The sequence below is a fragment of the Balaenoptera ricei genome, chromosome 10 (assembly GCF_028023285.1).
Source record: "Balaenoptera ricei isolate mBalRic1 chromosome 10, mBalRic1.hap2, whole genome shotgun sequence".
Taxonomy (NCBI): Eukaryota; Metazoa; Chordata; class Mammalia; order Artiodactyla; family Balaenopteridae; genus Balaenoptera; species Balaenoptera ricei.
In genome coordinates, this window is record NC_082648.1 from 1570011 (window position 1) to 2704939 (window position 1134929).

General features: G+C 43.0%; 9 protein-coding genes, 3 long non-coding RNA genes, 1 other non-coding gene and 3 pseudogenes across 66 annotated transcripts; 7 read left to right on the forward strand and 9 right to left on the reverse strand.

Moving 5' to 3' along the window:
- Positions 1 to 23900: 23900 nt before the first annotated feature.
- WNT5B (Wnt family member 5B) lies at positions 23901 to 116587 on the reverse strand. 2 transcript variants are annotated; one of them, XM_059935028.1, is made up of 5 exons: positions 116467 to 116587; positions 39143 to 39295; positions 37839 to 38086; positions 33088 to 33380; positions 23901 to 28324 (listed from the first exon to the last, which is right to left on the reverse strand). In XM_059935028.1, the coding sequence occupies exons 2-5, from the start codon at positions 39226 to 39228 to the stop codon at positions 27866 to 27868; spliced, it is 1086 nt and encodes a 361-aa protein (XP_059791011.1). In that variant the 5' UTR covers positions 39229 to 39295; positions 116467 to 116587; the 3' UTR covers positions 23901 to 27865. The 2 variants fall into 2 exon arrangements, with proteins under 2 accessions (XP_059791011.1, XP_059791012.1); XM_059935029.1 differs by lacking the exon at positions 116467 to 116587 and adding an exon at positions 42125 to 42168.
- Positions 53730 to 53856, forward strand: LOC132373824 (U6 spliceosomal RNA; annotated as a pseudogene).
- Positions 66641 to 75446, forward strand: FBXL14 (F-box and leucine rich repeat protein 14). 8 transcript variants are annotated; one of them, XR_009505262.1, is made up of 4 exons: positions 67760 to 69162; positions 72538 to 73055; positions 73664 to 74060; positions 74182 to 74254. XR_009505262.1 is itself a non-coding variant. In XM_059935025.1 (3 exons), the coding sequence occupies exons 2-3, from the start codon at positions 68228 to 68230 to the stop codon at positions 74624 to 74626; spliced, it is 1380 nt and encodes a 459-aa protein (XP_059791008.1). In that variant the 5' UTR covers positions 66641 to 66867; positions 68155 to 68227; the 3' UTR covers positions 74627 to 75446. The 8 variants fall into 8 exon arrangements, 6 of the variants coding, with proteins under 6 accessions (XP_059791008.1, XP_059791005.1, XP_059791010.1 ...); XM_059935025.1 differs by lacking the exons at positions 72538 to 73055; positions 73664 to 74060 and adding an exon at positions 66641 to 66867 and having other exon boundaries at positions 68155 to 69162; positions 74182 to 75446; XR_009505263.1 differs by having other exon boundaries at positions 67760 to 69115; positions 72538 to 74060.
- Positions 116588 to 134007: 17420 nt separating the features above from the next.
- Positions 134008 to 557812, reverse strand: ERC1 (ELKS/RAB6-interacting/CAST family member 1). Of its 10 annotated transcripts, none has more exons than XR_009505264.1 (20): positions 557552 to 557812; positions 521074 to 521898; positions 469081 to 469497; positions 457227 to 457301; positions 451571 to 451726; positions 450242 to 450334; positions 447061 to 447228; positions 433765 to 433932; positions 410422 to 410559; positions 409015 to 409155; positions 407937 to 408077; positions 401988 to 402181; positions 386409 to 386544; positions 367303 to 367434; positions 327420 to 327580; positions 226410 to 226554; positions 197386 to 197484; positions 169960 to 170148; positions 141345 to 141925; positions 134008 to 134031 (listed from the first exon to the last, which is right to left on the reverse strand). XR_009505264.1 is itself a non-coding variant. In XM_059935032.1 (19 exons), exons 2-19 carry the CDS (start codon positions 521740 to 521742, stop codon positions 141788 to 141790), a joined length of 3360 nt encoding a protein of 1119 aa, XP_059791015.1. In that variant the 5' UTR covers positions 521743 to 521898; positions 557708 to 557812; the 3' UTR covers positions 138352 to 141787. The 10 variants fall into 10 exon arrangements, 8 of the variants coding, with proteins under 8 accessions (XP_059791015.1, XP_059791016.1, XP_059791014.1 ...); XR_009505265.1 differs by lacking the exon at positions 134008 to 134031 and adding an exon at positions 136004 to 136021; XM_059935032.1 differs by lacking the exon at positions 134008 to 134031 and having other exon boundaries at positions 138352 to 141925; positions 557708 to 557812.
- Positions 254496 to 258274, reverse strand: LOC132372776 (small ribosomal subunit protein uS13-like; annotated as a pseudogene).
- On the forward strand, positions 430473 to 431252 carry LOC132372777 (5-hydroxytryptamine receptor 1D-like; annotated as a pseudogene).
- A 448-nt stretch (positions 557813 to 558260) lies between the features above and the next one.
- Positions 558261 to 634611, forward strand: RAD52 (RAD52 homolog, DNA repair protein). 14 transcript variants are annotated; one of them, XM_059935042.1, is made up of 14 exons: positions 602380 to 602427; positions 613876 to 614106; positions 614410 to 614534; positions 614905 to 615003; positions 616099 to 616200; positions 616587 to 616680; positions 616863 to 616990; positions 618547 to 618665; positions 619526 to 619601; positions 631055 to 631278; positions 631418 to 631563; positions 632951 to 633022; positions 633322 to 633585; positions 634038 to 634611. In XM_059935042.1, the coding sequence occupies exons 4-14, from the start codon at positions 614923 to 614925 to the stop codon at positions 634097 to 634099; spliced, it is 1368 nt and encodes a 455-aa protein (XP_059791025.1). In that variant the 5' UTR covers positions 602380 to 602427; positions 613876 to 614106; positions 614410 to 614534; positions 614905 to 614922; the 3' UTR covers positions 634100 to 634611. The 14 variants fall into 14 exon arrangements, with proteins under 14 accessions (XP_059791031.1, XP_059791024.1, XP_059791029.1 ...); XM_059935044.1 differs by having other exon boundaries at positions 602386 to 602427; positions 613925 to 614106; XM_059935041.1 differs by lacking the exons at positions 602380 to 602427; positions 613876 to 614106 and adding an exon at positions 558262 to 558451.
- An 876-nt stretch (positions 634612 to 635487) lies between these two features.
- WNK1 (WNK lysine deficient protein kinase 1) lies at positions 635488 to 770405 on the reverse strand. Of its 16 annotated transcripts, none has more exons than XM_059935058.1 (29): positions 769378 to 770405; positions 709121 to 709293; positions 702726 to 702946; positions 700241 to 700398; positions 683658 to 683746; positions 681760 to 681979; positions 679723 to 680041; positions 678745 to 678932; positions 673024 to 674265; positions 670712 to 670795; positions 663878 to 664027; positions 662100 to 662540; positions 661078 to 661356; positions 659960 to 660057; positions 659689 to 659851; positions 659160 to 659276; positions 658659 to 658832; positions 658401 to 658458; positions 658139 to 658261; positions 656203 to 657620; positions 654977 to 655060; positions 653287 to 653370; positions 652672 to 652732; positions 649366 to 649439; positions 647515 to 648161; positions 646734 to 646933; positions 645144 to 645338; positions 638814 to 639001; positions 635488 to 638393 (listed from the first exon to the last, which is right to left on the reverse strand). In XM_059935058.1, the coding sequence occupies exons 1-29, from the start codon at positions 770146 to 770148 to the stop codon at positions 638076 to 638078; spliced, it is 8337 nt and encodes a 2778-aa protein (XP_059791041.1). In that variant the 5' UTR covers positions 770149 to 770405; the 3' UTR covers positions 635488 to 638075. The 16 variants fall into 16 exon arrangements, with proteins under 16 accessions (XP_059791041.1, XP_059791040.1, XP_059791039.1 ...); XM_059935057.1 differs by having other exon boundaries at positions 663878 to 664024; positions 679708 to 680041; XM_059935056.1 differs by having other exon boundaries at positions 658139 to 658258; positions 679708 to 680041.
- A 790-nt stretch (positions 770406 to 771195) lies between these two features.
- LOC132372892 (uncharacterized) lies at positions 771196 to 775081 on the forward strand. The gene is made up of 2 exons (XR_009505273.1): positions 771196 to 772001; positions 774910 to 775081. It is a non-coding gene; the product is annotated as an uncharacterized LOC132372892 (long non-coding RNA).
- A 15161-nt stretch (positions 775082 to 790242) lies between these two features.
- LOC132372891 (uncharacterized) lies at positions 790243 to 794419 on the reverse strand. Its single transcript, XR_009505272.1, has 3 exons — positions 794303 to 794419; positions 791626 to 791794; positions 790243 to 790796 (listed from the first exon to the last, which is right to left on the reverse strand). It is a non-coding gene; the product is annotated as an uncharacterized LOC132372891 (long non-coding RNA).
- A 3208-nt stretch (positions 794420 to 797627) lies between these two features.
- On the reverse strand, positions 797628 to 901115 carry LOC132372890 (uncharacterized). 3 transcript variants are annotated; one of them, XR_009505269.1, is made up of 5 exons: positions 900807 to 901115; positions 900119 to 900196; positions 895710 to 895761; positions 845677 to 845815; positions 797628 to 802624 (listed from the first exon to the last, which is right to left on the reverse strand). It is a non-coding gene; the product is annotated as an uncharacterized LOC132372890 (long non-coding RNA). The 3 variants fall into 3 exon arrangements; XR_009505270.1 differs by lacking the exon at positions 797628 to 802624 and adding an exon at positions 813567 to 813817; XR_009505271.1 differs by lacking the exon at positions 797628 to 802624 and adding an exon at positions 829362 to 829469.
- On the forward strand, positions 835555 to 904570 carry NINJ2 (ninjurin 2). Of its 2 annotated transcripts, none has more exons than XM_059935074.1 (3): positions 835555 to 835635; positions 903639 to 903870; positions 904404 to 904570. In XM_059935074.1, exons 1-3 carry the CDS (start codon positions 835603 to 835605, stop codon positions 904568 to 904570), a joined length of 432 nt encoding a protein of 143 aa, XP_059791057.1. In that variant the 5' UTR covers positions 835555 to 835602. The 2 variants fall into 2 exon arrangements, with proteins under 2 accessions (XP_059791057.1, XP_059791058.1); XM_059935075.1 differs by lacking the exon at positions 835555 to 835635 and adding an exon at positions 902324 to 902449.
- TRNAD-AUC (transfer RNA aspartic acid (anticodon AUC)) lies at positions 883374 to 883445 on the reverse strand. The gene has a single exon. It is a non-coding gene; the product is annotated as a tRNA-Asp (tRNA).
- Positions 904571 to 906531: 1961 nt separating the features above from the next.
- Positions 906532 to 1000665, reverse strand: B4GALNT3 (beta-1,4-N-acetyl-galactosaminyltransferase 3). Of its 3 annotated transcripts, none has more exons than XM_059935073.1 (20): positions 1000310 to 1000665; positions 929477 to 929580; positions 928455 to 928532; positions 921687 to 921782; positions 921195 to 921285; positions 920724 to 920824; positions 920204 to 920271; positions 919100 to 919178; positions 918915 to 918981; positions 917232 to 917375; positions 916319 to 916428; positions 915542 to 915642; positions 915257 to 915318; positions 913891 to 914692; positions 912624 to 912943; positions 911751 to 911904; positions 911461 to 911533; positions 910945 to 911098; positions 910269 to 910395; positions 906532 to 908594 (listed from the first exon to the last, which is right to left on the reverse strand). In XM_059935073.1, the coding sequence occupies exons 1-20, from the start codon at positions 1000476 to 1000478 to the stop codon at positions 908486 to 908488; spliced, it is 3009 nt and encodes a 1002-aa protein (XP_059791056.1). In that variant the 5' UTR covers positions 1000479 to 1000665; the 3' UTR covers positions 906532 to 908485. The 3 variants fall into 3 exon arrangements, 2 of the variants coding, with proteins under 2 accessions (XP_059791056.1, XP_059791055.1); XM_059935072.1 differs by having other exon boundaries at positions 913891 to 914695; XR_009505267.1 differs by lacking the exon at positions 906532 to 908594 and adding an exon at positions 910549 to 910714 and having other exon boundaries at positions 910309 to 910395; positions 913891 to 914695.
- A 15152-nt stretch (positions 1000666 to 1015817) lies between these two features.
- On the reverse strand, positions 1015818 to 1042296 carry CCDC77 (coiled-coil domain containing 77). Of its 2 annotated transcripts, XM_059934408.1 has the most exons (12): positions 1042251 to 1042296; positions 1039042 to 1039094; positions 1037187 to 1037430; positions 1034008 to 1034150; positions 1026974 to 1027070; positions 1025997 to 1026069; positions 1024066 to 1024157; positions 1022981 to 1023129; positions 1019218 to 1019434; positions 1017850 to 1017975; positions 1017599 to 1017751; positions 1015818 to 1016718 (listed from the first exon to the last, which is right to left on the reverse strand). In XM_059934408.1, the coding sequence occupies exons 2-12, from the start codon at positions 1039077 to 1039079 to the stop codon at positions 1016572 to 1016574; spliced, it is 1479 nt and encodes a 492-aa protein (XP_059790391.1). In that variant the 5' UTR covers positions 1039080 to 1039094; positions 1042251 to 1042296; the 3' UTR covers positions 1015818 to 1016571. The 2 variants fall into 2 exon arrangements, with proteins under 2 accessions (XP_059790391.1, XP_059790392.1); XM_059934409.1 differs by lacking the exon at positions 1034008 to 1034150 and having other exon boundaries at positions 1026974 to 1027078.
- A 6212-nt stretch (positions 1042297 to 1048508) lies between these two features.
- Positions 1048509 to 1126438, forward strand: KDM5A (lysine demethylase 5A). Of its 3 annotated transcripts, XM_059935077.1 has the most exons (28): positions 1048509 to 1048998; positions 1051482 to 1051559; positions 1052664 to 1052786; positions 1060232 to 1060402; positions 1062368 to 1062502; positions 1068481 to 1068586; positions 1069751 to 1069842; positions 1070451 to 1070609; positions 1072041 to 1072160; positions 1072864 to 1073022; positions 1077916 to 1078097; positions 1079550 to 1079712; positions 1080810 to 1080929; positions 1083868 to 1084062; positions 1091043 to 1091224; positions 1091609 to 1091733; positions 1092181 to 1092331; positions 1093641 to 1093755; positions 1095675 to 1096030; positions 1099642 to 1099780; positions 1102412 to 1102591; positions 1104146 to 1104307; positions 1105968 to 1106519; positions 1106905 to 1107048; positions 1113783 to 1113942; positions 1114822 to 1115042; positions 1116964 to 1117374; positions 1125144 to 1126438. In XM_059935077.1, exons 1-28 carry the CDS (start codon positions 1048834 to 1048836, stop codon positions 1125348 to 1125350), a joined length of 5073 nt encoding a protein of 1690 aa, XP_059791060.1. In that variant the 5' UTR covers positions 1048509 to 1048833; the 3' UTR covers positions 1125351 to 1126438. The 3 variants fall into 3 exon arrangements, with proteins under 3 accessions (XP_059791060.1, XP_059791062.1, XP_059791061.1); XM_059935079.1 differs by lacking the exon at positions 1102412 to 1102591; XM_059935078.1 differs by lacking the exon at positions 1062368 to 1062502.
- The last annotated feature ends 8491 nt before the right edge of the window (positions 1126439 to 1134929 follow it).

The window sequence follows — 1134929 nt, forward strand, 5'->3', positions numbered from 1 at the left end:
TACATTTTTTTTTGAATGGACAGAAAGGAAACACACAACGTTATGAATGTGCTTGACAGTGGGGAGAGGTAAGAAATAGGCCTGGGAACTAAGAAAACTTCACCTTTATCAGTAATATTTCATTTCTTCTATGTGAGAAAAGCTAAAGCAAAAGACAAAAATGTTTAACATTTATTAATCCTGGGTGATGTGTATGTGGGTGTGGATTAGCGTCTTTTCGGAACATCTTTTGTAGTTTATAAAAATAGGCTTTATTGAAGTATACTTTACATACAATAAGATGCACGAATTTTTTGTGTACAAAAGGATTCCCCCCATCAAGTTAATTAACATATCAATACCTCATATATTTACCTTTTTTTTCTTTTTTTTTGGTGAGAACATTTATCTTCTACTCTCTTAGAATATTTCAATTATTCAATCCGCTGTTACCAACTATAGTCACCATGTTTTACATAAGATCCTCAAACTGATTCATCTTATACCTGAAAGTTTGTACCTTTTTACCAATCTCTCCCTACCCCCTACCCCCAGCCCCTGGCAACCACTTTTCTATGGCCTGTATTATGTTGAAGTACATTCCCCCATACCAAGTTTTTTGAAAGTTTTTATCATAAAAGGATCTGAATTTTGCCAGTTGCCTCTTCTGCACCCATTGAGATGATCAGATGATTTTTATCCTTCATTTTGTTAATGTGGTCTATCACATTGGTTAAATTTGTGAATGCTGAACCGTCCTTGCATTCTTGGAATAAATCCCACTTGATCATGGAATATGATCCTTTTAAATGTACCTCTGAATTTGATAGTATTTTGTTGAGGGTTTTTTGCAGCTATGTTCATCAGGGATATTGGCCTATAATTTTCTTTTCTTGGAGTGTCCTTGTCTTATTTGGTATCAGGTGATGCTGGCTTCTTGAAATGAGTTTGGAAGTGTTCCCTCTTCTATTTTTTGGTAGAGTTTAAGCATTGGTATTAATTCTTCTTTAAATGTTTGGTGGAATTAACCAGTGAAACCATCTGGTTTGTTGGGAGGTTTTTGATTACTGATTCAATCTCCTTACTAAAAATTGATCTGTTCGGATTTTTCTATTTCTTCATGATTCATTCTTGGTAGATTGTTATGTTTCTAGGAGTATATCCATTTCTTCTAGGTTGTCCAATAGATTGGTGTATAATTGTTCATAGCAGTTTCATGATCTTCTTTTATTTATAATTTAATTTGAGTCCACTCTCTTTTTTCTCTTGGAAAGTCTAGCTAAAAGTTTGTCTATTTTGTTTATCTTTTCAAAAAAATAGCTCTTAGTTTCTTTGATCTTTTCTATTGTCTTTTAATCTCTATTTCATTGATTTTTTTCACTCTGACCTTTGTGATTTTCTTCCTTCAACTAAATTTGGGCTTAGTTTGTTCTTCTTTTTCTAGTTCCTTTACATATAAAGTTAGGTGATTCATATGAATTCTTTCTTTTTTCTTAATGTAGGTGTTTATTGCTATAAACTTCCCTCTTAGAACTGCTTTTGCTGCATTGCGTAAGTTTTGGTATGTTTTGTTTCCATTTTCATTTGTCTCCAGGTATTTTTAAACTTCTCTTTTGATTTCTTCTTTGACCCATTGGTTGCTCATTAACATGTTGTTTACTATCCACTGAAAGCTTTGGACTTACTATTGCCATTTTGTTAATTGTTTTCTGGCTCTTTTGTAATTCCTTTGTTCCTCTCTTGTCTCCTCCTTTGTGATTTGATGATTTTCTATGGTGGTGTGCTTTGATTTGTTTCTCTTTATCTTTTTTGTTTTGTGGTTACCATGTGACTTACATAAAACTTTTATAAAAATAGTCTGTTTTCAGGACTTCCCTGGTGGCGCACTGGTTAAGAATCTGCTTGCCAATGCAGGGGACACGGGTTCAATCCCTGCTCTGGGAAGATCCCACATGCTGAGGAGCAACAAAGCCTGTGGGCCACAACTACTGAAGCCACGTGCCTAGAGCCTGTGCTCTGCAACAAGGGAAGCCACCACAATGAGAAGCCCACACACCACAACGAAGAGTAGCCCCCGCTAGCCGCAACTAGAGAAAGCCCACGCACAGCAACAAAGACCCAACGCAGCCAAAAATAAAAATATAATAAAATAAAAAAAAAATCTTGTGCTCAGCCTGAAGTTACCATCCTCCACTTCCATCCTCTTAGTTCCTACAGAAAGACTCAAAGGTATTGTTAAGTATATTCCTTGAGTGGGTGATGGTAGAGGAACCAGGACCTGCTCCCCCCCCACCCCGCCCCCCCCCGGCCTGGCTGCACTATTGTTTCTTGACTGCTCCTCATTTGTTTCCGCATTCCTTCCCTTCCCTGATTAGCTACTGTCAATTCTGCCCTTTGGAACTCAGGGAAGGTCAAGGAGGCTGAATGAAGCCTATTTCCTAGGAACAAGAAACAGGGGTCACAGAAAGGATTTGTACCCGAGAGGTCCCCATAGGGTCCTGCTCCATTTCAGTTTAATTAATACAGGCATGCCTTTAGAGTCATCGACATTAAGTACATTATTTTTATTGTAGGTTTACTAGGAATCAAACTACATCTTATTATTCCTGTTACAAAGTTTGTCAACAAGAAAAATAACTTGGTAGATGACACTTTTAGATAAATAAAATAGAACTAAATGAGATAAGAGCTTTTAGATAAACTCTTTAGGAATAATTACGTTTGGGAATGTCTATCTAAAACAGTCTCTTCAGGGACTTCCCTGGTGGCGCAGTGGTTGGGAGTCTGCCTGCCCATGCAGGGGACACGGGTTCGAGCCCTGGTCCGGGAAGATCCCACATGCTGCGGAGCAACTAAGCCCGTGCACCACAACTACTGAGCCTGCGCTCTAGAGCCCATGAGCCACAACTACTGAGCCTGCATGCCACAACTACTGAGCCCGCATGCCTAGAACCCATGCTCCACAGCAAGAGAAGCCACTGCAATGAGAAGCCAGCACACTGCAACGAAGAGTAGCCCCCGCTCGCCGCAACTAGAGAAAGCCTGTGTACAGCAACCCAATGCAGCCAAAAATAAATAAAATAAATAAATTAAAAAAAAAAAAAAGAGAAATGGGGGACACAAGCCCCACAAGGTCCTTCTCGGTTTCAAGGGTAATTTGATAAGAATTCTCTCACCAACATATGGGAATGAACCCAGAGCCCTGGGCCTTGCAATTCGGTAAAGTGACAATTTGCAGAAATAAGTTCCAAGAACTGGCATTTACTTATAAACACTGGGGAAAAAAAAAAAGGATATCGATTCCCAAACACTGTCCTCAGAGATTCCGATTCATTAACCCTGTTAGGCCTCAGAAATCAGATTTTGTTTGTTTGTTAGTTTGTTTGTTTAAATTTATTTATTTATTTTTGGCTGCGTTGGGTCTTCGTTGCTGCACATGGGCTTTCTCTGGTTGTGGTGAGCGGGGGCTACTCTTCGTAGCGGTGCGTGGGCTTCTCATTGCGGTGACTTCTCTTGTTGCAGAGCACGGGCTGTAGGCGCGCGGGCTTCAGTCGTTGTGGCACGCGGGCTCAGTAGTTGTGGCTCGCAGGCTCTAGAGTGCAGGCTCAGTTGTGGCACATGGGCTCAGTAGTTGTGGCTCGCAGGCTCAGTAGTTGTGGCACACAAGCTTAGTTGCTCCGTGGCATGTGGGATCTTCCTGGACCAGGGTTTGAACCCGTGTCCCCTGCATTGGCAGGCAGATTCCCAACCACTGTGCCACCAAGGAAGTCCCAGATTTAAAAAAAAAATTTTGGGGGGGGCCTCACCTCATGGCATGCGGGATCTTAATTCCCTGACCAGGGATCGATCCTGGGTCCCCTACAGTGGGAGTGTGGAGCCCTAACCACTTGACTGCTGGGGGAGTCCCAGAAATCAGTTTTTTACCAGCTGCGTTCTAGCGACTCTGATACCATGGGCTCCATGCAGGCTCAGCTTCCTGGCCGTCCCTCCTGCACACTGGCACAGGGCCCTGTACTCAAAAGGACACACACGTGGTTTAGTGTTCTCTTGTCCCTGTCCTGAAATTCTGAACAAGAGGCCCTGGGCTTCCATCTGATGCTGGGTCTTGCAAATTACATAGCTGGTGCTTTCTGTCCCCATGGACCACATTTTGAAAAACGCAGCAGTGGGGGTTAGATCTTAGCCTTCAATCTTCCACTCCTGAATATATTCAGGCATTTATCTATAGATCTATTGGACTTTAGGTGTGATGGACAGCCGGCAACCGAATAAAATCACTTTGCACAATTTCTACTTGACACTCTAGGATCAGGGATTCCCCGAGTGTTTGTTTCCAAAGGGAGAGCTCAGGGAGAGGTGCAGCCATTGCTAGAGGGGTTGTGGCCGGGATTGGGAATTACTTGTGCAAGGAAGGGATAAAGAAAAAAAGTAGAGGCCTCAAAAATAATACCTGGGGAAAATATCGCTCTCAGGCATTTGGGGGAAGTCCAATTCGGCCCAACAAAGGTAAATAGATAACCCTGAAATTCAACTCTCCTTTTTTTTCTTTTGGCCGCCCCACACGGCATGCGAGATCTTAGTTCCCCAACCAGGGATCGAACCCGTGCCCCCTGCAGTGGAAGTGCAGAGTCTTAGCTGCTGGACCACCAGGGAAGTCCCTGAAATTCAACTCTCTAAAGAAAACTTTGGTCACTGAAAGCTGGACAAAGTTAAAGACCTTTGGAACAAATTCTAATCTAATCTAATTCGAGGAACCCGTTTAGCAGTTGACATCGGCGGCTGGAGGTGTGGGCTTAAGGAAAATGTTAGATTGTCACAGTATTTTGTGGGAGGACCGGAAGAGAGGAGCTTTAGGACAGCTAATCAAAAGTTCACGCTTCCCCATCCGACCTTTATCACTGGTGGAGCGTCAGCAATGCTCATTCCACGGAGTGAGAAACCAGAACCGTGGCAATGAGTCAGTTCCATCCCAGACTGAAACATAGAATCAGTATACATTTTAGTTAAGTCTAAAAACCAAATTGCTTTTTCCACTTTAAATGCTGTAATTGAACATACTTATCTCCACAGTCAAGTCAGATTGCCCAGGCTTAAGAGTCTGGCTGGCCGTCAAGGGAGAAGCTGTGTTAGCTTTATCCGGAAGAGTCAGCTGGTTATTCAGCATTTCTTGCGGCTGTTCCTTCTCATTCAACTCAAGTGGCTTCAGGAAGGTATCAGTCATCATGATTTTTACCATCATTATCATCAGTGACACGTCTATGTAATAATTATAGTAACAATAGCTAATATATATATAGAATATTTACCATGTGCTGAGCATTTTCTGAGTTATGTATATACTCATGTAATCCTCAGCACAACCTCATGACATAGTACTATTGCTATCTCCATTTTACAGATGAAGAAATTGAGGCACAGAGAGTTTCGGTGACTTGTTTAAGGTCACACAGCTATTAAATAGCAGAGCCAGGATTCAGACACAGGGGCTATGACTATATTACCCAAGCACTTAACCAGCAGACTATGTAGCAAAGGGCACTATGCAGGGAGCTTAATGAAGCAAGGAAAACAGAGTTGCTCTTAACATTTTTGGCGTTATAGACTCCTTTGAGAATCTATAACCCGCAGAAAACTAAATATATACACACATATTTACAAATTGCCAGAGGACTGTCCCTGCTCCTCCAAGACCTCACATTGAACTTTATGACTCAATCCCAGGTTAAGAAAGCCTGCTCCAGGCACTAGTTGCTTAAAAGTGTAAAATGGTTACCACTACCAAAAGACAAAAGGATTGTTTAAAAGCTAATGGCTCTGTGAAGGGTAGACTCAGAGCAATAGTCAAACTGTAAACCTTACACTCGCACCACATCACCAAGTCCAAGAAGTGGCTAATTTTTTTTTTTTTTTTAATATTTGCCATTTAAGTTTTTTTTGGCTGTGTTGGGTCTCTGTTGCTGCATGTGGGCTTCCTCTAGCTGTGGCGAGCGGGGGCTACTCTTCATTGCAGTGTGCGGGCTTCTTATTGCAGTGGCTTCTCTTATTGCGGAGCACGGGCTCTAGGCGCATGGGCTTCAGTAGTTGTGGCACGTGGGCTCAGTAGTTGCGGCTCGAGGGCTCTAGAGCACAGGCTCAGTAGTTGTGGCACATGGGCTTAGTTGCTCCTCGGCATGTGGGAACTTCCCGGACCAGGGATCGAACCTGTGTCCCCTGCATTGGCAGGCGGAATCTTAACCACTGCACCACCAGGGAAGTCCTAGAACTGGCTAATTTTAAATAACAAACTTTAAAGCTTTTCATCAACTGCCAAAGTATTTCAAGATGGAAGAGCAAATCACTGTAATTTTCAGCATAGAACATGGTGCTTGGCCTGAGCTGAGTCCTTAGTAAATGTGGATAGGGAGAAGGAAAGCAGACAAAGAAGACACAGTGATCTTGATACTTGTTAATGGTGAATGCAATATGATCTAAAAAACATCATCCAACTTCTCTTATTTTTTTTTCTTTTTCTTTTCCTTCATTCCACTTCTTTTTAATGGCATTCACTCGTTCATTCACTTATTCAACTAGATTTGTTGAGTATTTCCTATGGAACAACAATGCTAGGGCATCAAGTGTGTGAATTTAAAAGTTACTGTGGGGAGTTCCCTGGCGGTCCAGTGGTTAGGACTTGGTGCTCTCACTGCCGAGGGCCCGGGTTTGATACCTGGTCGAGGAACTAAGATCCCACAGTCCACCTGGCACGGCCAAAAAAATTAAAATAAAATAAAATAAAATAAAATAAAATAAAAAGTTACTGTGGAACAAACACACCAAAAACGTGAAATAGGAGGAATGCCACTTGTCGTGTAATAAACAAAACCAGCTAATAGAGAAGCACATAAGGGAGTATAAGGAGGTTAAAGCAAAATCTATAAGGATGTTGCAGGTTTGGTGAGGAAAAGGCAGGTAGTATTTGCTTTACTTCCCTGATGACTCCTCCTCCCCACGCCCACATCATGGTCACTCATTCTCAGATCAAGTTATTCGAGTTCTTTTCCAACAAACTTCTTATCTTCCTAGTCCTACTGTTTTTCAGTTCACTCTTCAATTAAATAAGCAATGTGGCATCTCTAACTGGCTGGTGTTCCTTTAAATTTAGCCAATTAAGAAAAAAGCTATAATCTAATCCACAACAATTTGGGAAAGGGAAACTCACACACAGGACATGGACGAAAATAACCTGAGAACACGCCAGGGTAATGTTGAAAGCAAGTGCAAACCCAGCTGGGTTACCACCGTTCCAACTGGATATATGACCCAGGAGGGACCAGTGATTAAACTGGCCCTCTAGAATATCTGGAGATGGAAAGTCCAGAGCAATGATTTTAGAAGATCTTGCTAACAACAGAAGCAGACAACAGGAAATCCCCCTAGATCTGTGCTGATGCTAAGGATAGCTGTTTGTACTCTGTAGAGCTTTGGCTCTCTCTGTTATACTCTACTTTCCCTGTTTTAAAAACCATTCTCCAAACCATGCGGACACGTGCTTTTCAAGCCTGGGTGCAATCACAGGAGAACTCTGAAATATACAATAAAAAAATATACAGTGAAAAAATGTTTATATAGTGAATGCATAAATCTAGATACACATTCACTCTATACTGTATATTATATTGATGATGGCTATATATAAAAAGGTGGAACTAAAGTACCTCACAAACTAGCATGCAAGATATGGTGGTGTGTACAGACTTAAAGGAAGCTAAGGTGCTTGTATGTTTCAGGAGGAGGGGAGGGTTGCTGAGTGACAGGCTGATGAACAGACGGTCCATAAACAGCATGTCTAAGAGCTCATGATGCCACTCCATTGGGAAGCAAATTAGCTCCAGAGAATGCTGTCGTATGCCTACATGGGCATCTTCTCTTGGCCCCAATTTGGTTAATAACTAAACTATGCTTTGGTCATTTCAGCAGCTCTGAGCCTTTATCAGACCTCACCCCTACTAAGGGGCACCTTCTTCTTGGGCTCCTGCAATAAGTTGCTAATTGGTCTCCCTGCCACCAATCTCACCACAATCCAAACCATTCTATAAACTGCTGCCCCGATTACCTTCCAAACGAATTAAAAAGAAATGAAGTACTAATACATGCTACAGCATGGATGCACCTTGAAAACATTACACTGAGTGAAAGAAGCCGGTCATAAAAGGCCGCATATGCTGTAATTCCATGTATATGAAATGTCCAGAATAGGTGAGTCCATAGAGACAGAAAGTATTATAGATTAGTGGATGCCAGGGTCTGGGGTAAGAGAACGGAGAGTGACTGCCAGCCGGTATCAGATTCCTTTTTGGAGTGATGAACAAGTTCTATAATTAGCTGGTGAAGATGGTTGCACAAACTTGTGAACAGACTAAGAACCACTGAACTGTACACCTTAAAATGGTGAATTCTGTGGCATGTACATTATATCTCAATGAAAAACAGCAACAACAAAAAGCCCTGTGATATCTCTTACCATGTCAAAGCAGGAAGGGGTCTTAAATATCATATGATCCAACGTGATCATTTTAAAGAGAAGGAAATTAGGAAATTGAGGTCCAGAGGACGGAAGTGACTTGCAAAAAGTGACAGAGCTAAACCACTGCCGGGTGAGCTTGGGGAGGGAGGGAAAGGACCTCTGCTGCCAGTATGGTGCCTTTTCTTTTTTTCTCAATTCTTTAACATGTATGAAAATTTTTAATCGTGTACAAAAATAGAGCAAATGGTATAAGCTCCCTGTATCCATATCCAGCTTTAATAATTACCAGTATACAACCAACTTTATTTCATCTATGCCCTCACCCACTTCCTCCCCGCCCAGATTATCTTGAAGTATATCTCAGACATCATATTATTCATACATAAATACTGTAGTACATGCATGTTTTTATGTATTTTACCTATATGATCTACAAATATCGTACATTAACGCATATATGTGGAATCTAGAAAAATGGTACAGATGAACCTATTTGTAGGGCCGGAATAGAGATATAGAGGTAGAAAACGGACATGTGGACACAGGGCGGGGGGAAGGGGAGGGTGGGATGAATTGGGAGATTGGGATTGACGTAAATACACTACCATGTGTAAAATAGATAGCTAGGGGAACCTGCGGTATAGCACAGGGAGCTCAGCTCAGTGCTCTGTGATGACCTAGATGGGTGGGATGGGGGAGGAGGGAGGGAGGTCCAAGAGGGAGAAGATATAGTTATACATATAGCTGATTCACTTCATTGTACAGCAGAAACTAACACAACATTGTAAAGCAATTATACTCCAATAAAAATTAAAAAAAAAAAAAAAACAGGACTGGAAGTGACCAAACAATGCACCGGTGGAGGAATGGATATATAAATGCGTGTGTGCATACGTTGCAAAACTACGTATCATTAAAAAGGATAAACTGCATCCATGCAGAACAGTGTGCACAGATCTCAAAAACACAGGGGACTAACACCGAGTTGCAAAACAACATGAAGTGTAAAATGGCATTGATTTGAATTAAAAAGAAAAACGTACCGGCTTGTAGAATGGAGAAAGGGAATAGGGCTGAGAGCCCTGGTTAAAGGGATTTTTAGCGACATTCACAATGTTTTATTTCCTTAGAGGAAAAAAAGATGATGCACATGTAGCAAGAGTATAACCATTATAAATCTAGGGTTGTGAGACTAGCAGTGGTGGTTATGTTGTTTGTGTTTTATATGTTCTTATCTGTGCTTAAATTATTAAAATATCTTATAAATTTCTGAAGATTTTACACCTATATATATTTTAAGAAGAATTATGGAGCCTGAAGAGCAATCTAAAATTTTGGCCAGATATCATCTGTATTGTGTAAATAATCCCGCTAAGACGTGGGTTTTATTGGGGCTGCACACCAGCTCCACGGAAGGACACCCACCACATTTGCTCTGCATTCCCCCATCTCTAGATTCTGACAAATTGATGCACGTATTCAGCTTTTCTGTCCTCACGAATTTAACTCCAGCATGGAATTCAGGGTAAGTTAGAAAGGAACATTCTGTTTGAAGTAACGTCAAAGATAATGTCATGAGTTAAGGAGAAATGTTTCTCTTGCATGCATTTTTGATATTTACCATATTAACAGTGTCATAGTAGGGGTGGCTTCTGTTTGAGAGATGCAGCTTTGTGGGTGAGGGCACAGCCAGATACCAAGTGGACCTTTCACCAGGCGCCACGTGTAGTGGCCATCGTGGACTCATGACTCAGAACACTGTACCCCAGTGGAGTACATCAGGTAACACACCAACTTCATACGGAAAGAAAAAAATACAACACAGTCAAAGTGAGAAAACTAAATGAGTAGTCTTTTCAAGTGAGATGTAAATTATGTCATCTCTTCAGGGAAACGTGGCAGGGGAGGGATAAATTAGGGGTTTGGGATTAACATACACACACTACTATATATAAAATAGGTAAACAGCAACTGTATAGCACAGGGAACTCTACTCAGTATTCGGTAATAACCTATATGGGAAAGGAATCTGAAAAAGAATGGATATATGTATATGTATAACTGAATCACTTTGCTGTACACCTGAAACGAACACAACATTGTAAATCAACTATACTCGAATATAAAATAAAAATTAAATTTAACAAATAAAAAATAAATTATGTCATCTCTTCAATTAATGGAAGTCCAAACCTTTAGTGATTTTTAAATTTTATGCTCCGAATATATATGGTGAATCAATGAATAAATCTTTGGGGTTTCCTCCATTGACTAATTTTTTGTTTTGTTTTGGCCGCACTTGCAGGATCTTAGTTCCCCGACCAGGATTGAACCCGTGCCCCCTGCAATGGAAGCACAGAGTCTGAACACTGGACCGCCAGGGAATTTCCTCCATTGACTAGTTTTGTAAGACGTGTACTGCTGATGTGAGGAGGGAGGGTGAAAACAGGAGAGTGAATGGGGGAGAGGGCGCCAGCCTGCTGGGCCGTGCAGACAGCTGCCCGCAGTGACACGAGGGCAGACCCTCAGAGCCGAAAGCCAGTGAAGAGAAGGTGATGGCACGGCACCTCCAAGGTGAAGACCCCTCTGCCTCCAAGCAAGGTCCTGTCGAGGGGCCGGCACCCCTTCTGTCTTGTTTAACTCTCGCTCCCGGGAGCTGGTTCTCCTCTGCCCTCAGATTCTCCGTCCTCAGAAAGGGATGTGATGTTAGCACCTGCCTGTCTATGTTCTTCCAGAAAGAGGGTCAGATTGGAGTGTGGAAGAGGCCAAATGTCCCTTCCAGCCTGAGTTTTGGAGATAATGTGAGACTGTAGAATGAGCCCTGCTTTTTCTGACACCAGAAAAAACAAGCTGCGTTGAGGGGTTCTTTGGTCTGGGAAAGGGCAGTATCCCAAGAAAAACTTGGGATGTTCCTGACAAATTATTAGAGATCATTTGATACAAAAAACAAAAACTAAAACAAAAACATGTCGAGGATTGAAATTGTTAGTGTTGTCTACTTTTCCCAGCTTCTGTATGGTAGCCAAATAAACTGCAACTGAAGGAACAGGTCTTTGAGGCCGAGGGTCAGCCAGATTAGAACTAGTTTAACTGTTTCCCAAGCGGTATCAGGTGTTTCCATTTCTCCCTGCTCTGAGTCCAATGGCAGTGACGTTTCCACGTCATCAGGCCCGTGCTGATCCCATGGCACCAAGTGGGAGGCTCAGGGTCCAGAGGACAGGCCTCAGCGGGCACCCCCAGGGGCCCTCTCATTGGTGGAGGCAGTGTGGGGTGACAAGCCACAGCCACCTGGGCTCCCATTCAGACGGTTATTTCAAAAGCGAAAACAGAGCAAAATGGTCTGATGAACCCTGAGGCCATCTGGGTTGGGCCATCGCTGCAGAAAGTTACAAAACCAGGGTTGGGCTGGCGGCGTCAGGAGACCGACCATGGTATCTCTTCCAGACGCCAGACTCCCTCTGCCCCAGTTCTGCTCCGTGTCCAAAGATCAGGACTCGCCCTAAAGCCCGAAGCAGCAGATAGGCTTGCGCACATAGACTATGACACCGTCTTTGGAAAGAAAGCCAGCTGGGCACTGGTGGAAAGGTCACAGAGCAGTGGGACGCCAGCCACCTGCCCCGGAGCAAGGGCAGCTTTGCGGGGATGCACGTGGGGGGAAGGGCTTTCAGCTGCAGCTCCGCTCTCTGGGCCCAGAAAACAGGTGGGCTGTTGGGATGTTTCCACCCCGGGGGAGGGAGTCTGCGGAAGACTCACTGCCTTTGTCACTTGAGTGTTGTTTGCTGTTTTTAGTTTGGTTTTGTTGTTTTGTTTATTTTACATGTATATGTTATGTTACATATGTGTCAGAGTAACATACATTTGTGTGTCTATATATATATGCGTGTATATATATATATATGTATTTGTATATGAATGTCAAAGTTGTATTTCACACTCTTGTCAGGAAATTTGTAGGCAAAAAATATAAGCTGGTTTGGTTAAAGATCGTGAGGCAGTTCAAGACTGGTAAAGCCCTGCACCTTTGAAAGTCCATCAGCTGGATGAGCAACTTTTTAAAAAATTGTGCTCAAATAAGATAACATTTACCGTTTTAACCATTTTTTAAGTGCACAGCTCAGTGGCATTAAGAACATTCACACTGTTGTGCAACCGTCACCACCATCCGCCTCCAGAATTTTTTCATCTTCAACTGAAACTCTGTCCGCATTAAACACCAGCTTCCCCTCCCCCTCCCCCAGCCCCGGGCACCCACCACCCTACTTCCTGTCTCTGTGACTCTCTTTTGGGGACCTTGTAGAAGTGGAATCACACAGCATCTGTCCTGCTGTGACTGACTTCTTTCCCTCAGCACAATAGTTTCAAGGTTCCTCCATGTTTGTTAGATTTTACAGTTTGTTTTCTATCGATTGGACGGTTTGCTTTTGTTTTCTTGCTGAGAACTCTGACGCTGAGAACAGGACAACCATCTGAATGTTTGCCTGGCCAAGGGGCTTCTCTCTCACCACCCTAAAATATACTGACCTTTGCCACAGTGGACATTTTTCAGTGTTTTTTCCTGCCCATCCACTACATAACTGGCGTGTTAATAGCTGCTCACGGGAATTCCCTGGCGGTCCAGGGGTTAGGACACTGTGCTTCCACTGAAGGGGTCATGGGTTTGATCTCTGGTCAGGGAACTAAGATCCCACACGCCACACGGTGCGGACAAAATACAAAAGAAAAAAAATTTTTTAATTAAAAAAAACAAAAAAACCCAGCTGCTCACCACTCTCAGTACAGCCCGCAGTGCAAGGGTGAGGTTGGAGGGCGTGCAGCCCCTGCCTGCTTGGGCAAAGTCTCCGAGAACCCACAGAAGTCCTTTCTTTCTCCAGGAACGTGAGGCCTCTCGATCTAGAGGGCAGGCCTGTGCTCACCTTCCTCTCCAAGTAAAACAGGCTCTTAAAACATGCTTTTTGGGCTTCTCTGGTGGCGCAGTGGTTGAGAGTCTGCCTGCTAATGCAGAGGACGTGGGTTCGAGCCCTGGTCTGGGAGGATCCCAAATGCCACGGAGCAACTAGGCCCGTGAGCCACAACTACTGAGCCTGTGCGTCTGGAACCTGTGCTCCGCAACAAGAGAGGCTGAGATAGTGAGAGGCCTGCGTACCGCAATAAAGAGCGGCCCCTGCTCGCCACAACTGGAGAAAGCCCTCGCGCAGAAACAAAGACCCAACACAGCCAAAAATAAAATAAATAATAAAAAGGCAGCATAGTGTTTAAACAAAAAAACATGCTTTTTGTTTGCTTGTTCTTTACTTTTATTATTATTTTTAAAATAAATTTATTTATTTATTTATTTTTGGCTGCATTGGGTCTTCATTGCTGCACGTGGGCTTTCTCTAGTTGTGGCGAGCGGGGGCTACTCTTCATTGTGGTGCGCAGACTTTTCATTGCAGTGGCTTCTCTTGTTGCGGAGCAGGGGCTCTAGGAGCGCGGGCTCAGTAGCTGTGGCATGCAGGCTCAGTAGTTGTGGCTCACAGGCTCTAGGTGCGCAGGCTTCAGTAGTTGTGACACGTGGGCTCAGTAGTCGTAGCTCGCGGGCTCTAGAGCGCAGGCTCAGTAGTTGTGGCATGCGGGTTCAGTAGTTGTGGCTTGTGGGCTCTAGAGCACAGGCTCAGTAGTTGTGGCGCACGGGCCTAGTTGCGCCACGGCATGTGGGATCTTCCCGGACCAGGGCTCGAACCCGCGTCCCTGCATTGGCAGGCGGATTCTTAACCACTGCACCACCAGGGAAGTCCTGCTTGCTCTTTATAATTATTATTTTTAAGCAGTATGTTCAAATGGTTAAATATATACACAGTAAGAACGTGCAGTGAAAATTCATCTCCCACACTGACCCCGCTTCCTGGTCCCCTCCCCAGCTGCCCAGAGACGGTTCACGGGTAGCAAGCACATGGGTGCTTTTTTACACAAAAGTTTTCATCTCATGCTCGCTGATCTGGATAGTGCTTTTTGAAAAAATACAGAGAAGTCAGAGTGTAATATGAAAAGTTCCCACCACCCATAGCTGATAAAAACTAATCTTTGCTGTTTCTTTTTTTCCCTTACATAAAAGAAGTAAAATGTTACAGATAAAGTTGAAACATTCTATGACGTTCACAGACAATCCTATTCCCTTCCTTCTCTCCCCAGAGCTGAGCACTGTCACTAATTTGTTATTCCTTTCAGTAATTTTGTATATTTTCACATGCATACATACATATGTCTGTGAACAACACATAGTATTGAAACGGAGCAGGACCCTGTGGTCCTTGTCCCCCATGTCCTGAGCCTGCCTTCTGTCTGTGGAAAAACTTTAGCCAAAGAATAAGTTCAATTGGAGATGTGAGAAAATGCAGAAACAAAGGAAAACAGTCAAAGGAGACCAAATAATAATAGTTTAGTCATTAAGCAGAGTCAAGGACATTTAGTTCCTCCTCAAGGGCTATAGATGATATTCTGAGCCATATCCTGTGAGCTGTCTTATAGATACTGAAACCTCCACCAGGTGGAAGAAGTTAACTACATGATGACTAGACTCTAGCCATGACATAAGCTGCCACAATTCCAAGAACTGGCCTCAAAGAAATGGAAACAAACCAACCCTGGAACTGAAGATTAATTGTACCTAAAACAATCAAGATGGTGCTGGTCAGACCACCGAGGACCAACTTCAAGATGACTATCAGAGAACTTCCCTGGTGGCGCAGTGGTTAAGAATCCACCTGCCAATGCAGGGGACACGGGTTCGAGCCCTGTTCCGGTAAGATCCCACATGCCGCGGAGCAACTAAGCCCGTGTGCCACAACTACTGAGCCTGCGCTCTACAGCCCACGAGCTACAACTACTGAGCCCATGTGCTGCAACTACTGAAGCCCGTGTGCCTAGACCCCGTGCTCCACAACAAGAGAAACCACCACAACGAGAAGCCTGTGCACCACAATGAAGAGTAGCCCCCGCTCGCCGCAACTAGAGAAAGCCCGTGCGCAGCAACGAAGACCCAACGCAGCCAAATATAAATAAAAATTAAAATTAAAAAATTTATTTGAAAAAATAAAGAAATAACGTCTCTATGAGGTGATGGATTTTTTTTTCTGGCTTGCGGGATCTTTGTTTCATGACCAGGGATTGAACTCAGGCCCCAGCAGTGAGAGCGTGGAGTCCTAACCACTGTATCTCCAGGGAAGCCCTTGGGTGATGGATTTAACTAAACTCATCGTGGTCATCGTCTCACAATATGTGTAAGTCAGGTCATCATGCTGTTGCCCTAAAACTTAGCGCTGTGTGTCAATTATATTTCAAAAAAAAAACTGAAAGAAAAAAATAAAGCACTTCTCTACATGCAAAGCAAAAAAAAAAACAACCCAAAATGAAAACCTCAGTGTTCTGATTTCCAAACAATTTCCCTCCCCCTCTTTTTTGTTTCTTTTATAAATTTATTTATTTATTTATTTTTGGCTGTGTTGGGTCTTCGTTGCTGCGCACCGGCTTTCTCTAGTTGCAGCGAGCGGGGGCTACTCTTCATTGCGATGGCTTCTCTTGTTGCAGAGCACAGGCTCTAGGTGCACGGGCTTCAGTAGTTGTGGCACACGGGCTCAGTAGTTGTGGCTCACGGGCTCTAGAGTGCAGGCTCAGTAGTTACAACGTCTGGGCTTAGTTGCTCCGCGGCATGTGGGATCTTCCTGGACCAGGGCTCGAACCCGTGTCTCCTGCATTGGCAGGCGGATTCCTAACCACCGTGCCACCAGGGAAGTCCGGAGTGAAGTTTTTTCTTAACATTTCTGACCTGGATGATTTCTGAAGGTGTGGGCTGTGACGTTAGCAGAGGACACAGTTACCCAATATTCTTCAGCTCAGGGAGAAGGGCAGCTGGTACGTGAGCAGGACATGCCACTGCCACGTGCACAGGGTGTGTTCCTCTGGGCAGATTCCGACCAGGTCGGACCTGTGTGCTCATGTTCTGAGCAAACACTGGGACACAGCCGGCTTTGTAGGGGTGACACCCCACCCACCTCCCTCTCCCGAGAGAGCTGTAACTGCCCAGCCGGGAGTCACCAGAACAGAATGTCCCCGTCTTATGAATGGGCATTGTTCTCAGAAAGAGAGCTCGTAAGTCAATTGTTCAGAATCGGGAGGCATTTCCCCAGATAAACAAGGGTATGTGTAAGCTTTACTATTCAGGACAGGCCCAAAGAACTGCTTGCGCCCTGAAATCAAGGCCGGGCCGATGGTAGCTGAATCCCTGCCCGGAGTAGACACGTGCTGCTCAGAAAATGCCTTCCAACTTGTACCCTCTGTGACTGGGGAGCAGGGGTCTCCCCAGTTCTTGGCCCTCGATGTGGCTGCCATGGCCTGGGGTGCAGGCCGGCGAGGAGAAAGAGCTGCACCCTGCGGAGGGCGGAGTAAAGCCCTGGCTCCTTGTCCACATCTTCTGGAGGCCCAGGTAGGGCCTGCTTCCCTTCTGCTTCTGGTCAAGGTTTCTCTGTCCTTTTGAAGTTCCCTAAGGTCTGGAAACAATGGTAAACAGACTTTGAAAATGGTTTCCTTGGGCTTCCCTGGTGGCGCAGTGGTTGCGAATCTGCCTGCCAATGCAGGGGACACGGGTTCGAGCCCTGGTCTGGGAGGATCCCACATGCCGCGGAGCAACTAGACTCGTGAGCCACAACTACTGAGCCTGCGCGTCTGGAGCCGGTGCTCCGCAACAAGAGAGGCCGTGACAGTGAGAGGCCCGCGCACCGCGTTGAAGAGTGGCCCCCACTCGCCGAACTAGAGAAAGCCCTCGCACAGAAACGAAGACCCAACTCAGCCAAAAATAAATAAATTAAATAAATAAATTAAAAAAAAAAAAAAAAAAAAGGCTTCCTTTGGAGGAGCACAGTGGTCATCTCAGGAAAGACCAAGGTTGACCTAGGGAAGAACAGTGCATTTCTAGGTGTACAAAAGGCCAAACAAATCCGGGTTAGATTCATTGCATTTGTGGTTGGCTTTGATCAAGGGATGATTCCGAAGATCTTATGTGTCATAATCACGTGCTTTTAAAAAAATCATGTTTCCTTTGATCTTTCTTGCCTTGATACAAGTTCGATGTACCAATATCTCAATCTCTAAAAAGACTTTACATTTTACAAAAGGCTTTCACATCCTTTATCTTATTTGAGGGAAAGATGTTATTATCCGTTTTATTGCTAAGGAAACTGCCTGAGATCACTTAGCTGGGAAGCCGGGCCCTTTGCACCAATTCCAAGCCCTTGCTGATGTTAATTCCGGAAGGGAGACAGGACCCACAGTCCTGTAGCTGAAACGAGTCTCCAGGGAATATCTGGTTTTCTCCGTGTCTCCAGACTCTTCCAAATTACCCCAAACATCTAAATATCCCTTCTTTTCTTAAACTTCTCTAGGGAGTGAAATCTATAACTCTCGCTTACCTGTCCTGGTGACAAATAGCCTCTCTCTGATTAGAAAGATATCCTTTATTTCCACCTTGGTTCTTTTTGTTACCAAAAAATCTGTTTGGCCGAGAGAGCGTTGTTTTTTTATTTTTTCTACTTTGTTGGGAACATACAGTACGGGGCTCAGAAAACAAGCCTGGGATTACTGGGTCTGTCCACAGCAGACCTGAAATGACAGCTAACGCAAGAGTGTGATCGGGTACATGGTCCAAAGCACTTGCCCAACTTCTGTTGCAGCCGAGCATTACCAAGCCCCCGAGGGGCAGGTGGCACTGGATCAGCCAAGGCCTGGCAGCCTGGTGCTGCGTCCGGGGCTCTTGCACAAGCCGACAGCAGAGCCAGACCGGAATTCTGGTCTCTGACTCTGGGATTAAGGAGCAAGTGTTTATGCCCGTCACAAAGTCGTCTGACTTGATAGCTTAACAAAGTTCTTATCTGGATGAGCTCTCAATTCGTGCCCAAGTCCAAATTCAGGACTCTGGAGGCAGAAGCAGAGGTGACCCTGGGGACTCTCCTTAGAGAGAACACAAAGCCCCCGTTGGCTTCTGCCGGCGGGTCCCAGGACAGGGGCTGGCGGAGGTGCGCAGTGGCCGGCTCTGCCCTGAGCTGACCTGCGTGGCGACCGGCAGCAGCAAAGGCTCCTCTTGGGCTGTTGTCCACGTGGTCTGGGACGGTCTGAGCACAGGGCCGCTCCGGTGCATGCTGTGTCCTGCGCGTCTCTCCAAAGCCAGAGGAGACAGACCAAGACACAGCCAAGCTCAGGGCTCAGGTCTGCCTCCAACAGACGCTCTCCTCATCTGGTCAGACAATGTGGTCCATGGACCACAGCAGAGATTAGAAACACGTCCAGGAAGTTATGTCCACACATCTTACTATGGAGGAGAGTTTGGGGACAGACTCTACTGATGTTAGACTTTTGGGGAGACGCTAATTCAGGACGGCCCACAGTCCCCTAGTCCAGGGTCTGTCTCAAGGATGTAGACACTGACCTCTAGCAGCCTGATGCCCTGCGCATGCTACCTCTAAACCCAGCTCCTCTGCAAACAGCCGTCTCACTTGTGTGCAAGGCTTGCTTGGTCAGACCTAATAACCTGTCAGCAAGTCTCAAACTAGCCGCAGAGCAGAATCACCCAAGGCATCTTTTGAAAACACAGATTCCCAGACCCGACCCCAGATTCACTCAATCAGCGTCTCCAGGTCTGGGTCCTGGAAGTCTGAATTCTTACTTTTTATTTCATTATATTATTTTTTCGGCTGCACCGCGCGGCATGCGGGATCCTAGTTCCCTGAGCAGGGATCGAACCCGCGCCCCCTGCAGTGGAAGCGTGGAGTCCTAACCACTGGACCGCCAGGGAAGTCCCATGAATTGTTTTTTTTTTTTTTAAATATTTATTTATTTATTTGGTTGCGCTGGGTCTTAGCTGCGGCAGGCGGGCTCTTTAGTTGTGGCATGCATGCGGGATCGTAGTTCCCTGAGCAGGGATGGAACCCGGGCCCTCTGCATTGGGAGCACAGAGTCTTAACCACTGGACCACCAGGGAAGTCCCATGAATTCTTAAGTCTCCCCAGATTTTAACAGCCAGGTGGAGGGCAAGCTCGGGCCCTGCAATTATCCAAGCTCCACTCAGCGTCCAGTTCGAGCTTCCTCTCCCGGGACCCATGGACAGCATCTTGCTTGCTCCTGGGCTCCCTTCTCTCCAAGCAGATCGAGGATGGGGGCCCAGAAGTGCAGGCGAGGCTCTGAGTCTGCAGCAGGAGCTGCCCTTCCTGCTCTTGCCCCCGCGGTGGACACGGCCTGGGAAGCGCTCGCACTTGGACACCCCCCACCCCAGCCCCATGCCGCGGCCCCTCAGTCCAGCGCAGCAGGCGATTCCCAAGGCGTCCTGGTCCTACTCGGCCGCCAGCACATCTGAGCCCAAGAGTGGACTGAGCAGAGGGGGGAGGGCTCTCCGGGGCTGAAAATATGCACGTAATTCGGAAGTATTTTAGGGCGTCTCCTTCTCTGTGGTAGAAGGTACTTATCTGCGATGCAGAGGCGGGTCCTGGCGTGGAGGCTGAGAGCCGGAGGAGCAGCTTAGAAGAGGGGTTTCCAGAGCTCAGCTCACGGCCTGGTCTGCTGACGTCACGCATTCTCAGGGCCCTTCTGAATTTTGAAGAGCACCATTATTCCAAACCTCAGACTCATCAGACCCGGGAAAGGCAATGGGGTTTGTGTAAATCCAGGGAAGTGCCCAGTGGAGACCGTCTGTCCTCCATCTCTGCTGGGGGCCTCGGGCCCCTCCTGAGGGCCGCATGTCCCCACCTCCCTGGGTAGGTGCGCTCTGGCCCTGGGGCTGAAGTCCAAGCCCATGTTTGACTTGAGGATCCAGGGGATGTGTGACCTCGTCCCCCCCCCACCCCGTCCCCCTCCAGACGATTCCACTCTTGTCCTCTGCGCTCAGATCTACAACCTTCCCACGGTCGTCCCTGCGGCTCAGGCCTCTCCCACCAAGAGGCCATCTTATCGCTCCTGCCAGGGGCCTCCTCCAAGGGCCGCTGTCTCGCCTCGTCTGACGGCTGAAGTGCTTCTGCTGTGTTAGTTACATCACCAGAACAAATTAAAAATTTCAGAGAATCAAAAACAAAAAACCCAAAAACGAAACAACAACTGTCTTGTGTAAAATGAACCCACTGTGAGGCAGCTCTGTAATTCACACGTAAGGCGAGTGACCTAGTCAGTTCCGCTGTCCTGGGCACACAGCAAGCGCCAAGCTAGCACCCACCATCCGTCTTTGCTTCAACATGTCTTTCAACACCCTCTCTTCCCTTTGTGCAGATTCTCCGTGTCCTCAGCTCTGCACACCTTGCCCTCTTCCCTTAGATTTAGGATGGCCAAGTTCCCTCGGCCATGTGCCTCTATCAGAAGAAATTTCCCTACTCACCCTTCTCATTCAAAATTCATGGTAACGGGACCTCCCTGGTGGCCCAGTGGGTAAGACTCTGTGCTCCCAATGCAGGGGGTCCGGGTTCGATCTCTGGTCGGGGAACTAGATCCCGCATGCATGCTGCAACTAAGAGTCCGCCCACTGAAACTGTGAGCCCTCGTGCCACAACTAAGACCCGGCGCGGCCAAAATAAAAATAAATAAATAAAATATGCATATATATTAAAAAATTCATGGTGGCAAGATGGGGAGGATTACTGTACACACCTGAGGCTCAGAAGGAAACGGGCACCTCTTACTTCAGGTGACTACATCCTGTGATCACCCAGAAATCCACTGAGGAACCAGAAGGGCCTCTGGAGTTGTTTGGCATCAATTAGCAGCTGTGTGAGTCAGAGGATGTTACCTGACCTCTCTGAGTTATAGTCTTCCCATCTGTAACATGTGGATAATAACACAGACCTTGCAGAGGTACTGAGAGAATTATACATAATATATGCAAAGCAGCTGGTACAGTCAGCCAGCCCTCTGAATGGTAGCTATAGTTACTCCCCACCTCTGTAACGATGACCTTCAAGCAAGCAGAGTATTCGGCTGCCTGGAAACTACTTAGGGGCAGGGGATCAGCCATGGCTGACACATGCCACTTCCCAGCCCGAGCTCCGCTGCTGTCACGGATGTCTCGGTGGCCCATCCCAGCTGGACTAGGCACTCCCCTCATCTTCCTTGCACACTCAATCTTTAAAAAATTAGTAAAATATGGGAATTCCCTGGTGGTCCAGTGGTTAGGACTCTGAGTTCTCACTGCCGAGGGCCCGGCTTCGATCCCTGGTTGGGGAACCAAGATCCCACAGGCCATGTGGCGTGGCCAAAAAAAACATTAGTAAAATTACACTGACCTAATTCTTCCCAAATTCGTCCAAACGAAACATCTGAAACTCAGCCGTGCTGCTGTCCAGGGTCTGTTTCTGGCATCAACCCGCAAAGACCCCACGCCCAGCTTTTGAGCTAAGGTGCGAGCCACAGACGCTGGGCTGGAGCTGGGGAAACAGCGACACTGTGTGGCCAGGAGGAAGGTGAGCCCAGCGCAGAGTGGGAGAGGAGAGGCCCCGACAGTCAGGAAAAAGAAAGAGGAGGGAACACAGCACCTTACACGTGCGAGTGGACCCACTTCCTACTCAATGCTCCTCCCGTCCCCAGCCTAAGACTAGAAGGCAGGGCAGTGCACGCTCTCAGATCAGAAGGGACAAAAGCAGGCTGCCCGCAAGGCATTTGTAAAGTTTCCAGTGCTTGCTGCCTTTGCTCCCGGGAGCCGTGGCAGATTTACAGAAACATCGGGCCATCTTTGTCCCTCTCAGATATTTCTTTTTTGGTGAGGACTCGGACCTTGCAGAACTGAGGAAAGTGTGAAGGAAGCAGTTGGTGCTGTAGAGTTATTACTGTCAAAGGGAAGTATCTTTATTTTTTGTTCTTTGTTTCTTTTTCTTTAAAAATATTTTTTGTCTTCTTTTTCAAAGGGAAGTATCTTTAGAATTGTTTTTTTTGGGGGGGGGCGGGTTTTGGCCACAAGGCATGCAGGATCTGATCCCCAACCAGGGCTCGAACCCTTGTCCCCTACATTGGCAGGCAGATTCTTAACCGCTGTGCCACCAGGGAAGCCCTCAGATCAATTTCTGTCACTTGGAACTTTGAGAGAACAAACTACACTGTTTCCTCATCTGTTGAGTGAGAATCATCATTCCTCCAGCAATTATGTATGGAACCGTCTCTCTGCAAGGCACTATTTGAGATTCCGGGAGACAGAGCTGGGAACAAAAGAGATTTTTTAAAAGTCCTTCCTTTATGAAACTTCCCTTCTACTAAAAAGGTCTCTGGAAAACCAGTAAATCTAAGGGAGACGACAACGTCAAATCAGAGACTAGCCAAGGGGCTGGTTGACCCAACAGACAGAGCACAGCCCCCGGTCCTGGAAAGCATGCTAGAGGGCCAGGCCCCTTGAAACAATCACATCCCTTTTGGCTTTAAAATAAAATTGGTTTAAAGGATGCAGCTTTCTTTTTTATATATTTTTTAAAAGTATTTATTTATTTAGGCTGCACCGGGTCTTCATTGCAGCACACGGGATCTTTCTTTTAGTTGCAACACACGGGCTTATTAGTTGCAGCATGCGGGCTCTTAGTTGCGGCATGTGGGATCTAGTTCCCTGACCAGGGATCGAACCTGGGCCCCGTGCTTTGAGAGAGCAGAGTGTTATCCACTGTTCCACCAGGGAAGTCCCTAAAGCGTACAGCTTTCTATAGTGTCTTTTCTTTTACATCTTAGAGCAGCTGCTGCGGCCCCTTCTGATGGTTTGCTGACAGGGCCCACACTCGGGCCAGCTCTGTCTGTACTGCGGTTTCCTACCTGCTTTGGGCGTGGAAGCTTTAAGGCTATTTCCAGTTATCCTGGGGAGCAGTAGAAATACACCTAAGTGACAAGTTAAATTTGCAGATCATTTAAAAACGTAATTTCAGCCACCTCTTCTCCCACTCCGTTATTTATGAAAACTACTCAGGAAGCCCAAGTTAACTGATTTGGTTCTATCTTCTGTTGCCGCCTCGGGCAGAGCCGCAAATGGACAGAGCCGCAAATGGACAGAGCAAAGAGCAAAGGGCAGGCGGCAGGGGAGAAAGCAGAGTGTGGACAATCTACGTGAAAATCAACCGTGTGAAGGCTCTTCCACACACCGAACATCTGACCCTCATACCTGGGCCAAACCTTCTTACTTAGGGGCAAATTACCTGGCATTCTATGTAAAATCAGGAATTAAAGCACCTTTCCTTATTGTTTGGGTATAACTACAGTGCAGATTCTTACATAACAAAGGACTCACAATAATACTTAGCAACCACGGCTAGGGGGGCCCTTCTCAGCCCCCCAGCCTTCTTCCAGAGACGTGAAGCTTGTCCTCCCAACCAGAGGGCAGGGGTTTCCAATAAAGACAGACAATCCATGTTCTGCAGCGTCTCAGCCAGAAGTGGTGACAGTTACTTTTATTTATTTTTTTTACATATTCCATGTCTCCAGTGCCTCTCTAAGTCCCCTCCAAATTTAATGAAAGCGTTCATTCCTGTGTACTTGGTGGGCATGGGCGTGTACAAGCGCACACATACCCCTTGCACGTGCACGCACACACTGAGGTCCCAAAATACATGTGACCAGGGTCAGTGGGGTCTGGCAATGCGTCAGGGCCTGTTTTAAGATGGAAATGAGGACTTTTCCCACCTTCTTGGGACAGTGCGGCTCTCCTCCCAAGAAATGGGCTTCTTTCTTGATCAATCACTGGAGCTGTAAGATCACTGTCTCGTGGAGCAATTTCAACCACAGATGTCTTGCTATGGGCCCAGAGCTCCAGGGATAACAAAGCTTAAATAAAATAATATATATATATATATTTTTTGGCCGCGCAGCATGTGAGATCCTAGTTCCCCGACCAGGGATTGAACCCACGCCCGCTGCAGTGGAAGTGCAGAGTCCTAACCACTGGACCACCAGGGAAGTCCCTAAAATAATAATGATTTAAGGCAGGAAGCAGGGCAGAATTTCAGAGGAAATAACCAACTTGGGGATTTAATACAAGTAGCAAGTTTTGTTTCTCAGCTCAAAGGATGGAGCGTGGATGACAACGAAATGCATTCTCCAAACTAGGACTTCGAATTCAGTTCCTGAGACTCTGGTCACAAAGGTTCGTGAGTGGAGGCCTGGCCTCATCTTGACCCCAGCTGTGGCTGTCCTCCCACCCTCCCATCTACTTTAGGTGGAGGCAGTCAGGCATGCCTTTCTCCGAATTTCATCTTGAAGACAAGGTGAATGCCTGCAGACAGAGCTAATAACACCTTATTATATTCATAGTGGATCTGTAGGCTTCCCCCCAGTCCCGGGTGGAACATCCCAGGGCAGATCGGTTCTGCTCTGTGCCAGCATCTTTCCCCTCTCATCAAAAAGGCTCTCTGGGGAATTCCCTGGTGGTCCAGTGGTTAGGACTCGGTGCTTTCACTGCCAGGACCCAGGTTCAAGCCCTGGTCAGGGAACTAAGATCCCACAAGCTGCGTGGCACAGCCAAAAAAAGAAAAAAAAGAAAGGCTCCCCGGGATGGCTGCTTGGTCCAGGCATTTCATTAATTCAATTAGGCTACATGTTAATACATTTCAGGTGCCAGGGAATTCTGCACAGTGTTGCCAAGAGCACCAGGTTGGGAATTAGGGCCCAGCTGCCTGTCTCCCTGTGGGTCCTGGGCTAGCTCTCAATGACTGTAGGTCCAGTAGAGTCTCTGGACCACCAGCGCAGGGTTCCCTCAGGTCCTTGATGAGGGTGTGGACAGTGGTCCTAGCTCCACCCCAGACCAAGTGAATAAAAATTTCTGGTGTTGCAGGTCTAGGACTCTGCATTTTCACAGCACACTGAGGTTTAGGACCTGCTCATGATTTGGAGGTCCTTATCTGGACACACAGGAGCTGGGGGTCTGACTGCCACACTCTCTGCTCAAACAGTCTACGGTTCTGAGCAGAAGCTTTTTTTTTTTTTTTTTTGCTTCGCCGCACAAGCTTGTGGGATCTTAGTTCCCCGACCAGAGATCGAACCCTGGCCCCTGGCAGTGGAAGTTCGGGGTCCTAACCACTGGACCGCTGGGGAAGTGCCCAGAAGCTCAGTTTTCTAGGGCGGTCTCCATATTCTCCACCCACTTCCCACCGCCTCACCGGCCGCGTCACAGGCAGCTGCCAATTCTCCAGGATCCCACAAGCGTGTGACAATAACTCTAACTTCATCCCAACCCATTTTGAACATTAAATAATCCCGAGACCTGGTTGTCAGCAGCTGCAACAATCACATGGGTGTCTGAACATACAACCTTCTCCCCAGTTGGAAGGAAAACATTGACTATTCGCCCATTCCCTTGCCAGGACTCTGCAGGAATAAGCTCAGCATGACAGGGGTGACCCGTCTCCCTTTGTGAACATGGGGCCACTTTTTGGGATTGTGGGCAAGTCACTCCCAACTAACTTTCTGAAGTGTCTGAGGATGAACTGGGTCTCAACTCTTAAACACTTTGAGCACCTGATACAAGGTAACTCTCGGGGTCTGTGGACCAGTGATGTAGGCAAGGGCAATGAAGCCAGACAGTGTTTCAAAACCCTGACCGTCACGGTTGATTTGGGTGACTGGTTGGTTTATTTGGTTAAATGCCAGCGATTGAAGCCAAGGACGTGCTTTTGATCTTTTGTGGGCCAGTTGGTTTAAACACTTTCTCTCATGGACCATTCCTCTTGAAAATGTTGACCAATCTGGGTAACCGTGCGAGGAACAGTTACAGGGAACATAGCCCTACGTCGGACGTTCCTCGGTGTCAGGTCAGGAGGTTCTTCTTTAGGTACTAAAGACACAGCAGGATATGGGACCATGGATACCCTCAGGCAGAATCTCTTTTACACTGTTCTGCAGCATCATTTGCTCATTATAACCAAGTTAATTCCGTAATCCCATCACTTCCCCAGAAACAAATTTTTCTAACATAAAACTGGTGTCTTTTGTGGCTTCTGGCTCGCTGGACAGCCTGTCTCAGTGTCTCTCCCAGAAACTCCCGCCTTTTCTAGGGTGCCTGAGCTCTGCCTTATTCTCTCCTGTCCCAGATACTCCAAAACTGAAGCTCTGGCCCCCAAACCGGACATGGCAACACGGAGAAGCCAGCAGAGGGCATCCCCAACGCCTGTGGTCACCAAGAGCCCAGGAGGACTGGTGGGAGGTAAAATGGGGAAGACGGGGAGGAGGAGGTAAATGTGAGGTTTAACCCTAACTCTCTGAATTCTGTTCAGGGCAGTGATATTAACGGCCATCATTTAACTCTGTGCTGCCCTTGGGGAGAAGGCGTGCACGCACGCGTCACCTTATGAATTCTCACGATGTCCCCCTGTCCCTGTAACACCAGACTAGGGCTCTGAAACGTCTCCATTCTCTTGCCCTCTTCCGTGCGTGCACCGTGTAGCAGGGTTCCAAGGATCAGATCGAAAATAAAAGGACCCATGAAACATAACCGTGTGTCCAAGTAAGGAAAGAGAAAGTTCAGTGGAGGGTGTTTAATGTCAGAGGGAAACTACATCTGGGGCACAGGAGAAGAGCCCGCAACAGGCCGGCCGAGCAGGGCCGCGCCTGCCCCAGCTTCCCGCAGCGGGGCGGGCCGGCAGCAGCCTCAGAGCGTCCGCTCCCTGCGCCGGAGCACAGGAGCACGGTGCCATCCGCCCTCGCCAGTCACCACCTGGCTTTCTGCAGCTCGGGCACAGAGAGGCCATGTCCTTCCTGACACGTCAGGTCAAACGACCCCTCCCTCCTGGTGCAGGAGCCAGCGAATCGCGGAGGAAAAGCAGTTCTCGCTGGAAAGGCAGGACCCGGAGTCTGGGGAAGGGCTGTCCCCCTGTGGTCCCCAGAGACGGCGTGGGGCCGGTCCTCTTTCCTGTAACTGTGGATTCTGCAAGTACGCACACGGACGAAAGTGCAAGGAGGCACTGGGCCTCTCATGGAACCGGCCGGTGTCCTGGACGAGACCCAGAAGATGCCAGGCGTGAGGCTGGGTTCCCGCCACTCCACGGGGCCGCCCGGCCCAGAGGCCAGGGTCGCAGGGCAGTCGCCCACCCAGCAAAGACTCCAGACATCATCAAGTTCCCCCTCCAAGCACCACCTCTGTCCTCAAGGCCGCGGTGGGAAGACAGGGAACAGTCCCAAGTCCCTACCTCTTGAGAGGCCCCACCAGAGGCGGGGACAGAGCCCACTGGGAGCAGAGAACCAGCAAAATCCAATCCTCCAAGATTTCCAGCGTCTCTTAAATAGGCTTTTCCTTTCCGTTTTCTTCCTTCAGTTATTTACCATCCATCCTTTTCTTTATACAAATATAAAATAGATTTATATAGATTTATATCCTATAGACTCCGTGCGGCAGCGCGGAGGAGCACCGGCGAGCGGCCCTGGCTACTTGCAGACGAACTGGTCCACGACCTGCGTGCACTTCTTGCAGCGGACGAAGCAGCACCAGTGGAACTTGCAGTGGCAGCGCTCGGTCTGCACGCTCTTGAACTGGTCGTAGCCGCGGCCGCAGCACATGAGCGCGCAGCCGTCCAGGCCCTCGGACGTCTTGTTGCACAGGCGGCCCTGTGTGCCCAACGAGCCCGTGCTCTGGTCGCGCAGGCAGTAGTCCGGGCTGGGGTCCACGTAGACCAGGTCCTCGGGGGTGGGCTGCTCGAAGCGCCTGTTGACCAGCTCCAGCTTGCCCCGCCGGCTGATGCGCATGGCAGCCGCGCTGTCGTACTTCTCCTTCAGCTGGTCCCCCACCTTGCGGAACTCCGCCAGCTGCAGCCAGCAGGTCTTGAGGCTGCAGGACCCCGAGACGCCGTGGCATTTGCAGGCCACGTCTGCCGTCTTATACACAGCCTGCGGGGAGAGGGGGAGGAGAGAGAAGGAGATGAGAAGGAGCATCCCTGACGGAAGACGCCCGGAGGCCGGCGAGGGCGAGCGCAAGCGCAGGAGAGGGCGGGCGCGGTGCGAGGGCGGAGGGGCGGTTTTCCAACCGTGTCCAAAGGTCTTTCCAGGTTGAAAGTGGATAAAAGGAACAGCACATAGAAAACTTCTGGGGAGGTGACGGCCATGTCTGAGTCACTAGCAGGATGGCACACTTGCCCTTTTTGTTACCCATTTATTATCACTTGAAATTTGTCACGAGAAATGCGTCATCGTTACCAGCAGGAAAAAAAAAAAAAAAGGCTATTTCTATCTTGATCAAAGTCTCAAACAAATAAAAACCAGCAACATGAGTCTAGATTTTACACGATACGGAACCCAGTCCAGACAAAAGAATCGGCCGTACCGGGAGCCTGTAACAGAGACCGCTGGCACGGCCCTGGCTAGCCGAAAGCTACCCCCAATCCTGTCAAGTCCCCTAAGAATTAAACGGTCCCTTCTTCTGTGTTAACAGTTGGTCACTAGCTCCGCAGAGCCGTCGGAGCCTCACCATAAACCACAGCACATTTGTGACAAGACACCCCCTGGGAGTGGCTGTGAGGCAGGGGAGGGGCAGGCCCTCTGCGATGGGAGAGCAGACCAGTGGGTCCCTCTTAGGGCGGATGTCTTGGAAAACAAATCCACCCAGAAGTCACTGAACCACAAAAATGGGAGGGGACCTGAACGTGGGCTACCCCAAATCCAAATGGAAAAGCAACAGCAGACCAGAAAGCTGCTTACAAAGTGCCTTTCAGCGAAAGCATACGGATGCATTGTGTCAACTAGCCCTGGCAGCCGGCCCAGAAGTGCAGATGGCAGGATAAAGATGCAGGTCCGCCGCCCAACATTTTCTTCTGCCACAGCTATTGTCACCGACGCAGGCAGGACTCATTTGTCAAGGGTTTCTCTCGGCTTTCTTTTCAAGAGTCCCCAGATTGTGTCTTTATTCAGCACTGCGGCCGGGACCACTGCAGGTGCAAGAGGGAGCTTCAGCTGCATCAGCTCACATTACTCCTGTCCAAACTCTTCCTGATTTTTTTCTGGTACAGAACTATTCCCACTATTTTAGGGTGGAGAAACTGTCGCTCTACATGAGGCTCGATAAACTGTGCAAGGGCCACCCAGGAAGGATTGCTCACCAAACTTGGGGCTTAAAAAAGGATTAGGGTGGAGAAGTCAGGCAGCCCCCTCCCCAAGGTTAAAGGCACCAGCACTTGGCTGGCAGCTCCAGGCCGAAGGCAGAAAGGAACTGACACCCCATTCCGACAGGGACTTCAAAGACGGGGCCCGCAATCTTCCTCTGGCGCAAATCCCCCGGGTCTGAGCTGGAGCCTGACATTCCTTGGAAATGGTCCTCGGTTTAGAGAGGGATGTCAGGCAGCTGGCGCTGTTAGAAGAAGAGGAAACATTAAGGGCCTAAAACTGTGTACCCGACACTGAGTGACTGGGGGTGAGGGGCGGATAAGCATCTCCAACGGGGAGCAAACACTTCAGGAGATTTGGGAGGGACAGGAATTTTAGTAAAACAAATCCGGAAGGGAGAGCGTCACTGACCCTCACTATTTAGACGTCCATTCTACCTTCTTCTAGGAAGAAAGACACCATAGAGACGGTACTGTTTGTATTTTAAATATTTTACTGTTGCTAATATATAGACGCTCCTCTTGCAAGAGAAGGAGGTTGGTAATTTTGGCCCTTGCTGCGAACCGAGAAAGCAAGAGAATGTTTTAAAATTTTTCTTAGGTCTACATCTCGCCCCCTGGCAGAGCCCCCTGGCCCCTCTTCCGCATCTAACGGTGTGACAGAGCTTGGTCACTGGCAGGAATGTCACAAGGACGAGGCAGCTTTCATCTGGAAAATGCTCAGAGGCCCTTGAGTGACAAGGCAGTATCAACCCACCGCCCCTGGCTGCAGTATTGTAAAACAAGGTCATTAGAGGCTCTCAAAGGCCAAGAGAAATTTCTTGCAAAGTATGCCCAAGATTTACTCTGTGGTCAAGATGTCAGATCCTAGATATCCTACCCTTTAAAAAGATCTGGTTGTAAAATACCGGTCCAGGGGCATTTTCAATCCCGGCCACCGCTTAGTCCTTCCTGAGGAAGGTTCTGTGTAGGTGTGAGGAGGTGGGAGGTGATTGATGGCGAGGCCTGCTCCTTGGAGGGGGGATAAGACGTAGAGAGGGACAGAGATTCCCCACCTGGAGCAGATGGAGGCCGGGGAGAGATAAAGGGCTGTGCAGAGGTGAGGAGACTGCAGGGAGGAGACAGAGGAAGCCGGGGAGCGGGTAGGACAGGCTGATGGAAGGCGCAGCCGAGATAAGGGCTGGAAAAAGCAAACAAACAATTAAGGGTGAAGAAATGAGGAGCCAGCAGAAGTGGGGCCCGGATGAGGATGAGCGCCTGGTCACCTCCGCATCTGCCCCGGGGCCCCAAGCACGGCTCCGAGCAGAGACAGGGAAGCCTTCCTGAATTTGACCTCTTGCTAGGAGGCCACGGGGAATTTTCCCTGCACTGTCACGTGCACACCGCCCCCGCCCCCAACCAAGAGCACAGCAGAGGTCCCAGGGCACCCCGGTCCTCAGGAGCTGGAGGAAGGAAAGTCTAACACCTCAGCCAAGTCCGCAAGGCTCCACTGCGCCTCAGATGCAGAGACGGCCGGCCACGGGGGATGGGAAAGATTGTGGGAGTACGTGGTATTTGAAGTGGGATCTCGAAAAATGGGTAGAATTTGGGCGTTCAGGAGATAAAGTGAAGACCTTAACCTTTTTCTTAAAAATCAGTCTTTCACGGTTAGACTCCCAAAGACTGGCAAACAGGAAGTCGTGGGAGACTGAGGCAGCTCCACAGATGCCCTCAGAGCAGAAGAGTTCTGGTCTCACCACCCGGATTTATAGCACAATAGCCACGGATCAGAGCGACGGCCCGAACTCCTGACACGCCACAGCTGAACACCCATATCTGGCTAAACAAAACTAGCCTCTGGACGTGGACTCCGCAAGGAAGGTGCTGGGCAATGACCAGTTCTAATTCTGACTTGATGTCACGCTAGTGATGGCGCTAGGTTTACACACGGGTACCATGTTCTACCAGCACCACAGGATGCTAAGTCATAGAAAAGGCATTTCCAATCCCCTTTGTTTGATATGTGCTCCTACGAAACGAGTTAATTTTTTTAAAAATTAATATATTAACACTTTTTAGAAGTATATCCATATCCTGTTACTGAATCACCAATGAACCAACATTAAATTTCTGAATTTATTTCTCCTCCAGAAACTGCTGCTCCTGTTTTTTCGTTAGATCATCTTTGGCTTCACTAAGTACCTTGCTGGGCCCTGAGCCCGGGCTTGACACAGACCTGAGTGTGGACAGCTCTCCCAGAGAGAGGTCTGTGTAGTCTCCTGAGAGGTCCATGGCCCCGGCCCTTCGCCAGGAGGGCCTCCTGCCACCCAGCACTCGGGCCTCAGACCTCTCTCCAGGGAGATGTGGACGCACATCCACAATGGACGCCTGAAGAGTGGAAGACAGAGCTGGCTGAGCGAGGCCTCCAGTCGGTAGCAGAGGCAGACCCCGTCGGGGCAGACCCTGCTCAGGAGAGAGGAGCAGGCCGTGTGCTGAGACATGGGGGCTTCCTGAGCAGGTGCTGGCAGATGACGCCTGAGCTCTCCAGCACCCGTGCAGGAAGCCCAGAGCCCTGGCCCAGGTGTGCTCTGCACAAACAATAAACCCAGTTCTCCCCAAACCTACATTTTAGTCTCCACTGAAATTGAGGCTCAGAAGACCCTCGCCTCTTACATGAGATTGATGAGACTGGGCCTTCAAAGGATGGTTGCCTTCCACACTTCCACTTAGGTTAAAGCACCCAAGTGTGTTTGCCATCAGTACTGAAGTGTGCTTTTGGACTGGGTCTCGGGATATGCATGATGGCAGCCCTGAAAAGTCAGCTCTGCTTTACGTGAGCCTCTAACAAACCATAAACCCTAGACGAGGTCTGATGGCCGAAACTTCCAATCATCCTAGCTGTTCAAATGACACAGGAGGGGCAGCGAAGACAAGAGGTGTCTGGGATTCTGATGATGAGACTGCACCTAAGTCCTACAGGCACGGATGTCCTGTGGAGAAACAGATAAGCCTAAAAGAGTGACAACTGCGTGTGTCTCATGGGAAATGGAGCCTTTGGAAATCAAGGATGAGCTCCACAGTGTGGGGATCTAGGTCAGCATCCTAAGAATCTCTGTGGTCAGACTTACCCCCCTTCCTGGACCAGCTGCCATCACGCAGCAGAGCCCAGGAACAGCCGATGGTCTAGGTGTGTGCGTGGGCGGGGCCCTCTGTCCATGTGTGTGCGTGGGCGGGGCCCTCTGTCCAGGTGTGTGTGTGGGCGGGGCCCTCTGTCCAGGTGTGTGTGTGGGTGGGGCCCTCTGTCCGGGTATGTGTGGGGGGTGGGGCCCTCTGTCCAGGTGTGTGTGTGTGGGGGGCCCCCTGTCTAGGTGTGTGTGGGGCGGGGCCGCCTGTCCAGGTGTTTGTGGGGCAGGGCCCCCTGTCCAGGTGTGTGTGTGGGGCAGGGCCCTCTGACCAGGTGTGTGTGTGGGCGGGGCCCCCTGTCCAGCTGTGTGTGTGGGCGGGGCCCCCTGTCCAGCTGTGTGTGTGTGTGGGCGGGGCCCGCCGTCCAGGTGCGCGTGGGGCGGGGTCGCTTACCCTCCGGCCGGCCTCGTTGTTCTGCAAGTTCATGAGCACGCGGCCCTGCTCCTCCGAGCCCTTGGCGAAGTTCTTCTCGCGCTCGCGGGCGTCCACGAACTCCTTGGCGAAGCGGTAGCCGTAGTCGACGTTGTCGCCGCAGCCGCCCCACAGCCAGTCCCGGGGCAGGTCCTTGGGCCGCGCGGCCCGGCTGCAGCCGCACGTGGAAAGCTCCCCCTCGCGGCAGGCGCGGCTGATGGCGTTGACCACCCCGGCCGCGCTCACGGCGTAGGTGAAGGCCGTCTCCCGGCTGCCTGCGGGTGGACGGGAGCCGGGTGAGGCCCCTGCCCCCTGCCGCCCCGCCAGCCCGCACGCCGGGAGGGGGCACCTCTCCCTGCCGAGGCCCCCGGGGTTAGAAAGCGCCCTGGACCAGGAACCGAAGTTGACTCGTCTGCCCGTGAGTCCCTTCAGCCCCGGCCTGCACCTCGTCCCTTCCGGAGAGGTTTCCCCGGCTGTGCCTTCCTAGGAGGCTGGCCTGAGCGGACGGGAGGGGGGCCTGGAGGCATTGGTGGACCAGGTGGGACGGCCGGAACGAGACCGGGCACGAATCATGGGACCCACAGTGCAGCTCTATCCTGGCAAACACCGCTCCCTCACAGGTCTGTTTCTCACCCTCCACGAGTCACACATCTGTCTTTTTACGCCTGCATTATCTAGCTGGACAGCGGCCGAGACCAGGAGTAGAAATGAACTAGGATGACAACATCCAGAACCGTCTGAGCCGTTTCCCTCTGTCCCCCGAGGTCCACACTGCCGCCCAACCCGATGGTACTGGGGCACCACCTCCACGGACACTCAGCACGGTCTTTCTAAATATCCAGATCATTTCCTGTAAAAAATCCAAACCGTGTACTTTATTGCTATAGTGAACCGCTTAAGAACCCATATGATGGATGTTCTACTTCAATAAAAACGTTGATAAAAAATAACACCCAGCCACCAGGGACATGCAAATCAAAATCACGAGACATCACTTCACACCCACGAGGATGGCTATAATCAAAAAGGCAACTAATGACAAGTTGATGAGGATATGGAAAAACCGGAACCCTCATGTGTTGCTGGTGGGAATGTTTTAAGGCACAGCTGCTTTGGAAAACAGTCTGGCAGCTCCTCAAAAGGTTAAATGTAGAACTACCATATGACCCAGGAATTCCACTCCTAAGAATATATCCAAGATAAATGAAAACATATGTCCACAGAAAAACTAGTACGTGAATGTTCGTTGCAGCATTATTCATAATACCCCAAAAGTGGAAACAACTCATATTGTCCATCAGCGAATGAATGGGTGAACAAAAGGTGGCATTATCCACGCAATGGAATGTTATTCAGCCATAAAAAGTAATGAAGTGCTGCGGACAGGATACAACATGGTTGAACCTTGAGTTATTATGGTAAGTGAGCCACTTGGCATTTTGTATCTGTATTGAACAGACACAAAAGGCCATGTATTGTATGATCCCATTTATATGAAATGTCCACAATATGAAAATTCATAGAGACAGAAAGATTAGTGCTGTCTAGGGTCTGGGGAAGAGGGAGAAGAGGTGGAGAGTGACCACTTGTGGGTACGCAGTGTCTTTATAGGGCTGTGAAAATGTCCTGAGATTAGAGGGTGGTGATGGTTGCACAATCTGGTGAATGCACACTGAACTGTACACTTCAAAATGCTGAATTGTACCATACGTGAATTACATTCAGTAAAGCTGTTATGAGAAATGAAAAATAATACTCGTATGGACTCAGGTATGGAGGGAGGGGAGGCGTTCTTAGCAGGGAACTGAGATTCGGTCCTGATCTCAGCGATTAAACCAGGCAGGATCTTCTGCTCCGCACGCCACCCCCTCTTCTGAGCCTCCAAGGTCAGGGGTAGCCATCCCACGATCCTGTCTTGGCAGGTGGTGAGGAAGGCAGTGTGCAGTCACTGCACCTGGCCCTACTTCTGGATGGTCTAGGCACAACACAGTGAAGTTTGCAACCAGGACAGACAGGGCAAGTCAGTTTTTCTCCAGTAACCAGGGGTCAGCTTCTGGTCAGGTGTGGAGCAGGAGAGGCCCCAGGAGAAACCAGGTGATGTGGGAAGCCACGCTCATGATTCAGCCCTCGGGACTGATGTTCGGGCCAGTGTGAACCACAGCCAGAGACAGGATCTATGGGTCTAGGGTGTTAGACTATGCGAGCTCCCAGGACGGTAAGATGGCCAAGGGGTCTTAGGGAGGAGGGCCTGGGCACCCCTTTGAAGGAGTCATGCCTGAGAAGTCTCCCTAAAACAGTTCCGCAACCCCCAACCTGGCATCCAGGGACAGGGAGGAGAGCCTGAAGCTGGGCCCGGATCTACACTCCATCCGCGGTGAGCATTGCTTTTACAACATGCCTTGGAGAATCGGGTTGGGTTCCCAAGGCCACCCACTCCATCTTTTTAAAATGACTCTAATCACCAGAATGTTCTTTCTTAGAGTAAGCTGAAAGATGCCTCCCTATAACTTCCCTCTTCTGGAGCTAATCCCTCTTCCATTTGACAGCCCTTCAGGATTTGAAAACAACGAATATGCCTTTTATGTTTTCTCTTTTCCAAGCTACATATGTCTGATTTCTTCCACCACCGTTCTTTAGCAAACACGCTTTGCAGAGCTGAGTCACCCCTCTCAGAATTGCCTTTTAAAATGACGTTCCTGCAGCTGAGCGTAATCCTGCAGACGTCAGGGCTCTGAGGGTCCAGTCCACCAGGTAGTTGGATCCCGGTCTGTCCCGGTGAATCCCCTCAGGATCTCCCGTGGTCACTCTGTCTCCTTTGGTTGGGGGCATCATTCGGGCCCTGAGTGCAGGCAGCTCTGCCTTCCTGGGGCAGCACGTGGGCCTCAGGGAAGCCTAAGGACAGACCTCGTGCTGCTCTCAGCAGCAGAGAACTGGGGGCGTCTCTATATGTGAAACAATACAGAGAGGACAAAGGCTGATAAACCAGCAGCCAGGGAGCTCCTGAGAGGTCGTGCATCTTCCCGGGACACAGAGACAGCAGGACAATAGCTACCCGTAGGAGCCTCCCACCTCCCTGGCCTCCCTGGCCTCCCTGGCCTCCAGGCGAGGGGCCTGGTGCCCTCCAGGCCGCTCTGCTGCCCTCTGGTGGTGGACTCTTGCAGTGGCTCAAAGGAAGGCGTCTCAGAAGCCACCGGCCAGACACAGGGAGAGGACTCGCCGCCAGAATGCCTGGGCCCAGCGGGAGGCGGGAGGACAGCTTCCCAGGCAGCATAAGCCTGCAGGGAAGCTGCAAAAGGGGACGGTGAGAATAAGGCAAACAGAGGGGTTCCATCTGTAACAGAATAGGGCAGAGACTGGTAGCGTCTGCTTTCACTGGTCACTCCACCACGCAGACCTGCACCCCACGGAGTTTCTATTCCAGACACGCCTTCTTCCCTAAAGCAAAGCCGCGCTTTTGGGCCTTCACGCAACAAAATTACATGAAAAGGATCTGGCCAACGTCAGGCATTCACTAGGTCCCAAAGAAATATTAGTTCCCTGACAGTGATTAGGGGATGCCTCTCTCTGCACCCGGGCCATCCTAGTTCCCTCACCTGAAACCCAGCAGGCAGGGAGAGTGGCTAACCAAGACCCTCACCAGGAAGAAGGGATGGACACTAAGCGCATTTGAGAAGAACTGATCAACTATGAATGAATCCCATTTGACCCCCAGGCCTATTGTTTTGGGAAAGTTGCCCAGCAGGACTGTTGCAGGAACTCATGAGCATTCCTTTCAAGGACCTTGAGTTGATGCTGAAGGAAGAAGAGAAAGCAAGGTTCAAAGTGTAATTTCCCTGGACCTCACTTCTCAATGTGGGGCAGGGAGGGAGGGGAAAGGGGTCAGGAGAGGGCGGGGCCTTCGCAAAAGAGGCGCAGAATCCCTAACTCCCCTGGTCCCGGCCTGCTAGAAACCGCAGCCTCAGGGAACTCCAGAATGTTGCCTTTGGGGGGAAGCTGTTGGGGGAGAATGTGAGCCGGGACGTGGTGCTCTAACACCTTCCTTTTATGGCCCTGGGGATAAGAACCAGTAGAATAGGGCCGGATTTCTCGATTTCTTGCCAGGGAGGGGAGGACTGCATTTCAAAAGGACCTAAAACAATTAGACCCCAGATCACACCTCCATCTAAGCAATAGGGTAGCCAAAGAATCCTCGGCCAGGGGTGGGAGAGGGGACAGGACAGGAATCCAGGCAGGGGTGGCCCTCTCATCTTCCTCCTTCAGTCTGCCCCTCCCCGCCCTCACTTTCACACACATCCCCTTTCAAATGAAAAAGCCGGGACTGGATCTAGGTCGGGTTAATGACAGCCATCACCAATTTGGCCCAAAGTTTCTCTCTCTCTCAGTGTCCAAGTGGAAGAGGCGAAACTCTCCGGACACTCAGGGCTGCAATTTTCAGCTCTCTGCCCACAGCTCTAGAGGAGGCCCTGGAGCTGAGACAGGGGTCAGTCTGGGTGGGTGGGCTTCCCGATCCGCTCGAACTCAGCTTAGACCCCCGCCCCCTGCCCAGAGGGAGCGCCTCTAGGCTGCCTGCTCGGGGCCGAGCGGAAAGCAGAGGGCCAGCTGACCCCGGGGCTGGGCGCCAGCACGCCACCCGAGACCACCCCCTTGCACGCCGGTCCCCGTGGAGGCCTGGCTCCCAGGCCGGGAAGCACAGCTGCTCCAGCCCCACCCCCCCCCCCCCACCCCCCGCTCACCTATCTGCATGACTCTCCCGAAGACGGAGGCATCGTCCACGGTGCTGCAGTTCCAGCGCCGCTGCCGGAACTGGTGCTGGCATTCCCTGATGCCCGTCCTGGCCCCCTCGCCTATGTAGGCCATGTGCTCCTGGTACAGCTGGCACAGCTTCCGCTGGCCGGCGGAGAGCCCGGGGAGCTGGCTGCACACGGGCTGCGCCCCGATGATGAACATCTCAGGCCTCTGCACCGGGTTCAGAGCCAAAGACCTGCAGCAAGGGGGCCGGGAGTGAGCGCGGCCCAGGGGCAGCGGCAGGCCTCGCACCTGACCCCCTCCCAGGGGGGTTTTCCGCGGGCAGGCCCTGAGCCGGGGGCTTGGGAAGGAAAGTCACCCAAAACCGAGTTCCTGCCTTCAAAGGGAAACTGAGGCACGAACGCAGGCGACGCGTGAGAGGTCGAATGCCCGAGACCACCTTGGGCATCTGGATCCACAGTGACCAGACAGGGAGGAGCGCTCAGAGCTGGGAGAAGGGTTCGGGGGGGATGGCCGGAGTGGTCTGCAGGGTGGGCGTGCTGTGCGTGTGGCCGCTTCTCTGCAGGAGGAGCGGTGAGGCCACTGCGGCCCAAGGGCAGGATGTGTGCGGAAAGCAGTCCGTTCCTTTCAAGAGAATTCCCCTTAGGCCCTTAAAATCGAAACCAGTTTACATACATGGCCATATATTCTAGAAGTCTGCACTTCCTTCTCCGCCACACGGCCCCTGCCCTTGCCCTGTAGGGCTCTCCTGCTCATCTAGCAGATATAATAAGGTGCTAAGTCACAGCAGAAGGCCGTGGTTTTGCCATCTGAGCAAAACTGAGAGCAGAGCACAGGCCATGCCAAACAGGGGGCGGGGGGCATGCCTGCCATCCCCCTGTCCACCCGGCGGTGACAGTAATCTTAACAACACAAAAGGAAGCCACCCACGCTCCTGCAAATCCCTCATCTGGCCTTCAGACTTAGAAACTGGGAATCCTACTCTCCTTGCCCTCGCCAGCAGGAAAAAAAAAAAAAAATCAATATTCGTATTGATCCGATAGCAACAAAAGAGCTATTTCTAACAACCCATGGAGATGGAGGAGGTCCAGGGAAAGGGGATTTGGACAGGATCAGAGAAAAAGCCAAATGAACTAATCCTTCCTCCTCAGGGAACCTTTACATAGCTCTGGGGGCTTGAGAGAGAAAGAGCAGTCCCCGTTCTCCTGGGGTTGCTGAAAAGGGAATGGCCCCTTCTCCCCTCTTCTATGGCCCAGGGGGCCAGGCTGGGAGGGCTTCAGCCCGCACTCACCACCAGGAGCTGGCCGCGGCCCGAAGCGGGGCCCAGCAGGCGAACAGCGCAGCAGCAGCAGCGAGCAGGGCAGGCGGGCTGGGCATGGTCCGCCTGCGCCCCCCCAGGGCCCGGGGAAGACCCCGGGGACCGATGGCTTCCGAGACGGGCTCCCTGGAGAGAAGAGACCAAAGGGGGCAGTCAGTGTGCGACGCAGACCAGGGGGACCAGGAGGGCCTGCTTCCCGGGGAAGGTCCATCTCTCCCCAGCCTCCCGTCCCACCCTCCCCTTCTCACCCTGGGGGTCGCTCCAGCCTGGGGAGCCCTGCTCGGGACCCGCTGCTTAAGGAAACAGGGGACTGAGAGACCAGGAAAGGGAGGAAAGCAAGGCATTTGCAGAGCGGGGCCGCTCCGGGCGGCATTTAGGGAGATGCTTTGGCTGCTGCTACGCACACCTGCCCCCCTTCCAGAACGTCCAAAGAGACAGGACCATCCCGCCGGCTCCTCCCCGGGATGCATCCGTTGCGTGGAGCTAAAAACACCTGGCGAGTTGATTGCCGACAGCCAAACAGGAGCCTCCGCTCTCCATCCGCACCCTTCTCCCGCTGAACGCGTTTTCCAAATCCCAGCCCGAGCCCGCCAGGACAGACAGTAGGCGAACGGAGGGACTTTTCACTTTCTCGAGCCAGCTCCTCTGGGAAATGTAAAAGCCGCCCCCAGGCTGTGCCGGCGGTGTCCCCTCGGTGGCCCATGCCTCCTCTGTGCCCTCCAGGAGGGATGGGTTTGCCACCCTCGCATCAGACTGCCTGTTCCCAGAGAACAGCTCTCCCAGAGCCCCTGGAGACAGACGGACCCTGGAGCAAGCCTCTGGCAACGCAATCCCACCTCCTCTCCTCCCTGAGCCCCCATCCAGGGCGTGACCACACCCCCAGGGCCCCTCAGCACCCCACCTCAACGAAACACCCGCTCCCACGCTCCGAGACCACCCCCATCTCACCGAGCAGCACAGGGCCTCCTGGCTCTCCGGGAGGGGCTCTGGGTCATCAGCCTGGGAGATATCTCTGTCCCGGGGCCACCAGGAGAGGAAGGTGGCCGAGCAGGGCCCGGGGGAGCTGGGGCACAGCTGTCCCCACCCCCTCCGGGCTTTTCTTCGGGAGGTCTCCGTCGGGGCGGGGGCACCCGCGGGCAGGTGTGTCGGGCTGGTGGGGGGCAGATCAAAGCCCCTTTGTCATGCAGAGCCAGCTCGGAAATGATCTGGCCTGGCGGCCGCCGGCACCTCCCCACACCCTGCTTTCCTAACAGACCTCGCCTCCTCTGAAGAGGCCCTCCCCCCCATAAATCCTCCCCGTCCCCCAGGGCAGGAGCTCTGTGAATGCACCGACAGGGCCCAGAGATGGAGCAGAGATAGGGCTGGCACCAGAAGCTAATGGCTTTATGGAGGGGAGGGGACCAGGGCCAGAGTGGGAGGACAGGAGAGAAGCTTCAAAGCGCTTCCTTGTGCAAACACCCTCCACCCCACCACCGGCCCTTCTCGGGGACTGGAGGGCCGGGGCCACTCCCTGTGGTCCCCTCCCTCCCCACACCCGCGCCCCGCCGGTCCATCCCCACCACTGCGGAGCTGATTCCTCTCTCCCAACAGGTGCCCCTTCTCATCCCCAGGCCCCTCTCTCTCATTTCTGTCCCACCCTCTCATCGGGCTCCTGTGAAGCCTCTCCTGCAAGTCCCAGGTTGACCGGAGGCCACGCTGGGCCCGTTTCCGAGGACAGGAGTCAGAGCGGCTCTGACCGCCCAGCTCCAGCACAGGCGCTAAGGCCGAACTTCCCCAAGCCGCTAATCCCGCCCTCGTAAACATCCAAGGCGGGAATCACTCGGGCAGCTGTTGCTACCGCCCTGTGCTTTCCAGCAAACCCTAGGCTCATTAAAAAATATATGTTTTAAAAACTTGGAAAAGGAAAACAAAAGACCCTAGCACGTGTGGTGGCTTCCTTCTCTGCTTTCCAGATGTCTGGCACCTGAAATTGAACACTTGTCCCCAAAACACACACACAGCAGCCCTCAGGACCCGTTCTCTCCCACGGACAGACGTGACCCGCCCCCCCCCCCCCAGCGACTGGCCTCATTGGCATGGGCAGAATGGAAACGTCTTGCCCCACCCGGCTGGGGAGGAAGGAGGCTGTGAGGCCCACGGTTTGGCCGAACGAGCCAGCGGACAGGGCAGGATTAAGCAGGGGGGGTCCAGGGTCTCTCTCTGCGGGGCCAGGGGAGGATGCCACATTCTCAGTCAGGACCCCTCCTGAGGGCCAGAACGAGCTGGTCAGACATCTACTCTGCCCTCCGGCCGCATTATTTCATTCATTCAAAATAGTCGTTCGCCAAATGTGTCTTGGGGGCCTGGTATGTGCCAGAGACACAGCCATGAACAAATAAGTACGTAATATGTCAGGTCCAGTGAACCTCGAGGAAAAATCAAGGGGGGACAAGGATCCAGAATGAGGGTGATGGTTTACCCTGTTTTGGGTCCTTGGGGGGAGCATCCCCCAAACCACTGAGTGGCCAGGTGGGGTGCAGCCCTGCTGTACTCGGGCCCCTCTGCGCACGTCCAGGGTCCTTACTGAGACCACTTTACTGTCACAGCCAAAGGGGTGCATATTTGAATTGGGACTTTTCCAGCCACAAGTTTTCATTCCCTAAGAGGCCGTGTCCACCCCGAGCAGCCGACCGGGAGAGGGGCTTGGGGGCTGAGGCCGACGCAGCAGCCCCGCCCTCGAAGGGGCGTCTCCTTGCTGTCCACACACCAGAGCAGTGACGCCACAGAAAACCCCACCCGCGGGACAAGCGCCCGCCAAGATCACTGGCTGTTCACAAAACCACCCCTGGCTGCTCAGGACTGGCCTCCCCCAGAGCCTGAGGACTCAAGCAGCTTAGGTGTCCCCTAGGAAGTGATGTCACCTCCCACACCTGCCCCCTGGCCCCAGATGGGCCCCCTCCCCACCTGGAAACCTACCCAGAAAGAACAGCCTGCAGGGACCCTTTTCCAGGTTGCCACTGGCTACTTCTTACTCTGCGACCCAGCGAAGAGCTGCTGCCTTGTAATTCAAAGGTCATTTGCAATTTTGTTAACAGTCCTGGCACAGCAGGTAGACAAGCTCGGTCCCTGTGTGAACTCCCTCCGGCTGCTTGTCCAAGTGCTGCCCTTGGTCCCAGGAGCTCTGCGGGGGGTGGGGGGAGGGGTGGGGGGAAGGGAGGGGGTACCAGAGCTTCAGGCCTGTGCCTTCCCTCCCCTCCCCGCTATCCAACCCCCACCCCCCGCCACAACCCGGCCACTCCATTTCCACCTCTGTAGAGAAAGGCTCCTCATGGACCTCAGGACACCCGACGACACCTCCTGAGATGCAGGTGCCTTCATCCCCCTTCCCCTCTTTCCAGGAAGTGCTCTCTGCTGTCTAACCCACGGGGCTCCAACACCAGCTTTCCTGCAGCACTGACTGTGCATCATAATGTTTCCCCGGTTGAAAATTCACAGTGGCTCCCAGCCCTTGCGCCCCCGAAACTTCCCAACCTGGCCTCATTCTGCCCCCCAGCTCTTTGCCTGAAGTTCCCGCCACGGGGTCCCTATTCCAGTCTCCTCCTGCTCTGAGAACAAGCCCTGCTTCCCCGCCCAAGACCTCATCCTGATCCTCTGCCTCTCCGGCAATCAAACCTCAAACGACTTGCAAGTCCACCACCAAGGTTCACTTCCTCCGTAAAGCTGCCTTTGATTAATCCAATGCCAGGAGGCTCTTTCCCCTGACCTGGCGTTTCCTTAGCCCCTGGAGGATGGTGTCCAGCCTGCACCGCCAAGCCTGCACACGCTGCCTTGGAACTGTGTGTGTTCCTACTTCTCCGGTAGGTCCAGCGTTTGCTGAAGGTCGGATGCGCCCCCCTCCTTCTCCTGGGTGCCCCATCCTGCCTGCTGTACGTACACCTGTCAATAAACAGCTCCTGATTGATGACCAGTGACAATACCTAATACTAGTGAGCATTTATTAAACACCTTCTACATGCACTGAGCCAAATGTTTTACACCCATTTTCCTCATTTAACTGTCACTAAAATTCTACGGTACAGGCTATTTTTATCCTCAGTTTGAGCAGGGAAACCACAGGGAACTAAGGCATGGAGGGGCCCGGTAACTCGGTCCTACAGCGATTGAATGGGAGACCCTGGCTTGGAATCGAGACATTTCCCCTCTTCCCCAAATACATCACGTACCATCCCTGGCGCAAAGGCCTTCTCTGCTCTGCTTCCCTGCTTTTCACCACTGCCCTCTTACCAAGAGGAAGGCTGTCCGAGGACAACATCCTGATTTGTAGGAAATAGCCCCAAAAGCAATGTTTATAAAAAACAGGCTGATTACAAAGTGACTAGTATAAACACACACACACACACACACACACACACACACTCACACACACAGCCTTGTGGGTGAAAAAAAGCAGACTTTCCCCCAAACAGAATGATACATGGATTGAGAACAGGTCAGGCTGTTTAAAGCTGGAGAAATTAAAATAGAAAAATAGGATTTTTTTTAAACTTTTATTTGAAGGATAGTTGATGTATAAGAAATAGAATGATGGTTTTAAAGAGCTGGTGTTTATGTTGAGATGGGCGATCCCAACCAGGCTGAGAGATGAGGGTCGGGAGACAGACCCTGTGAGGTGTGAGAGGCGCAGAGGCGAGGAGCAGTGTGGTTATGGGAAGAAATGCAAGGTTCGGGGAGAATGTGGAAAGAAGTTTCAGATAGCTTGTAACAGGGACTGACCAAGGGACTGCGTCTTCGGGAGGAGAAGACCCTACACCGATGGTGGAAAACTGCATTGCCTTTCAACGAATACGGCTGCCATAGAGCTCTTTCTATTTTATGTATTTATTTTTAATTAATTAATTTTTTTTGGCCACCCCACACGGCGTGTGGGATCTTAGTTCCCTGACCAGGGATCAAACCTGTGCGCCCTGCAGTGGAAGCGTGGAGTTTTAACCACTGGACCGCCAGGGAAGTCCCAAAGGAGCTCTTTTTAAAACTCAAAATCGACCAGAGACTTCTCTGCTTTTTTAAGAAAGGCTCCCCGTCTTCTAAAGGATGAAGTCGGAGCTCCTCAACACATACGCGAGGCCTTTCAAGAGGCGCCCCCCGGCCGGGCCTCCCACCCTCCCCTGGTTTCCACTCTGCTGGAGGAACCCCCGGCTGTCTGAGGCCTGCCTCCGCCCGTCCTCACGGTTTCTCCCTTTGCACTTGGCTGACCTCAGGACCAGCTTCTCCTCTCTCTGTGCAGGGCAGGCTCCTCTGGCCTTGAGGTCCCATCTTCAGCTGACCGCCCGCTCCAGAGAAGGCCCCTCCGTCCTCCTCATCTCCAGCTTCCTGTGAGCGTCTGCAGCAGCACTGAACGTAATGCGCAAGAAGCTGGCGTGCTAATCTGTTTATTCGTGGTTTTGTGTCTTTGCTCTGGAAACGATCTTGTTCACCATCTCCTCCCTGTCATTAGGACAGAACCCAACTGAAAGGAAAGAAAAGCCTTCCTTTGCTCTCAAGGAAACAGGAGGCGGGACACTAAGGCCCCCACGCGTGGCAGCCCACCGACCAGCGAGAAGCTGCTTCGGTTTCTTATCCTCTTATTTGGGAACCACTGTCGGCTGCAGATGGAGATTTCAGAGACGCCAGCCGCGTCTCTACCTTCTCCTCAGAGACTCGAGCACCATCCGGCGTCAGGAAATGTGTAAGGTGCTGCTCCCCCAAGGCGCCGTGGTCCAGCAGGGATGACAAACCTACTGGAAAGGCAGGACGGATCAGCCCAAGGACGACCACGTCAGGATGTAGAGTTGGAGAGGGACAGAGCAAGAAGGACGGCATACAGCAATGCGCTTTGGTCAAAAAGAAAACTTCAAGTTGCTTTTGGAAGGGTCCGAGAGATATTGCGATAAAGAAGGTGTGCGGGACTTCCCTGGTGGCGCAGCGGTTAAGAATCTGCCTGCCAATGCAGGGGACACGGGTTCGAGCCCTGGTCCGGGAAGATCCCACATGCCGTGGAGCAAGTAAGCCCGTGCGTCACAACTACTGAGCCTGAGCTCTAGAGCCCATGGGCCACAACTGCTGAGCCCGCATGCCACAACTACTGAAGCCCATGCGCCTAGAGCCTGTGCTCCGCAACAAGAGAAGCCACCGCAATGAGAAGCCCACACACCGCAACGAAGAGTAGCCCCCGCTCGCCGCAACTAGAGAAAGCCTGCGCGCAGCAACGAAGACCCAACGCAGCCAAAAATAAATAAATAAATAAACAAATAAATAAAAAGGAGTGCGATAATTTCCAATGTACTCAGAACAATTCTTGTTTGTTAAAGTTACGAGTCCCTCTGAAATCTGATATTGAATCCCCACTGAGCATGTAACATCCGTGGTCCAGGGAAACTCCCATGATCACATGCTTCTAGTTTCTTAGAGGGGTCAGTCACCTTTTGACCACGAAATGATGGTTGAGTAAGTCTTCTTAGAGAGCCAAGAAGTACAGACATGAAGATACTGATTGGCTACACCTCTTCCTCGCAATCCTGCCTGTTCTCTGTCCTCCAATTCTCCTCCTGGATCCAGGCCTGAAATCTTGGTGTCCTTCTTGACCCCTCCCTCACCCATACCCTCCGTGTCAAAGCAATTGTCAAGGCCTCTTGACTGTGACTCCCTAATACTTTAAAAATGTGTTCCTGACTCTCCATTGCTACTGCCATACTCTGAGCTACTACAAGAGCCTGCTAACTGCCCTTTTCCCTCCAACAAATTGTGTCTCATACCCCATCTCATCTACTGAATGATTGAATGAATTCCTTCCTCACGCAGTCCTCCAACTTCCAAGGTAAGAGCCGGCTACAAGTTTCTCGAAATATGGTCCCCAACTAACAGCATGAGCATCCCTTGAAACCCGATTAAGTACAGAGATTCTCAAGCTCCACCCAGACCTACTGAACCTGAAACTCTGAGGGTGGTGCCTAGCAATCCGTTTTTGTTTGTTTGTTTGTTTGTTTGTTTTTTGCAATCCGTTTTAACAAGCCATCTGGTGGTTCTGATGCCCAAGAAAATGTGAGAGCCACTGTCATAGAACCATCCATAGTAATACGCAGCGAATTAAAGCATGAAGTCTTTCAAATAACATATATATGTATGTATGGATGGATGGACAGATGGATGGATGGATGGATTTTAATGGCAAATTTCTACATGAAATGCCTGGAACCAGTGGCTCCTCCCCTGGGGGCTAAAGACATCTGGAGACCACAGAACCACAGAACATGCAGACCAAGCACTGTCTCCAGAATGAGTAAATATGTCCACGTACTTCCACTCTGACAGTCTACGTATATGTACATCCTTGTAATTAATAAAATACTAATTCACTTAAAAGTGCTACTGATGACTGTGGTGATGCTAGTATATTACAATTCAAGGAATATATTAAAACCATTGGATTATACACTTTAAATGGGTGAATTATATGGTATGTGAGTTATATCTCAATAAAGCTGTGACATTTTTAAAGCATGTTCCTGAAGACACAGCAGTTCCACTCTCCTGGAGGAATCTGCCACGTGCACACCAGAATATGTGTCAAGACTAGAACAGCCTCAAACTGGAAATAACACGCATGTCCGTTATAGTTTATTACAAGGTACTGAGTAGAGTTCCCTGTGCTATACAGTAAATCCTTGTTGTTTATCTATTTTATATACGGTGGTATGCATCTGTTAATCCCATACTCCCAACTTATCCCTCCCCACCACCTTTCCCCTTTGGTAACCAGAAGTTTATCTTCTAAGTCTGTGCATCTGTTTCTGTTTTGTAAATAAGTTCATTGGTACTATTTTCTAGATTCCACATGTAAATGATGTCATATAACATCTGTCTTTCTCAACACAGATATTTTTAAATGGGAAAATACCTAATGATTTGAGGGAATCTTTACATACTATCTCAGTGGAAAATATAACTATTTTGTCTCCTGGGGCACATAACTTTTTTTTTCTTGCTTAAAAAAGGGTCCTCACACTTAAAAAGAAACCTCTGCCTTCAGTGAACGTTGGAAAATTTAGGTACAGAGACAGCTGGCTGGAGGGCAGGTGGAGCTGGCAGGGAGGGAAGGGCTCAGGGGGTTCAATGCAAACCATGTGGGCTGGTTACACAAGCGCAAGGCCTGGCCCAGCCATGCAAGAAACAGCAGCTACCTCGACCACTCGCTCCAGGAAAGAGGACCTGGCAAAGCCTCCTCTGTCTCTTTTTTTTTTCGGGGGGGGGGGGGTCAAAAATTGCTGTTTAGTCCTGTAGCTAGCTGTTTCTCTGGCATGCATTTCTCTCCATAGACACTTTTCTCTTTAAAATATTTTCTTAAGGAGAGACCAGAGATTAATGCAATGATGAACCCAGACTTTATCAGAAAGTTCCATAACCTCCTGCAGAATCCCCTGGTGACTGTTCTCCTTCTCAGTTAAGGCAGCCTCAGCAAGTTCCCCAAGGGTCCCTCTCTGTCCCTGGGTCTCTCTCTAGTTCTTCCTTCTAAGTTTTGCCCAATGAACCCTCTCAGCCTTAAGGCATATAGCATTCCTTTGTGTGATATTTCTCAACAGTTGGTGGAGATGAAAATAAGTAAGTTTTGGGTTTTTTTGGAGGGGGAATCCCAGCCCCACCATCTTACTCTTTGCAGCCCCTTGGGAAGCCTTATCTCGCAAACACTGTGTCGTTTCTCCTGTGTCTCTAGCTTGCAGGACAAATCACATCTTGGGGGTGAGGTGAAGGGTAGAGAGTGGGTGGGTAGGAGTGGTGAGGTTTTAATTGTGGCCTTTCAGAGAAATGTAAAACTGCCCTTTCGCTGAAATGAGTTTGTCCTTCACAGTGTTAAATTTGCCACAGCGACAAACTTCCCACTGTTTGGAAAGGAGACAGCAAACCCGCCCCAACTGTGGTGCAGGGTGTCAGCACACAGAGCCGGATCCTGAGACCACCCCGCTAAAGACTAATTCTTTTTTTTTTTCTCTTTTTTTTTCTGGTTGCGTTGGGTCTTCGTTGCTGCGCCAGCTTTCTCTGGTTGCGGCGAGCGGGGGCTACTCTTCGTTGCGGTGCGAAGGCTTCTCATCACGGTGGCTTCTCTTGTTGTGGAGCATAGGCTCTAGGCATGCGGGCTTCAGTAGTTGCAGCACGTGGGCTCAGTAGTTGAGGCTCGTGGGCTCTAGAGCGCAGGCTCAGTAGTTGTGGGGCACGGGCTTAGTTGCTCCGCAGCATATGGGATCTTCCCGGACCAGGGCTCGAACCCGTGTCCCCTGCATTGGCAGGCGGATTCTTAACCACTGCGCCACCAGGGAAGCCATAAAGACTAATTCTTGATGTTTCAGAGAACCATGATTCCCCAGGTCCCAGGGCCTCAGGAAGTGTAAACGTGTCCTCTGTATCTGCTGCGATGCGACCCAAGGAGCAGGCGGTGCAAGTCCCCAGACTCCGGTCCCTGCAAGGTTCCCAGAGGGGCCGATCCCTGCTGACTCCCCCTCACCTAACTAAGATCCCGCATGCTCTGCGGAGCGGCCAAAAAAAAAGTTAAAATGACTTGAAGTTAAGCATTCTGGTCTTCTGTGGCAGTGGCCACATTTCAAAGGCTCAGTACCCTCCTGGGTCTTGTGGCTGTTTTTTTTTGTTTTTTGTTTTTTTTTTTGCCACATCGCACAGCATGCGAGATCTTAGTTCCCCAACCAGGGATCGAACCTGCGCCCCCTGCAGTAGAAGCGTGGAGTCCTAACCACTGGACCGCCAGGGAATTCCGTGGGTCTTGTGGCTTTTGTTGGGGACAGCTCAGGTCACGGTACGTTTCCATCATCACAGGGACTTTACGGACCGAGCTGGTCTAGAGTGGCAGCCAAGCAAGAAAAACAAATCATCACCACCATCATCAAAACCACAAGCTCCATCTGAAATCTGTGAGTTAGTTATGTTTTGTGTAGTAAGGGCTGTAACAGAGGTAACACGCAAGATACTACAGGCACATGGGTAGTAAAAGCAGCCAACCTAACCCACGGCCCAGGGTCACCCACCTACCAGCCAGGGAGATAAACTTTCTATTCCAGTAACTTCTCATCCTTACAGTTAATCACTAGGAAAAGCAGATGCAGTAATGACATGGGGAGTAATTTCCCATCATCAGAACCAAATGACTAGCTATTTCGTATTTGCTACTCAGTATAGGAAAAAGGTCAGACCCAGCGAAAATGCCAGAGAGTAATTCAAAGGAAATTCTTTCTGTGACTCCAAATCAATAAATTTTATCGAGCATCTACTACGTCTTGGTCAAAGATGAGTGAAATTGTTCTTATCTTTCAGGGGCGGGGCAACGGACCAGATTACAATACTGAGCAGTCACAGTGGAGGTACCAAATGGCTGTTCAGCTGTTATCCTAGTAACTGTATCCGATTATTAATCCTAAGAAAGACAGATTAACTCCTAAGGAGGGGATGCTTCATGATGGAGGCGGTGGTTTATTTTTTTTAATTCTTTAAATAATTAATTAATTAATTTTTGGCTGTGTTGGGTCTTCGTTGTTGTGAGCGGGCTTTTCTTTAGTTGTGGTGAGCGGGGGCTACTCTTCCTTGTGGTGCGCGGGCTTCTCACTGCAGTGGCTTCTCTTGTTGCGGAGCACGGGCTCTAGGCATGCGGGCTTCAGTAGTTGTGGCATGCGGGCTCAGTAGCTGTGGCGCATGGGCTTAGTTGCTCCACGGCGTGTGGGATCTTCCCAGACCAGGGCTCGAACCTGTGTGCCCTGCGTTGGCAGGCGGATTCTCAACCACTGTGCCACCAGGGAAGCTCTGATGGAGGTGGTGTTTGAACTTGTCCCTCAAAGGATGGGCAGGATTCCCACGGGTGGACATGGGAGGGGGAGGCCTTCCCACTGGACAAAGGTCAGAAACACGTAACGCATTTTGAGAATGACAAGAACATCATATAACAATTTCACGTCCAAAATTCAACTGTAGAAAACACAGAATGAGAAAGAGAGAGAGAGAGAGAAAACCAAAATTCAAAGAAAAACAAAAGTCATCAATTCCTGGCAAGGCGGGCTCCCTCATCCTGGGACCACCTGATTGAAGACCCCAGGACACCCCCCCCACTCCAGGAGTCTGGGCCTCTGTCTGCAATCTGCAGGACGCCCAAGACACTCCAGCAGGAGGGAGGCAACATCAGATCTGCACTCAGGAAGGCCGGCGACGTTTGCTGTTCGTGGAGTGACAGCCCAGAGCTTGGGGCCCAGCTGGGAGGGCCGACCCCGCAGGAGCACAGTGAGGGCAGAAGGAGAAGCTTGTCAGCCGCGTGGGCAGGTCTGTGTTACACAGCCGGGAGGGTGACAAATGTCAGGAGTGGGGACCAGCCACCAGCACAGGCCCTCAGACCGCTTGCCTTCGGTCACGGCTGAACTGAAATTAAGAATACTGATGGGAGAGGACTTCCCTGGCGGTCCAGTGGCTAAGACTCTGCACTCCCAATGCAGGGGGCTGGGGTTTGATCCCTGGTCAGGGACCTAGATCCCGCATGATGCAACTGAAAAAAAAAAAAAAAAAAGATCCTGTGTGCTGCAGCTAAGACCCAGTGCAGCCAAATAAATAAATAAAAATTTAAAAAAATACGGATGGGACCATTTCTGCGTGTGGCTTTGGGGAGAGCTCACGATTTTCATGCACCTCTCCAAGGCTACATTGGGTGGTTGGGGAAGGTTTGATCTCCACTGGATCCGGCCAGCTTGCAAACAGTCCTCGACCCGAGAGAGGCACCACAACCGAAAACACAAACGGCCTGAAGTGTGTATACACCTACGAGGAGTCAGCAGAGACGCATTTATTAAAATCAACGAAAATGATAGTTAATCGTAGAAATAAGTATTAATAACTTCTGCAACCCTGGGTACCTATGCATTTATTTGCTGAGATGTTACTTCACCCCATAGACATCTTCCCACTTGGGACCCTCACAGCTATTCGTGGCAGAGCTCACGGGCTGGTCACACGGCTCGATCACATTTTCCAGTGCTCAGATGTCCTAAAATGGTCATAGGACTGAGCTCTTCCTCGTGGAATGTCAGAAGAAATGATGGCGGCAACTCCCGTGTCTGGCCCGTGAAAACCCCCCACAAGCTGTACCCCATGCTCCCTGCTTCTTTCAGCTTCATGTGCACAAGCACGGCGGATTTAAGGAGGACTAAAGCCAGAGTCACAGACGGAAGAAGCCCAGGTCCTGGAGTTGCTGCCTGGAGAACTGCTGGCCAATAAGGAACATGCATTTTGGTTTTCACAGGGTCTAGAAATGAACTTCTACAATTTTAGAGCCGATTTACAGCTGGCACTTGTTCATGACAGGATCTAGTATGAGCTTGACTAACACCAGCTCTCACAGCCTATCCTACTTTGTATTAGACTCATGTATAGACTTTTAAACATCCCCTTTCAGACTGTAAACACCTCTGTGTATTTGGAGTTGCTCAAATGGTTGCTAAGTAAGTCTACTGAAGAGACGGCAACTGTGGTCAGGGGGCACTCCTCATTAAAAATACAGAGGGGGGAGGGATAAAGTGGGAGATTGGCACTGACATACACACACTGCTATATATGAGACAGGTAACTAATGGGAACCTACTGTCCAACACAGGGAACTCTACTCAACACTCTGTGATGACCTATGTGGGAAAAGAATCTAAAAAAGAGTGGATACATGTATACGTATAACAGATCCACTTTGCTGTACACCTGAAACTAACACAACATTGTAAATCAACTCTAACAAAAATTTTTTAAAAATACAGAGAGGCATCTAGACACACAGTCGTATAAGGACAGAGAGCGGACGGGAAAACAGGCCTGAATTCCTGTTTTTTGAGGCCTATGACATTTTGTCTGTCTGGAAAGACAGTAAAGCACAACATCCTAGAGACATTAAAAAAGAAAAGAAAGCATAATCCTATATTAAGCTATTCACCTACAGCAAGACCTAAGCAACAGCACATTGTGTTTTACTAACGCAGTTCTAGCCCTTCATACTTGGGACTGCAGACACACCTGCTCTACATCCCTGATTCCTCACAGAGATGACGAAGGGCTGAACCACATAAGCCCTAAAGTCCTTTCCAGCCCTCACAGCCCTGGCATCTACTGACCAGTCCACCAATCCAGTTAAATTGGCTTATTAAGTCTATTAGGCAATTTATTATGCTTTCAAAATAAATTGTCTAAAAAATTTCCAACCTTTCATGAAGGTAAAGCCTAATAAAACACTGAAGTAATTTTTAGTTCTGAATAACAAAAGTTAATTAAGATGATTGGATAGTGTCATTTAAAAAAAAAATCTCATCTTGTGATAGGTAAAAAATATTATCTCATTTTGGGCTTTCCTGGTGGCACAGTGGTTAAGAATCCGCCTGCCAATGCAGGGGACACAGTTTCGAGCCCTGGTCCGGGAAGATCCCACATGCCGCGGAGCAACTAAGCCCGTGCGTCACAACTACTGAGCCTGCGCTCTAGAGCCTGCGAGCCACAACTACTGAGCCCGTGAGCCACAACTACTGAGCCCGTGTGCCACAACTACTGAAGCCCACGCGCCTAGAGCCCGTGCTCCACAACAAGAGAAGTCACAGCGATGAGAAGCCCACGCACAGCAACGGAGAGTAGCTCCCGCTCGCCGCAACTAGAGAAAGCCCGCGCGCAGCAATGAAGACCCAACACAGCCAAAACTAAATAAATAAATAACTTTATTTATTTAAAAAAATACAATCTCATTTTAAACTGCATTTCTTTGATTATTCACAAGGGCAGACGCGTTTAGATGATTCTTAGGCATTTGTATTTCCTCTTTCATATGTCATTTAGTTTTAAGATGAGAACACTTCAGCAGGACCACATCTTTCAGCCAGCGGCCAACTGAGGGAGGCCAGAGGATCCTGCCCAGAACTGTCACCAGCTCTCGGGACAGAAGTGTGGGACTCCTTGCCTTGGTTCAGCTCTGTATCTCTGACCGCACACCTGACTTTCATTATGTGTTAAATGCAATGGAAGCACAGCATTGGTGGCGAGCAGGGGTCCGTATTTATTCTCTTTCTGTGACAGCCACATCCAATGAAAGAAAAGAACAGGGTTACAAATTCCACCCAGGATTTGGAAAGCCAGCTGGACTGCTGGAGCTTCTTTCTACTTCTCCATGAATAAACATTCTACAGAGGAGCCCTGAACAAACAGTGCCTCTAATCACGTGTGAAGCAGATTGGGCCCCCAAACTCCACTAGCCAGGCGACGCTGGCTTTGCCTGGCGAACTCTAGCGCAAAAACGTGTTTTTGCCAAAGAAAGCCTGTGATTCTGTAACTGGATATGGGCTGAAGTCACTCAGAGGGCGGAAGTGTTGAATCAGGGGGCATTTTTTGGCTCTGCTGCTTTCCCAAAGCTAACCATGCTCTGTGGCCACAGCCCTATCCCAACATCACTCGCTGGGTTCCACCAGCAAAATAAAACAACACTGTGGGTTTCAAAAGCAGTTAGAAATTTCGTTTACAAAAACGATTGAAGTGCCCACCGCCGCCGCAGCAGCAGATCTACTAAAATTGGAAAGACACAGAGAAGATCTATATCCTCTGTACGTACCTTCGATACTAGCATGGCCTCAGCAAGGGTGATGCAAGTTTGTGACAAGGTCCCTATTTTATATGTCGGTTACACCTCAGTAACAAAACAGATTTAAAAAACTGCCAGAGGGCTTCCCTGGTGGCGCAGTGGTTAAGAATCCGCCTGCCAATGCAGGGGACACAGGTTCCAGCCCTGGCCCGGGCAGATCCCACATGCTGCGGAGCAACTAAGCCCATGCACCACAACTACTGAAGCCCGCGCGCTGTGCTCCGCAATAAGAGAAGCCACTGCAGTGAGAAGCCCGCGCACCGCAACGAAGACCCAACACAGCCAAAAATAAAAATAAATAAAATAAATTTAAAAAAAAAATACTGCCAGAGAGGAAAATTCTAATGAGGACCCGCATTAGATGGGTCTAATGCCCAATAGCCAGTGCCCCCAAGTTCAAGTCAAGGACACGTTAGCAGGCGCAAGAACAAGGCAGGAGCGTTCTTGCTCTTCTGCAAAGGGCCTCACCCTTGCGGATGCCACCATGTGGGGTGTCAGGGACTGGCAGGCCAGCTGGGTCTGGCGCTCTGACGTGTGTCACGGCTTTCCTGTGGTGCCCTTGTCCTCCTGGTGGCACAGAGCGGCTGCATCCCCTGCCCCGCAGAAAGGCCTGTGTTTTTCACCCATAGGAACGCGAACACGAATCCCGATGACAATTTCCAGCTTACAATGGCCGGACCCGTAGGAAAATCTCAGTGATAAAAGGTACTCGTGTTTGTGTCAAGAGAAACCGCACACCCAACCTGAAAAGCCAGTAACAACAACCAAAATGACAATGGAAAACTGCACAGCAGAACCCAGCAAGTATAATGTGACCCAACAGGGCTCCAAAGGGAACAGCATGGAGAGGGGTACAGCAACGATAAAACGACTGTATTTTTCCAACATTAAGGAAACATCCTCAAAGACGGAGGCAGTCCCAGAAAGGTCTGTGCGTTCTCTGTCCCAGCTCCTGGCCCATCCCAGGATACTCCCCATGACACAGAGTCTCTGATCTAGGCTTTAAAAAACAGCTTCCTTTTCCCTCTCTCTCCCACTCTACTCCCCACCTGCAACACAGATTAACCAAAGAAAAGTGATCAGACTGAAAGAATATTTATCGAGTGCCAACTGCATACACGGTACCAGGGGCTGCAGGATGTGGGTGAGCAGAATGGCAAACTCCCTGCCCTACTTCAGCGCGCGTAGCCAGGCCAGAAAGGTCCAGGGAGGGTGTGGCAGTCACTGGGCAAGGGCAGCCGCAGGGCTGCGGGTTAGGGTTAAGGCACAGTGCCCGGCCCTTTTCAATTCCAGGGAGCAGCTGCCGCAGAACCTCTACCCGTTTGATTGGCCCGTTGAATAAACAGAACTTGTGATCATTTGTACACATAGAAGTAAACCTCCCTTGACCTGTTAAGCCCCCTCTGACTTAAACAAACAAACAGCTTAAAAAAAAAAAAAAGGAAACAAAATATACATCGAGTAAAATACACAAATCTTAAATACACAGCTTGATGAATTTTGACATTTGTCTACACCCATGAAACCACCACCCAGATCCAGGTGCATCTAACCATGAAGCAAACCAAACTGGTATGCTGCAGAAAAATGCAGAATAGAATCTGGTGGATCTCTGATACGCCTTTTTAAAGTTGTTTTATTGCTGTTCTTGATTTTATTTTGATGTTTAGAGATAGTTTACTCTTTTTTTTGGGAGGGGAGCGAGTGGGGGAGGTCCACTCAAGCAGGAGCTAGGAAACATTCTCCTAACAGGCACTAGGTGACACTCACCCAGGATGGAATATTCTGCTTGTTTAATCTTTCAGGATCCCTAACATCTAAGAAATGTTTAAGAAAACATTCAGGCTCCAACCTAATGCTGCCATATATTTGCATCCTTCCTGTTTAGAAAGGGGTGTGAAGCAGCTCAACTTTCATATGGAATCTGGGTGCTTTCTCACGCATAACACCGCAGACTTAATCCCTCCAACTTTTATTTTTTAATTTTTTTGCGAGCCATTGCTTTTCCTGGGAGAATAGCAAATGATAGACAATGTTATTTTCAGGTCTTCAACTCTCCCTTTTCCAGCTCTATCTTAGAATTTAAATGAACAGAATAAAAAAAAAAATTTTTTTTTAAGGAAAAACAAAACAGAGAATTCCCTGGCGGTCCAGTGCTTAGGACTTGGCGCTCTCACTGCCGGGGGCCAAGGTTTGATCCCTGGTCGCAGAACTAAGTTCCCACAAGACCAAGTCATACATCGTGGCCGGAAAAAAAAAAAAAAAGCAAAGCAAAACAAAACAAACACCTCCCACCCTCAGTGTGGCACACGATCCACCCATCAGAATGGAACAACCGGCTCTCTCCCAGAGCCAAGGATAATTTAAGATGATCTAATTTAAACCATGGGATTCTTTGTTGTTTTTTTTCAAATTGAAGTATAGTTGATTTACAATATTGCGTTAGTTTCAGGTGTACAGTATAGTGACTGAGTGTTTTTGCAGATTATACTCTATTATACATTATTACAAGATAATGGGTATAATTCCCTGTGCTGTACAATATATCCTTGCTGCTTCCCTAGTTTATATTGGGTTAGCCAAAAAGTTCGTTCGGGTTTTTCCATAAGATGTTACAGAAAAACCCAAATTCTTTGGCTAATCAATATACAGTAGTTTGTTAATCTCATACCTCTAACTTGTTCCCTCCCCTCTTCAACCATGAGATTCTTTATGGTGGTTAAGGATTAACAAATGCTCAAATCTTAAGCACTTCCTATCTTATACTATATAACACAGAAAAATATTAGCATATTAATTCACACAGTAGCCGCGGCTTTCCGTCGGTGTATGACCCCTTACAGGGTGTTTGTAGTAAATGCTACGTTTATATGGAACATTATGATGGTCGGGTAGTAGCCTAAGGAAGCAGATGCGCCGTTTCTAACGGGAAGCGTAACACAGGCTGCTGCTGAGGTCACAGGGCAGCTCGCTCACTTCCACTCTGCCTGCTAAGGCAGCTTCTTAGCTTACATATGGTTTTTCAAAGTATGTCAAACTTTTAACATTTATATATAAAATTGGGAGAATGGAGAACCAGGTAAAAAGGGGATCCCAAAGGTGGGGATTCCCGTTTCCCCACAGCGCTTTTTCTTTTAGGATATTTTATAATTTATTTCTTATTTATTTATTTATCCGCCCTCCGCCCAGCACCTTTAACAGCCGCTCCCACCGTCACTCTGTTTGGAGTGGCTGCTTTTCCTCGCCTGCTGCGGTTTATCAATTAGCATCCCCCTCACTTAGTGCCACAAGTGAGCCCACGTCTGTGGACTTCTGCCCACGTCTGATTATCCTTCCAGATGCACAGAGCTTTAGTGAAACATCACGTACAAAGGCAAGCCTGCGTGCGGGGTTCCCAGAAGCTGTGCGGGCCCAGGAAAGACCCCATGACTTTGACAAGGTCACTTCTCATTCTCCGCCTTGTTTTCTCCACATGTAAAACCCAGTGCTGTCCTCACACGTCCTCACGGCGCCCTTGAAGCTTCAAAGGGAAGCATCGTCCAATCTCTAGGTTTCCCTCTTGTGCCCAAATGCTGACGGCTTAGTCCCCGCAACCAACTAAATCAAGGAATTCTTGATGGTCCACAGCAGGCACGGACAACTTGAAAGACGTACCTGAACTTTTTGGCTTTAAACAGTATGTGAAGTTTAAAAATAAACAGCAAACAACAGACAAAGAACGTCACGGAGTTCAGGGCTGAGACGAATTTTTCCAGCTTTAGGGACAGTGTGGACAGAGCTTCCGTGCTGTTTTCATGCCCTGACACAGGGGGGGAAGCCATGCCTGGAGTTAGTGGTCTCTTTGGGAACGACTGGCAATCAGGAAAGCTGCGGATCCCATGATGTAAAGATGCGATTTTTATCTCCAACCATCTTTTCTGGGGTGTGAAGGGTTAACACCAGCAAGGCGAGATTGTGCTTTTGTACCCCTTGAGCTTCTGGCTTTTTTTAAACCTTTAACCCTATCCTCTTGGCAGAAAAGGGCTGTGAACTCGGCACCAGGGCCGACCCTTAGTCCTCCTCTGGGTCTGACATGATGTAAGAAATGTCAATGCTCTGGTTCATCCAAATAGGGCTTTCCAGCAAAGCCTGGCTCAGTGCCAGCACCCTTCCAGAAGGGAATAACCTTCAAACTCCGGCCCCGCAAGGCTGCAGACAGCGGAGTCCCAGGCCCGATATGGAGTTACAAATCAGTTCTGAGTTGATGGATCTTAATCCCCTCCCTGCCTTTGAAATATTTATCAAGATATGACAGACCTACCAGGATCCTGACAAAAATGACCTTTCCCGGCAGAGAGAACATAGCCTCAGGCCGGGGAGAAGCAGTCAAGCCAGCCGTCCACCCAGGTGGTGAGAGTTTGGAATTTACTCAGCCCTTGTGAGTCCCACGGCCTGTGCCTACTTCCCTTGGAAAAGAGAACTGAAACTGGTTAAAAATAGTTCTTCTCCGACCCCACCAGCCCTCTGCACTGACGCTCCGGAGAGAGCCCGGGGTGCAGTACCCATGCCCACAAACAAGAAACAGCGCTCGATAAAGATGGATACGCGCTCTGTTTCTGTAAATAAGTTCATTTATATCATTTGTTTAGATTCCACATATAAGTGATATCATACAATATTTGTCTTTCTCTTTCTGACTTACTTCACTTAATATGATAACCTCTAGGTCCATCCATGTTGCTGCGGAAATAGACTCACAGACACAGAAAACAAACATAGGGTTACCAGAGGGGATGGGGGGGAGGATAAATTAGGAGCTTGGGATGAACAGATACACACTACTATGTATAAAATAGATAAACGACAGAGACCTGCTCTATAGCACAGGGAGCTATATTCAGTGTCTTGTAATAACCTATCATGGAAAAGAATCTGAAAAAGAATAGATACATATGGTGTACATATATGTGTATGTATATACATAGGTATGTGTGTGTATGTATATATAGCTGAATCACTTTGCTGTACACCTGAAACTATACTGTAAATCAACTATACCTCAATTAAAAATAAAAGGTTGAAAAAATTGATGAGTAGGAGCCCCTCCTCTCTCCAGATGTTCTGCCTTTCCCACCTCCCCCTTCTCTGCAGGAGTAAACTAATCCTTACTCCCGGAACACTTTGCCCTCTCCCGATCGTGCCCCTCTCTCCTTGCCCTTGGCCACACTTCTCTTTTCCCAGCACTGCCTCCTTGCAGCCCCCCCAAGCTCCCCGAGGGTCTGCTCACCCAGAGGTCACCTGCACCTAGAGGGAGGGGCTGCTCCGCGGATAAAGGGCTAATAGGGAAGTAACCACTAGAGGGTGACACAATTACACACAAGCGGCTTCCTGGGGCCTGAGCGAGGCCAGAGCCGGCCCGCGTCCCGCTGGAGGCCCGGAGATGGAGCCGGGCGTCAGCACGTCACCCCGGGGAGCACACTCACAGCGGTGCCCGCAGGTTCCGCCCTCGCAGTCTCTGTGTCTCACACACACACACACACACACACACACACACACAGATCCACTGTGGCCGTCTACCAACCAGGGCCTTAGGTGTTGCACACGAAAGCCACCCCTCGTCATGGCCCATAACCGTTCATGGTGGGGTCAGCATCTCAGTCACCGGCAGCTGCTGCTTTCATGGACCCTCCTTGTTTGGTGTCGCACAGAAACTGCACCCTAGCCAGGTGGGCTGACAAACTTACATGCATCCTCAGGGCAGCGGAGCAGTGATTTAGAAAGTGGCTCTAGGTCTAGACCATGGCGTTGAAATCCTGGTTCTGTGGGCCGGATTGTCTTGAACACACTTACCTCTGTGCCGTGGTTTCCCCACCAGGAAACAGAGGTAGTAATGGAACCTACTTCACAGTCATGTAGGTGGACCTATGGGAGGAACAGCTGAGTCATACTCGTAAAGACCTTCAAAGAATGTCTAACACACAATAAATGCGCGATAAATATCAGGTGTTCTGGGGACTTCCCTGGTGGTCCAGTGGCTAAGGCTCCGCGTTTCCACTGCAAGGGGCCTGGGTTTGATCCCTGGCTGCGGAGCTAAGATTCTGCATGCTGTGTGGGGCAGTCAAAAAAAAAAAAAAAAAAAATACTAGCTATTTTCACGACCGCCAGAGGCCATACTAGGGGGTTCCGTGCATTATCCCGCTCAATCCTCACAAAGCTCCCAAGAAAATCACTAGTCCTATTTTACGGACGAGAAAACCAAGTCTCCAAGTGATGAAATAGCTCGTCCAAAGTCACAGAGCTGATATGTGATAAAGTCAAGGTTTTGACCCAGAATCTGTCTGACTAAAAACCCATGTTCTATCAGTACATCACGGGGAAAACTTCGGACTTCACACCAGAGACTCAAAGGCAAAAGATGGTAGGGGGGGAACATAATTATTTTAAATATTATTTGTATTTTACTAAAAAAGGAGAGACTTCAAGAAGTATAATTTCACAAAGTTTTAAATCAGGAGAAGGAAAACCGGGGGGTGGGAGGTTCTGGCAGCACCTGGGAAACCCGTTGGACGTGCAAATTCTCAGCACCCCCCCCCCACCCAGACCTCTGACTCAGAGACCTTCGAAGTCACTCTGATACACATGCAAGTCGGAGAAGGCCAAGAAAGCATGAGAGTTGGTGATGAAAACCTAGGTCGGACGAAAAAGGATGGATGTGTGTCTGGCAGAGTCTGGGACTGTATCTTGGTTTTCTGAATGGAGCACGACTCTTCCCGGCTCAGGGAGGAGAGAAGGAGGGGCACAGAGACAGGGGCGACCCCCACGTGAGGGACCGTCTCACCACGCTCTTGCGAGTTTGCCGTTTCCGCTCCTTTAACCTGCGCATTTCTTAAAAACAGGAAATAGCATTTTTAAAATGTTTAACTGTCAGTAAGGATGTATCTGTACAATTTGGGGGCACATCCATGTGGGGCTTTTTTGGATGGTTCATTTATAAAAGAAAAAACCAGAACAGTGTTTATTAGCTCCCTCCTAAGGGCCAGGTTCCCCATGAGGGCCCTCCCTTTCCCCTGCGTGGTTTTTCTCAATGAGTTCTCACCACAGTTCTGTGACAAGGGGTGACTTTTCATTTTACAGATGAGGAAACTGAAGCTCAAAGCACTGAAGCCACGCTGCCGGAGGGCACGCAGCCATAATGGAAGAGCCGGGACTCCAGCGCACAACTTGGGCTGCAAGTCTGGGGGACACTTAACTCCTCAGGACACTGCCTGGGGAACAGCCCTGTGTCAAGGGGCCTCGAGTCACGGGCACCTAGGGGAGCCCCCCTCGGACCTGGGCCGTCCCAGGGGTCAGTCAATGTCTCAGTGGTCCCCTCTCACCGCCCCCCCCCCCCAGGGTGTGAGGCACCAAGCTCTATTGTCGGGCAAAATGAGGAGAAAGACAGCTGATTTAAAATAATTTTTTCCCAAGTCAGTCTCTGTTCTAAAAACAGTAGCAAAGTCCAGACCATGAACTAAGAATTTCTGACTTCAGGTGCCAAATTCCAGTTCCGGATAGACAACAGTTAAAATAAAGTTTCTTACTTTTGAAAGAGAATAAAGAGAAAAAGCTAAGAATTCTTTGAAAAGGTGACTCTTTTTTGGGGGTCACGTCGCACGGCTTGTGGGATCTTGGTTACCCAACCAGGGATTGAACCCGGGCGCTCAGCAGTGAAAGTGCCGAGTCCTAACCACTGGGCCGCCAGGGAGTTCCCTGAAAAGGAAATTTTCAATATTCTTCAATACTGAAGAATCAGAACAATGTATGACAATGTATGTTCGCTATTATGGCGTTATTTTTTCCTAAACTAGTAAAGTAAAGCCAGCCTGTTCTCTAAATAAATTTCCACCCTATGTAATGACTTGCCTCTCATCAACACTATTCAAATTCGAGGCTTCTCTGTAGTGGTCCTCTAAACTGAGAACATTTTATTTATAACCGTCACTCCATTGGCACTTACCCCACTGATAATACGGAAACTATTTTGTAGCACGTTGCCGGGTCCTGAGTCCTAAGAAGCAGACATACCCTCTGCATCTTTGTCTACTCCAGGGCACAGAGCCGTGCACACGAGCTCTAGGAACATTTCCTGAACCATCACATGATTGAAAACCCACCTTCCCAAGTGTTCAGTGCTTGGAAATGGCTACATTTACAAGATGGCTTGTTTTATTTTAGGGTTGTCATAGCTACCTGCTTGGTAACAAGTACCTAAGGTGTTTGTTAATATTAACAACTAATAACTGATACTTGGGGTTATTCGATCAAAGTATTTCTAATCCTTTCGTCGGGCGCCTGAAAATATGAAGATATATGTTAGGCTTCCCTGGTGGCGCAGTGGTTAAGAATCTGCCTGCCAATGCAGGGGACACATATTCAAGCCCCGGTCTGGGAAGATCCCACATGCTGTGGAGCAACTAAGCCTGTGCACCACAACTACTGAGCCTGCGCTCTAGAGCCTGCGAGCCACAACTAGTGAAGCCCGGGCACCTAGAGCCGGTGCTCCGCAACAAGAGAAGCCACCGCACCACAACGATGAGTAGCCCCCGCTTGCCGCAACTAGAGAAAGCCTGTGCACAGCAACGAAGCCCGAACGCAGCCAAAATAAATAAATAAATAAATTTTAAAAAATAAAATAATAAAATAAATTAATTAAAAAAAAAGAAAATATATGGTACAGTTAACACTCAAAAGTTGCAAACAACAAATTTCAAATGCAGTCGCATTTCCAGTGTAAAAGGAGGGCGTGTCCATTCATCCGAGGGCGATTATTAATAGCACCCCGTCTCTTTCGCATGAGTTTTTCCAGTTTGTACATGAAAGGGCCCCATCATCCTCAGGAGAGGGCTCCAGCTACCCAGACCTCAAGCCCTTATTTTTATTGGGGTGGATAAAGCCCTTGTTTACAGGATACAATGAACTAATAATTTGGGAGAGAGTAAACAAATATTTCGGGGTGTTCTAGGAATTTGTTGACGTGAGGACAATTTTCACCTATTTTTCCTATTTATTTACATCTTCATTTCACAATGTTGGTTCTGTTTAAATCTTTTCATTTTTAATTGTGGTAAAATATATATAACGTAAAACTTACCATCTTAACCATTTTTAAGGTGTACAATTCAATAGTCTTAAGTACATTCACATTGTGCAACAAATTTCCAGAACTTGTTCATCTTGCAAAACTGAAACTCTGTGCCCCGAAACAGCTCCCCTCCCTCAGCCTCTGGCAGCCACCCTTCTACTTTCTGTTTCTGTGATTTTGACTATTCTACATACCTCTTATAAGCGAAATAATACAGTATTTGTCTTTTTGTGACTGGCTTACTTCACTCAGCATGATGTCTTCAAGCCCCCTCCATGCTGTGGTGTGTGACAGGATTTCCTTCCTTTTTTAAGGCTGAATAATATTCCATCGTATGGATAGACCGTCTTGTGTTTATCCATGATCTGTGAGGGACACTTGGGTTGCTCCTACCTTTTGGCTGTTGCAGATAATGCTATGAACTTGGGTGTACAAATGGTGCGTCTAGACTCTGCTTTTATTTATTTTTGGTATATGCCCAGAAGTGGAATTGCTGGATCATAAGGTAGTTCTATTTTTAAGTTTTTGAGGAGCCTCCATACTGTTTCCCACAGCAGCCGTACCATTTCACATTCCCACCAACAGCACACCAGGGTTCCAATATCTCTACCTCCTCACCAACACTTGTTTTCTGTTTTATTCATTGCAGCCATCCTAACGGGTATGAGATAATATCTTATTGTGGTTTTGATTAGCATTTCCCTAATGCTTAATGATGTTGAGCATCTTTTCACCTGCTTGTTGGCCACCTATACGTCTTCTTTGGAGAACTGTCTGTTCAAGTCCTTTGCACATTATTCAATGAGGTTGTTCTGTTGTTGTTCCTAGTTAAATCTTCTCCTTGCAGTCAGTGAATCAAGTCCTCACTATGTCTTACCTTTTCTCTAATCAAGAGGTGCCCCAGGATACTCTCCTGCTAAGAATTACTTAGGAATAGAGAGAATGTTGCCTTGAAGTGGGGAAGTAGTTGGAAAGGCACGATCTTGTAAACCGCAGATATCCATTGTTACTGGTGGTCCAGAAAAGTTTTGACATGTATGAAGTCTTTCGTAAAGAGATTATATAATTGTCATCGTTCTCATTCACTTCAGTTCAACCACATTTACAGAGTGCCTACCTGCGAGGCATCCATTGTGCCATGGATACATTAGAGTTAACATAAAACACACACAACATGTTTTAACTCCTTTGAGCCAACGCCCACCAGCTAGACTCTGGGTCACTGTTTCTGGACACCTACATTCTTTTTTTTTTTTTTAATAAATTTATTTTATTTTATTTATTTTTATTTTTGGCTGCGTTGGGTCTTCGTTGCTGCGCACGGGCTTTCACTAGTTGTGGCGAGCGGGGGCTACTCTTCGTTGCGGTGTGCGGGTTTCTCATTGCGGTGGCTTCTCTTGTTGCGGAGCACAGGCTCTAGGCATGCAGGCTTCACTAGTTGTGGCACGTGGGCTCAGTAGTTGTGGCTCACGGGCTCTAGAGCACAGGCTCAGTAGTTGCGGCACACGGGCTTAGTTGCTCTGCGGCAGGTGGGATATTCCTGGACCAGGGCTCGAACCCGTGTCCCCTGCATTGGCAGGCGGATTCTTAACCACTGCGCCACCAGGGAAGCCCTGGACACATATATTCTTGAATGAGGAGTTTAAAAGCTACGGATCTCTTCTGATCTTTCCTGCCCCTCTGTGTGAGGAAGCATACATCTTTTTTTTTTTTTTTTTAATATTTATTTATTTGGTCGTGCCAGGTCTTAGTTGTGGCTCGTGGGCCCCTTAGTTGAGACATGCGGGCTCCCTAGTTGTGGCATGAGAGCTCTTAGTTGCGACATGCATGTGGGATCTAGTTCCCTGACCAGGGATTGAACCCAGGCCCACGGCACGAGGAGCATGGAGTCCCAACCACTGCGCCACCAGGGAAGTCCCAGGAAGCTTACATCCTTAAGTAAGCCTGACCTTTGGGTTGGGCCTCACAATTTTCCCAGGTCCTACCCAGATGAAAAACACACCCCATCTGAAAAACCAGTGTCTTTAAAATTCTTGGTAAAGTTTTAGAGACTCTGTACACAGGGCTATCACCTCTGCTTCTAAACAGAATTTCAGAGCTCATTCAGAAAAAAACTTCACCTTGGTTGCAAGCTGTTGAATCATATACAAAAGTCTCAACCTGGGCTCAAAATATGAGTAGCTGTCCACGGGACCCTCTACATTGATATACATCTTCTCCAGACCACCAGTCTCTGGTCCATAATTCCCTCCACCTATTTTTGTGTCCTAAATCACAGCCTAAACTGAAACCCCCAAGAAGCCAGTGCACGTGAAACTATCCCTACTCTCCGGGTTGCATTAGGAACAATGCGAAATGTCGGGCTGAGACAGGACTCAGAGAGGCTCATGGTTTCCCAGAGGGTAACTGTTGAGAAGATCCCTGGAGATTATCCAGTCAATCTGCCCTAGTGAAACACAAGGACACTGAGCCTCGGAAAGGGGAGACACTTCCTCCATGCCCCAGACTCAGCAGAGGGTTCACCTGATGCCACTCTTGTTTCCCCACTAATGTGCATTTTCTAAGATACTTCTTGATGTTTATTCTCCTGTTTATTGAACGTGAACACAATCATATTGCTGAAAATCCTTGTCATATATGTTTGAACGCCTTACATAAAAGGTCCTGAATCAATACCATTCTAGAGTTAAACTCAAGAAAAAACTTCGCGAGAGCTAGGAGCAGGTGGTCCACTTCTCGAGAAAGTGCTTCCGGGCACCTCTGAACTACTTGTCAGACTTGAGAGCAGCAGCGGGTCTGGAGGAGGGACACGGCTAAGCTCCTTCTCTTCAGGTCAGCCCCCCCGCCCCCCACTGGTGGTCTAGCACTTTGTTTTGTGATAAGGAGGATTAAGGTGTTGTGGATTAAGACCTTGATATCAACACAAACACATCTACATCCACAGAACAACAGAAAAAGTCACTTCATGTAGCGTGAAAGGTAAAAGTTTGGGCAGCAGTGACGGAGACCAGTGTATGCCTAGATACAGCCCAGGAGAAGAGTGCCAACCCAGGTGCAGCCCAGAATTGAGACTCTCACTGCACAGCACGTTTGGAATCCTCTAGATGACCAACACAATCCTACATGATTCCAGGAGGGTTATAAAAATCTCTGGGCCTTGCACCACGTGCATCGTGGGTGAAGGATTTTGCTTCTGCATTTCCTGATTTAGGAACAGGGGAGGTGGATGGCAGTCTACAAAGGTATTATGCCTATTACCTATCTGTATGTACTCGGCCCGCTACTGGTCTCCTGGGCAAAAGAGAAGTAAGTGGCCAAAAGGGAACCTCATATACTGAATACGGAACCCAGTCAAAACCTTGTTCAGGTTCTCAAAGAATCAATGAAACCATTCTCCTTTTTTGATAGCTGAACCAGATTGTCTTGCATCTTGTGTGGATTCACAAATTCCTTAAAAACACAGAGGGTCATTTTTCTGGTTCCAAAATTCTTGGTTTGAAGGTAGTTAAAATGAAACTCTTTTGCAGCCCTATCCTCTGAGTGGGCATTTAAGACCCAGGAGCCACGCTCTAGACGGGAGCATTCCATGGTTCCAGAGAACACAGTTTGTAAACGAACAGACATTTGCTGGAGCACCTTAAACCAAGCCCAATCGTCACTCTGTTTTGTCTAAAGATAAAATTGTATCGGCACATACGAACACACTGACTGTCGGCACAACTGGGCCCTTCATCGTCTAACAGGCTGACAAGAAAGAAAGCGGCGGCGGTAAGGGTTGAGGGGAGGCTGCTCCCTCCGGGCGCGAGGCAGGCGGAGGCGACGCGGCGCAGCCCAGGGCTGCCGGCCGAGTGCGGAAGCGGAGGAAGTTGTGAAGCAGAAGGAGCCGAGGGAGCGCACTGGCGGCGGTGTCTGGAAACACCCGGAACATGCTAGAAGGAAGTGGTAATGGCTAGATCCAGAGTGCGCACTGGGGGAGGCCGTGCTCGGCTAAGGGACGCGCGGGTAGTCCTGAGTTTCTCCCCAGTTTAGGGCACAAGACTGGAGAGAAAAGAACCGTGGGAAGCCGCCCACTGGGGAGGACCGAGGAGGTGTCCGCACAGACGCGCGGCGGGGCCCCGGGGACGGAGGCAGGGAGGAGAGCGGGGCGGTCAGCGAGCAGCGGTCCGGGGAGGAGGGTCTTGCGGGAGGATAAAGGGAGCGGGCGGGAGGCTGGGCCGGGAGCGCGCGGGGAGGCCTCGGAGCCGGCGGCGCGGAGCCTAGACGCGGGCCGGGCGTGGCCGGCGGCTCCTTGCGGGCGGTGGAGGCGGCGGAAGCGGCGGCGGCGGGCCCAGCTGGCGCCCCGACGGCGCGCACAGGGTTAACCCGCGGCGGGCCGGCGCTCGGTTTCCAGGACAACGCCGGCAGTTCCGGCGCGCAGGCTCGTACCATCGCGCGCGCGCGGGGGAGCGCGGGGGGCGGGGGCGCGGAGGCGCGGAGAGCAGCGGGTCCGGCCCGGACGCCCCCGGCGCGGCCGCCGCTCGCCCCGGCTCGGCTCCGCGCGCGCGCTCCGTGCCGGCCGGCGCTGCCCCGCGCGCGGACGCGGGGGCCGAGCGCGCGCCGGCCCGAGGTCCCCCCGCCGGGGCGGCCGAGTGCGGGCGGCCCGCTGGCAGCTTTGAAAAGCGGGCGAGGACAAAGGCGGCCGCAGCCTCCCGGCGCCCAGCCCGAGCGCGCAGCCCGGCCCGCGCGGCGCCGGAGGATGCGGCCGGGGGCGCGGCGGCGGCGGCGGCGGGGCGCGCGGGGCGGCGCGGGCCGGGCGCGGCAGGGCTGAGCCCAGCAAGGGCCGGGCTGCGGGGGCACCCGCCCGGGATGTGAGCGCCGAGCGCGCCGGGCGGGGAGGGCGGGCAGGGCGGCAGGAAGGACGCGCGGACGGGAGGAGGAGCGGCGCCGAGCCGGAAGGCGGGAGGCGCGTCCGTTGGGCCCGCGGCGCGGCCGGCCAGCCGCCTCGTCGCTCGGGCGGGAGCGGGGCCCGCGCCTCCTCCCGGGCGCCGCGGGGAGGAAGATGGAGACGCACATCTCGTGCCTGTTCCCCGAGCTGCTGGCCATGATCTTCGGCTACCTGGACGTGCGCGACAAGGGGCGCGCGGCGCAGGTGTGCACGGCCTGGCGGGACGCCGCCTACCACAAGTCGGTGTGGCGGGGGGTGGAGGCCAAGCTGCACCTGCGCCGGGCCAACCCGTCGCTGTTCCCCAGCCTGCAGGCCCGGGGCATCCGCCGGGTGCAGATCCTGAGCCTGCGCCGCAGCCTCAGCTACGTGATCCAGGGCATGGCCAACATCGAGAGCCTCAACCTCAGCGGCTGCTACAACCTCACCGACAACGGACTGGGCCACGCGTTCGTGCAGGAGATCGGCTCGCTGCGCGCCCTCAACCTGAGCCTCTGCAAGCAGATCACCGACAGCAGCCTGGGCCGCATAGCCCAGTACCTCAAGGGCCTGGAGGTGCTGGAGCTGGGCGGCTGCAGCAACATCACCAACACCGGCCTCCTGCTCATCGCCTGGGGCCTGCAGCGCCTCAAGAGCCTTAATCTCCGCAGCTGCCGCCACCTCTCGGACGTGGGCATCGGGCACCTGGCCGGCATGACGCGCAGCGCGGCCGAGGGCTGCCTGGGCCTGGAGCAGCTCACGCTGCAGGACTGCCAGAAGCTCACGGATCTGTCTCTGAAGCACATCTCCCGGGGGCTGACGGGCCTGAGGCTCCTCAACCTCAGCTTCTGCGGAGGCATCTCGGACGCAGGCCTCCTGCACCTGTCGCACATGGGCAGCCTGCGCAGCCTTAACCTGCGCTCCTGCGACAACATCAGTGACACGGGCATCATGCATCTGGCCATGGGCAGCCTGCGCCTCTCGGGGCTGGATGTGTCCTTCTGTGACAAGGTGGGGGACCAGAGCCTGGCTTACATAGCGCAGGGGCTGGACGGCCTCAAGTCCCTTTCCCTCTGCTCCTGCCACATCAGCGACGACGGCATCAACCGCATGGTGCGGCAGATGCACGGGCTGCGCACACTCAACATCGGGCAGTGTGTACGCATCACGGACAAGGGCCTGGAGCTGATCGCCGAGCACCTGAGCCAGCTCACCGGCATCGACCTGTACGGCTGCACCCGCATCACCAAGCGCGGCCTGGAGCGCATCACGCAGCTGCCCTGCCTCAAGGTACTCAACCTGGGCCTCTGGCAGATGACGGACAGTGAGAAGGTCAGGTGAGGGCGGCAGCACCAACTCCCCCGGCCCCGCCCTGTTCGTCCTCCTGCCACCACCGCGGCCCCCGCGCTCACTCGACACGCACACGTAGACCCAGAGCATTGCCGCGGACGCGGTGGGGGCCATGACGCGGAGCCCCAGGCTCGTCCTCCCCTACCCCCCGTCGTTGCGTCCGGGGTCCCTCCGCCACCCACACCCACACCCACACCCTCTCCTTTTCCCCGAGGATGCGGAGATGGACTCGCCACCCACCAGCCACTCCTCCCAGCAGGGGTTTGGAGGACGGATTGAGCTACTGTATCCCCGCCGCGCTGCATTTGGAAACGGGGGGGGGGGTGGGGAGTGACCAGTCCTTTCAGCCCTGGGGAGTTGGGGAAAATGTCTGCCTTCACTTAAGCTTTCATTTGAATACTGTGATCTGGTTTTTATTTCGAAACGTATAAAAGCAAACCCAACTACAACGGCCTTTTCACCCTTCTTCCACTTCGTAACTAATCGCAGTCTCTCATCAGTCCTTTGACAGGACTCTGCTACTCACGCTCATTTCATTTGTATTCTTTCTTTTTTTATTTTTTGAAGAAAGTTGACATCATGGTCTCTTTTTTTCTGCTGAGTATAGTCTATATATTATATATATATAAATTATATATATATATGTGTGTGTGTGTGTATATATATATATACATATATATGTGTGTGTGTGTGTGTGTGTGTGTGTGTGTGTGTATGTCTGGCTACCTCGTTTTAGTTTACTTTTTTCTCTGAAGCCCTGGAATTCTACAAGAGAGATATTTTGAGACTGAAACATTTTTGTGCCTGGACTGGAAAGATGCCCATCGGGTTTGTACATCTTTTTTGTTTTGGCTTCTTCCCAAACCCCATCCACCCCGTGTATCCCACTTCACATTCTGGCTCTGCTTTCCTTTTTCTCCTTGTCCATAGGGACTTGAGGGCCCAGCCGTGATCCTAAATCTTGACTTAATTTATAGCACAAATGTGTGGGAGACATGAGAGTTGGACTTTTGTTTTTTGTTTTTTTTGTCTGTTTGTTTGAGATGCAGATTGTGTCTTGAAAATGATGATTATATATGCAGATTCTGCCCTGCCCTCACCCTCTTGCAAGTTTCCCCACGAAAAGGTCACACAGTGAGGGTTCCTGTTGGGAGCAGAGGAGCCGAGTTGGCTTCCAGAGCCCCCGGGGCTGTAATGTGAAGGGGAGGAGACTGAAATTCATGTCTTATCTCTGTTCTGGTAATAAAACGGGAGTTTGTGGGTTTTTAAAAATTCTGTTTCTAAATGGAGGAGTAGATGCCTTTCTTTATTTTGATGGGGGTTGGGACTTGTGGCTTTAAAAAAAAAATCACTTTTGTGTAGGATGTACATTTTTGTTGGATTTTTTTTTGGTTTGTTTATTTTTTTTTAGAATCCTCCACAGCAACATGCGAGACCATGGAGTTAAAGAAACCCAGAGACCTTTATCAGTTAATTGTACTGTTTGTGAATTTGTATAAATAATAACAAAGATCCTCTTAAAACGTTTATATTCTTACAGTAAAAGGTTAAACTGATATTTATATAATAAAAGAGGAAATATGAAGTATGTTTTTGAAAAAAAAAAAAAAACCAAAAACAAAAGCCTTGTATCTGTGCATTATTTTTAAGGCAGTGTGTGTTTGGGTCCAGGCCACAGTAGGAGGTGCTGTTTTGCGTCTCTGAAGTAAAAGTATAAGATGCAGAGTTCCGTGCAACCTGTGTGGTGTGAGCTCATGGTGAAAAATTTACCCTGTATAAGGTTCACCACTGACACCTACATGTTTTGTTGCTAGAAATGTGATTGGAATGGAGATTTATATAATTTCTGGTTCTGAACTGTCAACAACATGGAAATTTAAAGAAACTGAACAAAATGAAACTTCTTCTTAAACCAGATTTGTAAAGAGTCACAGTTTCACCAGGGTGGCCAGTTTTTCTCCACATGGACATGAGATCTAGGGGTGATGTTCAAGAAATGCGTCCTGAGATGTGGAAGTGGGAAGAAAGATGGGTTACTTGACCCTGAGGGGGTGTGGGGAGGCTGCGAAGGGGCGGGGAGGGCGCTAGGGCCATTGTTGGGAAAGTTAAGGGCGCTCAGTCATGCGGACTGGGGCTCAATGTGAGCAGTGCGGCGGCAGGGCGGGGGCGTGGGCCCCTCCTTAGCATTCCCCGCCAGCCCCGCCAGCGCCGCCGGGTTGGAGCACTTTCCTGGGGGCGGGGAGGCCGGCCTGGAGTTCTTGCACATTTGCATTTTAAGAAGGCGGCCACTCGAACCCTGGTGAGGGTTCTTAGACTGAATTGGGGCTGAATACCAACAATTCCAGCAAAGAGCTCCCTTTGGTAGACAATAACTAAATCATCTGACACCCTGTGGTTGGGCTGTGGAAACGGAAGTGTATAAATGCTCCAGCAGTGGGGTTTTTCATATTCCTGTTTCGCAGAGGTCTGTCTGACTTGTTTCTGAGGTTTTTTTTTTAAAAAAATACTGATCCCAGGAAGAGCCGAGAAGAATAGCACAAAACTTTCCTGGATCGACACCTCTTTCCAGGAAGAGAGCTAGAACCAGGTTTCTCTTGGGTAAGACTGTTTTGTAAAGTTTCCAAGCTTGCTGTACGGGCCTGTCACAAAAGCTGCATTGTTCCTTCTTGGAGAGCCATCACAAGTGGGTCTAATGGAGCCTGACACTAGATCCATCTTCCTTTTCTTTGGGGAAGGTGTGGATCTCTTTCTTCCCTCTTACGTTACAGTGCTTACTGCCTGGAAGAAAAAAAGAAATGTGTGAACCCCAGTAAGAAGGGACTCTGAATCAGGGTCAGCTTTCTGATTTAGCATTTGCCTCTACAGCGCGTGAAGCTTCCACAAGCTGTGAGTTCTTAGGCTATTTTTCTTCTTCCAAGAGACCGTGTGGCTGTGCAGATTCGGTCAGTAAGAATCTGGGCAGCTCCTAAGTCTTAGGCTCTGTGCTCACCTCCTTCATTTAATACGAAAAGTAATCCTACCAACTATTACTGGAAGGTTTTCTGTTTCTCTGCTTTGTCTTGGTTTTTACTTGAAAGGTTAAATATACGCTTGACTCAAGGCTGGTAAATTACTGTTTGGAAGTTAAGATCACGGGCCTGGTGTCCTCATCCTGAACTGGGCCTAGTTTAGAATGTATCTGGAGTGTCTCGGGAAAGATGAATAAACCTCCTTGCATCAGTCAGAGGTGACTGCTTATCCTTCAACCTTGTTTGACAGAAAGAAAGGAATCAGGGTTGAGAACCAATGGTGTGCTCTGCCTGGTACTTGAAAATTTATCCTAGTCCTCAAAGCAACCTGCTGAAAGGTACCCTCTTTTCCAGATAAGAATACTGCTCGCCTAAAGTCAGCCAGCCACTAAGTCCAGCCCCCTTCCACTCCAGGAGAAGGATCAGCTACTGATCGCACCTTGGTTTCCAGGAAGGCGACCTCCCAGAAGCGAGTGGTGGCTGTCTGAACCCAGGATGGACAAGCTCAGGCCAAGGGCACCACTTGGAAGGGAGTAAAAGTGGATTTGGCCTCACCATACCTACAGGAATGGAAGGAAATGCTTTTAAAGAATAGAAGCACTAAGAACATGAGTGGATATGTAATATGTGGGTGGTGCACAAGTTAAGAGGCACTTCAGGGCAATTTTTAGAGTAACAGAAAAAACCTGGCTCAGGTATTTGCCAAAACTTCAGAACTGAAAAAACAAAATAGGAACTTAGTGTAAACTTTATCATCTAGAAGCAATAAACCTCAGTAGGAACTGTGTTGGTGGCAGTCAGGAAAGGGTTCCACGTACTTGTCCAAGACTCATGGGGCAAAAGCCACGAAACATCTGCTGAAAAGATGATGTGTAAGTGAACGGCGGGGTTCAGTGTCTGCAGCCCCCTCAGGACCATGACAGGCCTCTAGCTAAGAGCGCTGGGTGTCGCCGAATAATTCTCCCTGCCATAGACGCCTTCCTGCCCAATTCCTCCGTCCTAAGGCGGGGAGGGCCCACTTGATTTATCCCACCTCTGGCAGCAGTGACAAGGATGCTTGCCTAACTTACGGTACATCCTTAAACAGTTAAGAAAATTCAAACTGATCATATTCTTTCATGATTCAAGTCAACAGCAAAGATCTGAAAAAGCCAATGTTCCTTTTATGGCAGTTTCTTTTTAAAGGCAAGAGCCTTCCCTTAAACAGAAACATACGATATGTAAATTGAAGCATGGCTTATCCCCCAAATCCAGGTGCTTTCCCGCAGTGGTTATTAGACAGATGCTGATCTTGCAATATAAGTAAAACCCTTCCCTTCCGACTTAGAGAATCTGAACTCAAGTTTTCAAAGGGGAGAGGGGAGTGGCCCCCAGGGACCACCGTGTTTCCAAAGGATAAGACCCTCTTATTAAGAGATCAGATTTGTAAAACAAAACCAAGACCTCATGCAGCTTCTGACAACCGTTCCTCTGCTTCCAGGGCTCTGCTGCGGCCAGGGGGCCCGTGAGTCAACCCGTGGTCGCCCCCTCTGCTGCCCTTCCCCCCCTGCATCAGACGTCACCCCCTTTTAAAAGTTAATTCTGTCCCTTTAATAGAGGGCAAGACCTAAATTGTGTGCCACCGTGACCCCTGAGGAGTCAGGGGCGAGGCTTTTGGTGAAATCATGTGGGTCCTGGGCAGAGCGCAGGATTAGAAATCGGAAAGCTGCATCGAATCCCGAGCCAGTGCCCAGGCCACACCTCCGCCTCGTCTTGTCAAGGTGCTTGCTCAAACGGTACGGAGCCAGTTAAGTTTTTTGAAAAGTGAATGTTGGCAGACAGAGGAGACCTCGTATTTGGATCAGTGCCAACTATTAAGAATTTAGAACGTCTCCAAGGTGAGTGCACAGCTGGAAAAAGAGTGAACACTCAGGTCTCGGACAGAAAAGGGGTATTTCCAGACATCTGTACCTTTAAATGTCCACAACTGATCAGTTTCAGCCTTTTCCTCTTTTGCAGGGGTGGCTCTGACACGGGCTGGTGGAGCTGCCTGTCCCACCTGGAGCGCTGGGTACCATGGACAAAGCCGCTCCTCCCGTTTAGGGCAAGAGGAAGTCGGCACGAGAGCAGGAGTAACGGCACGAGACGGGGTACGCTGACATCCCCCCCAAACAAAACAATCCAAGTGGAATTCCTCCATCTCCTGTTTGTTCACCCAGGAAAGTGCACATATTTTCTTCAAAGAAGACTTAAGTTTTTTATTGTCTCATCACTCTTGCACTTCGTGGAAAGGACGGATGCCCCCTGTCCTGTGCGTGCGCTTTCATCTGTGAGAGTGGACGGCGTCCCGGTCACACGGGCGGGGTGTGGCTGCAGCCCGCGGACGCACGGAGTCTCGACCGTGTTTGGCTTCCCTGTCTCCGGATTTGTGTTTCCCCAAAGCTGGTGGATTCCGGACATTTAATTTTATAAACGGGGTAAGAGGCTTGGCGAGGGTGAAAGACTGTGCCCGGGTGACCGCCGCAGACTTTACCCATCACCGGGGAGGCCGGTCCCCAGCAGGAGGGAGCCGGGGGTCCTTCCCTGAGCTGCTGTCAAGCAACACCCGACCCCCTGCTTCTGAAGAGAGCTGAGCTAGAGCACATTATTTTCATCTGGAGTAAACACCCCGAATGCTGAAAGTTATTATTATTATTTAATAAGCATCACTTATGCAAACTCAGACGTGTACGTTACTTATGCAAACTCCTTTTTCAAGGAGCCGGAAAGCTAGTGCGAGGAGCTGGTAAACGGGCTTAGGGTACCGGGTGGCCCGAGCACGAGTGAGGGTCCAGTCGGTCCCCTGTCGTCCTCAAGCACCTGGGCCAGCTCTCCAGCACTGCTCTGTCACGGACAGTGACGGACGATGCAAACTCCCGCATGCTGAGAAGTCACAACTCCACACGCCCGGGGCCGCCTTTCACAAAGGAGAACTGAGCTGTGGGAGCACGAGGTGTTTTCTCATCACTCAAGGATAAAACGCCCTGACTTTACAGATGTTTTACCTACAAATCCCTCCCGTCCCGAAAGAGTAAAAGGGTCTAGTCTAGTGTGTTCACATCAGCACCGCTTCTGTTCCCTGCTCTCCGGGGGATGTAACCCGCCCTCCAGAGGCTCAGGCCCGCTCATGGCACCAGCGGTGACCCCCTGCCAGACCAGGGCCTGAGCGACAGGAACGGCACAGACACAGCGGGGAAAGAGGCCAGTCCAGATTCATTTCTTATAAATAGTGTGGAATTACTCCACATGGTTTGGAAAGCATTGTTTTCCTCAACTAAAAAGATGATGCAAATATTTACTACAAATGTTTGTTTGTAAGAGTGTTTCTCCTTAGGAAAGGTTTACCCCAAACTGGCATTTTTATGCACACGCTTGTGTACGTTTGTGTAGGAATAGCTACCGGCTTCCATTTTGCTTTTTGAGAAGTGGTCTCTAAATAGAGAGGAGCCCCCAAAACTCGTCCTCATATTCCTTAGAATCTTCAGTAAAATCACCGAGGCCAAAACTGGACAGATGGGTGAAATAAGGGAGGAACTGGAACAGTTAAACCTCTCAAATTCTTAGCCTTCTTAGATGGAAGATACACTAACCAGGGCCTTCCATTTTTACCTCAGTGTTTTAAACCTTAGCTTCCCAGCTTCAAAGCCCACTGCTATGAACTACCAAAAAGAAAAAGAAAAAAGGCCAGTAGGTGTGCCTTGAGCAAACTATATGAAAATACAGCATTAAAGTGACAACTCTGAGCTCTTCTAGTTCATTTCGAACGCACAAAATTTAGCGTCTTTCGGGGATCTACGGGACGGCCGGGTTCTGTGGCCTGAACGTTGTGGACCTCCCAGCGCAGCTTCCTGACATAGCGGGCAGAGAAGCTCTTCGGGTTTTCTGAGCCTGGACTGGATAGACGACTGGCCTTCCCAGCCTCCCTGACGTCCAGACGCCTGGCCATTGTGCTCGGAGTCAAAGGGCGACAGGACAGTGACCCATAGCAAGACAGCTGGCCTGTCTTTTCCCCACACGCCAGGGTCTAGTGCTCAACGGAATCACAGGAGGACCCGCGGAAATTCACTCCAGTAGAGCAGGGCACAGGGTTTCGCAGTGACAGCCTCTCCCCTGCTGGCGTCGGAAGCTAAGCTGCGTCTCTGTAAGTTAGGAGACAGGTCGCGCGGCACCTCGTGAAAGGCAGGGGTGGAAAGTCAGTCTTGCCTCTTGCTGCGTTGTTCCTCGACCTGCCCATCCCCCGCAAACCCTCTCCCACCTTCTCCCACCCATTCACCCTCCCCGCGGGGATGCAGCCCTGCGTCGTGGCCACACCAGTGTCAGAGCCGGGCGTCTGGCCTCGTGCTTTCCTTTACCCCAAGTGCACTAAGACGATTTTAGGATCCGCTGTGGGGCAGAAAAGTAAAGTACGGTTCATGCAAAACTCCACGTATTTGTTTTCCACGTGGAAAGGCGGACTGTCTTTATCCACGGCGCCTGCTAGCCCCGAGACCCGTCAGCAGGTGGCAGCATTGCCTATGAGCTGGATGCCCTCCGGCAGGTGCCCCCCCCCCCCCCCCCCCGTCGCCTCCCCACAAAGACCTTCCCGGTGTGAGTGAGAGCTGGCGAGACAATCTCAGGTCGCCAAGAAGATGAAATGGAATTTTGAAGTGTTGGTGGAGTCAGGGACCCCGGTGCTGGGCACTCGGTTTGGGAACAGGTATCAGATGTGCCCTCGGGACGGTTCCCTGATGTAGCTGGCGGGAATCAAACGTCAACTCCTAACTTTTCTTTAAGACCATCTCATACAGATCCTGTTAGATTGCCATATTCGGGGAGTTTGGGAGAACAACTTGGGAAAAAGTTTACACTCATACATGGAAACATCCATTTTAACAGGAGGAGCAAAAGTGCTGGCTTTTTTTTATTACACACACACACACAAACAAAAATATTAAAAAATTTTTAGGAGTATCAATTTTTAGTTTTTTATTATCAACATGAGTATCTTCTAAAGGAGCCCATGAAAGTGAGAATGATTAAGAGCCCTGATAAAGCAGTGAGGTTGCTCACATACCTAAATTCCTCCCCTGGGAAACAGACATTAGGAACAGGAAGCAGAAATTAAAACAAGGAGAAAGAACTTCAGAGCCAACTTGGCCAGACACCGTAAAATGCCACAACGAGGGGCAGGCTGGGGTCTCCGGCCCTCTTGGCCCCGATTGTCCGTCCTCGGGGAATGAAAGCAAGGATCTGAAGGGCAGTTGGTGCAGATGTGGACTAAAAGTGTGGAAAGTGGAGGTGGCCGTGTCCCATGGCTGCTCCTGCCACGCCGTGCCATCCCAATGAGGCTCGGCCACCAGCACGGTGACACAAAGGTCATTTTTGGTTAGAAAATGGGAGAAGAGAAAGGAGAAGCTTCTGGAACTCAGGGCCCAGGCACGAAGCAGATCGCCGCTCCTGCCAGCAACCAAGAAGGACGTAGGAAACCAGAAAACCTCCCGGCAGCTTCGTGGACTCCCAGGCTGAAATACACTGTTGTCAGTGACACACGGAACAAATACCGATTCAGGGAAACAACCCGGATAAAGAAAACAGGTGGCAGAGGAGAGAAAAGAGGACACGGATCGCTCACGTCAAGCGGAGGGGACCAGGGCAATAAATGGAGACCAGGTGAGGCGAGTGCAGGGGAGGCCAACGGCCAGCAGGCCCAGCCTGGTCCCCAGGAGGAGCTGGGAGGGGTGCTTGGGGCCACCATCTCCGGGAGCAGCGTTCCTGGGCTGCTCGTGTCTTCAGGAGGATGGTCCTTCTTCCTCTGGTTGTGTGAATCGGACACGAGACAATAATTCCGACTACTAGGTCCCCGGGCTGGCCTGAGGAGCTGGCAGTAGGGTGTCGGGCCCCCCGGTAAGGCGACGGGTCCCACTCCCAGAGCCGTCACCGTCAGGACAGAGGTTCTGTGCTACCCATTCTCCCCATCCTGCAGAGAAAACCACCCAGAAGGACAGCGTCCCAGGGCTGTCGTGTGACACCTCCCGTGTCGTGAGGCTCCCCTGGCCTGGACTCTGTCCCTCGATCCCCAGGAGTCGGGCCTCTGCGCTCTGTCCTGGCCAGCCCTCGAGTCACCCCAAGGAGACAGCTGCTGTTTTAGGTAACGTGCCCAGCCCCAGCCCCAGAGGCCCCGGCACAGTGAGCAAAGCCAGGCCAGCACCGCACGTGCATGCACCCCTCATCTTCCTCTGTCCGCTCCGTCCTCCCCACAAAAATCCAGGGGCCACGTGGCCATCACTGGCCCTCTGGAGTGGTCCGGCCGGGCCACCCGGTCCCCGAGTCAATGGAGACCACAACGGGGGTGCAGGCTGGCCTGCGGTGGGAGCCAGGCACGCGGTGGGCACGACCTGGAGCAGACAGGCCCCTCCGCGCAGGCCCCAAGCCCCTGGCCCGGCCTGACGCCCGGAGGGAAAGCCCCACGAGCACCCCGTGCCCAGAGGTCCCCGCGCCCTCGGCCGCTCCTGCCTCTGCACCTGCCGTGAACTCGCGGGGTCGCCGAGGCCCTGTGGGCAAGTGGCCGCCGACACCTTCCCGCCTTCCCAGAGCCCAGACAGGCCGGCTGGTGCTAATCCACCCGCCGCGCAGCTCAGCAGCTCCGCTCCCCTAAGCCCCTGATAACGGTTTTACTAAAATCCTCTTTTGATGGAAAAAAATCCCAGCTGGACATTTCAGGCCGCGCACAATGTACATGCCTGCGGGTCCCTTTCCCACCTCACAAAGGCCTCTAATCAAGTGGAAAATGTGCTGGAGGCCAGAGGTTGGGTCTGCAATTATTTTTTAAGGGATTACGGAGAAGAATAGGGGCAACGAGGCCCTCCCCCGCTTTGTTTTCCATTTGGTCCTGCTCGAGATGCCTGGGGCTGGGGGAAGCCACCCAGATCTCCGCGCACCAGGCCTCACCTCTCCCTGCCCCGTGCAAGGATGGCATCTTTGAACACCATCGCTTCAGGAAGATTGAGAGAGTCTGGAAGCAACGCGCAGGCCCTATTCTGACCCCGTTTAAGCCCCTATTTATAAAACCACTATGGAACGGGCTCCTGTGTGTGGGGAGAGCCCTCATTCATTAACCTCTGACCCCGCTCTGTATGCAGAGGGGAGGGTCCATACGCTGCTGGGGCTGGGAGCATTCACTGGGGCTTCCCAGGCTTTGGAGGGCAAGAGGTCGTGTTCCCAATGTCGCCAGATCCCCTCCTCCTTATTTATATACATTGACCCTTCCCCTCACACTGAGCAAATATCCAGGAAACACCTAAGGCAAAACATGGATAAAAATACAAGACACCAACCATTTTTATCAGCCTATTTGGAATCTTCGTTTTAAAATGCACACTACAGAAGGGAGTGTGTCTTCCCTGTACATTGGGAAGGACCTTTTCTGATGTCATTCGTACAGGAACGTTCATTAAAGATCAACTGATAAAAGGTGAACATCTCAGGTTGGCCCTCTGTTCTCATCCTTCTACACCAGCTGGTTAGTGATGTATGCAGATCCCCAGTAAAAAGGACATGGTCACAAATTCCTAAACTCATTCTGGGATGATCAAGGATTAGGCTGTTTGGCTCTGAAAGTTAGAGGTCAGCGTATATTTCAAAATAAATACCAGGCTGAGTGATAATTTTCAGGTCCTTTCTTCAAAGTCCCTAAAATAAAAGCAACTAACTACCAAAAGCAAAACAATACCTCTGGCCTGTTTTCATCAGTATTTATGGCTTACTGACATGTTTTGCCTCATTGATTTTGCAGTTCTCCCTCAGAAGGACCCTAAACAATCAAGAAGTAGATGGAGAGAAACACAATTATTACATTTAATATCTTACACAAAACACGATGCAGATATCATACTAGTATTTTATGTTGGCCTTCATCGTTCCTTTGGTGGGTATTACAGGAGGAGAGGACCACATAGTTCCCCTAAAGAAAGCAAGTCAGGGTGAACCCTGTGGGGTCCTCTCCCCAAATCGTGACAAACACGTTTGCTGAATCACTTCTGCTGGTTTTCAAAGCGTGACAGCTTTCTCCAGGAATGAGTAATCGTCACCCTGCTGTAGAAAAAGATGAGCTTCTCTGGAAAGGTGAAGTGATACATTTAAGGGCATTGCAGGAGACAGTGGACCATCTCTAAAGTAGAGCCTGAGGGGGCCTGGCTCCTGAAATAAGGGCAACTCATGAGATAAGCCTGCCTTACAGGGGAGGGGTCCCAAAGCCTCCTCTCCCAATATACTTCCTGAGTCACCACTCAGAATGCTGGCTTACCTCTGTCCTGGGCTTACCACCATCATTTTGGTACTCATCATTATTCTTATACTTCTCCATCCTTTTAACATACTCTGTTGAACAGACTATCAGCTGTTTTCAGAGCCACTCTTCTTACCAAAACCAGTTTGGGGGAGAGTAAAATAGTAATTTGGAAACAATAATCTGATAAAATAGGGACAGCAACGCATCTCAGATTTCTCAGGGCAGATGAAACTTTTCGTACTTTGGAATGTAAACCTCTTTCAGACTCTCATCAGATCACAAAGATTTCTAAAAATCACCTTAAGACCAACTCTCTTAATTTTCCATTCAAAATACAAGATGAACATACTTAGAATTAAGAAGTACAAAATACGGGCTTTCAAATTAACTACCAGAAAGTTTTGTTCAAGGTCTAAAGAGAGAAGGAAATTATCTCTTGAGGTTGAAATGTTATCAGTCCAGGAATGAATAGTCTTCATCCTGCTTTAGGAGAAGATGAACTTCTTCTCCTAAAGGTGAAGTGATACATTCAAGGGCATCACAGGAGACAATGGACCATCTCTATTCCGAAGAAGATATGAAACACTGCTTCTCCCGATCACACTGGGTGCGGAACTACAGGAGAAACGGAGCCTCATTTCTCCACAGTATTTTCTTCAGCTCTTCCTCTCCTGCTCTTGATGAACCAGGTGACATCTCACTCCTGCCCCAACTGTCTCCGTGGGAATTGCTTCATATTTCTGAAATTCTCCTGTTCACTCGTTTTCCATCGTTACGGGCGCACTCATATTCTGACTCACCTAATTCTCTAAACCACCATCTCCATGCCTAACAATCTCAATTCAGCATCCGCAGGCCCTGCGGGGACCACCGCATTCCTGACTCTGAGGACCTCGGCTTCCCTGCCCTGCCCTACAAGCCCATCCCCAGCACCTCCCAACAGCCACGGAGCTTCCCAGAAACATCCAGACTGTGGTGGCCAGAGAGTGATGGCTGCCATTCCTGTAGTTGACTGGCAATCTCTACACCGAAGCTTTTAAATATTATTATTACTAAAATATGCCTGCCTATTTAAGGCTGTTCTTAAAAGTGATACATAAATCTTTATTTCAAAAATCTGTGGACTTCCCTGGTGGTCCAGTGGTTAAGACTCCACACTTCCAATGCAAGGGGCCCAGATTTGATCCCTGGTCGGGGAGCTAGATCACGCATGCCCCAACGAAGATCCCGCACACCGCAACTGAGACCCAGTGCAGCCAAATGAATAAATAAATATTTTTTAAAAAAAGACCCAAAAATCTGTATTAAAAAAAATCATCCAGAATAGAAAAATCTGGATGGCAAAGCTGCCGTTTGATCTTCATCTGATGCCACTTCCCTCCCCTGAGGGGCCCCGTGACAGTGGACCGTATCCTTTTGGACCCAACTCCAGCTTTCAGAGTTGACAACAGTGGTGAGGTGACAAATGCCCCCAATTTGGGGCTGATGAGCTTATTCTTGATCTGTATAAGATCTTGAAATTAACCATCTGTCGGCACGGGTTAGGCCCCCAGAGGGTCCACGGTAATCGGGCAACTGAGGCTACTTCCCCCTGGGTCTCCAGCTTCAGAACCTCTTCCAGGTCCTCCCTGGGATGATGATGAGTTTATCTACGTGGTGCTGACAGTCACCCGGCAGGGCTGATAGCGCTTGAGCCCGGCTTTATCAGTTATGGAGCTAAAACTGCTTTAAGAGCCTATAAAAACGCTGACAAGTATTCCTTCTGACCAACCCATATGACGGTGGGTTCACATCACAAGAGCCTGCCGGTTTATTGGGATTAATTCCTAACTAATAGTTAAAATGCTCGAGTTTATGAATGACTTTTTAAAAATACAAATTAGTGTGGGCTCAAGGCTGTCTGTCGCTCGGTAAATGTTTCTTTGGCAGTGATCGTGGCAGAGGCCCTGCTTGGGCCTCCTTGCAGACCCCCTTCTCGGTGCCCAGAGGAGTGTCTCCTGTGTGTTTCAGGGGGAAACACAGTGTGTGGGAGGGGTCCTGCTTCCCAGAGCGCTCGGTGCAGGAGGCCAGGCCGTGGCCCAGGAGGCGGAGCTGAGGTTCACGCCATCCAAGGCCAAGTTCCCTCCAGCCCAGGCCCCTGGCTCGGGTCAGCCAGGCCGGCCTGGACTTTGTCAGTGACGCACAAGCTAAAGAGCCTCGAGGGAGGCCAGGCCGGCCCAGGTCCCTGATGTCCAGGATGGTTTGAGTTGTCCCTGCAAACCCTCCGGTCACTCTGTTCTATTAGAGAAAGGGTTTGTGAGAAGGAAAGGAGTGATTTAAGGGTTCCTCCTGCCCTTCGAAGCCAGTGAAATGTAGACAGAAACCCCGCTGGGCTGTGCGGTGGGGGGGGGGGGGCACACCTCTGCGGGCATCTCCGGGTAGACGCGAGCCCAGGGCGCAGGCCCCCGGGTCAGGGGCTCCCCTACGGCCGGGACCCCGTTGCCCCAAGATCCCACAGAGGGAGAAGGTTGGGGGCTCGAGCCCAGCCTGCACGCTGGGCTCGGTGAGCCCCAGGACGCAAGACGCCGCCCTGAGGGCGGCACCTGCCCTCACCCTCCCTCCACGAGTGTGAAAACCCAGCACACGCTCCGCTCACCGTGGCTCCCGGGAGGCTGCCAGGCACCTCCGTGGGCTCCCAGGACCGTCAGCTCCGATGCAGACACAGCTGGACAGAAGCCAACAGCAGCTCCGAGGGCAAGGACCCCGGTGCTGGGGGTGGAGAGGGTCCACCGGATCCCAGAGCATCCTGCGTGAGCTTCACATGTGGGCTTCTGGGGCGAGCGGGAGCTGGGAGACCAACAAGGAGGGGGACGTGGTCCCAGGGCCCCTGTCAGTGTTTATTTAAAGTGCCTTTAACCCCAGTCCTGCACAAAGACCTGTGCTCATGGCTGGAATACTCAGGGCCAGAGACAGGTAGGTAGGTAGGTAGGTACCTACTAGGTAGATAGTCTGTCTAGCCTGACTTTCTTTTTGTTCAGCTTTTAATCAGCATCTCCTGAGAAACTGAACTACTTTTATCTCAAAGTGGAAGAAACGAACCCCAGTGAGCAAAGGAGGATAAAGCCGTGGAGGATCTTCATTTTTATTTTAATAGAAGTTTTTTTTCTCCCTCAGAGTTTTGCTTATCTGTCCATATACGTCCATAGGAAATATTATTCTTAGAGTCCAGAGTCTGTTCACATTTGTTTGTATAGATTTTTAAGGGCAAATGAAAGACAAGCAGAGTATGCTTTGACTCTAAGTGTTGTACTTAGATGGTGTGTTTAGATCTTCCTCATCTAGCTCAGGAGCAATTTGTCTATCATGACTGACCTAAAAGTACTTTTGAAACACACTATCGAGTTCATCAAAGACGGCTTGTAAAAGAAGGCCCCTAACTTTTCCAACAAACTCCTACCAACCTCTCGATGACCCTGACGATGCTTGAATTGTACTGAAGTGCTCAGCGGAACACCTGGGGCTGCGACCAGCCAGGTCCCTAGGGAAGGCAAGCTCCTGCTTGCTGCCCACACCCGACCGTTAAAGCAGGCACAAGGCAGGTCTGCAAAACTTCGTGGGGTTTATTATCACCGAGGCCCCAGATTTGGAACCCTCAGGGGAAGGGTCTGGAGATCGCCCCGGCCAAGCCGGCCGCGTGGCCCTCATCAGCTCCTGGGTGCGTGCGCTGGCCCCGCTCCGCCACCAGCCTGCACGCACCCCGCCTCTGGGTCACACGCCGCTTCTCCAGGTGTGGTTCCTGGATGACCTTTACACGGGAGTCACCCGGGTGCTTGCCAACAATGCATTTTTCAGGGGGAAGGGTTCACAACCTCTCCATCCCCAGAGATGTCTTCTAAAAATGGATACCGATCACACTGCCATCCTGCTTAAACACCTCCACCAGCTTCCTGTCGGTAAAGAATAAAGTCCCAGCTCCTCACTAAGGTCCTGAAAGCCGCCGGGGCCCCAGTCACACCTCAAGGCTAACCCCCCACCAGCCGTCATCCTCCTCAACTCCAGTGCATGCTATGCCCCAGGCCTAGAATGTTCTTCTCCTCCGTCTAATTGGAGAGCGCTTCTCACCCTCCAAGGCCGGGCTCACGTGAACTTTGTGAAGACCCCCGTTCCTGTGTCCCCACGTTGTCTGAGGCTCCAGTATCAGCACTTCTGACACTGCATCGTGTGTCTTCTTTGCATTTCTCCCTCGCCCTAGAAGGCTCTCCCAGTCCTGGGCAGCCGGATGGCATTCAACTAATAAGTATGAGAGTCTGTATCCAGTGTCTACCCGGTGCCGGCTCTGTACCCGGGGCTGAGGGTACAGCAATGAACCAAGCTTCGTTCCAGACCCACAGCGCTTACAGTCTTTGTGGGAAGAGAAACAATTAGTAATTACCAGAATATGCGATGAATGTCTTGACTGGAAAGGTACCTGGTCCAGCTGGGGGCGAGGAAGCCACATCGAGAGGCTCTGACCTGGTCCAGGGGTCGCCTCCCCGACCACGCCAGGCCCTACTTTGCACCCCTGGCACTGCTGCTTGCACACTGGGAGGTTCTGAACAAAATGTATTAACTGAAGTGTCAATAAGCCACAGTACTCAGTCCCAGGCCGCTGGACCCACAGGCTCCACTATTAGCCATCTCTACTCATGTATCCACGGACAGCTCGACCCAATGCTCAGAAAACCAAGAATCTTCCCTCCCAAACCTACTCTACCCACCCGAATAATCTGCAGCCTCCATAAAAGGCAGCCCCGGGTTAACCAAACAATAAGCCTGGAGTGCTGTGTGATTCCTCTCTCTCGTATTGGACCCTGTGCTGGACCAGAGCATCCCGGCCCGTCAACCTGCTTCACCCTCTTCTCCGTGCCCACCACCACGGCCCAAAGTCAATCCTCATCACTTGTAACTCTGACCCAACTTCCAAGAGTGACTTTTCTAATGTACGAACCTGGTTCTGTCACTTCCTCGGTCACAGTTCTCCAGCGGCTCCTTCTTGCCTTAAGGTTAAAACCTGAACTCTGCCACACACTGCCCGAGGCACTGGGGGATCTGGCCCACACCCTCTCTCTCCACGGCTGCTGCCAGCACCTGTGCCAGCCCGCAGCTCTGAGCCCCTGCCGTCCTGTTCTTCCGACACGCGCATCCTCTCACGCCCGGCCTGTGTGCCCTGTGACCTCCTCGGGGGACGGGGCAGGACCCCTGGTCCCGGTGGTCCAGTGCAAGGGACTTTTTGAGGCACCAGACGGGCTGAGACCTGAGGGCAGTGGAGGTGCCTGGTGCATCTTACTGGTAACTGAAAAAACCAAAAGTATAGTTTTGGCTTTTTTTTTTGAAGATAAAATAATGTTCACCAATGTGAACTTTTAATATTATAAAGATATTATCCCCCACCAAGTGAATGTATTAATTCAATGCAATCCCAATGAAATTCCCAGCTTTTGTTTCACAGGTAGGGATTCATGGAACTTTAGAAATCAACTTGGCTGTAATGAGTAAAGATGCACATTTCATGAAACTTAAATTTTTACTTCTAGGAGTATGTTCCAAGGAAAAGTCTTCTCCTTATGCACAAAAAGACATGTACAAGAATGACCACTGTCCCATGCTTCTAAAAACACCAATAAACACATAAGTTGCTTTTAATTATTTCTGATTGCTGAACTGTTTCTTCATAGTAGAAGAACTGGTCTGAATGAAGTTGATTCTTTAGAATTTAATGATAAATCCTTTGTGGCCTAATTTGATGGCCAATTATTTTAAGTAATCTTTTTTACTCAAAATGATATGCATTCTGTGTGGAACAGCATTTTTTGATCAGACGAAAATGTTCCTACGTTAAAAGGGGCACATCGTTTGCATTAAAATATTCCCTGCATCTGATTGCAAAGGGGCAGGAGGAAACATTTGGGGATGAAGCAAAGTTCTGTATCTTGATCGTGGTGGTGACTCCATGGGGGTATAAATCTGTCAAAACTCACCATATTGTGTACTTCAAATGAGTGTAATCTGTTGTACATAAATTATATCTCAGTAAGGTTGTTACAAAAAATGTTCCCTCCATCAAAACTAACCTTTGCATGAACTGTCATACTCTCCCCTAAAATGCTCTATCCTGCTGACCTGCCTGCCTTTCCAGACTCCCCCAGGCAAAAAGCTTGGGTGTCTTCTCTTGTGCCCTCAGTTTTGGTCACTCCTCCCCATCCTTGCTGATGAATCTCTGAAGTCCCCTGGGTGGAAGAATTTGCAGTTATGGAACTTACGACTTGATAGAAATACTAGGCTTCGGTGGCGAGGTCTCGAATGACCGATGCACAGAACTGCCTTTGTTTTGGTAACCGCTGCACTCAGGAAAGCACTCGGGATACAGCAGGCGTTCAACAGATACCCGGGGAACAAGCGGAGGAGAGATACACACTCCGCACACAGGCTCAGGTGACTCTTACTTGAGGAAGACAAATGGGACAGGGACAATCTTGCACTAACCTTGCTAGTGAGAAACCTACTAAAAACCCAGGTTTTTAAAAAGTCACCCTGATAACTGCTGTGTTCCTGTCCCAAGGTAACCATTTCAAAGTCAAGGAAACAACATACATGATTAGAAGATTTCAAGAATCTTTTTAAAGCATGATTTCGGTTTATGCCGTTGATGAGCTCCGTTGCTTAAGCTTTGCTAATTGAACAAGTCATCTCCTGGAGAGACGACAGGCGATCACCAAGAGTGGAATAACCTCGGCTCTGCGAGCACGTCCCGCGGGTGCAGAGCCCGGGGTGGGAGCCCTCTCCCGCGCGCTCAGGGCACAGAAGCCCGCCTTCTAATTCCAGATCCTGCATTTCTGGGCAGAGCCCTCCTTGCCCGTCCTGGTGGGGATGAGTGCTGCCTGGGAAAGCCCCCACTCCAGCCCCTGGGGCGTGTGTCCCATCCAGGTTGAGTTCCCCAGCGGCCTCCGTCCGGCAGCCCCGGGGAACCGGCTTGGTAGCCCTCCGGGATCTGATGGCAAGGATTCCGTCTAGTAATTTGTCTGGTTTTACAGGTGAAAACATGAGGCAGGTGCAGGCCAGTCAAGCTGAGCTGTGGACTAAGTGAGCAAAGCAGAACAGAACCCAAGTTTCTTCACCATTTTGCCCATTTTGGTCCAGGCACACGCTAAATATTCAATACATCTTTGATGATATGATCGTGGGGACCAAACGGTATTAACTCTCCTCGGCCGCTCTTGCTTTTTATCCCCTTGGAGATCTCCCAAGTGGCCATGGTAACGGTGGCCAAAGGACAGACCACCAGTGCCGACACGTAGCCCTGCTCCTCTTACCCGGGTCTGCTGAGTCTGGGGTCAGAGGCTACTAAAAGACAAGGACAAGTTAAGTCTGCCGTTATGGTCAATAGTCCTCATGCCGTGTGGCATTTGTTTGTCAATGGCAGTCAGTCATTGCTGTGACCGGCCACCTTCCCTTCCTTGTCTCACTCTCCCTGATCTCACAAATAATCTACCCAAACAACCACCACCTTTCTCCACCTTAGAAAGGAAAGAAAAAAGAAAAGGAGGAAAAAAAATAAGGCAAGACAAAGAGACAGGCTGGATTTAGGCTACCCCATTCCTTTGACTTATATACAGTCTCCATTAATACAACACTGATTATGTTCACTTGCATAGAGTTGAAGAGGCACCCATCTTTTCCTTTTAGTTCTGTAAATTTCAATGTATTCTTTACACCCCACCCTTATGAAAATGTTTTTAAGATGATTATTATTACATTATTAAGGATAATTATTCTGGGTTATTCTTTTTTTTTTTTTGCCGCACCGCGCGGCTTGCAGGATCTCAGTTCCCCGACCAGGGATTGAACCCGTGCCCCCTGCACCGGAAGTGCAGAGTCTTAACCACTGGACTGCCAGGGAATTCCCAATTCTCGGTTATTCTTAATGTCTCAGGACTATACTCTGTGTTGCCCAAAGTGACCTCAAGGAAGCACACTTTCATTATAGACATGTGTATGTATATGTGTGGATATATGTATACGTGTGTCTACATATATATGTAAATCTATACATAAGATGATGATATATGTAATAATGATATATGTTTCTGAGAAAGCAAACTATGATTACACAGTGATAGCTGGACACACAAGGAATTCACAACTTCCCAAGGAAAGCACACCTGGATGACCTGCCTAGCAATTCCCCCCAGGATATAGAAATGTCTCCGTATTTCATTCCCCTGGTCCTTCCCTGAAACAGTTTCAATCACTTGACAAATCACTATCATTCATTAGTAATGTTTCTGAGTGTCCCTATGTGAAAGAATTCAGCCACACGTTTCACACAGATGCAATTTCTCTCCCTGTGGAGTTTTCCTGTTAATGGAAACAATGTAGAATATATACGTCTTCCATTTACATCTTCTGTTTGTGTTTGTTGTTGCTTCTGGTTTTGTCTTTCTCTCTCTCTGGTCCCGAGGAATAATTTCCTGGTTTTATAAACCAAGGTGCTCACTTCCATGAGTGAGGGGATGCTTTGTGAAAGAATACAGATTTAAAGAGGACTGGGGTAAGCGACGGAAGAGAGCCGAGGAGAGGTGAACTAAGCGGGCTGCCCTCCCTCCCGGCATGGAGAACACCCCTGGTGGGGGCCCCCTCCTGCAGGGACCAAGGAGAATCGCTGGGGACAAAAGGAGGGAAAACTGATAACTAGCAAGCTGTGCCCCACCATCACAGTTCTCACTGCCTCTTCTCAAATTACCTGGTCAATTCGATTCATCGAATTCTCCTGGTCCACATTTCATAGCCACAGGGCCTGGATTCCACAGGACACAGCTGAGGAAGCCCAGAGAGGCTCAACGTTCACTAACGTTCTCTTCCAAAGCTCTCTACCAGCTGTTAGTCCAGCTCTGACAGCCAGGGGGTTGGAGAACTTTGTCTCTTTTGATTGTTCTAGAAACTGCTGCCTACACCCAGTCTAAGGACACTGATAAGAATCCCCTTCCTGCTGCCCAGTGGGCCTTCTGGTTTGGACTCTGGTGTAAGGGTCCCAGGGCATGAGCTTCCCTACATGTGAACCTGGCAGGCTTAGACCTGTGGTGTAGGGAGCCTGCCTAAAAACGTGAGAGTAGCATCCAGGGGTGTGGACAATTTGAGGGCAGACCTCGTATTGAATCACAAAGATTTAGAGGCAGTGATTATCTAGTCCCGTGGCTTTAAACTTATTATTATTTTTTTTAAGAAATAGAAGTCTGCTTTTCTACCGATATCATATGTTGAAGCAAAAGAAATAAAGACATGCGTGTAGTTGATATCTGGGGAGGGGAATGGACCTCCAGACTGGCCCCTAATTAAGAACTGTCTCAAAAACATCTTGTCTAGCCCACTCAACCCATTTTACAGATGAGGAAATGGGTACACAGGGGGATCAGGTCAATTTCCAGGTCACAGAGCTAGGGACCAGTCCAAGTTCCCTGATGCTTAATCTCTCCTCTTTCCACTATAACACCCTGTCTTTGAGAATCTATTCTGAACCTACGGAATTACATGTGGCAATATTAAGCCACAAAAATTACTAACTCAATGCTTTCATTAGAGACTCCCTCCTGTTCATTTCCTCAGAATAAGTTTTTAGTTCTTTGTACCACATTAACTCCAATCAGTAATTTTGAATTCCTCTTGGCAGAGGTAATATAGGTCAGATTCCATTAAACACGTATCACTACAGTAAAAAAAAAAAAACTTCAAACCCAGCTCGCGGTCTACAGACTCCAGTCAAATTTAATCAGCGAGAGTTTAGTACTAAACTATAAAAGAATTTGAATAGTGTTTTGAATTTTACTGTAAAGAGATCTGCCTATAGTATATCCGTTGGCCTCGTGTTGGAAGATTTGATCATTCAGACAGCAGTGGGCTTCCAAGTCCTCCACCATCAAAGTGGCTGCATGTTACAGAATCCGACACTAGGACATCCTGGCCAGGACCCCTGAGGAATTTACCCCCCTCCACTTAGCTCCCCAGGTAGTCAGACATGATATGCAATTTGCTGCCCTGGCTCAGAGAGAACAACCGCCAGCCTTCCCCAAGCCCCCCCCATGGTCCCCCACGGCCCCTGCCGCACCCTCTGGGATGGGCTCTGTAGTCCCAGCTTCGTCAGTAAGGATCTGGGTTATTTACAAGACCGGAGGGCTTGTTAAAGCAATAATGTCCAAGGCAGTTTAAAAGAAGGGAAGATGAGTGAGAATTGGAAAGAAATGTATTTGCATATTTGAAAACTAGGGGCAGGGCAGAGGGAGGCTGAGGCGGGTATGGGATGGGGGGCTGGCAGCTCTGCGAAAGCGCCTGGGAGCGGGGGTCCCTCGGACTCAGCCCTGTACCCTTGGGGGTCGTCGGGTGGGCTGATGCTGCAGGGTCAAGAAGGATTGGTCATGGAAGGAACAGCAACGAGAGGGGGGCCGCAGGAACGAGGAACTTGTCTACACGGAGTATAAATTCAAGGCCGAGATCCAAGTCAAACATCGTATTGGAAAGAAGAAAAATAACAGAAACGTTTCAGATGACAAAGCTGAAACTCTGAGACGAGGCTCCTTAGACCTGCCTGTCGTGCCTGACGGCTAGAATCAGAACCCTGTCATCTCCAGACACCGAGTCCCGGACACTCGAGGCCCCGCGGCAGAGGGGTCCCGTCCGGCACGCAGGGGATCCGGGAAGGGGACGAGGTGTACGGGGCCAGCGCGCCCCCTACTCGGGTTTCTCAACCATTAGCTTGTACTTGGAACCTGGTATTAGAACAGTTCATGCTGGGACGCTCTCTGAACTCTTGCCCTGTCTGGCACTTCTTGCCATGCAAAGGGAGGAGAATTTTAACAGCACTGAAAAAACAAGGGAGAGAGGATGAAAGACTTGTAAAAGCTTTTGTAGCGTTGAGTCATGCACGCACAAGCCTGTAAGTGGTAAGCGGACTACATGTTCTACAACACGTCTGACCTCACGGGGCGGCCAGGCTAAGTTAGGGCTGAGAACCAAGCTGAAGTTCTAAAAAGTTTTAAATACCTCTGAACTACATGTACGCAGGGGCTACAGCTTTCTGAGGGGGGCTGAGCTCTGGGAGCACGTAAAGTCTGAAGCACAGAGGACAAGAGCACTGGGGTTGAAAACTCAGTTACATCGGCGGCTTCCCTGGTAGTGCAGTGGTTAGGAATCCGCCTGCCAATGCAGGGGACACGGGTTCGAGCCCTGGTCCGGGAAGATCCCACATGCCACAGAGCAATGAAGCCCACGTACCACAACAACTGAGCCTGCACTCTAGAGCCCGCGAGCCACAACTACTGAAACCCACGCGCCTAGAGCCCGTGCTCCACAACAAGAGAAGCCACTTCAATGAAGAAGCCCACGCACCACAGCAAAGAGTAGTCCCAGCTCGCTGCAACTAGAGAAAGCCCACACGCAGCAATAAAGACCCAACACGGCCAAAAAAAAAACAAAAAAGAAAAAGAAAAAAAAAGAAAAAGAAAACTCAGTCACATCAACTGTTCGCTACATGACCCTGAGCAAGTGAGCTACCTTCTGGTCCTCAGTTTCCTCATCTGTAAAATGGGAATATTAAGACCTACTTCATAGGGTTATGGTTGGAATCAATGAAACGAGGTGATGTATGCACAGCATCTACCACAGTGCCTGGTACCCACCAGATGCTTCGTCCATTCAACTGGTATCAACTGAGCATCTCACTATGTGCTGGACACTGGAAAGAAGAGTCGGGAGAGATGGACTGGTACCTGTTGCCTTGGAGCTTTCAGGATGGCCACTGGTCTAGGCACCAAATAGCACTTTCTGTGAACTGTCTTGACTGAGGTGTGCCGGGGGTACCAAGTAGGTAACGGAGACAAGGGACATGCAGACTCTGTTCCTCAGCTGCTTAAATCTGATTGAAAACGTGACAGAACCACATCACTGATGTGGCTCTGCCACCAATCACGGCCCTTGGGGAAGTCACTGTGGCTCAGCTTCTGTGTGAGTAGGACAAAGAGGCTGGAAAGGATTTGGGGCTCACAAGCCTGGCTGTGCATCAGAATCTCCCGGAGCAGCTTTTAACACTCCAGGTTCCAGGGCCCCTCCCCAGACCTGCCGGATCAGAATCCCTAAGGGTAGGGGCTCAGGGATCTGCCATGATTCTTAAAACGTCCCAAGGAATCAAATGCAGATATCTTGGTCTTGGTCCATCTGTAAGACACTTCTTAACAGTAAGGTTCTGCGATAAATTGCTGTAACGCAAGCTGAAGCTAAGGGTGCCACAGAAAAGGCCTAGGAAAGTGTCATGAGGGTTAGGAGAAGGGGAGGTGGTAGCGTCATGGAAGTGGAGCTGAGCAGGGCCTTGGGGAGGTGGCTGGAACCCGAACTTGAGGTCTAGAAGGGAAACAGAAGCCAAACGTCTGGCCGGAGGACAAAGCCCTTGAATGGGAATAATCGCATGGAGGTTGGAGAGGTAGGTTGAGACCAATTTCACACACTCACTCATTCATTCATTCATTCATTCATTCACTGTGTGACTTTATTTGGAAATAGCGTCTTTATAGAGGTAATCAAGTTAAAATGAGGTCATTAGGGTGGGCCCTAATCCAGTATGACTGAAGTTCTTATAAAAAGGGGAAATTTGGAGACAGACAGACATGCACGGGGGGTTGGGGGAGAAGATGATGTGAAGACACAGGGAGAATGCCAGGTGAAGGTGGGGGGATGGGAGCGTGAGTCTACAAGCCAAGGACCCAAAGATTGCTGCAAACCACCAGGAGCTGGGCCAGAGGGCTAGAGCAGATCCCCCCCTCACGGCCTCGGGAGGAGCCAATCCTGCAGACGCCTTGATCTCAGACTTCCAGCCTCCAGACTGTGAGACAATAGGTTTCTGTCATTTTAAGCCCCCCAGCTTGTGGTTGGTGCTTTGTTGCTGCAGCCCCTGGAAAGTGATACGCGATGGAACAGCAAAGGGAACAGGGGCCAAAGAACCGTCAGAGGCTGTACAGTACAGCCCTGACTGCTCCTTTTTGCTAATTGTGCACCCAGGGGTGCCTGGGACCCCTCACTGAGTATAACCAGCGTCTGCAAGTATTTGCTGAGTAATTAAGGAGATGTCGGGGGAAAAGGGGGCATAAAGAGGGGTGCTCGGGGAGCGTGATGGGACGCAGAGGAAACGTACACTCAATCCCAGACCCGCGAAGTTCTCCAGGAGAAGCTGACGCAGGAGGGGACTTGGGGGAGAAGTCTGGGCAGAGATGAAGCTTCAGGAATCGCCCATCTAGAGAGAATAGACCAGATGCACTTAGGAAAATATATAGGAGAAGAAAAGAGTGTAATTTAGGGTCTCAGAAAAGAACAGAGGAAGTGGAGAGGGAAAGGAGATGGACAAGCGGTGGCCCAAGTTCAAGAAGGATGCAGCTGTGGGACCCTGGACGGGGACGTGGGCTTGACACATGTCAAGTCATTTCCTGTCCAGGTAACTATAGGTCTGTTTTCCTTCCTTCTTTCCTTCCTTCCTTCCTTCCTTCTTTCCTTCCTTCCTTCCCTCCCTCCCTTCCTTCCCTTCTTCCTTCCTTCCTCCCTCCCTTCCTTCCTTTTTTTAAACATAAATCCATGGCAAGTCTTGAATGGTTTTAAATGAAGTGGCTTTTTTTTTTTTTAATTTATTTTTGGCTATGTTGGGTCTTCGTTGCTGCGTACAGGCTTTCTCTAGTTGCGGCGAGCGGGGGCTACTCTTCGTTGCGGTGCGTGGGCTTCTTATCGCGGCGGCTTCTCTTGTTGCGGAGCATGGGCTCTAGGCGTGCAGGCTTCAGTAGTTGTGGCACACGGGCTCAGTAGTTGTGGTTTTCGGGCTCTAGAGCGCAGGCTCGGTAGTTGTGGCGCACGGGCTTAGTTGCTCCGCGGCATGTGGGATCTTCCCGGACCAGGGCTCGAACCCGTGTCCCCTGCATTGGCAGGCAGATTCTTAACCACTGCGCCACCAGGGAAGCCCAAATGAAGTGGCTTTTGAATTTCTTAAATTCACAAAAAGGTTCTGCAGGGGGGGAAAAGTGTTATTGCTAATCCTGAGTGTTTCAACAGCAACCTTAACCTGAAAAGCTCAAAGAGCATAGGATCAGGCAAATAATCGAGTAGCAAAGATTACCTCCCTCATGTCACAGATAAGAATGTTCAGGAAGTACAGATCTGTAGCTCAGTTTTACCCAGAAAATCAGGTTCAGGTGAAGAGCTGGGTTCTGACTCCTGGGCAAATATTCAAATCAAAGCACCAGCCGGTTTATTCATTCATTCGACCCGTTACTGAACAGTTGGCACCTGCCCTAGAGGCACAGAGATGAATCAAATCATCCAGGCACTTCAGACAGGCACACTGTCAGGTAGTTTTAAAAAAATGTTAAAGACCTTAACTAGAGAAACTTTAAAAAACAATAATGTTCCATTGATGACTGACTGGGTAAACAATATATGGACTTATGCATGAACCTGGAGGATCTTGTGCTGAATGAAACAAGCCAGGCACAAAAGGACAAACACGATGAGCCACTTATCTGAGGTGCTGAGAATTGGCAAATTCAGAGAGACAGCAAGTAGGATGGTGGTTACCATGGGCTGGGGGAAGAGATGGGGACTGAGCTAACGGGGGCTGAGTCTCAGTTTGGGAAGATGAACACATTCTGGAGATGGATGGTGGTGACGGTTGCACAGCAATGGGATTGTCCTCAAAGTCACAGAACTGAACACTCAGAAACAGTTACAACGGTAAATTTTACGGTATGTACATTTTACCACAATTAAAAAAACCCACAGTAATGTTTGTGAACCTATCAGGTAACTGAACAAATTGAAGCTCTTTTTCCCGGAGCCGCTATCTGAACACAAAGCCTTTCAGCTCAGTGAATTGCTAAGTTGTTATGCTTCCAGATTCTACGCTGAAAGGAAAGTATTCCACTTTCTCTCGCCCAATTTGAGAGCTAGCAGTGCCCCATGGATCAAAAGCCACATGGAGGCCTTTGTGCCTGTGAGTCATGTGTGACAAGTTCTTACCCTGCACAGTTAGGCAGCCGATGATGCTGACACAGAGTCCCACCGCCAGGGAGAACGGCGGCTCCCTCCGCCCTGCTGCCACAGAGGGGAAACTGCTCCAGGGCCCATGCAGAAAGAGGCCAATTCCCACCCCGACCAGGGAAGCTGTCCTTTCATTTAAACTGCGTGTCACCACCGACAGTAACGATCAACATTGGTCTAACAACTGGCATTTGAAGCTTCCTTTTAATACACAGAGAAGGTGTAACTGACCTTACTCAAGTAAAGAGACCAGGTCTAAGCTGCTATTCCAGGACACGCTACATATTTTACAGCTTTTATCACAATCAATTAGCATTTGCATGGTTAAAAGTAACTTTAGGCTTTTACTTTATTACATGTTCGCTTCCAGAAATGTTAGAAAATAAGAATAAGAAAGGGGAAGAGATAGCACTTAAAACTGTCACCTAGAAACTAACGCAACTTTGTAAATCAACTATACTTCACTTAAAACAAACAAAAAGACCCTTTATCAGCTAGAGAGAACCACAACTAACACTCTGCCACAGCACTTTTAGCTGGAGCTTGCCCTCTATTCCATTTTCTGAAGTTCAACCCCTTGTATGGAATTTACCACCCTCCCAGTTACAAATGGCAAGTGTGATCCAGAAGGAAGGCGGGGGTGACTTTCGCAGCATCTCACAGTCTGGACGAAGGGGAGTCAGAGTCAGAATTCAATTCTCCTTTGGCCGTCCACGCCTCCTGCCACTCCAGTAACCATGTGGACAGTTAAAGCCACTGCCAACCACAGCCAGAGCTGCTGGCTGAAAACACAACCTCCTCTGAGATGGTTTCCGTTATTTGGATGTTTGAGAGCCGTCCAGAGCCTGGCCTGGGCGCTGAGTGAACATCTGCGTGAGAGACCGGCCAGAGAGCCACCCGGCAGCTGGGGGCCATATGGGCAAGGAGCCTCCCAGCCAGCAAGGCTTCCCTGCACCCCCTCCTCCCTGTACCCCTCCTCCCCCTGCACCTCCCTGCTCCTCTTCCCTCCTCCTCTCTGCTCCTCCCTCCTCCTCCCTGCTCCCCCTCCTCCTCCCTCCTCCTCCTCCCTCCTCCACCTCCCTCCTCCTCTCTGCTCCTCCCTCCTCCTCCTTGCTCCCCTCCTCCTCCCTGCTCCCCCTCCTCCTCCCTGCTCTCCCTCCTCCTCCCTGCTCCTCTCTGCTCTCCCTCCTCCTCCCTGCTCCCCCCCTCCTCCCTCCTCCTCCCTGCTCCTCTCTGCTCTCCCTCCTCCTCCCTGCTCCCCCTCCCCCTCCTCCTCCTCCCTGCTCTCCCTCCTCCTCCCTGCTCCTCTCTGCTCTCCCTCCTCCTCCCTGCTCCCCCTCCTCCTCTCTGCTCTCCCTCCTCCTCCCTGCTCCCCCTCCTCCTCCCTCTTCCTCCCTGCTCTCCCTCCTCCTCCCTCCTCCTCCCTGCTCTCCCTCCTCCTCCCTCCTCCTCCCTGCTCTCCCTCCTCCTCCCTGCTCCTCTCTGCTCTCCCTCCTCCTCCCTGCTCCCCCTCCTCCTCCCCCTCGTCCTCCCTGCTCCTCTCTGCTCTCCCTCCTCCTCCCTGCTCCCCCTCCTCCTCCCCCTCCTCCTCCCTGCTCCTCCCTGCTCTCCCTCCTCCTCCCTCCTCCTCCCTGCTCTCCCTCCTCCTCCCTGCTCCTCTCTGCTCTCCCTCCTCCTCCCTGCTCCCCCTCCTCCTCTCTGCTCTCCCTCCTCCCCCTCCTCCTCCCTGCTCCCCCTCCTCCTCCCTCCTCCTCCCTGCTCTCCCTCCCCCTCCCTGCTCCTCCCTGCTCCCCCTTCTCCCCCCTGCACCCACTCCGTGGATGGAGAGTAGTGCCTGGGCCTTCACAGTCCTTCACAAAGCACAAAGTCCTAGGAAGCCACCATGCATCAAAGTCGACACTCCAGAACGTTCTGTCACAGTTTAACAGCTCTGAAATCAAATGCAAATTTCAATGCTGTCAGCCAAACACATTTCAGTGACAGAACTGTCATTGCCGCTGAATGAGAGAAACTGGTCACAGTTGTTCATACTGTTGTCACTTCAGCTGAGCAATGTCCACTGTTGGTATCACACACACTGAGTTTAAATGCAATTTAAAATGTCTTCAAAAAGATGACGCCAGGATTCAGCATTGAAACACAAAGTTCTTACAAACACTGCAAAGCAGGGGGGCTGTTGTAAATTCACTGTTTCATGGGACTGTCTGAAAGGCCCTGTATCATAGGCAATTGGCACTGTTTTTCTCTCTTTGCCACAAAGAAGCACAGCATAAAAACGAAGGAGTCCAAGAACCCTTGGTTCATGTCAAGCTTAGCATCTCAGTAATTTTCTCGCGGAGCCCCCGGGCCTCCAGAAATAGCTGATCATTCCACTGAGTGAGTAGTTAAGTCCAAACAATGCAATAAGCGTTTATGTTCCAACAACTTAGAGCCATTTGAGAAGATGAAACACATAATTTGAGAGAAAACTATTTTCATCTCATTCTTAAACAACCTCACAATAACCCCTCAAGGTGAGCTCTCAACTTCCTTCAGAGATGAAGAAGTTGAAGGTCAGAGAAGTTCAATGCCTTTCCCAAGGCATCAGAGCTAATAAATGCTTCTGCCTTGTAATATGTGTCTTTCGGTTTTTTTGTTTCTCCTTTGAGGCAAGGACTGTCTTAGCCGTGTCTGCTTCAGCAGAACCTAGCACAGCATCTTGCCACAAAATAAAATAAATAGTTCTTGAATTAAATAATCTCTTCCAAAGAACTCCTCCGGTTACAGCATCTTTGGCATTTTGAGTAGCTAACTCTGCACTTGCCACGTTGAAGAGGATGATGAGAAAAAGATGAAGGGAAGAAAAGAAATGAAGGGAAGAAAGCACGGTTGGTTGCAGAGCCCGGACAGAGGTGGCCGAGAGTCACCAAGTGGAGACCCTCATGGGTCTGTGAAATCGTTTCACTCGGCACTTCTCCTCACGTGCCCTCCCCACATCCTGAGCCTGAGCGCGGGATGTATGGTTACCATGGCGCTGGTAGAAACTGTCCCCGGGAGGAAGCCTGGGCGGATTGGTGGATGTGACACAAGAGGTGCCCACAGGCCCCTGTGGCTCTGAAATGACAGCACGTGGAGAAGCGGGGGCCAGAGAGCTCCTGAGACCTCAGGACCCATCCACTGGGAGCCACGTGCGGACAGAAAGCTCAGTAAACAGGACTGAACGGAAACAATCTGGGAGCCACCATTGAGCCCGAGTGAGCAGTCCCCACACCCCTTCTCCCAGACCCTGGGTCTCCCCCTGCTCCTCCCGATGGGGCAGTCAGGGCAACAAGGTGGCAAAACGAAAGCAGCCTGGCAGTGCCTGCTGTGACCTGGGCCTCTGCGGACACGAGTGTCCTCACATGTCACCCCCTCGGCAAGTGGCAGGGCACACAGCGGTCACGAAGGCAGGTGCTGGCCTGAGGCCGGACAGCCTGGTCTCCAACCCAGAGCCTCCGAGTCAGGACTGTCCCCCTCACCTCTAATCCTCAAAGCCTTCTCACCCCATAAAGAGGGGCATGCGGCAGAGTGGATCGATTGTCCTAGAATACGAAGCATCAACCTATTCCCACCTGCTCTCGGCAAGTGATTCCCATGAACGACAGGGCTGCCAGTGGACGGAAAGAACTGCCTGGCATGGAGAGCTGCCTGACCCCCAGTGACGGTCATGCCACTAAAGTACGACAAACACTTCTCAGGATATTTAATATCCAATTAGAATTTCATGTTATCTCTAATCAGCTCCAATTATCTTAAGAGGCATCATGAACACACAACTCCATGAATTTCAATTCACATTTATATAAAAGGCATAAACCGGGTAGTATTTTGGGAGAAGGGAGAGAACAGTTGTCACAACACACAATGATACATGTTGCCTTTCCAAAAAGTCTACTTTTATTTTCAGAGGGCTTTCATTCACCTCTAAACTTCTAAAATTGTGCAAGACACAAAGGGCGTGAAGCTCAGGTGACTGTGGTGTTTGAACATCCCTAAGACCCCCGAGCTCCAATGGCAGGCGCCTCACTTGGCCAGCGTTCCCCTTCCACAAGCCAACTGTCAATGGGGCTTTGGTGCAAAAGCCATCTGCCCCAAAGGAAAGTCCCCAGGCTTCTGAGATCCTGCAACCCTCAGGATACCAGGTAGTGACAATTACAGGATTTCCTACTTATTATCTAAGAAAACAACATTAAGTACTCCAAATAATATGAAGATTTCTATTTTGTCAATCTGTCATGGCTGGACTGGATCTTCTAAAGATGCTCAGGTTACTTTCTCTATCGATAACTAATGCAGGATGTCTCAGAGATCTGTATTAACTACTCAACATATTTCTTCTTCAGTGACACAATGCACCCAAAAGTAAGGAAACCACAAAACAGGAGAAAGGATTTGCAAATCATATATCTGATAAGCTACCATATACTAATAACACAACTCAATAATTAAAAGACAAAAAATCTAATTCTGGGGGGCTTCCCTGGAGGCGCAGTGGTTGAGAATCTGCCTGCTAGTGCAGGGGACACGGGTTCGAGCCCTGGTCTGGGAAGATCCCACATGCCGCGGGGCAACTAGGCCCGTGAGCCACAATTGCTGAGCCTGCGCGTCTGGAGCCTGTGTTCCGCAACAAGAGAGGCCGCGATAGTGAGAGGCCCGCACACCGCGATGAAGAGTGGCCCCCGCTTGCCACAACTAGAGAAAGCCCTCGCACAGAAACGAAGACCCAACACAGCCAAAAATAAATAAATAAATAAATTTTTAAAAAAAAATCTAATTTTTTAAATGGGCAAAGGATCTGAATAGACATTTCTCCAAAAAAGATATACAAGTAGCCAATAAGCATGAAAAGATGCTCAACATCACTAGACATCAGGGAAATGCAGATCAAAACCACAGTGAAATACTTCATACCCGTCTTAAGTCTGTCATAACCAAATACCATAGACTGGGGGCTTAAACAACAGAAACATATTTTCTCACAGTTCTGAAGGCTGGAAGTCCAAGATCAACGTGCAAACACAGCTGAGTTCTGGTGAAGGCTCTCCTCCTAGTTTGCAGATGGCCGCCTTCCCACTGTGTCCTCACATGGCAGAGGGAGGAGAAGCAAGCTCTGGTGTCTCTTGCTCTTATCAGGGCACTAATCCTCATCATGACGGCCCCACCCTCATGACCTCATCTAACCCCAGCTGACTCCGAAAGGCCCCACCTCCTAATATCACCACACTGGGAGGTAGGACTGCAACATGGCAATTCTGGGGGAAATAATTCAGCCCACGGCCTTACCTATTAGGATGGCTATAATAAAAAGACAGATAATAACAAGTATTGACAAGATGTGGAGAAATCAGAACCCTCATACACTGCTGGTGGCATTTTACAATGGTACAGCCACTTTGAAAAACAGTCTGCCACCTCCTCAAAGGGTTAAACATAGAGTTACCAAATGACCCAAATTCTAAATTTCACTCCTTGGTATCTGCCCCAAAGAAACGAAAACTTATTTCCACACAAATACTCGTGCACAAATGTTGACAGCGACGTTATTCATAATAGCCAAAAAGTAGAAACAACCTTAATATCCATCAACTGATGAAAGAATAAATAAAAGGTGGCCTATCCATAGGCCACAAAAGAAATGAAGTACTACAACATGGATTAACCTTGAAAACATTATGTTAAGTGAAAGAAGCTAGTACAAAACACTGCATATTGCATGATCCCATTTTAATGAAAAGTCCAGAATAGGCAAATCTATAGTGATAGAAAGTGGATCAGTGTTTGCCTAGGGCTGGTAGGGGAGTTGGGGGAAAATGAAGTGACTGCTAACGGGTGTGGGATTTCTTCTGGGGGATGAAAATGTTCTAAAATTGATTGTGATGATGGTTGCTCAACACGGTGAACATACTAAAGACCACTGAATTATACACTTAAAATGAGTGAATTGTATGGTATATGAATTATATCTCAATATCTTTAAAAAGTAAGTAGTAGTTAACACCCCTGGAGTCCAGCTGAGATATGCCTTAGGAGTAAGGACCTTGCCCTTGAGTAAGACCTCTTCTAAACACAGTCTAATAAAATCTCAAACCAAGCCCTAACAAGATCTACAGGAAAGACAGAGTTAGAGTTTGAGCCCTGCCAAGTTAAAGTCTGGGCTGCTGACAGATCTGTACTAAAGAGTACCTAAGTACCTAAAGAGTACTTAGAAGAGTACCTAAAATGGTAAATAAGCATGTAAGTATAAAAGACTCTTTTCTTTCTTCAAATAATTTACTTAAAGGACAACTGACTTTGTAAAGCAAAAGTTCGAATTCCATAAGGAGGGGTTTATAACATATGTAAAAGTAAAAGATATGACAATACACGAAGGGTTAGGAGCAGGTAAGTAGAATTATGCTGTTGTAAGTTTATCATACCTGCAAAGTATGCTCTGTGAAGAGGTACTCTAAATAGACCTGATTATTTAAGGATGCTAGAGCAACACACACGCCCCTTGCAAAAAAAAGCAGGGAGGGGATGAATGGAAAACAAATATCAACGTGGCAGACTTTAACCAAACTATAACAAAAATTGCATTAAATGATCCAAAGTTAACATCCTCAGTGGTAGGAATGCCGACATCATGTGCCCCAGAGAAGATGCACTGAGGGGACAGAGCGTCCCTTCTGTAGTATTCCTGCCAAAAATGCACAACCAGACCTGCTCGTGAGGAAACACCAGGCAACCCAAACTGAGGGAGGGACAGTCTGCACGTGTACACATCCAAGCGTCAAGGTCAAGGAAGACAACAGAAACACCAGGCAGTGTCACTGACTGGAGGAGACTGACGCGACATGACAACTAAATTTAATGTGAGACTCAGGACTGTATTGGACTGGGGGCCAGAAAAAGACATTAGGGAAAAGCTGGTGAAATTGGAAGAAGATCTGTGAAATACTTAATAATACTGTAGCAATGTTAATTTCCTGTTGTTGGTACCTGTGCTATGGTTATGGGAAAATGTTAACATTAGGGGAAACGAAACTATTTTTTGCAACATTTCTGTAAAAAAGCTCTAATAATTTCAAAACAGAAAGTTGAAAGATGGTACTAAATGTAAATAGACTAAACAGGACAATTAAAAGACAGAGACTATCATATTAACCAAAATCTAGAATAACCTAAACGTCCATCCAAAGTGAATTCAATGGTATATACACAGCAATTAAAAGGAATGAACTACTAATACCTCAACAACATGGAAAAATCTCACAGATACTATGCTGAGCAAAAGAAGCCAGACAGCAAAGAGCTGAAACAAAAACCCTGAGAATTCTGGTATAATTCTGCTTATGTGAAATTCTAGAACAGGCAAGACTAATCTAGAACGACATCAATCAGATCAGTGGTTGCCTGAGTTGCAGTGGGTGTTGGCATGGAGAGACTGTAAGGGGACCAGGGGACTTTCCAGGGGAATGGAAGTATCTTGATTCGGGAGGCATGGGTTTGTCCAAATTTATTGAACTGTACACTTAACAATGGATGAACTATACTGTATGCAAATTATACTTCAATAAAGTTGATCAAAAAGAAAAAGTAAGGGAAATCCCTGGTGGTCCAGTGGTTAAGACTCCAAGCTTCCACTGCAGAGGGCATGGGTTTGATCCCTGGTCGGGCAACTAAGATCCTGCATGCTGCGTGGTTTGGCCAATAAATAAATAAATAAAAAGAAAAAAGGGGGCTTCCCTGGTGGCGCAGTGGTTGAGAATCTGCCTGCCAATGCAGGGGACACGGGCTCGAGCCCTGGTCTGGGAAGATCCCACGTGCCGCGGAGCAACTAGGCCCGTGAGCCACAATTACTGAGCCTGCACGTCTGGAGCCTGTGCTCCGCAACAAGAGAGGCCGCGATAGTGAGAGGCCCGCGCACCGCGATGAAGAGTGGCCCCTACTTGCCGCAACTAGAGAAAGCCCTCGCACAGAAACGAAGACCCAGCACAGCCATAAATAAATAAATAAATAAATTAATTAATTAATTAATTTAAAAAAAAAAAGAAAAAGTTGCACACACACCCCCTCCCCCATTCAGCTGCGGCAATACAGGGCAGCACGTGAAGAAACCGAGGGCAGAATGCATGAAGCTTATGAGTTTTGAGGCCGCCAAGATTTCCCCCAGCCTCCAGATGCAAACAGCGTGTGGAAGGAAGCTCAGCACGTTTCTTCAGAAGCAGGTCTCCCAGGTTGCACCCATAAAAGCTAGATGTCACTTAAGGCTCTTCCTTAACGACGATTAGCAGTGCACCTCAACAATCTCACTCGAAAGAAAACAGTTCAAAGCTGTCTGGCAAAGTCGAGACCAGGATTCTCCTGATTTAGTTACAGTATAATAAACTGTATCTGAAAATGCAAAGTCGCTGAGGTCAGATTACTGTGGAATTGACAGGTTTTGTGTAGTTTATTAATGCCACGCCTAAATGTGAAAATAACACCAAGGTGACCCCTTCTCTCCAGACATAACCCAGCCTCGGATGATGTAGGCAGAGCTAGTCACTGGCTTTTGCGCAAGAGTGGCTTGCGAGGTTGTTTAGAAGCATAATTAGAGTGAACACCTGCTGGGCACGGCTTTCTATGGGCAAGGCCCTGCTAAGTGCTTTCCATGTGTTTCCTTTAATCCTCTCAACGGCCTCTAACAGACGAGGAAACAGAGGGCAAGAGGGTTTGGGTGGCTGTTCAAGAGCACCTCTGTGTGTGGTCACACTGCTGGTGATTTTGTGTTGTTTTGTTTTTGTTTTTGTTTTTGCCTGCATGGCTTGCATCGGGATCTTAGTTTTCCGACCAGGGAATCGAACCCGAACCCTCAGCAGTGAAAGCACCGAGTCCTAACCACTGGACCGCCAGGGAATTCTCACTGCTGGTGAGTTTCGGGGCCGGGACCAGGCTCCTACTGAGCTGCAGAAGTTGATTTTTTAAGCACTGCACATAGAGATTAGACTTCCTCTTTCATGATAAACACATTTGTGTTCATGTTGATGATATTTTTTCTGACATACTTTCCAATGCCAAGGCAGTGAAACAGGAAAATATAAAATGGAAAAAACAAAAAGCCCGGCACTCTAGTTATAGGATGTAACTTCCTTTTGATCCTTTGGGATAAGATTTTGCCTCACCAGACAAGCTTCCACAAAGTTTTCAAAGACTCTCTCCTAGAAACAGAGAAATGAGAGGACAGGTGCCACGTAGGAATCACTGTTGAGTCACCAGGGGCTGTGTCTCGTCAGTGGATTTAGAAAGTCTCTGGGTCACCTACCCACTCTGCCCATCCTGCAGGGATGAACGGTGCCTCCCAGTGGCTATACACCACTTTCACACACATCTTCTCACTTAATTCTACAGCTTGGTGAGGTAGGCATTGGGGGGGGTACATTGTGAACCCCAACAAACAAATTACAAATGAGGACAGGGAGGCTTGTCCAAGGTCCCTGGGAACACAGGGGCAGTGACCCTGGACTTCTGATTCACAGGTGACCACAGGGGGCCGACCGTCCTCAAGCATCTGGGTCCAAGGTCTGTGGGACATCTGGTCTTTGCCTAGAATTTCCCACCTCAGTTCTAACTCTTAGTCAATAGATGGTCAGCATGGAGGTGACACTCTGAATACTCTATTTGGCAAACAACAGAAGCACATTTCCTAGGGAACACCGAGGCAGGCACCAGGAAATGACAACAGGTCATCTTAGTAAACAGTGATCAATGACATTGACTTATGTCACCAAATCTAAGATTCCATTTATCTTAAAATGCACCATTATTCCATCCCACTAAGAGAGAAAAGTACTCCCAATTAAACACATTGATTTTAAGATGAATCTTACAACAAGGTCCTACTGGATAGTGCAGAGAACTATTCAATATCCTAAGATAAACCCAAATGGAAAAGAATATTTTTATTTTCTTAATTTTTTTCTTATTTTTTAAAAATTATTTTATTTTATTTATTTTTTGGCTGCGTTGGGTCTTTGTTGCTGTGCGCGGGCCTTCTCTAGTTGCGGTGAGCAGGGGCTACTCTTCGTTGCGGTGCGCAGGCTTCTCACTGCGGTGGCTTCTCTTGCTGCGGAGCACGGTCTCTAGGCACACAGGCTTCAGTAGTTGTGGCATGCGGGCTCAGTAGTTGTGCCTCACAGGCTCTAAAGCGCAGGCTCAGTAGTTGTGGCGCACGGGCTTAGTTGCTCCGCGGCATGTGGGATCTTCCCCGACCAGGGCTCGAACCCGTTGTCCCCTGCCTTGGCAGGTGGATTCTCAACCACTGCGCCACCAGGGAAGCCCCAAGAATGTGTGTGTATATATATATCTGAATCACTTTACTGTACAGCAGTAATTAACACAACATTGTAAATCAACTATACTTCAATAAAATAAACGTTAAAAGATTATTAAGCTAGCTTTATGTTAAATTTCAAATGAATCCCTTAAGATGCACCCTGATCTCAGATATGTTAAAATGCGTCTTAGCATAGAGAACAGACTTGTGGTTGCCAAGGGGGAGGGGGTGGGGAAGGGATGGATTTCGAGTTTGGGATTAGAAGATGCAAACTATTATATATAGAATGGATAAACAACAAGGTCCTACTGTAGAGCACAGGAAGCTATATTCAATATCCTGTGATAAACCATAACGGAAAAGAATATGAAAAAGAATATATATATATATATATATATATATATATATATATATATATATACACCCATATGTATAACTGAGTCACTTTGCTGTACAGCAGAAATTAACACGACTTTGTAAATCAACTATACAGCAATAAAATAAATTTTTACAATGTGTCTTAGTATGGATGAAATACGGTAATCCATGACCAGCTTTCTCCAACCGGGGTGATAACCTTCTGAGGCGTCACTAGCTCATTAGTTTATCAATACTACCGAGTAGTCACGATGCTGAGTGCTGGGACTACTCCTGCGACCCACTCAGGTTGGGTCCTTCAAGGAAAATTCCAAGAGCCTGGAGCCGTGAGCCCACAACAGCTCCTTGTGAGAGCAGCTGTCATAGAGGTGAACTTTCAGATTTCCTTTGTCTCCTCACCGTCAAAACCAGCCAAGTTACAAACACTCAGTTCTTCTGGACCAAACTCTGAGCAGGCACTGAGCATCTGGGTGACGGCTCCTTGACGCCTTCAATTTGTTCAGCAGAGAGTTAAGGAAGAGGGCTGACACTGACCACGTGCAGAAATTGCCCTAATTCACACAAACCATCCCAGTGGATCCTCAGGATAAACCTGTGAGCTGGCCGCTATTACCCTGTTTAAAAGATGAAGAACAGGGAGCTCAGAAAAGCTCAGCAACCAGGGCGAGGTCCATCAGGTGCGAATGGCTGAGTGGGGATTCAAACCCACGTCCATCCACTTGCCCCCAAAGGCCATGCGCTTTCCACTACACGGGGGACAGAAAGCAGGGAGGGCAAAGGCCTTTACAAGCCTGAAAATCACAGCCGTGCTAACCTGAAGCCTGGAAGGCTTACGCTGTCTAAACAAGTGCACAGCAGACAACAACCCTTCTGCTGCAGAACGCCCCACTCTCAGGGGACCCGCCGGTCACCCCCCTGAGGTGGTTCCCTGCACAGCCCCAGCTGCCCGTAGGGCCTCCCCTAAGATCTGCTGAGAACACGGCGTAACCAGCCACGTGCCTGGTAGGGAGGATGAGACGTGAACACAAATGATCACGATGTACGACAAAGTGTGAAAAGGGCCACACGGATGACCTCTGAACTGCAGCGGCCCTGCAAGCCAGCTCCCAGCCAGAGAGGTCATTTCTGACAGGGGCGGGCAGGGGGCTGGCATCTGAGGTGCACCTTGAAGAACAGGCGGGTTCCCACAGGAAGAGGGGAGGGGGAGGGTGCCTGGCTCGAGCAGACATCGGGGAGCAGGACTCCGGCTTGGCTGCAACACAGAGAAGCAGAGGAGAGAAGCCTGGGAAGGTCGGTAGGGTGCGGACTGAAGGCTACCGAACACCAGTCAAGATATTCTATCAATTCAGTAGGGTCACGAGGAGTCACTCAAGAATGCTGAGCGGGGGACAGACCCAGGGCGGCAGGGTTACCGTCCGGGAGCAGGTGAGCGATGTCCCTGGGGAGTGGACCAGGGACCAGCCGCTGGTGGGAGAGTTGGGGCCGTAATCCACATCCCTCCCATAAGGGCTCACGCCCGGGCAAGAGCCCCCAAACAGGATGCAAAATGGGTAATAATTGCAAAGGATTTAAGGGAAACGGAAATAAGGAAAGATTCTCAGGAAAGGAATAGACACACCTTAGAACAGTGGTTCTCAACCAGGGGCAGTTTTGCCCCCAGGGGATAACGGGCAACGTCTGGAGACATTTTTGGTTGTCACCACACCGGAGGGCAGGTACTGCCGGCATCTAGTGGGTAGGGGTCAGGGGTGCTGCTGAACACCCCACAATGGGCGGAACAGCCCCCACTACACAGAATCATGGGGTCCAAAATGATCAACAGCGTCAAGGCTTAGAAACATGGTTTGGGGACCCTAAGGAGAGGAAAGTGGCACCCATGTTCCACTCAGCAGGCAGCTCATGAGCCCAAAGGCAGAGGAACCACGGGGCCTTCTCTGCAGAGACACAGCTACTCACCGGGACCGGTGCACACCTCTCCCCACGCCTTTCCTCTACATTCCTGGGCACGTGCTACGGCCAGGCCCGACAGGCACCGCGGGTGAGGACAGGAGCAGCCCCTGCCCTCAAAGCATCACCTTCCAGAAGGGGGACAAGCACATAAGAAGCACACACGTGTCTGAAAATGCGTACGTGCTTGCACATGTCTGTGTGGTACAGACTGAAAAGGGATGCCTTTTTCCTGCACGAGCCGGGAGGCCAGCAGAGCACTCGGAGCAAAACAGTGACACGATCTGACCTGTCTGAGCAGGACGGCTGCGGCTGCAGCAGGGAGACCAGTTGGGAGGCTGCTGGTGGTGGACTGAGCCAGGAGGAGGGGGTGGAGGGGGTGAGGAGAGGCCGGGGATCTGGGGATCTTCTGGGAAATTAGACATGTCAAGATCCACTGCTGGACTGGATGTGGGCCGTGAGAGAAGGAGAGAAACCAAGAAGGATCCAGGGCTTACGGCGCGAGCGACTTGGAGGGGGAGGTGGAGCAGGCAGTGCGAAGAGCAGGTCTAAGGGGAAAGGTCAGAAGGTCAGGCTGGGATGCCCCTCAGACCTTCTAGAGAAGGTGCTGCTTGAACAATCGAGATACCAGTCTGAAGGTCAAGGGAGAGGGGCCAGCAGCAGATGACGGTGTGAGATTAGCAAGAGGGAGGACGGTACTTACAGCCATCGCAGTGTGTAGAGAAGAGAAGAGGTCCGGGGAGAGGAGGAAAACCCAGAGAGCCTCAGCCAGTGAGGGAGGAGGGAGCCTGGGAGAGTGAGGCATCTGGGGGCCAAGCCAAGACCGAGAATCAAGGACGGGGCGATGGTGCAGCCGCCCGAGGCAAACAGAGACCCTTCTTATCAGGTCTTCTCAAATTATGTTCAGTGGGGCTTTACTGGACCCTGGCTGGGCAACCTGGGACCAAAGACGTGCGTGCTAGTAACTTCTAGATGGTGCCAGTCGTCTGGAATGACAGCCTAGCGAGGTAGATGGCTGTGTGCAATGCACTCATGGAACTCCGAACCCAGTTCCTTCCCCACCTCTCCATCTGGTCACACATGGGTGGAAAATGTCCGGCTAGCAATGGCACAGGGAGGAATGTTCCAGGTCCCCCTGGGAGCAGCCGAGCACCCAGCCTGGGCAGAGGTCAGGTCAGCGCATCCTCTCTCGGATCTTCTGCTGGCCTGGACCGCCCCTGTGGCTTCCTGTTCTTCTGTGTTTCCACTGTCTGCTGCATCCCCAAACCACCCGCAATGTGTGTGCATGGTCACAGATGGGGCTTAAGCACAGGGTACGGGAGAATAAAAGACTCAAGAGGTTTTGGAATTCTGCACACTTGCCGTTTGTACGTAGAAGGAGTTCCTAGAACAAAAGCTGCTGAGGTTCAGGGACTGTATCTTATATCCCCAGCGCCTGGGACTTGCCTGGACCAATATTTGTTATATGAATAATTCAATCCACAGAAAAATCAGTAAGGATGCCATTCTTTTTAGGCAAAATAGGCCTTTTTCTGGCAAAGAACATGCTATACGATTACAAAGCTCACTGCCCTAAGTTCAACAATCACAGCTATTTTGGGAGCACCTTTAAGCTCAGGCACCATGAGCACTGTTTCAGCCCCGAGGACGCAGTGGAGAGCAGGACAGACACAGGGTGGCAGACGTTTAACAAGAACTAACAAGAAAGAGAGTTCGCGACGGTGATGGGTGCTCTAGAGCAAAGAGCCAGGAATAGAGAGTGTGTGTGTGTGGGGGGGCAATTCTGCCGCTGGGGCCTGAGGGTAGCGGTCCATCCAGCAGAGAGGACCGCCCGCAGAATCACGTGCGCCACGTGGACGGGAGGGCGGGACTGGCCACAGGGAGCTTGGCAGACCACGGTGTGCGGTCTGGGTTATGTTTAACTGCAGCGGAGCTAAGGAGGGTGTTTTCTGGGAAGCGTGCAAACTCCCTGTTAATCCAGTAAGTCCCCTACATACGAACGAGTTTCGTTCCAAGAACACGTTCCTAAGTCCAATTTGTTCGTAAGTCCAACAGAGTTAGCCTAGGTACCCAACGAACACAATCGGCTATATAGTGCTGTACTGTGATAGGTTTATAATACTTCTCACACAAATAATACATAAAAAACAAACAGAAAGTAAAGAAAACATTTTAAATCTTACAGTACAGTACCTTGAAAATTACAGCAGTACGGTGCAACAGCTGGCACACGGGGGCTGGCACCGAGTGAACAGGCAGGAAGAGTTACTGACTGGAGGAGGGAGAGGAGGTGGGAGACGGTAGAGCTGAAGGACCGTCAGCAATAGGAGACGGAGGGCAAGCTGCAACTTCACTCACGCCTGACACTGATGGCACAGGTTCTGGGCTTGAAATAAAGACACTGTACCACTGTGCTCTATACAGTACTGTACAGTAAAGTACACAAAAGCACAACCACTTGTAGGGGATGCACGCACGTGACAACGTACTCCAGACACGTGAACTAACTTACGTGATTGGACATGCGAACGCACGTCCGCATCTTTGACAGTTTGCAACTTGAAGGTGCATATGTAGGGGACTTACTGTATCCGGAAAGATACACAAAATCTGCAGGAAAGCCCATGTGTGATGGCCCCGAACCTGACACTCTGAGAGGTGGGACTCTCGGAGCAGCTGGAGACTAGGTTGGGGCAGGGCTGGGGACGGCAGTCTCTGGGCTTTGACAAGTTAAAGGACTTGACCCAACCCCCTAGGTGAGGCCTGACCTCCCCACCGCTGGCTGCCACCACCGCCCTCCCCTCCAGCCCACCGCTGTTTGGCCCTGCCGGCTCCTGGGCGTACCTGAGGGCGAGGCCCTTCACAGGTGCTCTGCGGCTGGTCTCAAGGGTGGACGGACCTGGCCTGGGGAAAAGGAAGACGCCCTCGGGGGATCTCCCCCTGTGTATTTAAAGCGTACTTCAGATTTGATTTTGCAGAGGTTACCTTTTTAAGCACAAGAAAAGACAACATGTCAAGATCTTGAGTGGTTTCCAAACGCAGGGACTCTCCCGGCATCTGCTTAGTTAAAGGGACAGACTCGTGTGAGGCGGGGCTCTGCTCGACCCCCAACCCCACAGGCCCCATCAGCATCCTGAGAGCGCCCACTTTTCCTTCCCTTTGTAACAGCCAACGCTGAACACCTATGCCCTCCTGTCAGTGGCCGCTCCACAAACCGGGACCCTCCATCCCAAGGACGTCACGCCGGATGGGATGCGGCTGACGCCCACGAGAGTCACTCCCTTCCAGGGCTGGCGGGCACCCGCCGACACGGGCAGCTCTGCTCACAGGGGCGGGGCGGGTTCCAGGCGCCTCCCTCACAGCTCGCAGCCAGCGACGCCCAGCCCTGCACAGCCTAGTGCCCCGCACACCCAGGTCCTCACCGCCAACTGCCTCTCGGCAACCACAGGAGAGGAACAGACAGTTACTGTTTCCACTCACAAGTGAGGAAACCGAGGTACAGAGAAGCCGGGTTACGTGGCTGGCTTCTGAGGGCCGGGCCACAGCCGCAGTGCCACCGAGGCCCAGCCTCTAGCGTCTTGGCTTCCCGCAGCCTGCGGACTCGGGGCATAAGCCACAGGGCCACCCAGGACCCTCGCCCCGTCCGCCAGCTCCTGCCCCCCAGCGGGACAGGACATTTCTAGCCCTACACTTAAATACAAAATCTCTTTAAAGGTTTAATTACTTTGATTGCAGGTCTTGTACGCCAAACAAGAGCTGTATGAAGTATTTAGTAATTCATTACTCAGAGTTTCCCAGGAGAAACTTCCCAACGAGCATGGGTGAGGTATATAATCTTAGAGACGATTCCACAAAGGGAATCAACTTCCTTCAACCTCCCTCAGCGACAGGAACGCCAGCATCTCTGGGTATCTGCTGGGAAGAGGAAGGGGGGGCCCAGCAGGAACAGAGCCCAGGGCTGCTCTGAGGCTTCTCCCCCAAAGTCCCCTCCAAAAGGAGGACAGGGTGAGACTCGGCAGCGAACAGGGTCACCCCGAGCCCGTGTCAGAAAAGCTTTGTTCTCATTTCTTTGGCTCTCCCAGCAGGGCTCAGAGCAGATCTACTGGACATTCCAGGTAACTCGGATGTGACCTTCGGGGGCTAAAGTTTGTAAACCAAGAACTTCTCAAACTGAAGCCAAGACCTCGGGAAATCCACCCCTGACCCTTTATCAGTTAGTGAGACAGGAGTGACCCTGGAGGGGTTAGCATTTCTGGGGCTCAGGGACCCTGGGTGCCCCCCCAGGAACTCAGGCCCTGGCCCCTAAGTCACCAGCAGCTGGAGACAGGGCCTCGAGCCATCCTTGGGAGGCCGACTAACCACAGGGGCCCCTCCGGGCCGGAGCCCAAAGCCGGGAGCACAACCTGAGCCTCCAGCTGGCCCACAAGCCCTGCCTGCAGGCCTGCAGGGGGTGAAACAGTAACTCTGCGAAAGCAGCCCCACTGCCCCTCCGTCGCTGCCCCTCCGTCGGAACGGACGCCTTCGACTGGCTGCCTCCCCACCCCCAGGCCTGGTCCACAGCAGAGGGATTTCCAAAACGGAACCAGCTAGAGCTGTTTGAAACAACAGACTGTTAGAACTGGAAGGGCCTCCAGGGCAATCTAATCCCACGCCCCACATGACGGGAGAGACAGCTGAGCCCCCCAGAGGAGATGCTACCATGTACCCCTCCCCCCAGTACACCTCCCCTCGAAACCTCACACAAGAGCAGGACATACAGGCGGGCTGGGTCCTCCTGGGCTTTGGAGGGTCGGGGTGCAAAAAGAAACACCCCTGTGTCTGAGAAAACACCCCTGTGTCTTTAGGGCCTGCACTTGCTCCCAAGGGGGCCCCGGGGCCCTGGGCTGGGCTGGCGACAGTTACAGTCAGCATGAGGGTCTCGGTGGCAAGGCTTGAGCTCCCTCCCTGAAACTTCTGTGCCTGCTCTTTGGAGGGCTCAGGGGAGAGCTTCCCCCAGCACCAAGCAGCTTCCAAAAAGAGTTGGGAAGAAAGCCCCGTGGGCAGAAGCCGGGAGGAGAGACGCCAGCTTTAGAAAGTGTGGAGGAGAACTCAGGCTGCACAGCTGGGAAAGACCCAGCTGCAACCACAGGGGCAAGGAAGTCTGGAAACGCTGCCCAGCGGCCAGGAGGGCGAGACCAAGAGCCAGTGGGTCAAACTGGGATGAGGGGGTGGAGGCTTAAATCTACCCAGGTAAACAGAGCCGACTGGGGGGCTGGGAGGAGCGGGCTGTCACTGCCAAGGCTGGCCAGGCTGGACCAAACTGCAGGTCCGCTTTCCCAGCTCTGCCAACTCGCTGCCTGGGGGAGTGGACGGTCGCCCCTCAGAGATGGGGAGAAGGTGACTTTTTTTTTTTAACATCTTCATTGGAGTAGAATTGCTTCACAATGGTGTGTTAGTTTCTGCTGTATCACAAAGTGAATCAGCTATACATATACATATATCCCCATATCCCCTCCCTCTTGCGTCTCCCTCCCACCCTCCCTATCCCAACCCCTCTAGGTGGACACAAAGCACCGAGCTGATCTCCCTGTGCCATGCGGCTGCTTCCCACTAGCTAGCTATTTTACGTTTGGTAGTGTATATATGTCCATGCCGCTCTCTCACTTCGTCCCAGCTAAGCTGGGAGAAGGTGACTTTTACCATGAAAGGTGCTTCAGACGAAAAATGATAGGGCCTTTCATCTTCATCACAGTGTCCGTTCCCAACCCCTCTGCTGGATTTCTCTGGACTGCTGGAAGCAGTTTGAAGACACTTAATAGAAACCAGCCAGGGATGCCCCTGGGGTGAGGATGGGGAGCCCCCATGTCCTCTCCTCACTCGGGAGACTTGAAGGGGCTACAAAAACAGCACCAACCAACCAACCACTGAAAACTCTGAGGCCCATGTTCAGGTGTGGGGATGGAGCATGGGTGGCGTCCGAGGACGTGTTCGGAAGATGAAGGGGATGAATGACAGGCAGGTTGGAAAGGAGCTTGGGAGCACAGACCAGAGCAGCGAACAGGAAAGCTTTGTGGGCTTACTGGAGCTTACTTCGGAGGCGGCGAGGACTAGCACTTCATGTAAAGCCCTCCTCCCCTGCTAGACATGCCGGCCGTGGCCGTCCAGGACCCGCAGAACCATCCCAGGAGTGAAAATTAGAACAGCCTCGGCTGGGCTCCTGTCCTTCTTGAAGAAGAGCCAACAAAAAATCTTCCAGCTGCCGCTAGAGCAAGACCAGGGTGAAATACGCAGGTGAAGAACAATCCCAGATTTTTTCTTTTCACAGCATATGGCTCCCAGCAATCTGGCTTAAGCTTTGGGCATAGAAAATTTTTGTTCAGAAAACAGTTGTTTCAAGCCAACGAGACACCCTTGGAGACATTAGCACGACCGAAGGACATGAAGAGGGCTGCTTTCAGGCACCCTGGGCAGACGCCTGCTCACACATTCATACCGGGACACACGAGAAGTCGGGGCCTGGGAAAGCGGGGCTGGCTCCTGCTCCCTGGCAGGCAGACCCCAGCGGGCCCCACGCCCGAGGGCTGCTCTTCTTTAGGAAAGGAAGGCGGGCTGCCCTTCGGTCCTTATCCACATGTCACCTCGGTAGGTCCTTTGCTCCACGAACCTCCTTCCCTGCGCCTGCTACACCTGCGCCTTTTGGGGCGGAGACCTGGCCCCAGTCTGCCTCTGGCCTTGGGATCCAGACTGGACCTCCCCCCAAAAAGCCCAGCCACACCCCTCCTCCCGCAAGCGAGCAGAGGGCTCTGAGCACTGCCCTTCCTTCCCAGGAGACGCACCTCCTTCCTCCTGCTATTTATAACCACAGATCTTCTGTGTGAAGAGAGAACAGATGCTATTTTGAAACAGAGGAAACCACCACTCAGCCTTCCACGTTCCACAGGTCGGCGGGTCTGCCGGGGGACGCGCGTGTGATCCTGGCGGGCGTGTGGGCACAAGCTCGGGGCCGGGCCTCACTCACCCACGCCTGAGATTGGAGCCTTGCCTTTGATAAGTAAACTGCACATCTGAATCAGCAGCAGGAGGGCCGGGGTCCGGGAAAGGGTTCTCGGCTTTCCCAGGGTGTGCTCACTGCTCCCCGGCCCTTATGTTGCCTTAGGGCCCGCCTCAGGAGGGGTCACCCTAAGCTTCCAGCCCTGTGCCTGCCTGGGTGCTGGTGTTTGGCCAGGAGCGTGACTCTGCCCCACTGGAGTTTTCTGCACCCATGCAGATGGCATGGCATCACAGCTCTGGCAAGTGGGCACTTCCTTGGCCGCTAGACTGGTAACACGATCCTGGCCTTTCTCCTCCAGGTACCAGGCTGAAACTCTGCCCAGGGTGGTAGCAACTGAAAGCTGTTGCCAAGCAGCCAGGTGGCAAAAGCAGTGAAGAAGGCCCGGGGGAAAGTGCAGAGCAAGCTCCCCAGAAAAGCTGGGTCACCACTCAGCTCCCCTCTCTGTAGAACAGAAGCAGTCCCGCTCCGAGCAAGTGGAATGGTCTCTCACGAGGACTTGCAGGATGAGAACATCTAGGAACCGGGGCTCTAACTAGAGTGCGTGGCCAAATATCCCCCCAGGCTCCACGAGGAGGTGGAGAATGGCCACCCCGCACCTCTCCCGGCTGGGGTGGAAGAGGCAGGGCGAGCGGAGGCGCAATTAAAGAAAACAGAAAGCTAGGAAGACCAGCCGGAGACCTGCTCGGGCTTAGGCAGGAATCCAGGCACCAAACTAGCACTGCTCGCGGGGGTTAAAAGAATCCAGATGCAGCTCTCGCCACAGTCTGGCGGGCGCGGGGCGCAGACCCCACCGCGGACCCCAGCTGGGCCCGAGCGAGCCGGGAAAAGCGCGCGGGAAGCTCGGGGGCTGGCGGCGCGCGGACGGGCCGGGGCCGAGCCTGCGCGCCCGGGGGCGGCTCCCCGCGGCTCCGCGGTCGCCGCCCGGGGACCGAAAGCGGCGACACCCGCCCGCCGGGAGGGCGGGGACCCTAGCTACCTGCCGGCTGGGGGCGGCCCGGGCTCGGCGAGAGCCCGCGGCCCCAGCTTTGTTCGGCGGCGGGGACCCCTTCCCTTGCGCGCCCCCCGCGCCGCCGGGCCCCGGCCCCGCAGACCCGTCCCGGGCCAGGCTCGCGGTCCCCGGGCGCGGGGGGTGGAGGGGAGGCCCCTCCCGGACCGCACCTCCCCGCTCCCGATCCGGTCGCCCCGACCGGCCCGCGGGCGCGGGGAAGTCGGGCGGCGGGGCGCGGGCTTCGTTTTCCCGGCCGCCGCCAGGCTTACCTGCGCGTCCGCGGCTTGTCAGGCCCGCGGGCTCCGGCTCGCTCTCCGCCCGGCCCGGCCCTTCTAGCGCCCGCGGGGCCGGGGCGGCCGGGGGCGCCGACTCTCCGCGCTGCGCTCTGGTCCCGCCGAGTGTCCGCCCGGCCCCGGGGGTCGGCCGGTCGCCCCCGCGGAGCCCGCGCTCCTTGCCCCGAGGGCTCCCGCGCGGCGCCCGGTCCGAGCCGATGGGCGGAGGCGGGGCGCGGGCAGCGGCCGAGCGGAGGAGGCCGGGCCCTGCGCGGGGCTCGGGCCGCCGGCTGCGCGCTCCTCTCCGCCGCGGCCGGGAACTTGGGCCCGAGTTGGCTGCGGCGGTGGCGGCCGCGGCTCTGAGTGCAGGGCCGGCGCCGGCCGGCGGGTCCCGGGCCCCGCGCTCCGCCCCGCGCCTCCTCCCCGCCCCCGCCCCGCCGCGCCGCGCCAACCCGCCCCCGGGGCTCCTCGCGGGCGGCACCCGGCCTCGCACCTGCCTCCGCTCCCCGCGCGCCCGCTCCTCCGCGGGCCCCGACCCCCGGGCGCGCGTGGGGTGCCCCCCCGGACCCTCCGCACACCCACCGGCCCCTTCGCCGGAACTCGACCCGGTCCTCCGGGAGCTCCTGGGGCCTCACGCGCCAGCAGCCCCCGGGGCGTCCAGCGCTCCTGCGGGGAGCCCCCAGCTCAGGAACTGCGGGGCTGGAGGCTCTGGGACTCACGTAGTAGCTTTTCTACTCACATCAAACACTCACACGCGCTTTCCTCCTTGAATCTCCCCAAGGAGAGGAGTGATCTGTTATTTCTGCCTCACAAACCCGAGCCATTCCCTCTGGTCCTGGACCCCTTCCGACAGCACCCAGCAGAGCCATCCCTGGGACAAGGAAAGCTGACGCGGCGCGGGTACACCAAGAAGAGTGCTTCCACATGGGAAACGCGCGCTCCCATCGCTTCTGGGACAGCGTCCGGCCTGAATTAGTCCATAGTCACTGACGGGATTTGGTGCCTGAAAAGTCACTAGAGCCTCGGCTGGGACCGATGTCCCAAGTCTGGGTAGTGCACCCTGGGTGAGCTGCCCCGGAGGGAGTAGCCAAGGTCCCACGGAGGCAGAGCCCCAGCTCCAGCCCCCGACCCTATTCCAGACCCCAGTAACAGGGCAGCAACCAATGGGGCCAGCATGGTTTGAGGCCGGCCCTCCAACTGCTTTTTTTTTTTTAAGTTCTGAACCCCCCTTCTCTTCCCTGAGTGAGTTGGAGGTCGCTCTGCTAAAGAAATTGCCTTTGAATGCAGTACAGTGAGAAGAAAAAAAAAAAAACAATAGCAGTAATCGAAGGCTTGGCCTTTTTTAATTAGTAACTGAACAGGGTGACAACCTTCCCCTTTCAGTGGGGGAAGGGACCGCGGCGGGCGGTGGTCAGGGAACGAGGGACCAGGAACCCACCGTACTGGGCTGGCAATAAGGAGCTATTGTCCTCTGGGTTTATAATAAGGAAAGTAAGAGCAGTTTTAGCAAATACCAGACTAATTAGAGGGAAAGTCTTCCTTGGAATTGTGCCGTCTTGGCCGGAGGTGCCTGACGACTCTTCTCACCTCGCAGTGAACGGGGTTTATGAGACCAGGTCCAGCAACCTGAAATGAATGACCTATAATTGCCATGCCCCCCCCCGCCCCCTTCACAGAGGGGAACTAGTTCAAGGCTTTATCTTTGGGGACAGATGAGACACAGAGGGTAGCTGGCCTCATGCAGGATGAAAGCTTTGAATCCACCTTGTCAGATTACAAATAGGCTCAGTTCCTCTCCTCCTGAGAAGAAAGCATTGGCTCTGGGGTTAGGGTCTTTGTAGGAGGTCAAGGGAAGACCTCATGCAGGAGGCCCTGATCATTCCAGAATGCAAACTGGGAGAATTTGGGGATTCACTTCACACTCACATTTCTTGAGCCCTAAACACACAGAGATGGCTGACAGCAGTTCCCAGCCGCAGGAAGTTTAAAGTCTAAAGGAAGGAGCACAAGAACGGGCCACTTTGCTTGCCCCCCCCAGCTGACCACCCAGGGGGAGCGCAAGTGACAGATGACAGCAAACCCAGCTGAGTGTCCCTGGAGTGGTCCTGAACCTCCCACCTCCATCTCGGTCCAAGATGAGTCAACAGTTGTGGTCCAGCGAGGGGGGCTGCAGCGTCCCCCAGGAAAGGAGCGTGTGGCTGAGTAGCTGGGAAAGCATTCACACGAGGAACCCCGAGTCCTGGGCTGGATTCCCAAGGGAAGTGGTGAGCGCCCCACTGCCTGAGTCAGCCCGGAGATGAGAGCCGATGGGACTGTGGACAGATCTTGCCCATGTTTTGTCTGTGATTGCTGGGTGGGGTCTCTTGCCTTCTCCCCCAGATAAAACATACCCTGACTTGGCATTTGTGGTTTCAACAGAGAAAGAGAAAGCAAGTATTTGGACACATGGAAATTAGTAAAGACTCCGGCTCTTTATTGGAGACCCTATTCCCCCGTCCTGGTCATGCCCTCACAGGCCACCAGCCACATTGGGAGGCCCCTTCCAAGCCAGAACAGCTAACGAAACCCCATCAGAAAGAGACAGGAGGAGCCAGCCTCCTCCGTTTCCTTAGCTCTCGGTGGCTCTCCTGTCGGGGTACTAGGTCTAGGGCTGACCTCTGCCCCTTGGGCTGTGCACGCTGAGGGCAACCGTTCCCTTTCCATCCCAGCACCGGGAGGAAGCGCTTCGGGGAGCACAGCTGCTCCAGATGGAGGAGGAGAAAAGCGCCCTGATGTGGGAAAGTCCTCCCCCACCCCAGTCTGCTTCTCTAGCCCTTTCTAAGGGTTTATAGGGATGCACAGAAAATTTCTTGGGGGCACCAGCCTGATGAGCCTTTGAAGCGAGAAGACAGAGAGGCAAAACTAGTAACCGCTCTCCCAACAGCTACTTCATAGGCACATTGCCTGTGCCATTCGGTGTTCATTCTGTGCTTCTTATCTGGATGCCTTTCTGAGAACGAGGGCTGAAAAAAATGGTAGATTCGGACCCAAATGTCCAGATACCATCCATAGATTCCCCCAGGTGCTCACGGTAGCTGAGACATTCTGGGACGTGTGGGTCAGGGGGGTTCTAAGCGCTGAAGGCAGCAGGTAAGAAGAAAACTCTGCTGTCATGAGCTCGAATCTGGCTCTGCAGTTGACTTCTTGGGAAAAAGTTCACCCCAAGAGGCCAGCAGCCCAAGGAATCTGTATAAAGGCAGAAGGAGGCTAAAGTATTGGCAGTTTCAACCACTGATACGTGCAGTTACGTTTTATCTTGCTTGAGATCCATCAAATGAGGACAGCGCTGCTCACCGCACTTGGAGGGGGTCTCCTGTAACCAATTCTCCCCAAAGAGAGGCCAAGTGCCCTCCAGGGCGAGATCTAACGAGGGTGCTGAGCGGGGGCTCCACGTCAGCCCCCCCGGGGAAGTCCGGACTCACTGCCTGTGTGATCTTGGGCAAGACGCCACTGCTGTCTCTCAGCCCCCGTTTCCTCATCTGCAAGGGAGTAAGACGGCAGCCTGCCTGGGGGAACCTGAGGACTAAGTCAGGCAATGCAGGTGAGGAAACCGAGAACCACGTCTTGTATGTGGTACACACTCAATAAAAACTAGTAACAGTATTACTACTCCAAAGTAGACAGGGCCTGAGTTCGTTCCCATTTGGACAATCTGCTGTGGCTCTCAGCCCTTGAACTCCTGGATCTTCATCCCCATTTTTCTCCTACGAGAAGACATACAGGGTCCTAAATTGTTCCTTGAATGAATTACTGCTTCACAAATATGTAGAATGAGGCAGCTGAAGGTGTCACTAAAAACTGGCAAAATCCGGAGACCCCAGCCTCCGTCAGCATCACCTGCCAAGGCCCCAGGAATAAACTGCTCCAGAGTATGGCCCACAGGGAGGCCCTGTTTGGAGTCGCCAGGGACACGAAATGCTACATCCCTTTTGAGATGCCAGCGTCCCCACGTCCCTCCTGTTTCCCCTTCTCAGCTTTGACTGAAATCCTTTCGGGTGTTCTGTACAGACGGATGTTAGGAGGGCACAGGGACACGGTGCCCGTGTCAGGAGGTCTGCCCTCACGGTGGGGCTGGGGGCCGCAGAGGGGCACACAGCCGGGTCAGGTGCCCCGCTGTAGATCCCGGTGCCCTCAGGACGGGGTGGACCCCGCGCGGGTCACCTCCTCTCTTGGGGCCGAAGTGTCCTCGCAGTAACCTCACAAAGCCAAGATTGGGTCAAAGGGAAAGGGAAGCGGCTGGAGGTGTGGGTGGGAGACGAGACTCTGACCCCACGTCCATCTCGTTCTGAGGGTCAGTGGGGCGGTCAAGTGTTGCTGGCAGGAAACAGCGACCCGGGGCGGGGTTAGAGGTCAGCGTGGCTGGAGACGCAGCTCCAGCAAACTGAACTGGTAACTATGAAGCCAGCCGGCCAGGGTCAAGGTGGGGGGGGTGGAGCCTCAGCACGGTGAACCGGGAGGAGAGCCGGGCCGGCAGGGGCCGTGGGGTCAAGTGATGTGCTCTTCACAATACGGGCCCCTGGACACGCTGGCAATCAGAAGAAAAGCGAGGCGGGTGAGAAATTCCTGGTGTTGGAGGAGGGGGCCGGGAGCTCCGAGGGGTGGTTAGCGGTCCTCGCCCTGAGGCGCCTCCCTCCCTCCTCTCCAGGGGATGTTGAGTCTTGTGACCAGAGGGTGTCTCACCATCCTCGGGCTCCGAAATTGCTGCTTGGGAGGCCTCCTAGGGCCCTGGTGGGTTGGATTGCGGGCTTATCAGAATCTCCCAGGAAAGACTGTTACAAACACAGACTCCCAGGCTTGCACCTCAGGCCTTCTGAGCAGGTGTGTCTGTGGTCTGTGCTTTTAAGGCCCCACAGGTGATTCTGGTCCTCAGCTCAGCCTGAGACTCGGCCACAGGGTCCCATAGGTCCACACCCAGCAAGCCTGAGAGGAGAGGAGAGGAGAGGAGTGGCGCCCTGGCTCCCAGAGGCCCAGGCGGACGGCAGGGCGGAGGGGAGCCCACCTGGTTCCCCAGCCCGACTCCAGCCCACCTTGGCCTTGGCGATGCGTCAGCCGAGACTGGGCTCCAGGTCCGCCGTCACCATGGTGTTTGAGAGTTAACTTTCGCTAAATGGTACTAATGAGGATGATAAAGGAAGTCCACAGGTAATCCAAACATCTCACGGTAAGTAATGGTTTGTCCCCCGACCTATAATTATCATCAAAAGCATTTATAAACTTCTGAATTCCACCTTCTGAGCTTGGAAGCTTTGCTGGCAGTTTCCTGGCTGGAGCTTTTGTTTGGCTTGAGAAAAAACGGTTGTACCACAAGAGGTGAACAGTGACACGTGGGAATGTACCATCGTAATGGACAAGAGTTACATTGGACACTGTGAAATTTTAAGCACTTAGCCCAACACCCTCCCCTGTCCTCTGATCTTTTTCACTCTGTCTACAAGCCTCTGGGTCCTAACACATAACTAAGTTCAGCACCTGCACTAACCCTGGATGTCCTTAAACAGGCTGATCAATGAAAACAACTCACAGAAAACAGCAATCAGCTTCAACGCTAATTAGACTCTGAGGATTCTGCCTTCCTAGAAGCCCTTCTTGAGACTTCACGCTCTGGCCATGAAGACAGTGAGAGAGAAAGATGATGAGCAAAGAGACTGAAATTATACTCAGTGTTTCCTTTCACGTTTCAAACATGGGCCTTAAACAACTTCGATTCTAAGAGAAGAAACATATAAATGCCATTGGCTTTGAGAGACTTGGTGGTGGGCTGGAGGGCTGACCCCTGTTTCCCAAACCTGAGTGGGTGGGAGGGAAACTGATAAGGAGAGGACAGCGTGGGGGTGACTGCCCAGGAGGGGAAAGTGCTGGCTGGTGACCTCACCCGCTCCTTTATCAAACTCCTGACCGCCCCCCTCCCCCCAGCCCTGCTTCATTTCCTTTTTGCCTTTCTTGTAGTCTGGTAACCACACCTGTATCCCGTTGGCTGATTTCATTCGTCGGCTGCCATCTGGGGTGCATTTTAAGTAGGAATTTCTGGAAACAGAAGAGCTACCAGACCCACAGCAGATTCTCCAGTGGTGGAATTTCAGGCACCGCGGCATCTGGATGGGGGAGACGCTTCAGGGCCCCGGGGGTAGGCGGGACGCTGGGAGCCTTCCCAGCACCTTTAGATCTCAACACCCAGGCGGCCGTCTACCTCCAGTTCGCTCCCCAAGGCGCCGTCAGGGCTCCCCCCGGGCCCAGCTGGTGGCAGGCAGCCAGGAGCTGCTCGCTCAGCTTTTCAGTCTAAATGTCCACCTGGGTTTGCAGTGAGTGACAGGGACAGGGTCTCCGGAAGCTGACAGAGAAGGCCCAGGTCATCGAAACCCAGGCCTGGCAATCCAGGGTCCCCAGGAATTTCACTCGCTGGGATGGGTTTTGAGTGTGTGTTTCAAGGATGCCTTCATTCTAACAGTTAAAGGTTCAGACCCGACCCGGTCACTATCAATATTTTAAAAGCCTCTCCCTTTGCACTTAGAGAACCCTGCGCATGGCCGCTGTGACCGCGACCCGGACAGACAGAGGACACTCTTGCTCCAGCTATGGAGCACGTACGATTTGACTTAGGGCCAAGCCCTGGCCCGAGAGCCTTTGATGTGGGGAGACAGAGATGAATCAGGCGGGCTGGCGGTTGGGCCGGAGAGAGGGAGGAAGGGGAGTCTCTCTGGGGAGGAGCTGGGGAGGAGCTGCCGGAGGAGGGCAGGGAGGGCCGGAGCTGGGGGCCCAGGCAGGGGCGGCCCGAGAGCGGCAGGAGTGGGTGGCCGGCGGGCGTGCTGGGAGGGCCTTGGGTCAGCCGCTCAGCAGCCAACGCCACGGGCTGGAGGGTCCCCACCAGCCGAATGGAGTCCTCACTGCTTGAAACACAAGAGTGAACTCTCAGCCTTGTCCCCTGGGGGCCGAGGGAAGAGAGTCACCCCCAGTGAGGGAGGGGTGACAAGGAGGCCCCTCACTGCCCAGGACTGGGCTCCAGATTCCCCGCGACCGAGAGGTGGTCCTGAGACCGACGGTGCCGGGATAGTGCATCCTGTCCTGTTCCGCACGGGGCGGCCCCATCGCCCCAGCCCAGCCCCACGCCGAGGCCCAGCTTTAACCGCAGAGCCCAGTCTGACTTTCTTTCCGTCTCAGTGGGCTCGGGAGGGGCTCGCGGGCTGGTAGCAAGAAGCTCAGCTACGGACAAGCTGTGGGGCAGCCCCAGGGCACCACGCCTCTGCTTATCGCCCAGGGCAGCCGACAGGAGGAAGGAACCACCTGGGCCGTGTTCCTAACCAAGGGAGATGTTGACCTGCTCGCAGACCCGGCCCGGCCAGCCCTCCTCGCCCTCCAGTAGCCCCCTGGGTGTCCCTCCACCTTCCTCGGGGCCCTGGTGCGGTGGTCGGGTGGGGCTGCCGGTTCTGGGGTCAGGGAGGGAACACCCTCTCCAGCACGAGAACCACTGTTTGGGAAGCGCAGACCCTGGAGCTCTTGGGAAAACCTTGCGGATTAGGATAGTTTCCATGGCAACGAGTGAGTGTGCTCTGTCAGTTACACCGTGTCACAGGGATAACTGTTAGCTTTTATGGATTTTCCACTAGTATGTGGTGCCAGGAAGTGTGTGGAGGGACACCTGGTCGGTCCAGAGACTATACTGTAACAGCGTCAGGACAGCACTGACCAGTCCTAACGGAGCGCGAACCACGAGCTGAGGAATGTGACCCTCCCAACAGCACTCTGAGGACAGCACCCTTGTCATCCCATCTTGCAGGTGAGAACGCTGAGACCCAGCGAGGCCAGGGGGACCCAGGTCAGGCCTCACCTGTCCCCAGGTGTACAAGAGCCAATTTGGAGACAGAGGCTTCTCCAAACTCCGCCCCAAACACCCCAGGTCTCCATCCCACGCCCACCATCACTCAGGGGCGGGAGTCACGCTGGCCCAGTTCTATAAATAGCGGTGGGAGGGGGGGCGGGCTGGGCTGGAGACCGTGGGAGAAATGCAGAAGATAAAGTGCTTTTCTGCGTAATCTGTTCAAGCTCACAAGGAGGCAGGAAACCAATTTCCCCCAAACTAAGAAAAAGGGCAGTTCTCTGGCCCCTGGGGCCGGACACATGATGCTTTTAATAAAACAATTCTGGGGCGGTACGTGGAGCTCTGGGGAACGACCCCGACCCGACAAGCCGCTCAGGCCGGGTCAGGCCCTGAACAGCGGGCGGCTGCTGCTTCCTGTGTGCTGGGTCCCCTCCTGCCCCCACCAGCCAGAGGCTGCAAAGAAAGCAAAGACCCACTGATCCCAGGGAGGGAGGCTCCCCCTGGTGGCCCCGTGGACCCCCTTGCTGGTGGCCCCTGGGGTTTCGACAGGAGGAGGGAAGGAAGCAGAGGTTTGAACAAGTCCAGAGTCTGCCATAGGAGAGGCCGGTCCCCTCCTGGGCGTGAACCCAGGAATTGAGAAGATGCATTGGGACCCTGAGTTCACGAGAGCAGAGGGGTGGAAACAGCTCAGACATCCACTGACTGATGGATGGATAAACACAATGCGTAGAAACACACAGTGGAACATTATTCAGTCTTAAAAAGGAAAGAAAATTTGACTCAAGCTACAGCATGGATGAAACTTGAAGTCATTGTGCTCAGCGACATAAGCCAGGCACAAAAGGACAAATATTGTGTGACTCCACTTATATGAGGGCACCGAGAAGAGTCAAATACATAGAGACAGAAAGTAGAATAGTGCTTACCAGGGGCTGTGGGAGGGGCGGCAGGAGTCTTTACTGTTTAATGGGGACAGAGCTTCAGTTGGGGAAGATGAAGAAGTTCTGGAGACGGATGATTGCACAACAGTGTGAAGGTACTTAACACTATTGAACTGGACACTTAAAAATGGTTAAAATGGTAAATCTCATGTTTTTTATATTTTACCATAATAAGAAAAAAAAAAACAAGAAAAGAAAAAGAGGAAATGTGTCCATCCATTCTTGTGGGGAAAAACACACCTTTTTCCAGAGTCCTAAAAAATTTCCCAAATCACCCAATTTGTGTTGAAATTTCCTGGGCTTGTCTCAGCCTAGAATGGAATCTAGGGGGAATATTGTCTTAAAATCCACTCAGTTTGGAAGAATAAATTGGGAGGAATTACTGTACCTGATGTGAAAACTTACAATATAGTTGGAGTAATCAAGGCAGCATGGCTTAATGGAAGGACAGACAGACCAGTGGAACAGGGTACAGAGCCTGGGAACAGACCCACACAAACGCCCCCCAATGCTGTTGACAAAGTTGCAAAAGCAGTTCAATGGGGGAACAGTTGTCCCCAGCAGTTGTCTTTTCTTTCTTTTTTTTTCTCCAACATCTTTATTGGAGTATAATTGCTCTACAATGGTGCGTTAGCTTCTGCTGTATCACAAAGTGAATCAGCCATACGTATACACATATCCCCATATCCCCTCCGTCTTGCGTCTCCCTCCCACCCTCCCCATCCCACCCCTCTAGGCGGTCACAGAGCACCGAGCCGATCTCCCTGCGCTGTGCGGCAGCTTCCCACCAGCCATCCATTCTACATGTGGTAGTGGGACGAACAGTCTTTTCAGCAAGGGGTGCTGGCGCCACGGGGCACCCATAGGTTGAAATGTGAGCCTCAACGTCATACAAAAATCAGTGTGCTCGTCACCAGCCACTAGGAACACGCCAGTGAAATCCACGGTGAGGTGTCCCCCCAGACCCACGAGAACAGCTAAAGTGCACAGAGCGACAATACCAAACACTGGTGAGGCTGTGGGAAGCTGGCTCTCTCAGAAGTTGCCAGTGGGAATGCAAAACGGTGCAGCCACTCTGGAAAAGAGTCTGGCAGTTTCTTTAAAAACTAAACATACGCGCACCGTACAATCCAGCATATGCACACCTGGGCATTTATCCCAGAGAAATGAAAACGTGCGCTCCCACAGAACCTGTACCTGGAAGTTCACAGCAGCTCTATTTGTAACAGCCCAGACTTGGAAACGGCCCACATGTCCTTCAACAGGTCAGTGTGTGAACAAAACGTGGCCCGTCCATACCGCTCGGCGACCAAAGGGAACCGACACTGATCTGTGCAACAATCTGGGTGGATCTCAAAGACATTCTGCTGAGAAAAGCCGTTCTCAAAAGTTACAGACCGTGTGATTCCATTTATGTGACAGTCTTGAAACGATGAGGTGGGAGCAGGAGGGTGACCTTTGTGGGCAAGGAACTATTCCGTGTCTTGACCGACTACACACAAGATGAAATTGCAGGAGCATGCACGCGCACACGCACACGCATGTACGCGCACACGCACACGCATGTACGCGCACACGCACACGCACGTACACAGCCCGAGTAAACCGCTGACACCTGAGTAAGGAAGGTCTGTAGGCTGTACCGTCAGTTTCCCGGTTTTGATCTGCTATGTGAGACGTGACCATTGGCACGAACTGGATGAAGGGTGTGAGGACCTTTCTGTACTATTTTTCTAACTTCCTGTGACTCCATAATCATTATTTGTAAAAAGACTAGGAAAAAACATCCACTCACCTCAAGGGACAAGGGAGAAAGGGAAGTGCGTGCAGTGGGGCGTTGATGCCAGCCGGGCTCTGTCCCTGGATCGTCTGGTCCAGCCGCCCCTGTGGCCCCATGAAGTCTGTCTTGTCCCATTTTAGGGACAAGGACACCAGGGCCCAAAGTGGAGGAACTGTGCTTCAGACCAAGTTTGTGTGCCGTCTCTGGGGAGCGGAAGCATCGTCGGGCAGCCTTGGAGACGGAAGAGGACCAAGGAAGTGGCGGGTTTGCCACAGTGGCCGTCACCCCGGAAACAAGCTCCATCTCGGACTGAGCAGTTCATCCCCTTGGGTTCCTGTTCGATGTCATCGTGTGAGCCGGCCAGTGTCCCTGCCTCCTGAAGTCTCGTGTCCTCTAAACGCCCCCTTTGCCACCACGCTCTCCAGCCATCAGCCCAGGGGGCCCTGACTGAAGGCTGATCTCGGCCTGGTGCTCGGCTGTCCCCTCAAGGAATGTCCCTGTTTCTTCCCGCTGCTCCAAGTGCCCTCTTGCTGAAAGAGCTGGTGGTCCCACACGGACGCCCACAGTCCTTTCCCAGCTCTCAGCTCCTCTAGGCTCCATCCTCTTCCCCGACCTGCCTCCCCAGCACCCAGGGTGTCCCCGTGCTTCACCCTCAAGAATGCGCGTCTCCCTGGCACAGGGCGGGTGGTCTGGGTGGGCTCGTCCGACGAGTGATTGGGAACTTGCCACGGTGGCCTCGTGCTGACAGTAACCGCGTGTCTATAGGTTGGTCTTACCTTTGCCACCCGATGGCAGGTCCCTCAGCTGCCCAGTTCCTGCTCTCCCAGCCCCGAGCCCAGGACGCAGCTTTAAAGCAGCCACGAACCACAAGCCCCCCTCGCCCCCTTGCTGGACGCGCACCTTCGCCCCTGGGTTCAGGCCTGACCTCCCGCGCCCCTGACACAGCACCCGCTGCATGCAGTGTAGACGCACAGCTCCGTCACTGGTAACACCCACTCCTGCACCCACACTGCAGGTGGCGCTCGGGCACCACCCCTACACAGCAAGCCCTATCAACCCCTGAACCCGGCCCCGGTCCAGAATTGTGACAAGAGGAAAATTCCGGCATGCCCTGGTCGGGGGTCGGCAGACCACACCTCAGGGGCCAAATCCAGCCCACTGCCTGTTTTTGCATGACCTGCAAGCTAAGAACGGCTTCTACATTTTTAAGTGGTTGGAAAAATTTTTTTTAAAGAATACTATTACATGACACGTGAAAATTAGATGCAATTTGAATTTCAGCGTCTACAAATAGAGTTTCATCAGAAGACACACTTTTATCCACAGCCAAGCAGAGACTGTATGGATGGCAAAGCCTACCATCAAGACTTCCTACAAAATGAAAGCACGGGGCCCTCGTTTATAAAAGTGGTTAAGGGGCTTCCCTGGTGGCACAGTGGTTAAGAATCCGCCTGCCAATGCAGGGGACACAGGTTCGAGCCCTGGTCCGGGATGATCCCATATGCCACGGAGCAACTAAGCCCGTGCACCACAACTACTGAGCCTGCACTCTAGAGCCTGCGAGCCACAACTACTGAGCCCGTGTACTGTAACTACTGAAGCCCATGTGCCTAGAGCCCATGCTCCACAACAAGAGAAGCCCCCGCAATGAGAAGCCCGCGCACCGCAACGAAGAGTAGCTCCTGCTCGCCGCAACTAGAGAAAGCCCGCCCACAGCAACGAAGACCCAACGCAGCCAAAAATAAATAAATAAAATAAATAAACTTATAAAAAAAAAAAGTGGTTAAGAATCCCACGATGGTCATAGTAGAGCAGAGGACGAGTGTGGTGGCCCCTCTAAACCCAGGGTCCTGAGTGATACCTGTGAAGCTGGCCTGTCTGTCTCACTACAGAGGAACATTGCCAACATCTGCTCTGGGGGGTCAAACGTCAACTGCTTTTTTTTAATTTTTATTTTTTAATTAATGTTAATCTTCCAGCAAAACATTTAGAGGCGGTTATTAAAGTGTTTCTGGACACACTTTGAACAGAAATTATTCAATACGAGGACACAACATGGGTTCACTAAAAATAAATCATCCCAGATTAGACTCATTTTCCTTTTTGGTGGGATATCTGTTGGGGGTGGGAGGTACCATGCATGCGTGGGTGCCCCAGCCCTTCCGCTCAGGCAGTCACCCCACACTCACCCCAAAGTATCAGGGACAGTCTGTGACATTCCTTCTCTTCATGCAGGAAGTCAAAATTTTAAAGTGTAGTTTTGAGTTTTCTCATTTCTCAGATATCTTGATAGCTCCTTTGAAAGTCTGCTCCATAAGCCTTGTAGTTGGGTTGAGAAGTTCTGTTTGAAAGCTACTTCCAAGTTATTTGGGGTTTTTCTCAAGCCGTTTCAGAGGCCGTGCGTGAAGTTGAGTATGTGTTGGTGTTTTTGTCGGACACAGCAATTAAATTTGGTACAAACGTAGGTAGCAGCTATAGTTTCTGGCTCCGCAGTGGGGGAGTGGGTGAACCCCCATCTCATCCCCAAGGTTCACATCTACACTTCACAGTCGCTGGCAATTTGAGAATCCCAGTGAGCGCTATAGTTCGGAAGCATCAACCGTCTTCTGCTGTCTCCGCCGGACAGACGCTGGATTTATTTATTAAACAAAATGTGAGATGCCGCCTCCATGGGTGGCATCAGTGGGGTGCCCGTGCCTGGTCGGAGTAAACAGCATTGACCTTTGCTGCTTCTGGTAGCGCAGACCGATTCTTGCTGAAGTAGGAAGGGCTGGCGATGGATCCAGGTTCAGCCTGTGCCTGGCCTCCAGTCAACCAGCTCTCAGGCGGACCTCGGGGAAGACACGCCCCGAGCTGGGGCCACGGCGGGAAAGAGCTGTAGCTGCCGTGGGATTCAGGCGGGGCTGGGGCCCCAGCGCAGGGGGCTCGAGTGCGGTGCTGGAGGGGGCCCAGCCTGCAGGGTGGGGATCTGGGCCTGCCCCCGAGTGGCCGTGGGACCGCGACCGCCGTGCTTAGTGTTTCCAGACCTCCTTCTGTTTAAAATGAAGAGACCGGACAGGATTGTTTTTAAGATCCTTTCCAGCTCTCATCACCCACAAGTCTACAAGGAAGAACTTCCTAACATAAAAATCTGTTCAGAGGTAGAACTGGTGGCCTCAGAGGGTGCGAGGGGCTGTGTGTAGTCCAGGTCATCCTGTAATAAGGGGGAGTTTGGGCAACCCCTTAATAGAAAGCAGCTTCTCTCTACTTCCGATATAAAGTGAATTCCTCACAGGGTTGCTGCTCTAAACCAAACAAATCTAATAAAAGGTAGTTTACTCAACCTCCTTATGCCCTGTTCCCTGTTTGGGAAGCATGCAGGTGTCCTTTTAGGGCAGACCAGAGGGAGGCAAAAGAATGACCGGACAGCCTGGGGCTGCAGGGAGGGTACGTCTGGGATGGGCCAGCAAGGAGCTGCCAGGACACTGCCAATGTTTCAGGGACACTGGCCCTGAACCGGGGTCGGGGCTGAGCAAGGGAGAGGGGAGGCCCCCGGGGAGGCTGGTACCGGGGAGCCGAGGAGCAGTGCCCGGGCAGTGGACAGGCCGTGGTGCCGGGCGGACCGGCTCAGGCTTCATCCTGGGCTAAGAGGAACCTTGAGAGATTCTAGGCAAGGGAGCAACAGTGACCAAAGCAGTGCCCAAGACTGCAGGGATTTGGTGTGGAGCAGCCTTTAAAATTAAAAAAATTTCTGTGTGCGTGATAAAAAAACATATAACATAACATTTATGAGTTTAACTATTGGTAAGTACACAATGCAGTGACACTGAATTCACAATGTTGAATCATCATCACCACAATCTACACTCAAAAGTTTCATGTCATCCCCAACAAAAACTCCATTCTACATTGTTTGCATTTATTTTTTAATTATTTTTTTTATTGTGATAAAATTTACATAACATAAATATTACCATTTTAACCGTTTTTTAGTGCATAATTCAGTGGCATTAAGTACATTCACATTGTTGTGTGACCATCACCACGGTTCACATCCAGAACTTTTTCATCTTCCCAAACTGAGACTGTCCCCGGTCAGCGCTAACTTCCCATCCCCCTCCTCCCGCCGCTGACAACCACGCTCCTACTTTCTGTTCCTGTGAATTTGCCTATTCTAGGGACCTCCGTAAGAGGAATCACACAATATTTGTCCTTTTGGGTCTGGCTTAATCACTTAGCATAATGTCTTCAAGTTTCCTCCATGTTGTATCCTGTGTCAGGATTTGTTTTTTTTTTTTTTTTTTTGAGGCTGAATAACATTCCATCTTATGGATACTTTGTTTCATCTGTTCATCCACCGATGGACACTTGGATTGCTTCTACCTTTTGGCTTTTGTGAATATGCTGCCATGAATGTGCGTGTACAGGCATCTCTTTAAGACCCTCAGTTCTCTGGGGTATAGACCCAGAAGTGGAGCTGCCAGGTCATCTGGTAGTTAGTTCAGTTTAATTTTGGAGGGAATCGCCGTATCACTTGCCGGTAGCCTTTGAAAGAGCCCCACAAGCTATATACCCAGAGAAGAGGCAGAAGAGCCTGGAAGGCAGGAGAGGTGGAGCCAGGCCGGGGGCCGGGCAGCCTGGGGGTCTACCCAGCGGGCCACAGCCGGGCTGCGTGAGCCCGTGCATGCGGCCTCCCGCTCTGAGCTCTGTTTCCTTCCCATCCATTCGTGGAGTGCGTTTTTATTGAGCACCTAGGATGCTCCGGACGCTCTTGTATGCAGAGGGTACACTGATGAGAGAGCAGATGTGAGCCGCATCCGTCTGAAACGCAGACGGGACCCCGGTCCGTCGCGCGGGCAGGGCTGGCTTGGCGTCCAGCTCATCGCAGGCACTTAATTAGCAGCCCCTTCCTGCCCTCCGCTTGCAGCCGGGCGACCGAGGGCACTGCATGTGCTCTACAAGTAACTCCCTTCTCAGTCTCGTTTCTTAAACCCACGGGGGCCACCCGGCAGGACGACCACCATCCCCGGGGCGCTTTGGTGGTGGGGGGAGCTGGTGGGCCGGGGGGCCGCCCCGGGGACGCGAGTCACCCCCGGCCACGGTGACTGACGCAAACCTGGACGCAGACCTCACAGGGGCCCCCGGAAGAGCTGGTGAGACACAGACGTGAACCGCGGCGTCGGGCCAGGAAAGTACCCAGCAAGCTGCCAGGCTGCCAACAGCTGGGGTTCTGAGTCCGGGAGGCTGAGGAGGGAGCGTGAGGGCGCGCGGAGGGGAGAATCCCGGCACGCAGGCCGCCCCGCGCTCCTGCCCGGCCGCGGCCTCCCCCTCTGACGCCTTCTGGATCAGCTCAGGAGCCTCGCCCCAGACACGGTCCAGGTTGGCAACAGCTACACGTTGGGCTGTTTGGCTTTTAATAAAGTTTATGATTTAAATCTTGCGCTCTTAACACCTTCTTTGCAAGCCTCCGAGGGGAACAAAAATGTGGAAGTTGTTAACTCATTTCCTTCATGGCAGGGAGACCCTCTGGGCCAAAGCCTGAGGGTTCGTGTGCGTGTGGACACGCAGTTCGGTTGTGTGGCTGTCCGTACACACCCGCACACACGTCCACATGCACACGCTCGGGGGAGGGGAGGAACCTTCAGAGAGACTGGCTGCCACCGCAGTCCCTGGCAACTTCCCCGCACATCAAACGAGCCTTCGGCACGAAGACCCTCCTCTGAAGAAGCAACACCTGCCTTAGGCTCTGGGTCTCTGCTCCCCGCGGTCGGCGACGCAGGAAGGAGCCTCGTCAGACTGCTCGGAAGCTGCTGGAAAGAAAGGAAAGTCCCAAGGCCCCAGAGGACCCGATCCCAGGGGAGCCGACGGTGAGGCCACGGCAAGACCCTCAGCAGGGTCCCGGGCTCCGGGCTCAGTCCCAGCCGCCCCCCTCCCAGCCGGGAGGCAGGATTGTGACCCGGCGGGGGGCAGACAGGGTCCCCCCAGGCTGGCTCTGACGTCCGGCCCTCCGGGGAGGTCTCCTCCTGCCAGCCACCCGGCCAGTGCACTGCCAGCGACACGGGCCGGAACCGGGCCGGCTGTGGGACGGTCCCGGAGTCAAGGCTCGTGGGAGGCCGACGAGCGCACAGCAGTCCCAGTGTGAGCGCAATATGCGCCACTGCAAGCAGAGGCCCCAGGGAAGGAGCAGCCGCACGCCTGCCCTCGGGGGCCTTCCAGCCGCAGGCCTGGGCGGGGGGGCGGGGGTCAGCTGTCCCCCCGCCCCCCGAGCTGGGCTTGGATGGGGACACTGCACCGCCTGCAGGCTCCGGCCCACGTCGGGGGCTGCGGGCTGGACCCCACGGCGTGACGTCCTGGCTCAAGGACCCGGCATCAGGCTCCAGTCTCGCAGGTCCCTTTTGCCACTGTGACTAACAGGCTGGGCGGACAAAGTCCGCATTCAGGACCCATCCCCGTGGGAGGACAGCACGGCCACGGCTGATGAGGCAGGCGCGTTGGCATCTGGGTTTTTCCCTCTACAGCGGAAGCAACATGACTGTTGGCATCTGACGCCCCTGGGGGAGGGCACTGCAGCCAGGATGGGGGGCCTGGAACAGGGCAGGTGAAGAGGCCCGAGACCCCCCGCAGGAGACTTCCCACTCCAGGTCCCGTGTCCCCCATCTGTGGGAGTGGGCATCCTTATTTCTATTTTAAAAAAGAGGAAACTGAAGGTGAGAGAAGCCAGGTGGACTCTCCAGGGCCACACACCCGACCCGCACTACAGACCGGACGGGGACCCCCGTCTTCCGACTCCTGGCCCACTGGCCTTCCCGCTCATGGCCAAGGGCCCCACGGGCCAAGCCCTACTTTGCCCTGGTTGCCCGCCCGTCCAGCAGGGTGGGGGTCCTGCTCCCCGTACCTCCACAGGCCCCGCAGAGGCCAAGCGTGGGGAGGGGCCGGGCAGCCTGGAGACTCGGTCCGTCGATGGCCCCCCGGACAGGAAGGCTGAGTGGCTTCTCGAGTTTTCTTTTCCCCTAAAGCATCAGGTGGCTCATCCTGACGTCCACACTATGGTGACAACCCAAGGAGAGCCTGACCGAGCCCTCCAGCCGCCCTCCTCCTCGAGCTGGCCGGGCGTGGAGGCCCTGCCGTCGTGCTCGGAGGCCGCCCGCTGCCCACCCAAGCTCCGGGCAGGGATGCCGCAGCTTCCCGCCAAAGCCCGACGGGAATCCTGAGAAATAAATTCACGGGTGGATGCTGTCCTCGCCCTCCCGGGACCGCGGAGCACGTCCCTCCAGGCACAGGCAGCCTGGGGACGCCCAGGACGGGCAGCGGGTGCCAGGCGCCGCGTGGATGGCGGCGGGAAGGCGGGGCGTCCCGCTGGGCCCAGGCCCCTGGGGGAGCCCCCGCCCGGTTCCTGCTGGTGAGAGCGTGGCTCCCCTCTACCCTCTGAACCCCACTGTCCTCGATGCCCCAAACCCTCCGGCCAGGGGAGGGGTCCCCACACCCTCAGCCCCTCCCTGGCTCTGAGCCCTGGACTGGCCACGGGCCACGGGCCAGAGAACAGGGAGGGAGGCTGGGGACACCGACGGGGGTCAACCCCCAGGCCCCTCACTCCCTGCTGTGTAACCGGGACCGGCCCCAGCCTCCTCCCAGCGCGTCCCACAGCCTCGGGCTGGCGGACCGCTCCCTCCCAGCCCGGACACCCAGCTGCCTTTCCCTGGTCAGCTCCCCGCGGTGGCTGCAGGGGGCACTTGGGTGCGTGTGCCACGCTCTCTAGCAGGCCTTCCTCTCAGGGCATCGCAGGCCTCCGGGCACTGACCTTGGGCCCCGCCGAGCCCTCCGGCCGAGCGAGTGACCTTGCCCTGGGGACACCAGACCACTCGCCCATGTCCCTTCCTGCCTCCCCCTCATCCTTGAACCCCTCTGCTGGCAAAACTGTCTTCTAAGGTCAAACGTGAGGCCTGTGAAGAGCACGGCCTGCCCTCCTCTGCCCACCTGCTCTCCCCAACCCGCCCCCGTGGACCCCGTGCGCCCAGAGAGGTGGCCACTGAGGGGGGTGGAGAGCACAGCTCTGGAGACAGAGCCCCACCGTGGACGAGGGCACGGCCCTGGGAAAGCTGTGTGGCCGCCCTGGGCTCATCTGTGAAATGGGGCAAGAGGACCTACCGCACGCGACGGCCACGAAGGCGCCACGAGACAAACACGTGATGTGCCGAGTCCTGAACTGGCGCCCAGGCCACGGTCCCGATGCTGGAGCCGCTGAGTGTGGGTGAGGGAGCCGGGGGTCTTGGGGGAGGCCCGTGTGGGATCCTCGGCAAGCACTGCTGCAGGGTGTGGATGTTTCATAAGACACGCACGGTAGACGCAGTGTGAGCAGCTGGGTGCCCAACGCCCGGCTTGGACAGACTCGCAGCCAGTCTCCACGTGTCCACGTCTTGCTCGTCACTGCCTCCGCGGCACACGGGCTGGGTGATCTTACAGCAAGTCGCGGACGTGAAGAAAGCAAGTCTATGCTTCACACTCTTAAAGCAGCTTTCAAACAGGTGAAACATGATCATCCATTATCCCCGTTACGGCTTGTGACCTAGAGAAGGCTGGGAGACGAGGTCGAGGGCGGCCGAGGCTCCGGGCTGCGAGTCCAGGGTCCCCCCGGACACCTGGGAAAGTGTGTGGATCTCAAGCCAGCGTCCTCAGAATGGTCCCTCACCCCAGGGTCTAACCAGCTCCTGTCTTTGGGCCAGCCCGAGATGCTCCAAATAATCGCAATCTTCTCCGGATCCAGAGAAAAAACCAAGTTAATGGACGGAATTCTCCACTGAAACTTCTCCTCTCACGTATTTTCCTTAAACCTCGGGGTCTCTGCATCCCTTTGTCTGCAGCTGAGCTGGTGACCACGGGGTGCATCAACAAGCAGTGAGACAGGATGAATGGAAAACACTGGGACAGCGACCACCGCCACCTGACGGCTGGCTGTGGACACATCTGCTCGTGCTGGTGATTTCGTGCGGCAAAATCCACGTCCTGCCAGCGAAACGGTTCCCGCTTTACAAGGGAAGGACGGGCAGCAGCGGGTCTTCAGCCCTGGGAGCAGCGCTGCGTCCCAGGCTGGAGCGGGTGAGGCCGGGCAGAGCCGGGCGTGGCAGGGCTACGGGGTGGTGGCACTCGGCCCCCAGTGCCAACGCCCGGGTAGGGGGGCAGCAGGACCTGCACGAGAGCAGGCCAGCCCCGCCGTGGGGGACACACAGAAACAAGCGAAGCAGAAAACCAACTCTCACCAGAGTGCCCACAATAATTTCTCCCTGAGCATCAGGCCCAAGACAAATGCCAAAGCTGGAGATTTTCTGAGCAGATGCTCTCGGCAGCCTGGTACTCCTGGTACCTGCCTTCTGTCGGCTGACGCAGCTCACACCTCTGAGTCTACACACGGGCGCACGCCCCAGGGGAGCTCCAGCACCCCCTGAACCAGACCCTCTGAAGCCGCGCCCGCCCTGTGGGCACTTGTTCTAAGCTCTGGAACCGTCAGAGCTGAAACGGGGACAGGGGCTTGGGCCTTGGTGTGCGGACTGTGAAACACAATGAGGGGCTTGCCAAGCTGGAGTCCAGGTGGGCACCCAGAGGGGTGCCCCCTTCTCCACGTCAGGGCCAGGGTGCTGTCCGCTCTTCCCCCCTCCCCTGACCCGGGCACCCCTGCATCCCTGGTACCCCGAGTGGGGCTGACCTCATGGGGACCGCGGGCCTCTCCTGCTGTGCAAGCATCTGAGGACACATTCCACTTGGATGAGCAGACTGCATGAGGCTCAAAGAAAGACACAGCACATGATTTTTAAATAACTTTATAATTTCCTGATGGATTTAGTTTGTGAATAAAAAAGAAAAAAAATGAACAAAGTGTTTACAATAATTATCAAGGCAAATTCGACTCTAACTCAGTTTCTCCGTAACGTCACGGTCGCGTCGGCCGCACGGCGGGGCAGGCGCACAGCTGAAGGCAGTGGTGCGTGCGCCCACAGACCCCACCCCTCGGCCGCTACTGTTGCCAGAAGGAACTCAAGCTACGGGGGGGCAGCGCCCGGCGCCCTGGGGCCTCATCACAGGGCAGCTCTCCCTCTGGAGCAGGGGGAGCCGTCCCAGGAGGCCCGAGTCCACCCGCTGCACACCCGCTGGGCTCGAAGGCCCCGGGCCGCCCCCGGGGGTCCACCGTGCCGAGGTGGAGGACAATACTGCTGTGGGAGGGTGGGGGGCTGCCCCAGCCCGGGGGGGGCTCGCTGGCTTCGGCAGGGGCCGCCTCCCTTCCTGGCCAGGCCACCGCTAGGGCCCAGACGGACGGCCTGGGCCTGGGAGACCTGGGGTCTAAAAAGCTTTCAGGGAAAGGATCCAGGGACCGAAGCCAGAGGAACTGGGCTCTGAGGAGGACTCACCCACCCAGATCGTAGGCTCCAGGCTGGCCGGGGCTCGGCCCGTCTTGGACGGGCCACGGGATGATATAGCACCAAGAGGGCAGGAAGAGGTCCAGCGCCAGGCCCAGGTGAGCACACAGCATCCGGCACACGGGGCTGCGGCCAGTGTGGGCTCACAGACCTGGAAACCTCCCGCAGAGGTCCTGAAGATGGACGGGCAAACCGGGGCCCAGGAGCCTGTTCCCCTAACTCAGCGGCTGCCTCCTTCCCTGGGTGGTCGCCTGCCTGGACCACGGCCACCGTGTTTCCCCAGCGGCCGGCTCAGCTGCCACCTCAGCCAACTCGGGGAGACGGAAGGAGCCTGGCTGTCCCAGAGCTTGAATTCCTTTATTAACGTGATATTGGTGGGAGTTTTTGAAACACAGCTCTTTAATTTTTCAGTTCTACAACTACTTTGTAATATCTTAATAATCTCAACAATGGACACAATGTAACCGCCCCAATTCTCTGAACCACACAGACAACACCGACAAGCAGAGAAACAAAAGGGGAGGTGGGTGTGGGACAAAAACCCACTCCCCCAAATCAATCCCTAAAACCATCTCTCCCCCAAGAGTCAGGAGGAGAAATACCTACAATAGGGTCACAGCACTCGCCAAACACATTGGAAGAAACCAGGAGACACTTGGTTACAGTTTTGACACTAAAAAGTTTGGAAAGTTTTGCTTAAAAAGAGTAAGACAGCCATTTTGTTCAGAAGGATTCCCCTGGATGTTTTCTTCTTGCCCAAATGGTCCCTTAGTTCACGTGGGGGAAACACCAGATTCCTCTGAAGACACTTGACGGTGCGTCCCTGCCAAGAAGCCGGGGCCGGCAGTGCGCGGGGGCCCAGGTCTGCTCGGTCCAGCTGCCCCCCCCCCCTCCCCGCGCCCGGTCCCCCGCACCCTCCCCTCTCCTCCTGCAGCCCTGGGCCCCCAGCGGTGGGAGATGAAGCTGCGGGGGCGGGACGCAGGGCCCGTGGGGACTCGGGAAAAACCACTCGAGGGCCACATCTGCATGGCCACGCCCTCCTCTCCTGCTCTTGCCTCAAAGGCCCCGAGGCCACCCGTGGGCCTGTGCTTACACAGTGGGCTCCACAGGAGGGCGCGCGGGTGGGAACAGCAGGACTCCAGCAGCGAATCCCAACGCCGATCCTGACCATCAGCCATCGGCCAAAACTTGGAGACGACTTCCTCTTCTCCCCTCCCTCTGAGGAGCGGGTGAGCCAGTGGCTCCTGCGGAAAACCCAACAGACCCTTATGGACACAAAGGGCCGAGCCCCGTTGCCGCCATCCACACTGGAGGTGCCTCGGGTCCCGTCTGCTTCACTAGTATTTCTAAAGCCCAAGTGTCAGGAAGAGAGGAGCCTTCAGATGGTAAGGTACACGGTCAAGGTTAGAGCCGAGATGGATTTGGGGATTCCCATTCACATTTCTTCACATGTTAAAGCCCACTTAAAATCTTTTCCATTTCAAACGGTATCCAAGTCCTTGCAAATCTCAATCCAGATGCTGCATCAAGAGCTCAGTGAGTGCCTGGGATGGAGGTACATGGGAAGAGGAGACGGTCGCATCGTCCTTCTTCCGTCCTGAGCCCCAGGGCGGATGCCACCCACCCCCCTCTTGCTTCCCCCTTCATGATGACTTTGATCTGGGTACAGAGCTTCAGGTGCTAAGGGGAACAAGACTTGCCAATGGGATGGAGGAGTTTGGTGAACATCACAGGTAACCCGCAGTGAGTTTTCAAGGTTACAGATCTTCGGTAGCAGCTCCATGAACTTGTGAAACCACGAATATCAGAAGAGGTCACGGAACGACAGATCTCGTGTGGTGGGAATTGCGCATTTAGCAAATGTTGGCTCAAGGAATGACCTAAACTTAGTAAGACACTCTAAATGCTAGAAACTATGTTAACTTTGCCTGTGGTATAAAGGCAGGTCCTTGTTCACTCTTAAACTTTAGCCAGAGCCGACTTTCATCCAGGACCATACAGCCCCTAGAACCATTTGAGATGCTAGGATGACCACCCAAGACGCACCGAGGAGAGTCCCGCTGTGGTTCAGAGACAGACAGATGGCGTCTGCCCGGAAACTGTTCTTCTCAGAAGCACTTGCCCAGAGGAATCCCATAAGGCTCTGGAGGGGAAGCACAGGAAGGAGAGCAGGCAGGAGGGCAGGTGGCAGGGATGGCATCTGACGGGTAACGTGGAGTCAGCAGGACCCGGGAGAGCAGCTGGAGGAGAGCCGGCCGGGCCCGCCGCTGCTCTGCACGGGCCCTCTGCTCCCGCTCCCTGTCTGCTGAGGCCCCGGGGAGGGTGTCGCTCTACCGCAGCTCTTGCACTGTGGTGGACAGCGTGAGATTCCGAGACTCCAGCCCTAAAATACTGGGGGCTTCCTACATGATTTATGGGCCGTGCCATAAATAAACGGGATTGAGGTAACTGACCACAAACGGCCACCACTTACTGTCTAACCTCCGCTGCACCCCCTCTCCGGCCAGCCTGGCTGTCAGAAAGCATCCCAGTAAGAAATTTATGAGCAGAGTCCATTTAAACCTTCGACAAGGAGCACTGCACAGCTTCTCACAGGGAGAGCTTGTTTTACGGCAGGGAGTCAGGGCAGCTGGAGAGGCGACCATGTAGGTTAATGGCACAGTCACAGGCTGCTGGCGGGAAGATACAGGACTGACGGCTGTGAGGACCTAACAGGCAGCATCGGAGAACTTGGGGGGAGAAAGGAGAGAACGCAAGACAGACCCATCTAGCCCAGCAACTCTTATCAGGATGTGAGTGTCTGGTGGGTGTCTGGCCAGAGAGGTGGTCAAAGGGCTACAGAGCTGGGTGAAGTGGTCTACTTCTCGGTGCCTGATACTTAAGACTGCCATTGTCTACGCTCGGGGAAGATGTCAATACCTTCCACAGGATTTGCAACTTTGGGGTCAATTTTCTGATTTGCAACATGGACCTGGCCGAGTTCGACAAGGTGCACCTGGACGTGTAGAGAAAACACCATCCACCGTTGCGCAGCCCATTACACAGTCCACTCTCTCAGGGGACAAAACCCCGAATCCCGAGTCACCAGATGGGATCCTGCAGGCGAGTAAGTGACTCAGCCCTCTGCCCCCCACGACCCATAAATTCCATTATAACGAGAAATGCTGATTTGTGGAAGCTTTTTCTGGAAAAGATACCTTCTATTAAGATGGGGGAGGGGAAGGGTATGCCTTGTACTGTTCTGACTTGACCAGGTGGGTCTCACAGAATCCTCGACTGCCCTCCCTCCCTGCAGAGAGGCTTTCTTCCAGGATGGGTGCCCGACAGCGACTTGCACACAGTAGGCACTTCATAACGATTATCCGAATGAAAGAAAGGGGGAAGGAACGCGTGTGGGATGAGAAACACTCATCCGAAGCAGAAGCTCTGGACCAGGAGGAAAGCTGAAGGGGGGAGGCTGGGCCGCTGAGCGGGGAGCACGGGCGCTGGGGCGAGGCAGAAGCACGCTTTGGGGCCTAGACTGCTGACGAGGGAGGGGTTTGGGAGAAGCCGGCCTGACCCTGAGGACCGGTCGCCTTCCACAGAAGCAGAGCTGCAGGGGTGACCACACTGCCCTCTTCTCTGTCAGTGACAGATGTGATCTGACACACCAAGCCAAAGGTCCTCAACGAGAGGGACTCGCGCCAGAGGCTAGGAGAAGCGCAGGGACCAGTGAGGCCCAGAGGCCAGGATCTCCGAGCCCCGGCGCAGCCCGCCCGCAGTCCCGCACAGGCGGCCCTCGTGGAGAGCAACCAGGACGGTGGGAAAGAGAAGAGTCGGTCGGCTCTCTGTCCCTGCTCTCTCTCCCCACCGTCTCTTTTTTTAACACTCTTTTTGAGATTGTTTTTTGTCTTTTTTACCCTTTTACGAGAAAGCACCTGTTGTGACATTAGAACACGCGGCATCCTGGTCTGCAGGGAAGGCATCTCTCAGTGAGCTGAGCTCTGCAGGGTCCAGACTTAGTCCTCACGCCACGGACAGAAGGGAGGAGGGCTCTCCCCCGTGTCCCTCTGTCAGGGCACAGCCGCCCGCGTCCACGGTGTCACTGCTGATGGCTGGATGGCAGCTCTCCACGGAGGCTCGGCCACTCACCCACCCTGGACAGCAGGACAATTAGCGCAGAGACAACAGCAGAAGATAGGAAGACAGACGCAGAAACGGTGCTGGAGCCACACTCGCGGGACTAACCAAGACAGGGCAGAGTCTGGAGTGTGTGTTTGCTGCCAAGAGCCGTCTGAGCGCCCCCTCCTCGTACTTCTTCCTTCTCGGCTCCTGGGCTCATCAAGCGGGCTACTGGGCTGGCCGCTCCCCACGGAGACGGTCACGATGACTCTTCCAGGGCGCTGACCACCTGCTCCAGGATGTCGGGGCAGTGGTCTGCTATCTGCTGCAGGATGGCGTTGGCAAACTCCTGTAGCTCTGAGCTGTCCCGCTCACCCTTCTCTAACTCGTTCTGAAGCTGCAAGGAGAGACGGATTCAGATAAAATAAAACAACCCTATTGGCACTGAGTTGAGAATTATTGTTCACCAATAAAGAGATGACATTTGCAACAACGGGGATGAAACTGGAGGGCATTGCGCTCAGTGAAATAAGCCAGACAGACAAAGATACATACTGCGTGGTGTCACTTATATGTGGCACATGGGGAAAAAAATGTCAAATCAAATTCAGAGAAACAGAGAGTAGAACAGCAGTTGCCAGGGGCTGGGGGTGTGAGAAGTGGCAGCGGGCGGTGAAAGGGCACACACTTTCAGTTATGAGGTGAATGAGGTCTGAGGCCTAAGGTACAACACAACGGCTAGAGCGCATAACACTGTGCTGCAGACTTGAAATCCGCCGAGAGAGCAGGACTTAAGTGTCCTCGTACAGAAACGAAGGAAATCGTGAGATGACGTATGTGTCAGTAACGCGACCGAAAGGATGGAGAATCCCTTCACGATGTCTGTGTACATCACACCATCAGGGTGTATACCTTGAATATATTACCGTCTTGTCAATTTTAGCTCAATAAAGCTAAAAAAGAAAAGAGAAGTGACAAAAAAGAGGCAGTTTCTATGTGAAGTCTTCCTGTGTCAAAATTAACCATCAGGAAAGTGTAAAAGTAAATATCAAATGTCTCTCCCTGAAAACGAATGTTAGTGACTGGTCCCAGGCCCCGAGAGGGGGACTTGCAGAGCCGGGCTCGCACCCCAGGGCTCGCACTCCGGGAGTATCCTCCCACCGGGCGACACCATCACTCACAGGCCCAGGAGAGGGAGGGGCACACGCGTGACCAGGCAGGATCTTCATCTTGCACCCTGGTCCCTGCCTGAGGGAGGCTTCCCCCACAGGCCACGTGCCACTCCCTTGCTGACTGAGCCAAAGAGAGACACGCCAGTCCTCTGTTTGTTGACAAGTATATTCCCTATTGTCTTAAACACTCTCTCTGACATTCCTTGAGGCACCGAACCAGCATGTACTGAGGGCCTACTACGTGCTAGGTGCTGAAAGATGAACGGATCTGCAGGTGCACAGATGATTATGACCCAGCAGGGAAAGGGCCGTGACCGAGGCCTGAACACGCTTCGGGGGAGACAGGAGGATGCCCGCTTCACCCTGGAGGGGTCCGAGATGTTCCCGAACAGGAGTGTGTCCAGGAGGTCAGAGACAGAAGAGGCGGTCAAGCAACAGCAAGTGCAGACGCGCAGAGCCACCTTGGGGCTTGGTGCAGACCTAGGGAGAGTGAGCCTTCCCTGTGGCTGAAGCATCAGGCAGGAGGCTGGGTGCAGAACGACAGAGGTGAAGCTGAAGGGACAGACTGGGGCCAGACAGCATACACAGAGCTATGGGGTTCAGATTTCATCTGGTTAAAACAACAAGGACGACAACAACAGCAGCAAGTTCGAGACCTTTAAAACAGCACAGGGACACGATCAGCTTCATTTTCTCAGAAGACACTAGGAAGATAAAGCACGTCAGCCTGAGTGGAAGGAGGGACATGTCGAGGGAGGTTACTGTCACGAGCCCGGGGAGAGTGAAGCAGGACTAAACGTAAGGTGGGCCCAGGAATGTGGGGGGCCCAGGTGGGTGGGAGATTTTCCAAAAGCAGGATTGGCAGGAGGCAGGGTTACGTGAGAGAGAACAGAGAGTCAGACAACTGAGACTGAAAATACAGGAGGCAGAGCAGTTTTAGGAGAGGAAGTAAATTAAAAATTGAGTTTAGGGGCTTCCCTGGTGGCGCTGGTTCGAGCCCTGGTCCGGGAAGATCCCACATGCTGCGGAGCAACTAAGCCCGCGAGCCACAACCACTGAAGCCCATGAGCCACAGTTACTGAAGCCCACGCACCTAGAGCCCGCGCTCTGCAACAAAAGAAGCCACCGCAATGAGAAGCCCGCGCACCGCAACAAAGAGTGGCCCCCGCTCGCCGCAACTAGAGAAAGCCCACACGCAGCAACGAAGACCCAACACAGCCAAAACTAAAATATATATTAAAAAAATTTTAGTTTAAAGTGTAGTTAAAAACGTAGGCTCTGGAGTTAGGCTGCCTGGGACGCAATGCCAGCTCTGCCAATTATTAGTCTGTATGACCTGGACCCCTCGGAGCCTCAGTTTCCTCATCTGTAAAAAGAGGCAATAATATTTATAGGGTTGTTTTAATGACTTAATGAGATATTCATATAAAGTACAGTACAATGCCAGACACACAGAAAATGCTTGGGAAATGTTAGACGTTGTTGTCATTATTGTTACTCTTGTTTTTATTAAACAGATAAGATTACCCAGAAAAGAGCATGTAGATTAAAATGCAAAAAGAACCCAAGTTTCAATTACACTGTTGACAGAATCTAGATGCTCTGAGCCAAGAATGACTATGCTGCTTTTTCAAACATCAATATAGCAAAGAGCTGGGAACAGATTTGGCAATCTTCTTTCTGCTAAATGTTGCTAAAAGACCAGGACGTGCAAGGGCCAGATTCAGACCACACGAAGTCTTGATGTACCTCAAGCTCTGGCTGCATCATATGAATAAGAGTCTCTGAAACGGGGAAATCAGAGAGGCAAGGGGCCTTGTGAACACGGCTGCACAGGCTGGAAACCAGAAATACTGCTCGGTGAAAATGCTGCAGCTCTCAGGTCTCTTCAACCAGCTGACGTAAGTGAGGAGGTTATGAGGTTGTACTGCTTCAGTTTCTTACCTTAATCCTTCCCAGGAATTCTCTGGACAACTTTGGTTTATATTCTGAGCCAGGAATCTTCACAAGTCATGTAGTTATTGCCCATGAAATATTTTTTATTCTAATTTGGGTTCTGTTAAGTTGATAATCATGAAGTTACTAATGAATATATTTTAGTTTGACAACATTTTTTCAAGGGTTTTATTTTTCTGATTTAAAAAGTATTACACATGCATTGTAGAAAATTTAGAAAAAAAAGGCACCCCCCCCAAAATCACCTATAATATTAGCATCAGGAGATAACCACTTCTATATATAGTCATATATTCCTTAAGACTTTGTTTTATTGTACATACATGGAATTTTAGAAACAAAATGGCAATGATATTATATAGATTATTTATAAGCTGATTTTGTTTTCACCTAAAAATATACTCTAAATACATTTCCAAACCAAATCCCAAAGGCTCTTTTTGAACCTTGGTAACTGATTCTAAAATTTATCCTGAAGTGTAAATATATAAAAAGAGCCAAGAAAACATTTTAAAGGAAGAAAAATGATGTAGGACTTGCCCTACCAGATTATAAAAGAGTATAAAAGAACACTAATTAGAAGAGCATTGTATTGATAAAATTAGATCAGTGGGATTTAGAATATGATCAAGATGCATTTGAAATCAATGAATTGTATTAAGAAAACTGGGCCCAGTTGTGGCTAGATTCCTACTCATGTCATATGTAAACATAAATTTAAAACTGGCTAAAGATCTAAATTTAAAAATTATACTGGGACTTCCCTGGTGGCACAGTGGTTAAGAATCCACCTGCCAATGCAGGGGACACGGTCCAGGTTCGAGCCCTAGTCCAGGAAGATCCCACATGCCGCGGAGCAGCTAAGCCTGTGCGCCACAACTACTGAGCCTGTGCTCTAGAGCCCGCGAGCCACAACTACTGAGCCCACACGCCTAGAGCCCGCGCTCTGCAACGAGAAGCCACCGCAACGAGAAGCCCGCGCACCACAACGAGAAGCCCGTGCACCACAACGAAGAGTAGCCCCCGCTCACCACAACCAGAGAAGAGCCTGCGCGCAGCAACGAAGACCCAGCGCAGCCAAAAATAAATAAATAAATAAAATAAATTTATATAAAAAATAGAAATGTAAAAACATTCACTCAAAAAGTACTGACTGATTCGCCCATGAAAAGGAAGGCAGTTCTGACACATGCTACAACATGAACCGTGAACACGTTATCTGGACTGAGAGAAGCCAGTCACAGAAGACCACACTGTACGATTCTACTTTTATGAAATGTCCAGACAAGGCAAATCCAGAGTTAGAAAGTGGATCAGTGGTTGCCCAGGGCTAGGGTGGGATGGGGTGATCAGAGGGAATGATGAAAATGTTAGAAAGCTGATTGTGGTAATGGTCGCACAATTCTGAGAACATATAAACCTATTACATTGTACGTTGTAAACGGGTGGATTGTATGATGTGTGAATTGTATCTCAATAAAACTGTAGAAGCATACTGAGTCCTGCATGCAAAGCGCTGTAAAGGCCACAGAGAGGAATGAATGAGTGCTATGGCCTTCAGCTTGGGTAGAAAGGGGGGTTGGCAGTAGATGTTAGAGGACAGAAAAGAGGGTCAGTCCAAACAGACAAACAGTAAGAGCTGACCAGGCGCGGAGGAGGAGGAGATGCGCTTGGCTGGTCCTCGAGGTTTGTGTCTCTGCAGAAGCAACGCCAGGTCTCCCCAGGCCGGCCAGGCGTAGGCACTGCCCCGAGGACCCCCCAGGCCACTCCACGCTCTCAGTGAAGCGAGCACCTCTTTACCAGAACAGCGGAGACAAACTGGCGTAAGTTAAGAGAACGATGGCAGGTACGGCTAAGACGCAGGGTTAGAGGAAATAAACAGGCGACCTGGAGGAGCGGAGACTGAGAGTGGGAATGTGATTATGACCCACAAACATCAGGGGTGAAGCAGAAGTGGGAAGGGTGACAGCACTGGAGGAGGACGCAGAGCCAGAAGTGATGGAAGAAGACCAGGGGAAAAAAGCAGAGGTCGACAATAAGGCTACGCTTTTTCCAACATCTAATGAATAGTCTGCCTGGGAAAAGGTGTTTAAACACAGAGAGGGTCAGAAGAATCAAAAGTTTAGAGAAGGCAGTGTTCCTTCATTGGTGGGATCTGCTCGCCATCCCGCAGGCCTTCCTCTGTCTCCAGGGGTTACGGCTGGTTTGCACTGTATCTGGAAGCAGCATTAAATGTGGGCACGGCTGAGCAGGGAGAGACTTCACTGGCACTTGATCCATTATATGCTAAAATTTCCTGTCTTGAAAAGAACTCTCAAAGATCAACCTTTCTTGTGAAACTGGAATTACTTTTTATAGCTACTTTTATTTTATTTTTATTTTTATTTATTTATTTATTTTGGGCTGTGCTGGGTCTTCGGTTCGTGTGAGGGCTTTCTCTAGTTGCGGCAAGCGGGGGCCACTCTTCATCGCGGTGCGCGGGCCTTTCACTATCGCGGCCCCTCCCGTTGCGGGGCACAGGCTTCAGACGCGCAGGCTCAGTAGTTGTGGCTCACGGGCCCAGCTGCTCCGTGGCATGTGGGATCTTCCCAGACCAGGGCTCGAACCCGTGTCCCCTGCATTAGCAGGCAGACTCTCAACCACTGTGCCACCAGGGAAGCCCTGGAATTACTTTTTAAACGAGGATTTTTGTTTTGACTTTGAAATGCAAAGCTTTAGTCATCCTGAAGTCCAAGGAGCACAGAATGTGTCGGGAACATGTGGTTAAAACTTCGGACCACTTCGGAAAGAAAGGCAATGTGAAGAAACCAAACGAGCAGCTTTAGACAGCTGTATTATACAGCACAGGTGGGAAAACAAATCTTGAGATGGATTAGTACCTCGTGATTTTAAAATATTTCATTAGCATGCGCAGCGCGTGTAAAAAAGGAAGTTTCTGCATGGTTTCAGATGTGGCAGGTCCCATGGATGAACTGGGAAAGGTATATTCCAGCTTCTGAAACTTATCAGATCTCACTCAAGATATTCCTGTCCCCACCCCTGCTCCCACCCCTCAGGTCTGCCTATCCATCCCTCACCACCTCCCCAAAGAAAGGGCCCCTTAGACTTCACACCAGGAAAGAATTTCCCAAAACATACACACATGTGATATTTGGGATTTAATGAAAATGCTTATTACATCTTAGCCACAGTGAAGTATATCCTTCTCTGTCCCTCTTCCCTTCCTTGTTAAAGCTACAAATCCAAATTTGGTGGATATAAATATGACTGAATAATCCAACAAGATCTTCCATATCCTACCGTCTTCTTGTTTACTTTCTTAAAAACACTGTAATTATACGTAGCATGTAGGGTTACACAATCTCCCTGCTAGATATAGAGATGCAATTTTCCCTGTATGTATTGAAAGCTTTGCATCTAAAGACAAACAACAACAACCCTAAAAACATCTCCAAGTAAATTAATTTCCACTAAACTGCAAAACAAACTTGTTCCCACGAATCCCGCAAGCTCCTTCTGTAACGTAAGCTTTAAATCCCGTACCTCAGCCTCTTCGTTTCCTCCATATATAGAATATCTAACACAAAACCTTCCTCAAGTGTCTTGGGCCTCTTTCTACTTAACCGTAAGTGAACTAAGATGCCCTGGAGGAAGGGACTCTTGTAGTAGGAGGTGTACAGGTATGTGCCTCCAATAGAGAAAACAGAATACAGGCTCTGCTAAAAGAAACAGGGGCTTGGAAATGTGGGTCAGGATGACCGGGAGGGCAGCGTCCTGCACGTGGGCCTGCTGCTGTCAGTGGCAAAGGGCACAGCCCAGGACGGCTCAGGACAGCTCACGGTGCCAGCAGCCACGAGCCTGAGGACTCGTTACTACGGTAACGCAGGCCTGACACAGCCTACCTCAAAACGACCCCACGACACTGCTGTTCCTCCTCCTTCTCCAGGCTACCTTGACCACCTCCCACGTCTCTGTGCCGTCAACTAACTCTGTTTCCAACCTCTTCCCCTCCCCGGTCTTCGACCACAGTCTCAGAGGGCACTCTCACCCCAAACTTTCTGAGTCTGCATCTCACAGGCTAGACCAATTTTCCTTTCCTTCACCATCAAACATCTAAAAGATCAGTCTACATTTGCTATCTCTGTTTCTCATTTCCCTCCTTAACATCTAAGAATTTAGTTTTTGCCATTTCACCAAAATTGCTCTCTCCAAAGTTTGCTAAACTAAGACTTCCACGCTGAAAACCACACGACATTATTTGGAGAAGTAACACAGCTCTTAAGTGTAGGGATACGACATGATGACAGGTTGGAAGACTCAATATTGTAAAAGTGTTAGTTCTGCCCAAACTACCTATAGATTCAGCGTAATTCAAATCACAGCCGCGGCAGGTGTGTGTGTGTGTGTGTAACTGACACGCTGACTCAGAGTGTGAGAGGAAATGCAGAGCCCAGAATAGCCCGAGCAATCTTGGAGAACGATCATGGAGAAATCTTGCTACCACACAGAGCTCTCGTTATTAACACAGCTTGCGACTGGCACAAGAACAGACACAGAGACCAAAGGGACAGAACAGAGAATCCAGAGAACGAGCCCAATCCTGGGAGTAACCCGAATGCCCATCAACAACTGGATGATAAACTGTGGATATTCACGCAACGGAGTGTCAGCGGTGAGAATGGATGAACCACGCCCACGCACAACGTGGTGCTGAACAGCAGATGCCAGACAGCAGAGTTCACACCGGGTGATTCTGGGCAGATAAAGCTTAGCAACAGGCAAAGCCAGCCTGTGGTGCTGAAGGCAGGCTGCTCCGGGAGGGGCCAGTTGTGACTGGAAAGCGGCTCTGCCTCTCGTGCCCGGTGCTCGTTCCACGAGCGTGTAAATTCACAGACCTGTACACATGACTCATGTGGTATTCTGCGTGGGTGTCATACCTCAAAACCTAAGACTCCAAACCAAACCGAACCTCAAGGATCCCCTAACAGCACAACCTGTCGCTCGCCGGCCTTCGTCCAACACAAGCCCCCCTGGACACCTGGCCCTGGGGACACCTGCTCTGGACTCTCCCTCCTGGCTGCCTGGCTCTCCTCCACCTGTCCGTTAGCCCATCTGTGTGGTTCTTCCCTGTCCTGCGGCTGCTCCTCCCTGTTCTGCTTCCTGCGCGACACGCAGGGGTTCCCTGAGGCCTAAGGAGACCGTCCTCTGCTGCCCTCGGGTCACCCTGTCTATCCTCGCTCCATGAAGTTCAACAGTCACAGCAACTAACCTACTGGACGCGGATCCCGGCCGGTTCTGCTCTACGTGCTTTAGTGAACCAGCACATTTAATCTACTTTCTTTGCCAACTTAATTATTTCTTTTCAGGTGGGTTTTGTAAGACTTTTTTACTTAGCAGAGAACTGCACACATATACAAAACAGTATAATAACCCTCATATGACCTACATTTAACCATTTTCAAGGTATGTATGAGTATAACTGTAGCTCCCTTCTTTCTCTTGAGCTTCAGACTAACATTCGAATGCCTGATAAACACTTTTTTGTGAATGTTTCACTTATACATCAAATCATAGTGTTTATACTGTTTAATAAACTGTTCTTTTCACTTAATAATGACTAAAAATAGTTTTTCATGTGATTAAGTATGCTTCTAAAACCCAATTTTTAAATGGGCTGCATTGTAATCCTTTTAATGGATGTATTATAATTTAACTAATTCCATTATTAGAAATGTAGTTTGTTTTCAGTTTTTCACTACTATAAATATTAATGTGTTGAAATTTTCTGTACAGAAATCTTTGCATGTCTATGACTGTTTTCTTAGAATTCCTGGGTCAAAGGGTATACATCTTTTTAAAGTTTTTGACCTGTTACCAAACTGTTCAGAACAGTTGTACTAATTTTCAGTCAACAAATAAGGGTGACCATTTCCCAGCCTCCCGGTCCACTGGGGTCACACACACACCCCAACCTTGCCAATATGACAGAGGTGCTTTCGTTTGCAGTTCTTTGTAGTTCTTTTCATTTGTGGTGAAGCCAAAAATAGAGGCGAAACATTTAAAAATATATTTATTGGCCATTTCGTCTTCTGTGAAATTCCTGTTAGCGCCCTTTCCAGGCCATGTTTCTTTCGGTTTAGTTTCTTCCTTGCTGATCTCCTGGTCACAACCCTAACACAGGCTCTCGTATCTTAGCATCTGTTGCTTATTGCAATAGCTTCACAGTCATTTCAACCTTGGTTTGTAGGAGTAATCTTTCTAAAACAGGTTGGATTAGGTCCACTCCTCTTCCAAGATCTTAAGCGATTTCCTACCTACAACAGAGTCCAGTTTCCTTGGCATGGCATCCACCCTCCGGCCCCATCCTGCTTTCCCAGTTTCATCTCCCGGTACGTCCGTGCCACCCTCTGTCTTTGCTTTCACTCTGATGTGGTTCCCTCACCCTGGGGTGTGGACAGTCTTACCTCCTACACCTCCCTCTTCCCCATCTAACTTATCCTTCCTGGTGGAGATCACTCGCCCCCTTTGTCTGTGGAGACATCCCTTTTCAGAGGTGAACACTGCTGAAGTATTCATTTTGTCTCCTGTTTCAAGAGTTCGCTACATGTTCCATTCCCCAACTCTTCAGCAAGCTCCTCAATGAATTCTTTTTTACATACCAAGTCTGCCTAGCAAAACAACCTGCACATAGCAGACAATTGAAAAACAACTGGAGAATGAACTAAAGGAAAAGATGCTAATCCTGGGGGAAAACACCCATAACTTTCCCAAGAGCTTTTTAAGATAAATCTGAAGCATCTCCAAATCAAGACTGTCTGGTGGTGCAGGCCTTGTAGCAGGACACATCAACTATCCATGGTAACACCCACATTGCTAAAGTTCTCAAAGGACAGAATATGGCGCAAGCACAGGATACCAAGGTGGCCTCTGGCAGGAACTTTCTGGCTTTGTCTGCTGAATGTTATGATAATGTATTCTGTTCTTAGTAGCTATTCCAGCCCTCAGAGTAGTAATATGATTTCTAGAGGGACTCCAGCCAAGAATCACAAATGCAACAGCAACCCAATCTGGATGCTCAAAGCAACACACATGGGAAGGGTGTGTGGCAGAAAGGCAGGGGGTGTGGGGGGGGCGTGTCAGCCTCCACCGCTGCCCAGGGAAGAAGGCATTTCAGAGAGGATACCTCACAACCTCACACTCCACAAAAACACGTCATGAAAGGCTGACTGTGAGAGAGACCACTGCAGCTCCCTTCCTGCTTTCCACGTCAGGACAGCTGTCAGACAGCAGAGCTGACAGTGGAAGGATGATCAGGACACAGCCGGGCGGGACAGAGGGGCAGAGGCACAGCGGAGGGACGGGCTGGCAGACCTGAAACTGCCCAGAACATCCACCGCCAGCACAGGCCAGGGTTTCAGGGCAGCGGTGGCCTCTCTCCACAGCCGAGTCAAGGCCAAGGTAGAGTGAACAGAAACCCATGAAAAAGGGAAGGCTTAAAAGAGAGAAAAAGCCTTATTTCAAGGCACATAGTTCTCTATTCACAGACACAGGATGAGGTGAAAGAGGAGGATGGAGGGATGGGTTTAAAGGAGGGATGGTTACAAGAAACCTGACTGAACAGATTCAGTCGTGCTTGGCAGTGACTCAGATTAATTCGTTTCTGCAGCTGGTTTGGTGGTGGGTGGGAAATTATACAACAGATGCTCAGTTTGGTTTAATCAGACAAGAATCTGAACTTGAAGTTTCTGACAGCTAGGTCCCAGGATGCAGAGGCCATGAGGTCTGAGCTGTAAATGGACATGACGACTGGAGCCTTCCAGAGGTGACGGTCAAGCCGAAGTCGTCCTCTATCCTGGCCAGATCTGGGCTACAGTCCCCAGCCCCAATTAGCAGGCTGCTTAACTACATTTACCCAGGAGATATGAAGACATGAAATAACCCGAGTTTGGATTTTCGAACAACTAGAATAAATTGCAATGTATTTTGTCATAATTATCTGCTGAATAAAACATAAAACTTACATGGTCAGAGGGACCTGACAGCATGGTGGATATTTCATGCCCAGGTAGTAAATATTTCATTTACTTTTCTACAGGAATTGGGTCACTTTTTTGCTCTGTAGAATCCCTCTAGCATTTAGTAACAGGGAAAATCAAAGTTGCCCTTGAAGAATCTGTCCTACGATTACTCCCCACAGATTACGATAAACTCCAAGGCCCTCCCTTCTTGTATTTCAAGTCCGAGCTTGCAGCTTGAATCTCCCAGTTTCCTTCCCAAGGTCTCCCCCAACCCCAGCTGCTTACTGTTGAGAGCCTGAAGCAGCTGCTGCCCTGCCCCGGACTCTGCAAGATGACCGGATGCGGTGGTGACCGTGAAGTTGCCGCTGGGCCTTCCCCTCCCCCTTCCCTGCCTTGCAATGAACCCCTCTGCCCGGCAGTGTCTGGATTTGTCTTCCTAAAGAAGGAAAGACTGTTGTTGCTTAGGCCAGAAGTAAACAAGGTGTCATTGCTCCTCCAGGACGAATCTGGAACAAAACGATGCAATAAAAACGAGAGTCCATTCCACCAAGGGGATCCACAGTCAGTTCCACTGATGACAACAGGCCACTGCACGGCGATTTCCTCAAGATTCACTTGGTGAAATAAAGGAACTTCCTCCTCTCCTTCCCTCACCTCACAACAGGTAGCAAGGTAGGAGGAAAGCCCTGGCACTAAGGCCTCCTGAAGCATGAAAATCATAAATGATTTCCCAGTAATGCCAAGAGCACGTTAAGCCTGGCACGTAGGGGGTGCTCCCTAAACAGCTACTGAATGAATGCTTGCCATGTGCCTTAGGGCAGCTAGATTTTTCAATGGTTAAAAACTAAACAAAGGTAAAAACAAACCAAGAGCTTCTCTGCTTCCCGGCTACGGCACTGAAAATCCTGCAGTGTGGTACCGGCAAGCCCCTAGCCCCGAAGGAAATAAGGCAGAGAGGGTTTTTCGTGACTCTGTATTAGTCCAAAGCACACAATTTAGTTTCTACACTAACCCCCTCCCCTACAAAATATCAAACAGTGGAACTACCAGACCTAAAAGCAGGCCGATTCCAAAACTGAGAATCAAAAGCCTGGAAGGGAGCTAACAGAACCCGCAGTTCAATTCTCTAACCTTAAAGTGAGGCGAGCAAGGCCTAAAGAGGTGACGGGCCTGCTGCAGTTTAGGCTGATGGAGCGTGCACCCCAGGAAACCTGGGGCTCGTCCTTCACGCCCTGCCAGCAAGCGGTCAGGGACCAAACTGCTGTCTCCAGATGCACAAGTGCTCCGGAGAGAAAAAGAGGATATCTCTCCTGCCTCAGAGGCGAGTTTTACAAAAAAGCTGGGCTTGCTGGCTAAACACCGGACCTCTTAGAGTCGGCCTGTCACTGCGGCTTGTCATCTTTTCAAGGTTAGCGTCAGTCACGGTTTTCTGAGAGTCAACAACCTGGAGTCAAGTGACCCAGGTGAACTGGGGTCAACGGATCTAGGGACCAAAACACAGGTTGCTAACACCTGGATACAGCAGGAGCTGGAACCAGGCACAGACAGTGTTGCAACAGTCCAGGTTTAGACAGTTATCTGTACATAAACCAGCACAAACTTTTGCTTGCCGATAATTCTGTTTTGTACTTGCAGATGTCACTAACATACTAACGTCTTAATTTCTAACCTACTTAGGTCTCCACACTTCTAAAATGCTGGATGCGTTCCTGCCTGAAGTATTCTTCCCTGGCTGAGATAATCTGAGTTCTTCTTTGTGATATTCAACCTCCCAGGTTACTCTCTTTCCAGAAAGGTTCTGTCTTGATATAGGTGTTATACCTTCTCTGAACTAGTTAGGGAAGGGAGTGAACAGAGGAGGAGACAGAAGACATGGCTACAAAAGATAAAAGTGGGAAGAGACCACCCCCCCAAACCCAGTAGGAGGTTTCACATTGGGCTGATTGGCCTCCTATACATTAAATTTCAAGAATCAAGAGAATGGTGGGGGGGGGGGGGGAAGAGAATGGGGAATCCTCTCTTGTGTAAAAACCTTCCAGAACACCAAAGGAATCTGATGTATCATCCCGTCCAAACAACAAGCCAGTTGTGACTACAGTTGATAACACGGTATTGTGTAACTGAAATTTGCTAAGTAGAACCTTAAAAAAGGTAAGTAATGTGAGATGATAAATGTGTTAATCAACTTAATGAGGGGAATCCTTTCACAATGTATACGTATAGCAATCATCACATTGTCCACTTTGAATATCTTACAATTTTATCTGTCAGTCGTATCCCAATAAAGCTGAAAAGAGCAAGCCAGGTACCCACGTGGGTGGGGCGTTTAGATGCAGTGCGTCCTGAGGCAGAGACGGACCGCTTCCCAGTCCAGACTTGCTGGGACAGCACTGGAGGCTGGAGAAAGTACGGAGGTTTAAATGGGGAAGCAGAATTCCTGCCAGGCAGAATTTTAATTGGTAACACCTCACACCACCTCTTACAAACCTGTTAACTGACGTGAGTAGAGACATTCACTTTAAGAGCCTGTAGTTATCCCCACGGGGAAGAATGTCCCTCTCTGTCAAAGGGACCATCAGAGCAGCAGCAGGGTTCTGAGAATCTTGGACACGGCCAGGCCAGGCCAGCCAGGCCAGCGTGTTTGGTTTGGCTTTCAGAAACGGAACGTGTCAAAGGGAGAGGATTAAAAACAGAAAACAAACCACCCAAACAACTAAGAAATCTAATGCTGAGGCCATCAGGACGATAAGAACAAGGCTTTGCTGCAGCTGAGATTTAAGAGCTAAACCAGCACACAGCTAATCCACGCCTATGAATCACTGCGGCTGAGCAGGACCAGAGAGGGAAGCGGCCTCCACTGCAGTGGCACGTGCTCAGTGCACGTTCCACGTCCAGCATGGGGCACCCGATTCTAGGGCCAGCGTGACGGGGAGAGACTGGCAAGGCTCCCTCAGGGAACCATGGATCCTGTTGGATTTTTGCTTTTTTTTTAGTGCCAACCTGACATTCCCTGGGTGGCGTCTCCCAATGCCCTGGTGAGATGACAAAATGACCTTTTACAAGCCCCTGGCCCAGCAATTCAGAAGGGCCATGGAAGGGGTGCCACTACCGCCTAAGGCTCCGGGGCCGTGTGGGCTGTTCTGAGTGACCCCCGGGTACACACGACCATCGTCTGGAGGACCATGCACGGTGATGGGGTGGGCACAACGCGAGGATAGGCACCTGTGCTGACGTGGAGAAGGCTGGCGGGGCGGGGCCTGGACGGTTACTCATTTTGGGTGCTAAAGGGAAGAGGATGTGATGTGATTTGAAAGCTCTTGGGGAAAGCTGGATTTGAAAGAAAACTATTCCCGTGGCCCTCTAAAGCGCAGGACTTCTGCAGTCGTGTTTCCTTAGGTGAAGAAGGGTGAGAGGAGAGACCCAGGAACCTTCCAGGCCCGTCTGGCTCAGCACACGGGGAGCACGGTCCCCTGGAGAGCGGGGGCGAAGCCACGGTGCCGCAGGGCCCGAGCGGCCTCGCACAGCGTGGTTTCCACGCGGCAGGAACGGCCGCGGTGAGACGGGCAGGGCACAGCACTCCTGGGAAGCTTCTCCAAGCCCCTGCGGGGGGGGGGGGGTCCCCGAGCTTCGCGAAGCAGCAGCTGGAGAGGGAGGCGGGCTCAACCTTCAGCGGCGGCGCAGTGAGCCAGGATGCTCTGCGCGGGCGAGAGGAGACGGCGGTGGCGGGGTGGGCGCGCACCGCCCCCGGCACACGGCCCGGCGGCCCCTGCGTGCGGCTCTCCGGCCACCCCGCGGCCCGTGTCACCAGACAGGGCAGAGCTTAGGAGCCGACCGCGCGGGGAGCAGGCCGGGGCTGGCAAAGCCGCAGCCCCGAGGGAGGCTAAAGAGATCTCCGGACGGGCATTTTAATGACCTGCAATTCGCTCTTCTCCCCGAAGAAAGCCCCAGTACTTGGTCGGCACACGGGGCCTGGGACAGACAGGCGTCCATCCCTCCACCCACGCGGCCTGAGCCCCACGGCGACGCCCGGCAGCCGTGCAACGCGACCACCGAGAACACGCCTGTCTCGGGGGCGTCCTCTGACAGGCGGAGGGGGTTTTCCCCCCCGGGGACTACAGGGGGATGGGGTGGGGACAGGTCTGGGACGGAGAGGAACGTCCAGGCCCCATCTGGCCACTCGGCTTCATCTTCCCAGGCAAGTCCCGTCGTGCCCGCCTCAGCTCCCTCACATGCAAAGAGCCAGGGGCAGGGGGGTGAGGCTGAGGAAATGCAGCTGCTCCTGACGGAACAACACGGGACCCCGCTGAGCTCCCGAGGCCGGAGGGTTGGAAGGGTCTCCTCTCCCGGCTCCTTGTCTGGCTCTCATCACAGGCCGCTCCAGAAAACTCGATACCCTGTCTTTTCGGTGACTCCCTGCCTTCCCACGAGGTGCATCCTGACGCCCATCTGTGCTAAACTTAATCTTATGAATAAATATCTGTGGACTCAAATTTAGGCTAAACGCTTGCAGAGGGCTGGCGTGGACTTCAGCTGTGCGACAGGCCGACATCAGCGAGCCCTAAGGACGATGCTGCTTTATCACCAGGCCTGGGTCACAGTGGAGACTAAGCCGGTTTTTAACGTGGCCGCGTGTCCCCTTCTGAACTCTCCTCTCCCCAGTCACTCACGGTTCCTGTCATCCTAGTGTTCAGGATGCCTGACGTTCCTCTAGTGTTGGGCAGGCTAACGGGAGAGACACCATGCTGCCCTTCCTAGGAACGCCTGCATTTAAAAAGGTACTACCTCAGAGAGATGCTTGATTCAAAGGGATAAACTGAACCAGTGACCGTCAGGGCAGGGGCTCCATCAAACACCCCATCCCCCTACTTTTAAGCTGCCACCATAGCCTGCTTTTCTGTTAAGCTGGCAGTAAGATCTTAGCATTTAAGTTTGGCTGAGGGTTTCTATTAGAAAAAGCTTTCTTTCTTTTTTTTTAGTTTGATAACATTAAAACCACTATTTACCTTTAAAAAGAACCCCATGAAAAATCCTGTCCCTCAAAACCTGGTTTTTAGGGCGACTTGAGTATACCTTCAATTTACGGCAAGATCTGTTCTCTTCAGTGTTAAAATTACAGGCTCCCTTTCACCAGGAGCACACGCTAGGTGGGGGCATGTTCTCTTGTGCCGAAGTGGTCTTTAAAAAGAGGTAGACAAAGCAGTAAGATAGCATTTATACGGTGCAGAAGAATGCCACTATCTTATCTCCAGAAAATTCCTGATTTCATTCATTCACTAAGCAAGTATGTGCTTCATACTTTATGCCTTTGTGTCTATTACACGGCTTTTAAAGAAAGGTCCAGTTTCTAAGTTGTGTCACAGGGCACTCCGGACTGACATCACCAGCAGGCCCTGCAGCCCCACCTCCCCCCACCCGAGGGAGGATTCTGTAATTAGTGGATGTGAGCAAGAGTCTCCAGCACCCCCTGCCTCTCAATAGGCGGGCCCCGTGATTTATGTGGAAGGCCGTTTCCAGAGTTTGCTTGGAAGTTGGTTGTTTGAAACGCTGGAACAATTACTTAAGTGGTAGTTAGGGCACCAGGAGGCCCCATGGGCTACTGGCCATAATGTTATGGGCTGAGTCACGTCCCCTCCCCCAACTCACATGTTGAAGTTCTAACCCCCAAACCTTAGAATGTGACTGTATTTGGAGAAGTGATTTAAAGTGGTTAAGTTCAGATAAGGCTGTTAGGGTGGGTCCCACTCCAATCTTACTGGTGTCCTTGTGAAAAAGAGGAAACTTGGACACATACAGAGACACCGGGGATGTACCTGCATGGAAGAAGGACCACGTGAGGACACAGCAAGAAGGCGGCTGTCTGCAAGCCAAGGAGAGAGGCCTCAGGAGAAATCAACCCTGCTGACACCTTGATCTTGGACTTCTACCTTCTACCTTCTGTTGTTTAAGTTACCCAGTCTGTGGTACTTTGTTATGGCGGCCTTACAAACTAATACAGTATTGTTGGTGAGCAGTGTCACCTAACCATCACAAAACCTAACCATCACTCGTAACATTTTATATATTGGAAGATGCCTTCTGAGTCCCAACTCCTGCATCAGAAACACATCTTCACTTGCCCCAGTGGCAAGTGAGTGTGGCCTGGTCCCATCTTTCCCACTTAGCACTGGAAGGGGTTCAGGGAGAAAAACCTCACTGCTCCAGCGGCCCTGATGTTCTTACAAGGGGCGCAGGAGAGTTGCTTAGAGGTTCAGCGAGTAATAGGGACAACAGCCAGAACAGCAGCGAGTGCGGACTGGGTCACTGGGAAGAGGGGACACCTGGAGGGAGGCTGTGGCAGTATTTCCCCCCTTTCCTGGGGGAAGCAGCGCTTTAGGTCAGGGGGCACAGGGGGTCCAGTGGGGAAAAGCAGCACTGTCTGTAAACTGGGAGAAGGGTGTGGTCCAACACCTTCTCCTTTTTTGAAGCTCACACAGGTCTCCCCTAAGAATTCTGCTGCACATACATGCGGCCAGCGTGACGATGGAGCTTGGCGTTGTGCAGGTGCACTGGGGCAGACGTGTGGCTGAGGCCATGCTGGACGCTGCCCACTAGACGTTTAAGTGACTTCTGTTTCCAGACTGTCCCACCAAACCTTTGGTAAACAATTAAATAGTGGTTTGAGGAAAGCTAAGGACAATTTATTTCAAAGCTCTGACGAGATGGGAAAATTGCCGTTTGCAAGGTTTCTCCGCTCCCCGGGCCAGTTTCTGGACGTTCGCAAGGATAAGTTTCCTTGCATTATCTCTGGAAGTCAATGTGCTGGACTGCAGTAGTTGTCAAGACTCATGAAAACTCCAAGATGGTAACTAACTGCTCCTGCAGGAGCTCCAGGGAATCACAAGTGCTGACCTCCTCCTTCCGTGGGAATACTCTCAACACAAAGGAAAAACGCAGGGCAGCTAACAAATATTAAGATCTCTATAAATACAGAGCTTCATAATTAAAAAATGTTCCATATTCCTATTTCAGAGCTCTAAAGGGTCTAGTGCAAGATCAAGCTTATGGAAACAAAATTAAAGGTTCCTGCCCTCTTTGCTGCGAAGCTGAGGGCACAGGAGACCTGAATTCAGAGTAGGTGTTTCACGTTCATTTTTATTTAGTCCCGGCCAGCTGGGGGCAGGCCCTGGTGATGAGGGTCAGGATGGGGAGGGAGAGACTGTGGACAAGAGAGAAACAGCAGAATCCCCTTCTCTGAGATAAGTTAAGGGAGGAGATGGTCTGGAGGGATCTTTTGTATCAAAAAAGTTCTGGTCTAGCTGAGTCTCTTAATACAGTATTCTCTCTCTCCACAAACAAGATGATGTAGCACGTTTAGCACAAAGCCTTTAAGTTTGCTCCTATTTAGGTGTATCCTTTCACGTGTCCACCATTCAGCTGCCCTCAGGTCGGGAGTGATTTGCAAAGAAGGATTAGCATCTGTGTCATTTCAACTGTGTGAGAGAGTTCCTCACCTCCTCTATATTCAAATCCTGACTTCCTCTTCCTCCCCGCAACCTCATTTTAGGGGATTTTACCAGAAGTCAGGCAGCAGGCTCAGGGTCTCAGGGCCCAAGCCAGCAGCTGACCAGGCCCTGTCCTCTCTCGTGGGGTCTCCCAGCGCTTCTACCTCTTTTTTTTCTTCTTTTTAGAACAATCTCTTCTCTGCCAGATTTTCAATATCCAGCTGGCAAGATACTCTGCTCTTTGCATGAAAAGGTTAATGGAAGCTGTCAGAAGGAGGGGAGAGTGCCAGACTGTGAGAGCAGAGGGGAGAGAAAGAGTGAGGCTGCCCCACAGGGTTTTCTCATAAACGTCAGACAGACAGACAGACAGACAGACACACACACTCCATTCCCGAGCCCAGTCAGGCACAGACACCCGTCTGTCTTCAGGGCCTGCAGTTCTTGTTGCTGGATCGCTGGTCGCCTCTCTCAGCCTCTCATGCTCCGCTGCTCTTAGTCTTTTTGGACAAGAGTTCAATGTCGGAGCCGAGGAAACAAGTTCAAACATCGCAAAGAGAAGAAAACCAGATCAGAAACATGCAGGCTGGGAACCAGGAAAGAGTTTGCTGCCCATAAATAACCCATTCTTCTCTTTTCTCTCTCTCTTGTTTTCTCTCCCCGTTGCCCCCCAAAGCTCCCGTGTCCCACTTGGGGGCTACGACGATCTGCGCAGACGCATTCACGAGAGAAGAGTGTCATGCCGTGACTGATGACCCACGACCTCCCAGAGTGAGGGCCCAGTGCCACCCCGGCATCGACAACCCCAGACTCACCGCCCTGAAGAGAGAGGGTACAAGCCAAGCAGCCACTGATCAAAATCGAGAAAACAAATGGAAGAAGGACTCCGAGGAGACGATGAGGTCCGAGCCAAGTTGTGCAACAATACTTCCCTGAAGGTCAAAACCGGACTGGGTGCTGGGAAAGGGGCTGGAGTCCACAGCCGTGACCCACGGAGCGAGCTGGCTAGTGAGGGCTCATTCCAGCGTAGTCGGCCGTCAGGGGGCTGGCATTCGTGGTGGAAAAAGGACGTGTGCTCCAGGGAGAAATTCCACTTTCAGCTTTTCAGCAGAATCTGCCTATCAGCTGAACTGCTTCAAAAAGTTCGAGAGGAGACTGGAAATGGGGTGTGACTTTTCTGTTTTTGTTTTGAATTAAACTATCACTGACATACAGCAAGATGCACAGATCTCTGTACATCAGAGTGTACAATTTGATGAATTCTGATCACTATATACGCCCACATGACCGTCTCACCAACCGAAACACAGAACATTTCCATTGTCCCAGAAAGATTCCTGGGACCCCTTTCAGTCAATTCCCACAGACGTCCAGTGTTCTAGTTTCTGTCACCACAGATGAGTTCTTCCTGTTCTGGAAATGCCATACAAAGGGAATCAGACATTAATCAGATATTCTTTTGCATCTGGCTTCTTTTGCTTAACAGTGTTTTTGAGATTCATTCATAAAGTTGCTTGTACCAGTAGTTCGTTCTTGTTTGTTGCTGAGTAGTACGCCATTATATGATATATGATAATTTAAAAAAGATCTCTTCTGTTAACGAACATTTGGGTTGTTTCCAGTTTGGTGCTTTTACAAATAAAGCTGCTCTGAACAATTTTGTACACGTGTTTTCATTTTTCTTGAGTAAATAAGGAAGAGTGGGATTGTTGGGTTATAGGACAGGTGTGTATCTAACTTAATAAGAAACTGCCTAACAGCTTCTCAAAGCCTTGGACCATTTTAACTCCTCACCACTGCGCGCAGAGTTCCAGCTGCTCCACATCCTCGTGGACGTTTGGTGAATTTTAGCCGTTTTCTTGGAATTGCACTGCTGTCTCACTGTGGCTTTCGTTTATGTGAGCACTGTTTTCATGTGCTTGGTTTGTGTATTTTCTCTTGTGAACTGTCTGGTTCAAGTCTTCTGCCCATTTTAAAATTATGTTGTTTTGTCTTTTTGTTTCTGATTTTAAAAATATCTTCTCAATAGAAGTCCTTTGTTCAATATATACATTGTGAATATTTCCTCCCAGTCTTCTGATGAACAAAAGTTTAAAGTTTTGATAAAGTATAATTCTTCATTTTTTCCTCTCATGTTTAGTGTTTTATGTCTCTGTGCTTGCTGAATTAGGGGAAGTTTCAGCAACATATGTGCCATTTGGTTAATACCTAGAACTAAGACATAACGTTCATTTATCCCACTACAGGTGACGTTACCTTCAGTCATTTGGGTTTAGATGGTGTCTGCCAAGTTTTTCCAACGTAAATCAACTAAAAGGATTTTGTGCTAATTAACTGAAATAATTTTTTGTGTGCGTGTGTGAAGAGACACTTTTAGACTATGCAAATATCCTGTTCCTCAACCAACTTTCACCCACTGGTTTTCACGTCCATTGATGATTCCAGTTCAAATCAGTTATTACTCTGATGGTTGCCAAGTGGTGATTCTCTAACTCCACCACTCTTTCTCCATATGTTAGCAGGCATTCTACTACAGGGCACGGCCCCTGCCCCACCATGTATTTGCTTACTGATTTCTCTACACTAGTATAGACTCATAGATTCCTGTTCTACTCAGTGGGCTGTAATCTGTTACTGTTATTAATTTTGCTGCTCAAATTCCTGAAGATTTTGCTATTGGGAGCCCCCCATGTCCTTCTTCTTTTTTTAAAAATAAATTTATTTATTTATTTATTTGGCTGTGTTGGGTCTCTGTTGCTGTGCGTGGGCTTTCTCTAATTGCGGTGAGCGGGGGTTAATCTTTGTTGCGGTGCGGGAGCTTCTCATTGCGGTGGCTTCTCTTGTTGTGGAGCACGGGCTCTAGGCACGCGGGCTTCAGTAGTTGTGGCACGCAGGCTCAGTAGTTGTGGTGCATGGGCTTAGTTGCTCCGTGGCATGTGGGATCTTCCTGGACCAGCACTCGAACCCTTGTCCTCTGCATTGGCAGGCGGATTCTTAACCACTGCGTCACCAGGAAAGTCCCCCCCATGTCCTTCTGACATACCCCCACCACTCTTGGAACACTCCGTTACTTTCTGGTATAAGATGCTCTGGATTTATGTTGTACTCTGCCACACACAGTCCTAGGCTGAGCCATGTCTCCAAGGAGCCCTGGTTCCTTTTGGTGAAAAAAGGCATCTATAAACCAAGAGCTGGGAGCTAGGTGAGCTCCTTGTTACTGGTGTGTCACTGCTTCTAGGTGCTTCAGCAGATAAAACTAGGAAATACACACATGTATACATGTAGATGAGCACACAAATGTACACACAGAGAAAGCTAAATCTATTATCTGTCAAAAACCCTGAGTCCATATGGACCACCTCCAACAGCAGCTGAACACCACTGGACTTGCCTTCACCCTTCTGTATTTGTTACTTCCTCTTCCTGGAGTAACAAGCCTGCTCCCATGAGCTTCAATTTACTTACTCATTTGTTCAGTCTCCTTGTATGTGGCCAGTCTCCCAACCATCTGCACCATCATCTTGGTCCTTGCCTCCAAATGCCACCATGCCAGCTGAATCCTCAACCCTGGCCCTGCCAAAAATGCTGGCCATGTGGGCCGAATCCTTGATCCCAGCCTGCCAAACACACCAGAATCTTTGGTCCCACCAAATATACAGGCCAGTGTCAGTGCCAGATTTATGGAAACACTAACAAGGTTTCCTGCCCAGGAGCTGGCAAGAGGGCCTGGCAAAGAAAAGAAGACACCTTCTGTAGAAGGTGTTTGGTGTGGGAAACGTGGACCTGGAATTTCAATTATGAGTTGTGGTTCTGGAAGATAACAGACAGTGGTCAAATATGGGGCTGTCCTAGGATCAACAGAGAAGATGTTTAAATCTAAAACTGAACCTAATAAAACCTTTTCCTTCATTCTAGCCACTTTGTACCACTACAGCATTCTACTTTGACACGACCTCAATCTACTTTTTCAAAGAAAGTTTCTCTAGGGCTCCAGAGCCATACTTAAAATGGTATAAGACTTACATTTATCTGAAAAATTTCAGCAACATCTTTTCTTCCAATAGCAAGTGACCAGAAGGCTCAGGTTCAGTAAACACTAATGAACAGAAAGACAGCCTGAGCAGTATGATGTCATTTATTTCAAATTTATATCACACTGAACAATACTGCACATTGTTCGTGTAAACAAATATGTATATTAAAAAGGTAAAAACGTGGACTGTAAAAATGCAAACCAGTTTAGGACAGTGGCTGCCACTGCATATGAAAAAAGAAAAATGCTACTGGGTACAAAGAAGACTTTAACTATATTTAGCATTAACAGGTAAGAGCAGCCTGCACTGGGAGAGGACAAGAGTGTGAAGGGGGAGCCCTGTGGTGTAGGCATGAGGGAACTACTGAAATCCAGGAAAAATCAGCACTCAAGAATTTGCACTAAATGTACAATTCACCACTGGAAAATTTAAAGCCTGTGGAGCGATGAAGGTAACTCAAACCCAGCTCAGTTACTGACTTACTTGACTCAGTTCCCAAATGCTAATGGTCTGACAGAAGAAGAGGAATTGCCTATTTCCAGACATAAATGTTATTAATCTCAGTTTCTACTCTTCTTTTACATATAACATTTACCACTTAATAAAAAATAATGAGACACAAAAAAAGCAAATGAACTTAAAGATATATCGATAGAAATTATGACCAAACAGATAGTAGGAATCTCCAAACATAACATGAAAAAAATCCCCCAAAGAAACAAACAAAAGCCCCCAGACATCGAAGAGATGTGGAATGATATCAGATGGTCTAACAAATACATAATTGTAGATATAGAAAGGGAAGAGAGAAAGGGACGAAAGACATATCTGAAGAGATAAGGGCCAAGAATCTTCCAAAATTAATGAAAGACAACAAAACATAAGCCCAAGGGACACAGAGATCTCAAAAAGGATTTTAGCCCAGACAGGAAATATAACGTAAAATACAAATAGGCACATTATTTTCAAATGGTTGAAAACAAAAGTTAAAAAAAAAATCTTGAAAGCAGTCAGAGAAAAAAGAAACATGAGAGGGTGGGGGGAGCACACATAAATACAGCTGACTTTTCAATAGAAACTATGGAAGCCAGAAGAAAATGGAACAGCATCTTTAAAATATTAAAAAAACAGGAAGTCAACCTAGAATTCTATACCCAGAGAAGAATATCTTTCAAAAACAAGGTATTAGCTTGCAGGGGCTGCCATAAGAAAATACCACAGACTGGGTGGCTTAACAACAGAAATTTATTTCTCACGGTTCTGGAGGGTAGATGTCCAAGAGCAAGGTGTTGGCAGGGTTGGTTTTTTATAAGGCCTCTCCTTATCTTACAGACGGTTGTGTTCTTGCTGTGTCCTCACGTTTTTTTTTTTTTCTCTGTGAGCACACAGCCCTGGTGTCTCTGTATGTCCCAATCTCCTCGTTTTACAGGGACACCAATCAGATTGGATTAAGGCCCACCTATCAGCCTCTTCTTAACTTAATTACCTTTAAAGGTTCTATCTCCAAATATAGCCACATTCTTGGAGTCAGGGATTCAATATATAAATTTTGCAGGGGACACAATTCAGCCCATAACACCCTGCCTTCTGTACCCCCCAAACTCATGTTCTTCCCACACACAAAACACATTCACCCCCATCCCAACAGCCCAAAAGTCTTAACCCACTGCAGCATCAACTTTAAATCTCAAATCTCATGTAAATATCATCTAAATCAAGTGTGGGTGAGACTTAAAAAACATGATTCATCCTGAGGCAAAATTTAAATGTGGACCTGCTGAAACCAGACAAGTTATCTGCTCTAAAATACAATGGTGGGACAGGCATAGGCTAGACATTCCCATTCCAAAAGGGAGACCCTGGAAAGAAGAGAAAGGGATCATGGGTCCCAAACAAGTCCAAAATCTAGCAGGTCAAATTCCATTAGATTTTTAAAAAAATATTTATTGATTGATTTGGCTGCGTCGGGTCTTCGTTATGGCAGGCGGGATCTTTTGCTGCAGCGCTCGTTGTGGCTCGCGGGCTTCTCTCTACTTGTGGCGTGCAGGTTTTCTCTTCTCTAGTTGTGGCGCGTGGGCTCCAGAGAGCGTGGGCTCTGTAGTTTGCGGCACGTGGGCTCTCTCGTTGAGGCGCGCGAGCTCAGTAGTTGTGGCGCGCGGGCTTAGTTGCCCTGCAGCATGTGGGATCTTAGCTCCCCGACCAGGGATCGAACCCACGTCCCCTTCATTGGAAGGCGTATTCTTTACCACTGGACCACCAGGGAAGTCCCTCATCAGATTTTAAGGCTTGAGAATAAGGCTCTTTGGCTGGATGCTGTCCTCCAGGCCCACTAGGGTGGCAGCTCCAGCCCTCTGGCCCTGGGTGGCAGCCTGACCTATTGAAATCAAGGAGGAAGAGACAGCCTTGCCCCCTAGACCTGTGTCCTCTAGGCTGGTGAATACATGTTGTCAACAAGAAACTCACTGTAGATATAAAGACATCGACAGCTTAAAGGCAAATACATGAAAAAAGGTTTATCGTGCACTCACAATTCTAAAGAAAGCTGGAATGGTTACATTAATGTTAGACAAAACAGACTTCAGAGCATGGAGTATTACCAGCTTTGAAAAGAGATATTACATCATGATGAAAGAGTCAAGTCATCAAGAAGATATAACAGTCCTTAATGTGCATGCACTCAATAACAGAGCTTCAAGATACATAAAGCAAAAACCGATAAGGTAAGAAAAATAAACAAACCCATAAATTTAGTTGGTAAGATAGCCAGCCTCTAAGAGGGCAAATGAAACAAAACAATTCTGGGAAATCTTTAGATGTAAAGTAATATTTCTGTAGGCCAGCCAGTTGCAGATAATAGGGTCATAACTCAGGATGGAGTCTGAGTGGCTCTCCTGACATCAATAGCCAGATTATCCAAAGCTACTGGATGGCACTGAGGAAACTGTCTTGGGTCACCAAATAAACAATCAGCAAGGTATATACTAAGCATTCTTTACATGTACAGTACTGTGCCAGGCACTTTAGAAATATAAGACATGGTTCTGGCAGTGAAGAAACTCAACTAGTTAGGGAATAAGAATCATAACTATGAAATGCAAAGTAATAAACTATGCAGAACTCACTAGAATTCACTCACTCATCTGAGTTAGTAAGCAAGTACCAAGTACCCGACGTGGTGCGAATTTTAAGATGAAAATGATATGGTTCATGTCCTCAGCTGACAGAAAGCCTAGACTAACAGGAAGACAGATATGAAAACTAGTAAGTACGAGTGTCACAGGTCCTACAGAAGCCCTAAGGAGGGAGCGGCACATTGGGCCTGGGGTTTCAGGAAAGAACTCATAAAAGAAATGATGTCTGAGCTGAGTTTAAAAACTCAGATTCCTATTTAGGTATTCCCTAGGGAGACAAGGCAGGAAAGGGCAGAGCAGGCAGAGGGACCATTATGAGCAAAAGGACACAAATGTGAAAACTGTGAGTCAATTAACAGTTTAGAAGACTGTCAGTTGTTGTATGCTTCAGGGATAGGGTGAGAAGAGATGTGCATTTAAGAATTAGGCCAAATGAAAGGAGGCCTTGTGTGCTTTGATAAGAAGTATGGACTGTATCCTGCCTGCCTTTCTCCTTCACTTTCTCTCATTCCTTCAACAAACCTTTACTGAGCAGATACTATGTGCTAGGCATTATTCTTCGTACAGAGAACAGTGTTGAAAAAGACAGACAAGGCTCTTGTCCTGTCCTCATGGGGGTGTGTGACCGAGGGGAGCATGGTGGCAGTGAAATTCATGGGACATACAGAGTTGAGTAACACAAATGTCAGGTGCAGAAGGCTCTATATCCCCAAAGAAAACACACACACAAAATAAACCAACATGCATATTTAGCGGTGATCTCTATCTAATGTTTCTTGGGCTTCAAAAACTAAAGTCAAACCTTGCTCACAATAGGCAAGTCATTTTGTATTATCACAGGTCATCTTTCTCAACAGCCTGCACCACTCCCTTAAAATCTTACTTGGAGAGAGGTGGCAGAAAATGGGTTGGTTTCTCTACCAAACTCTAGCTGCTCTGGAGAAGCTGACGGAAGGTGTGGTTAGTTGCTGTGCCCCTTTACAGATGACCCTAGTCACCTGCTCCCCAGGTTTTCCAGGGATGCTGCTGAAGATACAGTTTCATATGCCGCGTGCAACAACTTCAGTAACTCAAGCAGGTTCTCAGCCAAAGGGAAACGTGACAATATTAACATGATTCATGTATGTGAGCAAACTGCTTGGACGATAATATGTGGGACGGCATGCCTTCTATTGAATTCCTGGTTTTTCACTCAAAACTTTCTGAAAAACTCTTAGCTTGAGATTTTCTACCTTGGCCTCACCCTGAAGGTATTTTTTTTCCCCTTAGAAAGACTGATTACTTCCATTCAGGCATATTTGGAAAACAGGACTGAGCCAAAATACTTTTTTTCACTTCAAAGACAAGTTGTTTCACAAAGAAATAATTTAATGCCAGTTAAACTTTGATACATCACTGTTCATGCTTTAAGATGCCCTGTCTCTCTGCAAAATTTTGAAGTGGAGTTTCTAAAATTAACTGGCCGTGTGCTCTGTTTCCAGCGGGCTTCCAGTGGCATGTTAACTTCATGGTTATTAATATCAAAAGGAGCTACTGGAAATTCGATTTAATTCTGTCCTTTAAATTTCTCCCTCTTTTGAAAAGAAAGAAATTAAAATTTCCAAGGCAACATGCTAAATTTGAGAGGTCAGCCTTACCTTTTCCATCACACAAATCAGGTGGGTGACTGACAGGCCGTTAAATGGGTCTGTTTTTAGGCAATGTCCACACCCGGAAGTCAGTCCCGCCCTGACCCCAGCGTGCAATTCTCGACCCGCAGCTGTCACTGTTCCCTGCAACCTCACACCACAGGAGGTGTCCTATTCGACACAGCCTCCGTTCACGCATTATGGGTGAACAAATAGGAGGCATTCAGCTGGAAGACAGTGCACAGCTTCGACACTCTGGTGCAGAGCTTTAGCAGATTGATGGCACAATCACATCTACAAGGGGCTGGGACACCATCAACCCCACTCTGTAGCTGGGAACAAAAGCAGCTTAGGATTAATGTTCTAAAGCTGCTCGATTTCTTTTTTTTCTATTTTTATTTCTCAGTGTTTATTCAATTTTTCTTTCTTTTACTTTCCATGTCTTCCCTCATCCTGTTTTCTCCTTGTTTCTTTTATTCGTGGTTTTTGTCTCCTTTTAGCCTTCTCATTTTCTCTATTGAACTAAAAAAACCACGACATGGAAAAAAGGGAACCAATGGATTTTACAGGCAACAGTAAACAGAAAGTGGAGCAGAGGAGGGTAACCTAAACTCATTCATCTAATGGTCCTTTTATTGAAAAACTTAGTAGGTTGTGACCCACAGTTCCCTAGAGACAGCTGACTTGTCAAGGATCCTCATCCAAATATCCCCAACTCAGACTTCCTTTCCGTGGTCACAGTCATGAGTGGCCATCAGTTCTGTGAAATAACAGATTCCCCTTAACCCTCTCCCTTCCGAACCAGCCCTTTCTGATTCTTTGGCAAGTTACACTGAGGGAAGAATAAAGTGGGGCTCACTTCAAATGGTAGCTCCTAATATCTACTGAAGAACCAGCCACTGTTAAGAATCTTGACTCTGAACCCCGAATTCTCCAAGGCAGCTTCTATTGCACCAACCTAAAGAGCAGCTGAATGTTGTGAGGGAGTCGCCAGAGCTCAGGTGAGAGACTTACCTGTTCCTGGGTCATCTTCTGCAGTTCATTCTCCCATGCTGCCTGGTCATCGTCCAAGTTATAGGAAGCTGGTGGCGTGAGTCCTTGAAGGATCAGGGGGTCTCGGTCATGGCAGAGGGCTGTCAGGTGTCCAATGTACAACTTTAGTTTGCTTCTGTTTTGGTCAAGTTCTAAGAGGGGCTGGATGATCTGAGGTGAAAAAAAATGAGGAAAGTCAAGGTCAATCTGAAACAAGAAGTTCCAGTCTTTCTATGCCTCCCAAGGCAAAGAAACGGAGCAAGACTAGAGCTCCTGTAATCACTACCACAATCCTCGGGACTGTAAAGAGAAGCAGGTCCATACACCTGCACGTGTACAATGTCACACCCACCCACTGCTCTGGGGGCCGTGTGGGGACCGCTGCATGTACATCAACGCGAGATGCAGTTCTGACTTTGGGCTGGAGATCAAGCACAGGGTGAGCTTGTTTCTGCAGAGGTGACATTCCTGATACAGAAAGACTCCAGTAACTTCACAATTGCTCACCCCATCTATTTACAAGGAGGTTACAAAAAACTGCTAGTGATTGACTTTGTTATACAGCAGAAACTAACACACCATTGTAAAGCAATTATACTCCAATAAAGATGTTAAAAAAAAAAAAACCAAGACCTGCTAGTGAAAGGTGCTCATCTGAAAGCCTGATGCCACATGCTGCGTGTGTCCCTTCACCTCCCGCAATGGAAGGAAGGCTCTGCCTCTGGAGAAAGTGCGTGCTTTTCTCAGCCACGAGATGTGGTGAGTGAACTCATGACTAGATCTGCCTCCTGGCTGGAGCTCCCTCGTTCACTGGGCCGAGGCCATCGACCCTCCTTTTAATGGGTGACAGATAAATCCTTACACAACGCCAGACCCCTGAGCCTGAGCCCGGGCCCAGTGTGACGCTGGGTCTCTTCTCGTGAGTAGCTGTCCTGCACTAACTCTGTTTTGCGTTCCCTTTACCCTGGATGAATAACTATCACCTCGGATCCCTCTGAAAGCACATCAAAGGACAGATGACTTCACCGGGCAGCTCTTGGGCCCGATGACACTCTGGCCAGGCACTCGGTACTGGCGAGCCTGAGGGGCTGAGGCGGAGCTGGGCCGGCTCTCCAACGCTGAAACGCTGGCACAGCATCTGCCTGACACACAGCGGCTGGGGGAGCCGCCAACCCGCCAGATGCTGGCAGGCCCCAAACGTTCCCAGGGCTCACAGGCAGGGTCCGCACCTGCTGTGTGTCACCGGGCTGGCACTTTTCACCAACAGGACGCCTCTGACCCACCTAATGAACAAGGAGCTCACTAATCTTCAAGTCAACAGAAACAAGGCCTGGTATTACTTTCAACAGTGACGCTGATTTCTTCCTGGCCCCCTCAGCGGACTCCCCTGCTGCTTGCCTTTATTTCCTTTTAAGAGTTTCTAAAATAAAGTTTTATGCTTTTTATTGCAAAATCAATGCATATTTTACTCTGAAAAGTATGGGGGAAAATATAAAAGAAATAATAAATAGCCTATAGGTATTCCATCAAGAATACCACTTGCAACATTTTGCTGATTTTCTTCCAAGTCTTTTTATAAACTTACATAAATCAACTTTTAACAGTATCATACTTCACGTTTCGCTTAATACCCTGTTTATCCATTTAGTGTTATATTGTGAGTACTATTCACATTACGTATTCCTGGAAAACATGATTTTTAATGGTTGCTTTATAAATATATCGCATTTCCTCTGTTTCTAATACTATTTCCATAAAACAGTTAAGAGAGGGAAGAGCCAGGGTTTAGTGTCTAAAACAATCTTTAACTTACTAGAGAGATCAGAGTTCAGAGTTTAGGCCTATGTGGTATAATACAATATAGAAACTGGAGCCTGTCTAGACAAACCAGAGAAAGTGAATAAATTCAGCATTATTATTGTTTTTAAAACACACACGCACACACACACACTTCTCTAAGGATAAAGGTTACACATTCAGGGGCTGGGGTGGAAGGCTCTGGGCTCTGTAAGGGACCCCTAATCAGCAGGCTCGTGGCGCGAGTCCTGTGATACCCGTGGTATCAACACTGGCAACCACAGAAGGACCAGAGTGTTTTGCGGAGGATTTGGAGAGCGCGGAAGTCGGATAGCTTTCCACAAACAACACTAATCTCTCAAAAACGACTTTTATTCCTGGCCACAAATGCACATTCAGTGTAGAAGATTTAGAAAGAGTTCCAAAGCAGAATCCTTGACGGCAAGTTCAAGGCACCTCTCCTTTAAACGCATGTTCACCTTGCACATCAATATCCCAACTGTCTAGTCATGGCTCTCCTACCACACCCCTCGTGCCTCCGAGCACTGCAGCCCTATTTCATTTCCCATGTTTTTAGCTTGGCCTCCTCTAGCTTCTTTCACGGACACATTGATTTAAAAAAATCACTTTGGGGATTTTCACTGGATTTGTGCAACTTACTCCCATTCTTTGTGTGTGTGTCTGTGTATAGTTGCCATCACATCTGGGCTGCAAGGCTGAAAGAGCTGGTATCTTAGGTAATTACTGTTTGAGTTGGAAAACTGACATAAAAAAGCACGAGCACTGAGGAAGAAGACAATGTGATAAATGGTGGTAGTGGAGAGGTCAAATTTTTCACAGTAAAATGGAATCTGGAAAGATACTAGCTCACTGCTGTATGACTGGGAATGAAAAAGTGGACTTTTTAGGTCCCTGTTCTTAATCAGAGATGAATCTCAAACTGACTTAAAATGTATTTCATGCTGAGGTGCTGACAGATTACAAAATATGTAGTGTTTTGCACTCTGAAATTTTTCAAAGTCCAATTGAAAAGTTAAAAAATGATGGAATTTGAAAAATTTTTCAAGGATAAAAATTCATTCCATGCAATGACCAAGATGCCCTTTCTTCTCATGTCAAAAGGAGTCGCTTTTTTAAAACAAAACAAAAAAACTATAGAGCTTACTCGGTGAAAGTGTATGAAACTGCCCAACCAGCAGAGTTCTCAAATCTATCCATCAAGAAAAAAAAAAAAAAAAAAAAAGTCACCATGGTCTCTCTGGAACACATTTAACCATGTCAGTCACGTGGGAAATGTCCTTATCTCTTCCTTCTCCCCATTTAACTTGGGCAGGCCACTCAGAAAAGAAACTGCATTTCCCACAAGGTAGAACTGCCACTGCCTAATCTCAAGAGGGAAGAGGGACACTTGCCAAGTAGGAAGAAGCTGCCTTACAGGATCCAGAGGTTATGTCTTTTGTCCACATACAACCTCAGTACATTGGCAAGAAGTCCTACCAAAAGCTGTCAGTAATGCGGTCAGACCACATTAGTTCTACAGCTATGCAGAATTAGAATTATCTATCTTTTTTTTGGCATAAAGAAGTTAAAAAATGAACTTGTCAAGATAACCTCTGCTTTTATCAAATATAATGCCAAAATGTCAATATCCCCCCAATCCTACATTTACCGAGCTGTTAAGGAAAATAATTTAAATTATAAAAGGGAATGAGAGCTTTCTGGTTGACGTACTGAAAGCTTTGTTTCTTCTTGCAAGGATTTATTTATGTATCAGGCCCTCAAATGGGCTTCAGAGGCCAGCATTTGATGACACGTGGTGATGGAAGACAGTGACCTCCGGAAGGTGTTTATTTTAACCTCCCTTCCACTGGAGCAGGTTAGATGGCTAGAGATCTTTTGGAAGACAGACCAGCTGCTCCTCTATTGTTCGATCCCGATTGCAACTGAAAATTCTACAGCATCCCGTTTCTGCAACCCATTTATCTAAGACATGGGAACACATGTTCTTGGACCAGGATGGGATGTTCAGTGAAAGGCCCCTCCAGTCAATTCCATGGCCTGCCCCCTTCTCCCCACTCCACTGTTTCTGTACCAGATCTTTAACCTAAGTATAGGTGGGTTGGTTACGGCACATTCTGGGAGCTCATTCTGAGAGGAAAGGTATACCTTGTACTGAATATCACTTGGGACTTAAGGCATTTGCCCTTGCAGTACTAATATTTTATTGTTTGGAAGATGCCACTGTTTTTTCAAGCTAACATTTATTGATCGTTTACTGTGTTCCTGGCAAATTATTTTTATATTTACTATGGTTCCTCTGTCACTCCAAAATCCTCTTACTCTTCTTTCTGTCTGCAGAAGTCCTCGGAGGCAGGTTCAGCTGTCCCTGGCTTACTGCGTCAATGTCAGTAGCAGTTCTGACTTCTCACTGGGTCACCATTACACCACTGTCCCCCAGTGTAGGTTCACCAAAGAAGTCCCGGAACAACTAACATATTAACTTCCCAGAAACATTATTCTTTTAATGACATTCTTGTCCAGAGGCCCCAGCAGATAGCTAAACTCTGAAAAGTAAAAAAGGAAGCAAGGGAATAAAATTCAATGGTCTAGCCTCAAAGTCTTTTCTCTCAAGAACTGACTTTACCTTCTTGGTCACAGTGTACGTCAGGATCAGGAAGATGAAGGACGGTACTAGGTCTCTTCACAAAGTTTTGGACCTTTGTGTTACTTTCTCACTTAAATGCAGCTACTTTGTGCAAGAATGTGGTTCTTTGAACAAATATAGTAAACTGTCATGATATTTTTGCTACATTAACTAGATATACTGCATATCAAATCACACACAGTGACACTAAAAAAATTATGCAATTCACTTAACAAACATTCAGTGAATGCCTTTGTGCCACGCCATAGCCAGCCAGCTTTTGCTGGCAGGAGTATTAAGAATGAGATGTGGTCCTGTTCTGCATTAAAAAAAAATCATGAAATAATGGAACTAATGTGTTGAGTGTATATAAGAATTAAAATGCGTATATTCAGGATTTCTCTTTGCTTTAACTTTAGTTTTGAAGTTTACTTTAGGCAGAGCCTTAAATTGCTAAATCAACCTCTTTACCTTGATTTGAGGCTTAGTTTGACTTAGTCTTCACATATAAGGTTATAAAATTCAACAACCTGTTTATTCTTAGTGGTCTCTGAGATCCCACCTTTTAATTTAGCCTTCCCATTTGGAGCACAAACAGAAGGATACTCAGTGGACCCCCTACATGTTTTTGGTGTTATGGTCCTTACTCATTTGTAATCCTAGCAAGCTGAAAACAAACGTGCCTTCGAGAATAGCCCTCTATCTTATACTTCTCCTGCGAGAGAGACACCGGATAAACATATGCCTCTCAGGTCACACCCTCATAATAACTGATATAAAGCCAGGCTACAGAAGGGTTCATGAGATACACCTGTATGACCTTCATCAAAAAACAAACCTTATTGTTAACAATGGGAATCTGGAAAGTTTCAGCAGCTTTAGCCTGAGTTTGTGCTTAGTGAGGGGGCTACAGTCTTTGAAAAAAAAATCTCTTTTAGGGGGAAGTCAATTTCTAAAGTTTCATGAAAAGTTAAAAAGATAACCTAAAGCTAAAGGCAAGAAAGTTCAGAGCTCCAAATCCTGACCCCCCACTTCATAACCATTTTTCATGTGTGTCTATTTGACTCCTCAAACAAACTTTATAGAATGGGACTGTCTTACTTTATCTTCCAAAACAAAAAGTCACGACAAATACAAAACCCAGAATGACATTTCTTATGCTATAAATATTTACTAAGTACTTAGAATATTAGTTCTGTACTAAGCAGGGTCCCTTCCTCAGCATCTCTTACAGATAATCTACTATTGCCACTTGTTTAGTTAATGGAATAACTAACCAGGCAATCACTTAGGCTCAATTAACTTTCTCATTCCCCTCACCTATATCCTGGGGACAAAGGTCTTCTCGTTGACCAAATGTGGGTCAGGCTCCCCTGACCTCTCTTCTCAACTGGGCCCTGACTTTTGCGCGTTCATGTTCATCTCTGTATTGTCCAATTCCCCCAGGAATTCTAAGTTGGTTTGTATCTGACGACGTCCCTCATCGCCCACTATTCCCGGGGCGATGTCTGATTACTCTGCCTGCCTTAGGCAAGAGTCCAGTTAGGTTGGTTTAGCCAGAATCTCCCCCTATCCCTGATGTTTCCTCCTTAGGAAGTGTCCATCCACTGACCCCCACCTGCTCCTTGGCTGTAAATTCCCACTTTTCCTTGTTGTATTCAGAGTTGGGCACTGTCTCTCTCTCCCTCACTGCAAAACCCCACTGCATTGGCCCCTAAACCCATCATGATGATCCTGAATGAAGTCTGCCTCACTGTTCTTTAACAAGTGAGTAAGTACCACTAGGAGTTCACATCCAGGGCCACTAGTGAAACCGAGTCCCCCTAAAACTGACCTCCTCTGTCGACAGTTTGTGATTAACCTCTCTAGGGGAAACTTTATCCCGTTTCTCATCCTGAACCTGTTCCCCTAAGAGTGAGGAGCACCAAGGAAAAGGGGGTACTGAAACCATGTGCAAGCCCCTGTGTCCATGTCCTTCGAAGTAAAAGCCTTTTGCTTTAGTCTCTCAGCCCTCTCCTGAGTCTCAGGAGGCTGACTCCAGAGTGAATGACCAGGAAATGTGAAGACGTAGAAGCGAAGAAGAGCTCTGGGTCAGGAACCTGGTAACAATTCAGACTGCACACCAGCCACACAGCAGAGCCACCAAACTCCCTGTTCCCTGGAAGATACGGATAAAGGCCTGACACCCGTTCCTAAGCTGTTTTTAGAGGAAGCAGACCCCCACAGATGAAAACTACTGACCATCAGAGAATGTAGACCCCAGGCTGGTTGAAAGCGGAAGACTGGTGATGCTCGAAACTTCACCTTGTTGCCAACCAATCTGAGAACTGCGCACGAGCTGATCATGCATCCTGCGACCCTCTCCCTCACACACACTGCCTTTAAAACCCCTTCCCTGAAAGCCATCGGGGAGTGTGGGTTTTCAGCACGAGCTGCCCGTTCTCCCTGCCTGGCCCTGCAATAAACGCTGCACTTTCCTTCACCACAACCCGGTGTCAGTAGACTGGCTTTGCTGCGTGTGGGTGAGCAGATCCAAGTTTGGTGTGGTGACACTAGGTGACTGAGATCAATAAACATTAATCAGAAATCTTACCACATATAGAAATGCTGGGTCCTAAAAGTAAAAACTCTCTCCAAAGGTTTCAGATTTAAAGAGCTTTATGGTTTGTTAAAGTTAAATGTGTCTTTGAAAACGGCAAAAGGTTTGAAACATGAAAAAAACAGTGGGAATCATTTTAAAAAATAAAATGTGATCATCTCCTCTTAGTTTTACAACTCAGAAATCTGTTGTCAATTTTCCTTTAAGCATGCATTACCACTCCAGCAAAACAAAACATCCCCTATTTCTTGACCCAGATATGGAGACAAATATTCTGTACTCAAAGTTGTAAGGAGATAGGAAACAGAGTTTAGAATAAAATGAATCTTGAAATCTGAACTACAGAGCTGCTAACTGCATTTTACCTATTTGCTCCTTATTCAGTTAAAACCTATCCTATTGTATTCGGTGCAAGGAATCCTACTCAAATAGAGAGCAGAGTGTGTGGGCCCCGCCAGTGAGGGAAGAAGCCTCCTGCTGAGCCCACCTCTTCATGGCCATGAGAGCAGCTTAAGGCTGGAGGTATTGCAAGGACTTGCTTCAGTATCTGGAAACTTGTAAAATAGAGGAAAATAAGGTCATTCACCAACAAGAAGGCAGACAAGTGAGTACAGACGAAGACAGTGCACATCAATGGGCGTTAAGTGGAGAAAATGCTGCATGAGGCACCGAAGCCATCACGCGCTGACTAGTGGAGGGGACAGGAGGGGACGCATAGTGTGCACCCTGGGGGGTGGGCAGATGAGGCACAGGGAGGTGACTATCAGCGCGACTAGACTCAGAGATGCCAGGGGCGCGTGTCCCGCAGCTCTTCTTCCCCGCTCTTTCAATAGAGATGGGAAAGCACCTTTGGTTTAGTTCTTGGCTTGAGGCTTGCCTTTCCACAATAAATCATTTACTGTACTTTAGTAAACAATGTAGTGGGTTAAATATTTGTGTGTGTATGTGTGTATATATTTTACAGGACTTCCCCACAGTACAGTGAAGTTCCAGGGCTATACACTAATGACTTACAAATTATGGGGAAAAAAGTCTGGGCATGGGAAAGAAAATAAGGCAAAAGAGGGAGAAGAGAGGTTCACACTTTTTGAACAGGCCAGGCAACTGAAGGCCGATGCTGAATTTCAAAGGAAAAACCAGGTAGGCAGTTGGCCACAGGCGAAAACGGTGGCCTCCACCCTCCCGTGCCCGTGCACACACCCTCATGCTGCGGCTGACGACATCTGCTCCGCCTGGTCCTCTGAGCTCTGGCGCCTGAAGGGCTCCTGCTGTGCTAGTGCTGCAGTCAAGCACTTCTCAGCATTATTACACCTTCACAAGACAGAGGGATGGATGTGAAAAGCAGTAACACGCTTGTTGCCTCCTGTGTGGAACACAGTAATGACCTTATCAGGACAGTTCACTTTCTTCTCTCTCTAGCCACTGGGAGTAGAAGGAAGGCCAACCCGAGCTGTGCCGGGTGCACAAAAGGAACCTCCTGACCTGGCTAGGGTCTCGATAAGTAACCAAGGATGCGAGTCTAGATTACAGGGAGCCCACCCAATCGCTCCGCCTTGGCCTTGCGGGCCACAGGAAGACAGAGGAGCAAAGAGCCAAGTACGCTTATCTGGTGACTAGGAGATTTGATAGCTTATCTGTACAAGGGCTCCCAAGCGGAGGCCAGTCTCTGGAGGAGACTCCCCTGTGATTGGCAGTTATTTCAAGGCTGGGTTAAAAGCAGGTGTGTGTGCGTGTACACACAGAGAAGCTGGAGGAGCAGACACGGACAACTGGCCATTAGTCACAGCATGACTGCAGCTCCAGCATCACATCCCACAGCACAGACTGCAGACATGCAGCGTCTCCAGCTGAAAGCTTGCGACGGCTGCAGCTCTAGCATCACATCCCACAGCACAGACTGCAGACACGCAGCGTCTCCAGCTGAAAGCTTGCGACGGCTGCAGCTCCAGAGAGTCACTGTGTGTCCACAGGCTTTGGCTTCCCATCACACAGCGCTTCACAGGAAGCTGGCTTCACAGGAACCTGGCCTTGGGGGTACAGGTGGGAGGGAGGGGTTCCCTATCACCTGGAAGGCAGGGGAAGATAGACATGTACCTGTAGCTGTGTGTACACATCAGAGACGGGTATCTGTGCTACTAGAGAAAGACAGGCTACACACAGGAATTGAATCTCTTAATGCTGAAGTCAGAAACAGCCAGGACATGACCTGTGACAGGCTGAAACACCTGTGAGTCGGTGTGTATAAGGAGGCACATGTATACACCTGCAGTGGCGAGAGGAGGCCGGCAGGATGGGAAGAAAGATCTGTGCAAAATGGCCCTTAGCCCGGAATTCAGCTTTAGGATAGCTTAGCACTCTGCTTAACTGGGAGGATGGAAATGCTTCAGAATATCATAAAAGAGCCCTTCAAGAACAGAAACCAGTACCAGGGCAGGCGGCACCAAGGGCATCTCCTTCACTCTCTCCGGGCTGAACTAGTGCTGGGTTCTGGGGGCTGGCCTGGTGCGCCCCACCTCCACCCGCTGCTCTGCTTGTGCCCAGGGCCCCCCTTCTCCATCTCTCCTCCTGACCCACCCACATGAAGAATCTTCATTTCCACTCCACACACACACACACACCAGAACTGTCATATATCTGAGAATCTAAGAGGGATCTTGGCTGCTCTGACAGAGCTGTCCTTGCTGGATTTATGTCTGCCACAGTCAATCAGGAAATCATATTGCAAAAGCAAATTCCTTCTGAAAATTTTATACACCATGAACAAAACCCATGGATTAACGATTTCCAGACATCACCCCTTCCACCTTGGGAGTAATCCAGGCTTTGGGTGGAAGAAAAAGATTTGGGAAAAACAAAAATTAGGAAGACTGTTTTTCTCTACCCATTTTCTTTATTTGGGAATAAAACCTCCACACAATCACTGAATTAATCTCTCCTCCCCCTACTTCTGAAAGTTAAAATTCATTAGCGTGACACAAACTCTGATAGACATCACCATTTCAATGTTTCTAGTTGCTGAGGTTTAAGCAAAGCTTTATTACTGGAGGATATAACAGTGATTATGACAAAAGAGGTTCAGCTCAGAAATACCAGAAGTCCTACAAATTGTGGCTGATATTATATAAGGTAACAGCCAGGGTAATTCAAGATTAAATAATCTGGGGCACTCCAGGCCCTTCTCCGGAAGAAGGGCCCCTGTGCCCTGATTCCCCGGATCCCCCTGATCCAACACAGGGCTCAGTAAGTGCTGACTGAAGATCAATTCTGAAGTGTAGGGTCAGAGCAGGGCGGTCCCACTGGGATGCGAGATATGGAATGGTGAGAAAGAGCAAACCCGCACATTCCAATTGAGCCGAGAGACCCTGAGGGAAAAACTGCAGAGTACGGCAAGTAAAAAAATGGGGTGCGGGCAGTCCAAGGGGAAAGTTCCAAGGAACCAGAAATGGGGGTACATCTAGACTGAAGCATGTGAGGCTACCTGATGTAACAAAGAATAAGCAGCTTCTGGTAGAGTTGTAAAGTGACCTGATAGCGGGGGAAAAAAGTTAAGTTTGTGCAGAATCTTCGTATTGGTTTTACCTACCAGGCTCTAGCCCCACCTTTTAGTACTCATAAAAAACCTATCATGCACATGGACCCACATCCAAATTTTGTAGCAATTTTAGTGAGGGAATACAAAGGATAGAGACCATGTTTCTGATAGAATCAGAGGACCTAACACTTTATGGGTGTTTAGAAAACAGAAAACAACGGACAAGTGAAACAGAAACTCCCAACTCTAGAAAGCAAGCAAAGAAGAAAAGGGAGAGGAGAACGCAGAAACACCTTTCTTCACCATGTTAATCTGTCCATGTTATTAGTGCTTTCCCTGGTTTCCTTCCAGGGAGTATACTTTTGGTGTTGTGGACTTGAACAGCAACGAACAGGAGGAAAAGCTCTCTCTGTGCTTTAAGCAAACTGCCCAAATGTATGCATCACACAATTTTGGGGGATTCTTCATACTCAGTTGCCTTGCGGGCTCTAGCAGCTATTACCTTCTTATATATGAGATGCTACTGCTGACAAGAAACAGAAACATGGGGAGCAAAGTCTCTGCCATCTTATTGATCTAAGCAGTAAAAGCTCATGACACTTGGTCTGATACATTTCTGTCATTTGTCTAGCAAGCCGTCCACATATCATTTCCCAGATGTGCCATTTCAAAGAACAGTGCAGAGTCATCCTACAGTGGGCACGTGTGTTTCAGGCTATCCTGTGAGTCCAGTGCTGCACGTTCTGTGCACCTGGAGGTTTTCAGCTTTCCCTGACTCCATTACCATGCCTGTCTCAATGATCATACATTTCTGTGCACGAGAATAAAGCAACAGGCTCACGTGTTAAGACACACGCGTACGTTCATGTGCGCGCGCGCACACACACATGGAATGTGGTCTGACTGGGAGGGTGCGCGCACACACACACGGAATGTGGTCTGACTGGGAGGGCGCGCGCACACACACACGGAATGTGGTCTGACTGGGAGGGCGCGCACACACACACACGGAATGTGGTCTGACTGGGAGGGCGCGCGCACACACACACGGAATGTGGTCTGACTGGGAGGGCGCGCACACACACGGAATGTGGTCTGACTGGGAGGGCGCGCGCACACACACACGGAATGTGGTCTGACTGGGAGGGCGCGTACACACACACGGAATGTGGTCTGACTGGGAGGGCGCGCACACACACACGGAATGGTCTGACTGGGAGGGCGCGTACACACACACGGAATGTGGTCTGACTGGGAGGGCGCGCGCACACACACACGGAATGTGGTCTGACTGGGAGGGCGCGCACACACACACACGGAATGTGGTCTGACTGGGAGGGCGCGCACACACACGGAATGTGGTCTGACTGGGAGGGCGCGCGCACACACACACGGAATGTGGTCTGACTGGGAGGGCGCGCGCACACACACACGGAATGTGGTCTGACTGGGAGGGCGCGCGCACACACACACGGAATGTGGTCTGACTGGGAGGGCGCGCACACACACGGAATGTGGTCTGACTGGGAGGGCGCGCACACACACACGGAATGTGGTCTGACTGGGAGGGCGCGCGCACACACACACGGAATGTGGTCTGACTGGGAGGGCGCGCGCGCACACACGGAATGTGGTCTGACTGGGAGGGCGCACGCACACACTCACGGAATGTGGTCTGACTGGGAGGGCGCGCACACACACACGGAATGTGGTCTGACTGGGAGGGCGCGCGCACACACACACGGAATGTGGTCTGACTGGGAGGGCGCGCGCACACACACACGGAATGTGGTCTGACTGGGAGAGCGCGCACACACACACGGAATGTGGTCTGACTGGGAGGGCGCGCGCACACACACGGAATGTGGTCTGACTGGGAGGGCGCGTGCACACACACACGGAATGTGGTCTGACTGGGAGGGCGCGCACACACACACGGAATGTGGTCTGACTGGGAGGGCGCGCGCACACACACGGAATGTGGTCTGACTGGGAGGGCGCGTGCGCACACACACGGAATGTGGTCTGACTGGGAGGGCGCGTGCACACACACACGGAATGTGGTCTGACTGGGAGGGCGCGCGCGCACACACGGAATGGTCTGACTGGGAGGGCGCGCGCACACACACACACACACACACGGAATGGTCTGACTGGGAGGGCGCGCGCACACACACACGGAATGTGGTCTGACTGGGAGGGCGCGCGCGCACACACGGAATGGTCTGACTGGGAGGGCGCGCGCACACACACACACACACACGGAATGGTCTGACTGGGAGGGCGCGCGCGCACAGACACGGAATGTGGTCTGACTGGGAGGGCGCGCGCACACACACACGGAATGTGGTCTGACTGGGAGGGCGCGCGCACACACACGGAATGTGGTCTGACTGGGAGGGCGCGCGCGCACAGACACGGAATGTGGTCTGACTGGGAGGGCGCGCGCACACACACACGGAATGGTCTGACTGGGAGGGCCCAGGCTCCTCTGAACTGGAACTCCTGCATCGTAGCATCTCTTGCATCAACGACGACTTGTATGTTCCAGGGAAGCATGGTTGTTTTCCCAGCTGCTTCTCTTACCTATGATTAGGTTAGTTGCTTCCCTCATGGAAAATTTTTAATTAGCCATGGAATTCACTGAGGTGGTCCTCAGCATCTCATGATCTTAACTAGGAATTTTATCTACTTGAACACTTCTCTGGCAAGAGCAGCTGTGGCATCTCACACCTTACAGCACCACATGTTAAGCAGACACAGGGGTGTCACTCTTTAGTGCCAGGGAAGGCAATGTGACTGGCTGTGGCCAGGGCAACGGCCACGGCCATTAACACGACCATTCAAACACCGCAGCCATATGCATGCAGGCCCTTGGCTGGTGATTATGTTAATTACTGGGCATCTAGTTTCAGAAACTGTGGTGAAAAAAGGCTTTTTTACCCAGAGGCTACCCTTGCCAGAGACAGATTTGTATCACTCATGTTGTGTGCTACAATATCTTTGCACTGCGTTGATGACTCTGTGAAACACTGCAAAGCCACAAAGCAGTTAACAGCATGGGCTCTGGAGACAGACTGGCTTACCTCTGGGGCCTGCAACCTTCTAGCTATGAGACCTGGGACAAATTACTCTGAGGATAGTATACTTTATGAGACTGTAATAATCCACGTGTCCATCACATGGTAAGCTTCTTCAATAATTATTCACCATTATTATTTCCAAGAACCTGTTTTACCATCTGTAAAATGGGAATGACAATTCTCATCCGTGTGAGGATTTGAGCACATGTAAAATGCAAGGTACTCTTGATAACTCCAGCTGACATTCTGACCCTGAGGACACCTTAACCCTATCATTTGCACTGAGCCCCACCAATGACCAGATGGCTACAAAATGGCCCATGAAGAGATGAGAAGCACAAAGAAGAACTGGAAAAGCGACATAATAGACCAGAGGTCGGTAAATAAATGACAGTCCATGGACCAAATCCAGCATCACTGCCTGCTTTTGTACAGTCCATCACTAAGAATGGTTTTTCAAATGGTTGGAAAAAAAATCAAAAGGGTACTTGGTGACATGTGGAGATTATCTGAAAATCAAATTTCAGAGCCCATGAATAAAGTTACATTAATCATAGTCATATTAACCTTCACTCATTTACATATTGTCTGAGGCTGCTTTCCCACTGCAAGAGCAGAGGTGAATAGTTTTGACAAAGAGTAAAGTTCACAAAGTATAAAACATTTACTATCTGGACCTTTATAAAAAGGTTTGCCAATCTCTACAGTAGACCTATTCCAGATAACAGGGTAACTATAATATTAGGGAGGAAATGCTTATAATTTTCTTACAGATTACTTAAGAAATAAATAATAATTACTGTTCAAAAATTCAATTCACAATGAATAGTACTTGTATTAATAGTAATATCAACACAAAACAAAACATTGGCTAAATAGAAAACTGGATTTGGCAATGGGCATAAAAAGAAAATTCACAGTTGCAGAAAGTTCTAATTAGTAAAATTTGACCTGGACAAAATTCCTGATTGATAAATAAAGTCATTATAAAGTTTAAATATGGAAAAGAATTGATACTAAAATGATTCAGTAAAATAAGAATATGGAAAAAGATGGACATTTTCAACCGCATGCATGGAAAACTGATAAAGAAACTGCATTAACTTAGTTTCAGCTCCAGCAAATATTCAGTGAAAATCCCTTGACATTGGTATAACCTGATTGATTTAGATGTTTGTGAACAGATTAAATGTTTCTATTGAGTCAAACATTCTCAAGGTTAAACAAGGATAAAACACTAAGTTCTGAGCACAGAGAAGGTTATTTTAGCGATCATCGAGGTCATCGACACCTGCCTCCTTGCCCCACTTTCTAAACGAAAAATTCAATGCCCGGGGAGGTGACCCGGGCCGTGAATGTGCCTGGACCGAAGTCACTCGGCGTCCAAGCGCCACAGCCACCGTGGAACACGTGGGCTTGTGCAGGGCTGTTTATGTGAACAGCGCCTGTAGGCAAGTTACCTTTCTGAACCACAGTGGGGCTTTCGGGCTGTGTTCTCTGTCTGGGACGTTTCTGAGAACTAAGCTTCCCGGTGATGAGCACACGGGCGATCCTCCATCCCTTCCACCGCTGGGCGATCCTCCATCCCTTCCACCGCCGCGGCATCCAGGCCGCATGGCCTCCTCCAGGACAGAGCCAGAAGCTCTGACATCCCTCCTGGCCACCCTCCACAGGTCGCCACGGCACACAAAGGTCATCGTGATCCACCCGCGCTGGCGGCACCAGCCATGTGGCTTGTCACCCTGCCCCAACACCTGTGGAGGTTGGCACTAAGTCCACACGTGCTTTGACATGCCTCCCCTCAAAAAGTAAAGCCTAAGACGCTCTGGCCCATTCAGCGCAGATGGTCTCAGTGCCTTGCGCTGAAGGAACAGAACACAGTAGAGGTGGTGGTGTGTGACTTCCGATAATGGGTCATAAAAGTCACTGTGGCTTCCTCCTTGCTCCCTTCTCTTGAATCACTCATTTTGGGTCCGGATGGTGAGGAACTGAAGGTTCCTGCCGGTATGAGCTGTGGGTGAGCATCCTGGAACGGATGCTCCGTCCCCACCAAGCTCTGGACAACTACAGACCCAGCTGACATCCTGACTGCAACCCCAGAGACACTCATGCAAGAGCTACCCAGCCAAGCTGCTTCCGAATTCATGACCTGCAGAAACCACTGACCTAACAGGGGTGTATTGCTTTCAATGCTGCCAAGTTTTGGGGTAATGCGTTATGCAGCAATAGAGAATTAATTCACACCCTAAGCAGTAACCACAGGAAGCTACTGAGAGTTCAACAGATTTACAGTGTATCTGCTTGGCAATCGCCTGCTGCTCCTTCAAGATGCGGCACAAGTGTCACCTCCTCTGTGAGCCCTTGAGTCTCTGGTGCAGACCTGGGTTTTCCTACGGCACCTCGTATAATTTTTTCTGTTGGAGAAAATCTGTCCTTTAGTATTTGTTTTTATAGTCTTGAAACATGTATTTCAACCCATGTACCTAGTGCAGTGTAGGTACATAGGAGACTCCCAATAAATATTTTTGAGTTAATTTTCTCATTTCAGTCAGTTTTAAACCAAACAATAAAAACTTCAAACCGCACTTACGGACTTATTCTGTATGACCTCAGGACCCAGGTGTCAGTAATAGACTGTGGAGAATGTGCATTTTAGTTTGTAAAAATATGAAGTCAGGGATAAACACTCTGGTTCAATTCTGGAGGATGTAACAGTGTGAATACTAGATTTCAAATAGTGACCCACCAACAAAATGACTATGAGAATTTAAACATTTAAGATTTTTTCATTTAATACCCAAAATACCAAAAGAAAAATCTGAGTATCTTATTTTATATTCACATGAAAAGGAACCCAGACAGTGTAACAGCTTTTGGGGTTTGCCAAACCCCTCCTCATGCAGAAAGTGTGTGGTTCTAGTCTTGAAGAAGAGAGAGAGGTATATGTTCAGTGTTGACTATCTTTCAATGAAAAGAAATGAAGTCTTGCTAACAAGTGGTTTGCCTTAAAACCTGAATTTTCACCGCAAAGAACTAGCCATCTGTTTTGAATATTTTAAAGACTAAGCCTCTATTTGTGCTCAGCTTTGATCTCCTAGGATAATAGGAAGACAGTGATACAGTCCAGCTACACCTCAATCAAGTGTGCTCACTTAATTTATCCCAGAAATGCTGACTGACAGATCCAGCTGGAAACTTTAGTCTCGTCATCCCAGGATCAGGAAGAAGGAGGCAGACACATCAAGGGAGAATAGCTTTTTTGTTTTGGTTGATGATGCATTTTTGTGTCCAAGAAAATATTCCTTTAACCCAAAACAGATAGTAACCCTAAAGACAGAGAGAATGTAGAGAAAATAACAAATTAGGGAGAAGCTGAGGACAAGTTAATGAAAGAAATACTGTAGAACCCTATTGTAACAAGACTGTTGTTAAATAGTTCAGATAAAATGTGAGTCAAATCATATCCTCCAAAACATAACTCTATAAAATAAAAATGTGATATAATACGCAAGTGTTAGGCCTATCTTCCAAAACTGGTATTAAAAGGGGTCCCACCACATGTTACCTGAGAGGTGGCTGATAAACCTGACCATGTATTCTAGAAGGTGGACTGGGAAACCAGCAGTCCACGTCATAACCATGTCAGACCACAGGGTAACCCGTTAGGGTACAGAGCAAATTAAAAGATTACAATATCTACTACAAATGCATAAAACTTTAAATAAAATACATGCAACTTTTCTTTAGGGTAAAAGCTCACCAGTTTTTTATTTCAAAAACTATTTATTGAGCTCCGTAGGGTCCCCCCATTTTCAGAGGACTGTGAAAAACAATTAGGACGTGAAGAATTTTATTTTGCATGAAGTACAAGGATATTTTTATTGTCCAGGAAGAACGTCTGAGTCACGAGTGATACCACAAACAGGAGGAAGACGGCACTTCCTTATTAGTCAAATGCTGGTAATTGTTAAGGTAAGAACCCATGCATCTGAGAGCTTATGTTCCAGAGATGTTTAAAACACTGCAATTTTCAGTCTAAGAAATACATCAAGTGAGTCACAGGACAATTTCACCTTAAATCATTCAGCAGAAACTACAAAAATGTAGGATGTACCTGTGGAACACTGTAAACTCTGTCTTAAAAATACATTGAGAGAAAGGTCTCTCCCCCAGATTACTCACAACTCACTCACGTGGCCTAAGAAGAGGTCCCTGCCTCACTGAGCTCATGTGATCACCAAGCCTGTCAAGAATCACTTACAGCCACCGCGCAGGGGTGGTGCTCCTGCTTCTTTCCACGGCCTGAAAATAACCCTCAGGTCAGAAAACTTCAGAAGAAAGTGTCACCTGCCGCCAAGGGTGGCAGGGTGCTTCTTAAAGGTGATTAGGTCTGACAACGTCTGTGGCTGACCTCCCGCACAGATACCTGGGAGAGGTGTCTACACTGTTGCTCAGGCAGTACTGGTGACATCATTGACGATTCAGTAAAGAAGACATTTCTTTTGCTGCAGGAAAAATTAATTACTAGGATTGTGGGTTACTTGTGCAATGGGAGGAATGTTACTATATTAGGAGAGAGGAGAAATCTATAAAGTGAAGAGGAGCACCAAAGGATCTTGTGAATATTTGAGGATTTTTACCACAATCACTATCAATGTCACACAGTCCTTTACTGAGCACTTCCTGTGTGCCAGGCAGAGGGCTAAGTGCACTGAACACATTATTACATGTAATCCTTCCAAGAACCTTCACTATAGGTTTTATTACTGCCATTTAACAAATGAGGAACCTGATGCTTAGAGAACAGGTTGAGTGACTTGTGGGAAATTACACAGCTACCGAGCTGGACTCAAATCAGATCTGGAGCCAAAGCATGCTATTACCACCAAACTAAACTGCCATAAAGTAATATAACTGCCGTACAGGGGACACAGCAGAAAACATGCTTTGTCAGTTTCACAGGTAGGACGTGATAGGAGAAAATAAAAGAGACAGGATAAATAAAATCAGAAACTAAAGAGGAGACATTACAACTGATACCAGACAAATACAAAGAATCATGAGGCTACTACGAACAGCTATATGCCAATCCCAACAATTTGGACAGCCTAGAAGGACTGGATTAATTCCTAGAAACACACAACGTACCAAGACTGAATCATGAAGAAATAGAAAATTTGAACAGACCAATAACAAGTAAGGGAACCGAATCAGTAATTAAAAACCTCCCAAGAAAGAAAAGCTGAGGACCAGCTGGTTTCATTAGTGAATTCTACCAAACATTTAAAGAATTAACACCAATCTTTTAAAAAACTCTTCCAAAAAAATATAAGAGGAGAGAACTCTTCCAAATTCATTTTACAATGCCAGCATTACCTGATACCAAAACCAGAAAAAGATGCCACAAGAAAAGAAAATTACATGCCAATATCTCTGATGAACATAGATGGAAAAATTCTCAACAAAATATTAGCAAACCAAATTCAACAGTACATTAAAAGGATCATATACCATGATCAAGTGGGGTTTATTCCAGGGATGCAAGGATGGTTCAACACCTGCAAATCAATCAATGTGACATACCACATTAACAAAATGAAGGACAAAAATCACATAATCATCTCAATAGGTGCAGAAAAAGCATCTGACAAAATTTAACATCCACTTATTAAAAAAAAAAATCTCAACAAAGCAGAAACAGAGGGAACATTCCTCAACATAGAAAAGGCCATATAATGACAAGTCCACAGCTAACATAATACTCAATGGTGAAAAGCTGAGAGCTTTTCCTCTAAGATCAGGAGCAAGACAAAAGATGCCCACTCTCACCACTCTTATTCAACATGGTATTGGGAGTCCTAGCCAGAGCAGTTAGACAAGAAAAAGAAATAAAAGGCATCCAAATAGAAATGGAAGAAGTAAAACTATCACTGTTTGCAGATGACATGATATTATATGCAGAAAACCATAAAGACTCTGTCAAAAAACTGTTAGAACTTATAAAAGAATTCAGTAATATTGCAGGATACAAAATTAATACACAAAATCAGTTGCATTTCTATACACTAATAACACACTATCAAAAAGAGAAAGTAAGAAAACAATCTCATTTACAATTGTATCAGGAAGAATAAAATACCTAGGAATAAATGTAACCAAGGAGGTAAAAGACCTGTTCCTTGAAAACTGTAAGACACTGACAAAAGAAATTGAAGAAGACACAAATAAATGGATAGTTTGTGCTCATGGATTTAAGGAATTAATACTGTTAAAATGTTCATACTACCCAAAGCAATATACAGATTCAGTGCAATCCCTATCAAAATTCCAAAGGCATTTTTCACAGAAATAAAACAAAGAATCCTAAAATTTGTATGAAACCATAAAAGACCCCCAAATAGCCAAAGAAATCTTGAGAAAGAAGAACAAAGCTGGACGCATTATGCGCCCTGATTTCAAATATATTTCAAAGCTATAGTAATTAAAACAGTATGGTACTGGCATAAAAGGAGACATATAGATCAATGGAACAGAATAGAGAGCCCAGAAATAAACCCATGGATATACTGGTCAATTAATTTATGACAAAGGAGCCAAGAATATACAATGGGGAAAGGACAGTCTCTTCAATAAATGGTACTGGAAAACTGGACAGTTACATGCAAAAGAATAAAACTGGACCAAAATCTTACACCATACACAAAAATTAACTCAAAAAGGATGAAAGCCTTGACTGTGAGACCTGAAACCATAAAACTCCTCTAAGAAAACATAGGTGGTAAGCTCCTTGACATAGATCTTGGGGATGAATTTTTGAATCTGACACCAAAAGCACAAGCAACAAAAGCAAAAATAAACTAGTGGGACTACATCAAACTAAAAAGCTTCTTCACAGCAAAGGAAACCATCAACAAAATGAAGACAACCTAGTGAATGGGAGAAAATATTTGCAAATCATATATCTGATAAGGGGCTAATATCCAAAATTTATAAAGAAGTCATACAACTCAATAGCAAAAAATTCAACTAAAAGTGGGCAGAAGATCTAAATAGACGTTTTTCTAAAAAGACATACAGATGGCCAACAGGTACGTGAAAAGGCACTCAACATAACTAATCATCAGGGAAACGCAAATCAAAACCACAATGAAATATCACCTCACACTTGTTGGTTACTACCAAAAAGACAAGTGATAAGTGTTGGTGAGGATGTGGAGAAAAGGGAACCCTTATGCACTGTTGGTGGGAACGTAAACTGATGCAGCCACTATGGAAAACAGCATGGAGATTCCTCAAAAAATTCAAAATAGAACTACCATATGATCCTGCAATTCCACTTCTGAGTATATATCCAAAGGAAATAAAATCACTATCTTGAAAAGATATCTGCACGCCTGTGTTCCTTGCAGTGTTATTTATAACAGCGAAGACACACAGACAACCTAACTGTCCACTGATGGATACAGAAAAATGTGGTGTATATACAGTTACCCTTGAACCATGCAGGGGTTAGGGGCACTGACCCTCTGAAGAGTCAAAAATCTGTGTGTAACTTGTAGTTGGCCTTTTGTTCTGTGGTGCCTCTGTATCCATTGTTCCATAACTGCAGATTCAACCAACTCTTGATTGTGTAGTACTATACTATTTACTATTGCAAAAAAAAAAATCTATGTATAAGTGGACCTGTGCAGTTCAAACCTGTGTTGTTCAAGGGCCAACTGTACACACACACACACACAGTAGTATTATTCAGCCAATAAAAAAGAAGAAAATCCTACCATTTGTGACAACATGGATGGACCTTGAGGGTATTATGCTTAGTGAAATAAGTCAGACAAAGAAAAAGACAAATACTGTACAATCTCACTTACATGAGGAACCTAGAAAAACCAAACTCATAGATACAGGGAACAGATTTGGCAGTTGCCTGTGGTGGGGTTTGGGGGTGGGTAAAACGGTTGAGGGAGTCAAAAGGTGTAAACTTCCAGTTATATGATAAATATGCCCTGGGGATATAAGGCATGGTGTCTATTGTATATTTGAAAGTTATTAAACGAGTAGACCTTAAAGTTCTCATCACAAGAAAAAAAACTGTAATTATGTGAGGTGATAGATGTTAACTAAACTTACTGTGGTGATCATTTGGCAATATATACATCTACCAAATCATTATGTTGTGCACCTTGGATTAATACAATGCTATTTGTCACTTATATCTCAAGAAAATGGGGGGGGAGGGGGTTGCTATGTAGAGAATGAGCTTTGGTTTAAATTAACGTCAGGAGAATAGTCAAAATGTAGGCAAAGATCATTAAAGTCAGGTGCTTATAAAGCTCCCATTCTTCCATTACCTTTCTACTGAAACCATTCTACACTGTGTGTGCAACCAGATTATTATTTTCTCCTATGATTTAACTTAGAGTACCTCCTCATTGTAGTATTATAAGGTTCTTTTTCTTTTTCTTCCTTCAGTGTTAAATATCACAAGGCTAGGGCCAATGCACAGTTAACCTGGGAGGTTACTAACTTCCTAAAGTAAATACCTTTTTATCCATAGCATCTCATCCTCTATGACAGGGGTCCCCAACCCCCAGGCCACGGACGGCTACTGGTTATGGCCTGTTAGGAATCGCACTGCACAGCAGGAGGGGAGCGGCGGGCAAGCGAGCGAAGCTTCATCTGTATTTACAGCCGCTCCCCATCGCTCGCATTACCGCCTGAGCTCCGCCTCGGGTCAGATCAGTGGCGGCCATTAGATTCTCATAGGAGAGCGAACCCTACTGTGAACTGCGCATGCGAGGGATCTAGGTCGCATGCTCCTTATGAGAATCTAATGCCTGATGACCTGAGGTGGAGCTGAAGTGGTGATGTTAGTACTGGGGAGCGGCTGCAAATCCAGATTATCATTAGCAGAGAGGTCTGACTGCACAGAGACCATAATAAATCAATTGCTTGCAGACTCATATCAAAACCCTATCAGTGAAAAAAAAAAAAAAAAACCCTATCAGTGAGTGGCAAGTGAAAACAAGCTCCCACTGATTCTGCATTATGGTGAGTTGTATAATTATTTCATTATATACCACAATGTAATAATAACAGAAATAACAATAAAGTAGCAATAAATAATAGAAATAATAATAAAGTGCACAATTAATGTAATGTGCTTGAATCATCCCGAAACCATCCCCCCACCCCCCAAACCCCTGGTCCGGGGAAAAACTGTCTTCCACGAAACCATGGGGTGCCATGGGGACCGCTGCTCTACGAGATGTCTAAAATAACAGCATAAAAAAGAAACATATACTTTTATATATAAAGGAAATGATGTTATCTGGCAATTCGCTCTCCAGAAAACACTAGAAAGTCAATATTCAATAAGTATTAATTGAATGCCTGTTATTGCCAGACAAGACAGAGTGACTTTTCGTGTTAGTTTACACTGCTCCTTGTTGACTTAAGACTAATAAAGTAGATTTGAAGACAAAGAATATTCCTGGAAAATAAAGAGGGATATTTCATAATGACAAGGAGGTCAGTTTATCAAGAGTATACAACAATCAAAAATGGGTGTGCAAATAATAACAGAGCTTCAAAATACATGAAGCAAAAATTGAGAATTCAAAGGACAAATAGAATAATTCCAATTATACCTGGAGATTTTAATACTCCTCTCTCAGCATTTAATAGACTGCCCCCCACCCCCCCGGCAATTTTTAGTAAAGTCATAGAAGATATGAATAACCCTGTCAGCCACCTAGACCTATCAATATTTATAGAACACCATATGCAATAATTAAAGAATATCATTCTTTTCAAGAGCACATGGTAAGTTCACCAAGATGATCATTTACTGGGCCATAAAGCATAAGTCTGAGAAATGATTACATCTAGTAAGGCTCATACTTTGCTGGTACACATGGTGTTTTTAAAAATTTTTACACACAAAACATTATTTATGTTCTTAAGTTTGATAAGGCAAATCATCAACTTCAAAAGCTTGAAATTTTGTTAAGAAAATCTGTTCTCTGGAGAATTAGCAAGTAAAGTGGATAGCAAGTCAAGACTTGGGCAATGTTTTAGGGATCACTCATGCATTTCTTTAGGTAAAACCTTTATAATATAATTATATTCACAGCATATTTTAGAAAATTTGAAATACTCTACCATAGAAACTCAAGCTGTGGCCAGCTAATTGCAACTGCACTTTGTTAAACCAATGACTGTTAATATTTTAGTGCAGTAAGATCAATAGTGCAATAATTTTAAAAAAAATCGGTAGCATTTGAACACTTGTTAGGAGTTAGATTCTATTGTGGGAGAAGAGAAAGGAGAACGGAGACTCAGGAACAAGGTCATGTGAAGGTGGCTCATTTCTCAGTCTCCTGGTGAGGTTACCTATGGGCCGTGTTTCCTACGACACCAACGGGGCTGGGCTTCCTGCTAAGGCCTGCACAGAAGCTCCTGTGTTCTGCCAGAACAGACAAGGCAGCTTCACTTTGGGGGAGGAGCCTGCTGAACTACATTCAACTCCCGCGTGGCCCCCACAGGCTCCACGATGACCAACTCCACCCACCCCCCGTAGGGTGTAGTGTAGATAAAGAGAATTCGCACACAGACTTTCTCAGCTTCAGCTTTGTCTGGCGTGCAGGGTTCAAAGAGCTTTTTTTTAAAATTGGAGTATAATTGCTTTACAACGTTGCGTTAGTTTCTGCTGCACAACGAAGTGAATCAGCTATAGGTATACATATATCCCCTCCCCCTTGGACCTCCCTCCCACGCCCCCCATCCCACCCGTCTAGGTCACCACTGAGCACCAAGCTGAGCTCCCCGTGCTATACAGCAGGTGCCCACTAGCTATCTGTTTTACACACGGTAGTGTATTTACGTCAATCCTAATCTCCCAATTCAACCCACACCCCCTTCCCCACCCACTGTGTCCACACGCCCGTCCTCTACTTCTGTGCAGACGGACCTAGAGTCTGTCATACAGAGTGAAGTAAGTCAGAAAGAGAAAAACAAATACTGTATATTAATGCACGCATGTGGAGTCTAGAAAAACGGTGCGGATGAACCTCTTTGCAGGGCAGGAATAGAGACTCAAAGAGCTTTGTGGTTGGCATCACGCATTTCAGCTTCTTTCACAGCCTCAGGATAAAGCCACGTGGAAAGTTTCCCGTCTTCACGGTGCCCGCCTCTTTCCACAACTTACCTCGTTGTTCTCCTCGGCTGTGTTTGCAGCGAGAGGTCTACATGACCCTCATCATTTTAAGGAGGGTAACACCAAGACCCAGACTTTTCAGGAAGAACCAGCTCCAGCAGAGCGAGATCGCCAAAGGGCACGGGCAGTGAGTCCAGGGGTGCAAGGCCACCAATACGTGTGAACTTACTCATCATAATTATTATTTTTTCTAAGGAAAGGATTTCCTCAGTCAAACCTCCAGGGCATCGGATCAAAGAGAGATACTGACACAGCTGGACTATATTTTCTAGCCAGTTGGCCTGGAGAGGAGAATCTAGACAGTGTCCTGGCAACAGTTTAACACAGCAGCAATCCATAAAAGAGGGAAAAAGAACTCTGTAGACCGACTTCTTAAAAAGTCTTCTTTTGCTTCTTTATTCCTCTTTATTTATAAGGACAGTTTGGGGTAATACCCAGGCTCTAGGGGTTGCCCAGGGTAGGCACTTGGGAAGAATGACTGACCCCGAGGATGCAGAACGTTCTTCTATAAACAGAAACTCAAGGTTTTAGTCCACAGCACAGGTTTTTTTTTGTTTTTTTAAGACTATATACTTTAACTTATCATAAACAGTATATCCCAAACCTACTGGCAGAGTATCTGATCAATCTTCTATTTCCGGTTTGATGTAAGTCACTATAAACCTTACCAGGACACTGTAAAGTCATGCTAGACAGGGTAGTTTATAAATAAAATAACAACAGGAGAAATTTATCAATAGGTACATGCCCTGGAAGTTCTCCCAAAAATGCATGAAAGAAATTATAAAAGTGACTATTAACACACAACAAGAAAAAAAGCCCCAAACCCCAAAGCCCACTATGTCAGAAGCATAGCAATACACACAGGAATCAGGTGAAATGAGAAGGCAGAGAGCACACCAAGGATTTAGTGAATTACAGAGAAACAAGACGTGAGATGATCGTGTGAAAAAAAGTGACGGCAAACAAACAGAACGCATGTCTGTAGTTAAGGAGAGCCGTTTCTCACCGTGCTGAACAAATGGCTGCCCTAGGAGCACGTGGACGGCTATGCCCATATGCCCTCCTCCTCGTCCTACGGGACGGCAGAGACCCCAGAGCAGCGTGGGAACGAAAAGAGCTGGTTAGTATTCAAAACAGAGACACAAGCACACTGTAGCAGCAGCAAACGGTCTCTAATCTCCTGACCCTTCTTACATCAGGCTCTGACTCGTAATTAGCTTGTCACTGTACTTCCAGCCTTCCGACCTCTCCGAGACGCTCTCTCTAGCCACTGCTGGATCTGGGCAACATTATCAAGTGGGAGGCTTTTCTTTATTTTTTGCCTTTTCCTCAACCTTTCCCCATTCCTGTTTGCCTCCCACTACTGCGAGGTACCCAATTCCTTGCGTGTATCAGCGAAACCTGTTTCAAGGAAAGGATCTAATACTCATCTTATATACACTGGCATAAACTTAATTCCAGGTATCAAGAAGCAGGCAGAACAAGCAAAATGATGTCTTGGCAGGGACAGACTGCTGACATCAAGGCAGACAGTTCTCCATTCTGCCTGTGTCAAAGATTGTACTGTTTTCCCTCTAAAATATAAGGCCTGCCTCAACTGGCTAAGAAAATGTCATCAAACCATGACTGTACCTTCTGAATCTTAGAAAAAAATTGCATTTTCCATATTATTGCTGCTTTCACCTGCAATATTTCTTCTTCTTCTCCTAAGACAAAGCTATGCTATCATTTGGAGGAGATGCTCAGTGGGGGAGCTTTCCTTGACTCTTTAGTCATATGGATGTAATTACTTAACTATTATTTTTCTCCCTCAGCTGTATATTTTAAGATTGAGTGTGATGGAGATGTTGAAATCTGACTTTTGGCAATGGGATATGAGGTAATCTGTTCACTACTCTCCCCCATCCATCATATTCAAGATCTTGGGAGAGTTTCCTTCTTCCAAAAAAACTGGCATTGAATATGGTTCCCCTTCAGGCTGACTCATCACTGCCTCTTTTGCACTGATGAGAAGTTGAAGGCAACAATTTAAGAATGACATAGATGGAGGGATCCACCAAGGAAATGGGAGCGAAGAAACTAAGCTTCAATCTTCACACCTACTAGGTGATGAGCAGAGATTTTAAAATTTGCAATTAAATAATATTCAATAGTTACCGTTACACTGCACTGTGCGTGCCTCACTGAGCTTACAGGGAAAGTTTTGTTTTTCTACTGAGGCACTGTCTCTTAAATAAGAAAAGCAGGACAGTTACAAATTAGTGAGTATCTCTGAGAAGACTGAATTTTTTTCTCATCTCAAGGATTCTTCAGTGTCCTCAAATCTGCTGAGTATCTCCTCTTAAAATATTCAGAATCAGGTACCACCTTCCTCTACAGAAACTGACTGTGTTAAAAAAAAAAAAAAGAGTTTTCAGAAACTGATTATTTTTATTTTTCTAACTTGTACCCCAGAATCTGTAATGTGCTAGTACAAAAGACATCAAAATAAAAGCATACTGGTTTTCACAAGACAATCAAAAGCAGTCTTACCTGGTCTGGGGAGGGTTTATGATTGGTTTGACTGGAATGGGAGGATCTGAAGTGGTCATCCTCATAATTGTCGGCCATGAGCTTCATTCGATTTTGTGTCTAAGAGGAAATGATGCATAAGGTTAAATTTAGGTAAAATTTCTGTGACACACTGCAAAGTACCAAGGCCTCAAGAATGTCCTAAGAAAGGATAAAACAAATCCTGCCTGAAATAAAATAAATTAAACATAGGATTTCTGAGGATATTGGGGGAAGAAAGTTTAGACACTGCTATGGACTGAACTGGGTCCCCTCAAAATTCATGATGAGGCCCTAACCCCCAAGGCGACTGTGTCTGCAGACAGCCTTTAGGAGATAAGTTAGGGTTCAGTGGGGTCATAAGGTGGGGCCCTAATCTGATGGGACTGTGGCCCTGTAAGAAGAGGAAGGGGGAGATGAGTCCCCCTGCCGCATGGGGACACAGTGAGGAGGAGGCCTCCGTGAGCCAGGAAGAGGGCTCTCACAGGAACCAAGGCAGCTGGCACCTTGATCTTGGACTTCCCAGCCTCCAGAATGGTGAGAAAATAAATTTGCTGTTTAAGTCACTCAGTCTATGGTATTTTGTTATGGCAGCCCAAGCAGGCTAAGACAAGCACCTAAATTTCCACAGGAATTTTGGAGGGAGGAGTAATCTCCCTAAATTAAGCACTTTATTGCAGTGCTTGTTTTTATTTTTTAAAATAAAAACTGGATTATACTACATATAGGATAGAACTCTGCTAACTCTATTTTTTCACTTCGTGATATCAATATATAGGACCCATCTTTCCAGGTTACCATAAAATTACTCACCCTTTTTAACAACTATTCCATTTGAGGGAGATGTTATATAACATACAGACCATAAATATTGGGGGAAAAGTTATCATTATCTGTAAATGAAATGATTATATACCTAGAAAATCCAAGAGAATCAATTGAAAAACGATTACAATTGACAATAAAGTTCAGCAAGGTGATCAGACAGAAGCTATATATTAAAATTCAATAGCTTTTCTTTACGCCACCAATAAACAATTCAGGTTTTGGAAATGAGTTGAAGATTCTGAAATCCTTCTCTTCAACCCTAGACCAGAAGAGGATTATTATCCCACTGCCTCTTCTCCATGTTCACCAAAATGGAGGACTGGATTGGTAATTCTGTGTGCTTGGTTAATTTAAAACCCAGGTGAATGTAATATATATATATATATATATATATATATATATATATATATATATACATACATATACACATATAAAACATTTTAGAGAATTCCCTTTGCAGAGCAAGCAATTCAGAAAATGCACGGTACAAACACTATGCATAAAATCAAACAGCAATATTGTTAAAACCTGAAGTTTTAAAAGCATTAAAAATACATTTGATAATATTATATGATTCAAAAATGTTCACTGTAGATAATCTAAAACACAAAAAGAAAAAAAAAGAAAAATTACCTGTAAATCCCTCTAACCAGTGATAATCATTGTTAATATTTAGGTGCACCTGTTCAGCCTCTTCCCTATGAACATAAAAAGTAGCATGCTTTTCTGATTTATTCTCTATTTCTGCTACGATATGGTATTTTTAAAATTGCTATATCTTATGGTATATTTTGATATCTGGTAGGACATGTTGTCCTTCTCCACCAATTCTGCTTTATCAAAATCTGATTGGGTATCTTTGACACATTTTGTTTTCTAGATGAATCTAAAACATTTTGTCTAGTTCCATAAAAAAGTTTAGAGAGATTTTTCTTCGGTATTTTTTCACATAATGATGCCTGAGCAAGTATAGGGCCAAAGTGCTTGGACCTGAATTCTAGTTCTGCCTCTTACCAGCTAGCTCAGCTGGGGCAAGCTACTCAAATGCTCGGAGCCTCAACTTCCTCACCTTTAAAATGAGAATAACAATACCTTCTCCCCATAAGACTGTTGTTAGGATTAACCGAGTTAATACAAGCTCTTAGAAAGGTGCGTGGCATACAATCAACACCCAATAAATTTCAGCTATCACCATCGTTATGAACATTTCTTTTCATGTCATTAAGTATTATTCTAAAACCTAATTTTAACTGGCTGCATAGTATTCAGTTGAATAGATGTTTAACGAGTCCCATATTGCTGGGCATTTGGGCTCTTTACATTTTCACCTAGTAATATATGCACATTTCTAAGCCAGTTCCTCCCTCCAGGATATAATGAGAGCAGAGAAAATATTTATCAAGAAATTGTCTGTGATATCAAATTTCTCTTTTCTGAGATGACGTACAGGGACCTTGAAAATATGTAGGGCACTGTTTCTTATGTCAAGCTGTACTTATGACAAATGGAGAGTCGTCTGCAAGGCAGCTCTGGGGAAGCAGGAGAGAGAGAGCAAAGGGCAAAGGGGTGCACCAGAAAGTGACAACATGCTGCACCTCATTCACTTTCACGTGGGTAAGAAACATTTCCCCGTGGACTTTAATAGGACCCTGCAGCAAAAGTACCCTTGGATACTTATTATCTTAGAACATGACACGCAGTCTTTAATGCCTGATACCTAGTGTGAGTTTAAAAACTTAGAGAAGAACTAATAAAGCACATGCAAATCCACTTTCAAGGCAGGATATATCTCAAGTATTTCTCAGGAATGAGAATGAAAGCCTCGCACAAGAACTGATCACAGGAGACAGATAAGACCACAGGTTACTTATTTGATCCATGTAAACGAATGAAGAAATAGTCCTAAGAACTGCTTCATTTCTGAAAGACATGAGGCTTATCAAAGTTTAGCTAGTGTTCCCAGGTCAAATACTCATTAATTTGGTGTGAAGTCTGTTTCCTGCACAGTCAGAAGTTGAGCACTAAGTATCTGACAGCTCACAGAGCAGTAGATATTATACAGATCATATAAACGACCCTCTGCTCAAGAATCTCTTGTTCTACGCTCTTCTTAAGATTAAGACCAGCAAGCATGAAAGGTACTTTATATCCAAGTATTTTCCCTCTCGAACCGTGCCATGTGCATGTGCAGAGAGCCGAAGTCCCATGGTCCCATGACATGAAGAATAAAGTTGTTCGAAGGAAGGAAGGAGAAAAAAAAAAAGGACAGGAAGAAACTTGCTGAGATAAACTTTTTAAGCTGTAAACGCATATCTGTGTATATAGGTATACATACCCTCCCAGAGGAAAAATTCATCGTTTATTCTGTTAATCTTTTCTTTTAGGACTAAGATGTCAATGCTCAAAAAAAGTGGTACAGAAACTATATATTTCACAGAAAAATACTTAGTTAGGCTAAGAAACAGTATATGTTGGTTATTCAAACCCAGGTATTAAAAGAAAAGGTTTGAATTCTGATCAGTTACCTGGTTGTTCACTAATCTTTCCTTTTCGGTTTCTGATAACACTATTAACCTACCTAAATGAGTTTTAGAAATAATACTACTTAGAAATATTCTGAGATATTTTAGAAAACATATCATAAATAAGTCTTAACCTAACTAGCATTATTTCCAATTATAGTTATCTTTAAGAAAGCATTAAAATTATTTCTGCCTACATTTGTTAAACCTTGGGAATCATTTTATTATAGTGAATTTTAATTAAACTTTAATTTGCTATTTTGGTATTTGATATACAAAATGAGAAAAGCATAATCTTCATCGTTTTCAGGTGGGTTGGACTCTGTTGATTATAAACTTAGCAAAATTTCAACAAATTACCTATGAGCTTTATTTTAAACTTCATTTCATGAAAAAGTATAAGCTAGTCATTAATTATTCTTGAGTTGTTCATTTTATACACACTTGACTGACGATTATCCTTCTAGCTGGGAAAGCTCCTTTTCCACTGGTTGGACAGCTCTGGGGGACTCCCGTGAAGCAGTGTGGTGGGCAGGGGATGGCAACTAGATTAGAGGAGACAACTGTGCTGGATTTAGCCCCACAGCAGTCACGGTCAGACGACCTTCACATCCTATTTATTTTCTCAGCTGGAGTGCAAGGTCTAATAGAAAAGTGTGTTTCCTACTGATTTTGTTTTGCTTTTTAAAGAAATCAGTTAGATAGTTTAATTTTGGTCCTGATTAGGACCAAAATGTGGAAGGAATAACCATCCTGTGTATTCTGTGTAGCAGACTTTCTGTGTCCTTCTGACACGACATTACTCTTGCGTTCTGGCAAACATGCGCTAAGCTCGTCTTGTACATTTCTTGCCCCAGATCTGGAATCAGCTGGTTTACCAAAGAGCTCATTCATTCAGTGGGACAGGAGCGGCTGCTGGGTGCTCAGTGCTGCTGGATTACTGCTTTCTGGTTGTTTCACAGTTGAGAGCTAGGAAAAACTTCCTTTCTTTTTAAGAGGGAGAAAATTATAAATTAACAGTGACATTTTCAATTTAGATTTAAGATTCTAGATCTGCATCTTAAAGAATAAGTTTTTACTTAACTGCTTTGATTTTATACTTTATAGATCTCTTTTCCTCTTATGCTGAAAAACCTTGGTTCCTAACAATAATGACATAACTACTCTTTATTTGCTTTATCCATCAATTTAATTCTTTGAAAATACCAATACCAATGTAATCACTATCAATATGCCTTCAGGATGAACTTTAAAATCTCTTTGCATTATTTTTTCTTCTCATTGGAGTATATCTTACTGAGAATGTACATAGAAAAATCTGTAATATATAAGGTTAGTTGAAATAATTCTCTGCTGTATGTGGCTATGCAACAATTTAATAAATAACTAGATTCATTTGTTTCAGTTTGTTTACAAAATTCAGGAATTGCTTTCCCCTCTTTCTGATGTAATTTTATTTTTGATTATGTAAAACATCCATATGATTCTAGAGTCAAAACTATATAACTAGGTACTTTCAGAGAAGACTTGCTTTCAATCCTGCCTTCTCTATCCTATTCCCTTCCTCTTTTCATAGGAAATTTTTGGGGTAAATTTTAAATTTACCTTTAAATGGTTCTTTATGTAACTGTAAGCAACCATACACTCTCACAAACATTTATGAATTTACCCACTTTTCTCACATAAGAAGTAGAATATTAAATACACTATTCTGCCTCTTGCTTTTTCATTTAACAACATATTCAAGTAGTCACTTCATAACAATAGAGATGTTTCCCACTCCCTTCTACAGCTGCACAGTACTCTACTCTGTTGGATGTATTGTAATTGATTCAACCAGTATCCCACTGTTGGGTATCTGAGTTATTTCTAATCTACTGCTACTACAAATACTGTAGCAAACACTATCATAGCACACACGGAATTACCTTGTATATGTGTTATTTTGTAATTTTGAAAACGCATCTTTGGGACAGATTCCTAGAAGTGAAGCCTCTGGGTCAAAAAGTGAAAACATAGGTAAGTAATTTTATTACATGTTGCCAAATTCCCTCCACAGGACGTGTACATTTTGCGCTCCCACCAGTAGGGTTTTAAGAGTGTGTGACATGCGCAGCCCTGTCAACTGAATATGCTGTTAAACCCTTCCTTGATTTTGGCCAAACAGCACCTCAGTTTGCCTTTATCTTAATATGAGTGAGGTTGGGCATGTATTCATGTTTAGAGACTATCTACATTTCTTCCCTATGATCTTCCGTTCCTATCTTTTGACTATTCCCCCCACCCCCCATTAAACTGTTATTTTCTTCTCCATTTTTAGGAATGCTCTTTTTTGGGATATTAGCTCTTGGTGATGTAAGCTGCAATTTCTCTTCTGAAGTCTGACATCTGTCTTAGTTCAGAGCCCACGCTCTCAACTACGACACTGTCCTGTATCCACTGTTCTTCCTTCTGATACTTATACTTCCTCTCTTTAGTTATTTTAAAATCTTCAAGAAAATATTGCCCGTCTAGGCTCTTAAGTCTTCAGAGAAGTAATCTCCTCTGTTACATCCTCCTCGTTGTGGACTGACTGTGAGCTCATCCTAAGGGTCACTTGTTTTTTTCCATGGGAATATTGTGAAGTCTGGGCTGTTGAAGGATCCCAGCAGTGATACTGTAATTGCTTCTGCTAGGCTCTAATGGGGCATACATTTTTATTCTAATATTTCAGGTAGGAGCTTCCCACACCCAGTGGCAGTATCAATTTGTACTCTAAATCTGCTGGAGATACAGGCTTCAGAATTCTGACATCTTATAAGGGACCTGGGGTTCCTTCCCAAGGTCACAGCAGAGAAAAGCTTTTCTCATCTACCGGTGGTAAAGGTTTGACTCAATTAGTCTTACTTCCTTTCCCTTGAATGGCACTCGTCTGACTGTCCCACCTCGCGGCAGAAGTTCAGTTCCAGGTCCCCAGTTCATGTCATCCTAAAGTTCCGTCTTCTTTCCCTGTGCGGGCGCTAAAACCCAGCCCCAGCCCTAACTGGTCACGACTGGTCATAGTGCCCAGGGCTGCTGCTGCTTTAGTTCACACCCCTCTTTGCTTCTGACACCTGAAGATTTTTTCTGTCAATGAGCTCAATCATGCATCACAAATTCTGAGAGGGGGTTAAAGCTTATCCAGTATCTTTAGGTTTGGAACAAAAGGATTTCAGTGTTATCTGGAACCTCTGTCAGATTCTAATAATCTGTCTACATGTCTTTTCTTCCCATGGATTGTGAGTCTGTGAGGGCTGGACAAAGAGTCATTCACCCGTGTATCAACCTAGTAACTAGTAAAATTGCCAGTGTATATATATATATATATATATATATATATATATATATATATATATTCCTTAACATATGTTTGTCAAATTCAAGAATCTGTTTTCCGTGGTTGTTACATTTGGGATTATATTTTATTATTGTTCCAGCAATGAGCTTCATATTTTGAAAGCTTTTTCTATGAAATTACCTTTATTAAATAATGCTCTTTTCCATTTGTATTAATTAAAAATAGATATACTTACCAAACACAATTTCTCAGAACTATGAAAAATCCAGCATTCACAATGAGTTACCTCAGCCAAAAGAAAAGAAAATAGACATTTTAACTAACTAGCAGAGTTTTGTCTCAAATAAAAACATAACTGCTGTTACTTATAATAGGTTCAAAAAGAACCCCACCATCCAGGCACTCTGGTTTATAAGCACTTATAAGGTTCTTTTCTTTGATTCCTCATATACAAATTGATTTATGTGTGAAAAGGAGAACTTCTGACTATAGATATTCAGGTATTTATTTTGTTACTCAGTGGATTTTTTTTTCTTAAGGTTTCATGTAATCTCTTATCTAAAGGATATACTTGGATACATCACCATTTATGGCATTAAGCTCATAGGATATCTGTTCTTTCTACATATTCTGTATTTCCTAGCAAAACTCTACTTTTTTTTTTCCCCTCTTGGTAGAAAGCAAAGAAAACAAACACACAGCAAACTTTCTGATTTTTTTTTTTAAAGGAGCCTAGGTTTTTAATTCTAATTATAATCATTCCTTAGTTCTTAAAAAGGTTTGTGTGGGATTCCTTGCTTCCCTAACTCAGAGACACACATATTCCTTCCTTCTCAGCCTCCAGAAAGTATTTATTAATCTTAATGCTTAGTCCTGATTATTATGTACGTCTAACACTTTCCTATATGCCATGCAGAATGTAACTTTGAACTCTGAAGGACGGAAGCTTATTCTCTCTCTCTTTCAACAAATATTAACATGAGAATAAAGACATATTCAGTGTTTTAAAACTAAGAAATACTTTATAAGAATTTCTACTCTATTTCTAAATTTTGAGAGCTGTCCTGTTTCTGGCAGGCCCGTGGTGTGTATCTGCAGTATACTGGGGTGAAAAATCAGAGGCAGATCCACAAAGTTATAGGAATGAAATACCCTGTAGGTCAACTTGTTTATACTGACCCAAACCAAAGTCTGAAATGAGACTGTTTAAAACAAAGTGCGATTGAAACTTTCTTCCTGATCACTGCCTCAACTTTCCAGCACATACTTCTCATCTTTGCAATAAACCTAAAGTAACCCTTTAGGTTTACTTTTTTACTTGCAATAAACCCAGTTTTAATGTTATAAGGATCATTTCTTCCAGTTGTATCTGTTCTCAAAGAAACAGAAGCCCTACACTCTGCAAAATAACCAGAATGTTTAGGGGGAATATTAGCCGGATCCAGTGAGACTCACGATCATATCTAAGAAAAGAACAAAATGTAGGTAGATGTTTTCTGTTATTCTAGAAACCAGTGAACAAAGGTCAGGATCCGAGAGCATTTACCACAGTTTTATTTACGGATTACGTGATCTGGGTGGCTAAGTATACAGTTAAAATTTTACAGATACACAGGCCACGAAAAAGAGAAGTGACACTAAATTCCTTCACATGTAACAGAAAAGACAGACCTCCCCCCCATTAAAAAAAAATCTTAGATTGTGTTAAACACAAATTAAAAAAAATCATTTTCTCAAGGATGGTGGCACAAACTATAGGTATCAATTACAATGCATTCCAACCCAACAATTTAGTGCTGCAAAGCAGGAAAGTTTAGCATTCTCGCTTCAAACAGGACACCCTTTCCTTAGTAAATACACAGAAATTAACTTTAAGTTATTTGATGCTTTTTATATTAAAAAAAGTAAAAACATTTTCCCCTGTTTGAGGAATAGCTGAGCAGGCAATGGGGTAATCTTCAAGAATTTGAAGCACTTTTAAGCACACACACACAGGAAAAAGATGCCTTTTAGATAAGAAGGATCAAAATTCTTGAAGTAAGAAGTTTTGAGGGAATTTTATGCTTTCTTTTTACAAAATCATGGTCCATGTGTGGAAAAGGAATGAATGGAATTGACTCAAAATAAAGTTAACTATAAATTGTACACTCATGAGCACGTACACTGAAGTATCTTTAAACAAACCCAGGGATGTGAGGGCATTTGGGTTCTTACTGGAAACCATCCATACGGAGAGCAACTGACAGAAGGCCAGACTCTGCAATACCACCTGTTCTTCCTGTTCTGTGAGACTTCATTATAAAAGGATTTCTCTGTACATATGTGCTTTCACAAACCTTCATACGTGGCTACGCTGGTAAAATCAGCAAATAACGACCAATGCATTCTAGGTGTCTTCTCTAGTCTCCAAAGTTACTTCTTTTTTTGTGAAATTGAGCTAAGCGGCTTTCAGTCTTTTGTGTAAAGGAAAAAAACCCCTGACATTTATTAGAATCAGGCCTTTCTAAAACAAAACAAAAAAAAAGATTAAATTTTAAAAAGTATCTTAAACGATCTCATATTTAAGGTTGTGGAAATACTTCACTGATCATTTCAATAAACTCAAGTATTTGAAAAACTCTGATTTCTAGAAATAAACAAGAAGTACCAGGCATAGATAGGTTCTAATAAGGAATGAATACCCATTAAGGATCATTTAAAAGGCATCAGTGGCTGAATAAATTAGTGAAACTAGACAGCAAAACTTGTCTGCTACTAGAGGTATCATTTTCGAAAACACATCAATAAGTGACTGGGGCTGGCGGGTAGGGTAGTGATGAAAATTGTGATTTCAAAAAAACAGGGTTATCTGAATACTGGCACTAAAGTTCAACCTCTACTCAGGTCACTTAGATATCTAAACCTAAAACATAACTATTGCCTTACTAAAGAGAAAAGGTAGTTTGGCCTAAGTCTTCCTTCAAAAATAAAGGTTAGGTTTAACTTCTGCTTCTAGAAGATGGAGCAGACATACTTTTCCCCATACCTCTGATGAGTACAAAAGTAAAACTAAAAACTATCTGTAAGCTATACATACAAATGTAAAACTACAGCCACACCAACATAAAAAAGGTGGAGAGAAGACAGACTGGTTAAGGACACTGGGACCCAAAGAATGTCACAGGTGGTAAGTTCCCTGGATTTTCTTCTTGCCTCATATATCAGACCTGGAGCTGGAAACCAGCGACCTGGAAGCACCAACAGTCACAGACAACAAAAGCCTGGGCTCTCTAGCCCAGGAGGCCTAGAGGGGAAAGGGGCAGCCTAGCAAGATAAAAACATTTTAGACAATAATCAATCTACTCTACACCCCACGATCAATCCCTAAAAGAGAAGAGCTGCATTAGAAGCCCATGCATTGTTTAAACCCAGTCTCCAATGCGTTTCAATACAGATACAAGAGATACAGAGCCATTCACGTATTACTTTATGTTGGATGACCTTGCATACTATTCAGAAGTAACATCAAGGACAAATTCACCTTGTTTTACACTGCTTGCCATTTAAAAGAATATTAAAACACTGGCGAATACAAAGGTCAAGGTTACAACATGTTTCAGAGGAGCAAGTGAACAGTTATTTTAAATTAAAATACACCACACTGTCAATCAGTAGGTGTTTGAAGAAAAAAAAAAAAAAAAAGGTCACAGGAAAAACTGCCACCCGTGGCAGCAAAGCTAAATGGTGAGCTGGGGTCTGTACCCCACAGCCTCTCCTCCCCCTGGGCAGGTGTCAGAGGAAGCCAAGGAGGGGGCAGTAACCAAGCCCCCCCAGTGGCAGCGGGGACAGGCTGGGCGGAGCGGTGAGTCCCACCCTGGGAAGTGTCAGAGGAGGCCCAGTGCTGCACAGCAGGAAGGAGGCCACCCCGCAGTGCTTATGGAGGGGGTCCTACACATCCCGGCAGGGATTAGTCAGGGGAGGCCTAGCAGGGGTACAATTCATACCTCTGCCCGGAGTGACGGGGAGGCCACTCCCTGGGTGTCAACAGAGGCAGAGGGGAGCCTGGATTTGCCTCCACCGGGCAGTAATGAGGCCCCACCACCCTCTCCTCTCTGGAGTGCACCAACGAAAACCAGCTGGCAGAGACGGTTTAAATAAGATCCAGAGTCACAGGGCGTGACCCAGACCCCAAATGTCCAGGCACCGATAAAAAATCACTCATACTGAGAACCAGGAAGATCTCCAACTGAATGAAAAAAAGACAACTATGGTTAAAGGCACAGGGGAAGCGAAAACCTTCTTCCTGACAACAGACGCAGGTATTTGGGCAGCAGCTGATTAGCTACCGCAGCTGGACTGTGAGGGGCCAGAAGCAGCCAGAAGCTGCCCCGGAGGCCTGCCCACAGAGTACCCTCGTCCCCAGCAAGCCTTGGTTCACCTCCTCCCAACCCTGGGACAACTTGGGGAGTCAGGCAGTGGGGGGCTGCTGTGTCTGCAGTAGACCTAACTCTTAGCAGCCGCTTCTGGGAAAGTTCTAGGTCAGGAGAGCCTATCCAGTCCAGGTCTCTGTAGCCATCTGACCACAAGTTAGTCTGCAACTGGGTTCATCTAATCACCCAAAACTACAGCTTTATTTTGGTGGTAAGGACACCCCAGCCCCGAGAATCAACAGCACCCCTGCACTTCCTAGGCATGTGCAGGTAGGTCCTTTTGACTAGCCTCCCTGTTTTTAGGTTAAGAAAAACTCCTTCTTTCTCACACATGTAGCTCCTTCCATTTAGATAAATAATAATAGTAAATATTAATTTTATCAACTCATAAGTTATCAATATATTTTTACTTTCATTGATTTGAAAATTACTTTATTAATTTTGAAACTTATTGATTTATTAATCAATATTAATGGACAGCTGGTGTTTATAATATAATTGATTTTTAAAAATTCTTAGTTTATGTCACTGAGGATTATACTGTCCTAGAAATACACAGAAATTTACTGGCTAAGGATCAGTTCTAATTATATCAAGATGTTAAGTGCAATTTATTACCCAACTATATGAAAGACTAGTTCATGAAATAACTGTGGCACTTAAAGTGAATAGGTTAACCTAACCAAGAGTTAAAAAAAGAAAAGGTACTAGATATTTTTGCTAAGGGATCAAATGCAGAAAGATTTAAAACTTTAGGTTCTTTAAGGAAAATAGAGAAAATAACCTGAAATCGATAGCATTTAGACTGAATTGTTTTCGGTAAGGAATTTTTTTACCCTACATTTATTTTACCTCTTCAAAATACGGCTGTAGCATTTTTACCTCCCATCCTCCTTGTTTCCAGGAACATATCTTTAATTTAAAATGTCAAAACAGCAAAAAGCCTGTGGGGTACATAATATCACAATTACCTGTGATACACTGTGCCATAAATGCTTAAAGCATTCTCAACACATGCAAATCATGGAAAAAAGATCTTAAAAGCCCTGAAACCTTATAAAAAACTTCCAGCAGTTCTTATCCAATAAAGCTGATTCTGAACTTTTAACAATCGGGTGGTGTACAGAGGGCATCTGTTTGCTGAGTTATATTACGTAAGGATTAAAAGAATGGCATGTGTTAATATTTTCACGCAAGGGTCAGAAAACAGTAAAAAGTAAACATAACGCCTATATTCTCTCTTGAGTAAGCAAATACATTTTTTATGGCTTTAACTGGTACTTCTATTTTGATGACTCCAGAAATCAGTATTTCTAGCTCTCACCTCTATCTTCAGTCTAACTGCCTTCTTGATTATTTCCACCTAGGTGTATACACAGATACCTCATCACATTCCAAATATGGCCTTTCCTCTGGACCATTGGTCCCAACTAGCAAAGCCACCTCCACTTACGTGCCTCAGACATTCCACGCTGGCCAGCGGTGTGTGGGTGGGAGTGATCTCAGGGCCCAAGTGCGGAAGCAGCAGCACCCAACCCGCCAGCTCTCCCTTCCTCTGCTGCAGTGACTAAGGAGGCCTCACGCTGAGAGATTAGCTACAAAAACTGAAGCAGGCCTGGATCACAGAACTGCTGCACGCAGAGACCCGCAGTGGACCCCACATGACTGAGATGCATTAAACCACAGTGATGAGCCTAGACTAGGCACTACCCCCCATCTCAACTGCCCTCTATCTTAAAATTTTTAATTAATTTTTCCTCTTTTTTTTTATTGTGGTAAAACATATATAAAATCTGCTGTTTTAACCGCCTTAGGTATACAGTTCAGCGGTATTAAATACATTTTCACTGTTGTGCAGCCATCACCACCATCCATCCCCACAACCCCTCATCCCGTAAAACTGAAACTCTATACCCTTCAGACGATAACTCCCTATTCTCCCCTGCCCCACCCCTGGCAGCTACCATTCCACTGTCTTTACGACTTCCATTACTCTAAGTACCTCGCATATGTGGACTCATACAGTATTTGATTTTTTGTGATTGGCTATTTTCACTGAGCATAACATCCTCAAGTTTCATCCATGTTGTAGCATTTTGCAGATTTTTAAAGTCTGAATAATGTTGCCTTGTATGTACAGACCACATTTTGCTTATCCGTATTCCTTGACTGATGGACACTATGGTTGCTTCCACATCTTAGCTATTGTGAATAATGCTGTTCTGAATATAAGTGTACAAATATCTTGTCAAGATCCTGCCTTCAATTCCTTGGATAAATACCCAGAAGTGGAACTGCTGGATCATATGGTAATTCCATTTTAAATTTTTTGAGGAACTGCCATACTGTTTTCCACAGCAACCATACCATCTTACATTCTAATACTGCACAAGGATTCCAGTTTCTCTGCATCTTAGCTAACACTTGTTTTCTGTTTTGATAATAGCCATCCTAATGGGTGTGACATGGTATCTCATTATAGTTTGATTTGCATTTCCCTAAGATTAGTGATGTTGAGCATATTTTCACATTCTTATTGGCCATTTGTATGTCTTTGGAGAAATGTCTATGCAAGTCCTTTGCCTATTTTTGAATTGGGTTGTTTTTTTTGTTTGTTTGTTAGGTTTTAAAAGTTCTCTATATATTCTGCATATTAATCCCTTATCAGACATATGATTTGCAAATATTTTCTCCCATCTGCTGGTTTCCTTTTTATTCTGTTGTGTCTTTTTGATACACAAAATTTTAAAATTTTCAGAAGTCCAATTTGCCTATTTCTTTTGTGACCTGTGCCTTTAGTATCACATCCAAGAAATCACTGCCAAATCCAATGTCATGATGTTTTTATACTGCTTTCTTCTAAAAATTTTATTGTTTTAGGTCTCATGCTCTGGTCCTTGACTCAATTGGATTTAATTTTTGTATATGGTGTTAGGTAAGGGTCCAAATTCATTCTTTAGCATGTGGATATCCAGTTTTCCCAGCACCATTTGTTGAATTGACTGTCCTTTTCCCATTGAATGGTACTGGCACCCTTGTCAAAAATCATCTGACCACGTTAAGGGTTTATTTCTGGGCTCTCTATTCTATTCCACTGGTCTATACATCTGTCTTTATGCTAATAGCACATTGTTTTGATGCTTTTAGATTTGTAGTGAGTTTTGAAATCAGGAACTGTGAGTTCTCCAGTTTTGTTCTTTTTCAAGATTGTTCTGGCTTATTCAGGCTCCCCTGAGATTGATTCCACATAGATATTAGGATGGGTTTTCTATTTCTGAAAAAAAGCATCTCTGGAATTTATATGTGACTGCATGAATCTATAGATTGCTTTGGGTAGTAGTGATATTTTAACAATTTTAAGTCTTCCAAAACCATGAACCAGGAATATGTTTCCATTAATTTATGTCTTCTTTAAATTCTTTCAGCAATGTTTTGTATTTTTCATTGTACAAGTCTATCACCTCTTTGGTTAAGTTAATTCCTCAGTATTTTAATCTTTTTAATGCTATTGTGTGTGAAATTGTTTTTGTAATTTCTTTCTCAGGTTGTTCATTGTTAGTGTATAAAAATGCAAACAAATTTTTAGATGTTGACTTTAAAAAAAAATTTTTTTGAAGATTACTATTATTCTATTTTATTTGTTTATTTATTGGCTGCATTGGGTCTCAGCTGTGGCATGTGGGATCTTCCATTGCGGCACACAGGCTCTTCGTTGCAGTGGGCAGGCTTCTCTCTAATTGTGGCATGCGGGCTCATCAGTTGCGGCACGCAGGCTCTCTAGTTGTGGCACGTAGGCTCCAGGGCGTGCGGGCTCAGTAGTTGCAGCACGTGGGCTCCAAAGTGTGTGGGCTCTGTTGTTGTGGTGTGCAGGCTTCAGAGTGCGTGGTTTCTGTAGTTGTGGCACGCAGGCTCTCTAGTTGTGGCATGCGAGCTCAGTAGCTGCAGTGTGCGGGCTTACTTGCCCCATTGCATGTGGGATCTTAGTTCCCCAACCAGGGATTGAACCAGCGTCCCCTGCATTGCAAGACAGATTCTTAACCACTGGACCACCAGGGAAGTCCTGTATGTTGACTCTTTGCATCCTACTTTGCTGAATTCATTTACTAGTTCTAACAGCTTTTTTTTCTGTGAGAAATCCTTACGGTTTTCTACATATAAGCTCATACCACCTGCAAACAGAGATAATTCTACTTCTTCCTGTCCAAATTGGAGTTCTTTTATTTATTTATTTATTTTTCCCTAACTGCTCTGGATAGAACTCCCAGTACTATGTTGAAAAGAAGTGGTGAGGGACTTCCCTGGCAGTCCAGTGGTTGAGACTTTGCCTTCCAATGCAGAGGGTGTGGTTTCAATCCCTGGTTGGGGAGCTAAGACCCCACATGCCTTGCAGTGAAAAAACCAAAGCTTGAAGCAGAAGCAATATTGTAACAAATTCAATAAAGACTTTAAAAATGGTCCACATTAAAAAAAAAAGTCTTAAAAAGAAAAAAGGCCAAGAAGTGGTGAAAGCAGGTATTCTTGCCTTGTTCCTGATCTCAGAGGAAAAGGTTTCATTTCAGTCTTTCACTATTGAGAATGATGTTTGCTGTGGGATTTTCATATATGGATTTTATTATGTGGAGGTAGTTGAGTCTTTTTATCATAAAAGGGTGTTGAATTTTGTCAAATCAACTGAGATGATAGTGTGATTTTTTTCCCCTTTATTCTGCAGATGTGGTTTATTACATTGAATAATTTTTGTATGTTGAACCAGCCTTGCACTCTGGGAACAAATCCCTCTTAGTCATAATATATGATATTTTAATATGCTGTTGAACTCTGTATGCTAGTATTTTGCTGAGGATTTCTGCAACAATGTTCATAAAAGATACTGGTTTGTAGTTTTGATTTTTTGTAGTCTCTTTGCCTGGCTTTGTTTTCAGGGTAATGCTGGCCTCACAGAATGAATTAGGAAGTATTCCTTTGCCTTCAACTTTTGGGAAACATCTGAGGAGGATAGGTATTAGTTCTTCTTTAAATGTTCTTCTTTAAAGAATTCAGGAATGAAGTCATCAGGTCTAGGGCTTTTCTTTGTCTAGAGAGTTTTGATTACTGATTCAATCTTCTTACTAGGTCTAACTCAGATTTTCTATTTCTTCATGATTTAGTCTTGGTAGTTTTTTTGCTTCTAGGAATTTGTTTCATCTAGGTTATCCCGTTTTTTGGCTTACAATTGTTCACAGAACTCTCTTATAATCCTTTCTATTTGTGGAGAATCAGTAGTAACGTCCCCATTTTCATTTCTGATTTTAGTAATTGAGATTTCCTTTTTTTCCCTTAGTCCATATAGCTAAAAGTTTATCAATTTTGTTGACTTTTTCAAAGCAAAAGTTTCATTGGTTTTACTGATTTTTCTCTACTGTTTTTCTATTCTCTATTTTATTGATCTCTGCTTAAACCTTTATTATTTCCTTTCTTCTGCTGGCTTTGGGTTAGTTTGCTTTCCTTCTTCTACTTCCATAAATTATAAAGTTATATTGTTGATTTGAGATCTTTCTTGTTTTTTAATGTAAGCATTTGCAGCTACAAATTTCCCACAGCACTGCTTTCACTATGTCCCAGAAGTTTTGGTAAGTTGTATTTTCATTTTCATTCACCGCTAAGTATTTTCTAATTTCCCTAGTGATTTCTTCTTTGATCTGTTGGTTGTTTAAATGTGTATTGTTCAATTTCCACAACTTTGTAAATTTTTAGGTTTCACTTTCATTACTAATTTCTAACTTCAGCCTGTTGTGGTCAGAGAAGATACTTTGTATGATATCTATCTTTTAAAATCTATTGTGGTCTAACATATGGTCCATCCTGGAAAACACCCCACGTGCATGTGAGAAGACTGTGTACAGGCATACCTTGGAGATACTGAGCGTCAGTTCCAGACCCATGCGATAAAGCAAATATTGCAATAAGTGAGTCACGTGAATTTTTTTCTTTCCCAGTGCATAAAAAGTTATGTTTACACTATACTGTAGCCTATTAAATGTGTAATAAAAAATTACAGACTTTAATTAAAAAACATTGCTAAAAACTGCAAACTATCATCTGAGCCTTCAGTGAGTTGTAGTAGTAAAATCAAAGATCACTGATCGCAGATCACTGTAACAAATATGATAATAATGGGAAAATCTGAAATATTGTGAGAATTACCAAAATGTGACATACAGACACAAAGTGAGCAAATGGTGTCAGAAAAGTGTCACCTACAGACTTGCTTGATGCAAGGTTGTCACAAACCTTCAATTTGTAAAAAAAAAAAAAAAAAAAAACAACCAAAAAACCTCCAACAACAACAACAAAACATAGTATCTGTGAAGCACAATGAAATGAAGTGCAATAAAATGAGGTATGCCTGTCTGCTGTTACTGCTGGGTAGAGTGTTTTGTATATGTCTGTAATGTCTAATTGTTTTACTGTGTTGTTTAAATCTGTTATTTCCTTACTTATGTTCTGTCTGGTTGTTCTACCCATTACTGTGAATGGGGTACTGAAGTCTCCAACTATTACTGTAGAACTGTCTACTTGTTCCTTCAATTATGTCAGGTTTTGCTTCATATATTTTGATGGTCTGTCCATTGGTGTGTCAATGTTTATATCTGTTTCACTGTCCTGTTGTATTGAACCTTTCATTAATATATAACATCCTTCTTTGTCTTTTGTAAACTTTTTCAATTTAAAGTCTGTTTTCTTATATTAGTAGAGCCACTTATGCTCTCTTAGGGTCACCATTTGCATGGAGTATCTTTTTCCATCCTTTCATTTTTAAACTTTTTTGTGTCTTTGGACATCAAGTGGGCCTCCTGATGACAGCATGTAGTTGGTTTATCTGTTTTTATCCAACCAGTCAATCTCTGTCTTTTGATTGGAGAGTTTAACCAATTTACATTTAAAGTAATTACTCATAAGGAGGGGCCTACTTCTGTCATTGTGCTATTTATTTTCTACATGCCCTATAGTTTTTTGTCCCTCACTTCTTTTTTTTTTTTTATGGTATTACTTTTTTTAAAAATTTTTATTTATTTATTTATTTATTTATGGCTGTGTTGGGTCTTCGTTTCTGTGCGAGGGCTTTCTCTAGTTGCGGCAAGTGGGGGCCACTCTTCATCACGGTGCGCAGGCCTCTCACTATCGCGGTCTCTCTTGTTGCGGAGCACAGGCTCCAGACGCGCAGGCTCAGCAATTGTGGCTCACAGGCCTAGTCGCTCCGCGGCATGTGGGATCTTCCCAGACCAGGGCTCGAACCCATGTCCTCTGCATTGGCAGGCAGATTCTCAACCACTGCGCCACCAGGGAAGCCCCCTCACTTCTTGCATTACTGTCTTCTCTTGTATTTAGTTGATTTTTTTTTGGTAGCAAAATGTTTAAATTCCTTTCTTACTTCCTTTTGTGTATATTCTATATCTATTTTCTTTGTGGCTACCGTGGGGATTATACCTAACATCCTAAAGTTATAACTGTCTAATCTGAATTTACACCAGCTTAACTTCAATAACATATAAAAACTCCGCTCCTTTACAGCTCTGTCCCCACCCTTTCTAGCTGTTGATGTCACAAAACTACATGTTTATACAATGTGTAACCCAAAACATAAAAGTAATTCTTTTTAATGCACCAGTCTCCTAAGTTATGTAGAAAACAAGATGTGGAGTTACATACCAAAGTTACAGTAATATGAGCTTCTACACATAATTTTTTTCCCTTAAATCTATTAGTTTCTTAAATGATGCATAAAACAAACTACAGTTACAAACCATTGTTACAATACTAGCTTTTATAATTGCCCATGTATTTACCTTTACTGAGATCTTTATTTCTCCATGCAGCTACATGCTACTGTCTAGTGTCCTTTCATTTCACCCTGCAGGACTCCTGTGAGCATTTCTTGCAGGGCAGATCTAGTGGTCATGATCTCCCGCAGCTTTTGTTTAACTCAGACTGTCTTAATTTCTCCCTCATTTTTCAAGGATAGTTTTACTGGATATAGGGTTCTTGGTTTTTTTCTTTTAGCTCTTTGAATATATCAGCCTCCCCAAAAAAGTCTTCTGGCCTCCAAAGATTCCGAATGAGAAATCTGCTGAAAATCCTATTGAGGATCCCTTGTATGTGATGATTCTCTCTTCATCTTTTGAAAGTTTGATTATAATATGTCTCACTTTGAATTCATCTTACTTAGGGTTTGTTGAGATTCATGCATGTTTGTTTATATTTATGTCTTTCAGCAAATTTGGGAAGTTTTCACCATTATTTCTTCAGATATTCTCCCTGCCCCTTTCCCTCTCTCTTCTTCTGGGATTCCCGTGATGCGTATGTTGGTCCACTTAATGCTGTCCCATAGGTCCCTAGGCTCTGTTCACTTTTCTTAAATCATTTTTCTTTCTGTTCCTCAGCCTTGATAATTTCCATTATCCTATCCTCAAGTGCACTGATTCTTTCTTCTGCCTGCTCAAATTTGCCTCAGAATCCCTCTAAGTGAATATTTCATTTCAGTTAATGCACTTTTCAGCTCCAGAATTTCTTTTTACTTTCTTTTTAGGTTTTCTGTCTCTTTATTGATATTTCCATTTATTCACACATCATCTTCTTGACATCCTCATTCCAAAAGGGAGAAGTTGGAAGGAGTAAAGGGGTTGTCAGTTCCAAGCAAGTTTGAAATCCAGCAGAACACATTCCATTAGGCTTCAAGGCCTGTGAACAAGGCCTCTGTGACTCAAGGCTGTGCCCTCTGGCCATGTGGTGGCTTCACTGGCCTCTGCCTCCAGGCACCCAGCAGCTCCGCTGACACAAAATCTTAAATTTAAAGTCTTGATTTTAAGGTAAAACTAATCAATACTATCAGAATTCAGGCAAGCAGTCACTTGCAGGACTGAGCAGGGTATAGAGCCTGAAAGGGAGCATGAGGGCTTGCTTTTGGGGTGCTGGTAATGATCTGCTTCTTGGATGTGTATGCTGGTTATATGAGAGCGTTTCCTTGTGAACATTCATTGACATGTACGCTTAGATGTGTACTTTTCTATGTGTATATTTCAAGAAAAAAGATTTTTTAAAAAAGGTTGTATAACAAGAAGATTTCAGCAATAGAGGAAATTATCTGTGGACAGAGAGAGTTATTTCCTTTAATTTAGCTCATGTTTTGTCATTTTCTACAATTAAAACATTATGGTAATGAAAAGAAGATGTTAAGTTATGGCTGTTCCTACCAGCTGACATAAAAGTGAGAGACCTATTTTAGTCTCAGAGTATTAAAAGATATAATTTAGCTATTTTAATATTATACAGTAAGAGAAATAGTTATTTCAGTGCATGGTCATAAGAACAGTTGTAAGACAGTGGCTAGTAATATCATTACCATTCAGGAAGATAATCCAGGATTAGGAAATACTGCTATAAACAGTGAATGTCTAAATACAGTTAAAGATGGCAATCAGCTGAATTAGAATCAGCCTTGAAAACTGCTTTCCTGTAGCATATAGCTCTGCCTGGTTATTTTTTCTAAACAATAAGGCGGATAGGGAGGCAACTGTGAGGAAAACTGTTGCAGACGTAACTTGATCTTACGAGTCTTCCATTTAGCAGAGACTGGGACAGAGCTGACTAGAGGGATAGCACACAGTGCGTCCTTTCTCTGGATCCAGGCCAGTGACTGAGAGCCGATGAAGAAGTCAACCAGGTTCTTACAGGTGTTTAATGTGAGTCTTAATATACAGCTAGGTATTGGTTTCAGGCCTGCAAGGTGGATACATTTGCGAAGAGCACATATATATTTAAACATAGTTCAATCTCTTTGGATATTTCTGATGAACTGGCTCATTAAAGTGCTAGGGAGGCCTGAAAGGTGCATGTTCAAACCTATTTTCAGAGACCCCCTAATTTTAGAGTTGACTACTATTAGGCTGCAATTTCATACAAGTCCAGGAAAAACACCATACCCAATTCAGAATGCCATATTGAGGAGCATGACTGGCAATACCACAAACTTTATTTTAAGCATTCTCTACCTTGAAAAACAGCTACCACAAATCCCGTTTTAGTACTAAAGCTCATCAATTTATTTAGTTAATTAAATTCTTACACTGTATAAAATCTTTGCAATACAGGGGGAAAAGCTCTTGAACCTCAGGTATAATAGATGCTCATTCTTTGGCAGTCACTATTTTCTAGGAGCTTTTAATAGCTTTTCAATCTCTATTTGCTCTTCTTAAGAATGCAAATTTACTGATTCTTAAAAAATTCTGCTGCTCAAAAGATATCTTAATAAATGGTGTGTAGTATTTTGGGGCCAGATTTCCATATATCTGCCCATGTACATATATATGATAGTAACAGTCTTTTCACACCAGAATCATTTGTGATGGTAATTTAGGATTATGACCACACAGGTTTTCAAACTTGGCTGCTTAAAAAATGGGTCTGTCTGATTTCAGATGCTCTCTGAGTTCTCAATCAGAACTCTCTAACTCTCATTAATTCAGTCAACAATTTCTAAGATGACTGTTGAAAATGAGAAGGTATCTGTTGACGTAAGATGGGGAATAGATTTTGGCCTGTCAAGATTCTGACTTTTTAAACTGAGCGCAGTCCATTATGGTAATTTATTTTCACTGTAATTTAGAAAAGAGCTTATTAAAGTACTATTTATCACCAGAGAGAATTACTGCGTCATTAATAATACAGCTAAAGGCTACTGAAATCTCTAAGCAAAAGCCCACAATGATGGCAACACATTTCAGTGTAGTGACCGGCAGTGTTGGCGATGGAGTGACATGATTTGTTCTGAAGCCCAGCTCCATTGCTTACTAGCTATGTGACTTTGGGCAAATTACTCACTGTCTCCCTCTTAGCATCTCCTCTGTACAATAAGGATAACTGTACTTCACAGGGTTGTTGTGAAGAGTATATGAGTTAATTCATGTGAAGCACTCAAAACAAGAGTTAGCTCAATAAATTTTAGATATTCTTATCTGTGAATAATGTTTTCAAGAAAGCCAGATAGTACGGGTGATTTAATTTGGTCATGTACATTGTCCATGGGAAGGGCATTCTGTGACAGGTAATGTCATAGTTTAATATCACTCCTCTCGTCCTTGAATACAAATATCATTTAATTCCATATTCACTTTTAGTAAGTATCCACATTAGTTCAAAAGGGACCAAAAGAGGCAGTAGGAATAGATCCTGTGGAGTACATTGGTCTGGACTGATTCCTGCCAAGAGAAGTTTAGTGGGGGAAAGGGGAACCACCCTAAACCAGCCTTCCTTTTATTCATGTTTAATGAGATCCTCAGACCAAGGTCAAGGAGCACAGGAAACAGTTATAAATCATGCCACCTGACAGGAGAAGGAATAGGAGGGGCACGTGCACTGGGGCAGGAAATCTAGGTTGATTTATTTGCATTGAGACAATTCAAGAGGGATCAGGAGACTCAGAAGGTTTATAAATTCCCTGTGACATCATAAAAGGCAGCAGTCTGACAATAGGAAGGGCAAGCTAGATCTGATGCTAGAAAAGAAGGGAAGAGTCTTATCAAATTTTTGTGAAGAATTTTTCTACATCTGGAATTGATGACAAAAAAGATGGAAGAGATGGAAGAAAGGAGGCTGGGAGGATTCCAGATTTCCCCACATCTCCCAACCTCTGGACTGCACTTAACTCCAAGCAAGCAGAACTCATCAAAATATGATCTATTTCTTTGTAGGATACAAAAAAGGTTTCAAGGGGATAGTGAGTAACCAGGATTTTTTTTTTTAACTTTAAAATGCAATACTTACTACTTTCATAAAATAAGGAAATTTCTATAGACAGCTTTAAGCAATCCTTACATATGTGTTTTCTTATGCTTTACAATTCCTTCTTTTAAAACTGTTCCCAATGTCAGCAATTACCAGGTAATATAGCTACAGGTAAATATATTGACTTGTCAAAAATTGGAAAATACAGAACTTTAGACCTCAAAATTCATTTTATCTATCTATCTAATATTATAGATGAGGAAGATAAGACCAGAGAGGTAAGTTAGGAAGCTTGTGACCTGATTCATTAAAAAAACCGAAAGAATAAATTAGTGGCCAACACTTAGATATCAAGAGATTTGTAAGTGAAGGGGGTCAGAAAGTACAAACTTCCACTTATAAGATTAAGTCCTGGGAATATGATGTACAGCATGGTGACAAGAGTGAACAATACTGTGTTGTACATTTGAAGGTTACTGAGAGTCAAGATCTTAAACGTTTTCATCACAAGAAAAAAAAAATGTAACTGCGTGGTGATGGAGGTAAACTAAACTTACTGTGGTGATCGTTTCACAACATACACACATATCAACATCATTGTGTTGCACACCTAAAACCAATATAATGCTGTATGTCAATTACACCTCAATTTAAAAAGAGAGATTTATATATATGGATTCTCTGTGTTGGCGGGGGTTTGGATGACTGGATAACGCAGGGCTCTCGTCTTGCACGGTCACAACGAGCTGGAATTAAAAGCGGCAGCCTCTCTGGACAAAGCACATGGCCCCCAGTTCATCATGGTCTCTCCTCTCGTCTTACATGCGTCCCTCCCCTCTTGAGTTATGGCATCTGCCTGGCCCACACAGCCGTCGGGCTCGGGGCTATAAGGCATCTGAATAGTACTCTGTAGGTTGTGAAGTGCTGTGTATTAGTTGATGGGGCTATTACTGCTCCAGATGATACACTTAGTTGATCAACAGAGTTGGAGCTGGAGCTGAGGTCTGGAGCTGGAGCAACAGTTACCGGTGGGGATTCCTACATTTGAAGAGGACACTGTGGCTCAGAGTAAATAAGCAACAACTCGTAGGACAGCAAGTGAACAGTGCTGCTGCTTCTTTCCTCCTCCCTCTCGCATTTCAGCTTCTGCCCAAAGGAGGACGAATGTGTGAACGCAGAAAAGCAAAGAATGGCTTTGCTAATGTAAGGAAAAAAACCAATTCCATGGCTAGGAAATTCCAGACTACAAAGATGAGTCTTGAAGTGAAGATTAAAGCAGAGGTTAAGCTGAGGAAGTGGAAGGCAATTCCAGAGGTGAGGGCAGTGAACGGAAAAAGCTTTGCATCCAGTTCCTTTCAAATAGATCTGGATACCATCGGCAGGAAACATGTAGCTGATGCTAATGTCTGTAGTGGTTCAGAGGAAGAAGTATGTATACTGAATACTTAATATGTGAGACTCTAGAACTGAAGGGAGGTAGGATAATTAAAACGAGACGAGCACGTTTATCTGACCAAGTCAATACGGGCTGTCGAGCCACGAAATAAGGATTGAACTGTAATCATCTACTCTGTCAACTTCTGGATATCGGATATTCTAACCAGCAGAAGGTTTTCACTCTCTATGATCACCACGTACCAGTCACCTTCAGGGGATAACGTCACACAGATGGCGGAGAGGCTGGCTCGTGGACACGGCAAGTACAGGATGGAGCAGGCAGGCCAGCACGACACACAGGGAAGGGGTCCTCCGGCGGCGCCAGACGCCCGTGTGCCCTCTGAGAGATGCCTGCTGCGTCCCAGCACCTGGCATCGCGGGGACGTGCTGAGTGGATGTGCGGACGCTGCCCTCACCACCGAGAAGGCAGGCGCTTGGCGAAGCGGCCAGACGCCTCTGGCTCTGCCCCCCACGAGCAGCCTCTGCAGCACTCCCGCTACCGCAACACTTGCTGTTTATTTTTTCCTTTGTTCACTGACAACTCAGGAGCTCTCTGTAGCTTTACCCTATTGCTGTTCTCTTCTCATAGAACGTAAAATCGCTTTGTTGTTCTCTCTCCAATGTTAGATGTCACTTTTAAACTAGTTTTAATACTATGATGAATGGGTTTTCCCAGCTGTTCCAGAACTGGTGGCCCGGGCCCAACGCCGGGGACAAAGGAGAGCTCAGCAGGTCACGTTCTAGAGAGCCCACAAAGGGGGTGGGGGGGCAGAAAAGGCACCACCGTCCACCAGGCCAGCCCCTCACAGCACATGCCTTCTCTGGGTTGAGACTGGCGTGCGGTGACGCTGAGTCTGGCAGAAGGAGTCTTGACGTCACGGGGAGCAGACAGTCATGCACAAGGGGGGCCCCTGTGCTCAGTGAGAGAGGCTTAAAGAGAATTCAGCCCTAAATCCTAGAGTCCTCAATCTTGAAGACGGGGTGTGAGTAGAAGAAAAGGAAACAGGCTTCTCCTTCCTTTGTTTGGTACCTACTCAGGCATCGGACTTGTTGGTTTGCCTTGTGCTTATCTGAGGAGGAGAAGGGACACCCAGAGACAGAGGGCAGGATGGACAGAGGAGCACGTGGCAGCCGACACGCTCCCTCCCACTCTTCAGCCCAGCAAGGAGCAGCCAGGTCCGCGTCTTCCGGGCACTGCTCACCCCTCGGGGGTCAACGTTGGCCAGAGAAGCAGCGTCAAAGGGCTGCAATGGCATCAGAGGACCACAACGCCAAAGGAAGAGGGAGAAAGGCATGAAGAGGACAGAACCTGTCCCTTCCTGCTGCAGGCCCCTCTTGGGGGCGGAGGCAGGCAAGAGAAGATGAAGCGAGTTCTGCTCTGCTGCCTCACCTGCCTTCTGAGGTCAGAGAGTAAAGTGGCCTTTTCTAGAGCTGCACGTACACGTGGAGTCACACAGCACGTTCTCCTCTACGTCTGAGCAGTGTCTCGCCACAGGAGGACACCACTGTTTGCTTGTTCACGCACTGCTCGCAGCAGCCAGCCTTCCAGGCCGCCTGCACTGGTCCCCCCACGTTGTAGGCGGCTGGTGTACGTGGTCAACAGGACAAGGGGAAGTGATGGCGTGTCCCTTCCGAGACAGGTTATAAGGACATTGTGGCTTCCATCGTGGCTGCTCTCTTCCCCTCCCCTGGATCATGTGCTTTGGGGAAGCCAGCCCCATGTCCTAAGTAACCTCATGGAGAAGCCTAAAAGGTGCAGAGCCCCGGGCCATGTGAGTGACCCTGGAAGTGAGCCCTGTAGCCCCAGCCAAGCGTCAGGTAACTGCAGGCCTGGCCAAGAGCCTGACTGCAAACTCATGGGGACCCTGAGTGAGAACGACCAGCTTGGGCCGGTGTCCTGGGCCTGCTCAGCGGCTGTCAGAACCCTTAGTTCTACCCGATGAAGCAACAAGTCAGGGGAAAAGTATCATGCAGGTACCCCGTGTGTCACGGGCAGCTCCCTGGAGACTAACCAACTGGTAACAGGAGAGCGGGCAGAACTTAGTGAAAGACAATTACTGAAAGCAAGATTCACTTAATTCAGATATTTTTTCATACTGGACCTACTGAAAATACTTGGGGCAACAGTGAAGTCCCCCCTTTTCCATTAAGAACTTAGGGATTAGGGAAATTAAGTGGTCTTGTGAGGTTAAAGAAGTAAAATACACAAAACACAACAGAAAACTAAGGAAGTCTGTGAAAATGCTTGTCTGAAGAGGACAGGATCCCCCCACTGCCGCCAGGACCACCCGGGGGTCACGCAAGGAAGGAGAGGGGGGACCGCTGGGAAAAGACTGCAGGGACAGAATGGCGGTGTTTGGTCTGGGACAGTGAAACAGAAGACCAGAGATCCAGTGAGCAGGCTCGGCCAGGTGAGCAGGTGACAGCGTGTCTGTCTGACATCAGCTCACTTCCCCAGTGACAGACACGTTTCCGCAGAACATGCACCAGGAGACCTCAGCTCACGGCGCAGCTCTGCACGGACACACTACTCGTCTCAAGGTCTTGGTCCTCTCTGAAGACACTGACTGATCCTCACTAACTGCTCCCTAGTGGAACAGGAGATAGCATCCACTTCCTAGCTGGGAGGATGAAGCACAGACCAGCGCAGCCCACCCGAGTGTTCTGCGCCCACTGCACAAGCACAGATGCATCGTTTACGACCCCTCCAGCCTCCTCAGTCAGCTGAGCTGGCCTTATCCATTTATAATTCTCCTACTGAACATAACGGAAACTGATAATTTGTTCAGAAAATACGAAATAAGGACCAATTAGAATTAGTTACAGCTCTTAAAATCAGACAGATTGAGCAATGTGAGCCGGGGTGACAAACTGCTGATAAATTTTTTTGCTCAGTTTTCTTCTGTAATATGAAAGAAGTCTATCTCTCTCTCGCTCTCTCTTTTTTTTTTTTTTTTGTCAAGCTAGGTGACCTGAAAATGTTTATGTGGCAGAATTCCCACAAATGATGGATAAAGTGGTTGAACTTGCAATAAAGGGAGGCCCCCAGAGCACCTTTGTTTTGCTTTCCCTTGGGTCACTGGCACCCAGGAGAGGGTGAAAGTTCACAGTGAATTCCATCTCTTAAAGGGATGAACGTCTAGGGGTCCCAGAGCTTAAGTGGGTAAAAGTTTTCTTTCACTTGCAAGTGAGCACTGGGTTATTTTTGCTGGACATCTATCTATCTTGCAGTAGGGAACATCTTCTGGTGTTTTCTCAGCAAAGTCAGCCACATAAATAAAGTCTATTTATAAGCAGTTTTATTAGTCTTTAAAATAGAGAAAATATCTTTATTGTGTAAATAGTGATTCTTGTTTATCTGAACATTTAATATGATGCTAGGACTTCCCTGGTGGCGCAGTGGTTAAGAATCCGCCTGCCAATGCAGGGGACACGGGTTCAAGCCCTGGTCCGGGAGGATCCCACATGCCGTGGAGCAACTAAGTTCGTGCGCCACGACTACTGAGCCCTCATGCCTAGAGCTGGTGCTCCACAACAAGAGAAGCCACCGCACCGCAACGAAGAGTAGCCCCCGCTCGCCGCAACTAGAGAAAGCCCGCGCACAGCAACAAAGACCCAACACAGCCAAAAATAAATAAATGAAAAATGATGCTATCAATTGATGACTGATCCTCTAAAGCAGAAAAAAAGAAATTCCTTCACTTGAAAACGCTTTCCTACTCTGATTACTTCAGGCAGAAGGGCAAATGTGGGCAGCCCAAATGTACAGAAACGTGGCGGAGGATGCAGGGGATGACCCGGAAGGCAGGAGGCAGACACTCGTGTAGAACAGGAATGGCAGCAACAGCATTAGAGACGAAGAGGACTCAGACTCTGAAATTCAGCTTTCTCCTTGTCTTCAAAGGGGAAAAAGATTTGCCCCAGTTTTAAAATTGTGGTAAAGTATACACAACATAAAATTTACCATTTTAACCACTTTTAAGTGTGCAGTTCTGTCCATTAAGTATATTTACATTGTTGTGCAACCATCATCAATGAGGAAATTTCTAGCTTTTATTTTCACAGATGAAAGGTCTCATGTAAGTATTAAGCATTAAATTTGGGGAAGGTTTTGGGTGGAAAAGAAAAGGGCAAAACTTTGCTCTTACCATCAGAGCTTACCCAGCCTTGAATAACAGGAAATCACTTAAATGAAAATATCCTTAGTGCCTTCTGTAGCGGGAATCTGACTGGACGTAAGGAATAAGACTTTTCACCCGCTGGTGGTATGTGCACACCACCACCATCTCCACACCACTGCTGCCTGCCCTTACATGCGGCCTCTGTCCCAGAGGCACCACTGAGGACCCCAACAGCCCTTGCAGATACCCCACAGCGCTTGCCAAGGACCACGCAGTTGTCGGTGCTGTGGACGACCCCCGTGGCCTGACCCCGAGAGACATGCAAAAAAAACCAAAAAAAACCTTTTTCATTTCAAATGGGCAGAATTTCACTAATTTCATCCAGCCATTGCAAAAGTTAAAAATGGTCTCCTAAGACGTGTGACACCTTCTAAACCAGTCCTCTTACCAAGAATGCTCTGCGCTTCCTAGACAAAGCAGAGATTTGAAGGCTGAAGTCCCTGCTGGTGAAGATCAATTAGGTAAAGATCAGACATCTGGCCCGAGATGGGAGAGCTGAGCGCGTGAGCTGGCACGGACGCGGGCGGCCCCCCCCCAGCCCCACTGGTCATACCTGCTGCTTGAGCTGCTGCACGAGCCGGTCCTTCTCCCGCTTGAGGGCAGCCACTTCTTCCTGGGTCTTCTTCTTTGAGGATGAAAGCTCCAGAAGAGCTATATTGGCATCTTTTTCACTGATGGCGGCCAGAAGGGCTTCCTGCCTGCAAAAGAAAGAAAACATCCAGATTTCCATCTAGTCCTCACAGCAATCCGCAAGGTACTATTACCATTACCCCCATTTTATGGGTGATGAAACTAAGGCTTAGAGAGTGTATGCGGCTGCCCAAGTTCACACTTGAAGCAAATGGTCCGGGCAGGAATCCCATTCAGGGCTTCTTGACTCTAAATGTCTTTATCAGGTCGTTATACTGACATCTTAATAAAGAGTTCCCAGATCTAGTTGTAGTTAAACTTGGAAAGTAAATGAAGTTAATGACTTTTTTTTAAAGTAAGAATTATCCTGTCATCTATACATTTTACCCATTTGACTCATTCTTTTGATAAGTATTCTGTGGCTTCCAGGCAAACGAGGCACCACTAAAACTGAAAACATTTTTATGTACAGAATGTATAACAAACTGTAAACATTAGTAAATAGGATTCAGGAAATCAGCCAGCTGTTCCCGGGGCACTCTGAACATCTATGAATCTTTTTATCTCATCAATGCAAATAAGTTTCCAGTCAAGGCTTTACTTGGCAATGATCTGCACATTTTGAAACAACAATTTAAACTTCACTGATTCCTTGTGGTTTACCTAACAACTATTTTTGGGTTCATATCCAGAAGGAAAAGAAGGTGAGATTTTAGGGGAGGGGCGTTGAACTGAGAAATTTACAAAATAATCAGAATGAAGTTGGTGAACAATTAGTCTCACAGTCCAAATGCATTCCTCTATAGCTCATCTTTTATGTAATAAGTCATCTGGAAGAAGACAGATTTGATTTACAGGAACTATAAAAGTGGCCTGAGCTTTTGACCTGAGGAAATGCTGGATCTGAGAATGCACTGCCCAAGTTTAACCTTGCTTCTGTCTCTTGTTAAGATAATTACGCTTCAACAGCAGTCATATGGAAGAGTTTTAGTTTAGCCACAAACTGGAAGACTATCTTTTGCACATTCTGACAAGGATATTCTGTACTCAGATGGGTAGGTCTGGGGAACTCTGAACAAGCAGTGCTAACAAATGGAAGACGTAGATCAGTTTACATCATGGAAATGAAGATTTGTTTAACCAGTCTTTGCTGTTGGAAGGGAAGATTCATTGACCTCAGTATAACTTTCCACTGTCCTCACTCTATATGAGTCCAAGAAATGGCAGATGGCTTATCCCATGAAGTCAACACCAAAGGGATAACGACAGTCTAAATATATCCACTGACCACTTGAAAAAAATATGTTAAGTGGTGAAATGAGCTTAAAGGTGAAGGAGTTCAAGATGGTCTCACTCTGCGGTTTCCTGTTAATTGCTGTCATCTGTTCCCTTTTGGGGAGCCCAGAGACTGACAAGCTGGAATGAGAAATGTGCCTTCTCAATAAGGGGGCTGCATTTCTGTGCATCAATAGTCAGAATAACACATTTAGCAGCAGGCAAATAACAGAAGACGAATGAAAGATAAATTACTCTGTCCAGTTAGACCAAGTCATGAGAACTTCTGCCGAATGCAAGATAAAAGGTGATAGGATCTGAGTTCCATTCTGTACTTAAGGAAAGAAGCATCATAATATGAAATGGTAAAAATTATCCTATACTGTTGAAACATCTTGACTGAATTCCAAATTCTTTTATAAATGATATACTTGGCCAGCTAGTGTGGTACAGTTAATCTCTGGGGTAAAATGTCACATTCCCCAAATGCAATATGATATAACAGGTGCCAATTCATATTCTAAATTTTAAAATAAAGGATGTGGCACTGGAGTCTGAGCCATTGGAATGGTGCCTTTTTTAATAAGATATATATTTTGAAGTCTTTTTTTCTTTTTCTATACAATTCAAATAGAAATTTTATTATGTCATTGATGCTATTTACTTTTTATTGAGCACTGATAATACACTATGAACTGCACAGAATCAAATTTTCTCTCCCATACCCAAGGCTCTCACCCTCTAAAAATTCCCTAGCAGATTAACATACCACTGTCCTTTCCATTTTAAAACTATACTCTTGATATTGACTTCTACATGTGTATGTGCCTAAAAAGGGCAATTCACAGTCAAGAGAATGAAATGGTTTGATTACATATTGCACATATGATCATGTAAACTCTGGGTAATGTTAGTATCTTTCGTGGGTTTATTAGCTTTCAGGTTTTTCTCTTGTTTTTGGAAGGGGACAGAGATTGTACTGTTTTGCCTATAATTTTGGTAAATTTGCAATGGACACCATGGGAAGAACAACTTCTTGAACACAATTTGGAGGACAGGAACAAAACTAAAGCTAATAAATAGTAACAGCCATCTAATTTTTTGGGAATAAGAAAAACTCTTGTTCCCTCAATACATGTGATAGTAAAGACCATATTTGCAGTTGAGCTTATGTGGTTAAGTTTTACAAAGAACATTCAAGTGTCCAAACTAAAAAATTTTAAGAATACCCTGCTTTTCAGAGGGAATGGAATTTAGAGTGAAAAAAAAGCAAATAGCAAAAAGGATTTTATTTTAGTAGCCACCTATTCTTAATATAACTGCTTCTTTGAAAAAAAGGTATTTTCTGATAACAAAGTAATGTTCATTCATTGGCGAAAAACGGAAAGATACAGAAAACTGTGAAGAAGGAAATAAAAATACCTGAAATAAGTCCTTTCTAATCAGAGTCAACTACTTGAGAGCTGAAAGTCAGCTATTCTAACGCTAATATGGCTATTTCAAAGAAAATGAACCTTGCTGGGGATTAATAATCAACTTCAAAAGCTTTATTAATCCAAGGCTCTCCACAGAAAAGGAACACTTGCTGGTGGAACACTTCCTGACTTCATTTCCCATGAGCCCATAGGGAGTAACACAAGCACATGAAACACAAAAGGGAACATACATAGGCCACAAGCCCAGAGAAAAGAAGAACTAAAATGCTCTTCCTGCCAAATCACTCTCCTTGTTCTGTTAGTGGCTTTTCCTCAGTTAAAAATAAAAAAAAATTGAAAATGTGGACACAGAACCTTTCAAAGTGATTAGTAATTCCCTACTGCACGACTAACAGGCCCCCTGACTTGCATAATGAGTAGGTAGTAACAGAAATCCAACTTTAAGTCATTAGTCTAGTCACGCCATCCCTGGTGCTTTAAACTACCAGAACAGTTGAACCTGCCCTTTGACCTGCGAATTCTAATAGAATCAAGATGTCTCTAAAAGTTCTGCTGTGGCATTTGAGCTTCAAGAAATGGTAAGACCACCTTCTCTGTCCCCCTTCCCCTTCCAGCAAACTTCAGAAACAGGAGGCAAATACCCAAGGCAAGTGGAACACAAAATCCTGCTGGTAACTCCTGAATCCTTAAGGACAACACACGAGCCCTCTCTTACTAGTAAACGACGGTGGTTAGCAATTTAAGAGTGAGTCCTAGGTAAGCGTGTGTTTAACAGAAATGCAGGACAGAAAAGGAGTATGAATGAAGGGATATTACAACAGTTTATTTTTCCCTCTTCCTCCAACTGGGTATTCCAAACGGAATGATTAAATAATCGTGCTTCATAAATTTTATAATCCAGAAAACATGAGGAAAGAGAGCAGATGAAGGCAACAATGAGATCAGTAGCTTTGGACGTATTACTGTCCAGGACATGTAGGCACAGTTTACTCCAATTTTAAGATGAATCTGAAATCCAGATTCTCTTACTGATGCCTCCTTTACTTGTAATTTAACCGGTTAACTATCCGGAGTGAAATCTCTTTCACCCCTTCATTTCCCTTGGCGAGGAGGTCCTCCAGCCTCCCTCACGGAGGCCTCAGAGAGTGTGGCAGATACGCCACCTTACGAAAGCTCAGTGGGCGAGCCTGGCTGAAATACCTGAACTTCCAAATCTGGTCCCTGAACATCTCCTTATGTCCTCTCTAGGTAGCCTTTACTTAGATACTCAGCATTATCTTTAATATAAAATGTCTACACTAAGTCAGGTTTTCCATCCATCATAACGAATCTCCCATTCAATGTTAACTGAATCACCACACTTCTAGGCCCACAGCCTGAGAACACTGAAAAAACTTGATTTCCTCTTTGTTCCCCAGAACCAATATGCAAGTTTTGTTGATTCTTCCTTTCTAATAGTTTTTAATGAACCCACCACTTTGTACCTGCATGTTCACTATCATGGTCCCCACCATCCTCTTACCACGGGCCTGCATGATTCTTAAAACGCCTTCTCTGACCTCACTGCTGTTCTAACTGTCCTGCTTCCAGCGTCACTTCCATCAGGTTTCTTAATGTATTAAACACTTGGGCCTCATATCTGACCAGCTACAATTTTCTACCTACTTCTTCCTCACTGTCTTCCAAGGACTGTGTGTCACTGAGACACGACTTGTCTTCACTTAGTCTTATGCTACACGCTCTACCTGAAAGGCCTGAGCTTTCGCCTCACCGGCTGCTAACTTCTCTCTGTTCAGCATTTCCTTCCAGCACTTTCACAGTTTAGATTAATAGGCATCTGCTCTGTGAATGTCCTTCAATTCCTCTACATGGGTCTGCTTCCCCAACTATACTATGCTTATGGCTATGTCTTTAAAGTTTTCTTTTTATGTTGAGTTTATTGGTCTTTCAGTTTGTTGGCTTGCTAATTTTAAAATTTTTTTTCTTTTTAATTGTGGTAAAATACACATAAAATTTACCATCTTAACCGTTTTTTAACCAAGACCAGGGACAGGAGTCTGTCACCCGAAGCGGGGGCGCGGTGGGTGCGCCCCCAGGACGGGGAAAGCGAGCGGTGCCAGGCCTCTGCCGCCCGCTGCCTTGCTGCAAAGTGCTCCCTGGGCTCCCAGTGACCAGGGTACAGCCCAGGTCCCATCTGCTTAGCACCATCCATTCTCCCTGAGTCAAAAACCTGACCACAAGGGCCACATTGGCCAGTGGCACAAGGTTCCAAATGCTGTTTTCCCAAGCTGGCTGATCAGAGGCTGCAGCTAGGATTCCCTGCCAGGGGTCTGTGGGTCCCCAGGGCCCTGAAACAGATTTTCCAGGGTTTAAACATTTGTAAAAAATGTTTGTTTCCATTTTGATTACTCTAAAAAAGGACCCCCTTACCAGTCACAATGACAGAACTATTTTGTGACAACTAGAAATGAAAAGGTTTTCACAGATAAAAAAGAAAATAAACATAACACTTACCACCTTCGCCGTGTTTAAGGGTGTACAGTGCAGCAGTGTTAAGGACATTCATACTGCTGTGCAACCATTTCCAGAACTCTCTGTCTTGCACAACTTAAACTAAGTATTAAACAATCCCCATCCTCCTTCCCAAAGCCCCTGGCAAACCACCCTTTACTTGTCTCTATGAACCAGGCTACTCTAGAGCCTCACGTAAAGGCAGCCACACAGTATTTGTCCTTTTGTGACTGGCTTACGTCACTTAACGTAAAGTCCTCAAGGTTCATCCCTGGGGCAGCACGTGTCAGAATCTCCCTCTTTTTCAAAGCTGAGTAATATGCCACTGTACGCAGCCATCACACTTTGTCCATTCATCAGTCGATGGACATCTGGGTTGCTTCCACCTTTTGGCTATTGTGACTGCTCCTATCTTTAATTTTTAAAATGTATTATTTTCCTTCTAGAGTCTTGGTTCACGACTGTGAACACCAAAAGCTTGCACATATTGTTAATTTTCTATATTGCATGTGCCTAAACCATTTACACTTTTTTCTCTTCTTTTCTTTTGGCTGCAGTTACTCTATACTCTGATATTATCTGCCAGTCTTCCTTTTTTTTTTTTTTTGCCTAAAGTCTTTGCTCAGAAACAGCTGGAATACAAGCTCCACGAAGGCAGGGTGTCTGTCTATTGTGCTCACTATGTGTCCCAAGCGCCAAGAACGGCTCCTGGCACCAGCAGGCACTTCATACACGCACCCTGAACCAGCAGCTCCTCCAGTTCTGACTCCATTCCCATCTGCTGTAGTGGTTCCCAACTGCTCCAGTGTTTTCACTTATTCTGAAGCTGGGCTTCACTGTATTTTTAAGGCTTTTTTTTTTTTCAGTCCAGTAGCACGGAAAGCAACTGAGCAGAAGGTCGGAGTAGGGGATATCAACATTGGAAAACATGAAAAAAAACCAAGACTAGAAAGAGACCACTAGCTCTGGCCAATTCACGTTTCACTAAAAGAAGAGTTTTGCTTTTCCCTAACTAGACAGAGGACAATTGGAGAAGTAGGTTCAATTCTGGAGGCCATTACTTAAGAGGCAATTAAAAGTAGAGGGATCCAAAGGAAGGTGACAGGATGGGGTTATACAAGGGCATATTAATCCAAAAAGATTTACCCACAGAGCATGACTGATACTAGAATAGCAGAAACAGGAAAGGCAGAAATAGGATTTTAATCTGTGTCTCTCTAGAAAGCACATATGACACTAAAGGGAGGACAGTCACAAAGATACAGATTTCAGTTTATAAAGTGATCATCTAACGTATTATCTCCTGTTAATAAGTAGGACTGGGGAAGCCTAGAAAATGACAGGGCTTCTGCTGACTAGGTGTGTCAAGAGGTTATCAGAGGTATTGTATAAATGATTTTGCTTTGAGTGGTAAGTCTATCCTTTCTAACTGTAAGATTTCAGCACAACGAATGAGATGAAACAAAAATGCTAAGTGCCAATAAATCGTATGGGCCATACGTGCTGAAGTAAGTGATACAGCAGACAAAGAAAATCACCTGGGGCCGAGGACATGGGAAGTCAGTGGGCCTTATTTTGACAGAGATAATAAGAAAGACAGAGAAAGTGATATGTATAAAAGCACAGGTCGTGTGAGGACACACGGCATGACTGGATTAGAGGGTTTCTATCGGGAAAGGACAGAGCGAGGGGGATGCTGAGAAGGTAGCTTTGAATCGGAGCACGGATGGTCTGGAATGGCAGGAAGGAGGAAACACAGACTGTGACACCCTTGAGGGTTCTAACCTGAACCCGGCAGACAGAGGGTACTCAAAATGCTGAATAAGGAATGATTTGATTTTGAATATAATATAGAAGCATCAAAAGTTCCAGAAAAGTAAAGCAAGGTCTTAGAAAGACTGACTTACAGGCAAAGAGGAGAGATGAAATGATCCTGGAAGCAGAAGGGTCAGGAGGCTCCTGCTAGAGATGTATCATGAGCAGAATTCTTACATTACAAAAAAAGTTGTTAAAGAACTAAGAATAGAATGCTGCTGTCTGACTCCGGATTCCAGAGTCACAGGAGGACTGTGATAAATCGCTATACTATTCAGAGAATATGAAACACACCATCAGTATTGGATATATGTTTTGATGCTGGAAAGAAACTTTCAAACGTCATCAAACATAGACTATCCGAGGGCATTTGATCCAGCAGCATGAGCTGGGGTCCTGCCTCATGTGACCTTCTCACAGCAAGGGGCCAGCCCTCTGCACACGATCCTGCTGCCTGTTTCGTGTCTCCACCTCCTGAAACAGGGGAAAGAGACACACTGGCAAGAGAATGGGTAGAGAAGTTATCCTGGTATGGATGAACTTTTATATTTCAGAAGTCCTTGAAAAGAATCAAAATTAACATAAAGGCAGAAATTGCTGGTAGTTACAGCTCAGTAAAGGAGGCTGATTGAACAAAATTTTGTGCAGAAAAGCTGTATTCAGTTTTTCTCCTCACTTTTTCTGAAAAATGAGCATTTTGATATATCCAACCCACCACAGGCTATGACAAGTTTGGAAAATGGAGTTTTACTGTGATATTGATACTTCTGCTATAAAGCTTCTGCCTGCTTCTCAGACGGGCAAAAACTTGATGACTGTATTCCATGTGTTAGGGAAAAAAAAAAACAAGAGCCTATATCTTTTCCATTTGTTTAAATATAAAAATTGTAATCTACTCCACAGAGAGGTAGAAAGCAGATCAGTGGCTGCCCGGGACCGGGGGCGGGGCTGCAGAATAACTAGAAAGGGCCACGAGAGCTTTTGGAAGTGGATTATAGCTCGACTGTGGTGGCAATTACAAGTGTATACAGTTGTCCAAGCTCACCTTACTGTGCACATGGGCACCATAAATACGGCATAAACTACATTCCATGCTTAAATCGGCTTGCCCCAAAGTAAATGTCCTCAATTCCAGCTCCCTTGGGACTACTGAAAGTTTAATATTACCAGTATATAAAGATGATTCTTCTTATCCTATGTTTCCTTAAAATATAGCAAACTTCCAGTTGCTTCCCTCATAAAATATACCTGTACTTATACTTCAAATGAAAGATAAGTTCTTCAAAGAATTCATTTTAGGAAGTTATATAAAAACATTTATTCAATAATGCTGCCAAATTTATCTTTAAAACTGACTTCAAAATCTATTACATTATTTAAGTATTTGGAATTATGACAAACATCCTTTTTATTAAACTGAATTTAAGTTCTGACATCAAGTCTGGGCATTGAAGTTAGACAACCAATCAAGATGGTATGTTTTTAGGACCACAGTGAGGTATAAGAATATATTTATTTTCAGGGGCACCTCGTTAACCAGCTCTGGAAGCAACTGCCAAGAAAAGGATTACAAACATATTTTTTAGCAATGACAGCACCAAGGGAATAAGTGTAAAACCGTCTAGGTGACTATTTTGAGACCAGTCGGATCCTCAGTTCCTACATTCGTATTTTAAAAAAAATCCTTACCACTTCATAGACAAACCTTATCTTCATGATAGATCAGGACAACACAATCTCCTCTAAACAATATTGTATCTAGAGATCCCCTTCTGCTGAGTATGACTTCCAGACTCTTGTTTTTGATACTCTAAGTTCCTTTCCTTTTGAATTATACTTAATCAAAGTAGCTTGTTCCTTGTGTAGCTAAGTGTGCCCTCCCCTCCCCACTCCTGCTTCTGGGGTGCCATGCGTCAGTGAGCCACCGTGGATGACGTGAATGGGGGTTAGGGTTATTAAATGTTTTAAATCCACTTAGCATTTTGTATACAAGAGGGAAAATCTATGAAAAGTCTACAAATAGTAAAATGACAATATAACTGGAATCTAAAACTTAGAAGAGAAATTGAGATAGGAATTAACCGCAGAATAATTCTTTAAAAAAAAAAAAAAGGGCTTCCCTGGTGGTGCAGTGGTTAAGAATCCGCCTGCCAATGCAGGGGACACGGGTTCGAGCCCTGGTCTGGGAAGATCCCACATGCTGCGGAGCAACTAAGCCCGTGTGCCACAACTACTGAGCCTGCACTCTAAAGCCTGCAAGCCACAACTACAGAACCCACGTGCCACAACTACTGAAGCCCGCACGCCTAGAGCCTGTGCTCCGCAACAAGAGAAGCCACCACAATGAGAAGCCCGTGCACCGCAACAAAGAGTAGTCCCCGCTCACCACAACTAGAGAGAGCCCGCCTGCAGCAACAAAGATCCAATGCAGCCAAAAATAAGTAAATAAATTAATTAAAAAAAAAAAAAGAAGCTAGAAGAGAAAGGCATACCTTCTTAAGATAATGTCTGTTCATTTAATATGTCATTTTACTTACTGATTAGAATAAGAGCCACCAAAAATTTAGAGGATCCAAATTCAGTTGGAAAATACTGGCACACAGTACCTTTCTTTAAAAGAAATCTAGAACTATAAAATTAGTCAACTATCAAATTGTATGTAAAATGTATCTCTACATTCTCCGTGTTAGAGGATTCGATTGATGATGTATCTTTTGTGATATCCAAAGATGTGGAGACCAACAGTCCCTTCAACATGTTAAGCAGGAATTACAATTTATGGTGAAACATTACACCAGGAAGGAAAACAGTATCATTCAGATGAGTGTCTCAGGCTTTGTTCTCTATACAATCACAGCTCACTAGTGATTTGTCTCTATCTCTGGTTCAGTGTAGAAGTGATTACTGAATTCTACCTAATGTCCACCTGTTTCCACAGAGAACTCATAAAAAGGAAGAACGTGTTTTATTTGATCTAAAATGATTTATTGTTCATACCACAATTACTGATGCTCATCTTAAAAGGAAAAAAGCCTCCACTGACTTACTTTCCCCTAAAGCTGCTATGCCTTCTCTTTCCCCTTTCTGGTCAAAAATTTTGGGACTCCAATACAGTATTGGATTCCTGATTTCAAGATGGCAGAACAAAGACCTAGCAGCTCCCATTTCCTCTGGAAAATCACCCCCAAACACCAGAACAGCAAAAACCAGAAACAAACCCTATCTTTGAAGATACAAGATTTATGTTATGCTGAAGTGTAATATATAAAGAGAAAATGGACATGGAAATTCTTAGCACAAGAAAGTCAATCCAAAGTGCCTACAGAGGGAAGGACTTATGAGAGGGAAGTAGATTTACCTGCAGAACCAAGAAGACCTCAAGAATGCTTAAGTCCACCACTGTGGAAAGGTGTGTAACTCAAAGAAGTATATCAGACTTGCTTTACAAGCAGTGGTTCTCAAACATAACAGAAATTATTACAAATGGAAGGCTGTTCTCTACTCCTGACCTACCGAATCTGAATTTCAGGGTACAGCCAAGCCACCTATACTTTTAAGAAGCTTTGCAGGTACTTTTGGAACCCACTACTTTACAGAAACAATTGATCAATTGATTGATTTTTTTTTAATAAATTTATTTATTTATTTATTGATTTTTGGCTGCGTTGGGTCTTTGTTGCTGCACGTGGGCTTTCTCTAGTTGCGGCCAGCGGGGGCTACTCTTTGTTGCGGTGCACGGGCTTCTCATTGCGGTGGCTTCTCCTGTTCCTGAGCATGGGCTCTAGGCGCACAGGCTCTAGAGTGCAGGCTCAGTAGTTGTGGCGCATGCGCTTAGTTGCTCTGCGGCATGTGGGATCTTCCCAGACCAGGGCTCGAACCCGTGTCCCCCTGCATTGGCAGGTGGATTCTTAACCACTGCGCCCCCCAGGAAATCCGAAACAACTGATTTAAAAGACCAACAGTAAGGTGTGAGGTTTCCCTGATTCCCCACATCCTTGCCAAGACTGGGTTTTTAATATTTGTATTTACTTTTCCAAATTCACTAAGTACATACAAAATCTTCCAATTCCACTGTAAAAATGATCAGCTTTTCAAACTCTTAAATTCTGACGACACTGCAGATACTCATAAGACTGACCATCACTGAACTTAGAGATATCATGCAGAGATGACTCCTGTGGTGTGGTTCTACCCAACAGATTGTCTGAAAGGCGAGCATTTCATGGTGTATTTATAGGCAAATTTCCTCCTATCTTCATGGCAAGGGCCATCACAAGATAGACAGGTGAATGTAGGATCTTCTGCTTTCTAAATTCTGCCTTTAAAAATAGCTGGCAAGCCAAGGGAGTTTTTGTTGGGGATTTACTCAAATCCTACCAAAATCCCTAGTGAATTATGTCTTAAACCCAATGATTTGTGTTGGAAATCCGGGGGGGTAAAAACCGCTTAGCATGAGCCTCAAGAGATGAAGTTAAGTAGTGGGTTCACAGTAACATCTGGGGATGATGTGTACAGAAAGATTTATATGGCCTTTTCTTTCATTTTGTCTTTAGTATTTCATAATAGTATGTCCTTTATGCCTCATGTTTGATAGTATAATATGAACAGAACACTTCAGAATATGAACTTCCCTTATAAAGATACAGTCCCTTCAAAATAATGGTCTGCTGGTTATTGTTATATTCACACTTTGGGCTGTATCATTTACTGTGTCTTCTTTTCTTAGTAAGTTTCTGTTTCCAAAGGAAAATAAAGTCTTCTTACATTGTTTCTCAGAACACCAGAATCCCTCCATTTATTTAGATGTCTGTTTTAAGAATCATTGAATGCTTTAAGCAATTAATCTCTGCACTTTGTCACTGTCCCACTGTTTACTTAACCTTTTCCAGTTGTAGATAGATAACATGTCCATACCAGCTGTCCACATGGTGCTACCATGGGGGCTGTCTGCCTTGCCTTTAGCTTGCACTGCATTCCGAGTCTGTTTGCTATGACATCTGCTAGAAGAATGCCAGTGTATCATGGCACTCACTCTCCACCTTCTAGCACAATCAAGAGCTCAGTGTGCCTTGATTTCACAAAATAGACAACATTATACGGAACATCTAATGTCTGGATTTGTGGTACACTGCCTGACATAAAAAGTAGGAACAGTTCCAATGAGTAAATATCCCAGATATTCTTCAAGCTGTCTATGAAGCCTCTGAGAGCTGTAGGGATACATATGCGTGACTGCTGGGGTGCTGGGAGGGGCCTGAAGATGCTGGGCTGCTGAGACGCTGAAGGTCACCAAGGTACTTGCTGGACAAAACAGCTGAAGGCAAACTCTGCAATGTATTAATGATTCAACAATTCCATCATTCACCTCCTATCAGTTTGTTGGCAAAAACTGTAAGAACAACTCCTCTCCTACGCAGGTTTCCAACGAAACATCTGGTGGGGAAATTCTATAGGAATACACAAGTGACTATGCTTGCATTCGGTAGATGAATTGTTACTATTGTCGGCTGGGATCCCGTGTTCTCTGCATCCTCCCTTAGGTTCCAGCTGCTTGTCAAGTGACAGACATAAATTAGAAAGCAGGGCCTCTACACCTGTTTTTCCATTTTACATATAAGGGGCACATGGTGATGGTAGGCATACAAGGAGGGGAGATGTAGAATCTTCTGATAAAAGTGGTTTTTTTTAAATTTTGAAGTTTTTCTGCATTAGCAATTGTATTATTTTTAATAGGGAAAATATGTTCAAAAATAGTAAAGCAATAACCATCGCTTTACTTCTCAAAGATATAGGAAAAGGACAATTGAAAATATTTCAAAATAAGTTTTAGAATTTACTGTATGTAAACTAAAAATGTTTTTAAACTTTAGAATTTTTGTTTATTTTAACAAGAGTAGTAAAGATTTTAAAACTATGGAAAATGATAACTATTACTGTTTGTATTTTGTTATGGCCTCTGGATCTCTTCCTCCTCAACTGAGTATTTTCTCTCTTACAGCACCTCTGTTTGCCTTATGTTATAGCAAGGTATACACTTTTCCCACTTCTGAAAGCTGATCAATGACATGAAATTTACCATGTCCACTTCAACTCAGCCAATCTTTGAACCAGCTGTAGTGAGTGCCTAACTGGTACCTTCCTCGCAGGGGTAATCTCATTTTACTAGTCACTCTGTGACTAGTTAGCTCAGCTGATCAGAGCAAGAGTAATAAAGACAAGATACGTTCTCTTATTTCCGGTCTGTTCCACAGCCATAATTTTTACCTCTAGCACACATTTCTCAAAAGTGTACTCCACAGAAGTAAGGCAAGAGATATTAACAAATGTCCCGTAAAAAAAGATTTCCATAGTCAAATAAATAGGAGAAACACCGGACCTAACAGGACACTGGCGCAGACCTTATAAGAGCTTTTTATGATGTAAGTTACATATCTTTAATAGAAGGCCATGTTTTAAAGCAGGGTTCCCCCAATTACTGCCCACAGGCCAAGTCTGTCCACCACTTGTTTATGCACAGTCCATGAGCAAAGAATGGCTTTTACATTTTTATATGGTTGAAAATTTAAGGAAAAGAATATTTTTGTGATATAATATAAAATAATATTTTGTGAAAATGATGTGAAATTCAAGTTTCAGTGTCTATAAATAAAATTTTAATGGAACGCAAACATACTCATTTGTTTATGTATTTTCTATGGCTGCTTCAGCATTACAACAGGAAATTTGGGTGGTTTGACAGAGACCAAATGGCTCTTAAAATCCAATATATTTAGAAAAGGTTTGCCAATCCTATTACAGACCATTTCCAAACTTACTTGAATGGAACCCTACCTCTTTCCTTCCTTCCATGTCTCAAGTAACACCTTGAGACGTAGTATTCCAAGAAAACAGTTTGGAAAGTGGTGATTTAAGGATAAGCCGATGGTTCCCCAAGAGAATAAATAAAGAGTCTTAATGAACTGGGTAAAAGTTTACCATGATCAACACTGCCATGATTAGTACACAGCTAGATGCTTTGCTAAGCACTTTACGTGGATTAAGTAATAAATCCTTACAACTACCCTATGAACTTGAGAGAGGAGACATCTAGTAGGCAGTTGTACTGATGGGCCTGAGTTAAAGATGGGTGTGGAAATGGTCAGCAGAGAAGGTAGCTGAAATAATACACAGGTCCACCAAGATCAGGAGGGGCACATAGCACTGGTGGAAGAAAAGCCTGTAAAGAACTGAGGGCAAAAGTCTTAGTTAGAAAACAAGGTGTGAGTGAGTGGTATCTTGGAAGCCAAAGAAAGTTTCAAGAAATAAGAAGTGATCAAACACTTTAAAGTGCTTATGGACAAGTCAAGACAAAGAATGCAAAATCTCCTTTGGATTTAGCTTTTAGAATGTTACTGGTTAGTCTGGAAAGCAGCTTCAGTGCTGGGAGCAGAAGCCACACTGAAGAGGGTTGAGGAGTAAACAGCAGGAAGGAAGTGGAAAGAGACCATAAATTAGTCTCTCAGGATCACAGAGAGCAAAACTAGAATCACAGACTCTTAGAACAGCAAAAGACCTTACAGACCATCAAATCCATCCACGAAAATCATTGCTTGATTTTGTTCCATTACATTCCTGTCAAGTAACCCTCCAGCTTACGCTTAGACACATTTAAAGACATGGAATTCTAGCTATCCCAAAGCGGCCTACACTAGCTTTGATAACCCCGCTCTTAGAAATTACTTTATAAAATCAATCCTGAAAGTTTCTCTTCTAAATTCCTTAATTCTATCCCTTTAGGCCACATTAAAGAAATTGAATCACTCTTCCACATAACTGTCTTTTTAATATTTAGAAATGCTATTCTTTCTCCTTAGTGCTAAACAATTTTTTGCCAAAAGTTTGTCCAAGGTGCCGTGGCCTAATTTAGCTCCTCCTTAAGCCCAAGTACACTGAATACAAGTCTTACAGAGCCAGGTGATCTGTATGAACTGGCATTTAATGGGCTAATTGGCTGATGAATTTCTAAGATAAGCAAATATGTCTAGATATTTTATTTAAAGCAATCTGTAAGTTGAATCATGTGTAAAGTCTACTCCTTAAATCTCAGTTAAGCAAAGAGCTGATAAATGTTGGACCTCTTGCCTCGATTATCTTGGAGAACAAAGTAAGACTTATAACCGGAGAAAACCATTCGAAAAGATATATGCGCCCCCCCCTCTTTGTTCATGGCAGCACTATTTACAATAGCCAAGACATGGAAGCAACCAAAATGTCCCTCAACAGATAAATACAGAAGATGTGCTGTATATATATATATATATATATACACACACACACACACACACACACACACACAATGTGTATATGTATATGTATATATACATACATACATACATGCGCACACACACACACAAACACACACAATGGAATATTACTCAGTCATAAAAAAGAATGAAACAGGGCTTCCCTGGTGGCGCAGTGGTTGAGAATCTGCCTGCCAATGCAGGGGACACGGGTTCGAGCCCTGGTCTGGGAAGATCCCACATACCGCAGAGCAACTAGGCCTCTGAGCCACAATTGCTGAGCCTGCGCGTCTGGAGCCTGTGCTCCACAACAGGAGAGGCCGCGATAGTGAGAGGCCCGCGCACCGCGATGAAGAGTGGCCCCCGCTTGCCACAACTGGAGAAAGCCCTTGCACAGAAACGAAGACCCAACACACCCAAAAGTAAATAAATAAATTTATAAAAAAAAAAAAAAAAAAAAAAAAAAAAAAAAAAGAATGAAACAATGCCATCTGCAGCAACATGGATGGACCTAGAGATTATCATACTAAGTGAAATAAGTCAGAAAAAGGCAAATACCATATGATATCACTTATATGTGGAATCTAAAAAAAATGATACAAATGAACTTACTTACAAAGCAGAAACAGACTCACAGACTTCGAAAACAAACTCATGGTTACCAAAGGGGAAAGGCTGGGGGGAGGGATAACTTAGGAGTTTGGGATTAATATATACACACTACTATATATAAAATAGATAATCAACAAGGACCTACTGTACAGGGAACTCTACTCAATATTCTGTAATAACCTATATTACCTATATTCCTGTTATTACCTATATTCTGTAATAACCTAATATTGGGAAAAGAATCTGAAAAAGAATATATATATACATATGTAGGTATAACTGAATCACTTTGCTGTACACCTGAAACTAACACAACATTGTAAATCAACTATACTCCAATATAAAATAAAAATTAAATTAGAAAAAGAAATTAGTATAAAGAGTACAAATAAAATGTGGATTTTCAATGGCTCTTTCATGATCAGACTGATATTAGGAAACTTCACAGGGATTAAAATACAACATTACTGGGGAATGTTCCTGCTTGAGCCATATGAGGCAAAATGAAATGACCTCCTGTGAATTGTATCAAAGCTGACAAAGGGCCTTATTATCTTTTACTGATTGGCTAAGAGTTCAGATATCTTCTCTATGTTAGTTTCTACAGCAATCTCGGCAGAGCAGGAATCCTTAATGTACCATACCTCTGCAACTACCCTAGGAAGTTAAGAAAATTAAAAGACTTTTGCAAAGAAAAAACAACAACATAACATTATATCTTAGTTTAGGAAGTTCATTATTTGATTTGCCCAAATACACCTCTGGGTGAGATGACTCATTGCTTCTCACACCCTAGAACTTTATCACAATGAGAACTAAGAGATCGGGTTGAGTACACATGCTTAGATGGCATACGAGACAACATTTTAAAAAGAAAAAAGATATTTCAAACAAAGTAGTCCTGTTCTAGAGTAAATACGCATTGTCTTACACAGGAGATCATGAATTTGTACATACTTTGAAAGAAACCAAAAGAGAGAGAGCAACAGGTAAAAGTAAAACTCCCCAGATAATCTCTACTATGTGTTTTATTTTAATTTTCACAAATTTCTGTGACTACTCTGTGCATGTCCCATCATGCTTGAGGGTAACTGCTTTAAGAGCCTAAGACCGAAGGTGCAGGGAATGAGAGATTATTTGAGGATCTACTGACAGATCTCAATTTGATGTTTTCTTGATTAAGACTATGAATTCGAAGAACATTCTAGCCACAGAAATTCACGATTCTATGTAAAAGATAATTATACAGATTCACAAACTACACATGATAACATTCAAACCATTTGCAGTTTGGCTCCCAACCAATTTTCCCAGCCCGATGCTTAACTATTTGGAAAATTCTTATGTTCCCCAAATATATGCTTCCCTTTCTTAGTGCCTTTTAAATTCTTTTCACTTAAAATGCAATCTTCTAATCCTTCTTGCCTCTGCTGGTTCAGGTCAGTTCAGTACACATTTATTAAATGTCTTCTATGTAACGAGGTCACTCTAAGCATTGAGCCAAGATAAGAACTCAATCCTAAGGTGTTATCCTGAGAAACCGTCTAGGTGAGTGGAGTGGGGAGGCGTGATGCAGTCTTGGGTGGATGGAGTCCGGTGAGCCCTAAGAGCCCCGGGAAGCAAGGAGATGGGTGAAGCTTTAGGCCTTCTGAAGCTCCAGGGAGAGCAGGGGATTTCCATATATTGTGTTGGATGGAAAGGAGGCCGAATGGATCTTTGGAGGCCGAATGGATCTGCCTTTTGAGGCAGTATATACTAAGTAGTGATTTATTTATCAACTGTTTAACCATATGAGAAAAGGAACTGGTTGTTTTCTTCTAGAAAGTTATTTGTAAATGATACTTGTAAAACTGGAAAATAAACCTCTTCCAATTTGACTGGTTAATCACATACACCTATAAATTATTTCCCCCTGCATTTCATTAATAATGTCTCTGCATTAAAATAAGAGAATCTTAAATTCTTTAAGCACATAAATCTTTATATTCTGGGTACTTTTGCTGAGAAGCACGTACCATTATTTTATTTTTAAAAAAATGTTTAAAAATTTCAAATATCAAGAGACTGAGAAGTCCAGTCACAGACTGGGAGAAAATATTTGCAAAAGACACATCTGATAAAGGATTGTTACCCAAAATATGCAAACAGTTCTTAAGACTCAACAATGAGAACCTGATTAAAAAATGGGCGGAACTCCCGGGCACGTCACCAAAGACGACGCACCCATGAAAGATGCTCCATATCATCAGGGAAATGCAAACTGAAATGATGGGACACCACCACACACCTATTAAAATGGCCAAAATCTGAACACTAACAACACCAATGCTGGTGAGGATACGGAGAAACAGGGACTCTCGTTCACTGCGGTGGAAACGCAAAAACATACAGCCACTTTGGAAGACAGTTTGGCAGTTTCGTACTCACAAAACTAACCCTACTCTGACCACATGATCCAGCAAGCACACTGCTTTGTATTCACCCAAGTGAACTAAAAACTATCTCACAAAGAAGCCTGGACAGGGATGTTTACAGCAGCCTTATTCATAATGGCCAAAACTTAGAAAATCCTTCAGTGGGTGAGTGGATAAACTGTGGCACATCCAGACAATAAAATATTATTTGGTGCTAAAAAGAAATGAGCTATAAAGCCATGAAAAGACATGAAAGGAACTTAAATTCATATTACTAAGTGAAAGAGGCCATTTGACAAGGCTACATCTATACAATTCCAACTATATGACATTTTGGAAAAGGCAAAATTATGGAGACTGTGAAAAGATTAGTGGTTGCCAGGGGTTGGGGGGAGGGAGGGATAAGGAGATAACAAGGAGAGCACAGAGGACTCCTGGGGCAGTGAAAATACTCTGTATGATACTACAGTGGTGAGTACATGTCACCGTACATCTGTCAAAACCCACAGAACATGCAAAACTATGAGCGAACCCTAATGTAAACTATGGACTTTGGGTGACAGTGACGCACCAATGTAGGGTCAATGATTATGATAAATGTGCCCACAGTTGTCACTGGGGGAGACTGTGCGTGTACAGGGATGGGAGGAATGGGAACTCTCTGTCCTTCTGCCCAATTTTGCTGTGAACCTAAAAAATAAAGTTTATTAATTAAAAAAAAAAAAAGTCCAACAACTAAAGCCAGAGATAGTTAAAAGTCTCTGTTGAGAGGATGAAAAGATAAGGTACAGACTGGGAGAAAATATTTGCAAACCACATAGCTGACGAAAGACTACTATTCAGAATAAAGAACTCTCAAAATTCAACAGTAAAAAAAAAAAAAAAACTCATTATAAAATGGGAAGAAGGCTGAAAAGCATATAGAGGGCAAATAAGCACATGAAGAAGATATTCAATATCATTCTCCTTTAGGGAAATGCAAATTAAAACCACAGTGAGAGGGCTTCCCTGGTGGCGCAGCGGTTAAGAATCCGCCTGCCAGGGCAGGGCACACGGCTTCGAGCACTGGTCCGGGAAGATACCACATGCCCCGGAGCAACTAAGCCCGGGCGCCGCAACTACTGACCCTGCGCTCTAGAGCCCGCCAGTCACAACTACTGAAGCCTGTGTGCCTAGAGCCTGTGCTCCGCAACAAGAGAAGCCACGACAATGAGAAGCCCACACACCGCAACCAAGAGTAGCCCCCGCGCACCGCAACTAGAGACAGCCCGTGCACAGCTACGAAGACCCAACACAGCCAAATATAAAAACAAATAAATAAATTTATATATAAAAAAAAAAACACAATGAGATATCACTATACAATTATCAAACTTGCTAAAATAAGAATAGAGACAACGGCAAATGCTGGTGAAGATGGAGAAAAACAGGATCATTTGTACAGTGCTGCTGAGAACATAACATGGCACTGCCAGTCTGGAAAACTGTTTGGCAATTTCCTAAAATATTAAACGTGCAACTACTGTATGATCCAGCAACTGTATACCTGGGCATTTATTCCAGAAAAGTAAAAACTTGAGTTCACACAAAAATCTGTACACAAATGCTTATAGCAGGTTTACTCACGATGGCCAAAACTGGAAACAACCCAGGAAAATTAAACAAACTGTATTACATCCACACTATGCAGTATCACTCGGTAATAAAAAGGAAGGAACTGCTGTAGACACAACAATCTCGATGAATCTCCAGGTAATTACACAGAGTGAAAAAAAATCTGAGAAGATTACATACGGTATGGTTCCATTTAGATAACATTCTTGAAATGACAGAATTATGGAAATGGAAAACAGATCAGCGTCTGCCAAGAGATGAGGAGGGGGCGGGGATGAGAGGGAAGTAGGTGTGGTTATAAAAGGGAATCTCCATGGTGTATCTTGACGACATTAGCATCTGTGGTTGTGATACTGTGCACAAAATCACATCGTGGTTTTGCAAGACGTTACCATTGGGGAAACTGCCTTAAGAGTACAGGGGATCTCTCTGTATTATTTCTTACAAATACATGGGAATCTACAATAATCTCAAAATAAACAGTTTAACGAAAACAACAAGACTAGTTCATTCAGGTTAAAATGAAAAAATATCATGCTGTCCGTATCTGGCTCAGTATTTGGCTACCCATATAAATCCTAAGTGCAATTCTAACAGATTCTCTTTATTAGAGCTGGGGAATCAAATGAAGCTCAAAAAGCTAGGTAGAACTGTAAGCTTATTGCAACACTGGCAATCATAAATTTAGGTACAAAAGAGGATGACTGATTGTGGCTTAGTAGTCCAGTGAAGAATTTTCCAAACAAAAGTTTCTTGAAAAGCCTATGAGCGACAATCTAAAATATTCAAGTCAGTTCTACTTTATAGAAGTAAATTCAAGAGAAAATATTAGTGACAACTACATCTCAGAGCTATTTTTTAGGTTTGTAAGCAACAAATCAAAGACTGGGTAGACTGAAACAGCACACAAAAAGCCTGAGGACACATTCCGAGAAGGATGCTGAACTTAACCAGTTCTGGACTGTACATCCCTATGAAACAGGAAGAGATCTCTTGGACATGACATGAGCTGCGGCTGGCTCTGCCCTATCTCACTTCACGGATTTATGGCACTTCCCCAGTCAAATACCCATCCCAGAAACCATGTGTGGCTTACACGACTGTCATTCCTACTATGGTATGGCATAAATAAATCACGGGGTTGGGTCAGTACAGCCAGCCTGGAAAGTGACTCAAGGAGTCAGCAGTACCGTCCCTAGGGCTGTGTGCTTTATCACAGTAAGCCTCGGAACAAGATACGACTTCCGGACTCAAGAAGCAGCCTTTAAATCAGGACACCTGGGCAGCCCTGGAATCACTTAAAAAATACAATAGGTCTCAGTCCACCGCAGTTCCTCCGTGCTGACCTGCACTCGCCCCAGGCCAGTTGCTTTTAACACTATTCAAAATGAATCCTTTCTGAGTGAATTATTATGGTGACAGAACTACAGAACAAACCTAAATGCATCCCCATCCTCTGATCTCCTTTCCTTTGCCCTCCGTTTTTCCCTGACTTTATTTACCCATTCAAGAAAATAATATTCCCCAAGTCAAATTTCCCTCTTGAGCCTTTTCCCAGACTTTAAAACTCATAAACCAAGAAGGCTACCTTTCGGTGCTTAAAATAAAAAAGCATGGGACCGTGAGCTTGGTTTCCCCCTACATAAGGCAATAAGGAGCACGAGCTGGAGTAATGCTGGGGACGGACCTGCCAGGGCGTCGCTGGGCTTGGAGACCTGCACTGCCATCAGCGCGACCTGTGCAGACAGTATAGATACTTCAAACCAGGACTGGCAATAGGGCCAACCTTTCGTCCAGGAGAACAGGAAATATAACCAGCTGTAAAGGTTATGTGTTGGTTGAAAAGGGCTTTTGACGTTAAGCTCTAAGTATAATCACCAAGCTATCTTTTATGTTCTCAACTGTTTGAATAAAATGCTTAACGCCACTAAGACAAACAAAAACCACATTCCTAGTTATCAGAAAGAACTACTTTTAAGCCAAGATGCCAAACAGTTTTTAGCTAGACAAAAAAACTACTAATCCTAGATAGCTAGTGGGAAGCAACCGCATAGCACAGGGAGATCAGCTCGGTGCTTTGTGATCACCTAGAGGGGTGGGATAGGGAGGGCGGGAGGGAGGGAGATGCAAGAGGGAAGAGATATGGGAACATATGTATATGTATAACTGATTCACTTTGTTATAAAGCAGAAACTAACACACCATTGTAAAGCAATTATACTCCAGTAAAGATGTTAAAAAAAAAACAACTACTAATCCGAATCAATCTCACTTCACAGATTTACTGAAGCCTCCAAGCCAAAGGCCAGTCACATACTAATATTAACTTATGCTTCCCCTTGTAGAAACCCTGTATCATGACCAGAGAGCTGACTCCAATGCCCCGATCCTTTGGGGGTACACTGAGACAAATTTACTTTAATTCAGTAAAGACCTACTTGATGGTATATATTTGGGAACGACAGGTACAGAACAGTGAGAGACAGGCCGAGTGAAAACATGGAGTCTGGCTCATGAGCCCCGCCACACCGTCCCCTGTCACGGAGATGAATGGACTGTACACATGCCTCAGGTGTTCAAACCCTTAGCGTGAAACTGGAGGCCCAGGGGAACCACAACGATTAAATCGCAAACGTATCAAGGCTCAAGGCTTTCCAGTGTATCAAAAAGAGAGAAAAGAAATGACATTTTGATGGCAATGTGATTGTTCATATCTCAAGGGACAAGGTCTTCCTAAGTCCTGATAGGAAGTCTTGTCACATTATATTGTAAGATATTATACATTTTTTTCCCTTAAGCTGATTCTTCATCATTGACCACACAGTCCAACAAGTTTCCTAAAAAGAACTCAGTAATGGAAGTTCTTTAATTAATGAATACTAAAACTTCTGGAAGCAAGAGACACAGACATTTCCTTCTTAATGACCTCTGGCTGTGTCTTGCTAAAGAAGACATCCAAACCTGGAAGAGGCAGTGGCAGGTCATCTGCCCGGGTCATGGAGTGGTTCCTCACTAGGAAGGGCCACACGCCTTTGCAGCCCGCCAGGCAGCGTAAAACACACTGCAAAATGAATCACACTCTAGAGAATCAACTAATTGGAGAGATACATGAGAAACTGGCATTTAAAAAAATAACATTCACTTCTAGATAAGCCTTGAATTCTTAACCTGGAAGCAAAAAGGATGATTTTTGTGGCGTATGTGAAAATTGATACCAATCACAAAATTCATTTAGTAGTTTGTAGGAAATAATGTCTTAAGGACCATCAAAATGTCAGTAGATAGGTTTAAGTTGTATATAATTTCTCTACATAGCAATTACTACATTATCTCAACTTCCCTCTTCAAAGCAATTAATTTTTATTTGGGTGCATTTTAAACTGACTAGTAAGTTAAGCACACTTTGAAAAAGGAAAAAGTTCCTGGCATTAAAATGTATCTTAAAAAAAAATGTATCTTAGTATTTTGATGACATATTTCAAGAAGATACATTTGAAAACTTCAAACAGTAAGTCTTCACAAAGATGAATAACTGTTTGTCTCACTTCTATTACTATTTAAACACTGGGCTACAAAATACCATCGTCAATCGATCCTAGCCCCAAGTCTAACCACCCCCCAAAAACAAAAAAACCTCAAGATTAAATAAACACGTCACCACACAGTTTCCCGGACACTACAGTAACTAGGTATAGTACAGTTAACCAATCCAGGACCCATGTGGACACCAAACCCAGAGATGCTCAAGTCCCGCACCTAAAATGGTGCACTGCAATCGGCCCCCGCATCTCCCGGCTCCACATCTCAGGATTCAACCAACAACACCTGAGCTGCTTCCACCCTCTGGCTACTGTGAACTGTGCTGCTGTGAACATATGTGTACAAGTATCTGTTTGAGTGTTTGTTTTCAATTCTTTGGGGCATATACCTAGGAGTGGAACTGCTGTGCCACTTGTATTTGTAAATACAGCTGTACTGGAGCACAGCTGCATTTATTTATTCACATGCTGGCCACGGTTGCTTTCACACCTCAATGGAGAGTGAGCAGTTGTGAAAGAGACCGTGTGTCCTACGAAGCCTAACACGTGTTCTATCTGGACCTTTACAGGAAAAAGTCTAATGGCTCTTGTTGCAGTGCATTAGAGTAAGATGCAGAAGGGGTGGAGAAGCAGCTGAGTTTGCCTTATAAAGTTAGGAGGCCTCTGTGTGTGTGTGTATTCTGAAGGGGGCAACGGGAAGGGGATCATTAGGTCCTAACAATACTACCTTGGAAAAAATCATTCATATTCTGTTTTGACTTTGAGGTGAGGGTCATCATGCTAACCCACTACATTAAAGCATTTGCTGTGTGCTTTTCAAAGGAGGCTTCAGAGCGAGACTGAGCTTTACATTTTATGACTACAGGTTAACTACAGTTCCTCATTTTCTCGACACTGTATTCTCCCTTGGCTATCTATCTATCTATCTATCTATCTATCTATCTATCTATCTATTTATTTATGGTTGTGTTGGGTCTTCGTTTCTGTGCGAGGGCTTTCTCTAGTTGCGGCAAGTGGGGGCCACTCTTCATCGCGGTGCACGGGCCTCTCATTATCACGGCCTCTCTTGTTGTGGAGCACAGGCTCCAGATGCGCAGGCTCAGTAATTGTGGCTCACGGGCCTAGTTGCTCTGCGGCATGTGGGATCTTCCCAGACCAGGGCTCGAACCCGTGTCCCCTGCATTGGCAGGCAGATTCTCAACCACTGCGCCACCAGGGAAGCCCAGGAGACAAGTAATTTCTTGAATCTCATTTTCCTGTCCATAAAATGGTAATACAAATGCCTAAATTTCCCAGAGTAGCTGTTAAGATTTTGACAGTTTAAAATACGACACCTCTATTATAGCTGTGACTCTGGCACGAGGAAGGCACTTAACGAATTTTAGTTTTCCTAGAGAGCTCAGGTTGCGACAACAGAAGTAGAAAGAAGAAACCCACTTATACTCTTGGTCTTATATTTCTCTCCAATTATATCTTTTAACCTTTAGTCAATAGTCAAATGGATATGAGTTGGTTTTTTAAAAAAATTTATTTGTTATTTTTATTTATTTATTTTTGGCTGTGTTTGGTCTTCATTGCAGTGCGTGGGCTTCTCATTGCAGTGGCTTCTCTCGTTGTGGAGCACGGGCTGTAGGCGTGTGGGCTTCAGTAGTTGTGGCACGTGGGCTCAGTAGTTGTGGCTCATGGGCTCTAGAGCACAGGCTCAGTAGTTGTGGCACACGGGCTTAGTTGCTCCGTGGCATGGTGGGATCTTCCCAGACCAGGGATTGAACCCGTGTCCCCTGCATTGGCAGGCGGATTCTCAACCACTGTGCCATCAGGGAAGCCCTGGATATGAGTTTTATATCCCAAGATTAGTGTGCCTAAGGGCTGTTAGTTTTGTTACAACATGATGATGAAAATGTACCAGAAGGAGTTTTCAATATAAACTTCCATGTGGTTCCCGAGTCTTTTCTTTCCTCCTCTTGAGAAATCAGTCTCTTCTGGACTCAATGCAAAGAGAATATCACATTTAAAGTGCATTAAAAATATCTTTTCCTCCACTGAGATTTTGACAGAATCTACTGAATTCCGAGAGCAAAGGTCATGACTAGCAAAGAAAAACAAGCACCACAAAACCGATCAAGTTATCTTAAAAAAAAAAAAAAGGCTCCTCCCCAAAAGGGGACAATCCTCCTCCTCTTCAGGCCCATAAAACGATTTTAACATAGTTAGATGTCTTATTTATAGATAAAGATGAAAATGTTTTAACACACGAAGTCCGTAATTTAAAAGAGAGGCCTCTCACCGCAGCTCATTTCAGCACATCAGCACGTAGCTCGGAAGCACTAGGACAGGGAGGCCCAGCACTAAACGGGAACCAGGGCCGTGCGGAAGGAAAGGAAAGCAGCTGAGACCCAAGACAGAAGGGAGAGAGCCAAGAAGATTCATGACACACATGGTCAGAGGGGTAGAAAGGGTAGTTAAGTGATTGAGGGATGAGTTAGTAACAGCTACATAACTTCCTTTAAAAATGGCTCCATATCAATACCAACGTAACTAAACCCCAAAGTGACAACACACAGTCTTCTTCAAGGAAGAATAGACACATAGTTTTTATAGTAGATATAGTTTTCCTGATGTAGCTTACAGAAACCTTTTAAATTAAAAGTAGCATGGGGTCTTCCCTGGTGGCGCAGTGGTTAAGAATCTGCCTGCCAATGCAGGGGACACGGGTTTGAGCCTTGGTCCAGGAAGATCCCACATGCCGCGAAGCAACTAAGCCCGCGTGCCACAACTACCGGAGCCCACGTGCCACAACTACTGAAGCCTGGGCGCCTAGAGCCCGTGCTCCACAACAAGAGAAGCCACTGCAATGAGAAGCCCACGCACTGCAACGAAGAGTAGCCCCCGCTTGCCGCAACTAGAGAAAGCCTGCGTGCAGCAATGAAGACCCAACGCAGCCATAAATAAATAAGTTAGTAAGTAAGTAAGTAGGTAGGTAAATAATAAAAAAATAAAAGTAGCATGGTGACTGAATGGAATGTTTTCATGCCAAAATAATGAGAAGCAGAGTTCCCAAACTGTAAATTACAAAGATTAATACCAAAACTGCTGCCATTTGAATGTGCCATGAAATATTTTAAAATCAATGATACAGGTTAACTAGTTGCAACAAATGGTACTCTCCTTGGTGTGATGGAGTCTATAACGGAAAAAAACAGTCCTTTGCTTCGGAAGCTTGTCTGCACAGGGCTCTGCTGGTCTCATGGTGCCGACACAAGAAATCCCAGAAGAGCTGCAACATCTGCTTTAAGCCCAGGAACTCCCACACCTGTCTGTACACACAGGGATGTTTCTGAATAAACACTTCAAAGCTGCCGAGTGCCAGGACTGGTCTGTTCAGGGGCTGTCAGGAGTTGTGGACAGCATGAGAGACCGGCAAAAAGATCACCTAGGTATTTATCTCATTACTCTTCGAGTGTGCTTAATTCTTAAATTTAGAGAGTATTCCTGTCTGGACTCATCCAACGGATTCCTTACTGGCCTTCTGCTCTGGTCCCTCCCCATTCCAATCCATCCTTAATAGAACCAGCACTATTTTCCTGAAATATGGATCGGATTGTGTCACTTCCCTGTTGCCTGTGTCTACAGAATAAACATTTAAATTAGTGGCACAGCATACAAGGCTCTTCCAGCATCTTCCTTCAGAATTTGCCTCAAATGTTCTTTGCTCCAGCAATACTAAATTTCTGATAGTTCCTCAAATACACCTTAGTATTTCATACCTCTATGACTTCATTTTCTACTTTATTTGGTCTATTAGTACTTTCAAAGCTCTCTTCTCTTATTCCTCCTAAGAGACAGCTAGGGGGTCTGTGACGCCTGCCTTAACCATCCCAGGTAGGCTTGGTTCCCTCCCTTGCTTCAAGCTCCCACTGAACCCGGCTCATATGTCTTTTATATCTAGCAACACAATATATTATGATTTCCTGCCTTTCATACACGAATTCCCAAGACAGACCAGTAACTGGTACAAACTGTTTATCTCTCTATGAAATACAAGAAGGAATTCTGATAAATATTTTTCCAAAGTTCAAACAAAGATTTGAATATCCACTCAGTGATTCAGAAAGAAACCTGTCCACAGAATTACCTTAAGTATGCCAGGCTGATCTTGGAGCCTCAAATTAATCCTGACACACGCTACAACATGGATGAAACCTGAGTTCATCACGCTATGTGATAAAAGCCAGTCAAAAAAAGACATACTGTATGATTCCACTTAGAAGACTTATCTAAATTAGTCAAATTCATAGAAACAGAAAGTAGAATGGTGGTGACCAGGGGCTGGGGCAAGGGGGAAAGGACGAGCTCTTTAATGCAAGATGCAATGTTCCAGAGATTGGTTTTACAACAGTGTGAATATACGTAACACTATGGAACTGCATTTAAAAATGATTAGGATGGTAAATTTTATGTTATGTGTTTTCTTTAACTGTATAAACTATTAACAGACAATGCCCACAAATTTATTTCTTCTTGGGCACACCTGCAGTACGGCCATGGTGGCCCGTGGTCTTGGTGTGCTGGCCTGGACACCAAGTCCCCAGAAGTGGCACAGCCTCTGTGGGTCCAATTCTTCTCCGGTCGCTCCAGGTCTTCCCGGAGCTTGTTGTCCAGACCCTTGCCAGGACCTGGCTGTGTTTTCCATCCTCAGGTCCTCTGTCTGTCTAGAACCAGACTGGGGTCCTGTACTGGTGTGGATTCTGCATGATGGTGACCACACGTTGCACCTCATCCTCAGTGGGCTGTCCTGGTCAGGTCCACGTCTGCTTTCCTCAACACCACAAGGGGGGATCTTCGCCCCACACCCTTAATTGCAGCGATGGCAAAGGCAATCTTCCATCGCCCACCGATGTGGGTGCTGAGTGCTTGCGAATGTGGTGGACCTTCTCAGGGATCGCGAGGGAAATGGTGGCGGCCTCAGCGGTGGCATGCAAGCCTCCAGTGAAAGAGCTATGTTTTTTTTATTTCAATAAAAAATTTGAATTAGGGACTACCCTGGTGGTCCAGTGGTTAAGAATCCACCTTCCAATGCAGGGGACGCGGGTTTGATCCCTGGTCGGGGAACTAAGATCCCACGTGCTGCGGGGCAACTAAGTCCGCATTCTGCAGCCACAGAGCTCACATGCTCTGGAGCCCAAGTGCCACAACTACTGAGCCCACGCACTCTGGAGCCTGCGTACCACAACTAGAGAAGCCCGCACGCCACAACAAAAGATCCTGCATGCTGCAACAAAGATCCCGCGTGCCACAACTAAGACCCGACGCAGCCAAATAAATAATTAATTTTTAAAATTTGAATTAAAGAAAGGTAACTGCAAGTTAAAAAATATAACTACAACGCCTAGGAAAGGTTATTCTAGAGCAATGCCTAAACACATGGTAGACACACAACAGTTTTCATGACTGAATATGTTAAGTAACTAAATTTCTCTAGTAGATGATATGTATTTCTGGGATATAGTTTATATCTCTGGGAATCCTCATTTAATCCCCCAATTCTGTCACGAATTTCCTATAGTATAGAATGAATGGAATTTCATGGGAAAATATAAATGTTAATATCCAATGTTTTAAATCAGTATTTATTTGTTTCTCTGGAAGAACAGTAAAAACAGAGGTGGAATGAAGTGGCAATATACCGCTTAGAGTTAAAATAACAGGAACTGGAAAACACTTTATCTTTAACAAAAGGAGACCAGAAAAATAGCTTGTGGTGTATCATTCAGTGGAATATTATGATATTTAAAATAATGATATACATCATTAACTGATTTAGAAAGATTTTCATATTTATTGCTAGGTGGTAAAAATATATGGAGATACAAACAGAATGAAGAATAGTCATACAACAAATAATTAGTTAGCTCTAGGGTAGGATTACAAGTGATTTTAATTTCCCTCTCTAAATGTTTATGAAATATCTGGATTTAAACATATTAGCATGTACTCTTTTATAACAAGAAAAAAATAAAACCGTTCCACTCTGATTCAACTCCAGTGTTTCCTTGTTGATTTTCTGTCTAGAAGACTCATCCACTGTTTAAAGTGGGGTGCTGAAGTACCTGCTTTTACGCTGTATTCTCTACTGCTGCCTTCAGATCTGTTTGTTATTTGCTTAACATTTTCAGGTGTTCCAATGTTGGGAACATATAAAATTACGACTATTCTGTCTTCTTGATGAACTGACCCCTTAATCATTACATAATGATCTTTTTGTCTCTAGTTACTGTTTTTGGCTTAAAGTCCATTTTGTCTAGCGTAACTACACCTGCTCTCGTTTTGTTTCTACTTTCAGGGAATATCTTTTCTCCATTCTTTCACTTTGAGCCTATGTGTTTCTTTAAAGCCAAAGTGAGTCTCTCGTAGGCAGCATATGGTTATTTTATCCATACAGCTAATCTATGTGTTTTGATTAGAGAATTCAACCCGTTTACATTTAGAGCAATTATTGTAGGTAAGCACTTCCTAATATGCCATCTTATTCATAGTTTTCTGGCTGTTTTCTAGTTCCCTTGTTTCTTTCTTCCTCTCTTACTGCCTTCCTTTGTGAAATGGTGATTTTCCACAGTGCTATGCTTTGATTCCCTTCTCTTTATCTTCTGTGAATCTACTGTAGGTTTCTGCTTTGCCGTTACCATGAGGCTGAAATAAAACATTTTATAGCTCTAATAGTCTATTTGAAGGTAGTAACAACTTAGATCATACATAAAAACTCTACCCCTTTACCCACTCCCTTTTATGGTTTTTGATGTCACATTTTATCTAATACTGTGTATTAATTAACAAATTACAGCAGTTACAGTTATTTTTAATACTCTTATCCTTTAACTCCAAAATTTTAAAACTCTTGTTTTATACCAGAGTTAAAACGCCACCATTTTACAGTATTAGAATATTCTGAATTTGATTATATACTTCCCTTTACCAGTGTGTTGTATATTTTCATGTCTTCAAGTCACTAATTAGTGACCTTTCACTTCAGCTTGAAAAACTCCTTTCAGCATTTCTGATAAGGCAGGTCCAGTGATGATGAGCTCCCTCAGCTTTTGTTTGTCTGGGAAACTCTTTATCTCTCCTTCCTTTCTCAAGGACAGCTTTGCCAGGTAAAGTATTCTTGGTTGGCAGTTTTTTTCTTTCAGCGGCTTGAATGTATCATCCCACTCTCCCCTGGGGGTAAGGTTTCTGCTGATAAAGCAACTGACAGCCTTATAGGGATTCCCTTGTAAGTTATTTAAGCTTTTTTCCCTCCTGCTTTTAAGATGCTCTGCTTGTCTTTGGTTTTTGACAACTTTATTACAAAGTTTCTTGGAGAGATTTCTTGTTTCTTTATCAGTTTTATGGAAACAGAATCAACATAGAACACTGTATAAGTTTAAGGTACATGACATAATGACATATAGAGAAACGATTACCACAATAAGTCTAGTTAACATCCATCACCTCACATAGTACCAAACATTTTTTTCCCTCGTGATGAGAACTTTTAGGGTTTACTCTCTTAGCAGCTTTCAACTATACCACAGATCAGTGTTAACTGCAGACTCCATGTTGTACATTACACCCGTGGTGCTTATTAATCTTATAACAGGAAGTTTGTACATCTTGACCACTCTCACCCAATTCCCCCACTGCCCACCTCCAGTAACCATATATCTAACCTCTTTTTTTTTTCATTTTTTGCAGATTCCACACGTTAAGTAAGATCTTTCAATATTTGTCTTTCTTTGACTTACTTTACTTAGCATAACGTCCTCTAAGTCTATCCCATGTATTGCAAATGACAAGATTTCCTTCCTTTTTCATGGTTGAATAATATTCCTGTGTGAGACATTTTCTTTAACCATTCATCTGTTGATGGACACTTAGGTTGTTTCCATGTCTTGGTTATTGTAAATAATGCCGCAATGAACATGGGGATGCAGCAGATATCTTTTCGAGATAGTGATTTTATTTTCTTACAATATATACCCAGAAGCAGGGTTGCTGGATCATATGATAGTTCTATTTTTAATTTTTTGAGGAAACTCTGTCTTCCATGGTGGTTGTACCAATTTACATTCCCACCAACAGTACACAAGGGTTCCTTTTTCTCCACATCCTCACCAACAACTGTTATTCCTCTTTTTTTTTTTTTTATGATAGTCATTCTAACAGGTGGGAGGTGATATCTCATTGCGGTTTTCATTTGCATTTCCCTGATGATTAGTCATGCTGAACACCTTCCCACATACCTGTTGGCCATGTGAGTATCTTCTTTGGAAAAATGACTATTCAGGTACTTTGTCCATTTTTAATTGGATTATTTAGGTTTTTTTGGTATTGAGTTGTATGAGTTCATATATACTGGTATCAACCCCTTATCAGACATGACTTGCAAATATTTTCTCCCATTTGGTAGACTGCCTTTTCATTTTCTTGATGGTTACCTTTGCTGTGCAGAAGTTTTTCAGTTTGATGTAGCCCCACATGTTGGTTTTTGCTTTTGTGGCCTTTACTTTTGGTATCAAATCCAAAAAATCATTGACAAGACCAATATCAAGAGCTTAACCCCTATGTTTTCTTCTAGGAGCTTTATGGTTTCAGGTTTTATGTTCAAGTCTTTAATTTATTTTGAGTTGATTTTTGATTTTTTGTGTATGGTGTAAGACAGGGGTCCAGTTTCATTCTTGTGCATGTAGTGGTCCAGTTTTCCCAACATGATTTATTGAGAGACTTTCCTTTTCCCACTGAGTATTCTTGGCTCTTTTTATCATAAACTAATTGACCATATACGTATGGGTTTCTTTCAAGGCTTTCAATTCTGTTCCATTGGTCTCTGTGTCTGTTTTTATGCCAGCACCATGGTCTTTTGATCACTATAGGTTTATATATAGTTTGAAATCAGGAGGTGTGATGCCTCCAGCTTTGTTCTTCTTTCTCAGGATTGCTTTGGCTACTTGAGGTCTTTTGTGGTTCCATACAAATTTTACAGTTGTTTTTTCTACTTCCGTAAGAAATGCCATTGGAATCTTAGGAGAGATAAGGTGTCTACAGATAGCTTTGGATAGTATAGACATTTAACATAATGTCCATATGTTAATTAATATTGAATATTAATTCTTCTAATCCATAAACACAGGATATCTTTCCGTTTATTTGTGTCTTCTTCAATTTCTTTCACCAAAGTCTTAGAGTTTTCCATATACAGATCTTTTACCTCCTCGGTTAAATTTATTTTTAGTATTTTATTGTTTTGATATTATTATAAATAGGATCATTTTCTTTAACTCTTTTTCAGATAATTTGTTGTCAGTGTATAGAAATGCAACTGATTTTTGTATGTTGATTCTGTCCTGCAACTTCACTGACTTTGTAAATTAGATCTAAGTTTTTTGGTCATATCTTTAGGATTTTCTATATATAAAATCATGTTATATACAAATAGAGACAATTTTACTTCTTCCTTTTCACCTCTGATGCCTTTTATTTCTATTCCTTGTTTAATTGTGCTGGCAAGGAATATCAGTACTATGCTTGATAGGAAGGAGAGGATTTCTTTAAGTTGTTTTGTTTGGTGACTTATGAGGTTCATGTACTTCAATATCCAAATCTCTCCCCAGATTTGGCAAGTTCTCAGTTATTATTTCTTTAACTAAGCTTTCTGCCCCCTTCTCACTCTCTTCTCCTTTTGGAACCCCAATAATTCACAAATTGGTCTCCTGATGGTATCCCACAGATCATGTGGGTGTTCCTCACTCTTGTGTTATTGTTGTTCTCCTCTGACTGGGTAATTTCAAAGTTCCTGTCTTCATTCTCACTGATTCTTTACTCTGTTTGACCAAGTCTGCTGTTGATGCAGCAGACTTTTCATTACACTCAATGAAATGAATGAAATTCACTGATCCTCAAATGGATCAACCTGGCCTCTCTTAGCCTGTCTAAGTCTGCATCTCAACCTTTCTCCCTTCATGATGCAAGAGACACAGTAACTTCCAGGAAGCCAAGAGCCCACACACAAGGAATCCTTCAGTTAGAGAAGGGGAAAGAGAGGAATTTGTTTGGTTCTTTTTCATGATTTCTTATCTCATTAAACTTCTCATTTTGTCCCTATATTATTTTCCTGATTTCACTAAATTGTCTTTCTGTTTTCTTGCAGTTCACTGAGTTTCCTTGAAACAGATATTTTGAATTCTTTACTGAGTAAATCATGGATCTCCACATCTTTAGGCTCAGTACGGAAGGTTACTGTGATCCTTCAGTGGTTTCATGCTTCCTTGATTTTCTAATTTTTATTTATTTATTTATGGCTGTGTTGGGTCTTCGTTTCTGTGCGAGGGCTTCCTCTAGTTGCGGCAAGCGGGGGCCACTCTTCACCGCGGTGCGCGGGCCTCTCACTATTGTGGCCTCTCTTGTTGCGGAGCACAGGCTCCGGACGCACAGGCTCAGTAATTGTGGCTCACGGGCCCAGCCGCTCCGCAGCATGTGGGATCTTCCCAGACCAGGGCTTGAACCCGTGTCCCCTGCATCGGCAGGCAGATTCTCAACCACTGCGCCACCAGGGAAGCCCGCTTCCTTGATTTTCGATGTTCCTTTGAGTTTTGATTGCTGCCTTCACTTTTGAAGGTGCAGCCACCACCAGGCTTTACTAACTGCCTGCTTCAGTGCATCCAAACTCACTTTTTTTTACTCCAATGGAGTGCTAGATCCTCTGTAAACCTGGACTTCCACAAAGGCTCTCTTCTCTGTGGGTGACCGTTTAAGTCAGTGTTCTCCAGGGGCTCCCAGACCTTGGTCAAGAGGACCTGGAGCTGGTTCATGAGTCACTTCAGGGTCTACAGCAGGGAATGAGGTCTGTCTGCCTATTACATACACAATGCATGGGTGGGCGATATTCCTTCCAGATCTCTTTGTGTATGATGACAGATCCTACAGCTCCCATAAAGACACTTTTATTCCTAGATGGATGCTGAATATTTGGGGGGGGGGGGTGTAGGTGGGACAAAAACAGGAAACGTCTTATGCCTCCACAATGCTGATATCACTTCTCTTTCCACTTTGAAAAATAAAAATTTATTGCTCCCCCACAAAGAACTGTGGACAAGATTAGAGAGATACCAGAAATTGCTTCCCGCAGTCTATATATGGTTCACACAAGTGTTTCATCTGCATGGCATTTTGTTTTCAAGTGAACATGAATGCTTTGACACTGTCCCACTTTAATCATTTATATTATTTTCCATTTCAATAATTTACATTATCTGCTTAGCCTTTGAATACATCTGAATTTGCTACTACAGGCTTTTAAGATTGAAAAACTGGACCAAGCAACCGTGGCAGAATCTTCTCACTTATGTAAATTGAACAGTGCACTCCTCACATTCAGGTGGCTGCTTTAAAACTTAGAGTTATCTCAAATTCAAAAGCATGACAGTTTGGTGGGAGAGGACTACTTCCAGCACAGCATACTGCTAAGCCTGGAAGTCCCTCTGGTTCCATCCATCCTGGCTATGCTGAATAAATGTCTGAGCACTTGAGTGTAAACTAGAAATCTTGCAACCTAAGTAAGGGTCACCACTGTGGCCAGTGCTGAAATCTGGGCCACCCAGGGCACATCACCAGAGCAGAATAAAAATATCCATAGAACTATGCAGGATCAATTATTCAAGCCAAAACGAAATGAGCAATCCTTGACTCCTCCATTTCCTTCATCCCCAATATCCAATCCATCAGAATGCCAAAGGCTCAACTTACAAAATAGATTATAGATCTATAAACTTTAAAAACATGAATTACACCATGCCACCACCCTGGTCAAAACTCTCTGACGGTTTCCCACTCTATTTAGAATAAAATTCAAACTCCTTTAAGACCTTAAATGACCTGGGTCTTGCCTACATCTTTGGGCACATTTCCTATGAATCCCCTCATTTATTATACTCAATGGTTTTGTTTCTATTTTTCTAACAGACCAAGTTCAATCCTGCATCAGGGCCTCTGTATTTGCACCAATTTATGCCTGGAATGCTCTTACTCCAGACAGTCACATGGCTAACTTCTTTACAACATTAAGGAGATAAAGTTCAAGGAAGACCTAAAAGAAGCATTCTTAAACCTCCTAATCTAAAATTTTCCCCAACCCCAACATACTATAAAATCCCTCCAGCAGTCAATTTCTATGAAAGATCTCTTATATTTTCTTCCCATTACTTAATCCTTGTCTGAAACTATCTTATTTGTTTACTTATTCTATGTCTAAAATACACTAAAATGTATCCTCCACCTCCATAAAGGCAGGGCTCTTATCTGTCTTGATCACTTGTGTATCTCTTGATATTAGAGTACTTTCTAGCACATAATGCTATTTAATCAATGTCTGGTGAATGAATGAATTAACTGATCTTCAATAACTGTATCATTTGTCAGTAGCAATATGAACTTCCCATTATCCCTTTCAGCTTGGTGTCTGAAAGCTCCTCCAATCCAATGGAGACTCCATTAAAATGATACTGAAGAAAGATAAACAGGAAATAACTTCTGTTATGGGTTTATTTCCTATTTGTATTTCTTTAGTATCAATATCAGATGGGAGCATTCAAAGAATTTCTAAAAGAAATAAAAAGAAGCAAGTGCACTGCCAGATGAACAGGAGTGGAGGAGTATCCTGCAGCCCAGGGAAATGCAGTAGGAGGCTAACGGTGAGATGGGAGCAAGTCCTCCCTGAAAGTCTCCAAAGAAATTCAGGACTCAAACCAGCCTGTGGGCGGGACAGAAAGGAGGAGCCAAAAATAAGGGAATTCATTCAAACTCTAACTACTGAATCACTGCAACAGCTGCCCCTCCTCACTTTCCTATCTTCTTATACAGGACATGCGGCTTATTATTTTCCCCAGCTATAACAAGCAAGCAAGCAAGCAAAGAAATATGACTGGGTCCTCTATGATACTAAATAAACTACTTAGGGAGATGTAAAGCTCTCATGTCAGAATTGGTGCCCCCGAGTAAATTCTTCATTCTAGATTGGGGGGACCCTCCAACCTGGATCTATGCCCATCCATCCTAATGAGATGTCGACAGTTAACAAGTTCTGTTCGTGTAAATAAAACTACTTGCCAGCTGCCTCATTCAGAGGAGAGGCCTAGCAGGAAAGTAAACCTATAAACACCACTAAAGGAATCTCAATCCAGCCACCTACTGCAATCAACTCAGTTCTTAAATATGAATGGACCATTAAGGATCATCAGACGTATGTGGAAAACCTCCAAAATGAAAGAGAAAATAAATAATAACTGAGGTAGAAGGAAATACAACTCAGGAAACAGACGCAAGTTCTTAAAAAGGTCTAATTACTATTCTCAGAGAAATTCAAGAAGATATTAAAGCTACAAAACAAGATCTAGGCGGTCATGAAAAAAGAACATTCAGATTATAAGACAGTTAAAAGACTCATTACCAAAATAAAAAAAAATTCAAAAGGACTGAGAGAAAGTCAAGAAAATACCCCCAAAACTGAAGAAATAAAACCCAAAGAGTTAAAAATGTAAGAAAAATTGAGGATTCATCTAGGAAGGCCCCAAATCCAACTACTAGAGGTTTTAAAAGGTGAGACCAGTTAAAAATGAAGGAAAGGAAATGGCCAAAGAACTAATATAAGAACTTTTCTGAGCTTAAGCAAAGATATGGATATACCCCCAGGTGCAGGAGTCTTCAAAGACTTATGGTCAAAGTGTTTTAGTAAGTTCATACTTTGAGGCACAAAATACACAGCAATGGTAAATAAAATAAAGAGCAATCTAGAAAGCCATACCTGGGCTCAAAACAATTTAAACAAACGTGTGGACCAGAAACGGAGAAACACAAAGTGATATGCAGGGCTGAAACCACGCCTGCCAGGAATCTAGATTAGCAAGAAGGCAGAGGTGACGAGGAATCTGACTTCTACTGGATGTTGGGGACTAAAAGCACTTTATAGGACATACAGGCTCGTTACTTAAAACCAGGAGCCAAAATTCCCTATGTCTCACCCATCCCAATTGTCAACTGCTCTCTAGAATGAGGACACAGAAAATCAAGAAGACAGCCTCAGAACACAGATAGAACCAAAATATTTACCAGCTCTGTGACTTGATCTTTGTGAAAGCTTCAATATTACCCTGGGTCAGAAACCACTATTACAGTGGACATGTTTGTGGTACCACTATTAATTTTTAAGTGCCCCAAGCTAAATAATCTATGTCTCCATCAACACTGAATCAATTATTAGATAGTTGCTAGATAAATAATATGTTACACAATATAATACTAGATAGCATGAGATTGAAAGAACTATTAACTACATGTAACAACTTTAATAAAAAAACATAAAGTGAAAGAACCCAGACACAAAAGAGTATTTACTTTGTAATTCCATCTACAGATAATAAGAAACAGGTAAATTAATATATGCTTTCAGAAGTCACAAAGTGGGTTTCTCAAAGTAGGTGTCACTAATGGGAGGGGAGCACAAAGACGGCTTCTGGAGCACTGGTAATACTCTGTGTATTGAACTTGGGCCAGATTACAAAGGTTTTTCAATTTGTCAAAATGTAGTGAACTGAACAGACAGTACATACATTCTTCTGTAAGTGTGGTATACTTCAATAAAGAGTTTCACAAATAAGTTATTGAAATTAAAAAAAACTAAACAAGTGAGAGACATCATTGGACACAGCTGAAGATGAAATCCAGTGAACTAGAAGACAGTAACAGGAATTCACTTGGAACACAGAACAGGGAGATAAAAGATTAAAATAGACAAGAGAAATTAAGAGACATGGAAGAAAGGTTAAGAGACTCTAGGAGTTGCAAACGAAAAGAACTCTAGAGAGAATAGGGAAAGGATAATATTTGAATACATAATTGTTGCTAATTTTCTAAAATAGAAGAAAAAGTTGAGTCTTCTTCTTGAAAGCATTGATGTATGTCTTTTATAAAATGAGTGAAAATAAAAGTTCAACTGTCAGAATTTAGGAGCTGAAGGCCAGAAGTGGAAGGAAGGGTAGAGGTTCTGATAACCTTATTCTGCATAGTGCTAGTCAAAAGAGAGCCTGTGAGAAGTTGATGGAACAGAAATTAGAGTTTTAAGTGTATGATTTACAGTCAGAAAGGAAACAAATAATAAAGCTTATTACTAAAATAATGCTAATACTAGTATGAAAATCAGGAGAGTGAGGGAAGGCAGGCAGTAGTTTAAGTGAGCTAAATCTAAACCTTCTGTAGAGCCAGGACTCAACAGAAATAACAGTATGAGCTTGAAGTCCAGAGTGACAAAAAATCTTCAAAAAGAATAAATACTTCACTCTAGAAGGTGGAACTGGGGGCAGGAAAGGTAGTACTGAGGCTTTTCTTTATAAGTCCGTCTACGTTATTTGGTATTTCACACGGTCCTGCAGTATGTTAATTATATATCTCCCAAAAGAAAATAATGGAAAACGTTTGTCCTATGAAAAGTGAAGTTGCTGTTCTTGGTCACATACCAGAGGCTTCTGGTTCTCAGTCATAAAGCAAGGGTATTACTTGAAACCCAAGCACTGGGTCCACTGTTGCTGGTTCTAGGAGTTAACTAACCCCATCTCAGCTCTTATAATCTGCTTCCATTGGGAACTGTTAAACTATTCTCCAGAATCTCCTTAAGGAGAAACCAAGCATACTAGAAAACTGAGATCAGAAGTCTTGGGAGGTTTTAGCTTAAATCATCTTTGATCCTCCCTTTCCTTCAAACTCCACGCATCCTTGTCATGATGGATCTGTTCCTTCTGTTCTTTCTACCTCCAGTTTTCCTCATCCTCCACCTCTAACATAACACTAATTCATTATTTCTTGCCTGACTTACTTTAACACACCCTCTTTTAGTTTGTTTGTTTATTTCTTTATTTACGGCTGCGTTGGGTCTTCGTTGCGGTGCGTGGGCTTCTCATTGTGGTGGCTTCTCTTTTTGGGAGCATGGGGTCTAGGTGCGTGGGCTTCAGTAGTTGTGGCACATGGGCTTCAGTAGTTGTGGTATGTGGGCTCAGTAGTTGTGGCTCACGGGCTCTAAAGCGCAGGTTCAGTAGTTGTGGCGCAAGGGCTTAGTTGCTCCGCGGCATGTGGGATCTTCCCGGACCAGGGTTGGAACCCGTGTCCCCTGCGTTGGCAGGCAGATTCTTAACCACTGCGCCACCAGGGAAGTCCCCTCTTTTAGTGTCTTAATTATCCATACACTTTCCCCATTCTTCAACTAGGTAAGATTTAGAAGAGCAGCATTAGCTGACAAAAGGAAAAGAAGGTGTTAGATCTGTTCTTTTCCATTTATTAGTATAACTGGTAAAATTACTCACTTTATTATGGCCTCGGTCTTCTCAACTATATAATGAGTACACTGAAGGCAGCTCTCTCACAGGGTGCTGTGAGGGTTCCATAAATTTACTCAACACAATACGTACTTGCAAAATGTGAAACGATATAACAATTTATTATTACTGTATTTATTACATCTTTTTACTTACCAAATAGGATTTCATTTACAAGAGAGCTATCATTAAATATTTGTGATGGGGACTTCCCTGGTGGCCTGCCAATGCAGGGGACACGGGTTCGAGCCCTGGTCCAGGAAGATCCCACATGCCGCAGAGCAACTAAGCCTGTGCGCTGCCAACTACTGAGCCTGTGCTCTAGAGCCCGAGAACCGTAACTACTGAGCCCGTGTGTCACAACTACTGAAGCCTGTGCGCCTAGAGCCCGTGCACCGCAACGAAGAGTAGCCCTCGCTCGCCGCAACTAGAGAAAGCCCACGTGCAGCAACGAAGGCCCAACGCAGCCAAAAATAAACAAATCAATTAATTAAAAAAAATTTGTGATGTATGGCTCATTTGGTTTAGGCTTCTATAAAATTATTTTTGAGATATTTAATGAGTCCATACTGAAAAACTGAGAAAAAAATAAGACTTTTTTTCCTAAGATTAAAAAAACCCATAACTTTTAAACAGATATTCATTCATTTATGAAATGAACTATTTAGGAGTTCCTAGAATGAAAAACACAAGAAACCCTCCCTTCCTCCTTAAGATCAGAGACCATGTCTTATTTCATATTTATACTGCCAGGATGTAGAACAGCTCCTAACACTGACTCAAGATGCTAATAACTTAATAGAAAAGAAAACATGCACACAGATCACTTCAATCCATGGTAGGAAATGGTAGGAAACAAGAGAGGCTTGTGTCAAACTCAGAGAAAGTGGTGACTACTTCCTGCTGTGGTAGGTATCAACCTGACAGAAAACGGGGTGGGAGGAGAGAAAAGAACAACAGCGGGGGAAGTGAGGGAGGAAAGGAAGATACAGAAAGAATGAAGTGGTACTAAGGGCCAGGGAGTGTGAACAAAAGGGAGGAGACAGATCAGAACCTTGAACAACATGCCAAGGAGCCTGAATTTTATCCTGAAAGCAAAGTCTTTGGAAAAGTTTAAGGGGATATAACATGACCATGTATGTGTTTTAAAAAGTATTCATTTAGAAGTAACAGAGAAAAAAGGACTAGCAGAAAAAGTAAAACTAGTTAAACGATCAATTAATTAAGATGCTCTTGAAAATGTAAAAGTGATAAAATATGAGAAACACTGTTATGGGAAGAAATAGAACAACATGGAGATATAATTCAGAGGTTGGATCTCTAGGATACATGACTGAAAAAGCTGCGGGGGGAAAGGAGAAAGTAAGTAGTTAGGAATTATTTACTAGTGTCTGCCTGGAACAGCTGAGTGAATGGATTACATTTACTGATGCCGAAGATACGGAAGAAGAGCGTTTTTGTGAAGTAAATGGTGGGCATAACTTCAGACATGTTAAGATTGTTTGTGGAGTGTTTAAGAGGTCACTTACGGTTGGCAGCTGACTCTGAGGTCCAAAGCTTGGATGTGAGATATGGAATAGAGCATCAATGTACCTGTGTCTATTTGTACTTGGAAGTCATCAGCACTTATAGATGATAGCTGCAGCCAATCAGGCAGCTAAAATTACTTGGAGGGGGTGGGCGGGATAGAGGTAGAGGAAGTACAGAAAGAGAAGCGAGCTGACAATGGGGACTGCTGTTCGCGGGGAGCAGCAACCATCATGGAAGAAAAAGGGGCCCTCTGAGGAATGGCCAAAGAGATGGCAGGGAAACCACGTTCAGTAATTAAAAGAACCAAAGACCAATTTTCCAGCAACGTAAAGAAGTTTCAATAGAAGAATCTATTTGGGGCCTGGCTATCATTTAATGCTTTATACTCATTAGGGTAAAAAGCCTCTAAATGTTACTCTAAGTAAATAAAATGCCTGTGTAAATATATATTTATTCTGCTAAAAGAAATTTATAAGAAGTTCATTGTTAGAACATAAAGATATGAGAAATCCCTCTGAAGGGACGGGTCCACAAAGACCTATGAAAATCATTCTTGTTACTTTAACAGGAACGTGTTATACTTTCCTCCAGACTAACTGGCCCTTAAAACATAAAGGGCTTATAAATTCAAATTAATGTAGGGATTGGTAAACTGAGGACACAAGATTTAAAAGTAAAGCCAGGCCATAAAGATATGAAATAATTTTAAATTGTGTGGATTTTCAATATTAGATATAAAAGGTGAAAAAAACAAAACCTCCCAGCACTCGTAGACCACTATACATGAGTTAACATGCTAGGTGCTATACATTTACCATCAACTGAAACACTTTAGTTCTACTAAAATGTAGGTCATCTTATAATAGCACATCCACAGACCTTTGAAATTATTATTTTTTAAATAGCACAGTAAAAGATTACCTAAGATTGACCCTTTAGTAATGTGATTGTGCCACACTCTTCATTTTGGAGAAAGACATGTAGAAACAGGAAGTTCTACCTTCTGTTGGCCGTCTCTAACCTTTCCAAGATTGAGAAATAATGAATTTTAAATAACTGAAGAAATCACCCTATGAACTATTTATAAACAGGAAACAACAATAAAAAATACTTAGTTTTTAATCTAAAGCATTTGGCCTTATAAGCAGTTCCTATTAAAATTAAAGGGAGAGCTTTTCCTTTATGTCTAAAGAATCACCTTTCAAACACAAAGAATGATGGCACCTAATCTGTCCAAGTTCTTGCATATAACCTTTCTGGCTTTGATAAAGAATGTTTAACCAAGTTCAATTTGGAAAGAGTACTGTCATGTAGGATCAAAACTGAGTTTGCATTCTTTTGAGAAACAGACTAACTGCTTTTCTGCATCACAGGCACGATACTAATGAAGAGCTTCAGCTGCAGGATTATCCAAGACTGGCTAGAACTCAGCACCTGATGGGCAGGGAATTTAGATGGAATAATGGGACGTAATGCAGTTAGTTATTCAGTCTAATTTGTGAGGTCAAGGACTGTCTGGCCAGACTCTGGCTTACCCCTTTTCAATTAATGGGCTTTGAGAAGAAAGTCTTGCTTCTAACCTTGTTGCACTTTGCAATAGGCTGCAAATCAGTATCGTGAGGATTCTTCTACCTTACCTTCACAAAGTAAGGATTCAGGTATAAACTTGTAAAAGATTTAGAAAAGAAATCAAAAAGCATTTTTAGGACTACTGACCGACACATTCACGTTGGCTCATTTTCTCCAAAAGAATGAGAAGTTTTCAGATCATGAATATCAAAGAAGAAGATGGATGGTTTCATATTACAAGCAGGTCCCTAAAACCAATAGGGTTTATCTGACTTCCATATGAGTTTGTATATTATGAAATCAAAGCAAATGTCAAATTGAAGTAACTGTATACAGTGATAACAATTAATGACCAAATAAAGAAAAAAGACACAATCAAAGAAGCAAGCAGGCGTGGGCAAGTGGAGAGGAATGACCCATGATCCGTACCTTGTGTCACGAAAGAGATAAAAGATAAGCTACCCTCTTGAAAGAGGAAATGCTGGTCTGTAATCCTTAGATTAATCTTTAATGTCTACATATTTTTACTTATCGTTTTATTTTCCTCAAGAAAGAGGGATGAGTGATTAGTGTGGTCAATTATAAGAACTGCAATCCTTAAAAATCTAATCTGAAAAGCAAATGGAATCAAAAAAAAGTTTATGTGTGTGTGTGTGTGTGTGTGTGTGTGTGTGTGTATTACTCCCTTTACTTAACTGTCTTCTCCAACTTCTGTCCTTCTGGTGTTAAATTTACAAAATTTTATGAAATGTGCCCTCATTTACATACTTAACGATAAAATCAGTTGCCTTGGCTTCTGAGGGTTGTTTTACTACAGCAGAGAAAATGCTATTATATAGACTAAGAAACAAAGCCAAACTCAACGGTTACTGGACAAGATCAGCAAATCTGACTAAACCTGTGGATACATAATCACTCAGCACTTTTCAACCTCTAATCTAGTTAAAAACAGCACACTATGGGTCCTTTGAATTTATTAAGGGAAGCTAAACAAGAAAGGCCCTGAGAGTTTAGTGATGCACATTAATATACAAACTGCTTTTACTTGTAAAATTTTCTTCTTTAACATGTGGTTTTCTGTTTTTCCTTATCATGCCTCCTAAAATGCTGGACCACTACTGAAGATTAAAGACAAAGGGAAACCTTGATGGAGATAATAAAATAATTATCTTAAACTTCCCAAAGTGAGGTGCGGAATTCGGACCGGGCGACCACCAGTGCGGACTGTGCGCACCAGTCGGGAGCTAGCCCGCCAGCTGGCCAGGTCAAATGATACATCAGAACCGGAAGCAAGAGAGCACTCGGCAGAGGGCGGAGTCACCATGGCCACTGGGAGGACGTGGAATTCACATCTCTGCACAACTAGGGCACCTACCAGGCCCCGGTGGGGGACCACGGACACTTAAGGGGACGAGAGGAACCCCCAGCGACCGGGTAGGACGTGGGGCGTGGGGGGAGTGAAGGGGAAGGGGAGGTGGAGGCCGGACGGAACCAGCGCCCCTGAGGGGAAGGGATCCCACGCCCGAAGGGGGAAACTGGGGAACCACTGGGAGGGGAGAGGACCAAAAGGGGGCGTGGGAAGATTTCCCCTACCCACTTGGGCCCCCGGGAGCCTGCTGAGATCCCGGAGTTGATCCTCTGCCCACCAGGCCCCCTCTGGCCGTGGGTCCTGAGGGAGTGGGAGGGAGGGAAGGGGGAGTAAAAGTAAAGGCCGGACCTCCGGGACCGGCACCCCTGAGGGGCGGCTGGGGGATGGGAGGAGTTCCTACAGCCAGCGGGACCCAGCCACAGTTAGGGGTCCAGCGGCGACTGGGGAGACCCTGGGGGAGACGGTGGGGGAGGGGCGCGAAGGAACGGACAGGAACGGGGCCAGCGCTTTCCCTGTCCACTCAGGCACCAGGGAGCCTGTTGGGCTGCTGGCCTAATCCTCTGCCCTCGGAGCCTCCCTCCTGCCACGCAGAGCCCAAGCCCCGCCCCTGCACCCCCAGTCAGGGCCCCACCCACACACGCTCACTCAGGGCCCTACCTCCAAACTCCGGAACCCCACACTCCAGAGACCCTCCTTTCCATGTGCTGCCGCTCCCCTTGTGCGCAGGTCCTAAGCAGAGGCCCCGCCCCATGCTGAACAATGCCCTGCCCCCACACATGTCACGCCCCCACCCCCACCCGCCTCAGTCCCACCCCACCCTAAACCCCACCCATGCCTAAGTTCCACCGCCCCACCTGAACTCCGCCCCAGAACCAATGTTTTTTGTTTTTTCTTTTTTCCTCTTTTAGATTGGGGTTCTATTTTACCTTGTAGATTCATTTATATTTTTATTTTTCCTAATAAATCTTTTATTTTTCTAATTTTATTTTATTCTTTATACTTCGTTATTATTATCTCCTTTTGGCTTGTTCCCCCCGCCCCCCCCCCTTTCACTTTTTTCTGTTGTGGTTCTATTTTCTAATTTTATTTTGTTTTTTATTCTTTGATATTGCACTGGTTTTCTTCTTTCTCTCTTTTTTTTTTTTTGCCGTGCCATGCAGCTTGCAGGATCTTGGTTCCCAGGTCGGAGGTCTGGCCTGAGCTCCTGTGGTGGGAGCTCTGAGTCCAAACCACTGGACTAACAGAGAACCTCAGACCCCAGGGAATATCAATCAGAGTGAGGCCTCCCTGAGGTCGTAATCTCAGCACCAAGACCTGGCTCTATCCAACTGCCTACAAACTCCAGTGCTGGATGTCTCAGACCAAACACCCCCAACCAGTAAGACAGGAATACAGCCCCACCCATGAAGAAAAAAAAAAAAAAAAGAAATGAGAAAAAATTTTTTACAGACAAAGGACCAAGGTAAAAACCCACAAGGCCAAATAAATGAAGACAAAATAGGCAACCTACCTGAAAAAGAATTCAGAGTAATGATAGTAAAGATGATCCAAAATCTTGGAAACAGAATGTAGAAAATACAAGAAACATTTATCAAGGATCTAGAGGAACTAAAGAGCAAACAAAGAGTGACAAACAACACAATAACTGAAATTAAAAATACTCTAGAAGGAATCAATAGCAGAATAACTGAGGCAGAAGAACAGATAAGTGAGCTGGAAGATAAAATGGTGGAAATAACTGCCAGGGAGCAGAATAAAGAAAAAAGAATGAAAAGAATTGAGGACAGTATCAGAGACCTCTGGGACACCATTAAACGCACCAACATTCAAATTACAGGGATCCCAGAAGAAGAAGAGAAAGACAAAGGGTCTGAGAAAATATCTGAAGAGATTATAGTTGAAAACTTCCCTAACATGGGAAAGGAAATAGTCAATCAAGTCCAGGAAGCACAGAGAGTCCCATACAGGATAAACCCAAAGAGAAACAGGCTGAGACATATATTAATCAAACTATCAAAAATTAAATACAAAGAAAACATTTTAAAAGCAGCAAGGGAAAAGCAACAAATAACATACAAGGAAATCCCCATAAGGTTAACAGCTGATCTTTCAGCAGAAACTCTGCAAGCCAGAAGGGAATGGCAGGACAAATTTAAAGTGATGAAAGGGAAAAACCTACAACCAAGATTACTCTACCCAGCAAGGATCTCATTCAGATTCGACGGAGAAATTAAAACCTTTACAGACAAGCAAAAGTTAAGAGAATTCAGCACCACAAAACCAGCTTTACAACAAATGCTCAAGGAACTTCTCTAGGCAGGAAACACAAGAGAAGGAAAAGACCTACAAAAAAACCCCAAACAATTAAGAAAATGGTAATAGGAGCATACATATCGATAATTACCTTAAATGTAAATGGATTAAATGCTCCCACCAAAAGACACAGACTGGCTGAATGGATACAAAAACAACACCCGTATATATGCTGTCTACAAGAGATCCACTTCAGACCTAGGGACACATACAGACTGAAAGTGAGGGGATGGAAAAAGACATTCCATGCAAATGGAAATCAAGAGAAAGCTGGAGTGGCAATTCTCGTATCAGAAAAAACAGATTTTAAAATAAAGTCTATAACAAGAGACAAAGAAGGACACTACATAATGATCAAGGGATCAATCCAAGAAGGAGATATAACAATTGTAAATATTTATGCACCTAACATAGGAGCACCTCAATACATAAGGCAAATGCTAACAGCCATAAAAGGGGAAATTGACAGTAACACAATAATAGTAGGGGACTTTAACACCCCACTCTCACTAATGGACAGATCATCCAAAATGAAAATAAATAAGGAAACACAAGCTTTAAATGACACATTAAACAAGATGGACTTAATTGATATTTATAGGACATTCCATCCAAAAAAAACAGAATACACTTTCTTCTAAAGTGCTCATGAACATTCTCCAGGATAGACCATAACTTGGGTCACAAATCAAGCCTTGGTAAATTTAAGAAAATTGAAAGCGTATCAGGTATCTTTTCTAACCACAACGCTATGAGACTAGATATCAATTACAGGAAAAAAATCTGTAAAAAATACAAACACATGGAGGCTAAACAATATACTACTTAATAACCTGAAGAAATCAAAGAGGAAATCAAAAAATACCTAGAAACAAATGACAATGAAAACACGACCACCCAAAACCTATGGCATGCAGCAAAAGCAGTTCTAAGAGGGAAGTTTTTAGCAATACAATCCTACCTCAAGAAACAAAAAAAATCTCAAATAAACAACCTAACCTTACACCTAAAGCAATTAGAGAATGAAGAATAAACAAACCCCAAAGTTAGCAGAAGGAAAGAAATCATAAGGATCAGATCAGAAATAAATGAAAAAGAAATGAAGGAAACGATAGCAAAGATCAATAAAACTAAAAGCTGGTTCTTTGAGAAGATAAACAAAATTGATTAACCATTAGCCAGACTCATCAAGAAAAAAAGGGAGAAGACTCAAATCAACAGAACTAGAAATGAAAAAGGAGAAGTAACAACTGACGCTACAGAAATACAAAGGATCATGAGAGATTACTACAAGCAGCTATATGCCAATAAAATGGACAACCTAGAAGAAATAGACAAAATCTTAGAAGAGTACAACCTTCTGAGACTGAACCAGGAAGAAATAGAAAATATTAACAGACCAATCACCAGCACTGAAATTGAAACTGTGATTAAAAATCTTCCAACAAACAAAAGCCCAGGACCAGATGGCTTCACAGGCAAATTCTATCAAACACTACAGAAGAGCTAACACCTATCCTTCTCAAACTCTTCCAAAATATAGTAGAGGGAGGAACACTCCCAAACTCATACTATGAAGCCACCATCACCCTGATACTAAAACCAGACAAAGATGTCACAAAAAAAGAAAACTACAGGCCAATATCACTGATGAACATAGACGCAAAAATCGTCAACAAAATATTAGCAAACAGAATCCAAGAGCACATTAAAAGGATCATACACCATGATCAAGTGGGGTTCATCCCAGGAATGCAAGGATTCTTCAAAATATGCAAATCAATCAATGTGATACACCATATTAGCAAACTGAAGGATAAAAACCATATGATAATCTCAAAAGATGCAGAAAAAGCTTTCAACAAAATTCAACACCCATTTACGATAAAAACTCTCCAGAAAGTAGGCACAGAGGGAACCTACCTCAACATAATAGAGGCCATATATGACAAACACACAGCCAACATCGTTCTCAATGGTGAAAAAGTGAAACCATTTCCTCTAAGATCAGGAACAAGACAAGGTTACACACTCTCACTGCTATTATTCAACATACTTTTGGAAGTTCTAGCCACAGCAATCAGAGAAAAAAAAGAAATAAAAGGAATCCAAATTGGAAAAGAAGAAGTAAAACTGTCACTGTTTGCAGATGACATGATACTATACATAGAGAAACCTAAAGATGCTACCAGAAGACTACTAGAGCTAATCAATGAATTTGGTTAAGTAGCAGGATACAAAATTAATGCACAGAAATCTCTTGTATTCCTATACACTAATGATGAAAAATCTGAAAGAGAAGTTAAGGAAACACTCCCATTTACCACTGTAACAAAAAGAATAAAATACCTAGGAATAAACCTACCTAAGGAGACAAAAGACCTGTATGCAGAAAACTATAAGACACTGATGAAAGAAATTAAAGATGATACCAACAGATGGAGAGATATACCATGTTCTTGGATTGGAAGAATCAACATTGTGAATATGACTATACTACCCAAAGCAATCTACAGAGTGAATGCAATCCCTATCAAACTACCAATGGCATTTTTCACAGAACTAAAACAAAAAAATTTCACAATTCGTATGGAAACACAAAAGACCCCGAATAACCAAAGCAATCTTCAGAAAGAAAAATGGAGTTGGAGGAATCAGGCTCCCTGGCTTCAGACTATAATACAAAACTACAGTAATCAAGAGAGTATGGTACTGGCACAAAAACAGAAATATCGATCAATGAACAGGATAGAAAGCCCAGAGATAAATCCATGCACATATGGTCACCTTATCTTTGATAAAGGAGGCCAGAATATATAATGGAGAAAAGACAGCCTCTACAATAAGTGGTGCTGGGAAAACTGGACAGCTATATGTAAAAGAATGAGATTAGAACACTTCCTAACACCATACACAAAAATAAACTCAAAATGGATTAAAGACCTAAATGTAAGGCCAGACACTATTAAACTCTTAGAGGAAAACATAGGCAGAACACTCTATGACATAAATCACCGCAAGACCCCTTCTAACCCACCTCCTAGAGAAATGGAAATAAAAACAAAAATAAACAAATGGGACCTAAAGAAACTTAGAAGCTTTTGCACAGCAAAGGAGACCATAAACAAGACGAAAAGACAACCCTCTGAATGGGAGAAAATATTTGCAAACGAAGCAACTGACAAAGAATTAATCTTCAAAATATACAAGCAGCTCATGCAGCTCAATATCAAAAAAACAAACAACCCAATCCAAAAATGGGCAGAAGACCTAAACAGACATTTCTCCAAAGAAGATATACAGATTGCCAACAAACATGTGAAAGGCTGCTCAACATCACTAATCATTAGAGAAATGCAATTCAAAACTACAGTGAGGTATCATCTCACACCAGTCAGAATGACCATTATCAAAAAATCTACAAACAATAAATGCTGGAGAGGATGTGGAGAAAAGGGAACCTTCTTGCACTGTTGGTGGGAATGTAAATTGATACAGCCGCTATGGAGAACAGTATGGAGGTTCCTTAAAAAACTAAAAATAGAACTACCATATGACCCAGCAATCCCACTACTGGGCACATACCCTGAGAAAGCTATCATTCAAAAAGAGTCATGTACCACAGTGTTCATTGGAACTCTATTTACAATAGCCAGGACATGGAAACAATCTAAGTGTCCATCAACAGATGAATGGATAAAGAAGATGTGGCACATATATACAATGGAATATTATTCAGCCATAAAAAGAAATGAAATTGAATTATTTGTAGTGAGGTGGATGGACCTAGAGTCGGTCATACAGAGTGAAGTCAGTCAGAAAGAGAAAAACACATACCGTACGCTAACACATATATATATAGAATCAAAAAAATTGAATGGTTCTGATGACCCTAGGGGCAGGACAGGAATAAAGACACAGACGTAGAGAAAGGACTTGAGGACACAGGGAGGGGGAAGGGTAAGCTGGGACTAAGTGAGAGAGTAGCATTAACATATACACACTACCAAATATAAAATAGATAGCTAGTGGGAAGCAGCTGCATAGCACATGGAGATCAGCTCGGTGCTTTGTGACCATCTAGAGGGGAGGGGTAGGGAGGGTGGGAGGGAGGGAGATGTAAGAAGAGGGGATATGGGGATATACGTATGCATATGACTGATTCACCTTGTTGTGCAGCGCAAACTAGCACAACATTGTGAAGCAATTACACTCCAATAAAGATGTTAAAAAAATTTTTTTAAATAAAAAAAAGTAAAAGAATTGACACTATATATAAAAAAAAAACTTCCCTAAGTTCATATCCTGCCTAAAGCCAAGAAAGGAAAGAGAAGGAGCCTCTCTATGAATATCAAAAAGACAAGTGTTTCATCACATAATAAGTAGGAAATGACCTATCAAATATTTCCTGAAATCAGAGGACCAATTTTAAGCCATTGATACACCTTTTGATTACTATGATCACAACCATGACTGATAACAATGTTGATTGAATTCTCACAACAACCCAAAGAGGCGCTATAATTATTTTCATTTCAGAGATGGGAGAGACACAGATAAATTAACTTATTTGAATTCACGCAGCTAAAAAATGGCTGAGATTCTAACTCTAATTTTGACCTATATGATTAAATAGCAACATTACCAACAAGAATGTGATTACTGAAAACATTTTAATTTGACAAGCCTGTAAATCTAAGAATCAATTTATAATAAAAAATTCTATTAATGGAAAAATGTTAAATGTCTCCATAGTGATGTAATTAGCCAAACCCAGAATGCAGGGCTAAGAACTTGGGTTTTTTTCAACAAACTGAAAGGGGTAAAAGAGATGGAAGGGAACTTAAAATAGACTTAAGAGACATATAAAGCAGCTTCAACATAGACATTGGTTTGGATGCTGAGTTCCACAAGCTACAAAAAATCAAAAGTACAAACCATTTAGAAACAGCCTAGTAAATGTTTACACTAACTTCGATGAAAATAAAGAATTACTGTTAAGTTTTTTCAGCTGTGATAATCGTACTGTTGCCATGTTTTAAACAGAACTCTCATCTTCTAGAAATATATACTGAATGACTTAGGATAAAATAATATGTCTACAATTTGCTTCAAAATAAAACAGAATGGGGGAAGTAAGAATACAGATAAAATAAAATTAGTCATAAGTTGATCACTGTTAAAGAAGAATGACAAACACCAAAGTTCACTGTTTTACTTGTTCTACTTTTAAATATGTTTAAAATTTTCCATAAAAAAACCCACCCCATATCTTGAACACTGGAATCACACAAAATGTTATTACTTGAATTATAGACCGAGTATCAGAAACTGAAAAACTATCTTATTGCATTTGATTGACTTATTAAAAAAGAAAAATCACAAGACACAAAGCAACGAGTTGCCAAAGTAACGGAAGAGGCGCACAGCTCTTCTCGCCTAGTACACGGTGACATTCTAACTCATCCTGTAAAGGTTTGCTGTTCACAAGTAAAGATTTTTCGTTACAGGAGTGTGTATGAAAGGAACATTGAGCAATGCAGAGGGTATCATACATTACAAAAATAATAAATTTTTTTGCTGCACATAATTGATTATTTTTAAATTTTAGAGACTTTCAAAGCCCAGCAATATTCCATGTTTAGTAAGCATTCATTAATTAAACAACGTTTGCCTGTTCACACTGAGCTGCCACTGTGTGGGGCAGAGTGTGTGCGTGCAGTGCCGCTGCCTGCAGGGGTGCAGTATGTGAGGTGGGGAGGGGTGCACAGATGGAAGAGGGAGCAAATGCTTCACTGTTGTGAGACCTGGAGAACAATGGTCAGCGGAAGCATAATCTCCATTTAGAATAATGAGAGATTCACCAGCATCTGAAACTGAAAACAACACTGGAAGGTTTACTTTAAGTACTGACATTGTTTTCAATTGAGTTTGAGATGGTTCGAAAACATTCCCAGAAATCAAATAAACAGGTGTAGCTAATAATTCTGGGATGTGTAATTTGGCATACTATATGCAGTATCAGATAGTTTTAAAATATATATTATCTCCCTCATCCTCACCCTGGGTAAAATGTGGCCACAGTTAGTTCTCTGCACATAATTCATTCTCATTCTCTCTCTCTCTCTCTCTCTCTCACACACACACACACACACACACAGTCCTTCCAATGTTTCCTCTTTGCCTGGATTACAGTGACTGGGCCTATAACCTCTGACTTGCTATGTTGAGAGTAACACGCTGTATATTATTCTTTGGTCTCCATGAGTGACAGGTACCCTGGCAAGTCCACCTGTTAATCTTCTTGCGATGCATTCTAGGAAGAAGTAAAAATCTTGGCAGGCTCCAGAGTGAGGCAAGTGCACTGTCTGGGTTCCCCTCCCACTCGGCCAGGAGGGCGGACTTTCAGGTTCATTATCACCTCATCAGTATGCCTGTCAGCTGCCAAGGGTGAGAGAAGGCTGAGCCTCTTAAGGAGTCCTGGACTTCCTGACTTCTCTAAAGTAAAAGCAAATCCATAACAGACAGATATGTTTTAAACCTACTGCACCCATTTATCCACTTTAATTTATTGGATCGATTAGCTCAGAGTAGGAAATGCCTAACACTGGATTTGCCATTACATGGGCACCATTCGAATACCCTATTATCAGGACTAAGGGTGGGAAAGTGGACATGTGAGTCTGGGGGAGACAGGAGAACTGACTCACCTCTGATATGACCCTAACAACGTGGGCTCAAGTCTGACTGAGACGCAGAGCTTAGAAGGTAACACAGCAGAACTGAAATCCTGGTAAAGAGAGTGAAGCACAGTGGGAGGGAGAAACAGCTAACAATGGTCTCAAGAAGTACTTTCGTGTTGCACATTTAAAAGAAGAAACATGTGGGGTTTTTCGTTTTTTTGTTTTGTTTTTTAAAGCAGACAAAAACAAAAAGCAATCATTCCTTCTAAGCAAAATATTTTCCCAACGTCTTTTCTATTTTGGAATGTGGGTTTAAGTCTTTAATTTTTCTCTGGGTAAAACGTGGCCACACAATTTCTCTACAACTGATGTACTATTCTTTCTGCCCACACTCAGACTTTAAAATTAGAATTATTCAGGTTTCAGACACTACATACTTATGCCCAACTTTATTGTCAAAAGTATATAGAATATTCACATTCCTCACAAAACAAATACTGTATACCAACTCGGACCCTCTTTTTAAAGATATAAGATTACTTTACAAATGTAATTTTTCCTATTGTGATGTTGAAGAAGCCTAGCAATAAAAAGAGAGATGGAAGAAAAAGAAGGTTTCTCAATTCCTAGACTAGAATTCTCTTTATTAATCCACTGTTGAGGCACAGGAACTCTTACTAATTTTTAATCAGCAAGAGTAAGGAAAATCACACGTGGAAAAGAAAGTCAGAGGTAATTGAATTCATCCAACAAAACCTAAAATGGACAAATGGAGGTTGGCAAACTGGAAAACCAAGTTGGAAATGAAAGTTTAGAAAATACAAACAGGCTCAAAATGGGGAAATGACTACTGAGGCAAGTTACAGCAATTTTCAATAAAGATAAAAGTTCAGAATTGGAGAACTGTATCAGTTGAGAAAAGGTGGACCTAAAAGAAACTGCTGAGAACTGTGGAATTATCATCACTGAAGATGTTCATATGCTGGAATCCAACACCCGCCTTTCTGGAATGGGGTCAGTGTATGAATGCTTAATTCACAGCAATTTCTATAAGCCCCAGATCTTATCAAGATAGAAAAAAAAGATGAACCAATAGTTTTTTTTTTCTCATTGAAAACTGTACACATGCGAATAAATGAATATGGATGTTTCTTGGAATAGTCGAAAGAATCCAGTGGCAATCAAAGTGGGATCTGGCACCAGTTCTGTCACTAAGTTGGCTTCTGACTGTGCATGAATCACTTGGCCATTCCGAATGCCAGTTCCCTTACATGTAAAGTAAGAGAACGGAAAGGAAGGAAGGAGACCAAAGTGCATCGGGAGCTGGTCCACACCGAGCTCTCTTCTCATGGCAAGATGCTGACAGCATCCCTGTGGGTAGCGACTGCTCTGCTCATTCTCCTAAGTGATGGAAGTTGGCTCACAGAGGCTAACTTGCCCAAGGTCACACCTACAGAGTAGGCAGCAGAGACAGGGTTTGTGTCCAGCCCTGTTTGACTCTGAAGTCTGTAATGTAAAAAAAACTGTACTGCCTCTCAGGAGTCTCAAAAGGTACCAGTGACCTAAATTCTCTATGTTTTACTCTTGAGAGACTCGCCACCCCTTCTGCCATTTCCTGACTGAAGTCGCTTCTTCGGGCTCCCGTACCCACTCCCGACAGGCTCTTGTTGCCCGGTCCCCATCCTCATCTACTGCCCACATAGTGACCAGAGGGTATTCCTAAGAGATACAAACTTGTTATTTTTATATCCTTACAATAAAGGCTCGAAATACAGGAAAAATGCCCAAAGCTTGGGAAACACACACTGATGTCTTCACAGTGTGCTCCCAACTTTCTGCCTGCTGCTGCCCGAACACAGCCATGCCTTTAGCGCTGCAGACTGACCGGGATCACTCTTCCTTTCATCCGCACAGAAGACTTCCCCGGCCTTCAAGTACAGTCTGTCTCCACGGAGCAGCTCCCTCCATCCACGCAGCTCCAGTGCTGACCAGCCCAGAATGAGTCTCCTCCTCCTCCTCCTCCTTCCCTCTGTGGCGAAAATCTTAATCTTTAAACCATAACTCATTTGTCATCATCTCCTCTGTGATCTCCTCCTCATCAAATTCCCTGTGAGCTGGTTCTTCCTTTGAGCTTCCATACCTTTACCAGATACCATCTTACATTCGTTTTGAGCCTGTGTTCTCTATTGTGAACTCCCGGGGTTTTATTTACCTTTGTATTATTGCCCCCCCTCTTATCACCTATCAGTATCTGGCCAATAATAATGACCAGACTTAATAATTTAAGCTTGTTAAACGAATTAATAAATCTGAAGAGGGGAATGCCTTCCTCAAAAGTAAACATCACTGCTTCCTAACGGACACTGCAGTGGCCCCATTTCCAGCAAACCAACAAACCACAAGAGGTCAAAAATCATTGTGTTTAGGATGTTTGCGTGTATGGTGCAAGGGTAAGGTGCAGGAGAGGAGGAGAGAAGAGAGGGTAGGAGAAGGAGCTAGGAAGACAGCTTAGACTAGATTGCGCAGAGCTCTGTAAGAAGTTAGGTTTATCCTCTAGGAGATGGGTGCTACTGAAAGAATTTTAAGTTGGGAAACGATACCGCCATATTTACCGTGTGAAAAGCTGTTTAGCAGCGAGTGAAGTCGGAATTCAAAGGTGAAAACAGGCTGAAGACAGAGGACTCAGGAGGCAGTCTGGTTCCAGAGCTCCCCTTCTTCAACACAACCTCTCAGTAGTAAAGGGAGGGAAGCCTGCCCAGAGTGAGTGCGGATGGCAGACGGGCAAGCTCAGGCCGAAGGGGGCACCAACACTCAAGCAGTGCAAACAGTTCGCGTCCATAATTACTTACTATCTACTATATATGATAATAATTAATGTGTGCTAGGTATTGCGATGGAGAGAGATAAATGAGAAACGATTCACAGTCAAGTGGGGAACACAGATTTACAAATAACTAAAATACAGAATTACGGTTCAAAACAAAAAAAAAGGTCATTACCAGAGATAAATAAGAAGTATGAGAAAAGGGTACCAGAGAGTCAAAGGGAGGAAACAGTTTCGAGGGAAAAAAAAAAAGGAGGGGGTTAACTAGTAGGGTACAAAATATTATAGAGCATCCACATACAATGAGGACAGAAAAGATAACAGTTGGCTTCTTAACTTTTGTTAAGTAAATAAATTCTGAAATTTCATATTGAAAAAGGTGGTGTCTCCAATTAGGTATTTGCCCCCAGGAGTAGATTAGAAATTCCCATAGTTCTAAACACTGCATAAGACTAATTCAATGTCAAATACTTTAACAGTGTGGGATCTAAGTCCCTTACTGTATCAAGTGGGTAGATATCAATTCAAGTATATAGTCCTATATTTATTCAATCTCCTATTATAAACTTGCAAGCATATGACTGACTACTCCTCAAAGCATTAAAACACAGAAAATGATCTGATCACTGGTTCTAAAAGAACTGGTATGGAAAGAAGTAATTCCTTATTTCTAGGAGCGATTATGTATTTATTTAATTTTATTAGCATGAAAGGCGAGAAATGCTCCACACTATGTAGTTGGGTACAATGAATTCAATAAACTTACGGAAGCAGGAAACACTAAAGGAAGACAAACACTTATTATATAAGCACCCAAGTGTTATTTATAAAGATTTCTAAACCAACTGCCTGCTTTCCCAGTATAGTACCTAAAACCACGGGTAAAAGATACTCCATCTGAAGTGCCCATAGAGAATCTTCATCAGGAGTAGAACAAACTTTAAAAGTCTCAAGTTTCTAGGAATGAAGCCAGTTTGCCTTTAAATTACACTCAGAAGTAAAAGAGATAATTCCAAGCAGAAGCTACATTTTCTATGCTGATAATTCAATGTATAAATTGATGACTTAAAAACATCATTGACCATCAGACTCCACGGTGTATGAGCAGCAGGCAACTGCTACTGTCACAAGAGGTACTTGTGTCTCATGAGAATATGCAGCAAAAAAAATTTAATCCTGAGATAAAGTTACAAATATGTGTAGCAAAGTGAAGGTCAATTGATTTGTAATAGGTGCTGGAGGGAAAAGACTGAGAAAATAGGAGTAAATCCAGCTTGTTAACAGCAGGAGTAAAAGGCAATCAAGTGCAGACAATGCCCCTTACTCGTGGTAGTGATGCTCTATAAAGTGGCTGTGAACACTGAATTCACAAGTCCTGATCCGCTGCTCCTAAGGGAAATACAGGATGAGGTTCCTGCGAGCTTCTGGGTACAACGTTTACAGCAACCAGTCAACACCTAACCATGTTTTATGTGTGTTTTTGTTAAAGACACCATATTTAACACATACTGTTGACTCGTTAACACTGGACTCCAGGCCAAGAACACGACTTACTGCTCACGCCTGAATGGAGCTTCACCAGCACACGTGTTTCCTCCGTAAGGCACGTCAGAGGTACGCCAGGCAGCCCTTTGTGCAAAGAAGGGAAACAAGTGGCCTCCACAGACCGTGAAGAGGACCCTGTGTGGAGTGTGAGAGCCAGACGAGAAGGCACACAGCACGTGGCTCAGCCCCAGCGGGATGTGCACGGAGGTGAGTCACAAAGCCCAGCCACTCTGCCCACGTCCACGAGTGGCTGTGAGAGTGTCTGAGTGCTGCGTCTAGAGTTACAAATAAGTGTTAGCAACAGGTGAATTGGCATATACGGAACCCACAAATAACGAGGGGTGACTTTACTTCTTTCTCAAATGTATTAAAAGAAAACAAACCTATATTTTCCACCCCATTAATCAATCCTGCTTCCTATTAGAGTGACTCTGAACTGACAAGGGCCACCTCTCTTTGCATCAGTTTTGCTGCCAGTTTAGAAAAGACACAATGTAGCTGCATATCAAGAAACTAAGTTAAATCCAGGACAAAATCCTGAGGGATTCCCTATGCTTCAATCACAACATTGTAACTTCTTGAATAAGAACATGTAAGGAAAATTCTGGATGAACTCAGTAAAGACTGAGTTTATGAATGGATCTGAACAACAAACTGGAATTCTTAATTCTGTGTCTCCTCAGATTACACTTTATATGATAAGGATTCCCTTTTCCAAATTCTAAGGTTAATCTCATTCCTAGTGGATTCCTGGCATGGAAAGGTTCAGAAAGGTACAGGTCTGATTCCATTTGACATCAGTATTCTTCCACCAACTGTGAGAGCTTAATTTTATATATGAACACTCTACCACTGATTTCATGTAGACAACTTTGTGTCTAAGAGAAATAAAAATGTGCTCCATAGTCATGGGAGTGGAAGAATTTACTAAGTAGAGATAATGGGCAAGTCGCAGCTTAATAAATCCCTACATTTTAAAAAGAGGTGCTGAGAATTCACTTTTCCATTACAAAGGCCTGTGAGTGAACACAGCTGCAGGAAGCAGCCTGAGAAATATAGGGCAGATTTTGTTTTTTTAATGACCATTCTAGGGCTTCCCTGGTGGCGCAGTGGTTAAGAATCCGCCTGCCAATGCAGGGGACACAGGTTCGAGCCCTGGTCTGGGAAGATCCCATACGCTGCGGAGCAACTAAGCCCGTGCCCCACAGCTACTGAGCCTGCGCTCTACAGCCCGCGAGCCACAACTACAGAGCCTGCGAGCCACAACTACTGAAGCCCGTGCTCCACAATAAGAGAAACCACCTCAATGAGAAACCCGCACAAAGAGTAGCCCCCGCTCGCCGCAACTAGAGAAAGACTGTGTGCAGCAACGAAGACCCAACGCAGCCAAAAATAAATAAATTTATAAAGAAAAAAAATTACCATTCTAAGAATGGTGATGGATATTGTCTAATTCGTTCTACGATAATAGAATAACCTTCCTCCTCCCTCTCTCCATTCTTTCAAAAAACACTCACAGGCCATGTAATGTACTAGAAGATACAAGATGAAAACAATCTGGCCTCAATAAATAGTGAACCTATTGGAAGAGACTATAAGGAAAGAGGTAAATAAAATCTAGTGTGGTCTTTCTGTAAGGTATCCAAACAAGTTTTGATCTACAGTTGAATGGATAAATAAGCTAAGGTACAGTCATAGCCTGGACTACTACACAGCAACAAGAATACATGAACCACAACCACGTGTACGGGCGGCAGAAAGCAGGAGAGGGATCATGGAGAGCTACACACACCATACTAAGGAAAATAAGTTTTCTTCTGGAGGATGTAAAGGGAGGAGATAGTGACGCTGAAAAATTTTAAGGAGAAGATTCAGCAGATCTGAATTTTATACCCATCATTACGTCAGGCAATGTGAAGCATGCATTACAATGAGACAAGAAGACCACTTAGGAGGCAATTAAGGAAATCTAAGCAAAAATCACCATGAAGGTACAAATTATGGTACAGAGAAGACAAGAGAAATCAAGTATTTAGAAACAAAATGTTTGTGAGCAGGAGAGTCAAAGAGGAGTCCCAGAATCATTCTAGAAGGAGCATGTGGCATTTTTGTTCTATGCAATATTTCTTGTAATAATAAGACTCTTTAAGGGTTAGCTAAGCTTTGCGGCCACAGAAAAAAACTGTAAAATGGAAATTGCAAAAGTTACCCCCCCAAATATTTTTGAATGTTGTATACATTGGATAGTTATTCTATATTATATAGGTGGAACAGAATACAAACTGCAGACCTGATGCGTAATTGTGTATGTTGTAGTCCGCACGTAGGAACTGTCATGTTTATAGATAAGGTAGCCCATGTGGAAGCTGACCTTCTGAGGAAAATATGTGAAAACCTTGAGGTTTTGTAACATCTTCAAAGAGTCAGAAATGGTGGACACCAGAACTCTTGATAAACAAAGTAAAGAACACAGTAGTATCCGTTATTTTAGTGCTGTTCTAACTGCACTAACTGAAATAAGTGAAATAGTATAAAATATCAAAATGTTCTACATGTAGATAGGGAAGTATTATTAAGTGAAACTTCCTTCAGTAACACAGAATGCAGTATGTGTGTGTATACATATTACATGTTTAGATATTTTAGTGAATTTAAGCAGAGGTCATCCAAAGACTTATAGGCAAAGAAGTAGATAGTAATATTAACATAAGAATGAATTACAGCATTTGAGTATGCTTCTGAATATGAATTCTTGTAACATTTCAGAAGAAAGTCTGGACAGTAATTAGATTAATATCCTATGAAGTCAATTTAAATCACCTAAAATCACTTTCTGTTCTCTTAAGTAGTAAATATAAAAAGAAGGACTTTCATAGCTACACCTTTATTTGTGCCAGTGAATAATTTATCTTTTATAATTGCTGACCATCTGAAGTGGCAAAGAGATTGGAGTGGGTAATCTAAAGCACTCCCAAGCAAACTGATGTAGAGGAAAAAGGATAAAAGTCATATGCAAGATGCAAAATTTTGGGAAGAGAATAAAAGAAAAAAGAAACAAAACAAAACAAAAAGAATTGCACTTAGGATCTCTTTGGTTCTTTGGAGTTGGAGACCAATACTCAAGGCAGCTTGGATGTTTGTAGAAACCACTGGTTTCTAGAAAGTTTTATAGAAACTTGCCAAGAGTCTTTTCTAATTTGATATTCTTGACAAGGAAAGTTTTATGAAGTCCTTGAGGTACAAATGACTTGGGAGGGAAAACTAATGGAGTAAATTTGGAAGAAACACAAGACATTTTAATACATTGTAGTGATAACATGTACTTGTTATTTTCAAAAGCTGATATTCTTCCGCTATGCGTATATACACAACACTAATTCAAAATTTATTTCTTTGCAGGAATTACCCAGAAGCTATCACTGGCTAAATTATAGTGGCTTGTAAGTAGATCCAGTTTACACACACACACAAACACACACACACACACATCAATACAAGACTACAACATACATGCCTGATAACATATGAGCCTGGCTTAAGGGTTGCTCATGTCAGCTTCTGAATAAATGTTTTACTCACTGTAACAGCTCTATTCTCTCTGCGTGTGTGTGTATATATATAAAACTAATAAATATATATTAGTTTCCCACTCGTATTCATTTTTCCATTGTCTGGTAACATAAAAGAAGTCACCGTCACAAAGATCAAGCCTGGGTAATGGTCTCCTTCTGAGTAAGATAAATGGTTCAATTCTGCCTCTATATTCACATTTAAATAGAGTGCAATAGACAACAGACATTCTCTGATTAAGCTTTATCCCTCTAAATACTACCTCTCAGGATTTCATATTACAGAAATATCTTTGGCTGAAAGAATGGAAGGAATCCAAAAGAACTTACTCTCTGCTCAAATGCAGCATGAGCTGGCTACTGTGTTATCCACTTTCCCACAGTTTCTCATTGAATTACGCAACTCTGCAAGACAAGCATCTACTAGTTTCATTTACATATGTGAGAAAACAGAGATTCAGAGTAAATTAAATGTTTATGCTGAAGGTCACACAGTGCACATTTAAATTTAGTTCTAATTTGAAAGCTCATGCTTTTACTACTATGTTAAAGAAATATTTAAAATATTACATAGGTAAAACATTCACATGGTTAAAAATTTTTTAAATGATTGAAAATTATATATTTATGCGTGTGTGCTTGTCTGACCTTTGTCCGTCATTTCCCTCCCACTGACCCAGATGATAACACATAAGCATGTGTGTGCCTGCATACGCATATGCTTTTGCCTCCCCCTTGAAAACACTTTGCACACTGCTTTCCGTCCTGCTTTTTCATTCAACAATATTAGCTAGAATTACAGATGCATATGCTGTCTTACCCTACAATTCCACTGCTGGGGTTTTATGCTACAGAAAAAATACTCGCACAACGGTTGAAATACCTTTTATACAAGTTATTCTTATATTTATGAAAATTCTGTCTTATTACGAATGTGTTAATATTTTGCAGCAGTGTGTGTAAAATGGCTAAGTGTCAGGAGTAACTTAAATGGCCATCGGTGGAGGACTAAGTAAGTACAGTACTGTGGAATACCATACTGCTGAAGGAGGACGAGAGGGAGTAACGGAAGGCATCCCAAATACAGAAATGGGTCAGCAAAAACTTAAAAGCCAGATAATACACAGTACACGCAGAAGTCTGTGGTAGAGCCTTTTGTTAAGAGGAGTTTAGCAATGGGAATCAAAATAAAATTTGCTTCACGTTTTGACTCAGTAATCCCATTAATGAATCTCTCCCAGAGAATATGCTTAAATATGTGACAAGATGCAAGTATAACAAAGTTCTTTGCAGTACTGTTTGTAATACTGCAAAACTGGAAAAAAAATCTGTATGACCTTGAGCAGAAAAATGATAGAAAAAACATTGGGACATCTATACAAGGGAACACCAAGCAGTTGTTAAACAGAATATGCAGATCTTTATGTTGACATTAATAAGTACACACAACACTTTTCAGTTAAAATACTAACTGCAGAACAATGTGTCTAACATTTTGTTTACATATGTAAAGTCAGAAAGACAGTATGTCAAAGAAAATGAGAGGCCTCCTCCCACCATAAACACACAAGAGTCGCACAAGTGTTCTCTATGCTTTCCCAGTCCTACCAGAGCTTTAGCCACTCTGAAAATTAAACCTTATTACAGGTTAAGTAAAGAAATCCAGGATTTAAACATGCCAGGTACATCTCTGTGATGGCCACAAGCGTGAAACAGAAGTCAAATTATGTAAACTTCTAACGATAAACTCAACTCACGATGCTTCGGCAATGATACCAAAAGGTAATATAGAAGAACTTAAATGGAAAGGCAAAGTCTGAAGTGATACCTCATCACAATGAAGTTCTGCCATCAACCCAGGCGACACTTTTAGCAACACAGGTTTATGGGACTGACCAGCAATGTGTGCATGGACACCAGACAGTGCCCTGTATCCAGAGGGCTTAGCACATCAACAGCAAAAAGCAATGTGAGGAACGGAAACTCAATGAGTCATGTGATTACAACAATCACCTGTTTTGGGGCTTTCAAATCAGTTACCAAAGCCAAGATGGGGCAAGGATTAAGAATTTTCCTATTTGCTATGTGAGCAAAGCAGAAAGCTAATCAACAGAGGCAAGTGCTAGCCTTAAACCACACGTGCAAAAACATACCACGTATAACATCAACAGTAAGGATGAATTAAACATCAAAACTGATTCTTAAATTATACTCTCGGGCTTCCCTGGTGGCGCAGTGGTTGAGAATCTGCCTGCCAATTCAGGGGACATGGGGTCGAGCCCTGGTCTGGGAAGATCCCACATGCCGCGGAGCAACTAGGCCCGTGAGCCACAACTACTGAGCCTGCATGTCTGGAGCTTGTGCTCCGCAACAAGAGAGGCCGCGACAGTGAGAGGCCCGCGCACCGCGATGAACAGTGGCCCCACTCGCCACAACTAGAGAAAGCCCTCGCACAGAAACGAACACCCAACACAGCCAAAAATAAGTAAATAAATAAATTAATTAAATTATACTCTCAGCATACCTGGGTAATAAAACTGACATTGACTTGACACGAAGGAATGAAAAATGAAGAAATGATCACTGTGGACTATAAGGTAGCAGAAATAACAAGAGCTATCATCAAGCAAGCGTCAGTAAGGTCAAAAGTCAGGAGCATGGAAGAAATATGGGCTGAAAGTTCTCTTCTTTGGGAACTCTTCCCTCTTTTTGTTGGGTATGACATATTCTAACACTTAATTACTCCCACAGAGGAAATGCTTTTCTAGAAACTCTTTTCACAATTACAAAGAGCTGAGAATCACACAGTAAATTTTTGGTAGTTAACCTGGGCGAGACTGTTGCTTGGAGCTGCTACCTCCAAACACTAAGCTTCCCAGCAAACAGGGCTGCTGTGGCCCGTGAACTCATCTCTGTGGAGGGCCCCACCGAGAGCCCCGCGTGTTCTACAGCTTGTGCCAACACCCCTTTCAACTCTCCAAAGGCTCACTTGCAACTCTGCATAAATTGCCAGTGTCTCTTGGCTCCAGAGACAGCTTCACCTGCAGGGCTTCATTTTTCTGTTTGACACCTACTGTTGATTTTCCTGCATACTACAAAAGAGCCCTCTTCAGTGTTTCTCACACAATGACACAATCACTCCTCTGTAACTCAGAAGAGGATTAATGATTGGGTTTTATTTGATTGTAGTTTTGATTAATCCTGACTTTGTTCAATTTGTGACCTTTGCTGGAATCCCAAGGGCTGGGAATTAGAAAATGCACACTGCACCACTGTACTCGGAGCAGTCTGAGCTTGCCAATTTACTTCATGCCTCATTAGCCACAAAAGCTATGAAATTGTAGTCCAAAACAGCTTCACATTTTTTCAGGGTATGGGTACAAAATTCTGTATGAGCTTTTCTTTCTGATTTAAATATAGTAAGCCAATAATTAAGTCTATCCTGGTTAAGCTCATAGGGTCCTAATTGCAATTGGCAGTTACCTCAGTAAATTATCAAACCCAGGCAAGTCATATCATGATGTAGCTGTCCTGACTTCCTGAGGCTTGGAATTATTAATACTTTTTGTGAAAGGGTGGGAAAGAAATCCAACTTTTTGGATTGCAAACAATTACAATATTCTTTAATAAGTTTGTCTTTGGCATTAAACCGAATTTATATGACTAAATTTATCCTAGTTTGTGTTAAATCTTAAAGATATCACACTGTGGAAAAGTTGCTGTAGCTTTTCATTATTTACTATTTGAGAATCAGCTATTTATAATGTTTTTATAAATAATTTATAATACACAACATTCTACATAAAAGTGTTACCTTTTGGAGCTCCCAGAATCAACAAATTATTTATAAGAAACTGTAGAAGATGCCCCTTTCTGTGATAATTCTGCTATGGATTAACTAAAAAAGAAGCTCATTAAAGAATGGAGAAATTATACATATAAATGTACACTGCTTCACCAATTTTTGATGCAGGAGAGGTCCAAAGCTCACCATGTGATACAATGCCTTAAATTCTGCATTGTACAAAAAGGACCCCTCAAGTTCCAGCTTTGTTAAAGTAGGGCTACTACTTAAAGACATTTGAAACTAATTTCAGTTTAAAACACTTTTAGATTAAAGAAATTTCCCCCCATAGTCAATGATTACCTCACTTTTACCTAATTCAAAAATGATTTTTAAACAATGATTTTTACTTTTATCTTCTTTCCAAAACATTCAGCTTTAGTTTCACAGAAATATTTTTTTTCTTACAAGTATGTCATTGGTTCCATATAAGATAAAAACACATAATTACAATATCCTGAATAACTGGAATAAACAAGTGTGGAAAAAACCATAACTAACTTTCAGTAATCACTCAACACGTTAGCTGAGATGTGTGGGGTATATTTCAGGATCTGGATTGTGAATGGGACAGTACAAGTAAAATGTTTAAAATCAAACTCAATTTGTGTGAAAGAATGGACCAACTCACAAGTAGGGTGGATGATTCAAGCCTAAAAATCAATGTGATTTAACAGAGAGTGGTCTTTTTTTTTAGGAGTAAGGGAAGAATCAACCAAAGTTAATATATTAAATTATATATTTAAGTATATTAAAATATATTTTAAAAACAACTGCTTTTCTTCTCTGAGAAGCAAATGCATTTTAGAATCACCCTCAATGGGTTAAGATATCACAAGCAAACATACTACCCTCTTTTACTTGTTTCTGTCTATCACCCTTCATGCTTAAGACCAGAGGTCAAGCTAAAGGTACTGAAGGGGCATTCAGCAGTACTAAATTCAGAACAAAAACTCTAATGGTGTATGCAACCACACCCCTGTCACAGATAAACAGCCCCACTTATTCCCACTTATTTCCTTGTATGAGTAAATCATACAAATAGTAGCCACAAGCAGGAGAAAATGCACTGTTAAGAGAAGAAATTATGCTATCCAACCCCCAAACTGAGACGCAAAAGACAAAATGATGTTCTTGGGGGAAAGGGGGGTTATACTGTTTTCAAACAATGCAATTATGTAACCCTGGATAGCATAAACAAGAATTGGTTTAGTTTTCCATACTACAAATTCAATCATAGAAAGCCAATGGAAAAGTTTTTATATTACTCAAACTTAATTAAATTCCATTCCATTCAGCTGTTGAAAACACTTATTTTTGGCTATATAACGTATCTCCACAGGAAGAAAGAAAAGCATGACTAGTTCAAGAGAAACAGCCAGAAAGATAATTGATAACTCTATGTAATAAAGCAACTGCTCTTTTTTTTGAGCAAAAAAATAGAATAGTGCTTATAAAGTTCCACTCCAGGAAATTTCTAGTCTAAAATAAGTTGTACAAGTTAAGTCCTGGTATCCCAGAACCTATACAGAAAAAAAATTCTGACTGTGATGCTTGCAGGCAATAAAGCAACAATGGATCTAGGTTAGAAGTGACAATAAAAATTGCATTGATAAATTACTTTCCTAGACATATGTAGAAACACCAAAGGCACATCTCTCTCTCTTGTTCTCTAAGTTCATAAGGCCTTTCGTATCTCACTACCAGAAAAAAATTCCTTACACTTGATCACCCCAGTTCTACTATTTTAGGTTTTTGCAATTGATTCTATTAACCAACAGCCACCGCCACATTAGATTTTTAATGACACTTATCAACCTACTCCACATTATGTAACTGAAGCAGTAACCTGAAGAATCTGGTTCACTACAAATGAAACCAAAGACTCTGCACTGTGTTTCTTAAAGAACAAAGTCTCAATGGGAAAATGGAAAAGGAAATAAGAAGAAGACATTCAAAAACAGTATATCCATGTCAGTCAATACATTATATTAAATCATAATTTAAAAGTTCTACATGAAAGATGGAGAAGATTAAAATTCAAGCAAATTACCTCAGGATTTATGTATAAAATCCATGACATGGGCTCAAAGGCCCTGCATGATGTAAATCTTGTCCTTTTCACGCGTTCTGAATACCTAACCCCATTTTCTACACTTGACCACATTAGCTCTCCTTCAGATCCTTGAACACCCTAAGCCCTTCCCATCACTGGACCTCTCTTTATGCTAATTCCTCTGCCTGGAATGTTCTGCTCTTCCTCCAGTTCCTTACTGGCTTCTCAATCAGATGGCACTGCTACTCATTCCTCAGGTCTTTTTTCTATCTAAATCTTTAAATACTTCCAATATTTTTTTTCAGCTTATTGAGACATTATTGATGTATAACATACACAAGTTTAAGGTGTACCACATGATGATTTGATACACAGTGATGCACAGCTTGCTTCTTTTAATGGTATCTCATAATTCATGTTGGCTTTCTTCACTCCTTTTTATTCCTTTTGCTCCTCTGACTGGATGATTTCAAGTGACCTGTGTTCTAGTTAACTAATTCTTTCTTCTGCTTGGTCAGGTCTGCTATTGAAGCTCTCTAGTAAATTCTTCAGTTCAATCAATATATTTTTCAACTCTAGGATTTCTGTTTGGTTTTCTTCAATGGTTTCTCTTTCTTTATTGAACTTCTCATTTGTTCATGCATTGTTTTCTTAATTTCATTTAGTTGTCCAGCTGTTTTTTTAAATTGAAGTATAATTGATTTACAATGCTGTGTTAGTTTCAGGTGTACAGCAAAGTAATTTAGATATATATATTCTTTATATATATAATTCATATATATATACATTCTCTGTGTGTGTGAATATATATATTCTTTTTCAGATTCTTTTCTCTTATAGGTTATTACAAAATATTGAGTATAGTTCCCTGTGCTATACAGTAGGTCCCTGTTGGTTATCTATATTACATATAATAAAATTTATATATTTGTTAATCCCAAACTCCTAATTTATCCCTCCTCCTCTTTCCCCTTTGGTAAACATAAGTTTGTTTTCTATGTCTGTGGGTCTATTTCTGTTTTGTATGCAAGTTCGGTTGTATCTTTTTTTTTTTTTTTTAAGATTCCACATATAAGCGATATCATATGATATTTTATCTTTTTCTGTCTGGCTTACTTCACTTAGTATGATAATCTCTAGGTCCATCCATGTTGCTGCAAATGGCATTATTTCATTCTTTTTTATGGCTGAGTAATATTCCATTGTATATATATACCACATCTTCTTTATCCATTCATCTATCAATGGACATTTAGGTTGCTTCCATGTCTTGGCTATTGTAAACAGTGCTGCAATGAACATTGGGGTGCATGTATCTTTTCAAATTATGGGCTTTTCTGTAGTTCACTGAATTTTTTAAAGAGGATTATTATTCTAAATTCTTTCCCAGACAATTCATAGATCTCCACTTCTTTAGGGTCGATCATCGGAGTTGAATTAGTTTTCTTTGGTGGAATCATGCTTCCTTGATTATTCATGATCCTTTTGGCCTTGCTTTGGTGCTGTGCATTCGAGAAAGTAGGCACTTCTTCCAGTTTTTACAAACTGGCTTTGGCAAGCAAAGCCCTTCATTGGTCAGCCCATCCAGAGATTCTGGGTAGGCCGTCTGGTGGTATCTGCAGGCAGACTGGCTAATGGAGTCCCTGAACAAACAGATCAGGTACCTGGGTCAGTGGAGATGAGCCTGGTGCTTGAGTCTGTGCTGATGGGCTGAGACCTGCATCTGCATGGGAAGATGTGGATCCTGGGTCCACTGGGGTGGACCTGGTATTTGGGTCTGCAGGTATTTGCATCTGCAGGAGCCAGCCCAGTGCTGGGAAGGGCCAAGAGCCTGGTTTTACAGGGGCCAACCTGAAAGCTGTGGCCACAGGAGCTGGCTGTAGATTAGGTCTATAGGGGCCAGTCTGGGAGTCTGGATCTGTGCGAATCGGCCTCGAAGATGGGGCAGCTGTGGTAGCAGGGGGTCCGTCTTGGCCCTGGAATGAGCTGGGAACCTGTGTATGCAGGAGCTGGTCTGGAGTCTAGACCCACAGAGTCCAGCCCAGCACTGGAGTAGCTGGGGGTCTGGAGCCATAGGAGCTGGCCTGGTGCTGGGGTGGGTCAAAAGCATGGGTCTGTGGTAGTTGGCCTGGCACTAGGTCTAGGTAGGACCTGGGTATGCAGGTGCCCACCTGGAACCTAGGTTCAAGGGGGATGATTCTAAGCCTGGGGCCACAGGAACCACCCAAGGCTTCAGGAGCAACCTGGTGCTAGGATGTGCTGGGGGCCCAGGTTCACTGGAGCCAGAAGGCACTGGGACCTGGGTTTGCAGGAACACACAGGGAGCCACTCAAGGCTGCAGGAGTTGGCCTGGTGCCAGGGTGGACCAACTCTGGGGGGTCCATGGTAAAGTTGGTCACTTTCCTTTCCCCACGGTGTGGGTGTCTGCACTATGCTGTCTGGGCTTGGGGGAAAGGTAATGGGAATAGTGTACATCTATCTTTCCTACCCTCCGCAATGTACCTTTATTTCTGTGCTTCATGCAGGGCTGGAATCCCTCACACGAATCCTTGGCCTGATGAAGGCATTTTTGTACAGGGACAGCTGTGCCGACGGGTGTTTCTGGCAGGGGCAAGAGTGCTAGGAGCCCTATGCCCCCATTGTGCTGACATCACCCTCGTTCCTCAGGTCTGAAATGCCACCTCCTACGGAGGATCATTGCACATTAGCTCAGACCCCTTACTGTAAATTTTAATTTACTACTATACTTTTTGTTAATTAGACATTATAATCATAACTAAATTATTATTTGCTTAACATGTCATCTTATCACTAGACTATTAGATAAAGGGACTGAATACATCTTCTTCAAAATCACATTAATGTCCAGTACGGTTCCTGAAACACAGGTACTATTACAGACACTTATTAAAAGACAGAGAAAAGAAACAAAGAATAGGAAGGAAGAAGAGAGAGGGAGGAAGAGTAGAGGATGAGAGAGGGAGGAAGAGTAGAGGATGAGAGAAGTGGGAGCCAACTGAAACACTTACTTGGAAAACTTTTCCTACGTTGAGTATGTTTATAAAAAATAAGCCAAGATATTACACCACTTTTTGTAATGAAAAAGATGGGTTGTATATATATTAACATAGCATAATTTAATAACCTGGACCAAGCATTATATACTACTCTATCAGCTACAAGTTCACAGAAATCATCAACTAGAATTAAATGTAGAGACAGACTGATGGAAACATGCTATTAGAATAACTACTGGTCAACCAAGGTAAGTCTCATGCTTCTAACTCTACTGCCGTTTGATAAAAGCAAACACTAATACATTTAACACTGTACGAATGGAACAGGGAAGAGAAGCCAGTGGTCCCTTTTTCTTGGAATGTAGTTGTGTCTGTTTTAGGGCTCCTGGAAATTCTAGGTTGCCCTAGCGAGCGCAGTTAAGTAAGACAGGCAGGATTCAGATCCCGGTATGTCTATCCTTAAAGTTCATATCAGAAAAGACAGCTAACTGCTGCAAGTTATGAAACACGAACTTGATTACAGGCCTCCTGTACCCCTGAGAAATGTTCCCACTCTTAGGGTAACATTCCTCATTCTCCACATTTCTATGCCTCTGTTCCCAGTCTCACTCCCTTGAGAGTTATCTGATTGGCAAGTTTTGAAGAAAGAGATAAACACGCTCATTTTAGCCCTTCTGCTCTCCTGTCTTCAGATTCGTCTGTCTATGCAGAATGTACACCCTGTTCTGCTCTCTGCATGTAGTAAAATGCCTGCAGTTATCTAGCTGTGCTCTAATTCACGAGTGAAATAGTAGGAAGGCTACTTGGCTGCAAATATAAAGTCGTGTACTCTAATCAGCTTTATCAGTATAAAGATAATAATACTTTTATCTCCCTTTTTCTGATTCCTCTGTTTATCCAGAAAATCTTTGGCAAGGGATACAAAACATACCTGCCCAGGAGTAAAAATCCAGAAGAAAATTCATCCTTTTTACTATATATAGTAGCACTTTTAGAGGTTGAAACTGTTGTTTCTTTCCAATCCCCAAATGTTCTAACCTCTGATTATTAATTAAGATTCTAGTAATAAGTAATACAGCAGTAATTAACAGCCAAGGACTGTTTTAAGTGTTTCACATGTAGTAACTTATTTATTCCCCTCAACACCATGTATTATTATTAATCCCCATTTGATAGATGAGGAAACTGAGTAACTGAGAGGTTAAATAATCTTGCGTGTGGTCACACAGATAGGAAATGGTGATGGCTATTTTAAAACCAAATTGGGGGCTTCCCTGGTGGTGCAGTGGTTGAGAATCCGCCTGACAATGCAGGGGACACAGGTTCGAGCCCTGGTCTGGGAAGATCCCACATGCCGCGGAGCAGCTGGGCCCGTGAGCCACAACTACTGAGCCTGTGTGTCTGGAGCCTGTGCTCCGCAACAAGAGAGGCCACGATAGTGAGAGGCCCGCGCACCGCGATGAAGAGTGGCCCCCCGCTTGCCGCAACTAGAGAAAGCCCTCGCACAGAAACGAAGACCCAACACAGCCAAAAAAAACTAAATAAATAAATAAATTTAAAATTAAAAAAAAAAACCAAATTGGGCCCCAGAGTCTATGCCCTTAACTAGTCCTCCTCAGTTTAGTGGGTCTTGAGGGTCTTTACTTTGTTTCAAAAACAAAGTAAACAAGAATAAAAAGGAACAGAAAATATCAGTGCACAGCAAGTAGAAGTCCTGTTTTGTTTGGTACTTGTTTCAGTTATTTGCATGTGTTTGTGTGTATATGAGTGAAAGAGAGACAGGAGAAAGGAGGGGAGGGGGAGAAAGAACAGGAGAGAGAGGAGATGTAAAAAGCTCTTCCTCCTGGGGTCAGAGTCTCTGTTCTTAATTAAGATGCCCGCTGTCTCCCCACAGGCCGGTGAAGAGTCCTGGGTCCTCTGGTAACAGCCTGGGACACACTTTACTCTCTTCCCCTAGAGTCTGGCATAGCAGCCATTTCTCCTGAACTAGGGTGCCATCGAGTCTTATTAGCTAATATCATTCCACAATACTACCACAGTTCCCACCCTGCCCCAGGGAACTCAAAGGGGCACTGAAGAATATTTTCAATTTGGGGCAGAAACAGTGACATCTGTTAGACAACATATGAATCACTAGCTTGAGGTGGTTTCAACACTTGCATCACACACAGATACATGTGTCAAGACAGTCTCCGTCTGTGAACCTGAGTTCCGATGTTTGCTGTAACGAAGAGCCCAGCACAGGAATGCACAGAAATCAAGGTAGAACAAGAAATGAAGGTGGCAGTGGCCAATCTGATCCCAAGATCTGAAAACTGTGCAGTGTCCAATAAGCACACACTCCATTAGTAAGTTACTGTGGTGATCAGAGAACAAAACTAAAATATTTTTGTCTTTCAATTTATATATTATTTTTGAAGTGATAAGCAAATCGTTAGGACATAAATATTTAAACTGTACAAGTATAATTATTATTAAGAACTGTTAGGTATTTATTTGGCCTGGAGGCCATGAAAAATTGACTGACTGCACTGAAACCAAGAAAATTTTGGGGACCTCTGCCCTATGATAAATAAAAACTTCCCTTAAGAAGCTGTAAGACAAAGTCTAGCATTCAAGTTGGAAGAAATTTCAAGTACTCCTTCATTTTGTGCATGTGGAACAACATAAATGGCTTTTGTTTTTCATTAAAGAGTCCTCATTTACTATAACTGAATATGAGCTCTCAGGTCTTTCTCTGCTTCTAATCTGCTGCAACACTCGGGATCCAACAGAAAAGTGCCTATGGAATCATCACTATTATTCATGCAAAAAACTTACTGCTAAAAAAGAATAAAAGTATCAACTGTAAAAATATGACAATTCAGCAGCCATTCACCTCTCATCTTATTCCTGTTCCTGGCAGAGCTAGGACTCTGTCCTACCTGACAAGCAATTCTATTTTAAATAATGAAATAAGGTCTTCCGTATGCATGATGAGTGTTCACACAAACATGAGCTTTGGGATTTAACTCCTGATGTTTTGAACCATGTTGTCAGTATCCAAATGGGATTTACAGTGGAGCAAAGCCACCACTGTTCACACTGCATTACAGCTACACTAGAACACAACAAGATACCACAATATTTTCATCTGGAACTTTTTATTAGCCTACAGTTCAGTTCAGTTTGAGCCCATGAAATGCGCAGTGCTTTCTAAGTTGAAAGCCTCTATTTACAGTACTTCTTTAAGTAGCTGAGATGGAGGAGGAATACCACACGGGATATGATCCCTCTGACATAAAGAGCAAGTAAAAATGTTCAATTTTAAATAAAAACTCTTGGGTAGCATAAAGGAATCATCAACTTAACAGTGATTGGTGACTAAAAGACTGCTCTGGTCTTAGTTTAAAGTAAAAAACAAAATACAGCTCTTGAGTCTTCTTATGCTTTAAATGTGAAAACAAAGATGGGATAGGGAAGCACCCAAAGCTAAAAAGTGGTAGGATGAGAAGAAGCTGCTATGGCAAAGAAATGCCTTCACACTAACGACACCCCAGGGTGAACTGAAGGGACGAGTCAATTCATTCAAAATTCAATGTGCAATTTCTACTCAATGCGAAGCTCTAAATAACTACCAACACCCTACCTAACATGGCTCTAGAGCCTGCAGACTTATTAAAGCATCTGTTCAAAACTGCAGAGCAGAGGTATGGAGGTGGGGGTAGGGTGGGGTCTCATTTTATGCACCACTTATTAAACTGAACTATTCCTTCTTTCTTTACTGGCCCAAAATTAAGTGACATGATTAACTATCTTCAGGGAAAAAAACAAATTTAGTTTATCTTCATTTTCAATTCAAAGACACTGACAACAGCTGACATTTGCTAAAATAGCCCTCATCTTAGTGACAAAAGAAGTGGGATACGAATGAGCACTGGGGGGTAATGGATGGGCTCTGGGGCCCATCAGCACTTCCCAGAATGGTGACTGGGAAGAAGAAAGGATCTGCCCACTGTCCCCAAATGAACCTTCCTGAAAAGAACTATGCTAAAGTATTTCTATTGTTTGCATGTGATGGATACATCATCATTTGTATGTGTTGTGCAATTATCTGGATACTTTCTAACAGATGGAGTAACAATAAAATGAGAGGAAAACACTCTCTTAATTAGCACAGGCCCAAGATATGCACATCTGTCCTGGTGAAGAAACCCTCTGATGAGGCCCTCTTCCACATCTGGAACCACTGACAGCTTTGAGCCTTATTACACTTCATCACAGTAGGGCTTCATCCCCAGAAAGAAGGGCTGGAGGATCCACTTAATAACACAACAACTTAACCCTCGTGTCTCAGAATTTTCATACTGAGGGGTTTAGTCACATTAAGCCCGCCTATAAAATAAAAATAAAACAAATAAAAAATCAGAGTGAGAAATAATAAGAAATGTCCTCAAGCACAATTTTACATGGAGAAATGGAAAAACACAAGCACGTGTGACTGTCTTATCTCTCCAGGAAATTAGTAGCCAAAAAGCTTCACTCCTCCAGTTTCTACTTCAATACTAATAGGTTCTGCAATTACCACATGGAACAAGCCCCCTGAATACCACCTGGTCTACTTCCCAGCTGTAAATTCCACTCCCATGCTTGTCATGGCTCATTTAGATAGCACAGTGAGTTTCCTCTGTGAGGCTGCTCCCAGAGCTCAGAGTTGAAGATATAATGAGATACGAAGGTGTTTATCGTGAAGTAGAATGGAACTCTGAGCCAAAGCAACAGGAGATGGATATCATGAGCAGGCTGAGAACAGAAAGGTTTTTTTCTTTAAAGTATATTGGAAAAATAAACTATTCCATAAGACACAAAGTTTGGGTGAAGATGAAAATTTTTAAGCAGAAGTAACTCTCCACCTTACAGAACTTAAGAGAACAAAATAACATTTCAGAAACAAAGTAGGGCCAGCACATCTTTCATCATTGCTTCTTGCTACCTTTCCACATAAAATTTTGGTTCAACAGAGTTGTAATTTACCCCATCCCACAAGAAATGGCAAAAATTTTGCAACAGATGTTCTGTCTAAAAAGTAGCAATCAAAATCCTTGTTATGGATTTTGAAGACTTCAAGAAGGAAAAGTATGCATATAAAAATAAAGGCCAAAAAAATAAATTAAGAGAAGGAAAAAAACCTAAATTCTGAAAACCAATTTGGTTTAAATTGAAACTTACGCTTCTGATAAACATTATGAACTAAGCCAACATATAAGGACCCTTCCCTCTTGCTCCAAACTCATGAAAACACTGCATAAAACAGAAAATAACAATGAGGTATCAAGCATGAGCTAAAATAAACTGGAAGTGCCAATAATGAAGATAGAACTCAAAGTCAAAGCACTGATGAGAAATAAAGTAGAAATGGCTCGTAAGGGGTAAAACACTGGGCTATAGGCCTTAATAACTAAGGGCTAGGGAAGAGGTTCCTGGATTCAGGCTCTGCAGGAGACAGAAATAACCTATGCATTACAGCTAAAGAAAGTCACAAAGGTTGGCTCCATCTGTAAAACAAGGACCAGAAAAACGCTGCCTACCAGCCCAGTGGGGCAGTGAAGAGTCCAGAGCTTTGGGTGTGAAAAGAATCACCCATGAGAAATCATTAGTAAACGAGATAAACAAAATTCCAAGCACAGAAACTCACATAAAAACTGGTCCAGAAACAGTGAAACTCACTGTTTCAGACAAACTCAAAGCTGATCTGAAAGGAATAAGACTCCCAAGGTAAGTAGCCCCACAGAAGATGAGCTCATAGTCAAAGATTACAAACCATATAAGAAAACAAATCCTCATGAGGAAAGTTAAGAGTTACAAGAGACTTCACATTGTAAAAACTAGAAATAACTGAACTGTGTTAAAGGGCATTTAAATAGATGTGAGAAGCTCTCCTAACAGAATGCCATGTATCAGACTCTCCAGATTAATCAGTATCCTTTCTCCCTTCCAATAAATTCACTGATGTCCATATTGACATAGGGCATCTAGAAGGCAACTGCAGAAGACTGTATCGGGCTGCCTTCCAACTTTGTTCATGGATCCACCCATTCTTCAGCATGACTCAAAGATAAACACCCTCTTTCCAGACCTCAGAGGTAGGTACTAATAGAGTAAGATAAAAAAGGTGCACTTTTCCCTTTCCAGTGACTTGGCATGTGACTCAGTCTGGCCAAACGGATGATGAAGGTTAGTTAGTCTGCTGTGGAAGGAGGCTGTGAAGGACTTCTGGGCAAGTTTTTCTTACATGTAAGAAAGAGACCTAGGAATACCTGGAAATGATGTCATCATCCTGATTCCAGCCTGAGGGTAAAATCAACATACCATCTAATGCCAGGATACCTGGTCAATTGATAATTTTAAACATTTCTACTGTAGCTGTATTTATGCCTCTTTTGCTTACCTTTTATAGACTATTTTTTCTCACTACAATGTATTCAATAAAAATATTGTGAAATCAACACTGAATATGCCCCCCTAATTTTATGAAATTAAACCACCACACCCTGGATAAAACATGAATGAAAGGGAAAAGCTCAGGAAACCAAAAGACCTAAAATACGCAAGGAGAAATTTCTAAATATCAAAATTTGGATATAGCTAATGGGAGGCTTAGAGGAAAATCTATAGCCTTCCATAATAACTGACAATATTCAAGTAATTTGGAAAAAAATAAACATGGTAAATGTAAGGAAAATAGAAGGAAATGATAATAGACCAGAAACTAGTAGAGTAAAAACAAACACAGAGTTGAACAAAATCCCAATCTAGCTCCTGAAAAAAAAGTATAAAGCACACAAACTTCTAGTAACACTAAATAAGAAAAAAAAAATACAAAAGTCACAAAGCATATGAATTAAACAGGGCATATATACAGTATAGATTTAAAAAGCACCACCAATCAGAAATAATAGCATTGGCCCATTAGATCCACCGAGAAATAAACTTTTACTGTGTTAAGTCACAGAAAGTTTTCAGCAGGTTGTGCTACTCTAACAAAGCTAATAAGGGGTAACAGGATATATATAGAACAGCAGTATTTTTTTAAAGATAGCTTTTTACATACCAGGAATAAAAATGTAGAGAATTTAATTGAAAAAATATATCATTCATGATAGCAGCAAATGAGGTATCTAGAAATAAATCTAATGTAGATGTGTGAGAATTTTGCTGAGAAAATGCACAAAATACTAATGAAGGTCATAAAAGAAAACTTAAATAAATGGATAAATAGGCTATGTAAGTGGATGACAAGACTTACTGTTATAATAAATATCTAATTTTGCCTAAATTAGTGTATTAATAAATGCAAATTCTTATCAAAGTCCCAAAAGGGTTTGTTTTTTTTTTTTAAGAACCTAGTCAGTATCATTATAAAATTTCTATGAAAGAGTGAAGTTCCAGGTGACGCTGACTGAAGCACACTGAGGAAACTTCTGTCCTGCCGTACACCAGAACTTAAAAGTAGAACAGTATATAAAACAGTAATGATCTAGCACGGCCATAACAGGTGAATGGAAAACTGTACAGAGCCCAGGAACAGACTCAGGCGCATATGGGCACTTATCATATTATATAGGGGATATTACAACTGGCTTTCCATAGAGAAAAACTAGAATAAAAAACTTTCCTCACACAATACATTTCAGGTATCTCAAGGATTTACATGTGGAAACAAAACTTTAACACACATAAAAACATTCTATAAAAAATATAACACACCTTCCAGGATGTTTTATCTAATGATGCACCCCTCTCATATGGCCGTTTATGTTTATCTTCACCCACAGAAATCGTGTGTGCATAAGTCTATGAGCTCTGTGATGTGAGGAAAAATACATCATCTCAGTGAATATCTTCTCCACAGTGCTTAGCACAGTTTTGGAGCACACAGTCTAGAAACAAGGTGTAAATGGTGTAAAAATGCTCTAAAAAACAAAACAAAGAGCCAAGTGATGGGGGCACCAGTGTTGACTGGGAAGATTTAAGCTGGTTTCTTTACAGGCAATGTGATTTGGTGTCAGCCTTGAGAAAAGGGTGGAACCATAAAAGACAGAATATGGAGAAAGCATTTAAGACAGAAGAATGGTTTTAGCAAAAGCATTAAGGAGGGAGAATGTAAGTTTGAACAGATTTGGGATAATGGAGATAAGAACCAGAGAGGAAAATAAAGCCAGAAATGCACCAAGGGACAAAATTATGGAGAGTTGACTGAAATATGGAGCTTTTGAAGGTTTGTAAACGTAAGTGCAACATAATTAGATTTATGTTCCCAGTGAAAGTAAGAAACTTCTTATTTCCATTGAGCAACTGGTTAGAAAAAAAATGTTTTGAATATACGCCTCTATATCAGAAAGGTCATGACTACTTTTATCCAGTTCATATTCAACTCAGTGATGTGGACTACACTGCCCAAAGATTAAGAAAAGAAAAGAAAAGCAAATGAAAACAGTAATATAAGACTTTATTATATTTCATGTGATGGGAGAGAGAACCATGATATGAAATGAGTATTTCTAATATCTGCCTTTCACAAAAGAAAAAAGAGACAGTGAAGAGGTCTTGATTCTTTTTTTAAAAAGTTAATGAATAATATCCATACGCATGTCTGAATCAATCACACTTCCCCCCCTTCCAATGTATAGCCTTTATTTTATCTAACTCTAAGAGTAATACACCCTCATTATGGAAAATTAGAAAATGCAACAAGTATGAGAAAGAAAAAAAACACCCATATTTCCACCATTTAAAGATAAGTACTTTTAACATTTTGGTGATTATTCTTCCCAGCTTTTATTTTTTTGTTAAAAAATGCATCTACATATACACACAGAAGAATCAGTTTTATGCTTTTTTTTTCTCACTTAACATTGTATCATAAATGTTTCCCCAATTTGTCAGATATTCTTTGAATGAATCGATCACACTTTTATGAGAAAACTACCCTATTTTTACCGTCTCTTTTTATAATGTTAACCCTCAACTCCAGATTTTGAGCATTGGATAAAGGCAATTAGACACATTCTCAAATTATGAATACTTTATAAATGAGCTAAGAAAATGTAAGCAAAAAGAAAATATAAACAAGCAAGACAGTATGATAAAAACAAGAAATGATGAAAGAAAACGAAGATATGCAGCGTAGATGTGGCTGAAGATAAAGGAACACCAATTGGATGACTATATGTCTGGGGTACTGTGAGCTTGAGAGACAACACCAACGTGAGGCCACAGCCCAAGAGGGCAGATGTATTCTGATAGGTTCACTCCCGATGTGTACGTTGCCCCCCTGTGAAACTAAGCTTAATTTCAAGATCAAACTGTTTGCTATCTCTGCTAGGTAGTAACCACCCTGCTCTAAAAAGCAACAGTATTTCTAACAGAAAATGCATGGCCACAAATACTAAAAAGAAATAACTTAATTCTGGGTGGAAAATTATACCAATGTCCATGGATGCTGTAAGAATGTCATTATGTGGAAGAAAAGGCAACGAAGAAAAAGAATAAATCCAGTCATAATTTCTTTCACATGCATAGCAAAGACATCCTCTGCTAAAAGGAGGGGTTCATCTGTTTCCCCCCGACAGTGACTCCTATATAAAACTGATGAGTGCATCACAGATATTTCCCTTAGCAAATATTCCTAAACAAACAGGCATCCTAACCAAATAGGTTCCTAGAATATTAAACCACAGAGAAAAGAAGAACTCTGGATCTGAACAATGTTCAATCTGTCTTGAAGATCTAACTTGTAGAAATGACAAACAACATAAAGGCTGTTTAAAACCATCAGTAATTTGGTTATACATCCTCTTAGAACACTTAATGTGAAAATAATTCAGTACAATTCAAAGAATATTTCCTGAGTGCCAATGTGTTGGGTCCTGTGCTTGTTTTTTAGGATTCAAGAGAGGAACACTTCTGAATGTCAGGAGTCTGGAGGAAGACGATAAAGCTTGCAAATAAATGACTGTAACACGATGGGGTAAATCCTATAGAAACAGACATAATAGAGATTTAACTGTCATCTGCAAAGTTACATACAAAAATCCTTTACACATAAATATCTTTCACCTTTATCATTCAATTCTTTTCATTTTCTTAATGGTGTCTTTTGAAGAAAAGCCTTTAATTTTGATGAAGTACAACTTACCAATTTTTTCTTTTATGGTTAGTATATTATGTGTACTAAAATAATCTTTGCTTATTCCAAAGTTTCCAAGTTTCTTCCAGGAGTTTATGGTTTTTCCTTTTATGTTTAGGTCTATGATCCACTTTGAACTAATTTCTGCATATAGTATGAGGTCCCTACCTCACTTTACCCTACAGACATCCAGTTGTAGCTGCATCATTTATTGAAAACACAAGTGTTTCCCCATTAAATTACACTGGTGCCTGTGACTGTGTATCTATGAGTCTATTCGGTACCCTTCATTCTGTTCCATTATTCTACATGTCAGTGTTCATGCCCTAACCATACTTTTAATTACTGTCGTTGTATACCAAGACTACACAACTGGTAGTGAAAGTCTTCTGACTCTCTTTTTCTTTCTTTCTTCTTTTAAATTTATTTTTTATACAGCAGGTTCTTATTAGTTATCTATTTTATGCATATTAGTGTATATATGTCAATCCCAATCTCCCAATTCATCCCCCCCTACACTTTCCCCTCATGGTGTCCATACGTTTGTTCTTTACATCTGTATCTCTATTTCTGCCTTACAAACCAGTTCATCTGTACCATTTTTCTATATTCCACATATATGCGTTAATATACAATATTTGTTTTTCCCTTTCTGACTTACTTCACTCAGCATGACAGTCTCTAGGTCCATCCACGTCTCTACAAATGACCCAATTTTGTTCCTTTTTATGGCTAATATTCCATTGCATATAGGTACCACATCTTCTTTATCCATTCGTCTGTTGATGGGCATTTAGGTTGCTTCCTTGACGTGGCTTTGTAAATAGTGCTGCAATGAACATTGGGGTGCATGTGTCTTTTTGAACTATGGTTTTCTCTGGGTATATGCCCAGGAGTGGGATTTCTGGGTCATATGGTACTTATATTTTCAGTGTTTTAAGGAACCTCCATACAGTTGTCCATAGTGGATGTATAGATTTACATTCCCACCAACAGTGCAAGAGGGTTCCCTTTTCTCCACACCCTCTTCAGCATTTGTTGTTTGTAGATTTTGTGATCATGCCCATTCCAACTGTTGAGCCCATTCTAATTAGTGATGTTGAGCAGCTTTTCATGTGCCTCTTGGCCATATGTATGTCTTCTTTGGAGAGATGTCTATTTAGGTCTTCTGCCCATTTGTTGATTAGGCTGTTTGTTTTTTTAATATTGAGCTTCATGAGCTGTTTATATATTTTGAAGATTAATCCTTTGTCTGTTGATTCGTTTGTAAATATTTTCTCCCATTCTGAGGGTTGTCTTTTCATCTTATACAGGTTTCCTTCACTGTGCAAAAGCTTTTAAGTTTAATTAGATCCCATTTGTTTATTTTTGTTTTTATTTCCATTACTCTAGGAGGTGGGTCAAACAAGATCTTGCTGTGATTTATGTCAAAGAGTGTTCTTCCTATGTTTTCCTCAAAGAGTTTTATAGTGTCCGGTTTTACATGTAGGTCTTTAATCCATTTTGAGTTTATTTTTTTGTGTGGTATTAGGGAATGTTCTAATTTCATTCTTTTACATGTAGCTGTCCAGTTTTCCCAGCACCACTTATTATTATTATTTTAAAATTTTACTTATTTTTGGCTGCATTGGGTCTTTGTTGCTGTGTGCGGGCTTTCTCTAGTTGTGGTGAGCAGGGGCTACTCTTTGTTGCGGTGCGCGGGCTTCTCATTGCGGTGGCCTCTCCTGTTGTGGAGCCTGGGCTCTAGGTGCACAGGCTTCTGTAGTTGTGGCATGTGGGCTCAGTAGTTGTGGCTCGTGGGCTCTAGAGCACAGGCTCAGTAGTTGTGGCACCCAGGCTTAGTTGCTCTGTGGCATGTGGGATCTTCCCGGACCAGGGCTCGAACCCATGTCCCCTGCATTGGCAGGCGGATTCTCAACCACTATGCCACCAGGGAAGTTCCCCAAGCACCACTTATTTTTTTTTTTTTTAACATTATACCAGAACATATAAGATTTTTAGAAATTTCATGTAATGTCTGAAACATTTATATTAACATATTTCCATACATATTTCCATACAAATACAAGATTTTTAGAAATTTCATATAATGTCTGAAACATTTATATTAACATATTTCCATACATATTTCCATACAAATACAAATATAAGATTTTTAGAAATTTCATGTAATGTCTGAAACATTTGTATTAACATATTTCCATACAAATAACCCAATGAAAGTTTAGTATTAGTTGTTTTGTTTGTTTGCTTATACTGCAAGTTCTTATTAGGTATCAATTTTATACACATCAGTGTATACATGTCAATCCCAATCGCCCAGTTCAGCACACCACCATCCCCACCCCACCTCAGTTTTCCCCCCTTGTTGTCCATATGTCCATTCTCTACATCTGTGTCTCAACTTCTGCCCTGCAAACCGGCTCATCTGTACCATTTTTCTAGGTTCCACATACATGCATTAATATACGATATTTGTTCTTCTCTTTCTGACTTACTTCACTCTGTATGACAGTCTCTAGATCCATCCACTTCTCAACAAATGACTCAATTTCGTTCCTTTCTATGGCTGAGTAATATTCCATTGTATGTATGTACCACAACTTCTTTATCCATTCGTCTGTTGATGGCCATTTAGGTTGCTTCCATGACCTGGCTATTGTAAATAGTGCTGCAATGAACATTCAGGTGCATGTGTCTTTTTGAATTACGGTTTTCTCTGGGTATATGCCCAGTAGTGGGATTGCTGGGTCATATGGTAATTCTATTTTTAGTTTTTTAAGGAACCTCCATATTGTTCTCCATAGTGGCTGTATCAATTTACATTCCCACCAACAGTGCAAGAGGGTTCCCTTTACTCCACACCCTCTCCAGCATTTACTGTTTGTAGCTTTTTTGATGATGGCCACTCTGAGTGGTGTGAGGTGATACCTCATTGTAGTTCCGATTTGCATTTCTCTAATAATTAGTGATGTTGAGCATCTTTTCATGTGCTTCGTGGCCGCCTGTATGTCTTCTTTGGAGAAATGTCTATTTAGGTCTTCTGCCCATTTTTGGATTGGGGTGTTTGTTTCTTTAATATTGAGCTGAATGAGCTGTTTATATATTTTGGAGATTAATCCTTTGTCCGTTGATTCGTTTGCAAATATTTTCTCCCATTCTGAGGGTTGTCTTTTCGTCTTGTTTATGGTTTCCTTTGCTGTGAAAAAGCTTTGAAGTTTCATTAGGTCCCATTTGTTTATTTTTGTTTTTATTTCCATTACTCTAGGAGGTGGATCAAAAAAGATCTTGCTGTCATTTATGTCAAAGAGTGTTCTTCCTATGTTTTCCTCTAAGAGTTTTATAGTGTCCATCCTTATATTTAGGTCTCTAATCCATTTTGAGTTTATTTTTGTGTATGGTGTTAGGGAGTATTCTAATTTCATTCTTTTACATGTAGCTGTCCACTTTTCCCAGCACCACTTATTGAAGAGACTGTCTTTTCTCCATTGTATATCTTTGCCTCCTTTGTCATAGATTAGTTGACCATAGGTGCGTGGGTTAATCTCTGGGCTTTCTATCTTGTTCCATTGATCTATGTTTCTGTTTTTGTGCCAGTACCATATTGTCTTGATTACTGTAGCTTTGTAGTATAGTCTGAAGTCAGGGAGTCTGATTCCTCCAGCTCCACTTTTTTGCCTCAAGACTGCTTTGGCTATTCGGGGTCTTTTGTGTCTCCATACAAATTTTAAGATGATTTGTTCTAGCTCCGTAAAAAATGCCATTGGTAATTTGATAGGGATTGCATTGAATCTGTAGATTGCTTTGGGTAGTATACTCATTTTCACAATGTTGATTCTTCCAATCCAAGAACATGGTATATCTCTCCATCTGTTGGTATCATCTTTAATTTCTTTCATCAGTGTCTTATAGTTTTCTGCATACAGGTCTTTTGTCTCCCTAGGTAGGTTTATTCCTAGGTATTTTATTCTTTTTGCTGCAATGGTAAATGGGAGTGTTTCCATAATTTCTCTTTCAGATTTTTCATCATTAGTGTATAGGAATGCAAGAGATTTCTGTGCATTAATTTTGTATCCTGCAACTTTACCATATTCATTAATTAGCTCTAGCAGTTTTCTGGTGGCAGTTTTAGGATTCTCTATGTATAGTATCATGTCATCCGCAAACAGTGACAGTTTTACTTTTTCTTTTCCAATTTGTATTCCTTTTATTTCTTTTTCTTCTCTGATTGCTGTGGCTAGGACTTCCAGAACTATGTTGAATAATAGTGGTGAGAGTGGACATCCTTGTCTCGTTCCTGATCTTAGAGGAAATGCTTTCAGTTTTTCACCATTGAGAATGATGTTTGCTGTGGGTTTGTCATATATGGCCTTTATTATGTTGAGGTAGGTTCCCTCTATGCCCACTTTCTGGAGAGTTTTTATCAGAAATGGGTGTTGAATTTTGTCAAAAGCTTTTTCTGCATCTATTGAGATGATCATATGGTTTTTATTCTTCAATTTGTCAATATGGTGTATCACACTGATTGATTTGCATATATTGAAGAATCCTTGCATCTCTGGGATAAATCCCACTTGATCGTGGTGTATGATCCTTTTAATGTGTTGTTGGATTCTGTTTGCTAGTATTTTGTTGAGGATTTTTGCATCTATATTCATCAGTGATATTGGTCTGTCATTTTCTTTTTTTGTAGTGTCTTTGTCTGGTTTTGGTATCAGGGTGATGGTGGCCTCATAGAATGAGTTTGGGAGTGTTCCTTCCTCTGCAATTTTTTGGAAGAGTTTGAGAAGGATAGGTGTTAGCTCTTCTCTAAATGTTTGATAGAATTCACCTCTGAAGCCATCTGGTCCTGGACTTTTGTTTGTTGGAAGATTTTTAATCACAGTTTCAATTTCATTACTTGTGATTGGTCTGTTCATATTTTCTATTTCTTCCTGGTTCAGTCTTGGAAGGTTATACCTTTCTAAAAATTTGTCCATTTCTTCCAGGTTGTCCATTTTATTGGCATAAAGTTGCTTGTAGTAGTCTCTTAGGATGCTTTGTATTTCTGCGGTGTCTGTTGTAACTTCTCCTTTTTCATTTCTGATTTTATTGATTTGAGTCCTCTCCCTCTTTTTCTTGATGAGTCTGGCTAATGGCTTATCAATTTTGTTTATCTTCTCAAAGAACCAACTTTTAGTTTTATTGATCTTTGCTATTGTTTTCTTTGTTTCTATTTCATTTATTTCTGCTCTGATCTTTATGATTTCTTTCCTTCTGCTAACTTTGGGTTTTGTTTGTTCTTCTTTCTCTAGTTTCTTTAGGTGTAAGGTTAGATTGTTTACTTGAGATTTTTCTTGTTTCTTTAGGTAGGCTTGTATAGCTATAAACTTCCCTCTTAGAATCGCTTTTGCTGCATCCCATAGGTTTTGGGTCGTCGTGTTTTCATTGTCATTTGTCTCTAGGTATTTTTTGATTTCCTCTTTGATTTCTTCAGTGATCTCTTGGTTATTTAGTAACGTATTGTTTAGCCTCCATGTGTTTGTCTTTTTTACGTTTTTTTCCCTGTAATTCATTTCTAATCTCATAGCGTTGTGGTCAGAAAAGATGCTTGATATGATTTCAATTTTCTTAAATTTACTGAGGCTTGATCTGTGACCCAAGATGTGATCTATCCTGGAGAATGTTCCGTGCGCACTTGAGAAGAACATGTAATCTGCTGTTTTTGGATGGAATGTCCTATAAATATCAATTAAATCTATCTGGTCTATTGTGTCATTTAAAGCTTCTGTTTCCTTATTTATTTTCATTTTGGATGATCTGTCCATTGGTGTAAGTGAGGTGTTAAAGTCCCCCACTATGATTGTGTTACTGTCAATTTCCTCTTTTATAGCTGTTAGCAGTCGCCTTATGTATTGAGGTGCTCCTATGTTGGGTGCATATATATTTATAATTGTTATATCTTCTTCTTGGATTGATCCCTTGATCATTATGTAGTGTCCTTCCTCGTCTCTTGTAACATTCTTTATTTTAAAGTCTATTTTATCTGATATGAGTATAGCTACTCCAGCTTTCTTTTGATTTCCATTTGCATGGAATATCTTTTTCCTTCCCCTCACTTTCAGTCTGTATGTGTCCCTAGGTCTGAAGTGGGTCTCTTGTAGACAGCATATATATGGGTCTTGCTTCTGTATCCATTCAGTGAGCCTGGGTCTTTTGGTTGGATCATTTAATCCATTCACATTTAAGGTAATTATCGATATGTATGTTCCAATTACCATTTTCTTAATTGTTTTGGGTTTGTTTTTGTAGGTCCTTTTCTTCTCTTGTGTTTCCCACTTAGAGAAGTTCCTTTAGCATTTGTTGTAGAGCTGGTTTGGTGGTGCTGAATTCTCTTAGCTTTTGCTTGTCTGTAAAGCTTTTTATTTCTCCATCGAATCTGAATGAGATCCTTGCCGGGTTGAGTAATCTTGGTTGTAGGTTTTTCCCTTTCATCACTTTAAACATGTCATGCCACTCCCTACTGGCTTGTAGAGTTTCTGCTGAGAAATCAGCTGATAACATTATGGGAGTTCCGTTGTATGTTATTTGTCGTTTTTCCCTTGTTGGTTTCAATTTTTCTTTGTCTTTAATTTTTGTCAATTTGATTACTATGTGTCTTGGCATGTTTCTCCTTGGGTTTATCCTGCCTGGGACTCTCTGCATTTCCTGGACTTGGGTGGCTATTTCCTTTCCCATGTTAGGGAAGTTTTCGACTATAATCTCTTCAAATATTTTCTCTGGTCCTTTCTCTCTCTCTTCTCCGTCTGGTACCCCTATAATGTGAATGTTGGTGCGTTTAATGTTGTCCCACAGGCTGTCTTCATTTCTTTTCATTCTTTTTTCTTTATTCTGTTCCATGGCAGTGAATTCCACCATTCTGTCTTCCAGGTCACTTATCCGTTCTTCTGCCTCAGTTATTCTGCTATTGATTCCTTCTAGTGTAGTCTTCATTTCAGTTATTGTATTGCTCGTCTCTGTTTGTTTGTTCTTTAATTCTTCTAGGTGTTTGTTCTTTAATTCTTCTAGGTCTTTGTTAAACATTTCTTGCATCTTCTCGATCCTTGCCTCCATTCCTTTTCCGAGGTCCTGGATCATCTTCACTATCATTAGTCTGAATTCTTTTTCAGAAAGGTTGCCTATCTCCACTTCATTTAGTTGCTTTTCCTGGGGTTTTATCTTGTCCCTTCATCTGGTATATAGCCCTCTGCCTTTTCATTTTGTCTATCTTTCTGTAAATGTGTGGTTTTTGTTCCACAGGCTGCAGAACTGTAGTTCTTCTTGCTTCTGCTGTCTGCCCTCTGGTAGATGAGGCTAAGAGGCTTGTGCAAGCTTCCTGATGGGAGGGACTGCTGGTGGGTAGAGCTGGCTGTTGCTCTGGTGGGCAGAGCTCAGTAAAACTTGAATCCGCTTGTTGGCTGATAGGTGGGACTGGGTTCCCTCCCTGTTGGTCGTTTGGCCTGAGGCAACCCAACACTGGAGCCTACCCGGCTCTTTGGTGGGGCTAATGGCAGACTCTGGGAGGGTTCATGCCAAGGAGTAGTTCCCAAAACTTCTGCTGCCAGTGTCCTTGTTCCTGGGGCGAGCTACAGCCCCCCCTGCCTCTGCAGGAGATCCTCCAACACTAGCAGGTAGGTATGGTTCAGTCTCCTATGGGGTCACTGCTCCCTCCCCTGGGTCCTGATGCACACACTACTTTGTGTGTGCCCTCCAAGAGTGGAGTCTCTGCTTCCCCTAGTCCTGTCAAAGTCCTACAGTCAAATCCTGCTAGCTTTCAAAGTCTGATTCTCTAGGAATTCCTCCTCCCGTTGCCAGACCCCCAGGTTGGGAAGCCTGACGTGGCGCTCAGAACCTTCACTCCAGTGGGTGGACTTCTGTGGTATAAGTGTTCTCCAGTTTGTGAGTCACGCACCCAGCAGTTATGGGATTTGATTTTATTGTGATTATGCCCCTCCTACTGTCTCATTGCGGCTTCTCCTTTGTCTTTGGATTTGGGGTCTCTTTTATGGTGAGTTCCAGTGTCTTCCTGTCAATGACTGTTCAGCAGTTAGCTGTGATTCCGGTGCTCTCGCAAGAGGGAGTGAGAGCATGTCCTTCTACCCCGCCATCTTGCTCTCCTCTGCTCTTTTTCAAAATGGTCTAACTCTGCTAGGTCCACTGAAATTCAATGTAAATTTAAAATTCCAAGTATAAGTTTCTACAGAAAGCTCCCTGTGATTTTGGCTGGAATTGTGTTGCAATAATAACTGAATTTGGGGGAAATGGCCAGCTTAAAGTTTGAATAATCAAATCATGAACTAGATATATCCCTATTTTTGTTTAGATATTTTTTATTTTCTCTCAGTAGTATGGTTTTCTGTGTAGAGATCTTGTACAATTTTTGTTAAACTTATTCTGAAGTACTTTATGCATTTTGATGTCACTGTAAATAATATTTTCTAAAATTTCAGTTTCCATTTGCTTGTTGTTAACATATAGAACTACAACTGATTTTTATGTGTTGCCCTACTTAGACAATCATACTGTCTGTGAGTAAAGGCAATGCTACTACTTCCTTATCATTTTATTATCTCTTGACATACTGCGTAACTAGGACCTCCAAATATAATAATGAACAAGGGATTGAAGTGGATGTCTTTGTGTCCTTTGCAATCTCATGGGAAAAGTGTTCACCTTTCATCATTTGGTATGACCTTACCTGTAAACTTTTCATAGGGGCTCTTTTTTGAGCTGAAGAAATTGCCTTCTCTTCCTAGTCAGCTAAGAGTTATTATCATAACTGATAATATGGATGATAATAATATGAATGGATGTTAATAATTGATAATATGAATGGATGTTAAAAACATTTTCTGAATATCTGAGATAATTATATGATTTTTTCTTTATTGTTAATGTAGCTGAAATTAGCTAATTCATTTATGAATAGTGAACAACCCTTGCATTCCAGAAATAAGCCTAACTTGGTTATGACATATTAGTTTCTTATTTACATTAGATTCAATTTGCTAAGACTTTTTGTGGGAATTTTATGTCAATGTTCATAAGGGAGTTTCTCTTTATATAATGTGTTTTTCAGGTTTAACTGTGAGTAATTCTAGTCTCATAAGATGAATTAGGAAGTATTTCCTTCTTTTCTATTTTCTGAAAGAGTTTCAGTAAGGTTGATATTATTTCATATTTAGATGTTTAGTAGAATTCACCAGTAAACTAACCTGTGCTTGGAGTTTTCCTTGTGGAAATATTTTTTATTACAAATTCAATTCCTTTAATAGATACAGGCCTGGTCAACTTTCTATTCCTTTTTTATCCAGTTTTGATACACCATATTTTTCAAGGAATTTGTCTATTATATCTTAATTATTGAATTTATTGGCATAAAGTTGTTCAAAATATTCTCTTTTTAAATGCTATTAGAAGGACTTCCCTGGTGGTCCAGTGGGTAAGAATCTGCGCTCCCAATGCAGGGGCCCGGGTCCAATCCCTGGTTGGGGAACCAGATCCCGCAGGCATGCCGCAACTAAGAGTCCCCATGCCACAACTAAGAAGCCCGCATGCTGCAACTAAGATCCGGCACAGCCTAAATAAATATTTTTTAAAATGATTCTACTTAAAAAAAAATAAATAAATGCCATTAGAACCTCAAGTGATATCCACTCTTGCCCTCTTTCATTACAAAAATTTGGTAATTTATGAGTCTTCATGTTTCCCTTGATCAGTCTTAAAAGGGGCCTACCAATTCCATTGCTTCTTTGAAGAACCCACGGTTGACTGTAAATTTTCTGTGTTGTCAGTTTTCTATTTCCTTGATTTCTGCTCTTATCCGTATTATTTCCTTCATTCTATTTACTTTCATTTACTTTACTCTTTTTTAAACATTTTCTTAGTGTGGAAACAGGTCACTGAATTAAACTTTCTTATTTTGTAATATAGGCATTTAAAGGTATAAATTTCACTCTAAGCACTACTTGAGCTGCATGACACAAAATTTCACATTTGTGTTTTCATTTTCATTCAGTTCAAAATGACTTCTCGTATTCTTTATGACTTCTTCTTTGAGCCATGGTATTTAGAATTGTATTATTTAATTTCCGAACATTGGGGGATTTTTCCAAAAATCTTATTATTACCTTCTAATTTAATCCCACTGTGGTCAGAGAACAATTCTGACATATTTTAGTCTTCTGAAACTTATTAAGATTTGTTTTTATGGCCCAGCATATGGTCCTCATTGGTGAACATTCCATACATATTTGAAAAACATATATATTCTTCAGTTGTTGGGTGTACTACTCTATAAATATTAAATAGATCAAGTTGACAGTCTTCAGAGCTTCTAAATTTCTACTGCTTGTTTTTGGTTCACTTATTCTATCACTTTCTGAGAAATCAGGGTTATAAGCTCCAGCAATGACTGATGAGTATGGATCTGTCTGGTTTTCCCTTTAGTTCTGTCAGTTGGCTCTTCATGAATTTTGAAGCTCTGTACTAGGTGCATGCATATGAAGGATTGTTATGTCTTTCTGGTTAATTATCTGCTTCAGCATTATGACATGTACTTCTTTATCTCCAGGAATACTCTCTGGAAGTCTCTTTTACCTGATACTAATATAGCCATACCAGATTTCTTATAATGACTATTTACAAGGACTATCTTTGTACATTCTTTAAATTTCAACCTACTTGTGTTTATTACACTGTATGTCTTGTAGACAGCAGTTTCTTTTTTAATCAATTCTAATAATCTCTGTCCGTTAACTAGAGTGTTTAGTCCATTTGATTTTGACCTAACTACTGATATGCTGAATTTATATCTATCATCCATTTACCCCTCTCTGCTTCACTCCTCTCTCGTTCCTTTGCTGTCCTTTTTCTTCTGGGTAAATGAAGTAATTTTTAGTGTATTTTATTTCCTCTATTGGATTTTGAGCTTTTTGTTTTTGGTTTTGCTTTTGGTAGTTGCTCTACAGCTAACAATATGCACCTTTAACTTATCAAAGTCTACCTAGATTAGAAATTATAAAACTTTGGGACTTCCCTGGTGGTCCAGTGGTTAAGAATCCACCTTCCAATGCAGGGGATATGGGTTCAATCCCATATCTTAGGTCAGGGAACTAAGATCCCACATGCCACAGGGCAACTAAGCCTGTGCACTCTAGAGCCCACGTACCACAACTAGAGAGCCTGCACACTGCAACGAAGATCCCGCATGCCGCAACTAAGACCAAATGCAGCCAAATAAATAAATAAATAAATATTTTTTTAAAAAAAGAAAATGACTTAAAAAAAAATTCAAAACTGATAGTTTGTATTTTCTACTTCACAAAGTTAACAACCTGACAACCATGTTTCTACCCCCCCAATCTTTTGTGCTATTGTTGTCATATCTTTCAATTTTACACCTATTATAAACTCCACCATACAATGATATTATTTTTGCTTTAGAGTCAGTTGTCTATACATATCAGCTTATTTACCACGTGTGTTCTTTATTCCTTCCTGTAGATTCATGCTTCCATCTGGTTTCATTTCCTTTCAGCTGGAAGAACATCCTTTAGCATTTCTTACAGAATGTGCTTTTCTAGAAATGAATTTTTTTTTAATGGAAGTATAGTTGATGTACAATATTATATTAGTTACAGGTGTACAATATAGTGATTCACAATTTTTAAAGGTTATACTCCATTTATAGTTATTATAAAATATTGGCTATAATCCTGTGCTATACAATATATCTCCATAGCTTATTGTATTTTTCTTTCTTTTAATTTTTTAATTTTTTTAAAATTAATTTTTTAATTGGGGTATAGTTGATTTACAATGTTGTGTTAGTTTCTGCTATACAGCAAAGCGAATCAGCCATCACGTAGACATATCTCCACTTACAGATGAATTCTTTTCATATTTATTTATCTGAAAAATGTCTATATTTAACCCTAGTTTTTGGAGTTTGTTTGTTTGTTTTTTGGTCCTAGAATTCTAGGCTGACAATTTTTCTTTCAGTACTTTAAAAGAAGTTCCATTTTATTCTGATCTCCGATGTTTTGGATAAGAACTCAGCTATCATAGTTTCCCTTTACATACTGTGTTTCTTTCTTCCGTTGCTGCGTCTGTTTTTCTCTTTATATTTTGTTTCTAGCAATTAAATTATAATGTTTATAGGTGTGGTTTTCTTTGTATTTATCCAGCTTGGTTTCACTAAGTTTCTAGGATCTGTAAATATACATGCTTTTTAAAAAGACTATTTTTTAGAGCACTTTTAGGTTAACAAAAAAACTGAGAGGGATGCACAGAGATTTCCCATACACTTTCTTAAATCAATGTATTTTAAATCAAAGAAATATTTCAGCCATTATTTTTACAGACTTTTTTCTACCCCCTTCTCACTCTTTTACCCTTCTGGAATTCCAGTTACATGTAATATTAGCCCATTTGATAATGTCCAACATGTCATGGAGGCTCTATTCATTTTGTAAAAACCCTTTTTCTCACAGTTGTTCACACTGGATAATTTCTATTGATCTGTTTTAAAATTTATGGACTCTTTCTTTTGAAAGCTCTAATCTGTCATTAAGACCATCCACTGAATTTTTTCATTTAAATTTCAGTTTTCAAATTTCCATTTTTAAAATGTTTTCCTTTCTCAGCTGAGATTTCCTATCTGTTCTATCATCAACATTACATTTTCTTTAAGACTTTGAAGCACAACTTATAGGAGTGACTTTAAAAATCACTGTTAAATCCAATATCTAGGACTTCTCTGAGTTGCTTTCTACTGCATGTTTTTGTTCACTATGGGTTACATGTTACTGTTCTTTGAATGTCTGGTGATATTTTTTAATTGAATACAGAATACTGTAGATGATACACTACAAAGACTCTGGATTCTGTTATTTTCTTCTGAAAAGCAATGATTTTTGTTCTAGTAGATAATTCAGTTAATAGCTGATCTCCTTGACCTTGTATAGGCTTGGATTTATCCTTTGTTGGGCTGATCTGTTGAAAGCTCAGGGTATTTCCCAGACCTCTCTATCTTGATGGGACTCATCCTCCAAATTCTACTGTCCCTGTAGACTGTCTTGGGGCTTTCAGTTTTGTTACACTACATCTATAGTTAGCTTTATTGTAGGTCATGATCCCTACTCCTAAAAACCAGACTTTCTGTTATCTCAGCAAGATGCCTGAAGTTTTAACAAGACTTTTGCCACTGACTGGGTTGGAACTGAAACTTCCCCAGCACTGCTGCTCTAACTCTAGCATCACAATTCCACTTCCATCCCCAGAGCAGCTTATCTCTGGTAGGCCTTGGGTAGTCTGATCCAGTGAACATGAGGCTTAGTCCTCAGCCAAGGAATTATGGACATCTGACCCCCAACTTCTGCTCAGTATACTGTTTATACATAAATTACTTCTCTGATTTACTCAGAGCATTTGCAACTATAGAATCAAGGATGTCATAAGGTCACCTAGTCAAAGAATCATATGATTTTTAAAATGACAGGAATCTCAGAGATGTAAGAAACCCTTTCGTTTCAGAATGAGAAAACTGACAACCTGAAAAGTTAAGTGCAAACTTAACAATTTTCAGTTGTGCGTATCATGCTTTGCAAATATTCAGCTTGACCAATTTCAAAGTGTTTTTATCACGTTATCTCATTTAATCCTCACAACAACCTCATGAGGTGGGTCTAAGTACTATAACCCCGGTTTATAACTAGCTCAAAATATAAACACATTCTTTGCTACAAAGAGCATCTTATAATACTCTTTTACTCAGAATCTTCAACCAGGAAAAGCTTATGATTAAATAAATGGATTACTATTTCTACATACAAAGCTTGAGGGAAGTTTTATCCATTTACAGAATGAGTAAATACCTTTATGGTACTCTGAGGGACACAGAGAATGAAGATCCTGAAAGGAAAAGATTTTTTTTTTTTAAATCCCAAACTAAAAAAACCTCTCATAATGGTATATTATGTAAAAAATTTTCTTAAAATGAGTATTGCAGTTAGCTTAAGGCATTAGGTTATCTACCTGGAATAGTTGTCCCTTTAACTGTTTCAACTGTATTAAACAGAGGGACTAGGGTTCATCCTACACCTCCAGTAGAGAAAAAAATAAAAAGATAAGTAAGAAGTAGGACAATAATCCCACTCCTTTCCCCTTTAGGAAAAAGAGGATGACCTATATTCTTAATTTCATCCCTGCACAAGCGAGGACATTCTTGCACACAAACCATATACTGATGGGGGAAAGACAGAAATATAAAAACTGGAAAAGAGAGGGACTTTGGGGCCTTTATCTGAAAAGTTCCGCTCTTTACTTAGAGATTACCACAGCCATTTAGGACATTTTAAATGAAAAAAATGATTAGGAAGCATGATTTCTTCAGGAAAGTGGTTTTTTCTGTTTGGAATTTACATCTGACCTTAAATGGCTAAAAGGTGGATGGATTTAGGATTAAGGGAGGAGAACGGCAAGGGATATTAGGGTTGTTTGTAAATGATTCTAATTCAGGTCACAAGAAAATAAAACGATTTGAGAAAAACATTTGAAATACTCGTGCCTCATCTTGTGAGAAGCTGAGCATCATGGTCACCATTTAGGAGCAGGGACAGGTAAGGAACTCAAATACTGTACTGTAAATACTGTAATTACTGTACTTAATTAACTCATCTCCATCACTGTCCTGTGACAACTCAGAGCCCCACCTAAACTCTTAGTTCTGATGAGAAAAGATGTGTGACAGTTGATACCACACATTCTGTGAAGTAGGAAGCATGAGAGAGCTGGATGTGAGGGTAGAAAAAGAGGGGACAGAATTAAAGAGTTAACCAAGGCTAGTATGGAAGTCCCCAAGTCAAGAGTTAGAAACTTTTCTTTATAATTTTAATTAGGACCAGTCCCACTAGTGTTATTTATTGCTATACTATACAGCATACTTTGTTTTCTTTTTCAACTCAAGTGTAGGAAATTTTCGTAAGAATTTATGTGATTTCCCACAAAATATTTAAAGCTCAGTATTTCAGGCCACTGTGAAAAATGCTTCCAACTCCACTAAAAGTCCTTTGTCATATGTCCAATGACTCAAATAAAGGCATTCGGTGGAAGTATACATAAGTTTGGTTTGCAAAAAGTATACATGTTCTAATTCTTATGTATCTTAAAAGGCATTTCAATTTGTTGCTCGTATATAATTTGCACAACTATTATCAATTTTGTGGTAATTTGGAAGACTGTCATAGATCTCCAAGTGGGATTTTATTTTTTAATGTCAGCAACTCTACAATAAATTTTAAAATGAAATTCTACAGAATATTAGGAGATAAAATAATTTAAAATACTGTCTCATTTTAATTATTCAAAGTATAACAGATGGATCACCTAACTATACTAACCCCAAATAGCCTGAACTTTTCCCAGTAACCATTTTCTACAGCTTCCTTAATTCCAAGCATACTGCATTTTTCTCTCAAATTAAAAGGCAAGTATTTTTTAAATGCCAGAATTCAGATCATATTACTGAACTCTTCTTAGGTACATATGAAAATTTATTTTATGTGGGTGGGAAGTTAGATTTTTCGGTAGCCAGAAGTCATCTCACGAGTATATAATGTGGCCCACAGTGCTTTGGACTTCTCTAGCAACTTTATTAATGGGATGCTATTTATCACACAGCTCTAGATTCTCAAAGAAACAAAAGAGCAATTCCACCACCACCTTCCGAAACAAACCAATTCTCAGTATAGTCAAATGCGTAGTTTGATAAAAGTTTACTCAAAATGAAACGTGAGTCTTTTGAGCTGTATTCATAATGCTAACATAGGGTGAGACTGCAGTAGGACTCTGAATGCAGGACAGTGGAGAATGAATCAGCTCATCTAGAAATCTTGATAGTGAAGCTTGTGACCTGAACTGATACTCAGAATTTATTATGGTTGTTATTTTATTATTTTCCTCCCTCTCCCGTTCATCCTTTCTTTCTTAGTCAAAGAGGTTAACATAAAAGTGAAGTAAAAAAACAGTGATTAACAAAACCACAGCATAAGAAGAAGAACCAATATGAGATCTGCCAATGAAAATGCCCCTTTTCCCCAGGGCTAGCCAACCAACTCCAGTGCTTCTCCTGAGACACCGGCAGGGTACCAGGTGAACAGTTCCACATCCTCCCAAACTCACGGCCGTCTGTCTGTAACAGACACTCAAAAATTACAATCATAAATACTAGGGATAGAAGAGAACTATCAGGGCATTCCTTTTGGTTTGACTAGTTCAGGATTATCCCAGAAAACTAGACTATTCTGGTGCTTTGCTGAAGGACTGTCTCTACAAATAGGCCAACTATCCTTTCTTCAGGGAAGACTTTTCTTATTCCAGATTCAGAGTCACACATGTGCATGTTTCAGGCTCTTGTGTACATTGCATTCCCTTCATATTTCTTCTACATTTCAAGTTCTCTGGTTATAGTAAACAAGTCCTTTTAACTTGTTCAGTTATTATTAATAAAACAATGAAAACATTTAAAATACGGTGGGTCCTGCCATAACTACAGAAGGAAGAATCTTTTTGTCACTGCCAACAGCCACAGATAGGATATTACCTTTCTTCTTTTAAATTTTGCTTAAATACTTTTCTGTTTTCCTGCAAATCGTTGCCAGTAAATACATGCAGCAAGCTAACAGTACCCACTACTAAGGGCTTCCTATGCCAGGCACTGCTCTCAATCCCATATATTAACAATTTCTTATTCTACTGTCATGAAAATGCTATGAAGCAGGGACAGTCATTATTGCCATTTAACAAATAAGGAGACTGAAGCACAAGAAGGCTAAATAACTTGCTGAAGTCACAGAGCTAATAAGTGGCAGAGTTAGAATCCAGATTCAGGCTCTTTCATTCCAGGAAGTATGCTCTCACTATTTGCCGTAAGTAATTAGATGCAGATATCATGCAGAACTACTTGGGGGGAGTGAACTCCTTGCAAACTGACAATGAACGAAGCAAATTCTGAGCAAAGTTGTAGAACTGAGACACTCCCAACCCAGGACAGATGATTAGCAGAAACTGTTCAACATATGGAGAGGAGTCCAGAACATAGCAGAAGAAAGTCTATTCCCTTGGTCAGCTATGCAGTGAAAAGGAATCAAAAGTTTACTGTATCAGAACCCGCAATATGTCATTCATAGTGCTTTGTGTATAATTATTAGGTTAATTGTACAGCTTTTGATTGAGGTTTTATGAATTATTACTTAATATTTGTATGCCAAACTTTAAAAAATTAAACTATAGTTGATTTACAATATTATGTTAGTTTCTGGTGTACAGCATAGTGATTCAATATTTTTATACATTATACTCTGTTTAAAAGTTTTACAAAATAATGGCTATATTTCCCTGTGCTGTACAATAAATTGCTGTAGCTAATCTCCAAAACATACAAACAGCTCATACAGCTCAATATCAAAAAACAAACCACCCAATCAAAAAATGGGCAGAAGATCTAAATAGACATTTCTCCAAAGAAGACATATAGATGGCCAAAAGGCACATGAAAAGATGCTCAACATTGCTAATTATTAGAGAAATGCAAATCAAAACAACAATGAGATATCACCTCACATCAGTAAGAATAGCCATCATCAAAAAAATCTACAAACAATAAATGCTGGAGAGGGCATGGAGAAAAGAGAACCTTCTTACACTGATGGTGGGAATGTAAATTGGTGCACCCACTATGGAGAATAGTATGGAGGTTCCTTAAGAAACTAAAAACAGAGTTACCATATGATGCAGCAATCCCACTCCTGGGCATATATCCAGAGAAAAACATAATTCAAAAAGACACATGCACCCCAGTGTTCATTGCAGCTCTATTACAATAGTCAAGACATGGAAGTAACCTAAATGTCCATCAATAGATGAATGGATAAAGAAGATGTGTTTTATATATTTATACATATATATGTATACACACACACACACACACACACACACACACACACACACACACAATGGAATATTATTCAGCCATAAAAAGGAATGAAATAATGCCATTTGCAGCAACATGCATGGACCTAGAGATTATCATACTAAGTGAAGTAATCCAGATAGAGAAAGACAAATATCATGATATCGCTTATATGTGGAACCTAAAAAAAAAAAGATACAAATGAACTTATATACAAAACAGAAATAGACCCACAGACATAGAAAATAAACTTATGGTTACCAAAGGAGAAAAGAGCGTGGAGGAGGGATACATTAGGAGTTTGGGATTAGCCACCACTCTCAACAGCATGTTTGGATAGACGATTAGGCCTGAAGTGCTTAATTTGTTACAGGAAAGGTATTAAACAACCATTTTATTAAGATATGAAAATGAGAGACAACAACAAGGAGAAATTTAAGTGCAAATTAAAGCAAAGACTACTTTAAAAACTTTAAGTCAGTAAATCTGCATGACAAAAAACTTGTAGAAAATCTAAGAACAGCATGATGCTGTAGCAGTATCTCCTGAGCAAATGAGGAAGGTGATTTAAGAGACAGGTCACCTGTCAGAGCCAGGTTTTAACACCTTATTTCTAGAACTTTTATTTAATGTTTATTCATCAAATTTCTATACCACTTATAAATTCTCTGAATACTTTAATTACTCATCCCATGCCTTAGTGTGTGAGTGTTTGATCTTACCAAAAACAGTTTTGCAAATCACAGTATTTTTCTGAAATGTAATCTCTAACCTGGGCTGGCAAGGGAAGTCCATAAGAAAGTTTAGTACTGTGGTTCCAAAAAATAATAACAGTAATAAAACAAAAAAATCACACGCAATTCCCTTTTAATGGTTTAAAGTCAAGCATTCTTTAAAAAATTCTTTCATATCTTTTCAAAGTTCTAATAATAAAGGAAAATTCCTTTACAAATCCACCACTGTTATGCTATAGACACTTGAACTGAGCGGGAAAGATGTGACAAGTCAAGTCAAGATACCGGTCCACAGAGAAAACGAAACAATGCTCCTATACTGTTGCTTCAGCAGGGCCTGTGTGTGCTTAGGAGTATCACATCGATACCTTGTATTCCCGAATATTATCCCCATCCTTCCTCTATGTTCTCATCATCAGGGATAAAACCTTGTCTTAAACTGCTTCTACTAACCTGCTCGTAAGAAGCAAACTTTCTCATCATGATACTCGGAGCCCTAAATTCTCCCCGCTCTCCCTGCGTATCAACCTATTTCTGGCTCCAGTATCTGTCACTTCCGAGAGCACATCACCTGTAATTCTTTTCTAAAAGATCGGGCTCTCTTAACCTCCCACTGTGTCCTAATAATCCATAAGCACAGGGGACACCCCGACATTTGTTTCCTCAACTCCTGGGCTGCCGTCATGATATCAAAACAATCATGCCCCATGAAAATTCATGCTGAGGTGTCATGGCAAGATCCTCTGCTACTTTGTAATTCTCATATTCAACATTTGTTGATAGTTCAAAGCAGCGGAAAAGAAGAGGGGATGTTAGCTTCAAGCACTGGCTGGGCTCAGAAAGACTGTTTACTTTAGGTCAGAGAGAGTGCGTATTTATTGCAGAGAAGAAGGAACTAACAGAAAGTGAGCAAAGATTATGTGAAAGAAAATTAATGTAGACAGATTGCAGAGGAAGGAACCAGAGCTTAAATCTGTGATAGAAATAAGAAGTGAGCTTGGTGAAGGAGAGACAGTATCTCCTCTGAGTCAGAAGAGAAGACGACAAAAACACAGGGAGGTGATGAAGGTAACTGAGGGGTCCCAGCATAGACTTGGTTTCAGTAAAATGAGAGCAGGACAATTACATAGGGGTGGGGATTGGAGTGACGGAGAAAGTACTAAGGGACTTAAAAAAGAGACATACTTGTTCTGAAGAGAAGGAAACCAGAACTTTTCAAAGTCACAGAGGAGAAAAAGAAGCAGCTGTATTATGCACAGCAGATATATACAGCCTTCACAACAGACTATCTCAAGGAAGCTGCAAGATGCCTGGAAAGTAGGAAAATGATGTAAAGAAAGGTTCTGCTAAAAGTGACAATTTTGTAAAAACTGACTGGAGAGTGTGGCAAATGTTAATGGTTAAATATGGGGGATGGGTATAAGGAGGTTCACTATGCTATTCTCTACTTTTGTGTACCTTTGGAAATGTTTATAATAAAAAATGTTTTTAAAAATTGCCTAGCCATCGTATGACCTCAGGAGCAATGGTTATCTTCCTCAGAAAGCTCAACAACTTGCCAGAACTTTCCAGAAGGTTTTAGGAATTTCAGAGAAACAATTGCATACGGATACATACACTCTAGAGGACTGCAAAATTCAATGACAGGGAGGCAAAAAAAGTTTCTATTTGACGAGGATTTGTCCCAAATTTGTTCTAAGGAGTGAGAAACACAAGTGAGCATTAAAATTAGGCTAAGTGGGTCAGGCGTGACAAACAGGGCCAGAAGATGAAAGCGATGAGGACAAGTATTTCAACTAAGCATATGCCTGAAGAACAATATTATAAAACTTACTTCATCTCCAGAACTTCCTCTAAGTGTTTCCTTCTCTCGGCCCGAAGGTTGGTCAAATGAGTTTCCTTCTCTGCCAGTGACTGCTGAGTGCAGGACAGCTTCGCCTTCATGGACTCCAGCTCCTGTTTTACCTTCTCCATGGCCATCAGTAACTCCTCCACCTACGATCAATACAGAAAAGACAGAAACTGAGCATCTGGGTCAGGTATAGTCAGAGGAGCTGGGCAGTGGGCAACGTCTGGGTCCACAAAATTGAAGACACACCCATCAAAAATTCTGTACTCTCGCAGGATCAGACATAAATGGCAGTTAAAGAAATACATCTCTCATCTTCCCTCCACTATAATTCTTCTCAGTTTAGGTCCAAAAAACCCTCATTTTCTTTTTGATAAATGTAAGGGCATCAGAAGTAACAGTGTGCCAGAAACAATCCCTTCTAAGGAATTTATTTGGAAACAGTCCAGAAACTTCCATGGAAATAACAATATAATGCAGATAAAAATATAAGGAACAAAATCATAATAAATATTTCTAGAAGGATTTTAGGAAATAAAAGCCATAAACCTGACTAATACCAGATGCAGAATAAACATAAATGAGTCATTTTTATTCGTTCAAACTAAGATTCTTCTGTTTATACCATTACAAGAATTTCTTGTTAAAGAAACAGCTAGAATTCAATCGGATAATTTCCTGCTCTAAAGCTAGGTAGGTAGAGATTTTTTGAGGAAGGCAGAAAGAAAAGAAAAAAAATATATGACCAGATAGAGAAGAGACAGAATGCTTTTAAAAGACCTGTAAAGGGCTTCCCTGGTGGCGCAGTGGTTAAGAATCTGCCTGCCAATGCAGGGGACACAGGTTCGAGCCCTGGTCCAGGAAGATCCCACATGCCGTGGAGCAACTAAGCCCGTGCACCACAACTACTGAGCCTGTGCTCTAGAGCCTGCGAGCCACAACTACTGAGCCCATGTGCCACAACTACTGAAGCCCGCGTGCCTAGAGCCCATGCTCTACAACAAGAAAAGCCACTGCAATGAGAAGCCCGCGCACCGCAATGAAGAGTAGCCCTTGCTCGCCGCAACTAGAGAAAGCCCACGTGTAGCAATGGAGACCCAACGCAGCCAAAAATATACATAAATAAATAAATAAGTTTATTTTAAAATAACTAAATAAAATAAAAGACCTGTAAAAACATGAGAGAAAGAAGACAGAATGCTAAAACACAAGAAACTAAGAGAGCAAGTTCTGTACTTCATCAGTTATTTCCACTTACTCTGGGTGGTTCCAAAATCAGATTTAAATAAACATGTTCATCTTAATTCAGAGGCAAAAATATGCTGCCAAAATATCTGTTATTACCTAAAAACAACCTCAACCAGATAATCAAACAGCCAAGTATACCAATCACAAGAGTTTACAGTCAGTTTGCTACTTGACAAGAAATAATCTTGGTTATAATCCTTTCCAGAGGTAGAAGTGAGTGTAGGTAGATGGATTAGTGTTAAAAACAGTTACATTTAGTTTTTTGGCACTTGAATTATTTTACTTTGGGTATCTTCTCAGAAGTGATCAAGTTAATGCTCTCAGCTAAGCAGCACCCTGACAGTCCCAGTTGCTGTGAGACTTCTTATTATGCAGATCTCTTTCGATATGTATTCACATATCAGCAAGCTTTACAAGAACATATAACTGCCTGCCTTTTTGAAAACTGTCAATAAGGATGATTCTACATTATCAGTTTAATTCATATAAAATCTTAGCAAAAACTAGATTAAATTATGCCCCAAGGCATAAGGCACTCTTATAACACAAAATCAGCCATCAACAGCATCATTCATAGAAGGTCTAATAAATAGTGAGATGTGTCCATCTTTTATGAACTTAAGCGAATCTCACAAAATCTCCCGCCCATCCTGTCCTTCACTGCTCCAGGCAAGCAATGGTAACAGTTTCTTATATAACTTGAAGAGATATCTTATACATACACAAGCAAGCATGTATAAACTATTCCTCCTTCTCCTATACAAAGGTAAGCCCACTCTATACACATACTCTTTTGCATCTAAAATTTTTAGTAAACTTTTATTGAAATACAACATAAATACAGAAAAATACACAAAACTTATAAATGTACAACCTGAAGAATTCTAAGTGAACAAACCTATACAAAGAGCACACAGACCAATAACCAGAACATTACCATCACCCCAACCCCCCCATATCCCTTTTCTAGATTAAGAGTAACCATTATTCTAACACTCTAGATTAGTTTTGTCTATTCGTTTTAACTTTATACAAATGGAATTACATAGTATATAATTTTAAGCACAGATTTTGTTTTTCCCACTGGTGTTACATCTGCGAGATTCATCTACATTGCTGGGTAAAACTGTAGTTCTGTAATTCTCATAACTGTATGATATTCCACTGTGAGAAAATAGCAAAATTTACTGAAGGCACTTTTGATAAACAGAAGTTTTAAATTTTAATGGCGTTTACTAAATTTTTCCTTTATACATGTTTACGTTCAGAGCTTTTTGTATAATGAACATGACAATTTTGTTAACCTCAAGGCCATGAGGATATTATTCTTTCTTCTAAATCCTTTATTGGACTATACATTCACATTTAAATATACAACATATATGCAATTGATTTTTTAATATGGTATGATGGTCAGACTCATTTTTATCAACATGGATATCCAACAGACTGAGCAATGCAAACAGCAGAAGGACTTCACAGTCATGGGAGGAAGGTACTTTGGCCTACTTGGCAAAAGATCAGAAATTACTTAAAGACAACTTATAGGAAAAATAATTTAACAATGTTTTATATTGCACATAACCACCTTTAAATTTCATAAAATGATCAATCTGAAATATCATATGCACTGATAAAAGGTATATGTATATATTCCAGAGCTAAGAGCAAAACACACACTTATACACTCACGACCCAGTAGCTTTTGTTAAGTGCAATTATCCAACTGTATCCTCTTACTCTCCTGTGATAGGTTATCACTATTCTTAATTTGTGTACTTATTTCCTTGCATTTCTTTATTTTTACCTCTGATGCATATATTCCAAAATAAATCACTACTCAGTTTTATCAGTTTATGAACACTGAAAAAATGGTATCTACTGACCTTCTTATTTCATCCAAAATTATGTTTATTCATGCAGATAAAAAAAGGGCCCACCATAGGAGTATAACCCGGATCTAAGAGCAAAACGCACACCTACGGACTCACGACTCCAGAGTTAAAAGCAATGACAGTCAACAGCACTAAGGACCACAGCTCTAAGATTACAGTTTCTCACTAAACTGAATGGGCTCCTTGGAAAAATTACTGATTCCAGATTAGGAGGCAGAAATATACAAAAGATGGACTTTGCACATGTAGTGCCAAAAAAACAAGAGAAAATAAGGATCATGACACAGAAACTCTGATAAAACCAGAAAAAACACAGCCGAAGAAAGAAAAAAAGAAAGCTTAGAAGAATACCCCTTATGACTATAGATGCAAAAAATACTATAAAATCAAAGCCAGCAAGATATAAAAATTGAGATTTATCCCAAGAATGCAAGGTTGGTTTAACATATAAAATAAATGTAATAAATCATATTAATAAAATACACGACAAAAACCACATGATCATTTCAAAAGATGTAGAAAAAAGCATTTGACAATTTCCAAAACCGCTTCATGATAAAAATATTCAAGAAACTAGGAATAGAGGAGAACTTCCTCAAGCCAATAAATGGCAGCTATGAAAAACTTTTAATGATGAAAGACTGCATGCTTTCCCTCTAAGACCAAGAACAAGACCAGGATGTCTGTTCTCACCACTTCTGTTTAATATTGTACTAGAGATGATAGCCGGTAAAAAGTAAGCTGCAAAAAATTTAAAGGCATCCATATTGGAAAGGAAGACATACAGTTTTCTCTAGCTGAAAATGATATAATCTTATAAAGAGAATAATCCTAAGGAATCCAGTTTAAAAAGTAAACAAATAGGGGTTTCACTGGTGGTGCAGTGGTTGAGAATCCGCCTGCCAATGCAGGGGACACGGGTTCGAGCCCTGGTCCGGGAAGATCCCACATGCTGCGGAGCAACTAAGCCTGTGCACCACAACTACTGAGCCTGCACTCTAGAGCCCGTGAGCCACAACTACTGAGCCTGTGTGCTGCAATTACTGAAGCCTGCATGCCTAGAGCCCATGCTCCACAAGAAAAGCCACCGCAATGAGAAGCCCGCACACCGCAACAAAGAGTAGCCCCCACTCGCTGCAACTACAGAAAGCCCACGCACAGCAACAAAGACCCAAAAATAAATAAATTAAAATAAATTTTTTAAAAAGTAAACAAATAGGTATACAAAGGTTACAGGATACAAGATCAATATACAAAAATCAACTGTATATCGATACATAGACAATGAACATTCCAAAAATGAAAGTAAGAAAACAATTCCATTTAATATAGCATAAAAAAGAAGGAAATACCTAGGTATAAATTTAGCCAAAAAAAGCAAGATTTCTGTTGAAAACTATAAAAGATTGTTAAAAGAAATTAAAGATTTAAATAAACGGAAAGACAACACGTTCATGGATTGAAAGACGTAATATTAAGATGGCAATACTCTCCAAACTGATCTACAGGTTCAACAAAATCCCTATAAAAGCTCTCTCTTTTTTTCCCAGAAAGTGACAGTTTCCCAGAAACTGATCCTAAAACTCATATGGAAATGAAAGACAGCTAAAATAAGTAATCTGGGTTGGGTGGGGGGAGAGGACTCATACTTCTTGACTTCAAAACTTACTACAGAGTTTCAGGATGGTACTGGCATAAGGATGGACAAAGAGACCAATGGAAAAGAATTGAGAATCCAGAGATAAACCCTAACGTTTATGGTAAACTGATTTTTGAGAAGAGTGTCAAGGCAATTCAATGAGGGAAGAATATTCTTTTGATTGAAAGGTGCTTGGACAACTGCCGCATTGCTTTCCATTTTAAAGTTCCCATGCCTTTAACTTCTTAGCAAAAATGAGTCACTTGTCTTATAGAATGACCCACATTTTGGATTCAGCTTTTTTTTTGTTTTTTTTTTTAATGATACTATTTATGGTGTTCCTCTGATCCTCATGTTTCTTGTAAACTGAAAGTAATAGGTAAAGGCTTCATGAGATTTGGGTTTGTTTTGTCTTTCTGACAACAGTACTCCATAGGCAAGGTGTGTACATCACACTATATCACATTAATGACTGTCTGTCTCACTTTTAGCAATAACACTGATCAGTGTCTCAGTACCATTTATTGAAAAATCTATTCTATCTTCACCTTTGACATCCATCCAGTATCCCCGTAAGCATGGATATGTTTCTATGCTTTCTATTATGATCCACTGGTTTGCCTATTCCTACACCAAAACCACATTATTTTAATTATTATAGCTTTATAAGGTTTGACATCTAAGAGAAATGGTGTTCTCTTTTCAAGAATATCTTAGCTATTTTTGAATTTCTGCAAAAAATATTTCCTGAGTCTAGCATAGTCCAGGCACTGTTCTACAACAGTTCATGTAAGAAATATATATTTAGGACTTTAATATCTTTCAGAAAAGATTTATAATTTTCCCCATAATGATCTTGAACATTCTAATAATATTTATTCCTTGGAACTTTATACTTTTTTAAATGCTATATTAAATAGTATCTTTTTAAAAAAAATGTAATTTTCATTTTGGTGCAGGCTATAGAAATGCAACTTATACTGTATCTAGTGTCTACTTAAGTACTCTTTATGGACTTTTAATGTAGACAACCATTCATATCTTAACGATAGTTTTCTCTCTTACCTTCCAATCCTTATAGTATTTATTTCTTTTACTTGCCTTACTGCAGAGCCCAGAAAGTCTACAAAGATGTTGACAGCATGCACTCTGTCTCATTCCTGATCATAAATAGAATACTTTAAAAGTTTTATCCATAAGTTAAGTAGCATAATTTTTAATAGCTGTCCTTTGACAGGTTAAGGAAATTCCCGTCTACTACTAGCTAGTTAAGAATTTTTTTAAATTATAAATTAATGTAAAGTTTCTGCATTTCTTGAGATGATTATATGACTTTTCTCCTATCATATTTTAATGTGGTAGACTACAGTAATTAGTCTTCTAATGAAACCAATATTAAAATCCTGGAATAAACCTAACTTCTTCAAGCATATCTTTCTTTTTCACATACACTCATTTTGGATTGGCAATATTTTGTTTAGGAATTTTTGTATTTATGTTCGTGCTTGAGACAGGCCTAAACTTTTTACTTTCCCGTATTAACTTTGTCAAGTTTTGATATGAAGTTATGCTGGCCTTATAAAATATGTCCCTCTTTTTTATTTTTCTGGAATTGTTTCTATAAGACTGAAATGATTTGTTCCTTGTAAGTTTATTAAAAATCACCAATATAACTCTCTGGGCTTGAAATTTGTGGGAAAAAATTTTATTACCAACTCTTTTTTTTTTCAGGTTTTCTTTTTCATATTTAGCTAGCTTTGCTAAGTTTCCTTTTCCTTGGCATTTGCTCATTTAGGCTAAATCTTCAAATGTACTGGCAAAGATATCCTTGTATCTTTTCAATGCTGGCAGGACTTGTGGTTAGGAGCCCTTTATCATTCCAAGGTCGCTTGCTCACTGTGCCTTCTTTCTTTTTCTCTTTTAGTCTCACCAAAGGCCAGTCAATTTTCTTAGTGTTTTCAAAGGACCAATTCTGGGTGTTATGGATCCTTTTTATAAAAAGGGGAGAGGTTTGTCTCTTAGTCTCTCTACCTTGGGCTGCCATGGACATTTTCTTTTGTCCTGCCAAGATACAAAAACCAACGTTCAAGTTCAACAGCTTACCAAGTACTTATCTTTGAATTCCCTCTCTATTCATCCCCTGGCCTGAGAATTTTCTACATTCTTGACAACTTATGAATGCATATTTTATCAGCCATCTTCAATTGTTTCTGTGGAAGTTATTTTCCCAGCATCTAGTCTGCCATGGTTACAGATATGTTTTATCTTTCATTCCAAACTTGAACTTACAGAATTTTGCCTGTTAGTAAAACATAATTTTCTTAAAGATTGCTTAATTTTCCCATCCATTTGAGTGCCAGATCAAGGTATCAAGGTATTTCTACCTCAGATCATACATACATCCAAATAAGCTTTAAAGCACTTTAGCATTTAAGGCAAGAATGGTGCCATAAACCAGGATTTCCAACTAATCACCTGATTTGTGCTCTGGTTCCAAGCCAGGGAAACAGCTTCAAAGCCAGATGGAAATTCTTCACTTTCTGTTGCTTTCCCACAGTCCCAGAGAACACATTCAGCTGTCCCCACTCGGACACCCACCCCGCTCTGTGCCCACCACACAGCAGTCGTTGTGTAGTTTTGGGTACAGACACTGAGAAATGAAGGTAGTGAAAGCCGAGTAGAAGAAAAGATACATACCACACCGAACAATGAAGAAATTCTCCACAATTTTAAAATGTGCTCCAGGTCACAGTATGATTTTCAAAAGCACACGCTATAAGACATTTAAAAAAAAACAGAGCTGGGATTCAAGTATGTAACCTAACTGCCTCCACTAAAATATTAAGGAGAAAGTTCAGGGCTGACAGTGTGCAGTGCCAGCAGGACCAGATGGTTTGCTTAAATCACAAGCTAATAAACTTTTACTCAGAATAAGAAGGGAACAAATCATGGCTTTACCACAGACCCATTTTCCCTAAGAGAGCAAAGCAACTGGGCGCTTCAGGTAGGTGCTGGCAGAGCCCGCACCTTCAAGTTTCCCGCCTTCTTCTGTTCCACAACGAAGAGCAAAATACTTTTTGTAGTTTCCAAGATGCTTATGGAAAATCTTGTTACAGTTTCTTGGGAAGATAAGAGGCATACGTCTCCAAAGGAAAAAAAAATGATTAGAAGAAAAAAGGAGGGGTACAAAAAGATTATCTAGAGGTTAAGCATTCATTGTGTAAGTCAGATTTTCATATGATAAGTCCCCTAGTTTTCCTGATTTCAATGAAATTCTAGATTAAGACCCACTCTGTTACACAAGCCGCCCCCCAAAAAAAGTTATCTAGCTCTTGAGTTGAAAAGCATGTTTGAAGTATTGATGAGAACTTACATACATACCTACATACATACATTCCCCTACCTTCTCCTAACAAACTGCTTTAGGTACCTCACAACCACTACTAATGAGAATTTGAATTCACAGAATTCCCAAGAGATTTATGCTAGTATTTATACTAGAAATCTTCTCTTTATCCCCATATGTTCTCTTTGCCAAAGCATGGTAATTCTTTGACCAGATATATACCAATAGTGCAGTATTTTATGAATATGGAATACCTATAGCTATTACAATAATAATAATAGCAACTTACATTATTTGAATACTTTGAATGCGCTAAGCCTTTTACATATGTTGTCTCATCATCCTCACAAGGATCCTATGAGGTGGCATTATTGTTAGCATCAGTTTTACAGAAGAGGAAGCAGGTTCAGAGAGTTTAAGTGCCTTACCCCAGGTCACACAGCCGGAGGAGGCAGAGCTAGGGTTCCAACCAGGCGGTGGGACTCCACTGCTGGTCACAGTTAATGCAGCTTTGCTACAATGTATCAGTGTTCAAAAAGTCCTAAAACAGCCTCCCACAACTGTATCTAACGAATCCCTCTGGGGAGTGTGCCTATGCCCACTTTTGCATCTTTCTATCCCTCCTTTCTTTCCCTTCTTTCTCATCCGCTCCCCTCCCCCCCCAGGTACTTAACTCCCTCCATGTGCCAGGCACTGTGTGTTATACCACCAGGGCTTAACAGAAATACACGTGCTTCCCTAGTGCTCCATGTAGAGATACAGTCATTAACTATTAATATTTGTGAATGTATAATCATAGATCATGAATAGTTTTATGTAAGGAAGAACAGGATGCCATGAGAATAAGTAACATGAGGCTTTGATCTATGTTTTGGGGGCCTAGAGAAAGTTTCCCCAAGAAAGTCAAGGAGCAGATGGGGAGGAAAAGAGCATTCCAGCTCCAGAGCCCAGCAAGTTTAGAAACTCTGAAGTGGGAATGCATATACCTACAAGAGAAGATGAAAAAGATGAAAGTATCACAAGCCCTGAGAGCAAGGGGAAGAAGAATGCACACGTGGCAGGAAAGGAGGAAGCGGGCAGATGCAGGGCTGTGCAGGCCATACGAGGGGTTTTTGGCTTTTCTCCCCAGAGCAACAGAGGTACCAAAGGATGTGACCAAACAGAGGAGCGAGATGATTTAGAATGTTAAAATCAGAATGACTAAAATAATGGGCCAAGGAATCTAAGCTGAACAGAGAGGGATGCAAAGCCAGGGCCAGTGGATTGGTATAAAGCAAAAAGAGACAAAGAAACTCAAGAAAGATAGTTGCAGTGGAAACCTGAAAGCTGAAATGACAGGAAAGTGTGATCTGAGAGGACGACGCTATAATGAGTGGGCTGGAGGTGGAGTGGGTCAGCAAGGTCTAGGATGCCAGATATGGAATGAAGAAAGGCGGCGACCTCTCGGGCCAGGAAGCAGAGAGGACAGACAAGTGCGTTATCCACACAGATGCTGAAGCCGCTGAGGCAGCAAAAGTCTGCAGCGAAAAGCTTCATACTACAGCTGAACAGCATGAGCCCTGAGGAAGCAGAGGCTCTTACATGGGTGTGATGGACCAGTGGTCTGAAGGGTAACAGGAAGCAAGATGGAATTAACATTTACTGACCACCAGGAAGGGCTGTGGGGAGTTTCCAGGGGAGAGGCCAGATTACACTTCGGGCAAAGAAGGTGAACGTGGTCCAAGAAGTAAAGTAAGAATGTATGTGCCAGGGCCAGGCACAGAGCAGATACTCAATGAATATTTGTTGAATGGGTGAATAAATGGAGATAGATGAAGCTGTGAATTCTGGTGACCTGGCAGGAAATGTAAAAGGGATGAGAAGAGTGGAAGAGCTGGGTTAGAGCGAGAAAGCACTGAACAATACGGGGACGAAGGTGCAGAGCACAGATACTCGGGGGCTTTCGGGGGTGGGGGGCAACGTATGCTAAAATGCAGGATGAGAGGCACAGCAAAATTAACTCCAATAGGATCTCTGAAGAGAGTGGGCACTTCAAAATCAATCAGATGCCCCTAAAATAAGAATTTAAATATTTTGGGTTTTTTAGTCCCCATTTGAATGCATATGACTTATATGATAGTGTTGATTATAACTCTCTATTCTGTTTATTGAAAATAAGATATAAGTGATTCTTGAGGTAACCTAATGGTAACAGATACCACTGAATTCAGCAGAATGTTAGACTTAGGGACTGTCAGGCACTACTACTATCTTTTATTCCGGACTTTATAAAGAAGAACCCAAATATGAGTAGAAGTCACAGATAACAATACTGAAGAAAAAAACCACAGAAACCACAGTTCAACTTTGGGAGTCACTAGATTTCCTGACTTCTTATATATAGTTGGATTTCTCCAATATTCGACAGTGCCAAATAAAATGACACTTTTAATAATTAATGTGCTCCATGGGTGAAGAATGTACAAAGTGTTTTTACCGTCCCTCAAAATATGCTTCACATCCCTTAGGACACTTAATAATGCTTAACAATGCATGTGGCTCACAAGTACCCACACAGTTAAGGCTGACATGCAGGGGAGCTAAATTCACACTGACTGGCTGTATTCCTTCACTGGTAGCTGCCTTTAAGTTTCCAGTAACATTATGCTGTGGTAACAAATCTTCAACTGAAGATCAATTTTAAAAGAGTGGAAACACAACAATGTGAAAGAAATGCTTCTTTTTCAAGCCATCTCAATTTTCCTTTTTTTTTTAAACCAACACGGAGGGCTTGGGTAGACAAACCCTATAATAAGCACTCATCACTCCAAAGTGGAGCTTGAAAAATCAGACATCAATAAAATGTGGGTGCACATTTTCAAAGCAAAGCAAATGTCCCCCTACTGGTAGGACTCTCATCATCTGAGTGACTGAGGGTGGAAAGAGGCTTTGGAAGGGTTTATCTCACTGCCAATTCTCCTTAGGTGATTTCTTGGTAACACAGCATCAAAACTAAAAGGTAAAAATCTGAATTAAGCACTGAAAACTATTTTTTCCAGAGACTGTTACTTGATTAATGTCTGCTATAATTTGCTTATCTTAGCAACAAACAGGTTGTACCAGAATCAAGTAAAATATAAAATTAATAATTTCCTAGGTCCACATAAACTCCACGGCTCCTATTCTATGCCTATAAGAAAGAAGGACAGAAATAATCTAAATAACATCACATTTTCTTTCTCCAGCGAAGAAGATGGGACAACTATCATTTTGCACTCTTCTGCATCTGGGTAACTCAGGAAAAGAAATACAAAAAGAGGAGGAATGACAAGACTTTCCCTTGAACTTCGAGCTCTGGTAAGTTCTCTCCTGAAAAAAAACTTTTTCTGCATTGCTGGGAAGTCAAGGTAACAGGATACAGTACATGATAGGAGGGCTGTATAAGTTGCCTAGGTTTTGGAAAGAAATTTCCTTAGTTAAAATTATGTATTTGGTTATTTCACATGGAGAAAACCTTAATTCACCTTTATTACAGAAAACAGCAGTCCTCTCACTAGCATGAAGCCACCAACAGGGAACAGAGCATTTAGGGCTCAAGCCCTTCCTCTAAGGTCAACTGAACAATTTGAATAAAACAGCTTCAGACGGTTTCCTTAATTTTTCAATAATGAAACCAAAAACTTACTGGCATTTTAACTGGAAATGTTAATCCTCATTTGCATTGCTTAAAAAAAAAAATCAAATAGCTACCTAGAAGTAAAAAAGTGACATTTCATTAATTAGAGATACATTTTGTGGGGAAAACATATTTCCATATAACCCCTGAAAAATGGTTACAAAGAAAATATTGACCAATGACAGTTATTTGACCTTATCAAAAGTATATTATTAGCCAAAGGAGTAAAGTAAAAGTGTGGGATTTAATATCTGGCAACCCAAGGATACCAAGAGGGAACTCATAAGTATCTCACACGCACACACACACACAAGATTATTCTGGTCTGGCCATAATAAATGAGGCTCAACATTTGTGTACTGCCTTTAGAGGCTACCAAAACACTTGTGGGGGAATAAGTTACTCCACACAGGTGAGAGTACAGAGCCCTAGACAGACTATGAAACTCGCCCTACATCACAGTTAATAAACAAAAGAAACCGAACCCATGTCACTTGATGCTGGCTCAAAGCCCTTCACACCCACCCTCGCTGCCTCTTTGTTAATTCACTAAAGAGGGTGGAGGTCAGAGGAAGGGACACAGGAGCACCGACGCAGAGCTCGGGCCACGCCACACACGGGAACTATCTGCTGTGTAGGATAAGTGCCACTGTGCAGATTTCTCTAGGAAAATATGTTTCACTGAAAACATCCAGGAAGGCACAGCCAAGGAGAACATAAACTGCATATAAAGATCAGCAGGAAGCCATCTGGCTCCCACGATTTCACCTTCAGCCGTATCCTGGATGACTGCCTCTATCATCAATAACTTGGTTTCTCAAACTGCACAGCAGGAGGTAACAGAATAAGGGCCAGACACCCCAAGAACCATTACAAGCAAACTAAACATCATCTGTTACAGATCTGCCACAAAGATTCCAAAAGCACTTCCCAGTGTGGCAGTGGTTACACAGTTTAGACACAAGTATAAAAACACGCCTACTTTGAAAACCAGCATCTACAGACTCCGGCACTCAACTGTGTGGTTCATTTTGGGGTGTGCCAAGGTTTTATTTCTTCTCCACTGCAGTTAATTTTTTCATCTGATTTTAACTTTTGAAAACACAGATGTGGTCCTTTTGTTGAATAAAAAGAAAAAAATCAACCTGAAATTCAGAGACACAGATATTTCCTGAAGTTCCAGGATAACATAATCATGTACTATTTTTTCAAAACTTTTCAAAAGTAAGAAACTAACCAAAAAGACAACCAGAAGTGTACTATTTTAAGAACTACTTTACGAACTACTGATGAATACAGGGGTTTTATTTTGTTTTGTTTTGCTTTTTTGTCATAACCATTGCATGTGGTTACTTCCTGAAGGCTTCAGTTTTCCTTCAGACTTTCTTTAGCTGTTGTCTAGTGACCCCATCTGGCAAAATTATAGAGGAAGTTATATTGGCCCAAGCTTCTGGCAAGTCAAACGTTTTTTATTTTATGTAAGAAGGAAATAAGAAAATAGAAGTTCAGCGTGAAAGAATTTTAAGGATTTTTAGCTTCATCCTTCTATAATACATAAGAGGAAAACCATGTAATTAAGAAAAGGTCATGCCATTCTAACTGAAGGAATTCATGTTGCTGCCTTTTTCCTTGTTATTCTTGAAGATGCTTGTTTAGTATTCTGATCTTCTATTAAAGGTTGTATTAAAACTCTGAGATTTCTGCTTGCTTGTTTAATACAAAGATGAAGTAATTAATTCAAAAGTGTATCCAGCGTAACTGGATGAATAAGATTTTGAATAGTACAAAGTTGTTTAAATTTTTAAGTACAGAGTTACTAAAAGTAGAGAAATGTCAGTTTAAACCATGAAAATCGGCCTTGAGATGATAGGCTTTAGCTGTCTCTCATTCTTACTATCAACATTCAGAGCTTGATTTTACTAAACGGGGTAAAAATTACAAGCAGAAACTGAAGGAGTGCTTTTAAAACACCGAGAGTTTCATTTTAATTCACCATCTGACTTATTCCGCACTTGTGAAGGTGGCTACAACATTCACACAGTTTCAACTCTTCTTTTGAACATTCGCTGTCTGAGACAGTTTTCAGACATGCTGTTATTTGAACATATTTGGGTAACTTCCGTTAATAAGTGGATTGAAATGCAGAATAATATTGGGTCGCCGTTACCGCAGACTGTATCTTCCTTTAACTTGAAGCCCATTTCATACATCTCTCTAAGATCAAAAGGAGGAGAAGTCTAAACATGGAGATTTCTGCTATGGCCGGGTACAGCCATTTAACTTCTTCTTTCAACAAGCCAGAGATGGCAGAACTCTCTTTGAAGTGGCAGCCCTGTTGGCCTTTGAAGTCCCTTGTCAATTGCAGAAAGGCTCTGGTGGGGTTTGTTTTGTAGCCAGCTGTCACCGTGAAGGCAGACATGACGTATTTCCAGCAGTCTCACTTCAGGGTCTGTCAAGTGACTGATTTCATAACCAGTCACCATAACAAAGGAGATTCAAACTCACTGACATGAGAGCAAGAGTCCACAGTGAAACTTACTAGGTTCCTCTTGACAGAGCCTGATTTAAATACTCAAGTGATTACACAATGGCAAAGAGATGACGGCTGTGAAGTTAACTGTCACATCTCCTCGGATCCTTGAATATTAAAAATGTACTTTCCATATGTTTATCAATAAAATGTTTCATAACAACAGTATCTTCAATCTTTGCACTGATGAAAAATGATGTCTTCTGCAGAAATCAGTAAACTGCTTTAAAAGCACAGTTTACATTGCTAACTTACAACTAGACTTTCTTATATAAGACAATGATTCTCTATAGTTATGAGACACATGTTTGCATTTGTAATGCTTTTAGACTGCTCAGCTACTCAAGTCAAAAATCCCCACCACTCCTCACACAGAAATCAGTTTAAGACTTAAAAGGATAAGTAAAGACAAACAATTTAACATGTGTTAAGAAACTTCTATAAGCTATAAATATAGCCCATGATAGCACTATATAAAAGGAAACAATCTTAATAATATTACAAATCTATTTTTAAGGTGGGGAGAGATGATACCAATCTTGAAAAATCAAATGTTAAATTTACCAATGATGATCAGAAGTGTTAATCCCACTGGAAGGAAAACAGGGTAGGAACAAAAAGATTTTCATACTAATCTGACCATAGTTTATATCTGTTATGTAGAATGTTTTGAGCTTTCACATGTTTTTATGAACATGGCTTGCTGCTATCAGAGCAGAAGACTAGATGTACACAAGACGTTTAGCTCCCAGGGGCTCTCAGGCCAACCTCAGTGTGGCTAGTGTTGCACGTTCGTCCCAGGAAACACAAGTCCTCTATTTCCCACTGAAGAACAGGTCACAGGAATCCCAAGGATGATTCCTAGATTTTACTTTTCCATTCTGGCTACCATGCTTTAAACTCAAGCAACAAAGAAAAGGTAAATTACGCTCAAATAACGATATCTATCCTAAGCCTTTAAATCTACAATTCTGAAATCTTTTGAGTTTTTCTGATCAGATGACAAAGCGCTTCATTAAGTCCCATGGAAAGGAACTGCAGCAAAGAATAAAAACATGTACTAATTTAAAAAAATGTTTGGTAATGTCTGTAAAAATCATAAACTTATCATGAAACTTTAAATTGTTTAGTAAATAAAGTGATGCTGCTGTTATTAGGGGTATAGACACTCAGGTGGTCAGAATTAAATTTCATTCACTGACTCATGCACTCAAAAAATACTCACTGATTGCCACTATGTACCAGACGTGATGGTAGGTATCAAAGATACAACAGTAAACAAGACATAGCCTGGCCCTCACGGAGCTTTCATTCTACTAGAGAAGACAGAGAGTCTCTTCGGTGACAGTAAATAAATCATAACAACACAGTAAAACAAACAGTGAAGGATGCTGCTGCAGAACATGGGGGAGACACACAACTCAGACCTGGAAGGTCAGAGAGGGCTGTATGGAAGGAGAAGCGGGATTTATGCAGACAAGAGAAAAGGGCAAAGATGAAGACACTGCTTCATATAGAGGGAAAAGCAGTTTCATAAATGCAAACCAGTCTTCACCCTTCTGAAAAAGGACCCAGTGAGCACTGGTGCTCTTTTTCTATCCAAGAAATATTAAATACATCCAAGATTTTATTATTGAAATGATTAAACAAGACTACTGAGAAAGCATTATCGTGGTGACTGGCAGTTAACAGGTAATCAGTAAAGGCAGTACCTCAAGCAGTAGTTGTATTAAGAGAAAGATGCTATGTACGCTTCCTGTGTGTCACATTTTCTGGTAATAAGCCAGTCACATATTTATGGAGTCATCAAAAGCTTACTTTGCAGAAATATACAGAGTAAACAGGTACTTTCTCACTTTATGTGCATTTGAGGTTAACTGGAAGAGGCTTGTATGTTGTGAATGGCAAACACAAAGCTAAAGTGAAGAAAGAAAAGCCAGCCATACCTCATCTCCTGACTTTATACTCTGAGCTCAGAGCACTCTTCTGAGCTAAAACTGTATATCCAACTGCCTGCTTGACATCATGAGAAACAGAACACAGGCACCTCCAATTTAATATGTACAAAGCTGAACCCCTACCTTAAACTCCTCCTCCTCCAGCTTCCGCAGAGTCGAATGAACACCACCACCCTCCACTTACACCCTCACGGCAGAAAAGGTGGGCGTCGGCCCCGCCACATCCTCCTCCCTAACCTGCCACACGCAGACCATCAGCAGATCCTGCTCATCCCACCTCCAAGCAGCCAACACCCTCCCACGCCCCTGCATCATGCAGTATCTTCCTGACAGGTACGGCCCTCCTACCCTTGCTCTCTCTCTATTTATTCTTCAGATAACTGCCAGAATCATCTCTCAAAACCTAAAATGGATTTTCATCACTCTTCTGTTTAAAACGATTTAAACCGCAATCTGGTTTCTTCCTACCTCTCCAGTTTCATGTCAGACCATCTGTGCTCACTTGTTTATTTACCCACTCGCCTGCCTACCCGCTCAGCCACCAGCTCGCTTCTCCTCACTCCTCTCCACTAACTGGTTTTCCTTTGGTTCTCTGACTGCGCCTCGCTCTTCCATCAGGGTGTCCACACACCGTGGTTCCCTCGGAGGTAAACCTCTGGCCATTCTTAATCTCACTAAGTCCTGTACACTTTTCCATGTCTCAGTTTAAGCATCAATGCCTTTGTGATGCCTTCCCTGACCATTCACTCTAAATAAGGTCCTCTTGTTATACTCTTTCATAAAACACTATACAGGACTATTATTTGTTTGTGTCACAACGTTAAAGAATATGTTTAAATCTGTGATCACCAGATCTCCCTAACGTATAAATGCCATTAGGAGAAGGGACCATTTTGTCTGGCTCACAAAAATAGTCACAGCTTCTAGAACATAGCAGCCTCTCAATAAAATTAATTAAATGAACAATGGAATAAATGAAATAGGTGATATCTCTGAGGCCATTAAACTCTTAACAGTGTTGGGGTGGCACATACTCCTGGTGGACAGACATCTCCTTCTCACTTGCATAACTATTCTACTCCTTTTTCTGACACTAACTCCAATGCTCATGCTATAAATTTAAGTGTCTAGTTATATGAATATGGGAAAACACACATGATTATGACATCTCATATTTCCCCATTATTTCTTAAAGGAAAAATTACTTTTGACAAACATGTAGACCACGGACGTTTTCCCAAAAACAAAAGTGAAAAAAGGACCAAGGACAAGCAAAAAAGTGCATGTACTTGTATATTTCATTTCTACAACTCTGACAGGCTCAGGAGAAAAAAACTAAGTAGTAGCTGCTAAGTACTTGTGTGTCTATGTATTTATCCATTCATCTAACACATCAGAGAATCCAGCTGTCTGACAGACTGACCACTGGACAGATTAATTAAATAAATATAAAAACTCAGTCCTGCTGGGGCTCTAGCCACAGTTGAGGTATTCAACTGGAACATGTGGCTGGGCTGTCATCTTACTCACATCTTATAAGACATACCCAGTGTCTCCAGGTTCTACTGGATAGTGCTCCTATAGAGACTTCGAGGCTTCAGTAACCATCAAGCACTTGTAATGAAAAATGTATATCCACAGAATTTATGTCAAAAGTGAAAAAGTAACCTCTGTTTAGAATTCAAATCCTTTTAATAGGGAATGGGATTTGGATACCACATGTGAGCACCAAGAGTGTACACTGCTACTGAAAAAAAATCTGTTTTCTAGGTACTTTCAGTACACAGGAAGTGCATGTGTGTACATCTATGTGTTTAAGGGGAAAGAAGTCATGAAACTTCAAACAGATATTTCCAATTGTAATTTAAGGTTATGAGGATCAAACACAAATTTTTTAAATCCTAAATATTTTGTTTCTTCTTATTTCTAGGAATAAGATATAAGCATAATGTTCTAAAATCCATATTTTGCTTTAAATAGTGCTAAAAAAGTATTCTTTTCTTTCCCTTTCTCCTTCCTAAAGGAACCCAAAGAATACATGACTTTGTAAAACTGAAAAATATTTAGCATTAGGATAGGATTTCACAGTACACATTTCTAGTCCTTTACTAAAGCTACCCAAACTATCTTCATGAGGAAAACCTAAAAGTAAACTGGAAAATAATGCACAGACTACGATCCTGCACTGACCTAAGACACACTCTCAGAGAATGAACAACCCAATGACCAAAACCATGCCCACCTGAGCAACCTGTTAGCTGGCTGTGGCATCCTCAGTTGATGCAGATACTACAAATTCCAGGCCAGGCAAGGGGAGAGGACAAGGATTTCCTCAATTCACAGGAATTAAAACTTCATATATACGTAACTGGGAACTTTTAACAATAAGCATGTCATCACTGGTACTGAATCAACCAGGTAGGGTCTATAGATAGTAAGTTTCTCTGGGGCCTAGCCAGGTTGGACCAGTCCTCCCCTTGGAGCTATCGAGGGCAGTGGTGGTAACAAGAGAAGTATCAGTAGCAGCTAATGTTGACTGACTACTTCTCTCTTTACACATACAACAACCTCTCTTCATGTGGCAGATACACCACATTATGCCAGCACCTTTATAGCACCATATACGAGTACCAAGTTTCTTTGACAGCTCAAGAACTGACACAGGAATAACTCGCCCAAGATCACAATTTGTAAGTGATGGAACCATAATTCCAACCAAGGCTTCTAACTCGAGAACCCACTTTTCTAGCCACCAGGTACTACAGTTTCCCTAAAGTTCTGGAGTGGCCTTCTGAACTAGAGAGTCACAGTATAAAATCTCTGCACCTAACATATCACTTCTGCCTTTCTTGGACTTGATTCTCCTAACACTGATGATGCCTAATTTCAGCTTTGTAGGATAAGAGTATTTTCTCAGATGAGACGAAAAAGCCTGAGGGAGAAACTGGTTTGAGGGTAAGAAATAAAGAGTTCTGAATTTGGATGGTTTCAGGTTGAGATTTCAATGAAATACTGGAGTAAAGATACAAAGTAGATATGAAGTAGACTTAGTTTGGATCTCAGAAGAGAGAACTGGGCTGAAAGTACAAACCTGACGTGGTAGCAATTCTACTACTACTACTAATACAGCTAACATTCTTCAGCACAATTTCTTAGTTCTTATCCTTGAACAAGTTTTTTGCTAGGGCATTCTCATCTCAGAAAATGGAACCACCACCTCTCAGGCGTCCTGTCAGAAATTGGAGGATCATTTTTGTTTCCTTTTCACCCTTACCCATACATGCAATTCATCAAATCTTTTTAGCTCTGTTTCCATTCTAAACCCGTTCACTTTTCTCCACCTCCGCTTCCAGTATATGAGGTGCTCAGCCTAATCTGCCCGCCCTCCTGTAGACCAGGAGTCTTCTACAATGACTGTGTTTGTATACCTCTTAAAGAGTTTATATAACTAGGATCTTAACTTGATATATGATTTTTTTGCATCGTAAGTTAAAGAGTTGGTATCACATCATAAGTTAAAGAGCTGATAGGCATCGAGGGAATTTACCTCAACATAATAAAGGCCATATATGACAAACCCACAGCCAACGTCGTACTCCATGGTGAAAACCTGAAACCATTTCCGCTAAGATCAGGAACAAGACAAGGTTGCCCACTCTCACCACTATTGCTCACATAGTTTTGGAAGTTTTAGCCACAGCAGTCAGAGAAGAAAAAGAAAAGGAATCCAAATCAGAAAAGAAGAAGTAAAACTGTCACTGTGTGCAGATGACATGATACTATACATAGAGAATCCTAAAGATACTACCAGAAAACTACTAGAGTTACTCAATGAATTTGGTAAAGTAGCAGGATACAAAATTAATGCACAGAAATCTGTTGCATTCCTATACACTAATGATAAAAAATCTGAAAGAGAAATTATGGAAACACTCCCATTTACCATTGCAACAAAAAGAATAAAATACCTAGGAATAAACCTACCTAAGGAGACAAAAGACCTGTATGCAGAAAACTATAAGACACTGATGAAAGAAATTAAAGGTGATACAAACAGATGGAGAGATATACCATGTTCTTGGATTGGAAGAATCAACATTGTGAAAATGACTATACTACCCAAAGCAATCTACAGATTCAGTGCAATCCCTACCAATGGCATTTTTCACAGAACTAGAACAAAAAATTTTTACAATTTGTGTGGAAACACAAAAGACCCCGAATAGCCAAAGCAATCTTGAGAAAGGTAAACGGAGCTGGAGGAATGAGGCTCCCTGACTTCAGACTATGCTACAAAGCTACAGTAATCAAGACAGTATGGTACTGGCACAAAAACAGAAATGTAGTTCAATGGAACAGGATAGAAAGCCCAGAGATAAACCCATGCACATATGGTCACCTTATCTTTGATGAAGGAGGCCAGAATACACAGTGGAGAAAAGACAGCCTCTTCAATAAGTAGTGCTGGGAAAACTGGACAGCTCTATGTAATACAATGAAATGAGAACACTCCCTAACACCATACACAAAAATAAACTCAACATGGATTAAAGACCTAAATGTAAGGCCAGGCACTATAAAACTCTTAGAGGAAAACATAGGAAGAATACTCTGTGACATAAATCACAGCAAGATCCTTTTTGACCCACCTCCTAGAGAAATGGAAATAAAAACAAAAATAAACAAATGGGACCTAATGAAACTTAGAAGCTTTTGCACAGCAAAGGAGACCATAAACAAGACGAAAAGACAACCCTCTGAATGGGAGAAAATATTTGCAAACGAAGCAACTGACAAAGGATTAACCTCCAAAATATACAAGCAGCTCATGCAGCTCAATATCAAAAATACAAACAACCCAATCCAAAAATGGGCAGAAGACCTAAATAGATATTTCTCCAAAGAAGATATACAGATTGCTAACAAACACGTGAAAGGATGCTCAACATCACTAATCATTAGAGAAATGCAAATTGGAACTACAATGAAGTATCACCTCACACCACTCAGAGTGGCCATCATCAAAAAATCTACAAACAGTAAATGCTGGAGAGGGTGTGGAGAAAAGGGAACCCTTTTGCACTGTTGGTGGGAATGGAAATTGATACAGCCACTACGGAGAACAGTATGGAGGTTCCTTAAAAAACTAAAAACAGAACTACCATATGACCCAGCAATCCCACTACTGGGCATATACCCTGAGAAAACCATAATTCAAAAAGAGTCTTATACCACAATGTGTTAAAGTGTTGCAAAGAATGTAATTTCTTAGGTATTTAAAAAATTGTTTTCAAAAAAAAAAGCACCACTTCTTTTTAAAACAGAAAGTATCTGATGAAATATAAATACCATGGTGACTTGATATCCATTACTATCTATTTAAAAACTATAAGGACAAACTGTGCTTTAATGATTAAAATTTTTATTTTTTACATTTGCTCTTTGACCTTGGGTTTCAATTCCACTTCTCCCTAAAATTTTATACTAATGAAATTTATTTTATGCTAGATTTTTTTGTATGGATCCTCTCTCATACTTTTCTGCAATAAAACTATGTATATAAATTTAAATTTGATATTCACAAAGTTTCCTGTGGTCATAACTCTGTTAAAAAATTCTTTTGGATTATCATTACTAGTAACATATGATCAATTAAAACCAATATAAATATTAGATATTTTGAGAGAATAACTATAAAACATGAAGAGTACAAAATTTTATTAACAATTTATCTTTAAGCATACTTATCTCAATGAGATTAATGGAACTTTTACTCTTATTAGGTGAGATATCTCCTGATGAATATTACTTACTGAGAGCAAAACTCAGGGTTCAGTATCAATTCTATGATATGTTTCATTTTCACAGGCATAAGCACTAACAAACTTTTATGAAAACAAATAGGAAGAGGAGTTTTGTTATGGTACTGTAACTTGACTTTTGGCACTCCTTCAGAATTATATGCCCCAAATCACAGAGTAGCCTATCATCAAAAATCACGGATAATTATCTATCAGCCAGCATCTCAATCAGGTGTCCTTTGATTCTGTTGAAAACAAAGAATTGTAAACAATCTGACTTTCCTCATCCAGTTTCTCAGTACAAACCTTTAGAATTATCCCTTTGTTGTTGTTCGAGAGGTTTTCTCCCCTCCCCGGAGGAACACAGAAGAGTAAGACCTAGGAGAGGAGTGCCCACCGCAGAGTGAGGGATGCACAACTGCGAAGGGGGAAATGAAACAAGAGAATCTGCATGTGTCAGGTGCCTTCTTAGGCAGAGCGATTTGAGGGAAAAGTATGCTTAGAAGCAGAGGAGCTGGGCCCACGGATCCCTGGGGAAAAGGCTGGTGCGGTTCCAGGTGCGTGGGTGACTCAGCTTGAAGATCTCTGGCCTAGGCTACTCTAGTTACCCAGCGGACCTTCTTGCTTCCACTCAGCTCCGCTGAATCCGTCTTCCAACCCACAGCCACAATGATCTTTTCAAGACACAAATCAGAGGATGTCACGCCCGACTTAAACGTCCACAGGGGCATCCAACATGCTTAGAAAAACACGGACTGCTTGCCTCCACGGACCTCTGCGTACCCTGCAGTGCCCCTGCCCCAGTCGTGCTGGTTGTCCTCACGCAGGTCAGCTTGCCCCCACCTAGTGCTGCCAGGTACTCCCCACCTGTCACAGGCAGGCTTCTCACCCTTCAGGCACTTTCTCAGAGGACCCTCTCTGTGCACTGAGTCAAAAATAGGTTCTACCCTCTCCAACCTCCATCCAGTTATCGTCTATCCCAGAAACCCTGTTCTTACCCTTTACAGCACTTAGTGATAACCTGTAATTAAGTGTCGTTTTTCAGGCTGGTGTCTGTGTCCCCCTGTGGACTGCAAGCTCTCTTACGGGAGACACCACTGCTGCTTTGCTCATCAAGGTGTGTTACTCAGGCTACCACAGCACCATCGGATATTCAATAAAGATCTGCCGAACGAATGAATGAGCCAGAAATCTCATAAATACTGTTCCCTGCTTAAAATGCTTCAACAGTTCTCCACTGCCTTGAATACAAAGTCAAAATTCCAGAGTCTAAGACTAAACAAGATTTGGCACATCTGACTGTGTGCACTTCTTCCCCGTGCCCCCTTCCCTCCCACAGATCTTTTTTTTTTCTTTTTAAACATCTTTACTGGAGTATAATTGCTTCACAATGGTGTGTTAGTTTCTGTTGTATAAAAAAGTGAATCAGCTATATATGTACATATATCCCCATATCCCCTCCCTCTTAAGTCCCCCTCCTACCCTCCCTATCCCACCCCTCTTGGTGGTCACAAAGCACTGAGCAGATCTCCCTGTGCTATGTGGCTGCTTCCCACTAGCTATCTATATTACATTTGGTAGTGTGTATATGTCCATGGCACTCTCTCACTTCGTCCCACCTTACCCTTCCCCCTCCCCATGTCCTCAGGTCCATTCTCTATGTCTGCGTCTTTATTCCTGTCCTGCCCCTAGGTTCTTCAGAATCATTTTTTTTTGATTCCATATATATGTGTTAGCATACGGTAGTTGTTCTTCTCTTTCTAACTTACTTCACTCTGTATGACAGTCTCTAGGTCCATCCACCTCACAACAAATAACTCAATTTCATTTATTATATGGCTGAGTAATATTCCATTGTATGTATATATGTGCCACATCTTCTTTATCCATTCATCTGTCGATGGACATTTAGGTTGCTTCCACGTCCTGGCTATTGTAAACAGAGCTGCAATGAACACTGTGGTACAAGACTCTTTTTAAATTATGGTTTTCTCAGGGTATATGCCCAGTAGCAGGATTGCTGGGTTGTATGGTAGTTCTATTTTTAGTTTTTTAAGGAACCTCCATACTGTTCTCCATAGTGGCTGTATCAATTTACATTCCCACCAATAGTGCAAAAGGGTTGCCTTTTCTCCACACCCTCTCCAGCATTTACTGTTGGTAGATTTTTTGATGATGGCCACTCTGAGTGGTGTGAGGTGATACCTCATTGTAGTTCCGATTTGCATTTCTCTAATGATTAGTGATGTTGAGCATCCTTTCACGTGTTTGTTGGCAATCTGTATATCTTCTTTGGAGAAATATCTATTTAGGTCTTCTGCCCGTTTTTGGATTGGGTTGTTTGTATTTTTGATATTGAGCTGCATGAGCTGCTTGTATATTTTGGAGATTAATTCTTTGTCAGTTGCTTCGTTTGCAAATATTTTCTCCCATTCAGAGGGTTGTCTTTTCGTCTTGTTTATGGTCTCCTTTGCTGTGCAAAAGCTTTTAAGTTTCATTAGGTCCCATTTGTTTATTTTTGTTTTTATTTCCATTTCTCTAGGAGGTGGGTCAAAAAGGATCTTGCTGTGATTTATGTCACAGAGTGTTCTGCCTATGCTTTCCTCTAAGAGTTTTATAGTGCCTGGCCTTACATTTAGGTCTTTAATCCATGTTGAGTTTATTTTTGTGTATGGTGTTAGGGAGTGTTCTCATTTCATTCTTTTACATAGAGCTGTCCAGTTTTCCCAGCACTACTTATTGAAGAGGCTGTCTTTTCTCCACTGTATATTCTGGCCTCCTTCATCAAAGATAAGGTGACCATACGTGCATGGGTTTATCTCTGGGCTTTCTATCCTGTTCCATTGAACTACATTTCTGTTTTTGTGCCAGTACCATACTGTCTTGATTACTGTAGCTTTGTAGCATAGTCTGAAGTCAGGGAGCCTCATTCCTCCAGCTCCGTTTACCTTTCTCAAGATTGCTTTGGCTATTCGGGGTCTTTTGTGTTTCCACACAAATTGTAAAAATTTTTTGTTCTAGTTCTGTGAAAAATGCCATTGGTAGGGATTGCACTGAATCTGTAGATTGCTTTGGGTAGTATAGTCATTTTCACAATGTTGATTCTTCCAATCCAAGAACATGGTATATCTCTCCATCTGTTTGTATCACCTTTAATTTCTTTCATCAGTGTCTTATAGTTTTCTGCATACAGGTCTTTTGTCTCCTTAGGTAGGTTTATTCCTAGGTATTTTATTCTTTTTGTTGCAATGGTAAATGGGAGTGTTTCCATAATTTCTCTTTCAGATTTTTTATCATTAGTGTATAGGAATGCAACAGATTTCTGTGCATTAATTTTGTATCCTGCTACTTTACCAAATTCATTGAGTAACTCTAGTAGTTTTCTGGTAGTATCTTTAGGATTCTCTATGTATAGTATCATGTCATCTGCACACAGTGACAGTTTTACTTCTTCTTTTCTGATTTGGATTCCTTTTCTTTTTCTTCTCTGACTGCTGTGGCTAAAACTTCCAAAACTATGTGAGCAATAGTGGTGAGAGTGGGCAACCTTGTCTTGTTCCTGATCTTAGCGGAAATGGTTTCAGGTTTTCACCATGGAGTACGACGTTGGCTGTGGGTTTGTCATATATGGCCTTTATTATGTTGAGGTAAATTCCCTCGATGCCTACTTTCTGGAGGGTTTTTATCATAAATCGGTGTTGAATTTTGTCAAAAGCTTTTTCTGCATCTGAGATGACCATATGGTTTTTCTCCTTCAATTTGTTAATATGGTGTATCACATTGATTGATTTGTGTATATGCAAGAATCCTTGCATTCCTGGGATAAATCCCACTTGATCATGGTGTATAATCCTTTTAATATGCTGTTGGAGTCTGTTTGTATTTTCTTGAGGATTTTTGCATTTATGTTCATCAGTGATAATGGCCTGTAGTTTTCTTTTTTTGTGACATCTTTGTCTGGTTTTGGTATCAGGGTGGTGGTGGCCTCGTAGAATGAGTTGGGGAGTGTTCCTCCCTCTGCTATATTTTGGAAGTGTTTGAGAAGGATAGGTGTTAGCTCTTCTCTAAATATGTTTGATAGAATTCGCCTGTGAAGCCATCTGGTCCTGGACTTCTGTTTGTTAGAAGATTATTAATAACAGTTTCAATTTCAGTGCTTGTGATTGGTCTGTTCATATTTTCTATTTCTTCCTGGTTCAGTCTGGGAAGGTGTGTTTTTCTAAGATTTTGTCCATTTCTTCCAGGTTGTCCATTTTGTTGGCATATAGTTGCTTGTAGTAATCTGTCATGATCCTTTGTATTTCTGCAATGTCAGTTGCTACTTCTCCTTTTTCATTTCTAATTCCATTGATTTGAGTCTTCTCTCTTTTTTTCTTGATGCGTCTGGCTTATGGTTTATCAATTTTGTTTATCTTCTCAAAGAACCAGCTTTTAGTTTTACTGATCTTTGCTACTGTTTCCTTCATTTCTTAGCCTCCATGTGTTTCTACTTTTTACAGTTTTTTTCTTGTAATTGATATCTAGTCTCATAGTGTTGTGCTCAGAAAAGATAGTTGATACGACTTCAATTTTCTTAAATTTACCAAGGCTTGATTTGTGACTCAAGACATGATGTATCCTGGAGAATGTTCTGTGAGCACTTGAGAAGAAAGTGTATTCTGTTGCTTTTGGATGGAATGTCCTGTAAATATCAATTAAGTCCATCTTGTTTAATGTATCATTTAAAGCTTGTGTTTCCTTATTTATTTTCATTTTGGATGATCTGTCCATTGGTGAAAGTGGGGTGTTAAAGTCCCCTACTATGATCATGTTGCTGTTGATTTCCCCTTTTATGGCTGTTAGCATTTGCCTTATGTATTGAGGTGTTCCTATGTTGGCTGCATAAATATTTACAATTGTTATATCTTCTTCTTGGATTGATCCCTTGATCATTACGTAGTGTCCTTCTTTGCCCCTTGTAATAGTCTTTATTTTAAAGTCTATTTTGTCTGATATGAGAATTGCTACTCCAGCTTTCTCTTGATTTCCATTTGCATGGAATGTCTTTTTCCATCCCCTCACTTTCAGTCTGTATGTGTCTCTAGATCTGAAGTGGGGCTCTTGTAGACAGCATATATATGGGTTTTGTATTTGTATCCATTCAGCCAGTCTATGTCTTTTGGTGGGAGCATTTAATCCATTTACATTTAAGGTAGTTATCGATATGTATGTTTCTATTACCATTTTAATTGTTTTGGGTTTGTTTTTGTAGGTCTTTTCCTTCTCTTGTGTTTCCTGACTAGAGAAGTTCCTTGAGCATTTGTTGTAAAGCTGGTTTTGTGGTGTTGAATTCTCTTAACTTTTGCTTGTCTGTAAAGGTTTTAATTTCTCTGTCGAATCTGAATGAGATCCTTGCTGGGTAGAGTAATCTTGGTTGTAGGTTTTTCCCTTTGATCACTTTAAATATGTCCTGCAACTCCCTTCTGGCTTGCAGAGTTTCTGCTGAAAGATCAGCTGTTAATCTTAGGGGGATTCCCTTGTATGGTATTTGTTGCTTTTCCCTTGTTGTTTTTAGTATTTTTTCTTTGTATTTTGTTTTTGATAGTTTGATTAATATGTGTCTTAGCATGTTTCTCCCTGGATTTATCCTGCCTGGGACTCACTGTGCTGCCTGGACTTGACTATTTCTTTTCCCATGTTAGGTACTTTTCAACTATAATCTCTTCAAATATTTTCTCAGTCCCTTTCTTTTTCTCTTCTTCTGGGACCCTTATAATTTGAATGTTGGTGCATTTAATGTTGTCCCAGAGGTCTCTGAGACTGTCCTTAATTCTTTTCATTCTTTTTTCTTTATTCTGCTCTGCAGTAGTTATTTCTACTATTTTATCTTCCAGGTCACTTATCCATTTTTCTGCCTCAGTTATTCTGCTCTTGATTCCTTCCAGAAAATTTTACATTTCATTTATTGTATTGTTCATCATTGTTTGTTTGCCCTTTAGTTCTTCTAGGTACTTGTTAAACATTTCTTGTATTTTCTCCATTCTATTTCCAAGATTTTGGATCATCTTTACTATCATTATTCTGCATTCTTTTTCAGGTAGACTGCCTATTTCCTCTTCATTTCTTATGGGTTCTTACCTTGCTCCTTCATCTGCTGAGTATTTCTCTGTCTTCTCATTTTGCTTAACTTACTGTGTTTGGGGTCTCCTTTTCACAGGCTGAAGGTTCATAGTTCCCGTTGTTTTTGGTGCCTGCCCCCAGTGGGTAAGGTTGATTCAGTGGGTTGTGGAGGCTTCCCGGTGGAGGGGACTGGTGCCTGTGTTCTGGTGGATGAGGCTGGATCTTGTCTTTCTGGTGGGCAGGACCGCATCCAGTGGTGTGTTTTGGGGTGTCTGTGACCTTATTATGATTTTAGGTAGCCTCTCTGTTAATGGGTGGGGTTGTGTTCCTATCTTGCTAGTTGTTTGGCATAGGGTGTCCAGCACTGTAGCTTGCTGGTCATTGAGTGGAGCTGGGCCTTAGCGTTGAGGTGGAGATCTCTGGGAGAGATTTTGCCATTTGATATTACGTGGGGCCGGGAGGTCTCTGGTGGACCAATGTCCTGAACTCGGCTCTCCCACCGCAGAGGCTCAGGCCTGACTCCCGGCCGGAGCTCAAAGACCCTGTCAGCCACACAGCTCAGAAGAAAAGACTCCCACTGATCTTGACGTTCATGTGGAACCTAAGCCGTAACTACTAACCGCTACCTAAAATTCCCCGATGCTTCCAACTTCTACCTATGCTGGTCCATTCACGGGTAGTACGTCGAACATCCTTCACCTCTTTGCCTAACTCTTTCTAAGACTGAGCTCGTGCATAAGCCACCTCCTCCAGGAAGCCTTCTACGGACCCCTCCAAACTGGATTACATAGAAAGCAGGTTGATGTAGAGAGAGATACACACTCCACAGGCAGAACGTTGTCTGTCTCAGAAGGTGAGAGCAGCCCTACCTGTTCTACTCTTAAAGCTCTCTATGCAGATCCCTGCCAATGGAAGTTATCAAACTGAACCATAATTATAGGTTCATTCTCCAGGCTTTCCCAATAAACGTGAACTTCTTGAGGCAGAGGCTGTATCTATTACCTTTTTATTTTCAATCCTTAGTGTGGCATCTGGAAAAATACATGGCATTCAATAAACGTCTATGGAAAAGGTAGTGTAAGTAAAGGTATTTTATTTTCTGAGCATTACTGCCACTTAATTAAAAACTGAGGAAAATATCATTTGCTATAAATATTCAGATCAGTACAGGATTCTGTTTATAAGACCAAATAATAAATTGTCCATTTTGGGAACAGCTGAAAGTAGAAGGCAATGGGAAGGCCTGGGGAGTCCAATTACAGTCCTGTCACCATACACCATCTTCTCTAGGCTGCCCAGCTACCAGTGCTGCTTCGCCGTGGTAACTGTTCCATTTGAACAAGTATTTACTCAGGTATCATGGTGATAACTGCTGTGTAATTGGCTGGGTAGATTTGCAGCTAATAGGGGATTTAATAAACCTTTAAGAACAAAAACAGATAGGACACTCGGCAGCAGCCACTGAGCAGGCCCCGCTGTCCTGCGTCCAGCACCACCTCCTCTGCAGCCACCTCGACACAGCAGGTGTGGCTGAGATTCAGTCAGAAGTGAGGAAGACAGAAATGTGGAGAAAAACCCACCACCTGCAAAAGAAACAGCGGAACAGGAGAAGCAAGCAGGCGAGGCGCAGTGAGGCGTGTGCTCCCAGTATGCACCAGACTTCCCACAAAAAGATGAATCAAGCTTAAATGACTGTGCTGCCCACTTTCACATCAAAGAACCAAAAACTACTGACAAGGAAGCATGCCTGCCTCTCCCGTCTGCCTGCCTGGCTGACAGGGAAGGGAGAGGCCTTGCAAGTTGAAGGAAGCACCTGGGTGGGATGACAGAGAAACCTGGAGTGAAGGCCATGCTGGTCCAGGGTGTCCTGCAGGTTGTAAAATGAACTTTAATCAAGTGTCACTTTTTGTTCAAATGATTTTAATTAGATTGCACAATTTTTAATATGCAAAGAAAAAGTTTTAAAACCTGAATTAAAAAAGAATAAGAAAAGATGTAATCCTTAAAAATGCTCATTCATCTATAACTATCTAGCAAATCATTGGTAAAACGTTATGATCTTCTAGGTCAAGAATTTACACTTAACATACACGCCAGATAATGGCAAAATGGCAATTTGAAAAAAATGAGTATCACTATTAAAAATAAGCTTTGAAATGAGAACTCGTGCAAATGTTAGTCATATTGACAGGATATATCTTTTCCATTGCTCAAAACATTAAAAAATATACTTTAGGGACAGATATAAATCCACCTTATTAAGTGACAAGAAAAAGTCTTATTACTTTAGAGGCGTTTTTGAAACATTTAGCTAGCAATTTGCAAATGGCTCCTTCAAAAAATAAATTTACTCTCAAAGAATACCAGTGAAGATATTTAAAACATTCTTTTCAAGTGCTAAAAAACAAAACAAAAACAAAAACACAATCATGTCAAAAATGTTAAGTTCACAGTAACACTGCTGAACAAAAGACACTGCTCCCAGCCCCTTGGCAATTCTGCGACCTATTTAAGGGAACAATCTTTACTCTATGTTCATATAGACGCTTAAATTGAACACAACACAAAACCTGTCAAAAGTTGAGCAGAGAGAAGTTTCCAAAGAAGAAAACCCATATGGAAAGGAACAAAGCAAAGGTAAAAGGAGCCCTTGAGCGCTTCCCTGGTGGCACAGTGGTTAAGAATCCACCTGCCAATGCAGGGGACACGGGTTTGAGCCCTGGTCCGGGAAGATCCCACATGCTGTGGAGCAACTAAGCCCGTGCACCACAACTACTGAGCTTGCACTCTAGAGCCCACGAGCCACAACTACTGAGCCCATGTGCCGCAACTACTAAAGCCTGTGCACCTAGAGCCCATGCTTTGCAACGAGAAGCCACCGCAATGAGAAGCCCGTGTACCACAACGAAGAGTAATCCCCGCTCGCCGCAACTAGAGAAAGCCTGCGCACAGCAACGAAGACCCAACAGAGCCAAAAATAAAAATAAATAAAATAAATAAATTTATTTAAAAAAAAAAAAAAAGCCCTTGAGTTTTCCCCCACAGAATTATTCACTTTATTCTCTCCATTTGCCAACACAGGTTAGAGGAGGTCTTCCTTCACTAGATCATTGGACAACTTCTTTAAATTTGGGGCATGGGCTCAGTGTAGAGCAGCACATATTAGGAATAAAGACATGTAAGGGGATCCTGTAAGAATACAAGAAAGGCATCAAGAGTCATTTTCCTTTGAGAGTTTTTCTCTGCTCAAACTTTAAAAGGTTCTGTATTTTATTTTAATAACAGAAATGGTTCCCAAACAACTTTACGTTGCTCCTTGAGAAATTCAGAGATGCAGCTACCCTTCTTCCATCAGAGGAAGGCATTTCTTCTCAGAGGCTAAATTTAGGCAAGAGACATAAATTTTGGACCTGAGCAAGATAATAAGTATAATGTCCCTAGCCATTAGGGACATTAAAAGCCATTTAAGATATTTCAAACAAATATTTGTAGATTACTTTGGTGCATACAATTAATACATATAAGCAAAATTAACAGTAGGGTTAGAAGACAGAAAAAGATACAATAAAAGAACAGAAGATGGAAGCTGGAGAGGACAGTGAATGACAGGTACACAGCCTCAGAAGTACAAACATAAAAGCAGTTTCTTCATACCTTAAACCACTTAAAGCCCAAATGACTGGTCTCATGCAATATTTCACTCAACAGCTTCAGACAGGCAGTGAGTAGCAGAATGGACGAAAAAAGATAAACAGGAAAGAGAGAAAGAAAAAGGCATGCAATTAAAAGCAAATTATTTACAGCCACTTCAAAAGATTTTTTTTTCAGTTTCTTACAAAAAGCTCAATACAACCTAGCAATCACACTCCCAGACATTTACCTAAATGAGTTGAAAACTGATGCCCATACAGAAACCTGCACATGAATGTTTACAGCAGCTTTATTGACAACTGCCAAAAACTGGAAGCAACCAAGGTGTTATTCAATAGGTAATGGAATAAACAAACAATGGTACATCCATTCAGTGGAATATTTTCAGAGATAAAACAAGATAAACTCTCAGGCCACAAAAAGACATGAGATTACCTTAAACGCAGAGGCTAAAGGAAAGAAGCCAGTCTGAAAAGGTTACAGGAAAAAGATCAGGGATTGGGGAGATGGGGGAGGGATGAAAAGGAGGAGCATGGGGAATTTTCAGGGACTGAAACTATTTTGTATGATACTGTAATGGTAGATACATGCCATCATACATTTGGCAAAACCCATAATATGTGTAACATGAGAGTGATCCAAACTGTAAACTATGGACTAGTTAATAATGTGTCAATACTGGCCCATCAATTTAACAACTGTATCACACCAATGCAAGACGTTAACAACAAGGGAAATTGAGGTCTAGGAAGGCGTATATGGGAACTCTCTGTACTTTCTGCTCAACTTTTCTGTGAACTAAAAAACTGATCTAAAAATAGCTTATTAAGATAGACTCATGCTGAAAAGGCAGAGGGCTATATACCAGATGAAGGAACAAGATAAAACTCCAGAAAAACAACTAAATGAAGTGGAGATAGGCAACCTTCCAGAAAAAGAATTCAGAATAATGATAGTGAAGATGATCCAGGGCCTCGGAAAAAGAATGGAGGCAAATATCGAGAAGATGCAAAAAATGTTTAACAAAGACCTAGAAGAATTAAAGAACAAACAAACAGAGATGACCAATACAATAACTGAAATGAAAACTACACTAGAAGGAATCAATAACAGAATAACTGAGGCAGAAGAACGGATAAATGACCTGGAAGACAGAATGGTGGAATTCACTGCTGCGGAACAGACTAAAAAATAAAGAATGAAAAGAAATGAAGACAGCCTAAGAGACCTCTGGGACATTAAACGCACCAATATTCGCATTATAGGGGTCCCAGAAGGAGAAGAGAGAGAGGAAGGACTAGAGAAACTATCTGAAGAGATTATAGTCGAAAACTTCCCTAACATGGGAAAGGAAATAGCCACCCAAGTCCAGGAAGCGCAGTGAGTCCCATACAGGATAAACCCAAGGAGAAACACGCCGAGACACATAGTAATCAAAGTGGCAAAAATTAAAGACAAAGAAAATTATTGAAAGCAGCAAGGGAAAAATGACAAATAACATACAAGGGAACTCCCATAAGGTTAACAGCTGATTTCTCAGCAGAAACTCTACAAGCCAGAAAGGAGTGGCATGATATACTTAAGGTGATGAAAGGGAAGAAACTACAACCAAGATTACTCTACCCAGCAAGGATCTCATTCAGATTTGATGGAGAAATAAAAAGCTTTACAGACAAGCAAAAGCTAAGAGAATGCAGCACCACCAAACCAGCTCTACAACAAATGCTAAAGGAACTTCTCTAAGTGGGAAACACAAGAGAAGAAAAGGACCTACAAAAACAAACCTATAACAATTAAGAAAATGGTCACAGGAACATACATATCGATAATTACCTTAAACTTGAATGGATTAAATGCTCCAACCAAAAGACACAGGCTCGCTGAATGGATACAAAAAGAAGACCTGTATATATGCTGTCTACAAGAGACCCACTTCAGACCTAGGGACACATACAGACTGAAAGTGAGGGGATGGAAAAAGATATTCCATGCAAATGGAAATCAAAAGAAAGATGGAGTAGCTATACTCATATCAGATAAAATAGACTTGAAAATAAAGAATGTTACAAGAGACAAGGAAGAACACTACATAATGATCAAGGGATCAATCCAAGAAGATATAACAATTATAAATATATACGCACCCAACATAGGAGCACCTCAATACGTAAGGCAACTGCTAACAGCTATAAAAGAAGAAATCGACAGTAACACAATAATAGTGGGGGACTTTAACACCTCACTTACACCAATGGACAGATCATCCAAAATGAAAATAAATAAGGAAACAGAAGCTTTAAATGACACAATAGAACAGACAGATTTAATTGATATTTATTGGACATTCCATCCAAAAACAGCAGATTACACGTTCTTCTCAAGTGCGTATGGAACATTCTCCAGGATAGATCACATCTTGGGCCACAAATCAAGCCTCAGTAAATTTAAGAAAATTGAAATCATATCAAGCATCTTTTCTGACCACAATGCTATGAGATTAGAAATGAATTACAGGGGAAAAAACGTTAAAAACACAAACACATGGAGGTTAAACAATACGTTACTAAATAACCAAGAGATCGCTGAAGAAATCAAAGAGGAAATCAAAAAATACCTAGAGACAAATGCCAATGAAAATACGACGATCCAAAACCTATGGGATGCAGCAAAAGCAGTTCTAAGAGGGAAGTTTATAGCTATACAAGCCTACCTCAAGAAACAAGAAAAATCTCAAGTAAACAATCTAACCTTACACCTAAAGGAACTAGAGAAAGAAGAACAAACGAAACCCAAAGTTAGCAGAAGGAAAGAAATCATAAAGATCAGAGCAGAAATAAATGAAATAGAAACAAAGAAAACAATAGCAAAGATCAATAAAACTAAAAGCTGGTTCTTTGAGAAGATAAACAAAATTGATAAGCCATTAGCCAGACTCATCAAGAAAAAGAGGGAGAGGACTCAAATCAATAAAATTAGAAATGAAAAAGGAGAAGTTACAACAGATACCACAGAAATACAAAGCATCCTAAGAGACTACTACAAGCAACTCTATGCCAATAAAATGGACAACCTGGAAGAAATGGACAAATTCTTAGAAAGGTATAAACTTCCAAGACTGAACCAGGAAGAAACAGAAAATAAGAACAGACCAATCGCAAGTAATGAAATTGAAACTGTGATTAAAAATCTTCCAACAAACATAAGTCCAGGACCAGATGGCTTCACAGGTGAATTCTATCAAACATTAGAGAAGAGCTAACACCCATCCTTCTCAAACTCTTCCAAAAAACTGCAGAGGAAGGAACACTCCCAAACTCATTCTATGAGGCCATCATCACCCTGATACCAAAACCAGACAAAGACACTACAAAAAAAGAAAATGACAGACCAATATCACTGATGAATATAGATGCAAAAATCCTCAACAAAATACTAGCAAACAGAATCCAACAACACATTAAAAGGATCATACACCACGATCAAGTGGGATTTATCCCAGGGATGCAAGGATTCTTCAATATATGCAAATCAATCAATGTGATACACCATATTAACAAATTGAAGGAGAAAAACCATATGACCATCTCAACAGGTGCAGAAAAAGCTTTTGACAAAATTCAACACCCATTTATGATAAAAACTCTCCAGAAAGTGGGCATAGAGGGAACCTACCTCAACATAATAAAGGTCATATATGACAAACCCACAGCAAACATCATTCTCAATGGTGAAAAACTGAAAGCATTTCCTCTAAGATCAGGAACGAGACAAGGATGTCCACTCTCGCCACTATTATTCAACATAGTTTTGGAAGTCCTAGCCATGGCAATCAGAGAAGAAAAAGAAATAAAAGGAATACAAATTGGAAAAGAAGAAGTAAAACTGTCACTGTTTGCAGATGACATGATACTATACATAGAGAATCCTAAAAATGCCACCAGAAAACTACTAGAGCTAATCAATGAATTTGGTAAAGTTGCAGGATACAAAATTAACGCACAGAAATCTCTTGCATTCCTATACACTAATGATGAAAAATCTGAAAGAGAAATTATGGAAACACTCTCATTTACCATTGCAACAAAAAGAATAAAATACCTAGAAATAAACCTACCTAGGGAGACAAAAGACCTGTATGCAGAAAACTATAAGACACTGATGAAAGAAATTAAAGGTGATACAAACAGATGGAGAGATATACCATGTTCTTGGATTGGAAGAATCAACATTGTGAAAATGACTATACGACCCAAAGCAATCTACAGATTCAGTGCAATCCCTATCAAATTCCCAATGGCATGTTTTACAGAACTAGAACAAATCATCTTAAAATTTGTATGGAGACACAAAAGAACCCGAATAGCCAAAGCAGTCTTGAGGGAAAAAAACGGAGCTGGAGGAATCAGACTCCCTGACTTCAGACCATACTACAAAGCTACAGTAATCAAGACAATATGGTACTGGCACAAAAACAGAAACATAGATCAATGGAACAAGATAGAAAGCCCAGAGATTAACCCATGCACCTATGGTCAACTAATCTATGACAAAGGAGGCAAAGATATACAATGGAGAAAAGACAGTCTCTTCAATAAGTGGTGCTGGGAAAACTGGACAGCTACATGTAAAAGAATGAAATCAGAACACTCCCTAACACCATACACAAAAATAAACTCAAAATGGATTTGAGACCTAAATGTAAGACTGGACACTATAAAACTCTTAGAGGAAAACATAGGAAGAACACTCTTTGACATAAATGACAGCAAGATCTTTTTTGATCCACCTCCTAGAGTAATGGAAATAAAAACAAAAATAAACAAATGGGACCTAATGAAACTTAGAAGCTTTTGCACAGCAAAGGAAACCATAAACAAGACGAAAAGACAACCCTCAGAATGGGAGAAAATATTTGCAAATGAATCAACGGACAAAGGATTAATCTCCAAAATATACAAGCAGCTCATGCAGCTCAATATTCAAGAAACAAACAACCCAATCCAAAAATGGGCAGAAGACCTAAATAGACATTTCTCCAAAGAAGTCATACAGATGGCCAAGAAGCACATGAAAAGATGCTCAACATCACTAATTATTAGAGAAATGCAAATCAAAACTACAATGAGGTATCACCTCACACCAGTTAGAATGGGCATCATCAGAAAATCTACAAACAACAAATGCTGGAGAGGGTGTGGAGAAAAGGGAACCCTCTTGCACTGTTGGTGGGAATGTAAATTGATACAGCCACTATGGAGAACAGTATGGAGGCTCCTTAAAAAACTAAAAATAGAATTACCATATGATGCAGCAATCCCACTACTGGGCATATACCCAGAGAAAACCATAGTTCAAAAAGACACATGCACCCCAATGTTCAATGCAGCACTATTTACAATAACCAGGTCATGGAAGCAACCTAAATGCCCATTGACAGATGAATCGATAAAGAAGTTGTGGTACATATATACAATGGAATATTACTCAGCCATAAAAAGGAACGAAATTGAGTCATTTGTTGAGACGTGGACAGATCTAGAGACTGTCATACAGAGTGAAGTAAGTCAGAAAGAGGAAAAAAAATATCGTATATTAACGCATGTATGTGGAATTTAGAAAAATGGTACAGATGAACCGGTTTGCAGGGCAGAAGTTGAGACACAGATGTAGAGAACAGACGTGTGGACACCAAGGGGGGAAAACTGCGGTGGGGTGGGGATGGTGGTGTGCTGAACTGGGCGATTGGGAATGACACGTATACACTGATGTGTATAAAATTGATGACTAATAAGAATCTGCAGTATAAACAAACAAACAAACAAAACAACTAATACTAAACTTTCTTTGGGTTATTTGTATGGAAACACGTTAATATAAATGTTTCAGACATTACATGAAATTCCTAAAAATCTTATATGTTCTGGTATAATGTTATTAGTCATAATTCCAGTTACTACTTTAAAATGTATATCTCAGAAATAACTAAACTTCCTTGTCAATTGCATTATTATGAACTTTCATTAAATCTTTAACCGTGGTCATTTTTAAGTCTTTTGTCATTTACAGACAGTTCTGGGTGTACTCTGATGCTTTTGCAAAAATGTTCCTATAAAAGGGTTTCATCTCCAAGGAATTCATGGAAAAGACCCTGACAAGCACAGGTTTCCGGTAACTGACTATACTGCTGAACTGAATGAATAAGCATTTTCAGAACTCTAATGGAAAACTGATGAACTCATAAAAGTGCTAACAAAAGATCAAGATGGAAAAAAAAATTAATTACATGGGACTGAGTGAACTGATGAGGATGATTATAATTTTTGTGACTTTGTTTGAATAAAAACAAAAAAAAATCCCACAAGGACTCAGAGGCAAAAAATATACAAATCAATTTTCTCTGCAAAGTAAAGGATCTGTTACAGTGGAGGATTACTGGACTGAATGTCAATATTATGACACAGTATCAGTGTGTTTTGTGTTTGGTAATTGCAATCATTGTTGCTTTCGCTGTGGTCATCCATTTAACAATGCTTGGTGTCAGTCTATCTCTTGTAAAAATAAAATACAGTGTGTGTGTGTGGAAAAAAAAAAAGAAAGTACAAGAAAAAAATAAATAAATAAAATAAAAATAAAAATAGTCATTAATATCAATCAATCAGCCCCAGAAAGCAAATTATAACCAGTTCACACTATAGCTTAAAAAAGAACATGTAACAGCAGTCTATATACCATGACATGATTTATTATTAATTGCCAAAATGTCTACATGATGTCTGATATGTAAGACTTGTCACTAAACAATGATCCCAAAGCAGAAAAAAAATCTTTACAGAAAGACAAAATGGGGAACATTTTGAAAACAGAGGGAAGAATGTAAGGAAGGTAGAATCAAGATACAAAAAGATCCCTCCTCAGCCTGGAACAATGGCTGACACTACCCCTTCTCTGAGGCTCTCCACCCCCCGAGCTCTGTTTAACTGTACGTTAATAAATGTTCAAATAGAAAGTGGACCGAGGCACTTATCTAAGAATAGGGCACTGAAAGAAACTCAATCTGGAAAGATCAAATTTTCCTTCAGCTTTGCTAATAAATGTCAGTTTGCCTTTCTACACTTGACACTAAAGAAAGCAGATCCTTGTATCTAAGTCATGAGGGGACTGCCTGGTGGTACACACCATGACGCGTCTGCTTTGAAAGGCACCCTTCTTCCTTGCTATGGAGCTACCCTAGCTCACAAGAGCTCTGGCGGTCTGATCAAAGGGCTCCCCAAAAGATGCATGTCACCCTCTCACTGAACACTTTTTACCTGTTTGGCACTTATATTTCTCCAACAAAGAGATGGAAACAACACTGGAAAAATGATACTCTCATAATGGGAACTGAGATTAGAGCCTTCACTTGTTAAAACTATTTCTTCCCATTCAGACCTCCCACCTTTAGTTATTCTTCCTAATAAAAAGTTTAAAGCAAGGGTAGAGAATCTAAAAAGACATATAAAAACATAGAAAACAAATAGAAACAGCAGAATTCTTTAACAAGTCACCTCCGGGTTGAGATGCTGATCTGGGACTCCCAGGTGTCATGACATCTATGTCCTTCATACCTGTTACCAACCTCAACTTGTTATAACTTTAACGGCTCTTGTGAACAAGACACGCTATAAAATAAATAAATCTTTTGCTATTTAAATCAACATCTTTGACTCAGAAGTGTTTGTGTTTTCCCATTTAATTTAAAAGCAGGGTTGTGCTCAGTCTGGTGACAGACAGGCAAGTTAAATTTCATCTCATCAGATGTGTCTGCATATACAACATCAATATGTACAAGTCAGCCCCAAATATGGAAGGCACAGACGACTGCATTAACATGAATCAATTCTTAATACGGCTATGTTTTAATTCTTATTTAACTCTAAATACTTACACTCGGTGAAGTGCTTTGAAACCCTGCAAACATACATTATGTACTGTTCACCTAAGCCATACTGGCTGGGCTTCACCCTCCTTTAACCAGCAGCACTGCCGTAACTGTAAAAAATCGCAGACCTGTTTTTCAGCACTGGTCCTGGCTGACTCCTCCTGTGCCAGCACCATCTCTCGCTCTGCAGTTATCTGTACACTTTCTCTTAGTGCTTCTTCCAGCTCTTCAATCCTGTCATCCTTCTTACGGAGACTGTCCTGGAAAACGACGGAAGACCAGGTGAAGGAGACTAATTAACTCAAGGAGAGCCCATTTATCAAGAAAGGGCTATGTGCTTATAAAATGTTCTTCCCTTCAGAAGTACATCTAGGCCAAAAAGATATGGACACAAAGGAAAGAATAAAACAGGGGAAGAAAGACGTAAAGAGGTTGAAGAAGTATATTATTAAGAGCAAAGGGTCAAGTTAGTTAAGCAAGAGAAACCTGTGATGGACTTTCTCCATAACACACAGAAGAAAATTGTTTGTGTTAGGCAGATAGGCAGCAGGGGCTTGATTATTTAAAAATGCAAAGCTGTTTTTGAATTACTCTCTAAACTGGGCTTAAAGCCAGCTTTGATGAAGCCTAAGTCACAAGGCTCAATAGCTAAACATTCTCTCCCTGCAAAGTTAAGCCTAGATGAAAAAGTTAAGTAAACATCATGATCAGTCAGATTATATGCTACATACAGACAATTGTTGGCAAATTCATTTTTTAAAAAAGAAATGCAAAAGGAGATTTTTCCTAATGAATTCAAGAGAGTAAAGTTTTCTCTCAGTCTCATATAAGAAAACTAAAAATAACTGGTGGTAAGTAACTGGTCTGGTTAAGGATGAGTAATTTGGTTAGACAACCAAAACCCACTAGGCCTAATATTCTACACAAGTCTAAGAAGTAACTTTTGGGGAGGTAAATATGGATTTCTACCAGAAAGACAAACAAAATCCTACAGGACTTTAAAATCATGTAAGATAGACGATCTTAAAATAAGAAGAATAAATGAAACAGTTTTCAAGTAGTATGAAGAACTGGATTCATCAGATTATTCTAAGCATTTCTTCTTTAAATTCTTACAGAACCAGAAGACTAAGAATAAAGTGCTGCCTTTTATTAATAGATGAAACAAAGAACAAGATTTGTCCATTCATTCTCCAACTTTCTGAACACTCATACCAGCAAAAGATACCAAAGGATTTTGTCTTTTATCTATGCAACTCTTATTTGATCTTATTGTAGTTCAGTTTTCATAAGTACAAAGTACAAGAAAGTCCTTTTATGACAACTCTGTCTTCAGAAATCTAGAACTGAAATCTCTCAAAGGTAAGTCAGATTTTTCTCCCAACTTTGATGGAATGGCATCTATTATTTAACATCCTTCCTAATAAAAAGTTGTTATATCTTTTGCTCTCTCCCATTTTTCTCAATTAAAAAAAAGAGATTTAGGAAAAAGAATATTCACATTTTGATGATGTATGTTCATTTTTTTTTTTTTGTAAGTTTTCATTCTTCTCGGAGATAATGTTATAAAATACTCTGAGTTAGTCCCTAAGTAAGGTTCTGTTTTATGCAGGGCAGTTTAGCTACATCAAAAAATGCTCTTTGTTGAAATCTAAATGCTTCCAGTTTGCTTGCCATTAACAGCGGAGTACAATAAGGGTTTCTACAACGAGGCCAAGCAGAGAGAGACAAGGGATGACTCCCGTGAAAACAAAGTCCAACATAGTTTCTCTTGATTCAAAGAAAATGAAATGTAACAGAAAGATTAAGTGGAAAGGAATGGATGCAATGATCGGCGCAGTCCTGTCAAATTCTCTAATGAATAACTACATCTGTGGTAACACGGGATTCTGAATTACAGATTCCTGTAAGCAAATAGAAACACAAATGTTTCCCGTTATCAATTAGCTGTGAATACCTCAGTATTATGTTTATGTCCAGCCTACTGCATCCTTCACCCTTAAACTGTCTTCTGGAGATCTCCTGAGAGGCTTCTGGTATCCTAACCTAAAATGAGGCTGAAAAAGTTATTCCAAATAACTTCCCAGGAACCCAATTTCAAGCAAACAGGTTTACTTGCTCTTCTGCACGGGCCAAAAAACAGCTTTGAGGCTTTATCAGTAAAACTTTTTTTTAGAGCGAGAATAATTAGTAATTTGTCATACGGCAGATGATCAGTGCAGGTTTTCATACTGAAAGTTTCCCTGAAACCAGTGTTAAAACCAGAGTCTACCAGATGAGCTATGTGTGCAAGGTCATTTATTTAAAAGTTTTCTGGACCTAATGGCAAAGCCTGGTTCAAAATCTTTCTCCATGACAAAAACAAAAAACAGAAGCCAAGTGAAACCACAAATAAAAAGAAAAGGAGAAGACTGTTGAATAATTTTTATGAGATACTGTAAGTCATGTTACATCTCAGTATAAAACTAAGTATGGGACCATCTGCTCTAAGGAAATCATATTAAACCAGGGCAGTAACGAGAAAAATGAAGATAGCAAATCAAATACCCCCCACCATCTTTAACAAAGTCCAACTACTGAAACCATATAGTGAATAAAATTTGGCTCCAGTTTTGTTTTTGGAATCTTAACAGATATCTGCTAAGGCAAACCAAGGAAGTTTCCTTTGTACTGAACAAAACCTTGAATCTGTTTCATTTAATAAAATATTGAGCCAATGCCAGAAATAAATAGAACCTTTTAGTTCTACAAATATTGGAGCCCTAACCACACTGCTAGGTCATATTTATAATTATTCTTTCTTGTCCTCACTGTTTCTTCAAGATTAAATACATTTTTCTGCACTTAGATTATAATATGGGTACTTTTTTGTAACGTTTAGAATACTAGAGAAAAGAAAAGATCTTAAAAAGTTTAGAAAGGCCAAAAATGATCACCCACAAAGAATAAAAAAATGGAAGGCAGTGGAATTTTTAATGGCAACACAGAAAACTAGAAGACAATTGAGGCGATGACCTTTAAAACTCCAAGGGAAAGATGACTTCTGATATAGAATTCTACATCCAAACTATCAATCTAATGTGAGGGTGGAATGCAAAGTCTGAAAAACTTTACCCCACATCACAGACTCTCAGAGAGCTACCAGGTCTGTGCTCTGTCTCAAATGCATGGTGAAGGGAACTGTGGAGGTGACAACAAGCCTGGAGAATAAGTACAGTTTGAAGTAGAGGACAGAAACTCCAGGAAAGCTGTTTCCAAGAAAAAAGTGCATGTAGAGATTACCTGAGGTTAATTAATAAGGGATGATGTATTTTACAACAGTAACAATATTGGGAGGAATGTCATGGTTGGAGAAAGGAATCTGGGAATAAACTGGTGATATGTATACAAATAACTAATAAAACAAACAAACCAATTACCACCACCAGGAAAAACTACAAGTCCAATAAAGGAAATGAAGTCGTAATACACTACGTGCCTTGGTCACAATAATGCAAAACTTGATATAACTATATTGGAAAGACAGAGAGGGAAGAGTATGGGGTGACTTGTGTAAAAAAGCCAATTCCTCATCACTCAGGATAAGAAGTCAGTACATAACTAATGTCCAAATGAGAAAAATAATCAAATAATGATAAAAAAGTGGAAGTAAACAGCAGAAGAAACAACCCAAAGAGGTGAAAGAGGTCGTCTCCGAGGGGCAGGAATCAAGGTTAGACAAGAACGAGGCAGATGAGCCGTGCAGTACTGCCTTGCTTTGTATACGATATAAATATATATTGTTCTGAAAAAAATCAAAATGAAATTAAAAATGTTAAAAGAATAGCGCACACTGCCAAGTAAATTAATAAGATTATAGAGAACTTTTGGAAATAGTTATAAATGTGGTGACTATTTCAGATACTGATACCTAAACATATTAACTATTTATCATGGAAAGAGAAGAACTGACTGGACAAATGTGTCACAAGTCAGTGCTAACAGCAAAAAGGAATAAAAGTTTAAAAAAAAAACATGTATGAATTTTAAGCCACTGTACTCTTCAGTTTTCTCTTCAAAAGTCCTGTGAAGACACAGAGAACAGACTTGTGGTTGCCAAGGGGGTGGGGGGGACGGGAGACGGAGGGATGGGGAGTCTGGGATGAGCAGATGCAAACTATTATACAGAGAATGGATAAACAATAAGCTCCTACTGTACAGCACAGGGAACTATATTCAATGTCCTCTGATAAACCATAATGGAAAAGAATATGAGGGCTTCCCTGGTGGCACAGTGGTTGAGAATCTGCCTCCTAATGCAGGGGACACGGGTTCGAGCCCTGGTCTGGGAAGATCCCACATGCCACGGAGCAACTGGGCCCGTGAGCCACAACTACTGAGCCTGCGCGTCTGGAGCCTGTGCTCCGCAACAAGAGAGGCCGTGACAGTGAGAGGCCCGTGCACCGCGATGAAGAGTGGCCCCTGCTCGCCGCAACTAGAGAGAGCCCTCGCACAGAAACAAAGACCCAACTCAGCCAAAAATAAATTAATTAATTAATTAATAATAAAAAAAAAAGAATATGAAAAAGAATGTACATGTATAACTGAGTCACCGTTGTACAGCAGAAATTGACACAACATTGTAAATCAACTTGACTTGAATAAAATAAAATTTTTAAAAAGTCCTGTGAATTTCTTCATGCCAATAATTTGCATGAGTGGGTCAAAATGATGATGATAAATTCCTTTCCAGTCTTTAGGTAACTGTGGGATACTCCAAATAATAACATTTTTTAAAGGAATGATAATGTTGCCATAAGTTCTGCTATTACCCAAAGATTCCGAAGATATCTAAAGCTTAAACATCTCAACAGCCGAGGTCTGAGGCACCAAGCCAAGAGCTTTCAAAACTGTCCCCCGTCCCCTTTTCTGTGCAAATGGTTTCATACACACACACACACACACACACACACACACACACACACACACAAACACACACACACACATATATACATACACATACCTACAAAAATAGTAGTGAGTAGATTTCGGTAATAGAGTTTGACACAGAATTCTGGTGATAAAACTGCTCATCTATACTATACTTAACAGTGTGTTTTGGTTTGAAGAGAAACATCTCTCATCTGTTCACTGCCCTAACTTTGAGCAGAAGTGACAGTGACCACCAGCTTCTCTGAATATGTGTGATGCAATAAAATGTCACTTGGTAAAGTGGTGGACCTCAGAAACCGTGAAACACAACAGACTCGGTACACTCCTGCTCTCAGGCCCAGGCTCGAGGAAGTAGGGGTTGTGCTGAGCCCCCGCCAAGTACTCCTTGGTGGCTCTGAGAGTGACTGTACCAGGCACAGCCTAAGGCCCTGAATGTGCTTTACAGTCTTAACTAGACTTTCTCTTTCAAAAAGTCCACATTCACCCATCTTCAACATAAATCATGAGGCAGCCACGCCGCTCAAGTCTGTAATCCTGGAGGAATCTACACAGAACCTCCGAGATCCCTAACCCCTTCTATCCCTGGGATGATCCACAGGCTTGAAGGCTCTGAGGCATCCAGAAAGCAGAAAGATGACTCACTGGGACTAAATGTAGACAGAGATTAAAGTTAAGTTCGAGAACTTCATTCCTGTTGTTTATACGCATTACTGATTTGCAGCTAGCCTGGAATAAAGTCATAGCTTCTCATTTGTCTTGTCCAATGCAACACAGCCACTAGCCACATGTAGCTAATGAGCACTTACAATGTGTCCAAACTAAGATGTGCTATAAATTCTAAAGACTTACTACCTCCCCAAAAAAAGGAATGTAAAATATTTCATTAATAATCTTCACATTGGGCTTCCCTGGTGGTGCAGTGGTTGAGAGTCTGCCTGCCAATGCAGCGGACACGGGTTCGAGCCCTGGTCTGGGAAGATCCCACATGCTGCGGAGCAACTGGGCCCGTGAGCCACAACTGCTGAGCCTGCGCGTCTGGAGCCTGTGCTCCAAAAATAAATAAATAAGTAAATTAAAAAAAAAAAAAAAAATCTTCACATTGATTATATGTTGAAACGGTAATATTTTGGATATACTGGATTAAGTACATTATTAAAATTAAAGTCATCTGTTTCCTTTTAGTTTTTTTTAATGATGCTATTAGAAAATGCAAAATTATACGTGTGCTCACATTGTATTTCCACTGGACACCACTCAAGTTTTCACATATGAAATGTATCTATAAAAGGCTATACAACACACCATGTTTTACATAAATTCATAACTCTTCTCTTGGTTCATAGCCTGTTAGCACATAAATATGAGGTACTAGGTGAGAATCCTTACGGAAAACACTGTCAAAAGCTCTAATAAGTGATTGAAAATTACTGCAGTGATAACATGAGTAAAAGAAATTCAAATAGCACTTACTGTGCTATCAACAGAGAAAACCAAACTGTGAATTGAAAGGAAAAAGAAAAATTCAGGCATGTGGCAGATCACTTTAGTACCTAGGATATAAAGTGCCTACGTTAGCTATTTATTATATCAATATAACAAGTTACCTCAATACTTAGCAGCTTAAAAGAACAGTGAACATTTTTTGTCTCACACAGTTTCTGTGGGTCAGAAACTCAAGAGCAGCTTAACCTAACAGTCTGGTTCCAGGTTCTCTCACTGGGGGACAGCTGAGATGTCTGCCACGATTCAGTCCTCTGCTTCCTCTTACATGGTTGGCAAGTTGGTGATGACCACTGGCAAGGGGCCTCTGCTCCTCTCCACACGGCACCTGGCATTCCTCAGAGCAGGTGACCCTGGAGAGCAAGGCAGGGCGTTCATGTCTCTTGTGACCCGGCTTCAGAAGTCACATATCATCGCATCTGACACTTCCTACTGCGCACAAAGGCTAACCCTGCCACAAGACGACACAAGGCCACAAATACCAAGAGGTAAGGATGCTCTGGGGCCACCTTGGAAGATGGTTTTCATGGTACCCGAGGATATAGCTCCAGTACAAGAAAACTGGATTATCAACGAAGCAAGGAAGAATGAAAACAGTGATTAACAAAACTGCTTCTGAGAGAAAAATAACTGTTAGGATAACAGAGCCTTTACTACAAAGACACAGCTTTTGTTATGAGATTATATTAAAGTGGAACCCAAATGATACTAGATTAAAACGAAATCCAAACATACCTAAAATGTAAAAGGCAGACATTCAGAAGACATCACAAAATTGGGTTATGGGTCAGCACATCGTTGGATATGAGATCAGCAAAATATGCATTCTGTCAGGAATTATTTAGAAGAAAGTCTGTAACTGGACTGAGTTCTAATGAGAGATGCTTTCTTGTGATTATGGTAAACATTAGAGTAACCCAACCTAATTCAATGACAGTTCAGTCTTAAGAATACACAACAATATGCCAGTCAATCAAAGTTTAACTGAAAAAAATTACTGGGTCAATGTTTAGAGAGCTATACAATAGAGGTTTATTAATACGTTTAGCCTCCACATTTTTGGGGAATCAAGCCAGTTTTTTAAGAAAATATGAGAATGAAATATTCAGAGTCTTGCTGGCTCCCACTGAGTAAAGCCCTCTATAAACTCCTGATCCCTCATGAATTTTGATGATAATTAAGTCTACTCTTTACGCCAACTCTACTTATTAGCTGGGGTCCAATGAGACCACTTCATTCACAGAGGAAAGGGTTCAACGCAGGTGGTTTTTGTGACTAGTTTTGGGGGGATGGTAGAGGGAGAATGAGAGGAAAGGGGAAGCTACCAAAGAATTCCTCATATCTTTAAACAAGAAGCCTCCTATACTCAAACAAGATTAGGGCAAAAGCTGTGACAGCTGTAACTTCACTCAGGCAACTGAAGAAGAAGACTGGACCGGACCCTTTAGCAAATCCCATAATCCCACTCCCCTAAAACACTCCTCTGAACTTTACTTCTTGACATCAGCTCTGTCAACATCAGCTATAAACCAGCTGTAAGACTCTACTCCCCACTGCCTTGCCTTCAGATCAAACATTCAATAAGAAAAGCAAAGGCAAAAGGAAAAAAGGAACAACAGCAATTAAAAATTAATTTTTTGTTCTCTTCAAATAGCTCCCTCAAAATTAAAGAAAAAAAAAAGGCTCACTATACAGTAACATAAAAAGAAATCACTTGATACAGACAGATCTCATTAAGCTTTTCTCAGCAGCAGAAGGAAGGTCACTGCAGATTTCATGAATATCTGAGGGAACAGCCCCCCACGTCCACTCATCCCCCTGCCCTGGCCCTGCCAGTGGAGGTCATTCCCTCAGCTTAACATTAAGAGCCACTTCCTCTGGGGTAAACACCACTTACCAGAGAGTTTAACATGCTCTGAAAGATATTAATGTTAACTGCTATCCATTATCCTTACTGTGAAGAGACCATGCTTCCTTCTTCATCACCTTCAACCCCACCGCTATACCTCCTCCCCATCCCTCAAACATAAATACACATGCGGAAGATTTCATTAAAATCATTCAACAGGTCAGAATTCAATTACCAACTGCTCAGATGCTTAGTGGGGAGGAAGAGTTGAAGCCAGATGCATTGATGAAGTCAATTTTAAGAAAAGAAAGCTAGCCTAACACAGAGACAGAATTTGGTTACACACCAACCACTTTTTGGTTTAAGGAAATGCTTTGGGTTCAAATGTAAAGATATTTTCTCCCCCTGTTCTCTTTAAAGTCCCTCAAACATCTCTCACAGTTCAAATTGTTAAAAATCAAAGTCAAAACAAAAGCAGATGCATTTCATTAAGGAAATGGAAACATATATATATATAAAATGATGCTTTATATAAATAACTTTTATGGAGCATCGAGTACAAATATCCCACATAGACTGGCCAGGTTCTCATCTTGAAAATTCTGGTAGCTGGTAACAGAAAGAAGCTCAGGCAAGGACATGGGGTTTACCAAATCGTAGGACACGTCTCCTCTGATCAGTAATGCTTATTAAAAAGAACAAGCACAAATTTTCAAAGTCTTCCCCCAAAACCCCAAAGACAGTCTTTTACTTAATATAATAAACAATTGATGTGGTCCATAAGAGGCTGTCTCTTGCCTTTTGAGGTCTTGGCAAAGGTGCTATATATACACCTGTTTCTGCTCTCTCTTAAAAATAAAAGGAATCCCTTTGGAGATTCTACTTTCCAAATGCAAAGGAGGAGTTTCCACAATAACACAAAGGAAAGGATTAAACCATATGTTTCACTGAAGTGAGACCCTAGTACTTGTGAGAAATTTCATGACAAATGTAACTTTAACCACTTACTGTTTTATGGGGAGCATTCCTGAAATAAGGCTCAAATGATGTGATCAAAAGTCTCCATAGAAGAGGGCTAAACTTAACTGCAGGTAATAGCTTAGTAGGCTACACAATCGTACTATCAATAAACATTCTTTCAGTAAATTTCATTGGCTATCAAATGGAACTGAATTTTGTCCAGAGGAAAACATGTCTATTGAGGACATTTCAAACATGGCAGAATTTCTTAAAGTCATTTTAAGACTTGTTTTGCTTTTTTCCTAAATGGTAAGAAGTGGCACAGTTTGAGCCAAAAGCTTTAAAAATTTGCACATGTGCCAACAATATGAGTAGGTGCTTTACCTGCAGGAAAACACAATTTTCAAGTTAATTTCAGCAACTATCCACAGGGTTGTAAAAACAGATGCTGATTTGTATGTACTCTTTTCCTATATAATCCCTAACTCCATTTAATATTTGTTGAGAACCCCATAAAAACCCACTTATGCTCATATGCTAGACAGAAAAAGCCCTAAGAAAAAAACTAATCCAAAGGGAAGAAAGGATATAGAATTAAATCTTTAAATAGGTCAAGAAGGTCTGTTAAGAAGAAATCAAAATTTATTTTTACAAAAACAAGAAGAACATTAATACATCAGAGGTATCTTGCATGTGACACATCACATACTATTTCTGGAAGGATGTCAGATAATCAATTTTTTAAAAGGTTATCTTAAACCATTATCCCCATGGTCAATGGGAAAAGCAAGGATAAGTGGTCTTCATTTCAGAAAGAAAGAAAAAAAAAATCTCTTACCAAAATGGAAGAAAAAAAATTTTTGTAGGTAGAGCAAATAAAATACAACTGTAAAGAAAAACACAAATGTTTCACTGATTCTGCATCTAAGAGGAGAATATGCCTAAATACATGTAAAGCTGCTTTCCCCACATCTATTTCTATTGTTTTCACTTTCTTTGAACTTTATTCTTAATAGTCATTGGTCTCAGGAGAGCTGGCTCACAATGTTCTTTCAGCAGTCCCATTAATCTCCCTGACAGTCCTCTCTCTCAAGGTTAAATTCAGATACTTATCTTTGTCATAAATAAAAACAAAGCACCAAACCACTACTGATATGAGCCACCACCCCCAGTTCAGTCTGCTTTGCCGTATTAGAACCTGCAGTTCTGTCAAAAGACAAAGTGTCACTGCTGAAAGAATAAAAATATAAAAGGTAAACATCCTGAACCAAGGGAAGATGGCATTTCCTTTGTTAAAATATGTGAGGCCCTTAGAGGGTAACCCGTGAAATTTTACAGAATATTAGGGTGCTAAATATAATATCATTATACAAAATTTTTTAAATTTGTAACTAAATTTTTAATTTTTATTACTTATAACAATAATTGTAGCTGTAATTAATGAACAGCTGCCTCTGTAAAAGATTAAGAAAGGCTAGAAAGAAATTTTAAAAATAGCCCTTAACCTAAGGGAGATATAAATTAGTCGGGGGGTGGGGGCGGAGAAAAATGATTAAATCACACAGGAACAATTCTAAAACAATGTATTGAAAGATATAAAACAATAAAATATAGTTAAACGTACAGGCTGAGGAACAACAGATAAGAACAGGGTAGAGTTCATCAACAAAAGTTAATTTTAAGCCAGAATCTTCAGGCAGTAAAACTGGACATCCACAGGAAGAAGACTGCATAAGTAGAAGAGCATAAATTAGAAAACCAATAAACTATATTTAAGGAACACCAACACTATCAGGTTGTATAGAATAGAGTAGCTATGCTAGTGAGTATCTCACCTAAAAATGAGGCTAGAAATACTTAAAAGATTTGGTTGACACGAAGCTCCCAAGGGCAGGCTAAGATGCTTGTGAATGAGAGGTCTTGACATCTATTGATGCAACTGAAATCAATAAACAATTTTATAGAGAACCAACAATGGGCAAAGTACCAAGACAGGGTTCCCAAACTCAAATATACGGGGAAACAACACACAAACTAACAGCATATAATACAAGGTAAGAAAATAAGCCTTGAAATCAAAGCAGAAACAAGCTGTAATGGAACTGCAACACAGAGTGCGATTAATTCCCACTGCAAGGATTTAGGCAGGCTTTACAAGGGAGGGAACATTTGATCTGAACCTTAAAAGATGGGTAGGCTTTCATTACAAAGCTTTTCTAATCCCAAAATGACCATCAGTCAAATCAGCTAAGATTATGCTTCCATATAATGCTTATTTGGGAGGCTCTTGTTGCTGGGATTTACCTAACTCCAGCTCTCCACACAGCGATTACTTATGAATTCCACCACAGCACATCTTTTCACATATCCAGCACAAAAAAATGTTTTAATAAGCGTATCTAATGTTCACAGGGGGAAAAAAATTCTTATTTATCTCTATATCCTCACAGCACTCAGCAGAATGACAATTCCACAACGGGCACTCAATAAATGTTTACTGAGGATAACCACAGATTATTCTGAAATCTGATGTAGCCAATTGCAGTGAAACATGGCTTACAGAAAATGTGAATGAAACAACTCAGATCTATATGTAACTAATACAGAGCTAAGTTCTTGAGTAGTGGAAACAGAAAGCCTGGCAAAATTCAATGCAGACTGTCAACAGAAGAGGCGCTATAATCGAAAAACATTATAGTAGGAAAAACATGATAGTAGGAAAGGCCTGTCACCAATCTGTGCCTCATTGCTTTTATCATTCATGTCCTTTATTTGTGAATATCAACTGGAATTGTAAAATAGTTTAAATGTTAGTATGCAAGGACCATGGCAGAAACTCTTTAGATACCCATTGTATAACCACGTCTTAGAATAGTCACACATATACCTAAGATATTCCAAAGATCTTGCGAGGGGCAGTGAATTTTGGTGAGCGTGTGACAGAAATACTGGCCAAGGCAAGTATCTGGATTGATGTGGGACCATCTACTATGCCCAAGGTCAACAGGTCAGAATGTAAGGCACCCCTTTTCCCAGAGCAGGGGGGATCGCTGGGTACTTTCTCTCTTGACCATCCTGGATACACTGGATCAGACCACACACGATGCTGTCCTCTTTCTCAGCCTCTCAGCAGCATTAACAATCCTCTCCTGCCTTCAGTGATGCTATACTCTCCTTTTCAACTGGCCTTTTCAACTCTCCTGCTTCAACTGGCCTCTTCATTTTAGTTTCCTTTTGAGCACCACCCTCTCCTAGTCTGTCCCAGCTCTAAATGGTGAGGATCCTAAGGGTTCAGCTCTAACTCCATTTTCTTCTGTCAATATTTTATCTCTAGACGGTATCTGATTCATATGGATTAAAATATGATTTTTAAGCTCAAGTCTCCAAAATTAATTTAACTACACCAGACTTCTCTAAACTTCAAATCTGCACTTCCAACTGCTGGCTTGACATCTCCATTAGGATATCTCTCAGATACAGTCACATGTTGAAAATGGACTTGTTCTCTTTCCCTGGAAACCTGTTGACCTCACCCTCAGGGTTCGCCCATCTCATCACTGGGCATCGCCACACACCCAGTTCCACGTGCCAGGAAACCTAGGAGCCATCCCCCTTCCTTCCTCTCCTTTAGTGCCCACATTTCAACCCACAAGAAATTCTTGCCTGTTCTACCTAAATGTAACAAATCTCAAATCCACCCTCTCTTTTCTCTTCTGAGCCTCCAAAAACCTCTATCATCACCTCTCATCTTCATTATTACTACAGGGCCTCCTACTATGACCTGAGCTCCTTTGGAGGAGGGACGTTGTTCATCATCACTATTTACACAAAGCAGGTGTGCAACACATATTTACTGACATACACTTTCTTCATAACCACTCTTATCCCATTCTAATCCGTTGTCCAAATACTGCAAAAAAACCAGTACTCTCAAAATGCAAATCAAATCCTGTCCATCTTTACTTAAGGTGTTTTGCTACTTATAAAATTTAAACTTCATACATGGCCTACAAGGTCCGGCATGACTAACACACATGGGTGCCTGTGTTCTACCTCACTCACCACACTCTGGTCCTCGAACAACCTAAGGTAAGGTTTTTCTTACCTTAGGGATTCCCTCCACTTTAAACCCTGTTTCCTCTGCTTTGCTTTTTAAGGCCTCATCTTCATGTCATACCCTCAGAAGGGACATCTCTGATGGCTCTACCTAAATTTGCTGCCCACCATCTTTCCCTCCCCCACTATCTTTCACATGCCCGGTTTATTTCCTTACAGCACTTACCATGGTTTCTACTTACTTGTTCACTTAGTTTTATCACTATATTCTCCTCCATGAGACAATATGCTCCAGAGGGCAGGGAACATGTCTTTTCGTAACTGCATGACCAAAGTTTAGCAACAGAGTTCTACACTTAGAGAGCATTCAATAAATTTATATTGAATAAATGCAAGACATCAAGTATGGCTAAAGAAAATGAGCAAAATTAAACCTGATATCTTGGAGGGATAGAGACTTGTCAAGACATATCAACTCTAATAATAACAGCCTATTATCGATATCATCATGGCTTTGAGATTTGGGTCAAATCTTTGGAATAGTCAACTTGCTAAACTGAATTCTAAGTTAAATGGTGGCTTTAGGATGTCAAACAATATGGAGAACACAATAATATCTGCACTGCAAATTTAGAGATGGTATATGAAAAAAGCCCAAGATATCTATCCTTTATCATTACGTTTGGTGGTAAGATGTTTCTGAAATTCATAACCCACTTGCTTAAAGGAGATGGGAAAGTGAAGTGGGTGATTTAAAAGTGCTGAGGAAATATAGAGTCAATGACTATTTTTAATAAAATTTTAATTCTGAACTATTTACAGACATACAGAAAAGTTGCAAAAGTAGTACAGCGTTCCCATACACCCCTCACCTAGCCTCCTGTAAAGAGCTTACATAACCACAGCACAATGATCAAAGCTAGGACATTCACATTGGCACAATACTATTTACCAAACTACAGATCTTATTCTAATTTCATCAGTTTTCCCCTACTGTCCTTTATCTGTTCCAGGATTTAACCCAGGATCCCACATTTCATTTAGTTGACATTTCTTCTAAGTGTCCTCCAATCCATCTAGAACAGTGCTCAGTCTGTCTTTCCCTGTCTTTCAAATTCTTGACATTTTTAAATATACTGCTCAGTTATTTTGTAAAAAGTCCCAGAATTTGGATTTGCCTGGTATTTTCTCACGATGGGAATGAGGTTATGCATTTTGCAGACACACATCAGCATCTCTATACCTCCCTGTCTGCATATAAATTGAACACCATGAGTTCTTACTAGTATTTGATTCCAGTCTAGCACCCCAGGTGCTTTTTCACTATTCTTTCTTGAATAATGAAAAAATTCAGCCTTCATTATCTACAATATATTTCTTTATTATTACAACATTTATGTACAGTTCTTCTGTCTTTAGCTTCACAGTATTCAAGAAAATGGCTTTCAAAGCTCCTTAGGTCTGTTCCCTTCTTCCCCACCCCTTTGAGGGCAGTTATGTTACTCATTTATAAAACTGGTTCATCTGTTAGGGTTTGTACTCCTTCTGGGGTTCCCCCAACCCCACACCTTGACTGGTTTTATTTATCTAGTTTTTGAGAAGGGTAAAGAGAAGTGTCACTTTCTCCTCAAACCTACCAGCCCCATCCCCTTCCCCCTTCTTTCTACTAATCCCCTCCCAACCACTCCCTTAGATAACTGGTCTCTTTCGTTTCCAGATTATTGTTCCTGTTTTCTTTGGCAAAAAGATCAGATATATATGTGTGTTCTCTCATAATGAGCAGCATACTACAGACAGTCTTTTGTGTACCCCTCACCCCCCGCCCCAGCTTGACAAGATGTCCTGGAAATCACTCCGCATCAGTTCGTTAGAGATCTCCCTCATTCCTTTTTGGAGCTGCCAGTCTCCAATGTGGACGCACCACAGTGGATTCAAGCACTCCCCTATCTATAAGCAATGAGGTTGTCTGCAATACTTTGCAATTAGTACAATACTGCAAATGACCTTGCGTACATGACCTGTGAACAACACGGGCTTAATCTGAGTATAATTATAGTCAGCCCTCCGCATAGCAGGTTCCTCTGTATCCATGGCTTCAAACCACAGACCGTGTGGTACTGCAGTATTTACTACGGAAAACTGTCCGTGTATAAGTGGGTCCTCGAGTTCAAAACTGTGTTGTTCAAGGGTCAGCTGTATATGTATCTTAATACTGTTGGAGATGTGTCTTCAGATACATCTAGACATTGGAGAGCTGGGGCAGTAAGTACCTGCATATGTATATGAGAACTACAACCTACATAAAAAAATCGCTCTGGGGACTTTACAAATTATTAAGAGCACAAAAGGGCTTCTAAAACCAAAAAGTTTGAGACTAGTTAATGTAGATCATAGTAATAACTGTTCAAAACACAAAAGTACAAACAGGATGCAGTCGAGTGCCTTCACAACTAAGGCCATGCTAAACAGCAGCAGTGTTTAGAGCCTGTGAGATCCCGTGATTCCCTCTATTCTCAGGTAGCATTTTCATTTCATATGTAAGGAATCTGTTTAATCTCTTCAGGACACTTTTAATGTGTTGAGCCAAGAACAAAGTAACAACTTATCTCGAAACTCACTTTATGCCAAAAAGAAATACTTTTATTTCCACCTGAAGTATTTTAAAAAATGGAAAATTAGAACAAAATGAAGATACTTTTTCAGAACACTTTCAAAATAAAACATGGAATTTTGAATTAAAGAAAAAACACACAGAAGAGCAAGGACAACGAATGTGCAAATGCTACGCACAACTGTCAAGGATAAGCCTCACACATGATGTTGAACAAAAGAAGCCACAAAAGAATAAATATGATCACTCTATTTACGTAAAGCAAAAATATGCAAAATGAATCCATACTTATTAAAAATATATACACAGGTTGTAAAGAAAAGCAAAGAACAATAAAAGTCACAATAATGAAGGAAGGGAAGAAATGATGATTGGGAAGGAATATATAAATGATTTCTGGGATGCCAGCAGTATTCCAATTCCTTGAGACAATCACTTTACATGTATTATTCACACTGTGCATGTGAGTGTGTGTGTGTGCTTTATGTACTTTTTAAAATGTATAGTATTCTCCAGAATAAAGAAAGTTAAATGAAAAAGTAATAACCACTGCTTTGTGACCAACTGTAACCAGAAAGAGTGAGGTCACCAATGAACTTAACACCATAACTGGCAGTCACTGAATAACAAAAGGCAAAAACGAACCTTTTCGTTTAAACCAAGCTTTACTCTTCACAAACAAAAGAAAATACACTGTGTGTTTATTAACATGATAAGCATAATTAATCTTTGGAAGCCAAGGTGGCATCTGATAAAGATTAAATATTCATTACTCATCAAAGTTCAAAACATTAGTTATAAAGCATTTGTTTTTAACATGATAAAAAATATTTTTTAATCCTCGAATTACTATTATGCCCATACTGGAAATACTACAATAATTCCTTTCCTTCACTTCACCTATTTCATGAAAACATCAGTAATGGACCCATATGTATATTCAGAAATTTAAAACAAAAACAAATTCAGATAATGAGAACTTTTAAAAATACAAATCCTCAAACAATTGCTTTTCTACTCCCCTACTCCCCCACGGATTCTACCATTAGCCATTTCTCCAAGAATCCCTAGTGCCTTTCAGTGGAGACTCATATTTAGAGATCACAGTAGGGTCCTAGGGATACTCACCACCACTGAGTTGTCATTTGCAATGACACAGTTAAGAAACAAGTAGCAGAGCTAGTGAGTAAAAGAGCTGAGATCAGATCCAAAGCATCCCGCTTGTAGTCCAGTGCTCTTTTCACATATTTGAATGAATTGCATCCATGTGTATCTTGCATATGGCCGTCAGCTATCATTTTTCATAACCTGAATATCTGTCAATTACTGAGACACCTTGGAAAAGTCACTCATCCACTCTAAATTCGTTTTATCTACATGTAATATATAAACAAATAATCTGATTCACTTATCTGTTGGGTTATATAAAGAGGAAACAAGAGATGACCTATGAAAGCACTTTTGGTGTTACTGTAACACCTGACAGAAGATTAAAAGGGCACGCTTCGGTTTACAAAGACAGACTGGTAGCAGAAACCATTATCTGGCGGGGGTGGGGGGAATGAGACAGATGAAACGGGTAAGGCGCTGCCATAAAGAAGGGCTTGTCTTATAAAACAAATAAATATTCTCTATAATTAAAAACAATGCGATCCTAGTCCAGAAAGCAGGTTGAACTGAAATCCTAGAAACAGCCTAATGATTAAACAATTTCATAAACCATAAAGATGTCAATTCAAACTTATGAGCAGTGAAATAATTTTCTATAAATACTCTAGTGAAATTGTTAGCAATGAAGAAAAAAATAAGACCCTCACAGCACAAACTACCCTAAAATTATTTAAATTAAAAAGTAAAGGTTAAAAATGAAAGCCCAAAACAACTTAAAAATATTTATAGGTAAATATTTATATGTTCTCAAAATGGGGATAAACTAAGCAAAAAATCCACAGGGAAAAAGCCACCATGGAAGACAGAGGTAGATTTAATTACATTAATAAACAAATGAAAATATAAGACATGAAAAAATACTCTGCCTCACTGGTAATCAGAGAAATATAAATTAAAACAAAAATTAAATATTTTCCACCCATCAGACTGGCACTAAAAAATAAAAACGGAGGAAGAAAATTTATAGTATCAACCGTTATTGGCAAGGGTGAGGGAAAACTGGTATGCTGCTTTTTTCAAAAGTTGGTATATTTGAGGAAATTTATACTGTTTCTATAAGGAGTATGTATTTTATAAGCAAAGTTATATAAAAGAGGAATGAAAAAGGGAATTAAAAAGTCGGATTTTCAGGTCAGAAATGAATTTGTTATAAAGCCTAAAAATGGTTTCTACATAACAGATAACTCCTCCAAATCTCTCCAGTAAAGATTTCTGTGGCTATGCAATGTGGCATAAACACTATCATACCAATTAGAAACTATAATGAGAGAAAAACAACCTGGCAGTGGCTAGCAGTCTTGGCAGGAGTTTTAGAGATTTCCACCACGTCTATGGCATTCTCTAAACTTAAACTTTCATTCAGACAGGCGAGAGATCCAGGGAGTCTCAGTTAAAATCACAGCTGAGCCACTAAGGAAGCTGTGTGCATGTAGGTAAGTAATTCAATTTCTCTGAGACCATTTCCTCATCTGTAAAATGTGCAAAACCCATCTGCTCCTCTGGACTAGTGAAGGTTAGAAAAAGTGAATGACCAGGCCCTGGTTTCGAGCACTGGGCACACAGCCGGCACTTACATGGTCACTGCTACTCTTGTTACTGAGTCTGGTTTAACTTAGTCTTGTGAATAATTAGGTCCAAACATCGATTATGTCTCCAGTGAAGTAAAAAAGTATGTTTTAATACATCCTGTATGACTGAAATACACTCTCTAAACTGAACTTTTTTAAAAGTAAGGAAAGAAAGAGGGAGGGGGGAAAAGGTAAGAAAGGTGGGGGGAAAAAGGAAAGGAAGATGGAACAAAGAAGGAAGCCAGGCACAAACCAAGACTGGCAATGCACTTTAATGAAGGAAAATGGCCAAGCGTTACGCTGACCACCTGAAGCTCAACAGACCCCACTCATCACACGGACACTGAACTTACCAAGGAGGCGGGATCCCCTTGAGGAGACGGACTTTCTCCTTTGCTGAGGTTTCCTCACAAAGCTGTGGAATAAAACTTGCCTTTTCTATTTAAAGCCATCCCTTTCCTGCTAAACAGTTGGTCTGAGAGGAAGGCAGCGGGCAGGGTTAGAAAGAGAGGAGGAGGAGGATGGAGAGTGAGCCACGTGCAAGCGGGGAGGGAACCTGCTCGCCCAGGGCCCGGGCCCCCTGCCCACCTGCAGCTGCTGGGAGCTGTCGCTGAGGGTGTCCTCCCTGCGCCGGGCCTCCTCCAGCATCTGCGCGCTTTTCTTCTTCTCCACCTGCTCCTTGTGCTTCAGGTTTGCTACCTTCTTATTCTGGTCTTTCACTTGCCTGTGGATGAGGGGAGAAAAATCAAGCTCTTCATATATACGCACAGGAAAGAATGTTTATTCACCGACTTACACCACTGACCTCCAAAGACACCTGAGAACCAGCAAGAGTTCCTGCTGCAAAAAAATCCCCCCAACATTGCCAAGCTCTTTCCCATCAATGGCAGCAAGCTGTTAACCAGGATGTTTCGGGAGCACGTATTTAACTTTATGAAGCACAATGAAATCATAAAACAAAAAAAAGGCATGGGATAGTGTGAAATGGCAGAAAAAGGAAATAAAATTCAGAGATTTTTGTTGGAAATATGAAAACAGGCTCTTGACATCAATGCTATGAAACTGTACAATGGCTATTTAAGAAAGGTTTGTAATACAACTCTAATTTTACTGTTATTAAATATTTGAAACTTTCAAAAAGCTATATATAACATATATGTATATAAAACAGTCACATAAAGATCCAGGGCCCCAGCTTAAGCAACAGATCATCCTATCTACTTCTGAAGCTCCCTATCCAACTCCACTGCCTCCACACTAAGATAAGAAAGCTAGACCAAATGCTAGGTCACAGGTAAAGAAGACTAATTTCACCAGACTGGAATCATGATTACCAATCAAAAAATATGTTTAAGGCACTGCTCAGGAGAACATGGGCTCTGGAATGCAAGAGGATCTACATTTGTCTATGCTTTGACAGTCTGTGAAGGTCTTTACATTCTCCTTACTCATTAGGTAGACAAGTATTTGTTTAAACACCTCTCTCATGTACCAAGCATGAGAAATATCAATCCACGAATAAAAATAGTTCCTGCTCTCAAACACCTCCCAGGCGTCCAAGCACATACAGGGTATGCTAAGTGCTATAAGAAAGTGCCCAGAAAAGGGGTCAGGGGTGGTCGTGATGATCGGGAAAAACTTCCTGGAAAATGATCTACCTCTGAACTTTCCTAAGGGATTAGTCCAAAGGTTACTAGGTGAGAGAACAGCAGGACTAAAGCCCTGATAAAAGGAGAACGTGTCCCGTTGGGAGAAGCCACATACACTATGACTGCAGCTTAAAGCTGGAGCAGAACAAAGGAAAAGGAAGCCAAAGGTAAATGAAAGCCACATAATTATATCATGCTGAGCAAGGAAGTTGCAGTTTATTCTAAATGTGTAAGACTTTATGTAGGGAGATGATATAATCAGATTTCCAAACTTTTGGAAACAAATCGAAGGGGATTCATGGAAACAAATCAAAGGGAGGATGCAACAATTAGAAAAGAATTCATTCAACTCGGCCTGAGAGTTGCATCAATAAACTGAACTAATAATGAGACCATATAAGCCACCATGGTCTATATTTAATTAACATCCTTTAAATCAGGTAATGACAGCCTGTGGTGAGGTCTCCTCTCAACACATTCTATAAAAGTTGCTTTGTCTGCAAACTACATCATCATGGTTTGTCAGATAAAATACAGGACATCCGGTCAAATTCATATTTCAGATAAACGACAAATAATGTTTTAGTATAAGTATGTCCCAATATTTATGACATATTAATACAAAAAATTATTCAGTACATATCTGAAATTCAATTTTAACTGGGCATCTCATATTTTTTTTTGCTAAATCTGACAACCCTACAGAAACTCAAATCTTGACTGATTGTAAAGTTAGTCTTTCCTCCCTTCTCTATTGAATTTGCCATCTTTAGCTCATCTACAGAATACTAGGTAGTTATCTACAACTGCTATCTAGAAAAGCAACATTTACCACTTCTCAAGGCATAATGGCATGAAATTCAATACTCTTCAGTGGAAGAGTTAGGTGGATCAGCACAAGTCTGTGTTCACACGCTTATTTCTACCAATGAATCATCCAAAACAGTAACACTATTTTATTTTAGGAGAAGTTAGTTAACAGAGGTGTGGCTACACTGTGCTTATGTGGCCTACTACAAAAAACTCCAGGCAATTTTATTGCTTGAAAGGAAAATAAATTAGGAAATATACTCTTGAACAATAAAGGTATTTAAGAACGCCAAAAGAATGACAAATGGAAGCAAAAAATGCAATTAACAACAGATCATTCTCTCAGATGATAAACTCTTGCCCATACGTGGAACTCCTTGTAAATAGATCCCACAGGGTCAGAAATGCTCTTGGCCTATAGAGCCCTGAACACTTTGGCTAAAAAGTAAGGAAATAACTAAGCCCTCACAATTCTACTAGACTTCTTTTTGTGAATGACATCTTATGAGGTTTTAGTTGCTGACTAGCATCAGTCAATAATGAAAAAAATTTTCTAAAATGTGCAGAGAAATGGTTGTATGACCTAGTTTGATTTTAGAAATCAATGTAGAACTCTTTCAACACACTAGATGAAACAGACTATAGCAACAGGAATGTACTTGAGCAAGTCATAAAGTATTGAAATTTTATTACATAACAATACAGGGACTCTCGTCTTAACACAGTTAGTAGGAAGCATCCCACAGATTCCAAACATTTGTCATGAAGACAGGTCTGCAAAGGCCACTGCTAAATAAAACATGGGTAATAATAATATTGCGCTTAATCTGTTTAGATCTAAGAGTGAAAGAGATGACATTTATAGGCCTCACTTCCTGAATGTCTTGCCTTTAGCCAAAGGTGCTGCTATATAATAAAAAGCAAAGATGAATTATGGACTGAATCATGTCTTTTCATCTAAACATGGAATTCGTTCTTTGTATTCATTCTCTGGGGCTAACGTCACTGAACAGGAACTAAAGAGATGTGTGTTTAAGTATACAGAGCGTGAATCTTTAGTCATCGTCACTCTAAATAAAATCTCTGCTCTGTACTGAATGGAAAGGCGGACAGAGGAGGGCAGGGGAGGAAGAGCAGAAACAAATCCATTCAAAATGGAAAAGCTCAGTGGAGACACGAAAATACAACACTACAGGTAATTGTCACTATTAACACAAAACAGGCTAAAACAAACACTGAATGATTAAGTACCCTGCCCAAAGTCATACAATGAAGTCGTCTAAACATCCAATCCAATCTCAAACCATCAATAAATTATATTCTCTTGATGATTTATTCAACTACTCTTGGCAAAACCGTAATTAAAATGGTGAAATGCTTCTATATTAAAAAAAAAAAAAGTGCACTAAATTCCAATCTGGAATGACAAGAGGGTTTTTTATATATTACAGCCAAAATGATCCTTGCCACTGGAAAAACAAAACTTGTTATATTTTTTATTACTTGAAAAATAAACTTATTTAGAAATAAGTATAGTTTAATGGCATTTACTGTTAACTAAAAATGAATCAGCTAAGAATATTATAATTAACCTAACTTGTAACTCAGAGAATTATGTCTACACCAATGACTTCCGTGGACAAATTCTTCTGGAGCCTTTCATAAGGTTTTGTTTAGAGACATTTAGATCAAAATCTGTCATGCAAAAATCAAAATACACAACAAGTGATAAAACTTCCCAATAAAACTATGAGAGCACTTGAAGCTTAAGTTAGAGAGGAAAGTCCTCCAAATACAAGGCAAAAACCTTCATGATATTTTTCTCCTAAAGCTGAATTGTGGTCGGACTTGGAATTACTTAAGTGGCACCCTAACTGTTTTACTACAATGTGGAGAAAATATTTAGAGTAGAAAATTGGAAAATCACTTTTTAAAATGCAGTATTTGTGGTTGCTACTTTTATTGCAAATACTGTAAGATTTCTTCCATAATGAATATGGTTTATTCAAAGTAGAGTTCCATAAAAATGTTTAAAAAACAAAACAAAACTGAGTCTTTGGTAGTAACAAGTCAGGTGACCAATAATGGAGATGAAAAAGGAATTTTTTAAAAGAACATGAGAAACATCAAGAATTAAGAAACATGTAAAAGAAGAAAAGCAAAACAGGCCAAAAACTGTCAACAAGGTGGTAAGAGAGCTAGCAGAAAACAATGTCACATAAACTATTAAAAAGCAGAGCTCCAAAAAGAAGAGAGAGAGTCAAAAATCTAACACCCCAGAAAGGCCGGTAGGCCCAAGACAGACAAGTCCACTAAATTTGGCAAAGAGTACCACTGAAGCAATTATAGCACAGCACTGAGAGAAGATTCCAAATTATATTGCTTTGGAAAATAAATGGGAAGTGTGAACGTGGAGGCATCAAGCATAAATGATTCTTTCAGAAACTGTGCAAATAAATAGAAAAGAAAAAGTAAAAGATACTGTAGTGAACTGAAACCAACGAAAAGACACTGGAAGGATTGCTTCCATGTCTTTTTAAGGATGGGGAAAACCAGGATATGTTTTATGTTTGGGAGAGTCAGTGGGAAGAAAGAGAAGAGAAACAGGGAAATAAGGAGGAGGAGGATTCAATTTTTGGAACAAGGTTTTGAAAACTGGTCAGAGGGAAGGAATGAACAGGAAGTTTAGCCTCGGAACAGAGCTGGGGCATTAGTCCCACTGACAAATGTAAGGTAAGGATGAGCGAAGAGAGTCATTCTGAGACTGCTGATACGTAGAGAGAAGGAAGAGGATGGTTAAGAACCCCTTCATGAATTAGATTCGTATAAGTAATTATGAAACAAAGATTTATTTTTTTAACATACTCACACCCCAAACAAACTGCTTATTTTTAAAGAGTCAAAGGTAAGAAGACTTTTTCAGAAATATTGTTAAGCACTGAGAAGAAATATCAGGGAGAGAGATTTGGGAAAGAGAACCTTTTTCCCAAAAAAAAGCCTCAACTTCATCTTTCTACCTATAATAGAAGTTTCAGCACCTGAAAAATAGAGTCTGAAAATGTCATTACAGAAGGGACACGGCTTCTTTTATCATCTTCTACACATAACATACACAGCTTTGCACTTTCTATTAATACTGACAGGAGTCAAGAGCACAGTGTAGTGTTTTAAAGACCCTGAAACGTATGGCACCGTACTATGGTATCCTGGACCAAACAGGACTCCATGAAAAAAGCAAAAAGGAGTAATCATAACAGCTCCATTTACTGACTGCTCACCCGGTGCCAGACGCTGTTCCAAGTGCTATCTGCATTAACTCATTCAAAGTTTACGACAACCCTTCAGATATTAGAGAACTACTCCAATTTTACAGATGGGAAAATTACAGATGAGAAATCTACCTAAGAACACCTGAGCAATCTGGGACTCTAATTCCTAGGCTAGAGTGCGTATCATATGAAAAGCCCTGAGGCTGAAATGAGAATATCCGGCTTCAAATCTAAGTACCACCACTAACTAGTTGGTTCACCCTAGATGTAGAAATCATGTTCCCTAATGTTATTAGAATAACAATCTGTCCTGTGTAACACACATGCTGACAAGTACTTTTATAAACAGTAAGCACATATGATGTCATTATTATTAGAAAACAGCTGCTAGGTAAAACGCATGTGGTATTAACAATATTTTCTGAACCCTATCAGAAATTCTCACACCTTAATTTACATTGCCATGGCTCATATGCAAAATAAATAACTTTTAAAATGCAGGTTTCTGACTGTTTTCTGCCAGCTTCCCTTACTAATTTACTTACTAATGAAGATAGATGAGTTACTTAATGGACCCTGTACTTGTGTTACTCGCCTAAAAAATGGAAATTCACAAACCTCTCTACATACTTGCTGGGAAGATCAACTGAAATAAAACCTGTAAAGCTTCTCCCATAGAGCCTCTGACACATGAACAGCAGGACTGGTGGTTGTTTTTGTCACCACCAGTTCTACCATTCAGCAGAGTCACAAAACAAACCCCAAACTGAAAGAGTATGTGTAGGTTTGTGTACGTGAAATAATTCAAAGGTTCTTAAAAAAATCCACAGACTGTGGCAATTTTCCCTCCCTCCTTCATGCTGCACTTTACCTACTAATATAACAGCCAGAATGTCTCTGGATGAAAATATAATAAAATTAAAGCAATATTTTTCACCTCCTCATTCCTCTAGTGGCTTCCTTTCATCTTCGTTTCTCTCTCAGTCCAGACCTGGTCAGTCTGATTCTCGCTTTCTGACCACTCTCACTATCTTTTGAAGCACAGAACCGTGAATCCACTCTTCCGATAAATCTAAGATTCATGACATTTTCTGCACTCATAACTGAATTTCTAGACATCGCTTTACTGGGATAAGTTCCATCATTTCAGTTGCTTATAGGAATTCAAGACAACGTTAGTATACAATGTTCTGTTACATATCTTTGTTTTAGGACAAGCATACTGACCTTGAGGTGAGACTGAAGGAAACAGCAAATCCAGGAAGAAAGTGTGAAAGAGAAAGTTAGAAAAAGTTAGTGAGGGCGATATTCAGAAATAATATTATTCACAGACACAGACAAAATATAAAGCACAGGATTAGAGAAGGGAAAGGAGTCACACAGATTCTGCACTGGCAACAAAAATTAGTAATTTCAGATTTTCAACTAGTGTATTTTCATATTAGATTACACCACTGTACCTTAATGTAAGTTTCTAAAGGAACAAATTTTGTCTAAAATTTACCATTTCCTAGGGCAGGAAAAAAATTAGTTTCTTAAACACAAAGGAAAAGAAAAGAAGGCTAGCTGCTCCCCTTCTCGTTTAAGTAGCTAACTGTGATCCTACAACGTCAGCCAGCTTAGTTCTATACACACCCATCTTAGAACTGACAACGCCTTTACCCACCCCAGTCCATTTCTTAGACCCAAGTTATCCAGGAGCAAAAGCAGAAAAACACTGACAGCTTCAGTTATTCTGTAGAATACAGAACTCTAATTCATTTGGAAAATTCTGAAATAATTTTCTCAAATGTGAAAATAATGTTTTCCTAATTACACCCATTATTTCTCATTCCAAATCTATCAAATCCACCCCCAAAGGTGCAATTTAAAAGCAATAATGAAGAATATATGGCTCTATAAACATCAATTCATTTCCAATACTGCTCAGCAGAAAGAGATGCAAAGTAGCCATGTTTCATATTCCTACCCTAGCACGAAGCCCCTGAGGTTCATTATTGCTTTTCATAACAACAGGCAGTTTTCCCTTTTTAAAAATTAATCAATTTCATTGAAAGAGTATCAATATTATCCTCCAAATACTTAAGACTTCTAACAGCCAGTGCCATCCAGCTTACCTTCAGGATCTAAATTTTACTTTAAGAATCTAAAACAAGAAGTTTACTTCTTGAATGCAAGCACCATTTCAACTTGCACTTCAATGTTTTCTAATATTTCAGTACTAAAACTAGAGTTTTTAAAAACTCATTGTCAGAATAATGAAAGACAAGGATAACAAGATTTATGATCGCCATTATATAAGATAAATAGATGAAAAACAGAGAAACAAAATGACAAACAAAAACTCCTCACAACCACACAGCGAATACGTGGTGGATCCGACAGAGGAATGTAGGTCTGCTGACACACCTCCTGGACATACTTTATATGTCCTATGATGCTTACAGATTCCTGACGGGATCTACAAAAATCCATGGATCTTTGGCATTTGGAAAACAGTGTAGAATGCAGACAATGTTCAAAGTCAAAGAGAGGCCAATCATTTATCTAAATGACTGTTCCCAATGATCTTTTTTATTTTTGTTGGTTATGACACATTACGTTAGAATAATTTTAGATCAATGATGACACTCACTGAAATCTCATATAGATGCAAAGCTTTATATGAGACACGAGAAAATCCCTGAAAAAAGAAAAATTAAGCTTATTCCTGTCGAGAGTGAGCAACCTTAAGGATCTTTTCAACTATTTTACAGTTCAGGAGTCATATTTCACTTTGGCATCAAACTTTAGCTCTTGGGAAATAAATTTAGGAGAAAAAAAATCTACATATAGAATAACTATATATAATTCTAATGTTTCCAGTGTAAAGTAAAAACTTGAGGTAACCATCAAAATTTCTATCAAGACTGTAATAAATTATAAGGTGCTGTGCCCACAAGAAACTTTAGGAAGATGGCCTAATAGAACTGACTATGTAAAGCAGTGTGATTTATTCTTCTTTTAAATGAAATCAGTGAAATTCATATAGGAGGAAGAAGGAAAAAACAAGCGCCCCCCCCCCCCCAGAAAGCAAGCTGAAGCCAGCAGGATCTGATAAAGAACCAGTCGCCTTCCGTTACAACACTTGCAGCATCTCGTTTTCCCTTTTTCTTTTCATTTTTTTAAACGCAACCCATTCTCCCTCAAGAAAGCACACACAATCACCACACTCATTTCTCCTCTATTCCAACTACATCAAGACCACATTCACCAACACTGTCCTTCATGGATCAAAGATACATGACTATAAATTTAGTAAGGAAATGCTTTAAGGAACCATTTTCCTCATGAATTGTATACTAGTTTACGCCAAATCTATATACAGCTTAATATTAATTTCCCTATGGGAGATTTCTGAAGACATTAAGCTGAATGATCAATTCGGGATTTCTTTACGAAAAAATATTTACAAATATGAAGATTAAATATGTAGGTTTATATTCTCAGGTTATACTGTGCCATAGATGCCTGAATATACTGTGATACCAATATAAAATCACAAATATAAAACCCACTTTCCAAATGAAAATGTCAAAAAAAATTTTAGGTCAACCTAAGCAAATAAACTTTCAGGATGCAGTTAAAACAGTCAAATATCTAATTATAATAGTAAACATATTCATCTGGTTACACACATTTAAAATGGAATACATGAGAAGATAACGTTAATTTGGAAATACTTCCTTCCACCCCCAGTCACTAAAATAATTTTATTCACTCTCTTTGCGCACATCTTCAATATCAATTCACCAAAGGAAGAAGATGCGCCATTACTTTATGTATCACCAAGAAATAAAAAAATATATACCAATTAAATCACACCATTATTTATTCACGTATCCCAGTTTCAGTGATGTTAAAATGTAAAAATACAAGTTAGAATTGGTATTTCACTGTGACAGAAGAGGAGAGAGATTATCTATACTTTTGTTTAAACTGCAGATAGAAAAGTAATCCTACTGAATTATATTAAATAAGAATATTTAATGCATATGCATTTACTTATATTTTTACAGAAAGAAAAGTATATGTGCAATGGTAAACATATTACAAACATATAGAAGAAACAAATATAAAAATATATTCAATATAACAAACAAAGGTATAAGGGACTATTAAATCTCCATCTGTTTGATGAACGGTCTGAATGTGCGGGGGATGGAAAGATAAAAGTGAAGAAATGTGGGATGATTAGACAGTAAAATGAGAAAGGAGCTGTGTCTCTATGTTTTAATGTATGTATTTATTGGGCCCACAACAATGTACAGTCCTGGGACAGAATGTGATAGTGATAGATACTATAACAAAAGCACAAAAAAAAAAAAAAAAAAAAAGGAAAGAGAAATTACTACCTAAGAGAGGTCACTAAAGTGTTTTTTTCCCCAAAAAAAGATAACAATTAAAAGGGGTCAAATTCCCACAAATGAATAAGGGGAAATAAAATTTTAGTCAAAGAGAAAATACTCAGAAAAAGCAGATAACAAAAAAGTATTCATCTAAAGCCCAGTTTTAAGGAAAACAAAGAGTTAAATCTACTAATATCAGACCAAAAGTTGGAAATATCCTGTAAACTCTAAGTTTGCCAACACATTTTGAAAGATTTATAAAAAATAAAAATAACTCCATTTTCATTACATAAAATTTCAGGTACTAGTAAGCTTTAAAAGCAAATAAAAAAACTTAAAAGGTCATATCCTCGAGCCATGAGGATTTAAGCCTAGCAACTATCTTCCCTAAATTCTCCAAATACCACCAGAGAAGTACTTTCATCTTACACATGCACGCGTGCAAATAACACCACAGACTAAATCTCACTCCCGGCATGATGGGAAAACGACCCCATTCTTTGTGTTCAAGCTCAGTTCATTATGTTGATCTTGAACTACAGAAGTATAGATTCCTCTCACTTACCAAAATGAGGTTAACAGTTACTGCTTTAGCAACTTAGACAGTTAATTCAGGGGCTAACTACCTTGAGCCTGAATTCTGAGCAAACTGGGAACACCCTTGCTTTAAAAAAAAAAATCTAGCAGCTCCAAATCTTATGAATACATCATATACCAGTTTTTTAATACAGCCAGTTGTTTATAAACCAGAATGTAGTTCCCTTGGAAACATTATAAACACAGGTTATCTTTCCCTGCTAGTCCACAAAATTTAAGTTTAATCATGATGTAAAAGCCTAGAACTAATAGTTCTAGATGAGGTCTGGAAAAGACAGTTAGCAAAGAAAATGAAAGCAACCATCACAAAGCAGGAAAACTAAGTTTCCTCCTAATAAAAACCTAATATAGATCTACTTATGAGACTGGCCCCAAAATGTGCTTATGTACCTATACATATATGTGTGTGTGTGTGTGTGTGTAAATAACAACACTGATTCCTGGTTCTCTTGCCTTTGTCAGAATAGTACCAGTAGCAGCACACTATCCTGGCTTTCCCTCTCCATTTTACATCTCCATCTACGCTACAGTTCTAGGACCTAAAATTAGGAGCCTAGGATCCAAAACAACCTGCTAGCCTTCTATCCAAACAACCTCTCAAGCCATTATCATTTAATACTGGTCACAAAAATTAGAAGACCAGACTTAAGAGTCTGAAGTTCAACAAGAAGCCCCTTTTCTATAATAATTCTGTATCCTGGGGCACACATTGAGTATGTTAAGTATTACTTCCCAGGACAGCTCAACCAGACCGCAAATGGAAACCTCCTCACTGAAATTTCTAGGTACCGGCAAGCTGTGGAAGAACGCCTCTGCCAGCATCGCCTACAGAGGAAAAGTCCGCTCCTTGCTGGAGCTTTCGTCTTCTGAGGCTAGATGATAAACTCCTGGAAGGCAGAGATTTTGTTTGCTTTGTTCCCTTGTTGTGTCCCCAGAGCCCAGAACAGTGACCAGCAAATAAGAGCCTTCATAAGTAGAAAAATTAATTCATTAATTAATGAAGAAGGAAAGGGTATATTTTGTGGCAAAGAGGAGAGTGAGTTATGGAGAGAAAAACTAAACTCACAGATTGGCTATTATTCTCAAGAGCTTGATAACTACAAATCTTACTAACAGTAGTGTTTTTAGAGATGCATATTTAAAGGGAGAGTAACCAGGTAAAAGGAATAAGGAATAAAGAGAACTTTAGGGTTTTCACAGATTAAACATGTCTAAGAAAACATGTCCTTTCTTCTCATCTTTTAATCCCTCTTATAAATTTCAAAACACAACCCCAAATGAAATCTACATCCATTAAAATTCCGGTTTTTATATTCCCACAAATCAGGAAATATAGTAAATCCAAATTTCTTATAAATTAAGTTACACAATAATATTCTATTATTCTTTACATCACTGAAAATTCCTAACTTTCATAAACCAAAGGCAATCCTTGATACCTAAATTATGTGAAAAATCAGAAGATGGGTGTCATTCTCCAAACATAAAAGTTTCTAAGTGGGATGCTGAATGTAATTTAAATAAACCTCACATTAGAGTAAATTGAGGATTTCCAGTGCAAACACCAAACTCTGCAGATTCATTAGTGCTTCTGTATCAGAAAAAAAAATGTCATAAAGCAAATACAGAAGCAAAATTATGCACGGGGGATAATGCTCCCAGTATACTGCCATGGCATGGGTATTTAGCTAAAGGGACATGAGTGAAAGAGCAGACAACAAGCAATTCTTTCAGGAGTCTGAAAAGATACTACTATCAGAATTTCATCAGCCTACATTACTAAACATTTTAAACATTATGCCAAAGAAAAGGCTATTTATTCATCATGCATCTAAACAGAAACTATAATATGCTCACTTTAGAAGAGAAATATTCCAATTTACATTTTGGGTTCCTCATGCTAATCTAAATCAATCTACTTATATAACACGTCAATCTTTAGGTTTGTTTTTACTATTATTTTCTCCCTTAAAATCATCTGTGGAGACTATCCAGAACCACCAGGCGATGACTTTCTTGAAGTGACAACCTGGGTAGGCTACAGCACCCAGTTAACTTAATCCAACACTAATCTAGATGTTGCTATGAAGGTATTTTGTGGACATAAGTAAAGCCTATAATCCATTAAAGTAAAGGAGATTACTATCCCAGATAATCGAAGTAGGCATATCTCAATTCTTTGGAAGGCCCTAAAAGCAGGTTTCCCAAGGAAAGAAAAGAAATTTTGCCTGCGGACCACAGTTCTGGCCCATGCCCATGGGAGTTCTATCCTGCAGGGGATCTCCTCCTGACAGCTTTCCCATACACATTTCAGACTTGCTTAGCCAGCTGCTGACAATCATGCAAGACAATTCCTTGTAATAAAACTGATATATATATATCATATATATATAAATATATGTATGTATCTCTCCTACTGGTTCTGCCTCTCTGGTTGAACTCCAACTGATACACACCATAGTACGGAATATAAATTTAGAAATAGTACTTCTTAGATTTAATTGGAAAAAATATTTTGTATTTGCAGATGTATGGGTAGGCCTACATAATCCTCGTTTTAAAATTGCAGTAGCTCAAGACATAGGTACAACACTAAATCATCTGACAGGAACTACTATTGTTCTGTAAGAGCAGTGTAAGGGACTATTTGTTTTTCTCAAGACCACAAAGAATAAGTCTGGGAATTCTTCATGATTTAATCTAAACCTATTAATATTGGAGACTCTTACATAAGTACTAGGAAATTTTAAAAGAATAATAAGAATTTTCTTTAGCCCAATGATAACATTCTGCTGTCATTTTTGCACTTAGAAGGTTGCTGAACACCCAGTAAAAATGCATGCTACTTCCTGAATTAGGGTGTGGCACTACCGCTGCATCGCCTGAGAGGCTACTACTTAAAGGGCACTCCAGCAAAAGAACCACCACATAAAAGATGGGCTAGAAACCAAGAATAAGACAATTATATCCAACAATATCAGAATCTTACCAGAGAGGACACATACTTTATCCACAAGCAATGGACCTAAGAGGTACTGTTCAACTGGATATATAACCGGCTGGTCTTTAATTCTGATCAAGCAAAACCCCCAGCAAGCCCCAGCAGCAGCAAGAGTGGCAGCAGCAACTCCCCTAGTACAGAACTGTAGCCTTACGTAACACTCACTTTCCCAGGAAGTCCCAAACAAACCCCCCCGACGGTGCAGGGACAGAAACGTGGCGTGGAAGGTACAAAGTGCGGGAGGCTGGCTTCCTGAGAAACAGCATGGCCAAGAGGGATATGAACACAGACAGACACAGAGACCAAAACCCCAATGGAATAGGACCAGGATAAGACAGGCCAAAAGAAGGGTGAAGAAACTCAGATGATAAATGTCAGGGAGCCAGACACCCACACCCAGGAAATAGTGGAACAGCAACATAAGAAGCAAACGGTTAGTAAGAAACACAGCAGCCACGCACACGCAGCTCAGTACTAAAACTCTGCGAAGAAAAGGCATAAAACAATCCCAGTCATCTTTTATTCCCATCTTAAACTATGCTGCTCAGTAACAAATTACAAAGCCAGTAGCAATTGAGTTTTTAAAACTGTCTTTTCTTGGTAGCCATGAAACTGTGCGACGAATCTTAAAATAAGATTACAATGTTACATGACCAGAGGACAAAACTCTATAGTACTTTTTCAAATTTATAAGTAATATTCTGTGGAAAGAACAGATCATTTATAACTCTTTCCCAAAATGAGAGAAATATAGTGGCTAATAAAAGCTATCTGGTGTGCTTTGGATATCAAATATAGATTTAATTCTATTTCTTACTCTCGTTCAAATCACGTCCATCTCCCAAAATCAGTATTGGGTCCAAAAATGAATTGAAACATTTTTCAAGCAAGGTATCTGGAATAGCAAGCAATAATTTCAATGCAGAGTTCTAATACAAAAAAATCAAACTGAAAAATAAAACTTTATCAAGAAATTTCTTTTCTGAAATACTGAAATACATTTAGTGGGAAGTCACTAATCCATCAGAAGTATCGTATTTTAAAATCTATGAAATTAAGATTTGAATAAAAGTCTGATTTCAAAAAAAAAATTAAAAATAAATTAAATCTATGAAGTACTGCTGTTGATTTCAGGGTGACACAAAAGCAAAGAAAGGCATGTACTTATGTTAAGTATGTAAGGAGAGAGTGTGCGTGTGTGTGCATGTGCATGTGTGCTGGGGGAAAAGATGCAGTGCAAACAGGGAAGACGTACAAAAAACATACATAATCTAATCTTGAGACTCTGATAATCTGTTAATTTTGACTTAAAGAACTTTATCCACCCATCTTATCCAGAACCAGACCAGAAAACATGAATAGAGTTAATATCAAAATAAGAGGAAACAAATGAGTAGGTGATCAGCTCATTTATTCACACTTTCAACTTAGTGAAGAAGAATTGTGAGGGTTGGACTTTATCCTTTTAGTTTTTTGAAAATCAAAATTCTATGGGTACAGAACAAGAGGAAAAAATTACTTCTAGGGGAAAATATCAAGTCTACCAATATCCTAAAAATTTTAAACTTAGTAAACAACTTATGAAAGTAGTCTACTACTTCCCAACATTCAAGAGCATGAAAATAAAATACTTCTATGAATCAGGCTCAAAGGAGTCACACGGATTAATGCCTTCATTCTGTCACTGCCAGTCTCTCTGTTCAGAATACAGTGATTAATGCAGTTCTACTGGAAGAACTATTTCTATGCACTTGTGAATTTATGTTAAATACATGGTGTAAAGGAAGAGGCCAAGAGGCATACGCTTTATCTTTAGTACAAAATACCCTAACAAGAAAAAAAGGCAAAGAAAATTCCAAGAGAGCTATCTGGCTGGTTCTGTTTAAACAAAGTTCATTTTGAAGAAGTCAAAGTCAGAGCTCAATAAAAAATCACATCCAAATCTCCTAAATTGTCCTCAAAATGTCCCTCCTTCTAAATTTGACCTATGTACCAATGTAATAGCTTGCTTCTCCACAATACAGAGTCTAAAAATTCACAGCCCAAAAGAGCAACGGCTCAACATAAAAGGTCTAAACCAATTAAAAATGTTAACTCCTTGAACTTGAGGTTCATTTGTTCCTTAAACAGATAAATAAATAATGAGAGAGCAAGTGGCTATCTGCACTCTCTTGATTAGCCAGTAGAAAACTTTAACTTCTTAATCAATGAATACTTTCTCTTTCCAATCAATGATGCTGAAGTCCACAGCTTCCCAATCTATTCCCACTCTGTGTTGCCGTTCAGAGACTGCAACAGTGAAGTTACACTGACTTAGAATAAAAAGTAGGTAATAAAGTAAATTCAGAGAGGCAGATATATTGGAAAAATATGTCCCAAAAAGTACATAGTTTTAAAACCATCCTTCAACCTCTCTAACATAGAGAGTGCCTCTTCAGCTTCCCTTTCCTTACCTTTCCAACTCAGCAATCTTCTTATCTTTGTCATTCTTCTCATTTTCCACCTCCTTCAAGATTTCCAAGAGGCGGTCAACTTCTGCCTGGGCCTTGCTAGAGTCATCTTTGTACCTGGCAATCTCTCTCTCCAATTGCTGTATTCGATCACTCATCTCTGGACTGGCTCTGGCTTCCAATGCTGCCTCGTGTGCCTACAAAGAAAATGTCCAAATTCTATCAGATATACATACAGTGGCAGTGGGCAAACCATGTCCCCAAAAGCCACCTATACTCCAATTTCAACAGGGTATTATCAAACATCTAATAGCTAGTCTTCAATTTATAAGGTTCTTCTCTGCTTAAATATTACATAGACAAAATATCACTACACAGTTACATTTTTTTTTTATAACTGGAAGTTTGTACCTTTTGACCACCTCCACCCATTATACAAACACACAAACACACACACACACACACACACACACACACACACACACACACACAGCCCTCCATTTCTGACAACTACCAATCTGGTCTCTGTATCTATGAGTTCAGTTTTTGGTTGGTTTTTGGTTTTTACATTCCACATATAAGTGAGATCATACAGTATTTGTCTTTCTCTGTCTGACTTATTTCACTGCCCTGCTTTTAAAATGTAATAATGCTAGGGAAGCACTTATCTACTAGAATGGGATAAAATCTGAAATATGATATTTAACAATTATTCTGGGTCTTAACATTTTATTACTAGACTCTTATCTCAATCTTACATTAGGAAATATGCTCTCATTTATTTTAAGACATTTTTTTAAAGTCAAAGGTTTTTTTCTTTTCAATAAGGCAATTTCCAATATAAATTAAGTTTAGAAACAGACATGATAAAATAGTCAAATTCATTCAACATATAGCAGAACTGGAAAAGCTGTATAAGACAGGTATATTGTTAATTAAGATCTCTGTGATCTACTTACAAATTCCTGGGCATAGGTTAACTTATTGAGTCCATAAACAGTTATGTGTTAATGAATAAAACTAAAACTGATTCCAAAATATAATTAATAAATTGTTTTTATTGTATTATTATTTTAGATTTTATTCTAAGCAGCAAAATTCATACAAATACCTTCATAAAACAAGAATGAGTAGGCCTGTTCCATACGGGAAACTACTGGAACTTCAGTTCCAACATGTAAAAAACTCAGAAGTCATCACTACTATTCTTACAAGAAAAAGTTGAAAAACAGAAAATCAACGACTTTTCTAGGACCTATCAGAGAACTGAGGTCACAGGAAAAATTACCCCTCCAACATCAAGAGACACTGGCAAACCCACAGAGCTGAAGCTGAGATCTGCTCACCTGGAGCAGAAGCTGTGAGCAGAAACACTTAAGTGGTAATTTTAAGGAACTGCTGCGGGCTGAGTGTGGACATACAAGCAAAAGAGTGAGGAAAGTCCCAGGGCCGGCGGTTTTAGGGGGGCCCATACTTTCATGGGCTTTAATCCAGGAACCACACCAGGGTCTCACAGTGAAGAGCCAACAAAAATCCCCTTGTGGTTCTGGCTGCAGGAGGGGAAGAGTAACAATTGTGAAATATGCCCAAAGTGTACTCTATCCAAAGACAGACCCTCAGGAGTAAAAATTTTAACAGAGCTTTATCCTACCTGGGGAAAGGGCATTTCTCCCACTCTAGCCCCTGCTAGTAAAAAATAAGACTCATATATTTGACACAGATGTTGGAATTATCAGACAGGGAATTTAAAGTAACTATGATAAATAGCTAAAGGCACAGGACTTCCCTGGTGGTCCAGCGGTTAAGAATCCGCCTTCCAGTGCGGGGGACACGGGTTTGATCCCTGGTCAGAGAACTAAGACCCCACACGCCGCAGGGCAACTAAGCCCGCGCGCCACCACTACTGAGCCTCCATGCCTCAACTAGAGAGGCTGCATCCCACAAACGACAGAGCCCATGCGCTCTGGAGCCTGTGCGCCACAACTAGAGAGCCCGCGCATCACAATGAAGATCCCGCGTGCCACAACTAAGACCCAATGCAGACAAAAAAAAAATAAGTAAAATAAATAAATATTTTTAAAAAATAGTTAAAGGCGCTAAGGGGAAAAGGAGACAACACCCAAGAATAGAGGGGCAATGTAAGCAGAAAAATGGACACTCCAAGGAAGAATGAGAAGGAAATGCCACATATTAAAAACATGTAAGATCTTGCTTATAATGTGGAATCTGAAAAAGGTGAACTCATAAAAGCAGAGGGTAGAAGGGTGGTTGCCAGGGGCTGGGGGTGGGGGAAATGGGAAGATGTTGGTTAAAGTGTACAAACTTTCAGTTATAAGATGATTAAGTCCTGGGGATCTAACGTATAGGATATTGACTCTAGTTAACAATGTTGTGTTGCATACTTGAAATTTGCTAAGAGAATACATCTTAAAAAGTGTTCTCAACAACCTAAGTGTCCATCAGTGGATGAATGGATAAGAAAATGTGGTATGTACGTATGTATGTATGTATACACACACAGGAATATTACTCAGCCATAGAAAAGGGGGAAAGTCTTTTCATTTGCCACAATATGGATGGACCTTGAGAACATGCTAAGTGAGATAAGTCAGACAGAGTAGATAAATATCATTATGATTGTACTTATATATGGAATCTAAAACAAAAACAAAAAGACCAAGCTCATAGATAGAAAAGACCGGTAGCCTGCCAGAAGTGGGGAGTCAGAGGTGGGCGACATGGTTGAAGGTGACCAGAAGGTACACATTTCCAGTTACAAAACAGTAAGTCCTGGGGATGTGATGTACAGCATGGTGACTATAAATATGTGCTGCATATGTCAAAGTTGCTAAGAGAATAAATCTTAAAAGTTCTCATCACAAGAAAAAAAATTTATAACTATGTATATTGATGGATGTTCAATAGATTTACTGTGGTGATGATTTTGCAATAGATACAAATATTGAGTTGTTATGTTGTACACCAGAAACTAATAAAATGTTATATGTCAATTATACTACAATTTTTAAAAAGTGTTCTCACCACACACACGAAAAAAGGTAACTAAGGTTGATGAATGTGTTAATTAGCTTGACTGTGGTAACCATTTCACAATGCATACATAGATTAAAGCATCATGTTGTACACCTTAAATATATACAATTTTTGGCATTGAAAAAGCTGAGGAAAAAGAAAAGAATGAAAATGTATATTGCAAACTCTAGAGCAACCTATATTTAGGTTGGAGGAGGGCGTTGTGGGAGCAGTGTAATAGGAAAACATCACTAATTAATTAAAATGAAAAGTTACAGTTGTCCAAAATGAGAGAAGGGAAAATACGAAAAGTAAAATGGCAATTAGCAGAAAAACAAGTAATAAATCAGAGTAGGGGGAAGCCACCAAGTCCTCTACCCAAAGATAACTTTATTTTTTCTCACGAACCTAAACACAAAGTTTAAGAGATCATAAAAATGACCAGCTATAGAAGTATCATAACAAGGAGATTAAAAATAAATGAAGAGAAAATGTGGGATTGTCATAAATAGGCGAGTTTGGAATATTAGTGAATAACATTTATTACTCTTGACAGTTACTGCTCAGTTTCATAATCCTAAATACATCTAACAGTCTTACCTTCAATATTCCAGTATTAAATAGAAAATTACCACCACTTATTTAGTGAGGGGGAAAAACGTCCATTACCAAATCTGAATTAGTTAATCTCAAAAAAAGTATTTTCCTACTTATTCAAAAGTAACTTTAAGCTACTGGATTTTCTTCCTTTCCTTAGCTTAAGAATATGATTTCATTTCTGGCATACCCTAAATAACGATTCATCACGAGGTGTTCATGCTGAACACACCCAATATATGTCAAAAGAACACCACCAAGCCTCAAGACTAGGCTGGGCGCCCTTCTCATCAGGAATCACAGGAACTGGACCCAGTTAATCAGAGTTGGTGACTCAGAGATAATAAGTATGAAAGTGCTTTGAAAACCACAAACTGCCATATAAATATTAGAGAGGTGTAAATCAATGAAATGGATAGTAAATACCTGTACCAAATTCTAATATTCACCGGTATGGGTGACTACCACTGTTAAATTATCTCTTTCCAGGAAGCCTAATGCTAATAGAAGAAAAATATCAGATAATTGAGATTTTTACATTGTGGTCTTACATTTCATCTATAAAGGAGCTGCATATTTTAATCTTACTCTGAATTGCCAATTTTCTAAGAGTTTGGGGACTCTCAGGAGTAGAGTAAAATAGGATAAGAATGCCAAGAGAATTAATCAAGGTATAAATGGTATTTTGAATTTTAGGAGATTATTACTCCACTGGTAAGTTATTCCATATGGACACTATAGAGTTTTCTACTATGCTGTTAGTTAAAGCAAAGCAAGAACAGTAATCAAGACAGTATGGGACTGGCACAAAAACAGAAATACAGATCAATGGAACAGGATAAAAAGCCCAGAGATAAACCCACTCACATATGGTCACCTTATTCTTGATAAAGGAGGCAAGAATATACAATGGAGAAAAGACAGCTTCTTCAATAAATGGTGCTGGGAAAACTGGACAGCTACATGTAAAAGAATGAAAGCAGAACACTCCCTAACACCGTACACAAAAATAGACTCAAAATGGGTTAAAGACCTAAATGTAAGGCCAGACACTATAAAACTCTTAGAGGAAAACAGAGGCAGAACACTCTATGACATAAATCACAGCAAGATCCTTTTTGACCCACCTCCTAGAGAAATGAAAATAAAAACAAAAATAAACAAATGGGACCTAGAAACTTAGAAGCTTTTGCACAGCAAAGGACACCATAAACAAGACGAAAAGACAACCCTCAGAATGGCAGAAAATATTTGCAAATGAAGCAATTGACAAAGGATTAATCTCCAAAATATACAAGCAGCTCATGCAGTTCAATATCAAAAAAACAAACAACCCAATCCAAAAATGGGCAGAAGACCTAAATAGACATTTCTCCAAAGAAGATATACAGATTGCCAACAAACACATGAAAGGATGCTCAACATCAATAATCATTAGAGAAATGCAAATCCAAACTACAATGAGGTATCACCTCACACCAATCAGATGGCCATCATCAAAAAATCTACAAACAATAAATGCTAGAGAGGGTGTGAAGAAAAGGGAACCCTCTTGCACTGTTGGTGGGAATGTAAACTGATACAACCACTATGGAGAACAGTATGGAGGTTCCTTAAGAAACTATAAATAGAACTACCATACAACCCAGCAATCCCACTACTGGGCATATACCCTGAGAAAACCATAATTCAAAAAGAGTCATGTACCACAATGTTCATTACAGCTCTATTTACAATAGCCAGGACATGGAAGCAACCTAAGTGTCCATCAACAGATGAATGGATAAAGAAGATGTTGCACATATATACAATAGAATATTACTCAGCCATAAAAAGAAACGAAATTGAGTTATTTGTAGTGAGGTGGATGGACCTAGAGTCTGTCACACACAGTGAAGTAAGTCAGAAAGAGAAAAACAAATACCGTATGCTAACACATATATGTGGAATCTAAAAAAAAAAAAAAAAGTTATGAAGAACCTAGGGGCAGGACGGGAATAAAGACGCAGACGTAGAGAACGGACTTGAGGACATGGGGAGGGGGAAGGGTAAGCTGGGACGAAGGGAAAGAGTGGCGTGGACATATATACACTACCAAACGTAAAATAGATAGCTAGTGGGAAGCAGCCACATAGCACAGGGAGATCAGCTCGGTGCTTTGTGACCACCTAGAGGGGTGGGATAGGGAGGGTGGGAGGGAGACACAAGAGGGAGGAGATATGGGGATATATGTGTATGTATAGCTGATTCACTTTGTTATAAAGCAGAAACTTAAAAAAAATAAATAAAGCAAAGCAAGAAATTGGAAAAGTTTTCTTTAACCTTTTTCAACTGCGAGTCCATCTTCAGACACTCTTCCTTCTTCTGCTCCAAAGCAATTTCTAGTGTCTTAAGCCGTGAGTCCTTTTTCAGTCCTGCGGAAGCCAGGGAAGAAGCATGCTCTTTCAGATCCAAGAGTGAAGCCTAAAAGAAGCAACATACATCTAGAATAAATACTACTTATTAACAAAATGGAGATTTAAATTCTTAAATTTATTTTCCTGGTGGTTTGTAGTTTCTTTCCATTAGCATATACTGACATATTTCCATTTCAAGAACATGAAATACAGAACAACAACATTAGCTCTGGCTTTCAAGTTCTAACTAAAACAGAATGAATTCCCAAGAAATAGCAACTGAATAGTGATTTAAAGAGCTCTACCAATACATATCCATTCCCACAAAATAAATGGAAGTAGATCAAGCTTTGTGAATGTAAGCAGTCAACCTTAGTAGCTACACTGACTTTTTTCTTCTCTTCTAATTTTGGAAGAAACATTCTATTAGAAACTTAAATTCCCATAAATTTTCCTAAAGATATTAGAAAGAAAACCCTGAGAATGTCCCTAAAGCTCATTATTATATGATCACAAGGCATTAGGCATTTCTGCTATTTAGGTGACATCGACAAGATTCTTCAAAAGTAAAATCAAAGTATATTAAGTCACCTAATTGGTCAACAATCATTTAAGATTTCTCTGCCAATGTTGAGGTGATTGTTAAGAGCTGATGTAAATAAACTGTCCTCCTTGTGCATATTCCGTTCGTCTATCAGCTTTCTCACCATTAGCACAATATTTCTCCAAATGTAACTGGAGAAATACTGTTATTTTAGGATCTGTAAAACGTCATTAACAAGTAAGAAGCCAATTCATAACAGTTGGAAGAGGTAAGACTTAGGAAATAAATGATTCAATCTACTATATCTCTGCAAAGCTTCCTGAAATAATCCCTGCTACAAGAAGATTCTTTAAATCTTCCAACAGACCCTTTTTTTATATGCATTATGTAAACACCAACAACATATACACACAATGCACTGGCTAAGCAAATCAAATAATTCCATTTTGGTGATCTTGACCTCTTTCTCTGAGAGGTCGCCTTGCAATAGGCTGACTTTTTCTTTCAGGTCTTTAAGATCTTTTTTGTAGTTATCAATTTCCTCCTGCTTTTCTCGCTCATCGCGGTCCCGCTGGTCCTTTAAGCGTTCGATTGTCCGCTCCTGATAAGAGAGCACATCAATACATGAGAAAATTCCTTTCATGCTTCTATCATATGACTGCAATTCAGCTTCTAGCTGATAAAATTTCACACTTCCATCCTCCATTCAAAAGACAGTGATAGGTCGTTAATAATTTACCTTTTAAAGAATTCAACCTTCCAACCTATCTTGCCCTAACATACATCTGGTTTTGTTCTTTTGATTCCCCTAGGTTTCTTTTCCTATAACCTTAATTAGTATTAGATGTCCCTAGAGTATTCTTTTGGAATAATCTCATTTATTCAAATCCCAAGCAACAAAAAACTTATACATATACCCTAAGGACAATAAGTAGCAAATTATTTCTTTTCTATATATAATTCACATGTTGCCTACAAAGCAATGGAAACAACTCACAACTCACACAGCAAACAGGAGGAGGTTGGAGAGATTATGATTTGTTGAGCTTAAAGCATAAAGAAGGATAAAGAAAAGAGAAACCATTAAAACTTCTGTCAACAGATACTCAGGAAGTTTGAAAGTTGAAGCAATTTAATATATTTATGGGTATCATTTCTGAATATATTCGGGGATCAAGCCTTGATCCCTGGGCAGGAAGCCTGAAACATTCTGAGTCCAAGAGGCTTAAGGAACAGTAACCCTATCCCTTAAAGAAAAAATAAGAAGAAGAAGAAGAAGAATCCAATTAAAATGCCCCACCAAGAGTCCTTAAACCTCCTCCAAGACATTAACACTTGTCATGTTGGGCCACTTCTTTATTTAGTCAACCATTCCTGAAAAAACTAGGTTTGCTCATGAAGGCAAAATGAAATGGCAAGGCCACGACTAGAAAAACAGCAAGTACACTGTATTAATAACTAAAACCCACGAATATATTAGATCCCGATGCGGCACAGTAAAAGAGAACTAATGTTGCCTCCCGATGGTCAGTGTCTGACATTCCCACATCACCGAATTCTAGCTGACCATACACATAAAAAGAAGATAGTAAACAGGGGGCACATGGCTGATTCTTCAGAAACATCAGCCACTGCCCTCCAGGACGGAATCCATCCTGCCTAGCAACAGGTGCTTAAATTGGCAACAACAAAACGAATCTTCTTTCCCTTACACTGGGTACGTCAGCAACAGTACAGGCAGCTCTTTTCCCTTTTGCCAAAGCGACTTCTTCTGTCTCCTCTATCAAGTCTCATCACTAAAGTGACTTTCAGATTAATGAGAAAGCAGAAGAAATGTGTCTGTGAGGAGTCTGGGCCAGTCACCCACCTTCTCGGCAAGGGCCTCCTCCAAAGTAGTCAAGGCGGTGTCAGTGTTGGTGGTGTCAGCCTGCAAGGATTTGACTCGCTCCTTCAAGCTGCTCATCTGCTTTTCCTTATCTCTAAGTTGCTCTTGGAGATTTTCAATCTGAGTTGTGCACACACATTTAAGGGGGGGGGGGGGAAAAAGGAAATTAAGAGAAATACAAACAATCACAATAAAAATCATTTTAAGTTGGAAACAGGTAGATCAGGGTTGTCAGTGTGTGCTCTGTAGAAGTAATTTAACCCTAAGGGTCTTAGAACTTCATGCAAAGCTTTAAACTGAGAACTTATAGCCCGAAGAGAGAAAAGACATACACATGGGTATGGTCATACATGCAGAGTCATAAATCTCTATAAAGAAATAAGGAAAGTAGCTAGGGAGAAAAGACCCAACATATAGGGATGGGGATAAAGGGAAGACCTACAGAGAGGAACGCCATGAGAAACTGGATTACTTCCAAAGCAACAGTGTAAATGCCCAGAGAGATTCCTTTAAAAAGTGCTGAGGGAGGACAGCAAATTGAACAGCTGGATGCTAAGAAAAACAAATCAGCTGTAAAAAAAGGAAAAACTGTTCTTAAATGCTAGTGTTCAAGTTAGGTTTTTATATCATCTTTTATTTCAACAGCAAGCATTTTCAATGAAATTTTTTATTACAGTTATTCATTCCTTCATATACACTAGTATGCATTCATTTACTCAAAAAACTATTGGTGAAGTCTCTATTATATGCCAGGCACAAGTGACACAAAGAAAAATGAACAGACCCATTTTCATTATAAGATGGGAAGGGGACTTTATGTAGCCGAATCCAAGCTATGGATGGGCTTCCGTGCCATCCTAACGAGCACACATTTTACTCTAGACAGATGGGAACTATTAGGGACTTTTAAGCAAAGAAACAGTCCGGTCAGTTCTGTATTTCAGACTGATAATTCTGATAGCTGTGGAGAAGATATTCAATATCTAAGGGGAGTTACGTAGAGACATGAAAACAGCTAGGAGATCGTATCAATTCAGGTAAGAGAGTTTGGAAACTAAATGAGCTAAGAGAGATGGAAAACAGGGGATGGATTTGTGAAATAGTGTGGAAACAGCATATTATCACTAGGGAGACTCCCGTACACACAATGAAAAATAGTAAGCAAAAATATGGAGGAACTGTAGAGAGATATTCTTAATAAGCAAAAGGAAAATAAGTAAGACAACTATTCTAAAACTCACAAACTTCATTCTTTCATTCAGCTACGTGCCAGGCAGTTTTCTAGGTGTTGAGGATATAGAATTAATCCAAACAGACAAAAATCCCTACCCTCAAAGAGCTTAATCCTAATACAGTAGACAAGGAATGAATGAATGAAATGAACATAGTATGTAGGATGGTGATAAGTCCTACAGAGAAAAATGAAGCAGGAGAATATAATATCATCATCTACTCTTGAACTAGCTGGTTTATTTCACATGGCTTTCAAAAAGCAACATAAATGTTATCTGCTTTGGGACGACTTTCTTGCTCTTACCCCCATGACAATAAGATGACCACAGTCTGTATGCCATCACACATGAACAAAGTATTGATCTACATACATACATATACATATCCCCCATTCTTTTCTCTATCTATACATTTATCTCCATTCTTCCATCTATCTATACATTATAACACGAATCTCCAACCATATTGTTATTACTCATTCTATACACATCTCCACAAATAGACTGGATCTTACTCCTCTACCCCAGCTTTGTATCTTCATATCTGGCACACATCAGGTCTATAATAAATACTGGTTCATTAGTCAGTAAATAATACATAAGCTTGGACTTTTATAAACTGTATTTAGGCATACACATAAACTTCTGCCAAGAAAAGAACTACAAAAGAACCTAAATCCAACCTTCAAATAATTCTTGCATCAATCAATTTAATATAAGCTCTTTAAGGGTCTGCTTCATTCCAAGCAGACCCTTCCAAGGGGAAGAAAAAAAGGTCCCTCTCTACAGTCCCTGAGAATTCCACAGCAGAACAAATAAGCTAAGCAAAAAGATTCAGCGAACTCAGAATAGGGAACCATGAGTACTGTTAGGCTTGGATTTTCACTCTTTAACAAAGGAAGAATCCTACAGGTGAATCATTGAAACTGGCTCCAGTCTTTTCCATGCCAATAAAGTCCAAAGCATACTGTGAGAGAAAAGACTATCACATATGAAAAGCATTAGTTTCCTTTAGTTTAATCAGACACTCCTATTGGAATCTCATATGGATCAATACTCGGGTAAATTCACAACCACTAAAGAGATTTTGCCACTTAAGAATCTAGTGCTCCACAACCTACAGGAGGCAATGCCCTGGTGTTTACATATTTAACCAGCTGTGTGGGTCATCCTAGTTGCTGACATATAAACCTTACACACACACAAAAGATATGATCATTCTGTTGATTAGACTTTTTTACCAAGAAAGAGCAGTACCACCACCTTTTTTTAAAAATAAAACTTCATAGAACCAACCAAGTTTTACATACAAGGAAACAGAGATTTGTTTTATGAGCCCACCTAATATACAAACAGCCCTTACATGCATAATAAGGATTATACCCTTCTTTCTCCTCCATCATCAGCATCTAAGAAATAATTAAGACGTTAACTGTTAACAATTCCACTTGTATAATTTGTATGTAGTCCAACTATTAAAGGGATCCATTATTCTTTGCCAGCAAAAACAAAAATAAACAAACAAACCAACAAACAAAAAGACTTTTCCTGATATACTCAGGTGCAGAAGCTGCTAAACCAGGTAAAATCCCCATTAACAAGTTCTCCCTTAGCTACTTTCTTATCCAATTAGCCAGCTGTCTAAACTGTTGAGTTGGAGCGGAGGAAGAGGATGGCTATTCCTGGAGAGCAGAAATAGCCATTCCACGGTGAAGAAAGGGCAGCGCTCACTAGAGCTGTCTCCTTTGGGCAAGCTGCTATTGGCAAGGAAGACTTGCAGTAGATGCAGATATGTGCAAACCAGCTGCAAGAGCATTAACCCAAAAGAGGCTCTGTGTGGTGTGTGGGAGGATGGGTGTGTACAAAGCACTTTCCGTTTACCCAGCATCATGATGGACAGCAGCTGAATCCTACTGAAAACTCCTTTTATATATCCTCACTTTGGTTGTGACTCAAAATCGTGATTTTGTGATCAAGGCTCTCTGGGTTCAGACATTGCTAACCAAGGGGTGTATGAATGCTATCATATTAATCTTGCCATTATTCTCTTCTTTTAACTAATCCAATATAGAGGCTCTGAAAACTGTTCACCCTAATAGTCCCATATCACACCATTTCAGTATTTACTATGCAATTTCTATAAAATATATAGTGGAAATCCCATTCTATACCAAGTTCAATTATCCACAGGATCTAAAATATACTATTTACAAAAGCTTTGACTATAACAGCTAAGAGAAAAACTGGATCAGTTATGCACATACTCGACTATTAATGGTAAAGATGACTGTTTCAGAATCATGCTAAGTGGAAAAATACTCCTTTAAATATGCTCAGAATATCTACCCAAGAAAAAAACTTTCCATTTTGTAGAAACAGAAACCACAGAATCCCTAAAATGGCAATATGATAAAAACAACAAAAAATTACTCGTGATGGGGGTGGTGGAGGCGGCGGCAGTGGTGACAAGAGGGACCACTAACACAGAGAGTGCGGTATGTGTCAGGCACTGTTTTCAGAAATCTATGTATAACAACTATTGAAGCTCCACCACAAGACTATAATTATTAGGCAATCTAGCTCCAGAATTCTACTCTTAATCACTGTGCTATAAATAATATGTTCTATGATGGGGGGGGGGGGAAGAAGAATCACACAAAGATGTCTCAAGCATCTTTCCATAAATGATTCCTTGTTATTAAGTAGTGTTTATCAGTGAACACAATGTTATTACCACGGTCACATATGAAAATATTCTCCCCTACAGAAGCAAAGAAGGAAGGGTGGAGGTACCAAACCACTGCCAATGCAGAAGAGCATCTTCCATGTACTTCCGTGTATAGTCAAACATAACACACTAAAGCTGGTGGGCAGAACCAAAGGTACTCGATATCAGGATCAATATCATGATAGTATTAAGACAGTCTGTTTAGCCTTTCAAGGGGTAGAAGGAGGCTAGTTTATTTACACACACAGACTAAGGAGCACTTAACAATAGCTAAAAAAGCTTTTCTTCTTTTACTTTAATAACTTATACTTAATAATATTGAAAATTAATAAAAAATTGTTGCAGAAAATAATGTATTTTATAATTCTATGGGCTCTTCGTACTTTATGCATAACCGATCTGTATTAAGAAGAAATCATTAAGCAGCTATTAACATGTATTCAATTTCTGCATGAGTAAAACTGTGTAGAGATCGAAGGAATTGGTGTTTATTCTATATTATCTGTGTCCCTGGTGATAAATAGGGAGGGGAAGGGTCAATCAGGTTTATACATACAGCCTAAAATCATAGAGAAGAACTAAGAGTGGAGAATTCAAGAAGGAAACACTTCTTAAATAACTATTTAGAGAAGGAAGGCATTTTCCTTAAAATGACCTCTCTAATTAGAGTGTAACTCTGTTAACTGGGCTAGAAAGAAAATAGAAATAATTATTATATGATATAGAGCCTTTCTTCTCCTCGTACAATTTTTATTTTACAAAGAGAGAAAAACCGATGAAAGAGGAGGAAGACTAATGCAGAATGCATGCTGCACGTGAATCCATCAAATCTGCACACCAGCTCCACACTGGCACAGATTGCTTAACATCTTTTGTTTTGGTTTTTATCAGCATTGCCAGTTGTCAGAAACTATCATGGTTCAACGTGGGTGATTTATTCCTAGTCAAGTGGAACTGATTGCTCTGCTGCTGCAGCCCTAATCACTGAGCAAACGTAGAAGGGACTTCCTACAGGATGTGGTTCTAAGGACAAGAAATCCCAGAATACTCCTTGCAGTCACCTAGCTACCTGGAACATCATTTAAAGGAAAGAATTTTTTTGATGATGCCTCCACACTTGTTCCAAGCAGCCATCAGCGTCAAATGTATTGTGGAAAGCAAGTTACTCAGAAAGGCTCTGACCTTTACCTTCTTGGTTAATAATACCTCTCAGTATCAGTGGTAAAAGTACAGTCTGGATGAACCGGTCATAATCAGCTGGCAAAAGAGATCTACAGTAATCAATGGAATCTAAAAAGGAAAAATTCACTAAGTCCCCTGATCTAGGCAATTGTTTGTCTACCATCCTGCAGGCCTGTGAAATGTACTAACAAGGCACAACTATACTTTACCAAAATGATCAGGGTTTGCCCAGACTGTACTGGCCTCTAAATTTTACTTGTCCAGTTATGTGTTTCCAACGATTAGAGGATACAAGAGCAACAAAGTCATGTGGAACTCTAAGCAGTGTTTTAAACACAGTTTAGGTTGTTAAGACTCCCATATCTATATTCTCAATTACTGTTTAGGGTCTTTAATAAGCCCAGCAAAGATTCTGGCTGACAACCAATTATTTCTTTGGTTGAGTTTCCCTCCCAATTGTGCTATTCTCTCATCATATAAGTAATGGACGGATTACGGTGATGAATAAATAGCTAGCTATGACCCACTGGGCAAGTTACTTGTTCTTTCTAATTACCTACCTACAAGACAAAGACCACTAATATTCCTTTCAATTCTAAAATACAACTGTATTCTTATGATGGGAAAGACGAGAACATTTAAAAAATAATAAACTGCAGCAGAGTACTACTGTATTTTATCTTAAAAACTGTTCAAATTGAACTATACAGGAAGTATAGGTATGACCTTTAGGAAAATACAGAGTCCATTGCTCCGGTTAGATTTTATTAATTGCTGGGAGGGAAAGTAAGTTCCTTGATAGACTTGCTCATGGTACAGATAATGGAACTAGGGACCTCTTGAATTAAAATAACTGGATAATATGAAGCAAAAGCTGGTGAGACCAAAGGTCACACTGCTAGTCAAGATCTGCTTGGTAGACAATTAAGGAAATGGCTCAAATACTTCTTTTTATATCTGGCAGGCATATATAAAAACTTGACGGATATTCATATGCTAAAATTGCTCAAAAAAAAAAAAAGAGGACCCATAAATCCATGGTGGCTATCCTTGTGAAGCAGCGGCAATGATGAGACTGTACCTAGGACCTCAATTCACACCTATACGAATGGCATCCCTTGAAGCTGTACGATAACAATAGATAGAACACTCATAGATCTAATAGTTCACTACATTTTAGTGATGAAAGAACTCAGTATTTTTAAGTAACTAATTAAAGCAGACACACTAGGCTTAGTTTCTGCCCATCCCCCCACAAAGAACCACTATTCTTTGTATTACTTATTACCAATAACAAAGTCGGGAAAAATCAAGTACATAACAATAGAAGCCTAGCTAAATTAAATATGCTCTATCAACCATTACAGTTCATATACTTGATGATTAATTAAGGATATGCAAACTTCTTTATTATATAATATTACATGAAAAAGAAAAGTTATAAAAATGTACAATATTATCCCAATTTGAAGGAAAAGTTTATTTTTACATAGAATTTTCCTTGTTATACCTTTTCTACATTTTTCAAATATTCAGAATGGACATACATCATTTCAATGATAATGACAAAAGCAATAATTTTCTAACTCTTATCTGAGAAATCTTAGGATTTACAAGAAATATGATTAGGATCATGATAAGAGAGATTCTCCTAACATATGCACTTACCAACATAGGAAATCTCTAGGGGTTTCTGTGGGACATGTGAGCATTTCTATTTAACCCACACCTTCCACAGGTTCATACTGTGGGACCAAACCAAGCTGTCAGAGACTTGGGGGGTTTTCCGCAATGCCAAAGGAAGACTGAGAGATAACAAATGAATCCAGAGAAACCAAGACTTTCAAAACCTATTTGAAATATAAGTTCCCAAGGAAACAGCAGTAGGATGCTTCACATATTTTAAGTCTAAATTCAAGTTCATCTCACTCAATTTTTATTTTAGCCAGGCCTACTTTTATGGCCTGAAGTAAGCTAACTTGTACTAAAAGTCAATCCTAGTGTGACAAGGCTGGGTTTCCCAAGAAGCAGACCTTGAGACAGATTTTACTGTTCAAGAAATTAGAGGGTGCTCTTGGGATCAATACCAGTGGAAAGGAAGTTGGGGGGGGGGGGGAGCATGATGGTGCAGAGGGAGAAATTAGGCTGCCATGAAGTCCCAAAGGATTCAGACAACCCCATGGGGAGCTCTGAATCTGCGATGACCTTTCAGAGTTGCCCCAAGTCAGGGCAATGGATTCAAGCCCTTGTACCCTACAAGGATCAATCATTGGATACCAATGGGAAGGGATGTGGCCTTGTACAAGGTAGGTCTCTTTAGCCAACGCAATCTCCATAGGGGATACTTAAAGCACCTGGGGGAATACACCCTTCAACCCTCAGGGGGGTCTGGGTCACTCATCACAGCATCCATTATACCCAGCAGCTATGTATGCTCTTTCTAGTTAAATAATATTTAACATGAAATTGTAATTGCCCTCAATTTATGCTGTATTTGAACCATATACATAATTTTATGGCTTTGTAAAACCTAGAGACCCTTGTATCCCCACTTGATTGTTTCACCAATGGTGGGCATTTTGAAGCAGGAGTTCAGGGATGGCCTTTAAGGTGTGTCTGACATCCCAGTCCACACAAATGAGCCATGAGCATTTTTACATGAAGAGCACCCACAGCTTTCATCAGATTGTCAAAAGGGTAGGAGAAAAGTTAAAAATCATTAATTAGTGGCATGCTTTTCAAATACCCACAATATTTTCTAAAACGAATAGCCACTTCACTTAAAATTGCTTGCTTAGCTGTTTTACAAAGATACTGTGTTACCAAATTTGCTGTGTAAGAGTTTGGCCTGGTTGGGATGCAGGGAGAACAGATCCAAACAACAGTTCCTCACCTATATGCAACGGAAGCCCAAGAATCTTATTAAATTTAGTAAATTCTCCTTGGTCAACTTGAATGATTTTTCTAATCTGAAAAACCCCTGTAGGAAAAAAAAAGTGTTAGGAGAAAAAAGTAAGGAGGTCTGGCAATTACAGGAAGATAAAACAGATAAAGGACAAAATACATGTCTGATGCTGGAAGCTATTTTCTGGTGAGGGTGTACATATCGGTATGGCAGAGAGAAGGAAGAGCACAAAAAGCTACTTCATCAAAGTTTGATTTAATAATTTCTTCAGGAGGTTAATTATTTCAACTTCTCAACTAGAGTTGACAGGCACCTAGGCGTCTATCCAAACAGGCATTCCCACAGGTGAGAATGCAATGCAAGTTAATTCATGCCAAATTATAAGCAGTTTTAAGCAGAAGAAAATATTAACTGTGCTTCAAAACTTTGATCAAGCATTTTTTTTCCAAATCCTTTGCCTCTTTCTAGATACTTATCTATGTAATATTTATACTCTGACAAGTTCCTGCTACAAGGTCTCCTGAGAGACTACTAAGAACAACCTTTGTCCCAAAAGGAATCTGACCCTTCCATATTGACTTGTTAATTACCATTTTTCAAGTTTAAAATATGTTTTCAGTCAAAACAGAAGTCAGGGCACTCCAAACTAGAGCTTGCAAGACTCTGAGACTATTAATATGGCATACGATCAATAGAAAATGGACACATTACATAAATCCTCAAATTATTCACGAAGCTACTTAAAAGTCCAAAGAAATGATGTTTTAATAAGAGTCAAAATTAATTCTGTGTTGTACAAAGCATTACACTATAAGCCTTTGAATGCTTCTTGTTTATATTATACCCTAGCACTTGAAAATAAAGCATTTATCCAAAGACTATGTTCTCTCAGGTCCATTCCTATTGCCTCCATGATAATGGTGGTAGAACAAGTTTCTACCTCTCTCCAGATGAAAAATACAAGGCTCTTTAAAAACACATCCACTCTTATCCTAGGAATGCAAGATTGATTCACCATACAAAAATCAATCAATATAATGTACCATATTAATAAAGAACAGAAACCACATGATCATCCCAATAACTACAGAAAAAGCATTTGACAAAATCCAACACCTCTTCATGATAAAAAACACTCAATAAACTAGGAATAGAAGGGAACTTCCTCAACTGGATAAAAGGCATCTGTAAAAAACCCAGTTAACATCATACTTAAGGTGAAAAATGAAAACCTTTCCCCTAAGATAAAGAAAAAGACAAGGATGTCCACTCTCACCACCTCTATTCATCATTATACTGGACAATTAGGGAAGGGCAATTAGGGAAGAAAAAGAAATAAAAGGCAGCCACATTGGAAAGAAAAGGTACAGCTACCTCTATTTGCAGATGGCTTTATCTTATACGTAGAAAATACTAAAGAATCCACTAAAACACCATTAAAGATAATAAACCAATTTAGCCAAGTTTCAAAACCCAAGACCAATAAACAAAAATCACTTGTATGTCTTTACACTAAAAATAAATAATCTAAAAATGAAGTAAAGAAAATTCCACTGGGGCTTCCCTGGTGGCACAGTGGTTGAGAATCTGCCTGCCAATGCAGGGGACACGGGTTCGAGCCCTGGTCTGGGAAGATCCCACATGCCGTGGAGCGACTAAGCCCGTGAGCCACAATTACTGAGCCTGCGCGTCTGGAGCCTGTGCTCTGCAACAAGAGAGGCCATGATAGTGAGAGGCCCGCGCACCGCAATGAAGAGTGGCCCCCACTCGCCGCAACTAGAGAAAGCCCTCACACAGGAACGAAGACCCAACACAGCAATAAATAAATAAATAAATAAATAAATAAATAAATAAATAAAAATTAAAAATAAAAAAAAGAAAATTCCATTTACAGTAGCATCAAATAAAATAAAATATTTAGGAATAAATTTAAAGAAGTGCAAGGCTTGCAAACTGAAAACTACAAAACATCAATGAAAGAAACTAAAAACAACCTAAATAAGTTAAAAGACATCCTGTGTTGATCAACTGAAAGACCTAATGTTGGGGGGAGGGGGTTACTTCTTTTTTTGGACTCCCAAAAGCCAAAACGATCTTGAAAAGGAACAAAGGTAGAGGATTCACAGTGTCCAATATCAAAACCTACTACAAAGCTACTGGAGATGCAGGCAAGGTGAAATAAAGAGAAGTTACAGAAGCATAGAAGGGAAAGATGATAACGTCTGCGTCAGCAAATTAAACTCCAAGCTACATTACCATTTATAATCAACCAAGCAAGAAGCTGTACAATTTTAACACAGATTCTGAATGCAGCTCAGATTCAAATGCTCAATTACGTTTTCCAGGTCAGTGATTTATTATAAAGATAAGAAATTTACTGTAACACAAAACTACTTTAAACCATAGGGGAGAGCCCTGGAAAGGAGAGGCCGGTGCCAATCCCATTGTACTGCATGCTTGGCCATCTGCTATTGTCTCATTTCATTCTCTGAGCACAGGGCTATCCCCGTGCATACAAATACATATACTACCTAGAAAGCTGGAAGCCTATGGGCAGGCAGTGGTGGCCCAGACAGAGCCAAAATTGGTCCAGAGTATGTGATTCACAATCCAGCCATTATCAAAGCTGCTACTATTTTCAGAAAACAAGGATTTTTAATGCATATTTAATATGCCAAAGTAATGCCAAAGTAATACACTGTTTCCTGGTATTCTCCTTAAATATTAAAATAGTTAAATATTACTTAAATTTACAATTATAAGTAATATTTGTGAGAAAAATGATAGAGAATGCAGATGCCAAGAACAAGGAAAGGATGAAAGCAGAGTTACCATCTGCTCTTCCTTATGGAATAAGTGTCTAAATCAAGAAGCAAACTAGGGACCTCCCTGGTGGCATAGTGGTTAAGAATCCGACTGCCAATGCAGAGGACACGGGTTCAAGCCCCAGGAAGATCCCACGTGCCACGGAGCAAATAAGCCCGTGCACCACAACTACTGAGCCCCCATGCCACAACTACTGAAGTCTGCGAGCCTAGAGCCCATGCTCCGCAACGAGAGAAGCCACCGCAATGAGAAGCCCGCGCATCGCAACGAAGAGTAGCCCCCGCTCGCTGCAACTAGAGAAAGCCTGCACGTAGCAATGAAGACCCAACGCAGCCAAAAATAAATAAATTTTTTAAAAAAAAAGAAGAAGCAAAGTAGGTTAAGTGTTGCATAGAATTAAGACATGTCTCCAGGGACTTCCCTCGTGGTCCAGTGGTAAAGAATCTGCCTTACAATGCAGGGGATGCTGGTTCGATCCCTGGTCAGGGAACTAAGATCCCACATGCCGCAGGGATAACTAAGCCCATGCGCCACAACTGCTGAGCCCGTGTGCCACAAACTATAGAGCCCATGCGCCCTGGAGCCTGCACACCACAGCTAGAGAAGAGAAAACCTGCCGCCACAACTACAGAGAAGCCCACGCGCTGCAACGAAAGACCCTGCGTGCCTCAATGAAGATCCCGCACGCTGCACCTAAGATTTGATGCAGCCAAAAGTAAATTTAATTAATTAATTAAAAAGTAAAAAGACATGTCTCCAGGAAAATCTCAAGATCCACCTGTAAGGTTATACTTCAATATACCACCGCAGGTAAATTTCTAAAGTTTCTGATGGAAAATCTTCAGGGCCAGGGGAAAGAAAAACTGAATTCTATTTATCAGTTTCCTAGATAAACTAATAGGACAATAAAGATGAGTATATTCTCTGAAAACCTTCTCATTATGTAAGAAATGGGAATAATTTTTCCAGAGACCAGGTAATATGAGAGATCATAATAAGAAAGAAAAGGTATTGAGAGACAGAGCTCTACCAGAAATTTTTAGGAATCCGTATTACAAATGTATGAAGTACAGAGGTGAAATTCCAGGGCGTGACCCTCTGGAAAGGACACTATTCCCCTTTTTCATTCACATCACTCTCTCAGCTTGGGATGTCTTACCCCTTCCCCATCTGCCTAGCAAACTTTCACACACCTTTCAAGACTCGACTGCTAAGACTTCTCTTAGACTCCTTTCACACAAGGTCGAATCTGGAATGCCTTGCTTTGTGCCCACTGTACACCATTTGTATGGTAACTTCTTTAACTGCTACAACTCTGAGACTCTGAGAGCAGAAACCATCCTGTCTGTGTACTTAGCACAGTGCCAGGTGCACAGCAGAAGGCAATGTTGACTGCATGAATGAGACAGCTGAGGACGCCTGGGAAGACTGGGATGCCCACAAGAACATAAAGTGACTGTGCAACTATAAATGCACTCAGTAAGGGGGGAAAGGAGAGAAGACAAGAAGATTCCAGTGTATAGAAATAGACACACCGCTTAGAAAGCTAGGCCAACGTGTACATCATCATGTGGCTCACATCACTCTAAGAAGGAATTATACAGAATGATAATGAGTCCAATGGACTCAGATTTTCAAGACAGATTTCTTCTGGATGAAGAACAGAGGAGAAAATGGATTTACAAAGGAACTGTACTGTATAGCACAGGGAACTCTGCTCAATATTCGGTAAAACTGAAATGGGAAAAGAACTTGAAAAAGAATAGTTACATATATATATGTATAATTGAATCATTTTGCTGTACACCTGAAACTAACACAACATTGTAAATCAACTATACTCCAATATAAAATAAAAATTTTAAAAAAATAAAAAATAAATTAGACCTGCAAACAAACTGGAATTACCAAAAAATAAAAATAAAAAATCCTACAGACAACAAAAGGAGGTCTTAGAATTGTTTGGATAAACATATCAACCTGATAGAGTTTTCCTACAATATACCACAAAAGTCTTTCCTGAGCCTATGCAACATTTTATCACCTACATGGATGTATAAAGAATATAATCATGGGCATCTCTGCTGGCGCAGTGGTTAAGAATCCGCCTGCTAATGCAGGGGACACGGGTTTGAGCCCTGGTCTGGGAAGATCCCACATGCTGCGGAGCAACTAAGCCTGTGCGCCACAACTACTGAGCCTGCGCTCTAGAGCCCGCGAGCCACGACTACTGAGCCTGCGCTCTAGAGCCCGCGAGCCACAACTACTGGGCCCGCGTGCTGCAACTACTGAAGCCCGCACACCACAACTACTGAAGCCTGTGCGCCTAGAGCCCGTGCTCCACAACAAGAGAAGCCACCGCAACGAGAAGCCTGTGCACAGCAACAAAGAGTAGCCCCCGCTCGCCACAACTAGAGAAAGCCCACGTGCAGCAACAAAGACCCAACACAGCCAAAAATAAATAAATAAATAACTTTTTTTAAAAAAAGAATATATTCATAAGGGTTGAAGGCATAAAACTGAAGGAGATAAACAGACTAAATAAATCAAGTTTCAAAAGATTCTCAAAGATTAGAGTCATTGGCTGAATTTAGCAAAGTAAAATGTAATAAGAACAAACAATATTAACACCTAATAATATATGCACGGTATATAACACTTCATGGGTTCCAAGGTGCTTTTATACACATTACATCATTTAACAACCCCCCCAAAGTAACTATTATACCCTGTCTACAGATGAGGAAACTGAGGGTTAGTGAGTTTTCCCAATACCACATTTCAGAGAGGGCCAAGAACAGATCATCTTCTAATCATCTCTCTTGTAACTAGATCCAAAATTCCAAAGAGTACAAGTATGGAGGAAAAATGAGTGTAGAAAAACAACTGCCATCAGAAAAATTAATCAGGGCAAGTAAGAATAATGGGAGGAACAGCAATATTTCACCGAGGAAAATAAGATTTGGGGGCTGTCAAATATAGGCTCCCAATATCTAAAAAATCATCCTGCTGAAGGAGGATTACACTTGTTCAATACTGCCCAAGTTAATCTTAACCAGCAAATACGATAAGTAGCCAAATTCTGGTTCAAGGAAAGAGGGTCAAAACTGTCCAAGCCATTCATTCATCTTAATTGGACATATCCGACCATAAGCTGAATAAATCCATTTGCCAGATTTTGTAGGAAATTTTAATCAAACGAACAGCTGGGCTTTATCAAATGAGACTCTACATCTGCATCAGACATTGTTTCAAAATATACAAATAAACTTCTAGAGAAAGGTGGTTCTAATTTCACAATTATAAAATTAGGAATAAATTTAAAGTAAAACATAGGAAAAATTCTTTCTCAATGAAGATAGATATGTAGGTACAGAGAAGGTTTTTTCTAGGCATTTTTATTATTCATATTCAAACAAAAGGAAACATATAAAGTATATAATAAGCACCCATGTACCAGCAAATTAAACAGAAGTAAATCTGCCTCCAGGTATTTTAAATATATTTTTAATACAAATATGTATCTATATGTTATGAAGTATGTTAAATTACACACAAACGCATTACCCATCGTAAGAATGAGAATTACCTAAACTACTTAAGGTACTCATATATTCTTCCTTATCCCAACCCTCTTCCCTTCCCTACCTCCAGAAGAAATAACTTTGCTGAATTTTTATCCTAAATATTCCCTTGCCCTAAAACGAAAAGAATAATATATTCCACTGTGTGACTATACCACAACTTACTAACTCAATCATCCTGTCAATAAACATTTGCAAAGTATTTCCTCAGTTCTGTTTTGGTTTTTTCCTTAATCCAAACAAGGTTACTATGAGCATTCTTACATACATCCTGGAGTTCATCTACAGTATATGTATCTGGCAGGGTACCCTTATGTTTAGTAAGTGCTTTCCAAAATAGTTGTACCTATTTAAAAACCCAACAGCACTGTGTGAGAAATTCAGTTGCCATATTTACCAACACCTGATACTGTCAGACTTCTTAATTTTTGCGAACACAGCTTACAATGCTAAGTATAAAATGGTTTCTTAATCTGGTCTTATTTTACATTCCACTGATTACAGTGAGGGTACATAACTTTTCGTATTTATTTGCCATGTATATTTCCTCTTATATAAATTTTATTAACACATGCACAGGTTGTACAAAAACATGCATCCTGACCCAAGATACGGGTGCATGCATAAACACCAAAGCAAGCGTTTATTTCTGGGAGAGAATGGAGGGGAATACTCTCAAGAAAAGATATGCCAAAGAACTTTGACTCTGTTTGAAATTTTACTTCCCAAGTTGAGTAATTACCATTACTTATTATGTTATTCTCTATGCTTTTTGAATCTCACAAATAATTAAATTATAAAATGTAAAAAGATAATATAAATGCATGGTCAGCAAGCAAGCACCCAGCGGACTTCCCTGGCTGTCCAGTGGTTAAGGCTATACTTTCCAATGCAGGAGGTACAGGTTCAATCCCTGGTCAGGGAGCTAAAGTCCCACATGCCTTGCAGCCAAAAAACCAAAACATCAAACAGAAGCAATACTGTAACAAATTTAATAAAGACTTTAAAAATGGTCCACATCCCAAAAAAAAAAAAAAAAATCTTAAATAAAAAGGTACACTTTAAAAAAAACCAAACAAGCAAGTAGCCAGGACCACTCCTGAAAAAGTGTTCAAAGGAGTTCTTGGGGAACCAAGAATTAAATGAAATGTAAACCTTGGAAACAGGTAAGCCATGGTGCTACAAACAGTGGTAAACATTAAATTCACTTAAACACAGAAATAAAGGCTAAACAATATGAATCACGATTACAGAAAAGACTTTTTCCCCTTCAAAAAGCAACACAATGTAAGTATGAGAAGTACTGTGGACTCAGCAAAAGACAACAAAGCTTACCAACAAAAATCAGGAAGGGCAATTATAAACAAACTAAGTATTTTTCATAAAAAGCAGTCAAAGAAACAGAGGCAGATAAATGGAACAGACCAGAAACAGGCCCAGATTTAAACAACAATTTATCTTTGGCCTTTCAAATCAGGAGGAAAAAGGTAGATTATTTAATAAATATTATAATGATGACTGGCCACATATAAGAAGAAAAAGCTGAAATCATTAAAGCCAATATATAAATTTTATAAAACAATTTTTAGGTATAAAGAAAAAAGAAACTTTAAATGTACCAGAAGAAAGCATGCGTGAATTACTTAATAACCTTGGTGGGCATAAGGACTTTCTGAGCATGACCGAAAATTGAGAGGACACAGAGGAAAGGACAACTAAATTTGACACATAAATTCTAAAACAAATACCATAAAGGAAGTAAAAAAGAAAATGACAAACAAGAAAATATATTTGTAAAACATGAGGAAAGAGGCCAATCCACATACTAGGGAACCCCTATAAATCAATAAGGGAAAAAAATAAACCATCTAATAGAAAAATGTAGAAACGACATGAATATGTAGCTTCAAAACGAAGAAAACCCTATGAAAAAATGCTCAACATGCACTCAAATTTAAATAAATATTAAGCAAGAAAGTAGATATTTTTGGAACTTCCCTGGTGGCGCAGTGATTAAGAATCCACCTGCCAATGCAGGGGACACGGGTTCGAGCCCTGTTCCGGGAAGATCCCACATGCCACGGAGCAACTAAACCTGTGTGCCACAACAACTTAGCCTGTGCTCTAGAGCCCGCAAGCCACAACTACTGAGCCTGAGCGCCTAGAGCCTGTGCTCCGCAACAAGAGAAGCCACTGCAATGAGAAGCCTGTGCACCGCAACGAAGAGCAGCCCCTGCTCGCTGCAACTAGAGAAAACCCACGCACAGCAACAAAGACCCAACACAGCCATAAATAAATAAATAAATAAATGGGGGTGCGGAGAGAGAGGAAGGAAGGAAGGAAGGAAGAAAGGGAGGGAGGGAAGGAGGGAGGAAGGAAGGAAGGAAGAAAGAAGGTATTTTTAAATTATCTACCAGGTCAGTGGAAATTTTTAAAGGTTTGGCAACAAATGTCTGATGAAGCTGTGCAGAAACTCATCTTAATATATAAAAGCACAAGCTTTTTAGAGAACTGGGCATCCATCAATTTTTTTAGATGCATATAATATCAATTCATGAATGAGGTATGTTTATGTCAATAATTGTTATGCTACTGTAACAAATATATAAACAAGAAAAAAACCCTATAAATATCTACTTATACAGGTATAGGACATCAGTTAATTATGGTGCAAGTAAGACACCGAAAACCAAGCAGACATTAAAAACAATGAGCTAAAGCTACGTATAAAAAGACACAAAAATACGTTTATTTTTAAACGAATAAAAATGTATGATCCCACTTGTCGTTTTTTAAAAAAGGTGTGTAACATACGTATGCCTATATATGCATAGATATTTTATAGAAGAGTATACAAATAATTATTAACAAGTTACATCTCTAAGGAGCTGCACTGAGAGGGTCAAAGGATGAGAAAAGATAAGTTCATTTCATATGTTTTTGTACTTCTTGAATTTTTTTTTACCTTGAACATATATTACTTTCATAATTTAAAACTAGCTAATTTTTTAATCCACATTGTCATTTCTTAGTGTCTTTTCTTTAATTGAGGTGTAATTGACATGTAACATTGTGTAGTTACAGGTATACAACATAATGATTCAGTATTTGTATATACCACAAAATATCACCACAATTAAGTCTAGTTAACATCTGTTACCATATATAGTTATGAAATTTCTTTTCCTGTGATGAGAACTTCTAAGATCTACTCTCTTAGCAACTTTCAAACATGCAGCACAGTACTGTTAACTATAGTCACCATGCCATACGTAACATCACCAGGACTTATTCATTTTATAACTGCAAGTTTGCACCCTTTGACCCCCTTCTTAGTGCATTTAAAATCTAGATTTTAAAACAGTTGAGTACATTTACTCAATATTTCAAATATTTCAAAACAAATATATTTCAAATATACTAGTGATTCTACATTATGCATAAAAATTAGACAAAAAAAGTTTCAGAGGCTAAACTTTTACAATGATTGTACAACTCTCTCCCCCAAAGTATACTTCAGAATTATTTTTCCTATTAAAAAAATAATTGTGGGCACACTAGAAGTTAGTAGCAAAGTTACAGCAACAATCTACAGTGGGAATAACCCAGGGATTTACAGCAAGCCAAAACATTAATACACACTGACCAAGAAAAACAAGAATACTCAAGTGTATAACACGTTTTGCAAAGCTAATGTGTTTCAAAGTTCCCAATTAAAAAGCAATATAGGGACTTCCCTGGTGGTCCACTGGTTAAGAATCCACCTTCCAGTGCAGGGGACATGGGTTCGATCCCTGGTCGGGGGAATAAGATCCCACATGCCACGGGGCAACTAAGCCCACTCGCCTCAACTAGAGAGCCCGTGTGCTGCAAACTACAGAGCCCATGCGCACTGGAGCCCATGCGCCACAACTAGAGAGAGAAAACCCACATGCCACAACTAGAGAGAAGCCCGCACGCCGCAACGAAAAGCTTGTGCGCCGCAACGAAAGATCCCATATGCTGCAACTAAGACCTGACGCAGTCAAAAACAAACGAACAAACAAAAAGCAATATAGGGGAAGTTTCTACAAGCTAAACATAGTCTAACCATATATCCAGCCATCATGCTCCTAGGTATTTACCCAAATGAGTTAAAAACTTGTGCCCACACAAAAACCTGTATGGGAATGTTTATAGCAGCTTTATTCATAATTGATAAAAACTGGAAGCAACCAAGATGTCCTTCTGCAGGTAATTACATAAACAAACTATAGTACATCAGACAGCAGAATATTATTCAGCGATAAGAAGTGAGTTATCAAGCCATGAAATGAAATGGAGGAATTTTAAATGCATATAGTAAGTAAAAGAAACAAGTCCTGGAAAGGGTGCATACTGTATGATTCCAAATACATGACATTCTGGAAAAGGCAAAACTATAAACAGTAAAAACATCCATGGTAGCGAGCTGGGAGAGAGATGAATAGGTAGAACACGGAGAGCTTTAGGGCAGTGAAGATACTCTGTATGACGCTGTAATGGTGGATTCATGTCATTATACATTCGGCAAAACCCACAGAACTGTACAAGACAAAGAGTGAAACCTACTGTAAGCTACAGACTTTAGTTAATAATAATGTACCAATATCGGTTCATCAATTTTAACAAATGTACCACACCAATGCAAGATGTTAATAACGGGAAACTGTGGGCAGGGAGTAAATGGGAAAATGCCCTAAAAATAAAGCCTGTTAATTTAACAACAACAACAAGAAAGCAATGGGGGTATCTCAAAGGCATAGGGAAGGGAAGAGCCCAGTGGAAGGTGCTCGGCTGGGGGTTGTAGTTAAGGTGGGACAAAACCAGGTGACAAGCAAGGAGGAAGGGGGAAGGGCCGCACCACAGCACACAGAGCACTCGTGTGGCCAGGGAGGGGCTGCTGACCCCGTGCTCCTCTTGGGGAACTCACAGCGAGCCATTTGTTTGTGTTCTCCGCACTCACGCGTTCTTCAAGTCTTGGTAACTGGAACATTTCTCTCTCCCGGCTCAGAAATGATCAGTGGAAAAGGAACCAAAACAAGTACCTCATTATGTGTCAAGATTAACCTGGGAAAACTGTGGGCTGTTGACTGAACTGCTTCTCTTAATCGGCTGGTGCTCTAGCTTTAAAAGTTCCCAGGAGACAACCTGAAATCCAGAATCTTCTCAAAATAGAAAAGAGTGGGGGAAATTCTGAATACATCACCAAACAGTAAGAGCCTCAAGCCTTTGGAAAGAGCCCAAAGGCCAAAAGCAAGACCTGTAGAGCTCTGTCCACACTGGTGGGTAACCTGATGATTATCTAACAAATTCAGCATGTGTCTACCAGAGTTCCAGAAGAGTGAGAAACCTTGGGATTCGTCTGAGTTAGAACAATCTTTGATTACAGCTGAGTCACCTCCGTGTTCTTAATACAAGTAAGACCTGGGGTCTTTTCACTGTGTCTATTCATGTGATAAATGTCGTCCTCCAGTGTGAAATGGAAGGACGCCCTTGTTCTGTGGGGAAGACAACTGTGGAAGAAGGAGCTATGAGTACGGAGAGAGCCACCCAGAATGCCCCCTCCAAACCCGTCAGCAGAAGGCCTCTTCCTGGGGGCCTCTAACAGATCCTGAATGCTGCAGAAACCCCAGAGGCTTGGGATCTGGGACCTTCCAGGAACTCAAGATCTCTCTTGCTGAGGTCCTTTCCATCATCACATGGACCAAAGTCCTCACCAAAGCCTTTGTGCTTCTCACCGTCTTCCTTACCAGGAAGCTCCACACGCCAGCCAACTATCTCACTGGCTCCCTGGACAAGACCAATCTCTTGGCTTTCATCTTGGTCATAGCCATCTGCATCACATATACCATCACCCACACCTGAAACTTTGGCCAAATCCTATGTGACATCTGGCTGTCTTCTGGAATCACGTGCTCTGTGCATCTCTGCATCACTGCTGTGGACATGTACTGGCCATCACCAACATCCTGTAGTACAATATACGCCAGATATGCGGCCTCCACAGTCACCATTGTCTGGGCCATTTCATCTCCATCCTGCCGCTCTTCTCCCAGATCTCCTACATGATCTACTCCACAGATGGTGCCTTCTACATCCTGTCCGTGTGGCTCATCACCTTTCACACAGCCTCCTGAAGCCACCATATCACCACAGCCCAGCTCATCAGAGGTCACTCTACTCCCTCAACCCCCAGTCTCGCACTCAGCCAGCTCCCCTCTGTCAACCACCTGAAAATCAAGCTTGCTCATAGAATCCTGGAGCAAGAGGATGTTTGCACCTCAAGAAAGGAAAGCCATAATAAAAATAACTATAGCTCTCTTGAGAACCTTTAACTGCCTCTAAACTTACTGTGTTTTTTAGTTTATTTTATATGGATCCAAAAATTAAAGCTATTTCTATTTTATCAGCAAACAATGGTCCAGGAAACACATCACGAACGTTGAGTCTAATGATGTTAGTACAGCAACTTCTACAACAAAATAAGTAGGCAGAACATAAAGGCTCTAAGCACTGAAAATGACAGGTATAGAGGCATTATCTTAAAAGAAGCAGTAATAATCTAAACCAGTTTTGAAAGTACCTGTGCTACCTATTTGATAACTGTTTTAAGACAAATCAAAGTCTATAACATGACAAATTAGTGAGGCAGCTAGTGTACTAAAAAGAGCACAATTACCGGCCCTCTAGAGCCTACTCCCCTGGCCCTCCACGGCGAAAGGCAAAGAGACTAGACAAAGCATAATACATGTCATATTTGTATGATGTCCTGTAGTGTCAAAAAGCTTGAACACATACTACTGTCTAATCCTCCCAACAGGAAAGTTGTTGTCATGGGAAAAGCTGCATTTTGGAATAAGACCAACCTTGTGACAAAACCTGAAGGTACCACTTTTTCAGCTAAACAAATTTGTACAAATTTGAACCTCCCTTATTATGTAATATGTCTGGGACTTTGTTGGTTTGGGGCTTGTTTTTGTTTTGGGGGCAGGAAAGGGGAGCATGGGAGAATGGATACCAAGGTATAAAAGTGTTTTATTAGTGAGTACTGAAATAACTTAATGGATTGGGACTAACATTTTTCTATTTCCTTTAAGAAATGGGAGAAGATAGTTCAGAGTATATTTTGTGAAAATTTTGTTTTAGCTGTATCTCTAAGCATGTATACTATACACTGGTACAGATTAATGTAACATATATTTCTTATTATGTGTCATGGCCTAAAAATTTAGCCACTGATTATAACAGAGCAATCAAGATCTAAAATCCACTACCAAAAAGTTGCAAGGATTAAACAAGATTACAGATATAAAGTGGCTAACGTAAGTGCTGCCACTCTATTTTTACAACCTATGATTATTCCAGGATAATGAGGTGTTATTTCTAACTTCAAACCCCTGTTTACAGTTATTAAAAACTTTTTTAAATGTTTATCTAGTTAAAAATAAGACGTGCATTAGTTTGAAACAACCTTTGGGTTTTAACCAATGTACTTGTGACTTGGCAAAATCCACCAACATTACAAATGCATATCCTTTCACCCAGCAATTCTACTTTAAGTACTTCACCTAGAAATATACTTCACATATGAATAAACTAAATATGCACATTTTTAAAATGCAGCATCATTTTACATAACAGCAGAAACTTTAAGCAGACTGTCCATCAGTGGAAACCTTGTAATAAACCATAGCACATCCACACAGGTGCTATTGGTAACAATGAAGAAGCCCCGGAAGAAGTTTCAAAATATATTAATGGGAAAAAAGGAAAGGGAAATAAAGGAATGGTAACATTTGTGTTTAGAGAAACATTTTTGCTTTATATGGATTATGCATAAAATGTTTATGGAAGAACACAAAAAGAGGTAAACAGAAAAAAAGAGAATACGTATTTGCCTGTGTATATGTAAACTGTGCCTGGAAGCGTATACAAGAAACAGGTAAGGGGAAGTGAGCAGTTGGGGGTAAGGTGAGAAGAACATATGTATAAAAATGTAAAACAAAGTAGCATCCACTAACAAGATACTACAGTCACCTATCTAGAGTGATCAAATTTTTATGTTTACTCATTGAAAGCAAATGAAAACCAAATTAACAGAGGACAAATATTGAACATGGTCCTCTGTACACAGAAGAAAAGCTGAATTTGAGGTTTAGTGAAGAGAGTTTTATTCCTGGGCTATTGTTAGAGGTTAAAAATAAATTGGGACAATGTCAAATATTTCTGATCTATCCCCTCAGCGGAGAAGAACAATAAATACCAGTGTCTACTATAACTATTATCTCAAAGGTACCCTTTAATTTAGCTAAAAGGGGGAGGGGAAGACAATTATTAGTACTTTCCTTGTTTATTACAGTGTTAGCCTCTTTCCAGTTATGATTAAGGTAAAATAGGAAAGAAAGTCTTCCTTTCCTTGACATATGTAGATTAGATGTCATTATAGTAGCATGTGTTTCTATTCAAAATTGCAGTCTTGCAAGAATCCTGGCCCACGTACTACACTAATTCATGGCCCTACAGTTGCCATACAAGACAGAAGATTAGGAGAGGTAGAAGAATGCCAATGCAAATACTCTGGCAATTTACAAGGCACTTTTCAGAGACAGTAGCATAGAAAATACTACTGAAGATACCAAACAGTGTTTACTTCGAAAGTTTAAAAACTGAATATACAGAACAGTTTTCACAATCTACCTCCTGCGGCAATGGTTGCAATTACGACCTGCAAAAATATAAACAGAGGAATGAGAGAGAAACTCTAATAGCACTTAGGTACAACTCAGTGGTAGGAATGAGGACGTGGGTCTGATGCGGGGCCCTGGGCTCAGAACACCTGCACCTCACCTTCTTCTGAAGGACATTAACTTTCCGCTCCTTCACGTCCAGCATGTCCTTGAGGTCATGGATCTCCCCAGCTTGTGTCCCCTTCTCCTCAGCCATGTCCTGGATTTGTTTTGTCTTCTTATTCAGCATGGTTTCCTTCTCTTCCAAACGCAACCGCAGAGCATCCACCTAAGAATATAACATTTTTACAAATGATTAATTGAAAAGAAAGGAACGTAATTCCTTCCAAATAGATGTGTACAGTTGCCTAAATGATACTTTTAGAGTAAACTTTCATTAGAATCAAATAAAATACCACTCTAAATACAACTGTGACTATTTAGAAATGAAACCCTAAAATTTTGTGAGCACTTCCATAATAAAATAAAATTTACATCCGTTAAATTACGGTGTAATCAAAATAAACAGTTCTGAATAAAGGGGACAAAATTGGAGAATTTATATAAAGGGGTTGAGCTTTGCTACCTCTGTAAAAGTGGTATAATCTATTATGTTTCTCAAATTTAGAATCATTTGGAGGATTTAAACAGAATGCCAGGCCAAGCCACCAGTTTCTAATTTGGCAGGGTTGGGGCTCAAGAATCAGTATTTCTAACAAGTTCCCAAGTGATGCTACACTGCTTTAGAAAATCTAAAATTAGAAAGAAAACCGTAAGCATCACCAAACATGACACTTGCTGTATCAGAGAATACAATCTAGCTGCAGCTGACAATCCCATAATGCACTTAGAGATCTGTAAGGCAAAGCAAGGTCTACTTTCAGATCTCAAGACTAGTCAGCTAAAGCTTGGTATCCAGGTACCTTTATCACCAAAGTTTAATACCATCCATTAGATATAACTTTAAAATAATTAGAAATCTAATATAAGTACTTATGTTTTCTTCCAGTTTTGAGATATAACTGACATACGGCACTGTGTAAGTTTAAAGTGTACAGCATAATTATTTGACTTCCATGCGTCATGAAGTGATTATCACAGTAAGCTTTATGAACATCCATTGTCTCATACAGATACAAAATTAAAGAAATAGAAAACAACCTTTTCCTCATGACGAGAACTCTTAGGATTTTCTCCCTTAATGACTTTCACATACAACACACAGCCGTGCTGATTATCTTTATCCTGTTGTGCACCGCACCCCTAGTACTTATTTACCTGATATCTGGACGTTTGTACCTTTTGACTGTCTTCATCCAATCTCCCCTCCCCTGATTCCTCACCTCTGGTAACCACATATCTGGTCTCTTGTTCTGTTTGTTTTTCAAGTATAACTGACCTACAGCCCTATGTTACTTCCTGAAACACAACAGTGTAAGTTGATTTTATTATACATTTCAAAAAGTCTATTACAATACGTCACCACACAATAATATTCCATAGTTACTGACTGTATTCCCCACACTGTACATTTCATCCCCTTGACTCATTTATTTATTTATTTAATAAATTTATTTATTTATTTATTTATTTTTGGCTGTGTTGGGTCTTCGTTTCTGTGCAAGGGCTTTCTCCAGTTGCGGCGAGCAGGGCCCACTCTTCATCACGGTGCGCGGGTCTCTCACTGCCGTGGCCTCTCCCGTTGTGGAGCACAGGCTCCAGACGCGCAGGCTCAGTAGTTGTGGCTCACGGGCCTAGCCGCTCCGCGGCATGTGGGATCTTGCCGGACCGGGGCACGAACCCGTGTCCCCTGCATTGGCAGGCGGATTCCTAACCACTGCGCCACTGGGGAAGCCCCTCATTTATTTTTGTAACTGAAAGTTTGTCCCTCTTAATCTCCCTCACCTATTTCTTTCCTCTCCCCATCCTCCTCTCCTCTGGCAACTACCTGTTTGTTCTCTATATCTATAATTCTGTTTCAGTTTTGCTATGTTTGTTCATTCGCTTTTTAAGATCCCACATATATGTGAAATCACACAGTATTTGGCTTTCTCTGTCTGGCTTATTTCACTTAGCATAATGTCCTCAAGGCCCATCCATGTTGTCACAAACAGTAGGATTTCCTTCTTTCTCATGGCTGAATAATAAAATACACATACACAGACAACATCTTCTTTATCCATTCATCCACTGATGGACACTTAGGTTGCTTCCATATCTTGGTTCATTAATGCTGTAATGAACATAGGGGTGTATGTATCTCTTATAATTAGTGTTTTTGTTTTCTTCAGATAAATACCCCAGAGTGAATTGCTGGATCATACAGCAGTTCTACTTTTAATTTTTTGAGGAATCTCCGTACTGTTTTCCATAGTGGCTGCACCAACTTACATTCCTACCAACAGTGCACAAGGATTCCCTTTTCTCCACAGACCACAGACTCACCAGCACTTGTTATTTGCTGTCTTTTGGATAATAGCCACTCTGACAGGTGTGAGGTGATATCTCATTGTAGTTTTGATTTGCATTTCCCTGATGATTAGTGATGTTGAGCATCTTTTCATGTGCCTGGTGGCCATCTGTATGTCTTCTTTGGAAAAATGTCTACTCAGATCCTCTGCCCATTTTTTAATCAAGTTTTTTTTTTTTTTGATGTTGAATTGTATGAGTTCTTTGTATATTTTGGACCCCTTATTGAATATATTATCTGCAAATATCTTCTCCAATTCAGTAGGTGGTCTTTTTGTTTTGTTAAGAGTTTCCTTTGCTGTGCAAAAACTATGTAGTTTGATGTGGTCCCACTTGTTTAGTTTTGCCTGTTTTCCTTGCCTGAGGAGACATATCCAAAAAAAATTACTAAGACCGATATTGAAGAGGGTACTGCCTATGTTTTCTTCTAGTTTTATGGTTTCAGGTCTCACATTTAAGTCTTTAATCCATTTTGGTTTTTTGGTTATTTTCTTAAATTAATTTATTTATTTTCGACTGCGTTGGGTCTTCGTTGGTGCACGCGGGCTTTCTCTAGTTGTGGCGAGCGGGGGCTACTCTTTGTTGTGGTGCGCGGGCTTCTCATTGTGGCAGCTTCTCTTGTTGTGGAGCACGTGCTCTAGGCACACGGGCTTCAGCAGTTGTGGTACATGGGCTCTAGAGTGCAGGCTCAGTAGTTGTGGCGCACGGGCTTAGTTGCTCTGTGGCATGTGGGATCTTCCTGGACCAGCGCTCAAACCTGTGTCCCCTGCATTGGCAGGAGGATTCTTAACCACTGTGCCACTAAGAAAGTCCTCTTAATCCATTTTGAACTTGTTTTTGTGCATGGTGTGAGAGAGCAGTCCAGTTTCATTATTTTTCATGTAGCTGCCCAGTTTTCCCAACACCGTTTGTTGAAGAAGCTGTCTTTTCCCCACTGTATATTCTTGGCCCTTTGTCGTAGATTAATTGCCCATATAAATGTGGATGCGTTTTTGGGCTATTATGTGCCATTGATCCATGTATCCATTTTTGTGCCAGTACCACACTGTTTTGATTACTGTAGCTTTATAATATAGTTTGAAATCAGGGAGCATGATACCTCCAGCTTTGTTCTTCTCTCTCAAGACTGTTTTGGCTATTTAGGGTCTTTTGTGTTTCCATACAAACTTTAGAATTATTCTAGTTCTATTAAGAATGCCATTGGCATTCTGTACTTATTTTAAAATCTATTCACAGCAAATTTCATTAAACATACTCACACACCAAATTCTTTTGTTTTTTTTGCTTTCCCACTAAGGATTTATAATTTAGCAAATAGTTACACATTTGATTACAGAAAAACAGGGAGGTGGGTTTCTTTCTGTTCAACAAAAATATAACATGAGTCATACATGCAAGCCACTTCTGAAATTTTTAATTTTCTAGCAGCCACGTTAAAAAGTGATAAAGGAACAGGTAAAATTAATTTTAATAATATATTTTATTTAATCTAATATATATACACATTATTGTCATTTCAAACCGGTAGTCTATATGAAAAAACTATTAACAAACTATTTTACATTTCTGTTTTGTACTAAGTCTTCAAAGCCCAATGCATATTGTAACTGACACTTATGTCACATCTCAATTTGGACTTGCCATGTTTCAAGTGCTCAACAGCCACATGTGGCTGGTGGCTACACACTGACAGTGCACATCTAAGATAACAAGTATGTTTCTACAAAACATCTTTAATCTTAAACTTGTCCTATATTATTTTTCCTGTCTGAATGTAGAATAACCCACAAATTAAAAATAGGTTGGACTTCCCTGGTGGCGCAGTGGTTAAGAATCCGCCTGCCAATGCAGGGGACACGGGTTCGAGCCCTGGTCCAGGAAATTCCCACATGCCGCGGAGCAACTAAGCCCGTGCGCCACAACTACTGAGCCTGCGTTCTAGAGCCCGCAAGCCACAGCTACTGAGCCCGTGTGCCACAACTACTGAAGCCTGTGTGCCTAGAGCCCGTGCTCCGCAACGAGAAGCCACTGCAATAAGAAGCCTGCGCACCGCAACAAAGTAGCCCCCACTCACCACAAATAGAGAAAGCCCACGTGCAGCAACGAAGACCCAACGCAGCCCCAAAATTAATTAATTAATTAATTAATTTTTTAAAAAAATAGGTAATATGGGTAATGACTCACAGAGAGAATACCAAAACATCAGGAAATATTATTATTACCTTATATCATAACTATATTATTACATCAATAACATATCGAAACTATATTATATCAAAACAATAAGGTATCTGAGAACCAGTACTGTATGTTTAGTGGCACTTACTGCTCAATAAGTATTGTGGAAAATTTCCTAGGAGACCAGTCTCATTTGAGACTGATATAGATAAGCCATCATGTACTTACAAATTATGTTGGACCATGCTGGAGAGGAAAAACATGTAAATAAACAACATTTCACTCTGCTAAACTGTATTTCTCTCAACCACTTCAATGCCACCAGTCTCACCGAGCCAGAAATTGGGGAAGCCGTCTTTTCAGGTCCCATTTATAATTCGTCAGCACAAGTTCCACTGCCCCCTCAATAAACACTCTTGCACCTGTAATTTTCCTCTATTCTACTTTAATTAATGATACAGGGTAATAAACCTTACTACATTCTGGAAAGGTCCACCTAAGAACTTTCAAACTCTGAAAATCTTATTTCTGAAACATGGTTCTTTCCTTTCTTCTATGCCTACTAAATCTACTCTTTGTCCATAGTATAACCTCTGATCTATCATCCCTAACTTTTTGTTATTCACCTCCATTCTGGTTTTATTTGTTTTTCTCCCAGCCTGAGCAATCATGTCGAATACAGCCTCACATCATCTTTTTTTTTTCCAGTCATGTTTATTTTTACAAACCTTTACTTCTGCATTAAACAGTTTTCTCCATTCTACCCTCAGACTTCTGAACCTTCCTGCACACGGTCATGTACATGCTTGCCAAGCACATACACAGTATATCAAAAGTCCTCAGAATTCTATTCTCAGGCATCGTATTTTCTTCCCTTGTATTTTCCCTGTGGAAAATTTCAATTTCCCATGGTAACTGGCAAAACTGGTACTTTGAGAAGAAAGCAGACCCAAGATCTCAAAGCTAAAAATAAGTGATAGAGCACGGATTTAAGATTAAATGGTCTGTCTTCAGATCCTAAGCTCTTAACCACTAATTCTGTAAGATTTCATATATGTAAAATTCTAGAAAATGCAAACTAATCACAGTAACAGAAAGCAGACCAAGGGTTGCCTGGATATGAGGGAGGAAGTGGGGAGGAGAGAAGAATATCAGGGAGAGGCAGAAGAAAGGGGTTCCAAAGAGGTACAAGAAAACTTTGGGGACAGGTGTTCTTTATCTTGACCGTGCCATTGGTTTCAGAGGTGTATGTGCCGAAACTTACCAAACTGTACATTTTGAATATATGCAGTTTATTTGATGTCAATAAATTTGATTTGTTTAAGTAAGCAAAATTAGAAAGCATGGCATTAGAACAGGAATAAACCAACAGACGTTTGCCACAGAAATGCAAGCCCAGACACACACACTCACACCATTTAGTGACCCATACACATATAAACAGAGGTGACACTGTAATCAGTGAGGAAAGCACAGAGTATCTGATAAACTGTTTTTAGACAACTGGCTACCCATACTGGGGGAGGGGGGAAGAACCCTGACTCATATCATACACAAAAATGAATTCTAGATGAATTAAAGCTTTATATATAGAAAGCAAATCTTTAAAACTTCTAGAAAGAAAGATACTTTTTAAGTATCTTTTAAGACAGGGCAGCATGGAAGGATTTTTTTTTTTTAAAGACCCAGAAAGGATACATCGTAAAGAAGAAATACTGGTAAAGCCAACTACGTTAAAATTCAAAACTCCTACACGTCATTTACCATCTTAAAATGTTTTAGTATTTTACCTATATTTTAAGTGCCTGAAATAGTTCTTAGTAAAAATACTACTAAGGAAAATAGAGGCATATTTATACTAGCTTTTTTTTTTTTTAATTTATTTCATTTTATTTATTTTTATTTTTGGCTGTGTTGGGTCTTCACTGCTGTGCACGGGCTTTCTCTAGTTACGGCGAGCAGGGGCTACTCTTCATCGCAGTGTGTGGGCTTTTCATTGTAGTGGCTTCTCTTGTTGCAGAGCATGGGCTCCAGGCGCACGGGATTCAGCAGTTTTGACACGCAGGCTCAGTAGCTGTGGCTCGTGAGCTCTAGAGCGCAGGCTCAGTAGTTGTGGCACACAGACTTTGTTGCTCCACGGCATGTGGGATCTTCCTGGACCAGGGATCGAACCCGTGTCCCCTGTATTGGCAGGCGGATTCTTAACCACTGCGCCACCAGGGAAGTCCCTACACTAGCTTTTTAAAATGTTGATATTTTGTGAACTGGTCAAAATAAATATGATGCAATACTGAACTTCAATTTTCAAAATGTATGACCATTCACAATCACTCCAAAAGAATTAAATACCTAGGTATAAATCTAACAAAACATGTATAGGCTCTGTATGCTGAAAATTACAAACGGCTAATGAAAGCAACTGAAGAAGATCTAAATGAGTTCTTCCCATGAATAGTATATGAAATGGAAACTTGACATGTGTAAAGATAGCCAATCTACTTAAATTTTTCCTCAAAGATGAGGAAAAAGAAAAGATTACTCAGCAGTGACCAAAAAAAAAAAAAGTGTTTTACTGACAAACAGTAGAACTACAATAAGCCAAGCCCAGCGAATCCAAAAGATGTTACATTACAAATTTCCAGTTTTGGTGCCTGAATTCAGCATTGGAGAGCTCAGAGCAAGAATTAAAATCCAATGCAGAACAAAGATGGAATACATGATCACCACTGAGTTCTCCAATGGTCCTTTCTAAAGCGCAAGGTGACAAAATTCCTTAAGTTACCCCCAGTTTTCCTTCATCTCCCTATTAAAATCAGAAACACTCCACTATGCAAAGAAGGAAAAAAGGTCCAGAAGGGAAATGTCAGAACAGACTGAATATTTATTCAACAGGGAGAAAAGAACTGCCACCACAGAGCGAAGATTCTTGTGAATAGGAAATTCAACGACCAGGCTGTCGAGATGCCAGAAGAACTCACTGACCCTTATCCACCTGGCGTTTGTTGAGGCTCAGCTCCTGCCGGCCTACATGGCTACTAGTCCCATCTGACAGCATCAGATGTGGCTCCTATTAGTGAACCCATTACAGGGCATCCATCAGTCAGGGTGAGTCAAGAGGGAGCTCCTTGAACCCTCTGACCCGCTGCACAGTTAAAGAGGTCAAAGTCTTAGAAAGTACCCATGCCAGAAATCTAAAAATACATAAATCTCATGCCAAGTCATTTCTACCTAATTCCTACATTCTCATTTGTATTCTGTATACTATATATTCCACCTCTAATATGTATTCTATATATTCCAATAACCACAAGCAAAAGAACACAGCAACTCACCTTAAAAACATTTTACCCAATACCCCTGAAATACACTATTAAATTCTTATTGCAGAAGTCAAAAGCCCAGACATTTAAACCTGTAGATAAGCCTGAACTGCCTTGTCTCTCAGTTCTTCTCAGCATTAATTTCAGAAAAATGAAAGGCTTTCCATCTGTGGGTCAGGAATCAGAATACAGCAGGAAAACGTCCCTCATCACTTCTAAGTGTTTCTCATTCTGATGGGACCAATGTCTCAGGATAATAACTGTGAGGCCTCATATTGCTGCTTCTTTACCAAAAGTACCCAGATGCCCCCGCTGCACTTTTACGTTAGATCCCTGACTCTGCTAAGTGACCTGGAAATGGGCCTGCACTAACCACTCATAAATACCCGCATGCTGGTATGAGGGAATGTCAGGTATGAGACCCACAAGAATTGGTGACTGAAAAAGGTAACGAATGAAAACTCCTGTTATAAACATACAAACCTTTGGTGTTACTGCAGTGGGAAATGCAGGTTTTGATATTAAAAATATTTCATATCACAAATATTAGCCACAGACACTACCCAAGCCCACAGCCTAATTACTAAGTGATCTTTTCAATTCAAATCACCTGTGTACACTTTTTCTTGACCTGCTTTTTCATGCAATGCAGAATTTAAATGGGCTGGTCTGGAGAGCTGAGATAAAAATAACCCCAAAAACCACTTTGCTACTACTAGATTAATTGCTCTGAATTCTACATTGATCTTTTGGTTTGGTGTGAACTAAATTCAGAGTACAATTTTGCGTGAGGTCCGTATTTTGCAAACCACAAAAAACATATTCAGGAAAACCCCTCAGAGACTAGCAGGACACACAGTCATCACCCTAACACCATTCTTGGCAGGAGGAATAAGACCTTTTTTATTCACATCAACTGAGCTGGAGGAACAGCATCTAACCAGCTTGCCAAGCATCAAGGTCTGTGGCAAACAGGTTATGCCAACTTCAACAAAATCAGAAGGTTTTTCCTCCACAAGACTTTCTCTACCAAAGGACATGAACAGAAAAATGGCTACCTTGCTGTTTTGGCCTTTTACTTCTTATCACAAAAGTATTAATTATCTCAACCCATCTTAACCTTCTTTTGTTTTACATCAGTAAACAGATCTACCTAAGAGCACATTAGCACTAGTAACTTCATGCCAGTAACAATGGCATGTTTCCTATAACTCCTCTTTTGCAATTATATGACTCACTGCCTTTCTAACTCTCTGACCACACCTTTTCAGTTTTCTTCACTGGATCCTCCGTCATTTCCCCCTCTTTACATCTCACTCGATACAACCTTCCTCTGGAGAAATCAATTCATCCCTAAGGCTTTAGCCACTACCCCCATAATGACAGCTTCCGAATATTTATTCCTAGCCTATTCTTAGCCCCAACCAGTTCTAAAAACCTGAGATTCTAACAAAAGTTTCTGCTTTCACTGAATATTTAGTTTAGAATGAGCGCTTTTTTTTTAATCTTTTCTTTTAAAGGACCTTTAAAGATCACCTAATGTGGTCAAACATAAATGTAAGTTAAATCTGAGTACCGTCTACTATATTATTTTCTGCATTTTTCCTGTACTTCATAAATTTTTTTTTTAATTTATGTATTTATTTATTTGGCTGTGTTGGGTCTTCGTTGCTGCGTGTGGGCTTTTTTTAGTTGCGGCGAGCAGGGGCTACTCTTAGTTGCGGTGCGCGGGCTTCTCATTGCGGTGGATTCTCCTGTTGCGGAGTACAGGCTCTAGGCGTGCGGGCTTCAGTGGTTGTGGCACACGGGCTCAGTAGCTGTGGCTCACAGGCTCTAGAGCACAGGCTCAGTAGCTGTGGCGCACGGGCTTAGTTGCTCTGTGGCATGTGGGATCTTCCTGGACCAGGGCTCGAACCCGTGTCCCCTGCTTTGGCAGGCGGATTCTTAACCACTGCGCCACCAGGGAAGTCCCCATAAATTTTTGAAAAATTAAATAATCTAAACTACTCCTAATTTTAAAGCTGAGGAAATCAAAGCCGAAACTAAGTGACTTGCCCAAGATCACTAAGTATAATTTCCTATCACCACATCTCCCACTGTTCCCATCTGGAAAGGAGGAGGACTGAAGGGCGTTGGGTCATGAGACTGAGAGTGTACACAAGCAGACCTTTTTAAAAGGCTACTTCAACTGCACTGAGGTCTGTCTGACATCCCAACAAAAGGTTGAAGAGCTCAGAGAAACTTGCAAAAGGTCACAGGCAGAGATGTGTCATTCAACAGTGCACAGTTTATCTGTACAAAGGTGGGGAGGGGGCTACAAAGTTATCATCGAAAAAAACCTGTGGCGATATTTTAAACCCACTGATATTTAATATTCACCTCCAAATTCAGATAAGAACTTCATAATTTAAAAAAATCTATTCTAGCCACATTAAACATCTATTCTAACCTTAGGAAGTTGGTATTATTATTCTTCTCAGTGACAGATGAGAAAATGGAGGATTACAGAAGTAAAACAACTCATCCAAGGTCACATAACTAATAAATGTAGAAGGCTATTTCAAGCCTAGGTCTGACTCCAAAGCCCATGCTTTGACCACAGTGCTACTAAATCCAGACCACCTCTGTGAAGGTCAACCAATTAAAGGAGATGTTCATAAAACTGGAGCAATTCCATAGATACTATATACTGTACACTGCCCAACACAAAAGGACCTCATTCCATGGACCCTGAACAGGAAAAAAAACAGGTCTTTTCCCACATCCCGTTTTTCCTTCAAGAATTTTAAAATTAAAAAAAAAAAACAAAAAACTCCTGAATCCATGTTCTTTTTCATATGTGCTTAATTTTGTGATTTGAGAGCTGCATGAAAGTCTAGGGTAGCTTCAGAGAGGAGGATGAGATCGATAAAGAGCAATTATAGGGAACCTCCCTGGTGGCGCAGTGGTTAAGAATCCTCCTGCCAACGCAGGGGACACAGGATAGAGCCCTGGTCTGGGAAGATCCCACATGCCGTGGAGCAACTAAGCCCGTGTGCCACAACTACTGAGCCTGCGCTCTAGAGCCTGCGAGCCACAACTAATGAGCCCGCGTACCACAACTACTGAAGCCTGCAAGCCTAGAGCCTGTGCTCTGCAACAAGAGAAGCCACCTCAATGAGAAGCCTGTGCACCACAACAAAGAGTAGCCCTCGCTCGCCGCAACTAGAGAAAGCCCGCGCACAGCAACGAAGACCTAATGCAGCCAAAAATAAATAAATAAATTTATTTTTTTAAAAAAGAGCAATTATAGGAACAGAAAGATAGCAATTATAGAAATAGGTGAGAACTTTCAAAGAGCTGGTTCAAACTGTCTTTTATGGGATCCAACAGGAGAAAGCTGCTTTGGAAAAAGTGAGCCTTGTCAAGTGTCACCAGAGTAATTTAAGAAAAAATAGCAAATCCTGATAAACAGGCATATAACATTCATATAATCACCCCAAATTCAAAAGGAAGTTAGCTTTTCTACTGTTATCTTTTAGAATGAGACCCTTATATTTGAGCAGTTGTCCTAATAACTTACAGGGGTAATTGCTGAAACTCAGTTAGTCCTAAAAACAAATATAAAAACCATCCAAGAATGACCACAAATACAGTCTTTGTTCTCTATGGTACAAGAAACCAATCACAAGCCCATCTGTGTGAGACCTAGCTAATAAGAACACTATTTCAGAGGGGGGTACAAAGAGAAGGATGGATTGCCAAGGGGAAGAAGTCATCTATTAGACTGTGACAAGCTTTTAAGTGTTTGCATTATCATTAACCAACTGCCTGGTTCCCTGGTTCCCACACCTGCCACCTCCATCCAAAACTATCACAGCAGCACTTGGCAACAGGCTCAGCTCCAAAACACTGGCGCCCTCTTCTGACCCTTTTGTAGTACTGCATTCATACCAGGCATTGATGTGAAAATGTCTAATAAAGCCACAAATTAATAAATTTGCAGGTAACATTTTTCAGATAATTCTATATTTGCAATTCCCTGAATAAACCTTAATTTAGCTTGATAAAAATGTTAAATAGCAGACCTTCTACATAAAATTTATGCCAATGAAAAGAAAAGCAACAATGTTCTCTTACCGTTTTAACAGTTTACATATATTAGCTGATAGTATTACAAGAATTAGAATGATGCCAATAACTGACAGACAAAGACCTTACTATGGGCCAGGCACTAGGAGTGAATAAATTAGTTTAATGCTAACAACCTAATGAGGCAGGACTCCTCTTCATCTTACAGATGTAAAACGAGGCACAATGAACTTAAGTAATGTGCCCAGGACCCTGGACCTGGTAGCAAGTGGTAAAACTGAAGTTCACACTCAGTAACTGTGACTCCAGAGCCAGAGCCTTATTTACCCCAAAATATCCTTCTGAGGTATCATGATAAAATGAAACGTGATCAAAATAGAAAAAGTATAAGTTGTAAGGAAAATTATAAATACATCATCCATATCTCTCATTTTCAACAAAATCCCAAACTGTAAAAAAATAAAATACTACATGAAACATTTTGGTCATTTTCCCATTCCTCCTCGCTTGAAGATTCTGAACTTCTGGGTCTAAGATGTTTTTATGCATTCTTTTTACTACCCATTCCTTTTTTCATTACACTATGCCTTTATTTATTATCTTGTTATTTAAAAGAAAAGAAAAAATTAATCCATACTATACGTTTCATTTTTCTTCTATACAGCAGAACTGCTTACCTATTCCTACCTAAATTCTCTATTTCATTGAGATCTTTAGAAAATATTTTCCTTAAGACAGTAAATCCAAATAGCATCATCAATTCCTTCTCATTGCAAATATGATAGATTCTCATCTGCCTGGAATTATTTAGTGTGTTCCTACCTCTAATCAAGGCTGGCAGACTACATAATCTTCTAATATTTCTAAAAATGCTAACTTTATTTTCAAACAGGACATGAAGGCATGTGTCTAATCATCTGCAGTTCAAAACAAGATTTATCTCAAACATTTCTAGATTCCACAGTTTGCCTACTTAAAGCTATTCATAATACCAAAAATTAAGGACACTTAATAACCCAACACAGGCTGACCAAGCTCACTCCCATTCATGACTGAAAGATTTACCACGGGTGAAAACAAATGCCTTTACAACTATCGTTTCATTTCATAACATTAGTTTAAAGTCTACTTAGAAGCACAGACTTAGTCAAAGTCTGAAGTATCAAAAACATATATTAACTGCACCGGTTTAATTTGTTAGATACAAGAATAGAAACAAGATGGTTATAGTTTAGTACTATAACTGACCACATGGCTAAAGAATCCATCATAACATTATTCATAGCTCCCGTATCTCAACACAACAAGAAGTGCACAGGTAATACACAAGAAAAGGTGCCAAGGAATGGACTCCGTGCAAATCCCACAACTCCTTTTACCTCGGTCTGCAGGATGGCGGCCCTCTGCTCCTTAGCAGTCAAGGACTCCTTCAGCACTTCAATGTGCTGCTTGCTGTCTGAGAACTGGTTGGTGAGTGTTTCTAGCTTTGTCTGTAGGGCTAGTAGTTCTGTGTCCTTTCTGGACAGCTCCTGCTTCACCTGACCAATCTAGAGAAGAAGAAAAAGCAGTGTAAGGAAAAAAGAAATAAAAGCACCACCTCTGATCTGGATCTTTGACAGATCCACGTCAAGATATACAGCATTAACTTTATGACAGGACACAATTCATCTTTTTGCACCATCTAATCTTAGCTGACCAACCCCCCCCCCAAAAAAACAAAGCTTATTCAACTAATAGCAAAATTTCCAGTTTTCATTTATTGTCTCCCCTAAACTTTTGAAATCCATTAGAAAAGGAATGGAAGAAGAAAAATTCCAATTCACTTAGATGACTATGAGACAGCAGTAAGCATCTGAACACGACTAAAGCAGTTTTCATCTTATTAAGTCATAAGACACTTCAAATCATACAGCAGGATTAGTGTAGATGGAATACAGAAAGAAAAAAGAAACTTCCTACTATTGCTATTTAAACTCAAAAGCTGCACATTTATTTTTTCATTGTTTTTTTTTCATTCTCAAATGAAAGTGTACATAAAGTCCTTCTTAAAAAGCCACTTTACTGTTATAAGGCATTATAAACATGTGCTTTCTAAAAATTATATAATTTTGAGGAGTTAGGGGTACTGACCTAAAAAATAGATTTCAACTACGAAGTTATATTACCTACAACATGTCATATCAACTAAATGGATAAAAGTATATAACCTAAATAAAGAACGCATAAAATCTCATTCTGTAAGAATCTACATGTGTAATCAAATTTGAATTACTCTGACAGAGTAATCCATAAATCAGCAGGTGCCACTCACTCCCCCATAAATTTTTCTCATCTTAACTTAGAAAACATTTAACATCAAACATCTCCTTTACATTTCTACTGTGTTTCTAAGAATTTTTACTCTTTTATTCTAAATGTAAGCCAAATTAACAGAAATCATATCTGTTTTTACATTGTATCTACTGCCTAAGCAAGGTAGCTATGCACTAAAATATAGACTCTTGGAAGTATAAATTTGACAAGAAGTCAGTAATCTCAGTATCTCTGATGAAACAAAAAATACTTTTTAAAAAGTTGAATGTATCTAAAGTATTTTGACTGTAATAATCTTAGGCATAAGGGACAAAGTTTTTGAGAACAATTTCCCATGAGAAAGTAGGAAATAAATTTTACTGTAATTAAAATTACTTTTAAGGAGCACTAAAACTAAACTTATAATTTACTGTTCTGTTTCATCAGGAAGACAAGCATTTTTCTCATATGCATGAAATCTCTACTTACAAATATAATATTCATTCATTCAACAAACATTTCTGTGTGCTCACTGTATGCAAAATACTCGCAGCTGCTAAGGACATCAGTGGAAGATAGCTGTAAACAGCAGCTACTTCCATCCTGTAACACAGATACGTACCCAGGAGCTGCCACATACTGTAATGGTGTAGCATCTCTCATGACATCCCTTTACCAACATCCCACCCCTAACAAACAGAATGCACTAAAAACGCACTTGTGGTATGAATGAATAGTCAGGAGAAACGTTCAAAATGTTCTCACCTCATCAGCTAAAGAACTATGGCTTAAAGATTACTCAAATTTCCAGCTACCTCTAGACCATGTGATCAAAAATAAATATAAAATCTCAGTTTCCTCATCATCTGCATTACTAAATAATCCTCAAATAATGCTATACTGACCATAAAGACTGAGAAAAAGAAGAAAATATCCTAAATAGAAGAGTTTAGAAGCACAAATTTTCCTTAAAAGTTAGGAGCATAAGGCTTTTGCAGTCAATCCCATGTGAGAACGAACGAGTGTGTCTTCTTGGGTAACTACCTCTCTAAGCCTTGGTTTCCTAATCAGTAAGATGGAGAAAGCAAACCAGTGCCACTGTATTGCGTACAGATTAAACCAAAAAAATGTATAGAATGCTTAGCCTGTTGTTTGACACAAAAAGAAATTAATAATACTAGCTGAGGAAAAAAAAGTTATAGATCAACTTCTCCTCTAGACAATACATGGTTACAACAAACCAAAATGACCCTTTTAGACAAAATATCTCACTTTTCTATCTATAGTATAAAGTGGTCCATAAATAGCAAACACACTAAATTAGCACAGGTGATTTTTTTTTTTTCCTTTAATGCTGCATTCCAGTCTTATCCTACCGTAATTTTCAGAAGCAGTTTTTTTCCTGACACTTGTGAGACAAATGCGTGCACAGCCTAGTATAGGGCAGTGGAGTGCAGAGCTTACCAGCACAGGTTCTGGAACCAAATGGCTTGTGTAAAAATCAAACTCTGCCTCTTACTAACTGTGCTTCCTGAGCACCACTGTGTTACCTCAGCTTCCTTATCCATAAATTGGGTTGAGAATATACCTACCTTAGTAGGTTATAAAATGTTTATAATAAGTACTCAAGTGTTAGCTATTTTATTATAATCATTTTATCACAGTTTGAAATGGAATTTCAAGTTCTCTAGACAGATGATTGAGCTACTGAATAGATTTAGAGACTTTAAGTTTCATGCTACTTCTAACTGACTAGATAACTAAATAAGCTAATCACTTCTATACATCTGTTCCAGAGAAAGTAAAATTTGTTGCAAAATCACCTATCGGGGACTTAAAGATGATGTCTACATATGAAGGTAAAGCACTCCACTCAGGAAATCAGATTCAAATAAACCCTGGGTGATGGACCTAGAACATCTGCACATTCTTTGTACCTAAGAAGAGAAAGAGACCATTCACATAAATCAACAAGTTTCTGGTTAACAGGAAAGGAGTCGAGAAAAAGCAGCTTTGAAGCACCATCCACACAGTGACAAAGCAACAGTAAAAAACCAGGGACAGGGCTTCCAGAGCACATGAGGGCTCGCTGCACACAGGGTGGCACGTGGGTCAAACCGGCGAACAGGAGTCAGTTAAAGAGCAGAGCAGGCTGGTTAGTGCTAGTCCCGGGCAAAGCTGCCGACCACAGAGTGAAAGTGTGAGCACCCAGAGCCAGAGCAGCAGGGTCCCACTGTGGGATCACTGCACGCAAAGGGTAAATCTTACGGCAAAGACCTCGGCCTGAAGACCAGCCGCTCTCTTTTTCAGCTCCTCCCCTTGAGCCTCTTTCGAATTTAGCTCCTCCTTCAGTTGCTCTACCTGTCACGACATTGTTATTCTTTTTCACTCATGTGTCAACTTAGGTCTTCTTATTATCTGCTTTTGAGCCAGAGCAGTAACTGGAAATAACAATAACTCATATAACACAATCAAATCTGTTCCCCTAATTTCCTCTTCAAAGGACCCTAGATGGGCTCACTATTTTCACAGGGTAATGGACTGAAATGTGCTAATCAGCAAATGGGAAGCAGAGATGATATTTTATTTTGTTCTCAAGTTAGAATGATAAATCAAAACTAACAGAAAGTTGGATATGTGAATTTTTAAGTTCTAAAAGTTACATGAAATTGGCCATAGTCATTGATAACAGCTTCTTAAAATAACAGAGGAATATTCTACTGACTTATATGCAGGTATGGGTATCACAGAAAAAAACCAGAAACTGTATCATTAAAGGAACAGTTTTCACTTCTGAGAAATTAGGGAACTAACACAATTGGGATATGGGGGACAGGGGGAGGGGGAGGAACACTTATTTTCTAGCTAATATTTTATAATTGAAATTATGATCTTTAAAACACCACAGACCTGATAAACTGATAACTGTAATAAACTAAATCCTCCAATTTGCCTAAAATAGTCTATAGGATCAAAATAAATGCCTTTGGCTCTAAAGAAGGAATACTGTGACTGAGGTTATAATACAGACTGATATGTCTCAGCGATGCCTATCGACTGTACATACACCCCAAGTGCACGTGGGAAACAATAAACCTGATACACATGGGTCTTCTCCAAGGGAGAGCGCAAAGGGCTTTCCTTTAGGGAACTGCGTTTGAAGGGAAAACACAATTTTATTTAAGCCATTTCAGGAAAAAAAAAGGGGAGGTGGATTCAGTCTCTTAGGCTGAATTTGACTTCTAAATTTGTTCACAAGACATAGAGAACGTGATGTTTCACATAGTGAGAAAAACTCATCTGGATGTAATCTTACTAATCGCCTCAGAAGTGCTGGTAGACATGAAATGTTAAACTGTGATAATACGCACTTAGCCTCATACAAGTAATTTTCTTTTAAGTGAAATTTGAAATAACTATACAACATCAGTAATTCTGACTTTAATTCTGGGAAAGTTCTATCTGAAAGAATTACGGTACAAGTATTCTTCCCTGAAGCCTGATAAAACAGCGTGAAGTCCATCATCACTAAAGAAGTAGGAACATGCATCAATTTTTCAAACCCCATTTAAAAATTACGGTATCACACACCATTACCTTGTTTTTCATAAATTTAGAATGGCTCCGATAGACCTCCATTTGCTTCATTTCTTCCTCTCGTTCTTCAGTACTCAAAGCCCCGTTCGATTTCAGCATCTGAATCTCCTCTTCCAAGTCTCGGAGCCCACGCTCCATAGAGGAAATTTTTGAATCCTGAGGACAAAGGAAGATTTAGACATTAAAGTATTCGCAAAAAGTCAGAGAGGTTGCACAAGCCTGTCTTTACAGAGGTGAAATTTAATAAAGATAAACAAATATGTAGAAATATTGCAACTGGTGCCTTGCTTCTAAAATATATCCTTCATGGCCATATGGTGGAGAGGAGGAGGACTGAGATCTATAGTATGATTTTTCCTCTATCCTTTCCTCTGCACCCTTTTGATTAAAGTTGAGAGTATTAACTAAAGAAGTAGAAGCAATAGAAAACTAGTTAAAGTTTCTAAGTACTTTACGGTCAACAAACTTCTAGTGAAAACATCTGTAATATTAACAGTAAAACCTTTTCTAGCTATAATATTTTATCGTTTTACTTGACCCCTAAAAGGCTTATTTCTGCCCCCAAAGGAGTGGGGAAAAGAGTAAGAAGGTTTCAAAGATTTACACAATAATGCGTATAACCGTATCTACAATAATAAAGATCTGATAACCTCCCACTGCAGAAAAACAAAGGAATGAATAATTACGTTAACAGTTACACTTTATCACACAGTGGTCCCGCCTTTTCCACAGTTTTACTTTCCGTGGTTCTGCTTTCTGTGGTTTCAGTTACCTGAGGTCAACTGCAGTCAGAAAATATCAAATGGAAAATTCCAGAAAAAAACAATTCAGAGGTTTTAAACTGTGCACCGCTGTTCCAATCAACATGATGAGCTCTCACACCATCCCATTCTGTCCCACCGGAACGTGAACCATCCCTTTGTCCAGTGTACCCGCGCCCGTTAGGCACTCACGGCAGCCATCTCGGTTATCAGATGGACAGTCCTGGCATCACGGTGCTTGTGTTCAAGTGACCATTTTTATGCGACAGTATTTTATTTAATACCGTCCCCAAAGCACAAGAGTAGTATGCTGGCAATTCAGATTTGACAAAGAGAAGCCGTAAGGTGTTTCTTTTAAGTGAAGAGGTGGAAGTTCTCGCTAAGAGAAAAAATCATATGCTGAGGTTGCTAAGATCTACAGTCAGAACGAATCTTCCAGCAGTGAAATTGGGATGAAGGAAAAAGAAATTCGTGCTAGTTTTGCTGCTGCACCTCAAACTGCAAAAGTTACGGCTACAGTGCATGACAAGTGCTTAGTTTAGATGAAGAAGGCATTAGATTTGTGCAGTAAGATACTGAGAGAGAGAGAGAGAAAATGAGACCTATTCACATAACTTCCATTACAGCATACTGTTATAACTGTTCTATTTTACTATTAATTACTGTTGTTAATCCCTTACACACTGTGCCTAATTTATAAAATTAATCATAGGTATGTATAGGAAAAAACACAGTATATATAGGGTTTGGTACCATCTGTGGTTTCAGGCATCCACTGAGGGTCGTGGAACCTATCCCCTGCAGATAAGGGGAGGCTACTTACTGCATTAGTAATCTTACTTATTCGCTATACTTCACCATGCATTTCAAATATCTCATAATGATTTCTAAAAAGAAACGTCACTGTCCTTGTAAATCAGCATCACCACGAATATCACCTCCTAGTACAACATCCGTCTATACTCATTTTCTTGGTTTTGTCTGTCACAGTATCTAGTTTATCCTCAGATTACTTTAGATGTCATCAATTACAGAAAAACTCCTACAAAGAATAGATACTTTTACATCTATAGTTGCATATGCTTATTCACCTAAGAACTAAAGACCTTAAAGAGCATACATTCAGTATAGCTTTATTTTATTTGGAATTTTAGAGAAACCATTCCTTTAAGAAGAAATTTTGAGACTGACTTCCTCTTTTCACTTTACCTCAAGCCTGTCTTGACTGACTTTCCTTGTTATCTGAGAGTTAAAGGATTTATCATGAGACAATTACAGCTAGCTATTTTTAGGTTGGGGGAGAGGCGAGGGCTGTACTCCTCTGACTTGCATTGCATTACCTTTAAAAATAACACAACAAAAATTTTCTTTTACAAATCTATTCAAATGAAACTTACATTTGGTTCAAAATTAAACATATTAAATTAACAAAATCAGAGACATTCTAAACCTAAACCAGGATTTTGATTTACTCGTTTAAAACTATCCCGGCCCATGAAGAATAAATAAATAAACGGCTTCAAATGCACTATCTGAAAATCCCCACACAGACAGAGAGGCAGCTCTTGACCAAATCAGACACTCACTATCAAATCATGCACCATAAAATCTGCACCTAAAAAGGGACCATAACTGCAGCTCTGAAAGCCATGAGGCAGAAAAAGAACCTGCCAGACTACTTTCTGGGATGAGGTCAGAAAATTAACTCCTGGTATGTTGGACTAGTTGTAGCACCGACCAGTACTCAGGCTGGGTTTATTTGAGGACAGCCCTTTCCAAGGAGGTTTCTTACTCCTAGAATGTATAATAACTAAATAAATAAATTCTTTATCATCTTACTACTCTACACTTCCCCAGCCCTGGGTCTCCCATCATTAATCAACCAACCCCACTGAGTCCACTGAAATCCTCTTTTCCTTGTTAAATTTCCCAAATGCTCAACTTTTTTTCAAAAGTTGTCTCCCTGCTCTAAGTAAACCCAGGCTTTCTCAAAGGATATAATTTCCCCGAACGCTCTCCAGTGAAGTTCACTAATCCACCAGCACCACAGAGTGGCAGGGAGAAGTGTGGGCAGCCTCCAGGTTCCTCCATGCTGCTCCCATTTAAAGCTCACACTCCTCTCCACTCTCCCTCCGCACGGCTGCCATCTAGGGGCTTCCCCATCACTCCCGCCCGCTGAAGACTGACAATAGATCTCTCCTTCAAATGCCACTCTTGCCATAATCCTAGGATTTCAATGTCCGAATTCCTTGACATCCGTAATGCCAACGCCCTCATCCTCCGGTCCATTTTAGCTATCCAGTTTACAAGACCACATCACCCAGGCCTCTCCTCCCAGGCCTGACACACCATCACTCACATTAACTGCTGCTCTTGCATCTCACAGAGTCCTCCACCTCCCTAACGTCTACATTTTCTCCCAACCTGTCCATCCATTCTGAATTCTCTTCCTTCCTATCCAGGCTACATTCCTGGACTCATCACCCCAACTACTCCTTCACCTCCACCCTCAATTCACTTGCATCCCAGTAATTCTGCCGTATCTACCCAGCAAAACTCCAACCCTAGAGCAGTCCAGTAATTCCTCCCTGCTCCTCCACTGCTAAAGGGAAAAGAAGAAGTTAGAGAAGGGAGAAGGAAGCAGAGGGAAGAAAGTGGGAGAAAGGAGGAGGGAGAGGAGGAGGAGAGAGAAAAGAATATTACGTCACCTTGAAGACAGCTGGGCTCTTTTATTGTCCACCATCACCTCCTTTCCCATTTCCCCCAAAGACCAGTCCAGGTCTTCATGATCCTCTCAAGCTCATGCCACACTCTCAGCATCGCAGCTATTTCATCTGCAATTTCAACATAACATCCATCTGACCCCACTGGGCCACCAGAATCTCAGTCTCTTGCTTCTTAGCAGAATGGCTGGAGGTTAACACAACTTGAAATAGATCTATTGCCAGTTAAAACCAGTACACTTCCCTGTGCCATCAAAAGGCAAGCAAAATAATTCTGTGAACACAGGTACACTCATGTGTTTTTAGGTTCCAACAGGGATCAGGAAATAACATGTACAAATAAACTTGTGGGAAATGTGAATATGTAATTAAACCTTTCTAGAGGCTGTTTACAAGATTATGTTCAAGACTATGAATTGTCTAACTATAAAGAACCCAGAATCCACTAGTTTGGTATTTGTTTGGTAAACCCTTTCCCCAGGGAGAATAAAGATGTATACAACAATAAAAACAAAGTTTTAAGAGGAAATCTTCTAAATTAAGAGAACCATTCTGATAACTGTACTTGAGAAGCATCTATTTACATAAAACTATTTATATACCAAAAACTAAAGATTCTTGTCACATCAACAAATATTAAATGAAGGCACAAGATGCAAAACACCGTGTCAAACTTTCTAGGGGATACAAAGAAGTTAAAAAAAGAGACAGAGAGGGCAGGAGGGGGAGAGGGAGGGGTCCCTATCTGTAAGAGTCTTCTAGCTCTTGCAAGAAGGAATACGTTGTTAATAAAAATAATAATAGCATAGCAGCTAACACTGACTGAATGTTTACTATGTGCCAGGTCCTGTTTAAAGTGTTTTACTTGTTTTAATTAATTTAAACCACAAAAGAACCCATGGGATAGGTACTATTGTTATCACCATTTATCAATAAAGAAATTAAGGCATGGAGAGGTTAGGTTACTTGTTCTATGTCATACAACTGGTTAAATAAAGCCAGATTTTGAATCCAGGGAACTTAACATAGAAGGCAAGTGCTTAGTCACCAATCACCATAACGTTCGGCCTAAAGATTTCTAACTACTCAGTAACTTGAAGGAGAAGTTTTCAAAATATAGTCCGTGAAAACCTGGGGGTGCCTCCTAGCCCTTTTGAGAAGTCAAAACTATTTCCATAATAATACTATGACTTTATGTGCCTTTTCCACTGTGTTAACACGTGCACTAAAGGTATAAAGGACAGGCAAAAGCGCTCGTGCCTCTGGACAACAGCGCCGAACCGTGCTAGCCGTCAGTGTGTTCTTCAGTGTCAGCACTCTCAGACAAAAAAGAAAAATAAGAAAGAACATTTTTTTTTTTTTTAAATTAATTTATTTATTTTTAGCTGTGTTGGGTCTTCGTTTCTGCGCGAGGGCTTTCTCTAGTTGCGGCGAGCGGGGGCCACTCTTCATTGCGGTGCGCGGGCCTCTCACTATCGCGGCCTCTCGTGTTGCGGAGCACAGGCTCCAGACGCGCAGGCTCAGTAATTGTGGCTCACGGGCCCAGCTGCTCCGCGGCATGTGGGATCTTCCCAGACCAGGGCTTGAACCCGTGTCCCCTGCATTGGCAGGCGGATTCTCAACCACTGCGCCACCAGGGAAGCCCGAAAGAACATTTTTAAAACACTGGCTCACTTAGGAATGTCCCTGGTGACTTTTCATATGCTCAGCCCTTGAGTATGTATCTCTGTACCATACTGTGTGACGAGACAGAAAGGGGCCAGGCCCGGCTGCTGCGTCCTGGGTGTGACGCTGCCCCCAGGACAGCACTGGGTGCTCTGTGAGCTGCAAGCTCAATCAGGTACTTTTTTCATGGAACCCTATTCTTAACTCGAGAGAAGAACTGACACACAAACTTGGTATTTGGCGGACATTTTCTTAAAAACAAATGAAATGAGTCATTTTAAGAGAACAAGGGGCCCTGATATCAAAAGGTTTGAGAACAGCTGACTCCAAGAAATGCTGGACAAGAGGAAATGAAACTGAAGTTCTTTTAATGTGTCATTTTCATTAAGTCTTACTATTTCTTCTCAGTCTACAAAATGAGTGAACTATTATTACATACCACTTTCTTAAACTCACACATTAAAGTGTGAAATGACACATAAGATTCCTTAGGAAGTTCTCACTTACCTTCATTTCGATAACAGTTTGCAGAGCTTTAGTTTTGGCAGAATCGGGGGCATTCTCAAATCTCCGATGCATCTCCTATACAAGAGAAGAAAAAAAGAGAGTAAGTGTCCTCGTTTTCACTCTCATTTTTTCAAGAGGGGAGTGGAGAGGCGAGGGAGTAGTAGTTACACGCAAAGATGACTACCCCGGCCTTGTAAGACACTCTGATCCACTTTCTGTCTTCCTGACCTTTCCCTGTGGACCAGGGAGCACACAGACTGCATTCAGGCTAAGGGGTACAGGAGGGTCCCCATCTCTGCACACCTGGTTATACACGGTAAGTCACACAGACCCCAGCCACCACAAGAGGTGAAGCTCTGGCACATCCCCAGGTTGTGTGTCACTCTTCCACAGGACTCCAAGACATATCATCAGAACTCCAAACAATCCAAAAAGGGGATTAGAAATAGTCCCTTTTTAAAAGGAGAAATCAGGACTTCCCTGGTGGCGCAGTGGTTAGGAATCCGCCTGCCGATGCAGGGGACATGGGTTTGAGCCCTGGTCCGGGAAGATCCCATATGCCGCGGAGCAGCTAAGCCCGTGCGCCACAACTAGTGAGCCTGCGCTCTAGGGCCCATGAGCCACAACTACTGAAGCCCGCGCACCTAGAGCCCGTGCTCCGCAACAAGAAAGGCCACCGCAATGAGAAGCCCGTGCACTGCAAAGAAGACCCAACACAGCCAAAAATAAATAAATTTATTTAAAAAAAAAGAAAAAGGAGAAATCAAAGTAGCCACAGTCCGCACTGCACAAAACAACTGAAAGCATTTGTGTCGACAACCTCCTTTGCATAGCATCCTCCCCCAGAGCAACAACCACCGGGCGACCTACGGTGGAAATCTCTCTCCAGAGGGGCTACAATCAGAAAAAAAAAGAAGGTAAGACTGCTGAACAAGTTTCCTAAACAGTCTACAGGTAGCAAATGGCAGAAAAACATAGCTATTTTTTTCAATCCAAATGTCAGTGCGTTCAGGATCAGAAAGGAAGGAAGGAGATGGCAGAATATCACAGTTAGGGTCTTCAAGGACCATCCTGAAGTTACCAGACCTCCTCAGGCTATTTTCTTGTCAGATTCTGTGAACGTCTCTGAGTCAGCCAGTACTTCCAGAGTACCCTGGTAAGGCCCCTAGTGATGGCAGAGAATACAGATGGATATTTTCCATCTGAACAGTGCTGGTGAAATTCTAGCCCTGCCCTCTACTCTGCCCATTTGACATGTATATAGATGTTTACTAGGTCACTCAAACTTATTTCATCCAAAACAAAACTCGTGATTTAACCTAGCCCCTCCTCTGAAGACTGATGAGTCTTGCCCATCTCCTTAAATGGCATTACCCTCCCAGTGGTTCAAGCCAAACAGCACAGTGTCTCCTTTCATTCCTCCCACATCTTCACTTCCTACCACCTTCTAGAGCAGGTCCTAATTGTTCCAGCTTCAAAAGATTTCTTGAATTTATCATTTCACTCCACTTCCAGTCTAGTTTAAGCCTAGATTACTACAACAGCCTCGAGTTTAGTTTCATTTCCTCTGTCTATTTTAAAGAAAGCAATGGTGTACTCTAGATAAAGCATCAACAAATCATGGCAATAATCTGTTTTCAATCCTTCAACGAGTTTCCTATTTACTTCTCACCCTCTACAAGGTCAACACAATCTGATCATAACAGACAGAAGACTAGCCCTCCTGTCATAAACTATGTTAAAATTAGACAAAAATGCATAAAGCAACTGTTTTCAGACACTGGAAAACAAGCAGCACAGGAGTATGATCCTTGAGAGAAGAGAAACTAACAAGGTTATGGTCTGGACTTGCTATCCAATATGTGATGCAGGGAGAGGAAGACCCAACAGAAAACAGCCGTCCCGCAGAGCTCAGAAGACAGATCAGTGGGTAAGAGTCCCAAAGACAGGAGAAATGTGCAGAGCAGAATGACACAGAGGAAGAAGCTAGCCAGAAAAGCAGCAGTGTCTGATCTGACAGGGGTCCCCTGGAGTCTTTGACCAAATACTAAGCCTGCATGTACAGGGAAAGACGCCACAGTGTCAAAGAACAACTACCAGAGAGCTACGAGTTGAGCAACTACCTGAACGCACATGGGGCTGGGAAGAATTCAAGCTCCAAAGAGCCAGAGTGGAGAGAACATCAGAGGCACTGAGCAGAGACACCAGAAAGGCCACGTCTTAGGAGTAGAGACAGTCTAGCCCTGGAAGGAAGGCTACCTAGACTAGAGCCAACAGAGTGTAAAAGCAAGTCTCCTTAAGGATCGAGTTAATCCACAATTAACCCCTGCAAGACAAAACACTTCATTAAGACAGTAAAATGCAGAACACATTAATCCAGGACAAAATCTGAACACATTAGTTCAGGCCATAATCACCTCTCACCTGCATTAAAACAACAAACTCATCAGTTACCCCCCAGCCTCCAGTCTGTCCACACTGGATCTACTCCCTACACTGTAAACAGGTGATAAATTGGGCACACAGATATTTAATAGTATGTTTAATAAATGACTGCAAACTTTAAAATGTAACAAAAATAAAATGAATCCTGCTAATTGTAAATAATCATCACCTCTTAATAAAGTCCTCTAACCTACACTTCACATTTTTCACTTAATATTTCTGTATCTACTTGAAATACTAAAACTGCATTTCTTTGAAATATCTCACAATTCAGACCCTGAACTAATTTCATATGACATCTTTCCCATTACCTACTTCCAAATTAGGGAAATTTCCAAATGCTTTACAGTGAAACTATTACAATTTCATTTTAAACTCTAGCAAGCATATCAGCAATATATAAGGAAAGAAATCCATTTGAATAAAAAAAAATCCTCCTCTGCTAAGGAACTAGGGTGCACTTTAAACCATTCACAGGCATAAAGCTTTCCTGTTAAGATCTTGTAAAACCTATCAGTCCTAACAGATTTCCATTCAAAGGCCTGCGCATTAAAGCTTATTATGAACACATCCTGCAGTCAGTGGGCTGACCAACTACCCTTTCCCAGAGAGCACATCGAGCCTCTGACTCCTGCACTGTTCATAAAGGGAGAGGACTCTGGAAATAAAAAAGAATGTACCATTCAGACAAATGTAAGAAGTCGAATGTGCTAGTGCTTGCTTTATTTCGCTCTTTTTAGCCTGAAAATTTTCACTCTACACAAATTAAAGAAAGCCCAGAGATTCATATAGGTAGAATTATCTGGATCTTGTTATACTGTCAACTGTGGTACACGGTAGAAAATGTGTTCAGTTCCTCTCACTGATTTAATAAAGAATAATGACTAGAGAAAGAAAACAAACAAGTTAGGAACAAAATTTCTCCGTTGTTAGTAGTTTCTTTCTTTTTAAAAGTAGTCAACATTTACTTACACAACTGAGAGAAAGGAGCATTTGTGACTGAAAAGTAGTACTTATATCTGAAATTTCTTTCTTTCAAGTTTCAGGTTTTAGCCTCCAGCACCCTTGGTTCAAGGGTAGATGTCCCTTCAGCAGATTTCAATCCTCCACACAAGTTCTGGGCTTACTGTACTCCACACGGAGAAGTGAAGAAGGAACCCTCACTACTCCTCCTGTACCTCAACTCCGCCGTTGTCAGACAGCACTGCACTTTGACCCTTTACCATCTCAAGTAACAGCATGCTTCTGAGAAAACATATCTTCCTGTCAAAATGGAAATGAGGTATAAATGACACACCAAAAAAAAAAAAAAGATGAGGAAGGATAACCTGAATCAGTAAGTTATGCGATGCAACTGTTCACACTTTCCAAAATCACTAGGAAAGGGAAGACTAACTAGGGACCCTTTTTCTTTTTCAATTCTTCCTACTCTTTGTCCAAGGTTTCTATTTTTTTTCTATATATGTTTATTTCTCTTCTTTTCCCTCTAACCTCCTCTGCTTTTACCTTACAATTGCCAAAGATACAGACAGGCATTCTTCAGACATGTTAGAGCCAAAATTCCTAGCCTAGGACCTAGTTAAAGAATAGGGTTTTTTTTTTTTTTTAAACATCTTTATTGGAGTATAATTGCTTTACAGTGGTGTGTTAGTTTCTGCTGTATAACAGTGAATCAGCTATACATATGTCCCCATATCCCCTCCCTCTTGGGTCTCCCTCCCACCCTCCCTACCCCACCTCTAGGTGGTCACAAAGCACTGAGCTGATCTCCCTGTGCTATGTGGCTGCTTCCCACTAGCTATCTATTTTACGTTTGGTAGTGTATATATGTCCATGCCACTCTCTCACTTTGTCACAGCTTACCCTTCCCCCTCCCCACATCCTCAAGTCCATTCTCTAGTAGGTCTGTGTCTTTATTCACGTCTTGCCCCGGGGTTCTTCATGACCTTTTTTTTTTTTTTTCTTAGATTCCATATATATGTGTTAGCATACGGTATTTGTTTTTCTCTTTCTGACTTACTTCACTCTGTATTACAGACTCTAGGTCCATCCACCTCACTACAAATAACTCAATTTCATTTCTTTTTATGGCTGAGTAATATTCCACTGTATATATGTGCCACATCTTCTTTAGCCATTCATCTGTTGATGGACACTTAGGTTGCTTCCATGTCCTGGCTAGTGTAAATAGAGCTGCAATGAACATTGTGGTACATGACTCTTTTTGAATTATGGTTTCCTCAGGGTATAGGCCCAGTAGTGGGATTGCTGGGTTGTATGGTAGTTCTATTTTTAGTTTTTTAAGGAACCTCCATACTGTTCTCCATAGTGGCTGTATCAATTTATATTCCCACCAACAGTGCAAGAGGGTTCCCTTTTCTCCACACCCTCTCCAGCATTTATCGTTTGTAGATTTTTTGATGATGGTCATTTTGACTGGTGTGAGATGATATCTCATTGTAGTTTTGATTTGCATTTCTCTAATGATTAATGATGTTGAGCATTCTTTCATGTGTTTGTTGGCAATCTGTATATCTTCTTTGGAGAAATGTCTATTTAGGTCTTCTGCCCATTTTTGGATTGGGTTGTTTGTTTTTGTGATATTGAGCTGCATGAGCTGCTTGTAAATTTTGGAGATTAATCCTTTGTCAGTTGCTTCGTTTGCAACTATTTTCTCCCATTCTGAGGGTTGTCTTCTCATCTTGTTTATGGTTTCCTTTGCTGTACAAAAGCTTTTAAGTTTCATTAGGTCCCATTTGTTTATTTTTGTTTTTATTTCCATTTCTCTAGGAGGTGGGTCAAAAAGGATCTTGCTGTGATTTATGTCATAGAGTGTTCTGCCTCTGTTTTCCTCTAAGAGTTTGATAGTGTCTGGCCTTACATTTAGGTCTTTAATCCATTTTGAGTTTATTTTTGTGTATGGTGTTAGGCAGTGTTCTAATTTCATTCTTTTACATGTAGCTGTCCAGTTTTCCCAGCACCACTTATTGAAGAGGCTGTCTTTTCTCCACGGTATATTCTTGCCTCCTTTATCAAAGATAAGGTGACCATATGTGCGTGGGTTTATCTCTGGGCTTTCTATCTTGTTCCATTGATCTATATCTCTGTTTTTGTGCCAGTACCATACTGTCTTGATTACTGTAGCTTTGTAGTATTGTCTGAAGTCAGGGAGCCTGATTCCTCCAGCTCCGTTTTTCGTTCTCAAGATTGCTTTGGCTATTCGGGGTCTTTTGTGTCTCCATACAAATTGTGAAATTTTTTGTTCTAGTTCTGTGAAAAATGCCAGTGGTAGTTTGATAGGGATTGCATTGAATCTGTAGATTAAGAGTAGGGCTTTTAAACCTCAAACACTGCTGCAAATCTTAACATGAAAGCAGTTGTACTAAACAAGGTTTGTTGACTAAAATATTATAGAGACAAAAATTAACATACGTGTAAATGTTTTAAAACAAATTAGTATTTTAATTTCTTTTTTTTTTTTTTTTTTTGGGCCATGTCGTGCATCATGCGGATCTTAGTTCCCCGACCAGGAATCGAACCCGTGGCCCCTGCAGTGGAAGTGCGGAGTCCTAACAACTGGACCACCAGGGAATTCCCAACAAATCAGTATTTTATTCATCACAATAGGATCTACATTTCAAAAAAACAGGAGCACATATAGAACTGAAATATTTATTCAGCCTACAGACAACGCTTGGTATGCATATGGATAGCCAATCCAAAAATTCCATAGCCAATTCAGGTATGTTCTGCCAACAGACTGAGAACCAAACTTTGGTGTACCACAGAATCACCGGTAAAAGCCTGTTAAAACTCCATACGCCTGGCCCCAGGCACTAACCACGTCTTGGCTGTAGTTCAGTATGTGTCCAATCGACGTCTTCACGCTTCTATCCATCAAAGGAAAGGCACCCCAGTAAACAATACAAAGTCTAACAATAAGTCACGTAACAATGTAATTTCAGTACAAACAGAAAATACAATGCTTAATTTAATTTTTGTTTTTCTTCTTTGGCTTTTATTTGGGGGAATTATTTACCTGCTATCTACAGAATCATGTTCATAAACAAAATGGAAAACTAATCACAAATGTTCCTGGATATGAATGCCATTTTAATGTTACTGTATTTCATCAAATCTAAGATGCCACTGATTGTAAGGTAAACCACTGTTTAATGTGCTGGAAAGAAAAGAAGGAAATGCCTCCAAATAAACCATGACCCAAGCTTCTATCATTCAGAATTTTTATTTTATACTGATTGCAAGACCCTTTTTTACTTATTTAACCATAAAGTTTTAATCATATATCATTTTGAACTGTTATATAACTTTCTCCATACCAATAACTGTTTCAATGCTGGTTCACAGCATAATATTACTGAAGACATACTGAACAACAGCTAAAGTTAACATGAGAAATAGCAACAACGCTCACAACATTGACTAAAATGAGCAGCTGTTAACTGTTTGTGAGTACACAGGCAAACAAATCAAGCAGGACTGTGGCCTTGCTGACAGAGATTTTAAGATGCCATCAAAAAAAAAAAAAAAAAAGATGCCATCAACAATAAGACTTATTAACTCAATTTCATACTGTTGAGATGGGAAAAACTATGAGTCTTAGAACTGATGAAAACCCTCTTTTTTAAAAGATGGACAATAATCCAATAATAATAAAACCTATGGATATCCCAGTGTTGCCAGCTCTCAATTCTTTCTGACTTTCTTGACACACTAGTGACATAATGCACAATAGCCATTTCAAGTCACCACTCACCCAACCTAGAGTTGTTAAGTTCTTTATTAGACTTCCTTGTTCACTCGTAATTCTCCCTCCCCCATTTATTCTCAACACAGCCAGAGTAGATTTTAAAAGCTAAACTAGATCACTCCCTTGATTAAACATTGGCGCAGTTTTCTCTTGCACTTTGAATAAAATTGTTGCATCACCTGCAGGGATCCTGAAGGCAAGTGCTTTGTCTCCTAGAGGGCATGGATTTTTATTTTGTTCACTGCTATTATATTTCCCTGTGCTCTGCACATGGGTTAGTGTCCAATAAATATCTGATGAATGCAATGAATGACTCTGGCCCTGGCTACCTCTTCAACCTCTCATCTCATGCCTGTTCTCCCCTTAGACAATATGCTTTTGTCCTCTAGTCTCCTGGCTGTCTCCTGAAAACTTCTCATTGGGCCTTTGAAACTGTTAACCTTCTTCATGAAATGATTTTACCCAAATGCTCAGCAAGACTGTTTCAACTTTCTCCAGATCTCCCTTAAAGGGCACCTCCTCAAAGATGCTTACCCTGTTTATCCCCTCTCCCAACACAATTAGACTCAACTAATTTATTTCCTCTCATAATTATCAGTTTATTTATTTCCTCTCATAATTATGTTTATTGTCTCTCACCAAAGATTTTTAAGTTCTAGGAGGGCACAGACCATGTGTTCTGACATGAAAAATGTATACCCAGCGTGTACCCCAGGGTCACATACATTCTAGAAGCTCAGTGGATGTTTGTTGAGTAATGAGCAAAGAAAGGCTGTGGCGAGTGCCTCTAGCACCTTGTCACTCTGGAAACGAAACAGTCGAGCCACATGTTACAAAGCTTTACTCCAAATTACCATTTTAGCTTCTGTTACCTGTATTTTCTAACATACACAAATTTAATTGTTTAAGCCTCTTGCTATGGCAATAAAAGATTCTTTCCTGTCTCAAGATTGTATTAAAACCTTTTTCTTACATTCTCTTCTAGTGTTGTTATTTTTTAACAAGTAGCTCTTTATTTCATCTAGAACTTAATTTGATGTAACTATGTATCTATTTGTATTTGTATCCAAATAGATGGCGATGATTCCCAAACATGTATCATACGCTTAAAACTATATTATTTCTGGGTTCTATTCTGTCTCATCAATCTAGCTATCTATTACTGTGCCAGTACCACACATTTTAATATCACTGGGTTTAAAACACATATATCATGAGCTGCTTAAACAAGTGTTCCCGCACTGTTCTTCTTGCAAAGAAACTGCAACATCATTTGGGCACGTGTCAAGAATATTCCTACTGGGATTACATTAAATTCACAGAGTTGGGGGAAAGCAGCATCTTTATATTAATGTTCCCATCTACATTGTAATGAAAATTTAGCCCTATCCTTTCCATTACCGTTACTGATATTATTTATTCCATTTTCCTTATCTAACAGCACTGCGTAACACTTCCAGAATAATGTAAATACTGATGAACAGTATCTTTGCCTCTCCCTAACTTTAATGGATGCGTCTTAGTATACGTCAGAGTAAGCACAATTCTGGCTACTAGTTTAAAATATGCTTATAATACACATTTACTGGGTTGTTTTATTTAAATCACGCTATAAAAGTATCATTCAATTCTTATTTTTAGTTCATTTGGTTTAGTTTTCAAAGTGTCTAACATTATATCTAATGTCTTTGAGATAGCTATCAAACACCACAAGGTTGGGCTTCCCTGGTGGCGCAGTGGTTGAGAGTCTGCCTGCCAATGGAGGGGACACGGGTTCGAGCCCTGGTCTGGGAAGATCCCACATGCCGCGGAGCAACTAAGCCCGTGTGCCACAACTACTGAGCCTGCGCGTCTGGAGCCTGTGCTCCGCAACAAGAGAGGCCGCGATAATAAGAGGCCTGCGCACCGTGATGAAGAGTGGCCCCCACTTGCCACAACTAGAGAAAGCCCCAGCACAGAAACGAAGACCCAGCATAGCCATAAATAAATAAAAATAAATAAATAGATAATTAAAAAAAAAAAAAAACACTACAAGGTTATCTTTTCCTTTCACCTATTACAAATTATAACTGTGAATGACATATTGAGCCATTCTGGATTCCTAAAATAAACTCCTTTTGGTCAGAATATTATCCTTTTATCATAATGCTGATTTTATCTGCCAATATCTTATTTATAACTTCTATACCTAAACTCATAAGCAAAACTGGTTTGGGGTTTTAGTTTGTTTTCTAACCTTCGTTAGGTTTTAGTATCCAGTGGTCACACTGGAGAAAAAAGAATTGGAAAAGCTATCCTTCTTTCTGTAAGCTCCAGGCTTAAACTTATTTCCCTACATTTCAACTTATTCAACCAACATTTCTTGAGTACCCACTGTGCATTTGTTAGACACTGACAAGATAAAATTTCATATATATATATATATCTACATCCTTGGTGCAAAAAATTAAGTGAACAATGAAGAAACACACATGGAAGTATACTATAATATTACTGGCTCATCTACATATATGTATAGAGCTGCACAAGGAAGACTTCACAGAAGAACTGAAATTTGAGCTAAGTCTTGAAGGCAAGTAGGAGAAAAAGAAAGGAGAACCAGCATTCTAAACATGTGTTCCTGAAGCAATCACTTCTACTTGCTCTTAAATAATTTTAATCCATAGGACTGTGTTTCCTGTAAGATGATGCTACATTACTAATGGCAACTGGAATTGTGTATTGATACAACTAACAAGGCCTATATTTCTTTCCACATTATGTTCAGAAGTGGGACTTAATATTTGTAGAGCTTGTTACTTCAAAATTAGTCTTAAATTCATGTTTTTTCCTACTACTTGTTCAAATTCACCATATTTCTGGTTGTTCTCTGCCAGAATAACACTGTGGCTTTTCATAATCCTTAACTATTCACTATTTATTAACTCCAAAACTCAAAAATAAATGGGCACAGGTTGAAATATTCAGAACAGAAGGAGTAAAAACATAACATTCAAAGTTCATCACGATGCTGGTAGGGTTTTCATGCTGCATGCTATTTGAGATGATTACACCTTCTCTTACAATGTTCTATGGCCAGGCTCCAGGTTACCTCATTAAAATATAAACTCTTTAAAGTAAACTGAAAGAAACTCAGGATGGTGCCTACAACACAGTAGTTGATAGAAAATTTTCTAAAACAATACAGTCCAGTAATTTGAAGATTGTAACGTACATAGCTTCAGATTAACCGTAAAAATACAGTATATGCTTCTGGGAGGATAAACTGGTCCAATCACTTGGGAGACAAGACTGATATTCAGAGTTTTGAAAACGTACACACCCTGAGCAAATTCATTTCTGGAAATTTATGCTAAAGAAAAAAATTAATGTACAGGGATATATGGTTAGGGATATTCAGTGCAGCACAGTTTTATAATAATGAAAAATTAACAGTAGTCTAAATTTTCAACAGTAAGAAATATAAATAAATGCAACAGAACATTATAAATTCAACTGAAATTACAAAACTCTACATGTACTGACAAAGAAAGATGTTCAAGACAAATTATTAAGAAAAGCGGGTAACATTACATTATGCATCGCGCTGCACTACCTAATACAGTAGCCACTACCTACACAGAGATACTTAAATTTAAATTTGATTAATTAAATTTAATTTTAAATTAGTTATATTTAAATAAAATTTAAAATTCAGTTCCTCAGTCACACTAACCACATTTCAACTGCTCAACAGTCACATGCAGCCAGTGGCTACCATATAATGCAGAGAGCAGATACAGACCGTTGCCATCATCAGGGGAAGTTGCTGTTTTGCTGCTTTTAACCGTCTTCCTCACCCTTCATTTAAAAAGGGATTATTCAGACTGGCACTACAATAGTTCTGAGATTTTTTTTCCCCCTATCCAAATGTGAAAATTATCTGAAGACTCTGACCTCATTAGAGAAGTAGAGCTGTCATTTTTTTTTAATTCAATGTAAGATGAATTCTTCACTTAAGCTTTCTTAAAATGAAGCATTACATAGAAAAATGAAAAATTATCAGTAGTCACAGTGGTCAGCTAAAGTCTGAGTTTCCTCTCTAAAAATAAGTGACAGCATACCTCTGTGTCATTCCCTCTAGCTGTGCCTCCAGGGCAGCAAATAATTTTTATCACGTATCTTTTACAGCAAGGCAACAGTTTCCATGGAAACCACGGGGCAAACATCCATTACTGCTGCCTAGGACTTTATAAGCACACCGAAACTGAGGGAATCGCTTACTTTCAATTATTAATATTTTAAAATTGAGCAGTAGTTAGCTACTCTAATTCTGGTTTTGTTGTGTGTGTCTCTATGAACAAATCAATAGATGAGTAACAAATCAAGAAAATTCTGTGCCCCTCTAGCAACAAAATGAGTCTACAGAAATCAGGAGGGGGAAAAAAAACCCCAGAAAGGTATTAAACCAGCATACATACCAGCCAATGTCATCTCATACAAGACAGCAAATCAGAACAGAAATCAGTGCAGAACTTAGGTAAGAAAGAAGAAATTCCCTTGCACTAGCTCAGGAGAGCATATAAATTTATCTAGGTCAAAATGCTGACTAATCAGGAAAAAAAGACAGTCATAACAACTGAGAAAGTGGCCACTCACCTCTCTCAACAGAGCGTTCTCTTTTTCCTTCTGCTCCAAAAGGCTTTCGAGGTGGTGGACATGCATCTCTGCCTCTGCCAGTCTCCTTGTTCTCTCATGGTCCTCCTCAGTAGCCTTAGCAGAAAGCCCCTTGCTCTGCAACATCTCCAGAAGCTTCTTGATGGATTCGTCCCGAGCGTTCAGGGTTTGCTTCTGAGTCTCGATCCGCAGCTCCATCTCCTCCAGAGTCTTTCGAAGGAGGAACAGCTCCTTGGCCTGTCGCTCATGCTCCGTGTGCAGCCTCTGAAAGTTCTCCTCCGTCAGCTCTGCCACGCAAGGCTCACCAGTCCTACTGTTACTGTCCTGTTGAAACAGCTGGTTCAGGTCCCTCTGGATCCGCAATTCATCCTGGAGAGCCTGGATTGTCATTTGCATGTGCTGGTATAAAGACAAAAAAGAAAACCCAAATGAGCTTTCCTCCTCAAGTAGCAGAAACAAAGCAGACTACGGGGAGTGAGAAAGCAGCTACCACAGCTCTCAGAACCCTGCATTTAGCAAATGAGGATTCACATTATTCCGTTTTACCTGTCTTTAAAAATGATTGAGATAATCTGTAATATGTCAGTAATTTAATTTGTGTTTAATACCAACAGGAAACAAGGTTAAGTCTGGCAGCTCCTCATTTTGCTTGACTAAATAAAGACACTGTTCAAGATGAACAGAAGGTATTACATGGAACTGAAGGTGAGGAGAGGGGAAAGGCAGGGGAAACCTATAGGAATACGGACACATCATACAAAAAATTTCACCAAAAAACACAAAGGATGTCAAAATACAAAATGACTTTTAAGTGTTTTACAATTAAGTTAGCACATTAAATAATAAACATAAGAGTGCATGCCAGAATGTGCTTAGCACTCCTTATGTGTTAATTCATTTAATCCTCACTATAACACATGTACTATTATTTGAATTTTATTGATGATGACACCAGGCATACAGAGACTTAAATAACTCACCCCAAGATCACACAGTAAGTAATAGAGCTGGCATTCGAATTAAAGCAATTCTCGCAGCCCACTGAAGCTAGTACCCAAAGGTAATTAGATAACTTGAAGCTTTAAAAACAAAAAAACAAAACACAAAAAACTGAGGCTGTGTGAGCTATTTATACAGAAGAAGATAACAATATAAGTGAGTAATTTGAGTAATTAAATGAAAATGTTAGTGTAGATAAGCTAGTAAAATGTTTCAGAGGGTATATCTTTAGCCTGTATCCCTAACGAAGGTACATGAACCTTTAATCTGAATGGATAAATTCTACAACATTATATAAAGAACCTAAAAGGAAGTTACATCAAGAATCATGTTTTTAGAAATGAAGAAGCAACAATAGAAGATCACCCTTTGTATTCAAGGTATTCAAGGTCTGGCAGTGTGCCGCAGTGGAAGGAAACTAACCCACAATCAGAAGACAGGAGTTTTAGTTCCAGCTCTCACACTAAAGAGCAACCTAATTTGGAACACATTGCCATCTTTCTGGGTTTCAGATTCCTCATATTTAAAGTGAGGATATAAATGCCTGCACCATCTTTTCACAGAGCTAATAATATCATTGAAATCTTTGTGGCATATACGTTAAAACATACATTGTTTAAAATTTTTGGCAAACTGCAAAACAGCAGTAAATACCTCAAGCAAACGATCTAGCAAGTGTACAAAGACGCTCACTGTTGTTTATACCAGCGACAAAATTAGAAACAACCTAAATGGATATTAATAGGTGATGAGTTAAGTAAATGAGAAATGTCCACCCAGTTTAATACTATGCATCAATTTTTTTAAATGTAGATTTATATTTACTGATAAAAACTACAGTTACAACATATTAAGAGTAAAAAAGCAGATATATAATAGCAAGTATAGGATGATCGCGATTCTAATTTTTAAAAAGTATATACACGCAGAGAAAAGTCTAAAAGGATGCAAACGATTACCAGTGTCTGGGTATGGGTAGACTTTACATTTTTCTTCATACTTTTTTGTACTATCTAAATCCCCTACAGTAAGCAAGTAATCAATAAAAAGGGACATTTTTTACCTTTAAAAATAAGAGAAAAGACTTCAGAGATGCCTGCTTGGCTGTGTTCAATTTGCTACCACTTTGGTTAAAAGGGAGGGAACAATAAATATTTACTATAAATAAAAAATATCATAAGAAATAAAAATACTTCTGTAATGTTACACAGGAAATAATTAATGGTTATTTGGGGGAACGGAGGAAGGCAAGACGGAAGGGAGGAACGAACTGGAATCACTGAGGGACAACACGTAAGAAAACTTTATTCTATTCCGCACAAAAATTTTTTTAACTGAGGTGTAACTGACATTGAAAATTTTTTAATAATAGCTTTATTGAGACATAATTCACACATACCATAAAGTTCACCGGTTTAAAGTGTGTAAGTCAGCAGTTCTCAGCATATTAAAAGTTATACATTGATCACTACTATCTAATTCTAGAACACTGCCATCACCCCTTAAGAGAAATCCCATATACATCTGCAGTCACTTCCCAGCCACTTCCCATCTTTCTCTCCTCCTAACCCTCCTCTTGAATTTGAACTAAATGTATGTACTACCCACCCAAAAATTAAATCTAAAAAAATGCCTAATGATATTTTTCAGCCTCAAAAAGGAAGGAAATGCTGACACGCGCTGCAACATGGATGGACACTATGCCAAATGAAATAAGCCCATCACAAAAGACAAATATTGCACGAGTCCACTTACATGAGGTCCCTAGAGCAGTCTACCTCACAGAGACAGGAAGCACAAGAGTGGTTGCCAGGGGCTGGGGAGACAGGAGACAGGGAGTGACTGTTTGATGGGTGCAGAGATTCAGTTTTACAGGATGAAGAGTTGTGGAGATGGATGGTGGTGATGGCTGCACAACAGTATGAATGTACCTGATGAACTGTACACCTGAAAATTGGTTAAGATGGTAAATTTAACATGGTGAATGTAAGCTGTATTTTACAACGATTTTAAACACTGGGGAAAAAATATGCCTGCCATAGAATTCCAATGTGTTGATATTAAATAATTTACTTATAACTATTGATAAATATTTAGTTTGGTTCTCATTTTCCACTATTATAACAGGCACCTTCACATGTATATCTCTGCACATTTATACAAATTTTTCCTGGAGATAAATTCTGAAAGGTGGAATTCCTGGATCAGAGGGTATGTAGTTATGATTTTAATACACACAACAAATTATCTCTAAAAGGGTCTGTACAGATTTAAACTTCCACCAAACGATGTCTGAGCACTTTCCTATACCTTTGACAACTAGGTATTTTCTTTCTTCTCTTTCTTTTTTGGGCTTTTCTTTGATTACAAGTAAGACTGAATATCTATTCACGTATCTACAGGCGCTTTGTATTCCTTCCTTTGTGACTCATCTGTTCTTGTTCTTTGCTCATTTTGTTTTGGGGACATTTAACCTTTCTCCTAATCCACTTTAAGATCTTTCTATATTTGGAAAACAACCTTTTGCCTGCTGTGCATGTTACAAATATATTTCCAAATCTGTCATTTTTCTTTTAACATAGTTTATGGCAACTTAAATACAGAATTTTTTTAGTGCAAAGATAAGAACCTCTTCTTTTATAGTTTCTGGTTTTGGTATTATGCTTAGCAAGTAGTGAACTTTCAATTATGGCAGTCTTCAAACTCTCGAAAAGCACTGGCTTTTTCTTACGAAAAATAAATTCACAATAAAATTATCAGGTATTTGAATTCATGAATATGATTCTTTAAATAAATTTAACTACCCGCATCATGCTGTAAAGATTCTCAACAGTTGTTGGAGTTCAAAATCCTTAATAAAAAGATGTGTCAAAATGCTAATTCTCTGAAGCCTATAATCAACCTCCAGTTTCATTCTTTACCTTTGGAAGTCAAAAAATCCAAATAAATTCTGAGCAAGTTTATCCCACAGGGAAATATCAGAAGTTAAATTCAACAATGAAACTGATTTCTAGGTACAACTGTCCCTCCTTTTCTGGACACTCATCACCAAATTCATTCAAATCAGGAGAAACAGATGTTGACGACAGCTAACAGTCTCACATACACTTTAGCACTTGTGATTATACTAGTATGGCAAGCACTGTTTTGGTGAAGAAAGAAAATACAACGACTAATGTGCCCTGCTTCTTCAGCTCTGCTTGCACCCATTTTACTAGAATACAGAATTAAAATGATGCTCTGACTGGTAGCCAAGAAGGCTACAGAGCAATTTTCTCCATTGAAATGGGAATCAGCACCCCTTCTTCAGGCTACATTCAAGCTAGATTCACTTTATAAAAATTCCTGCCAACTCCCCTGGGAGAAGAAAGAAGCAGCAGGCAATAAGCCAGGCTGCTCTTTCTCTAGCACATTCATACTGAAGATAAAGTGAGCATATCTGCACATATCACATTTACCATGAATGACCAAAAACGCATGCTGAATTTAGTAGGACAATCTCAGTTGTCAGATATTAGGAAAATTTCTATTTGGGAATTCTGCTCATGACACTCTCCAAAATGATCTCACACTTCTCACATTCCAAATTGTACACCAACACTCACTAGTCTACTTTTGCTCACTCTAACACTCAGCTTGAGCTGGAAGACTGGAAAAATAACTGCTTAAAATTTAGTCCAAGGGTTGTGCTAAAATTACACCAAGCTGTATCTCAATGAAATGGTAGGATGTTGTGAACAAGAGTAATGAAAATTCTTAAATCTCTGATAGGGTTTATGATCATTTTTTAGAAAAATACATCTCAAAAACAACAAAAGATCACAACAATGCTTCATATATTTTAGACAAATATCAGAAGCTCTTCTGAGGCAAAACTTCCACTAGTTTCTCTGAACAAGAGAATGCTTTGATCCAGTTTATCCTGATTTCTAAAATGACAGAACCAAGGAGTCTAGAGCTATTTTTAGTTACAGAAAAAGAATATTATGGATACATGAAAATGGTCATCATCACAAACATTATACTGTATCCCAGAGAGTTCAATGCACTATTTGTCAAGATAACCATTAGAAAAAATACCAGTACTGCATCCTATTATGTTAAATTAAGAACGATTTTTTTTCCGAAACATGTAAATACATACATTGAGGAAACTTTATCAATGCAAGATGCAAAAGAGTTTATAATAATTCTTACTAACATCACCCAAGTCGATCCTCAGGCTCTGTGATGTTCTGATCTGTGCTGTACTGTATGTGTCCCTAAGAAGAGCACTTACCAGCCCAATCTGCAATTTATTTCTTTGTATCTGTCTTCAAGAAAAACTTTCTAGAACTTGGGACTTTCATCTTTTTACTCTAGGGCACGGCACAGTGTTTGGTATAGTAAGTGCTCAATAAATTTTTGATGAAAGATTGACAAAAACAAATTTTCATGCATTATTTTGAAAGTAAATGGCTACTGGATAGTAGATGCAAATCAAGTCCCTGGAAAATTATATCTTTCCCCTATAACAGAGAGAATTACTCTTATTCTGTAACAATTAGTTCCTTACCAGCTAACACAAAAAAAATTCTATCTCAAATACAAACTGGCCAAAATACTAAATGCAATCCTAATTTTTAAAAAAATGTTAATTATACACTCTGGATTTATTTGTGTTTGATCTGAAGTGAAGAGAAGCATTTTCAAATAATTAACTGTCAACAAGAATCTTTTATACTTTTAATACTATACAACATACACCAAAAGTGTAGGATAGAGTTCTTATCCAAAAACAGAGCTTACAAAGTGGTAAAACTTAATAGCTATATATACACACTCACACACCAGCACTATACCTTATTATAAATTTTAAATTAAGAATATTCAAGAACGAGAAATGGGACACATAAAAGCACTTATTATATATGCAACATGCTCAAATGAAGTTTAGATTCTATAAGATCACTATGATTTGGATTCATGAATCTTTAATATGAAAAGAAAGTATTCTAATTTCTATCATTTTAGAAGAAACTCAAAGTTTTTTAATGAGTCTGAATCTCCAAGACTGAGACAAAGGAAGAGCCTCTAAGGTAGTTCATTTCGTCTGATCATTAGTCTAGTATTCTTTCCGTTGATTCTTTCAGTTGATGACAAGGATTTATTTTCTGTGCAGCAAAGCACACTGTAAACTCTCAAATATTAAACCAAAACCAAGTTCTCAGACTGATCTAAATAAACACCAGCAAGAGACATATTACAATGCAAAAAACAACCACACCAGAATTCAAATGGATAGATTAAATTGTTTAAATGAATGCTACTTTGAGCTTATTCTCCTCTAAAAAAGATATCGGACTCAAGAAAATGAACAAGCAATTATTCCACATTCCTAGCAGCTACTCTCTGCTACTGAATCCAGGAGAGAAAAAAGAACATCTGCCTTTATGCCAGCATAACCCAGAGGAGAAATTAAAGAATAAACAAAAATACTATCAAAATGGGTAAGTCCCGAGGTCATAATACATTCTATTACTGTGTGCTCATCAAGACAACAACTCAAGTGACAATAAACTGATTTTAGTACAAGTTCTAGAAATTCCAAATAGCTTTCAGTTACCCAAACTCCCATACCATTTACTTACCCTTTAGCCTCTACTTAAAGAGTATATGTATATGTATAACTGATTCACTTTGTTATAAAGCAGAAACTAACACACCATTGTAAAGCAATTATACTCCAATAAAGATGTTAAATAAATAAATAAATAAAATATAAATAAATAAAGAATATCCTCTACCTGTTCCCTCACTTTCACTCCCAGCTAAATCCTACCTGTCCTTTCATCCTTAGATCAGGCATTATCTCCTCTAGAAAGCCTGTCTGACTCTCAAACTGAACAAAAGGCAGAAATAGAGAGGAAGGAATGGGTGGAGGAAGAAAAGTACAGGAAGAAGAAAAGATAATATCCCAAACCAGATATTACAATAGTAAAAATATCATACTAAGCAATGTCAGGATTGAAGACGTCATTCCATTAAAATATAACATCAAAATAAAAAAATTTTTTAACCTTAAAAGTAAAATCAACCAGCAGAGGGATCCTACAGTAACCATTTCCATAGTGTTTAACTTGAGAATGCTCAGCACTAACAAAGCAAAGGCAGAATTAAATACAAGGGACCATAAAGGTACTGTTCAGTCTAGCAGCATTTTAAGTATCAACCTCACTTCTTTCTTCATGCTCTACAACCCAAAAGTTTCAAGCACCTGCAACAGACGTCAATGAGGTTAACAAAATTCCCAGATTTAGTCCCTGAAATACTAGTACATAAATCAAGAAGAAGGGTAAAGAAAGAAGAGTTAAGCGATACCAGTCAGCTGTGAACATGTTAAGAGCTAACCCTGGCAATGCTACAACTGGGAGTGGATTCAGCTGAATAAACACACACAGGAGGCGGCAGCTTGGCTGTGAGGGGGGGGGGGGTCCCTGCTGACATTCAGCTGCAGCGCATGGCATAAAGCTAACAGGGGCTAATGTCTGTGCCCCACAGAGCTATGTCAACACTGAAGTCACTGTGTGCCCAAAGCTTTCCAGAAGCTATAGAATTCCTTTTTCCTTTTTTTCCCCTCCTTTTCCTCCAAAGAAAGAGAAGAGGCAAGGAAGACTGATATTGAGGGAGAGTACAAAGAGATCATGACCTTACAATCTTACAGAAAAGCACTCGTGTACACTGTCATTGTTTAAGATGCTTTCACACACACTATCACTAAACTGTGTTAAACTGAAATGAAGACCATCAAAATTATTTACATAAATAATTCTGTCTTGGGGAGAAAATAGCATAGAACATATATGAAGAACATCAGCTAACCAGAATAAACCAACCAAATTACTCACATTTTTTTCAAGACTTACCTCTTTAATAATGGGCTTTCTTGTAAAAATCAAATCTACACTAGGCAACTGATAGACTACAATAGTCCACTGTTGTATTTTGTTCTAGAGATACTAAGACCAAGTGCAGTAAGACAAGAGAAGGAAATCAAAGGTATAAGAATTAGAAAGCAAGAAACAGTCATTATACAGAGATTGTAGGATGAAAACTCAGAAGAAATTACAGACAAAATATCTGTATAATTAAGAGTCCAGCAAGGGACTTCCCTGGTGGTCCAGTGGTTAAGAATCCACCTTCTAATGCAGAGGACGTGGGTTCTGCATCCCACATGCCACGGGGCAACTCAGCTCACGTGCCACAACTACAGAGCCCACGCGCTCTGGAGCCCACACGCTGCAACGAAAGATCCTGCATGCCGCAAGGAATATCCCGCGTGCAGCAACTAAGACCTGACGCAGCCAAAAATAAAACAAATAAATAAATAAATATTTTTAAAAAAAAGAGTTTAGCAAGCCTGGCACATATAAGATCAACATATAAAACTTAACTGCATTTCTCTACAAGGAACAAATCTTTAAAAAGTGTAATTAAAAAGAGAGAGAAAGAGAATCTTGATAAATAAAACCAAAGAAGCATCTGGGGATAAAATAACAATAAAAAGTCAAACTATTATGCAGAAAATCATAATTGTTTCAAAAGCAAAACACCAAGGTATAAATATTATTTTTTTTGTATATAATACCTTAATTTTTCCATGGCAACCATCAAATAAGGCATATCAAAGACTCTTTTGCACATGCTTCTGTAAAAATGTTAAGTAGATAAAAGAAATCTTTAAAAATTAATAAAATTTTTTTGAAAATCAATTTAGGTAGTAAACAGACAATACAAAAGATTGCTTCATGTTTTAGCAGCATGTTGAGAGGAAATAAAACCATATGGGATCTTCATGGGGTATTTAAAAGGAAAATACATTTGTTTTCTTGACTCTCACCAATTTTATCACATAAACTCCAATAAATACATGTGTTATCATTATTTTCATTTATCTCCTACATCCATATTTACTCATCACGTTGTATTTTCAATTTGAATACTTAGGTCTATGACCATAAAATCTTTCACTTCACTTCAGCTGACTGCATACTTTTAGGGGAAAGTTAAACATGCACTTACCCTATGACCCAGCGATTTCACTCCTAGATATTTCCGCAAGAGAAATAAAAACATGGCCACAAACACATCTGTATTAAAATGTTTACAACCGCTTTATTCATAAGAGCCAAAACTGGAAACAACCCCATCAACAGGAGAACGGATAAATTGATTATGCAATATCCATGCAATGAAAACTACTCAATATTAGGATGACTATGGATACATGCAACAATACGAATAAACTTAAAAAAAAATATATAGTACACTGAGCAAAAGAAGCCAAACACAACAGAGTACAGACTATATGGTTCCATGTATAGGAGGTTCTAGAGCAGGCAAAACTAATCTAAAGTGAAAGGAATTAGAACACTATCTATGTGCTGGGGGCAGGGAAAATACTGATTGGGAAGGAGCTCAAGGGAACCTTATGGGATGATGGAAATGTTCCATATCTTCGTAAGACTGCATTATACGACTACTGGCATTTGTCAAAACTCATGGAACTATGATACGGAAGATCCATGTATTTTGCTGTATGTAAACTATACTCCAACAAAAAATAAATATATTAAAAGAGAAAAAAGTAACAGATATAGGTCAGAAAAGGGAAAAGCAAATAAATATTCAAGAAAATTTCTTAACAAGTAGGAATGACTTCACTTAAAAGAAAGAAGGATAATTTAGTTGATTTTAAGAACACTTCCAGTTCCAACATGTATTATGCTCTATCACCTAATTCAATTGTAACCCTGCATTCTTAAAAAGGTTAGAGAAGAAAACAGAAGCTTGGGGCTACAGAGACTCATTCAAATATACAACAACGTATGGAAATCACCATCAACAATTTGCCTTATTTGCTTCAGATATCTCTCTCTCTCTCCCCCACCCCTCACTGTTGCTTTTTTAAAATTCACATAAGTGATGTCATCTGTTCTTGATTCTCTTTGCAAATTGCTCATGTTACTCAACATAATGTGTCTGAGAATGTAAACTGGTATAGCCACTATAGGAAACAATAATGGAGGTTCCTCAAAAAATTAAAAATAGAACTGCCATTAGATCCAGCAATTCCACTTCTGAGTTTTTATCCAAAGAAAACAAAAATAACTAACTCGAAAAGATATCCGCACCCCCATGTTCACCGCAGCAGTATTTATAATACCCAAGATATAGAAACAACCTAAGTGTCCATCAATGGATGAATGGATAAAGAAAATGTGGTGTGTATATCTATACACATATGTGTATAGATATACACAATGGGATATTATTCAGCCATAAAAAAAAATAAAATCTTACCATTTCGGGGGGGGAACCACAAGCTCACAGATAAAGAACAGATTGGTGGTTGCCGGGGGGGGGCGGACAGGGAGTGGGTGAAATGGGTAAAGGGAGTCAAAAGGTACAAACTTCCAGTTATAAAAATAAATAAGTCCTGGGAATATAATGTACAGCATGGTGACTATAGTTAATAACACTGTATTACATATTTGAAAGTTGCTAAGGGAGTAGATCTTAAAAGTTCTCATCCCACGAAAAAAAAGTTCTTTGTAACTATGTGCGGTGATGGATGTTAACCAGACCCAATGTGTTGATCATTTTGTAATGTATCTCAATAGCAAAATATTGAAACTAATATAATGTTATATGTCAACAATACTTCAATCTTTTAAAAAAGTGTTTGAGATTTATCCACACTGATATACATAACTCTAGTTCATTCACTTTTATGAACTGTATAATACAGGTTTCACAATTCCTTATCCAAAATTCTAAAATCCAAAGAGCTTTAAAAAGACTAAATTTTTCTCCAAGCTTAATGCAAAAACCTGACTCAACTGCTATGAGGCTATTTACCATTTATTTATCCAATTTAATATGAATATTCCTAAGTTTTGCTACAGATTTAATATGTTTGATTACTGGGTATTGTCCAGATCCCAATGGGAGTATTACACAATATACAGTTTATATACTGGATTACCTTTCAAAATCTGAAAAAAATCTAAATTCCAATATACATGTGCCCTAAGTATTTTGGAGGAAAGGACTGTGTACTCATATTCCATTTTGTGAATAAATACCAACTTATCCACTCACCTACTTGAGGAACAGTTAGATGTTTTTCCACTTTTTCACTGTTACAACAAGCACATGTACATCTACCTGTCTCCTTGTGCACACGTGCAAAAGTTTCTCTCAAGGAGACATACAGAAATGAAACTGCCAGGTAGTAGAGCGTGTCTTCAACCTTACTGGTCATTTAAATGTACCTTTTTCAATTTACTATAAACAAGATGCATGACACAGATGATAAAAGGGAGCAGATATCCAGCCTATAACTTTCGTATCTACAGAACCATTAATCATATAACACTTTCCATTAATCATAAAACCACTTTCCTAGAAGGAAATTTTTGGTGGAAATGGATTGGGTTGCTACTTAAAAAAAAAAAAAAAAGCTAAATGATTGTGCATTCAATTCCATCCATAAGGAATAAAGACACTGTTTTCAAAGAAAGTTATTACTTATGAAGCTACTTTAATTAGCAGAGCCCTAGTATCGCTGTAAGGCTTGAGAATTTTTTTTAAAAAGAAAAAATTCTGGGCTTCCCTGGTGGCGCAGTGGTTGAGAGTCTGCCTGCTAGTGCAGGGGACATGGGTTCGAGCCCTGGTCTGGGAGGATCCCACGTGCCGCGGAGCGGCTGGGCCCGTGAGCCACAACTGCTGAGCCTGCACGTCTGGAGCCTGTGCTCCGCAACGGGAGAGGCCGCGATAGTGAGAGGCCCGCGCGCCGCAATGAAGAGTGGCCCCCACTTGCTGCAGCTGGAGAGGGCCCTTGCACAGAAACGAAGACCCAACACAGAAATTAATTAATTAATTAATTAATTAATTTTTTAAAAAAAGAAAAAGAAAAAATTCTATCCATAGGATCTTTTCTCTCTTAAAGAAGGAATGAGAGAAGAAACAGAAAAAGATTGGAAAGAATCCTAATTTCTCTCCGCTCACCCTATTTCCTAAAATGGCATCTTTCCCTGAGAATCCCCACAAAATACAGCTACTTTAATCTCAGTACCAAAATTTTGATGTCAAAGATTCCTATAAAAATGATCTTAGGGGCTTCCCTGGTGGCGCAGTGGTTGAGAATCTGCCTGCCAATGCAGGAGACACGGGTTCGAGCCCTGGTCTGGGAAGATCCCACATGCCGCGGAGCGACTAGGCCCGTGAGCCACAACTACTGAGCCTGCGCGTCTGGAGCCTGTGCTCCGCAACAAGAGAGGCCGCGACAGTGAGAGGCCCGTGCACCGCGATGAAGAGTGGCTCCCACTTGCCACAACTACAGAAAGCCCTCGCACAGAAATGAAGACCCAACACAGCCATAAATAAATAAATAAAATTAAAAACAAAACAAAACTAAACTAAATTGCAAAGCAAAATTATAAAAAAAAAAAATTAAAAAAAAAAAAAAATGATCTTAGAGGGCTTCCCTGGTGGCGCAGTGGTTGAGAATCTGCCTGCCAATGCAGGGGACTATGGGTTCGAGCCCTGGTCTGGGAAGATCCCACATGCCGCAGAGCAACTAGGCCCGTGAGCCACAGCTACTGAGCCTGCGCGTCTGGAGCCTGTGCTCCACAACAGGAGAGGCCGCGGTGGTGAGAGGCCCGCGCACCGCGATGAAGAGTGGACCCCGCTTGCCACAACTAGAGAAAGCCCTTGCACAGAAACGAAGACCCAACACAGCCAAAAATAAATAAATTAATTAATTAAAAAAAAAAATGATCTTAGAGATAAGGACACTGAAAATCTGAAAGCAACAATAATCAACAGTTTCAAGAATTTCCTTTCTATCCCTTTCATATTTATTGGAAAATAAATAAATAAGCAGGCTTCTTTTTTCTCTCAGGTATTTGAGAAACAAAAAAGTAACACAGGGATACCTGATTCATTACTAATGTTTAAAATATTTTTAAACTAAATTTATGAATTGGGATAGATGCTTATATAATTCTTTTTTTCTGACAGCTTTTAAGAACACATTCTTTGATCCCCATATTATACGGAAAATTGGCTTTTTAAATAAAGCTACTTGCTTAACCCAAGGTATCTAAACAAAAACAAGAAAACTTAAATGAGAGGTTCACAAAGGAACATTTGATGACGTTAGTGAACCTAAAATATTTCATATTTCTTATACAGACTTAAGCAAAAGAAAATATGAATCCCAACGTATAGACAAGTGCCACAAAAACACAAAACCTACAGGAACACAAGAACAGCACTTTATCCTAGGCGGAAAAATGAACCCCTAGCCTATTTCAATACCAGAAGAATGATAGATTCTGAGAGGGCTCTGGCTACCTTGGGAGTTCTCTCCATCAAGAACAAGAACTAGGGACTTCCCTGGTGGCACAGTGGTTAAGACTCCATGCTCCCAATGCAGGGGGCCTGGGTTCGATCCCTGGCAGGGGAACTAGATCCCACATGCATGCTGCAACTAAGATCCGGTGCAACCAAATAAATAAATAAATATTTTTTAAAAAAAAAAAGAACAAGAACTAGTAATTAACATGAAAGAGTCCATTTCAGACAATTCTGCCCACAAAGGAGGCAGTGCTGTTGAAAAATAAACTTAACCAAACACTGGAGAACAGAAAAAAAATACTGAAGTATAATCCCTCACTGACGGAAGAAAGATCTTTAGTTAGTAGCAGGCATTAAGCTCCCTGACAGAGATACAATGGCAGGTGGGTATAATAAACACGGTCTGTCTCCATATAAAGGCAGATAAGACAGATAACGGTGGATAAGAGAGTCATCAATCCCAACAGCAACAAAAATACACAATTATAACTGCAAACAGGGATAAAAGCTATAAATCCAAGGTAGTAAAAGATAAGAGAAGATTTGGGGGCTGGGTGAGATCTGAAGAATGAGTTAACTTCCATTAACTATTTAAAGACACAACACCTCTACTGTGAGGAGAAGACTACTTAGGTGAAGACCCTCAAGAAGGAGGGGGCACAGCACATTTGAGGGATTAAGGAGACTGAGCCCCAAGGAAGTGTGACAAGAGTTTTGGACTTTAAGGGCAACAGGAAGCCCTGAAAAAGTTTTGAGCAGAGTATGATCATCTCTACCATCATCACTAATAGTGATGCCGGGCACATACTACCACATTTAATTCTTAGAACAAGTACATGAGGTAAGAATTATATAACCATTTTACAGATGAGGAAACTAAGGTTTGGGAAGACTTAGCAGCCTGCCAAGCTCACATAACTAGTGAGTGGTGGAGCCAGAATTCAAACATCACATGGGCACTTTCAAAAGCTCAGACTGGCTGCAATGAGGCTGCACATCAGGGGGAAACAGAAAGACTGGGGAAAATTGGGAGACCGCTGCAATAATGTCAGCCAACAGCGACATGACCAAACTATGACAGTGGCTGTGGGGTGGGAAAATGGATGGCTTACAGAAATACTTCAGAGGAAAAAGATCACCAGGATTTGACTGGCAGGGTGGGAAACGAGGGAGTGAAGCAATCAAGGAAAATTCTGAAGTTTCTGACTTAAACACCATGGACAAGTTGGTGGCACCATAAACAAAAATGGGAAAAAATAAGGAAGGACCAGAATTGAGGGGAAATCTTGAGCTGAATGTAATGTGCTTTTGAGATGTTGAGAAAAGGTTTGAGGGAGCAACTGGGCATGTGGGTCTGGAGCTTAGAGGAATGATATGAGCTAAAGATGTTAAGTGTGGAAGCTCTGATACACAGATGTTAACTGAGGCCAAGGTAGTGAATGAGCCTTCCTAGGAAAAGAAAACACAGCAAGAGGAGATAGTCATAGGACTGATTCAACATTAGATGGCAGGCAGAGGGTAAGAGGCGGGCAAAGGAGACAAGAGGAGCAGTCAGAGAAGTGGGTAGAAATCAGGAAAACAGTGTCACAGAAACTGAAAGAAGTTGCTAAGGACCCTTTCTCTAAGGGGAGAACACAGACCAAGAGAGATTTGGCTCTGGGTTCAATTCCTGGTTCCATCAGGATGACTTCAGTGAAGTTAACTAAATACTCTGAGCCTTAATTTATTAATCTATACTATGAACATTATGAAACTGAATCTACAGGGTTATTATAATAATTAGCAGTAAGACAGAACACCTATCACACTGTAAATTATCAATAAATGGCAGTTACTGTTGTTGCTCCTGTTTGTAAAATCAAAAGGTTTGGTTAGTGGCTTATTGAACCCAGCCCTGGGAGGCCCAGGGGTTCTAAATAACATCTTCAGGGAATGACTGGCAGGGCCACACTGGGGCATCTGGGCTCCCCAGTCCTGTCTCAATCAGAACAGCTTTGCCTTCTTTTTCATTTTACTTCTTAAAATAAGTTTTAGGGACTCCCCTGGTGGCACCGTGGTTGGGAATCCACCTGCCAGTGCAGGGGACACGGGTTCGAGCCCTGGTCCGGGAAGATCCCACATGCCGCAGAGCAACTAAGCCCGTGCACCACAACTACTGAGCCTGCGCTCTAGATCCCGGCTCCACAACAAGAGAGGCCACCGCAATGAGAAGCCTGCACCCCACGCCACCCGCCGCAACTAGAGAAAGCCTGTGCGCAGCAACGAAGACCCAACACAGCCAAAAAAAACACATTAATTAATTAATAAATAATAAGTTTTATTTTCATATCTGAATAATATTCATTTGAAAAAAGGGGTCTGCAGCTTAAAGTGTTTTTCAAAAAGCAATGACTGGATCATCTCAATAGTCCCTTCAATTCATTTGGATTACAGCTTGTAATTCATTTTTTTTTTCTTTTTTTGAATTTTTGAAGTTTATATTTTTATACAGCAGGTTCTTATTAGTTATCTATTTTATACATATTAGTGTATACATGTCAATCCCAATCTCCCAGTTCATCCCACCACCACCCACCCCCCCGCCACTTTCCCCCCTTGGTGCCCATTCGTTTGTTCTCTACATCTGTCTATTTCTGCCCTGAAAACCGGTTCATCTGTACCATTTACAGCTTGTAATTCTTCACCGAAGTAAAACATGTGAGAAATAAGGACAAAACCACACACTTGATAACATAATCCCTAACATGAACCTTATTATTTATGATTATTTAATTAGAATAATGGTTATAAATCAATTAGCTCTGTTTATCTACTGAAAATTGTACTAGGGTCAGTGCCATTACTGCCATTGAAGCACCACAGCCTTATAATAGCAATTTTTTGTTTGTTTGCTTAAGATTATAACCGCATGAACAGTGAAGAAAAGAGTTAAGCAGCATTAAAATCACAAAGGGATTTCTTTTTTCATGAAAAATAAAGTTGGTTAGTGTGCTCAAATTAGTGTTTTCTTTTTGAAAGCCCTGCATGAAGAAAGCCAATTAGTAAAGAATCAAAATATCTCACCAGCCTTTTCTCATTGAAATCAGTACCTCTAAAAACTTTCTTTTAATATCCTTTTCTTATGCTATTGATTGTTTGTAACTAATCACTTTCCATGTCATCATTGTGTGTGGTCCTCTTGTGATAATTATCCCACACTCTCCAGTTTAGTCTGTTGGGCAATCACCACTCTGGTGCAGCTGAAAATTCTCAGGGACACTAGCTTGAATCTCTATGGCACAGATGTCCTAATACTTCATTTTAAAATGGGACAAAGGTTTTACAGAGCCTTGCTGATCTTTTGTCCCAGACACTGGCTGTCTTTTTCATCTAGGACATAATCAAAAATGTACTGTATTAAAAAAAAATGTACTGTATAAGTTTTTTAACCACAACTTTAGAATTTATACTCTTCAATAGTAAGTCAGTTCTCTTAAATGACAGAATTTGCTCCTATTTAATTGCTGGAAATTTTAAGCAATTAAATAGGAGCGGACAGTGGATCAATAGTTGTCTTCATTTTAACAGCTCACCTAATAATGAGGAACATGAGAACTGCATCTGGAAGATTTGGTGTGAAAGGAAATGACTTCTGAAAGGCTGACTGATTTATTTGTGCTGATACTGGCACAGACTGCCCTACTTTAGGCAGGATGGTTAGGGAAGGTCTCTTTGAAGAAGTACCATTTAAGCTGACACCTGAGGCAGCCAGCATATAAGAGTGGGGTAAGAATGTCTGGCAGCACATAAGAATAAAGAGTTAAGAATAGCATATATATATATATATATATATGTATATATATATGTATATGTATATATATGTGTGTGTGTGTACACATATATATTTGAAGGACATTTTTTTCAATGCCCTATCAGCCATTAATACAAATTGAAAGCCTGTTATAATCAAATCAATGTAGTCCTGGAAAAAGAATATCAACAAAGAGATCAATGGAACAAATCTCACAATAATTAAGCACTTAAGAAAGAAAAAGGAAATGCCACAAACCAAAAGAAAAGAGACTGATCACAGTATCTAGAAAGTTTTTCAATTATTAGGAAAACATCAAAATAAATACGTTCTCCCCACACAAAATTAAAAATAAGTTCCAGGAAGATTAAAGAACTAAGTATAAAATGCAAATTAATTAGAAAATAAAAAGAATAAATATAAACATATTTAATGATATTCAGATAGGGAAGGACTTTCTAAACAAAAAAAGAAATGTAAGAAATTACAAAAAAATTACAAATTACAAATGTAAGAAAAGTATAGTACATTTTACTGCTTAGAAATCTAGAATTATAAACATCAAAAGTCAAAAACTAATGAGCAAATGACAAAAACTAAAAATTATTCACAACTGTGAAAGTACTTTATGCTCACTATTGAAAAAGCCCATAAAAGTCAATGAAATACTAAGACCTTCCTGTCCCCAAGAGAAATTAACAAATAGGAATATACCAATCACAGACAATATGCAAATGGACAATAAACACATGAAAATGTAAACAAAGAATTGCAAATGAAAGCAAGGTAAGACAAAACTTTTTAACCTATGAAAAAGGTAAAAGTTTTTTTTCAGGCAAAAGATTTTTAAACATTATATGAACAGGTAAGGTGATACATGCATTCTTACACGCCTGATCACCTAAAGTGGTCCAATCCTTCTAGAAAACAGTGTGTTAATAAGTATATTCATCTCTTTTATTTTATAAGCACAACTGTATCATCCTTAGGAAGCAGAAACTATCTTCTAGCAATGTTGCTTTTCTCTCCAAATATAAGGAGGATAATATAGTAATTTGTAGGGTCATTTTTGTAACATTTTCTCATTACAAAGTAATAAATATAAGTGTTAAACATTTTAAGAATACATAAATTTATATGGGAAAAACTCTCCTATAATTCCTTTGATCCCCTCTGATGAATAGACTCAATTTTTTAACAACCTATCATAGGAAAATAATCAGAAATATGAAAATGTATTAATAAAGATGGCCATAACAGTAATACATATGACAAAAAAAACTGAAAAGTGGGGAGACCTTCAAGACGGCGAAAGAGTAACACATGGAGATCACCTTCCTCCCCACAAATACATCATAAATACATCTACATGTGGAACAACTCCTACAGAACACCTACTGAACACTAGCAGAGGACCTCAGACCTCCCAAAAGGCAAGAAACTCCCCACGTACCTGGGTAGGGCAAAAGAAAAAAGAAAAAAACAGAGACAAAAGAATAGGGAAGGGACCCGCACCAGTGGGAGGGAGCTGTGAAGGAGGAAAGGTTTCCACGCACTAGGAAGCCCCTTCACTGGCAGAGACAGGGCGTGGCAGGGGGGAAGCTTCAGAGCCACAGAGGAGAGCACAGCAACAGGGGTGCGGAGGGCAAAGCGGAGAGACTCCCTCACAGAGGATCGGTGCCAACCAGCGCACACCAGCCTGAGAGGCTTGTCTGCTCATCCGCCGGGGCGGGCGGGGGCTGGGAGCTGAGGCTCAGGCTTTGGAGGTCAGACCCCAGGGAGAGTACTGGGGTTGGCTGTGTGAACACAGCCTGAAGGGGGCTAGTGTGCCACAGCTAGCCAGGAGGGTGTCCGGGAAAAGTCTGGAGCTGCCGAAGAGGCAAGAGACCATTGTTTCGGGCGCGTGAGGAGAGGGGATTCAGAGCACCTCCTAAATGAGCTCCAGAGACGGGCGCGAGCCGAGGCTATCAGCACGGACACCAGAGACGGGCATGAGACGCTAAGGCTGCAGGTGCAGCCACCAAGAAGCCTGTGCGCAAGCACAGGTCACTATCCACACCTCCCCTCCCGAAAGCATGTGCAGCCCCCCACTGCCAGGGTCCCGTGATGCAGGGACAACTTCCCCGGGAGGACACACGGCGCGCCTCAGGCTGGTGCAACGTCACGCCGGCCTCCACCACCACAGGCTCACCAGCATTCTGTACTCCTCCCTCCCCCCGGGCCTGAGTGAGCCAGAGCCCCCGAATCAGCTGCTACTTTAACCCTGTCCTGTCTGGGCAGGAACAAACGCCCTCAGGCGACCTGCATGGAGAGGAGGGGCCAAATCAAAAGCTGAACCCTGGGAGCTGTGCGAACAAAGAAGAGAAAGGGAAATCTCTCCCAGCAGCCTTAGGAGCAGCGGATTAAATCTCCACAATCAACTTGATGTACCCTGCATCGGTGGAATACCTAAAGAGACAATGAATCATCCCCAAATTGAGGCAGTGGACTTCGTGTGATTTTGCCTGTATAGCTTTGCTTTTACCAATTGTCCTAGGGTTCTGTCTGTCCGTTTTTTGTTTTTTTTCTTAGTATAGTTTTTAGCGTTTGTTATCATTGGTGGATTTGTTTTTTGGTTTGGTTGCTCTCTTCTTCTTTTTTTAATTACTTTTTAATTCTTTTATTTTCAATAATTATTTTTTATATTTTATTTTAATAACTTTATTTTATTTCTTTTTTTTCTCCCTTTTCTTCTGAGCCATGCGGCTGACAGGGTCTTGGTGCTCTGGCCGGGCGTCAGGCCTGTGTCTCTGAGGTGGGAGAGCCGAGCTCAGGACATGGGTCCACCAGAGACCTCCCAGCTCCATGTAATATCAAATGGCAAAAGCTCTCCCAGAGATCTCCATCTCAACGCTAAGACCCAGCTCCATTCAACGACCAGCAAGCTACAGTGCTTGACACACTATCCCAAACAACTAGCAAGACAGGAACACAACCCCACCCATTAGCAGAGAGGCTGCCGAAAATCATAATAAGGTCACAGACACCCCAAAACACACCACCAGACGTGGACCTGCCCACCAGAAAGACAAGATCCAGCCTCATCCACCAGAACACAGGTACCAGTCCCCTCCACCAGGAAGCCTACACAACCCACTGAACCAACCTTAGCCACTGGGGGCAGACACCAAAAACAACGGGAACTACAAACCTGCAGGCTGCAAAAAGGAGACCCCAAACACAGTAAGTTAAGCAAAATGAGAAGACAGAGAAACACACAGCAGATGAAGGAGCAAAGTAAGAACCCACCAGACCAAACAAATGAAGAGGAAATAGGCAGTCTACATGAAAAAGAATTCAGAGTAATGATAGCAAAGATGATCCAAAATCTTGGAAGTAGAATGGAGAAAATACAAGAAACGTTTAACAAGGACCCAGAAGAACTAAAGAATAAACAACAATGATGAACAACACAATAAATGAAATTAAAAATTCTCTAGAAGGAATCAATAGCAGAATAACTAAGGAAGAAGAATGGATAAGTGACCTGGAAGACAAAATAGTGGAAATAACTACTGCAGAGAAGAATAAAGAAAAAAGAATGAAAAGAATTAAGGACAGTCTCAGAGACCTCTGGGACAACATTAAACGCACCAACATTCGAATTATAGGGGTCCCAGAAGAAGAAGAGAAAAAGAAAGGGACTGAGAAAATATTTGAAGAGATTATAGTTGAAAACTTCCCTAATACGGGAAAGGAAATAGTCAATCAAGTCCAGGAAGCACAGAGAGTCCCAGGCAGGATAAATCCAAGGAGAAACACACCAAGACACATATTAATGAAACTATCAAAAACTAAATACAAAGAAAAAATATTAAAAGCAGCAAGGGAAAAGCAACAAATAACACACAAGGGAATCCCCATAAGGTTAACAGCTGATCTTTCAGCAGAAACTCTGCAAGTCAGAAGGGAGTGGCAGGACATATTTAAAGTGATGAAAGGGAAAAACCTACATACAAGATTACCCAGCAAGGATCTCATTCAGATTCGATGGAGAAATTAAAACCTTTACAGACAAGCAAAAGCTAAGACAATTCAGCACCACCAAACCAGCTTTACAACAAATGCTCAAGGAACTTCTGTAGGCAAGAAACACAAGAGAAGGAAAAGGCCTACAACAACAAACCCAAAACAATTAAGAAAATGGTAATAGGAACATACATATTGATAATTACCTTAAATATAAATGGATTAAATGCTCCAACCAAAAGACATAGACGCTGAATTGATACAAAAACAAGACCTGTATATATGCTGTCTACAAGAGACCCACTTCAGACCTAGGGACACATACAGACTGAAAGTGAGGGGATGGAAAAAGATATTCTATGCAAATGGAAATCAAAAGAAAGCTGGAGTAGCAATTCTCATATCAGACAAAACAGACTTTACAATAAAGAATGTTACAAGAGACAAGGAAGGACACTACATAATGATCAAGGGATCAATCCAAGAAGAATATAACAACTGTAAATATTGATGCACCCAACATAGGAGCACCTCAATACATAAGGCAAAGGCTAACAGCCATAAAAGGGGAAATGGACAGTAACACGATCATAGTAGGGGACTTTTAACATCCCACTTTCACCAATGGACAGATCATCCAAAATGAAAATAAATAAAGAAACACAAGCTTTAAATGATACATTAAACAAGATGGACTTAATTGATATTTATAGGACATTCCATCCAAAAACAACAGAATATACTTTCTTCTCAGGTGCTCATGGAACATTCTCCAGGATAGATCATATCTTGGGTCATAAAGCAAGCCTTGATAAATTTAAGAAAATTGAAATTGTATCAAGTATCTTTTCTGACCACAATGCTATGAGACTAGATATCAATTACAGGAAAAAATTTGTAAAAAATACAAACACACGGAGGCTAAACAATACACTACTTAATAACCAAGAGATCACTGAAGAAATCAAAGACGAAATCAAAAAATACCTAGAAACAAATGACAATGAAAACACGATGACCCAAAACCTATGGGATGCAGCAAAAGCAGTTCTAAGAGGGAAGTTTATAGCGATACAATCCTACCTCAAGAAACAAGAAACATCTCAAATAAACAACCTAACCTTACACCTAAAGCAATTAGAGAAAGAAGAGCAAAAAAACCCCAAAGTTAGCAGAAGGAAAGAAATCATAAAGATCAGATAAGAAATAAATGAAAAAGAAATGAAGGAAACGATAGCAAAGATCAATAAAACTAAAAGCTGGTTCGTTGAGAAGATAATCAAAATTGATAAACCATTAGCCGGACTCATCAAGAGAAAAAGGGAGAAGACTCAAATCAATAGAATTAGAAATGAAAAAGAAGTAACAACTGACACTGCAGAAATACAAAGGATCATGAGAGATTACTACAAGCAACCATACGCCAATAAAATGGACAACCTGGAAGAAATGGAGAAATCCACAATAAACATTGTGAAAATGACTATACTACCCAAAGCAATCTACAGATTCAGTGCAATCCCTATCAAACTACCAATGGCATTTTTCACAGAACTAAAACAAAAAACTTCACAATTTGCGTGGAAACACAAAAGAACCCGAAAAGCCAAAGCAATCTTGAGAAAGAAAAACGGAGTTGGAGGAATCAGGCTCCCTGACTTCAGTCTATACTACAAAGCTACAGTAATCAAGACAGTATGGTGGGCTTCCCCGGTGGCGCAGTGGTTAAGAATCCGCCTGCCAATGCAGGAGACACGGGTTCAAACCCTGGTCCGGGAAGATCCCACATGCCGCAGAGCAACTAAGCCCATGCACCACAACTACTGAGCCCATGAGCCACATCTACTGAAGCCCGTGCGCTCTAGAGCCCGTGCTCTGCAACAAGAGAAGCCACCACAGTGAGAAGCCCGCGCACTGCAACGAAGGGTAGCCCCTGCTCACTGCAACTAGAGAAAGCCCACACACAGCAACAAAGACCCAACACAGCCAAAATTAATAAATAAATAAATATAAAATAAAAATTAAAAAAAAAAAAGACAGTATGGTACTGGCACAAAAACAGAAATATAGATCAGTGGAACAGGATAGAAAGCCCAGAGATAAACCCACACACATATGGTCACCTTATTTTTGATAAAGGAGGCAAGAATATACAATGGAGAAAAGACAGCCTCTTCAATAAGTGGTGCTGGGAAAACTGGACAGGTACATGTAAAAGAATGAAATTAGAACACTCCCTAATACCATACTCAAAATGGACTAAAGACCTAAATGTAAGGCAAGACACTATCAAACTCTTAGAGGAAAACAGAGGCAGAACACTCTATGACATAAATCACAGAAAGATCCTTTTTGACCCACCTCTTAGAGAAATGGAAATAAAAACAAAAATAAACAAATGGGACCTAGTGAAACTTAAAAGCTTTTGCACAGCAAAGGAAACCATAAACAAGATGAAAAGACAACTCTCAGAATGGGAGAAAATATTTGCAAATGAAGCAACTGACAAAGGATTAATCTCTAAAATATACAAGCAGCTCATGCAGCTCAATATCAAAAAAACAAACAACCCAATCCAAAAATGGGCAGAAGACCTAAACAGACATTTCTCCAAAGAAGATATACAGATTGCCAACAAACACATGAAAGGATGCTCAATATCATTAATCACTAGAGAAATGCAAATCAAAACTACAATGAGATATCATCTCACACCAGTCAGAATGGCCATCATCAAAAAATCTACAAACAGCAAATGCTGGAGAGGGTAAGGAGAAAAGAGAACCCTCTTGCACTGATGGTAGGAATGTAAATTGATACAGCCACTATGGAGAACAGTATGGAGGTTCCTTAAAAAACTAAAAATAGAACTACTATATGACCCAACAATCCCACTAGTGGACATATACCCTGAGAAAACCATAATTCAAAAAAGAGTCATGTACCACAATGTTCACTGCAGCACTATTTACAATAGCCAGACATGGAAGCAACCTAAGTGTCCACTGACAGATGAATGGATAAAGAAGATGTGGCACATATATACAATGGAATATTACTCAGCCATAAAAAGAAACGAAATTGTTATTTGTAGTGAGGTGGATGGACCTAGAGTCTGTCATACAGAGTGAAGTAAGTCAAAAAGAGAAAAACAAATATAGTATGCTAACACATATATATGGAATCTAAAAAAAAAAGGTTATGAAGAATCTAGGGGCAGGACAGGAATAAAGACGCAGACGTAGAGAATGGACTTGAGGACACGGGGAGGGGGAAAGGTAAGCTGGGACGAAGTGAGAGAATGGCATGGACTTATATACACTACCAAATGTAAAACAGATAGCTAGTGGGAAGCAGCCGCATAGCACAGAGAGATCAGCTCGTTGCTTTGTGACCACCAAGAAGGGTGGGATAGGGAGGGTGGGAGGGAGACGCAAGAGGGAAGAGATATGGGGATATATGTATATGTATATCTGATTCACTTTGTTATAAAGCAGAAACTAACACACCATTGTAAAGCAATTATACACCAATAAAGATGATAAAAAAAAAGAAAATGAAGAGTCCTAAATGTCTTACAGTAGAACGGCTAAAAATATGGCAATATTATGTAGTCATTTAAAATAATGTTCCTGAAGAATATCTACTAAGATAGAAGAAATGCTTACCTCATATTAAATTAAAAAAATAATACAAAGAGAGAGAGAGATAGTGTGTGTGTACACACACACAGACAAGCAGACACACAAATACAATCCCAACTGGGTATGTCTATGACAAATGCGATTACAGGAGAGTTTTTTTCCTACATACATTTATGTATTCTTAAAATGTTTTATCATATGTACTTATTACTCTGTAATGAGGAAAAAAATGTTCTAAAAATGACTCTACAAGTTACTATATTATCTACCCTGTGTTTGGAGAAAGAAGCAACATTGCTAAAATAGAATATCTCCTTTCTAAAGACAACAGAATTGTGTTTCATAAAATAAAAGAGACTGAATTAAAGAACACACAGAACAATATTCTTAGCAGCGCTACTCTGATAACAGGCCCTTCCACATATTTCAAAGCCAGTCTTTTAGGAGTAAAGTTAGTCTCCAGTCAAGAAACTTTGATTACAACCACATAAACTATAAAATTCGCTGACCCTTCAAATATACACTAATGAGGGACATTCAGAAGCTATTAAGCAATAGTTTTCCTTCCTATATTTAAAATCTGCCTGTAACCAAAATCCCTTCCCCACTGTCATCAAGGTTCTAATCAAGTTCAAAGTTCACAGAATTGTAAAACTTAGGCAGCAAATAACATGAAATCAATATATAAAAGCTTCATTAGGCAATATAAATATGATCTGTATACTCAAGAGAAACTCTCATTTAAGCAACACACATAAGAGTTTACAGACACAGACAGTAACAAAGAAACTGTAAAATCATCTTATGCTTCTAACAAAAGCACTAGTAAGAGTTTATGCCTATCATTCAGAAACTCTGAAGTCACTGTTTGACATTTGGAACAAGACTATAACAGGATCTTTGATATCAAAATGTCAAGCTGACACAACCAGCTATGGAAATCACTCTATAAAGCAGTAGCTAAAATGGAATACAGTCAAAGTGGCAAACTCCAAAGGACACACACACAGTCTGTTTTGCTATAAAGTGTGTTTTTAATATTACGAATTAGCTCACACATGATCATGATAAATAGAGGAATAATCATTACATCAAAGCTCTGTTGGTTCATAAGCAATTTTTCCAAAGCAAAGGAACAACAGAGGGCAGACGCAGAATTACACCCACCGGCAGGAAAGGAGAATGCCCTCAGCCAGGCTGCTGCATAAACAGGAATCCTTTCAGCTTTATTTCAGGACAATTAAAAATGAGCACCTGCAGCAGGGCTCCCTTCTTACAGGAGTGCACCCTGAAGCGCTCACAGCTCTCAGTTCAAGGCAGGCTGCACATGGTCTTGTGCTCAGAGATCTACCTCCATCTGCACTGTCTCAGCACTGCAAGCAAGCATCTCTACTGGATTATTTTTATGAGTTTTCAATACCCGCAGGAGCAGCCTCCAGCCACAATGACCTGCAATCCTGGGGCTATCCAAGTTATCTCCTGAGGTACCATTTATTATTTCTTTTAACTGTTCTGGTTACAAAGTTGCACAGATTTTTGAGGAGTCTCCCCCAAACCTTAACTACTTTCCTATAGCAAACTTTCATAGACACTAGCAACTTTTCAAAAGTCAATCTAGTGGTTGACAACCTACATATTTTTCAGTAAAATAGTAAAACTTAAAATATCTAAGTACATCTCACATAGAGAGAGCAAATGTTTTATCATGAAGCTTATGTTTTGATTATTTAGGCATATATATATGCCTATATATGTCTATATATGACATGATATAACATATATTTCTACAATGGATTATGATCAAAAAAGAGCTTAGTTTATGCTAAATATACATTACTAAAATAATTCAAAATATTAGCTAGGGACTTCCCTGGCGGTCCAGTGGTTAAGACTCTGCGCTTTCACTGCAGTGGCCCAGGTTCAATCCCTGGTCAGGGAACTAAGATCCCGCACACATAGCATGGCCAAAAAATAAATTTAAAAAAATAAATTAGCTGTAACTAAATAGCTTAAAAAGAAATATTAACTACTAAATGTTACTAAGTTTTCATTAGGGACTTCCCTGGTGGTCCAGCGGTTAAGACTCTGCCCTCCCAATGTAGGGCGCCCGGATTCGATCCCTGGTCAGGGAACTAGGTCCCACATGCCACAACTAAGAGCCCGCATGCCGCAACTAAAAGATCCCACATGCCACAACGAAGATCCCACGTGCCGCAACTAAGACCCGGCGCAACTAAATAAATAAATATTTTTAAAAAACCCAAAAAACTCCATCTTTGTTCCCTGCTAAAACCTACATTAAAGAAACAAAAACAAAAAGTTTTCATCAAATGATCACCAGTGTTTAAACTCAAAGTGCTACTGAAGGAGGTAAACATTCATTCACATAACAATGGGGTCCCCGACCCCCAGGCCACAGACCACTACCACTCATGGCCTGTCAGGAACTGGGCCACACAGCAGGAGGTGAGCGGCGAGGGAGCGAAGCTTCATCTGTATTTACAGCCACTCCCCATCGCTCGCATTACCACCTGAGCTCTGCCTCCTGTCAGATCAGCGGCGGCCATTAGATTCTCACAGGAGCGTGAACTCTACTGTGAACTGCGCATGCGAGGGATCTAGGTTGCACGCTCCTTATGAGAATCTAATGCCTGATGACCTGAGGTGGAGCTGAAGTGGTGATGTTAGTGCTGGGGAGCGGCTGCAAATCCAGATCATCATTAGCAGAGAGGTTTGACTGCACAGAGACCATAATAAATCAATTGCTTGCAGACTCATTTCAAAACCCTATCAGTGAGTGGCAAGTGAAAGCAAGCTCCCACTGATTCTGCATTATGGTGAGTTGCATAATTATTTCCTAATATAGTACAATGTAATCATAATAGAAATAAAGTGCACAATAAATGTAATGTGCTTGAATCATCCCCAAACCACACCCACCCCCGCTGGCTGTGGAAAAACTGTCTTCCACGAAACCGGTACCTGGTGCCAAAAAGGTTGGGGACCACTGATACAATGTTCTCAATGGACCAGTCATGCCTAAAACAGCGATATCTCACAAACCCCAAAAACAGTATATTTAACCAGGATTTAGAACTAAGCACCAAAAAAGAAAAAAGAAAAAGGGAAAAAGAAAATAAACTATCAAAACAGAAATTCCTTTCTGAGTTAAAAAAATTAATTTACTATTTCTTTTAAACAAATCACATTTAAACTATTTCATACAACATACATATTTTTGTTAAATTTTTAAGTATAATTTTTATTGTTTCTTTTAAATCAAAAATATCAAACTTAGGGAATTCCCTGGCGATCCAGTGATTAGGACTCTGAGCTTCCACTGCAGGGGGTCCAGGTTTGATCCCTGGTTGGGGAACTAAGATCTCGCAAGCTGTGCAGCGCGGCCAAAAAAAAAAAATCAAACTTAAATACATGAGGTTGCAAACACAAACACTTCTTCTATAAGAGAAAAAAAATCTTTTCAACTACAATACAGAAAACTGGAAGATTAAAAAAAGAATTCAAAAAAGTGCAAGTTCATAATCAGATGCTTCAAACTGGCAGTTTCCAAAGTATCATATTAATACAACAAATCTAAATTTATGACTTAAGATGCTCTAAACATAACCAGAGCAAGGTAAAGAACAAGAGTGTTCCCTACTGGCCAGTCTTTGATTAGATTTCAAGAGCTCACTCTTAATTTGATCGATAAACTAGGTTTAAAGTGATTCAAGTCAGTATCTTTCAGAATTTTTTAAGCCCACTAATACAGTTCTTTGTTTTTCTTGTTCCTAATACCTATCTTGCAATGCTGCCATAAGGATTAGAATGAATACATGTGAAGTCTCCAGCCTTTAGTAAATACTCAATAAGTGACAGTTATAATCATCATCTTCATAAGATGATGATGGCTGCTCATAAACTTAAAAAAATAATAATTTATTGAGATGAAATTCACATAACATAAAATTAACCTTTTTATTTATTATTTATTTATTTATTTTTGGCTGCATTGGGTCTTTGTTGTTGTGCGCAGGCTTTCTCTAGTTGTGGCAAGCGGGGGCTACTCTTCGTTGTGGTGCACAGGCTTCTCATCGCGGTGGCTTCTCTTGTTGTGGAGCACGGGCCCTAGGCGCGTGGGCTTCAGCAGCTGTGGCTCACGGGGTCTAGAGCACAGGCTCAGTAGCTGTGGCACACAGGCTTAGTTGCTCTGTGGCATGTGGGATCTTCCCAGACCAGGGCTCAAACCCGTGTCCCCTGCATTGGCAGGTGGATTCTTAACCACTGCACCACCAGGGAAGCCCCCAAATTAACCATTTTAAAGAGGACAGTTCAGTGGCATTTAGTATATCTGCAATGTTGTGCAACCACCACCTTTATCTAGTTCCAAAATATTTCCATCACTCCAAAGTAAAACTCCTTCCTTACCCATTAAGTAGTTTCTCCCCACTTCACCCTGCCCTCACCCCCTGGTAACCACTAACTGGAGTTCTATCTCTCTAGATAAATCTATTGTAGATATTTCATATAAATGGAATCATATAATATATGACCTTTTGTATCTGGTTTCTTTCACTTAATATAATATTTTGGAGTTATACCCACATCACAGTGTGTATCAGAACTGAATCCCTTTTTATGCCTGAACAACATTCTGTTTATGCATATACCCATTTTACTTATCCATTCATCCATGATGAGCACGTGAACTACTTCCACCTTTTGGTTACTGTGAATTTCTTCTATAAACATGCATATACATGTACTTGTTTGAGTGTCGGTTCTCAGTCCTTTTGAGTACATACTTAGGAGTGAAACTGCAAAGTTATATGGTAATTTTATATTTAGCTTTTTTGAGGAACTGACAAACTGTTTTCCACAGTGCCTGAACCACAGTGCCCTGAACCAATGCAGGGGACATGGGTTTGATCCCTGGTCTAGGAAGATCCCACATGCCGCGGAGCAACTGGGCCCATGAGCCACAACTACTGAGACTGCGCTCTAGAGCCCGTGAGCCACAACTACTGAAGCCCAGGTGCCCAGAGCCTGTGCTCTGCAGCAAGAGAAGCCACTGCAATGAGAAGCCCGCGCACCACAATGAAGAGTAGCCCCGGCTCGCTGCAACTAGAGAAAGCCCATGAGCAGCAATGAAGGCCCAAGGCAGTCAAATAAATGACTTAGGGGCTTCCCTGGTGGCGCAGTGGTTGAGAATCTGCCTGCCAATGCAGGGGACATGGGTTCGAGCCCTGGTCTGGGATGATCCCACACGCCGCAGAGCAACTAAGCCCGTGAGACACAACTTCTGAGCCTGCGCGTCTGGAGCCTATGCTCTGCAACAAGAGAGGCCGCGATAGTGAGAGGCCCGCGCACCGCAATGAAGAGTGGCCCCCGCTTGCCGCAACTAGAGAAAGCCCTCGCACAGAAACAAAGACTCAACACAGCCAAAAATAAATTAAATAAATAAATAAATTTTTTTAAAAAAATAAATTAATAAATGACTTAAATTTAAAAATAAATAAATAAATACAATTATTTAAAAAAAAAAAAACAGTAAGAAAAAAATCCATTATACTCCAACTGAGAAAAACCACTGAAAATGTTTTGGTGGGTATCCTTGAAAACATTTTTTCCTATGCTGAAATTCACCTTTAAAGAAATAAAAAAAAGATTATAATGCTTACCACATACCAGTCCCTATTCTAAATGCACTATGTATTTTGACTAATATAACCCTCACATCTCCCCCATGATGCACTATTATTATTTTCATTTTACAAATAAGGAAACCAAGACACACAGAAGAAAATTAACCTGCCCTAGGTCACTTGGATCATAAGTGGCAGAACCACCCAGCAGTCTGACCCCATAGTTTTGTGGGGGTTTTTTTTTTGGTTTTTTGGGTTTTTTTTTTTTTTTTGTCTGTGTTGGGTCTTTGTTGCTGTGCGCGGGCTTTCTCTAGTTGCGGCGAGCGGGGGCTACTCTTCATTGTGGTACACGGGCTTCTCATTGCAGTGGCTTCTCTTGTTGCGGAGCACGGGCTCTAGGCGCACGGGCTTCAGTAGGTGCAGCACGCGGGCCCAGTAGTTGTGGTTCGTGGGCTCAGTAGTTGTGGCTCGCGGGCCCTAGAGCGCAGGCTCAGTAGTTGTGGCGCATGGGCTTAGCTGCTCCGCGGCATGTGGGATCTTCCTGGACCAGGACTCAAGCCCGTGTCCCCTGCACTGGCAGGCGGATTCTTAACCACTGTGCCAAGAGGGAAGTCCTGTACTTTTAATACTATATTATAATGACTCTATACCGCCTCCAAAAAAATTGACCATTATATACCTATATACCATTTGTAATCCCCTAGTATATTATATCTTTCCATTCCAATAACTTTCTTAAAATCCTGAAATCGGGGGACATATACTACATATTTTGATATACTGATTTTTTAAAGCTATATATAAAATATCAAATTTGAAGAAATCCTTAACATTAATATTCTGTTCTTATGAATAATCCAATTCTTGAAGCTAGTCTAAGCCAAAATACTCTGGAATTCCACCCCTACAAAAATTCATCTTTAAGAAACCCCAGAGCATATCTATTTCATGATAACATGCTTTTAAACTCCTCAAATACCTGTCACCGTTTCTTTCTCTTTCTCCTCACTCCCCTTTCTTAAAAAAAATCCCTCAAAGCACCCAGCATACTACTGGGCATTCATAGTAGGCACTCAATAAATATTTATTGATAGACTGGCTAGACAATGCCATGTTGGATAGAGATCATGTAGAAACAAAGGTCATCTTGTGAGAGTGAATGCAGCTGGACCTCCTTTCTCTCATCAGGAAACCACATGGATACCCACAAAGCAGTCCATCCCAGATAATGCGCAGTGACACAGCACTAGAAAAACAGCTAACGCTCTCACTCACTTTGCGTAAATGCTGAACTTTGCACTGAGGTCAGTAAATACACAAACAGGCAAGGTACAAACCAAGAGAATTTTTTTTTAAAGTGGGGTGAGGTGAGAATCCTAGCAACACACAAATGACAGGCAAAAACAAAAATCCTAAAGGGCTTGGTACACGCAGTCCTAGCCAATTCCAAGTGCTCTATGATGTCTGTCACACCACAGGGCATGCCCAGGTCCCGGAGAACCATTTGGCCTTAGAGCAGCCCCCTGCAAAGAAGGAAGGCAGTCCCTGATGAGCCTCAGATTTCAAAGTCTGGCTAATCCTCGTGAATTGAGAATCATGATGGTTCAAACTTTGAATACAGAATTTTTATAGCATATAACATTTAAATAATATCCTTTGTGAATTTTCAGATCCTTATCCATGAATAAAGGGAATTCAGTTTAAAAAATAATAGCCTATACATTTTTTCTGAATCTAGAAGGCCAGGGCACTAGAGATAACATAGGTACTACACTTTGACATGCAAATTACTGGAAACACTTGAAACATGAGCAAATACTACCTAGAAAGGCAGGGTAGCTTGAAGACCACACTCCCATTTGTAAGGGAAATAAAGGTGGTTTCCAAGAAAAGAGACCAAATTCCCAGACTATATGATCACTGAAGCAGACACCTCAGTAATGTGCAAAGTCTCTACTTTTGTCTTCTACATATACTTAGTATGGGAGCTGCAAATACGAGCTCGCCTGCTTGTTAAAACAAAAACAGAGAGGATTATTTTCCTAAGGTCTACTTTATGAGTGAAGATAAAGACTTCTAACAAGAGGGAACAAATAATCCAAGAAGGAAAACAAACAGAAAGAGTCTGGAAGAAAGTAGAAAGAAACAAGTGTGTCAAGAGGATAATTTACAGGAAATATGTGATATTTAGAACAAATGAATAGATAGGTGGGTGGATGGGAAGGAGGGAGGGAAGGAGGAAGACGAATTGAAGCTATACAAAGCTTTTCATCAAACAGTTGGTCCATACTTTCCAAAGCCACATACAAAGCCTCACTTCAAAGAATGGTGAGGAAAACTCACAGAATCTAGCAAGATCAGGGAATCCTGTTATTAGCTTCAAGATGAAAAAATATACAGAGGTGATTAATAATGCCCTTCAGAAGAATATAAAAACAGCTTAATTTCAATCTCACAAAACTAACTTGGCTGGGGAGGTCTCTACCAAAATGAGCCATCTATTTAAAGCAGGAGAAAAAGCTAGGCTAGACTAATCAAAACCACTTTCACTGCTCCAGAATCAAGTTGACAGCACTAATTATGAACTCAGTGTTTTTTCCTCATTTTGTACAGAATGTCAGTTATATTTAAGGAAAAACAAACTGTTTTAGAACTGAACAAATGATACAGTTATCCCTTCAGGTTCTAGGTTCCTATGTTTTCACAGCTGTCACATATTTACACCACTGTACAGAGCAGCTTACCCTTTTCTCCTCCCAGATGTCTAGACATACAAATGGACTCCGCTTATTAATTATGTCAACTATTCAAATAAACAAATTGATTAAATATAAAACAGGGTACCATGATTGCATTTGATAATTTCATTTTTAAATATATAATACTTTTTGATGTTTTTCTCAGATTGAGCATATAATCAGGATTGTACTTTTTTTTCTGTCCTTATTTCACTTTGTTGCCTAAAAGACTGATCAAACAAGTTAACAGAGCACAGTTACCTCTTCAAGATTATGGTAGTTCACCCCAAAGAGCACTGATCTCAAGCCCAGAGAAGTTGCCATACTTTACTCCTTGTAAAATTGTGAAATAAATTGAAATTGTGAAATACATTGGAAAAGTGTGAAATAAGATACAGCAGCCTATTAAGACCAAAAAGGGAATACTAATTCATTAGGAATATTTCTCTACACACCGCTAACATTTGCTAATTCTAGGTAATGTATACATGGGTTTGTGCTTGTTTTATTATTTTTTTAGTTTTTAAAGTTTTCTGGATATACATAGAGAAAATAAATCTAAGTCTAATGTTCGAGGTTTCTAGCTGGGTTGACTAGATTAGTGTTTCTTCAAGAGTGACAGCAAAGCATCACCTGGGAAATTGTTAAAAGCGTAAATTCTTGGGCCCCGCTCCAGGCCCACTCAATCAGAAACTCTCAGGGTGAGGCCCAGCAATTTGTGTTTTAACAAACCCTCTAGGTAATTCTGATGCACACGTAAGTCTGAGCACCATCTGACTACGTAGAAGATCTTACCATTCACCCAGAACAGAAAACAAGAGAAGCAGGCTGGGGCAGAGGAGATAATCAGGATAAATAAAGAGCCTTCGCGCTTTACCAACTTACCTTCTTTTCCCTCCTTCCTGCCACACCCCTAGGTGGCCACTGTCTGCCTTCTAACTCTCCCAGATAAATTTATTTAGCACTCATGAATTTATGCTTCTTAGTCTGTTTACATTGTACTTTTTTTTAAAATCTCTAAATTCTCAGCGCAAAATATACATTACAATTACCTGGGAGAATGTTTTAAAAATACTGATGCCCACCGCTTCCACCATATGAGGACAAGCGAAGAGAAGGCAGCAACCCAGAAGAGGGTCCTCGCCAGAACCGACCCTGCCATGCGACACCCTGATCTACAACCTCCAACCTCTAGAACTGGGAGAAGTAAATGTCTGTTGTTTATTTAAAAAACAAACAAACAAAACTGATGCCCAGGTCCTATCCCATACCAATTAAATCAGATTTTCTGGGGCTGGGGACTGGCCAAAAGTATTTAAAAGCTCCCCAGGCAATTCTAGTGTGCAATCAGCAGAAAACCACTCAGTCTAAATGAAAGTTTTTGTCTCTATTTAATATATTTCCAAGTATGATGAGGAAAGTACTTGTATCAGAATCACCAGGGGCACATTTCTCAAAATGATAGTTAAGATAATCTTCAATGATACATATATGTGACCTTTTTTAAAAATAGCTATGTATTTACTTTTACAGGTTTTTTTTTTGCAAGTGATATGATTTCCATGTATGGCAGTGAGAATTTCATTTTAAAATGCTTCCATTTTTTTAAAGTGTGCCAACTTTTTAAAAAAACTAAATAAGAGAATAGCACCAGGGATGGGGCAAACATTGCACAGATGCTAAGGGAACAAAAGAGTTTGGTTAACCTTGACCAAGGTGCTTGTTAAAGATACAGATTCCTGAGGCCTACCCCCGCAGTCCTAAACCAGAAACTTGGGAGTGGGGTCCAGAAATTTACATTTTTATCAAGTGCTCCCAGGTGATTCTTATTCACTAAAGCTTAGAAATGCTCTAGTAAGAGGTATTTGAGCCTTCTGCCACTAGGCAGAGAACAAGTTTGGATGTCAAAGGGAACCCTCTCATTCCATTCATTTCACTACCACCACTTCCTGGTCTCACAGGATGAGCCCAGCTACACCTGCCGGGTGAGGAAGCAGCAGTCCCTAGGTGAAGAGCCATCCTGACCTCCCATTCCGTCCCTTTACTGCAAGTCTCTCGGAAGCCAGAGCTCATTCTAATTTTGCTCTCTTCTTCTCACCCGCACATCCTCCTCAGCAACAGCCCTATGCCTTGAGCATCGCCACTCCAACAGACTACCTCTCGTCCGGCGCTCATTCACCTCTCCAGCTACCCTGTGAAGCTAACGCTTTTGAAATGTCACAGAACACTGACATAATCTAATCACCTCAGGTTATATTTGTGCTCTCAGATTCCAATGATAAGCATTCTCTATCCATTCAAATTGAAATTGTTTTTAACTACTTGTCTATTGTAGCTTGGAAACAAGTCACCCCACTAGACAGAGGACTGAGAACAGGTTTCAGTTCACCTAGCAACTCTTATCCATTAGTAGTAGCCAGTGGTTCTTGACCTTGACAGCGCATTAGCATTACCTGGGGAGCTTTTAAAACTCCCCACATGGAGGCTGCGCCCCAGCCCCAGTTAAATCAGAATCTCCGGGTGCAAGGGTGAGACCAGGCATCTTTCCCCGCCCCCCCCCCCCCCCCCCCCGCTTAGGCTTCTCAGGTGATGCCAACATGCAGCCAAGGTTGAGAACCACGGAGCTGGGTTCAGCTAGCAAGATCACCAGGACAGGCTTAGAAGCTGTCTGCCATGGGCGGGCAACGCTCTTGCCATCACTACGCGAGATTCACTTAGCCAGCTACAGGAGACTGACACGACAGTGACTTCTGAGGACAAAAATTCCAAGTCCCAACACTAATATTTAAATATAAGTTCAAAGCATATTTAAATACAAGTTCAAAGTTCAATACCATACAGCACAAATGATTTCAATTGTTTTTGGAGTCTCTGTGATACAAATCCCTTTCATCTTCATTATACTCCGTAAAATTAGATCTATTAATTCAACATCCTGGACAGACTGCAGTCTAATATACTGTAAATCTTTTGAGTATGTGGAATTCAGATTTTAAAACCTATTTTGTAATAAATATGCCACAAAAAAAATTTACTATGCAACATCAAGTGAAAAGTATATTCTTCAAAAAAGTAATAACATTCATTTTACTCTTGGTGTGACAAAGAAATGATGTTTAATTTTAGGAAGCTACAATTCTTTTAATAAATGAAAACCTGGCAAAGAGAGTCACCGTTGTATCCACTTCCTGCCATAAATGCCAACAGCAAGTACATCCAATTTCAAGTTCCTCTGAAGCCAGTGAGTGGGCAGAAAAAAATCATAGCCAAAATGGGAAACACATGGCATTCATTCTTTGAAAAAAGTCAGCAGTGGATGACAACCAGGAGGGGAAGCCATCTGTCACAAGAAAAGGAGGTGGCAGTAGCTATCAAGGACTAAAACATGCCACCTCAACCGGGGCAGGGTCAAGTCTTAGATTTTAATTCCAGCTAACTTTTGTAATAAGCAACAGTCTTCAAAATTATTAGTGTCAAATTATGGATGGAATGGGTAAGAAGAAGAAAAATCTACCAACACAGTTCAATTCTACCAACACTGTAACTCTTGCCTTGCTATGAGGAAGAGCAACAACATAGTAGATGGAAATCACACACACGTAAAAATCAGAACAAGTCAACACTTGGACAAATTCAATTTCCTCTAGTATAAAAAGGACTGGCGGTTTTATCTGCGTTGTATTTCTAGCCTATAAACACTGGCCCAAAATGAAAAAGGAGAGCAGCTTCCCGAACAGGAGAGTAAAAGTGAACCCAAGCCAAAAATCACCTTTGCCACTGCCCCACCCTTCACCTAGCCCTCCAGCCACCCTAGCCACGCCCAAGCCCTGCAGAACACTGGAGCTCCTGCTTCGGGCTCCACCTTTAAAAAGGTAAACTCTTTGGGCAACTTCAAAGATTCGAAAAAATAACCTTACTGAAGTGTCAGGCTTATCTTCTCTACGGTCCTAAACCCACTAAAATTGGTTTCAGACACAGTAGGCTTCTAGGCTTCAAAGGATCCTAACAGTGAGTGTCAGTTACCATAATTTTTAAATCTCAAAATACAGGTGATGTTTAATTCAGATAAAGTGTAGCCACTAGACCTCTATTTACTGAAAGCTGCATTTTATACTGTCGTCAGAATGTATAAAAGCTGTTTCTGAATACGATACAATATTTGTGAAATTAGAATTGGTCACACTAAGTCCAGTTTAGTCCCTCACTTGCTAACATTCCTTCCCTCATTCTAGCGGTTTCTGAAACCTCACTTCCTCCCCTCAGAGCCTTCTTCCCTAAAAGGAAGACAATGATTTCCTCTAGAATAGATTCATCTAAATATCCAACTACTGGTGATTCAATTTTTTTTCAGACTTTGGCATACAAAACCATATTTATTCTTTTTTTTAAAACGCCATTACATTTTTTAATTAAAACTTATCTGTTTGCATCAACAAAAGTTTAATTTTTAATATAATCGACTTGGGAGGTACACCTTCTGCTCCTTAAGAACAAAATAATAAATGTTTATGATGACGGCGAAGAACACAGTTACTCTCTACCAAGGTAATAGTTATTATTCTAATTATACCAAAAATTAGACAATACGGTCCAGAAATGACCTTCACTATCTCAAAAGTTCAATAAGGAGGACGTCAATAAGTAGATCATCTCAATCAACAAACCTCTGGGAACAATCTACGGAGTCCAACGAACAAAAAAGTTCATGAATCATGAAGCAATCAATGTTGATTTCTTCATTCTACTCCTCAATAACATTTTGAGCAACTATAGCATAAGGCTATTTCCCTCTTTCCCTGAAATAATTAAGGTAAATGTGAAGAATGCATTTAGTGTCCTGAAGTGTCCTATTTGTTTCTTCTTCCTGACCATCTAGTACAGTAGTAAGGAGCACAGACGTGGAGCTCAACTTCTGGGCTTGAATCCTGCCTCTGCCACTTAACTGCTGTGTGACCTTGGGCAAGTTCCGTATTCTCTCTAAGCCTCTGTTTCCATATCAGTAAAATAAAAATAACAGTACCTACCTCCATAAGATTGTTATGATTAATAATATAGGCAGAGCACATAAAATGGGGCCTGCTTCTTAGCAAACACTATACAAGCTATTACTACTTTGAGTAGTAGTAGCCGTTAGTTATCACTACTTATTCTGTTGTCTAAACCAGATGTCAGCAAACTTTCTCTGTAGAGGGCCAGATTAAATATTTCAGGTTTAAAGGACCATATGGACTCTGTCACAAATACTTAACTATACCACTGCAGTGGGAAAGCAGCCATAGACAATACACAAATAAATAAGCATGCCTATGTTCCAATCAAACTTTATGTATGGACACTGAAGTTTAGATTTCATGTAATTTTCACATTCACAAAAACTACTCTTCTTTTGATTTTTTTTCAATCATTTAAAAATGTAAAAGCCATTCTTAGCTTGCAGGGGATGTATGAATCCTCTGGACATGATTTGGCCCACAGACTGTAACATAAAACCCCTGTTGTAAATCAATGCATCTTAAATGCCAGTCCGTGACCAAGTTTCCACCAATCCTTAATAAAATCGTCACTGTAAACTTAAAAGCTATATTTTCTTGGGAAGGACTGTTCTTTACTCTGTAATTATGCAATTCCAACTCCTTTGGTGTTACCATGTTTTTCCTCTTATAAAATGATACTACGAGTATGAGGTCATTTATCTTTTTTTAATTGTCTTTACTTGACAATCCCATGCCAGGTCTGCCCCACTACTTTTTTGGGGGGTGTTGGGGGTGGTGGTGGTTGTTTATTTTACTGGTGTGTGAACTCCAAGTTCAGGAATCATTAACCTAAAGCTTTCTGCCTAATCAAAACAAGAGAAGTAGTGATATGTGTCACTGACACCTGCTGATAGTTAAACTAACCAAATTACGACTTTACCATCTGCTAAGCTGTTCACCTGTATCTCTTTTCTCGGCCCTTTCTCTTAACGTTGACTCCTTCCCAGAAGCATTTGGATCCTATGATACTTCCCATCTTGTATTTCCTCCTCCAAATAAAATATTCACATTTAATAAATGACTATGTACATGTTAATTTTTCAATAAATATTTTAAACAAGTATCTGCATTTCACTCAGTTGTTCTTAGTTGAAAATGCCACAATGACATTTTATTTGGCTTTGTAACCAGAAAGACCAAGATCTGTCACTTCCCAGATATGAGATGTGAACAGATTACTGTCTTGATTTTTAGTTTCTTCACCTATAAATGAGGACAGTATCACTTCCCTACAGGATTTTTGTTAGAATTAGAAATAACATATGAAAGAATCTAGTATGGCATTTGTAAGTGTTCTATAAAAGTAGTTATTAACATGTTCATTGGGTTTCTACAGGAGGTACTCAGAGATGTACTTGACAACAGTGTCACTGTAAGACTTCATTTTCACTGACAAATCTACTACACTATTTTTAAAGGTACAGTAGATGATATATAAAAACCAAAGAGAACACCACACGTAACACTACATTTTTAATGGCAGTGAAGTAATAACAGAGATAATGTGAGCAAAGAGCACTTATTAGTGACATATATTAATATTTATATAAAAATTTCAGCTAGAAAAAAGTAACAGCATAGAAATAAATAGTTTTAAATAAACACAAGTAAATATAAACATTCTGTGCTGTCCATCCTCAAGAATTCTCCACTGTTTTGTAAAGGTTAAGTCTTCTTCATACAAAGTCACATAGTTTAAATTATTTACAGAGAGTTTTGGGTCCAACTAACCAGCCAGAAACTCCTTACCACAGAGATAAAACAGAGCAGTAAAAAAATTATTTCCAGCAATATTACATTCCTTTTGGGAAAGCACTCTATAATTCATGGATGAGTCACTGTGGAAATAAAAATGTTAAATAATGGGTAAGACTGTAACTGAAAATCCTGAGAGCTAATTACCCTACTCAAAGTTCCTGGTAACTCCTTCAGGAATATTAAGGCTACACTGGTAATAATTAGTTACCCAAATGAAACTTATTATCCATTGTGACCCACTTTCTAGAAAAACTGTATAGGTCCCATGCTACTGCTTCCCTCCTCACAGCAGATTATAAGATACATCCCATACTTCAAAAAATGTTCTACAACATTCTTTGTATTTATGAAATATGAGACTTGGTTCCAATTGGCATTGATTGCTCTGTATACCTATTATGGCACTTAGTCTTGTCCATAATTTTATACATATTATCTCCTTTAATCTCATTTAATTATCACAACAATCATAAAAGCATTTTCTCCATGTGACAACCGATGAAACTCACAAGAAAGCTCTTTGCTCTTTATATGCAAGCACTGATTTTATGCTGCCTACCTTGGAAAGGACATCAATAGTCAAGTATTTCTCATTCCCAGAAGGGCCTACCTTGGTTATGTGAATCAGTCTTGAACCAGGGCATTAAATCAAAGTGAAGAGATTCTTAGAGAGAATTCCATTAGGAAAACTGACAAAAACAAATCAGATAACTGGTGGGACTTCCCTGGTGGTCCAGCAGTTAAGACTCCGCACTCCCAATGCAGGGGGCCTGGGTTCCATCCCTGGTCAGGGAACTAGATCCCGCATGCCGCAACTAAAGATCCCACATACCACAACGAAGATCCTGCACGTGGAAACGAAGATCCCACGTGCCGCAACTAAGACCCGGCACAGCCAAATAAATAATAAATAATTTTTTTTAAAAAATCAGATAACTGTAGAAGTAAGAAAGAAATCTCTAGAGACCACCTTGTCCAACCCTCTAGGGTTTACAGATGAGAAAACAGGTCCAAAAAGATTAAACCATGTACCCATGGTCACGCACCTAGTTACTACTGACCAGCAGAGCCAGGATCAAAATGAGAATGCAAGTCTCCTTTTTTAGAATCAGTGTCCTATCCACTACACCAGTGATTCCCAAGCTCATCAGACCCAAGGCCACCCTTCCCCTTCTTATAACAAGTATTTTGTAATGTGCCCTTTACTATCTTAAAATAAAATTCATAGATAATAAGCCTACCCTCACATACAATCCAAAAAAATAAATACAATGCTCTGTGAAAGAAAGATAAGGAGTTTTATAATAAAATAACATGTATTTTAACATGTGAAATGCTGACATGGGCATGTGCAGAGAGAGGCTGCTTGGTGGATGCACTGGTCAACAATGCAATGTTGCTGCTTAAGTCATTTTCTAAAATAATAAAAACTCTACATAAAGTTCCAAACAAAACAAAGCACGATCTTCCATCAACTTACACAGTAGTCCCAATGCTAGAAAATTCAATGTACACTGCAGCTATTCAAAATGATGCTAATGTATTCATGCCCATTTATGTATATAGTTAGGATCTAGGCTCAGGTAATTATAAACAGATTTCTCATCTATACAAATTTCTGGCAAGACGTTTGAAAATCATATGGAATAAGGGAGAATTTTTCAATGCAGGGCTATCCTAAGCATTTCAGGGTATCTAGGAATCCTGGGCCCTCTCTACCCTAAATCCAAAAACTGCCTTCTGCATCCAAATTATGCTTCCAGCCGATGTTCCCAAAACTTTCCAACAATTGAGAACAACAAGTACCTATCACCAAAAATACCAAGAGAAATTCAGGAATTTATCCACTACTATTTAAGTAGATTCTCTTTTAACTGCTTCGTTTCTTGAAAATGCTCTGTACCATGGGTAGCATGTTTTCTCAGAGAAACAAGAAATATACCTCATGAAATTACAGGATAGGAAAGGTTGGAACTCATTAAGTATGCTTCTCTCCTAAGAATTTGGCACCTATGCTAAATGCCTATGCCCATCAAGAGCCATGTGGCTCTTAGAATAAATTACTAATTACTCAGATTATCCAATCTATGAAAGATAATTAAAACTAAGAACGTTTTCTGAATATATTCTTCTACTTTCTCAGTAGATTTTAAATCCTACACTACAACAGTTTTCACTTAGCTCCCAAAAAAATGTTTTTCTTTGAAATAGAGTGAATTCTGTAGGACATTTATAATGTAAACAGTGCAATTGTGTAAAAATAAATAAATAAAAATAGTATGCTTAAACAAAGATTTATCTGTGAACAGCTAATCAAAGCAGATTTGCTTTCATTTTAATACCATTATCTCAGACCAACAACAGGAATGATACTGGTGTACAAAGAATAATACATATAAATACCAATCCAAAAGTCTTTACAGATGGTTTGTAAGTCATCTATAACATACCATTATTTATATTTTTTTGACAATGAAAATATCTGAATTACAGACACATATCTCTTCCTAGATTTCACAAAACATAGAAGGAGAACTCAATATAAATAATGAAGAGACTTAACCTGAAAAAATGTTTCTCAGTTATGCTTTTAAGGACAAAGTTCTTCATCACAAAATTTTACAGCACAGAGGAAAATTTAAGAGGTTAACTTGTCCAAATCCCTGCTCTAAGGCAAAAAAATGTATTGTGTGATAAGCCAGTGGATGCCAACCTCTCATCATATCTTATGCTGGCAGTATCAGAAAATAAAAATACATATTTTCTCTTTTTTACTATTCAGAGAATTTAAAAACCAAATCAAGATGAAACATACAAAATAATAGGCCTAAACATTCACAAGGTAACTTTAGCAGAAACCAGCACATATCATGGGCTCTGCACTCAACAACAGCTCCCTATTTTAAGTTTAATGGGTATTCCTCAAGCACAAACTAGTTAATTAAAAAGTTACATAAAATTTTCCATGAGAATGGCTTAATATGCATTGCCTGCCAATATTCTTAGTCTTTAAAATTGAGCTCGCTCTCTTTCAGAATTTTACAATGCTTTCTAATAGTTAAGCAATAGTAATACAGATTCCCACTGTCAAGGAATTCTTGATGATTTGCTCTCATTTTCAGGGCAACAAATTATAATGTTCAAGCACTGCTCACAAGTCAATTTTTAAAGTATGCAATAGTTCTTGAAGAATTTAAGACCTCCTTTATTTAAGGTTATGGATATTAAATGGCTCCCAGAGAGTGAACAAATTTAAAAATCACAATTACAACCAAAAATTGATCAATATATCCTTTTCCTTTTTTTAGTTTCTTCACAGTAAAAACTGGGTAACTGATGAGACAAAGAAAAATCCTTACTGCAAAACATTCAATAAGGAGAATATTTACTGGTTAGCCAACTGTAACTACTGGCTAAGATAGCCCACCCAAGGCACCTCTCTAATGACAGAAAAATATATGCTATCAACAAACAGCAACAAGAAGAAAACATTGGATCTTTTGACCTTTTTCAACTTGTTGCTATTCCTTTCACTAATGTTTCTACTAAGGGGTACTATGTATTTCTAGAAGTCTATTATCCTCCTATTCATTTTACCCTACAAAATAAGATACAGTGTGAAAAGAACAATCCAGGAGAAAATGTAAGTATTCTTTACATAGATCCTCTAAATCACTAAGACACTTTAATGTTAATGTTAATTCAGTAGTCCAAAAATTCAAGAAAACAATTTACCACCTTAATAGTTTTCACATTGCTTACAGCTTTATTTCTAGTTTAAGAGCAGTTCAGCAGAAAAATACAATGATACAAAGGGGGTGCTCAATGTTTGTTAAATCAACAATATTAAATATTAAACATTAAAACTAGTATTTAAAAACAGACGAACACTTTCATAAGCTTGTCAGAAAAAGGGTGGCATCTCTAACCACGGTTTATATCTGAGAACGCACAACCAAAACGATTAAGGACAGATCTCAAAGCAGGAAGTTTCATTCAATGCACATGGATAAATTCATTCCAAAACTTTGAAGAAGCACTTTTCCAGCTTTCTAAAACAGCAAAGCTTTCCATTATTTAATACTGTCTGGGCTGAATTTTGGTATTAGGTTTTATCCAGTCTTTTCCCATTATTTACTATTACTGAAGAAATAGTACAATTTCCTAAACCATGGCGAAGAAGCAGAAGCCTTGCTGATGTCAAAGACCACAACGTTTTATTACAACACAACAGATAAGAGAAGAGGGGTATTATAGCTAAAGAATAAACTAATCAAGACCCTTAGTGGCAACCTCTTACCAGAGTCAGAAGACCCCAGGTAAGGCCTTTAGACTTGTAGTCCCTTCTGCCTGGAACATTTCACCCCAAAGAGTCACATCATTCAGGTCTCTCTTTCTCAGAGGCATAAAGCACTTCTGCTGCACACTGAAATACAATGGCTGTCTCAACAAGCACCATTTTAATTTAAAAGACTGAACTCACAACCAATGATTATTCAGACTCAGGTATACAGATAAATTTTTCTCAAAATTTAAACTGACCTGTCAACTCAAAGACAATAACTGGCAATACTTCTTGCCAATGATAGAATCCGAGTTTCAAGGAAAACTCAGAATTTTGGAAAACTTGTATCTCCTGTCTGGTGAGCTTACCAATACTTGAAGACATTTCTGATGAAATAGGAAGTGTTATTAATGAATGAATTTTTAAAATCTGTCTAATGAAATGTGTCAACATTTGGAAGACCTACATAACTCAATGAACCAATATTTTCCAAATGACCAATACACAGTGTTACAAAAGCAGGAGAAGGCATATGTATTATTCATGTATATCCTCTACATGTAAAAGATCTGTTCGAAGTGCAAGACAGACCAATTTATTTTAATGTAACAAAGTATGGAAAGGTCACTGATAGGATTTCAGATTCCACACTGCACTAACTGTAAGAAACTACCACTCACTGATGAAAATGTTCTAAAATTACATTATGGTTTTGATCGCACACCTCGCAGTAAATTTACTAAAAAAATTAATTGAATTGTACACTTAAAATGGATGAATTTTATGGCATGTAAATCATACCTCAATAAAGCGTTAAAAAAAAAAACTCTCACTTGTCAAATTTTGGTGTGGTTTCAACATATCCACGGGCTCCCCTGGTGGCACAGGGGTTAAGAATCCATCTGCCAGTGCAGGGGACAGGGGTTCGTGTCCTGGTCCGGGAAGATTCCACATGCCACAGAGCAACTAAGCCTGTGCACAACTACTGAGCCTGCACTCTAGAGCCTGCGAGCCACAACTACTGAAGCCCACGTGCCACAACTACTGAAGCCCGCATGCCTAGAGCCCGTGCTCTACAACAAGAGAAGCCACCGCAACAGAAGCCCACGCAATGCAACGAAGAGTAGCCCCTGCTCGCCACAACTAGAGAAAGCCCGCGTGCAGCAACGAAGACTCAGTGCAGCCAAAAAGAAATTTTAAAATATATATATATATATATCCACAATTATCTGAAAAGGCTTTTAAAATACTCCTGCTGGGGGGCTTCCCTGGTGGCGCAGTGGTTGAGAGTCTGCCTGCCAATGCAGGGGACACGGGTTCGAGTCCTGGTCTGGGAAGATCCCACATGCCGCGGAGCAACTAGGCCCGTGAGCCACAACTGCTGAGCCTGCGCGTCTGGAGCCTGTGCTCCGCAACAGGAGAGGCCGCGACGGTAAGAGGCCCGCGCACTGCGGTGAAGAGTGGCCCCCGCTTGCTGCAACTAGAGAAAGCCCTCGCACAGAAACGAAGACCCAACACAGCCATAAATAAATAAATAAAATAAAATACTCCTGCTGGGACTTTTCTGGTGGCGCAGTGGTTACGAATCCGACTGCCAAGGAAGGGGATACAGGTTCGAGCCCTGGCCCGGAAAGATCCCACATGCCGCAGAGCAACTAAGCCCGTGCGTCACAACTACTGAGCCTGCGCTCTGGAGCCTGTGAGCCACAACTACTGAAGCCCACGGGCCTAGAGCCCATGCTCCACAACAAGAGAAGCCACCGCAACGAGAAGCCCGCACACCACAACGAAGAGTAGCCCCCGCTCGCCGCCACTAGAGAAAAGCCCGCGTGCAGCAACGAAGACCCAATGCAGCCAAAAATAAATAAATAAATATTATAAATAAATAAATAAAAAATAAAATAAAATACTCCTGCTTCTTCCAACTACTTATTTATATGAAGCCTGAGTTTCTTCATATACTTCAACCCAAACAACAAATTGCAACAGACCACTGAAAGCAGAAGCAGATATGACAGTTAGCTATCATCTATTAAGCCAGACATTAGACTTGCAAAACTATTTTTCATTAAAAATGTTATTTATGTTAACATTTAATGTGTTCATTATTTTTAAATATATCAGTAAATATTTTTTGAATTTCTATTTTAGTCTCCAATATGGCAAATATTGATAGATAAACACCTACATAAACAAAAGCTACTTGAGGTTCCTCAATAATTTGTACAAGTGTACCGCATCCTGAGGCCAGTTTGAGAACTGATGCTAAAGGGGACCATACCTGAGTGCCTGAGGGCTCATCCAAAATCAGAACAGTTCCAAGGGTGGTTTCAAAGCAAAACAGGTCCTGCATATCACATGCTCTGGAAGTAAATGAGCCACTAGCCACAGCTAGGGATGGTACAGTATGCACATCAAGGCTGAATTGTTTCTCACCTTCTCAACCTACAAGGTCCACAGATGAAATTAAGCTGGACAGGTGTCATTTCAACCAAGTATTCTCTACCAATTGTCAAAATGCAACAGAACTTACCATGAGCCTATTAGGTAGGAAAGACTGCCAGAACAAACAGAAAGGGAGGTAGTTTCAGTAAGCATTACTGCTGATAATATGGAAAAATAAAAGGAACACATCTATGTTAAAGACTAGCTTTCCAACTCCAGAAGGAAAAATAAATGTTTTTGGAGATGCACATGGCAGCACAGAAAGTGAGAAAAAACAGTTCATGAAAGATTTCTAATCTTGTCCTAGGGAAGAACAGAACATTTTCAATATGAAGAAAATCATTTTCTTGCTGAAAGCACATTTCCACAGTACTTCTCTTTTTGACAAATTTACTCCAAATTCATCATGCAGAGGTACCTAATTTCAATGAACTTGTTAACTAAAACAAAATAAAGGACGTCTATTAGCAAAAGTTTGTTCATGACAGGAATATAAACATTCACCTTTCTAAATGAAGAGTGACTTTCAGTAATCGAGAGAGTCACTCAAGATATCTACCATCAAAGAGAAATACCACAAGAAAGACAGAAGACCAAGACACAGACACAGCGGGTGATAAACCATACATAAAACATGTGCCGTTTAATGGCTTTTCTCTTCCTCTCCACTCCTAACTCCCACAAGTAGGGACATTCAGCTTGTGGGACTGAACTAACTAGATCAGTAAAATTTCCAGCATTAACAAGCAAACATATAACGACATCCCTGTGCCTGTACCTGAGGTCACAGTCACTAGTCTCTTATTTCCAAATGCTTACGAAAAACTTCTCCTCAAATAATGAAAACTAAATTCACCACTTCTTACCCTTAATCTAGTTCTACTTTCTAATCTCTAACCATGTATCATCAATGGCAAAAACATTTCCTCAGTCTCAATACCACAGTTCATCGCAGTCTTCTCTCTTGCCATCACAGTCTATATCCCAATATCTCTTTGAAAATACTTCGTGGATGTGCACCTCCTTCCCCATTCCTATTACCCAAATAAATCCAGGCCTCCTGCAACGAACTCATTCGCTTTCCCTGCCTGCCTGCCTTCAATCTGCTCTGAAGACGAGCAATAAAAGCTGCTCCTAAACAATTTTTTTGGTTATGTCATTCATTCCCTTGTTAGAGAACACCGTAGGGCAACTTCCTGTTACTATCTTCAAATTCTTCTTTGAATAAGTCAGATTAAGAAAGAAAAAAGTTACACACTTTTAAAGGATGAATTAAATTCTACCTCCATAAAGTTGTCATAAAGGGAGAGAGGGAGGAAGCTAGGCCGGGAGCAGCAAAAGAGGGTGGGAGGAGGGGGAACTCTCTAAATGGCTGCCGGAGAAGTCACTGCAGGCACCCTGCGGAGCTGAAAGACCAGGAGCACCCACATAGCTGTCAGAGGCATCTGGCCTCCCAGGAACCAATTCCAGTGATGGTCAAGCACTGGACTGTGAAACTGACTCTTGCACCAAACGGATATAGCTTTGTTAGAAAATACATTCCTCCATGGAGCCAGAACCTAAAACCTTCGTATCTGTACTCATTTTTCCAGTACTAGCTTTCCCAAAAAAATACCAAAGAAGAAAGAAAGGGAAAAAACTTCCTTCTTCATGGCTGCCCGTCGAAACACAGAATATAACTAAAATGCCACACGTCTCTCCTTTAGAGTTCCCGCAACCACTTGTTATAAAGCATGGTTTCCAGGCCCCTCCAATACTCTTCCGGGCAAATAGAGCAGTGGTAACATGATAGCAAGTTCCAGGGACAGCATGATTTTAAAAACTAAAATGGAACTATGACCTCCCTTGATCAATATTAGTGTAACTAAAAAAACCAAGTTCATTTCCTGGTTTCTTTTGCACGAAAGAATAAAAAAAGGGTTTCCCAACTCATATCTAAGCTGCCATCTTCATAGATTCTGTAAATTAGCAAACCCATAAAACCAATTCTATCACTGAGATGAAATCACACATTAGACCACACTGCAAAATGTAATAGAGGGGAAAGAGAGACTGCAATCCTCTGGTAACTTCTCTTATTTCCTCACAAATAAGCCCTGTCAGGTACTTGTACAACAGTTTTTATTAGATTCACTGGATCATTTTCCATAATACTCCACTACATCCCAGGTAAGCAAATTTACCAGCTCTACAAGAAGGCAATTTCCCACACGCATTTATATACCTTCGCACATGACAAAATCCAATGGATGGGTAGCTTATATTTCTATAAGCTGCACATGAACAAATTTTGCTTCTCAAAATGACTGTTAACTCCCCAAAAGGAGCATATCTATCTTACATTTGACTTAGTTTTCTCAGGACATTCCCCACAGTGCCTCTAACACGTGCCATTTCTGGAATACCAGAAAAGATCAAATCTATCTGGAAAAGAGACTAGACTACCGATTTATCCACAGTACTCTGAATAATCATTCATAATTCATCTCTGTGTTAAAACGGGATTATCAAAAAGAAAAGTTAAACAAATAGTCCAAGACAGAGATCCCAGATTTTGAAATCAGACGCTAAATGACAGTGAAACAATTAGCAACCTCATGAAAAAGCTTATTTAAATTCAAATAATAATGGCTTTCACCATGCGACAAATCAAGGTACAACCTAAAATTATTAAAATGTTAATAGTCATGAGTGTCCAAACAGTGAGAACAAATGACAAAACAAAGATTTACAGAGAGCAAGTCTCTTTTTTAATTTCTAAACTTCAAATTCTCTTGATCCTTAAATAAATAAAATCAAAATCAAAAAATCAGAATCCTGAATAAAATCAAACTCCAAGAGCAAAAAAATACAAAAAGCAAAACATTAAACTCGGGCTTCCCTGTTGGCGCAGTGGTTGAGAATCCGCCTGCCAATGCAGGGGACGCGGGTTCGAGCCCTGGGCTGGGAAGATCCCACATGCCGCGGAGCAACTAGGCCCGTGAGCCACAACTATTGAGCCTGCGCGTCTGGAGCCTGTGCTCCACAACAAGAGAGGCCACGACAGTGAGAGGCCCGCGCACCGCGATGAAGAGTGGCCCCCGCTTGCCACAACTAGAGAAAGCCCTCACACAGAAATGAAGACCCAACACAGCCAAAAATTAATTAATTAATTAATTAATTTAAAAAATTTGCCAAAAATGTCACCCGCTGCCTCAAAAAAAAAAACAAACATTAAACTCACTTGCCATACTATAATATTTTTTTAAATGTACTGTGATCACACAAAATTCCAATGAAAGTGGTTTAAAATAATTATTTTAAAAATAAGCTTCCAACTAAACATACAGGAATATTACAAGGCATAATAACCAAAAAGAAGTATGACAGTATCTTTATTAGATGCTGGTTAGAATAAAATTAAAAAATATAAATCATCCAAAGCCTTAGCTTTGCAATTCAACCAAGCTCACAGCTGGACTTTTATTCTTCATCAAGTAAACACACCAAAAGCCTTCCTCATTCTCAATTTAAAAAAAGAAAAAGAAAAGGCTTTTCCTGTTAAAACATATATTGTTCCATTTCTCCAACCACCAGTACTTGAAAGTTCAGTAACAAAAGGAGTACAAAGCATAAAAACAGCTGGATATTTATTTTTGAAACAATCTTCTAAAAGGACTTCCTAATAATGAACCATACACATTAGGCAATTCTAAGCAAATGTGTTTTTTCATGTGATAGGACTCTAGACCAAGATCTCTGTGGTCCAATCAGATCAAACATTTAGAATGTGTCTAAATCCCCAATCTCAAACTGAAATGGGGAAATTTGTTTAATTACTGTAAATCCTATTAAACCAATCTTCTTTGTAAAATGGAAAATGTCCAGCCTCTGAGGGCTATGGAGGGTGTAATGAATGCAGAGTTTAATTAGGGCCCACTGCCGGCTCACTATAATCTATTAATTAGCATTTTCAGTTCTCTGTATCTCATTGCAGTGTCTCACTTTACTTTAAAATTGCACCCTTCATTTTTTGGACCAAAGTTATACAATTTTAGGATTGTGTGGTAATTATAGTGGGTGCAGGAAGAATACACTCCTGCCAGCACTGGTGTGTAATTAGGGCAGGGGGTGGAATCTCGATAAGGCATTGTTCACCCTCCTTCAGCGCATATGGTTTTTTTGGCATCAGAGCCCTGTGGACTGTTTCACTTCCACTGGACTAAAGTGCTGAGTTCCCACCATAGTCTTTTCAGAAGATTCAAATATTTGCCTTTGAATGTAGCTTGATAATTAGAAAGGTTATTGTCACTGCTTTTTATCCACACAGCTTTTAAAGTACAGGCATAATTAGCTGCCTGAATTATTTGAAAATAAAGAAGTAAGCCAATAATTTTTTTTCCTCGTTAAAATGGACTGGAAATTTCCAGGTTGCTGGATAATTAAAACCGTCTTGGTGATAGGCATATTTTCAGCATCATCAAAAAGGTACACTGAAGGCTAGCTAATTCAATGATAAATTCAATAACCTCAATTTAACATTCAACTTCTACCAAAATCTAATTTATATTTTATATATAACCAATCACAGCAAGTTGCCTTTCTTCCACCTTAAATCCTCAAATGTGAAGAATTAAAGAATTTTTTCTAAAAAGGATCCTGAAGTTAAACTTTCCTAAATGTCAAGAGAAAGAACTGCTACTCATTGTTGGTACTTAATAAATATGTACATCATCAATGTTAACTTTTTAAAATTAATTTCCGTTCTGTACTGTCAACATATTGATTTGCCTTGTGATAGGTTTTTTTTTAAGATTGACTTTTTTAACATTTACTATGGTAAATCTTAATGCTATACCCCACACTTAAGTTACATAGCCTGAATAATTTTGATAATGGATCTTAGAGCATGTGGCAAAATTACATTCTCATAAGAAGTGAAAAAAGATAATATATGCTGAAAGAAAAGAGAGGAAGAGAAAGAGAAGCTAGGGAAAAGAAACAAGCAAGAATTGTGAGCAAGCAGTCATGGTAGCCAGAAACAAATTAAAGCACAGGACCAATCTGGAAAAGGCGAAGAAATGGAGAGCACAAAATACTAAGAAAAACAGGAAGAAGGAAAATAAATGAACCAAGAAGGGAAAAGCCTAAGAAAGAAAAGAGAAAGAATGGCTCATTTCATTTATGTACATGAATTGTTTCATACATACAGAATACAGAAAGGCAAACATATATATATAACTAACCTGGTTTTCCTCCTGCACAACTCTATACTGTTCCTTCCAAACAGTGATTTTGGAAGCTTCATCTTTTCTCAGGGCTCGTTCTTTCTTCAGCTCTGGGCTCCAGAAGGTCTTGATGCTATTCATTGAAGAACTTAATTTGCTCTCCTTTACTTCCACATCCTTTCGCAAGAGATCATTTTCCCTTAATACTTCCTTCAGCTGTGTCTGCAGATCCATGATTGTGTTATCTCTTGCTTGACGAAGAGAGTGAGGAACGGTGGATGCCATGCTCACAGGAGGGAGGTGATGCTCTCCAAATGCTATGGTGTCGCTAGCAACCCCACTGCTAGCTATATTGGGGCTACTGCCCATAGCAGTCATCCTCACACCATAAGGCAGACGTCCTCCAGAACGGCCAAGTGTCATGGTGCTTTTAGGTGTTTCTGAACCCACATTTTCATGGTCACTTAGGTACATAGGGCCAGAAGTGGCATAGGCAGCATTTAAGGACTGGATATTCTCCATTGAAAGGGTTTTCCCACTGCCACCTCCGACACTGCTTCCAGAACTCCCTCCTGTACTATTGGTTCGACGATGACCCAAGCGAGGGGAACGTGGAAGCCGAGGTGATCGCCCAGGGCTCTGGTTGCTTGGTTCCACCTTCCCAACTGAGCGAGCACTTCCATACATGGTTGCAAGATGAATTCAGGTGCCAGGAAAGGTGTAAAGCAGAAAACAAGATACGGAACTCTGTGAGGTTTCTCTATGGCTATAAGTCGGCTGAAGGCTAATCAGAAATACCAGGTCCTCAGCTGTCCAATCTTGAAGAAATAGCTTACACCATATCTGTAATGAAAAGATCACACATTAACTCCTCCAATAAGAAACACTTCCCCTCTCAGACACTCTTCATTGCCCCCCTTGAGCAAGACCTCCCCTTCGATCATCTATTTGCTCCTGTCCCTGTCTACAGCATAACTTATTTCTCAGTAAACATCATTGTAAAAACACTCAACATGTCTCAAAACTGAATACTGAAACCATACCAAGCAAAGGGAAAAGAAAAAGAGATAAGAGGTATAAAGATTGGCAAGAAAAAGATAAAACTCAGTGTTTGAATATATGATTTTTCTAACTGGAAAATCCAAGATCATCAGCTGACAAGTACTAGAACCAATAACAGAACTCAACAAACTGCTTAGGCACAGATCAATATATACATATCAGTACTTTTCTGTACACTAGTAATAACAACTAGAAAATGCAATTTAAAAAAAATCCCATTCACAATAGCAACAAAACCATAAAGACACTTTGCTATATAAATATAACAAAAATGTGCGAGAATTTTTGGAAAAACTACAAAACACCCCTGAACAGAAGGAAAGTTATCCATGTTCATGGATGAGAAGACAAACATTGTAAAGGTGTCAGTTCTTCCCCAACTACTCCACATGCCAATGAAAATCTCTACAGGATCCCTCACATAACCCAACAAGCTGACTCCAAAATTCAAATGGAGGAGTAAAGGTACAACAATAACCAAAACAATCTGAAATAGAGGAACAAAGGAAGATGTCCCCTAAATAGCAAGACACATTATAGGTTCATGATCCTTTATTTGCAATGCAAAAATGTTTTAAAACTCTGAAAATAAGGGTTTTTTTTCTTTTTAATTCATTTACTGGCAAAACCTGGCATGATTTGATATGAGGTCACTTATTGTTTATACGTATCTCACCTAGTGTGATTATTCGTACACGTCACTGGGAAAACAATGTGTATGATTACAGGATACTGCATAACGCCACTGGGCATTATGGGGAAAAAACCTGGACTCCAAAACCACATCTGACCCCTAGGATTTCTTATAAGGACTCAGAGCCTTTTAAAGCTATAGTGATTAAAACTGTACAGAAATGGCCAAGAATAGGCTCTAAATTATATATGTGAATTTAGTATATGCTAAAAGTAACATTTCAAAACAGTGAGGAAAGGACAAATCATTCTATAAATGGAGTTTGAACAACTGGTGCTCTTGGAAAAAAATAAGTTACATCCCTACTTCACACAGTACCCAGAAATAAATTCTATGTACCCATTAAAGATACAAATTTTAAAACTACTGAAAGTACTAGAAGAGGGACTTCCCTGGTGGCACAGTGGTTAAGAATCGGCCTGTCAATGCAGGGGACACAGGTTCGATCCCTGGTCCAGGAAGATCCCACATGCTGCGGAGCAACTAAGCCCGTGCGCCACAACTATTGAGCCTGTGGTCTAGAGCCCGCAAGCCACAACTACTGAGCCCGTGTGCCTAGAGCCCGTGCTCCGCAACAAGAGAAACCACTGCAATGAGAAGCCCGCGCACCGCAACAAAGAGTAGCCCCCGCTCGCCACAACTAGAGAAAGCCCGCGCGCAGCAAAGACGACCCAACGCAGCCAAAAATAATAAATAATTTTTTTTAAAAGTACTAGAAGAAAACTTAGGTGAATATCCTTGTGAACTTGAGTTAAGGTAGGGCTTCTTAAATAAGAAACAAAAGGCAAAAAAACAAAGAAAAATGACTAATGTTCAATTATGTCAAAATGACAAAATACACCAAAAATTAAAAGAAAAACCAAACCCTTGGTGAAAAAGTATCTAACGTATGTATAAAAATTTGTATACAAAATACATAAAGAATTCCTACATGAGAAATGCCCAATTTGAAACAGCAGTGGTTAGAGGGGAAGGTAATTTGCCTTCTAAGGTTGGGGGGAAATGTTTGTGGAGGCTTTAGCTTCACTTGTAAAGCTTTAGACTCACAATAGTCAAATGCTTGAATTTTTTAATAGGAAAATATGTTCATATTCTACAAGTATAGTAATTAAGACAAATTTTAAAAACACATATCATAGCTATCTACTTTCTACACTCCTCTCAAACCTAAATCAATACGGATCTAAACTAGATCTCTATGATTTCCTAATATCATTCTACCAAAGAATTGGCTTAGGTCAAGGAACAGATTTCAACATATTAAATAATATTTTAATATGCAATTGAGAATGCAATCCAAGTAAATCACATGGTCAAAAGATTTTAAAGGGTCTAAATATTTGAACCAAACTCAAACAAGTTAAAGATCTTCAGAAATATGAATATACTGGCAGTCTCGTCTCTAGAGATCCAGTAAAGATAGACCTAAGGTAACAACAAGCAGGACAGCAAAAACACAGAGTCTGAGCCTTCCGTCTCAGAAATAGCAATAGTACACCAAGTTCAGATATTGCAATATTCTGCTAGTAATGTTAGGAAATTCCTTCCCAGGACTAACCTAGCTCAGAAAGTAAACATTCCTTTTCATGATTAATCTGGACTGTAAGGTAGGTGACATACTACTGTTCAAGTGAATTCTATTTCAAGACCAAAGAGGGATGCAAAGGTTTTTCTTTTTGTTAAGTAATCTGAATATTGCTTAAAATAAGAGAGCTATTTATTACCCAGAATCCCTTGAATGATAACAGAAGCTAACATATAGTGTTTACCATATGTCAGGCACTGTGCTAAGAATTTTATAAGATTTAATCTGATATTTATAAGCCCCCTACAACACAGGCATTGTCGTTATCTCCACTTTACAGACGAAGAAAGTGAGGCCTATAGGTGTTAAGTGACTTAGCTATTAAGTGGTAGGTGCCCGAATTCCAGAGCCCTGGAAACCCTTAACTACTATGCTTATCCACCATCATCTGCTGATGTTAACACCTCAGTTGTCCGTAGGATATTAAAGGCCTCCAGTTTTAAGGCAGGGTATCCTGCTAATCTAGGACTCTAAACCTAAACTTTAAGGCACACCTTAGGTTTTCTATGGTGTAATGCTTAAATAATCACATTTATCTTTCTATTAAGGAGAAAGTCTTTTTTAAAAGATGGTGGGCAAAAAGAACAAAATAAGGAAAACTAACAAAATAAAGAATAATAATTCAAGAGTCTCAGGAATCATGCCATCAGAACTTTAAAGTGCCACAGTCAAGAAAAAAATTCCCAACTGTGCTTTTGTGCAAAACTCTATTTCCCTGTAGTCAAGTAACTAAGCCACACTATTAAATAGGCTAAGATCTAGCAACAAAAATCCACATCAAGTTTTCAACATTAGCGGGTGCACTCTAATGTTCAAGCCACTTTCAGACCCAAAATGGCATTTGCATGTGGAGACTTTTGTTGCTATCAGAACTATATTCATTTCTACAACAAGAGAAGAGAATTCACCAGCTCTGTCTAAAGCCCTCATTCTGGCTTTCTAATATGAGCTTCAGGAAAGACTGGGTTTAAAAATGTTTAATTTCTTTTAAAAATCTGCCAGATCCACCACCACCAGATAATAATTCTTGCACTTTAAACAGCTAACAAAAAAGAATTCTGACCAAAAAAAAAAAGTTAAGCCATATGATTCCATTTATATAAAATTCTAGAAGGACTCCATTATGACAGAAAGTACATCAGTATGTGCCTGGGGCTGGGGCTGAGGGATGCATGGATCATGAAGGGGTAGGAGGAAATTTTTGGAGTGATGAAAATGTTCACTATCTTGACTGGGGTGAGGCTTCCCAGGCGTATACAGGTCAAAACTCATCAAACTACAGACTTTAAATATGTTCAGTTTATCGTACATAAATTATACCACAAAAGTTTAAAGAAAATAATTTCACATTCCAAACTCCCCTGCCCTTGATTAATCCAAAAGAAACACCTTCACCGATTACCTACCTGGAGTCCCGACTGCTGCTGGAAAAAATCATGCAGCTGTTCAGTTTGAGCCCATAGTGTTGGCCCCAGAGTCCTACGAGTCCCTTAGTTTGCTTCCTATCCAATATTTTGTTAGCTCCCTATCTAGTATCTGTTGTGGTTACTTCAAACCTTCTCCTTCTACTTATCAGACAGAACACATGAGTCTCCTGAGTCAGAGACAAAGAACTTTATTACTCACAGCACAGCCAGCAGTATGAGCATCCTGTTACCCCCAAGTCCCACAAGGTGACACAAGGGGGCCCAGACAGATGCTACACATGCAGTGGATTTGCAGAGGAACGCTGAGTTTCGGGAATCCACCACTTTTACAGTAAGCAGTAAGTAAGCCTGGTCTCCCCCAATGGGAGACGTTACCTCATCCCTCAAGGGGGCTCGCTGCAAACACAATCCTGAGAAACGGCCCAGGTTAAGAGCAGTCAGGCCCTCGCATTCAGGGCATGCAGGAAAGAAGAGACCCATGGAGGACTCACTCTCCCGACAAGTATTTGTGGTAGTTTTAAGGTACCTGAATAAAGTCTTTGATACTCCTCCCTTCAAGAGGGGAAGCAAAATTCCTCTCCCTTTGAATGTATACTAGACCTAAAGGATTTGCTTCTGATGATGTATCACTTCCAAGACTAACTCATAAAGACACTGGGGCTTCTGTCTTGGTCACTCTCTTGGATCACTCGTTGTGGGGGAGTTAGCTACCATGCTGTAAGGGTACTCGAGCTACCCTACAGAGAGCACCATGCAATGAGGAACTGAGGCCTCCTGCCAACAGCCATGTGAGACGGCTTGGAAAGGGATCCTGCCACCCCAGCCAAGCCTTCAGAACTGCAGACTCAACTGATATCTTGACTGCAACCTCATGAAATACTTTAAGCCAGACCACCCAGCTACGCTCTTCATAAAAACTGTGAGTTAATGTCTGTTTTTTTAATCCAATAAGCTTTGAGATAACTCTTTATACAACAAGAGGTAACTAACACAGCACTGTTTCCTGAAACTTTTGTTTCAAGTGTGCATATGAATACACATGTGCGTACTGGATCACAATTTAAAATGTGTTTCTTTTTATAGGTTCTAAACAATTCTCAACACCATTGCCAGAATGATCTTCTAATACAACAATTATCCAAGTAAGTCAGAATCCCTGTTACCCCCAAGTCCCACAAAGTGACACAGAGGGGTCCGAACAGAACCCTTCAGGGGGTCCAAGAGAGCAAAACTATTTTCATAATATTATGACATTATTTGCTTTTTCACTGTACATTCTCACAAATATATAGCAGTGTTTTCCAAAGGCTACATGACATGTGGGATTATCCCAATGACAGCTAATGGAATGTGTACTTGTGTACTCTTACGTTCTAAAAATTTCTGTTTTACTTTCTAATATGGTAAATAGTATAGCCTACATAAACAAAAGCTATTTAGACCTTCATAATTTATAAGAGTGTACAGGGATGCTGGACCAAAAAAAAGTTTAACACCCACTGCTCTAAAATTTAAATATGACATAATCGCACACATCTACATACTTCCTTTGATGGCATCCCAAAATGAGAATCCAAATTCCTTGGCACTGCATATAAAAATTTTCTTGATTTGGGCCCTGTCTACCTCTCTAGACAGGTTACTTCTTAACCACTCTCCTCTTCCATGTGCCAACCAAGGTCAAGTACCTGCAATTTTCTGAAATACCATGATCTCTTGCTTCCATGACCTTCCTCTTCCCCATCAACTGGCTAACTACTTACTACTCATTCTTCCAAACTAAGTATAATAGTCACAATCCTACACAAACCATTAAATCCCTCAGTCTAATTTAGGTGCCCCGCTTATGGAATCAGGGGCTTTTAAAATAATATACTTACTATGTTTTAATTAACTACTTCCTTAAAGGCAAAGGAATGCCTTATCTCCAAAACCTAGTACAGTGCCTAATACAAATCAAGTATGCAAAAGTGTTTGCTGACTCCACAAGTTAACCTAAATACTAGTAAAATTCATTAAGATAGTTCTTATACATTCAGAAGGTGGTAGTAATCTTGAAATTAGTTTATAGGACCTGAAACTAAATGCAGTTAAGACAAATATAATGAAAGCCTTTTGAACATTTCCTTCATGTTAATAAACTTTATTTTAAAATTGTAACCAAATTCCATGAACTGACAACCTCCTTCTCTGTATTTATTGCTATGTAGTTTTGTCCTCTAGTATCATGTCCTGAAAATCATAAAGAAACTTACTGAATAGTCAAGATTTCAATTTTTAAAAAATAAATTATTGGGACTTCCCTGGTGGTCCAGTGGTAAAGAATCCGCCTTTCAATGCAAGGGACGCGGGTTCGATCCCTGGTCGGCGAACTAAGATCCCACATGCCACAGGGCAACTAATCCCACCCGCCACAACGACTGAGCTTGCCCGCCTCAACTAGAGAGCCCACGTGTCGCAAACTACAGAGCCCACGCGCTCTGGAGCCCGCATGCTGCAACTAGAGAGAGAAAACCCACACACAACTAGAGAGAAGGCTGCGCACAGCAATGAAGAGCCCCCGAGCTGCAATGAAAGATCCCGCATGCCTCAACAAAGATCCTGCGTGCCACAACTAAGACCAGAAGCAGCCATAAAAATAAAATAAATAAATAAATAATAAATATTTTAAAAAATAAATAAATTGTTCTTCTTGCATGAATAAGAATAGGGAATTCTGTACCCAAATCTTAATTCCAAGAAAACAGCATAAGCTCAACAAGAACAGACTAATACCCCTCATCTTCTAAGAAAATTTTTTAATTCATACACACACACACACAAACACAGCAATCATGCAGAAAATATCGTGCCTATGTGTATGTATCTGTTCTCAATACTGAAAAATCTCTTGTCAAGTTAATATTATAGCAAGAGACTTATCAACTACCTAAAATGAGTTGTTTTATCCTATATTTTGAGTTTTAAAAAATACCTAAAAAACCAGCACAACATTTAAATCTCTGCAAGTCTGCTCAGATTTAAGTTTTTTAAAAAGTTCCTAAAATCTAATTCTGATAAGAACATTACCAGAAATCTGGTGTATCTTAAATTTGGTGTTTATTAACAACATAGTTCCACCATCAATTCCTACTTCCATATTCCCATAAAAAATTTACAATTTTTAGAGCTCTTCAAGTTCACCAAAGAAGTATTCTTAACTCTAAAACAGCATGAAAGCCTTAAAATACTGGGGCTCCCTATCAAGCGAAGGCACAACTGTTTCTCAGAAAAGAAAGTCAAGAAAACTAAAAAGAATTCAGTTCTGGTGACATACACCTATAAGCAAAGATTTTTTTCTAAGATATACAAGACAGTCAACATTCAAAAAGATAGGTTAATTTTTAAAACAATGAAGTCACTTTTTTCAAACTTACCCAAATGAAGTGGAATGGCAAAAGTTAAAAATATAATTCCAAATCATGAAGTAACAGTGCTCAGGATACAGGGACATGGTAGTTTTTATATTTTCCTCCTTAATTAACACTGCTGCCCTCTGTATTAAAGCATATTAGTAACACTCTGCTCAAGTATGAAACCAAAAATGTAACCTGAAATCTTTTCTACAGGGTAAGTGTAAAAATGTGCAAAACAAAATGCAATGCATAGACCTTAAATATTTACATTTCACCCTAACAAGACCCCTGTGAAGTAATGCTTATTGTGCTCCTGAGGCTTAGTTGTGTAGCAACTGGAAGGGAAGGCTTGGGCTGGTTCAGCTCCACTACTTAAACATTGTAGCTTTCAACAAATTAATAAATCTCACAGAGCCTCAGTATCATCTATGAAATGGGCATAGCATCTTCCTCAAAGGATAGCTAAAAAGATCAAATCAGTGAGTGAGTATAAAATATCTGGTTCCTGGTAGGTTTTCAATAAATGTTAGTCATTGCATGTCTAGGAATTTATCTTACACATATTTTCACACAAGTGGGAAAACTGAGTAAAAATAAACTGCAGACTTCTTTGAAATAACAAGACTCTGGTAATAGTCTATATAATTACGGGAAAACTGTGCAGCTATTAAAAAGAATAAGGTTAAGTCTGCAAGTAGTGATAAGAAAAGAGATACAAGATATACAAGATACATTTTTTTTAACATCTTTATTGGAGTATAATTGCTTTACAATGTTGTGTTAGTTCCTGCTGTATAACAAGGTGAATTAGCTATATGGATACCTATATCCCCATATCCCCTCCCTCTTGTGTCTCCCACCCTCCCTATTCCACCCCTCTAGGTGGTTGCAAAGCACCAAGTTGATCTCCCTGTGCTATGCAGCTGCTTCCCACTAGCCATCCATTTTACATTTGGTAGTGTATATATGTCAATGGTACTCTCTCACTTCGTCCCAGCTTACCCTTCCCGCTCCCCATGTCCTCAAGTCCATTCTCTACGTCAGTGTCTTTATTCCTGTCCTGCCCCTAGGGTCATCAGAACCTTTTTTTTTTTTTTTTTTTAGATTCCATATATATATGTTAGCATACGGTATTTGTTTTTCTCTTTCTGACTTACTTCACTCTGTATGACAGACTCTAGGTCCATCCACCTCACTACAAATAACTCAATTTCGTTTCTTTTTATGGCTAATATTCCATTGTATATATGGGCCACATCTTCTTGATCCATTCATCTGTCAATGGACACTTAGGTTGCTTCCATATCCTGGCTATTGTAAATAGTGCTGCAATGAACATTGTGGTACATGACTCTTTTTGAATTATGGTTTTCTCAGGGTATATGCCCAGTAGTGGGATTGCTGGGTCATATGGTAGTTCTATTTTTAGTTTTTTAAGGAACCTCCATACTGTTCTCCATAGTGGCTGTATCACTTTACATTCCCACCAGCAGTGCAAGAGGGTTCCCTTTTCTCCACACCCTCTCCAGCATTTACTGTTCGTAGATTTTTTGATGATGGCCATTCTGACCGGTGTGAGGTGATACCTCATTGTGGTTTTGATTTGCATTTCTCTAACGATTAGTGATGTTGAGCATCCTTTCATGTATTTGTTGGCAATCTGTATATCTTCTTTGGAGAAATGTCTATTTAGGTCTTCTGCCCATTTTTGGATTAGGTTGTTTTTTTGATATTGAGTTGCATGAGCTGCTTGTATATTTTGGAGATTAATCCCTTGTCAGTTGCTTCGTTTGCAAATATTTTCTCCCATTCTGAGGGTTGCCTTTTCATCTTTTTTATCGTTTCCTTTGCTGTGCAAAAGCTTTTAAGTTTCATTAGGTCCCATTTGTTTATTCTTCTTTTTATTTCCATTTCTCTAGGAGGTAGGTCAAAAAGGATCTTGCTGTGATTTATGTCATAGAGTGTTCTGCCTATGTTTTCCTCTAAGAGTTTTATAATGTCTGCCCTTACATTTAGGTCTTTAATCCATTTTGAGTTTATTTTTGTGTATCGTGTTAGGGAGTGTTCTAACTTCATTCTCTATGTAGCTGTCCAGTTTTCCCAGCACCACTTACTGGAGAGGCTGTCTTTTCTCCATTGTATATTCTTGCCTCCTTTATCAAAGATAAGGTGACCATACGTGCGTGGGTTTATCTCTGGGCTTTCTATCCTGTTCCACTGATCTATACTTCTGTTTTTGTGCCAGTACCATACATTTTTAAATTTATAAAAAGGATACAAGAATTCGTGGGGAAAAATGGGTTTTCACATTTTTCTTTTCTGCACTGATTGAGGTTTTAACATGAATATGAATTACTTTTATAATTTAAACAGTAATTATAGACCCATACATATATAGACAACTCATTTGTGACAGAAGTGCGGAGGCGATACAGTGGAGAAAGTGAGGCCGTGGGGCTCCCACGAAAGGAGACCGGAACGCACACCTCCACGGCTGCCGCAGTCCACCCCCTACCCTGCAGTCACTTCTGCACACAGGGACGGGAAGCAGCTTCTCCAGGATTCTGATGGGCCTCTGTTCTTGAGGGGATCAGAGAAGAGGAAGGTTACTGGAAGAAACCAGAGCTGCCGCTGGTCTCAGGAGCACAAATGGTCTCATCTCTCCCTCCTCCACTACCCTAAGCGGCACCCAGCCTCAGTTTTCACCCAGCAAGGCTTAGTGGCTTATCTGATGGCAACCCAAACACTCCTTCCTAATAGGCCCTCGGCAACCATGTCTTTCTCAGGCCAGGGCTGCTGCACATGTCCGTTCACAGTTAAGATGGGGCAAGGGGGTACCAAAAGGTGTCCAGCTGAATCACCTCGGTTCTACTACATGCATTATCCCTGCCCCCGTTATGGTCACAATAGTGCAAAGTTACGATCTAAATGTCCAACAATGGGGCACTGGCTGCGTAAGTTAAGGCACAACTATAAAATGGGTTACTATCTATAATGAGTTGAATAGCATCGCCCCAAAATTCACGTCCACTAGAAACCCCAGAATGTAACCTTATTTGGAAATCAAGTCTTTGCAGATGTAACCAAGTTAAGATGAGTTTATACTGGATTATGTTAGGTTCTAAATCCAGCTGGTGTCTTTCTATGAGGAAAGAGAGAGATTCAGTCACAGAGATGCACAATAAGAAGACCATGCAAGAAGGGAGGCTGAGATTGGAGTGATGCAGTTACAAGCTAAGGAACACCAAGGATTGCCAGGAGCCACCAGAAGCCAGGAAGAGGCAACGAGGGATCCTCTTTAGAGGCTTGAGAGGGAGCAAGGCGCTGCCTACACTGATTTTGGACTTCTAGCCTCCAGAATTATGAGAGAATAAATGTCTATTGTTTTATGCCACCAAGTTTGTGGTAATTTGTTACAGGAGACCTAGAAAATACACCATGTCATTACAAATGATGATGTGGCTCTATACTTAACAACAGAGAAAAGTATTTGTGATCTATTGTCAAACCAAGCAGAAAAAAGAAAAAGTTATACACACAGATTCCACCTGAGTTTGTTTTTTTAATGTTACAGCAGGATACACGATTCTGGGTAGTAAGATTTGGGGGTGATGATCTCACTTCCTCTCCAAGCCAAAAATTTTTTTTCTATGAAGACATACTATTTTCATAATCAGGACAAAACAATAAACCAATTTTGGGAAGGGTAGTGTAAAGATATCCAACAGAAATGGTATAGATAAGGCTCTAGGTACTAAAAACTCCCACTACCACTTCTAGAATAAAGCCAGAATGGTTTCCTTATAGCCAAATTCAATGGATTCTCTTCACTTCTACTGCATTTGATGCTACTGAACACTTCTTTTTATTTTTTTAATAAATTTATTTGTTTGTTTATTTATTTATTTTTGGCTGCGCTGGGTCTTCGTTCGTATGCAGGCTTTCTCTAGTTGCGGTAAGCAGGAGCCACTCTTCACCACGGTGCCCGGGCTTCTCACTGTGGTGGCCTCTCCCAGTGCGGAGCTCGAGCCCCAGGCTTCAGTAGTTGTGGCTCACAGGCTCTAGAGCGCAGGCTCAGCAGTTGTGGCGCACGGGCCTAGTTGCTCTGCGGCATGTGGGATCCTCCCAGACCAGGGCTCAAATCCGTGTCCCCTGCAATGGCAGGTGGACTCTCAACCACTGCGCCACCAGGGAAGTCCCGCTACAGAACACTTCTATCCTGAAACTCTTACCTGGGTCTAATACTCTTCTGCTACTCCTACTATCTCTCCAAGACAATTCTTTTCTACTACATTTTATTGGCTCCTCTTCCTCCGCCTACCTTTAAAACACTAGTATATGCATATGATATCACTTATATGTGGAATCTAAAACAAGACACAAATGAACCTATATATGAAACAGAAACAGAATCATGGACATAGAGTACACACTGGTGGTTGCCAAGGCGGAGGGGGTTGGGGGAGGGATGGAATGGGAGGTTGGGATTAGCAGATGTAGGCTTTTATATATGGAATGAATAAACAACAAGGTCCTACTGTATAGCACAGAGAACTGTATTCTATATCCTATGATAAACCATAATGGAAATTAACAAAACAATGTAAATCAACTATACTTCAATTTTTAAAAATATGGATAAAACACTGGTGTATGCCTTAGAACGCTGTCCTCAAACATGTTCCTGGGCAATCTCATCCACAGCCACTGTTTCAACTAGTTTCAATTATTACCTATTTTAAGTAGGTACTTATTTTAATTTAGGTTATCTCAATATTCCCAACTCTGGCTTCTCCCTTGGGCTGCAGACTTACATGATCAACTACTTACTGTACATATCTGCCAAGATTTCCCATAGGCAACTCAACAGCTCTAACTGAACATATATTTTCCCTAAATATGCTCCTCTCCTCCTATGTTCCCTATTTTGATAGAATTCATTTTGACTCCCCCTTTTCACTCCTCTATTCAGCTTCCCATTAACTAATCAATCACTGTGCACCATCAAGCTTATCTTTCTAATATATTTCCTTTCTATCTCTACTGACTCATCCTGTGTGGCCAGTACTATCACAACAATCTCCGAAAACAGTCTCCTTGCCTATACAGTCTTGCCTCTTTCCAATCTACTGATGATCCTTAATTTTATTTTCTCAACCCAACATATTTAAGGGATATGACACATTATCATCATCAGTAACAGCAGTTCATTTTGATAGACATTCTGAAATTGAGGGTGGGGGAACATGAGGTCAGAGGGTTATTTTTCATTTGATAAGAGCTCCATATTCTAATATCCTACTGTGGACATTTCATATAAATAAAATATGAGGCCTTTTGTGTCTGGTTTCTTTCATTTAGTGTAATGTTTTCATGGTTCCTTTATTTTGTAGCATGTATCAGTACTTCATTCCGTTTTATGCTGAATAGTATTTCACTGTATGGATATTCTACATTTTGCTTATCCATTCATCAGCTGATGGACATTTGAGTTGTTGATATTATCAATAATCCTACTACAGACATTCGTGTACAAGTTTCTGTGTGGACAAAAGTCTGCAACTCTCTTGGGTATACACCTAAGAGTGGAATTGTTTGGGCAATATAAAAGCTCTGTTTAGGGAATTCCCTTGTGGTCTAGTGTTTAGGATTTGGCACTTCGACTGTCCTGGCCCGGGTTCAATCCCTGGTTGGGGAACTGAGATCCTGCAAGCCACAAGGAGCGGCCAAAAAAAAACAAAAACAAAAACTCTGTTTTAACTTTTTAAGAAATGTCAAACTGTTTTCCAAAGCATCTGCAACATTTCACATTCTTAGCAGCAACCTATGAGAGGCCCAATTTCTCCAAATCATCACCAATACTTGTTACTGTACGTCTTTTTTATTACAGTCATCCTAGTGAATATGAAGTGTTATTTTATTGTGGTCTTGATGTTATGACTTTTCATTTAAATAATAATCTTAAAAAAATCACAAACATATTTGGAGTCATTTGGTGTACTTTTTGGTACACATTTTGGTATTATGTGTTATTAACGTATTTAACCTATGACATTAAATGTTACTATTAAATGAGTGATACATGCATGTAGAAATAAAAATTCAAACAATGAAAAGTAAAAGTCTCTCCCCACTGAGTTCTCCTCATTAGAGATAACTACTTTTAACCATTCTGCTTTTAATTCTAGTGGTTACCTCCATAACTCTAAATTATTTAACTCCTAATCACTAAATTTAATCTCCATAACTCTAAATTATTTCTTCATAACATTTATTACCATATAATACGCAATTTACTTCACTTCTCTGTTTACTGTCAGTCTCCTTCACTAGAGTGAAAGCTCCGTGAGGACAGTGACCGTTCCCTTTTCTGTTCACTGCTGCACCGCAGCACCTAGAATGGGGCCTGGCACATAAAAGGTAGTCAATAAATTTATATTAAATTAAGGAATAAGTATCTACTTCTTGATTTATCTAAATCTTTAAATACATTTTCTTGAGTCTCTCCCTATAAAAGGTGAAGAATTTTGTTCGTAACTCTCTTTTTTTCCCAATTTTTGTTGAATTATAGTTTAGTTTTCTAATGATTATCTTCATAATTTTAACTAATATAACTTAACTTTCCTCCATAAAATTTACACTGCTAACCTCCCACCACCATCTCAGTATATGATGAGGAATAGAGAGTTCCAATACACCCAGCTACCTCACATTAATGACCTACACCACTACTTTTACATTGTATAGGTATGCAACATTTATTCTCTGATCTATAACTGTCTTTTGTCTACAAATCAATTCTGAAGACAGAAAGCCAATAAATAGTTTACAATATGATGATAACGTAAACAACACTCACTGCAGAACCAAGTAGTAATTGGAACTACAGAGAACACACAATTCCATTTGTTCCCTTCTGAGGATTTACTACAATTTACAATTACCCTCTTTACATGTTGTCTGTATTTCTTATTACACCATACTCTATGAAAATAGGATTTTTATACACACACGCCCCCTTGTTCATTACTGTATCATGCACAGCCCTTACTACTATACCTGGCACACAGTATGCATTCAATAAGTACATGTTTGTAAATAGATGGATAGATTTGTGGAAGGAAGGGGAGGGGAGAAAAGAAGACGGAAGGTCAGATCATCAAGGATATCAAAGCCAATCTACTTTAGACATTATCTTTATACAACATCCATCCTCCAGCATCAACCTGAGACAGAGTTAAAGTGGAAGGAAATGAATCTACATACCCCATGAGATCTATCAGTCAAGCAAATGTCAACTAAACACTAAGTTAGAATTTTTTAAAAAGTGGTATTCTGTTTCTGTAATTATAAAATTTTTAAAATTTTTATTGCTTTTAATAACTGATTTCTCCTATTTTTAAAACCCTTCTATACATGGGGGCAGGAAGGGGGTGGATTTTGAGTTTTTCTCCCTTAGTTCTTCAGTACAGTTCCTTCTGAAAAGCTTCAATCTTAACTGCTAGAAGAAAAGTGCTTTTTCTATCCCTTAACCAGAATATACAGATGGCCATAAAGAAGCAGTAATAGAATAATCCACTTCAATGCCTCAAAAGGAACTAGGGAAATAAATGTTGCTGAGACAAAACAGAAAAACATGGAAGGTGGAAGAGGTATAACTGCAGAGGTCAATTCTTTGTGCTCTAAGGTTTTTCTTGACATTTTAAATCCTACTACTCATATTCATTACTGTATCACCATGAGTTCTTAAAACAGCAACAACAAAACTGAGTTCAGACCTGGCCACTACTATATACTCACACCACAAAGCCTGTCATCTAGGTCAGGAAAACCATAAACGGAAGAATACTAGAAAATTCCAGGATCATTTTTCCCTACAAGAAAAGCACTGGTTCAAAAATCTATGTACTGCGAGAGAACACCCGCTCCCGCCCCCAGGCCGGTCCCACCCCACAGACACCCATATATACCCACTTAGAATCCTGGAGTATACCCAGGGGCCTAAAATTTAAAAAAACTTCCACACAATGACTGCATGTTAGCCTTTCACTCTCACTCTTCCCACAAATAGCTACAAGCATAACATGCAACTCTCACTCTTTCCTCACAGATTAGAAGGATAATAATAGCTCTCTACAACCTGAGTCTCCAAAGGAGCACCAAATATTCATAATTCAAAGGAAAGCAGAAAATCCTTTAATAGCAACATAGTAACCTACTTCAAATTAATTACAACTGGAAAGGCCAACACAGATGTGCTATCAGATATTTATAAGGTGAACTAGAAAATACAAAACGTCACCCATTAGCTATTTAAAGCTTTCTATATGAAATTCTGACATAAATCTCAAAATTACTAGTCCAACCTGCTGTGATGGGTTATACTAGTACTAATTAGCATCGATTATCAGAAAATGAGTTGAATATTTTAAAATGCTGTACTTCAACATTTTTTTTATTGAAGTATAGTTGATTTACAATATTGTGTTAGTTTCAGGTGTACAGCACAGTGATGCAGTTTATATATACATACATATATATTCTTTTTCAGATTTTCCTGTATAGGTTATTACAAAATACTGAGTGGAGTTCCATATGCTATACAGCAGGTCCTTGTTGGTTATTTATTTTATATACAGTAGTGTGCATATGTTAATCCCAAACTCCTAATTTATTCCTCCCCCCCAACATTTTTTAAGATTCTGTTCATTTTGTTAAAGGGTTAAATATGTCACTAGGGACAAGAAATGTGCTGCTATCTTAAGTCCTCTATGAAAAGATTAACAATAGACCAAAATTTTTAAATCCAATTCAAGTACAGTTTTGCAGAATCTATCAAATTTTAAATGTGTATACCCTCTGACCTAGAAGTTTCACTTTTAAAATTATTCTCTGTGAGACATATTTCACAAGTTTAAAGATATATGCGCAATGATGTTAAATTATTGTATTATTTTGTACGAGCAAAAAAGAGAGAACTTAAATTTCCACCAACAAGAGACTGGTTAGATAAATTATCATATCTCCACACTATAAAATAGAATACAGCTGTGAACAAAAATTTTAAGTAAATCTCTGTATCTGACAATCTCTATAAAGACATCTATGACATACTGTGAAGTGGGGAAAAAAAGCAAGTTACAAAAGAACTGTATAATACAATCCCATTAGTAGACAAAAGTATAGACATGTATGTTGGCAAACACACAGAAATGATTTGGATAGCAAGAAGCTACTTCTGAAAGGTCAGATAGAGCTACTTTTTCCCTTGTACATATAGATACTTCTTTTTTTTTTTTTTAAAGCGAGTGATTTTTGTAAGTTTATTTATTTTTATTTATTTATTTTTGGCTGTGTTGGGTCTTCGTTTCTGCGCAAGGGCTTTCTCCAGTTGCGGCAAGCGGGGGCCACTCTTCATCGCGGTGCGCGGGCCTTTCACTGCCACGGCCTCTCTTGTTGCCGGGCACAAGCTCCAGACGCGCAGGCTCAGTAGTTGTGGCTCACGGGCCCAGTTGCTCCGCGGCATGTGGGATCTTCCCAGACCAGGGCTCGAACCCGCGTCCCCTGCATTGGCAGGCACATTCTCAACCACTGCGCCACCAGGGAAGCCCCTAGGTACTTCTTTTTTTCTTTTCTTTTTCAATTGTTTTAACAGTGAGCATGTATTACTTTTATTCACACACAAAGTCTCCTTACAGCTAAGGGCTTCAGTAAGCCCCTCAACCATTCAACACTATAATATGGTAATGAATGGGCTAGGCCCCTTACTAGGAGGTTAAAAACAACCCTACAAGTTAAAGGAAGCACCGATGTCTCTGCTTCCACCCTCAGCATGTGGCATATCAGTTTTGCTAACACCAGATATCAGGTTGTATGATCTTAATCTGATTCTCCTGGAGACCAAAAAGTATAGAACTGTGAGGCTAAAGCAGCACAGTTTTGATGCCACATCAACAAGAAAGAGCACCTCTGCAAGGAGCAGCCATGACACACCTGTCACAGCTGCCGTTTCATTCTTTTTTAGGGAAGGGTGAGAAGGTTGAGTAACTCAGTTACAATCAAGGTAATTGTGGTTTTTAATAATTGTTATCAATCATTTCATCAAGTTACTTGTAAGGTCTATCAAAGTTCTCACCATGACAAATATCTCGTCAAGCAGATACTTAAAGCAAACACAAGGTTATTTATTAATCACGGTTGTTCTCTACTTATATCAGCAACCTGAGCTACTTAGTTCAAAAGAGCCAAGTTCTAGGTTGTGTAGCCTTCCGCAATGACTCCAGTCCTCACTGCTATCTGATTTCTAAAAATCCTAAAATATTAAATTGTTTGGATGGTAGTTACATTGTCTTCCATTTTATACCACATCTCATACTACATTACGATCAATTCAACAAATCCTACCAGACTGATTAAACTGAATACACTGAATAGACACAAATGTTCCCAACCACGTATCTCAATTCTAAAAATCTCTGAAAACCCCAAAATTCTGTAACTAATTTGGTGACAACATCACACCTGGACTCATACCGAAATACCAATGTGTTTGATGAAGGAATTGGAGGGTGCCCCCCACCTTGCTTGGAAAGTTAGATAATATATAGTATATGCATCATATCACCTTTCTAAAATCCAAGAAATTCTGAATTCTGGCCCAAAATATCTTGGATACAGACCTGTGTTATTGGATAAGAGTAAACAGTCACATCACTGTTGGTAAAGACATTTATAATCAGCAAGAGCTACGCAAAAAGTTTTTAACTCTATAATTATTTATTAAACTAGGTAGTGAGTACACAGATATTTATTGATTAGACAATTCTATCTTTTTGAATGTCTGAAACATTTCATAAATTTAAAAGTTTAAGTGAAAAATTATAAGTACCCAATGTTTTATTTTCTTCCTTAAAATACTAAAAGCATTTGTATCGAAAGTGTTTATTTTCATCCTTAAAAAAATAAGAGCATTTGGGAAGCAGCAAGTTTGAAAATGGTTAAGGGTCTTAAAAACATTCATATCTTTTGATCCAATAATTCCAAAAACAGGAAACCCATCTATTTAAATGACCCAAAATGTAGAGAAAACCAGCTACATTATGACTTATGATATACAAGCTTTACTAGTACTCATTCAGTTGCAAAATGTTTAAGTGAAATCTTCATGATTTAACATGCCATCTACAAAAAACATTTATAACCAATGTCTGACATAAAAAATGTTTATAATACAGTAAGTGAAAGTGGATACACATTTTGACATACAGTATACTCTCAATTTTGAAAATACAGTTGACCCGTGAACAACACAGGTTTAAACCTCGCAGGTCCACTTACATATGGATTTTTTTTTCAACAGTAAATACTACAATATTACACAACACATGGATGGCTAAATCTGCGGACATGGAGGAATCCCTGTCATGGAGGGCCAACTGTAAGTTATACACAGATTTTCGACTGTAGAGAGGATCAGAGGCCCCACTGGTTCAAGGATCAACTGTATACATATAAGCATAGCAAAAAGAATGGTAGGAAATCTGTTTACTTTCTTCTTAACAGTTGCCAAAATTTTCCAAAAGGAAAGAAAAAAAATGTTTAAAAAGAAACAATATTTAAGCCACTGTAAATTAAGGTGAGCATTTCTTCCTTTTGGACCTGGTGTCAAAAAACCTGCCCAGCACAGCACTTCTGTGAAAGCCTGCGTGCAGCAACAAAGACCCAACGCAGCCAAAAATAAATAAATTAAATAGATAAATTTATTTTTTTAAAAAGTCACAATTCCTTCCTCTTTGACCTAGTAGAGTCCATTTTTCTCCTCTTTGTTACCATGCTTCCCTGAATACCATGAATTACCAAGGGATTTTTTTCATCATAATCCCTTACATGTTTGTACCCAAATGTAGAATTATATACTCTTAAATTCTATAGATTTAGCCCAGAATACAATGAAATCATAAATTTAAAAGTATCCAAAGCGATTCAAGCAGAATTCACCAGTTCCTAAAATAACTGAGAAAAAGAATGTGACCATAATACATTTCAAGGTTCCAGAATTAAAATAGTTTTTCTATTACAAAGTCCACTTAAGTGAAACTTTACAAAAGAAATACCATGTTACACTGCACGTTAAAAAAAAAAACAAAACTTTTATATCATTGTATAAGGCATTTAACATAGTGTGTGGACCATAATGAGCAGTCATCAGTATGAATAATAAGTGTATTTCTTCTATTTTAAGATATACTTTTCTTCATAAATTAAAGTTTCAGAAATTGGGATTCAGTTCATAACAACAGGTAAAATTAAAATAGGGTTTTTTCCCTAAAAAAAAGAATAAATTATTAAATTGATGGTACACTCCACAAAAAATGGCAACTAAGAAATGAGGAGACATGGCACTATACATGGTAAATACTTTCCATGCATACTTCCTTTAACCCTTCTGGCAAACCTTTCAGGAGAGAGATTTTATCATCCCATTTCTAGATGAGGAGACTAAGGCTTAGAAAGGCTCAGTAAGTTGCCCAAAATCACACACCTGACTCTAAACTCAGACTCTCAACCACTGCAATGTGCTGCATTCTCATCTACTATTTTACTCTCACCAGATAGATTGACAGATTTCTTTTTTTAATGGAGCACGGAGAACTTAATAGTGGGCTGTCCTAAATCAAGCTTGTTTTTTTATCTCCACATTCCTCACAGTCCCCACCATCTACCTGTCTATTCCTACACCTCTTACCTGAGCTCCAGACCTGAATTTCCAACTACCAAGTGAACGCAACTGATTATTCCAGAGCTGCACTGTCCAATGGTAGCCACTAGCCACATGTGGCTGTTGAGCACTTGAAACGTGCTAGTGAGACTGAGGAGCTGAATTTTTAATATTATTTTATTGTAATTAAAAGTTAAATGTAAAAACTGGTAATTCAGTTACTGGAAAATTTTACGCATGTTTGAAACAAGTTGGATATGTGAATTTATTTTTTCAACTGTAAATTTTTATGAACTCTAAATACAGATCAAGTATTTCTGATACAATCTTCGCATCTGAATTAAGATATGCTATAAAAGTATACAATTGATTTTAAATACTTAATATGCAGAAATAATGTAAAATGGCTCATTAATAATGTTTTAAATGACATGTCTCAACATGTTGAAAATGACATTTTGGATGCACTGGGTTAAATAAAATATATTATAAAATTATGAAATCTAACCATTTCTTTTTACTCTATATTGTGGATACTCAAATTTTCATTACATGAGTGGCTCATACTACATGTCTACTGGACAGTGCCCTTCCTAGAGATTCCTGTTGCCCTCACCACAGCCATCAATAGCTCAATGAATGGCATCACCATCCCTCTAGGGCAGTGCTGTCCTACAGAACCTTCTCTGATCATGAAAGTGTTGCATATCTGATGATGACTGGATGGTGGTGGTGATAACTGTTTCTGACTCACAGAATCCCTAGGTTATTGTGGAGACAGAGTTCTTAGGAGACTGGAGAATACCACCTATCATTTTGACTTTCCTCTCTGGGAAGAGGCAGTCAGTACCAAAAATTGCAGACCAGAGCTACGCAGAAAAACTTTGTGACAATGACAATGTTCTATACCTGCACCATCCGATACAGACGCCACGAGTCCCATTTGGCTACTGAGTACATGAAATACGGCTAGTGCACCTGAAGAACTAAATGTTAAATCTTAATTCATTTAAATCAGTCTAAATTTAAATACCCATATATAGTGGCTACTGTATTAGGCAGCACTGCTTCTAACCTACCTGCTCCATCTGTAAGTCTGGAAGTCACCTTAGTCTCCTGCCTCACCACCAACTGCCCCTTCTCCCACGAAAGTACACGTACACACACACACACACACACACACACACACACAGAGATATTCAATTAGCCAGCCCTGTGTTCTTTAAAGCTTTCATTGCGGTATTCTTCTCTATCCCCACTGTCACTACTTTCTTTTTCAGGCTTTAACAAGATTAAGGCCACAGCCTCCTAGTTGGCCTCCTCACTTAGCCTCCTCCTACCCACTCCTTGTAAAATGTAATTTAAATTTGTTATTTCCTTTACACAAAAGTCTCCAAAGTCTTGGCATTGCCCCAAGGTAAAATTCTAGACTCCAACATGATTGACAAAGCCCTCCAGGATCCAAACCCCATTTCCAGCCTCATCTTTCACCACTCCCGTCCACCTCCCAATTCTTGCTCATATCATTAACCCTCATCATGCTCTATTAAAATTGCCTGTGTACTTGTCTCCTTCAATGTCTCTAGCATCCTGAGAGCAGAGAGAGTGTCTCAAAAATTATATTGCTAAGATGGAGCACAATACACAGTACACAAATGAAGCGTACTAGAGTTTCTATAAATATTTTTTGAATGAGGGAAGAAAAAGGAAAAAAGAAAAAAGGAAACAGATGTGTACTCTCGGACAACTATGAAAATAAAAAAATTGTAAAGCAGATATTTTTGCTATATTATTTAAAAGAATTTTAATGTGAATTTAAGTAAAGAATCAACCCCTAATTTCAAGGAAATCCTGATTGGTGCTTTTAAAAAAGGCATATAAAAAACTTGCTATGTAGGGCTTCCCTGGTGGTGCAGTGGTTGAGAGTCTGCCTGCCAATGCAGAGGACACGGGTTCGAGCCCTGGTGTGGGAAGATCCCACATGCCGCGGAGCAGCCGGGCCCGTGAGCCACAAGTACTGAGCCTGCGCGTCTGGAGCCTGTGCTCCGCAACACGAGAGGCCCGCGACAGTGAGGGGACCGCGCACCGCGATGAAGAGTGGCCCCCGCTTGCCGCAACTAGAGAAAGCCCTCGCACAGAAACGAAGACCCAACACAGCCAAAAGTAATTAATTAATTTAAAAAAAAAAAAACTTGCTATGTAGAAATACATACTATATTACCTGCATTTGTGAGTTTAAACCTAAAGAATAATTTATATCCATTTTCTTTTTCTTTTTTAATATTTACTTTTATTTATTTATTTGGTTGCGCTGGGTCTTAGTTGCGGCAGGCACGCTCCTTAGTTGCAGCTCGCCGGCTCCTTAGTTGTGGCATGCAAACTCTTGGTTGTGGCATGCATGTGGGATCTAGTTCCCTGACCAGGGATCGAACCCAGGCTCCCTGCACTGGGAGGGTGGAGTCTTATCCACTGCACCACCAGGGAAGTCCCTATATCCATTTTCAATTAACTTATTTTCAATAACCAGGAATATAAATAGAAATTGCTGCTCTATTAAAATCAAGAAATACTAAGCCTAAGCAGTACTCCAATTATTTCAGAATGGATTCAGAAACTTGGCAATACTAGAAAATTAACAGCAAACCACTAAAAAAACCACCAGAAAAATCAAGTGAAATGTCCAATAACGCCACTTTCAATAACTCCTTCTACTTTATAACTTTCTACTTATGCATGGGAGAAAAATATCAAAGTTCAGCCTAAATTTGATACAGCAGTTCAGAAAGGGATGCAAAACTATCTGAAATACTCGAAATTATCTGCCACAAATGAAAGCGAAGTGAATACTGCCATGAGGGTAGAAAAGTCACCTGTGTGGCATCTGAAGGGATGGGTCCTGAAAGATCTGAAGGGATGTACGCAAAAAGACTGTTGTAAAACACAGCTACTTTTTGTTTCAGAAGAAATCCTGAGCCTCTCGGATCTTTAATAACTTCTTACTGATTAATCATAAGTTCAACTTAGTCTTTCTTCCTTGAAAGGAAAGGTCAGCAACAGTAAATTCTATATATATGAGGAGAAAAATCATACATATACACAAGGGGAAAAAGTCAGGTAGAAATGAACTTAAAGACCTGTGTAATCAGCCACATTAACAGGTTAAAAGAAAAAAAGACTGTCTCAATAGATATGAAAATGTATCAGGTAAATTTTAACATTTATTAATGATTAAAAATATTAACAAATTAGGAAGAGAAGGAAACTATCTCACTCTAACAAAGGATAGGTGCAAAGGCAAATAAGTGTCTGTAGGGGAACAGGCACCTCTGCTGTTGCATGTCTGGTGACCTGTAGCATTCTGAGTCTAGGCAGAACGCTTCTGCCCTCCTCCTGCCCCCCATGCACCATCCCCACCCCCGCCCTACGGCCCAGAACAGGAGAGGATGGGAGGCCTACAAGAGGCAGCTACCAGGCCATCTCCCACAGTTCCCCTCTCTCCCTTGGAGGCTGTCATGAGAGAGTTTCTCATTGCTGCCTGGATTCTGATGAGGCAGGAGACTTTCAGCCCTACCCATCTCAGAACAGATCTGTAGAATATGAAACCACGTAGGCGCAAATTAGAATGGGCTCCTTAGCAATAGGGCATCCCACAACTCACTGTAGTCATCAGCAATGGTTTTGTTTTGGTGTCATCCTTTTTGGCCTGTGGGACAAGAGTCATAGAGAGCCGGCACCTTTGGATCCACTGCCCATGTAAGTGATAAACTGCCTAACCCTGAAGCGTTCACTGTATCTCTACCAGTCAAATCAGTCAGGCCTTGGTCTTGGCCTTGGCCTTGCCTTGTCTTGTGTGTGTGTGCCTGACAACACCATACTTCACAGTGAAGAATTAGCTGCCCCAGCAACCACTGATTTGCCTTTTCTAGAAATTTCATGTAAATAAAATTATAAATGGCAGTTTTTTCCCTTAGCAAAACATTTTTGAGGTTCATTTATGTTGCTAAATGTATCAGTAGTTGTTCCTTCTTATTACTCAGTAGTATTCCATTATATGAATATACTGTATTTTGCTTATCATCTCATCAGTTGATGGACATTTGGATTGCTTCTGAGATTTGCTATTAAGAATAATGCTGCTATGAATACCTGCACATAAGTCTTTGTGTGGACATATGTTTTCATTTCTCTTGGCTAAATACCTGAGTCGAATGGTTGAGGACATACAGTAAATACATGTTTAATTTAAGAAACTACCAAACTGTTTTCCAAAATGAGTGTAATATTTAACATTCTTACCAACAATGTATAAGAATCTCAGTTTCTCCACATTCTTGCTAATACCTGGTACTTCAATCTTTTGACTTTACCATTCTAGTGGGTATGCAGTGGCATCATACTGTGATTTTAATTTGCATTTTCCTAATGAATAATGATGGTGAGCATCTTTTTCAAGTGCTTACTGCCATCAATATATCTTCTTTGGTGAAGTGCCTATTCAAATCTTTTGCCCATTTTGGGGGGGTGATGTTTATCTTATTTTTTTGTAAGAGTTCTTTAGATATTCTGAATATAAGTCCTTTACCAGATATATGATTTGCAACTATCTTCTCCTGATTTGTCTTTTGTATTTTCTTAATGAATTCTTTTGAAAAGCAAAACTTTCTAATTTTGATAAAAGCCAATTTATCTATATTTTTCTTTTATGAGTCATGTTTTTGGTGTCATATCTAACCCAAGGTCTCAAAGATTCTCCTATGCGGTGAGGCTTGAGGGTCACTTTTTTTTTTTTTGCATATTGAGATCTAATTGTTGTAGTACCTTTTGTTGAAAAGTGTATCCTTTCTTCCACTGAATTACCCTCCCACCTTTGTTGAAAATTAATTAACCATATATGTGTGTTTATATCTGGACTCTCTACTTAATTCCATTGATGTCTACATCTGTCTCTATGCTGATACCACTCCTGTTACTGACAATGACAGTCGCTGACAGACAATGAATGTCAAGACATTCCTGGAAAAAAACAAGATGGGGGTGGGAGCACTTACTCTACCAGGTATGAAGACTTACTATAACGCTATAGTAACTAAGACAGTCTGGCACTGGACCGAGATAGAGAAACCAGTAGAACAGAACAGAGAGCCTCCATTTATTACAAAGCAGTTGAAAAAGGAAGGAACTGTCAATAAATGATGCTGAGAAAATCAGGAACCAAACGGGAAAAAAATAAACCTCACAGCATATGCAAAAATCAATTATAGGCAAATCATGGTGCTATATGAGAAAGGTACAGCAACAACACTTCCAGAAAATAACAAAAGAGTAACTTCATGACCTTAGGGTAGGAAAAGATTTCTTAAACAGGACATAAAAAGCACGAACCATATAAAGGAAAATATTAACTGGACTACACTAAAATTAAGAATCCAGTTCTTCAAAAGACACCATTAAGAGAAAACAGCAAACCACAGAGAGGAAATATTCGCAACACAAATAACCAAAGAAGGGCTCATTTCCAAAATACATAACTCCTATAAATTAATTAGAACAAGAAAGAAAATCCATCAGAAAACTGAGCAAGATATCTGAATAAGCACTTCACGAAAGGTTCTCCAAATGACCTAAAGACAGAAAGGTATTTAACCTCATTTGTAACTGGTGAAATGCAAATTAAAACTATAAGATACCACTATAAATCAATCCACCAGAATGGCTGAAATTAATAACACTGACAATAATGGCAAGGATATAGAGCAAAAGAAACTCTCAAATACTACTTCAGGGCATGTAAGTTTGTACAACTACATAGGAATAGTTGGCACTTACCTAGTAAAATTGCACATACGCATACTCTATCACTGAGCACTTTTATTCCTGGCTATGAAGGCATCAAAAATACATGCACCAAAAGACTTGTGTAAGAACGGTCATAGTGGCATAATTCATAATGCCCCAAAACTGGAAACAACCTAAATATCCATCATTAAAATAATGAATAAGTTGTGATAAACAGAATACTATTTAGCAATGAAGATGACTAAACTACAGCTACACACAACAAATCTAAATCTCACAAAATGTTGAGTCAAAGAAGCCAGACATAAAAGAATATATACAACATGATTCTATGTATATAAAGTTGGAAAACAGATAAAACTAAATAATAGAATTATATGAAGAAAAGCAAGAAAATGATTCCCGTGAAAGGACAGTAGCTACTTTTATGGGGGAAGGAATGGGTTGTGATTGGTAAGGGGCAAAGAAAGTTTTTAGAACGCTGGCAAGGTCCTAATGTTTGACCTAGATGATGGTTATACCAGTGTTTATTCCATAAGTTATCAAGCTATACATTTGTTTTATACACTTTTCTAAATGTGTGTTACATTCAAGAAGGGCTTCAAGAGGGAATTAATTCCTTCAATTGATAAGCTATATTCCCATAATAAAATTATGTTTAAGGTCCAAACTTCTACTTCATGAAATGTTTTCACAATTTCAGAGATGTTTAACTCAAGTTCAGACAATGAGTTACCTAATTTCCACAAAAAGGGCTTTTAAACAAAAAAGAAAAAAGAAGGAAAAAACGAAAAGAATACATATACACACACATAAAGGGGCTGTCAGATGAAAACCATTGTCTACTCATCTCGCAGCACACCATATTAAAGAAAGCTAAAAGGAATACAAGGTTTAGTTTCATTCTGGGTGAACCACTAAAAATGAAAGTTCACATGGACTTCAGGTGACAGTGATGTGTTAATGAAAGTTCACCAGTTATAATAAATGTCCCACTCTGGTGGGAGACTTGATAATGGGGGAGGCTATGCATGGGTGGGGGCAGGGATTCTATGGAAAATCTCTACCTCCACTCAATTTTGCTGAAAACCTAAAGCTGCTCTAAAAAATAAACTTCTTTTTAAAGTGTTCAAGAGTTGCTGTATCTCTAAAGCACAGCTCTGATCATGTGTCTCCTAATTAAAAACCTTCAATAGCTAGCAACACAGTATCTCAAGATTGGAAGGAACCTTAAAAATTACTCATTCAATGCCTGGAACACAACAGGGGATGCAGTACCTCATAAAAACATTCACACCATCACTGGACAGCAATGACTTACGAAGTCCGTAGGGAATAGTAAAATGGAAGGTTGCAGGAGAGGGAAAATCAAGAACACTACATGTATTTCTGGCTTGAACAACTGGTAGTGTCATTTAACAAATTAAGGGACACCAGAAAAGAGAGGAATCATCCATTTAGTTTTGGATGTGCTGAGTGTAAGGGGCATCCAAGTGGAAATACTGGATAACAACAGCCCTTAGACACAGAAGAGAGGTAAAAGCTGAAGACAGAAAAATGAACACTCAGCATACAGATGAAAAATGAAATAGAAAATGAGATGAATACGACCCAACAATCCCACTACTGGGCATATACCCTGAGAAAACCATAACTCAAAAAGAGTCATGTACCACAATGTTCACTGAAGCACTGTTTACAATAGCCAGCTCATGGAAGCAACCTAAATGCCCATCGACAGATGAATGAATAAAGAAGGTGTGGCACATATATACAATGGAATATATTACTCAGCCATAAAAACAAAATTGAGGTGTTTGTAGTGAGGTGGATGGACCTAGAGTCTGTCATACACAATGAAGTAAGTCAGAAAGAGAAAAACAAATACAGTATGCTAACACATATATATGGAATCTAAAAAAAAAAAAAAGGTTCTGAAGAACCTAGGGGCAGGACAGGAATAAAGACGCAGATGTAGAGAATGGACTTGAGGACATGGGGAGGGGGAAGGGTAAGCTGGGACGAAGTGAGAGAGTGGCATGGACATATATACACTACCAAATGTAAAACAGACAGCTAATGGGAAGCAGCCGCATAGCACAGGGAGATCAGCTCGGTGCTCTGTGACCACCTAGAGGGGTGGGATAGAGAGGGTTGGAGGGAGATGCAAGAAGGAGGGGATATGGGGATATATGTATACGTATAGCTGATTCACTTTGTTATAAAGCAGCAACTAACACACCATTGTAAAGCAATTATATTCCAATAAAGATGTTAAAAAAATAAAAATAAGAGTAAAAGGTTTATACTAAAAAAAAAAAAAGAAGAAAGAAAATGAGATGACCCAGAGAAATTTAAACATTTAATGAATGGTAGAAAAAGATTCAACAAAGGTGACTGGAAAGAGAGCCCAGAGAACCAGGAAGGAGAACAAAAGCATAATCTAAAGATCCCAAAAGAAGTGAGAGTTTTACAAGAGAAGGAGAAATCAACTGTGTCAAACACAGCTGTAGTGGGTAATCTTAAAAATGGCTCTGAATGATGTCTACCTCTGAGTACTCATGCTCTTGTGGAATCCTCTCTTGCCTGTGCTGGACCTAGTGACCCCCTTCAAATGAACAGGATACAGCAAAAGTGACAGAATGTCACTTCTGAGGTTAGGTCACAAAAAGACTGGCTAGTAACTCCCCTCCTCAATCTCCTTGATAGAGGGCTCGACCCATGTTGTGAGTAATCCTATGCAGAGACCCGAATGGCAAAGAGACTGATTTCTCCATCAAACAGCCAGCAAGGACCTCAGGCCTGCCACGAGCCACATGACGGAGCTGGACTCAGACCCTCCCCCAGCTGAGCTTTGAGATGACCAGTCCTAGTCAACACCTGATTGCAGCCTTATGAGTGACCCTGAATCTCACACACCAAACCCAGATGCCTGCCCAAAGAAACTGTGAAACAATAAATGTTTGTTGTTTTAAGTTTGGGGGTAATTTGTTACATAGCAATAGACAACTAGTACAGATGCTAAGAGGTTATATAAATGGATAGAAAAATAGCCAGTGTATTTAAAGAAAGCCATTAGTAATCCCAGCAAACATTTCAGTGAAATTGTGGCAACAGAAACAAGACAAATAGATTGAGAAGAAAATTACAGGTGAAGAAATGGAAACATAAAGCAAACGTAGACAACTCTCTCAACAAATTCTGGCTGTAAAGCAAAGAGCAAAGCAACTTAAAGCAAAAGGCAAAGAAAGTATGAAGTTGGAGAAGAATCTGTTGTCAAAAATGAGAGACTTTACTTAAAGTTTAAGTGATGATAAAAACAAGCCAGTTGGGGGACTTCCCTGGTGGTCCAGTGGTTAAGACTCCGTGCTCCCAATGCAGGGGGTCCCAGTTCGATCCCTGGTCAGGGAACTAGATCCCGCATGCCACAACTAAGACCTGGCGCAGCCAAATAAGTAAATAAATATTAAAAAAAAAAAAAAAGAAGAAGCCAGTTGGGTGGGGAAATACACTCTCAAGGAACTTCATTCCATTACTAAGAAACTCCTCTAAAAGTTCTCAGTACCTCTCTGCCTTCACTGAAAGCTGGCTTTCCCAGGATGCCTCTTCCCATGCAGCCCTTTCAAGTGGAGGCTATGAAGTCTCTCACGTGGCACACCCAATATTGGGAAACGAGGCAGGAACCCTTCTTTCTTCCACTGCCACCTCCAGACCACTATTCCTGAACCCTCATATAAAATCCTGGTTACTCTGATTTTCATGCTACTCAGCAAAACAGTCTTCTACCTCCACCTCTTCGCTATCAGCTAGTGATGACCTGGACACCCTCCACACTCAGCGAGGATATGCTGGCAGCTAGTTTACATCGCCACTATCTTCTACGCCACCACTCCTGGATCTTTCCAATACTATAAACCTGGATGAGGCAGCTAACACCAGTTCCTCTAACCCAGAGGTCCCCAACCTTTTTGGCACCAGGGACTGGTTTTGTGGAAGAAAATTCTCCCACGGCCGGGGTGGGGGTCGGGGGGCTGGTGGATGGTTCAGGCGGTGATGCAAGCGGTGGGGAGCGGCAGATGACACTTCGCTCGCTCGCCCGCCTCTCACCTCCTCCTGCCGTGTGGCCCAGGGGTTGGGGACCCCTGCTCTAACCCATCATCTGCAGTAAGCAGCTCTCCATTCTCTGCGGATAGCCATTTACAACTAGTTGTGACTTCACTTAATTGTACCATTCTCCATTCAGTCATCAAATATTTAGTAAGTATCTGTTATTTGCTTAGTAGAGAACACATGACAATCCCTGTTCTCGTGAAATCTAGGACATAATTTTTCATATTTTCCACAAAGACAGCATGAAAAGATCTAACTGAAGTCTAGACACATTACAACTACTAAATTTCCTTTATTTATCAGTCTGGGAACCATGTCAGTTCTAGAAAACTAGAATTATTGTCTGATGTGACCTAGTGAATCCATGCTGTATCCCAGCAATCATCTTTCCCCTGACAAGGCTTCTAAAACTACTTTTTAACTTTTTAAATAATCTGTTCTAAAATATTGCCATAATTCAATTAGATTCCTCCATCTATAAGTGTGTAACTGTGCTGCCCAAAACAGTAGCCACTAGTCACAGTGGCTATTTAAATTAGTTGCAATAAAATTAATACAGTTTCTCAGTCACACTGGCCACATTTCAAGTGTTCAAAAGGCACATGTAACTAGTGGCTACTGTATTTGATGGTCAAGGATAGAACATTTCTATCATCACACAAAGTTCTATTAAACAGTGCTGGTCTAAAGTTTTTGGTATTCACTTCCTTCTTCCCCGGAAAAAGTTAAAATGACAGATCATTTTCCAGTCTCCTGAGCACTCTCTGGGGCTCCAAAATATCCTACGGAATTCCATACTTCAGGATCATTATCACCATCATCAAAGTCACCATGATCAAAATCACCACCACCACCACAATGTCATCATCAGGGCAGCTGATTTTTATTGAGTACTTACTGTATTCCAAGCATTTTATTAAAAGCTTTATGAGCATTTGCTCATTTATTCTACACAACAATCACATCAGACAGGACTATTATTCTCATCTAATGAGAGTTTAACTGAGTTTTAGACAATAAAGTTTCTCATCCAAAGTTATATAGCTAGGAAGTGACAGCAATCCACAATTAGTTTAAGCAAATTAATCATGTAATTATTTTGCCTTTTTAAGACAACACACTTTTTCACAGAAAGGAGAAGTGATGCCCACACCTCACGCTAGCACGCCACATTCCAGTCAGACCAAGCTATCTTCAGATCACTCTACCTGCCCTACAGCTTTCTTGCCTTTGGGTCCTGCACAGGCTGTTCCCTCTGCTTGCATCCTTTTCATCTGGCCAAATACTACTTATCCTTAAGATCTCATCTCAGATCTTCCTACAATCCATCCTATGAGCTGATGTAGAACCCTGTATATCACCTATTGAAGCACTTATCACAGCAAACCACAAAATCCTGTTAACTTTTCCTCTTCTCCCACTAGAGTGAAACTCCTTAAGAACAAGGGACCCTGTCCCTTATGTATCATGGAATCCATCTGGCCTAGCCCAGGACTTGTTGGAACACAAAAGGTACTCAATAAATATTTGATAAAGGAAGGAATAATGAAAACAGGACACTTAGATAATCAAATCAAAGTATTCATGCAACTAAATAAACCACTAACTAATTTGACTTTTACACAAACCTATGCTTCTATTCAATCAGAGAATATTAAAAGTAACACCAAATGGCTTCACTACCATTTAACTGGAAACAAAGTAATTCACAAACGTTTTCCCCACATAATACGCAAAACAATACTTAACTTAAAAACCAAAGGTCGGGGCCTCCCTGGTGGTGCAGTGGTTAAGAATCCACCTGCCAACTCAGGAGACACGGGTTCAAGTCCTGGTCTGGGAAGACCCCACATGCCACGGAGCAACTAAGCCCATGCGCCACAACTACCGAGTCTGCGCTCTAGAGCCCGCGAGCCACACTGCTGAGCCTGCGCACCTAGAGCCCACACACTGCAACGAAGAGGAGCCCCCGCTCGCCGCAACTAGAGAAAGCCCACGCGCAGCAACGAAGACCCAACGCAGCCAAAAATTAATTAATTAATTAATTTTTTTTTTAAAAAAAGAGAGCTTTAAAACCAAAGGTCAGGGGAATGACTGCTAATGAGTTTGGGGTTTCTTTTTGGGAGGATGAAAATGTTCTAAAATTGATCGTGGTGATGAATGTACCAAAAGAATTTAATTGTACACTTTAATGGGTGAATCATATGGTATGTGGATTGTCTCTCAATAAAGCTGTTATTTTAAAAAAAAAAAAGGTCTGCAGGTAGCTAGACTTAAATTATAAAAACAAATATTAAGCCTGCAAAAAAAAATACATAGGGGATAAAAATACTTGTTATATTTATGCAATTTTAAAATAGCTAAATGCCGTGTTATTGCACAAAATTTCACTGGTTAGGAAAAACAACAAATTGGAAACAGTGTCTGCCTTCAGGAGTAACTGGATGGGACAGAAGAGACTTATTTTTTTCCCGTATACTTTTATAACTTCTGATTTGATACATGTATTAAAAAAATAAGTGTACATATAATTAGTAACAACAGTGTCATACCTCTCCTTAGTACAAGGATAAACTCCCAGGTTGCATATTTTGTTCTGAAAAGAATAAAGAATGAAATATATATGTTTTTAAAAATCAGTCGAAGGAAGTAAAAAATGGAAAGATTCTTACATTTGTCTCATCTCACACTAAAAAGCATTTAGTCATTTCCCTGTTATTAGACATTATAATCAGGCAGAATTCTTTCTTACCCAACAGTCTGACACATCTTTAAACAATGACACAGTTAACCATTCCCTCCTCCTTGAAAACTTCCTTTCCTTCATTTCTAGTACATCGCACTCTCCTGGTCTTCCTCCTACCTCGATAACCTCTTATTAATCTCCTTTGCTGAATTCCTCTTCATTTCCCAAGGTGTCCAGAAGGTAAGTTCCATGAAGGTGGGAATTTTTGTCAGCTTTGTTCACTACTGTATTCCCAAAGGCTAAAAAAAGTACCCAGAACCATACTCAATAAATAACTGTTGAATGAATAAATGAATGAATCAGCACCTCCAGGCTCACATTTTGAAAAGCCATAGAAGTAAACTACATTCCACATAACCTTTATGCTTAATTTACTTTATTACATTATATTTCTCTGAAAACTGATAATCAATACACTGTTTATTATTTGATTAGCCAAAATACTTCATTTCCTGCTCTTTCTCCATCAATGTGTTTTACACAGTATGTGCAAAACGCACATTTAACAGCTCTTATACTACTTCTAAAAGCATAAACGTAGCATAGAAAAAGAGCAGCTGTTGCTATGGGAATTTTCACTTTTGTTTCTAGTATTAACGTTGAATTAACACAATGACATACTTTAGTAATTTAAAAAAAGGGGAGGACACCCCACTAGACTTAACTAAGATATCACAGTAACAACTAGCAAGCCACATTTCTTGAAAAATAAAACGTACCAGTTTTCTCAGCCTTAAGAAATTCTAAAGAGAAATAGAACACTTCTACCCTACATTTTCCCCAAATCATATGATTGCATTCCAACAAGGAGAAGAATCACATCCCACTGTCAGCCATGGAAATGTCATTTTAGCACTATACAAAGTTTTACCACTATTTTAGTTCACATTTGTCCCCATGTGTACCCCATTAAATCAAAGCATAATTTATAAGCCAAAACCAGATATGTGAACTTTAATCTTTCCTTCTAAGTGACTAATTCAATATCAAAACTATTATTGTACCAACTTATAATTTGACCTGTCGGAATACAATTAAATCTTTAGTTTATAATTAGAAATTGGACCACACCCTTTCTCACTTAATAGCTATTATATCATCTGTTTCCTACAAGTTTCGTCAAGCAGAAATATTTGCTAGAATAGTCTGCTCATTAAGTAGGCATGTTAAAAAAGGCACCTACTGACACTCACTCTGTATATTTTTCTCTCGGGTTATGGGAAAGCACTTCCCTGGCTATGTTCCCAAATAAATTGAGTAAGCCTTTGGAAAGTCACTGCTTAAACTCCATTTCATGACGGTTTCTCTTCCTCCATAAATGAATTACTGAGAGTCATGTCTACTTCCATCCATTACATAACAAATGTCAATCTCAGGGCCTGTTTTCCGAGGAAGAAATAGCTTAAACGATATTAACTGATAGGTAAGGCCAGTGAATACTGTAATTTAATAGGGAGCAGGAATCCAGAAAAGAAGATTCTGATTTAATGTGCTAGGTTGTGAAACACTGAAGTGAAGAACGTTGAACAGTTAACTCTTAGTAACATCTCCCTATACAATGACAGACACATGCCCCCAGAATGTTACTAAAGAGCATTTTAAAAGCACCTGACTCCAAGAACGTTTCTGAGAAACTGAGGGACCCATCAAAAAAAAAAAAAAAATTATTCCACTTCACTTTTTTTTTTTTTTAAGTATTTGTTTATTTATTTATTTATGGCTGTGCTGGGTCTTCGCCTCTGTGCGAGGGCTCTCTCTAGTTGCGGCAAGCGGGGGCCACTCTTCATCGCGGTGCGCGGACCTCTCACTATCGCGGCCTCTCTTGTTGCGGAGCACAGGCTCCAGACGCGCAGGCTCAGTAGTTGTGGCTCACGGGCCTAGTTGCTCCGCGGCATGTGGGATCCTCCCAGACCAGGGCTCGAACCCGTGTCCCCTGCATTGGCAGGCGCACTCCCAACCACTGCGCCACCAGGGAAGCCCCCACTTCACTTTTAAAGTGTCTAATAAAGACATGTGCAATTGAGAAATTTTAGAAATCTCCAATAATTGTTAATTAAGTGTAAATTTACAACAATTAAACACAAAATAGCTGTCAAGGTTTACTAAAACATGAGTTGCAAAAGACAGTTGTGCTTCAAAACATTTAAGCATGTTTCGCATAATTAGCGCCAACAGAACTGTTCAAATTGTTCATTGTATCCATCCAAAGCAGTCAACCAGAACCACGTGCGACTACTCCTCAGAAACGTGTCTTCCAAAGCAACCACCTGATCCTCAGGCCCTCTCTTAAGGGGCCAGGATAGAGCTCGGAAAACGAGGTGGCATAGAGATCCTTCACGCACAGAAGAAAGACTGGAAGATAACGCCTTTAAGGAACTAAGTGTACTAGGACCTATTCCCCAGTGTTGCTGCCAGAAGGAAGCTGTCTAATCCAAGATCTCGCTCTTCTTGAACGGTGTAGAACTCCAAACCCATCCACGCTCACACCACGAGCCAAAAGCAGGGGGATTCTCCCCCGCCCCTCGACGCCCCACCCGCTCTGCCTGGAAGATAAAAAGAAAAAAAGACCCCAAACCCTAAAGTAGAGATGTGAGACCTAGTGCAATAGCTTCTCCAACTGCCTCAAAGGCAACATCCACAGCTCATCTTCCTTCTGGAAGCCAACCCTACATCTCCTACCTGACCACTTCATAGCAGGAAAAAAACCACAATCCTCGTCTCTTTCAACGCTGTACATCCATACCCAAACCCCAGACCCAGCCGACCGCACCCCAGCCTCCCGGGGCTCCGCGAGGCGTACACCTCCCCACCTCGCGCGCAACATCACGCCTCAGAAGCCGGGCGCCCGCAGCCCCCGCCGCCGCCGCCGCCACCAAGCTCATCGGTGGGCTGGGTGGGGCCGCCCTCCCGGACGTCCCATCCCCCCCGCAGGGCGCGGAGGGGGAGGGGTCCCCGCGCCTCACCTACAGCTCCGCCCTCCCCGGGGGCGCGCTGCCGGGACCCAGCCAGGGCCGTGAGGAGGAGCAGGCGGAGGAGAGCCGAGGGGCCTAGCGCCAGCGACCGGCGGGAAGCTCCAGGCGCCGCCCGACCCCGAGCTGCCGCCACCGCGGCCGTCTCACCCTGCTCAGGGCTGCCGCTGCCGCTGCCGCTGCTGCCCGGGCGCCGTCGCCGCCGCCAACGCCGCCGCCACCACTACCGCCGCCGCCGCCACCACAGCCACAGCTCGGCCCGGGCGCCCGACGTCACCTCGCCCCGCCCCCTGCGCGATTCCCCAGCCCCGCCCCGGGATGACGTCAGCGCGAGCCCCGCCCCCGCCCGACCGCGCCCGGTCGGCGTCCCGTAGCCTCCCGGGAGCGCGACTCGGGCGCGCGCGGGCCTCGGGCACTTTCCGGGGGCTGGCGGGCGGGGGGCGGGGGGTTGGCGGGCGGGGGGGCGGGGGCTCTGGGCTGCGGGCCGGCGCGGGCGCACACGCGCACACGGCAGGCGCCGGGCAGGCGGCGTCTGTCTCCTCCCGCTTGCCGTAGGAGGCTGTGCGGCGCAAACAGTGGGCCGCCGCCTCCGTCGCTGCCTCAGGGGGCCAGTCACGCAGAGCCCGGGGCGCGCCGCCCCGAGGAGCCTGGCGCCGGCGGACAGGTGGGCTTCCCGCCCGGAGGCCCTCGGGCTGCCCGCACGGCCCGGGAGACCCCGCCAGCGGCCTGTCCGCGGTTCGCCTCGGCGGCCGGGGAGGGAGGGAGGGCGGCGCGGACGGCCGTCCCGGTCCTCGCGGGCGGCAGCTGGCCTGGCGTCGGGCTCCCCAGTTTCTGGTACCGAAGCGCAGACGGGTTTCCTTGTCGGAGCCACGCACCGTTAATGTAAGGCCGTAGGTAAGCTATCGCTGCACTAAGAAAGTAAGAGTGATTTGAATCGTGTTTATTCCCGGCTGGCGATTGTTGTATCAGTAACTCTAAACGCCCCTGAGAGCAGTTGAGTCACCGCCAGCGTCCACGCCCTCGTGGCCCCACTGTCACTCTCCCGTCCCTCGTCGGGGTTCTCGTCCCTTCATTCGTCACCTCATCCCCATCCCGCCCAGCGTCCCCCGGCTTGCTTTACAGTCGCCCCCTTCCGTAGGGTCCGCACGCGGCCGCCGCTGTCAGGACCGCTGCGGGGGGACGCTGGGTCCTGCCAAATGAAGCATCCTAAAGTGCTTCATTTTCTCGGGCACCCGACTTCACTCAGGAATAAGCCAGCTTCCTTTGACTGTTTCTCACGATCCTTCTTATCTGACTGCTGATGCGCTCCCCAGCGGTGTGGTGAGATGAAGGGAAAGCAAAGTGGACTCATCTTATCTTTCTGGTTTCCATTCTGCCGGTGTCTACGTGTGTGACCTTGGGAAAATCCCATTACTCCTGGGTCCTGCTTTTCGCAACTGTAAAAGGGGGTGTGAACGAGATGTCTCAGATCTATCCCATCCCTGAAATGTGGGGATCTGAAGAGTGTGAGGTGCTAAGCATTGTTATTCATGCACGGGAGTACTGTCAATATCACAGACTCAGAAACGTTTTTGGTTTCTTTTTTGACATTCCACTGTTCTTTTTTCTTATTTCCTACTCTGCCCCACATATCGTTTTTTAAACCTACACTTAGGATTTTTTTTTTTTTAATTAAAGCTGGCTGAGTGCATGCATTCATTGCCTCTTCTTCCTGGAACCCCATTAAAATGCTAATAAAGGAATGAAAAATGATACAAACCTGTACAAAACAGAAAATGGGAAGGGAGCCACCAAGAGATTTTTTTTTTTTTTCTAATTTTACACACAGAAAGGAGTGAGGTCTGACTAAACAAAATGGAAGAAACCATAATGTGGAATAGGCGTTTGGGGGGGGGGGGGTACTGTAGGTGAAGAAGGAGGCCTACCTGCCAGGAGTGATTTAGAGAAATTGAAATTTGGAGACACTGACAAGACAGAGCAAGAGTGAGAAGCAGGGCTGAAAACAAGGACACTAAATAAAGGTCTCTATGTAGAACAGCAGAACCCTCCCTGTACCTTAGATACAATAGCTAGGCATTTATCCCAGGCTAAGAGTCAAGCTTTTTCATCATCTCTGGGGAGCATTTAATGACTAAGAGTAAAACATTCTTTATTCTGGCACAATAGCCAGTTTCCTACCCACTCACCCTAGAGTGAAGTTGTGCAAGTTGGCAAGACCCTCCCAAGTTCTAAAGATGTGTCATCAGCATCCAACTACTTCATGTTAAATATGAACGGACAACCAGGGACTGTTAGGTGTTTAAGGGAAGTCTCCAACTTGGGGCTGGGGAAGGGAGGGAGAGGATAAGGAGAAAATGTGACCACAGAGGAAAAAGAAACTTCAGAGAACTTAAAAATATGCTCACAAACTTTTATTACAGCTATGAAACAAGGATAATGTACTCAGATAAGTAACAACCCAAGAACAAAAAGTAAGTCTTGAAATTAGAAATAGGAAAATGCCAAAATTATAAATTCACTGGAAGTGTTGAAAGGTAAAGTCCATGCAATTTTAAGGAGAACAGAAGAAATACACAGAGATGGAAATTGCAAGAGAAAATATAAGAAAAATAAAGAGTCAATCCAACAGGACTAATATTACAAGAGAAAGAGAAAAGAGAGTAAATAAAAGATGGAAAATTACCCCAAAAATAATGGAACAAAATTTCCCAGAGCTGAAAATGTCCATTAGTGGAGAGGAAAAACAACTTTGTGAAATGTTAAAATTCTAAAGATAAAGAGAAAATGCTGAATTTCCAAAGGAAAAATGTGACCCATAGGGACCTCCCTGGTGGTCCAGTGGTAAAGAATCTGCCTTCCAATGCAGGGGACGCAGGTTCAATCCCTGGTCAGGGAACTAAGATCCCACATGGTGTGGAGCAACTAAGCCGGTATGCCTCAGCTAGAGCCCACATGCCACAAACTACAGAGCCCACGCGCTCTGGAACCCATGCACCACAACCAGAGAGAGAGAAAACCTGCACACCACAACTAGAGAGAACCCCGCGCACCACAGAAACAAGCCCGCACACCTAAAGGAAAGATCCCGAGTGCCACAACCAAGACCCAACGCAGCCAAAAATAAACAAATAAATAATAAATTTAAAAAAAAAGAAGTGACCCGTAAAAGAGTAAGACTCACACTGCAATTAGAATTCTTACCAGGAACACTAGATGTGAGAAGATAACAATGACCTTCAAGTTTCTGAGGGAAATATTTCTTGAACTTCAAATTCTAAGAATTTTTTTATTAAAAAAAACCTCTATTCCTAGCTGAATTATCATTAAGAGAGCAAAATGAAAACATTTTCAGATATGCAGAGACTCATAAAGTCAAACTCCCACATAGGCTTTTTTTCAAAATTTAAAGATGAGGTAGAAATGAGGTTTCTGACAGCATCACTATCCAGGATTCACTAGATCTAATTCAGTAGTAAAGGGAAGTCCCAAGAGCTAGGCTAGGTTCGGATGGAAGGATAGGAGTTCTGGGAGAGAATTCAACTGAATAATTACTATGATAAAAAGCTTAGAAAATGCTGGTTTCTGGTGTTCAACTTTTAGACCAAACCTGTTAATAAATTATAATCTTGCTGTAGTTAAAGCATAGTTTATGAATTATACCAATGTTGACAACATAAAGGTAAAAATACAGCTGGCAGTTTAAGTTGTGAAACATAGGAAAGGTAGAGGTAAAGGGAAAAGCATTCAAGAGACAATGTGTGTAGTTGGCAGAATAAGAAGCGGTTGCTAATGTGTACTGTTAGAAGTAGGAAAAGTGACCAGTGGAGGAGCAAGGAATTATTAGGCTTACTGAGAGGATAGGAAGACACGAGGTACAGGGTTTATAATTAAGCTAAATCGTCATCAAGAAATAATAGAAGACTTAATATCGTTAAAATAAGCAGTACTCCTCCATTTGTTCTGCACATTCTATGCGATCCTATCAAAAATCCCAGCTGCCTTTTTTTAGTTCTAGAAATTGACAAGCAGATTCTAAAATTCACATGGCAATGCAAGGGACTCAGAGTAGCCAAAAGAATCTTGAAAAAAAAAAAAAGTTAAAACACTCATTCTTCCTGCTTTCAAAACTGACTACAAAACTACAATAGTCAAGATAATGTGTTGTACCAGAATAATGATAGACGTATATATCATGGAAAAGAATTGAGACTTCAGAAATAACCCACACATTTATGGAGAGTTGATTCACTGGGAAAATAATAGTCTTTTCAACAAAGGGTGCTGGGACAGTTGTATAACCACATGCAAAAGAATGAAATTGGACCCCTACCTCACAAACGCAAAAGTTAATTAAAGGAACTTCCCTGGTGGCGCAGTGGTTAAGAATCCATCTGCCAAGGCAGGGGACATGGGTTCAACCCATGGTCCAGGAAGATCCCACATGCCACGGAGCAACTAAGCCCGTGCGCCACAACTATCGAGCCTGCGATCTAGAGCCCACGAGCCACAACTACTGAAGCCCGCGTGCCTAGAGCCTGTGCTCCGCAACAAGAGAAGCCACCGCATTGAGAAGCCCACGCACCGCAAGGAAGAGTACCCCCGCTCACCGCAACTAGAGAAAGCCCACGCGCAACAGTGAAGACCCAACGCAGCCAAAATTAATTAATTAATTAAATTTTTTAAAAATTAATTCAAAATGGATCATAGACCTAAGTATAAATGCTAAAACTATAATACTCTTAGAAAAAAACAGGTGTAAACCTTCATGACCTTGCATTAGGCAATAGTTTCTTAGCTCTGAAGCCAAAACTGTGACAAAATTTTAAAATTGGACTCCATCAAAATCGAATATACAAAACTTTTGTACATTCAGCTTTAAAAAGTATGGTGAAAAAAAAAAAAAAGTATGGTGAGCCTTGAAGACATGATGCCAGATGAAATAACCCAATCACAAAAGGACTATATATTGTATGATTTCATTTATATGAGGTACCTAGAATAGTAAAATTCATAGAGACAGAAAGCAGAAGGGTGGTTGCCAGGGGTTGGGGGAAGGCAGATGGCCATTTGCAAGCCAACCAAACCTGCCAACACCTTGATCTTGGATGTCCAGCCTCCAGAAATGTGTGAAATAAATTTCTGTTGTTTATGCTGACCAGTCTGTGATATTTTGTTACGGCAGCCTCACCAGACTAATACAGATTTTGGTACTGAGAAGTGGGGTACTACTGTAACAAATACCTTAAAAATGTGGAAGGGGCTTTGGAAGTGGGTAATGAGTGGAGGGGAAGATTTTTGAGGTGCATGTTAGGAAAAGCCTAGATTGCCTTGAAGAGAGACTCTTGGTAGAAATGTAAACGTTAAAAGGTGACTGTAGTGAGATCTCAGAAATGAGGAGCATGTTACTGGAAACTGGAGAAAAGGTGACCCTTATTACAAAGTGGCAGAGAACTTGGCCAAACTGTTTCCTAGTGTTCTATGGAAGGTAGAAATTAAAAGTGATAAACTGATATTTAGCTGCAGAGATTTCTAAGCAAAGTGTTGGTGGTGCGGCCTGATTTCTTCTTACTGCTTATAGTATACAGGAGGTGAGAGATAAATTAAAGGAGTTGTTAAGCAAAAAGGAACCAGAACCTAAAGATTTAGAACATTCTTAGCCTATCTGCAATATTGTAACTTGCAAGAAATATATACTGGTGAGCATTTTGTAATACGTTTAAATGTCAAATCACTGTGTTGTACACCTGAAACTAACATGTACATATCATACAATACATCAACTATACTTCAATTAAAAAAAAAGAAATATACATTTGGTAATTCAGATGACCAAAATATATCTCATATTTGGTCTTCATCCAAGGTTCTTGACTCACAGCTCCCAAAACCCTTGGAATTTCCTGAGGGATAAGACCAATGGGAACTTCTCTTGTCATAATGTTTGGTCTCTACTCCTCAGTTCCTGAAATCACTTTCAGAGTCATAAAGGTAAAATGGATGTCTTGTTATTTGTAACAAGCCCCTTTCTACCACAACAGGATTTATGTTAATGAGGTGACTTTTGGAAAGCCCTAAGTATGGGGGCTGGTCAGCAAAGAACCCAACCATGAATACAGGATTGGAACTTTCAGTCCCACCCCCTGACCTCCAGGGAGGGAAGAGAGGCTAGAGGTTGAATCAGTTGCCAATGACCAGTGATTTGATCAATCATGTCTATGTAATGAAGACTCCACAACACTCAAAAGAGCAAGGCTCAGAGAACTTCCGGTTGGTGAACACCTGGATAAGTGGGAAGAATGACACACCAGGAGAGGGTGTGGAAGCTCTGTGCCCTTTCCCCATACCTTGCCCTATGCATCTCTTCCATCTGGCTCTTCCTTTTATAATATACTTTTATAACAAACCAGTCATCCAGTATGTAAAAATGTTTCTCTAAGTTCTATGAGCCACTCTGGGAAGTTAATCAAACCCAAGAAGGGGGTCATAAGAACCTTTGATTTATAGCCATCAGTCAGAAGTACAGTTCACAACCTGGGCTTTCAATTGGCATCCTGAGTTGGGAGAGATTGTTGGAACCTCCAGTTTGTGGCCAGATGGTCAGAAGTACAGGTAACAACCTGGCTTGCACCTGGCATCCTGAGAGGGCAAGAGGGGTGTACAGCAGTCTTGTGGGACTGAGCACTTAACCTGCAGAACCTGATGCTGTCTCTGGGTAGATAGTGTCAAAATTGAGCTGAGATGCAGGACACCCAGCTGGTACCCAGAGACTTGCTCTTTGGTAATGTTGGGAAACCACCCCAACTCCTCACATGTTGGAATTAGGTGTAGAACCCAATTACTATCCATATTACGAAAAAAGAAAAAGTTATGTTCTGGAGAATACATCAAGGGTGTAGCTGGACAGTCATTTGATAAAGAGGTCATGGGTGCAACTCATGGATTTAATCAGTCATCTCATAAGTAACCAGGAATAGAAATAAGATTATACCAGTAGAAACACTGCCAGTTTGGACTAAGGGGCATAGAGGCAACAAAATGGAGAAATACTGTCAGACTTCTGGGAGTCTACAGAACAGGACAATAGAGCTATCTGGCTGCCAATTCACATCACCCTTCAAGAAAAGTGAGAAATGACACCAAAAGTGATTCAGAGATCAACAGGGCTGCTACTCCAGCCATCAGCCCAGAGAGTACAGGTCTGGGGGGCAAGCTGTCTCCTTGGTTTCAGTGGAGCCTGCTACCAACCAGTGCCTCGGGAATAAAGCTGATGCCCAGGGCTGAGGGGGTGGAGCTACCACCCAGGGCCAAGGGGATGAGGTTGCCACCCCAGTGGGCCTGGAGGGCAGAGCATTGAGCCCAAAAGGATTACTCTTGAGCCTTAAAATCTAATGAAATGTGCCTTGCTGGGTTTTGTACTCGCTTTGGACCCATTTCCCTTTCTTCCTGATTTCTGTCTTTTAGAATAGAATATCTCTCTATGCCTGTCTCACCAGTGTATTTTGGAACCACATAACTTGTCTGATGTCACAGGCTCACAGCTGGCAAGGAATTTTGCCTTCAAGTGAATCATATCTCAAGTCTCAACCATACCTGATGATATTCAGGTGAGACTTTGCACTTAGAGTTGATGCTGGAATGGGTTAAGACTTTGGGATGTGGGTGAATGTGTTTACCTGTGAGAAGGACAAGAATTTTGGGTATCCAGAGGGCAGAATGTTTTGGACTGAGCTGCGTTCTCCCAAAATTTATGTGTAGAAGCCCTAACCCACAATGTGACTATATTTGGAGACAGGGCTTTTAAAGAGCTGGTTATGGTTAAATGAGGTCATATACAGTCTGTGTTATTTTGTTATGGCAGCCCTAGTAGACTAATTCAGACACCACCAGGAAAGTGAGAAGACAATACACAGAATGGGAAAAAAATTTGCAACCACATATCTGATATTATATCCAGAATATGTAAATAATTCTTACAACTCAACAATAAAAAGACAACCCATTAAAAAATGGGTACAGGATTTGAATAGATGTTTCTCCAAAGAAGATATATAAATAGCCAATAAGTACATGAAAAGATGCTCAACATCATCAGTCATTAGGGAAATGCAAATCAAAACACAGTGAGAAACCACACCCACTAGGATGGCCATAATCAAAAAGAGTGTAACTGTTAGTGAGGATTTAGAGAAATCAGAACCCTCATACACACCTGGTAGAAATGTAAAATGGTGTAGTCACTTTGTAAAACAGTCTGACAGTTCCTTGAAATGTTAAATATAGAGTTACCATAAGACCCAGCAATTCTACTCCTAGCTATATACCTAAAAGAATTTAAAATATCCACACAAAACCACAAACTTTTGTATATGAATATTATAGCAACATTATTCATAATAGCTGGACAGTGGAAACTAAATCATGAATAAATTCAAAAATAATAATAATTTTTAACAAATTGCTGACCTGCAAGAAAGTAAAGGAATTACCCTCAAAGACTCAGTGGCCTATAAACAGCAAATATTTATTTCTAAGTTAGTTGGGATTTGACAGCTGGAGGGAGGGGCAGTCAGCTGCTGAGCTGTGCTCGAGGTACGAATCAGTTCCACACGTCTCCCATTCAAGGAACCAGACTAAAGGAGCAGTAGTCACCTGGGTTGTATTTTCCTCATGATGGAAAACAAGCATACAAGAGGCTAAGCCACAGAATCACTTGAAGGCTCTGCTCAGGTGTGTCATATGTCCTGTGTGCTCACACTTCATTAACCAAAGCAAGTCACACAGCCAGGTCCAACATAATGGTGCGGGAAAGTATACTCCTTTCATGGAGTAGAGGAAAGGAAGAAAAAAGGGAAGGAAAAAGACATGCCTTTCCCTTTAAGAAAACTTCCTAAAAAATTGTGCACACCACTTCCTTTTATATCCCATGGTAAGAGCTTAGTTCATGGTCATTCCTTGCTGAAGGGCAAATTGGAAATATAGACTTTATTGTGGATGGTCACGTACCCAGTTAAAATTAAGAAGTTATATTACTAAAATAAGGAGAAAATGACTATTGAGAGACAACTATCAATCTGCCACAAACTTCTAAAACAATTAACTGATATTTAAAAACTTAATAGGGACTGCCCTGGTGGCGCAGTGGTTAAGAACCTGCCTGCCAATGTAGGGGACACGGGTTCAAGCCCTGGTCCGGGAAGATCCCACATGCCACAGAGCCACTAAGCCCGTGCGCCACAACTACTGAGCCTGCGTGCCACAACTACTGAAGCCCGCGTGCCTAGAGCCTGTGCTCTGCAGCAAGAGAAGCCACTGCAATGAGAAGCCCGCGCACCGCAACAAAGAGTAGCCCCTGCTCACCGCAACTAGAGAAAACCCATGCGCAGCAATGAAGACCCAATGCAGCCAAAAATAAATAAATGAAATAAATAAATGTATAAACAAATAAAGACAGGGAGGATAGAAAAGGCAGTCTCCTACTTTAAATCTACTTAGAGTCCCTTAAGGAGAATCTAGAGAAAGGAGGTAAGCATCTGTCCATATAATGGGTTCATATAATGGGTGAGGACTTTCCAAACCAATAAGAGACATAAATCTATAGATCAGGAATCACTAAGAACAGGACCAGTAAAAAGAAATCCAATCTAGATACAGTGTAGTGAAACCGAGAACATAAAAGGCAACACATCTTAAAGTCAGTTGCATTAGTTTCCCAGGTCTGCTGTAACAAAGTACCAGAAACTGAATGGCTTAACGTCACAGGAATTTATATAGTCTCACAGTTCTAGAGGCTGGAAGTCCAAACTCCAGGTGTCAGCAGGGCCTTGGTCCCTGTGAAGGAGAGGGGAGAACCCTTCCCTCCCCTCTCTAGTTTCTGGTGATTTGCGGCAGTCCTTGGCATTCCTTAGCTTGCATCTGCAGCGCTTCAGTGCCTGCCTCTCCATCACATGGCATTCCCCTTTTGAGTGTCTGTGTCTCTTTTCCTCTTCTGATAAGGCACCCAGTTATATTGGATTAAGGGCCCACCCTTCTCCAGTAAGGCCTTATCTTAACTAATGGTGTCCACAATGACGCTCTTTCAAAATAAGGTCACGTTCTTAGGCACTGGGGATTAGGGCTTTAACCTATCTTTCTGAGGAATACAATTCAACCCATAACATGAGACAAATAAATATCAGCTTACTTACAAAGGAACAGTAACTGGCTGACAAACTTATGAACACACAAGGGAAGCTGGAAGACAGAATAATCTCTCCAAGTGCTGAGAGACAATAACTGTCATCTCACAATTGTGTACCCAGTAACACTAATTTATAAGATCAAGGACAAAATAAAGACATTTTCAAGTAAACAAAAGCACATGGTTTATTACCAATTGATCTTCATTAAAGGAAAATCTAAATGATACTTCAAAGGAAAATAATCCTGCAGATGAGGATCCAGAGGCATACACAGCTGCAGTCTGTGCCAACAAAAGGGGTACAGGGGGACTTAAAGGGGCCAAAGCTAAAAACAGAATCTGACTACCAAGTGGGAAGCATGTCCGCACTGATAGGAACCCAGGGTTTTTCTTCCCCCTGGGGGTCTCACGATCATTAACCATCTGTGTTAGCAGAAGGCAGTCTTCCAGCTTTCCTTTCAGATGGAGGCAAGGGTAAAAGTTGATAGGAAACTTACATGACTTGGGTGCATTCCTGTGAGTGGGCTATAGCTCAGTCATGCAAAAAGGGGAGGGGTAGGACTGTGGGCCTAAGACGGGGCTGACAAAATGGATTCAGTGCGGTTCAGCCACACAGCGTCACTGGGGACCATGACAAGAGCAGTTTATTCAGGTGGTTGAGTTGAAAGTTTGATTAATTGGTTCAAGAGAGAGTGGGATGGGTGGAAGTACAAGTTGTGAGTATTAGCAATTCTTTAGAGAATTTCTGTTATAAACAGGAGTGGGGAAATATGAGGTCAACATTATGTTCCCCTGTACCTTTCTCCTATTCCCAAATTCCACCTGACGTCATCCACTTCTGGTCACTTCTGGTTTGGGATACTTGTACGTGGAGGCATACTAGCTGGTATAATAGTTTGGGATTCCCCCTTTATTTCCTATTTTATTTGCATAATGAGAAGATAACTAAACTTACATATTAAGTGTTAAGTATCTCTTACAGCATTTTAACTCCAAAATTGCAGAGAGGAGTATGAGAATAGTTTTTTAATCATTATTTCACCATACACAATATTATCTAACTTTACCTCTTATATTTGAAGTCTTTTATACCTGATTAATGTCCATATTTATGTGTAGGTAAAAAATAATTTACCACAGTAAGGTTTATAGTTATAGTTTTATGTCAAATTATATAACCACAAATACTAGAAGGCAGTATAGCAGAGTCTCAGGGGCAAGGGCTCTGGAATCAGACTGCCTGGGTTCATATTCTGGCTTAACCTATCCAGGCCCAATTTCCCTATCTAAACTGGAGATAATAATTGTAAAGGTATTATAAGGATTAAATGGGGAAATACATGTAAAGTGCTTAGACTAGTAAACACTAAGTATATAGTAAGTCCTTGATAAAGTTAACTAGTGTTATTACTAAGCAGTGAATCAACTGTCAGTAAGAGAAGACCTGACTTACAGTGGCTTAAATAAGAAGGGTTTGTTCTGCTCACACAGCAGGCACCCTGATGATAGGTGGCTGCTAAAATTTGCTCATTTCTACAATGCCAGGGCTTGGCCTCACTTCAGTTCCCTTGGACTTTCCCTCATGATTACACCACCACCAATCACCACATTCTCAAAGAAAGGCATTCAAAGGCAGAAAGCAGGAGGCAAGGAAACAGAATTTCTGCCCCTGCGCCTTTCACTTTTTAGGGAGGAAACCACCACTCTGTGTGTTGTGTTGTGTTCTTCAAGATTGTCTTAGTTTGAGAAAGCCCTCTGGCTAAGGAATGGAGGTGCTGCCTTTTGGTGGTCAGGCAGTCCTAAGTGCACTGATGTGGTCCACGTGAGGGGCACGGATGGGCGAGGCACCAGCTTCCTGCTACAGCTGTCTAAAGGGCATCTGATGTGGTACATATATACCTGGAATACTGCTCAGCCATAAAAAAGATTGAAATAATGCCATTTCAGCAACATCAATGGACCGAGAGATTATCATACTAAGTGAAGTAAGTCAGACAGAGAAAGACAAATACTATATGATATCAATTATATGTGGAATCTAAAATATGACACAAATGAATTTATCTACAAAACAGAAACAGGGCTTCCCTGGTGGCGCAGTGGTTAAGAATCTGCCTGCCAATGCAGGGGACATGGGTTCGAGCCCTGGCCCAGGAAGATCCCACATGCTGCAGAGCAACTAAGCCCGTGCGCCACAACTACTGAGCCTGCACTCTAGAGCCCATGAGCCACAACTACTGAGCCCACGAGCCACAACTAATGAAGCCCACATGCCTAGAGCCCGTGCTCTGCAACAAGAGAAGCCACCGCAATGAGAGGCCTGCGCACCACAAGGAAGAGTAGCCCCCGCTCGCTGCAACTAGAGAAAGCCCGTGTGCAGCAACAAAGACCCAACGCAGCCAAAAATTAATTAATTAATTAATTAAAAAAAAAAACAGAAACAGACTCACAGACATAGAGAACAGACTTGTGGTTGTCAAGAGGGAGGGGGTAGGGGGAGGGATGGATTGGGAGTTTGGGATTAGCAGATACACACTACTATATATAAAATAGATAAACAACAAGGTCCAACTGTATAGCACAGGGAACTATATTCAATATCCTATAACAAACCATAATGGAAAAAAAAATTTTTTTTAATAAAGGGCATCTAAAATCTTACACATTCAAGAACACACTTCTAATATCTACCCCCAAATCTGCTCTTCCCACATGTTCCCCATCTCAGTAGGTGGCAACTCCATCCTTCCTGTTACTCAGACCAAATGTTGGAGTCCTCCTTAATTCCTCTGTCTTACACATCACATTCAATTACACTGTAGTTAATTAATCCTGTCAGATCTGCCTTCAGATTCTGTCCAGAATCCAACCGCTTTCATCACCCCTGTCATCACCATGCTGACCCAACCCACCATCGTTTCTTGCCTGTATTATTTCAGTAGTTTCCTGACTGCTCTCCACTTTCTCCCCCACCATCCTTTTAAAAGCCAAATCATAATTATGTCACCTTCTTGCTCAAAACCCTCCAGTCTCACTCAGAGTAAAACCCAGTTTCTTCTCATGGCCTGTAACTCCTCTAAGAGATTTAGTCCTCTCCAACTCTGCCCTTGCCTGCTACTCGCCCTGTAGCTCAGGCTGCCCCAGCTGCACTGACCTACTTGCTGTTCTTCAGTCATGCCAAGCATGCTCCCACCTCAAGACCTGCCCCTTCTGATGGGCACAGTCTTCTGCCACAGAGCTTCCAGGCTTGATTCCTCACTTCCTTCAAGTCCCCGATGTCACCACCCTGAAGCCATCCCTGCCCCTCTCCTTACTCCCTGCCCCCCTCGCTGTTTTAGTTTTCTCCATCTAACATGCTATATATGTGTATTTATATACATGGATGTACTATGCTTCTTTATTTATTTTCTATCTCCCCCACAGAAATGTAAGTTCTGTGAGGGAAGGGACTTTCTTTTTTTCCCTGTTTTACCCCTAGTGCTTGGAACCTAGTAGGCACTTGGGGGAAAAAATGCTGAATGAGTAAATGAATGAGCAAACAATATTATTAAAAAAAAAAAAAAAGCTAACTGCCTGATGACCAGACTGAAGCTGTGACACAAACTGCTCCATCTTTTTTTTTTTTAACAGAAACCATTCTATTTATTTATTTTATTTATTTATTTATTTTTGGCTGCATTGGGTTTTAGTTGCGGCACGCGGGATCTTTCTTTGCAGCGCATGGGCTTCTCTCTAGTTGTGGCACACGGGTTCCAGAGCGCACAGCCTCAGTAGTTGCGGCATGCAGACTTAGTTGCCCTGCTGCGTGTGGGATCTTAGTGCCCCGACCAGGGATCGAACCCACGTCCCCTGCATTGGAAGGTGGATTCTTAACCACGGGACCACCAGGGGAAGTCCCAGCAAACAATATTGAACATTCAGGTTGCTTCAAGCTTTGTGTGTACAAGGCTTTGTGCATTTTCTTTCCGTGTTTTATGATTAATACCTTTTATGAATAATTCTCAAAATGAGATTATTGAATAGGAAGGTAAAGGCATTTTTTGGCTTTTAATAAAAATAATCAAATTGTTTTCCAGAATATTTAAACCAGTTATGTAGAGGGCACCAGTTATATGATGGTCCTGCTAGGCAGTCTACGTTTAAACTTTTCCATAAATTTTATAGGAAGGACTAGAAAAATTGATTATTTTTCCATATTTATTTATAACCATCAATAGTACTGTTACTTTTTTCTTTTCAGTTTTATTGAGATATAATTGACATACAGCACTGTATAAGTTTAAAGTGTACAGCATAATGGTTTTGATTTACATACATCGTGAAATGATTATCACAATAAGTTTAGTGAACATCCATCACCATATGTAGATACAAAAATTAAAGAAAAAGAAAATTTTTTTCCTTTTGATGAGAACATCAATGTATTTTTAAATAAATTAATTAATGTAATATAAATATTACTTTAAAAAATTAAAATCTCACCCACAGGCTTTCTCAGGTTCTTTCACCTTTTTGGTTCTGACCTATCCTTAGCTGACCTTAATTAAAGGTGAACTTAGTAACCTACTTAAGACAATGCTTCCTATGTTCCTCCACTAAGTGTCATACTGGCCTCACAAGTTCTGGATTCTAAGTCCCGTTTATTAGCTTTTATCGTGGTTATAGATTCTCATGCTGGAGGGAAAGGCTGTTTTCTCTGCCTCCATGACTATATGCCCTTTTTAAAACTACCATGCCCCTGTCCGCAATACATTCTCTATCCTCTAATAATATGAATACAAATATAGCTTATATACGCACACTTGAGTATACTTTATACAGCTGTAAATATTTACATAGAATGAGAGTAGTTATATATAATCATACATGTATTTTTTGTGGTTCAAGATCTCAGCAAGGGATGTACCTGGCTTTGGTTATCGATGAGAAACGTAGCTAATAGAACATTCAAATTACTCTGATACCCCATCCAAAATAACTCAGTTGTTAGTTCACTTTCTTCAGATACCACCTTGTCTCTTGAGCCACCTACTCCCAGATGTTATTCTAAATTACCATTTGCAGTCACTTCTCACAGTGCCCACTCCCAGCTGCCTTTCTAAATCAACATTTCACAGTTCCTGCTTTGTTGCTGTTCTTTCTAGTTGTCATTTTAATCTGAGAGCTAATTATCTTTGTCAACCACCATTCCTAATAGGCCAGACTTTCAAACTGAAAGGCTTTCAGGAAGTCATTTGGTTAAATATTCCCTCATTTTTGGTTATAAATGCCTTGCTTTTTATTTTAAACTATGGAAAGCTTCATGACTGTATTAGATTGTGCTAAATAAGAGTCCAGTGACCACACTAATCAGCAAAATGATTGTGACTCTGGAAACCAAGACTAAATTGCAGTTATATCACTGGAAGTATAGGTGGGATGTATGAAGACCTTTCTCAGTGCTCACTGATGTGACATTTAAGTCAATAGAATGGAGGTAACAGTTCCTAAATTATCATCGATAGATAGATAGATAGATAGATAGATAGATAGATAGATAGATAGATAATTGTGCCTAGTAAACCTTTCTACATAGTTTCTTCATTTTGCCCTTTCGAGATTTTGTACTTCACACTTAATATTGTAAAAACATACTTGTTTTTTGCATTCTTGTAATGCAAATAACATGTTCAATTGTGAATATATATATAAGTGAATATTTTCATGTTTTATCTAACATTTGACATGTATAATTCAATTAGTGCAATCCCACCAAATTCTCATTTAAATAAAATTATTGACCATTTTACTTTTGGTATGAATCAATTCTCATTGTTGGAATGTTAAATGATTCTTTGGTGTTGCTCGGATGCAAAAACAAAACAAAACAAAAAAACCCTAAAAGCATGTATTTTTTTTCCTACAAAACTCACTAATTCTTCATTTGTTCAACAACTATTTATTGAATTTCTGCTGTGTGCAAAGTATAGTTCATGATAGTGAGGATATAGTGGACAAACTCTCTGCCCCCACTGAGCTTGTATCCCTATAGGGGTACTATATTACTAGTATTACTAGTATATTACCAGTATTTACTATTAATATAGTTATACTATAACTATATTACAAAGCTATAGTAATCAAAACAGTACGGTACTGGCTTTAAGACAGGCACATAGACCAATGGAACAGAATTTGGAGCCCAGAAATAAGCATATACAGTCAACTAATATTTGACTAGGGAGCCAAGAATACTCAACAGGGAAAAGATAGTTTCTTCAATAAACAGTGCCGGGAAAACTGGATATTCACATGCAAATAAATGAAACTGTATCCCTATCTTACACCACTCACAAAAATTAACTCAAAGTGGATTAAAGACTTAAATGTAAGACCAGAAACAGTAAAACTCATAGAAGAAAACATAGGGTAAAAGCTTCTTGACATTGGTCTTGGCAACAATTTTTTGAAACACAAGCAACAAAGCAAAAATCAATAAGTGGGACTATAACTGGGAGCTCCCTGGCAGTCCAGTGGTTAGGACTCAGTGTTTTCACTGCCATGGCCCGGGTTCAATCCCTGGTCAGGGAACTAAGATCCCACAAGATGCATGGCATGTAAAAAAAAAAACAGTGGGACTATGACAAACTAAAAAGCTCTGAACAACAAAAGAAACAATCCAAAAAATGAAAAGACAACCTACAGAATGGGAGAAAATATTTGCAAACCACATATCTGATAAGGACACTAATATCCAAAATATATCAGGAACTCCTACAGCTCAATAGGAAAAAAAACAAATAATCTGATTAAAAATTAGAGAAAGGAGCTAAATAGACATTTTTCTAAAGAAAACATACAAATGGCCAACAGGTACATGAAAAGATGTTCATCAGGAAAATGTAAGTCAAAGTCACGAGATATTGCCTTACAACTGTTAGAATAGCTATTATCAAGAAGACAAGAAATAACACAGTTGGCAAGGATGTGGAGAATGTAAATTGCTACAGCCACTATGGAAAAAAATTAAAAATAGAACTACCATATGATTCAGCAATTCCACTTCTAGGTATTTATCCAAAGGAAAAAAAAACACTAACTTGAAAAGATATGTGCACCCCCATGTTCATTGCAGCATTATTTACAATAGCCAAGATGTGGAAGCAACCTAAGTGTCCATGGATGGATAAATGGATAAAGAAGATGTGGTACATATATACACAATGGTATGTTACTCAGCCATAAAAAATTAATGAAATCTTGCCATTTGTGACAACATAGATGGACCTTGAGGGCATTATGCTAAGTGAAATAAGTCAGGCAGAGAAAGAGAAATACTGTATGATCTCACTTATATGTAGAATCTAACAAAACCCTCAAACTCATGGAAACAGAGAGTAGATTGGTGGTTAGGGAGTGGGCGCGGGGAAGGATGTCTGAAAATGGTCAAAGGGTACCAACTTCTAGTTGTAAGATGAATAAGTTCTGGGGGTATACGTACAGCATGGCAACTGGTTAATACTGCATTGTATACATCAAGTTGCTAAGAGAGTACATACTAAAAGTTTTCACCACACACACACGCAAACACACAAAGGTAACAATGTGAGGTGATGGATGGGTTAACTAACATTTTTCTGGTCATCATTTCACAGTACACGTGTATATCAAATCATCACATTATACACCTTAAACTTACATAATGTAATAAAGGGAGAAAAAGAAAAATGTGTAAATATATATTGGTCTCTGTCCCTGCTTCCTGGCACAGAGCTCCTAAAACTCTTGTATCTTCCTAAGTGGTAAGAGTGCTAAGAGCATCTTTTGTTCTAACATTTGGTTGTTGACCCTGGTTCGTGACACAGAGATTTAGGAATCCTTTGGCATTTCCTGCATGATAGGAGTGTCTTTTGTTCCATTGAGGTGACTCTGGGTGGGCTTCTAAATAACTTCAGGATGGGGCAGGGGAGGTGCTGGTCACAGGAAAGACCAAGCCATGATTAGAAGGTTGGAACATTTAGTCCACACCCCCCATCCTCTGAGAAGGCAAGAGGGGCTGGAGACTGAGCTAATGATCGATCATGCCTATGTGATGAAGTCTCCATAAAAATCCCAAAATTGGGGTTTGGAGAGCTTATGGTTGGTGAACATATCCATGTATTGGGAGGGTGGCACACCCCAACTCCATGGGGACAGAAGCTCCTGTGCTTGGGACCCTCCTGACTCAGTTCCTACATATCTTCTCATCTGGCTATTCATCTTGTATCCTTTATCATATCCTTTGTTACATAATAAACTGGTAAACCTAAGTAAGTGTTTCCCTGAGTTTTGTGACCTCTTCTAGCAAATGATCAAATCCAAGAAGGCCAGTAGTGGGAACCTCTGATTTGTAGACAACTCAGACAGAATTGGTGGATAGCTTGGGGACCTATTATTTGCAAATGGCGTTTGAAGTGAGGGGCAGTCTTGTGGGACTGAACCCTTAACCCGTGGAGTCTGCCTAACTCCAGTTAGTGTCAGAACTTAATGGCGTTGTAGGACGCCCAGCTGGTGTTGTAGAGAATTGCATATGTGGAAAACCCACACATTTGGTGTTGGAAGAGTGAGTGTGTCAGTATTATGAGAGTAAAGGAGAAATACACAGGAGGAAGAGGGTAGTTTTTCCCTTATACCTTCTCACTCATTTCATTTCGTTCTTTGCAAAGTCACCTTATCAGAGACGCCTTCCCCAAATCATCACTCGCATCTAAACAGTACCACCATTCTCATCATGCTAGCTCCCGCCTCAGTCTTCATCATAGCCCTTTCTTCTACCAGCCATACCGTATATTTGTTTGCTTGCTCACCCTTTCTCTGCCTTCTAGGATACAAGCTCCATGGGAGCCTGGACTTTGTTCTTTGCTCCATCCTCAGTGCCTGCATTGGTGTCTTTCACATAGGAATGGCTTAATAAATATTTATTTGATGAAAGATGAATAAATGAATGAATGAGAAATACTAACCATTTACTGTACCATGGGAACCCTTGACTGGTAAAATATTTTGAAGTGACATGTTATACAGCACTCTACACAAAACAGAAGAAAGCCACACATCTCACATGGAAGCTTAAGACCATTTTAACTACATAAAGGAACACTTTCCTTTAAAAAAATTGTTCTTCTATGCCCAGCAAAGGAAAACCATCAACAAAATGAAAAGACAACATGTGGAATGGGAGAAAATATTGGCAAATGATGTGACTGACAAGGGGTTAATATCCAAAATATACAAACAGCTCATATAACTCAATATCGAAAAAACAAACAACCCAATCAAAAAATGGGCAGAAGACCTAAATAGACATTTTTGCAAAGAAGACATACAGATGGCCAACAGGCACATGAAAAGATGCTCAACATTGCTAATTATTAGAGAAATGCAAATCAAAACCACAATGAAGACTTCCCTCGTGGCTCAGTGGTTAAGAATCCGCCTGCCAATGCAGGGGACACGGGTTCGAGCCCTGGCCCAGGAAGATCCTACATGCTGCGGAGCAACTAAGCCCGTGCACCACAACTACTGAGCCTGCACTCTACAGCCCACGAGCCACAACTACTGAGCCCGTGTGCCACAACTACTGAAGCCCGTGCTTCTAGAGCCCGTGCTCCGCAACAAGAGAAGCCACTGCAATGAGAAGCCCACGCACCACAACAAAGAGTAGCCCCCGCTCACCACAACTAGAGAGAAAACCTGTGCACAACAACGAAGACCCAATGCAGCCTAAATAAATAAATAAATAAGTGTATTTAAAAAAAACCCACACAATGAGGTCAGAATGGCCATCATTAAGAAGTCTCCAAGTAATAAATGCTGGAGAGGGTATGGAGCAAAGGGAACCCTCGTAAACTGTTGGTGGGAATAAATTGGCACAGCGACTATGGAGAACAGTTTGGAGGTTCAGTATAGAGAACAGTATGGAGGTTCCTTATAAAACTAAAAACAGAGCTACCATATGATCCAGCAATCCCACTCCTGGGTATATATCTGGAAAAAGTGAAAACTCTAATTCAAAAAGATACATGCACCCCAATGTTCATAGCAGCACTGCTTACAGTAGCAAAGATATGGAAGCAACTTAAGTGTCCATCAACAGATGAATGGATAAAGAAGATGTGAGATTTTATATATATGTATAAAATTGGGTATTACTCGGCCATAAAAAGGGATGAAATGATGCCATTTGTAGCAATGCAGATGGACCTAGAGAATATTGTGATTAGTGAAATAAGTCAGACAAAGGCAGATACTGTATGATATCACTTATATGTGGAATCTAAAAAATAATACAAATTAATGTATATGCAAAACAGAAACAGACTCACAGATATAGAAAACAAACTAGTGGTTACCAAAGGGGGGTGGGGGGACAAATTAGGGGCATAGGATTAATAGATACAAACTACTGCCATAAAATAGATAAGCAACAAAAATTTGCTATATAGCACCGGGAATTTTACCCAATATCTTGTAATAACCTATAATGGAATATAATCTGCAAAAAAAAAACCTGAATCACATGCTGCACACCTGAAACTAAGGCAATATTGTAAATCAACTGTACTTCAATAAAAATTAAAATTACAAATTGCTCTTCTGTTTTTGTTAGGGTCTCTCATTCATGCTCTTTAAATCTGGTTTGGTTTCTCCTGCGGGCTCTCTCCTTGGCTTCCAGATGGCCACCTTCTCGCTGTGTCCTCACATGGTCTCTGTGCTCCTGCATCCCTGGTGTCTTGCTGTGTGTCTCAGTTTCCTCTTCTTATAAGGACACCAGACAGATTGAATTAGGACCCGCCCTAACAGTCTCATTTTAACTTAGTCACCTCTTTAAAGGCCTTGTCTCCAATCACAGTCACATTCTGAGGCACTGGTGTTAGGGCTTCAACATCTAAATTTTGGTGCAACACAAATCAGTTCATAACAAGTAACTTCCTGGCTCTCTTCCTTACCTTACTGGCCATTCTTTCAATTTTCTTTGTTCCTTCTCTTTTGTCTTGCCTCTACATGTTAGAGTGCTCAGGACTCGGCCTTGGGATTCCTTCTCCTTTTTGTCTACACTTTATTCTTATTATCTCATCCACTCCCATGGCTTTAAATATTACCTACATACCAGTGACACCTACATGTACGTGTCTAGCTCTGACCTCTCCCCTGACTCCTACTCTGATACTCCCTACCCTTGCCAATTACCTCACCTCTCTAAAATGCAATTTTCTTAACTGTGAAGTAGCAATAACAGTGCCTAGTTCTTAGAGTATTTTTGAAAATTAAATGAGATAATGCATATTAAACACAGCATGCTGTTTAGTTAACAATTAATGTTGTTATTTTGATATCTTTGGAATGTCTCTGTGAAAGTGTTACATCATACTCTTAAATGCTTCTTTCTGTGGTGAGTTGAGTGGCAGTGACTTGATAAGCAGCAGAGCTGCCATCATACAGTAGCCAAGGACAGGAAACAAAGAACACTCTATCCCCTGGAGATCACGGCTGAATTCAAACGAACAGAATGTTATTACTGGATTGAGAACCTAGCTGAGTCACTCACACCAACATAGTGATGCTTGAGGAAAATGCCTCCCAACCTCCAACAGCCAGACTCTATCCTGTCACTGAAGCACCTACTCTCTCCGTTTTTACATAAAGCATTAATAAAAGGACCTGTGAATCACCACACCGGTTCCACACCACCCAGATGCTTCCATTTGCAGCCTGCGTTAAATGTAAAGTACATATAGGCCAACCACTTGCCGACCACGTCATATCCTGTTCCAAGTCTGCTGTGGCATACGGTATAAAAAAAAAAAAATCAAAGAGGAGAGAACACTTCCCACCTAATTTTATGAGACAAACTTTAACCTGATACAAAAACTAGACAAATATAAGAAAATTTCAGACCAATATCTCTCATGAGTATACATGCAAAAATGTCTAGCAAATTTTAGCAAAGCAAATCTAGCAAAATAAAAACCATCATGACAAAGTGAGTTTTTTCCCAGGGATGCAAAATTGATATAACATTGGAAAATCAATCAACGTAATTCATGTTAACAGACTAAAAAAGAAAAATCATGTGATCATATTAATATATGCAGAAAAGGCATTTAACAAAATTCAACACCAATTCATGATTAAAACTATCAACAAAGTAGTAATAGAAAGGAACTTTCTCAATCTGATAGAGTACATCAATTAATAAAAAACAACCTACAGCTAATTTCATGTTTAATGATGAAAGACTAAATGCTTTTCCTCTAAGATTGGGAAAATTTTAAGGGTGTCTGCTCTTACCAATCTTCAGAAGTCTAGTGGGAATCCTAGCCAGGGCAAGAAGACCAAACAAACAACCAGAAAAGCACACTGATTGAAAAGGAAGGCATAAAACAGTCTTTATTCACAGGTGTGACATGATTGTCCTCGTAGAAAATCGAAAGAAAGCTACAAAAAGCTATTAATAAATAAGTTTAACAAAGGAACAGGAAAAAAAGTTCAATTACAAAATGTAGACCAGTAACAAAACAATTGGAAACTAAAAAAAAAAAAAAAAAGCCATTTCAACAACAGCAAAAATATGAAATAACAGGGATAAATTTAACAAACTTCAAATATTGCTGAGAGAAATTAAAGAATACCTAAATAAATGGAGAGATACACCATATCTATGAACCAAAGGACTCAATATTGTTAAGATATCAATTCTCCCGCAAATAGATCTATAGGTCAACATAATCTCAAGAGACATTCCAGCAGGATTTTTTGTAGAAATTTACATGCTTATCTTAAAATTTATATGAAAATGCCAAGAGCCTAAGATAGGCAAAACAATTTTGAAAAAGAACAAATTGTAGAACTTAAGCTACCTATTTCAGGATTTATTATAAAGCTAGAGTAATCAAGACAGTGTGGTATTGGTATAAAGATAAGCATATAGATCAATAGAACAGAATAGAAAGTCCAGAAATACATTCTCAAGTATCTGGTCAATTGTTTTGTTTTGTTTTGTTTTGGCCATGCCGCGTGGCTTGTTAGATCTTAGCTCCCTGACCAGGGATTGAACCCTCGCCCTCGGCAGTGAAAGCGTGGAGTCCTTACCACTGGACGGCCAGGGAATTTGTTTTTTTAGACAGAGGTGCTAAGGCAATTCAATGCGGAAAGGATGGCCTATTCAATAAATGGTGCTAGAACAAACATCTATATTCAAAGGAAGAATCTTGACATTTATCTCATACTATATATAAAAATTAACTTGAAAAGGTACATAGGAGCTAACACTAAAAGAGTTCTTGAAGAAAGCATAGGAGAAAAATTTTCTGACATTGAGTTAACCAAAGATTTAAAAAACCAAAAAAGCACTAACTTAAAAAAATGATGTTGGGCTTCATCAAAATTTAAAACTATTGTTCCTCAAAAGACAAACCACAGTTTAGGAGAAAATATTTGCAAAACATATCTGATCAAGGAGTTGTAATCAGAATATATAAATAACTCTTACAACTCACTAATAAGACAATCTGATTTTTTTTTAATGAACAAATAATTTTACAGACACCTCACAGAATATATGAGGACAGCAGAAGCACATGAAAAGATGACCATCGTCATTAGGGAAAAACAAGTTAAAATCACAATATGGAACAACCAGCTACATCCCTACTAGAATTGCTAAACTTAAAAAGATTGATAATACCCATTGTTTATGAGGATGTGGAACAAGAGTTACTTCAAAATATCACTAGCAGGAAACCAAAATAGTACAGCCACTCTGGAGAAATAGTTTGGCAGTTTCTTGTAAAGTTACCCATCAACATAGCCATTCCATTCCTAGGTAATTATCCAAGATAAATGAAAAACACATCTACACAAAGACTTGTTTTGGAATGTTTCTGGCAGCCATACTTATAATAGTCAACTGGTAAATGGATAAACAAACTGTGACACATCCATACAATGGAATGCTGCTCAGTGATGTAGAGGGACAAACTCCTGATACATGCAGTAACACGACTGCATCTCAAAAACATGTACGTGAAGGAAGCCAGGCACAAAAGACCGTAAATTCCATTTGTTTTCAGTTCTAAAAAGAGCAAAACTGTAGTAATAAAAACTAATCAGTAGTTACCAGGGGCCAGAGGGTGGAGGAGGAGTATAAGGAAACTTATGGGAGTGATGCTTGCAAAGGACATAAAGTAAGTTTGCAGTGATGGAAATTTTCTACGTTTGGATTATGGTAGTGGTTAAATGGTTGCATATAATTTGTCAAAACTCATTGAAACTAATATTTCAAACTGGTAAATTTCCTTGTATGCAAATTACACCTCAATACAGTTGATTAAATAAGCAAATTAAAAATACACAATTTGCAAGAATTTACCAAAAAAGAGATATACATTAAACACATCAAAATGATTGCTGGGGTGGAGGAGGGAAATAAGGGTGGTTTATTTAAAGGGAATAAACAGGGTCTTCCCTGGCGGTCCAGGGGTTAAGACTCCGTGCTCCCACTGTAGGGGGCGCGGGTTCGATCCCTAGTCAGGGATCCCTGCAAGCCGCGTAGCCAAAGGGAATAAACAAACAATTAAATAAGAACAAAAGAGACCAATGCTGTTAATGTGTATGAAGTGGAGAGTATGTATGATTAACAGATCATACTATATGATTAACTCAACCTTATACATCTGAGCTTAAGAGAAAGAAAAAGAAAAAAAAACACAATTCTTACAGGGCCAGCCTAAATAATTTTGGTAGGCACTTCTAGATGTATAACCAAAACCTATTCTGGCCTTCTTTCTTACTACCAGAATCCTGACTTCATTCAGGATGGTAATATGCCCGGATGGAAATACTCAACTTCCCAGGTAGGGGTGTCCATATGACCTTGTTTTGGCCACTGTGATACAAGTGTAATGCTTCATGGGGTTTCTACAAAAGCTTCTAAAAATCGTCAGACTCAGCTCACATGTCCTTTGCCTTTTTACTGTCTGGAACATGGGTATGAGGCTGAGGTGGGACAGTCACACTGTGGTCAAGAGGCCCACATGGGGTGAAAGCCACATGTTAAGATGATGAGTCCAAAAGAGACAAGGAGCCTGAAGAATTCACGACTTTATGAGGATACTGTACCAGCTTTAGACTAGACCTCTAGACTTCTTACTCTGTGAAAAAAATCTAGTTCCACTTGGTTAAAGCCACTGTCGTGGGGTTTCTGGTGTACACAAACAAGTGCAATCCTAATTGCTAGAATAGCTGTAACATTTCAATGACATAAATCCAGTTGATTCTTTTTCTTTTTAGTGAGATAAAATTGACATATAATATCATGTAAGTTTAAGGTGAACAAGGTGGTGGTTTGATACACTTGTATATTGCAGTATGATTACCACGGGAGCATTAGCTAACAGCTCCATTACATAATTATCATCTTTTTTTTGTGGTGAGAGCATTTAAGCTTGAGTCTCTTAGGAACTTTCAAGTATGTAAAACAGTATTTTAAAAAAATTTTTATTGGAGTATAGTTGATTTAAAATGTTGTGTTAGTTTCTGTTGTACAGCAAAGTGAATCAGCTATACATATACATATATCCACTCTTTTTTAGATTCTTTTTCCCATATAGGTTATTACAGAATATTGAGTAGAGTACCCTGTGCTATACAGTAGGTCCTTATTAGTTATCTATTTTATATAATAGTAATGTGTATATGTCAGTCCCAATCTCCCAATTTATCGCTCCCTGCCCTTTCCCCCTTGGTAACCATAAGTTTGTTTTCTACATCTGTGACTCTGTTTCTGTTTTGTAAATAAGTTCATATGTACCACTTTTTAAGATTCCATATATAAGCAATACCATATGATATTTGTCTTTCTCTTTCTGACTTACCTTACTCAGTATGGGAATCTCTAGTTCCATCCGTGTCACTGCAAATGACATTTTTTTTTCTTTTTTATGGCTGAGTAATATTCTATTGTATATATATGTACCACATCTTCTTTATCCATTCCTGTCGATGGACATTTAGGTTGCTTCTGTGTCCTAGTATTGTTAACTATAACCACAAGACTGTACGTTAGAGCCCCAGAACTTATTCATCTTCTAACTGTAAGTTTTACCCTTCGACCAACATCTCCTCATTTCGTCCAACCCTCCAGCCCTTGGTAACCACCATTCTACTCTGTTTCTACAAATTCAGGTTTTTTAGACTCCACGTGTGATATCGCACAGTGTTTGTCATAGAATAATGCCCTCAAGGTCCATTCATATTGTTGCAAATGGCAGGATTTCTTTGTTTTTTATGGCTGAATAATATTCCATTATATATATGGACTATGTATATATACATTTTTATACACACACACACACACACACACGCACACACACCCCACATCTTCTTTATCCATTCATCATTCAATGGATACTTAGGTTGTTTCCATATCTTGGCTATTGTGAATAATGCTGCAGTAAACATCTGAGTGAAGATGTCTTTTTGATATCCTGTTTTCATTTCCTTTGGATATATATCCAGAAATGGAATTGCTGGATTGTATTGTAGTTCTATTTTTAATTTTTTGAGGAACCTCCATACTGTTTTCCATAGTGGCTGCACCAATTTACATCCCCACCAGTAGTACACAAGGGTTCCCTTTTGTCTATACCCTCACCAACACTTGTTATTACTTATTTTTTGGATAATATCCATTTTAACAGGTGTGAGGTGATATCTCATTGTGGTTTTGATTTGCATTTCCCTGGTAATTAGTGACGTTGATCATCTTTTCATGTACCAGTTGGTTGTTTGTATGTCTTCTTTAGAAAAATTTCTATTCAGTTCCTCTGCCCATTTTTTTAAAAATAAATTTATTTATTTATTTTTGGCTACATTGGGTCTTTGTTGCTGTACGTGGGCTTTCTCTAGTTGTGACAAGTGGGGGCCACTCTTCATTGCGGTGCGCAGGCTTCTCATTGCAGTGGCTTCTCTTGTTGCGGAGCACGGGCTCTAGGCACGTGGGCTTCAGTAGTTGTGGCACCTGGGCTCAGTAGTTGTGGCTCGCGGGCTCAGTAGTTGTGGCGCCCGGGCTTAGTTGCTCCGCAGCATGTGGGATCTTCCTGGACCAGGGCTCAAACCTGTGTCCCCTGCGTTGGCAGGCAGATATTTAACCACTGCGCCACCAGGGAAGTCCCCTCTGCCCATTTTTAATTGGATCACTGGGGGGTTTTATTCTTCTACTATTGAGTTGTTTGAGTTCTTTATAATTTCGCCTATTAAGCCCTTATCAGATACATGGTATACAAATATTTTCTTCCATTCCATAGGTTACCTTTTCATTTTTTTAATTGTTTCTTTCACTGTTCAGAAGCTTTTAAGTTTGATGTAGTCCCACTTATTTTTGCTTTTATTGCTTGTGCTTTTGAAAGCTGATTCTTTTAAATGAAACATAAAAACTAAGGCATTGAAGGGACAGTTTTTGAGGGCTATCTTAAAGATTCTGGACTGAGAGATAGAAATGCTTACATTGAGTCATTCCCAATACCCTGTTCCCCTGCTCACACAACAGGCATTTATGGGTCTCCTGCTCTGTGCCTAGCATTGTACAAGATGCCTACTAGGAATTCAGTCTTAAGGAGGATGCATACAAGCTAACAGATGAATCATGGTACAGCACAGCGAAAGCCTAACATAGATAAGGAATTTTTCAGCTAGGAAGACTGAAATGATGCCAGGCACAGAGCCCAGATTCTTGCAGATTTCCTTCAGAACGTAAACAAAGGTGCCTAAGTTTTTCTTTCTGCCACTGATATGCAAATTATTTCTTCCAACCTTTCCTTAGCTCAAGAACAATTGCATACAACCAGCTCCTAATTTTACTTGGGAGAGCTGATAGTTCACGGACAAAGTCTACAGGAATTTCCAGATCACCATGAAAGCAATCATGTCAACCTAATCTACCTATTGTTTTACAATGTAAAACAATGTAGCAAAATAAGTTGTAGTTCTGTGCCCCCTTTTTGGCAGAAATATTAGTGAGTTGTGAAAGGACCAAACTGTAGTCATTCAGAGGTGAAAGGAAGCAGCCTGAGTGATCCAACACTACATAAATAAATAAGGATCACCACCTAATATGTGAAATAGATCAGCTCAACTATAGATTCAAACACAAGAAATTGCTGATATTAGACCATTTTTGACCTGTAAAAAAAATGACTCTTTCTTATGGTTCAAACTAACACGTCAGGCCGAAGAAAAAACACATCAGAAACAGAGAGGAAGAAAAGGTCCTAGACCAAATTTGCAGAAGTCCTGCCCTCTACCGTCTAGGGTTCGTTCATTCAGTAAATATGATTGAGCACCTACTGTGTGCCAGCCCACATAGTGCAGTCAATTGGCACAGCATCCTGGTTCATCTCTGGGATTATACAGGGACAAGAGGACCAGTTCTCACACTCAAAGCTTTTCTGAATTATTTTTTTTTAATCATGAAATTCCAGTGTTGGAAAGAGACTTGGAGCCCATTTAGTCTCAGGCAGAAAATGCAGAACAAGAGACAATTTTTCAGGATATAGATTTACTGTAATAAATGAGGTAACAAAGTTAGTATTGATCACCGAACCTTCTAAAACAATGAAATCAAAGGGCAATCCTTTTTGACTGTAAAAAGCTTTCTCTCGGAGGAGAAATAGTTGAGTTAATGGATACAGAACTAGACTTATTCTCTGTAGAAGCCACAAAAATGCAGTAAAAATCATTGTTTTACGTTTGTAGAGAGCCCTGTCACTTATAAAGCTCTTTTCAGTAGTAATAACTATGTTTTACATTTGTAGGGAGACTTACAGTTTACAAAGCTCTTTCACTCACAAGATTTTATTTTGTTTTCCCCCAAATTCTGTGATGTTCATAGGCAAGTATTATCTATTTTAAAAGCATTTCATTTTAACATAATTTCAGTCTTAAAGAAAAGTTGCAATAGTACAAAGGATTTCCACATACCCTACACTCAAACTCCAACTGTTAACATGTTACCGCTTCTGCTTTATAGCTGTCTAACATGTTTTTTTCTGAACAGTTTGAAAATTGCAGTCTTTTACCTCTAAATACTTCAATGTGTGTTTTCTAAAAACAAGTATATTCTTTTACATAACCATCATGTAAATTTCAAAATCAGGTAATTATTATCAATATAATGTTATTAGCTAGTTTACAGATATTATTCAAATTTTGACAATTGTCCCAATACAATCATTTATAGAAACAGAAAATTCCAAATCACAGGTTGCATTCAGTTTTCATGTCTCATTAGTCCTCAGTCTGGAACAGTGCCTTAGGTTTTTCTTATCTTTCATGACCTTGGCATTTTTAATGAGTATAGGCCGGTTATTTTTTAGGATTTCCCTCAATATTAGTTTTTCTGATGTTTTAATTCCATTTAAAAAAAATATTTACTTATTTATTTATTTGGTTGTGCTGGGTCTTAGTTGCAGCAGGCGGGCTCCTTAGTTGTGGCATGTGAACTCTTAGTTGTGGCGTGCATGTGGGATCTAGTTCCCTAACCAGGGATTGAATCCGGACCCCCTGCATTGCAAGCATGGAGTCTTAACCACTGGACCACCAGGGAAGTCCCTAATTCCATGTTTAAATTGTGGAAGATAAGACTCAAAGTTTGAAAGATGGACAGTAAATGGCATAGGTAGGACTCAAATATGGGTCTTCTGACCTCAATATGATTGCCCTGTACCTTCAAAGTAATAATAATAATGAACTTATATGTATGTATAAGTTACTTTTGTATATATCATAACAATCTATCAGCACAAATGTTCAAAGATGAGCTGCTTGACTATTTGCCAGTTAAGTTGAACCTTTGGATGGGGAGTGGGGACTGATTTTCAGATTGCTCTGCAGAGGTGCTTCAAGCCCAGGAGGGCTGGGCTGCAGGTTCCTGTCCCAGTTTCGCTAGGACAGAACCACTGTGTTTTCTCTGTTGGAGTTATATCTACAGTTTCATTTTTTTTTTAAAAGGATACTGCTTCTAAGATTTGGAAAGCATTAAAGGAGATGATCTTTAATTATACTGTTAATCAAGAGAAAGAAAAACAAACAAACAAAAAACCCACCCACAAATGACTACAATTACTCTAGAAAAACCAATTTCTAAAAATTCAGTAGACATTAGGGGACTTCCCTGGTGGTCCAGTGGTAAAGAATCTGCCTTCCAATGCAGGGAACATAGGTTCGATCCCTGGTCTGGGAACTAAGATTCTACATGCCATGGGGCAACTAAGCCTGCATGCCACAACTACTGAGCTCCCACGCCTCAGTGAGAGAGCCTGCGTGCCGCAAACTACAGAGCCCACACACTCTGGAGCCTATGTGCCACAACTAGAGAGACAAAGCCCGCATGCCAGAACTAGAGAGAAGCCTGCGCACTGCAACGAAGAGCACGCGCGCTGCAACTAAGACCCAACGCAGCCAAAAAAAAAAATAAAGGAAATAAATACATACATACATACATACATACATACCCCAAGGTGATATCTTTAAAAAAAAAAAACTTTAAAATAATATTCCTAGGTTATAACATCAGGTGTAGTATCTATCATTCTACACCCTAGGTTTTGCTATCAGTCCAGATACTGAATTCCAGTTCACCTGTTGTTTCCTCCATGAAGTCTTCCTGATGACTCTTTAGAAGTAACAAATTCATTATCTAAATTCCATTATCTAGATGTCTCATCACCCACTACTTTTAGTATGTGTTATGTCTGTGTATGTCTTATTTCCCTGCTCTACTGTAAGTTCCTTAAGAGTAGGTGCTGTGTTTTATTCTCTTTGTATTCTCTATACAGGCATAGCTCAGGGATATTGCAGGTTTGGTTCCAGACCACTGCAATAAAGTGAATATTGCAATAAAGTGAATATTGCAATAAAGTGAGTCACATGAATTTTTTTGGTTTTCCCAGTGCATTTAAAAGTTTACACGATATTGTAGTTTATTAAATGTACAAGAGCATTACGTCCTAAAAAACTATATACATACCTTAATTTAAAAATACTTTATTGCTAAAAATGCTAACCATCTGAGACTTCAGCAGGTTGTAAACTTTTTGCTGGTGGCGCTTCTTGCCTCAGTGTTGGTGGCAGCTGACTGATGAGGGTGACGGTTGCTGAGGGCTGGGGGGACCACGGCAGGTTCTTGAAATACGGCAACAGTGATGTTTGCCCCATCGATTGACTCCTCCTCTTACAAACAGTTTCTCTGTAGCAGCGATGCTGTTTGACTTCATTTTACCTACAGTAGAGCTTCTTTCAAAATTGGAGTCAGTCCTCTCACACCCTGCTGCTGCTTTCTTTGTTGCCATTTCAAGAGTCTTCACAGCATCCTGACCAGGACTAGATTCCATCTCAAGAAACCGCTATCTTTGTTCGTCCATAAGAAGCAACTGCTCATCCATTAAAGTTTATCATGGGGTTGCAGCAGTTCAGTCCCATCTGCAGGCTCCGCTTCTAATTCTAGTTCTCTTGCTGTTTTCACCACAATCTGTAGTTACTTCCTCCACTGAAGTCTTGAACCCCTCAAAGTCATCCATGAGGGCTGGAATCAACTTCTTCCAAACTCGTGTTCGTGTTGATATTTTGACCTCTTCCCATGAATCATAAATGTTCTAATGGCATCTAGAATGGTGAATCCTTTCCAGAAGGTTTTCAATTTATTGATACTTTTCCCAGAACCATCAGAAGAATCACTATCTACGGCAGCTATAGCCTTATGAAATGTATTTCTTAAATAATAAGACTTGAAAGTTTAAATTACTCATTGATCCATGAGCTGCAGAATGGATGTTGTGTCAGCAGGCATGAGAACAACATTCATCCCACTGTCCATCTCCATCAGAGCTCTTGGGTGACCAGGTGCATTGTCAATGAGCAGTAATACTTTAAAAGGAATCTTTTTTTTTTCTGAGCAGTAGGTCTCAACAGTGGGCTTAAAATATTCAGTAAACCATGTTATCAACAGATGTGCTGTCATCCAGGCTTTGTTGTTCCGTTTATAGAGCACAGGAGAGTAGATTTAACGTAATTCTTAAGGGCCCTCGGAGTTTTGGATGGTAAATGAGCATTAGCTTCCATTTAAAGCCACCAACTGCATTAACCCCAACATGAGAGTCAGCCTGTCTTTCGAAGTTTTGAAGCCAGGCACTGACTTCTCTTCTCTGGTTATGAACGTCCTAGATGGCATCTTCTTCCAATATAAGGCTGTTTCGTCTGCATTGAAAATCTGTTGTTTGGTGTAGCCACTTTAGCTACACCTTCTGGGTAACTTGCTGCAGCTTCTACCTCGGCACTCGCTGCTTCACTCTGCACTTTAATGTTATGCAGGCGGCTTCTTTCCTGAAACCTCATGAGTCACCCTCTGCCAGCTTCAGACTTTTCTTCTGCAGCTCCCTCACCTCTCTCAGCCTTCATAGAAGTAAAGAGTGTTAGGGCCTTTCTCTGGATTAGGCTTTGATTACAGGAATGTTGTAGCTGGTTTGATCCTCTATCCAGACCACTCAGACTTTCTCCATATCAGCAATAACGCCGTTTTACTTTCTTATTAATCCTGTGTTCACTGGGGCAACACTTATAATTTCCTTCAAGAACTTTTCCTTTGCATTCACAACTTGGCTAACTCTTTGGTAGTTTAGCTTTTGGCCTGTCTCGGCTTTTGACATGCCTTCCTCACTAAGCTTAATTCATTTCTAGCTTTTGATTTAAAATAAGAGTGCAACTCTTCCGTTCATTTGAACACTTAGAGGCCAATATAGGGTTATTAATTGTGTCTCAGGGAATAGGGAGGCTCGAAGAGAGGGAGAGAAGTGGGGAACAATGGGTCAGTAGAGCGGTCAGAACACACATGACATTTATCAGTTAAGTTCAGTATCTTACATGGGCGCAATCCATGGTGTCTGCAAACAATTATAACAGTAACATCAAAAGTCACAGATCAGGGCTTCCCTGGTGGCGCAGTGGTTGAGAATCTGCCTGCCAATGCAGGGGACACATATTCGAGCCCTGGTCTGGGAAGATCCCACATGCCGCGGAGCAACTAGGCCCGTGAGCCACAACTACTGAGCCTGAGCGTCTGGAGCCTGTGCTCTGCAACAAGAGAGGCCGCGATAGTGAGAGGCCCGCGCACCGCGATGAAGAGTGGCCCCCACTCGCCGCAACTGGAGAAAGCCCTCACACAGAAACGAAGACCCAACACAGCCAAAAATAAAAATAATAAATAAATAATAAATAAATAATTTTTTTAAAAAGTCACAGATCACAGATCACCATAACAAATATAATAATAATGAAAATTTTTGAAATATTGTGAGAATTACCAAAATGTGACACAGGGCCACAAAATGTAACAGCAAATGCTGTTGGAAAAATGGTGTCGATAGACTCGCTCGATGTAGGGTTGCCACAAACCTTCAATTTGTAAAAAGAAAACAAAACCAAACCGCAGTATCCACAAAGCGCAATAAAATGAAGAGCAATCAAATGCGTAGTTCCCTGCCCAGTATTTTGTACCTAGTAAGTGATCAATAAATATTTGAATCAGTTCTTTTTTTATTTGGGAAAATAAAACTAAACCACTGTCATGAGAAAGAGGCATTCAGCTTGTTCTGTGTAGTCCCGAAGCATGGATCAAGAAGTGTAAAACTGATATAGAAGCACTTTCTTCCAGTTACGGTTGTCCAACGATAGATTTACTGACTTGTGAGGTGAGGTTTCCACTAGCAGAAATGGGATGATTATTGAAGAAGCATAGAGTAAAATCTTATTCAGTTCTGAAACTCTCTTAGTGGCGAAAGCAATAACTCTGAAGCCAGACCACCTGAGTTCAAAGTCTGGCTAAGCCACTGAGTGCCTAGGTGGTTTTTGGCAAACAACTAAATCTCTCTGGGCCAGTTTCTGTGTTTGCAAAGTGGGGATGATTTCTTTGACTCTAAGATACAATTATTTTATCTTAACATTTCTGAAATCAGGATGCTTATTACAATCATTGTCAGCCAGATGGCAGTTTTGATATAGTTGTCAGTTCATGTTGTTCATACTTGAAATGAGCTATGTGCAATCTTAGTACACCATGTGTACTGAGTTTGACTTTCTTTTAAAATGTCTTTCGAAAGATTGTGGCATAGATTGGTATTGAAAATAAAACGTTTTTGTGTATGCAGAAAGACAAGGGAACAGCAGTGGGTGTAAATTTCAGATTAGTGAACAGTATTTACTGTTGATTAGAATTTTTTTCTTTTCTTAATGGTAAATTACATAATGGTAAGTCTTGAACTCGACAACATCTTAGATTCAGTGAATCTGGTATCTCATTGGTTACCTCATGAGGTTATTATAAAGTGTAAGGATTAAATGAGTCAATACCTATCTGGAAACTGCTTAGAACAGGGCCTGGTGCAAAGTTAGCACTGTGTGAGTACTATTGTTATTATATTTTTATATACTTAGACACAGTTGATTTCAACAGTTGCAGCCTCTAATCTAGCTTCTAATGGGGTGCCATAAGCAGTAAGGTTATGGAGATTGCAAAAGGACAATTAGGGGTTTCCCCAAGGTGAAAATATAGCCTTGGGAATTTGGAATCGATGCCACTGAAGTTGAGGAAAGCCTCTGACAATACAGGAAGTTCTTGTAGAACCAGACTCTTTAAACTCTTCTCAGTGAGACTGAATGCAAATGAAAAGACTCTGGAAATAAAAAATCAAGGTTATGGTGGCAGCACCAGCCTTCTCTCTCTCTCTTACTCTCAACAGTTTCTGTGCTGACCCACATTCCCATCTGCCACGTCACAGCCTGGCAGGAGTTCCACCATTCTGAAGATAAATCACTTATAAAAGACTCACTTTCATTTTGAACGCTGACTGAGTCTACAGCAACAGGAGGAGGGCCAATGCTTCTCCAAACTTCCTTGCCTGCCACTGCCTCAACTCCAGCAAGACTAACTTTTCCCAGGGAGTAGATTAGTTGGGGAAAGGCGTTTTGCACTGAAGCAAGGTAGTTCTGGTCCCAGCTGGCTCCACCTCACAACACTTGTTTGGGTGGGTGGGCTTCGTGGAATGATAATTATTGAAAGAATGCAATATGGAGATTTCCATTTGACAACTGCTACTTGTATTCTCAAAGCCTCTTACTCCCTTGTTAAGAAAAAGACAGTAGAATGTACAGGAAACCAAGGGAAATTGTGTGTATTGATTGGGCTGAGACCCACATCTGTATATTAAATGTCTCCCAGTGTGTCAGCTCCTGCTTTTCAACAAACAATAGTTAGCCAATCAACTATTAAAATGTCACCTGTCTTATTCCAAGCACTATGTTCACTTCTGCCTTAACTTCAGTAGGGTCAAGCAATGGGGGGAAGGCTCTAGGATTTGGGGAAGGTGTTGAGGGTCTAGGGAGACATCCTGCCACCTCTCTCGCTCCAGGATACCAATGGACTACCGAAATGAAGGATCAGTAAGCTCTGAAAGCATTTTAGATTGCTACCCACTCTTCTCCAGATCCCTCCTTTCTGGCTCCAAAAGCATGAAGGTATTCACTCATTACACCAGGTTGACAACCCAGGTAAGAAAGATGGATCAATTTTCCAGTATGGCTGATTTAAGTGTGTGCTTGAAGGCAGATTCACAAAAACAATCAGCAGTACTGGAAAAGCCTAGAATTTGCACACCTCACTGCAGTGTGCTCTAAGTTTATGAAATAATGCCCTTGTTTTGAGGTATGACTCAACCTGACCTGTCTCTACCACAGAGAATGAGGCCCAGGATAAAGTATAATTATAAAATCCTGGAGCATCTTAGAAGGAAGTCATTTGATAAACACCAGGTGTTTTAATATTGCTAATTCAGTCATTGTGAGGAAACTTGCAGAAGCTTCAGGCTGTCGATCTGCTCCAGGGTGTAGGTGGAACTGAAAGCGTGTACCAGGAGAAACAAAGAATGCCTCTGCTGCCATATAAACCATATATTTTTTGTGGTTATAAAAAATAATACCTGCTTAACTAATAAGAACCTGCTATATAAAAAAATAAAAAAATAATAATACCAGCTTATTATGGAGGGATACAAAAATGTGTAAATTTATAGAAAAAATAAAGTCACCTATATTCCCATTGCCCAGAAAAATTTGATGTTTCCTTTTCACCTTAAAAAGATTAGTAGGGACTTCCCTGGTGGTGCAGTGGTTAAGAATCCCCCTGCCAATGCAGGGGACATGGGTTCGAGCCCTGGTCCGGGAAGATCCCACATGCCGCGGAGCAACTAAGCCTGTGCGCCACAACTACTGAGCCTGCGCTCTAGAGCCCGCGAGCCACAACTACTGAGCCCGTGTGCCTAGAGCCCATGCACCCCAACGAAGCGTAGCCCCCACTAGCCGCAACTAGAGAAAGCCCGCATGCAGCAACGAAGACCCAACGCAGCCATAAATAAATAAATAAATTTATTTTTAAAAAAATAGGACAAGGAATATCTGTATACCCTTTACCCAGATATGCCTTACAGTTAACACTTTACTCCATTTGCTTTATCTGTGTTCTATCTATCTATCTATCTATCTATCTATCTATCCATCCATCTATCTATAATTAAAGGGTGAGCTTCATCCATTGTGGCTCTTTAACCCTAAATACTTCAGTGTGTATTTACTAAGGATAAGGGTTTTTCTCCTCTAACATAACCATAGTTGTCAGCTTTATAAATTCATAAGATTACATTGATTTAAGAATTTAATCTATCATCCATATTCCCATGTGATCAACTGAGCCAAAAATGTCCTTTATGGCATTTTTCCCCTCCAGCACAGGATCCAGTCTAGGGCCGGGTACTGCATTTGGTTGTCAAATCTCTTTACCCTCCCTGATCCTGGGACATTTTCATAGCCTTTATCTTTTCTGACACGGACATTTTGAAGAAGGCAGTGTCTACCACCCCTGTGCCTAACACACACTTTTTCCCGTGTAACTGAACGTTCCTCATTCTGCATTTGTCTGATGTTTTTTGTGATTAGACTGAGGTTATGCATTCTCTGCTGGAACGTGGCGAGAGGATGCTCTGTCCTCCTCGGGGTATCGCATCTGGAGACAGTGTCCAGTTTTCCTCACTGGTGATGTTAATTTGATCACCTAGTCAAGGTTTGCCCAATTTCTCCATCGTATTATTACTGTTGTTTTTTTTTTTTTTCCCTTACTCCTTTGCAGTTTATGTCTATGGGGAGACAATTTAGGATCATGCCAGTATTCTCCTCATCCAAATTTCCCCTCAGATTTAACAACCATTGATGATGCTTGCCTGATTCAATCTTTACCACGACAGTTGCCAAATGATAATTTTCCAACTCCAGCACCTCCTCAACATTTGCCAGTTGACCCTTGTCATTCTGCTTTTTTTTTTTTTAATGGGGAAGGACTCATCAATTCTTCTCAGTACAATTTTCCACATATCCAAAAAGTCAGATAATCTCTCAGCACCGTTTTTCCCCCTGTAGACATTCTATCTGGAGCTCTTCGTCCTCTCCTCCACTTCAGACTCGTGGTCCCCTGGCTGCTGCATAGCTGCCTTCCTGAGATTTTCACTTCTTATCATCTAAGGAATTTCATGGCCTTTTTTCTGTGTTGGATCCTGTTTCCTGAATCCTGTGCCTTCCTCTTTCTTAATTTCCTTTTATGTTTTGAAGAGAAGAGACATTCTTCTCTAGCTTTCTGAGAAAAGGTAGGCAACAAGTTAATTTTCTTTGAGCATATGTGTGTCTGAAAATATCTTTACTTATTCATTCACTTTATTGATAATTTGAGTATTGAATTCTAGGTTAGAAGTTATTTTCCCTTGGAATCTTTAGTGTCTTTTAGCTTCTGTTGCTGCGCGGAGGAAGTCCAAATGCAGTCTGATTCCTGATACTTTTGATGTAACCTGATACTTTGTATGTAACATACTTTTTTGGTTTTCATTCCACATATTTTCATTTAAAATATTTCCTCTACCTCTTATGGTATAAAATTTCTCAGTGTAGCTCCTTTTTAATTCATCATTCTGAGCCCTGGGGTGAGACCTTTCAGTATGAAGACCTATGTCTTTCAGGTCTGAAGAGTTTTTTTGTGTTTTCTCTGTGTTAATTTCTTCCAGGTGTTTTCTTATTCTCTCTTTCTGGAATACCTATTTGTCAGATGTTGGACTTGATTGATGCTTTAATTTTCATATTGTTTCTCTTTTATTATCCATCTCTTTGACCAACTTTCTGAGAGATTTTTTTTAACCTTATCTTCCAAACTTATTAGTGAAATTTTCATGTTAGGTATCATATTTTAAATTTCTAAGTGCTTTCTTTATCTAATACATGTTTTTTTCTTAGAGTATACTGTTTTGTGAACCGAATACATATATCTTCTTAGCCTAGAATGTTATTTATGTTTTCTTTGGAAAAATGTTTTTCTGTTTGCCTTCTCTCTTGGGTTCCTTTTTCATTTGTTTTAATAGCTTTTATCTCAAAGATATTCCCTGTGATCCTTTACTGTCTTCATATTTAAGAATGAGGTATTAATCAGCTCATTGGAAGATTTCTGAGCGTATGGAAGTTCTCTGATTTGCCTCATTGTAGGCAAGCTTTTAAAAATTATTTTATTTTAATGAAAAAATTTGAAATTGCAGTAAGATACACATAATATTTACCATCATAATAATTTTCAAGTGTACATTTAAGTGTACATCTCAGTAGTGTTAAGGACATTCACATTGTTGTACAGCCAACCTCCAGCTCTTTTCCTTTTGCAAAATTGAAATTCAATATTCATTAAAAAACAACTGTCCATTTCCCCCTCCCTCCAGCCCCTGGCAACCACTCTTCTACTTTCTGTCTTTATGAATTTGACTACTTTACATATCTCCTATAAGTAGAATCATACTGTGTTTATCTTTTTTGAAAGGCTTCATAATGTCCTCAAGCTTCATCCATATTGTCCCATGTATCAGAATTTACTTCCTTTTTAAGGCTGAATCATAGTCCATTGTGTGTACACACCACATTTTGTTTATCCATCATCTGTCAATGGACACTGGGGTTGCTTCCCCCTTTTGGCTATTGCAGATAATGCTGCTATGGACATGGATGTGCAAATATCTGTGGGTGTGCTATGGACATGGGTGTCTGTAAAGACTCTGCTTTCAATTCTTTTAGGTATATAACTAGAAGTGGAATTGTTGAATCATATGGTAATTCTATTTTTAATTTTTTTGAAGGCCCACAATTGTATTTGCACCATTTTACATTCCTATCTGTAGTGCACACTATTCCAATTTTTATACATCTTTGTCAACATTTGGTATTTTCTGTTCTTAAACAGTAGCCATCCTAATGAGTGTGGGTAAGCTGTTTTAAGTGTATAGTTTTGGGCCCTGCTTTTTCCACAGAAAATGATCTTGAAAATTCTTTTTTCCACGTCAGTAGGGTTTTTTTGTTTGTTTTATTTTTAGGCCATGCGGCATGCAGGCCAACCAGGGATCGAACCTGGGCCCCCTGCATTGGGAGTGTGGAGTCTTAACCACTGGACTACCAGGGAAGTCCCCTCAATAGGCATTTTTTTAAACATGATTTTTAATGGCTGTACTATTTAACAGATTCCATAATGTAACATTTTAATTAGTTTCCAGTAATTTTTCAGGGTATAAATAATGTTGTGCAGAATATTCTTATAAAGAAATTTTTGTGTACATCCCCGATATTTTTCTTAGTTGCTAAGGTCCTACAGGTTGAATTCCTGTATCAGAGGGTATATGTTTTTGATATATATTCCCAGATTGCTTTCCTGAAAGGTTGTATCAATTTGTATTCCTACCAGCAGTATGAAAGTATCATCCACACTGAATATTATCAGACAAAATTATTTCAATGTATGATCATAAATACAAGGTCAGTAAGACTATATACATCAACAGATAACAGTGGTCAACTCTGAGAATAGTTCTGGTTTTGACATATGAGTGGTTATGTAAAACGCTAGATTAATTCTTATTGTTTGTATTTTTCAGTAAGAACATATGTAATAATTATATAAAAATAAATATTTCAATTTCCTAATTTAAAACGGAAATGGTTGAAATTATATACTTATTTTATTTTATTTTATTTATTTTATTTTTATTTTTTAAATTTATTTATTTATTTTTATTTATTTATTTATGGCTGTGTTGTGTCTTCGTTTCTGTGCGAGGGCTTTCTCTAGTTGCGGCAAGCGGGGGCCACTCTTCATCACGGTGCACGGACCTCTCACTATCGCGGCCTCTCTTGTTGCAGAGCACAGGCTCCAGACGCGCAGGCTCAGTAGTTGTGGCTCACGGGCCCAGCTGCTCCGCGGCATGCGGGATCCTCCCAGACCAGGGCTCGAACCCGTGTCCCCTGCATTAGCAGGCACACTCTCAACCACTGCGCCACCAGGGAAGCCCTATTTTATTTTTTTTAATTTTTATTTATTTTTTTTAATTTAAATTATCTATTTCTAAATGACAAGATCGTGTAACTCTAATATGAAATTTTCTCATAACTTTTTCTGAGAGCAGTGCCACTTAAGCAGTGCAAGAAACCTTGAATTTTACCTTCTTTATTGTTTTTAATTTTCTTGATTTAATTTTATTCATTTTTTTTATACAGCAGGTTCTTATTAGTCATCCATTTTATACACATCAGTGTAGACATGTTAATCCCAATCGCCCAATTCATCACACCACCACCGCCACCCCCCTCCCAGCCGCTTTCCCCCCTTTGGTGTCCATACGTTTTTTTCTCTACTTCTGTGTCTCAATTTCTGCTCTGCAAACTGGTTCATCTGTACCATTTTCTAGGTTCCACATATATGCGTTAATATACGATATTTGTTTTTCTCTTTCTGACTTACTTCACTCTGTATGACAGTCTCTAGATGCATCCACGTCTCTACAAATGACCAAATTTTTTTCCTTTTTATGGCTGAGTAATATTCCATTGTATATATGTACCACATCTTCTTTATCCATTCGTCTGTCGATGGGCATTTAGGTTGCTTCCATGACCTGGCTACTGTAAATAGTGCTGCAATGAACATTGGGGTGCCTGTGTCTTTTTGAATTATGGTTTTCTCAGGGTATATGCTCAGTAGTGGGATTGCTGGGTCATATGGTAGTTCTATTTTTAGTTTTTTAAGGAACCTCCATACTGTTCTCCATAGTGGCTGTATCAATTTACATTCCCACTAACAGTGCAAGAGGGTTCCCTTTTCTCCACACCCTCTCCAGCATTTGTTGTTTGTAGATTTTCTGATGATGCCCATTCTAACTGGTGTGAGGTGATACCTCATTGTAGTTTTGATTTGCATTTCTCTAATAATTAGTGATGTTGAGCAGCTTTTCATGTGCTTCTTGGCCATCTGTATGTCTTCTTTGGAGAAATGTCTATTTAGGTCTTCTGCCCATTTTTGGATTGGGTTGTTTGTTTTTTTAATATTGAGCTGCATGAGCTGTTTATATATTTTGGAGTTTAATCCTTTGTCCATTGATTCGTTTGCAAATATTTTCTCCCATTGTGAGGGTTGTCTTTTCTTCTTGTTTATGGTTTCCTTTGCTGTGCAAAAGCTTTGAAGTTTCATTAGGTCCTATTTGTTTACTTTTGTTTTTATTTCCATTACTCTACGAGGTGGATCAAAAAAGATCTTGCTGTGATTTATGTCAAAGAGTGTTCTTACTATGTTTTCCTTGAAGAGTTTTATACTGTCCAGTCTTACATTTAGGTCTCTAATCCATTTTGAGTTTATTTTTGTATATGGTGTTAGGGAGTGTTCTAATTTCATTCTTTTACATGTAGCTGTCCAGTTTTCCTGGCACCACTTATTGAAGAGACTGTCTTTTCTCCATTGTATATCCTTGCCTCCTTTGTCATAGATTAGTTGACCATAGGTGCGTGGGTTTATCTCTGGGCTTTCTATCCTGTTCCACTGATCAATATTTCTGTTTTTGTGCCAGTACCATATTGTCTTGATTACTGTAGCTTTGTAGTATAGTCTGAAGTCAGGGAGTCTGATTCCTCCAGGTCCATTTTTTTCCCTCAAGACTGCTTTGGCTATTCGGGGTCTTTTGTGTCTCCATACAAATTTTAAGATTCTTTGTTCTAGTTCTGTAAAAAATGCCATTGGTAATTTGATAGGAATTGCATTGAATCTGTAGATTGCTTTGGGTCGTATAGTCATTTTCACAATATTGATTCTTCCAATCCAAGAACATGGTATATCTCTCCATCTGTTGGCATCATCTTTAATTTCTTTCATCAGTGTCTTATAGTTTTCTGCATATAGGTCTTTTGTCTCCCTAGGTAGGTTTATTCCTAGGTATTTTATTCTTTTTGTTGCAATGGTAAATGGGAGTGTTTCCTTAATTTCTCTTTCAGATTTTTCATCATTAGTGTATAGGAATGCAAGAGACTTCTGTGCATTAATTTTGTATCCTGCAACTTTACCAGATTCATTGATTAGCTCTAGTAGTTTTCTGGTGGCATCTTTAGGATTCTCTATGTATATTATCATGTCATCTGCAAACAGTGACAGTTTTACTTCCTCTTTTCCAATTTGTATTCCTTTTATTTCTTTTTCTTCTCTGATTGTCGTGGCTAGGACTTCCAAAACTATGTTGAATAATAGTGGTGAGAGTGGACATCCTTGTCTCGTTCCTGATATTAGAGGAAATGCTTTCAGTTTTTCACCATTGAGAATGATGTTTGCTGTGGGTTTGTCATATATGGCCTTTATTATGTTGAAGTAGGTTCCCTCTATGCCCACTTTCTGGAGAGTTTTTATCATAAATGAGTGTTGAATTTTGTCAAAAGCTTTTTCTGCATCTATTGAGATGATCATATGGTTTTTATTCTTCAATTTGTTAATATGGTGTATCACATTGATTGATTTGCGTATATTGAAGAATCCTTGCATCTCTGGGATAAATCCCACTTGATCATGGTGTATGATCCTTTTAATGTGTTGTTGGATTCTGTTTGCCAGTATTTTGTTGAGGATTTTTGCATCTATATTTATATACTTATTTTAATATGTATGCTTTTTGGTTTTATTAAAGTTAAACCTTTTTTCCTATTTATCTTTCTCCTTTTGTGAAATATCCACTCACTTCATTTGTCTATATTTCCTGAGTTGTTAGAACTTTTTATATATGAATTCTCTTCACCATACATGTCAATAATATTTCCCCCTTTTTTCTTGTTTATTTGCTACTTCCAGAAGCTAAAGAAGTTGAATGTAGGTAGCTACATTTATCCATCTTTTACTTCATGATTACTTTATCAGCTTTTATAGTTAGAAAGCTTTTTTCTCCGTTCTGAGGTCGGATATTCATTTGCATATTTTTTTTACTTTGTTTTATGTGTATCTGCGTGTATTTAACATTTCACCCTTGAATTCAGCTGTAATTTATTTTAGTGCATATTTTGATAAGGAATCTAACCCCAAACAGTAACTAAGTGTCCCAGCACCATTTGGAAGCCAACATTCCTTTCTTTACCAAATGCACTGGGGATGGCGGGGGGCGGGGGGTGTTCCCGGGAGGAGTGAGCAGTCAGCCCAGCAGGAAGTGACTTGCCCGGGGCTTTGCTGCTCACATCGGGGTCCGCGCGGCTAGAAGGGCGCCGGGGCAACAGCTGGAAAACGCAGGGACTGATTTTGTCGGAGTTTTCCGCAATCAGCTCGGAGTCGCGATGACAACTTTTTAATCTTGCTTTGCTCGGTGACGTCCCGAGCGCAGGTCGCCACGCAGCGTCTCCCTCGACGCGAGCGCCTGGGAGTCCTGCAGACCCGGGGGCGGGGGTGGGGGGGTGTGCGGGGAGGCGGGCGTGTGGGGCGGTGACGGGCGGGCGTGTGCGGGGCGGTGGGCGTGTGCTGGGCGGGAGCGGGCGCGGCCTGGGCCGGCGGGCTCCTCGGCCTGCGATCCAGGCCGCGCTCTGACGACCGGCCTTAGCAGGATGCAGGGGGAACGGTCCTCTCCCGCAGCAGCCTAGGGGCACTGAGCTGCGCCGAGCGGTCCTGCCGCCCCTCGTCGGGCTCGGGCTGCCGGGCTGGGAGCGCTGAGGGCGGCGCCACGAAGCCGGGCGAGTTCGCCGGCCGCCAGGGGCAGCAGAGATTCCCGGCGGCGCAGGGCCCGCGGGAGCCAAGCGGAGGGAGCGGCGGCACCGAGGTCAGGTTCGCGCTGTTAGCTTGCTTTTGCGGCTCTCGACAGACGGCTCTGCTCCCTCTCCGACTTGACTTGCGACTCCTCTTCCTGTGCCCGGCAGTGGCCCACACGTTTTCGGTCGGACCTTCTTCCGAGGGCCCTTCCGCGCGTTCAAGCAGTTATGGCCCGGGGTAGAGCGGCCTGGACCTTTTCCCCAGCGTCCTCTGCGCGGTCGTGCCGGAGCGCCCTTCTCCGTGTTCAGCCCACCCCAGCCAGGCGCGCTCTCCCGCCCGGACCTTTTCCCCAGCGTCCTCTGCGCGGTCGTGCCGGAGCGCCCTTCTCTGCGTTCAGCCCACCCCAGCCAGGCGCGCTCTCGCGCCCGGACCTTCTTCCCAGCGTCCTCTGCGCGGCCGTGCCCGAGCGCCCTTGCCTGCGTTCAGTTAGGACGGAGCTCCGTGCGCGCGGCGTGGCGGAGGCGCGTGAGTGGGGTCTCCGCCGGGTGGGGAGCTCGTCTTGAGAGTCCCGGCTCAGTGGTCCCAAGCCCAGTGGCGTGTGCTGAACCGCGAGGGCGCTGCGGCCCGAGGGTGCTGGGACGGGCGGGGCGGGGACTGGGCCGCGGGGTAATTGGCGCCCGCGGGCGGGGACGGAGGGTGTCCGCGGCTGGGCCGCCGGGCGGGAGAGGCTGCGGCGGGGAAGGAGTTAACCGTTTAGGAGGAATTTGACAGGTCAGCGCGTCTTCAGCCTTTCTAGACCTTTCTTTAAAAATCGAGAGAGAATTCACATACGACTAAATTCATCCTTCTAAAGAGACCAGTTGAGTGGTTTTTGGTATAGTCAGGTGATTGGGCCGCCATCACCGCTGTCCAATTGGAGAGCGTTTCATCGCCCGGGAAGGAAATCCCGAGCTCGTAGCTGACGCTTCTCCTGTCCCGCTGCCCAGCCCCACCGGGCCGCTTTCTGTCTCTGAGTTTGCGGGGCCAGGATAGTTCACCTCAGTGCAGTCAGACGGCGTTTGTCCTTTCGTGGGCGGCTCCTTGCGCGCGGCACAGCTCCTCGGGGTTCGTCCGCGCTGTAGCAGTGGTCGGCACTCGCCCCTTTTTACGGCCGAATGATAATAGTTCAGCGGAGGGAGAGACCATGTTGTGTTTCTCCGTCAGTCGATGGGCATTTGGGTTTTTTCACCTTTTGGCTTCTGAGACCTTTTGAGGTCTTTTCCTCCACGGAACTCACAGTCGGAGGCACAGTCAACTTAAAACTCTTCTCCCAACATTGAACTCTGGGATCGGATCAGGTAGTGTTGCAGTGGCGTCGGGTCAGCTGTCTTGCAGGAGAGTTTGCCAGGGTTTCTGTCCTCGGCTCAGCACTTGCTCGGCTGTCGGCTGCGGTGGTCACAGGCAGAGAAGCGTCGGTGTGCGGGTGTCATCAGCGATGCCGCCAAGACCTGTTGGCGCGTGATAGGAACCGGGTGGACTCGGAGATGAGCGCATGAAGAAGGTGGCTGAGAGCTGTGGGAGACGTCTGACCTCCGAGCACGCCCAGCTCATCTCCGTTATTTGCGGATGCACGGCCCGGCTAAAACTCCTCGGGAGCAGCCAAGTAGATAGCAGGGCCGACGCGCCCGTCCCCAGCTCAGGTCCAGCAAGGCGTCCCCCTGCCTTCTTGTCTCCGCTCACACTGTAAACCTGCGTCCTTGTTGTGGCATAAAACTGTGGCACAACAGTTTTATGCTTTTCGTTAGTGATTCCACTTTCTTTAACGCATTTTAAAAAATTGAATGAGAGATTCTTTAAATTCTAGAGTTCTTTACAACTTTCAGAAGTACCACTGCCCCGCTCTTGCCCCTCCCTTCTTCCCTCTCCCCACTGGTAACCACTGGTTTGTACTCTATATTTGTAAGTCTGCTTCTTTTTTTGTTTTGTTCACTAGTTTGTTGTGTTTTATAGATTCCACATATAAGTGATATCATACAGTATTTGTCTTTGTCTCTCTGACTTACTTCACTTAGCACAATGCCCTCCAAGTCCATCCATGTTGCTGTGATTTCACGGTTTAGAATGTTCTCCAAGCTTAGTGCTGAAGTGCTGTCTGGTGTTCCTAAGAGCAGGGTGGCTGTGATGTGCCTTACAGAGACACGGCAAGCTTCTCTTAGATGAGCTTTGTTCGGGCCTGAGTTATGTGCTGTTGGCTGTGAGTTCAGTAGTTACGCATCAACAATACATACTAAATAGGGTGCCTTTAATAGAAACAGGCAAAGCAAGCTTTTGTATTGACTGGTCGATGAAAATGTAGTGACTGGAGGCTCGCAGGAACCTAGGCCTGTATTTCTGCTAGGGGTAGTGGCTCGGTATTCGATTATTGAGTGTTCATGGTAACTGTAGAACATGAGTATCATGAATAGTGAGAATGGACTATGTAACCAATTTAATTATTCAAGGGCAGAAAGCCTAGTGGGGATATTGATTCAACTTCTGTGACTTTTAACATTTTTCCACTCAAGGTATTCATTTTTAATAACGTTCTGGCAGTTTTGAAGCGGAGGGGAGCTAAAATAAAGCTAAAATGCTCTTTATTCTGCAAGCTGGGTAGGGACTCTGCTCAGTCCTGGAGATTCGGTAGTTAGTACACGGCCCCGCTGTCCTCCAGCGGCAGAGTGTGGGTTATGCTGTGCTGTGACAAATGTCTAAATGCTATGGGAACATAGGGTTAATTCTGTTGAGAGTGTAGTGAGGTGTGTAAGGCTTCAAGGAAGAGATGACAATTTGAGATCTGTTTCCTTCTTTTTACTTAAATAATTCTTCTTTTTCTACTCTGTTGCTAAATTTTGAAAGAAGTATTACGAACATGAGAGTAGCATGTACATAAATGAAAATAAAGAATTTTGATACCCAGTCCTGTTCATCTTGACCTGCACAGTCAGAACTTCACTGGTCACTGAGCTTGGTCACTTCTGCCTGTGACGCAAATCCAGAGTCCACCCTTTCTCTCCGTGGCTGTTACCTTGGTTGAGCCTCTGTCGTTTCCTCTCTGGACTGTTGTAACATAGACTCCAGCTGCTCTCTCCATCAGTTATTCACTGCTGACACAGACCTTTGATTCTCAGCCTAAAATTTCCATTGCTCTCCCATGTTTACAAACTAAAGTTTTAAGCTTTTAAAGGTGGCTTATTTAACCCTTCATGATAATGCCCTGCCCTGTCTTTAATAAAGATGAGGTCAGACGAAAGAGGAAACTATCCTTATGTAGCGTGCCTTCTTTCCTCTTTACTCTTTCCTTCCTTTCTCCCTCTCTCCGCATGTAATTAGAAACGCTTTTAGGTGATAAGGAAATAGATAAGAATAAAAACATTTTTGCTAATCTTTTTAATATCTTGAATTCATCAGTTTTGTGCTTACAGCCACTATCCTAGCTCAGGCTCTTACCCCTCACCCCCCAAAAGTCTTTATTTATTTATTTTTTTTTTGGTCATATGTTTTTATTTCTTTGGGAAAATACCTATCAGAAGAATTCTTGGGTCATATGGCAAATGCATGTTTAATTTCTGAAGAAATGGTCAGATTTGTTTCCAAAATTATAAAACCATAAAGCTTCTAGAAGAAAATATGGAAGAATATTGTCATGATCTGGAGGTGTGCAAAGGTTTCTTAGACAAGACTCAGAAAGCAATAACCACTGGGGGGAAAAAAAAGATAAATTGGATTACATCAAAATTGAAAACTTCTCATTTAAGATAACTCTAAGAAAATGAATAGGCAAGCTCTGACACCTGTTTGACAAGGAACTGATATCCAAGGTGTATAAAGAACCATTAGGGTTCAAGGCCTGGGACTAATCCTCTGCGGCCTGCTGCTCTAAACTCTGGAATGCTGGCTTCGTCCTCAAGTCATTCTTCTTTCATGAAGGTTACCATGTGTTTATAGCTGAGTAGTTTTATCAGCCTGTTTCCTGCCAGCAGTGTATGAGCATTCTGGTCGCTTCACATCCTTGCCGACTTTTGGTGGTGTCAGTTTTTGTTTTTAGCCATTCTAGTGGGTGTAGAGTGGTATGTCATTATGGTTGGTTTTAATTTTAGTCCTTGATTACTAACGATGTTGAGCCCTTTTTCCTGTGTTTATTGACATTTTTATATCTTCCTTTGTGAAGTGCCTGCTCGAATCTTTTGCCCATTTAAAATTGGGTTAATTGTCTTTTTATTATTGAGTTGTAGGAGTTCTTTATATGTCCTTTTTATATCCTGGATATCAGTCTTTGTGGTTGCCTATTCATTTTCTTAGAGCTGTTTTTGATAAGCAAAGTTTTACATTTTGATGTAGTCATATTTGTCATTTTTTTCTTTTATAATTACTGCTTTCTGAGTCCTAAGTAAGAAATCTTGGCTACCTCCAGGTTGTGACGGTATACTTATGTATTTTCTTGTAGAAATTTTATAGTTTTAGCTTTTATGTTTAGGCCTATGATCCATCTCTAGTTTTTGTGAATGGTGTGAAAATTATTTTGTGAAGAATATTAGATGTTCTTCCCATACAGATTTCCAGTTGTTCCAGCATCATTTGTTGAAAATGCCGTTGTACTGAATTGGTACCTTTGTTGAAATTCAGATGACTGTATACATGGCAGTTGATTTCTGGACTCTTCTGTTCCATTGATCAGTCCTTATGTCAGTACCACCCTGTTTTAATTATAGTAGGTTTTTTTTTTAATAAATAAATAAATACATTTATTCATTTGTTTATTTATTTTTGGCTGCGTTGGGTCTTCGTTGCTGCGTGTGGGCTTTCTCTAATTGCGGCTAGTGGGGGCTACTCTTCATTGCGGTGCACGGGCTTCTCATTGCAGTGGCTTTTCTTGTTGCAGAGCGTGGGCTCTAGGTGCGCGGGCTTCAGTAGTTGTGGTTCGTGGGCTCTAGAGCACAGCCTCAGTAGTTATGGCGCACGGGCTTAGTTGCTCCATGGCATGTAGGATCTTCCCGGACCAGGGCTCGAACCCGTGTCCCCTGCATTGGCAGGTGGATTCTTAACCACTGCGCCACCAGGGAAGCCCTATAGTAAGTCTTGAAGTCGTGCAGTGTAGGTCAACAACTTTGTTGTTTTTCAAGTTTGATTTGGTTAGTTTAGATCCTTTGCATTTTACACATAAATGTTAGAATCATCATCTTACCAGTTTCTAAAAAATGTCTCGTAGGATTATGATTGCAATGGCATTGAATCTTTAGATCAATTTGGGAAGAATTAACATATTAACAGTATTGAGTCTTCAAATGTATGAACGTTGTGCATCTCCTGTTTAATTTAGGTCTTTAATTTCCTCTGGTACTGTTTTATAGTTTGAAGAGGTCTTATGCATTGTTCATTAAAATTACTCCTAAGTATGTTTTTTTAAATCACAGTGGAGCCATCATTCACATTGTTACTCTGTATACAGTGTGCCATTTTTTTCTGACTGCTTTAAGGTTTTCTCTTTATTTTTGTTTTTTAGCATTTTACCTGTCGTGTGTCTAGATGTGATTTCCTTTGTGTTTATCCTGCTTTGAGATTTGCAGATCTTCCTAAATCTATAAACTTATGCCTTTCACCCATTTGGGAAAATTTGAGCCATTATTTAAAAAAATTTTTTATCCGCATTCTCTTTAACCTTTTCGTTTGGGACTTTGATTATATGTGTTAGCCATTTTGATGTTTTCCCCCAGGACCCTGAGGCTCCTTTGTTATTTTCAATCTTTTTTTTTTTCTTCTTCTTCAGATTGTTTAATTTGTTTTGAACTATCTTAAGTTCACTATTGAACTATCTTAAGTTCTTTTTTATATCTAATTTTGCATTTTGTGAACAGGATTGACAGTTTGGGGTGATTTACAAGATTCCTACTTTGAGTATTTCCTATTCTTTTTTTTTTTTAGTAATTTTATTATTTATTTATTTTTTGGCTGCGTTGGGTTTTCGTTGCTGGGTCCCGGCTTTCTCTCTAGTGGTGGCAAGCAGGGGCTACTCTTCGTTGCGGTGCGCAGGCTTCTCATTGCGGTGGCTTCTCTTGTTGTGGAGCATGGGCTCTAGGCGCTTGGGCTTCAGTGGTTACAGCACGCAGGCTCAGTAGTTGTGTCTCGTGGGCTCTAAAGCACAGGCTCAGTAGTTGTGGCGCATGGGCTTAGTTGCTCCGCGGCATGTGAGATCTTCCCGGACCAGAGCTCGAACCCGTGTCCCCAGCATTGGCAGGCGGATTCTTAACCACTGAGCCACCAGGGAAGTCCCCTTATTCTTTTGTAAGCGTAGTGAGTATGTTTCTTTATTAGAAGGCATTTGGGGGGAGATGGTTATATATCCTTTGACTTTTAAATGTTCTCTTGTCGTATAGGATCCTAAATTTCCCCCTTTTTGCCCTTCACAGGACAGTCTCAGAGGGCATCCGTCATTCCTTTTTCCTTCTTCTCAGAAGCCCCGCCTTGCCAGTTCTGCCTCACCGAGTTCTACATACACTTGTCTCTTTCTCCATAGGCTGCACTCATCTCCCAGAATGTTTCGTCGGTATCTTCATACTTAGCGTGGGTCTTTTTCCGGGAGTGATTTTAGTTCTATCTTGGGCTCTCCATCGTCGTCTTCTCCCTTCTATGCATTTCTCTTCCCATCTGGGTCCCACCTTGCTCTCCTCAAAAAGTCGAGATGAGAGTTCGAGATCTATCTCCACCAGAAATTGATATATATATTTTTTTACTTCCAGGCAATTTGAAACTTCCATTTTCAGTCTTCTAATTATGTTAGGAGATACAGGATATTTGTGGTTTTATTTGTTCCTTTTGTTGGTGCATATAGTTTTTGGCAGATGTATTGGGATATTTGGATTTATGTAGCTGCCATAACTTTGGCTATCAGGAAGTCTTTCCTAACATTTTTTTTTTCTTTCCTAACATTTTATTTTGAAAAATTTGAAGCCTCTAGGAAAGTTATACAATGAATGCCTGCATATGCTTCACCTAGATTCATAGGTTTGTTACTTTATCTCTTTCTCTCCCTGTATTTACACATGCACACATTTTATTAGTTGAATGATTTGAGAGTAAGTTGCAGAAAACATGACAGTTTATTCTAATACTTCATCATGTATCTCCTAGTAACAAGTTCATTCTCCTATATGACCATGATAGAGTTATCACACTCAGTATCTGTAACAGTGATACAGAACCATTGTCCAATATGCAGTTCATCATCAGATTTCCCTCATTGCCTTAGTCATGTCCTTTACAGATTTTATTTTTTTTTCTGATCTAAAATCCTATAAAGGGTCACACAGTGTGTTGTCCTGTCTCTTTAGTCTCCTTTAATGTAGAAGAGTTCACTCTCCTTTTTGTTTTGCTTTGTTTTGTTTTTTGAGGCACTGATATTTTTGAAGAGTTCAGGCCTGCTAGATTTCAACTTGTCTGATTATTTCCTCATGATTAGAGTCATGATTAGATTGGTAGAGATGTTGGTGATATTATTATGTTTGACTGCTTGGTTAAGGTGGCTGCCAGATTTCTCCATTGTAAGGGTGTCTTTTGCCCCCCTCCATTTTTTCTCCTAGTGCAAGTAGTTTATTTGGGGACTGACCTCAGGACATACTGGGAGAACAGAGAGGCAGTGAGAAGGGACAGAAAAGGCAATCAACAAAAGGTGCAACCCAAGCTGATTGCACCGGGAACCTGGAGCCAACGCAGAACTCATGGCTTAGCTTATCCCACGGAAGGGGTGAGAAATCTAGGGTCTTTAAACACCAGCTCCTGTCAGTCACTGTTTGAGGGCTGCTCCCAGGCGTCCGTTCTCTGGTACTTGCGGCTCACCCTGAACAGGTGCAGAATGGGCCCGATGCCAAAGCAAGCCCACAGGTAAAGAGATGCAGGTGTTGGCGTGTGGAAGTTAGGCTGGGCGTGCGCTGTTGCGGTGAGAGCTGATGGGATAGTCAGCACAGCACCCCTAGTGTCTGCTAGGCCTGGGGACCCCGGGACCTAGAGCTTGAGGCAAAAGCTTATGTGCTATTATTTTTTAGGAAGTGCAATTCCAGGAAGCAGAAATGAAGGAAAAGGGGATTGAGGAGAGATGGAAGATTAAGTCAGTTCAAGCATGCATTTCCAAGCTGGCCACCCCTTGGTAACAAGGACAGCTGATTGCTTGGTTTCCTTAAGCTGTCTCCCAGGAGGAGGTATAAAGTGCCACACCCCAGGACAGCCACCTAAATGAGGGGAGGAGAGGATTTACTCCTCAGCGCCTTTTTCTCCCTGGTAAAAGGTTTGCCCCGTGGTACATCAACTCCCCCAGATGTGCAGGTTGTGCGTGTGTGGGCATCAGGTGGGTCCTACGGGTTCTCACACCTCAAATGCAGGAGGGAGGCCAAGGGTGGGAGGTAAGAGGCATCCCTGTGAGCAGGAAGTAGGGGCCATAGGGTTGTGCCCGTGTGCTGCTGGTCGGGACCCTCGCGTATGTGGTCCTCCTAATGGCAGCCAGGGTGGAGACAGTGGTCTGAGGCCTCAGAGACAGGCAGGGCCAAGACTTGAGGTCCCGCGTAAGATATGCCTGATACATTGGGAATCTACTTTGGTTTAACAGATACGCATGTACCTACACATAAAACACACATACACAAGCACAGTCATATGTGAAGAAGATAACAGCTATCTGTTGCTGGTGGGGAACCAGCCACATTTTACTTCTTCCCATATTTTTGATATGTTTAAAGCTTTCTACAATAAAGACATTTTAATTTTATAACAGGAAAATGGTTCGTGGACAGTTTTAGAAAGGGAGGCGGAGCAGTGAACGTTTTTTCCAAAGTTAAAACTGGCATAAAGAATAATTCCAGGGCTTCCCTGGTGGCGCAGTGGTTAAGAATCCACCTGCCAATGCAGGGGACATGGGTTCGAGCCCTGGTCCAGGAAGATCCCACATGCCATGGAGCGACTAAGCCCATGCGCCACAACTACTGAGCCTGCGCTCTAGAGCCTGTGAGTCACAACTACTGAAGCCTGTGTGCCTAGAGCCCGTGCTCCGCAACAAGAGAAGCCACCACAATGAGAAGCCCGCGCACTGCAACAAAGAGTAGCCCCTGCTCCCTGCAGCTAGAGAAAGCACGCATGCAGCAACAAAGACCCAATGTGGCCAAAAATTAATTAATTAATTAATTTTTAAAAAAAAAGAATAATTCCATGTTTTAGTCTGTGGGCAGAGACTAGTCCTTTTTTCAATATATTGAATCTTATAAGATTGTTTAGAAAAGTAGAAGCAAATTGCTTTTTAAATATGAGAAGTGTAACTGTTGCCTTACAAAATTAGTTTCTAGAATTAAAAAATATACTTTGTCTATATATCCTGCATTATGTATTTCTTTCATTCACTGGTGTATCCATTCACTTAATATTCAAACACTTCCCTTCCTGACCACCTACGATGAGCAAGGTACTATGCTAGGCCCTGGGGCTGCCACAGAGAGTCAGGAAGAACCCCCCCACCTTCTAGGGGCTTCTACTGGAGTGGGGAGAAATGGATGTGGTAGAGACAGTACTCACCAAATATTTAAATGCCTTCGTACAGTTCCCAGCCTCGGGGGCCATGTGACTAGTTCTGTCTAGGGAACTGTGACCGGAGTGATGCAGGTCACAACTAAGGCAGCTATGACTGCTCAGCTCTGCCTGCCCCTGCAGCGATGACCTCAGGGGTCAACGCGTGCCAGACAGCACAGCTGTAAGATGGACAGGGCCGCCAGACTGTATTAAATCTTTCATGAGTGAGAGAGAAATCTCTTCTGTGTTAAGCTATTCCCCTCCTTTTTTTTAAAATTGTGGTAAAATGTACATAATGTAAAATTTATCATTTTAACCATTATTAAGCATGCAATTCAGTGGCATTAGTACATTTGCAGTGTATACCCTTGTTTTTAACAGATAACCAGATAGGCTCTCATTTGAAACTTTGTGAATATCCTGTTCACCTACAACTTTTTAGTATCCCACTCTGTGACCTATGGGCCAAATCTGCCACCTCTTTTTGTAATAAAGTTTTTGTTTGTTTCTTAGTTTTTATTTTATTTATTTATTTTTGGCCATGCCGTGTGGCACGCAGGATCTTAGTTCCCTGACCAGGGATTGAACCCATGCCCCCTGTAGTGGAAGCACCGAGTCTTAACCACTGGACCGCCAGGGAAGTCCCTAAATTTTTTTTTTTTTTAATTTAAATTTATTTATTTATTTATTTACTTATTTTCAGCTGTGTTGGGTCTTCGTTTCTGTGCGAGGGCTTTCTCTAGTTGCGGCAAGCGGGGGCCACTCTTCATCGCGGTGCGCGGGCCTCTCACTTATCGCGGCCTCTCGTGTTGCGGAGCACAGGCTCCAGACGCGTAGGCTCAGTAGTTGTGGCTCACGGGCCTAGTCGCTCCGCAGCATGTGGGATCTTCCCAGACCAGGGCTCGAACCCGTGTCCCCTGCATTGGCAGGCAGATTCTCAACCACTGCGCCACCAGGGAAGCCCCCCTAAATTTTTATTTTATATTGGAGTATAGTTGATGAACAATGTTGTGTTAGTTTCAGGTGTACAGCAAAGTGATTCAGTTATACATATACATGTATTTATTCTTTTTCAATTTCTTTTCCCATTTAGGTTATTACTGAATATTGGGCAGTGTTCCCTGTGCTATACATTAGGTCCTTGTTGGTTATCCACTTTAAATATAGCAGTGTGTATATGTCAGTCCCAAACTCCCAATCTATCCCTGCCCGCCAGCCTTACTCCCTGGTAACCATAAGTTTGTTTTCTAAGTCTGTGAGTCTATTTCTGTTTTGTAAATAAGTTCATTTGTGTAATAAAGTTTTATTGGGACACAACCACGCCCATTCATTTATGTATTGTCTATGGCTACTTTCACGCTAAAATGCCAAAGTGAAGTAGTGACAGAGACCATATAACCTGCAACACCTAACATATTTACTCTCTGGCCCTTTATGGAAAAAGTTTGCTGACCCCTGCTTTATGGAACAGGTATTTAAGTTTTTATTTTTATTAAAATAATACATGCACATATTTGAAAAGGAAATAGCACTAAAAGTTTTATTTTTAAAAAGGCAAGCCCTGCTGCACTGTTCTTCACACCAGCACCACTCCTGAGAGATGTTTCGTTCTTTTACTTGTCTTTTCTGGCATTTATAGTTCTAACTAATATCCTCATTCCACTATTTCTTGGTTTAACAATTTTAGACACTAACTATTGACTGACCTAGTATAGGCCACTATCCTACTTTTTAGTGCAAGATTATAAATAAATTTACCATTTCTTAGCTGAAAGGTAATGTTTTATGATCATTTAGTTTTCTGCATTTTCATCATAATGTATGTAAGAAAATTAACAAGAACTTAGCAATAACTAACATTTATTTAGTATTTCATACGTGCCAGGCACTCTTCTGATGTAGTTTTTTTTCTAAGTTGAAGTATAGTTGATTTACAATGTTGTGTTAATTACTGCTGTACAGCAAGGTGATTCAGTTTTATATATATATACACACAGACACAGACACATTCTTTTTTTTATATTCTTTTCCATTATGGTTTATCATAGGATATTGAATGTAGTTCTCTGCTGTACAGTAGGCCCTTGTTGATCCGTTCTGTATATAAAAGCCTACATCTGCTCACCCCAACCTCCCACTCCATCCCTCCCCCAAGCCCCTCCCCCTTGGCAACCACCAGTCTGTTCTCTATATCTGTGATTATGTTTCTGTTTCATAGATAGGTTCATTTGTGTCATATTTTAGATTCTACAGATAAGTGATATCATACGGTATTTATCTTTCTCTTTCTGACTTAATTTCATTTAGTATGATAATCTCTAGTTGCATTAATGCAGTTTTTATGCAGTTTCTCATTTAATCTTTACAGAACCCCTGGGAAATGTAGGTACTATTGTTATCTCCATTTTCTAGATGATGAAACGTCATTTAGAGAGATTATGTAATTTTTCTCTTGGTCAAGACCTCGTGGGTGATGGAGCCAGAAATCACCATTTGGAATGTCAGCTCTTAAACACCGTCTTGGAACACTGCGTGGGGAATCATACTTGTTGACATTCATAGATTTGTGGTCCTACTGTGAGCAAACAATCTGAAGATTTATAGCATGCAGATGTGCTGAGGCCCAACTTTGTTGGATCCGAGGTGGGTGGGGTACTCAGGTAGCGGGTCAGCCAGCTGCAGCTGCTTTTTCTGAGGGTAATTCTCTTTTCTAATAGACTGCACACTTGCGTGGTCTCAGTCTAATGCAGTGGCTCTCAAACTGAAGCTTGTGTCAGAATCATGGGGTGGGCTTGGTCCAGCACTCATTCATGGGCCTCGCCTCTGGTTTTGGATTCAGTGGGTCTGGGGTGGGGCCTGAGAATGTGCATTTGTAACAAGGTCCCAGGCGGTAAAGAAACTGCAGGGACTACTAGTGGTTTAATGCTGTGCTCTTTCTGAACACAGGGTCTTCTGTGCCATCTGGCTCTTCCATTGCGTCATGTCCGTTACACTCCTCCCACCTGCTGGCGTGTTGGCTCCGACAGCAGTTCAGCTACCGTGGCCTGTGTTTCCTCTTCAACCCCACAGAGGTCAGGGTCACGATGCCCATATAGTAGGTGGTCATAAGCTGGTTGTTTGCTCTCCCCTAGCGTGCTTTTGTAATTTTGACTTTTTCCATTACAAACATTGTAATTATAACATACAATACATTCTTATTGTAAAAATCACCTTTAATAGCATCACCACGCTAGCAAAATTTTAGCAGAAAGGTAGAAGCAGACCCTAAAGGATTTTCAGTGGCTTGTTAGGTGATAGCTAAGCACTGAGGAACTTGGCCCTTGACTGGGTCAGTGTTTAAAGTATGCAAGGAAAGTTACTTCGTCTGATTTTTAGTAGAGGCTCTTGCCTTTTACCACTAGCATTCTTTGAGATCATTTTTTTAATCTTCTTTTTATTTAGAGGTCAACCTGAATCAACATGTCTGGGACTGAAGAAGCAATTCTTAGCGGCCGTGACAGCCATCCTGCTGGTGGCAGCTCTGTATTATGCTTTGGTCAGGTACGTGTGTTTTTTTCATACCTGGAAGGAATGAGGTTAAGTGAAAAAGGTATGGGGAAGCCATTGGTAGAGCACCATCATATACATGTAAGCTGTTTTATTGGTTTTTTTTTCATTTAAGTGCATCATTTGGGAGTCTTTGACAAGCTCTGAGGGCATTTTGGAACTTTAGCAGCACTGGGGGTTACATTTAGATTTAAATTTTATTTATTTTTTGGATAGATTATATTTTCATATGCAATAACATTCAAAATGAAACAGACTGTATGTAAAAAGTCTCACTATTTCCTATCACTCTTGCCCACATGTCACCCAGATCTCTTTTTTGGAGGCATCCAAAGTTTCTGGGGTTGTACTCTTTGTGGAGATATTCTGTGCATATAAGGGAGATTCTTGCTTTGTCCCCCCAGATTCTATCTTTGTCTTACCAGAAATCTATTTGTGTGTATTTATTCCATTTAAATAGGGCAAGGGGAAAAGTACTGAGGGGATGAAAATCTAAACAAGTAGGAGTGTATTTCTCTATGTGTAGGATGGGAAATTGTTGAACTAGAGAAGAGGACAAATGGAAGCAAGGCTTCCTGTCATATTTTCTCCTCTCCTACTTCCTTGCCTATATAAATGTCATATAGACTCCGAGGAGAGAAGTTTCAGTTTCCCAGTTCTGGCTCGAGAAAGTTTTGTAGGGATGGTAACATATTAATAACATCTAAGGCAGTGGTTCTCAAAATGTGGTCCAGTGACCCCTGGGGGTCCACAAGACCTTTCAGAGTCTGTGAAATCAAAATTATTTTCATAATAATACTAAAATACTCTGTGCCTTTTTCACTCTCATTCTTTCATGAGTGAGAGTGGAGTTTTCCAGAGACCGTATAATGTGCTGATATCACTGCTCTGGTGGTTATTGGAATGTGTGCCTGCAGAGTTTCTCATTTTTAATTCCTAGTATTGATAGATATAACCCACATAAACAAAAGCTCATAGGATCCTCAGTACTTGTGAAGAGTGTAAAGGGGTCTGGAGACCAAAAAGTTGGAGACTTGCTGATAAGTAATGGTGGAAATGTCAGTTTAATTTTCCCTTTCTGGATTACAGTACCAATACACAGCAGAAGAGTACCAGGCCATCCAGAATGCTCTGAGGCAGAGGCTGGGCCCAGAATACATAAGTAGCCGCATGGCTGGAGGAGGCCAGAAGGTAAGAGAGTTTACATGCCTGAAAAGTGGGCACCCACAATGCCGACTATTTCCATGAACTTGCCAACTCCTTCTCTGGTCCTCATGGGTTCAGAAGGTCTCTCATTCACTGTTAGTGGACGTTTATTTGTGTCTTTGGGCGGGGATGGGTTCCAGCCTTCACTGTCATCTGCAGTGGCCCAAGCATGGCCTGGCCCAAGACACTAGTTCTAACTGGCTCCTCTGGAAGATCTTTGAATTAAGTTCACTGAGAAATTCTCTGGAATGTTTAAGGGTGGTTTTGCCAAAAAAGCTGGTAAGGAATAAATTAAGTAAATTTTGATCCACATTTAAGTATGGCAAGGAATTTTAACAAGCTTTTTTTTCTTCTTTAAATTTTTTTTCCAGGTGTGTTACATCGAGGGTCACAGGGTAATTAATCTGGCCAATGAGATGTTTGGCTACAATGGCTGGGCACACTCTATCACACAACAGAACGTGGGTGAGTATGCTTCCTGGCAGTGGCTGCTGCTTCGTTTCCCTTCCTCGGCATCGGCTGACTTCTGGCAGGAGTGTTTTGTGGGCAGGGACCTAGGGAAGGTGTGCTCCGTCGCCAGCAGGAGGAATGCAGGTGAGGCACAGGGACCAGTATCCTCTTCACCTGGGTCTCTTTCCCACTCCTAGATTTTGTTGACTTTAACAATGGCAAGTTCTCCGTGGGCGTCTGTGCGTTTGTGAGAGTCCAGCTGAAGGTGAGGGTGATGGAGGGGACGTGCTGCCTGCAGGCACTGGGCAGGTGGGAGAGTGAGCAGGTACGGGCGCCTCTGGGCCCAGAGAGGGGGTGGGGTTCTTCACACATCCTCCCTCATGTGCCCCTAAGAGAATTTTGAGGAACTCTGTTCGCTTGCACGTTTTTAAGCTGACTCAGTTTTCACCATATATATAAACAGTTGTAAGGGTGTATTTTTTGGCATGTTGTAAAATTTTACATTCTAAAATAAATCTGTTACATCTTTATAACACGTACCAATGTATTCTAAATACCATAGAGGATTAAATGCTGTCATCCATTTAAAAAAATACATGCGCAAGCTATTTTTCTTTTTCTTTCTTTCTTTCTTTTTAAATATTTATTTATTTATTTGGTTGCACTGGGCCTTAGTTGTGGCGTGCAGGGTCTTTAGCTGCAGCATGCAGGATCTAGTTCCCCAACCAGGGATTGAACCCGGGCCCCCTGCATTGGGAGCACAGAGCCTTAACCACTGGACCACCAGGGAAGTCCCTTTTTTTCTTTTTTTTTGAGCAAGTTATTCTTCGGTCATCAGATATCTTAACGTTGTTTCTTCTTGAACACGTATTTCCATTCCATTTCCCCTCTGGCTTTTATCCTAATATAAGATATATGATTGAAAATCTTTTATTAATAATAACCTTATTATACTTCTCTGTGTGTGTGTGTGTGTGTCTGTGTGTGTGTATGTAAAAGTTTTAGGGGATAAATTTCCAGTGACCTTAAGGCTCTAACTGTTGAGAAATTTCTTCTGGATTGAGTTACTATTGATATTACAGGTGCTATTAATACACAATTTAGTCAGTTGTGTTTATGTTGAAGAGACAACATAACTACATCAAAATATTTATATTTAATAAAATTTTATGGAAAATGCATTTATTGGTAAGATGGATGAGCTGGTTTTTCCTATTCAGTTAGTTTGTACATCCATAGTTAATATTACTTATTCCTAGACTAAACATTTAGCATTAATTCTGTTCTGACTTACTTTTATAAATACTACCGAAAACCTTATTCACATAAACAAACTGAGAATGGAACGAGTTTCGTTATAGTGTCATTCATTTCTTTGACTACTTCTGAGTTATAGATCAGAAATCACAATGCTACCATCAGACATTATACTCAGCTCTCTGTTAGCAAACCGCTTGATCAGGCCCACCTTTACTTTTGGTAGAAGCCGAGAAACAGGTACCACCTGACTTGTGAGAGGATTTGCTATCCAGTCGTTAGAATCTGTTAAATATAATATTTCAAATTTTTGGTTTGGTGCCCCAGAGGTTTTCATAGTGTGGGTAATGTTTCTTAGTAAGATGTGGGGCGGGTCAGGTGTGTGCCTGGTTATGTGACGAGGAAGGAGAATTGTCTTGTGCTTGGAGCACAGGCACGTCTCTAGGCAGATCCGGTCCAGGAAGTAGCCCTGGAAATGGACTCTGGCAACTCCGCCTGTGTTCCAGGCCCTGGGCTCTGTCCAACCAGTCTGAACACTGATGCTTGAGTTAGAGGAGAGCTCTGCAGCGAGGGACGGGACTGCAGCTCCTCACGTTGGACCCTGAACTCCTTTTCTGCCCCCAGGATGGTTCGTATCATGAGGACGTGGGCTATGGTGTTAGCGAGGGCCTCAAGTCCAAAGCCTTGTCTTTGGAGAAGGCGAGGAAGGAGGCAGTGACCGACGGGCTGAAGCGAGCACTGAGGTAGGCAGATCCTGTTCTTCTCAGTTCTGGGTAATAACACCCACGTGGTTCAAAAGTCGAAATAACATAAGTCTTCCTCCCACCCTTGGCCCTGTGCGGCCTGTTTTCCTGCTCTCTTCTGTCTTTCCCCAGTGCTTCTTTATGCTGAGGGCCCACTTTTTGGGGAATAAGTGGTAGAATCCTGTGTTCTCTGTTCTGTACTTGACCTTGCCTTTCCCCACCCCTCTCATCAGCAGTGTGTCTTGGAGACCTTTCCACACGAGCACATAGATTGTTTCCTCATTCTCTTTAATACACCTACACAGTTCTTCATTATGTATATGTAACATAGTTAACTTAGTTTCATAGAGCAGGGTTTTTAACCTTTTTTTGGGTCATAGATGCCTTTGAGAATTGAATTACCAGAAAAAATACATGTAAAACATGCACTAAAAATTTGCAATACCACAACCCGTGGGGGAATCTGGATATCCCAAGTAAAGAACTTTGGTCACGGAGGCCTGTGCCCCTGAAGTGTGCGTGCTCACTATTACTGGGGAACTGGAGCAGTCCTTGGGGAACAGTCTCTGCTGTGGAAGTTGCGTCCCATGTTGGGAGGTGTAGCTAGTGGGGTTTTGTGGGTGCTTGCCCAGTCTTCCTGTGCTCACTGCCTGTCCTGAGGGCAGGGGGTTGTGACTGTTGTGCTCAGTGCTGTATTCTCAGAACCTAATGCAGATGCGTAATGAACGTCTTTGAATGCTTATCAGCGTCCGTTTCCTCTGCTGTGTTGAGAAGCAGCTTGTACAAAGGTTGTAGCTCTGTTCTCTGATATTTACATATAACGTTCTCAACCCCGTTCCCCTTTTTTTTCTTACCCTTAGAAGTTTCGGGAATGCACTTGGGAATTGTATTCTGGACAAAGACTATCTGAGGTCACTAAACAAGCTTCCACACCAGGTATGTCAGAAGTGGGGGAATGGGATGTGTGGAGTAAAGGTGGAACTGATGATGCTCTTGTGTCATGAGTGAGTATTTGGTGATGGAGAGAGAAAAAGTGAAGACTTGGCTATTTAGAGTGTCTGGGATGTGTATTTCAGACGTCTTTGAACATAAGAGCCAGCAGGAACCAATTACCTTAATGTACCGATGAGGAAATTGAAGCCTGGAGCATTTGTGTTACTTGTCTCTTATGTAGAGAGAACCGTGCTTGGCAGTGGTCTGTGAGACAGAAGGAGCACGGACCCCTCGCAGCACCACTGCCATTTCTTACAAACACTCAGAGCCTCACCTGTTCAACCTTCCTGCTCTTCCTTAGCTCGGGTGTCTTTAAGGTTTAGATCTCCCTTGTTTCTGTAGTTGCCTGTCATGTGATCTGCACATTTGCCTTCGGAGAATGGGGTCTGGAGCATAGCATGACCTGGGCCAGTCAGGCTCCGGAGCGTTCCTGCTGCCTGGTGGAGCGCGGCTTCGTCTGTGGTTCTTTGGGTCCTGGCAGTGCTGCCACCCTGGGCAGCCTTCCCTCTCTGGTACTTAAGGGGTTCTTTTTCTTGTGCTGCCCCTAATAGAGGTGTGTGTCAATTGGCAGCTGTCAAAACTCCATTTCTTTCCTTTTTCTAAATCCTTTTTACATATTATTGGATTAAGTTTGGTAATATTTTGTTAAGGATTTCTGCACCTATATTTATGAGGGATATTGTAGTTTTTTCTTTTTTTAAAACATGGTGGTAAAAAACTCGTAACATGAAATTTACCATTTTAACCATTGTTAAGTGTACAGTTCAATAGTGAAACACATCTCCAGAACTTACAACATGGAAACCTCTGTACCCATAAAACAACTCCCCTTTTACCCCTTCCTTCAGCCCCTGGCAACCACCATTCTAGTTTCTGTTTCTATGAATTTGACTATTTTAAATACCTCATATAAATGCAATCTTAACAGTTTATGTCTTTCTGTAGCTGGCTTATGTTACTTAGGATAATGTCCTCAAGGTTCATCTATGTTTTAGCATGTGTCAGAATTTCCTTCCTTTCTAAGGCTGAGTAATATTCCACTGTATGTATATATCACATTTTCTCTGTCCCTTCTTCCATCAATGGATATTTGGGTTGCTTCCATCTCTTGGCTATTGTGAATACTGCTGTAACGACCATGGATGTGTAAATACCTCCTGAGGACTCTGTTTTCAGTTATTTTGGATATATATCCAGCAGTCGGGTTGCTGGATCGTTTGGTTTTTTTAAAAACTTTTTTGAGGAACTTCCATACTGTTTTCTATGATGGCTGCACTATTTTGCAACTCAGCCAACAGTGCACAAGGGTTCTGATTTCTCCACATCCTTACCAACATGGTTATTTTCTGTTTTTTTGATAGTAGCCATCCTAATGGGTGTGATTTGAATTTCTCTGATGATTAGTGATGTTGAACATCTTTTCATGTGCTTATTGCCCATTTGTGTATCATCTTTGGAGAAATGTCTACTCAGGTTCTTTGCCCATTTTTTAATTGGGCTATTTGATTTAATTGTTGTCAAGTTGTAGGAGTTCTTTATATATTCTGGCTATTAACTCCTTATCAGAGATATGATTGCAAAGTTTTATTCCCATTCCATAGCTTGCCTTTTAAGTTTGATACAGCTCCATTTGTATATTTTTGCTTTTTTTGTTGCCTGTATTTTGGTGTCATATCCAAGAAATCATTACCAAATTCAATGTCATGAAATTTTTCCCCTGTGTTTTCTTCTTTGAGTTTTATAGTTTTGGGTCTTATATTTAGGTATTTAATCTATCTTGAATTTATTTTTGTATATGATGTAAGATACAGGTCTAACTTCATTCTTCTGTGTGTGGACATTCAGTTTTTCCAACATCATTTGTTGAAGAGACTCCTTTCCCCATTGTGTAGTCTTGGCACGCTTGCCGAAGATCATTTGGTCAAAAATGAGGATTTATCTCTGGGCTTTCTGTATTATTACATTGACCTATGTGCCTGTCTTTATGGCAGTATCATACTGTTTTGAGTATTGAAGCTTTGTAATATGTTTGGAAATCAGGAGGTCCTCCAATTTTGTTCTTTTTTTTTTTTTTTCAAAATTATTTTTGCTATTTGAGGTCCCTTGAGATTCTTTATAAATTGTATGAATTTTTTTATTTATGCAAAAAATGCCATTGGAATTTTGATAGGGATTACACTGAATCTGTAGATCACTTTGGTAGTATGCATATCTTAACAATATTAAGTCTCCCAGTTCATGAAGATGGGAAGTCTTTCCATCTATTTGTGCCATCTTTAATTTCTTTCAGCAATGTTTCATAGTTTTCAGTGTACAAGTCTTTCACCTTGGTTAGGTTTATTCCTAAGTATTTTATTCTTTTTGATGCTATTGTAAATGGAATTGTTGTCTTAATTTTTTGATTGTTCATTATTAGTGTATAGAGACACAACTGTTATTTATATGGATTTTGTATCCTGAAACTTTGCTGATTTGTTTATTAATTCTAACAGTTTTTTTTGTTGCGTCTTTAGGGTTTTCTACATAGAAGATCAAGTAATCTGCAACCAGAGATAATTTTACTTCTTCCTTTCCAATTTGGATTCCTTTTATTTCTTTTCCTTGCCTAATTGCTCTGGCCAGGACTTCCAGTATGTTGAGAAGTAGTGAGAGTGGGTATCCTTGCCTTGTTCCTGATCTTCCAGGAAAAGCTTTCAGTCTTCACCATTGAGTATGATGTTAACTGTAGGCTTTTAATATATGGCCTTTATTATGTTGAGGTTGTTTCCTTCTATTCCTAATTTGTTGAATGTTTTTATCATGAAAAAATATTGAATCTTGTCAGACATTTTTTTTTTTTTTTTTGCATCAGTTTAGACGAGCAGGTGGTTTTGTTCATGGATCACATTGATTGATTTGTGGATGTCGAACCATCTTTGCATTTCAGGAATAAATCTCACTTGGTCATGGTGTATAATACTTTTAATGTGCTGTTAAATTTGGTGAGCCGGTATTTCATTGAGGATTTTTGCATCAGTATTCATCAGGGATATTGGCCTATAGTTTTCTTGCAGTGTCTTTTTTTCCACCCTCCTCTTATAGTGTTTTTGTCTGGCTTTGGTATCAGAATAATGCTGCCCTCATAGAATGAACTTGGAAGTGTTCCCTCCTCTTCAGTTTTTTGGAAGGGTTTGACGGTTGGTGTTAATTCTTTAAATGGTTGGTAGAATTTTCCAGTGAAGCCACTTAGTCCTGGGCTTTTGTTGTTGTTGTTGTTAGGTTTTTGTTTACTAATACACTCTTCTACTAGTTACTGGTCTGTTTCTGTTTCTTCATGATTCAGTCTTGGTAGGTTGTGTGTTTTAGGAATGTATCCATTTCTTCTAGGCTATCTGATTTGTTGGTGTACAATTGTTCATAGTATTCTCATAATCTTTTTTATTTCAGTGGCATCGATTGCAATGTCCCTTCTTTCACTTCTGATTTTAGTTATTGAGTCTTCTTTTTTTCTTAATCTAGCTAAGGGTTTGTCAATTTTGTTGATCTTTTCAAAAAACTAACTCAGTTTTGTTGATTTTTTTTTCCTATTGTATTTCTGTTCTCTGTTTCATGTATCTCTGCCCTAAGCTTTATTTCCTATCTTCTCCTAGCTTGTGTCAGCTAGAAACTTCCCTGTTAATATTGCTTTTGCTGCAAACTGTAAGTTTTGGTATGCTGTGTTTTCATTTTCATTTGTCTCAAGATATTTTCTAATTTCTCTTGTGATTTATTTGACCCATTGGTTGTCTTAAGAAAATACTAATTTCCACGTTTGTGAATTTTCCATTTTTCCTTCTGCAGTTGATTTCCAGTTTCATTCCATTGTGATCAGCAAAGATTTTTTTTTGTATAATTTCTGTCTTCTTCGATTTAAGACTTGTTTTGTAGCCTAACATGTGGTCTCTCCTGGAGAATGTTCCATTTGTATTTGAGGGGAATGTATATTCTGCTGTTGTTGGGTGGAATATTCTCTATATGTCTTAGGTCCATATGGTCTGTAGTGTTCAAATCTTCTGTTTCCTTATTGACCTTCTGTTTGGTTCTGTCCGTTACTGAAAGCAGGGTATTGAAGTCTTCTACTATTATTGTCTTGCTGTGTATTTCTCCTTTCAATTCTGTCAAAGTTTGCTTTATATATTTAGGAGCTCTGATGTTTGGTATATAAGTATATATAATTGTTATAGCTTCACAGTTAATTGACCCTTTTATTATTATAGAATGTCCTCTTTTGTCTCTTGTAACAGTTTTTGACTTAAAGTCTATTTTTTCTTATATTAGTATAGCCTCCCCTGCTCCCTTTTGGTTACCATTTACATGGAATATCTTTTTCCATCCTTTCACCTTCAGCCTGTGTATGTCTTTAGATCTGAAGTGAGTCTAATGTAGGAAGTATGTAGTTGTATCTTGTTTTTTGAATCCATCCAGCCAATCTCTGGCTTTTGGTTGGGGAGTTTGATCCATTTACATTTATTATTGATAGGGAAAGGCTTAGTATTGTCATTTTGTTAATCGTTTTCTGTATGTCCTGTAGCTTAGCTTTTTTTTTTTGTCCCTTCTTTCCTCTCTTACTGCTGTCCTTTGTGTTGTGTTGATTTTTTGGTAGTAACATGATTTGATTCCCTTCTTGTTTACTTTTGTGTATATCCTATAGATATTTTCTTCGTGGCTACCATCGCAATTATATAAAACATTTTAAAGTTATAACATTCTATTTTAAACTGATAACTTGAATTGCATACAAAAACTCTAGTCCTTTACAACCCCACTTTATGTTATCGATGTTACAGATTACATCTTCATATTATTGTATGTCCACTAACATAGATTTATAGTTATAAAAGTTTTAATGGTTTTTACATTTAATATCTGTATTCATTATATAAGTTTAATGGTTTTTTTCATTTAAATTCCATGTACCAAAATCATAGTGATACAGGTTACTGCTTTTGTCCATGTATTTACCTTTACTGGAGGACTTTTTATTGTCATGTTGCTGCCTGGCATCCTTTTGTTTCAGTTCGAAGGACTCCCTTTAGCATTTGTTGTAGAGCAAGTCTAGTGGTAATGAACTCCCTCTGCTTTTGTTTATTTGAAAAAAATCTTAGTTTCTCCATTTTTGAAGGATACTTTTGCTGGATACACTATTCTTCGCTAAGTTTTTCCTTTCAGGACTTTGAATATATCATCCCACTCCATTTTGGCCTGTAAGAGTTCTGCTGAGAAATCTGATAATCTTAGGCAGGCACTCCAGTATGTGATGATTTGCTTTTCTCTTGCTGTCTTCAAGATTTCTCTGTCTTCGACTTTTATTTAAAAATTGAGATATAATTGACATACAACATTACAGGCGTACCTTGTTTTATAGTGCTTCATTTCATTGCACTTCACAGATAATTGCATTTTTTACAAATTGAAGGTTTGTGGCAACTGCATTGTCAGGTGATGGTTGGCATTTTTTAGCAATAAATTATTTTTTGATTAAGGTATGTACATTGCTTTTTTTTTGACATAATGCTGTTGTGCACTTAACATACTAGAGTATAGTGTAAACACAACTGTTATATGCACTAAGAAACCAAAAAAATTGTGTGACTCGCTTTATTTCTATATTTGCTTTATTGTGGAGGTCTGGAACCAAACCTGCAATATCTTCAAGGTATGCCTGTATATTAGTTTCAGTTGTACAACATAATGATTCAGTATTTTTTTTTTTAAAATTTATTTATTTATTTATTTATTTATTTTTGGCTGTGTTGGGTCTTAGTTTCTGTGCGAGGGCTTTCTCTAGTTGCAGCAAGCGGGGGCCACTCTTCATCGCGGTGCGCGGGCCTCTCACTATCGCGGCCTCTCTTGTTGCGGAGCACGGGCTCCAGACGCGCAGGCTCAGTAGTTGTGGCTCACGGGCGTAGTTGCTCCGTGGCATGTGGGATCTTCCCGGACCAGGGCTCGAACCCGTGTCCCCTGCATTGGCAGGCAGATTCTCAACCACTGCACCACCAGGGAAGCCCCAGTATTTTTATATATTGCAAGATGATCACCACAATAAGTCTAGTTAACATCCATCACCACACATAGGTGAAGTTTTTTTTCTTATGATGAGAACTGTTAAGATCTATTCTTTTAGCAACATTCAAATATACAGTGCAGTGTTATTGACTATAGTCACTATGCTGTACATTACATCCCCAGAGCTTATTTATTTTATAACAGGACATTTGTACCTTTTGAGACCCTTCACCCATTTTGTCCACCCCCCACCCCTGGCAACCACCAGTCTATTCTCTTTATCTATGAGCTCAGTTTTTGTTTGTTTAGATTCCACATAGAAGTGAGATCATATGGTATTTATTTTTCTGTCTGAATTATTTCACTTAGCAAATTGTCCTCAAGATCCATCCATGTTGTTGCAGGTGGCAAGATTTTCTTCTTTATGCCTGAATAATGTTCCGTTACTACATTCTTTATCAGTGGACATTTAGGTTGCTTCAGTGTCTTGGTTGTTATAAATAATGGTGCAGTGAAAATGGGGGAGCATATCTTTCTGGGTTACTGTTTTTCTTTTCTTTGGATAAATACCCAGAAGTGACACTGCTGCATTATATGGTAGTTCTATTTTCAGTTTATTCAGGAAACTGTTTTCCATAGTTTTTCTCATACAGTCCCACCGGCAGTGCACAAGGGTTCCCTTTTCTCCACATTCTCACCAACACTTGTTGTCTCTTGTCTTTTTGATAATAGCCATTCTGACAGGTGTGAGGTGCTATCTTATTGTGGTTTTGATTTTCATTTCCCTGATGGTGAGTGATGTTGAGTATCTTTTATGTACCTGTTGGGCATCTGTATGTCTTCTTTGAAAGAATATCTATTCAGATCTTCTGCCCATTTTTTAATTGGATTGTTTTGTTTTGGTTTTGCTTTTGAGTTGTATGAGTTCTTTATATGTTTTAAATGTTAATGCTTTATCAGTTATATCATTTGCAAACTTTTTCTCCCATTCAGTAGGTTGCCTTTTCACTTTAATGGTTTCCTTTGCTGTCAGAAGCTATTTAGTTTGATATAGTCCCACTTGTTTATTTTTGCTTTTGTTGTCTTCGCTTTTTGGTGTCAAATACAAAAAAATTACCATCAAGGCCAATGTCAAGGAGCTTACTGCCTGTGTTTTCTTCTAGGAGTTTTATGGTTTCAGGTCTTTAATCCAACATTAATTTTTGTATATGGTGTAAGTGGTCCATTTTAATTCTTTTGCATGTGACTGTCCAGTTCTTTTGTTTTTGTTTAAATAAATTTATTTATTTATTTATTTTTGGCTGCATTGGGTCTCCGTTGCTGCACACAGGCTTTCTCTAGTTGCGGCGAGCGGGGGCTACTCTTCGTTGAAGTGCGCAGGCTTCTCATTGTGGTGGCTTCTCTTGTTGCGGAGCAGGGCCTCTAGGCACATGGGCTTCAGTAGTTGTGGCCCGCAGGCTCTAGAGCGCAGGCTCAGTAGTTGTGGCGCATGGGCTTAGTTGCTCTGCGGCAGGTGGGATCTTCCTGGACCAGGGCTCGAACCCGTGTCCCCTGCATTGGCAGGTGCATTCTTAACCACTGTGCCACCAGGGAAGTCCCTACTCTCCAGTTTCTTACAGTTTTGTTGAATAGACTGTCATTTCCCCATTGTATATTTTTGGCTCCTTTGTCATAAATTAATTGACCATGTATGCATGGGTTTATTTCTGGGCTCTCTATTCTGTTCCATTGATCTATGTCTGTTTTTGTGCCGATACCATTCTGTTAATTACTAGAGCTTTGTAAGGTAGTTTGAAATCAGGAGGTGTGATGCCTCCAGCTTTGTTCTTCTTTCTCGGGATTGCTTTGGTTATTCAGGGTCTTTTGTGGTTCCATACAAATTTTAGGATTGTTTGTTCTATTTGTGTGAAAAATGCCTTTGGAATTTTCATATGGATTGCACTGAATTTGTAGATTGCTTCGGGTATGGACATTTTTATAATATTGATTCTTGCAATTCATGAGTATGGAATATCTTTCCATTTATTTGTATCCACCTCTTTATCAGTGTCTTCTAGTTTTCTGAGTACAGGTCTTTCATCTCTTTGGTTAAATTATTCCTAGGTGTTTTATTCTTTTTGATGCAATTGTAAGTAGGATTGTTTTCTTAATTTCTCTTTCTGATAGTTCATTGTTGTACCGTCTTTGACTTTTGACATTTTGATTATAATATGCCTTGTTCTCTTTGGGCTCATCCTAGATGTAGTTCTTTGAGCTTCTTGAATTTAGACATCTTTTCTTTCCTCAGATTTTGGAAGTTTTTCACCAGTAATCTCTCTTCTCCTAAGACTTTTAAAATATGTAGCATGATAGTGCCCTTATAAGTCCTTTAAGCTCTCATTTTTCTTCATTCTTCTTTTTGCTTCTCTGAATAGATGATTTCAAATGACCTGTCTTCAAGTTGGCTGATTCTTTCTTCTGCCTGATCACATCTGCTTGTAGAATGCCTCTAGTGAATTTTTCAGCTCCAGAATTTGCTTGCTTCTTTGTTGTCATTTTTCTTTGTTGATATCTCATTTTGTATATACATCATCATTTTCCTGATTTCATTGAGTTGTCTATCTGTGATCTCCTAGTTCACTGAGCATCCTTGAGTTATTTTAGTTTCTTTGTCAGGCAGCTTATAGCTCTTCATTTCTTCAGGGTCAGTTTTTTTAGTTTCATTTTGTTCCTTTGACTGGGCCATGTCTCCCTGTTTCTTTATATGTGATCTTTTGCTGAGATCTGGGCATTTGAAAAAACAACCACCTCTCCCAGTCTTTCTGTACTGGCTTTGTGCAGGGGAAGATCTGTGACAGTCAGCCCGGCTGGAGGTTCTAGGACCTCTCAAGTCTTTTACAGTCTCCTCCTCCTTCTGGCATCTGACTGCAGAACTGCAGCTCTTATGTGCTGTGGCGCTCACCTCTTGTTTTTAGTGACTTTCAAACTCTGCTCCTGATTCTGTCAGCATTTCGTCAGGTGAGACAGAAACCAGTGCCTTGGGCAGCCTCCAGACAAGCCCCCGGAACTTCAGATGCACAGTCCACTCTTTCGTTTCCATCCAGAGGGAAGAGCCCCAGTGTGGGAGGTTTCCTCTGTTTGTACTGCTCTATGCCAGACAGGGGCAGGGGCATGGCCATGGGCAGGCAGGCATGCAGAATGCCGTGAACTTTGCTCCCTCCTTTGCTGGAATCTTGTCTTGGTTTTATGTTGGCCTGAGTGCTGTAGCCTCTCACCTGGCCACTGGGGTTCTTACAGAGGTATCTGGTCTGTGTACTGCTGTCAGCTTGGTATCTCTGTGAGAGAGACTTGGAGCTTCTGGTCTGCTGTGTGCTGACGTCACTCTCCATTTCTTTGTCACTTTTTTCTTTTAATGAATTTTTTAAACAAAGTGCAACCTATATATATAGAAAACTGCATACATCGTAATGGCACAGCCTGATTTCTAGAAATGAACACAGCTATTTACATCCCAGACAGGGAAACAGAATATTATCAGCACTCCAGGACTCCATTTTGCCCCCTCCCATTCACTACCTTGATTTTATCTTTTCAAAAGTAACTACTGTCCTGACTTTTTTATTCTGACTTCTAGTCTCAGATTTATTCCTGTTTTTGAACTTTATATAATGAGATTGTACAGTTTATGCTTTATAAAAAGTGACTGAAGTGTTAAAAAGTACATACAGACGTGCAGACAATGCACACATCGTAAATGTTCAGCTTGATGAGTTCTAAGACCAGACACACCCACATAACCAGCCTCTGAGTCACGGTGGAGCATCCCCATGTCCCAGAATGTCTCAATTGTGTGTCCCTTGCAGTTGCTGCCAACCCCTCCCCTTCTCATCATTACCGAGGAAAACCACTTTTGACGACATAGGTTAGTTTTGACTGTTCTGTACTTTTTGGGATCAAATAGTACGAACTGTTTTGTGTCTGGCTTTCATTCCACATGTGTGTGAGATTCATTCTTGTTGCATGTAGTAGCATTTTCACTGCGGTATCTTCTCTGTTGCATGAGTCTACCATAGTTGACTTTCCCACCCTGACTTGATAGACATTTGAGGTTTTCATAGCCTTTGGTTGTTTTGCATACAGGGCTGCTGTTAGCGTTCCTGTGCGCCTCTTGGTGCACATACTCACCCATTTACCTTGGGAACTACTGGGTCAGCTCAGAGGGCTGGGCATATGCCTAGTTTTAGTAGATTCTTCCAGTTTCCAGTACGGTTGTACAAACTCCCACTCCCACCTGGCAGTGTATGAGTTCCAATTATTCTATACATTCAATAGCACTTAGCATCGTCAGTCTTTTAAAATTTTTTCAGCGCTCATTTTTTCCCCCAGTTTCTTTTATTGTGGTAAAACATACATAACACAATGTACCGTCTTAGACATTGTAAGGGTACAGTTCAGGGGTACTAAATACATTCAGAATGTGGGATACTCATCACCACCATCCATCTCTGTAGCTCTTTTCTCTTCTAACTGAAACTCTAGACCCATTAAACATGATGCCAGCACCCCTCTCCACACAGCCCTGGGCACCATCTACTTTGTCTCTTTGGTCTGGCTACTCTAAGGGCCTCGTGTCAGTGGAGTCATCTCATGTCTGTCCTTTTGTGACTGGCCTGTTTCACTGAGCAGAATGTCCTCAAGGTTCATCCATGTCGTAGCATAAACCCATTTCTCTTTTTTTTGTTTCTTTTTTTTCCGGCAGTGCCATGTGGCTTGCAGGATGATCTCAGTTCCCTGGCCAGGGATTGAATGAACCTGGCCACAGCAATGAAAGCCCAGAATCCTAACCACTAGGCCACCAGGGTTTAACTTATTTACTTCTCAATATCAGTACGAAATTTCACAGTATAATTTTCATTTTCAGGTTATCTTTATGCAAAATGTAGTCCTCTCAATCCCTCATACTCCTTTATTCTATCAGCATCATATTATTAATTGAGAGAGAAGTTCTCCCAACTGAAAAATCTCTGGGTTTCTGTAGTGTGATGATGTGTGATCATTTCCATTAAAAAAAAAAAGTAGAGAGCATCAGATCCGGTTGCCAAGAAAAGATTCAAATTAGATTTTACAGAGCATTTACCCTAAATAAAAACTGAAGTATGATTCCTTCTTATCAAAACTTCATTAATACAGAATGGCATAGGTGGAAAATGAAATTGTTTTATTCCTCATATAATTAAAATGACTTGAACTTATGGATCCCTTGTCCCAGCTTCTTAGGACCTAGAAGGAATGATGGATAGAGGATTGTGAAATGCCATTTTTCAGGTATCTAGCTCCTTGAGGAAGGGGAAGAGCAGTTGGAAGAAGTTTTCTCCCCTTTTTTCCCTCATTAGCTGCCTCTTGAAGTGGACTTAACTAAAGCAAAGAGACAAGACTTTGAACCATCTGTGGAACAAGCCAGATATAGCAGCTGCCGACAGAACCTGGCTCTGGGACCCCCCAAACCACAGGAGGTGACGTCCCCTTGCAGACCAAGCCACCACGTTGTGATGCCGGGGACGAGGACAGCAGCTCCGAGTGTGGGCCGCGTGCCCTCCCCGCCCCTGCTCCTTCCCAGGTGTCTCCCCCCACCCACCCACTCCTGCCTTCACTTCAGAGCCAGCACACTGGCTGGCCTGTGTGCTCCCTTGGGAACTGTGTGTTGCTGCTCACCAGTTAACTCAGGAACTCACCTCCCTGTTGCTCTCCTGATGCAGAAGCCCGACCTCTGCTGCCACAGAGAGCGATGCCACGTACCAGCGGAAGCTCCGGCAGAGACAGCTGCAGCAGCGGTTCCGGGAGCAGATGGAGAAACAGCAGCAGGAACCCCCGTCTGGCCCACCTGCCGAGAAGCAGGGTCCTGGTGAGAGGACGGAGCGCGGGCTCTGGGGGCGACTCTGCTCCCCACCTCTGCAGCAGGTCGGGTCCGCGCACAGCACAGAGGCGGCCAAGGGCTCAAATCGTCACATCCTGCCTTGCGTTTCCCCGTGACTAAAGGAAGACACTGGTCTTTTGGGGGAAGGAGACGGGCCCTGATATAACCTGAAACTAGATGTCTCAGGGGACAGAGCTTTTTTTGGCCTCAGTTACTTTGGCCACGTGTACATGAGAAAGCCTTTCTGGGCTTTTTTTTTTTTTTTTTTTTAAATAAATTTATTTATTTAATTTTTGTTTGCATTGGGTCTTTGTTGCTGCACGTGGGCTTTCTCTAGTTATGGCGAGTGGGAGCTACTCTTCGTTGCAGTGTGCGGGCTCATTGCAGTGGCTTCTCTTGTTGTGGATCACGGGCTCTAGGTGCGTGGGCTTCAGTAGTTGTGGCTGGCGGGCTCTAGAGCGCAGGCTCAGTAGTTGTGGCGCACGGGCTTACCTGCTCCGCGGCATGTGGGATCTTCCCAGACCAGGGCTTGAACCCGTGTCCCCTCCAGTGGCAGGTGGATTCTTAACCACTGCGCCAGCAGGGAAGCCGCTGAGCTGTCTCTGAACATAAAGCAAAGTTGGGTTCGAAGAGAATGGGTTTTTGGCAATTCTTTATCCGTGAACTTTCATTTATTTCAGAGTCCAGGTTCAGTGGGAGTAGTAGATGCAGATTTTTTTGGAGTCTTTCTCAGAGACTAGAAACAAAGAAAGACCAAGTGGATTTTTGCCCAGCTTCTCCCTAAAAATTATGAAGAAGGTTCAGAGGACTTGCTTCATGTTTAGTTCTTTATAATTCCCCTCAGCACTGGCAGGCTGAGGTTAATGTAGGGGAAAAAAACCCAAAAAACTTACTGTGCTGGGTATGTTCTTAATAAGAATTATTACTCTAGGTCTTTACCTTCCAAACCATTGCGGAAGCTCTGGGGGTCAGAGGTGGAGGAGGCGTCATCTCCAGGACTTCCCCCACCCCGAATCACACAGTCATCATCTTGGTTTTACATATTCATTTCTGCTTAAGATTTTGTTTGTTTGAACAAGGGTTATAGCTTCAAATAGTAAAAACTGGACAAGACGGCTTATAATAACTCTTCCGTTTCTGCTGCTAAAGGAGAAACAAGCTTTTCAGGTTTTTTCCGCAGTTTGATGAGAAGAAAGACTATAGTATCGTCAGTCCTATTTTATATAGATCTGTAGGTAGGACCAGGATGCAGGGTCCCGAGTTCTACTGCTGGCCGGCCGTGCCGACGAGTGTAACCCCAGGCGGCTTTGCACGCACTTCCAAGGCCGCCCCCGGCCCAGCTTGGTTACGTGGTTTTGTCCTTTTTTCTCTGCAGCAGCGCTGCCACCAGTGCCACCTGCCGGAACTGCTGCTTCAGAGCCGCTCACCCAGATAGACGTGCTTCCAGGTCAGGAGGGCTAAAGGAATGACTTCAGTCCTAATCAGTAAATACCTATCAAGTGTCTGTAAGTTACTGTGCTGTATACTTTCCGTCGTCACAAATACATGTCAAAAGAGTCATAAATATCTTCATTTCCACTGGTTTTATAGAAAGTGCTGACTGATAGCACATAGGCAGCTCCTCTCCTGTCCTGACCCGAGAGAGGCTTTGGTGTACTTTCACGGGTCGGGGAAAGAGAAATTCCCAACGCCATCATATAGAGCTCTCATGATACAGCATTTCTCACGACCTGTTATTTTTTCCAGCACCTCGTTTGTTGATGCTGCATTTGATTGTGACCTCTGTCCTTGCAGACAGTCTTGAAATGTGGGACATGGCTCTAGATGCAGGGGACGATGTGGTCAAGCCCTTGTCTAAACCAGAACCACCACAGGCCCCTGCCACCTCTGTCCTGAAGAACGAGATGGAGACCTGGAACAGGACCCCACAGAGCCTTTGCCACCAGAATCCACAGGCAAAATCTGGACCCTGGCACCTTCAAACTTACCACCTTAACCAACACATAACAGGTAGCAAAGTGTTTTAGGAGCAGAAATGGAAGGGAGAACCTGGGTATAATCCTATGAATCTTAAAGAAAGAATGACATTCCATTTTAAGAAGTCAGAGGGGACTCATGCCAGAGCAGGAGCAGTCTAAGAAAATGCAGTGTAACTGGATTGAGAGTCTCAAGTCTTCCTTGGGGTCCTGACTTGAGGTGCAGCTCTTTCTAGCTGATAGTAGTGGGACATTGAAGCATGGCTGCATTAAGAGCTTTCCTGTTAAAAGCAGGCCTGTCATGATCTCTACTGCAGCTTGGTCCAGCGTTAATAGAGGGACCTGTCCCCCTCATAACAATTTTCATTCTTGGCCTTTAAAGTAGGACAGTTAACTAATACGATTCAAAAGTTATTAGCTGTCAGTCAGTTTACTCCTTATTTTTAAATCATGGCAGCTGTATGTGAAAAATTTTCTCTTCCATAGGAGACTGTGATTCACATGGGAAGAACCAGGACACGAAGAAAAGGAAATTGGATCCATCTTGACCAAGGCTCAGGTCACCTCACTGGATTCTGTCACAAAGGGACTTTCAAAAACTGCTTCTTGGTCATGAAATGACTCATCATTCCTAGGGAATGAGCTTTACCTCCAGGGATTTACCTTGCTTCATGCTCAACTTCGCCAGAGGATTTCACTATTGGAACGAACCTGACGCAGATCAAGCTGGGCAGGTTGGGAAGCCCTGCGGAGATTAAACAAACAAACAAACACCTTTTCTTTGGCTCTTCACTATTTATTCCTAAGCTTTTATGTTAATAAAGGTAGAAATTCTAGGAATCACAGCGGCCACCTTCCCCGTGCACCAGCCTCGACAGCGGCCTGCGGTATCTCACTCTGTGTGACCTCTGACCCCTTTCGCTGCCACTCATCTACAACAATCTGTCATTTATAGGCTCATTGTGAAACTACCTCCATTTTTTCCTAATAAGGAAATAAAATCTAAGACCAAAGAAAAGGCATTTTAAGAAAGCAAAATAAAATCCTACTTTGTAACAAAGTAACAGGCATACCTCTTTCTTTTTATCGCGCGCTTCGCAGATTTTTTTTTTTTAAACAAATTGAAGGCTTTTGGCAACCCGGTGTTGAGCATTTTCCCAACAGCATTTTAAAGTATATATTGTTTCAGGGACTTCCCTGGTGGTCCAGTGGCTAAGACTCCACACTCCCAAGGCAGGGGTCCCGGGTTCGATCCATGGCCAGGGAACTAGATCCTGCATGCCACAACCAAGACCCAGTGCAGCCAAGTAAATAAATATTCTTTAAAAATATATTCTTAAAAAAAAAGGTATATATTGTTTTAGATATAATGCTATTGCAGACATAACAGGCTATAGTGTAAACAACGTTTATATGTACTGGAAAACCACAAAAATCTGCGTGACATAAGCAGCTGTTTAGCTGTTTCGGATGTGCGATTATCACCCACCTTAACATAAATTCTTTTAGTGTTTGGATGTTTCATAATCCTTTCCCCCAACTAATGAGTGTGCAGTTTTACTTTTTAAGGGCATTTTGGGCTGGGCCTTGTACCCAGTCTTGAGTTTGTTGTTGGAGCACAGGCCCATCTGTGGGAAGGTGTGCCCCTAGGCCACCGCCACGCCTCTGGAAGATGAGCAGGGGGCTTTCCCTGACCTCCCTCCACCTCACCTGAGCTGCACAGCTTTGGGCATAGATTCATCTTCTGATTTTGATATCCTTACCATGGTCTTCAGAAAATATATCTTGCCTGTCTGCAGCATCTTAGTTCAGGTCAGAACTGCTGTTAAAAAAAAAAGGTCCTGGAGAAAGGAATCCAGTTATAAATTGCACACAAGTCAAATCAGAGCTAATGAGATCATGAAAAAGGCATGTGCTGAAAATGAAACCCCACAGCTCAAGAAAAGCAAGTTTGGTTTATTTCAATGGTTTCATCTACAAAGGTAACAAACGGAAGCAGAAAGCGCGACCCCCCGGGGGTTTATCCCAAACGCACGGGTTGACCGGCTACCGAGAATCCCCAAGGTTTGAATTTAGTTTTTTTTTTTAAAACAGTGTACATTGTTAAATAATGTAAGGAAAACATTTATAATTCAGAAAGAATTTTTTTAATGTGGAAAAAGATACTCAAAGTGTACTATTAACACAAAAATAATTTAAACAGTTCAGTAGCACTAGGTTCATTCCTCTAGGCTTCAGTTATTTCATCCACAGGAGGGGGAAAAAAATCAACAGTAAATAAAAGCAGTTCTTACTTTCCACGTGTGAGTGAAGAGATCTCAAAATGATTAAACCAAAGAAACAAAATAGTCACGTGCTGCACTCTGGCTCCTCTTTCCTCTGCTGCAAAGCCCTGCCTCCTTGCCCAGGGGTCCGTTCCCCTCTTCCTTGGCGCTTCTTGTTCTATCCTTACTCTTGTCATCTCCCGAGGATTATAAGCAGAGAAAAAGTAAGTAAACAGTTGCGAAGCAAAGCTTGGAACGCCTGCCCTTTTCATTTCTACCTTCCTAAAACCTTCAGCTCTCATCTGCGTCTTTGGGGTCTCGGCTAACTTAACAAAGAAAATGACCAACGGAGGACAGCACAGCCATCCAGGCTCTTCCTGTCAAGGGGATTCCTGGGATGTGCCATTGAGGTGGGTAAGAGGTTGGAAATAGGTCAGTTTCCCAGCTCAAGAGTCAAGACAAGAAGCACCCCAAAATTAAGAGTCCTGGCTTCTTTCCCCACCTTCTGGGAGAACAGAGATCCCAAACTCAGGCAGAGGACAGTATCTCCTGAAAGTTCTGAAAGTAACAGAACTGCCCATTACAACTAGGCACAGCACTAAATAATACTGGTTGGTTGCAGTTATTATTACTTCAGGGGAATATCTGTTTACAGAGAACGTGAGAATATCAGCTGTAATTCTAGAAATAAGGTGGCGCAAGAGATTATGATCCTGCAACCATTTGGACATTATATAGGAAGTTGGTAGGAATAAGCATTCTTTCCTACAATGCTTAATTCAGATGTGGGTCCACTTTCCACAAACTACAGTACCCCAAGCTGAGAAATACACGGTACATTTGCACCAAAAGGGAAGCAATCCAAATGATTTTTCTTAGAACAACTTTCTCCATCTGTGACATTTCACTGTCACATTTCCCAGCTTAAAAACTAGCGCCCCCCGTGCCCTTCCCTTTATATTCAGCCATTTCTTCCAGGTTTCCTCTGCTCAAGCCCAGCTCAGGTAAGTAAGGCTTATGGCAGCCACTGGACAAGCATCACCTATCTTCAAAACAAGTCTGTTCTCCCATCCTGTAGTCTTTCTTTTTCTTTCATCACTTATTGCACACCAGGCTCAATCTTGTAAATTGCCCGATTTTGTGACAACACCCCTCCTCACCTGTCCTGAAACAGAGTTTTCTGCTTTTAACCACTACTGTCAACTTCTCACCTGCTCATCTTACACCTGCTCTAGACAAAATTGTTAAATGACTTGAAAAAAAATACTCTTTCAATTTCCTTATTGCATAATCCACTGCTGGGTCACATGGACCCAAGGTTCCCTTCCATGTGCCCTGTGCTGACTGGGGTCTGATGAGCAGTTGGTGTTAACGGCAGAAGCGATAGAAGTCCAAGGCACTAAGACATCCAGCAAGCAATACTGGGAGAACAGAAGTATTCAAGTACAGTAATTTATACAATTTTACATTCACATTTATTTATCTAATACAATGCAAATACAAAGGAGAAAGTAAAGTCTCAATAGGTAAAGGACAGAGCTAGCTTTTTTCAACTTTTTAAACCTTTCATATTTTACTCTTTAAACTACTGTTGTCCAACAACATTTATATATCACAGTGTTTCCACATCAAAACTGATGGCAAAGTTACATGTCCGCAGGGAACTTAATTTTTTTTTTCCTAATGGCTAATGCTGCAGTCAAAGCTGCGAATATCATTTGCTTAAAGCACTAATGACCTATCGTAAGAAAGGGTTGAAACCTCAGTCCCCTGGTGTTTTCACTGGGTTCTAAAGATTGGCTGGGGTGGGGACAGGGTAGGAGAGAGCCCAATAGTTTAATTTTTTTGTCTTGCGGTTTATGTTCTTGAGGGGATAAGGGACTTGGGGTGGGTACCAAGATTAAGAGCCCCACTACTTGAGAACGCAGATGGGCTTTGCTTTTCCACTGAGCTCTCGAGAAGCTTTCTGATCAACACGATTCTTTCCGAGCGCTCACTGTTGGGGAGAGATAACAAAGCATACACAAGGAACCTGCTCTTTCTTTCCTTCTCATCCCACTCCAATAAATGGTGAAAGCAGAGGGAGATTCTCCACTCTGAGGGCTCTAAGCGGTATTAAACACATTCCTGTCTGGCAAGAAATAACCAGTTAAACGCAGCGCTAGTAGTTAGTATGTAGGCTACTTTCCCATCCCCCTCCCACCTGCCCCTCACCATTCCACCTCCTGTCCCCAAATCTACTCCGTTAACGCCTCTAGGTCTAAGTGGTCCTCAGGTTGGAACCTGGGGGGTTGCTGATGGACTTCTGCAAGTTGCTGATGTTGAAGTTCTGTAAGGAGGCAGTTCCCACAGGTTGGAACTGGCTAAGTGGCTGTGTTGCTGGGCCGCCCGTGCCGCTCCACTGCGTGCCAAAGGGGGGGGCTGGGAAACCGTACTGCTGTGGGGGGCACATGGGCTTGGGGAAGTGGCCTAGAGAGGTAGCTGATGCTGCAGAGATGGGGGCGGAGCCACCCAGGGTTGAGGTCATGGAGACGCACAGCTGACCAGGTGCGGAGAACTTCCTTGCCATGCCAGGGCCCTGAGGAGAGAACAACGCCGTGTGAAGCTGGTGTGGGTGTGAAACGGGTGGGACTGAGACAGAATTCCAGAAGCGGGCTGCTTTCATCTTGCAGGGGACAGTGAAAACAACACCCAGACAACCTTCCATCATAATTATTGGCTCTTTATATTTACCAAATACTTGTTCTGATTGGAGGTGGGTGGTGTCGTGTGTGTGTAGTTCAGAGTGTGAAAGGAAAAGGGAAGAAAAAACTGGGCTGACCATACAGAGCTCGGGATTCAGGGCAGGAAAACTAAAAGGGGACCTGGGTGATTTTTGTCTTGTTTTTAAAAAAGTGTTAAAACTCATGAGCTACTGAAGAAGGTCCCTGACACGAGCGAGACGCATGCTCAGTGATACTCTGATGGATCCGGAAAACGGCAGAAGGGGCAGACTGACCTCGTAGCTCATGTGTCCTTTGCTTCCTCTCCTGCCTGAGAGATTCATGGCGTCTCGGGCCCAGTTGTCCACCAGCTTGTGCAGGTCATCTGTGAACGTGCCCTTCCTGCTGGACGCCATGGCAGGAGGCTGAGCCTGGGCGGCCTGGCTGTTCACGGTCCCCCCAACGGTGTTCGTGCTGCTGGTCCCTAAAGTGAGAAGAAGCAACAGAGCACAACCATTAAAAGCGGCTTGGGTTGTAATTTCAGGGAGAGGAAAAACTTCCGAGGATGATGAATGGCAAACCACAGAATGGGGAGGATGAAGTGGGAAGCCATGCAAGAAAAGGAAGGTTCTAGGGTCTTATGTAGCCAAATGCTCTGGCATCACAGGGTAGTGAAAACAGGTTCTCTTCAGGAGCTCCAGACGAGGCTGAACAACTCCGGATGAGGGAAGGCACAGAGGGCGGGGACCTCCTCCTGCCCATTCTCATGGCATCCTGGAGCACGGACACTCGCTGCTGGGCCTCTATGCCCAGCGTCACCTGGGGGAGAGGAGGGCTGTGCAGTGTGGCCAGTGAGGCTGGCTGCTCTAGAATGCTGCAGAACAGGGCAAGAGAAGGGATCCCTGGAGCACTGGGCAGGGTTCATGGAGGAGTTAAAGGGAAGCAAAGACAAGCCCCAGGAAAGATGGGCTCCCAAACCACGTGGGGACCATCATGGTCTTCAGCCATTCTTTCACAGAAAGGGGCGACAAGAGAAAGCATGCTCTGGTCGGAAACCTTTTTCACCTGGACCCATAAACGTGACTTGCAAACGCAAACTTGCGAGAGTTAAGGCTTCAACGTCTCCCCATTTCCTTTGAGTAAAGAACCACGAGCGCTCAGGAGGAGGGCTCTCTACGGTGTGCCTGAGTCTTTCAGCTCCAGGAAGGCGTGGCTTCCCGAAGATGACCTCAGTTCCACTGCTTCAAGGCCTCTACAGCCCCCACTCCCCAGAAGAGCAAGCACTCTCATGCGCGCCCGGCTGAGGCAGGGGTGCGGAGGGGGAGGACGCTTTGGGGCTGTGATGAAGGAATTCTATTTCTACGGTTTGATGAGAAAGAAAGGAGTCTGTGTCCTGCCTGATTTCGGCTCTGCTGGAGGGCACACTGGCGATTATTCGAAGAGGCGAGTTTTAGGGAAGAGGAAAAGAAGAGTCACGTCTTGTGTTTTCCCGTCACCCCCCGCTTTCTTACCAGATCTCGCATTTGCTGCAGAATAAATGAAAGCTGCCGCGGTAGGCTGTGAGCCACCAGGACTTAAGATCCCCAAATACTGCCGGGGCTAGATATTTAAATGCATGCATCTTCCTGCTTTCAAGATCCAAGCGGCACCAGAGCACAGCAGCACACTGGAAGCAACTCCGCCATGTAGAAGCCCCCTGTAATCCACTGCTGCTCTTGAGGCCGGCTTGCACCCTGCCACCCGGGAATGGCACACCCGAGCACGCGCGTCCTAGAGGAACAGCTATTCTGAGGTGAAGCTGCAGAGTGCGAGGGGCATGTGCTTCTTATCACCAAGGCAAGACAACCCGGGACGACCGCACATGTTGTCAAGCTCACTCCCAGTGCCCGCCAGAGCCACGGGGGCTGCTACCACACACACCGTGTAAAGGGAAGCGTAAGCTCCCTGTGGAACAGGAGGCCCAGGTGCAAAGTGGAAAAGCACAGGAGACAGCGTTCCTTGAACAGCAGCAGTGAGACAGCGCTGGGGTGGGAAGTGCAGGCAGCGAGGATGGCGGTCGTGCTAATGGCGAGATCCCGAGAGCAAGCACATCACATGCATGAGGACCACCATCCTCCTTGAATGACAGCTGCTTCGCAAGCTTGATGGTGAGCGAGACGATGAAAACAAAACATAACCACAAGTGAGCAGAGCTGTCAAAAGCCAAATTCAGAAGCTTGCAGAGCTGAGCACTGCTGGCCACAAACTGCTGGCGCTAGAACCACACCCTCTGGTCTCATGCCCGTCGCCTCTGGCGCTGAGGCCCCTTTATGGCCTCATCTTGTTACACGACTCTGGATTCTGAACGTGGTGGGGCTTACGCCACGGGGGAGAGTCAGCCTCCCAGTTCACCTTCTCATTCTGGCTTCTGAAAACAGCTTTCCCATTAAAGAAGGACACAGACAAACACACACATCCCTTTCTGACCAGGAATGAACTCCCGGGAAGAGCTGACTTGGCTAATAAAACCCAGGAGAATGGGGAGTGCGTCTGGCCCGCTGTAGCAGTAAAGCGCTCAAGAGCACTGGTAAAGCGGGTATTTCTGAGGACGCTGCTTGCCTTCCCGAGAGGATACTGACTATCCTTTGAACCTTTTTCAGTTCTGCTGAAAGCTCTAAAAGTCGTGCATCCTTTACCACCAGAAATTCACTTTCTGACGTTCTCCTGCCGTAATACATGCCCCCGGCCCATGCCCGCCCCACCGCGGGATCCTGGTAACAACGCCTCCTATGAGGCACAGCGCGCTGCCAGTCGCCCCAGCACAGGGTTTTCTGCGGGGGCCTCTCGGCGGCTGCCGGGCTGCTGAACTGCCCTCGCTCTCACGAGAAGCCTCCTGTCTACACAGGGGGCCCCGGCCCGCAGCAGCCCGGCAGCCGCTCCCACTGCGATGTGAGGGCCCGGGCTCTCGCAGGCCGCGACCCCGGCTGAATCCCCGTGGGCGCACAGCGGCGGGCGCACGTTTCTGACTACAGGACTCTCTCCTGAGGAGCCAGGCCTCCCCGAGGCCCCTAAGCACATCCGCAGGCGCCTCCACCCACAGCTGTCACAGAAACGGGGCACGGGGCCGTCACTGAGAGCACTATGAGGCGACCCTGAATCTGGAAGGACAGCCAGTGGCAGCAACTGAGCATGTTAAAGACGACACCAGAAAAGGGTGCAGGACTAGCCGGACGGGAGCTGGGAGTCCGAGAGTCGTGAGGCTTCGGGATTCAAAGAACTCAAGGGCAACAGGCTTTGCAATCAAGGGCCGGGAGTAACAGAAAGAAAGGATAATTACTACAGAGCTGGTTGCAAGGACAGACTTTTTTCACCATCTTCCCTGAAGCACAAAGAGAGAGCAATGTGTTAAAGATAAGGAAACATCAGTGTGTAAAATATTTAGAATCTCCAAACAGCACACAAAGTCCCAGCAAGAGAGAGCAGGAGGGGAGACAGACTGGAGGGACCCGGGAGCCCTGCCACAGATGCCATTCTGTATGATGGACCCTCCTGGCTGTTGGTTCCCGGCTGGCAGAAGTGAGTTTCCACACCCAGTCTCTGTACCTAGAAGAGCGATGCCCTGCACCAAGGTTCGGGATGGGGAGGAACCCCAGTCTCTCTCTCTGGGTCTCACTGCTTGAATTTCAAACACCCAAGCAGTCTCTCCACCGACCCTGTCCCCCGCTCCTGCTTCTCTTGCTGGGTTGTTAACAAAGCACTCAATTAAATGCATTAACAATTCTACCACAGGAGGCTGACAGATGGTACCATTGTTACAGTTTTAATTTAAATTGGCTAATACTATATTTCCACATCTTAGACATACAATACTAACCCTTTCCCTCCTAGAAAAATCTTTAAAAATATGTGGAAAAAAAAAATGTGGAAAACAAGCAACTTTTGAACATAAATAAAGCATTAAGCCAAGCCGTGCTTCCAAACCATTATCTATTTTGAAAGTATAGAGTAAAGCATCGGAGACTAGTTAAGACCCCATGCCTGTGAGCCCCGGATCTCTTTCCATATTTGCTTTTTTTTTTTTTTTTTTTTTTTTGGCCTCGCTGCGCAGCTTCCAGGATGGGATCTTAGTTCCCTGACCAGGGATTGAACCTGGGGCCACGGCAGTGAAATCGCCGAGTCCTAACCATGGGCCCTCCATATTTGCTTTAAACCTGCCTCTTGTGATTTGTTCATCAAGGCTTACGTGATGTACACTGACATGCCTTCAACAGAGTTAGGGCCTCTCATTTTAAGACCCAAAAGGAAGTGATAAAATTTAATACTTCTAACCACTTTCACCTGAACAACAGTGTAATACCACCTACCTTTAAGAGTGTGATGAGAATTTACTGAATTAATTAATCTGAAGTGGTACCTGTCACACTACACTTCCTTCACAAAAAAGCCTTGGTTCTCTTTCTTCCCTCTTAGACATTTCAGGCTACATAACACAGGCCTGACACATCACATTTTACTTCAAAACACTTGTCTCCTACTGTTAATGTCTTTTCCTCTTTCTAGCTGGACATATAAATTAAATGCTTACTTAAGTGTCAAGGAGCTAATATTCTTGGTCCATCCTAGCCTTGCCAGAAAAGCTATTGATCTCAGTGCTCAAAAACCTACCAAATTGGGTAAGCCTTCCACCTCCCTCTTTGTTAAACAGCCCTAGACCAGTGCCCAAGGACCTGTGAACCATACTCAGAAACAACGATGGTCCGAGCACATGCATTTAAAAAGCACTTCAATAAACCACATCAGAAGTTTGAGGCCTTAGCAGAGATCTTTACCCGAGCTCTAACAAAGGTTTTCTACTTGAGCCTTATTTTTGTTTAAAAAATTTTTACTTCAACATACGTTTACCGACTACCTGCTATGTGCCAGGTAGGTGTGGTTTAATCAGAGAGAAATAATGTCTTGTGCATGGGATCTTATCTGATTTGTGTAGGACCACCTTCATTCCACACATGGGGAGATGGGCTGGAGAGGCTGGGTGACTTGCTATTGTGCCTTGTTTGGGGGAAGAAAGCTGAGAAATCCCAGCATTCTTGTTAAAAAGCCCATTTTTGCTTGCATGTGCTGGCCCTTCGGTCTTTAGTAAGCCTTATAAGAAGAACTACACTGAAACCCTTTCTGAAATTCTGATTTTATGGAGTTACAGGGTAGTGGTGGTGAAAACATCCAATGAAGAGATTCTAGCATCTTTTCAATTGATAGATGGTTACGCTTAATTGAGGGGGAAAAAAAAAAAGATTCCGACCTACTCTGAAGAAGAAGAGAAAAATAGGGTGTAACTTTTCCCGGTACCAGTGGCCAAGATGCTTTCTGTGGCTTCTAACGCCACAGCCGGAGGCAGTGCTGAGCAGGGCTGTGAGCCCAGGCTTCGCATGCTGAGCGACCCCGTGCCCTCTGTCGTGGGCCTAGGAAGAGGCAATTCTTCCAGAAACTTATTTTGACGTTCACAGAAAGCTATTGTTATTTCTACATCTTTTATCATAATTAACAGAGACCCAAACTTCTGAGGGTAATAGTAGTTCAGCCAAGACAAATGCACATGGACTGCGTGAAAGAACAGATCCAAGCGGCAGAAACACAAGGACAAGGAAGGAGTAAAGGTGTTACACACAAAGAGCCAAGCAGGGCGTACTCAGAAATCGGGTCCTCCTGCCACCAGGTTTGAACGTCACCTGCTCAGACGCACAGTTAAACTTCGCACAGCCTGTGAGAGGGGAAGAACGGGGAAGAACGGGGAGAGAAGAGACAGAACACAGCTACGAGACGTTAGAACCCGAGGCTGGAGAGTGAGATGCGCTAGGACAGCACACAGAGGAACGAGCTTCCAGGACAGGCCCGGACGTGGGGCAGGAGGGTCAGGCCGCAGTCCCGCCACCTGCCCAGACCGAGCGCCTCCCCCAAGTACACTCATCCTGCTGGGAGGCGGCCTAACGCCTAACTTCTGTGGCGCTGTGGCGAAAGCACCTACTTCACTATCTAGATTCCTGATTTCACTCTTCTCCACCCACATGCCCAACTCTTTTCAGCTTCTGTTCTAATGTTACCAGAAGGTCTTTCCTCTACAGAAATGTTCTGAGTGATCATTTTATTAAACATTTGCTTATTAACCTATATTAGGGGAGTAGATTGTAGGTAAAAACTTGAATGGACTTGAATTCATTTTAGTATGTGTCTCTCATACTTAGAAATTTTAAAAGTCTACACTGGCTAATCAAATGCCTTAACTTTCAGAAATGGCTGAAACTCCTTAGAATGTGGTCCAGGAAATCCCAGTCTAGTATTAAAGCATAAGCTCCAAATCCCAAAGGAGTCATTCATTTCACTGAGGCTTCACAGGGGCACAGATGTCACTTTTTACTGTAGTCCCTTGAAAAAACCTATTTCCACCCGACGGGAGCAGTGACCCCCACCTCATCTAGTCGTCACCCACTCCTCTTACAGCCCAAGGAGCCATGTGGGTACCATGCGGCTGGTTCCTGGTCAGCTGCTCCTCCAACCCACCTGAACAGGTTCCTCACCAGGCTTTTGTCCCACATATGGCAATATCTCCATTTTAATGTTCTTGGAAGATGCTGGCTGCTTTGATTTCTTACCTTGACCTGGAGCAGAAAGGCTTGGTACTGAAATGGCACCATCACTGGTGAAGGCTGAATACAGGTTGTCACTGGAGGGAGATGGCTTAAGGGGCTGTAACAGCTGATTCTGCCCCGTCTCTGGGATGTTGCCAGGAGCGGGGAGGGTCTGCTGGGGGTGCAAGACTGAAGCTGCACTCTGGCCAGACAGGTTACCTGCCAAAAGACACAGCGGCATGAGGGAACGTGCACAGCCTTCCAACCGCACCTGACAGGCACTGTTTTTCCTCCAATGTGTCCCACTGAGCGATTAATAATGGGCCAAAAACTACAGGAGATCAAAGAGCAAGGGTCTCACTGACAGGAGGGGAAGTGAGACGTAGCAGGAGACTCAACAGGCAACAGGGCTACAGGACCCCAGCCCTGAAGATGCTGAGCCGTCGACAACCTGGATGATTCCAAGTCTGAGCTGAGTAAGAAAGACTAGCACGGGCAGTGGGCATGAGAGAATTCCATTTTGCAATCTCAGCATTGCCTTTTTTACCCTCTTATAAACACTGAGTTGGATCATGAAACAAATTGGTTCCAGAGACAGTCTCTGCTTAGTCTTTCTGTACATGTGTCAGATCAAGTACAAAAGAGGTGTCAAAAATGACGTAGGGATTAGAGAGTAATGCATATTTAAAATTATTCTTAAAAGGTGGCTTCCCATCATTAGCCAGGTGGCCTGAAATGGACTCACTTCTCTCTTCCTTAGCAGCTAGTGGACTAGGCGTCCACGCAAAAAGAAGGTCGAAACTGGGCTCAGAACCTAAATTAGCGGCTACTGCTTATAATCACGTCTCCTAATGAACTGGTTCTCGTGTGCTAGAGAAAAGGTTTGGGTCTCTGAAAGCTTCCAGAGAATGGAAAGCTGTTAAGTTTACAACTGCTTTCCAACACATTTATATTAGAACTGAAGAGCAAGTATGAGGTATAAACTTATTTTAGCTGCTTTTACTTTTCAACTAGTTATCTGTTAACATTACCATAATTTCACCAAAGGGTAAAAACTCGTTATCATAATAAAAAATAGGCAAACTACAATTCATTTCCAGAGATTATGATTTAACTATTTTTTTTATTATAAACACTAGCAAGTTCTTTATCCCAATATAGATAAATAAAACAAAAACTTTAGCCAAGGAAATTATCATATGACATACCCAAAATACCTATATGAAATTTACATTCATCCCAGTTGTAATTATGACCAATTCATTCATTAAAAAGGAAGAATCTACCTGGACTTTACTAAACAGAGAACAATGTATTTTCTCTCAACTGCCTACGAGCTTGGTGAAATGTGAGCTCCATGAGTTAGCAGGCAAAGCTAAGTGTTTTATCCTCAACAACGACTATAAACGGAGGCAATATGGATTACAAAGGAATAGGTCATAGCACTGACCTGTCTTCCATAAACTTAAAAGACGTTCTATAAATATGGGGAGTAGACAAGGCAAGGAAGCAAGCATATTAGGAAAGTCAAACGCCTTCGAAATTTAACAAATGTTCCGTAGGTTACATGCACGTTTGGAGACAAAAACAAATGATGGGACAGCCATGGCTGACCTGGTCCAGGGCTTTTATTCCCCAAGGAGCTGCTGCGACTAGACTTGCTGCCTTTGCTTTTGGTGGGTCGCCTTCTTCTCCCTGCAAGGGGGGCAGCTGGGGGAATGATGACGGCAGGAGGAACCTTGCCCAGTTTGGTATACAAAGATTCAATTTCATGCTTCTGGCGACTCTGCAGGTCTTGAATCTCTTTAAGATGTCTATGAAAGATAACCAAGCATAATTCAAAAATAGTATAACCACCTTCGTTCAAACAAGAATTAACAACATTATTTAACCTCCATTCATATTTACTCATCAATGAATCCTTCCCCCAAATGTACTGAATCTAATTGCTATCACCTTGCGATTCTAGTGTGTCAGCTCCTCTTGCTGGCCTCCATTACCCAAGCCAAATTCCAGCAAGCTCCTAGCCAACCACAAATGGTTGGTGATGTGTTAGGAGAAAGAGATTTCCTGACTTGGAAGCTCTACACAGGAATACTGAACTTGCGAATCGGACCCAGTTCTTCAAATGTGACCAAGAAAACCTGCTATCGTAATCTATATCCCAGTGCCATTACCAGATTCACCTGGTAGACCAATAACAGCTAAGATGAGGTTCACAACGCAAAAGAGCCACTGACAACAATAACACGCTAAGAGTAATGCCAAGGTGCTGAAGCAGTTCTGTAAGAACTACACTCAGACAGCCAGCTCTTGTACACCGCCCCCTCTAGCTCTGGGAGCCGGCCCTCCATACAGCTCTGCCGGTACCCTTTCACAGGAGAAACGCACGTACTTTTCCCGTAGCCGCCGCAGCTCTAACTTCAAGTCCTCATCCTCAATATCTGATTCATTGTCGCTGCTCATGTAAGAGGAGTTGAAGGAATGACTCAGGCCCTGGACAGGGAGGCTCTTTGAGCTCAGCTGCGGGGAGTGCGGACTCCCTGAGCCATCGTCCACATCCCGACCGAGGAAGGCAGCCTCCAGGTCAGAGGACGGCCCGTTCAGATGTGAAGCCTCTGACAGTTCGGGCTTCTCTTTCTTTGGTATCACAGCAGGAAGAACATCATGTCCCAAATCTAGAAAAGGAGGAGATACCACTGGTCCCTCCTTCTTTGCCTCAGTTATCTCGTCTTCGGTTCTTGAAACGGAGAAACGACCGACTTTGCTTGCTGTAGTTGTCACCTGAAAACGTCCAACCTTGGAAGGCTGCCCAGTTTCTGACGTTGCTTCTGAGGCAGGAGTTTTACGGGCGCTATCCAGCATATCTGAAGAGACGCCACGGACGGCTATTCCATTGGGCTCTGGCTTCACCAGGGTACTCTCTGGACTACTGCTTGATAGCACTGAGGACTCTGAAGTACTGGATTCAAAATGAACAGACTTTACATCTTCTGACTTATTTTTACCCTCTTTCTGGGGATCATCCACTGCAACTGAAACCTGATGGAAGAGACCAAAAGTGAATCACTTTATTTCCCAGTCTGAGTAGGCTGATTGTTTACATAGCCCCTCCATCTCTGACTGTGAAAATAAACTGAATACCATTCACTGTAGAGCATGACATATCTATACTGAGATGTACAGATTAGATGTAGATTCTGAGCAGCTGGCTAAGCTAACTAAGTAAATTATCTACTTTCACATCTCACGTTGTGCACAGGACTCAGATTACATCTTAATGAAAATATCAATAACAACAGGTCATGGAATACTGAAGGTTGCTTGTGAACAAGAAAAACTACAAAGATTAAATCTAATAAATGTTAAATGCCAGCTAAGCTTCAAGAATCAGCACAACTAGCTGGTGCTAAAAGAAGGATCTAGATTGTTGTCCTAGTTCGACAATGTATTATAAATACAAACTCAGGGTGGCGACAAACTCTGAGAACCTCAGTTTACAAATGAGAAAAATATGACCTAATATCCCCAACTTCAAGTGCTATCATGAGAATAATTAGAAAGCAGGTGTGAAAACAGAAAAAAGAAAAAAAAAAAAGATTTTCAAAGCTTGTATGGCCCTATGTACTAAGCCAGAAAATGTTCACTTGTTTCCCAACTGGGAAAATACAATTAGATGGTATTATTTGATGATGACTCAGTATTTTCACTTTGGAAATTAATCCTAAGAAAATTATCCTAAACATGGAAAATGTTTTTATATACAAAGATGTTCACTGTTACTTTACTTACTATGTTGGAAAAATTAGAAACAACCTAATGACTGAAAATAGGAAAATGGTTAGATAAACCTACTACTAGATGGGAAAAAGCTACAAAGTGTCAATATCATTCAGAGGAGAAGCAGGGCCAATTTTAGATACACACATGTACAGAGCAAAAGGAATAGAAAGAAACACACCCCAAAAAGTAATCCCAGGGGTTGGGTGGAAGGATGGGCAGACATTGTGACTATCTACTGTTTCTCTACTGTTCTAAATATTCTTTATTTTCTTTAATTAGCATGTATTATTTTTAAGAGGGGAAAATGATAAAGAGCTAAAAAGTGCTTTATATAAAAGAAATATATCATTGATGGCAATTAGGTCCCAAAACGTAGATAATAATTTTATTATATACACACTCCCCCCAAATTGGGAATCCCTTTTTTATTATATACACAATCCCCCAGCAGTGACTGTCTTACCTGAAATCGCCCCATCTTAAAAACACCAGTTCCTGAAGTGGGTGCTAGGATAGGACCTTCTGTGACTTGAGACACTGAAACAAGTACATGGAGGAGGAAAAGAACTTAAATCAGCATCTCTTTTTAGTTGGCTTCTTTTTGCTTCAGCCAGAAACACAGCAAAATGAGACTACGTATCAGAAGAAGAAAGTTGTTACAGGCAAGGGAGACTTCCTTACCTCCCTTTCCCTGACCCTGTCCAACAAGGGGAAACAGTTACTGTTTGCTTTCCTACTAGACACCTTGAGTGTGAAAGACTGTATCGTTGTGAAACCCTCTACCTTCCCTTGTATACGCGCACAGAGGACATGGCACTGTTTGGAGGAATAAAAGTCACACAGCAACAAGGCGGCTTCACGGCGTAACTCAAACATGAAGAGATACTATAAAAACTAAGGCTAACAGGCAATGACACCACAATTTCATCCTATAATTCAAAGACAGAAATAAATGAAGCGAACAATAAGATTTTACCTAGGATACTAAAGACCCACTTTTAAATGAAAACCAGCTATGGCAAACTGGTTTAGGCAACACTTAAGCAAAATCCTAGAACAGGAGAGTGTTAAGTGGCAGAATCACTGGTAAGTAGTTTTGAGCAACTTTAAAGCCACCGAGGTCCTCCTCTTCAGGGACAATCACTTGTTTGAGTTTCTTTCTAGAGATAATTAATATATACTAGCATTTTCTTTATTTTATACAACTAGTAGAATATTGATTTTGATATTTTCATTTAATGATGTAACTTAGAGATCTTTCCATATCAGTCTCATTCTTTTTAATGGCTGCATAGTGTTGTAGTGTATGTATATGTTATATACATATGAAAAATTTTAAAATGTACCGTATTTTATCCAGTCTTCAACTGATGGAAATTTAACTTATTCCGAACTTCCTGTTACTATAAAAGTGCTCTAATATGTATATTCTTATAGATCTGTGAAATAAATACCTAAAAATAGACGTACTGGGTTGGCCAAAAAGTTCATTTAGGAACCCGAACAAACTTTTTGGCCAACCCAATACTGAATCGCTGTCATTTAAAACGCTGACAGATATAAACTGATCTCCAAAAAGGCTGTACCAAGTCACCAGTGGCTTTTAAACTTCTGAATTTACCAAGGACAGGTGAGAAATACGATCACTTGTAGTTTTATTCTGCATTTCTGTTACATGAAGGAAGTTAAATATCTTCATGTCTAAGTTTCTTTTTTTTCTGTATCTTTTGATTATTTCTTGGTCCATGCCAAATTTACAGAAATTCTTTATATTAACAAAAGTAGTCCTTTTTGTGATACGAATATACAACACACACATTTCCCAGTTTTCCATTTATCTTTGGACAGAACAGTACTTTTCTTCCCCATGCAGAAATTTAAAATCTATTAATGCTTCTGGGTTGGGTATTAAATGTAATAATAACATCTTTCTCTATATCAGGGAGCAGCAAACTATGATCTGTGGACCAAATTTAGCCCACTGCTTGTTTTTATAAATAAATTTTATTGGAACACAGTTAAACTCCTTCCTTTATTATCTATTGCTCCTTTTAGGCTACAATATGTTGGATACTTGAGTAGCTATGACAGAGACTGTATGGCCAGCAAAACCTAAAATATTCCCTTCCTGGCCTTTTACAGAACAAGTTTGTCAACCCTGCTCTAGACAGTTGGAAAAAAAAAAAAGATTCCTTTTGTTTTCGTACAGTCCTATTTTATGACATCATTTTCCATCTTTGTTCCATTTTGAATTTACTTTGGCCTAGGCTAGTGATCTATCTTTACTTTTTTCCAGATGGCTGTCCAGTTGTCCCAAACCATTTACTGAAATATCCCCTCTTTTCTCACTGATTTGAAAGGCCACCTTTTTCATTTTCTACATTCCATTTTAGTTTGTCCATTTCTAGACTTTCTAATCTGTTCCACTGATTTTCAAGTCACTTCTTTTAAAATGAGAGCCAATTCAGATTGTGACTGCCTTGAAAATAATTTACTTTAGAAAGGTTTTAAGTGAAATTTAGCACTTAAGGAAGACAGGAAGAAGTAAGAGCATTCAGGTAATCTTATTAATAGTTACACAGGGAATTACATTTATGTCAGGTGGTGTTGAGGAGAATGGATATAATAAAAAGGGAAAATATTATCAAGCATGTGCTATATAAAATTACATTAAGCATATCTCATTCAATTATTTTCACTTTTGATTATAAATGATTCTGAAGGAAAAGGCAACAAAAAATAAGTGTTACAGTTCCCAGGTTCTGTGGGACTGATGGTGAAAAGAGATTTACAACAAAACTTTACAGCACTAGTAGTTGATAATGAACTTATGACTAAGCACATGGTGATAAAAGTTCTAAGAAAACACTTAAGTTGTTGGTATGGACAATTTTTACAAAGTTAAGTTGGAAATGTGCCTTTTTAAAAAAGATTATATTTATGGACAGGCCAATTCTAAAGACTCCAGAAATAGATAAAAACGTTTGGGGGCTTCCCTGGTGGCACAGTGGTTAAGAATCCGCCTGCCAATGCAGGGGACACAGGTTTGAGCCCTGGTCCGGGAAGATCCCACATGCCGTGGAGCAACCAAGCCCATGAGCCATAACTACTGCAGCCTGCGCTCTACAGCCCACGAGCCACAACTACTGAGCCTGTGTGCCACAACTACTGAAGCCCGCACGCCTAGAGCCCGTGCTCTGCAATAAGAGAAGCCACCGCAATGAGCAGCCCGCGCACCACAACAAAGAGTAGCCCCCGCTCGCCGCAACTAGAAAGCCCACGCACAGCAATGAGGACACAACACAGCCAAAAAAAAAAATTATAATGTTTAAACTGATGATCTGAAATCTTACATTTGTATTTCTACCATCCATGCTGTTCAAACTTATCTATATTTCTATATATCTCAAAAGCCAAGAGGTGGCCAATAAATTAACTTTATAAATATGCTTGAATTTCCTTGTATCTCTTAGCAAGGATTTGGCTGAGCTAATAATAACAAAGGGTCTTATGCTAAGAAACTATCATTACTCCCTGGCATGCTACCCCTCAAAAAAAAAAGTAAAAAATTCACAACTCTGCTGATATTACATGCTCTCAATATTAGTATCAATGCTCCTCAATCATGAAATACATAAAAATGTTGTTCAACACAGTCTCAAGTTCACCTACGAACTCTCGAGAATGTGTCTCTGAAATAGTAACCTCTACCATCAATTACAGGAAGGTCTGGAAGTGGGAATAAAGAGGAAGAAGGATGCTTTCTCACCATCCTTCTGAAGCTGGGCTCCTGCTTCCACAACTGCTGTTGGAGCCACCACGGACACGGGCTGCAAACACACACAGATACACAACGTCTTTAGCATCAGTGACTTAAAAAGAGTGACTTTATAACCTAAAAATAAGTCTGATGTAAAGAAAGACAGGCATTTTAGAGATTTTTAAAAGAAATTTTGAGTATTAACCTTTCCAAACTGCTTTCTTAATTTTTCTCATGGAATGCTCAAAAGTATAACTTGGATATTCATAGAAAAAGTAGTTTTAATCAGAACATTATTGTGTCACAAGCCTAAAAGGAAGAAGTTAAGACTTCAAACTTAAAGTATATAGCCTCCTCCAAAGCATAAACACAAAGTCCATAGAACTGATCTGTGGTATGATTCTAACCACAGTTAAGACAAGAAAAGTGACTCCCGAATCAAATTGTTTCCATAGGTACACTACCGGGTCAGTGTTACTCTCTCATTCATCGTCTCACTTCTGTCGACTGGAACAAGCAACGACTCTGATTAGGTGTTAAAGGCATTAATAATGGTCTAGGTTACAGCTTCTATCCCAGGAATATAATATCTTAGGGCTGTGGGGAGATTTCATCAGAACTCACACCAACTGCAGGCGTCAGCACAACGGTCTCTGGACTGAGCGCTCTTCTCAGCTGAGCGTCCAGATCTCCCAGGGGCTGCTGGGGCTGAAGGACACAACATGGTTAGCACAGCCCCGGGCACAGCCAGAGCCAGCTTCCACAGGGCACACCGCTTCCTGCTTCAGGGCCACACAGCATAACACGCGTCTGCTCACTCAACATCAAGCTCAATATCCTAAGTTCAACTTAGTTGTACTGCTTGAATGAATTACAAGCTCTCAAAATTTTACTGTCAAGTTCTCAAGCCACAGAAAAACTCAGTTATATTTATGTTTTTACAGTTTTGAAGTCTTCTTTCTTACCTTCTATGTTTGATGTTACTTAGAAATAGTAAAGTTAACTATTTGTCCTCTCCTTAAAAATATATTCTGAAAAATGTATCAAGATTGATTGGTAGATTAACTGTATTGTTCCCTATTTTCTTTTTCAGTTGGGTGCATCTTTCTGAAAGCCTGTCCTTATGAATAAAAGATGGTATTAACATACTCTGTCACTATCTTGGCTTCTATCAACCTATGCCTCTCCAGCCTTCATCTATGTTTCTCCCTCTATATGCAGCACCATCCACTTATCCTCACCCACTACGTATCTAATTTGCAGTTTCTCATCACATTTTGGGCCCTCTTAGGAACTGGAATACATGTTTTTAATGAGAAAATAGGTTCAAGACTTTCACAATGCTTTTTTTTTTTCAAAATTTAGCAGCTGATGGAATGGGTTCTCTATTGGAGTTATTACTTTATTATGGCAAGTTCCTTAAATTATGTTTTACTGTACATCTGGGATTAAAGAAGTAGGATAAATTCAGACTTCAAGTTAGCAATTTACCATGTTTTTCTTATATCTTATTCTAAAGTAAATTCCTAATTTATTTTCAATGTTTACTAGTTTGTCCCATGTCAGAAGTTTTTTCATAGTTACAATGGGATCATACCAAGTACTTTATTTATGGGAATTCAACTAATGTGTAGGGTGGGGGGTAGGGTGGGAAAGGGAAATAATAATTTAAATATTGCAGGCAATTCTGACCCGTAGTGAGCAGAACTGTGAGATGGGACTCTCACATTCACGTCACTGGTCTCAGTTCTTCTCAGAGCAGTCTCATGTGAGCTGAGCTGTGTGGTTTTTGTACTTTAAGATATAATACCTGTTTTTCATAAACATCACCCTTACACCCAATTACTTCATTAGGTGGTCACTGAAAAAAAAGGTCAAACATTCAAGAAAAAACAGGTTGTACTGAACTCATAGAAAAAGGGCGTTACCAGTTATCAGGGTGGTACCCTTTCCTCAGGAACTGTCAGTTAATTTTGATGACATGTAAGTTTTTACTTCCACAATGGTCTAATCTTTCACTGTTCTACAAAAGTATGAATGACAGAGGAATTATATTTCTTTTGGCAAACTGTCACGTTTGCTATTTTCTTTTTTCGTAAGATATGACAAAATATTAATATCAAATGATTTTTAGATGACTTGCTTCTTACTTTAAGTAGGGCCTGTATCATCAGCTATGGTGTTTTAAAAGAAAGTTGTTACTAAGTCAAAATCAAATAGAAGCCAGAAGGCAAGATCATGCAATGGAGAATTTAAATAAGCTTTGTGAAAGGAAGGAGAGGCACAAAAAGAAATCTGCCAAGTCTTGGGGCACCTGCGTTAGTGAAGGTCCTGGAAAAGGTGGCAGCTGCTCGCTGGGTGGAGTACCAGCTGGAAGTTCAGTACCCACTGGCAGCACCTACAGACACGAAGGGAAATTCAAGTCCATGAGACACTAAGAGTAAAGACTGCATACTGGAGAGCAAACCAACTAATTCAAATGCAGAAGCATAAGAATAAAATGTATCTAGTTAAGGCAAGTTTGTCACCTGGGTTACACTCTGGTATCTACCTTAAATAAAGGACATTATAACCATGATACTATTACAGGGGTTACCATGACATACCAATAAAACGAACAGAAACGTTTAGTAAAAGGCTATCCCCTAGGGAAAGCAGAGAGAACAAAGGCTGTTTAGACACAAGAGGCACAGTCCAGATACTCCTGAGCTTCTTATTTGGTACAGTGTTATCAGGCTTTCCTGGGAAAACAAAACAGTTCAGAAATAACCATGGGGCAGGTCTGATAACAAAAGGCATCAGAAATCTAATACTATCAAGTAATCTGTATTTTGTCTGAGTGAAGCCTCTATATTACCCTGCTGTAAAAAGAATCTCACATCAATGGCAATGCAGAAAGATGGGCGAAGCATACAATACAGTAGGAGAAACACAGCCGTGTTATTTGGAGAAGATGAGAGACTGAATATGGCAGAATGAGAGGAAGCCACCATAGCAGAACCAGAAAACACATTCTAGTTATTTTATCCCTAGCATTAGATTCATTTCTCCTCCTCCACATCAAAGTCATCACCAACTTCCAACTTTTTATAACCCTCCAATTGCGCATGTACGGAATCTGAGCAAGGCAGAAAACGTGCTTCGTTCTCACGGCAACAGGGCTGTGAGCTACTGTTACTGTGCACAGCCGCCAGCAGGAACACTCAGCTCCCTTTTGGGAACCGGCTTTCTTCAGTCTGTACCAATTCAGAGATAATGCCCGTATTTTACCTGACTGTTACACACCCTCAGAAAATCTTACAACATAATTAACCCCCAATCCTGCCGTATTTCATAAAAAAAAAAAAAAAAATCTCATGTTCAATGTACATACATCCTAAAATCACCTTCAATCAATTTATTTAATAAATACCAAGTACCTACCACAAGCTAGGCATCTTTATAACTATACTGCAAGGCTGAATTGAAAAACGTGTACTTTTGGGGGAGGGGGAGAAGAGTGATCATATTTTTCAAACTATTTCAAAACAAGAAGCTTACTGGAGGCTTAGTTAAAGGTGGCTTTGGTGCAGCAGTTCCAGGTTTCACTCCTGGCACAGTGCTGACTGGGGTGGAAACTTGCCCAGGAGTGACCGCTGGTGTAACTGATGAACCAGTTGTTCCTAAGGGCAAACTGGTTGGTGGTAAGCAAGTACTTGTAGTGGAAGTCATGAGTTTGCTTGGTGCAACAGCAGTGGTTGGGAGGCCTGGTGTGACAGTGGTCTCCATGACGAGTGACGTGTCCAGCGAGACAGAAGCATGCTGCGCTCCAGATGAGCTGTGCTCACTGAAGAGAGAGCGCAGCTTTTCCTCTAAAGTCTTTATGTCATCAATCCCAGGAGCTTTGGGTTGAGTATCAGCATCTATTTCAGGACAGTGAGTATGGGGCTGGTTGGGAAGCAAAGCTGGTTGAGGTTGACTATGAATTAGTGTCTGCTGTACAGCAGGCACATTGGCAACAGGTTGTACCAAAGGTGGGATACTAGCTACTTGGGGTAGTAAAGGTGAGGAAGTAGGTCCTGCCTGGGAAAGGGCAGAAGTAGAAGCTACAGCTGATGGGATGACCAAAGGATGAGCCACACCAGGCTGAGAAACAGCACTAGATAGCCCTGCTCCCAGGGAGGGAGAGGAAGATGACGCGGGGAGGGACAAAGCCAATCCGGTCATGCTGCTATGAGATATCTTATCCAGTGCGTGCGCACTAACCACCACAGTCTCCGCTCGAGTGAGAGCAGGCGTGCTGCTGCTGAGTGGAAGGGACGGCTGTGCAGCTAGGCTTGGGGCCGGAGCGGTGGCCGACACGGATGTTAGCGAGGCTGCCCCGGCCATGCTGCCCGCCACCTGCTGCGACGATACAGGTGAAGGCTTAGCGCCGGGGGCAGCAGCACTGCTCACTGCAGAGGCTGTCGCCATTGAGACTGGTACAGGGGGGAATGTGCCTGTACTGGAAACAGCGCTCCCAGATGTGGGAGCCTGCACTGACTGGAATGTCGCTGATACTGAGACGACTGCAGGCACTGTGATGCTTGACACCACACTGGAAAGTATCGGGGATTCAGATGCAGGTGGTACAGGGAGACCACTGGAGGGTATTACACCTGTGCAGGTGGCAACTCCAGCAATCCCCTTTTCAGCGGGCACTGCAACCTCAGACTGAGTGGCTGATGTGGGAGCGTCACTAAGAGGGCAGCCCGTGGCAGGGGCTGATGCTGAGGGTACTGCTGCCGCTCCAGCAGGGCTGATCACGGGAGGGGGCGCTGCTGGGAACGCCGGCCCCGACGGACGGAAGTTGGCAGGTGCTGTGCTCGGCCCTTCTGCCATTTGCGCATGTCTAAGTTCAGAAAAGGCCTGCTGTAGACTAAGGGACGAAGCAGAGTGAGACAAGCTCATTCCAGCGCCAGCAGATGTAGAAGCAGCAACTGCAAAGGAAAATAAAAACTCAGAATCAGTTCTTTTTAAAAAGGTGGGTTCAAAAGACTGTCTTAACAATCTACTTTTGGGATTCCCAACAATGCCACAGACCAACAAGGTATAAAACCTCCCCCAAGGACACGATAGGCTCTAAAACGGCAAAGTGGTATAGCAGTTCCAGCAAAAGAATGATCTCGTATGAATATCTATTTCTGAAAAAACACGGAGTAACCTCAAACGATATACAGCAGCACTAAATGGAGATACAAACACGCAGTGCTGAATCTACACAGTATCAATCACACGGGCTGTATCTAGTATGGCCACCCTTCTGTGCCCTTTTGCTGAAATCCTCTCTATTCATCACCTATTTCCCTGTCTCCAAATGTTTATCTGTTGGTCAGTCTCAATTTTCTACTATTCTTTATTGTCTATGTCATCATTTGAACTACTGCTTGATGACCAAGCTTCCAATAAAGGAGAGACACAGGATTTATATATGTATGTGGTAGAAGCAATTCCTTACCTGTATCTGATACTTCACTGAAAATTTTTGATTCTCGTAATCGACTTTCTGGCACAGGACTTACTATAAACCGTCTTCCGGCAGAATGAACAACTTGAGTTAAAGAACTGGTAGGAAGGCCTGCTTAAAAAGAAACAAACCATTTAATCGCATTATTATTATTATATACATTGTCACTAACACAAAGCTTCAAGATTCCATTATTAGCACATAACTTCTTAGGTCAAAGGTAAGAACAAACGATGGAAAGAAAAAAATTCACCTATTTGCTGTGGCATGGAAGATGCAGGAATTGGTTGTTTGAACTCTCCTTCCAATTTCTACAACAAACAAAAGTGATTAAATTCATTCTCTCACTCAATCTTAATGAGCAGGCAAAGCAAATCACCACATGCAACAAGAACATAAATGTTGATAATCTCAGTTACAGGTGTAATGTGGTACCGCTGGACATCGTGCAAGGCAAATTTAGCAAATATTTAACATAAACGAAGCTTCACTACGGGAACGGTGAACCTACTTGAGAGCCTGCAAAGCCATAGTCATCCTTTCCCTGGAGACTCTCCAATCCCTGGTCACCCTCTGGCTCCACATTGACGTCCTCACTGAGCATTTCATCAGCTTTTTCAATAATATCCCGCACTTGTTCCACAAATGCCTCTCTCTCCATTGCCAGAATAAAGTCATTGTTCACCTGTAAAAGAAACGTGACATTAGCTTAATTAGTCCAGTGTTTCCCAAGTTTTAGGTCATTCAATCACCACTTTCATGACTTCTGTCCTATCTGCATACCACCTGTATTATTATTTAGTTAATATGTAAGTTAGTTCTTCAAAGCCTAGTTAGACATGCCCTACACAAAAGCACCTCTAAATCACAGGTTTGGCGTGCTAGTTATATTCACATTGAAATAAATATTTAACTGTCAAAATAGTTTACAAAATATTGCATATTTGCTTAGGGCAGTGGATATGAAGATAAAGTATGAAGGAAGAATTTGGAACTCCGAAAACAGACATACCATAATTGCTGCTATTTCCTCAGGGTTGTCACCATCTAAATCAAATTTGAATGTAACCATTTTCCGATTGTGAGTCTCTAACTGACATTCTACTACCCGGTCTCCTTTATTTGAAACCTGAAAAGAAAAAAGAAAGAAGAAAAGGTACTTCATATCTCAGAAGAACCATGCTCAGATCTGTTACTGAATGTGATGAAGTAATATAGGTTATCACTTGAACTTAAGCTGAATGTTACCACTATTCCTTGAAGCACTGCTACTTTGCCTCTTAAACTAGGAGCAAGAAAACCTTAAGAAAATATCAGCCTTTCAGCTACTTACACATCTTCCACTGAAGGGTCTGGTAAGAATGTTAAGATCTTTGTTTTACAAACAAAAACTCTCTATTTTTTTTTTTTTAGAAATATAGAATTTAACAATATCATTTGGGTGATACAAGATCCTAAACTTTCATCAATACACCCAAACCTCAGAAATATTTAAATGGTATGAACTAACTATATGAAACCCAGAAGTCAGCAATACTTACATTCAAAATTCTCAATTTTGGGCGTGAAGTCTTTTCATGACGAGAGCGACTTCTTACAGATTTTCGATAATGCCGTTTTGTAGTTCTCCCTTCATGCCTTCCACTGGATGACGGGACATTCTCATTGCCGTCACTCATACCTGAAGCAACATCTGAATGTGCACTTCGGAAAAAAAAGTCCAGTTTATGATGAGATTTAAAGGTGAGACATTTTAAAGTTTCCTACCATCCTATCTACCAGTCAAGAAAGGAGAACTGTACTGTCACATACCTGTCTATAGAAGAGACCAATGTAGCAGGCTGGGTAGGTTGTGGCTGAGCCACTGGAACTGGCTCTGGAGGAGCCACCTGAGAGACGCCCTGAGTGCTCTGTAAACAGAAAGGATAATTCACACCTCGGCAGTAATACAGTTTATTTATTGTCGACCATCCCCAATAAGCTACTCTTCCTTTTCCTTATCCCTCCCCTAAGTCCTAGAAGCACTACATTTACTAATAATTCTTAATATTCAGCATCTACAGACAGTCATCTTAAAATTGCAAAGGAAATTTCTAAAGCTAGTCTCTGGTACAGACCGCGCAGTGTGTCATCAGCCGAAACAGCTGCTATAGGTAGTGAGAAGCTACAACCTGCCACGCAGCCAGCATCTCGCCAGAACGTGCAACGGGGCAGGCAGAGCAAAGTGCAAAGACAGCTCAGAGCTTTCTCTGAGCGGGGCAAAAATGACCACCGGGAGCACAGCAGGGTAAGGTATTCTGGTGACTGCCAATGGCAGGAGTTTGTGAAAGGATAAGAACAATGGCTGAAGGGCTAGCTAGAGAAGTGAAGTGCTAGCAGGGTTATCTCCTCCAAGGCACACTCACTTCCCAACAGAACAGCCAGTGGCAACAAGGCCCCACACTGGCATTTCACTCGGCTGCAAGAAGAAGTCATTCAGGGGCTTCCCTGGTGGCGCAGTGGTTGGGAATCTGCCTGCCAATGCAGGGGACACGGGTTCGAGCCCTGGTCTGGGAGGATCCCACATGCCACGGAGCAGCTGGGCCCGTGAGCCACAATTACTGAGCCTGCGCGTCTGGAGCCTGTGCTCCGCAACAAGAGAGCCGCGACGGTGAGAGGCCCGCGCAACGCGATGAAGAGTGGCCCCCGCTTGCCGCAACTAGAGAAAGCCCTCGCACAGAAACGAAGACCCAACACAGCAATCAATCAATCAATCAATAAAATAAATAAATAAAAAAAAAAAAAAAAAAAAAAGAAGAAGTCATTCAGAAGTTAGTTCGCAATAGTTTCCAAGTGCATTCTAAACCAGGGGGGAACCTATGTTTCTCCTTTGTCATTTTTATCCCATTATACATATAGTTTAGACATAAACATGCAGGAATTCCATTTACCTCCAGAGCTGCTTGCTGGGAGGATGTAGTGGGGGCTTGTGCTAAACTCACTGGTGGCTGGGACACTTGAACCTGTCCTCCTATACTGCCCACAGGAACCAAAAGGCTTGATTCCACATAAGGCTGCACCACTGTAGGAAAGTAACCTGGTGCAGCCAGTGCTTCTGCCGGCATGGGAGGGGACAGGACTGTAGAAGGAATGCACACAGAAGCCACGCTGGAAGAGGGAGCAAGATTTGAGTCTCCTGGGTACTGTGGTGGCAGTCGAGGTGGGAAGCCCTGTGACAGAAATGAGGAAGGGGAATTAGTGCAGGTTGGGTCATCAAATGAGCAAAACAGCAAGACAAGCAAGAAAAAAAAAGAAAAAAAAAAAAATAAAAGGGAACATAGCGAAGAAAAGTAGCCTGATCTCTTTCTAATAATTTAAAGAAGATTCTTGAAAAGAAATGGTTAACTGATTTCAATTTAGGGGACAGGACTGCACACAACTATACTTTTAAGTTGCTATTTTTTTCCCTCCTGGAGACTATTTAAATAGGAGGAATAGACATAATTCCTTCTAGAAAAATACCTACTTTCTACCCAGTCAAACAGGAGAATGCAAAAACTCTTCAAGGTATCAGTCATTCCAGTCATATAATGACTTGCTAATATTCTAAATCTAAACCCTGAAGCTTTTTACTGATACCATGTTGGCTACCCATATTTACTCTTCCCATAAAAAAAAGTAGCCTGATATATTCTATTATTAGCCGTATCTAGCTTTCAATCAGCTTACACTGAATATTGAGAGAACCATTTTTCTCCCAAGAGATGTCTTGAGGGAAATGGAAATGAGTCATCAGACATCATCGCCCTGTCCTTTCTCAGAATTTTACTATTTTAGCATCTCTGGTTGAGATCAGCAACTTTTGTTATTGCTAGTTATTCTGATATTCAGTTATTAGGTTTTTAAGTCCTTGATGTTCTATCATTAGAACCAAACCCTCTGGTGCCCTCCTTCTCACCAGCCAACACGGTACCTGGTAGAGAACATCTCCAGAGGGGAGTGGAGCCTCAGCAGGCTGCCCGAGGTTAGCGGCTCTCCCCATGGACTGAACTGCCGGCTGCAGGAGCTGCGGGTGAGCCTGACTCGGCAGCTGAGTCACAGGCTGCAGGAGGGGGGGAAGCTGACTGGGGACCACGGCGGGGCCCCCTGGGACTGCAGCTGCTGGAGCAGAGGAAGCCAAGGTGAGCAGAGGCTGATTAACGCCAGCTGCCACGGTGACAGGAAGTGGGGAGAAAGCTGGCTGAGGCGCTGAGGGCATCTGAGAGACAGGGTACTGGGGGAGTGAGGAGGGCGGGAGTGGCTGTCCCACAGGGAGGAAGTGAGCACCAGAATGGACTGGAACAACTGAGGGCTGTGTCGCAACTGGGATCTGAGGTTCGCCTTGGATAGCTGGTACTGGCTGGGAAACTGGAAGCTGGGAAGGTAAAGAAAAACAAAACAGACAGACTTTAAAAAAAAAAAGCAAGGCTGCCAAAAGCAAGACTTACGTATTAGCCAAAAAGAAAGAAAATTAAAACAAACACCAAACCCCTGCATACATTAGTGTAAGTTAACGTGCCACATAAGAGCAGGGAGAGGACAAAAGGAGACAGGGAGGCTGACAGACTGGCTGCTGGTCCACATCTTTCGTGGTAGAAAATCTTGCTCACGCTTCCTCGTTCAACAAGAAAGAGAACCCTTCCACAGGAAAGGCTGTTTTCTTTACAGCCTGGCTGAGATGTGTTTCACATACCATAATCCACTGGCATGTTTGCTGCCACTAAATCTACAACTGATACTACAGTGATTACTGAAATGCAAAGGACTTCCTTCCCAGTGGAGTTAGAGCTCACCCATAGTGCTTCCACAATTCTTAAGTCTAACACAGGCCTGTAAAAGTAGGTCTAATTACTATATTTCACTGATTGTATGATGCAATCATCCCTTTCCACCACCTGGTCATTTTAACATTTATGACATTAAGATATATCTTACAATTAATGGTATGTCAGTTCTCAGTGTTACATAAAATAATGGTGCATTTTACAATTGACAGTACCTCAGATGTGATGAAATATAACAGAAACAATACAAGCACAACAAGCCCCAATGTTAAAGCTGAAAAAAGGTCATTCAGAAGAGCTTATCTTCTACAGGGTTACTTTTCTTTCCTTATTTTTTTTTTTTTTTTAAATATTTATTTATTATTTATTTGGCTGTGCCGGGTCTTAGTTGCAACATGCAGGATCTTTAGTTACAGCACGCGGGATCTAGTTCTCTGACCAGGGATCGAACCTGGGCCCCCTGCATTGGGAGCACGGAGTCTTAGCCACTGGACCACCAGGGAAGTCCCCAGGGTTACTTTTCAAGTGACTAGAAGGATAACTTAGAAAAAAAAATCGTTCCATATAAGGGTTTTTTATGACTTCAGAAGGCAATGAGGGAAGGAAACAATGCATAAATCTACGTGAAAACACAGCATAATTGCAAACCTAGAATGATAGGTACAACTGACAATTCTAGAAAATGTCATAGGTTCAATTACTACAGCACCTTTATCAGTTCTATACCTGTCAAACTGATTTTAGGCTGATAAACCTAAAAGTTAAACATTTTTGGATTATCGCTGCTGTATATACCCATTTATATTAACCAATGCACATACACAAAAGAAGCAAATTTCACTTCATTTTTGCAGTGAAAATAACCAATTTTCACCATTAGGGAAGGTAGAAGTCCTGCGGCACTCCCTTCTAGAAGTTAAGCGTTCACCTGTTTTCCTGCTGACACATGCGACAAGGACTGTGGAGGTTGAGGCTGACTTGCAGGCTGTGCGATCATGGCCTCGCTGGAGGCTGACGTCTGGGGAAGTGAATACTGCGCTGTCTGCTGAGAGGGGGCTGTCTGCTGCACTCCCTGCTGCTGAGAAGAAAACCATCACTCAGTTTTATTTCAAGTCATTAACAGCATGTTTCTAAGGAAGTATGTTTGCCTATCAGTGTCTGTAAAAGATGGCAATTTTAGTAATCAAGACATGCACAAACCCAAATTCACCAATTCCCCTTTTTACACATCTTTCTTTTTCATCTGGTGTTCTTTATTTGTGATGGTACAACCAAGAACTAACCCATGTTTCAAAGTTTGAGTCACCACTGGTTCTTCACCTAACAGGCTCCTTGCCCCAGTAAGCAGCTCAGGTATTTACAAACACCTTCAGACACCATGTCCAAACAGACCCTCTCTCCTCCAAATTCCTCCCTCTTTGTTCCCATTTCTTGATAGCAGCTCTCACTTTGGTCCTATGTTAAACTAATCCAATCTCTTTCCCTTAATCTATCAATATTTCATCAACTGTGTAATTAATTTGCTTAAAGAATAGCTTTGATAATGGCTACAAAATGGGAGAAAAGCATTGAATTTTGAACTTTAGCTTTACCATTTGCTAGCTGTGATACCTTAGAGATTGCTCATTTTACTGCCAAAATGAGGTTTCCTTCTTTGAAAACAAGGACACTATCACTCAACTCAAAGTACGGCAAAGGGAATGTCATCTGGAAATCAAGCATGTGCTAGGCACTCTGGTATAATACACCTAAACTTGATGAATGGCATGTAATTGTACCCAAACACTAAATTTTGCAATAAAATTAATGGCCCCCTCTAGCCTAACAAAAATCTGAACTTCATAGCTGACTTTCAAGACTCTTTAATACCTATAACTAATTTAAAATTTTTAATTTTTAAATACAAAAACAACAACTGTTTGTAATAAAAATTTTAAGCAATATATTAGATTAATAGAGTTAAATGAAAATACCCAACCTCATTTCTCCACAGGCAATCACAATTAGTGGTTTGGTGCATCGGCTTTATGGATTTCCTTCTATGCATAAGTGGTCATTTACACACAAGTTGATTTTGTTTTTAAAAACAAAACAGACACACACCCGTTTTATAAATACTGTTCTCTGACATGCCATTTTCATTTTATTTATCAATGGCACTGATATCCTAATGATGAACACTTCGGTTGATTGAATTTTTTGTTACTTAAAATAATGCTACAACCAATGATAGCCTTTTACATATGCACTGGTCCATATAACTAATTAGCTACTGCTGGTATAAAGATAAGGTATGTGTATGTATCTTAACTGAGATATAACTGACATGTAACATAATGATTTGATATATGTCTAGTTAACATCCATCACCACACGTAATTACAAATTTTTTTCTTGTGATGAGAACTTTTACAATCTACTCTTAGCAGCCTTCAAACATATAATACAGTATTATCAACTACAGTCACTATGCTGTACATTGCATCCCCAGGACTTATTTATTTTTGTTTTTATGTCTATTATGCATCTACCCACCTTAACAAGCATCCTAGATTTCGTTAGGTGATAATCTGCAAATAATATTTTTGCTTTCCTGATATTTATTCCTCATTTCTTTCTTATTATACCAATTAAAACCATCAAAAGAATCCTGAAATGTAATAGTGACAGTAGTCATGTTTGTTTTATCCTTATTTATTTCTGATAATGTATTCTTAACTTAAAAAAAAATTAGGAACAAATGGCTGTTGAATTATATAAAATATATTTTCAGCCAACTAAGATGTATCATATGTATCCAACTATAAGGCAGCTCTGAACATAAGACAATTTTGCCCATTTTCCCACTAAGAAAGAAGAACCAAGAAAGTAGAAAACCTATTTGGTTAACTTGAATGTATTTAAACTTTAAGGAATTCACCTTGAACTATCTACAGTTATCTAAGTCATTAATTTTCATACCTAAATAAGATTGTCTTTTATATAAATATACTAATTCAGAAATGTTGCTCCCCTTGCTTCATTCAAATTCTTCACATGTAATTATACATCAGCATTTTCATCTTCAGGGAAGCTACACTATGAATGATCTCGCTTTTCTGGCGCATAACATAGTACTTTTTCTTTAAGTTATGTCTTGAGGTAAAATCTACAGTGACAAGCATCTGCTTGATTATTAGTATTAGGACAGTTCTTTTGTTTTTGCAATTGTCTTACAGGTGTATATTCATGTAACCTTTAAGTGATCTTTAAATGTTATTTACAATGAACCTGGAACAGTGAAGTTGTTCCCCTAAGAATAAGGACAAAATCTATGTTTAATGTCTTGGCGGATATAAAACCAATTCTGTCAGATATTGCCTATAAACATTTCCAACTACATACACCATTTAAGGGCCTTACAGGCACACTTGTTCTCAACAGTTTCACTTTATTCCATTAATATTTTTTTGTGTTACTGTTCAAAGCAAAGACCAGTAAGAGCCCCGTGATGTGAGCCTGATGAAGATTTGACTATGTGGTGATCCCCCTTCTTCGTAAGAGTTCAATCTGAGCAAATCCCCCCCCTTATATTTGGGTGCACGATTACCTCTCTCCCGCACCCCCATCAACGCAGACCCTTGCTTACATCACGGTTTGCACTCAATCAGCTCTTTCCTGAACTCACAACTTCACTTATTTGTTTGTTTGTTGTGTTTTAGGCCGTGCCATGTGGCACGTGGGATCTTAGTTCCCTGACCAGGGATCAAACTAGTGCCCCCTGCATTGGGAGCACGGAGTCCTAACCATAAGTCCTGACTTATCTGTATTCTAGCTACACTGAACCCAAGGTTTATTTGTTTCTGTCTCACAGATTTCTACCTTTGTGCCTTCTACCTTGCTTATACTGCCCCCCTGCCCTTTTCTTTGGGCCTAGAATATTCCTCATCCTTCATCTGAATCTAACTCATAATCAGAGTCCAGTTCAAATGCTCTTTCATACACCTACTGATATCCCCCTCCCTGCTCAGAAGAGATATAGTCTCCTCCTTTCACGGAGTCAGACTACTTGGATTTAAATTCTTTCTATCTTTTAGAAGCTGTGTAAGTTTGGGTAAAGTACTCAGCTTCTCCAGATCTCGTTTCAGCTTTCCCATCTGTACAATGGAAATAATGATAGTACCTATATTTATAGGGTTCATAGAAGGATTAAATAAAAATACAGGTAGATTGCTTTGCACCCTGTATATGTAATGTTAGCTATTATGCTTACTCGTTTTGTAGGAGTTGACGTATATGTTTACCAGATTATTCAGGCTCCCTGAAAGTAGCCTTATATGATCCATCTTGGTAGTCCATCAGTGCCTAGCACATGGTCCTTCAGAGCATGAACTCAGTTAGGGAAAAACTGTTTAATTAGTTGGGGGTGTGTGTGTGTGTGTGTGTGTGTGTGTGTGTAAACTGTTTAATTAGTTGGGTGTGTGTGTGTGTGTAAACTGTTTAATTAGTTGGGTGTGTGTGTGTGTACTGTCAAAAATGAGCAGTTTTACAAACATATACCCTCACTCATTGCTTAGAATAATTGAGGGTGTGTGTGTGTGTGTGTTTGTGTGTACTGTCAAAAATGAGCAGTTTTATAAACATATACCCTCACTCCTTGCTTAGAATAATTGAGAGGCATGTATGCCAGTTATACATTAAAGCATTTATAGAGAAGTGGCACCTCTGGATAGGACAGGAGTATATGGTGTGTGGTTTTTTTTTTTTGCACGATCACACTGGCTAATAATCAACACTTTAGCCAAACAAGTACTGTTTAGCATAGCAACTTGGCATCATGCTTTGCATAAAACTGCCTCTTGAGTACAGCCTGTACTGACCATGTACTATCTGTTGGACAAGGGTGCTTGAAAAAAATGTTCATGAGCCTTAGTTGAACAAAAAGTAAGAGATACCTACAGACTCTACATGTGCCCTATGGAAGAAATTATTAAGGAAGCAGGGTAGCTCATGACCTTTCATGGCAGCAAAATACTCAGATTTCCAGTAGGAGAAAGCTATTTCTGGTACCTCATTAAGACACGATATACCACTAGAAGAGATTCTTGATAAAAACGTGAAAAGAAGCAATCCTTTATTCACTATATTTCAGAAACACAAGAAATAAAGTAAATTTCGGCTGAAGTTCATCTCTTTCCTCACACTAGTAAAATTAGAGAGATGGTTTCCTAAGGTGGTGTTGGGGCATGACGGTATGCAAAACGAAAATCAGATCTAAAAACAGACTCTAACTGTACAGTACAGAAAGTTTACAATCTTTCTTTTCTATATGTGGAACCCCAGAAGATAAAACAAACAAATACAGCTCCTTGGGCACCTTTGCAGAAACATGAGTCCCTGTAGAACTTTAATGCAGAAAAAAGAAAACTACTGTAGAAATCTTGGATTCTGGTTTGTAATGTTTAGTTCTATCTATCTATTGGTTATGCAACCCTGGAAAAGTTAAATATTCTAGACGGCATACACTTATTTAGATTGAGGGCTCAATTTTATGATTCTACTTAACTCATCCTATATTTAAAATAACTCACAAAATAGAACTATCTGAAAAAAGCATCACTGAAACGGGAATTTTTGTTTGTACTGTAGAGATAGCCATTTAGTCATATCTTTTCCCAGAAGAGTCAAGCACCTGATTCTTTTAACCTGACATTTGTGGAGCTGCCCCCCACCCCCCAACTGTGCATACTTTCATCACCATTAAACTCAATGGCTTATTTCACTGCTTCATAACAAATTCCTTTGGAAAAGGAAAAACAGAGCATACACTTAAATCTGCACATTTTATTGCTATTGGCCTGTGTCCAAAGATAAGCGAATTAGGAGACTGGTATCCATGATAGCATTTCTGTCCTCACTCAGCTTTATGTAACTTTTAATTTGCATTCTTATCAGGGGTTGTTAATGTAATTAAACCTGTTATGGTCGGCAAAAATGTGACTACTTGAACGGAACAATAATTATATATAGATTCAGACACTTGTCTGGAAGAAAGGGCAGGAGCAAGACAAAACATGTAATTCCCAGCCCTTCCATTCTGTAAGATAGAGGTGTCGGCCACAGAGAAAACGTATATACAGGCACCTCGGAGATATTACAGGTTTGGTTCAGATCACTGCAATAAAGTGAATATTGCAATAATCCAAGCACATGAATTTTTTGTTTCCTAGTGCATATACCTCACTGTAGTCTATTAAGTGTGAAACAGCATCATGACTGAAAAGACAATGTGCGTACCTTAATTTAAAAATGCTTTATTGTTAATAGATGCTAACCATCATCTGAGCCTTCAGCAAGTCATAATCCTTTTGCAATAGTAACATCAAAGATCACTGATCACAGATCACCATAACAAATATAATAATAATGACGAAGTTTGAAATAAGTGTGGAAATTAGCAAAACGTGACACAGAGACACGAAATGAGCAAATGCTGTTGGAAAAATGGTGCCAACAGACTTGCTTGAAGCAGGGTTAACACAAATCTTCAATTTGTAAAAAAAAAAAAAAAAAAAAAAAAGTAGTACCTACGAAGCAAAAGCAAGCGAAGCCCAGTAAAACGAGGTTTGCCTGTATAACCAAACTAATCTCGTACAAGGAACATCTAATCGTAAACTAGCATCAAACGACTCCACGATCACATGCTGGACTGCGAGCAGGCCATTTGTAACGAGAATTAAAAACTTAGTTTCAAAACTTAATAGAAACAAGCCAATTTAGAATTTGGTGGTTTGAAAACACACTGCATAGGGAACTATCAACAAGATACTTCACTGGGAAGTTTTTATGACACATGTAGTGGCTATAAATTTTATTTGAAACAGATAATAAATATTCGATTGTGCCCCTAAAGCATTATTTCCATGTAAATAATTACTGTTAACTAATATCAGTGATGCACTACAGATATTTAATTTTACAATTACCAGTTTTGCTGTTGAATACATCAGCATTATACTAATCCCTTGAGTTCTCTGAAACTTTGGGAACAAATTCCCCAAATCAGAAGTTTAAAACATTTTTTTAAAGTTCCTGAAGTAGTTGTTCTTAGGCTTTCATTCATTTTAGCATAAAATCTGATGCCCCACCCCACAGATGAGAAATAATTAAAAAGGAGCGGAGCATTACTAGAGTCAAGCACAATGAAAGCAATGGTAAGATGCTCACAAAAGGACAAATCGTGAAATACATACACACAAAATTGATACTCTTCGTACAGTTGATCCTCGAATAACACAAGTTTGAACGGCGTGGGTTCACTTATATGTTAATTTTTTTCAATAAATACACACTTCAGTGCTATGCGATCCAAGATTGGTTTAATCTGTCGATGTGTAACTTCAGAGAGGGAGGACCCACCATAAAGTTATGCACAGATTTTTCGACTGTGCAGAAGGCCTGTGCCCCTAACCCCCTGTGCTGTTCAAGGGTCAACCGTATTGTTAAAACAGTGTAGAATCATCTGTTTAAGAAGGCACATAAACTATGTCAGTAAAAATAATTCTTTTGAATTTCAATATATGTCTAATCTAATAGACAATTCAAAAATACATTAAACAAAAGATTTTCTAAAACGTTACTGAAGACAGGAGATGCTACGCCTCTGGATTTTCCTTTCAAAAACTTAGCAAGCCATTTACATCAGGAATCCAATTCATGAAAGACGTAAAACAGTGTTTTGGCTATTGCTTATCCATAAAATGTAGCAATGAGTTGCTCTCACCTGCTGAGAATGTTGTATGGGTTGGGAGGATGAAACCCCTGTTAAACTACTTGAAGATTGCTGACCCTGGCTCTGCCCCTGTGCCTGAAGGAGAGAAGTGAATACAAAAAATTAGAGAAGCCCAAAGGTACGTTTATACAGAGGTCAGGATTTTGCAATAAATATGTGAGCTCCTGAGAGTTTGCCTGAGCAAGATGAAACATTCGCTTGATTAAGTATGTAGGGAGAGACTGCTGGGGCATGTTTTTAAAGAGAAGGTTAGAGAAGGATCATATTACAGAACATACTCTGATTCCATGCAAAAACCACTGATGGTTAAAACCTAACCTACCCCGCTGCTCAGGCTATATTTTTTGCCAAAATAGTTAAGATTCAAAATAAAATTATTATTGAAAATAATCAGGAAAAATAATAAGACTATCAACGTGAAAAAACTATCCAAACAATTGAAGAAAAAAGGGTATTTAATAATGCTATTTGGTTCCTTTTGCTATTTCTTGTAGTGCTATAGTGACTTCTGTCAAAAATGTAAAAAAAATTGTTATCATCATTACCTGCCAAGTACCTAGAGCAATGGCTCTCAACCAGGGGCACTCTGGGAACCCCATGCCCCTTCCCAAGGACGTCTGGCAGCGTCTGGGGCTAGTTTTGGTCGTCACAACTGCTGCTGGTACTTGGTGGGGGGAGGCCAGGGATGCCGCTGAACACTCTACAAATGCACAGGGCAGCCCTCACAGCAAAGAGCCATCTCACCTAAAACGTCCATACGGTTGGAATTTGAGAAACCCTCACCTAGAAGAGATCTTAAGTTAAAATAAATTAGGTGAGAACTGAAGGCAGGACTTGATAATAGGTGAGCTAAGAAAACGAAAAGGCCCACCTTTGCTGTTTCATTTCAATCTAGAGGGGCTTCTCTGAAGCTTACTTGGATAGAACATCACATGCTACAGCATCTTAACCACTGTGAGTATACACTCTTTCTGCACCCTTTCTGTAAACCACCTGATGTTTGAAATTGCATTTTGGAGAGTTTAAAGGAGCAAGGCTGGCAGTGCACACGCGTTCACAGTATGGGCTGGCAACCAGTGTGTTCATGTGAGCGTACCGTACCGCATGTGCACACAGCACAGATTTTCAAGTTTCTGGATCTTTCTGCTTCTTAGTACTGCTCTAGGTAACTGATACTTTATGTATATCTTTGGGGTTATTTATGCCCCTGATGGGGGAAGAACATAGGACGAAAGTACAAAGAAGAACATATAGTACTTTATAAAAGAGTGGGATATTTAAAACATCCAAATGATATCTTGAATATATAATTGCAAAGTTTCCTATTTAACTGCATAGTCTCCTACATAAATTTTATAAGACTTACACATTTGACAAAATGTATCAAAGGAATAATATATGAAATAGTCAATACTGACTCCACTTCTTGAATGCTATTACGTCCATCACTTTGTCTTTATTTGCAAGAGGGTGCATATGCTCATATTCATAAACAACAAAATCTAAATTTGTTGAGGAAAAATCTAAGAACTGAGGTATCTAATGGTCTTTACCTTGCAACATGTACCACAAATCCCTAAAACAAAACAAAAAAACCCCCGTCACCCACACTAGATTCTAACTTAGTTGCTAAAAATTAGAATCAGTCAATTTTGTGGATTAACATTTTATTTGAACATATAATACATAGTGACCTGTTTGACTAATGCCATTTTTAAAAGGCATCCTCATTTGTTAAGACAAATTCCTAAGATGTTTCCTCTCTGTCTTTTAAGATCCTTCCATACTAATGAAAACTCTGTATATTCCTAACACTACTTAAAAAAGAAAAAGAAAGATTCTCTATTTTCCATTCTTTGCATTTTACAGGAAAAGAAATGTTATCTTCTCTATTTTTTAAAAAACTATCCATGTTTGTTTCTAGGGAGAAAGAAATACTTCACATTAGTATTTGTAAATAATCAATGCTCAGTCAACTTTACAGACATTTATGTGTTCACTACTAGTTGAAAGCTCTGTCCACTCTACATATGGACAGAAGTAACTGATTTTGATGAGTAACTAAAATTCTAAGTTTTTGTGCTCTCTTTTCCAAGGGTGTACACATGTTATAGGTAAATCGGGCAGCTTCTGTCTCATATTTTGCTCTTAAATACAAGTAGTTTAAAATCACCCCCCCAATGGAGAAACTCCATAATAAAATTAAACAATATCCCTCATGAATGGAAAGGAGGGATAGAAAACTTAAACGTAATGGTGCACAGTAGGGTAGTGTAAAAGAACCGTGGAAGTTTTCCTATAACCTGTGGATGGAGTGCAGCTCCTCCTGAAGAAACTGAGGCAGATAAAACCTGCGGAGATGTGGCTCCTTGGGGGAAACAGAAGAAAAGTGGGGATTCTTGTAACACTGTCTGAGGCAGACGGATAAAGGGTAATGAGACGTCAGAGCCAAAAGGTGCAGCTGCTCCCCCTGTAGGGGGAGGTGATTGAAAATCACTGGGGTCTGAAGAAGTGATTTGTGAGGAATCACTGGAATATTCTGGGCTTCCTATGGGCCAGCTCTGTCCGGTGGGCTCTACCACAGAGACGGTCAGTTCTGGGGCCTGGAAATCATGCTGTTCTTCAGTCACAGGCTGCAGGCGGCCGTGTAATCCTGTGGATTGAGGAGGTGGTTCTTCCTGATTCAAGTCCACAGCAACCTGTCGATTTCGGTAAATGCGCTGAGGTAAAACTCCTCCTCCTCCTTCTCCTGAAGAGGAGCTTGGAGTATGAGCATGAAACTCAAATACACAATTGCTTCTGCTCTCACTGTTATGAGTTAACACGGCAGGTGCAGAATGAGGAACAAAGACAGGGTGAAATTTCAAGCCTGTAGCATCTGTACTGATAGGTGCAGAAATGCTAGAGAGGGGAGATCCTGGGCTCAGTCCAGAATCTAATCTTAAATTCTGGAGGTGTCCTACCACGAAAGCCTGTCCGGATGGAAATTCAAAGACAGAACTTGAGGTAGGGCCCCCTTGCCCTGGCTTCTGTTCAGGTGTCTGTCTCATAGGACTTGACAGGACTGGTGAGCTGTATGGAACACCCTCAAACTGTTCTGCCACCTGGGCCTGGTACTGTACCCCAGCTACATACACTGCTTCCTGAGGAATAAAGTAGTGAGCTTCTTCCGGAAGTACCAGTCCAGGTCTATAGTCACTGTAAACTTGAGTTGGTTCAAACATAGGCTGGACCTGTATCTCACATGGCTCTCCAGTGACTCTACTGGCTGCAGTACCCAACATAACTACAGCCTCTGGTGTCCAGTTAGTTGGGCTGCTACCAGGTGGAAGAAGATTTTGGCCAACAGTCCTCAGCAGGGGTTGGAAGTGGTGAGTTTGGGCTTCCAGGAAGGAGGTGCTCTTACGCCGCTGGGAAATGGCCACCTTCGGTGGACAGGTGGGAGGTGGTGAAAAAGAAACTGGACGTTCATGAATAGTTGGGAAAAATATCTGTGATTCTGGGTATGTTGGGGTCCCCCCACGCGGATGCGCCATGGACTGAGGCTGTATCAACATGAATAAGACAAGTAATTCATACATTCATATGTGAAATTACATTGACATGCACAATTGGGTAACTCTGTGTAATGCTATGAAACGGTTATACCAAATTTATAATTAATAAAGAAATAACAATGCTTTTGGAAATTATGTGCATAGTAAAAATCCATTAAATACATCCAGGGTCAATAAAACTATTCTGTGGGACTCTTTGCATTAGATAAGAGCTGCTTTTCCACAACTTTCCCCTCTCAAAGGAAATGGAAGAATTTAACCTTCTAAGTGATTATTCTGCTTTTACCTACAATTTATATGTTCACTTATAACTGTACCAAGTCTTCCTACTCTGAAGCCTTATTGTCTGCTGGTGTGTTAGAGGCTCCAGGGTTCATTTTTGATCAATTAACAGTATGTCTTCTGACTAGAAATCAGAAGAGATTTTTGGTGGATAGTAAAATATACACAACTTGGCTAGTGACTGTCGTGTCTTTCCCCTGTCTGCCCCAAACCAGATGCAGTTAATTTTACTACACGAAACATGTCACAGATGCCAAATCATTGAATGTCCACTTTTCTGATTCTAGTTAAGTGTTGACTAATTCGGTGTTCAAATCAGGTGAAAAGGATAATTTAAATAAAAGCCAACTTGATTTAATAGCACTTTTTGTCACAGGGGCAGTTCTAGATTAAAAACTCTAAAGTTAGAATCGTACCCTGTCAAATGCAAACAGTACACACTGTAATAATTCACTTTCACGGACTCTTTTTTTAAAAGGGTAGATCAGTTTCATTCTTTCAATAGGGAAGACCCCTATCAAATAGGCAAAATGGCTCCACTGTTACTTCTTCAACAACAGCTAAAAGGAGGTTTCTGTTTTGGCTCAGAATGCTCCATTTTACTGTTGTTTATGCGAAGAGTATCCCAAAGCCATAAAACACTATACAGTTAATCATTCTCCTAGGTAAAAATCTCAAGATTTGGGGGTTGCTAGATCAGAATGTTAACTAAATTCTCTATCTGGAAAAGCAGCAGCAAAGTACCACAGTGTTTAAAACAACTCTGAAAGACAGACTTTCTATAGACATTAATAGAGCCAAAGAAAATCACATGTACTATATGTGTATATAATGTATTCCATTAGAGTCAAGATCCCACCTTATTCAAAGAAAAAAAATTTCCAAGAGGGAACATTATGTGGCCTTTTAGTTTGTTGACACCTCATTTTAAACAGCTAACAAATTAAAAGCAACTTTCCCTCTTCAATTATTCTTCACTCACTATTGGAAAAAAATGGACTCATCCAGTGTCATTAGTGTCTCTTTGGAATAAAGTGAGGAGAAAACATGTTTGGGTAATGTTTGATAAAGAGAAAATTTGCTTTTGATTAAGCCAACGAGTTTAAAATTAAATAAGACACACATTCTTTGCTAAGATATGAAAATGCAAGGATCTGAATACGTTGGTGGGGGATAGGAGAACATAACAAAAGCTCAATTTTATGGCTCCCCGCTGATAGATGCCAAGGGTGTTAGAAGCATTCTCTCTCACGGCTCCCTTGCTTTTCTCCCCCTTAAAGCCTTACATAACAAAAAGTTATGGGAAACCACAGGAAAAACTGGTAACGTAAAAGCATAATTAATATATTACTAAGTCTAGCCCTGTTCTTTACTTAATTTGTACTAAAATTCTTGATGCCTGGATGTATTCACTGGTAACAAGTTTTGTCAGGAAGTTTATGTTACATACAGTACTGACAAAGAGGGAAGGCAGGCTGGAGCGTCGGTGCTTGCGCTGAAAGGCAGAGTGCATAGGCAGGACACTCTCCAATGCTTTAGAAAGCTTTTCGGCAAAGGTTTCCTCAGGGGCAGTCCGAAGGAGGGAAGGAGAAAGAGGTGCAGACAGCACTGGTGGTGGGGTGGAAGGAGCACTGGGAGAGATGCGGGACAGAGAGGGAACAGCAGAAAGATGGGGGACACAAACTGACATGCTACGGCCACAACGAGGCTAAACAGAAAACAAACACGCACATGAAAAACACAGCACTCTGAAAACAGGATAACCAAACGTACAATGGTAACAGGGCATACTTGATGTAAAGAAATGTTCCATCCTCCCCAATTCCACAAAGCCGTTTTTTGAGGAGAGACGGAATCCCGCAAAGCACACTTGGCAGATCGTAACTATTCTCTCTACACTGTTGGTCACGTATGAACAACCACAACAATGACCAAGTATCTTCCTAAACATTCTGCAATAACATTAATTGTTATGAGTGTGCGAGTAAGAATGACCGACTGACTGAGGCAGCAGAACAGACAGGGAAAATGATGAATGTTGGCTTGCAGCTTCTGCAAACTTATTAAGATTAAACAAGAATGAATTCTATTAGTTTCACGTACGTTACAAGATGTAGAAGATTTTAAGCCTGGATCGCTTTGCAGGAGCTCTAGAAACCTCAGACATAAAAGATTTCTCAGTTCTATTTTAGAAGGCATTAGACAAAAAAGTTGTTGGCTCACAGTATTTTACTTATTACACTTGCCTATCTTTATCTATAAAGCTAAAAAGTCATTTTCTACTAGGAAGAGCATTAGCTTTCTAGACATAATTCATAATAGATACAGGAAACATTCTGTATTTTTATTAAAGTAGTCAATGGAAAAATATCTGAAATGTGAATCTCTAAAGAATAACTTTAAATTTTTTTCAGCCACATCAGAGGTTCAACTTTAGTTTACAAAGTTAGAAAGTTTGAAGCATCTTAACATAAAGGTTTTAATATAGCTACAAAGCAGTAAATCTAATGCTGCAAGGCTGTCCTGAGCATGTTTGTTATTTCCTTTTAGATATTGTGAACTGTGTAATTGATTACATTTTCTTTTTTTCCCACTCTTGCTTCTCTTTTATTTTTAATTCCACTTATAATTGATACATACTGTTGCAAGCCACAGTAATTTTTCTCTGGAATTAGAAAGGAATAATTATAAAAGTTTTGAAAAATCCTCAATATTTAATAACTCTTCATGATACTTCCACAGAATATTGTCATTAAAAGGCAAGACTGTCATTTCATTAAAGTCTGCTTTTAGAGCATCAAATGTAGCTATATTTGTGGCGCAAATATTTAACATCTTCATAAATGATGAGTCCATTTCCTTTTCTAAAACAGAGACCCAAAGTTCATAAACCCTGTGATGAGGGAAGCCAAGAGATTAAAAATAGTTTAAAAAAAATCTATAGTTATGATGATCCAGAAGAAATCAACAAGAGTAGAAAGTGACAAGAAATGCTGACAAATAGTATTTGTTAGATCACAGAAATACACCTGTACAGTCTGTTTAAAGCTCTTCTACCCTACCTACTTATTTTAAAGGTCAGAGAAGTAGGTTGTTAGAACATTAGTACATTGGAAGTTTTCTTTCTGTTACTGTGGCCATCCATCTTGAGACCTAGCCAAACATATTTTATTCCAAGCTGTAGGATAAGAGACCACAACAAGCAGAAGTATTTTCTTACCAGAAAAAGATAGAGTTTCATTTAATGAAGAGCAAGGGTTCCACGAATTCAGATAAAAAGCTTTCTGAGAAAGAGGGACAATCTATCTGCCTAAAGATCTCACTAAACAAGGGCCCTACAGTGACCAGTAATTCTCAGTTCCTTCCTGAGGCAGAAAATGCATCTTATTCACCTCTGAAGACTTCACGGAGGGTCAACAAAAGACATGGGGTATTATCTAATGATCTATTTGAACATTCTCTATATGAGAAGCAAGAGTGGCTAATGTAAAACATGGGTAATAATGTGTGTATATGTGTGTGTATGTATGTGTATATATGCATAGATATAAATGTATAAAATATTTCAGGATATAATTTCTATAAGTTGACGCTGAAAATAAATCAGTCATAAAACAGATACCAAAATAAAGGGAAAAAGCAAATGAACATATACTAGGGAAGGAACTCGCGTCCAACACAGACTTTAAGGCGAGAACACGCATAGCAACTGATGATTGAACACAAGCGCTAAATTAAATGGTCATTCCTTCACTATAGAGTACTCACATGCAGCATTCTATCATAGCCTGAAGGTCTTACCTGTGTTTTATACATTAAGACACCTTACAGAAAACACTCAGTAATTCTTTTAAGTAACTTCTGAAAAACTCTCCTTGCCCCCGCCCCCAAACCACTTGTGTGCCCGTCTTACACTGCTTGGAACAGTTTCAACACTGAAGGGCTAAAGAGAGCATTATCTTTTATCAAACGCAGATCGGTTTAAATCTTGTAAACAGTGTCTTCACACATTAATGTAGGTGTCCTCCCCTGCCTGAACGACTCCTATTATACTCTATGAAGAGCATCCTCCTTTGGAAATGCGCCATTTGTACTTTTTACTCTGGACTCATGCTGTTACTCATTTGGCAGAAGAGTCTGAACTGAACACACTATAGGCTTACACTCTCTTGCACGGCTACTCACCATACTTGAGGGTGGATATACCCCAAGGGGCTGAGCCTGTGCCTGAACAGCAGACGCGGTGTGCCCTGGGAGGGTGCCAGTGGGATGTGCCTGCTCATGCTGGGAACCATACGAAACTGTCTGTTGGCTGCTCACTCGAGACTCTGTGAAGACAGAAGATCCCTGACCACTGTCAACCGTCCCGTCAGCTGAAGGAGAAATAAAGTGCCAAAAAACAAGACAAAGAGACAAATCATGAAAAGAAGGTTCACATTTTCCCATCACAAACCCCTGATTTTAGGGTTAATTGGGTTTTTTCTTTGCACAGACCTGAACTAAATAAAAAATAAATTCTAATTTTACTAAGTAGATTTCCATGTTTAAATGAGGGATCCATACAGAAAAAAGTTCTGTCTTAAAAAAAAAAAAAATTCCCTGGCTATCGCAGTATTTTCCCACCTGAAGAACAAGGGGAATAAAACAGAATGTTATTAGTCAGCCTGAAGTTTGACACAGCTTCCAAAGTCTTAACTGTGGAGACCAGTGGGTTCTTAGTATTAAGAAGGTAGTTCAAAATACTAACTAGCAGTCTCATTAGTTTCTAGTTTATACATTATTCAGCTTTGCTAAAAGAGCTGAACCAGATTAGTGGGTTCAAAAATAAGCAGCTAAGATAAACTTGCCATTTTTCACTACTAATTATATTTTAAGGAATTATAAAAAGTAGAGATCTACAAATTAGAACTTTCAAGATGTTGGAACCTGTAGAATTGTTTTATATTCTAATCCTATTTCCTCACTGTCCCATCCATACTCTATTAGCTATGGACATAAGAAAGGTAGATGGCAACCATTTCAAACTTCTTATTTACACATTAGATTTCTAGTTCAAAACCAAGAGGCCAGTGCGAAATGATGACCGAGAAGATAAAAAGTCAACTAGGAGTATCGTTAGCAACCCTGCCCGCTTCCCCCAGGACTCACACAACACAGACACACCAGGTGGCTGGTGCTGCAGCTGTTGGTGCTGATCTGCCTCGGGCTCCTCCGGCTCTACTTGTGTGGAAACAGAAGCTGAAGTGGTAGAGGCAGCAGGTCCGCCAGTGCACGTGGAAGGGGGCTGCTGGGCTCCGGCCTGGGAAGCACTGGCCTGCTGCTCCCCCTGCTGTTTGAGGCTGCTCTCTTCCTGCTTTCTTTTTTCTTGCTCCTCCCGCACCAACTGACGCTGTTCTCGCTTTCTCTTAATTAATGACACTCTATCTTTGATAGCTTTTGCCATGGTCTTGTGATCACCTTCACAGACATACCCAGAGTCTACCTGAAGGATAAAAGGGTACATTAGGAAGCAGCAGGATATCAAAAGAAAACAAACCAAACACAAAAAAAGGTACTTTGGGGAGAAAAGTAGAGAAGAAGGGGAAGAAAGAACTCTCTAAGGACTGGTCTTAACCAAACTGCGAAACTACTGGTCTGCATTATGCACTTCGCCACCATTTTTTGAGATACTCATGGGGTGGGTGCTATTATCTTTGTAGAAATTCATGTGGTACATGTACCTTCACTAACTAAAACAACAAAACAATGGGGAACCTAAACATCAAAGTTTTTATTTATTTATTTTAAATTTTTATTTATTTAATTTATCTTGGTTGCACCAGGTCTTAGTTGCAGCATGGGTGCTCTTTAGTTGCGGCATGCATGTGGGATCTAGTTCCCTGACCAGGGATCAAACCCAAGTCCCCTGCATTGGAGGGCAGATTCTTAACCACTGCACCACCAGGGAAGTCCCAACATCAAAGTTTTTAAACCAAAAGGCTCATTCTATTACATTCACTCTATTTCCCGCTCACATGTAACCATCAATATTAATATTAACCTGTGTTGCTTTTACTTCCTTTCACTAGACAACCACTTAACCAGATAAAACAACTGTGGTAAATATATGAAGGTTAAAAATAAAAACCTCGAACAGTATAAAAACCTGACAATTAAAAATAAGTACCTCGGGCTTCCCTGGTGGCGCAGTGGTTGAGAATCTGCCTGCCAATGCAGAGAACACGGGTTCGAGCCCTGGTCTGGGAAGATCCCACATGCCACGGAGCAGCTGGGCCCGTGAGCCACAACTACTGAGCCTGTGTGTCTGGAGCCTGTGCCCCGCAACGGGAGGGGCCGCGATAGTGAAAGGCCCGCGCACCGCGATGAAGAGCGGTCCCCGCACCGCGATGAGGAGTGGCCCTCGCTTGCCGCAACTAGAGAAAGCCCTCGCACGAACCGAAGACCCAACACAGTCAAAAATAAATAAAATAAATAAATAAATAAAAAAAAAAAAAAAAAAAAAAAAAAAAAAATAAGTACCTCTTTCATACCTGACCCCTTCTCAGAGGTAAGTAGTACTGAATGGGTCTAACACATTCCAGCAGAGACAGTCTGTGAGTATCTCTGCACAGTAAATGGCTATTTAGGCACCATGGCAAGCCTAAGATGGGTGAAGAGTTTCCTTTTTGAACAGTGATCTTTTAGACATACTTCAAAAATGACTCACCAAGGGCTGCCTACTAATAATTGATCTTGAAAACTCCCTTTGAAGTAAAAACAATGTGTGATCTATTTATAGGGTTTATGCAGATGACTGATCAAAGGCTACTGTATCAGTATTTAGAAAACATACCTTGTCATTCTAACTAAATAGGTTATACTAATTAGGAGTCAGTCAACCTTACAGACTTTCAAAATTACTTCAGAATGCTTTCTGGTTCGTTCTGTCTCTCTTCCTGTATGTCTGTCTGCCCGCCTGCCTGTCTGTCCATCCATCCATCCTTATACGTATCTATGTCTATACACATCTCCTAAAATACACGTATCTATGTCTATACATGTCTCCTAAAATAAAAATAACTTTTAGGGCCATTAATCAACACAATTTTATATCAATGGAATATGCCATACACACTGCTTCATAAACTGCTTTTCTGCTCAACAGTATCAATGTATATAAGTCTACATCAATTTTTCAGTGGCTGATTAGTGTTAATTTACCATTTCTTGAGCAACCTCTTCTGGCACATCTCTCTCCAAGTCAAAGGAAAACTCAATAGCTTCATTGTCTTTGTACTTCCCCTTTAATTTCTTAATATCTTCAATACGTAGCCATAATTTAATGGCTATCTTTTCGCCATCATCTTCTTCTGCTAATTCTACCCGTACCCCTGTTTCCTCCTGGAAGAAGGCATGGTTCAAAAGGTCTTTGATAGAGTATCTTCAAAAGAGAGGGGAAAGAAACAAAAAACAAAATGCCATTAGATTTAAAAGATACTTTTCAAGTATGGCTGATTATTGCTATTGGAATAATGAAAACAGACTGCAAAAAGGAGAACAAGGGAAATTCTGTAACTCATTCTACATTGCTCCATTTGAACAGTGATTATAGTTATATTCAAGTTACAGAACATCAGAACAATCTCATTTATGAATAAGAGCTCAAAGTGATGCTTTTAAAATCTAATGATCTAATCTCATCTTAGTTAATAGTGTACTAATAATAGCGAGTAATACATAGAATATCATAGCTTCAAAATACCACATAATCATTTACATAGTGCTTATAGTTAACAAAAAATTCTCGTATGCATGATCTCATCTGATCCTTGACCAACATCCAATGAAATATCATTTCCTGATTATTAGGAAATGGATCCTCAGAGAGACTGACAATCTTGCTCAGTTATAAAAGTCATAAATGGTGGGATCAAAACTCGAAAATCTTTTTATTTCTAGTACATTACCTTCTACTACAGCAACCTTTATTTACTCCAATAAATCCTCTCAATTCTTTGTTCAACACCTTGTGTACTAGGCAAGCAGAAGTCTGATTGTGGAACAATTTTCTCTAGATAAATGGTCTGAAAATACCAGTAATCTAGTAAACTGTTCCATCCAGAAAAGAAACAAGAGTAACACACTCTAAGACTGGAGACAAATATTCCTTTATTTATAGTTTTTAAAAAAGTTCTTAAAGAGATTAAAGACTCTCCTTTTCAATCAGTGTATATGAAAATAGAAACCCAACTAAATTTCTACTAAAAAGCCTTGAAGATCATGATGTTAAGTTCTTCCAAAGAACAAAGTTATGAAAAGAATATGAGACTGGAGAAGTGCAGATATGGAATCTTTTAATTTGGTTGATGTACCTGGTCACTCGCATTCTTCAGGAGGTAGATTATGCTCAATTTACAATTTCTAACTGCACTACCTGGTCTACTTTTTCTTCTTTGGAGGGTGAGGGGGGATGGTGAAAGTAGTTTATTTTTCAAAAACAGACATTGGACCTTCGCCATGCCTAACGGGTGATGAATCAGCTATATGGCAGATCAGATACTTGCCCCTCCTCTGAGAAAAGTCCTCTGTAAGCATAAATGACTAAGCCAGATCTCCTCCCAAGCTCTGGGTGAAGTTGTCTCTTTTTACTCAAAGGAATTTTGACATTTTGCTCTTCTTCAGTTCTGGCATAGTAACAGCAAATCAAGACCTGCATAGCTGAGTTGATTTTAAAGAGCCAATATTTTATTTCATCTTTTAGAATTCAATGGGTAAAGGACTAAGGAACAGATCTGCTGCGTTAAGGACAGAACCCTACTGAGTTTTACAAATCATGTTGATGCTGTAAGTAGTTCTTACTGAATGCAGCAGCTATGTTTAAGGTGGTTTTGGTTTAATTAAACTCTACCAAACCACATTCTTACAACATTTCAGTATACCAAATCTGAATATTACCTTCAATGGACAGAACTCTAGTTTTAAAGATATTACAAGACATAAACAGAGAAACTAATCACAAGTAAATTATTAAATACACCTTAGATTGAGTGTTCTATTGAGAGCCTATTACACTTGAAGTTTTTGTTTAAGCAATACCCAGGTCAAAAGAGGCAACTTACCTTTCATCTTTGTTTTGCCGTATGCATCCTTCAATAATTTCCTTCACTTCAGGAATTGCTACTTTGTCAAAACTGGCTGGCTTCACCCCCTGAAAATCATAAAAATAGCGAAAGAAACACGTTAACGAAGACAGGGACTTTGAATTTTAATTTTTACTTGCCTCTTAAGGTTCTACTAGATTCCTTCTTACCATCCTGGCTTTTTTCTGATTTGCCTGCAGGATCTAGTCCATGCAGGGTCAGAGCTTGGAAGTGGCAATTTAGCCCCTACGAGATAACAATAGGGAATAGTTAAGATAGTGGAGTCACTTACTTCCATGGCTTCATATGGCTAGCAAAAAATTTAGGCTGTTGTTAACATCTTTTGCTGCGTTTCAGGTAATGGAAGTTACTGGCTAAAAAGAAGGCCAAGTGTTCTAATTGGCTAGAAGATCTTCTGTTCAACCTCGTTCCCTAACACATTAATCAACATAACATTTATGGGCATGAATTTGCATGCTTAGTTTGGCAGGTATTATAGTATACCTTAACAAACTCAACCAGAAGTTAAGAATTTGGATCGGTTTGGCATGATAACTGAAGAGCAAATTGTCTTGTACATATGAAACATAAAATGACAAGTGATACATCAGACCCATATGAAAGACAAGCTCTCCAATTAATTTCCGAAGAAAATTCAATATCACTATTATATATAATACTAAACAGCATCACAGTAGTATTTTAGAATCTTCACAAAGTGTAAATTCTTTGCAAATAAAACTTCAGCAGTGTGTGGAAAATATATATAAGAAAGTATAACAAACTACTCCTGTCTGAAAGGTGGTGTGGAGAAAAACATCTCATTATCTATTCTTGCCTCATCTAAGTAACCAGATGGATTGATATGAAGTAGCAACACGGATATGCTGTCCAAGTGGCACTGTAAGTCTATAACCACATAACACACAGGGAGTAGGAAACAGGAGACAGGACTAGAAAAGTTAGAATATATTATAAATTATAATCAGCTACTGTCTTAGTGATGATATATATTAGAATTAGTGATATAATTTGATAAATCACAGAAATGAGTGTAATCTCTCACAGATTAAAATGAAATATATCAAATGGTTAGCTCTAAAGTCTTTAAATACTAGAGTTTGTGGTGGGATAATTCTCATCAATTACTCACTACATTATTCAAAAGTCCTAAAAATAAATAAATAATCAATCAATAAATTAATTGAAAAAGGGGAAGGGACTTCCCTGGTGGCGCAGTGGTTAAGAATTGGCCTGCCAATGCAGGGGACACGGGTTTGAGCCCTGGTCCGGGAAGACCCCACATGCTGCGGAGCAACTAAGCCCATGTGCCACAACTACTGAGCCTGCGCTCTAGAGCCCGCGAGCCACAACTACTGAGCCCGCGCGCCTAGAGCCCATGCTCTGCAACAAGAGAAGCCACCACAGTGAGAAGCCCACGCACCGCAACAAAGAGTAGCCCCCACTCGCCGCAACTAGAGAAAGCCCGCACACAGCTACAAAGACCCAACACAGCCAAAAATAAATTAATTGATTAATTAATTAATTAATCAATCAATTTTTTTTTTTAAGTCCTGATTTGGAGGATTCTCCCTCTAGGGCTAACTTTCCACAACACGAAACTGTCTAATAAGGCTGACCTTAAAGTTAAAAGTCCATGTATTTAAAATGTTTGTTTCTAAGTAATGACTACAAAGGTAAGTATTTGTATTTTCCTCAATCTTTTTATTTTTCAAGACCAGCTAAGTTTTCCAACTAGTCTTTGTCTTCACATAATCTTTCTAATGAAAACAAAAAATAATGCTGCTGAAGCAAAAGTCTGCTTTAACTGAGCAAGCTGGTACGGTATTTCAAATTAAAGCTAAAGAAAACAGCAACTGTTTTAAGGAAAAAAAGATGATGCTCACTGAAAGTTCTCTGGTAGCAGAAACACTGGAGATTTTGTTTTATATTTGTTTTTCTACAATAAACACGTAAAAGTGTATAAAAGCAAACTTTTAAGATGCTATTTATAAGTATAATGGGAAAAACAATCTAAAATACCATATATTAAGTTCTTAGAACATTCACTATTGGCAGAAAATTATCTGAAGGACTGTTCTTTGCTAAAATTGGACATTAATACACAGTTGGCCTTTGCATGTAAGGACATTCCATATGTTACAGGGAAGTAGTTAAAAGAGGACATAGACTATGATTAGAAAAAATGTTCCTACTTCCATAAACACATACACTTTAGAGGAATGTAGTTTAGCCTTCTGGCAATAAAACTCTACATACTGAGTTAATAAATCACACCTATACTGACTATATTAAAAGACTCTTCTGTTTCAATTTAGCATAGGCATATTGGAAAGATCAAAGGATGTGACAGAAGACTGGAATTCACTGTGAACTGGACAAGCAGAAGCTGCTCTTGGCTTCAGAGTCCCTGTCTAGCAAACGGGGATAACACCTGTCCAACTATATTCATGGGAACTAGAATCATATGTGATTATCTAGGTTGAAATCTCTTTGAATTATTAAGTTTGCTGACCTAAGGCACACCTTTGACTTCAAAGGCCATCACCAAAGATAATAAAGCTTACAGTTAAAAGGGAGCAAAGAATTCTCTTCGAAAAATAATCACCAAGATCCACAGTGAACCTGCTTTCATCCTTGGTTATCCTTAAAAATAACCCTCTTGTTAATCCTACCTATGCAGACATACATACATTCATGACTTTACAAACAGGAATTCCTATTTACAAGTAGAAATGCTAGTTGAACAAATGAGATATAAGGTCATAATGACAAAACCAGCAACTATGCATCATATAACACGTTGACTCTACTAGGTTAAGCTGCTTTCTCAACGTATAGCCAAGATTTAGGTACAGAAAATTCCATACCAATGCTACACAACATATTCAGATGCCACTGCTGCCTTAAAAAATGTTGCAGGTGCCAAGACAGCCAATAAAATGGAGACAGTCCAGCAGCTGGTATTAAAACATTACCCACTGAGATAATGAAAAAGACAAGAAGAAATCTCGGCAACCATCAAGAAACCAGAATTATCAAAATATCTAACAGAAGTATTCTGAATCATTTGCAAAGAAGCAAGCATATATAGGGATTATATACTAAAAATGACCAAAAAAAAAAAAAAAGTAACAATGAGCATGAAACGTCAATGACCCTGAAAGTGACCTACAGAAAATGCATCTGGGACACATGATGGAAAGCTGCTTAAAATAAACAAGCACAGGTTTCAATACACAGCGCTCATCATACTTAGAGGCTTCTTGTTCTTAAGAGATAAGAGAACTCTAATATGTATAAAATGGATAACTAGTAAGAACCTGCTGTGTAAAAAAATAAATATAATAAAATTCAAAAATTAAAAAAGATAAGAGAACTCTATTTTTTTATAATTGATGATTTTTTAAAATTAAAAAGTTGGTTTAAGATTATTCTAAAACACGATTTAAGCACCAGACAGAACAAAATAATGATGAGAAAATGTTTTAATGACAATATTTCATCTTTTTTCCTTTTAATTTATGTATTTCAACAAAGATAATCAACTTAGAGTCTGAAAATCCTTCAAATGTCACCTCTTTTCTATACTGTCTGATTTAGCCCCAGAGAGTCCTATTCTAGTCCTGTTCTGACCAGCAGAAGCCAAGTTTTGCTCACCTATCCTGAATGAGGTTCAAAAATACAAAACAGAAAAGTGCTAAGGCAGATCAATTGGGCTAATGTTTTACATATAAGAAAAATTAAGTTAGTTAAAGACATGCACCCTGTCACTCCATCCTTCCAGAGCTAGCAACCTGCCAGCTCTAGAAATATTCTTCCTTACTGTTGTAATTCACAGGATCTCTCTTAAGGGAGCAGTGCCATATTATGTTTTTTGACATGGGACAGTAGCATGTTTCTCTGCATTAAACAAAAGTACTTTTTGAACAGCAAATGTACATTCATTTAAGACACTTGCGATTATATAAAATTATACATTCTCTTAAACAAAAAAACAAAGGTGACTCTTGTGCAGTCTTAAATGGAGTACAAAAAGAAAACAATAACAACAATTGTGACGCTCCAAGGGCACACCAAGAGTTGATATTTAAAAAAAAAAAAAAAGAGTTGATAAAAACGTTTATAAAATATGTTGCTTTACTTAAACTAAGAAAAATCCCAAACACATACATGCATCTTACAGACTAAGTTTTTCTATCAATTCTCTATACTTACAGTTTGCAACTAATCTGTTGGAATAATAAAAGTGAGTCATAATAAAAATATAAGTGAGTCATAATATAGTATTCTCTGGTTCAATCTTCTAGCTCTTAAAAAGTGTCAGCACTTGCTTCTTAAGTTTCAAATGTGTTAGGGTAACATTTTCCTTTTCATAAGAGCAAAACTTTTGCTCATCATTCAGAATTGAGAAAAGTCTCCTTCCTCCTCATACAAAATGTTGTGTAACTTAACTAAACTACAAAACTAGATTATTTTAAAAAGCATTCTGAACTAAACACTCTCAATACTTTAACTGAAACTTTCCACACGTATCATCAAATGGCTACAACATACCTTTTGTATACATTGGAAATTCTTACCCACCTCATTTACACAATCCTTCTGAGGACAGCAGCAGCAATGAGAATTTACGATGACAAACACTGAGCAAAAATCTCTCTTTGTAAAATCCATCAGAAAAGGCAAAATAGACTTGTTACAGTTAGAGGAAAATGAGGGGGGAAATATATAAGATGTAAATTAACAGAGTAACTTAGCCCACAGCATAAGCAAGGCAGACATCAAAATCAGGCTGAAGTTTAGTTTCTTGTTTAACACTAGCCATGCTTCCCCAACTCTCAGACATAAGTTTGCTCTGAGCCAACAATCTACTTATTCTAGATCGGCCCGTTAAACAAAACTACATGCCAAAGAGCAGGGAAACTTAGTCTGTTACTCCTCCCTCCTGCTTCTCCTCCAACAGCAGCAGATCCCTAAACAAGCAAAATAAGACTTTTTTTACTTGCTTGAAGCTCCACCCATTATGTCCACAGGTTCTGCCTCCTTGACATCAAAACCTACACCAGAAATCTGTTTATCTAAACACTCCCTTCCCCTTAATCATGTTGAAACTATGCTTTAAAAGAAAATGGGGAACGAATTCAATGACCAAAATGTAAACTAAGAATATATAGCCAAAACAACACTGGACAAGGGAATCCCAATACTGGGAATAAGTTCCTAGTTCAACCTCTCATGCACCAAGTTTGTGTGACCTGGGCCATATTCCTTAAACTCACTTGAAAAGTAAGCATAATAGTTCTTGTTAACCTAATTTAAAAAGTGGTGACATTAAGGTAAACTGCCTTACCACTGTCTCATGGTACATTAAAAAAAAATTAAATAGCTGTGAACAGCTTATCACCCAGAAGTGATAAGAATTTATCCTTCTCCGTTCCCCCCTATTATTAAAAGCCTCAATATGAAGATCTACCTAAAGACATTTCTATTTGCCAGGAAGATCTCATGGACCCAAATGACTACTACTTTGATTTTAGTGATTAAGGAAAGGTTTTTCTTCATGCCATTAACAAAGATGGTAGAAAAAGCACTGTTCATTGCAATATTATAATCGCTAACATAACAAAGTGCTATCCCTTGTAATTTGGTAAGCCTGAATCCCCATCAAGACAGTGGGTACTAAGGCTTTAATTACTCAGTAACAGGAGGATAAGGGCTTAGAAGTTATTTGGTAGGATTATTTCTACTCTAAAGGCTAGAAATGACTATTATTTCTAACAAGCTATCTCAAAGTAGTTGCCACAGCTCTCTTGCTCAACACAATTTGTCACTACAAAGTACACTAAGTAGGCAGTGTAGGATGCCAGCTATTGCTCATAAATACAGCAATGCGGTCCACCAATGCCTCTGACTTAGGTGTCTGACCAAAGCTGCTTAGGACTATGCTAAGCTAAATGAAAACGGAAGAGCCAGAAAACCGGCACCACGCTCCCTGCTTCAGAGGTTCATCAGACATAAACACGTGAGTAGGTTTTTAAACTTTACTGTGCAACAAACAAAACCAAAAATGAGGTAGCTTTTTTGCTGGCACAAATGCCAGCACAAATGCACAAATGCAGGCACAAATATCTAGATCTATGAAGACGAGCCTTTTTTTATATATCAAAGTTTTCAATATATACAATAAAAATACCATTCACATACATGTAACGGTTTATATGTCTAAACTCTACTTCTTCCTTCTCTTCAAGTCAGTGCCTTTCTCTGGATTTCCTCCATTTCTTTCAATGGTATCATTATTTCCAGAATAGAAACCTTAGTCTTCTTGGATGCTTCTTCTCCCACAATATTTAAGTACTATTATTCTCTAGGAGCTCTTTAAACAATGAGAAATGTTTAAAACAGCGCATATATAGTTCTCCTGCTAGTACTCCTACTGCCCCTCCAAGAGCCAAAGATCTCTGGTTGGACAAAATGAGATTTTTACTAGCTTGTTACTTCTCAAAATCATTGCTTCTTCTGCATAACAATTGTGACCACCAAAATCCAGATTATCAGCATCTCACCTCTTTAAACTTAGACCAATTTAAGATGGGTATCACTGTTTCTATTCTCTCCAATTTGCATTTTACATTGTGGCCAGCTCTCAATCATCTGGCTTCATCTAATCATCTGACATTTAACCATTTCCAATCATCTGACAGCATTTAACTCACAACACATTACTCAAACATGGTTAACAGTTCTCCACACCTACGAGATGACCACAGGATCACAGATCTAGAAAGAATCTGAGTTAGAGTCCCAACTTGTTCAAATGAGAAAACTGTAGATAAAAGAGATTAATGCCATGTCAAAGATAGAATTAATTCATTAATTCACCGGCATCTATGAGGTGCCATGTCCAGTCTAGTCTAGTATGTATAAGACACCTACTAGATATACTGCATTACCTTCAGCACCTAGAATACACCAAATAGAGCCTATATTCTAGTGGGTAAGGGCCTAGTCAATGGCAAAGCAAAAACTAGAATCCAGATTCAACAATGTCTAGTTCAGTGTTACTTCTAGCCCACATTATAGTGCTTTTAATTTCCTTAATCTGGGGTGAAAAGCCCTCACAAGTCAACTTCTACCTACTTCTCTACTCCGACCTCCTCCCAGATAAGTCCAGTCAAATTAGTTACTTTTTCACTGAATACTTAATGCACATTTTCACAAGAATATTCTTTCTACTGCCCCCTTTTTCAGTCAACTGAGTCCTACCCTTCTTTAAAGGTATACCTCAAATCACATATAGAGAGAAGGCGGCAACTACAAAGTATTTGTATGAATCTTCTGGCATATAAATTATTTACAAGATACCAAGAAACTCAATACTATTATAATTTACTTAAACACAGTAGAAACCATCTCTCTATATCCTATCAATTTTTATTCTGTAGTCTAATGCTGTGTGAATTATAGATCAACATTCAGTTGGGATAAGTAAAACTAGCTTTTCTGAGAAATTCTGAAATAGGGATTTCACAATTGTTTTTTAGCACCTAAAATGTTGGGAATGATACCCAACTATATGGTTTAAGATTAATGGTCTGATTAAGACCCTTTAATATTAATCAAATCACAGGACAGCAATAGAATGACTTTGAAAATCATGCAAAATGTTCCTAAGATACACCCTATGATACACCAAGTTTTCTCTTATGTGTATAATTTAAATTTATTGGATGGAAATAGGAATAAAATTTATAAAGGAATCATTTCAGCTAATTCCAGTGGATTCAGATCTCTGGGATATCAAACACACACAAAAAAATCCAACTGCTAAAGAAAAAAATACAAAGTTTTTCCCAACTTTTCAAACCCTATCTATAATCAGGAATCAGCTTCACTTGTTTCTGTAAAAAAGTAGGGTGAAATGCAATCTGTTATATAAAAGCCAAAAGGAATTTCACCCCAACTGCTTTGATTCTGTTTTTCCCAGACAGAATGTTCAAACCCTGCAATCCAAAGGCTAATGGAATCAGTGACAAAGTCAAATTACACAAACAAAGTAATTAAAAATCCCCATTATTTCTAACTTGGTTGTTATGAGGCTGGATTCAGCCAGATTCTTACTGGTATGAACCATTAGTTTACAGGAATTTGAACATACCTTAAGATCCCATTGGAAAACAAGCCTCTTCAAACCTCCCTACCAAATCCAGCTAGCTCTATCCAAGGAAATTAGTTGACCTCATGATTCCCCAAGGCTCATTACTCTCTGGATACATGAAAGCTTGTGTACTGCTTCAATCTCAAATGCACTGTCCTCCATATAAAAAACTGATGCCACTGCTTACCGTAGTTTCTATTCTTTTAATAGCAGACAAAAATTGTGCTAAGTACATTACTACTCTTATTTGGATCTTTTCATTGCCAATGGTAGAAAACTTCAAGATAAGTTTTTCTCTTTTGAACAGGGATCATGAACCCTGTTAAACAGGGGCTCAAACTTGTGATACCAATCTTAGACTTATGCTACCCATGTACCCTAAATTTTTTTTCCCTTGAAATCTAGAGAAAAAAGTTTAGAAAACAGAAACAGGAAAAGGAAAACATTTTGAGGTTTGTATTAGTGTTATGTTAGAGATGCTTGATTTCTGACCCTACTATTAGTATTTCTCCTTCATGTCCTTGGGCAAAATGCTTAACCTCTGAATCTATCTTCTCACCTGTAAAATGAAGGTATTATCTACTTATCAGAATACAAAAGATTAAAATAAGATAGTATATGTAAAGCACTTTGCAAGGTGACTGGCAAGAAGCAAGATGATAAATAAATGTGAGCTCATTTTCACTCATTTAAAACTTGGCTTTATTTTAAGTTCATTAAACACATTTTAAACACTGCTATTTGTTGAATGTTGCTAGGTAAAAGAATAGAACAAGAGACAACTTATTTCACTACTAAGCATGTCATAATGATGTTAATGGTAATAATGGCAATACCTATAAGTACTGACTGCTAACTGATTTAGGCACTTTTCTCATTTAATCCTCATTACCAGCTTAGGCTCAGAGAAGTTAATTAACTTGCCCAAGGTATCAGCTAGGAAATGACATTGCTGGGATCTGAACTCAAGCAGACCCAACTCCAGAGCCCATTTCCTCCACAGGCAACATTGTGTTTCACTCCTTATAGTTCTGTATTCGTGTATTCATCTCGCAAACACTGACTGAGTGCCTATTACCTGCCAGGCTCTAAGCACTAGGAAAACAGCCAAGAACAACTCAAATAAAACCCCCAACCCATAGAATTTATATTCTAATTGGGGCTTTAGATAAACACTGTAAGGTTGTGATAAAAGCCATGAAGAAAAATAAAACCATAGGGGATAGAAGTAAAGTGTGTGCACACGTAAGACTGTTTTAGATGGATGGGCAGGAAAGGCCTCTCCGAGACCTGAATGAAATGCATGTGCAGAACAATGACACACAACAGTTCTTTATCAGTGCACCACAGAATATAGTTATTAAACTGGTAAATTACACATTTACCCCTTCACATTGGCACTTACACAGACAGGTTTAAATGCCCTCAGGTCACAGACTGACACTATACTAGACATTTATGAATTCAGTACAGAATTTTGACATGAGCAGGGGACCTGGAATCAGAATAACAGAATAACTCTTATTTTCTAGATATGTAATCATGGGCTAGCCATCCTGGGCTTCAGACTTTTTATTTTAAAGTATAGACAACAGTTCTAGTAAACCACCCCCAATGAGGGTTGTTGGAAGAATTAAATTACATAATATATGCAAAGTGTTTAATGCAATGTCTGAGACATAGGATGTATATGTGTTAATATTTACACTGCTATCATCTGCTATTTACATGGCAGTTGTACCACTGCAAGGCCAGACATGTAGCAGTGAACTGGTCTACAGAGGAAAAAAAAACCCTGTTCTTGGGCTTCCCTGGTGGCGCAGTGGTTGATAATCTGCCTGCCGGTGCAGAGGACACGGGTTTGGGCCCTGGCTGGGAGGATCCCACATGCCGCGGAGCAGCTGGGCCCGTGAGCCACAACTACTGAGCCTGCGCGTCTGGAGCCTGTGCTCCGCAACAAGAGAGGCCGCGATGGTGAGAGGCCCGCGCACCACGATGAGGAGTGGCCCCCGCTTGCCGCAACTAGAGAAAGCCCTCGCACAGAAACGAAGACCCAACACAGCAAAAATAAATAAATAAATAAATTTATTAAAAAAAAAAAAAACCCTGTCCTTGAGAGGCTCAGTTCTCATGGGGGGGGGGGGACAACAGTTAATATCAATATAATTATCATTATAGTATATTAATAAGACAGGTTGAGTATGATGAAACACTGAAGGGGCAACAATATTGGCATGACTTTCTTCAAGAATCCTAGGACTTCCCTGGTGGCACAGTGGTTAAGAATCCACCTGCCAATGCAGGGGACACGGATTTGATCCCTGGTCCAGGAAGATCCCACATGACGCGGAGCAACTAAGCCCATGTGCCACGGCTCCTGAACCTGCGCACCACAACTACTGAAGCCCACGCTCCCTAGAGCCTGCGCGCTGCAACTACTAAAGCCTGTGCTCTGCAATAAGAGAAGCCACCACAATGAGAAGCCCGCACACCGCAGCGAAGAGTAACCCCTGCTCGCCACAACTAGAGAAAGCCCATGTGCAGCAACGAAGACCCAACGCAGCCAAAAAAAATAAAAATAAAAAAAAGAACCCTAGAAATATTTCTGGTAAAGAGCTCCAGATGACTGGGGCTACTGGCTCATTCCTTCATACAGCTCTGCCTTAGCATCCCTGACACAGGCCAATAAAGCTCTCAATTTAAACCAACTTTCTCAGGAATACTGTCTCTGACTATCTCAATGAGATCAAAACCCCGTACCTCATTATGTCTATAAAATCCATGTGCTTTATTATATTTACTACTTCAATGTTTACCTTCCCTACAAGAAGGTGAAAGAACATTGAAGCATGTATCTTGTTCACTGCTGTATCCTCAACCTGGCACACAGAAGACACCTAACTAATGGCTGTTAAATAAGTGAATAATCGTTAAAATAAATTGAAAAGAAACTGAGAACTAGAGTTTATGGTTCAACTGACTAGAGTTCTGTGATCTTCAAACCTAAAAAAGTAATCCTGAGCTGTTAAACACTCTTCTTTGTATCCCATTTCTAAGATAGTGCCAAACCCATAGGAGGCCTTGTGAGTTCAGGAGGGGGCAGTTCACTGACTACTATTGGTAAACAGGGGGTGCGTAGTAGATCTGGGATGGAAACAAGGAATCTGGAGTGGCAGGGGGCAGTTTGCATTAGGGAGTTTGATGATCTCTCGATGGATAACCAAACATGTTTCCTTAATAAATGTGCAAGCGTTAGGCAGACTAATGCTGACATATCCTTTAAAAAATTAGTTAAATTTACACCCAAAGCAAACTTAAGGGAAAGTACAATACTTCAAGGTGTATTTCAATAGAGTCACCACTATTGCTTATACAATCATATAAATCATTGTAAAATCAAGGTAAACTCCCCACACATTTATCTCAGCACCCAAAACATGAGAAAAACTTTAGAAAATTAAAAAAGGACATAGCCCTTTTTATTCTTCATTGGAAGCCAGAAGATGGGAATGGAGGTTAGTGAAACCAAGACAGAATTTCCCAGATAAGAAATATAATAACTGAAGTACAGAATAACAGACTGTAGATAATACAGAGCTCAGTTTTCACAGCTGAGAGGAAAAACAAAGAACAAGTAAATGCCTGCAGTATCCTCAGAGACCAAGGGTTCCAAAAGTTCCAACTGACTTATTAACTCCTCAAGCTTTTTATTCCAGCTTTTCCACGGCTTGGCTTGACTTACTATTTTGCGTTTTTAAAAAGCAACTCCTGAATAGGCAGAAAAAAATGCAATTAAATAAGGTTAGATTTCTAAGTCAACTTGGTTACTTATAATGCTAGTAAAAAGGTTCCATGAACAATGGAACAAAAATTTATTCAAATAATGCTTGATACTACAATATTTAGTCTACTTTTTTTTTTTTTTAATTTAACCAAAAATAAGGTATACAGAACTGGAAGGGACCTGAGGTGATCACTGTTGTAGCTCACACTTCTTAAACTTTAATGTATACACAAATCATCTTTGGATCTTGTAAAATGCTGGTTTTGACTCAATCCGTCTGGGACGGGGCCAAAATTTTACATTTTTATAATAACAAGTGTCCTAGGATGCCAATTCTGCTGGTTGTGGGGACTGCACTTTGCACAGCAAAGATCTCAATAGTGATTTGAGAATGGATGGAAGAGCATGTAAATAGATGACTTTTTCAAATGCCTTTCTAGTCCTGGAATTTTGACTCTATTAAAGTTACTGTTTTCTGCTCTAGTTGTACCAAATAGCTTTTCCCACTCTACTAAAATATATTGTATATGTACATATATAAAGTGTATCAGTTTCTACTTGCTACTATTCAATTCCACGTTAGTAGGATAATTTTAGTATTTCTAAGGTGACCTTATTTTGCAGGGTAAACTCAACTGTCCCACTGACATAGTGTCTAACTTGACTATATCTGGGATTCCTTTAATTGAATCATTTATTCTTCAAAATATCACTGAGTGCCTACAATGTACCATATGCTATGCTACAAACACAAAACTATAAACAAAGATTTAATAAATTGGGCTCTAGGACAACACCTTTTAAAACACTGTATATTTCATCCTTCCTGTTCCCAATTCCTCTCCCGAGGTGAGGGTGGCTATAGGGTCAAACAGTTTAAACAATGAGAAAAGGAGGAAGAAACTACAGAAATAGAAGGAAATAAAACCTGTTGAACATTAAAAATGTGGTACATTCATACAATGCAATATTATTCAGCTACAAAAAGGACTGAAGTACTGGTTCATGCTAAAACATGGATAAACCTTAAAAATGTTACGCTAAATCAAAGCATAACACAAAAACAAAGTGTAACTCAAAAGGCCATATATTTTATGATTCTATTTGTATGAAATGTCCACAACAGGCAAATCAAATCCATAAAGACAGAAAGTAGATTAGTGCTTGCCAGGGGCTGGGTGGAAGAGGAATGCGGAGTGACTGCTAACAGGTGGGGGGTTTCTTTTTTGGGGAGATGGAGTGGCATTAGTGGTGATGATTGCAGAACACTGTAAATACACTAAAACCCACTGATTTTTACACCTTCAAATGATTTAAATGGAGAATTTCATGGTATGTGAACTTTATCTTAAAAAAAAAACAAAACACACAACCCACTGAAAAACTGAAAAAAGGGTAAATACTACACTAAGACTATGGAACCAGTGATATTGGTCTTTCTAGGGTCTATTAAACTAACGCCAAACACTTTTTTCATTTGAGAAGGGGATTTTCTTCTCAACTGAGCTGGAGTTTGCATTTGCAAATAAAGATTCATTTATTGATTAGACAGTGTCTCAAATGCATTATCTTAAAAATCAAATTAATTTGTTTTCTTTACTTTTATCAAATAATTGCTTATATAAACTTTTATCTGATTTTATGGCAGTGTTGTGCCTGACAGTCTGAAGCCAAAGAACATTGCTTTTAGCCCTGAGCCTCTGGTGAGTAGATTTAATCAATAGGGTTTACACTATTTTTCACCTACTCATCCTACACAGTCATTATTTTTAACCAGTTAAACATATTTGGTGGGTAAGGTATAGAACAAGGTAGAATTTAATACAGGTCACCCATAAATTCTGCATTAAAAAAAAAACAGTCCTACCATATAATTTATAACTCTATTTCTTTAAATAGCAGAGTTATTTTTTAGACTTCATTTTAGATAAAGAAACTGAAATTCCATGATCCCTCGAGATATTTTAAGTACCAACCTTTATTTGTTTAGAGAAATAATCAGGAATTGAATTCACAAGATTAATTAGAGACACCTATCACTAGACAACTCGGTAATGCCTAGGCAGTGTCTCTAACAGCAAAGCACTGTCTGATGGTTCATAACAAAATCTACCAAGTTTCAAAGTAGAAATATTGCAAGACCCACAAAGAAGGCTGGTGGTTGAGAGACAGCAGAGAATGTTTAAATATATGGGTATCTGATGGATACTTCATTCTTCTGGTCTATTCACTATCAAAACATTCAGTACTGCTGGAAGGTAAATAAAAGATATTTGTTAATAACTCTTTGTGTTTTAAATCCAGAATGATCACCTCAAGCAGTAGTACTGGGTTTAAGATGCTATTTATTCTTAGGCAATAGAAAGAATAAATATGGCCAGTGAAAAATGAGTGTTACATTAAAACCTCTTATGTTTTCGCCACAGAATTAAAGTGACAGTTCTACTCTTACCAGAGAGAAAAGACTGCCCACAAATTATCAGAGCTAATAATTTAAGTAACTACTTGCTCACACTGAGATTCTCCTGCCTACTCCAAGTACAGAGGCTAATAGCATTCTAATAGAACATTATCACCACTTCTGCAGATTAGAAATTATTTACAGAACTCTTCAGAGGAGAATTTTTTAAGAAGTTCTGGTGTCATGTGTTTATTTTGATTTTGTTTTGAATTTTTGAATTTTATTTATTTTTTTATACAGCAGGTTCTTATTAGTTATCCATTTTATACATATTAGTGTATACATGTCAATCCCAATCTCCCAATTCATCCCACCCCACCCTGCCACTTTCCCCCCTTGGTGTCCATACGTTTGCTCTCTACATCTGTGTCTCTATTTCTGTCCTGCAAACCGGTTCATTTGTACCATTTTTCTAGGTTCCACATATATGTGTTAATATACGATATTTGTTTTTCTCTTTCTGGTGCCATGTGTTTAGAATCAGAGTCAGCAACTTTCTCCGTTAAGAGCCAAACAGTACATAATTTAGGATTTTTGAACCATAGAGTCTGTTGCAATTGCTCAACTCTGCCATTGTAATATGTGAAAACAGACATAGATAATACAGAAACAAATAAGTGGCTGTGTCATTACTTTCTTCATGGTCACTGAAATTTGAATTTCATATAATTTTCATAGGTCATCACATATTATTCTTCTTTTGGTTTCCCTCTCAACCATTTAGGAATGTAAAAAGAATTCTTAGCTCATGGGCTGTACAAAAATGGGTAGGAGGCTGGATTTGGCCCATGGATCATAGTTTGCTAATCCCTGGTTTAGAGTGTGATGGAGTGAAGAAGTTATAGACAGTAAGTTAGTAAATAAATTACACAAACCATTTTACATACAAATTGTAAATTTTATAGTCCTAAAATTTAATGTATTTAACCTCTTAATCAGGTTTAATATTCAGTTTGATCTCCTTAAGAAGATATGTATTTACAAAGGGTATTTTCACATTATTTGTTTTCATAAATATTAGGTGGAAAAGAACACCTTAGCTCAACTGAATTCAAATTCATAAAGAAAATCAATCTCTTGTCCATCCACTTTGGCCATCTCCACTTTAACTCCTTATTTCAGTCTATCGGTTATTCCTTCATATTAGTGCAACAGCCACTTAACTGGGTTTTCAGCTTTCAGTGTTTCCTCATAAATCCATCCTCCACTCTGCAGCCAGAATAATCTTTTAAAAATTTAAGTCTGATCTTATGACACCTACCAAGTCTTTTTTTTTTTTTTTTTTTGGCTGCACCTCGTGGCCTGTGGGATCTTAGCTCCCCGACCAGGGATTGAACTCAGGCCCTTGGCAGTGAAGGCACAGAGTCCTAACCACTGGACCGCCAGGGAATTCCCACGACACCTACCAAGTCTTATAGTGGCTGCAATCGTTCCCCCAGTGCTCAAGTATAGTCTAAACTTTCACTTTCCTCCCTTATCCCTTGTCTCTTCTTTTTCCTATTTTCAAACTGTAGACATACAAAAATTTTTCACATGCAACTCTTAGTCTTTCCCTATTTGTTTAACATAATTTTCCTAACCTGTCCAAACTCAATTAGGCACTACTTCTACGTGCTTCTGTTACGTACCTATCCCTAGAATAACTGCTTTTATACCCTATGGTAACTGTCTGGTTGTTTGTTCTCCTTCGCCTAGTAATAAGTTCTTGAGAGACAGGTTTGTGTTTTACTTAACTATAATATTCAATACCTAGGATCTAGAAAGAAGTCTGGAACATAATAGAGACTTAAATATTTGTTGGATGAACCCATGAACTGTTACGGGTTGAACTGCGTCCCCTGCACCGCCCCCTACAAAAGATATATTAAAATTCTGATCCTCAGTTTCTCAGAATGTGACCTTATTTGGAAATAGGATCACTGCAGGTATAATTAGTTAGAATGAGGTCAACCTGGAGTTGGGTGACCACAACTCAATCTGACCAGTCCTTATAAGAAGAGGAGACACGAGACACAGACAGATGAGGGGTGAACTCCATGTGATGCTTTCTAGTGTTGTTCCCTTTTGCATGGTTTGATGTTATACAGCTTCTTAGATGTGGCCTAAGATCACCAGTCAGTTAGGACAAGACTTACACTGGTCACTCGACGGTAGATCTGCGCAGCATTTTGGCACTCGGAGTAAGGGTATTCAGATGTGGCCATCTCAAGCATGCACATCCCAAAAGCATAAACGTCAACGGATTCATCATATTTCTCCTCATACATCTCAGGGGCCATGAACTCTGGGGTACCTTAAATTAAAAGAATGATTCAGACTCAATGTGAGGAGAAGCTGCAGATGTAATTCATGGGGAGGGGAACAGCAGAGGGGTTGATCTGTGAGAGAGAAGAAAGTGGAAGGGGGGTAAGAGGTGAGGGAGGAAAAGGAAAGAAAGGTAGGTAGGTGGTGGGGGGAGAGGAAAGAAATCATCTTAGTATGTTCCATCAAATATGTTATAGATCTTACACTACAACACCTTTATAAAAAACTGGCACAGGATCAAGTGTCTGTTTATTTACTGTTTCAAATGGATTAGTGTTACACAATGTCAAAATAGAGCCTTGCACAAAAGATAAACTGATATAACTCATACTGAAAACAAATGGAAGGAAAAGGGAAGAGACTACCAAGGAATAAAGTAGATATAATGGCATCTACCTGTAAGATAGGATGATGGGTTAAAAAAGATCAAAATACTTGTCTGCCCCCTACTGTACGGTAGCTGTAAGGTTAACATTCATATAATAGCTAGTCTCTTGCCATTAACATTCCATCTGATCAGTTCCACTTTTAAGGCGGCTTTTCAGTACAAAAAAACCTGATATTCAATACATTTTCAAAATGATAAAATAAACTGTAATTGTCTATAAAGGTCACTCACCAGAGCCCTTTTCTTCACACGCTTACCACCCCCCTGCAGTACACAAACCTACTGTAGATGTAAGAAGTGTAGTGAGGCACATCCTATAGACACACACAAATAATTCGGTCTGCACTTGAGTTCTCAGACTGAATTATGAGCATAGAGTGTATGATTCCACACACCAGGTTTCCAATGTTTCCAAAGAAATTAAGCCCGAATACCTCAAATTATAGGACATTTCTAAGAACAGGCTTGCACACTATGGTTTAAACAAAAAAGGAAAGAAGAAAAAACCCTCTTGGGACAGAGATTAAGATGCCAAAGACAATCAAAGAACTGTTTCCTATAAGAAGGGCAAAAAGGAAATTCATCTTTAAATAACTCTTTTCCCAGGAACACTATTTTGTAAGGATGTGCAAATTACTGGTGTTCAATGTTTTTCTTATTAAAGCATAGTATTCTAGCCCACTTAAAAATGAATGGCTGGGGCTTCCCTGGTGGCGCAGTAGTTGACAGTCTGCCTGCCAATGCAGGGGACACGGGTTCGAGCCCCGGTCTGGGAAGATCCCACATCCCCCGGAGCAACTAGGCCCGTGAGCCACAATTACTGAGCCTGCGCGTCTGGAGCCTGTGCTCTGGAACAAGAGACGCCACGATAGTGAGAGGTCCGCGCACCGTGATGAAGAGTGGCCCCCGCTTGCCGCAACTAGAGAAAGCCCTCGCACAGAAACGAAGACCCAACACAGCCAAAAATAAACAAATAAATAAATAATTAATTTAAAAAAAAATTTTAAAATAAAAAAAAAAAGAATGGCTTTCTTGTTGTTGTTATTGTTGTCACCTTTTGGGAGAGTAGAGTGTTTGTGAAGATTTCAAGTTTTCAAACTGTCATACCCTCTTCAGAAAGTGAAAGCTTATAAAATAATCAGCATTAAATTATTTTCCCAGCTGCAACTCTCTAACATACAGTTAAAGGCTGAAAGGACAGACTTGTTGTGTAGATCAGTGATTCTCAAGAAGGACGATTTGCCCTACAGGGGACATCTCGCAACCTCCAGAGACATTTTTGGTTGTTAACAACTGGGGGGAAGTGGGCAAGGGGCGTGCTACTGGCATCCAGTGAATAGGACCAGGGGTGCTGCTAAATCATCTTACAGTGAACAGACAGTCCTTACAACGAAGAGCTGTCCGACCCAAAACGTCAATAGTACTGAGGCTGAAAACTGTTTCAGGTATATCTTCTGAAGAGTAGGAGTAAGAAAAAAGTTGATAATGAACTATATTTTCACATTTTAAAATAAAGTTTTAATAGGCAGATATTTTTGAATATACATATATCCAACAGACTTCTTCAGAGACTAAATTATATATAAATTCAATTTCTTTTATGGGGAAAGTAACATACTTTATCTGTTATATAAATAAGTATATGATACTAAGTATCAATGAAATGACTCAGTAAGGTTAACAATTATTATATAATGTTTTGTCAGCAAAGTTAACCTTACTTCTCTTCATATAACTTTACAAAACAACAATGGTCTTCAAGATGATTCTAGAGGCAAAGAAATAGAGAACTCCACATCACTTCCGGGGTTCAAGCTCTGAATTTCTGAAGGTTTATTTCACATAATAAAAGCTCTGACAAGGTCAGGTTTCTAAATAAAAGGAATGTCAGAAAGCCAGTGAGACTGCAAGGTACACCTGAAACATACCTATCACGCTCTTGGCAAAAGAAGCCCGCTTCAGGGTTGCCAGACCTAGGTCTCCAATCTTGACTGAGCCTGTAGGACCAGTGATAAAGATGTTGTCACACTTAAGATCCCGGTGAATAATAGGTGGAGTTCGAGTATGAAGAAACTGAAGTCCTTTAAGAATCTGACGGCACCAGCTTCTCAGAACTTTGATCTTCATCACCTTAAACCTTTTCAGGTACCTAGAAAAGGCAAGGTACACCAAACAGGTTATCAATGATATGCATTTATTACTTTGAAGAATTCCATTAAATTCTAGCATTATCTGAGATGGGAATATCAAGTTCAGAATATTAAGATTCAGTAAGCTTAGGTTAGTGCTACTTTTAGTAAGGTTAAAGGGGATAGGATAATAAGTAGTTGGCAAGCAAACTCTGATAACAAAGCACAAAAAATAAATTCCTTAAAATTAGATCACTGCTAAAATGATTTAAAAGTTAAGAGGCAGAGTTCGACTTCTGGTAATGGTGAAGCAACTCTTATTGGATGCAGATATAATTATAAACTCTAGTAAACACACACACACACACACACACACACAACTACTAGAAAGCTCTGGAGGAATCAAAATGAGGCATAAACTGGAAGGGAGTACACACGAGGGAAAAGGGAAAGCACTAGTCTGTGGGGGTCGCTCAAACCTGGACTGAAACCTGGAGCTTTATTGGCTGAGGAATGAATACGAGGATAGAGTTCAAGATTACCGCAGGGTCTAGAACAATGCTACTCAACAGAACTTTCTACAATGACAGTCTGTCCAATACAATATTCACTAGACAAATAAGAATATTCGTATTTAAATGAATTAATTAAAATAAAAAATTTTCATTTCCAGTCACACTAGTCACATTTCAAGTGCTCAACAACTGCATTGTATCAAGTGGCTACCATTTTGGATGGTGCAGATTACAGAACATTTCCATCACCACAGAAAGTTCTGTTGGACAGCAGAGATAGAAAGTAAAGGAGGCAGGGCCGGGGGTTGGAGGGTAGGGTTGGTGTGTAATCCCAGAAAGGAGGTACAGGGGCTTCCCTGGTGGCGCAGTGGTTAAGAATCCGCCTGCCAATGCAGCGGACACAGTTCGAGCCCTGGTCCGGGAAGATCCCACATGACGCGAGCAACTAAGCCCGTGAGCCACAACTACTGAGCCTGTGCTCTAGAGCCCGCGAGCCACAACTACTGAGCCCACGCACCGTAACTACTGAAGCCCGAGCGTCTAGAGCTGGTCTGGTGCTCTGCAACAAGAGAAGCCACCGCAATGAGAAGCCCGCGCACCGCAACAAAGAGTAGCCCCCGCTCGCCGCAACTAGAGAAAGCCCGTGTACAGCAATGAAGACCCAACGCAGCCAAAAGATAAAATTTTTTTAAAAAAGGAGGTATAGAAGGGGAGCTCCAAATTCTGCATATTCACTCTGCCTAAATCTCTGGCTGACCTCTGAAATATGTGTATGTGTAGCAGAGTCCAAGCAGCCCAGCTAATGCTAAAAGAACAGGACAGAGATTTCTGATGAACTGAGTTCAGATGCTATTTTATCTGGAAATATTCAGGGAAAAAATGAAGAGCACTGATGGTAAATATAAAAGACTACATTTTCCTATTACTATCTTTATGTTACATATGACTACTTAAAGGAAAATTTATAACACTGTATTACAGGATCTATACAATAAATGTAACATATGAAAATTATACCATAAAGTGTAAGTACTAGAAATACATGGGCCTATATTTTTGCAAGTTTCCTTTATTTTACATGAAATTGTACAGTATCAACCCTAAGCATGTTGTGAAAGTTAAAGATATAAATGCAGTATCTAAAGCAACCACTAAAAAAGATATATCAAATGCGCGCGCGCACACACACACACACACACACACACACACACACACACGGAGTTTAACCAAAAAGCTAATACAGAAACGAATATGAAATCTTAAAAATAAATTAAACAATGAAATTCTGCTTCACTTGGGTGGGATATGAGGTAATTAAAGAAAACTAATGGTGAAAGTTGGTTTTATGGTTTAAAAAATAGATATAAAAACAGAGTTACTTCTGGAGGGTGAGGAAAGGGCTGCCTGGAAAGGGCCACCTAGGAAGAGGTCTAAGGGCAGGTACTGAGATGACGGAAATGTTCTATAGCTTAACGGTCTCGATTACACGAGTGAGGTATCACATTAATAGGACAAAGGGGAAAACAACACGATCACTTCAATTCGTGCAGAAAAGGCATCAGACAAAATCCAACACCTTTCCATGATAAAAAAAAAAATAATCAAACTAAGAATAGCAGAGAATATATTCAACATGATAAAGAGCATTTATGAAAAACCCACAGCTATACTACAGTGGTGAAACACTGAAAGCTTTCCCATTAAGACTGGGAATAAGACAAGAATAACCACGGCTCTTCAGTGTTGTACTAGAAACTCTAGCCAGATTAAGTAGGCAAAAAAAAGAAAGGTACCCATATTGGAAAGGAGGAAGTAAAACTCCCTCTATTTACAGATAACATGATCCTATATATAGAAAATTCTAAAGAATACATACAGACAGACATGCACACACGACTAGAGTTAATAAAAGAATTCAGCAAAATTGCCAGAGTACAAGATCAACACACACAAATGAGTTGTGTTGTACACCCCAACAATTAACAACCTGAAAAGGAAAGCAAGAAAACAATTCCATTTGCAACAGCATTCAAAAGAATAAAATACTTAGGAATAAATTTAACCAAGGAAGTGAAAGATTTATACACTAAAAACTAGAAAACACTGTTGAAAGAAATTAAAGGACACCTAAATAAAATGGAGAGATGGGTTCATGGACTGGAAAACTTAATATAGTGCAGATGGCAATATTAGCCAAAGTGACCCACAGATTCGATGTATCTACAGATGGATTTGATTATATCTACAGATGCAATCAAAATTCTAACAGCCTTTTTGCAGAAATGGAAAGCTAATCCTCAGGTTCATACGGAATTACAAGGGGCACCAAACAGCCAAAACAATATCAAAAAAGAAGAACAAAATTGGAGAACTCACTTTTTCCAATTTCAAAACATATCACAAAGCTAGGTTTTGTAGTATTAAAACAGTGTGGTACTGTCATAAGGATAGATACATAGAACAGTGGAATAGTATGGAGGGTCCAGAAATAAACCCATGCACCTATGGTTAAATGATTTTTGACAAGGGTGTCAAGATCATTCAACAGGGAAAGAATAGTCTCTTCAACAAACGGTGCTGGGACAACTGGATATCCACATGCAACGGAATGGAGTTGGATCCCACACCTTACACATAAACAAATGTTAACTCAAAAAATGGAATGATCTAAATAAAAGAGTTAAACCTATAAAACTCTTAACAGAAGAGAAGAGAAGAAAAGTTAGGGGTAAATCTGCATGACCTTGGTTTTGGCAATGGATTCTTAGATATAACCCTAAAGGCACAAGCAACAAGGGAAAAAAAAACAGATAAACTGGACTTAATCAAAATTTAAAACTTTGTGCATCACATGACGTCATTAAGGAGTGAAAAGAATATATAGAATGGGAAAAATATATTTGCAAATCACGTACCTGATAAGGGTTTAGTTTACAGAATATATAAAGAACTCTTACAACTCAACAAAAAGACAAACAACCCAATTTAAAAATGGACGAAGTGGGCAAAGAGTTGAATAGACATTTCTCCAAAGATGTATAACATGCACATGATAAGGTGCTCAACATCATTACTCTCTAGGGAAATGCAAACCAAATGAGATACCATGTCACAGCCAGCAAGATGGTTATTAAAAAACCAAAAACAAACAAAAAAACCAAGCGTTGGCAAGAATATGGAAAAATCGGAACCCTTATACACTGCTAGTGGGAATGTAAACTGGTTCAGCCATTGTGGAAAACAGTTTGGTGGTTCCTCAAAAAGTTAAACACAGAATTACCATATGACTCAGCAATTCTACTCAAAGGTATATATGTATCTAAAAGGCATGAAAACGGGTACTCAAATAAGCACTTGTACACAAATGTTCATGGTGGAAACAGCCCAAATGTCTATCAATAAGTGAGTGGATAAACAAATTGTGGTATATCCACGAAATATTATTTAGTCATAAAAAGGAATGAAGTACTGATACATGCTACAACATGAACCTTGAAAACATGGTAAGTGAAAGTAGCAAAACACAAACATGTATTTTATATTCCATTTATATGAAATACCTTGATCAGATAAATCCTTAGAGACAGAAAACAGTTGGTGGTTGCCAAAGGCTGGGGTAAAGGAAGAAAGGGGAATTGTTTAATGGGTTTTAGTTTTGCAAGATGAAGAATTCTCGAGATTGGTTACACAGCAACATGAATATATTTAACTAAACTGTACACTTAAAAATGATTAAGGGCTTCCCTGGTGGCACAGTGGTTAAGAATCCGCCTGCCAATGCAGGGGACATGGGTTCGATCCCTGGTCTGGGATGATCCCACACGCTGCGGAGCAACTAAGCCCGTGTGCCACAACTTCTGAGCCTGCGTGCCACAGCTACTGAAGCCCGCGCGCCTAGAGCTGGTGCTCCGCAACAAGAGAAGCCACGGCAATGAGAAGCCCACGCACCGCAACGAAGAGTAGCCCTCACTCGCCGCAACTAGAGAAAGCCCGCGTGCAGCAACAAAGACCCAACACAGCCAAAAATAAGTATAAATAAAATAAATTTTAAAAATATGATTAAAAGATGGTAAATTTTATATGTTTTTACCACAGTAAAAAAAAAAAAGCCCATCTATAAATACTAGAGATCAGCTAGTCCAACCACTTATTTTACACATGGAGAACTGAGGGCCAGAGAAGGGGATCTACTTGCCCTAAATCACAGCTGGTCAAAGTCAGAGCAGAGAGCAGACTCCTACTCTAAGTCTAGTGCTTTCTACTTTACCTCTTGCTGTATTTGCTTTGAGGCTCAGAAACTGAAACAAACAATGATGGGGAAAAAAGAACTTTAAACTTAAAAGAAAAATGGTTAAAAACTTAGATCATGTGCAATTAAAGAGAAAATATACTACGTGGGAAGGGTAATGGGGAGTAACTGCTTAATGGGTATGGGGTGTTCTTTTAAGGTGATGAAAATGTTTACGAACTTGACAGATGTGGTTACACAACATTGTAAATGTAATAAATGTCACTGAGTTGTACACTTTAAAAAGGTTAATTTTATGTTATATGAATTTCATCAAAAATTAAAAAAAAAAAAACTAACTTTATATCTACTGACAGACTACTGACAACCCACTAAGTATTCAAACCAGAAAAAGAATCTCAAGATGCAGATATACAAACAACTACTACCACAGAATTTTCCTTAATTCATTCAAATATTTATCAAGTTCCAGGCATAGTGCTAGGGAGCACAGTCTAGGAAAAGAAACAGACATGTGAATAACAAGAAGCGTGGACGACTAGGATAGAGATGTTGCCATAAATATTAGAAAAGTTGGATGGGAAAACTAGAATGTGCAGGAGGGAAATAATCTGTTGGCTTTCAACATGTTAATTTTGAGCATCCAAGAGCAACCGGGATTTTGTACATCCAGGAAATACAAGACTATGTTTCAAAGATCTGGGATTAATCAGCTCAGTAGCATTAACTACGGAAGGTTATAAAGAATAAATACACACTACAGAGACAATTTTTAACAATCCAATTCTTCCACAAAAAATTTACACCATAAAAGTTACTCTAGTTTCCTCTCTGAGTACAAATAGATACTCTAAGAGACATGGGTCGCCAAAGGCATACAGGGAATTTCTGCATTTGACCTATCCATATTCCTGAAAGGGATGATAGGTCTAGATGTTTTGGCTTCAATTTCTGATGCTTTGGGAAATGAAATTATCTAGTGATAAATGTCACAATACAATTTGCATTTGATACAATATGTGCATAGTTGTAGCAAAAACTGCCCAATATGAGGTGATAAAATAAATGAGTAAAGCTTGTCAGTAAGCTTCAATTTCATTTTAACCACTAGAGGGCTACCTTGTCATTTGATTTCTGATCTCTTAGCCACTCAATTTTAGAAATGCCAATCACCATTAACTTAAAGCAACTAGGTTTATTCTGCAACAATTTCTCATTTAAATACTTATCAATACATAATTATCAAACCACTTTATACACCAGAGGACCTTGCGGGCAGGAAAATGTGCTCATATACTAACATTTGGAGTGACTATTCATTCCCTCCTTAGTATAACGGGTAACAACAGAAGAACTGATAAGGCCTGAAATAAGAAAATTCAAGTTCTCTCATACTTCTTGGTCAGCTTTTATAATACCGATGAACTTACGTTTTAAGTGTTCCAGATGTCATAAGTTCAGTCACCAAAACGATGCACTTCTTTCCCTTTACTGTGGATTCCCAGGAATCATAGAATCGGACAATATTGGGATGCTGAAGACCCTTTAACATTTCAGCCTCTTCTTTAAATCTCTGCCTCTCAGACTTTGTTAACTTTCGATCCTAAAATCAAAAAGCACGACAGAATACAGTTCAAGATTGGGAGTTTGGGACTGACATGTACACACTACTATATTTAAGACAGATAAACAACAAGGACCTACTGTACAGCACAGGGAACTCTTGCTCAATATTCTGTAATAACCTAAAAGGGAAAAGAATTTGAAAAAGAACAGATACATGTATATGTATAACTGAATCACTTTGCTGTACACCTAAAACAAAAATAAAGGGAAAAAAAAACAGAATATGCTTTTAAGATAATAAAACACCAAGTCACATAGTTACACTTAGATGCTAAACATGTATTAAATTATAATGACCAATACTGTTAAAATATAACATCCTAACACTGAAGTTACTAATAATTAATAATTTCATCAGCCCGTTATATGAGTGTGAGAACAGGCTAAAGTGTATTTAAGAAAACTCTTGATTATAAAGTCATGCTTGAGGGACTTCCCTGGTGGCGCAGTGGTTAAGAATCCGCCTGGCAATGCAGGGGACATGGGTTCGAGCCCTGGTCCGGGAAGATCCCACATACCATGGAGCAACTAAGCCTGTGCGCCACAGCTACTAGCCCGCAGGCCACCACTACTGAAGCTCGCACACCTGGAGCCCGTGCTCTGCAACAAGAGAAGCCACCGCAATGAGAAGCCCGCGCACCACAACGAAGAGCAGCCCCTGCTCACCACAACTAGAGACAGCCTGCATGCAGTAACGAAGACCCAACGCAGCCAAAAAATAAATAAATCAATTACTTAATAAAATAAAGTCATGCTTGAGATTATTTTAGTATCTTTACTGTTAATGTGTGCTTCAGATACACATTTTTTAGGTACAGTTAATTTACCACTTCCAAAATAAGTCACCTATTGACAGAGATATGCAATTTAATAATGGAACAAGTATGGGTTTTGGAAGTGGTGACATCTAAATATAAATTCTGTCTTTGCTTCAACTAAAATTTCCTTCATGAATAAAGTCAAGTCCTCCATATTCATGAGTTCACATACCCAGATTCAGCCAACTGCAAATCAAAAATGCTGGGGGTGGGTGGGGGGTGTTGGGGGGATCAGAAAATACCAAAAAGCAAAACTTGAATAGTCTGCCCACATGCTGGCTACTATTTACATAGCATTTACATTGTATTAGCTATTATAAGTAACCTAGAGATGATTTAAAAGTATATGGGAAGATATGCAAATACTGTGCCATTTTATAAAAGGGACTTGAGCACCCACAGGGGTGGAGGGTGGGGTCCTGGAACCAATTCCCACCACCCCCCGGGGATATTGAGGGATGACTGTGTATACCTTCACCTCATAGGACTCTTGTAAGAATTAAATAATCTACTAGATAGATTTCATTTAATTTAGTCTACTAGGTAGATTTATTTAAAGTGCCTGGTACTTCATAGGTTAATTCACTTCTTATCTGAGATAACTGGAGAAAAGCACTTAATCTGTTGTTCTTCCCTTAACAGAGTCCCATACACACAAACTCTGTACTGTCCTGTAAATTAAAATTGAAACTGTCATATAATATTCTATCAAAGCATATAATACGTATTTTAACGAAATAGTCCAGGCATATAATAACATAATGTGTCTATGATACAGTTAAATAATTAAACATTAAAGACATAATTTAAACCTTCCTATGTAACTAGATGGCCTTTCCCATAACTATTCCTCACCCTTGAATAACAACCACTACCCTGATCGGATATACCATTCCCACATGGGTTTTTACACTTTAGGTGAAATGTTAGGATTTCACAAAAAGAAGTTATAGAACATGTACTATTTGGAAGGTGGCTATTTTCCACTCAACATTGTTTGAACTCACCCATGATGGTATAAGGAGACGTTACAAGATATCTACCATATTACTGTAACTCCATTCATTATCACTGCTATGCAGTTATCCACTGTCTGAATACACCACAATTTATATATAACCTCCTACTGATCAATCTTTAGGCGCTTCCCCATTTTTTTGCTATTACAATATGGCAAAGGTTTTGCAGTGTTAATCTCTAGGATGCAGGCTCTTATCTTGGAGTCTATAAACCCCTTTAAGGCAGGTTTGTGAACGTGTGTGAAAACAAATATATCTTTATTTTTCATTAACCTTGAATTGAAACTTAATATTTCCTTGAATGAATGTATGTACCTAATGGCATTCAGCAGTACCTGTGATTTGTCACCAACAGACCTAGGTATTTTCATATCACGTAACAGTGGTTGCAGATTATCTCAAAATACCACAGTAGGCATTACTTTGAAATTATGATAGCTATTAGATCTTCCAGTAGATCTTATTAATACACACTAATAATGCATACTATATCACAAATTTAAAAGTTTTGATAACTATTTTAATATAATTTGTTTCCAATATAATCCTATGTATTTTACTATATGGACTTAAAACAAAACATTTTTCTAGCCTTCACTAGCCTTCTGGGGCACAAAAAAAAGAAGTACACCTATTAGGATATATAGCTAGTGGTAGAAGTGCATATAGGGAATAGGCATCTTCAGTCTTCATAGGTATCAACAAATTGCTTTTCAAAGGGACTGTACCAACTGAGTTTCCCAATAGCTTTGCATGAAGGTTCCCACTGCAGTACATGGTCACTAGCAACTGGTATTATCAGACATTAACTTTCGTCAATTTGATGGGTGTAAAAAGTCATGTTCTATAGTTTAATTTACATTTTCAGAGTCACTAAAAAGTGTGAGAAACTTTGTTTTCTTTGCAGACTACTTAAGACCCCTCTTCTGCAAGGAACTGATGCTTTATCTTACTTGTAGCAGTTCTTAATAGATTATGGATGCTAATCCTTTATTGGTTTTATGAGTTACAAATACCTTTTCTCAATTTGCGGGTTGTATTTTCACCTTGTTTATGATGTCTTGATTTACAGATGTTTTTATTTCACTGTATTTCAATTCATCTATCTTTTACTTTGTGGTAGGTGGATTTTATGACTTCAGTAATTTTTCCAGACACTAAGGTCATAAGTTTTTTTCTTTTCCTTTTTAAAATATAAGTTTGTTTTGTTTGCCACATCTGGGAATTGTTGAGGAATTTATTTGGTTGGGTAAAAGAAGGGCTGACTGTTATTTCTGCTCTGTATCAACCAATGGTCCCAATACCATTTAATGAACGATCCATCCTTTCCACAGAAGTACAGTTCTGTCTCTGGATTCTACACTCTATTCCATGGTCTGTCTAGTCCTGCGCTAATACCATACTTTCTTAATTGCTATCACTCTTGAATGATAGTTTAGATGGATGTAGAATTCTAGGTTGGTTTTCTTTCAGCACTTTCAAGATACTGTTTCATGGTACTCTGGCATCTACTGTAGCCCTCAGTATACATGTCCTCCTTTGTAGGTTATCTGTATTTTCTCCCTGGTTACTCTAAAGACTTCTAAAAAAAATTGTGCTCTGCACATTCACTACCATGCATCTAAGTTTTATTTTATACATAATGGGGCTAATTGTGCTTTTTAAGCCCAAAGTTTCAGGTATTTGTCTTCGCATCAGGAAAATTCTCAACGATTACCTTTTTGAATACTGCCTCCTTCCATTCTCCATTCTCTTCTAAGATTTTCTATGTATATCTGTATGTGTTATGTGTAAGGGTGTGTGTGCGTGGAACCTTACTCAATCCTTCATATCTTTTAACTTCTCTCTCATTTTCCATTTCTTTCTCTCTGCTGCCTTCTGGGCAGTGTTCTCAGATCTCCCTTCTTGTTCATGAATTCTCTCAAGTTATTATCATGTCCAACCTGCTTATTACCTTAAAAAAATTTTTTTTTAATTAATCAAACTTTAAAGTCTAAAGGAGGCAGAGATGCAAAGGACATGTGGCAAGGTCTCAGTCCCTGCTCCAGAAATACGAGATGAACACAAACTAGACACTTGCAACTAGCCATACACGTCTTGAAGGGCTGGGTATACCGGTGAGTCAGACATATATTTGGACATCCATACAGAAAATAAAACGAGGTCAAGCAGTCAGTCTGTCACCAAAAGTACCCACCAGAGGGTCTGATAAAGGCAATTCAGTCACTACTTCAGTGCCTACTTTCCCAGCTAGCATCAAAAACAAAGCAAGGTGGGAAAAAAGGGGAAAAAAAGAAAATGAAAAAGAAAAAAAGTTGGGCACTAACTAAAGACTTCAGTGGAGAAGGAATTCTCCTGCCACTTCTCTAGGCCCAATGCCTGGGGGAGGGATTTGTCCCCACTCAGTGGTAACCCCACATGTGGGGTTTTGAATGAGAAATGGTAACTGGTGGCTCAATTTGCAATGATCCCCACCAACCTCCACCCCATTCCCTGCTTCATGAACAGACAAGTTTTCCCAGCATCCTCCTTGGAATTTCCTCCCTCTCAGGGTTCATCTCCAAAATTATTTCCATCTCCAAATCATCACTGCAAGATTGCCTTCTCTCAAAGTTCTATAAAAGCCCACTTTCACAGCCCAGTATCACTTTTATTTCCACTCCTAACCTGAAGCTGCAACCATCCACAAAGTCACATACCTTGTCCACTGAGACTCAGATCCATAGCAGCAGAGCTGTTTTATCTTGGGCTATCTTCCTAAACCGTTCCTTTCCCAAAGAACAGACGGCCAAAGGGCCAAAGGACAAGTCGAAGTATCTGGGGCCAGATGACTGAGGAAAGTGGCACTTGTTACTTAGTTTTTAATTGCAATACATTTTCATTTCTTGAAGCTCTTTTTGGATCTTTATCAAATCAGTCATTCACTGCCCCCTCCAATACCATCCTGATGTTTTTGTGGTTTTAGTTTTTAATCCTTTAATTCTTTTAAAATAATGTGCTTTAGAGGCTCAATTCAATAACACTTTTATCTGAGTTACTGGGGATCTAATTTTGCCTAGTGTTTTGGCTGCTGACATTCATTCATGGTGGTTTGTTTCTTCACATGATTAACAATAGTGGATAATATGGTTATCTTAAACTGTGATTTGCCTGTTGGAATATCCTCAGTTGTGTGTGTATTGCTGTGGACAGGCTCTGAGTTTATTTATGCCTAGTGCTGCAGGGATATTACTAGTCTTGGTGATGCCTGCATGTAATCAGTTCAAATTTGAATCTCATACTTGTATGAATACAGGTCCCTGATTATGTATTCTCCGGGTGAACTTTTTTCAGCTGACTTGGGAAAAATTGTCTTTTCCCTGACTCAGAAACTGAAATTTTCTCTAGTCTGTCTTTATATTAAAGGTTTTGTTCCCTTTTAAGGAACAAGTTTATTGGATCTCAGTTCCAATACCTGTTGGGGCTTAAGACTTCATCTATCCTTGGGGAGATAGTAAAACCGTGTGTCTTAGTTAACAAGATTGAAATTGTCCCAAGAAAAACCCTAGTGTCAATTCACACTTTTCCTACTCTGGTTTCTAGTTTCTTCTTAGTTTTTAGACCTTGGAAATTATCCTGACAGCCTTATAAGCTCAGCTATGCATTTAAAAGGATAGGTTTCTGTAGTTCCTCTCATCAAAATTTTCAAAATGTCTGGTATTTTACAGTGGGAAGAGTTTTCAGCTTGTTTGGTTTTCTATTTACTGACAATAGGGTTCCCCAATATATGTTTTAAAAAAAATATTGTTTACCATATATTCTTAAATGTTCCTCATTTAAGGAAACTTTATTCAAAAAATGAAGGAAAATCTAGATCACTTGCTGACTCTCTTATACATTACTGTTGAATTACAAAAACTTACTTTAAAGAAATTGTGAAAAGTTAAGCTATTCTCAAAACAATCAGAAGACAGTAATCACATGAGCCAAATGAAATATAATATTCTACCTACCATTAAGTGATATTTAATTTTTATATTTTAATATATAGTCTACCTGATTGTCTTGATAACTACTCTTATTTTCTGTAGCATGCAACATTCATTTCAGTTTTAGTAATTAATGTATATCTTCATATATGTTTAATTAAATTTTAACAAATGCTTGAGTACCCTGTGTCAGACAACAGGACAGGACAAACATTAGAGACAAGGTTCCTGCTATTCTAGACCTTACAATGTAAGAGGCAGAGGCATTAATTTTATTAGGTATTATAAAGAGAAAAAACTGAGTGCTTTGAGAGTATATCACAAAAGACCCAATTCTGTGTGCACAAGCTAGTGTTAGCCCCCCATATCAGCAGGTTACCCTAAGGGTTGAGATCATGAGCATGAAAGTACCCACAGTTCTAGTTTCACAATACTTGAAATGCTTAAGACCACAAGAGTCTGTAAAAACTGCTAAAGGCAAACTTCGAAATGCAGGATAGACTAGAGGCGACGAGACTCAAAACTTTAATAACAGTGAGCTACAGAATTTAAATTTATTTATTTAAATTTGTTTATTCACCCAGAGTTTAGAGCTTCTGGAAAGTATATCACTTACAGTAGACCACTGTAGCTGAAACTTGGAATATACATTATACAGGATAAGGTAGTATACAGTACTTAATAGCCAATGAAATGTTTTCTCTCAACTGGTATATAACTTTAGCCAGAAACCGTCACTAGACGTTAACCAAAACTGTAGCCTAATTATTCTACATTGTTACTTAAATTTTAATTTTAATTTAAAATCTACTTAAAGACTGTTTCTTTCACATCTACAATTCCAAGTTTTCAAAACTGCTTTAAAGTACACAAGGCTTGTAAACCTTTTCTGCAGAAACTCAAACCAAAAGTAATTCACTCGTGTCTGTCTCTACTACCACCACCCTATCTATTTCAAGCCATCACGGTCTCCTCTGGATTTCTGCAATAACCTACTAGCTGTTTCCACACGGCTAAACATCTCCCTGTACAATGTGTTTTTCCACTCTGTCCAAATACAACCAGAATATTTTAAGGTCAACTTAATCAATTCTGTGGTATGCGTACTTTATTAATTCTTAGAAATATCGTTTTCCACATTTTAAACATCTCTGAAATTAGAATGTATCACATAATTGAAATCTTAGACTCAGTGAAGTACTGTATGTCCTAATCCTGTTAGGATAAAGGTGGAAAATCACTGTGACCAATGAGGTCCCACACAATGCAATCCTTGCCCACTTTTCAAGCCTAATTTCTTGTCACTCTCATGTGCCTTTCTCAGACATGTCATGCTTCTTCCCACTCAGGTCCTTCACACACGCTGTTCCCTCCATACAGGATGCCCTTCCATCAACCTTTTTTCCCTGGTTAATGCCCAGCCATCCTTCAAAGATCTGTCATTTCCACAGGGATACCTTCCTTGGCTGTCCCTCACTCTAGGTTAAATCACCCCCTGCCATATATATGTATAGTTTCATGAACTATGTATATGCCTCTTTCAGAGCTCTTAATCACAAGTAATATACTGAGATTTACTCTAAAAGCAGTGACAAAATGCCTTTTTCAGTGTTCTATCTTCAGCATCTGACAACCTAGCACTGTTCAATTGCCATGTGTTGAACGAATTCATGAATGTGCTTTCCAAAAAAAGGTGTGTGTGTACATTTTTCACAAGTAGTTAGCCTTTCCCCAGGAATAGAAGAAATTCCTATGACTTAAAAGCAAGGTGAGGATTGAAATTGGGCCTCTGAGACTCAGTAACTTAACACAACTCAAACACTATGACCAACCTGCAATGGTCAATGCTGCCACCATTTTGATTTTAAAAAGTATTTGTTAAAAGCCATTGTAAAAAATCTGCCAACTACTTATTTATAGCAAAGTATAAATAAGGGTGGGCGGGGGGACCAAACAGGGACTTCTTCCTTCTTCCAAAAACCTACAATCAATTTTTTTCTGAAGAATAAATACACTGAATGGCAACCTTAAAATTCTATGGGATTATTGTGTTTAACTTTTATCTAATTTTGCCTAGAAGTCATCTATACTGTAAACAGAGGCTATTTTATATGTCTATTATAGATTTTTATCCTCCCTGAAAGCTATTGATGATTTATTTTAAGGGGTCTGAGAACCTCACTTTAAACCTTTAACAGTAGAAATATGACTACAGGGACTTCCCTGGTAGCACAGTGGTTAAGAATCCTCCTGACAATGCAGGGGACACGGGTTCGAGCCCTGGTCCGGGAAGATCCCACATGCCGCGGAGCAACTAAGCCTGTGAGCCACAACTACTGAGCCCGTGTGCCACAACTACTGAAGCCCGTGTGCCTAGAGCCTGTGCTCTGCAATGAGAAGCCACGGCAATGAGAAGCCTGCGCACCGCAACAAAAGAGTAGCCCCCGCTCACTGCAACTAGAGAAAGCCCGTGCGCAGCAAGGAAGATCCAACGCAGCCAAAAATAAATAAATAAAATAAATTTAAAAAAGAAAGAAAGAAAGAAATATGAGTACAGATCCTCAACTAAGTAGGGAAAAAACCCAAACAAATAATTTGGTGCTTCTTTCAATAATCTGTCAACTTGTTCTATCTATAAGCCTTCTATTCTTTAAATCTAGGATCATTTCGTATCTCAGAGAACTATACTATTTCAGCATCCAAAAGAATTTGTTAAGACAAAGTAAAATAGATCAAAACTAACATAAGCAAATAGACCTGTAAGAACAGCTGGGGTTTTAAAAATAATATTTGTTGGGTGTTTGCTATTTACACTAACTGGTTGTTTTACTTCTGTTCTCATTCTCAGAAAACCCTTGTGAGATATTAGGAAATATTACTTTATTTTAACAGATGAACAGACTCAGAGAAATTTAATATCTTCCTCCAATTCACAATGAAAAGCAGAACCATGAACTAACTGAAAATTTGATTCACAGCTCATGTTCCATTCACTATACTAGACAAACATTTAATTTCTTCTAGGACATTTTTCAGAAAAGCCACGTTGATATTTCTGCTATTAACCAGGGATCACTGAAAAGAACTAGGCACTTTACTAAATTATAAATTATAGTTGAAGGTAAAATAAGAGGAGTATATATTGTTTAAACATTATCAACTGTCAAATACAACAAAAAAGCGGACTCACAGATATATATATAGAACACACTAGTGGTTACCAGTGGGGGAGGGGGCCAATCTAGGGGATGGGGGAGTGGGAGGTACAAACTACAGGGTGTACCATAGGCTACAAGGATGTATTGTACAACACAGGAAATGCAGTCAATATTTTGTAACAACTGTAAATGGACTGTAACCTTTAAAAAACTGTATCAAAAATTAAAGACTTCAACACTTAAAAAAGCATTACCAAGTGTTAAATTATCGTGACAATGATAAAATTTATTTTTTATTTTCAGTATCAAATGAGATTTAGAACAGATTAGCACAACTGCTGCTTTTTGGTGCCTTCTCTCCAGTATTATCAAACTGGATATTCCTGGGGGCTTGATATACCATCCCAACTGCAACATTCATTACCTTCAGTGCAAACGAGAGCTGACGCAGCTAACCCGCTCTATTCATTTCATTCATTTCTTTCCACCTACATAAAATTGTTTTGACAGGCTAAATGAACAAAACCAAGGATCACTGTCACATGACCTCCCATAACATGCACAGCTCCCAGAGGCTAAGGGGTGGAGGTGGGGGCCCAGCAACAACTGAAACAATTGTTCATCTCAGTACCATCCAAATAACAGTGCTCAGTAGATTATTTGCTGATGCAATTTCTTCTTGGGTGAGTGAGAAACACAATGTTAGTATTTGGTACAATGGCCTTACAGCAATTTTACATCTTCAGCTCCTTGCTTTGTACAAAGTTATTTTATTTTAAATATCTTCTAGCGGCATCTTCTCTTTATCCCTAAATTTCGGTATTTTCTGAAGTAGCAATCCTATGCCTTCCTATTGCTTATTTTATCAGCCCCAGAAGCAAACCTTCCAAATAAATTGTGCAACTGCAACAGTGAGCTTGATTTTCATTAAATTAAACCAGAAATAGTCACTTTATTAGCTAATATCTGTACCCCCAGAAAATTTGGCCCTCTAGACTTATTAACATTTAAACTTCTATTGCATTTTATTTTTAGCAATATTCAAAGTTTTACTACTAAATTAAGACCACATGTGATAAGTCTACATATCACAACATGGGTGGAGAGAAGTATCTGGAATTCCTTGATTAGAATATTTTAGGTCAATATTGGAGTCCTCCCTACTTATCATTTTCTGCACCACACTGACTTAGCAAAGACCTGGGCATCTATTCCATTTTTTAAAGTGATACTAATTGTTGGGTGTTGGAATATGGTAATAAAAACTTGTCTTCAGGCAGAGAGAACAGCAGTTTGAAACATTGCTTTCCAATGCACCATGGGTTCCAGTTAACATTTACCAAAAATTTTTTAAATTATTCTGTATTTTGAAAGAAGAAATCACATAACTGACTATTTAGTCTGGCATACCTCTCTCTCATAGGCCTACATGGTCTCATAACAATTCAAAGACTGCAGAAAAGTATTTTGTACTCTAAATACTTCTATCTACTAAATACTTTGCCCTATTCTTCTTGAAAACTCCAAAATAATTAGACACTGAAGGCCTGGGGAAAGGTGGGAAAAATAACTCCTAGAAGCAGAATAATGATGCTCATGCAAAAACTCTTAACTGTTAATTAACAACAATGACAAAGATTAATAAGGCTTTTAAGGTGTTTTGAAATACAATATGAAAAGTAAACCGGGATTTTATGTAGCCAAATCTAGAGTAAACTCCTACTACAAATTTCATTATGACCTTCCAGTCTGATACCCTTAGAGAGGAACAGGGTCTATCCCATAGAGAAGAGAGTCTATTTGAATTTTCCTCAATAGGTCAATAGATATGATAATTACAGGGCAGGGGCAGGGAGCAGATGGACATTTAAAAAATGACATTGTGTCCCTTGCTTCTCCCTAGCATCCTCTAAGAACTATTCTGAAATAGTCCCAGTTTCATAAAGACAGAAAAAAAGGTCATCAAAAGAATAGCAAAAAAGAACCTGGCTGTTCTATCTAACTCCTCCTCCACTGATCCCTTCTTCCTCTGGCTCATCTTTATTTGCATTTTTAAAAATTTATTTATAAAAAGGTTCTCTGTATCAAAGCAGGAAGAAAAAATAATTACTTACACAAGAAAATCTACAGTGCTTTCTCAAACCAGATGTGTGCCAATTTATATAGTTCTACCACTAAGCATCCTCTACTTCACCCCCAAACCTGGGCCACAAATATATAAATCTGGGGCCTGAGATTCTCTTCACCCCTCTCTTTTCAGGGACACAAAAACCAAATGGAACTCAAAAATATCTAGAGCCTGGCACATACAGAAAGTGTTATGTTAATGCTAAAAATATAGCAGATACTTTTAAGAGCTGAAACACAAAAATGTAAACACATTTAGTCCTATTAGAAAACAGCAAACTACTTTCACTAAATGACTTAAAATATCCATTGTATATAATACAGCAAAATTCAGAACACTACCCCTAGCCATTCTCATAAATTTTAAAAGGTTTTATTGAGATAAATTAGATTCATTTGAATGTGAAGGCAATTAACTGACAGGGCTAAATTTCAATTGTTATACGTAGGGCCTTATACTAAAACTTTCCAAAGAGAACAAAAAGGCCAAGGTGGGGACAAGAAGGGGAGATGAATGTGGGCACAAAGATCCAAAAATTCTTGCTTATTACAGGAAGAAAATTTTACACTTCAGAGACAAATGTTACTCTGCAATGGATATAGAAAACAGTGTCCAAAGTTTTTTTAAATGGGGTAATGAAGAGTTGCCAAAGGGGGAGACCAAGAAAGCAAAAACTTAGTGGGTCATCCTGTTAAGAATCTGCCACCATAGGAAAGCAAACGTGGTGGGCACACATCACAAAAACAGCAAGAATCTCATCACAGAATTCAGAGCCTGATATCCAAACTTGTTTCATTTTGTTCAGGAAAGAAATCAGTAAAATAAAGTCCAGTATATAAGAACACAATGTATTAGCTTTTCAGTGTGCATGACAAAATATTCATCTAAGAAAATAAGAACGCAAAAAAAATTTTTTAATTAGAAAAAAAAAAAGGAGGGAGGACTCCTTAACATACCTGTTCATGTAACTTTAAATACTCCTATGTTATCTTTTCTTCTAGAACCCTCTCATCAACTCAGTCTTAACCTCTCTCTCTTTACCATACCACTTGAGGGGCATGGAATAAATATTTCAGCTTTCCAAGGAAACCCGGAAGTGCAGAAAGCAATAAGATTTGAAGAGTAAGGAAAAAACAACAAACAAAAAAAAAACCTGAAAGCCTGATTTGCACAAGCACATCTGCCTTAACAGAGTTTTATACTGAGAATAAATACTTGATATCCTCATGCTTACCAAGGTCGGACTATTTTACTGTAATGTTTTACTAATTCTGGAGTTCAAATTAATATTTACAAACGTCTACTGCACATTTTACGACCAAAAAGACTCCATATACCTCCAAGCCTACAAAGTTTCTTCCACAAATCAGCTTATCCACTTCAATTTCCCTGTTTCTCTTTGTCTTCCCAAGCAGTAAAGTTGGAATCTCTTTTAATTCCTGAAATTCCATCATTTTCCACATCTCATTTACATTACTGCAACCTAGTAAAAGGTACAACTACCTCCTATCAAAATAACTATTGCCTAATTACTCTTTTCCTGCTTCAATCTCTTAGATGCAGATGATCTCCAAAACACTTTTTAATCATACCAAGTCCCCTGCTCTGAAACCGTGAGTGTAAAATTAGCCAATCAATTTCGCCCAATTACAAGAATCTTCTGGGGTGCTGGTTAACCAAGGATTCTAGGGCATTACCTAGTGAATCAACCAACAGGAGAAAGAACTTGTTATGAACCAGTAAGTGTGGGAAATCCTCTATTACATCAAATCCATATTCCAAAGCCACTCAGATCCACCTTCTTTTTCAACACTTTCCAAAACAACCCACCACAGGCAGGAGGGAATCCTATATTCTCACATGGCATACTCATCGCTTCTTCTACATGCCTATAACTAAAGAAACTGACATAAGTTTCTCTTTGTTGTAAAATGGAAACACCATCTTTCTTGACTAGCTAAGAGTTATTTTCAGGATTCAACATACTGCATGTGAGCTTTTAAGACTGTGAAAATAATTATACAAAGAACATAATTTTTATGTCAGATACTCCATTCATAGCGATTTATTCCTCTATACGTACTCCTGAATATAATTCACATTTGGCAGTTTTTACACTGCAGTGGAACAGACTACCTGAAGAAGTCATCGGAGAAGTCAGCATTTTCTTAATTTGGGACTACAGACATATCAGGGGTGGGTAAAAGAATTCTGTGCTCTAACTTAGACAATTAATTACAAATTTATATATGTATATTCTGACTCAACTAATTGACCAAAAGATTTCTTTCACAAGGCAGTTTGCTTTTTTTTAATTACATTAGCAACCAAATGATAACCTAAGTGGCAAATTATAAATTCAATGTATTAATTGTTAATTTCATTAATAAATTAATGCTGGCTGCAAGCAGGTTGGGCACACATGCCCTAATGTCAGCAAATTTCCCCATTAGTTACTCAGAAGTCCTTTACCAGTTAAAGATAATATTTCTGCAGTTATAATTTGTAATTGAAAAAGACATTCTCATAAGAATAAGTTATTTAAAAAGGAAGACTGCAACAACTTGGTTTAGACTGGCAAGTAAACATTAATTTGATTTTAGTTGGTTTTAATTTGCATTAAATTGAAAGTCTGTTTTGATTTTATAGTTGTATAAGATCTATAAAGCACAGGGTGTATATATTTTTTCTTCTACTTATACAAGTAATATTTTAATAATTTAAGTCACGCTAAGTGTCATAATTTTTTTTCCTTTAAAACATGTCTAACAATGAGATAGAACTTCAAATCCATTAGGAGGCTACTGTTAAAAACAAAAAACAAAAACAAAAAAACTTAGAGACTAACAAGTGTTAGCAAAGATACAGAGAAATTAGAACCCTTGTGCATTATTGGTAGGAATATAAAATGGTGCAGCCACTGTGGAAAAGTTTGGCATTTACTCAAAAAGCTAAACACAGAATTACCATATAACCCAGCAATTCCACCCCTAGGTTTATACCCAAAAGAACTGAAGCAGAGACTAAAACAGATAACTTGTACACCAATGTTCACTGCAACAGTATTCACAGTAGCCAAAGGGTGGAAACAGCCCAACTGCCCAACAGCAGATGAATGGACAATAAAACCTGGTAAATATGTAAAGTGAATATTATTCTGCCTTAAAAAAGAAGTTCTGATACATGCTATAATATGGATGAAACATGAAGACATTATGCTAAGTGAAATAATACAGACACAAAAGGACAAATACATGACTCCACTTATATGAGATTCCTAGAATAGGCAAATTCAGAGACAGAAAGTAGGAAAGAGGTCTTCAGAGGCTGGGGGAAGGGGAGAATGGGGAGGTAAGTATTCAATAAGTTCAGACTCAGTCTGGGAGGATGAAAAAGTTCTGAATATAGATGGTGGTGATGACTGCATGACACACTGTTAATGAACTTAACAATTGTATGTACACTTACAAAATGGTACATTTTAGTAAACTGATGGCTATATCCAACCCCCTACAAGTCTAAACATTACTGGATTTTGTGGAACCCTGTTCTTGACACTTAAGAAAATGAGATACAAAATTCAATTCAGGGTAGGGCAGGCAGGGGGATGCTACTGGGGGGAAGCCCACTGAGAACTTCAAAAAGTATAAACAATGTTTCTACTTCCTATACTAGATAAGTACTTGATGTATATGTTGAAATATATGAGATATTGTATATAGTTCTTTTACACTTAAGAGAAAAATAATGTCTACTGATCACCTTTATCAACTCCCTAAATAAGAGAAAAATAAGTTGTAAATTTCACATCTTCTTATTTTCAAGGCAAGTAAATAATTCTACCTCAATACCGATCTCTTCATAAGTTTAACTAGGAACTAGACTAGTTTTTGCATTAATATTATTATTATTATAACCTAATCCAACTGTCATTTCACCCAATGAATTGATTTTAATGTATCTCTTTTTTAAAAAATCACTGTTAATAACATGATCAGTGGGTATACAGGGAATTTAAATATTTTAAAACTTTACATAAACTTTTTAACGAATACAGAAATGTAGAACATACATATATCTATGTATGCACCTTCTGTATTTGTCACATCTTAATGTTTTGCCATATTTGCTTTAGATTAATTGTAAGAAATAAAAATACTGTTCTTCCCTCCCCCTCCACATAGCTAGCCACTGTCTGGAATATGGCATTTATCATGCCAATGTATACTTTTATAGTTTTACAACATATGTACACATTCATGAATGATATACTGTACTGTTTTATATATTCTGATTTTTTTTTTTTGGCAGCATGCAGGATCTTAGTTCCCTGACCAGGGATCGAACCCGCGCCCTGTGCAGTGGAGGCGCAGAGTCCCAGCCACTGGACCGCCAGAGAAGTCCCTTGATTTTTATATAAATGTTACTACCTCTGAACCTTTTCTAAATCTTACTTTTTTTGGCTGATCTTCTAAAATGAACTAATTTCCTACCCCAACAGAGTGTACCTGACTAAATAAAACACATACCCTTTGTCAAATTAGTACCAATAACTATGGATTTTCAAAGTAAGCATTATGTATCTAACTATAGTTTGCAATACAGAAAACTAACCTTTGAATTAGCATGCTTTAGAAGCTGCTCCTTAATCAGAGGGAAAAGAATATGCATGTTTCCTTTTAGTTAAATCTTGTTCATAATTTTCAAAATATGGATACTATGGAAGACAGATCTTATTTACTGAACATATCCACCTAACTTTAAAAGTTAGATCTGACTGCATTTTATATTTGGCCTTCAGCTGGCTTGAAAGTTTTTCTGGCAAAAAGGAAATTAGTTGCTGCTTTAAAACTATCTTATTTACTACCCATCTTGACAATGAAGTTTTAGTTTATGTAGAAACATAATTCTTTCACTTAGAAACAAATATAATTCCTCAGTCTTAACCTTTAAACTCTGACATGAGAGATCAGTTCCAATCCCCTACATGTCCAGACTTATATTCAAAGAGTAACTGAAAATTAAGTAAAGGTTTTTTACCATTGCCTTCTTTTATTTCTAGAAGAGGAAAAAAAAAAATTGAAACAAAATCAGATTTGTTTCATATCACGGCTTTAGCAACATGTTAAAGGCATCTCTATAATCAATCATAATGGAACTCTAGTATCAACCAATATGTTATTCATCCTAATGTCAGCTCTGCAATTCTTACTGAAATTATATACAGGGTTATTAAGTACCATGCTAAAGCACAAACAATCCAAAGTATAAGAAGGGGAGGCACCTGCAATTGAGAAACTTAAAGGGGGATGGGATGGGGGCGCTCCAGGATAAAAAAAAAAATTGCTGAATACAATTAACCATATAATAAGACTGAACCAAATAAAACTGTCATGTTTGTCAGTCATAATGACTGAATATAGACCAATGATTCAACCCAACACATGACTGAATTATTTTCCTTTCATTTCTTCTCCCAGTGGTTTGGAAGATACCCTTATTTAATTCTATCGGTGCTTACTTTTAGTTGCCCAACAACATTCTTTAACTTATATCTCGACTCAGGATCTTCAGAGTGCCTTAAAATTGAGTTTAAAACATGTTTACCACCTTCCTTACCTACTTCTTGCTGAAGTTATCTGGAGATTGATTATTGCTTGCTTTTTGATTTCAGAGATTGTTCATCATAAATGCCCCTCACAGCCATGCTTACATTTTTAACAATTTCATATATATTGTCAGTCATTATAAATAAAATGGCTTCAATTCTTGATGCCTTAATTCTTGTTTCAATACTCCAGTTCCTTTAAACACAGTACATGCCATGGTCTTCTGGCATCTAATTATTGGAGTGAAGAGTCTGATTTTAGATCTTTAGTAAGTAACAGTATTTCTCTACATGGATATTTATAAGCTGCCCTTCTCCCAATCTTTAAAGTTCAATTATTTTGCTAGATTCTTTGTGTAAGATGTGGGTCTCTTCTTGGTTTTTGACTAGAATGAAGTGAGTTCTATCTGTCTGTATACAAATAACTTTTTTGTTTTTAACTCAGAAGAGTCTTCTTCTAGTCTATCAGTTATTGGTCTCTTAGAAATCTCAATTATCCATAAATTGTTTCTCTCTTCTCTGAATTCACTTCCTATTATTATTGTCTTTCTTCTTTCATCTGCATTCTGAAAGTAACCTCCTTGTCACTAATTTGATTTTCCATGGCATCAGTTTTTTTTTTTTTTTTTTTACCAAGTTCAATGTGGTTTTATATTCTGCTATTGTTTTCTTGAATTGCTTTCTCTAGCCCTCCTTAAAATATTCTGATTTTCTTTCTCTCGTGCCAAAAGCCAAGTCTCCATGTATCTTACTGAATATGTTGGCATTTTAACTTATACTTTTTTTTTTTAGAAATTCACGTTCTTTTATTTATTTATTTATTTATTTATTTATTTATTTATGACTGTGTTGAGTCTTCGTTTCTGCGCGAGGGCTTTCTCTAGCTGCGGCAAGTGGGGGCCACTCTTCATCGCGGTGCGCGGGCCTCTCACTATCGCGGCCTCTCTTGTTGCAGAGCACAGGCTCCAGACGCGCAGGCTCGGTAGTTGTGGCTCATGGGCCCAGTTGCTCCGCGGCATGTGGGATCCTCCCAGACCAGGGCTCGAACCCGTGTCCCCTGCATTGGCAGGCGGATTCTCAACCACTGCGCCACCAGGGAAGCCCCCTTAACTTATACTTTTGGATCCTGCATGGTTCTTCTGGATTCTCTTCCTACACCCATGCTTTTTTCTTTTGGCTCTTTCTTGAACAAGGATAGATCTTCCAAACTTGTGTTTATAGCCCCACTGTATGCCACACATGTGGGAGGCACGTGACTGGGTGGGAAAATTGACAGCCACCCAGCAAGAAACCTGAATGCTAGAGAAAAGCTGAATGATTTTATTACTCTCTCTCCATATAATGCCACAAATTCATTGCCAAATGAAAAGGTGATCGAAGAAGATGAAGCCAAAAATGCAGGCTGGGGGGAAAGGATTTAAAACTATGTCAGATAGTTACTAAAAAATTTTTCCCCTGGATTTTGTGATAATTTTTGGTAATTAGATCTTTTAAGTTTGTAACTTGTGATTTCTTTTCTCATTTCATGTAAATATATATTTTCATAATTTCTTTAAAAAAAATTTTTTGAGAGTACATTAACAAATATTGTGACTATAAAACAGTAAAACTGGAAGTGAAAGGGCAGGGAACTAGAAGTAACTCTTAGAAATTAAAGATATGCTCATCGAAATAAAAATTCAATGAACGCTTGCAAAAATAAATGCCAAATCAAAATAGCAGACAAGGAGGACTTCTCTGGTGGTCCACTGGTTAAGACTCCGCCTTCTAACACAGGGGACATGGGTTCGATCCCTGGTCGGGGAAATAAGATCCCACATGCTGCGTGGCAACGAAGATCCCACGTGCCGCAACTAAGACTCAGCCAAAAAAAATAGCAGATAAGGGGTTGGTGGCAGAGATAAGGAGGTGGGGGTGGGGGAGGAGCAGAGTCACTACACGAGTTTCAACATACAAATAAATATGCCCCAGAAAAAAGAGAACAGAGTAAAATAGGAGTAGAAATTAGAACATTCCCCAAAGCAGAGAAACATTTCAAGGGTCCATTAACAAACAACCCAACACAATGGATGGTGAGAAAAAGTAAAAACAAAACAAACAGAAAGGACACCCATTCCTGTAAGTTTACAAAACCAAAAAATATCCAGAGGGTGGGGAGGAATATCAGCAGTACCAAGGAGAAAAAAATGATATTAACAGAATCCTAAACAAACCCAGAATTCAAAGTTTACCATAATGCATACTTTTTTACTAGCAAACTTATTACCATACTTCCTTCTATTTGTCTTACACTGACAAATATTAAAAAAAGAGAGAGGAACACAAGGGATTCAGGAAACATATTCAATCTATTAAGGAAAACAAACAAAAGCCACACATAGTTGTGCAGCATGCTTAGAGAGCACCAAGTCCAGAACAGGGGTATAGAAAACTCTGAAAGGAAGACTCAATGTATCGGGTAGGACAATGTAAAGAAGACTTCGAAAATGTGCTAAGAAAAACACCAAGGCAACTGGAAACTACATGAAAAACAAAGCAGTACAAATTAGTACAAAAAGGAACTGTATCCATACTACATGGCTCAGAGATAGATATGGACAGTCATAAATACTTGATTTTCACTTTTAGACATTTTTAAAGCACAGAGACAGGATATTAATATTACTCATCTTGATCATTTAAAATACATATAATGAAGGTTAGATAGTAGAATTGAAGAGAAGATGGTGCGGGTGGTATTATCTTCATCTTACAAAGTAGAATAGAAACTGCCTTTGACAGGACAATAACTACGCGTGTGTCGTGGGCAGATTATCTAAAGTTGCCACTGAAACCATTTAAACTCTGATCATTTCCATACCACCATTAGGGCTGTGGCTGTATTATCACCAACTTTTTTTCTTTTAACCTAATGTTCCCTCAAAAATCCATCTTCTTATAAAACTTAAATTTATAGTTAAAAGAAATCTTATATTACTACTCTGAATAAAATCCAGTGATCTGAGGTTTGCACATCCATTCAAGGCTAAAATTAAAAAGATACACAAAAACAAATGCTGACAAAGACACAGAGAAAGTGGAACCCTAATTCACTGCTGATAAGAATGTAAAATGGTGCTACCACTTTGGAAAACGGACTGACAGTTCCTCAAAAGATTCAATATTGAGTTACTTTATGACCTAGCAATTCCAATCTTCACTATCAGCCCAAGAGAAACAAAGTATATGTCCATACAAAAACTAGTGGCATTAATGTTCATAGCCGCATTATTCATAATAACCAAAAAAGTGGAAACAACACAAATATCAGTGATGAATGGATAAACAAAATGTCGCATATTTTTAAATATTACTCATTGTATGGATATTACATAAAAAAGAATGACATACTGATACGTGAAGTACTGATTCATCCATACAACATGGATTGAAAACATTATGCTAAGTAGAAGCCAGTCACAAAAGGCCACATATTGTATTATTTCATTTATATAAAATGTCCAGAACAGGCAAATCTTTGGAGATAGAAAGTAGGTTAGTAGTTGCCCACAGCTGGAGGGTTGGAGAGAAAAGAGGTTTCTTTTGGGGGTGATGAAAATGTTCGAAAATTGACTGTTATGATGGTTGCACAACTCTGTGAATATATTAAAAACCACTTTATTTTATACTTTAAATGGGTGAATTGTATGGTACGTGAGTTATCTCAAAGCTGTTTTTAAAAAATGCAAATGGCAAGTTAATAAAATAACACAAACCATCATCAAATGGATTTAAAAACTGCCATATTTAGTCAAACCTATGGTCTGTCTAATCCAGTGCTCTGTCTCCGACAGTGCCAAAAAACAACAACAAACCATATATATAGTAAGAAGAAATGGTCCATTTCCTTTAGAAAAGATTATGGAGAGAGTTCTAAAGCCATACTATCACTCATCTAAATCCTTTAAAGAACTGTTATCAGCCTCTCTTTGTACTTGCAATGATTAGTTCCAATGTTTACTAGCCACTGAACAGAGAAATACTATCTTTATTTTTATCCTAAATTTACCATTTAGTTCTTTTGTGCATGTGTCATTTTAATAGATGACAGGGAGTCCAATATAATAATATATTCTCCCTCATAATTTTATATAGACTTTTCAGGTCATCCAACTTTGGTAACATCTGCTTTACAAAGTTCTTCCATAGACAGCTAACAATTTGGTATCTCAATGATTCTAAAAACCACAAAGAAAAGGTCTGATTCGTTCTTCATGACACAGCCCTTTAACCATTTGGCAAAAGCCATCATTGCTAGACCCCCTAGAGATTTTATTCTTTAGATGCAGAGGGCTGACTGTGCTCTACTGCTACAAGTTTATTTCTTAGCGAAAGAAGGATGATACAGAAGTGTCCTGGCCTTATTTCTTTTTTTTTTTTTTTTAAGATTTTATTTATTTATTTATTTATTTATTTATTTATTTATTTATTTATTTATTTATTTATTTATTTTTGACTGTGTTGGGTCTTCGGTTCGTGCGAGGGCTTTCTCTAGTTGCGGCAAGTGGGGGCCGCTCCTCATCGCGGTGCGGGGACCGCTCTTCATCGCGGTGCGCGGGCCTCTCACTATCGCGGCCCCTCTTGTTGCAGAGCACAGGCTCCAGACGCGCAGGCTCAGCAGTTGTGGCTCACGGGCCCAGCTGCTCCGCGGCATGTGGGATCTTCCCAGACCAGGGCTCGAACCCGTGTCCCCTGCATTAGTAGGCAGATTCTCAACCACTGCGCCACCAGGGAAGCCCACCTTATTTCTTAATAATAGTAGCTACTATATGTTAGTATACCAAGAACTAGTTACCATGCTAGAGAGACCATACGTAGTCTCATTTAGTATTTGTAATAACCCTAAAAGGTACATGCTATCATTATCCTCATCTTAACAAATGAAGAAAACAGAGGCTTTAATGGCTTAGCTGGTAGTTGAATCCAAACTGTGTCTCTTTTCCTCAAGAGTTCCACAGAACCTCCATGAGTTAAAGTTAAGGATAAAAAAGCAAGTCACAGAACAATATGTTTACAATTTTTTAAAAAAATGTGAATATATTATTTGTGTAAAGGCATGGAGAACTGGAAGCACATGAAAATATATGAAATATAAGGTTGCCTCTGGGCAAAGGAGTGAGCGCAGGAAGGCAGGGGCAAGAAGAAACTTTCAGGTTCTGCTATAAACATTTACATATAGCTTAAATATTAAACAATGTAAATGTATTCCTATTTGTATGTTTTTTTCTTACAAGAGTAACAAAATTACAAAAATAGAAAAAAAGAGTTTTATTAACCAGAACTAAGACTACTATAGTTTAGCACCAAGCTCTTCGACCTTTAAGATCTTTGCTCTTCCTCAGCCTATACCCTACGTTTTTCCCTCCAGGGCTTTCGTGTGGCTAATTTCTTCCTCCAGAAAACTTCCTTGACAAACTCTCTCACTTTTAGGGGGTAGGAAGCAGCAGTGTTTCAGTATTACCGAGATAGTTAAGAAAGTTCCTGTCCTTAGGCCTCAGTGGCGAAAAAGCAGACAGACAGTTTAGTGTAATGGGAAATCCCATAATTCTTCTCTTCTGTTGTGCTCAGTCTGGCTAAAAGTCCCGAGCAGAATGAAACTGCTATTCCTCACTGAAGCCCCGAAGTGGGATATTATGATGTGTATTTAAACCTGGACTAATAATTGACTCTTGTATTGCCATATGTATAAAAAATACAAAGACTGAAAACAACAAACATTCTCCCAATTTAAAATTAGAAATGGAGAGAAAATTATCAGGAAAGGACATCAATCATATTAACAGTTAATGTTATATACTTAAGTACAATGCTCTGTGCTAAATAAACTACAAAAACAGACAATTTTATCTGCCCTCCTCAGTATCTTTCACAAAGTAAATCATTAATAAATACCTGACAAACTAAAATGGCTCACCATTTTATGGCAAGTTATGCATGAAATGTACCTTTTTAAAAAAAAAAAAAAAGAAGAAGCCCTCTCAAGCAAATAGAAACTCTTGCTTGAGAGTTTACTTGCTTGGCCAAATATAAACTTAAACCAGGAACTACACAAAAGCACAGATCTAGGTTTTAGGTAAATTAAGGACTGTGTTGTACAAGAAGTTCTTATCACATAAGTGTTACAAAGAACCAAGATTTATAAGAGCATCCTGGTATTGCTAAAATTTTGTATATACACATAAAAATTTCTAGATGGGCCTCAATATTCATGCAGTAATTGCCTCTTTTTCTCTCAGATACAAGAAAGACCTTTTTTATATGTTCATAATTTTTTAAAAAACATAGTAAAATTCTATTACTGACATTTCTAGATTTCTTTTCCAAGTTTGACACTTAATTACTATATACTGTGCTACTATGACATCCACAAAATTTATAATAACCCACCAACCCCAACAGAAACAATTTTAATCCCTTCTAAACATATCAGACTCTCTAGGGTTTAAAAAGATCAAAGACAATTGTCTCCAGCATCTTAACAGCACATTTTCCTTAGTTTTCCACTACAGCTGCAACTCATTTCCCTAAACAACCCCGCTTTTAAACCTAGCTCTACAGGCCAAATAATATCAAGCACATCATTTAACCTTTTCGGACTTCTACATCTTCACCTCTAAAATTAGAAGGACAAGATCAGGCAGAACCAAAAGATGTACTTAAGTTCCATTCCAAAAAAAAAGAGAGAGAGACAGAAAGAAAATGAAGATAAGGGAAAAGAAAGAAGGAAAGGGGAGTGAGGGAGGGAAGGGAGAGACAAAAGTATCATTTAGGCTGTAAACTCTATCTCCCAAAGTTAAAAAAAAAAGTTAATACTGAAGTATGGGACATGAAAAGATTTTTGTCATTTTAAAACAGTGATTAGCAGTTTCCTACAAGGCCTTTATCTCACAGAACACGTTTCATTCAACTAAACCAGTTGCTACATGTTCCTTTTAATAGAAGGTGAAGACAAATTCCTACGGAAATATGTTAAACATGTTTACTATTCTTAAAAAAAGAAAAGACAAGCAGCAATGAGGATAGCTTAGAAGGATAAGGGAAAGTCTTCCTACTAATCTCCCCCGTCCACAAAACTCAGTTTAGAAACCACTTTATCCAAAAGTGGTTTCCTTCTACTCTAACTTCCTCCCTATCACTCAAGACTGAGTTAAGTAGCAGGTATTGTCAGCTGTCTACCAGCCATTCCCAAACTCCCTTCTTCTTGCTAACAATATTCACTTATTTGGTTCAAGTATCTATCCTGTGACAGAAGAAAAGGAGGACCTATCTCCAGTCCAAGGGAATGAATCATGGTTGGCCTAAACCAATCTCAGAGGTCCCATTTCCAGTACTTGATTTAGGCATAGGCATGTGACCACAACTCTGGCTAGTGAAACATTAGACAATCTGAAAGAAACTGTTTCTGGGACTTCCCTGGTGGTCCAGTGGGTAAGACTCCACTCTCCCAATGCAGGGGGCCCAGGTTCAATCCCTGGTGGGGAAACTAGATCCCACATGCCGCAACGAAGATCCTGCGTGCTGCAGCTAAGACACGGTGCAGCCTAAATAAATAAATAAATCTTTAAAAAAAAAAAAATAGAAACTGTTTCTTCTGCTGCTGAATACTGTCCAGGACGCATATGATGCTCAAGGCTGGGGCCATAAGGGGCACTGGTCTGAGAGTTGCAAAGAGATCTTTGATGACATAACTGAATCAACCTACCTGGAAATGCCCTACCTCTTATGAAAGATTATAAATCTTTATTCACTAAAGTAGGCCTTTCTGCTACTTGCTACCAGAAACATCCTGAAAACTATCAGCATTTTCAGAAGACACTTTATCAAAGTAGAGTATCTAAAAATACTATCACAGGACTTTTCACAAAGACTATTTGCAACTTAGAATGGCTTCTTGATCTTTGCAGTGTCTGGGCTGAGAGTATATCCTCAGTATGTGTCCCGTGAATGACTGTGCTGGTGTAGGTGTGTAAGGTAGGAAAGAGATGAAGCTAAAAATGTCGGCTGCAGCAAAAACCTGACCAAGCTAAGGAATTTAAACTTATCTTGTAAAAGCCCATGATTTCCCCAAATGGTGTCACACAGAACACTGTTCTGACACATTACAAGACATACCAAGAAAGAGTACCAAATGCATTTGGGAAATGTTGGTAAACCTAAGTTAAACAGGTTTCTTTAATGCAGGACTTCTTATGAATTTACAATACGCAACATGCACTCTTAACTCCCAAATGTTAGTCAGGAAAAAGCAATTTTAGGCAATGGAAAGTAACATGAAATATCAAGTTTGTTTCATAAAAACAAGTCTGGTGGCAGCGCAGAAACAAAAGATTTTTATGTATGATTGGGTGGGGTAGTATGGTGGGTACATGCAAGGGGTGACGCAGCTGAATGCTGACTAGATTATCAAAACATCAGGATGAGATGATGGCCTAAATTAAGGCAACGGAGAGGGGAAAAGAGAACAGAAAAGAGAGAATAGGTAGGGTTTAATTAAATGGGAAGAAACAAGAGTTGAAATATAACCACACAGTTTGTACCTCAGGAAATGTGACACAATTAACCTGAGCACTGAATAGAGAAAGAAGGGCTAATATAGGTAGTAAAATTGGGGACAGAATCTAAATTTTTTGACTAGTAGGGCACATTATTTACCACACCATACTATATTGGTTAAAAGTTATGCTTTAATTTTAATAGCAAAACATTCTGTGGCTTTTTATTTTATTCTTTAATATTAACTGTCTATATATAGTACACTGTCACGCTTCTCAATAACTACAATGAAAAACCATTGGGATTTTGTGCTACATCTTTTTTCCGATTTATGATTCTTATTATAAAACAGCAGCCCTGTTTGGTGCCATCAACAAAAAAGGACCCTCTCCCAAAGTGATAGGCTGCCTATAAATCTTAGCCCCTCACCTCCCAATCTATTTCTATTCCAGTCCCTACCCTTTCCTTCACCCCTGGTTTCACCAACAAAGATGTAAGGTAAGCTTGGTATCTTCTTTCATTAATGCCTTAGTTGAAGTGAGCATGTGGTCTTCATATCTGAGCATTAAACTATTAAGTATTTCCACAAAAAGTGTGATAAACAGAGGTTAAAGTCTAAACAACTTTTAAAGTTACTGGTAACCAAGCAGATAAATGGATAGCATTTAATGTTGTTCTCTTCCATTTTTAAATAGGTTTCTCTTGCATACGTAACATATTTCAGACAATGTGTGGCTATCAGCTTTTGCTGGCTATTCCAGGAACAATCATTTCTAGTACTGGCATTACAGGCCTTTTTCACTTAAAAGTCAACAAATGGCCCATAAACTTTTAAAGTATGACCTCATGTTAGCACTGTATACCTCTAAAATTATATTTTACTAAAAATCTGGATAATGATTAATTTCCATGTAGTATTACATATAGTAACTTTTTTCTTTTTTAATTTCAAGAGGCTGATGGGCAAGGACAATCTATCCTGAAACTATATGTCCGTCTATGACGCTTTAATGTGTTGACTTGGCTACAGTCCCCACTTATTCAAATGAACACTAATCTAGGTGTTGCTGTAAAGTTATTTCGTAGACGTAGTTAATACCTAAAATCAGTTAACTTTAAGTAAAGGAGACTATCCTCAATAATGTGAGTGGGTCTCATCCCATCATTTGAAAGGCAGTAAGAGCAAAACTGATATTTCCTGAGGAAGAAGAAATTCTGCCTCAAGACTGCAGAATCAGGTTCTCCAAGAGCTTCCAACTTGGTGGCCTGCCCTGCCCTGCGGATTTCAGACTTGCCAGCTCCAACAATCATATAAGCTAATTCCTTGAAATGAAATAAACCTATAATATGTGATATTGTGATTTATATTAATATACATTTGGTCTTCATTCCTATTCCTGGCACAGAGCTCCTAAAAGCCTTGGAATTTCCAAAGTAATTTTTAAAGTGTCTTTTGTTATGTTAAAAAAGTGATGTTTAGAAAGCCTTTGGGTAACCTAAGGATGGGGGCTGACTGCTAGGGGAACCACCCATGTGATTAGAAGGCAGGAACTTTCAGTGCCACCCCTGACCTCCTGGGGAGGAGAAAGGGGCAGGAGATTAAGATTAATCACCAGTGGCCAAAGATTTGATCAATCATTCCTACGTACTGATAACAGAGCCTCCATAAGCCTCCAAAAGGACATGGTTGGAAAGCTTCTGGGTGTGTAAACATGTAGCGATCTGGGGAGAGTGGCATGCTTGGAGAGGGCATGGAAGATCCATGCCCCTTCCCATATACCTTGCCCTATGCACCTCTTCCATCTGGCTGCTCCTGAGTTACATCCTTTTATAATAAACCAACATTGTAGTAACCAAAACATTTTCTTAAGTTCTGTGAACTGCTCTGGCAGATTAATTCAACTGGGGGAGGGGGTTGTTGGAACCTCTGATTTATAGCCAGCTGGTCAGAAAAGCAAAGGTAACAACCCTGGAGTGGGAGCAGTCTTGTGGGACTGAGCCCTTAACCTGTGGGATCTGACACTACCATCAGGTAGACAGTATCTGAACTGAGTTAAATTTGTGGGACACCCAGCTGGTGTTGAAGAATTGCTTGGCAGTGTGGGAAAAACACACACAGTAAATAATCTATTAGTTCTATTTCTCTGGAGAACCCTGACTGATACACTACCTCTCACACCCAAAGTACACTTACACACACACACACACACACACAATGTAATTAAAGCATTTAGATACCCATGACACCATCCAAGATGTTAATATTTTTGGTCGAACCTATCCAGAAGGTGGAAGAGGGGATAAAAGGGAGAAAGAGAGGGAATAAACAGATAGTGGCCAAAATAAAAAAATAAATAAAAGTAGAAAACTCAGCTGAACAGAAGACAGACTTGAGTCTTTACTAGAGAGCACCCAACACACAATACAGAATAATAAACATGCAATTGTAAAAAGCATGAAGATGAATTTCTTAAAACATACAGAAAGCAAATACGGATTAAGGACCAGGTATGCATCAACAAACGGGACCCACAAGAACTATGCTAGTTAACACAGGTTCAAGCTTTTGTTAATAACTGACATCTAATAATGATAATAACTAACAGTTATCAAGTCCTTACAATATGCCAGGCCCTGTTCTGTGTTTTATATATATTAACACATTTAAACTTAGCAACGTCCCAGTGAGGTATGTACTGTTATTATTCTCTAAGGATGGAGAAATGGAGGCACAAATGGGTCACAGTCAAAAAGTAGCAAAGCCAAGCCAAGATCCAAACACAAGCTGTCTTGATCTAGAGGCTGTGCATTTTTTCGTTATACCCAAGAAATAAGAGAAATAGTATCATTTAAAAAATTAAAAAATTGTAATTAGTACTAAAATGTTATATTTCAACACAAATTTTAGGGTTATCAGTTGGATAATGAAAATATATAAAACATATAGACCACGAGGGATAAAAATGCATCAAAGAAAATCAGGCTAAAGAAAGGAAAGGCAGGGGGCTTCCCTGGTGGCGCAGTGGTTGAGAATCCACCTGCCAATGCAGGGGACACGGGTTCGAGCCCTGGTCTGGGAAGATTCCACATGCCGCGGAGCAACTGGGCCCGTGAGCCACAACTACTGAGCCTGCGCGTCTGGAGCCTGTGTTCCACAACGAGAGGCCGCGACAGTGAGAGGCCCGCGCACCGCGATGAAGAGTGGCCCCCGCTCGCCGCAACTAGAGAAAGCCCTCGCACAGAAACGAAGACCCAACACAGCCAAAAATAAAAAAAATTAAAAAAAAAAGACATTCAAAATGTTTATTAAAAAAAAAAAAAGTGAAGTTATAAAAAAAAAAAGAGAAAGGAAAGGCAGAAATAAAATGCATAGAAGGCAGGAAGAAGACCAACTCCAAACATATCAATTACCACTATATATGTGAATAAGTTCAAGTTCTCTATTTTAAGAGAGAACTTTGGTGGGACTTCCCTGGTGGTCCCCTCCCAATGCAGGGGGCCCAGGTTCGATCCCTGGTCAGGGAACTAGATCCCACATGCCGCGACTAAGAGTTCGTATGCCGCAACTAAAGATCTCGTGTGCCGCAACTAAGACATAGCACAGCCAAATAAATTAAAAATATATTTTTTTTAAAAATTAAGAGAGACCTTTGGGACAGGCGCCTAAAAAACAAATCTACCTAAATGTTGTTTATAAGAAGCACATCTTGGGCTTCCCTGGTGGCGCAGTGGTTAAGAATCCCACTGCCAATCAATGCAGGGGACACGGATTCGAGGCCTGGTCCAGGAAGATCCCACGTGCCGCGGAGCAACTAAGCCCGTGCACCACAACTACTGAGCCCGCGTGCCACAATTACTGAAGCCACGCGCCTAGACCCTGTGTTCCGCAACAAGAGAAGCCACCGCAATAAGAAGCTGCACATTGCAACAAACGGTAGCCCTCGCTCACCGCAACTAGAGAAAGCCTGCACGCAGCAACCAAGACCCAATGCAGCCAAAAATAAATATATAAATTTTAAAAATAATACAAAATAAAAACACTGCAACAGAAATATTCATGTTAAAAGTTGAATTATGTAAGACACTCATAATCATATGAAAAACAAAAATAAACAAAACCATAAGAAAAACCTACACAACACAGCATATGAAAATTCACTACAATATTACCAGTATTATTTCTGGATGGCTGAAACTCAGGTAGTTTTATTTTTTAATTGAGTTAAAACTGGCATATAACACTATATCAGTTTCAGGTATACAGCATAATGATTTGATTGTATATACTGAGAAATGGTCACCACAGTAAGTCTAGTTAATACCTATCACCATACACAGTTACAAAAACCTTTTTTTCTGGTGATGAGAACTTTTAAGATCTACTCTCTTAGTAATATTCAAATATGCAATGCAGTATTATTAACTACGGTCACCATGCTGTACATTAAATCCCATTACTTTTTTATAACTGGAAGTCAGTACCTTTTGACCCCCTTTATCTGTTTTGCCCCCTCGCCCCACCCTGACTCTTTCAACTACCAATCTGTTCTATCTATGAGCTCAATTTCTGCTGTTGTTGTTGTTGTTTTTAAGACCCTACATATAAATGAGATCATATGGTATTTGACTTTCTCTCTTTGATTTATTTCATTTAGCATAATGCCTGCAAGGTCCATCCATGGTGTCACAAATGTCAAGATTTCATTCTTTTTCATGGCTGAATATTTCACTGTTCATAAGTAACACAGGTAGTTTTTCTTTTCACCTCTAGATCTTCCAAAATGTGCATACCGAGAGAGTATTAATAGTCTAATAATGAAAATATTTAAAATAAATAACGTTTTCTTCAACTTGAAACTGAGAACTCAGGAGAATCAGATTTCACCTATGCCAGCAACCATAGCCTCACTACTGATACAGCATAATCTAAAACTTTTATCACCAACTTCTTGAGATGGTGGGATAAGTTTGCTCAAGAACAGTTTAACAAGAGGTCCTCAGGATTCAGGAGTAAAAAAAAATTGGAAACCTCAGAACTGAGCTGTCCAATGATGGTAGCCACTAGATAAATATGGCTAGTAAAATACTTCTTTGAAATGTTGCTGGGAGGGAACTATACTCAATATCTTGTAATAACCTATAATGGAAGAGAATGTAAAAAAAATATATATACTTAGATATATATATATATATATATGTATAACTGAATCACTTTGCTGTACATCTGAAATTAACACTGTAAATCAACTATATTTCAATAAAAATATTTTAAAAAAGAAATGTTCCTTAAAAAACTAAAAATAGAACTACCATACGACCCAGCAATCCCACTACTGGGCATATACCCTGAGAAAACCATAATTCAAAAGGAGTCATGTAGCACAATGTTCATTGCAGCTCTATTTACAATAGCCAGGACATGGAAGCAACCTAAGTGTCCATCGACAGATGAATGGATAAAGAAGATGTGGCACATATATACAATGGAATATTACTCAGCCATAAAAAGAAATGAAATTGAGTTATTTGTAGTGAGGTGGATGGACCCAGAGACTGTCATACAGAGTGAAGTAAGCGAGAAAGAGAAAATTAAATACCGTATGCTAACACATATATATGGAATCTAAAAAAAACAAAAAAAACAAAAACATGGTTCTGAAGAACCTAGGGGCAGGACAAAAATAAAGACGCAGATGTAGAGAATGGACTTGAGGACACAGGGAGGGGGAAGGGTAAGCTGGGACGAAGCGAGAGAGTGGCATGGACTTATATATACTACCAAATGTAAAACAGATAGCTAGTGAGAAGCAGCCGCATAGCACAGGGAGATGAGCTTGGTGCTTTGTGACCACCTAGAGGGGTGGGGTAGGGAGGGAGGGTGGGAGGGAGACACAAGAGGGAGGAGATATGGGGATATATGTATACGTATAGCTGATTCACTTTGCTATAAAGCAGAAACTTAACACACCATTGTAAAGCAATTATACTCCAATAAAGATGTTAAAAAAAAAAATGTTGCTGGTGTGAATTGAGATATGTTAAGTGTAAACTATATACTGGATTTTGAAGATTTAATAGAAAAAAGGAATATAAAATATCTTTATAACTTTTATAGACTACATGTTATAATGATATTTAGATATACTGGGTTATATAAAATATATTATTAAAATTAATTCTACCTCTTTCTTATCTTCTTTTAACATGGCTACCAGAAAATTTAAACTACATATGTGGTACTCATTATATTTCTATTGGACAGTGCTGATTTAGGGCATTAATTTTTTTTTTTTTAATGGTGAATACAGAGAGATGTCAGAGGAGCTAGTTAGAGTAGCAAATATTAAATTTATTTATTTGTTTGTTTATGGCTGTGTTGGGTCTTCGTTTCTGTGCGAGGGCTTTCTCTAGTTGCGGCAAGCGGGGGCCACTCTTCATCGCGGTGCGCGGGCCTCTCACTATCGCGGCCTCTCTTGCTGCGGAGCACAGGCTACAGACGCGCAGGCTCAGTAACTGTGGCTCACGGGCCCAGTTGCTCCGCGGCATGTGGGATCTTCCCAGACCAGGGCTCGAACCTGTGTCCCCTGCATTGGCAGGCAGACTCTCAACCACTGCGCCACCAGGGAAGCCCCAGGGCACTAATTTTTTAAACCTACTTAATTAGTCAGGAAGTCTCTCACTACAATTTTATTTCCACCTTGTTTTCCTTTAATTTCACTTAGATTTCTAAACTCTAATCAATTTCATTGACTTAGGAACCCCATAGTGATATATTCAATGATATATTTACAACAAAGCCCCATGGGAGGATCCTCAATTTTAGAAACATTATTCCACCAAATAGTTCCCTTGGTTTTCTCATCTATAAAATAGGAATGACAACATACTATATACAGGGTTACTGAGAGAACTGAATGAAATGATGTATTACAGGACAAGTAAGTGGCACTGTTATAGACTTGCTAGATTAAATAGTCAGCTATGTTAACTGCTACTATACAATTTTCTCTCAGAATTCAGGATTCAAATTCAAGACTCAATGAAATGAAAATTAGGTCATGAACATTCAGGGTCACTTCAGGCCAAAAACCTCCAGAAGTTAATATCCAAAGACTATGATAATGACTTATAATTACATAAAATTTCACACTGTACTGTGAGTATACTGCATTTTGGATTATTTCTTTAAATAAATTTATTTATTTAAAATAACCCAGTCAAGTACATAAATTATCATTTTGAGATGAGGAAAAAGGCTTAGAATTTAAGGGAGTGAGAGGTCCAGGGTCACAAATATTAAGTATTATTCCAAGAAAACTTTATTTTAATCCTTACATTAAAAAAGTAAGCTACAAATTTCATAAGAACTCAAACCTGGGGACAGGGGAGGCCTGTGGGGAGATAAAGGAATCTGATAGAACTAAAAGATTGCCAAGTTTGAGTTAAATATCTCTTTCTCTCCATATATAGATAGATAGATAGATCTATCTATCTATCTATCTATATATATATCTCTTGAGGGTTAGAACACAAAAGCAAAGAACTTATTTAAAATAACAGCACATGTATGCCTTAAAATTAAATCTGTATTTTCTACAAGATACCTTTAAAAACTCAAATCCAAAAAGGTGAAGATTTTTTGTGCCACCGGTTTGTGTCATAGCTAATGCCAGTATTGTGTCTATTAATAAGGGACTAAATAAAAAGCAGAAATAAAACTAACAGATCATTAAATTATCTACATTGAAGACTAAGCATATGCCTAACTTCGGCTGTTAGGAAAAATCATTATCATTTGTTCCTTCCTGAGAATGAACACCATGTTCAGAGCTTGTGTTCTTGTTGACATTGTTAACAAACAATGGCAGGAGCTAAAATTCATATAGCCACTACATGTTCACTTTGTGGAAAATACTTACCAACAACTTACTGCTTGATTTAACTAGTTTAAAAAAAAAAAAAAAGGACCCAGCTTCAAGTTTATACTCTAAATGGAGGGTTTTTCAAAGAGTAGAGTGTAGATCACCTTGTAAAAAAAAAATGAAATAGAAAACGTAAGTATTCTGTGAAACTTCTGTCATTTAAAATGTGTATGTGCTAGGTCATAATGTAAAATGTATTTCTTAGAATGAGGCTCAGTTAAAAAGGTTTGAAAGCCACTGCAAAGTAGTCTGTCTATAGCAAAGCTACTATACATTAAGTAACTGGAGAAGTGTTGGGGAAATCAGGCTGAATCAAAGTAAAAATCTTCCTTTTTGATTGTTCAAGAGGACACAAAGCATATTTAAGGCAACAGACTAAAGTTGAAAGGATCCTTAAACAATTCTACCACTCATTTTATCAGTAAGACAACATACTTACCCAAGGTCATTCTTCTACAGTTAGCATTAGAACCAAGTTTCCCATTTTAATTCTCTTGGCACTAAATTAGGCTGCAAAAAGCCACTTTAAAAAACGTTATCAGCATTTAAGGGATAATTCTGAATTTCCTATTTTGGTTTCTAATAACCAAAAGAAACTGCAGTTTAACACATGCAACCATTTCCTCAAGTACTCTTCTACTAGATTAATGACCACATCAGCTCAGCCATTTAAAGCTTTTCCCAGCTAGTTACTTGGTACTTAGCTTTTTATGGCACTTTTCTTTTCCCATTATGCTCAGTAGTGCATGCAACACACCAAGTTTAGGAATGCAACACACTGCTTTTGAAAATGCATGGCCGGGGCCACAATATAAATGAAAATTTCCTAAACTATATTCTGTCCAAATTTTAGAACCAAAGTGCTACAAAATGTAATTAAATCAGATGGGTTTTTCTGGTACTCTGTGTACCTCACTCAAAATGAAATATTATAAATATTTTAAGTGGTCTCATTCACAACAATAAATCTGGGTATATATGCAAAATGCTTCATTCTCATCTCCTGACAAATAAATCTTCACCAATAACTGAGTCAGTAAGAAAAGAAAAGAAACATGTAATGACTGAAGTCTAAAGAGAGGTGATCGCTCTACAAAGAGCAAGAAAGATTAAACATTGCAAGTGGTGGGCAGATTATCACCATTCCATTCTACAAGCAATGGTTTATTTCTATATCCTTTCTCCTAATATCCATAATAAAGTCATAGTATTATTTGCAAAGAACCCCCAAAAAAGATGCCTCAAATTATTTCTATAAAGAACATTAATTGTTCACCCATAAACAATTGTTAATGATTACCAACAAAATTCCAGATTTAAAAAATTGCTAAACACTGGGAATGGCTGAGATATGAAGTTATTTCTTCTGACTTCTGAGCCTTATGCTGAGTAGTCAAACCAAGGTAGTACACAGAAATTTCAAACAAATGCACGGAAGAGGAAATGGAAGCTGACTGAGGTAGTGTCCTTCACACCCAAACATAAGAAAATGTCTTAGTTATTCTTTATTTCTCAAACCTTCAGTATAGTGGGAGAGATATTTTTTAAAAACCAGTATTTTTATTCCAGTCCAGTCAATTCACAAGACTGTATATGAATTTTTCTCTTAGAATATTAAAGGAAAGGGAATTTATATAAATATATGTGTGTATGTGTATATTTTAAAGTTATACTCACAGCAACATATCTTAGATTATTTTCCCAGCAGGGAATTCTAAATCTGAAAGCAAGTACCACTCACATGCAAACAGAAGAGCTGCCAAAGTTCACTCACTCATTTTTCTAAAATATAACAAAAATGAATATATTATTCAACTCTTTTGAGAGAGTAGACAATATGATCATCATTGTTAGGAGAAATACATAATCAGTGGCAGTTTTAACAGAAGAGAATGCTATCCTTCTGAATGTGTAAGGGAAAAAAAAAAACTCAGACAATCCATTTTCCATTTTAGAGTAGTAAAATAAGCAAAACTGCAAACTCCCATTCCTCCAACACCATTCCCCATAGTTGCTTACTCCTCCCATGTTTATTCCTCCTTCAGTTACAAGATTTTCTTAAAATTGAGCTTCCTGGCAATATGTGATTTTGATAATATTTTTAGAACCCCACCCTGGCCCTGTGGTGGGGTTCACCACGTTACCAGGGAGAAGTCATACCTATTACTAGACTACTACCAGTATTACTAAGAAGAATTTAACATTTTTGTTCTACAGTTTAAAATATATATTCCTAGTGGTTTTTTCTTAAAATCTTTCATTTTTCCATAGCTTGGTTATGTTAATCTCTTTGCAAAGCTGGTATGCCCTGTCCTATATTATTAAGTCATTCATAATCTTAAGCCCTAATCACAATGAGCATTAGCACCATGAGTGTTTCCTTCCAATTTCCAAAACTCACTTTTTAATAACAAATTACTCACCTAGTATGATAATCAAGTAGTCATAATATGTCAACTTTTCTAGGTTTATATTATATTTATATTTCATTAAAATATCTTACCATTAGCATTTCTACACAAATTTTAATGTCTTTATAAAATTTTTTAAAAACTCAAGCACCAAATCATAATCACAGGTATGAAAAATCTAAATATTAAATACTATAAGACAACAGCTCTCTTCTGGTTTCTCACAGGTTAAGTAAACAGTTTAAACACAATTTAGCCTTAATTGTAAGCAAAAATGTGAAATCACTTAGGTTGCAAGATAATTCCCCTTAGGTGAAAATATTATAATTGAAATCATTAAGAAACCAGGAGCCAGCTACTACTACTTACAGATTTCTAGCTGGGCACTAAATAAGAAGTGAGGCTTGAAATCCATCTATAGCCACTAACAAGGTATCCGTCGCCAAAAGTTCTGAATTATGTTTCAGTCACATTTCCCTGTGGCTACAATTCAAAATTAAATACCACTCAAAGCTTAACTTTAACAGTACAATTCTGCCATATCTCAACAGGACACAAAGACAGATGAAAAATATTGTAAATTTTTGGATGCCAATCATTCTAAAGTGTCCCAAGCCTGTGGTAAACTGTTGTTTAAAATAGCTACCATGTAATATTAATATTTGTTTCATTGAGCAACTACAGTGAACTTTGATACTGAATGTTTGATACCATCTGTCATTTCAAAAGAAACCCTGAGAAAACCATAATTCAAAAAGAGACATGTACCACAATGTTCACTGCAGCACTATTTACAATAGCCAGGACATGGAAGTAACCTAAATGTCCATCGACAGATGAATGGATAAAGAAGATGTGTCACATATATACAATGGAATATTACTCAGCCATAAAAAGAAACGAAACTGAGTTATTGTAGTGAGGTGGATGGACCTAGAGTCTGTCATACAGAGTGAAGTAAGTCAGAAAGAGAAAAACAAATACCATATGCTAACGCATATACATGGAATCTAAAAAAAAAAAAAAAAAATGGTACTGATGAACCCAGTTGCAGGGCAGAAATAAAGACACAGACATAGAGAATGGACGTGAGGACACGGGGTGGGAGGGGGAAGCTGGGGCGAAGTGAGAGTAGCATCGACATATATACACTACCGAATGTAAAATAGTGAGCTACTGGGAGGCAGCAGCATAGCACAGGGAGATCAGCTCCATCCTTTGCGCTGACCTAGAGGGGTGGGATAGAGAGGATGGGAGGGAGGCTCCAGAGGGAGGGGATATGGGGACATGTGTATGCATATGGCTGATTCACTTTGGTGTACAACAGAAACTAACACAACATTGTGAAGCAATTATTCTCCAATAAAGATCTATTAAAAAAAAAAAGAAATAAAGAAATAGCGCACTTACAGCAAGCTTTGCTTTCCCTCTCTTCGAATGCTTCCCATAGTATCACAATACTTGAGAAATTACGCAGCTGGGTAAAAGTTCCACAGTAGATCATATCTAGCTCTATGTCAAAATTCTAGCAGGCTACATTTGTCTCAAAGTAACACAAGCATCTAACTCTATGACAAAATCTTGATTTCACACAGAATCTAACTCCTTAGCTATTTAAAAACAGCAAATGAAAACCACAGATACTGATTTTATCCAATGAAAACAGTGACCAAAAGTAACAATGTACATCATGGAATGGGTTTAACATATGCACATAATTCTCAATAAATCACAGAACAGTAGTGTCAACTGAAAAAAAAATGAGAACTGAGAATTCCACAGTAGCAATAAAAGGGACTATGGTCATGAAGTCCAGTCCTTTATCTTCCAAACTTCTTCTGGATGAGCACCTACTTCTGTGAATAGGTCTTTGTAAACATTCTAGTCAACAATTATGACTCAAATAGAGGATTACTGACCAATTTTCAATAGTTCATATTCTTTTCTAAATCCCATTTTCTTTTACTGCCTCTTAGAAGTCCTTGGAAAACCAAGTAACTTCTCTCCGAAAGCACCAGCCCTGTTACAAATGCCATACAAAGGAAGAACATATTGACATTCAATTTTAACTTCATGTACTTAAGACATAACATCAAATGTCAGATTAAAAACTGAAATATTACCAATTTGGTCTTTGGGTCACACATAGACAACCTAAACTATTCATTTTAATGTACACTACTAGGTAATTATAAAGTTTGAAAAGAAGCATGCTGGCTTTTAAAAGAAGAACTTGGGCCTTCCCTGGCGGTCCAGTGGTTAAGACTCTGCGCTTCCACTGCAAGGGGCACAGGGTTGATCCCTGGTCCAGGAACTAAGATGCCACATGCTGCGCAGCCCGGCCAAAAACAAACAAACAAAAACCATAAAACAAGAATGAAAAGGCAAAAAATAGAAAAAAACAAGAATGATTTGAGCTCAACTCCCACCTCTACCATTTGCTAGTTGTGATCTGGGCAAAACATTTAATTTCAGCCTCTTCACCTGTAAAATGGTGATTGATCTCTGTGTCACAAGAATTAAATGAGAATGTATGTAAAACACAGTGCCTGGTCCATAAACAGTACCAAATCCTCACCCCTCTCCCAAGTCCCTTAAACAGAAACATACACTTCAAACTTTCTATCAGATTTCACATTAGGCCCTAGAAGGAGTTGCTAATGAAAACACAACTTGTCATAATAAGACAGAAATTTAAAGCAAACTGAATGAAAAATCATTCTGTGTCACAAAAAACAGTATTACTTGATATGCCGTTTACCTCATCACATTAAGTAATGCCTTAATTTACTCTCTAAATGCTAATAAGGAAAACAGAAATGAGGGAATAACAACTAATGTGACTGCAAAAGTAAAATTTTAAACACTGACGAGAAGCTATACATTTGTTAAAAATCTGTTTCTGTATATAGAGTTAAAATTTGAATCTTACTACTATAGCATTAATATGTCCACAATGACAAAACAATTTTTTAACACCAAGATCAGAAAAATAAGAAATTAGAATCTTACTTATCAACTTTAGAGGGAAGACTCACTATAACGAAAAAGTAATGAAGAAAACAGAATCAAAGACAATACGAAAGAATTAGAAAAAAGCCAGAGATTACAAAAAAAAAAAAATTAGCAAGGAATAAACTGTTATCCAAAATATACAAACTCTTAAAAAACTCAACAATAAGAAAACAATTTGATATAAAAATGGGCCAAAGACTTAACAGACACATCATCAAAGAAGATAAACAACTGGCAAATAAGCATATGAAAAACCCACATATGTCATCAGGGAAATGCAAATTAAAAAAATAATGAGATACCACTACACACCTACGGCCAAAACCTGGATCACCAACACAAATGCTGATCAGGACGTGGGGCAACAGGAACTCTCATTCATTACTAGTGGGAATGCAAAATGGTACTTTGGAAGACAGTTTGGCAGTTTCATAACAAAACTAAACATTTCTTACCATACAATCCAGCAATCATGCTACTTGGTATTTACCCCAAGGAGATGAAAACTTCGATCCACATAAAAACCTGCATAGAGATGTTTACAGCAGTTTATTCATAATTGCCAAAACTTGGAAGCAACGGAGATGCCCTTTAGAGGTGAATGGATAAACAAACTGGTATATACAAACAATGGAATATTATTCAGCACTAAAAAGAAATGACCTATCAAGCCATGAAAAGACAGAGGAATCTTACATGCATGTTACTAAGTGAAAAAAGCCAACCTGAAAAGGCTGCGTGTACTGCATGATTCTGACTACATGATTTTCTGGAAAATGGAAAACTATGAAGACAGTAAAAAGATTAGTGGTTGCCAGAGGTGAGGATGGGAAAGAGATGAATAGACAGAGCACAGAAGATTTTCAGGAAGTGAAAATACTCTGTATGATATAATAAATACAATATGTAATTATACATTCATCCAGATCCACAGAATATATAACACCAAAACTGTGATTATGATGTGTAGGTTTGTCCTTGGTTTAAAAAAAAAAAAAAGTACCATTCTGCATTCTGGTGAGTGATGCTGATAATAGGGGAGGGTATGTATGTGTCGGGGGAAAGGGGTGTATTGAGAAATCTCTTTATCTCCCTTTCAAGTTTTGCTGTAAACCTAAAACTGCTCTATAAAAATAAGTCTTATGAAGAAAAAAAAAAAAAGAATATTGTACCACTGACACTTAATTCCCAGCACTGGAAAAGATATGCTGAAAATCTAATTAATATTAATTTTAATAATATTAATTTGATTTGAAGAATTTATGAAAATTGATTAGGGGAGAAAAGCACTTGAAAGTAGGCAAAATATACCAAAAGACAAAAGAGGGAATACAATTTGTTATCAAGCATATGGCGACAAGTCCTGAAGACATAAAATATAAAGCAATGAGAAAGTTTTAAGATAATATATTGATAAATGGGCAGTGAAAATAAGAACTCTCACTTGGGTCACCGTATCTATTCTGGAAAACAATCTCAGAATATGTAGAAAGTACTTAAATGTTCATACTCTTAGAAACAATAATTCCATTTCTGAATTTAACACTAAGAAAATAGTTCTCAACAGTGAAATCGGAGGTATTAATTTGTGTTTTGTTCACAAGGCAATAGGTAAATTCCTTTCCCCTATTCCAAACCTTTGAAGTCCTTAGCCTCAGGGTCTTTTGTGTTATTTTAGAACCAGTAATTAGAAGACAATCCCCTCAGCTGGCTTCTGTTTGAGAAAGCCCAGGCCCAAAGAGAGTAACCAGAGAGAGTGGGGATGAAAGGAATGAGGAGGAGTTTGAGGAGGAGGAAACTGGAGGGAAAGAAGGGGATTAGAGGATTCACCCAGACCAAGATCAGTACCCTCAGCCCCACAGGGAGGCGAGCAGGTAATGGAGAGACAATGACGGTAAGAAATTTGTTTTAGAAAGTTCTAGAGAAGATCCTATTACCCAATAGTCTCTCTAACTTGGCCTTCAAAAGAACCTTCCAGGCTTAACATAAACAAGCATGTCAATGACAAGCAGTGTAGGCAGAAGACTAGAAAGGCCTTTCCTAATAAGGTTCTGGACTATATGAAGCTAGCCAAGGATTGGGGGAAGGAGGAGGTGTACAGCAGAATAACAACTGACTAAATTAGGTGAGGACACAACACAGATGAATTTTAGTAAAATGGGAATATGATATTTCATAGGTACAACCTATAGAATAAGACTCATGCCTACTGTATTTATAATCAAAAATATAATAACCCTGGGGGCAAACTATGCTGTGTCCACATAAGGAACTATCATACAGCTGTTAAAAATATTTATACTAATTCTTATGTTACAATGAATGACAAAATTATCATAGTATAAAATTAGTGGGCCAAACATTCTAATTGATTTTGTCTTATTGAGAATTTAAAAGAAATAATACATACTCAAATAGGAATTCAAGTGTTGTACATACTAACTTAAGATCAAAATGCCAGTTCTGAAACTGATGTCACAACTGCATGTGCAGTAGTACTAAGTATCAAAAACAATTATAACAGTGCACAAACAACACCTTTTTTTAAATCTAAATATATATGATCACATACACACATACCTATGATCCCAGTAGAACATGAGTTCCATGAGGGCAGGGTTTTTCCTCTATTTGCCAACTAAGTACCTGGCACATAGGAGTTCAATAAATACTTGCTGAACAAGTATAAAACCCACCTTGAGGGGTAGGGAGCAACAAAAGGAAAATATTCCAAAATGATACATCAGCATTGTCTTTTAGTGATGGAAATTTAGAGGGGCTGTTTTGGTTTCTATTTTTCCCTGTCCTCTAAGATGTCTCTGCGTATACATACCTTCTATAATGGAAAAAAACAATTAGGAAGCAGTCCACTTTAAATGCATTAAGAATTTCCTATATTTTCAAAACATCTCTGGAGAGTTCTATAGCAGCTCTAGAGTACACTTAGCTGAAAATTTAAATAAAGGAAGCAGATTTAAGTTATCTGGAGTGGGTAGGAAGTAGAAAAAGCACACTAAGGCTTTTTTCCCCTTGTAGGTTAATCAATATACAAAACTAAACTTCCTCAAAGAACTTTTAATGTACCATAATTAAAGCCCCTAATACTCAACTTTTATAAACCTTTCAACCACAGTAACTGTTCTAGAAGCAAACTACTGATTTAAAATATTCTGACCATGCCCCAAATCATAAGAGGCAGTGAATGAACTCTCTGCTAACCTCTCAACAAAGGCTGGAAGTGAAAAAACTAATCAGCTTTGCAATATACCAACCATGACTTTTAAACTTCTGTTCAGAGTAATCAAATGCATCAATGATCAGTTTCCAAGATTTAGCTGAAAGTAAATGTTGGCATTTGTGAGCCAAACATTCTAACTGATTTTCTCTGAGAATTAAAAAGAAATAATACATACTCAAGTAGGAATTCAAGTGTTGTACATACTAACTTAAGAGCAAAATGTTAGTTCTGAAACTGATGTCATAACTGCATGTGCAGTGGTAAAAAGTCAAAACCAATTATGGTAACAGTGCACAAATACTTATTATTTTTATCTAAATACTTAGTACTTTTTTATCTAAAATTTCAAATTTTTAACATGAGAAATACCTTTTTCTATGAGATAAGTCAAGCAAATTATGCCACCTTAATAGCATAATCACAGCTATATTAACACACACACACCAATTATGACTGTAAACAGTATTTGTTGGTTTTGATCTAAAAACCTCAAAATTTTTTTTAATTTATTTTTTGAATTTTATTTTTATACAGCAGGTTCTTATTAGTTATCTATTTTATACATATTAGTGTATATATGTCAATCCCAATCTCCCAATTCATCCACCCTCAAACCCCCCCACCACTTTCCCCCCTTGGTGTCCATATGTTTGTTCTCTACATCTGTGTCTCTATTTCTGCCCTGCAAACCGGTTCATCTGTACCATTTTTCTAGATTCCACATAAATGCGTTAATATATGATATTTGTTTTTCTCTTTCTGACTTACTTCACTCTGTATGACAGTCTCTAGATCCATCCACGTCTCTACAAATGACCCAATTTCATTCCTTTTTATGGCTGAGTAATATTCCATTGTATATATGTACCACAACTTCTTTATCCATTCGTCTGTCGATGGGCATTTAGGTTGCTTCCATGACCTGGCTACTGTAAATAGTGCTTCACTGAACATTGGGGTACATGTGTCTTTTTGAATTATGGTTTTCCCTGGGTATATGCCCAGTAGTGGGATTGCTGGGTCATATGGTAATTCTATTTTTAGTTTTTTAAGGAACCTCCATACTGTTCTCCATAGTGGCTGTATCAATTTACATTCCCACCAACAGTGCAAGAGGGTTCCCTTTTCTCCACACCCTCTCCAGCATTTGTTGTTTGTAGATTTTCTGACGATGCTCATTCTAACTGGTGCAAGGTGATACCTCATTGTAGTTTTGATTTGCATTTCTCTAATAATTAGTGATGTTGAGCAGCTTTTCATGTGCTTCTTGGCCATCTGTATGTCTTCTTTGGAGAAATGTCTATTTAGGTCTTCTGCCCGTTTTTTGAGTGGGTTGTTTGTTTTTTTAATATTGAGCTGCATGAGCTGTTTATATATTTTGGAGATTGTTCCTTTGTTGATTCATTTGGAAATATTTTCTCCCATTCTGAGGGCTGTCTTTTCATCTTGTTTGTAGTCTCCTTTGCTCTGCAAAAGCTTTTAAGTTTAATTAGGTCCCATTTGTTTATTTTTGTTTTTCTTTCCCTTACTCTAGGAGGTGGGTCAAAAAGGATCTTGCTGTGATTTATGTCAAAGAGTGCTCTTCCTATGTTTTCCTCTAAGAGTTTTATAGTGTCTGGTCTTACATTTAGGCCTCTAATCCATTTTGAGTTTATTTTTGTATATGGTGTTAGGGAGTGTTCTAATTTCATTCTTTTACATGTAGCTGTCTAGTTTTCCCAGCACCACTTATTGAAGAGACTGTCTTTTCTCCATTGTATATCCTTGCCTCTTTTGTCACAGATTAGTTGACCACAGGTGTGTGGGTTTATCTCTGGGCTTTCTATCCTGTTCCATTGATCTATATTTCTGTTTTTGTGCCAGTACCATATTGTCTTGATTACTGTTGCTTTGTAGTATAGTCTGAAGTCAGGGAGTCTGATTCCTCCAGCTCCGTTTTTTTCCCTCAAGATTGCTTTGGCTATGCGGGGTCTTTTGTCTCCACACAAATTTTAAGATTTTTTGTTCTAGTTCTGTAAAAAATGCCACTGGTAATTTGACAGGGACTGCACTGAATCTGTAGATTGCTTTGGGTAGTACAGTCATCTTTACAATATTGATTCTTCTAATTCAAGAACATGGTATATCTCTCCATCTGTTTGTGTCATCATTGATTTCTTCCATCAGTGTCTTATAGTTTTCTGAGTACAGATCTTTTACCTCCTCAGGTAGGTTTATTCCTAGGTATTTTATTCTTTGTGTTGCAATGGTGAATGGGAGTGTTTCCTTAATTTCTCTTTCTGATCTTTCGTTGTTAGTGTATAAGGAATGCAAGAGATTTCTGTGCATTCATTTTGTATACTGCAACTTTACCAAATCCATTGATTAGCTCTAGTAGTTTTCTGGTGGCATCTTTAGGATTCTCTATGTATAGTACCATGTCATTTGCAAACAGTGACAGTTTTACTTCTTCTTTTCCAACTTGTATTCCTTTTATTTCTTTTTCTTCTCTGATTGCCATGGCTAGGACTTCCAAAACTATGTTGAATAATAGTGGCGAGAGTGGACATCCTTGTCTTGTTCCTGATCTTAGAGGAAATGCTTTCAGTTTTTCACCATTGAGAATGATGTTTGCTGTGGGTTTGTTGTATATGGCCTTTATTATGTTGAGGTAGGTTCCCTCTATGCTCACTTTCTGAAGAGTTTTTATCATAAATGGGTGTTGAATTTTGTCAAAAGCTTTTTCTGCATCTATTGAGATGATCATATGGTTTTTCTTCTTCAATTTGTTAATATGGTATATCACATTGATTGATTTGCATATATTGAAGAATCCTTGCATCCCCAAGATAAATCCCACTTGATCATTGTGTATGATCCTTTTAATGTGTTGCTGGATTCTGTAAAAACCTCAAATTTTTAAATGGGAAAATGTTTTTGCTATGCAGTAAAACAAGCAAACTGCACCACCATACAGTATGATCACAACTATAAAAAGAAAAACACACAGAAATTATGTTAACAATGCTTATCTCTGGATGAAGAGATACATTCCAGGTAATTTTTATTTCCTTTTTCCCTATAATTTACTAAGTTTTATAATGAGAATGTGTTACTTTTATAAAATTTTCTTATAAATCTTTTTTTGTGTGTGATTATAAAAACTATGTTAGAAATAAATGAAGCTTATAATTCAGATAATTGAGTCAAAATCAAATTAACATGTAGCTCTAAAAAATGACTATCAAAAGGTCCTTATACAAAAGGAAAATAGGTTTCTGGGGTCATTAAATTACCATATAGAGTTTGAAAAGCGTTGTCTTGGCATCTCAAATATTTTACAACTTTATTAAAGCAGTTAGCTACATTTTCAGTAATCTTTTCATCCTTATTTATTGTACAGGGAACAGCTAGTCAAAAAATTAACTATTCTGGAAAAACAACGCAAGTAAGTTGTTGAACTATAAATAATGTCTCTTTCTAGGAGCAAAAAACACCAAAAATCAATGAGGACTATTTCTCGACATCATGAAAATAGGAATATGGGCACTAAATTGGTCAACCAGGTTAAGGAGCCACAGTGGCCAGTAATGATCAAAGAATATAAATAAAGCAGCAAGTTTACACGTTCAATACATATCCAAACATGCATTAGCAGTTTATTTGAAATAGACAAAAGTGTTTACAAGTATTTCAAAATATTTGCCAAAAAAATGACTTCTAACATTCTCTTGGCAACAACTAAAGTACCCAAAGAATAAGACCATAAGAAATATTTCTGATACAGACATGCTGGAAAACAACAAAAGATAAAATTTTAAAGAACTGGATGCCAATTTTCATAATAATCAGGTATTAAAAGCACCACAAACCAAAAAGAAAAGACTTTAAAAACCCAAATTTCAGTACTTCCCTGGTGGTCCCGTGGGTAAGACTCCACGCTCCCAATGCAGGGGGCTCGGGTCCAATCCCTGGTCAGGGAACTAGATCCCCCATACACGTCGCAACTAAGACCCAGGGCAGCCTAAATAAATAAATAAATATTAAAAAAAAAAAAAGAAAAAACACCAAATTTCTATGTTCAGCAACAGCAAAAGAATTATGGTTTGCAAAGGGTGCTAATGAAAGAAACCACAAAAAGGAAGGTGCTAAGATATCTTTTAAAAGGAAGTAGTAAACTTAATTTACTGCAGCATCAGCTCTCTTACAACATTTTATTTTAACAGAATAGTCTAGGTCAGTGGTGGCCAACAGAAACATAATGTGAACCACACATGCAATTTTAAATTTTCAGGCAGCCACATTAAAAAATGTAAAAAGAAACAGATGAAAATAATAATATATTTATTTACCCAATACATCCAAACATTATCATTTTAACATGTAATCAATTTTTTAATTGGAATATTTTAACTTTAAAAAAAATACTAAGTCTTCAAAATCCAATGTGTCTTTTTTATACACAGTGTGTCTTAATCTGGATGCTAAATTTTCATCAGAAAAAACTTAGAAAACACTAATTATGAATACTTTTGATACTAAGATTCATAGAAGTTATCTGTATTTATAGCAAATTCATGGCAGTTCATGTCACCTGTTTTCCTGTAAGGCTTAAAAAGAAAAAAGAAAAAAGCTGCATCATATCCCCAAAAGCAGCAACAGACAGAATGTAAAAGGACAGAAAATAAATTAATTTTAAAAGAGTACTGCTGCCAAGATATAGAGAACAAATGTATGGACACCAAGGGGGGAAAGTGGTGGGGGTGGCGGTGGGATGAACTGGGAGATTGGAATTGACATGTATACACTAATATGTATAAAATAGATGACTAATAAGAACCTGCTGTATAAAAAATAAATAAAATAAAATTCAAAAATTAAAAAAAAAAAAAAAAAAAAAAGATTACTGCCGCCAGAGAAGATGTGAGAGGGAGAAGGGATGGTAGCCCCACTGCAGTGAGAAGGGTGCCTGAGAGACACCAGTCCAGAGGAGCTAAGAGAATGGCTACTCTGAACTGTTTGTACTCTCAACACCCTGACACCAATGGCATGGTGTTTTTCATGCCACCAACAAATTTTCAGCTCTCTGGTCCCCAACTGGGTGTCCTACGGATTCAATTCATTTCTGACACTAACCACCTGGAGTAAGCATGGACTCCGCAGATTAAGGGCTCAGTCCTACAACAGTGTCTCCACTTCAGATGCTTGCAAGTCCCAGGTTGCCACCTATACTTCTGACCAATGAACAATAAATCCGGGGTTTCCATGACCCCCTCCTCAGGTTTGACAACTTGCCAGAGTGGCTCAAAGAACTCAGGAACAGCCAAATGGAAGAGATGCATAGGGCAAGGTATAGGAGGAGGAGGGCCACAGAGCTTCCATGCCCTCCCTCTCTGGTGTACCCCCTCCTAGCACCTTGAAGTGCTCATGAACCCAGAAGCTCTCTAACCCCTGTTGATTAGGGGTTTTTATGGAGGTTTTACTACATATGCTTGGTTGAGTAAATCACTGGCCATCAGCGAGCAGCTCAATCTCCAGCGCTTCTTCCCCTCCTCCCACAGAGGTGGAGGTGGGAATAATGCTGAAAGCTACAACCCTCTAATCATGGCAGGGTCTTTCTGGTGACCAGCCCCTACCCTGAAGCCATCTAAGGGCCAGCCAGTCAAGAGTCACCTCATTAGAGCAAAAGATACTCCCATCCCTCTGGAACTTCCAAGGCATTTAGGAGCTCTGTCAGGAATCAGGGGTAAAAATCACATAAATTATTTCTAGATTATGCCAATTCATACATACATTTAGGATAATGAGAAGCAAGTCTGTCACTCTCAGAGAAGTGGGGTGTACATATATGGAAAAGGGGGAAAGCTAGAATGAACTCTGTGTTGAATGAGCATTAGAGATATCAACGTGAACTCATGGTTTTCAATAGATACAGATGTATACACACACACAGAGGCAAAAACACATGCATACACATAAATATTTCCTAACTCTTCACTAGAAGAGTCTGGAAACGGCGATGCCCCAGGGGCCTTGTGCACACTTGACCCCCAGATCTCATTTTCTGAATTCTGTTCTACCATAAAAGGAACCAGCCTCCTTGGAGAAATGGCTGGTCCACTGCTGGGATGCAGAAAGAGGAAGAAGAACCTGGAATATCTTGTACAAAAAATAAGATTATTATCAAAAAATGATTAAGATCATGTTAATTAAAAGGACACAGGAAGCAGCTTCTGGCCAGATGTGGGACAACTGCTATGTTTGAAAGTATTTCACAGTAAAAAGTTTTTTAAAAAGTATTACCATATCTGTCCATCATGTGAAGAGGGAAAAAATTATATTGTGTAACATTTAGTTAAGTACTGGTTGTTAAAGAAGTCATCTTTAGTCACTGTAGAGGGTAAGGATGATAGATGTTTAAAATATTAAACTAATAAGGTATTCAAACCAAGTGAATACTCAGTAAGATCTATGAAAGCCTGTAAGGGTGGTATTTATGGGAAGTATAGCAGTTTCACTTCTGTCCTTGTAAGAGGAATGGAAAACAGTCAAGATTCTCAGCACAGAAATCAAAGCTATGCTTTAGCCATAAGATGCTCACCAGCAAAATATCACTAACCCTCCCCTCTCCACTTATGTCCAAGAAAAAAAAATCTGTAGAGACAAAAACTACTGGTACAAATGCAACACAGACAGTTTGTTCACGAAAAGTAAAATCTAAACTAGCACCTCTATGTAGTAGAGTGCTTGGTTAGGCAGAACCAATATTTAAATTGAGAGTCTAATATTTAAAAATTGTTGGTGGTTTGTTTTTTTTTTTTGTCCAGGCAAAAAAGAGCAATATACATTGGAGTCGTCATCTTTTTTCTGGAAGAACCACTTGAGTGGACCTTCTCAGTTTGTAACTGAAGCAAATTCTCTGGACCAAGAGAAAGGGTACACAGCAGACTCTATTCTGACTTGATAAAAGCTATCCCTATGAATAATATTAAATAGTCCTGAAATAAGATAAAGTGTGTAGAAAGTATGCAAAAAAAGGCCAGAAAGTGTTCTGGTAAGCAACTAAGACTCCAAGGCGTTCCCTTTTAAGTTTACTGTTATTAGAAATTATCCGACTGACTTAAATGGCCCTGAATGAGGTCCACTGGCAGCAAAGTTTCCCCCATGTTATACATACACAATGACGCAACTTACCTTGAAATAAAGGAGAATGAAAATCTAACCCTATGCCTGGGGATGAAAGAGGGAGGGGCGATTTGCACAGTGTGTAGCTGAAGCTGAAAACCCTTAGAGGCCCAGCTACTCTAACCACAACAGTAATATTCTGTAAATCTGTCATATTTTGAGGTGACACCTTGTGTGCCCCAAGTATGGTTACCCCTGGTGTAACGGTATAGGATTGTCTGACTTCAAAGAACCATTTTAGCCTAAAGAATATCCAGGAATCCAGGCCTATGGGATGATATGCTTATTATTCTGTGCTGGTGGGTAGGTATATAAGCAAATACCACTAATGCACTTTAAGAGTATTACCAAACTTAATACAAAGTCTTGCTACTTGGAGAAGAAAACTTCACTTACCTGGAAATCTTACTGGAGATGAGGTAACATCTTATTTCCATAACAATGCTGAATAAATTAAACGTTCCAGAGGATTTCAAAACATAATTATGTAAGTTATACAAGATTTCTATTTGGAGTTCATTGAAACACGAGAGCCAAATACTTCTCAATAGTATATATAAAATGTCAAAGTAAACAGTGAAGAGACGGAAAAAAAAGAGGTAAGATTAAAAAAAAAAATCAGGGGAAAAAAGTCAATTCATACTGTCAGTATCAAGAACTAAAGCTACAAACTATAACCTCAATCTCCAAAGTAAATAAAACTAAGTCCTATGGAAATTATATAATAGCAATTAACATGTTGATCTATTCATTGTAGATCCAATATCCTTAAGTCTGCTTTCCTGGTGAGTAAAAGGTAGCCTTGATACAATTTTAGGAATTTATAAGTCTAATTAATTATTACTAACAATGTAAAACTTGAAAATGAGCAATCTGTATACAAAGAAGTCATCTAAAGACCACTGACCAAAATCTGTACTACTAACACTATAACCTTTCAATTTGTCTCTATTAGGTAGAAATTTGATACACATAGAACACTAGAAATAATATTCCTTCTCCTTAAAGATTTAAGTCTAAAAAGAACATTCTAGGGACCTCCCTGGTGGTCCGGTGGTTAAGACTTCACGCTTCCACTGCAGGGGGCGCAGGTTCCATCCCTGGTCGGGGAACTAGGATCCCGCATGTTGAGCGGCCAAATAAATAAATAAAATTAATAAAAATAAATAAACAGAACGTTCTATATCATAACCAATGTAAATAGCATCTAAAAAAAACCTTGGACACACCAAGAAGTTAATAAAACAAACACGCCATCTCCCTCCTTATAGCATCTATATATGTACACTGGCTAAAAGGCCACTGAAGTGGAGAGTTATTTCATGAACTCAAAGTATAAAAGGTACATGTTGCTCAACGACAAATTATAATTGCTAAACAGAGCAAAAGGACTTAGAATTCCACTAGAACTCAAACTTCTTCCTGGTTTAACTGAAGTATTTTGCAGTGGAAAAAACAAGGACTCAGATAGCCCATGTGATCTTAAACAAGTTGTTAAACCTGAGTTAGCTTCCTCAAATATAAAAGTAAGAACATATCTGCCTTGTACCGTTGTTGTGAGAATAACAAAAAATATGATATGGTCATAGCACTGTGCCTGTCACAATAAAAAAAAAGGCCTATTAGGTAGGTATTAGTAATTATTAATACTTTTCAGATTAATTAGCAAGGAACACTCTTCAAAAAGACAAGGGCTAGGGCTTCCCTGGTGGCGCAGTGGTTAAGAATCCGCCTGCCATTGCAGGGGACATGGGTTCAAGCCCTGGTCCAGGAAGATCCCACATGCCGTGGAGCAACTAAGCCTGTGCGCCACAACTACTGAGCCTGCGCGCCACAACTACTGAAGCCTGCGAGCCACAACTACTGAAGCCTGCGCGCCTAGAGACTGTGCTCCCCAACAAGAGAAGCCACTGCAATGAGAAGTCCGCACACCACAACGAAGAGTAGTCCCCACTCGCCTCAACTAGATAAAGCCCGCGTGCAGCAACGAAGACCCAATGCAGCCAAAAATAATAAATAAATAAAATAAACAAATTTTTTTTAAAAAGACAAGGGCTAAAGAAAGTATATGCAGTTATTTAGGCTTTTTGTTGTAAAAAAGTCCATTTTGACCACATCCTAGAAACAGTATAATAATTAAGAATCTTTCTCGTAATGGAGTTTCATTTGAGATCTGTTTCCTCAAGTGACACACAAAGACGGTCATTTTAGATGCTGCACTAATAAAGTATGTATCACAGGACTAACACGCAAAGGTAGCATTAATGCCAGGAGAGAAACAAACTGTTTAAGAATCAGCACGCACATCACTCCCAACGACTGAGCATTCTGGAAACTAGTTGATAAATGGCATATGAAGTATGAAAACTCTTTAGATTGAATTTAACCATTCATAAAGAATAACCAAAACTAAAACAGTAACTGGCTTAGAATAGACTCTTACGATAGATACTAAGGCAGAGAAAGCAGACAAAATATTATATTTCAATGCTTCAACTTTTTAAACCTTTCCTTGATCATCTATCCATGTCATCCTTGATCACGCCTTCTACTTACCCAATCTTTCTTGCCCCATATTTGTTCAAACTTGTCTAAAGAAATGGCCTACTATTTTTATCTCTACTTCTTAACCTCCCTCCGCCACTCTTTGAACCCACTGCAAAGTTTCCACTCTTCTGAAACTGTTAAGATCACCAAATATCTGGAGCAAATGTGACATAATGTTAATTTTTGTTAATTCTGCATGTATATGTGAGTTTGTGATAACATCCTTTGTATATCTTTTCCAAAAAAGGAAGTACTATTTTATTAATAGAGAGAGGATACATTTTTTAAAAATATTTAACACTTCAGTTATAAAAGCACCACACTATATGTTCTTTGTGGTGTGACTTATATCTCAATAAAGCTATTTCTTTTTTAAAGCACAACTTAACACACGATCTAGTTACAGCACATTCCAACAGAACCTTCTGCCATGATGGAAATGTTCTATATGCGCCATCCAGTATGGTAGCCACACATGGCTTCTGACCACTTGAAATGTGGCCAGTACAACTGAAGGATTAAGTTTAAATTTTTTATTTCATTTTAATTAATTTAAATTTAAATAGTCACCTAAGGCTTTATAGATAGAGAACTTTATTGGACAGTGACCAGCCCAGAAATCTAGGATATTAGCATAGACTTATACATCTACTTATGTGCTCCTCCCTTATGCAACCTCCCCTCTCATGTAGGTAATCTTGAATGTTGTTGGTTAATGACTTAATAGCCAAATGCAATAAACAACTTCAACTGCCTAATCTCTACACTTTTTTTCTATGCCTTCTAACATCCATTATCCACAACTACTACTATGCAAATTGGACTTCTCTGCTATATTCCTTCCTGGAATTTTATTCCCCTGATATTACCATTCTCCTAGTGTTCTACTTAGCCTAACCCCTGGGCTCCTTTTTCCTTTGCCCACCCATCAGTTATTCCTATTTTGCCCTAGGCCCATTATTCTCCCCTGTCTCTTCCTCTACTTCTCTCTTCATATATATCCTCTCCTTAGATGATTCCATTTACTTCCATTATTTCAGCTATGACTAATATAAACAGCCTCTGTTTCTACCTCAGACCCATTCTTTGAGCTTCATGAATGTATCCAACAGTCTGGCTGAACTTCCTGGAGGTTTCACAAGTATCTCAAAGTCAACATGTCAAACTGAATACATCTTCATACCCCTTCCTCTCTCAAAAAAACAAAACTCCTATTCTTTCTTATTCCCTCCCTCAGTTGACAGAACCATCATCTATCCCCACCCATCCTCTTACCCATGCTTCATTTTTCCTCCAAACTCCACTTAATCACTAAACTCTGCATATTTTATCTACTAAATATTTAAAGATTCCACTCCTCTATTACTGTCCTAGTTCAGGCCCTAGAAATCTCTTACCCATACATAAAACTAAACTCTACATATCCCTCGTACTCCTTAAATCCATCCTCCACAATTACTATACTATGCAAATCTGCCAAGTAACTTCTCTGCTTAAAATTCTCTCCACCACCTACAGCTGAGCATTTGTGTGGGAAGGGTGTGAGGACAGTTGGAAAACCATGTAAATATGATAATGTCTAGGAACTCTTCAACATGTTAAAGAGATAATGTGTTGTATTTCCCAAACTTACCTTAATCCACAATGATCTACCAGTCCAAGTAAAAAGGATATCCACAGAGAGATGAATACAGTCGTCCACCAGGGACTGGTTCCAGGGATGCTCCCCAACCCCCACCCCATGGACACCGAAATCCACGGACATTCAAGTCTCTTCTATAAAACAGTGCTGTATTTGCATATAACTTATACACATCCTCCTGTATACTTTAAATCATCTCTAGATTATTTATAATACCTAACACAATGTGAATACTAATATAAATAGTTGTAAACACGATGTAAGTGCTATGCACACAGTTGCTACAAGTGCAGCAAATTCAACTTTTGCTTTTTGGAACTTCCTGGCATTTCTTTTTCCTGATTATTTTCTATCTACAGTTGGCTGAATCTGTGGATGTGGAACCTGCAGATACGGAGGGCAACTGCATATCATGTTATTTAGCTCAAAACTATTAGCCATGAAGATGATTCTATCATTATCCCAAACAACCTGTTTACTTCTATCGACTAATAGAGAAAATGTGTACATCAATAATGATATGATTCACTAATTCACCTCACCTCTGTTTGGTTTATATATTAGTGTTTGATTAACACAAGACCATTCACCATGTACATAATGACCAAAACACAGATCATCTGGGACTGAGAAACTGAATCCTGCCTGCACGAAAGGCATCTACAGAAACAGTGATTTTACTTAACTAACCTGAATATGACGACTATACCAAGTAGATTTCCAAACATTTTCTTAAAGTCTTAAATTTCTTAAGATTTCTTAAATTCCAGGGAAAACTGTATTTGCTTGTGATGACAAACAGCTTATCTGATGATTCTTTTCTAAAAATCATTAAGCACATTAATGTAGCACAGCACATTTAATATGTCAATCTTGCAATGCCAAGACTCAAGTCACAACATCAAAAACTAAATTCTTAATGAACGCCCACCTGAAAAATCTAAATTAATACAAATTAAGGTGGACATTATACAATCAATTAAGTCAACCACAAAACCAAGCAAATACTAAAGTTTCTCCTCTTCTGTGGAACATATCAATAACCAATCTTTTTAAAGCCACACACAAAATAAAGCCTGCCACCTGTCAAAGGCATAATTCTCTTCCAAATAAAAACACTCTTAAGAAAAGCTTCTGGCAATTTCTCTTCACTCTGAAAAACTACTCCCCTTCTTCTTAAGATTTAATAAAATCCCTAAACTGACAGAACAAAAAGCTCCTAAAACCCAACCTTAACTAAGAAGTTTAAAATAATTAATTTGTAACAAGTGATAACTTAGAGCCTTCAAAATGGATTTTTTTAAAAGCATCATCGTTTACATTTTTCAAAGTACCTTCACATAGTATTTCAGTTGCTTCTCAGCAATCCTGTGAAGTCAGTAAGACATGTTACTAATAATTCAGTGTTACAGATTAAGTTAATTACTCAGGGTCAGGTAATTGGGTAACAAAGTTTTCTGCCTTTGAGTTGGTTTCCGTTATACAGTGTTGTATTATACCAGAGTCAATCTCCAAATACAAGATTAGAGAATCTGCTGTGGACCAATGAAAGGCAAGGAATATGGATGAAACAACCCCGAGATCTACAACTATTTCTAACTTAATAACAGAAAAAATGTAATATTTATCAAAGTATATTGAGCATCTATCGATACGTTTATCTTCAAAAAGCCCAAAGACTAGTGGAGTAGACAGAGAATGTAAATGATTTTTAATCAATGTGAAGAAAACTATAAGAATGATCCCAAGAGGAAAGATCCTAGTAAATTCAGGAAGCTAGTAATTCAGAAAGGCTGCCATTTGGGAAGGTGACAGGTCATGAAATTAGAAAGTTAGGCAGAGGACAGCTAAAGCTAAGGAATTTGAAAACACTGATGACACCATGTTCAACTCCAACATTTCTCCGATAAGTATGGTAGCCAAATTAAGAGCTCTGCTACATTTTTCAAGCATAAATGTAAACAAATCAAAATTTTCATCAGTACCCTCAAAAAGATAGCCTAAAAAAGATGCTGCATCATCACAGTTAATATTTATGTGCCAGGCTCTGTCCTAAATGTTTTTTATATATACTAATTCATTTAATCATCACAATTGTAAAATAAGTGCTCTTATTACATTCCATTTTACAGATAAAAAACTAGCACAGAAGTTTACCCAAGGTTACACAATCATTAGCTGAGCCAGGATCTGAATTGAAAGTCAGGCATTTTAAGTTCTTAATCACTGTGTTACACTGCAGAAAAATAGTGCCTTCTCCAAATTCAGGTCATGCTAAGTCTCACCTATTCCTGCACACTTGATTGACTTTTTTTTAACACGGGACGAAACAAAATGCAAGATGCTAACAATAAGTAAATATAAAGAACTGGTAGAGCAAAACCTGATAACTAATTATAGTGAATTTTTCCCTGGTATATGAACATTTTCAGAAATTTTAATTTGAACATAACCACTCTTGCTGTTTTTACAGCTTTATCTAAAAAATTTAGAAGTTACCAGAAAACACAAATAACAGGTTTAAGATGATTTCTGAAAATGAGAGCCCCGTTTTAGTTGAACGTTTCCACAGGGATTAACTAGGATGACTTTCAAATGACCAGGATCTTGCACTAGCATCCAAATGACAAAGAGTGAACTGAGTCACCAGGCAACAAAAGATTCCCAATTTGTTTTACACAAAAACAATCTCTTGGGCATCCCTGGTGGCGCAGTGGCTAAGAATCTGCCTGCCAATGCAGGGGACATGGGTTCAAGCCCTGGTCTGGGAAGATCCCACATGCCACAGAGCAGCTAAGCCCGTGTGCCACAACTGCTGAGCCTGCGCTCTAGAGCCCATGAGCCACAACTACTGAGCCTGTGCTCCAGAGCCCATGAACCACAACTACTGAGCCTGTGAGCCACAACTACTGAAGCCCATGTGCCTACAGCCCGTGCTCTGCAACAAGAGAAGCCACCACACCACAACAAAGAGCAGCCCCCATCACTGCAACCAAAGCCCGTGTGTAGCAATGAAAACCCAACGCAGCCATAAATCAATCTATATTTAAAAAATGGTCATCAAAAAAAAATCTTAAAAAAAAAAAACCAAAAAAAAACCTCTCTTTCCAAGTTCTTACGCTAGAAACAACTGTGATACTAAAGGTAAATAAGAGAAAAGGAAAACATTTAAGTCCTTAAGACTAAGTAAGAACTAACTATATCATTTAAAAAAAAAAAAATCAACCTAAACGTAATTCTTTTTCCTGTGCCATGAAGTTACTTCTTAAGGCAATAAATCTACATATATTTTAAATTAAATCTTACCTACCCAAAATTATCCTGTCCTTAATTCTATTCTGTCCTGTTTAGAAGGGACAAAGGATTACTTCGAACAAGTCACCAATCATTCTTTAATTTGCATAGCAGCTACCCTTGAGTTACCTGAATCCTGCCCATACTCCAACAAATCAGTGACTCGGGGAATTTAAAAACAAACAAGAAAAACTCCAAAGACTATTCCCTGAAATTTAGTTCCTGAAACTAAAAGTTACTGCAGGTTCCTAAAAACAAGAAATGTGGCACAAATTTAAAAAATACAGATAAGAAAAATCCTCAATATTCAAATGGGAAGATACAGTTCAATGAATTATTTTAAGAACTATAGCAAAAAAATGTTATGGTTTCTTAACCACAGAACCACATCCAATTTCTGCAGCACTGATAAACTTTTCATAAAACGTTAATATCATATACTCATGATGAGACATGAGCTTTAACTTGTGAAAAGCCAGAGAAAAGTAGACAGTAAGTATTTTGGAGCTTAATCAAAATTTATGATTTGACCTCTCCTTTCAGGTAGGTCTGGAAACAATCTCATCAATATTATCAAGTGAACTCAGTATTTAGAAGTAGCATGGGGAGAAAAGTGCTTAGAGTAAAACAACCATTCTTGAATCTCCATGTTTTCTTCAAGCAAACTATGCTATGCTTCTTTAAAACAAAAAACAAAAAAGAACCCTCCCTAAAAAAGCAATGTAAATTCTGCAAAGTCCAGCAATAACATTTTCTGACCAAGCCAACATAGAAGTAAAATTAAAGCACAGCCTACCTAATAAAACCAGGTAAAGAAATTTTCATCTTAAAAGATCTGTTATCTCTTAAAATCCTGTGGTATCAAAGTATTACCTATATATTATTTATTAAGAGTCAATATTTGTTTTACTAAGTATGCATATTGTGACTCTAAAAATAAGCTTGATGTAAACAAATTTGACTTATATACCACACTCACCCATTCTCCACCCCAAAAAGCCTATTTATTTCTCCATTTGAAGTGATAAAATCAACACCCAAATCAGAAGTCTGGAATTTCCCATGGTTACAGGATAGGATTTCTCCAAAAATCTGACAGTAACTTCCACGCCAAAACAGAACTGCTTCATTTGAGATTTACTAATTAACCATCTACTGCACTACAAATGCTTTAACATTTCTCAAATTATTAGATCCTAACCAGTTTAATTTCCGTTCTTTATCAACCCAAGCAAGTCATTTACCTGCTGCATGACTTCAGGTTCTTTATTTATCAAATAAGCAGCTGGGAAGAAAAACCTAAGATGTCTTCCAGTTTTAATACACAAGATTTTTAACTCAACAACTGAACACAGTATTTCTCCAGTCCTCCTACAGAAAAATATGCATATTAATAAATATACATTTAGTGAAAAAAGCTTTCCTTTTTTCCCAGTGATTTAGTAATCCCTTGGCTTGTCCTTCAGTTTATATCCAAAGACAAAAACCCAAACACTAACCTACTGAATAGGTTATTAGGCAAAAGTTCTGCCCAAAAAATCATAAACACTGTCCAACTACTGCTATAAAGGATCCTGGAGCTAAGATAATCACATTTTAAAAACCAAAAAGAAAAACTGTAGAAGTACAGTCAAATGACATGTATGGAAGGTTCCAAACCAGGGTACCACTCAATGAACTAGGATTCATTTGGTTCTCCAGCCAAACCCTGAACTAACGTAAAAATAATATGGCAATATTATTGTAATATATGTAAAGATAGCAGATATTCTTTTGTTTAACCATGACCATGCCTAGGTAGAGAACAAAAATCAAAAAAGTCAACAGTTCCAGGAAAAACTGAGAAGCTTAGACAAAATTCTTATTCTGACATTAGACAAATTGAGGGTTTTTTCCCCACTGTATCATTAGTTTCAGGATAATAAACTATCAGAAAATTCCAAGTGACAAAAAAGGAAAACACACACATTACATCCATAAAGTGCTCAACATTTACTTGGGTCTAGTCTTAAGAGAGTAAGGTAACTAATTAAGGAAAAAAAAAAAAAAAACTGTTAAAAAAGCACCTATTCAAATATGAAACTACAGAAGAATAAAATCCAGGACCAGTAGCAATAAGCACCCGAGGTACAAAAAAGAAACAGGTGTCTGCCTGTAAACCAAAAGAAATCAGACCTAAGTTTTTGAGTATGACTGACCAACCAGAATAAAGTTATAGTTTCACAATTTATTTTAAAAAAAGGTCTGCTACCTTCCCAACTCTAAAACACTATAAAATTGAGTAGGTTTTATTTCACAGTGCCTTAGAAGTTCTATAACACTAACTATAAAACTTAAGAAATTACATTCCTAAAAAACCTGTCAGTTTTGAAGTTTACTTCTTCCACATGTTAATTTCCCTTCACACTTGATATAGCCTTGGTCATTTGGAAGGTGACATTCAAACGGTTAAGTGTTAACATATTAGTTCATGGATAATAGATAAATTCCTAGATCATTCAGGTACTTTCATATCCTAATTCAGCTTGGTCCATTTTCTTGGCAAGAAGAATATGGATACTGGCATTTTTCATGTATAATGTAAGTGGCTTTTTCATTCAGTTCAACTCTGCTTCTTCCAATAACCTATGTATGTTCACTTCCCGGTGAGGACAACAGTCAATCAAGCTGCTCCAGGTCAAGCAATAAGTAGCCCAAACCCAGCTATTTAAACCTAGAATATCCTTGTCAACCAGGATGACACACCATGAAAATCATTTCATTTACACCATGAAAATCTCCCGGAGAGGTGAAAAAGGAAGCTTTGTGACTCCTTTGTACTCCTGGGAAAGTTTGGCTTAAAAACTTTTTACAACAAAGTTAAAACAACGATAATGACATGACGACTCTCAAAGCACATATACAATTTTACATAAGCTCCTGTACTACCCACAGTATAGTGAATGGGCTGAAGACATACTCGTTTTAATTAACAACGTCAGATCACTGCTAGCTATCATAAGGTTTATGCATCATTAGGTGAAACAGTATCAAACACTTACTATAACTTTCTGGTCCCAAATTATCCAGAGAAGGAAGCCCTTCTTATAGTTTATTAGATGCCTGTGTGATCACCAACTAAGATATATCCAAAGGAAAGCCAGTCAGGAGGAACAAGGTCGTTCTTAATTTAAAAGGACAGCCTGATCTCAGGAACGGAAACACGCACCTAACACACAAGCAGCTCATCACTGCAGACCCCCTGAGGAGCACAAGGCAAGAAGACTGTACTTTCCTAACCCAAAAACTTCCCCACTGATTCCGTTTCCTGCCAGACGAGTAAAACAATGACGAATAGGCAATGCATTTGTATCAGGATGACTTTCATCACTCCTCCCTAGAAACAAATCTCTTTGGCTACCAATACTAACTCCTTTCCTATCCAAACACCTAGGTGCATGCCCCAAATTCTGGTTTCTCTTCCAAAAGGTGGCCTCCCCCCTTTTCGGAGCAAACAATCAGAGAAAGACATGCAAAGGGCGAACTCGGGAAACTGGCCGAACCGAGCCAAATCGGGAATCCAAACCACCGAGAAATAAAGAAGTAGGTGGGGCATACCTGCAGTTCACACCAGGCGACCTCCACGGTGGTTTCGGTGTCCAGACCTTTGTAGACCGTCTTAAAGGAGCCCCTGCCGATCTCGATGTCAAACTTGAGAAAGCGGCCATCATTGGACATTCCCACGGCCTTGGTCTCCAGCTCTTCGATGTCATCCTGCTGCTGGCTCCGTTCCTCCTGGGGTTCCTTGGCGCTGCCGCCGCCGCTGCCACTTCTCGATGACGGGGGCTCCTCTTTGCTCCCCGCGTGGCCGGGCTGGGCAACCTGGCGGTCTCTGCCGGCGCTGCCCGGGGCCGAGGCAGCGGCTGGGCCCGCGGCGACCGGCTCCCCGGGGGCGGGGGCGGCGGCGGCGGCGGCGGCGGCGGGCGGCTGCTGGGCCACATGGGCGGCAGCGGGGGTCAGGGTTTCCTCGCGCTGGGGCTCCGGGGGGCTCCTCTGCGGGACCACAGCGGCCGCGCTCGTCTGGGGCAGCGCGAGGGGGAGGCCGGGCAGCTCCAGCGCCGTGGCGTTGGAGTCACAGATGACGCTGCGGCGGAAGAAGCGGTGCTCCGTGGTGGTGGTCGCGGCCGCACCCCGGCTGTCCTTGTCCATGGTGTGGCGGCGACGCCGGTACTCCTCCGTCCTGCCGGCTCCGGCGTCTGCCGCCGCGGCGCCCAGTTTCTCTCCCACTGAGGAGTCCGAACTGGAGCCATTCTTTGGGGGAGGCGCCGGCGGCGAGAGGAACAGGGAGCCCGGCGCGCTGCTCTGCTGGTCGGCGGCGCCGCCAGACATGGTGGGAGCGGGAGCGAGGCGGGCGGCTCGAATTCGCGGAAGAAGGGGGCCGGCCCGGGGCGGCGAGGCTGCGGGCCGACGGCCCCTCACTCGGCACTGACTCGGCGGCCCGAGCGGGAGGCGGGGCCGCGGGCCCGGTTGCGGCGGCCGCTGCGGCTCTCGAGGCGCGCTGGTCGGGGGCGGCGGCGGGGCGGAGGCACGGGGGCTGGCGCCTCACGGGCCGCAGCCATCGTGCGGCAAGCGGCTGCCGGGCGGGCTGGAGCGGCGGGGGCGCGCGGTCATGGGGGCGGCGCGGCGGCCCGCACAGAGTCCAGACGGAGGCGGCCCGGCTGCCCGCCGCCGCCGCCGCGGCCCGGGGCGGGCTGGGCCCTGGGGCGGTGGCGCGCGCGGACCCCCAAGCGGCGGCGGCTCGGCGCGGAGGCAGGGGAGGCCGCGCCGGGGCTCGCGGCCAGGCGGGCGGCCGCTCCTCCTCCCCGCCCTGCTGGACGGCCTCACAGGCCGCCCATCGCCCGACGCGAGGGGCCGACGCGCGACGCGGAGGAGCTGCCCCCCGCCCCGGGCCTCGCCGCCCGCCCCGGGCCGGGCGGACCCCGTCCTCTCTGGGCCGGGGCCGGGGGCTGACGGAGGGAGGGCTGGCGTGGGAGGGCCCGAGCCTGCTGCTCCTCCGGGCCGAGGAGGGCCGGGAGAAGAAGGGCAGTCACCCGGTTGGGCACCTTCTGTCACGAAGACGGGTGCAGAGACGCCGCGGGAGAAACGCGCCGTCCGCGGCTGAAACTCGGCGCTAAATGGCGCCGGGCGTCTGAAGCCTCCACACAGCCCGCTCGGGCCCCGCCCCCCGCTGCCCGGGGCGCCCCACCCCCACCCCGCTCGCGGGGCTCTCGCGCAGGCGTGCCCGCCCCGAGGCCCACTGGGACTTGTAGTTGGCGCCTTGAGGAATGAACGGGACAGAGGAGGAAGGCGCCTACGACTCCCGTGATGCCCTGCGGTGGCTTAGGCTGATGCCTGACGGGAGCTGTAGTTCTCTCTGAAACCGCCCCTTCTGGAAGGCGGATGGGAGCGTCACCGTGAGTCGCTAAGCCCCATCCTTCAGTGGGCGCTAGCTAGGAAAATCATGACTTAGGCATTAATTGTGGAAGGAGGGGAGGCAGAAGAAAAGGAGAGGGAGGCAGAACAAGGGGAGAGACTCCCACCATGCTGTGCTGAGGGGAGAGCGAGCTCTTGGGTTGCCATGGATGGAAAAAGAGCTGCTGTTCCTGTTTAATGCGGAGCGGCGTTGGTGCCGCGAGCGGGGCGTGGGCGGAGAGCCGGGGGAGCTGGACCCCTTTTCTGGGGCGACAGACTTTGTGCATAACATTGATTGGATAGGTGGGGGAACATCCCTTCCATGGCACTTAAGGCCGCATCCTCGGCTGCAGCCCAGGACAGAGATTCTGACTCTCAAGTGACGGGCCGCCCCACTGCAGTCAAGGGTCACAGCGAACTCCGCCCGGAAAAAGCGCGCAGCGCGCGCGGGAGGGGGCGGATTCAAGAAGAGACGGGGTCTAACGTATCTTTGCGGCTTTTACCACAAACTTGAGAGAGCCGAGTTGACTCGGATGAAACTTAATGTCCGCCTGTGTTTGTGTTTGCTTGGTGCTTAGTAAAACAGCATCCAGCTTCCTCTAGAGGTGCCTGCATGTACCCGTGTGATTGACACCACGGCTTTGGACGTGCGGCTTTCTCGAAAGCATCCTTGGGCTCCCGGGACCTTTGCTCCTCGCAGCCACTCAAGATGGTGCAGGTGATGAGCACCAGGGGGCGCCCGACGGAGGAGGAAGCCAAACCCAGATGGCGGTTGAAAGTCTAGCCCAACGGTAGGAGCGGGAAGCGCTGAAACGTGCGCAACCGCGCCGAGCGCGCGCGCTGCGCTCCGGCTCCGGCCCCCGAGCCCTCTGGGCACCCGCTCCGGAGCGCACGGCCCGCGCGGCCGCACAGGGAGGACAGCGGTTGGAAGCAGCCGAACGGAAGATTCCTTAGCGCTTAGTTTCCTAGCAAATGCCCAAACGGGCTGCATGAGCTCCACTTGGAGAAGTTTGTCTCTACGATTCATAGCAATTCATCTGATACGTAGAATAGTTTATTTCTCAATTTTTTATCAAAAGCTACCCTTTGAGGTATACAAAAAAAGTTGCTTTAAAACCGATGGTTGTTAGGTTTTATGAAGGTGGAAGATTATGAACATTTTAAAATGCGAGTTTAGTAGGGGCCACTAGAGTCTTCAAATATTAGAGTTCCATTTTTTAAAGAATATCCCCTTCACTCATTTGCTATGGTAACGGCAAATATCATTATGGTATATGTATTAAGTGGTTTGTCTCAACCGTAAACTCGGTGCAAAGCAAGGGGAGAAATGTCTTCAAAGTACATTTGTATGGTACTTCTTGAGGCAGCTTCTTAGAACTTGCACAACTGTTGCTTTACTAGGAAAAGTAGTCTACTTTAAAACATGAGACAACTAATTATAAATTGATGAGTTAAAGGGAGATCAGTAAATCACAATGTTCTTGTTTTGGCACCATAAAAAAAATGAGGATATTTCTGTGTGACTGGTCATTAAAAGCCTTTATTACTACCTGGCCCTGCTTACTGGGCCATGAACCTTTGGCCACACTGCATTGGACACAAGTCCCATGACAACCACCATGCCCTACTGACATGTTATTTCAGCAGGGAACAACTAAATTCATTGTAAATAATTTAATTGTTGACTTAAAACTAGGCTTGCCCATGTGACAGCTTTTCCTACTTGTGTTATGTTAGCTTCACCAGGAAAACAGGTACAATGTTAGATTTAAAGCTTAAACTGTTTATGTGAATATTTTACTACGGACACTTATTTGTTCAGCTCCCTTTTCAACACTTACCCACTTTCAGTCAGCATGGTATTTTCTATTACTCATTACTATTATATCCCTAATAGTTATTTTCCTTTCTCTGTCACTTTAATTATCAAGTAAAGAATTGACCTCCCTGTAATTCATATAAAACATCAAGAGGTAGGAGAAAGAACCCAGGACACCATGGATGCACTAAGCTCAGAGATTTGACTTCCTGGTGGGTAGGTCCATACGAAGAATACAAGTATTTTATTTTCTCTCACCATGTTCTTAATTCACTTTAGTCCTTATTCATTTTCTCACGTTGATTCATGTTTCTTTCTAGTTCCCATCCATTCACATTTTATGTTTACATGGTCCCTGCCATTGGTAACTGGCCAGCAATGAAAGCCAGAGATACCTTTGATTTAGACAGTGGCTGAATACACAAAATCTATTTTATTTTGTATGTGGCATAATTCATAGGGTAGCACCTTGAAGTGTAGAGAAAAAAAATACCATCTTAAGAAAATTCCTCTTTTTTTGTCTCTTTTCCCTCATTTCTCATGCTCTTTTGTCTTGTCTATAATACTTCTTATTTTACCTCCTTGTTATTTGCAACTCAAGGAAGAAGGGAGAATCAGACAGTTAAACAATGAAGAATAGATTTTTAAACCTTTTTTAATTATAAATGAAATAAAGGGGGATGAGACTTGCCCTATATCAAAGCAAATTGGAAAACCATAGGATTAAATCTGTATGGTACTGAGATAAGCATAGATAATGGAGAGAATACAGAAACATGTGTGTTGAGAGTTCCATGTGTGTATGAGCATGCCATAAATGAGAAATACGGCGTTTCAAGTCAGTGGGGGGAAAGGTTAGTAAACAGTGCTTGATCAATTAGGTATTAATTTGAAAAACAAATTAGGTTAGATGTCTACCTCACACCATTTACAAAATTAATATCCACACAGTTTAAAGAGCTATTTTTTTTAAAGAGCTGTAAGAATTTTTAAAATATAAGGGAACATGGGATAGGAAAGGACTTCAAAGAACAATCCAAGAGCCATAAAGAAAAACATTTGACTATTATCAAAGTTGACAATTCTGGTCAATAAAGCACAAATGATGAGCTGGCAGAAAAACTTAGAACCTATATAACAAAAGCCTAATAACCAAAATACATAAATAACACCTTAAACCGCAAAGAAAAAGACATCTATATAGAAAAGGGGGGAGAAGATAGGAAAAGACAATTGAGACAGTAGGAAATGCAAATGACTGAAAAAATTCTGGAATCCAGTAACTAGGGAAGTGCAAGCTAAAATAAGAATATATATTTTTTCTTCAAAAAAATTAGCAAAATTTTTAAGGATTTATAATATCAAGTGTTGGCAGGGGTGTGGAGAAACTCATGTGCTATTAATGATAACATAAATTAGTACAACTTTTTTTGAGGGCAATTTGTTAGTTAAAATGTACAATGTGCACAGCCGTTGATCCAGCAGTCTCCCTTTCTGGTACCTACCTGAGAGAAATACTTGCGCATGTGCACGAAAAATAAGAAGGTCCACTACAGCTTTGTAACCAAAAAGTGAAACAATCTACTTGTATGTTGACAAGAAAATAAACTATGGTATACTTAATTTTGACAACACCATGCAGCAGTAGAAGAGCAGGAAGTAAATATATATGTGGTCACATAAAAATAGTAAAAAACTCAAGTTGCAGAATAATAGGTATTAGATCATATGTTATATTTTTAAATTATGTGTCTATATGTATTTAAATGCACAGAGAAAAAGTCTGGGCAATACCCACCAAAATGAAAAGGGAAGTTAATTCCTGGGAGTACTCATGTCTGTATAGCATGAATTTCTTAATATATTCTCATTTATTGCAGACAGTTTGAAAAATACAGAAGAAAATATGAAAGTGAAAATCACCAGCAACTCTACTAGCCAGAGATATCAGCCTTTGGTACTTAGGTGTCCTTCTTTCCAGACTGGTAGAAAAATGTTTATAGTTATGTTATAAGCATTTCCAATGTCATTAAATATTCTTTAGAAACATAACTTTTAATGGCTGCATAATATTCCATCATATGACATTACCAAGTATAAGTTTATTAGATCATCTAGAAAGAACATTGGGGAAAATATTTTATTTTATTTTATTTTATTTTATTTTATTTCATTTTATTTCATTTCATTTCATTTATTTTTTTGGCCACACCGTGCAGCATGCAGGATCTTAGTTCCCTGAACAGGGATCGAATCCATGCCCCCTGCAGTGGAAGCACGGAGTCCTAACCACTGGATTGCCAGGCAATTCCCAGGATTCAAAGTATTTTTTTAAATTTTTATTTATTTTTTTTAGCCACACTGCACAGCTTGCAGGGTCTTAGTTCCGTGGGGGGCAGGGATTGAACCTGGGACCTTGGTAGTGAAAGCATGGATGCCTAAGCACTGGACTGCCAGAGAATTCCCTGGGGAAAATATTTTAAAATGGGAATCCATACCATCTTCCAGGCCTTAACAAGTTCTCACAAGAAGAGATTTATCAGAATTACCTAGGAAGCTATTACAAAATACACCTGTTGGAGCGTTTCACCACCACCACCCCACCCAACTTGGGTGTATTTTTGGTGAAAGAATTCATTGCAAGCAGACCTGCACTACAATAAAAGTGGGGGTTTTTTTTAAGTTCTTTAGGAAAAGAAAATGTTAGTAGATGGATTAGTAAATTAGGATTTAAACAGGGAATGAGAAACACTGGAAAAAATAAATTTGATGGGAAATAGAAAAGCATCCTTTTAAATCACATTAAAAGATAAATATCAATTTAAAGAAAATATAATAATAATGTATATAATTTACCTTTATAAATTTATAAATTACTTTTATCTATAAAAGAAAATGGGTAACAGTTACAGCACAAAGGACAGATGGGGGTAATGGAAGAATACCATTATAAAGTTCTTAACACTATATGTGAAATGGCATAATATTATTTGAGGGTAAATTATAATAAGTTAAAAATATATACAGTAAACACTAAATCACTAAAATTATAAAACAAAGTTATAATTAATAAGCCAATAGAGATAAAATTGAATCATTAAAAAAATACTTAAAAGAAGGCAGAAAAAGAAGAAAAATAAAACACATGGAGCAACTAGAAAACAGAAAGCAACAGGAAAATTTCAATCCAACCATACTGACAGTATCAATAAATGTAAATGGTTTAAACTCTTCTAAACTCTATAATTAAAAGGAAGATATTGACAGAGTGGATAAAAAAAGCAACATCCAACCATATGCTACCTATTTTTAAAAAAAAAAAACACTTTAGGGCTTCCCTGGTGGCGCAGTGGTTGAGAATCTGCCTGCTAATGCAGGGGACATGGGTTCGAGCCCTGGTCTGGGAAGATCCCACATGCTGCGGAGCAATTAGGCCCGTAAGCCACAACTACTGAGCCTGCACGTCTGGAGCCTGTGCTCCGCAACAAGAGAAGCCACAATAGCGAGAGGTCCGCGCACCGCGATGAAGAGTGGCCCCCACTTGCCGCAACTGCAGAAAGCCCTAGCACAGAAACGAAGACCCAACATAGCAATCAATCAGTCAATCAATAAAGATATCTTTAAAAAAAAAAACAAAACAAAACACTTTAAATATCAAGACAGATTAGAAGTAAAAGGATGAAAAAAGATACATCATGCAAATACTAATCAAAGGAAAACAAGAGTGGCTATATTAATACTAAAAAGGACTATTAACAGGGATAGAAAGGAATATCTCATAATGATAAAGGGTCAACTCATCAAGAAGACATTTCAGTCCTATATATGTATGCACCTAATAACAAGACTTCAAACTACATGACGCAAAAACTCTGAAAAGAAAAAGTAGACTAAGTCCGTAACTATGGTAGGATATTTCAAAATTCTTCATTCATTATAGAGCAAGTAGACAACATCATTACGGATATATGGTACAAGGTAAAAATTTGCAGGATAAAGCTAAAGCAGTGCTTAGAGGGAAATGTACAACATTAAATGGTTATACTGGAAAGAAGAAAGATCTAAAATCAACTTCTCAAGATTCTATCCTAAAAAATTAAAAAGAAAATGGGAAATTAGCTCAGAGTAAGCAGAAAGAAGAAAATATTAAATGAAGAGTGGAAATCAGTGAAATAGAAAGTGGAAAAACAGTAGCTCATATCAATGAAACCTCCAAGTTTCTTTGAAAAGATTGATAAATTTGATAAACCTCTAGCCAGATTAATCACAAATAGAGAAAAGTCAACTTACCAATGTCAGGAATGCAAGTGGGGACATCATAGTATATCCTGCAGAATTAAAAGGGTAATTGGAGAACATGCTGAACTACTTTATGTCAATATATTGACAAATAAGATGAACAAATATCTTAAAACACAAACTATTAATGTTCACTCAAGAAAAAAGAAAACTTAGTGGCCCTATATCAAGGAAATTGAATTTATAGTTAATCTTCTCACAGAGAAAACTCCAGGCCCAATGACTTCATCGGTGAATTATACCAAGCACATAAGGAAATATAATCGTATAATACAAACTGTATGCAAACTTTTCAGAAAAGAGAGTAGAAACAATTCCCAGCTCATACTATCAGGCTAGCATTACCCAGTTACCAAAACCAGACAAAGATACTACACAAAAAGAAAACTACAGTTTAATATCTATCATGAACATGATACAAAAATCCTGAACAAAATTTTAGTAAATAAAAACCAGTGATATTTTTTTAAAAAGGATAATACATCATGTTCAAGTTGGGTTTTTCTCAAGATATAATAATAAACATAATATAATACAAAAATAATCAGTGTGACTGGCCATATCAGCAAACAAAAAAACATATGATCATCTCAATAGATGCATAAAAATCACTTGACATAACTCAACAATTATTCATTATTAAAAAAATCCTTCCACTGACTATAAATAAAAGGGAACTTTTTCAATGTGATAAAGTTCATCTACAAAAAACCTAGAGCTAACATCATGCTTAATGGTGGAAGAACAAATGCTTTCTCTCTAAGATGGCAGACAAGGTAAGAATATTCACTCCCACTACTTTATTTAACATGGTACTGGCAGTCCTGCCCAATGCAACAAGAGAGGATAAAAGATGAGAGGCATGCAGACTATAAAGAAAGAAGTAAAACTGCCTTTATTCACAGATAGCCTAAGGAATGTAAAAAAAAAAAAAATAGCACTACTAGAACTAAGAAGTGATTTAACAAGGACACTGGATACAAGGTCAATATACAAAAATCAATTGCATTTCTATATACAAGCAATGGACAATCTAAAATTTAAATATATCGCTTGGCTTTCAGACTTCAGCAAGTTTCTAGTGATTGTCCCCTCACAGAAACATCAATTTGAACGAATATCCACATGCAAAAATACCTTCACAAGAGCTAAGGATTCCAGGTGGGTATTAGAGCACCTGGGTGGAGCACAGAAGTAAGAAAAGATGCATTGAGGAGGGAAGGAAAGACAGTTTCACATTATCTCTGTCACCCTTTCCCCAACCCCAGGCAGCCCAGTGTGAAGAGAGACACCCTCCCAGTGGGAGAAAGAGAATGAAATGAACACTTGACTTTACTGAAGCCCCAGGACCAGGCCTACCCCAATGCCAGACTGACCCCTGTGGCCCCAGGCTCCAGCAGAACCAGAGCCCCGGCCTGCCCCAGCAGACCTCAGCACTGGGCCAGCCCCCATGGGACCAGGCTTGATGCCTAATATTACAGTCCTAGACACCAGGCCTGCCACCTGGTGTAGTCTTCAGCCTACCACCACAGCCTTAGGTACCAGACCCGCCCCATGGATCCAAGTGCCAAGCTCAACCCAGTGGACCCAGGCTTCAGGCCCACCCCATGATGGACTGAGGCATTAGGCCTGCCCACCTGTTGACCCAGGCACCAGACTCGCTTGCTGAAGGGCTCCAGAGCAAGCCTGGAGATAACCAACAGATGTGCAACCCAGACTCTCTGGATGGGCCGCCTGGTGAAGGGCTTTCCCTGCCGAAATCAGTCTGTAAAGACTAGAAGAGGTGCCTACTTCTTCAAGTGTACATACATCAACACGAGGCCACGAGGATCACAAATAATCAAGTACACATGGTATCACCAAAGTAAAATAATAGAGCTCCAATAACTGATCCTAAAGTAATGGAGATCTATGAACTGTCCGACCAAAAATTAAGAATAATCCTCTTAAAGAAATTCAGTGAAATACAAGAAAATACAAACAACTAAATGAAACTAGTGATTTCCTGGGTATGACACCAAAAGCACAAGCAACAAAAGCAAAAATAAACAAGTGGGACTACATCAAACTAAAAAGCTTCCACAATGCAAAGGAAGTAATCAAAAAAAATGAAAAGGCAACCTACAGAATGGGAGAAAATTTTTGCAAACCATAGAGCTGATAAGGGATTAATATCTAAAATATGTAAGGAACTCATACAACTCGACAGCAAAAAAACAAATAACCTGATTTAAGAATGAGCAAAGGACCTGAATAGATATTTTTCAGAAGAAGACATCTAAACAGCCAACAGGTATATGAAAAAGTGCTCAGTGTCACGAATCATCAAGGAAATGCAAGTCAAAACCTCAATGAGATAACACCTCACACCAGTTAGAATGACTGTCACCAAAAAGACAAGAAATAAGTGTTGGCAAGGATGTGGAGAAAAGGGGACCCTTGTGCACTGTTGGTGGGAATGTCACTTAGTGCAGCCACTATGGAAAACAGTATGGAGGTTCCTCAAGAAAGTAAAAATAGAACTACTATATGATCCAGCAATTCTACCTCTGGGTATTTATTTGAAGGAAATGAAAACACTAACTCGGAAAGATATGTGCACTCCCATGTTTGTAGTAGCATTATTTACAGTAGCCAAGACATGGAAGCAACCTAAGTGTCCATCAATGGATGAATGGATAAAGAAGATGAGGTATATATACAAAATGGAATATTATTCAGCCATGAGGTAAAAGAAAATCCTGCCATTTGTGGCAACATGGATGAACCTTGAAAACATTATGCTAAGTGAAATAAGCCAGATGGAGAAAGACAAATACTATATGATCTCACTTACATATGGAATCTGGGGAAAAAAATGATTGAATTCATAGAAGCAAAGAATAAGAATGGGCGGGGGCAGTGGCAGTGGAGGAAACAAGGAGATGTTGGTCAAAGGGTACAAAACTGCAGTCATGTAGGATGAATAAGTCCAGAGATCTAATTACAGGCATGATGACTATACCTAATAATACTGTATTGAACACTGAAAATATGCTAAGAGAGTAGATTTCAGGCAAACTCATCACATCCAAAAATGGTAATTATCTGAGAAGATGATATGTTAATTAGCTTTACTATACTAATAATTTCATTATGGATATGTATATCAAATCATCAAAAACATATACAATTTTTATTTTAAAAAATATAAATAAATTTAATATTAATTAAAATAGTGTCAAGAACATGCTATACTTAGGAATAAATTTAGCAAACTATGCACAAGATTTATATACTAAAAGCCACAAAATATTACTGAGAGAATTAAAGACCTAAATAAATGGGAAGATATATCCTGTTTTGGATCAGAACACTCAATAGTGTTAAGATGTCAGTTCTCCCAAAATTGATCTATAGATTCAATGCAACCTCAATCAAAATCCCAGCAGACTTTTTAAAAATGAAAATTGACAGGGACTTCCCTGGTGGTCCAGTAGTAAAGAATCCGCCTTCCAATGCAGGGGACGCAGGTTCGATCCCTGGTGGGGAACTAAGATCCCACATGCCGTGGGGCAAGTAAGCCCACGCGCCACAACTACTGAGCTCGTGTGCCTCAACAAGAGAGGCTGCATGCTGAAAACTACAGAGCCCATGTGCTCTGGAGCCTGCGCCACAACTAGAGAGAAGCCAGCACGCCACAGAAGAGCCCATGGCCGCAACGAAAGATCCTGCGTTCCACAACTAAGACCCAACGCAGCCAAAAAAAAAAAAGAAAAGAAAACTGCTCTGATTTTTTCAATACCTATGTGTAAAAGAGACTAGGAAAATACAGCCACCGTAATACTTTAAGACAGCATATAATGGAGGAGTCTAAAAAAAAAAAATTTGACAGACTGATTCTAAATTTACATAGAAATAAAAGGACCTGATATAGCAGGAACAATTTTGAAAAAGAACAAAGTTGAAAGACTTACACTACCTGATTTCAAGACTCACTATAAAGCTGCAGTCATCCAAACAGTGTGGTCCTGACATAAAGACTGACGAATGATCAGTTGATCAGAATAGTGAGTGCCAAAATACAAATAGACAAAGGTGCCAAGGTAATTCAAAGAAGAAAGGGTAGCCTTTACAACAAATAATGCTGGAACAATTGGGTGGCCAATCCTTTCCTCACACAGTACATAAAACTTTACTTGAGTTGGGTCATACACTTAAATATAAGAGTTAAAACTGTAAAACTTCCAGAAGAAAATGTAGGAGAAAATCTTTGTGATCTTGGGTTAGGCACAGAATTTTTGGACACAAAATGCACATAAAGAAAAAATTGTTAAACTGGACTTCATAAAAATTTTTTAAATTTGTTTTTTAAAAGAAATGTTGTAAAAATGAAAAGGCCACAGAATAAACATTGCGAAACAAATATCTGGAAAAATATTTGTAAACAAAATATGTAGGGAACTCTTACAACTCAACATTAAGATAAATAGTGCAATTTTTAAAAAGTGTGCAAAAGATTTGAACAGATACTTTACCAAAGAAGATAAATGGATGACAAATAGGCACATGAACAGATGTATTGCATCATAATTAGTCATTGATGTAGTGAAAATTAAAACCACAGTGTAATATTACCACGTACTTACTAGAATGACTAAAGGAGACAGAGAATACCAAGTGTTGATAAGGATGCAGAGCACCTGGTTCTAGAATCACAAAGCTCATAAAAGTATACACAATACAAGGAAACAATCGGGGCAGGTGATGAAGGAAGAGGAACCTGGGCCATCTAGGGCTGTAGTGATGAGACTAGCAGAACCAGGCCCTTCGCTGAACTGAATTCATAATCAGTTGGTTTTCCTTTGTCAGAGTGGCAAGTTACTTCAACCTACTCCCTTTGGGACTTCCGGTGAAGTTTCTTTATAATTTCTCTAGAAAAATCCTGAAATGATTACTTCTTTCCCCCTCCACTACTTTCATTCTCTCACCCTCTCCTAAAATACTTCTCAATTTCTTTTGTGTGAATCTCTAGACCACTGGAGAGGAAGCATGTCTGATTTCACATTTTATATGCAGTAATGATTTTAATTCTTGAATAAGGGTGCTTAAACACTAACACAAGTCGCGGTACTAATAAGAGCCAGGTTAGGGATGTGCGTGCGGAATCTAAGTCTGGAACGCGGGGGTTCCCTAGAGAAAGACAAGGCGGTGCTGCCTCACAGCTTAGTGCACCTTGGGAGCAGCTTGTCAGAGTAGACCTTTCCTACTGCCAGGCTGACTTCAGCTCTCCATCCGTGCATCTCTGCAGCTCTTATCCCCAAGCTTCAACAGAGGTATTAAGCTATGACAGAATAGGATTGGGGAATCTTATCACTTATCTCTGCCTGTAACAAACCAGGACAGATTGAAGTGCTGGATCAGCTACCCAAGAATCAGAACATAAGGGCTAGACCTTGGTTAGAAAAAATAGTCACAGGTAGTAATTAGAAGGGGTCCAAAAGGCCGAACCCTGGCCCAAAGAGAAATTTAAAGCCCTTGTAGAGCCTTAGCCCCTATCTTATTGCCAAATCAACTTTGGTTCAATTTTTTTATAAATGGGAAAAAAATCTTACCTCTGCAGATTCCTGTGACACACGGTTATTACCTAAAGACACATAACATTCCAAAAAAGACTGACTAAGATGTTTTCAAGTGGACAGGTCCTCTCAAGAAGCATCTTCTGGTCATCAAATTACATGAACGGAACATCATGTAATGACTTGTGGAAAAACCTATCAGCTTGCTATGGGGATTGTTATTGACTTTTCCACGTTTAAGCCTTTTTTCCACATCTGATGTAGGCCTTCTGTAAACAAGGTCTGTGCCTCATAACAACTGTGTCCTCTGCAATACCTGGGAAGGGGCCCTGGTCATAGCAGATGTCAACCATGTGATTAATTTAAAATGTTAAATTTAACTCTGTGTATCCAAGATCACCCCCCCCAACACACACATACACACACACACACACACACACATTCATACATACACACAACAAACTAGGTCTATAATAAATTCTATTCATCAGAACAGCAAAAGACATACTTTAAAAAATTACATTATTTTATCTCTATAAAGGCCAGAAAACCATTTTATTTGTTAACACTCTTTAAAAACTAACCTTCATTGTTTTATTCTTCCAGGAGTATACATTTTATATTTAGAAAATTTACAAAATAGAGGTAAGCAAAAAAAAAAAAAGTGTAAAAACCACTCATAATTCTACCACAGAGATAACCATATTAACATTTTGATATATTTCCTTCCAATATTTTTCTATGCTTTTACTTTTAAATACATTTCTTCCTTTCTTTTTTTTTTACTTCATGAACATGTTTTATTTTTTAACCTAACACTATAATCATATTTCCATATTTCCATCAAAATTATCACTAATTTTTAAATATACAATATTATTTTAAGTGACAGCATAATCTTTCATCACATGGCTGAACTAAAACTTATTTAAACACTACTTCAGTTGGGACTTTTAAGTTGTTACTAATATTTCACTACTAGATAACAAGATGCTTGTGGAAGATCTGTCTCTATCCCCAGGCCTATGAGTGGAAGTTATGTGCAGTGGGGAATAGAGAAAGGGTAAAAATGTGAGCTGTCTGCACTATGACAGAGACATCCTTCTTCTCTTCCAGGCCTGGCACATCAACAGACTTCCCCTAAGAAAGATCTTTAAAATTATCGTTATTTAAATACTAAATATAGGACATAGAGCTTCAATTTCTTTACCTCTGCATCCCAGCGTGGCTCACCCAGTCATCCAATTTGCCCTAACTCATATTTATATTCATTCCTCCTTTCCAAAAATTGGTTTCTGTCTTCACTAATACTAATGACAGTTTACTTCATGAGAAGAACGCTTCAAACTTTGTGCAATCCGATAATCCTGCTGCATTGTAATCACATGTAGAAAATACATAGACTGGATATTATCACTAGCGCGTTCTCTTGAGGAGCTGGGGGGAGGACCAAAACGAACTTCTTAATGAGATTCTGTTTGTCGGTACAAGCTTGTATTAGAGCCTTTAATTCTTACTGTTAGAGGCTCTGTAATGAGCCCGATTAGAAGTAGTTCAGTTAAGAGATGTTAACTAGACTTATTGCCGTGATCATTTTGAAATATATACAAATACCAAATCACTACATTGGACACCTGAAACTGATATAATGTTGTATGTCAATTATACCTTAACTAAAAAAAAACAAGGAAGAAGAGAAATAGTTCAGTCAAGGAGGAGAGATAATGTGACAAAAACAACACAGGCTGGCAGGTTAAGTCCCTCAAACTAACATATTTTTTTTTTCCGTGATCACTGAGAATAACAAGAGTTGACAATGGGGAAAAAGTGGGGAAGGAAATAAGTAGGAAATCGTGACAAATAGACATGAGAGCCAAGCTCCATTTAAAGGTCAACAAATCCATTTAGATATTACGATACCTGTAAGCTTCTAACACACTATAATCTTTAAGTATTTATTATTAACCAGAGTTTTTTTTTAAAGGCCTTCCTTTATTTTTTTTCAGGTAAAAATAAGGCACCAGGGACAGTCAATGTTGTGTTGAATAAAGTCTGACCTGCTTAATCCTGACAAGAGTCCACTGCACAGTTAAAAATTGACAGTAGTCGCCGAACTTGCAGTGGCAATTTGAGTGACTGAATCTAAACGAGGCCAGCAGTCCTAATCCTCACATTTAATTTAGGATTAAACAGTTTTCTAGCTGGGTCTGCATGTCTGTGTGTTTGAAAGGTGATGCAATGACATACTCAAACTGGTTATTTTACTGTAGTTTTAATTCTTAAAATGTGTTAATTGGTCTTTAATGGTTATTGTTCAGAACAGATCCACTCTAATAGCATCCTGTATTTTCCTAGTATCTTTCAAACTAAAAGCTTTTCACATAGTTGTACTCTTATTTTCATTTTCCCACACTCCCTCTGAGGAAGGGAGGGGTATGGGATAAAACAGGTGGGAAAACAAAGACACAGAAAGGGAAGCGTGTGGCCCTGGTCACCCAGCCAGTGACTAAACTAGATCAGTGGATTCTCTTACATCCAAATTATCAAGTCCAGCTAGACCAAGGCATTGGATCTTACAGATTTTTTCCCCCTCGTATTTGCTGGTGAGAAAGAAATTTCCTATCTGAAAGTATACCTTTCTGGGCAAATAGCAAGTGCTAAGGGTGCTCTTTCATTCTCTTTGACTGATATGCAATCTGGAACCAGGGCAGAAATCCTGAGAGAGGAAACTAAATTTGCAGATGATGATCCAAGAGTTTTCCTTACACTGAATTTGGGATATATATATTTTTAATTTATTTATTTATTTTTGGCTGCACTGGGTCTTTGTTGCTGTGTGTAGGCTTTCTCTCGTTGCGGCGAGTGGGGGCTACTCTTCGTTGCAGTGCGCAGGCTTCTCACTGTGGTGGCCTCTCCTGTTGGGGAGCATGGGCTCTAGGTGCATGGGCTTCAGTAGTTGTGGCACACGGGCTCAGTAGTTGTGGCACACAGGCCCAGCCGCTCCACAGCATGTGGGATCTTCTCGGACCAGGGATCGAACCTGTGTCCCCTGCATTGGCAGGTGGATTCTTAACCACTGCGCTGCCAGGGAAGTCCAAGAATTTGGGATTTTTAAAACACAAAGCTGTATAAGCACGTGTATTCTCTAGACAAACTAACTGGGTGTCTCCAAAGGGCAGACTGGGAGAAATTACAAGGAGACATATTTTAGCTTAATGTAAGCAAGAATTAATGTAATTAATGTAATCAAGAATTAATGTAAGCACTCACACTTTCTGATTTCAAAAACATACTACAAAGCTACAGTAATCAAGGTAAGGTGGTACTGGGATACAGATAAACAGATAGATCAATGGAATAGAATTGAGAGTCTAGAAATAATCCCTCACATTTGTGATAAGTTGATTTTCAACAAGAATGCCAAGACCACTCAATGGGAAAAAATAGTCTTTTCAACAAATGGTGCTGGGACAACTGGGTAGCCACAGACAAAAAAAAAGAAAGTGAATACCTACTTCATACCATACACAAAAATTAACTCAAAATGAATCACAGATCCAAATGTAAGAGCAAAACTTATAAAACACCTAGAAGAAAACCTAGGAGTGAATCTTTGTGAGCTTTAGCTAGGCTATGGTTTCTTAGATACGACACCAAAAGCACAAGCAACAACAACAAAAAATAGATTCACTGGACTTCACTGTTGTTAGGAACGTAAAGCGGTGCAGCTGCTTTGGAAAACAGTCTGGCACTTCCTCAAAAGGTTAAACACAGGATTACCATGCAATTCCAGCAACTCCAGCTGGAATTATGTTATTTATATATTTGATAAATGGAGATAAGAGGATAAAAAAGCTTAGGAAAATTCCACTCCAAAGTACATACCCAAGAGAAATAAAACATGTCCAAACAAAAAATTGTACATGAATGTTCATAGCAGCATTATTCATAATAGCCAAAAAGTGGAAACAACTCAAATGTCCATCAGCCAATGAATGGATAAATAAATTGTGGTATATCCATACAATGGAATATAATTCAGGCATGAAAATGAATGAAGTACTAACACATGCTACAACATGGATGGACTTTGAAAACATTATGAATAATCTGCTGTTAATCCCATCCAGTATACTCATTATCTCAGACATTACAGTTTTTATTTCTAGAAGTTGATTTTGGGTCTTTTAAAAGTATCTTCCACATCTCTACTTAACGTAGTCAATCCTTCCTTGAGCCTCTGAAGCTATGGAACAGAGTTATAATAGCTATTTTAATGTCTTTGCCTGCTAATTCTACTATCTGCATCAGTTCTGAGTCAGTTTGTTTACTTTCCTCATTACGGGTCATATTTCCCAGTATGCCCAGTAAATTTTCGTTAATTCCTTTCACTGTGAATTTACCTTGCTGAGTGCTGGATATTTTTGTAGTCCCAATTCTTGAGTTTGTTCTGGGGCACAGTTGTTTGGAAACAATTTGATCCTTTCAAGTCTTTTTTTTTTTTTTTTTTTTAATTTGTTAGGCAGGACCAGAGCGGCATTTAGTCGACAGCCAATTTTGCCCCACAGCTGAGGCAAAATCCTTCTGAGTACTTTGCCTAATGACTTGTGAATTATAAGATTTCTGGTCTGGCTAGTGGGAACAGGCACTATTCAGGCCCTGTATGAGTTCTTGTTACTGTTCCCGTAATACTTTCAGGTGGTTCTTTCCCTGACCTTGAACAGTTTCCTCACATTCATGTGCTGGTGAGTATTCTACTGAATACCTAAGGGGGACCCTCTGAAGATCTCTAGATTTTTGTTGTTGTCATTTTTCTCTCTGTGTGTAGCTCTCTCCTATCTGGTATTCTGTCTTGCAAACTCTAGTGGTCTCTCTGGACTCTAGCTTCAGCTCCTCACCTCAGGGAATCTTCGAGGCTCTACCCAGATTCCACCTTTCCATGCCACCATCTGGAAAATCTCTCAAGGCAGTAGGCTGGGCACTCACAGGGCTTACCTCATTTGTTTCCTATTTCATCAGGCCTGATGTCCAATATCTCGAAAATGGCTATTTAAAAAAAATATTTTGTCTAGATTTTTAGTTGTTTCTGGTGGGTGGGTAAATTTGGCCCCTTTTACTCCATCTTGATAGAAGTGGAAGTCCAAGCTCATGCTAAATTTAGCAAAAAAGTAGAATTAACTGGGTCACAAAACCACAGAAAGGAAGAAAGTATACTGGCCTTAAAGTTGACTGGATTTATTGACTCAAGTTTCACCAGAACACTTTCTCTTTCTCTCTCCCTCTGTCTGTCGGTCTCATTTCTACTTCTATATTTTGGCCACATTCGAGTGGAGGTCACAGCCGCTGTCAGCTCTAGAGCCCACCCTGACAGCCAGCATGCCAAGGACAAAGACAGAACTCCTTTTCCATCTCCAACTTGGATAATTTGGTGAAAGGAGGGGCCTGACTTGGATGTATCCCATGTCTATGCGCCAACCACTAAGCCCTAGAGGGTATGTTAAAAGACTGACCCAAGAAGCAACAATCAAAAATGTATATCATCTACCTTACTATTGTACACGTAGGTTTGGGCATTTGTAAGTATTTTCTCATAATAACTTCCTGTAAATTGCTGTGTCAAAGGTTTTAGACAAAGCTTTTTTCATATTGTCAACTGTTCCACTGAAAAGTTGATACCACTTCACCCTCCCACCCACAGTGGGTAATTGGTACATTTCCCCTCACCATTACCAACACCAGGTACTTTTTTTTTTTTTCAGTGTTACAAAGCTGGCCAGTGAAAACAATTTATTTCACTGTTATTTTAATTTGCAGTTCTTTATTATTCCTGAAATCAAATGTTTTTCATAGACATTCATTCATACAGTGGGTATTTACTGAGTGCCCGCTATGTGACAGTCACTATTCTAGACACTAAAGGGTATATTAGCCTTTTGTATTTTTTATTTTGTGACTTTCCTATCATTTGGTCATTTTTCTACTGAGGCATTTGTCTTTTTCTTATTGATCTGTGAGAATTTCTTATGTACAGATGGCATCAACTCTGTCACACACGTAGCAAAATTTTAAAACTTAAGTCATTTGTCTTTAATTTTGTTTTTAATAATATTTTGGTGTACAACTGTTTAATATGTCAAATCCTTTAGATCCCTGCCCTTGACGTTGATGTAGTCTTGTCACTTTTAAGCTGGTCACATCTGGCATGTTAGCCAGTTTCTGTTTGAGATTCACCAAGTCATACGTAAAAATCAGCTTTCGGAGCGTGCCCCTCCTAGAGCTTAATCTACTCTTGCTCCTTATAAGACTCCTGGGGCTGCAGGCAGTGATTCAAAACAGGTTTTCTCCCAAAAGGCTAATTAAGAGAGGGAAGACTTCTGCTGTGTTTACCAAGTTCATCACAGACTTGGGTTATAAACAAATATTCTAGGTGATAATGTTATCTGCTTATCAATTTAGGAAAATCTATGAATAATGAGACTATTAAGTCAAATAACAACACATTTATTTTTCATTTAGAACTCTTTAAATTTTGACTTGCTCTGATCTGACAGCTGACATTTCCTGGTAGTCCCAGGAGAAAAGCAGGACAACAGCGTCCACAAACGTAGGTTTGCAGGAGCTGCTTCTCTCATACAGGCTCATTTATCTGGAACAAATATCCTGCATATTCAGTAAAAGTAACAGACCGAAACATGAAGAATGTGGCTTCTTGGCTATGTTAGAAGGGGTCTTCTAGGCTCCAAATACATATTTTTTTAATGTGTAAAATACACAAAACTTTCCTGCTATCGTTTGCTTGGCAAAGTTAGTGTCCAATAAAACTTTATGCAATGATAGAAATGTTCTATATCTGTGCTGTTCAAGATGGGAACCATTAGCCACATATGTGGCTACAGAGCTCTTGAAATGTGGCCAGTGAGGCTGAGAAAATAAATTTTAAATTTTTTATTACATTTCAATTAATTTAAGTTTAGATAGCCACGTGTGTAGGGTTACCAGATTTAGCAAATGAAAATACAGGATGCTCAGTTAATTATTAATTTCAGATAAGCAACAGATAATTTTGTAGTTTAAGTATATCCCAAATATTGCATGGGACACATTTACACTACAAATTTATTCTTTATTTATCTGAAATTCAAATTTAACTGGGTGTCCCATATTTTATCTAGCAACCTTATATATGTGGCTAGTGTCTACCATATTGGACAATGCAGGTTTGAAGAACTCACAAAGTTCTTCACAATTACTCAAAGACTCTTGCAGGATTAAATCAAGGAGGAAAAATGGTTATGGTCCTATCTTGGCAAGAAAAAGTAGCCTGAATTCTGAAAGAAAGCCATTAGATGCCAGGGCCAGGACACCAAACCAATGAAATTCAATCCAACAGTCGTTTATTGGAAGCCTTCTATGTGCAGAAAACATACTCAGCTGTATACACCAGTGTGGCTGTACAAATTGCCAAGACCAGTGTCCATTTGATTTGGTTGGTTCCTGTTCTGTACTGGGTGTTAACTATCTTGAATATCATCCCTGACTGTGAAGAAAACAAGGCAGGATGTCTGGAGATCCTCCTCTCCAGGCATTTACAACCTGATAGAACAGCAGCTTTAAAAACAAACAAAATTAAGAAGCCCTTTAACAAAAGATAGATGCTAAGTGAGATATACAAGGAAAATGCTATGGGAATGTAAAGTGTCAGCCACGGAGGGAACCACAGGTGGATGAGGTTGCTTGCTCAGTTGTGGTGTTTTGTTTGTTTTGTTTTCCAAGGTCTAATAAACTCATCTTCTTACCTTTTCTTCCTCGAGCTTGACACACTTTATGAACAAGACTTGTCTACCCCCATACGATTAAATCAAGGTGGGCATACTGGTGCAGGTATACTCCAAGAAAAATTCCCCCACTTTCTGCAAAGACAGCCAATGGATCCCTCAGTCAGAAACGCCAAACCAGTGAAATGCTATTCAATGCAAAAAGACATGCATAGAGTACCTGCTCTGATTCTGGGCTATGGGGTTAAGTTTCCAGGTGTAGCAGTCCAGTTATTCTACTTCCTTAATTTCTGCAGTCGAGAAGAAAAACACAGACTTCTCCGTCAAGCCACAGACATAGCTGGCTTGTATCAGGCCATCTAGGCCTGGCTCTGGCCCATCTCCACTGCAGAAAACTGCCAATCACACGATGGCCCTTTCTCCTCCCCTTCCCAAATCTCAGCTCCTAGATGAAATCTAGGACAGTTGTCCGTCTGAAATCTGTCTGTCATGTCTGACATCGTGGCAGTTCAACATTTTCCCTAGATTTTGAACTCTGAATGTGGCTCACAGCTGCACGGCAGGTTAGAGCAGGTTATAGCAGCTGCAGTGTTGGCTGTTGGTGGTTCACAGCTGAGCTCCCTCTGAAGGGCCCTTGGCGAGGGAGCTGCCTTGGCCAAGGTTCCACCCCTCCCTGGGGCCACCAGCATCAAATGGCTGGTCACTGGGGATGTGAGGCCACACCTCGTTTTATTGGGGACAACTCTGCACCGTTATCCAGCCTCCACAGGCTCAGCTGAGGCCCCTGGTGCCACAGCATCGAAGTTCACCTTCTCCCTCTGCCCAATTCTGCTTCCCTTACTGCCGTACACGTGTCATTCCTAAGAATATACTCCACCTCCAAAAAACACACACAAAAAACAAAATAACCCCAACACCCTGTATGCATGTCTCCATCTAGGAGTCTGTTTCAGGGGAGACTTACCGAAGACATAGGTTCTTGAAATATCTCTTAAGTAAACTTCCAGCTTCTTAGGACAAACTTCTCGCTTTGTTGAGACTGGTTTTTTCTATTGCTTGGGAAAAACATGGCCTGAACTGCCTTTTTCCAGACAGATGGGCAAACTTCACAGAGGCGGGAGACTGAGCAGTTTCTGCAACGAGAGGAACCTTCCAGTGTTGGTTATATTACATGGGATGAGCAGACAGGTGCCTGCAATTAATCTTCCTATTCCTCAGTAAAGTGCCGAGGACCCAGCGAGATATATAGATTGCTAAATACCCCTGAGCTAATCCAATCCTGCCCAGCAAAATAGTCACTTATTACAGGGAAGGCCTCCCAAGAACCAATTTCACGCTCTGCTGCGAATAACTACCTCCTCCTTCTTCCAGGAGACCTCTCACTTGTCCCTCTCCTGACTAACTTTTCTTGCAAGAATAAAAGCTGCTCTTTGGAGTCTTGGAAGTGGACTTTGCCACCTCTGATTCACAGCCAATTTCTCTTGTGGAATTTGACCAACATGTCTCTTATTGCCAGCTGTCATCCATTCATCTTTCCTCTGGCTTTGTGCCTTCTTTCGGCTTAGCTGCAAAGTGGGAAACGAGGGTGGAGTGGAGGGCGGGGCTCACACGTACGGAGTTCCTACTGTGCACCAAGCACTGTGCTGGGCACTTCACATTATCTCATTAAACCTCACAATAAACCTGGAAGATATATAATATATATGTGTGTGTGTGTATATATACGTATATATATATGTGTGTACGTATATTACACATCCAATATATATGCCCTTACCCCACCCTCCAAACACACACAACAACAAGGTTCAAAGAGTTACATAATTTAGTTCTTTAAGATGTGTAACCTCTCCTCTTTAGGAAGTTATCAGTCTTAGCTAGGTTTCCGTATGATTGTGAAGCAGCGTCCTAGGCTAATTCTAATGCAACTTATGTCCGTATTGGTCAAACGTGGTCTGGAGGCAGATATAGCCCTTCAATAACCCCTAATTTTACTCCTAAATCCTTTACAGTCTAAACTGTCCTAATGCTGTAGGTCGGAGGAGGCATCAGAAACTGGGAGGATCTCCTACCAGCTGACCAACCTTCTTGTTGTATAACGGATTAATGAACTCATTTAACAAGTATTTACTGCACTGTTACTGCCTACCATGTGCAGGAAGCATGGTTGGGGGACGCTGAGGCCCAGGAACAAAGAGCATGGACTCGGGTCAGACTGCTTGAGTGTGAATCCAGGCTCCATCACTTAGGAGCAGTGTGACCTATTAAAGATCTACTCTACTAGATACTAGATATTAATCTACTATACTAGATATTGTTAACCTCTTGGGTCCTCAGGTTTTTCACTTGTAAAGTAGAGATAAAGCACCTATGTCATGGGGTGGTGGGTAGTTGTGAGGTTTAAATAGGATTGTCTGTGTAAAAACAATCAGGATCCTGATTCAGGAAACACATGGTTTGGGAGGGGAGACAAGATGTGTGTGTAAATAACTTAATACAAATTTAGAAAGTGATGGATGCTATGATGGTAGAAATCATGCATGGTGAAATTTAGAGGAAGGAAAGATTACTTCTAGGTGAGGAAATCAGAGAAGACTTCTTGCATAAAATAGCATTCAAGTTGATGGATGATATTTACACTGACCAGTAATAAACCTGTGAGTGGCAACCCTCTTGTCAACCAGTAAGTACCATCTAAAGTTTAAAACAGCACCAAGGGACTTCCCTGGTGGCACAGTGGTTAAGAATCCACCTGCCAACGCAGGGGACACAGGTTCGAGCCCTGGTCGGGGAAGATCCCACATGCCGTGGAGCAACTAAGCCCATGCGCCACAACTACTGAGCCCACACACCACAACTACTGAAGCCTGCACGCCTAGAGCCCGTGCTCTGCAACAAGAGAAGCCACCACAATGAGAAGCCCGCGCACCGCAACAAAGAGTAGCCCCCGCTCGCCTCAACTAGAGAAAGCCTGCGCGCAGCAATAAAGACCCAACACAGCCAAAAAAAATAAATTCTTTTTTTTTTTTTTTAACTTATTTATTTATTTATTTATTTATGGCTGTGTTGGGTCTTCGTTTCTGTGCGAGGGCTTTCTCTAGTTGCAGCAAGCGGGGGCCACTCTTCATCGCGGTGCGCAGGCCTCTCACTATCGCGGCCTCTCCTGTTGCGGAGCACAGGCTCCAGACGCGCAGGCTCAGCAACTGTGGCTCACGGGCCCAGCCGCTCTGCGGCATGTGGGATCTTCCCAGACCAGGGCTCGAACCCGTGTCCCTTGCATTGGCAGGCAGACTCTCAACCACTGCGCCACCAGGGAAGCCCAAAAAATAAATTCATTTTTAAAAAAAGCACCAAGTAACCGAGCCCTGGAATACAGCATCATGAGGCTGGGTGCCCAATGGGGATGATGAACGTGCCTATGAGATCAGGAGAGGGTAACACATGTCCAACCCACAGATTCTACTTTCCAGGTGGCTCCACAGGGTCATTCTGACCCAGGCAAGGTTTCTCCTGCCCAGGCGACTTTAGTCTGGGAAACACTCCAAATTAATGACTGTCGGCAAGAGTTTTTAAAGCACACACCATGAGCCCTGAGCCAAGGTATGGGAAAGGATATCAAAAAGAGAGAGAGAGGGACTTACCTGGCGGTCCAGTGGTTAAGACTTCGCCTTCCAATGCAGCGGGTACGGGTTTGATCCCTGGTCCGAGAGCTAAGATCCCACATGCCTCGCGGCCAAAAAACCAAAACATAAAACAGAAGCAATATTGTAACAAATTCAATAAAGACTTTACAAATGGTCCACATAAAAAAAAAAAAAATCTTTAAAAAAAAAAAGGACTTCCCTGGTGGCGCAGTGGTTAAGAATCCGCCTGCCAACGCAGGGGACACGGGTTCGAGCCCTGGTCCAGGAAGATCCCACATGCCGCGGAGCAACTAAGCCCATGCACCACAACTACTGAGCCTGTGCTCTACAGCCCATGAGCCAGAACTACTGAGCCCACGTGCCACAACTACTGAAGCCCGTGCACCAAGAGCCCGTGCTCCACAACAAGAGAAGCCACTGCAATGAGCCCGCACACTGCAACGAAGAGTAGCCCCCACTCGCCATAACTAGAGAAAGCCCACGTGCAGCAACAAAGACCCAACGCAGCCAAAAATAAATAAATAAAATAAATAAATTTTAAAAAATTTTTTAAAAAGAGAGAGAGAGAAAGAGAAGAAGGAGAAGAAGAAGAAGAAGGAAAAGAAAAATATGTGACCTCTCTTTCAGGGAGTTTATATGGTCTAGTTAGGAAGATAAGATTAACATACAAAATGGTTTTTATAACATTTATTGTTCTTTCTCTTGTCTAGAAAAGCAATACAATTTCACTGTGGAAAATCTAGAAAATTAAATAGAAGAAAAGCAAAACCATTGCAAATCTCATTACCCGAGATTAATCACAGTTAACAGCGTGAAGTGTGAAGTTTTCCAGCCCATCCTCCCCACGCTTGCAGACAGCGCACTGTCCCTACCCTCACCTCACACTTGCTCATGGGAGGGGGTTCCCGGGTATCATAAATCCTCCCGTTTCCTCTTTCCCTTCTGGAGATGTCTGCCTGGGAATGTGATTTGGCTTAAAGCACACAGAAGGGTTTTTTAAAGCCTCTTCAGGCTCTCAGTGTAGCCATCAATCAACGACAGCTCTGTGGAAGATGATTCCCAGGCAGATGGGCCTCTTGTAAGGTGAGGACAAAGGAAGTGGCTGCCACAGCTCTGCACCAAAACTCTAAGGCTATTCCCACTTGGGTCAGAAAGCATCATGTTGTTTATGGGGAAATGGTTTCTTCTATAAGGCTGCTCCGGAGAGCACCGTACTGGAGAGTTAATATTAGTCGTGTGTGTGCGCGTGTGAGTCTGCTTGTGTGTGATTCTGGATGACTAGGAAGAAACCCTAATTCTGCATCTCTCAATGGCAGTGAGAGCTTAAAAGGACGCAGGCCCACTTTGAGCAGACCTGCTTAAGGCAAGGCTCCGTGTGGCGGGCGTCTAGACTACAGGTCCTCGGCTAGGAGCCCCACGCAGTGTCGGACGGTACTGCGCTTACAACTGAAGTTAGTATTCAACGGGAAACCACCAGGAAGTACCGTATACATTTTTGGATTTTCAGCTTTTATTGAAAGAAAGAGAAAGAAAGAAAGAAGGGAGGGAGGGAAGGAAGGAGGGAAGGAGGGAAGGAGGGCGGGAAGGAAGGTCTGATAATCAAGGGCTCTTTTTTTTTTTAATTAAGGAAATTAGCCCTTTGGGTGTCATATTTTTTCCTGGTGTGCTGTCTTTTTAATTTTGGGGGGCTTTTAATTGTTGTCATTTGTTTTTATTTCGGTGCAGAAATTTTAAATTATTATGTAGTCAAATTTATCATTTCTTCTATGACTTCTGAATTTCATATCTTGCTCAGAAAGATTTTAGTCACCTGTATGAGTTTGCAAACCTGCCATAACAGAGTACCACAGACAGGGTGGCTTAAACAACAGAAATTTATTTCCTCTCAGTTCTGGAGGCTGGAGGTCCAAATCAAGGTGTCGTCAGGGTTGGTTTCTTCTGAGGCCTCTCTCCTTGGCTTTAGACAGCTGTCTTCTCCCTGTGTCTTCTCTCTGTGCCTGTCTGTGTCCTAATCTCTTCTTACATGGACACCAGTCATATCGGATTAGGGCCTACTGCTATGACCTTATTTTAAATTTAATTACCTTCCCTATCTCCAAAGGCAGTCACATTCTGAGATACTGGGGGTTAGGACTTCAACATATGAATTTTGAGGGAACACAATTCAGCCCCTAACATCATCCAAGATTATTTCCTTAAATTCTCCAACTGTTTTACTTTTATGGTTTTATTTTTAACATCCAAATATTTGATCCATCTGGAATTTGTTTTGGTATAAGGAATGAGGTAGGGATCTAATTTTTTTTCTAGATAGTAAGTTAAATGTTTCAACTCCATTTATTAATAATTTTCCCCCCAAAATCTTGACATTCTACCTTTTTCTTTTTCTTTTTTTTTTTTTTTAATTTATTTATTTTATTTTTGGCTGCGTTGGGTCTTTGTTGCTGTGTGCGGGGTTTCTCTAGTTGCAGCGAGCGGGGGCTACTCTTCGTTGCGGTGCGTGGGCTTCTCATTGTGGTGGCCTCTTTTGCTGCGGAGCATGGGCTCTAGGCGTGTGGGCTTCAGTAGCTGTGGCGCGTGGGCTCAGTAGTTGTGGCCCACGGGCATTGTTGCTCCATGGCATGTGGGATCTTCCCAGACCAGCGATCGAACCCGTGTCCCCTGCCTTGGCAGGTGGATTCTTTTTTTTTTTTTTTTTTTCAATAAATGTTTCTTTTTTTTTTTTAATTTTTATTTATTATTTATTTATTATGTTTATTTTTGGCTGTGTTGGGTCTTCGTTTCTGTGTGAGGGCTTTCTCCAGTTGCGGCGAGTGGGGGCCACTCTTCATCGCGGTGCGCGGGCCTGTCACTATCGCGGCCTCTCTTGTTGCGGAGCAGAGGCTCCAGACGCTCAGGCTCAGCAGTTGTGGCTCACGGGCCCAGCTGCTCCGCGGCACGTGGGATCCTCCCAGACCAGGGCTCGAACCCGTGTCCCCTGCATTGGCAGGCAGACTCCCAACCACTGCGCCACCAGGGAAGCCCGGCAGGTGGATTCTTAACCACTGAGCCACCAGGGAAGCCCTCTACCTTTTTTCTTATACACATTTCTCATGTATATTTGGGTCTATTTCTGGATACTATTTTATACCACTAATCTGTCAATTCCTGTGCCACTTGCAAACTTTTTTTTTTTTTTTAAAGAAATTCACGTTCTTTTATTTTTATTTATTTATTTATTTATTTATAACTGTGTTGAGTCTTTGTTTCTGTGCGAGGGCTTTCTCTAGTTGTGGCAAGTGGGGACCACTCTTCATCGTGGTGCGCGGGCCTCTCACCATCGCGGCCTCTCTTGTTGCGGAGCACAGGCTCCAGACGCGCAGGCTCAGTAATTGTGGCTCACGGGCCCAGTTGCTCCGTGGCATGTGGGATCTTCCCAGATCAGGGCTCGAACCCGTGTCCCCTGCATTGGCAGGCAGATTCTCAACCACTGCGCCACCAGGGAAGCCCCCAAACTTTTAATTATGGTAATTTTATAATATATTTCAATCTTCTAGGGCTAATCTTACCCTGTTATTTTTCCTTTTCAGAATTTTATCACAATTTTTGCACGCTTACCTTTCAGCATTTACTTTAGCATTGCCTTGTCTAGTTCTAGAAAAGTTCTGATGGCATTTTTTGGGGGATAGGGTCAAATATATGGATGAATTTAAGAAGAATTTACATGTTTGTATAATTGGGACTCTACATGTCAATATCATTTCTTAGCATTGTTTACCCTTTTGTACCGCTTGACTTTTTAACCATGTCCATGTCTTATTTTTTGAGACCAGGAAAAAGCGCGTTTCCATTCAAATAAAAAACAGAAAAAGTAAAAGAATGCAGCAGAGGTAAACAACGATTAGCAGAGATAAATTTATCTAGAGGAGCCATTTTGGAGCTCCTTAAATTCTCAACCCCACAATTACATCTTCTGTTTACGGTAAGTCTTGCTTTCTCACGGTTGGAGCAAAATAGATTCAGCAACACATTCTGACACAGTCTGCAAGCTGCACCAATGAGAAATGTTAGTTCTCCCCTCTGTCCCATCTCATCTGTGCAAGTTCAAAAGAGACGCGCCTCTCTCAAAGATTGTCCAGGCTGAGAGAGGCCGACGGTAGACGTAGCCGGTTTCCCCAACCCTCCCGGGCCACAGCCATCACTGTGTGACCGCACCCGGGAGGGTCAGCTTCCCAGCGACAAAGAAGCTGCTCCAGGACCTCCTGCAGCCTCACCAGCGATCAGCTGCTCTTGTCACGCGAGCTCCAGCGTCCTGCCTGCCCTCCCGGAGCACAGCCCAGGCCCCATGCGCGGGCGCCCCGGCCTATAGCACACGGAGAAGGTGAATCCGGAGCCACACTTCTGAAGAGGCGGTTTCCAGCGTTGTTGCTTGGGTGCCAAGTGAAGGCCTGCTAGCTCTCCCCTTTTCTTTCTTGCTTCGTGCATTCTCATTCCGCACACGTGTGGGAGGATCCTTTTGAAACGCAAGTCAGCACCGAGTCACTCTTGGGCTCACAGCCCTCCCCTGACCTTCCACCTCGCCCAGAGAGAGAACCCGAGTCCTCACAGCGGCCGACATCTGGTTCCCCGTGATGCGCCCGCCCATCCCAAAGCCTGTGACCTCACCTCCAGCTCCTCTCCCTGCTCTTCACTCTCCTCCAGCCACGCTGGCCTCCTCACTGTCCCCTTAGCCCCAGGAGCCCTCTCACCTCAGACGGCCCCACGGGCCAGTCCCTCACCTCCTTCAGATCTTTATGCAAAGGTCACCATCTCAGGGAGGCTTTTTCTGGTCACCCTACCTAACACTGTAAGCCCTGTGCTCCCCACCCCCGTTCCTGACTTTATTTCTCTTGCCAGAAATAACAGCATACTTAGTTTCTTAATTAGCATCTGTCTCCCCTCACTAGAATGTAGGCAGGGATTTTCGTCTGTTTGGTTGAGCGCTGTAGCCCCAGAGCCTAGCACAGTGCCTGCTGTAAAGGTGTTCACAGGCTCACAGACATCTGCTGAATGAATGAACCGGTGACGAATCCCTCTGGCTGGCATCAAGGAGATCCACCATCTCCCATCTCCCATCTCCCCAGAGCCACCCAGACTTTGAAGTCCCTGGCTCTGGCTCACAGAGTAACAGCTTCACTTTCATGGAGCCATTCGACTGAGATCTGGGACACCTAGAGGCACCGCTGCCCTTAGTTTTTCAAGGAAACTGCCTTGTTTGCAGAGTGAATAATTAAGATCTCTTCAAAGATAAACCAAATCTAATTTTGCCTATAGTCAAACCTTCCTTGTTTAATAGGAAGGAAGCTCTGCCGGCCATGATGCATTTATTCATTGTGCATTTATTGTAATTTGATGCACAGCATTACTGAAATAAATCTGTTTGCTAGTTCCCTTAGAGAGGGAAGAGAGGGTGCTCAGATATTCATTTACTGAGTGCCAACTAGAGCCAGGATCTTATACGGCGCTGGAGATAACTCCTGCCTCCATGAAATTCATGGTCTCCTGGGGGAGACACACAATAAACTGACTAGTAAACATACAGTTACAAACTGGAAGAAGCACTATGAAGGTAACAGAGAGAATACTGCGACGGATGATAACGGAGATGGACCCTCTTCGATACGGGCAAGGAAGGCCCGTCTGAGGAGAAAGTATTTAAGCTGAAATTTGAGGGTGAGGAAGAGTCAGCCACGGCACACGCGGACACGGAGATCTGGTGTGTTCTCAGAGCTGACAGGAGGCCGAGGCAGCTGGGGCAAAGCGAACGACAAGAAGAAGGCCTCGAGGATGTTGAGGATGTTGGCAAGATGAGGCCAGACCGTGCATCCCCTTGCAGGTCTCTGTGCACCGTGCCACCACTGAGGAGTTATTAAGCGGGTGATGACCTAATCCAACTTGCTTCGTTAAAAACTCACTCTGACTCTTGTATGGGTATGGCAGCTACCAGCCACATGTGGCCACTGAGCACTTGAAATACGGCACGGCAGAGCTGAGGTGTACTGTAAGTGTACAGTATACATGGTTTGGTATATTTAAAATGACATTAAAAATGTAAAGTGTCTCATTAGTAATTTTTACACTGATTACACATTGAAATGATATTTTGAATATATTAGGTTAATAGAATGTGTGATTAAAATTAATTTCACCAGTTTTGTTTTGTTCTGTTTTAAAGTGGCTACTGGAAGAATTTTGTTTACACACGCGGTCATGTTCTATTTCTGTGGACACTGCTGCTCTTGCTGTTTACGAAAAACAGATTTGAGGGACTTCCCTAGTGGTCTAGTGGTTAGGATTTGGCGCGTTCACGGCTGTGGTCCGGGTTCAATCCCTGGTTGGGGAACTGAGATCCCGCAAGCTGTGCGGTGTGGACAGAGAGAAAAAGAAAAGCAGATCTGAGAGGGAGCAATGGGGGAAGGGAGCTGACCAGTGATGAGGCTCTCGCTGGAATTTAGAAACGATGGACTAGTTATCATGATGGCGAGGGTGTCAGCATGGAAAATGGAGAGAAGTACCAATAAATGCATTTGCGGTCTGGTTTTTGGCGGTGATGGGGGATGGATCTGTAGGATTTACTGATGAATCAAGGATGACTCCCATATTTCTGACTTGAGCAGCCGGTTACATGGAAGTGCTGTTACTGGGATGAGTAAAACCAGGGGAGGGGTGGGAAGGGAATCCCAAGCCCGGTGTTGGACATACTGAGATAGCCCCTCCTAAAGGAGGTGTCAAGCTGGCAGCTCTGAGGCCGGAGCTCAGAGGAGAGGTTTGGACTAGACTAGGGAGAAAATTTTGAGCACATAAGAGGTACATGGGGTTAGGGAGATGGCGTAGAGAAAAAGAGAAGAGGGCTGGAGCACGGGGCCCCGGTGGGCCAGTTAGTTCATGCGCCATAAAGACAAGGGCCCGCAAAGGGTAGCAAAGGAACAGAGACCTAAGAGGGACACAGGGGAGTCATGGTGCCACCGAACCAAGGGAGGAGCCTGAGAAAGAGCGTTCCCAGCGCTGACAACTAGCCGGACAGTCCAATGGAGAAGCACCGACAGAGTCCACAGGTCCTGGCTACGTGGGGCCGGATCCAGCGCTGAACCCAACGAGGCCACTTGTCGGCGCAGGAAGGGAGGGAGATGGTGGCAGACGGAGGGGCAGTCCGCGGTGAAGACTTAGCCCTTCCAAGAAGTTTGGCTCGAGGAGGGCACCCGGAGAGAGAAGAAGAGTGCGGGAACGGTGATAGCCGGGTGGGATTAAGGACACGGGATGGGACAGGCATGAGCGAAGGGACATAGCCCTCGAGTGGTGGAGGAGAGGAGATGGGCCACGGGGGTGGAAAGCTCCAGCCTCAGGGCTCCTCCCTGCCTGCGGCCCTTTCAAGGCCTAGTTTCGATTTGTAATTTTGTGTTCTTTTTCTTAAAGAGGGCCCCCAAGTTACATAGGCTGCGGGCCCGTGCAAAACCTGGCTCTTCTACACACACGTCCCCAGCGTGGAGGGACTGACTTTTGATAAGAGGAGAGATGGCCCAGGGTTTCTAGAACTTGAGTGATGACAGTAAATGAAAAAAGCCTCAAGACATGAAACATTTTGTCAGACGGACCCAGGAATTTGGGTCCCCAGCTTGAGAGTCACTGACCTGCTGGAGGCGTTCACACACCGGACTCGGGACGGGAACCCGAGGCCAGGCTGGCTTCACGGAGTGTGGCCTGTGTGGCCTCAGAGGCTCAGAAGGACCCCGGGCTCGGTTTAGGGGTCTGCTGTCACCACCTTCAAGTTCCTCGTAGTATCTGAACAAGGGGCCGCACATTTTCATTCTGTGCTGGGCCCTGCAAGTTATGCACGGGTCCTGGCCAAATGTTGATTTTTGACTTTTTGAAAATTGAGATACAATTCACATGCTGTCATCCCTGACCCAGTGGTGCCTCCGTTTCCTCATCTTCAAGTCACCGTGATGAAGCCCCTCTGAGGTGGGTGATGGGACAACGAATGTGAGTTCCGTGGGCTCCTCCGACCGGGTGACTCTTCCCACGGAGTAAGCCCTCGGCTGCGTCTGGGGCATCACTGCTCGGCGTGCCCTGGTTTCCCGCAGCTGAGGCTTTCTGTTCTTAACCCCACCGATGGGATTTTTTTCTTCGTTTTTCCACATGAGGGTTAAATACTTCGATCACATCATTCTCTCTCCCAAGCTGTCTCTGCTAGGGCTTGGGTCCATCAGTGACTGCCCTGTGCAGGAGGTACAGGCAGATGCGGACGCAGGACTGGGCTGGGCGGAGCTAGCGCTTTCGGTCCCCTTCCTCCTGTGAGGGGGCCTGAGACAACAGATCCGCAGAGTTAGTGAGGGAAGGAAAAAGAGAGGCAGGTCTGTTTCTGGCGTTTGCAGGGCTCAAGGCACAAATACAGACAAAGAAACACACTACAGAGTTAATATTTAAAATTTAAAACTTAGGCTAACAAGCTGTTAAAATCTTATATGCTTCTACTTTGACAAACATATTTTCATAACGCTGGCTTGGTTTAAAGTTGGAGTTTTTGCTGGAAAGTGACAGCGTGAAGTGAGCCGGCCTCTGGTCCTCTCCACGTCTCTCCCCATTCGCGGCTGAAAACGTTTTGGAGGCGATGAAGCAGTAGCCACAGAGGGACGGAGGGCACTGGGGACAGAGAACTTCCAAATCTTGCCCTGGAGCCAAGCTGGGCTTGTGAGGACATCCTGGTTTTAGGATCACGATGGGGATTCAGTCCTCAGTATCGGGGAAGATGCAGGAAAGCTGGCGTCAACTGAGGACGGCACTCAGGTGCACGCCGTCACCCGCGCCCTGCACACCTTGGGGTTCACTCCCCAGCCTCTCAAGGTCCTCTCCATGAGTGATTGCCCGGCAGTACCAGGTGCCTTCCCGCGGGCTTGATGAGCGCAGCAAAGGTGCACGTAGAGAAGGAAAGGCGCGGCAGGAAGTCTTGAAGAACGGGTCCCCAGACGCCGTGTTTTCCGGCCTTTCCGCAGCTGATCTCAGCCTGTGTCCTTGACAAGAACAGGATGAGGCACTTGCTCTCACACAGGAGGTGCGGGGGTAGGGGGGCTAGGCAAGGATGTCCACAGGAAGTTGTGGTGAGGAGAGCAGACCGTGGATGGATGTCCAAGGTCTCCCCCCGAGAAGGATAAGCTTCAGCCCGATGTGAGGCCACCACGGTCACCAGCACGACGGTAAACGGAATTTAGCCAAGCTCCTGGTAGTTGCCTTGCTTTCCAGTATTTATGTCACAGAGATAATGAGAAGCAGATGGAGCTGCCAGGGGGCGTCATACTGCCAGGTGGAAAGAATCTTTCTGAGAATAAAGTCAAGACAGAAGAAAACAGAGTCCATAGACTCGGGGAGACGGCGGATGTGAGCAACCCATCTGATGACGGTGGACCCAGCCTTGCCGAAGATGAGGACTTGACCATCTTGGCTATAGGCCAAGAAATTGCTCCTCTGCTTTTTTTTTTTTTTTTTTTTCCCCACGAGTAAGTTTAAATTGGTTTTCTGTCACTTGTGGATGAAAGAGTCCCGATTAATGCCTGGAGCAAGGCTCTATAATGTGCATGGGTGGAGAGTTGGGATGAGTTGATGGCACAGAGACGATCCTTCCAAATGTGAGTGTGGTATAAACTAGACACATCACTTTGAATGAGAACCGATCAACATTCTCTGGGGATCTGTACAAGCACGTGACCAGAAGAAGCCACTCCTTCTAACTCCACTCCTCTTAACTACCACCCAACTACCATCACCACACTCTGTCCGTTCCCACAACATACACACACCAACCACTGCCTGAAATTTCCAGTGTGGAGAGCAAAGAAGCAAAGAAAGCCATATATATGTCCACCAACCGACAGTAAGACTGTTTTTGCTACTGACTCCCAGGGTAAAGGGCGTATTGTCGTAATGACATGATCACACACAAATACCGAGTTCCTACGAGGTGTAAGGCATTAGGATAAATACTGTGGCAGGTTCAGGGGAGTGGAAAACACTGGTCCTTCCTTCAAAGAGTTTATAAAGTTAGTGGGGAGATAAAGCCTAAATAGTGTATATAGAAAGTTTAAAAAAATACAAGTGTTTGGGAAACAGTTTGGCAGTTCCTAAAACAGTTAAACATGGAGTTACCATTTGATTCTACTCCTAGGTATGTACCCAAGTTTTGTCCACACAAAACTTGTATATGAATGTTCTGTTCACATCAGTACTATTCACAATAGCCAAAAGGTAGAAACAACCCAAATGTCTCTCAACCGAGGAATGGATAAACAAAATGTGGTATATCCATACAATGGAATACTATTCCGCCATAACAAGGAATAAAGTATTATGGAACAATAAAAAATATATATCTAGTCTCTGTCCTTGGTTTCTGGCACAGAGCTCCTAAAATCCTTGGAATTTCCTAAGTAATAGGAGAGTCTTTTGTTATGCATAACAAGCCCCTTTCAACCACACTGAGTTTAGCTAATGAATTGACTCTTGGTGGGCCCCTAGAAGGCTTCAGGTTGGCAGCTGGTTGCAAGAAAGACCAATCCATGATTAGAAAGTTGGACCTTTCAGCTCCATCCCCAACATCCAGGGAGGGAAGAGGGGCAGGAGATTGAGTTCAATCACCAACAGCTATTGATTTAATCAACCATGTAATGAAACTCCATAGAACCCCCTAAATAGTGGGGCTCAGAGAGCTTCTGGGTTGATGAACACATCAAAGTGCTGGGAGCGTGGTGTGCCCTGAGAAGGCTTCAAGCTCTGGGCCTCCCCTCACCATGCTTGGCCCCATGCACCTCTTCCATTGCCTGGTCCTGAGCTGGAGGCTTTATAATAAACTGGTTACTCTAAGTGGAGTGCTTTCCTCAGTTCTGTGAGTCGGAGTCATTCTAGTGAATTATCAAACTTAAGGGGGGAGTGGTCATGGGAACCCCTGAATTTGTAGTTTCCTGGGCAGAAATGTGGGTAGCCTGGGCACCCCATTTGCAGTTGGTGTCTGAAGTGGGAGCAGTCTCGTGGAACTGAGCCCTTAATCTGTGGGGTCTGGGGCTCACTCCAGGAGTTAGTGGAAAAACTGAATTGAACTGTAGGGCACCCAGCTGGTGGCAAAGAATTGGCTGGTGTCAGGAAGAAAGAACTCAGGAGTACTGACACAGGCTACAACATGGATGAACCCTGAAGCCATTACGCTAAGTGAACGAATCCAGACACAAAAGGTCATGTATTGTATGATTCCATTAATATTAAATGTCCAGAATGGGCCAGTTTCTAGAGAGAGAAGGCAGATTAGTGGTTCGTGGGGACCTGGAGGAGGGGAGAACTGGGAGTGACGGTTAGTGAATACGGGTTTCTGTTTGGAGCGATGAAAAGGTTTGGGCGTTAGATGGTGGGGATGATTGTACAACTTTGTGACTATACTGAAAACCACTGAACTGTACACTTTAAAAACAAATTAGTAAATAAACCTTTGATTAAAAAAGCAAAAGGAAGGCGTGTGACCCAGCTACACAGGAGAAGTTGTCACACTGGCGGTCCCTGCACAAAACAATGCACTGTGAAGAGCTATAATGACAGGCAGGAGAAATGATAGCTTCCGGTCAACTGACAGTGACTTCAAGATAGCTGATTCCATAATAGTGGCTATTTTCAGGCTATTGCTTTTGCTTAGCCTAATACAGAAACCAAGTATTTCTATCTTAACCACATAGCCAAATCCTTCCTTGCTGACTCTTAACATTTATTTTCCTTTTATCTTATATCGCTGGTCACAAGAAATCATTTGTTATTTTTGACTAAAAAAAAAAAAAGAAGAGATATCAAAAGACTAAGGTTGCTGTATTAGCCTGTGTTCTTCCTGGAAAGCAAGGATTGAGACCAAGGCTTGAGTAAAAGCGTTGGAGCTGGCGGGGGCTAGGTGGGCAGTAATCTCATGGAACTGGGGAAAGTAAAACAGGAAAGGAGGGAAAACCAGTACAAAGGTGTGTTTTCAGAAGGGTTGTTGTAGGAAACTGAGTCTCCGTCTCTGTAGGACTTTTTGAGGAGCCATGTTGAATGGCCTCAGAATTATCCACCTTAGATCGGGAAGGACTGGTTCCTGATCCCATTGGTCAATGTTCTCCCCACAGGGCACTGACTCCCCTGCACTTCTGGGTTGTGAGTGCGTGAGTTCTGAGTGGATTCTGCAGGTATACCTCACCTCAGTCTCTGAGTTCTGGGGCAGAAGACAAGAATTGCGCCCAAGAAAAGTTGGTGGCTTCTCCATGGGACTTACACCATTGGCTCCCCTGGGTCTCAGGACTTCAGGTTTGGACTGGAGCTGCATCACCAGCTCTCCATGGCCTCCATCTTGCTGACAGCAGATTGTGAGACTTCTCAGCCTGACACTGCATCAGAGGACATTGGATGCATGTAAAATCATGCCTAACGTAGATGCTTAACCTGACATTAAGAGAGTCATAATGAGCTGTGCAGCTACCGAGAGATCATAGGAGCCCCTTCCTTGGTCTCCTAGACTGCTCCTCTGGGGACAGCTAAGTACCATGTTGTGAGGACACTCAAGCAGCCCTACAGAGAAAACCTAAGAAGATCTAAGGCTTCCTGCCAACAGCCAGCACCAATTTGCTGAGAAGGTGTAGCTATAGAGAAGGTGTAGTCTAGGAAATAAGCCCTCACCAAACACTGTGAAAAATAAGTTTATGTAGTTTGTGAGAAAAAAAGTTGGGAGGCTGGAGTAAAAGGTAGCCAATTAATAATTTTTTAAAAATTATAACACCTTAACTTTACACAGTGTTAATGTCAAATACATTTCAATTTAAAAATGCATGCAAAAGGACTTCCCTGGTGGCACAGTGGTTAAGAATCTGCCTGCCAATGCAGGGGACACAGGTTCAATCCCTGGTCTGGGAGGATCCCACATGCCATGGATCAACTAAGCTCGTGTGCCACAACTACTGAGCCTGCGCTCTAGAGCCCACGTGCCACAACTACTGAAGCCCATGCGCCTAGAGCCCATGCTCTGCAACAAGAGAAGCCACCGCAATGAGAAGCCCACGCACCGCAATGAAGAGTAGCCCCTGCTCACCACAACTAGAGAAAGCCCGCACGCAGCAACGAAGACCCAACGCAGCCAAAAATAAATAAATAAAATAAATAAAATTTTTTTAAATGCATGAAAAAAAATATAGGCAATGAAAGTTAAGAGATCAATACAAGATGGAATTGTTTCAGGCTGAAGAAGTAGGGAATCATGAAAGAGGCAAAACTTAGACTTGTAATATTAACATAGCTCCATATAATATCTGGTTTCATTATTGTATTTACTTAAATATATTTTGTTTATATATTGCTTACAATTTAAGTAATTCTCACTTTCCTTATCTTAGCAGGAAACTTAAAAACATGTAAACATAAAAGAAAATAAGACTGGGGAAAGATAGTCTTTTCAACAAATGGTGCTGGGAAAACTAGATATTCACATGCATGAAGTTGGATCCTTACTTCACACCATACACAAAAACTAACTTGAAATGGATGAAAGACCTAAACATAAGTACTAAAACTATAATGCTCTTAGAAGAAAACATAGGGAAAATTTTCATGACATTGGATTCAGCAATGATTTGGCACCTGACAACAAAAGTACAGGCAAGAAAAGAAAAAGTAAATAAATTGGACTTGATCAAAATTCAAAACATTTGTGCATCCAAGAATACTACCAAGAGAGTGAAAAGACAGCCTATAGAATGGGGGAAAATATTTGCAGATCATATATCAGATAAGGAATTAGTATCCAGAATATATAAAGAACTCCTACATTTCAATAACCAAAAAAACACACTACTCAATACAAAAATGGGCAAAAGACTTGCATAGACATTTCTTCAAAGCAGATATTCAGATGGCCAATAAGCGCATAAAAAGATGATCAACATCACCAGTCATTAGGAAAAAGCAAGTCAAGACCACAATGAGATACCACTTCACATCCATTAGAATGGCTATTATACATATTTTTTTAAAAAAACGAAAGTGACAAATGTTGGTAAGGATGTGGAGAAATTGAAACCCTAGTGCACTGCTGATGGGAATGTAAAATAGTGCAGCCACTATGGAAAACAGTTTGACAGTTCCTCAAAAGCTAAACATAGTATTACCATATGATCTATCAATTCCACTTCTGGGTATACACCCAAAGGAATTGAAAGCAGGAACTGAGATATTTTACACCCATGTTCATAGAAGAATCATTCACCACAGTCAAAAGGTAGACACAACCACAAGTTCCAAGGATGAATGGATAAAAAAAAGTGGTCCATCCATGCACTGGAATATTATTCAGTCCTAAAAAGAAAGGAAATTCTGACGCATGCTACAACATGGATGAACCTTGAAGACATTATACTACGTGAACTAAGCCAGACACAAAAGAACAAATACCGTATGATTCTGCTTATATGAGGTACCTAGAATAGGCACATTCATAGGGACAGAAAGCAGATCCAAGGTTACCAAGGTCTGGGGCGGGAGGTATGTGGTTATTGTTTAGTGGGTACAGAGTTTCTGCGTGGGGTCACAAAAAAGTTTTGGAAACAGATATTGGTGATGGTTGCACAACACTGTGAATGTAATTAATTACCACTGAATTACATATTAAAAATGGTTAAAATGGTAAATTTTATGTTACATGTATTTTGCCACAATAAAAAAAACAGTGCCAAAAGGAAGGAAGGAAGAGAGGGAGGGAGGGAGGAAGGAAGGAGGGAACAGAATGATGTCAAAAGTTCTTCAAAGGGACCCCTTCAGCAACATCAAGGGCAAATTGGTAACGTCTTAAATTAATAACACCATTTTTAGGGGCCTCTGGAATAGGCAATAAGGCAAACTGGATGAGCAGGACAGGTGACTGTCACCTGTGTGTCAAGTGGGGCATCTCTAGCTGCCGTGCCTGGTAGTGACAATGCTTTGAGAAAAGCAGCTTCAGGTTGGGCAGTTGGCTAGGGTTACTCTGAAATCGAACCCCTTCGAGGTTGAGCTTTCCTCTTGACCTCTTTGTTTGGCTGCTCTTTCGTTGCAATGAGCCAAGGCCAAGGCCAGATCGCCACCTGGCAGCCAGGATTCAGGAGTGTCTCTTCAGCTTCTGCCACGGCTGCTATTGATCCTGCTGTGTTATCTTTGCTTTTAAAACGTCAGTCTTTGAGCCCTTCTAGGCACTTTTCGCCAGAGGTGCTGAATGGGCTTCAGAACCGTTGTTCTTGTTCTTCCTGTTTTGCACCTGCTATTGTGACTGCCCTCCGAGAGTCACAGCAAATGGGCCTTCCTTGCAGTTTCCTTTGACCGTGGCGTACGACCTGCTCCACCTGGTGTGCGGCCAGGAATCCAGGCGTTCTCTCCACTCTCTTCCGCATTCTGCCTTCAGACTATCTTTGTTGGACACAAGAAGCGCCTGTCCTCACAGCCACCACACGTCCAGCCCCGTGGTGGGCATTCCTGCCTGTGGCACTGTTTTCCCTGAGAACTTCCTGCTCGCTCTTTTCCGTGATTCTTCAAGGCTTTGTCTTTCGTATCCTGTGGGGGGATTTAGCTCTCTCTTTCAAAGGCTTACGCTGGGCAGCATCAGATCTATGACCATTTTCAGAGAACTGTGTGCATGGGAAAAAGTCTGAGAAATGTTCTCTTAAATGCTCTCTTTTTTTTTTTTTTTTTTTTTTTTTTTTTAATTTTATAACTACTTTATTTATTTATTTATTTATTTATTGGCTGTGTTGGGTCTTCGGTTCGTGCGAGGGCTTTCTCCAGTTGCGGCAAGCGGGGGCCACTCTTCATCGCGGTGCGGGGACCGCTCTTCATCGCGGTGCGCAGGCCTTTCACTATCGCGGCCCCTCCCGTTGCGGGGCACAGGCTCCAGACGCGCAGCAGGCTCAGTAGTTGTGGCTCACGGGCCCAGCTACTCCGTGGCATGTGGGATCTTCCCAGACCAGGGCTCGAACCCGTGTCCCCTGCACTAGCAGGCAGACTCCCAACCACTGCGCCACCAGGGAAGCCCTTAAATGCTCTCTTGATGAAATTTAATTTTGACATTTTGCCACATGAAAGTTTTCTTTTTTTTAATTGTGGTAAAAAACACCAAACATAAAATTTACCATCTTAAGCATTTTTAAGTGTGCAGTTCAGCAGTGTTGAGTATATTCACATTGTTGTGCAACCAACCCCCAGAACCCTTTTCGGCTTGTAAAACTGAAACTCTGTCCCCATTAAACAGAAACTCCCCTTCCCCCTCCTCCACCCAGCCCCTGGTACCACCATCCTACTTTCAGTCTCTGTGAATCTGACTAGTCTGTACCTCATGTAAGTGGAATCGTGCAATAATTGTCTTTTGGTGTCTGGCTTATTTCACTTAGCATAACACTTTCAAGGTTTATCCATGTTGTAGCATGTACAAGAATCTCCTTCCTTTTTAAGGCTGAATAATATTCCATTGTGCATATACACCACATTTTGCTTATCTATTCATCCGTTGATGGATTTTGGGTTGTTTCCACCTTTTGGCTGTCATGAACAATGCTGCTATGAACATGGGTGTATAAATACTTTTCATTGCTTTTGGGTATATACCCAGAAGCAGGATTGCTGGATCATATGGTAATTCTATTTTTAATTTTTTTTAGGAACTGCTATACTGTTACATAAAAGTTTTAGAGGATAACAAAGTCACCCAGAAATGATCAATGGAGGAGACTGGATTAAAGTAATGCAAGATGATATCTTTGGCATCTTTAAAATTCATCATCAATATTTTCTTTGTTCTTGGCTTTTCCTTAGACCCCTTTCTTGCCTTTCATTTTAGCCTACAGAGTGAAGATGGTACAGTTCTCTGAGTACCCGAGGCCTCTGGTAACAGTCTCAGTTTGTTGGAGAGTGCCTTTGGGATCCACAGCAGAGGAGGAAGGAGGAGTGAGTAGAAGGAGGAGTTGAGCTGCCATGCAGGCGTGATGGCAGGCGTGACGGCAGCCTCACCCAGGCCCACAGGGCGCTCAGGCTCCAAAATGGCTCATCATGTAATTCTGTGTCGGGCCGAAACAGCGGAGTCTTTATACCCTCCTTGGTCACTGAATATGGGCTGCCTTGGAAAGGACACAGCGTTGAGCTAGGGAACCCTCTGCAGCTGAGACGGGTTCTGGAGCCAGCAGCTGTCAGCCACATTCCAGCAGCTGGGGCCACACGTCCATCCTTGAAGGGGAGTCGTGTGGCAGATCACCATGTCCACCACAGTAGTTTCTGGGAAAGACTACTGAGGAAAGCTTCAGAAGTATAGAAGGTCTTGGTCCACGGGTACCAGCGGGAATGTGGCCATGCTACCATATGATATCACTTATATGTGGAATCTAAAATATGACACAAATGAACTTATCTATGAAACAGACCCACAGACATAGAGAACAGACTTGTGCTTGCCAAGCGGGGAGTGGAGGGGTTGGGGGAGGGAAGGGTTGGGAGTTTGGGATTAGCAGATGAAAACTAATATATATAGAATGGATAAAAAACAAGGTCTTACTGTATAGCACAGGGAACTATGTTCAATATCCTGTGATAAACCATAATGGAAAAGAATATGAAAAAGAATGAATATATATATGTATAACTGAATCACTTTGCTGTGCAGAAGAAATTAACACAACATTGTAAATCAACTCTACTTCAATAAAAATACATTTTTGAAAATGTGGCCGTGTTAGTACAAAGCAGGTCATTCGCTGTGAGTAGGAGGGTCTGTGTGTGGTGGTGAAGAGCACAGACCACCTGGGTGGGAATCCTTGGTTCTGTCCTTCCCAGCTGGATGACCTTGGTCAGGTTATTAACCTCCTGTGCTTTAGTTTCCTCCTGTGACGAGGGGTCATACTAGAATCTGTCTCATATAAGCGCTTACCATCGTGTCACACCCATAACAAGCACCGTATGTGTAACTATTTTCACAGATATATGGAGTTTCATGACAGCTCTGAATGAAGATAGGGGCTTTAGAAACTATAGAATCCGCGGTAAACTGGAAGGAAGGTGAGGATTCAGAGAGCCAGGTGCAAAATGAACAATGAAAATGAACAAGGCAGGGACTTCCCTGGTGGCTCAGTGGTTAAGAATCCACCTGCCACTGCAGGGGACATGGGTTCGAGCCCTGGTCCGGGAAGATCCCACATGCCACGGAGCAACTAAGTCCGAGAGCCACAACTACTGAGCCTGCGCTCTAGAGCCCGCGAGTCACAACTACTAAAGCCTACATGCCACAACTACCGAAGCCCGTGCGCCTAGAGCCCGTGCTCCGCAACAAGAGAAGCCACCGCAATGAGAAGCCCATGCACCACAACGAGGAGTAGCCCCTGCTCACCACAACTAGAGAAAGCCCGCACGCAGCAACAAAGACCCAACGCAGCCAAAAATTAATTAATTAATTAATTTTAAGAAAATGAACAAGGCAGCACAGCACTAGTGAGAAATGAGACACACAGAGAAAATAATAAAAATGGCCGGGAAAAGAGTGTCCAAGTGAACTTGAAAATCAAAGGGCAACAAATTAAACAATTTGAAAACACGACAGGGAATTGGTTCTCTGAATATTTAGAGGATCTTACTTGTAGCAAAATTGTGACTCCCACTCCCTTTCCTCTTTCCGGTCACCCCACTACTTTTCATCTTCCTCCTCCTCCTCAAGACCCAACCCCTCGTGACCCCTCCCTAGGAACTGCCCCTGTAGGCACATCCACTACAAGCACAAATGCAGTAGGACTTGGATGCTGCCGTGAAGCAGGTTAAGGAGACGATGAGACAAGAAGACCGATACACAATGTGTATAAAAGTCACGAACATTTCAAGCTAGAACATAAAGCAAAACAAAAGAAACAAAAATGAGAGTGCCTTCATACACTTGACTGACAAATGATCTTTAATTTTTCTGACTTGAATGGAGTCCTGCACCATCCCATGCACGTGAGTTGGACCTCTCCCCCTAGACGTCTTACTCCTGCTTCGCTCAGGATCGTAGGAGTCTGCAGAGCTAAGCCCACCCAAACCTGCGAGAAGGGCCTCCTCTGGGCTAAGTGTGGTCTGAGTTCTGGTGTGTGTGTGCTCGGCGTTGTATTGGATACTGGATTTCCCCCCGACTTCCCAGCATAACAGCACATCTTAGAAAAGCGGCTAAGCTCCTGAGAAAACTCCGGACAAAAGGAGAGAGCATGCAGGGATCCACACGCTCAGAGCCCCCCTTTAGCCACCGCGCCAACAACGGAGCATTACTCTCCTCCCTCCGTCAGCAGGACGCATTGTTCTCGGGCTGCAACACGAGTGGGATAAACAGCAGCTGTGAGGCCCCTGCCCCTCCGCCTCGGAGGCCCCGCTGCGGAATGTGAGAAGCCCCGCCTCAGTACAGCCAGTTCTGACAGCTCTCCAAAGACAGAGTTCATGGAGATGGGGACACCAGACCACTCGTTATGCACAAAATACCACCTGCAAGGAAACAGTAGGAGGAGGCTGAGCCGTTAGCACTAATATTTTCCTATATTCTGCATATGCAATAGCTAGAGAAACAACATAGTTTTGCATAATTTATATACATATATTTGCATCTGCCAAGCCTTATGTAATCTCTGAGTCAATTTTCAAGTTTTTCTACTTTTTTTTCTTAACTTTTATGGTGCTTTCCTGCACCGCCATCCCTCCCCTCGGATTCCTTAGATATGTAGTGAATTTGCACTTTTCCAGGGTAGGTATGTTCTCTGAAGTCGCTGCAGGTTAGGGCCCTGCACGTCTCTGGCCACGTTTTCGTCGACTGAAGTCATTACCACTGAACTTAGGGCCCACAGCACGTAACTTGTGCTCACCGGGAGCGCTAGTTTCTCTGTGAGGCACAGCGCAGGCTTCTGCACTTAAGACCACGAGGCAGCACTTCAGCACGATGCCCGGAGGCCATTGTCTACAGCAAAAACACCAACAAAAAGTACAAAACTGCGAAAATGTGGCACAGCGTGGACCTCTTGTTTAAGAGTGAATAAGACACTTGTTTCCAAAAGGAGCAGAACCAAGAAGGCGAGCATTGCTTCCACCCACCAGAGCCGGGAACACGCGGGCGCTTGGGCTCTGCGCCTGTCTGCATGTCCTCGGAAGCCCTGCCAGCTCTGACTCTGGGGTTACAAATACATTGTAGCAAGCAGACAAATTCACAAATACAGAATCCTGTAACTGTACAAAGTAGAGAATGCGAATGTTGTGTGGGTGAAATCTTGCATGTAACCAGAAATCAAGAAAACGTGCTTCTTCAGCTTTCAGAACGTGGAGAATTCTATTCCAGGTACACTTTGGGATGCACTAGCCTTCGTGCATAGAAGTGACAGTGCCACGTTCCCTAACTCCACTGTCATTAGACCACATATTGGGAGATGGTTTTCTGTTATTGGCCATGTACTAGCTGGAAGCCAGCGATTCTCAAAGTATGGCCCTGGATGGAACTGTTAGAAATGAAAATTCTCTAGCAGATGCAAACTATTACATATAGAATGGGTAAACAACAAGGTCCCATTCTATAGCACAGGGAACTGTATTCAATATCCTGTGATAAACCATAATGGAAGAGAATATGAAAAAGATGTGTGTGTGTATATATATATATGCACAACTGAGTCACTGTGCTGTACACCTGAAACTGACACAACATTGTAAGTCAACTACACTTCAATTTAAAAAAATAAAAGAAATGTAAATTCTCAGGCCCTACTCAGATCTACAGGATCAGAATCTCTGGCGATGGATCCAGCAATCTGGGTTTTAAAAAGCCCTCCAGGAGATTGTGCTGTGCCCGCAAGTTTGACAACACTGCTCTAAGCCATGCAACTCAGCTGGTCCCCCTGGTGGCTACTGGCCTGTGGTGGGCCTGCTTTGCTGTCCTTCCCTGTGGAAAGAGCCAGGGCTTCAAAGTCAGAATTGGGGTCAAATCCCACTTCTGCCTTTTGTAACGGGGAGACCTTAAATGACTGAGATACTCTGACCTTACGGTTTCCTCATCTGTGAAAATGCGGAGATTAAAAGAAATAGTAGATGAGAGGCCCTCAGGAAATGTTAGCATTCTTTTATTTCCCTCCCTTTCATTATTCATTCCTGAATGAAACATGATGGGTGATGGAAAAAAACCCCAGAGAGACAGTGTTCTTTCTTTAGAATAGAACAGAGCTTGGGGTTTATCTCAGAGAAAACAATTACTATTTTCATCACTCTCTCCCTCCCCTTCCATTCCCCCCCCCCCTTCTCTCTCTCTCTCTCTCTCTCTCTCTCTCTCTCTCTCTCTCTCTCTCTGTAAGGAAAGCTGAGACTCTGCTCTCAGTGTAGCTAGAGGGGGAAAAACACACTGATGTCCTTTAAAGAGAACTCAGACTGTTGCACTGAGCTCCCTTACCTTCATAAACAGTCAAAAAGTAAGCCCCTGGACTCCTTACATGCCTCCTATTTCCCTTCTGTCTTCTGCCTCTGCCCAGCCACTCATTCTGCTCTCCTTTAGCCTAAGGCACTAGGAATTCCTTGCAGTTGGCTTGCGAGGATCCTTGAGGGCTTTATTTGAAAAATGGGTCAGTACAGTCTACTGCCAACGCCTCCCCTGCCGCCCACCCCCCAGATGGAGCTGAGGGAGAATGCAGGTCGCAACTTGCCAGCCCTTATCCTGAGCCACACAGTCACTAAAATCAAAATAGAGCCCAGCAAGGTGCTGTGTTCATAGAACGTAATTCTGCGTATTGGAAATGGCCTTTTTTGGTTCCTCCTAGGATTGCAGTTGATCTTCTTTGGCTGCCTGCAGTGACACTACCTTCCTGTAGACCTGCTACTGCTGCCAGCGTATAAAATAGTTTGCCACAGTCTTGATTCCTTGCCCCCAAGCATTGGTAACGCATTATGCTCGGTTAGCATTCAGCAGGCTAACCGACATTTACAGTGAGGAAGAGAGGGTTGCAGTCTTGGAATTTTACTGGTAAAAACCAACAGGAATTTAATGGTAAAAACCAACTGCCCTGTTCTGAGCCAGGGAAATTCCTTAATACAGGTTTCGAGATATCTCACCAGCCCTCCTCACCTTAATTTTTTTATGCTTCAACTCAGACTCTGCTTCAGCTGGACACACCTATTACCATCTCCTTCCCCATGCAATTTCCTTCTCTAAAAAACAGAGCCGGAGGAAGCTGAGACCCAGAAAAGAGAGGTGATTGACCCAGATCACATTTGGGTCCAGGGCTCCTTCTCCAGCATCACATCTCTCTTTCCGACTCCTAAGCCATTATCCCTATAATTCCAAACCTTGCTTTCTCCTTTCTACCAAAGCCTGCCCTCAAACCTGTCAAATGTCTCTTGAAAATTCATCTTCTTTGAGAAATCAGACCTTTCTGATCCTCACCTGACTCGGATCACCCCATTTACTCCGAGATCCTCTTTCTCTTTCAAGCAAAGAATTATAGACCGTAGGACCACAGCCATTTCTGACTTAGAGGATTATCCCAATGTTTATAGATAAGGACCCCAACTAGCTAAGTCATTTGTCTGAGGTCCCTAAACTGGTTAAGGAACAAAGTCATGTCCAGAACTCAAGTCTTTGAGTCTGTAGTTCAAGATTTTCTGTTTTTACTGCATGGAAGTCTCTACCTGTGCTTCTTTTCTCAGTCAATATTCTTATGTCTTTACATGAGGTCCCATCTTCTAATTTCCTTTGTCACCATTACCATCATCATAATGTCAATCAACATCACGACTCAGCAGCGCCCCAGAGCACCCTGCATGGTGCCAGTGCGTGCTCTGTAACCATTACTGATGTCCCAGCCCCTTAACTCTTTTTCCTTATATCCCAAATGATTCCAGCTTTATCACCCAATGAGTGTCCATCACCCTCAAAACTCAAGGAGACCAGAGTTGGTACAATGAAAGACACATTGTTACTGATGCAGGAAATCCACTCCTTTATTTGAAACACCAAATATCAAAATACAACTTGCTGAACTGAAAGAGCCTGATAGATGGGGCTCATATGGGACATAATATCATGGAAGTTGACCCAAGTCTTGTCTAGTAGGACTCACAGGACCTGATACCAATGAGTGTGAAGGTGCTGGATTTCAGAAGAGCCTGTTATATCCTGGCTACAATGTACTGGCAGCAAGGAACTCCTGACTCAAGCTGGGCCAATCCGACTCTCTAATGGCAGTTTAGAATTGAGATCTAACACACTGGTATGTGTCCTTTGGAGGCTAGAATCGTGCAGTGATGTAAACCTAGGGTCCAGATGGCCATGCCTGATGAAGCTGTGAAAGAGAAAATGAAGCAGAATCTCAGAGAAGCAGAGGTGAGACACTCAAAGAAACAGACAGTGATCTTGGGTCCTGATTCCCACTCCTGGTTTCAGCTCTTTGTGGTCTGTAGGAAACCCAATAAATCCACCAAGCCCTCTCTATTCCCCTTTCTTCCTTTTTTTCCCTTTGGCCTGAACGAGTTGAGTGGGTTTCCTTTGCAACCAGGAAGTCTTAAGTAAGACCCTCCCCTTCTTCCCAGAGCTGAAAGGTGAATGGGGCAGCTGCCCCTGGCTGGGAGGTCAGGGAGAGGCTTGCCAAGGACTGGAAGGCAGTGATTGTTTCCGTCTCTGTAGGTGGTAGTGCTGGTCAGGCTGTGATTTTCTGTGAATCAGAGCTCTCAACCACAGGTGTTTCCCTTGGGCCCACCCCCATCCAGGTAAACACAGCAACTGTTGCCAGCCTTCAGCACTCACACAATTTAATTGCCTCTCATGCACTGCTTTCTGAAGCACCTGGAGGACACTTTTGGTTGGTTGGGGACAGAAATAAGCTCAAAGCCTTATTAAAGTGAATCCAACTGGTCTTGGCTTTTTGCCTCTAATCTCTGTTGGGAAGTAGAGATTCTCCAACTTTAGTCACTAGCGCTGCTTTTAGGATTTTTGACATTTCCACATACCACCTGGACTATAATTTTCTTACTATTTACAAATATATGTATTTTTAAAATTTTGTTTCTCCTAACCTATAATATTCATTAATGAAACCATAGGCTTGTAATGCATATTATATTTTTTCTAACAAATATTAAAAATGCAAAACTATTACCAAAAAAAAAAAAACCAAAACATATTTTTTACCACCTAAGATCACTGTGTGTGCACCACCTCAGGAAACACTAGTATAATGTGGGTTTTGGAGTCAGGCCTGGTTAAGCACTGCCGCTTACTACGTATATGACCTTGGACAAGTCACTTAATCTCTCTAAACTTCAATTTTGTCATATGAAGTGTCTCCCTCGGGATTTTGGTGAGGATTAAACGGGATAACGTTACGTAGAGTGTACTTCATCTGTGTAGCACAATACCTAGCACACAGGACATACTCGGTAGGCATTAACTACCGTTGCTGTTGGTACTGTACCCTCTACTCCTTCACTTTGTTCGCTCCTCTTTATTTCCTTTCTTCTCTTCTCAGTCGAGGTCTGAAACAGGCACCAGCATGAAATGGGTTTGCTTACTGAAGTGTATGGAATTCATACAAATCCCTTCAGTGGCCAGGATAGAAAGCTAAGCATGCAGCCTCTGCTTGGTCCAGATCTGTGGTATCTAATGATGTGACTTACTGCTCTGTCTGCGGCAGTGGCTGAGACAATGACATTGTTTCCATAGAACCTAGTTCCTAAGGTGTTCAAAGCCCCATGGACATTGTCTAACTCGTCCCTACTGAGGGGGGGACAAGCGTTATCTTCCTCGTTTTTCAGGTGGGGGAATCAAGACCCTAACAGGCCTGGTCTGGTTATCAGCAACTCTGTGACAGAGCCGCACAAAAGCGTCCAGGACCCCCGGTTCAGAGGCCACGACACCGCCTTAGTGCACCACTTCCCATGTGGCGTGGACTGTCATGCGAGTCTTCCAGAAGTGAGCAGGAAGAGTATTCCGGCTCAAATGAAATGGGAACGCTGGATTAAACACAGTTAAGACAGGCTTCTTTTCTGCAGCACTTCAACCTTTCACCTGCCAATGTGCATTAGGATTCACCAACAGAAAGACAGAGAATACTTACTTTTGCAGATGTGACCACAGCCCTACCTACTTAGCAATTCTTAAGATAGTTTTCCTCAGAGCACTAGTTTAGAAGCAGGGCCTGAGTTGAGGAGGATACTGGTATGAATTCTACTCATCTGATTCCTTTCCATTATAAATTCAAGCTGCTCTTGGAATGCTGAAAAATAACCATGTCTGAAGTTATTCTACTCCCGCAACCCTCTGGTCCCACCCTGGAGACTAAGATCTCATTCCTATATCACAAGTCATTACACACGCGGGGAGCTGATTCCCTCCACGGCTTGCCTTGGTCACACACTTGCTAATGTGCAATATTTCAGCTCTTTATTTTGTCCTTTTTAAAATTAACAAGGGGACTTCCCTGGTGGTGCAGTGGTTAAGAATCCGCCTGCCAATGCAGGGGACACGGGTTCGAGCCCTGGTCCAGGAAGATCCCATATGCCGCGGAGCAACTAAGCCCATGCGCCACAACTACTGAGCCTGTGCTCTAGACCCCGTGAGCCACAACTACTGAAGCCCGCGCGTCTAGAGCCCGTGCTCCACAACAAGAGAAGCCACCGCAATGAGAAGCCCGCGCACCGCAACCAAGAGTAGCCCCCGCTCGCCGCAACTAGAGAAAGCCTGCGCGCAACGAAGACCCAATGTAGCCAAAAAATTAATTAATTAAATTAAATAAACTTTTTTAAAAAAAGACCACAGCACTCCTAGAAACAGAAATGAAGTATCCTGTCTCCTGGCTCAAGGCCGGTTTTCACTACTGAAGTGATTCCTTGGCTTAAGTGTGCAGGTTAGGCATATGACTGAGCCCTTTGAATTATCCAGATTCTGTGTTTCTCATTTGGATGTTTAGCATGAAATACTGTGTGGGGAGGGAAGGAAGAGACAGTCGTGGAAACATCTGCTTTAGAAATATAAAGTGGACCCAACAATATATCTCCACAGGGGAACCCCCTCGTTACACGGAGAACCAATCCCGGGTAGAGCGTCGCCTTGGTTACGTCAGGCGCTTCCTTAGTTTAGTGATCGTGCTAAGGAGGGACGAGCAGCATGCCCACCCCCGGAGCTGGGGCTCCCGACGCTGCAGGAGAAATGGAGCGCAGTCACCAGACAGAGCCTGAAGAGGAGGTCACGTGACACAGGATTCATGCTCTATGCACTTTTGTTTTCTGAAGAGGTTTGAGACAGCTTGAAGAAGGACATGCACACCATAAAGTATCAGGATTGTTGAAAGTAAGAGGAAGCAAAGCAGAAAGCCCACCATACATACTGAGGATACATTTGTCTCTGAGCTTTCCGGCAACCACAACAAAAAGGGAAACATAAAGAAACGTGGATGCCTACCAATTATCCACAATAGAAAAAGAGTTTCCTGGAACTAGATTCTTTAAAAAATTTTTTTCACCTAAGACCTTATTTTAGGGGCTACTGTGCAATATAATGGACAATGTCCTGGACAGTGGTTTTATAATAAATGCAGAAATTTTCAATCCAAGCTTGTTTCCTGTAAACAAGCTACGGCATCAGACTGGTCTCTGATGAAGAGCAAGATACTTACTATTTCTAGGCCTCAGTTTCCTCTCCTATAAAATGAAGGAATTGCCTTTTAGATCAGAGAAGAGGTAGGAAAACCTATCAAATTCATCTGCGAGTTTATTCAAAATACACGTTTTTTACATTCTCCCTACCACCTGCATATCAAATGCTTTGTGAAAAATCATTCCAGATGACTTAACAGTAATGAGGGTAACATAACACTCATGTACTACTCTCCACTTGAAATGAACAACTGTTAACATTTAGTCGTATGTTCTTTAGACCTTAAAAGTAAAAAGAAGGAATAAAACATTACAGATAAAGATGAAGTCCCTGTATCAGTTAGGATGGGCTAGGCTCTACTGCAGTAACAGACATAGAGTTCCATCATCTTAGGGGCTGAAAACAGCAAAGGTCTGTTTCTCGATCACGCTTCAGGTTCACTGTGGGGCATTTGGGGACTTTGTTGTGCGCTGTCCTCACTCCAGGACCCAGGATGAAGAAGTAGCCTGAAACATCGCTAGTCACTACAGCAAAAGGAAAAAGGCACAGTAAATTGTGCATGTGGTTCTTTTTAATTTTTTTTTACGTTTTTTAAATTGAAGTATAGTTGATTTACAATGTTGTGTTAGTTTCTGCTGTATGGCAAAGTGATTCAATTATATATATATATTTTTTAATATTCTTTTCCATTATGGTTTATCACAGGAAATTGAATATAGTTCCCCGTGCTTCTTAAATCTTCCACCCAGAAGTAACACCTCTACTCACATTCTTCTGGCTAAGGTAAGTCACAGGGCCATTCCTACCTGCTGAGAATGTGAGGAAGTACAGTCCTACCGTGCCGTTGAGGAAAGCCAGAATATTCATGAACAGACCCAACGATGTCCCCTGTGCTTCTCTCCCCAGATAGAGTTTCCTTTCTATTCAGCCACTACCATGAACTAGGTACATATCTAGACCCTATTTTATATTTTTACTGCAAAGAAGCATTTATAAATAATATATACCATCAATTTGTGTGTTTCACAAAACATTTGTTAATGATATGTTAACACTTTTATGTTATCCTACAATTTTTTAAATGAACATTTTGTTTTCAGGATTTATTTATGATGAGTCATATTGATTTGGCTCATTTACTTAATCTGCTGCATAGAATTCCATACCATCAATAGACTGTGACTTATTTATCCATCCCCTACAGATGAACAAACTGTTTCTAACTTTTTATAATTACTGGTAGTGTGTATTGTAAATATGTTTGGGAGTATCCCCTGGCAGTCTTTCTCAACTGGGTTTAACAAGACGAATGTCAAAATGCAACCACTGTATGTAATGAATTAACTTCCCTCCTAAGCATCTAGAATAATACCAGTATGAACGATCCTTGGGCGAGTTGAGAAAGTAGTCACTCAAATAATTGTCTGTGTTCCGTGGTTCATATGAAGAACCCATATGAGAATTTGCTGAGAGTATAACATAGAAGTAGATGGCAAGGTTTTAAAATATGGACATTTTCGGACTTCCCTGGTGGCGCAGTGGTTAAGAATCCGCCTGCCAATGCAGGTGACACAGGTTCGAGCCCTGGTCTGGGAGGATCCCACATGCCGCGGAGCAACTAAGCCCGAGAGCCACAACTACTGAGCCTGCACTCTAGAGCCCGCGAGCCACAACTACTGAGCCCACGTGCCACAACTACTGAAGCCCACGCGCCTAGAGCCCGTGCTCCGCAACAAGAGAAGCCACCGCAATGAGAAGCACGCGCACTGTAACGGAGAGTAGCCCCTGCTCACCGCAACTAGAGAGAGCCCGTGCGCAGCAACGAAGACCCAACGCAATAAAAAATAAATAAATAAATAAAATTTAAAATATGGACATTTTCAACTTTTCTATGTATTGCCAGATTATTCTCCAAAAATTGTAATTCCCATCAGATGTGAATGAGTTCTCTTTTTCTGACACCTTTACCAACATTTGTTATTTTTTTTTAATTTAAAAAAAAGTTTTACTGAAGTATAGTTGATTTACAATGTTGTGTTAATTTCTTCTGCACAGCAAAGTGACTCAGTTATACATATATATATTCTTTTTCATATTCTATTCCATTATGGTTTACCACAGGATACTGACCATAGTTCCCTGTGTTATACAGTAGGACCTTGTTGTTTACCTATCCTATATATAATAGTTTGCATCTGCTAATCCCAAACCCCCAAACTTTCCCTCCCCCATCTCCCTCCCACTTGGTAACCATAAACCATGTTCTCTAAGTCTGTGAGTCTGTTTCTCTTTCGTAGATAAGTTCATTTGTGTTGTATTTTAGATTCCACATATACGTGATATCACATGGTATTTGTCTTTCTCTTTCTGACTTACCTCACTTAGTATGATAATCTCTAGGTCCATCCATGTTGCTGCAAATGGCATTATTTCATTCTTTTTTATGGCTGAGTAATATTCCATTGTGTATATATACCTCATCTTCTTTATCCATTTATCTGTCAATGGACATTTAGGTTGTTTGTCTTGGCTATTGTAAATAGTGCTGCTATGTACATAGGGGTGCACGTATCTAGTTTTGTCTGGGTATATACCCAGGAGTGGGATGCTGGATCATATGTCAATGCTTGCTATTGGCAGACATTCTACTTCTGGCCAATCCCATGAGTGGGAAATAGCATCTCATTGTTTTAGGTCATGTGCCCCTGATTACCAGTGAAATTAGCATTTTTTCATAGTTAGCAGTTGCATTTCTTTTTCTGTGCAACACTGTTCAAATTCCTTGCCCATTTCTCTTCTGGGTTGTTTATGTTTTTCCTGTGGATTTGTAGTAGTTGTTATACATTTTGAATCTAATGATTCATCTGTTACTATGTGGCTATCTCCAGGTGATTCTGGTACCTCCTCCACCTACACATCACCCGCCACTAAAGTCATTACTTTTTTTTTTTTTTTTTTGCCTGTGTTGGGTTTTCGTTGCTGCGCGCGGGCTTTCTCTAGTTGCGGCGAGCGGGGGCTACTCTTCGTTGCGGTGCACGGGCTTCTCTTGCTGCGGAGCGCGGGCTCTAGGCATGCGGGCTTCAGTAGTTGCAGCACACAGGCTCAGTAGTTGTGGTGTGCACAGGCTCGGTAGTTGTGGCACACGGGCTTAGTTGCTCTGCGGCATGTGGGATCTTCCTGGACCAGAGATCGAACCCGTGTCACCTGCATTGGCAGGCGGATTCTCAACCACTGCACCAACCAGGTAAGTCCCTTTTTTTTTTTTTTAAAGTCATTTTAATCTCTAACATTTTATGTATCCATGTCATGACTTGATACAGATACATATATACACCCAAACCAAGGACATTTTAAACCAAGCTACAAAGAGTTCTACTAAATATACAGATGCATTTTATATATTCCTTCTATCCCTAAGTAACCTCTTCCCTGAACAGAGGACATATTCTGGATTTGCCTAAATTACAAAGAACTTTGGAATGGCCAGATCTGGACACAGCTGTGTTTGTTACACACAGTTACTGTTACCTGAAGATCAGCCAGTCCAAATGCCCTCTTCACAGAGGACTTCTCTGACCTCGTGGGCAAAAGAACTGTTTAAAATAAGCTGACCAGTCCTTTAAATGAAACTGGATTTGTGGTTACTCTCTAACAGACCAAGGCAGAGCAGTCAACGGTGCCCTGTGCTCATGCACTGTCAATAGTGTCTTGAAAAGGGAACATTAGCTTAAAAGACATTCTAAGGGCAAGATTACTGTGGTGAATATAGCAGTAAGCGGAGATTCAAATTTTTCCTAAAACCTCGTCATTATTAAAGTTGACTCTGTGCAGCAGTGTATTAGGATCATGACGTTTTTATGGTATTTTTTTCTTTTTCTCTAGTCCCCAAACATCCTATAATAGACTTATACTATATTAATAATTCAAAAATCATAACGAGAAACAAAACCAAAATGTAACCCACTGCGATTACAAGGATTCTCAGTTTCTCAATTAGGCGTTTACTTCAAGTGGAGGGAGAAATCAAAGAAAAGCATAAGGGCCTTTCTCATTTGTAAGTTTTTCAAAGTCAATGTGAAAGTGCTAGAAACCTGCAGGCTCACCCAGGATGGGGGAGGAAGTGGCCCAAATGCTGTGACTGAAGGTGCCGAGAAAAAGTGCTGTGATGGAGGGGGAGGACCAGAATGGAGCGAGGAGGCAAAGTTCATGGGGGTCCTGGAAGAGGTTTTCACGCCTGGCTAGCAAGGCAGCAGGTACGGGGAAAGAAGGCCAGGAGATCTGGTGCACAAAAAGTGTGAGCCGGGGCTCTGACTGCCCGTGGGCAGGTCACTCAACCTCGCCTGTGAAATACAGGTCACACCCAGGGCTGTCATGAGCCCCACAGGCAACAACGTCTGTGAAAGCACTTGGTAAACGCTGAAGTTCCCTTTAATAACTCAGGTGAGTTATTACTAGTGAGAAAAGGGTGCCAGTGCTTTTGCAAACAGCGGAGAGAAAAACAGCTCCAAGCCGGGGGCAGGGCGGAAAGGTTGCCCACGACAGAGAGCGGTGCACACAACACGGGGACCAATCCATGCCTGTCCCCGCCTTCTTCTGTGACTGACCTGGGGCCATCTTCCAGGGGGCACGCTCAGGACACGGCGATTTGGGGGAAGAACACGTTGCACACGCATTGTGTCTACCTAAAGTCTAATGATGTTATTCCTCATCAGATCTCCTTGTACAACATCGGGTTCAGAGTGCTTGCCGGCAAAGGGTTCCACGTCATCTAGGTCTACCCCAGTGCCCTTCACCTTCGGGGTGGGGGGAGGGGATGGCATCGCCGGACACTGTTATCGAAGAAACTGGCCTCAGGCTGGTGTCCCTGACTCAGCTGCTTCAGCTCCCCAAGATTCGGTTGACTCCAGGGAGTGACAACTGCCACGACATGTGTGTTCTTTCCCTCACGCACCCCTAAGGCTGCATTTTGTAATTTTTCTTTCACCTAAAAGGTTAATTGTACACTGTCTTCCTTTAAACCACAGTTCACCAGAAAAAAAAAAAAAAAATCGCGGCGTGTGTGACGTATAGGAGGAGGCCTTCAGGCCCGCCCCGCCCCCCAGTCCCCAGTTCCTGATCCCTGGGACCACAAATATGGTGGCAGTTTTCACTGAGGAACTAAGGCCTCCAAAGAAATTCTAATTTGCAGTGACTTAAGCTTGGCTCTTGGCTTAGAAACCCCTAGCTTTGGGAAAGGCCTACCTATTAGGACCTTTCCTCGTTACACTGTTGGAGGAGCTCTTATGGGCTCCATGTTACAGATGTGGCTACTGAGACTTAGAGAGATTACATTTCCCAGAGTCTGGAATGGTGTATGGTAAGGTCTTTAATATTAGTTTCAGAACTGGTTCTTTTTACACATAGCTCAGTGATTGCCAAGGGGGAGAAGGCAAGTGCACACCTCCTACAGGGATATTTGAGCATGTGTGCATGCGTGCATGCGTGTGTAGGTGTGTCTCCAAGGGGAAGGCTGAAATTATATTCAATATAATAATTTTATGTGTGGTTGGAAAACAAACCCTATTGATTTCCTTTGGCAAATTGTAGAAAGTAAAATTTGACAAATATCTTCTTGGCTATTGAGGATATGCAAAGATATCTTCCTTAATATGGAGGACATTCTGAGCAGGGAGAGTGAGATGTTTATGGTCTACTTATCAGATGGGGGATGTAGGTTCAGTCTCCACTGGCTACATTTTCCTGCTTTGGATCATTCATGCTTTGTATTTAATATCATCTTGCAGTGGAATTATTCTCAGTGTTGTGCATCTGGAACTTCACTATTTGTCACAAATAGCCACTTCTAATTTTCTCCTGTATTTAATGACAGTCTATGGTCTGAATGTCTTTGTCCCCTACCAAATTCACATGTTGAAATCCTAACCCCCAAAGGTAATGTTATTAAGCGGAGCCTTGGAAGGTGATTAGTTCACAAGGATGGAGCCCTTCTGAATGGGATTAGTGCTCTTATAAAAGCTCGAAGGCCCCTGGCCCCTTCTACCACGTGAGGTTACAAAGAGAGGTCTGTAGCCTGGAAGACGGCCCTCACCCAGCCACGCTGGTACCCTGATCTCGGACCTCCAGCCTCCAGAACAGGGAGCAATAAATTTCTGTTGTTCATAAGCTACCCAGTCTGTGGTACTTTCTTACAGCAGCCCGAACCGACTAAGACACGTTAGGAAGAAAGTACTCATGGTATAAAATGGAAAGAATGCACGGTTTTACATATAGTATAATCTCAATTTGATGAAATTTTTTTTTTACTGATTTATAAGTTAGTATGAGAGGCAGTGTGCCATAGTTAGAGAAAGCATGGACCTGCAGTCAGAAAAACTAAGGTGTGAATATGGTCTCCGCTGCTTACTACCTGTATAAACTCTCTGCTCCCCTGTTGTCTTATCTGCAAAATGGAGAGGGTGGGGAAAGAACAAGATTTATTTCAGGAAAGTTGAATTAAATTAGAACTAATTTAAGTGAAACACTTGACACATAGAAAGCACCAATAAATGATCTTATTATTATTTTGAGGAGGGACTAGAAAGAGCCAGCGGCATATGACTGTGGCCACATGGGGCCTGGTACTTGGAAGGGCTCCGAACTTGGTTTAATGTTATGCTGCTGCCATCTTAAAATTTGTAATAATTTTTTATCTTTGGGTGATTTTTATTTTATTGCTTATCCTTCTGTGTATTCTACATTTTCTGTAATGAACATATATTACTTTTTTAATCAAGAAAAAAAAATGAATACATGTTCCTTTATAAAATTGTTCTCCCCATTTTGCAGATGAGTAAAACCAAGATAACAGATAGGAAATGACTCACCTAAGGCCACATTCTGACATGTGAGTAGGAAACTGGGCTTCTAGTTCTGCACCCCTCTCTCGGGTCTGAGTTACCCAGTGTTTCCAACAAGAGTCTCTTTGGGCCTCTGACTTGGTTTGGGAGCCAGCACCACGCTCTGCAGAAGGACCTGTCAGAAGCCCAGGATCACGGCCCTGTGTGCACCCACTCGGGCTGACTGCTCTGGGAGCTTCAGAAGCAGAAGCCACGGTCCTGTTCTCCAAGGGTTTCCAGACTAGCTGTACACAAGATGGTGAAGTAAATACTGCCGTGTGCACTCTAGCTGCTGCGAGAACAGCGGCGGAGGAACTGGCTGTCAGAAGAGCAACTGAGAGCGTTTAGCACAAAGCCTTTTCAGTAGGGCTGCTCACCAGGAAAACAGGAGGGATGCTGGAGTTGGCTCCTTTGAATGCCCCCCACCACGCTCCCCCCTGCGAAGGTATCCAGAGGTGAGCAGAGGGAAGGAGGGCGGTATAAACGCGCAGGATAATCCCGTTTGTATTTTCCACAGTTCGCGGCATTAAAGGTCTCTGACAAAAATCCCACCGAGGTTTCTGTATTTCACACTCACAGAGCCCAAGCAGCAGCCCCGCCCTCTGACATCCCCTCCTGCGCTTCCTCTTCCCCTCCTGCTTCTCTTGGTGAGCATCCAAATCCGAACTTTTGGTGCTGTTCCCCCACCCTGCCACCACGAATGTCCCGTGAAGGTCTGCACACTTTATCCCGCTTAACCCAAACTGCATCCTCCAAGCACCAGACCTTCATACACCAGCGTCTTTAAGGACCTTTAGAACTCATCTCCGGCAGAATTTTCTAGGCTCAGACTCGAGGCTCTGGGCTGAGATGAAAACAGGGGAAGCTCTCAGGAGAGTTAAACAGCCAGGCTCACGCCGGTGATCCTCACATGAAAATTATCGTTAGCTCCATTATGGAGTTCTTCTTACTCCGTGCCAGGCAGGTAGTTTGCTTTACGTCCATGATCGGATTTAGTTTCATCCTCACAATGATCTTGATAAATCAGGCACTGTGGTCCCCGCTTTTACCAGGTGAAAGGAAGCAAAGTCACTTGCTCAACACAGCTAGTCAAAACCCATAGAACGTATGACACCAAGAGCGAACCCTAATGTACGCCTAGGACTTTGGGTGATCATGACATGTGATGTAGGTTTCCTGACTGTAAAAGAGGTACCCCTGTGGCGGGGATGTGACAGTGGAGGAGACTGTGCACGTGGGGGGGTGTCTACAGGGACCCTCTATGCTATGTGCTCGACTGTGCCGTGAGCCTAAAGCTGCTCTACAAAATAAAGTCCATCACACACACACACACACACACACACACACACACACAAACTAGTAAATAGCAGGACCAGGGGTTAAAACTAGGTCTGTGTCCTTAGGTGATAGTGAGATACTGTCTTCAAAAACCCGAGCTCTACTGCACAGGTAGCAATAATGATAGAGTGTGTGTGTGTGAGACATCCTACTCTAGATCACACTGGTGTGTCTCTGCGTGTGTTAAGCACTCACCCATGGAGAAAACAGAAAGAACTGGAAAGAAGACATCTTAGAACGAGGCTTGCCTCCATCACCTGGAAGTTGCCTGATCCTGGGCTGGTCACTTTGGTTTCAGTTTCCTCATCTGTAAATTGCAACTGGGTCACTGGGAGGGTTAAATGAAATAAAGTATGTACAGAGTTCTTTGAAATCATAAGCAACTCTCCCCATATTAGCTGTGTCACACACACGTGCACACACACATACACAAACACACACACTCACATGTACACATCCACGGGATTAAAGGGGTAACAAGGAACCTTGGCTTCCAACTCTCGAATTCCACGTTCACCACTAAGCCGCCCGCCACCTGTAAGATGCAGTGGCTGGACCGGTACCTCGGCCTCGGTCTCTGGGCTCTGATTTCCGCGCTCTGCTCAGAACTCCACAGCAGCACTGCCTGAGCCCCGCCCTTCCCGCCAGTCCTGGGGCCGCGTGCACAGCCCCTCTCCCACCTGCTCCTCGCGGCACCTGCTGGCCTCCATCCTCCCCACACCCAAGCCCAAGTCCTGGTGCCACAGTGACACTCAGACTTCACTGTCTGGGGACACTCTGTCAGCAAAGAGGCTCTGTGGACCAGCATCGACCTGCTGCTGGGGTAAACGGCCATAATTCTGACTGTGCTTTTAAAATGTTCTTCTTCCTGTTCTTTTTTTCCCCTAATATGTCATTTCAAGACTTGAAAAACTCCACACAATTTTGTGTGACTTGTGATCACCCAGCCCCGACACACCCAAAGGCCCTTAGAGGCTTATGAACCATGCTACCTGCTCAGAATTTGAGGGGTTCCCAGGAGGTACCTTAAGGGATAACTTGAGAAATAGAGGATGGGACAGGTGAGGCGGGAGTGATGTGACTCCAGGGTCCCAGCAGCTTCACTTTAACCTGCTTTATAGTAATATCTGTACAAGATTTCATCTAAGAAACGGTTCCCTTGCTTTGAAAAGTTTGCAGTCTCTCTCTCCTACTACTAAGAAGACATCAGCTATTACTCTCCCTTAAGCCCCCAAGAGAGTGCCAGGCACCTTTTAATCACAGAGGTGAGAGGTGTTTCGTACCAACACGAGGAGGCCCTGTTATTAATCATTCAGAGAACTGTGAGTCACAGTTAAAATCCCCGTCCTCTGAATGCAAAAGAGCACAGGGGAATTTTACTTACCGCCACCAAGAGCATCCCTGGGCTTCGTGGGGCATTCCCGTGAGAGCTGTGTGCCCTGAGTTCCTATTCATGTCAAATCACCCTTTGCCTACTGAACATGCATCGAGAGATGCATGTCCATGGTGGGAATGTTTAATACGTGGTGGCCACTGCTCAGAAATACTTTGAATGTACGAATTTTGGTTTCGAACTTCACTGTCCAATATGGTAGCTACTGGCTATTTAAATGTAAACATACTGAAATTAAATAAAATTTAAAATTCAGATTCTGTCACACTAGCCACATTTCATGTGCTCAATTCCTCCATGTGACTAATGGTTGTTTTGCCAAACAGTGAAGATGGAAATGTTCTGTTGGAAAGTGCCAGAGTCACCCAGCCTCATTCTTAATGATCCCTTTGGCCAACTGGGCTCCTTATCAGTCCCTGCACTGGTAGCTCTCTCCAAAGATCCCCCCAAAAGTTTCCCTTTCCCATCCATCCTAGCTCTAGGATTCCTGGAGCAGTGACTTTGGAAGTGGCTGAATTAATGTGTAAGTGAGCATAAATGAGTTTGTAAGTATGTTCTGAAGTGTGCCTTTATTCTCACTTCTGTATCTTGTTCGTTGTATGTCTGCCCCGTCTCCACTAGCAAAGGTAACAGATAGGGGTAATTTTTCCTAAAATTTGTCTAATTACATAAAGACTCTTTGAGAAATCCTTAACTTTTACTTACTAAAATTCAGACCTGGATCTGAGATCTTATACTGTTACACAAGAAGTGTTTAATATAAACACACATTAGAAACAGAATTTAAGAGCTGAAGGGATTTAGGAATCATCTTTTTTGACAGCATCACTTTGCACGAAGGAGAATATAAGACCCAGAGAGGTTCAGTGATGTGCCTGAGAACCTACAGTGACTCAGAACACACAGGATCCCAGGTCACCCGGTTTTCACCCCAGGGCTTCTCTCACAATTCAGCATTAAGGGGTCTTCTTATTGCTGGTTTCTGTAGGACCCGACAGCTCTTTGCTCCTCCTACATAGCAAGACAGCCCTCAGGTCTCACAGTAGGCCCCCTATCCCATGACCACTTCCTGAGTTGCTCTGAGTGTTTACTTATCTATAAGTTCAAGCATATTAAAAATAAAAATTCATACTTCCCAAGAGGCAGTTTCCCTAAAAATGTCCCTTGGGCTTCCCACTGCAGAAGTCACCCTAGCAGTAAAGAGAAACAGACTGAAGAGCCTCCTTGTAGGTATAGTTTCAGTATTACAGCCAAAGGTCAGAAGTACTCTCCACTAGAGCTTAACTTTCCATGCATGTGTCTCATAAAGGCATGTATTTTTTATTTTATGTCATATTATCCTTGCAGTGGGAGCTCAGCTGTCGCCTCTCAAGTGGGAATAAGACTTGAAAGACGTGGTCTGGCATAGAAAACAAACTTATGGTTACCAATGGGGATAGTGGCGGGGGGAGCAGGGGGGATAAATTAGGAGTTTGGGATTGACATATACACACTACTATATATAAAATATATAAACAACAAGGACCTACTATTTAGCACAGGGAACCATATTCAATATTTTGTAATAACCTATAATGGAAAAGAATCTGAAAAAGAACATATATATATATACACACACACATGCACAACATATATGTAAATATATGCACACACACACATATATACACACACATATAACTGAATCACTTTGCTGTACACCTGAAACTAACACAACATTATAAATTAACTATCCTTCAATTTTTAAAAAAAGGTTATAAAAAATAAGATAAATTTTTAAAAAAGGACCTGGTCTGGGAGCTTGGACATGGCTGTGATAATGAAGACTCCAGATCCTCTTTCTGTTTAGAAACAGAAGTCAGCAGACTATGACCTGTAGGGCCAAACTGGGTCCACTATCTGTTTTTGTAAATAAAGTTTTATTGAAACATGGCAACAGTCCCTTATTTACATATTGTCTATGGCTGCTTTCAGGCTGCAATAGCAGAGTTGAGTAGTTGCAACAGAAACCAGATGGCCTAAAAGGCTAAAAAATATCTGTTCTCTGTCCCTTTACAGAAAAAGTTTGCCGAGCCCTGGTCCAGAGTCACAGAAGATAAACCACTTTCTAAATCCTGCTTGTTATTTACTTCCAAATGATGCTTATGAGGTGGGGAAAGGCCCAAATCCAGGAAAATCTTGCCAAACTAAAACCATTATTATAGCCAATTACAGCTGTTTCCTTTTAAAACCAATGTGGTTATTAATAAGGATTTGGGGGGTGAATATATTCAGGTGATATTCTCTTTTGAATTTTCATGTTCTGATTTCCCCTCTATTTAGCCAGGTGCATCCATATTGTCTACAGGATGATTGGGATTGTTACAAATAGAACTGCAAGGAGAAATTAATAGTTGATATTTTGCTTCTGACATCCAAAATAAGGTTTTGCAGCAAGACGATATTTTTGATAGCCAGGTTTTGTCGAGAACGAGGATTTTCTAAATTTCTTTATTTCCTTTTTGGATTATTATCATAGAGTCCCACATAAGGCAAGTCCCAACCAAACAGAAAAAAGAAGACAAAGCCCACCTTTTCTGATCCTAGATTATGTGGATTGTGGGAAGAAGGAAAGCAGAGGAAGAGAAAGCAGGTATTCTGACATGGGTGTCCATCTCCCCTCTCTGAGCCAAAATCATGGGTAAGAGCATGACTCTGAATCCAGATTGCCTGGGTTAAAATCTTGGTTCAACCCTGGGCAATTTAACCTCTTTGTGTTTCTGTTTCCTCATCTGTAAAACAGGGGTAATGGTATTACCTTCCTTGCAGAATTGTTATGAGAACAGAGTGAGTGAGTGTTGAAGAGCTTAGAAGAGTGTTTGTTTACTTAGTGGCACTGTGGTGGAGGATGCAGGGGATGGATGTTACGGTAGATCTTGGAAGGAACGCTGAGAAGAGGGTGGGCTCTATCTCTCACTCCCATTTTGGGGTCTGGAAGGAGACCACCCTAAAGGCTGCCCCTGCACCAACCTGGAGCAGCCCCATCAAAGCAAATTCTTCACCAGAAGTGGGGCTGAGCTTGTCCTTCTCCAGAGACTCAGGACCAAGAGCCGAGCGTCTGGTAGGAGGGTTTCCAGAGGGAATCGTCTTTGGGGGGGGGGGGGGCGGCGAGGAGACCACTGAGCCGGGACCACTAGGATGGGACCACTGGGAGGGCATCTGAGTCATAGCAGGTCTCAGATGGTCCAGTCACCACCAGAGCCCAGATGGGGCAGAGTCAGCAAGGGAGCCCACCACGTCCCTAAGAGCAAAGAGAGAAGGACCACGAGTTATCCTGGCCACAGCCATGAGCCACCGACGCCAGCAGGAGGCCCAGGAGCAGGCCCAGCCTCACCCCAGCAGTCACCAATCCAGCGGGGGCCTGGCCCCTGCCAACAACTCCAGAGTAGAAACCAGCAGAGATGGACAGGCCACCACTCCTCCACCACCAAGCATTTGGAAACCACACCCCTCTCCTGTGCGGAAGAGGGGTGGAAACTGGAAAGACTGTGCATTCTATCTAAACTGGACTGTTTACTATTTAAATTAAATCCAAGTATGTTCAGACTTCCCTGGTGGCACAGTGGTTAAGAATCCGCCTGCCACTGCAGGGGACACGGGTTCGATCCCTGGTCTGGGAAGATCCCACATGCCGCGGAGCAGCTAAGCCCGTGCGCCACAACTACTGAGCCTGTGCTCTAGGGCCCGCGAACCACAACTACTGAGCCCATGTGCTGCAACTAAAGAAGCCCGCGCGCCTAGAGCCCACGCTCCGCAACAAGAGAAACCACCGCAATGAGAAACCCGTGCACAGCAACCAAGAGTAGCCCCCGCTCGCCGCAACTAGAGAAAGCCTGCGCGCAGCAACGAAGACCCAACGCAGCCAAAAATAAAATAAATAAATAAATAAATAAATAACTCTTTTTAAAAAAATCCAAGTGTGTTTATTAGATTAGGTTGAAATATAGTCCTCATCTCACGGTCCAGCCCTCCCTCTCACCACTTGTCCAGCAGGATGGGCACTTATAAACATATTAGATCATTCAGTAGAAATAAAGAAATTGCCCTTTTTATTGTTGCACATTTGAGGGTGGCAGGAGTACATTTGTGACTCTGCCACTCTCCCCCCACCTTTAAACTGGATTACACGCTTAACATCGCCTCTCACGCCCACACATGCACAAGCTGGTGTCTAAAACCAGCTTCAGAAACAAGCCCGAGGAGTTTTCGGCTCTAAGGTAAACAAGAGAAAGAAAACCTTCCCAAAAAAAAAGACTCATTCCTGGTAGCTTTATTTTAAAAGCAGGGAAAATGCAACTCCTTGCATAAACAGAATTTGAAAGCACAACTTTTTTCTGCTCTCTTTCTAGCTAATCAAGGGAGAAAATGACAACCAACCTGTCAATAAAAATGTATTGTTCACTCACTTCGTAGAATAAGGCTTATGCTTTGGGTCTATTAGGTAAACTACAATTTTTTTTTTTAACTTTTAGGGACAGAGGGAACAAAGGAAAGAGCAGAAATCCCTAAGCCTCAGTCTTGGGAATATGCTGGAGGCCACCCACCCTTGGTGACTGGAGACCCCACTCAGTTCCACCAGCGTGAAGTCAGACGGTGTCCTCAGGCTGTTCCTCAATTTCCAGGATAAATCCACAGGGTTTAGTAAAGCTCTAGCTCAAAGCAGACTGGGTGACCTCAGACGGCTCCTCTCGGGCAGGAGGGGCGTTGGGGCCACTGGGGGGGGTAAACAATGCTGTCACCACCAACTCAAAAGGCCACCTGTCAACGTGCCACATGCCACTGCCTGGAGCGTGCACACGTGGGCACACACACACACATACACACACGTGTATGCACGTGTACACTCCCCAGGGGCTGAGGCCAGGACGGCATCCCACATCAGACGGGTGGATAGCAGGTCTGTCCCGGCAGCCGGGAGCTCTCTCCCACCCAGAGAAAACAGCAGAGACCAGAAGGCAGAGCCTGGGCAGCCCACGCCGTCTGACCAACACTGGCCTGTGAAGGCAGCAGGATGGAACCAGAAAGCGGAATCATCGACCTTCCAGTAAGTTCTCTGTGGGAGAAAGGGGAGTGGAGACGGGGAGCAGAGGTGAAGTTGGGGAGGAAGGATAAATGTTTTGGTCACTTGATATTCTCCCCTTGCGTCTATTCCCTTTGTCTCTGCTTCCCTGCCTGGTCCTCCGCTTGTTCTGAAATATGTGAGAAATGTACTGTTTAAATCCCTCTTGGCCTCTGCTTCCTCCTGTCAAAGAGTTAATTACGCTGGTATTACCAGAAAACCATTTCACATTCCGCAGGGTTCTTTTCCCCAAACCCCAGGACTTATTTGAGGGCTGCCAGGCAGTTCTCCAGAGAGGGGGAAAGATAGGAGTTTGGGGTTAGGGAGGGGGCAGCTGGCCAGCTCTGCATTTCACAGCTTGGAAAAAACTGGAGCCATTCCCCAAATCTCCCCACAGGACAGAGCGTCTCATTTGAACAGGGCAAGGGAAGGACATCAGGGTAATTGACCAGGAGGAAGCAGAGGCCTGTGCTCCCCTCCCTGGGACAGGTGTGGCGGCACCCGAAGGTCCAGTCCAGCATCGCAGTAGGCAGAGGAGGGTTCCGGTGGGAGGGGGTCAGGTCGCTGGGATCAGTACTTTCTGACTCTGTCTACTGAACAAGGTCGACCCTCCTAATTTAGAGACCACAGAGGTTGATGAGAAACTTTCAGGGTCGAACAGCTGAAGGATGGAGAAGGACTCTGGAGATCAAGCATTTTTGATCACAGAATCTGTTCTTCAAGCACAATCGTAAGCAGCACCCCATACATGCTTCAGATCGAAGGGGAGCTCCTGGGTGTGTGGGGCAGGGTGGTGGGAGCCTCCGCCTCGGCCCCTCCACCCCTGGGACAAAACCAGGGAGGTTCTAGGATTGCTTGGAGACCTGTGTCCAAACCATTGGTGCAGTATGACCACATCTCAGTGTGGCTTTCCTTGTCATCCAGCCCCAAACGTGGTCCCACCTCGTTTGCTGGTCCCTCCACCTGGAATGCTCTTTTGCTTGCCTGGTCTCCTCTAACACATTCAGGTCTTGGCTGGAATGCCACTGCCTCGGGGAGACCTTCCCTCCCTGCTCTCAGAGAAAACCTCCTCCCAGTTTGTCCTTATCCATCACTATCTGCAGTTACGCTATTTGTTTATTGCTTACTTATTCAACCTGATCACTCTTATCAGGACATAAACTCCATGAGAGCAGGGCCTCCTCTGTTTATTTATTGCTGGATCCCTAGTGTCCAGAGCTGCACTTGGTACACAGCAGTTGCTCAGAAAATATCTGTTCAATGAAGGAGTTAAGGAAACCATGAGGGGGTCAACTATAAGGTCGTCAGTCAGGACTCCAACCCAAGTTTCTGACCAGGGGTGTTTTCTCTTTTTACTTCGTCTGGTTCTTGCTTCCACTGGATCCTGAGTAGCTAAGGAAACAGTACTGTTCATTTTCAGTCCCTGAAGAACAAGTTTCTTATGTGCGGATGGGTCAAACAATCCTAAGTTACAGGCTAAGGACTCTGCACTTGAAAGAAAGGTTCAGAAAGAAAGAGGTCGGTAGGACTGCGGAAGAAGGACCAGCCAGACCTTGAAAAACATCTCTCTACCTCTGGCAGGTAGCTGCCATGAGGGTGCCCTTCTCTTCTTCACTAGAAGGAGAGTTATTCTCTCTCTCTTAATACACTTCTTTCTTTAAATTTATTTTTATTTTTTATTTATTTATTTTTGGCTGCTTTGGGTCTTCGTTACTGCACGTGGGCTTTTTCTCTAGTTGTGGCGAGCGGGGGCTACTCCTCGTTGCGGTACGTGAGCTTCTCATTGCGGTGGCTTCTCTTGTTGCGGAGCATGGGCTCTAGGTGCGCAGACTTCAGTAGTTGTGGCACGCAGGCTCAGTAGTTGTGGTTCGTGGGCTCTAGAGCACAGGCTCAGTAGTTGTGGCACGTGGGCTTGGTTGCTCCGCGGCATACGGGATCTTCCCGGACCAGGGATCGAACCCATGTCCCCTGCATTGGCAGGTGGATTCTTAACCACTGCGCCACCAGGAAAGTCCCTAATATACTCTTTTATTCTGGAATCTTATTCACACCTCCCTTAGGTCATTTGTTTACTTGGTTGGTCAGAAGGTTATCCATTAGTTTCCACAACTTCCCGACCAGCTCTCTGGATCACATTAAGTCTTGGATCCTTTTGGGGAAACTGCAGTCATCTGAGAAGGTGAGCTTCGGTTAAGGACAGGTGGAGGTGTCTGTCACCTCGTGGCACGATTTCACCCTCTCCTCACATGGCAGCTGCCACGTGAAATCCAGAGGAAAGACATGTATAAAGACCCTGGGATATTACTGACTGAATAAATAGTTCCTGCTCTGTTTGGGGGATGGTTTCCCAGGGGTGGTAAAGCTCTATTGACTGTAACTCAGCATTTTATCCATTCATTCAACTCGTGCCCTCTGATCAATGAATTGACAATATACTTCACTCCATGCTTGCTAGGTATAGAAAAGTTATCTTATTTCATGAGGTCAATATAGTGGGTTGAATTTCTATATGAGCTAAATAATGTTGCTCTGTTCTATAACCCCAAGACTAATTCTTAAACTTGTAAATGTGTTATTTATTCCAAGAATGACAGCTAGAATGTGAACGATTTACTGTGTTCCATCCTAATCACCCCAGTCCAAATAATGATAGCACAGTATTTAAACCAGGCAACTTTCTTTACCATATAAATATTGTTCTCCCCTCTATAATCCTGACCTTAGAGACTTCACTTATGTTAAGTACATAGGTTAAGTCTTATTGCTCAGTACCACATCACCAAAACAAACCAAACCAAAGAAAGAAAAATATTTATTGAGCTTCAGCACTCCAAGCACCAAAGAAACCATGATACCTGACCTTAGAAAGCTTATAATTAAGTGAAGGAAATATACACAATTAACTATAATATAAACTGTTTAGTTAAAACGGTGTTTCCCAAAGATGTAGTATAATTACCACCGATGGGTAGAAAAGGTACTACCAATGGCTGACAATTCTTTTGGAAAGATTTTTTTTTTTTAAGATTTTAATTTTTTAATTTATTTTTGGCTGCATTGGGTCTTCGTTGCTGCACGTGGGCTTTCTCTAGTTGCGGCGAGCAGGGGCTACTCTTTGTTGTGGTGCACGGGCTTCTCCTTGTAGTGGCTTCTCTTGTTGTGGAGCATGGGCTCTAGGTGTGTGGGCTTCAGTAGTTGTGGCACGTGGGGTCAGTAGTTGTGGCATGCTGGCTTAGTTGCTCCGCGGCATGTAGGATCTTCCCGGACGAGGGATCGAACCCATGTCCCCTGCATTGGCAGGCGGATTCTTATCCACTGTGCCACCAGGGAAGTCCCTGACAATTTTTTATTGTCACGGTTATCGTTATAGTTTTAGTGTGTATTACAAAAAGTGTAACTAATCCATTAAACCTGTGATTTCAAAATTTTTACTGCTTAGGATGACGCTAAAGTAAGTGGCATGATACACTTTAATACCTTAGGCAGACCTTGCGACTCACGTGGTCACACCCTGAATGTTTGAACAACTGTATGTCTTACCTGTTCAGAAGTGTGATGGTTCAGATGATATGAATCACGGGTGTGTGTGTCTGTGCGTACTGCTGGTTTCTTTTCACTAAAACACTGAAATCTCGAACAAGGTACAGCTGAAGTTTGGGGAACTCCAATCTAAAAAGCATTAATTTAAGCTTCTGCAATCAACACTGCAGGTGCTTTCCCAGGTCAGGACCTGTGAGCCTGGGATGGCTGTAGTGGGACAGTTCCGAGTGAAAAAGAGTGACACAGTCCTCAAAGCAGGTTGCCCCTACCCGGGGAACGACGGGACCCGCCCCCCTCCCAGGCTCTGGACTTGACTCGTTTTCCATCTTTCCCCAGCTCCCAGAGTCTGGATGTATGAAGGGGTGAGGACAATCCCTTTCTTCCCCTTCAACCAGCGTTGCACCCCGACCCGGAGTGTGGAGTCCAAGCTGCTCTCCCTGCTCCTTCCCAAACTGAGCTCTTCTCCTGTTTGCAGATTCCCCTAAATAGATTCAGTCCTCCGCCCCCTTTTTTCCACCTGTGCTGGAAGTGGAAGCAGACAGGAAGATGGTCGGAGATGGTCTCCTAGTAGAATAACTAAGACTCGTACATACCAAATGCAAATGCAGTGTGGAAGGGGTGAAGTACAGCAAGAGACAGATAGAATGCAATGGGAGTGGAGAAAAAACTACTCATGAATAGGAGGCTGTAGACAAAGTGCTCGGGAAATATTTTCAAATGGAAGTCCAGAAAACAACTTGTTAGTACGTATCAAGAGACTTAAAAATGACCCAGTAACCCCACTTCTAGAATCAGTCTAATAATCAGACACATGTTCAGAGGTGTGAGGATGTTCACTGAAATATTATTCATAACAAAAATGGAGTGTCCAACATTGAAGGAATGGTTAAGTAAATTTTGGTACCTCTGTGAATGGTAACATGGAATATTTTTTTTCAATGTTTGGGAAGACTATTTAAAGGAATACCAAAATGCTAATTATATCTTAATTCAAAAAAGTAATATATTCAGAATGTTTATACAGAAGTATAAAAACATTTATCCCAATTTCCTTTAAAAATCATATAGAGTAAATACGTGCAGGAAAACTATTCACAAGAAACACGCCAAAATGTTAATACTGGTTATTTCTGGATTATAAATACTTATTTTCTTCTCTCACTTTTGTTATATTTTTACTTTTTATTTCCTCTACATGTTTTCTACCAACCCATATATTATATTTAGAAGAGAAAAAAACCTGCAGTTTAAAAAAGAAAATCAAAGAAGCAGATGTGCCTATACGCAAATGAGAAGATTTGTGACCATGAGCCATAGCGGATATATATACACAAATGTATTAATTCCCCATCTCTGATTACCACAGAAATAAACAGCTGACTAATCTTTTATGTAAGTAGGCTTCTCCTTTTAAGTGGTTGTCCCACTTTTTAAAAGTTTTACGTAGTATCGCAACTCTTGTTTTTCACATCTGAGAGTGCTCCAAGAACAGACTTCAAAAATGCAAAATCCAGGGACAAGCCTGCAGACCACTGAGCCCCTTCGGAGGGATACTATCAGACACGAGTTGGAGAGTGGGGGGCTGCATCCCTAACTGAGTTACATTCTATACCTGGCGATTCTAATAGCATGTCCAGCTACCACCCACAGAAAAATGTAAAAATCACTTGTATTAAATAGAGAGATACAGAGGTGATAGCTAGACAGACAGACCGATGACAGAAAGATCTGGGATGGCTTCTCGGAGGATGTGGTCACTGGGTGAACTCGGAAGCACGAACAGGACTCTGAGCGGCAGAGGACATTCTAGTGGTGAGGACAGTGTGAACAAAGGCAGAAAATCATGGGGCATCTTTGGGGAAGGATGAGTAACCCAGTTCGTCTAGACTACATGGTAAATGGAGGAGAGACAGCGAGAAATATGATTAGAAAGGTAGGTTGGAACCAGATCATGATGGACCTTGAAGGCCGTGTCACCCTCCTCTGGGATGAAGTGACCAATGACTCTGGTGATGGATGTTCTGTGCTTTGCAGAATCACCTGGGCTCTCAGATGGAGGACCTGGAAAGAGGTGGGAAAGGAATGAAAAACGTGGCTGTGCCTCCCAAGACCTAACCCCCTCCCAGAGCTGGGCTTAGAAATGGGACCTGGAGGGGCAGACCTAGCAGACCGAAGGCCTTCAGAAGAAAACTGAGGTCCAGAGATGTGTGATGTTTAATTGGGCCTTAGAATCCTCACAAGTGACCTGTCCAAATCAGCCACCACACTGGGCCACGTATCTAGACAGCAGACAAACTCCTCAGTAAAATAAATACTGTATCTGTTGACTCACCCACGTACTCAATTTGCCAGGCACAGTGAAAGGGTCTTTCGAATACTAGAAGCAAATAATCCTCCCTGCCACCCACCCCCGTGGCCACGACTCCGCCTTTAACGGAGGAGAAACTGAAGCTCAGGGAGGCCACAGCAGCATCAGGGCAGGAGAGTGACAGGGCAGGACTCAAATCTAGGGTTTCTTTTTGCTCTGCGCTGGCTCAGTGGTTTTCAGATGTGGTCCTGGGGCAGCTGCTTCCCGTCCCTTGGGAGCTTGTTAGAAATGCAAATTCTCAGTCCCCGCTCCAGATCTGCAGGATCAGAAACCCTGGGCACCGGGCCCAGCAATCTGTATCTTAACACGTCCCTTGGTGATTCTGATGCACATAAAGTTTCAGAACCACTGCTGAGAGACATGGCTGATTGATGCTGGGACGGCGGGCAGTATGGAGGCTCCAGGACTGGCCCCGTTTCTCCCGGGTAATGCTAGATCGATAAGCCAAGGGGTAGCACTGGCACCAGACCTAGAGGAAGGCAGCCCACCCAGGGTCAGGCAGGGAGGGTGGCAAAGCAAGGGCCCAGGCTGGAGCAGATGCCAGGGAGGCGGGGTTGCCAGTCACTTTCTGAGAGCACAAAGGCTCTGAGCCTCGCAAGTCCAAACTTCTCGTTTTGATGCAGGCACCCCACACTGTCACTGCTGCTACCTGCCTGCCACATACTTGCGGGAATTTACACCCACTCTGATGAGAGATGGTTTGGGGTTACTGCAGCCTGGGAAACAGGTGTTTTAGACAGGCCCACCCCGCTAGGGAGATTAAGCATGATGAAGGGCACCGGTGAAGACGGATGTCTCTCTCCCGTCACCCAGCCCTGCATCTACGGGCCTTGGGGACAGGAGGAGGGAGGGCAGGGGCAGTTCTCAAACACCAGCCAGGTGGGGTCATGCAATCCGGCGTGTCACTACAAAAGGGCTGCGGTGTCCTGGACGGCCAGCCTCGGAGCTGGGAGCTCGCCAGGCCCCAGCCAGGAAAATGGGAAACCCCTGGGCCTCTCCGAGGTGACCTCCCTGCTTCCACGGCCCCCACCCAGGAACCAGGGTAGTTCACCCCCGGGTACAAGGCTCAGGCTTCGGTCTCTGTTTTGTGTGCTTGCCTCGTGCCAGGGGAACACGTTTTCAGTCCTAATCTGTACGCGGCCAGGCTGCTCTCCTTCATGCAGCCGGGACCTTTCCCCTTCAGCTGCAGTTTCCTAGAAATGTGGCCGCCCCGTGTTATGATTCAAACAGCGCTCGGTCCCTATGGATAGCAGGGCAGGGCGGGGCTGGTAGTGCTGGACCTTTAGTGCCACGCCCTGTCTCTGCCTCTGCCTTCCTGGTTTTCCCAGCAACCTACATGATTTAATGCTCATCCACACCCCCTGCTGTGAACGGCCTTCGGGAGGGGGAGGGGTGGGGGTGGGGAAACAGGAGATCTTGCCAAACCCGTGATTGTTCTGGTTGCCATAGCAGCCTCTGTGAGCCGGACGGACAGCCAGGGCCTTCCCGGCCCCAGGCGGCTTCCAGGCTGCGGAAGCTGCAGGCTCTGGGTGAAAGCTGAGATCTCTCCAGCAGCCTAGCGGGTGTGCAGGGAGCTGGAAGAGGAGGCGGGGGGGAGGAGAGCAAGCGGTAGACAAGCTTCTGTTCAGTGCAGCGTCCACTGGTGTCCCCAGACCCCAAGAGTTCAGGATCGCCTGTACTGTCCCGACATGCATTTCCCAGTAACAGCAGCCCGCAGGGGACTGTCACTGTGCAAGACAGGGGGGATAAAGACACAGACCTACTAGAGAACGGACTTGAGGATGTGGGGAGGGGGAAGGGTAAGCTGTGACAAAGTGAGAGAGTGGCATGGACATATATACACTACCAAACGTAAAATAGATAGCTAGTGGGAAGCACCCGCATAGCACAGGGAGATCAGCTCGGTGCTTTGTGACCACCTAGAGGGGTGGGATAGGGAGGGTGGGAGGGAGACGCAAGAGGGAGGGGATATGGGGATATATGTATATGTATAGCTGATTCACTTTGTTATAAAGCAGAAACTAACACACCATTGTAAAGCAATTATACTCCAATAAAGATGTTAAAAAAAAAAAAAGACGGGGGGACAGAGAGGCTGAGGGACAGAGGGACAGAGAGACAGGGACAGAGGGGAGCCGTTATTTTGTTTTCCATTCTCCATGGGACCTGCAGTATTTTTTCCTCCTCCCATAAGAAGTCAGCGTCCTCCCCCACCACCCTGATGTGACCTACTTATCTACACCCTTTAAAGGGAGGGACCCTGGAAGGCATCCCAGTCCAGGGCAGTTCTGAGTTTCAAAGAGACGAGCTCTTTAATAATGGAAATCCAGAAGCTGTAAAATCGGGGGGCAAGGCGGTAGGGAGGTGAGGCAAGGCTGGGAAGAAGGGGGATAGAGGTGGGTGGCACTGGAGGACAGTGCTCAGCGGTGGCCGCTGGCCATCAGGCCCGAGTCATGCCATGACTAAGGGGAAGAGGTATGGGGCGCAGAAGGAGTGGCGGGAGAAGCAGATCCCGACTGCTGGAGAGAGTGCACAAACACAGGGAAAATCAGACAAAATGCCAGCTCGTGCAGCTTCCCCACTGTCTGCCCCTAGTTCACTGAGCTGAGGTATCTCATCTCTGAGCCCCAGTTTCCTCATCTGCAAAATGGGGATAAGAATTTCTACCTCAGAAGACTGATGAAAAGTTTAAATTATTTACCCCACCCTCTGTTCCCTCGTAAAGAAAACTCGACTAGGTCTCAGAACAATGGCACCCATAGGATAAAAGCCACTACTTCTAAGCACTACCTATTCTGCAGGAGACGCTGTAAACGTAGTTTATCTCACTTAATTCTGCGAGGAACGTAATATGCCCGAAAAGGAATCCAAGGCTCAGAGGAGTTAAATCATTTATGCCAAGTCACGCAGCTAGGAGCAGAGCTGAGGTTCACATTCATGGCTGTCCACTCAAGGCATGTGCTCTTAAACACCTCCCCTGGACTGTAGCATCACTGGCCTTAATGAGAAAGGATTTGGCAAAACCTGTGTCCCCAAATCTTAAGTAAATTTAGAATGCTGAGTCAGATTGGGGCTGGAGGAATCAAAAAATAACTGGGCTGTATAATGCTATCGTTCTGTCCTCTTGGCACTCAGCAGAAGCTGTCCTGCAGTCTGGAGGCTGTAAATGGCTATCTGGTCTTGAGCTGCTGGGCCTCCAGCCTGGCCCCCCTCCAAGCCATTCTCCTCACTGTAGCCACAGAGAACATTTTCTTGCTCCCAGGAGTGGTTCCCAGTTGCCCTCAGGATTACATCCAGACCCAATGTGGCCAGGGCCTCTCCTATCCTTAGTAGACCTTAGGCCTAGTAGGCAGGCCCTACCCCATTTTTTATAAAATGTACTAAAATACACCCATATCATTCACTAAATATGAATTTTTTCATGTATAAAAATTTGAAAGGACTTTTAATAATTTGAACGTTGAAATGATTAATTTAAAAATTCAGCTTTCATATGTAGGTGCCAATGCATTTTTTTTCAGGCCTCAAATATTTGGGGCCTTTGGAAAGCTCATAAGCACTATGCACATGGTGCCCTAATGGGTGAAACAGCCCTCTGTGTAGCCCGGGGCCACCTCCCCTGCATCCCTTTTGTAAATATTATTTACTCTGCCTAGAATTGTTTCTCCTTCTACAGCTGTAAGTACTCACACCATTCTCCCCTCCTTCATTGCCCTGCAGTTTATTTATTTTGACCTAAGGTCACAGATACTTAACCTCAGTTTCCTTGTGTGTAAAATACGTTTTAATAAAACAGGAATAATAGCAATACCTCATAGGATACGTTTTAAGAGGATAAGTTAAGAGGATGGTTCATGAAGTATGATTCATGAACCATCACCTGGAAGCTCGTTAGAAATGCAGAATCTCAGCCCCCCACCCAGATGGACGGAATCAGAACAAGATCCCCCTGTGATTCAAAGGCACATTTAAGTGTGAGAAGCACTGCGCTAAAGCACTTATGAAAATGCCTGTTACTCAATAAACACTCAATAAATGACAGCCGTGTTGATTACTATCATCATGACTATTAAAGGTCAAGCTTTCATAGTTGTCTCCAGTTTCCCCTCTTGACTTACTTTTAACTTCCAAACTCTAGTTCAGTGGTTTTCAAACGGAGTTCCTGGGGAACACTGGCATCCTGGGCGCATCCCAGCTAAATGCTGAGGTTACAGTCAAGACGTGTTTGTTCCCTGCACTCAGGTAGCCTCCCTCCATCTGCAGAAGACAGAAGGAAAGAGGTGATTGCAGTAGGTGGTGTGACACCGGCTACCAAGAAAAGGATGCAGAGGTGCTTCAGAGGCAGCTGACCCCGGCTTGCTGGGTCAAGGAAAGTGCTATTTAAATCGAAGAGCTGAAAGACGAGCTGGTAACTCAGGATTCACCCCCAAAGTGTGGTTCCTATTTAAACGGTGGACTGACTGCTCCCACAGTGTGAGAGGGGCTGGAAAGGGCTTAAACGTTGCTCTAGGGAGCAAAGATCTACTAAGTAGGTCTAGATCGACTGGCCTTGCTGTTTGCTCCCCCAGGCAGACAAGGGAGCCATGGGGATTTGAGTCTGGACCCTACGTGGTGTCCTGGTACGAAGCCCAGTCACTTAAAAGAAATTTTGGCTACGTTGCCAACTGACCCTCAGTAGTTGTAGAACTGTTATGCTGGGCACCTTGGCTTCCTCATTTGCAGGACGAAAATGATATGCCCCTACAGGGTTCCTGTAAGAATTAAGTGAAAGGCAGGAGGTCCAGTCCCAGGAACACAGCAGGGCAGAGGCAAGGGTTCCCGAGTTCTGGGCTGTGCAGCAGCATCTGGGCCCGCGTGGGCTGGACCTCTGACGCTGCAAGCATTTCTTCCGATATGTACTTGGCAAGACCACCCCCCAGCCCGGGCTGCGGGGCTGAGCGGCCGAAACAGCCAGTCAGCGGTCAGCTGTGGTCAGCCGGGGTCGCGAGTGGCTGGTTCTGGAGCGAAGAGAAGGCGCGCTGTTTCCCGGGCCGGGGCAGCCCCTAACGGATGCTCTGAGGGCCCCAGAACAGACTCGGCCCAGTGCAGCCGCTGGCAAGGGCCCCGTGAAAACCAGAACACTCTTTACAAACGAGAACACTCCTTACACGGAGGCTATCACATCCTCTACAGGGCGTCCACTGCATCTGGCCTTTCCCGCCCCTCGCGCCACGAGAGGCCGGCCGGCGCAGGGCCAGGAGGCCGCGCGCCGGACCGCCGCCGATTGGCTGCGAGGAGCCGGGCCGCCTTCGATTGGCCGCAAGGAGGCCGGGCAGCCGCCAATTGGCTGCGAAGAGGCAGGGCCGTCGCCGATTGGCCGAGAGGAAGCCGGGCCACCCCCGATTGGCTGCGAGGAGACCCGTTGGACCACTCCGCGGGCCCGGCCCAGCGAAAGCGAGGTCAGCTGACTGGGTTGAGCCCGCGGAGAGGAAGCCGAGGTCTGGCGCTGGGCGGGTGGTGGGTTTGGCCTTGAGCTTTTGTTACGTGGCTGTATTGCTTCCTTCCCCAGCAGCAGGCCGAGGCCAGCCCTCGCCCTTTTCTGAAGCAAAACACCCCCTCCCCGCCCCGTGGCTCCGGCCCGAGGGGAGAGGGGCCTCTTCCCGCCGCGCCTCGCGGGGCGGACGCCCTGACCGTGGGCGGGGCCGACGGGGCTATTTCGGTGCCTTCTTTGCCCCGAGTCTTTGGCTTCTTGTAGTTTCCCTGCGCTTCCCTTAGGCCATTAGTGACCACAGACACCACTTTCCGAGCACTTACTTTACGTCAAGCAGACCCTTTGCGTATTTCTTTGCCTGATTTTTCAGGGCGACAGTGCGGCTATCATTAACCCCCATTTACAAAAGAGAAAACATGCAGTTCAGAGAACTTAATTTGCTGAATGTCACAGTTAAGAAGTGGTTCAGCTGGGATTCACCTCCTCGCTGTCTGACTGCAGCGCTGTGCACTTTACCCCTGCCTGCCCTCCCTCCGGGTGAGGCCATGCCAGGACCATGCTGAAGAATGGTTGTGGTCAGCCCCATTCTGCCCTGGAGTCACATTTGGGGGGCCAGGCTAGGAAATAACCCAGCTCTAGGGAATTGTTAGAAAAGATTTCCCCTAGAGCCTGTTTCTTTAGCACAGGGATCTGGAATTCTTTCCTGGCTTCTGTGAGAAACACCCAGGCTTGGGGCACATTCCGCCTCCCATCCTCATGCCCCTTCCCGCCCCTTGACCCTGCAGAGAAAGAACAAGGCACCGCATTAGTCCAAAGCCTCTCCAATGGGAACTCATCAGCAAATCAGGCATAAACATCATGAACCTAGAGAAGGGGAAAGTAAGGCACAGGGCGCTTCTGGGCAGTTCCCCTCCAGTGGGCAGAGTGCTTGAGAAGGACAAGTCTCACAGGTCCTCTCCCACTTGTCCCCACGGAGTAGACACATCTCACACCCCCAGAAAAACGTCTTCTCAGTGAGAGGGCAGGACTGTGTGAGAAGGTGTAAGTGACAGCTTTGAAAATCAGACACATTGTACACGTGGAAGACAGGGTTTTTGTTTTGATGAGACATCGGTAAGGCCATGGCTGGTTTTTATCATTTATTATAAAAATAGAGCTTCCCTGGTGGCGCAGTGGTTGAGAATCTGCCTGCCAATGCAGGGGACACGGGTTCGAGCCCTGGTCTGGGAAGATCCCACATGCCGCAGAGCAGCTGGGCCCGTGAGCCACAACTACTGAGCCTGCGCGTCTGGAGCCTGTGCTCCGCAACAAGAGAGGCCCGCGACAGTGAGGGGACCGCGCACCGTGATGAAGAGTGGCCCCCGCTTGCCACAACTAGAGAAAGCCCTCGCACAGAAACGAAGACCCAACACAGCCATAAATAAATAAATAAATAAATAAATAAATAAAATTTTAAAAAAAATAAAAATAGTACAAGCCAATCGCCAAGTAATTCCACCTTGTAAACATAACTACATAAGAGAAAAGCCTGAAAACCACCTGGAGGACCCATGCCTTAAGATCCCTCGACAAAGGGCATGCAGACAATTTATGAAGGTCACTTCTTACCCCATCTCCAACCTACAGCCCTCCATTCATCTGGTACTGAAGGTGGGAGATGTCTGCGGTAATAGAGCCACAGAGGGGTGGGGTGGGAATGATTCTCCTTCTACATGTGAGTAAACACAATATGAACAGAACAATGAAAAATTTTAAATACGGTTAAAAGGGGAGGAGGAACAGAAGTTACCAGGCACCTGAGATGAATTGATGACTGTAGTTGAAGGCCCTGGAGCCAGGCAGGGGAAGGTCTGAGCAGCCCACAGCGCCGTGGCTCCAGGTATACTGTATTTTTAAAAACTACACTTTATCAGGTGGAAAGCCCTTATAGTTAACCCTTTTTAAACCTTCAGTTTCCACATTTGTAAAATACGTTCTTCGGATAAGATGGTTCCTAAGCTGCCCCCAATTTGGAAACTCCTGATTCTGCAGCGTCCAGATATTTTCATTAAATGATGCTCACCTCCTCCATCTCAACAACGTGTTAATCATCTGACTAACTGTTCAGCTTCCCTGCTTTATGAGATCATCCGTGCCAGTTCCAAGTGCATTTGGCTGCCATAGAGCAAACATTCCTTGTGTGAGCTGGGGGTACATGTTGTTGGGATGCTAGGTCTGGCAAACTTGAGGCGTGCTGGTTTAACCTGAAACAGCACGAAACACAATGCAGTCCCCAACAGACTACTGGGGGCCTGGGCCTGGGGCAAAGCCTCCCGATTCACTTTCAGGTAGCATTGGTTGCCATGCCTCGGGGCTTGGAGGAGCCAAGAACCTTCGCCTACCTACGATCCTCAAAAGGTTATCAGGCCTACCCCTGCCTTCCGTCAGGTAGGGGTCATTACACCCCTAACCATTAGCCTTGTCTGCTAAGTCGAGGTTCTACTTAATAGGATCCACAGTTGGGACTGAAATCGTCCTCAGGAGGCACTTGCCGGAGAATCTATGTATATCCCATGACTACACACAATCATGGCAAATGGCCATGATCTCTCAGTAGCAACCCACACATAGTTTCCAGAAGGCATCAGTAGCTCCTTATAGGTACCTCAAACCTTCAAATCCACAGATAAAGCCATAGGTTAGGGTGGGACACAGAATTCTTTTTTCTTTTCAGTTAATTGTCACACCACGTTCTGAGTGTCATCACTGAGGGAAGGAAGAGAAGGGGTGGGAAAGGGCACAGTTTTCAACACCTTCAGCACAGTGGTTAAGAAAACAGGCTCTGGAGCTAGACTGCTTGGGCTTGAATCCTGGGTCTTCAATTTTCTTGCTGTGCTGTCTAACCGAAGGCAAATTACTTAACCTCTCTGTGCCTCAGGTGCTTACAGGACTATTATGAGGGTGAAATGAATTAATTGATGTAAAGCACCAAGAGCAATGCCTGCCCCATATAAGTGCTCTGTGAGTGTGACTATTATCATGGCGAGTCTGTGCTAACTGCCTTCCACGTATTATTTATTTAACATTATCAACAATTCCTTCTGAAAAGGAAAATACAGGAAGTTACTGAGTTCTACACTAGTTATAACAATGTCTGTGACTGGGGGGATATATAAGAAAGGAAATAAACATATTTGGACCAAGGCCTTGTTTCTTCTATTAGTCCTTCTATGTAAAGGGTTTCATACTATGCCTGATTATGCTTTTTTGACACAGTAATATGAATTGGAAATCTTTCCATGTCAGAACATGTAGATCCACCTCGTTCTTTTTAACTGCTGTGCAGTATTACATAATATGGATATAAATAGACTCTTTACCCATTCCCATATATTTCTTGTGTACCTAATGTTTTCTGTGTCCATACAGGATGTGGACGGGAGCATAGGTGGCAAAGCAGCATAGAGCATGTTCCCCAAGACGCTTGTAATTTTGTGGGGGGATTCAGGACTTAGATTAAATAATCAGAGACAAGTACAAGACAGTATGTAATAAAACATTAAATTGAATTTGTGTCCATGCTAGTGATTTAATAGGAATAACAACAGATTGTAACAGTGGAGCTGAGGGCCTGCCTCCTGGAAGCCCTGGCTGGGATAGAGAGGAAATATACCCATTAATTCTTCCAGCCTCATTGAAAAATTACTCAAGACAGGAAGCGCCAGCCTGCGCTCACTTAACAACAGTGCGACACAGCAGCACTGGTGTCCCAGCTGGCGGTGAAACGCTGCAGGCCTGGTGTCTCCTGCAGCTGGCTAGGGGTGGGCAGCCCCTTCCTGCTAACGCGCTGCAGGGGCCCGTCCTCCCCTCCACCTTCTGACGAGGGCTCGTGCTGCTCTCCCTGAATCCCAGCTGGTGCAGACCCCTCCAGGCACAGCAACTCTGTTCCACGAGCCAGAATGAGAGCTCCCTTCTTTGAGGTCCTCAGTCCTCTGTTTGGCTCTGCTTCCTTGGGAAGAATTCACTGGGTCGTGAGAGCAGTTGCCCCATAGGCCCGGCTGGGGACATTCTGTGCATAGGTACTCAGAAGCTTTTGCTGAGGCTGTCTTTCTTTTACCCCAGCCCTGAGCACGAGTCACTACCTAAATCAGTAACACTTGGCTGCCTCAGAGAAATAGGTGGTGTCAAAGCCCACACTTGACATTCCTTCCGTGAGGCCCTACCCAGCGACATTTTCATACCTTAGTGGGGGTAAACCTTTCAGCCTCATCCTTGACCACTTATGCTTCCACACGTGCCTCTGTATGGACAAAGTCAATAGTCAATGAACAGAAAAATATTTACTAGGTACTTCCTATGGATTTAGCTTCATACAAAGCCTGGGGTTAGGGATTTGGGGGGAGGGAGGGTTATAGGAAAAGAGAGACAGGGTCTTGCCTTAGGGGCTTAATACCTTGATACACAGAGGAACACAACACAGTAGGTCCCCAAGTGGTCACAGCCGGTGGCGTGGGAGGCAGAGAAGCAACCTGGAAGGGAGTGGAGGGCCCCTACCAAGACGCTCTTGACAGGAGCGTCTATTCTCACCTCCCAAAGAATCCACGTCAGCATCTCTGGGGAGTGAGTTCAGTAGGACAGGATGACCCAGTGTAGCAAACAGATCCACGTCTGGTCACAGGGTCACAGAAAGTCAGTGTTTCCCCGGTCATTTGAATGACTACCCCACTTTTTCCTCTAATTTTGAATTTTCCGATACAGAGAAGTGGAAAGGCTTGTGCAATGAATATCCTTAAACCCTTCACCTACATTCATCAATGCTCTCACATTTACTTTATCTCTTTCTATAGTTACACATTTCCCCCTCACTTGGAAGTAAGTTGCAGATACCATCCCTAAATACTTCAACACAGATCTTCTAAAAAAAGGTATTCTCCTGCATAGCCCCAATATCACGTTACTCTGAAGAAACTGAACACTGATACACAGTTCATAGTCACATTTCCCAATTGTCCGCACAATGCCCTCTATAGCTTTTCTCCTTTTTTAAAAAAAATTGAAATAGAATCAAGGATTAGTCATTGAATTTGGGTGCCCTGTTTCTCAAGTCTCTTTTAATCTGTAACAGGACCCTACTCCCCTTCTTTTTCCCTTTCATCATCTTGTCATTTTTGAGGAGTGCAGGTCAGTCATTTTGGAGAATGACCCACAATTTGGATTTGTCTGTTTTCTCATGATTGAAAGTAGGTTCTATTTCTTTTTCTTAAAATTATGGTGGTGAAACATCTGTACCACAAAATTTACCATTTTAACCATGTTTAAGTGTCAATTCAGTGGCAATAAGTACATTCATAATATGGTGCAACCATCACCACTATCCATTTCCATTATGTTTTCATCATCTCAGACAGAAATTCCATACCCATTAAACACTAACTCCCCATATCCTGAACCCCCAGCTCCTGGCAACCATTATTCTATTCCTTCCATGTCTATGAACTTGCCTATTCTAGGTACCTCATATAAGTAGAATCAGATGATATTTGTCTTTTTGTGATTGACATTTCACTTAGCATAATGTTTTCAAGGTTCATCCCTGTTGAAGCATGGGTCAGAATTTCCTTCCTTTTTAAGGCTGAATAATATTCCATTGTATGTACCACATTTTGTTTATCCACTCATCTGTGGACAGACAACTTGGGTTGTCTCCAACTTTTGGCTACTGTGTACACTGTTGATATGAACAGTGGGGCACAAGTACCTGTTTGAGTCCCTGCTTTCACTCCTTTGGGGTAAATACCTGGGAGTGGAATTGCTGGGTCATATGGTGACTCTGTTTATCTTTTTGAGGAACTGTCTGACTGTTTTCCACAGTGGCTGCATCATTTTACATTCTCACCAGCTTCTGATTCTCATGAGGCGTCCAATTTCTCCACATCCTTGCCAACCCTTTTTTTTTTTTGCATTTATTTATTTTTCATAATAGTCATCCTAATGGTAAGAGGTAGTATCTCATTGAGGTTTTGATTCGCATCTCCTTAATGACTAATAATGTTGAGCATCTTTTTATGTGCTTATTGGCCATTTGTATATCTTCTTTGGAGAAACGTCTATTCAAGTCATTTATCCATTTTTTAATCGGGTTGTTTGTTTTTCTTTAAGTTATAGAAGTTCTTTTCATATTCTAGGTGTTAATCCCTTATCAGATATATAATTTGCGAATATTTTCCTCCCTTTCTGTGGGTCATCTTTTTGCTCTCTTCATAGTGTCCTTTAATGCACAAAAGTTTTTAATTTTGATGAAGTCGAAATTATCTATTTTTCTTTTGTTTGTGCTTTTGGTGTCATATCTTAGAAATCATTGCCTCATCCAGTGTCACAAAGATTTTCCTCTATGTTTTCTTCTAAGAGTTCTACAGTTTTAGCTCTTAAGTTTAGGTCTTTGATCCATTCTGAGCTAATTTTTGTATATGGTGTAAGGTAAGGGTCCAATTTCATTCTTTTGCATGTGGGAATATCCAGTTTTTCCAGTTTGCTGAAAAGACTGCTCTTTCCCCCATTGAATGGTCTTGGCACCTTTGTCAGAAATCAATTATTTCTGGGTTCTCTGCTCCATTGGTCTGTATGCCTGCTCTGTTCCATTTTAAGATGTATATGGTCTCTTCCAACCTCCTCCTAATACTTGTATCCACTCACTCAAAGAAAGAATGAGGAGGAAAAGGCTTAGTCACAAAGGAATTTAATGTTATGGGGCCCTGGATTTGAATGCCAGGACAAGTGCAACCTTCTTGAGGTGCCCAGTTTTCAGATAAGCATTCAAATTGTTGGTGTTGAGCAAGCTATTTATTCTATCTGAATCCATCCACTTACTAAGGCATGAACATTCTCTACATTTTTTCCCCTGTTACCAAACTTAGAGGACCCAAATATGCTTCAAGCCATGTTGTTTTGAAATCCCACACAATGCGAATGAGACTGATGTCGTATGTGTGTTTAGCTTTTAACTCACAGAAGAAGGAGGTTTGCAATTAAACAACAGTTATTTATTGAGTACACTTTATGTGGGGCACTGTAACATAAAATTCATATTCATGGTGGCTTACAGTGTAGTTGGAGAGGCAAAGTATGTATATATACGTGTGACTTGATGAGTACTTGGAGATGGGAGAGATGAAAACTGAAATAGTTGGCAAAATCTCCAAAGGTGAGGTCTTCAGGGGATTGTTAAAGAGGAAGAGTATATTAAGATTCAGGGTTGAAAGTGAAGAATACTGGGTATTGAAACACAAAGGCAGGAATGAGTAAGCTCTCTGGGGACAGTGAGAAGGACAGCCCAACTAGATTAGCAGGTGTGTGTGGGAGAGCATGAGTGGATGGGTGGGGTGCGGCTAAATTATGTAGGATTTTAAATAACCAGGCAAAGGAATGTGCACCTGATTGATTAGACAGTAGGTCACCCTTAAAAGTTCTTAAATGATGTGATTAATTTTCTGAATGGAGGAGTGGGGTCCTGTTTTAGGTAGGTTGGTCCAGGAGGGGATGTGGGATAGATTATTGGAGAAGAGGAATTGATTCATTTCTCATTAGGGCTTCCCTGGAAAGAAAAGTAGTAGCTCTCTGCCCCAAGTCCAACTCCAGACTGAGGTGTATTGACAACCCTTCTTACTGAAATCTGCTGTTAAAAAATGCACTGGAGCTAAGATCCTATGAGATCTTACCCACATTCAACCCAGCCCACTAACCTTTTGTGGCATAAGATTTCCACTGCCGGTTCTGTTTTGCTTTGGCACCCTCCCCAGACTGCCTCATCATGGTGCCATGTTTCCAAAGCTTCCAAGCTACAGGCAGGGCTGTAATTTTAGTTTCTTCATTTTTACAAAAGGTCAAGTTTTCTAAAGCTATTAGTGGGTCAGCTGGAATTTGTCTGTGTTGAGAAGGTGCAGGAAAACTGGGGGACACTGCAGCTGACCTTTAGAGCCTTCTCGCCGTTTCTCCCCCCTCCTCCCACCTCCCTTCCCGAGATGCTGAGCCTCATCAGGACCTGGTACTTCCTCTTCACTCAGTGCTTTCCCACAACAGCTGAAAACTGCCTGTGACACACACAAGGCATTCAAGCCGCTCAGTCCCAGACAGGAATGTTGAGCCTTGCCAGGTGACATTCTGGGGGTCACAGGAAAACAGAAGCTAAGCAGGAAGTGTCCTGGGGGCTAGAATCAGAGAGATGCAAGGACACCGGTGAACATTCTGGAGTGCAGTGCTGGATGACGCCGTGTGGAGAACCATGAGGCTAACATCCCCTGTGGTCAGAGGCTAGCTGCATTTTTACCCTCCCCTCCCTGACTGAATACTCCCGACTCTGGCATCTCCTCAGATGGCTACTGTGTTTGGTTTTCAACCAGGACAAACAAAGAGAAGGGGTTTGTTTTCCTGTCTGCTTTTGCTGAATGGAATCTCTGATTCTATTTACCAGTCATGCCTCAGACACCCTGGGGCTGGTTAGGACTTTAAACCCTGAGCACACTCGACTCCTAGCTTTACTGAATCCTTTTCCATATCCTGAGCCTGGTACAAACTTTATCCTTCCCCTTCACCCGCAACGTCCCTTCAATCTGTGGGTGATTCTGCAGCCAATTCCTGGCTAATATTTTACCCACAAATCACTATTTCAGCTGAACTTCCCCAAACTTGAGCATCCTTACCAGATATTTTGGGCTTCCTCACAATGTAGTTATCTTCAAATCTGCATGCCTTTCTGGTATAATTCTGAAGTGGTGAAAAATCTCTAATGTTAAAGGGCGTACAGTAAGCTCAGCCCCCTAAGGGGTGTTGCAGAAATCTGGAATTCTACCCTATTCATACCTAATTCCAGCCTTCCAGGAGTTTCAGACAAGATGTCTTAGAAAGCTTTGTGCCTTGGCGTTATATTTTTCACCTCTTTTTCCCTCTAACTGAAAATGGGGTGAGGGGCATGAAAAGGGGCTCTGAAGCAGAATGATTAGAAAACAGCACACACAGTATGAGGCGTCTTTACCCTGCCTGCTTCCGCGCCCAGGGGTCAGGAGGTAGAGGCAGCTCTCAGGTAAGTAAATTTGCAGATGCCCACGCATGTCCAGAGCATTCCCAGTCATTAGAGACTGCCCAGCGGGGGCGGGGGGCCAGCCTTCCGTCTGGGGTTTCTTTTAGAACTTTTGTCCTGAGAGCATCCTGTTCTGTTATATACATACCCACGGCCGTCGCCAAATTGCTAGGTTGAGTACAGCCGTGCGCAAGGGCCTGGCACTGGGTTAGAAACAGAAACTGAGCTTCAAGACCCGGTGGGAGCCTGAGACGGGAGCTGTGGCCCAGTCCTCCCCACACGTCCTTTGCACTTTCATCTCCTCATCCTCCTCCTCCTCAAGATCCCAGGCTTAACCCTTTCCTCACTCAACAGTTGGGGCATGTCTAAATGCTTTCAGATGCGCGGTCCAGAACATCAGGCATAAAGCCGAGCCCCGTCCATCACCCGCCCTCACGTGGGTGGGTGGCATGGCTGCCCCCCGCCTGGGAGGGGAAGAGGCTGAGCTGGGGTCTCTCGGAAGGGGGCCCTTGGCCCAGACGCACAGCCCCTGAGTGAGGACGCCCACGAAGGGAAGGTCGGCGTCCTGCTCTACTTAGAACCGGCTCTCCTGCTAGTGCAGGCCAGAGGGCCACTCTGGCCATAACTGTGACTGGAGAGCCACTTTCCTTCAAAGCTCTATTTTCAGGCGTTTAGCATTTTCTTTAAAGCCTCACTCACAGGCAGGCGGCCCCGGAGCACTCAGTCTCCCGAGGAAGGAGCCTGGGAGGAGTTTGGGCCAATTTCTCTGAGGGGCCGGAGAGGGCCTGTCCATCACCTAGACGGTCAGTGAGCCTCAGTTCGCTGCACGGACGGACCAGGAAGGCGAGCTACCGCCCGCTTTGCAGACCTGTGCTTTCTCCATCCAGCTGGCACAGCGGCCAGTGGAGCTGGACGGCCTGGGTTCAAACCCCACGTTGCTGGTTGTGAGACCTGCCTACTAGCTGTGTGAACTTGGGCAAGTTCCTCACCAGTGGCACCTACCTTACCGGACGGTTGCGTAGGATGGGCACTGGCCTATAGCACATAAGCAACACCATAATGACACGTTCTCTTTCTTTGTCTGTAAACTGAGGACATGCTATTACCTGCTGTGCTGGTCCTTCTGCCCGGTGGACAGCAAGCGTGTCCACTGTGTGTGGGTGACGCCAGGAGGAGACGCGCAGGGAAGGAAGGGCCTGGCTTCCACCCTCTGGGAGGGCCCGAGACTCCCCGAGAGACTCCCAGAGAGACTCCCAGAAAATACGCAACGAGGCAGAAACCCGCTCCCCACCCTCCCTCGTGGAAAGGGCCGTGACACAGAGGCCTGTCACAGGCTCGGGCCCAGGAGCACTTCCCCACCCCGAGCGGGACGCCAGCTCAGCCCGGGGTCGGAGGGAGCTGCGGAGGGGTCTGCGGGCCTCTGACACGGCCGGCCACTCCTTGCGCTGGGCGGCCTACTGTCTGGCGCGAGGTGCGAAAGAGGAGCTGGAGGACTGACAGAGCTTGGCCTTGCAGTCAGAAAGAGGGACACAGACGTAGAGAACAAACGTATGGACACCCAGGGGTGGTGGTGGGATATACTGGGAGATTGGGATTGACATATATGCACTACTTTGTATAAATTAGATGACTAATAAGAACCTGCTGTATAAAAAAATAAATAAAATTCAAAAATAAGAAAATAAAGACTAATATTAAATGAGTGAAAAAAAAAAAAAAAGAACTTGGCCTTGCCGACTGACGGAGATTCTGGCCAGGGTCTCTCGAGCAGCTAGCTAATGGGCTCCTGTCACTGGGCCCGAAATTCGCCCCAGAGACTCTGGCTCTGCCTCCGGGCCTGGCCCCGCACTCAGAGCCCAGACTCCGGGCTCACTGGTGCCGTCCTCGGTGTGTGTAGAGGGCCACAGCCATGTCCCCTAAGTCTGCCCCTGCATGTCCTGAAGCCCCAGTCCACTCTGGGCTTTTACAATCAGAGTCCTTGCTTTGCTTTGTCCATCCAAATCCTACCTAAAACTGTCACGTCCATGTCAGTCTCACCTCCTCCACGAAGCCCTCCCTGCCTGCCCAGCTCACAACACCAGTCTCACTCCTAAGTTTCCTAGTTACCTGTTCCATTCATTTGGAAATTAGGAATTTACTTAATTGTACGTCCCCCAATATTCGAGCACTCGTTTGACTGCAAGGCACTGGGGGGAGGTGTTGAGGGACATCTCTAGAAGGAAAGGTCATCTTCTATCAAGAAGCTTAGATTCTAAAGGGATGGCCTGGAAAACTCCTTCCTTCCATATGTTGCTTTTCAGGTCTGATGGTATTATTTAACTCAGTGATAGTGATAATAAACAATTGAGGGGTACTCGCTGTGTGTTGGTCCTGTTCTAAGAACTTTACGTGGACTATTTGACCTGTGATAGCCCTCCTGTTAGGTAAGTGCTATTATTACTACTTTACAGATAAGGAAACTAAGCCGCAGGAAGGTTTAGAGATTGCCCGGCGTCAGCTCGCGAGAGAGCCGGTGTGTGAACCAGGCTGCTTGACTCGGCTGCTATGCTCTTAGCCTCTGTGCCGTATTTGCCCTGGGTTTCGCCTTCTCTGTCCAATGAGAGTGAAACCCCCAGAGACAGGCCCCTCGTCTCTTCCCTCCTCACAGCCCTGCAGCCCTTGGTGCGTCGCCGCCTCCGTAGGTGGGGCTGTGTGCAGGTCGTGAGCGCTGTGTCCAGGGAGGCCGTGGCCAACAGGCTGAGCAGCACAGAGGAGAAGCGGTCGCCCACGAGTCCTTAGGTCTGGGGCAACAGAATTGGGAAAGGAGTCCAGGGCTCCAGGGCCCAGCCACTGCTCTGTACTGACTTCTGGCTCACACTGCCTCCTTGCTAACCCCGTGCCTACCCCCAGCCCAGACCAGGCAGGCATCCAGCTAGGACTTAGGAGGCCTTATGTGACATAGGCCCACTGGGAACAGGCCCAGAAGCCATAGTGACTTCGGGTTAATGCTTACCAGGACCAGGGAGACGCAGACAGCGCCTGGAACAGGGACTGTCCCGCCTCGAGGACAGACTCATCCACCCCCAGATGTACCAGCCTCCAGCATCTTCGGGATTTCTTACCACATCTGCCAAGTTACAGGGGTTGTACGTCTGAGAACAGAGAGCACTTCAGGCAAGAAAATATCCGTCCTCATTCATGGGACAGATTCCCTGAAGCTTAATGAAAATCTTGCTCACGTGCTAGTTACTCACCTATCATGTTATCTATTTCTTTCATATTTATTGACCGCCTGCTTAGTATAAGAAGCTATGTAAGCACCAAAGACACACACACACACAAAACCTGGCTTTCTGCCCTCCAGCAGCTTACAGTCTCACACAGGAGACGATTCTAGCTCTAGACACACGTATCTACAACATGAGTTGTGTGATAATGATTATCCTAGCAACCATTTATTAACTGCTTACCCTTTGCATCTGTGCTAATAAATGTTCTAATAGAGTTTATCTCATTTAATCTTTATAACAAATCTGGATATAATTATCCCCACTCCACACATGGTGGTTAAAGCTCTGAGAAGTTAATTTGTAACAGAGTTACTATTCAAGCCCAGGTTTGTTGGACCTTGGAGTCTGCTGTTCTCTTGAGAGGTTCAGACTGAGCACCAATGAAAACAGAGATCAAGGTCACTTTTGGCTTAGTTGACCAGAGCATCTTGGTGGAAGAGGATCCTGTAGAAGTCTCTGCTAGATGACTCTTCCTTCTTCTTTTTTTTTTTTTTTAACTTTTTCTCCAAGCTAGCCTCCACAGAACTACCAAATTAACCTTTCTAAGATACAGCTATGATCATCATGAACTCCTTTGCTCAGAAACCTTTAGTGATCCCCCTAAAAATCCCAAACTACTCTTAAGCCTGACATTCAAGGTCCCCAGGGCCAGGTCCATCCAGGCTCTCCAGCCTCCTTTCTGCTCCCTCCCCCGTGTTCTTGCCAAATAGAACTGTTTGCTGTTCCGTGTGCCGTCACCACCACTGCTTCTGATCACCTTCAGGCCACTCCTTCCACCTAGAATCTCTTCCTCATCTTGGTCTCTCCAACTCTTACCCACCCTTCAAGGTCCCGCTGAAATGTCACTTGCTATGTGACAGACAATTACTAAGCTAGAGTATATTTATTTATATATTTTAAAAACATGTATTTGTTTATGCATCTTATTTTCTCCAGTGGACAGCTAGTTCTTTGAAAGCAGAATCCAAATCTCACTTGGTCTTCTATTTTCCCATATCGTAGTTATATCTTTATGTTCTTCCATATCCTAGCATCCTAACCCGATTAGCGCTCCATAAATATTTATTGGATAAGTTAATTTTTAAAATCAAAGAATAAAATAATTCAGTGGGCGGATCTGAATGTGTAGGGCCCTCCCCTGCCAATCTGCCTTCGAGGGGCTCCTACCACTACACAACTTGCAAAGATATCTAGACAAGTATACGTTTAGGGCCCTAGAAAGCTGGGACAGAATTGAACCCAGCAGGGTGAGATTGTGGAGAACAATGCATCATTTGCACAGCACATTGTTCAGGAAAAGGATGGGACTAGAGTTTAGGGTGGGGGAGAGGAAAGGCTGTAATAGAAATGCATTTCATTCTTTGCAATATTGCCCAACATCCTGGTATTTGGGGAATGTACCTCCCTTGTCCGGTGTGAACTGTGGCACCCTCGCCAAGCCTGGCAGCCTAGACTCTCCCTGGTGGACCGGATGGTTTTCCTCTGAGCCCCTCCAGACCTCCTGCCCCCTCACTCATCCCGGGGCACATGATAGATACAAACTAAGTCTAAGGATGGATGCTCTTGGGCCAGTCGAGCTTGGGCCCGGGTTGATAAATGACCACTGGGCCTTTAGGTTCAGAGCGATGTCTTGTGTGGATGGGAAAAGCCCCTCCCTGACTTGAGCTCATTCATTCGGGGTCTCCCAGCACTGAGCATGCTGAGAGGGCTGTCTCGGCAGGAGGACGAGCCCCAGGACAGGCGTCTTTATGCAGGATCTGAAGGTGAAAGGGGAGCTGCACCTGCGGGGGGCGGTGGGGGGAGCCTGGGAGCTGGGGATCCTTCCCAGAGATGAGACCAGCTTTCCATTTCTGGGACGACAGGGCTGCAGGCCCACAGTCTCGAGGGTAGAAATGTATAAAAACAGCACTGTCGGGGGAGGGGTCCTGCCTCTGGACCCCTCCAGAGGCAGGATTCTGTTCCCAGGCCCCCTTCTTGGCTCCATTCACCTTGCACCTGTTGCCCAGAGAGCCCGGCCTCCAGGTGAGGTCTGCACACGCGATGCTCCACCTTAGAGCACGCAGCCTGAGTCTGACGTGTCTTTCCAAACCTAAGGAGCCTGTAATAGCAGGTTGGGAAATGGGACGCTTCGAGGTCCCATTAAAAGTCTTGTGGGACTTCAGGGCTTAGATCTGTGGAAAACGAGGAGAAGGTAAATGTAAACTTATTGAAAGCAACCCACGTGAGAGCAGGATCTCCTCACCCGGGGTCCACGGGGAATTCAGGGGATGGTGAACCCGCTGAAACTATGTGTGAAAATTATCCATGTACGGGTAGGTGTGGCTGCATTTTTTTTTTGGAACAAGGGTCTGTAACCTTTATCAGATTCTTAATAGGTCTGTGACCTCCTGAAAAGTTAAACAAAACAACACAAAGCATTTTTCTAGAGGATAAAGGTGGGAACTGGGTGTCAGGGGAATTTGTAGGACATTCCAACTCCTCCCACTTCCCATGTGCTGCAAACATGTGTGCAGTGGGAAACAATGACAAATGCAGGGAAGTGACAGGTCACCTTTTAAAAAAGACCTTCAAACGGGCAGCATCCTGAGGCTTTCCGGGGTTTTCTTACAAAAGTTGTCCTCCTCCCCTCCAGTAACACCACCCTTCTCACCTGTCCCCATCCTTCCATCTTGCCTTCACTGCCACAGGGCCGCCTACTCCACTCTCTGCTCCTTGCGGTGCAAGGGGACCGAGGCCAGGAGGGGAGGGGGCTCGTTTGTCAGGCCGGAATAGGAGCCGGTCCAGGAAAGGCTGAGCACGCCCTTCATCTGACCCCGTAGGAGCCAAACTCCTCAAGCTTGTACCTCTTGAACGCTTCAAAAACTCCTCTGGATTCCTCCAAGTAATTGTCACCGTACTTTTAGTGTCCGTGAATGAAAAGCTACACGCTGATAGAAAGCTACAGGGCATTCAATAATCCTTTTAATATGTACTTTTAAAATTACAGCAGCGTCTCTGTGTGCTTGGAAAGCAGCACAGCACCTACTTGCAAGGTGATTTATTTGGTCTACAGGCAATGCCTCGTGTGCATGTAGTGTCAAGGACCCCCTACTGTAACTGAGGACCCTCCCCTATCTCACAAAGCGGAATCACTGGTCTAATTTCAGCTCTGCACTTCACAGTTGAGGAAACTGTGGTCTAGAAAACGAAGCGCTTCATTACAGAACGCAGGTCCCCTAACTATCTCCTGGGCTCTTTGTAGGAGGCTCTTAGGGCGCCCAGTCTCCCATTAGCCCTGGGACTGCTCCCCCTCCCACATCTGCTCCCCGCACTAAGACGCCTCTGAAGGGCACCCGAGGGAAGGAATGACTCCTCAGGGCTTGCGGGGTCTGGGAAACAATCAGAGAAGACCATGTAAAGTCAACCATGTAATGCCAGGCCTTGGCAGCAAACTGGACCACAAAGCCCTGACGACGGCCGCCATGGGCTGAGGGTGAACGGGCTGGGAAAGCCCACCTCCTTCAGTCTTCACAACAGAGTTAAGAATTATCCTTATCATCTTCATTTTACAGAGGAGGAGACGGAAGTTTAAAGAGGTAATGACAAGGTCGCACAGTCGCTGAAGGCTTCAGAGAGAGGATTCAAAGCCAAGTCTAAATCCAGACCCCGAGCTGGTGACCGCTTTGCAATGTGACGGCCCGTGAGGCTGGCTGGGCTCCGGATTCTCGGTCCCACTTTAGGACTAACTTATTTTGCTACCCCAGCGCTCAGGGAATCATTCTAAACCCAGTCGCAGCTTAGCAGGAACGCAGAAGCCCCTCTCTTCCGGGAGCCTGGGGGTATCTTCGCCACACCTTCCAGGGACGACACTCCACCCTTGAGGGCAGAGGCGCTGAGCCTTTCAAAGTCACATACAAAGGAGGCTGGAGAGGGCCAGCTCCTCTGCTCATTCCCACCTCTGCTCAGGCCGCTCTCCGTCCTAAGACGCCCCCTCCCCAACTCGCTTACTAACTAAAGGGAATGGGCCCAGGTAAAGGCTTCCCTTCCCCAGGAAGCCCTTCAGAACCACGTGATTCCACACTGATTTTTTTCATTCCTTCCGAAGTATCTTCTCTTTGGCCTTAAACACAGCTTCTGCCTTTTGTCTCTTCTGACTCATGCGTGAGAGTCTGACACCGCAGCAAGCTCCTTGAAAGCAGGGGCCAAGTCTTAGACGTATTCTGTCTCCCCGGGCCCAAGCTCCCAGCTCAGGGCTGGACACACCACGGCCCGCAAATAGAACTTGCTGAATTAAATCCAATGATCCTGAGAACAAATGTCCTCCCTCCAGAAGGAAATATCATTTGGGCTACTGCTCCCTCCAGATGCTACGGGCCCCCCACTCCCTACCCCCTCCCCATGAGGCTCATGAACCTGCTGGGGTTTGTTTTTGGCCCCTTTTCAGAAAGAAGCCTGACCTTTCCGAGGACCTTTTGTCTGTGGGGGCCCCGTGGCTCTGCCTGGAAGACGTGAGACCTGTTTCTCCGCGGCTCAGGAGTCCAGGGCGGTGGGTCTGAGGCAGAGACGAGGAAGGCGTGGTCAGCTCCACTCCTGTCACTTCTCCAGGGCTCTTGTGAACCAAGTGTGTTTGCCTTTTGCTACCCTGGGAGGCTGAGAGCCTCTTTTTCTCTGCAGACTGAGATGGGACGTCTCGGGGTAAGAGGCAGTTCAGCTCCTGCTCCGACACCCCTGTCTCCCCCAAGCCCAGCTCCCTGGCACCGTGACTGAGTGGGCCCCCGGCCGTGGTGCTGTCCCCTGGACCTTCGCTGGGTCAGCCCAGACTGCTAACCTGCGGGAGTCTTGGGCCAGCCACACACCTCTCTGAACCTCAGTTTCTTGATCTGTAAAGTGGAGGGGTTGGGCACCATTGAGCACTAGATTCCTCCCTGCAGCAATGTTCTAGGGCCCTAAAATAACACGGCCTTCTCAACACCTCCCCCACTGCTACCCCCATCCCGACACCGACTGCCCCAGGACTTTGAACCTCACTACAGTCAGGGCAGAGCCTCGGCATCGTCCAGCTAGGAGCTCCCACGCGCTGGGATAGGCCTGTCGACAGAATAGGGTTGCCGCCATCCAGCACCCTAGAAAACTGGGGCGCGCGGCGGCGGCGGGGACACAGGGGCCTTTACTCAGTTTGATCCTGAATCAGTAAGTCAGATTCTCCCCTAGTTACCTTTGGAAAAGTTACCTTTTGGTAGTCTAAAAGTTACCTTTTACTGCAGTACTATTATTCACTGAATGATTTTAATAACAATAACATCTGAAAATTTGACCTCTTCTTTACAGTTTATGAAATGATTTTACAGCTACAAACTCAATTTAAAAATCCTCATGACAACCCCATGTAGAAGACAGGGATTATTATTCCCATTTTATAGACCAGATGAACGGTTGGATTTACCTAAGTTACCCCAGCAAAATCACAGCGCTGAGAATGAATGTCCCGACAGAAACCATAGGTCCCTGGAAGCCAGGAGCAAATACACACCCTTTTAAGGATTCTTACTTTACCACAGGAGAAGTCAGTGAAGCATTTTAAGGAACAATCTCACTAATATATAAATTATATGCAACTAACATGTAAGTGTGGCTCTGGAGGTTTTGAGCCAAGAGCTTGGAGGCCTCTTGCAAAGGGACATGGCAGCTCTCATTCAATCCCTTCCCACAAGCGGAAGCCAGAGAAAGCCGAGGAGGCTGTGAGGAAGAGGATATGGGGCCATTTCCAGCCGCCTTTGTTCTCTCTCCTGACAGTTCTTGTCGGGGGAGAGAGGGAGTGGGAAGGGCAGCGGGGATCTGGGCCAGCGAAGGGCACAGAAAGGGAAAAGAACTGCTACATGTGGCTCCTCTCCACACCCTGCAGCTCTGCCCAGAGCTGGACAGGAAAAGAGAACCGGACTTGGGCTCTGGGTCCTTCACGAAGCTGTCCCCACCCCAGGAAGGCAGGGAGGGAGGGAGGGAGCTCCACAGCTGTGACCCCTCCACGCGCCCCAGTTCTCTGACTCGCACGGGCCAGGCCCCGCTGGGACCGAGCCTCCTGCTAGAATGGGGCAGAGTCTAAGTCTTCTCTCCAGAAAGACTTTGAAAATGGTGACTAAGTTGAAGTATACAATCACCTAAATTGGGCAAAGGAAAACGAGGTGACCCTTGAGAAGGTGACGCAAGACCTCTATACCCACATCATGTACCGTCTGGAGAGGCAAGTCAGGTGACCTCAGGGCAGCTCTTCTACAACTTTATCTACTGTCCCCCAGGACAGGAAGGAAGTCAACCGCTCTGCGGCAGGAAAGGCCACTCATCTGGGTCATCCCAGGGAGACCTGCTGACCAGAATCCATAGGGTGACCGCAGAGCTACAATTGACAACATTTCTTAGAAAAGAAAACCACTGCACTCGTACTTACTCAAGGCTAAACACTTTAAAATTATCTCGTTTAAACCTTGCAACATCTCTATAAGAGAGGAACTCTTTGGGACCTCGTTTTACAGGGGGTAAAGGTCAAGGTCGCTAGCCCACGGGCAGAGCCAGGTTTACACTCAGGAAGGGTGACCCGGAGCTTGCACTCTTGCCCAGAGCACAGCGCTGCCTCCACGCGGGGGTCTTTGACCCGCAGCACCCAGAGGAGAAGCCAGAGTCGGGGACAGCCAGGCTTGGTGGCGACTGAGGCCTCTGGACAGCAGTGGCTTCAGATCAACTTGTGAAGCAGAAGCCAGTTCCGAGGACCCAGGGCAGTTGCCCAACTTCTGCGGCTCAACAGAGAGCTGGGGTGAGGAAGTCAGAACTTCCTGGGGTGCAAGCAGGGGACAGAGAACACGCCGACACCATGGCGGGGCAGGGACACCCTGCAAGCCTCCGCCCGCAGTCACCTCCTTGGAGACTCAGGGACCCGGGAGAAAAAGCACAGGGGCCAGACTGGTCCTTTCACCCCGAAGAGCTTGAGGGCTTCACAGACACCCCTTAATTACACGCCCAGGAGGGAAGGGGAGGTGGACTGTGCTTTGGCCAGGACACGGGCCTTAGCAGCTGTCGTGAAGACAGGTCTGGAGGTAGAGGGATGCGGGGCGGTGGGTTCGCGGGGGCAGGTGTTAGACATGGTTTCTCAGCTCAGCCGGGGCTTTGACTTCAAGGGAGGAGACTGGGAGCCTGTGCGGGGCACACGCTGGTCCCAGCATCTTTCTTCTGACGCCATCTAGGCACGTGCCAGGCTTCACAAAAACAACCTTCCTAGGTTAGGGGACCCAGGACAAGAGCAGGGGTGACCACACTCCTCATGAAATGCAGGCAACTTGAGCATTGCAAGTGCCAGAGACTTGCCACATTCATTTTGGAAGGCAAGCGCCTGGGGATTTTTAATCCTTTATTGGCATAACTAGGGATTCTTATCTCCAGGATTAGGTCAAGAAGAGGCTGCTGTACGGAAGGGTGTTCCATCTGGGACAAATCTTAAAGGTATGAGGAAGGAGAGCACCATGCAGTTTCCTTGCACCATTCACAAGTCTTGCTTCTAATTTAGAAGTTGGGAGATAGGCCCACGTCATAGTTAAGAGGCCCCTGATCTTGGCACCTTGACCTCCTTCCTATTTAGGGACAGGGCGGGGGTGGGCTTCCTGGTGAAACTGTAACACTGTCGTTGTCATTTGCCCTGGACCAGAGCATACATTTCCACTGTCCTGAAGAGAGCACGCATACGGATGATTTTCCATCATTCCATCCTTGAAAACTTTGTGCTGCTACCACCCAAGGATCCAGACACGGGTCTTCCCTAGATCAGGCCCTTGAACCTACACACATTCCTTTTCTCTGCAGTGCAACCCATAATTAATCAGCAGAATGCAAGGCATCTTGAGGCACAAACCAGAAAGAGGTTAGTAATTTGTAGGTGTACTACCCAGTTGCTCAGTGCAGCGTGACAGTTGACCCCAATGACCAGGTCATCATCACTGCCTCTCTTTCCTGCCTCTCTCCTCTGGCCCCGGCTCCTGGAGAAGTCCTGGTCTACTCCTAGAACTATTCTGTCTGTAGGACTTTGCTTCAGTCTTGGCCAGGCAGACACTCAGGATGGCGGCGTGGTTCTGGGTTTCCACATCCAGAAATCCCCTTGAGCCAGTTCTTCACCTTCCCGAGAACTTCCTCTGCTCCCAGGAATTCTCATCAGCTTTTTTAACCAGTTTACCTCTAGCCCATCCCATTAAAAGAGCTCTCTGTAGCCCTTCACCCCAGATGGGGCCCGCTAGGATGGCCACCCCACGTCTCGGAGAGCAGTCCTCACTTCTCAGCCCTGTCCTTCTCTGTGCTTCCCACACCCACACCAACCAACCGGGCCTGCTCTTGCCTATCCGTGGGTACTGAAGCAGGTACAGGAAATTGCGTGGGGCACGCTTCCTGTGTTCCAGGAGCACGCAGCCCATGGGCTGAGTCTCACACGTAGCCCTCGTCACTACCCCATGGTACACGCTGTCCTGGGGGATGAACCCGATGCTTTGGGAGGATTGAGAAAGAGGGATAAATTTAGCCTACGGGGCTGAGAAAGGCTTCCCAGTTGAGTTGGGCTCTGAAGGGTAAGTGGGGTTTCTTCAAGTAGAAAAAAGAACAGGAGACAGGTATAGCTTTTGAAAGGGCAGGATCAATCCTTTTAAAAAATCATGCTCCTTTTGATAAACGTAATAAGTTCCCACGTATCACTCTATCACCTGAGATTCCGATGTGCCTTCCTAGTGGGGCCTGCATCTCTCCTTTGAGAATCACTCACTAAAGTGAGAGATAACTATAGATTGTCATTTCTACCATCACAGTGAAACCAGAAAGGGTTCCTCCGTGCATGCACACACACACACACACACACACACACACACACACACACACACACCTTTTGCACGTTCACACCACGGCTCACCCCTGATTCTTCAGAGAACCTCCCTGAGGTCCCTGCTTGGCCTCTGTGGTCACGTCAGGGGCGTGAGCATGTGAGCGGGAGAGGTCAAGACCTTGGGCTGGACCACAGCCTCCCGAGCCAGGCAGCTTCCTCGGCTTTGCCTGAGAGCGGTGCTGTTCTCAGGGCGCTGACACTGCATGCCACCCGGCGTGTGAAGACACAGTCCTGCCCTCAGGCCCCGGGGAACCTGAGCTAGAGAGAGACTCAGCTCTGGGTGCAAACTCAGCCCGAAAAGAGCAGGCAGGCTGGGCCCTGAGGTCCGAGGCCTCCGTCTCCTTGTCTGAGGAAAAAGTGAGCTGGCTCAGGACCCCTCAGAAGAAGGCAGCTCTCGGGCGGCCGCGGAGCAGAGGATAAGAGGGAGGCGGAATCGGCCAGGACCCCGGGCGCTACAGAGCGTCTGGGGATGGAGGGGGAGGGTGGCCGTGGGTGAGCGGGAAATGTGGGCAGAAGCAAGGACTGGGGGAGGAGGTGAGAGGGCAGCACGTGGCCAGCGAAGAGGGCCACCTGCCAAGGCTCCTGCGGACACGGGCACACCTCCCTCCCCCACCCGCCCTGGGGCCCACAGCCCAGCTCTGCTGAGCAGGTGCCCCTGGAGAAGGCTGGAAAGCAAAGGCAAAAGGACGGAAGGGATGGGTCTTCAGGTGGAGTACGACCTGGCATCAAAGACCCGCCGTTCCCGCTAGACCACCGACTCTCTCCCTGGTACCATCTCCCCAGCCACACGTCTCGGACGAGTTGCTTCTCCTCCCTCAACCTCATTTTCCTCTTCTGGAAGATGGGTTCTTGTAGGGTCTTTGTTTTTTTTTTAATTGAAGTATAGCCGATTTACAACATTGTGTTAGTTTCAGGTGTACGGCAAAGAGATTCCAGTTTATATATCTATTCTTTCTCAGATTCTTTGCCCTTATAGGTTATTACAAGATACTGAGCAGAGCTCCCTGTGCTGTACAGCAGGTCCTTGTTTTTTATCTGTTTTATATATAGTGGTGTGTATGTGTTAATCCCAAACTCCCAATTTCTCTCCCTCACACTTGCAGGGTTTAAATGAGACAGCACCTTGGAAAGTGCCACATACCACGCCTGGCACTCAGTGGAGACACTCTTGTTACTCCTTCAGTGGAAGAAAAGCCATTTACTCTTTAAAATACATGGTGAGATTCAGAAGTAGAGAGAATGACCCAGAAACAAGAGAAAAGGATCCGTTCGCACTTTTCTAGGAGCCGCAGAAATGGCAGGTTAGACACAGCCATCGTGGGGTTTGCTCCTCAGCAGGTGGGTGGCTCAGAGCACCCAAATCAGGCCAGCCTGGGGGGCACGGGAGGGGGTGTGAAGAGGAACCCGGGGGCCAGGGCCAGGGTCCCATCCAGGCTCAGCCACTGGACTGCGTGGCTTTGGGTGCATCACTTAACCTCCGTGGCCACACTTTGCCTGGTGCCTTTTGTCCCTTTCACCCCGATGCCGCGATTCCATGAGGCCTCCTGGCATCCCTTGGACAGTCCATGGACTGGTCTGCTAGCCAGTCAATCAGGCGATCAATCTATCCATCCATTCAGTTCACCTCTGACACTTCTATCGTCGCAATGATGAAAGCATCCCAAGTGAGGGGTAGGGGGGCTGCAGAGGCGGGGGCCCCCATTTTACAAGGATACCCAGATCTTTATAAGGATCAGAGGAGACTCAGGAGCTTCTGGTTACGGGACAGAAATGAACCTGAAGCAACTAAGATCAGGAGGGGGATTTATTACAGGTGGCAGGGTCATTCCCAGAAACCACAGGCAGGGTGGTCAGGGGGCCCATCACTGGAAGCAGAGACCAGGACGCCCTGCCGACGTCAGCGGCTTCCTTCCCTGTGCCTCTCACTTCTGCTCCTCCCTGCGCATCTTGGTTCACGTCATCAGCACAGGCTTAATAGCAACAGTGACCTCATTTCCAAATGCAGGGGGGAGAGAATCTGATTGGCCCTGCCCTGGTGGGTGCTGAGTCCACTCAGCCTCAGCCAGAGGAGCCAGGCATGCATGGGCCACTGTGATAATCCTGTAGATACGATCTCACTAGGCTGCCTCCTGGTGAGTGGATGCGGGGCGGCGGGGGGGATCTCAGAGCAGGGGAGGTTGTGACTGGCCTGACAGCCCAACGGGGGTTGTGTTAGTCAGGACACGTGTTGGGCTGCTGTAACCAGACTCCAGAGAACAGAGGCTTAGGCAAGACGATAGTTTATTTCTCTCCGTGTGTAGCGGTGTCGGCGCAAACAGTCCAGGGATAATACGGTGGTTCCACGGTGTTGGGGACCCAGGCTCCTCTTGCTTGTAGCTCTTCCCTAAGGACGTCTGCCTTGTGCACATGGGTGAGGATGGCTCCCCACAATGTCCACATTTGCAGTCGAGGAAAGGCGGGGAGGGAAGGCATGGGCCTTCCCTTTAAGGGCACAGTCACTGCTGCTAACTTCTCAACGGCCAGCACTTGGTAATGTGGACATGGTGCAAGAGAGAGATGGGGAAAGGATGACCAGCTAGGTGGTCCTGCACCCGGTCAACAACCCTGTGAGGTCAAGTAGATGCTGGGGACGACGTCCTACACGGGGCGATATGGCCTTGGTTCCTGGGAACTCAGCGAGGTGTCTGCCTCTCCTGACTGTGTCTTTGGGAGGAGGTTATGCCACGGAAGAGCGTGGCCAGCACGGGAAGACCATCAACGTGGGCCCTGCCAAGGAAGATGGGCTGGCCGAGCTCACACCAGCGATGTCTAAACGTTCTGCTCTCTTACACCACGGCGAGGAAACGCCTCTTCCCCTCCCCTAATTCAGGGTGCGGAACAGGACGTTCTTGGGCCAGGTTGCAGAAGTCAGGGTGATGACAGGGGGTCCTGTAAAGAGGCGGTTTCCAGGGCTGCGGTTCTCGTAGCCCCAGCGCGGGCTGCTGGCCTAGGGGAGCTGAAGTCTCTTCCTGCAAGCACCGGGCCCACACGCTGTGCTCCTGCCGGCCAACCCCGTCCCTCGGCTGTGTTGGGAGCAGCTGATCCAGCAGTGAGGCCGTGCAGAGCCCCTGCTGCATGCAGGGCAGGTGCTGGCTGCTGGGTGGGACCCGTGGCGGAGGAGGCTAAGCCCACTGTCCCTCCTCTCGGCCGCCAGCCTGACCTTCTCTTCAGCCACAAGCTTCCGGCTCACCAGTACTCACTTGACGGGCGAGAGGCTTGGCGTCAGCGAATGGATGGGTCATGAGTCACGGTGCACAGGGCAGTTTTGCGGCTGAGCAGTCACCACCCTGCACTGCGCTTTGGGCCAGAGAGGAGATGCCAGGGGGGCCGATGCCCGTCCCTGGGCAGCACTGGTTCTGTGCCTGTTGGGTGTCGGGATGGGGGAGGCGGGGGGTGGATAAAGGAGCAGGAACTAGCGGTGGACCTCGCAGCTCTCGGTCACGGTGATGTCCAGCGTGGGAGGAGAGCCGGCGGCACAGAGCCGAGCCAGGGTCCACCTGCGGCCTAACGCTACGTGGCTCCGACTGATCTGAGCGAACTTCCACGTTCAAATATCATTTCCCCCATTGTAAAAAACCGGATAGGGACTTACCCCGTGGCGCAGTGGTTAAGAATCCGCCTGCCAATGCAGGGGACACGGGTTCGAGCCCTGGTCCGGGAAGATCCCACATGCCACAGAGCAATGAAGCCCGTGCGCCACAACTACTGAGCCTGAGCTCTAGAGCCCGCGAGCCACAACTACTGAGCCCGCGTGCCAGAACTACTGAAGCCCGCACACTCTAGAGCCTGTGCTCCACAACAAGAAAAGCCACCGCAATGAGAAGCCCACACACCGCAACCAAGAGTAGCCCTCGCTTGCCGCAACTAGAGAAAGCCCGTGCGCAGCAACGAAGACCCAATGCAGCCAAAAATAAAATAAAACAAAACAAACAAACAAACAAACAAAAAACCCAGATAATAACTGTCTTGTTGAATCTAAGGATTTACACAATGAAGAGCACCGGCAAAGGTCAGGTCTGTGCTCACTGGTCTCCGTGCCCTTCAGCACCTGCACCTGGACACACCTCCGTGTGTGTAGTGACCCCTCCGTGCACACCGTGCGGACCGAACCCCTGGGATCGACTGGTCCATTTACATGCAAGGAAACTGAAAGCCAGCAAGGGACGGAGACTGGCCTAGGTGACACGGGCCAGCGGGGACCACAGGCCTGGAGAGCCCCAGTCGGGACGGGCCTCTGCTCATCAGCACCAGGGCCCTTCCTCTCCAAGTGGCAGCGCCCGACTCGGATTCCTATCTTTCACCTCCAGTGCCTCTGCTCCCACCCCTCACCGCACTGTCCCCGGCTTGGTTGGCTAACAGCATAAAGGCCGGAAAGGGACTGGTCTGCAGGAGAGCTGTCGTGGATCCCTGCCCGCCAGGGCACCGGTGCCCGGGGCTCAAGTACAGAGGCTGAGGAGCAGGGGCTCTGGAGCCAGACTGCCCGGGGTTGGAGTCCCAGTTCGGCCACTCATGAGCTACATGACCGCATTTCATCCCTTTATGCCTCAGCTTCCTCATCTGGAAAATGGGGATCGAGATGGTATTTCAGGTCACAAGGCTGCTGTGCTTAGGAAGGTCCTGGCGCACAGAGTGCCCGTAGTTAAGTGTCCGCGGCTGTTTGAGGCTGTTAAGTGTCAGGCCTTTATACAGGTGGTGACTACAGTTGGCCTTCACAGGACAGCCTTTTGCTGATGGTGGAGTTTGTTGTTTCCAGATAGGACGAGATTCCCACAGGTGTTTTAAAGGACTGGGGGCTCTGCAAACTCTTGGAGGACTGGGCGCTTCTCCCGTAGAGACGGTCAAGGACTGAGTACAGGGCTGTCCAGCTGGTGGACGGTTAGAAAGCAGTGACCAATAACTCCTGGGGAGGTAGAGACCTGGGAGGACGTCCTCTATCCACACACCCTGAGGGCTGAGATGGGACACCAGCTTCCTACAGACACATCTCCTTTTCCTTTAAAAATCTTTAAAATCCCAGCTTTTATTCAAATTTGCTCAGCGTTGGAAAGTCAACAGAACCCTCAGCACAAAGAAGGTGGCTGAAAGCCAAGGGGACCAGAGCCAGGAAAACTGTGGCGCAGGCAGCCCTGCTCCTGCCAAGAGTGGGATGCGATTCCAACCCTACCCGCTCCCGAGCGCTGGGGCAGGACACCCGCTCTGCTGAGAAGGTGGCCCTAGTTCAGCCTCGCCCCCCTCCGCAGCCCACCCGCCAGGCGTCATCCCGGGCTCACTCACTCACTCACAGCCAATCGTCACACCTGAGAGGTGGTGTTCCTCATGGCTTCCCATGTCAACACCTGGCCTAACAGGTTCCTGGAGTAGAGCTGTCACCTGTTTCCTGCTATAAACATGCTTTCTGCCTTCTCTGCTGTGTGCCTGTCTTTGTAATTTGGTCCGAGCACCATGTGCCACGGTCCCAGGAACGCTTCCCGAGATGGTCACCCCAAAGTAGTCCCAGCTCCAGCATCCTCACCGTCATCATCTACAGAATACCTTGCAGAGGACTGGCCATGGGGTCAGGTATTTTACACAGTATCTTTAATCCACCCAGCACCCAGCCTCGCAAGGTTGATCTATTAGGACAGTGCTTCTCACACGTGAATGTGCATATAAGCCACCTGGGAATCGTGTTAAAACGCAGATTCGGCTGAATAGGTCTGGGGGAGGCCTGAGAGCCTGCATTTCTCGCAAGCTCCCAGGTGATATTGATGCTGCTGGTTCTAACTCTTTGAGGAGCAAATGTATCTGGCAGAACATTTTGGTTGCAAGTGACTGAAATCCAATGTGAACTGGTTAGGCAGGAAGAGGAATTTATTACGAGGATGTCGAGTGTCTCACAAGGCCAGCTACGGCACGAAAGCTGGGCCTCGGGAAGAGCTGGAGCCCGGGAGGACTCTCCCGGCCTCCGGACTCTGCTTTCTCCTTGCGCCCACTTCATGGCTTTGTTCTTCCTCTGTGCCTTCCTTCCGTCCACTCTGTTCTGGTTAGTGCCAAGCAGCACTCCCCACAGGCCTGTGGATTCCGTGTCTTCTTCCTTGATCTACTCTTCGATTTGGTCGTGCATATCTTCCAGTAACTTCCTAAGAAAGTGAACAAGTAAAATTTTTGCTACTTACATAACTGAAAATATCTTGACACTTGATTGACAATCTGCCCGAGTATAGAATTTTAGCTTCCAGAGCGGCTATTGTGATAACAGATGCCATTTCCATTCTCTATCCTTCGTACCTCGTGTCTGAAAATTTTTAGATTCTTCTCTCTGCTCTCCAGTGTTCTCAAGCTTCACAGTGGCGTGCCCTGGGATGGGTTTTTCCTCGTTCATTATACTGGGCACTTGACGAGTCCTTATGACCTGGAAACTTTCGTCCTCCTGCTCTAGAAAAAAAATTTTTTTATTATTTATTTGGTTATTTCTTTCCCTCTCTTTTCTTTGTTCAATCTGCCAGGAGCCTGTTATTAGGATGTTGGATCTCCTGACGGGATCCTTTAATCTTCTTATCTTCTGTATCTAATTGTCCATCTCTATCTCTTTGTTTTAATTTCTGTGAGGTTTCACAAACCTCTTTTTTTAACTTTTCAAGTTGAGTTTAAAAAATTTATATTTTTATTTCATATTTTTAATTTCCAAGAGTTCTTTTTTTGTTGTTATTCTCGGAATATTCCTTCTTCTTTTTCTTTTTTTAAAATATTTATTTATTTATTTTCCTTATTTCTTTGGCTGCGTCGTGTCTTAGTTGCAGCATGCAGGATCTTTGTTGCGGCATGCGGGATCTTTCATTATGGCGCTCGGGCTTCTCTCTAGTTGTGGCGTGCAGGTTTTTCTCTCTCTACTTGTGGCGCATGGGCTCCAGGGCATGTGGGCTCTGTAGTTTGCAGCATGCGGGCTCTAACTGAGGCGCACGAGCTCAGCAGTTGTGGTGTGCGGGCTTAGTTGCTTCATGGCATGTGGGATCTTAGTTCCCCGACCAGGGATCGAACCCACGTCCCCTGAATTGGAAGGCGGATTCTTTACCACCGGACCACTGGGGAAGTCCCTATTCCTTCTTTTAACGGAATACTGTTCTTATTTCACTGATGTAATAGCTTCTCTACTGTCTCCAGGGATATTATTATTATTTTCCTTTTTTTAAGAAAATTAATTAATTTATTTATTTATTTTTGGCTGTGTTGGGTCTTCGTTTCTGTGCGAGGGCTTTCTCTAGTTGTGGAGAGTGGGGGCCACTCTTCATCGCAGTGCACGGGCCTTTCACTGTCACGGCCTCTCTTGTTGCAGGGCACAGGCTACAGACGCGCAGGCTCAGTAGTTGTGGCTCATGGGCCTAGTTGCTCCGTGGGATGTGGGATCTTCCCAGACCAGGGCTCAAACCTGTGTCCCCTGCATTGGCAGGCAGATTCTCAACCACTGCGCCACCAAGGAAGCCCCTATTTTCCTTTTTTGAAGTTTTTTCTCTCTACATTCTTTTCTCTGAGTTTCTGGTTTCTTACTTATGGTCTCTTTCATGTAACTTTCTATTTATATTAAAGGGCGAGGCACTAACCAGTTTACTGGAAGGGGAACTAAGTAGTGACAGACAGAAGACCTCTTCATTGTACCCTTTTCATTCCTTTGAATTCTGAGCCACATTAGCAGAAAGTGTATTCAAAAAACAAAAGTTTTTAAAGTTTATTTTAAGCTTTATGTACATGGGTGTAGCTCGTCCATTGAAGAACTTCACTGTAGACAAATAGAGGGGACTTCTAAATGTCAGTGTTTAAAAGTCTTCTCTCTGGGTCATCAAGTCTTTTCTTTTCTTTTTTTTTTTTTTTAACTTTGGGTTTATTTATTTATTTATTTTTATGGCTGTGTTGGGTCTTCGTTTCTGTGCGAGGGCCTTCCCCAGTTGCGGCAAGTGGGGGCCACTCTTCATCGCGGTGCGCGGGCCTCTCATTATCGTGGCCTCTCTTGTTGCGGAGCACAGGCTCCAGACGCGCAGGCTCAGTAATTGTGGCTCACGGGCTCAGTTGCTCCGCGGCATATGGGATCTTCCCAAACCAGGGCTCGAACCCGTATCCCCTGCATTGGCAGGCAGACTCTCAACCACTGCACCACCAGGGAAGCCCCCATCAAGTCTTTTCTGATGAGAATCTTCTAGACCTGTGTCTGGGGATAGGTGTTGGGGGAGGGTATCCACCTGGCTGACAGTTTTCTTTTTTTTTTTTTTTTTTTTTTAAACACGTCCCATCACCCCTGCTTTCTGTTTTCACCTGCTCTCCTTTTGTATGAAACGCCCCTCTTTGCATACTCTTCACATGATTAGTTCCTTCCATTCGTAAGTCTCTGCTATCTACCTGTCTATCTATCTATGCATCTGTTTATTTATGGCTGCATTGGGTCTTCGTTGCTGTGCATGGGCTTTCTCAAGTTGTGGCAAGCAGGGGCCACTCTTCGTTGCAGTGCATGGGTGTCTCATTGAGGTGGCCTCTCCTGTTGCGGAGCACAGGCTCCAGGCGCGCAGGCTCAGTAGTTGTGGCTCAAGGGCTTAGTTGCTCTGAGGCATGTGGGATCTTCCCAGACCAGGGCTCGAACCCGTGTCCCCTGAATTGGCAGGCAGATTCTCAACCACTGCGCCACCAGGGAAGTCCCTGACAGTTTTCTTGAATGAGGGTGGAAGGAAGGCTGAAAATCCCACCGTTCAGAATGCAGATTTTCAGCCAGGGACCTCAACCCTCTCCCAATTACACATACAACCGACCTGTCGGCCTCTAGCACCTGTTTCTCAAACTATCTGTGTTGAAGGACCAGTTATTAATCTCCCAATCTGTCAGGACTCACACATAGTCCTACTGCACATGATAGTACACGTGACCCACCAGACGTGACCCACAGTAGGGGGTCAAACATCCAAACTGGCCTGTATCCTGTTCAGCAAGAAGCCACTGAGCATACACCTGAATGTTGAGGCAATTTCAGATTTCTATAAAAATTCTAAACACTCTTACTTTTTGTACTTCTGTATCTTCTTGGGGCTAGTAACAAAGCCCGTGAACCTAAACCAGTTCACAACCACACTCTGAGAGCTGCTCTAGAAAAGAACAAATCTCTAGACTGTTGCCTTGAGGAGGAGCTGCCACCAGGCTTGCGGGGCCGAGGGGGGGAATCTGGAGGGTGGAACTGCTCTGTAAATAGGCTTTCGGGCCATCCCCCACCTCAGCTCTGCACTTCGCTCTCACACGCCTTGGTACCCTGTTTCCAAATCTAGTGCCTTCCTGAACTGCTCAGGTCCCTTCTGCAGGCATCAGGACACAGCATCTACTGCTCAGCAGAGTCACGTACGCCTCCTCGTTCTACCCGTTTCTGTCCCCATTCTCTTTGCCCTTGCAGTTTATACTTTTAAAAATACATATATTGTTGTTAAGATGGCAATACTCCCCACATTGATGTACAGATTTAATGAAATCCCTATCAAAATCCCAGCTGATTTCTTTGCAGAGTTGATACTAAAATTCATATAGAATTTCAAGGGACCCAGAATAGCCAAAACCGTCTTGAAAAAAAAAGAACAAGTTTGGAGAACTCACATCGTCCAACTTCAAAACTTACAACAAAGCTACACTGATCAAGTAATCAAGTGTGATAGTGGCCTAAGGATAGACATATGGGTCAGTGGAATAGAACTGAGAGTTCAGAAATAAACCCTCAGCTCTATGATCAACTGATCTTCAACTACGGTGCCAAGACAATTTGATGCGGGGGTGGGTGGGGGAATAGTCTTTCAGCAAGTGTTGCTGAGACACTAGATATCCACATGCAAAAGAATGAAGTTGAACATCTACCTCACACCGTACACAAAAACTAACTCAAAATGAATCATAGACCTAAATGTAAGAGCTAAAATTTAAAAACTCTTAGAAGAAAATATAAGAGTAAATCTTCATGAGGCAAAGCCTTCTTAGATATGATACCGAAAGCACAAGTAACATAGGGAAAAATAAATTTGACTCATGAAAATTAAAAACTTTTGTGTCTCAAATGACACCATCAAGAAAGTGAAAAAGAGAACCAACACATTGGGAGAAAATATTTGCAGATCATATAGCTGATGAGAGACTCCTATGCAGAATATATTAAAAAAAACTTTTACAATCTATGATAAAAAGACAAATGACTCAAAATTTAAATGAGCAAAGGATCTAAATAGACATTTTCCCTAAGAAGATATACAACAGCACATGAAAAGATACTCAACATCATTAGCCATCAGGGAAATACAAATTTAAACCATAATGAAATAATACTTTATACTCACTGGGAGGGTATTATCAAAAAGACAGATAATAACAAGTGTTGTTAAGGATGTGGAGAAACTGGAACCACACGTACTACTGGTGGGAATGTAAAATGGTGCAGCCACTTTGGAAAACAGTCTGGCGGTTCCTCAAAAAGTTAAACATAGACCATATAACCCAGCAATTCCACTCTTAGGTATATATATTGACGCAGTGAACAACTGTCCAAAGCAACGTTATTCATAATAGCTAAAAAGTGGAAACAACTCAAACATCCATCAGTTGAAGAATGGATAAATAAAACGTGGTACATCCATACAATGGACTATTTTTCAACAATGAAAAAGAAATAAAGCATTGATACATGCTACAACGTGAATGAATTTTGAAAACATTATGCTAAGTGAAAGTCACAATGGATCACTTTTATATGATTCCATTTATATAAGATGTCCAGAATAGGGAAATCTATACAGACAGAAAGTAGCTTAGCGGTTGCCTAGTCTGGGACCTTGTGGGGGGGAGGAAATGGGTATAGGGTTTCTTTTGGGGGTAATGAAAATGTTCTAAGATGGACTGTGGCGATGGTTGCACAACTCTGTGACCACACTAAAAGCTACTGAATTGCACACTCTAAATAGGTGAATCGTATGGTATGTCCATGAAGTGGTTGTAACGGAGCTGGCCCACCAGGTCTGACTGCAGGTCTCCAGTGCCATCAGCTTTGACTGTGGGCGTCTCCAGCATGTCTGACGTACAGGGCTTCTCAGTTATCACCACGTTAGGGGATCAAATCCGAAGTCACACGTTTGTTCTTAACCTAATGGTACTTTACCAGATTGCTATTGGCTTCATTAGGGGATGTACCTAAAAATGGTGTTTACATAGTCAGACAAATTAATAAACTGTGCCTGACTTCACTCTCTTATTACATAGGAAACGGTTTCTTTTATTTTTAAAGAAGAGATCTCTTTTTATTAATAGCAAATAATACAAAGAGCACCTGCCTACTTGCCAGCCTGGCAATGCATTCTTAAATGAGGATACAAACCCAGTTCATTCATTTAATCAACAAATATTTATCGAGTATTCACTATGCACTGGCTACTCTACCAGATTCCGTGAAGGCAATGGTGAACAAATTATAGAGGGGAGAGAGCTAAATAAATAAGCCTTTAGGTCAGTGTCAAAGGACAGGGATCTCCCTGCCAGAGGACTTGGTGCTGTTTTAACTATTGAGACGTTCAGAGAAAGGTCTATCCATCTATTTTTTTCCCTTTGAGAACTCAAGGTTGAGTTTTTAAAATTACATAAATATTAGAATAAGACTAACAGAAATGGAAAAAAGGAAGTCTACAGCAATTCTGCCACCTGGCCCTCCCCCATCAATCTAATTTCAAAACTTTTCTCCACTCCACCCATTTTTTAAAGCTTCCAGCTCCATTTCCCCCAGAGCTTTGTCCACCTTCGTTGCATGTCTCTCCGAGGACCCAGTTCAAAGGACCTCCTGAGACTCACTGAGAATTTCAGACCCGAAGCGTTGAAGCCTGGTGTCAGCCAGGACTCCCCAGTTGCTCAGGAGCCTGGGGTGGGGGGCAAAGGAGTAAATGTGAATCCCAGCACCAGCTCACTTCTGGGCGCATTCCGCACGACTCAGAAACCACGCAGCAGAGGCCAAAGGAGGGGGGCAGAGGGCCGCCGTGCCCAGCTCTGCAGAGGCAAGTCGCTGCCTTGCAGAAGGTTTGAGGGTCAGAGATGTGCTGTAAAGTCTGGCACGGCCTCGGTTCTCAGGGATGGTGGCTTGCGCTGTGTCTAGGACACCTACCCTATTCTCAGGGGCTGCGATCCCCCTAAATTTCTAGGAGTCAGCTTTGTTATTCTCATCACAACGGGAGTAGAATTTTTTTAACGTTAAAAGGCTTCTTTTGCAATATGACTACAAAGTAATACATCCTCTTATAGCATCTTTGAAATTTTTCAGAAAACAACACGAAATCAAAATAATCTATAATCTGACCACTCAGAAACAACCAGTTAACACTTTCACGTATAGTCTCCCAGTATTTGCTCTATGTGCATAGTATGATAAATTACACATCTTTATGTCCTATTTTGTATCCTAATGAAATTATTCGAACATTACCCATGTCATCATAATACTTATATAAAAGCATTTAAAATAACTAGCATTTAAAAGTACTAATATCCCATAGCATGATTATAGCATAATGACTTAACCAATCTGGTATTGTTAGTTACATCTGGTATTCACTATTACAAATAGTACCATCATGAACATTCTTAAAGCTAAATCCTTGCACACATTTCTGATTATTTTCCCAGGATAAATTTCTAAAATGGAACTACTAGGTCAGGCTTTTGAGACCCACTCACAAATTAACTGGGAAGGAAATACTTTTTAAGTTTGTGTTTTATCTGTTTAACATTTCTCTCTTTTTCTACTTATAAAAGAAATACATTCTTGTCCAAAAAATTTTTTTTAATTATAGAAACATATATTAAAAAGGATTTAAATTTCCCTGAACTCTACTGTCCAGAGATAATGCTACTAACAGTTTGGTGTATATCAGGAGCACCTCACATGACACCAAGTGGTTGGACTCAACTGACGGCCACTTTCTAAACGTCTCCCCGCTTTCCCTCGTTCCTCACAAGCCCAGGCTGAGTCATGAGAGAGCTCCTTCTTTGAAGGTTGCCTGTGGCCAGGACTGCGCCATCCGCATACTTGGCTCAACCCAAGCTGGCAACACAGACAAGCTGGGGCGGGCACCTCGGCCCCTCTCTGGATCCACCGCCGGTCCCCTCCCCAGGAACAGGAGGAGAGGGAAGGGCCACCAGAACGGAGCAGAGGAGACATTCACCTGGTGGACGCAGGTTCTGGCACTCAGCCCCTTGCTGCCCAGGGGCAGTGAGTGAAAGCCCCTGTGATACGGCCAAGTCTGGAATCCTCCTAGGCACACGAGAATCAGGTCACTGGAAAGTACTATCTGTACGTATCCACACGCACATGGGGTTCACAGCCGTGGGCTCACACACAGCACCTGGATTCTGTCCACCAAGCTCCCTACCACTCCCCCCATCTACCAACATGCTCGTTTCTCAGCAGAAAACTTATCTTCAGATACTTGTGAGATATGTTTATATATGAGAGACTAACTTGTCTCTGGAGGGAACCTCCCACCTAAACAAAAGAGCCCAGAGTCACAAAGAAAAACCCTACTGGTGATCATAAGAGGTCTCTTATGCTGGAAGGTTCAATATTATACTAGAAGCGCAGCCAGGCAAAAGCCTTCAGGCCCTCGGGCCTGTAACAGTCCAACATCCCTGCAGACCAGCCTCACCCCAGTGCATCCTCGCCTTCCATTCAGAGTTCCCTCCACTTCTCCTGCTACAGTTCCTATGCCATCTCCTAGTGCTAATTGCTGCTGGTAATTCCAACTAGGAAATGCCCCTTCCTCCTCTATGACATCTTCTTGGCCAACGACAAGGAGTGGGAATTGCACTTGGCCCTATTCTGTCTCAAGGTACAATTTTTTGGAGACTTTTTCGATTCATCATATGTATAAAACATCTCCTTGACTTTATGTAATATGAATAATGTGCGCTGCCTTTATTCCTTGATGTGTCTGACCTATTTTCACTTGTCCATTCCTTATAACTGGTAAGTCTGTCAGTGTCAATGTGTTACCATGTTCTCGGTACAACCCTTAGTATCCCTGTCAACAAAAAAGAAGCCCGTCTGTAACAGAGCATATGGTAACAGTAGCAATTCTAAGGGTCATTGAGCAGTTACCATCTGCCAGGCACTGTTGAGAGTCCTTTAAGTGCATTAACCCATTTAGTCCTCACAGCAACCCTATCAGGAAGGCATTATTATTTTCATTTCACCTGTAAGAAAACTGAGGCACAGAGAGGTTAACTGTCTCGCCCAAGGTCACACAGCTGGTAGCACCAGACAGTACTCAAGAGCTCACCACCTCTAACTGCTAACATTTTAGTGTATAGCAGTCCACTTTTTACCTGTGTATGTAAACCATTTTGTTTTATTTTAGAAAATTGGGATCATAGATATACTTAATAGGTGATGTGTGTTTCTTTGTTCAGGATATAAGTTTGTAATATTTGCCTTTTACTTTTAAGAAGTTCTTCATGTGGCAGAAAAGTTTAACATTTTGATATCTATTCATTTTTTTCTTTGTGATTTCTGCCACATGAAGTCACAGGTTTGTTTGTTTTTTAATGTTTGAAAAAATCCTTCCCCATTAAAGGGTCATTATCTTGTCTTCTGGTTTTATCGTTTCTTTTTTACCTTTAGCAATATGAGCTATTTGAAATTTATTCGATGAATAATGTATCCCTTTCCCTGGGGTAAGTTTTGATATTTCCTTAAGATCTGTTGACTGATCTGTTTATTTAATAGATGTTATTTTGTAGGGCAAGTCTTCCCTCTTCAGTCTTTTTTTCTAAGTGTTTTAACATTTTGCCAAAATGCCTTAATATTTTGCCAAATGAACAATAGAATTATTACATCAAGTTGGCTTGGCAATAAACCTAACAAATTATTTTGAGAAGAGTTGATATATTTAAGATACTCAGATTTCTAATTTTTTCCATTAAAAAAATCATCTCCTACCATATTTGTAACATCTTTATCAATTGTCCTTTTGTCTACTTGTATTTTCTTTTTGTTTTTTCTTGATTACATTTACAGAGAATGGTTTATTATACTTTTTTTTTTTTTGGGGGGCCATGCTGCGCAGCTTGCAGGATCTTAGTTCCCCGACCAGGGATTGAACCTGGGCCACAGCAGTGATAGTGCCAAGTCCTAACCACTGGACCACCAGGGAATTCCCAATATACTCTTCTTTCAAACAACAAAAATCAATCCCAGAGGTTTATATACTAAATCTATTGACGCTACGCTCTGTAATGTCACAAATTTCTGGAATCATCTTAATTTTGTTCTTTTTTTCTATTTTCCTTATGTGTGTTTAACTGTTCTTTTCATAACTTTTCCGAGGTGAATTTCAGTTTGCTTATTTTCATCATTTCTTATACTGGCAGCATTTACCTTTAATACAATTTTGACTACATTCCATAATATGTTCTGATTCTCATAATTAGCTAAAGAGTCTGTAAATGATTTTTGTTTTTAAAGAGAAGGAAGTTTTATTCAGGGAGATACACACTCCGCAGACAGAGTGTGGGCCATCTCAGAAGGCAAGAGAGGCTGTAATGATTTTTTTTAAACAGCATTTTTGGAATATAATTTACATACCATCAAATTCACCTGTTTACAGTGTGCAGTTTAGAGAGCTGTACAACCAGCACCAGAAGCTAATCTTAGAACATTTCTGTTAGCCTAAAAGAAACCCTGTACCTGCTGTCATTTACCTCTCACTCCTCCCTCCACCCGACCCTGGCAACTACTGCTCTACTTTCTATCTCAATAGATTTGCCTATTCCAGACATTTCATATAAATGCAAAGATGTAATACGTGGTCTTTTATGTCTGGCTTCTTACACTTAGCATGTTTTCAAGGTTCATCATGTCATGGCCTGTATCAGAACTCCATTCCTTTTTATGGCCAAATAACATTCCACTGTATGTAGATTCTACATCTGATTTATCTGTTCCCTGAATGATGGATATCTGGGTTGTTTCTGCTACAGCTATTATGAATACAGTGCTGCTATGAACATTCATGTACAAGTTTTCATGTGGACAAATGTTTTCATTTCTCTTGGGTGGACATCTAGGAGTGGAATTGCTGGGTTATATGGTAACTCTCTGTTTAGCCTTTGGAGAACTGCCAAGCAGTCCGAGGTGGTTCCAGCAGTTTACATTCCCACGAGCGATGAGAGTTCCAGTTTCTGCACATCCTCATCAACTGTTGGCATTTCAATCATTTTTACTGTAGCCATTCTAGTGGGTGTGAAGTGGTGTCTCACTGATTTGCAGTGATAACTTATGATGACTAATTATGTTGAGCATCTTTTCATGTGCTTATCAGCTGTTCATGTAGCTTTTAAAGAAAACGGTCATTTTAAATTAGGGTTTTTGTCTTCTTATTTATTGGGTTGTAAGAGTTCTTTATATATGCTGGATATTAACCCCTTATCAGATATATGATTTGTAAATATTTTCTCCCATTCCGTGAGTTCTCTTTTCATTTTCTCGAGGGTGTCATTTGAAACACACAAACAAAAAAAATTTTTAATGCTTCATTTATGTATTTATTTATTTATTTTGGCCACGCTGTGAGGCATTTGGGATCTTAGTTCCCCGACCAGGGACTGAACCCATGCCCCCTGCAGTGGAAGCGCGGAGTCCTAACCACTGGACCACCAGGAAATTCCCAAAAGTTTTTAATTTTGATGAAGTCCAATTAATTTTTCTCTTATCACTTATGTTTTTGGTGTCGTTTCTAAAAAAAACACCGTCTAACCCAAGGTCACAAAGATTTACTCCTATATTTTCTTCTAAGTGTTTTATAGTTTTAATTCTTTAATTTAGGTCTATATTCTATTTTGAGTTAATTTCTGTATATGATGTGAGACCAGGGTCCAAGTTCAGCCTTTTGCATATAGATATCCAGTTGAGATGTGCTCTAAGTGTAAAATACACACTGAATTCTACAGACTTAGAATTACTAATATGCTTAAAGGAATAAAGAAGAAGATTGAAAGGATAGAGGAAGAAAAGAGACTATCAAAATAAACTTGAAATATTAACAAACTAACAAAACAGAGTTTCTAGAAATGGTGAAAAAAGCCAAAAAGCTGAATACCTCAAGCAATGATAGTAATTATCATTGGTAGTAACATCTCTGGCATGATTCCACAGGTACTGCACTATTTTACATATATTTTCCCTTTTCATCTGCACAGCAGTCCAGTGAGGTATGGACCATTATTTGTCCCCATCTTCAGGAAACTAAGGCTCAGGGAACCCAGCTGGTCCAAGGTCACCAAGCGGGCAACTAGGAAAGCCAGGCCTGACCCCACTCTGAGTTCAAAGTCCACATTTTTATCTGTTATAGATTCTTGCAAGAATGCAACAAGAATGCAAACAAGATATGCATTTTGGCTACAGCTTGGCCTAGATTTTAGACAGTTAGAGGGATGAGCAGAGCAGGAGTGAGGGGTGACTTGGCCAAAATGGGGGATCTCTCTGCTCAAAACTGACAGCTCATTTCACAGAGTACACCTGCTGTTAGCTGGTTCCCGCTCTCAGAAAGCTCTCCTGTTAAAATGACGCCCAGGCCCTGCCCCCACGAAGCCTGGCAGCGCCCCCAGCCCAGCCGCACCATGAGATAAGACACGCGGAGGGACCTGGGGAAAGAGGCCAGCCTGGTGACGCCCGACTGCTCCCTCCATGACGTCCGTCCACAGCAGACACCATCCCTCCAGGGACTCAGGGCTCAGCCCAGAGCCCTCTGGTTTAAGACCAGCTCTGTGGAGCTCCGATAAGCGCTGCCCTTCCAGAGGCTTCTGCAATCAGAATTGCCCCCGACCCTCTGGCCAAGGCAGCAGGTGAGCCAGCCTTCAGTCCTGGGCAGGGGGCTCTCAGCAGCTGCGGCTGGGAGAGAGCAGGGACATCAGGAGAGTCAGCCCTCACACGGCAGACGTGAGCGGGGCTGGTGTGGTGAACGTGCAGGGCTATTTCTGCCCCAGCGGAGTGCTGTCAGCAGGCAGGAGGTGAGGGGTGACGCTGCAGGGAGCTGTGAAATCTAGGTGCAGTGCCGCTGGGACCTTGCTGAGGGCTGGGGCCCCATCAGCCTGTAGGACGTAAAGCTGCCTCTGCTGTTGGTTCACAAAAACCATGGGAAGGAGCGGGGCCCTGACAACCCTGACATCCAGGCAAGAGCCAGAGGACCCGGGGACCATCACACCACCCCATGGTCTGGATCGTGATGCACAATTTGCCACCTGCTCGGAAGTGGTATTGCCCTGGGTGGTGGACTCTGGCCCGTGACAGGCTTCTAGATGCCCTGGCGCAGTGACCCTGCTAGACTGTTGTCATCGGCACCAGGCAAATAGGTGCCCCTCGCCTGATGCAGAGCCGCGCTCCTGGAAAGCCGTTCATGAGCTGAATCCTATAGGGCTGCACTGCTGCAGGCGAGATTCCAGACTGCGGGTTCAACCAGAAACCCAGGGGTCATCCTTACCCCTCCCTTTCCCACACCCTCCGCCTCCATCATTCAGCAGCTCCCCCAATTCCACTTCCATCCCCACCGCCCCGCCCTGTCTCCCGGACTCCTGACTCTGCCCTCCCGTCCAACCTGGTGCTGCCTCCGTGGTGATCCTTCTAAAATGTAAGGAGGGCTTCCCTGGTGGCGCAGTGGTTAAGAATCCGCCTGCCAATGCAGGGGACACGGGTTCGAGCCCTGGTCCAGGAAGATCCCTCATGCCACGGAGCAACTAAACCCGTGCGCCACAACTACTGAGCCTGTGCTCTAGAGCCCATGAGCCACAACTACTGAGAAATTTTAAGTAAGATTCAGTCATCAACACCAGGTTAAGCTCCTGTAGATACCCTTGGAATGACCACAGTTTGCATTTAATGTCTGGCATGGAATCGTAAAGGAATGAGGTTTTCATATTTTACTATTTTTAGCACACCTAGGTCAAATCTTCACTGTACCCTACAATTAGTTATTTCAACCATTTTTTTCATCAACCACTTTTTACTCTATAATAACTATAGTTGCCTTGCCTAGTTGTTACCTATTTTCTCTGTGCTCATCTAAAATAAAGCATGACAGAAAAAAAAAAAAGACGTGTTAGTTGTCAAAGATTGAAATTGAGAAAATATATAACTTAGAAAGGGAAAGTCCTTACTGTGAGATAAATTCCTTCCATATTTTATACTATGCTTACACTAATGCACAGTAGTATAAAATAGATACTCTGAATATTTCGTTTAGTTTTTACCAATATAAGATCATATCTTATAAACAGCTCATACAGCTCAATATCAAAAAAACAACCCAATCAAAAAATGGGGGACTTCCCTGGTGGTCCAGTGGCTAAGACTCCGCGCTCCCAACGCAGGGGGCCTGGGTTCGATCCCTGGTCAGGGAACTAGATCCCACATGCTGCAACTAAGAGTTCGCATGCCGCAACTAAGACCCGGCACAGCCAAATAAATACATAAATAAAAATATTTAAAAAAAAAAAATGGGCAGAAGACTTAAACAGACATTTCTCCAAAGAAGACATACAGATGGCCAACAGGCACATGAAAAGATGCTCAACATCGCTATTTATTAGAAAAATGCAAAACAAAACTACAATGAGGTATTACCTCATACCTGTTAGAATGGCTATCATCAAAAAGACAAGAAATAACAAGTGTTGGTGAAAATGTGGAGAAAAGAGAACCCTCCAACACTGTTGGTGGAAATGTAAGTTGGTGCAGCCACTATGGAAAACAGTATGGAGCTTCCTTAAAAAACTAAAAATAGAGCTACCATATGATCCAGCAATCCCACTGCTGGGCATATATCCGGAAAAGAGGAAAACTCTAATTTGAGAAGATACATGCACCCCAGTGTTCACAGCAGCACTATTTACAATAGCCAAGACATGGAAGCAACCCAAATGTCCATCGACAGATGACTGGATAAAGAAGATGTGGTATATAGGTGTGTACACACACACACACACACACACACACACAATGTAATACTACTCATCCATAAAAAGAATGAAATAATGCCATTTGCAGCAACATGGATGGACCTAGAGATTATCACACTAAGTGAAGTAAGCCAGACAAAGATGAATATCATATGATATAACTTATAGGTGGAACCTAAAATATGATACAAATGAACTTATTTACAAAAGAGAAATAGACTCACAGACACTGAGAACAAACTTATGATTACCAAAGGGGGGGGATAAATTAGGAATTTGGGATTAACATATACACACTACTATATATAAACAACAAGGACCTACTGTATAGCACAAGGAACTATACTCAATGTCTTGTAATAACCTATAATGGCAAAGAATTTGAAAAAGAATGTGTGTGTGTATATATATTTGTCTGAATCACTTTGCTGTACACCTGAAACTAACACAACACTGTAAATCAACCATACTTCAATTGAAAATATATTATATTCATAATGACTTTTCCCCTTTAAATACATTTCATATTACATTGTATATATCTTTCCACATCTATGCATGGGATCCCACATCTACCTCAATTTTTTTAAACTTTTTTTTTTTAATACATTTATTTACTTATTTATTTATTTTTGGCTGTGTTGGGTCTTTGTTGCTGCACACGGGCTTTCTCTAGTTGCAGCGAGCGGGGGCTACTGTTCTTTGCAGTGCACAGGCTTCTCATTGTGGTGGCTTCTCTTGTTGCTGAGCATGGGCTCTAGGCACATGGGCTTCAGTAGTCGTGGCACGCGGGCTCAGTAGTTGTGGCTCGTGGGCTCCAGAGCACAGGCTCAGTAGTTGTGGGGCACGGGCTTAGTTGCTCTGTGGCATGTGGGATCTTCCCGGACCAGGGCTCGAACCCACGTACCCTACATTGGCAGGTGGATTCTTAACCACTGCGCCACCAGGGAAGTCCTACCTCAATCTTTTTAAAGACATACATAGTATTTCATTGTGTGGATGTAGTCTGATTTATTTAGCTAACATGTCATGGGTTAGAAGTTGGGTCATTTCCAATTTTATTGCATTCCCAACAATGATGCAGTGAATATCTTGTCTTTTTGCACTTTGGGGAACATTTTCTGTGGGAGAAACTCTTAGCAGTGGACTTATTAGGTAAATGGATAAGAATATTTTAAATTTTAATAGATAATTGCCAAATTGTCCTTCAAAAAAAGATTGTAGTAAATTTGGGTAATAATTTATATTCCTACCAAGTGTGTGAAAATGCTTGTTTATCCACATTCACCAACACTGAGAATGATCAGTCTCTTAAATCTTTGCCAATCTAAAAGGACACACCACACACACACACACACACACACACACACACACACACACACACACACACACGATATAGCTATTTGTGATTATTCTTCAGTGCTTGTTTGTCCATATTCTCTATTTTTCTATTGGGTTCTCTTTGAAGACCTCTGTGTAAAGCAGGGAAATCAGTCCTTTGTCCTATGTGTTGCAATTTTTCCTCACTTGTCTTTGTCCTCTGACATTTTACGTTGTGTGGCAGTGTGGGGAGTGGCTACAGCACAGAATCTGAAGGCAGACTACTAGGTAATCCTCGTTTGTCTCTAATTTACCAGCTCAGTGACCAAGATTCAGTTACTTAACCTCGGGTTCACGGGTTTTTATGAGAATGAAATGAGTTAAATGTGTACAAAGGGTCTGGCACAGTGCTTAGCATGAAAAAAGTGCTATGGGGGTATATGCTGTTGTTATTATTATCTTGTATTCAAATAGCTTTCATTCTTATGCAATCAAATTCACTGATCCTTTATGACTTCTGGATTTCACGCCATGCTTAGAAAGGCTTTCCTCAATCTAAGATTAGAAAAAGTATCCACCAAGCGTGCCATTTAAAGGAGTCTGTGGGGGAGTCCATTTGCAAAAGGGATCTCCCCTCCCCAGCCCTCCCCCGCTGTGCTCCTTCTAAGTTAATTCGGGATGGTTTTAAAGGGGAGGCCTGCCTGTGTTTCCATCATGTGCAAGGACCAGGGAAGGGAGAAGGCACAGTGCTTGGGGAAATGGATGACAGCAGCTGTCGTTTCATGTCTAAAGGGTGGGCCTGGGAAGGTCACCCCTGCTTCATTAACTAAACCACTTCTGCTTGTCCATAAGTGGCAGCCTCATGCCAGGTTTCTGACCCTAAAGGAATTCACAGTCCAACAAGAGGACAGACTAGTCATCAGACAGAAGGTGTCACTGAAGGTCTCGTGGGGCGAAAACATCCCTGATGGGAGGAGACGTACAGGGTGGCGGCGAGGAGGGGTGCAGAGGACGTTCCCAACACAGGGACAGGATGTTCCATCGAGGCTCTGCAAACACACGCCAGACCCTCCCGCTACCTCTGCCCGCGGCCCCGGGGTGTGGTGCTGGAAGGAGGTGGTGAGGTGGAGACCAGCCAGAGGCCAGAGCAAGGAGCCGAGACTAAGACAGGAAATCTGGCTTCTCTCTCAGTTCCAGGACTTAACTAGTCAGATGGTCTTAAGGAAGTGACTTCACTCCTCTGCGCTCATTCGCTCATCCTTAAAATGCAGCCTCAGCTTGTGTCCTTAGGCAGCTGTGCAAATTCTATACGATTACACATGTGCAAACATTCTGTCCTGTAAAACATAAATATCTGAGACCCTCGGGCACTTTCTGCTGCTAAGTGGTGACTGCAGTTGTTCCCGCCTGGGGGCTTCACTGTGGGTTAGGCCGCTGCTTTCCCTGGGGCTCCGCCCTGCTCCCTGAAGTGGGGCAGCTTCACAGGGACCCAGGCCTCCATGTTTGCACCCCTTCCTGGTCGCCTGCGTCTCCACCCCTGACTCTCCTAGTCCTGTTGTTGACCCAGATCAGGGCTCTACTCCAGCACCCTTTAACCCTGACAAAGCTCCCACACAGGAAGGGCTGAGCCTCCTCCCCGGACAGGTTTCGGTAGCAGGATTAGAAATTGCTCGCAGGCACTTTTGGCCTTGTTTTCCCCAGACACTAGTGTGGGCCCTCTCCATCCCTGGCAGTTCCACCATCTGCTCAGATTAAGGGTGAAAGGGCAGCGAGCATCCGGACCTCAACTCCTCTCCACACCACTAGAGCCCAGCCAACAGCGTCCTCCAGTGGGCGGCAGTGGTTGTCTCAGGAGAGCAGAGTCCTGGAGGTCTGAAGACCACTGCGGAGGGCAGCCCCCGAGCCTGGCACCCACAGTCCAGTGCGTAGGGCTCCTCTGCGGGAAGGGCGCTTGGTGGGAGTTCGGAAACCTGGGTTCCGGTTTCAGCACTGGCTGGTCGTGTGACCTTGGACGGGTCCCTTGCCCTCTCTGGTTCTCGGTTTCCTCTTCGGTAAAAAAGAGGGTCGGGCACAGGGCTGAAACTGATGCCCTGATGGCAGACAGGAGTGTGCACGGTTGGTTTGGGGCTGAACACCTTAAAGTGAGGCCGGCATTTCCCATGAGAAGCATTTCCTGCCACTTCCACTATGGAAGGCATCTGTGTTCGTGTTCTTTGCTGCTCCCCAGTCCTGGCGCTTGGGAAAGGAGCTAGGAGCCTCTGGCCTTTTTGGCACCATTATTTATTTAAGAGAGGCAGTAAACGCCACTGGCCACCAACAGGAAGAGCTAAGTACAGAACCAGATCTGGCAGGTTATCTCACCTCTGGAGGCCAACCTTAACCCGAGATGCAGTGAAGAGTCACTGGGTTTCCCAAGGGCGGTGGTCCTCTTGGCGACAGAAATCCTTAAGCCTTTTCCCCTGCACTTACTAGCAGACTGGGCTGGCTTCAAGGGGCCTGCTCAGAAGGGCCAGCACTGAGAAAGGGCCCGTGCTTGGTTTAATGCCATTACCATCTTGAAATTCTTTATACTTCTTTTTTCTTTTTCTTTTTTCCGCTGCCATGCGGGATGCAGGATCTTAGTTCCTCGACCAGGGATCAAACCCGTGCCCCCTGGATTGGGAACGTTAAGTCTTAACCACTGGACCGCCGGGGTAGTCCCTCCTAATACATTTTGAACTAGGGGCCCTCAGGTTCATTTTGTACTGGACCTGCAAAGTATTATATGAACACCCACTTTGAAACCTTCACCAGTCTCTCCATTAGGGTACTGGTTCCCAAGGCAGGACTCTGTGATCTCCAGAGGAAGGACATCCTGAAGGATTCTTCTAGGCCCTCAAGATCAGCTGAGACGGCATTCAAGTCCACAAATTCTCCTCCAACCTCCCCAAGTGGGTGGTCTCCTGTTTCCCGCTTCCTTTGTCTCTCTCACATGGCACCCACCTCTTTCTGTAACTCATCCCAGACTCCTCACCCCCAGGCCGTGCCCTCTGTACTCTGACTTCCTCAAAATAGAGGATGCTCGATAAACGTTTGTTGACTGAGGAAAGCAAGCAGAGCTATCTTCTCAGAACAGGGTACAGGGCAGTGCACACAGTGGGTGCTCAGTCAACGCTGCTGACTCGCGCACAGAGCAGGCTGGGGCGTTGCACCACGTGGCCGTGCCTGTCCTCAGCCAAGGCATCACGTGGACCATCATTCTCTCCCCTTCCGACCTGGTGAGGAAGGAAGGATAGGCCAGGGTTTCCTGGTGCGCAGGTGGAAGGACTATTCCCTCCCCACCCCTGGGGTTCCAGTGCCAAAATGCCCTGCAGGAAATGGTATTAAGACCCCCCGACACTTGCAAAGTCCTTTAAAGTTTAAAACCCACTTTCATTAACTTTCTCCTCAAACTGTCTTGCAAGTCAAGATGAATACTCCAAATACCAACTGTGGGTTGTTGTTCTAACATTTTTTCTTTCACTGAGTATATTCCTGAAGGAAAAGTTAGGAAATGCAGATAAAGCCCAAAGAACAAGGACACCTCAAATCCTAGGGCCTAGAGATGACACTGTTAACATTTTAGTCCGTATCTCATGAGATTTATCTCTGCACATAATACATACCTGTCAAACAGGATAACACTGTCACTGCTTTGTAATCTTACTATTCCCAGTTTTACAGGAGGCTAACAGAGGTCGCAGGTCATACAGCTGCTAGGGGCAGAGCTGAGGCCTGACGCTGGTGTCCTGACTCTGATGCTGGTGTCTGTATCCCTGAACCCGGCTGCGACCCAGACTCCACAGGGGCCGGAGGGGCTGATGGCCATGGGAACGGAGCCCCAGCCAAGAAGGGTTTGCTCGGACTGGGCTTCAGGGAAAACATGCCGAAACTGCCTGCGTGTCCCACAGCTCAGCACGGGCGGGGCCGCGCCAGGCCCGGTGGCTCAGAGTTCCCTCCTCTGCAAATCTGGACTTTGCCTGGCAGTCAACAGTCACAGGGATACGGGGTCAGCTGTCAGGCAGGGGCCCAGAGGGAGCAGGTGTCAGGTGGCAGGACCGGGCCACACAGCACTGACCCTAGAGAGCAACTGGATATCTGTTTGGTGGCCTTGGAGGGCTCGTCTCTTTGTATTTTTAGAAAAAGTGAGGGCACAGCAGTGACCCAGCAACTGCCTCGCTGCCTGGGCAACGCCCTGGGCGGTGGAAAGGGGCTTCCAGCCTGTGTCCAGGCTGGTGGCTAAGGGCAGGACGGGCCGCCTCCCTTCCTTCTTTCCCTACCCCCTCCCTCCCTCCTTCCTGAGCACACACTACTAGCCAAATACTGAGTTAGGCACTAGAGGAAAGACTTCCTCAGGGCCCTGGCCTTCCACGAAGGTGGCAAAAGAACGAGAGCTGACCAGAGGCTTACAGAACAATAGCGGTTAAGAGCGAGAGCTCTGGCCTCAGACAGACCCAGGTTCAAATCTTGACTCCCCTGTCTCTAGCTGTGTGACCTCAGGCAAGTTGCTTAATCTCTCTGAACCTGCATTTCCCCCCTTAAGGTCTATGAGAAGCAAATGAGATAGTGCATAAACACACTTAGAAGAAGGCCTGGAACCTGGTAAGGGCTGGATAAACGCAGTTATGGAAAGAGAGGCTATACCTCTGGAAGCATTCTGGAGCTCGGGCTGTCCAGCAGGGTCAGCACCACGGGTGGATCATTCCAGAGGATGCCGTGGGGCTTGGCTGAGAACGGGCCTGGGGCTTTCACGGCCCTTCAGCCAAGGGTTTGGCAGTCTGGCAGCGGCTCACCCCTTTCACCACACGCTAGCTCCTCACAGTGAAGGAGGGGGCCGGCATCCTCTCCTTTTGCCAAAGAGGAGGCTGGGAAGCAGTGGGGTTGTGGGAGCTGCCCGAGGTCACCAGGGAAAGAAATGGCAGCCGGCTCCAAGCCCAGGGCCGCCCGTCTGCTGACCTTCATCTCCCCCAGACCCTGGCCCACGACACCAGAGCTGCCACTCAGGGTGCAGGAGTTGGGGCTGGGAGTTGTGATCCTGAGGCAGGAAGAGGGGTCCGCTGGGCCTGGGGGGGAGACCGGGTGACTCCTGGGGCTGCGGCGGGGGGCGGCAGCGATCCTGGCAGGCAGGCTCTGGGCCGAGAGGGCATCTAACTCAGGGCTGGCCGACCCTGAGGGCTGTTTGCACCTGGCTTTGCTATCTGGGACCCAGTGCCCTGGGGACGCCTCACCATCTTGATCCCACCCACCTGGAGCTGCAGCTGGGCTTCTTCCAGTGAAAACAACAGCGTCCCCCGTCCCCTGTGCCCGCCTGTCTATGCCCGGCCCCTGGCAGTGCCGACCCCAGGGACAGTGGACACACATGCACACACATGCACACACATGCACACGTGCTGAGGCTGTGGTGCCGCACGGAGGGCCGCGTCAGGAGTGGACGCGCCTACGGAAGACAGGCACTTCCAGCACCCACAGAGGGCTCCGTGTAAGAGGTCCAGCCCGGGAGCACAGCTCCCAGGGGTCCTCCCTCCTCAGCCCCTGGTGAACGAATACAGGGGTGCCAGAGCCATCGCTGGCTCATTCAGCTCGCCAGGCTAGGTGCCGGGCTCTGGGATACAGCCATGAGCAAGACGGATAAAGTCCTTGTTTCCGTAAAGCTTATCTACGGGGGTGGGACCGAAAAGGTCTTTTTATCTCCCTTATGCTTCCCCCTTTATGCACTTGATGCTCTGCTAATCCTTGTCGTTTTAGGGGATTAGGGGAACAGGGGTGTCGGGAAGGCGGGGATCTCGTGGTATCCTCGCTGCCCAGCACACGCCAGGAGCAGAGAACACATAGGACGTTGGCAGGTCTGCGCACGGTTGGGTGGGGTGGGAAATTCACCACCTTCCCTTTTCCCATCTCCGTGACAGATATGATCTCCCGATGAGGTCTGCTCCCCTGGACTGAAGCCAGGGACTGCCGGCGCAACTCTCACTGCTTCTCATTCTAATTGCCTGAGGTTCCAAGGAAATAACGCTCGCCTTTTGCAAACATATCCTCTAGTGGGAACATACAAAACTCATATGCACTGTCGTGTGGAATGTTGATATTTTGCTTTATGATGAATTGTTCCGGGAGTCATTTTCACTTACCCGTGTGTAGGCTTCCTATCTGGACACAGGTTCCACCGCAAAATCTAAGGTTCTACAAAACCAAGAAAGGCTCAGTAAATGTTTGAGTGAAGACATGAAGAGGGTCTAAGGATAAACGTGTCAGGACCTGTAAACAGGCACGCGGTGGGCATGACCCGGCACTGGGGACGGGAGCTGCTGGCGTGTGCGGCTGGGGCCAAATGAATAAATTGGTTTTATTCGCCATTCAGTGGGGAGATCTGAAGAGATGCCCTCTGCATCCTTCAGGGTCCACCTCTGAGGGGTTTCAGGACCTACGCTTCCAGGGACTAAAGACTGTAGTGGTTAAGGACACAGGCTGTTTGGAACTTCCCTGGTGGTCCAGTGGTTAAGACTCTGTGCTTCCACTGTGGGGGCTTCAGGTTTGATCCCTGGTTGGGGAACTAAGATCCTATATGCTGTGTGGCACGGCCAGAAAAAAATAAAAAAGGACACAGGCTCCAGAGCCTGCCTGGGTTCAAATCCCAACTCTAATTTCAACAGCTGGGTGATCCTGGGCAAAAGTACTGAACTGTTCTGAGCCTCGACTTTCTCATCTGTAAAACAGGTGTTGTTAAAAGAACTCAGTGACCGTCGATGGAAGTGTCTAGCACGGAGCTTAGAAGATGGTAAGCATGTGAGGCGTTGGCGACGAGCTCGGTGTGGCAGTGCGATGTAGCCAACGGCCCTCACGCTTGAGGTGCATCAGACTCCCCTGAAGGCTTGTTAAAACACAGAGGGCTGGGTACCACCCCGAGTTTCAGATTCAGCAGGTCTAGGGTAGAATCTGAGAATCTGCATTTCCAACAAGTTCCCAGGTGATGCTGCAGTTGCTGCTTTAGGGACCGCACTTTGAGAACCACTGGTCTAGAGAAGGGAGAACTCAGGTGTAGGATGTGGGAGCTGGGACCATCCCTCAGTGTCTGGTGACTTTGGGCAGTTAATCTCTTTAAGCCTCAATGTCTTTGCTTGTAAAATGGGACTCTTAATACCCACTTCACAGGAATTCCCTGGTGGTCCAGTGGTTAGGACTCTGGGCTTTCACTGCTAAGGGCCCCGGTTCAATTCCTGGTCAGGGAACTAAGATCCTGCAAGTTTCTCAGTGTGGCCAAAAAAAAAAAAAAACCCAAACAAAGAAAAAAACCAACTTCATGGGGTCGTGCCTGGCATACAGCATTCTCAGTATTTAGTTATTATTGTTTGAATTTTGGCTCAGTTTGTTGGCCCTTGAAGGATGGGTAGGATTACCACGAGCAGAGATGGGTCAGGCGGGCTTGGGGGATGCTGCTGAGAGCCCCAAAGCCCGGAGCAAAGCGCCGGATGGATCTGGAAGCCCCAGAGCAATGTGCTAATTCGGAAAGAACTCGTTTTCCAATTCTATGGAAGTTTCTATGTGGCAAATCCACAATTAACTTTGGACCCTGACCCAGATGGCTGACAAGGTGACCTCTCGCAGGGGAGGTGGAAAATGCTGCCTAAGAAAAAGGAAGCAGGCCCCACGGGGTTCCTATCACAGCCCCCGCGCCTTCCCGCCCCTGCCTGCCCACTCTGCTCCCGCATGTCCACAGCCCCCTTTCGTCAGAGAGAAAGCCTGTCACCTCTGGACTCACAGGGGGATCAAAATCCCTGGGGCCCCTGGCCAGGCCGGGCTGCCCCAGGGCCCACGCAGTGTCGTGGGCCCCCTGGAGGATGAGGAGGCGCTGCACACCTTCCCAGGGTGGCCTCTGCAGGGCCTGAGCCCTGAGCGCCGGCTGCAACCGCGTGCACCTGGGGCAGGGCTGGCGCCTCGCAAGACTGCGCCCAGGGCTCAGAGGAGATTTCTGGGCCAGTATGGTGTTATGACGGGAACAGCACGCGGACACACCACCCGCGGTGTATCAGAGCCTGTTGACGTTTAAGGGACCCACTGCTCTTGGCACAGGAACGCTGCAGGCTGAGTGCCTCAGGGGTCCGGGCCTTGGCAGGCTTTGGCCTGAAGACCAGCGGCAGCAGCCGGCCTGAGTCACTGGTTCCCTGAGGCAGGATACCCGGGGAAATGGGCTATCCCTGGACCAGGGGCACAGATTCACTGTCCAAACAGCACGCCCCTCACCCAGCGGTCCTTGGGCCTAAAATGCCACCCTCAGAGATCCATTCTTTGGTCTTTTTCAAAAAAACTCTTTGAAGTAACTCTTTCACATAAAATATTCAATGCTGTGATCGTTTACTGTGCATTTAATGTGGGCAAATCACTGAGCCTGGCGCCGTGGAGACCCAGGAATATGGAAGATGGATTCCCCACAGGAAAGCAGGTGGCCGGAAGGGCCACCTGGAGGGCTCTGAACACAGCCCAGGGTCTAGAAGGGGGGGCCGGCCTCCCAAGGGGCACGGGGAAGAAAGGCCTTTAGCCCTGGAGGGAGCAGGGGCAGGTGGAAGGCCGGGGTGTGTTCAGGGAACAGTCAGTCATGTGGTGCGGCCCAGTAAGGAGGGGCAGCCCTTGGCCCCTCCAGGGAGGGCAGCGGAGCGGGACACCGGCTGGAGATGCAGGTGGAAGCCGGCCGGGGGGCCCTGCACAGCAGAGATCTTGGGGACCCAGTGTAGGGGGGCTTGTCTGAGAATTTCCCTCCCTGAGAGATGGGCCTGGAGCAGCTTGAAGGGGAGCGTCCCCCAGGTGGGCGAGGAGACAGGTTCCCGGATGGGTAGAGAAGGGTTTCAAAGACCAGGGGTGCTGCTGAGAAGACAAACCTTCGGAAGGTGGGCCGGGTCGGGCTGAGTCAGCACCCAGGCCTTAAATGCCTCCAGGCCCACAGGTGGGAGTGTGGTCCTGAGTAGGAGAGCCTTATCTCTCACCTCCTCCTTGTTCTAAGGCTGCACAGCTTTCAAAGCACATTCACCCACATTACCTCACTGATCTTTTTAACGGCACATTTCACACATGGAGAAGCTAAGGCCTAGGTGAGGTGAAGTTATAAATTCTGCTTTATATAAACCACTGGCCTTTTGGGGTGCATATTCGTTTCTGTTTTATTTATTTATTTATTTATTATTTATTTGTAGATAGTTCAAACATTTACATGAGTCAAAATTCAAAATGTCCGGATGAAAGTTTCTCTGTCAACCCTATTCTTCCAGCTGCCAGGATCACCTCTTACCAGTTTGAACTCAAGCCTTTTGACTATGGGTGTAGGGCCCTTTCTGCCACAGTGGGGCAGGGGCCCAGGACACAGGCCCCCTGTAGATTCAGGAAAGCCCAACATAAGTGCCACCCCAGGAGGGGTGTTATACCTCCTCTGAGCAAGTGTCCATTTGGTCTTCTTTCATCTGAGGCCACATAAGTCTATCTTTAGAGCCTAAATTCCTTGGAGGCAGGGAGTCTATCCTATCTTCAATTTCTGGGAGGTCACAGAGTAGGGGTTCAAGTTAGAGGCTCTGGCATATGGAGAACTGGGATAAAGACTGTGCTGTGGGACAAGTTACTTAGGCTCTCTGAGCCTCTGTTTTTTCAACTACGATAAGGATGCCCTCACCAACTTCGGAGGGCTGTGTGGGGACTGGATAAGATGACTTATGTCCCGTGTTTAGCCGTGCGTCAGGCGCAAGGTCTGTAATCTGTAAGTGGGAACTGCCATCATTCCCAGTGTTCTGGGGCCTGCGTGTGTCTGCAGTATGACAGACCTGGGCACCCTCTCACACTTAATCCTGACAGAGAATCGGGGATCTCAGGCACCTCATCAAAGGCAAATCGGCACAGTAGGTCACTCAAATCCATGTATCTGAACCAATCGCTCACTCTTCCTGGGCTGGGATCTGCCCTTCCCTTTTGTGAAACCAGCCCTCCAAAGGCGGGCTCTTCACTGTCTCCTTTCAGGTGGCTTTTCTGGGTAGTCAAGCATTTTGACAGAGGGGATGACAGCCCACGGCTCCTCTGGGCCTATTTTGTCTAATGCCCTGAGTTTGAGCTGATACACGGGGAAGCTGCCATATGGCTTTTCTCAGGGCTGACAGGAATGACTCACTGGAGGGTCACCCCTGCCCTGGAGCTGCCGAGGGCAAGTGAGTCATGGCCTCTGCCTCTCGGAAGCCATGTCCTCGGCCCCTGAGACTCCAGGCAGAGGAGGGGGCTTCCCCGCTCCTAGATCACTCTGGGTTGGAAGGGAGCCAAGAAATCATTTATCCCACCTCCCTCATCTCGCAGATAAGAAAGGGAACCTGGTGATGAGAACAGGCACACAGCCAGCTTGTTGCAGGAGCAGGATTTGTACCTGCCGTGACCTCTGTGGTTCCCTCTGGGCTGCTGTAGATCCCCACCTCTGGGCCTTCCAACCACAGCGCCCTCACTCCTGCCTCGGGCTCCAGGTCCTAAACACTCTGAGCAGTGGATCCCATGGCTTTTTGGTAGGACAGTTACTTACCCCTTTGGAAGAACACCCCTGGAATCTTGTTTCCAAGAAAGGGCAGAATGATCTGTTGGAGCTGGTGTTCCCACGGACCTTAGGGTCAATAAACAATATAAAATTGTGTTTATTTTTCTGTTAAAAGAGGCATTCCTTTCCTATCCAACTCAAGTTTTGTCAAGAAACAAAAATATAGGCCAGCAAGGATTAAGGGATAAATAATTGTCTGGCAGAACAATGGAGCAATCCATGACTTCAAGGGATGGAATCCACACCAGCCTTGGGAGCTGGGACTTGGCGAGCAAGCCAGAGCCAGAGCCCGGGAACAGGGAAGTCTGAGCGGGATGGAGGGCAGGGCAAGGAAAAGGGAGGGAAACGGCTGTGCTAGGGCAAGGCCAGGCGGGGGGAGGACTCGGGGGACCCGGGGAGGGGTCTGTGGTGTCATCCCACCCCAGCTCCAAACCCAGGTCCTCTTGCCGCCCAGAACCCCGGAGCCCGGACTTCCTATCAGCAGGGCCCTGCCTAGGCGCTCAGCTGCCGCGGGTGGGCAGGTTGAGGGGCGCGCGGATCTCCAGCAAGGGCTCGTCTCAGGCTTGGCGCTGGAGGAACCAAGCTGAACTTGGCGCTGTCCTGGAGAAACAGTGCAGGGCGGGGGTGGGGGCCTGAGACATAGACACAGAGGGTCAGGGGTCACGGCAAGACGCACTTCAGACGGGAAGAGTCCGAGGCTCGGAGTTCTCTTTGCTGTGGGGAGGAGCCCGCTCACTCGGCCTCCAGAAAGGGATCTCCCCGGTTTGTGGATGTGGAAACTGAGGCCCAAAGTGGGAGGCCCAGAGTCGGGGGTCCCGGCCGCCAGCCCCCGGCTCGCGCCCGGAGGAGCCAGACGACGACAGGGGCCTGGGGAGGCCCGCGCCCACCGCGCCCGCGCGCTCCGCAGACCCCCGGGCACAAGGGGCGGACCCCGTGGAGCCGCCGGTAGTCCCGGGTGGGAAGGGGCCGGGCCGGGCCGGGCGGGGAGGGCGCGGGCGGAGGAACTGAAGTGACTCAGGCCGGTGCTCAGGCCGGGCCTTTGTTCCCGGGACGCCGGCCTTAAAGGGCCAGCGCCCGAGGCAGGAGCGCGCCCGGCGGCCTCCCCCCGCCCCCGCCCCCACTCCTCCTGGGGTCGCTCCTGGGCTCCGGGCTGTCGGCAGAAAGGGGGGCGACCTGCAGGATTCAGGGGTTCATCCAATCGAATCCTCAGGCCATAAGGGAGGGCCCTCAGGTCATTTCAATCATCCCTCTGCCTCAGGGCAGGGCTGCACCTAAAGTGGCTCAGAGGGATTAAGAAAACCCTTTTCCTGCTTTTTAAAGATACTACCACGGGGCGATCCCTTTCTAGGCAGCGTCTCCCAGGGTCTCCCAGCCATCTGTCTTCTAACCAAGTCCCCACCCTGCAAGGTGACCCACCCACGCAGGCCCCAATATCAGGACTGGATCATTTGAACCCTCATTTGACACGCTTGGTGGGTTTTAGGCCGGCCTGTGCAGACCTGTGAACAGGCTCCCGTCCCGGGCCTCCACGGGGTCCAGGTTTCACACCAGTCCTGTCCTGTCAGTGGAGCCCTCGCCACTCCACCCCGCAACGCCGCGCAGCTGGTACCAAAGTTGCTCCTCCGGACCCTGAGCGCCACCACGTGGACACGGGAGAACGGTGCCCTGGGGGACTTAGAGGGGCCCCTGAGAGCTTCCCGCCACCACTCTCAGTTATAAAGCAGCCCCAACTGGCACAAATCAAAATAAAAGCAGGCCCTAAATTAAAGAGGAGAGGATGAGGCCTGTCCCCTCCTGTGCTCCTGGGAACCCACATCCTCTGTGAAGCGATGGCCCTGAGACCACTTAACAACCAAAGCCCGTCAGGTCTATTAAAACCTAGGAACAGCCGTCTTTGCTGAGGCTCTGGAAGACCTGTGCCCGCGATACCCACCCCTGCTACCCCTGCCTGCACACACTATCTGCTTGATGCTCAAAAACAAAACAAAACAAAGCGGAACACCACTAGAGGTTGGGATTTATGGTTTTGCCCACTGTTCATATGCAACTTTTTAGAGAAGGGGGTCTCTCCCTGAAGCTTTCTTAGTAATTTCACAGTTTATCAGGTCTTGGACTTAGAGCCAGGTTTGGAAGGAGGAGAAAGTGCAAAGCTCATCGCTATGGGCAAACTGGAGGGTAGTGGGGGGAACGGGGGCAAAGAAGTCCCAGCTCACAGCTGTGCCCGGCAGAGGCCTCTGCATCGTGAAGAGAGCCGGGGGCTGCCGCATGGACTCTCTCTCCTTGTGAGGGCATTTTATACCCAGAACAAACATTTACCAGGTAAGCTAGGACCACAGGTTGTAGCCTCAGGGCTGACAGGGACTGTGTGGGCTTTGTGGGGTATTGGCCTTGGGATCCCTGGCCCTAACCAACCAGGCCAGCTAGCTCCAGACAAGCCCAGCATCCAAAAGGGGCAACCAGAACCCTCTGAGACCTGCCCCATCCAACCACCTGCGCACCCGCCCGCTCAACAGACATCCCATCCAGGCTGTAACATCTCCGAGACCTCCCTTCCTCTCCTTTCTCACCCCCATTCTGCTTCATTTCCTTGACAGCCTGACCCTAAATCAAGACCATAACCTTTCAATGGGTCTCCCTGTCTCTGGGCCCTCATGAGCCGATGCATCCCAAGCGCCATACTAAATCAATCTCCCTAAAACCTACCCAGGTTCTCCTGAGTGACTGCGGGGTTGCCTGCACCATCCAGTGTGAATTTCTTGGTCCAGCGCAGAGGCCCACACCACAGGCACTGCATCGTGACTCTCTCTTTTAGAGTGAGCGACTTCTCAAGAAGAAGAGCTTCGTTTTAATATTTCAAAATCAAATCAAATGTAAATTATGCTTCAATAAATTCTCACCAAAAAGTAATACAAAAACAAACGAAGAGCTTTTGGCCAGTATGTTTTGCTGTGTGCGTGCATGTGGGCACACAGACGTGTGCCCGAGCAGGGCTGCGGCTCCAGGGCTCCCCACGAGGGCCGAGTGGGACCCACAGGCAGCTCCTGTTCCATTTGTGAAGCTCTGCACCCCGCCTCGGGGCCGCATCGTTCTGGAAGAAGAGGTGCCTTTTCCTTCTCCAGCCAGGCCTCAGAGCTGAGATGCTTTACTCTCGGAGGAAAAGAGCCACCCAAGGCCAGGCCTGGCCCAGGTAAAAGGGCGAATAAAATGAGGACTGCTCGTTTACAAGCAGCCCAAGCTCCTCCTCCCCTTCGAGGTGTGAAGGTGTGAGGCAGAGTGACCCTCCATGAAACAGAAATTACAACACAGCATCATTTCCAAGTTCAAACGCACGTAAGGGTTTTCTAGTCCACCTCTTTATTCTTTCAGACCACAGCACCGAGAAGGGGGTTACCTGCCCTCGTTTCCCACCTGGTGAGGGGAGACCTTTAAAACCCCACTCCTCTTCCCTGCCTCTCAACCACTTTCCTTCCGGAGCCTCCCAGGTAAGCCTGTGTTTTGTCCCCTACAGCCTGGGAACGCCAGCCCCAGGAGGAGCCCGCCCATCAACCTGAACCACTATGCCACCAAGAAGAGCGTGGCAGAGAGCATGCTGGACGTGGCCCTCTTTGTGTCTAACGCCACACAGCTGAAAGTGGTGCTGGAGCAGGGGCCGTCCTCTCTTCACTACACCACCCTCGTCACCCTCATCAGCATCTCTCTGCTCCTGCAGGTGGTCATTGGAATCCTCCTCATGGTCATTGGTGAGGAGCCCAGGCCTGGAGTTGGCCTCGGGGTGGGGGGGGGTGCCCCCCTGGTGGGAAGAAATGCCCCAAGTGCCTCCCTGTCACACCCTGCATTTGCACAGGCCACCTTCTGAGCCATAACCTGCTGTTAGCCCTGTACACCTTCGAATGCCCAAGTAACAACCACACAGTACGGACAGGCACCTGTCCCACCTCCTGGTATCCCATCTAGTGGCCACTCCATAATACCTGCTGAATGACTATGCTCACTAACTCATAGCAGCGTTCCTTTGAGCCTCTTGTGGGAGCGTGCATCCCTACTCTTAGAAGACCCAGTATAACTTCCCAAATCCCAGCACTATTGAGTACCACATGGATACCCCACACTGGTCAGTGGGGGAGAAAGCATCTCAGCACAATGGCTGCCACCTCCCTTGATCTCTGAGGGACCAGACTTTCTCTGGACTCTAGCGGCTGTGGTGGGGGAAGCTCCAGGCTGTGGCCACCGCCCCCCACCCAGACCCTTACCTGCCACTCCCGCTTCTCCACAGCTCGACTGAACCTCAACGAGGTAGAAAAGCAGTGGCGACTAAACCAGCTCAACAATGCAGCCACCATCTTGGTCTTCATCACCGTCATCATCAACGTCTTCATCACGGCCTTCGGGGCACATAAGACTGGGTTCCTGGCTGCCAGGACCTCAAGGACCCCTCTCTGAACACAGCCTAGAAGGCAGGTGAGGGAGGATGGGAGGTCCCCAGGTGGCCCTTCTCACCTCTGGGGGTTTGGGCTGAGAGAGAGCCTTGCCAAGCAAAAGGGGAGGAATATAGACCTGGGGCAGGGATGGGCTCTTGGAGAAGAGCTTGGCTTGGGACTCACCAACGTCCCCTTGTGCTCTCTCTTCTTAGGCTGGGCTTCTCTCCAGCCTGGGCTGGGTGGAGGCTGTGGTTAGTGGGGGGAAGAGGGAGATGTGGGTTTTCTCCTTGGCACTGTCCAGGAGCCCGTACAGCTCCAATCGTGGTCCACGGGCCAGCAGCGCCAACAAAACCACTGGGAACTGGCCGGCAGCGCAGAGCCTCAGGCCCCGCTGCAGATTCAGATCTGAACCCGCACCTGCGTCCTGAGAAGGCTGCCAGTGCAATCGTGGGACACTTAAGCCTGAGGCACTGGTCTGACCTGCCCTCCTCACCATCCCTCTGCTTCCCTGCAGGTTCTGGGCCGGCCACTGCTTCCTCCTCTCTCCCCTGCTCATCTGCCAGGCTGGTGGGCACAGTCCGCAGCCCCTGGGAGAGCTCCTGGAAGGGCAACATAGATGCCCTTGCTTCCTACCCTCGGCCCCGGAACAAAGATGGGCCCTTTTACCAGCTTAAGTGAACTCATCTCGGTCTGGTGCCCTGAGCTCGGACTGGGGTACCACCCACCTTCCTCCTGGCAGCATCTCCTGTACCTCAGGCACGCCTACCGAAGGCTGGGCCTGCCCAGCTTAAGGACTCTGGTTCTGACCCCACCCCATTCCTCCGCTCTGCTCCAGGCCTGTTTTCCCTTTCTGTGGGATGGAATGATTTCTCTCTTTAAAGGTTTCTGCAAATCCACTGTGAGTCAGTCTTTATGTCTTCAGCTGGGGAGGCTCGAGCACCCGGGCTGCTCTCTCCATCTGTGTCCTAGAAACGGCTCAAAGGAGCAACCCCAAGCCTGGAGGGAGAAAAGGCTTTTAAGTCATTCCCTCTCCTCCGGGTCCTGCTGAGTCAAATTTCCCGGCCCGAGTGCCTTGGGCTAATTACCAACTGCTGCACCAGTGGCAGACGAGTCATTTCTGGATTGGTGTGTGTACGCATGATGCTTTTTGAGACCCTACTATAGGCTGCCCCAGCTTTCATAGCAGCACCTCCTCTTGGGCATGAGTTTAAGGAATAAAAACTAATTTTGATCTCTGCCTAGACCAAATATGACTAGGACAGTACCTTTGTACCTGTAAAGCAGCAACAGGGCACCCCCAGCTCAAACAGAAACGACTTTAGATTGTCTGCTCTCTTATTTTATTTTTATTTATTTATTTTAACATTTTATTTATTTATTTGGCTGCGTTGGGTCTTAGTTGCGGCACGCAGGATCTTCGTTGCGGTGCGCGGGCTTCTCTAGTTGCGGCGTGCGGGCTGCTCTCTAGTTGTGGCACGCGGGCTCCAGAGCCCGTGGGCTCCGTAGTTGCAGCACGCGGGCTTAGTTGCCCCGTGGCATGTGGGATCTTAGTTCCCTGACCAGGGATCGAACCCGCGTCCCCTGCGTCGCAAGGTGGATTCTTAACCACTGGACCACCCAGGAAGTCCCTATCTGCTCTGTTACAATAAGCCACACCTCAGTTTCTCTCCACTGTTTGTCCAACCATCCTGTGTCCACCATCCTTTCTCAACTGAAACCACCAACCTCCACGAATCTACTGCTCAGAAAATGCTCCTCAGGCAGGAACCAGGTGCGCCCCTTCGAGTAAACCACAGCCCAGGGAGGGCTGACCCCCGCCCCCCAGGCGGTGAAGGGTGGAGGGTGGTGTGGAGGGTCCCTGGCACGTCCATCAGAGGCCTGACAGCTGCAGGACGGCGACGTGAACCCTGGGCCCACCCCTCTCCCACCCTGATGGGCAAGAGGAAAACACAAGAGCGTTTTGTTTTCTGAGAAGATGCTGTATTCAATGCTTTCCCTCCCCCCACCCTACACATTTCCCTACAGAGTAGGGGCCGTGCCAGGCCCTCTCCATTAAGGCAGGCGGTGTGGAGGTAACAAACTTCAAACACAAGGCACTGGCTGGGGCAGAGGGGGTGATGCATCAGGCAGGGGAGGCTGGGCGGGCTCCTGTCATCAGGAGGGGTGAAGCGGGAGGGCTGTCTGGGTAGATTCGGGCCTTGCAGGGCGATGCCCAGGGATGAGAGTGGCCCCAAAGAGAAACGTGGCACCCCAGCCAGCCAACTGCAGCTCTCACCTACTCCCTACAGCCCTTTCCCAAGGCACGGAGCCTGAGCAAGGACCGTAAAAAGCCACAGCCTGAGGGCAGATATGGCCTCCGTAAACCGCAATCTATGAATTGAAAAGTCTGTGTCCTTCCTGATTTCTTAAGAGGGAGGCAGGGATTCTCTTCAAGCTCCAGAAGGTTCTCGAGGGGCTCCACTCTCCCATATGCCAAGTTCATGCTCTTGGTGAATGCAGGGCCCACCAAGTAGACCCTGCAGCTCCACGTACTGTGACTTGGACTCTGCCACAGCACGGAGCCTGGGCCCAGCTGACTGGCCCCCTGGGCCCAGCTGCACCTCCCCCTACGCCCTTCCTCACAGACACTGGGCTTCGAGATGCAGTGTCCGATGCACCGTTGGTGAATCAGAGTAGCGGCAGAGGCAGCAGCAGTAGAAAAATCCCCAGCCACGAAGGCGTCTGGGATCATTAGTGCAAGATACGTGCGTGATCGTAGGTGACAGAGAGGGTGCCCCAGACTACGAAGGTCAAGGGCTGTGTTCCCTGAAACGGCTTCACTTTTCATCCTCCGGCCCTGCTTCCTTCCATGTGAGGAAGTAGTTCAGAGCGATGCCCTCGCCTCCCCAGACCTTCCCCCCCACCGTCCCTGTTCCCTAGTTCAGAGTGTCTTCCTCCTGTCTTCCCCACTGGGCCAGCCTGGGGCCCTCTCTGCAGGAGGGAGCTGGGCTGTGAGCACTCAAGCTTCCCACTTCCCTTCTCATCCCTTCCCGCTGGATCCCACCCCTCCTCTCATCCTCTCCCGGCTCTGCTTCACATGGTCCCCAAGGCCCAGCTCACAGGCCGCTGGGACAGAAAGGGGCTTCTCGTCCCTGCCTTCCCCACCTTGCCCATGATACACGGCCTATTCACCCAACACCAGGGGGCCAGGAGCCCCCTGCCCATCGGTTCCCCGGCTCCCAGCCCCCCGTGGCACCGGGAAGAGGATGCCAGTCTGGAGTTAGTGCCACCTGGAGGGTAAGGTTAATGCCCTAATCGGTGGCCAGCTGTCGGGTGGCCACCTGGGAGAGATATGCGTGTCCTGGAGCCACATGCCTGCGGGAGAGCTGAGAACGGCTCCACGTGAGGCCGGCTCCTGGGTTACAAATCAGCTGTTGGTCAAGGACCGAGGGACGCACCTGTGGGTCTGAGGTATGCGGGGCCCCCCCTTAATGCACGACTCTGCCCCCTCACAGTCAATGCTGGATCTGGACAGTTACAGTTTTGGTTTTCTGTTAAAAAAATAAAAACCCCAATAAAATACGTCCAATAGGAGAGCTTCCCAGTCCACGGCCACTGCCCCCTGAGGAGCCCGGGGTGGACGCTGGAAGGCACCTCCCGGTCAGGGTGGTGTCGCCCAGGGAGGGCTTTCCTTCCTCAACCCGGTTCCACCGCCCTACCCGGGAGCTGTCCCGTCTCCTTCCCATCTCCTGGCCCCGGAGGCCCAGAGGTGCGGAGAGGCCTTGGCCTCCTCCCATGGAGGACGGCTGCCGGCGCAGGGGGTGTCGGCTCGGAGGCCCCTCGGGCCCAGCGCGGCCCCTGCTCCCCTCCCTCTCCCCCTCCGGCAGCAAGCGGGCACTGGCCAGGCCACCGCGGTGCAGGGGCCGGAAGCAGTGGGTCCAGCGGGCCACCCCCAGGGTTATGGCGTCTTCATCTGGCGGCGGTTCCACATGCCTCGCTTGGAATGGAAGTGATGGAAGAAATTCCGGAGGGAGAGACGCTCCACTTCCAGGCCTGCTTGGAGGATCCTGGGTGGGAAGGGACGGGATGAGTGACAGGTGCACAGAGGCGGGGGTGGGGAGGGGGGCCCCCAAGGAGCCTGCCTTCCACGTCTCCGCCAGGCCCTGTCCCTGTCACCCTCTGGCTACTCCCCACGGGGCAGGGGAGCGGGTGGGGCGTGCAAAGAGAGCCAAAGGGCCTGGGCTGGAAGCCCAGCTCCGGACCTATGAGGCACGGCATCTTTCAGAGCCTCTCCCTCTAGAAAGGATAACGATGGGCTGGGTACGGCGAGGGTGAGGTGAGGACCAGTGATGATGGAGGCGGGGGTCAGGGGTGGAGTGTGGAGGACACAGAGAAGACCTCTCCCATCCCTCCCCGCCCCCTTTCCACATGCATGGCCTGTCGGGAGGCCTGTGCTTCCAGCGGGTGGAAATAACTGGCATTTGGAGCCGTTTCTCTCTCCTCGGGCTTCAGAGGAGGCAGGCAGGTCCAGAACTGGTTGAGGTCTGCCTCTTCGCAGCGGTGGAGGGAACACCAGCCCAGGCTTCTGTCCACCTTGGGGTCTGACTGACAGCTTTACAGGAGCTGCGTTATCTAATACAAGCTCCCTCACCCTCCCTCCTTTGCACCTTAAATTCCCTCAGTATTGTCACCTTCCCTCCTGCCTGCTCTCTAGGGAAAAAACAAGCAGACCGGGTTGTTAAGCCTCCAACAGTCATAGCTGTGAGATTTGGGGCAAGTTGTTAACTTCTCCTCAAGGCTCAGTTTTCTCATCTGGAGAACGGAGACAATCACACCTACCTCACAGAGTTCTGGGGAGGAATAAAGGAGGTGATGGATGTAAATCACCTGCCAAGTACAGGCGCCCAGTGACTGGTGGGTGAGGAAGTGCCCTGTGTCTCAGGAAGAAGAGCGTCTCTTCCCTGTCAAGGTCTCCTCTCCCCCGGAGCCCCTGACCTTGCCTGTCCGCCTCCTCTGGGCACTGTTCCAGCAATTACACCCTTTCTCTCTTGGATTTTTCCCCTCTCCCTTCTTTGGCCCCCACCCCCCGCCTTAAGCTCAAATCCCAAGGGATCATCCCTCCCCTTTTCTTGGCAATAAATTCTGGAAGGAGGAATCTCAGACTAAGCCTCCACCTCCTCACCACCCACATGCTCTGAAATCCCCTCACCCTGGGGTCCCACCAGCCTGCTCTCTGCTGCCACCCCTCTTCCCACCCGCTCCCTGCCGCGGCTGGTCCTGCCTCTTCTTTACATACCACAGACCCTGTCCTCCTCCCCCCAACTCCCTTCTACCAGGGACCCAGAACCTCCTGGATACCTGCTGCCCTTTAATGGTCCACACTGGCTCTTTCCCTGACCCTCTGCCGGGTCTCTTATCCACCGCCACAAGCTCAGCCTCCTCCCCAGCCGTGTTCTCCCGGGTGGGCAGGTGGGAGCCTTGCCGAGAACAGTACCGTTCGCATCCACACAGCTCGGAGTGTGTGTTCTCCCCCCGACAGTCTGCCAGGCACCCACCACACCCGCCCTGTGACACAGGCAAAGGCGGCATCCCCGCCAACAGATCCAGCCTCAGCGAGGGAAGGAATGTGACCCCCAAGAGGCGGTGCTGGGCCCGGGGGGCGGGGGGGGGGGGGATCTAGCCCTGCCCCCATCCCAGGGCCCCTCCCCCAGGCCTCTCAGGTGCCCTGGCTCCCCGCTCACCTGTCCAACAGCTCCCAGTCCTCCCCACCCCAGCGGTCTCGGAACTCCTTGGTGTTCATGCCCCCGATCCTGTCCAGGTCTGACTTGTAGATGCCGAGCAGCCCAAATCCATTCACCTCCCAGTAGCCTGTGGACAGACAAGCCCCAGATGAGCTGAACCAGGGCCAGGAGGACAGAGAAGGCTGAGGCTGAAAACTCTCATCTGAGCGAGCCCCTTGCCTATTTGGGGGGGAAGCCCCCCGAGCTAAGGTTCCGGGTCCAGGGAAGGCAGCAGTCCTACCAGGGAGGGACCAAGGGCCGGCGACAGCCCTACAGGAGGCTCTGCCGGCAGCAGCCCCCGAGGGCACAGCCTCGCGCCGCTCCCTCTCCAGGTGGGGAATCTTCCTCCCATCTCTGTATCCTCACACAGCACACCGTCTGGCACATAGTAAGTGCTTAATAAAGGTCTGATGAACAAAAGAAGGGGAAGATGAGGCGGGAAATGTTCATCGCTGCTGCTGCTGCTGTCAGCTCAGCCCTGGGGGCACTTCTCTGTGGTCTGTCCAGCGGAGCAGAGGAGCGGGAGGGGAGGGCGGGGGAGGGGTGCTGCCGTTGTAGACATGACTGTTTCCAGCTCTGGGTTAAGAAGCAAGGCAGAGAGGCCTCGCCTACCCTCCCCAGCCCAGGACAGGCTCACCCTCAGGCCACTGGGGGGTGGCGCCACAGTGCAGCCTCATGACCATGGGCGCGAAGGCCATCTTGCCCTGCACGCAGTGCTTCCGGATGGCGTCGATGATCCCAGCTGGGAAGTGGATGTGGAGGTCACAGAGGAAGACGATGCTGTGCGGGTCCTGCGGACGGAGGTGGGAGGGTCAGCAGCCCCTGCAGACCACGGCCAGGAGCCCAGGCCACTCTCTAGGACAACCCTCAGGCTCTTTCCCATTTCAGTGACTGACAAACTTGCGTGAAGCAAACTGTTGGATGGGTTTCCACGGTACTGGGCATCAGGGCACAGTTCTCACCGTCAGAGAGGGAATCCCGACTCCTCCCGGACCTTTCACGGACTCCGAGGACCCCGCACAAACGCTCCCACCCCGGTACCGGCCCTGCGGCGCAGCAGAGAGGACCCCGTGTCCTCGTCCCTTCCTCCCCGAGGAGCTGGCCGTCTGTGCGTCTCTTCAGCAGCCTTAGTCACGTCTCTCAGGCCGCTTACCTTCACCAGGTCCACGCCAGCCTGAAGCCCGGCTGAGCGTTCGAAGTTCCCACTTAGCTTCAGGTACTGGTAGCTGCGGGGAGAGCAGAGAGGGGCTGAGCCTCAGGGCCCGGCTGTGGCAGTCCCAGGTGGAAGCTGGCAGGCAGAGAAGAGGTGACGCGTGCTCCTGGGATGGGACTACGGGCAGGCGGGTGCGTCCTCTGGGAAAAGCTAGAGGCTGGGAGTCAGGGAAGCTGGCGGGACTTCAGGAAGAGCTGGCTCAGGCTGTGCCCTGCCGAGAACACCCTCACCTCGGCAGCTTGGACCTTCTCAGGGCCATCTCGACGTCCATGTCCTCGCTGCTGTAGTCGGTGATGATGATGTTGAAGTGCGGGTCGCCGGTGACACCGAACAGGGTCTCCATGTCTCTGATGAACTGCTGCACCCAGCGCGCCTGGTTCTTTACTGCCCGGTGGGGCAGGTGGGGCGGGCGGGGAGAAAGAAGCAGAGGTAATGCAAAAGAGGGCACCTCCACTCCCGGTTCCTGCGTGCTCAGGAGTCCCATCAGACTTTTGCTGAGGGTAATGCGGCTACGGGAAAGGTCAGCAGAGCAGCGGGGGACGGAGGGCAGAGGGAGAGCTCACCGTTACAGGGGCCTCTACACCCCCCTCCCCGCACAGCCTCCCAGGGAGGGCTCTGCGGGAAGGCCTGGGGCTGGGGCTTGTTATCAGCTTGTCATGGTTACCCCTCCTGGGCTCTCACACTCAAACCCTCTAGCTGTCCATCTTACGGTCATCCTTCACGTCCTGTCCGACCCTACGGTTACACTCCTGTGACGGGCTCCCCTCTCTTGTTATAGAAGCCAGCCAGCCCGCCCTCCCTGTCTCACTGCCCCAGGCCAGCTGTAAAGCCCAGGACAGCAGCCCCGGCTGATTTTCACATCCAACCCTGAATGCTGGTTCAGTAAGAAGAGACGCTGGCCTATGAGTCAGCGCCCTTCCCAGCTCCAGCCCTGACTGCCCACATGACCTCAGACTAGTTACTTTTCTCCTGTGAGCCCCAGTTTCCCAAAGTGGCCTCTCCCGCAAGTTCTTGTGAAATCACATCGGGGAGCAGAGAACGGGTGCTCGTGATCACGTGAGGCCCCTGCTCCGCGGACAGCGCCCAGGCGGCAGGAGGCTCACCCGGCACAATGAAGTGGACCACGGCGTGGTGGTTCCAGGAGAAGCCCTGGGGCCAGCACAGCTTGGGCTCCGGGGCCCGGGCACTCAGGACACGTCTCTGGCGGTCGTGTGGGCTCCACACCAGGCCTTGCAGGTTTCGGGCCTCGGCCTCTTCCCCACCAGCGGCATCGACGTCCTGCCTGCCACGCGTGGACACGAACTCCGAGAGCCGCACCAGGTGCTGGCCTCGTTCCAGCAGCTCAAGCTCCAGCAGGTAGCGGCCCCCACGGAGATGGTCCTGACGCTTCTCCACGTTCACGATGCGCCGCAGCTGGTACCTCCTGGCGGAAAGGGTGCGGGGCTTGGGTCACTCTTCCCGCACGTGGGAGCAAGGCCAGTCGTCAGGAGACCTCGGTCTTTGCCCAGCCTTGCTGTTGGCTAACATGCTCGCACGATGCTTACCCGCTCCAGTGAGCACTGCTGCCATCTTTAAAAACCGCACCTATTGGGCTTCCCTGGTGGTGCAGTGGTTAAGAATCTGCCTGCCAGTGCAGGGGACACGGGTTCAAGCCCTGGTCTGGGAGGATCCCACGTGCCGCGGAACAACTAAGCCCGTGGGCCACAACTACTAAGCCCGTGAGCCACAACTACTGAGCCCGTGAGCCACAACTACTGAAGTCCGCACGCCTAGAGCCCGTGCTCCACAACAAGAGAAGCCACCGCAATGAGTAGCCCACGCACCGCAACGAAGAGTAGCCCCCGCTCGCCGCAACTAGAGAAAGCCCACGCAGCAACAAAGACCTAATGCAGCCAAAAATAAAATTAATTAATTTAAAAAATAAATTAATTGAAAAAAAATAAAAGCGATGAAAATGTTCTGGAATCACACAGCGGTGGTGGCTGCACAATATCCTGAACACACTTAAAAACCCCTGAGCTGTACATGGTGAACTGAATGGTACGTGCCTTTCATCTCAATCAGAAGAATACTGGTGGGCTGAATGAATGAATGAAAGAACAAAGCACTCATCCATGCCTTCCGCCCCCGCCCTTCTAGCCCACATCTGGGTCTCAAGGTGTCTTTTTAGCCCCAGTTTTGCCTGTCCCATCTCTTTACCAGCTCCCTCCCTGACAGCCTTCCCAGTGTTCAGCCCGTGTCCTGGGCCAGGCCCCAGGGATCTCAGACCTTGCCTGATGGTGGGACCGAGACCCGACAGGCACTCATCCTCCCAGGCGCCTGCGGCCAGGGCCACCCCCCTGCCCAGCCCACGAGAGCCCTTTACCTTACCCACGGCTGCGCTGGTTAAGCTTCTTCAAGAAGACCCGCGTGACCTCGAGCGCCTCCTGCTCGGGAAGCAGCAGGTTGCCAGACGTGTTACAGCTCAGGTCAATCCAGTCGGTCCGCAGGGCTTGCAAGTCGAGGTTGCCGGCACTGAAGGTCTGGTCCCAGTTCACCACCGGGTCGAACATGGACAGGTATTCCAACACCTCACTCACATCCTCCTCCTCCTCCTCTTCCTCCCCCTCGTCCTCTCCCTCCGCTCGTCCCTCCTGGCCGGCGGCTGCTGCCAGCACCTCCTCCTCCTCCTTAGGCCAGCCCCTCCTGGGGTCCAGAGGCTCAGTCCTGTCACCCCTTCTCTGCTTTGCAATGTACGACTCAACTTGATTCAGCCACTGGGACTGCCCCAGCGTCTTCCCGGGGCTGCCACCCGCGGGTCTGGGCCTCTTCACTGGAGGCGGGTGCCCTGCTGGGTGTCCCGGGGACCACTTGTCAGGATGCCGTGGGGCCTGGTGGGGCTCGGGGTTGGGCTTCCTGGCCTTCTTCTCTGCTGGCCGGGCCGGGATGGCGCTGGTCCTCGCTGGGAAGGGGGCTGTGGAGTTCTGCGTGGGAGAGGGCACCACCAGGCCCTCCTGGGGCCGAGCCAGAAGTCTCCGCAGGCTTCGGAGGCGGCGGTTGGTGGCGTCCTGCCCGGGGGCTGTCGGGGGCCCTTGCTTCCCCTCTGGTGTCCTGGTGTTCTGGCCGTCAGGGGCATGGGTGTCCTCTGCCACTTCTCTGTACTGGGATTCTTCTAGAAGGCCTTCCTCAGAACCTGCTGTCAACAACAACCATCCCTCGCATGGGGTTTCAACCTCTCCCCAACAAGATCCACAAGACGGCTGAGGACCGGTGGGTGAGCCAGTGGGGGTCCCTGGCGGGGCCTGCACTGGGCCCGGGGTGAGTCACTCAACCTCAGCTAAAGCCAGGGTCTCCATCTTCCATAGGGCTGTTGTCAAGAGTGAGTGACACGAAGGACAGAAAGCACTAGCCGGGGCCTGGCACATGCAGGGACCCAGCAGATAGCCCCACTTAGTCCCCAGTATTGCAAGGAGAGAGGCCACAGGAAGACGGTGCTTCTGCAGAGCAGAGCTTCCCTAATGATGGGCCGGGGTAGCGAGGCCCTCGGGCAGTTCAGGTAGCATCCCCCAGGGCCCTATGTCCTCTACACGCGCCTTGGAAAGGAAGAGGGGGAGAAGGGCTCCTCCCCCCACCCTTGGGGCTGGGGGGAAGGGCTGTGGGGTTTGCATTCTAAGCTCCCGTGGGGGGAGGGGGCGGCTGGCACAGTCCGGACTGTCACCCTCCGGCCTGGCCTGGAAGCTCGGCTGTCACTCTGTACCTGGCTGCTCTGGCCCCTGCTTCGGAGGCTGGTCAATCTTGATGTAGTCCTGAAAGTTGAGCCTGCAGGAGTGAGGGAGGCTGGCATGGGCACCCTGCAGGCCATGGCGGGGGTGGGAGGGGCGGCCTGAGGTCACGCCCAGCCGGTGGTGCAGGGGGGAGGTTGCGTGTGTGCACGTGTGCTTGTGTGAAGCACCCAGGAAGCGCCAAGGCTCCTTGGTGGAGGGTCTCTGTGGCCCTTCTGGTCCAGGCAGCTCTCCCGGCTCCTGCCCCATCAGTGTCTCACCTGTCCTGGTAGTAGGAGTTTTCCCGGTAGAAGCACTTGTTGTGGGTCTCCATGTGGCTCAGGCGGGTGTAGTCATTGGGGTAAACGAAGGACAGGTGAACCTGGAGGTGGAGAGCAGCGCTGCTGGGGGTGCAGCACCTGGATTCCAGCCCGCCCTTGACGTGCCCTCCCCCGGGCTCCGGATGAACGTGCCCGAGTCAAGCTCCCCGTGTGCATGTCCCCGTCTCCTGCCCTGGCTCCTTCTCCGCAGCTGCAGCCGAGGCCACCCCCCCACCACCCCTCCTGCGGCCTTTCCCTCTCCCGCCACCTCCCACAGTCCCGAGACAACCCCTGTTACTCCCTGCACTGTCTTTTGCCCCCTTTCAACATAGCTCGAGGCCTCGGCCACCAAAAGCCTTCTCAGCCCTGCCCCACGACTGCCCCCAGCCTCTCCCGCAGTCACCTCTGGACCCGGGGGCGCAGCGGGGTCCTGCCCCTGGGGCTTCCGTGCGGGCTAAGGGTTCTCTAAAGCGCAGCTTCGCCTCCCCAGCGCCTTGTCTATAAGTTTAATAATACCGCCACCCTCGGGGCGGAGGGCAGGAGGCCCCAGCCAGCCCACCCCGCACGCCTCCGGGCTCCGCAGGGCAGCCCAACGGCGAAATGCCGGTTCTCTGGGCCCCGGGAGGCATCCCGCCCGCTGGCGTGTGGCGTGGGGAGGAGGGGCCAGCCTCTGCAGTCCCGGCCACGGGCAGCGAGCCCCGTCCCACGCCTGTCCCCGCCACCCGGCCCGAGACTTACAAACCGGAGTCCCTGGTAGCGCTGCAGACGAAGCCCGTCCACCAGGTAGCTGGGCTTGTAGGGACAGTCGGGCAGGACGCGGCGGAGCTGGGACTTGGGGATCAGGGGCACTAGGGCAGAAGGAGGCGGGGTGAGGTTGGGTGAGGGAGCCTGAAACAGGCCGGCTCACAGCCATAAAGCCTCCCGGCTGCGGGGCGAGGGCTGGATCTGCGGCCCCGAGCCCACACATTTCTGTATTCACTCGTGGCAGCGTCCAGCCCGGCGGCTGAGGCCACCAAGCGGAGGCTGCCACCACTCTTGGGGGTGGGGGTGGATTCCAGGGGCAGCTGGAGGCAGAGAGCTCGCACGCGGCGCCTGATTCGAGGCACAGGACAGTGCTGGGATCGCTGTACAGGGCTGGGATCGCTGTACAGGGCCAGTCTCAAAACAGGTTTAGAAACTCCCAGTGAGGCCACGAAGCCTCCTCCTAGTGAAGTGCCGGTAACTGAATTCCCTTCCCGTTGCCATGGCGGGGTGGGGGGACAGGGCTGGAAGGGGACACTTCGTCGTCTTTTAAAATGTAAACACTCTGGACAGCTTAAGACTCCTACACCTTAGTGGGGACGTACTTCTCTCACCGGACGGCAAGAGCTAGAATCCAATAAGAAACCGACATACGTGATTGCAGAGGGCACACCTGGGTTCTGGCTCTATTTCTTGTCCTATAATGTTTGCTGTGTAATGATTTGTACAATTGCAAAGTGGTACATCTATATTTTCGTACCTTTCTGTATGCATGGTACATTTCATACAAGTAAAAGAAAAGAGTCTCTGATTTGGGGATATTGTGCTAGCACAGAAGCCTCCTCCCCAACATCCGTGGACCTGGCAGCGTGTCCCCTGGCGGGAGGTCAAGTCCGCGGTGAGGTCGTACCTCGATAGAGGGTGTCCCGAGGGTCAGGCCGCAGCATGTCGGCCGGGGGCTGCTCATCGCTGGGAAGAGGGTCTGGGGAGCCTGCATGGCTGGCTGCCGTCTGCGGGATGTGGCCCACCTCATCCATCCTCAGGACTGTCTCATCTGGGCCCAGGGAGGAAAGAACAGAGGGCAGCTGTGACTCCCAGAGAAAGTCAGCCCAGAAGCCAGGCCCCTGCCTCCTGGAGGGGCCAGGAAGGGGCCGACTCAAGGCTTCCGTATCCCCAGGCTGGTACAGTATGGGATGCGCTCAATCCCGCTTCCCCCCAGCCCTGCCTCCACAACTTGTGGTCTCCCTTGGACCCCCTCCACCAGCCCCAGGGCCAGCACACACCACAGTTTTGTGTGAGCTGGGAAAAGTCACCTCTTCCTCAAAATGTTTTAACTGCTATCTGCTGGAAATTCATCATTAGAAGTCTGTTTATTTAACAAACACGTGAAGGGCACTTACTAAATAATAAGCCAGGCGCTGATCCAAGCATCTTACAAATATCAACCCATTTAATCCTCAGAGCTGCTGTGGCTTATGTACTATTATCATCATTCCTACTTTACAGACAAGGAACTTGGGCAAAGGGAAGCGAAGTCATGTGCCTGAGATCACACAAAGCTGAGTGAACCCAGACTGTGTGTCTCAGCTTCTCCAGCAGACAAGCCCACGCCCACCAAGCAGGGAGCCCCTAGGCTTCCAGCACCCGCTCCTCACCTCCCTCTGGGGGCCTGGTGTTCAAGACTACTTGTCCCCTATCTGACCAGCCCCGGGGGCTGGCTGCTTGTCTTTGCTCTCTGCCTCCTGAGATCATCTGCCTTGGCCCCAGATAAGAGCTCGGTTACCTCTGGCCCATCTCACTGGTTTCTTTTCTGAATTTGCCTCGGGCTTCCTTTTTCTTGGTTCACACTCAATCTATGGATTCCAATCTCCCTCCTTCTTCTGGCACCAACTGGCCCTTCTGCCCTGACCTCCTGCTTCGGTCACCGGCAGCCTCCCCCGACCCCTCTTGCCCCTTCCTCACTGCCGCCCTCTCCTGGGAACCAGACCTTCCGTTCCGCCCTCCATCCTGCCCTCCGCGCACACACTCTTCCCACCGTCTCCCGGTCTCCTCCAGACCCACCTTCCCTTCCTCGCCAGGGCTTCAGCTCTGCCCACTCCTCCTATACCTGGGCCCACACGGCCCACCTGCCGGTGGCGACTTCTCAGTGGGGCCTCCAGGCAGGGGAAATCATAAGCAACAACAAGTATGCAAGGGGAGTCCACTGACTGCAGCCTGAGAGAGGTGAGAACGCTTTCTCTCCTCTGGCCACGGCCGTGCGAGAACCATGGCGGCTCATCTGCAAAACAGGGACTGGCCTCCCTCAGAGGCTTTTCATCTGGAGTGAGCGTCTTGGTCTCTGGATGCCCTTGAAATCATACAGACGACACCGTGTGGAGGCGGACGGGCGTTTTTCTGGGGCGAGGGCTCGGAGAGGTTCCGGAAGGCGCTCACAGGTCACGGACCCCCCGGGAGCTAAGGATCTCTGACCGTAGCGCCCCTTCAGGCTCTGCTCCTTGGTCCGGACCCTCCACACCTCGTTCCAAGCACCCCTCCCGGCCCCCCCAAGCCAGCCCCACTTCGGCCCGTCCCCAGGCTGGGGCAGGACACTCACTTGTGAAGAGGGACAGGGAAGCAGAGTCAATGATGCTGAACTTGGCTCCGGGGTCATTCCGTCGCCACTGGGAGAGGAGAGAGGGTGGACGCGGCAGGTTGGAGGTGGCTGATTTGGAACAGGGCTCAAGGGCCTGGGCAGAGGGGCGGCCAGGCACAGAGGCAGAGGGGACCTCGAGGGCTCACCGCGACTTCCACGTGGTCGGTGCCCTGGTCGTTCTGCTTGTGTAGCACCTCGAAGTAGTACCTGCGGGCAGCTGACAGGCTGGCAGGAGAGGGCAGGGAACAGGGGGCTGTCTCCCAGGCCCCCACGCCGCCTGAGCCCGCTCCCAGCGCCGTACACGCCCCATCCCTCCCTCCCTGCTCCTGGTCCCAGGGACCTGCTGGCGAGCGTCTGGGTCAGAACCCCCATCACCACTTACTGACAGGGTGGCCTCAGTCTTCCCTCCCGTGAGATGGGATAACAGCACTAACCTCCCAGGATACTCAGCTCTCTGTTAACCCTCAGAGAGCTGTTCCTATGTGGAGGCACGGTGTTAAGTGCTTTATACACATGAACTCACGTAATCCCTGTCTGCAGATAAGAACCCCGAGGCGCAGAAAATTTGGGTAATTTGCCCAAAGTCCCCAGGTAATAAGGGGCGCAGTTGGGGTTTGGACCCAGGCAGTCTGGCTTCAGAGCCCTCATCCTCGGCTGCTGTGCCGAGTCACACGGGAAGTGGTGACCTCGGGGGCTGGCACAGCCAGTGCTCTGTGCAAGCTGTACTGTCTCACTACCATCAACACCAGCACTGGCACCTTCAAGCCAACACGTGTTCTCGCCAGTGTGTGCGGGCCACCAGGTGGCGCTCTGGGGCTGGGATAGTTCCCATCCCAGCCACTCCAGGCCTTCCCTCCAGCCTGCCCAGGGGCCCCCCGCCATTCGGAACTTTCTGCAGCTCAGAAAGACCCTGCAGGGATGGAGAAAACGGGCAAGCAAGGGCGGGGAGAAAGGAGACCCATTCTGTTTTCCAGTCCTGAGTGCTACAGAACAGCTGTGTGACCCTCATTAAGTCACAGCCCTCTCTGGGCCTCAGTTCCTCATCTGTAAAGTGAGGAAGGATGGGCCAGATGGTCTCTAATCAAAGACTTGGTTTACCTGAACGCACGTGGCCCTGGCTCGCTGAACCTCTGTGATGGGGTGGAAGGTGGGGGTAGTTCCCCCCGGGCCCGGGCCCCGGCCCTAAGCTAGCCTCTTGGCACCTGACGGAGGCTGGGGTTTCTGCCGCTGTCACCACGCTCCATACTCACCTCACTGGCTTGGACATTTGACTCTGAAATTTCCCGAACTCTCCAGGGGCAGTCCACTCTTTTCCAGTCTGGAGGTGTGAGGAGCAAGGGGAGAGAAGGGCAGACGCAAAGACAAAGTATGGAGGGTGGGAGGTGGTGAGTGAGGAGACACAGGCAGAAGGAGAGAGGAGGAAAGTGGGAGGTGGGAGGAGGGGAGATGGGGAGGGTGGGAGGGGACGCGGGACCACTCGGGAAGTAACTCCCCTTCCTCACACGCCCCTCCCCCAGCAGCCGGCGCCCACCGCGTGAATCCTCAGCATCAGTACCAGAGCACCCAGGACAGGTGTGGCCCAGTCCTGAGTCTTCCCGGGGTCTGTTCCCGGCCACACCCAGTCCATCCCTCTGTAAGATGGGAGGCAATGGGGGAGAATGCTGCTTCTCATGCCTCTTCCCTGGCTGTCACACCAGAGTGTCCTGATGGAGGCAGGTGACCTGGCTCCTGGGGGCGGTGGGAGGGCCCATGGGGCCGTGGGGACCCTACCTTGCCGACGCTGGCCAGCAGCTGCAGGCCTGAGACCTGGTCGTCACGGCTCAGCCAGAATTCTGCGTTGTCGTCGGCGGCAATGGCAAACTGGATCTCCCCTGGGCATGGGGGCAGTTTCCAGGTGAGAGCAGGACGGGCCTCCACATAGCGGGCTCTCACGTCTCAGGCTAAATTCTCTTTGGGGGCTTGCTGCTGGGCTCCCCTCTTTGTAAAGTGGGGGTCTCTATACCCTGGGAGACCCCATGGAGATGGAGACTTACAGGGAGGGACAAGCTAGTTCCAGACCCTTCAAATCAGGGCGTGAAGTGGCCGCCTGGGGGCCTGCGTGAGGCCTCACCACGTCCAAACGCCCCCCCTCCCCCGAGGGTGGGCTAACAGGGTCCAGCTGACCCAGGGCGGGCAATGTGCTCCGGGCACCCTGAGAACTCGGGCAGGAAGGGGAAGAGCGGGATCCGGGCCTGGCCTCACCGTCGGTGAAGGGGTGCAGGTAGCCAAAGATGCGGAGGCCATAGTTGGTCCACTTGGGGGACACGGCCAGCTTCCTCAGGGTTGTGCGGATCTGTGCCAGGAAACCAGAGGGAAATCATCACCCAGAAGAGGGAAGAGGGAAATGAAGAGGTTGGCCTGCTCAGGGATGGTGGGAGGACGAGGAGGGAGTGAGGCAGGCAGGACCCGGGAGGCAGGCAAGCCTCCCGCTCCCACTTGCTTCTTTATCCAGGTGACCGTGAACAGTGCACAGCCCCACAACTGCATGTGGAGGCCTCCCAGGTAAACTATATTGCCAAGGAATCCCTGGGAAGGGAACAAGGGAGACACTGTGGGCGTCAGAAGAGGGTCCACGGGATAAAGGAAAGGAAAAGAACCAGAAAAAAAGCAAGGGAAGATGAGGAAGACAGAAGCCGGGTGCAGGGGTGAGAGCCAGGAGCGGGGCAGGAGGGGAGCGGGGGAGGAGGCACTCACGTGCGGGTACAGGGGGAAGTGGAGATCCCTCCGCAGCTGCCGCATGGAGCTGCCGCACCAGTCTTCAAACACGTGCAGGTTGACGCGGCCCCGGAACTGCACGGGGCAGGGACAGCGTGTGAGCGTGAGATGGGGCCGGCCTGCAGCCCTGGCCCGAGCGCTCCTCACGGTTGAAGGTCCTGGTCCACGCCAGGCCCGTTCCCATCCTCGGCACCCACGGCTGCCTGGGGAACCTCATCCCCGTGGCCTGGCCCTGAGGCCTGGGGCTATCTTTCTGTCCTTGCACGTGTCCACACGCCCACATGCAAGTACACGCACATACACACACTCCCGGCTCTTTCCATGCAGGAAGTGGGCTGGTCTGCATCCCCCAGGCAGGGGGAGTAACAGCCAGGACAGAATGGCAGGAGGGAGGCGCCAGGCTGGGGTTTCAGCCGGACCCGCTCTCCCTCCCCTACCGCCTCGTAAGAGGACGCCCGCACAGCTGTCTGGGTGAAACCTAATCCACCCGAGGTCTTCGTGCTACTGGCTGCCCTCGTGGGGAAGCAGCTGGCAAAGCTGCAAGAGGTCTGGGGGCCCCATCGGCAGAAGGGCTCTGACTGCCCTCCTGGGAGCTCAAAGCCTCATGTTGCCCAGGCCTCTGCCGGGATGCCCACCAGGTGCCTGGGCCTTTGGGGAAGCCCTGGGAAGGTAGGAGCAAGGAGGTACCTGCCTCCCCTCCTCGGCTGTGGGGCCGGTGGGCACGGGACTGAGCTTGGAGGCCTGGAGCACAGGGTCCCCCTTGGAGGGGAGGGGAGGGCAAGGGCAGCAGCCGGGACCCTGAGTGGGTGGAAGGGTGGGGAGTTGGAGAGGGGAGGGGGTGGGGATAGGGTCCCAAATTATCCTGACAAAGGGCTTCAGATCACCCCATCTCAGCCCTTCCCCACTCCCCGCACCCCTCCCCAGCTTCATCTCCAGGTTGCGGGAGGTGGGCCCCAATCAGGCCACACAAATGGGCCCTGCCCTTCCCGCCGTCAGATATCAAAATCCGAGCCGCCCTTAAGGGAGACAGATGAGGAAGGGACACCCAGACTGGAAGCCCAGATAGAAGGGCTTCAGCAAGAGATCCGCAGGGAGGGATGACGGGGGAGAGAAGGGGCCGGGGAGAGCCCCCTGACAGGACTGTCCCCTCCCCAAGCAGAGAGCCCGTCACCCCGTGCCCTCAGCAACTTGGCTCTTCCCGGGACCGCGGGTAGCAGCCGTAGCTCCCCAGGATATGAGTGGGGGGCTGGGACGGGTGGGAGAGAGAATGTGGGCTGGGTAGGTGGGGGGCAGGCTAGGGCTTCTTGGAACGAAAGAATGGGGACATTGTGCTACTTCTGGGGAAATTCCTAAGTCCCGTTTACAAGACTCAGTTGTCTCCTCCAGGCCGCCTCCTCCATGCCCCTCCCGGGAGACTCTGAGTCCACAGCAAACTGGGGGGGGCATGCCCCCAGAAGTCTGCTGTGCTCAGCCAGGAGGCCAGAGGCTACAAGGGCTTGGGCAGGGAAAGGAGGAAGGAGCTGGGCTAGCCCCCCCCACCTGCCCCTCAGGGCCCTGCTTATATAGCAGCGGAGCCTGAGATGCTGCGGGAAACCCAGGCAGGCGGAGGACTATCCACATCCCCGGGGGCTAGGCCCTGACTCAGCACAGAGCTCCCTCCAGCCATGCTCCACCTGCCCTCAGGCTGTGGGAGGGGATGGACACCATCCCCGAGGGACCAGTGGGCACCTTCTTCCTCCCCAGGCCCTGACTGGTGACCCACCCCCAGGGCTTGTGTCCCTCCAAGCTTTGGAGACTTTGTGTCGGGCAGGGACGTGGGACTCCGGCTTGTCGGCACTGCCCTCTGTCCCCTCTCTCCCCTCTCTCCACTGTCCAGCAGAGCTAAGGCCCAAGGAAGAGCACTGGTTACTCCCATGCCCAGAACACGTCCACGGCCAAAGACGGATTGGAAACCTCCGCCTACAAGCAGTGGAGAAAATACCTGTTGAACCCTCTCATTTTATTTTATTTTATTTTTTATTTCTTTCTGTTTTTTGGCCACGCCACACGGCATGCGGGATCTTAGTTCCCCGACCAGGGATTGAACCCACGCCCCCTGCAGTGGAAGCTCGGAGTCCTAACCACTGGACCACCAGGGAAGTCCCCTGAACCCTCTCATTTTAGAGGTGAGACTGTTGAGGCCCAGAGAGGTAAACTGAGCCCCTGAGGACACACAGCAATGAACCCTGTGGAAGTGGGAGGGCTTCTGGGGGTGCGGATGCAGCCTGGTGGGTCCTCACCCACCACGTCCACTGCCCTCCACCCACCACAGGGTCTCTGCCAGGCCTCACTGGGCTCACAGAGCCTCCCACCCGGATGGAGGCATCTCCCACCACTGACTCCTCCCACTGCCTGTAGAACTGTCTTTCTAAAGACAGATCTGATCACCCACTCTGCCGCTTCACACCTCCTAGGGTTCCCAGAGGCTTCTGGACAAAACCTCACCCTGCCTTCCCAGCCTCACCTCACCCAACTCCCGGTCATACCTACACCCCAGCGCACACACGTCTCTGTGCCTTTGCAGATGCTGTTTCCTGCTTGGAAGGCCCTTTCCTTCCTTCCCCACCCGGCAAACTCCAGCTCACCCTTCAAGGTTCTTTTCAAATCTCTCTCCCTAGGCTTCTGCAACTTCCCCAGGCAGAGTTCCAGCTCCCTCCTGTGGGTTCCCTGCACATCTTAATGATCTGAGTGAACAAATGCTTGGAGAAGCTAAGTCTGGAACCATATGTTCCTTCATTTATTCTATAAGCACCAAGTGCCTGCTTTGTACCAGTGATGATGCAAAGATGAAAAGGGGTCCTCAGAGGAGAGAGACATGCAGACAAACGAGCCACCTGTGCCCGGGCTACTGCAGAGGCTGAGATGCAGAGGGCACGAAGGCAGGGCGGCCAGGTCCACCTCCAGGAGGGGTGAGCAGCCCAGCGCACCTGGCTGGACCACGTGACTTCCACCCAGCAGGACAATGAGGTCACCAGTTCCTACACACCGGACTCCTGTTCAGAGTTTCTAGCACCCGAGCTACTATTTTTTCTTTTTTCATAAATTTATTTACTTATTTATTTTTGGCTGTGTTGGGTCTTCATTGCTGCACACGGGCTTTCTCTAGTTGCGGTAAGCGGGGGCTGCTCATTGTGGTGGCTTCTCGTGTTGTGGAGCATGGGCTCAAGGCGCCACGGGCTTCAGTAGTTGTGGCACGTGGGCTCAGTAGTTGTGGCTTGCGGGCCCTAGAGCGCGGGCTCAGTAGTTGTGGCGCACGGGCTTAGTTGCTCCGCGGCATGTGGGATCTTCCCAGATCAGGGCTCGAACACGTGTCCCCTGCATTGGCAGGCGGATTCTCAACCACTGCGTCACCAGGGAAGCCCACCCGAGCTACTTGATTCCTGTTCACACCTGCCCCTTGAGTGAGCTCCCACTGGGAAACCAGGGGGTCCCGGCTCCAAGAGGATAAGAGGTGGCTCTAGATTTGGAGGACAGGGCCCGAGGCCCATCTGGTGAAATTCTGATGGAGGGAATTATCCCCATTGGAACAGATGGTTTGTAATTGAACTGTGGTGTCACTTGTGTCTCCCCACGGTGACGTGTATGATGGTGGTGGTTCAGGGCCCTGAATAAAGGGCAGCCTGATCTGCACCGAAACCCGTACACAAACGTTCACGGCAGATTTATTCCCAAGAGCCGAAAGCAGAAACAACCCAAATACCCATCTATCGAGGATAATAAAATGTGGTCCATCCACACAGTGGAAGATTATTCAGCAAAAAAGTGAACAAAGTTCTGATATACATGCTGCCACATGGATGGGCCTCAAAAACTTAATGCCAAGTGAGAGAAGCCAGACACAAAAGACCACACAGAGTATGATTCCCTTTATATGAAGTGTCCAGAACAGGCAGGTCTAGAGAGACAGAGTAGATTAGTGCTTGCTGGGGGCTGGGGGCTAGGGGGTAGTGAAGGGGTGATGGCTAACAGCTGAGGGGTTTCCTTAGTGGTGAGGAAAATGTTCTAAATTGAAAGTGATGGATGCATAACTCTATGAATGTACTAAAAGCTACTGAATTGTACACATTAAATGGGTGAATTATATGGTATATGAACTATATCTCAATAAAACTGTTTGAGAAAAAAGGAGGGGGAGTCTGAGAGGGGAATCAGGGTCCCAGCCCTCCTCTCAGGAGAGACGCCACCTCACCAAGCCCGCATGACGTCACCCACAGACTCTGACTTACTTTGATCTGATTCTGCGTTCCCCGAATTTCTTTCTTATAATTATGTTGGTTTTCTGGGGGGAGCGCCCTGAGCAGCAGACAGTGTCTGGTCAGTGGACCGTATACTGACTGGTAAGTGAATAAACTGGCATTGAGGTTTGTTAATTAGTGGGGTTTGCTAATCAGTGTCTTATGATCTGGGCTGACAGGGACAAGTTTTTGAGAGCGGTTACCCCATGAAGCCCAGCCCACCAGCCGTCCACTCCCGGTCTGATAGGCAGTGGACTGACTAAGCCTGCTTCGCTTGAGAGCGACTGCTGGCCTCGGAGACCCTGAGCTGTCGGCCAAGGGCTGGGGCGGGGAGACGGTCAAGGGAGAGACCACGGTCAGCCTTCCCGTGTTCTGTCCGTGCTCACCTGCAGGGCAGGGCTGCAGTAGCTACGCCACCTTGGGGGAGTGACTGAGTCAACCCCTCTGGAGCCATCGCCAGGAAAGGGGCAACAACAGTGCAACCTGACAGCCCTGACAGCTAGTAGATGTTCAGTAAGTGACATGTGTCCTTCACCTGAGCACCTCCTGCTGCAACCGTGTGTCAAAAGGCAGGAGACAGGTAAGGAGAGGGGAACCGAGGTCCCCACGACGGGCTGGAGGAGGGGGCACCACTGCAGCTGGGAGATGGCATATGCTAGTTATTTAAACATTCAGGGCCTAATTATCCTTGCTGGTAAGATAAGGAGACTGGATCAGTGATTCCCTGAAGATCCATGAAGATTGTAATGAGGATTTTATAAGCCACTTTTTTTTTTTTCTTTTGGCCATGCCGCGTGGCTTGTGGAATCTTAGTTCCCCGACCAGGGATTGAACCCCGGCCCTCGGCAGTGAGGGCCCAGAGTCCTAACCACTGGACCGCCAGGGAATTCCCTATAAGCCACTTTTAACAATAAAAGGACAAAGTCAGTGGAAATCAGGCATTTACCACCAAAAGGCTAAACACACTTACTAAAAGATCAACTATTTCTTTAAAAAGTCAATCCTATTTTAATCACTATTTACTATTTGTCACTGCTTTCATGGAGATATATACGTATATATCTCCATCCTTGATTGGCCAAAAAAGGTAAGAAAACTAATGATTAATAAATGCAGAATATTATGTAGTTATAATCTTTCAAAATAATTGGTTCATTAAGAAAAATGATCCAGGGACTTCCCTGGCGGTCCAGTGGTTAGGACTCCGCGTTTCCACGGCAGGGGGCACGGGTTTGATTCCTGGGGAACTAAGAGCCCGAGAGCCGAGGCCAAAAATAAATAAATAAATAATCCAACTGTCCTCAAAGGACAGAAGGCTGGATCGCTGGACCAATGGTTTGCACAATGCCATCTCCAGGTGGGGCGGGGCAGGGCCTAATTACCTGATGATATCACCTGGTACAGGTGTGTGGGTGTTGTAATCCATCCTCTCTGAGGGTTTAAACAGAGGCAATTTCATGGTGTAGGTAACCTACCATCATATTTTGTATGACACCGCATCCTTCACGCCCGCCCCACGGCAAATGGGTGGAGTGGAAATAAAATCACCCAGGCGGAAGAGGTCAACCTGTGACAGGTGTGGACGAGATGACGGGCTGGCTGACAGCACCCAGCCAAGAAAGGCTTGGACGAGTTGTACGATACAAAACCTAAATTTACAATGTTCACCCCCAAAGCACCACGCTGCTCTGGAGTCTCCGCACAAGCTTTTACTCAAGGTGATCTTGCTCATGTGATTAACCTCCTGAGCCTCTGCTTCTTCACCGAAAGAAAAAGCATCTGTCAAATCCTATGTACACAAAAGGTATGATGATGCTTATGACAACTTTCATTCACACGTTTAACTGCTTCCTATAAAAAGTTTCTAAAGCGGAGTTTCCTCGTATATGTCCCTTAGAACACTGGTTTCATAGAATATTAATGGTTCATGCGAAATGGTAGTTCAGGAGGCAAATAAGTTTGGTACGTGCTGAGCTAAACCAAGTCAAACAGATGACCGCAGAACTCAGAGCCTTTCATGTGCTAATGTGTATTTCCAGGGAGTGGATGTCTATAGATCTGAAACCGTATTTAACAGTGGATTCCCTTCTGCCTGGAATATCTTATGAGACTTAATGGTCCATAAAAGACAGTTTGGGAAGCTGAATTTTATAACTGGGGATTAACATGGACATGAAAGTCCTGTAGCTTTCCTGAGCTTTGCTTTTCTCACCCATAAAATGAGGTTATTGTATTATCCTATAGGGTCATAAAGCTGACAGGAGATTATGCACAAAGCCTGGCACCCAGTAGGCCCAGGCTCTGCAAATGTTAGAGCTTCTCTAAAGGAAGAAAATTCAATGAGCCTGGAACCCTTTAATTTTTTTCTTCAAATTAGATGAAAATTTTCAATAACAACCACTAGAAGAAAATTCTCTGTAGCCTCTGGAATTACCTATAAACACTGTTTTTTAACCCTCTCCAAGAGCCTCACCTCTGACAGCCAGGGGACCGGCTTATTCCACTTCAGGTAGCTGCTGTCCCCCCGGCCACCTCTCGCGGAGTCTTGGTCCTGGCCGAGCAGAGGAGAATGAACTTGGTGGGAATATTAGGGTGACAACAGGATTGGGGCCCCTTGAAAGTGCCTGTGGAAGCAGAGGGTCAGGAGACCCAGCCCTGCTGTCGGAGGCTTATCAACTTATGGACACTCCCCTTTCTGGCTCACACTATATCCCTCAGGAATATATCTCCAATGTATGCCCCTGAGGTGCTTCTACTTTCCTGACTTTTCTCAGTCTTCCCATATGGAAAAATTTTTTCTAATTAGACCAGGCTCTCCTGAGGGCAGGGACCTTGCCTCCCTCTTCTGTGACTCATCTGTCCTAACAAGTGGGAGCCCCCTTGGGGGAGACACCCCAACTCCTCCCTACCCTGCAGGTCCATGGGTTCAGTTTGGCTCTGGTCCGGCCTTGGAGATCCATGTCTGTTCTACGCTCAGAGGCTCAACCTTAGGGCTCCAGGCTGAACTGGACCTCAAGTTCCCTAATCCCCACCCAGAGCAGCTTCTAGGGACCATCAGCCCAAGAAACACCACAGGGAAAATGCTCCATTACAAATCTGCCCCCAGCTATTTGCAGGGAGGGGCCGTATCTACCGCATCATCTCTGACTCCTAGCAGCAAGCACCTGGGACTGTCACTAAAGTACCAGCCCAGTCCTCGTTCCGGCAAGAGGCGAGAGGTGCTGGTCCGGCTCAGGCTGCTGATGGAGGCCACATGCCTGGACGGCTCAGACTTGGGCATCTTGAACTATGCGACAAGCCTTTGGGGAAGGCAGGATGGACGTCTCTACCCACGAAGCTGGGAGAGCCCGTGAGGCCAGCCTGCCATCCAGGGACTCCTGCTCTGCCCTGCCCTAACACAGGACGTGAGGACGCCCTGAAGGCTCTGCGGGCAGGGGGAGCCGAGGACCCACGTTAACGCACCAGCAGGGAGGACGGGCTGACCCTGCCACGTACCTTGAGGCCCAGCCTCTGGGGACGGTAGAACTGGAGATTTGGATCCACAGCCGGAATGTTCCTGCTGGCCAGAGCCTTGGCCAGTTCTCTCCAGCTGCCATACCCTGAGGAAGGGAAAGAAGAAGAGAGGAACAAGGTCAGCACGACCTGAAGCCCTCATAAATCTGCGAGATTCAGGGCATAATAACAGAGGTAATCGTGTACCTTCTGTGGCTCCTGAGCCCTCGTCATGGGGTGGGTATGAAGTGGGGTGGAGTGTAGGGGGACAGTCACAACCTCGGCCAAGGTCAACACGGCAGAGAGCGAGGGCATGAGCTCATCTCTTGTTAGGACTCGCTGTCCTTCCTAATTCAGAGGAGGAACCAGGCCAGGTGAACCCGGAGCTTTGTCCTGCCATGTGACCACCACAGGCTGCCTGTCGAGGCCAATATCGCCCAAAGCCACTGGGTGCATGGCGGCCGAGCTGAGCTTTCCCCTCACAACCTCCCTGCCTCCGAGCCAGGGAGCCGGCGGGGTATCTGACGGGGGGCCCTCCCCCTGCCCACCGTTAGTCGCTGGGCTGCTGGATGGACCCAGAGCTGGGGGCGCCAGGAGACCGTGGGCCAGGACTTGGCGTTTGCCTGTCAGAATTATAAACAGCTGGAGATATGAGATTTGAGGTCCAGCTCCTCCTAGATGCATCTAGAGGCTGTGTGTGACGGCTGACATCTGTGCCCTGAGGCCCTGGAGCCGGTCGGCTTTCACACACCTGGGAAGGTAACAGCCAAATCACGGTGAGAATGCGGGAGATGCGTGTGCATTCACGGCCACGCAAAGGGGCAAGGAGCCGCCGAGGGTTCGGGGAGGAGAATCAGAGCTCAGTGGTCAGCACCACTGTCCACTGGGGGCCGGGGCTGCCCACAGGTCAGGGGGATGCTCGGGCAGGATGGAGACTTTGTGGAACCATAAGGCAGAATCACAGGCCACCAAGACCTGGGAGGGGCCTTCAAGACCACCTAGTCTTCATTTCAGGTGAGGAAATGGAAGCCCAGCTATCTGGAGTCACTTAGCAAACACAGCTGACCCCCTTGTCCACAGGGGATACACTCGAGACCCCCAGTGGATGCCTGAAACCACATATAGTACCGAACCCCATATATATGATGTTTTTTCCTATACATACTTATGATTAAGTTTAATTTACAAATTAGGCACCGTGAGAGATTAATAATGTTAACTGAAAATCAAATAGAACAGTTGTAACAATATATTGTAATAAAAGTTATGTGAATGAGTCTCTCTCAAAATATTTTATTGTACACATTGAATGCCTCTGCCATCTTAATGGAGCACTTATCATTCACTGTGGCTGTAGCTTTTGCAGTTTGAGGTGTGACAGCAAAACCACCAAAAACTTCTTTTCCCTTCTTCACAATTTCACGAAGAAAAGATTCGCTCGTGCCGTAGATCTTAGCAACCTTAGCCTACGGTTTTTTTTCTTTCTTTAAGTTTCACCTTTTCACTTAGAAGAAGCACCTTATGGCTTTCCTTTGGCAAATGCGAATTTCCAGCATCACTGCCGTTGCACCGTGGGGACAGTATTGAGTAAAATAAGGGTCACTTGAACACAAGCACTGCGATGCCAGGACAGTCCATCTGGTAACCGAGACAGCTAGTAAATGACGAACGGTGGGAGGGGCTGGAGAAAGGGGGTGACTCACTTCCCGGGCAAGATGGAGCAGGACAGCGTGAGATTTCATCACGCCGATCAGAACGGTACCCACTTGAAAGCTTATGAATTGTTTACTTCTAGAATTTCCCATTTAATATTTTCAGACCCTGGTTGACCTTGGGTAACAGGAACCACTGAAAGCGAAATCACGGATCAGGTGGGACCACTGTAGTGACAAAGCTAAGGCTAGAACCCAAGAGTTCAGATGGAACCCACTGGGCTGCAAAAGCGCAGAAAGCTCTCCAACAGCTTCATCGAGATGCTCCCAGGACACTGCCGTGGGCGCTGCCCGGGAGTTAGACGGGCACCACCGGCCACCGTGAGCCAAGAGGTGCCTGGAAGCAGAAGCATCCTAGGACCCCCAGGCGGGCACCAGTAGAGGCACAACCAGCCAACCAGACACAGAGGAAAGAGCACAGCCCACAGGTACGGGCCACAGAAGGTGGACATCAGCACTTTGCCGCAGCGTGTGTGTGTGAATACCTCCAGGAAGGGGGGTGGAATGTGGGGCGCGGCCGGGGAGCTTTTCTTACCCAGTTACATGCTGGGTGCTCCACAGGGTTTACTCAGCACCTCGCAGGCGTGATCCCATCTGGGCCAGGTCTGATTACCCCCACTTCACAGATGGGGAAAGAGAAGCCCAGGGCTGAAGGTCACAGAGTCCGCTGTCTCGAAGCCAGCATCGGAACAGAGAGCCTCTCTGCCTCACCAGCCAGCGTTTCCTCTTCCCGCCTACATTTTCTCCTGTGGATGCTGTTTGGTGTGGACTTGGAGGAGACCCGGGGGCAGAGGTGTCCGCTGGGGATCTGTGCCCCTGGGTTTCTGCGCAGACATTAACCGTCCACTCATGTTATGTTTATCGGGACTTCCGCAGGTTTATCCTGCTGCCATCAAGGTCTCTGCTGTTTCCATGGCTGGCCAGCTGGCAGGCAGAAACAGGTCAGACTAGTTCGACACAGAGAGATGTTCTGGGGAAGCAGGATCCCTGAGCCAGTGCGGTGACGTAAGGGTGAGGGAGGGAGGGAGGGAGACAGAAAGAGAAAGAATGTCCCCAGACCCAGCCCTACCTTCCTGCCTGGTGTTCCTGCGCTAACCTGGCTAAGACACTGCTAACAAAGGAGTCCCATCCCTGCCCAGGCCCCGGGGGCTGTGGATTAGTAGCTGGAGGCTCGGGGGCCTGGGGGACAAGTGAGTCGCACCGTGGGAGGGGAGGGGAGGCGCTGCCTTGCTTCTGCCTCAGAACAACTGGGTCACCTCTTCCTTGACTTTGCTCTGTGGCTGAAAACGACCTACTTGTAGAAAAGGCTGTGAGGATATAACCCTAAAAGTGCAATTTGCCGCATCCGAGGGAGTTCCGGCGTGTCTCCCAGGCATGTTCTTTCCCACACACTAGTTTTCAGTGCCAGCCAAATTCTTTGACTCCTGGAAGGTGAGACAAGTCACCATTTACTGGGAAGTGACAAGGAACACTCTCTCCTGGACCAAACTTTGGAAGGGCTCCTCTGAGCACTCTTTTCGACTAGGCCGTGGTCCTTGGGCCCTGTCCTTGGCCTGCCCAGCCCAGCTTTTAGGAAGAATCCTGTTAACTCTGTTTACCCTCCACCCTTGATACCTGAACCCAATCAGGTAGCCAGGATGCTGCTAGGCCAGGTTAGCAAGAACCCCCCCACCCTGATGTCTCCTCCTGCTAATTCTCCATCCACTGACCCCTCACGCAACTCGTGGGCTGTAAATCCCTGGCTGCCTTTGGAACTGAGCTCAGCTCTATACCTCAGTCTCTTCCCCACACTGTGATCGTACTGAGTTAAACCTGTCCATCACCTTTAACTTGTGCCTGGCTCTATTTCTCTTTAAAAGAGGGTAACAGGTGGCTCTCCCAGTAAACAAGGACAAATCCACAGAAGGGAGGGGAGGTCAGTGGTTAAACCTAACCGGGCCCTGCCCAGGTCACAGGTTCATCTAGATGGCTTTGAAATTACTTGGAGCAAGACAGTCAACAGCCCAGCCTTTAGCGATTCAAGGAGCAGGAAACGCCCTTGGCAGACCTCACAGTGTGGAAAAGACAATAAGGCTTGGAGTCAGGAAGCTCTCCATGGATGGCCACCATTATAAACGGTAACTGCTTGAGCAAGTAACTGAACCTCTCTGGTCTTCTGTCTCTGGCTGGTGGAGATAAGACCCCTGCCCCTGCCGTGAGGATTAAATACTGCGCGTGTCAGACACAACTAGCACCCCGTCCCCCATCAATGTCTGAGTTCAGGGTTTTGGACTTGGGCGTCAGAAGATGTGAGTCCCAGCGCCTCGAGAGTTTTATAAAAACCGGAAACGGCCAGTCGCCACCTCTCTCCTCTGTGCAGAGAAGCAAGAGGGCCATGGGCAGCAGCGACTCAGTGGTGGGGGTAACAGGCAGCACTTCCTCTCTGCTGCCCGGCTGTTCTCTGCACCCCTCCCATCACCCACCTGTCCCCCAACCCCATTAATATTCACTGAGTGCACAGCAGGCGTCAGGCGCGGTGTGGAGCTTTTCCGCTGTGTTAACCCTGCCAGAGGTACCCTGGCCCCGCTTAGCCCCCTGGGGGAACCAGGAGCTAAAGAATGTGCTGATTTAACTCTTGACACTTGTCACCTGCCCTCGGGTAAGTGAACTCCTGCTCCTGGCCAGAGCACCAGATGCCAGGGCCCCTTTCTCCTGCAACAGGTGTCACATTTGTGCCAGGAGACAGACGCCCCGATCTCAGGTGACAGATAAAGCACCACCGTGGGCCTCACATTCTGCCCTCACAAAGCTGGGCTATCAAATTCACCATCAACCGGAACTCTGCCAACATCTCTCCTCTGTGCAATGTGGACTCTTCAAAGGTCTGGAGAGCATCTCTTTGGCTCTTCGGTGAAAATACAGCATAAGCACAGCCCTTGGTGCTTTTTTTTTTTTTTTTTTCAGATGATACTTTTTTTAAAAATTTATTTATTTTATTTTTGGCTGCGTTGGGTCTTCATTGCTGTGCGGGCTTTTCTCTAGTTGCGGCGAGCGAGGGCTACTCTTTGTTGCAGTGCATGGGCTTCTCATTGCTGTGGCTTCTCTTGTGCGGAGCACGGGCTCTAGGCACATGGGCTTCAGTAGTTGTGGCATGCAGGCTCAGTAGTTGTGGCATGTGGGCTCAGTAGTTGTGGCTCGCAGGCTCTAGAGCGCAGACTCAGTAGTTGTGTCGCGTGGGCTCAGCAGTTGTGGCTCGTGGGCTCTAGAGTGCAGACTCAGTAGTTGTGGTGCACAGGCTTAGTTGCTCCGCAGCATGTGGGATCTTCCCAGACCAGGGCTCGAACCCGTGTCCCCTGCATTGGCAGGCGGATTCTTAACCACTGCGCCACCAGGGAAGTCCCCCTTGGTGCTTTTTTTTTAAAAAAAACTCTCACCTACATTATTTCCCTGCATCCTCACCAACCCCCTGGGAACTGTTGTCATCTTCTTTAGAGATGAGGAAACAGAGAAGTGAAGTCACACAGTGAATAAGATAATCCACGCCAAGGACTTAGTGCTTGGAACACAACCAGCAATTAACACACTGCAGCTCATCAGTTTACGATCGGTCACAGCATTGCAGATGTGAAACTGGCATTAGTTTCTCCTGATCGCTGGTCTGATTCTCTCGCTGATGTGTCACGTGGTCCACAGGGACATTCACACAAGGGGGAAAGGCAGCCCCTGGCTGCTCAGACAGGTTTTGGATAGATTGTGACGTTTCAGCTGAGGGACTGGACATGGGGAGGGGAATCAAGAATGATTCAGGATGTCTGCCCTGGCCGTTGGAAGGCTGGAGTTGCGCTTACTGAGATGGGGAGGACGGGTGTCAGAGGAGAGGCTGAGAGGAATGCCCAAGAGAGAAGCGGGAGCATGGCGGGGACGGGGTGCAATGAACGTGGTGTTTCTGAAGCTCCATCTCCAGCTCGGGCAGGGCTCCGCTGGAAAGGGCTCCCACCTGCCCTAAGACGCACTTTGCAAGAGGGGAAGGCCTGCACTCTCAAGGGCTGTAGGAAGGTGGGGTTCAAGGACAAGCCAGGAGGGCTGGTGCCACAGGCTCCATAGGTGTAAAGGACTCAAAGATCTGGGGTGAATGCAGACGATTTGCTAAGAAGCTCAGCGTCTGTAGAGAGAAAAGGTGGTGAACCCCAGAGGAGCTGAGCAGAGACGGAGCCCTTGTCCCACTAGAGAACAGCAGGTTGTCCAGGGAACAGGAGGTCATGACACCCGGGCACGGCTCCACAAAGGCCAGGAACCAGCACGGAGTCCTGGGATGAAAAAGCAAGGCTCTGACCTTGGAGTGCACCCGAGGGCCAGTCGTGTGGGCTCCGCAGAGCAAAGCTGCCGTGGCTGGACGCCAGCAGGGCCTGGACGCCACCAGAAACCCGAGGTGGCACAGTCAGGGATGAAGCCAGGAACTGTCACCTGGGAGAGAGTCCCTAAGGCAAACCACAATCTCTGACAGCAAAGACACGGCCTTTCCTTTCCAGCGGTGACACCCCAGAGAACGTGATGCAAGAGGAACTATTATTAATGTAACCTTAACATTTACGTGTCGGGCATATACCTATATTTATAGTAAATGAAATATAGATGATTTTATTTAGTACAACAACCCTATAGGAAAATAAGGCTTAGAGGATAAAAATCTCACTGAAAGTCCCAGAGATAGTAAGTGACAGAAGATTTGAACCCTGTGTCCTGAATTCCACGCCTCTCTACGGAACAGACTTGAGAACCTGGTCCAGCTCTGCCACCTCCTCATCAACTGGCGTCAGGCACACCTTAGTCACCGGCCCATCCCTCCCCAATTACCTCCTACTCACCCGCCCATACCCCACCCCGACACCCCACTGACTAGCTCCCCACTCCCTCTAACGCCAATAACACCAATAACACCTCCCCATATAAGCCAAATAAGAGCAAGAGGGCGCATGGAGACCCAAACACCCCCAATCAGCTGGAACACTGGGCAGAAAGCACCTGCGAGTGGGCCTGCTGCCCTCGCCCCGGTCTCGGAGCCTCTTCTTTCTCAACACGAGGGTGAACCACGCAGCCGCGGGTCTGGAGCAGGGTGGGCCCCAAGGAGGGTCCTAAGTGTGGGTCCAGCTCCATCTCACGCTCCCTCGTAGCACAGGTACAGGGCGGAGGGTATGCAGGGCGGGAGACCGGTGGGGTCCCGAGGTCTCCCCAGCCACTCTTCGATTTGATGAGCAGAAATACGGAAAGGGCCCCGACGAGCCTCTCCCCCCTGCCCACCGGCCCTTAGGCTCAGAGCAGAATAGCCAGCCACCCCCAGCTCCCTGCCGAGCCCGCCCTGAGCTGCCATGGGGCTGGGGCCGCAGCAGGGCAGGCCGGGGCTCGCCAGCAAGACGCAAGGGGCCGTGCTCACCGCCCTGCCGGCTGCCAACCGAGGGGCCCAACGGGGGGCGCCGGAGCTGTGCCAGGGACGTGCTTGTGCACTTCAGCCCCGCTGCTTGTGTCCTGCTCACCCGGACATCCAGATCTGAGCATGAGACTTGAAGGGGGTGGGTGAGGCCTGCACCCAGCCCCGCTCTGTAACTTCCCACCCCCCAAGCCATGGATCGACCCGCAGAGGTCCCCGAAGGTCTGGCCAGGCGCCAAGGCACCTCCAGGATATCGTCATCATCACCATCATCGTGACAAAGAACAAAACAAACCCCACAACCTTTCAGGCCCCATGTACTCATCCGGGTCATGACAGGACAGTCAGAGCCACAAACACAGTTCTGTCCATGGGGAATTTTGACGAAGACCCCGGATGAAATGGGATGGTTTCAGGAAGATCTAGAGGTAACAGGGTCCAGGATTTCTAAAACTGATCCATGCCCACTGAAGAGGTGCTTTAATCCTCAGGTGGACCTGGGCAAGGACCCCATGGGTCAGACTCTCTTGTCCAGTCATCCCGCTGCACTGGGACACAGACAAGCTTCTGAACGTGGAGGAGCAGTGGGGCAATCCTCTCACCTCCTGGAGTCTTTCAAAGAGGAAGTTCAGTGGCGGTCAAGGGTAAGCAATGGCAGGCTGGGAAGAGTGAATGCATGAATCAATGAACCAACCAATCCCCAGGCACTTATTGAGTGCCTGCTGTATACTCAGAGCTCTGCTAACTGCTGCAATGGGGAGAAAGGTACAAAAGGAGACATTCAGCTCCATCCACTCCTGGCACACCTGGGGTGGGCATCGTGGTGAATGAAGGGATCCACGTGACTGTGGCCTCGTGCATGTGCTCTGGACCCACACCGCGCCCCATGCAGGGCACGCACAAGCCATTCCTGCTTTAGGCAACAGACAGCTGCACCTCAGGCCGCTGAGCTCACCAGATGCTGATGGTGTGATGCTGTGATGATTTTCCAGACTTGCATGAACCTCAAAGTGCTCTTCAAACATTTTCTGGGACCAGAGAACTGGTCTCCAAGATCCCAGAGTTCCAGAGAAGCAACACAGAGAGAAGAAAACCCTGGTTCCAGAAGACGGCCCTGGAGTCATCCCAGCAGAAAGGTCACCAGGACCCACCGGAAGACCTGACGCAGCCCACAGAAGCTCTGGGGTTTGGAGCCACAGCAGACAATGGCCCAGCAGCTAGTCACAGCCCATGCTCTGGCTCCCACTCCTTTCCAGGTGGAAGGACGGAGAAGTGGAGGCCCGAGATCCCAGAACTCTCCTTCCCGACTGGATGGAGGTGGGAGGGGTACTTTCCATAGTTAAAGTTCTCGAAGGACTGTCAGGGACAGAAGGTGTCATAGGAAGAAAGAGCGGGAACCAGAAGGAAAAACTGAACGCTGGAAAAAAGACTGGGGGAGGGGGGAGTGGAGATTCCACTGGGAATGTGCCTTTAAAAAAGAAGAGAGAGGAACTTCCCTGGTTGCGCAGTGGTTAAGAATCCACCTGCCAATGCAGGGGAAAACGGGTTCGAGCCCTGGTCCGGGAAGATCCCACATGCCACAGGACAACTAAGCCCATGAGCCACAACTACTGAGCCCGCGAGCTACAGCTACTGAGATTGTGCGCCTAGAGCCCGTGCTCCGCAACAAAGAGAAACCACCACAATGAGAAGCCCACGCACCGCAACGAAGAGTAGCCCCCGCTCGGTGCAACTAGAGAAAAGCCCGGGTGCAGCAACAGAGACCCGACACAGCCGAAAATAAATAAATAAATAAATAAAATTATTTTTAAAAATTTAAAAAATAAAAAAGAAGAGAGCGTCACCCAGCCAACTAACGAGAGACACAGGAGGGGAGAAGTGGGAAACATGGGACAGCAAAGTTAACTACGAAGACCGTGGGGAGACCACAGTGAAATGCCAGAGGGGACCGGGAAGGGTAGCAGCACTGCTTACAAATCCCCCATCCACCCATTAACCCGCCCCACCCAGCAGCAGCCTGGTACCCTGTGCACGTAACAGGGTGACCGTCACAGCTAACACGTGTGCACTTGCCCAGGCCCGTGTGTGCTAAGCACCGGACAGGCACTGTCTCGTTTAATCTTCATACAATCCTTTCAGGATGGTGTTAATATTCCTCCTATTTTACAGGTGAGAAAACTGAGGCCCTGGGCAGTTCGGAGAGTACAATCTGCTCAAGACCTCAGAACCCTTAGAAAACAGAGCTGGGATTCTCAAACCCAGGGCATCTGACTGATTCCACGCCAGGGAAGTCCCATCATCTGACTCTTTTAAAACAAAAAAATATTTCTTAACAGGTATCTAATACAGACCCTTTTGTTTGTTGAGTGAGGAAACAATGGAATCCAAAGGAAGCAGGAAGAGAGAGGCACCCCGAGGCCAAGAGAGTTTTCTAGGGCCACCAGGGACTAGGTTTGGAACCTAGAGCCACCAACCTCCAGGCCTCTCTCCCCTGATGTCTCCGCTGAGAACAATGTACTCTTTCAAGCTGAACCCTTCTCTCTTCTCCATCAGCCTTGAGAACAAGGAAGATGAAGGATCTGATCTGAAGGCTGCCAGCCTCTAGCTGGTGAGGTCTGACGGAGCTGACGTGCCAAAGCCAAGCTGAGGTTGTCGTAACCTGTCCCGGGGAAGGAGGGCCAAGCGTGAGACCGGGAGGCATGCCCGGTAGTAGCTCTGGTCTCCAGCCGAGGACCTGGGCGCTGCGTTCCTCCAGAATATCACACTAGCAGAAGCTCAAGAGCGAGACCACGCCTAGGATGGAGGCCGGCGTCCTGTGTTAGCCCCCAGCCCTGAGTCAGCAGCATCCCACCACGACCCCTCCATCCAATGCCTTCATGTCCAAGCTCTCTCTTATATTTTCATCCCAATCCTAGAGTCATGTCTATTTTTTTTTTTTTAAGATTTAATGATTGATTGATTGATTGATTGATTGCTATGTTGGGTCTTCATTTCTGTGCGAGGGCTTTCTCTAGTTGCGGCAAGCGGGGGCCACTCTTCATTGCGGTGCGCGGGCCTCTCACTATCGCGGCCTCTCTTGTTGCGGAGCACAGGCTCTAGAGCGCAGGCTCAGTAATTGTGGCTCACGGGCCTAGTTGCTCCGTGGCATGTGGGATCTTCCCAGACCACAGCTCGAACCCGTGTCCCCTGCATTAGCAGGCAGACTCCCAACCACTGCGCCACCAGGGAAGCCCGAGTCATGTCCATTTTGCTGATGGGGATACAGAGACCCACAGATAAGTGAACGGACTTGTCTACCGTCAAAGAGGAGTCAGGGTTAAGACCGTGCTCACTCGTGGCTGCTGGGTTCAGTGGGCTACAGGGAGCCTGACTGGGGAAGGGTCCTGCTGAACAACTGTCTAGGAGAGGGTTGAGCGTTAGCACCATGCTGGCAGGAACTAGGTCTCATCATTACATTCACACTGTGTAAATCAGCTGGAATTAGAACCACCGTTCTACTTCCTGTCTCTATGAATCTGACCACTAGACACCTCAGATAAGTAGAATCATACAATATTTGGCCTTCGGGTCTGGCTTCTTTCACTTAATGTTTTCAAGGTTCATCTGTGTGGTAGCATGTGTCAGAATTTCCTTCCTTTTCCAGCCGAACCATATCCCATCATATGGATGGACCACATTGTGTTTCTCTGTTCATCTGTCGATGGACACTTGGGTTGTTTCTACCTTCGGCTACTGTGAATAACACCGCGGTGAACATGGGTGGGCAAGTGTCGTTCGAATCCCTGCATTCTCTTCTTTTGGGAAGGTGCTCTCTTTTAAACTGCTAAAAACTTTGTCCATTCTTCCAGAGATAGGCCAAGGGGGGCCAGGCTGCTGCGCCCTCATGGCAGAGACAAGGTGGGAAACCTCGTGTCCGCCTGAGGATGCAGGAAGTCTGTGGACCGTGGGTGGGAGCAGGGTGGAGCCTCCCAGCCAACAAGTTAAGAGGAAGAGCAGAACTTCCGAGGGTGCCCACGGCGGGGCCCTCCGCATGGACAGCAACATCCTAGCCCACTAGCCTCTGTGGAAATGAGCAGTTTCAACACATCCCAGCTTCTGAGAGAGGCTAAGTTACCTGGGCCCCTAGAACTCCAGCCCAGTGCCAACACGGGTCCACAAACTGGGGGCTACCCATCCTCAAGGAGACAGGTACAGGAGCTTAGAGTAAACGTTGGGAACCTGTGGATGCAAGCTGACATTTCTGTAACACCAACATAGGACAGTGCGGTGTGGACCACTTTGGATGTCTTGAACTCCCACGGTGAGTCGTGAGGGCTGCAAGCTGCTTACTGGTAACGCGTAGTGAGACCACACCTGTGACAGGGTGGGAGCCAAAATCAAGAAGTAGAAAAACTGGCCCTTCGCTCAAGATAGTTTGTTCAGTTAGCATCAGGGGCCTGCCTGCCTGTCTCCCTTCCTTTCCCTCTCCTCCTTCCTAATTTGGACAAAAGGCAATCTGGGGAAAGACTACAGCGTGGCTCACAGAATCAGCCAGAAGCACACAACCAGGCTCCAGAAAGGCCAAGGACCAGGGCAGTGATGGAGACCTCACCAGACGGCCAATGATGCTCCAAGTATCTGTGTGTCTCTACTCAGAATACAAATTCCCAGGAAAGAGTCCGAGTGGCCTCAGCTTGGGCCGGGTGTCCCTCTGGTGGAGAAGGGGGGCGTGCAGTGGGCAGTGGGGTTGAGACCCCTGCAGCTCCTCTAGAAGAGCAGGTGGAGGGAGGGAGACTGCTCCCTCCCTCCACGTGAAAATCATGGGGATTTTCTGAATCTTCCATGCAAAAATAGCTGAACTCAATAATTGACCATTATTCCTAAAACAAAAGTGGGACTTGTCTGAGAGTCCTATTTTTTAAGCAGGGGCACATAAAATGCAGATATAGCTGAAAGTATGAAAGACACAGACACACAGAGTTGGTTCTATAATACTTAAAAGACTTTACAGAATAGGGGGAAGATGGGAGAGTTGATTATCTAGAATATCCTCAGGAAAAGTAAATTCCAGACTCATACAGACACACAATGTTCAAAACACAGTTCTTGGGAAGAGAGGTAAAACCATCATCTGTCAGAGTCTTTGAAAGTAACACTTCATCAATTCATTTTAACCTTGGTTAAAAAAAAAAAAAATGGGGGCTTCCCTGGTGGCGCAGTGGTTGAGAGTCTGCCTGCCAATGCAGGGGACACGGGTTTGAGCCCTGGGCTGGGAGGATCCCACATGCCGCGGAGCAACTAGACCCGTGAACCACAATCACTGAGCCTGCGCGTCTGGAGCCTGTGCTCCGCAACAAGAGAGGCCGCGATAGTGAGAGGCCCGCGCACCGCGATGAAGAGTGGCCCCCACTTGCCACAACTAGAGAAAGCCCTCGCACAGAAACGAAGACCCAACACAGCCAAAAATAAATAAATTAATTAATTAATTAAAAAAAAAAAAAGAGTTCATGGTTAAAGCAGGAGATATTTAAAGAAATAATTATAAAAAAAAAATGTAAGCACTGCAGTCAAGGGGAGCTTAGTAATCATCACTGCAGCCCCCTACATTCTACATAAAGAAAACTGACGGCGTGAAGACCGAGGTCACTGTCTGAGGGCACAAAGCAAGTTAGAGGCAGAACCGGCACTGGAACCCAGGTCTCCTCTCTTCCAGATCAGGATCTTCCGTCCAGACCGTAGGACTAACCTGGTTGTCCCCTGTGATAAGCCTGGCACGAGATGTACAGCAGGATCGGGGGCGGTGACAGCACTTTGTGGTCAACTGAGTATGGCCCCTGCTGAGCAAAGAGCCATGGTCTAAAGCAGCCTGCAGAACACGTTTCTCCGGGTATTTGAGAGCTTGCTCGTTTGGGTCCAGACCAGTTCTCGATGTAGAAGCTGTGAGTGTATAAAGGCAGGCCTCAGAGCCCTTCAGAAGCAGAGCTGTGCCACATGCACCTCCGACCCCTTCAGCCACAGCTTTAAGTATGAAGATGTTCAGTTTCCTTTGAGACGAGATGGTGGAGGAGAAGGACTCCACCGAGGTCACCTCCTCTCACAAAAACACCAAAATCACAACTAACTGCTGAACAACCATCGGCAAAACAGACTGGAACCTACCAAAAAAGATGTTCTATATCCGAAAACAAAGAAGCCACAATGACATGGCAGGAGGGGCACTTTCACAATATAATCAAATCCCATACCCGCCGGGTGGGAGACCCACAAACTGGAAACTTCAGTTTAAAATACTCAACTACATTAAAGCAATATCTGCATTTAAAATAAGCTTGGTATGGGACTTCCCTGGTGGTGCAGTGGGTAAGACTCTGCGCTCCCAATGCAGGGGGGCCCAGGTTCGATTCCTGGTCGGGGAACTAGATCCCGCATGCCGCAACTAAGAGTTCGCATGCCACAACTAAGGAGCCCGTGTGCCACAACAAAGAGTCCACATGCCTCAACTAAGGAGCCCGCATGCTGCAACAAAGATCCCTCATGCCACAACTAAGACCCAGTGCAGCCAAATAAATAAATAAATATTTTAAAAATTTTAAAATAAATAAGATAAAATAAGCTTGGTACATTATAATGCATAACACTCAAATGTTTACTCAAGCTTACTTCTGTATGGAATGTTTTCCAGTACAGTAAGCCCCCTACATACGAATGAGATCCATTCCGAGAGCACGTTCCTAAGTCCAACAGAGTTAGCCTAGGTACCCAATTAACACAATCAGCTATATAGTACTGTACTGTGATAGGTTTATAACACTTTTCACACAAAGTAATACATAAAAAACAAACACAGAAAATAAAGAAAACATTTTTAATCTTACAGTACAGTACCTTGAAAAGTACAGTAGCACCAGTACAACAGCTGGCATCCAGGGGCTGGCACCGAGTGAACAGGCAGGAAGAGTTACTGACTGGAGGAGGGGGAGGGGGTGGGAGATGGTAGAGGGTCGATGACCCTGATGAAGGGTCGTCAGCAATAGGAGACGGAGGAAGCTGCAATTTCACTCACGCCTGACATTGACAGCACAGGTTCTGGGCTGGAAATAAAGATACTGTACTACTGTACTCTATACAGTACTGTACAGTAAAGTACACAAAAGCACAACCACTTGTAAGGGATGCAGACACGTGACAATGTACGCCAGACACGTGAACTAACTTACGTGATTGGACATGCGAATGCACGTTTGCATCTTTGACAGTTCACAACTTGAAGGTGCATATGTAGGGGACTTACTGTATGTGATCTAAAAAGTGGCTATAGTAAAGTTCAAAAGAAAGCTACTTTAAGGAACAAATCCAACTGTACTAGATACGCTTGTAAATAAACTTATGGCATTAAAAAAATGAAGATGTTCAGCGAACGACTAATGATTTCATTGAAATAACTTTCATTGTTTTTACCACAGTTTGCCCTCTAAGCACCTTTATTAAAAAATATTTAATCCACATATACAGAAATATCCACAAGCACATTAAATACTCCTTTGCCAGGTTATCTATCAACACTCTACATGGAAGAAAAAAAAAACCCTTTTCTCTGGGTTAATGACCACTTTTTAAAATAAACAAACAAAGGTAAGTATAGTTGAGAATAGGGAGGAATTTAGACTTGGTGGGAAAGGAGCCAGGCAGGAGCAGCGATGGTCAGCTTGGTTGATGTGATGTCTGTTTTCTACCTTCACAAATAAGACTCTGCTCATTGGACTACAGTGTAGTTGTTAAAATATCTACGTTAGTGCCAATGCTACTGAGCTAAATACCATAAGAGAATCTCTACCAGGCTATTCTTAGCTTCACAAATGCAATGAGGACTTCCCTGGCAGCCCAATGGTTAGGACTCTGTGCTTCCACTGCAGGGGGCACAGGTTTGATCCCTGATCGGGGAACTAAGATCCCACATGCCGTGCGGCACAGCCAAAAAACAAAAAACAAAAAACACACAAACACGCACACAAATGCAATGAAACATTGCCCTCTAGGATGGCTGATTAAACTATTAGTATATGGTCTTTATATTCCAAACAGTCAAACACCAGCTCTAGGTCTATAGAGAAAAGGGCAATAAATAGGAGAGTGAAAATTTGATGAAGTCAACTGGTTATTTGATGTGTCAGTGACCACATTTTCTGAAACCAAAGTCCGGCTATGTGGTCTGACCAAGGCAATAGCATGTCTGCAACAGTTCATCTTTCCTGGAAACCCAGGCCAAACAGTCACATTGTTTATTTGACACTAAATTATCGGTTTCACAGATCGCCATTGTCTTAGCCTCACCAAATTTGCTAAACTCACTGGTGAAATGACCAGACAGGACTGATCTATACAACTCGATCTAGCCTATCTATAGCTGGGTTAACAGGAATCTGGCCAAAGATGCACAAATAGCTCGAGAGGATAAAGTTCATTCCAAGACCCTGTACCCCATGCTGTGCCCTCACCCCCCCACCACCACCCCTCACCATTTCCCCAGCACTCTCCTCCCCATGAGGCACAGGCCATGCTGGACAGAGGGACAGCCGGCCCAAACCATACAAGAGGGGGCAGTACAGAATCACTGCGAGGCCAGGTATGTTTTGAAATTCCCCCACATCAAGGACACATGGAGGGGTAGAAAGCCAACGATGTCTAAGTGGCTCCCCTGGCAAATCAAAAAAAAAGACTTTCAGGGTAAACGTCCCCAGAATGGCCACGAGCACTACGGAAGGTGAGGTGAGGCTCCACTCTACCCGCTTTTTGCTGAGGATACTGAGCTAAGAAGCATGGTCACCCAACCCGAATCCGTGTGCCCGATGTGTCTTAAAGAACCTCAGTGAACCAACAAATCAAGGTCCAGCAGGAACCAAAGAGGAACTCAAGGACTCGTGCCCGAAATCGGACAGACGGACGGCGCTGATCCTTCCCAAAATAGGAGAAAGTGAAAGAGAGAGCTTTGGAGAAGGAGCCAGGCCCACAAGCACGCTCCAAAGACGCAGAGGCGGGGCTCACGACCACCGAGCCACGCGCTGCGATCAACCTTTGAGATCGCAACCTTTTGGTCCGAGCAACTCTCGTTTTACCTGTGTGATACCTAAATGGTTTCTGGGGTACTTGTGAAGACAAGTGAGGCACTGAGAACTTAGATTATTTTTTGGCCTCCTGAGCATAAACTTTGATATTTAATGACCCGTGATAGCGGTCCGTATCCTAGTAATCCAGAAGACCCTTGGGGATCTATTAACTGTTTAGCATTCCCAGGCCTTAGGGGAATATGTTTTCCGTCTTTCAAAGAGCCTGTTGTAGGCAATTTGAAGAGTAAGATGCAAATATTCCCCAGAGTGGGCAGAGCACTGCGCTAGGTTTCCCCAGAGCTCACCAGCACACAAAAACAGATGCAGGCTTCGCACAAAGAAGGCACAGTCTCTTATTTATTTTGAAGTGGCTTCTTGGATCAGCTTCTTAGAGTTGCGAGGGCTGCACTAAATGGTTCATAGTGGGAAGGAAGCTCAAAAAAACAGAGACCTGTGGAATTAAAGCAGAAGCTGCAGGCAGTCAATTAGCTGGATTTATTGAGCATCTAGTACGTACATGTAGCCGCTCTGCCCGGCTCTGCGTGAAGGGCCAGTTTGGGAGCCGGGAAGATCTGGAATCGAGCCCCAGCCCTGTCACTTCCAGCTGTGTGAGCTTTGGCAAGTTCCTTAGCCTCTCAGGGCCTCAGCTGAGTCAGCTCGCCACCATCCCCCCCTTTTCCCTTAGGAAGATTAATGAGATCCTTGAATGAATTAAACCAACATTTGCTCCCTGCAGACGGGGTAACAGGCAGCTGCCTCAGCATCACGGTACCAGCTGCTATTTACCGATTGTTTACCCCGTCCAGCATTATTCACTCATTAATTTCCAACATACACTAACTCTGTAAGGTAAACATTTCTCTCCCCATTCTCCCAGTAATAAAACTGAGGTTTAAAGAGTCTACATGGGACTTCCCTGGTGGCGCAGTGGTTAAGAATCTGCCTGCCAATGCAGGGGACACGGGTTCGAGTCCTGGTCCGGGAAGATCTCACGTGCCGTGAGCAACTAAGCCCGTGTGCCACAACTACTGAGCCTGTGCTCTAGAGCCCACGAGCCACAACTACTGAGCCCATGTGCCACAACTACTGAAGCCCACGCGCCTAGAGCCCGTGCTCCGCAACAAGAGAAGCCACTGCAGTGAGAAGCCCACACACCGCAACGAAGAGTAGCCCCTGCTCGCCACAACTAGAGAAAGCCCGTGCACAGCAATGAAGACCCAACACAGCCAAAAATAATAAACAAATAAAATAAATAAATAAATAAAAATAAAACTTTATAAAGAGTCTACATGATTTACTCAAGATCCCATAAGTGCCCAAACTGGAATTCAAACTAGACCCGTCTGGCTCCAAAGTTCACAGTCTTCCCACCGCTGCCAGGTCGACCCTCCCAGCAGCCCGGCGACGCCGGTGCTCTGGAGCCGTGGCCGGGGGGAAACGGAGGCAAAGGACCGAGCCCAGGTGGCAAGGAGGAGCCTCAGCCAGCGCTGCTAACGCACAGGGGGCTCCGCTTCCACACACAGGTCTGAGGCCTCCTGTGCTTCCACGACACAAGTCTGCTTCACACACGCAGGGCGCAGTGAGGCCCCTGGAGTTCAGAAGGGAGGATCCTGGTGGTCCGGGAAGACCTCGTGGTGAAGGAGGTCCAGGGCAGGTGCTCTGGGAAGCGGGTGGAGTTGCTGGGCCTGGGAATGGAAGTAAGTCACCGCCCTTAAGGAGTCATGGTTTTTACAGGGCAACCTGGGTTGTTTCCAATCTCCAAGCCCCACCCAGGCACCCACCTTGGTTCCCCACGTGAAACACAGAAGTCTTTACCAAGATGAAAGTAAAAGATGAACACCACCCTCCCCCAGTGTCAGAGTGCAGAGGTTCACCAAGAGAAAGCGATGACCCCTGCAAGCCCCACTGCCCTCCCTCCGGGCCACCGCTCAGTTCTCTTGCCCCTCATTACGCCTACCTTCACAGCTGGATAACCCACCCTGGGGCTCAGTCTGGACTATCCTCTTTCCTGTCTATGCCCCCACTCTCTGGTCCTTGGGAATCCCGTCCGCACGTGGATGACTTCCCTAGCTGCCCCCTGCCCGCCCCCGGAAATCCATGTCTGTATCTCTGATTTACGAACCCACTCCCCTGCCTGGAGATCTGGGAGGCATCTCAGACTCAACAGGCCTGAAACCAAACTCTTGATTTTTCCTGCCAAATGTGCTTGCTCCCCATCCTCCCCATTTTAGTAACGGCAGCTCCAGCCTTCCAACTGCCTGGGTCAGAAATCTTTGAATCATTCTTGATTCCTCTCCCCACATACAATCCATCAGCAGGTCCAGTCATCTGTGCCTTCAAAAGCTACCCAAAGTCTGACTTCTTCTGACACCTCTACTTCCCCCACCTCGTCCCGGCCACCATCTCTCATCTGGTCCCTGTGCCTCCACCCTCACCCCCTACAGTTCAGCAGCAAGAGTGACCCCACCAAAATGTAGGCCACATCAACCTCCTTCTCAAACGCTCCAGTTCCTTCCCAGCTCACTCTGAATACAATCCAAGGTCCTTTGGATCCTATGAGTGAGGCTTACTGGGGGCAGACCCAGGTTACACTGTTTGTCTTGGCAGTCTTATTATCAGCACCCACTTGCACTATCAAAAGTGTCCCACAGAATGTAAACTGGTGCAGCCACTATGGAGAATGGTATGGAGGTTCCTCAAAAAACTAAAAATAGAGCTGCCATATGATCCTGCAATCCTACTCTTGGGCATATATCCAGACAAAACTATAATTCGAAAAGATACATGCACCCCAATGTTCACAGCAGCACTATTTACAGTAGCCAAGACATGGAAACAACCTAAGTGCTCATCGACAGAGGGATGGATAAAGAAGATGTGGTACATATATACAGTGGAATATGACTCAGCCATAAAAAAGAATGAAATAATGCCATTTGCAGCAACATGGATGGACCTAGAGATGATCATACTAAGTGAAGTAAGTCAGACAGAGACAAATATCATATGATATCACTTATATGTGGAATCTAAAATATGACCCAAATGAACTTATCTGTGAAACAGAAACAGACTCACAGACATAGAGAGCAGACTTGTGGTTGCCAAGGGGGAGGGGGGTGGGGGAGGGCTGGACTAGGAGTCTGGGATTAGCAGATGCAAACGATTATATGCAGAATGGATAAACAACAAGGTCCTACTGTAGAGCCCAGGGAACTATGGTCAGTATCACGGGATAAACCATCATGGAAAAGAATATGAAAAAGAATGTATATGTATGTATAACTGAACATGTATAAGAATGTATATGTATGTATAACTGAATCACCTTGCTGTAGAGCAGAAATTAACACAACATTGTAAATCAACTCTACTTCAATAAAATAAATTTTTTAAAAAAGTGTCCCACAGGGGCTTCCCTGGTAGCGCAGTGGTTGGGAGTCTGCCTGCCAATGCAGGGGACACGGGTTCGAGCCCTGGTCTGGGAGGATCCCACATGCCACGGAGCAACTAGGCCCGTGAGCCACAACTACTGAGCCTGCATGTCTGGAGCCTGTGCTCCGCAATGGGAGAGGCCGCGACAGTGAGAGGCCCGCGCACCGCGATGAAGAGTGGCCCCCACTCGCTGCAACTGGAGAAAGCCCTCGCACAGAAACGAAGACCCAACACAGCCAAAAGTAGATAAATAAATAAATAAATTTATAAAACAAAAAAACAAACAAACAAAAAAAGTGTCCCACAGACGATAGGGTCACTCGACTGAAGATGCCTCTCATGTTAAATCTCTGCCCCGATCTCCTCTCCCGTCCCCTTATCACCGTTCTGCTCCAGCTGTTCTGGTTTCCTTGCTGTTCCTCCCATCACCAGGCATGCAGTACCTCAGGGTCTTCGCACCCCCAGATATGGACACGGCTGTTTCTCTCTTCCCTGGTCATCCCATCTACAACAGTTCTCTCTGCCCCCAGTTACCACCTTCTCTCACCCTGCGTTATTCTTCTTTCTTTTTTTTTTTTTGGCCGTGCCACGCGGCTGGCAGGATCTTAGTTCCCCGACCAGGGATCGAACCCACAACCCCTACAGTGGAAGCATGGAGGCTTTACCACTGGACCGTCAGGGAAGTCCCCGTTACTTTTCTTAATAGCACTTATTACCACTTGACATGTTATGCGTGTGTGTGTATAAAATCTATCTTCTCCCCATACCTATTTTGCTTATTATGCCTAGCACATAGTAGGCACTTGTTGAGGAAATGATGTCACTGTTAAGAGTATCCATCCAGCTCCGCACAATGGTTAAAAGGAAGAGCTGCAGAGTCAGATGCCATGGTATCTAGCTACATGATCTCAATCTCTAAAGCTTTGGTTTACTTCTCTAAAGCAATGATATTAGTAGGATTTACACCTTACGGGGTTACTGGTTATGAGGATCAAATGAGAGTGGCATATAGGAAGTGCTCCATAATACTGGAGATAATAATAGAAAAAACAAGGGTTAAAACATTTAGCATTTAATATGTGCCAGGCAGTGTACTAAACATTTTATAAATATTATCTCATTTAATTCTCATAGAAACCCTTTGAGGTAGGTACTGCCATTATCTCCATTTTACAGATGAGGAAACTGAAATTCAAAGAGGTTAAGTAACTTTCCTAAAACCACACAGCTGGTAAGTGGCAGAGCCGGGATTTGATCCCAAGGTCTCTGGTTCCAGCATCTGTTCTTACCCACTCTTCTGCTTTGATTACAAACTCCTCCTATGTGTGGTTCCTTTTGTTTTCTAAAAATTCCAAGTGTTCACCACAACCGGTGAACTACAGAGAGATACAGTTGGCCCTTGAACCACATGGGTTTAAGGTGTGTGGGTCCACTTAGATTAGATTTTTGTCCATAGTAAATACAGTACTAGTACTACTGTAATAATAATAATAATAGTTCAACAGTATTACATGATCTGCAGTTTGTTGAATCTGTGGACATGGAGCTGCAGATACAGAGGAACCACAGAGATGGAGGAACCGCTGATACAGAGGATTGACTGTAAGTAATACTCAGACTTTCGACTGTATGGGGAGTCATCACCGTAAGCCCTACCTCGTTCAAGGGTCAATTGCATATGATTTTTAAGTATCTCTCTTCCTTCTCTCTCTCCTCACCACAACTAATGGTAACAGTCAGGCCAACTTCCATACCTTTGCACTTGTTTACACACTAACAGAATTCTTAACTTTTTTTGTTTTAAAAGATATATTCATATTACACATATATTACTCTGGAACTTGCTTTCCTCACTCACATTGTGGACATTTCTCTAGGTTAAAACATAATCCATTTTTTAAAAATAGCTGCAATAACATTTCATGGTATGGCTATAGCACAAGTTAGCAGACTGTTTTCCTATTGACAGACATTCACTTGTTTCCAAACGATGCTTCCAGCTTGTGTGGCTGCTACGATTTCTGCAATCAAGTTTCAAAGTGAGACGTCGAGGTACAATATATTTTTTAAATTTTAGTAATTGACATATTACTTTTCAAAATGGTTTGAAAACAATCCACGTTGTCACCAGCGTGATTTAAAAGCGTCTGTTTCCAGGCAACTTCATCAGCACCACATGTTCGTCTTTAAAATTTTTGCCAATCTGATGGAAGTATGTGTTTTTTAAAACACAGATGGACTTATACTATACATATTATCCTGCAACTTGCCTTTTTTTTTTCCCTCAACGATAGTATCATGGACATCTTTTCAATTGTTGTAAACACTGCTGTTTATCTCATACAATTCACCTCTGTGTCCTGGAGCACATTTCTTTCCCACCTGGGACAGCTGATCTATGAGCAAAGACGCTGACCTACCTTAATTGGCAAGAGAAGGTAGAAATTATATTAAAACAAGTACAGAATCACTTCACACCCAGTGGGATAGTGGTCATCAAAAAGACAGAAAACAGGGCTTCCCTGGTGGCGCAGTGGTTGGGAGTCTGCCTGCTAGTGCAGAGGACACGGGTTCGAGCCCTGGTCTGGGAGGATCCCACATGCCGCGGAGCGACTAGGCCCGTGAGCCACAACTACTGAGCCTGCGCGTCTGGAGCCTGTGCTCCACAACAAGAGAGGCCGCGATAATGAGGGGTCCGCGCACCGCGATGAGGAGTGGCCCCCGCTTGCCGCAACTGGAGAAAGCCCTCGCACAGAAACGAAGACCCAACACAGCCATAAAATAATAAATAAATAAATAAATAAATAAATAAAAAAAAAAAAAAAAAAAAAAGACAGAAAACAACAAGTGCTGGTGAGGAGGTGGAAGAAATGGAAACCCTCATATCCTGCCGGGGAGAATGCAAAACGGGGCGGCCACTTCGGAAGACAGTCTGGCAGTTCCTCAAAAGGTTAAACGGAGATACCATGATTCTACTCCTTGGTGTACACCCAGGAGAAACAAAAACATCACAGCACTATTGATAATAGCTGAAAAGTGGAAACCACCCAAATGTCCATCAGTGATGAATGACTAACAAAATGCAGTAGTGTATCCACACTATGGAAGTATTATTCAGCCATAAAAAGAAATGAAATGCTGATCCAGGCTAAAAAACGGATGAGCCTCGAACGATGCCAAGTAAAAGCCAGCAAAAAGGGCCACGTACTGTACGATCCCATTCACGTGAAAGTCCACAAGAGGTCAATCCATAGAGACAGAAGGTAGATGAGAGGTCGCCAGTGCTCTGGGCGAAGGGAATAGGGAGTGACTACTGTGCAGTACTGGGTTTCTTTTGAAAATGATGAAAATTTTCTGGAATTAGTGGTGATGGTTGCACAACCTCGTGAATATACTGAAACCACTGAATTGTATACTTTAGTGAGCAAATACACCCACGAGGCCTCTACTTCTCTTTCCACCGAACACCTGAGGCTCCCCAGTCCCCACGCCTTCCCGAGCACCTCCACCTCCAGTTCAGTGATCCTCATCCCTAGAGAGCTGGCAACAGGTTTCTTTTCAAAGCTGCCCGGTAGGGTTTGTCGATAGCACTGCCCCCCCCCCCACCCTGTTCAGACCCAACCCCCTCTACTTTGTACCCAGATCGTTTACTTATTAAACCAATTAGATTAAATGACTCACGCTGCACCCTTGGGCAGGAGGCGGGTAAACAGCTCACAAGAGTCTGACTTGTACTGGAAAGGGCCTGCTTCCCTTTCAGCCCAGACTCTCTTTACCAGGCCCTCCCCCCGCACACCCCCCCAGCAAAGCGTTTCTCAGGTGGCAGGAGATGCCTGAGATGGGGGGGCGGTTTGCTGCCCCCGCCCACTGTGCTTTCTCACCCCGTAGGACGCCCACACAGATCCCTCAAAGAGCTGACAAAAAGAGCCTTATCTCTACTGCTTACAAAACCAGCAGGCCACCATGCAGCTCAGCATCCGGGCAAATGCGTGTAGAATTCCTGGTTCTCCCAAAACCTGTCCTTGTGCAAAACGGCCAGGAGGGTATCTAGCACCCTTTGCTGCCACCCCTTAACCCCACACAGGGCACCTCGCTGCCCCATCTTCAGGTGCTCCATCCCTGTCAAGATGTGCTTGGCTTGGGTGCCGTGGAGAGGCCCTGCAGCTTACAGGCTGAAGCAGGCGGAGCTCCTCACTCATCTTACCTAAAAACAAGGGCCAGGGTCTGGATTATTTCTCCAGGCTCTGAGACCCGTGACTGTTCAGTTCCATGAACACTGACTGAGTTCACCGGGTCCTGGAGGGGACAACTGTCACAAGGTCTCCATCCCCGGGGAAGACAGCGGGGGATGGGAGGGCTGACCCCCAAGGACACACTCTCAGGACAGTGCAGGGGCTAGCTGGGAGTGTGGACAAGAGGGCCCCGGGTCCCCTTTGCTCCCTGCTTCCACACCCCACCCCGCACACGGTGGAGGCCGCAGTTAGAACCACCCTGATCTGCCCTCGGCATCTCCTTCCAAGCACTACCTTGGAGGCATCCCCCCTGTGACAGCTTGGAATCCGGGAGGGAGGTGTGATTTGAGTCAGATCCTGTCCTGGAGTGGAACCACATCCTCTCCTGCCAACCCCCCCCATCCAGGAATTTCCGCCTTTGTATATTTATAAGACTCTCTTAAAATAGGTCCCAGCAAACAGGAGCAGAGACCTGATTTGGGTCGATGAAATCAGCATTTGGGAGGGTAAAGACTCCTGGGAGCAAAGCTGCTATTTTTCCTCCTATTCCGTATCTGGGTTCCAGCACCATCCAAATCCCCCAGGAGGGCTCCCCTCCCCCATTCAGTGCTGCCTCCCAGGCTTCTCCTACCCTGGGAACCTCCCGTCTCCAATCCTCTCAGTGCAGAGTTTCTTAAAACACAGCGGTCCCCGGCCACCCTCTAATGCTCATTTATTGTTAAGCAGTTGCATTTTGCAAAGTATTTCTAGGCTGTCAGCCTTTTGCTCAACAAGCCCATCCACCCACCTAAATGGGGTCTGAGTTTTAGAAGGAGGGGACGCAAGGATCAAGGGAAGGTCATTAGGTACAGATGTCTGTCCTTGGCCCCCGTCGGCCTCAGGACAACTTGTCCATCATCTGTGAGGGGCTGGAAAGCAGGCGGTGATGAGAAAGGCAGCGTCCCGGGAGCGTGTTGCCCTCAGACACCGGCTGGGGCCTGGCAAAGACTCCCGGTCGGGTGAGAAAAACCAGTACGGTCTCCACCTTTCCCAGTGGAGCCTGGCACCTCTGCCTGGCGTCGGTTACACACTGTCTGGTCAGCCTCCCTGGGCTGCAAGGGAGGAAAGGACGTCAGCCCCCCTGTTCCTTTCTGAGAAAGGACTTATTCTATTTTTCAGTGTGGGAAGCCTGCTGGGGGCTTTGTGGAAGGAGACAGAGGGTTGTCTCTTTCTTCCCTTACTCTGGTTTGTCTAAGTCCCAAGGCGGAGAAGGTCAGACCTAAAAGGAGTCCGTTCGTAATCCCTGGCCGGGGGAAGAAGGGCCCTGGAGCTCTGCTATAGGGGCCTGTGTAAAGGAGAGGTCAGAGGTCAGAGGAAAAAGGCCAGGGCTGAGGCAGTGGACATGGGGCTTGGGATGGTGGGGAGGGTTTAAGGCAGGTGAGACGCTATGGTGTTCCAAGGGACAACTACAGAGAACAAATCTGGATTAAAGAGGTGAAATATAAAAATAAGATGCTGGGCTTCCCTGATGGTGCAGTGCTTAAGAATCCACCTGCCAATGCAGGGGACGTAGGTTCGAGCCCTGGTCTGGGAAGATCCCACATGTCACGGAGCAACTAAGCTCATGCGCCACAACTACTGAGCCTGTGCTCTAGAGCCCGCAAGCCACAACTACTGAGCCCACGCGCCACAACTACTGATCCCGCGTGCCTAGAGCCCATGCTCTGCAACAAGAGAAGCCACCACAATGAGAAGCCTGCACACTGCAACGAAGACCCAATGCAGCCAAAAATAAAAATAAATAAATGAAATAAAATAAAATAAAAGATAGCTTTTAAGTAGAAGGAAAGAGATGGAAATAAAAATAAAGGAGAATCAAAATTGGAAACCTGTGCTATATTCCACTGTCCTGTGATAGGAAGGGCACTGGGGCAGGGGGCAGGAGGCCAGGGTTTTGTCCTTGTTCTCTCACTAGCTTTGGGAACTCTCTGACCCTCGGTTTTCTTCCCTATCAAATGATGACATTTAAGGATATTCCAAATGTCACCTTCTGTGATTTGATGATAAACACACATAAATGAAAACTGCATGTTGCTGGCAGATCCATCACGGGTCCTCTTTAAATATTAAAGACCCCCCCCCAATACATTTAAAATATTTCATCCCTAAAAAAAAATTCTGAACTGTACAGAATTTTTCAGGGACAAGTCTACAGGTACACTGTACCTATGCAGTTTTAGAGGTTAAAAAAATGAGAGAGAAATTGGGTTACAGTCTGATTTATAAGAAGAGTGTTGGCTGATGCTTAACTGGCTCAAATCTATGCAAATGAAAGAAGACAAAAAAGATGGGTGGAGTTGCAAATGGCAGTCCTCCCGCTTGTCCCCAAACTAGGGCTCTTCATGGGAGAGGGCTGGAAATCCTTGGCGGGCTCCGCAGAGCTTTGTTTCCAGCTCCCCACGCACCGCCCCCAACTCCTATCAACTCCGGATGCCCAGGAGATTTGAGAGGCAGACTTATTCAGAGCCCTATCTCCCTGCAGATAGCAATCCTGGGCCTGGTTAACGTGAAACGAGGGTCTTCACTCGACAATGGAGTGTGGCGGGGAGGCAGTATCACATCCAGTGAGAACATTCCGAAAATGGGACGAGAAAGCGTGAGAAAGGCCAGAAATCGCAAAAGCGCAACCCAAGGATGGGGGCAAATTTCTCCCCTTGGCAAATTTCAGCAAGAGCCAGTTCTTAATCGATTTGGGGTTTATCCAAAGAAATTCTCCAATCCAAAAAGGATGGGGGTGGGGAGACAGTGTAGATGTACCTTCCTTTCCCTGGCTGGGCTCTCAGGGTTGGAAAGGACACTGGTGCCACTGCCAGTTCCCGGGTGGGGGGGGGCAGTCAGCATGGTGGTCACCCATCCCTGTCTTTACCCTTTCACTTGATGTTAATTTATTCTAGGAAGAGAGTCAAAGCCGAGGTACCAGATAACTAGCTAATTCACCGCTTACACAGTGTAGAAGTCTGCTAAACCCTGTGGTGAATACAAAGGGAAAAGATGAGTCTTTTACAAAAGCACCAACAGATATAAATTAATATAGTGCAAACTAGTAAGTATTAAGCTGATGGTTAACTGGCTCAAATCTTAAACTAGTACGTATTGAACTATATTAATTAACATAGTACAAACTGATTAGTGGGCATGGAATAACGGAGTGATTAGAACTGCATGGAGATAACCTCGGAAGTGGTAAATCTGTGCAAGCCCAGCCTAGGCCCTCCTGCCACGACCGTGGCAGCCCTGGCACTCAAGGCAGAGAGAACTTTGCATCTTGAAATCAGACCTAGATTTCATCCTGGTTCTGCCACTCGGCCATGCTGCCACTCTTCAGTGGTGGGCCATTTTCTGTTTTAGCTTGTGTCAAAGAATAACAACCCCTGCCCTTTCCAGAATGCTACAAGAATCAATAAAAAAAAAAAAAAAAAAGCAAACAAAAAAACCATTATATATATAATTAGTGCTCTGAAGTCCACTGAACGAAAAAGCACCAAGATCAATTCAAACAAGTTCTGTTTGTTAGTTTCCAACATGAAATAAAAGAGATTTCAAAGGCAAACCGAATGTAACAGTGGTCTTTGTTATGAGGTCTACACTTCCTTCTGGCCTGAGCTTGTCAGCATGCACGATAATTCGATCAATGACCCACTGCCTGGCACAAAAAGGGAGACAGACCAGCGTGGCTGGACACCAGTTCTGCCCACAGTGTCACTCACTTCACCCTTATCTCAACAGGGCACCCAGACCCCTCTCTCTCTCCCCTCCCATGATTTTATAACTGTGACTGGACAACCCCTTTAATCCCCTCCTTCTCCCTATAAAACTCACCGCCTTCTGGTAGCTTTAGGATTTCAGATATTACAGTCCCAAGGCCCATCTTCCGTCTGTACTCCTGGTTTTCCTCAGCTCCTTTCCTTCCCAACTCATCCCTTCCCCTCTAATTGCCTTTCTTCAGCTTTCCTTCTTTCCCTGGAGTAGCACAGGAGACCGGCCCCTGATTTCTGAGTTAGGGGTTCCAAAGGAAGGAGGGAGAGGTATGAGGACAGTGCTGTGGGCAGTGAAGACACGGTTTTATCCTGTTATCTTTGGCTGATGGGCAGCAGGTTAATTTTTTTTTTTTAAGATTTTTTGGTGTGGACCATTTTTAAAGTCTTTATTGAATTTGTTACAATATTACTTCTGTTTTATATTTTGGTTTTCTGGCCACGAGGCATGTGGGATCTTAGCTCCCCAACGTGGGATCAAACCCGCACCCCCTGCATTGGAAGGTGAAGTCTTAACCACTGGACCACCAGCAAAGTCCCAGCAGCAGGTTAATCTTACTGTACCTTCTCTCTATAACCAACTCTGCATATTAGCAGTGGGAGGGGGTTGGTTGATACTAAAATCTCGGGGTCAAAGGGCTTCTTGCTCAGCTTTAGGCTGTGTGGCACTTGATAATACAAGGCAGGCTTAGCTGTCACCTTGGCCAAGCATCCTAGGCTACAAAGAAGTGGGCCACGTTTAACATTCCTTGATCCGTGGCCCAGAGGGGGGCTGGCAGAGCCCCCAGGCAAAGTGTTAGAGAAAGGGACCCGACCCAGCAGTGGGCCATGGAGTCATACAGACCTGTGTTTGACTCCTGGCTTTGCCATTTAGTTGGTAAATATCTTTGGACAAATTCTGACCCTCCCTGAGCTGTGGTCTTTTCAGCGGAAAACTGGAGCTCACGAGCTCCAAGAGAATGGAACTGAAAGAAAACCTCACGTGGAATCGCTGAGCTGGGCAGTGTGTTTTGGGTTGAGGACCACCACCCATCAGTGGTCCCTGAAATCAACTTAGTGGGACACCAACAGTATCTTTAAAAAAAAAAAAATGAAAGGAAAGCATCACAGTCACCCCCCGAGCTGAAGGAAGTATTGTGCTGTTAAATTGTTCCAGTTACATCTATAACGGTAAGTATGTGTTTGCACTGGCAATGCAAAGTGCACTTTTTTGTGGATCATGGTCAAAAAGCTTGAGTCCCTGACCCAGAAGGATCAGCTAAGATCTGGGGGAGAGTCAGCAGGTGATGTCACACCCGTCCCCTACATGGAATACCCTGTCTGAATCTATAAACGTTGGCCTGACATTCGTTCATCCGTTCTTCTCAACAACCCGGCCCCATCACCACACATGCTCCCCTGTGCTCCCTTGCCCTCCCCCAACACTGGGCCTTTGGCTCAGCCTCGGCATCGGTATTCCAACCCACTGTCTGGGGCTTGCCTACACCTCCCCAGTCCAACCATAAGCTCCCCAAGGGCAGCTGGCAGCTTCATATCCCTTTCTCAGCAGCAGAGGCCTTGCACGGGGTGGGGAGGGGGGCATTCAGCAGCAGGGGAGCAGGTCCAGGTTTGTGGAGGGAGAAGGACAACTGGGTCCTTTCAGAATTCGATTCAACAGGATTCTTACTGAAGGCTCATGCCGTGCCAGGCACCGTGCCGGTACCATCACTAGCATCGTATTTAACTTGAAAAGAACGTGAATTATTATTCCAGTCTTAAGGGTGAAGAAATTGAGGTTCACCCAACAAGGAAGCAGCAGAGATTTGAATGCTAGTCCAATTTTCTTATTATTCACTCATTCCTTCATTCATTTATTCTTTCAAAGGATACCTAACAAATGCCGACCATAGGCTAGGCATTGTGCCCAGCACTGAAGACACAGATAAAGATGAACAGTCCCTGACCTCAAATAAGAGCTAACAGACACTTAAATATGTGAATTTGGTAAATGCTTAGAGAAGGGGATGGGCAGAGCAGGCTGGATTTGAGACATGTTTCATGATTATACGGGAGAGGTGGGAGGACTAGTGATTTTTATATTTTACTTAAATTCAAGTCTACAATGTTGGATTTTTTTCTTTCTTCTTCTTTTTTTTTCTTTTTAAACAACAGGCATGCATTACTTGTATAATTTTAACAAGAAGGACACAGGTGGTCAGCGGCGTCAGATGCTGCCGAGGCTGGCGGGATGAGGCCTGGAGAAGTGGGGTCTGCCGGGCCCCGGGTGTGGGGGACCTGCCCGGATAATCAGGGCTTGTCTGCGTGGTAGACGGTGAAGAAGGGGAGGCAGGGCTGCTGGGGGTGGTGGGGGAGGACAGAAGCCGACTTCGGACAATCTTTCATCTGACAAGCCCCAAGTTCCTTAAAGACATGAATTCAGGGCTCCACACAGCAAGGAGGGTTAGCAGCGATCAGAAATCTGAGACACAGACAGGAGAAACGCTTTGTGCAAGAGCCGCGGAGGATTTGACCCCCAATGGCAGCGATGTCGGGGGCTCCCGGGAAAGGTGGGCTTGTGGGGCGGGGGGGCGGCCGTGTGAGCTGCTGGGGGGCCGTGTGAGCTGCAGGGGGGGCATGTGAGCTGCTGGGGGGCCGTGTGAGCTGCAGGGGGGCGTGTGAGCTGCAGGGGGGCGTGTGAGCTGCTGGGGGGGGCATGTGAGCTGCTGGGGGGCGTGTGAGCTGCAGGGGGGGCGTGTGAGCTGCAGGCACGGCCCTGGTGGAGGGGGGAGGCACAGCTGGGATGTGGGATCATGGGGTGCAGCCCTGGGTAGGTGGAGGACAGGGGTACAGGAGAGAGAAGAGGTGGGCCAGGCCGCGGCACCCAGATCTCAACCTGGGCAACGCCAGGAATAGCGGGTGCAAACCCTAAACGGCCTCGGCCTCCCGCTTGCCTCTGTTGAGCCACTGCACCTGCCCAGGAGTTGCTACTTGGGAACTTTTTTAAACAGAAAGGAAAGATGTCACCTGTCCTGAAAGGATGGGAAGAGCTGCCACACTGTCCGCTTCGGTGCTGAGCACCTCCCCACCTCTTCCCCACCTTCCCAGACTTCAACGTCTCCTTCCCTGGCCTGTCGTGGCCTCTCTTCCTGAGGCTTTTCTGTCCCTTCCTCTCCCTCCTCCCACTGGTCTCTCCTCCCTCCTCTGACCTCTCTGCACCTGTGTCTCCACCCCACGTCCCCTGTACCAACTTCCACGTCCTGATGGTCCTGATCATTGGGACTAACTCGACACTGGGAGCAGACCCAGCAAGGCTGTGACGATGGCTTCCGTCGGGGGAGGCCCAGCCCCGGGCGGGCGAAGGGCCCCGGCAACAGCTGCTGTAGGCAGAGCCCCGCCAAGAGCTCAGGGGTGCTGGGGCCGCTGTCGACAGGTGGCCTGCACAGGCGGCCAACTGGGCCCATGCCCTAAGGGAGGTGACGGCGAAACCACCCATAAACAAGTTCATCTGCCTGGACCGGATCTCCCCTCCTGGAAGGACACCCAATCCTCACCTTGCGTGTCTGGTTTATCCTGAAGCCCAAGAGGCTCGGGCCCCTTCTCCCCTTGGCCTTTGCTCTCAGCTTTAGGGGAGGCCTAGACCCCTCCCGGGGGGTGGGACAAGATGTGTGACAGAGGCAGCAACACAGGGTGGGGGGCCGGGGAGGCCCCACCCCAGCCGGCTGAGACGTTCCTTCTGGTTCACATCTGCCCGCTGGCCAGTCCTCACACCCCACCCGGCGTGCGTCTCCACCCACACAGGGCCTGCTTCCTTGACTTAAGTCACCTGCTTGGACCTTAACTTGTTGATACCCCGCACCCGAGCTAAACGTACAAAGGTCAGAATGACCACAGCCAGGTAGGCGACTCTCATGATGCCACCCCCAACCAGCTCAAGCTTCCTGAAGGGGGAAACCAGTCCCTAGAAGCCTCCCCAGGCCTCTAAAAGAGGTCTGTCCGCAGATTTTACATTGTTGGGCTCTCTGGGCTCTGACCCAGATCACCCCCACCAGATTTTCCATCTTCCGGCCACACCAAAGCTCCAATGCCAGGTCCCTAGATTCACCAACTTGCCATTTAATTGGATTTCCCAATTCCACTGTCGAAGAGATACCATCATTGAGATCCTTTTCAGGGCAGGCCGATGCCCCCTTGGCTGTCCAGCTCCTGGAAGGAGGCTTTTTAAGGATGGACTTGGGAACATCCAGGAAGACAAAATTATAAATGTTGCCTCATCAACACAAACTCTTCGACTCTGGTGTTCTGGGTATTCTTTCCCTCAGTTTGTTGTTGTAATCAGGAAATTTTCTTCTCTTATAGGTACCAACCCAGCCATACCTGCCTCTCCCCCCTACCCCGACGTATGATCCCACACATGCGGGAATCCTCGCCTCCTGAGAGCGTATCAAAAACCAACAACATGGCTGTGGATCCAAAAAAAGAAAAAGAAAAAAACCCCCACAAACCAAGGAATGGATCAAGACCCAACTAAAATCAGGAAGTCAGCGTTAAATGGGCCCACAGATGCAGCTATTAAAATTCATCGTGGGTCTGAGAGCATCCCTCCAGCGCATAGTACAGGGCACTGGTTTGAAGCATCCAAAGCCAGCAGAGTGTGGCCTTGTAGTGACCTGCAGTCTTTAGTGTCCAGTTTTGGGTGGTAAGTGGACTTGGGTGGAAACGGGGGTGTGGGAGCTGGGATGGCGAGGCAGCATCTCGTTCGTTCAAAACCACCTCTCAGCATAAGAAGCATAAAGGCCAACCTCATGATACTCACCAGAAGCAGCATCAGTCAGGAAGAGGGAGAAACAATCTCTCTTCGGGTCAACTGCAGGGCACTGCTAAGGTATCAATAAGCCCAGGAGCAAACACAGAGGACTTGGCAAGTGGCCAGGGCGGGGGAGGGGCATAAGGCTAGAGGAGTAGAAGCAGGTCTGTTTATTGTTTAGTCACTGCTCCGGAAATCTGGGATGGGCGTCCAAGTCAGGGGTGGGGGGGTGCAGAGGTGGGCAGGGACTAAGAAACCCAGTGGGCATTGTACCCAGGAGGGGTCTTAAGGATCTCAGTGACTGCAAACAGGCTAGGAGGTGCTTCGGGCAGGAAATCCAAACACCCTGGAGGATGGCTGTCCTACTGCACAAGAGAGGAGCAACAAGGAGATGGCAAGCTGGCCTCACCAAGGACAGGATGTCTACATCCTGGCGTGGAGACGAGGTGAAGGTGGAAGGATGGAGACGGGGAGGCCAAGCATGGCACAAAGTGCTCAGAGAGAATGAACAAAGGCCATTCCTCAGGAAGAAGAGTTACCATGTGACCCAGCAATTCCACTCCTAGGTGTACGCCCAGAAGACTTGAAAACAGGTGTCAAAACAAATATTTGTGCACCAGTGTTTAGCACTATTCACAATAGCCAAAGGTGGAAGCAACCCAAACGTCCATCAACGGATGAATGGATACACAAAATGTGGTCTGTTCTGCAAAATGGAATATTATTCAGCCAGAGAAAGGAACAAAGTACTAATAACCCGCTACAGTATGGATGAATCTTAAAACCGTTATGCTAAGTGAAGGAAGCCAGTCATAAAAGGTCACATACTCTATGAATTCGTTTATACAAAATATCCAGAATAGGTAAATCCATAGAGACAGAAAGCAGATTAGAGGTTGGCAGGGTTGGGGCTAAGAGGAATGGAGAGTGACTGCCTGAAGGGTACGGAATCTCCTTTGGGGGTGATGAAAACATCTTGGAACAGGGCAGAGGTGATGGTCGCACAACACTGCGGATGTACTAAATGCCACTGAACTGTACATTTTAAAAGGTCAGTGTTGGGCTTCCCTGGTGGCGCAGTGGTTAAGAATCCGCCTGCCAATGCAGGGGACACGGGGTCGATCCCTGGTCCAGGAAGATCCCACATGCCGCAGAGCAGCTGGCCCCGTGTGCCACAGCTGCTGAGCCTGCGCTCTAGAGCCTGCAAGCCACAACTGCTGAAGCTCGCACGCCTGGAGCCCATGCTACGCAACAAGAGAAGCCACCGCAATGAGAAGCCCGTGTACCGCAGCGAAGAGTAACCCCTGCTTGCTGCAACTAGAGAAAGCCCACGCACAGCAACAAAGACCCAACTCAGCCAAAAATAAATTAAAAAAAAAAAAAGGTCAGTGTAACATGAATTTCCCTTCAATTAAAAAAAAAAAGAGAGAAAAAAAAAAAAAAAAAAAAAAGAAAGGACTTCCCTGCTGGTCCAGTGGTACAGAATCCATTTTCCAATGCAGGGGACGCGGGTTTGATCCCTGGTTGGGGAACTGGGATCCCACGTGCCACAGGGCAACTAAGCCCACGCAGCACAACTACTGAGCTCGTGTGCCTCAACTAGAGAGCCCGCGTGCTGCAAACTACAGAGGCCATGCGCCCTGGAGCCTGCACGCCACAACTGGAGAGAGAAAACCCGCATGCCACAACTAGAGAGAAGCCCACGTGCCACAACAAAGAGCCCACGTGCCACAACGAAAGATCCCGCACGCCTCAAGGAAGACCCTGCGTGCCGAAACTAAGACCCCGATGCAGCCAAAAAAATAAAAGAAGAAGAAGAAGAAGAATGAATATAGTCAGTAAGGGACAAGGCTGAGAGACGCCAAAAGAGAAAACAGGAACTAGAGGTGGGCAAGGGACTGAGTTACCATCACTTGCTCTCTGGCTCCACTGCTCTCAGCCTTTTCTCTGCCATAATCCTTGACAGGTGACATGGCATGGCACATCTTTGGGCATAGCTGGGGCTCTTCGCAGCTCTCAAGGAGCTAACGAATTTCAACCTTTTCTCCACGCCTCAAGAAAGCGTATTGGAATACAAGTGAGGGAAAAGGACGTGAAAGCGCTTTTATTTTATAGATACATATATGAACACAAATTATATACTACCAGTAAAGTATAACAATGTATACATACTTTTAAAATATAAATCATCCATGAGCATTGATATTCTTGTAATTCTGCTCTTCGTAACCGCCTGGCCCCTGCTTCCATCATTTCATGGGGATAAAATTTGGGAGATTAGGATTGACATAAATACACTACCATGTATAAAATAGATAGCTAGGGGAACCTGCCGTATAGCACAGGGAGCTCAGCTTGGTGCTCTGTGACGACCTAGATGGGTGGGATGGTGGGGGGTGGGAGGGAGGTCCAAGGGGGAGGGGATATGTGTATACATGCAGCTGATTCACTTCATTGTACAGCAGAAACTAACACAACATTGTAGACCAATTTTACTCCAATAAAAAAAAATAAAGAAAAAAGAAAGCTACCTAAGGGCAAGACGTAACCCTGCACTACTCCAGCATAGTCAGGACTACCATTAACCTATCTGGTACCTTGGTGCCCTTCCTCTGGGCACGCAACTTGGTAAGTGGAGCTTATGCTAGATTTTGTCCCCGCACACTCCCCAGAAGGGGAGCATCTGTGCAGTATACAACCTGCACAACTGTACACACAAGCCCTGAGCACAGGCTGGAAATATAATGGATACCTCCTAAGTGCTGAAAATAGGAAGCAAACTTAGACATCATCACATCACATCACCTATCGCCTATTTGAGGTCTAGGCGACCCTTCAGTTTCTTATTTCAGATGGTGCATTTGGGGAAGGGTGCACTGGTCAACTGAGTGAAGGCTTACAATGAAAGTCAAGGTGACAAACGGGAAAGAGAAAGTCCCAAGAATTCCAGAGGAAATGAGGACTCTCAAAGAGGGCAACTGGAAAGCCTCCCCCAGTTAAGTGAACCACTAAGCCAAAAGCATTTGAGAAGAGCAGTATACTGAGGTAGCTGGGAGCATGGATTCTGAAGTCAGATAGACCTGGACTGAAATCCTGACTCTGTTACAGTTGGCCTGTGCTAAACTTTCTGAGCCTCAGTTTACTTATCTGTAAAAGAAAAATAATACCTACTTCGAAAGGGGGCTTTTAAGATTTAAATGAGGGGAGGGGCAAGATGGGGGTAGGAGATTAAGAGGTACAAACTACTATGTATAAAATAAATAAGTTACAAGGGTGTATATTACAACACAGGGACTATAGCTAATATTTTATAATAACTATAAATGGAGTATAACCTTTAAAAATTGTGAATCACTAGGTTGTACACCTGATGCATATAATATTGTACATTAACCATACCTCAATTTCTGAAGAAGGCCTTAGACATCAAGAGACAAAAGATTGAACAGTGAAAAAAAAAAAATTTAAATGAGCTATTGCATAGAAAGTGCTCCACAAATACCGGTTATTACTAATCCTCCAGCACCTGTTTATGCCAGAGTCTGAAGCTAACAAACAAACTCTAGGTCTCCCTTTACACCCCCAGATTTCCTAACTCCTAACCAAAGGAGCCAGGTGGGGACTCTCACAGTATTTCCTGAAATAACACGTGACATCTGATCCTAAATCCCGTAAATGCTTTGGCTAATGACTCTCGGTTACCAAGGAAAAGACACCCCAGGGAATTTCCCGGCCGTCCAGTGGTTAGGACTCCACGCTTCCACTGCAGGGGGCATGGGTTTGATCCCTGGTCGGGGAACTAAGATCCCGCATGCCTCATGGCACAGCCAAAAAAAAAAAAAAAGACAACCCAGGCCCCCATCATCAGACAGGCAGCCTGCCTTCCACTCTCCCATCGCTGCCCTCGGGGCCCTGTGTGCTCCAGCTTTGGTGCTCATGCCACTTGCTCATCGCCACGGCTGGTGACCAGGGGCCGATCGGTGGGTCTTCCTTCATCCCTGTCCTAACGCCTCAGCTTCCAGTACTCCTCACGGGTCTCTGAGACAAGGAAAGCCATATCCCTCTGGAAATTCTCCCAAGCCATACGAGTTACACCTGCATGTTAAGCTGGTCCCTTCCAATCCTGCAGGGTTGCTACAGAGTGGGGAGGAGGGAGAAGAAACTCAGAGCCCAAGGACTCACCTGCTGGCCTCCTGGCTCCTAAATTCAGGGTAGGGCTAAGTGAGCAGAGTTCAGCTTAAGTAAAGGGCCACTGGCTTTCCCTGCTGGTGGCGTGGATAAGCACTCGCCTGCCAGTGCAGGGGACACGGGTTCGAGCCCTGGTCTAGGAAGATCCCACATGCCACGGAGCAACTAAGCCTGTGCGCCACAACTACTGAGCCTGTGCTCTAGAGCCTGTGAGCCACAACTACTGAGCCTGCATGCTACAACTACCAAACCTCACACGGCTAGAGCCCGTGCTTCACAACAAGAGAAGCCACCACAATGAGAAGCCTGCGCACCACAACCAAGAGTAGCCCCCGCTTACCATAACTGGAGAAAGCCCGTGCACAGCAACGGAGACCCAACGCAGCCAAAAATGAATGAATGAATGAATGAATGAATAAATAAATAAATAAACAAATAAATAAATAAATAGTGTTTGAAATGCCAGAGCTTGCAATGTGAACTCTCTGACTGATGGTGCATTTTGCAGAATGGACAATAAGGCCCTTTTCTAAAGGTGGCCTACGCCCATGAGGATGAGAACTGCACTGAGAAGACCTCAGGCTGAGACACCGATGCAGAAGCATGGTCAACCTCCCAGCACGGACTCTGATGCTGCTGGGCCATCAGTTCCAGGTGATGTAGAAAATGCACCACCCACCTCGATGGCTATTGTTACTTTTATTAATTTTTTAAACTACCTCCAAATCTTGATGATTCACATTTAAATGAGATGGAAAATGTACCTGAGGCCATGTTAAAAGCTCGTAGATAAAGGTAGGAACTACTAAGGAGAGTGGCTGATATACTGACAGTTTTTAAACTCTTGATAGATATAATGGTGAATTACTGAAAGCTTTCCCTCTAAGATCAAAACAACATTCATTGTATTTCAACACTGAACTTACTAGCTGCCACAGTAAGGCAAGAAAAAGAAATAAAAGGCATAGTGACAGGAAAGGAATGAATAAAACTGCATTTATTCTTAATTCAAAGATTATGTACTTAGAAAACCCAAAGCAAGTGAGAAACTATTAAAATTAATGAATTAGGGGCTTCCCTGGTGGCGCAGCGGTTGAGAATCTGCCTGCCAATGCAGGGGACACGGGTTTGAGCCCTGGTCTGGGAAGATCCCACATGCCACAGAGCAACTAAGCCTATGCGCTACAACTACTGAGCCTGCGCTCTAGAGCCCACAAGCCACAACTACTGAGCCCACGTGCCACAACTACTGAAGCCCATGCGCCTAGAGCCCGTGCTCCACAACAAGAGAAGCCACTGCAATGAGAAGCCCACGCACCGCAACGAAGAATAGCCCCTGCTCGCCGCAACTAGAGAAAGCCCACGCACAGCAACAAAGACCCAACACAGCCAAAAATAAATAAATAAATAAAATAAATTTTTTTTAAAAGTATTTTAAAAAATTAATGAATTAATTAGCAGGGTTGCAAGACACAAGGTCAATATACAAAAGTCAATTGTATTTTCTACATACTATCAATAAACAATTGAAAATGAAATTTAAAATACAATATTTACAAGAGTATCATAAAACATCAGACACACTGGAATAAATTTAGTGAAAGATGTGCATGAACTTGGCATCGAAAACTACAAACCATTGTTCAGAGAAATTAAAGAAAACCTACAGGGAATTCCCTTGTGGTCCAGTGGTTAGGACTCGGGGCTTTCACTGCCTGGGCCCAGGTTCAATCCCTGGTCAGGGAATTAAATCCACAATCCGCCTGGCACAGCCAAAAAGAAAGAAGGAGAGAGAGAGGGAAAGAAAGGAAGAAAGAAAGAAAGGAAGGAAGGAAGGAAGGGAGGAAGGAAGGGAGGAAGGAAGGAAGGAAGGAAGGAAGGAAGAAAGAAAGAAAAGAAAGATGCCATAAAAAAAAGAAAACCTGTATAAGTAGAGAAATACTACATTTTTATTAATTGGAAGACTCAGTATTACTAAGATGTCCATTCTCTCACAATTTCATTCCATTCAAAATCCCAGCAGACTTTTTCTAGAACTTAATGAGCTGATTCTAAAATTTGTAGGAAGGCTAAAGGACCATAGTTAGGAAAATCATAAAGAAAAAGACCAAAGTTGGATGACTTACACTATAAGATTTCATAACTTACAATAAAGCGACAGCAATTAAAACAGTATGATATAGATATCAAATTTGGATAGTCCAATAGAAGAGTCCAGAAATACACACACACACACACACACACACCTGATTTTCAATAAGGATTCCAATGCAGTTCAATGGGGAAAGGAAAACAGGAAAATATTTTAAAATAGAGTTAGAACATATCGATATCTGCATGGAAAAAAATTAAACTTAATCCATATCTGTCACCATACAGAAAAATTAATTCAAAATGGATCACAGAACTAAAGTCAAAAGCTAAGTTTCTAGAAGAAAATATATCTAGAAGATAATAGCTTAATAACCTTGGGATAGAAAAAGATTTATTACACAGGACATAAAAGGCACTAATGATAAAAGACAAAAAAAAATTAACTGGACCTCATCAAAACTAAAAACTGCTCATTAAAAGACAAAGAAAAAGCCTGAAAGTGAGGGGGAAATGTGTAAAATGTGTCTGACAAAGGACTCATAACCAGAATATTAAAAAGAACACCTACAATAAGACAATTCAATTTAAAAATGACCTAAGATTTAAATACTTCATGAAAGATACAGGAATAGCTAACAAGCAAATGGCAAGGTCCTCAACCTCACTGGTCAACTAGGAAATATAAAGTAAAACCATAATGAGATACCACCTCAAAACCACTTGAATTACTAAAATTAAAAGACTGATATTGCCAAATGTTGTAAGGATGTACACCAACTGTAATGCTTATACCTTAGTAGTGAGAGTATAAAATGATAGATACTATGAAAACAGTTTAGCAGTTTCTTACAAAAATTAAATATATACCTACCCTATGACCTAGAAATTCTACTCTTATATACCCAAAAGAAATAAAAGTATATGTCCACACAAAGTCTTGCATAAGAAAGTTTATAGTAGTTTTATTTACAATAGCCCAAACTGGAAAGAACCCAAATCCCCATCTAGAGAAGAATGGATAAACAAATTATGGTTTAGCCAAAATTAGGAATACTACTCATCAATTTAAAAAAAAAACAAAAAACTGCTGCAAACAACAACATGGACAAATCTCAAAACCATTTCTAGTGAAAGTACCAGACACGAGCCCATTACTGCACGACTCCATTCACACACAGATCTTCCTCGACTTATGACGGGGTCGTGTCCCAATAAACCCATCATAAGTTGAAAACATCATAAACCGAAAATGCATTTAATACACCTAACCTACCAACCATCACAGCTTAACCCCGCGTAGCTTAAACATGCTCAGAACACTTATATCAGCTTACAGTTGGGCAAAATCACCTCACACAAAGCCTATCTTATAATAAAGTGTTGAATATCTCATGTAATTTATTGGGTACTGTACTGAAAGTGAAAGACAGAACAGCTGTCTGGGTGCTACAGGATGGTTCTAAGTGTATCAGTCGTTCACCCTTCATGACTGCAGAGCTGCCTAGGAGCTGTGCTGCTGCTGCCCAGCATCTCGAGACAGGATCAGATCACGTATTACTACTGCTGCAAAAGATCAAAATTCAAAATGCAAAGTACAGTTTTGGGTTTTTTTTGGCCATGCCCCGAGGCTTGCGGAATCTTAGTTCCCCGACCTGGGCCCCTGGTAGTGAGAGCGTGGAGTCCTAACCACTGGACGGCCAGGGAATTCCCCAAAGTACAGTTTCTACTGAATGCCTATTGCATTTGTACCATCATAAAGTCGAAAAATCATTAAGTCAAACCATCATAATTCAGGGAACATCTGAATGAAGTTCAAGAACAGGCAAAGCGAATCTATTAGAGAAATCAGAACAGTGGTTGCCCAGGAGGAGCTGATTGAAGAGGGGCTTTATCCCCTGCCCTAAAACTCCTCCGCACTCCACTGACTCATGCCTCCCCTATGCCCTAACCCCAGACAGTCGCTGATCTTTTTATTGTCTCCACAATTTCACCTTTTCCAGAACGTCAATTAGTTGGAATCATGCAGCATGTGGCCTTTTCAGACTGGCTTCTTTCATTTAATAATCCACATTTAAAGTTTCTCCATGTCTTCATGGCTTTGACAGCTCAATCCTTCTTAGTGCACTGCCTGGATGTACCAGTTTGTTGAACCATTCACCTCGTGAAGGACATTTTTTTTTTTTAACATCTTTATTGGAGTATAATTGCTTTACAATGGTGTGTTAGTTTCTGCTGTATAACAAAGTGAATCAGCTATACATATACATACATCCCCATATCCCCTCCCTCTTGCGTCTCCCTCCCACCCTCCCTATCCCACACCTCTAGGTGGTCACAAAGCACCGAGCTGATCTCCCAGTGCTATGCGGGTGCTTCCCACTAGCTATCTATTTTACATTTGGTAGTGTATATATGTCCAGGCCACTCTTTCCCTTCGTCCCAGCTTACCCTTCCCCCTCCCCGTGTCCTCAAGTCCATTCTCTACGTCTGCGTCTTTATTCCTGTGAAGGACATCTTGGTTGCTTCCAAGTTTTGGTAATTATGATTAAAGCTGTTATAACATCTTTGTGCAGGTTTTGGTGTGCACACAACCCTTTGGGTAAATACCAAGGAGCATGATTGCTGGAGTAGATGGTAAGAGTATGTTTAGTTTTGTAAGAAACAGCCAAACTGTCTTCCAAGTGGCTGTACCATTTTGCATTCCCACCAGCAATGAATGAGAGTTTCCATTGCTCCACATCCTCACCAGCATTTGGTGTTCTCAGTGTTTTTGATTTTGGCCATTCTTACAGGTGTGTAGTGATATCTCACTGTTGTTTTAACTTGCAATTCCCTAATATCATATGATGTTCAACATATGCTTACTTGTCATCTGGATATCTTCTTTGATGAGGTATCTTTTTGGGTCTTTTGCCCATTTTTAAAAATCAGGCTATTCTTTTTCTTATTGTTGACTTTAAGAGTTCTTTGTATATTTTGGATAACAGTCCAGTATCACGTGTGTCTTTTGCAAATATTTCTCCCAGTCTGTTGCTTGTGTTCCCATTCTACTGACACTGATTTTTGCAGAGTAGAAGATTTTAACTGCAATGAAGTCCAGTTTACCAATTATTTCTTTCATGGATTGTGCCTTTGGTGTTGTATCTGAAGTCCTTGTTATACCTAACATGAGATGGTTTTCTCCTGTTAACTTCCAGGAGTTTTATAGTTTTGTGTTTTAGATCTTGTAATCCATTTTGAGCTTATTTTTGTGAAATGTGTTTGAGCTGATTTTTGTGAAATGTGTAAGGTCCGCCCTAGATTCATTTTTTCGCATGTGGACGTCCAGTTGTTCCAGCACCATTCATTGAAAAGACTATCTTTGCTCCATTTTACTGCCTTTGTTCCTTTGTCAAAGATCAGTTGACTAAATGTGGGTCTGTTTCTGGGCTCTCTATTCCATTCTGTTGACCTACTTGGCTTTTCTTTTTTCTTTTGTTTTGGTCAATACCACATTGTCTTGATTACTACTGTAGAGTTATAGTAAGTCTTGAAGTTGAGTGGTATCAGTCCTCCAATTTTGTTCCTCTCCTTCAACAGTGAGTTGGTTATTATGGGTCTTTTGCCTCACCATATAAACTTTAGATCAGACTGTCAATATCCATAAAATAACTTGCTGGGTTTTTGGCTGGGAGTGCATTGAATCTATATATCAAGTTGGGAAGAACTGACATCTTGACAATATTAAGTCTTCCTATCTATGAACTTAGAATAGCTTTCCATTTATTTAATTCTTCTTTGATATCTTTCATAAGAGGTTTATAGTTTTCCTCATAACTTTTGTACATATTTTATTAGACACCTAAGTATTTCATGGGGGGGTGGTTCTAATGTAAGTGATAATGTGTTTTTAATTTCAAATTCCTTGTTCATTACTGGCGTGTGGGAAAGAGACTAACTTTTGCATACTAATCTTGTATCCTGCAACCTTGCTACACTTGCTTATTAGTTACAGGAATTTGGGGGGGTTTTGGAGGGTTTTTTGTTGATTCTTTCAGATTTTCTGCATAGATGATATCATCTGTGAACAAAGGTGGGGTTTTTTTTAAATTTTATTTATTTATTTATTTATTTATTTATGGCTGTGTTGGGTCTTCGTTTCTGTGCGAGGGCTTTCTCTAGTTGCGGCAAGTGGGGGCCACTCTTCATCACGGTGCACGGGCCTCTCACTATCGCGGCCTCTCTTGTTGTGGAGCGCAGGCTCCAGACGCGCAGGCTCAGTAATTGTGACTCACGGGCCCAGTTGCTCCGTGGCATGTGGGATCTTCCCAGACCAGGGCTCGAACCCGTGTCCCCTGCATTGGCAGGTGGATTCTCAACCACTGCGCCACCAGGGAAGCCTGGTGGTTTTGTTTCTTCCTTCCCAATCTGTGTACTTTTATTTCCTTTTCTTGTCTTATTGCATTATCTAGGACTTCCAGTATAATGAAAAACAGTGGTAAGAGGGGCCATTCTTGCCTTGTTTCTAAACTTGACAAAAGCTTTGAGCTTCTTACCATTAAGTACAATATTAGCTGCAAGTGTTTTTGTAGATGTTCTTTGTCAAGTTGAGGAAGTTCACCTCTATTCCTAGTTTGCTGAGACTTTTTATCATGAATAGATGTTGGATTTTGTCAAATGTTTTTTCTGTATGTATCCATATGATCATGTGATTTTTCTTCTTTAGCCTGTTGATATGATGGATAACATTAATTGATTTTTGAATACTGAACCAGCCTTGCATACCTGGGATAAATTCCACTTGACTATGGTGTATAATTATTTTTATACATTGTGGATTCAGTTTGCTAATATTTTTAAGACGTTTATTTTATTTATTTTTAAATAAATTAATTTATTTATTATTTTTGTCTGTGCGCGGCCCTTCTCTAGTTGCAGTGAGCAGGGGCTACTCTTCATTGAGGTGTGCGGGCTTCTCACTGCAGTGGCTTCTCTTGTTGCGGAGCACAGTCTCTAGGTGCACAGGCTTCCACAGCTGTGGTGTGCAGGCTTCAGTAGTTGTGGCTCACGGGCTCTAGAGCGCAGGCTCGGTAGTTGTGGCGCATGGGCTTAGTTGCTCCGCGGCATGTGGGATCTTCCCGGACCAGGGCCCAAACCCGTGTCCCCTGCATTGGCAGGCGGATTCTTAACCACTGCACCACCAGGGAAGCCCCAAGTTGCTAATATTTTGTTGAGGATTTTTGCAGCTATGTTCATGAGAGAAAATGGTCTGCGGTTTTCTTTTCTTGTAATTTTCTCCCCCTGGTTTTAGTATTAGGGTAATGCTGTCCTCATAGAATGAACTGTAAGTTAAGTTGACCCTTGAACACCACTAGTTTGAGTTTTGTGGATCCACTTATACACGGATATTTTTCAATAGTAAACACTACAGTACCACACAATCTGTGGTTGGTTGAATCCATGGATGCAGAGGAACCATAGATACTAAGGGCCAACTATAAATTATATGCCAACTAACCCCTGCATTGTTCAAGGGTCAACTGTATTCCCTCTGCTTTTATCCTCTGAAAGAGACTGTTGAGAACTGGTATACTTTCTTCATTAAATGTTTAGTAGAATTCACCAGTAAGCCCACTAGAGTTTTGTGTTTTCTGTTTTGGAAGGTTATTAATCATTTACTGAATTTGTTTAATAGATATACACCTATTCAGATTGTCCATTTCTTCCTATGTAAGTTTTAGCAGACTGGATCTCTCAAAGAATTGGTCCAGTTCACCTAGGTTATTAAATTTGTAGGCAGAGGGCTGTTCATAATATTCCTTTATCATCTTCTTAGTGTCCACGGATCTACAGTGATGTCCCCTCTTTCATTTCTGATACTAGTAATTTGTGTCTTCTCTCTTTTTTTCTTAGCTTGACTACAGGCTTATCAACTTTATTGATCTTTCCAAAGAACCACCAGCTCTTGGTTTTATAGATTATCTCTACTGATTTCCTATTTTCAATTTCACTTATATTTTTGATCTAATCTTTAAAATTTCTTTCCTTGCTTACTTTGGAGTTAATTTGCTCTTCTTTTTCTAGCATTCTAGGGTGGAAGATTATTGATTTTAGATCTCTCTTCTTTTCTAATATATACATTAAAACAATGTTATAAATTTCCCTCTAAGCACTGCTTTCACTGTATCCCACAAATTTTAATAAGCTGTATTTTCTCTTTCATTTAGTTCAAAATATTTTTGAAATTTCTTCTTTGACTCATTATTTAGAAGTATGTTGTTTAATCTCCAAGTATTTGAAGTTTTCCAGCAATCTTTTTGTTATTTCTAGTTTAATTCCATTGCAGTCCAAAAGCAGATACTGTATGATTTCTACTCTTTTAAATTTGTTAAAGTGTGCTTTATGGCCCAGAAACTGATCTTGGTGAATATTCAGTGTGAGCTTAAGAAGAATGTGTAATATGGTGTTGTTGGGTGAAGCAGTCTATAAAAGTCAATTATACCCAGTCAATTGATGATGCTGTTGAGTTCAACTATGTCCTTATGGATCAGTCCACTTCTGATAGAGGGGTATTACAGTCTCCAACTATCTTAGTGGATTCATCTATTTCTCCTTGCAATTCCATCATTTTTTGCCTCACATATTCTGATGCTTTGCTATTAGTCACATACACATTAAGGATTGTTATGTCTTCCTGTTGTATTAGTATCTAATGCCCCTCTTTATCCCTGATAACTTTCTTTGCTCTGAAATCTGCTCTGTCTGAAATATAGCTATTCCTGCTTTCTTTTGATTAATGTTAGCATGGTATATCTTTCTCCATTCTTTTACTTTTAATCTATATGTATCTTTATACTTAAAGTTGGTTTCCTGTAGACAATGTAGATTGCATCTTATTTTTGGATCCATGTGACAATCTGTCTTTTAACTGGTGTATTTAGACCCACTGATGTTTAAAGCATACATAATCAAATACATTGTTGCTATTATTATTTTGAACAACTGTTATCTGTGAAACATAAAAGTTTTTTTATTTTACTTTCATGTATTCATTCTCCAATGCTCTTCCTTTCTTTATATAGATGAGTTTCTCACCTATATAGTTTTCCTTCCCTCTGAAGAACTTCTTTTAACATTTCTTGCAAAGCAGGTGTACTGGCAATAAATTCCCCCAATTTTTGTTTGTCTGAGAAAGTATTTCTCTTTCACTTGTGAAGGATAATTTCACAGGGTACAGAGTTCTAGGTTGGTGTTTTTTTCTCTCAACACTTTAGATACTTCACTGCACTCTCTTCTTGCTTGCATGGTTTATGAGATGTCAGATGTAATTCTTATCTTTGCTCCTCTATAAGTGAGGCGTTCCACCCACCCCCCAACTTCTTTCAGGATGTTTTTCTTTATCTTTGATATTCTGAAGTTTGAATATGATTGGGGAGAGGGGATTTATCCTGCTTGGTATTCTCTGAGCTTCCTGGATCTGTAGTTTGATGTTTGACATTAATTTGGGGAAATTCTCAGTCATTATTGCTGCAAATATTTCTTCTGTTCCTTTCTCTCTTTCTTCTCCTCTGGTATTCCCATTACACACGTTACGCACTTTGTATTGACAGTCGTCCTGCTGTTCTTGGATAGTCCATCCTGTTCTGTTTTGTTTTGTTTTGCTCAGTCTTTTTTCTCTTTACTTTTCAGTTTTGGAAGTTTCTATCATCACATGCTCAAGCTCAGAGATTCTTTCCTTGGCATGTCCAGTCTACTCATGAGCCCATCAAAGGCATCCTTCATCTCTGTTACAGCGGTTTTGATCTCCAGCATTTCCTTTTCATTCTTTCTTAGAATTTTGATCTTTCTCCTTACATCATCCATCTGCTTTTGCATGGTCTACTTTTCCCATTAAAGCTCTTAGCACATTAATCATAGATTTTTTAATTCCTGGTCTAATACAGGATGGCTAGAATGGCCTGGAGTTGGGTATTTCCCTTCCCCCAGGTAAGTCAGGCTCTGGTAAAATACCTTCTCCTTAGGGCAGACCTTGTTAAGAAGAACAGAGTGCTCTGGCACATTTCAAAGTGGTCCTTTCCCCTTTCCCTGTCGGAAGCGTATGGGTATTTTCCTCCAGTGTTCACTGTAGGTGAACGAGGACCTGGTAGAGCTCCAGGAAGTAAAAACACAGAAGTGTAACCTCCCACCCCCATGACTGGGCACCCCTGAAGTTTTGGGGGTTTTTAAATTTCTTTTATTGAGATTTAATTGACATAAAGTGTACAACATGTTGATTTCATACATTTATATGTTGCAATATGATTACCACCTTAGTGTTTGCTAACAGCTCTATCACGTCACATATTTGTGGTGGGAACAATTATGATCAAGTCTCTTAGCAACTTGGAAGTTTATAATTCAGTATTGTTGACCATAATCACTATGCTATGCGATAGCTCTCCCCCCTGAAGTTTTCAACTCTCAGACTTGTCCACACCGAGCCTCCAGCAATTTGTCAGTTACAGCTTAGGTTTTCCTACCCTGGCACTGGTTCCTATGGAGGTTTCTGCTCCACTATGTTTTGTTTTTAAATTAACTATATTTGAGTATAATTTATATACAATAAAATGTATCCATTTTAAGTAAACAGTTGCATGAGTGCTGACAAACATATATGCCTGTATAACCTGCACCCCTTTGCCTGGATTATTCAGCTTCCTCCATGGTCTAGCATGCAGCTGGGGCTGAGAACCACTGCTCTGTCATTCTCCGTGGCCAGCCAAGGGCTTGGGACTCCCAACTCTGAGGTTATTCACTTATTTCTGGGTCTTGGTTTCTTCACATGTCTTGCTCCTGATGGAACCTCTGTGAGCACCACCCACCACAAGAGTACCTATTTGCTGATTCCTAATATTATAGAATCAGGCTCAAAGGGGACACAAAAGTTACTTAAATGGTCACCTCAGCTATCTCTCACGTATCTGTTGAGCCTGTAGCCATTCCCCATAGCTGGCTCCTCCCTCCGCATCTCTCGATTTTAGCCACCCTTGGACTGTAAGGACCTCTTTCCTCCCCCTGCCCATCTTCCCTGGGGAATGCAGCCACCTCTGCTCCCATCAAGGCGTGAGGAAGAGCCTGGCCTGGCCCTCTGTCTTCATCGTCCCTCACCTCCATTTCTCTAAGTTCTCTGCATCATTTAAGCCCCAGTTCAAATCCCACCTCCACCACAAAGCCTTCCTCCCCCAGCTAGATTTTCTCTCTCTTACCTGTACCAGGCACTTGAGCACATAATCATGCTCCAGGTTCCCTTAGCACTCACCTTGCACTAGTTATTTCAAACAATCAAATTCCATTAAACAAATATGGAATCAGCTGAGGGCTTTCTTTGAAGAAGGCATAATGCTAGGTTCTGGGCAATACCAGAACTAAGACCCAAAACAGACATGGTTCCTGCCCTCACATGACAGACTCTAAACAAAAGTAATAAGCTTTACCCAAGGTGAGGGGGTTTCTGGGCACTGGGGAGAACAAGTCAAGGGGATGTACTATTTCTGATGTACACATCTGTCTGTGCAAGAACACCATAGCTCCTGCAATACCAACAGGGTGGGGTTCACACTTCTCTGTACCTGCTGCAGCTCTCACACACCGAATTATCAAATGTTCATTGGCTGGACCTGAACTCACAGAACAGGTACTGCTGGACAGGTATGGGGTCATTACAGGGGGTAATTTAGCATCCTCCAACACCAAGCTTTTTTTTTTTTTTTTCATTTTCTCCTCTTTCCTTTCCTGCTCACCGTCTTTCCTTCCCTGTTCCTTGTCCCATTTCCAGGCTTCCCTGGCCTAATCCTGGACCAGCCTGGGGCCCAGGGGCATCCTGGTCATTGCTCAGCTGTGTACTCCCTTCCTCTTCATCGCCCTTTATTTCTTAGCTCATCCCATGCAGAGAGAAACTGCAGCCCTAAACTAAGGTGGTCTACCTTGGCTACTCGTTAGAATCACCTGGAAAGCTGATGCTTAGCCCTCATCCACCCCTCAACCTAACTGATTGACTTGAGGTGAGGTCTTGGTAAGGATAGTCCTTCAAGTTCCCCAGGTGATTCAAATGTGCAGCCAGATTGAGAACCGCTGGGACAGACTAAGGATTTCAAAGCCTTCCCCTTCTCAGCTGAGGGTGATGGTGCCTCCCCAGAGAGAACCACAGAACTTGGCGTGGGCCAACAGAACAGTATCACTCACGCTGGGGGTGGGCTAAGGACAGGGCTTTGTATCTCTAGCATCTCAGCTCCGGAATGGACGTCATGGCAAAGTTGAAGCCAGCTCCCCTGGAGAAGGCAGGGAGAAGAGAGTTTTATTAACAGAGGAATGCTGAGAGCAAGAAGGCAGACTGCCTGGTGCTCTCAGTGGGGCGGAGGGAAGATCAGAGGAGGTACGACCTGAGAAGTAGCTGGCACAGCATTATTTCTCAGTAAGTGTCAGCTTTCACACAGATACAGTGCTTTTATATTCAAATTATTTGCACAAGAAGGAACACCAAGTAAAATGAGTTCCATTTATCAGATTGGGAAGTAGAAGTTTAGAGAGATTAAGTAACCTTCCTGCCTTTGCATCCTCCACCCGACCCCATAGGCCAACTGACTGTGAAATCAACCCATGTAATGTCTAGGATGTCCGCACTCAAATGTGACTGCAAAGATGACTCGCCACAAAACCCTGAACAAGGTAAGTAACCTCTCTGAACTTCAGTTTTCTCACCCGTAAAGTGGAATCTATATAAAGGCCCCCATCCCCCCCAGAGCCATTGTGAAGATTGAATGAGCTCCTTGCAAAGTACACACGGTGGGCTATTATTACAATAGCTCTGCACGAGCACTCCTCACCTGCCAGGTAATAACTGATTGACCTGTCTCGCTTCTCCTTACCTAAGCCCCCCAAAGGCCATTTTTCTCTAGTTTGTAAACTCCCTGTATTTTTAAAATTACTTTTTTAAAAGAATTATATCACATATAAAAGGATATAGATGAATGGTTTAAAGAATAACACCTGGACTTCCCTGGTGGCGCAGTGGTTAAGAATCCTCCTGCCAATGCAGGGGACATGGGTTCGAGCCCTGGTCCGGGAAGATCCCACATGCCGCGGAGCAACTAAGCCCGTGCGCCACAACTACTGAGCCTGCGCTCTAGAGCCCACAAGCCACAACTACTGAGTCCACGTGCCACAACTACTGAAGCCCGCGCGCCTAGAGCCCATGCTCCGCAACAAGAGAAGCCACTGCAATGAGAAGCCCGCGCACTGCAACCAAGAGTAGCCCCCGCTCGCCACAACTAGAGAAAGCCCGCGCGCAGCAGTGAAGACCCAACTCAGCCAAAAATAAATAAATAAATAAATTTATCAAAAAAAGAATAACACCTGTGTGCCCATCAGTCTGACTAAGAAGTAGACATAATCAATTCCTTTGAAGCCCCTTGTATCTCTGTCCAATCTCATTCCCATCTCTCTCCCGCAAAATAACCACCTTCCTGAACTGTTTCTTTGATCTTTTTTTTGAAGGTCAAAATCCTTAATTTTTGCCAATATGATGGTGGGAAAAACGGTATCTTTTTGTTGTTGTTGTTTTTTCCTTGATTTTCTTTTCACCAAAAACAGATTGAGTCCCAGCAACTATTTTTCATCTTTGTATCCCCAGAATATTGAACTTTACAGTATTCAATAAATATTGGATAAATGAAAAAATGTCCTAGCAGAACTAGAACCAGAGCTGTTTTTTTTAATTCTCATCTGCTTAACCTTGGGCAAGCTTCTCTAGTCCTCAGTCTCCTCATCTGTAAAAGGTGAGGACAGGTTCCATGCTCCCTGGGTCCCCTTCCAGCACAAATCTACAATTAACCCAGGAGCTGTCTCCTGGGGCTGGGACTTGGCATGCTGGAGAATGATGTCACAGCCTCCAACAGGTGTGTCCTGACCCACTTGTGGGCTTCACGTAGGTGACACAGGCGCCAGTACCAACCCCTTGAGTTCCCGGGGCAGCAGAACCCTAGGGCTGGCTGTCTCCAACCACAAATATGCTTATCTCTTTACCTCCATATGTGATGCAAATATCTTCTTCTGTCATTTTTGATGTGTGCCAAGAGGAAAAAGGTTGAGAAAAACGATATTAGACTTAGCTTGGTGGTGAGCGGGAGGCTGGATTTAGCCCATAAACCCAGGACAGTCTGGGGATTCTCTCTCTTCTCCATGTTGCCCCAGCTGCCCCACGATGGAGGTGCCCTATCAGTAGTTTCCGGGGTATAGAGCCACCTAGAAAGAGACGGAGGACTGAAATATCTTAATGCAAGAAGGGGAAAGGAAGACTTGGAGAAAGCGGTGGCTTCAAGGTCCCACCCCCAGTGCAGAGGAACCCTTGTCCCCCCAGGCCATCCCTGCAGCTGGGACAGAGGCAGGAATGTGTTCCCGAGAGCAGACCTGGAGGGCCGGGCCCCGGGCTCCCGGCGGGCAGCCCAGCCCCGCTGCCAGGCGGCCACAGCTGTTGGCAGGGAGTCCCCAGGTCTAAAATTAGCCTCCTGCTCTCCACCCAGGCAGCTCCACGCTCCCTCTGCCAGATGGGCCCTGCGGTGAGGTAATGGGAGCCTGGGAGCCTCAGGACAGCAAGGGGGCAGGGACCACAGCACAGAGCGAGCCCCGCTCCCCCCGCAGGGTCAGCCTTGGGCGGGGGACCGGGAACAGGAGCAGCAGGGGCATGTGTGTGTGGCAGCTCAGCTTCTCCTCCGCGTCTGCACCTCCGGGTACACCCTGTCCTGTTCTGAGCTAGAGGCCCAGCAAGGAAAGCAACACACACTCTCCTGAGAGCTTAAATGTGCCAGGGCCTCAATCGGCCACCACGGCCTTGTGGGGTCAGGATCATCATTCCCATCACACAGAGACCATGGGGACGCTCGCCGAGTCAGCTGACCTGAGCCGGGGACCCTGGGAGGGAGGAGAATCCAGAAGTGCCCGCCCCCTTCTTTGGGCGGGGCATCTCCTCCGGGAGGGGCACCTTTTGAGGCAGAGCCCGAGCCCGTGGCTCCCTGACCCCCACACTCCAAGCCCCCCGGCTTCTGACGGTCTGGTCAGGAAGCCTGTGGCTGGAGCTGCGAAAATAAGAGGCCAATCCCGGGCAGCAGGCCTGCCTCTGAGGGCTGAGCACACAGAGGGCTGCCCAGGGGCAGGGAGGGACGGCGGGGAGGCTCGGGGCGGGGGGTGGGGGGGCTGCTCAGAAATGCAGAGGAGTAAGAGGGCTACAAGGAAGACGACCGTGGTCACCAGGGGCTGTGAAATGCCTGCAAGGTCACTGAGCCTCTCCAGGCAAAGGCTTCCGAGACCATCGCCCCAAAGACCATTACCCAGGGCTCATCCGGCCTCACCCCTCCCTCACCGACCCCACCTGGGGAGCCTATCCTCCTACTCCCAGGTGAGTGGGAGAGAATGCGGGAGGGGAAGGTGGGGGACGGCCACTGTCTCGCCAGTAAGAGCTGGACCCAGTGCCCACCTCCCACTTCTGCCTGCCTGGGAAGGCAGGGTCACACGGCTAGGAAGGGAGTAGAGACGGGCTCTGAATCCGGCACCTTCTTGCTTCCAATCTTCCTCCAGCCACCTCCAGCTCAGAATCCTCAGTGCTGATGCAAACACCGCTTCCTCTGGGAACAATGTCAGAGCCAGAGAGCACCTCAAGGACCAAGGAGCGGAGCCTGCTCCATTTGCAAATAAGGAAACTGAGGCCCACAGGGCGGAACTGACTTGCTCAAAGTCACAGAGCCAGTTCAGATCAGAACCAAGACTGGAACCCGGGTCCCCTGACTCCAGCCCAGGGTCCTTTCCCCTAAAACTGCGCTGAAAAGAAAGCCCAGATGCTCTGGTTCTGTAACATGGCTTCTCCTCTCCCCCTTCTGCTAGGACAGGCCTCAGTCGATCATCCAGCTCACCAGTGACCTCCTGCTGCTTGGCCAAGCACGCCAGGCCTCCCTTCGGGACCTCTCACCCACACCTGACACCACTGCTCGTCTCTTCCTTAGCAGCACGACTCCTCCTCCACGTTTCCTTCACGGTTCATTCTGTCTCCCTCACTGGCTGGCTGTGGACAGCCAAAGGCCCCCGCAGGTGCAGCCCCTTCTGCTGAAGACCAGATTCCACATCCCACTCCCCCATTCCAGCTCTGGCAGCCCAGGGAACATCCATCAGCTGGTGGAGGGGAGGGCTCTGGGCAGGACAGGACAGTGACACCCTTGAGGCACAGCCGTGAACCCAAAGGCCCTGAGCAGGAGCTGAGCTGCCCAGGGGAGAGTCTGGACCACAGACTGCAGCCCGCTGAGCTCCTGAGCCGTCCGCATCTCTCTCCTCTTCTGAGAGTCGGAACCCTCCAGTGGGTCTCACGGGTCTGTCTATGCCGGCACCTCTTGCCTGCCCTCTCTAATAAAGGAGCAGCCCTATCTGCTGTCTTCCCCATGAATTCCAGGGTTCAGCACGCAAATGGTCCCCCACCCACAGGCTTTGGCCGAGGACACCCTCCCAGACAGGTGGAAATGACTAATCTTCCTTCGGGAAAAGGGGCAGCAGCAGCCTCTAATCCCAAAGTATGCCTGCAGCCTGACTGGCTCCAAGTTCCCGGGAAGAAGGTTCCACGTGAAACAAGGGCCACTGTTCTCCCCAGGCGTCCACTGCGTCCCTCACGTGACTGGTTCATGAAAGCCCTGCCAGCTGGGGAAAGTGCTCACCGCCCTGGGAGTTTCCAAACCTTCTCAGAGACATAAAGGAGCAGAAAAGTATAGAAAAACAACTCCTTCTTGAGAATTTTTTTTTCTTGGCTTTAGAAGAAACAACATTGGGGTTTTTTTCTGCCTTTCAGGCTTCCCGACGTCTAAATATACCAAGCGTAATCATTTATTGTACAAACCAAGATATGTACAATGTATGTTTATCTTGCTAAACTAAGAGAAAACTACTTTGGATCTGTAAGGGGTGCCAAAAATATTTCATAGTTGTTTCCCTAAAAATATTATAGTATATTTTCATTTCCCAGAAATCAAACCCCCCCTAATTTTTATATCAACAAGTACCTTGGGCAGTTTATGCCCATTTCTTTTTCTCAAAGTGGTAAATATCAACTTCCAATTTAATAGCTCCTGCTTCTGTAAATGTTTCCCTGCAACAGACAGGTGGTATTTCCTAAGTAATATAATTAAAGCTTCACTATTGTAGAATGTTACTTATGCAAATATTTTTCCAATTTTCATGCATCAGAGCAAAGTTGAATTCTTATTCAACATGCTAAATCAAGCTTTAATATTATTTTTTCCACCTCCTCTCTGAACTCTTCCAAACACGTTCTGAACCCACTTATTGCTGTCTACCTGCAATTTTTCTTCAATTTGTCATCCATTTCATCTTTTACCCCCAAAAAGAATTGCCAGTTACAGACTTCCATAATCCTAATCTAGGATTATGAAAACATCAGCCCTCATCCGCTTGTATCCTACAGAGAAGAAAGAAGATAACATTTTTCAAAATTTGTTACATATTTTCCTACCAAAGGGCTTCATGATTCACGTGCTCCTGGATTCTTCTGATTTAAAATCAACTTTGTCGGGCTTCCCTGGTGGCCCAGTAGTTAAGAATCTGCCTGCCAATGCAGGGGACACAGGTTCGAGCCCTGGTCCGGGAAGATCCCACATGCCGCGGAGCAGCTAAGCCTGTGCACCACAAGTACTGAGCCTGCACTCTAGAGTCCGCGAGCCACAACTACTGAGCCCAGGTGCCACAACTACTGAAGCCTGCGCGCCTAGAGCCCGTGCTCTGCAACAAGAGAAGCCACCACAATGAGAAGCCCACGCACCACAACAAAGAGTAGCCCCCACTCGCCACAACTAGAGAAAGCCCACGTGCAGCAACGAAGACCCAACGCAGCCAAAATAAATTAAATAAATAAATAAATTTATTTTAAAAAAAAAATCAACTTTGTCGCAGTGAACATTGTGGTACATGTCTCTTTTTGAATTATGGTTTTCTCAGGGTTTGTGCCTAGTAGTGGGATTGCTGGGTCGTATGGTAGTTCTAGTTTTAGTTGTGTAAGGAACCTCCATACTGTTTTCCATAGTGGTTGTAAGCAATTATACTCCAATAAAGATCTATTAAATAAATAAATAAGAAAATAAAATCAACTTTGTCTATTCCTATTCCCCATCCCTCCTCAACTCAGGGAGGTAAGATAGGAAATCATAACTCCACGTGCTTTTTTTTTTTTTTTTAAGGTCTATGCTTCTTTAGCAGAATGGGCTCTGTTTTGAGGATGGGATGGTGCAAGGGACAAAGGGACCTGCTGGATGAGGACTGTCACGTCTTGGCTGCCCTTTGCAATATGAGAATTCAACGTCAACAAGAACTTCCTTGCAGGTGACCTTCAGCCATCAGTGCACTATCAATGCAGAGTGTCGCTGGAGAAATTTCAGAGAACCCACAGATCAGCCCAACAGCAGCTGAGCTGGACACATGATCCACCCCCAGCTAAATGGCAATAACTTCAGCTAGGTAACTGGCAAGATAAATAGATCTGAGAACCAGTCATATGCATAGTTAGTACACATCAGGGAAAAAGGACCACATGAAACTCAGACACTGAAAGGAAGCTTCTCAGCAAACAAAAAGGGATGGTGAGAGCACTGCGTGGGCACTGGGAGTTCTGGGCCCAGCACTGCTTCCTGGGCAGGTGCTGAAAACACTCTCGGCCTTAAATCCTTCACTGGTAAAATCAGAAGGCTGGGCAAACATTGCACTTTAAGAGGCAACTCCAGTCAACTTGTAATGACAGCCTGGCGAGCTGTGTTGAGAAAAATTCTGAGTCTGCAACTGGGCTCAGGAAGAGAATTTCATGTTCTACTGGAGATGCCTGCCACTGACCCGGAATAAGAAATGCAGGTATTTTCCATCTCAGAATTTTAAAATCTCTGTGCTCCATCCCCATCCTCGGATTCTTTATGATATGTGAGAGAAAGCACCCAAAAACCAATCAAAAGAGAGACAAAGGGGCTTTACAAGCTGCTTAAGTGATAATAATAATAGCTAACATTTATGAAACAGTATGTACCAGGAACTGTTCTAAGTACTTTATATGTGTTACTTCACTTAACTGTCATGATAAAACCCAGTGAGGTAGGTACTACTATTAATATTTCCATTTTATAGATAAGGAACCAGGACACATTGATGCTCAGTCACCTGCTCACAGATTTAAACTCAGGTAGTCTGACTTCAGAGACTTGCTCAGTCATACGCTAGGAAGGAAGGGAGGGAGGGAGGGAGAGAAGAGAGGGAGGGAGGGAGAAAGGGAAGAGTAAAGACACCGGCAGGTGGCATGGAGGACACCACAGCAACCTCAGAAGTTAAGGCAGGAGGGCTGGCAGTGTCCACACAGGGGAAATGCAGGCCCAATGAAGCCTGTGCGGGCTGAATTCTAAGCTAACCACCTGCCCCATCCCAGGACTCCATCAGTGCTGGTGGGGGGGGGGCGGTGAACCAAACTGCCATGACCGGACACTTGGGAGCCACCTCTGGCTTCTCTGACAACCTAAGCTGGAGTTCACAAGACCAGCCCAGACGGAGGAGGCATCAAAGAAAATATCAGCTGTGAGTTTCAGATAGTTCAACAGACGTTCCAGAAAGGGTGAGGTCAGCTGGCACAGAAACAACGAGGAAGGCTTCAGGAAAGGGATGAGGCTGACAGGACGGGCAGGGGCATGAATGGCAGGCAGAAGGGTATCGTGAGCCTGCAGAGCAGCAGTGAAGAGCTCGAGGAAGATCAGCCCGAGAGACAGGAGACACCAGCTCTGGTTCCCCAAGGCGAGAAGCGACCATGAAGCTACTGCTCTCCGGACAGTCACTCCTGGAGTTTATACACGCTCTTCTGCATCTCCTAGCAGCCGGACTGCTTCCTGGCTCTTTGTCCCCCTCTCCACCACCGCAACTAGGGTAGAGGGATTTAATTGGGAGGATGTCCCCAAGTCAACCAAACTCTGAGAATTTACCATGTGCAGGTATCGGGCAAGGCACTCAGGCAGAGTTCTCAACTAGGGATCCACGGAGGGGTGTCAGGGGCCTGTGCACCTCCCCAGAATATTATGCAAAATATGAGGGGGGAGGCAAACTTCTGGGGAGAGGGTCGCCAGTTTCCTCATCAGATTCTTACAACTGTACACAAGCCACAAAAGGTTAAAAATCTCTGCACCAGGGAGACCAAGGGGAAAGTGCCCAGGTCCGGAACTCAAGAAATGCAATCTCGTGGGGGAAGACAAACAGAAATAACTCAGGCAAGGCAGCCTCTGATAAGTACCCTAACGGAGTACAAAAAAGCAGAGTGAGGGAGGGGGGCAGAGGTTCATTCCAACGGGGATGCCCGTAGGATGTGCTCCCCACACCCCAGTTTTGGAATCCAAGTTTGCAATAAAGGAAAAACAGACATTACAGTAAGTCCCCTACATATGAACCCTCAAGTTGCGAAATTTCAAAGATACAAACGTGCAGTCCATCAACGTCAGGCATGAGTGAAATTGCAGCTTGCCCTCCGTCTCTTATTGCTTACGATCCTTCAGCTCTACCATCTCCCACCTCCTCTCCCTCCTCCAGTCAGTAACTCTTCCTGCCTGTTCACTCGATGCCAGCCCCCGTGTGCCAGCTGTTGTGCTGGACTACTGTATCTTTCAAGGGAATGTACTGTAAGATTAAAAATGTTTTAATTTTTGGGTTTATTTGTTTTTATGTATTAGTTGTGTGAAAAGTACTATAAACCTATCACAGTACAGCACTATATAGCCAATTGTGTTAGTTGGGTACCTAGGCTAACTTTGTTGGATTTACGAACAAATCGGACTTACGGAACTCGTTCGTTTGTAGAGGACTTACTGTATTACTTCTCCCCAAGCCTAGACAGAGCCCCTGGCCAGCGCCCCTGGCTCAGGTACTCCCAGCAGGAAAGCCAGAGTCTGAGGCCAACCCTATCCCCCCAGAAGGAGGGGGAAGGAGGACACTCTTCCAGGACTATGGGACGTGGCAGGAAGATACTCTTCCTGAAAACGAGTGCTGACCCTGGTCCACCCGTCCCCCCTCTGCCAGCTCTCATCCTCTGAATTCCTGGGGTGCTTGTGGCACTGACCCTCGGGAGCCCCTCACTCTCCCGGCCTCAATTCTCCCACCCTCCGTCCAAAAACTTCGTGCCATCACCTGTTTCATTCTCTCCCAAGACCTCACCGCCATCTGAAATTCTCATCTCTTTGTTGAAGTGTTCATTACCTGTCTTGTCCTCATGAAATGTAAGCTCCATGACAGCAAAGCCCTGAAATGTCTGGTTCCCTTCTCCACCCCTAATACCCACAACACTGCCTAGCACGTACGCACACTCACTACATATTTGGTGAATGAGTGAGTGTCTGTCTCCTGTCCCTTTGTACGTATTCTCTTGAAGGACCAACACGGCATCCAGGTCCCAGAGGAAAGTGTAAGAAGAAACAGAGGCACTTTCTTCCCCAGAGACCACTTCTGAGATACTGGCTGTGCAAGGCGGCCCTTAATTTAAATGATCACGGCAGAGCGTAGCCAGAGGACCAGGTGTGAAACCCAGAACTTTAGTATCCTATCACCTTCTGCACCAACAATACTGCCAAAGTGTCACGTGTTTCTTTGACAGGTCTCAGCTTTCCTGTCACCCTCCTCAGCTAGGCACTCATCGCCCACACCTTAGGTCACTGCAGTGACCACCTAGGTGGCCTCTGTTGCCAAACCATCCTACGAACCTCCAGCAGCTTCATCTGCCAATAATCACTGTTCCTAGGACATAAAAGGTGTCCACGGACTTCCCTGCTGGTCCAGTGGTAAAGAATCCGCCTTCCAATGCAGGGGATGTGGGCTCGATCCCTGGTCGGGGAACTAAGATCCCACATGCCGCAGAGCCACTAAGCCCACCTGCCACAACTACTGAGCTCGCGCGCCTCACGAGAGAGCCCGCGTGCCGCAAACTACAGAGCCCACGCTCTCTGGAGCCCGTGCGCCACAACAAGAGAGAAGCCCAGGTGCTGCAACGAAGACCCCGCGAGCTGCAACTAAAGACCCGACACAGCCAAAAAATAATAATAAATTTTAAAATAAATAAAGAAAGAACTGCTTTAAAAAAAAAGAAAAAAGAAAAAAAGGTGTCCAGTAAGTGTCTGAAGAATTAAAGCATGAATCCGTGGATGAAAATAAGAAACACTGCCTTCATCATATCAAATCCCTGCTTTCAAAAATCTATGTTGCAATACAACAAACTAGTGAATATAACAAAAAAGAAATAGACTCCCAGATAAAGAGAACAACCTAGTGGCTACCTGTTGGGAGAGGGAAGGGGGGAGGGGCAATAAAGGGGTAGGAAGTTAACAGATACAAACTACTATGTATAATATAAATCAGCTACAATGATATATAGTACAACAAGGGGAATACAGTCAATATTTTATAATAACTATGAATGGAGTATAGCCTTTAAGAATTGTGAATCACAACAGACTCACAGACTTAGAGAACAGACTTAAGGTACCAGGGGGGAAAAGGTGGGGCGGAGGGATAGTTAGGAAGTTTGGGATTGACATGTACACACAGCTATATTTAAAATGGATAACCAACAGGGACCTACTGTATAGCACAGGGAACTCTGCTCAATATTCTGTAGCAACCTAACTGGGAAAAGAACTGGAAAAAGAACAGATACATGTATATGTATAACTGAATCACTGTTGTACACCTGAAACTAATACAACATTGTTAAATCAACTATACTCCAATATGAAATAAAAAGTTTAAAAAATTGTGAATCATTATATTGTACACCTGTAACTTATATAATATTGTACATCAACTGTACTTCAATTAAAAAAAAGAAATTAAAAAAATTCTATATTGCTCTCTACCAAATCCAAACGCCCAGCACCCTGGCACTGAAGACTCTGCAATCACGTCACAAACAACCACCCTTCCAGTTTCATCTCCTTCACACTGTGGGAGCCTCTGCCCTCAGGATCTGAGTTCCCTAAACTTTTAGTTAGCTTATGCTAGACACCCCCCCCAATGGAAATAGCCATCTTTGCTTAGACACACACACACACACACACACACACACACACACACACCCCAATAACAACAGACTCTTGGAGCTGGAGGAGGTCTTAAAAATTCAAGCCATAATATGTATATGTATAGCTGATTCATTTTATTATAAAGCAGAAACTAACACACCATTGTAAAGCAATTACACTCCAATAAAGATGTTAAAAAATAAATAAAAAATAAAAAATAAAAAATAAAAATAAAAAACTTCAAGCCAGAGCTTTTCCTTTGGGGAAATACAGCAGAACACTAAGAAATGCTGCATAAAATTTGACAAACTTCTTATGTACATAGCTAAGGGCTCCATAAAGTAAGGGCAATCTCCAGGGGCCAAAAAATGAAGATGTGAACATTGGTGCAGCTCTAGATAACATACTAGGCAAAATTAATTTTAGAGTATTAAAAACAGAACAATTTTTAAGAAGGAACCAAATCTGAAGTAGAACCAAGTAAAACTTACAGATATGAAAAATACAGTCATTGAATCAAAAGAAAAAATGGGGTAGATGCCTCTGTCTCAATGTCCCTCCCTAATTTTCTACCCCTTCTTTGTGCCTATGCAGCTTGCCTGCCTTCTGTTGCTGGAAGTTGTTCACCTGAGATGTGCTCTCAGCCTCTCCCTTTTCCCAGCCCTCTGCTCAGCTGAAATAAAGAAGAACCAGGAACTGAGAATTCACCCCGACACTCTGTGCCTGGCTCCTGGGGAAGCCTCCCAAGTCCTCACCACACACCCCCCCCGCCCCGAATCTTTGGCTAAGAAGCGGTGGTGAGAGGTCCAGAGATCAGCTGGCGGGCGAGGGGGCTGTGCATGTGCACAGGCCTGCACACATCCATTTGGACCCCGGTTGGCAGGAAGGGTGGAAAGGAGAGGATCAGGGGATTTGTAAGAAGATCTCAGCAGAGAGGCCTTTAATCTTTGAAGCAACTGCTTGAATGGAGGCCACATTGTCAGGGATGACCTTGGAGGCCAAATAGCCAGAAGCTCTGGGATAACTGCCACCCCTCCGCCAGGCAACTGAGTCTTGAAAGACCGGAGCCCAAAGTCCAAATATGGACTGGCCCCTTGGCCCCTCTGTGACACGGTAGTGGCTCCAAACCAGACCCGGAAACAAGCATCCCATTGAATGGAAGCCTGCGAAACTGAAGCCCTCAAAAGAAACAGGACCTGTGCAAGCACCCGCGACAAGTCAGCTTCAGAGCTTGGATTAAAACAGAGATAAAGCCCAGTGTTCCTGCCTCTGAGTCCCGGAAGTCCTCCGAGCACACTCAGGGACACGCAGTAGAGTGACAGGCTACGTTGCCCAACTGCTGAACTTTGGTGCCCTGGCCCGTCGCCAAATGGCTCTCATTCTCCACAAAACCCTTGACTTCTAACCCACCCCTCCCCATCAGTGCAGATCTGTGTCTGGGGTGCAGACAGAAAGACGGAGGATGGAAAAGAGACTGGTGGCAGAATGTGCGTGTGGTGGCAGGTGAGGGAGTGGATGGCCTGGAGACGGCGGAGGGACCGGGCACAGCTGTGTCACGGGCCAAGAAGCTGGAGAGACAGTGGCAAGAGGGCCGGCTGAGGAATACATCTCCATACTCCTGCCTGCCAGCCTTTTTCCTACCAGATTGTAAACTCTGCAGGGGAAGAGATGGGAGCCAACTCTCTCCTCGCTCCCGACATGTGCTAGGCTTATGTTCAGTCTAACTGGGCACTTCACATGTGCAAGGCTGGCTAAATCTTATCAAACGAATCATAAGAAAAGCTCCACAGGGAGGTCATATAACCCCATTACCCAGATGAAGCATCTGAGGCTTGAAAAGGAATAAGTACTTTATACAAAGTCCTGCAGCTGGTGAGAAATAAAGCTTGGATTTGAACCCTGCCCTGTCTTTAAATTCCATAAGTTTTTCCAGGAGTCATCAATGCTTTTTATCCCACTCAGTCCCTCACAAAAAAGTAAATGCTCCATAAACATTTTACTTAAGTTTTAAACTAAATCACCTCTGCAGCCATTCAAGATTTGCAAAATAAAAAAGAATTGAAAACTACACATCACTCAATTTCCTGGGCATTTATACAGGCGTACCTTGCTTTACTGCACTTCGCAGATATTGGATTTTTTTTTTTAATTCAAACAGAAAGTCACAAAAATTATAATTATCCTCATCACATGGTTCACTCAGTCCCATGTGATTAATTTTTTTTTCATCTTGATCTTTTATTAGCACTTTTATGAATTCATCAGTTTTCCATTAGAGTTCTGAAAATGCTTATTCATTCAGTTCAGCAGTATAGTCAGTTACCAGAAACCTGTGCTTGTCAGAGACTTTTCCATGAATTCCTTGAAGGTGAAACCCTTTTATAGGAACACTTTTGCAAAAGCATCAGAGTACACCCAGAACTGTCTATAAGTGACAAAAGACTTAAAAATGACCATGGCTAAAGATTTGATGAAAGTTCATAATCATGCAATTGACAAGGAAATTTAATTATTTCTGATACACATTTTAAAATAATAACTAGAATTATGACTTATAACATTATACCAGAACATATAAGATTTTTAGGAATGTCCTGTAATGTCTGAAACATTTATATTAACATATTTCCATACAAATAACCCAAAGAAAGTTTAGTATTAGTTTCTCTTTTAATTTTTTAATTTATTTTTTTATACAGCAGGTCCTTCTTAGTCATCAATTTTATACACATCAGTGTATACATGTCAATCCTAATCGCCCAATTCAGATACTGGATTTTCTACAAACTGAAGGTTTGTGGCAAGCCTGCGTTGAGTGTCAAGCAAGTCTATCGGCACCATTTTTCCAACAGCCTTTGCTCAGTTCGTGTCTCTGTGTCACATTTTGGTAATTCCCACAGTATTTCAAATTTTTTCATTATTATTCTCTTTGTTATGGTGATCTGTGATCCGTGATCGCTGATGTTACTTACTTTTTTTAATGATGTTACTATTACAAAAAGATTATGATGCACTGAAGGCTCAGATGATGGTTAGCATTTTTTTAACCAATAAATTATTTTTTCCCCGAATTCGACCAATAAAGTATTTTTGAATGAAGGTATGTAGATTTTTTTTTTAGACATAATGCTACTGCACACTCAACTGACTACAGTATAGTGTAAACATAACTGTTATATGCACTGGGAAACCAAAACATTTGTGTGACCCTCTTGCAATATTCACTTTATTGTGGAGGTCTGGAACTGAACCCACAGTATCTCCCAGGTCTGCCTCTATAAAATCCATGGTTTGTCTGGAATATCATTTCTCTATTCCCACCCCCACCTTTCCTTCTCCTTTTCCCACCTTGGGCCCTCTTCCCAGGTCTTGGTGCCATAAAGCACAATTCCACCTGCAATGGCTTATGGGATCTTAGTTCCCCGACCAGGGATCGAACCTGGGCCCTGGCAGTGAAAGCACCGAGTCCTAACCAGGGAATTCCCAAAAACACAGTTTAAAAGAAGAGAAGAAATGGGTAGGAGGCAGATAACACCTCTTCCCCTGGCCTGTTTTCTCATCTGTTAGTAAAGGGGCTGGACGGCTGATGTTTGTGACCTTCTGCATCCAGAAGCCACAGCTCTTCACACTCCTGGTGCCCCCACAGGCCTGGGGAGGTTAGAAGCCCAAAGGACAAACTTGAGGTTCCTGGTCTTCCTGGCCAGTCCCCTCGGTTGTTTTATTAGTATTGTAAGGGGTGCCCCAAGCTTTATTAAATTCTTCTTACATTTACGTCATTGTTTCCAATGACAGTGGCTCAGGCCCCAGCATGTCAGTAAATTCCAAGCTTTTGATGTCCGCGTCACACATAAGGAGGTGAGAATTTATTTTTGAATGTCATTCAATTTTTCAATCCCTAAATAAACTAAAAACAAAAAAATCAGGAAAATAATAATTCATGTTTTGGGGGGTTTTTAATCTAGAATTCTTTCCAGAATCCAGCATCTGGTTATCACAGCTATTATACTTTATTTTTTCTTTTCAAGAATCTCTAGGTCAGAGTAGTGGGATTATAGGTGACTGTCAGTTTCTTCTTCATACTTTTATATATACCATAGCACTTTTATTGATTTCTTTATGCCTTGATTTGGTCCAGAAAAAGTTAAAGCGGCAAGTACCACAGAATATAAGATGACATAAACTAATAGTAGTTGTGGGAAAAAAAGAAAAAGATAGAGGAATAAAATTGGTACCAAAGTGGCAATCATAAAATCTTTTACACTTTTTTCCAAATGAACCAAAAAATGAATTCTAAAGCTTTCTAGTAACCAACACAAATGGAGAAACCTGAGTGGTTATATAATTTACATGGCCAATAAAAATGAAAACAAACAGATTGCTCAAGAGAGCAGAGCTAGTTCTAATATCAAGATCAGAAGAAATGTTCTCATCACAAGAAAAAAAATTGTAATTATGTGTGATGATGGATGTTAACTAAACTTATTGTGGTGATCATTTTGCAATGTATACATATATCACATCATTATGTTGTACACTTTAATATGTCAATTATATCTCTAAAACTGGAAAAAAAAATAAAGACCAGAAGAAACATTTCTGGAAGGTTCTCAAACACAGGATAAGCAATGACTCTCAATCCCATCCTTGGAGAATTTCACAGGGCTATATCTCATAGCACTTAGGTCCTGGGTCTTGCCCCTCCTTAAGTTATTGGATCAGTTGTACTAGGTGCCTAACGCACAAAAAGGTAATTTTATAGGGGTTAATGTGGTCCAGATACACAGCCATTATCTGGCATAATGAACATGTGTTGTTTTATAATCATAAATAAATATTATTTTAAAATAAATCACATACTGTGTGATTCCATTTCCATAAAGTATAAAAATAGACTGTATTAATCTATGTTTATGGTAGTGACAGAAATCGCTGGTACCATTCTGTTTCTTCATTGGGGTGTTCGTTACAAGGGTATGCTCAGTTTGTGGGGATTCATCAAGCTGTACCCTTACATGTGCACTTTTCTGTACATATAACATACTCCCATGGGAATTTCCTGGTGGTCCAGTGGTTAGGATTCTGGGCTTTCAATGCCAGGGGCCCAGGTTCGATCCCTAGTCAGGGAAGTAAGATCCCACAAGCCACGTGGGGCGGCCAAAAAAAAAAACCAAACCAAACAAGAAAACCCAACAAACAAAAAAAGGTACTTCCATAAAAAGTAAAACAAAACAAAACAAAAAAAACAGGGACCACATGGATAATTTGTATGCTTATTTTCTAAAAGAGTTGGTCAATGGTATAAAAATTTTAAAGTTTAGCATAAGAAGTAAATTACATACTAAAATATCACAGAGATTAAAAATAATATTCATTTTTGCTCATCTCATGGATACTTCTAACACTGAAAGCAGTGCTTGTTGGAACCTAAGAGTCTGTAAAAATTTAATCTATCCGTCATGCTTTGCTCAAATGTATAACATATTCAGCCCAGTACCCTTTATACATACCCCATCCAAACTACTCTCACCCCTTCCAGTAGTACTTTTTATATCAGGTAACATAGAAATCTATTAATTGTGGATCACAAGGTCAAAGGAGGGTTGTCTGAAAGCTCAGAACGTATGCTTGGCCTCGCTGAGACCTCATCATCCTCGGATAGAAGGAAGGTGCTCGTGGAAATTAAAAGGGTAGGATCTGAGAGCGGTGGAACCCGGTAGAGAAGCAGACAGTCAGCGGCCAACTCCAAGAACAGCCTCCAGGCCCCCTTCCAAAGCAAACTCTGCTCTGGCGGCTGCTCTGCTCTGCTCCATAAAGCCCAGGCCAGGCTCCGGGGCCTGGAAAACTACTGCAGTGCGCCACCAGCCACTCCTAAAGCCAGCACAGAAGTGGCTGCTTCAAAGGCCTCGTGCTGCAAAGCAGTCAGAACCGTGCGGGGCATCTGGACACCTCCCAGGACAGGGGCGGCCGGCAGCCCAATCACTACCGAGCAGGAGATCGGGGCCTCAGCCCACACGAGGGTCCCTGGATGACAGCAGGATAGCAGGGCCGGCTGTGCTGCTGGGATTCTGCGGCCACGTCAGAAAGGACTAGAGAGACCAGGAAAGGAGAGGCCAAGGCTGGGCGAGGGCCCCTGTCCTCACACCCTGTGGTCCTGGTGCAGACGGCGCTGGTCCAAAGGAAACACACTTTTAATAGGAAAAGCATTGATGGCTTAATTCTTATCCTTTGCATTTGTGTTTAAAGGCTATTGCTGTTTAGATGTATTATGGTATGAGGAACAAGAATTCCTAGGTTCTATTCTTGGATCCATCACTGATAAGCAAAGTTATCTGCCAGTGGAAAATATCAGGTGCTTGGAAATTCAGAGCTTACCATCCATAACCAGAAGGTATTTGAGTGCCTAGTATTTGCCCTGAATTGAATACTGACTTGAAGTTCCATGCAGCAGCCGGGTGGCCAGAATGGCAGCATAAAGAGAGGTAAGTAGGACAGAGGAAAAGGAGCCAGAGGCTCCATGGGAAAGAGGGGCAGCCCAGCCAGGGCGACACGCGACAGGGTCCCGGGCCCAAGGGGCCCACGAAGCAGCTGTGCTTCCCTCCACACTTGCCTCTGCTCTGAGGCTCAGCTCTAAGCCACAGCCTTCCCGCTCTGCCCACACATCTGTCTCATCTGTTTTTCCCTCTCTCCTGGCCTGCGTCTCAGATTACTGTTCTGCCCTGAGTTACCTCTGTCACTGGAGGGTTTGTCTCCCTTCCAAATCGGAATGTCTGTGGTGACCCCGGGAGCCGCAGGGCCCGCCTGACATCTGTGGCTGTGCCACCTCAGCCCACTCAGAGTCACTCAGGAATCGCAGGGGCCAGCCGGACAGATGTGTTATAGGTTTCAGACTTGGAAACACCTTGGCGTTTAGCAGGTACACTGGACACTTAAATGGGAACATTGCAGACCCAGCCTTGTGAGATGTGGAAAGAGGCTGGTGTGCACCACCACTCGGCCCTGGCTCTGTGCCCAGCTGTGATCGCTTGGTTCCAGCACCAAGTTGGTCTCAGCAGTAGGTCAATTATAGAGCAAAGAACCTAGAAACCATTTTAGTCCAGACCTCTGCCCTCAGGCAGGACGTAGCTAACCCAGTCTGAACAAATGGGTATAGCTCGTTAAAAGCTGCCAGGACGGGGTCTTTAACTTCCAATAATAGTCTGTGCCCGGGGTTGCTTTCAGCCAGTATATACCGGTACACCTGTGCCAGTTCTCAAAATACTGGAACACTTATGAACGTGTTGGTATATAGTGACTGCCCCAGGCCCTCTGAATGTCCCACTAGAGCCCTGACCTGTCCTCAGGAAAACTCCATGACCCAGCAGCTAAAGACTAATGCCAGCCACAGCAAGGAACCTTCCACCCCATCCCAGCACCACCATCCATACCAAAGTACAGTATGGTTAAACAGTTTTACTATTTCCCTACCCATTCTACAACACTACCTTATTCTAAAACTTTCGACTGCTTTCTCTTATCTACTGAATAAATGCCACACTTTAAGGTTGTTATTCAAAGTCTTTCATACTATGGCACCATCCCCTATCCTCCTTCACACCCTCTGTTTCACCAAACCCAGATGCTCAACATTTCCAAACACTAACTTTTCCTTGACTATTGGTCTTGGCTTCTGCTGCTCTCTCTGCCTGGAATAGCTTTCTCTTTCTGCGTCCGCTAAAGTCTTACCAACTCCTCAAGATCTCCTGAAATGTCACCACTTCCATGAAATATTAGTTGAAAGAGCCGTGTCCCACTTCCAGAAGTGTCACAGCAACGTGCAGGTTCTACCTCTGTAAAACTTAACGGTTGTCTCCTATTACGATTATTCTCATATACGCACCTGAACTCCCCTCCTAGAGGGAAAGCTGTGAGAGGCAGAAACCGTGACAGAATCATCACCACATCTAAGTGACCAAGCACAATGCCCTGCTCGAGCTATGTGCTAAACAAATATTTGTTTAAATGAGTGAGTATGAAGCCCGCGCGCCTAGAGCCCGTGCTCCGCAGCAAGAGAAGCCACCGCAATGAGAAGCCCGCGCGCCGCAACTAGAGAAAGCCCGCACGCAGCAACAAAGACCCAACGCAGCCAAAAATAAATAAATGAATAAATTTATAGAAAATAATAATAAATAAATAAATAAGTGCGTGAGTGAGTAAACAGCTCTCATTCTTTTGTCCAAGGGACCCATTCTTCTATCCGTGAACAGTTTCGGTGGCTTCTCCCTGAAGTTACTCCAAACGTGGTTGTATCTTTTTCTACAGATGGAGCCCAAATTGCATATCACCCATCTCAAACTACGGGGTTATTCCATAAGAAGCAGGAAGCACGCTCCCTGTCATTACTTGACCACCCTGGAGTTTGTAACTACCAGCTCTCCATACACTTCTCCCAGCACCAGATCAGGGCGGCAGTCACACAGGGACAGGCAAATGAAAGGTTCTTGGTAACGGAGGCTGGCCTTACAGATGACAGGAAGGCTGGTGGTGGAGTGAGCTGGCAGGGGCTGCTAGAGAGAGGCAGGGTGGCTTGCTGGGAAGCAGAGCCAAGCTGGGGCTCTGGTTGCTGCTGTATGCCAGGGTGTTTGGGAGGGAAGGCTAGCAACCCTCTTCTTACCGCTCTGCTTTCTAATCCCTCCTTCCCCACTCTCCCTCCAGAGGAATGGCTGGGACTAAGACCTATAAGACAAGACAGGACTTTGATGCATGATGTCTGAGCTTCTTAAAAACAAAGGATGGGGGACCAGGAGCCAGAAAGCACAGCCACTGTCTAAATCTCATTCCAAAAGGAAATCAAGGAAAGAGTAGAATACGATGGGACAGCCCGGCATGACAAGCCACCCTGACAGCAGGTGGGCTTCAGGGTTCTAGGAAGCTGAGAAGAGGATACGAGGGATCCATCAGTGCCCAGGCTTGGACCCCCCGTTAAAAACAACAGTTAGGGAAACGGAAAGTCAATTCTGGACTAGGAAGCTGAGAACATTCTTCTGGAGAAGGGTCAGTTTGGAAAAGGAAACAAAGAATAAGGAAACCCAGTCAGAAAGTGAAGATTCATCTAGAAGGGAAAAGAAACTGACCCAGGAATTGATGGCTAAGGATGAGACAGCCAACAGGAGACAGAGGTTGGGAGCCAGGTGTGAGATGATGATCATGGCAAACTGCTTCCGGTCTCCGAGGAGGAGGCTCCCTTGGGGTAAAGGAAAAGTTTGTGTTGGAGGGTGAGGGAGGCGGATGGGAGGCCATTCATTTCAGGGTCACAAAGCAACTGCTTTGCTCTCTGGGTTTGTTTTTTTTTTTTGGCCATGCCGCAGCATGCGGGATCTTAGTTCCCTGACCACGAATGGAACCCGTGCCCCCTGCAGTGGAAACGTGGAGTCCTAACCACTGGACCGCCAGGGAAGTCCCTCCTCTCTGGTTTTAATCTGTGCAGAGGACTCCACTGGCTACCAGGTTAACAAGATGGTGGCCAAGGAGGAGAGAAGGGAGATCCCTCCCAGGGCCTCCCATCCACCCACACTCCACCTGGGCTCATCCACGTGGGACCCTCTGAGTGGCCATGGTATGGAAGAGTAGATACACTCTGTCTTTCAGAGGAGCGAGCAAGGCTTGGGGAGCTGAGGGAAGGCAGATTGGTCTTCAGAAGGAAGAACTCTCCTACTTGAGACCTGTGGACCTGACTTGGGAAGACCCTTCCTCGTGGTGTGCTGGGCTCCCTGACCCCGGAAATGCTCAGGCAGGGAGATCACACAATCGTAGTGTCCACATTGAAAGGGACCAACTCCCTCCTTCTACCTGAGAAGCTGCCATCTGCGCCTGGATTTCCCAACTAGTTAGCGTCAGAACCAGGAATGGAAGCCCAGTCTCCTAACACAGAGCCAGAAATATTTCAGCAGCCACAGAGTGAGAGGTTCTGCCATAAATACCCATCTCTGTCCTGAACCAGCTCAACTACTGACCCTAGTAATTCCCTGTCTTTGGCCACAAGAGGAGGCAAAGCACCACACCCAGCCCTGGGCAGAACAGCTGACACAAGAACTTAGAGCATCTTCTCACCAGAGTTTCATCAGTCGTCCCTTAGGTTTCCTGAAAGGGGGAATGTTTATAATTCCATACGTTGTCTGGAATTATAAGCCTCCACCCTTCAGGCTTGGGAAGGGCACCTAGTAGTTCTGGGAGTTTCTCTTTTTTCCAACTATTGCAGCGACCTTTTACACAGTGCCTGACACTTGGGAGGTTTTACTTCACTCCGTCAGTAGTAAACTGAAAATCACCTCGGACAGGCATGCCTGTTGAAGTAAAAAGAGAGAGGATCCCCTCCGTTTTCCTAGGAAGAAACTGAGGCACAGAAAACTTAAGTGGCTCTGGCTCCGTGGAAAAAGAGAAGCAGGAATCTACCCACTGCCCGGTCCACTGAGCTGCCCTGAGCAGGGTCGGGGGGTTCAGCTCATTCCGCAGGGTTCCCGAGGGGGGCTGCAGACAACCCGGTGGGGGGCGGGGGTGGCCAGGACCAGGAGAGGGGACCGCTCGAGGGAGGTGGGAGACTTGAAGGAAGAGGAAGGGGCTGGGAGGGGAGTGGCCTGTGGGAAGAGGGGGAGGCGAGTGGCTCACGGCGGTATCGTTAAAATAAAGGACCCCCACCCCCACCCCGAAAACGCCGCAGGGGAGCAAACGGAGCGAGCCACGGAGAAGGCGGGTAGCAAAGTTTGGGCCGCGCAGACCGGAGCGAGCGGCCTGGTGGAGGCGGCCGAGGGCGCCCCAGACACGGACCTCAGCCCGCGTGGACGCGTTTCTCTGGCACCGGGTCTGCGAGCCCAGCGCGGCCAGGGGTGGCCCCGAGGCTCCCCCGGCTTCCCTCTCGCGGGGCGCCCGGCACCTGGAGACCCAGCGAGGTGGAGACCGGGTCTGAGATGGGGGGCGGGTCCCCCCGACGCGGGAGCCGCCGGCCCTGCCCCCTCCCTGCTGCGCGCCTGCCGCGGCCCCGGCGCTACTCACTCCGGTTCAGGGGGTTCCCGCCGACCTGGGCCGACGCCGTCAGTTCCAGATAAAGAGTCCAGAGCCCCACGGACACCACGGCGAGCAGCAGCAGCAGCCGGAAGCGCCTCCGCAGCAGCTTGACCGGGCGCAGGAGCAGCAGCAGCCGCGCGGCCCGGGGGCCCCCCATGGCGCTGCGCCCCCGGCCCGGCCCCAGCGTCTCTCAGCGCCGCGCCCCGGCCGCCCGCCCCGGCCGCCCCGCCGCGGGGCGCCGGCTCATGCTCCTCCTGAGGCCCCGCCGGCTCCTGCCCACACCCGGACGCGGGCTCGCTGCCGGCCGCCGCTCCTCACTCGCCGCCCGCTCTCGGGCTGCCCACGAGGAGGCTACCCAGGTGCGCCGCCCCGCCCCGCGCCGCGCCGCGCCCCGCCCCGCCCCCTCCCGCGCCGCCCGCGCCTCCGCCCGCCGCCCACCTGCCCCGCCCCCGGCCCGGCCCCGCCCCCGCGGCACAGGTGGGCCCCGCTCCCGAGCGGGGCCCGGAAGGCGACGGCCGCTCGGGCCTCGCTGGTCACTCCCCGGCGCCTCCGCCAGCCGGGGGTGCGTGGGGCAGGTATGATCTGCACTCTGCTCCCCGAGCACGAGTGAGGTCGAAGCTTTGTAGACGCGGGGCGCGGGGCGGGGGTAGTGTTGGGGAGGCTGCGGCTTGGGGCGTTTCGTGGCCCGCAGCGACCCTACTCCTGCCTTAGAGTAGACATCGGAGCTGGGGAGCCGTGGCGCCTCAATTCAGCCGCGGTCTCCTCTCCCAACCACATCTCCAAGAAACCCTGGGAAAGTTATACGGCCCCCAGGGTGAACCCAAGTAGTTGCTCCCAGACGAGGATGACAGAGCCTGGGGGGAGAATGGATGTTGGAGGGTTCTGAGGAAAAATTACAAATCAGAAAAGAAACCAACAAAATGACAACAACAAAAACACAAACTCACTCCTAGAGTTAAAAAAGTTCATCAAGGTATTCTGAATTCCAGTTCTCTGCCTTCAGGCAGGTAAAACATTATTATCTGATTTAAATGAGAGAGTTAAGGTCCAGAGGAGCACAGTGGACTGCCTAAGGTCATTCATGGGGGAACACTGCAGTTTTCTTTTTTGCTTTTTCTCCTGGAGACAATGCTCAGGAGACTATGGAGAAAGCAGGGGGTCAAAAGCATTCCCGGACATTTTAAAGCCAAATGAACAACATGCAAATACTGTTGAAACACAACCGTTCACATAACTGAGCGGTTTCCCCTTCCCTCTGCTACCACTGTAGCTGGATGTCCAACCATCCCATAGGTCCTACTGGACTCTTGGAACTTTTCTAATTAGCCCCCCAACTCCAGGCTCCCCACCTGCCACCCCCCCATCTTCTCCACTACCACCAGATCGTCTTTGTAAAATCCTCTACGCATCCATACACCTGCTCAAAAATGTGCTTACTGATTAAGGTGCAAACTGTAAATCTGGCATTCAAGGTCTTCCGAAACCTTTTCCAACTTTACATGGCCATGTGAAAGCTGCTCCAGCTAAAATGAGTTTATTCACCACCTCCAACACATTTTCCTTTCCAGTTGGTCCAGTTGGTCAGGTCTGACCCCTCCTCTAAGGTCCATTTCAGGTCCATGAAGCTTTCTTGGACCCGCCCAGTGCTGAGCAACCCCATCCTCCTTGGAGCTTTAGCACAACTGGCAGCCTGATGTGTACCCACCCACTGGTAGGTGCACACTCACTTTGAGTTTGAGTATAGTCTCCCAACTTCCCTGTAAGGCTTCAAAAGTGAAAACTGAAAAACAAATATCGTATATTAATGCATATATGTGGAATGTAGAGAAATGGCATAGATGATCTTATTTGCAAAGCAGAAATAGAGACAGACGTAGAGAACAAACAAACAAACATATGGATACCAAGGGGGACGTCGGGCGGGGGGGGTGGGGGATGAATTGGGAGATTGGGATTGACCTATATACACTATTGATACTATGTATAAAATAGATAACTAATGAGAACTGACTGTATAGCACAGGAAGCTCTACTCAATGCTCTGTGGTGACCTAAATGGGAAGGAAATCCAAAAAAAGAGGGGATATACGTGTACGAATAGGTGATTCACTTTGTTGTACAGTAGAAACTAACACAACATTATAAAGCAACTCTAATCCAATAAAAATTAATTTTAAAAAAAAAGGGGGGAGAACTGTACATCCTTAGGACGCAGCACAGCGTCTGTTTGTCACTTGGTACCCTTTGAGGAGGGAGGTAGCCCCAGGATGGAACGTCCCCCAGAATTCTCAGTGTAGTTCTTCAGCAAAAGGTGAATCTGAAGGACAATTCTCTACTAATAGCCCCAGGGAAATGACTCTGTGAAGGTCCAAACCACAGCTGTGTGCACTTCCCACCCCTTCTTTCTCTCCAAAAGACCAAGACAGGAGCGGCCAGAAGGTACAAGCTTGGCCAAGGCAGGTGGGAGGTGACCAGGGCCCCTGCACGTGGAGTCTCTCTCTCTCATTGGGGGCAACCACCCTGGACGTTAGGCTGAATCACTTTCAGGACTTTGTATGAAAATTGGTGGCAGCCCCATGATTCTCTCCTTAAAGACTGTCCCTCTGGGGAGAAGTATGCAAGCACTTCGGTCGACCAGACCCTTGAAGTGTTTATTATGTAGGAACTGGGAGAGATATAAAACGTGGAGCATGCCATCTAGTCGAGGAAAAAGATATTCCACTAAAAAAGAAAAGTGACACTTTAAAGGTAGAGTTTCTGGTCCAAATAGTGAATTCCAAAGAAATTCAGAAAAGGAAAGAGATCAGTCTGCACCTCTCAGTTCTGTGCCCTCCTTTTCTCACTCCTCCTCTGTTCTTATACCTTGAACAGATGGTTACTTTCCTGCTTATGGTGAGAGGGCACAGGGGTGGGGAAGGGTGAGGAGGCCAGGAGACTCCTGGGACTCTCCCTCCCTCTTCTGTTCTCTTTCCTCCTGTGGTTGCCTCACATCAGACCCTGATTTCAGACCACTTGCTCCGAATCCCTTTTCGACTCCCAGTGACATCACAGCAGGGAAGGATCTGGACTTTGAGACCCAAATTCCTTTCTCAGTCAGTTGAGCTTGCTGTCATCCTCCCTCAGATCCAGAGGTATTTGTGGTGACAATTTTTGGTGGCATAATATTGCCACCGAGGTCTGCTCATCGTCGTGTCAATTTAACTGGATGCTCACTGGTTCTTCTGATGATTTTCTCCATCCTTTCACTCTCCCACTTCAGCCCTGGCACCTGCCCTGAATGGCCCAGGGCCATATCACACAAACTGTACCTGAAAGGAGAAAATAAGTTCCAGCATGTCACCTGTAGTATTGATGGGACAGACTCTGTCTTTGGCTTGGCAAGGATGTCAGAGTCCAGCCAAACCACAAAGGTTCTTCTCCCAAATTACAGAGGCTTTCTAAGAGACTTTCTAAGTCAACCTAAGCTTTCTAAAATGGGGCGAGGCTAGCACAGGGAGCAGAAAATTCTGATTTGTAAAAGGGAGGGGTGTCCAGTGACCTGTAGGTATGTTAGCAGAACTCTTGTATCCAGAGCAATTCTTACTCTAGACTATAGGGATGTCAGAATATACTAAATCCCGTAACCCCAGCGCTACCCTTCCCCTTTCCTAAAACCGGATGTCTACGTTATAATGCAGCACCTTTGCGGAATTCCCTGGTAGTCCAGTGGTTAGGACTCTGCGCTCTCACTGCCGAGGGCCTGGGTTCGATCCCTGGTCGAGGAGCTAAGATCCCACAAGTCATGCGGCGTGGCCAAAAGAATAATAATGATAGTAATGCAGCACCTTTGAGCTTACAGCACGTGTGTTTTATTTCTCACCATCACAGGAGACTAACAGGGGAGATATTCTCCATTTTACAGACAGACTTCACAAGTAAGCTTCGGTTTCTTGAAGGTGACCTGCACCAAGTTCACATGACCAGTAAGTGGTGATGGAATCAGGACTGAAACCAGATCTTAAGCCTCTGGCGCTCTTCCCATTGCACCCAGAGAGTCCTCCCTCTCCCGCCCCACCCTCCATATTGCTTTCTACCAACACAGACCCTCACCCTCCTCTTCTCTTTTACTACGGGAGCTTCCCTGCTATTCAAATGTATTTCATGGAGATACCTTGGTTGGAAATTCCAATGATAAATCAGTGAGGAACTCTGGGCCATCACTAAGCCAGTGTCTTCGACTGAGACACAGAGGCCTGAGATCCTTTGAGAGAAATCCTGAGAGAGAAATGAACAGTGCTGAAATGATCCCCAAGGGCCACAGTCAACTCATGTAACTCATCCATACCCAAAGCTGTAGGTTTCTCTGATTCCATTTTGCACGTAGGAAATGGGCTCAGAGACGATAAATAACTTACTCAAGGCGATGTAGGTAACCCTGTCTCACATGGGACTCAAACTCAGGCTTGCGAAGTTCAGACCTGGTACTTTTTTGGTTTCTCCCTTTGCACATGTTGCTACCCTGGAGAAATATATTCACCCTGGAAACTGTGAGCTCGCTCCCAGCACGTCCGTAACCCGCTCGGCCACATCATCATTCTTCTCGTCCTCTCCTCCCCACCCTCATCCATGCTGCCTGGGCGGCTCTTTACTAAAGACATCTTTTTTTCCTGTCCCTTTCTTCCACGAGTCCATCTTTCACAAATCTTTCTGCAGAGTTTGCTACTGCAGAGGTCAACCCCAGGAGAAGATGGAGACCCTCACTGAATGCTTCTTATTGGCTACTTCTCCTGATTTCCAATGCAGTTGAGCCCTTCTGTCTGGCTGATAGAAAGAATTGTATGAGCCCGGGCCAAGCCCCTAGACTTAGCTCCACCATCTGTGGTCCTAAATCATTTTGCATACTGGACTAGGAAACAGATGAATATTTACCATCCCTGTAGAAGGATCTGTGGAAGACTACATCACAGAGAGTCAAGGGAACCAGAGGAAGAGGGCAGAGATGTGCTGAAGGGTCAGAACAAAGCTCATTGGCTGGGAAAGATCCCAGGCAGTTCACATACTGAGAGCGTATAACTTCATCTCCCTCCCAAGCAAATGAGTCCTGAATGCAGTCCTCAAACTCGAGGCGTGACCCAGACCAGAACTATACGCTTTGAAGCTTTTTTGGCATCTATGGCTGGGTCTGGCTTCCCTTTCCAGCCTTCACTGTGATTGCCTCCAAACCAGTACAAGCTCTCTTCCAGCATTCTGCCCCCAGGGAAGAGGATTCCCCAGCAAGTCAACAGACAATTATCCAAGTTGAAAAACTAGCTTTGACTTGTGCAGTTTTCACCTGAGTAATACCAATTATTTCCCTCCACTCAGGTTTGCTTGGTTGCTGGGAAACCTACAAGGAGAAAGGGTGAACAGTAATCTTGGTTGCTCATTCGTTGGTGCTGAAACAGAAGCTAAATCAGCTCTCCCTGAAGCTCCGCCTCCTGTCTCTCTGACACTAAACACAGTGGAAAGATATTCTCTCACCTTCTCTGGGAAGATGGTCTCTCCTGTCTGCATCTTCCAGCCTGCTACTACAGATACCGGCGAGGAGCTTTGCACTGAAGCTGAGGATGACGACCCGTGGTTCTGAGTAAACGTATGATGTCTCGAAGCTGTGTGACTTAACCGTGGCGCCAGACCCACGGTCCACAGCGCCCGTACCTCTGAGTGAAGTCTTGGGGTTTCCTTCTTTTCTCCCAAGGACACATCCCACAGACCGGGTCCCCACGAGTACAGACACACAGGTGTCCACACACTCCCCTTTGGGGGCTGCACAGATGCCAGCTTTCTCTCACGCCTTAGCTCTCTGGCACCACCTCCTGCAGCGCTGAGGGTGTTCTCTCGGCATTTGCTGAATAAGCTGTAGGTCTCCAGGCCTCTGAGCGGAGCTGGATTTCCTGCCTCTATTCTTTGATCCTGGAAAAAGAAACTCTTTCATGTACGTCTCCCACTCCTGACTTCACAGCTTCTCCTGTCCCCAACAGGGCTTGTTGATGACCACATCTGTCCTACATTCTATAGTCTGTACTGCTTCTGAAGCATCCAGCCCAGAAGTCATTCCATAAACACTTTGTACTCACGGAACATGTTCTTACTCCCTGCTCATAGGCGGTTCCGCCTCTTTTAAAGCCCATTCATGTAAGGACGCCTTCCTCTAATAAAGCAGAAACAGGAGCAGGGATGTCCCTTCGCTTGCCTCAAATACCACTGAATCCACTCCTCTGCCGGGGGCGCTGCAGGCAGCCCAGGCAAGGGATCGCCAGGGCAATGTCAACCTACCTAATGGCTTTGCTGGGGAAGAACGATGATCCCAAAGCCCGGGACATGTGCCGAGTGCCACGAAACAACTCAAGTGCTCAAGCCCCAGACAGACTTTCTGAAAACCTTCTTTGTCTGAGTTCATAGGTCCAGGCTATGAACCCCGGTGCGAGAACCCCGGTCACGCCACTTAGCGTTCAATCACTGCAGCATCTCAGCGGCCCGACTCGGGTTCCAGACAGTGATGCTGGGCACCGAGGGAGCTGAGCTGTTGGTTTCAGGTTTCTCAGCTGTGTTATCTAAGGACCTGCTGCTTGGGATTTGATCAGGGCTGCTTTGGGAGAGAGGCAGACGCTGTCTTTTCCCCAGAACAGACTACTCTTTGAGCTGGGCCGCCACCCGGACTGGGGATGGAAAAAAGAAAACACAAATCCCCACTGTATGTGGTTCTCCGGAATTTAGCTTGGCCCTGGAGAGGGAAAGTTAAGATCAACATCGCTCTCCTCTCCGGGCCCTCTGCAGGCAGCAAACCCCGTTAACTGAGGCTTGTGGGGACTGGGAAGGGTTGGGGCGGGGACAAGGGCAAGGTCCAACCCTCTCAGCAGGGGCCGAGGCTCCCGTCTCCTTCCAGGTCGGTACTAAAGTGCTGAGGGCAGGAGACTGATCTCCAGTCCGTTCAGGAGGACCGCCTAACATAGAGCCTTCTCCCCTGGCCAAGCTCCGGAGAAAGGAGGCCAGCCCCGTCTCAGGACTTGGAGCGAGACAGTCAGTGCAACGAGTCAGGGGATGCAGTTAGGGCTCTGTTTTCCTGGCCCCTCATGTTCTCCCCACATTCACCACGTGTAGGTGGTGGTGACGGAGGGCCATTGGGAAGGGTGTTCGGCGTAAGGACCCGTCTTTTGGAGAACACGACCCGCTGAGTTCTTCCTAAGCTTTCAGAGCTGTTGAAGAATTCTTCTGCCTTGACAAAGATTCTGCTCTTCAGCCAGGCCTCTTACCTCTTACCGTCCAAAGAGGGCTGTCAGTGCAGGTCACTGAGAGACGTATGTGGAAAATCTTTTATTCTGTCATCCCAGGTCTTTCTAGGGGACATGGCACACTCTGTTTTCCTTCAGAGTATTTAGAAGGTGACCTCAGAGACAACCAATCCGTCTCTGAATTATTTTTCTCATCTTGGTCAGCTGTCCTTTGCTATCCATTTTCCAACCCCAGTGTGATCTTGGCTTTCTAGGTGGAATATTTTTCTTCCAGGTGTGATTTCCCTTAAATTCCATACTGTTCTCAAGGGCAATTACCCCTGCTTTCAGAGACCTCCAGAAGAAACCCCACATCCTCACCATTAGTAGTTGGAGTTGTGGAAAAGCATGAGCTCACACGGCGGGGAGGGGCTGTGAAGAGAGCCCGTCTGAACCCTGGGAACCAACACGGATGGGGTGCACGGAAGAGGGGTCAGAGGTGAGGAGGGGGCCCGCCCAGCAGACACGGGAGTCCGACGAGAACAGGGCTCAAAGGGGCAGAGGGCGGGGGCAGGGCAGGTGGGGAGAGGGCGGCACATCTCAAATGCCAGCACTTGGGAGGTGAGGCTGGGGACCAGCTTTGACCACAAGGAGATGGGGAGGGATGAATTTGAGAGGGGTCGGGTCAGACTGAGCCGAGGTGACATTCAGAATCCCAAAGATATTAGAGCGGATTTAAGCAGAGAACATATAGAGAAAGAAGAGTTTTATAAGGTTGTTTTTTGGGGGGATGGTGTTCGTTGGTTTGACATGAAGTGAGAAAGAGAACAGAGCTATCTGAACACAGAGAGCAGAGCTATTTTCTGCAGAAGCTTATCAGGTGCTGGCTGAGCCTGGGGAGTGACACAAGAAAAGCAGGGCTGTGGTGGGCAGTTGCTCTAAGTAAAAGAATCCTGGACAGACCAGTTCAATCTTGATGTATCACCGAGCTTGGGGCCAAAGGAAATCTTACGACAATCTGCATGACAGCACTACTACAGTAGGCTCATCCAGGTTTTAGATCCCTCTATTTAATATTTATTTTTTTAATTAATTTTTATTGGAGTATAGTCGATTTACAATGTTCTGTTAGTTTCTGCTGTACAGCACAGTGAATCAGTTATACATATACATATATCCACTCTTTTTTAGATTCTTTTCCCATATAGGTCATTTAATATTTAATGATCACTGCTCAAATGTCAAGCTGAGGTGGCCAATTAAGAGACTCTGGAACTGTCAACAGAGCAATATCAAAATTGTGCTCATTTAAAATTAGCCTGGACGTTGCTAGACAATAAGGTGCTTAGTGGATCTGAGACGATTGGGTGCCAGAAGGAGAAGAAAATGTCACAAAACCAGCACAAGGCCCAACATTGTGATCCAATCTGGAGTTACTGAGATGCAAAACCTGCAGACTAACCACGTCCACGTGGAATGGGGGGAGACTGGATCCCGTGCATGGGATCACTCTGTTCCTTCTTACCACCATGTGCGAATCTACAATTATCTAAAATGGATAGATAGGTAGGTAGGTAGAGGTAAGCTGACGTATCAAGCATATTATTTTATAATAAATATTTGTCTAAAATTAAAAAAATATATTTAGCATGCCAACTTGAAATGTCTCTATAACCCAAATTCCAATGTAAATTGGGTATATTTCTCAACCTCATATTCCTTGCCATTGGCTGGTCTGTTCCTGTGTCAATACAACACAGTTGATTTTTTTTTAAATGTATTTATTTTATTTACTTATTTCTGGCCGCGTTGGGTCTTCGTTGCTGCGCGCGGGCTTTCTCTAGTTGCGGCGAGAGGGGGCTACTCTTCGCTGCGGTGCTGGGGCTTCTCATTGCGCTGACTTCTCTTGTTGCAGAGCACGGGCTCAAGGCACGCGGGCTTCAGTAGTTGTGGCTCACGGGCTCTAGAGCGCAGGCTCAGTAGTTGTGGCACATGGGCTTCTATACACAGTGACGTGGGTGTACTGTGTTGTCACCTTAGGAGGTAAGTAATTCTCCAGAAGTCCAGGCTGTATCCACACCAGCGTTTTGTAGGGCTAACTTGAAACCAGGCTATTAGCCAGTGCAGGAGTGGGAGACTTCACAGCTCAGAACCATCAAGCAATGTTTTCATAGCGAGACTTAAAAAAACCCTTTCCAAACACTTTCTTTGCTGAGCCTCTCCTTTCGCTTGGCAGCCAAGCCTCCCTCCAGCTCCACCTTTTGTTCTGCTGCTCTGCCAATTCCTTTTTTTTAAAAAATATTTATTTATTTATTTGGTTGTGTCGTGTCTTAGCTGCGGCAGGCAGGCTCCTTAGTTGTGGCTCCAGGGCTCCTTATTTGTGGCATGCAAACTCTTAGTTGTGGCATGCATGTGGGATCTAGTTCCCTGACCAGGGATCGAACCCAGGCCCCCTGCATTGGGAGCACAGAGTCTTATCCACTGTGCCACCAGGGAAGTCCCTTTTTTTTTTTTTTGAGTAACCAGGTCCAAACACTTTATTTTTTACTTATTATTTTTTAAAATATTTGGCTATGCCACATGGCTTGCAGGATCTTAGTTCCCCGACCAGGGATCGAATCCAGGCCTCCACAGTGAAAGTGCAGAGTCCTAACCACTGGACCACCAGGGAATTGCCTGGTCTGCCTATTCCGATCATTCTGGGGCTCTGTGCCCTTATACTGGGGAAGCTGGGAGGGCGCGTGAAGCTGACTGGCTTGCTACAGTCGGAGGCGTTTTTCCATTGGCAGTCAACTCAGCTCCGTGTCCTTCGCCAAGACCTACTCTTAACAATTCTACCACCTGCCCCTCATCACTCTTTCCTGTCTTGCCACTCTTCTCAAGCTCCAGTCACATCAATGCCTCATCTCACTTTCGGTGGATGGCTTTGATTTTATTTTCTATATGAAAAACGAGGCAGCCACCCTTCCACAGTTACCTGCTTCTCTGCTCTGATTGGCCTCCATCAGCACCGGCTCTCACCCTCCTGCAGCTTCTTCCTTCGCAAACACCCCCTCATCCCTCTGTCCTCAGTACCGTCCTCTGGCTTTTTCCTTTCAGTCTATAAATGTGATCACGTCTTCCCCAACCTGAAACCAAGGAAAACTGCTTTCCTTGGTCTTATCATCTCTAAAGCTACTTCCCATCTTCCTCCTTGTCTCACTCCTCAGCCTAATAGGGGCCCACTTCCGTCTCCACTTCACTGGAATTGCTTTAAATTCACCTGCTACTATCACCAAATCCCATATCGCAATTCTAATTTAGCTTATTTTTCTGCAGCGTTTGACAGTGCTGCCAGCCTCTCACTTCTTGAAGTTCTCGTTCCCCTAGGTTTCCAGAACACTGTTTTCTCGTTATTCAGACCGTTCCTTTCTTACCAGCCATCTCTCTGACCATTAAGGTTTCCCCCTCACCTACATCCATAGTTTGGATCCACGATTTCAATTATCTTCTTTATGCTAATAAGTCTCCATCTCTATCTTTAATCCTAACTTCTCTTCAGACCTCCATATCCCTATTCTCAAATTTACTGGAAACCCACTGCTAAATCTCAGTTAATGGTGTCACTGTACACATGGTTCCCCGAGCCAGAAACTCTGGAGTTAGAGAACTACCCTTAACTCTTTCCTAACACTCACATCCATCACAAAGAAATGATGTCCTTTCTACTCCTGAATGTTCCTCAGATCTGTCCCCTCCTCTCTATTCCTGATGTCTCCCTCTAGCTCAGGCCCTGAATTTCTCTTCTGGATCAGGACTGTAGCCATCTCCTTTCTTCTGTTCTCGTGTACCGTGAGTGGTGACAGCATAGTCTGCTATGTTGCAAACATTACAGGGAATCTTGGTAGCCAACCTAGTGTGGTGTGGGTGGAGACGCAGTAGGAATCATAAGACTGGACCAAAAATAACCTAGCCAGAGGCGATTTTATGTTGTGAAAAATCACATAAATTTCATGGATAAAAAAGTGATTTAGATCGAAGAAGAAAGGTAAGGTGCCGACCTCAGCAGAGGGTGAGAGACAGACACAGATAGAAGGAGAGATTTGAAGATACTATGTTACAGTCACTGTAGATGGAGGAAGGAGACACAAGCCAAGGAATACAGCTCTAGAAGCTGAAAAAGGTAAGGAAACAGATTCTCCCCCTAGAGCTTCCAGGGAGCACGGCCTTGCCAGTGCCTTGATTTCAGCCCAGTGAAACTGATTTTGGACTTCTGTCTTTCAAAACTGTAAGAGAATAAATGCGCGTTGCTTTAAGTCAAAAAAAAAAAAAAAAAGTGATTTATTCCTAAGCAACTCCTGTAAAGAGAAATTTTAAAAAGCAAAGCAGATGACACCAGTGGCTCTTTTCTGAAGATCTAAAGACCATCCTTGGGACTTCCCTGGTGGCGCAGTGGATAAGACTCCGCGCTCCCAGTGCTGGGGGCCCGGGTTCGATCCCTGGTCAGGGAATTAGATCCCACATGCATGCCGCAACTAAGAGTTTGCATGCCTCAACTAAGGAGCCCTGGAGCCACAACTAAGGAGACTGCCTGCCGAATCTAAGGAGCCCACGTGCTACAACTAAGGAGCTGGCGGCTGCAATTAAGACCCGGCACAACCAAATAAATAAATAATAAATATTAAAAAAAAAAAAGAGACCATCCTTTGCTTGGTTCCTGCAGATACTGCAATAAGCCCTGGTATTAAGTGATTGTGCCTTACCCTGATTCACAGTACAAAGATTTCCCAAGAAATAAACATTTCATAGATTTATTATTGCATCATGCTTACTCTCACCCCTAATTTTTAAGTGAGTTTGCATTTCAGATTCTTTCTTCATGCATGAATTGATATCACTATGCTTCTTTTAAAATTTATTTTTATTTATTATCTTTAAAAACAAAACTTTTTTTTGGCCCTACCATGCGGCATGAAGGATCTTAGTTCCCCAATCAGGGATGGAACCCATGCCCCCTGCAGTGGAAGGGCAGATTCTTAACCACTAGACTGCCAGGATGCTTCTGATTTTGGTTATTGGGTCTTTTTTTTCCATTTTTAAGCAAAACCAAATGTTTTCAATTATTGCAAAGGTCTTGAAATACGTAACAGATTTACATTATTCTGTTAAGTGAAATCTCATACCATTTCTTATGCCCCATGTTCTAGGACTCTGTCTCCTGTATCCTACTTCCCCAAACTTTCTGTTCTCCCTGCCTTTGCACATGTTCTTTTTCCACCTGAAATGCCCAGTCCTCTGACTCCAAAATCACCTCTAAGTTCAGCTCAAACATTACCTCATTTAAGTCACCTTTTCTGCTTTCTGTCCTCTGCACCCACAGCGCTCATCTTCCCACCAACCTTTGGAGCACAAACACTGTTTTTGTGTTCTCTATAAACTTAAGATCCAGCACAATTTCTAGGATGTACAAAGCACATAAAAATAAAATGCTGAATGAAGGAATGAATGGTATTAAATACATCTTGGAATCTGAATGACAATGGTGGGAAATTGATAGGAAGTCAGTTGAAGCCAAAATATAGGAAATAGTTGACTGAATTGAGTGCCCACTGTATGCTAGGCACACAACTAAGCCATTTTATAGACTTAAAAACATTGATAAAACAACCCACATAAAATTCACCCTTTTTTTTTTTTGGCTGCACCACGCAGCATGCGGAATCTTAGTTCCCCAATCAGGGATTGAACCTGTGCCCTCCTGCAGTGGAAGCGTAGAATACTAACCACTGGACCGCCAGGGAAGTCCAAAATTCACCCTCTTAAAGTATGTGATTTAGTGGCTTTTAATATATCCACAGATTTGCAAACCATCACCTGAAAGAAACCCTGTACCCATTAGCAGTCACTACTCATTCCTCCCTCTCCTTGGGAACAAACTACTTTTGTTTTCTATGGATTTGCCTGTTGTGATGTTTCACTTATATGGATCATTAAACATGTGGCCTTTCGTGTGTGGCTTCTTTCACGGAGCATCATGTTTTCCAGGCTTACCCACGATACAGCACGGGTCAGGACTTTACTCCTTTCTAGGGCTGAACGATATTCAATTGTCGGGATGAATGACATTTTGTTTACCTGTTCACCAGTGGATGGACCTTTGGGTTGTTTCCACTTTTTAGCTACTATGAATAATGCTGCTTTGAACATCTTTGTACAATTTTTGTGGATGTGTATTTTCATTTATCTTGGGTGCACACCTAAGGAGTCAAAGTGAAGGATCACATGGTAACTCTGTGTTTGACTTTTTTTAATTAAAGTATAGTTGATTTACAATGTTGTGTTAGTTTCAGGGTGTACAGCACAGTGATTCAGTTATACATACATATATATGTAACAATATGTATATATTCTTTTTCAGATTCTTTTCCCTTATAGGTTATCACAAGATATTGAGTATAGCTCCCTGTGCTATACAGGTCCTTGTTGGTTACCTATTTTATTTTTTTAAAATTTGTTTATTTATTATTTCTGGCTGCGTTGGGTCTGTTGCTGCACGCGGGCTTTCTCTAGTTGCGGCGAGCGGGGGCTACTCTTCGTTGCGGTGCGCGAGCTTCTCATTGTCATGGCTTTTCTTGTTGTGGAGCACAGGCTCTAGGCGCATGGGCTTCAGTAGTTGTAGCTCACAGGCTCGCGAGTAGTTGTGGCTGGCGGGCTGTAGAGCGCAGACTCAGTAGCTGTGGCACATGGGCTCAGTAGTTGTGGCTTGCAGGCTCTAGAGCACAGGCTCAGTAGTTGTGGCGCACGGGCTTAGTTGCTCTGCGGCATGTGGGATCTTCCCGGACCAGGGCTCGAACCTGTGTCCCCTGCATTGGCAGGCGGATTCTTAACCACTGCGCCACCAGGGAAGTCCCGGTTATCTATTTTATATATAGTAGTGTGTATATGTTAATCCCAAACTCCTAATTTATCCCTCCTCACCCTTTTCCGTTTGGTGCGTGTTTAACTTTTGGTAACTGCTAGACTGCATTCCAAAGTGGCAGCACCATTTACAATCCCACCAGCAATACATGAGGCTTCCAGTTTCTCCACACCCTTGCTGGCACTACTATCTTGTTTATTCTAGCCATCCTGGTTGGTGTGAAGCGGTGTCTATTGATTCCACTTTTTTAGTAACTGATGTTGAGCATCTTTTCATGTGCTTATTGTCCGTTTGTATATTTTCTTGGAGAAATGCCTATTTGGATCCCTGGGCCACTTTCTGTGTTGTTTTTTATTGCTGAGTTGTAAGAATTCTTTACATACTCCCGCTACTAGATTTTCTCTTTCTTAATCCTCACAATCACCCTGCTTAAGCAGGTAGCTTGATCTCCATTGTTTAGGTAGAGACTAGAGCCTGGAATTCTGGTGAGAGGCTGGACGGAACCTACATCTGTGAGTCTCCAAAGCCTGTGCTCTTCCTACTACTCTTTACTGCCTCTTGGTGATGGAGTAGCTTTAACTGACAATGAGGTTTAGAGAGCGGCTACACTAGTGTGTGGTTAATATGAACACCGATGAACGTCGCTGGAATTGAGGCCAGGGTGCTAGAAACCTTATTGACTCACTGCTGAACCCAGTGGGGGTAGGCCTAAGTCGCATATGAAATAAAATCTCTAAGATTCCTTCTTATTCTGAAACCCTGTGATTTGATAAGCCTTTTTGTTTTGCCCAGCATCAAAACAGCAACAGTCATGGATAGCTAAGGCCTTAAGTGTTATTAGGACAAAAGGAAGCACCGCCCACTGACGTACATCCCCCTGAAGCCCTGGTCCCTCTGGGAATTTGTCTCAGTTTATTAGCGAAAGGCACTTGATCTGCTATCATAGGCTTTGGGGAAAAAAAAAAAAAGCAGTATCTCCTACTGACAGTTTAATCACCACTTTTCCTTAACACAAATATGAAACCCTGAGTTCTTTCCTTTGTCGTGGGTAACAGAATGATGCTATACTAAGCCAAGACCAACTGAATTCCCAGAGGCTGTCCAGGTACATTCACAACGACTTTGCCCCAAGTGCACAGCTATTTGCCGAGAAAAAGGACAGAGATGGAAAAAATGGATACGGTTTTAGCGTCGTCATCTTATACTATCTTTGCTACCTCCAAAACGAGACGATTTCAAGGGATGCATTTAGGAGAATTTTAATACTTGTACAGCACTGTAGAAACCATGGACTAGGTAAGTAAACTGAGTCATCAATAAAGTATAAACGTGGTTTTAACAAGAAATTATAGAAAACTCAAATAGAATATTTTCAATTATATACTTTATTGAAAAATAGTTAACTTAAAATATATACATTGTTTTTAAAAAACCATAGTACTGGTAAAATACTGAAATTTTCATACAAGGATCATTGAAGTTTCACTCATGCTTACTAAAGTGGCACCTTTCCTTTCCTAAACAAGCATTTTGCTTAAGAGTAGGGCCTCTGGTGCCCTCTGGTGAAACTTCCTGAGATTGGGTGTCCAGAAAGGAACTCAGGCCCTACAGCTCAGGGCTGAGAGAACTGTGGCCTATTCGCATTTGACGGGCTGTGATTTGCAGCCTTTGTCCACCGCCCAGGAGAAAGGCAAACTGAGACCGGCGTCTTTATCTCCTGGGGTAGGCGCTCCTCCCACTAACACTCAGCCAAGCTCACAGCAAAAATGCTTTCTTTTCTGTCACTGTCTTCTTAAAAAAAACAAAAACAAAAAAAAACCCTGTCATTATAAATGGGAGAAATAATGTGGGAAAGTCTGTAAGTAATTCAGATTATAATCCAGACCAAATCACACCCCCAGCCCCACCCCACCAAAAAAAAAACACACAGAAAAGGTTAACAGGACAGCAAAATTCATAAAGCTTAGGATGCAAAAGAGCTGATCTTCACCTTGCCTTTATAACAATGGATACCACTACTCTAGACAACTCTGTGCCTACGGTTTCTGGGAGAAGGTGACCTTTTCCTCACATTTCAGGAAGCAGACCTACTCCAGACGTGTGCCAATCCTAAAAAGTAAACATCAGCAGAGTCTAAGTTCGTTCTCCAGGCTGAATACTTTGGACTTGAGGTTCTTCAGTTCTCCCTGTATCTTATGTGCCCGTCTGTTGCTGTCACGAACCTCACACAGGATGGCAAGATCCTGGTTTGCCCGGGTGTTAAGTGTTGCCTAGAGATTTGAAAAGAAGAAGAAATGATTACGGCAGATGCCAGAGGAGAGAAACCAGTCATAAAGACCACGCTCTGTTGGCTCCTTTTTATGAGTCTTTTAGTACACAGGATAGCTTCGATCCTTAGTTTAGTGACTAGCTAAAAGAAGGAAAATATGGAGTAGAACTAAGGCACAAAAGGCATGAGACGCTTTGCTTTCCCACACAATAGTAAAGGAGCCTTGAGATAGAGGTCAATCAGCAATTAACAATGAGTAAAAAGAAGAGACCAATATAAACATTAGTAAATTTGCCAAACAATGCAAGAAAGCACCTCTTCTTTTCTGTCATTAACCTGCTTGTCACACAGTGATCATTCAGGGTGTGTGGATGACGGGTTAAGCCTCTCTAAGGAGGCACTGAGGGCAACTCGGATTCTACACAAAGCCAGGTCTGACAGGAAAAATTGCTTTTTAACTCAGTTACTCACTTTCCCCATTTGTAAAACAGACACAGTTCTTTTTTTCCTTTCGGCCACGCCGTGCAGCTCGTGGATCTTAGTTCCCCGACCAGGTACTGAGCCCCCGCCCTGGCAGTGAAAGCGCCAAGCACAGATCACTGGACCGCCAGGGAGTTCCCCACAGACACAGTTCTTTTAATCTACTTCTTGAATTGGGCGGGATGAACATTTCCGTTGAGTTTAGCTTACGTGGAAGTGTGATGATGCCGTCATTCAATTACTTCAGTCTATTCTGTCCTCCCTCCGGCATGCACTGTTTAAACTGATTTTTGTGAGAGTGAAAGGGTGGGGATGCGGCCCAGCTTTCCTCCGAGGGGCCCTCGTGCCCGTCTGCTCACCTGCACTTCTTTTCTCCCTCTTGGTAATTCAGGATCAATTACCTTATAGAGCATCTGCTCCAAGTCTTTCAGTTTTTGCTTGAGAGCCTTAATATCTGTCTTAAAGCCTTCTACTTCCAAGACACGTCGGTTCTCCAAGGCCTCGTAGCGTTTCGTCATGACCTGTAGACGCCTCCCCATCTTGTTGGTGCGGTCCTAAACACAGGGACACAGGAGGGCATTCGTGGAGCTGAGGAAGCATCCCCGCGCCAGCTGCACCGCCCACCCCGTCACGAGTGCAGAGAACTTCACACCTTAAAGATCTCTCTCCTCACTCCCTCCTCCTCACGAATCTGGGCAAGTTCCTCTTCTAGGGAAATGCACTGCTCTTGGTACATGCTGGACAGCTTTTTCTCTTGTACTATCTTTTCCTTCAGGGACTGTAGGTCAAAAGGAAAAAGAAATTAATACTCTGTTCTGGAGTTCAGACAACTCATATAGCACTTAGGTAAAGAAAGGAAAGAAAGGATTTCTAGAAGTACAAAATGAGTTAAGCAACAAGGCTCCAGCAAGGAACTCTGGAGAATGTCTGAAAACCTATTTCTAGAGGATTCTCTTAGCTTTCTTCCTGAAGTGTACACAGTAGAAATTCTTTAAAATAAAACAAATATTTTTGGCTCTGGGAAGAGTCAGATAATGGAGTTCAGAACTGTACCAAGTAAGACATTACAACATATGTTTTGGGACACATTTCTGAAGTTCTTCTTTAAAAAGGAAGAAACATCAACAACACTTAAAATACACATGTTCCATTGAGCAGCCAGAATGATCTTGAAAAAACCCAAATCAGAAGTCACTTCCTTGCACACAATCCTTCAAAGACACAGAGAAGCTGAGAGCTGCGTCTCCTCAGCAGGACCGGGAAGACCCCACGTGAGGGCCGCCCACCCCCAACCTCCGTGCTCCTTCCTCCACGCCCACGACGACCTCCTCCCTCACACCGGCTCTTCCCTCTGCCTGATGCTCTTCCCCGAGGTCTGTTTGGCAAGCTCAGTCCCGTTTTTCAGGTCCCAGCAAAAACGCCAGACTTAAGACGGTGTCCCTGTGCTTCTCTACAAAAGTACACCTCCAACAACAATATATAATCTTCATACAACCCTTTTATTCCTTAGTACCACTCCTTAATTTTTCTTTTAATTTAAATTTTTTTGGGTTTTTTTGGCCGCGCTACGTGGCTTGCGTGATCTCAGTTCCCCAACCAGGGACTGAACCGGGGCCACGGCAGGGAGAGCCCAGAATCCTAACCACTGGCCGCCAGGGAACTCCCAGTACCACTTTTTTATAACCCGCCATTTTCTTGGTTATTTGTTAATGTCGCTGTTCTTTCTCACCCATCAGAATGTAACAGCTTGTTTACTGCCCCAGAGCCTAGCTGAGAGTAGGACTGCGACAAGTATTTGTTGAATGAATTTATCGATCAAGCCATACTTTAACTTTCTGAATCTGCAGACACTGTAATGATGAGCTACTCTCTGACACCTGTTTCTTGAGGTTTTGCTGCTACAACAGCTTCCCGGACTGAATGGATCTTATTTGACAATTATTAGGTTCTGTGAAATTCTCTGAGTTCTTTCAACAATTCCAGAAAAAAAAAAAATTCTGTAAAAGATAGAGGAAACTACCTTAATGTATTGATTTTGGTTGTAATGACTCTCATGAACTGGCCAAACTTTTCCAGTTTTATCTTCTTTCTTCTTACACTGCACCCTGTATTGCTTAATCTTTGACATCAAATGATCCTTTTCGAGCATCCAGGACTTCTCCTTATTTTGGTTTTCAAATTTGAGTTGCAAAAAGTCTTTGGTGCTCTCATAGAGCAGTTCCTTGGTGTGATGGAGACTGGGAAAGAATGTACAAATGTGGACATGAAGATGCTTCTACAGCACATGTGACACAGTTATTCCAAACAAAGCAAAGACACAGGTCCTTTAAAGATGGTACAATAGGTAAATTCTGTAAAATATTATTAGCAGTTTTAAAAACACGCTTCATCTGTTCACTGGCGATCTTACATATTTTATTGGACAAAGTATAATGCATCTACACTGGTTCACAGACTGGTCATTACAGATATTCTCCCGAGCGCTGATTTCAGGTTATATAATTAGAAGGACTGTAGAAATATTTACACACAGCCTAAGTATGGACTTTTCCCAGGCACCAGACTTCACAATAAAGAACTAAACCATGGTGTTCTGAATGAAGGTTAACACGAGTTCTAAAATGTCAAAACAGCTTTGCTTTTTTCTGTGCTGTGCTCCACATGTAAGCTGCCCAACATCAAATCCTGGCCTTTTTTTGAGATCAACTTCCTCTTTGGAGGCACCTCAACAACTTCAGCCCACGTGGTCTGTCCATTCTCTGAAATTCCCCATCGCTTTAAATCTACGTCCCTGTGCTGTAATTTGACACTTGCTTAACCTTATTTATCATTTATTTTTGCCCCGATACCACTAGATCATCAAGGACAGTACCAACTACGGGATACACACAGGTACTAAATAGATTCCTGCTGACTGAGATTTAGGAAAAGGCAAATGATGTTTCCATCTTCAAAAAAGAATATCCCTAAGAGTTAGAACTCATTAGTTTAATATCAACAGCTAGAAAAATACTGTATCAAATGATCAAACTGCTTGCAAAGGGTATTAAATACCGTGAGGCAACCACTGCAGTTTTCCACTGAACAAATATTGTCAGATCCACTTAGTTCTTTTCATGAGTAACACAGTACAGAGATAAGGGGGAAATGGTAACATAATGCCAGAAAGGTAACTGTCACCAGAGGAATATATATATTATATACAGAAAATACACATATATATACTTATTTAGGTACGTGCACACGTGTATAAAGAGGGAGAAATTGATTCAGTTACCACAAGGACTGCTCTTGCTTTCAACAAGTTATTTTACTCTATCTTATGTTATAGTCTCAGTTACAAACTGGGAAAGCATGATCTTGTTAGCGTACAAATGGTTTGAAAGTGACACCTAAAGGGCAGCCATTAACAGCCTTGGATTTCATGCCATTCAATACTCTCAGGATGATGATCTAATGGAAGGAGCTGATTGTGTGCTCAGATACGCAGATGACGCTAAACTAGGATGGTTATTAATAATCTGGAAGACAGATATAAAATTACAATTTACTGTGACAATTTAAAAATATTGTTCCGGAGGGAGGGAGGAAGGAAGCCTTACTAATTCACCAAGTTTGAAATGTCTTTGATCTTGAGTTAGAGAAAAATACAAATAATGAAAATGTAGTGTGCAAAGTATCTCTGCATATATGACGAATACTATTAAAATATTATAAATAAACAAAAAAAAAATAAAAAATAAAAAAAAAAAAATATTGTTCCCTTAAAAACAATTAAAACCCAACAAAAAGTGGAGCCGCTATGCTTAAGCACAAAATACCAAAAATAAAAGTGGAGAAGTACCAGCCAAACGCAAACGTGACGCTATGTTAAAAGAAGCAGAGCCTGCCGAGGGCTGAGAGGCATCTTCCACCTGCACTGATCAGACAGCTCAACTTGAATATCACCTCCCATTTTAGTGACCACACTTTAAAATGAAGGAAGAGACATTAAAAAAGTCTGAGAAGACCAAAAAAAAACCCACAACAGGACGAAGAATGCAACGTGAAAAAATATTTTAAAATGTAGGAAGTTTAGTGCAGAAAAGAGAAGGTAAGCTAAAGATCAGCAAGTGTTCAAGAATTACTTGTTACGCATACAGGGCAGGGCAGAGGCTACAGCAAGACCCTGGGAACACAGACACAGTTACAACAGAAGGTGGAAAAGCCCCCGCGCAGTCATGCTGGTCATCACGGGAAATGGGGGAGGAGACGTGTACTTCTGCTTGGGAAAGGCGTCAGAGAAGGGGTGACACTGCATAGCGAGGGGCCTGCTACACCGCACGTGCTCTGTGAACAACAGTGCTACTAGTCTGACTGAAGAACGAGGTGAACTACAGCCGCAGAGGAGCAGAGACTGAGGGATGAGGCTCCCAAGGGCTGAGGCAGCAGGACTCCATCAGCAGATACACGCAGTGAGCAAGCCTGCAGAGCACAGGGGACCAGTGCCAGGAAGCGCAGTCAGTTACTGCAACTATTTAAACAAGAACACAGCCTGGGCCAAAGTGGTAAGAAAAACAGGGCAGAGAACGGACTGGACAGGCTTCCCAGGCTCACACCTGACAGGGTCTGGAATTAGGGAACAGGAGAGCCAGGAGTCGAAGATCATCCTGAGGTTCCAAGCTTGGGAAACTAGGTGGATGTGACAGCATTAAACTAAATGGGGGGCTTCCCTGGTGGCTCAGTGGTTAAGAATACACCTGCCAATGCAAGGGACATGGGTTCCATCCCTGGCCCAGGAAGATCCCACATGCCACAGAGCAACTAAGCCCATGCACCACAACTACTGAGCCCATGTGCCACAACTACTGAAGCCCGCGTGCCTAGAGGCCCGCGCGCCTAGAGCCCGTGCTCCGCAATGAGAGAAGCCACCGCAATGAGAAGCCTGTGCACTGCAATGAAGAGTAGCCCCCGCTAGCCACAACTAGAGAAAACCCGTGTGCAGCAATGAAGACCCAACGCAGCCAAAAATAAAATAAATAAAATAAAATAAATTACACACACAAAAAAAAGAAATGGGAAAAGAATGAAGTAGCCGGTTTGAGGTGGGGGAGGGGTGCTCGTTGGGAAAGAGAAAGTTGAGTTTCAATCACAGTAAATTTGAGGTGTTCAAACATACTCACCTGAAGATGCCTTTACAGCCCAGCTCTGGCCACTGGAAGCGGACAGAAGGCTGAGGAGGGTTAGACAGGAGGGAAAGACAGGTTCCGCAGGAACCAAGGGAGACTAATTTCAAAGAGGGGGCGATCAGAGGGGCCAAACACACAGAAAGACACTCATTACAGCTGGGACTGTGCAGAGGTAACTGGTCACAGAAATTAAGAAATCAGTGATGACGTCAGAGAGGGCACACTTAGTAAAATGGGGGGACGAAAGCAGACTGCAGAAACAGGGGGGACAGGCAGGCAGGTCTGGGGCAAAACAGCAGGTTCAGATAGTTTCCATTTTCTTGTGCAGGTATGTTATACTGAGTCAGGTAACACATCAGTGGAGCAAAGGACATTTCTTGACAATAAGATCAAGCTAAAACCCGCAAATGGGTTGAAGGGCGTGTGTGGAATCCCCCCAGCCCTTCCGGAAAAGCATCAGCATCAGCGCACCCAGGAGCCTGGAGAGAGGCGGGCGTCTGACAAGACACGTCCTCAGCGCCAGGACCCTGTGCTGCGAGTGGACAGGACTGCCACCTTCTAAACCAGCCGGCAAACACCTTCAACCCGTCGGGCGCGGCCTTCTTGAACACTCACCTTCTGGTGAGTTCTGCGACTCTCTCCCGAGCCCTCTGCTGATGGGCTTGCACTTCCTCCGTGCAGATCCGCCTCTCCTCCACGAGCCCCGCCACCTGCTCCTGCGAGAGCCTGCTCCGCTCCTCCAGCTGGGCCTGCAGCGCTTCCACCTGGACGGGCCAAAGGGGCGAGGTGTCCACTCCTGCCCTGCCCCCACTCACTTCTCACCTCTAAGTGAGGCTTTCTCCAGAAAAACTTAAAAACAAAAACCCCACAGACAAAAGCACAGCAGCACAACAAATAGGAGAACAATCTCAGCTGGACTCCTCTTCGCTGTCTTACAAGCTTAGGCTACACAAGAAGAGACTCCGTCCACACCAAGCAGAACACCTACATCACACCAGGAAAGCTGGAAAAGCCAGTCTCCCCTACCTGGGACTCTCACCTTCTCACCATCTCCCTTTCTGGACTTCTAGGACCGTCTCCCTTTTAAGACTTCCTAGTTGCACAGAGAGAGAATGACTCGTTTCCTCATTGTTAAATTTAAAAAGTAGAGCAGAATGAGTATAATGTAATTGCCTTCTCTAAGTCTGGCTGTCACAACCCCAAATGGAGCTACTGGCCAAAGGTAGAAACAGTCATTTAAATCAATACGCCCCCTGATAAGGACAGGAACTTGAGTGCAACTAGATGAAAAATCATGGTTGCAAGTGACATACAGAGACCAGGTGGTTAGAGGATGACTTGCTACTTTCCTAGACTTTAAAACACATGCACCAGACAAATGGACTCATCCCCGCAGGTCAATGTATCGGGACAGACAACAGCAGCTCTGTGTGTCCCAGGGCCAGCTGCAGAGGGAGTTCTGACCGTGATGGCTTTGTTGGGAGGGCTCAGCCTACGAGCTGAACGAACTGCAGGTTCAGAAAAGCACAGCTAGAATGGTGGAATACAGAGTAACGGTTGTAACACAGAACCCTGGGAAATTAGGAACAACCTCAGCCTTCCAATCACATGGCGTCTGGATGGACCACGTGGGCAAGGAGGCACTCGGCATATGTGGCGCCCGAGCCAGGCTGGTGGACAGAAATGGTTGTGGTCTGTACCTGCAGGATGAGGGTCTGCACGTCCCTCTGGTGCAGCTGGGCACTCTCCTCCTTCTGTCTCACTGCTGGTTTTCTCCTGCTGCCTTTATAATCTAAAATAGAACATAAAAGTGAGGGGAGACCTTTACTTAGCTCTTCTTTCTGCTATTCAAGCATCAACATTACCTTTGCAGAGGAGTTTGGTTTCCTTTATCTGTAAGGGAAGGAAAGGAAGAAAAAGGACAAGGTACAATAACTATAGTGCTAAGTTGTTCAAAGAGGAATCTCTTAAGGGAACTCTGCTAGGATGTCATCCGGATAGTAATATTCATCTTTCTGAAGAATACACTACTCAATTTTCCTTAGGAGTTGTCTATTTTCTTCGTAAAATCTTATTTAATTAGAAAGGGTAATGAATAAAAATACTAAATCCAAACATTTTAGTTATAATGTATAACCCAATTTTCAATGGACAAGATGATTTTAAAAATAAGCAACACTAAAATTGCACTAAACATAATTTAATTCTTTAGATAATTCAAGAAGCTTATTTAGGGACTTCCCTGGTGGTCCAGTGGGTAAGACTCCGCGCTCCCAATGCAGCGGGACCGGGTTCAATCCCTGGTCGGGGAACTAGATCACACGTGCATGCCCCAACTATGAAGCCTGCATGCCACAACTAAAGATCCTGCATACCGCAACTAAACATGCCACAGCGAAGATCCCGCATGCTGCAAAGAAGATCCAGCACAGCCAAAATAAATAAACATTAAAAAAAAAAAAGCTTATTTATTTTTTTCTTTTTTTAAATTGAGGTATAGTTAATTTACAACATTAGTTTCAGGTGTACAACACAGTGATTCAAAATTTTTATAGATTATACTCCATTTATAGTTATTATAAAGTATTGGCTATATTCCCTGTGCTGTACAATATAGCTTTGTAGCTTATTTATTTTATACATAGTGGTTTGTACCTGTTAATCCCCTACCCCTATTTCACCTCTCCTCCCTTCCCTCTCCCCACTGGTAGCCACTAGTTTGTTCTCTGTATCTGTGAGTCGGTTTCTGTTTTGTTATTCTCACTAGTTTGCTTTATTTTTTAGATTCCACATATAAGTGATAACATATGATATTTGTCTTTCTCTGTCTGACTTATTTCACTTAGCATGATGCCCTCTAAATCCATCCTTGTTGCTGAAAATGGCAAGACTTCATTCCTTTTTATGGCTGAGTAGTATTCCAGTGTGTGTGTGTGTGTGTGTGTGTGTGTGTGTGTGTGTGTGTGTGTATACACACCACATCTTCTTTATCCATTCATCTATTGACGAACACTTGGGTTGCTTCCATTTCTTGGCCATTATAAATAATACTGCTGTGAACATTGGGATGCACGTATATTTTCAAATTAAAGTTTTCATTTTCTTTGTAAGAGAGTAGATCTTAAAACCTCCCATCACAAGAAAAAAAAAAAACTTGTAACCACATGCGTAGTGATGCATGTTAGCTAGACTTACTGTGGTGAACATTTTGTAATATATACAAATATCAAATTACTTTGTTGTGCACTTGAAACTAATGTTATATGTCAATTATACCTCAACTAAAAAAAAAGAAAAAGAAAGAAAATTGGGATTTCCATTAAAAAAAGAGAGAGAAGGATAAGGAGACTGAGGCTTAGAGAGGCTAATTAATAGTCTGTGATTCCAGAAGTTGTCCAAATCTGTTTTATGACTTATCACCATAAGCATGTTAATTATATATTTTTTATTCTACTTCATTAAAACATCATGGAAAGGTTTTAAAAAAAAGGCAGCTCAGTAAGACCTTAGACCACCAGAGGCATCATTACGAACATACATTATCACTGTAGAGTATGAAAAAGTTTCTAATTATTTGTACTGTGCTTTTTGATTCTGCATCAATGAGAATTTCTAATAATGTGGTTGGTACCTGCTCTGAAAGCTGAAGATTCATTCTGTTCACATACTTCTACAGCCTGGATAGTCTTTTGGAGAATGCTGACCTGAAGAATCAAAAAAAAGAGAAAAAAAAGGTACAGAAATAGCCTTCTTATAAATGCAGTATTTCACTTTTTAGCTTTAGTTCTGCAGATTAAGCATTATTCGTAAATTAAATTGGTCAAAATTGATACAATCATATGAGGATGTCATGCATATGAGAGACCAAAGTGGACAAAGTAACAAATTGGGTAAAACCCAGTGTTTTGAATATAAGTTGGATAAAACCAGTGTTGGTGATATAAATGAAAAAAATAAAACTTCAGGGTTATTTGGCAATATCGGCCAAAAAAAAAAAAAAGCAGCCTTTGACAGGTCCTTTAGGAAAGTAACAGAAACACAGAAGTATGCATATATAGATATGTATAAAAATGCTCATTGAAGAACTGCTTACAGAAGTGAAAAAATGGAAATCTCAAATACACAAATATTTCTATATGAATGGAAAAAGAGCTTTATCTCTGGGGTACAGAATTATGGGAGACTGCCACTTTTTTATTAGATTCCTGAAATATGTGTGTTGTTTTAACAAAGACCATGCATTAATTTTGTAATCAGTATAAACAACGATTTAAAAAGAAACTAGTATTGAAACTTGTTCCCACACTAAGTCTGCTCCTGCTGTTCTCTCTAATCTCATCCAAAACATCTTCTCCTCTGAGCTTTAGGTTTCCAAATGGTGAAACGGGGTAAACAATGTTACTTCCAAGGTTTTTGAAAAAAAAGAAAAAAAATCACAAAGCTCTTTGTAATTAGAGAAAATGCTTTGAAAACTTAGGTAAATGTGAGACTACCATAGCTAATTCTCCTTCTAGCTTCTTTAACAAGTACCAAAATTGTTCTGATTATGGACCCCAGCTTGTATTTTGTAAAAGCCATGCCCATCCTGCTATACAAAGGATTACTTACTTTGTTGGGAGGCTCCTTATAAAAATAGGTCACTTCTCCAATGTCTGTTCCCACAAGAGCCAAGAGATTCTGAATCTTTTTCTTGTCTTCTAGCTCCCTGCAATTCTCATAGAGAATAAGCAAACAGTGTCCAGAGTAAGTAAATTTTTGTTTAAAGGCTCTCCCTTCTGACTTTTTTTTTTTTTTTTTTTTTTTTTTTGGTGGTGCCACTTGGCATGCGGGATCTTTAGTTCTCCGACCAGAGATCGAACCCATGCTCCCTGCAATGGAAGCACGGAGTCTTAACCACTGGACTGCCAGGGAAGTCCCTCATTTACTTCTAAAGCAATGATAACCTCAGATTAAAATTAAATAGGATTAACCCTCCTACACTGTTGGTGGGAATGTAAATTGGTGCAGCCACTATGGAGATCAGTATGGAGGTTCCTTAAAAAACTAAAAATAGAATTACCATATGATCCAGCAATCCCACTCCTGGGCATATACCCGGAAAAGATGAAAACTATCTAATTTGAAAAGATACATGCACTCCAGTGTTCACAGCAGCACTATTTACGGAATATAATAGCCAAGACGAGGAAGCAACCTAAGTGTCCATCAACAGATGAATGGATAAAGAAGATGTGGTACATATACATACATACACACATACACACACACACACATATATACACAATGGAATATTACTCAGCCATAAAAAAGAATGAAATAATGCCATTTGCAGCAACATGGATGGACCTAGAGATTATCATACTAAGTGAAGTGAGTCAGACAGAGAAAGACAAATATCATACGATATCACTTATATGTGGAATCTAAAAAAATTATACAAATGAACTTATTTACAAAACAGAAATAGACTCATAGACATAGAAAACAAACTTACGGTTTACAAAACAGAAATAGACTCATAGACATAGAAAACAAACTTACAATTACCAAAGGGGAAGCAGTGGAGGGATAAATTAGGAGTTTGGGATTAACAGATACACACCACTATATATAAAATAGATAACCAACAAGGACCTACTGTATAGCACAGGGAACTCTACTCAGTATTCTGTAATAACTTCTATAAGAATCTGAAAAATAGATGTATATGTATACATATATACATACATATATACATATGTATAACTGAACCACTTTTCTGTACACCTGAAACACTGTCAATGAACTATACATCAATTAAAAAAAAAGTCAGGGCTTCCCTGGTGGCGCAGTGGTTAAGAATCCGCCTGCCAATGCAGGGGACACGGGTTCAAGCCCTGGTCCGGGAAGATCCCACATGCCACGGAGCAACTAAGCCCGTGCGCCCCAACTACTGAGCCTGCAAGCCACAACTACTGAGCCCGCGAGCCTAGAGCCCGTGCTCCACAACTACTGAGCCTGTGCTCTAGAGCTTGCAAGTCACAACTACTGAGCTCGCGAGCCTAGAGCCCATTCTCTGCAACAAGAGAAGCCACTGCAATGAGAAGCCCGCGTACCACAACGAAGAGTAGCCCCCGCTCGCTGCAACTAGAGAAAAGCCCACATGCAGCAACGAAGACCCAATGCAGCCAAAAATAAATTAAAAAAAAAAAAAAGGTCAACAGAGAGGAGTCAGCATCTGCAACAGGCTCCAAAAAATTAATTAACTAAATTAAATTAAATAGGATTTATCTAGACCTTACCTCTAAATTTTTTTTTAATTTTATTTTTTTATACAGCAGGTTCTTATTAGTTATCTATTTTATACATATTAGTGTATATATGTCAATCCCATGGCAGTGACTGAGGCCTGCTGTAACTGAATCACAGTTCAACTTCTGCCCACTCAGACGTCCCTTACTCCCTCACAGGTGGTTTATTCCTGAGAGCACTCCCCAACACACCTCCTGCAAGCAAATCTCCATTGCAGAGTTTGTTTTCCAGGGAACCCAACCAAAGACAGTTGATGCCAGAAATGGACCAAGGAAGCAAATTTTAAAATGACATTTCAGAGCCTGTGATATGATGTGTTACAGAACACAGTGTTCTTAGGAGCAAGACAGATGAGTGGTCAACAGGGTATAGCTTAAACAATTAAATAAAATTAAAGATTGGGGGGGGCTTCCCTGGCTGTCCAGTGGTTAGGACTCCACACTTCCACTGCAGGGGGCATGGGTTCCATCCTTGGTTGGGGAACTAAGATCCCACGTGCCGTGCGGCACAGCCAAAAAAGAAAAAAAAAAAAATGGGGGGGAGCTGGGGGCTGCATATTCTATACAAACTCACAATCTCTGACCCATTTTCCATACCTCTGCTAGTTTTAAGACCCAGAGACTGTTACCTAAAGGAGAAGCTGGATCTCCCAGGAAGTAAGACCTGGTGATACCACAGCGAGTGTACATTGTAATGATTCCCTCATTACCTCCAAGGGCCTATGCCATTTATTCAAGTAATTGTACACTGTGGGAAAGGAAATACCCAGACATTTCAAGGATTGCTGGATACAGAGTCTGAGCTGACTCTGACACCTGGTGACATGAGCATTATCTAGGGCATTTGGGAACCATGCAATAAATGGAATTTTGGTCCAGGACCAGCTCAAGCTCAAAGTGGGTCCACTGGATCCAGACCCAGTCAGTGGTCATTTCCCCCATCTCCAAATGTATAATTGGAATGGACATAATTGGTAGTTGGCAAAGCCTCCAAATTGCTTTCTTGGTTTCTGTGCTAAAGTAAGTGGCAGCCTCTGGAACTGCCCCACCCCACCCCAGCCACGATGGCGAATAAAGACCTAAAGGATGCAGGGTGGAGGTCCCCATCAAATCCCCATCAATTCACAAGTATGACTCATGCAAAACCACACAGTAACAGTGGACTACCACCAAGTAGGTCCAATTCCGGTGACTGTGGCAGATGTAGCAGTATTTTTGCTAGAGCAAATTAACTTGGTTTTAGGTACACAGCCTGTGGCTACTGATTAAGCAAATGTATTCCTTCCCACCCGTACCAGGACCAGAGCAGTTCTCATTCACGTGAGGTGAACAACAGTATACTTTTACAGGCTTTCCTAGGATCTTGCTAACTCTTCTGCTCTCTATCAAATTTGTCCGAAAGGACCTGGATCTGGCCATTCCACACATCATTATCAGTTCACTACTGAGATATCATATTAAATCAGACTGGACAGACAAGAAGTGTCGAGTCTGTTAGAACCTTACATGAGCTCCAAAGGGTCAAAGGTAAACCCTACGAAGCACATCAGTGAAGTTTTAGGAGTCTGATCTAGGCTTGCCAGGATACTGGCAAGGACAAATTCCTGCATCTCACACCTACCACCACCAAGAAGGAAGCATAATGCAGGAAGAACTCCTCAGTTTCTGAAGACAACTTATCCATACTTTGGAACATTACTCTGACCCATAAATCAGGTGATGTGGAAGGTGAGCTTTCAGTATGGCCCAGAGTTGAAAGGAAGTTCTGCATTAGGTCAAGGCTGAAACTATTAAGGAGATTAAATCAGTAATCAAAAACCTCCCAACAAAGAAAAACCCTCGACCTGATGGCTTCAGTGGTGAATTCAACTAAACATTTAAAGAAGGACTAACACCAATCATTCTCAAACTTTTCCAAAAACTGAAGAAAAGGCGACACTTCCTAGCACCTCCTATGAAGCTAGCAGTGCCCTGATGCCAAAGCCAGACAAACATTACAGGACTACTACAGACCAATATCCCTTATGAACACTGATATAAAAATCCTCAACAAAATATTAGCAAACTGGTATTCAGCAGCATATTAAAAGGATTATACACCATGAGTAAGTGGAATTCATTCCTGGAATGCAAGCAAGCATGGTTCAACATATGAAAATCGATCAAAGTAATACAGCACATTAACAGAATGACGGAAGAAAACATACGATCATCATCTGATGCAGAAAATGCATCTGACAACATTAAACACCCTTTTGTGACAAAAACATTCAACAAATTAGGGATGGAAGGAAACAACCTCTGCACAATATAAAGCCACATATGAAAAGCCCACAGCTAACATCATCCTCAATGGTGAAAGACTGAAAATTCTCTTCTAAGATCAAGAACAAGAAAAGGATGCCCATTTTACAACTTCTATTTAACAAAGTATTGGAAGTCCTAGCCAGAGCAAGTAGAGAAGAAAAAGAAAGAAAAGACACCCAAATTGGAAAGCAAGAAATAAAATTACCTTTGTTCACAGACGACACGATTTTATACATAAAAAACCCTAAGGGTTCCATAAAAAACAAACAAGCAAAAAACTCTTGGAACTAGTAAGTGAATTCAGCAAAGGAGCATAACACAAATTCAACATGCATTTCTATACACTGTCAACAATCCGAAAAGGAAATTAAGAAAAGAATTTGATGTACAATAGCATCAAAAAGAATAAAACATGCAGGAATTAACCAAGGAAGGGAAAGACTTACACACTGAAAACACTGCTGAAAGAAATGAAAGAATAAGCAAATGGGAAGACATTCTGTGTCCATGGATCGGAAGATGTAACATTAAGATGTCAATATTACTCAGAGCAATCTATAGATTCAGTGCAATTCCTATAAAAATCCCAACATTTTTAACAGAAATAGAAAAATCTACCCTAAAATTCATATGGAACCTCAGGGGACTCCAAATAGTCAAAATAATCTTGAAAAAGAACAAAGTTGGAGGGCTCACACTGCTTGATTTCAAAACTTTAGTACAAAACTACAGTAATCAAAACAGTGTGGTACTCCAAACAACAACAAAGGGAATTCCCTGGCACTCCAGTGGTTACTACTTCGCACTTCCACTGCAGGGGGCACGGGTTCGATCCCTGGTCAGGGAACTAAGATCGTGCATGCCATGCAACGTGGCCAAAACAAAACACACACATATACACACACAAAACAGTGCGGTACTGGCATAATGATGGACAAATAGACCAATAAAATACAATAGAGAGCCCAGAAATAAGTCCTGCATAGATGGTCAAATGATTTTCAACTTTCAATGGGGAAAAAGTCTTTTCAACAAACGGTCTTGGGAAAACTAGGTATCCACGTGCAAAAGAATGAAGTTGGACCCTTACCTAATACATATACCAAAATTAACTCAAAATGGATCAAAAATCTAAATGTAAGATCGAAAACTATAAAACTCTTAGAAAAAAACATAGTGATACTGGATTTGGCAATGATTTCTTGGATTTGACACCAAAAGCAGAAGCAATAAAAGGAAAAATACACAAATTGGACCTTATGAAAATTAAAAACTTTAGTGCATCAAAGAACACTATCAAAAGCGTAAAATGGCAACTCTCAGAATGGGAGAGAACACTTGCAAATCACTTATCTGATAAGGGATTAATATCCGGAATACACAGAGAACTCTTAAAACTAAATAACAGCAAAAAACAACTCGATTCAAAAATGGGCAAAGGACTGAAATAGACATTTCTCTAAAGAAAATATACAAATGACCAATAAGCAATGGAAAAAAATGCTCATCATCAGTAATCATTAGGGCAATGCAAATCAAAATAACAATGAGATACTACTTGACATCCATAAGGATGGCTTATTAAAAAATGGAAAACAGGGACTTCCCTGGTGGCGCAGTGGTTAAGAATCCGCCTGCCAATGTAGGGGACATGGGTTCAAGCCTTAGTCCGGGAAGATTCCCACATGCCACGGAGCAACTAAGCCTGTGCGCCACAACTATTGAGCCTGCGCTCTAGAGCCCGCGAGCCACAACTACTGAGCCCGCATGCCACAACTACTGAAGCCCGTGCGCCTAGAGCCTGTGCTCCGCAACAAGAGAAGCCACTGCAGTGAGAAGCCTGTGCACCACAGCAAAGAGTAGCCCCCGCTCAGCACAACTGGAGAAAGGTTGCGTGCAGCAGCGAAGACCCAACACAGCCAAAAATAAATAAATAAATAAATTTACGTTTAAAAAAATGGAAAACAAGTGCTGGCGTGCTTTAGAAGAAATTGGAACACTTGTACACTGCTGGTGGGAATGTAAAGTGGTGCAGCCACTGTGGAAAACAGTATGCTGGTTCCTCAAAACAATTAAACACAGAATTAGCATTTGATCCAACAATTTCACTCCTGGATAGATACACAAAAGAACTGAAAGCAGGAACTTGAATGGGTATTTGTACACCCATGTCCAGAGCAGTGTTATTCACAACAGCTAGAAGGTTGAAACAACTCAAATGTCCATCAACACATGAATGGATAAACAAAATGTGGTGTATACATACAATGGAATATCATTTGGCCTTAAAAAGGAATGAAATTCTGACACATATGTTGTACAATGTGGATGAACCTTGAAAAGATTATGCTAAGTGAAATAAGCCAGACCCAAAAGGACAAATACCGTATGATTCCACTTATATGAGGCCTAGAATAGTCAAATACATAGAGACAGAAAATAGAACAGTGGTTACTAGGGGCTGGGGGAGGGGAGATGGGGAGTTAGGGTTCAGTGTATGGGATGATGAAACAGTTCTGGAGGTGGATGGTGGTATGGCTGCACGATGACGTGAATGTACTTACTGATATTGAACTCTACACTTAAAAATGATTAAAATGGTAAATTTTAGGGTAAGTATATTTTACCACAATAAAAAAACAGTGCACTGTAGTAGATGCCATGGAACACTGCTCAGATGCCGCCTTCGGGCCCAGGATGCCCATATCCCGGGGGCTGCCCTTGGCTGAGGGGGCTGCCTCTCCCGAGCTTATCCCCCCTCCCTGGTGGCAGCCTGCGTGCAATGACGGACCACTCCCTGTGGGGCTGGCTCAGGCCTCTGTTACCTCGGTGGACTCTCTATCACAGTTCAAGTTCTCCCTCAACCCAAATCCGCTCATAGCTGTTCTTCCCAAGAGCCTCCCTGCTAACCATCGTGCAGGCAAATCTCCATCTCAGAGCCTGTCCCCTGGGAATGCAACCTAAGAGAAGGACCACAGAGAAATGTATCTTGTTGAGTTTGACTTAGAAATATACCCCCAACATTTCCCGTCTCCCACTTGGTACCTGATTCTCAGTCGGTCGTTTTCTGAGTAGAGGCGTAAGACATGCTCCCGCTCCTGGAAGAGGCAGACCTGCACGTCGCTTAGAGCTTTCCGCAGCTCAGCTATCTCTGCCTCCCTCTGCTGCAAATCCCATTCAAGTTTATGCTGGGGAAAAAGGTAGTTGAAAAGATACTGGGTTTCATAGGAGTATCTCTCGTTGGGTGTGGCGGAGTCAGTTCATGTAGAAATATTACAAAGTGGATGGTTTCAGCAATACAGGATCCAAATGACAACAACAGGCTGTGTACAGACAAGTTTAAAACTACAAAGTGAGCGTGACGTTTGCATTCAACGTCAGAGCTCTCGCGGTTCCTTTTACAGACGACAGAACCCAGGACGCCACATGGTCCACCTGTTTTAGTCACACTTTTTTTTAATGCTTTCTATGTAAGAAGCATTGCTATGAAATTCTGGAAAACAAAGATGAAAAGGTATGATTCCTGCTTACAGAGCTAAGGAACTGTGTGGGGAGACAGACATGCCAACAATTAAAATTCAAGAATTATTTAATGGAGAAGCACGCACGGTAAAATGGTCGAGGCGGAAGGTACGGCAGGAGAAGAATCTCTGGAGCCTGCTGGGGAAGTCGGAGTCCACCACCAGAAAGCTGAAGCCTGAAAGGAAGACCGTTGGAGACAAGCAGAAGGCAGCGCTCTCGGGAAGAGCGTGGTAAACCAGCACGAACCAGCAAAGAACCGGAAATGCCTGGCCGACCACGAGGACCTCAGCATTACTGGAGTGGAAAGTAAGAGTCACACACGGGGCGGTGTGACACTGGAGGCTGGGACCGTGGAAGACGCTCAGGTGAGATGAAACTGGAGTTTGAAGAGCGCGGCAGCAATAGTGATGAGGTGGCTGGAAGGGACTGAGCGACATTCAGGATGCAGAATCAATGGGTCTTAGCGAATGACTGAACGGAGGGCTGGGCAGAACTGCAGGCAATGACACCAGTCACGAAGCCACAGAATAAAGAAAAGTTAAGAGACAGGGGTGGATGGAGGGAAATGGCAGTGGTCTATGCGCACGCATGGGCAGGGAGAGGAAAAGGAGGTTCATTCAGATACAGACACACCACCCTGGAGCTCAGGAGGAGAACGAGTCAGCACTCGTTACCTGGATGTCACAGTCCCATAGGTAGAACTCCAATGCATGGATAAAACGAGATCATTTACGGTGGAATCGGGAAGAACTTCGGAAGACTAAGGAAGGAGAGCTGTTAACGGACACTGAGAACCGGTCAGAGAGGGGGGACAGACACTGGGAAAGAAAAATGACACCAGAATCAAGACGGGAGCAAAGTTTTGGGAAAGGAGACGTCGACAGTGACAAACACTGCAAAGGGCACAGAGAGATGAGGTCATTTTGGCAACAGGTCCTGGAGCCCACAGGTGGAGCAGCGAGGACAGGACCCAACCGCAGTCAAGGAGTCGCCGAGTGGGTGATGAAGTCAAACTATTCTGGAAGGGTGGCTGGGAAAGAAGGCGCCTCCCTGCTGAGAGAGAAACTGGGGGTGCAGCTAGAGGGGTGCCTTTCTCTTTTGTTGGGAAAGACTTGAATCTGTCCATATACTGAGGAGGAAAAGCCAATGTCAGGCAAGAGGTTAAAAACAGAACACAAAGGGGAGTTCCCTGATGGCCTAATAGTTAAGATTTGGGGCTTTCACTGCCATGGCCCAGGGTCAATCCCTGGTCGGGGAACTGAGATCCTGAAAGCCGTGCAGCATGGCCAAAAAATAAATTAAAAAAAAACCAGAACACAAAGAGGCGAGGTAGCAAAGCAGGGTTTCTTAGGAAGGAAAGGGGGGGTGGGGAACAGAGAAAGGGCTGGATCGGTTCAGCTCACTGTGGCCCCTGGATCAGTAAGGAGGAGGAGATGGATACAGACGCAGCTGACCGTGTGTGGATGGGCAGGAAGCTGGTGTTCCCTCTGTGAACTGGGAAGCAAGGTTGCCTGAGGAGAGAGGGGGCCTGCGGGCCGGAGGGCAGCAGTGAAGGCAGGGCACAGGCGTGCAGGGATGGGGAGCCGACCACTGATGGGTGAGAAAACTGCTGCGTGGTGACTGAGGACACAGATGATTTGTTTACCATGAATTGATCCTGTAATGACCTGTGACCTCTCTAGGACAGTGGTTCTCAACTGGGGTGGTTTTGCCTATGCCCCCAGGAGAAATCTGGCAATGTCTGGGGGCATGTTTGCCTGTCACAACTTGGGGGTGGGGTGGGCTACCGGTGTCCAGCGAGTAGAGGCCCGGGATGCTGCTACACATCCTGCATGCACAGGACAGTCCTCACAACAAAGAACCATCAGCCCTCACGTCGGTAAGGCCAAGGCTGAGAAGCCCTGCTCCAGGACACAGGTGGTCGAGGATGGGGTTAAGCCACAGGGAGGGCTTCTGCCGGGCAAGGGGCGCAGATAAGCAGGGCCGCGTGCAGGCAGCACAACGACTAGACTACTGGAGAGAAGCCCGTGGGCTTTGGGTTAGAAGCGGGACACGGTGGCCAGAAGCTGCCCTGCTGCCCTGAGCACACTGAGAAGCCAGGAGCTGTGGAGGCGACACTGAAGCGAAGTCAGGCGTGAGGGAGAGAGAACCAGAGGTGCACGAGAGGCTGAGACAAAGAGTGAAGACTTTAGAGATGGAGCACTTTAGGGCATCGTGATCCAACGGGGCACCCAGAGGGTGGGCAGCTCGGCTGGGGTGGAGGGGATCAAAAGAGGATGTTGAGGACTTCCCTGGTGGCGCAGTGGTTGAGAATCTGCCTGCCAATGCAGGGGACACGGGTTCGAGCCCTGGTCCGGGAAGATCCCACATGCCACGGAGCAACTAAGCCCGTGGGCCACAACTACTGAGCCTGTGCTCTAGAGTCCGTGAGCCAGAACTACTGAGCCCGCGAGGCACAACTACTGGAGCCCGCGAGCCTAGAGCCCGTGCTCTGCAACAAGAGAAGCCACCGCGATGAGAAGCCCACGCACCGCAATGAAGACCCAACGCAGCCAAAAATAAATAAATAAAATAAATAAATTAAAAAAAAAAAAAAAGAGGATGTTGACACGTGTACTGTGACACCAGCTGGCACTTGAAGGCCTTCTCGGCAATGGACGGGCTCGCTCAGAGCGCGCGAGGGTGCACCGGCTCCTCCTCACCTGCCCTTCGCAGGCCTCTCTGTAGAGCTCCAGCTTCTTCAACAGGCCCTCGTTTTCTGCCTCACACTCAGACATCTTCTTCTGATAATATTCTAGAAGCTCCTGAGAAGGGAAGAGGATGGCCAGACGATCTTCCACTGAAGGCAAGGGAGTTGACTGCACAGACTCGGAGAAAGATACCCCCTTCCACCTGGTGGGGCCACTGAAGCCACCGGCAGCCTCATGCCTGGGGAGAGCCGTCAGCCTGTGTGAGATTAGGAAGGACACGTTCATAAACTGTCTGAACATTTATGAGATGTTACAATTTCTTAAATTAAAAATCAGGTTTATGTCCTTCAAGTGCTTATAATTAAGGTGCTCACAAACCTTGAAAGTTTGATGTTACAGGTTCGTGAATAATCTTATGAACTGCTTTCCAGGTATTAAAGGTTTAAGGCTGGATTCAAAATACAAGTTAGAGAGTAAAAAAAATCATTAAAAAAAAAAAGGAATATCAACTAAGTAAGACCAGATAGTGACAGTCAGAAAATTTGATACTGTTAAGACATACAGCAATAGGAACACTTATATGCTGTTGATGGAGTGTAATTTGGTGAAACTACAGACAGTAAATTGGCACAATCTAGTAAAATTGCAATTTCTCTTGTCCGCACAGACATACAAGGTAACACACACAAAAATGTTCATAATAACATAATTTGTGATAACAAAAACAGTAAAGCTTCCAATGTCTGTTTGATAGGATAGTGGATAAACTATGGTATATTCATACAATGGAATATTCTCAAAGTTATAGAAACTATGAATTACAGATACATGTATGAATATGAATGAATTATCCAAACAATTTTAAATGCAAAAATGTATGTAGATGCATATACAGACGATATTGCCATTTAAGATTAGAACATGCATAATGGAGTAGTTTATTTTTAGGGGTAGATACATAAGTGGGAAAATTATTAAGGAAGGGCGTGATAAAGATTCAGGATTAGAAAACAGAGACTAGTCAGTAAGCACACGACCAATCAGACCCTAGTCTCTAGCATCAGAGACTTGAATTACATGGACCAAGACCAGCCAAGATCAAAGGCTAATCAAAGGCTGGACCAGAGGGTTTTTTTGTTTGTTTGCTTTTAGCAAACAAGAGGCTTAAGCTGAAAACAATGAAAGTTAGAAAACAAATGATACAGAAGTGGAGAAATCCTCATGTGAGAATTAATCCACTTGGGCTAACTGCCTGCAATTTATTATACAACAACAAAATAGACCACAGAGTAGAGAAATTTTATACCAGAAGCCCAGAATTGTAGTTAATGAAGGTTATGGGCAGCACTTTTAATAAGTGAGCACGTATAGGAAAGACAATAAAATCCACTTTCAGCTAGCAAGAAGAACAAATATTTTCTCAATCATTAAAAGCTCACAACAGAAATATTACTGTACTTAGTTTCATGTTTTGAAAAGGTGTTGCCTTATAACTCTGGGATATAGGTTAATAGATAAACTAAGAGGTATTTCTGAGATTCTGCAAATGAGAATGTGGCAACGAGGATGAGGCGTCATGCAGGTTGACACAGAGGCAGAGTCCAAAGTCCCCTGTGTTTGTCTACTGGTTGTTTCCTCTGTAATCCAAGGGTCCACTGGCACCGTATGAGGCCCACATAAAATGCCTGTATTCTTGTGTTAACATTTACTATGTCCTAGTTTTTAATCTAAATTCCACATCATTAGAGAAATGAGGTCTAATGTAGTCCAAATCCAAAACTCTTCTAGTTCCTAAGCCAATGTGTACTAAGGTGACAGAAGTCTGGATTCTTTATTTCAACAACTCAAAAATAAGCAAATGTCTTACTTTCTGCAGACAGGGGATTGCGTCGGGGTAAAGTTCATGCTGTCCTTTCCCACCTGTCAAATACACAAAAACTCAGAATGAGGGGTCAGGAACAGAAAAAAAGTACAGGACATACAGACAGGTCCCTCCCCACCAGCATCAGATGTGCTTCCGACAGCATCAGAATGTGATGTTTTATTTTTTTTTAATTATTTATTTATTATTATTTATTTATTATTTATTTTTGGCTGTGTTGGGTCTTCGTTTCTGTGTGAGGGCCTTCTCTAGTTGTGGTGAGCGGGGGCCAGTCTTCATCGTGATGCACGGGCCTCTCACTATCGCGGCCTCTCTTGTTGCGGAGCACAGGCACCAGACGCGCAGGCTCAGTAGTTGTGGCTCACGGGCCTAGTTGCTCCGCGGCACGTGGGATCTTCCCAGACCAGGGCTCAAACCCGTGTCCCCTGCATTGGCAGGCAGATTCTCAACCACTGAGCCACCAGGGAAGCCCTATTTTTTATTTTTATTTTTTGTTTATTTATTTATTTATTTTTTGCCTCACTGTTGGGCATGTGGGATCTTAGTTCCCCGACCAGGGATCGAACCCATGCCCCCTGCATTGGAAGGTGGAGTCTTAGCCACTGGACCACCAGGGGACACCCCAGAATGTGATGTTTTAGAATGTAGTATTATTATTATTTTTTTTTTTTAGAAAAGTTTCTAATAACCAAGAGAAATTAAGTGGATATTAAGGTAGAGGACCCATCATGCTAAGTTTAAGATAAATACAAAGCCATTGATATTATCTTTACTTGGTGTGCTGTGTCTATTGCTTCCCATCCTCCTCCATTCAACAAGTCACTCCTGGATTTGTGTGCCTGACAGTGTTAACCTCCCTTTTAAAATATTGCTTTGTCGTTGAGAGCTCTGAAATCAGACAGACTTGGTTTTGAGTCAAGGTTCTGTCCCCTATTAGCTGTGTGACCTCAGGCAAGTTTTTACTTAACCTCTCTAAACTTCAGTTACTTATTAGAAAATGTGGATAATAATAGCATTATGTCATAGGTTGGTGTAAGGATTAAATGAACAAAAGGGCTGAGCATGTGTCCAACACATTTAAGCAATCAATAAATGCAGATGACTGCCGTTTTCACTGAAAATTTTACTCCCTTGGTTCAAAAGGTTCTGCCTTCAGGGACTTCCCTGGTGGTCCAGTGGTTAAGACTCCACGCTCCCAATGCAGGGGGCCTGGTTCCATCCCTTGTCAGGGAACTAGATCCCGCATGCCGCAACTAAGACCCGGCGGAGCCAAATAAATTAAAAAAAAAAGAAAAAAAAGGCTCTGTCTTCAACTTTCTTTACTACTTCCTCTATCCATTTCTTCAGGAACATCATTATTCCCATTGCTTTTATGATTACCTCTATCATCTAAAACACTACCTGGCAAAGAGTAACTAACAAGTACTTGTTTAATGAATAAATGACATCTCTTTCCGTCTCCTGACTTGAATTTCCAATTATGTAACAGACATTTTCACCTATATGTCCCATTGGAGCTTGAAATGTTTAACTTAAAAAAAATTTAAAAAAAAAATCCCAGACTGAAGCAGCTCACTCCTGGGTCATGAACCCAAAGATTTGGTCAAAATTGACCAATGAAACTCCTTAATATTAAAAAAAAAAAAAAAAAATCATTCAAGTCACATATTTTTTAGCACCTCAAAGCTAACACTTTCCAAACCAAATACAGCATCTTTGTCATCCAAACATATTCCTTCCTTCATATTTTAGTTAATAATTCAGCATCTTCCAAACCACCTGGACTTGAAATTTTATTTTTTTAATTTTTATTTTATTTTTATTATAGTTGCTTTACAATATTGTGTTAGTTTCTACTGTACAGCAAAGTAAATCAGCTCTACGTATACATATATCCCCTCTTTTTTGGATTTCTCTTCCCATTTAGGTCACCACAGAGCACTGAGTCGAGTTCCCTGTGCTCTACAGTAGGTTCTCATTAGATATCTTTTTACATAATATCAATAGTGTATATATGTCAATCCCAATCTCCCAATTCATCCCACCCTCGCTTTCCCCCTTGGTATCCATACTCTACATTGGACTTGAAAATTTAAATTCATCATTTCATTACTCCTTCTCTTGACCCTTTCATCCAACCGTATGAAAATCCTGTATATTCGGACAATGGCCATGTTAACTCAGGATCTCCACATCTTCTTACCCACCCTACTACAATGGCTTAACTGTTTTACCACCCCACCCCTCTCCTGGACCATCTTCTAAAAAGTCGTAACATTCATCCATGGCTCCTCATAGTCTAATGCACTAAATCAAACTCTGCCTAAACGTCATGGCTTTTTAAATGTAAGGACCAAACCTGCCTTTCCTACCTTACTTCCCTCCACTCCCCTAACTTGCCCTTGGTTTCCAGATAACCTTGCCTCCGTTCCTTTGTTCATGAGCCTCCCTCCAGCTGGACCATACTTCCCTCCACTCTCATAATTTCACTTAATGAAATCCCATCTCCGCACGAAAACTCAAATACTACCTCCTCCATCTCTTCTCTGCGTCTCTCCATCCAAAAATGAACTAACTGCAAAAGAATCGCATTTGTAATTGTCTAAAAGTGAACACAGTAGAGTTCTTTGTGGCTACCACCTCTCCCACGATGGTGTACGTTCCCTGTAGGTGGGAACATGGTTCTATCTCCCGAAAGAACGATGCCCTTGTTTATAGACAAACTACTGAGTTTCAGCCAGCTTCTATCCATCCCTGTGATACCCTTGTTTAGGTATATATATTTATAGCTTGTCTATTTACAATTAACATCTGCTTAGCACTTCGACATTTATTATTTTCTTTACTCCACAACTCTGTTCAGTATTTTTATTACACCTCAACTTTACAAGTGAGGAAAGTGAGGCTGAGACCGGCGGGGGGTGAGGGAATGCCAGGGGCCCACATTCCGTACTCTTTTCTCCATTTCTCCCCGTCTTGATCCCAGGTGACCACAGCCCCTCATCGCCCAGCGCCCCCCCCCCCACCCCCGCCCTCCGGCAGATGCTAACGGTTCGCTCCGGCCTCCCGACGAGCCCTCTCAGACTCACACCCCTCCCCTTCGGACTCCTCCCGCAGTTACTTCCCCCCACCCCGCCTTTTCCTCCCCAAACCCCTTCCCTGACCCCTCTCCCGGAACGCGGAACTCTACTCACGCCTCCTAGAGCCGCAGACGCCGAGAGCCCAACTGAAAAACAAGTCAAACCAGGGGGCGTCGCGGCGCCACGGAACGTGCAAGATCCCGTCCAATCGCCCACTGGTTTACAAAGCCCTCTGGATTGCGCACCAATAGAAAAGCTTTTCACACAGAGGCCCGCCCCATTCCCGCCCTCCCTCGCGCGCCTTGCCCCGCAGAGGTCGCCGGGAAATGTAGTTTTCCTTCTGCACACAGCTCTGGATGGAGGAGGCGGTATGGCCGCAACCGAGCGCCTCCCAGTACCGGTGGTGTTGATGTTTGGGGTCCGACGCCCTAGTTCTGGCGCACTTTAGGGCTCCCAGTTTAGGCTTTCTCAACTACTTTGTTTTCATGAAAGATGGTGCAGAAATGCTGTGCATAATCACAGGATTATTATGAGTTGGAATGTACGAATTTATCTCAAGGAGGTGAAGAGTCTAAGACCACTCCTTCAATGACCTGATGGCCTAGAGCCAAGAGAGGACCTGTGGATCAATTTCTACAGTCAGAGGAGTATGTATATAAATGTTATTTTTATCAGGTAGCAGACACGTCCTCCTTTTCCTGAGAGGCGTGAGAAACTGTCTTTGATCATATAAGTTAGTTCAAAAGCTAATTGTCTCATCTTTGCAGAAGAGTTGGGTGTAGGGGGAAAGGCACTTTAATCTCAGAGCTGCAGCTACTGAGACAGGCTGGGATGTGGGACCCTTTACTGCAATGCTTGCACCTGGACAAACGTCTCCGCCAGCAACAGAATACAAAGAAACTATGAGAGACTAAAAATAACTGAATGCCTGCACAGTTGGGGCAAAACAGGAACAGTAAGATACAACAAGGCCAAAACCCACCTGCCACGATCCCTGCACACAGCACCACCAGGGGGGTGGGCAGACCCCCTAAGCCACCCCCTCCGGCGCGGGATTGAGCAAGGGCACCTGTTACTTGTTTTCACTCCCTCCCTGCTGCAGAATGAGTCCCAATAAAGCCTTGCCTTAATTCCTCGTCTGGCCTCTTACCAATTTCTATTGATTGAAGAATCCAAGGACCCTGGTTGGTAACACTACTGGTACAGAAAAGCTGGGACTCTTCACTGGTCTGAGACCTAAGGAAGTCTAAAAGGAACTTGCCATCTTCTAAATCTGCTTTTATTCCCCTTTTGTGATTTTCTGTTAGTTACATCAAGATTTTCCCAGACACCTTGGCTCAGTATTTTTGTCTCTCTTTTGGCACCTGCATTTTTTTTAAAAAGCAAATCATGGTGATCTTACCTTCCTACTAGTTCTCAAATTTATATCTTACTATTTGTTTCCACTCTGTGTCTCATTACCTTTAACTTGGATTACTTCAATAGGTTTCTAACTGGTGTTTTTGCCTCAGGTTTTTTTTTCCTTCTCCAATCCATTCTATAAAAGGTGCTTTTTCTTTCTTTTTTTTTTAAAGCACACTTCTGGATAGGTCATGCTGTTACTGACCTGGGTTCTTGGACTCTTTAATCATTAGAAATTGATGAGGCCAGAAGAGAAATTCAGGCAAGGCTTTATTGGAGCTCATGCTGCAGCAGGAAGGAGTGAAAACAAGTAAACAGGTGTCTTTGCTGGCTCCCGGATTGGGGGGTGGTGAGATGGTCCCTCAAATGCGGTGAGGGTGGGGGCGGATTGGTGGGTCGGGCCAGAGGGGTGGCTTAGGTGGTCTGCCCACACCTCTGGTGGTGCTGTGTGCAGGGATCGTGGCAGGTGGGTTTTGGCCTTGTTGTATCTTATTGTTCATAATATGCCCCGACCACACATGCACGCAGTTATTTTTAGTTCCTTATAGTTTCTTTGTGCTCTGCTGCTGGAGGAGAAGATGTTTGTTCAGCTGCAAGCACTGCAGTAAAAGGTCCCGGGTCCCAGGTCTCAGCCTGTCTCAATACTCCTGCTCATAACTTCTGGTGACTCCCCACAGAGTAGAGAATGAAATCCAGATAGTAATAGGGCACTCAAACACTGCCACAATCTGACCACACTTTCTCTGTTATAATAAATAACTAGTTATTTCCTGAATGTAGCATGCACTTTCCAGCTTTGGCTCACACTCTTCTATCTGGATTGACCCTTTCCATGAATCTTCATAAATTTCTACCAAGGCCAATGCAAATACCATCTCCTTAATTGGATGTTATTCCTTCCCTTTGATATTCATGTAGCAAGCTGTCATTATATATTTTATAGCATAGCTTCTATTCAGATGTCATCAATCTTGAGTCCTTCTCTGACCGCCCTATCCCCCCATAAACACCCTCCACACCCTCCCTTCTTTACTTTTTAAAAGACCTCATCACTGCCTAGAAAAGTATATATTTGCTAGTGCTTATGATTTTCTCTCCTCACCGCTAAAATCTAAGTTCTGTGAGGAGACACGTTGTCTTCTTGTTGTTGTTACTCGTTGCCCATATATCCAGCACGTAGAAGATTGCCTGGCATCTAGCTAAATTCATCAATAATGATGTGCCTCGCCTTACAGCAGTCCTTTGTCTGCTCAGTGGAAAAGGATAGGTGATTAGGAATCCATTCAAGGTCATACAAATTAAATCATAATCAAGTAACTAATACTAATATCTTGGATAAAGCATAAGCTGTGGACACTTTGAGGGAAGGTAGCCATAGATTAAATATGAGTGTTTAAATATGAATGATTTGAAAGTAGTTGTTGATACCTTAATTAAGGGAGGACAATAAAAAGTGATAATTTGCAAGTAGTTTCTGTCGACTTCAATTTAGGTACAAATATTTTCATTGATTGTCTTGAAGAAGAGATAAAATAAAACTATCAATTACATATGAAGAATATGTCAAGATTTAAATTTTTTTCAAAAATTGTGGAATTTTAAGGCAATGGTGAAGCCAATAATAAGTTCAGTTAGTACAGCATAGTATTCCAGGAGAAGAAAGAGAAGGCAAATATAGAGGAGCTTTGGTTAAGAAAATACATTTATATCAGAGTTGTTGTTGTTTTTTTGGCCACGCCACATGGCATGTGGGATCTTGGTTTCCCAACCAGGGATCGAACCTGTGCCCCCTGCAGTGGAAGTGCAGAGTCTTAAGCACTGGACAGCCAGGGAAGTCCCCAGAGTTTTTAACATAGTGATCTTTCATTTAAACATTAAGATACCGAAAAGGAAGTTATAAAGGAAGGGATTAATTCAATATTGCACAGCAGCAGTTCATAAGAATTTGGAGATCGCTTGTGTCAGGCGGATTCTTAACCACTGCGCCACCAGGGAAGTCCCTCTTTCCTCTTTTTAAAGTAGATCTTTTCCAGTCCTTTCTCCTTTATTATGTTAATTCAAATTATAGGATAAACCAGCAGTTCTCAAAGTGTGGTCTACAGACTCCTGTTTGTCCCCAAACCCCTTTGGTCCCTGAGACACTTTCTGAAGGTCTTGCAGTCAAAAGTATTTTCATACTAATACTAAGATGCTATTTTCCTTTTTCACCAGTGATATTTGCCCCAATGGTGCAAATGCAATGGTGGGTGAAATTGCTGGTCCTGTAGCACACACACATCACAGTGGCACCAAGACACTGTAGAAGTGGTCTTCATAACATGCACTCACGGTATAAAAAAATCCAGTTTTACTTAAGAATACCAGATGAAGCAGTAAAAATGATTCATTTTAATAAACCTTGACTCTTTAATACATGTCTTTTTAAATAGTCTGTGATGAAATGGGGTACACATGGTGTACTTCTGCACACAGAAGTGGGAGTGTTTGCTCAAGGGAAAACACTTACAAGCTAAACTAGCCATTTTTTTCATGGAACACCAGAAGGCCTAATAGACAAACTATAGTTATTCAGATCTAGGTTTTTGACAGACATTTTCTTGAAGATGAACAATGTGAGCCCATCTCTTCAGTGGAAACAATGGACGGTATTTGTTGATAATAAATATTTGAGCTTTTCAAGTGAAAATTGTAATTTTGGAAAACTTGTTTCTGTCAGTATGAGTCTGACAGCTTCCCAATTTTCTGATAAGATCAATGGTAATATTTTTGTGATTTAAAAAATAATATATGATATGCATCAACATTTGGAAGATCTGTATAACTCAGTGAACCAACATTTTTGAACTGATCCATGCATGATGTTACAAAATCATGACTGGGTAAAAAATCCATTCAAGGACAAATGTTGACTACCATTTTAATATAACAGAGTACAAAAAGTTCATTGATAAAATTTTAGATTCCACATTGCTAGCCTCAAAGAAATTACAATGATTTGAAAAGGCTAAAATTTTAAAAAATACTTGTCCCTTTTCCATTCACATCTGTGTGGTGTTGGATTTTCTTCATATATTTTAACCCAAACAACATATCACAACAGATTGAGGGCAGAAATAGATATGAGAATCTAGCTGGATGCCACTAAGCTAAATATTTTTTAAAATTTTCAAAAACTGTAAACCAGTGCCACTCTTTTCACTAAATTTCTTTTGGAAAATATTGTTATTACTCATCAAATATATTTATGTTAACGTGTGTGATGTGTTAACTTGGAGGGTGTTTTTTGGATGAGATTAACATCTAATCAATGAACTTTTAAGTACAGCAGATTGCCCTCCATAATGTGGGTGGGCCTCATCCTATCAGTTGAAGGCTTGACTAGAACGGAAAGCCAGCCTCCCCAGGCAAGATGGAATTCTCCTGCAAACTGCCTTCAAACTTCATCTGATAAAGAATGAGTAGGAATTTAGCCAGAAAAGGGATATAGGAAACTGTGGGGGTGGGGAAACATTATCTGTGAAGCTCAGAGGTGAGAAAGCATTGAAGTCACCACAAAAGTTTCTGTATACTATATGGAGAAGCATAAGAGAGGAAGCTTGGGGGTAAGACAGCAAACAGTAAAGGAATTTGAAGTTGTCAAGTTTGGTTTTTTTGGTTTTGGTTTTTGGTTTGTTTTTGGCTGTGCCATGCGGCTTGCAGGGATCTTAGTTCCCCGACCAGGGATCAAACCCATGCCCCCTGCACTGGGAGCACGGAGTCTTAACCACTGGACCGCCAGGGAAGTCCCTGGAGTTGAGTTTGGAGATGAAAAGTGACGAGGTGAATTCTGGACTTTAGACCAAGCAACCTGATAAATAAGTGGAAAGAGATTTGACAGGAGGCAAGAACTGAGCTGTTATATGACAATCCAGGGGAGAGAGAACTTAAATTAGGATCGTGATAATTTGGATGGAGACATGGGTGGATTTAAGGTTTTTAGGTGATAGAATCTCCAGACTTGACCCAGGGTTGTATGTGGGTAGTGAGAGAACAAAAGTTAAGGATTATTTCTGGATTTCTGGATTTCTGGATCAGGCAACTGAATAGATGGATGAAGTCATTCGTGGAAACTGGAAACACTGAAAAAACATTGGGGAACTATGAGTTCAAGGCACGTTGAGTTTACCAAAGTGGAGTTGCAGTAGGTAGCTAGATGTACTGGCTTGTAACTCAAGAGAGGAGTCCAGGCTGCAAGTACAGATTCGGCAGTCATTAGCCATAGCTGGCAATTTAGGTCCTGGGGGAAGCTGAGATCAAGCCCTGGGAAGTAAGTCTTCCTTCCAATAGATAATACAAGAACTACCGTTTCACGGTTTCTTCTTTAGTACTTTCTGCGTCATTCTCAGCAACTTGGAGGAAGCGGCTATGCCCGCCGGCACAGAGATGGTCGACAAGCAGGGCCAGAACAGCTGCCGTAGCTGTTACAGAAAACTGAGAAAGGCTTCAACGGTTGGAAAAGCAAGGTCAACAGCCGTTGCTTCTCTGAGGACGAAATCAATTACCGGATGGTGGCGAAGGCCGGCCCGCGGGGAGATTCGGGCGGGTGGGCTGGACCCGAACTTGTTGCTATGGAGATGGGGCGGATTAAAGTGGCCGAACGAGATTATTCGAAAGGGACACTAACAGTGAAAGGACTAAAAAAAGAGAGATGCCGGAAAAGGTAGTTATCTGGAAACAGACAGACACGGAGGTTGAAACAGGCAGCCCTGCGAGGTCCGGTTGCTTGTGTTCCGGTCCATTTGTACACAAAGGGGCACCAGGCTCCGCTCGCCGGAAGTAGAACCTCTGCCCCCGGCGCATTACGCATCCTCCGCGCCGGAAGAGCGCTCCGCTCGGTCCGGCCGCTTCCCCCACCGCCCAGTAGGAGGGGCGGCGGGGCCGCCGGGCTGTGCCGCCGGGCTGTGCCGCCGGGAGTCGTCGGCAGCGCGGAACTTGGGCGCACGAGGAGCCAAGGCGCGACCTGCGTTGCCGGGAGAGGGAGGGGGAAAGAAGGTCGCGCAGTGGGGCGACACGTCGCTGCGGACGGATCCTGTTTCTGGTGGCGGAGGGATTTGGTCGCACGCTGACTTCCGGTGAGCCCCGACCCGAGAGGAAAAGCCCCGAAGGAAACAATAACAAACGCCGGAGGAAGCGGTTTTGGGGTGCGTGTGTCGAGCGGGTCTCGCCCGAGAAGATGAGCTTCGGCCCCTGTCAGGGGACGTGAGGGCGATCGCCGGGCCCCAGCCAGCCCTTCTCCCCGTGGGCCCCCGGTGCCACCATGGCGGCCGTGGGGCCGGGGGGCTACGCGGCGGAGTTCGTGCCGCCTCCGGAGTGCCCGGTCTTTGAGCCCAGCTGGGAGGAGTTCACAGACCCCCTCAGCTTCATCGGCCGCATCCGGCCCCTGGCGGAGAAAACCGGCATCTGTAAAATCCGACCGCCCAAGGTACTGGAGTCTGATCGGCTTAGCTCGACTTCCCGGTCCGTTGCCCTTTCGCGTTCGCTCGCCCTGGGCTCTCGACGCCTGGACTTTTAAGTTTCTGCGTGTTTCCGCTTTGGTTTCTTTGGGGTCTTATGTAGGCATGTTTGGACGCCAGAGAGTCGTGTCTCGGGGGCCTATCCGCCAAGAGCTTGGGAACTGATACTTTTCTTCCCCTCTTGGGTTGTGGGCAAGGGTAACAAAGGCTTTCGGCCTTTCGTTGGCCGTAAGGTGACTGAAGTATCGTGACGCGACAGCCCTACCCTCGCGTATAATCCTCGTTACACTGTGATAGGAAAAACTGCCGTTCCGTCGGCTCTTGCTTTATCCTAGCCCTGCTGACGCTTGATTTATTAAGTATCTGCAGGCCTCATCTCAGGGCTAAGGTTTCTTAAATGGTAATCTGAGCTCTAGTTGTCCTTTGGGGTGGTATCACCAAACAAGCACCCCAGACTGATTACTGCTGCAGTGAAAAAAAGTCTTCCCGGGGGAGGAGAAGGAAAAAGCAGCAATTATTTTAAACATTTCGAGGTTTAGAAAAGATTTGTCAATAATGGAGGTGGAAGAAAACGTTGAAATCTTAAAAACGTAAGAATCGCAGTTGTTGCACATAACTGGGTTTCCCTCTAGGTTAGTTACGATCCTCAGTCTTTACGGTGAGGAAAGCTGATACTACTCTTTGTTTTGCGGGGATTAGTGCCCCAAGAGGTTGAGGATTTGCTCAAGGTCAAAAGGTTTTTCTCTCTACCCGTTAGGTCCAGTGCTTTCCAAATGATGTTCCTGGACCACCTGCACTAGGGTCGACCGGATGCTTGTTAAAATGCAGATCCCTAGGCCTCATTCCCAGACTGGAATCAGTTTCGGGATATGGAAGTTCTAGAAACTGCTTTTCTAGCAAGTACTCTCTTGATTCTTAATGAACATTAAAGTTTGTGAACCATGTCTTAGTGCTCCTTAAAGGGATATGCTTTATGTTTTGTCTACTGGTAATAAAATAAAATACAGTCCTTTTGCACCTTGTTGCATTTTAAAAAGCTTCTGCTCTGACCACAAACTGCCACAGAAGTGTGCAAACTACCACAGTGAATAAAAAGAGCTTAGATGGAGGGAGGAGGAGGAGCAGCTAAGGTGGCACTTACAGACTTTTTCATTTCATATTCTTTGAAGCCTTAGTAGGTAAATAAGGTCATTTTACAGATGAGACAAGTCTGGATAAATTAAATAACTTATCAGATGTGTGATCTTGGGCAATGGCAAAGTAGATTTTGAATCTAGATCAATCTATTTGTTTCTAAAACTCAGGCAGTCTACTTCCCTTATGCTCAATGAATTTGATTAAGATTATAGACTGTCACTTGCAAGCAAAGGATTAACAAATAATGGCTCTGATGAGTGGTGGTACGTGTATTGGCATCCTCCCCGAAGTTCACTTAACTCTTATGAAAAATTTATTTTCACTTAATTCTTTTTCTATCAAGATTACCTGATATTGACAAAACCGTAAGCACTGAGGCTTTTCCTAAACCATATTTTCATTTATTCTATTGCCTTAATGAATTAGAAATTTTATTCAAGGTTCCTTTTAGTTAAAAAAATATATATATATATGTATAGCTTTTTGTTACTTACAAAAGGTTGAAATAATATACCTTTGTGTCACAATATTATTATTGAGAATAAATGTTCTTTATAAGCAGAATTTAATTTCAATATTCGTGGATTTCTTTAGTTTCCAAGGTAAGATAAAAATTTTTTTTACTACTTTTCACATTTTTAAATAGATTACTGTTTAGGCTAAATCAAACTATGGTCTCTGGAACTCTACTTGAAATGTGCTGTCTCATTTCAGTTATACCACATCTCCAATCTGGAAATTGTCCTTGTTCTGTGGGTTTGCTAATTTCTTAAAAATTTTAATATTAAAAAAAAAATTTGGGTGCCCAGAAGCTGGGCTTTGAACAAAACATTTATATAACATAGACTTTAAAGTGCTGTGTCACATTCCACATGAATGAAAAAACACATTGTCCAATTACATAAGTACTTCTAAAACATCAACTTTTGGTCTTTAGTTTTACCCTTTTTTGTTTCTTTCAAATTCTATTTTCTTTTTATTTTGATAAACTTGGATGTTTACTAGATGCTGTATTGAGATGAGCTTATTGCATTCCACTTGAGTAATTGGGGAAAGCATAATTGTCAGATATAAATAATGGGACTGTGAGATCTGAGGAGAAAATTGATAAAATAAGCTTAGTATTAGAATGTTAGAGGTAAGTAATAATAAATTATTTTATCTAAAAAATATTATTCTTTCAGTGTCTAACTAAAGAAGACTTGTAAGTTGATCTGTTGTCATGATTTGTGGCAACTCACCCCTTAAATTAAGGGAATGAATAGTGCATTCCTTGCTTATTAACCAATATGGTGAAGAAATTTTTTCTATTTAGGATTGGCAGCCTCCATTTGCATGTGAAGTAAAAAGCTTCCGTTTTACTCCCAGAGTCCAGCGTCTGAATGAACTTGAGGTGAGTATTGTTACATCACCGTTTCTGTCTCCTGATCTATTCTTTATTATCAGGACTCCAGGTAGAGAACTTTAAGAAGCTCATGTACCAGGGCTCAAAATTAATGTTAATTGGGACTGAATGGAAGGAAGTTTGCGATTATTACAGTTTTTTCTGCTTAACTGGGATTGTGGGACACTATCTCTAGCCATGTTTTTCATGGTGGAAATATCCAGTGTTTAGCTTTAGAGAACTGGAATTCTTAAATTCCACTTTCTTCAGTGGTAATTATTCTAATACATTTTTCTTTTGTTAATGTTGGAGGATTCTGTATCTTGTAGTCTTTGGAAAATAGTTCTAAAAATTCTTCTATTAAAATCCTTCTATTAAAAAAACCTAGTTTTCAAAGGTGTTTTTTGTATGTTTGTTTGGTTTTTTGCTCTAACAGAACTTTTCTAGGACTCTTAATCTGATTTATTAAGATCTCCCTTTAAACGTTTTGAATGTCTCTTAAATTTCTAAGTTGAAATCTGTTTAGATAGTTGTTCTTCCTGTTTCTGAGATTTTCAGAAGATTCTTCAGTGTGGTTAAAAAACTTCCAGAGTACAAAAGAGAAATCTTAGACAGGGCTTAATGTGTCATGCTGAGTTAGTTTTTTTTCCTTGATGCTCCTAAAACATTTATTTTTTGAGATTTTAGTACCTTTTTTTTCCCCTTTAGTCTCTTATAAGATACTTGATGGAGGATTTTAATATCAGTGAGGTGGAGGGTTGGTGTACTTGAAGTATGCATATTATCTCTAGATGAAATGACAGGTTTAGAATGCTTAGAAACAGAATAATTCGATTTACTAAATTTTCTGATTAGCTTAAAGTTAACTTTTACAAAAAATTGCTTTGGTTGATAATATGAGAACTTTTCACATATATTGGAGTAACTTTTTTGTCTTAGTAAAGTTTAATAGAAGTATTTTGCTTCTTTTTTATTGACTTATAAAGTTGGACTAAGCAGTAACGAGAAGTCTGAATTTCTTTAAAGAAATGAGTACCTTTGTTAAGTAAAACTCATTTACTTTCACCCATAACTTAATTCCTATCTCTCATTTTTATATTTTAATAATCTTAGGCAATGACCAGAGTGAGATTGGACTTCTTGGATCAACTAGCAAAATTTTGGGAACTTCAGGGGTCTACCCTCAAGATCCCTGTGGTGGAGAGAAAAATTCTGGATCTCTATGCTTTGAGCAAGGTGAGGCTTGTACTTTGTTAAGAAATTGAACAGGGGCTAGTGAATTTATGAAATTAGGAATTTCAGATATACTTGATGGAAAACATCGCTTCCTATGTAGGATTTGTTTGACAATGAAATGCAAGCATGAGTAAATGGAACTGATAGATTTCCAAGTTATTTTTAAAATCTATTTTATAGTTTGTTATGAGATTAATATTTAATAACTACTCAGATTAGTAGGTTCTGTTTACACAGTATGCAAAAGAAATGACACAAATCTCCTAATATTATTTTGTATGAAATGTACAATGTCCTATATTGAGCTTGTCAGCTTTTTTTCTGCTTCTTAATTGAAAATTTGGTATATTAAAGAGATTAACGTCACTCAGCATTCTCATGTGTGGTACATACCAGTTGTATTAATACCTGTAAGTACTGTTAGTGGTTAACTGAGGGCAGCATTATCCAGTAGGATGAATATTAACTTTGTAATGTTACGTTCCCTAATGTGAAAAAAACTAACTGCCCTGCAACAGGGTTTGTAACGATTACCTTGACAACATATTTTGCTAATACAATAAGAAAAATCTATGACTGCTCTGACTTGTGAATGAAGATAGCTTGATTATCTGAGGAATTTTGCAAAACAATTTTTTTAATGTATTTATTTATGTATGTATTTATTTATTTATGGCTGCGTTGGGTCTTCGTTGCTGCGTGCGGACTTTCTCTAGTTGCGGCGAGCGGGGGCTACTCTTCATTGTGGTGCGTGGGCTCCTCATTGCGGTGGCTTCTCCTGTGGAGCACGGGCTCTAGGCGCGTGGGCTTCAGTAGTTGTGGCTCGCGGGCTCTAGAGCGCAGGGTCAGTAGTTGTGGCATGTGGGATCTTCCTGGACCAGGGCTCCAACCTGTGTTCCCTGCATTGGCAGGCAGATTCTTAACCACTGCGCCACCAGGGAAGCCCTACTAACTTTTTTTTTTTTTTTTTTTTTAATTTTATTTATTTATTTATTTATGACTGTGTTGGGTCTTCGTTTCTGTGCGAGGGCTTTCTCTAGTTGCGGCAAGTGGGGGCCACTCTTCATCGCGGTGCGCGGGCCTCTCACTATCGCGGCCTCTCTTGTTGCAGAGCACAGGCTCCAGACGCGCAGGCTCAGCAATTGTGGCTCACGGGCCTAGTCGCTCCGTGGCATGTGGGATCTTCCCAGACCAGGGCTCGAACCCGTGTCCCCTGCATTGGCAGGCAGATTCTCAACCACTGCGCCACCAGAGAAGCCCCCCTACTAACTTTTACTATGTGATGCTGTTTAAGGTTCTGAATATGTTTGGTTTGATTTATGCAGCTTAAATAAAATACAAAAACATTTTCAAAAATTATTTAATTAATTAATATCAATAGTGTTGTGGTAATCTTCAACCAAAACTCATGCCATGTACCTTAGTTTTATAATACCGTAGGGAATTTCATAGCATAAATATATAAGCAGACAGTCTATTAGATTGAAGCTGTTCCTGTATCATTAATTTCCCAATTAAGAGGTAAACATTAGGCTATACTGATGGTAGATTGCATTCTTGGTTTTACAGAGTTACAGCATTTCAAAATTAGGAAGAGGCTTTAGAAGTAACCTAATCTGAATACCTAGTTGTTTATAACTCTGTGTAACATTTGCCATCTGGACTGTTTAACTCCATTTTGAGAAACCCAATTCCTTTTTGTGCAGAGGGGGACTACTGCTTATAAAGTATATATTGATTAGCAAATATATTGTGATTAGAGGTTAAGTTTGATTGTCCTGGGGTTTATTGGAGGCTCGTCTTTAAGTGCCCATGGACATCTCTTTCCCCTAACCTTGAGGATGCTTATAAGTCTGAGATTTAAAGCTGAAAGGCAGACATTTTGATTTGTAGTTATTTTGTTTATACTTTATAATACTTTTGTTCCCTAAATGTCATAGTGAGATTGCTGCTTCTCACCGCATGAACTCTTTTCTTTACCTTGAGGCTTGAAGTAGAGTGGGATGCACGAGTCTTAAATGTCCAGCTGGGTAGATCTTTCTGTATGTGTACACTTGTGTAAGCACCACCGAGCGTTTACAGCACTCTCGTGGGCTCCTTCCTCTCCCTCCCAGTCAGTACTTCTCCCCAAAGGTGACTGCTGTTTTGCCCTCCATCACTGTTGAATGGCTTAGGGACATTTTACTTTCTAGCAAGAGGCTCAGGCTGAGAACTGCACAAAATACTGAGAGTTCTGATATTTTTAGGTTGTTAGGTATGCCCTTTACTTTGAAAAAACATTATTTTTGGCTCACAGCTGATGAGCATCTCTTGAATTTGTTATTTTAGACGTGATTTTGACACACTTTGATTTCCACTACTTTTTAACGGGAAGCAGATTTTCAATCTCCTGAGTCGTTAAATTATCAATGTGATTGTTTCTTGTTTTGATTGAGTCACTTTGTCTTTCTCCCTGGTTATTATTTTTGATAGTAAAAAGTGTTACTTGGAATGTCTGTAATTTAGTGGAATTCTGCATTAGCAATTACTGTTTATAATCAGTGCAGCAAGGAACATTTATTCTAGCCATTTTTAAAAGAAATTTTTGTCAAAGTAATACATTAAAAAATAATAATAATAAAGCTTAAAATAAAAACCAGCATTCTCCCTTCTTCATCTCTCCACTCCCTTTACTACTCCTTAGAGCTAATCACTTTCAGTTCTTTTAGCTGTTTGATTTTGATCTCCGTATTTCCAAAAAACATGCTCATTATGCTATTTCTTCATTCTTAAGTGTTAAATATCATATACGTACTGATTGCCTACTATTAGAGATTGGCAATGGATATAAAAATTAAATTCTTATGTACTTCAGGTCCCCTATTCCCTTATAGTGTAGTTAGGTCAATTTTTTATTAATCAGAAATTATTGCTGTGACCGTGTAAATACAAATTTATTTGTACCTGTGCCTAATGGTGTGCTATGATTATGTCTCATGTTAATAGTGTGCTATAATTATGTTACCAGTTTTTATTTTCATTGGAGTTAATAGTCCCCTTGCCTTTTTTCATTTTGTAAGTTTTCTTTGTGACTATTAAAAATTTATTTTCAGATTTTCCAGAAGTATAAGTCTCTCAGTATGCTTTCACCCATCAGAAAATCTGCCAGTTTCATTTCCTTCTTGGAGCCCTTCCTCTGGAGTTCTCTTTCCTGCTCCAGTCCAGACTAGTTTTTTTTTTTTAAGGTCAGCTCTCAGCTTAGAACTTCTTTCACTATTATCATTCTAGGAATTCCCTTTGTCTTTCTCCTTGTTTTAAGTCTTCCTATTATTTGGTTTATTCCTATTTTAGTAAAACATTTCTTTTGCTAGTTTGAGGAGCAAGAAGGTAAATGGAATGTAAATTTTTTGCTTGTCTAAAAGTGTTCTACTCTTAAACTTTATTGGTAGTTTGGTGGGTTTAGAAGTCTAGATTGCAAATCATTTTACTTCAGAATTGTATTTTGAAAGCTTTACTTCATAGTCTTCTAGCTTCCAGTGTTGCTGTTGAGAAGAATGATGCTATATTAATTCTTGTGACTTTTTCTTGAAGACACAGGGTCTAATCTTTATTCCCAGTGTTTTGAGATTTCACAGTGGATATGCGCTGGTATGTGTTAATTTTCATTGAATATGTTTATTGCACTTGATGACCTTTTTAATCTGAAGTCACCTCTTTGAGTTCTTGTAACTTCTCTTGTGTTACTTCTTTGACAGTTTCTTCCACTTACCTTTTCTCTCTTTTTGAACTCTTACTGGTTGGATGTGAGACTGTTCGACCGACCCTCTACTTTACTTACCTGTTTCTTTCTTAGGTTGGAGTGCCTTCTTTTCAAACTCTCCTGAGAGTAAATCTCCGGTCTTCTGCTGTGGTTGGAGAGGGATGGTTGCCTGGCGAGCTGACTGGGGGAGGTCTGATGGCCTTTATACAGGTTTTCAGTCCGCACTGTTCTTTTTAAATTTAATTCTAAAGGTACTGCTGCTTCCATTTCTTAAGCCTTTCCAGGTTCTATGTTGCGAAAGCTTCTCTTTAGCTTTCCTCTGTTGCAAGTGCTTGGGGCTTTTTTGTCTGTTTTTTGTTTTTGCTTGCTAGATTATCATTCCTACATCTGCTTTTCTCTTGGTCTTTTTGTCCTCTTGGGAGTATGCCTTTTTGTCCCTTCCTTTTTAGTGGAGCTTTGAGAGGGAGCTTTTAAGTAGAAGACTGCTGCTGTTTTTTGTCTGTTAAAATTGTCTCTTGCTAACTGGACTTAGTATTTCATTGGACTGAAATTTTGGCCTTGAGTGGCATTACTCTTTTGTTAAGTTTTAATTAAGGGGTTGCCTTCATTGTGTTCGGTTTAAGTGCAGTGCCATGTATCTCTTTATAGGGCATGGGTCATGTGATGTTTTTCTAATGACAGTGGTGTGATATATTGCATGGCAAATGTTTGGAATAAATGGTTTATATTTTGAAATTATGCATGGTAATCCTTGAATCTCTCAGCTGAAGAAAAGCAAGTATTAAGGTTTTGTGTGTTTTTATAGTATTAGGCCCGATTAGATTGTTATAGAGTATTTAAACATGAAGCCAAAGTCATGGCTTTGATTTCTTTGTTAGTTTTGTCTTACTCTTGGCCATCCCGGATTGTGGTGCTGTCATTGTCACAGCTGTGTGCCAGAAACGGTCAGAGCTGGGTGGGAAGCATGAGTGGACGCGTGCCGCTCTGTCATTACTGACGGAAGCAGGTTATTATGTAATGGTGGCAGTTGTGCTGGGAAGTACAGATTACCGAGAGGGCTTCTGTCTCCTCCCTTAGACTTTCACTGCTTCTCCCCGCTGGCTGCAGCCACAGCGGTTCCCTTACGGTCCCTCAGCACGCGGGGCAGGCTTGTCACGTGGGCCTTACGCTGGCTGTTCCCTGCCCCGTACGTCTGCCTGGCTAACTCCTTCACCTCCTTCAAGTCTTTGCTCAAGTTTCAACTTTATAATGAGGCTTTTTGTGACTGTTTGATGCTTCAGCTTACCCTCATTCTCCTACTTGGGAGGCTTTTAAATTACTCTTTTAAATTTTTTTCACAGCATTTGTCACTTCAAAATTGACATGTTATGTTTAGTCTTCCACTAGGATGTAAGCTCCAACAGGGCAAAGATTTCTATTTTATTCATAGCTGTATTTCCAGCACCTAGAACAGTAGCTGACAGAGTAGAAACCCTGGGAAGCTATGAATGAAAGGTATTCTCACTCATCCATTTGCTTCCAGACAGCCCTCTATCCAAACCACCCTTAATGTGTCTTCCTCTACACTACAAAATTTGAAAAATAAATTTTTTTCTCTACATAATTTTTCCCTGGTTGACTCTCATTAACAGAGGGAGCTTCTTTGAGGATGTAATAAGAAAAGCTAAAGAACTGAAGATGGGTTCCACTCTTGTGCACATGAACTTCTGTGTTTCTACCAAGCTTTCAAATACTTCACTAGAGGAGAATTTTGCTTTGACTATAGTTTCATCTTTGCTATAATAAAATCCTAAGCACAAAAGTAGAAAATGTGTCCTTTACTTATTTATAGCATGTATATTCTCCTCCCCACCCCCAACTTGCCCCCCACACAGACATTTATAATACAGCCAACATTGACACAGGGCCTACTGTGTCCTGGTGCCATCCATTCATTCATTCATTTATTTTGGCTGTGCTGTGTCTTAGTTGCCGCACGCGGGATCTTCGTTGCTGCATGCGGAATCTTTGTTGCGGCACGCGAACTCTTAGTTGCGGCATGCACATGGGATCTAGTTCCCCGACCAGGAATCGAACCGGGGCCCCCTGCATTGGGAGCGTGGAGTCTTACCCACTGGACCACCAGGGAAGTCCCTGTCCTGGTGCTTTTCATGTTTTATTTCATTTGTCTTTACAGCAACCTCATAATAAGGAATAGATACTGTTATTATTACTCTTTTAATAATGGTGAGGAATCTGAGATGCAAATTATGTAACTTACCCAAGGTCATACAGCTATTGAGTTAGCAGAGCTGGGATTTGAACTCTGGTAATCTGGCTCTGGAGTCCGTGCTCTTAGCCTGTAAAAAAAAATTGTGGTAAAACATACATAACTGTTTACTGCTTTTAAGTGTACAATCTTATGGCCTTAGGTATTTTCAAAGTGTTGTACAACCATCACTACTACCCATTTCCAGAACTTTCCCCTCCCTGTAGCACCTGGTAAAACCTTTATCATACTTTGTACGAATTTGCTTATGCTAGGTTATCTCATTTAAATGGGATCATACAATATTCATCTTTTTGTGTTTGTGTTATTTCACTTAGCATGATGTTTTCAGGGTTCATCCATGTCGTCACATGTATCAGAGTTTCATTCCTTTTTAAGGCTGAATAATATTCCATGTATGCCTTTACCACATTTTTTTAATGCGTTCATCTCTTGATGGATATTTGGGTTGTTTCTACCTTTTGGCTATTGTGAATAATGCTCCTGTGAACACTGGTATGCAGGTACTGTTTGAATCCCTGCTTTCAGTTCTTTTGGCTGTCTCCCTAGAGGTGGAATTGCTGGGTCATATGGTAATTCTGTTTAATTTTTCTCTTAACTTTTTGATATAGTAGAGTACAGTAGTGTACACTCAAAGAGGAAGATTTTTTTGAATTCAAATAACTTCATCACGGTCTTTATTCTATCATCAGTGAAACTGAAAACTGCCTATATTTTAGAGTGTGAGAGATGTACATATCAGCTTCTGGAAGATGGGGGCCTTGGTACATGTCTATTCTATACTGTGGCTGGTTTGATGTGAGCATTCAGCAAAAATTGGCCAATTTATCCCATGACTTCCTACCTTAATACATTCTGTGCTATGTTCTAGTACATCTCCGGAATTTATTTTTCCCCATCATTTCTTTATAATCTTCCGTGTAAAACTTTTCTCTTTTTGAAAAATTATAGCCTCTTTTTCAAAATATCCTTTGAATCCACTGTTTGTTTGACATTTTTGTTAAATTCTATAAGTTAGTTGCTATATTTTCTAGTATCAGGATTTACATTCATTTTGTATTATATAATAACATTCACATGTCTATACTTGGTCTGTTTTTAATTTTTATATTTTGAATTTCATGTGGTTATAGAGTACATATATGTGTTTAATTTTCTCAAGGTGCATAATGTGCAAAGCATAAATTCATTAAATATTTTTGAATGCTTGGTTCATTGAAGGTAGGCACAGTGACCAGTAATAGAGTTTAAAACTTCCAAAAATTATTGTCTCTTTTCCATACTTTAAATGTTGGTGAGTTTCAATTTTGTCACATATTTCTTGAAAGGAAATTTAAAATCTAGGCCCAGAATAATTTTTCCTTTTAGCAGACAAGATGTAGAGTCAGAATACATGAATCTACCTCTTCCCCTAAATAATTTTTACTTTCTTTTCAGATTGTTGCCAGCAAAGGTGGTTTTGAAATGGTCACCAAAGAGAAGAAATGGTCTAAAGTGGGTAGCCGCTTGGGATATCTGCCAGGAAAAGGAACTGGGTCTCTTTTGAAGTCACATTATGAAAGAATTCTCTACCCATATGAGCTTTTCCAGTCTGGTGTCAGCCTGATGGTGAGATGCATCACTTTTCTTAGGAGTGGATAAATCCACTCTGCCATATATAAACTTTAGATTGTTTACTATAACAAGTTAGCAGTTGGCTCTGATGTCACCAGGTACTGAAATTTGGGGGGAGCAAGGTGTAGTTTAAAAATCACAGCTATTTTTGGTGGTTTACAAGATAAAGGCTAGTGGGAATGAAGAAAGTTTTCTTATTAAAATGTGTAAGCTTATGCAAGACAACGCTTTTAAAAAAAATGCCTCCACTTGGTTTCATGTATTTTTTTTTTAAACTGCTTTATTGAGGTATAAGTTACATGCTACAGAATTCACCCATTGTAGGTACGCAGTCAATAAGCTTTAGTAAATTATACATTTATGCAACTATCATCACCATCCAGTTTTAGAACACTTCCATCAGCCCCAAAAATTCCTTTGTGTTTGTTTATAGCTGGTTCTTGCTTCTACCCTCAAACCTGGACAACTCCTGATCTGCTTTCTGGCTCTGTAGTTTTGCCTTTTCTAGAAATTTCACATACATGGGATCATACAGTATGATTTTGTGTATGGCTTTTTTCACTTAGCCTAATGTTTTTAAGGTTCATCTATGTTTTAGTATTCGTACTTCATCCCTCTTTATGGCTGAATAATATTCTATTGTATGGATATACCACATTTGTTTATTCATTTATCACTTATGGACATTTGGATTGTTTCCAGTTTATGGCTGTTATGAATAATGCTATGAATATTCATGTACTAGTCTTTGTGTGGACATACGTTTTCATTTCTCTTGGGTAGATACCTAGGAGTGGAATTGCTGGGTTATACGGTAAGTTTATGTTTAACTTTTTAAGAAACTGCCAAATTGTATTCCAAAGTGGCTGAACCATTTTACATTCCCGCCAGTAATGTAGAGGCTTCCACTTTCTCCACATCTTTGCCAACACTTGGTATTGTCAGTTTTTTTGCTTACAGCCATTCTAGTGGGTGTGTAGTGGTATCTCATTGTGGTTTTAATTTTATTTCCCTAATGACTAATGGTGTTGTGCATCTTTTCATGTGTATATTAGCCATTTGTATATCTTCCTTGATGAACTGTCTGCTCAAATCTTTTTTTAATTGGGTTGTCAGTCATTTTATACTTGTTCTAAGATTTTGCTAAATAGTCTGGATATAAGTCCTTTATCAGATGTATGATTTTATAAATATTTTCCTTTAGTTTGTGGTTTGTCTTTTCATTTTTATAATGGTGTCTATTTGAAGAGTAATCTATTGATTTTCTCCCCCTTTTATGGATTGTGCTTCCGTTATCATATCTAAGAAAATCTTTTCTTCACCCAAGGCCAAGGTGTTTGTTTTTTTATAGTTTTAGCTTTTATGTTTAGGTCTGTGACCCATTTTGAGTTGTTTTTTTGTGTGTAGTCTGAGGTAAAGGTATAAGTTCATTTTGGGGGCAGCGGGGAGGGGGTATAGGAATATCCACTTGTTCCAGCACCATTTGTTTAAAAGACTACCCTTCTCCCATTTACTTTACCAAGGTGATTTACTTTGGCACCTTTGTTGAGAATCAGTTGACTATAAATATGTGGGTTTATTTCTAGTCTATTTTGTTCTTTGTTTGATCTGTGTGTTTTACCCTAACACCAGTACTATGCTGTCTTGAGTACCATAGCTTTAGAGTAAGTTTAGATATCTGGTAGTGTAAGTCCTCCCGCTTGGTTCTTTTTTCAAAATTTCCAAACAATTTGCATTTCCACATAAATTTTGGGATCCACTTCTCAATTTCTACAACAAAAGCCTGCTAGGATTTTGATAGGGATTGTCTTGAATCTATAGATCAGTTTGGTGGGAGAATTGTCATCTGGTTTCATGTAGTTTTAGGGATTTTTTAGAAATTTATTATTTTTCTCTTTATTCTTAAATCTGATTTCTTATAAGTGAATCTGCCCTCTTCCTGTGCTCTCAATTCTTTAGGGTGTACAAATGCCTAATTTAGATCTTAAGGAAAAAGTGGAGCCTGAGGTTCTTGGCACTGATGTCCAAACTCCCCCAGAGCCGGGCACAAGAGTGAACATTCTGCCGAAGAGAACAAGGCGTGTCAAGTCTCAGGTATCAGTTTCCATGGGCCGCTTTTGACAGGCGTTTCTAGAGCGTTGACTGTGCAGAACACTTACTTGGCTCTGGGAGGTCTTTTCACGCGCTGTTGTTCTTTAAAACTCGGAGACGTGTTTCCATTTACCTTTGAGATGAACGAGGAAGGGATTGTAAACTTCAGTCTGATTTGATTTAGAGAGTTCTTTGTTAATTTTGAACAGCTTTGACAGGGGTGGCGGTTCAGAGAGTGACTCTGGATACTGTAGGGCCAATTTCATAGACATGCTGATGAATTCTAGTATATTTTATTTTCATGGTTAGTATAAGTGAGAAGAGTAGGAAAGAGTGGTTTTGTCTTTACTCATCATCCCTTTAAAAACCAGTGGATAAGTTTCTTAGTCTCCGAACCATTCCAGTGTAATTTCTATAGTGTTCTTGTGACCTGGAATAATTTAAAAGCCTAATGAATACATCAGAAGAACAATGCCCTAATTTCTTTTTGTCTGCCCCTCTTCCCCTCCACCTTTTTCCTATTCCCATTTCTTTGTGGTCCTCGAAGTTGTGTTTCTAAAGGTTTTTGATAAAGACAATCTGTAGGCTGGGGAGAGTGAGGTGCCCTTAGGACTCTTGAGATATGGCCCATTTAAATTAACAAATGGGTGAACTGGAATAGCAGCTTAACTGGGTCCTAAACACATTTAAGGATGGAAGTGGTTCACGTGGAAAGTGGGTTCACTATTAACAAGAGATACTGGATCTGGGGTTGTGAGGAGTCCTGTCACTGTAGAGGCAGGCTAATGGTACTTCATCTTGCTTTTCTGTAGCTCAGGGGATATGTCTCTTTCATGCCATATCTACTTTCCTTGTTCTGAGTTTATGCTTGCTAAATAACCTCCTGATTAATCATTTAGCTTCTTAGGTACTCTGATAGCAGAAAGGTAGATGTCTTGAATGGGGCATGTGAATTTAATGGAAATTTTTACAAAGTGATAGCTCTATTTTGTTTTTAAAAATTTTTAAATTTATTGATTTTTTTTGACTGCACTGGGTCTTCATTGCTGCGCGTGGGCTTTCTCTAGTTGCGGCAAGCGGGGGCTACTCTTTGTTGTGGTGCGCGGGCTTCTCATTGTGGTGGCTTCTGTTGTTGCGGAGCACGGGCTCTAGGCACGTGGGCTTCAGTAGTTGCAGCACTTGGGCTCAGTAGTTGCAGCACCCGGGCCCTAGAGCACATGGGCTTCAGTAGTTGCGGCACGCAGGCTTCAGTAGTTGCAGCGTGCGGGCTCTGGGGTGTGCAGGTTTCAGTAGTTGTGGCTTGCGGGCTCTAGAGTGCAGGCTCAGTAGTGGTGGCACACTGGTTTAGTTGCTCCGTGGCATATGGGATCTTCCTGGACCAGGGATCGAACCCGTGTCCCCTGCATTGGCAGGCGGATTCTTAACCACTGCGCCACCAGGGGAGTCCCAATAGCTCTATTTTAAATTAGTAAACTCTGGTTTAGTCGTTAAGTGATTTTTATTACCATGGTTGATCTCAGAAGTTCTGATCGTCTTTGGGTATATAGTGAAGATTCTGTCTTAAGACCTGAAATACTTGAAGACTAGTCTCTTTGACATGGTGACTCAACTTTGAAGAGTTGCCCCAAGGGGGCCCATTTAATCAGGTGCCAGCTTGTGGTGAAATCTCTTGATGTTCCTTCTGAAACCATGAAAAAAAAGTCCTGCTGATTTCTGATTGCCTTTCATCAGATTATATAATGATTGCCATTCATTATGTAAGAATAGGGACTACACAGAATGCTTTTACCCATTGCAGTAGTTGTTGCTATAGTCAGATTGGTTGATATTAGATAGAAACTAGAACCATTTGAGGATTTGCAATTAAGAATTTCTTCAACTTGCAGTTTGTCCTTAATTAATATTGCCAGCCTGCCTCATTCCTAGTCTTCTATTTCAGAAAGACAGTAAAGGCTTTCTGGTAGAACTTCAACCTCTTGCCCCATACATGAAACTATCTGGTGTTCATTCTTTTTTTTTTTTTATTATTTTTTAAAATAATTTTTATTTATTTATTTATTTATTATTTTTGACTGTGTTGGGTCTTCGTTTCTGTGCGAGGGCTTTCTCTAGTTGGGGCGAGTGGGGGCCACTCTTCATCGCGGTGCGCAGGCCTCTCACTATCGCGGCCTCTCTTGCTGCGGAGCACAGGCTCCAGACGCGCAGGCTCAGTGATTGTGGCTCACGGGTCTAGCTGCTCCGCAGCATGTGGGATCTTCCCAGACCAGGGCTCGAACCCGTGTCCCCTGCATTGGCGGGCAGATTCTCAACCACTGTGCCACCAGGGAAGCCTGGTGTTCATTCTTAATCTCTACCTATCTCTGTGGGCAGAGTGTGCCTTTTTCTCCAAGGGTAATCCTTCCACTCCCATCCTTTCCGGCTTTAAAAACAGAAGCCCTCTTCCTAGATAGTTCCTTACTCCTTGCCTCTTTTCATGAAGAAGTTTCCTGAAAAATCGTCTATATTTTCTCAGTTTCCTCAGTATCTGTTTGGTTTTTAAACCCTGTAATCTGACTTTGAGCTAAATAATTTCATTGAAACTACACTATTCAAGTTACCACTGAGTTAATAATTGTCAGATGCTGAGGCCCCTTTTTCATTTCTTAACCTACCTCATCTCTGATCATGTTTGCATTTCTTGAAGTTTGATTTTTCTTTGGCTTCTGTGACGCCTCTCTTCTCGTTTCCCTCGTGGCTCTCTGACCACTCCTCAGTAATCTTTGTTATCTCTTCTCTCTGCCCTTCGTGTAGTGCTCTCAGTCTTTCTTATCTTCACTCTCCCCAGCTGTCTCCCCCACCCTGTGATTTCAGTTACTACCTGTCTCTCAGGACTCCTAAATAAGTCATGACATCCGTGCTTCTTCCCTGTTCACCAGGGGTCTTGAGTGTATGTGTGTATATGTATGCCTTGGTGGCCACACACAGCTAAACTCAGATGTCACCAACATTATCACCTTTTCTAAATCTGTTTTTTTAAAAAATATTTTCTAGCTTGGTGATAGTGACAAGCACAGCCATCGATTAGTCTCCCAAACAAGAAATGGAAGTTAAGAAAGTTATCCTACTTCCCTTTCCTATCTCTGTCACATCACTTGATATACTCTGCTTTAATTGTTTTTTCATCTGTGACCTCACTAGAATGAGTTCCTTGAAAGCTGAGATTGCAGTTTGTTTATATCAAGAATGACCAAACTCTTAACACTTACACATTAGAATGCCAGTATGTCCCATTTTTGGTGACACTGAGTTTGAGCCAGCATTTCTTCGTTATAATGTACTATTCTCCTTGTAATAAAAGTAATCAGAGTAAACTATAAGACTGTGGGAATAACTTGTTTTCCATTAACTTTCCATTATTTTTCAATAACATTATTTCCATTATTCCATTAATTTGTTTAACCCAATAGTTTTAACATTCATTGATAGTCCTTGCCTCAGTTAATTATGTTGGTGGTTGCAAACTAGGTGATTTTCTGGTTCTGTCATTTCTTCTACATTTATTAGTTAGCATTTTTGTTTAAAAAACTCTTCTCCCGTGCTTGATTATTTTTCATACAGTAAAATGTGTATATCTTAAGTGTACAGTTTGATGAATTTTGATGAATGTATATACCTGTGGAACCAACCTTGAGTGACCCTCCTCCTTTTTAGTCTCACTGTAGAGCATGACTGTTTTTTGATAGATGTCTTATAACCTATTACTACTTTTTATTCCTTTTTGATACTCGAATTGTTCCAAATTTGGCTAACAGGAGCCCCTTCAAGAGGTTCATATGTTCTTTGACAAGTCTCCATCAGTTGTTTTTTTCTTTTAAATTAATTAATTAATTAATTTATTTTTGGCTGTGTTGGGTCTTCGTTGCTGTGTGCAGGCTTTCTCTAGTTGTGGCGAGCGGGGGCCACTCTTCATCGCAGTGTGCGGGCTTCTCACTGCCATGGCCTCTCCCATTGCGGAGCACAGGCTCTAGACGCGCAGGCTCAGTAGTTGTGGCTCACGGGCCTAGTTGCTCCGCGGCATGTGGGATCTTCCAAGACCAGGGCTCGAACCCATGTCCCCTGCATTGGCAGGCAGATTCTCAACCACTGCGCCACTAGGGAAGCCCTCTCCATCAGTTTTTGAGCACTTTCTAGCACGAAGAATCCCATTGTCTTCTCGCCGTGACTTAGACTTGGAATCAGCCATTTTTCCAAGGAATCCTGGTTCATTTTAGTGGGAAATGATATTTAGAAGCCAAGATTTGAGCACAAGGTGTGCTTGTTCCTACTGGGATACCATTGCTTGTAGCCCCTTCTGGTGGTCAGGGCTGGGAACTCAATTTTAAAAAATTGTGACTTTATATTTTCAGCTTATACTGATAATTCTAGTCCTAATCCAGCATCACAGAGTTCTTTTAGTTTATGCTGTAATTGTTTTCTTAGCATTTTGAGTTGCGAACTTAATTCATTTATTCCTGCTCTTTTGCTTTGATTGCTGTGTTTAAGACTACAGGATTTCCTGTGATTGCTTCTTTCCTTTGTTCCAGAGATTCTGATAAATGATATATGTGATATATGTGTATATATAGAGAAAAAATTCCAGGTGGAAGGGCCTTTTGATTTTTGATGTTATTTCTAGCTGTATTCCAGTAAGAACAGAGAATGTTGTTATATTATTTCCACTTTTGGGGACTTTATTGTCTGTCTGAAAAGGTGGTTGTAAGGATTAATTGACTAGAATACTTTGATATGGCACATACTATGTACTCACTATGTTAGCTTTTATTACTATGTACTTTGCTTTAACAGTGGTAAAGAATGTGTAGTGTTAATGTTTTTCATTGGACTGACTGTAGGTTAATATAACCAAGTCAGCCTACCAAAGTTTAAAGATAAATTTTGAAATGCCATTTTGGTTGGTTTGGTTCTTATGTGCTCTTTTAATAGTCCAGGCTGCCTGTGTCTGTCTGCTGTTAGGTCGCCATAGACTTATAAAGTAGTCTGTATTTTATCCTGGTTTATTTTTATTCTTATCGACTAAGTATATTTTAAGTAAATTTTGGTTATTACCCTGCATTCAGAGATTATCTAAATTCAGGATGTAACACTGGTGTCTGTCATGATGCTCTAATCCTCAAGTACTAGAATGCCAAATGACAGTAGCTTAAACATTGACAACACAGTTTTCACATGCGGACACATTTTCCACATTAGATTTTCAGAGATAGTAGTTTTAGGATTCGTATAGCAACTTCACATTGTCATCAAGGGCCAGGCTCTTTCCATCTTCCTGCCTGGCCTTCTTCAGTGTCTGGGTGATATATATATACCTCCTCTTAATTGCATTGTGGCTGCTGTAGAGTCCAGCGCTGTGCTTCCATCAGACTGAGTCTTGTAGCAGTGGGGAAGGAAGTTGGGTCAAAAGGACTTCTCTTTGAGATGCTTTCTCTTTTATTAGAAGATGAAAATCTTTACGAGAGGTTTCCAGTAGACCTTCCTTATGTCTCGCTGGCTAGAACACGATAGCATTCCCACCCTTAGCTAGGTGATCGCCAACAAAGAGAAATGGCATTGGCATGATTGACTTAGAACAATCATTATTCATCTCCTAGGATGGGCATAATTGCCCTAATCAAAGATGGGTGTCCATTAGCAAGTTAGAAGTGGGCATTTCTATTGAGTTATTACCACTGTTACACCACTAATTGCCAGTAGTGTCTGTCTCTGGACAGAACCTAATTGACAACTATGCTTTTATGAAAGGTAGATTTTCTTTTGTGGAAAGGAATCTGGGTGTTGCAGAGTGCTTTGGTGACTGTTCAGGAATGAGGCAGCAAGTGGATTTAGAGAGAAAAATAAAAATAAAAATTTCCTTCATTTTGAATTGGATCTTGAGACTTTTCTTGGGTAAGAAAATAAATTTATGAATCACAATAATTAGACTAATGTGAGTTTATTTTTTTTAGTCAGAATCTGGAGAAGTGAATAGAAACACGGAACTGAAGAAACTTCGGATTTTTGGGGCTGGGCCTAAGGTTGTGGGCTTGGCAATGGGAGTAAAAGATAAAGAAGGTAAATCTGTTATTTGGTCATGAAAAGAAATAAGGTACAATATGGTTATAACAAGATTCACGTGATATTCGATCGTAGTCTGTCTTGGGATTTTCTTAGGCAACATAGTTCCAAGACAGATCACCTTTTTAGTGGCAGATAATCTTAAGGTGTGAGGAGCCATATTATGTTGAATTTTTATATTTTGGAAGAGAGAAAGTTCCTCCTCCATGTCTAACACATGACACAGAAATTGTAGTTTCTAAAGGCTAGTTTATAAGAGAATCACGAAATTAATGGTTCTCACCTGATGATCTAAAGCTTATTATTTTTAAATTTAAAGAGAAATAGAGGATTTCTCTGGCCTTTAGTATCAAAATATACTGGGGAGAGCTAATGATTTAGATTCTAACCATAATTTTGATATTTTTCTTTAATCGCCTTTGTATATTATGACACTTCATTTAAGTAACCTGTTTGAAGAATGCCTAGTACTCTCAGCTTAGCATGTTAGAAACTTTTGTCAGTAAAATTGCTAATGCAGAGATCAGGTTTCACAGTTCTATGTGCATGTCAGTTTTAAAGCTCAATTTAACGAAGATTGTGTTGGATATGTTTTTACTGTATAAGAACTTAATGAATTGCTATAATCACAAGTTATATTGATTACTGTGCATTTTATAATATGACTGAGTCTTTATTCAGATTGTGATTGAACTCTGGAAAATCAGGTAATATTCTTCCATCACTCTGAAAACATTCAGTGTGATAGGACTTACTAGATACATTATAATGTTTACTATTGCTCTTTTAAAAGATTAAGTACTTTATCTTTTTTATGTTTGTAATTGTTTTAGCTGGCAGTGATCTCAAAGCTAGTCCCAGATTAGTCCCTGATAAGTACTACTTATGGGCAGTGTAGAATTAGTAGTTAAGCTCTCTGGAGCTTGATTGCCTGGACTAGAATCCCAAGTCTGCCACTGACTGGCTGTGTGATTTTGGGCACGTTATCTAGCTTCTCTGTGCTTCAGATTCTTTTATCTTCAGTGGGGGATAATAGTTTATCTACCTCATAGTGTTGTGAGATTTTAACTAATTTAAATAATCTAAAATAGTGTCTGGTCCATGGTAAGCTCTCAACATTAGTTTTTACTATTATTATTATATAACTATTTTTATTTCAAGATGAGGTCTCCCGAAGACGAAAAGTTACCAACAGGTCAGACGCATTTAACATGCAAATGAGACAACGGAAAGGAACTCTCTCTGTTAACTTTGTAAGTGTTCTGAGATGTGTCAGGAGGGAAAGGATTTATTTTTATTTTAGTTTTGCACTTTTTACCTTGCTATATCTTAGTATGTCATCTAGTTAGTTCATTTAGTTGTAAGACTTGATGGTGCATCTGAACTTGCAGCTTTGGTTTATATAATACTAACTTTGCTTTGTCCCATATACACAGACTGTTCCCTGAGTCTTAGACCTTGTAAGTGAGTGAGTGAGAGGATGAAGTGAATCTGTAATTCCTTAGCTGTATTAATGCTCGGTATTCAGTCCTCTACCAATAAAGAGTATTTGTGTATAGGAAGGGTGACGTGGTATATTTTATTTATATAAATTGACTTTCAAGTACCCTAGATTTGTAGTCTTCCTTTATTCTAATACCTTGATATGCTTTTATTAATTTGCTTGTAGAAGCTCTGAGGAAATTTAGGAAGTTTTATACAAAGCTATTTAAATACAGTTATTTAAAATAAATATTAAGGATTTAAGTTATGTTTACTTTTTAGTGTACATTATTTTGTTTCAATTAAGGTGTTCCTGGTAAAAATTTAATATTACTTATTACAGAAAATAAACTTCTATTTTATTTTGTTTTTTGAACAGGTTGATCTTTACGTTTGTATGTTTTGTGGTCGGGGAAATAATGAAGATAAATTGCTGTTGTGTGATGGATGTGATGACAGCTATCATACATTTTGTTTAATTCCCCCACTACCTGATGTGCCCAAAGGAGACTGGAGGTGTCCTAAGTGTGTCGCTGAGGTATGAGCCTAACCTGACCTTTTTAAATTAAGAACAGTAACACACACATACACATGTACGGTGAACACATCCCGTGAAGCTTCTTCTCCTCTCTCTGTGTTCTTCAGTGTTTGAAATCTCCAGGATTTTTAAAGAGTGATAGTGACTGGAAATGTAACAGTTCTACTGTGGCAGTTTGTTTTTTAAAGGGTCTTTTTCTGACTGTTGGTTAGATAATTCTGTTTATTGCTGCAGACTTTGCTCAGAATATTCATATTCCTGGAAAACAATAAAAATGAAGAAAGTCTGTAGGTTGTTTTTTCTTTTTTTTTTTTTAAAAAAAAAAATCAGACATGAAGCTCTAGAACTTAGGATTTATGCATCCAGTTTTCATGCTACCAGATAAATTGGTGGTATCTATTAACTTGTTTAAATTTTGACTTGATTGTACTAAGTTATTATTGAAAGATTATAATGATGTCATTATCATGAAATGCCTGGTCTGTTTACTTATTTTAACAAAATGTGATAGGACGTTGAAGGGAAAGAGATGGCTGGGTATATCTAGATGTAGTCAAAGATGAATATTTATGGCCTTTGAATTATTTATTTATTTATGGCTGTGTTGGGTCTTCGTTGCTGTGCGCGGGCTTTTCTTTAGTTGCGGCGAGCGGGGGCTACTCTTCATTGTGGTGCGCAGGCTTCTCATTGCGGTGGCTTCTCTTGTTGTGGAGCACGGGCTCTAGGCGCACGAGCTTCAGTAGTTGTGGCTCGCGGACTCAGCAGTTGTGGCTCGTGGGCTCAAGAGCGCAGGCTCAATAGTTGTGGCGCACAGGCTTAGTTGCTCTGTGGCATGTGGGATCTTCCCGGACCAGGGATCGAACCCATGTCCCCTGCATTGGCAGGCAGATTCTTAACCACTTGTGCCACCAGGGAAGTCCCTTGAATTGTTTTTTATTTATTATTCTCAAGGTTAGATGATTCAGTTCTACTCGAAGTCAGTATTTGTGTTAAGAAATTGGTCATGGTCGTTGATAGTATGAAAAAAAATCATTTTTCTAGCTAAATATCCTAGCAACCCCGTGAATATCCCTTTGTCCTTTACCTTTCCTCCCTCCATGAACATTTATTTTTTCCACTGAGGATGATAGACATCCCTGGGCTTGATTCCAGGTTGGTAGTCCTCCAGGTGTTTGTCTTGGTGCCAGAGCTTAATGCCAACTCCAAAGCCTAAAGCTGTCTCATTGCCACCTTCCTACTGGAAGGTGTGAAAATGCAGTTGAAGTTTAAGAACATTACTTCCTGATTCCACATTAATACTTGTTTTGCGGTCTAGAGTTGACTGGATTTGCTTCACCTAGGGAAATGATCAAAGAAGGTAGTACCTGAGGGCCTTAATACGTCCTTCAGTTCAGTTTCAGTAAGTTAATTTTAGATATTTTTTCTTCCCAGGAATGTAATAAACCTAGAGAAGCCTTTGGATTTGAACAAGCTGTACGAGAGTATACACTTCAGAGCTTTGGAGAGATGGCAGATAATTTTAAGTCTGACTATTTCAATATGCCAGTTCATGTGAGTATCTATCTTTTAGGTCACTTTGGGGAAGTATGAAAGATTTATCTGATTCCAAAGCTTTTGTGTTGCTTTTTAAAAACTTTCATTATTTTGTAGAAAACAGGGACAGCATAAAGAAGATGATAGAACACCAGATCTGAAGATTAGGGGCCTGGGATCTGTTTTTGTTTCTTTTACCCTCTGTCGTGGCAGTGTGCACTGTAGAGAAACTGACTTCTATCTTCCACTGTTTTTTAGTGCTCTGTGAGCACTGTCCTTTACAGACAAGCACGGAGGATGTGGCAGGTGCTGCTTTGGTTTAGTTATTTGTAGCATGAGGTTTGCTTCTTTTCCTGGGGGATCTTGGACTTTAAAAAAATCCCTGTCGAAATAATTTGCCAAAGCTGTTAAAATTCAGCCTTGATTTTTGTATTTCCTTTTCCTTCCTTATGTCCTGGGTCATCTTTATCCTTCTTAGTTGTAAAGCAGCTTTCAGAAGAAGGCAGTTCAAATTCATTATGTTTTTCTGAACATCTAAGTTGTCTTTAGCTTTTTCCCATCGTCAGTCAGAAAAGCTAGGACTGCAGTCTTTTCAGCTCTGGGAATTGAGAAGGTTTTCTGTTTTTTCATGGGCTTTTGTTCACTTGACCTGTGTATTATGTCATAGTGGGTTATGGTTATAGAGAGTTGGTAATCTGTAATCTTTGTTTTCCCTGTGTAGATGGTTCCCACAGAACTAGTGGAGAAGGAATTCTGGCGGCTGGTGAGCAGCATTGAAGAAGATGTTATCGTAGAGTATGGAGCTGACATCTCCTCAAAAGACTTTGGAAGTGGATTTCCTGTAAAGGATGGTCGGAGAAAGATGCTACCAGAAGAAGAGGTGCAGAGCACATAGTAGTATCCAGATTTCTTACCCCGAAGCTGATTCAGCCTTTACGTAGTAGAAAACTGCCTTTCTTTAATCTTAAGGGACCACGTTCATTTAAAATATTAAATATGTAGAATTTGGACAGTAAAAATAGTCTTCAGTTTTGAAAACGATAAATTCAACGTACCTTTAAATATTATTTAACTTTGCATTTTAAAACCAGTGAAATTGGTTTAAAACTTTAACTTTAGTTAAAAGATTTTGCCTGGATCTTTCTGTTTGGAAATCTAGCAAGTGACTTAAGATTTTTTTTAAAAATTACATTTTACTGGTAGGTCCACAATTAATTTTCCTTTAACACCTGGGCAGGTAGGTTTTCAAATATGCGTTTAAACTGTAACAGATAATGAAGTGCTGTCACCTAGGAGATGACCTCTGTGTGTAAACCTGAATTAAGATGATCATTTATTTCTTTTTCTCTTTACTTTGGTCCTTGTCACCTTTTCTTTCCCTTTATAATTGGCAGTAATTGAGAGTTTTATCTCCTATTAAAAGAGTTAACATATGGTAAAAGAAAAAAAGTTACATAGTGGAGAAGGATATACAATTAAAAATATGGCCACTCTAGGTCTCTTAGGGTTACTGTTGGCATGGCATATCTTTTCCATTCTTTTACTTTGAAGCTGTTTGTATTTTGGAATCTGGTGTGTGTCTCTTATAGGCAGCATATGATTGAATCTTGCTTTTTTAAAAATCTAGTCTGAAGGTTGACTTTATTTATGTATGTATGTATGTATGTATGTATGTATGTATGTATGTAGCTAGCTAGCTGCGTTGGGTCTTCGTTGCGGTGTGCGGGCTTCTCATTGCGGTGCCTTCTCTTGTGTTGCAGAGTATGGGCTCTAGGCGCGTGGGCTTCAGTAGTTGCAGCACTTGGGCTCAGTAGTTGTGGCTCAAGGGCTCTACGGCACAGGCTCAGTAGTTGTGGCACGTGGGCTTAGTTGCTCTGCGGCGTGTGGAATCCTGGACCTGGGCTCGAACCCGTGTCCCCTGCACTGGCAGGAGGATTCTTAACCACTGTGCCACCAGGGAATTCCTATACAGATATGTTTTATAGGAACAGTTCAGTGTTGAAATGTGTACATGTTCAATGTCACTGAATTAACCCTGCTTTGTAGAAGTATAAAGAAATGCATCAGCCTTAGTTTCTTCATACCCTTCCATTGGCAAATGGTAGGCAATTACCTAATTATTGGGAAGAGGCTTTGTTTTACAGCTTTTAACTTTTTCTGAATTTCATTTTGGTTTTGAATTTTTAAGTTGCTCTTGAACAGATATTTATATCCTCTAATCTTAAGAGATAAAGTCACAGAGTTTTTAAAGATTACTTTAAATGTGGTTAAATGTCAACCCTAAGTAACTAATATTAATAATATAGATATTAATCCTTCTAAATGTTTGAATTCTGTATGAATATTCATCTGTTTTTGCTTTTGCTCTATTCACCTTCATATAAGAATGTGGAGAAATTTGGGCTTTAAAGACATCAGCATAGGGTGAAGAGACAGGGATACAGCTCTTTTTTCTAGTCTGGGTCATCGATTTGCTATTTATTTCATAAGCAATAACGTTTTACTCAGGATTCTGTTTTTATGTTGTAAGATGGAGTGAGAGAACCCATTTATACAAAAGGATTTTAAGGACTAATTAGACAATGTGTGTAAAAATCTCTATATTTTTTATACTTATATTTTATGTCAGTTTGTTATTCTTCTCTGGAAGTTACTCTTAGAAAAGTAGATGCCTACCATCTTTTCACCAGGAATTGTGCACTTATGTTGAACTTCTGTATGAGTTAGCTTCTTGGTATCTGATAGCATGCTTCTCTGGTATCATAGTTTAGTGGAAAAGTTCTGAAGTTAATACATTTGTCTTACAAATGCAAGTGCTCTACAAACAGGGCTTCTGAGGAATAAAAATAGGCATAGAACTTGAAACCTTGGAAACATTTTTTTCGTCTTATCCTCTCTGTCTTAAATCACTGAATAAATCCTGTTAATTTATTTTTCATTATTTTCTATGGGATTGGCCTCTTCTCAATCCCACTACCACCATCCTTGTCTCCATCCTATCATGTCAGGTTGGGATAATTGCCGTGGTCTTACATAATGATCACTTGTGTTGAGGGTTCCCCAGACCTTCTCAGGTTCGCTGAGATCTCATGACTGTGACTTATTACAGTGAAAGGATACAAAGTAAAATCAGCAAAGGGAAAACAAGATGTGTGGTCAAAGTCTGGAGGTAGCCAGTTGGAAGCGTACAAGAGCCCTCTCTCCCTGGAGTCACACAGGATGCACTTAGGTACTCCGGCATCAGACTGACACCACGTGTGAAGCATCGCCCACCAGGGAGGCTCATTAGAGACCCAGAGCTCAGGGTTCTTATAAGCGGCTGGTGACAGAGGCACCCTCTGCCTAACACGTAGCAAAATTCCAGACCCCCAGAAGGAGTTCGGGCGTGCATAAACCACACTGTACAGCACTGCGAGCCACCCCGTGTCAGTGTCACGAACTGTTTACCATGCGGCTTTCCAGATGCCAGCCAGGGGCCGAACTTGAAGCGGGCCTTTTTTTAATTTTTATAAATTTATTTATTTCATTTATTTTTTATTTTTGGCTGCGTTGGGTCTTCGTTGCTGCACGTGGGCTTTTCTCTGGTTGCAGCGAGCGGGGGCTACTCTTCATTGTGGTGTGCAGGCTTCTCATTGTGGTGGCTTTGCTTGTTGGGAGCACGGGCTCTAGGTGCGTGGGCTTCAATAGTTGTGGTGCACGGGCTTCAGTAGTTGTGGTGCACGGGCTTAGTTGTTCCACGGCATGTGGGCTCTTCCTGAACCAGGGCTCAAACCCGTGTCTCCTGCATTGGCAGGCGGATTCTTAACCACTGTGCCACTAGGGAAGCCCCGAAGCGGGCCTTTTGAAGGGTAGCTGTCTTAGGCTTGCTCTCTTAAAGTAGCTTTTCTGAACACTGCTACTCTGCAGTCTCTCTCATACATTGCTTTCAATTAAAATTTTAAGATCGGTGGGTCTTGGGGAGTTCATTATGCAGTTCTGTCTATTTTTGTTTGAAATTTTCCATAATCAAAAATTTTAAGATAAATATTTAAGATGTTTATCATATTGTTTCACTTTTCAAAATCTGTTTTATTTCCCTTTTGAATATAGGATAACATCCAAGCTTCTTAGTCTGAAATTTAAGGTTAAAGATCCAGTCTTCTTTTCTGGTCTTATTTTCTGCTTTTCTGAGTATGACCATTCCACTCTGCCTCTTTACCAGCGAGACCAGTATATTCTGTCTCTTGTCATTTACTTTCAAATCTTACCTAGTCTTCCAAGATCAACCCAGGTTTTTCCTTTTCCACCAAGTTTTCTTATTGATCCAGACTCATGATGATGACTATTTTATTATCCTCTGAAGAACTATATAATTTACTAATTTATCTGTGTTTGGAGTTTAATATATATTGTCTCATTTTGGAACTTTTTGTATGTAGGCCTGGTCTCTTCACCTAGACTCAATATTTTTTCAGCCAACTAAAAAATATATTGAGTAGTATTTTTGAAAGCTGCTTTTTTTTTTTTTAAAGCCTATTGAGGGTAGGAATCATATCTCTTTATTATTCCGTATTGGGATTCCTAGTTAAACCTTTGATGGAATTTCTTCTATCCTCTGTAACTCTTAGTTACACTTTTATAATTTCCTTATCTCTGTGCTGCATTATGGATGATATCCTCAGATCAGTCTTCTGGTTCACAGATTCTCCCTTCAGCTTTGTCACTGGCTATTTAACCTCTTACTTTGAGGGTTTTATTTTTAACTCTGTATTATCGAAACTTTCAAATGTATAAAACTAAACATAGTAATGAACTTCCCTCCCTCCCTACCTGGCATCCAGGTTCAACAGTTATCAGCCTTCTAATAGAAGGCGGTTGGATTCTCTTACCTGTTTTTGCATTCAGTCTGTTGCAATATCACATCACATATCCTCTGGAAAACTCACACTACACTTCTGCAAGAATGAGAGTGAAAAGGCAGATAACATCTTAGAATTATTATGAACGTAGTTTGTCTTTGCAGATCCCCTGAAATAGGCTTGGGTTCCTTAGACCCCACTTTGAGGACTGCTCTACACAAGGATAATAGCACTTTAAGTCTGTACCGCATACTGCTTCAGAGGTGGGTGTTTGAAACTCATGTCTGGAGCTTATGTCCAGTTTGAAACCTCTGTGAAAACTCAGACGACAGCTTTCCGTTTTCATTCTGGCTGTGCTTTCTTTCTTTGTTTTTGGAAACAGCGAATTCTTTTTTCTCTTGAGTTCATCTATGAAGAAAAATTTTTTTTGGTGTTGTAAATAGATGTGTTTGTAGTGGGAGTTGGGGATGCTTTCTGCACCATCTTGGTCTTCAGTGTTGCCACAGATTTAGGATTCTGTATCTTATTATGTTTTGTCTTCACAGTATCTGGCACCATTCTGTAAATATAGTGGTAAACATTTTGGGAAGTTATGTTACTGGGGATAAAACAGAAATATAATAGCGACCTATTAAAATGAGTCTTACAGTATTTTATTGGTAAGCTATGGGGGCGGGTGGGGAGTAATAAAAAGCCTTATATGCTTCAGAGTAAACCAGAGATATCTGAAATAATTAAAGGGAAATATAAATAACACTTAGGATTAAATATTTAGGAATATGAGTTACATGTAGAGAGCAAAGAGCATAGATTCTATGGACTAGATTATTGTAATTATTATAAAATTTTTACTTTTGTTTTTGAAGACTCCCTTGAGGTTTCTGTTGGGCACTTGTCATTTCTGATCTCTTACTTACGTTTTTTTCCTTTTGTAGGAATACGCGCTTTCTGGTTGGAACCTGAATAACATGCCTGTCCTAGAGCAGTCTGTCCTTGCACATATCAGTGTGGACATCTCTGGCATGAAGGTGCCATGGCTTTACGTGGGAATGTGCTTCTCTTCCTTTTGCTGGCACATCGAGGATCACTGGAGCTATTCCATCAACTACTTGCACTGGTATGCGCAGTCTTTGTTAACAGCACACGTACTCAGTGACCTTTCTAAAGGTGTAACAGTGTTAGATGACGTGTTAGGGGGAGCTTACGTTAAAGTATTTTATACCCCAAAGTTGGATAATGTACTGTGTAGAGGTCTCAGGGTGCAACATGTCAGACACTTTCCCTCTTCAAGTATGTGCATGCAGCAGAGCCTCGAGTTTCAGACCCAACGATACTTACATTTAGCGTACGTGAAAATTTCTTTGGTATAACTTTTGAAATGCAAGGCAGGATATTTAAAGTTTATGTAATTAAGATCTGACTAACCTTCAGTATTTAAGGTTGAAATTTGAAAAATCTCAAATTGAAATTTTTGATTTTTTTTTCCCTTTTTAATAACATTTGCTCTAAAAATGCGTGTGTTACATGTGTATTCATTAAATTTTTTCGCTGGTTTTTTTGTGTCGTACCCACAGCTTTTATTTACTTATCCAGTCCCTTGTCCAGTATTCTGATCTTAACCAAATGATGTATTTCTCTCCATTTGAAAGATACTGCTCAGATCACACTATGCATTGGAAAACTCTAATGATTTTCTTTCTCTGCTTCATTGCTGTGCTGTGTAATATGATAGCTTCTAGCCACATGTGGCTATTTAAATTAGTTAAGATTAAGTAAAATTAAAGTTTACTTCCTCAGTTGCACTAACCGCATTTTAAGTGCTTTATCGTCACTTGTGACTAGTGGCTCCTGTATTGCCCAGCATAGATACAGAACATTTTCAGTCATCTCAGTAAGTTTCTATAGAGATAGCACGATGAATTGTATGAGGGTTAAGAAATTCAGCTATTCTGTAGATAGCGTGACTAATTAAATCCAGTTCCTTAAAGTTCAACTTAGTATTATGAATAAAACTCTAGTCCACTAAAATCTAGTGTATTAATGATGCCAAGTGTTTGGTCTTAAGATTCATAGACAGAACTATATTCAGGGTTTCAACAATTTCTCGCCTTGGCTTATTTCCTTGGATAGTAAAATTGAACTCAGTGAAGTTATGTAAAAGTACTCTAAAGGGCATTGACTTTTACTTTGATCATTGTGGGGATAATTGGAATGTCCAGTGGACCTGTGAATCAGGCAGTGTGTCAGTATCCTTTGGAACAATGCTTGCTTTTCATATAGCATCTTTCCTATTTGAAGATGCTGTTTACTGATCTACCTTAAAGAGTTTATACACTTTGAATTACTTTTCTGTAGTGATAAGTACGTGCCTACCTATCCATATACTCTTGCCTTACCCCCTATTATGAATAATAGCACAGATTTTTGAGATGGTTGCTAGGATTCAGGGCATATAATCTATGGCCATGGAGCAAGACAAAGTTAATTATAATTTAGTGGATTTGAATCAGAGACCCTGGCCTCATTGGCACCATGCTCTACCTAGATAAACAGTTCTTTCTTTTGCTAGGGGGGAGCCAAAGACATGGTATGGTGTGCCATCTCATGCTGCAGAACAACTGGAGGAGGTGATGAGGGAGCTGGCCCCTGAGTTATTTGAATCCCAGCCTGATCTCCTACATCAGTTAGTCACCATCATGAACCCCAATGTGCTAATGGAGCATGGTGTGCCTGTGAGTCTTTTTGCATCTCCCTTCAGTATTTTAAATTTAAAGTTATGTACGCTTTTGATTAGAGTCACAGTATATGCTTGTTTTGTAATGGGAAATAAAAGATCACATCATCTTCGAGCCAAATTAGAATTTATACTCTGAAGGGAATAACCTTTATTTGATTAAGAATGGGGTGTTGTAAAGTATGAATCACATTTACCTTATGTATAGCAACCTGTCAGAATAGCCATGTTTTCAGTATATCCTGGTTTTAATAAAAATCTCATATTCTTTATTATCCCCATTTAACCAAAGTATAAGTATTTTAAGTGGTAGTTCTAATAACTAATGCTTATCCTTGTGGAGATCATATTCCCATATTTCGTATAAAGATTTCATAGCCTCTTTTTCACATGAGATAATGAAGTAAAAATATACAATGAATACCTTTTCTGCTTTTAAACTTTTAGGTTTGAAAATGATTATTAAATTTAAGCTACGAACACCTGATAAAGTATAAATTTAATGTTTGCTACATGTAGTCAGGTAGTCATCATAACCTTATTGAGAAAGTAGATCGAGTGATAGTAATGTTACTTTGTCTTTAAAGAGTTAAATTTATGCAGAATCTGGGACTTTTCAGAAGACATAGTATTATCATAAAACAAAGAGATTCAGGAAAACTGATTTGGGGGGTCTCTCCATATGACATTATGAGCTAATCAGTTAGTTTCCAGAAAAAATTATCCAAAAGTAGGATGAAATTCCATCCTTTCCCACTGTTTACAACACAAGAATGAAAGGAATAAAAGAAAAATTCTCTTAACTGTAAAAACTTTATTAGGTTAGGAAACTAGTAGCTCATGAGAGCAGCGTTTTCTCCTTGAAAATTTCTATAGGCTGTGAACTCTTGTCATGAATTACTATAATTTATCAGTGACTATTTTAAGAAGGTGAAACTCTGACTGCTTCTTCAACCCTGATACTGGTCTGTGTAGGTTAATGCTTTATTGTTTTCAAGTTTGAAAAATGCTTCCGAAACTGACATAAAATGTCTCCCTTTTTTGTTGTTTTTCTTCTGTTTTGTTTTTTGTACCCTGTTCCCAATTTGCATTTAGGTGTATAGGACCAATCAGTGTGCTGGCGAGTTTGTTGTGACGTTTCCTCGGGCCTATCACTCTGGATTTAATCAAGGCTACAACTTCGCTGAGGCTGTGAACTTCTGTACTGCTGACTGGGTCTGTTCGATAGCAAGTAGCTGTTGTGTCTACTAACAGCCCCGGAAAATGCATCTTAATTGCTGTGCTTGCTTAGCTGGGGAGGGAGGGCCCATGGATATTTCAGTGGAGACTCGAATGTCTGTTGCCGTTTACAGAGTTCCAGGTAGTTTTTATTTGGAAGATTTTATAGTTCGTTACTTCTCATTTGCTCTTTTCTCATTTTATTTGAATTTTAAATGGGCAGTTGATGTTTTCTGAATCTTTTTCTGAGAATGTAATTCCTCTAGTCTTTGCTTTCTCTGAGCGCTTTTGGATTTTAGAAAGGTGACCACATCTTTTCAAGAATTAATTATACCACGTTTACAAATATCTAGCTCTGATTTTTATCTTAAAATATCCAGTTCTGATTTTTATCTTAAAATATTCCTTTATTTTTTTCCTTCTGATAGATAATTAGGTGATTTTATTCTTCCTGCTATTTTATGTTTTCTATATTCTTTTTAAAAAATTTTATTTTAAAGGGTAGCTATAATATTGAGATCTCTGTGGGCTGCACTTTTGTGTAAATGGTATTGCCATTGATTGCTATTTTGCTTTTAAATGAGGTAGATATCAAAAAGTAATTAGTTATTTTTACGTCATGTCGGTGGGGAAAAGACTGCAAACCTATCATACGCTCTTTGACTCTATTTTTCTTTTAGTGAGGCTGTTTTTTTGTCACCTCTCCTAACATTTGGGGGGATGCTTTTTTAGTAATATTGGATCTTATATTTTCTGTGGGCACCTTAATTTGTTAAATTTCATGATTACCCATATTGTTTCCTTGGCTAATGAATGAAATTGTATAATGAACAATCTTATATGACCTCGTAATTCTAAACTTCTTACTTGTTAGAAAGCAACAGGAGCAAGACTGAGGTTAGGGCTTTGCCTTGGACTTGAACTCTATTTTAAAACCTCAGCTAACATGTATTATGTGTTTATGATTTACTTGTTCCTTGGCTAGGTAGGTGTAGGGTGGGAAATGGAGGTGATTCAGAGATGAGTTAGAGATGATTTCTGCCTTTAATGTGATCACTATTATTGACGTTTGATCTTGGACAGCACTTTTTTTTTTTTTGGCTGTGCCACGTGGCATGTGGGATCTTAGTGCCCCAACCAGGAATCGAACCTGCAGCCCCTGCCGTGGAAGCGTGGAGTCTTAACCACTGGACCGCCAGGGAAGTCCCTTGGGCAGCACTTTTTGTTTTTTTGTTTTTTGGGGTTTTTTTGGCTCTGTTGGGTCTTCGTTGCCACACGCAGGCTTTCTCTAGTTGTGGGGAGCGGGGGCTACCCTTGGTTGCGGTGCGCAGGCTTCTTGTTGCGGAGCACGGGCTCTAGGTGCACACGCTCAGTAATCGTGGCTTGCGGGCTCTAGAGCACAGGCTCAATAGTTGTGGTGCATGGGCTTAGTTGCTCCGCGGCATGTGGGATCTTCCCGGACGAGGGCTCGAACCCGTGTCCCTTGCCTTGGCAGGTGGATTCTTAACCACTTCGTCACCAGGGAAGTCCCGGGACAGCACTTTTAATTTCACTGGTCCTAATTTTTTTTTTACCTACTATGTAAAGATGCTAAGGTTCACTTAACCTCAAACAAGTGAGATGATATTTGTGAAAGCCCTTGATACTCTTTAGGAGAAGGGTGTGATATAAGTGAAAAGTAAAAGTAGCTTTATATCTAGAATGAAGTGATGGTACTGATTTTTATAAGCCACAATGGACAATCAGTTCTATTTTATGTGGCTTCCTTGTATATTGTATCAATAATAATTAAAAACTGCAAATCCTACAGTTTTGTTTTTCTTCTTGCTCTTGTTTTAAGTATTTGAGAAATGTTTAAAGAGTAAATTTCTGAGAATTAGGAAATGAAAGAATTGTATATTGTTATTAGACAAGATAGTCGCCAATCATAAGCTCAGTATATATATTTTCTTGGGAACGATTGTTTCTTTGGAAGAGTACGGAAATAATGCTTGATTCAGAGATGGTCTTGTACTCTGGAACTGTGATTCCTGTGATTCCCTTCTGCCTTTCTCAGAATGGAGGCGAGCTCTAAAACGTGTTCTTAAAGGTCCACTTTCTTATTTTTTCTCTTTTATATTACGGTTTTCAAATACAAACCAAAACTTCAGACACCCAGGTTTTTCCACTTGAGGGAAGGAAAGAAGCTGGAGAGAGAGAGTTTGTGTAGCATAGCTAGTATCAATTTGTTTTAAAGCTTGATAGATTTTCAGAAGTTATCTTAAAAAGTGTAGCTGTTGATTTATGAGAAGTGATCATTTAGTGATTTATCTCACTTAGGAAAACTAAAGTATATAATCTCATGGTTTCACTTTGAATTCTCTTTAGGCCAGGCTGGTAGTTTTAAAAATAATCTCTAGATGCTAAAATCTAAATTGTCTTTTGCTTTGGTCCTTATAAAAAATAAAGTTAGTCCATGTGAACTGCTTGAGTAGGGCTTTTTTCCCCTCCCTCCCTCCCTCCCTTGTATTGATAGTAGCATCTGTTGTTTGTTCTGTGGAAACATCAATGCTGAATATGTCCAATTATCCCTTGATAGCCTGAAAATTTTTTTTCTTTTTCCTATAAGAGCAGTCTCATACTAGACTGGTCTGAAAGAGTTTGCTGCCTCATTTATATATCAAGGAACTCACACTTCTTGAGGTACATAATGAGTAGAAAATCAGCTTAGGCCGGAAGCTCAACATCTCAAATCATGGGAATTTCCTGTGGGAAGGCCTTTGAAATTCTTGCTGGGCGGTAAAGGTTTAATACTTACAGTTAACTCTTATGTTCAAATGGACGTTGTTATTCTCTGTTCTTTATAATAAAAGAGAGGATCTGGGGGGGGTAAGTAGTGGTTCTGTTCTGGAATGTGTTATAAGCAAGTAATTTAATTTGAGAATCTTGTTTTCAGTTGCCCATTGGCCGTCAGTGTGTCAGTCATTACCGTCGGCTGAGGCGCCATTGTGTCTTCTCGCACGAGGAACTAATTTTCAAGATGGCAGCAGATCCGGAATGCTTGGACGTGGGGCTTGCCGCCATGGTGTGCAAGGAGTTGACTCTCCTGACTGAAGAGGAGACACGGTTAAGGGAGTCTGTTATGCAGATGGTGAGTTTGCTGAGCACGTTTCCTGTATTTGATACTGCTCACGGGATATACCAAAATTTAAACCTGTGGAAAGAATCCATTTTCATCTTTGATCCCTCTAGAAGTTGAATGCAAAAATTACTGGTTTGGAGAAGATTTCACACTTCTGTACTTGCCGTTTTGGTTTCTTTAAGTTGAAAAAGTTTTAGGAATCTTGATGTCATCATCTCCAGAGTTTTAAAAATGCAGTCCTATCAGGTAGAATTTCTTAGGTATGTATGTATTTTTTAAAATCTCCTACATATAGTATTACTTCTTTAAGCAAGAAAGTTCAAATTCTTTTTTTCTCTCTCAGCTTTGTAATTGAATAAAAGTTATGTTTCTGGTGATTGCAGACTGTCAGAGTTAATCAATCTGTGTTTCCCTGCATTCTAAGTTTTTAATGAATGTAAGAAGGGCTGAATAACCCAGTGTTGGGATTTTGAATGCTTAGAATAAACTAAACATTGATCATACTGAAATGGATAGTAAATGAGAAAAATCTCTGTCTTCAGCCACATCTAGGCCCATTTTCCCTGACCCTCCCTGCGTAGGTGGCCTCACTGGCTTTGTACCATGCTTCCTCCTGCTCTCGTACAGTCTACTTTCTCTCTTTCTTTCTTTTTTTTTTATAAATTTATTTATTTATTTTTGGCTGCGTTGGCTCTTCGTTGCTGCGCGCGGGCTTTCTCTAGCTGCAGTGAGTGGTGGCTACTCTTCGTTGTGGTGCATGGGCTTCTCATTGCGGTGGCTTCTCTTGTTGCAGAGCACGGGCTCTAGGCGCTTGGGCTCACTAGTTGTGGCATGCGGGCTCAGTAGTTGTGGTTCACGGGCTCTAGAGTGCAGGCTCAGTAGTCATGGCGCACGGGCTTAGTTGCTCCGTGGCATGTGGGGATCTTCCTGGACCAGGGCTCGAACCCCTGTCCCCTGCATTGGCAGACGGATTCTTCACCACTGCGCCACCAGGGAAGCCCTAGATCTGAAGAGTCTTAAGAGAATGAAAATAGGTTTAAGCTAAGGAAGAGTACAGTGGACTAGCAATTTGGATCTGAAAAGTAAAGCTGATCCAATTTAACTACTCTTCTTATTGGCACAAATGGAAAAAAATCTATAAACCAAAATATAAAACTATACATTTTAGAAATGATATAAATACTATTATTACAAAATATTTAATGCTGGTTATTTTTAAGAATTTAAGTTAACTTAGAAATGAGAATATTTGCTAAATGGTTAGATTTCTTTTTCTGTTTACTTGAATTACCTGTGAAAGAAACAAGAAAGTAAGATACAAATGCATCTTCTTAAAACATTTTTTTTTACATTTTGGGGATATGTTAATATATGCCTGATAGTTACTATTCTCACTTTATACTGTATTCTTAAAGCTTTGTTTTATGTTTGTTTGTTTGTTTATTTATTTATTTATAATAACTTATTTATTTATTTTTGTCTGCATTGGGCCTTCGTTGCTGTGCGTGGGCTTTCTCTAGCTGCGGTGAGCGGGGGCCACTCTTCGTTGCAGTGCGAGGGCTTCTTACTGTCGTGGCCTCTCTTTGTTGTGGAGCACGGGCTCCAGGCACACAAGCTTCAGTAGTTGTGGCACACGGGCTCAGTAGTTGTGGCTCACGGGCTCTAGAGCGCAGGCTCTGTAGTTGTGGTGCACAGGCCTAGTTGCTCCGTGGTATGTGGGATCCTCCTGGGCCAGGGCTCAAACCCGTGTCCCCTGTACTGGCAGGCAGATTCTTAACCACTGTGCCACCAGGAAAGCCCTGATCATGTCTTTTTTATTAACCTTTGTATTTTATTATTTTTTTTAACAAGACTTTATTTTTTTAGAGTGTTTTAAGTTCACAGCAAAGTGAGAGAAGGTCCAGAGAGTTCCCATTTATCCCCTGCCCCACCCATGCACAGCCTCCTGTGTTACCAGTATCCCCCACCAGAGTGGGACGTTTCTCATAATTGATGAACCTACATTGATGCATCATAATCACCCCAAATCCATAGTTTATATTATGGTTCACTCTTAGTGTTGTGTACTTTATGGCTTTGGATGAATATATAATGACATGTATCCATCATTAAAGTATCATACAGAGTATTTTCACTTCCCTGTTTATCTTCTCTGCCCCCCAAACCCCTGGCAAACACTGATCTTTTCACTATCTATAGTTTTGCCTTTTCCAGAATGTCATATAGTTGAAATCATACAGTATGTCGCCTTTTCTGAATGCCTTCTTACACTTAGTAATATGTGTTTAAGGTTCTTCTGTGTCTTTTCATGGCTCAATACCTCATTTCTTTTTGGCACTGAATAATAATTCGTTGTCTGGGTGGTTTATTTAACCATTCACCTACTGAAGGACATCGATTGCCTCCACGTTTTGGTAATATGAATAAAGCTGCTGTAAACGTCTGTGTGCAGGTTATTCTGTGGATGCAATCTTGTAACTGTTTGTGGGCTCTCTGTTCTGTTCCATTGACATATTTGTCTATTTTTTCGTTAATACCACCACATTGTCTTGGTTACTACTGTAGTTTTTATAGTAAGTCTTGAAGTTGAGTAGTGTCAGTCCTCCAACTTTGTTCTTCTTCTTCAATGTTGAGTTGGATATTATGGGTCTTTGGCCTTTCTATATAAATTTTAGAATTAGTTTGTCAATATCCATAAAATAACTTGTTGGAATTTTGATTGGGATTGCATTGAATCTACAGATATAAGTTGGGAATAAGTGACATCTTGACAGTATTGAGTTTCTCTTTCTGTGAACGTGGAATATCTCTCCATTTACCTAGTTCTTTGATTTCATTCATTAGTTTTGTAGTTTTCTTCCTTGTACATATTTTGTTCGATACCTTAGTACAGTTGACCCTTGAACAGTGTTGGGGTTAGGGGTGGCAACCCTCCACTAAATTGAAAATCCACATACAATTTATAGTCAGGGCCTTCCCTGGTGGCACAGTGGTTAAGAATCTGCCTGCCAATGCGGGGACATGGGTTTGAGCCCTGGTCTGGGAAGATCCCACATGCCGTGGAGCAGCTAAGCTTGTGCGCCACAACTACTGAAGCCCGCACACCCTAGAGCCTGCAAGGCACAACTACTGAGACCGTGAGCCACAACTACTGAAGCCTGCGCACTCTAGGGCCCACGTGCTGCAACTACTGAGCCCACGTGCTGCAGCTACTGAAGCCTGCGTGCCTAGAGCCTATGCTCCACAACAAGAGAAGCCACCGCAATGAGAAGCCCACGCACTGCTACAGAGTGGCCCCCACTTGCCACAACTAGAGAGAAGTCCCACGCGTAGCAACGAAGACCCAATGCAGCCAGAAGATAAATAAATAAAATAAAATTACTTTAAAAAAATTTATAGTCAGCCCTCTGTATACGCTGTTCTTTTGCACACACGGTTCTGCATCTGTAGGTTTAGCCAACCACAGACTGTAGAGTACTGTAGTATTTACTATTGAAAAAAAATCCAAATGTAAGTGGATCCACAGAGTTCAAACCTGTGTTGTTCAAGGTTCAACTGTATTTCATTTTTAGGGGTGCTAATGTAAATGGCATTATGTTTTTAATTTCACATTCCACTTGTTCATTGCTGGTGTATAGGAAAGAAATTGACTTTTGTATATTAACCTTTATCCTGTAACCTAGCTATAATTGTTTAAGAATGTTTTTGTTGACTTTTTCAGATTTTCTACATAGATGATTTTGTCATCTGTGAACAAAGATGGTTTTGTTTCTTCCCAATCTGTATACCTTTTATTTCCTTTTCTTGTCTTATTGCTTAGCTAAGACTTCCAGAACGATGTTAAAAAGGAGTGGTGGGAGAGGACGTCCTTGCCTTGTACCTGATGTTAGTGGGAAAGTTTCTCATTAAGTATAATTTTAACTATAGGTTTTTTTTAATAGATACTCTTTATCAAGTTGAAGAAGTTCCACTCTTATTTCTAGTTTATTGAGAGTTTTTACCAGCTATAGGAGTTGGGTTTTTTTAAATGTTTTTTCTGCATTTATTGATGTGATCAAGTGATTTTTCTTCTTAAGCCTATCGATAGGATTACTTTAATTGATTTTTGAATGTTGAACCAGCATTGCATACCTGGGATGAATCCCACTTGATTGTGGTGTATATAGTGTTGGATTCAATTTGCGTACATTTTATTGAGGATTTTTGCATCTGTGTTCACGAGAGATATTGGCCTGTATTTTTCTTTACTTGTGATGTTTTTGTCTGGTTTTGGTATTAAGGTGATGCTGGCCTCAGAATGAGTTAAGAAATATTCCCTCTTCTTCCATCCTCTGAAAGAGATTATAGAGAATTGGTATAATTTCTTCCATAAATCTTTGGTAGAATTCACCAGTGAACCTGTCTGGGTCCAGTGCTTTCTGTTTTTGGAGGTTATTAAGTATTGTTTGAATTTCTTTCTAGATAACAGACCTATTCGGGTTGTCTATTTCTTCTTGTGTAGGTTTTTGTTTTTGTTTTTTTTTCCCTTGCCTCTCAACACCCAAATCTCAGCAGATTTACTGAACTTACTTGGAAAGAAGATGGTTGGGGAAGAGGCAGACTTTTTTAGGGAGTTTTTTTCCCCATGCATTGTAACAACAGATATTTATTTTTCTGATTCTACAATCTATAGGAGCATTGTAGTAAATGTGGAAAAAGAGGAAGAGAAAAAGAATATTTAAATCACCCATAAGATGACCGCCAAATAATAACCGTTTTAGATTAAGCCTCATCATTTTGGTACCATCTTTTCCTGTTACTTTTTAACTAAATAAGTATTTCTTTTTTTTTTTTTTTTTCACACACACACACACACACTGTATTTTATTTTTACAAGAGATAAATAGACTGAAACCAAGCATTGTACATGGATGACCACAGCAAAGGCAACAATGATTGCAATTACCAAACATGAAACACACTCATACTATGTCATAATATTGACATTCAGTCCAGTAATCCTCCACTGTAACAGCTCCTTTACTTTGCAATGAAAATTGATTTGTATATTCTTTGCCTCTGCGTCCTTGTGGGATTTTTTTTTTTTAATTCAGACAGAAAGTCACAAAAATTATACTCATCCTCATCAGTTCACTCAGTCCCATGTAATTAATTTTTTTTTTCATCTTGATCTTTTGTTAGCACTTTTATGAGTTCATCAGTTTTTCATTAGAGTTCTGAAAATGCTTATTCATTCATTTCAGCAGTACAGTCAGTTACCAGAAACCTGTACTTGTCAGAGTCTTTTCCATGAATTTCTTGAAGATGAAACCCTTTTATAGGAACATATTTGCAAAATCATCAGAGTACACCCAGAACTGTATGTAAATGACAAAAGACTTAAAAATGACCACGGTTAAAGTTTTGATGAAAGTTCATAATAATGCAGTTGACAAGAAAATTAGATTGTGTAGGTTTTGACAGCTTGTGTCTTTCAAGGAATTGGTGGGCATAGAGTTGTTCCTAGTATTCCTTTATTTATCCTTTTAATGTCCATGGCATCTGTAGTGATGTTCTCTTTTATTAGTTAGCCTGGCTAGAGGCTTATCAATTTTATTGAATTTTTCAAAGAACCAAGATAAAATGAATGGAATTCTTTACTGTAAAACTTCTCTGATCCGTTAATATGCTGGTATTTGTTAATCTCTAAGTTGGAAGGGATATAATACACAGCATTTACCTTCCCCCAGATTTACTTCTTTATTTACTGGTGTGTAAGTACCTTGCTCAAGTAAGTAGAAACTGTAAACGGAACTCCCTTGTCTATTAAATGGAAGTCTTTGTAAAATGCACTTCAAATGCCTTTACTTTCTTAAAGTGGCATGCTGAATTTGATAAGCTTTCTTTTTTTTTTTCAACTTTGATATTTTTTTATTGACATATAGTTGATTTACAGTGTTGTTAATTTCTGCTATACGGCAGAGTGATTGAGTTTTACAGATATATATTCTTTTTTCCATTATGGTTTATCATAGGATATTGAATATAGTTCTTTGTTCTATACAGTAGGACCTTGTTGTTTATCCATTCTGTATATAAAAGATTAACTTTCTTGGGAATTCCCTGGTGGTCCAGTGGTAGGACTTCGCACTCTCACTGCTGAGGGCCCAGGGTTCAGTCCCTGGTCGGGGAACTGAGAGCCTGCAAGCTGTAGCAGGGCGGCCAAAAAAAAAAAAAAAATAGAATAAAATTTGTTAAAAAAGATTAGCTTTCTTTTTGATGCCTTTTTGAAGTAGATTATATTTAGATTTGCATAGTTTAATGTTACATTTCTTTATCCTTGCATATATTTGATCAGTGTTATTTTTAGATGATCGATTACTAATATTTCTGGTTCAAGGGTATATTGTCCCTGGGGACAGTAATTTTTATTTTCGATTTATCTTTTTCTTATTTTATATAGGAAACAAAACCACATAAGACAAACAGAACTTCGTGAATTATTATGTAGTAAACTCTGTTGTCATCACAGTATGGTCAGGAAATAGAACTTCTATCAGCTAGCCAATATTTTGTAATAACTGTAAATAGAGTGTAACCTTTAAAAATTGTATATACAAAAAGGCTTTTAGGGCAAAATATATTAGAAAATAATACTAGTAAATAAAAAAATATTGGCTTACTGTGCAAAAAAAAAATCTGTCCGCCATCTTGAAAGTACCTCCCAATTACAGGTTCCTTTCCTTCCCTCAAAAAATGACTTTTAACATTTGTAGTAATCACTTCCTGCATTTAAAAATGTTTCCTCAGTCACATGTGCATTCTTAGACACCAAGGTTTAGTCTTGCTCATAAAAAAAAAATTGGTGGTGTTTTTAGAAAGTATTTTGATGATGTGCCATTGTACCTCCCATGTTTATATCGTCAGAGTAGAAAAAAATTTAATAACTAAGTTCTCTGATGCTTGAAAGACTGGAAAGACTTGATATAGTGACATCAGTTGTATTTCAGGGTGTCCTGATGTCGGAAGAAGAAGTGTTTGAACTTGTTCCCGACGATGAGCGACAGTGTTCAGCATGCAGAACCACCTGTTTTCTCTCTGCTCTCACGTGCGCCTGTAATCCTGAGCGGCTCGTGTGTCTCTACCATCCAACTGATCTGTGCCCCTGCCCCATGCAGAAAAAATGTCTCAGGTATCCAGAAGTTTCTTGTAAAACTTCTGTTACCGTCATTTAAAATTAATGTCAGTACTGTCCTTTGTAAAGCCCTTCCCTGTGTTTGGACTGGTAACCTCTTGTCTGTTTGCCTCCTTGCTTGAGGACCAGCCCATTAAAGTTGGCCCTAAACTTGGCACCTAAAGTTAGTTGTTTTATCAAGTTGATTTCACATGTTCCTTGTCTCTCCCTGAATTAAAACTCGGTGGGCTTCTTAGATTTTCTCTTTATGTATATACCAAAACCCCGTTCCCCTGGCCATTTTACTTTCCTTAAGCTGATTGTATGTAAATTTTAATTTATTTTCAAGTTGTTGGTTTTTGGAAGTTTTTATTTTCTTGTGTGGTGTTTTTTTTTTTTTAGATATCGCTACCCATTAGAGGACCTCCCTTCTCTGCTGTATGGTGTGAAAGTCAGGGCACAGTCCTATGACACTTGGGTCAGTCGTGTTACAGAAGCATTATCTGCCAACTTCAACCACAAGAAAGGTTAAGTTTCTTCCTTTTTTAAGCATACACTGAAATGGTTGTCACTTTGAAAGAGGCATTGTTTTGTTTTATGTGTTTTTCCTCCAGGAAGGAAAAACCCTAGGCTTCATATGAGATTTGAGACTAATGGGTTGGTTCACTACAGAATTAATTTCCTGTTTGAGAATCTTCTTTTAAGTGAAAAAGTTGATGTAAAATGGGACAAATAGCTAACTTGCAGTAGATGTATCATATATTTTGGGGAACCCCATTGTTACCAGTGGACTAACATTAAAGGCTTATTGAGAAAGAGAAATTGTCTATAAGGATTAGAAACGAGCACCTGGTCATAAGCTTTTATTGTAGTGGTGAGATTTTCACAGCTGTGGTGTGTTTCTGCTAATTGGTTGGTGAATGGTTTTTAATTTTCTGTGGTCATAGTATATGGCTTTTTATTTATTTTTACAGATTTGATTGAATTACGAGTAATGCTGGAAGATGCTGAGGATAGGAAATATCCAGAAAATGATCTCTTTCGAAAACTCAGGGATGCTGTAAAAGAAGCTGAGACCTGTGCTTCTGTGGCTCAGCTGCTTCTGAGCAAAAAGCAGAAGCACAGGTAAGACTAAGAAGAGCTGAGTTCTCCGGTGGTTTTCTGTTTTGTTTTGTTTTGACCAGAATAAAGGCAAAGTCTTAACTGGCCTGTGAGGCCCTGCCCTGTCTTTTGAGGCCGTGTTCTCCCTCCCCCAGTAATGCCCTAACCTTGTTTCCTACTGGCCTCCCTTCTTTCTTGCTCCACCCTGAACCCTTTTCCTCTGTTCTTCGTATACACCAGTGTCTTCCTGCTTAGGGCCTTCACGCTTGCTCTTGGCTCTGCTTGGAGTTCTCTTCCCCTGATACCCAGGTGGCTTATTCCCTCACCTCTTTCAAGTCTTTTTCAGACGTTGCATTCTTGGAGAGGCCTTCTCTGATAACCTCTGTAAAACTGCAGCCTTTTTATTCTTCTTTCCTGCTTTGTTTTTCTCCTGTCCCTGTCACCTCCTGATAGACGAATTTACTTATATATTATCTCCTTCTTCCTTTCCCAACCCCACTAGAAGGTATGCTAGGATAGAATGTTGGGGATTTTCATCCTTTTTCTTATTGCTGTGCTTTGAAGCATGCCTGGCACAGCGTAGGTGTGTACTAAGCATTTGTAAATAAACGATACTACAGGCTGAAGGCAGGTGGCAGCAACGAGTAACCTGGGTGCCGGGGAGGCTGCTGTTACGGAGCTGGAAGTATGTGCCCTTAATTTCATGTAATTCACGTGTGTTTTAATTCCCTGTGGTATTGTTTCTTAGTAATTCCAACACGTCTCGTGTATCTGAATGCCTTTTTCTATAGCAGTTCACATTGGGTCTCTAATTGCTTTATATGTTTTTTTATATTCTATTTTATCAGAGAACTTTTCTTAGCAACATTAATCAGTGACTCTTCACCTGTCATTGGGTCACTGACCCCCTTGGAGGATCTGGCGAAAGCTTAGAGACCCTTTTCTTAGAAAAATGCACATACTGACATAGTTTTGAATCAGTTTCTGAGGGTTTATAGTCTCCTAAGCCAGGTTTTAAAGGTCTTTGTTCTACATCTTAAGTTTCTTGAGGTAGAAGATTTAGTTTTATCAGTGAACTTAACATTTTACTGTGAGGAATTTATTAAATGTTTGAAATGTTTAATACTTGTGAGATTGGAGGAACTGTAACTTTGAGTCATTACCCGAAGAGCTAAACACTTAATTTGGAAGTGATCACCATTGCAATGAAATCCCTCAAACACTAGTATTCTGGGATTTCTTGGGTTAGAATTCTAAAGAGACTAGAAGCCCCTTTGATATGGGAATGACTGTGAATTTTTCTTACTTACATCTCAATATTATTTCACATCAGGCAGAGCCCAGATAGTGGGAGGACTCGGACCAAACTGACAGTGGAAGAGTTGAAGGCCTTTGTCCAACAGCTTTTTAGTCTTCCATGTGTCATCAGCCAAGCTCGACAAGTAAAGGTGGAGTATCACATTCTTTTTTGGGTAATATCCTTTGTAGTATGGGCTCCTGTTTTGGGTAAAGAGAATAGTGTGTCTAGATTCGTTTTTTTGTTCTTTCGTTTCTTTTCTCAAATAAGTGCTGCTATTTAAGGTTTTTTAGTAGGCAATAAGAATCTCTTGGCTTCATTCTTAGTCCTTGATTCCCCCTTTAAAATTCTGGAACTAAGGCTAGTTTAGAATATTTTTTTCTATATTAATTTTAAGCCAGAACCTCCATTTAACATAGATGTAATTGAAATGTAAAAAATTAGTTAAAGGAATCTGAATGTATCAGTGATTACTAGTTCATGAACTTTTAAAAATGCAGAACTCTGAAATTACCAGGGCCCTCATGGTTTAATGAATATGTAAAATCTCAAAAGTATCAAATACCTGAATCTGCATAGTTAGTAATCTTTTGATAGTTTGTGGTGTGTTTTTGTGATTTGGCGATGGCTGTGTATCTAAAATGGTTTTTACAAAGATTATCAACCGTGAAGTCCAGTATCAGTTGTGTTGTTTTAACCCCATGTCATAAGAGTGTTTTGCTAGTTGACCATGCTTTCCTTCCTGAGAGACTTTCTTTTCTAAACATCTGACACCATACTCTCTGGTTTTCTTAGGTTCACAATTCATAGTTCCTTCTCTTTAGGGAAGCTGTTTGATTTCTCTTTGGCTTGGCTTCTAAGTTTGGAGTATATTGGGAGTCTTGGCCCTTTCTTTAATATCTTCTTTGATGACGTTAAATATCATCTATGTCCAGCTGATTCCCAGCTCTGACTGCCTTTCTTCTTTTCTGCAGACTTCGTACATCCAGTTGCATACTCTGCATTTGCCTTTGGCAGACTAAAAGACATCTTAAAAGCCTTCTAATGAATCAAAATTCTTGATTCCTTTGTTTCCCTTATGCACCACATTCCGTCTCTAAACAGGTGTTCCTATTGTATTATTTCCAAAACGTCTCCCAGAGTGAACTGCGAGTCATCACCTCCACTGCTTCAGTTAGGCTCTGAACCACTGGAATCTGCCGCTTAGGTTACTGCAACAACTTCTTAACTGGTCTCTGTTCTTCTGCTCTTGTCCCCGACAGTTTATTTTTTATTCAGTAGCCAGAGTGATTATGTAATAAAATAGGAATAAAATCATACCACTTCCATGTGGTTAAAATCCTCCCAGTGGTTCCCCAAAGCCATTCAAATGAAATCCAAACTCATTGTAATTAATCTACAAGGCACTATGTAATCTGACCTCTGCTTATTCCTTAACTACTTTCTCCTGCTTCCACTTTGCTCCCCATCAGCCACTTAGGAGCCAGACACAAGCTCGTTCCTCTTTAAAAGCTTTTGCAGTGATCATTTGCCCTGCCTGAACTGCTCTCTTCCGGGTCTCCATGCGGTTCCCTCCTCTACCTCCTCATTTTAGTTTTGGTTCATCTGTCTTTTGTGACCGTCATTGCAAAGTAATATGCCCCTCCGCCCCAATCCCCTCTAATCACTTTTGTATTACATTGTATTGTATTGCCCTATTTGATTTTCATAGCACTTAAAACTAACCGAAACATTTTATTCATGTCTTCACTGTCTGGCCACTTATATTGAAATATGTGTTCCTTGAAGACAAGGACTTTGTATTTTTGTTTAATGGTGTATGCCTAGAATAGTGCCTGTAACTAAGTCAGCAGTCATTAAATATTTTTTGAGTGAATTAATCATATTTAAAAGTAGGAGTATGTAATTACAGAGAAACATATTTTTGCCTTTATCATATCTGTTTGGTGCTATGATGCTGAGATTATTAGATAGTCTAGAATTTGGTAGTTTGCCTGAACTGTATGTATTCCATACTCATTTTGTATCTTTTAAGTTTGTTTTTTATTTTTTTTCTTTTGATCTTTTCAGAATCTACTGGATGATGTGGAAGAGTTTCATGAACGTGCTCAGGAGGCCATGATGGATGAAACCCCAGATTCTTCCAAACTGCAGATGTTGATAGATATGGGCTCTGGTCTCTACGTGGAGCTACCTGAATTAGCCCGACTAAAGCAAGAGCTACAGCAGGCTCGATGGTTGGATGAAGTACGACTGACCCTGTCAGATCCACAACAGGTCACTTTGGATGTCATGAAGAAATTGATAGACTCTGGGGTGGGGTTGGCACCCCACCATGCCGTGGAGAAAGCAATGGCTGAGCTTCAGGAGCTCCTTACGGTCTCTGAGCGATGGGAAGAAAAGGCTAAGGTCTGCCTGCAGGCAAGGTGAACACATATGTTGGTGACTGTCACGTCTTTAATAACTAGGTTAGAGAGTGGAAAGGGAGGGGGAACATGAGGGTCTTAATTAAATGTTTTGTGCCTTCCCTGGCTGGTCACTAAGTTACCAGATTGGGCTGCATCCAGACAGTTTCCAGTATTGTGTGCACACTGTGTGCAGAGTACTTGTTTTAATAAGAGCCCTTCCATTACTGATACTCTAGTTAGGCGCTAAGAAATATAAAGCTGTGTTGGAGTATGTTGTTAACTGAGAGGTCCAGAAAAATGCTAGAAGGATTCAGAGGAGGAGAGGTCATTGTTAGCCTGGGTGGTCAGAAGAGACGCTTGAGAGAAAGGTAAGAACTTACATAGAGCCTTGAAGAATGAGTGGGATTGAAGTGGAAGGGGAGGTAAGAGAAATATCCTAAGCTAAGCTTAAGGAATGTGTAGGATGTGCTCAGGTGACAAAAGTGAAGTGGTCTTTACATGAGTGGGGGATTCATGCAGGAAAGTAGAGGGAGATGAGAATCAGGCAGGAGAGTGTGAGGTATTAGCATTGGCACCCATTGGACTTGTGAGATTGAAGTAAAGCGTCCATCAGTTTGACTGTAGTGCTCTTTATGAAAGTATTTTTTCAGCACCTAAGATTAGTATGTATGTAATTTCCTTTGTGAGGATGAGGAAACTGGGACGCTTACAGAGATCACGTAGTTGTCAAATAACAGCACAAATTTAAAGCCTTTTCCACGTCATTCCAAAGTCTCCATGTACTTAATTACTTTGCCAGTCACTTATTTTGGATGCATTTGATAGACTTTCCCTTAGATGATTTAATCAACACAGTTCTGTTCAGCCAAGAAAAGGCTCCATGTGTGCTGGATATTTTGCTCTCCAGATGCCACTGAGAATTCGTAATAAAGTTGGTAGCTTTTCCTATCTGAAACGTTCAAATTACTCTCTGTCTTCAGATTCATGATAGTTCTAGGAGGTGGGAGCATATTAAATGGGAAAAGTTAAATAACTTTGGAATGCAGACTATGATTTGCTATACCTGATACAACTGACAGTAGTCTACTGAGTGAAATTTTATTGGTAGTAGTACTTGAAAATTTTCTTTTTCCCATTTTCCTACATTTAACCAGTTTTAGTGATTTTTGCCTCCAGAATGCCTTTTGAATCTCTCTTCTTCACCTTCACTGTCACTGACCTAGTTACAGAACTGTTACGTTTTCTCTTGATCTTTGCAATTCAGTGAGTATTTATGGAGTACCTACTACACTCCAGGTGCTGTTTCTAAGTGCTGTGGAGGCCATAGGGAAAAGACACACAAGGTCCCTGCTCTGAAATAGAGCCGACGTAGTGGGGAGAGACAGGTGAATAAGTGAATGAGTGAGCAAATTTCAGATAGTGTCGTGAAGAGAATAAAGTTGGTAAAGAGAGGACTGATGGGGTTGGTGGGGATAGTGGGAAGGTGAATCCTCCCTTTTCTAGCTCCTGTTGAGTTGTCTTTCTGAAACGCATACTTCGTATTCTTCATCTCTTAGCATTGGTTCACTGCTCACCATTCCTTTCTGGATATCTTCCTCCTTTGTCTTTGACCATCTCTCACTGCCTCTTTCAGAATGGCTTTCCTCAAGATTCTGGCCTAGACCACTTCTCACTCTTTACACCTCCTTGGAAATTTCATCTAATTTCTTGTCTCCATTTACCATCTTTATACTGATTAACTCCAAATTCTCATCTGTAACATAGATTTTTTTTTTATAGATATCATCTGCCTGTTAGATAATTCCACAGGATGTCCCATCGGTACCTCAAATTCCCCATATTCAGAATTACCCTTGTTAATTCCTTCCCGTGTTCTTTCCCTTTGTTCCTGTTTTCTTTGACTTATACCCTCTTTCACTCATTGGAACAAGCCAGAACTTTGGAAATTAACTTTGACCCCACCCTTCTATTTCTTTGCCGTCAGACTCAGTTAACTACCAAGTCATGCTGATTATATTTCCTCAGTGTTTTTCACTTTCATTCTTTTTCTCTGGACTGTTGTTACAGATGGCTTGGATCACAGCACCAGGTTCTATCTATGACCTCACCCCTCTGTAAGCCATTGTCCGCACTGAAACTAGTATTTTCCTAAAATACAGGTGTGACTGTTTGACTCCCTTGCTTAAAGCCCTTCACTGTTTCCCATTCCCCTTGGGATGAAGTTCACATTTCCTTAACCTGACTTATAAGGCCATCTGTAATCTAGCCCTTTGCTTAAATATCTACCCTCACCCCTTGCCATCCTCCCTCTTGCATTCTGTGTTCTAAACATAGTGCTTCCTACCCCCGGTTCTTCAGACCTGCCGTGTTCTGTCTTGTCTCTGAACCTTTGCACATGTTTATTTTATTCCCCTGTGGAACACTCTTGCCCTCTGCCCACCCCTTGTGGCGCACCTCCACCACCCCTACCCAGTGTCTGGTCCCAGCTTTCCTGACTAGTTCCTATTCAGAAAGGGTAAGCGAGCTTAGAGGTCACTTCTGGGAATTCTTCCTTCACTGCCAAGTCAATTAAGTCCCCCTACTGTATATTCTGATAGGATCTTTACTTTCCTTTAGCATTGCACTTACAGTGTATCGTAACTTTTTATTAATAATCACCTCCCCCCAGATGAAAAAGTTTCTGAGGCAAGGACCCTGTCACTCTTGTGCATTCATCATCTCTGGGACCTAGCACAATGCCCAGCACATAGCAGGATTCATGGATGGTCAAACTGTTTCCACGCTCAGTAGCTTCCTGTTGCTCACATAGCAAAACTCATGACTCTCAAGAGTTTTCAGTCCACGTCTTTCTTTCCTGCCAAGTTCCCCTGCTTCTTGCTTTTACTCCTGCCCCACCTCCCATTCTCACCATCCCCCATCTTAAACTTATTTTTAACTTATTTTTAAATTTTTTTCCATGTCTTTGTTCATTATATTCCTGTTGTTTTTCCTTTAACCCTTCATTTGACCAAATTATACTTCTTCTTTAAGGCCTAATTCAAAACCCTTCTCAACTCTCCCAGACAGAATTAATTACTGCTTCCGGTGGTAGTGAACCTATAGTAATTTGTTCTTAGTTCCCAGTACAAATATCATTCTTACCTTGTGTTTTGATGAGTTGAGGATAAGGTCTATGTTTTTTTCATCTTTGTGTAACAAGATGTTAATGAAAGTAGTTGAATTAAATGTACTTGGTCAACGTTAATGGATTTCTAGACTACTGCTTTCTACATAGCTGTTTAATATGCATCTGACAATTTCAGATATTGTGGAGAACTAAAGTAGAAGTAATTTAGTGAAAAAAAGAGCATGGGATCTGAGATTCATTCTGAGTCAGTGTTTCATGTGTGCCATTTACTACTTTAAATGACTTTGGGGAAAATAATTGATCTACTTTGACTTAAACTTTTCTTGTCTGTAAAATAGAAATAGAGGTAATACCTGTTTTGCCTCCCTTATAGGATTATGGTAAGAATTAAGTGAAGTCATGTGTATGAAAGTTCATTACACATTCTAAAATGTTATTTAAGTGTTGGTAGTAGTAGTTTGACTTTTCCTCATGCATCCCCCCTATTTCTGTGTTTTTTAAGACCACGGCACAGTGTGGCAAATTTAGAAAGCATCGTGAATGAAGCTAAGAACATTCCAGCCTTTCTACCCAATGTGTTGTCCCTGAAAGAAGCCTTACAAAAGGCTCGAGAATGGACAACTAAAGTGGAAGCTATTCAGGTAAAGAGCCTTTTGAATTGTCCTACCATTCAGGTAATGCTGTCTCATAGATGAATCCTATAAGCCTTTAATTCTTTAGAATAACTGTACTAAAATAATTATGTACTTAAAATTCACTTGTTTTTCCATCTGATTTTTATTTCAAAATATATATTACCTGTTTAAACTTTACTTGTTTCTGTTGACTCCCTGCTATGAAAGATGACAGAATTAGCCATTTAGTTAATGCTTAGCGGTAGGAGTTTATTTCCTGCTGTGTTCTTTGACTTTTTTGCCATGTACACCAATTACTTTTTTTTTAAATTGAAGTATAGTTAATTTACAGTGTTGTGCTAGTTTCAAGTGTACAGCAAAGTGATTCACTTATACATACATTTGTATTCTTTCTCAGATTCTTTTCCATTATAGGTTAGTACAAGATATTGAGTATAGTTCCCTGTGCTATACAGTAGGTCCTTGTTGTTTACTTATTTTATATATAGTAGTGTGTATATGTTAATCCCAAACTCCTAATTTATTCCCCCCACCCCACCCTGCTGTCCCCCAACTACTTTTAAAATAAGTGGCAGAAAAAGAAAACCAACATTTACTGAACCCCTCAATACTCTTGGTACTATTCTGGTTGTTTGGGAGCAGAAATGTCAGGGAAGGGTGTAAAGACAGAACCCTGGACCTCAAAATTGCATATTCTAGTTGGCGAGACATATATCATACATCTGTAGTTCAAAACAATGAGTTAAGTGTTAGATAGAGATGAAAGTGTGCTTGAATACGTAATTTTTCTTCTGAATTACAAAACCGTTAAGCAGCATTTACCGTATTGAGTATGTAAATACTGTTTATTGTAGAACTACACTGAAAGAAAAAGGAAGCCAATTCTCCCCCTAAACCGCTGCCCTTAGAAAGAGTATTCTAAGTGTCAAGTTCTAATGAATTCTCTTTTACTTTCTTTTCAGTTGACTTTTTCTGAGACCTGCTTAACTGCTACTCTTTCTGTTCTGTTTTCTAAAATTACCTATTTTCATCAGGACAGCTCCTCTGTTTGTTTCATCTTCGGCCTATTTCAGGCAGTTGGTTGTTCTCAGATGACTGGTAATCCTTAGTTGGCTGCTTGTGATTGAAGGACCGAGCCTGCAAGTAGAGGTAGCTCTCATGGTTTTCCTGTGTGATTATAGAGGACTGTTCCTCACCAAGCTCTTCCCTTCAGTGGGAGGACTGGCTTGTCAGCTCTAAGAGAGTGGACAGCTTCTGCTGCCCTTTAGGGTACATCACCTGGAAGAGGCTGTCTGTGTCTGGGCTTAGCCAGAAGGTATTCTATAGTCAGATGGCTGTAGCTGGGCACAAAAGGGGGTAGTAGTAAATATGATATTTCTTGAGCCTATCTGTATCTGAGCTTTCTTTTCTCTTTCAATTATTCTCTTCTCTGTCTATTCTTATCCTAGTACCATAGTGATTTAATGATACCATTATAATATCTCTTATGGCTAGAACCTTCTCGTTATTCTTTTTAAAAATTGGACTTAAGTTTCTGGTCTTTCTGTTTCATTGTAACTTCTAAAATGGATATATAGGCAAATATGTCAGTTAATACGTGGGAAGTAACTATTGGAATGTCAGTTTAGCACGAAACACTATGCCTTTCCTTCATAGCTTCTGAATAGTGATGAATGTTACAGGGATATACGCAGTTTCTTATAGGAAAGGTTATGTATTCTGTCTGCTGGGGGATTGATGCACTCTGAGGTGTCACGCTGAATTATTGTCTACAGGCTGCCAACCTACTACTTCTGATATTCTTGCCAAGTCCCTGGAATGGATTACTCGTTGACCCTCACTTCCTGTAATGATTCAATTATTTAGTAAATTTAAAGCAGTATAAATTCGAAAAACAATAATTACTTCATTACGTGGAAATACTGAAACATTGTGACTTAGAAGGAAAATATCCATTCTTGTTTGTGTTTGTAGGACATAAAATGGAGGTGGTTATCAGAACTAAAATACTGCTCTGTAGTAGTTGGAAAAATTGTGAAAGACTTTGAAACAGGCAGAAGAGATTACTGATGTCCTTTCTGTAGAACGGTGGATGTTGTTTGGTGAACCATCCAGGATTATTTGATTCTAGGAGTGTATGCCTTAGACTTTCTTTGACCAAGCTATTTTACAACTCTCTCAATTGTTTAAAAATGATAGTAATGTGAATGAATTAGTCTGTAGAAAAGCAATTAAATTTGTAAGGAACAAATGATTTTCCACACTGTAGAAAAGATGATTCCATTGACCGGTATGATATTAAATACCTGTTTCCATCTACTAGCAAATTCCTTTCCTCATTCCTAATTGCATTTATATATGTTTGTTTTTAGATTGTCCTTTGAACTAGTTTTTACATCTTACTGGGTCCCTTGTTAATTAATGAAACAAAAATCTTTGACAATGTGAATTTATGCAAACTTTTTTTAGAGGACGTTGGAAGGCTCTATTAATTCAAGAGATATTGATACAGTTAGGTTCAAAGAATAATATTTAATGAAAAAATCAATGCTAAAGTCTTTGTGAGGTCTACCAACAATATATTGCCAGACTTCCTAAGAGATTGCAAATTGTGTAAGGATGCCCTTTGTTCTCCAGAGTGGCAGCAATTATGCTTACTTGGAGCAGCTGGAAAGCTTATCTGCTAAAGGCCGCCCTCTCCCTGTGCGTCTTGATGCCTTGCCCCAGGTGGAGTCACAAGTGGCGGCAGCACGGGCCTGGAGAGAACGGACTGGGAGGACCTTTCTTAAGAAGAATTCCAGCCACACGTTGCTCCAGGTGAGGGGCGGTTTACTTTATGTGCGTGCACTTCAGCACCCTCATCAGAAGTTGCTGATTTAATACCTGACGTGAGGGTTGTTTTCAGTTTATCTGGTCATGGTTACACAGGTGATTCCTTTTTGGCTAATATCAGATGTTGACCAGTAATCTGGAGCCTTGGGCAGACTTGTTTCCACCTCATCTAATACTATGTCTAGAAAAAGAAGTCAGCTTGATCTTATCTCTGCTGTTATAATGGACCCTGTCACTGAAAGATCTTATTTCTCAGAGGCACAAATTAAAAAAAAAATCTTTTTTAATTGAAGTATAGTTGATTTACAATGTTGTGTTAGTTTCTGGTGTATAGCAAAGTGATTCAGTTATACATATATATTCTAAATTTATTGATTGATTGATGGCTGCACTGGGTCTTCGTTGCTGCGTGCGGGGTTTTCTCTAGTTGTGGCGAGCGGGGACTACTCTTCACTGTGGTGTGCTGGCTTCTCATTGCGGTGGCTTCTCTTGTTGCGGAGCACAGGCTCTAGGCACGCAGACTTCAGTAGTTGTGGCTCACGGGCTCAGTAGTTGTGGCTCGTGGGCTCTAGAGTGCAGGCTCAGTAGTTGTGGCGCACCGGCTTAGTTGCTCTGCGGCACGTGGTATCTTCCCGGACCAGGAATCAAACCTGTGTCCCCTGCATTGGCAGGCAGATTCTTAACCACTGCCCCACCAGGGAAGTCCCACAAGTATATATTCTTTTTCAGATTCTTTTCCATTATAGGTTATTACAAGATGCTGAATATAGTTCCCTGTGCTGTACAGTAGGACCTTGTTGTTTATCTATTTTATATATAGGTAGTAGTATCTGTTAATCCCAAGCTCCTAATTTATCCCTCCCCCCAACTTTTCCCTTTGGTAACCATAGGTTTGTTTTCTATGTTTGTGAGTCTGTGTCTGTCTTGTAAATAAGTTCATTTGTATCATTTTTTTAGATTCCACATAGACGTGATATCATAACATTTGTCTTTCTCTGTCTTTCTTCACTTAGTATGATAATCTCTAGGTCCATCCGTGTTGCAGCAAATGGCATTATTTCATTCTTTTTTATGGCTGAGTAATATTCCATTGTATATATGTACCACATCTTCTTCACCCATTCCTGTTGATGGACACTTAGGTTGCTTCCATGTCTTGGCTATTGTGAATAGCGAGAAAAACAAATTTCAATACTCATTACCCTTTTCGTGTTGAACAGTTGAACATAGTAGTTAAGAGCATTACTTACTTACTTTGGAGTAAGATATTTTCATGTTTGAGGACTGGCTTCCTAGTGCTAACCCTGTGTCTGTGGGCAAGCTGTTGCCTTTCTGAACTGGTTTCCCTCGTTTGTATAGTGCCGATAATACCACCTACTTCAGAGGCTTGTTGGGAGTTTTGAATAAGATAATGCATATGAAGTTCATAAGAATGTGTCTAGGACATGTGAGTGGTCAGTAAATGGTTCATTTTATTATTTTCAGTTTTGAGATTTTTTTTTTTAAACCAGAGCTCCATATTTGGTTTTATTTTTGTAGGTGCTTAGTCCCCGAACTGACATCGGTATTTATGGGAGTGGAAAAAATAGAAGGAAAAAAGTAAAAGAACTAATAGAAAAAGAAAAAGAAAAGGATCTGGACCTTGAACCTCTGAGTGATCTGGAGGAGGGATTGGAGGAAACCAGAGATACAGCCACAGTGGTAAGAAATTATGTAGTGCATCTTGAATTTGCTTGGTGAATACAGAATTCTGTGAAGATATTAGCAGAATCACTGTTTTTTATGTTCTTAACTATTTTTAGTTTTGTGTACTTTATCTTTGGCTTTATGGTTATACATATTTCACATCTTTTTTAATATTTGGAATCAAAGTATATAAAAAGTTTACTGTTCTCTCTCCCTAACATTGTCTTTTCCATCTCTCTTCTTTATTGTTATTTTAATAGTCATCTAATACTCCATCGGATTATCCATAATTTGCTGAACACTTTTCTGATATTGACCATTTTTGTTGTTGCTAGGTGTTCGCTGTTACGGATAATAGCAAAGTGAACTTCTTTGTATAGCCTTTTCCTTTTTTCAAATCATTTTCCTACACTTGACTCTTAGGAATGGGATTACTGGGCTAAAATTTTAGAGCATTTGGTGCTTAGTGCTATTGTGCTTTTCAAAGGACTTATACCAGCTGACTGACAGCAGCTGCTATTTGCAGTGTCTACCTCTTTTAGTAGCATTCAGTAGTATAGTGAGTGTGCAATAAGATGTTTGTAGCTAATTAAAATTATGGGTTTTATTGGAGAGTAGGAGGAATATGTTACAATTACAGGGAGACTGAGGAAGTAGAAAATAAAATGAGTTTGGGCAATATGTAGTAGTAGTGAATTGCGTATACTAAGTGACTTCATATGGCTCTTTCTGCCTACAAATGATTCTGTTTTGAGGCCGATGGAAATAATTTCTTGTTAGAGAGCCTGCCTAATAAGTTAGTCTTGCCAGAAAAATAGCACTGGAAATTATTTCAGAATTGCTTCAAAGCTACCAGAGTTTAAAAAGAAAATGCCTTGACAATATTCATAATAATTAAATTTTGTTTTTATATACTTTTTTGAAATGAGTTACATAAAACCTTGTTATAATTAGTCATCAGGCTTTGTTATTCTTCTTCTACATAAGTTGGAAAGTCCCAGAAAGAAATAAAAATTGATTTGTATCTAACTTTCCCCCAGAGAATGAATTACAAGGGGATGAGGAGTCAGTATTGATTGAATGTTTATTTTGTGCCAGGCACCAAGTTAGGCACTTCCATATGTTACTTAATCCTTAAAACAGCAAAAAGAGGTTAGTAGTATTCTCATTTTTCGGAAAACTGAGATTCAGAAAACTTGTAACCCGGATCAGGAGTCTATTAAGTGCAAGAGCCAGGCCTCATACCAAGGCTGCTTGATTTCAAGGCATACCATCTTTCTACTGCACCCTATAGAAGAATTAAAAAGTACTCTACTGATGTGAATTGTGAATACTTGTGAATTTTGCAGATGAGGAATGTTTGCACAGAAACTGTCATGCTGCCCCAAATTTTAAGAAATTATTGATTTTTTTTTTAAAAAAGGACAATGCTTTGGACTTCCCTGGCGGTCCAGTGGTTAAGACTCTGTGTATCCAGTGCAGGGGGGCGGGTTCGATCCCTGGTCGGGGAACTAAGATCCGACATGCTGTGCGGTGTGACCAAAAAAAAAAAAAAATAGACAGTACTCTGTCCCCGTGAGGATACAACATGGAGGTGATCCCTTAGCCTTGAAGATTTGGTACTTTTGGAGTATTTTGCAGTGACTCCCTTCAATTAAATGTTTGTTGTACACAGGTGGCAGTTTTCAAAGAACGGGAGCAAAAAGAGATTGAAGCCATGCATTCCCTCAGAGCAGCCAACCTAGCAAAGATGACAATGGTAGACCGCATAGAAGAAGTAAAATTTTGCATTTGCCGCAAGACAGCGAGTGGGTTTATGCTCCAGTGTGAGCTCTGCAAAGACTGGTTTCATAACAGCTGTGTTCCTCTTCCTAAGTCAAGTTCCCAGAAGAAAGGGTCTAGCTGGCAGGCTAAAGAAGTAAAATTCCTTTGCCCTCTCTGTATGCGGTCTCGAAGACCGAGGCTAGAGACTATTCTGTCCCTCCTGGTATCCCTTCAGAAGTTGCCTGTACGGCTGCCTGAAGGAGAGGCTCTTCAGTGTCTGACAGAACGTGCAATGAGTTGGCAGGACAGGGCCCGGCAAGCCCTGGCCACAGGTGAGCTGTCCTCTGCCCTGGCCAAGCTCTCTGTGTTGAGCCAGCGGATGGTGGAGCAGGCAGCTCGGGAGAAAACTGAAAAGATCATCAGCGCAGAGCTCCAAAAAGCCGCTGCCAATCCAGACTTACAGGCAAGTTTAGAATTTCCTTTTTTTTCCTGTTTCATGGGATAATATTTGTCAGTGTGTAAGTAGTAAATCAAATCTATCTTACCAGTAGATTAGGAAAATAACAGTAAGTTGCCATCAACTGTATTATGCATAATTTCCTCTTTGCATGTACACCCATAGGATTTTCTTTGGGTATATACGTAAGGATGTTTCAGTGAAGTATTACCTGTAAATATCATTCGGGTGGACCTTAGCGTTATAATCAAACAATTTGATCTGTACTAAGTGTTGAATTCTGTTAGCCAGTTTGCAAGTTTGTTACGTTGTGGTGGTCTTAAGCATACATTAATTACTCATGTTTTTTTAGTGTGTCTCTCTGCTCACCTTGGGATTGCTTGTTGTTTAGGGACACTTACCTAGTTTCCAGCAGTCCGCCTTTAACCGGGTGGCGAGCAGCGTATCTTCTTCCCCTCGGCAGACGGTGGACTATGATGATGAAGAGACAGACTCCGACGCGGACATTCGGGAGGCGTACGGCTACGACACGAAGGTAATCACAGGGACAGGCTGCGTGCCTGCGTACTCGATCGCTGAGTTTGTTAAAAAAGCTGTTCAACGCTGGTGTCTGAAGCCTGAAAGTGGAAGAGAAAGCTAGTCATCTATCTATCCTGAGTTTATGGTGATAGCAGTTTTTCAGTGCTCCGAAAAAAATATAGATTGATGAAACTCAATTTTTTTTTTAAAGGATGGAATTTTAAAAAATCTGTATTTATTTTCCTCACCTTGTAACCCCCTGTGGCTTAGAGGGACTAGAAAAATTATACATTTAAGTTATTGAAAACTTTCGTGGCTGATTTCATTGTTTTTTCCTTTGGGTTGTTAAAGTCTCTGTAGTTTTAAGAATCCCATTCTAGCTTTGCTTCGAGTCTTTTTCTCTGATCTCCTATCTGAATGGTGCTAGACAGCATGTCATATTCAGGGATGGGTTATACTTGGGCCCATGGTTCGAATTTGTGGAGTTACAGTCACAGTTAGAACAAAGTATTTGCCCTCAATATGATTGTTTTGATAATGACACCACACTGGGATGAAGGGAAGGTTTTGGCAGGGTTTTGTGTTGGATCCTTTTGGCCTTTTATTGTTGTTTTGTGTCAGGCCCAAGACCTTTGTCTTTTGTCTAGTAATAACATCATGATCTAGGCAGACACTCTGCCAGCTTACAGTTAATCTCTTGCTCTGTTTTGTATTATTCTTTGTTGAGCTAATGTTTAGCATCTATGTCTGTAACCGGGGAGTTCGTACTCTGATGTATGAAAAAACTAGGGTGCATTCTTTTCCCAGTCTGTTCACTGTCTTTTCCTTTGTCTTTTCAGCATACTAGGTAAGCTCATTCTTAGAGCATGAATACCATCAGCATTAGAACTCCTGGGATATAAAGTTAAACCATCCATCATAGATGCTTGTAAATTACCCGCTGGAAAATGTTTTTCTCAAGATAAAAATGGATCAAGGGGATGCTTTAATGAGGGAATTTTTAAAAATTACATGAATTAAAGACTTGAGAAAAGTTGAAATTTGAATTAGCATTTAAAATAAGGTTCTAAGTGACTTCCCTGGTGGCGCAGTGGTTAAGAATCCACCTGCCAGTGCAGGGGACACGGGTTCGAGCCCTGGTCCGGGAAGATCCTACATGTTGCGGAGCAACTAAGCCCGTGTGCCACAACTACTGAGCCTGTGCTCTAGAGCCCATGAGCCACAACTACTGAGCCCACGTGCCACAACTACTGAAGCCTGCATGCTCCAGGGCCCGTGCTCTGCAACAAAGAGAAGCCACTGCAATGAGAAGCCTGCACACGGCAAGAAAGAGTAGCCCCTGCTCGCAGCAACTAGAGAAAGCCCGTGCGCAGCAACGAAGACCCAACGCAGCCAAAAATAAAATTAATTAATTAATTAATTAAAAAAATAATAATAATAAGGTTCCTAAGCACCTTGTTATCCTTGTGGTGAATGACCATCTTTATTTATAAAGTTGGTAGAATGACCAGGAGCAGCTGAAAGGGAATGCTGCCCACTCCACATATAAGTTAGCCAGCACTAGAACTGCCTGTTTGCCGTGGCTTAGAGGCCCTCAGTACCTGGGTGGTTATCTTTCTAGCACATTAGGTATCAACCAGTACTCTAGAAATGCTAAACAGGATGGACTCTGCTTGGAGGCAGATTGGTAACCTATGAAAACAAAACATCACAAGTATTAACATGATTTCAGGGCTAGGGATCAAAGCAGTGGTTGATACTGTTGTATGGAGTAGTCCTTTGTTTGCAAAATATATATGGGGGTCTTAGCTTACAGTCTGAGGAGAGGGTGTTGGCAAGGTAGAAAAATAAGATTATGGATTTTATAATGTTAGCAGTGTATTTGACAGCTTAGGACAGTGGAAGAATGGTGGCAAGACATGGTAATTCAAGGTCAAATTTACCTTGACGGCGGTGTCTTTGCACTAAAAAAATTATACTCTTGAGGATTTTCCTATAGCGTAAGCACCGATTGTGTAATGAAAATCTTACTTGCCAGTTTATTTGCAGTTGGCTTGGTGATTTTTCCCTTTATATGATCGCCCCTGCTTGTGACCATGAAATCATCCTTAAAATAGTTCAAATTTAATATCTTTGCTAGGATTAAGAGCCCCTGCTGGTTTAGGAAGAAGAGTAAGTAATTATAAAGAAAAATAAAATCAGTCATTTGATCTTAGTTATCATAGCATTGAAATGTTTAAAACAGTTTGTGCTTTGCATTGTTTGATTACTTCATTTTGCATGTGATACCCTGTGATCACTAAAATAATCTGAGCCAGCTATTCAAGAAACTCGTTAGTTAGGAAAATATATATTTAATGAAACAAAGTCTGTCACAGACATTTTGTGATTGTGTCTGGGATAACCTTTCAGATATTCATATGATTATTTCCTTTTAAGGCATAGTGTTTACCTTTACTGGAACTGTCTATCCATATTACAGTTTATATTTTTCAAATTCATACATGTGTAGAATTACACACCAGAAAGGAGGGTATAAAATAGTAGTAGGTATTATCTCCCAGGAAGTTCTTTTTTTATCCTGGTAATTGCTGAATTTACAGAAAGGCAAGTTAAGCAGTTGGATTCTTTCATTTTTTTTTCCTCTCTATGCTTGTTAATACTTGGGTGGCTTGAGCTTTGGTGGAAATACAGTAAGTCCCCTATATACGAACCTTCAAGTTGCAAACTTTGAAAGATGTGAACATGCATTTGCATATCCAGTCACCTAAGTTTGTTCACGTGTGTGGCATACATTGTCACGTGTGTGACAGCTAAGCCCGCGCATGGGCTTAGTTGCTCTGCGGCATGTGGGATCTACAAGTGGTTGTGCTTTTGTGTACTTTACTGTATAGTACTGTATAGAGTACAGTAGTACAGTATCTTTATTTCAAGCCCAGGATGTCCAGAAGCAAGCATAAAAGCTGGTACTACTGTACTTCTCAAGGTACTGTATTTTAAAAAGGTACTGTAGGGGACTTCCCTGGTGGCGCAGTGGTTAAGAATCCGCCTGCCAATGCAGGGGACACGGGTTCGAGCCCTGTTCCGGGAAGATCCCACATGCCGCGGAGCAACTAAGCCCGTGTGCCACAACTACTGAGCCCGCGCACCACAACTACTGAAGCCCACGTGCCTAGAGCCCGTGCTACGCAACAAGAGAAGCCACCGCAGTGAGAAGCACGGGCACCGCAACAAAGGGTGGCCCCCGCTAGCCGCAACTGGAGAGGGCCCGCGCGCAGCAACGAAGACCCAACGCAGCCAAAAATAAATAAATAAAATAAAATTTAAAAAAATAAAAAAAATAAAAAGGTACTGTAAGATTAAAAATTTTTGTGTGTGTGTTTTTTATGTATTTGTGTGAAAAGTGTTATAAACCTATTACAGTACAGTACTATGTAGCCTATTGTGTTAGTTGGGTACCTAGGCTAACTTTGTTGGACTTACGAACAAATTGGACTTAGGAAGGTGCTCTCGGAACAGAACTTGTTTGTATGTAGGGGACTTACTATAGAGTAGATTTTGTCTGCGACTTTAGTCCTGCTAATATCAGATAAGGTGCAGTGACAGATCTGTGTGTGAAACACATTTCTCACTGAGAAGCCATTCCTCCTTTCTTGCATATTTGCCATTAGTGGGACTGAACTGTAATTTTCCTTCTTAGGAAGAGTAATTTGTTTAAGCTTGCTGTTATCAGTTGTTTTACCTTCAGCCTATCTGTGTCTTTGTACTTAAAATGTATCTTTTGTAGACAGCACATGTGGTAGGGTTCTTTTTGGTGTGTCATTCTGCATATATATGCGTTTGTAAAATATATAGTTAAATCTTCTTTTTTAGGCAGTATTACAATCTCTGTCTTTTAATTGGGGGCGTTCATTTACATTTAATGTAATTGTTGACATGGTTGAATTTAAGTTGACCATCTTTATTTTTCATTTTTTTCTGTTCTTGTTCCTCTGTTGCTTTTTCCTGCCTTCTTTCGGGTTAATTGACAATTTTTTTTTTTTTTTGGCTGCGTTTGGTCTTCGTTGCTGCACGCGGGCTTTCTCTAGTTGGGGTGAGCGAGGGCTGCTCTTCGTTGTGGTGCACGGGCTTCTCATTGCGGTGGTTTCTCTTTGTTGCTGAGCACAGGCTCTAGGCGCAAAGGCTTCAGTAGTTGTGGCATGCGGGCTAGTAGTTGTGGCTCATGGGCTCGGTAGTTGTGGTGCACGGGCTTAGCTGCTCCGCAGTATGTGGGATCTTCCCGGAACAGGGCTCGAACCTGTGTCCCCTGCATTGGCAGGCGGATTCTTAACCACTGCGCCACCAGGGAAGTCCCGACAATTTTTTTAAGGTTTCATTTTATTTCCTTTATTGGCTTCTTACCTATACCCCTTTTTATTTTTTTCAGTGATTGCTCTGGGGCTAACAGTGCCTCTTTAACTTACCAAAGTCAATGAGTACTTCTTCATATTTCATACTTCACCCTGGGGAAGTAATTTTTTTTTTAATTTATTTTTACCTATTTTTACTTTCCATCATTATTTTCTATGTATCTATCTATCTATTTATTTATTTATGGCTGCGTTGGGTCTTCATTGCTGCATGCGGGCTTTCTCTAGTTGCAGCGAGCGGGGGCTACTCTTCGTTGCGGTGCATGGGCTTCTCATTGTGGTGGCTTCTCTTTGTTGCGGAGCACAGGCTCTAGGCGTGCGGGTTTCAGTAGTTGTGGCACGGGCTCTAGAGTGCAGGCTGAGTACTTGTGGCGCATGGGCTTAGTTGCTCCGTGGCATGTGGGATCTTCCTGGACCAGGGCTCAAACCTGTGTCCCCTGCATTGGCAAGCGGATTCTTAACCACTGTGCCACCAGGGAAGTCCTCAAACATTATTTTCTGATCACTTTCCTTCCTAGTTTGGAAGCTTAACAGAAAGTTTCCTGCATGAGTTACGATGAAATGAGTAGAGTCAAGGTTAGAAAAAAAACGTTGCAGTCAGTGAGATGACGCATCTGGGGACTGCAGTAGGCGAGTACTTAAAGTACTCTCCTATCTGTTGCCTTTTAAGACTTAAATTCTTCAATAGGAAATAAGACTTACATGAACTGCGCTGTTCCTAAATTCTCAGTGAGTGACACTGTCTTCCAGAATCTTCTTATGAAACCTTGTAAGTATCCTGTTTAATTAAGGATAGGCTCGTGATAACAATAGACCTTCCTCTCATGCACCCTGCAAAGAAAATCAGGTGTTGCATTAGTCATTGAGCTGTTGTCTCTCGTCTCCTAAGCTACTCATTTGTACTCTGCTTGGTGATGGTAGGTCTGGGACTCTACACCAGGGCTTGGTAAACTTTTTCTGTAAAGTAATATATGTATATATTAGCATAAATTATATGTAGTGATATTCTATAGATATATAACGTAAAGTAAATATTTTGCGCTTTGCAAGCCATATTTGGTCTCTGTTACACCTTCTCCTTTTTTTTTTTTTTTTAAAATAACAACTCTTTAAAAATGTAAAAACTATTCTTAGCTCACACTCCAAACAAAAAAATAGGCAGCCAACTGGGTTTGGCCCGCAGGCTGTAGTTTGCCAACCCCAGCTCTACACATTTATCCTTTGCCTGCTGCCCTCCCCCTCCCCCCGCCAACAAAGGGCATTAGAGAAAATTAAAAGGCCTGCACAGTGAGAAGGGAGTTGATCCTTCCCCTGTTTTATTCTCCATTCCTGTCATCATTGAAGTACAATTGTTTTTCGTTTTTTGGGGGGTTTTGTTTGATTTTTGTTTTTGTTTTTTTACCCTGGCAGTGGCAACTGGTTCCAATTTCTAGTTGATGTTTTTTTCACACTCCAGAAGCCAGCCACATCGTGTTCTATTAGAGATAGCAGAACCAGCACTTCCTCCTCAGAGGTCTGGGTCCCAACTCTGCAGGCCCCTTCTCTGAGCTTCTTGGTTCTAATAACCCCACTTCTTTTCTCTGTTACCTCAACCCTTAGAGATGGCAACTCTTTTCTTGCAGTTATCTTAGTGTTACTTTGGTGTTTCTGTTTTGCCTTTTCAAGACTTTAATGTACATTTAATGAGTTCACTTTATTAAATTCTCCTTGTTGAACTTCTTGTGATTTCTGTCTCCCTGATTGCACTGTGACCGTTGAAGCTGTACTTGTGGGTTATTCTCCCCTAACTACAGGGGAGGATTGTCTGAGCCCTAATTAGACTTGTCAGAATTGTATAGCTCGAATACTGTCAGGCTCTTTATTATATTAAGAGCAGTTGGTAAGCATCTAGGTTTGAAAACCTTTAGAGAGGATTAAATGATTTGTGTCCTTAAGATGTCACATCTAAACCTTTATTCCCCTCCTAAGTCCATTTTATTTTTTCTTGAAGGGTCAAAGTTCCTTAACTTGTGGCTACAGGAGTTTTTATGAGTTGTAGACTGTAGAAAGTTGATTACATAATCGTAATTTTCTTGTATGTTTATTATCTCTGAGGATTACTTTTGAGCTTTACTCTTTCCCTTTTGGCTTGAAAGTGTGGTGATTTCTGTTTTTTTCCCCAATGGACATTTTCTGTCTTACTAAATACCATATATTTAATTTTAAGATCTTTTATTTATTTATTTTTTTAATAATATATACTGTGTTATATTAGAAACTTTAACCTGAAAGCCTGTATTTAGATTCTTGTCACGGGATAAGTTGTTTTTAATTCTCCATACCTGCTTCGTTTCTTCTACAGGACACAGCCAGTGTGAAGTCCTCCAGCAGTCTGGAGCCCAGCCTTTTTTGTGATGAAGAGATTCCCATCAAGTCCGAGGAGGTGGTCACGCACATGTGGACGGCGCCCTCCTTCTGTGCTGAGCATGCTTATTCGTCTGCTTCTAAGAGCTGTTCTCAAGGTATTACGGCCCTTGGTAGCGGTATGGAGAAGAGAAGCCTGAAACCATACTGAATCTCTCTTTCAGTACAAATCCTGGCAGTGAAATGCGATAGAACCTGAAAAAATGCAACTTTGGAAAAGCCAGTCTCTGTTTGCATTTTTCTGTCATTAGGTCATAACCTGAAAATTTCCATAGAATTATTGAATCCTAATTAGAAGGACTTCAGAGGCCATTTGGTCCCATTCTAGTCCCATTTTATTTTTATCAAATCCCTGATAGGTAGTTATTTATCCTCTATTTGTTTATTACCGGTTGTTGAGGAACTTGCTGCTTTTTAAGAATATTCATTCTGGTTTTGGAAAGCTTTGTTAGTTTTTCATCCCTTGGTAAATAATTTCTCTATTATGTTCACTTTCTTTGTCCCTAGTGAAAATAAGTCAGACTGCTTTAGGTCACACCTCTGGAAAAAGGAGAGTATTTCTCTCTTCACAGTAAAATTCAGGATTTTATGGAACAGCATATTATTGCTGTTTGTTAAGCAGGTATTATTCATATGGGGCAGTTATATGCTTAATCTTTTGGTATTCTCTGAAACAGAGAGAGCATGGGGTAGGAGATTCTCTCCCATTCCCCTTCCCCTCCAGTCACAAGGTAAAGAATCAATAAGGAACCTGTTTTTTTACTCTAAACCAGTTTTTTAGAGTGGTCATTAGAATTCTAGGTCTTTCTGTTCTGTATTTTAAAAAATTTTATTTTCACTTTCATACTGATGCAGTGAACTCAAACTTCGAAATTAAGTTCTGGAGGAGGAGGAACCATTCCTCTAAATATTTACTTTCAAAACGTTACATTTTTTCAATAGTTTTCATTTTTTTTGTCTTATGTTTTTGGGGAAAGGTTCTAGCACCCCTAGGAAGCAACCTCGGAAGAGCCCTCTGGTGCCCCGCAGTTTGGAGCCTCCGGTGCTAGAGTTATCGCCTGGAGCTAAAGCCCAGCTGGAAGAACTTATGATGGTTGGAGATCTCCTGGAGGTGTCTCTGGATGAGACTCAACACATATGGCGGATTTTGCAGGCCACACACCCACCCTCTGAAGACAGATTCCTGCATATCATGGAGGTATGGATTTGAAGCTTACTTACAGTGGTTTTAAAACCAGTTAGAATGTCCAAGTTCCTTGGAGGTACCACAGATTGCTGCAAGGGGTGGCTGGGTGGGTAGTACTCTGATTGTCCTACTTTCTCATTAACCCAAAGTAGTTCTGCTTTGTGGTTTTCTTTATTGAGATTCTATGTAATATTCAGTTTTTAAAAAGGCCATTTCTGCCGAAAAGAAAGGGAGGTACTGTAATTCACAAGTTGAGAACAACTTCCTTAGCCCAGACTCACACTGGTGAAAGGCCCAAAAGTTAGGCAGGGGACAATATAGTGGTTGAAAACAGGAAGCAAGGGAATGGTTAAATAGAAGTGGAGTGGGTGGGAGGGGAAGTCCACATACATTTATACAATTTACACACTTTTATACAATTATAAATCACACAGTTTCTAATTTATACAGTTTATACATGTTGTTCTATCCACGATCTCATTCATCCTCACCATAATCCTGAGGGGGAGGGGGAAAGGATAGACATGGCGAGTATTTAGCTCATTCTACCTGTGAAGAAAGTAAGGGTCAGAGACGTAGAAACTTGCCTGAGGTCACATGTGGAGTAAAAACAGAGACCTGGCTTCTCTCTCTGGCATTAGATGCCATTATCCTTTTCATTATTCTTTTCCATGACTGTTTCCATGAGGCGGAAGGTACACTGCCAGCAGCAGTTGACACGGGTACGCCTGGTGCACTGTGGTTTGTCTCTGGTTTGGAAGTCAGATTGAGGGCGCCTAACTTAGATAGTATTTTCCAGTCGCAGAGCATTTTCTTCACATCCGTTATCTCATCTGATCTTTATTTTACATATAAGGAAACACAAAGTGTTGAGAAGTTAAATATCTTATTCAAGATGTGATAGACTTAAGACACTTGTGACCCAGCGTTCTTTACGAATCTGCAGATTCTGAGGTTCCTGTCAAAGATATTCCAGTATCAAATCTGTGGGAAAATAAATTCTCAAGTGTTATTTCTTAAGTAATTATCAAGCTTACGTTTTTCAATATTTTTCTACCTTACCCCTTGTTCTTTCTGTTACTAGACACACTTTTACTATTAAAATCTTTAAGGTTTACTACCTTGGCATATAAATAGCAACAATATTAGACAGTTGAAAAAAAAAGGCAAGTGTTTTTGCTTCGTGACAGCAACTGTTTTCTTCTGAAAGTCACTACATACCCTTTGTAATGAGATCATGGATAAAACTTTGTGTTTTGCTGACAGTTTTGATAACTTCTTAACCACCAAGGATTTATTGAGTTAATAAAGAACTTTAGTACTGGTAAGTGGAGACCCAAAGAGTTATTACATAATTATTTAGTATACATTTAGCTTTCTAGGTATGTTTTCATCTCAGTTACGTAGAGGCGCTACAGACTAAATTAATATATGCAGACACTTTTTTTTGCCTTTTTTTCCCTCTGATAAGCTAAAAATAAGTCAGATATTTTATTTAGGGCTTGCCATTATTTTCTACTGTTATCTTCTTTGAATATTATATTTGCCTTCTTAAAATATCTTCAGAATATTTATTGTGGTATAATGTACACAACATAAAATTTATCATTTCAACTGTTTTTAAGTATACAATTCAGTTGTTTTAATTACATTTATAATATTATACAACTATTACCACTATCCATTTCCAGAACTTTAAAATTATTCCTAACAGAAACTCTATACCCATTAAATAATAAATCCCATTTCCCTCCCCCCAGCCCCGGTAACTCATATTCTACTTCCTGTCTCTATGAAATTGCCTATTCCTGATACCTCATGTAAGAGAATAAAACAATTTTTAAATGTCTTGCTTTAAAATTGTTTCTAAAAAAATAAATAAATAAATAAAAATAAAAAAATAAAAATTGTTTCTATTTTTATACTTTTGAAGGATGACAGCATGGAAGAGAAACCATTAAAAATAAAAGGAAAGGACTCTTCAGAGAAGAAACGGAAACGGAAGCTAGAAAAAGTAGAACAGCTTTTTGGTGAAGGAAAGCAGAAGTCCAAGGAGCTAAAGAAAATGGATAAACCTAAAAAGAAGAAATTAAAATTAAGTGCAGAAAAATCAAAGGAGCTGAACAAACTGGCCAAGAAACTAGCAAAAGAAGAAGAGAGGAAGAAAAAGAAGGAGAAGGCTGCTGCAGCCAAAGTTGAACTTGTGAAGGAGAGCTCGGAGAAGAAGAGAGAGAAGAAGGTGCTGGACATCCCCTCCAAGTATGACTGGTCAGGAGCGGAGGAGTCCGACGACGAGAACGCTGTGTGTGCCGCGGAGAACTGCCAGAGGCCCTGCAAGGACAAGGTGAGTCTAGCTGCGCCCGCCAAGTGTGCGCGGGGACGTGGAGCAGCGGCCGGGCACACCGGGGTTTGAGGTAATCATGGTCTGTTTGGTCTTGTGACGTCACATGTTTAATTCAGTTTCTAGAAACATCTTCAGTTATGCGGCTCTTAGTGGAAGAAATGTTGTGTTTTAGAAATCGTATACGTGGTGGTCGTCCTGACCAAGCGGAGAGAAGCCGTGTGGTACCAGGAGCAGTGCGTCTCGGGCATGGGCACAGCAGGGCTCAGAGCAGTCGTGTCCCTTCCCTGCAGGGTGCCTCGGGGGACTAGACATCTTGTCAGTTAGCCACAGTGGCCCGAAAAGTCCTGGGCCGGTATCCTAAGAGCTGTGGCAAATTGCATTGAGTTCAGTTCTGAAGACCTAAAACTAGGGGGTTAAATCTTCCCTTTTGGTCTGTGTCTTATCCACACCCAGCCCTATGTATACTCTCCTAAATAGAATATGATTGTTTTCACATCTCTTGCAAAAAATAAAGACCTTTAAAGGTATTATTTTTAAAATGTCAGCCCTCAATTTTAAATATTAGCAAGGATAGGATGGTCTTCCTTAAGGTAATAATTGATGTTATAAACTTCTGAGAAAGACGGATGGACTTTATGAAAAATCCTAGTTCATTAAATGGCTGAAGGTATCTATTGTAGTGTTCCCATCAAGATTATTAGTAAATTCATGGTTTTAATTTTATTATCTCCTTACACCACTTGATGTTTAGAATTTTAATAGCTCCTCAATTTCAATATATAAACAATAAACACAGCTGCATCACTATTCCCTTACTTTCCTCCTCAGTTAAATACTTGTTAGAGCTTGAAGAGGTCACCTTGTCCAGCCTCTTCATTTCACAAATGATGAAGCCAGGACTGAGTGAAGATAAATGATGTGACCAAAGTCACAGAGCTCATTAGTGGCAAAACCAAAAGTAGAACCCTGGCTCCCAGACCAGGTGCTCTCCGCTAATATCCCCACCCCTCCGGTAACTGAGATGCAAGTACAAAAACACAGTGCAAAACTAAATGACACATATTTAAATTATACTTACTAAAGGTTTTCTACTCACTTTTGGAAAATGAATAGATAGTAAAATATATATCCCATAGTCCAGCTTTCCGAGGACCACAGCTGTAAATATTTTACTGTGTTTCCTTCCAATTCTTTTTCTGTATAGTTTGTTTTATATCATGTCATACTGTCTATTCACTTTTGTATCTGCTTTATTAGTTTCGTAAGTATTTTTCTGTATTATAAATATTTTGGTAGATACATTATATGTATGTGTATTATTATTATTATTATTTGCGTGTATTATTTTTATCTTTCATTTGAATTTATTCTCATCTGAATGTGTTTATTAAAGAGGCTGATGACAGGTTAGCTCTTTCTCTTTGGGTCTGAAGTATTAGCAGCTTAGCGTTGGCAGGACCTTCTCCCTTTTCTTCCTCCTTTAACTAATTGTATGGCAGCTGGAGGACTGGCAACAGGATATGTTTCTTTTTCAAGCTTTCCTATCGTCCTTCCTACAGTGTTTATATCCATCATGAACCTTTCTGTTTATTTTCTCCTTTTCACTTAACAACCTCTCCCCTCTCCTCTGTTCAGCATTTAAAATACAGTTCAGTTCATCTACTATCCCTGTTCTTTTCCTGTAGCATATAAACACTACAGGCAGTTTTTTTCTCATCTGCCATAAAATTGTTAACACATGTCCTGCTTCCTCTCAGGCTGGTCAAGGAGTAAGGTGAGATCATCTATATGAAAGCACTAGTTAACCAAAAATGCAACTTAAGTGTTAAGATGTGATCATTATTTTTAGATGAACCCTGAGATTTGCTCCTAACATTATAGGTATTTAAAAAAAAAAATCTAGAAAGGGGAATCCCCTGGAAGTCCAGTGGTTAGGACTCCACAGCGCTTCCACTGCAGGGGCCCTGGCTTCAATCCCTGGTTGGGGAACTAAGATCCTGCATGCCACATGGCGTGGCCAAGAAAAAAAAAATCTGGAAAGTTATCTACATTTTGATGGAGCAAAAGTAGATTTAGCTGAATATTTAGAGAAAATGTCTATTGTTTAAAACATACAAAGATTTGTACACATTAATTTGTTAAGATTAGTACAAAAATTGTCAGAACACATACACAGGTGAGCAAGTGTGCCTTAACCTGTCAATAGCTACGTGAAAGAAACTTATGAATGATGTATTTCTATAATGTGTTTAATTTTAAACAAATTATTTCAGATTATAAACATTTTGTCTGTCATTTCTGTTTTGCAATTTTTATGGTTCTCCAAGGCTGTTTCTGACACCAGTTTTACTAAATGGAAGGTGTGTTTCTTTAGAAACTTGGTAAAGAATTTTACAGCTTTCTCAATTTGGAGTATAGTGTTTCTCTAAGGAAAACAAATTAATGCATGGTACGCATCTTCAGAACAAAAGGATGACAAGAAAAGAATGTTTTTTAAGGAAGTCTGTGTTCTTTAAATATCATGTAGCAAAAAACCCACACAACTTCTTGGGTTCATTTATATTTAGGTAAATGTATTCTAACTAGTAATTACTATTACTTTTACCTAAAAATGTGCAGATTGAGAAAACTTTGAAGGATTACTTAAATGTACCTAGCTTCAATTTCAAGATGTTTTAGAAAGAAAAAAGAAAAATATTATCAGAAAATGTAAAAGGTTTAAAAAAAACCAAAACTGTCTCTTCCATCATTATCAAATTCAAGTTGAAATTAATTTTAAAAGTAATAATGAAGAACTGTTTTCAAAAAATTAGTTTTAAGGTTCAGAATCTTTTTCTCCGTGAACTTTGCCACTTTCATTCGATCTTATTGGTACCAAGAGTAAAACGAGTTAACTTGAAGGAGCAAATTCTTTCAAGCTAATATTTAAGTAACATTTTTTCTGCATTAAAATAAATATTTAATCTTACTTATGAAAATAGATTTTTTTCCCTTTACTTTTTTTAACCTTCTTACTATGGGCTTTTTCCTTACCCATTACTACCTCCCTAAGAAGTTCGGCATGATAAATAAAGAGAAACTATGTTTATAAACTTATGTCTCTCACTTTTTTTTTTTTTTTAATTTATTTATTTATTTATTTATTTTTGGCTGTGTTGGGTCTTAGTTTCTGTGCGAGGGCTTTATCTAGTTGCAGCGAGCGGGGGCCACTCTTCATCGCGGTGCGCGGGCCTCTCTTGTTGCGGAGCACAGGCACCAGACGCGCAGGCTCAGTAGTTGTGGCTCACAGGCCCAGTTGCTCCGCGGCATGTGGGATCTTCCCGGAACAGGGCTCGAACCCGTGTCCCCTGCATTGGCAGGCGGATTCTCAACCACTGCGCCACCAGGGAAGCCCCTGTCTCTCACTTTTACTATTTGTTAGCCACTCTGATTTTTTTTTTAATAAATAAATAAATTTATTTATTTATTTTTGGCTGCATTGGGTGTTCGTTGCTGCGCACGGGATTTCTCTAGTTGTGGCAAGTGGGGGCTGCTCTTCGTTGCGGTGCACGGGCTTCTCATTGCGGTGGCTTCTTGTTGCGGAGCGCGGGCTCTAGGCGCGCGGGCTTCAGTAGTTGTGGCGCGTGGGCTCTAGGCACGCAGGCTTCAGTAGTTGTGGCACGTGGGCTCAGTAGTTGTGGCTTGCGGGCTCTAGGTGCACAGGCTTCAGTAGTTGTAGCTCACGGGCTCTAGAGCGCAGGCTCAGTAGTTGTGGTGCATGGGCTTAGTTGCTCCGCGGCATGTGGGATCTTCCCGGACCAGGGCTCGAACCCGTGTCCCCTGCATTGGAAGGTGGATCCTTAACCACTGCACCACCAGGGAAGTTCCAGCCACTCTGATTTTAAAAGATTTTTGTGGAGAGTTGTCTCGGCAAAAGTATTGCATTATCAGTGGCTTTATCATTCATATCTCCTTGTAGCATAGGTAATCAAAGGTTGGATTACCTAAATGAGGGAGTCACACACACCGAGACACACAGACACAGACACACGCAGAGACACACACAAACTGGTGATGTTATGATAGGGTAACCAACTGTCCCAACTTGCCTGCGACTTTCCTGGTTTTAGCACCGCAATTCCTGTGTTTTGGGAAACCTGTTAATCTTGGGCAGACTGGGGGAGGGTTGGTTACTTATTGTTAAGATCACCAAAAAAAACATACACGGGGATTGTGAACGTATGTCATACTTGATTAAATTGTTTTAATTTTGAAATCCGGCTTTTGCAAGAAACTTCGGTGCAAAAGAGATTGCATGCCAAAATAAAAAGAGCCCAGGTGGGTAACTAAGCTAAGACTGTCACTAAATAACGAGGCTTTCTTTTTTCCCAGTGCAGTAATATGCGCTAAGAAATGAACAAAATATAATGTGCCAAATATTTTTTCTTAAGTGTAAATATGAAATCATATAGCAAAACATGAAATGCCAAACTAACATTATATTTCTTATTTAAGCACACATTTCCCCCAATCCAAACCCAGTACACTATTTTTACTATAGTTAAATGTCTTATCAGTTAATATCTGAACAGCTCATTGCCGTGAAGTTTTTCAGTAATTACTTTTTTTTGATTTGATAAGTATATCTCCCAGAAATACTGAAAGGGGAAATGACTATTAGAACTTACTATGCAGTTAGCCAAATTCTTTGTTCTTGAGTGTTCAGGCTGCTGCATAGTCTGCAGATTCAGTTGACATTCCAGACAAAAGTAGAACTGGATTTTGATTGTAAGTAGATGAACATGATAGGAAGATATTCGTAAAGAGAGCTATATTTTTAAAATAATTTATTTATTTATTCATTTTTGGCTGCGTTGGATCTTCGTTGCTGCGTGTGGGCTTTCTCTAGTTGTGGCAAGCGGAGGCTGCTCTTCGTTGCGGTACGCGGGCTTCTCATTGCAGTGGCTTCTCATGTTATGGAGCACGGGCTCTAGGCACGCAGGCTTCAGTAGTTGTGGCTCGAGGGCTCTAGAGCGCAGGCCCAGTAGTTGTGGCGCACGGGCTTAGTTTCTCTGCGGCATGTGGGATCTTCCTGGACCAGGGCTTGAACCCGTGTCCCCTGCATTGGCAAGCGGATTCTTAACCACTGCGCCACCAGGGAAGTCCAAGAGGGCTATTTTTTCCCTACTAGATTATTAAGGTAAATTGTTGTGTAACATGTAGGCTGGGATAGCATCTCAAGAAAAGTTATATACTTTTTTGGGATGGTGGGAGAGCTGGGCTTAGGAATGGACCTCTAGCCAAAATCACAAAAGGAAATGTTGTCTTCCTTATTTGAAAGACCGCAATAGATGTGATTTTGGGAGACCGGAAGCCAGGGCGTGTAGTGCACAATTAGATTCTAAAAGACATGGGGCCGCTTTTCTCGGCAGCAAATAGTGGTGAATTGGTTACACTCTTACCCGGTGGGGGCGGACTGGGTTAGATAACTGGAGGCAGGAGTAGTTACCTGTTGACTCAGGGGTGTCATAACCAGGGTGGCACCTCCAGGCTGGGCGGCCCAGAGAAGCACAGCTCTCCCAGTTCTGCTGACCAGCTCCAAATAGCCGGACAGTTGGGCTGAGCTCACCCCCGTCAGATTAGCACTTTATAAATCTTCACCTGCTGGTAGCATCTGTATTTTTGAGTCATTGTCTCCCTTTTCTGTCTCCAGGACAGTTTGCCACAGCAGGGACATTTAGATCAGTTGTTTTCTTCACTGCACAGACTTCAGAAGCTAAATATCACACAAACAATTGCAGAACAAAACCAAAATTTATGTTAGGAAGTAATTAAGTCACTCCGAACTTACAGAAAGCGGGATCACATAGTGCCAATGATGGTCAAATTTAGAATATTTAAGAATTACCTGGGGGGCTTCCCTGGTGGCGCAGTGGTTGAGAATCTGCCTGCCAATGCAGGGGACACGGGTTCGAGCCCTGATCTGGGAAGATCCCACATGCCGCGGAGAAACTAAGCCCGTGACCCACAATTACTGAGCCTGCGCGTCTGGAGCCGGTGCTCCGCAGCAAGAGAGGCCGTGACAGTGAGAGGCCCGCGCACCGCGATGAAGAGTGGCCCCCGCTCACCGCAACTAGAGAAAGCCCTCTCACAGAAACGAAGACCCAACACAGCCAAAATAAATAAATAAATAGCGTTCCCTTAAAAAAAGAAAAAAAAAGAATTACCTGGGAGCTGGTCACAGTGCAGGATCCTGGTTTGTCCCCCAAGATATTCTGAGTCTGTAGGTTTGGGACGGGTCTCAGCTACACTTTTAACAGACGCAACAGGTGATTCTGATGCAAGTAGTGCCGCAGGCAGTTACTTGAAGGTGCAGAATGTTTTGTGGAAAGTAGGATAGTGAGTAGAGCCAGGAGACTGTGATCTTAAAAAGTGCCTTCAGTGTCCCAGGCTGTGGACCAGGTGTCTTGCCAAACATTATTTTACTTGATCCTCTAAATAATCCTGTGAGCAAGATTTGATCTCCATTTTACAGATGGAGAAATGGAGCCTTAGGGAGATTAAATGACTTGCCTCAAATTTTACACCAGAACTCTAGGAACAGTGAAAGCAAAAAGATTATTTTGACAAATGATTTCTCCCACCCTTTACTAAAAACCTCGAAATTACTAACAGGAGTATCACACTTTTGATAAGTTTTATAGTATATGGACACTGATTTTGAAAACTACTCACTTTTCCTGAGACTCATTTCCCTAGCCCAAACCTCCTTCCTCTGTTCTTATAAGCTATACTGAAGTACTTAATTGATCACTTCATACGCCGTACTTTGCCCTGTTTTCTGGCAAAGCTCATTGTTGTAAGTGACTTCGATGTTGCTAGTGAAGTTATCAACTTTTGTACTGGGGAGAGAAGGGCAAGTAGCTCTTTTATATTAAAGGTTCTAATCCGCCGTGGCATAGCTGTAAAAACTACCCCAATCAGCTGCCAAACAGGAAAGCCCCAAATCACCGCACTGTTAACTATATGCCCCAGGCTTAAAGTCACCAAACAATAGTCCTTTTCTAGCCTCCTATAATCACAATGTTCTCTGGAGGGTCAGAGCTTGCCTGGCATCTGCCAGTGACCTATCGGTTACCCAGACTTTACTTTTAAACCTCAGAGTGACCTATTGACCTGTGTCTTTGACTGTTTTAATTGGTTAATTTGTAAGATTTGACCTCTGATATTTGCTAACTTTTTATAGGGAGTTGTATTTGTAACGGAAGAAGAGAAGAATAAAAAATATTAGTTTAAAAAGTAGCCTATGTGACTGCTTTTCTAAAAAGGTATTTAATGCTCTTCGTACTTTGGCTTATCTCTTTGAAATAAAGCTAATACACAGGATTGCCTTCACATTGTTGTACTCTTCTTTTCTTGATTGATAATTGCATTGTCTTAGAGCCTAGAAATTGTTAATATTAGCTAAAACTACTTGGCTGCTCTATTAGAAGTTCCTTTTTTGTCAAATTTTCTCAAACATGTTTCTGCCTCACAAGGAGCCCCAGGTATTTATGAGGTAATGGAGTACCTAAGAGGCCTAATTTTGTGGACATATTATGGAAAAAATAATTTGGGGGTATTAACTTCCCAGCTTCTTTCTTTAAAAAATAACCCCATAAGAAGTCATTGTCTGTCTCTGGGCGTCCCAGTTATTTGCTTTCATTTAAGCCAAGAAAGCTCTTTGGTTTGCTTGTATTCAGGCTTAATGTGTATGTAACCTAAACATTCCCTGATCTTGTCTCCAACAGGTAGACTGGGTGCAGTGTGATGGTGGCTGTGATGAGTGGTTTCACCAAGTTTGTGTGGGTGTATCTCCAGAAATGGCTGAAAATGAAGATTACATCTGTACAAACTGTGCAAAGAAGCAGGGGCCGGATAGCCCAGGTCCAGCACCACCTCCTTCTTTCATAATGAGCTACAAACTACCAGTGGAGGATCTTAAAGAGACCAGTTAGCAGATGCTGGGTTAGTCTGGGACATGGGGGAAAACGGACCACACAGAGACCTTAGTCAGTAGAGTGGTTTAGATCCACTCAGAATGTTGCTTCCAAAGACAAATGGCCTTCTGAGCAAGTCCTCCCAGCCGACTTCCTCTTTGCATGGACGTGGGATCTGCGTTCTCTGTCAGCACATCTGGGCCGAGGGTGTCTGCTTTGGTCCAGCAGCCAGTGTTTCAGTTCGTGTCTCCTCTGAGATTGCTTGTCACATTAAGGCCAGACATTTGAGCTCTAGGGTGGCTGGCTGGCATTAGTGCATGGGTGGGCTGGCAGGGCACGTAGGATGCAGCTTCTGGCCAGCTGGTACTAGTTAGAGGTTTGCAGCCGGCACCATCCAGAGGTGCTGATCACTGGGATCTCCTTGGTTAGGCCCGTGGGAGAGGAGTAGAGTAGCAGCTTCCTTCCGCTCTGCCCTGGCATTTGACGCCCGCACATCCAGCTAGGAGAGGGCCAGGGCTGAAGTTAGTCCTGTTAGAGGCCATGGGTAGTGGCACAGCCTGTAGACCTCAGCTCCATGTGCTTGTTTGTACCAAGAAGAAAAACCCAGTTGAGAGGCAGATCACCTCATCTTCCTAAGGAGGAGGATGGCATCTAGTTCGGAAGTCTGACTAGATAGGATTCTGGGAAGAAGAGATTTTATCTCAAGGCAAGGAGCCTTTTTTTGGCTTTGAGAAGTCTTGCTGTCTTGGGTCTACATTTTAAAGAAGAGCAGGTACGTGGATCCAGGCTTCTGCGGTAGCAAAGAAGACAAGTCAGAATGTTTGACTGAGCCACAGCGGTGCCTGCTTTTCGGGGAACCCTTCATCCACAAGCGCACCAGGTGCCACCAGGCTTCAGGCGTGGCCCCGAGCAAGACCAGCAAATAACAGCTCTTGCCTTGCAGCACGGCCCCCACTGGCTGTGGTTTCCAGGACTGGCCGTTTCTGACTGTGGCCCACGGCAGATGCTGTCGCACAGCACGTGGCTTCATCAGAAGACGTGGGCTTAGAGTACCTCTGGGTGACAAAGTTGTTTTAGTAAATCCATTTTTAAAAAAAAAGAAAAAAGGACTTGTTTTTACTTTTTTCTAAATGTCTCTGACTACTGACTGTTCTATAAATAGATTATTTTTCCTTTTTTAATATACATATATGAATATATAAATATATATATATATATATATATATATATATATATATATATATATATATATATATATATATATATATATATATATATATATATATATTTACCGTTACCAGCAGCTTATGACAGAGTTTCAGCATCAAAAATCCATTTGGGGGCTTGCTTTCTCGTCTTGCTTTTTAATAAAGGAATCCCATTCCTTCCTTGTAGTACAAGGAGTTAGCACTTCCTTCTCCATCCTAGCCCGACCAGATCTTCCATGTTGGTTTTGTTCAAATAGGTAATTATATTTCGTTTGTGTGTTGGGACTTGTCCCTTTCTGTGGGGAAACCTGGTCATACTGTATCTGTGATGGTAGTTCTGTTTTGTACGTGAAAGTTTGGAACTACGGTGCTGTGTTCTCCCTCCTGTTGTGTTCTGTGTCCTTGTGAAGGTGTTAGGTAAGCTGTATGGAAACTCTTATTAGAAGGGGACTAATTTTTTTTTTTTTTTTTTTTTAGGACAAAAAAACCCAAAAACCCACCAAACAAACTAAAAATGGTGTTTTGTCTTCACTATCCTGTGTCCCTTTATTTTAGTTTAAAGATCTGTGGTTTGACTTAAATTCATCAGTTTTCCTTTTAAAAGGGGGGAGCAGGGTGGGCCCAGAGAGCAGCTTTTAGTCTTGTCTTCCCTTTTTGCCCCGATCTCTTTTAAAGAAATGTCTTCTAGTAACTAGAAGTGAAATGTACTGTCCAGTCACAGTTTGCGTGGGTATGAGATTTAACTCAAAAGGCATCTTACTAAAAAAAGCAAAACCTTTCCTATAAAATCCAGTTTCTGGAAATGCTTTCTCTGTGGTTCTACTACCTATTTTTTAGTCACTTCTCCCTTAATATCATATAACATTTTGAGTGTCTTGGCCTGTTAAGAGGTTCATAAGTGTTGGTGTGCATGGGTCTTAAAATCTCATCTCAAGTGTGTGTATGATTTAAGATTTCAATGGAAATTACAAGGTAACTAAGTAACCAGTTTCATAACTTATCATTTTGCCAGTCTCTCAATACATAAAGATACTACTACTTAGTTAAGAATTTCATCTGGTTGATATTATAGAAGAAAGCACAATGTTTTTTGCCTTTCGGTCTTCTCTGTAAAAGTCTTCGCAAGTGCTTGTGGGTTAAAAATTGAATGCAGTCTTAAGTGATGGCTGCCCGGAATATATTTAAAAATACCTTGTTTTTCCTTCGTTCCTCAGCTATCAGCGGAGGGGCGTGAGGTGCTGAGAAAGACAGCTAAGGTGCTCTGCCGCTTGGAGTGTGCTGGATGGATAGAGGGCTGTTGAGGGAACACTTTATGTTCATAATAGGTATTTGCCTGCGTATTTGACTGAGAGAAAAACGCAAGGCAGTCTCCAACCATGAATAGCTCCCTGTTTATCTTCGGACATTTTGAAACTCAAATATATCGTTTAATTGATACTGTGGGATTTTCTGTATTTATTTGAAAGTCACAGAGGATTTGGTCTGACTTTTGACCATTTAGACCAAAGGTTGAGAACAGATGAGAGACAGTTAAAAAAAAAAGAAAGAGAAAAGAAAAATATATAGATATGTGTAATTTTGTAATGAGTGAACTAAGATTCATCTGTTAAAGAAATGATGATGTTTTTTTCACTTAGAGGAAATTACTTATTTTACAACTTAACTCCATTCTGCGGTATTGTAACCTTTCATATTAAAACTTGATTTAAAATGTTTCTTTACCCTTCCTATCTCCTCAGAGTCGCAATTCTTCACCACTCGTTCTTTAACTTATTCGTTAATTCTTTCAAAGGTATGTCTCACTACGTTCATTATAAACCATTTTGGCAAAGGTTATAGAAAGGAAGATGAAAACTGGTAGGTCAAGAGTAGGTCCTTGGAACCACGCAAGTGCAATGACAGCTGTCTCGTGGTCCTTCCAGCCGGGGTTGGCCTCGCTGCCTGTAGTGACCCCGCAGAGATGTGTGGGGAGATGCGGGGCCAGGCTCCTTCCCGAGCTGCTGCCTCCCAGCTCTTCCTGACTCACACGTGGGCATCATGGAACAACAGCTACTGCACGTCACGCTTCAGATAATTGAAACGGCAGATGTGAAACCTGGGTCGCCCGCGATGTACTTGAATAATCAAAACCCCAGCGAGGGCTGACCTGTGAGATGAGAACGATTTCACCTGTGCTTCACTTCTCTACTTTTGTCTTCGACACGTGTCCAAGAAATGTCAGCTTGCTTGTTTCTCTTAATTTTTAGATTTTGATGCAATTCAGTGGATGTAAGAGAAACTCCCTACTTGGCAATATTTTAATTCTACAGTCCATTTGTGCAAATATCAGCCAGTGCTTAAAGTAGGAGGGTGAAAGGGAAAACTGAGAAAGCCCTTCTTTCAAAGGGAGGGATTATCCACCTTTTAAGGAGAAAGTGGCAATTTGAAGTGGGATTTGAAAATTGTGGGAAAATTAAGCAAAGTCCCACACATAACCAGGTTCAGTAAAGGTTTACATATGAACTAGCTTCATGTGTGTGTAAAAAGTTGCTTTTGCAGTACGTCCTTAAGTATAAATTTTTAAAAGTAGGCAGTTGGTTTGCCTTTTACCTTTTGAAATCCCACCTTTTTTGTTGTTTTTAATTAAGGCATATCATTACTTTGGATGTGGATGTGCCATGGCATTTAGTATTTACAGCATGAGAAGGAAAGAATGGATATTAATATATTTTGGAATTCTAGTCTTCTCTTGGTCTGGATCATATCCAGTCACCACTATGCAACGAATGATGTGCACTGGGAAAGGATGTGACGGGTTTTTAAAGACGTGCCCTGCTTATTCTTACTTTTGCAATACTCCGAGGTGTCTAAACAGGAATGTCTTTTGTAAGCCTCAAGACCTATTGATTATTCTCTTACATGTTTATTTACCTGTTAGTGAGACACTTAAATATAATATGGACTCTAATTTACCAGGGATTTTGGTGGTGCCTTATGAAAAGTATAACTTTCGATTTCTTGTTTTTTTGAGCATGTTTTGCATTTCTTTTGTTTTCTGAAAGAATGTTAGGTATGGTTATTTGCATTACATCTAAAAAATTTTTAAAATTGTGTGTGTGCTCAGGTCCCCCCTACCCTGTCATTCACATTGGTGGCAACTCTAAGTGGTAACCAAGTAAAGGTAGATTTTGGTAATTGATCTGAGAGCCACTTTTAACCTGTTGCAGAACAGTTTCTAATGTGCATTTGCTCTCTATAAAATAAAGAACTGGCCTCAAATAACTTCACCAGTGGTGTAATTAGCCTGTTAAATTGCTGAGAATAGTGTTTTCAGAAAGCGTGAAGTAGAAGCAGTGATTCCTGCAGATTTCACCTTTCTCTGTTTTCAGCAAGAGTCCAGCGTCTGAATGAAAATGTTCAGACATTTTCCCCACCGTTGATTTCTTAAGCGGTTTATCCCTTTGTAGCGAACCAGTAATAAAAGCAGGAAAGATGAAGAAATACTTCCTTTTTCCTTTGGCCTCCTAGTACTTAAAACTAGCTCAAACTGCACCTTACACTTCAGAGAAGTAAATGGCCCTTTTTTCTCATTGCCAAGGTTATCAGGTCATGCAGGCGTGAGGGACAGATCATTGCTGAAAATGTTAAGGTTCTGCCTGCAGTGAAATTGGCCTCAAACATGAAGTGTTTGATTGTGTATGTATGTGTTAGGGAGGAGAATTAGTGGGAAGAAGGAGGAAGAAAAAACTGGTTATCTCAACTTGGAAAAGAATTTTCTTGCCAACAACAACAAAAAAAACCATGAAATTTCGTAAGATTGACAAATTCTTTTCTTTTTAAAAGTTGTGTGGAATCCACCCAGTTTAGATCACGTATTTCTTGGGGCCTTGGCATTGTGGTTGATACCAGTACGTTGAAGATCCAGAATCTCTTCATGGGAAGCTTAGCCTTGCGTTGGGAAGTCTCAGATAACACAACGAACGAACAATACAGAAGAACACGCTCAAGGACTGTATGCTGTGACCAAACAGTGGAATTTGGAATTTCTTGACTCTTCTCACCTATTTGCTCTTTAAAGTGTGTTTCTGCCCTGCTTTCAGTAGGCAGAAAGATGATTCAATGTTTCCATGTGACAAAGTCCCATGAAATTTCTTTACTAGGCAAGGATTTTCTCTAAGCTCATCTGTGGAGCCAGGATGTATCTTTGTTAATGCAAAATAAAGATGGCACAAGCAGCCTTAAAGATGGTTTGGTGGCTCCAGCTGGTGAACCTCGTAGTAAGGAACTCTGGTGAGTTGCCAGAGACATAGGGGTGAGCTCAGAATCTAATGTAGTTTCAAAAACAACACCCCCTCAAAACAAAAACTTCAAAAGCCCAGGTGAGAACTTCAGGGTTACATAAGAAAGAATGCTGGATTTAGGAATGAACTGATCTGGGTGTTAGCTCTTTGTATGACCTTCTGTTGCTTACTTCCCTTTTTGGAATCTGTTTCCTACCATGTGTGGGTTCTTGTGGATACAAAGACATTTAAGTTACAGCCCCTCTCCTTGAAGGAGGGAAAGACAGACGTTTCTAAGGATGTTTCTTACAAAAACTTTGATGGAATTGAGAAGGGAGGATAGTAGAGAGGTTTCGGACATGTAATCCAAATTCCCATTCCGTACTCCTGAGGAGGGAACACGCAGGCCCTGCTGAATATTCTGTTGTTAGAAAATTTAAGTCTCGGTCACTAACGTTCATATTAGAGCACACCCATAGTCTCCATTTGGGTCTGAATTTTGTGGAGTTCATCATGCACTTTGACGTGTGCCCCGAGAACAGCATCTTGCTGTGCTATTCAGTAAGATGAGTGCATCAGACACGTTCCGACAGACCTAACCGTGCCCCTCCCTCCTCCTGAGTTGGTAGCTACTTGGCCTTAGTGAGAAATTCTCCCTCCGGCCAAAGCATCGGCCCCTGCCCTCCTCATTCTGGGCCGCTTTCTGCTGAGACCAGTAGGCCACCCGAGCCCTGGTGGCTTTAGTCTCCTGACTGAACCCTGCCATCCTTTCTACTTGGCACTAAGCTTCGTGGTTGGTTGTTTCTCCATCACTCTGACCCTGCAGGACCTCATCCCCGGTCGGTTCCGCCGTCCGATGTCGTCGCTGCTAAATACTGCCGAGTACACGCCCTTGATGGGTAGCTCTACGAACTGACTCAAGGAGGCCAGCTCTCAGAGCAGGGCAGCAGCCCTGAAGGTCCAGCAACCCCCTCCATTCTTAAAGACACTTGAGGCCTTGGTCTCTTGTCCAGTCCCCATCCCACCACCTCTCTTCCCTCAGCAGAGGCCTCCCCGGTAACACGGAGGAAACTGAAGCCAGCAGGAGGGTTCAGCATCCACACCTGCCTCAGAACAGGTGTCTGTCCTCTGGCCGACACACCGTAGGCAAATGGGCAAGCCGGTGAGTCCCGTCCCACCTCACCTCCTCAGAGACCTCGCACCCTCCCTCAGCGCATACGCTCAGGTCTCTCCCTCTGACGTGCTCCTGGACCCTGTCTCCCTCTCCTGCCCTCTTGGTCCTTCCTTTGTAGCCAAGCCCCGTTCGTCCCCCCACCTCACTTCCAGATCCCTCAATCTACGGTAACCTGGACCCTCCTCTCCACGTTCCACTGAGGCTGCTCTCACGGAGGCCATAACTGACCACATGTTGCCAAGTCCAGTGGGCACTGCACTTCGTATATGACACCTGACACTTGTCCACTCCCTCTGGGAGACTCCTCCATTGGCTTCTCGGCCACTACTTTTTCCTAATTTTTCTTCCCTGCAGCTGCTCGTTAGTCTTCTTTTCTGTTTACCCTTCGAACGGTGTCATCAGAGGCTCTTCCTGTATCTCCTCCTCGGGTGCCCTCATCCCCCGCCCCCGCCAGCTAACACTTTAATTCAGCTGTTTCCCAAATCAAAATCACCTGCCCAGGCTGGCTTGCTTTGCTCTTTAATCAACTGGTAAACACTTCCACTTGTATTCGTTTTAATCACTCCAAACTCTTTGTGTCAAAACCTAAACTTACCACCTTCTCACCCCCAAACCAGTTCCTCTCTATACCCTAACCGAAAGCACAGCTAGGTGCCCAAGCCAAAATTCTGCGAGCCATCCTGAATCCTTGCTGACCGCTCGCTTCCCGTGAGCAATGAGATGGTCACTAAATCCTTTAGATTCACTCCCATCTTCATCTCCGTCTCCTCCGTTCCTGTCGTGATGCATCACTTAAGTTCTCACCACTCTCACCTGTTTTTTCGGACTAGTCTTTAGTCTGGTCGATCTCTAGTTCATCTTCCAAATTTCTACAGAATAAACCGTCTAAAGAGCCGATATGTTCACTGCGTTGTTCTACGGAATCTGCTCGTGTTTATCTTTCTACAGGCGTCTGCTTCCACACACTCGCAGCCACTGTACTTCCGACACATGGATTTTCATTTCCTAAACACGCCAGGCTTCTGTCTCATTTTTGAGGGGTGGGCTTAAGTGCCACCTCTTCAGATGCCCCTCTTCTCTCACAACAGCTTGTTCCGCTCCCTTGTGGGACTTTGCAGCATGAGGCATGATTGTTTACAAATTCCGTGAGAGCAGGGGCTTTGCTCCCTTTGTCTCCATACCCAGCACCTAGAACGGTACCCTGTGTACAATAAACATCCAATAACTAACTTGAGTGGCTGCTGGTCTGTGCCTGTGTTCCTCGCTGTACATTCACTCTCACTCACCCTGTACATTACTCTGTGCCTTCGTACTTTCTTCAAAGTTCAGCACACCCCAAACCTCTGCTGAGAAGTCTTTTCACATCACTCCTCTCCTCCTGATCTGATTTAGATGTCCTTTCATGGAGCTCTGATAACACTTAGATTTACAGCTTCTCAAAGTGTGGTCCCCAGATCCGTAGCATCAGCATCACCTGGGACTTTGTTAGAAATGCACATTCTTGGATCTTACCCCAGACCTTCAGAGTCAGAAACTCCAGGGGCGGGGCCGACAAACTGGGATTGAACAAGCCCTCCAGGTGATTGCAGTGCCTGCTGGCATTGGAGAACCACTCGGTCACTGCATTTGTATTTCCAGGATTAGCACAATGCCTAGAACAAGACTATTGTAAAGATCTTCCTTGCAGAGAACTGAAATCCATCTTCCTGTGGCCTTCTGCGGCAATCCTGTTTCTTTTGAGAATCTGAAAACCAGTTCAACTGCCCTTGTTTGGTAGCCTTTCAGTGTTTAAGGATAGCCATTATTTCTACTTCCCGACCTTCATCCTCAATCTTCCCGTTTAATATTAATTCTTTCTCATGTGCTGTGACTTTGAGTGCCTTCAAATTCAAACTCATTGGATTGGTCTGAACAGACTCCAACGTACTTCATACCCACCTTAAGCATATATATTCAGAACATCCTTTTAGCTTTCAAGCTACAGTTCTAAAAGTGGAACCATATGCCTGTATAGTCACCCCAACAAGGTGGCATTCACGATGACCATGACAAGCTTCCGTTGTAGAGTTGGGGATGGACAGTGGAAACCAAAGGTGGTCCAAAGCTCTGTATATGCTCCATTTCAAAGAACCTGGCCGTGGTCACCTGCAAGTAATTTTGTAAAGTGGTTTCATATCACTGAATTGGTGGTTCTCAGCTGTGGCGGCACATTTGAATCGTCTGGAGAACTTTTAAAAACCATTCCTGCCACTCTCGCCCCAGACCAATTGAATCACAGTATCTCGGAGTGGAGCCCAAGCAAGAGTATTTTTTGGAACAGCTTTATTGAGGTATAGTACCATGAAACTGTTTTATGTACAAGTCAGGGATTTTCAGTAAATTTACAGAATTGTGCAACCATCACTCCAGTCTAACTTTACAATGTTTCCATCACCCCAAAAAGAAACTTCATGCCCATTCATGTCACTCCCTGTTTCCACTCCCCAACCCCAGGCAGCCACGAATCTACTTACGTTTCTATAGATTTACCTTTTCTAGACCCAAGCATTAGGATTTTTAAAAAAGCTTCCAGGTGATTTTTAAAATGCAGCCAGGTTTGAGAATCGCAGCGCTAAATGCATGATAAGGAATCTGGTTTTTTCAGAACTGTGTGTAAGGAGGGTATTTCACACATTTTCACATTTTTTGTCTCCCTCTTAGCCGGCACATGTAACCATTACTAGTATAAGATCATTAACTTGATAATGGGAGTTGATGGGCCATTCTATTATTTTCCCTTTATACCTTGTAGTATCAAATTCAAAATTGCCTCCCATGCTCTCCCCAGGCTGTTTAAAAACATCTGTAGTCTGCTTTTTCCACTTTGGTTCATGAATTAACAGTGAAGGAAGTTCTCTTAGAGCATTCTCCCTGAGATGATGTCTCCAAAGATGATTGCAAAGTATCTGTGTCGATC

Coding starts and splice junctions, on each gene's coding strand:
- ERC1 (XM_059935032.1), bottom strand. CDS start 521,742: ATGTATGGAAGTGCTCGCTCAGTTGGGAAGGTGGAACCAAGCAACCAG. Junction 408,078..409,014: donor GCGACCTCTCAGAGAAAGAG/GTCAAGATCACC, acceptor TGCTTCTTTTAG/GCTTCACTCTTGGATCTGAA. Junction 327,581..367,302: donor GGACCAGTGCTGAAAAACAG/GTCTGCGATTTT, acceptor TATTGATCGTAG/GTGGAGGAGTTACTGATGGC.
- KDM5A (XM_059935077.1), top strand. CDS start 1,048,834: ATGGCGGCCGTGGGGCCGGGGGGCTACGCGGCGGAGTTCGTGCCGCCT. Junction 1,079,713..1,080,809: donor TAATGGAGCATGGTGTGCCT/GTGAGTCTTTTT, acceptor ATTTGCATTTAG/GTGTATAGGACCAATCAGTG. Junction 1,106,520..1,106,904: donor CTGCCAATCCAGACTTACAG/GCAAGTTTAGAA, acceptor CTTGTTGTTTAG/GGACACTTACCTAGTTTCCA.
- WNT5B (XM_059935028.1), bottom strand. CDS start 39,228: ATGCCCAGCCCGCCTGCCCTGCTCGCTGCTGCTGCTGCGCTGTTCGCC. Junction 33,381..37,838: donor CGGGAGAGTCATGCAGATAG/GTGAGCGGGGGG, acceptor GTCCACCCGCAG/GCAGCCGGGAGACGGCCTTC. Junction 28,325..33,087: donor ACAACGAGGCCGGCCGGAGG/GTAAGCGACCCC, acceptor CTCTCCCCGCAG/GCTGTGTATAAGACGGCAGA.
- NINJ2 (XM_059935074.1), top strand. CDS start 835,603: ATGGAACCAGAAAGCGGAATCATCGACCTTCCA. Junction 835,636..903,638: donor GCGGAATCATCGACCTTCCA/GTAAGTTCTCTG, acceptor TGTCCCCTACAG/CCTGGGAACGCCAGCCCCAG. Junction 903,871..904,403: donor AATCCTCCTCATGGTCATTG/GTGAGGAGCCCA, acceptor GCTTCTCCACAG/CTCGACTGAACCTCAACGAG.
- FBXL14 (XM_059935022.1), top strand. CDS start 67,964: ATGGAGACGCACATCTCGTGCCTGTTCCCCGAGCTGCTGGCCATGATC. Junction 69,163..74,181: donor ACGGACAGTGAGAAGGTCAG/GTGAGGGCGGCA, acceptor CCTCTTTTGCAG/GGGTGGCTCTGACACGGGCT.
- CCDC77 (XM_059934408.1), bottom strand. CDS start 1,039,079: ATGAACTTTACCCCGACGCAATCCCCTGTCTGCAGAAA. Junction 1,027,071..1,034,007: donor AACGACCGACTGAGAATCAG/GTACCAAGTGGG, acceptor TGAGAATTGCAG/GGAGCTAGAAGACAAGAAAA. Junction 1,019,435..1,022,980: donor GTCGCAGAACTCACCAGAAG/GTGAGTGTTCAA, acceptor ATTCTTTCCCAG/TCTCCATCACACCAAGGAAC.
- RAD52 (XM_059935048.1), top strand. CDS start 614,923: ATGTCTGGGACTGAAGAAGCAATTCTTAGCGGCCGTGACAGCCATCCT. Junction 615,004..616,098: donor CTGTATTATGCTTTGGTCAG/GTACGTGTGTTT, acceptor TCTGGATTACAG/TACCAATACACAGCAGAAGA. Junction 633,023..633,321: donor CCAGATAGACGTGCTTCCAG/GTCAGGAGGGCT, acceptor TATTTTTTCCAG/CACCTCGTTTGTTGATGCTG.
- B4GALNT3 (XM_059935072.1), bottom strand. CDS start 1,000,478: ATGGGGGGCCCCCGGGCCGCGCGGCTGCTGCTGCTCCTGCGCCCGGTC. Junction 917,376..918,914: donor TTCCCTGTCCCTCTTCACAA/GTGAGTGTCCTG, acceptor CCCTGGGCCCAG/ATGAGACAGTCCTGAGGATG. Junction 914,696..915,256: donor GCAGGGGCCAGAGCAGCCAG/GTACAGAGTGAC, acceptor TGTTGTTGACAG/CAGGTTCTGAGGAAGGCCTT.
- WNK1 (XM_059935055.1), bottom strand. CDS start 770,148: ATGTCTGGCGGCGCCGCCGACCAGCAGAGCAGCGCGCCGGGCTCCCTG. Junction 660,058..661,077: donor CCCAGCAAGCAGCTCTGGAG/GTAAATGGAATT, acceptor TTCTGTTTACAG/AGCACTCAGGGCGTCTCTCA. Junction 658,262..658,400: donor TTCCATGCCACAGCAAATAG/GTGAATTTTTTT, acceptor TTTCTTTTTAAG/CAGGCCTTCCTACCAGTTCT.